The sequence below is a fragment of the Rhinopithecus roxellana genome, chromosome 15, assembly GCF_007565055.1.
Source record: "Rhinopithecus roxellana isolate Shanxi Qingling chromosome 15, ASM756505v1, whole genome shotgun sequence".
NCBI lineage: Eukaryota > Metazoa > Chordata > Mammalia > Primates > Cercopithecidae > Rhinopithecus > Rhinopithecus roxellana.
The window spans coordinates 24,327,347-25,466,688 of record NC_044563.1 but is presented as its reverse complement, the minus strand read 5'-3'; the positions used below and the strand labels follow the sequence as shown (position 1 = coordinate 25,466,688).

At 35.3% G+C, this 1,139,342-nt stretch overlaps 1 protein-coding gene and 1 pseudogene across 2 annotated transcripts; one reads left to right on the top strand and one right to left on the bottom strand.

The window, feature by feature from the left end:
* The first annotated feature begins 104,588 nt into the window (after positions 1 to 104,588).
* Positions 104,589 to 105,273, top strand: LOC104672181 (annotated as a pseudogene).
* Positions 105,274 to 164,532: 59,259 nt separating this feature from the next.
* On the bottom strand, positions 164,533 to 753,967 carry LUZP2 (leucine zipper protein 2). Of its 2 annotated transcripts, none has more exons than XM_030918939.1 (12): positions 753,594 to 753,967; positions 503,115 to 503,232; positions 493,628 to 493,698; positions 487,525 to 487,606; positions 461,457 to 461,519; positions 316,207 to 316,269; positions 305,961 to 306,023; positions 255,843 to 255,917; positions 250,191 to 250,358; positions 195,499 to 195,591; positions 169,443 to 169,520; positions 164,533 to 168,631 (listed from the first exon to the last, which is right to left on the bottom strand). In XM_030918939.1, exons 1-12 carry the CDS (start codon positions 753,653 to 753,655, stop codon positions 168,527 to 168,529), a joined length of 1,041 nt encoding a protein of 346 aa, XP_030774799.1. In that variant the 5' UTR covers positions 753,656 to 753,967; the 3' UTR covers positions 164,533 to 168,526. The 2 variants fall into 2 exon arrangements, with proteins under 2 accessions (XP_030774799.1, XP_030774800.1); XM_030918940.1 differs by having other exon boundaries at positions 164,538 to 168,631; positions 503,115 to 503,228.
* Between the last annotated feature and the right edge of the window lie 385,375 nt (positions 753,968 to 1,139,342).

Below are 1,139,342 nucleotides of genomic sequence, written 5' to 3'. Positions count from 1 at the left end.
CCCCTTGAACCCTGACCTTGAATAGGGACTTTGGTATTGCTTGGGGACAAAGGAACACTGGTCTAGTCTTATTAATGTTTTTAGTCTTATTAATTTTTAAGAGCTGAAAGGTCTGGGCAAAAGTCGACAGAGTTCTCTGATTCATCTCAAAACTCATTTGGAGTGGTGTAGGGAATAGCACTGAGACAGCCATAGAGCCATCATCCCGAGGACTCTAGAGTGACTTCTGTTGGGATATATGTTAGAAGTGTGTGTGTGTGTGTGTGTGTATGTGTGTGTGTGTAAAGGGCATGATGGGGAACAGGGAGCAAATGAAGGCAGGTGTGGAAATCACAAGAAAAGGATTCCAAGAAGCCTGTGGTAGCATGAATAAAGATTGACTTTTTTACGTAGATGTGAGTATGCACAAAAAAATAGGCTCAGTATGTATAGCAAAGATATTTTTTCTTTGGACAGAAGCTACCCTAAGGACATTGTTAAGCTATGATGCCAACATTACTGTTGTGAGCTTTACATACTAATACTTTTAAAGTTTAATAAACCTTTGATATGTGAAAACAGGCATAAAATAAATGAAAATGGGCTCTGAACTTTGGGATATATCACAGAATTAGTCAGAAGCTTTTGAATACTATGCAGAGACAAGCAGAAGTATCTAAAAGCCTTCTTCCCTGCTTCTGATGAAACTGTCTCTGTTTTTTCACAATTTGCAAATTTATCATAGTCTTTTGAAACATATTGAAACATTTACAAATTAGTCTTCATTATAGAGCTGGACACTTTTATCAATCAAAATCTGTATCCTTTTCTGGAGCCATCCTCTGAGACTTTCTTGACACAAATAATATAGCCACAGTTAAAGTGAGAACTCTACCACTCTCCTCTAGTGATTTATCTTTCAAAATCTTCTCTGAAGACTTAATTTTTTCTAGCTCCATGTCCATGGGAGCTTAGTCAACTTTGCTGTGATATTTGCTATTTCAATAATGATGACTCAGTGAATGCACAAATGAATGGGATTTACATTTTATATGGCTATAAAACATTTCATTTTTATTACTGCCTATATAAGATGTAATTAATCCTTTGTCAAACCATCCATTTGAATTTGAGGTCACTACATTTAAGGTTAATTTTTCCAGTACACCTCAGCATCAAAGGGTAGTTAACTTATTAACAATTTTGCCCGCTTTATTTAGCTTTTTGAAGACAACACATGCTCTAATCTGTTCATGTTTTTGTTGCCCAAACTGGTTTGCATGTCCAGCTATGAAGGATGATAACCCAGTGATATATGATATTGCAGATATGAGATACACTTAATGCTATTAAAAATTGAGTTATAAATGCTTTTACTCTACCAGGATATTAAGATTGCCACAAAGGTTTCACTTATTTTGTTACTTTTGATAAATGAAGTCCAAGAAAATGTTTTGGAACCATAAACAATCTATATTGACAAGCTGAGTCAAGGATGGTGGCAAATTTCATTATTTGCAAGCATTCATTTTGACCATTAATCATTTATTTTCTTTTGCAGTTACCTAAAATATTCAGCATTTACCCCAAATGTTGGCAAGATTCTAAACTCTGAGCACAGGGGCAAATGTTTAAAAAGAACATGAAAATAAAACAACAATATGGATGATAATACTGTCCTGAACATTCCTTTATGATCTCGGGAAGACAGTAGTTCTCAATAAATGTTTAAAATATTGGAGTTGGAAGCCAGAGAAAATGTCTCATTATTTTGTTTAAATTTTGGAGATGAGGTCTCTCTATGTTGCTCGGACTAGCCTCAAACTCCTGAGCTCAAGGGATTCACCTTCCTGAGCCTTCCATATAGTTGGGATTGCAAGTGCACACTGCCATATCCAGATGGACATCTTAAATATTTGAAGACAGTATTTCCCAAAATCTAGAGATGGAAAAAAATCTAAAACACAATTTCCTAGAATGTAGTTTTATGAGCCCCACTTGAGCACCTATAAACTAGATATTCTTGGGAATTGTAGTTAGGGAAGGCTACACTTTTTATTGAGGTCATCTGGAAAGTTTCTGTAACCTCCAAATTGAGGAAGAGTGTCCACATTAACTTATACTGGGAGAGTCACTCAAGTCAGATACCTTGAGAGGAAAGTTAATAGCTATGGATCTCCTCTGATTGAGGGCAAGTTTGGAAGTCAGAGTGTGACCTACTCAGCCACCTCCTCAGTTCATGGTTCCCTCACCTAGCCCTTAAGGATCCTTAGGGCACACTTGATAAAGCACTACTCATCTCCCTCAATTATTCTATATTTTGGTACAATTACCGTAAGTTATAGATATATATAAAACTAGTGTGTCAGATGGTGACTCGTGTTAGGGCTAAAAACAAATCAGGAAGAAAAATTGGGAATTTTGCAATTGGAAGAGTGCACTGCAAATAGATTAGACTTTGTAGAGTTTACCTTCAAAATGCTTTGATTCTCTCAAGTAGTTTTAGAGAAAGGTCATCAGCTGAGAATGATGGAGGGCGGTTGTTGCTGGAAGTTTGGGGAAAGAGGAGAAATCAGAAACAGTCATCTAGGAGAATAGGAGAGAAAGCAGAAACGGCACTTACTGCATGGTCACTGGGCAGCATAACAGCACATTTGAGGTTAGTGATCATAGATTTAAAGTGCAGCTCTTCGGTATTGTTTTCCAGACGCGTTCAGCTGCAGTTTTGCGATCTCCAAATATAGAAAGAATTTGATTTTATGAGTATTGTCATTTTGTCAGGGGATTGAAAAAAAATAATAATTTAGGATGAAATGTAAATGTTTGTTGGGGTTTTAGCTGGAGATAGTGTATAGCAGGGATATACACTGCACAACTAAGTACAGGCTTCTCGTTTATCTGAAGTTTGTAAGCACAGATGTTCTTGAAATACATCTTTTACTCATTTTTGTAGGAGAAAAGTAACCGTTTTGTTTCTTTAAAATGTAGGATGCCATATTTGCTTTGTTCCCCCATAATAGTCTGCATACATCTCCATCAATGCAATCACAGCATCATTTTAGTTAATTATCCCGGTGCCTGTCTCCCCAACCCCAATAACCTGCCGAGAAATAAAAGGCAAGGCAATTGTCTTCTTCCTCAGGCACAGAGCCTAGTACATAATAAGGACTCAATCATAAAATATTTTGATTTTACTTGCTTTGAACAATGTCACCATCTTGTAAACCTTAAAATATTGCCATTGTATGTTTTGTAATTGCACATTATGCTTAATAATGTGATTACTTGCTGACCTTTATCTATGAACTGGTTAAAATTAATAGATTAAAAACAGGAACTTACCTGGAAATGTTAATTTTGCATATCTCTTCTTTAATATCTGTCCACATAAGTGATATTTTGGTTATCTTTTCAGGTTGCTTTTTCAAAATGTTGGTGTCAAGGAAAATAAATATTGAAATTTTCATAAATTAAGAAGAGAATATTTACTATAGGCAATGATTATATATCATAAAAATTAAGGAACACAATATAAAATATAGTTAACTTTTTGTTTTTCCAATTGAAAAGCCATCAGAATCCAAGCTAGTTTCTTAACCTTATATGAACAGGGAGTTCTTTTCTTTCTACTGCTCACTGCTATTATTTTTCACAGTACTTTCTCAGCATATTAAGTGTTTTGGGTTTTGCTTTTACATATTTTTACTGTCTCTTTTCTCAAATGGGTTGTCATCTTTAGTTTTGGCTTCATTGTTCTAAATAACCCAACTCCATCATCCAGATTCCTTTTTATCAACAGGCTCTATGTTTTGATTGACTCTTCATTTGGTGAGTTTTCCACACCTAAATGAATGAGCTGGGAAGTGAGTCAAGATCTGTGGGTCGATGTTATCAAAAGAAATTATGGCTTCTTTTAAGAAATGATTATTCAGATATTTTGCCTATTGTTTGATCTAGGGGCTGGAAGGAGGTGAGGATGGTTAATGGGTACAAAAAATAGAAAAACAAAATGAATAAGACCTACTATTTGATAGTGCAATAGGGTAACAATAGTCAATAATAACTTCGTTGTGTGTTTTAAAATAAAGAGTGTAATGGGACTGTTTGTAACTCGAAGGAGAAATGTGAAAACACCTTATGTACTTCATAAATATATGCACCTGCCATGTACCCACAACAATTAAAAATAATAAAAAAAAGAAATTATGATTAAGAGAGTCATTAAGTGACATCTGTTAATCATGCTTTCAAATGATAATGTATCATTGACTGACAAATATCATTCCACAGCTACCTCTGAATTTATTTGTTGTACCTCTGAATTATTGCAGCAAATAAAATGCAAGATGTTTCTATAAAAAGTTCTGGAAACTTATAATTAAACTTGGAGCATCACAAAGTATTCATCATAAATGCACTATTTCATTTACTAAATCTACTATATATCAGACCCTCTGCTAGGTACCTTTCACAAATTTCATGTTTATTTACAGTAGGATTTGTTCTAGTCAAGTCTTTGTTTACAATATTTAATGGGCTTAGGTGGGGCTAAGAACAGTGGGCATGACATAAATAATGGATACAATAGCTGGCCTCAATAGATGTAATTTTGATAATTCAATCGAGTGTTATAATATTGATTCCTGAAAAAATAAGATGATAGAGCAATAGAAGACAAACACTAAATTCAGTTATACACCCTTTTATTGACTATAATTAATATAAGTCTCCACCAAAGGAGTTCCTAATCATGTTATACTTGTGCTGAAGAGGTGAAAGATGTGAGAAGGATGTTGTAGATGGAGCAATTGAGCAGAGACAAAAGCATGGAGGTGGGGATGAATGTTATACAGCAGAATAACATGATGATGAAGACATCATTGTGATCAAACTATTTTCATGTTATCTACTCAATTCTTGGTAGAAAGTTTCAGATGGAAGTTACAATAGCAAAAGTGCAAATAAACAAGGGAGAATATGACAGCAATCTGTTTCACCATCTGCATTTCTTTTGTAATTAAATTCGAATACCTTGTAAAACAATTGCTTTTGTAAATCTCAAACCTGAAAAAATACCATGTAAATGAGTATCTGTATAATGTGGACACTGATGATGAAGGGTAAAACATGGATGGATTTAATTTATTAATTTCTGTGATTAAATTATCAACAGGAACATTGCATTGAATTTACAATTGGTGTTTTATTTCAAATAGTGTAATACTGAATAATGAGTTTAATCTCACATTTCTTCCAATATGGGTGCAAATGTGATCAACTTAATGGCAAAATTCAAATAATCATTGAATTTGTAAAAAATATCAATATACTAATTGCTCCAATTTTGACATTCATTAGGCACATCAATTTTTGGAATAATAGTCTTCATAATCTTGCATAATGATTCTATTTGTCAGAAATAAATACACTGCTGGAAAATTATGCATCCTTTGCTTCTATTTTAGTCTTTTATCTAAAACCTTTTTTATAGACCCAAGAGAAGCATACTTTATTTGTAATTTTAAATATATGTTGCTTCTGATGGGTCTGAGATCATCTATAGATAGATCATTTGACTGCCAGAAATAAATACTAGAAAAACACATGCTAGGATTTTGCTTTAGTCTTTCATGAGTAACCTTTCTCCTAAACTGAAGAGAAGCATGTTTTCTTTATAATTTTAAATATGTATTGCAGAGGATGAATCTGAGATCATTTATACATACTTTTTGTTTGTGTTCTGAAGCATAGAAGAGATAGCTGTTCTTTGAAACCTGAGAATTATTACTGGAAAAAAAAATCTGAATACTAACCAGAATTTCTTATTCCTAACTCCATCTTCATGAGAAATTAAGGTGAAAAGAAATATGAGTAAGAGATGGCATTGGAAAGAAGAGTATAACAACAGGTGTTTATGTGCAAATTTGCCTACTTTTTCAAAAACGGAAATGTAAGAGATAGAAGAAAAATAATTATTAAAATGTATTTCCACTTATAAAGTTGTTTTGTATTGGAAAACAGAGTCTGGAAGTCCCATCCTACTTAGTAAAATAATCTTCAATAAGCATCTTCAGAATTGATTGAACTAATAATTGAGTATTTCTATATTGAAAACATGGCCAATAAACATCATTTTAAATATGACCACTACTGCTGTCTCTGTGGTTAGAAAAAAATAATATTTTAAACCATATATATCACAATAAGAAACACACTTTGAGAAAATGGTCTCTGTTTCAGATACTACAGTATTTTACTAAAAATGTGTTTGTATGTTAAGGTGTTTTTCTGTTGTTGTTTTGTTTTGTTATGCCAAAGCACTACTTATGCCTAGGTCATGGCCCTAGGGTAAAGATTTTGTAGAAAGCCTGTCCATCATTTTCAGTTTGAATTATCTAAATATAAAAATGAAGTATTAACTGTTTTAGAAGCTAGTACTAAAATATCTAGTCCTGAGTGTAAACTGAGAGAAAAGGGCTCACTGGCGAATGATGCACCTCATTGTGTAAGAGGTAATCTGGGCATTTGTAACCAGTCTATGGCTCTGTAATGCCAGTGAATTACAATCAGTGTATTGACTTTCACTGGAACTAGTCAAGTAATTATTAAAAAATTTGAAATATTTATGGAATTATGAGGCTCAAAAGAGTTAAAAAATCTCTTTGATCTGTTTTTATAACATACTGTATTCTCCATGAGCATATGATATAAATAAAGCCTGTCAAAATATGGTACTAAAAAAGAATTTATTTTGTTAAAATAGATGACGCTAGTATCAAACTATGCACTTTCTTAACTTGCAGTATTTACAGAAAGTCACGTAAAAAGCAAAGAACAATAAAATCCCCGCCAAGGTATTGCTTGCATAATTGTGCCCCCAACCCCCACCCCCCACAACACATACACTCAGGAAGATGCCTTTATGTTTGAGATGCCACAGTTTTTTATTAAGACCATAGTGACATACTGACTTAGGGTGTTGAAGAAACATTTTCAGAATTAGCAGTAAGCCATTGACAGGCCTTGGGTTTTTTCAGTTTGCAGAGTGTGAGAGAATCTCAAATCCCAATATTTCTGACCACACTCAGCTTCCCGATAAGTACCCTACTTTCTCTACTGCCGGCCATGAGTAAGCAGTACAGGACACCACAGCGAGCACTCCCTATACACTGACAACTCCAGATATGTCAAGAAAACAACACTCCAATATTGAAAAGACATCTGCATTCACATGCATATCGCATTACTATTCACAACAGCGGAAACGTGGAATAAAAGTAAATGCCCATTAAGAGATGAATGAATAAAGAAAATGTGGTATATATGCACAAAGGAATATTATTAAGCCATAAAAAAGAATGAAATTTCGTCATTTGGAGCAACACGGATGAAAATGGAAGTAATTATCAGATCTTACATTTATACCAATCTGATTAACATCTATTGAGCACTTGCTCTGAATCAAGAGAGACAAACATCTCTCTATCTCTCTCAATTGTATATATAGTACTGAGAATGGTATCTATAGATATCATTGAGATATATCAAGAAAGGATAATATAGGGAGTAGCACAGTAGTGTCTCGAAGAAGACAAACCAGTGAATTCTGTTTGGGTTTAAAGAAATAAACCTGTAATGGGTTGTATCAATCACAGTCATGGCAGAAAACAAATTACACACTCAAATTAGGCAATTCACAGAGAGTTGGTATCTATCTATCTATCTATATATATATATATATATATATATATATATATATATTTTTTTTTTTTTTTCCCAAAGGTGTATGAAGGAGAAAGGAAAACCACAAGGGCTATTCACTACATCAGGGCTAATATCAACACGAGGTAGATACCATTACAGCTCCTATGGGTAAAGGAGGAAGCAGTTATCTGCATGGACATTTAGATCTGTGAGTAGAAGGACTGTAGTCTTTGAGCACAGAAATACAGCTTCCTGAGGAGATCCAACAGGGGAGAAAGCTGTGGGAATAAATAAACTGGCCTTGTTATTTTCACTTAGTTCTAGCTATTGTTATTTCTCTCCATGGTCAAAGCAAATAGAACCAGAAGCCTCCGAGTGATTAGTGTCATCCACACCAGGCACCAAGCAGAGCAGAAAAGGGTAGAAGGTTTATCTGAAAAGATAATAGAAGATATCCAGTCCAGGGCTCAACTTCTGCCTTTAGGATTTATTGCATACATTGAAGTTGAAAATTGCCCAATCATCTACTTTTTTTCTAGAAATATATTAACAATAAATTCATAAAATACTAGAGGTAGTACATGCATATATTTTCATATGCCATAAAAATATCAGAAGACATGTACATTTGTTTATTCATTTATCACAGAAGCAAAACAAACTAATTGAAACTCTCCCAGGATTTCATGGACCCAACTTTGGAATCAACTCATTCTGTTCTTTTTTTTTTTTTTTTTTTTTTTTTTTTTTTTTTGAGACGGAGTCTTGCTCTGTCGCCCAGGCTGGAGTGCAGTGGCCGGATCTCAGCTCACTGCAAACTCCACCTCCCGGGTTTACACCATTCTCCTGCCTCAGCCTCCCGAGTAGCTGGGACTACAGGCGCCCACCACCTCGCCCAGCTAGTTTGTTGTATTTTTTAGTAGAGACGGAGTTTCACCGTATTAGCCAGGATGGTCTCTATCTCCTGACCTCGTGATCCGCCCGTCTCGGCCTCCCAAAGTGCTGGGATTACAGGCTTGAGCCACCGCGCCCGGCCTCATTCTGTTCTTATCACTCAGTTATTAGGCCCCTTTCAAATTGCAAGGTACCAAATTTTCTATAAACAGACCACTTCCTATTGCTTACATAAACAGTAATCATTACTGGCATAATTCTAAGTTTTACAGGAATATGAAACATAAAATGTCAAGAAAATAATGTGAAATTTCTTTAGTCATAATCTCATCTAAATCATGAATATTACATTTTATATGCTATAGACACAGCAGTATCAAAAACCGTAAGAAATTTGTGTTCAAATGTTATCAGTTACTTAGTGCCATAAGTACCTCAGTGACTTATGATAGGAGAAAGCAAAGCAATCATTTATCAGAAGTTGTATGACCTAGAAAGACTTTGCTATGAAAATGCAATTTCACAAGGTGTCTATGGCCACATATGTTAGGAACCTCTTTTGTCAACATGAGTTTTGATAGAAAGAATTCATCCAAGAAAATAATTTGGTCATTTTCTTGAATCTGTGTTATGATAATTGTCATGGATTATTCTGGGTTATATACTAGAGTTGATTTGAACAAAAGCTCCAGACACAAGGAAATATATGGGGCCCATAGTGTAAGCAATTTTTAAGGAGTTCATTTTTCTTTGTATTATTGCTAAAATAATAATCATTATTAATAATAATAAAGGAAATATATTCAAATAATATATTTATTTTTAATATTTAAATAGGCTGTTTTTAAGTTTTTAAGTATATAGGTATTGAACCAGAGGCCATGCTGCAGAGAGAATTTAGGAGAGAGAAGCTCAGGTTTCTAGATGTATAAAGGCCAAATTGTTTAGAATTATCATAGAATCATTAAATTCCAAACGTTTTCTGGTTCTCTAGTAATATGATATGTATAAAATGTTTTGAATTACTAGATTTTTTATCGTAGACAAACTCAGTAATAATTATAATTCTAGAACTAAGAAGAAACAGTATGGTGTAATGAGGCATGTATTGACCTGAGAGTCAGGGAGATATAATCTAATTTCTGTCAACATCAGGTGGTTGAACTTCAAAGTGTCTCAAAACCTTATGGAAACAACAACCCAAGCATCAATCAGTGGATAAGTGGATTAAAATTATACAGAATATATACATAGTTGAATACTATTAATATTCAGCCTTAAATGCTGTCATTTGCAACAACATAGATATACCTAGAGGACATTATATTAAGTGAAATAAGCTAGGCACAAAGATACAAATACCATCTGATTCTATATGTGGAATATAAAACTATCAAACTCACAGAAGTAGAGAGTAGAATGGTGGTTAATATAGGATGGGAGTTGGGGTAGATAGGGAAAGAGGGGATCTTGGTCAACAAGTATAAAGTTACATTGAGGAGGAATAAGTTATGGTATTTATTTTATTTTTTTTATTTTTTTTGAGACGGAGTCTCGCCCTGTCTCCCAGGCTGGAGTGCAGTGGTGTGATCTCGGCTCACTGCAAGCTCCGCCTCCCGGGTTCACGCCGTTCTCCTGCCTCAGCCTCCCGAGTAGCTGGGACTACAGGCGCCCACCACCACACCCGGCTATTTTTTTTTTTTTTTTTTTTTTTTTGGATTTTTAGTAGAGGCGGGGTTTCACCATGTTAGCCAGGATGGTCTCGATTTCCTGACCTCATGACCTGCCCGCCTCCGCCACCCAAAGTGCTGGGATTACAGCCGTGAGCCACCGCGCCCGGCCGAGCTACTTAAATTATGAATCAAAGTTGTGTCAATCGTACATGCAAAACCCATCCATATTTTTCCATCTCATTCAAAATAAAAATCAAAGTCTTGAGAGTCCACAAAATCTGGCTCCAATTAACCTCAGAGCCCTGCTATTATTCTTCCCCACATTTGTTCAACTTGAGTGGCACAGGATTTGTTGCTGTCCCTCAAACACAGCAGACAGGTCTCAATTAAGCACTTTACAATTTTCTCCACTGGAGTTCTCTTCTCCAAAGTATTGATTTGCATTGCCCCAAACTCTCACTTCAGATTTTACACAAATGTCACGATATGATTGAAGCCAACCTTGAGTTACTCTGTTTAAAACTTCATCATCTCTATTCGAAACCCATCATCATAATTTCCTGATTGATTGTTCTCCAAATACATATCTCTATTGTATAACTATAGTTTATATATAATTCGTTTATGTGTATTTGTTGTCTTGTTTCTCTAGAATTTTACATTGTTAACTTCTGACATCCAGTAAGAAAATCAGAATCACAAAACCACCCATATCTATAGAATCAATATCTTCATTTTAACAAGATCCCTAGTTTATTAATGTGCACAGTAAAGTTTGAAAAGTATTGTTCAAGAAACATCATGAGAATTCACATATTTATCTGTTTCTTCGAAGGCCTGGCATAAAGAAAGTTCTCAATAAGTATTCATTAAATAAATGAACAAATGAATTTTACCCTTGATAAAGTCTTTTACACTTTCCTTTAACTGGTTAAGACTGTTTGGACTACCTCAGAATAGTATAAGTCAAAAGTGTATTCTGCACTGCATTTTTTTTGTAATTTGAAGAAATTTCTTAACAGGAAGGATAGACTATGAGGATAATAAATTACGACAGGAAGTGAGATAAGTGTATCAAAAAATGGATTGATCTTGAGTACTGTTGACTTTGATATGGGACATGTTCTCAGATGGCAAAATGAGAGCAAAATTCTAAAGTACAGCATTTCAAATCAACCTCATATCCTTTCACAGTCATTCCCATATTATTCCTTTGTAAAAAGTTTAAATTTGCAAAACTTATAAGCACTTGAACTGAGAAAGTTACAAAAATATATGTTAAAAAAATAAATTCATGTTGAAAACTCTAAGCTCAAAAGCAGCTAACCAGCAGAAGCAAATTTTGATCTGTGCTTCAGTAGGCATTTATTGTTTTACATGTTCAAAGCTGAACCTAATTATCTTATAAATAACCATGCAAGCAATGGTCAACTTAGGCCAACATTAGAGGGTTGGAAACTCATCAAACTGAAATGAAGAAAAAATACCCATAGGCTTATTTTGCAAAGGTGAAAACTTTCCATTTTTATTTCAATTAGTGAGTTTTCAATGTTTGTAAAATTTGTTACATCTATCAGTGCTGTTAATTTCAGCATGTTGATAATTTGCACTTAATTTTTATGAAGACTTTGCAAGTTGTGATGTGGATCAGACTAGGTGTTATATTCTTATTGCTGCCTCTTAGTATTATGAATAAATTGTCTTGTCTCACAGGTAGGGTCGTCTCCATTTGGGCTAGAAAATAGTCCTACTTGACACTAACACACTGTTGCACTAGAGCTTTTAAAAATATTTTACTACAACTAATAAGAAGTGCTATCCTTCACAATTATTGACATATTTATAAAAATTTATGTAGTATTGGGGAAAAATAGATGAAGAGTGAATTACTAATGCCAAAAGTTTCCAGGATGTTATTTGAAACATTTATAATTACGTTTTGCTTGGTGTTCCTATCATCTAGAACAACAAAATTACTTTGAAAAGGAATAAAACAGAATAAAGAAAACAAAAATATCTGTAGGTTTGCACAAAACAGTAAAGAAAATAAAAGATAAAAGTAGGACTGACAAAGAAAGGCAAATTTTTTTTTCTAAGTAATAGATCAAAGAGAATCATTGAGAGATAATTCAATTTTTTGAAAACTTAACAGAAATGGCAACCTGCCTGTACTAGGTCAGGATGTTATACATTGAAAGTGTAGTCTCACTACATCTTTTATAGTTTGGAGAGATTCGTTACACAACTAGGTCTTCAGCTTCCTCCTATGTAAGATGAAAAATAAAATCTGTGCCATGAAACTCTGATTTATTTTATCCTATAAGAGTGAAAAGATGAAACATGTAAAATCAGTATATACAATTTCAATAAAGTTTTACCCTGTAAATTTCAACAATAGAGCTGTGGGAATATATGACAAAATAATCTTATGGATCACTTGATTTGTACTCAGCTTCCTTCAAATTGCTCATGATCTTATTTTGATAACGTTGAAAAGCATAGCTTAAGAGGGGAAATTGTAATTATCATTTATTCCATCTCTGTTGTTACACAACATAGAAAATTATGCTCAAATGTATGCAATGGTTGCCCACAGTTGCACAACTAATTGGTATGAAAACTTGAATGGTTAATTTTATGTGTCAATTTGACTATGTCCTGGGCAGCACTGATATTTGGTTAAATATTATTCTGGGTGTTTCTGTGAGGGGGTTCTTGTATAAGGTTAACATTTAAGCTGGTAGACTGGGTAAAGCAGATGGCCCTCCCTAAAATAGGTGAGCCTTATGCAAGTAGTCAAAGGCCTAGAATAAAAGAAAAGGAAGTAAGAGGAATTTCTTCTTACTCATGGCCTGCAAACCAGGACATATGTTTTTTTCTGCCTTTGGAGTCACACAGAAATATTGGTTCTTCTGGAGTTTCCAGCCTTCAAATTGGAACTATATCACTGGCTCTCCTTATTATCTCACCTTGCAGATTTTGGGACTTATTAGTTTCCTTAACTGCATATATCATATTTTATAATAAATCTTTTTCTTCTCTCTCTCTCTCTACACACACACACACACACATGCACACATATACACACACACATATATATGCAAACATACATATATGTATACATATAGTGAAGCTGTAAAGGTAAACTTACACACACTGCAAAAAGCTTCCCTCCTTTACTCCATGCTCTGAGACGTCTCTATGTGTCTTAGCTTAATAAACATTAAAGGCTCTGAGAAATCTGTAAGAATTAAGTCTTTTTGGTGAACTTTAAACAAAAATTTTACAAATCGACTTAACAATTGAATCACTTATTTCTAGATTATCACAGTGTAGTCATGCATAAATTAATGTTTTCCTTAACAATAGGAACATGCTCTGAGAAATGTGTCCTTAGGCAATTTCATCATTGTGTAAACATCCTACAGTGTACTTACACAAACCTAGATGATATAGCCTACTGTATACCTAGGCTCTATTGTATAGGCTACTGCTCCTAGGTTATAAACTTATACAAAATGTTATTGTACTAAATACTGTAGGCAGTTGCAATACACATTGGTAAGTATTTCTGAGTCTAAACACAGAAATAGTAGAGTCAAATACAGTATAAAAATATGAAATAGTGTATCTGTATAAGGCAGCTCCATTACAATCCTATGGGATCACCATTGTAGATGTGGCCCTTAATTTAACAAAATGTCACTATGCTGTGCATGACTGTACTATAAAAGCATACTACTCAATGTGTGTTTTGAGAGACTGCAGCAAACCCATCACCTGGAATCTAGTTAGAAATGTATGTCTTAGGTTCCATTGCAGGTCTACTCTATCAGAATCTTCATTTTATTTTATTTTATTTTTTATTTTATTTTACTTTTTTTGAGGCAGAGTCTTGTTCTTTTGCCCAGGTTGGAGTGCAGTGGCTCTGTCTCAGCTCACTGCAAGCTCCGCCTCCCAGGTTCATGCCATTCTCCTGCCTCAGCCTCCCGAGTAGCTGGTACTACAGGCACCTGCCACCTCACCCGGCTAATTTTTTGTATTTTTAGTAGAGATGGTGTTTCACTGTGTTAGCCAGGATGGTCTCGATCTCCTGACCTCGTGATCCGCCCGCCTTGGCCTTCCAAAGCGCTGGGATTACAGCTGCTAGGGGCAGCTATTTAATGAGTATAGAGCTTCCATCATGAAATATGCTACACAATACTTTATTATACACTTAAAAATTTGTTAAAGGGTAGATCTTATGCATTCTATAATTCAAAATTATAATAAATAATATTTTGAGAATAACATTAAATTTTCCTTCAAAAAATTCCTACAAGGTTATCAAGATCTACAACAAATAAAAAATGTGTCTGACAAGGTGTCTTAGTCCCCACATTTTTCCCAATTTTTCCCCATCATAATGCCTTTATATCCCCTGATAGCAAAGTAAAAAGTTGGCATCATAAGAGACTGAGAGAAATAGCTTTCTCTCTGATGGTATATTTCCAATTTGCTGCCTGGGAAGTAGTTAATACAGCCATGGCATTCAGTGAGTTAATGTAATTTTAGTGCCCAAGTGGCACTATTTGCTTTTCAAGAGATAGAACAAAATAATTTCCCATTTAAATGAGTCTACAGCTTGCTTATCACCTAGCAAAGCTGTTCGTACAGAGTGCATGTGAAACTTTAGATCAGCAGAGCAGTATCCATGTTGAAATAACTCATCTTTAAGTTTTAGAGTTTGAGAACAAATAGGCTTAGTAGGTTTGGGTCTATATATCTGAAACTTCAGAACAGAAATCCATAGGATGCCACATTCTTGTCAGTATTGCCAGGTGGACAATTGTATGTGCAGGAAGGAAAGATGACTATGCTGAATGTAGGCTGTACGATTTTTTGAATCATTGTCTTTTTTTTCAACTTTTATTTTAGTTTCATAGTGAACGTGTGTGGGTTTCCTGCATGAGAAAATTGCATGTCTTTGCGGTTTGGGGTGCAAATACTTTTCTCCCACAGGTAGTGCACGCAGTACCCAGGAGATAGTTTTTTGACTCTCACTCTTCTCTCACCTTCCCCACTCAAGTAGGCCTTGTTGTCCATGTGTCCTCAGTGTTTAGCCCCACTTACTAGTAAGAAGAAGCTTGGTATTTGGTTTTCTGTTCCCATGTTAATTTGGTTAGGTTAATGGCCTCCAGCTGCATCCACGATGCCACAAAAGACATTATTTCAGTTTTTTATGGCTTCATACACTCCAGGGTGTACATGTACCATATTTTCTTTATTGGGTCCAACATTGATGGGTATCTAGTTTGATGCCATGTCTTTGCTATTGTAAATAGTGCTGCGATGAACTTAAAGTGCACATGGGTTGTTTGTTCGTTTGTTTGTTTTTAGTGGAATGTCTTCTATTCTTTCAACTATATACCTAGTAATGAGATTGCTGGGTTGAACGGCAGTTCTGTTTTTAGCTCTTTCAGAAATCTCCTAACTTCTTTTCCCATAGTAGCTTCACGAATCTGAATCCCCACCAGCAGTGTATAAGTATTCCTTTTTTCCCACAAACTGACCAACATCTTTTTTCTGACTTTTTAATAATAGCCATTCTGACTGATGTGAAATGGTATCTCATGGTGGTTTTGATGTGTATTTCTCTTATGATTACTGACGTTGAGCATTTTTTCATATTCTTGTTTGGCCACTTGGATATATCCTTTTGAGAAGTATCTGTTTATGTCCTTTGACTATTTTTAAATAGGGTTGTTTGTTTTTTTCTTGTTGATTTGTCTATGTTCCTTATATATTCCGAATATTAAATCTTTGTCAGAGGCATAGTTTGCAAACATTTTATCCCATTCTGCAAGTTGTCTGTTTACTCTGTTGACAGTTTCTTTTTCAGTGCAGAATCTTTTTAGTTTAATTAGATCACACTTGTCCATTTTTGGTTTTGTTGTAATTGCTTTTGGAAGTTTTGCCGTGAAATCTTTGCCAAGGCCTATGTCCGGAATGGTATTTCTAGGTTTTCTTCTGGATTTTTATAGTTTTATGTATTATATTTCAGCCTTTAATCCATCTTGAGTTGATTTTTGTGTATGGTAAAATGAAGGTGTCCAGTTGCAACCTTCTGCATATGGCTAGCCAGTTATCCCAGCACCATATATTGAATAGAGAACGCTTTTCCCATTGCATTTTATTAATGACTTTTTTGAAGATTAGATAATTGCAGGCATGTGGAATTATTTCCGAGCTCTCTGTTTTGTATCATTGGTCTATGTGTCTGCTTTTTTAGCAGCACGATGTTGTTTTGGTTACTGAAGCCTTATAGTTAGAAGTCATGTAGTGTGATGCCTCTGGCATTTTTTTTTTTTTTCATAGGATTTGCTTTAGCTACTTAAGCTCCTTTTTGGTTCTATGTACATTTTAGAATAGCTTTTTCTAATTTTGTGAAAAATTCCATTGGTTATTTGATAGGATAACAGGGAATCTGTAAATTGTTTTGAGCAGTATGGCCATTTTAACATTGATTCTTCATATGCATGAACACGACATGTTTTTGCATTTGTTCTTGTTGTCTTTGATTTTTTTCAAGAGTGCTTTCTAACTTTTATTGTAGAGCTTTTTCTCTTCCTTGTTAGCTGTATTCTTAAGTACTTTATTTCTTTTTGTGGCTATTACAAATGGAATCACATTCTTAATTTGGCTCTCAGCTTGGATGTTATTGGCGCTACTGGCTTTTGTACATTGAATTTGTATCCTGAAACTTTACTGAAGTTTTAAAAAATCAATTCCAGGAGACATTGAGGAGAGACTATGGGATTTTCTAGGTATAGAATCATATTGCATGCCATGAGAGATAGTTTGACTTCCTCTCTTCCTGTTAGCTTGTCTTTTATTTATCTTTCCTGATTGCTCTGGTTAAGACTTCCAGTACTATGTTGAATACGACTGGTAAGAGTGAGCATCCTTGTCTTCTTTCTGTTCTTAAGGGTAATTCTTTCTGCTTTATCCTGTTTGGTATCATACTTGGCTGTGGGTTTGTCATTGATGTTTCTTATTATTTGGAGATATGTTCCTTCAATACCTAGTTTGTTGAGGGTTTTCAACATAAAATGATGTTGAATTTTACCGAAAGTCTTTTCTGCATCTATTCAGACAATCATATGGTCTTTGTTTGTACTTCTGCATATATGATAAATTACATTTATTGATTTGTGTATATTAAGCCCAATCTTGCATCATAGGTATAAAGCCTACTTGATCATGGTGGATTAGCTTTTATATGTGCTGTTGGATTCAGTTTGGGAGTGTTTTGTTGAGGAAGTTTTGGATTGTTTTCTCCACTATTCTCTATCTTCTTCCACCCCAGGAGTATAATTTTTTGACACATGTTATATGGGATTCATTGCACTCTGTCTTTTGTTTAGGCTTTATCCAATGGGAGGCCATAGAAGAATGTTGGAACATGGGAAAGAAGAGATGGAGGTATTTATGTCCCTGTTTCTGTCCATTCTGGGAAGTGGGTTGGCAGGGGATGAATTTCTTTACTGATGGGCAAAGCTGCTACCTGCTGGTCCTTGTCTTTAGCTAGAGCTTCCACAATAGGTTCTGCTAATAGTTCTCAACAATTCATGCTTTTTTGTTTTTTTTTTCTTTCCCTTCAGACCTTGTGAAGGTAGCTGCTTCCCATTCCTGTTGGCTTCAGTGATTTAACATGTCTTTTAGATTTTGTAGCCCTATTTGTCACTTTATAAAGTCTCCTGATTAAGTTCTCTTTTATCATTTTCTTGCATGTACAATTTTTTTTTTTTTTTTTTTTTTGATGGAAGGATCCTAATTCACATGGTAATTGGCTCTGGGAGGTAATCTAAAGAATAAATTTTAAAAATAGAAACCTGTGATTGGGTTGATCATACTATTGATGAGTTCATGTGTATCTTTCCTACTAGATGAACTGAGTCCCTGATAAACCAGAGTTTGTGGTGGAACTATGATTACACACATTTTTCTTCGGCATGGATAAAAAGTGGTGTGAGTAGAGGTCAAGAATCTTGGAAATGAGGAAATTGATATTAAAGAGAAAAGTAGCATTGGGTGTGGCTTCTATTTAAAAAATAGAAAACACACACAACACAGAAGATAAATAAAATATTTACTATCCAACTCAAGACACAAGAGGAAAATTAAAAAGTCTGTATAACAGGTTTTTAAAAGTCTTCTATTTTCTTCAGGTACAGAGAAGATATATCTTGGTAGTCCAAAGGCCTGAATATAAAGGTATGAGGATTGCAGAACCAATTAAGTGCTCACAATTTATAGTTATCTTACTAAAATACAGCAAAGGTGAGGAAAGAGTTGGCTACTGAGAAATAAAATGGGGCTTTGAGAAATACATGGCTGAAAATATTGCTTCCAAAACCCACATATTTTATTAACAGAGATGTATTTCTCTTCATCTCTCATTATCACCAAATCCTTAAGGAGGGCTATATCTTGCATGGCTCAGACCAGAAATGGAAGGAATTGTCTAAGAAGACCAAACTATTCAATATAATAGGGCATATGACTTAAATATGCAGACAATATATGGCATAGTCTCTCCTGTGGCTACTAATACATATGCACAAGTCAAGACGTGGATGTGGGAGTAGTCATTGCCACTATTCATTTAAGAAATGTTGCTACTTGTTCTTATAAGATGAGCTATTTGAGTTTAGAAGACACACTGTTCTAGAGCTAAATCCTTCCACTACAAAAGATAGTCGTGGTCATGTGATATTTCTCATACATTCTGCTAACCCAAGTTACAGAAGAGGCAGTCATTCTACTTACCTGAGTGATTGGTATTGACTGCAAAATAGAAAATAAAATCCTGTCAGACTAAAAAGACTATCTAGAAACCAGAAGATCTAGTGAGTGTTTTTTTTTTTTTTTTTTTTTTTTTCTGAATGTGTGTTACTGCCGTGTATCTATGGCTTCCTACCATCTAAAATGCCAGTGAAAGTAATATTTCTTATATTCCTAAACAAGTTTAAACAGATATTTTAAATTTATGTACACAAATTCATTACAATTGATTAAACATGCATGTATAAAATTACTTAAAACCTACGAAGTATGTAAAATAAAATTTTAAAAATAAAACCAGTTAGCTCAACCAAAGAAAAACAAAAAAAGTAAAAATTGTGTTTTTTTCCCCTATTCTAAGTGTGAATCTATTCTTCAGACTATATTAACAGCAATGCTTTAACAACTGAAATCATATTATGTCATACTTCAGCTCACTCTGTCTGAAATTCCGCCAAGACCAGGTATAATCAGATGACAGCCTCTTTCTCCGACTTCGTATCCTGTCTCTCTTTGTCTTGCACATTCTGGTCCAGCCACACTTTTCTTCTTGCAATTTCTTGAGTATCTCCAGCTCATTTCCAATACAAGAGCTTAGTCTAAATGACCTTTCCCAGTCCTTTGCATGACATGTTCTTTAACCTAATTTAGTTAATGTTTAAATGTTACTTGTGAAACATACGACTTAACTACTTAAATTACAAGCACTATCCTCATCATACTCTCTCCTATATTGCTGATTTATTTACTTTATAGTATCTACCAGTCTGAAGTATGACAGTTATGTATGTCTTCTCTTTTTTATTTCTTACCTTTCTCATCAAAATCTAAGCTCTGTGAAATAAAGAAATGTTTCATGTTCACTTCTGTATCTCCGACAGCTAAACCTGGCAATTAGTGTTATTGTTTTTTTTTTCTTTTCTTGATGGGCATTTGAACACTTGAAGACTTTTCTCAGTTACACATTTCTTTGGTCAAAGCATTAAATCTCTGAACCTAGATTATTCTCTATGGAATTAAGAAAAATTATCTTCTTTTGATATCTATATTGATACATTGACAGGAATGAATAACAAACGTTTCACTTTATGCTTCTCAGTTATCTCAATGTCACTCATAAATACACTGCCTTTTAGTTAAGCCATAACATTCAATGATGTAGACTATTTATCCAATATACTTCTCTTAGTTAGCAGGATGATTTTCACCATGGGTACCCAGGTATTAGGTGCTGGTGCTCCTTAGGGTAAGTGCTATTGTTATAAAGTTTTTAATCACTGTTAAAATTGAGAGTGAACATTGTTGAAAATAGAGTTATTCTGTTCTCCCCAGTCCATCTCAAATCTGTAAATTTGTAAATGTCTAATCTGAATTAAATAAATTTGTTAGGAAACAAGATTTTATGATTCACAGAGAATAGTTAATATTCTATTGTTTTGGTATTTGTTGATTTAAAAAATTAGCGATGAGAATGAAGGCTAAAACAACTGTATACTTAATCACCTGCTGAGACAAATTATAACCTTCTCTTAGGTAACAATGATAATGATTGCATTAATATAGCCAAGTAGAAAGAATTGATTAGAACATGCTGTAAAGTCAATCTTATTTTGTAATATATGCAATTTGTAATCACTGAAAACTGAAATGATATTTGATTACAGTTAAGAAAGGGTTTAGGTATTTTGATAAGGGCAAAAAATACTTTTACTTTTATAAATTAGAGTTTGAATCTTGGTAGCCTTATTTTCTAACCATGATAATGGTTAGGAGGGACACTGAAGGTTATCTGAGATAATATTGCAAGAGAGTTGAGCATACAGTTTGACACAATAAATTGTAAAGTATAATGCCTTTTAAAAAGGGAAATGCTATTTTTAGATGATTTGATATTTGTGATGATTAATCCTCCCAGAATCTGCATGTAAAATATTGTTTAAAATAATGGCAGTAGAAACTTTTCCCTTTCTAGTTTTCTTACTAGAAATGTTTTATGATAACCTTATTATCAGGAAAAGATAAACATGGAAAAAAAGACAAAGACAAAGATAGCCTTTTGTGTATGTCATAAATGCCTAGCTTCAGAGTAATTGCTTTAAGATAGTCTCATTGTTCCTGTGAGTAAAAACCTAAGATATTACACATGGTCCTAAGGAAAATCATTATATTTGCTATGATGGTTAATTATGTGTGTCAAGTTGACTGGGTCACACTGTACCCAGATAACTGGTGAAACATTACTCTAGGTGTTTTCATTAGAGTGTTTTGGATGAGATTAATATTGAAATCTGTGGAGTGAGCAAAGCAGATTGACCTCTGTGTTAGGTTGTTTTTGCATTGCTATGAAGACATATCTAAGATTAGGTGATTTGTAATTTGTAAAGAAAAGAGATTTAATTGGCACATGGTTCTGCAGGCTGTACAGGAAGCATGGCATTGTCATCTGCTTGGCTTCTGCTGAGGGCCTAAGGAGGCTTACAATCACAGCAAAATATTACGGGCACACAGCCATCTCACATGGCAAGAGCAGGAGCAAGAGAAAGAGGAGGTACCACGTTTTACAATAACCTGATCTTATGAGAACTCACTAACTATCATTAGGACAGCACCAATCCATGAGGAATCCATCCTCATGACCCAAATATCTCCCACCTCCAACATTGGGGAGTGCATTTTAACATGAGATTTGGGCAAGGACACATATCCAAACTACATAACCCTCTCTAATGCGGATGGGCCTCATCTGATCAGTTGAAGGTCTGAATAGAACATAAGGTTGACTCTACCCTGAACAAGAAAATTATCCTGCCTGATGGTGTTTGGCTGGGACATGGGCATTTTCCTACCATCAAACGCTGAAACAATGACTCTTCCTGGGTCTTGTGCCTCCAAGATCTTTCAACTGAAACAGCACCAACAGCTCTCCTAATTCTCAAGTCTTTGGATGCAAACTGGAGCTAAACTACCAGCTCTGCTTGGTCTCCAGCTAGCTAACACTGCAAAGTTTGGGACTTGCCAACCTCCACAATCATGTGAACCAATTCCTTATAATCAATCATTTTTTATATATCTATATATACGGTAAATACATTTGCCTACTTAGAAAATGAAATAATTGACATTTTGACTTTCTAAGACTTGAGATCATCCTCATTGTTATGCAATTAATAATAGCTGTAATAAGTTTACTGAAGCTGTCTATTATGTATGTTTGATGTGCAACTTGACATACCTGGTTTCCTTCAATTTCCATGATAATTGTATTAGGAGGTTGCAACTACCTGCATGATAAAAATTAGGGTGCTGTTCAACAACCAGTGTTAGGGTATTCTGTCAGTAAGAAGGTGGATCCATATTTAGGCTGTCTTATTTGAGGAAAAAAAAAAAAACAGTTTTTAGTATGCTATGCTTTTCTTCATGGCCTCTTGATTCTTAATAGTAATTTAGAGGCAATCACAACTAATTAATCCATTTGTCTTTGGAATGAGCCCTTGTCAATTCTCTTTGCATGCTCCTGTGCACTTCTAGGAACACAGGTATTCCTCTCTAATACATAGATCCAAGCAAGGAATTAACCATTCATCACCTTCAGAAATACAAATATAATTGATTTGTCCTGTACTATCACTTTTTTCTTTTTTTTTTTTTTTTTTTCTTTTTTGAGATGTAATCTCGCTCTGTTGCCTAGGCTGGAATGCAGTGGTGCAATTTCGGCTCACTGGAACCTCCGCAGCCTCCCAAGTTCAAGCGATTCTCCTGCCTCAGTTTCCCGAATAGCTAGGATTATAGGCACGCGCTACCGCACCAAGCTAATTTTTTGTATTTTTAGTAGAGACGGGGTTTCATTGTGTTAGCCAGGATGGTCTCCATCTCCTGACTTCGTGATCTGCCTGCCTCTGCCTCCCAAAGTGCTGGGTTTACAGGCCTGAGCCACCGCGTCCGGCCCACTCTTTATTTTTTAATCAGACACTTATCCCATGTATGACATAATATTCTTTGCCATAAAAATGTATTCATTTGAGACCTATTTCCTGTATTTTTAGTATTATGTCATGTGTTCTTATACTGAGTGCCATTCATAACAATTTTGATTTTAATACCATCAAAGAGAGTTAAGTCATGATTCTTTAAGATTTCTTCAATTATTCCTTGTCAAGTGAAGATAAGTCACTGTCAATGCTTTCAATTGTAAAAATCAAGAGTATTATACTTTAGTGCAAGCAAAACTCAATTTTTTTCTGCCCTTTGTTTCATGAACGCCATTTTCAATTTTAAAAATATCCTGCAGTAAACATAAATCAGTGTCTGCCTTTTTGAATATTTTTTCCATTTTTCGTTTTTATTTCACCATTTTATTTATATTGAAAACCTAACCCTCTGTGAGATGCTATTTTGCCATAGAATACACTTATCAAGAAATTAAATAATAATCTATGTTTACAGTTTTAAAAGTAGTTTCACAAAATTTTCACTTATAATTCTTTAATATTTATACATTCAGTAAACATTTACTGGGAATATAAGAAGTCTTCCCTTAAGTATCTCAAGCTAGTAGGAAAGACAAAGAGGTGAAAAGGGTAATTAAAAATCTACTGTGATGAGTGCTATTAACGCTGAGTTCTGCAGTGGCACATATGTGTGGTTTCTTACCCAGTTAAGAGTGGGAAAAATGTAAGAAAATTCGTGGGAGATATTACATCTGAATTGAAACTTGAAATGTGTCTATGCAGTACCTAGAGACAGATTCAGGGATAAATCCATTGGTAAAAGTATGGCAATGAGAAGATATTCAGACTAGAAGGGTAGTTAAAAATACAGCTCCTAGAGCCGGAAAGCACAGGTACATAAGCATTCAGTGGCTTCTTGGCAGTTGTACAACCTTGCCCCAGTTATTCACCTCTCTATAATGCAGTCCTCTCATCTTCAAAATGGAGACAATAATAGTATGCACTCCCTAGGATTTCTATAAGTATTTAACGTATCAGTATATGAAAAATAGAAATGACCTGGCACACAGTAAGTGCTCAGTAATGGTCATTATTATGTCTGGAGTAAAGGGAGGTATACAGTAGTTGAAAACATAAGGCTCCAAACAGGACAGATTTTGTCCCCTTTTTACACATAAAGTTGAGACTTAAAAAGTGATTTCTAATATTAGACAATCTTTTCATTTTCAAATTATGTATTATTTAATTTATTTCAGTTAAATTTTGGATTTCCATTTTGTTCAAATGTATGATGTTTGTTATTATTTCGTGTCATGATTTGTTCAAAATAAACTTATTTTGAAACATAATTTTCTAATAGATAGCCAGCCAAGTAGCACTATCATTGCAAAGAGTCACTTATAAATTCAATGCATGTCACCTTTCTGCAACTGTTTGGCAATGAAATACAGAGCTGTTCAGCTTTGGCTCAGCTAACTCACTCTAGCAGTTATAGGCTCCTTTACACAGTTTTGAGCATTATTAAAAATGTTATGCTAGCTGAACACTCCAGAAATCCTACCACTTACATATGAGAATTTCCAAGTAAAAGTCTTCATAAACAGGACTCACCTTCATAATAAACACAGTTCCATTTAAAAATGAATGTTTCCCTCCAAGTGGGATTCCAATACAATCTAGAAATGCTCCCTTTTGTTTTAGTTTTGTCACTAGTAGAAGACCACTTTTAAATTAGAATAGTTATCATTTTATGCTTTACAAATTTATCTAATCTTGCTGTTTCTCATACATAATATAATTTAATTTGGTGATAAATTTTTGACTCTTAGAATAATTGAAATCAAATTGAATACATTTAAATATTGGAGCATCAGTTTATTAAATCAATATAAATCTGTGGGAAAAGATTTTAATGCTAGGTTTTAAAGAAAGTCACAAAATTACCAGACTGGTACTAGCCCTAATGAAGACTATGAATTAAAAATACAATTAGTTATTAATCTTCAGTATAATGTAGAGGGTTTTCAATCTTCTTCTTTTGTGGTAGCTCTAAAATTTTTCACTCTGTAGTTCGGAAAGAAATGAATGAATTCAGTTCAGAAAGAAATGAATAAATGTGAATATTCAGTGTTGAAATGCCTAACTAATCTATCAGCAAAATTGCACCAGAGGGAAATCACATGTGAGCATAAGGTAGCTATCCCAATTAGTCTCTACAACATGGACTGTTATACCAGCCCCATCAAAGATAACTCTATCTCAGAGTGCATCAGCACATGCTGGAAATGCTTGGGACTGAATCACTCAGTTATAATTGCATTTATATTACTATTTGTTTAATTATTTATGTGATGCCCATATATTTTAACTAGTCTAAACTCCATGAGGTTAGGGATTATAGCACTCAGATTTATCTACTCATCTTTAGTGTTTAATAGGTGCCTGACTCATAATAGAATTATAATAAGCATTTCTGGGAGGACAAATAGATGAATGGATGAATGACCCCACTCAGTCTCTCTTCAACAGTTCTCAATCTCCTCTTCTTCAGGGTACAAGAACATATTCATCGTCTGAGTTTGTTTTGCTCAGCTTCCCTTATTTCTTTCAAATTACCTGGCAAAAGCAATGATCTACAAATTCTACCATTTGTTTCCATTTACCTCAGCTTTTCTCTTTGTTCTCTGTGCATCTCTTCTTATTATTCTTGCTAAAGATCCCTAAATTATATGAGAGAAAGGTAAAATAACTGGAACATAATGTATTCTAGAATGTATTATAAAGATAAATATTTCAGAAGGGTTTTCTGTTTTTTCACAAGATAAGTATGCTATGGTTTGGAAAATTTCCTGACAGCTGTACATGAGGGCTGCAGCCCAATAGATGGGCTTTGGATCATAATAATCCTTATCTACCACTGAAAATTCATTCGTTAGGTTGGATCCTCTAATACTGTTGTCAGTAAAAAGTGTATATATCACCTCGTCTTTGAAAGGCAAACCAAATGAATTGTTAGGCATTGTGGTGAACCCAGATGAATTCTTCACTGTTCATTGAAAACAAAGGGCATAGATGTTTTAAGTGCACACACAGAATGGGATTTTAGACCATAAAAATGAAAGAGACAGAGTCATTATTCAAAGACACGATTGTCCCAGGTAATATCAAAGTTAAAGAGTGCCTCTGAAAAACACAATTAGTGGGCTGGGGTAGGTAACGGTCACTGTTTCTCTCCCAGGTTTTTTCTTTTATGCTAGAAGCTGAAACATCTAACCCTGTCAAAGAGATGTCATCAATGCTTCTATGAATAAATTCATATTCTTTAGAGGGAGCAGAATACAATTCATATTATATATATATATATATATATATATATATATATATATATATATTTAAAATAGACAATTTCTGTGCTTGAAAATGAGAAAAAAAAATGCCAAAACTTACAAGACATAAAGTTGCCTTTTGTTCTCACTCTACGTTAAAATCAGGCTTAGTCTTAGGATTTATGCTAGCTACTCATGTCAGAAGACAGATTATTATTTTTCTTTGAATGATTTCATGCAAGTTTTGCTATAGTCTTATATTTTCTTTTTCAACACAAGTCTTCTGTGGCTAATGCTAGACAACCAGCCTGATATTTTTTCTTCTTTTCCTGAACTAGATAGGTGTGATCCATCCTCAATGAAGGAGCATACTTGGGTTGGAAGTTAATGGGTTTTGGTTACTCTTCTGAGATATTTACCTGAGCAACTGCTTTCATTTTATTATTAGTGTAAATAAATTGTATGGCATGTTTGTTATTACCTCCACATGTTCAGAAGCTTTTTCTTAGTTCATTTCTTGGTATTAATTACATTACTATTTACAGACAAACCACTGCATCATTTGTTAAGCAGACATATTTTTCTAAATTTCTCTAGCAAAATTTCTATCATTTTTGGGTATGGTTTTACCCTCAGTATGGAAATGCAACTGGCCTGAGAGAATGACAAATATTTTGGGCCATAACACACAGCCTAATGTAAACGGCCTAATATGTTTCATTTTTTACTTTCATACAATGCGACACAGAGAAAGAAAAGGAAAGAAAAAAAGGGAAGAGAAAGAAAGGGGAGGGGAGCAGAGGGGAGGGGAAGGCAGGGAAGGGGAGGGGAGGGGAGGGGAGGGGAAGGGAAGGCAGGGGAGGGGAGGGGAAGGGAAGGCAGGGGAGGGGAGGGGAGGGGAAGAGAAGGCAGGGGAGGGGAGGGGAAGGGAAGGGAAGGCAGGAGAGGGGAGGGGAGGGGATGGGAAGGCAGGGGAGGGGATGGGAAGACAGGGGAGGGAGGGGAGGGGAAGGGAAGGTAGGGGAGGGGAGGGGAGTGAAACGAAGGGAAGAGAAGGGAAGGGAAGGGAAGTGAAGGGAAGGGAAGGGAAGGGAAATTTTTCTTTAGATCCTTTAAATTCTCCTGAGGCTTTTTTTTGATAATATGAATAGCATTAGCTTGAGGGTCCACTATTGTTTAAAATGTATTCTGTCCTAATTCCATTCATTATGACTAACAACAATAAATACTGAATTAGAGATATTTAGAATCAAACCTTCAAACTAGTTCCTTGGCTAATTTCTGAATGTAACGGCCAAGTAAAATTCATGAAGTAAAAGTCTTGAGTGAGATGAGGGAGTCTGCTGTATGAATATTCAAGAGCAGGCTTTACAGGCAGAGTAAAACACCTGGAAGGAGGCTGCTCATGTTTCATATGTTTAAAGAAAATCAAAGAATATTATACCACTGGAGGACAATAAAACAAGAGAAAAATTTTGGAGTGATCAGCAACATAAAATCTTATTGACCATTGAAATAGCTTTGACAACGCATCTATTCCATTCTCTGAGCATTTAAAGTCTTTGTTGACCACATCTCTTAATTTAAGTGGTAGGCCTAATGATTTTCCTCCACCCATCCTACCTCAAAGGTGAGAGGAAGGACACACAGGTGACTCAATATTGATACAGGTTTTAGGTGGTAAAAGTTATCTCCTACTTGTGGTTCATCCACTTGTCTCTCCTGTGGCTAATACACTGGGGTTATGTGGCTGAATTAGTCTATTCTCACACTGCTGAGAAGAAATACCTAAGACTGGGTAACCTGTGAAGAAAAGAGGTTATTTGACTCATAGTTCCACATGGCTGGGGAGGCCTCAGGAAACTTACAATCATGGCAGAAGACACTTCTTCATGGGGCGGCAGGAGAGAGAATGAGTGTCAGCAGGGAAAATGCGAGATGCTTATAAAACTACACAATTTCATGAGAACTCACTGTCAGGAGAACAGCGTGGGGGCAACCACCCCCATGATTCAATTACCTCCACCTTGTCCCACCCTTGACACATGGGGATTATTGCAATTCAAAGTGATATATGGGTAAGGACACAGAGCCAAACCATTAGCAGTGGCTATACTTAAAAAGAATACTTTTTCAATAGTAATTACATGTATTTTCATGATCAAAAAGAAACAATTATTAGATTATCTTGTGACATATCTTAGATTATCTTTGCTCAGATGAAAGGAACTGATAAATAAATAGAATTGAAAATAATGAGACAAAGGAAACTTAGAGTACACCTTCAATTAGAGTGTGTTTTTCTTCATTTCAAGAACAGTGATCTTCCAGTACATTAAGCTTCTGCCTTCCTAATTTTGACCTTGATGTCCTGGTTCTCAATTCAGTGGTCTTTCAGTGGTTTATCACATACTGATTTTTTAAAATCAGTATGTGTTGGATGCTATCTTAGGCACTGGCACTATAAAAATGAATCAGACATAATCTCAAAAAAAAAAAAAAACCCTCACATTTACTCACATGTAAGTGCACATTGTAGCAACAGTGGGACAAGGTCATTTTAGATCTTTTTCTTTAGCTGCGTCATTCTATTTTCTGAATTTGATAAAGAAAAAAACATATTGTTATTGTTTTGTTCCAAGATGGCAGATAAGAGACTTTTAGTATGCCTCAGCCACTTGGAAATAGGAAGATGGTGCATAAAGATCAACTCTGTGGGCTTTAATTCAGAAGGAAAACAGTAATCCACCAAAATTTTGAAGGATATTTCAGATTCCAGGGAGAAAAGCATGAACAAACAGTCCTTGTGACAGTATCTGGTTGATAAAAGTGAGTGAAGCCCTATGACATAAGAACACAAGAATTCTGCTCATAAAAATTTGAATGTAGTGGCACCACAAAAGGATTACACTAGCTCTCCAGCAATGGTCTCTAACAAAAATGGAAACTCAGAAACGACAGATAAAGTATTCAAAGCACGGATTGTAAGGAAGCTCCACAGGATTCAATTCAACGTTGAAAATCAACACAAACTTCCAAAGCAATCCAGAAAATGAAGACATGATAAACATCTTTTATTTTTCTCTGACTTCTTCTCTTTTTTCATTTCAATAGATTTTGGGGTACAAGTGATTTTTGGTTACATGGATATGTTCTTTAGTAGTGATTTCTGAGATTTTGGTGTACCGATAACTAAACATATTCTTGGACCATAATGGAATAAATAGGAATTAATACCAATAATATATTCCATAATTACACAAATACATGAAGATTAAACAACTTGATCTGAATGACTGGGGTAGACAACAAAATGAAGGTAGAAATAAAAAAATCTTTGACCTAAAAGAAAACAGAAACATAGCATACCAAAATCTAAAAGAGGCAGCAAAAGCAGTCTTATGAGAAAAGTTTACAGCACTAAATGCCTATCTCAAAAATTTAGAATGATCGCAAATTAATGGGGAATTAAATTAACTAGGAGAATTAAAAAAACAAGAACAAACCCCAAAGCTAGCAGAAGAAAAAAAAAAAATAACAAAAATCACAGCAGAACTGAATTTTGAATAAAATTTCTATGGAGGTGATAGTAAGGGAAAATGGCAAATAGGAGGTAAGACAAACTGTGCTTCCCACTTGGACTAACAGAACTGTGTTTGGAGACCCACACTGTGAACTTTTGCTCCAAAAAATTCTGCAGGGACATACCAGGAAAGCTGAGAAAATCCACAGACCCTTTGAAGTAGGTGTATTGCCACAGCCTTTGTGGGACAGCCAAGGAACTGTGAGTCAGCTTGCTTTCTTGGCTCAGAAGTTTGTAGCCTGGGGCACATTCTCAGCCCTGCTCAACTGCTGCCTGAAAATAAACTTGGTGATATTGTGGGGGCATGGTGGAAGGGAGACCAGCCTTTCAGGCTGTGAACTGCTTGAGAACTGGGTGAGACCTGTGACTGCTGGCTTTCCACCACTTCCCTGGTGACCTGTGTGATACAGAAGTGGCAGCCATAATCTCCCTGGAAACATAATTCCGTTGGCCTGGGAACAAAACCTCATACCACGCAGCAGCTCCAGCAAGCCCCACTCAAGGTGAGCCTGAGCTCAGACACATCTAACCCTGCCCCCAACTGGTGGTCTTTACCCTGGTAGCTGAAGAAAAAGAACATAATTTCAGGAGGTCTATAGCCCCACCTACCGTCTGATCCTCCCTGTACTACCACAGCTTATGTACTCTTGAAAATGCCACCGCCTGGCTGGAGGCCAACCAACACAAAACAAGCACACTTAACAAAAATACAACAAAGGACCCTCATAGAGTTCACTTCACTTCCCTGCTACCTCTCCCAGAGCTGGTGCTGGTATCCATGGCCGAGAGGACTGAAGACAGGTCACATCACAGGACTCTTTCCAGACACTCCCCAGTGCCAGCCTGGAGTCTAGTAGCTCCACTGGGTGACTAGATCCAGAAAAGAAATAACAATCACTGCAATTTGGCTCTCAGGAAGCCACATCCCTAGGGGAAAGGGGAAAGCACCACATCAAGGGAGCTCCCCATGGGACAAAAGAACCTGAACAACAGTCCTTGGGTCTCAGATTTTCCGTGAGACATAGTCTACCCTAATGAGACAAAACCAGAAAAACAATTCTGGTATATGACATAAGAAAGCTTCTTAACACCCCCAAAAGCTCACAGTAGCTCACTAGCAATGGATCCAAACTAAGCCAGTATCTGAATCACAGAAAAAGAATTCAGAAGGCTGACTATTAAGCCAATCAAGGAGGCACAGAAAAAAAAGTTCAACTTAAAAAAATAAAATAAATGACACAGGATACGAATGGAAAAATATCTAGTGAAATAGATAGCATAAATAAAAATCAATCACAACTTCTGGAAATGAAGGATACACTTAGAGAATTTCAAAATACACTACAAATTCTCACCAACAGATTCGAACAAGCAGAAGAAACAATTTAGAGCTTAAAGACAGGTTTTCAAATTAACCTAATCTGACAAAGACAAGGAAAAAGACTTAGAACAAAGCCTCCAAGAAGTTTGAGATTATGTTAAACGACCAAACCTAAGAATCATTGGTGTTCTCAAGGAAGAAGAAAAATCTAAAAGTTGAGAAAGCACATTTGGGAGAATAATTGAGGAAAACTGTACCGGCCTCACTAGAGATCTAGACATCCAAATACAAGAAGCTCAAAGAACACCTTACAAAAAGATCATCAACCTAGGCACATAGTCACCAGGTTACCTAAAGGCAAAATGAAGGAAAGAATCTTAAGAGCTGTGATGAAAAAGCATCTGGTAACTTATAAAGGAAAACCTATCAGATTAACAGCAGATTTCTTACCAAATACCAACAAGCTAGAAGAGCCTGTGATGCGATGTTTAGCATCCTTAGACACAATAATTACCAGCCAATATTTTTTCCAGCAAAATTAAGCTTCATAAATGAAGGAAAAATACTCTTTTTCAGACAAGCAAATGCTCAGAGATTTCACCACTACCAAGCCAGCACTATAAGAAATGCTAAAAGGAGCTCTGAATCTTGAAACACATCCTCAAAATACACCAAAATAGAACTTCCTGAAATCATAAATCTCACAGGACATATAAAACAAAAACACAATAAAAAATACCAAAATATTCAGGCAACAAATAGAATGATATATAGAATAGCACCTCAAATCTCAATACTAATATTGAATATAAATGGCCTAACGGCTCTACTTAAAAGATACAGAATGGCAGAATGGATAGTAATGCACCAACCAAGTATCTGTTGTCTTCAAGAGACTCATCTGATACATATGGACTCACATAAACTTAAGGTAAAGAGGTTGAAAAAAGATATTCCAAGCAAATGGACACCAAAAGCGCACAGGAGTAGGTCTTCTTATATCAAACAAAACAAACTTCAAAGCAACAGCAATTTAAAAAGACAAAGAGAGACATGACATAATGATAAAAGGACTAGTTCAATAGGAAAATATTGTAATACCAAATATATATGTAGTATACATATACATATCATATATATGATATATATGGTACATATATGATATAAATATATATATATGATCCTAACACTGGAGCTTCCAAATTTATAAAAAAAAAATACTACTAGACATAAAAAATGAGACAGACAGCAACACAATAATCGTGGAAGATTTCAGTACTCCACTGATAGGACTAGACAGGTCATCAAGACAGAAAGTCAACAAAGAAACAATGGACTTAAACTATACCCTAGAACAAATAGACTTAGTAGATATTCTACAGAATGGACTTAACAGAACATTCTACCTAACAACTACAGATTATACAATGTATTCTTCAGCACGTGGAACATTATCCAACATAGACCATATGATAGGGCACAAAACAAATGTCAACAAATTTAAGAAAATTGAAATTCTAGCAAGTACTCTCTCAGACCACAGTGGAATAAAATTGGAAATCAATTCCAAAAGAAACCCTCAAAAGCATGCAAATACTTAGAAATTAAATAATCTGATCATGAATAATCATTGGGTCAACAATGAAATCAAGATGAAAATTTAAAAATTCTTTGAACTGAATAATAGAGACACAAGCTATCAAAACCTCTGAGATAAAGCAAAACCAGTGAGAAGAGGAAAGTTCATAGCATTAAATGCCTACATTAAAAAGTAAAAGGGGAGAAATAGACAATCTAAGGTCACATTCCAAGGAACTAGAGAAACAAACAAACAAAAAACCTCAAACCCATCAGCAGAAACAACAACAACAACAAGAAAAAAACAAGATCGGAACAAAACAAGAAAAAGAAATAAAGGTCATCCAAATCAGTAAAGAAGAATTAGAACTGTCACTATTTCCTTACAAAATCATCATATAACAAGAAAATCCTAAAGACTCATCCATCAGCTCCTAGAACTGGTTAATTAATTCAGCAAAGTTCTAGAACACAAATTAGTAGTCCTGACCAAGATGAGAATCAAAACAAGAACTCAGCTCCTTTTATAATAATATAATAAGGTAAATTCTAATAACTTTTGACACTTAAATGACTTTCATCCCTCTTTCTGCAATAAAATAAAATAAAATAAAATAAAATACTTAGAAATATACTTAACCAAAAAGGTAAAAGAACTCTAGAAAGAAAACTACAAAACACTGCTGAAAGAAATCATAAATGTCACAAACAATTGGAAACACATCCCATGCTCATGGATGGGTAAAATCAATATTGTGAAAATGACCATACTGCAGAAAGCAATCTACAAATTCAATGTAATTCCCATCAAAATTCCACCATCATTCTTTGCAGATCTAGAAAAAAAAAATCCCAAAATTCATATACAAGAAGAAAAAAAAAAGCCTCCAGAGCCAAACCAAGACTCAGCAAAAAGAACAAATCTGGAGGCATTACATTACCTGGTTCAAACTCTATTATAGGGCTATAGTCACCAAAACAGAATGACACTGGTATGAAAACAGGCAATGGAACAGAATAAAGGACCAGAAATAAAGACAAATACTTATAATCAACTGATTATTGACAAAGCAAACAAAAACATAAAGTGGAGAAAGGACACCCTATTCAACAAATGGTGCTGGGATAATTGGCAAGTCACATGTAGAAGAGTGAAACTAGATCTTCATCTCTCAGTTTATTAAAAAATCAACTCAAGATAGATCAAAGACTTAAGTCTAAGACTTAAGAAGTAGAATAGGATATTCAAGATCCAAATTATTCACTTTATAACTCTGCAAGCCTTTAGCTGCCTAGGTATTAACTGGAAAAGCTAGAAAAATTAGGCCTTCATATTGAACAGCAAATCAAATTGGGCTTTTTTAGTTTATCTAACTTTTTTCCTGGGGATTTTATAATCCCTAGTCAAACAGAAGTTATCAAACTCTTTGGGCAAAAATTGACCACATAACATCATAGGAAGATATTCAGGTAATACATTTGTTTACAGTCATATACTTCCCAGCTCTCCCCTGTTCTGACACTTCCAAATAGAATCATCTTCTATGTTTGATATCAAATCAGAAATTCATCAAGAGACTTTATAGACTAGCAATTTCTAGTACCAGAGATTCTGAAACATAGGGATGATTGCCAAATGTATCATTTGGCGTATTCATATCTGATGAATATGAATATCAATTAATATCTGATGAAAGTGCCTTCACCCGGGAGGACACATTTCAGACTCCGAATGCTCCCAGTGACAGACAGCACTTATGTGTAGAAAATAAGGTAAATTCTAATAACTTTTGACACTTAAATGACTTTCATCCCTCTTTCTGGTGCCTTCATCAAATTATATCCTATTGAAAAGGAAAAAAAAAAAAGCCGTCATTCTACATAGCAGTACCTGCTGTTTTGCAGGAGATAACCAATATCCATGTTAAATATATTTATTTATAACTAATTGAAAATACTATCTCTTTCCAGGTGTCTTTATTTGGCTCTCACCATTTATACATTTAATTATATAATTAAGTGTCAGATACTATTTCATAGTGAAGAAAACAGTATATATATGCAGACATATTTTTATAAATTTGTATATACACAAAGGTTATACATAATTTTATGTATGTGTGTGTGTGTGTGTAGATAATTGAGTATTAAAGATGAGAAGTTCAAGCTGTTGTAAGAGCCCAAAATAAAGACTAATTTTACTTGGAGTATAAACAGGTAGAAGTAATCAGTAAATTAATATTAATCAAATATCTGAGGAGGGCTAAACTTGGCCTAATGAAAAAACACAGGATGTCATAGGCAAAGGCCACTGTGGCTTCCACACATAGGAGAACCTGCACCAAAATAGATTTAACTAGTACATGGGGAACAAGTGGGAAATAGTCCAATGAAGGCAAATTAGACCACTTTTGAATCTCTCTAACTCCCCATCTTTCAAGCTTTATTATGATGAGAGTAACGATCTGGAAAAGTAGATTTAATCATTATAATCCTGTACCCATACAGTGTTCCACATCTTCAGATTGTCTGTGAGATCAAACCTAAATTCCTTAGAATGGAAGCCAGGGCCCTTAGTAACAGCTCCATGCAGCCTGTCTCTTACATTGTGATTTAAGTTAGTATAAATTCCATAAATATACTATCATCAATTTGTTTCAAATAGCATTGACTGACTACCTATGATATGCCCCTGTGTTTAATTATAGAAAGACAAAGATAAATAAGCTAATACCCCTGCTTTCAATGAACTGCAACCTACTGGAAATTGAGTTGTTTGGGAGTAGTCAAGGTGGTGGTAGAAACATAAGCACATAGTATCAAAGCATCACATGTGGAGAGCCTGGATAAATATTTGTATATCTTACCAGCTCAAACTAGACAAATGGTTTTATTCCTACCTAGAGCCATAGAAAAGGCATGGTTTAGTTGGCAACACCTGGTCTGAATCTTTGAAAGTTATTAGACTAAGTATATGATATGAATGAAGGCATGGAAGTATGGGACTTTTCCATATTTGTTAATATTTCAGTGTTTTTGAAAGAATTGCTTCAATTTTCTGGGGTGTCTCTGAAAAATCTACTTATATTTCCAAATGCAGGTCAAATGTTCCTCCTTCTGTGACATCAGAACTAAAAATAAATAAATAATAGAACATTAACCAAATAGAATGCCTTACTTTGAGTTTTATTGCTTATTAGAATAAGAAATCTAGAAAATATAAAAGTCAGGCCAATATAACTATTAAAATTTTATGTATTCATTTGGCAAAAAATAAATATAGTAAATAGATAAATAATAAGCCTGGAAAACTTTGTATTCTTGTTGATAGAAAAAGGTGTATTTGCAATGATACAGAGAGAACACCAATGTTAAGAAGAGAAAACAGATGGCTCAATTGAAAAATGGGAAAAGAATATAGGAAGATTATTCAAAGAAAAGTCCAACATCCGAAAGCCACATTAAAAGTAGATGGGAATATGTCAATTAAAATGACAACAAGGTAAAATATTTTATTAATTCTGGCAAAATCAAAAGAACCTTAAATCCTGATTAATGTTAGAGATGGAGATAAAACAATACCCTCATATATTAGTTACAGAAATATTTGAAAATATAATAGCTAATAATAATCTAAAACAGAAAATAAGCCAAAATAGAATAATTTTAGTTTAGGTCAGAGGCTGTTAAAATTTGATTAGTTGAAAAGAGAAGTAATTCAAATTGTATTTTTAAATATACAATTTGGTGTATATCTCATGTATCTCGTCCCTTTAAATTTTAAATATAAATGTGATGGAAAATTTAATTCTGGCTATTATGAAATATGTAGATATGAAATAATGTGATATATAGATCAACTAGTGAAGAACATTCTGAAATATAAAAAATAACAAGATAATGACACTATCATCAGAATTTCAAAGAATGCATATGCTGGGTTTTCTTCCCTATTGTGGACATCAAATAGACATATATTTAAAGAAATACTCATTCACATATGCAAATATACACACACACACAAACACATATACACACACTCTTTAACTACAAAAATGCAAGCTGCATCAAATTAAAAATATATGAAATACACTCAGATAAATTTTAATTACATGACTGCCATAATTCTGAAAAAAAAAAAAAATGGAGAAATAGCAGAACTAACAATTGATGTCCTATGATTGTGACCATGTGTATTTTCAGAAGGAAGCAATTTTTCTGGGGAATACTATTTTAAAAAATGAGTAGATATAATACTTTTTAATGGTAATTTGTGTTTTTTCTCAATTATCTTTACACTTCTGGTCATAATCTAGACTACAAACAGATACTCTTAATAAACATGTGATCATAATCAGATTGGTGACTTTTCAAGCAAATGCTTGAGAAGTCACATAAGCATAAAAATAATTATAAATAGCTCTTAGTTCTGAAAAATATAATGTGGATGTGGATACACCAGAAAGGACCACTGTATAAAATGCATAATACTGGAAAATCTTCGGTGAGGAACTGGACTTTTACTCAAGCTGCAACCCAGATATCACAACAATTTTTTTTAGCTTTGGATATAAGGAAGCTAGCTTATGCTACTCTTCTGTTTGATTTCATTGTGTACAATATTTCTTCAAATATTTTTCAGCATTGTGCTTTCGATGAACCACTAGTTTAATACTGGCTTTGTGAAAACAAGGAATAATTGTACATCACATAAATTTATTGATTAGATGCTATCTGGACTTTCAAAAATTATAATGTAAGAACATGTATTTATTTAATACAATAATTCCCCTTTGAGCAAGTTAAGCATAGCAACCATAAGGGAAATTCAGTTATGAACATAGGAAAACTAAACCTCATTTCCTGTAATTGCCTTATCTAGATGGTTCTGAGATGCATATATGTAAGTTCGGCTCTGCATGTCCTGCTGTAATAACTATTTGAGTAGATGACGTTGCTCCATACATTTATTATTACCTTTAAATTGTTCTTTTTATGAGTAATTACGGTGTACCAGATGTGTTGTTCTAGGTGTGGTGATGCAGTAATGGACAAAACTGATAAACATACTCTGATGAAGCTTTGATTCTAATAGTGAGAAACATAATAAACATGTAGACTAACTTTCAATGGTAATAAGTGCCATGAAGCAAATATAACTGTGAATTAACGGAGGGTTTCTGAAAGGAGATAGAGAAAATGTAGGCTCTATCAGATGAGCAGAGCTCTAGGAAGACTTCTACATGCCCAAATATAGTCTTGAGCTAAGATAAAGAACACAGAGAAGTCATCCATGTGAAAACCTAGAAGAAGAATATCAGTACTGATAAGCGCAAATAGGGAAAAATTCACTGAGATGAGAGAGTGTTGGGTATATTTGAATAAAAAGATGGAAAATCAGTCTGACTTGGCTCTAGGGACAGGATGATATAATTTTTCACTGTATAAAATGTATAAAATATTTTTTAAAGAACAAATTTTTATACAATCAAGAGATAATCATTGGTAGCATTTTGACATGTTAAATTTCAGCTTCTGTCTTGTTATCTTATTTGTTGGTTAGAGATTTAGGGGGCCCAAATGTCATTTTTTATGTGGACATATTACATAGTGCTAAAGACTGGGTGTTCAGTATAGCCAACATCCGAATAGTGCACAGTGTAGCCATTAAGTAATTCCTCATTCCTCACCATTCTCCCTTCTCTTGTTTCCACTCTTCTGAGTCTCCACTGTCTATTATTACATTCTGTATGACCATGTGTACATGTTTTTTGTTTCCACTTATAAAATTAAACATGTAGTATTTTACTTTTTGTTTTTGAGTTTTTACACTTAAGATAATGGCCTCCAGTATTATCCACGTTGCTACAAAATACAGATTTTTAATGGCTGAATAGTGTTCTACTGTATATATCTACCACATTTTTAATCCAATTATCTTTTAATGGACACAGATTCCATATCTTTGCTATTGTGTTTAGTGCTACTAGTGGGATTTCTGGATTGAATAGTAGTTCTACTTTAGTTATTTGAGAAATCTCTATACTGTTTTCCATAGAGGTTGCAATAATGCATATTCTCACCAATAGTGTGTGTTTTCTTTTCTCTGCATTCTCGCCCACATCTGTTATTTTTTGAATTTTTTATAATAGCCATTCTGAATGATGTAAGATGGTATCTCATTATCTAACTGTGGTTTTAATGTGCATTTCTCTGATGATTAATGATGTTGAGAATTTTTTCATGTTTAATGGCCATTTAATTGTCTTTTTTTGTAAAATGTCTGTCCATGTCCTTTGCCCACTTTTTAATAGGGTTATTTATGTTTTGGTGTTGAGTTGTTTGAAATCTTTGTAGTTCTTGGTGTTATTCCTTTGTTGGATGCAGTTTGCAAATATTTTCTCCTATTCTACATATTATGTGTTCATTCTGTTGTTTATTTTATTTTATTTATTTTTTTGGCTATGAAGAAGAATTTTAGTTTAAGTCCCATTTGTCTATTTTTATTTTTGTTTCATTTGTTTTTGAGATCTTAGTAATAAATTCTTTGCTTAGGGTGTTCAGAATCATTTGTTTCTAGGTTTTCTTCTAGTATTTTTGTAGTTTCAGGTCCTATTATTTAAGTCTTTAATCAATCTTGAGTTCATTTTTGTGTGTGGTAAGAGAGGAGTCTAGTTTTACTCTGCATACGGCTATCCAATATTTCAGCAGCATTTACTGAATAAGGTGTCTTTCCTCAGTGTATGTTTTTGTTGATTTTGTCAAAGATCAGTTGGCTGTAGATATATGGTTTTATCTTTGTGTTCTCTATTGTGTTCCCTTGTAAAACTGAATGCCTTTAATAGCACCCAAGTCACATCTTGAATGCTTTGCTGCTTAGGAATTTCTTCCACCAGATACCCTAAATCAACTCTCTAAAGTTCAAAGTTTCACAAATCTCTACAGCGGGGACAAAGTGCCACCAGTCTCTTTGCTAAAACATAACAAGAGTTATTTTTGCTCCAGTTCCCAACAAATTCCTCATCTCCATCTGAGACCACCTCAGTGTGGACCTTATTGTTCATATCACTATCAGCATTTTCGTCAAAGCCATACAACAAAGTACCTAGAAAGTTCCAAACTTTCCCACATTCTTTTCTGTCTTCTTATGAGCCTCCAAACTGTTCCAGTCTCTGCCTGTTAGCCAGTTCCAAAGTCGCTTCCACATTTTCTGGTATCTTTTCAGCAACACCCCACTCCTGGTACCAATGTACTGTATTAGTCCAGTTTAACTCTGCTGATAAAGACATGTTCAAGACTGAACAATTTATAAAGGAAACAGGTTTAGTGGACTTACAGTTCTACATGGCTGAGAGGCCTCATAATCATGGTGGAAGGCAAGGAAGAGCAAGGCATGTATTATAGGCACGAGGCAAAGAAAGAGCTTTGCAGGGAAACTACCATTTTTAAAACCATCAGATCTCATGAGATTCATTTACTATTACAAGAACAGTGCAGTAAAGACCCATTCCTGGCCGGGCGCAGTGGCTCAAGCCTGTAATCCCAGCACTTTGGGAGGCCAAGGCAGGCGGATCAGGAGGTCAGGAGATGGAGACCATCCTGGCTAACACGGTGACACCCCGTCTCTACTAAAAATACAAAAACTAGCCGGGCAAGGTGGCGGGCGCCTGTAGTCCCAGCTACTCGGGAGGCTGAGGCAGGAGAATGGCGTGAACCCGGGAGGCGGAGCTTGCAGTGAGCTGAGATCCGGCCACTGCACTCCAGTCCGGTCGACAGAGCGAGACTCCGCCTCAAAAAAAAAAAAAAAAAAAAAAAAAAACCCACTCCTATAATTCAATCACCTCCTATTGGGTTCCTCCCATGACACATGGGAATTGTGGGAGTTACAATTCAAATGAGATTTGGGTGGGGACACAGGCAAACTGTATCATATAGTCTGTAATATAATCACATGGATATATAGTAAGGATGAATAGCAAGTGTGTAGCTCTATAAGTGAGCATGTGGCCATGCCAGAGAAAGTTGAAGTTTTGTTAATAACATTCTAATTATCAATATATCTTTTATATATAAACACATATATCTGTATAAATGTATGACTATCTGTGCATATCTATGTATCTACATTTTTCTATCCATCTATTCATCTACTTATGCCTATCTGTATATTCTTTCATTCCAAGGAGAGTGTATATACTATGTTATATATATTTATACTAAATATATAAAACATAGTACTTAAATAAGTATTTTTATGAGTTTTATATTAGTGCTTTGACAAAGTAGCACAAATGTAATGGCTTAAAATAGCATAAGTTTATTATAATAAATTTCTTGAAATCAGAAATCTAAAATAAGTCTTACAGAATTCAAATTAAGGTGTCAGCAGGACTGCATTGCTTCTGGAGACTTCTGAGGAAAATCTATTTTCTTGCCATTTCTAGGTTTAGAGGGCAACTGCATTACTCTGCTTATAGCCCCATCTTACATTTTCAAAACTAGCAATATACCATTGTCAACTCTCTCTCTCTCTCTATCTCTCTCTCTCTGACCTCTGCTTCTGTAATCATATTTCATGACTCTGACCCTTCTGCCTCGGTCTTTTATGAACCCTTGTGATTATATTGAATTTATCCAGATAACTCAGGTAATACATGTCTGCATTATGTTTAGAATTGTGCATTTTATTCTGATAGTAATAGAACTCCATTATAGTATTTAAGCTAGTTACTTTCAAAATATTATTTACTTTTTACTAATATATCTCTGTGTGCTGCATTTAAATGTAGTTTACCATTTTGATAATGTGTCTATTATGATATCTTAACAAAGTTCTATACATAGATAGGATAATTCTCCTATACATTTATCCTAAAAAGGCAACACATATGCAATTTTTAAAAATATTGTTGAAATTTATATGAAGCCATCTTCCTTCAGATGTTAATTTTAATCATGAAATTTAGGAGAAATAAAAATGTATGACAACAACAAATTCTTAATATGATACATTAAAATGCTTATTTCTACAACCATTACAGATATTTTTCAAGAATAGTTGAAGAATCTGGGGTTGATAGGTGCAGCAAACCACCATGATAACATGTTTACCTAAGTAACAAACCTGCATGTCCTGCACATGTATCCTGGAACTTAAAATAAAATAATTTAAAAAAAACTAAATAAATAGAAATCTGGAAATTTTCATGAATCAGAATTGCAAAAGAAAATCAGATGGCAATACTAAACATGTTTGTATGTGAATTCATATTCTGAGTTCATTTATGTTGGGGCATATACATATAAACTTATATATGCCTTTCTCTCTCAAAAAAATGTATATATAGGAGATATGTATATATCTCTCATTCTCTCCTTGCATTATGTTTAGCGATGTTTGACCTCCAGTAGACTAGCCTATTGTTAAGATTGTTTCTAGAATTTGTTGGTATCATTAACTAACCTTCCAAATGTAGGTATAATCACATAGTCAAAGTAAATTGAACATTAAGGCAATCATCCAGAAAACACAGACAAATTATAAGAGCAGATGAAATATTTTGGACACTAAATGTTGATTACCTGAAGTACCCCATTCTGTAACTAGCAATGGTAGAATTGAATGACAAGAAGGAATTTTGAGAGTACACATGTATCCTTGGAAAATCAGAATAACTGAGTTTGGACCTCACTTAATTGTTATCTACGGAAAATCTTTTCTGTCCCTGGTCTTCCATCTCTTTATCTATATAGTAAGAGGTTGCATCTGCTGCTTTTCATGCTTTTCTAAAACACTATGAGCCTCACAGTAAGGAAAGAACTATTTGATACTACAGTACATATACACGGAGAGCAACTGTCCTCAGAATATACACCACCTCCACCACTACCACCATTTAAAGCATTTAAATTCAAGGAAACAAAACACTACATTATAGGAACTACTTTTCTCCCAGGAATCAAGCTTTATTCCCAAAAATATTTCTAACAGAGAAATCATTTTTATCCTCCTATTGATGGCACACAATATTTTATGCAAGTTTTATATATGGGGAAAAAGAGACCCAGAAATATTAAGCCACTTGTAAGAATACACACCAACTGGGAGATGGGGAAGTTGAGATTTGAAGTTGGTCCTTCATGATTACAATAGGCTGAAAGTTTAGATCATCTAGAAGGATAACTGAGTTCTCATAACATCAGTCTCCACTCAGCCTTGAAAATCATCACAAGCAAAAGGTGTCAGGACACACACTTACTAATATTTAGAATTGTTTTTTTCCAGCTATACAAAAATGTATTAAAAGTGATTTGCCAGGCCAGGTGACAAAAGAAATACCTTCATCCATATTAGCTAGAAGACAAAAATTTTCTGCACAGGTGGAGATAGTTCCAAAGTATTAAGTACCATGAGTTGGCCTCAGTGCAGGACTTTACAAGGGGTGCTGAATCAACCCAACTAGGAAACATAACCGGGGGGACATAACTGGCCCACTCCTTCAGAATATTTCTTCTGCATTTGCCTTCTATTATATTGCCTTCTACTTAATTGAAGACAAAGAGGGCATTTAATTTTGGCCAAATAAAAATTATACTGCACACCAGTCAATTCTTAGGCATTCCTAATCCAGATATGTTATTTGTTAATTTCCACATAAGTATTAGTCACTTTTGCTCTCACGATCTAGAAAAACAAGGAGAATTTATAAATGGATGGGAATATTCCTAACAGCTCAATGTCTCTCTTTATCATTCTTCTACCACAATTCTGTAATTCTGCTCCTTTTTTATGTCTCATCCTTATTTTCTTCTCTCTTAATTCATGTTTTCCTGTAAACAGTGCAATCAGTTACACTCTAAAGCCAAATTCTATATTACTTATATTATGACGTTCAGGAGAATTATACTCTGTCTATTTAAAAGCAATGTTTCAAGGAAATCATTGCATGTTTATATCCTTGACTTTGCCTTTTAAATGCTCATTTATCATACCTTTTCTCTTTAATTTTATTTTGCCTGTTAGTCATTTCAAATTTAGTCAATAAGACAGCTTTAGAAAATGAGCATCTGGCATCATTGAAGCTGTAAACACAATTTAAATAGTTTTGTTCTCCAACTGTCCCCATCATTTATCAAATATCACTCACTGTGACATGATGTGCCATTTATCCCAATGACTGTAACAGTGTGACAAGTAGAAATGCCAAACATTTTTTTCTCTTTTAGACTTGCATTAAATGAATAACTATCAAAAAAAAAAAAAAAAATACAATGCCTGAATGTAACCTTTCACATTTGGTATGGCAATTTTAAAACTTAAATAAATGCAAAGAAACAGTTACAAAAAACCTAAATGTAGATACACATTAAGAACTGTTCACTCTTGGGAGTGATCAAAGAAATGTTTATTAAAATAAACTTGAGGTTCTATTTTTTCACTAGGAACATTTTTAGTAAAAATATCAAAGTATGCATTACTAACAAAGTTTCAGTAAAATTGAATTACAAATTCAGTTGAATCATAAGTTAGCATTTGAAACTGGTATAAACTTTTGAAAGCAGCAAAGTAAAAAGTCACTGTAATGTAGACATAAAGACATACATGTGTAAATACATTGTGATCTAAACCCAGAAATTTATTATGGATTATAACTGAACAGACACAACATCCTAAGTTGTAAGAAGATATTTATTACTGAATCATCTATTATTAAAAATAAAAAACACATAAGACTGGATATAACTGAAAGGAAAAATTATGTTGAAGAGTTATATTAATTTCATTGACATTTACATAGCTATTAAATGTATATTTACTATTAAAATGAAGTATGGATAAGGGAAGATTTTATAATGTTACATAAAATAACAAAATATAATTATATTTCTATAATTATTATATGTTCATACATACAGGTTTTCTCAAAGCAAATACCTAGTGGGAACCTAAAACAGTGTAAGGAGTTATTGATAAACAAGTTTTTGTTCAGGTTGGACGTGTTGGCTCACTCTTGTAATCCTAGCACTTTGGGAGGCCAAGGCTGGCAGATCACCTGAGGTCAGTAGTTTGAGACCAGCCTGACCATCATGGTGAAACCCTGTCTCTACTAAAAATACTAAAATAATAATAATAATAATAATAATAATAATAAGCTGGGTGTGGTGGCACATGCCTGTAGTCCCAGCTACTTGGGAGGCTGAGGCAGGATAATCGCTTGAACCCAGGAGGTAGAGGTTGCAGTGAACCATGATCAAGCCACTGCACTCCAGTCTGTGTGACAGAAAATTTGGTAAGGTAGTTGGGGAGGGACCGTGTTCTTCATCTTTATTTTAACTCCTAAATATGAGTGATGGCCTTAATTTCTAAAACTCTTGAGCCTAACTCAAAACTATTTAAGACTTCAGCAGGGGCTTAAATGAAACTATTGTATATTTTAGTTTTTCTCCATCTCTGCCTGTTAGGGCAACCAGTAATCTCAATTGGCCTGGAAATTTTCTCCTTAAGTACTGAAAATCCCAAATATCAGAAATATCCCATCCCAGATAAACTAGGATAAATAGGCAAGTCTATTTTTCTTTTTTAAAAAAATCTTGTTGGAGTTCCACCTCATCCTTTGCATTGCAAGATTCCCAAACCCTTCCTGAATGGTAATCAATCTCCATCTGCAAATACCTTTGTCTCCATCTTTTCCCATATATTACTATTAAAGCAGAGGTAGGGTTTCTCTCATGCTGTATTTGTGGACCCCTGGGGTGGGAGTAGAGTGCTAGTGGAGCTGGTAGAGTTTGGATAATAAGAGTCACATTTTGGGGAAAAAAATTATACAGGACCCTTCACTTTGGCCGTATCTGTTTTGTTCCATTGATTGCCTAAAACAAAATTCCACTTATATCCCAAGGATTTATTATTTCCTAAAATGTTTTCTGATCACCCACAAGTATATAGGAGAAAATAAGATTTTCTTATTCAAAATTTTTTATTCTAATTTTGCTAAATTCATGTATTGATCTTCTAAGAAAGCACCCTAGCCCTGTCTCTGCTGATTGTTCCACAAACCTTTCATTCACTTGCAAATAGAGATCAGCCAAACTTGATATTCTAAGGCCAAGGCTAACTGAATGATTCTTTTAAAACCTCAAATCATGCAACTGCATCACTTCACCTTTGTAGACAATCTTAACTACTTGAATTAGGTGAATATCTTAGGATAAATAAATATGTTTCAAACATCACCAGTATGAATTCCATACTATTAGGTATACAGCGTCCTTAAACTAATTTCAAGACTAAATATTTTCTCTCTCTTCCTCCTCCCTTCCTTCTTTCCTTCCTTCCTTACTGCCTTCCTGCATTTTCTTTACTTTTTCGCTTCCTTCCTTTTCCTTTCTTCCCTCTCTCCCTCCTTCCCTTCCTCCCTCCCTCTCTCTTCCTTCCTTCCCTTTCCTTTCTTTGCTTTCTCTCCTTTCTCTTTCCTTTCCTTTCTCTTTCATTTTGTTTCTCTTTCATTTCCTTCCTTCTCCTTTCCTTTCCTTTCCTTCTTGGCTGCCTGCCTTCCTTCTTTCCTCCCTCCCTCTCTTCCTCTCTTCCTCCATTTCTTCCTCCCTCCCTTCCCCTTCCTTTCCTTTCCTTTCCTTTCCTTTCCCTTTTCCTTCTTTCTCTCCTTCCTTCCTTCCTTCCTTCCTTCCTTCCTTCCTTCCTTCCTTCCTTCCTTGTCGCGTCTAAAACTTCACCTGACACTTCATGGTATATATGAATCAGAGTAGGGGTTAAGATATATAGGAAAGAGTGATTTATGCTATTAATGAAGTCACATAAACATAATAAATTACCTCTCCTTCTAAAAGCCAACCTTTCAAATATCAGAAATTCACCATGCTTTCCTGAACCACTCAGATTACATTTCATTAATAAACTATATTTCATGTGGTTCAGGAAAACAGGAATTCTCCACTTTAAGAGAACATAGACTTACAAATCTCAGCCCTATATATCAATTCTATTATGATACACTATGATGTTATTTATCTATATGAAATACCATGAAACAATGTACAAATAAGAAAAAGTAAACTGAATCCCTTCTAGAAAACAGAATCATTTTTCCTCTTCCTCTTTGAAATAGAAGTTTTCTGCCCCAGTCATTAATTTCTCATTGGTTTTCTTAAAATGTTCACCATCATTAAAAAGAAATAATTTAAAAGTACAAATATAGGTTCTTGGCCGGGCGCGGTGGCTCAAGCCTGTAATCCCAGCACTTTGGGAGGCCGAGACGGGTGGATCACGAGGTCAGGAGATCGAGACCATCCTGGTCTACACGGTGAAACCCCGTCTCTACTAAAAAAAATACAAAAAACTAGCCGGGCGAGATGGCGGGCGCCTGTAGTCCCAGCTACTCGGGAGGCTGAGGCAGGAGAATGGCGTAAACCCGGGAGGCGGAGCTTGCAGTGAGCCGAGATCGCGCCACTGCACTCCAGCCCGGGCGACAGAGCTAGACTCCGTCTCAAAAAAAAAAAAAAAAAAAAAAAAAGTACAAATATAGGTTCTTATTAATAAGATGTGAATCATTCCTGGTAAATTCATCTATTTGATGAATGGCTCACCTTGCAGGAAATTTATACCTACAAATTATGTTTATTTTTCTCTTTTCTCTCTCTTGTAGCCAATTCAATACCTAAATGAAATATTCATGTTGGTTCATATTTTGGAGAAATAAAGAACTCCTCCTCAAAATATCCTTTATTTGTTTATTTATTTATTTTTAAAGAGACTATCACTCTGTCACCCAGCCTGGAGTGCAGTGGTGCCATCATAGTTCACTGTAGTCTCAAACTTTAGGGATTAAGGAATCCTCCTTCTCACCAGCCTTCTGAGTAGGTGGCCAGCTACTTTTTTTTTTTTTTTTTTTTTTTTTTTTTTTTTTTTTTTTTTTGTAGAGACAGGGTCTCACTGTGTTGCTCAGGCTGGTTTCAAACTACTGAACTTAAGTGATCCTCCTGCCTTAGCATCCCACAGTGCTAGGATTACAGGCATGAGCTACCACATTCAGCTCAAATATCCTTTTTATATTACATATATATATGGTGGAGGTGGGAGGAGAGCTAGGATCCATGGAAAATAACTGAGATTATAACCGTTTCTGATTGTGATCAGCTTCCAATAGCAATGACTGGTGTTTTTCTTGGGTTTTTCTAATCTAGTCCTGGTTCTTCTTTTTCCCACTTCTAATCTGCAAATATACAGGAAAAGTGGTCCTAGAAAATATAGTTTTAGCATATGAAGATACATAACACCACTGAGACAGTTGTTTATTAGAAATTTATGATGGATAAAATCAACACTATCAATAAAGTCAGAAAAAAATCAGTCAGTTGTGGTGAATCATTTCTGGCCTATGTTGTGGACTAACTCAGGAAATGCTTTTCACGCAAGCAATTTCTTTATTCATAAATAGTGGAGGAAACTGGAAAGGGATCTCATTATTTATTGAACATCAGAGTATATCAGTAACTATGTTAGAAGATTTACATGTATTTTCTTCTGTAAACATTCCAAAACACATGAAATTAGTTATTATTATTACAGTTTTAAATATGTGGACACTGAGGTTTACAGTAATCTATGCATTTTGTTTCACTTTCATGTACCTAAAATTGGTGTTATATGTATAATTGCAATGTTAGTAAACACAAGACTTAAACATTTGAAATTTATACCACTAGTTGTCGAAAATCATCTTGCCCAAAATACAATAATAGCAATAAAATTGTTGTAACCATAGCCAATTATGTAATTCAATGACCTTTTATAGTGTTACCATATCATTAAGCCCTAGAGGCTGCTGGCTCTTATCTTCTGACAAAATTATACTCAAATTATGGAGTTAGACACATCTAAATTTGTGGCCTATTTGTGGCATACACAACTGTAGGATTTTGGGCAATCTTCTGCAACCTCTTGAAAGCTCTATTTGTTTTACTATAAAACAGAGAATATAAGAATACCTAACATACAAGTTTGTTCTGAGAATTCAGTGAGAACATAATGACTTGACTATGCTTAGTAAATATTAAAATATTAAACAACAAATAAATCACAACTTTTATAACTATAAAGAGAAAAATTAGTATGTGTACAAAAATATGTGCATGTATAAAATGAAATATAAATATATCATATGATGTGGTGTTATATACACAAATTTTATATATATTTTATTTAACCTTGACTTGAAAATAGATCAGGAATAAAATCAATGCTGTTTCTAGTCACCACATGGGTCTAGTTTTTGGAGATAACAACTCTCTTATCCTCTGTACACTGAATTTTGTTTCTAGTTTATCCATCTTACTGAGTATGTCCTTTTATAAATTTCCTCAAACTCTTTATTGGGAAGATTCAGTTTAAATTTTCAGTAAAAATACATTTCATATGATATTATTTCTTAGATCATTCGTAACTTCCAATAAGTTTGAAATATCAGTCTGAAATCAAAATACTAGCTGCCTCTATATCTCTCTAAACCACATATATTCTAATGAATTATTTTGCATAGAGCCAAGACCAATTTACTGAATAGTACTTAGCTGTTTTTAATCATACTTCACCTTGCTTTCTAAATATGATCTTTGCAGCTTAAGCATATCAAAATTTATGCAATACTGTCAAGAGCTTCTCTTTGAGCAAGCTCAACTAAACCCATAAGAGATCCTGGATGATCTACTAGTGGTGATGAGAATTGCTTTTCATTAAAGTTAATGTTAGACAATATCTACAAGATTTGCAAGACTGACTTCATTCTCTATCATAAAAGTACATTTTTGCCTAATGTTTTCTAGTAAGTTGTGTAAAGTGGCTCTTTGTCTTTTAATGATGCAGCATGATGGAAAACCTAGAAATCAAATTTTATGACTGAGCTCCACAAAATCATTATACCTAATAAAGTACTGATTGAAGCAAGTAGAAATATGGAGAAACAGTTAGGAATATTCCCAGGATACCTGAAAAGTTAAGTAGCATTATATTTAAATTTCGGCAAAACACACAGGCAATTCTCTTAAGAGTTGCTGTCACTTCATTTCAAGTTGTTCCTAGCCAAGGAAATAAAAATGCTGCCAAATGACTTGTAATAAGGAGCTCTTGGGAAAAGAAGTCAAAAGAGCACCAAATGACTCTTTAGACGATACTAGTCATTCATTTTTGTCTTCTTTTGTTTGGTTTTGTTTGTTTTCATTGCAATTTGTGAATAAAATTTTGAAGTTTATGCTTATGCTTCTGTTTCTTATGCTATATACACTAAACAGCTAGTCTACCTGACCACAAGGTTTCATAGAACTATTTTGTTATCTGTACAGTTAACACAAATCAGAAATATTATATTAAAGATCAATTGAGCATAAATGTATTATGTAACAGTACTTAGCAGATTCCCAGTAAGTGATCACAATTGTTAAAATTAATTTTTCACTATTTTAGCATCTAACTATGAAGTTATTGTTTTCTACTACTGACTTCATATATACTTAGACCAGACCTGGAAATAAATTTATAAATTACTGAAAAAATAGAGATCATAATAATTTATCTTTCTGTGCTTTCCTATTCCATAGTTAGTAACTATTTTCTAGTGTTTATATGCATAACATTTTAGAGTATGGTGGAAAACTGAACATACTACATTTATAGATATGAAACTAAATCGTTTTTCTAATCATGTAGTAAACTGATATTAGGAAAAGAAATAGAACCTCCATCTTCTGGTTCCTACATATTATATTATGGAATTTTATATATAGCTCATCAGAGTTTGTGCAAAGTGTTTTCATACAGATATTTATCTTATCTTTAAAATTGTTATCTTTGTGTCTCTACTTTTCATGCCCTCAAGTTTTCTTGTCTTTGGGAATTACTATTCCCTTTACTGTATAACTCTTGAAGACTGCTTCCACATTTTATGAGAAGTTCAGACTTCAAAAAAATAGTCAAATCTATGTTCAATTTTGTTACTTTCACATTTTGGAAATTATTCTATCTTGATACCTTTGTATTTACTGTTGTCTCTGACTGATATCAACCAGAATGTATATTTTCCTATAATAACCACAAATGCCATCACATCAAAGAAAGTGTGTTTTTTGTATTTTATTGAGGAATTTAGATACTACTATTATAGGTATAATTTTGTAATTAGTAAGTCATATGTAGCATTACAGATACAAATAATATAAAATCAACATTTTATATCCTGCTATTCTTTCAGACATTCTTACTCCTAACAATTTTTTTATTATTATTTTTCCTTTTCTATTTCTCAGATATTTTTCTAGCTATGTTTGTGAGTCTTAACTGTTATTGATTGATTTATATAGTCATCTGATCAACAATGTGTTTTCTTCTTACCTTGCCTTTGATAATGCATGCTTACATTGATGTATTAATGTTAATTTTACTATGAATAAATAACTTGACACCGTCTCATAAAAAAGACTGCAAACATTTAAAGGTGGATAAAAATGTTATCTAGTACCTAAAAAGATAAAAATCATAAGACTTGACATATAATCAAAAATTATAAGACATAGAATCAGAAAATTGTGAGGCATAATGAGAAAAAAAAAGTCAGCAAAACCAAGGACATAATAAATGATAGATTTAATAGAAAATAGTACTAGAACAGCTGATATAATTATAATCAACATATTCAAGAAGGTAGAAAAAAAGCATAAGTGTGACAAAGAGAAATATAGAATTTGCTATATTTCTGAATACTATACTCTGAATGTTTGTTTCCCCAAAATTCGTAAGTTGAAGCCTTAATGCCAAATGTGACTAAATTAGGAAGTGGGAGCTTTCAGATGTGATTCGGTCATGGAGGCAGAACCCTCATGAATGGAATTAAAAGAGGTCCAAGCACCTCTCTTCTACAATGGGAGAGCACAGTTAGAAAGAGCCAACTATAAGTAAGAAAATAAATCTCCACCAGACACTACATCTGTCAGCATCTTAACCTTAGAATTCCCAACTTCTAGAACTATGAGAAATAAATTTTTGTTGTTTATAAACCACTCAGTTTGTGGTATTTTGTTATAGAAGCCCAAATGAACTAAGATAGAAAGTGAAAAAACAAAACAAAAAACTCCAATTGAAGTATTATACAAAAAAAATAGAATGCATGCCTTAAACAAATGTGTGGAATACTAAAAATTACAACAGATTAGATATTGCAGAATAAAATATCTTTAATTAACTTGATGAAACAGCAACAGGCAATATAAAGAGCCATAAGATTAATAAAACTAACAAACAAACAATATTGTCTTAAGTTGTAGGATAATTTTAAGCAACCTAATAAGCATGAAATTGGAATCTTCAAAATAGGAAAGAGAGAAAGGAGATAGAAAAAAAAATTTAAAAAAATAATGGTTGGACATTTGTCAAACTTGATAAAACTATAAATTCACAGATTGTATAAGCTAAATAACCCACCAATTTCATAAAAATGATACAAACTATGTCTCAGAACATCTTAGTCAAATGAATTGAAACCAGTGATGCTTTAAAATTATCTTTAAAACAGCTACAATGAATGATTTATTATGTGCAGAGAAACAAAGATAATAATGACAGATTTATTGAATAAAATAATACATGCCAAAAAGGAATACATTAATATCATTAAATTGCTGAAAGAGTCAACTAAGACTTTCATACCAAAGGAAATTTTATTTTAAACCCAACGATTCAATTAATGGGTTTTTCAGATGTGCAAAAGATAAACGAAATCATCACCAGAACTAGATTTAAAAAATAATATAGTCTTTTAGGCAGAAGGGAATTTATACAAGACAGAAACTTGGATCTATGTAAATAAATGAAGAGTACTGGAAATTGTTATTGCAGTAAATCTAATTGTTGTACTATTTAAGTCTCTTTAACAGATAATTATTAAAGGCAAAAATAGTAACAATGTAGTGTGAGGTTTATTAAGACATACAGAATTAGAATATAAAATAATGATAATAAAAACTAGGAGAAGAAAATGACTATTCTGGCCGGGCACGGTGGCTCAAGCCTGTAATCCCAGCACTTTGGGAGGCTGAGACGGGCGGATCACAAGGTCAGGAGATCGAGACCATCCTGGCTAACACGGTGAAACCCCGTCTCTACTAAAAAAAAAAAAAAAAAAAAAAAAAAAACTAGCCGGGTGAGGTGGCGGGCGCCTGTAGTCCCAGCTACTCGGGAGGCTGAGGCAGGAGAATGGCGTGAACCCGGGAGGCGGAGCTTGCAGTGAGCTGAGATCCGGCCACTGCACTCCAGCCTGGGCGGCAGAGCGAGACTCCGTCTCAAAAAAAAAAAAAAAAAAAAAAAAAAAAAGAAAATGACTATTCTTGTACTCTATGTGAAATGGCTTAATATTATAGAATAAAAACTAAGATAAAGATTTTCATTAGAAATGCTAAGGAACACTAGCAAAACAAAGGAATATAACTAGTAGGCTAATAAAGAATATACAATATAAGAATACTTAAATAATCAAAATAAAGCAAAAAAAAAAAAAGGAAAGAAAATTTAACAAAGCAGAAATGGGACAAATAGAAAACAAGAAAATACATTTATACCTAATCGAATTAAATGTAACTGTTCTATATCCCCACTTAAAAATCATAAATTGAGAGCTTAGTTAAAAAACAAAATCTAACTATATGTTGCTGATAAGAAACCTGATTAAAAGAGAAAGTAAAGGATTTAAAAATAAAATGATGGGAAATAGTATACCATGCTAACACTAAGCAAAAAAGTTGGAGTAATTATATCAATATCAGAAGTAGATGACAGAGAAAGGAATTATACCAAGGTCAAAGAGAGTTGTTACACATTACTAAAGACTTTGATAGTTCGAGGACACAGCACTTCCACATAACAGAGCTTTACAGAACATGAATAAAAAACTTACAGAAGTGAAAAACTTATGGAACTAAATCAAATAATAGACAATTATAAGACTAGACAATAGAATTTTCTATCTTTAATACTTTTAAGAGAAGTACTGAACTTAAAACATTTAAGTAAAAAACTGACAGAACTGAAAAACCTGCAGAATGAAAAACAAATAGATAATTTTAAGAATAGACAATAGAATATTTGCAAGTATTCTTTTAATAATTTCGAGAGATTTCAGTGCTTCTACAAATTGGTAAAAAGGTAGACAGCAAATCAAAAAGGATATAAAATATTGAAAAATCTGTCAACAATGTGATATAATTGACATTTATAGAACACCACCCTCAAAATGGCAGAATACCCATTTTTATCAAGTTAACATAAAACTTTTAATAAGATAGGCAATATTCTGGACCACAAAATAAGTAAAACAAATTTAAACTGATTTGACTAACACAAAGTGTATTTTATGACCATGCTAAAATTAAATAAAAAAAACAGTAATAGAAAAGTAGTTGGAAAATACCAACACATTGTAACTAAGCTACACACTTCTAATAAACCATGGGTTAATAGAAAGGGAATATTTGGAATTATTTTATGATCAACAGAAAATTTTAAAAATACATATAAAATTTGATTCAGCAAAATAATGAAAATGGAAAAATGTATGGCATTCAATAACTATTACCTGTATTATAAAAGAAGAAATTTATCAACTTAATAAACTAAGCTTCTTTATTAAGAAACCAGAAGAACAGCAGTTGAAATCCAAAGCTAGTAGAATAAAATAATTGATAAAGATGAGGTAACAAAGCAATAAAATAAGAGGCAATAATAGAAGACACTTTATGATAGCAAAAGCATTTTATTTGAAACATTAATAAAATTTATTATTCTCTAGCCACCAGACTCATCAGGGACAAAAAAGTTAGAAAAGAAAAATTTCCAATATCAAGATGGAGAGAGAGGACTAGAAGCATCTACAATGAGTCCTCTCCCTCCATCTTGTGAGATGTATATATACTAGTAAATTACTAACGTATACTCATTTATTCAATTGTTGGATACAATTTATCTAATTCCAACAATTAGAGAAATTCTTTAGCATACATATATAATGACCAAATTAGGTCTATCCCTGGATGGAAAGATTGTTTTAACATAAAAATATAACCAAAATAATTTATATCATTAACTAACAAAAAATTTTTTAAAACCTGCCTGATTGCCTCAGTATATACAGAAAAGGAATTTGACAAATTTAACATCTGTTGTTCATAAAAATTATCAGAAAATTACGAAGAGTTGAGAATATCATGAGGCTTGCACAGGGAATGCAGTTAAAAACTCTACAACTTACCTCAAACTAAATAGTGAAAAATTAAATGCTTTTTCCCTTAAGATTAGAAGGGAAAAACGTCTGCCCTAACCTTGCAACTTCTTTTCACATTGTAATGCATTTTCTAGTTTTTATTATAAAGTAAATACAAGAAATGAAAGTTCTACAAATTGGAAATAAAGAGGTAACATACTTTATTCTTGAGGTTTTGGTCATCTTTGTAAAAAATGTGATAAATTCTACAAAACTACCCAAATTATCATGAGTTAACCAAGTTTGACTTACACAAGGCAGATATATAAATGTTAATTGCAAGTATATAACAATTAAACAAATATATAACATAATATTCAAAATAACAGAACTACAAGTTTTAAACAGGAGACTAAAAATTACTATGCATAGTATGAGAATTTTCTTGGAAAAGCACATTTAGATCTTATATGTAGAGAATGTTATACATCACAATGACTTCTGAGTGAGAATAGTTATTAGCACTTTAAAAAGTATTTTATGCTTTATGGTTTTACATCAAGAAATGTATTTTTTTAGTAACAAAAATATTTTAATTTAAAATTTCATTGCAATTTTATAACACTAATGAAACATCCAGAAATCTTAATTTTAATAACTTCTAAGTATAGTTCTTCCAAATGTGAAACACTTCAAAATATATGTGACAATAAGTATATGTTTTCTGTACACAGTAATCTATAGAACATTAGCAGAAGACATTTTTTAAAACTAAATAATGTGTTCTTATATCAGGTGACTAAATGTTGTTAATATGTAAATTTTCTCAAACTTATTCATAGTTCAAGTCAATATCAATTAATTACCTGCAGATTATGTTTTAGTAATTTCTCAGCCAATTATAAAATTTATGCTGAAATGCTAAAGACCTAAAATAAAACACTTTAGAAAAGAAGACATTGTAGGGTTTACATTCCTTGTTTTCAAAATTTTTGATAAAGCAAATAGCGATAGCATTTCTGATATAAGAATTTTAAGAATCTTTGCACAGGTGGTATAGAGACTGAATTTTGAGCAACCAAAAAGAACGTCAGCATTATGTGAAAGAGGAATCCAGGTCAGACAAAACCAGAATCTTTTTCTTGATAACACTGTAAAATGGAGATTTAGAGACTTACTGAATAGATTTTACACACACACACACACACACACATACACACATTGATGTATAGAATACATATCAGCTACCCATAACTTTTAATCCACTTGAATACTTCCCAAGAGATCACACATGACCTAAATTATGGTTAAATTGAAATAAACTTCTAATTTTAAGTGGAAAATTAACTGTGATATGGTCAGTTTCCTAGCACCGGTTGAATCTAAGAATGAACTGTCTGTTGGAAACTGGACTGCTCATGTATGTTTTGGAAGAAAGTAGGCTGGGCTACATTCTATAGTACAAATGCCTGGTACATAGTAGGCATTCAATAAATACTATCTATGAAAACCACATTTATAGCTCAATGTTAAGAACTTTTTGTAAACATGTGGCTTGCACATTTGCAGTTTATTCTCTACAACCCATCTATAACTCTCTAGGCTCCTAATTTTCTACTTTACATTTGTATTTGGCTTTTTTACTGAATATATTTCTTTTAAATAGTCTCAGGCTGGGCGTGGTGGCTCATGCCTGTAATCCCAGCACTTTGGCAGACCTAGGCGGGTGGATCACCTGAGGTCAGGAGTTCAAGACCAGCCTGACCAACACAGAGAAGTTCCTTCTCTACTAAAAATACAAAATTAGCCAGGCGTGGTGGCTCATGCCTGTAATCTGAGCTACTCGGGAGGCTGAGGCAGGAGAATTCTTTGAGCCAGGGAAGCAGGGGTAATGGTGAGATGAGATTGTACCATTGTACTCCAGCCTGAGCAACAAGAGCAAAACTCCATCTAAAAATAAATAAATAAATAAATAAAGTAAATAAATAAAATAGTTTCAAATTCTTTAGGATATGAAATAACAGTATATGAAATACACATATATACACTAAAAATATAGTTAGTCAAAAGCCTGAGTTTACATTTTTTGATTGTTTTTACATTCTAAAAATCTTAAAGACTACCATGTAGAAACCCAGAAATAAATGGAAACAAATGAAAAAAAGGGTCTTAATGGAAGGTGAAAAGAGTATTATCCCCAAACTCCTGACACATTAACTCCAACAAAATGAGGTTTCCATTTAAACTAAACGAAAAAGTAGATCTAAACAAAATTAAGACGGGAACAACCTTGGAGGCTAAATTATTATAGCCTCCACTTAAGGTCATAGTGAACAATATAACATCAAAAGTGAAACAAATTATTGTTTGTCAGAAATATATTTAGCTACAAGTAACAAAATATCTAACAGCTGCTTAAACAAATGTAGATGCATTTTTCTCATTATGAATATTTGCCATTGTTTATTCAAATGCCATATGGTGCCAGAAGAAATATAGCCTGTATCTTTATTTTTTCCCCACCATCCTTAGTGAACTGGCATTTGTCTTCCCTTTGTCCTTTAAGAGTCACAAGATGGCTGCCGATTTTCACGTGAGGGTTACAGGTACTAGCGATGGCTCTGCCCTTTTATCAGGAAAACAAAACTTTTCAAGACTCGAACCCACTCTTACTAACCGATTTCCAGTTAGATATCATTGTTGAGAACGTAGTCACATGGCCAATATTGAATCAAGAAACATAGTTGTTGAGATTGGATTTAACAATCCTTTTCCATTACGCAGGGAGGCCACACGAAAGGGAAATGCATTTTGTGCAGGATCCCCATAGTATAGACCATAATGATACTTGTTCTACAGAGTAATTGTGACAATTACATGAGAATGTGTGTCATTATCGGTCACAACCTCAGTGTTATTTGATTATTAGTACCATGATATCAGTTATGGCTGCTTATCAATCTAATCTATTATATTACATTTGAAGGTAGGAGCTATATTTAATTCATATATTATATCAGATACCTCTCACTATTTTGGACAATAAAAATGTAACCAATATTTTGGCAATTGTAGCTTTTTCACAAAAGCCATTTCTGTTTTCTTTCTCCTTTTCTTTTTTTTTTTTTTTCAGTCTTCTAACTTGTATGACCATAACTATATACCAATCATTAACATTCATTGTAAACTTCATAATTAGACTGTAAGTTTTCTAAGCTTTAGCACTGTGGTTATTATGGCTTCAATTAACTCTTCAAATTACTAGTATTCTGGCTATCTCTTAACAAATAAACAAACATAAATTTAATAAGCCAAAAGAGTTGGTCAAGCACGTCAAAAAATCTGGCAACATTTATCCTTGACATCTTTAAGGAAATGATCAATTTGCTGAACTAGATTCCCAGCTTTACATCTGCTTTATATTTTTCTTTTTTATCTAAACAAAGCCTTTAGCTTCCTTATGGCCTAATAAAGAGCCCACCTGACTTCTTAACCTTTTTTTTTTTAATGTGTTATTTCTATGCACTTTCTCTGATCATTTGAAAAAAAAAAAAAAAAAAAAAAAACAACTTTCTTTTGTATGTGCCACAGAGGGTAAGTAATTAATTACAAGGAACTTGACATCTTTTTGGATATCAGCAGGTAACTAAGAGCTACAACCTGTTTAGTATTTCTGACAAAGAATAAATCAAGGTAAATGATATTATCAAAGTTACTACCTTGCTGCAATCAAATGCAGAAAATAAAAGGGCTTTGTGAAGAGAAAGAACTGGAAAAACAGGTCAAGCTATAACATAACCATACCTAATAGAGCCCTTTCAAGAATTCTGAAAGCCTTATCCATTGCATCAATGCCTACAGAGACCTTTATTTCTCATCAGAAAATTAGTAAAAGTGGTGAAAAAAGGCCCTTTCATTTTTGATCTGTAAAATCTATTAATATGTTAACAATAAGAAAATAGATACTTCTTCATTTGTTGTCTGGCAGAGAGTAGGCCTTCAGTAAAAATTATTAAATGTATTAATAAATTTTAAATGTGAAAATACCTAACTAAAATCTGAAAAACAAAGCCCCACTACTGGAGGATTAAGTCACTATTTTTCTATGCTTTGAATTATGAACACCCAGACAAGATTTCAAAGGCTTCAATACTTTCACATTTAAACTTTTCAATTTCTGGGAATTCTGCCAAACATATTTGGTGATACTACTTTATTTATATCCAGAGAACACACCCTCTTTATTTGTTCTACTCTAAGCTTAGATAATCACCAACAAACATTATAAACCTAGAAAAGACTCTGGTACAAACAAAAGACAATTAATAAATGCTAACTAGTTAACTGATTGCAAATATAAAGGCAGAAACGGAATCCAAAGAGGCTCAAAATCTTGTCTTACCAAGGTGATCTTCGGGTCTACAAATTCAGAATAAGTATTTAGGAAAGCACGTGGGATTTTAGATAATTACTGGATTAGAACTTATCACTGTAGAGATTGAACCTCAAACTCCAGCTTCTTCATGAAATTCTTCGAAAGCATTTCCCATCCCATTTGATCTTGCTAGAATTTTTTTCTCATCAGATAATTAAAGAGTTTAATCAACCTGTTTTTAACATCACTTACTTCCATGATATTTGATCTATCAAAAATAAAGAAAACCAAAAGTTAAAAACTAAGAAGTAAACTTCTCGGAGGCTGTTAATTTTATTGATCCTCAAAGAGGTCCACATTTTTAGCAACCCTTTTTTTTTTTTTTTTTTTTTTTTTTTATATACTTTAAGTTCTAGGGTACATGTGCATAACGTGCAGGTTTGTTACATATGTATACTTGTGCCATGTTGGTGTGCTGCACCCATCAACTCGTCAGCACCCATCAATTCATCATTTATATCATGTATAATTCCCAATGCAATCCCTCCCCCCTCCCCCCTCCCCATGATAGGCCCCAGTGTGTGATGTTCCCCTTCCCGAGTCCAAGTGATCTCATTGTTCAGTTCCCACCTATGAGTGAGAACATGCGGTGTTTGGTTGTCTCTTCTTGTGATAGTTTGCTAAGAATGATGGTTTCCAGCTGCATCCATGTCCCTACAAAGGACGCAAACTCATCCTTTTTTATTGCTGCATAGTATTCCATGGTGTATATGTGCCACATTTTCTTAATCCAGTCTGTCACAGATGGACATTTGGGTTGATTCCAAGTCTTTGCTATTGTGAATAGTGCCGCAATAAACATACATGTGCATGTGTCTTTGTAGTAGAATAATTTATAATCCTTTGGGTATATACCCGGTAGTGGGATGGCTGGATCATATGATACATCTAGTTCTAGATCCTTGAGGAATTGCCATACTGTTTTCCATAATGGTTGAACTAGTTTACAATCCCACCAGCAGTGTAAAAGTGTTCCTATTTCTCCACATCCTCTCCAACACCTGTTGTTTCCTGATTTTTAATGATTGCCATTCTAACTGGTGTGAGATGGTATCTCATTGTGGTTTTGATTTGCATTTCTCTGATGGCGAGTGATGATGAGCATTTTTTCATGTGTCTGTTGGCTGTATGAATGTCTTCTTTTGAGAAATGTCTGTTCATATCCTTTCCCCACTTTTTGATGGGGTTGTTTGTTTTTTTCTTGTATATTTGTTTAAGTTCTTTGTAGATTCTGGATATTAGCCCTTTGTCAGATGAGTAGGTTGCAAAAATTTTGTCCCATTCTGTAGGTTGCCTGTTCACTCTGATGGTAGTTTCTTTTGCTGTGCAAAAGCTCTTTAGTTTAATTAGATCCCATTTGTCAATTTTGGCTTTTGCTGCCGTTGCTTTTGGTGTTTTAGACATGAAGTCCTTGCCCATGCCTATGTCCTGAATGGTACTACCTAGATTTTCTTCTAGGGTTTTGATGGTATTAGGTCTAACATTTAAGTCTCTAATCCATCTTGAATTAATCTTCGTATAAGGGGTAAGGAAAGGATCCAGTTTCAGCTTTCTACTTATGGCTAGCCAATTTTCCCAGCACCATTTATTAAATAGGGAATCCTTTCCCCATTTCTTGTTTCTCTCAGGTTTGTCAAAGATCAGATGGCTGTAGATGTGTGGTATTATTTCTGAGGACTCTGTTCTGTTCCATTGGTCTATATCTCTGTTTTGGTACCAGTACCATGCTGTTTTGGTTACTGTAGCCTTGTAGTATAGTTTGAAGTCAGGTAGCGTGACACCTCCAGCTTTGTCCTTTTGACTTAGGATTGTCTTGGCAATGCGGGCTCTTTTTTGGTTCCATATGGACTTTAAAGCAGTTTTTTCCAATTCTGTGAAGAAACTCATTGGTAGCTTGATGGGGATGGCATTGAATCTATAAATAACCTTGGGCAGTATGGCCATTTTCACGATATTGATTCTTCCTATCCATGAGCATGGTATGTTCTTCCACTTGTTTGTGTCCTCTTTGATTTCACTGAGCAGTGGTTTGTAGTTCTCCTTGAAGAGGTCCTTTACATCCCTTGTAAGTTGGATTCCTAGGTATTTTATTCTCTTTGAAGCAATTGTGAATGGAAGTTCATTCCTGATTTGGCTCTCTGTTTGTCTGTTGCTAGTGTATAAGAATGCTTGTGATTTTTGCACATTCATTTTGTATCCTGAGACTTTGCTGAAGTTGCTTATCAGCTTCAGGAGATTTTGGGCTGAGACAATGGGGTTTTCTAAATATACAATCATGTCATCTGCAAACAGGGACAATTTGACTTCTTCTTTTCCTAACTGAATACCCTTGATTTCTTTCTCTTGCCTGATTGCCCTAGCCAGAACTTCCCACACTATGTTGAACAGGAGTGGTGAGAGAGGGCATCCCTGTCTTGTGCCAGTTTTCAAAGGGAATTTTTCCAGTTTTTGCCCATTCAGTATGATATTAGCTGTGGGTTTGTCATAAATAGCTCTTATTATTTTGAGGTACGTTCCATCAATACCGAATTTATTGAGCGTTTTTAGCATGAAGGGCTGTTGAATTTTGTCAAAAGCCTTTTCTGCATCTATTGAGATAATCATGTGGCTCTTGTCTTTGGTTCTGTTTATATGCTGGATTACGTTTATTGATTTGCGAATGTTGAACCAGCCTTGCATCCCAGGGATGAAGCCCACTTGATCATGGTGGATAAGCTTTTTGATGTGCTGCTGAATCCGGTTTGCCAGTATTTCATTGATAATTTTTGCATCGATGTTCATCAGGGATATTGGTCTAAAATTCTCTTTTTTTGTTGTGTCTCTGCCAGGCTTTGGTATCAGGATGATGTTGGCCTCATAAAATGAGTTAGGGAGGATTCCCTCTTTTTCTATTGATTGGAATAGTTTCAGAAGGAATGGTACCAGCTCCTCCTTGTACCTCTGGTAGAATTCAGCTGTGAATCCATCTGGTCCTGGACTTTTTTTGGTGGGTAGGCTATTAATTGTTGCCTCAATTTCAGAGCCTGCTATTGATCTATTCAGGGATTCAACTTCTTCCTGGTTTAGTCTTGGGAAAGTGTAAGTGTCCGGGAAATTATCCATTTCTTCTAGATTTTCTAGTTTATTTGCGTAGAGGTGTTTATAGTCAAAGCTGATTAATTATTAAGTCCACGAAGCTACAGAGTATGAAAGTAACTGCCAAACCCTCAGAAATCTTGAAATATCTTCAATTACACAATGAATATCATTTACATTCTGTAGCTTGTTAATAAAATTACCAAGAAATTATCCTCTGGTATTCTCAAATATATGAAGCAAATTCAATTTTGGCATTATAAGCCAGAAAATGCTTCCAAAATGCTTCCTGGCTACATCAAAAAGCACATCTTTCTCTTAATTTGTCAAAAAAATGTGTATCCCCACAGATAAAATAATATAAATAAAACCATATGGTAAACATCTCTACTGGAAGCTTATGAGAGAGCTTTATTCATCTTCTTTTCTTACACTTCCCCCAGCCCATGAACATGTTATCCTCAATTCTATACCTGCACATAGTGTTAATAAACATGTTATTAATTTATTGGAACATATATAGAACAAATGTTCAACTGTTTAAATTATTATCTGTCAACTCTGAAGCAGTTAGATACCTAAGATCATGAAAAAATATACTTTCTGCATATATGGCAGTAAATCAAACTTCTTTTAATCACACACAGTTTGGCAATTGAGTAAAAATTATGTATTCCTTCTTGTAGATATATGTGCTCTCTATTCTTGGAAAAAATTAACATGCAATAAACACAGGTAAATCACCACCACATAAATCTATACACCACTTACCTGAAATAGGTTAGAATTCCATGGCCTTCTAAGATCCAACCACGATCTCAAATTTAATAACCTCTTATGTAAAGAGACATCTTTTTGTTTCTTTTAGCAGAAGCCTAGTCATCCAATTTATCCAAAAGAAGTAGCATACTATTGCAAGTTGTTTTTTCCAGAATCTAACCATGAGATGGAGATGGGCTATAGGATGCTATTAGACACTGAATCCATAAATGGTGTGAAAACAGGATCAAACAAGAAGAAGTTGAGTTTTGAAATAGACTAAACCAAGCCTTCAAAAACCACGAAGGGATTTCTAGAGTGAATATTGCCTGTTAGAGTTGTCCTGAGACAGGCTGAATGGCAGGGCTTTATACCTCTGCCTCTGTAAATCACTGTCTACAAGCTCCCCTGAGAAGTACATGACATTGAGGGAAGTAATTATCTCCTGAATAGAATGACCCTGGGGAGCACACACCTGTGTACTGTCTGCTTACTTCTCTCCCCACTCTTGGACAGCAGCTACTTTCTTGAAGATGGGTATGGTCAGCGTAAGAAAGTCTACTCAAATCCACTTTTCTCTATATATTTGAATATCTGACCCTATAGGGTTTTTGGTCCTCTTCCTGAGAGAAAAAATGAAAAAGAAAGGTTATAAAAAAGTGACTAGAATTTTTCTCAGTGCTTCAGTTGACACACGGATTTCTCTCTTATATTCTCCATTTTAAATCCCCCTTAGTTGGCAAACACCTTTTGAAGTTCGTTATCCTCAAGGTATTTAAAGCCCTGTCTACCACACACTTCTCAAGCAGGCATGATTGTACCTGTTCATTTACAGTCATGAATGAATACAAAGCTATAAAGAGACAGCAATGGGTGAGTCTCACACATGTATTCCTCCTTGCCCCTACTATGAAATTGCAGCCTTGCTTCCTTCTGATTATTAAAATTTATTTCCTTTACTAAGCAGTAGTTTCTTGTCTTGTTGGCTAATCCATTGATGCAAAATGTCCAAGCAGGAGCCATAGATTATAATCCAGGTTAACACATAGCCTCTAGCAAAATTCTTCTTTCATTAGGGAATGACATTTATAGTGTTACACAACCAGAATTGCAGGGATGGGAGTACAATGATCCCAAATAGTTCACAGGAAATTATGGAGTGTGGGGCATTACTACAAACACCTGGTGGTTCCAGAATCCATATGTTTTCTGCACTGAGGAAACAGCACCCTATATCTTTCCTTTAATGTGTATACACATGCTATGTAGTGTCAATCCATCCTTAAAAAGTACTGCTTCTGATATTGTGGTTGAGTTTTGACTTTAGCAGGTTGTTACAATGTTTTATCAGGTCATCTGGTTTTGGTTGACATGGGACATGACCAACAGATCCCATGATCATGGACTCTCTCACAGATCCCCTTTGCTGTAAAATGCCTCCTTGGTCTGGAGCAATATTATATCAGATCTCATGCTAGTGGATCAAAGACTAAATAAATCTTCAGATAGTGGTGCTACCTAGAAGCCTATGAGAAAGAAAGTTATAATCATATATGGAATACAAGTCTATTCCTGAGGAAAAAGAAAATTTATCAGAACTATTAAGAGACCCATATAATCAACTTGAGACCAAGTGGCTGATGAGTCATACCAAAGAGAAGTTCTATATCAGAAGTTCAGCATTGGCGTCTATAGCCAGTAGTTTAGACATGTGGAAGCAGCAGTAATTAAATTAGCCTTGATAATAGGAATTCATGCTTTTAGGCTCACATATCTCTTCAATCTCCACCATTTTGGTCAGTTGGTTCAGTTTTCTATTATGCTATTACTGGAATGGTCATGGGCACTGTGGCTGATACCACCAAGTACAGATCATTCTATCTACTTGGGTATTTAGTGCCTCTTTCACAGGAGATGCTCTACTATGGGCATTCATATAGGATACAAAGATTTTTATACTTTGTGCTCAAGCCCATATATCTATCCGTATACCAATTTCCTGCACCTACTTGTTTATAATCTTCAAATATTTTTGTTTAGCCCCCTGACTAGCCAAGCAAGTTATTTTCCATGCATATGAGTGAGCATATATTCTAAATTTGGGTAACTTTCTCTTTTCACACAATGCTGAAAGACAAATGCAATATTTGAACTTCTGCCCATTGGGAAGAATTTTCCTTTTCACAGTCTTTCAAGACCTCCTTGAGTGTGATATGTGTTTTTCAGTTTGTACTCATGTATGGAATTGACTTATCTATAAAATTAGTTCAGGATTATTTCCACCAGGGGGATATTTGAGATTACCTATAAATTATAAGTATAGATTGAGGAATGAACATTGGTAAGAGTGGTAAGTCCCATGGGGCTCTGGGTTAGCTGCTCATATAGTTTGCTGAAACCTTCTGGTCATATGTGTGCACTATCTCAGGGATAATGTCTCCTTCTTACAATAGTTAGTGGCTCAGTCACAAAAGTTTATGAGTGGTTACAGCCACAAAGTCATTTGGTGTTTCAGGAGTTAAGTCTCTGTCAGTACTTTATAGCATAACAGGAATTGTTCTGCCAAAAAGAAAAAAAGTATTATTATTCACTCCAGATGGCGTGGCTTTGTCTAGAACCCCATGGGTCAGCATTATAATTTTCTCATGGGCACTTACCACAAACTACACATGGAATATATTGAATTATATGTTATCTGCCAGACTGTATGGACTACATTTAGGACTACTTGCATCACAGTCTGGAGCTTCTGAATATGATTTTATTTTTCCAGGCCACACCCAAAGTTGGAAGTCTTTTATTTCACCCAGTATGTGGGCCACAGTAAGATCCAAATATGTGGAATATATTTTCCACAAAATCTAAAAAAACTCTAACAAGCATTGTGCTTTCTTCTTTGTAGTAGAAGGTGTAAAATACTAAAATACAAATAACACACACATGTCTGTCATTTGTATGGGATGTTCTGACATGCCTCTGAACTTTTGGGCTCCTAAATGTATCAGTATAGTTTCTCTCCTACACACTTGAGTATTTGAGTCATAACAAGACTTTCAGCTTGTTAGCCATATCTTGCTCATCAGGCCAGATGAACATAATATTATCAATGCAATAAGCATACGTGTTATTTTTCAGAATAGCCACACTGTTCAGACTTTGTCAGAGTATAATGCAAAGGAGGGTAGGGGAGTTATCATGGCCAAGAGAAAAAATATTGTTGTCTTTTTTATGAAAGGGCATACTCATTCTGTTCCTCATTATTGATTAGGGTACAAAATGATGAGTTTGCCATATTAATGGTCATATGATATATACTTGAAGTCATAGTAACCTGTTCTGGCCATGTTATTATAAGGCTACTGCAATTTAAGCTACTCTTTGGGTGAACTTGAAGTAATCTGCATTCATCTTTTAGTAGTACTCTGGTTTCTATAGAATCCAACTCAGGAATTAAGTAGGTACCACCATAGTTATATCTTTAAGAGTAATGCCAACTCTGTCATGCTCTGAGAGATAAAATATTGCATTTGAAATGCTATCTTGGTTAGAGGAAGTAGTTTCAGAGCCTTTTATTTGCCCTTCCCTGCTATGATAGATCTTTTCCAAAAGAAAAAGAGAGCAATGTTTGGGTTGCACCACCTACCAAATATGTCAAAACCAATTGTACATTTATGGATGAGGAAAATGGCCAATAGGTGGGTTTACAAACCCAGTAAACCCTTTACAAAGCATACCTTGTCTAGGATTCCATTTATTACCTGAATCTCACATGACTCTACTTTCAGAGAGATACCATGTTGACACTCTGAGTTTCTGAGTTTCGAATTCAACTCTGTCCTCACATCCAACATTACTTACAATGTCTAAATATTCCCACTTCCCCTTTGTGCAATTAGCTGATAAATGATCCTAAATTCCTTGGAGAAATAACTGAGAAATTCATTATAATGTATACTTAGTCTAACAAATTTCTATCTCCTGGGGACATAGACATATTTCCATCATTGATCTTGGGTCCAATACTTATTCAGGATTGAGCTGTTTCTTTAGACCCTAGATCCAATGACTATATTAAGATCATTCTAATTGAGTTAACTATTATCAAGCTGTTGGTTATTAATACTTGATTTTGTTTTACTGGCACAATAAGAGTAATACACTTAATGCTACCAATTTATTTTCCCCTCAGGAGGCTGTGTCCATTATATTTCTCTGTAATTCTCTGTGGTCCACGACCTCTTGACTGTCACTCTCACCTTCCTGGAAATTGTAATAATTGTATTCACCTGAAGTATGTGATTAAGTGATGCCTCCTGCCCTCTATTGAGAGGGAGCTTGATTCTGTTACCTCCATTGCTCTCAGTAAGCCGACTTATCTAATAGCTCCTAAACCCATTAGTCCTGACCTACAGAAGAGAAACATCACTGAATTCCTACTGATACTTGTGCCTTCTCACAAACATATTAAATGGTTTTGGTAAATAATGTATAACCTAGGACTAGTTATGGAATACAACATCTATTAGTTCTTCCAGAACATGCATAGTACATTTATTCCAATATAAGTACCTCCATTAGCTTTCTGCTCCACTAATGGATATTCTAAACTTTCATCTCTTCTCAGTATAAGTCACTTGTTCCATTCTAGAAATGATCCTAATAATAGATTCACACCATTTTCTAGGTTTCTTGCCAGAGTCTAGGGAATCTTGGGACAGTGTAACCAAAACAATAATCTTCTCATCTAATGTTATGTTCCAACTCCCTTGATCAAGCATTTTGAGAATATATTATCATGTGTATTGCATTGGCTTTTCTGAGGTACAGTTTTTTTTAACTTTACTATCAGAACCAGTCCACTCCATGCCAGGGTCCAATGCTTCATAACATTATTTATTGACCTGACTTGTGACCAGGAATGGAGGGGGTATGGGTTCAGTTATTTCTTTGTGAAAGAAAAGTGTCTGTATTGTTAACTAACTAGGAAAACGTGCTGGCTTTCACTAGAGAAGAATGAAGACTTTTGTAGGTTAAAATTTTAAGGAGTTAAAAATTTAAGAAGTCAAAATTTTCAGGGCTATTATCTATATCTCCGTGTCATATTCAATAGCCTAGCATTTCCCCCAAGAGGGTCACGAGCTTGGAATATTAAAGCTGACTTTGTTAGGCATTTCATTTTATTTCATGTTCATTTTTTCAGAATGCAAATTCCTGTATTTGACTTTTGGCCTTCTCTACTTTTTCTCTGCAGGAGATTAAGTTTCTTCATAGGCAACTAAATGATGCTTTTTTTCTACGCCTGGCTTTCAATTGTCTGTTTCTTGCCCTCATATGTTTCATATCTTCTGTAAAGCATCATTGATGCTTGGCAGTAGTCACTTAATCAGTTAATTTATTGCTATTTTTTTGTTTATATAACTCTTCAGTGCCTGAAGTATTACATTTACTTATGCATTTTCTCCTACTGGGATAATTTCAATTCATCACCACATTATTTTAACAATTTGACTTCAACTTGGAACTACCTACCACCAGTGATATGTTCCTTAATGCCATGCTAGAGGTGAATGATTCTACTCTGAAATTTCATCTTGAACTACTTCCTATACCAACTCTTTTAGGTTTAGAAAGGAGAAGTAGTGTAAGTTATCTATTAGGGACCAATACTTGAGAATGAAATGAAGAGAAAATCAAAAAATGGCCAGGCATCTTTAACATCACACCTTGATTACCAAATGTGGGTTGTCTTGAGAAGAGCATTGCCTTGGCTAAAGTGGCCCTCTACAAATGAGGACAGTTTTCAAAATACTGATAACTAATCTTCCCTGAAGGCAGATATGAACAGGAAATTTCTGTATCTTCCCAGCTCATAGAAATTTGTTTAAGTGGAAGCATTTTAAAAATAAAATATATATATATTTACTTTTACTAAAATAAAAATTTGGAGATATGTCTAGTTTAATATCTTATTTAAATAGTGCTAACATGTTAAAAATAAAATAACTTGGTCAAACATTGAGCAGAATGTGTTGCAGATGTAATCAAAGAAAACAACTGTCTTTCTTGCCAAGACCTTTGAGTTCTGGTATTGATGGGAGGAAATATGTACTAAAAAGGAAATCAAATATATGAACAGTTAAAATACATTTTGATAATTATAAATGCTGTATATAAACTAGAGGAATTTGAAATGTCTTTGAAAGGGTTTAGTAGATCAAATGGTCAAGAAATGTATTATTTTAGATGAGAAAGTGTTAGCCATGCAAAATTAGAGCAGAAGCTATTCCAGAAGGAAAACAAACAAACAAACAAACAAACAAACAAAAAACACAGGAACAGAGGAACTGAGGTGGGATAAGTCTGGAGGCATTTTAGTACCAGAAAGTGAGGCAATGTGATAGAATACAGTGAGCCTGGGAGTACATAGCTCAAAATGAGGCTATAGATGGAGGGAGCTACCAGATCATAGACAGTGTCACATAACATAAATGTTTACTGTCTTAAAAATCTGAACTAGGTAACTCAAAAATATGATCCTTTAGCAGTGGGAGTAGTAAAAAATGAAGCTAAGAGACTATAAAAAAAAGGTGTGTATATATAGAGAGCTGGTAACCATAGGAAGGCGAATGTGTAAACATCATTGAGAATAAAACATACAAGGAAAGAGAAGGCATGCAATATAAGGGGGTGATGGCTTCAGCAGTGAGTCCTTAAATCTACTCTGTGTCCTGAAATAACAGTGGTTCCAATACTGGTTATATGCGTTTTTATCAGGATAAATACTGGCTTTCCTGATATAACGCAAATGAATATGTAGACACGTACAGGTCTAGTCCAGGTGGAAAAACTTCAACATTTAGAGGGCTAGTGCAGTAGGGGTCAGGAAAGCAAAAAATAAAACCTGATAATAGAGATAGAAATAAAACTGGGAGAATGTATTATCATGAGAGCAAAGAAGGAAACAGTCACTTTAAATTTTAAAGTAAAAGTAAAATTATAAATATTTAAAGCATACCAACAAGATGTGGAAAAAAGACTAAAATCACCCAGGGATGGCTTCTGTAGAAGAAGAGATAAAAAAATGATGAAAAATAGTAAAGGAGGTGATTTATAACATAACCAGAAAGCTAAACAGCTTTGGATTTTAATTAGCAAGAAGGGATCACAGATTATTAAAATTCAGTGACCAGAATTTTAAAATATGCATTCTAAAATTAATCTGTTGTCTAGTATATCATCCAAGTCAGTGGAAGAGAGAGTTTTAAGTATTTAATGGTCATGAACTCTGTGCTAGGCAATTTGTATAGCATAGGGGTTAAGAGCACAGAATATAAAACCAATGTCCCATCTTTAAAGCCTAAGTTTCTGAATTAGCTACTGTGTGATCCTGGGCATTTTAAATATTCTCTCAATTTCCTTACTATAAACTGGAGATAAGAGTAATGCTTACCCAAAGTGAGCGACTTCCCACCATGGAATCATGCAATATTGGATGCAGGAAAACTGCCTGACTCTCCCAACCTCTGAAACTAAAATAGAAAGCTGCCAGATGGTGGGACAGAACTTCCCCAGGGAGGGAGCTTGTAACGGGCCCTACAGCCATTCTGAGACAAGGCCAAAGCAGGTAAAGCAAAACATCATTTTCAAACCTAGCCATTGGCAAACTACATGCTGTACTGGGATCCAGTGTCACTGGGATAGGGGCAATATGAAAAGTTGTGCTGTCAATTGTTGAGACAGAAGAACAAGCTTGGAATGAGCTAGGAGCATTCTGCAGCCAGGGCTAAGAAGCAAGAGAGACATGGGCAACACTGGCCAGTGACAGGAAGCAAGTGCTATTGGGATTTGAGATGAGGATGTGAGTTACTACTGGGACTTGGTTATGAGCTGGGCAGAGGTTCCTGCAGCCTGATTGTGTGTAAAAGTTAGGTGCAGGCTACCATCGCCAGACTGAGAGGCTGAAATATAAAGGGAAAATGTTTTCCCCACCCATATCTCAGGCTGTGGCAAAGGTGGATGGTCCCACCTTCTCCAGTAACAGGGCTTCTTCATGGCGGCTACTACCCTTCACCTGGGCCCTCTGCTGGGGCCTGAGAATCACCTATCTCCTGTCCACCTGGACTGGAACCTGCTCTTATCATTAGGGTGCCTGAGGTGTAGTCCACCCAGCCTGGCTTTGCCCTTCCCTCCAAAACAGAGCACATAACCTGGGGTCCTGGGAATTGCCCTACCAAATCCATAATCATAGGCACATAAGCACTCCTCTGAGGGGCCTGAGGTTAAGCCTAAGCACCTAGCTGCTATACCTCAGCTGGCAATTACTTATAAGTAGCAACTGCAGGCCTAAACACATGCCCACCCAGCTCACAGCAGTCATTGCAAATATCAATAAACAAGATTTGAAACCTATAGAATCATCCCACCCCTGCTACTGCCATCACCCATGCTACACTGGGTGCACAAGCGCATGAGAACCCACTGACCCACTAGATCTACCACTTTCACTACAAGCATCCAAGAAAGTCACCAGGAGCCCCAAGAATCAGCCCACTACTAACAGCCAATACCAGTGCCAGTGTATATTGTCCTGTGGTACAAAGATAGACATACACAGCCCACCTCTGCCACAACTGAGGCCTGCAAACTGGCCTACCTGACATCCCAGTCCCCAGCACAACTTTAAAACAGCCTCCATTATTAACCAGACCCTTGCACACTGAGAAAATCACAGAGACTACTAATGCTATTTTTAGCCAACAAAATGATACAGAGATTACTCTATGGCACACACACAGAATCAAAGTCAAGTACCCCGCCTAACCATCAGCACAGACAAATCTTCAAAGAAAAGTCTTCTTTTGAGAAATATCTGATCACATTCTTTGCCCACTTTTTGATGAGGTTGTTTCTGTTTTTTTCTTATAAATTTGTTTAAGTTTCTTGCAAATTCTGGATATTAGACCAAACACCACGTGTTCTCATAAGTCGGAGCTGAACAATGAGAACACATAGACATAGGGAGGGGAACAACACACACCAGGGCCCATCAGGGGGCAAGGGGAGGGAGAGCATCAGGAAAAATAGCTAATGCATGTGGGGCTTAATACCGCAGTGACCAGTTGATAGGTGAAGCAAACCACCAAGGCACATCATGTTTACGTATCTAACAAAACTGCACATTCTGCACATGTGTCCTGGAACTTAAAGTAAAATAAATAAATAAATAAGAATAAAAAGAAAAAGTCTTTCTCTATGAGGGGAAATTCAAAAACAGAAAGAAATGACTATTACATCAGATGTGAAGATACCAATGTTAAGAAATAGAAAACGTTAAGAAGCAGAAAATTATGACACTTTCAAAGAAATAAAATAATTATCCAGCAATATATCTAAAAAAAAAAAAAAAAAAAAAAAAAAAAAACTTTCAAAATCCAGGATAAAGAATTCAAAATATTTATTTTTTAAAACTCAGTGAGATATAAGATAATTATGAGGAAAAATACAGAAAAATAGAAAACTAATTTAGGATATGACTGAGAAATCTAATAAAAAGAAAGGTAGTTTAAAAAACAACCAGAGGACAGGGTGTGGTGGCTCACACCTGTAATCCCAGCACTTTGGGAGATGAAGGCAGGCAGATCACTTGAGTTCATGAGTTCGAGACCAGCCTGGTCTACATGGTGAAAACCCTCTCTACTAAAAATATAAAAAGTAGCTGGGTGTGGTGGTGCACACCTGTAAACCCAGCTAATCAGGAGATTGAGACATGAGAATCGCTTGAACCTGTGAGGTAGAGGTTGTAGTGAGCTGAGATGGTACCACTGCACTACAGCCTGGGTAACAGACAAGACTCTGTCAAAAGAACCAAAAAAAAAAAAAAAAAAAAAAAAAAAGAGAGAGAGAGAGATTCTGATGAAATAACTCCGAGAACAGTTTTTGTATTTTACTTTGGCATTGAAAATCAGTTGGATTTGCTTCAGCCTCAAAGAGTATGTTTATGTAAAATTTAATGAGTACTGGCAGTGAATTGTACCTTTTTTTTTCTAAATGAGAAAAGGCTTAAAAGCTTCAACAATAGACTGGATTAGATGGAAAAACAAATCTCAGAACTTGAAGACAGGTTCTGACTGAAATAATTCAGTCAGATAAAAATAAAGAGGCCTGGCACAATGGCTCATGTCTGTAATCCCAGCACTTTGGGAGGCCGAGGGGGGCAGATCACCTGAGCTAAGGAGTTCGAGACCAGCCTGGCCAATGTGGTGAAATCCCGTCTCTACTGAAAATACAAAAATTAGCCAGTTATGGTGGCATGTGCCTGTACTCCCAGCTACTCAAGAAGCTGAGGCAGGAAATCTGGGAGGCGGAGGTTTCAGTGAGACAAGATTTCACCATTGCACTCCAGCCTGGGCAAGAAGAGTGAAACTCCATAAATAGAAAAGAAAAGCAAAGAAAAGAAAGGAAAAGGAGAGAAAAGAAAGAGCAAAATCTTTTTGACATTTGAGATAACATAAAGTGACCAAATTTATCAATTATTGGTGTCCTCAAGGAAGTGGAAACAAAGAAGTGATTAGAAAACCTAATCAGTGAAATAATAGATGAGAACTTCCCAAGTCTATCAAGAGATGAGATTTAGACATTCACATACAGAAGGCTCAATGACCCCCAGGTAGATACAATGCAAAAATGTCTTCTGCAGAGCACATTATAATAAGACTGTGTAAAGTCAAAGATAAAGAGCGCATCCTAAAATCAAGAAAAGAAAGGTGCCTAATTACCTATAAAAGAAATCTTATCAGTCTAACAGCAAATTTCTCAGCAGAAACCTCACAGTCCATAAGAGAATGGAATAATATATTCAAAGTCCTAAAATAAAAGAACTATCCCCAATGTATACTACATCCAACAAAATTTGTCTTCATAAATGAAGGAAAAATAAAATGATTCCCAGATGATGAAATGTTGAGGGAATTCATTACCACTAGACTGGCCCTAAAAGAAATGTTCAAAAGAGTCCTAAACCTAGCAGCAAAAAGATGATATTTATCCTCATGAAAGCAAGCGTAGAAACGACACTACGAAAGCAATCACACAAATGAGGAATAGAAGGTACTCAAGTGATACCACTACAGGAATACAACAAACCACAATCATGAAACATTAGCAAAAATGACAGGAATAAAGAATATACAAAACAAATAAGATAATTAATAACATAACAGAAACAAAGTCTTACATATCAATAATAATTTTGAATGTAAACAAGTTAAATTATGTACTTAAAAGATATGGAATGGTGAAATGGATTTTAAAAAACCCTACAACTATATGCTCCTTACAAAAAACAAAGTCACTTTACCAGTGAAAATACATATAGAGTGAAAGAAAGGGATGGAAGAAGATATTGCATGAAAATGGAAACGAAAAATGAGCAGGAATAGCTATCCTTGCATTGGATATATAGATTTTAACCTAAGAATAGCAAAAAAATAGTCATTATGTAATGATACTGAAATCAACTAGTGAGGGATTTCACCATCCCATTTTCAGCCTTAGACAAATCATATAGTCAGTAAATTAATTTAAAAAAATGGATATAAACTGACTTTAGATCAAATGGATCTAAGAAACGTTATGAAACATTCTATCTAAAAACTGCATGCATTCATACATATGCTAATCCATATTATAGCCGATATACCTAATATATGGGATATCCTGGAGAATGTTTCATGTTCATATACATTCATTAAATCAGAACATGATACATTCTCCAGGATAGCGCATATGTTTGGTCACCAAACAACTCTAAGAGGATTTTTAAAAATTAAAACTGAATCAACTATCATCTCAACCTATAATAAAACAAAACTAAAAATTAATACTGGTAAAAACTTTGGAAAATATATATATGGTTTTATATATGTGGCTATATATTATATATTAAATATATATGGTTTTATATATGGTTATATATTATATGTGGCTATATATTTATATATGTTTATATATAAATATATATGTTTATATATAACCATATGTATTTATATATGGTTATAAATATATTTATATATGGTTATATATAAACATACATGTTTATATATAAACATATATATATATATATATATAAACAACATGTTCCTGAATGACCATTGTGACAATGAACAAACTGAGATGAAAATAAAAAAATTCTTTGAAACAAATGACAATGAAAACACAACATACCAAAACATGTAGGATAAAGCAAAAACAGTGCTAAGAGGGACATTTACAGCAATAAATGCTCAAATAAAAAGGGGAAGTTTACAAATTAACAATCTAACAAAATGTCCCAAGAGACTAGAAAAGCAAGAGCAAACATCACAAAATTAACAAAAGAAAATAATAATAATCTGAGCATAACTATATAAAATATAAAGTAAATTCAAGACAAAAGATCAATAAAATAAAAAGCTGATTTTCCAAAAACATTAAACGAATTGCTAAAGCACTCACCAGACTTAGCAAGAAAAGAAGATCCAAATAAAATCCTAAATGAAAAAGGAGACATTACAACCAATACCTCAGAAATGCAAAAGATTATGGGAAACTATTATTAACAATTATACAACTGGAAAATCTAGAAGAAATGGATCCATTCCTGGAACCATATAACTTACCAAGATTAGATGAAGAATAAATAGAAAACATGAAAAAAATCAGTAATGACTAGTGAGTTGAAACAGCAATAAAAAGTCTCACAACAAAGAAAAACCCAAGAACAGATGAATTCACAAATTATATAAAAAGTACAACTAAGAATTAATAACAAGCCTCCTGAAACTATTTTCAAAAATAGAAGAGGAGGGAATTCTCCCTAACTTATTTAACAAAGCCAGCATTATCTTAGATACCAAACCTGGATGAGGACACAACAAAAAAGTAAACTACAGGCCCATATCCCTGATCAACAGAAACACAAAAATCCTAAACAAACGACGAGCAAACCAAATCAAACGGCACATCAGAGGATAATACACCATGATCAGGTAGGATTTGTATCATGGACTCAAGGAGAGTTCAACAGACACAATCAATAATATGATACATCACGTAAACAGAATAAAGAAAAAAATATGATTATCTCAATAGTAGCAGAAAAATCATTTGATAAAATTCAGCTCCCAGAATAGAAAAATTGACACAATAAAAAGGACAGTGTTGTTCAAAACAATCTAAGGATTCAATTTAATATTTATCAAAATACCAATGCAGTTTTTCACAGAATTAGATAAACTTATTCTAAAATTCATAGGGAAGGAAAAAAGAACTTCAATAGCCAAATAAATCCTGAGCAAAAGAAGAAAGCTGCTTAGTCGTTTGAGAGTTTTTAACATTAACAGACGTTGAAATGTATCAAAAGCCTTTTCTGCATCTATCAAGATAGGTATGTGTTGTTTTTAATTCTGTTTATATAATTAATCACAATTATTGATTTGTGTAAGTGGAAACAACCTTGCATTCCAGGGATAAAGCCAACTTGATTATGGTAGATGAGATTTTTTCTGGCGTTGAAGGAACATACTTCAAAATAATTAGAGACATCTATGAAAAACTCACAGCCAACATCATACAGAATGAGCAAAAGCTGGAAGCATTCCTTTTGAAAAGTGGAACAAGACGAGGATGCCTTCTCTCACCCCTCCTATTCAACACAGTACTGGAAGTCCTGGCCAGAGCAATCAGACAAGAGAGAGAAATAAAAGGCATCCAAATTGGAAGAGAGAAACTCAAACGATCCTTGTTTGCATATGACATGATCCTATATTTAGAACACTCATAGTCTGCCTAAAATCTCCTTGATCTGAAAAACAGCTAGAGAAAAGTTGCATTAAACAAAATAAAAGTATAAAAATCAGCAGCATTCCTATATACCAACAATGTCTAAGCTCAAAGCCAAATCAGGAGCACAATCCCATTCACGATTGCCACAAAAAGTAAAAAAGTATCTAGGAATATAGCTAACCAATGAGGTAAAATACCTCTACAAGGAGAATTAAAAACACTACTCAAAGAAATCAGAGATGACAAAAATAAATGGAAAGGTATTCCACACTCATGGATAGGAAGAATTAACATTGTTAAAATAAAGCTGGAGGCATCACATTACCTGACTTCAAACTGTATTACAAGGATACAGTAACCAAAACCGCATGTTAATGGTATACAAACAGACACATAGACCTATGGAACAGAATAGAGAGCCCAGAAATAATCATACCTACAACCATTTAATCTCCAACAAAGCTGACAAAAACAAGCAATTGGGAAGGGAGTCCCTATTCCACAAATGGTGATGGGATAACTGGCCGGCTATATGCAGAAGATTGAAGCTGGACTCCTTCCTTATACCACAAAAATCAAGATGTTTTAATGACTTAAATGTAAGTCATAAAACTATAAAAATATGCTGTAAGAAAACCTAGGAAATACCATTCTGGACATAGGACTCTGTAAATGTTTTATGACAAAGATTCCAAAAGTAATTGCAACCAAAATAAAAATTGAGAAGTAAAATCTGTTTAAACCAAAGAGCTTCTGCACCGGAAAAAAAAAAAAAAAAAAAAAAAAAAAAACTATCAACAGAGGAATCATACATCCTGCAGAATAGAAGAAAATGTTTGCAAACTATGCATCTGACAAAGATCTAATATCCAGAATCTACAAGGCACTTAAGCAAATTTACAAGCAAAAAACAAGCAATCTCATTAAAAAATGGGCAAAAATCATGAACAGACACTTCAAAAAAGACATATATGTGGCCAAGAAGTATATGAAAAATGTTTTACATCACTAATTGTTAGAGAAATGGAAATCAAAACCACAATTAGATACAATTTCACACTGATCAGAATGTCTATTATTATTAAAAAGTCAAAAATAACAGATACTGGTGAGGTTACACAGAAAAGGGAATGCTTACACACTGTTGGTCTGAGTGTAAATTAATTCAACCATTATGGAAAACAGCATGACAATTCCTCAAATAGCTATAAGCATTACAACTCAGCAATCCCACTATTGGCTATATACCCAGAATAATACAAATTATTCTACCATAAAGACACATGCACAAGAATATTCATTGTAGCACTATTCACAATAACAAGACATGAAATCATCCTAAACGCCCATCAATGACAGACTGGATTTTTAAAAATGGTACCTCTACGCCATGGAGTACTACACAGCCATAAAATAGAGCTAGATCATGTACTTTGCAGCAACATGAATGGAACTGGAGGCCATTATCCTAAGCAAACACAAGAACAGAAAGCCAAATGCTACATGTTCTCACTTATGAATGGTAGCTAAACAATGAGAACATATGCACACAAAGAGGAGAACAAGAGACATCAGGGCATACTTTAGGGTGGAGGGTGGGAGGAGCGGAGATTTTTTTTAAAAAATACCTATTAGGTACTGTGCTTATTACCTGAGCGACAAAATAATCTATCTGTACACCAAATCTACATGACATGCACTTTACCTATATAACAACCCTGCACATGTACCCCTGAACTTAAAATAAAAATTACAATAAAAATAGAAGAAAATAAAAATAAACTACACACACACATAAAAAGAACAAAGCTGGGGGCATCACATTATCTGACTTCAAAATATAATACAAGGCTATCGTTACCACCACAGAATGGCATTGGAGCAAAAATAGACACATAGACCGATAGAACAGAATACAGAACCAAGAAATAAACCCACAGCCAACTGATCTTCTACAAAGCTGACAAGAACTTACTTTAGAAAAAGAACTGTTTCTTTAATAAATGGTGCCAGGAAAATTGGACAGCCATATGCGGAAGAATGAAACTGAAGCCCTGTCGCTCACCATATATAACAATCCACCCAAAATGGATTAAATACTTAAATGTAGGACCTAAAATTTAAAATACTAGAAAAAAACCTAGGGAAAATTCTCATGGATATTGATATGGGCAATTAACTTATGACTAAAACCTCAAAAGACAGGTAACAAAAACAAAACAGACAAATGGGACTGAAACTGAAAAGTACTGTGGACCAAAGAAATAGTCAACAGTAAACAGAAAACCTGTTGAATGGGAGAACATAGTTGTAAACGATATATGCAACAGGGGACTAATATCCAGAATATATAAGGAGCTCAAACAACTCAAAAGGAAAAATAAAATAAAATAAAGATCCCATTAAAACGTGGCCAAGGGACATGAACAGACATTTCTCAAAAGATGACATAAAACAGCCATCAGGTATATAAAAAAATGCTCAACATCAGCAATAATAAGAGATATGCAAATCAAAACCAGAGATATCATTTTCCTCCATCAGAATCACTTTAGTTAAAGAGACTAAAAGTAACAGATGTTGACCATAATGCAGAGAAGGGGAATTTTTATACACTGTTGTTGGGAATGTCAGGTATTACAGCCACTATGGAAACAGTATGGAGATTTCTCAAAAAACTAAGCACAGAAGTACTAATAGATCCAGGAGCCCAACACTAGGTATCTTCCCCAAGGAAAAGAAATCAATATATCACAGGGATACTTGCACTTGCATGTTTATTGCAGCACTATTCAAAAGAGCAAAGATAAGAAATCAGCCTAAGTGTTCATCAATGAACAAATAGATTAAAAATGCAGTATATATACCCGGTGGAATACTAGTCTGCCATAAAATAGAATAATTTTATTTTAAAATTAATAATTTAAAATAATTTAAAATAAAATTAATTAAAATGGAATAATTTTGCTTGCAGCAACATGGATGAAACCGAAGTCCATTATCTTAAGTGAAATAATTCAGGCATAAAAAGACGGATACTGAATGTGCTCACTTGTATGTGGGAGCCAAATGTTTTGAACATGTGGAGGTAGAGAGGGAAACAGATAACAGAGACTTGGAAGGATGAGTCTTGGGGAGAGGGCAGGATAAAGATAAGTGAGTTAAAGGGCACAAATACACAGAAAGATAGAAAAAATGAGTTTGATAGCTGTGATGGTTGATACTGAGTATCAACTTGATTGGATTGAAGGATTCAAAATATCGATCCTGGGTGTGTCTGTGAGGGTGTTGCCAAAGGAGATTAACATTTGGGTCAGTGGACTAGAAAAGCAGACCCACCCTTAATCTGGGCAGGAACAATCTAATCAGCTGCCAGTGCAGCCAGAATAAAAAGCAGGCAGAAGAATGTGAAAAGATTAGACTGGCTTAGCCTCCCAGCCTACATCTTTCTCCTGTGCTAGGTGCTTCCTGCGCTCAAACATTTGACTCCATGTTCTTCAGCTTTGACACTTGGACTGGCTTCCTTGCTCCTTAGCTTGCAGACAGCCTCCTGTGGGACCTTGTGATCATGTGAGTTAATACTTCTTAATAAACTTAACATAGATATACTATTATTTCTGTCCCTCTGGAGAACCCTGACTAACACAATAGCAGTGTAGGATGGCTATACTTAAAAAAATATATTGTACCTCGTGATGGACATCCTAAATCTCCTTACTTACTATGTGCTATATACATGTTACAAAATTTTTCTTGTACTCCATAAATTTGTACAAATAAAAAGCATGTAATACTCATCCCATAGAGGTATTGTGAGATTTACATGTGTTTCATAAACACTTCATAGTTGATATAATGACAAATTATTTAATCTTCACAGTAACTATATGAAATGAGGAGTATAATATTGTTGGCATTATACTGATGAACAAAAAAAGGCTCAGGAAAGTGACTTTTGAAAGGTGTGCTACTGGCTTATCATAGAGCAAATATTTAAATCTAAGTCTTATAAAACTTAAGTCTCTCCAGTCTGTCTTGTAGTCAGAATATCATTGATATTCATACATTAACATATTTTTCATCTAAGGAAAGCTACTAAGAAATACTTAAAAAAGCAGTTCCAAAGATAGCCAAATCAAAATTTCCAAGCAATTGCTATGTGCACAGCTGTATTAGAGTCTGCATGAAGATAATGCGAGCCAATAACTACAATGTGGTTCACACTGATTCAAAGTCAAAGCAAAACTTGGACGGAGAGGAAAATTGTTCTAACAACATTGCTGTGATTTTACTGCAATCCATAGTCTGAACCACAGTCCTTCAAATTTAGAAATAAAACTTTTGTATCACATTAAGAGTATTCTGGTCCAGGTAGAGTTGCTCATGCCTATAATCCCAGATCTTTGAGGTGCTGAGATGGGAGGGTCACTTGAGGCCAGGAGTTTAAGATCAGCCTGGGCAACATAGCAAAACCCTGTCTCTACAAAAAGTTAAAACAAGTAAAATTAGCCACGGGTGGCAATGTATCTGTAACCCCAGCTACTCAAGAGGCTGAGGTGGGAGAATCATTTGAGCCCGTTTGACACTGCAATGAGCTATAATCATGCCATTGCACTCCAGCCTGGCGACAGAGTGACAGCCTGTCTTTGAATGAATGAATGAATGGGATTGATTCTGGCTTTCAGAGTCAACTGCAGTTGACCAAGACCTGGAAACACATGTAGAGTATCTTAATTCTCAAGGAATATTTCTCTAAGACAGTAAGTACATTTTAGTACACAAAACTATTGCTTAGGAGTTAAACAAAAATACGGGAGAGAAAATGCTAGTGTGATTTTATATTATCTTCCAGCAATTCCCATTTTGTAAGAAAAAGAAATTACTGTCAAGCTTTACTGAAAATTTGCATAACTAGCTAGAACGCTTACATTTTTGTTTTTGTTTATATTTTATGCACCAAAGAGTTTTCAGAAAACCTCTCTTATTATGAGAGTTGCTGAGACAAAAAATAAAGAATTCCTTGCTTTATTTGGGTTTCAATCTCAGACAATAAAGAACTTGTAGGAAACTCTGTGTTGACTCTGGGTCTCAGTGCCCTCATTTCCAAGCAAGAGGGACTGTGCATACAGACTGCCTCTCTGAAAGGACAGCTTGAAGACCACTTAAGAATCATTTCCTTTATTAATTCAACAAGATATAAAACCTAAATTATCATTAAGAAATAGCAGAGGAGATGTCACTTTAGTAAAAAGGGAAGTCAAAGCAAAAACAAAAAAGCTTACTGTAGTAATTTTTCTTTCACAAAAGGTTAATGTTTTTGCTAAATGTAAAAACCACTTAAATAATTCTAATATGATTTAAAAATCAAGAGCCTGGCATTCCAATGTTTCTTCTTCTTTTTTTTTTTTTTTTTGTGATGGAGTCTTGCTCTGTCGCCCAGGCTGGAGTGCAGTGGTATGATCTCGGCTCACTGCAAGCTCTGCCTCCCAGGTTCACAACATTCTCCTACCTCAGCCTCCCGAATAACTGGGACTACAGGCGGTCGCCACCATGCCTGGCTAATTTTTTGTATTTTTAGTAGAGATGGGGTTTCACCATGTAAGCCAGGATGGTCTTGATCTCCTGACCTCGTGATCCACCGGCCTCAGCCTCCCAAAGTGTTGGAATTACAGGTGTGAACCACAGCGCCCAGCCTCAAATCTTTCTAAGAGACTGGCTGTTACCGGCCGGGCAACAAAAAAAAGTGGCAGACATTGACATACATTTATGTTTCATCAATGAATATTAAAATCAAGCCCAAACACATACATCATTGTTTTATCACGGCTACAGAAATTAAAGAGTTATTCAAGCCTAAACATTTGAATGTTAAGTGCATTGTGTATGAAGAGAAATACTTATAAGGGATTGAAATCTACCAAATACTAGGCAAAATTTGGGGTACTTAAAATCTTTCACTTAATTTTTCATATATAGAAATACAATAAGGTCTGTGGAGAGACACTCAAAATCAGACTCTTTGCTTTAGCACTACATTATTTGAATTTCTGGTGGATATAAATCATAATTTAACAAACCACATTGGAAAAAGTATATTTTAATCTGAAATGTCTGTCAACTATTTTTAGATCTTAACTAAATAATAATTTCCTAGAGGGACCACATTTCCAACAATTGACAGAAAAAAAATCGTTAGGTATATAAATATCAAAATGTTTGAAGGTTTTAGATTGCATATAAATAATTATTCTTAGTATTTTCTTTAAACAGGTTTCATAATATGAACATTTTTTCAAACTATTTTCCTATTTTATTAGTTCTCTTACTTGAAAAACATTTTTAAAAGACAAATGACATGTTGTTTAAATCCTTATTTAAATAACTGCTTGGCCAGGCGCACTGGCTCACACCTGTAATCCCAGCACTTTGGGAGGCTGAAGCAGGCAGATCACAAGGTCAGGAGATCGATATCATCCAGACTAACATGGTGAAACCCCATCTCTCTAAAAATACAAAAAATTAGCCGGGGGTGGTGGCACATGCCTGTAGTTCCAGCTACTCAGGAGGCTGAGGCAGGAGAATCACTTGAACCTGGGAGGCAGAGGTTGCAGTGAGCCGAGATCGTGCCACTGCACTCCAGCCTGGGCGATAGAGCGAGATGCTGTCTCAAAAAATAAAACAAAACTGCTTATAGAGGTGGAGCAAGATGGAAAAAATAGAAGCCCTCACTGATCGTCCCTTCACCACCCATAAACACCCACAAATTTAACAACAATCTACAAAGAAGAAACACCTCCATGAGAAACAAAAATCAGGTGAACTCTCATAGTATCTGATTTTAACAAAGTGTCACTGAAAGAGGAAATGAAAAGATTAAAAAACACTAGTCTTTAATTGGCTACTCAGCCCATGGAGTACCCATTCTTTTATTCCTTTACTTTCTTAATAAACTTGCTTTCACTTAAATAAAACAGTGTTTAATTGCCATTGCCATCCCCCAGTCATCCCCATCATGGTGGGAAGAGCATCTCTGTTTGCTGGGGGAAGGAGAACATAGCAATTATGAGACATTGAACTCAGTGCTGTCCTGTCAGCAGGAAAAAAACAAACAAACAAACAAACCAAACAAACAGAACAAACTCACCTGAGGCTTACTCAAAGAGGGAACATTTAAACCAGCTACAGCCAAAGGTGAATTGCTGAAACCAGAAGTATGAACTTGAGTTCCTGCAAACCTCCCCACCAAAGGCCAATCTGCTCTGGATCTGGGTCTCTAAGTAAACTTGAAAGGCAATCTAGGCTATAAGGACTGAAAATCTTAGTGGAGTCCACGGTTGAACGGGGCCAAGAAAAAATATACTGGAAAGGGGTGGGGAGTGGGGTGCATGTGACCCACTGAGACATCAGCTGGGGAAGTTAAGAAAGTGCTGGTATCACCCCTCTCCTAACTCCAGGTGGCACAGATTGTGGCTCCAAAAGAGACACCTTCTTTCTACTTGAGGAGAGGAAAGGGATGAGTAGGGAGGACTTTGTATTGCATCTTGGATATGAGCTCAGCCAAAGAGGATAGGGTACTGGTCAGAGTTGTGAGGCCTTATTCCAGATCATAGTTCCAAGACAACATTCCTAGACATACCCTGGGCCAATGCCTTCAAAGAAAAGTCCCACTCTCCTGACAGCTTTCATGACCTGCTATCTGAAGAACCCCCGAGCCCTGAATAACCAACAATGATACCTAAGTACTATGTTGAGGGCCTTGTGTAAGCCTATGTAACCTGTTGGCTTCAGGTGTGACTCAGGACATAATCAGTGTGGTGGCTATGGGGTAAAATTCCTTCTGCTTGAGAAAAGCAGAGGGAAAAGTAAAGGGGACATTGTCTTGTCTTCACTTTAGGTACTTTAAGATGTCCACAGGGTGGGGTATAGCACCAAGCAGGCCTTTGGAGTCACTGGTTTCGGGACTTCACTCTTGAGTAGCAACTCTAGACCTGCCTACTACATTGAAGGGTGAGATTTAGACTGGCCAGCATTCATCACAAGCTGACATAACAGACCTTGGGCCATGAGAGAACATCAGTGGTAGTCTGTCAGACTGTGGAGATGGTGGTTATGGAGTGCGGCTTCTCTGACTTTGGAAAAGGGAGGAAAGAGTGAGAAGGACTCCATCTTGTAATTTAAGTGCCAATTCAGCTGCAGTACAACAAAATATCAGGGGCAATTTTAAGGATTTTGACTCTAGTCCCTAGTTCCTGGATAGCATTTCAGGACCCGTGCAAGAGTGAGGGATCTCATCACCCTGAAGTGAAGGAAACAGCCTGACTAGATTTGCCAGCTGCTGATTCTAGAGCCCAGGGGACTTGAGTGAAGACAGGCAGTAGCCAGGAAGTGGTTACAGCAGACCTTGGGCAAGACCCAGGACTGTGCTGGCTTCAGGGCTGACCCAGTGCTTTGATAGTGGTGGTGGTCACAGGAGTGCTTGTGTCATTCCACTCCCAGATTTAGGTGACTCAGAACAGAGAGAGAGACTGTTTTGAGGGGATAAGGTAAGAGAACAGAGTAAGAATCTCCACTCAGTAATCCAGAGAATTCAGCTGGATTTTGTCTAAGACCATCAAGAAGGTACCTCTAAGAGTCTGCAAGAACTGCAGCATTACTAAGCTTCCTAAAGCAGATATAGCTTAGATAACAACCCCCAGATCCTTTCAAATATCTGGAAAGCATTCCCAAGAAGAACAGGTACAAACAAGCTCAGAAAATAAAGACTACAATAAATAGCAAAATATGCAATGCCCAGACACCAAAGAACATCAAGTAGCATCAGCACCATCCAGGAAAACATGACCTCATCAAATGAACTAAATAAGAAATAAGGACAAATCCTGCAGAAACAGTTATGTATCCTTCCAGACAGAGAACTCAAAATAGCTGTGTTGAGGAAAAACACACAGAAAATTAAGATAACACAAAGAAGAAATTCACAATTATATGAGATAAATTTGATAAAGAGATTGAAATAAAAAGAATTAAACAGGCATACTGGAGCTGAAAAATGCAACTGGCAATTTGAAGAATGCATCAGGGTCCTTTAATAGAATTAATAAAGCAGAAGAAAGATTTACTGGGCTTGAACACAGGCTACTAGAACATATACAGCTAGAGGAGACAAAACATAAAAGAAAAGAAAACAATGATGCACATCTGTAGGACCTAGAAAACAGCCTCCAAAAGACAAATCTGAGTTGTTGGCCTTAAAGAGGAGGTACAGAAAAAGATGCAGTAGAAATGTTATTCAGAAAGATAATAATGGATAACTTTCTAAACTTAGTGAAAGCTATCAATAACCAAGTACAAGAAGGTTACAGAACACCAAGCAGAGTTACCCCAAAGAAGACTACCTCAAGGCATTTAATAATAAAACTCTCAAAGGTCAAAAATAAAGATCCTAAAAGCAGAAAGAGAAAAGAAACAAATAACATACAATGGAGCTCCAATACATCTCACAGCAGTCTTTTCAGTGGAAACCTTACAGGCCAGGAGACAATGGCATGACATATTTAAGATGCTGAAGGAAACAACTTTTACCCTAGGATAGTATATCTGGAAAATATCCTTCAAACATGGAGAAAAAAAAGACCTTACTAGACAAACAAAAGCTGAGGGATTTTATCAACACCAGACCTGTCCTACAAGATACGCTAAAAAAGAGTACTTCAGAGAGAAAGAAAAAAATTTAATGAGCAATAAATAATCACGTCAAAGGTACAAAACTCAGAAAAACACAGAATATGACAACACTACAACTGTGGTGTGTAAACTACTCTTATCCTAAGTAAAAAGAGTAATCAATGGACCAATCAAAAATAGTAACTACAACAACTTTTCAAGATATACACAATACAATAACATAAATAGAAACAACAAAAAATAAAAAAGTGAGAGGATGAAGTTAAGGTATACAATTTTCTTAGTTTTCTTTTTGTTTATTTGTTTATTCAAAAAATGTTAGGTTTTAATTGGGTGAAAATAATGGGTTATTTTGCAAATAATAGTATTTGTAAGCCTCACGGTAACTTCAAACCAAAAAACATACACTAGATAAACAAAAATTTAAAAAGCTGGTAACTAAACTATATCACAGGGTAAAATTACCTACACTATGGGAAGATAGGAAAAAAAATTAAGAAGAGAACACCACCAAACAACAAGAAAACAAATAACAAAATGTCAGGAGTAAGTCCTTACTTGTTAATAACAACATTGAATGTAAGTGGAGTAAACTCTCCAATCAAAAGACAGAGTGGCTAAATGAATAAACAAAAGAAAACCCATTGATCTGTCACCTACAAGAAACATCCTTCACTTCTAAAACACACAGACTAAAAATGAAGGGATGGAAAAAGATACCTCATGCCACTGGAAACAAACAAACAAACAATAAAGGCGAGAGTCACTATACTTAGACAAAAGACAAAGACTCTAAGAAGAGACAAAAAAGGTCACTGTATAAAGATAAAAGGATCAATTTAGCAAGAAAATATAACAATTTTAAGTAAAACATGTTAAAAATCAGGAAAAATTAAGATAATTCCATTTACAATAGCCACACAGAAAATTAAATAACTAGGAATTAACCAAAGAAGTGAAAGATCTCTATAATGAAATTATAAAACATTGATGAAAAAATGGAATAGGACACCAAACAGTGTAAAAATACTCTATGTGCATGGATAGGAAGAATCAATGTTGTTAAAATGTCCACATTACCCAAAGCAATCTGCAGATACAATTTAATCCCTAAAAAATTCCAATGACATTCTTTAAAAAATTCCAATGACATTCTTTACAAAAACAGAAAATAAAATCCTAAAATTTATATGGAACCACAAAAGACACAGAATAGCCAAAGATATCATAAGCAAGAAGAACAGAACTAGAAGAATCACATTATCTGACTTCAAATTATACTTCAGAGCTACAGTAACCAAGACAGTATGGTACTAGCATAAAAACAGACACATAAATCAGTGCAACAGAATAGAGAACCCAGAAACAAATCTACATGCCTATACTAAACTCATTTTCAACAAAGGTTCCAGAAACATATGCTGGGAAAATAAGAGTCTCTTCAATAAATGGTGCTGGGAAACCTGGATATTCATATGCAGAAGAATGATGAAACTAGACCCCTATCTCTCACCATCTACAAAAATCAAATCAAAATTTATTACAGTCTTTAAGACCTCAGACTGTGAAACTACTACAAGAAAACATTGGGAAAAATCTCCAGGATATTGGTCTGGGCAAAAGTTTCTTGAGCAATACTCTTCAAGCACAGGCAACCAAGAAAAAAATGGGCATATGGTATTATATCAAGTTAAAAAGCTTCTGCACAGCAAAGGAAAACAATTAGTAAAGTGAAGAGCCAACCCACAGGATAGGAGGAAATATGTGCAAGCTAAACATGTGACAAAGGATTAATAATCAGAATATATAAGGACCTCAAACCACTCTATAAGAAAAAAATTAATAATCCGATTAAAAAATGGGCAAAACATTTGAATAGACATTTCTCAAAAGAAGACATACAAATGGCAAAAAGGCATATCAAAAGGTTCCCAACATCGCTGATCATCAGATAAATTAGGCAAATCAAAACTATAATGAGATAACATTTCATCCCAGTTAAAATGGCTTATATCCAAAAGACAAGTAGTAACAAAAGCTGGTAAGTATGTGGAGAAAAATAGAACCCTCATGCCCTGTTTGGGGAAAGGTTAATTAGTACAAACACTATGGAGAGCAGTTTGGTAGTCCCTCTAAAAACGAAAAATATAGCTACCATATGATCCAGCAATTCTACACCTGGGTATACACCCAAAAGAAAGAAAATCAGTATAGTGAAAAAAGTCCATACTGTCCTATTTTTTTTTTTTTTTTTTGCAGCACTGTTTACAATAGCTGAGATTTGGAAGTAATATAAGTGTCCATAAACAGGTAAGTGAATAAAGAAAATGTGGTACATATACACAAGGGAATACTATTCAGATTGGAAAAAAAAAAAAGAAAGAGATGCTTTTATTTGTAATAACATACATGGAACTGGAGATCATTATGTTAAGTGAAATAAGTCAGGCACAGAAAGACAAACATCACATGCTCTTACTTATTTGTGGGATCTAAATATTAAAATAATTGAACTCATGGGAATAGAGAGCAGAAGAATGGTTATCAGAGGCTGGGAAGAGTAGTAGGGGAATTAGGGATAGGTGAGAATGGTTAATGGGTACAAAAAATATAATGACTAAGACATACTACTTGGTTGCACAACAGTGACTGCAGTCAATAATAGCTTAATCGTACACTTTAAAATAACTAAAATTGTGCTGTATGATGTCATTTAGGACATAGGCACCGGCAAAGATTTTATGATGAACTCACCGAAAGCAATTGCAACAAAAGCAAAAATTGACAAATGGGATCCAATTAAACTAAAGAGCAATCAGAGCTAATAGACAACCTACAATGGGAGAAAATTTTTGCAATCTATCCATCTGACAAAGGTCTAATATTTAGAGTGTACAAGGAACTTAAACAAATTTACAAGAAAAAGCAACCCCATTAAAAAGTGGGCTAAAAAAATGAACAGATACTTCTCAAAAGAAGACACTCATGAAGCCAACAATATATAAAAAAAATCAACAGCACTGATCATTACAGAAATGCAAATAAAAACCACAGTGAGATATCATATCATGCCAGTCAGAATGGCAATTATTAAGAAGTCAAGAAACAACTGATGCTGGGGAGGTTGTGAAGAAAAAGTAACATTTTTACACTTTTGATGGGAATGTAAATCAGTTCAACCATTGTGGAAGATAGTGTGGCAATTCTTCAAATATCTAGAAGCAGAAATACCATTTGGCCCAGCAAACTCACTAGTTGGTATATAACCAAAAGATTATAAATCATTCTTTTATAAAAATACGGGGGGCGGAGCAAGATGGCCGAATAGGAACAACTCCAGTCTCCAACTCCCAGCGCGAGCGACACAGAAGACCGGTGATTTCTGCATTTTCAACTGAGGTACTGGGGTCATCTCACTAGGGAGTGCCGGACAATCGGTGCTGGTCAGCTGCTGCAGCCTGACCAGCGAGAGCTGAAGCAGGGCGAGGCATCGCCTCACCTGGAAGCGCAAGGGGGAAGGGGATCCGTTTTCCTAGCCAGGGGAACTGAGACACACAACACCTGGAAAATCGGGTAACTCCCACCCCAATACTGCGCTGTAAGCATACAGGCATTCCAGGAGAATATATCCCACACCTGGCCGGGAGGGTCCCACGCCCACGAAGCCTCCCTCACTGCTAACACAGCAGTCTGCCGCAATCTATCCGCAAGGCAGCAGCGAGGCTGGGGGAGGGGCGCCCGCCATTGCTGAGGCTTAAGTAGGTAAACAAAGCCGCTGGGAAGCTCGAACTGGGTGGAGCTCACAGCAGCTCAAGGAAGCCTGCCTGTCTCTGTAGTCTCCACCTCTGGGGACAGCGCACAGCTGAAGACCAACAGGGGAAGTAGCGGGAGCCGGTGCAGACGCGAACGACTCTGTCTGACAGCTTTGGGGAGAGCCGCGGATCTCCCAACGCGGAGGTTGAGATCTGAGAACGGACAGACTGCCTGCTCAGGTGTGTCCCTGACCCCTGAGTAGCCTAGCTGGGAGAAATCCCCCACTAGGGGCAGTCTGACACCCCACACCTCACAGGGTGGAGTACACCCCTGAGAGGACACTTCCAAAGGAAGAATCAGACAGGTACACTCGCTGTTCAGCAATATTCTATCTTCGGCAACCTCTGCTGCTGATACCCAGGCAAACAGGGTCTGGAGTGGACCTTAAGCAATCTCCAACAGACCAACAGAGAGTCCTTCTGACTGTCAGAAGGAAAACTATCAAACAGGAAGGACACCTATACCAAAACCCCATCAGTTCGTCACCACCATCAAAGACCAGAGACAGATAAAACCACAAAGATGGGGAAGAAGCAGGGCAGAAAAGCTGGAAATTCAAAAAATAAGAGCGCATCTCCCCCTGCAAAGGAGCGCAGCCCATCACCAGCAACGGATCAAAGCTGGTCAGAGAATGACTTGGACGAGAGGAGAGAAGAAGGCTTCAGTCCATCAAACTTATCAGAGCTAAAGGAGGAATTACGTACCCAGCGCAAAGAAACTAAAAATCTTGAAAAAAGAGTGGAAGAATTGACAGCTAGACTCATTAATGCAGAGAAGATCATAAACGAAATGACAGAGATGAAAACCATGACACGAGAAATACGTGACAAATGCACAAGCTTCAGTAACCGACTCGATCAACTGGAAGAAAGAGTATCAGCGATTGAAGATCAAATGAATGAAATGAAGCGAGAAGAGAAACCAAAAGAAAAAAGAAGAAAAAGAAATGAGCAAAGCCTGCAAGAAGTATGGGATTACGTAAAAAGACCAAATCTACGTCTGATTGGGGTGCCTGAAAGTGAGGGGGAAAATGGAACCAAGTTGGAAAACACTCTTCAGGATATCATCCAGGAGAACTTCCCCAACCTAGTAGGGCAGGCCAACATTCAAATTCAGGAAATACAGAGAACGCCACAAAGATACTCCTCCAGAAGAGCAACTCCAAGACACATAATTGCCAGATTCACCAAAGTTGAAATGAAGGAAAAAATCTTAAGGGCAGCCAGAGAGAAAGGTCGGATCACCCACAAAGGGAAGCCCATCAGACTAACAGCAGATCTCTCGGCAGAAACTCTACAAGCCAGAAGAGAGTGGGGGCCAATATTCAACGTTCTTAAAGAAAAGAATTTTAAACCCAGAATTTCATATCCAGCCAAACTAAGTTTCATAAGTGAAGGAGAAATAAAATCCTTTACAGATAAGCAAATGCTTAGAGATTTTGTCACCACCAGGCCTGCCTTACAAGAGACCCTGAAGGAAGCCCTAAACATGGAAAGGAACAACCGGTACCAGCCATCGCAAAAACTTGGCAAAATGTAAAGACCATCGAGGCTAGGAAGAAACTGCATCAACTAACGAGCAAAATAACCAGTTAATATCATAATGGCAGGATCAAGTTCACACATAACAATATTAACCTTAAATGTTAATGGACTAAATGCTCCAATTAAAAGACACAGACTGGCAAACTGGATAAAGAGTCAAGACCCATCAGTCTGCTGTATTCAGGAGACCCATCTCACATGCAGAGACATACATAGGCTCAAAATAAAGGGATGGAGGAAGATCTACCAAGCAAATGGAGAACAAAAAAAAGCAGGGGTTGCAATCCTAGTCTCTGATAAAACAGACTTTAAACCATCAAAGATCAAAAGAGACAAAGAAGGCCATTACATAATGGTAAAGGGATCAATTCAACAGGAAGAGCTAACTCTCCTAAATATATAGGCACCCAATACAAGAGCACCCAGATTCATAAAGCAAGTCCTTAGAGACTTACAAAGAGACTTAGACTCCCATACAATAATAATGGGAGACTTCAACACTCCGCTGTCAACATTAGACAGATCAACGAGACAGAAAGTTAACAAGGATATCCAGGAATTGAACTCATCTCTGCACCAAGCGGACCTAATAGACATCTATAGAACTCTCCACCCCAAATCAACAGAATATACATTCTTCTCAGCACCACATCGCACTTATTCCAAAATTGACCACATAATTGGAAGTAAAGTACTCCTCAGCAAATGTAAAAGAACAGAAATTATAACAAACTGTCTCTCAGACCACAGTGCAATCAAACTAGAACTCAGGACTAAGAAACTCAATCAAAACCGCTCAACTACATGGAAACTGAACAACCTGCTCCTGAATGACTACTGGGTACATAACGAAATGAAAGCGGAAATAAAGATGTTCTTTGAAACCAATGAGAACAAAGATACAACATACCAGAATCTCTGGGACACATTTAAAGCAGTGTGTAGAGGGAAATTTATAGCACTAAATGCCCACAAGAGAAAGCAGGAAAGATCTAAAATTGACACTCTAACATCACAATTAAAAGAACTAGAGAGGCAAGAGCAATCACATTCAAAAGCTAGCAGAAGGCAAGAAATAACTAAGATCAGAGCAGAACTGAAGGAGATAGAGACACAAAAAACCCTCCAAAAAATCAATGAATCCAGGAGTTGCTTTTTTGAAAAGATCAACAAAATTGACAGACCGCTAGCAAGGCTAATAAAGAAAAAAAGAGAGAGGAATCAAATAGATGCAATAAAAAATGATAAAGGGGATATCACCACTGACCCCACAGAAATACAAACTACCATCAGAGAATACTATAAACGCCTCTACGCAAATCAACTAGAAAATCTAGAAGAAATGGATAATTTCCTGGACACTTACACTCTCCCAAGGCTAAACCAGGAAGAAGTTGAATCCCTGAATAGACCAATAGCAGGCTCTGAAATTGAGGCAACAATTAATAGCCTACCCACCAAAAAAAGTCCAGGACCAGATGGATTCACAGCTGAATTCTACCAGAGGTACAAGGAGGAGCTGGTACCATTCCTTCTGAAACTATTCCAATCAATAGAAAAAGAGGGAATCCTCCCTAACTCATTTTATGAGGCCAACATCATCCTGATACCAAAGCCTGGCAGAGACACAACAAAAAAAGAGAATTTTAGACCAATATCCCTGATGAACATTGATGCAAAAATCCTCAATAAAATACTGGCAAACCGGATTCAGCAGCACATCAAAAAGCTTATCCACCATGATCAAGTGGGCTTCATCCCTGGGATGCAAGGCTGGTTCAACATTCGCAAATCAATAAACGTAATCCAGCATATAAACAGAACCAAAGACAAGAACCACATGATTGTCTCAATAGATGCAGAAAAGGCTTTTGACAAAATTCAACAGCCCTTCATGCTAAAAACGCTCAATAAATTCGGTATTGATGGAACGTACCTCAAAATAATAAGAGCTATTTATGACAAACCCACAGCTAATATCATACTGAATGGGCAAAAACTGGAAAAATTCCCTTTGAAAACTGGCACAAGACAGGGATGCCCTCTCTCACCACTCCTATTCAACATAGTGTTGGAAGTTCTGGCTAGGGCAATCAGGCAAGAGAAAGAAATCAAGGGTATCCAGTTAGGAAAAGAAGAAGTCAAATTGTCCCTGTTTGCAGATGACATGATTGTATATTTAGAAAACCCCATCGTCTCAGCCCAAAATCTCCTTAAGCTGATAAGCAACTTCAGCAAAGTCTCAGGATACAAAATTAATGTGCAAAAATCACAAGCATTCTTATACACCAGCAACAGACAAGCAGAGAGCCAAATCAGGAATGAACTTCCATTCACAATTGCCTCAAAGAGAATAAAATACCTAGGAATCCAGCTTACAACTGATGTAAAGGACCTCTTCAAGGAGAACTACAAACCACTGCTCAGTGAAATCAAAGAGGACACAAACAAATGGAAGAACATACCATGCTCATGGATAGGAAGAATCAATATCGTGAAAATGGCCATACTCCCCAAGGTTATTTATAGATTCAATGCCATCCCCATCAAGCTACCAATGACTTTCTTCACAGAATTGGAAAAAACTGCTTTAAAGTTCATATGGAACCAAAAAAGAGCCCGCATTGCCAAGACAATCCTAAGTCAAAAGGACAAAGCTGGAGGCGTCACGCTACCTGACTTCAAACTATGCTACAAGGCTACAGTAACCAAAACAGCATGGTACTGGTACCAAAACAGAGATATAGACCAATGGAACAGAACAGAGTCCTCAGAAATAATACCACACATCTACAGCCATCTGATCTTTGACAAACCTGAGAGAAACAAGAAATGGGGAAAGGATTCCCTATTTAATAAATGGTGCTGGGAAAATTGGCTAGCCATAAGTAGAAAGCTGAAACTGGATCCTTTCCTTACCCCTTATACGAAGATTAATTCAAGATGGATTAGAGACTTAAATGTTAGACCTAATACCATCAAAACCCTAGAAGAAAATCTAGGTAGTACCATTCAGGACATAGGCATGGGCAAGGACTTCATGTCTAAAACACCAAAAGCAACGGCAGCAAAAGCCAAAATTGACAAATGGGATCTAATTAAACTAAAGAGCTTTTGCACAGCAAAAGAAACTACCATCAGAGTGAACAGGCAACCTACAGAATGGGAGAAAATTTTTGCAACCTACTCATCTGACAAAGGGCTAATATCCAGAATCTACAAAGAACTCAAACAAATATACGAGAAAAAAACAAACAACCCCATCAAAAAGTGGGGAAAGGATATGAACAGACATTTCTCAAAAGAAGATATTCATACAGCCAACAGACACATGAAAAAATGCTCATCATCACTGGCCATCAGAGAAATGCAAATCAAAACCACAATGAGATACCATCTCACACCAGTTAGAATGGCAATCATTAAGAAGTCAGGAAACAACAGGTGTTGGAGAGGATGTGGAGAAATAGGAACACTTTTACACTGTTGGTGGGATTGTAAACTAGTTCAACCATTATGGAAAACAGTATGGCAATTCCTCAAGGATCTAGAACTAGATGTACCATATGACCCAGCCATCCCACTACTGGGTATATACCCAAAGGATTATAAATTAGTCTACTACAAAGACACATGCACACGTATGTTTATTGCGGCACTATTCACAATAGCAAAGACTTGGAATCAACCCAAATGTCCATCTGTGACAGACTGGATTAAGAAAATGTGGCACATATACACCATGGAATACTATGCAGCCATAAAAAAGGATGAGTTTGCGTCCTTTGTAGGGACATGGATGCAGCTGGAAACCATCATTCTTAGCAAACTATCACAAGAAGAGAAAACCAAACACCGCATGTTCTCACTCATAGGTGGGAACTGAACAATGAGATCACTTGGACTCGGGAAGGGGAACATCACACACTGGGGTCTATCATGGGGAGGGGGGAGGAGGGAGGGATTGCATTGGGGAGTTATACATGATATAAATGATGAATTGATGGGTGCTGACGAGTTGATGGGTGCAGCACACCAACATGGCATAAGTATACATATGTAACAAACCTGCACGTTATGCACATGTACCCTAGAACTTAAAGTATAATAAAAAAAAAAAAAAAAAAAAAAAAAAAAAAAAAACAGCAACAAAAAAAAAAAAAAAAATACATGCACACATATGCTCATTGTAGCAGGATTCACAAAAGTAAAGACGTGGAATCAATCCAAATGCTCATCAATGATAGCATGTCCATCAATGATAAAGAAAACGTGACACATATATGCCATGAAATACTATGCAGTCATGAAAAGGAACAAGATCATGTTTCTTTGCAGTGATGTGAATGGAGCTGGACGCCAATATCCTCAGCAAACTAATGCAGGAGTAGAACACCAAACAACACATTCTCTCACATGTAATTGCAAGCTGAGCAGTGAGAAGATATGGACACAGCTGCAGGGAACAACACACAGTGGGTCCTGTTGGGGTAGAGAGAGCATCAGGCACAATAGCTGATGCACGCTGGGCTTCATACTGAGGTGATGCGTTGATCTGTGTGGCAAACCACCATAGCACACGTTTACCTATGTAACAAACCTGCACATCCTGCACATGTACCCTGGAACTTAAAATAAAAGTTGGAGAATAAACAATAATAGCTAAAAGAGTTTAATTGGATTGTTTGTAACAGAAATAATAAATACTTGAAGGAATGGATACCCAGTTCTTCATGATGTGACGATTTGACATTTCATGCTTATTTCAAAATATCTCATGTATCCCACAAATCTATACACCTACTATGAACCCACAAAAATTTAAAATTTAAAAAATAAGAAAAAAAGAACTGCTTATATATCATTTTTCTGTTCTGAACAAATTAATTGCTATCTTTATTTCTTGAATAGACATTGCCTCTTGGTATCTACAGTGAATCATTCATAAAAACATTTTGCAGACCCAGACATCCTCTAAAAATTGCGAAACATTCTACTAAAGTTGACTGTCAGCCAAATTGATATCACTCTGGATATAACATTTTAAATTTTACTAACATTACATGTGGCTATATATACCAATTTATCTAAGTTATGTAACTTCCTTAAAAATGAGTTACTGTTATCTAAATTAAGTGATGTCTATTTTTTTGTCCCCTGATTTTGTTGTAAAATGAATGACAGTGAGTTACATTTGTTTGGTTTCACGATTAACACTTAGTGGTTTAAAGATGCCCCTCATTTAATATACTACAGAGGATTTTATTAAATGTCACCAGGACAAGTAGTAAGGCAGTTAAGAGGAAAAGTCATTTATCATAGAGAATCATTTCAAAACATAAACAGACACATTTATCTGTTTTATATATAGATACATAGGGATATATCTTATCTATCTATAGAAGACATATGTATCTATAGATACATAACATTTTATTTTAATTTTTAATATACAGAAGCATATTTATTTTACACTTATTTGGTTTGATTTAGACAAAAGATTTTTCAAGTAAGTGTACTAATTGAGATTTTCTATCACAATAAATATACCTTTGAGTTCTTAATGAATAATTTAAACATATTAAGAAGAAATCTGCATGTGCAACAAAAAAGCACAACAATACTAATCATCAGGGACATGCAACTCAAAACTACAATGAGATATCTCTTATCCCAGTTAGAATGGCTGTTATCACAAAGACAAACAATAATAAATATTGGTAAAGATGTGACAAAAACTAAACTCTTATACACCATTGATGAGAATATAAATTAGTACAGCCATTATGAAAAATAATATGAAGGTTTCTCAGAGAACTAAAAATAGAACTACTATATGATCCAGCAGTCCTTCTACTAGGCATTTATCTAAAGGAGAGAAAATCAGTTTATCAGAGAGATATCTACACCCCCATCTTTATTATAGCACCAGTCTCAATAGCCAAGATATGGAATCAACCTAAATGTTCATCAATGAATATACATGTTTTTTAAAGCTGTGGTCTATATACACAATAAAATAATATTCAGACAAAAATAATATAATTCTATCATTTGTAGGAACATGAATGAAACTGGAAGTCATTATGGTAAGGGAAATAAGCCAGGCACAGAAAGACAAATGTTGCATGTTCTCACTTATATGTGGCAGGCAAAAATGCTGACATCATGGGGGTAGAAAGCAGAATGGTGGTCGTTTGAAGTGTTAAAGGATTTGGGATGGGATAGGCATGGAGAGAGGCTGGTTAATGGGTACAAACATACAATTGGAAGAAGTAAGTTCTAGTATTTAATAATTGATTGTGGTGAATATAGTTTACAATAATTTATATTTCAAAATAGCTAGAAGAGAAGATTTAAAATGATCCAAACACAAATAAACTGTAAATATTTAAGATGATGAATATCATAAATACTCTGATTTGGTCATTACACAGTGTATAATTTTATCAGAATATTACATGTATGCTATAAATGTGTACATATTATGGATTTGTACAAAAATCCAGACAGAATCTATACAAAATAAAATAAAATAATAAAATAAGTCAAATCATAAAACAAAATAGTCATATTTCTACAGAAAAAAATATATACTTTCATAATTTTAAAATTATAAAATTGCATTTTCTACAACTGAACAAAATTATTTTAGCATCTTTTTTTGTATTATAGAACTTTCTTTTCACAATAAAATTTTCACAAAAATATTATATTTAAATTAATTATATAATTACAGCAAAAAGCATAAATAGCATATACATTTTTGAAAACAAACAACCTAGTCCATTGGTGCAAAAGTGCAGGGATAGAGTGGCCCTGCTAGCATTAGTGGCTGAGTGACCATAACCACTGGGTAACTAACTTTATGTATATAAAGAACTAATTAACTAAAATAATTAACACTTTAAGGAATACTAATGTGGAGTGAAGGTGAATGAGTGTTTCTATTACAAAAATCACAGCAGTAAGAAGACAGAACAAGATGCCTGAAACCCTCCACTCCCCATAGAGACCCAAACTCAACATTAATACAAGGACCAATTTTATCTATACAAAATCCTGAAACCAGTTAAGAAGCTTATGTACCTCAGGTGAACATAAAATCACAACATCAGGCTGGGCATGGTGGCTCATGCCTGTAAGTCTAGCACTTTAGGAGCCCAAGGCAGGCAGATGGCTTGAGCCCAGGAGTTCAAGAGCAGCCTGGGCAACATTGCAAAACCCCATCTTAAAAAAAAAAAAAAAAAAAAAAAAAGCTGAGCGAGGATGGTGGTGTGTGCCTGTAGTCCCAGTCCCAGCTACTTGGGAGGCTGAGGTGGGAGGATCAACTGAGCTTGGGAATGTCCAGGCTACAGGCAGCTAAGATCACACCACTGCCTTCCAGACTGAGTGACAAGGTAAGACCTTGTCTCAAAAAACATACAAACAAAAAATTAGCAACATCAAAGCCTGTAAAAAAATTATGGCAATCACTTATCATAGTTCCTCCCTCCAACTAAGTCTATTGCAATTAGAGGAAAATTCTTAGCCCATCTCTTTTTCCCAGGAAGGAAAAGAGGAGACTAAAATATGTTTCCAATATTAAGACTTTTTGAAGCATTTCCCAATAAAATGATTTTTGTCTTGCCTGAATCTAAGCATTAACAGGAAGTGTACCAGGTTGATGGCCACTGAGAACAAAGGTCATAGCATAGAGAACTCACTTTCATAGTCCTTCTCCCCGGCTCAGCATGAAACAAGTAGGAGATAACCTCCTACTCCTAACTTCTTCCTGGGAAAGGAAAGGGTTGATCAAATAATATTCAACATGGGAGCCAAGACTACATCATTGTGAATATAGAGTTTATTTTACAAATAATGTTGGGAAAACCAGATATTCACATGCAAAGGAATATAATTAAACCTGTATCTTATGCCATGTACAAAAATAAACCCAAAATGAATTCAAGACTTTAATGAAAGACCTGCCTGATTTAAAACAAATGGGTAAGGAACTTGAAGAAATATTTCTCTAAAATAAGACATACAAATTGCCAGCATGTATATAAAATATTCTTGAAACACTAATCATGAGCAAAATGCAAATCAAAACTGCAATGAGATATCACCTCATATCTGTTAAGATGAACATTTTTAAAAAATATTTCTCCATTGCAAGCAGGCCCAGGCACTATGACTCAACAGCATCTCACCAATAGAGATGGTGCCAGAAGAGTCCCTCAAAAACAGTAAGTGCCCACCAGAGTTTACCTCCAGATCTGTTGTACCAGTCGGGGGCTGAGAAACTGTGGGTTGGCACCTGAAAGGGCAAATCCAAGATGAGCCCTCAAATTTGTAATTATACAATAGGTTCTTCTTGCCCATTGCACAGACAAAGCCAATTCACTGAGACCATGGTATTGCAGTAAGGAAAGAATTTAATTGTTGCAAGGCCATTCCACGTGGGAGATTGAGTTTTCCCACAAATCAGTCTCCTCCCAACTTTCTAAACATTAAAAATTTAGTGACATATTATAAAATAAAAAGGTTATATTAATAGAAGATACACATGGTAGAAATACAATGCTTAATCCTGATTTTATAACACATACTAGAGTTTTGCCTCTCATAATACCCATAGAAATAATCAAACATACATTCATTTAGGGTACATATCCTTTCATTTTTTTCCTGGGAGGTTTTGTCCTCCTCCTCAATCTCCCTCTTCAAATGGAGTAGCCTAGCTTTTATTATATTATGTGATAGAATTTCAAGTAAGGTTCATGTAAGATTACCTTTAAAGAAGAAAAAAATACTTATTTTTTATATTTTTTAATGATGGAAACTTACTGTTTTCTGGTCTTTTTTTAAACCAGATGAGTGATATAAAGTCCAGAGAGGCTTAGAACTTACTCAAAGTCCCTTAGTTGGTGAATTGAGGTTGAACCTCAACTCAGAATCTTCAACTATTCAATTGTTTTCTACATATATGTGTGATTTCACTTTTTCTACTGAAACAAAGTTGAACAAAACATTTGGAAAAGCATTTATTGTGACTCTCATATGTAATAGGGGTTATGATGGGTAGCCAGAATGATAAGTGAGACCTGTATCCAGTTGTCAAAAAGTTCTTACTAACATAGTCTAATGGAGTTTTCTTAGTGTTTCCAAAAAGATGTGATATGAAAAATTACTTACAACACAATATGAAACATTTATCCATATAGTTTCTGAAATATATATATAAAGGAATCTGGGAATAAATAATCATTTATGCCACAAAAGAAATATTCAGGGAATTCTTTGAAAAATAAAAGATGACATTTGAGTAGTACATAGATATTTAACAGGAAGATTAGGGAAGAAGACCATTCTGTGCAAAAGAAACGTAAACAAATATATGAAGGTGAAGAAAGCACATAACACAGTGGTGAGAATACACACAGTTTACAAGAAGTGGCTGAAGATGAGGTTAGTTAGGTAAGATGGGAACAGACTGTGATAGGAGGACCATGCCACTGTGAAGATGTTGAACATTCTTCTGTAAGGTAAGAGCGTTGTTTGCTTGTGTTTTGCTCTGATCAGGAACAACTTATGGAAATAAAGATGCAGGACTTTAGGGAAGCTCCAGTGCAAATAGCTGCTATAACTAAAGATTAATCTTGAGCAACTCCAGCTTAGTTTTCAGACTATAGACTTTAGAGTAATGTAGAAGTGATGCAGATTGCTGGGCACTAGACCAAGTTTAATACATTCAATGGTTTAGGATTTATGCCCACAACTGTGGATTTCTTCTTAGAACCTCAGCTGTTTTTCACGGATGTTGAAGTCTGAGATTCTCTGTTTAGAGGAGTGGTTTTCAAATATTATTATGCCTAAGGATTGTCTGGAAGATATTGGATAACCTCATTCACAAAGAGTGTGATTCTGTACATCTGAAGGGATGCTGGTAACTTGACTTTCTATCATGTTTCCTGATGCTGACGCTGCTTGTCCCTGAGTTATTCACTCCCTATCAATACACATCAGATTGGTGCCAGGTTTAAATTTCGTATATACATCACAATGATAAAAAATAGACCTCCCTAAAAGAAATATAGGACAGAAACAAAATGACCAGGTCTATCAATTTTGTTTTACTATACCATCTATCAAAGAAGAATCTGCAAATAAACTGTCCATTTGTTTAAAAATGAAAAAAGAAAATAGAAACAAAAACAACAGAACTTTTGTCAAGAAAAGACAGAAAGCTTTTTTTCAATAAGGATGAAAATGCAATAATTGGCAGGAATATTTGCTCAAGTAAAACTAGTACCTGAAAATGACCTTTAAATTTACAAGTTTTCATTACCTTTTGAGTTACCTCCTTTCGATCTTCTCTCCCACTACCACACTCATCCTCATTAACCATGATACTAATAATATTTTTTTCTTCTTTTGATAATTCAGTGGTGGGAAATATAAATATTCTGATTATCTGGCATAGATGAGAAAATACGAAAATCTCTAACACAGTACAAAAATGTACCACAAGATCAGAAACAAAGAAAACAAAGTGTTATTAACAATTTTGGCTTACTATGTAAAGAGAAGTTTGACACTGCAGTGGTTAACTCTTCTTTCTAGTGCTTGGAAGCCCCCAAATACACAAAAAAACTTTTAAAAATATAAATACATTCACACAAATGAATATTCAGACATCCCCGCTGCAAGTAACGAATACAATGATAATATGTTTTGCTTTAACAGTCTCCTCCCTCCATCCTTTCCCTTCTCGTCATGCCCTTCCCTCCTTCCCCTCTCTGCCTCCCTCCTTCCCTCCTTCCTTCTTTTCCTGCTTTCCTTTTTCCCTCCTTTCTTCCTTCCTTCCCTCCCTCCTTCCTTCCCTTCCAACTACTTCTTCCCTCCCTCCCTTTTTTCCTTCCTTCCTTCCTTCCTTCCTTCCTTCCTTCCTTCCTTCCTTCCTTTCCTTCCTTCCTGTTAATAACAGATTTATAAATGGGCATAGATATACCTATTTATAAACCTGTTATTAACATCTATCTCCTTTTTGGATGGATTATTGTGCCAAACTTTTTTCTTACACATGCTCACTTTTTACTAAATTTTCTAAGATAACATTGGTGTCTTGGAGATGAACATTGGCAGTATTACTAAAATAATAAGTATTAAACATTCTAGATGGGTATAACCTCTAACTATTTCTAAGGGAGGAGTTCACTTTAATTGGCTGTCATTTTAGTCTGAAGTTAGTAGAGAAAAAAAATGCACAGAGCCATCGATTTTGCATGATACACTAGAGATTGTTTAAAAGCAAGACACCCAATAAAAGTTTTTTTTTTTTTCCTTCTTTCTAATGTAGCTTCTAGATCTACATTCACATATAAATTAACTCCCCTCCCCACTTTTTTCTTCTTTTGGTTTGCTTTAGTACATGACAGGCAATCTTTTCAGGTAAACATCATTGACTACATAGGGAAAGCTAGTGAGCAGAAGTCCTATCAAAAGCTGTTACATTTGTGTCTGCAGATTTTTCCAAGGCTCATTACTCCTCCAGGTAAGAGCTAGCACTATTTCTCATCACCTTCTAGTCATTAACATATGAGCCAAAAACAATCAATTCAAGTATGACTTCTAGTAAACAGAGAAAAAACACAAAATCTAACAAATTATTTATGTAAGTTAGAAAAATTCTAATAATTGTTATAACTATTGGCAATGGTACTATTAAAAAGAAATAAGAAAAAAGAGATTATGAGCTTTGTTTAATAATCTTCAAAAATTTGTTCTATTGGGAATTGTGGACTGAAGAAAAATGTGTTCTAAATCATATAAGCAGCTATAGTTAGGGTTTACCTGGGAATATAGTTAGGGATTACCAAGTTCCCTGGATTGGGAACTTCACATATACCAACATCCTATAAAGTAAATGCTGTTTTTCTCAGTCCATAAATGAGCAAACTGAAAAACAGTAAGTGCTGTTTTTCTCAATCTATAAACAAGCAACCTGAAAACAGTAAGTGCTGTTTTTCTCAGTCTATAAATGCGCTCAGATAGGTTTACAGTGAAAACAGGTTACACATTCATTCAGCTGGCAAACATTTTTGACTACCTGCAGAGTGCCATGCAGCAGTCTAAATTATGGGAATAATATGTGGAAAAAACACACAAGCATGCATTTGACGGTATGGGGGTGGTGGTGGGGTCATGCAATAAATGAAGAAAGCAAGTAAAGTTTAGTAACTAGAGGAAGTTAAGAGATTTGAATAAATAAATAATAAGAAAATCGAGTTGGTAAGCATCTGGGTGGTCAGGGCAGCCATTATTTATAAGACAGCTTTTGAGTAAAGAGGATATGAGGGAAATTTAGAAAAATAGAAGATAAAAGGTAATGAGGTCAGTTCATGTAGTGTTTTAGGCCTTTATAATGGTTTATATCTCAATTAAATAAGGTAGGTGATTGGAATGCAAAGTTTGTTTGTTTGTTTTAAGTAAATTCAGGGGTCACCAGTCCGGCGCATGTGGTGTTAAGGGGCTGAGCCGCGTGCAGGCCGTTTACTCTGACCTGGACAACATGCCCATCGACACCACCTGGGCGAGCCAAAGAGGCGTGCTGAAGATGATAAAGCTTCTACAATGAAAATACCATAAAAAGGAAGAGGCTAACATCATCTATGATAAAGTTCAAGTTAAATTCAGCAAGGAATTGTTCATCCTTACAATACATGTATTACTGATCTAAGGACTTCACATTGGGAAGAAGCAATCCAGGAAACAAAAGGTGATGCAGCCAGTAGAACATCGGCTGAAGAATGCTACTTCCTTTGGAAATCTAAACGGTGACAGCATATGACACTAGCAGAAGATGTCAAAGCCATGTTCACTGAACTTCAAAAGGAGGTCCGCCTACTTCTATTAACAAATGGGGATAGACGGACTCAGAGGGAGAAGACCGAGGCTTGTGGCTGTGAGTCCTGTTTCGACACTGTTGTAGGTGGAGAACAGAAGGAGGAGAGCCAGCACCATCCATGTTTTATTACTGCTGCAATCCTCTCAGAGTACAACCTGGGGATTGAAAGCAGGATTGAAAGCAACATTCTGGATCAATAAAAATGGAATAGTGCCAAAGTCACCCGGTTATTGTTCTTCTGTGCTAGAAGCCCTTATTCTATCTCTGATCAATAAAAATGGATTATGAGTGCCACTAAGAATTCCTCCCAGTTCCATTTAAGTTATTTAATTACATGTTTCCCAACCTGGTCTGTTGTCAACTATGAAAATTCAGATTACATTAATACAAGTCAGTAGTACATTCCAGAACATTTGAGGAAATATATTATTTGTTAGTCTGTGAATGGAGTTTTACAAATTATTTTATTAATCTTTTAGTATCTTGGCTCCATGATACAAAGCAGGATTGCTTACACATGGATGCACTCTAATATGATAAGTTTATAGGAAAATTGCTTCAGATATGAAAAAAATGTGTGTAGCAATGCATGTTCAACTTTTTAGAGTTATGTTTTGGGCATCAAATAATTGATTTGACATACACATATTGAATAAAAAAAAGAAAAAATAGAGACATGGCCTCGGAAAATTAAAGACTCAGTATGATTCCCCCACTTCATGTTATGTCCCCACTCTCTCAAGTATGGTAAATGCAATCTTTAGGCAGAATAGAGAAAATATGTGCAGAATGTGAGAGACAATGATGCCACTCAATTCTGCTTTCATTACTGGAATACCACATTTCAAATTGAGAAATTACATTTGATTCCCAATCATCAGAATGGGATTTAGATAGAACATCCAACATAGAAGATTAATTCCTTTATAAATTGAGGACTGACTAAAGGAATTGGAGGAAGAGAAGAGTAAGAATGTAGAACAAGTTTTGAAGTATGTAGTAGACTATTCTGAAAAAGGAATAAAACTCACTTTGGCCCTAGGACAAGAATTTGATCTAATTGGATGCAAGAAGCAGATTTTTCCCTTCTTACGAGGAAGATCACAAACATTGAAGTTATCCACTATAAGGTAGCTTACGCTTATTAATTACCCAGTAACTGAAGATGTTGGACCTGGATTAGCATTTAGGGGAGATGTTGTCAGGACAGAATTTTCAGACTCCAATGTGTGCATGCATCAACTGAAGATCTTGTTTAAATGAAGATTCTGAAAACTTATGTGAGAGTAGGTTGTATAATTTTATTTTATTATTATTATTATTATTATTATTATTATTATTATTATTTGAGGTGGAGGCTCACTCTGTCATGCAGGCTGGAGTGCAGTGGCATGATCTCGGCTCACTGCAACCTCTGCCTGCCACGTTCAAGCGATTCTCCTGCCTCAGCCTCCTGAGCAGCTGGGATTACAGGTGCATGCCACCAAGTCCGGTTAATTTTTTTTTTTTTTTTTTTTTTTGTATTTTTAGTAGGGATGGGGTTTCATCATGTTAGCCAGGCTGGTTTTGAACTCCTGACCTCAAGTGATTTACCCATCTCGGCCTCCCAAAGTACTAGGATTACAGGCATGAGCCACCATGCCCGGCCAATTTTACACTTTTTACAAGCCCCTAGGTGATGTCCATGTTGCTGGTCAATTGCCAAAGTTAGAATAGCAAGTTTGTAGAGCTATTCAATATACTTATTTGTATCTTGAATCAAGAAATATAAATTTTCTTTCAGCCCTGATACTGTATTGTCTAATGTATGTCTAATATTGTCTAATAGTATCTGAGCATACTATAAACAAAGCTCCTACATGACTAATGGTTATCTCACTTCCTTCTCATCCTGGTTTTAAAATAAAAATAGAAAAAGAGTAGCTTTAAGGAGTCAGCCAGTGAAAATGATTGCCTTGTTTAAAGAGGGGGAAATCTCCAGCTCATTATATGTTAACACACATCCTACATAATCTCTGTCTTTTATATTGAGGTTTATGACTCCCAAAAAAAGGTTAATATAAGCCTGTTCCTAGTCATGTAGCAGTATTCTTTTATTTTCCATTAGTCCTCTATTAAATTCTTTAATATTGTTGGAAATGAAACCATTTACCAACATATTTCCATTAGAGACATGCTGAATTTTCATATGGATTACAGAAAATTGCATGTGACAGCTGAAAGGCTCAAATATTTTTAACACCCAAAGTCTTTCACTGAGATTTTTATTTTTTACTTTTATGATCCAAATATAATAAGGACCAATTAAAACTTCAAATGCTTGGCTATAGATGGCAGCTGACTTGTATAAATCTTCAGGATAAAAATGAGCACAATATCTTCCTTTAAACATGGAAAATTTTAAACATTACTTAGTTTGGTCATAATTACATATTTGAGTTCCCTCAAGAAAATTAATGGTTGTTCTTTCCTCTACATGATTGATTTTAGTTGTTTATTTTACCTTTATAGAAGGAACATCAAGGAATAAAAAATAAACACTTAAAATAGTTTTCTCAACCTGACAGAGAATATATATAACAACCAATTATTTTTCCTTTCTCAGTACTAAGACTTCAAATAATACTTGATGGAAGTTTATATTTCTATAGTGTAGTTTTTAACTGTTGGTGCTAGTATACAAGTTGACAATTCCAGGTAACTTCAAAGAAAAAATCTCTACCATTATTTCCAGAAAGTTAAAAGGAGAAAAATAATCTAAGAAAGATTTTAATTCTGACAGAAGTTTTCAGCATGTCTACTAATTAATAAGAGCAAAAAGAGAAAGTACATTAATTGGCTGCCTTTCAACTACATACAAATCATGATAAATTGAAGCAAGGAATTAAGCTTCAGGCTCCCTGCTCTGATTAATGAAAATCATTTTCCTACTTTTGATATGATAAAAAGGATATTTGACTTGGGGGAATGTCGGTGACAGACTTAACTCACCGTGTTGGGAGAAAATAAAACCATATTTCCTATAGGTTCAGCTGTCAATCAGTGGAAATGGAATCTTAGTAGATAAATAATATTGCATAATCTCATCTATTTATTTGCATGCTTTAGAAGGATACTGCCACAAAACCATTTTAGATGAACAATCAGAGAGCAGGCCTGTGAATCAGAAGCACACAACAGTCTCTCAAAAACAGATTTTGTAGCAGAAGAGGTTTAAGCCTTATTACAAAGCTTGGGAAATAATTTTCAAAGAAACAAGTGAAAAAAACATAGATATTCTGAAAAATGAATAAGACTGTATTTCCATATATACATGTGGTCATGTGCCACATAATGACATTTTGGCCAACAATGGACCACATATTCAACAATGGCCCCATTGTATTATAGTATCCTACTTTTACTATATCTTTTGCTATGATAAATCTGTTTAGATACAAAAATACTTACCCTTGTGTTACAGTTGCTTATGGTAGTCAGTACAGTAACATGCTACTCAAGGATAGCCTAGATGTGTAGTAGGCTATATAATCAAGGGTTGTGTAGGTACATTCTATAATGTTCATAAAATGGCAAAAATATCTCACAATACATTTCTTACCATACATCCCCTTCATTAAGTGATGCATGACTGTGTATGTGTGTATATATATATATTTATATATAAACATAAACACAGACACATACATTCATCCATATATACATGTATACCTATATGTATACACACACACACACACACACCTGAATTTAAAACATTTGTTTTAAATGTTTGCAATGCATAACACCCATTGCACAGCTTGCCTGGTGCCTGCTTTTATTGCTTAAGATGAACTAAAAGGTAGGGACTGCTGTTAAACACACACACACACACATACATGTACACAAATGTGTTTGTAAATAGATAGTAGGAATTATTAACTTGATTTTTAATTAAAAAATTTAAAAAGCAGAATATAGAGATTGGCTAAGTGTTGGTACTCAATGCCAGTCAAAATATTAAATTATTCAGGGGTAACACAACTTACATTTTTGTTCAAAATCCTGTGTTACTTGTGTTTGGATCAAATACAATAATGACACACTTAAACATCAGTTTATTGTTATGTCTCCACTTTATATTTTAAAAGTCTGTTATCTCAAAAATGTTTTAAATTCAGCATTAGCCTGTAATTAATTCATTTTACTCAACCTAACATCCATTGCACAGCACGCCTGATCTCTACTTTTACTGCTTAGGACTAACTAAAAAGGTAGAGACTGCTGTTAAAAAGGTGACACTCAGAATCCTTCTGAACAATGAGATCACTTGGACTCGGGAAGGGGAACATCACACACTGGGGCCTATGATGGGGATGGGGGAGGGGGGAGGAGGGAGGGGTTGCATTGGGGAGTTATACATGATATAAATGATGAATTGATGGGTGCTGATGAGTTGATGGGTGCAGCACACCAACATGGCATAAGTATACATATGTAACAAACCTGCACGTTATGCACATGTACCCTAGAACTTAAAGTATAATAAAAAAAAAAAAAGAAAAAAGGTGACACTCAGAAGGCAGAATGGCTTACTTAGAACTATACCTAATGCTCAATGCAAATAGCAAAGCCTCCTCAGACCTGGCCCTGGGGAACAACTATATAGGTTGCTATATAACTGGTACCAAATACAAGTTGAATATCTATATTCAATAGCCTGAGAAATATGGAGTTTGTAATTTTACACAGGATAAAATGTAGGATGATATAAATTTTTGGCAATTTTTTTTGCTAGTTATTTACTCTTAAAAATTATAGAACTGAGTTATTATTTTCAATTCCTCATGGGAACAGCTTGAATTTTGCCTCTTCATCCTTATAAAAAGGAAAAAGATGAACAAAGTAAAGAAATCAATAGGTTTTATAAAAATCCACAAGAGAAGTGATGTCACAGGGCAAATCGGAAGCACAAAAATTCGAGATGCTCACCAGGTAGATAAAAGAGAATTATCACACACCAGAGTAGACACCTCCAGAAGAATCAGTACCAGGGTAGAAAAGTTTTAAATGTAATTGTCAAATTACTGGAGGAAAGGTTGGACAAGTCTGAGAGTTAAAAACTGTAGGAGGACAGAGTCATAGTCAAGAGCTTGACCAAGTTCTCACAGTAAATATGGGAGAAAAATTCCCATCTCCTTCTAACAAATGGTAGGAGGAAGGAATCATTTTGACACATGCCAGAATTCCAGTTCCCAACAAGCTTCTCATATCCATCTGAGACCACCTCAGTCTGTACTTCACTGTTCATATCACTGTCAGCATTTTTGTCAAAGCCATTCAACAAGTCTCTAGGAAGTTCCAAACTTTCCCCTATTTTTCTTTCTTCTTCAGATCCCTCCAAACTGTTCCAACCTCTCCTTGTTACCTAGTTCCAAAGTCACTTCCACATTTTCAGGTATATGTACAGCAGCATCCCACTCCAAGTACCAGTTTACTGTATTAGTTCATTCTCATGCTGCTATAAGAACATAAATGAGACTGTGTAATTTATAAAGAAAAAGAGATTTAATGGACTCACAGATTCATATGGCTAGGGAGGCCTCACAATCATGATGGAAGGCAAAGGAGGAGAAAAGGCACGTCTTACATCGTGGCAGGCAAGAGAACATGTACAGGGGAAATGCTCTTTATAAAATCATCAGATCTCATGAGAACTCACTCACTATCATGAGAACAACATGGAGGTAACTGCCCCCATTATTCAATTACCTACCACCAGGTCCTTCCCCAACACGTGGGGGTTGTGGGATCTACAATTCAAGATAAGATTTCGGTGGGGACACAGCCAAACCCTATAAGCCAAGGATATTGGAAATATCTGACAAATGATAGAAAACAGTATGATTAATATACTAAGGTCCCTAATGAATAAACAGTATGAAGAAATAGATGTGCAATGTAAGAAGAGAGGTGGAAATACTAAGAATGCAATAAGAAGAAATGCTAGAAATAAAAAACAAAACAAAAACAAAACCAAAAACTACTGTAACAGAAACAATAACAAAAAATTTGATGAGCTTATTAGTAACTGAACAGAGGTACATAAGAGCACTATATCCCAAATAACACTATACTTACTATTTTCAAGTGTACATGGAACATTTTCCAGGAGGGACCATATGTCAGGCTACAAATTAAGACTCAGTAAATGTAAGAAGATAGGTATTAGGAAAAGTATCTTGTTCAACCCCAATAAATAAGGTCAGAAAACAACAACAGAAGCAAAACCACAAAAATCAATGATTTGTGAAAATTAAGCCATACACTCTTAACCAGTCAATGAATTAAAATAGAAATCAAATAAAAATTTAAAAATACTTAAAGATGACTGAAAACAAAAACACAACGTGGAAGTTATGAGATGTAGCAAATCAGTACTTAGCAGAAATTTATAACCATAAACACCTTAGAAAACAAGAAAGATCCCAAATTAACAATTTAAATTTACAACTTAAAGAATTAGAAAGAGAATAGCAAACTACACACAAGGCTAGAAGAAAGAAGAAATTAACAAAAACCAGAGCAGAGCAGAGACTAATGAATATTAATGGAAATAAAAGTTGGTTATTTAAAAATATAAACAAAATTGGCACATTTTTAGCTAGATGATCAAACAAAAAAAGAGAAGACTCAACTTCCTGAAATCAGAAATGGAAGTGGTGACTAATCCCAATTCTATAGGAATAAAAAGGAATATACTAAAGTATTATAGAAAATCGTTTGCCAAAAACCTGGTTAACCTACATAAACAGACACATTTCCAGACGCGAGAAACCTACTTAGACACGGTGACTCACACCTGTAATTCCAGTACTTTGGGAGGCCAAAGTAAAGAGGATATCACCTCAGGGCAGGAGTTGGAGACCAGCCTGGCCAACATGGTGAAACCTTGTCTCTACTAAAAATACAAAAATTTGCTGAGCATGGTGGGGTATGCCTGTAATCACAGCTACTTGGGAGGCTGAGGCAGGAGAGTCACTTAAACCTGAGAAGCGGAGGTTGCAGTGAGCCGAGATCGTGCCATTGCACTCCAGGCTGAGTGACAGGAGATTCTGTCTCAAAGAAAAAAAAATATATATATATAAAAGAAACCTACTTACATAAGTATAAACCTGTAACTGGAAGGAGACTGATTCAAAAACCAAAAATCTCACAATAAAGAAAAGCCCTCAATCTGATTACTTTGCTGTTGAATTTTCCCAAACATTTAAAAAATACACATCAATCTTTCTCAAAGCCTTCCAAACAATGGAAGAAAAGATAATGTTTTCAAATGTATTTATAAGGTTAGCATTGTCCTGATACCAAAGCCAAATAAAAGCACTACAAGAAAATAAAAATACAGTCCAATGCCCTTGGTTAATATAAATCCAAAATTATCCATAAAACTAGCACCCTGTGCTTTCTACAATGTATGTATAGATGAAAGCATCACATTATACCCCATAAACATACACAATAATTATTTGCCAATTAAAATAAATAAATAAAATGAAATACAAATTCAAAATACTAGCAAACCAAATTCAACACCATATTAACAGGAATATACACCATGACAGTGTGAAATTTATTCTTAGGATGCAAGAATGTTTCAAGTTATAAAAATAAATTAATGTAATACACAATATTAACAAGATTGTAAGAAGCTTATCTTAATTAATGCAGAAAAGGTACTTGGAAAAAGTTGACATTCTTCGTAATAAAAACTCTCATCAAATTAGGAATAGAAGGAAACTACCTGAACAAAATAAAAATAGTATATAAAAATCACATAGTGAACATCATACATAGTGGTGAATGAATCAGTTTTTTCCCTAAGATCAGAGATAAGGCAATATTGCTTATTTTGCTACTTCTATTTAACATAGTATTGGAAGTATTAGCTGAGCAGTTTGGCAAGAAAAAGAAATAAAAGGCAACCAAACTGGAAAGAATGGAATAAAATTATTTCTGATCTTGTATGTAAAAACTATTGAGTATACATACACATATGCAAAAAATATTATAAGTGTATTCAGCAAAGTAGCAGGATTCAGTTGCATTTTATACAGTAACAACCAATAATGTTGAAATGGAATTTATAACAATTCCATCTACAATGGCATCCAAAAAATAAAATATTTGTAAATTATCTTAACCAGTGAACTGAAGACTTGCACAATAAAAACTATAAAACATTGCTGAAAGAAATTAATGAAGGCATAAATAATTGGAAAAATACCCCATGTTCATGGATTGAGTGACAATAATAAGATGGCAATACTAATCAAAGAGATATACAGTTTCAATGAAATATTTATAAAATTCCCAAACACATATTCTGCAGAAATGGAAAAGGTATTTCTAAAATTTATGTGGAATCTCAAAGGGCCAATACTATCTTGAGAAAACGTAAAGCTGAAAGACTAACACTTCCTGAATTCAAAACTTACTGAAAGCTAGAGTAATAAAAAAATGTAGTAATTGCATAAATACAGACATATAGATCAATGAAATAGAATAGAAATCTCAAAAGTAAAACCTTACATATATGGTCAAATGATTTTGACAAGACTGAAAATAGCACTCAATGGAGAAGAAAAAGAATAACCTTTTCAACAAATGGTATTGGGAAAACAGCATATCCATATGTAAAAGAACAACACTGGATCCTGCCCTAACATCATATATAAAAATTAAAGTGGATCAAAAACCAAAATATAAGATATAAAACTATAAATCTCTTGGAAGACAATATATGGTAAAAGCTACAGGACTTTGGATTTGGCAGTGATTTCTTAGATATGACACCACAGGTACAAGCAATGAAAGAAAGAACAGACAGATTGGACTTCTTGAACATTTTTATAAAATTTGCATCTAAAGATATCAACAAAGTAAAAAGGGAATACAAAGAATGGGTGAAATGTTTGCAAATCATGTATCTAGTAAAGGATTGATATCCAGAATATATGGAGAATTGAAACTCAACAACAATAAAACAAACCACCTTATTAAACATTGGATAAAAGACTTGAATAGACATTTCTTCAAAGAATATACACAAAAGACCAATAAACATGTGAAAAGATGCTCAATATTACCAATCAACAGAGAAATGTAAATCAAAATTACAATGATCTATAACCTCTCACTCACTAGGATTGCTAATATAAGAACAATCAAAAAATAAGAATTTTTAAGGATGTAGAGAAATTGGAACTTATGCATTGTTGGTGAAAATGTAAAATAGTATAACTTCCAGAAAAAAAAAACATGAAAATGTTCCTTAAAATATTATAAATAGATTTCTATATGATGCAGCAACTCCAGTTCTAAATGTATACCCCTATGAATTGAAAATTGGGTCCTGAAGAGATTTCCATTCATCCATGTTTATAGCTGCATTATTCACAATAGCAAAAACGTGGAAGGAACTCAAGTGTCCATCAACAGATAAATGGATAAGCGAATTTCAATGTGCATGTACAATTAAATATTATTCATCCTTGAAAATGAAAAAAAAAATTGACATATGCTACAAAATGAATGAATCTTGAGGACGTTACATTGAGTGAAATAAGCTAGTCAAAAAGGACAATTAATGTATGATTGCACTTTTATGAGGTGATTAGAGTTTTCAAAATCACGGAGACAAAAAGTCATATGGTAGTTGCCAGGGACTGGGTGAGAGACAAATGGTGATCTTACTCTGTGCCATAATATACACCTTAACACATTTTAAACAATAGAAATCATATGATGTGTGCCCTCAGATCTCAATGGAATTAAACCAGGTAACAGTAACAAAAAGGTAATTGAAAAATCCAATGGAAGGCATTATCCTCAGCAAACTAACACCTTCAGGATAAATAGCTAATGCATTCGGAGCTTAATACCTAGGTGATGGGTTGATAGGTTCAGCAAATCACCAGGGCACACTTTTACCTATGTAACAAACCTGCACATCCTGCACATGTATCCCAGAACTTAAAATTAAATTAAAAATAAAATAAAATAAAATTGCAAGTATTTCTATGCACTAAAAATAAAAAAGTCCAAAAGATGTGGAGAGTAAACAATATATTTCTAAACAACATATGGAGATCAAATAAGAAATATGAAGACAAATGTAAAATATGTTTTAAACAAAATGAAAATGAAAACATGATTAAAATTTGTCAATGCAGTGAAAGCAATATTTACAACAAATTTATAGCATCAAATGCATATATTAAAAATAAATATCTGTAATCTGTAAACTAAGCTTTCACATTGGGAAATGACAAAAAAATAAAGCAAATTAAATCCAAAGTAAGTAGAAGAGTACAAATTAAAGCAGAAATCAATAAAATTGAAAACAGGAAATTAATAAAGAAAATCAATAGAACCAAAAGCTGGTTCTTCAAGAAGATACATAAATTGATAAAACTCTAGGCATGCTAACTAAGAAAAAACAGTGCAGACACAATTATTAATATTAGAAATAAAAGAGGGAGCATCACTACAGATACTATGGATATTAAAATGACAATAAAAGAACACTCTAAACAGTGCTATGCCTACAAATGTGTTACCTAGATAAAATTGACTAATTCCTTCAAAGACATGATCTGCCAAAATTAACATAAGAAGAAATAGACAATCTGAATAGACCTATGTCTATTAAAATGATTAACCTTTCCAAATGGAAAGTAACAGCCCTAGTTGGGTACACTTGTGAATTCTACCAAGTAGTTGTAAGAAAGTAATTATACAAATTTTTTACAAACTTTTTCAGAAGATAGAATCTGAGACAATACTTTCAGACTCATTCTGTGAGTCCGGCATTGCCTTTATATAAAAATCAGACAAAGACAGTATGTCTAAAGAAAACTACAGATCAATATCACTCATGAACATAGATGCAAAACTTCTCAACAAAATATTAGCAAATTAAATCTTACAATGTATAAAAAGAATTATATGCCATGACACAGTGAAATGCACAACAAAATATTAGTGCAGGTATTGGGAATTGAATATATAGATAGGAAATATACCCAGAATAGACAACACATGATTAGAAAGGAAGAACAAAGTTGGAGTACTGATATTACTCAACTTTAAGAACGTCTATAAAACAACAGTAGTTGCTGGGTGCGGTGGCTCACGCCTGTAATCCAGCACTTTGGGAGGCCGAGGCGGGTGGGTCACGAGGTCAAGAGATAGAGATCATCCTAGCTAACAGGGTGAAAACCCGTCTCTACTAAAAATACAAAAAATTAACCGGGCCTGGTGGTAGGTGCCTGTAGTCGCAGCTACTCCGGTGGCTGAGGCAGGAGAATGGCGTGAACCCGGGAGGCGGAGCTTGCAGTGACCCCAGATCGCACCACTGCATTCCAGCCTGTGCAATGGAGCGAGACTCCGTCTCAGAAAAAACAGTAAGTCAAGATTGTGATATTGGTGAAAATGTGGACAAATTGATGAATAGAAAAGAATAAAGGGTCCCTAAATAAACAAACATAAATATCGCCAAATGATCTTTGACAAAAAAAGCAAAGGCAACAAAATAGAGAAAAGATAGTCTTTTCAAAAATGGCACTGAAACTACTAGATATTAACATGAAAAAAAAGTCTAAACACGGACTTTATATACTTACACACACACACACGCAAGGGAAGGCAGACCTAAATTTAAAATGTAAACCTATAAAATTCCTAGAAAATAACATAAAAGAAAATCTAGATAACCTTGGGTTTGATGATGACTTTCTGCATATGACACCAAAGACAGGATTCATGGAAGAAATATTTGTAAGCTGGATTTCATTCAAATCAAAATGTTCTTCTCTTCCAAAGACAATGTCCAATGAATCAAAGAAAAGTCACAAACTAGGAGAAAATATTTACAAAAGATATATATAGTAAATAACTGTTATCCAAAATATGAAAAAAACTCTCCTAAAATTAAACAAGATCACAATCTGATTAAAAAATGGGTTGCAGTCCTTAAAACACTTCACCAGAGAAGATATACAGATGGCAAATAAGCATATGAAAAGATGTTCCATGACATATGTTATCAGAGAAATGAAGATTAGAACAGTGAGATACCACTATGCACCATTTAGAAAGGCCAAAATTCAGACCAATGACAATGCCAAATGCTGTTAAGGATGTGGAGTAGCAGGAATTCTCATTTATTACTGGTCAGAATGCAAAGTAGTCCGGCCACATTGGTAGTTAACTTGATCCCTTACAAAAGTAAACATACTTTTACATATAACCCAACAGTTATGCTCCTTGGTATTTAACCAAAAGAGTTGAAAATGTATGTCCACACAAAAATTACCACATGGATGCTTATAGAAGCTTTATTCATAATTGCCATCACTTGGAATCAACCGACATGTTCTTCAGTAGATGACTGGATAAATAAATGATAGTGTATAAATGTAATCATATTATTCAGTGCTAAAAGGAAATGGGATATTAAGACATAAAAAGCACTTTCGGAGGCCGAGACGGGCGGATCACGAGGTCAGGAGATCAAGACCATCCTGGCTAACACGGTGAAACCCTGTCTCTACTAAAAATACAAAAAACTAGCCGGGCAAGGTGGCGGACGCCTGTAGTCCCAGCTACTCAGGAGGCTGAGGCAGGAGAATGGTGTAAACCCGGAAGGCGGAGCTTGCAGTGAGCTGAGATCCGGCCACTGCACTCCAGCCTGGGAGACAGAGCCAGAGTCCGTCTCAAAAAAAAAAAAAAAAAAAGACATGGAGACAACTTAAATACATATTATTTAGTTAAAGAAGACAATTTGAAATAGCTACATACTATATTATTGAACTATTGACACTCAGGAAAAGGTACAACTATGGAGACAGTAAAAAGCTCAGTGGTGCCAGAGATTAGGGGGTAGTGACGGATGAACAGGCAGAGTACAGTAGACTTTAGGGCAATGAAAATACTGTGTGTGATACTATAACTGTGGACACATAAGAAGCATTTGTCCAAATGCATAGAATACATGATACCAAGACTGAATACTAATATAATCACAGATTTCAAGTGATATAAAATAGTAAAAAAAAAAAAAAAAAAAAATTAAAATGTTGAAAAATATCAAAAATTATAAAATTGTAAAGAAGAATAAAATAAAACTTGACCTCTGGAAAAAACAAACTATAGATTTGTCAGAGAAAATTTTAATGAGGTCAGAGTACATGATTTGTTCACTTTATAAACCCTTCTATTTTTACACTGTAAATCCACTTATTTTTATTTTTTAAGTTTTATATCTCTTAGAAATAATCTCTCTGACTCAACACTACACATTTAATTATATTTATAATTTTCAAAATATTTTAACTGATATATTTGATTAAGGTATTTTATTTTGCATGTTTTGATTTAAATAAGTAACAATTATAAATTCATGTAATCTAATTTTTATTTTCTTGCATCTAGTTCCCATTCATTAGTTTCAGATCAAAGTTTAAATTCCTTTTCTCATCAGCTTCATTTTTCATTGTTTTAAATTATACTTTAAGTTCTGGGATACACGTGCAGAACGTATAGGTTTGTTACATAAGCATACATGTGTCATGGTGGTTTGTTGCACCCATTAACCCATCATCTACATTAGGTATTTCTCCTAATGCTATCCCTCCCCTATTCCCCAAACCTCTGACAGGCCCCCAGTGTGCGATGTTCCCCTCCCTGTGTCCATGTTCTCATTGTTCAACTTGCACTTATGAGTGAGAACATGCAGTTTTTGGTTTTTCATTCCTGTGTTAGTTTGCGGAAAATGATGGTTTCCAGCTTCATTCATGTCCCTGCAAAGGACAGGAACTCATTTTTTATGGCTGCATAGTATTCCATGGTGTATATGTGCCATGTTTCATTCTTAGAGTCATTTACATTTTGATTTAGTATTTTGTTATCTCATATTTATAGAGATATACACTTTGAAATCTCTAGATTTGGGTGGTGATTTTTGTAAGTTTGTATTTGTTCCTATCCAGCATCCATTGCCTCTATCCCAGGCCCCAGGTGACAGAATAATTAGTATAGTGATTTTGCATTAATAATCCTTGTTTTCTTATATAACCTATTATTGCATTCATTTGTGTTGCTTCTCTCAATGTCTCCAGCCATCCCTTCACTTAGACATAGATTCTGTCTGTCATGTTCTATATCATCAGAATTTTTAACCTAGAAATTTAAATGTTGAATACATTGAAAACCGTGGGTCAGATCAATCCAACTTGTGGCACACTGAACTAATGAGAACATGTATGATTGAGATTTTTGTTCATACTTTAATAACTGTTTACTCTTTCTTTGAAATAGAAATCTGTATAGTAAGTCATATGAATACATGTGTATAGTCATATGACTAAATTCTAATCAATAGAATGTAAGTTTCACTGCTATGTGCAACAATGAAGGAATTTCCTTAAAGGGAAGATCATATCAGATTGTGTTCTTCAAAATGTATACATTGAAATTCTAACCCCTAGTACCTCAGAATGTAACCATATTTGAACATAGATTTTTACAAGGTAAAGTTTAAATGGAGTTGCTAAAGTGGGTCCTAAGATAGCTATTGTCCTTATAAGAAAAAGAGATTAGAACAGAGATAAATATGGAGGAAAGAGCATATGGAGCATCTGATGAAAATAAAATAAAAAAAAAAGATGGTCATCTATAAACCAAGGAGAGAGGTCTCTGATTGATATAAACATTGTTAACAGCTTGATCCTGAACTTGTAGCATTCAGCATTAAGCAGCCATGAGTTCATCAATTTAAATGAAAACTTAGTAGCAGCATAGCATCAATGAATATTTTTTCTTTATTTTATCCTTCTAAATATACCACCACAAGTGAACAAATTTGGTTACTTATTGAGAAGGCAATAAAATGAATAACAATGACATAGGGCACAGAATGGGAACTAGAAGCCTGGGGTTAGTCTCAGCTTTCTGATTTGTGTTAAATCAGGTCCAAACTCCAGCCTCAGGTTTTAATCCAAATGTAATCTCTAAAGCTCCTTCTACTTCTGGAAATCGATTCTAGGACCCATATGGGAAAAGAGCCTTGCAAAAGGTGTATTGTGGAGACGAAAAGTACATCATTGCTTTTAGAGATTCTAGAAAACTATTGAAATATACAATTCTGAGCTAATCTGTTCTTTCCTTTCGTAAGGTCTCTCAGACTTGATCATTTCTAGAGAGAAGAGGGCTAAGTACTTCAATGGAGTTATTGATAAAGCCATACTAAAAATATAGGATTTGCAGAAGCACATGGAAATGTAGAACTACAACAAACAACAAAAGCCTTTTGTTGAGTAAGTCCATCTATATTATAAGTATTTACAGACATATGGCATACCTACAATACTAGCTTATGGGAAAACTGAGTTACGGAAAAATGATTGTGTATCATTGAATTTAGAAGCATCACTGGTTTTTAAACTAGAGAGAATTAAAAACAAACTGTCAAATCACTTGAGATATAGGACAGATATTATTTTGCAAGCAATGCAAATATCTAACTATATTGTCTTGAGTATTTCATTGCTTCTGTTTACTCTGCATACATGTGACTTATATGTAACTACCCAAAGATTATAGTCTGATTCAACATCATTCTCCTTTGACATCTACTATGTCACATCTTTGAAATAAACTGCTCTCTCTCTCTATTTCGTCCTTTTTAGGGTTAGCTGCTAACCTTTCTGTATTTCCATCTGCTACAATTTACTTGATAATATCAAAGGTTTCAAGTATTATATCAATATAATATCGATAACAAAGGAACATTGTTGGTTCAGTAAACAAACTGGAAAATGATTGTTAATATTCTTCCATCTTCAAATACCTTTGTGTCAGCATCAATGGGACTCATGATCCAGGAGGGGATTTATGATTGTATCTTTTCTGGAAAATTATTGGCAACCAGCACAAGAAATGTTAAAAAGTAGCTTTTGTCCATCTGGAGAAATGCCATCATCTCGCGCAAAATACTGAGCCTGAAGCCCCATGCATATACAGTTTTCTAATAATGGTACTATATCAAAATTAGTAAATTTATTCCACCAAATATGAAAAACACTCTCATATTGAGGGTACAGGTTTCTATAATTGATAGGAATTATACTATTTAACATATATTAAATGTTGAAGTATATATTTTATGTTACATATATTAACTCAAGCAATTGAAGCAACCACCCTATCATATTAGTGCTATTATCATTCTCATTTTACATATAAGAGAAATAAGAACCAAAGATTAGTTATCTAAGGTTTCATATATCATAAGGAGGAATTAGGATGTGGACAAAACCCATCTGTCTCTAAAATGGGCTGTTTCATCCACTACATTACTTTGACTCACTGACATGGAATATTTTAATCCTGCTCTTTTTGGTATTTAACATTTATCACCCATCTTCATGAAGCCATAATACACACGCAGTCCTGGGAAAGAGGTATTGTCCTACCTACTAGAAAAGAAATAAGTTGATGAATTACTTCCTGGTTACTTCCTAGGTTGTATTGCTATCTGAAGCAATTCAAATATGGGTCTAATATTATTCAGGACAATTTTAATATAAATAAATTCAAGCTAGCTTAAGCATATCAGGGAAGTTCTTTGAAAAATAAAAACAAAAAACAACAAAAAAGGAGTTTTGCATGAAGTCAGAGCAGAAATAAACCTCAAAAAAAATGATGTTAGAGAATAAGTGATGAAAAATATTTCTTTTTCTCTAGACATCGCATCTCACGGCAAATCAGTTTTAGACCTATTTTTCTCATACTCAGGCTGGATTGATTTACTTTGCTATTGTGGTCCACAGGACAAATCATGATGTCTAACAGCTCTTGAGTTTTCAATTCACAGGGAGAATGAAGCATCCTCTCTTGGTCCTAATTGCAATCACCCAGAAGACAGACTGCCACTGGCCTAACTTGACTTAGGGTATCTACCCAATCCAATAAGCTATAATAAGAGAGTTTATTGAGTAAAAATATGGCTACAGGAGGTGATTTCTATGATCATGAGTTTGTAAAATATTTTCAGAGTAGTGCTATTATTGTATTAGCAGGCGCCATTAGTGTGGCATAATTCTTCAACACAGAGACTGTATATTGTCTCCCTCATCATAGCAGGGAGCAGAGATCTGTGCCATATCAATGTTCTTAAAGAAAAACCTGATCTGGTGTTTTTATCACTGCATTCTCATGATCCTTCCTCAAATTCTGTCACTACCATCAATTACTCATCCAAACTCTGGGACAGATATTGTTTCTGATACATCGTTGCTAATCTGAGAAGTATGTAATCAAATTGAGAAGTGGGCTGTATTTTACCAATGTCAGCTTGGTCAAGCTTGGAATTGTATGTTCCAGAGTAACTTCCTTGTATGTTCTCATTTTGTAGTTAGCCAAAATAGAAGCTATCATAAGATGTGGAAGATACAAATAAAGCAGTGGTCAATAATCTCAGGTTTTCACCACCAGATGTCATGACAGGCAGATGCAAAGGATCCTAGCCTATCCTTTCTCTTCTGTGCTGATGTACAGCTCATCTACCCATTTGTTGACCTTATTGATGAACAATGGCCCCAATTCCACAACCAGACATTTGCATGCAGATCCACAGAGGTGGAATTAGCCAAAGTCAACATCTTCTCACACGCCTTTCCAAAGTCTACCCATCCAGTCCCATTTCATTAGCTGAATTAGCTTAGCTGATTAGATTTCCTGGGAAGTTCTGTCAATCCAAGCCTGTGCTTAAGGAAGTCAGGTTACTTACTCTTTTTCTGAATCTCCAACTTCTCCTTCCAGAGCTCTTTAAACAATTTTGTAAAAACTAATTTGTATAAGTAAATGTGTCATTACATAACACTCACAGTGACCCTGTGATCCTGGCTCCCTGACTGGAGTTTGACTAAAACAGTTATTATTGGTGAAACCCCATCTCTACTAAAAATACAAAAAATTAGCCAGGTGAGGTGGTGGGTGCCTGTAGTCCCAGCTACTTGGGAGGTTGAGGCAGGAGAATGGCATGAACCTGGGAGGCGGAGCTTGCAGTGAGCCGAGATGGCACCACACTCCAGCCTGGGCGACAGTTCGAGACTCCATCTTAAAAAAAAAAAAAAAAAAAAGAAAAGAAAAAAAAAGTTATTATAACTGCAGAAGTGCTCCCCAGAAAATAGAACTTCAGTTACTGGAATCTGGAATTGGCTTCTTGATTTAAGCAGATTCAAAGAGATAATAGATTCTAAGAGTGCTGGATCAGTAGTAATATAATCTTAGATCAAACTAATGTTGTTGATATAATTGCACTAATCAGTGTCTGATTTCCATGTGTTTGCTAAAGTAGCTGCGTGACCTATAGCAGTTTGCTTGGTTGGCTGCCTAAAACACATAAAAAATATAATTGATGCCAAATGAAGTTGTGATGCCAGAATTATCTTACTAACCTATATATCTGTGCTTTGCAAAGTGATGGTATTGGATATATGTGGTTATTTGAATTAATTAGAGTTAAATTAAGTTAAATTCATTTGTTTAGTGTACTAGCCATATTATAAGGACTTACAAGTCTTTTCTAACCAGTGGTCACCACAGTAACATAGATATAAAATAACTCCATCATTGCAAGAAGTTCTTTTGGACAGTCCTATTTTAGAGGAAAGGATCCACAGGCATATTGAGATCGAGATCCTGAGATGGATTGATAGGCTTTGGCCTTGTGTCCCCAACCAAATCTCACCTTGAATTGTAATACCCCTAACCCCACATGTCAAAGGAGGGACAAGGTGGAGGTAATTGAATCATGGGGTGGTTTACCCCCATGCTGTTCTTGTGATAATGAGTGAGTATCAGGAGATCTAATGGCTTTATAAGTGTCTGGTATTTCCCCTGCTTGCACTCTCTATTTTGCTGCCTTGCTTCTCCTTTGCCTTCCACCATGATTGCAAGTTTCCTGAAGCCTCCTCAGCAATGCAGAACCCTGAGTCAATTAAATCTCTTTCTTTTATAATTACCCAGGCTTGGGTATTCTTTTATAGCAGCATGAGAATGGATTAATACATTAATATATTAGGAAACATCTGCTTACTCAACCCCTAACTTTGTCTCTTGGAGGAGGACAATCTTTTCACTGAAGCTTTAAAGCATACAGTGATAAGTGGATCACTAGCATTCTTAAAGAACTCTGCAATGGTTGTTCTTTACAGGCCAGGAGTGACAGTAGAAATGGTTGTCATCAAATGAATTCCTGGAGTTGAAGGAGAAAGGTAGCTTGCATTTAACTGCCAAATACAAATTTTGTAACGGTTACTGTAACTGGCAGCATAGAACTACAGAGATTTTTGATTCTGGCTAATTTATTATGGTGTCCTTGGGACTGAAATCAGTGGTCAGTCTATTATTTTTTTTTAACTTGGAAATGCATGGTCTAATGAACACAAGTCTTATTTTAAGGGCCAGGGTAGAGACTTCTGGACCGTTGATTATTTTCCAGGCTTGAATCATTTTTCATAGTCATAACCCTTACTAAAAAAGGGAGGATGAGTCCCTTTGGATAAAAGTGTGGGGAAATCCTGTCAAAAATATATTTTATAAATCTTCCTTCTAGTTTTTCCCCCAGTAAATCTTCATTATATAGTAGAGTTATTTTGAATTGGTAAAGGGCACATAACCAGAGCTTCAGAGATTATTTTACATATTGACCTGAACTAACACTAATTCCTGAAAATAAAATTGCCACTGTGGTCCAGCCTCAGTGCAGGGTGTAATGAGAGTCATGTAATTAATGGAATTGCCTCAGGTCCATCTCACAGTGGGAATAGTGAAACTCCAAACCCTTGGTATAATTATTTTCTCAATTCTTACATGCATAGTTAAAAGAGACAAACCCAACAACTGGCAGATACCCCACACTGGCTATCTGACAGCGAAATAAAAAAACTGTATGTCAAAAAAGGACATGTTGCTTTCTTAGGAAGACTAGGAGATTAGTTCCACAATCACAAACTTGAATTATGCAGGGTTAGTGATTTCAATCACACTCCAATTCCTCTTGCTTATTTTCTTGTGCCAAAGATAAATGGATCTTAAAGAAAGTGGGTTATTGTAAACTTAATCCTGTGGTAACTTCAATTTCAACTGCTGCTCCAGATGTAATTTCTTTGATGGAACAAATGAGCACATACTCTGGCACCTGATATTCAGGTATTTATCTGGCAATGTGTTCTTTTTTATTTTCTGCATTTTAGTAAGGACACCAGAAACAGTTTGCATGTTTCTGGCAGATCCAGTAATACAGTTTCATTTTCTTACTAAAGAGCTGTATCAGCTAACTACGTCCTAATCTGTCCCACAGGGAAATTGATCCCTTTTCCATTCCTCATATTATATGTACTCATTAGATTGATTATTTCATATATATAGGAGCTGATAAACAGAAGTAATAACCAGTCTAGATATATTGATGAGACATGTGTGTACTGAAGGGTGGAAAATAAATAGAGAAAATTAATGATTTTTCCACATTGATAAAATTTCTTTAAAAACATATGTCTGTATATATATAACATATATAAACATTATACATGTATTTTATAGATATATCATCTAAGGTGAAAAACAGCACCATGCTTAGTGAACCTTTTTGAATTTGAAGAACTGTATACCCTGTTTGAGCATGCTATTCAAGCCCATTTGCCAAGAAACCCAAAAGACTGTCACATATAAGCAGGGCTCAAAGCAAGAAAATTCTTAGTAATAGGTCCTGGCTTCTGGGTAAGCTATTCCAGTACATGAACCATATTGACCCAGGAGGCAATAATGGCTTTTGAAGGGTCTATGATTAATAGGGGTGTTATGTGGAACTTTTCCCAGGACTGTATCAAGTAATAACAGCACAGGATTTTGGAGAAATTCTATGTCATTCTTTACAGATATCTCTTCTATGGAGCAGCAGTTTCTGGCTTATCTGGACTTAGGCAAAGATGGAAAGCTTTCCATGGTCCATTAAGTTATCATGTGGCTTGAGATGTCTAAGCAGGTGACATCTGATCTATGAAGATGTTACGTTGCACAGTGCCCAGCAATATTTTATCTAATGAAAGTGGTGTAAATGAGATCATGCTTGAGCAGGCCCCACATACATTAGCCACTGGCTGCATTTTTATGGTTGCTATTCCTGCTGTATCATGTACCCTCTTTGCACTTGATGCCTATGACACCTATGTCTCTAACCTGTCTTCAACTGTAGCTACTGCTGGTCTAATCTAGGTTGTCAATCACATCTAAATGATAACTGTGAAGAGAACTTATAGAAAGCTTGTGAGAGCACTACAGACGAAGCACAAGGTACACACCCTGTTTATTCAACAGACCTAAGTATAAATTAAGCATATGAAGAATATACAGAGTAACTCATATTCCTTTATACTGAATGAGTGTTTCACAATAGTCAACATACATCTTTGTTGTTCCACTTGTGGCCAAATGCTCACAGAAAGACAGTAGTCTTTTTTTCTTATAGTATATATGTCACTCATCCTCTCCTCCAGTTTTGCAAGTCTATATTTTCTTTGTAATATGGGTTAGATGCTTATACTGTAGAACTGAATACACACACACATGCACATGACACTAAATGTTCAAAACATAATCAAGTTTGAAACACAAAATATGACAGATTACAACACATGACATTAAATAAGTCACTTAACAAAGCTATTATTATATTCATTCAGTGAAAATATAACATCTAATATTTTTCTTCTAGATGGCAAACTGACAAAGATAAGCACTGTGAACCATCTTGTGGATGAAATTCCCGTTAACTCAGCAGATTATACTTTCATTCCCAACATTTTGAACAATGGTTCAGATTATTGCCTGAGAAGTAACCTTTGTCCTGGATGTTACTTCCAATCTCTCTCATCCAACTGTAAACACACAGGCCCAGTTTTCTAGAGTTCTGTGCAGTTATATATGGAATCAATATGATAAAACTAAATGGTATAAAGGAAATGGCTCAAGCATTTCTTTCATGGCAATCATGGCTAGGTCAGTAAGATACTGGATGTAGTCCAGACATTAAGAACTCCAAACTCATGCTATAAAGTGAATCAATGCAGGTATAGGTCTGATTATAATTTGGGACTAGAGATTTTGAGATCAGGGTTTAAAGTACGGCTATGATATCAGAGAAAGTCAAAGTCAGTAAACTAAAAGAAGGGGAAGAATTTAGAAATCATATGAATCATCAAATGTATAAATTGTTATTAAGATAAATATGGAAAGTTCAAATTAGGTGAAAGATTTTAAAGACTTATGCTTCCAGTGATATAAGAATGCCTGAGATTTTTACCTAGCTGTTTGTATCTAATGCTTTCCCATGAAAAGTTAACTGATTTCACCAAATCATCAAAACATGAAGTCTGATGCTATTCTTATTATCAACACTGTACAAGCAAGGTAATTAAGGCATAGAGAGTTCACCTAACTTGTAAAGGCCACAAACCTATATAAGCCTTGGAACCTAGATTCAAATGCAAAAATACCAGCTTCATTGCACTTAACCACTCTGAAATTCCATGTTTCACTACATTTTAGTGATTACTAGGTATGTCAAGTAGTTCTTTTTTGTTTCTACTAGGCATTATATGGCTGACACAAGGTCCCCAGAAGATAAAAAAAGTAATACATGATATAAAGTAGAAAACTCAGTTAGAATGGCAATCATTAAGAAGTCAGGAAACAACAGGTGTTGGAGAGGATGTGGAGAAATAGGAACACTTTTACACTGTTGGTGGGATTGTAAACTAGTTCAACCATTATGGAAAACAGTATGGCAATTCCTCAAGGATCTAGAACTAGATGTACCATATGACCCAGCCATCCCACTACTGGGTATATACCCAAAGGATTATAAATTAGTCTACTACAAAGACACATGTACACGTATGTTTATTGCGGCACTATTCACAATAGCAAAGACTTGGAATCAACCCAAATGTCCATCTGTGACAGACTGGATTAAGAAAATGTGGCACATATACACCATGGAATACTATGCAGCCATAAAAAAGGATGAGTTTGCATCCTTTGTAGGGACATGGATGCAGCTGGAAACCATCATTCTTAGCAAACTATCACAAGAAGAGAAAACCAAACACCGCATGTTCTCACTCATAGGTGGGAACTGAACAATGAGATCACTTGGACTCGGGAAGGGGAACATCACACACTGAAGTCTTATGTATATCTTCCATTACTTTGATATTGGTGAAAACTAACAATTTTTTCATTCTAGTAAAATAAATACAACCTAACAACTCTTGAAAATTATTTTCTTTCATTTTCAAGATGAGAATAAAACCACCTATCTTGCTTAATTACAATATATATAAAATGTTTCATAAATTTAATTATTTGAAATAATGATAATTCATTTTCTATTTTGCAAGAATGCTTTCATTGAAACAATTACATAAACAAAGCTAATAAGAGTCTGCATATGAGCTCATATTTTTGTTAACATTCAAAAAAGATGCTGATACAGACATCAAAGGGGAAATACAAAAAGCTGTTACAGGCCTCTCTAAGTTCTACTGTTGGAAAGTAAATGGGCTAGTGGATGAAGAACTTTATTCTTGAGCATCAGTTTCAACTGCAGTGAAACAGAGGTAATAATCACTTTGGCTCTGGCAGTCCTGGGAAGATTGTTGACTCAAACCTTCTATTCACACAGATGAGAACATTGAATCCCAGCAAGTTTGAAAGAATTGACCAGTGTCTCACAGCTAGTCAGTGACAGAGGCAGGATTTGAACAGCAATTCCAGAATGTATGTGATATGATTTTCCCCCTAAATACTCAGAGCATATAAAGATGAAATAAAAGCTATAATTTAAAAAGTGGAGAACTAACAAAAAATACACTAAATACATAAAACAGGAACAAAACAGAAACCAAGTTTCTTCATAACAGAGGAGTATTTCAAGTGTGGAATTACCTACATAATCCCTGCAGGGATTCATTTCTTCCATGGTGCCACAGCTTAATTAAGGTAATTTTTATCTTTAAATATCTTTCTTATGTGACACTCTATCCTGATTAACAGCAACAACAATGATAATAATGGAGTTATCCTTAGAAAATAAGCCAAATCCTCAGAAAATATTTGGGGGATGAAATAATGAAATAGAACCATTTTTACTTTGAAACTTAAATAGTTTGAATGCTTCAGATTTTAAATATATTTTTATTCACTTGATTGTTTTTGTAGCATTCAGTTATCTTAGATGAACGTGATATCACCTGATTAAAATATTTCATAGATGTGAACTCTTTCGGTAGCATAGACCATTTGTGACTGCCATGACATTTGCCATTAGCACTTACAAGTAGAGTTGACCATATTGTTTCTTACTTTAGAATCCTCCAATAAATAAAGCAGAAATTCCAGGCCTGCTCATTCATCTTTACCTACCATGCTTAAAAATCTTAGAATGTATCTATGTTACAGCCTTCCTAAAGATTGCATACACTGAAAAACAATAAAGTCCTTTTACCACTTTCTGACAGCATTAAAAAGTTTTCTAATATGTTTTCAGGTGCACTGTCATTGCTTGCCACAATAACCTTGTGCAATAGTGAGTATTGCCATTTTAAAAAAGGAGAATCTGTCACCCAAAGAATTTAAATAAGTAACTTATCCAAAGGCAGTAAATGGTAGAGATGATTTGTAAATCAACTCTGACTCCAAATTCAGTATTCTCTTCTCTATATGATACTGCCTCTATATTGGTTTGCAAACTGTAAATTTAAACGCTATCTAAAAAATGTAAATGTTATTATATTTCTTTCATGATTGAGTCAGAAAATTGAAACAAAAGATACTAAATGCCTAGTTTTATTTTATTTCAATTGCCATTTTAATGTTCAAGGACCTACCATTTATTTGGGCAAAGAAGGGCTTACTCAAAATTATTTTCAACTTGATGAAAGCAATAATAAATTTAGAACACATTAGATGAACTATTGAAAAATATGAAGAGATACAAAAACGGTATCTGGTGTATTAAGGACTACATTACAATGTGTTTTGCTAATTGTGCAATTGCAAATTCACTTACAAAATATACACTTTCCATATATTAACTGAAGTGCCTCTTAACACATTTTTAAAGAATAAATAATCTCTATGTGCCATTCAGTAAAATCAAAATCCACAGAATTTCATTTTTATTCAGTTATTAATATTTTTCTCTAAGCAAGTTCTTTAAACCAGTACAATCAGCAATTTTATGGGAAGAAAAATAAATTGTGGAGCAACCAGCAAATTCTCTGAAGGGTTTTTTGTTATTTCAATTTGTGACAAGAGTCTGGAGGGTCCCAAAGATGCTTGAACAAACCATCTCAAGGCCTTCTGGGAACAATTTAAGATGTCGTTCAGCCCCATTTTTCTTAGTCAAGGTAGCGCCCACAGGTTTTGACAAAAGAGAGACTCTTAAGGAGAGAGCCCCTTCTTTACAGATAAAAGGGAAGACCTCCTTTTACCAAATACATGCCCGCATATTATCTTCCTTTACACCCTCCCAAGAAAACTCACATTCACAACTCTCTCTGTCTCTCTCTCTCACACACACAGACACACACACACATACACACACACAGCTTCCTTTCCAGTAGAGAGCTTTTAAGAAGAGTGTTGACTCATATATATCACTATACTATACAAAGATCTATCTGCAGGGTTACTAAAGAACACACTTTGTTTTGAGGTCCTTGGACTATACTCAGTTTATGCAGTAGTTGGACATTTCCATTGGCTTTCTCCTTGCACCTCAAAATTCTGGCATGGAAAATATGAATACATTAACATTTTTTCCAGTTAATTATATTTTTACTTCTCCAAAGCATAACTAAGATAGCAAACTAAAATGGCCATAGCTAGTACCAGTAATTACTCTGTTTAAGTAAGAAATTAGAAAGGCAAGGAAAGAAAAACAAGCACAGGTGATTCAAACACCACTCTATCCAGAAACTGTCAATGATGGTTGGTTGTAAGGAATCTGTCTTATTCCCTGCTGAGAGGCATTCCCTACATAGGCATTCCCAACATAAGAACACGGTGTTTCATAAAATAATATTACTGGCCGTCACTCATTTTAAAGTTTGCTGCCACTCCTATGTGACTCAGAATTTATAAAAAATATTTTGCATAATTTACTCTGAATCCTTGAATTCTAAACCTTTTCTTCAATCTTACTTCTTAAAATTGGAACCAACATGCCTGCCTGTCAATGAGAAGAGAGCCAGAATTTAGCACAAAAGATGAAGCAATTAAAGGAGATCTGGACTCAACACGTGATAGTTTACAACAAAGTTGTGATCGTGAATTTAACTCAGGGATAGAGTTGGTAGAGGAATAGGCACAAAGGAATACGAAAGCCACACATCATTACTTTTATGTTAAAAACTTAGTAAAAAGTAGAAATTTACTTGATCACAATTTTTTTAACAAGAGGAATTCAAGTTTATTAATATGTTTGTTTATTTTAATTACTTGTTAGTTACTATCTAAAAGTTGATTATTTTTTCTTCCCACCCTTAAGTAGAATTATAATTCAATTTTTCTCAAGCATTTCAACCTATTATTATAGATGCCTCAAATAATGTTTAGTCTCACATGTCTCATAAGTAAATAAATACCATAATTTAAAACATCGTTTGCTAAAAAGACAGGACTTATGACAAGGAAAAGCATCAGGGAGTTAACTTCTACTCTTCTAATTATCTAGGTCTGAGGGTAGCAGAATAGCATCATAGGTAACAGGAAGATCACTTGAAAAATTGATATTAAGGTGATGGTAATAAGTATGGAGGAAGTGTGGACAAATATGACATCTATTTTGTAGGTAGATTTGTTTTTTCTATTTTGAAGGTGTTCCACTGGCTTTTCCCAGTTACAAACTGGCAATGTTCTTTCAATGTTCATAGTATTTCTACTTTAGAAATGTCTATAAGAGAAAGAAGCTGAAATGATTTGTAACTCCTCAAATAAAACAATGTCTGTGACTTTAATGTCGCTGTCACACTTCTACCTGTATTATGAGGAGATCCTGTCTCTACAGGGCATATAATTTATTGAACTGCAAAAAGATTCACAAAGTCTATACTGATCGTTTGTCTGTTTCTGAAACTCACAAAGTTTATCTCCACCTCATATTTTCCCCTTGCCTGGAACATTGTCTTCTCTTTTCACACATTAACTATTTATCTTACAGGTTTCAGCTTAAATTTTTTTTTTTTTTTTTTTTACAAGATAAGCTTTCTTTCATCATGCAGAAAAGTATTTGGGCTATAAATTCTAACGTATAAGAAAAAAACTATACAAATATTGTACTCTACTTGGAAATTTGTTTATCACAGAAATATTGATCTTCAGTTCTAAAACTAATATATGTTTATTCTAGGACTGAGCAAATTAAATATTGTCAATAATGAAAGTCATATTTCTCACTATTGGAGAAGAGTTGCACATAGGAAAAGCAGGTTAGTAAACTGTATAGTGTTGAATTTAAATTGGAAGTATCCGTATGAAAACATGGTTTAAAATACACATACACATGCTGATATAGAAGCATATATATATTTGTGTCTGTCTATTCACACATACGTTCTCTCCTACTCTCTTCTGAGAGAGATTCAAAGTAAAGACAGACACCAATATCAATGAGCAAGCACAGTTAGTACATAGACACTGTTTTCTAAATATCAGTCATTTAAAAAAAGTACTTTTTAAACAGATGGATTTCCTTAAAGGAATTGTTGACTGCAAGACCTGAGAAGGAAAATGAAAAGATTATCCTAGAAGCTCTCCTAGAGCTAGAAATGTAGAAACATGCTTAAAAAAAAAAAAAAAAAAAAAAAAAAAAAAGGTGTCAAAGGAGCATGTTAACCAATTGGGAAGAGATCCAAATGCCTATCTAGAATAAACAGAGAAATAAAATTAACGTTAACTATAATAACAAATTAAGAAACATAAACAAATAAATATCTAGTACAGAATGATATAAACAAATACATGAATAATAAATAAATGGGGGAGAAAAGATGGTTTTTCATAAAATTCTAACTAATAAAATTAGGTGAAATTATCAATATAGAAATTCGCAGTTTAAAAAACACCTCTTTGAAAGATAGAAAAAAATTACCTTAATATACAGGATAACCACTTATTCTTCAAGTATATTCTCATAAAATACTTTTTCACCATAAATAGAAAATTTTTAAGTTTACAATTCAAAATCCTAGAAGCCATCAACTCAACCAAGTAATTGAAGGTGGTTTCCTCTGTAATGAGATATATCAGCACTGTGTACCTCCAGATAAGATGCACTAAGGCCTCACAATATATTTTGTGACATTTTTTGCCAAATACATGTTTCAACATGAATAACTACCATGAAAACTCAAACTGAGAGGCATTCTAAGACATGTTAGACCAGCATTTTACAAAAGTTTCAAGGTAAAGATAGATTAAAAAAGTATCAACTTTTCTACATAGGAGGAAGCTAAAGACACAAACAACTATACTTAAGGCGTGGGAGGGACCCTGAATAAAATCCTGGACCAGAAAAATGACATGAGCCGGACAATCAGTAAAATTTGAATGAGGCCTGTGGATGTGTTAATGGTATTGTGTCAGCATTAGTTATCTCCTTTTGATAATTATTCTACGCTTATGTAAGATGTAATATTTAAGCTATTTTTTGTACCTTTTTTGTAAGTTTGAATTATTTTAAAGTAAAAAAAATTGTCATTTTGTGGTCTTTGTAGTTTTTAGATGCAAACAATAGTTAATCTAATAGAAACAGTCATAATACACAGTATTAAATTATAAATGAAAATGTTAATTTGATTAGATATATGCATGTGAGTTTTTTTTTTTTTTTTTTTTTGAAGTGGAGTCTCACTCTGTCTCAGGGGCTGGAGTGCAGTGGCCGGATCTCAGCTCACTGCAAGCTCCGCCTCCCAGATTTACGCCATTCTCCTGCCTCAGCCTCCCGAGTAGCTGGGACTACAGGAGCCGGCCACCTCGCCCGGCTAGTCTTTGTATTTTTAGTAGAGACAAGGTTTCACCGAGTTAGCCAGGATGGTCTCGATCTCCTGACCTCGTGATCCGCCCGTCTTGGCCTCCCAAAGTGCTGGGATAAAGGCAAAGTAGTACTGGTGCACAATGTTTAGATACAATAAAAAAAGTATATTTTCAGAAAAGGTTTGAATTTATAATGTATTTTGTATATTAAATTATTATTTGCCTCTGTCTAAAGAAACATTAGCATATATATCACAGTAGTGCAAATTTTTGTTATTATCTCTATCTCCTTTTAGCTAAGATCACCTCAAAATGTAACCTTAAAAGTAGTTATATAGATTTACATCAGATTATTTTTTTCCTATTTAAGGGAGTTTTCAGAGATAATGTCATTTTTTACATTCATTACAAAGTTAGAATAAAATATACTAAGGACCAAGAAACTCAAATAAACTGGAAATATGTTGCTTACTTCAAGAATTCTACCACTAATATATTTATCAGACATATATTAATTTAGATAACATGAGTCATTTTCTCAAACTTTTAATTAGAAAAAAATGCTATTTTGCAAGCAATCAAAATCTTTGCTCAATTTTAGATTTGCAAAATACAAATATTCTGCTAGTGATATAATTTTTAATGGTGTGTGATATTTGAGAACTATAAAAGCACTGGGAAAAGAGATTTTTCTTGATAAGATTTTGATATTCTTCTAGAACAATTGATGTGTTGTAAATTTTATTTAGGATGAATTACTTGGCACCTACAATGGTTTCCTAAGGAATAATAAAATTAATTTTAAAATACTAGTATACCCAACATACCCTCATGACAAAAACTCTCAACAGACTGTCCATCAAAGGAACATACCTCAAAATAAATAAGAGCCATATATGAAAAACTCAAAACCAATATTATATTGAATGGGCAAAAGCTCAAACCATCCTCCTTGAGATCTAGAACAATACAAGGATGTCCATTCTCACCACTCCTATTCAACATAGTACCGGAATTCATAGCTAGAGCAATCAGGGAAGAGAAAAAGATAAAATGTCTCCAAATAGGAAAAAAAGAAAAAAAAAAAAAAGTCAAACTATCTTTGCTGACGATATGATTCTTTACCTAGAACATCCTGGGGACTCTGCCAAAAGGCTCCTAGAATTGAAAAACAACTTTAGTAAAGTTTCAGGATACACAATCAATGTACAAAAAATAGAACTTCTATATACCAACAATGTCCAGGCAGAGAGTAATCAAGAACATAATCGCACTTACAATAGCCCCAAAGAAAAATGAAGTACCTAGGAATACAGCTAACCAAGCGGGAGAAAGACTTGTACAACAAAAAACACAAAACACTTCTGATAGAAATCAGATATGACACAAAAAAATTGAAAAACATTCAATGTTCATGTATCAAAAGAATCAGTATTATAAAAACGGCCATATTGCCCAAGCAATTTATAGATTCAATATTATTTTTATGAAACTAATAGCATTTATCATAGAATTAGAAAAAAAAAAGGTTATAAAATTCATATGGAACCAAAAAAGAGCCAAAACAATCCTAAACAAAAAGAGCAAAGCTGGAGGCAGCACATTACCTGACCTCAAACTGTACTATAAAGCCACAGCAATCAATACAGCTTGGTACTGGTATAAAAGTAGACAAATAGACTAATGGAACAGAATAGAAAATTTGGAAATAAAGTCACACCTACAAACCTCTGATCTTTGACAAGGTCAACTCAAAGAAGCAATGGGGAAGGGACTCCCAATTCAATAAATTATGCTGGGATTACTGACTAGCCATATTCATAAGATTGAAGCTGGACCACTATTTTTCACCATATACCAAAATAAACTCAAAATGGATTAGAGATTTAAATGTAAGACATCGAACTTCAAAAGACCTGGAAGACAACCTAGGAAATACTCTTCTTGACATCAGTCTTGGAAAAGAATGTTTGGCTAAGTCTCCAAAAGCAACACAAAATAGATAAGTGGGACCTATTTAAACTAAAAAACTTCTTCACAACCAACGAAACTATCAACTGAGTAAAAAGTATTTTCTTCTTTAATGTTTATACTGGTATTTGGGAGAAATATAAAATGGGAGGAGATATCCTAACTATGCATCTGACAAAGGCCTAATTTCCAGAATCTGTAGACAGGTTAAACACATCGAAATGTGAAAAACAGATAATCCCATTAAAAAAACGGGAAAAGGACATGAACAGACACTTTTCAAGAGAAGATATACAAGTGTTCAGCAAACATGAAAAAATATTCAGTGTTACTCATCATAGAGAAATGCAAATCAAAACTGCAATGAGATATCATCTCACACCTCTCAGAACGATGATTACTAAAATATCAAAAAACAGCAGATGCTGGTGAGGCTGTGGAGAAAAGGGAATGCTTACGCACTGTTGGTAGAAATGTAAATTAGTCCAGCCACTATATAAAGCAGTCTGGAGATTCTGCAAAGGACTTAAAAACAGAGCTACCATTTGATACAACCATCCCATTACTGAATATATACCCCAAAGGAAAAAAATCCTTCTACCAAAAAGACACACATGCTTGCACGTTCATCACAGCATGATTCACAATAGCAAAGACATGGAATCAACCCCAGGTGTCCATGAGTGGTAGATTGGATAAAGAAAATGTAGCACATATACACCGTGAAATATTATACAGGCATAAAAATAATGAAATCATGTTCTGTGGGAACAGTAGACACTGTGGACTATTAGAGGGTGAAGGGAGATGAAGGTGGGCTAAAAATCTATCTATTGGGTAATATGCTTACTAAATTAATGATGGGATCTATATTCCAAACCTTAGTATCACGCAATATTCCTATGTAACAAATCTGCACGTTACTTCCTGTATCTAAAATAAAAGTTTAAATTTAAAAAATATAGTATAAACATTGAATTAGAAAATAATTTCTACTCTAAAGGGAGGCTGAATATGATCTTTATAAGAAAGCATGCTTAGGCCAAGTGCAAAAAGTCTAACCTCAAGATATGTTCTAATAAGAATGAATTATTTAGCCAAAGGGTTAGCTATGTGTTACTAGTAATAAATTAAACTGTCTTAATAGTCACAGCATTTTAGAGGTGAAAGGAACCTTGTATGTCATCTCAACCACTTTGAATTTACAGAAAAGAAACACACTCAGAAAAGGTTTACTAATGTACCTAGATGGACATTAGAAATGTTGGCCTGTCATATCACGCAAAATAATATTTCTATTATAATAATGCTTTCCAAAGATTTTCATCATGTCCTTTCCTTGCCCAAATTTTGTAAGTCAGTAGATATTCTATCTGTCCAGTTTGGTTTAGGACTTATTTTACATTTTCTGAATAACGGATATAAAAGTTGAGATTTTATTTTAGAAATAGTAAGTATTAAATATGCTGGTTTTGATTTATGCAAATTAGAAAGGGTCTAAGGCTGAGAAAGATAAATTCCTTTTGTTCATAAAGGAGAACAGTGAGGTTAACTGTCAGCACTGACTTCTTTTTCAATAATCTAATATTTAAAGCATTCTGTGCTCTTATGGGAGATACAATTGTAAAATTCTGGTTGCTACTCTTTGCCTAAACTGACAAAAATATTTTAATTTCTCAATATTAAAACACATGTATCTAAGGATTTATTTTTGTGCCAATAAATGTGCTAATTGGTAGAGGTGTAATAGAGGCAATTTAAACAGAATATCTGCCCGCTTAGAGTGTAAAGTCTAGTAGGGATCATATACTAACACAATAATTGGTTACAATGTAATATAATTTATACTCCGGTACACAAAATATATTGTATTGTGATAGTACATAGGATGGGAACTGAAATTAGTTCACTCTTGCTAAAATAATACTGAATAACAAACCACGACAAAACCCTGTGCCTTAATTTTTATTTCTGTCTATGATGGAACTGTTCATATTAGACTTTTAAAAATTGTATTTTAGTATTATTTTCACTTTTCATAGATACAGGGTCTCACCATGTTGCCTAGGATGGTCTTGAACTCCTGGGTTTAAGAGATTCTCCTGCCTTGGCTTCCCAAAATGCTAGGATTACAGATATGAGTTACTGTGCTCAGCCTGCAACCGTTGGTACTGAAGTAGCCCTCCCATTATAAGTGCCCACAAAATTGTATAAAAAATGAGAAATGAGACAAAGATTTTAATAAATTGGACAATAGTACCAAACTGTTAAAAGGTCCAAGGAGAACTAGAATTTGCATGTTGAATCTTCCCAAGATAGAGGGCCTTGGATAACAATCTAGGTTTCTAGAAATGTATCGTAACAAAACTGAAAACCAAGTATACACAATCTCAAGGTGACCAGCCAGTAAAAGAACTGCATATCATCACAAAACCAACCATCTTCAGAAGAAACAAACAAAATCTAGAGTTACTCCAATATAAACAAACAAGGTCCTGTGCACAATTTCAAAACATCAGTTATGAAGAAATATCAAATGTAGGACATATACACCCATCTTAAACAATTGAAATAAACAGGCAAAATATAGAAAATGTTCATTGTTTAGGCATTAGACAAGAGAAAGTATTGAGTGAAGTTAAATTATCTGATGTTTATTATCACTGTTTTTCTGAATGTAGGCATTTTGTTATTCAACGGGAGGTACATTAGTTTGGCAGTCTTGCTGAAGTAAGGTGACAAACATTAACATACAAGGGCACTAGAATTTACGAAGTGGAGTAAATACTAAGTGGAGGAAGCTTCAGGGAGAAATAACTCCAAATATTTTCATGATATCTCTTGAGTTTTAGCTGAATTATACATTGCACACTTACAGATTAAGATTACACAAGGCCAATCAAATACCAACTACTGGATTCCTCTAAAATGACCAATTCTTAGAATATACAAGGCTAGAAGATGTTCACATCTCATGTAGGTGAAGTGGTGGTCCGAACCCCAGAATGGTCACATCTTGATTATAGGGCTCAACTAGTTCACATCTTTTAAAACAAATACCATAAATATGCTCAAGAATGCAAATAAATAGACGAAGATACAAAGAAGAGAAATGTAATATCCAGAAAGGGAACAAATACTAAAATAAATTCCTTTAAAAATGCATATTTTTATTCACTGGATGTTCTTACCAATGAATAGAAACCTACAGAACGAAAGATTAGTGAATTCAAAGATTAAAAAATAAATAAGGAATTGTCAGGTAATATTAAGCCATATAAAACATATGTAACTGGAGTCACAGAAGGATATGACAGAATAAGAATAACAAAAAAATGAAAAAATAACATTCATTTACTTTTTTTTCACATTTGATAAAAACTATAAAATCGCAAATCTAAAAATATTCAACAAATTGAAGCAGGGTGATATGGTTTGACTCCGTGTCCCCGTCCAAATTGCATTATTACATTATAAACCCCATTGCTGGAGGAGGGGTCTGGTGGGAGGTGATTGCATCAGAGCAGTGGACCTCCCCCTTGCTGGTCTCGTGATACTGAGTGAGTTATCATGAGATCTGTTTTTTTTTTTTTTTTTTTAAAGTGTGTAGCACTTTCCCCTTAACCTTCTCTTACCTGTTCCACCACGTGAAGATGTGCCAGTTTCCCCTTCACCTTCCACTATGATTTTAAGTTTCCTGATGCTTTACCAGACATGATTCCTGTACAGCCTGCATAACTATGAGTCAATTAAACTGTTTTTTCTTCATAAATTACCCAGTCTCAGGTAGTTATTTATAGTAATGTGAGAATGAGCTAACACAGAAAATGGTACCGGGAGAGGAGTATTGGTATAAAGATACCTAAAAATATGGAAGCACCTTTGGAACTGGGTAATGGGCAGAGGTAGGAACAGTTTGGAGGGTTCAGAAGAAGACAGCAAGATGAAGGAAAGTTTGAAACTTCCTAGAGAGTTGTTAAATTGTTGTAATCAAAATGTTGATAGTGATAAGGACAATGAAGCCCAGGCTAAGGTGGTCTCAGATGGAGAAGAGGAGCTTATTGGGAAGTGGAGTAAAGGTCACTCTTGCTATGCTTTAGCAAAGAGACTGGTGGCATGGTGCTCCTTCTGTAGGATCTGTGGAACTTTGAACTTGAGAGTGATAATTTAGATTATCTGATGGAAGAAATTTCTATGCCGCAAAGCATTCAAGAAGTTACTTGGATGCTTCTAACAGCATGTGGTCATATGCACGAGCAAAGATATGCTCTGAAACTGGAACTTAAATTAAAAGAGAAGCAGGGCATAAAAGGGTGGAAAATTTGCAGACTGCTCATGGAAGAAAAGAAAAACTCATTTTCAGAGGAGTAATTCAAGCCAGCTGTAAAAATGTGTAAAAGTACAGAGAAGCCAATTATTAATACCCAAGACAGTAGGGAAAATGCCTCAAAGCCATTTCTGAGACCTTCAAGGCAGCCCCGCTCATCACAGGCCCAAAGATCTAGGTGGGGAAAAAAAAAATGTTTTCTTTTCTTTTTTTTTTTTTTGGCCAGACTCAGGGCCCTGCTGTCCTGTGAAGCCTTAGGACACAGCTCCCTGTGTTCCTGCTGTTCCAGCTCCAGCCATGGCTAAAAGGTCCCTAAATTCATATCAGACTGCTGTCTCAGAAGGTGCAAGCCAGAAGTCTTGGCAGGTTTCATGTGGTGGTAAGCCTGTGGGTGTGTCAGCAGTCTGTCTCCTGCTGTGCTAAAGATGTGTCTGCTTCCCCTTTGCCTTCTACCATGATTATAAGTTTCCTGAGACTTCCCCAGTCATGATTCCTATGCAACCTGTGGAACTGTGAGTCAATTATACCAGGGCAAGAATTGAGACTTGGAAGACTCCTTCTAGATTTCAGAGGATGTATGGAAATGCCTAGATGTCCAGGCAGCAGTGTTCTGCAAGGATGGAGACCTCATGGAAAATTTCTGCTAGTGCAGTGTGGACAGAAAATGTGGGGTTGGAGCCTCCACACAGAGTTCCCACTGAGGCACTTCTTAGTGGAGCTTTGAGAAGAGTGCCACCATTCTCCAGACCCCAGAATCATATCCATCAACGGTTTGCACTATGCACCTGAAAAAGCCATAAGCACTTAATGCCAGTCTGTGTAAGCAGTCAAGGGAGCTATACCCTATAGAGCCATGGGGGCAGAGGTACTCAAGGCCTTGAGGGCCCACTCTTTTCATCAGTGTGACCTGAATGTGAAACATGGAGTCAAAGGAGATTATTTCAGAGCTTTAAGATTTAATGACTGCCCTACTGGGTTTTAGAGTTGTGTGGTGCCTGTAGTCCTTCTGTTTTTGCTGATTTTTCTCTTGTAAAATGGATGTATTTAGCCAATTCCTGTACCCCCATGGTATCAGTGGAAGTAACTAAGTTGTTTTTGACTTTATAGGCTCACAGGTAGAAGGAACTTACCTTGTCTCAGATAAGACTGATCTTTGCACTTTTGAGTTAATGCTGGAATTAGTTAAGATGTTGGGGGACTGTTGGGAAGGCATAATTGTGTTTCAAAATGTGAAAAGGACATGAGATTTGGGAGGGTCCAGGGATGGAATAACATGGTTTGTCTCTGTGTCCTCCCACAAATTACATGTCAAATTGTAATCTCAAATGTTGGAGAAGGGACCTGCTGGGAGGTGATTGGATCATGGGAGGAACCTTCTCCCTTGCTGTTATCATGATACTGAGTGAGTGGGTTCTCACAATATCTGGTTGTTTAAAAGTGTGTAGCACTTCCCCCTTCACAGTCTGTCTCCTGCTATGCCAGGTAAAGATGTTCCTGCTTCCCCTTTGCCTTCTACCATGATTTTAAGTTCCCTGAGTCTTCCCCAGCCATGATTCCTATGCAGCCTGTGGAACTGTGAGTCAATTAAACCATTTTTCTTTATAAATTACTCACTCTTAGGTAGTTCTTTACAGCAATGCAAGAACAGACTAATACACAAGCAAAAAGTATTACTTTTAGTAAGCACAAAGAACCATACGAAGGCAGTCTGTATGCAGATTGTTAGAATCCAATCATAAAAAGAATACCATAAGATAAAAAAAAAATATGTTCAAGGGGACAAATGTAAGAATTATTGCTCACATATATAAAGCAATGCAAGGGGAAATGAAACAAAATTTCTTTAACTTGCTGAAAGAAAAAAAAATGTCAGTGTGGAATTTTTTTCCGATTAAAAATAGCATTCACAAATAAAGTTGAAAAAATACTAATTTAAACACTGCTGAGGGAATATGTTACTATAAGATTTGCACATTCATACATTTTAAAGAAAGAATCTCAGACTGAAAAATATAAATCAGTTGGAACCATTAATGTATGTAAAGGAATTAAGAAATTTAACACTGGAAGTAGAAAAACATATAACAATTTAAATATATATATATTTTTATTTCATTAAATGTATTCAAAATATAATGCAACCATTTCAAATTAATATAAATATTTTTGAGAATTTATGTCATATGGAATTTAGAAGTTTGATAAATCTTACTCAAAGGATGAAAAGATAAAATAAATTAACTATATTATTAGGTTCTTACATCATACATTAAATGGTGTAATGTAGTTTAAAAGTAGACTGTGGTAAGATAAAGGTAGATGTTTTATTTAAATCCTAGAGAAAGAGCTGGACAATAGCATAAAATGTATAGCTAATAAACTAATAGAGAGGGTAGAAGAAAGATAAAAATTATTGATTGATGCAATTAATTCAAAATTAGAAGAATGGGGAAAAAAGAACAAATGAGATGAATTTCAAAAACAAATAACGGGACTAAGATTTAAACGAAATCAATATTTATAGTAATTACTAAATTGTCTAAACACAACATATGTTTCTGTGCTGCTATAACAGAATACCTATGACTGGGAAATTTAAAAAGGACAGAAATGTATTTCTCCCAGTTCTGACGCCTGCGAAGTGTAAGGTCAGGGTGCCAGCAGATCCAGTTGTGTAGTGAGGGCAGCGATCTGCTTCCTAGATGGTACCTTGATGCTGCATCCTCTGAGAGGAGGAGCCCTATTTCCTCACATGGAAGAAGGTGGTAGAGCAAAATAGATTATCTTCTTCAATTAGGTTCTTTTCAAAGCGTACCTAATCCCATTTACAACCGAGGAGTCCTTATGGCTTAATCACTTCTTAAAGACCTCACTTCTTAACACTACCATATTGGCAATACCTGAATTTTAGAAAGGATGCATTAGCAACCTGTAACAACAAACTGAATAAAAATGTAACACAACTATATGTTGTCTAAGAGAGAGGCACTTGAATATAAATTCGAGGGTAAGTTAAGAATAAGAAGAAAAAATGTATGTATTATTATATGTATTATACAAATAATTCTCATGAGAAAACTTTAGTGTCTATATAAATATCAAAATTAAAATTAAAATTTATGCTCAGAGGCAATATCAAGAAAATGAAAAGATAACCTACAGAATGGGTGAAAATACTATAAAATGTATGATAGAGGACTTTTGTTCAGAATATATAAAGAATACTTAAAACTGAATGCTAAAAAGACAACCCAATTTTTAAACAATGGACCAAGAATCTAAACACGCATTTCTCAAAGAAGATATGAAATGAAAAACAGCAACAACACTCAGACACACATGAGAAAAGGAACTTAACATCATTAATATGGATGGAAATACAACTCACACCTCAATGAGATACCACTTCACACTCACTAAAATGAGTGATAGTAAAACAAAACTAAACAGATTGATAATGATATGGGGACATTAGAGCCCTTGATCACTGCTGATGGGAATTCAAAATGCTAGACAGTTTGGAGAAGAGTCTCTGAGGTACTCAAATATGATAGAGCTATTATATGACCCAGCAATTCTACTCATATATACATACCCAAGGGAAAAGAAAACATTCTTGTACTATCACGTGTATATAAATGTTAAAGCTGCATGATACATAAGAGCCAAAGATAGAAATAAATGACATGTTCATCAGCTGATTAATGGATAAATATAATGTAGTATAAACATAAAATAGAATATTATTTGGCCATGAAAAGGAAATGAAGTATGGATACATTCTACAACATGGACGATCCTTGAAAACATGGTTAAGTCAAAGAAAACCAATCACAAAAGACTACATACTGCATGATTACCTTTATACAAAATATCCTCTATAGGAAAATCTAAGGAGACAGGTGTTTGCCTGAAGCTGAAGTACAAGATGGGGGCGAAGGGAAAATTATAATAGTTAAAGGAAATAAAGTTATTTGTTTTTTAAGGTGATTAAGTGTTCTAGAATTGATGATGTTACCGCTACATTTATCTGTGAATATACCAAAAATCATTGAATTACACAGTTTAAATGAGTGAATTGTATGGTAGATGAATTATATCTCAGTTAAATCTATTAAAAACACAAAATTTGACATTAGAAATTACTTCAGAAATGCAAACACACATAACTGAACAATAAGAAACACAATAATACTTTTCCTATTAAATTGTGAGAGTAAAATGACTTATAGTTCAACCATAAATATTATCTGCTATCTATTAATAGCAGATTATTAATTTTTATAGATATTTGATATCAATGTTATATGAATTATAATATTGAAAGTAAGGTATCATTTATACATTTAATAATATATGATAGATTATAACTTCTAAAACAAAATGTTAACTAGAAAAGAGAGTAAGCACATTAAAAGTCTATCTAGTAAAGAAAGTACCAACAAAGAAAAATAACAGAAAAATGACTTTTATAGCAACCCTTCTCACCAGTTTCTAAAGATTTTAAATAATGTGACAAAAAATAAAATAAAATAAATTATGTAACATTGGAAATAAGATAATGAGTTATAGAATGTATGCTTGCCCTAACTAGTCACGAAAGACAATTGCAAAACTATGAAGTCATTAATGCAGAGTAAGTATCTCAAATAAGTATTTCCAAAACATAAAAGGAGAATGCCTGAATTCAAAAGAAAATTATAAAACATCTATGAATAGAGTTGATAAAATTTGAAAGATCTATATAGAAATATGTCAGTTATATCCGTATTACAGAATGAGAATAGCTTACATTTTACTATTTATTTTATTTCATTTATTTTTTGAGATGGAGTTTTGCCATGTTGCCAAGACTAGTCTGGAACTCCAGGACTCAAGAGATCGTCCTGCCTTGATCTCCAAAAGTTCTGGTATTACAGGTGTGAGCCACTGTGCCTGGTCTGTTTCATTTTTATTTTTAAATTAATTTATTATTTTAGAGATAGGTTCTCATTCTGTTGCTTAGGCTGGAGTACATAGCTCACTGTAGCACCTGGGTTCAAGTGATCCTTCTGCTTCAGCTTCCCCAGTAGCTAGGACTACAGGCAAGCTCCACTATGCGTGACAACTTTTTATTTTTTTTTTTCAGAGATGATGTCTCACCATGTTGCCCAGACTGGTCTAGAACTCCTGGCCTTAAGCAATCCTCCTTCTTGAGCCTCCCAAAGAGCTGAGATTACAGACATGAGTCACCACACCCCACCTATGTTTTACATATATCAGAACATTCCAATTTAAACTATATGTGAAGTGTAGTTGAGTATACTAATTCTTATGATTAGTTTTCTTAAGTTTTATTATTACTTTACATAAGTTGTTTCTACACTTTACATGGATGAGCATGTTTAAAGATTACAAGAATCAAACTAAATGGCAAATTATATGCTCAATGTTCACCAAGAAAGTCTTTAAATCAAAGAAGGAATACATTTTCAAACTCTTCATGGCAAAAAATGAAAAAAATAACTAAATTATATTATTCATGTAAGAGGAAGTATACAAGCAAGAAGTCCAATAAAATTATAAAAAAATTAACTATCATGAATAATTTATATATATAAATTCAAACAATCTAATATTTTCCATGAAATTATCAGTAGTTTTACTGATTCACATTATTTTGGGATAACAGGACAGAAAATACATAAAAATATATTGGAAATATAAATTAGTGCAAACATATTAGTAGATAATTCAGTAAAATCTTTCAAAATTTTGAAAATGTGTATGCTATGATTTGAAATCTCATTTCTAGAAATCTGTACAAAACAAATGAGTAGGCAAGACATGTGTATCATAAAGTGTATTAGCATTTCAATTTTAGAAAAAGAAAAAGGAAATTAGAAGCAATCTAAAGCAGGAGTGTTCAATCTCTTGTCTTCCCTGTGAGACACTGAAGAATTGTCTTTGGCCACACATAAAATACACTAACACTAAAGATAGCTGATGAGCTAAAAAGAAAAAAAAAATCTCAAAAATCTCATAACGTTTTAAGAAAATTTACAAATTTATGTTGGACTGCATTCAAAGCAGTCCTGGGCCATGTGTTGGACAAGCTTGATATAAAGTTCATAACAGGTAAACTTGTCAATGGCATATTCATCAATCACTAAAGAAAAATAAGTACTAACCTGGAAAATTTCAAATATTTTTAAAACAAGAACTAAAGCACAAATACATTTTTAAAATATACCTCTGTATGAAGGTATAAAATTTATCACACAATCATCGGGTTTCAAACTATATACATACAAATACACACGCACACAGGCTTACTCTTGCTGACATACACAAACACTATGTTGTTGAAACAGTTTATTTAGAGATTGCAGATTAGAAAGAATGCATGATTGACTAAATTCTACCTGGCAAATCTAATAAACATATTTTATTTATTTTTTCTCACAATTTTTTTTTTTTTTTTTTTTTTTTTTTTTTGAGACGGAGTCTCGCTCTGCCACCCAGGCTGGAGTGCAGTGGCCGGATCTCAGCTCACTGCAAGCTCCGCCTCCTGGGTTTACGCCATTCTCCTGCCTCAGCCTCCCGAGTAGCTGGGACTACAGGAGCCTGCCTCGTCGCCCAGCTAGTTTTTTTTGTATTTTTAAGTAGAGACAGGGTTTCACCGTATTAGCCAGGATGGTCTCGATCTCCTGACCTCGTGATCCGCCCGTCTCGGCCTCCCAAAGTGCTGGGATTACAGGCTTCAGCCACCGTGCCCGGCCCTCTCACAATATTTTGTAAAAATATATATAATATTTAACATAGTTTTTATTGAGTGCTCATTTGTTAACAAAAGTTTCTCTTAACCACTAACTTTTACTCCTTAGAGTGCATAATATTCCATTACCTGAAGTACTCACTATTTCCTGTTGAATTTAACCCTCACAAATTTACACATGTATTCTATCACTTTAGCAGCTGAAGTCATGTGAGTTTTTGAAACCTGTAAAGCTTTGGAGTATTACAATAATTACATTATTTTTTCCACATGTCACAGGCCGCAGCAAAGCACGACCTCAGGAGGCTTTTACTTTTCCATCTCCATCAGGTTTCTTGACAGTTTATCCTAATTAAAACTATGACTTAATCAAATGTAGTAACTTTATTCTGTAAAAGATAGACAAAATAATTATCCTAAATAGATCCGTGTCCCTGAGAACATCCCTGCTATAGAGACATTATGGATCTCACAGTGATTCAAGTACTTCATAATAAAAATGTTTTTAATGGACATTATAAAACCTAACCACACCTTGCATTATACAGATTTTGGTTGCATCCAGCTTTTGTATAAGAATAATTAATGTTACTTTCCTATCACAATTACGGTTTTGTTGGCATATGTTTAAACATTCTTAGTATTTTATCACTCACTGTCAAAGCAAAGAAAGCATAAAGCTACACAAAGAGTAGAATTGTTTTGTTTCTGATATATATTATGTATCTCTGAAAGCTTTAATTTATCACTCAGATTGTACTTTAATTAATATTGGCAGAGATATTACAAATTGAATTCCCTAACTCGTCCATTTAATTATAACAAGTTCATACTATGAAAAACAGTAGGAAAAAGTGTTTTCTTATTCACATAAAAATGGATAGTGCCAAGAAAAACTGTAACAAGTTCTAAGTGTCTACTCTGAGAGCCAGGATTAAATGTATGTGCTCATATTTGTTCTCTACTAACATACTTCAAAGGGAAAATAAACAAACATATCACACACATGCACACAAACTAATTTTAGTTCTTTAAAGAAAGATCCCACCAAAATTACTCTGCTCCCTTCTTTTGAACGTCTTGTGGAGGTGACATTTTTAAAATGCACTAGAGTAGTGGAACAGAATTAGAGTGGATGTGTACAAAAGGTAAGGAAAGTAGGATGTGTTTTCAATAGTATTGCTGAGAAATATGCCTCTGCATTCATTTAAATCTATTAACAAAACAAATTGGTTGGTAAATGTTTTTGGTTGTATTTGTTGTGATAGGAAGCGTATGTTGTCCTCTGCTCTTTTCAAATGTTTCCACTTTCTAGTACAGAATATATATTTGTATGTGTATCATAAAGAAATAAGTATTATACATTTGCTATGTGTTATATTACACACACACACACACACACACACACACACACACACATATTTTCTATATAAAGACAGGGAGATAAACTGCCTTTCAAAGGCCCTACCTCTTAACACAATGAAGTTGGGGATTAGATTTCAACATATGAATTTTGGAGAGACATAAACATTCAGTTCATAGCCATAACTTTCTATGCACTTTCATTGCAAAGTACATTATTGTGATCAGAGTTAATTTTAAGATCAACAACTATGATTATAAAGATGTATTTCATATTTTAAGCAAATGTAGCAAAATTCTACTCACAAATCTATTTTTTCAATCTTTTAAAATTATTTTGCAAATTGGTGTCTAAGCGATATGGGCACTGGCCAGGCATGGTGGCTCATACTTGTAATCTCAGTACTTTGGGAGACTGAGGAAGGAGGATCTCTTGAGGCCAGGAGTTCAAGACCAGAGTGATAAACACAGGGAAACCCCATCTCAGCAACAAATATAACATATTAGAATATTAGCTAAGCATGGTGGCATACACCTGTAGTTCTAGCTACTTTGGAGGCTGAGGTAGGAGGAGCTCTGGAATTTGAGGTTATAGTGAGCTATGATCACACTATTGCACTCCAGCATGGATGACAAGAGTGAGACCCTGTTTCCAAAAAAAGAAAAAAATATATATATGTGTGTGTGTGTATACATATGTATGTATATGGGCACTGTATTCATTAAGTCATAGTAATTCATATTTCCCTCTTTTATATTTTATTCAGCTTGATCACATATCTTAATATAGTTAGATATATCTGGATGACTTCTATTGTTTAAAAATATTCAACATGAAAGAATACACTTCTCAAAAAGTTTTATTATTGATTTTATATAAAGAAGTTAATATGTTTATACATTCATAACATATATCTATTTACTATATATATATATATACACACACACACACATTTTTAAAATAAAGAATGAATGGTGTTGACAGTTTTTACTACTGCCTGGATTAAGTTTCACTATAGTCTACCACTTAGATTATTACAATAGCCTTCTCAAAAAACCAAATAGACAAGTAGGACCAGATCCAACTTTAAAACTTCTGCACAGTAAAGAAAATAACAGAATGAGAAGACAATCAAAGTAATGCTTTTAAACGTAGTTATATCATGCAACCCTTTGCTCAAAAACATCTACAGTTTTCTATTTCACCCGGAATAAAAGACCAAAGTCATAATAAATAGCCTATGTGGCCATGCATTATTGCACTCATCATAGTCTTGGACTCTCATCTTTATGGCTCTCCAACTCACTCATTCTACTGTATCAAATTCCACCCCCATACTTCCTAGCTGCATTTCCAACTTCAGTTTCCGCATATTGCTTACCACTCTTTGAGCTATTTTTAACTTACGTACTTGCTGTGTGTTCTTCCCTATTTCTTAACATTCATCAAAGATTGTAAACTCCATGAAACCATTGACATCAAAAGATTATGATTATTATTTCCATTAGTGTATACCTAGTTAGAAGTGTCTTGCATGACTTACATTTATCAAGTGTTAGGTAGATGTTGAATGAACCAATGGAAGGTATGTGAATAAATTAATTAACATTTTTAAGTATTTCTGTTATGCTTCAGTATGCTGAATAATAAGCTCATTTTGGCTATATTACATACTGCTATTTGAAATAAGTTAATGGAAGAAAATGAATTAGGTTAACCTGGAATTTAAAAATTTTAAATAAATAATTTATAAGGGCAAGTAATAATAAGAACCTATCATTTTGTAATATTATAACCACTTTATACCTCTGATACATATGCATCTTTATGAGATAGGAATCAGCTGCCTGTTTAATTTAAAAATGGTCTTGCACCAGTGATCCTTGGTGAAGCCTACATTTAACATTAGAAAAAATATTTTTTAATAGAACTAATAATTAGTATCTTAAATTTATATCATGGTATTAAAATATAGTAAGAATGTGCTGGTATTCTGTGTTGTGTAATAATACACTTTTTAAAGACATTGCCATTAAAATTGTGATTTCTTCTACATATTCCTGGTGTTTTATAATTAAGGTACTCACCTGATTCAGTAGCTTGATTTCTACGGGTCCTAAGAAATAAGATGTTGCCTTAAGATTTCATTACGTGCCAAAACTACTACTTATAAGATGTTCTAAGTTCTGGTTCTGTACCAGTTAAAGAGAAATCTTTATGAAAAGTGTCTGCTCTCTTAAAGAGACTAAATTGTAATTTTTGATATTTCTTTTACCTAGTTCACAATAATTAAAGTGTAAATCACACAGAGCATGGTTCTATCCCTCCTCCATGACATGCAGGGTGTAGTCTATCCTAGGTCACAAGCCAAGATGAACTTCTTATTTTACACTGAATTATTAATGCAGAATAAAACAGATACCATTATTTGTATTGCTAAGCACAACATATAAGTTTACTCAAGCCAGTTGGCCAGTTGGCCAAACTTAAAGACTGTAATTATTCTTAAACCACATCCTATAAGTAATAATGATAGATTTTGATGAACAATTGAACCACTAATAAAAATCCTTCACACCACTCAAATCTGCCGTTTCTGTGACAACTAACCAAGCATTCAAAATCTGAAGATTAAGAAGTTTTGTTCTTTTTCATGCATAAGTTAGATTTGAAGTTAATAGCCTCTGTTTTTAGAGAAATGAACCAATCTACAGATGGGATAAGGCTTGGGAACCTCCTCAAACATATTTCAGAAAAAAATTCTGCAGTTATTGGAAATGAGAAATACTTTTCCACAAGTACAGAACTTCTTTGAACCCAGTGTATTATTCTGTTTTCATGCTGCTATGAAGAAATGCCTGAAACTGGGTAATTTATAAAGGAAAGAGGATTAAATGACTCACAGTTTTGCAGGGCTAGGGAAGCATCAGGAAACTTGCAATCCTGGTGGAAAAGGAAGCAAACACATCCACCTTCACAAGGTGGCAGAAGAGAGAAGAATGAGAGCTGATTGAAGCAGAAATCCCTTATAAAACCATCAGATCTCATGAGAACTCACTCGCCATCAGCAGAAAACCATTAGGGTAATCTCCCTGCTGGTTCAATTATCTCCCACCAGTTCCCTCCCACAACACCTGGGGATTATGGGCACTACAAGATTGAGATTTTGGTGGGGACGCAGCCAAACCAGAATCACCCAGTTTCTGTGACTTTAGAATGAATAACTTAAGGCTTAAATGAGATAAACTACGGAACTGCGGGTAGAATTATAATCATATCAAAGTGAAAAAATAACATTAGATATGTGATATGATTTGGATTTGTGTCCCTGCCCAAGTATCATGTTGAGTTGGAGGAGGGACCTGGTGGGAGGTAATTGGATCGTGAGCGTGGGATACCCCCTTGCTGTTCTCATGATAGTGAGTTCTCAGGACATCTGATGGTTTAAAAGTGTATGGCATGTCCCTGTTCACTCACTCTCTCTCCTCTTGACTATAAAGAAGTTTCCTGCTTCCCCTTCACATTCCATCATGATTGTAAGTCTCCTGTAGGCCTTCCAGTCATGATTTCTGTTAAGTCAGTTGAACTGTGAGTCAATTAAACCTCTTATTTTTATAAATTACCCAGTGTCAGGTAGTTCTTTATAGCAACGTGAGAACAGATTAATATAGCATGTCAAAGACAAAAACAAACAAAAAACCTAAGAGAATTGACTTTATTATGGCTATTGCAATAGGGTGAGGATCCAATGTCCAAAACAGAGTGTTTCTGGGGGTAGTTTTGCCTTATGCTTTTATAGAAATGAGTGTACAAGTTAAAGGAAGAGTGATGTGCAGGAGAAATTTCAGTCAGTCACTAAAGAGAAAACATTTATTGCTGTGTTCAGCTGATTCAGCTGGCTGTATTTGTCAGATCAGGCAAAATGGGAAAAGTCTGTTCTGCCTTGTCACAGGTAAACAGTGGAGTCATTTGTGAATCTTATGAGAGTCATGAGAAAGTGTGTCCACCTGTTGTATAAATCATCTGGAGAGCTATTTCCTGAAACACACAATGGTGGGGGATTTCATAACTATCATTTTTCAGAAGAATAGGGATCAGGTAGTGTTCAATATTGTCAGGTACACCATGCCCTTATTTCTATTATACATAAAATTTGGAAAACAATGCACCCCTGTCATGGAGATGTTATGATTGCACTGTGCCAAGGACATAGATAGCATTTTATATTATTTATTCATTATTATCATTGGGGCTATTTTTGTATGATTACTTTAGGAAATTAGCTGCTGAGTTAGCACCTCTTTTTCCTTCTGTTTGCTGATAGGGCAAGAAATAAACTCGCTTATTTTTCTTGTGTGGGCAGAGTAGTGTCTTTCTGATAGATTCACTCACAGAGCTTCTATGACATGCAGTTGCCTGGTTGATGCTGACCTACCAAATATGGGGTACTAGACAGTTGCCAAAAATCTTTAGTTCTCTGAGCACCCAAAGCTACTGAGTATAAGGCAGTATCTCCCCAGAACTTCATTTTATTGATCTGTGGTCTAGTAATTTACCCACATTTATTTCCCTAGGTGATCTGGTCTGTGAATTTGAAGTATGTATGTTACGAGAAATCCTGACTAGGTAGAGTCAAGGAAATACATTAATAAGTAAATGAAACTCACTTTATAAATATAAATCATTATGATTCTGTTTGCCTGCACCCTATTTGCCTTTAGGTTGTCCAATCCAGAAGTAACATTTGCTTTTTAAACGCCTATGAAATTCAGGCTGTAATTACTCTGAAGAACAATTTTCTTTTAATGACTTTCTTCCCAAATAATATTCATCTTTAAAACTTCAATTTAAAAATGAATAATGTAACGTCACACATATGCCATTTTCTCCGCTGCAATTTTCAAAAGAATGAGTTTCTTAAAAATAATTCTCAGAAAAAGTGACTATAATTTGCAACAAATTAGCTTAAGCATAATTTTAAAAATACAGAGTTTAATCATTACCTGCCTTTTTATTGGTTCACCTGTGAAATGACATTTATAGTATCTCCCACTTATTAGACCTTCAGTTTCAGGAAATTCAGGCTCCTCTTTGGGGAATTATCATGATTCAAGACCCTCATTCTAACATAACCCTTAATCACAACATAGTAATGTGTATCAGCCCCACGATTACATACTAAATCATCACATCACTTTCCAAGTAGAATTTAAGTATTTAAAGTTTTTCTTAAGATACAAAATTTTATTATACACATGAATTGGAAGAACAGCAGTCAATAATACATGTTAACTGCGAGTTGCATTAAAATTAAACTGAAAATTGGAACAAGATGTTCTGCATTCAAGTTACTGTCCTGTCATTTACAGGTATTGTGACTTGGACATATTTTTAAGGATATTAATGTTGAAATATAATATGTACAAATATAAATAATAAAACATAATTATAATGTGAATAGTATCAATGATGCTTGACCCATAAGAGTTGCTGCATAATAAATTTACCTTTCCATGGTGTCAGTAGTCACAAAATATATATTAATTCACTCTTTCATCCAACATATGGTTAATGAATATTACATGCCAAACAGTGCCCTTGTCTTCACTGGGTGAATTTATATAAATATACTTAAAAAAGAATTATTTTGATAAGCAGCTAATGTCACATCTTCTGACATACTCTTAAAATTCTTAAGCTACTCTTGGGAATAAATACAAGAAGGGAATTGTGTATTATAAAGACAGTATGGAAGATAGGACACATATATTGGATATGTGCAGAGCTGAAAGGAAGTTGAAACAAAAACATTTTGGAATTCAAAGGAAGTTTGAGTTGACTATCAGAATATAAGAGGGTATAATAAATCTACATTTGACTAAGAGAAGGCTAATTTTATCAGGTTATAGCATTTTTGTAAGCACTAGTGAACTCTGGCATGACATTGCCATGCATTCAGGTTAGGTTTGTATCCCTCTGTGTTTTGAAAGGAAATGGGATTTCTAGCTGCTGCTTTTGAACAGGGAAAGAAGCTACTTCACTTGGTCATGGATACTGTGGTAGCCACAACTATGGATCTATAAATGAATTTGGAGAAAATTGATATTTTTATTATGTTGAGATTTGCAATTGAACAGAGTATGTTTCTCTGTGTACTTCAATGCTACTTAATTTCTTTCATTAACATTACATTTTTCAGCATAGAAATCCTGTACATACTTAGATTTTTGCCCAATTTATTTTGGTTTCATTGGAAATGTTGTTTTAAACATTCTATTTCCATTTATATATACAAAAATAGAATTAACTTTTCTGTGTTGACATTGTTTTCTGTAATTTTCACTTATTACTAGGAGATTTTTTGTTGTTCCATCATTTGGTTTGAATTGCCTACACAGACACTCATAATATCTGTATATAGAGTTACTATCATTTCTTTCTTTCTAATCTGCTTAACTTTGTTGTTGTTTTGTTTTGTTTGACTCGTGAAGATTTCCAGTATAATGTTAGAGTGGTAAATGTGGACATTCTTCTCTTGCTCCCAAATTTAGAATAAACAATTCACTTCTTAATTATTAAGTGTGATGTTAGTTGTAGCATTTTGTAGATGACATTTATCTATAAAATAATTGTTTCCTTTTCTTCCCAGTTGCTGAGAGTTTTATCATAAATATTGTATTTTGTGAAATGTCTTTTATGTATCAATTGATATAATCTTTTTTTCTTTTTAGACTTTAGTATACAATATTAAATTGGCTGCTTTTCTTATATTCAATTGTCACTGTATATCTGAGGTAAACTCCATTTGAACATGGTATATTCTTGTCTGTGTATATTGTTACATTTTATTTGTTTCCATATTTTAGGGGTTTTTGGTTATAATAATTTGGGACATTTGTTTGTAGTTGTCTTTTTTGTATTGTTTTCATCTTGTTTTTGAATTAGTGTTGTAATGGCCTCATAAAATGACTTGGCAGATGGTTCTGCCCCTTTTCTGAAATTGTGCAGAATTGATGTTATTTTACTTGTAAATCTTTGTACCTGATATGCAGGTGTTGAGCCAGAATCCAGATCATGTATGGCATTGAGAACCTTTGTGAGAAATTTAGAACTAGGTAATGGAAAAGTTGAGAACAAAGAGTGAAATATTCTGATTTGCATTTCATTCCCTTAGTTCCCATCTCCTTGTTAAAAATTTAAGTTATTATCTTGACTTAGAGACTACTCAGAAAAAATAAATAAAAGTAAATGCTTGAATTCTTGCTGCTTGTTGAGGGATGCAAAATAGCAGCTTCCCTGAATCAGGCCAACTTTACTCTGTGATCTTTGAAAGCATGTAAGGGCCTGAGGCTAACACTATAATATATTCGAGATATGGGTAAGTTCAGGTTCCTTAGTGACCTACCCAGGAGCAGACTTGTTGAAATTTATTACTTTATAACCTCTTTTAAAATCATTGATGATAACCAACTTTTTACTTCACATCATTTATCGGATGATGGTGGAGGCAAAGTTCTAGCTCCAATAGTTTCTAGCTCCTTTATCCCTCTTTTCCTGACTATAGCCATAGATTTGTTTCTCTACTAAAAGATCTATGAAGGTTCCAGTCACATCGAAAATCTATCACCAAACTCGAAAGCACCTTATACTGATAGGCAGGGAGATAAACTTACAGTTCAAAAGAAATGGAACAATGGCATAAAAATAATGAAACCAATAGCTTCCAAAAGGGGCTATTAGGTTTGGTACAAAAGTAATTGTGTTTTTTGACATTACTTTTAAAAGAAATTAAAATTATAGAGTTCCTATTACCATCAGTCTGCATGACAGTCAATTACATAATGCTTGTTAGAATAATTATTAGTACTATTAGCCACCAATTACCATGTTCATTATATTAATACATCCAGTGGAGAGGGAAAACAAAGCCATTACCTTGCCAATTTAGTGAGAGATTCTGGTCTGACATGCTGATTGCTATATAAGAAATAGTCAGAAATGGGGAAAAAAGCAGCTTTGCTTCACTATAGGCTGAAAAGCTGCAGTATTTGGGAGGTGGTAGAAAAATCTGTCATAATATCTGTGTACTACAATGAAGAACATTGGAACAGGGAAAATTTGCCTCATGAGGTAGATTTTATATAAGAGAAGAATTGGACAGCTATAGATGTTAATAGTAGTTATATAAGCAGTAAGTCAGGCATTCTTCAGTGCTTTTAAACCTAAGTTTGTGTAGGTTCATCTTAATTCTTATAAAAAGTAGACTCCTTTGATCCAATATGAGAAAATCTGTTTTAGTGATTCTAGGGCATGGTACAGGAACTCTATTTTTGTTATCCTAACCCTGCTAAGATAAGGTTCAGGGTATACATTTAAACACTAGATGAGTAAGGCTGCACTGTCTTCCAAATTTGTATCGTAGTTCTGGTATCATGTACTTTGGATAAGTCACCTAAAGTATTGGGGTGATTGCATTCTTAATCTGGCAAACCAATCTACTGTAAAAATGAATTTATTTTGCTAAAAGTTACCATGTCATTATATATGACATAATGCCACAAAGTAATTTTAAACAAAGTAAGGGCAGAGTGATGAGGATAATGGTACCATTTTAAATAGAGTAATCAAGAATAATCCTTCTTATGCAGTGACATTTCAGTAGAGAACAGAGAAGGGTAAGCTGCATAAATATTTAAAGAAACAGCATCCCAGTCAGTGTGCAAGTACTAAGACCCTGAAATAAGAGCTTTTCAGCAAATGTAAGGTACAGCAAGGAGGCCAGTGTACTTAAAGGAAAATAAACCATTGGGAGAGTGGTGGAAAATGAGGCCGAGAGAGAGGCCAAGCACAGTAGGGCCATGATGAGGTTTTCATTTTTTTAAGCATAGTTCTCATGAGATTAGAAACCATTTGATAATTTTAAACAGTGGATTGTCATGATGTAACTTTTTTTTTTTTGAATCAGTATGGACACCATGTGGTGAATAGACTGCGGGGGCAAAGGTGTCACAGAATGACAATTGAGCAGAATATTAGGCTACTTCAAAACTGTAAAAACTTTGTATTTAAAAAGTATATTGGATATATAAATCTCAAACTTTCTGAGGGCTTTCAGTTCCACAAAGACCTCATCTCATTTACTCTCAAAAAGAATTTCCGGGCATATCTGGAAGAAGTCTTTTCACACATTTTTCTTTAATAAAGAAAAAATAGGAAAGAGGGAAGGCATAAAGAAGTCCATGAGGCTTTGAAGTAGGGATGAAGAAAGATTGAAAAGGAAAATTGATACTTCTATTTCCCTGTTGAGAATCAAAATCTCATTTCAAAAAGTAATGAATGTGTGTAAAATTATTTCCACCATAAAATCTGAAATGAGGCTTGGTTTTGATTAATGTTTTATTAGTGTTTTAAAGGTCCCTGTAGAACTAGTACTAGACCAATGCATTTTTAAAACTTGGAAAGCAAAAAAAAATTTGGAATTTTCTATTCAATAAAAATATCATTAAATCTTATAACTTTTTTATTTCTATATCTACTCAATTTCTAGAACGAACTATTGCAAATCACTTTATAGCCTATACTACATCTTACTAAAATTATATCATTGCAAATAAGGATAAATCAATTTGTCATTTTTCCACAGATGTTATTTATTATCACTTAAGATTAGATAAGAAAACAAAATTTAGAAAATAATTTATGCCAGAACGTAAAGGAAATGAAACATTCTTATAAAATCTTGGGAAAGAATTAAACAGAATTCTATTCTCCTAATTAGTATTTGTAACTCACAACAGGAGACAAAATTAGATGTTTTTAGAAGGAAAAAAAAGTGTGACAATATTGAGTACATAAGATGGAGAGTCACTTCATGCTACTACTCAAAGAAGATGATCATCATATCTTAGCTCTTTAATCTTAAGAAATATGAGTTCAACATAAGGATAACTAGATAATATCCAGTCATTTACTTTAGATAGTAAACATTAATATAGTTTATTTAGAAATAAGACACATCATATCTCCTGCTCACTACATATAGACACCCTCCAACACACACACACACACACACACACAAACACAGACAGACTGAACACATATCCAATTCCAAATGCATGATAATTTTCTTATTAGGCATTTGCAAATGCATTTCTATCTGTGTAAATACCCTTAAAACATAAATAATTATCATTTATTAAATGTTTACTGTGTGTCTTCTTCATATAATCTCATTTAATATTTAAATGAAATAGTTATTATCTTGAGGTATGCTATCTTATTATTCCCAATCTACTGATGGAAGCACTGAAACACACAGAGATTAGCTAATTGAGAACACAAACATAAAAAGATGATTTAAAAATGTAATACTAACAGTCTACCTCCAAAGCATTTGCTTATAAACATATTTTACCACTTCTATGGATAGTTGTGTGTACACTCCTCAAGGCTGAGACATATGTATGCAGCAAAGTAACCTATTTCAAGACACAGAATTGAGAGCCAAGTTCAGGAAGTCTTCTGCGTATTTCATTTAAAAGTCTACCACCGGCCGGGCGCGGTGGCTCAAGCCTGTAATCCCAGCACTTTGGGAGGCCGAGACGGGTGGATCACGAGGTCAGGAGATCGAGACCATCCTGGCTAACACGGTGAAACCCCGTCTCTACTAAAAATACAAAAAAAAACTAGCCGGGCGAAGTGGCGGGCGCCTGTAGTCCCAGCTACTCGGGAGGCTGAGGCAGGAGAATGGCGTAAACCCGGGAGGCGGAGCTTGCAGTGAGCTGAGATCCGGCCACTGCACTCCAGCCCCGGCGACAGAGTGAGACTCTGCCTCAAAAAAAAAAAAAAAAAGTCTACCACCACAATGTCCACTCTAGCCTTTGGCATAAGTTCATGCATCAACCTTTAGAAAAAATAATTTGTGAGTTTGCATTGTTTATTCACATTTCATGGACTAGTAGGAGATGTTAAATCCTATGATGTGTTGGAAAAAAATAATTATGTACCAGGTCACCTGGTAAAGTTGAAGTGGATAGAAACCAGATAATTTGAATCAAACAGACACATCTATCTTCTGTTTATCTGTGAAAATAAAATTATATAAAGCACATCACATCTTAAGTAAAAGCCCATTAACCTTAGCAATTCCACCATGGATTAATTAGTGTTTTATTCTGTACATTATAAACATGGATTTTATTGTAATTAACCCAAATTTCAAATAAAACACAGAAAGCAAAGTAACATAATTTTATTTTTTATAAAGACAGTAAGACAAAACCTTGGCAATGTATTTCCTCATAAACAGACATTGACTTTCAAAAGTGTATTGATTTCAGGGTAAGCTATGCCTAGAAACTTCTGCAGCAAATACCTGTCATTAGAACATTCTCTTATCAGTTAAGATAAATACCTCTCTTTCCTGGACCTTATGATTACATTCTTTTTTCTCTATCAGAATACCTTTGTTCCAGTACAGTCACAGTGGATATTATCTAGTGTAAATACTTTGCAAAATTTTCCTCAAATAAAAAATGTTTTGGTAACAATGAAGATAATCTACAAAATCCATTTGAGATTACATGCGTGCAGAACCATGCCAAAAGGAATCCCCTGCTTTAGTGCATCCAGCAAATAGTTCCAAATATAACTCTCTGGTCTAGGTCTAAGTGTAGATGAATGAGAAAACATAAAGAGGTATATGAACGAAGCCTTTGTACTTGAGAACTGAGGATGGCTACCCTATCAAATAACTGAAGTGGTATGCTAATTTAGTGTGTTCACTTGTACAGCATGAATTAGCACAGTGTGCTCACTGCAACAGCATTGGACTCTCACTTAACTATAAATACACAGTTATCTACTATGCTCTTAGAATTCCTATGTTCAAATACTATGAAACATGTAAATGGAATCAGAGTATAAAAAGGTACTCAACTGATATATATATATATATGAAATATATGCAACACATATATCATAAATACACATATAGCGTATGTCTATTTTGATGAATTAATATTGATGAACATCATGAAGGCATGTACATCCATGTGGAGAGATGTGAACATATGAAGTTATTCATATGCTAAATTTACCATCCACAAATTAGAATGTGCACAAATGCCAGAGAGCACAAATGTGTTTAGAATCCCTATAATAATGCCTACAACAGGCATATGCAAACAAGACTATGCACAAGCACAAACAATGCACATATTTGTCCATAGGAACATACATGAAAAATTATTAGGTTTCAGTTAATAGATGCCATGTCAATGGGTAAAACAAAGGCATCATAGGAATATCTAAAACTTATTTGGAGACTCAAATACCAAAAAGCCTTTAGGTGCAAACTTCCTAAATGAAGTGATAATGAAAGAGGAAATGACAGAGTGTTTTTTAATGTTGTAGAGAAAGATCTGCCCTAATTCCTCATTCAAAAACCAGTCTATGTATTCATTGTGGAAAAAGTGAGGGTATCTCAGTGTTTATACTGCCCCAAACCTCAACCACCTTCTTATTCCTTTACTCATATTAAGTCGAATACTTACAAACAGGCTGTTTTTCCTTCAAAGAGAATAAAACGTGAGAAGGCGTATTCTCTTTCAAGGGTATTAGAATTAATTATGTCAACTTAATAATCTAATTTACTTTTTGGACACACCTAGCTGATCTCAAGTTCTGATGATTTGAAGAACATTTATCATCTATCTCATACTTTTTCAAACTTGTAGTTATTAATTCAGCTAATATTCACTAAAGTACCTCCATGGTCAGTGAGTAATGACTGGAAACACATCTAGTAAATAATTCATTTTTATTTATGACCCATCTACTTCAGCAAGATCTATCAAAATCACCCAGACTGGTCATTCTTAGTGGCTCTTATGTGCAGAGTGTCAGCATCACATTTTACTAATGACCTACTACAGGGTGTCTTCTCTTGTTCTCATCCTTGATAGAGATGTGGCCCAGGAAGGCACGCTCATTCCGCAGTTAACCAGGGATAGAGGTCAACCGCTTCTTCCAGGAGCTTCATTCAAATCATCCTGGATTTTCTGTGAACAAGTATATTCTATGTTTTTCCCAAGATGCTACTGTGTCTACAAGCCAAGAAAGGAAATGGTGTTCTCAAAACAATTAAGGAATTTACGAGTGGGAGAGTGCTAAGAAAGGGAGAAAAGGGAAATGCATTCACACCACACTGATTTATGATGCAAATGCTATAACCACTCCACAGACAACTTCAATCAATAATTTTAATATTAAACTCAGGGTTTTTCAAAGAGAGGGAGAGAGAGAGAGAATACTACAAGTTTAAGCCCTAGAAATTAAGGTTTATGGAAGAATCCTACATTTCAGGATCATTTATACCTAATAGAGCTAGATATTATAGCTTGCAGGAAATAGGAAGCAATGATTCTACCATATGATGCTTTCATGTTTTTGCACAGCACTAATTAGCAAATACCTAATTATGCGAATTCAAGTTTGCACTTTCAAATATTGTTAGCTAGTATCTAATACCAGAAAATTTCCTTTTTGAAGGTTTGAACATCCATACAAATATCATATTTTTATTAATATTAGCTTAATATCATTTTCTCCATCAAGCCTGTGCACAGCTAAGACATTCAGATATTCCTGATTCTATGCTATGGTAGCCTATAAAGAGAACTCACATTTGTATTTGTTGCAGTAATGCATTTATCTGTACGCTTCCTTCATTATTCATTGTCTCTCTTTTTTTAAACTTAAAGTTCCATCAAGGCAGGGCCCCAGTCTTTGCAGGACAGCCTGCATGTTGAAGTTGTTAAATGCATGGATTCCAGTAACTCATTTCCAGGTCCATATCTCCCCTCTTCCTCTTACTAGCTGTGTGATTTGGGGTAATTTAATTGCTACTTCTCTATCTCAATTTCCTCAACTGTGAAATAATGATAACGTTAATGTCTATTTCAAAGAATCCTGAGAATATTTAATACATTTTTTTAAATCACCTAAAAGAATGAATGGTGTAACTGAAACATACTGGTATTCATAACTATTACTTTTGCTTACATTTGGATCCTCAGTAACAAGTAGAATGCCAGGCACATATCAGAATCTCAAAGAATATTTATTGAATGATTGAATGGAAGACTGAATTAACAAATAGGAAGGAGGGATCATACAGATCCTCTTGATCTGTGACTTTCAAATTACTTTAGATTTGGACACCCTTTCTCCAATAAAAGTATATGCACATTATATAAGCCCAACAAATAAATTATGTAAAATAATATTTTAGCTGAAGATGAAGGGATTATAGAATCCAGAGTCCTGGGCTGGGCGCAGTGGCTCACGCCTGTAATCCTAGCACTTCGAAAGGCCGAGATGGGCAGATCACCAGATCAGGAGATCGAGACCATCCTGGCTAACAAGGTGAAACCCCGTCTCTACTAAAAATACAAAAAATGGGCATGGTGGCGGGCGCCTATAGTCCCAGCTACTAGGGAGGCTGAGGCAGGAGAATGGAGTGAACCCGGGAGGCGGAGCTTGTGGTGAGCCGAGATCGCGCCACTGCACTCCAGCCTGGGCGACAGAGCGAGACTCCGTCTCAAAAAAAAAAAAAAAAAAAAAAAAAAATCCAGAGTCCTATCCTCTTGATATTCATTTACCTCTCGGCAGCCCTAGAGTTATTTCTACTAAAGAGCTAGGGCTAGGTCTCTTCAGAAAGTAGAAGAAAATCTCTGTTTTAAGCCAACTGCTTAAGACCCAATAGGTTAGGAAACGAATGCTAAAATAAGTAACCTGTGCATTTCCAAGTGTGTGTCAGAAGTGGGTGTCAATTAAAGACTCATAAAGTCCACGTGAGCCGGGCACGGTGGCTCAAGCCTGTAATCCCAGGACTTTGGGAGGCCGAGACGGGCGGATCACAAGGTCAGGAGATCGAGACCATCCTGGCGAACACAGTGAAACCCCCGTCTCTACTAAAAATACAAAAAACTAGCCGGGTGACGAGGCGGGCGCCTGTAGTCCCAGCTACTTGGGAGGCTGAGGCAGGAGAATGGCGGGAACCCGGGAGGCGGAGCTTGCAGTGAGCTGAGATCCGGCCACTGCACTCCAGCCTGGGCGACAAAGCAAGACTCCGCCTCAAAAAAAAAAAAAAAAAAAAAAGTCCACGTGAAATATTTCTATTGCATTGACCTACATTTCAAAATTTACCTAGGAGTGACTTATCTACTCTGCTTAGAAAGTCCCAGCCACAGGCCTATTGCTAAATCTTTCAGGGGGGAAAAAAAAAAAAAAAAGTTAAAAAAAAGATAGTCTAAGAACAAAACAATACAACAAACAAAACAAAATGCTTATTTTTGGTTCTTATGGTTCTCTGTTCTCATGCCAATACCTGCTCCCTTGCTGCTCCCCTGCTTGTTCCCTTGCTGTTTCAGCATCTAAATTAATTTATTCAACAAATGTTTGAGCATCTTCTATGAGGCAGCTAGCTCTAAGCACTTGAGATTAATTTGTGAGGTGATGGATATGTTAATTAACTTGATATAATCATTCCACTACTTGTGTGTTCATAGATAGAGATACATCACATTGTACCTATTACATATCACAATAATAATTCATAAATTAAAAATAAAAATTTAAATTAAAAAAAGACAAAATCTCTGTCACCACGGAACTCTATATTTTTTATAGAAAGCACATGCAAAATAAAAGATTTGGGGGGCATTGGCAAAGAAAGATTAAAGAAAATTTCAAGATGCTATTTAAGAAAAGTTCTTAGATCCTGATACACAGAAGCAAGTACCATTTTTAATGTTCATATCTGCTTTTTCAATTAGTTTATGTAAGATAATATACATTGTATTCTTGTAACAATCTTTATTGAACAAAAATAGGCCATCTTTCAGCATCTTTTATTCTTCATCATTCAACTGTTAATATTATATAACACAATCCAAATGAACACATAGTTTGGGGAAATTTAGGACTATACACATGACTAAGAAAATGTCTCCTAAGTAAACAGTATGTGTTTTCTTCACTCTCTAGGTCTGGCCAGTTCAACCTACTCTATGGTATGCTATGGTGTCAATAATTATTTCAGCCTCTGCTGCAATTAGTGCTAATTACAATACCTGAGCTATAAAAATAAAAGATTTCATTATAGCAAAGTTCACAAATATTGTTTTAGTTCAGTTATCCACATTGCTCATCTAAAATAGTACATTTTCTTTACATATAACTGTCTTAGACTTGTAATTGAGGATATTTTATGAAACAGATCTGTGTCTGAAACAGCACTACGATGCTAAACATCTGCATAAGGAATGAAAAAAGTTAGCAACCTAGTTTTTTCAATATTCAGATACTTGAGATTACACAGAAAACCACATCCAGATGAATGACTATATTATTCACTTTTCTTCTGAGAATTTTGGCATTGGATAGACACAGCACTCATTTAAGTTTAATGCATTTTAGGAACAGGTTCAGTTTACATATTTAATGCACATGAAAGAAAACACAAAGCCAAAAGAAATTTCTAATTTGGAAACAAATACATCAAATACATAACATTGATTACTATTTTAAAATAACTATAGAGAAATACTATTGTTGGTTCTGATTGTATCTCTATTAAAACAAGTTATTCCATTGGAAAATATCTTTTTTCTTAATAAGAACCAATTCCATATTTTTCAAAATGTAAGTAATCTTTCACTGCTTATCATTACAGGTACATAATAGAATTACACTCTCTATAATCAACATTTAGGTTGATATTTTATTCCATATGAGGATGGTTGGGATTTAAGTGTTAATTCCTTTAAAACAACATCTGTTTATTTAGTTGTTAATTAAAAGATGTAAGAAATGGCCCCTTTCTCATACACAAATTCACAAATGTAAGAGAAACATTTTTAACTTATCTGATTATATTTTAAAGCAATTAGAAACTGAGATAAATAAAATGTATTCATTAAGGTACAGTCATAGAATATACTAAAAAAGAATCTCAAACTTAGCTATTAAAAGGAACTCCTAAAAATATTTTTAAAGGTCTCCTGCTACAAGTTTCTTTCTGATTTTTTAAAAGAAATGATGCAATTAATATAACATAGTAAACTTTGCTGGATGTATAATGCTATATATATTTAAAGGGAAAAAATACATTGGCCGGGTGCGGTGGCTCACACCTATAATCCCAGCACTTTGGGAGGAGGTTGAGGCAGGTTGATCTCCTGAGGTCAGGAGTTCAAGACCAGCCTGGCGAACATGGTGAAACCTGATCTCTACTAAAAACATAAGAATTAGCCGGGCATGGTGGCAGGTACCTGTAATCCTAGTTACTCAGGAAGCTGAGGCAGGAGAATCACTTGAACCCGGGAGGCAGAGGTTGCAGTGAGCCGAGATCACACCACTGCAGTCCAGCCTGGGTAACAAGAGTGAGACTTCATTTCAAAAAAAAAAAAAAAAATCATATGGATCCAAAGCCCACTTGATCAAGCCAGGAATAAAAGAAATTTAGAACATAGAGAAAATAAACAACTTTAAAATGAAGATTGATAAAAACGTGATTAATATCAACCTGAGTTCTTACCATTCAACATGTTATCTCTCATAACAATTTCAGAAAATAACAGCCTGATTCTCCTTTTTTTCATTCCAAAGATGCTTCAAAACATGCTGTGCTAGATGACATGGTGAATAACTTTCCATAGGACCCACAGGGCCTACAAGGGAAGGTGGGCCCCAGGGTGGAGGTGGGAGACTGAACATAAATTAAAAATAAATGATCTGCTTCCCTGTCATGAAACTATGGAGATGGTTAGGGCCACTGAGCACAGTGGGAAAATTACAAGGAACAGGACTTGGGAGACTAGCAGTATTCTAGTTTCTATAATTAAATTATTTTTAGAAATATGAAGGAGTCAGCAGAAACTTCAGACCTTGATCTTTTATTTTATCCTGGTCAATTCATCTGAAAGCTCTATAGATCATCCATAAAGCTAATTATCTTTTTTTCTTGGGTAGCTGGTTTTATGAAAAATGTAAATGTCCCTTGATTTACAATAGGGTTACATACAGATAAACAAATCCCAAGTTGAAAACATTGTAAGTCTAAAATGCATTTAAGATACCTAACCTATGGGAAATCATAGCCCACTCTAACTTAAACCTGCTTAAATGTGCTCAGAACATATACTTCATCCTACAGTTGGGCAAATTGTCTAACACAAACCTTATTTTATAATAAAATGTTGAATATCTCGTGGACCATGTATCACTAGCCCTCCAAAAAAAAAAAAACAAAATTCAAAATTCAAAATATGTAGACATCATGAAGTTTTCATGGAATCATCAAAAAATCATTAAGTTGAACCATTGTGGTTGGCATCTCTCTGCGCTAATAAATGAAACTGAACTATTCTGAAAATAGAATTGCTACATAAATATATTATAATATTACTTTTACAGCTAATGATATTTTCCAGTTCTCCAAATCTTTAAATGTATTTAAATATGCCATTTTGATCAGAGGTATGCCATTAAATCTCAGAATCTGAGTTCATCTATTGATTACACATTTACTTTAATATATTTTATTAATTATCTTCTAGGATACACTGATCCAAATGTATATATTGTAGTTTGACAGATCCATCCTGTAAAACCAATGGTTTAATATGCTTTCTACAGTTGCAAAAAGGTTCTAAATAAAAGAAATGACTTTTCAGTTCAGACAACTTAAACTGTAGTTATTAACTGAGTCTGCAACTTTGAATGTCCTATGAAATCTATTAACTAGATAATTATTCAAGGGTCAATTCCACTTGCTTGTGAGCTATGTTCCAATTATTCATGAGTGCATTTATTTGATTAGTGATATTCCTATAGAAAATCAGAACTCTTAAGGATTAACACTGCCATTGATTTATTTCAATAACACATTTGTTTTCAAAAAATATGCATCTGGGTTTATTGAATCAACATGGCTATTGTACTTTCATCAAACCCCTGCTTTGTAATAGATATTACCTGCTTTCATATTTGTATTTTAAAACTCACTCTTCATTCCCTATTCCACTACTCAACTTCATACCAAAAATCCTGCCAAGTATTTCAGACAACTTGGTTATTAACTTGGAGTAATTGCAGTAGACATACATAAGAGATTTGTCTATAGAATGCCAGAATATTTAATCGTGTCAGAAATTTAGTCATTCATCCAAATATTTTGTCTATATGATGCCAAACATACTTAATGAATTATGTTAGCTGACAAAATTCTTGACAGAATTGTCTTAGCATTGTTTAGACAAAATGATTGTTAGTAGTTCAAAATAATACTAATAGCAATAAACACCATCAAAGAAACAACCTATTTAGGTAGGCACAAATTCCAACCTTGAGGAAAGTGACTTCAGTTGGTTCATGTGGACTAAACCCTTACAGATATGATTGTAATTTGGATTCGAAGAATGCTGAGAACCCACAATATTTTATTATCCTCCACTTGATTTTGACAACTACATCATAGAAGTACTAGATATCCAAATGAAACAGGAGAATTACATGTTAGATAGCATTTGAGTTAAACCAGACCAATTTATATGGGGCAATTTACTGATGACAACATTTTTATGACTGTGGATATTCATTTCAATTAGGTTATTGCTTAAGGATCATAATTTGTCTGGAATCTTTGAAAATTTGTAGACTACTTTATAAAGTTACATAAAATTGTGAAAAAGTTGCATGCTTTAGAAACTTAGTATTTCCATCAAGCTTGTGTTCTAAAAAGAGTATGAAGACAATAGCAAATGGACGTTTTTAACACAGTTTCTTAGTATTTACAGTATTTTTTCTTCTCTAGCTGCCATCCCTTCAAAGCTGGTCAATGGTTTTTCTGGGGCTTTTTTCACCTCACATTCAGAACAAGGAGGCATTTGCAATTTCTGTTAAACAATACAGAAAAGACAATTAAAAGAATCAAAATAAATACATGTTAAGGTAAAAATTGAAAAGTGTAAGAGAATAAGAATGAAAATTCATAGATCTCAACAAATATCTTAGAGAAAATGAACACTGGACAGAAATGAAACAAATGTAAAGATGTTAATTATATTTCATAAAACTACAAAACAATATTTTGTCTAAAAAGAACAAAATGTTTCAAAAACTATTTTGAGAAAACTTTGCCCAAACCATTCAATGCTGTTTTAATCTAATTCAAGGTTTGAGAATAAGTTAAATCTAACTCAACGTTTTAGTATTAAGTTAAATAAATATTAAGAATGTCAATGATACAATATTTTTGGTTAAGTATAATAAATTACAAATAAAAATTCAGAATTAAACTCTTGACTTGTGTTTATTTTGTTTGCTTTTGTAAGCAATATGTACTTCTTTTCACCTCATCTGCTTCCTCAAATCCTCTTTAATCTACTTTGTCCAAAAAGAAATATATGCCTGTTCGATCATCCCTGTTTATTTTTGTTTTATTTCCTGGCCTGTGAGAGGGAGGGTGCAAATGAGGGAGAACTCCCTTCTCCCTTGACCTTCTGAGGGCCTCAAATAGTCAAGCCAAAAGCTTAGAAGAAAGCAGAGCAGCCTTGGAAAAGCCCAGGGGCACCAGGCGAAGACACTATATAGTATATAGTATTAGCTATATAGTATTAGCTATAGCAAGAGCAAGAGAGAAGACTGTTAAATACAATGGATTCAAGAAGTGCTTTTTGACATAATCAAAATAAAACAAACATATACCTGTGGGATAGGCTTAGTTTCTGCAGTGGCATTACTTGGAGGACTTTCTTTGTGCGTCGTTGAACAGGTTCTGCCTTCCTACAAAAACAGCAATTGAAAATACATCAGTGAAGTTAAATAAAGAAACGGCGGGGGGGTGGTAAAAACACTCTCTTGAATTCTTCCTATTGAGAAGATTCTATCACTTTGATCCATACTGAAAAGGCAAAAGCTACGGACAAAAATCATCACCACAGCAGTGGGATTTCAAGGAGAGATCAAACATTCCTGGCTGGTGTGGGGATCACAGTGGTGCTTATGGCAGTCAGCTACTACAAAGAAGTACAATTCCAATGCAAAATTATTTCCCTGGAAAACATTTAAAAAGAAGTAAAAGATTATAAAACTACTATATCTGCAATGCATCCAGACTCTGTGATTCATACATGTCAATTATTTGAGTGCCTGCAGGAACATCAATATTGCAAGCTAGGAAGCAATGTAACTAATATGACCACCAATCTATCTTGCATAAAATCCTCATCATCTTTCTTGAAAGATAGTATTTCTGGAACTAAGATCCCAGGAATTTTACTGGCCAGAATATCTGATCTTACTTACTAGCTTCGCCAGTTTAAAGGAAGATGAAGTGTTAGCAATGAAAAAAAAAAAAAAAAAAAAAAAGATCCACTTGAGCTTCACTTCCATTTTAACCAGGGTTAAAATATTCAGTCCTCCCTCCCTCCCTCCCTCCCTCCCTCCCTCCTCTCTTCCTTCCTCCCTTTCTTTTTTTTTTTTTTAACTTACTAATTTTCCTCCTTCCTCTCTTCCTGTCTTTCTTCTTCTTTATTATATACATACTTTTAAATTAACAGCAACATACGTAGTGTAAGAATCTGCATATGTGTGTGTGTGTGTTAGATTTCTCATAATCTTTTCCATGTGCAAGACAGAGCCTAACAGTTTAATAATTTGTGAACACTAGGCCAGGTGAAATGGCTCACACTTATAATCACAGCACTTTGCAAGGCAGGGGTGGGTGGATTGCTTAAGCCCAGGAGTTTGAGACCAGCCTGGGCAACATGGTGAAACATCTTCTTTCCAAAAACAAAAACAAAAGCAGCTGGGTGTGGTGGCACATGCCTGTGGTCCCAGCTACCTGGGAGGCTGAAGGGGTAAGATCACCTGTGCCTGGGAGGTTGGGGCTGCAATGAGCTGTGATCATGCCACTGCACTCCAACCTGGGCTACAGAGTGAGATCCTGTATCAAAAAAGTGTGTATATATATATATATATATATATAAAATTATATATAAAATTCAAGACCACTGGCCCACTGATATCAAAAAAATAAGTTTCTTTCCAAGCAATGAACCAGGGGATAGAGAGCTAAATTGACTTTAAACTCTAAAAATTCTGAGTAGAAGATAAAAAGGCCTACAGGAGATTAAACCTACTCTAATTCAGATTTTAAAGGTTATTTTACATGCTCCCTCTCTTCTCATATTATATTGCTGTTAACTGAATACAAACCATGTATCTGTACATTTCTCTGCCCATGTGTGTGCTACCCCACTTCCTTCACTGCAGGCCCCTGAAAACCAACTACTCATTTCTGCTATATTTCATCTTTTCTACCACTAGACAGACTCAGTCACCCTTCTGGGCTCTAAAGGTAATGCTTGTAACAACTTTAGCACTTACCGTTGTTTTTATATATGTAATCATGCCTGCCTTCCCAAAATATTGTGAATAGCTTTAAGACAGAGACAACATTTATCTCCACTAGATCACAGCTAGATGCCTACCAAAAAGTGGTCGATATGTAAAGTCTAAATAAATAATAAATAATTTTAAAATATTGGCCATGAAATAGTTCAATACTTTAGAATTTTCTTTTTTTTATTATACTTTATGTTCTAGGGTACATGTGCACAATATGCAGGTTTGTTACATATGTATACATGTGCCATGTTGGTGTGCTGCAGCTATTTTCATAAATGCCTGCTTTCTTTGGCCACATTTAGGCACATTTTATATACAATTGGTTCTTCTTTTTTTTTGTTTTTTTTTTTTTGTTTGTTTTGTTTTTTGTTTTTGTTTTCGTTTGTTTTGAGACGGAGTCTCGCCGGGCGCGGTGGCTCAAGCCTGTAATCCCAGCACTTTGGGAGGCCGAGGCGGGTGGATCACGAGATCAGGAGATCGAGACCCTCCTGGCTAACACGGTGAAACCCCGTCTCTACAATTGGTTCTTCTAAATAAGCCTACGGTATACAGAAAAAGTGAGATTGTGACTATAAGACTAAGAATAGCTGAATTCTTAACTAGCTTATTCTAAATACTTTTTAACTACCTAATTCTAAATACTTTTTAAGTATTCTAAATACTATGTATTCCTTTATATACATAGAGGAGTCTTCTACACCGCCTAAGGAAAAATATTTTTATTTTTTCTTGTGGTATGGTATAATTTATAATTGGAACCTCACATTTCTCTGGGAATATTATAATTACTCTGTTTTGCTGTAATAAACTAAGTGGCTGTTGTTTTTATTATTATTGCATCTACCCTTTGAAAAATTAACTAATTGTAAAAAATCAAGCTCAAAAAATGTGGTTCCTAGAGAAAGTCATTTGAATAGTGTAGGATTTCCCAAAATGCACTTGGTAAGAGTGGAGTTCATGTCATTTAAGTTTAGGGAAAATTGATTTCAACATTAAACCGTTGTATTTATTGTAGTTCTTCTCAGAAACCTCAACATACAATATCTTAAAGTTTTGATCTTGAATGATCTGATCACATAATCACAGGAGGCGACTGCTAAAAAACCACTTCCAGGGTGATAATTCTGTCCTACAAATATGGGGTTTGCATTTTTAATCGGCATGCTAGCAATTCAAATGTACCTATGAAATTGGATATTCACTTCATAATGCACAATATGTTATAAATCTCTAAGAAGGAGATATAATGTACATATTTCTTAAATATCTTTGACCTAAAACTCTTTATGTGTAAAGCTTCACTTGATGTCATTGTCATGAGGAAGACACTATAGGATTTGCTATGGAATATATTTCATTAATGTTAGCACAACCAACTATTTGAGATAAGCCTTTGATCATCTGAACAATGAAAACTTACTACATTTCAACATTAAAGAAAATATTTTGTGGCTAGAAGATAGCTGTAGCTTTTTCTGATACTTTCATCCTATACTGAATAGTATCTTTAAATTTACTCTTTCTGTGCTTCACAGGCATTGTGGAAATTTCATAAGATGGTTCATAAAATTGTTAGTGAGTCTCAGAGAGACACCAGAGATAAGGCCACATTACCATACTGCATGGGTTTTGTGCTTTAATAAAGCCTTTTACTAGATTTAAAGCCCTTGCTGAAATAGAGCTCAATTTGGTGAGACACAAAGGGTGGGTTTCTCATAGAGTTCCCTCACTCTGTTGAAAACAGGACCTGGAATATCAAAAATTCCAGAGAACTGTTGTGAAGGAAGGCAGGACAAATTTGGCCCATTACCAACACTGTAGTATAAAAATAGTTTTGACTATTGGTTAAAAGTGCTTTAGAGTGAAATAGACTTTGGTTTATGTTTTAGCTCTGATACTTATCCATTGATGACCAAGTTATTTTTCTCTGGGCTTCAGGTTCTTTGGCTGTAAAATGGATCTGTTCCTTTATGGAGTTGATTTAAGTGTAAAATTAGAAAACATAAACAAGTATTCAGCATAGATTAACATATAGTAATCACTCCTTTTTTTCTCCTCATTTGATTATTGTTATCACTATCATTAATGATTACAAGACAATATTTAAGATCAGTTGACACTGACATTATTTTATATCACAGAATCAACAGTGATGCAATTACCAAACATAGAAAAATAAGAGGAAGGGTAGAGAGAAGAGAAGGAAAGAAAATGAAGAAAGTGCTGAGTAGAAGTACTGCAAAACATTTCTTACTAATGCTTCTCTTTAACAATAAAGGTAAAATATAACAAAACAATTAGGCGGGAAATTAAAGAAAGAAAAAAAAAACAATATTAAGAAGAGAAATAAGCTTTCCTGTATTAGGCTAATTTGTTTGAGACACAGCAATGGGCATAGTCTAGACCCGGGGAACATCTTGATAATACTATCTAAGAAGCCAGGACACAAAGGAATGTGCTCTGGAGACTCTCCCAGCACTCTCTCAACATAGCGAGAAGAAAAACACATTTTCCTTTGTTTTATAATATGAGTTTATAGATTCTTGTTCTCTGTAACTAGTAACTTCAAGTATTTTGTTTTATGTAAAAAGTACAGAGAATGTCACAAGAAGCCTGAGCAGGCCTGAAATACAGCTGTCTAAGCACCATGTGAAGGTTATAAGATAAACCAGTGTAAGGCTTTTTAAAGCAAAACCTAGGTAACAGACATCTGGTTTGCTTGGCAATGGTCATGTGTAATCCTAAGTTATGAACTTGTCACAATTGAATTAATTGTTCTGCATCTGTATCCTTGTTTTTGCTCAACTGTAACTGTAAGCTTGCTTCAAATTAGCCCATCCCCTTTTTAAAGTGTGTATAAAAGTCAAGTGCTGTCTTTGTTCTGGGCCTAGTGTTTGTATGTTAAATCTGCTGGGTCTGAGTGCACTCAATCAAGATCCTGCCGTATCCCAAGGTCTCTCTGATCCTCCTGATTCTGCAACAAATTCTCGATACTGTTTTGCTTTGGAAAGAAAAAATGTTTGAGAAAATACAGGTTTCAAGATGACACCAAATTGTGTTTATATATTGAACGATTTATCCAATAAAACATGAGTTTGGAGTTATAATGGGAATCACTGAATATAGAATTAAATCAATGGACTTACTTCTAGGGAAGCTCCCTTGGAAACAACAGAATTTAATTCTTAAAAGAAAACCTCTTCATTTAAAAAATCTACACTACATTACATGGTAAGAGGTGGGGTCACTGAGAGAAAACAGGCATTTACTGCAACTACAGCTAAGATCTAAAGAGAGTAGCCAATGTTATCTAAAGAGTAAATATAATTTTATAGACAACAATTGCAATAACTTTTGCTTCTGCAAATGTAATTTTGTTTTTCCCTTTATGGCCACACAAATGAAACCTAGACAATCTAATAAATTACCTTTGTTATCCTTAAATTGCCTCAACACTGACAGTCAAATTGAGCTTCAAAAATGGTTCTGTACTTTAATCATTCATTCCACAAACATTTACTGAGTTTCTATTATGAGCCAGGCACTGACAGAAAATAGAACAATAAAAAGAGTCAAGGACTTTGATGTCAGTGGAGGTTATAGTCTAGTGGAGAAAGCATAAATACATACATAAACAAGAACATATAAAAGAGAGTATCAGAGAGATTTAAGTATAATGTTGGAAGGTGCCTGCAGGTCACGTCCAGTGGCAACCTCTGTAAGAGGAGAGCACAGGCTTTGAGGTCGGGCATATCTATATTCAAGCCCCAGTTCTTTCACCTACTAATTATCTATCAGGGGAAGTTCTGCAACCTCCTTGGACTTTAATTTCATCAGCTGAAAATAGGGATATTAATATTCATCACAGACAATTTCTATACATTTTAAACATAAATTCGATATGTAAGTGTATTTGCGTGACATATTTTAGATGCATAAGAATCATTTGTTTAATTATTTCAGGTGCCTAAAACCAGTTACATTTTTTTCTTTCCATTGCTTTTAACTTTATATGCTTTTCCATCATGTGTGATTTAACATGTAAAATAGACATATAAGTATATATGAAATAAATTAAGGATGATAATTCTGTTTCAACTTAATTGCTGTTTACATATTTACTATAGATTATACCTGTGTTAAGTGATATCACACTTAAGGATATAACTGTGTTAAGGATACAAAAGAGGTATGTTTCATAAAACACAGTTGATCATACCTCAGTAGGTTCATAACTTATAAAATTGCATGACATGGCCATTGTTAGTTGTGCTGAAAGTGTAAGATATACACGTCTGCTTTACCTGAATGGTTTGGTGTCAGTTTACATGAATAGGGCTCTGTTTTTCATCAGTGGAATTTTTGGACCCTGCCACAAGAAAAAACTTCAAAGTCACAGCTAAAGGTGATTCAAAAGAAGGGAAACTTTCCATGATGTGAACTGAAGGGCAATAGGAAAGTTTGAAGGGAAATAGAAAAGTTTGAAGGGCAGTAGGGAAGTTTATTCTTTTTTATTTTGCCAGGCAATTTATAACTTTAGTCTTCAGTAACACACACACACACACATATATATACACAAACACCATTCATAGTCACTCACAATGCCATTATTATCAAACTTATACATGAACTTACGTATCTGAAACATATGATCTTTAAATTATTTAATCTATGGAAAAACAATTATTTTACAACACATATTCTAAAAATTTCAAATGTTAGTGATGGACTTAACTGGGATATTTTGACAGGCAGGATTCTAAGATAGTCCCCATGTTTCTCATCCACTGGTGTGCAAACCTTATACAACACCCTCCTCTTCAAAGGTTCTCACAGGCAGATCCTATGAATATGACGGTATATAACTTCTATGATCAGGTAGTTGGTTGGCATTTTAATAGAAATGGAGATTATCTAGATGGACTTGGTTTGTCAGTTGAACCTAGAAAGATAATAAGTATCTTATTTTTGCTTTGCCTTTGCTTTGATTATTAAACTGTAGTCTATTTACTGGCTCCACATTTTTTGAAGGTGGACACTGGATAATTTATAAACAAATACACTTCTGTGGGATGGGTAATATTTAAATAATTTTGTGAACATAACATATAGATAAATTTAGGTGAAAGGATAAGTTAATCTTTTCCTCATTTGTCTTTCTCCTTAACTTATTTTTGCTACATATACTGCTGGCTTTTCATTTCTTAAAATTCTGTGTTTCTTAATGCTCTTCCCTTAATGTTTTATTATCTAATCACTTTAGTCCTCATTCAACTCAATCCCTAAATGAGTAGATTCACATTTGGATGTTTGCATAGGTATGCAATTTTAGATTTTAGATATTAGATATTATTTGATTTTAGAGATTGACATATAGACATGTATACCCTGTCACTTTTTATTTTCCTTTGTTAATTTTTTTCAGAATATTTATTTTCTTCTATTTTATGTATATATTAGTTTATACACCCACACATACTGTCAGGCAATTTATAATTTATAATTGCCTGACATACTGTGTGTGTGGGTGTATAAACTAATATATACATAAAATACATATATTGTGTATTACCCACTGGGATAACATGCTCAAGTGATCAAAGTTATTATTTCCAGGTATTGCATGTGTAGCTGGAGTATGAAAATTGAAAATAAATAAATGTTAATTTATGAATTAGTACACTATAACTTATCAGGTATCTGTTATGTATCAGATGCTGTAATTGATTTGATATATATTTCATGAGATTTAATCCTCATAACAATACTCAGATATTTTTGTCTTTTTTACATATGAGGACAACAAGATCAACAGAGCTACATAACATCCTCAAAGTCATAAAGTTATTGCTGTTACAATTGAGGCAAAGTCTCCCTTGCTGCAAATTTGGGATCTTGCAAAGATTCATATTTTCTTTCTCCCATTTTATTATTTAACTATATAATATTTTAGATTTTGACAGCACCTCACAGGTTGCAGTCTCAGGTAACAAGACAGTTTGTGACAAAACCAAAAAATGTTTCTCATAATATACTTTTGCAATATTCTACCAAGATCCCTAAGTAAATGGTTGGTACACATTTGGGCCTGATGAATCAGTGAGATGTATTATCCAGGAAAGAAGACGATATCACTCATGACTAATTAGGGCAATCATCGATTTCTTCATGAAAGAGGAACTCAGGCTTGAGTGATGAATAAAGTTTTTTGAGGTAAAGTCCTGAGGACAAAAAAGCAGAAGTAAACATTCTGTAAGTGAGGGGGGATGCATCAAAGGTAGCAGTTTTGAGGTAAGGTGAAATGGGAAATACTGAGATGATTAGAGTAGGTACAGTTCAGGAACTCTGAGGTAGCTCAAGCAGCAATGTTTATACTGAATATGGCAGACATTAAGTGACAATTACATTGTAAATATCCTGCAGTAATATGCCTATGTTTCTAAGAAGTCAATGCTTCCTCTATGTTGGAATCTAAAGAGATTTATGAACAGCACTCTACAGTGATCATTACATACAATACTTGTCCAAACATGTCATCAGTACGACTCTCTTCCTCCAGTGAAAGATTTGTAATCTATATGATTTTTATAAGTATCCCTCTCTGACTTCCAGATCTTGTCAAGGCGGCAGTAATTTTTCTTCTCCCACATCGCTGACAAGAAGTTGAAACTTGCCTACTTTTGTTAGAAGTTTTAATACTCAAATATTTGGAGTTAGAGTTCCAAAGATTATTTCATGACTCTATTACTAAATTAAATTATAAAACTGAAAGAAAAATGCATAAAACTTCCTTTTTTTATTTTATTTTTTATCATACTGTAACTTCTGGGATACATGTACAGACTGCCCAGGTTTGTTAGATAGGTATACACATGCCACAGTGGTTTGCTGCACCCATAAATTCGTCATCTACATTAGGTATTTATCTTAATGCTATCCCTCCCATAGATGCCACCCCACAACAGGTCCCAGTGTGTGATGTTCCCCTCCCTGTGTCCATGTGTTCTCATTGTTCAACTTCCGCTTATGAGTGAGAACACGTGGTTTTTGATTTTCTGTTCTTGTGATAATTTTCTGAGAATGATAGTTTCCAGCTTCATCCATGTTCCTGCAAAGGACATGAACTCATCCTTTTTGTGGTTGCATAGTATTCCATGGTGTATATGTGTCACATTTTCTTTATCCAGTCTATCATTGATGGGCACTCAGGTTGGTTCCAAGACTTTGCTATTGTGAACAGTGCTGAAATAAACATACTTGTGCATGTATCTTTACAGTAGAATGATCTATAATCCTTTGGGGATATACCCAGTAATGAGATTGCTTGGTCAAATTTTATTTCTGGTTCTAGATCCTTAAGGAATCTCTACACTGTCTTTCACAATAGTTGAACTAATTTACACTCCCACCAACAGTGTAAAATTGTTCCTATTTCTCCACATCCTCTGCAGCATTTGTTGTTTCCTGACTTTCTCATGATCACCGTTCTAACTGGTGTGAGAGGGTATCTCGTTGTGGTTTTCATTTGCATTTCTCTAATGACCAATGATGATGAGCTTTTTTTCATATGTTTGTTGGCCACATAAATGTCTTATTGGATTAAAAACTTAAACATAAGACCTAAAACCATAAAAACCCTAGAAGAAAACCAAGGCCATACCATTAAGGACTTAGGCATGGCCAAAGACTTTATGACTAAAACACCAAAAACAATGACAACAAAAGCCAAAGTTGACAAATGGGACCAATTAAACTAAAAAGCTTCTGCACAGCAAAATAAACTACCATCAGAATGAACAGGTAACCCACAGAATGGGAAAAAGTTTTGCAATCTATTCATCTGACAAAGGGCTAATATCCAGAATCTAAAAAGAACTTAACAAATTTACAAGAAAAAAACAACCTCATCAAAAAGTGGGCAAAGGATATGAACAGACATTTCTCTCAAGTTCCTTTTTAAAATGACTCAGTCTCTCTGTACCTAAAACTACATGTAATCAGAATATAATTAACTTCCCATACCAAAAATATAATTTTATTAGTTAATGATAATGAATCTCAACCCAAAGGATAATAGACCTTCAGAGTTTTCCCTTTACATGTACTCACCAGAAACAACAAGAAGGACAATACCTTTTGTACTTTTAATTGCCATATGTAGTTTCAATATCTCAACTCAGAGGATTTTGAGGATTATGGTATCTCAGCTTTGAAAATGAAACTTGCAGATGATAAAAACAGACAACCTTTTTTGGGTAAGCTGTAAACAATTTTTCATGAAAACAATTCAGCACGTTATAGTCTCCCTTTCTCTTTCAAAGATAATGGCAGTTACCCCTTTATTTCATTGCTGGATTTTTGAATTAGACTTTAAACTCTCTCTAACCTCACCTTTTTCCAACCCAAACAGATCAGCCTCCAGAAATGTCTTCGTAAAATGGATTTTATCATGTTAACTCACTGCATAAAAATCAATTAAAACAAACAAGAAAAAATGTCTCCCCCACACTAATATGTGATTTCCCATTGCCTATAGAATAAAGCATGAATTTAGTTAAATAGTACTCAAGATCATTCATAATATGGCTACACTTAGAGCCCCTTAGCAAATGTCATTGTCACAGGTTTTTACTTATTCTTCAAACTTGATGAGCAAGTGGATAACTTTAAATCTTTGCTCAGGCTTCTTTTTGCCCCCAAATGACCATAAAACATTATTTTCTAAACTCCCAAGTATCATTTAATAAGCAGTTCAAGTTATAAATATCCAAAGATGATAAATCTTGTGTTGAAAAGCTCTATGCAATCACTTTATACTCCCAACTCTCATGCCTCCCCTTTCCACTGAGAACATCACTGGACAATGCCAGAGTGAATGAAAATTTGACTCATCTTCAAATAGCCTTTTGGTTATGCATAAGTAATAGGAAGAGCTGGGAGATTTTCCAGTCACAAAAAAGAAATAAAATCCCCCAAGAAGACAAAATGTTGTATAACATTCTGAACTAGCTTCCCTAGAAATCCTCCTTCCCACAAATGCTCATTTGGAAATCTGGAAGGTTTTTATGGTGAATATAAAAAAGCAGAGTCTGCCAAATTTTCATTGTTGTTCCTCTTACTATTTGTGTGCTAAGCATGACAAATGAAGAGGCAGACAGAGAAGATGGATGAAATTAGAAGGCTGGAGACTATTTTCTTAAACAAATAAGATGTGTCGTAGAAAGTGGTCAACAGATTAACTTTGATGAATCACAGTGAAGGTGTATGAGTGAGCATGAAAATAATGAGTCTTTGCTTGTCACCTTCTCTGACTCATAGATAATCTTCTGACTATGGCTGTCAAATACATACACAAACACAAAAAGTTTTGTCACATTGATATATTCTTTGCCTCATTCCTCTACCTGGATTAATTATCGAAATTTCATTCTTTTAATTCTTCCTGGCAAAACCTGAAACGGAATTGTGACTCTTGGAAAGAGACAAATAGTGCTGTTTCACATAAGAGATTTCATGACAAGGAAGAATAAGGTTAAAACCCAAGGGTGAAGGAATCTATGTTTAGTCAATATTGAAATTCTTAAATCTACTAGCTTTGTGGCCTTGGATTACTCAATTTTCCTCAATCTCAATTTTCATATTTTTAAAACGAGGAACAAGTTTGCTCATCAATATTTGTAAGGAATAAATGAGGAAACATATTTAAAGCACCTATCTCAGTGCCACTCAACTCACTTTGATCTGTATTAGATATTGTAGCAGCAATAATAATGATGAACATAAGGATCAATATATAGGCAATTATGACAGCAGCAGGTAATGTTAATAAGGTTCATTCACTTTGCCCTTAATAAAGATGTACCAGGTGATGACTGTGTGCCAGGTGCTTTGTGGGACCCAGAACACCTGGCACACAGTGGTGTGTTCTCCACATGGTAGAGAACAACCCAGAGACAACGCATGACCAAAATCATCACTGACTACAACAACATTTGGCTCTTTCAAGCAGCTTTCCCGTAGTTTAAGATGCATAATTTGATCTCAAATATTTAAGAAAAAAATCACTAAGTGAACTATGTTTTGTAGGAAGTCAGAACATGTTTCCTTTTTTTTTTACTATGCCTGTCAATGTTATCTCCAAACAAAGCACTGATTTAGAGATTGGTCTGAGTAGTTGGTTATGATTACGGTTTTAAATGCTAACATATTAAGTCTCAATATCTAGAGATTTTGAGATTTTTATCTTTCAGATGAACATTAGAAATTTGTGAGGTCATAAATGTCAACAAATGGAGAATTAAGATGTACTATCAAATGTTTCAAGGGCTATCATGCAGGGAGAAGGGCTAGGCATATTCTGTTCCTTGAACAATGTGCCTAGGATAAGAGAGAGGTCAGACTGGGACAATGGAAAGAACAACATGTCTTAAATTGAAAGACAGTCCAAAATAAAATGAACTGGAAATGTTGATATGAAACCAAAACAGCCACAATCTTAGGCTATTTTCATGAAATGGATGTGTTCAGTCACCTCTGAGACCTACACCAAATTTGAAATTCCATGAGATTTTATGAAATACAGTAGGTATGTCAATTTAGTTTTCAAGTTTCACAAGTTAAGTATATTTTCTAATGCTTGACAATAATGCTTTATTTTTTTAAGTCTACATGAGAAGTTACTGAAAATTTGAATAAAGAAGTTTACATGCTACTACATGTTTTTTAAGAGTCATCATTAACACAGAAAGAGATAATAAAATTAATCACACAGGAAATTTGTATTTAACAAGTAATTATAAAGCAGTAGATACATAATTTAACATACACTATCTATTTAAATGTCAACACAGTTCTGTAGGGTGCATAATATTAATGGTGTTTTAAATATGAATGCCAATATAGATATTATCAGGAAAAAATAATTGTATAATATGTTTCTTTTTCATCAAGGAAATCAATACAGGAGGAATGATAAGAAACAATAAAATAAACTATATGGTATATGAATTGAACATGTATAACCTAGTGGAAAGAATATGTGCTTTGTATACAGGGAGACATGGGAGTATATTCAGGCTACATTTCCTTCATGTTTAAAATATATAAAGTTGAAGTAATAATGTTTATCTTACAAGATATTTGAAGATAAATTGAGTCCCTAGGCAGTGAGAGGTACAGGATCTGCATTCAGAAAGTTTAGTATTGAGTCTGATTTCTTCACCTGTTCTTTGTCTGACTGTCCTGTTCTTCATGTTTACCACTTATTTAATAGGGAAAGGGAATTGTATTCATGGAATTTTTGTGAGGGTTAAATAAAGACAAAGAACCTGGAATAAAGCTCCTGATACATATTACCTGTTCAATAAATCATATGTATTTTTATTATCATGGAACACTCTCTGAAATTATATATTTAACAAGTGGTGATTGTTCATATAACGATTAATGTGGCCCATTCAGTTTTGGAAGAAATGCTGTTCTACATTAACTTACTCAGATGCATTTGCATTAATGCAATGCCATCCACATGACACTGAATAAAATGGTATGATTAAATTATACAAAAACATAAATAATAATTAAAATAATAAACTATTTTTCTTATAAAACATATAAATAAACAAAAACTATACATTACTGTTGGCTATAATATGCTGAAGTAGACTCCTCTCTCTTCTCTTTCCCTTTCTCTCTTTTACTATGCTGGTGTGCAAATATATTCACATAGATATCTTGGAAAATACTGATAAATGGCTTTAAATATTTTCACAATTCAGTGTACAGTCATCCCTCAATATAGCTGGGGATTTCTTCCATCATCCCAGACAGATACCAACATCCATAGATGCTCAAGTCCCTTAAATAAAATGATATTATATTTATATATAATCTACACATGCCCTCCCATATACCTTAAATCATCTCTAGATTAATTATAACATCTAATATAATAGGAATGTGATGTAAATAGTTGTTATACTATATTTTATTTATTTTCTGTTGCAAGTTTTTCCAAATTTTTTGATCCATGGTTGGTTAAATCCACAGATGTAAAACCCAGGCAAACAGAAGGCCAATTTTATTTTAATTTGGGGTATTTTCTCTCTGAAAAAAAATTACAAAATTTAAAACAAAACTAAATGAACAAACAAAAAAAGAAAATAAACTGAGCACTAAGAAGTATTCATTATGGGGATTTGTAAAACAGAAATAAAACAAGATATGGTCAAATAAAGGTGATTAAATAATGATAAAATAATATATTTTGTGGTCATGAAGACAATGTTTTTAGAATGTTTATTAATATAAAAATGCTTAATCTGGTATCATCTAATATGAAATTATATAGAAAATATTACACTAATACAAAGCAAGAAATGTATATAAGACTGACAAAAATAAAGTACATTAAACTCGGTATTGTCAAATTTCATAGCACAATGATAAAGTTGGAGAGAGAAAGGCACACAATTTTATTGGTGTGCTTTGACTTTTTTTTGGTTTTCTTTCTCTTTCTTTCTTTTCTTTTCTTTTCTTTTTTTTTTTTTTTTTTTTCAAGGTCTTGCTCTGTCACACAGGCTGGAGTGCACTGGTGTGATGATAGCTCACTGTAACCTCAACCTCCCTGGCTGCAGTGATCCTCCCACCTCAGCCCTTCAAGTATCTGGGAGTACTGGCAAATGCCACCACATGCAGATTTTTTTTTTTTTTTTTTTTTTTTTTTTTGTATTATAGAGGCAATGTTTCAACATGTTTCCCAGGCTGGTCTCAAACTCCTGTACTCAAGTGATCTGCCTACCTAGGCCTCCCAGAGTGCTGGGATTACAGTTATGAGCCACCGTGCTTGGCCCTGGAGGTTGGTTTCAAAATAACACATAAAGCCTACCTATCTGTTTGGCCATTCTTGTAACTATCTATGTCTGTCTTTATCATTTCTATATCCACTATTTCTACCTCTCCCTCTCTCCCTTCCTCCTCCTCTCCCTTCTTCCCCCTCCCTTTTTCCCTTCCTTTCTCCTGTCCCCCTCCTTTTTCTTCTCCCATCCCTCTGTTTTTCTTTTTTTTGTTTGTTTTTCCTTTCTTCTTTTTCCCTTTTCTTGAGGGGTATAACTGATATGTCACTTTCCAATGATATATTACCATCTATAATAATAACTGCTTATCTGTGTACAGCTGGCATATGGGGCAATATACAGGTTCATAAAAATATAACATTTAAATTTGAAAAGTGCCTAAAAACTTAAGGTCTTCATTCCATATCCATTTCAAACTCAAATTGCTTTTCTTGAACTAGAGCAAAAGTTCAGATATCATTTCTCTTTATGCATGTACAATTAAAGAATACAATTTTACTTGGGAAAGAATGGACAGACATGTAGTAAGTTGTAGTGAATGATGGATTAATTATTCAAAATAATCATTTTCTGTCTAAAAAAAGAAAAAAATATCAAATATTAGTCTGGAGAATTATTTAAAACAATACAAAGAGTAGTACAAGTCTTCAACATACCTTCATCATCGCAATTAAGTAAAATTCAACCTAATTAGTAAAGTACCCAAGATCTGGAAATTCAAGTGATAAAATATGAAAATTATTCAGGAAAGAACACATAAATTCAACTGCTTCAATATGCAGTTCACCCATTCAATTATACAGGAGACCTAGGGAGAAACACATCTGGGTCTGTAAATTATAAAGTGGGATAAGCCACAAATACATCTATTACAATGATTAAACACTGCCTCTCAGATACACATCTTCACCAACACCTCTAGAATAACCTGTTTGTTTCTGTGATTTCTGGCAATAAACTGCCAACTGACACAATATTATCATATGACCACAAAAGCAATCATTGTAACAACAAAAGTATGTAGTTGAGACAAACCTTGCTAATTACATAATCTTTGTGTGTGAAAATGAACACACAATCACAATGTAGTGCAGGAGACTCTAATCCTATGATGTCTCTAGTTACAGTAAGGCAGGAAGAATAAGCTTTGGAGTCATGCACAAATGAACTTGAGTCCAAACTCTATTTCCTACTATTTGTGATAATGTGGGTAAGTTCATGATCATTGGTATCTTATTGGAAAATAAAATTAGACACCAATAACAATGAAATAGAAAAAGTCAAATTTTGACATTACAGAAAATGAACCAACAAAAATAGATTACTATATTTCAGGAATATTTCAGATAAAAAGTTTAATTTGAAAAATAGACAAAGGATCCAATGACAAAATAAATTATCCTGACACAGAGAGAGAGAGAAATAGAAAAAAGAAGAGGAAGAAACAGGAAGAGGAATGGGAAAAAGAGGAGGATGAGGATAAGACAGAAGATAAAAGATTAATGGTAAATCCACTAATATGTTAGTTATTTAGCTTTTTATTCTATATCACTTTTCTTTTTATTTATACTGTTGAAAACTTCATCACAGAACAGCATCTGCCTATGGCAAAATGGGAAATACCAATTTAATCTCATTTTATCTCATCTGTTAGATGATGATAATGATAGTTACCTTCAAAATGTTTATATCACAGTGAAATGAGATAATAAAGGTAATCACAGCAATGTGAATAAAGAGATAGTCCATATTAGGTTAAAATTTGCTACTATCTGAATATTTATGTACCCCCAAAATTTATATGTTGAGATCCTAACTCACAAGGTGATGGTATAAGGCACTGGAGCCCTGGGGAGGTGATTAGGTCATGAGGGTAGAGCCTCATGAATGGTACTAGCGCCCTTACAAAAGAGGCTTCAGAGACATCATCTTACCTCTTCTGCCATGTGAAATTACAGTGAGAAGATGGCTTTCCCTAAGCAGGTGGGCCTTACCGAACACCAAATCTGTCAGTGCCTTCAATGAGAATTCCCTAGCCTTTAGAGCTGTGAGAAACACATTTTCTATTGTTTATAAACCACCCAGTCTATGGTATTTTGTTATAGCAACTCTAATGAATGAAGACAAATTCTTTTTACCTTCATTCGTTGTATGAACTTGGGAAAGTTACTTCAACTTACTGAGGCTCTGATTCTTTATCTGTAAACTAGACAAAATAATACCTACCTCAATCAGATGCTAGAAGAGTTGATTACATTTTTAAAAATCATGCAAAGGTTCCTAATGGAATATCTTGCATATATTAGGTGCTCAATTTAGGTTCTATCTTTCATCTCCCTTTTTCAGTTTTCCCTTCCTTCAATCAAAATTTCTCTATATTGGCAATAAGTTTGATTCCTATCATAATAGAAGTTCTGATATTCACTTAAGTTTACACTTCTGTGGTCAACATATTAATTCTGATCATTACAAAATCTTGACATTGCCAAAGAATTTATTGCTGGAGTTTTTCCCCCCAGTTCTCTGTTTCTCTTCCTCTCCTCCATTTGTGTTTATGATTTAACAGAGTAAGAAAATTGTGTCAGTAACCAAGCATTCAACCCGCCTTGAGTAACTTTTACCTTGAAGGATGACTTTTATTCTTTTTTTCCCCACTCAAAGCAGAAACATCAGCTCAGTCAGCCCATCTAATTTAACTAAGGCATTCAAATGCTTCAGAAGGTTTTCATTATGATACATGTATGTGTTTGCCTTCAGTGCAGATATCCCATTTGGGAATTATTTATGGAAATAAAGTAGTATATTTAGAATGACTTTCAAAAGGTCATGATGACTGAATTTATAATCACTGAAATGATTACAAAAAGATAATGTTCTCTTTTGCTTTATTTTATTTTTTATTTTTATTTTTAATTATACTCTATTCCTGTGCTCAGAAATAAAGAATAAAACTTTAAGAATTAAAGCAGATGGAATACGTTTTCAGAAATTCATTGTCAAATTTTCATTTACTTTGTATCACTGATCTTGCCAATTGCTATGACTTTGTTATTGTTATTAAACACTTCTTTTTACTTTGCTAAAGAGATTAGTCATATCTCTTATGCTCTTACTCTAAAAGATTAAAATAACTCAGAATAATTAATGCAAATATACAACTGGTAAACTTGAAATTATACCAACAAAAACTATTTTTGACAAATACAAAAATCCAGTTCATTCTCCATATTTAAATAAGAGATGGGACAAGCTATAGGCTAAAAGCAAGCAAAATTTTTATAATATTACAAAAGAGAAAAAAAAGTAAAATTGAGTACCATGCTACTTAGAGACACCAATACGTTTTGGCTGACTTTTTCTGTGACACCAATTTATGTAGCAAATTGATTCTTTACATTTATTACAGAAAAATGTTTTAGTGCTGGTTTAATAGTTACAAGTTAGTATTAAATGGAAAAGCAAGAAGTCAAAAGATTGAGAATGTAACATTAAATCAAGACAATGACTCCAAATTCAGTTGATGGAGCCAATGGTAGGAGTGGTCGACCGGAAGCGAGGCAAGTTCTGACATCAATGTCCCCCAAGCAGGTGCCTCTGGGCAAGTCACATTCCCTCTCTGAACCTTAATTTACAATACAAATATTATTATAGCCTTTGCCCTCAAATTACTTATTATCTAATTCAAAATGAGAACCTTATACAAATAATCAAAATACAAGGTGTACTGTGATAATGGACAAAATACATTCATCCAGCAAGGATGATGGAAACCCAGAGAAGGAAGTCCTTATGTGTCTCATAGGTAAATGGGAGGGGTAAAATAATTATTTATCAGATTATGCTTTGTGTTTTCACATTACTTTGGCCAGTGATTTTTATAATAAATATCAACATGGTTACTGGGTTACTTTCTTTTACCATATTAATAGGTTAACCATTTTTCTTAAGCTTTCCATACTATTTATGGAAATATACCAAATTAGGTTAACATGTTTAGATGCTTAAATTAAGGTGTTAGACAAAAGTAAACATGGAGATTTATATGAATAAAATATAACATTTTTCCAAAGACTATTGGAAGCTATCTATCATTCCTATACTATTTGGAGGGATTCCTGCTTCTTCTTGAAAAAAAAAAAAAAATAGCACAGTAGGACAATAAAAAATGCTTTTAAAGAAGCCAACCTCTTCAGATGGTCTGATGGAATGTAGCCCAGAATGACAATGGTGTGTGGTTTCTAAGTCCAATTACGGCAGGGCATAACTTGCCTAGAAAATTATGTTAACCAAGCATTGGATCCACCATCAAATGGATCCAAACCATCAAATCCAAACCATCAAATGCTGCAAAATGCATGTTGGATATAATAGCAAACTAGATTTCTTATATCTCAGCCAAAATTGTTTTAACACGAAAAAGCTGGCATAATTTTCTACTTGCAGCTCTAGAATTTATTTTCTGCACATTTTCTCCTCTCATTTCCCTGGGCAATATTTTTCTGTTGAATAGACTCCCTTTGGTAAGGGACTTGCAAGCAGATGTAACGGCAGGAAATTGAGCTAGTGCTCCCAGTGCTAAACATAAGCCATCCTTCTTTTTCATTTCCTCAGCACAGTAAGAAAAATTAAATGTTTGCTACTTATAGGAGTCAGAAATATTACAAAACACATTTACATTGAGCATTAACTCTTAATTCCTAAATGAAAATTAAAATACAATGTTCAATGTCTTTAATTCTTGATATGCTATTAAACAATATGAGGCACATTTGCAAGCTGCAGGAAAATGGGATGGAGTAGATACATCCTTTGCTTTCTCAATGTGACTCTAATATTATAATTTAAACAAAGCAGCTTTTAGAGTAACTTGTACATACCTCAAAGTGATAGTCAAATATGCTGCTAAGAATTTAGCGATCCATTTCAAGTTTCTTAAGTCTTCTTTAAAAAGGAACAAAGAATCTGAGGGCCATTTCCTAAGTGACCTTGCCTGGTTTACATAGGGCATAGGCAGGAAGTGGAACAAAGCAACAAAGATATCTAAAAATAAGCATGTTTTATAATTTCAAGTTTGATTCTTTGGCCACAGAATATTTTGAGACTTTGAGTATTAAAACTTCAGAGCTGCTTCTTAAAAGGAACTAATAAGGATATCTATGATGTGGTTGAACATGACATATTTAATATCTATATATTTATATAATAATCATAATAAACCTGCAATAAATGAATAACAAAATTTCTCAAATTACAGTATCACAATCTCAGCTGACTGCAACCTCTGCTTCCCAGGTTCAAGCGATTGCCCTGCCTCAGCCTCCCGAGTAGCTGGGATTACAGGCGCCTGCCACCACAGCCAGCTAATTTTTTGTATTTTTACAAAAATACAAAAAGAGACGGGGTTTCACCATATTAGAGCCAAGATGGTCTCTATCTCCTGACCTCGTGATCCGCTCGCCTTGGCCTCCCAAAGCACCGGGATTACAGGCGTGAGCCACAGCACCTGGCAATTTCTCAAAGTGTTTAACATTAAAAAATATTGACAGAAGAAAATCTACGTGAGAATATTACAATAATACACATTCCTGGGCTCTTTCCCTGACCAATGGATTAATAATACATGGGAATGGATCTTGAACATAAGCAGTTTTACTGGTTGATTTGGTGATTCTTAGTATGATAAAATGTGAAAAATCTTCATCTACCTTATATTGATAAAGGGATCTGAATACAAAGTCCCTTCCCAGAGCAACAATGTTAGGAAACAGCAAAGTCAGTATCCACATCTAGGTTTTATGTAGTTCCCATGCCTTATCTTCTATGTTATTCAGTCTCAGGTATGACCAACAGGAATCAAAATGCATAATCTTTCTTATGTATTTACTGAGAGACTGCATGGGGTCCTATCAGCTGTCAGGGAGGTGAGGTTGCTGATAATTATAGAATCCTGGGCCGGGCGTGGTGGCTCAAGCCTGTAATCCCAGCACTTTGGGAGGCCGAGACGGGCGGATCACGAGGTCAGGAGATCGAGACCATCCTGGCTAACACGGTGAAACCCCGTCTCTACTAAAAAATACAAAAAACTAGCCGGGCGAGGTGGCGGGCGCCTGTAGTCCCAGCTACTCGGGAGGCTGAGGCAGGAGAATGGCGTAAACCCGGGAGGCGGAGCTTGCAGTGAGCTGAGATCTGGCCACTGCACTCCAGCCTGGGCGGCAGAGCGAGACTCCGTCTCAAAAAAAAAAAAAAAAAAAAAAAAAAAAAGAATCCTGAAATTGAAAGAGATGCTAACATGATCAGTCTATTCTTCCACACTAATGCCTCAATTCCTGACTGTATTCCAGAATGGCTGTTTTTCATTATTCTATCACGTATTATAGTACTTCTGCCAACTGCTAATTCTAGTTTCAGATACTTTTCATAAAGAGTTCATTTTTATATTTGACTAAAATATTATTCTTCCTATAGCTGTTTCTACTAACTGCCTCTGGTTCTGCTGTGTAAAGTGGCACTGAATAAGGCTACTCATTACAAATACATTGCAAATACAATTACAGTATTTAAGCTTGCTTTGGTCATATTTTAAGGTTTTTCATTTGATAAATTAATTAAAATACATAATTCAAAATATTGAGGTTTTGTGTGAGATGTATAGCTTTGCATAAAGGAATGGAAAGTAGTAATTATTGAGAGCTTGCTATGCTAGTCATATGCCAATTGTTAAGCTGTGCTATCTCACTGGATCCTTTGGGTGAGCTATATTAAGCAACGGATATTCATCTCTCTTTTTCAGAGGAGAAAAAGCAGTCTTAAAAGGGTTAAATATTCTTGATCACACTGCTGGAAACTGGTTGAAACATAAATTAACACAAACCTTCAATTCTAATTTTTTTTTCAGCCTTCTACCTCAAGCGTTAGAAAACACTTTTCATTCGTCATTGTTGAACCTCAAAGTGTTACTTCTAAAATGAGATAGGATTTATCAGCGTAGACTGATAAGCAAAATTTGATATGAGATTTGTCTCCTTTATTCTGGATGTAGCATCATAATTGCTTAAAATCAACATTGCAACTACCTATAGGTGATGTGCAAATCTCATCACAGTTTTACTCAGAGCTCACAGTCACTTAAAACTCCTCATTCTGATGGATCAACATACAAAAATTACTTGCATTTATATATACTAGCAGTTAACAATCTGGAAATGCAATTAAAATACTACATTTGCAGTAGTATGAAAAAGAGAAAAGTACTTCAGAGAAATAAAGACAAAAGAAATGCAAGATTTGCACCCTCAAAAACTATCAAACATTGCTGAAAGAAATTTTAAAAGATTAAAGTAGGCCAGGCGCAGTGGCTTATGCCTGTAATTCCAGCACTTTGGGAGGCCAAGGCGGGTGGATCACGAGGTCAAGAGATGGAGACCATCCTGGCCAACATGGTGAAATGTTGTGGTCAGTTATTTTTTGTTAAACATGCTAAAGAAATTCAATTAAAAAAAAAGGTATTCCTTAAAAACGTGTTATAAAGACGGGGACAACTGAATAACAACATGCAAATAATAAGTGCAAAACCTTACCTAACACCATACACACACACGCACAAAAAAAAATTGAAGTAGAATATTTATCTAAATGTAAGAAATAAAAGCAAACATATTATATAAGAAACCATGAGAAAACAAACAAATAAAAAAAAAAACTGTGTGCTTAAACAGGTAAATAATTCTTTAGATATATAAAAAGCATGAAGACTAAAATGACGAATTGATCTTTATTGAAATTAAAAGCTTCGATGTTTCAGAAGACACGAATTAGGACTTCAGGTACTGCTCTGACACATAAAGGTCTTGGAAGTCTCCACTTGCACCTTCACAACAAGCAAAAGGCTGAACAGTCTGATAATTAATAACTTTTCTTAGATGTATCAAAGAGTTAATGTTGCAGAAAAACTACCACCCCAAAAACTGGGGACACAGTGAATACAGAGAACATAGACAAGCTACCTGAGTGAAAGCTGCTGGAGCCAGTAGTTGATGGGAACATTGTTGTAATACCTTTAATAAATTTCTGGAGGACAAGTATGGACTACTATGAAATATAAAAACTGCTACATGCTTAGTTTAAGGTAGGGTGAGCACTCACTACTGAGAATTTTACCTTTCGGAGAACCATGAGGTTTTAATGGTGAAGATGGGAGAATAGAGAAGCAACCACTTGTGTTTGTTCAAAGGGGGAAAGATTGTACCAATTTTTCAGTATAAGCATAAACTTATAATCAAATCCAGCAATTCTACATCTAGGTGTCTACTCAACAGAGATTAAAACATATACAAAGTGGTTTATGCAAATGTTCACAGCATCATTTTTTCATAATAGCTGCAAATTTAAAATAAGCCAAAATACATCAACTGGTGAATGGATAAAGAACTGCGGTACACTATACAATAAAATGTTTTCCAGCAATAAAAAAGTACAAACAAATACAAAAAGAACCTGTGTTTGTGGTTGCCTGAGGCTTAGTGGGGACAGGGACTCATTGTAAAAAAAAAAAAAAAAAAAAAAAAGGCATGTGGGATGATATTAGGGAGATGAACATGTTTTGAAACTGGATTATAGTCCTAGGCTCAGCAAATATGATGAATAATTGAAATATACACTTATACGGGTGAATTTTTATGGTATGTAAGTTGTGTCTCAATAAATCTATTTTTAAAATTATATTTTTCAAAAACAATTAGCTTCACTGTGCCTTTTACTCATTCTAATTATTAACAGAGTACCCATCTCTTCTGTTCAGAAGTAAATAGAAAAATTGTTAACCAAAAATATCACCTACTCTAGTTTTCTTTCTTGATAATGATGATGCAATTATTTCAGTCAGTAAAACATATATTTGGGGCTCATGTTACTTACATCTTCATTTGATCACAGAATCCTGTGGCTCTCTTTTTGCAATAGACTTTTCATTGCTTGTTCCCAGTTGTTCCCGTGATTGTCTAAATTCAGGTTCCTATTTAATCTCACTTTAATTATTTTTAAAATTTGCTAATTCAGTGGTTTTTGGATTTCTGAATTCATTACAACTGAAAATCAAATTAAAACAAGAAATAGGAATAAAGCTACTATCAATTTTATTAAGTAAGGACATTAAAAACAAAGTGAAACTACATTATATCCTACTTTTTGTCTTTGTATAAAACTAAATAGCATTCATTCAATATCTGATTAAAGGAAAGTCATATAAAGGCATAGGCTAAGATTCTAAAACACACCTCAAAATAAAATATAAAGGTAGAAATGTGATAAATAATTTTATTTTGTGATTTTGAAAAATGAAATTAAGTTCTGCTTTCTTATTCAGTTTGGACATTCAATAAAGCAACCCAAATTGGAGCTTAAGTATCTAGGTTGGTAGAGTCAGTATTTTTATATTGCTACATTAAATGGAAGCAATACATTTCACGATATTTAATGCAAATCAGAATATTATGGCTAAATTTAGACAAGGCAAAAAATAAAGTCTCTCTAGTTTTATTTATTAAAAATGTCCAGATTAATTGCTCAGAATCTGACTTTCTAAAAACTCCCCAGATGGTTCTTACGAATGGTGAAATCTATTATTAGTGAAAAATGACCTACATATTTGAATCATCTGGAGGAAAGACACAACTAATGTCTAGACCTTACCCACTGAGGTGCTGAGGTAGTTTTTCTGCAATGGGTCGTGGGCATTAGTATTTTGTAAGTACTCTTCGGTTGGTACTATTCTGGAGACAGAGCTAAGAAGTACTGGTCTAGAACTTGAAAACTGATGCTCATGCATGTCCCACTAATTCCTATTACTCACACCTGGTTTATGTCACTCATTATATTACTTCCTTTGTTATTATCTATAATTGAATCTGCAGGCTCTGAATACTGAGCACTCTATGTACTAAAAGGTATAGCTTCTTAGGAGTAGAGACTCCAGTAATACAAGTCTAGAGGACAGAAGTCAGGTTAGTGAAAGAACATTTATGTTTGTGTTGGTGGAGGCAGGTTTTCGAAGAGCCCCCGATCCAGACTGAGACCAGAACAAGATAGTATCTGCTTCTGGAACTTACTGAGGACAGAAGAATTATCACTGACAAAGGAGAACAACAAAAGTAGAAGAGAGAAACAAATAATGTATGAATAAAACCATTTATGATTTGAAGCAGGCTTCAATAAGAAAAGTAGACCAGAATGTTGCTTTGGGGAATCCTAGCAAACCACACATAAATTTTCCATTTTGCCTCCAGTGAGAACATGTTTTTATGGAGTTTCAAAAATATATATCAAGAAGTAAAAATACCATCCTTAAAATTAACATCATGGTCTTATCACTCGATTGAATACAAGCATTTGAAAACCTGAACTAGCTCCCTAGTCCAAATCAAACTCAGCTTGGGAATCCAAGGCCCCTCACTCTCTAGTCTTCAGTGATTGTTGTAGGCACATATCGCACCATTTTGGGTACTATGATTTTTTAGCCACACTGCTGTGATATTTTCCTACCTCTGCAAATTTGCTCACTGTCAAAGACCTATCCATGCTTCAAACTACAGTAAAAATCTTCCTTCCTGCCCAAAGCCTTTTTGACTCTCTCCTCCTTTGGAAGTAAAATTCAAGTATTTTGTTTATACTTCTTATTAGCTTTATTTTCTAAATTGTACAGTTTGGATACATGTTTAAATAAACAAAGAGTTGAAGGCAAAACTGTTGAGTAATTCATTTTTCTTAATCCACTTTGGCAGCCAGAAGAGAAAAAAGAGATCACGTGTTTAGCTTACTTTTCTGTTCCTCCTTATCATTATTATATATTTTTAGCTGCAGCCTGATTTCTTTCAAGCATAAATAGTTTCATCAGACACTTTTCAAGTTGGATTGAAGCCTAATTTTGAATCTGTTCAACACAATTGCTGTCATTTGCTAGTTCTCAAATCTAAATGTAATAGATCCATTAGCTTAATTTTGCCAAAGTTCAAAACAAGTAAAATTCCATTGCACTTTTAATGAGTGAAAAGACTAATTGAACAAATTCCATATTTCCTATCATTTGAAGGAAATGAATCTCCCTTCCTCTACCATGATGTCTCTGTATGCTGAGTGTATTTGCTTTACATGGAGAAATACAACCTATAAGTTTTTTTTGTTGGTTTTTGTTTTTTACATATTAACAGCTTTCTATCATGTAACTGTGGGAATGACCACCTTGCTTAGCCTGTAGTCATCCTCTTACCTCTCTAACAACTCATATTCATAGTTGTCCTAAGAATCTGGTTGCAGTGCTTACTGGAACACCTATCTCATTCAGCCCAAAAGAACATTTACTTTCTTATATTTAAAAGTACAATCCTTAGATAGTAGATATTACATATAAGTAGTAAGTTTCATGGTGGCATAGATTAGAATTGTTAAAATGCTTATGCTTTGTTCTCATGTCTAATACTGTAAAAACCATCTTAAATTTTTCTTACATCTTGAGAGTCACAGGCAGTGGTACTCGGATTTCCTTCCTTTGTTGACGCAACTTGAGAGCTCTCATTGTTTCCAGAAGCACTTTGTTGAGGCTTAGAAGAGACGAAAAGAGATAGAAAGAAAGAGATCATTAAATACAAGAGAAATAGTTTGAACAAATAGATCCAAATCATTATTGTAACACATGATATAATATTGTAGTAACATTGCAACCAAAATAAAACAATAAAATGGAAATTTGTATATATCAGAGACCATAAAATATACTTTGAAAAATTCTCAACTTTGAAATTAAATAAATTATATTTAATTTTGCATTAGTGATGTCCATTGGGATTATTTTCTTACTGAAAATATTTATTTCTTCCATGGTAAGATTTTATTTTAAGGATTCTAGTCCCTCACAAAGTATATATCCTATCCTTTTCTTTTTATTTTAACCCCCAGGATATGTAGAAATAATACATGACAAAGAAAATAACCTGATTTTCTCGATAGGAAGAAAATGACTCGTAACACTTCATAATTTACATAGTGGATTATATTAACTCAAATTCTTTACTAACTAATCAAACTCTGCTTTATATTTCTGGAAACTCTAAATATTATTGTGGAATTCATCTCTCTAGAAACATAATTGAAAAGAAAAGAAAATTAAAGAAAAGAAAAAGCTGTTTCCTACTTCTGGTCAGAGAAGGGTATACCCTAATTGCTGTATATAAGTACCACTATAGATAGGTTTAAGATTATCCATTCAAATGTGTATGTGTTTCTTGGGAAGAGCTGATTTGAATATTAGCGTTACACTCAGCTCCTCAGTCCACGAGGGTACTGTTTTAGGGCACAAAAAATAAACTAGTAAATGCTAATTTGCCTGAGTCTGAGACTTTGATCACAACACATCACAGGAGAGGAAGAAATTGGGTTTCTAACCATTAGGAGTGAAGGAAAACTAAGACACAGTCTGGAGAGAATACTCAAATTTCACCCAGGTTTTTTTTTACCTATACTACTTTCTACACAGCACTCTCCTGGTTTTTCACAGGCAAGTACATTCTTTAGCAGGAGAACATTTTTACAAAAACAATATCTTTATAAAACTAAAATCCAATAATAGTTAATAAAGCTGATAGAATATTAAATGTAAAAAAGAACATGAATAAAGCAAACAGAATATTAGAAAAACAGTAGAAAATAAAGTAACTAAGTTCACTAAAATTGATCCTATATAAAGTCACCCAAATGCTAAGCTCTGGGTATAACAATAAATAAATAAATGAATAAATAAAAAGTAAATACATTCTTCTTTATTTATACCTAAAGAAGTTTAACTTCATTAGGTGAAAGCCAGAAGGCATTTAGTGTTTTCCACCTCCCATACTCCCTTTTTCTTTCCTGTCTTTCCTTTGTTTAGGAATCCTACGTCTGACCTCCCGTCTAACTTCTCTAGGATTAAAAAGAAATAATAAACAGGAAAACAAAACTTCTTCTTTCTAATCCTATTAAATTTATTCAATAAGCTTTGGAGTTGCCCTTTAAATCAAGCCAATGAACAAGCCAGTGTTCTGTGTCAGATGCCTTTAGTAAATACAAAGAGGACAAAGGTAGCATTTGGGTCTTCATAGAATTCACCTAATCTGATTGTTAGTCACATAAGTAACTCTAATATAAAACTTATTAAATACAGGGAGGCAGAACAGACTTGTATATATTTTAAAAAGAATGATGGTCAATTCCATTTGGGGTAATAAGAAAAGTTCTAGTGAAGAGGGTTATTTTTGAAGTGGGTTGCTGAATAACTACAGCAAGAATGAGGGAGGATATCCAGGTGAAGGAAAACATTTAAGCAAACAAACAGAATGAGACTCAGTTGTTGACTTGTTGTTCTATAGGACAGAAGGAGCAATAAGCATGATTAAAAATCCTAAAAAGTAGAGAGGCGATCCCAAAATTGAGCTACAAAATTTATACTTAATTTAGTAGCCAAAGGGGAGCTGGGTGCAGTGCCTCAGGCCTGTATTTCCAGCATATTGGGAGACAGAGGCAGGAGGATCTCTTGAGGTCAAGAGTGCAAGACCAACCTGGAGAACACCATGAGTCTCCTGTCTCTACAATTTTTTTTAATGTGGTAGTTTATACCTATAATCCTAGCTAATGAAGAGGCTGAGGCTGGAAGATGGCTTGAGTCCGGAAATTCTAGGGTACAGTGAGCTGTGATTGTGTCACTGCACTCTTGCCTGACATAGACACCAACTTAAAAAAAAGAAAAAAAATACCCAAAGTTGGGGGTCCCTTGGATATTTCAAATCAGAGGTATGATGTGGCTACAGCCCCTGTCAGAATGATATGGCAACAGTACACAGGCAAAAATGAAACAGAAGAACATGAGCGTGGGGAAACTAATACAGAAGCAATTAAAATGACCAGGTATATGACAGCAACAGCTGAACTGAGATGTCAATCCTGGTGATAGAAGAGATTGAATAGTAATCGTATGTTCTGAACAAGGGTTAGAATATATGCCATTTGAAGAATTCTACGTAATAAAGAATTCTGAAATATAGAAACTGAAGAAAATGTATGTCTTTAGCAAGAAGGGTGATTTTATATTCCTAATCAAGAGTTTAAAGCACTTGCAACTCCTAAATAGGTAAGTATTATTGGATATCAGTGTTAAAAACAATACCATTCTTTTTTTTTTTTTTTTTTTTTTTTTTGAGACAGAGTCTCGCTCTGTCGCCCAGGCTGGAGTGCAGTGGCCGGATCTCAGCTCACTGCAAGCTCCGCCTCCCAGGTTCCCGCCATTCTCCTGCCTCAGCCTCCTGAGTAGCTGGGACTACAGGCGCCCGCCACCGCGCCCGGCTAGTTTTTTGTATTTTTTTAGTAGAGACGGGGTTTCACCGTATTAGCCAGGATGGTCTCGATCTCCTGACCTCGTGATCCGCCCGTCTCGGCCTCCCAAAGTGCTGGGATTACAGGCTTGAGCCACTGCGCCCGGCCAACAATACCATTCTTAACAAGAGTCAAAACAGATATTTATTCTAGCTAAGATATACTGAACATCCACCACCTGTCTTCCCATAACCACCAACTTGCAGATGCTTTGAGGAAACAGGTTAAAAAGAACAAGAGTAATAAATAAACAATAATACTGGAAGTCTCCCCTGGCAGTCACAGCCAGAACCACAGCTGCAAAATCAAGAAGAATGGATTGAATCACACTAACAGGCAGGGGACATTTTCAATGTATTTTGTTTCTAAACAATCAGATGACAGAAGAAATAGTCCCATAATTTCCTTGTAAATTTCTTTTCACATATAGTGGCATTAAAGGAAATTAAAAAAAATAAAACACATCCATTATTCTAGCAAATCTACTTTTATTCCTGTTACCCTCCCAGAGTTGTTAATATCCACATGCATGAATATCTTACACAATCACAATTGGGCCCATGCCATTTTTATTCTCCTTTTACATATAACATGAAATGATGTTATATATGGTTTGTATCTATACCTTACAGGTCTAAAAAATTATAAGGATTTTTTTTTAAATGTGTATTATAGTTGATGATTTTTGAAATTTTCTGTTTGGAGTTTTATAGATCATATTTTGGTGAACATTAACCTTCTTGATACCAGCCTGCATAACTTCTATCATTCTAATCACTGATCCAAACATCAGGCTATCATAGGCTTCGGGCTCCTTAAAGGAAGATATCATGTGTTATTCATTGTTTCATCTTGGGAGCTAGTACATACTTTTTATTCATAATTTTTTGTTTCCTTCTTTTTCCTTTTCACCATTTATTTATGATTTCTTTAGGATTAAGAGAAGGTAAAAATTAGGGTCAGTACTGAAGCAAGGGTAGTGGGCATGTTTATTGTTAGAGAAATCTTTCTAAAATGTAGCAATTTAAATTGTGTTTCCCAACATGAATAAACAAACATTTATTATGCATCCGCTGTACAACAGTATTATGTTTAGAACGGAATGAAATATTTGAAACAGCTCTGTATCTCAAAGAGTTCCCATTTGCTCCTCAGTAGCTGCTCATCTTTCCTTTTACTTTCCTAATAATACTTGACTCATTTTTTTTTTTTTTTTTTTTTGGAGGATTACTTTTCTCTCATGGTATGGTACATCCCAAGCATTGTTTTGTGCATCTAATTTCCTGACCAATTCAAGATATGGGCACATACATAATCCAAGTTAGGTCATTAGAAGCCTTGAAACTTAGCTGACCAGATTCAAGACAGGCTACCAATGGTTAGATATGTTAATTTCAGCAGGGTGTCTTCTACACGTTGTTTCTACAATAAAACCATTTTTGTGATTCATGTGTACCAATCTAATGAAGCAAAGTTTATTTCTGCCTGTGCCCAGGCTTGTTTCTCCCATCTTCTTGCTAATACTATGAGTTATGATGGTCAACCAAGAAATCCCCTTTACTAAAATTGGTAAAGATCAGTATCTTTTGTATATAACCACAGAGGCCTGGATGATACAGGGAATCAAATCACTAAAGTAAAACTGACAACACAAGTTCTGAGATAGTGTTTCACCATAAAGACTACCAGAAGGAAAACCTAAACCAGTTAGGAAAGCTCAAAAGAGTAATAACAGGCTCAATAATGATGGAAATTTTATTTTAGCATAGGTATTCAATAAATCCTTAAAAATAAAACTATGTAGCAGATGGATTCTTTTCATGCTCATTTAATTATGTTTTCTCATGCAAATATCGTGCATTTATTAAAATGTGCCCAGATTTTGAAGGTAAGACTGAGGCAAATAATATATTGAAAATAAATTATCATCTATCTATAATTTATTCTTGTGGGTCTTTGATATTTTAGATGGAAGATAAAAGGGGCTTCATTCACTATTAAGTTCATAAAGAGCAAAGAGAAAATAATGACAATGTAACTTTCCTATTCCATAAATTAATGAAAGGCTGCCCTTGTGCTCAGCTATCAGAAAACTGGATTGTCTGATTTACTACCTTTTTTTATCAATATTAATGCTATCTCATTTAATTTTGCTTTAAATCATGTACGTACATTAATTACTTTTTACAATAGGAAGAAAATATACATTTCTTCACCAGTGTGAGCACCAAAGCATAAAAGTTATTTTTTTCATTCAAAAACCTAATATTAAATTAATGAACTGCTTGTTTTCAAAAATGATAAATATCATCCTTCATACATGCCTTTGCCATCAGTGAGATGGCTCCTTGTGGAAAGAAGCTTTATTGAAACTGATTAATGAACACCAGAATGAGAACTGAATTTAGGGAAAGATAATGTATTTTGGAGTCAAAGGAATGTGGATTTCAATTCTGGATCAGTATTTAAATAAAATATGTCTCAGACTATCTATATCTATATCTATCATCTCTCTATATAGATAGACATATAGATATCTATCTACAGAGAGACTATATATAGTACATTAACGGCCTTAGACTATATATATAGTGTTTATATGTATAGTCGCTATATATCTGATATATAGATTGTTAATCTATATATCTATATATAAATTAACAGATTATACATTAACAGTCTATATGTATAGACTGTTATGTATATATATCTATATGTAGACTATATGTATAGTCTATATATCTGATCTATAGATCGTTAATCTATATATCATATAGATTATAGATTGTTAATCTATATATCATATATAGACTATGCATATATACATATAGACTGTTAATATATAATCTGTAAATTTCAGCAGGGTGTCTTCTACACGTTGTTACTACAATAAAACCATTTTTGTGATTCATGTGTACCAATCTAATGAAGCAAAGTTTATTTCTGCCTGTGCCCAGGCTTGTTTCTCCCATCTTCTTGCTAATACTATGAGTTATGATGGTCAACCAAGAAATCCTCTTTACTAAAATTGGTAAAGATCAGGATTTTTTGTACATAATCACAGAGGCCTGGATGATACAGGGAATCAAATCACTAAAGTGAAACTAACAACACAAGTTCCGAGATAGTGTTTCACCATAAAAACTTCCAGAAGGAAAACCTAAACCAGTTAGGAAAGCTCAAAAGAGTAATAACAGGCTCAACAATATACATATTGATACATATATATCCTGGACCCACAGGGGTCTTCAAAGTGATAATAAATTGTGTGTGTGTGTGTAAAACAATACATATTAAATATATAAGATATATATCACTTTATATACATATATAATCAATTTGTATATTTCAGCTGATTGGTAAGCACTTTTAATGCAACATTTTATGTAATTGTCTTAAAACAGAATGAGATGGATTTTATTTCTGACCATATATTTAATCTATATATCTGATACATAGACTATACATATATACATACTCTGAGACCCATTTTACAAAAACAAACAATCAAATAACAACAACAACAAAAGCAAAAAGCACACTGCAATTTATGTACTTTTTACATCATGCAAAAAATACATATATACATGAGAAATATTATATACAGTCATATATATTTATATATGTATACATTGTCTGAGATATATATATATATATATATATATATATATATATATATATACTTGCAGAACCTCTGTTTTCTGCATTTCTGTCACATGATGTAAAAAGTAGCTAAATTGCAGACTGCTTTTTGCTTTTCTTGTTGTTGTCATTTGTTTAATTGTTTGTTTTTAGGAAGGGAGAAATTGAATATGAAGTAGTGTCTGGCGTCTGTTACACAGCTTTCACTTGAAGATGTATCATTTACTTGACTCTACTCTAGGGAGGTGTGGATAAAAAGAGATTGACCACTGTAGTGGGCTAAATGGTAGAATGTGGAGGCCCCCAAAAGATATGTCAATGTTCTACTTTATATGGCAAAGGATAGATGACATTAAGGCTATTAAGATGAATAGAATACCCTTTGTATTAGTCAGCTTGGTCTACCACAGAAAAATCAGACGGGGTGACTTAAAACAACAGAAATCTATTTTCTCCCAGTTCTGAAAGCTAGAAACCCCGAATCGAAGTCCAGCAGGATCAGTTTCCTAAGAAGACTCTCCTCCGAGCTTGCAGATGACCATCTTAGAACTATCCCCACAGCACAGAGAAAATATGTTCTCTGGTTTAGTTTCTCACAAGAACACTAATTCTACCAGATCATGCTCCCACCATTATGACTTCATTTAACATTAATTACTTTCACAAAGGCCCTATACCATGTTGGTTATAGCTTCACCATATTAATTTTGGCAGAACAGATTTCACTCCATAGGATCCTGGATTATTACATTGGCCCTAAATGCTATCACAAGTGTCCTTATAAGATAGAAAAAGAGGGAGATTTCACACAGAAACATGGAATAGAAGGCAAGGTGGTAATGGGGCAGATATAAACAGCCACAAGCCCAGGTATCCCCAGACAACCACCAGAAGCTGTGAGAGGCATAGAAGGGATTATCCCCTAGAACCTCTAGAGGAAGTATAGTCCTGCCAGATTGCACATTTCTAGCCTTTAGATATGTGAGAGAAAATATTTATGTTGTTTTAAGTCAGCAAGTTTGTGGTATTTGTTACAATAGCAATACAAAACTAAAACAACTACTTATTCCAGTAATTTCTAATGTACTAGAGACTCATTTTCCTAGCTCTTGATTATATTTCATAATCCTATGCAAGGCAAAATACTTTAATAGTCCCTCATTAAAATATCCAAACTTTCTCTTACCTTTTCTGATAAAAAGTTTGAAGCCTACATCTTTTAAATGGTACTCAGAATTCACGTTAAACATTATGAAAACTTCAATTAAATTAACTGTTCCGTAAATGGATGAAATAAAACTCCCTAAGAGGATAATTGTAAAATACAGAATTACAGAATAAATGAAATATATTAGTCTCTTTCTTGTGCCATTAAAAAATAGCATGCACATTACAATAGTGTCTTTTTTTTTTTCTAAATTAACTTGATTTTTTCTATAGTCTGTGCATATTTTTAATATATAACATGGGGAAATTTTTAAAAACAGATATATGAAGTTTTTTTCCTTAGTGGTGCAAATATACTCAAGTGGTGGTCCCCAACCATTTGGCACCAGGGACTGGTTTTGTGGAAGACGATTTTTCCATGAATGGGGAGAAGATGATTTTGGGATGAAACTGCTCCACTTCACATCATTAGGAATTAGATTTTCATAAAAAGCACATAACCCAGACCCCTCGCATGTACAGTTCACAATAGGGGTTCCGCTCCTGTGAGAATCTAATGCTGCCGCTGATCTGACAGGAGGCAGAGCTCAGGTGGTAATGCTTGCTCACCTGCTGCTCACCTCTTGCTGTGCAGCCAGCTTCCTAACAGGCCGCGAAACAGTACCGGTCCATGGCTGGGAACCCCTGTGCTGAAGAATACTCAAGGAGAGTAAAAGTGGCTAACATAGAAACATTTTTTGATCCTGGACCCACAGGGGTCTTCAAAGTGATAATAAATTGTGTGTGTGTGTATAAAACAATACATATTACATATATATGATATATATCACTTTATATACATATATAATCAATTTGTATATTTCAGCTGATTGGTAAGCACTTTAAATGCAACATTTCATTTAATTGTCTTAAAACAGAAATAGATGGATTTTATTTCTGACCAAGATGAAGTTACAATAATCACATTTACAGTAATACCCCTTATATGTGGTTTCACTTTTTGTGATTTCATTTACCTGAGGTCAACCAAGTTTTGAAAATATTAAGATATTTTGAGAGAGAGAGAGAAAGAAAGAGAAAGACCACATTCACTTAACTTTTATTATAGTATATTAATTGTTCTATTTTATTATTAATTATTGTTGTTAATATCTTACTGTGCCTAATTTATAAATTAAACTTTATCATAAGTATGTACAGAAAAAATACAATGTCTAGAGGATCCCGTACTATCTAGTTTCAGGCATCCAGTTGAGATCTTGGAAAATATCCCCTGCAGACAAGGAGAGACTACTGTTCTGTGTCACCTGAAACCATGAAAAAAATGAACAAAATATAAACAATGGTATTAAGAAAACTGACAACAGGTAAGGAGGAACAGTGGTTCCAGAGAGAAAGGACACAAATGAAGGGCACACAGCCAGTAGCAACTAGATTCCAGAACGAGGGCAGCCAAGAGCTAAAACAGTGAGAAATGATGGGTACCAAAGGCCAACTTTGGTAGCAATACAATTCTTCCAAAGTCCACACATGCAGTGGACTCTCCAGGAGTCAAACCATGGGCTATAGTAAGGATCATGCAGATGAATGAAATGATTGGAATAGTCATTTTGTTTAACGGACTTCATTTAATTTCCTGGAGTCCTGACAGAAATGAGATCATGAACTTTTTTAAAGGTAAAGATAATGCCCCTTACATCTCTACAACTCATCACATTGAGCATTAAGGCTGACAAAAACAAGATGCTTAAAACATCACAGAACTCTTGGGATATTGCAACGGAACTCTATGAGACAGATATTATTAGCTCCATATTCAGGGTGTAAAAACAGACTGAGAGGTCTACTGAGTTAGGAAAATCAAATAGCATTTGGATTACACAGCTAATTATTTAACCCATGCTGTCAGATTCCAATCAATTTGTTCTTTGACTTGCACCTTACTAGGTACTGTGATTTTCTACTTGTCTGAAAGTGGTTGACAGAATTTGTTACTGTTCACCCTAAGTTCCCTCTTGAAATCAGATTTATGTAATGACTTCCCCGGGGTATTCTGTGCTATTGGCAGAAAAAAAAAAAAAAAATAGAAAAGAAATAAAAGTGGCTCTCTACAGAGAACTATGCATATAGAGTATAGTTTGCTAACATATACTTTAATTTTATTAAAGCTTGCTTTATGGCCAAATAAGTAATTGCTTTGAGAAAATAAAACACACATTTAATGGGCATGAAAATCAAGTCCTGTGTGGAGAATGCAAATGCTCATATGCATTTATCGAATTAAGTTTGCCAAATATATTATTTGATTCTCCTATAGATTTACTAATTTTGGTGTTCTAGAAATTTCTGTTAGTTTTATATATTTATAGGTTGTTACTAGATAAAATAAAGTCATATAGAGGGGTTATGAGTGTGGTCCACCCCTGATCCTCCCAAAAGCATCCCTTCTTCGACTTTAATTCATGCACATAAAATGAGAAAAAGTGTGATCAGAGAAAGTGTCTGTAGTGATACCTAAAAATATATTTTTGAAAAAGATGACCTACAGAGTTTGAAAAAAAAAAAATGGAAAGGACAATACTCGTCCTTGCTCTACCTGCCTCTCTGTTCTCAGGGAATAGAGATTTGCTACAACAAAAATTTTTAAAAATTACAAAATAAAAAAAAAAAAAAACAACAGCAAACTGTTCCAACTCTGAATGGTGCCTGGGGGAAGATATGAGTGAAGCAACTGGGGGACTACTCACCTCACTGTGGATCTCTAGGATCTTAGTTGCAGGAGTCTCTATACCCCCATGGACATGTGAGCTGGCAGGGGGATCTCCCCAGAGATGAGACAGAGATGGAGCTGCAGCACACATGGATTTGGGGACCTTGCAGTATGGGTCAGCACTGGCAGAGCTGGGCCATAAGTGCCCTCCCTCCAGAGCTCCTATCTCCCTCTGAAAGGCTTTAGCCCCAGCTAACTGCCAGGGGTAAAACAGGGCCTGATTCCCTGCAGGACTGGGGCCCATCAGTCCTATAGGCCTACCTGCCTACCAGGACCACCTAGGGCCTCTGCTTGGCTACCCCACAGGTGCATGTACACAGTGTAGCCTCAACTGCACACCCTGGGTCCTTTGCTCCACCTGACTGCATTTTGGCAACGTGAAAGCCCTTTGGATCCCCCAGTGCACCCAAAATCCAACCTCAAGTATCCAGAGAAGGGAGCTGCAAACAGATCCTAGAACCCCAGGGCTGTGGCCACCAGCTCAGGTCCAATCCCCAAGGGAGCCCCATGGTCTGAAAAACCTAACAACAACAATAACAAAAATTGCAAGCACATTTCCAGTGACCAGAGGTGTCTTTCTCAAACCCCAAGACCAAGGAGCGGACCTGGTGAGAGGGTCACCTCTCTTCTATTTACACCACAGAACACAGCTGCAAATGCAAGGATATGCAAAGACGCTGTGCCGCTAAGAGCGTATCAACCACCCATTGCTCTCAAGTATCATCTATTTGATTACAATCCAAATATAACACCAAAAAACACTTTACTAATTCTACTCCCTGCAAAACCAAGGGCAAGAATTCAGCAACAAAGACTCTGTACAGAGCTTTAGCCTTATGAAAGCTTCTAGAAATAAAGCCAACTGACTATATTCAATTTACACCACAGTTAAAGAAATGCCAGTCCTTCCAGAAGAGAAATAGTCAAAGCAAGAACTCTGGAAATTCAAAAAGCCAGTGTCCCCTTACCTCCTAATGAGCTCACTAATAGAGTTATTTCTAAATTAGAGACAACAAATAATTCCCTAAAAGTTGAATAGCTGTCTTGGTTCTTAACAAAATCTTGGATTTTTCTCAATTTTTTTCTTTGGTCTAACTTCAGGATAAATAGTGGAATATAGTAAGGTAAGTACCATCATCAAAAATGAATGTATTGCATAAGGCCCTCTTGCAACTAACTATGGAAATGTATTATTTCCTGAATAAACCCTACACCATCCTTTCTGTGCTTTTATTCAATTTGATATTTCTCTTCCAATTTGCTTTCTTTCCTGACTATAATCATGAATTTTATCAATGCTATTTGCCCAGAGCAATCACCACCTTTATCTCTTATGTAATTAAGAACATGCAACTTAAGACCCAGTGAGCTACTATGTTATAGCAGATCAAAATTAAGCAAAATTTAAGGTTTAAAATAACAAGTATTGTTGAGTATGTGGAATGGAATAAGAGTGATCACCCACAATATTTATATAAATAAATTTTAAATAACTATTTTTGGAAAAAAAATGACAGTTTTCTTTAACATTGATAGACGCATGGTCTTTGATCTTACAACTCATTTCTAGTTATATATTCTAGGCTATCTCTGTAGAGATATGAAATATAATGTTTTTAGCTCCTTTGTTAATAAGAGCAAAAGCTGAATTATCCTTTCTATTAATAGGAGTATAGAGAGAAATAAATTATAGTATTATCTCATACTTGAATTTGTTAATGAGAATTAATTGAACTACAAGTAACAAAGATATCATTGAAATAAATATTCAGTGAAAAATGTGAGTTCCAAAAATTAAAGAACATTACTGATTCTATAAAATTCAGGATAATCAATACTAGATATATTTCTTAAAGACAAATGTACATGGGAGAAAATGCACACAAATACACAAACACACAAGGGTTGGAAACGATAAACACAAAATTTAGGACAAGCATTTTGCATGAATTCCCAACTAATGTCGGTAATCTTGGTAATGCCCCAACGGGGTTGTATTGGTTGGTAAATCTATGTGTGCTTGTTTTATTATTATATTATGTACACATCTTACATAAAAACAAAAAAAAAATTAAATACTTGGTAGTTACAAAATATATCTATTGCCATGGCAATTATTTATACTTCTATAAAATAAAATGTATCACAAAACAACATACACAATAGTATCCTGTAAAAATGTGTATATGTAAAGCAAATTTTATGAGAGAAAAAATAAAATGTAAGATACTCTTTCCCTTCTTGAAATAATTATACGTGCATATATATATATATATATATATATATATATATATATATATATATATTTCTTTTTTAAGACAGAGTCTCTCTCTGTCATCTAGGTTGGAAGGCAGTGGCTAAATCTTGGCTCACTGCAACCTCCACCTCCCGGGTTCAAATGATTCTCCTGCCTCAGCCTCCCAAGTAGCTGGGATTACAGGTACTGGCCACCATGCAAAGCTAATTTTTGTAATTTTAGTAGAGATGGGGTTTCACCATATTGGCCAGGCTGGTCTTGAACTACTGATCTCAAGTGATCTGCCTGCCTCTCCTCCCAAAGTGCTGGGATTACATGTATGAGCCACTGCACCCAGCCGATTATACATTCTTTATTTCTTTTTATTTTAAGTGTTCATATTTGAAGTTTTTTTTTTTATTTCTTCTTAATTTATTTTTTTAAATTGTGTGGGTACATAGTAGGTGTACATATTTATGAGGTACATGAGATGTTTTGATTCAGTTATGCAATGCATACTAAGCACATCATGACAAATGCGGTTTCCATCTCCTCAAGCATTTATCCTTTGAGTAACAAAGAATTCCCTTACACTCTTTAAGTTATTTAAAGATGTACAATTAAGTTATGATTGAGTATTGTCACTGTCTTGTGCTATCAAATAGGAGGTCTTATCTATTCTTTCTACTTTCTTTTTGTAGCCATTACCCGTCTCCACCTACTCCCTAGGTCCCCATTACCTTTCCCAGCCTCTGGTAACCATTTTTCTACTCTCTATGTCCATTAGTTCAATTGTTTCATTTTTAGATCCCACAAACATGTGAGAACATGTGATGTTTGTCTTTCCTTCCCTGGCTTATTTCACTTAATGATATTTTAAGTTCTTTGTTGCCTTTTGCTTAGTTTTTGCCTGATATAGTATAGTTTGTTTCCAAATAAGAAAAATGATTTAAAAAATATAAAATACTGTGTGTAAGAACAAGACTAATTCTAGTCAAGAAAAATTTTAGGAATATGACAGAGGAATTGAGGCTAGAAACTAGAGCCTAGGACTATCTTATGGATGAATTGGATTTTCAAATGAGACAGATGTAACTTAATATAAAATGGAGAGAAAATTAAAAAGAAAAATCATGCAAATTAAAAATGGTACAAAATTCTACTCTACTGAAATTTAAAAAAAGGTACATGATTCTACTTTTTAATTAAAAATAGTACGTAGAGTTCAATTATTTTAATTTTTAGCTCCAAGAAATAAATGAGAACATGCAAAGTTTGTCTTTCTATGCCCAGCTTATTTCACTTAATATAATATTCTTCAGTTCTATGTTGTTATAGATGAAAAAATCTCATTCTTTTTTTCTTTTTAATGAATGAATTAATTAATTTATTTATTTATTATACTTTAAGTTCTAGGGTACATGTGCATAACGTGCAGGTTTGTTACATATGTATACTTGTGCCATGTTGGTGTGGTGCACCCATCAACCCGTCAGCACCCATCAACTCGTCATTTACATCAGGTATAACTCCCAATGCAATCCCTCCCCCCTCCCCACTCCCCGTGATAGGCCCTGGTGTGTGATGTTCCCCTTTCCGAGTCCAAGTGATTTCATTGTTCAGTTCCCACCTATGAGTGAGAACATGTGGTGTTTGGTTTTCTATTCTTGCCATAGTTTGCTGAGAATGATGGTTTCCAGCTGCATCCATGTCCCTACAAAGGACACAAACTCATCCTTTTTTATGGCTGTATAGTATTCCATGGTGTATATGTGCCACATTTTCTTAATCCAGTCTGTCACAGATGGACATTTGGGTTGATTCCAAGTCTTTGCTATTGTGAATAGTGCCGCAATAAACATACATGTGCATGTATCTTTATAGCAGCATGATTTATAATCCTTTGGGTATATACTCAGTAATGGGATTGCTGGGTCATATGGTATTTCTAGTTCTAGATCCTTGAGGAATCGCCATACTGTTTTCCATAATGGTTGAACTAGTTTACAATCCCACCAACAGTGTAAAAGTGTTCCTATTTCTCCACATCCTCTCCAGCACCTGTTGTTTCCTGACTTTTTAATGATTCCCATTCTAACTGGTGTGAGATGGTATCTCATTGTGGTTTTGATTTGCATTTCTCTGATGGCCAGTGATGATGAGCATTTTTTCATGTGTCTGTTGGCTGTATGAATGTCTTCTTTTGAGAAATGTCTGTTCATATCCTTTGCCCACTTTTTGATGGGGTTGTTTTTTTCTTGTAAATTTGTTTGAGTTCTTTGTAGGTTCTGGATATTAGCCCTTTGTCAGATGAGTAGATTGCAAAAATTTTCTCCCATTCTGTAGGTTGCCTCTTCACTCTGATGGTAGTTTGTTTTGCTGTGCAGAAGCTCTTTAGTTTGATTAGATCCTATTTGTCAATTTTGGCTTTTGTTGCCGTTGCTTTTGGTGTTTTAGACATGAAGTCCTTGCCCATGCCTATGTCCTGAATGGTATTCCCTAGGTTTTCTTCTAGGGTTTTTATAGTTTAAGGTCTAACATTTAAGTCTCAATCCATCTTGAATTAATTTTCATATAAGGAGTAAGGAAAGGATCCAGTTTCAGCTTTCTACTTATGGCTAGCCAACTTTCCCAGCACCATTTATTAAATAGGGAATCCTTTCCCCATTTCTTGCTTTTCTCAGGTTTATCAAAGATCAGATGGCTGTAGATGTGTGGCATTATTTCTGAGGACTCTGTTCTGTTCCATTGGTCTATAGCTCTGTTTTGGTAACAGTACCATGCTGTTTTGGTTACTGTAGCCTTGTAGTATAGTTTGAAGTCAGGTAGCGTGATGCCTCCAGCTTTGTTCTTTTGACTTAGGATTATCTTGGAATGCGGGCTCTTTTTTGGTTCCATATGAACTTTAATGTAATTTTTTCCAAATATGTGAAGAAACTCATTGAGAGCTTGATGGTGATGGCATTGAATCTATAAATTACCTTGGGCAGTATGGCCATTTTCACGATATTGATTCTTCCTATCCATGGGCATGGTATGTTCTTCCATTTGTTTGTGTCCTCTTTTATTTCGCTGAGCAGTGGTTTGTAGTTCTCCTTGAAGAGGTCCTTTACATCCCTTGTAAGTTGGATTCCTAGGTATTTTATTCTCATTGAAGCAATTGTGAATGGAAGTTCATTCATGATTTGGCTCTCTGTTTCTCTGTTACTGGTGTATAAGAATGCTTGTGATTTTTGCACATTAATCTTGTATCCTGAGACTTTGCTGAAGTTGCTTACCAGCTTAAGGAGATTTTGGGCTGAGACAACGGGGTTTTCTAAATATCCAGTCATGTCATCAGCAAACAGGAACAATTTGACTTCTTCTTTTCCTAACTGAATACCCTTGATTTCTTTCTCTTGCCTGATTGCCCTAGCCAGAACTTCCAACACTATGTTGAATAGGAGTGGTGAGAGAGGGCATCCCTGTCTTGTGCCAGTTTTCAAAGGGAATTTTTCCAGTTTTTGCCCATTCAGTATATTGGCTTTGAGTTTGTCATAAATAGCTCTTATTATTTTGAGATACGTTCCATCAATACCGAATTTATTGAGCGTTTTTAGCATGAAGGGATGTTGAATTTTGTCAAAGGCCTTTTCTGCATCTATTGAGATAATCATGGGGTTTTTGTCTTTGGTTCTGTTTATATGCTGGATTACGTTTATTGATTTGCATATGTTGAACCAGGCTTGCATCCCAGGGATGAAGCCCACTTGATCATGGTGGATAAGCTATTTGATGTGCTGCTGGATCCAGTTTGCCAGTATTTTATTGAGGATTTTTGCACTGATGTTCATCAGGGATATTGGTCTAAAATTGTCTCTTTTTTTTGTTGTGTCTCTGCCAGGCTTTAGTATCAGGATGATGTTGGCCTCATAAAATGAGGTAGGGAGGATTCCCTCTTTTTCAATTGATTGGAATAGTTTCAGAAGGAATGGTACCAGCTCCTCCTTGTACCTCTGGTAGAATTCAGCTGTGAATCCATCTGGTCCTGGAGTTTTTTTGGTGGGTAGGCTATTAATTATTGCCTCAATTTCAGAGCCTGCTATTGGTCTATTCAGGGATTCAGCTTCTTCCTGGTTTAGTCCTGGGAAAGTGTAAGAGTCCAGGAAATTATCCATTTCTTCTAGATTTTCTAATTGATTTGCGTAGAGGTGTTTATAGTCTTCTCTGATGGTAGTTTGTGTTTCTGTGGAGTCTGTGGTGATATCCCCTTTATCATTTTTTATTGCGTCTATTTGATTCTTCTCTCTTTTCTTCTTTATTAGTCTTGCTAGCAGTCTATCAATTTTGTTGATCTTTTCAAAAACCAACTCCTGGATTCATTGATTTTTTGGAGGGCTTTTGTGTCTCTATCTCCTTCAGTTCTGCTCTGATCTTAGTTATTTCTTGCCTTCTGCTAGCTTTTCAATGTGTTCGCTCTTGCTTCTCTAGTTCTTTTAATTGTGATGTTAGAGTGTCAATTTTAGATCTTTCCAGCTTTCTCTTGTGGGCATTTAGTGCTATAAATTTCCCTCTACACACTGCTTTAAATGTGTCCCAGAGATTCTGGTATGTTGTATCTTTGTTCTCATTGGTTTCAAAGAACATCTTTATTTCTGCCTTCATTTCGTTATGTACGCAGTAGTCATTCAGGAGCAGGTTATTCAGTTTCCATGTAGTTGAGCGGTTTTGATTGGGTTTCTTAGTCCTGAGTTCTAGTTTGATTGCACTGTGGTCTGAGAGACAGTTTGTTATAATTTCTGTTCTTGTACATTTGCTGAGGAGTGCTTTACTTCCAATTATGTGGTCAATTTCGGAATAAGTGTGATGTGGTGCTGAGAAGAATGTATATTCTATTGATTTGGGGTGGAGAGTTCTATAGATGTCTATTAGGTCTGCTTGCTGCAGAGATGAGTTCGATTCCTGGATATCTTTGTTAACTTTCTGTCTGGTTGATATGTCTAATGTTGACAGTGGGGTGTTGAAGTCTCCCATTATTATTGTATGGGAGTCTAAGTCTCTTTGTAAGTCTCTAAGGACTTGCTTTATGAATCTGGGTGCTCCTGTATTGGGTGCATATGTATTCAGGATAGTTAGGTCTTCCTGTTGAATTGATCCCTTTACTATTATGTAATGTCCTTCTTTGTCTCTTTTGATCTTTGATGGTTTAAAGTCTGTTTTATCAGAGACTAGGATTGCAACCCCTGCTTTTTTTTGTTCTCCATTTGCTTGGGAGATCTTCCTCCATCCCTTTATTTTGAGCCTATGTATGTCTCTGCATATGAGATCGGTTTCCTGAATACAGCAGACTGATGGGTCTTGATTCTTTATCCAGTTTGACAGTCTGTGTCTTTTAATTGGAGCATTTAGTCCATTTACATTTAAGGTTAATATTGTTATGTGTGAACTTGATCCTGCCATTATGATATTTACTGGTTATTTTGCTCGTTAGTTGATGCAGTTTCTTCCTAACCTCGATGGTCTTTACATTTTGGCATGTTTTTGCAATGACTGGTACCGGCTGTTCCTTTCCATGTTTAGTGCTTCCTTCAGGGTCTCTTGTAAGGCAGGCCTGGTGGTGACAAAATCTCTAAGCATTTGCTTATCTGTAAAGGATTTTATTTCTCCTTCACTTATGAAACTTACTTTGGCTGGATATGAAATTCTGGGTTGAAAATTCTTTTCTTTAACAATGTTGAATATTGGCCCCCACTGTCTTCTAGCTTGTAGAGTTTCTGCCGAGAGATCTGCTGTTAGTCTGATGGGCTTCCCTTTGTGGGTAACCCGACCTTTCTCTCTGGCTGCTCTTAAGATATTTTCCTTCATTTCAACTTTGGTGAATCTGGCAATTATGTGTCTTGGAGTTGCTCTTCTCGAGGAGTATCTTTGTGGCGTTCTCTGTATTTCCTGCATTTGAATGTTGGCCTGCCCTACTAGTTTGGGGAAGTTCTCCTGGATGACATCCTGAAGAGTGTTTTCCAACTTGGTTCCATTTCTCCCTCACTTTCAGGCACCACAATCAGACGCAGATTTGGTCTTTTTACATAATCCCATACTTCTTGCAGACTTTGTTCATTTCTTTTTCTTCTTTTTTCTTTAGACTTCTCTTCTCACTTCATTTCATTCATTTGATCCTCAATCTCTGATACTCTTTCTTCCAGTTGATCGAGTCAGTTACTGAAGCTTGTGCATTTGTCACGCATTTCTCGTGTCATGGTTTTCATCTCTGTCAGTTCGTTTATGGCCTTCTGTGCATTAATTATTCTGGTTATCAATTTTTCCACTCTTTTTTCAAGATTTTTAGTTTCTTTGCACTGGGTAATTCCTCCTTTAGCTCTGAGAATTTTGATGGTCTGAAGCCTTCTTCTCTCATCTCGTCAAAGTCATTCTCCGTCCAGCTTTGATCCGTTGCTGGCGATGAGCTGCGTTCTTTTGGCGGGGAGATGCGCTCTTATTTTTTGAATTTCCAGCTTTTCTGCCCTGCTTTTTCCCCATCTTTGTGGTTTTATCTGCCTCTGGTTGTTGATGATGGTGACGTACTGATAGGGTTTTGGTGTGGGTGTCCTTCTTGTTTGTTAATTTTCCTTCTAACAGTCAGGACCCTCAGCTATAGGTCTGTTGGAGATTGCTTGAGGTCCACTCCAGACCCTGTTTGCCTGGCTGTCAGCAGCAGAGGCTGCAGAATATAGAATACTGCTGAACAGCGAGTGTACCTGTCTGATTCCTGCTTTGGAAGCTTCCTCTCAGGGATGTACTCAGCTGTGTGAGGTGTGGGGTATCGGTCTGCCCCTAGTGGAGGATGTCTCCCAGTTAGGCTACTCAGGGGTCAGGGAACTCACTTGAGCAGGCAGTCTGTCTGTTCTCAGATCTCAACCTCCATGTTGGGAGATCCACTGCTCTCTTCAAAGCTGTCAGACAGAGTCGTTTGCATCTGCAGAGGTTTCTGATGCTTTTATTTTGTTGTTGTTGTTGTTGTTGTTGTTTAGCTGTGCCCTGTCCCCACAGGTGGAGTCTACAGAGACTGGCAGGCCTCTTTGAGCTGCTGTGAGCTCCACCCAGTTCAATCTTCCCAGGGCTTTATTTACCTACTTAAGCCTCAGCAATGGCGGGTGCCCTTCCCCCAGCCTCGTTGTTGCCTTGCAGTTAGATAGCAGACTGCTGTGCTAGCAATGAGGAAGGCTCCGTGGGCGTAGGACCCTCCCAGCCAGGTGTGGGATATAATCTCCTGGTGTGCCCATTTGCTTAAAGCACGGTATCGGGGTGGGAGTTACCCGATTTTCCAGGTGTTGTGTGTCTCAGTTCCCCTTTTCTAGGAAAAGGGATTCCCTTCCCCCTTGTGCTTCCCAGGTGAGGCGATGCCTCGCCCTGCTTCAGCTCTCGCTGGTGGGGCTGCAACAGCTGACCAGCACCAATTGTCCAGCACTCCCTAGTGAGATAGACCCAGTACCTCAGTTGAAAATGCAGAAATCACCTGTCTTCTGTGTCGCTGACGCTGGGAGCTGGAGACTGGAGCTGTTTCTATTTGGCCATCTTGCTCCGCCCCCATGGCTGAATGATCCTTCATTATTATATATACCACATTGTCTTTATCCATTTGTCTGTTGATGGACGCTCGGAATGATGGTTACCATAAGGTGGGAAGGGTAATGGACAGATGGAGTGGGGATGAGTAATGGGTATAACAATCTAGTCAGATACAATGAATAAGAGCTAGTATTTGACAGCACAACAGGGTGATTATGGTCAACAATAATTTATTGGACATTTAAAAATAAATGAAAGAGCATAACTTGAATGTTAATAACACTAAGAAATGATAAATGCTTGAAATGATGAATACTCCATTTACCCTGATGTGATTATTAAGCATTGTATGCTTGTATCAAAATGTCTCATATAACCTATAAGTATACACACCTACTAGAACCCAAAAATTAAAAAAAATAATTAAAAATAAGTTTAAAATTAAAACAAGGATATGAATATTCTCCAAGTAGCAAGTTCCAATAGAAGGAAAGTATATTATATCAAACACTAGTTGATAGATTTGACCTCCAAACTGAGGTTATTAAAATATATATATATATATATTTACATTTTAAAATATAAACATATATATTCTCTCTCTAGAAGAGAGAACTTGAAACATTCCTAACAGATATAAATAATAAATATACAAGGTGAAAAATGCCTGAATATCCTGACTTGATCATTACACAATCTATGTTTGCAACAAAATATCACATGTGCCTCAGAAATATGTAAAATATTATGCATCAATAAAAAATAAATTGAAACAAAATTGAAAACTGTTTGGTGTGTCCTAAATTACTTAAATATAGTAATTGTATCATCTTCCGTAAAAAGGCACTCATAGAATTTCATGAATTTGATATCTTGTTTTAATATAAAAATTAGAATATTTTACATACCCTATAGAAAACTAAATGGCCTGAAACTTATGTTCGCTTTTCTATTCACTGTAGTCTAGTCTTAGAGGGGATAACTTACAAGAGTAGGAGGATGGATTAAAGCAAAGCTGTCCCTATTATGGGCACTGAAATTCATAGCATATACATGACTAGTGATGAACTATGGGAAGAGCATAAAAATGTTCTTGTGTCTAATGCAAAAGTTCAAAGCCATACTGTCACTATAATGAATATATTTACTCAACATGATAGAACAAGTTTATGGATATAAAGAGAGATACAGATGCTCATGTACACATTATAATTTGTCTACTGTGAAGCCATTCCTTTTCTCAGATCATTCATTCATTAACTTAGTAATTTGTTCGTTCATTGAGCATTAACTGATAGTCACAATGTATTGTGTTAAAAATTAAGGAAACCAAAATAAAAAATATATGCCCTATAACCTTGAGGTTTGCTGTTCAGGATTAACCCATTAACTATGAAGTGCCTGTTTGATGACATCAATATTGGATTCCCAGAAACATCAGTGACTCTAATTTTGGCCTCTAATGGAAAGACAGGCTCAATTGATATTCACTTATCTATCTACGTATAAGAAGCTCCTATTGAGTACTTGTGACTTTGCTGAACGTGTATTATTTCATTCAATCCTTCCTACCGCTTTGCAATGTTGTTGTTGTTGTTATTATTTGGATGGAATCTCACTCTGTCACCCAGGCTGGAGTGCAATGGTGCGGTATCGGTTCACTGTAACCTCCTCGTCCCAAGTTCAAGGATTGCTCCCACGTCAGCCACCCGAGTGACTGGGACTACAGGTGTGCCCCCTCATGCCTGGCTAATTTTTGTATTTTTAGTAGAGACGGGGTTTCACCATGTTGGCCAGGCTGGTCTTGAATTACTGGGCCTCAAGCGATCCACCTCCCTCAGCCTCCCAAAGTGCTGTGATTACAAGTGTGAGCCACAACTCCTGGCCTTATTGTTATTACTATTACTGAGACGAACTCTTGCTCTGTCACCCAGGTTGGAGCACATTGGTGTGATCTTGGCTCATTGTAACCTCTGCCCCCCTGGTTCAAGTGACTCTCCTGCCTCAGCTTCCTGAGTAGCTGGGATGACAGGTGAATCCCCTTGGCCAATTTTGTAGTTTTTAGTAGAGACAGAGTTTCACCATATTGGCCAGGCTGGTCTCAAACTCCTGACCTTGAGGGATCCGCCTGCCTCAGCCTCCCAAAGTGCTGGGATTACAGTCATGAGCCCTTGCACCTGGCCTGCAATGTTATTAATACACCTATTTTGGAGAGCAGAGATTCTTAAAGATGTTAAAATACTTACCAATGATTGTATCACTAGGAAATAGCAGATGCTTGAATTTAGTGTTACCTGAATAAAATTATTGGTCTTAACTATGCTAGTCTGTCAGACAGTTTTAAAAAACAGTGTAAGCTAGGAAATCTGGAATGGCACCACATGGGGATTGCCAAAGAGGAATGTTAACAAACTAATGTACTTTAAAAATCACACTTTACTGTATTTTCAATATTGTTCCAATAATATTTGAGGAAGAAATTTTTTAAAAAAATTTTAAGCCAAGGTAGACTAAAATATCCTTGATTGGCTCTAAGTGAAAGAAAAGATGAAGGGGAAGGGAAAGATCATATGTGAGGATAAAGAAAACAAGGAGTAGTACTAACTACTAAGTTAATCGACCAATTTATCAGAGACAGAGACACTAACATCATGTTATTTTTATTGTATGAAGATAAAACATTCATTTTATTTTTATCAAATCTCAAATACTTGACTCTTAAATGCAGAGCATGTGTTAAAATCATAATGCCTTTGATGAGTCATAGACATTTCAGATAATCTCAAAATGAGGTAAAAGGAAAAATAGAAAGTTTTTTAAAAATTATTTGAATGTCTCTAATCTCTAGTGAGTTATAATGACATGGTGATCCCTTCCTATACATATTTAAAAGAAAATAAAACTCTATAAAATTGGTACTCCTATGTTTTCCTCAGTTACTGGATAAAAGTTACTATGAAATTATGAAGTACTAACACTAATATTCCAATAAATACATATTTTAATTTATTACACATTGATTAGATATTTGAGAGCATATTACCACAATATATATGCAATGCAAATAGTGATTCATGGACAAAACTCATAGTCAAGGGTCATAGAAACTATCATTTAATTTTAGAGAATTTCAAAAATGACAACATTTTTGTTGAAGTTAAAGAAAAGGGGCCAGGCGCAGTGGCTCAAGCCTGTAATCCCAGCACTTTGGGAGGCTAAGACGGGCGGATCACGAGGTCAGAAGATGGAGACCATCCTGGCTAACATGGTGAAACCCCGTCTCTACTAAAAAATACAAAAACAAAAACTAGCCAGGCAAGGTGGCGGGGGCCTGTATTCCCAGCTACTCGGGAGGCTGAGGCAGGAGAATGGCGTAAACACGGGAGGCGGAGCTTGCAGTGAGCTGAGATCAGGCCACTGCACTCCAGCCTGGGAGACAGAGCCAGACTTCGTCTCAAAAACAATAAATAAATAAAAATAAAGAAGTTAAAGAAAAGGTCATTTAAAGCATATATCTTACTTTCTTTCTGGTTTGTATGTAATCACAAACAAATGAATTATGATGAGCTATATGGACACTTTAACATAACAATGTCCTCTGTTACTCCCTCCTCAAAATTGTTGGAATGTACACAGTCTTAAAATGGTATTTGGACAAATTATTCTGGACTTTCTCATTAAGGCAAAGACTGAAAAACTTTTACTATTTTGTATATTAGTGTTTATGATAGTGTCAAGAGGCAGATAAATTCCTAAGCAGACAAGGGGGTGGTCCCCAGTGAAATCCCACTTTCAGGCCAAAAACAATTTAAAGCCTGAAAACTTGAGCAGTCAATTCCAGTAGACCCTACTACCAGAATGAGAACTTCCTTGATGCCTTTTAGTCAAATGAATGGTGTTTTTCCCAAGCTCGCCCATGGACCAGTCAGCACACAGTCCCCCATTCTGAGCCCATAAATACCCTGGACTCAGTCACACGGTGGGCTTCCTGATTCTGGGCCCCCTCTCTAACAAGAGGGTTTCCCAAAGAGAGCTTCCCCTCTCATGGTGGGGAGCTTTTCTCTGACTCAATAAACTTCTTCATTGCCTTACTTTCTCTCATGTCCACATAACCTTTCTTCTTTGTCCCCAGGAACCTGGAACCTGACAAATGGCAGCTGCAAAAAGATCTGTAACACTGTAACCCTCCCTCCCACTTGCTGAGCAACAGGGAATAAACAGCTGCTGGGGAGCCACATGCCCCAGTTCACCAAGCTATGAATGGAGGAACCAAATGAGCTGTGACATGCCATCATTCACTGCACTGCAGGTGGGGGGAACAAACAAACTCTAACACAAACAAGCTGCAACACACGCCCCCTCTCCCCCACATTCCAGTTGCCACACTGTGGGTGGTTGGAAGGAAAGAGAGATGTTATTTCTTGGGGGCTCAGGCCTCGGGACTGCCCAAGCAAAAGCAGTAACACACCTTGGGGCTCTCTGAGTTTTGGGGTGCCACCACTTTCCCCTTGTCTACCCACTGGTAAACAACAGGAAAACCACCTGCAGCACACCTAGCTCAGCCTCAGGCTGGACACAGAGTCCCTGTGCACATGCAGAATCCAGACCACTAGCATGAGCTGAGTGCAGCCCAACAGGCCGAGTGGGCAGAGCAAGCCCAGTAGTGAACCCAGAACTGAGAAAAGCCCAGGTAAGGGCACTACTGGTCACAGAGATTTCCAGTTTGCAAAGCAGCACCAAAAGGATCCTGTGTCATTTCTATTTAAATGAACATTTATTAAATTATTATAGCTGTGAAGACCTGTATTAATTATACGGCATCATTGGATATTCCAAAGAAACTGTTTCTGTTCACAAGTTATTATTAGGGTAAATTAGTTATAACATAAATTATAGTAATTTCTGACCAAATTTAGTTGTACCAACTTATAGTACTTTTTAAATATTTCATATCAAAATTTTAATCATAATGTTTTATATATTCATGATTAAGTCCATAGCTTGCAGTAAATATATATGTGTATAATAGTAAACATTGCCCTTCCTCCTAATTAAACAATGTAGGTATGTTTGAGGATTAGTTTATGATAACAGCAAACACTAACTCTGAAACCAGATTACAAATTCAAACCCTGGATTCACCATTTAATTGTTTTGTTTTGTTTTCTTGAGATAGAGTCTTGCTTTGTTAGCCAGGATGGAGTACAGTGATGTGAGCTTGGCCCACTGCAAGCTTCGCCTCCCGGGTTCAAGTGATTCTCCTACCTCAGCCTCCTGAGTAGCTGGGATTACAGGCAAATGCCACCATGACCAGCTTATTTTTGTATTTTTAGTAGAGATGGGGTTTCACCATGTTAGCCAGGCTGGTCTTGAACTCCTGACCTCAAGTGATTTGCCCAGTCTCCCAAAGTGCTGGGATTACAGGTGTGAGCCACCAAATCTGGCACATTTAATAGTTGTACAACTTGTATAGGATTTCAGTTTCTTTGTTGTTTTGGTTGTTTCTATAATTTGTAAAATAACAATAATAGGACTTAATTAACAAGGTTGTAAGTTTAAAACAATTTATTTGTGAGCAGTGCTTAGAAATACATATAACATTGCATGTGTCACTTAAAATGTAGCCACTATTTCAGGCACAGTGGCTCATGCCTGTAATCCCAGCACTTTGGGAGGCTGAGGTGGGTGGATCATGAAGTCAAGGGATTCAGACCATCCTGGTCAACATGGTAAAACTCTACTAGAAAGAGTGTTACTCTTCCTTATCTTCTCTTCCTCTTCCTCTTCTTCTTCTTCTCCCTTCTTCTTCTCTCCTATTCTTCTTCCTCCTCTTCCTCTTCTTGTTCTTCTTCATCACCTCCTCCTCCTCCTCCTTCTTTGTCCTTCTTCCTCCTTGTGCTCCTCCTTCCTCCTCTTCCTCCTCCTTCTTCTTTTTCCTCTTCTTCCCCTTCTTCTTCCCTTCACTCATTGCAATATGTATATCTGCCCATGGTTTACTATAAATCTGGATATTAACATTACTCCTGGTTTTTAGAATTATAATTGAAGGTCTATAAAGAACTAAATGTAAATATTCAGCAGTAGAGTTGGAGGCTATATAAAGTAAAAATTCTTAGGTGTGAGACATTCAAATTTTGAATATCATTAAATGAAATGTAACACTCAAATTTTGAACATCACTAAATGAAATGTCATAAGGGCTCAATGGCCATGTGTTGCATTAAATTATTATATATGATGAGGCAGTTAAGAGATTGAAGTCCTTTGTCGAGCCAGTAATAACCTGAAGGAAAATGGTGGTGATGACTTCTAACAGAAAGTAAATTTAACACAACAAAATAGTTTAAAAAATCACACAAAATTTATGAAGTAACCGTTTTTAGATATCGACTACAGGCATGATAGTATTGTGATCCCTGAGATAAGGAAAAAAAAAAAAAAAAAAAAAAAAAAACCTGAAAGGTGAGTCTTATTATCATCAAGATTTTATGCCTGGAAGCAGTTCTTTGGCTGAAAGTCCAGGTTTGAATAACTGAAAGAGAGCGTAGAAATCCTATTAAGTTGGCTATAGGTAGATAAGATTTCAAAAAAGTTGAACCACTGACTCTTGTGGAATATTTCTGAAAAGTAGAGGATTAAGCAGAAAGATTTCCAAAGTCTGATTTTTATTTCACTAAGTTTTTGCTGAATATCATGTTGTATAGAAATACATGGAACTCCACAAAACTAGAAAAACAATATCTGAATAACTGTAAGGTGTGAATTTTTAGAAGTTGCACAGGTGGGAAGACAATTACAATAGAAAATCCTTAATTCTAATCTGTGGAATTTTGTGGAAACCCCAGAAGGTTCATAATTTAATAGAATGTAAGAATTTCTCATGAAGTGAAGGCCACATTAGATCTATTCTAGAAAATTTAAAAATATGCCTTGACAGCTGAATCTGTTTTGCAAGTAGTTAATTAGAGAGAAAGATAGTGGAAACATGAATAGGGAGAGAGAGAAACGTATTATTTATTTAATGGAAAACAATGAAATACAGGTTTAAATAAAATAATGACCAGAAAAAAAATATGAGACATGTCAAGAAGAAGAAAATTATGATTGATAACCAGGAAAAAAGTCACTCCATAAAACGTGACCTGAAAAAAACTCAGATATAAAATTTGTAGTTAAATATATTGCAACAGATAATATTTTTATAGTCAACATTCAGAGGAAACCAAGAACAAATTAAAAAGAAAAATAAAATATATAAAAAAATAATAAAATAGAACCAATAGATAGAAGAATGTAATATTAAAACTCAATTATACAAAAATTTTTACTGGATTAGAAAAAATATTAGTCATGTAGCACTAATACTGAATTTAGAATGATTTTTTTTCTCCCTTATCAGAGTTGGAATTGACTTTCTAGAAAATTCTGGAAACAACTAAAAAGCAAGTGAAAACCAAACCATTGAGCTTTCAATTATGAGCTGAATTTAGAGCACACTGATAACCATGAAGAAAAGAAAACAAAATTTAAAGCATTCAGAGAAAAAATACACATTAAATATAAGGTAAAAAGGAAAAGATAATCATATAATTTATTGTCAGAGCTATGCCAGCTACAAGACAATGGGGTGACATTTTTAATGTGCTAAGTTTAAAAATCTGTCAACCTATCTTACTAAATTCAGAAAAAAACCTTTAAAAAGCAAAATTAAATATTTTCAATTATAAAACATAAGGCAATATGGAAAGTTAAATTCATACTGATGAAAGATGAGTCCAGAAATGATAAATATGAGTCCCTTTAAAAGAGTATTTTGTTTCAATTTCATATACATAAATATATTATTAGCTTTTTATTTTTACTTTTTGGGGACAAGGTCTTGCTCTGTCACCCAGGCTGGAGTGCAGCGGTGCAATCTCTGCTCACTGCAATCTCTGCCCCTCTTGCTGAAGCCATCCTTCTAACTCAGCCTCCTGAGTAGCTGGGACTATAGGCATGCACCACCACGCCCAGCTAATTTCTGTATTTTGTGTAGACATGGGATTGAGCCATGTTGCCCAGGCTGGTCTCAAACTCTTGAGCTCAAGGGTGAGGCTCACCTACCTCAGCCTTCCAAAGTGCTGAGATTACAGATGTGAGCCACCACATCCAACTTGTAATTCGTTTTTAAAAGCAAAACCTGTATCAGCGTCTTTTGTGGTTATAACAGTTATACAATTGAAATGTATGACAATGAAAAATGAAAATAAAATGTATTATGGTACTCTCATTTGTGTAATGTATAACACTATAATTTCAAAGTAGATTGTGTTAAGCCAAAGGTGTTTATTGGGAAATCCTAGAACGACACCTAGAAAATAGAATATTACATACAGGAATGACAATGACAGTGTAGATGAAATGAAAAGCAAATATATTCAATTTATTAAAAATGTGGTAAGAATTGTATTTGTATACACTAGCAATGATATTTGAAAGATTAAATTACCATGAAAATAATAGAATATTCAAAGATTTAATACTGTTAAGATGATAACAGTCCCTAAGTTATCTAAAGATTCAATGTCATTCCTTTAAAATCTCAGCCTTATTTGTTTTTCTAGAAATTGAGAAGGTAATTCTAAAATTTATTTGAAAAATGCAATGACCAAGAATAGCCAAAGCAAACTTTAAATAAAAAGAACAAAGCTGGAGGAATTCACTTCCTTATTTTAAAATACACTACAAATCTACCATTGTCGCTGCAAACACCATCAGATAGATAGGCATATAGATTCATGGAACTGAATTGAGAGTCCAGTCCCTTGCATCATGGTCAACTGTATTTAGACAGGGCATCATGCCAATTCAGTGAAATAAAACAAGTCTTTTCAACAAACGGTGTTTAAACGACAAGATGCCACATGCAGACAAATGAAATTTGATCACTGCCAAATACCACATATAGAAGTGAACTCAAATTAAATAATATGCCTAAATGCAAGAGTTAAGATTAAGTCTCTGAATAGAAAACATAGGAGATAATCTTTATGACCTCACACTAGGCAAAGCCTTATTAAACATAGCAATATCACAAGTGCCAAAAAAAGGGAAAAAATGGGCTGGGCACAGTGGCTCAAGCCTGTAATCCCAGCATTTTGGGAGGCCAAGGCAGGCAGATCACGAGGTCAGGAGTTCGAGACCAGACTGACCAACATGGTGAAACCCCGTCTTAACTAAAAATACAAAAATTAGCTGGGAGTGGTGGCATTTGCCTGTAATCCCAGCTACTCAGGAGGCTGAGGCAGGAGAATCACTTGAACCCGGGAGGCGGAGATTGCAGTGAGCAGAGATGGTAACACTGCGCTCCAGCCTGAGATGGAGACACCGCACTCCAGCCTGGGCAACAGAGCAAGACTCTATCCCACTCCCTCCCAAAAAACAGAAGTGGAAAATATATTGGACCTTATCAAATTTAAAAACTTTTGTCTTCTGTGCTGCAAATGAAATCTTCAATACAGTAAAAATACAACCCACAGAATGGAAGAAAATATTTGCACAAAGACATAGTTTAAAAATAAAATATAATAATTTGAAAAGGATGTAGTATTATTGATGTAAAAACTGGTGTGGCTATTGTAAAATCAGGCAAAATAGATATCAGGACAAGAAACATTAAAAGCCACAAAAAGGGCATCACATAATGGTAAAGGGTGAATTCATTAAGAATACATAATATTTCTAACTGTGTATGTGACTAATCATACAGTTTTATCTACCTAACAAGTGGGAGATACAAAAGCAAATGAGAGTATGTTTTACTAAAAGACAAAACAAGACTGGCAATAGCTATGATTTCCCTAATAGATTAAACTACTTCTTCCCAAGAGGAAGAATACCCAGAGGAAAGATGCAAATAACCCAAATGATGACATTGATAGGGTTTTGGTATTGACTGCTTACATTATGACATTTTAACCTTCTCATTTTTATGTAATAGTTGCTAATTTCCTTATAAATGAAAACAAAGTAAAACAGATTTACTGGGATTGATTTTCTCCCATTATATATCACCTAAGTTTTCAGGCCAGATAAGTCAATGTAGTGGGGCATAGAGACAAGAACTGTAGATTTCCAGACAGATAATGCTAATATCAAATTCTAACTTTACAATTTATCATGTTTCTAATTTTTAGCAAGAGTCTAATTTCCCTGAAAATTCAGATAATTTATCCATCAATAGAATATTGGGTTCAATTGGTTGTAAATATAAATAAAATATTGTTCTGAAGCAGAGAATTTTCCTTGAAACTTAAAAGGTAATTATATATTTTGAATCTTTTCACTTGAGGTAATTTTCAAATTCAAATAGTGAAAAGATTTCTGGATAAAGGAAAAAGAAGCTCTAGAACTGTGAACTGGCATTATGAATACTTAAATTAAACATGCTTAAATTTGTGCTTTACTTCACAAAAAATGTAATAACACAGATATGCAAGAAATTCAATAGGGAAGTCATCAAATAGATAGTACAATTTGTATGTCACAATGTCTTGGAAGCAATATTATACATCAAAATAAATTATAAATGCAGATGACAGGGAAAATAAAGAAATATTTGTATTTCAGTTGGAAAATGTTTAGGTATTGTGAGCAATGACACCTGGAAGTAACTCTGACATGCCCTTTTAAATAATTCATTTATTCATTCAACAAATATTAATTGAACAGTTTCTGTATATCACATAGTTTTGAAAGTTTGGTATATATTAATGAGAAAAAGAAACTTAGTTGCCTATTTTCATGGAGCTTATGCTTCAGGTAATTCAATTAATCTAATTCCATTAAAACAGCCAGCAATCAATACCACCTTATTGTATTTTATCATATTTACAATCCTAAGAAAATCATGGTAAAATGGTTCACCCATCCCCCATCACACATAAACACACACACACAATTATCTTTTCCAAAATAGAGGACAATAAATGTTTGCCTACCGTTTACTGGACTAGTTCACCAATTCTAGTAGTTCAATTCAAGTTACAAATCACTAAGTGTGATTTTCTTAGAGCCTGTTTTTGGAGTATTGGTGATGCAATGGAAACTTGCCAGTGTATGTATTTATGAGGAGCTCACAAGCTAGCCAGGGAATTTAGGGCAGAGTCTCAAGGTTAAGTTTTTCACAAATGCCATATAAATACAATAAAAATGCTTAAACACAATAGATAAGAGCTTTTGCATCACGAAAGGAACAGTCAGCAGAGTAAACAGACAACTCACAAAGTGGGAGCTAATCTTCACAATCTATCAATCTGACAAAGGACTAATATCCATAATTGACAATGAACTCAAATTAGCAAGAAAAAAAATAAACCATCCCATCAAAAAGTGGGTTAAGAACATAAATAGACAATTCTCAAAAGAAGATATACAAATGGCCAACAAACATGAAAAAATGCTCCACATCACTAATGATCAGGGAAGTGCGAATCAAAACTGCAATGCAATACCAACTTACTTCTGCAAGAATGGCCATCATCAAAAAATCAAAAAATAATAGATGTTGGCATGGTTGCGGTGAACAGGGTACACTTCTACACTGCTGGAGGGATGTAAACTACTACAACCACTATGGAAACAGTGTGGAGATGCCTTAAAGAAATAAAAGTAGAACTATAATTCGATCCAGCAATTCCATTACTGGCTACCCACACAGAGGGAAAAAGTCACTAAACAAAACATACTTATACACGCATGTTTATAGAAGAACAATTTGCAGTTGAAAGCTGTGGAACTAACCCAAGTTCCCCTCAATCAACAAGTGGATAAAGAAACTGTGATATATATATATTCAATCATATATATATATATATATATATATATATATATATATATATGATGGAATATGACTTAGCCATAAAAAGGAATAAATTAATGGCATTTGCAGCAACCTGACTGAGAATGGAGACTGTCATTCTAAGTGAAGTAACTCAGGAATGGAAAACCAAACACTGTATGTTCTCACTCATAAGTGGGAGTTAAACTATGAGGATGCAAAGGCATATGAATGACACAAAGGACTTTGGGGACTCAGGTGGAAAGGGTAGGAAGCTGGTAAAGGATAAAATATTACAAAGAGCATGCAGTGTATACTGCTTGGTTGATAGGTGCACCAAAATCTCACAAATCACTAAAGAACTTACTCATGTAACCAAACACCACCTGTTCCCCAATAACCTATGGAAATAAAAAATTATAAAAGGAAAAATAAATAAAATAAATGCTTATACACAACAGAAACTCAAGAAAGTAGTCAAAAAACGTTGACATTTGAGATGAACCCATGAAAGGGGTGTAGAAGTTCACCAGTATTATGGGTGACACTTGGGTGGGGGTAAAAAAGACACATAGAATAAAAAGGTTAGAATTATGCAAGGATTTGAAAAATATACATTCTTCACTTTTATTTAGATTCTTTATATTTCCAACTAGAATGAGTCTTTTAAAATCTTGAACTCTCAGGTTGTGTAATAAGATCACCAAATATGTGCCAACTCTATTTACTGTCTTTCAGCTTTTATGTTCTCACCAATTGCTGTTTTAATGGAAGTTTTGTAATCTTTCCATGGGATTAATCAAGGAATCCCATATAAATGGTTTTGCAGTCTTCATCGTTGCATTTACCTTTTTTTTTTTTTTTTTTTGAGATGGAGTCTCGCTCTGTCGCCTAGACTGGAGTGCAGTGGCGAGATCTCGGCTCACTGCAAGCTCTGCCTCACAGGTTCATGCCATTCTCCTGCCTCAGCCTCCCGAGTAGCTGGGACTACAGGTGCCCGCCACCATACCAGGCTAATTTTTTGTATTTTAAGTAGAGACGGGATTTCACCTTGTTGGCCAGGATGGTCTGGATCTCCTGACCTTGTAATCTGCCGGCCTTGACCTCCCAGAGTGCTGGGATTACAGGCATGAGCCACTGCGCCCGGCCTTACCTTTCAATTCATCATTTTGCACTATATACAAATAGTAAATATTTGAACCATATACTACCAATGTTTAGTCATATATTTTCCCTATCAGTAAGAAAAGATTATGTTCAAAATCTAGAGATTTGTTCTTGACTCAAATTAACCTTTGCTGAAAAACAAAATGGAGTAAGTTTAAATTTTACATATAAAATTTATAAAACATATACAAAAATTATAAAGATATATGTATATTTAAGTTGTAGAACATATATTTGTATGTGTATGTGTGTGCATGTTTAAACAGTTGGAAAACTTCAGGATAATCTATTCAATAGTTTTCTGAGTCATGCTAGACATAAGCAACCTGAACCACCTCAAAAGAGGGAGCAAAATTTGAGTGCATTCATTTAGGTTTATGGGAGATGAACAATCTGTAATTTTGCTAGCATTGTCAGATAATTATATACTGGTTGTTATCATGTTGTAAAGGTCAAAATATCTGATGAATTGAAGCTAACATATAGTGATTTCTACTGATAATATTCTGAATTATATTTCTGCCAAAGGAGATATAAACTTGGAGGAATGTAGCCATAGTAGTTTTATAAATATACAAACTAAATTGATTCATTATTTCTCTATCAGTTTCTAATCACTGGGCACCTAAATTGCAATTGTCATCTGTCTCCATTTAATCCTACTTTTAGGTGAGATCATTTAAAATATTGCCACATATTCTCTGATATTCGTCTATCAATATATGGGGTCTATGTCCCCTTTCTTTCAATCTGGGCAAGTTTGTGGTAATTTTGACCATTAGAAATAATAAAAGGGACACTACCTGACTTTTAAGAAAAAGTAGTAAAAGTACACACCATGCCATTGATGCCTATTTTCTGAAATATCCCTTTTGGAACCATGAGTTTGTCATAAAAGTAGTCTGACTAACCTGAGGATGTTATTATGTGACTAAGTCCAGGTTGCATAGAGGGTATCTGTGAAAGTGTCCTAGTCAATAGCCCCAGAAAGTCTAGTCTTTGGGTCATCTCAGCCCAGTCACCACACATGTAATGAAGAAACCTCCAGATAGTTCCAGCTTCCATTCAGTCATTCAAGTCTTCCTAACCAGGGCCCTAGTCACTGTGGATTAAAGACAAGCCAGGTTCAAATTCCTAACCTTCAGAATCCTTCAGTATATTAATTTGTTTTACACATGTAAATATGGGGTTGTTTGTGACACAACACAGAAAACCAGAACTGATGTCTAAGTACATTTGAGCTGATATAAATATAACACGGACTGGGTAATGTATAAATAATAAAAAATTATTTCGCTGAGTTCTGGAGGTTGAGAATTCTAAGATCAAGGCACCAGCTGGAGAAGACCTGGGCTCTCTGCTTCCAAGATGGTGCCTTGTCGCTTCATCCTCTGAAATGGAGGAATGCTGTATTTTCACACGACAAAAGGGATGGAAAGCGAAAAACTCACTTTGTTAAGCCCTTTTCAGAGGACACTTAATCCTATCCATGAGATGGTAGCTGTCATGACTAGATTACCTCCAAAATACCACATCTCTTAATACTGTTGCAGAAGGAATACAGTTTTAACATGGTTGTTGGAGGGGAAAAAATCAACAACATCCAAGGTATAGTGTCTGGGTAATTAGAAGATCCTGGCTTTACCAATAACCAACCCTGTAACCCAGAGAAGTTTATGTAAAGAAATAAGCCTGAGATTTTCTGCTGTAAAATGAGGTTAATCGGTAGTCCCTAAAAAAAAGATATTGGATAAATAAATGGGATACATCCATGTTTAACATTTAGCACTTTCCCTTCAAGTGGTAAAATATTCATAAGGATGAAAAAGTTAATGCATTCTACTAGTAATTGGATCCAACATTGGTTTTGTTTGACTTCTCCAATGTATTCTAGTGGACCTGACTTTGAAGCTCAACAATTAGAAGAGATATGTGACAGTGATTCAATTACCTTGGGTTCCCTAGAGAGCTTGAAACATTTCCTTTCACATAGTAGGAGTCATTGATTTCTTGCTTAATAAATATAAAAACAGCAATATAACTTATCATCTTCTTTATACAGACAATAGCAAAATTTGAAATAAGGTGATTATGGACATTTAGAGACACAAACCATTTTTGTTCACATTATTTTGTGAAAATATTTTGTGTTCTGAGTTACTTGTGACTATCCTTAATTTCCAGTTGCACATCACAGAATATCTACAAAAATAATATTTATCAGGAAATTAATGGAAATCTTTACTGAATTCATTTCTTATGACCAGAGCTTTGTATTTTCAAAAACATAAATTCACTAATTCAAAAATAATAGTTTCAAGAAGTAACAACATAATAATAAAAAAGAGAAACATGATTTTGAATTCCAATGTACATGAATTAGAGTTCATTTTAATCTGATAAAAAAAACTTGTGTTTTTTGGGGGGAAAACTGGTAATAATTACCAAACTTTGATGTAACAATGTCAATTTTAAATCAATGAATAATATTATAAAATATTTTCTACTATATAATAAAACAACATAATTTTCATTAATACATGAGAATAATTTAAAAATGAGCTTTTGGCAGTATTATAGACATGCTGAGAATGTCATCATATCTACATCCCGTTTAGTAGGGAATCTATGTTCTTCTATATAGTTAATTTTTTAGCATATCTTCATGCCCTTAGAAATCTTTTTAAAGCCTTTTAAAAAATATCTCCTGGAGTTCCACTGTGCAAATATACCTTTTTAATTAGACAAATGCTTGATTATTAGCTATGTGTTATAATTTTCTAATGAATATACTTGCATACAAATATATGTTAATATGCTTTTTTATAATAGATTAACCCTCATTAGAGTCAAAAACCTCATGAAGTACATTATGGAAACATGGTTTGGTTGTGTCCTCCCTCAAATTTCATCTTGAATTGTGACTCCCATAATTCCCATGTTGTGGGAGGGATTTGGTGGGAGGTAATTGAATCATGGTGGCGGGTCTTTCCCATGCTGTTTTTGTGATAATGAACCAGTCTCAAAACATGTGATGATTTTATAAGGGGAGTTCCCCTGCACATGCTCTCTTTGTCTGCCACCATTTAAAATGTGACTTTGATTCTCTTTCACCTTCGACCCATGATTGTAAGACTTTCCCAGCCATGTGGAACTGAATCAATTAAACCTCTTTCTTTTACAAATTATCCAGTCTGAAGTATGTCTTTAATAACAGTGTGAAAATCGACTAATACAATAAATCAATACCAAGTAGTGAGGCACTACTCTAAAGATACTCAAAAATGTGGAAGTGACTTTAGAACTGGCAGAAGTTGGAACAGTTTGGAGGGCTCAGAGGTCAGGAAGATGTGGGAAAGTTTGGAACTTCCTAGACACTTGTTGAGTGGCTTTGACCAAAATGCTGATAGTGATATGGACAATAAAATCCAGGCTGAGGTAGTCTCAGTGGAGATGAGAAGCTTGTTGTGAAGTGGAGTAAAGGTCACTCTGGCTACGCAAAGAGACTTGTGGCATTTTGCCCCTGCCCTTGACAGATGTGGAACTTTGAACTTGACAGAGATGATTTGGGGTATCTGGTGGAAAAAATTCTAAGCAGCAAAGTATTCAAGAGATGACAGAGCATAAAATTTTGAAAAAATTACAGCCTGACAATGCAATAGCAAAGAAAATCCCATTTTCTGAGGAGAAATCCAAGCCAGCTGTAGAAATTTGCATAAATAATGAAGGATCAAATGTTAATCACCAAGACAATGAGGAAAATGTCTACAGGGCATGTCAGACACCTTCCGGCAGCCCCTCCCATCACAGGCCTAGAGGCCTAGGAGGGAAAAATGGTTTCACAGGCCGGCCCCAGGGTCCCCTGCTCTTTGCAGCCTCTGAACATGGTGCCCTGCCTCCCAGTTGTTTCAGCTCCAGCTATGGCTAAAAGGCGCCAACATATAGCTCAGGTCATTGCCTCAGATGGTGAAGCCCCAAACCTTGGTGGCTTCCATGTGGTGTTAGGCCTGTGGGTACACAGAAGTCAACAAATGAATTTTGGGAACCTCCACCTATATTTCAGAGGGTATTTGGAAATGCTTCAATGTCCAGGCAGAAGTTTGTTGCAGGGGTAGGGCCCTCATGGAGAACCTATGCCAGTGCAGTGTGGAAGAAAAATGTGGTTTGGAGCCCCCACACAGAGTCCCCACTGGGGTACTGCCTAGAAGAGCTGTGAGAAGAGAGCCACCATCTTCCAGCCCCCAGAATGGTAGATCCATCAGCAGCTTGCACTGTGCACATGGAAAAGTTACAGACACTCAATGCCAGCCTGTTAAAGCAGCCAGGAGGGTGGCTATGCTCTGCAAATTCACCAGGGTAGAGCTGCCGAAGCCATGGCAGTCCACCTCTTGCATCAGTGTGACCTGAACATGAGACATGGATTCAAAGGAGATCATTTTGGAGCTTTAAGATTTGACTGCCCTGCTGAATTCTGGACTTGCATGGGGCCTGTATCCGATTCATTTTGCCAATTTGTCCCATTTGGAGTGGGTATATTTACCAAATATCTGTACTCCTTTTGTATCTAGAAAGTATCTAACATGCTTTCGATTTTACAGGCTTATAGGGGGAAGGGACTTGCTTTGTCTCAGATGAGACTTTGGACCATGGACCTTTGAGCTAATGCTGAAATGAGTTAAGACTTTGGGGGACTGTTTGGAAGGCATGTTTGGTTTTGAAATGTGAGGACATGAGATTTGGGAGGAGCCAGGGGTGGGATGATATGATTTGGTTGTGTCCCATATCTCATCTTGAATTGTAGCTCCCTTAATTCCCACATGTCATGAGAAGGAACTGGTGGGAAGTAATTGAATCATGGGGACAGGTCTTTCCTATGCTGTTCTCATTACAGTGAGTAAGTCTCAGGAGATCTAATGGTTTCATAAAAAGGAGCTCCCCTGCACACACTCTCTTGCCTGCCACTATATAAGACATCCCTTTGTTCTTCCTTCATCTTCTGCCATGAATGTGAGGCCTCCTCAGCCACGTGAAACTGTGAGTCTATTAAACCTCTTTTCTTTATAAATTACCAAGTCTCAGGTATGTCTTTATTAGCAGCATGAGAACAGACTAATACACAGAGACTGATACCATATATTTCTAAGCAATTTTAATTAAGGCTGTCACACTTTCTCTCTATCTGCCTCATTATCTACTATAATTTTTTACTGATATAAAGATGTCAAAGTAAATGCACCCCAGGGCAAAAGATAGTTATGTGAGATAAAAACTGCAGGAAGAGAAGTCTATGTTCACATAAAAATATGAATATTCAGCAGAATTCTTTGCAGTCATTCAAATGTCTCACATTTGAAAAAATACATTAAATTAAATGTATTTTTACTAAAATAGAAAATATTTCATCATTTTATTAAAATATAAATATATATTTTGTTTCATATATGTACATAGATAAAATTATTGAAAGGATTATATATATAGCTAGATATGTATTTTGATGGATTACATATGATTTGTAACATTTTCTTCCTTTTTTTTTCCATGTGTCTTACACATGGTGACACCTGATAAATATTGAAAAAGGTGAAGAAAAGTGAAACTGAGGGAGGAATGGAGAAAAGAAGAACACAATTCTAAAGCCTAACAATTATTCTTCCTTTAATAAAGAACTGAAAGCCTGCATTTTCTAGAGGACCAAACTCTTTACATTTTGAAGACGTCAGAGTAACTAGGTTGAGTATCACCAGACATAGTTGTGTATATATCACATATGATTAGCAATACTAGTATAGACAAAAAAAAAAACAAAAAACAAAAACAAAAACAAAACAAGCAAAAAAAAAAAAAAAAAAAAAAAACCTGATTTTAGAACTACCAGACCTTAGTTTAAAACTTGTTTTCTATCAGTTGGATGACATAAGTCAAATATCTTAACCTTACATTGTTTAGCTTAGTGACTTGAACAAAGGGGCCAGCATATCTCTTTGAACATAACCTAAATGCCAGACATCTAGAAATTTCAGAAGCTCAGTTTCACCGTATCCCAGTTGTTCATATAATTCATTTTGCTTTGTTCCTGACTGAAAGATATAGGAAAAAAGTGTCAGCATCAGGATGGCTTTCACAGAGTCCATATTTGTCTGTTCTATCTCCACACAGGAAGCAAGCTATACTGTCTGCAGTTAATGCTACACCTTTGGATTGATATCATGAGTGTCAGAGTTTTGCTATTCTGTTAGTCTCCCATAACATTAGCTTCTTCAGCTATTAAACAAAATAAATAATGAAGATATCCTAAATTTGAAAGACATTATATTTCCTTGAGATGTAGAAGCCATAGTTGAGCAAGAAACTGACAGTCTTTAGGAATGTGAGATTTGTTCCAGCATAATGAGCAAAACACGGTCCACCAACATGGAACCTCTCAGATTTCCCACTGTGGGGAGCATAATTGACTAAAAGCCTCATTTGCTAAGCTGTGACTTCCCCAGCATATGATGCAACAGGGCTAGTAAGGTAGCCCATTCTCATAAAATATGGGGACTCTCCTGTTGGGTGGCTTTTATTCAATGACTTCTCATTGACATTTGCCATAGTTTACTTTTTCTTTTTTTTTTTTTTTTTTTTTTTTTTTTTGTTAACTGCACAGGAATCTAAGCCTTTTTATATCCAGACCTTCTTTCTTCCATCACTGCTCCAGAGTGATCAGATCTGCACTGGGGCCTGATGGCTCTTCCAGCCTCCTATGTTTGCCTCCCTATTTTCTCTCACAGGCATTTTCCCAAATAAACCTCTTACAAATCTAATTCTATTTTGTGTCTTCTTGGAGGACACAACACAATACAAAAAGCCTAGAAGATAACTTCTAAAACTCTGCTATCCAGCTTCTTGAATGTAAAAAAGATATTATCCTTACAGGTAGTTACAATAACTAAAAGAAATATAGCACACAAATCCCTAAGCAATGCTTTGTATACTCAAATTGCTTAATATATAGTGACTAAATGTATGATTCAGGAAAAACATATTCAAGTTTAAGGCCATACTGATGCTTATCAGGGTTGTTAAGATAATCTTATGATAATAAAATGCATAATCATGTCCTTTTTAACACTATTTCATAAAGGACCACATTACATAGTCATATTTTATATAGTTAATTAAATTACTCTTTGCATATAGTCATGGGGATTTTACATCCATGGATTCTTCTATCATTCGTAACATGTCGTATAATAAAGTAACAAGAACATTGGCCGTGAGGCCTTTAGAAAGTTGTGAGAAAACATGATTTTATCTCTGAACTACAACTTCCTTTGCAGAAACCTAAGAAATAGAGTTTGGTTAGGGATATCTAGACATAGACTCTCTTGTTTCCCATTGAATAAAAATGTTACCTTCTAATGTTATTCATGTTCTTTCTACCAGAATGGTGTTATAAACTTTGCATATTAAAAGGAGGTTGAAAAAGAAATATTGACTTTAACACACACTTTGAGATCTTATCTCCCTCATGCATCCTTTCACACGGAGGATATTTCAGGGGATGTTAAAAAATGAAGCAGATTTGTATAATTAACTTTGACCCTTGAACCTGTGAAGAATTTGTAGATGTACTCTGTTCTCTTGGTTAGTACTTTCTTGGAGTTAAAATAAATGTTACCTTATAAAATTGTGATTACTTATTTTTGGAGGCAATTTTAACAGAATGAATACTAAAGGAAAATGTTCTAATGTGTTTTACATGTCTTTCCAAGCACAAGTGAGTTGATGTAGGAACCACATCAGAAGACATGAAGTGATGATTAGATGCTCAGATACCAAAGCCAGATATATCTGACTCCAAGAGCTAAGTTGCCATTGATCTTGTTTTGAGAGCTAGTATGGATTCTAGCTTCTGTAAGCCTTGGTTTTCTCGCTTATACTGTCAGAGTACTATCAATGCTATCTCACAATGTTCTTGATTTTAACTGAGAAAACTTGTGCAAAGCCATTAGAAGTGAGCAAGGCATAAAATAAGTGCTCCATAAATTTTAACAGCATTATGAGTGTAAGAAATACTGCATATTTGTGTTCACTCCATTTGATTAGGAAATTTTTGAGAGTCTAACTAATGTTCATTTTGAGAGTGATTTGTTGTACCTGACCTGGAATAAGAAACCTGGGCTCGGCTGTGTGTGGTGGCTCACGTCAGTAATCCCAGCACTTTGGGAGGCTGAGGCAGGCAGATCACAAGGTCAGGAGACTGAGACCATCCTGGCTACCATGGTGAAACCCTGTCTCTACTAAAAATACAAAAAAATTAGCCAGTTGTGGTGGCACACCTGTTATCTCAGCTACTTGGGAGGCTGAGGCAGGAGAGATTCCATCTCGAAAAAAAAAAAAAAAAAAAAAAAGGAAAGAAACTTGCACTCAGTTCTAGTTTCTTATTTAATTAAAATCATTAGAGTAAGACCTGCTGGGTATACTGTGATGATACGAAACATCACACAGCAATTTTCACAAAAAACTATGTAAATGAAATATATTATTATTGTTATTGAGCAACTGGGAGGAGATAAACTATAAAATACAAAGTGTATGTAAGAATATATGGTATTAACATTCTAAAAATATTACTTGCACTTAAAAAAAAAAGATAATCCAAGAACCTATTTGAAATCTAGTTAATTAGGCTCTTCAAATTCTCCAAGATAACTTTTTTATCCTGAAATCAATCTTACTTATGAGATGAGATGCATAGTCTTAAGTCATGACTAACTGGTTTTTTGAACAAGCTTATAGTTGAATTTCTTTGCATTTGTCTTTCCCTTGGCATATGTCTGGAATAGTCCTCTCACATACTTACTATGTGTTTCAGGCATTCTGCTCAATATTTGGCATATTGAGTTGAATAGTCAGTTTTTTAAAAGTTCAGGTTGTTCAGTCTTTATAACCAATCTGATAAGCTATATGCTAGAGTTACACAAAAAACAAATAAATCACCAATTACTTCCCTGAGATAATGGAAAGAGAATCCTCCTAAATTTGTATCAGAGCGATTGTAAATAGATTATAATTGACTATTATATGAGTGACTATATGCTGACAACCTGTTATGAATGTTACATTGTCTTCCTATTTATCTATATATAAATCATCTATCTATCCTCTCTTATCGTACTACAATAAAAAACAGTGACAAACTTAAAATTGTAAGCCTACATCTTAGTTCTTAAAAAAAAAAACTGAACAATATCCTGAAAAAGAGAAAAGTTTGCTTTTAGAGTATAATAGATGTGGATAACTTCTTAGGTTAGGTAGCTACAAAAACTCAGAATATTCTTGTTTTTATAAAGTGGAGATCAAAGAGAACCACATACGTCATAGGAAAGCCTAATAACAGTACTGTAGAAGACTCACACACACTGTTGTGATTTCACAAATTACTAAATATCAGTATGTTCCATATGGTGATGAAAGCAAGGCTACTACTTCCAATTTTCTCTGAAACATTTAAATCCAACTCATAGTACACTGAGAGTGGATCAATATAACAAATAATTATCTGGTCTTTCATCAGTTGTAGTATAAATATTATTCCTTTTTAGAAACTATAAAGATCTTATGTTTCCACATGTTTCCAATTGTTTTTGGAAGTTCTTTTATGAAAATTCTTTTGTTTTGTTTTTTTTGTTTTGTTTTGTTTTGTTTTTTTTAAGAAATAGAGTTTTGCTCCTGCTACCCAGGCTGGAGTACAATGGTGCGATCTCGGCTCACTGAAACCTCTCCACCTCCTGGGTTCAAGCGATTCTCCTGCCTCAGCCTTGCGAGTTGCTGGGATTACAGGCAGGCACCACCATGCCCAGCTAATTTTGCATTTTTAAAAGACAAGGTTTCACCATGTTGGTCAGGCTGGTCTCGAACTCCTGACCTCAGGTGATCCACCTGTCTCAGGCTCCCAAAGTGCTGAGATTACAGGCATGAGCCTCTGCGCCTGGCTATGAAAATTCTTTGGGTGAATGTTGAAATTATTTTCTTATTGTCAAACTTTATTTAGATCTTTTTGATGACACTTCCCTAGAGATGATCACACAACCATATAATATTAAACCAAATAAGTCCAAAATAATAATATTCAGTTCATCCTCATAAGAGCACTTTGAGAAAAATGGTATTATCCCCACATTACTGGTGAGGAACTGGTTCAAAAAGTTTTCCCTTTTACATAGCTGATGAGTGGCAGAGTACAGGTTCAAACTCAGGCAGTTTGCCCTTAGAGTCTATGCTCTTAAATGCTGGACATACTACATATCTACAATCATATCACAAATTTAGCACATATTCATTCTGGTTTCTTAGGCTTACTGTTTTGTATTGCTTGCTCTGTTCCACAAATGAATAATCAAAATTTCTAGTACAATTGTTCAAGGCATCATATGTGTATTGAATAATTCGCAGAAATCAGGATTTGCAACTGGTCTGCTGAAATCCAAATTAGTGCTCTTACAAATAATTCTTGGCACTGGGTATCAGGTATTTTGCAACAGATGTTAACACAGGCCTCCAAGACAGTGGTATTAAAGAGGGAACCCAACATACTCAGGATGCCCACCTAATGGCACTTGCTAATAGCTCACAAGGACTATTGGAAATCAGCATAAGCCAGTACCATATCTCTGTTTTGGTAGATGTGTAGTATTATTTCTGAGGCCTCTGTTCTGTTCCATTAGTCTATATCTCTGTTTTCTTATCTGACAAAGGGCTAATATCCACAACCTACAAAGAACTCAAACAAATGTACAAGAAAAAAACAAACAACCCCATCAAAAAGTAGGCAAAGGATATGAACAGACACTTCTCAAAAGAAGACATTTATGCAGCCAACAGACACATAATAAAATGCTCATCATCACTGGCCATCAGAGAAATGCAAATCAAAACCACAATGAGATACCATCTCACACCAGTCAGAATGGTGATCATTAAAAAGTCAAGAAACAGCAGGTGCTGGAGAGGATGTGGAGAAATAGGAACACTTTTACACTGTTGGTGGGACTGTAAACTACTTCAACCATTGTGGAAGACAGTGTGGTGATTCCTCAAGGATCTGAAACTAGAAATATCATTTGACCCATTACTGGGTATATACCCAAAGGATTATAAACCATGCTGCTATAAAGACACATGTACATGTGTGTTTATTGCAGCACTATTCACAATAGCAAAGACTTGGAATCAACCCAAATGTCCATCATTGACAGACTGGATTAAGAAATGTGGCACATATACACCATGGAATACCACATAGCCATAAAAAAGAATGAGTTCATGTCCTTTGTAGGGACATGGATGCAGCTGGAAACCATCAGTCTCAGCAAACTATCGCAAGAACAGAAAACCAAACACCACATGTTCTCACTCATAGGTCGGAACTGAACAATGAGATCACTTGGACACAGGAAGGGCAACATCACACACCAGGGCCTGTTGTGGGGTCGGGGGAGAGGGAGGGATAGCATTAGGAGATACACCTAATGTAAATAACAAATTAATGGGTGCAGCACACCAACATGGCACATGTATAGATATGTAACAAACCTGCACGTTGTGCACATGTACCCTAGAACATAAAGTATCATAAAAAATAAAAATTAAAAAATTAAAAAGTAATATATACTAACAGAAAAAAAAAAAAGGAAATCAGCATAAGCCAATAACTGAAAGAAGTATTTTCAGCTTCTCTCTACATCTGCTACAATGCTATAAGGCAGAAAAGATCAGAGCCTACCCCTGTCTTTACGACGATAGTTTTGGAATATGAGGCACTACTGAACTATATGTGAGTTCAATCTCATAGTTAATTTTGTTTACAAATTTAAATTTCCTTAAACATACATGAATGTATTAACTGTGTTTTGAAATTATTTTTAAGTTTTAATCCATATCTTTTATATATTTTTTTGCTTTTCTTTTGGTAAATTTTGTTTGAAGCAACCCTTCATTTGATTGGATCTCATGTCTCCTAAGCCCATCTCTTGAAGCAGCTGAAGAAGTGTATGTTCTTATATTCCCACCCCCTCCTCCTTGGATTGCAGAACAAAGCAGGACGCTCATAGGCACGCTATAGAGGGGATTTAGAAATTGGATTAGGGTGAATGTGACAGAGAGAAATCCAGGTTTGCAAAGACATTTGTGGAGCACGTCAGGCTTCTTCTCCAGAGTCAGGAAAGCCCGAATTTTGACCGATAAACTAAAGGTCATGTGGTATCATTTAGACCTTTCCTCCATCTGCATCTAAATCTATTCATATCTTCATTCATCTTTACCAACTTGTCTTCATCTCAAAATTTGGCATGTCCCTACTCTTTTTCATGTCCAACTCCTCACCTTGTACTCTTTTATTTTCTTTTTTAGACAGAGTCTCGCTCTGTCGCCCAGGCTGGAGTGTAGTGGTGCGATCACAGCTCACTGCAACCTCCGCTTCCCAGATTCAAGACATTCTCCTGCCTCAGCCTCCTGAGTAGCTGGGACTACAGGCATGCACCACCACGCCCAGCGAATTTTTGTATTTTTAGTAGAGACGGGGTTGGTCAGGCTGGTCTCGAATTCCTGACCTCAGCTGATTCACACACCTCGGCCTCCCAAAGTGCTGGGATTATAGGTGTGAGCCTCCGCACCCAGCCATCATCTTATACTCTTCATATTTCTTGCTGTTGCTTTTGAAAATTTGCATCCTTATCATATATCTCTGTTTTATGCCTTCAATATGGTCAATATATTTTTTTATTCATCCCCTTTCTTATTTCTAAAATTATACTCAAATCTCTTTCCATTCCACAAAGAACCTCCCCTATTGCATTTTCCCACTCTTCTCTTCATAGCCAATTTCCTTAAAAGCAATTATGCAGTTTTCTGGCTGGGTGCCGTGCCTCACGGCTGTAATCCCAGCACTTTGGGAGGCAGAGGTGGGTGGATCACAGGATCAGGAGTTCGAGACCAGCCTGGCCAATATGGTGAAACCCCATCTCTACTAAAAAATAAAAAAATAATAATAATAATAATAATAATAATAATAATAAAATAAAACAAAATAAAATAAAATAAAATAGCTGGGCATGGTGGCACCTAGTCCCAGGTACCCGGGAGGCTGAGGCAGGAGTATCTCTTGAATCCGGGAGACAGAGGTTGCATTGAGCCAAGATGGCTCCACTGCACTCCAGCCTGGGTGACAGCAAGACTCCATCTCAAAAGAAAAAAAAAAAAATGCAGTTTTCTTATCTCCACTTCCTCACAAATATCTCCAAATTTCATGTCGTTTGCATTTCTCTCTCCTTCCCCACTGCCACTCACTGTCTCTCACCAAGAATATACTATTTTCTCCCAAATTGTGTTTGTTTATAGATGTGTTCACCTAGCCCTTTTCTCTATACTACTGCTGGATTTATCTTCTTAAAACTTTAGTCTTGTCAGCTTTTCATTGTTTAAAAAATTTTAGTAGATTCTTAGTAGCTTCAATATATGAAAATTTAAAAAGTAGGTATCTGGAGAGAAAATAAATACTGAAAATTTACAATGACAATATTAAGTTTATTAAATTCCTTATAGACTTTTTTGCAAGTATAAAAGGAAATATATCTGCTATAGATGGAGTTTTTCAGGTTCAGCTGTAGATGGAGTTTTTTAGGTTCAGAACATTTACATTTGAAGAGACAAAAGAAGAGTTGAGTAAGAATTTCTAATGTCAAAACCAAAATATTGCTTTTACTGATAATTAATGGAAGGGATGTTGGGCTTCTTACCTATGAATAGGAGTAGAAAATAAAATATATTTTAAAAAACTTAATATTTGTTACAATGGAGGTACCATAAAAGTAATTGCTACTTGATGAGCATCCAGGAAATTCTAACAAAAATATGGGAAATAAAAATAGAACCCGGTGAATATGCTTTTGTGACATAGAAGATATCAAATAATGACATTTTCTCTGAATTATAAATATGACTTCCTAGACTTACATAAAATAACATTCCCACCAAGAATGTTTTGTTTAAATTTATTTTAATTTTAGAAGGATTAAATAAATTGTATCCTCAGGTCTCTAACAAATGTCTTTGGAAGATATACATAGATATATGCAAGTAATCAAGGTCCATGACTAGTTTTTTTTTTTTTTTAAATTAAATATGTATCAGGAATGATGAGTAAATGAAAACTTAGAAGGTTATTTCAGACCATTCCTAGATACAAACCTGTCTGCCATTACTAAAAATAAAACAATAGAGTCCTCATGGGCTCCATTTTTGTATTTACCAGTTTAAATACATTTTTATAATTCATAAGAATACAAATACTTATGTGCACATATAATATACATTTTTATATAGCAACATGTAAAATATTACACATTTCTACTTAAAATATTAATTGCCATGGAAATGCCACATATATTCGGGAGTAATTCAACCAGGCATTCAAACTTCCAAGGCCCCAAAGAAAATACAAACACAATTTCTCAAATGTAATGTTATTTTGCAAAAATGTTTTAGACTGACACCTTTACTTTTATCTCCACAATAATCCTGATCATTGAAGATATAAAATATACATTTGTAGCACTGAAAGAATGTCAATAGGTGGTAAATATTGGAGATAACTAAATGGTTAGCTATTGACGGACAGCAGGTGGAAAAACAGAACTGTTTAAAATTGATCACCTCTGTATTACCTGAGAAATCTCGTCTAGAAGCAGAGAAGTAGAGAGATAGGGCAAACTTACTTCTTAGAGTCCTCCCTCATTTCGAAAATAAAGATCTTACTCATGGTCAACCTTGGCTGTAAATTAGAATCATCTGAGGTCTTTAAAAAGTCTCCAAAACTAGCCTAAATGGCTGCTACATTGTATCAGAATTGGGAGTATTGACACCCAGGTGTAAGCATTTTTGAAGCCCATAATCATTTGAAGATGCAGCCTAGGCTCAGAACCTTGGCTTATGATGATTCCAGGTGCACTGTTTTGAGGTTTCTTAAAAACTACTTTGTAACAGACTTTTGGCAGAAAAGAGGAAAAGAAAAATGTACCTTGACCTATCTAAACTTCCAGACACTAAGAAAAATTCAGCTTTCACTTGCATGTCTTTAAGCTCCTAAAGAGAGCCACATCCTACTGCCCTGGAATGACTTTGGCATTTCCAACAAATTTAAACAAAAATTAACACATCATCCTTTTCCAATTAAGTAGACACCACAGTTGTGACCTTCAACAATATAAACTGAAACTAAGGCAGTGAGTTGAAAAGAAAAAGAAAATAAATGGTAATAGCCTGGGATGGGGTGATATATGGGTTTTCATAGCACAGTTTGATTGCTGTTTGTCTGCATTGCTTATCTGAATCACTTTCCATTTCTGGTGTCTTTATCTTTACACATTCTCCTTTCTTTATGACATGTACTATTATGATCCCTGACACTAAATGGATTGTAAGGATTCTGCTATACTTTTTTTTTTTTTTTTTTTTTTTTGAGAAGGAGTCTCACTCTGTCACCCAGGCTGGAGTGCAGTGGCCAGATCTCAGCTCACTGCAAACTCTGCCATTCTCCTGCCTCAGCCTCCCGAGTAGCTGGGACTACAGGCGCCTGCCACCTCGCCCGGCTAGTTTTTTGTATTTTTTTAGTAGAGACGGGGTTTCACCGTGTTAGCCAGGATGGTCTCGATCTCCTGACCTCGTGATCCGCCCGTCTCGGCCTCCCAAAGTGCTGGGATTACAGGCTTGAGCCACCGTGCCTGGCCGGATTCTGCTATACTTTCATGCTAAAAATTGAAGTTACACTTATTTGAATTAATGTATTCTAACACTTGAAAAATAATACAATGTAAACAGTGTAACTTTATTTAAAGTTAAAGTAACATCCTACTTAAAATTTTCTTCAAGTGTTTTCATGTTATCTTGGCTTTAAGAGATCCTAATACTTGTTTCACGTATTTATTGACTGCTTTATATGTGTCAGGCACCACAGCATATGCTAATGTTTTATGTGAATTTTCCTATTTGATCTCCTCAACAACTTTCTCAGGTTGGTGTTGTAATTATCTCCCTTTAATAGACATGAAAGATGAGTCTCAGAAAAGTTAAGTAATCTGATCAAGGCATTAAAATTAAAAAGTAGCAGAAAAGAGATTTTTACTTAGTCTGACTAATGAATCCTACCTCCTAAACATTCCATTATGCAAATATAAACACCAAACATATTACCGTGTATTAATTCATATTTTTTAAACTGAAAGTGGTAAGATTCTTGGTGATATGCTTTCTGTTCTTCCTCCTATATTTATTTTTCCAAATTCTATAAAGTATATATTTTATAAAAAATGAATATAATTAAGTATTGCAATAGTTATACAAAATGAGTTTTTTCAGAATGCCATTAATTACACAAGTTTTTTTGTTTATTAATTTGCCTTTTCTGAGCACTGCTATGCATCTAGCTCTACCACACAGCAGTAGAAAAAATGTTAGTCACTTTTTTGTATATTATTTATAATGCCAATTAATCCTGTCTTAAAAGTTACACACAGACACACACAGACACAGACACACACACACACACACACACACACAGGCATGCTATTCACTAGCTCTGTGGGTTAGGAGGATCCTAATTTATAGTGTTTGCCAATTTCTACAGTATAAGTATTATGAATTTGAATCTACTAACATGATGTCATTGAACACAAATTGCAAAGAGTTATGCAGTAATATACTATTATATAGTATTTCCACTATACAGATCCAAAATATACAATATCCTTAACAGCATAGATTATAGCACTACGTAGTAGCTTTGGTATTTACCACACTGCCATTGGTAGACTTTATTTAATTGTAAGTATATATAACATTTATATACCATATTAAACAGTTGAATAGTAAATTCTGTAAATTTGACAGTCAACATTTGCAAGCATGTATGAGCCAACTCCAACAGACCACTGGAGTATTTCTCATTCTAAATATACACGAAGAAATGCACACTCTATTTTTTGCACTAGCAAAATAGGCATAGAAAAATCATGACTCTCAGCTTAAATACACATTAGAGAGTATCTCAGCAAAACAATGGGAATAAATGCACTTTTGTCATAAACATTCCATCAGTTAGCTTACACATAAATCCATACTCATGTTACTTCTTATGCGGAGTGTCTTTGCAGCCCTCACCTCTTTTCACTCCATACCGTCTCTTCAGGTAATTTTATTTATTTCCAACATTTAACCCTATTCATTGTGATGATATCTAATCTTATATCCTTATTCAGATGTCTTACCTCACTTCCAGATTTAAATACATAATCATCTACTGGATATTGGCACTTGGTATTATGACAGAAACCCAAAACACAGCAGGTTAAAAACAGATCAGTTTGGCTTCCCTTTTAAAACCTCCTCTTGCCTTTTACATCACAGTGAATGAAAGCAAGGACTGTTACTCTTGATTTCCTCCCTTCAGGCTTTCCATTTAGTCACGAGGTCATGACAATTTTATGACTCAATAACATTTTGAATCCTATTTCCAGTGTCGGCGACATATAGTAGGTCACCATCCTCTCCTATATTGGTTACAAGATTGTCACGTGGTTTGTTTGTTTCTACTTTAGTTGGGGTTGTTTCATGCAAAATGCAGATTGGATCCCCTGGTTTCTACCTTGGCATTTTATATATTTGAAAGAATATTATTTTCTACATAACAAACATATATCATAACAAAGACACAAAAGATACATCATCTCCTGTGTATTTGTATCCAGGTATCTAGAAAACAAAAAAGGAAATGAACAAAAAATAACCTGATCTACTACTAAGAACAAATCCTGCAGTTTTCTTGTTGTCTCTTACAGAAAATTAGGCTTCAATCTCCAAAAGTTGAGGGCTGTGTCTCTTCAAATTTGCTGTCTTAGTTACCAGTAGAGTACTGGTACATAGAAGAAAAACAATGTAGTTTAATACAAAGCACTAAACAAACAATAATATATAATTTTCTAAATTCCAAATAAGTAAAATTTCTAAGAAGAATTTATAAGAAAATTTATAAGAAGAAGGGCATATAACAAGTGTCATTTGAAATTTATAAGACAATTTATAAGAAGAAGAAGGGCATACCACAAGTATTTCAAATGAATTTTCTAGAAACATCATTCTGGACACTAAATAATGTTAAACAGATCAATGAGCTCAGCACAGTCATCTCTCTGAAGAAGGAAGACATATGCAGACATAACATTCAAGGGACGACCAAGGGCCAAGAATATTAAACACTCACCTGTCAAAGTAAGCACTTAGGAAAGAAAAAATAATTCTAACTGGGAGGGTAAGAAATAATTCACTTCAACTAGAGAGAAACCGGCACCTCGATTTTACAAAGGGCAACGATGAAAGGGTATCTGATAGGCTTGGTTGAAGATTCTCAGCAGAAACTTAAGCTGTAGTTCTAACAGTGAATGTAACAGATATGCACCATAATAAAAACAATAAATTTAAATGGTGGGGGTACTAATGTATTAATTATTTTTAACCTTTTTCTAATAAACCCTTGCAATTTTGTACTCCTCCCTTCGTGAACCTGTGACTTTCAAAATCACAATTGTATATATTTACATTATATAATTTTACATATAATCAAATATATATTTATATGTATTATATTTACAATACATAATATAGTATGTATATAATATATACTGTAAATATATAATATTTGATATATAACACACATCACATATACATTATATAAAATTAGATAGTATATGTAATATATTATATAAAACATTTTATATAATATATATTATATATAATATATAATTATAATATATTATATATAAATATATAATTATATATTACTTAAATATAATATATTATATACATTATATATCATATAATATAAAAATTATATCATGTATATCAATATATAATATATATCATAATATATCATATAAAATTATATATAGAATATTTGCATATATATGTACATATATAAATATATAGACACAAACACACACATATAAATATTGACACATTCATGCTCAGGAATAAAAAATTTGGCTGCATTACCCAATCTCCTAGAAGAAAAAACGAATAACATATTTTGGTAACTATGTTGTCTTTTTCTATACATGAGCTGAAAATTGCTTAAAATTGCATACTGGGAAATGTAAGGATTTATATCAGGAAAAAATAAGACCTCTCTAAATAAGGACTGATAATTATAAGAAACAAATGAAATTAGATGAAGATGGCCAGATATCGTGCAAAATTAGAAGAATTATGATTTTGAGTACTCACATCACAATAACACTGGGTTTGGCACTAAGGAAACTGAGGCACCAAGAGGTCCTGTGATAGGATTGTCTCACAACTCTCACCAAGCACTGCATATCACTGTGGCTATTTTTACCCAATTCTGAAGAACTTGAAACCAGTCAAATATCCTCATTTACAAGTTGTCTTTTTGGATATACAGAATAATTATTCCATGACTGAAATGTTTATTATATACACCCATATCACATTATATTATTCAAGATCTTTAAAATATTATTTGTGAGGGTACTGCTTAGGGATTAAGTCCCAAACATACAAAAAATACAATTTTACCACTATTAAAAAGATAAATAATATGAGCAAAACTTAAACAGCATCCAAACTTTTAATGGACATCTTTGTAAAACAGAACATTCTATAGTACAATTAAATTAGACTTACTAAATTCTATCTTAAACAATTGACTTTCTTGTTATTTTTTTTTTTAATAGGCAATCACCAAACTATGGTCTTCTAAATGATTTTCTATCTTTTTTTCTGTGATAAGCCAAGATAAATAATAAATATTTATTATTTATTTCAAAGACAAGGCATACATTTATTCATAGAAAACCAGTTACAGCAACAACTAGGAATTTCCTCCACATATTGAGGGTCAAAAACAGTCTAGTTTTAATAATGACTTTAAACAGATATATTTTGAGTTGGAAACAAATATAATGTGCCCATAGAATGACAAAGCTGTTTTGTCCAAAGTCATGAGTCTTAATGAGACTGAACCTTTCCTCATCCTTTGGAGGCTTAACACTAAGTGGACTACGGGTGTGGTTTCCTGACAGATGGGTAAGGCTGTCTGCAGCTGTGCATTTCACCAATGACCAGTTTCAAAGAACTTACCCAGAATGTTTCATGATGAACATTAAAAAACTACGTTATCATGTACTTATTTTGCCTGAGTTTTGTTAGGTAAACAAACACTTTGAATCTCTACTTTTCAGTGAAGAGGCAGAACAAAACTAATGAGAAAAATATTGGCTTTGAAATTCTTAGAGGTCCTTCAGTACATATAAAAACACAGACAATAATATAATAAAGTTAAATTATGTTGTTTTGAATAATTTTAAAAGAGAAACATTAATATTACATAAGGATCTCACACAGACTAAATCTTCTACCCACTTTAATTCAAAAATAGGAAATCTCAGAAATAAGCAGTAAGAAAGTCAGATGTAACACATCATTAGGTATTTGAATTAGTGGTTCTTAAGATTTTCTGCGCTCAACCCTTGAGATTTGCATTTAGAAGTCAGGCTGGTATCCATAGCACTCATTTGAATAACAAGTGATGCTCAGACAAGTGATCAGAGAACTAGATCTTTCCAACATAGTGCCCAAAACAAAACTCCTTTCTCCAAAGATGATTTCTGGCTGTCAGGATTTATTTCAATGTAGGACCTACAAATTTAAGTTTTTGAAGATTGAAACAAAAGCACCATTAAATATTCTTTGTTTTGTCTAAACTAGGTTGGTGGAGGGAATTTGGAGGAAGATTTGCTCAAATGAGTTGTCGTTAAATGCACCTTAAAGTCCCCTGGGACTCTGAAAAATTACTGATAACTGGAGTCTAACGCCCCCCTCCCCTAAAATCTAATTTAATAGGTCTGGGGAAAAAATTCCCAGGAGTCAGGCTTTTTTAATGTAAATACACCTAAGCACACTTTAAAAAATATTTACACTAAGATTCTAATGTGCAGCCAGTTTTGAGAGTTCTGAACTTAAGAAAAAAATAAATACTTTTCTGAAGATACTTATACCCCAGAAAATATTCTCCATATCAAACCTGTGATGTTTATTGCAATGTAATACAAGATATTTTATTTTGACTTATTCCAATATCATTAGTTTTTGTTTTGTGTTAAACAGTTAGATGATTCTGCCTAAGAAACAGCTAGGTTCTCTATGAAAGAAAAGCTGCCTTCCAACATTCTTCTAGTGACTATGGACATTTTACAAGCTGGTATTACTACCTTCCATTTTCCTCCTAATCTTTCAATGGATTTGTTATCATACTTGAACCCACTCTGGTGATTATATACACTGGGCTTTAAAGACAACACATTACTTGCTGTTACTTTACAAAGCACAAATAAAAGGTAGGTACCTTGCTTTTGGCCCCTGCATCTGGAAGCTTAGAGGCAATATTCCTGGGTGGGAGTAACATCTGAGTGGGATTCAACGTGATTAAACTTAAAGGGGGAGGAGGCTGATCACGGAAAACGGATGTCAAGCAGAGCTGCACAGTCTCTTTCATTGCTTTCATCTGTGACTCCTACAAAAAGAGGTATTAACATATTTACATTTAGCTATGCTCATCAATTATCTGCTTGCATTCTTCCTTTCCTCTTAGCCTAGACTCCCCACAAAAATACATATCCGTTTTCAAATGTAATTGCCTAATATATAAATTTCATCATGACATACTTTTTTATCCACACTCAGTCTGTTTCTAGGAGCTAATGCATTTCATGATATATTTTGAACACCAAAACACAAAGATAAATCTTACTACTTTCTCTTGAATTAACATGATTTCCGTCACAATAGTTTGCAGGAAAGGAAATTCTAGAGTATTCTAGGTTACTCTGATGTAGAGAATACCATTTTTTGAAAGTTACCATCTTTATTTAACTTTTATTTTAGGTTTGGGGGCACATATGAAGGTTTGTTAAATAGGTAAATGTGTGTCATGAGGGTTTGTTATACAGATTATTTCATCTCCCAGGTCTTCAGTCCAGTACCCAGCAGTTACCCTTTCTACTCCTCTCTACTCTTCTCCCTTCTGCCTTCCTCCATCCTCAAGTAGACCCCAGTATCTGTTGTTTCCTTCTTTGTGTTCCTAAGTTTTCATCATTTAGCTCCCTTGTGGGAGTGGTGGGTATTTGGTTTCCTGTACCTGCATTAGCTTTCTAAGGATAATAGCCTCTAGCTCCATCCATGTTCCTGCAAAAGACATGATCTCATTTTTTTTTTTAATGGCTGGATATTATTCCATGGTGTATGTGTATCACATATTATTTATCCAATCTGTCATTGAAGGGCATTTAGGTTGATTCTATACCTTTGTTATTGTGAATAGTCCTGCAATGAACACTCACATGCATATGTCTTTATGGAAGAAAAATGTGTATTACTCTTGGTGTATACCCAGTAATGGGATGGTTGGGTCAAATGATTGTTCTGCTTTTAGCTCTTTGAGGAATTGCTATACTGCTTTCCATGATGGTTGAACTAATTTACACTCCCACTAACTATATAAGTCTTCCCTTTTCTCTGCAACCTCACAACCATCTGTTATTTTTTAACTTTTTAATTACAGTCATTCTGACTGGTGTGAGATGGTATCTCATTGTGATTTTGATTTGCATTTCTCTAATAATTAGTGATATTGAGCTTTTTGCATATGCTTGTTGGCCAGATGTATGTCTTCTTTTGAAAAGTGTCTATTCATGTCCCTTGCCTACTTTTTAATGAGGTTGTTTGTTTTTCTCTTATAAATTTAAGTTCCTTATATATGCTAGATATTAGACCTTTGTCAGGTGCATAATTTGCAAATATTTCAACCTATTCTATAAGTTGTCTGTTTACTCTGTTGATGAAACTTGCCATCTTTCTTTCTGCATCTACTTTCTGTATTTAGAATCATTGCCATAGCAATGTAGATTCTCATGTTTCTCAGATTAGCCTATACCTCTACTTGATTTCCCCACATAATGGAGAAAACAAATTTGTCTCTGATAAAACTCTCATTTCCTTTGGGCCTTGTTAGATAATAGTGTCAAGGGTGTTTGAACAAGAGCAATTCCATCTTGAATAGGGGCTGGGCTTAGACCTACTGGGCTGCATTCCCAGATTAGGCATTAAAAGTCACAGGGTGAGATAGGAGGTCAGCACAAGATATAGGTCATAAAGACCTTGCTGATAAAAGAGATTACAGTCAAGAATCCAGCCAAAACCCCCAAAACCAAGAAGGCAACGAGGGTGACCGCTGGTCATCCTCACTGCTCATTATATACTAATTATAACACATTAGCATGCTAAAAGACACCCCCACCAGCACCATGACATTTTACAAATGCCATGACAAGGTCACAAAGTTACCCTATATGGCCTAAAAATGGGAGAAACCCTCAGGTCCGAATTGCCCACCACTTACCTAATGCCTATTAAGTTCCTCTAACTTAACAGAGTCTATTACTCATACTCAGGTTTGGCTTGACTCAGTTCCACGAGCAAAACCCAGAGGATGATTTTACACCACGATGGCATTACATTTTTATTTATACTGTTAGGTGTTATTTGTTTTAAACTGCAGGCTACTGTCTACTTTGAAGTTTGCTAAAACAAGCTGTCACCTAATGAAATACGATGTAAACCGTGTACAGCCAGTCCTGTTTTTGCTCTGTCTTTCCGCTCCCTGCGGCACATGACTTTTCCCACTTGTTTCAAAATGTGATAGTAAAATGAAAGTTCCTTAACTAAAATGCCCTGTTTATCACAATATCATTTGTATATAGACCTTCAAGCATCCCAAACTCATTTCCATATTACAACCTTTACAAATGCTGTTTCCTCTGCTTGCAGAACCCTTCTTCCAAATACCCATATAGAAACTACCACTTAAAATATATGTATCAGCTCACACACTATTTTCATGGAAACAGCCCCTATCACCCTTTCCAGGAATGCGTCTTTCTTACAATTGTTAATATATTTTCTAATTTTATATCTTATTAGTCCTTACCATCATTTCAAATTATCTATATGTTTAATGTTCACTTTTAACAAACTTTTTTGAAGGCTGGTATCCTTTCTGTGGTATCACCAGTTTCTAACACAACTCACGCTTGTTATATAAAAAATTAAACAAATCCTCCAGAGAATATAAGTTAGTGCTCTGTTACAAGAGAAAATAATGAAATATTTCTCATTTTATCTTGTATATTAGAAAAGAAACTTATTTCATATATTAAAAAATACTACCACTTACACTGTATAATATGAAAAGTTTATAAGAAATTATTTCTCATATGTGATCCTAAGATGGTGGAAGATTTAAGAGATAGGTTTTGTGTGTGTGTGTGTGTGTGTGTGTGTGTGTGTGTGTGTGTGTGTGTTAATACTTTTCTCAGAAGAAAATGCATTTTGTCTGGGGACAACAAGATATACATTGCAAAGACGACTGTGCCCCTAATATCTAATCTCTACACAAATGAAACTTTTTCATTTTTTCATGTTACCTTAATTCTTTTGTATACAGACACCAAGTCCTCAACTGCAGGCTTTGGAAATACGATGAGAGGCTGTGAGGCCAAACGCTTTCTCCCTAACTTTATTTCTGCCATGAAATCAGCTCAGAGAGCCCGGGAAAGTCATTTAATATTTTGGGACCTCTGCTCCAGTGATATTCAGGTCCCGTGTATGTAGGATGACTAGAATGCTTATTCATTTAAGTCAGGTCTTTATTTTTAATTAAGAAGTGTTTGTTATATTCCTGCTATGTGCCAGACACTGTGTAGTGGCAAAAAGATTTCTCATTCTGTTATTACTCAGTCGTTGGAGTCTATGCAGGTCACCTATTTTACCTATGTCATCTGTAATATGGATGTAATAATGTATGCTTTCCCAGGTGAAATTTTGTGAGGGACAGAAACTATACAAATACTTTTAATGTAAAAGTTTGAGAGATTTTTCTTAGCATAAGGCTTCTCTTATATTCGAGTAGCTGAAGCCAACCATATATGATTCATAAGATATTGCCAAATAAATAATTGATTGGAAACTCAAGGTTGATTCTTAGCTCTTGATAATATTATTGTTTATACTGAGACACTAAACTGAGACTTCTTTCATTAAATATGTCATACGAATCAAGTTGAAGTGTTAAGAGTTTTTCATAATATGTATGAAGTACTTAAGATTATTTGAATTCCAGATATTATATTCTTGGGAACTAGATACTCTAAGAGTATTTTAAAAACCTCATATAAAGATGATGGAGAGAGGTGAAAATCCATTTCATTAAGCTGTAGTTTTTATCCCTTTTGAAGTCAGCTAGCATTTCTATCTGACTTTATGGCTACAGTTTATGAGCCTCATATGTATCTTACACGTGATTTGTTAAAATCAGCCTCCAGTAATATAAAAGGCATTTACAGTTACCAAAAGGCGTGACAAGATCTCAAGGTTAAAGAGGGAATTGTTATCACAGAGAAGCAGTCTGTGATCTCATTCAGTAACAATAATAACTTCTAAGCTTACTTACTGAATGTTTTCCAGGCATTGTACCTAGTACTGTAATTTTTGGCTGTGTGTAATTTTCTCATCACCATTATAAATAAAGTTTATTGTTATTCTCAATGAGACATAAAGATTTTGAGGAATTTGAACATGATCATTCAGTTGAAGAGCCATGATTTGAACACAAGTAAACTATCTCTGGAGACCGTTATTTAACCACTGCCACATCAGGCTCTCATCCTGAAATTTAGAGACATAATGACAGGGGTTAGGAGGTGGAATTGGAAGGAGAAGAGCATCGAATGGGTAAGAATATGTACAACTAAAGATGGAGGAACAACTCTACAATAACCCTGAGCTCTGTGACTCAGGCCAAATTCCAATTGCAAAATAAAGTGTTTTGTGACTATACCGTGCCCTATGACCCACGGGTACTTACAAAATACATATGTATTCTCTGTGCTTCTGTTGCCTCATGTCTCAGCATACAATTATTTCCTAATTTTTAGTGCTAAACAAAATTGTGAGAGATATGAGACCCAAGACCTTGTCTCATATATTTTCTATTTTCCATTGTACCTAGCATAGGATGGCCACAACAAAAAAAGGCACTTCAAAACTATTTAGTCGGCTGAGGCAGGAGAATGGCGTAAACCTGGGAGACGGAGCTTGTAATGAGCTGAGATCCGGCCACTGCACTCCAGCCTGGGCCACAGAGCGAGACTCCGTCTCAAAAAAAAAAAAAAACAAAACAAAACTATTTAGTCATTGATTGACTAAAAGGATTATGTGAGGTCAAATGGGAAAACATTTAATATCATGAAGAATATTCCAAGAGTCAGAGAGGGTAACAACTCAGAGAAGACCAGCCTGCTTCAGAATCATGGGAATCTAATGATCTTCTAGGATTTAAACCATATTGCAGCAATTGTGGATCCATTTATGTGTATTTGTTAATATTATGTTTCAATTACTATTTCCAAATTTGAGTATAGAAAATATATAAAAATAGGTGCATTGATTATCTTACAGTAAACAGTTAAATTACTTCCAATTATTAATATAAACATTGCTATACTCAGTGTTATTGTGCATGTTTCCAAGAAAATATAGATAAATATAAATAAGATATACACATTCAAAAACTAGTTATAACAATTTGATGCCAATAATTAGTTCCTTTTGCTTCATAACTCAGTCACCCAGAGTTAATATATAGTGCCTTAGTTGATGTTTTAAAGCACGTTTATTCACAGTATTATGGAATAAATATACCAGTGAGGTGAAAACTGGAGCCATGAACTCACAAAGACTGAACCTTCAGTCAATTTACTGTAGCAGCAAAACAAAGAAATAATTGGATTCCAAAGAAGATACCAAACCTTCCTGAATTCTGTAACTATCTTATATACACAGCATCTGGAAACACATTAATAAATCAAGAAAAGCAATTAACATACTTTAACTTTTCTTTTGCTAAAACTAAAGTTGTAATGGTTCATGAATGTAGACTTACCCTGTCAAGAGCTGCTTTCTCCAGTTCATTTTTGGCTACAGCTAATTTTTGTTCCAGATCAGTAAGCTGCTGCGCCTGTAAAATAAGAGATAAATCTTCTAGATAAACTTTGTAATTTCCCTATATATTTTAAGCATCTGTAATATATTGCCAAAAATTGTAAAAAGAGAGAATAGAAACAAACAAACAAAAAAAAAAAAAAAAAAAAAAAAAAAAAAAAAACAGTGTCCTGTAAGATTCATTTAGAATTCAGGTTAAAAATACTATATATAATGATAATTTGATGTGAAGAATATTTAATATGCAGAAAATGGTAGTTCTGGGTGAATATGCACTAAATGCTTCACTAGACCAAAACGTCTAGTTTTAAGGACCCAATTCAAGTCTCTAGGAATACTTGTGATTTAAATCCATCACTTATGTTTCTAGTTGGTATAGACTGAATTTTATCCCCCCAAAATGTATATGTTGAAGCCTCAACCCTTATTCTCACTGTATTTGGAGACAGAGCACTCTGGGGGTAATTTAAATTAAATGAAGTCACAAGAGTGAGGCCTTAATTCCATAGGACACATGTTAATGTAAAGAGAGGGAAAAAACAACGAGATACTTCTTTGCGCTCACAGGTATGGACCAAGTGAAGACACACAGAGAAGGCACAGTCTACAAGCCAGGAAGAGCCTTCACCAGAAACTAAACATATGGACACCTCACTCTGGGACTTCTAGCATGCAGAACTGTGAGATGATAGATTTTTATTGTTTAATAAAATCAATGGTATTAGTCAATGGTATTTTGTTATGGCAGCCCAAGTAGACAAATGTACTAGTATGTACTCTAGTTTTATTATTGTTTTTTTGTTTTTTAATCCCATACACTTCTCTATCCTACCATATCTCTATACCATTACAAGTGTCATTATTGTGCTATTAGAAGAGAAAAGCAGTACCCTCAGATTTGGAAGTTATATATTCAAATCTTGCCTCCACAATTTTCCAGGTATATGATCTTGGGCAAAGCCCTTGACTTTTCTAAACTGGAAATGACAATACTTATTCTACACCATACTAGCCAGGCTCAAATTAGGAATATGAAGAATTGGAAGTTCCATTATCTGCATACATATAGCATTTGCACCGCCTTGCTTTATTTCATTATTGTTCCATTTACCCATTCATCCTTTGATTAATCTCTGTGTTCTCCACTATTTCAGGCATGGTCCTGGGCCATGAGAATTGCTGAGATTAGTTAAAACAACAACCACAACCACAACCACAACCACAACAACAGCCATAACAAATATTTTCTCTAAATAACCTACAAAATTATATTTTTAAATTGTTTACATCTTACAGTTGATTGTGGTATCTGTTGAGAGGAAGACAAATAAAATGCATTTAATTTTCTATATGAAAGTTGCCATTTTATTAGGTATCAAAATTCATTCAATAATTTTACAATTCAGCAAATATTACATATGTTTTAATATAAATCAAAAACCATTCTCTGAACTAATTATAGAACAATGAAGAAAAAGAAACCCTCGTCTTTAAAAAGAGACAGACTATATATATATAAAATCAGATAGTGGCAGTTGCTATAAAGAAAATGAAGCTAGAAAGGAATAGAGTGTGTGAGAGGTTACATTAATCAACATATTAATATTGTAAATATTTACAATAAACCCAGCTTACAGTCAAAATGTTGGTGGATCCCTAGAGTAATACTTCAACCCAGCCAAGATCACTGACCCCGGGCAACTCCCATATGAACATTTTCCCTACTTATTCGTTGATTTAAAAATAATATATTTTACCATAACAATGTGCTACATTATTTTCTCCTTCTCAATCTTTCTTGATATACTGACCTTATTTTACCTCAAAAGTGCTAAGTTTATCTATATTGCAAGGTCTTTAAAATTCCCAGCATGATTTTCTTCTTCTCATCATTTAGATATCTGCTAAAATTTATTTAATCATAACAGTATTCCTGATAACTCATATCTATACGGGTTAATTAGCTTCTATTGTGAAACAGAAACCCAAACTCAGAGGCTCAAAGAAATAAGAATTTATAAATTTTATATTTAAATCACATGTATTTCATTTTATCGGTAGAAACATTACCTGTCATAAATACATAGAACTACTTATGTAAAATTCCCTTTTATAATGTGTGTAAGAAAATGCTAGTTCCAGCATCATGACAGAATAAAATTCACATATAACAATATTAATCTTAAAGGTAAATGGAATAAATGCCCCAATTAAAAGAAACAGAATGCCAAGGTTGATAGAATCAAGACCCATCTGTATGCTGTCTTCAAGAGATCCATCTCATGTGCAAAGACACACATAGATTCAAAATAAAGGGATGGAGGAAAATTTACCAAGCAAATACAAAACACAAAAAAGCAGAGGTCACAATCCTAGTTTCTGACAAAACAGACATTAAATCAACAAAGATCAAAAAAGATAAAAAAGGGCATTACATAATGGTAAAGGGTTCAATTCAACAAGAAGAGCTAACTATTCTAAATATATATGCACCCAATACAGGAGGACCCATTGTAATGTAAGTAAGAATGTACTTACTTACATTCTTTTTTTTTTTTTTTTTTTTTTTTTTTTTTTTTTTTTTTTTTTATTATACTTTAAGTTCTAGGGTACATGTGCATAACGTGCAGGTTTGTTACATATGTATACTTATGCCATGTTGGTGTGCTGCACCCATCAACTCGTCAGCACCCATCAATTCATCATTTATATCATGTATAACTCCCCAATGCAATCCCTCCCTCCTCCCCCCTCCCCCCTCCCCATGATAGACCCCAGTGTGTGATGTTCCCCTTCCCGAGTCCAAGTGATCTCATTGTTCAGTTCCCACCTATGAGTGAGAACATGCGGTGTTTGGTTTTCTCTTCTTGTGATAGTTTGCTAAGAATGATGGTTTCCAGCTGCATCCATGTCCCTACAAAGGACGCAAACTCATCCTTTTTTATGGCTGCATAGTATTCCATGGTGTATATGTGCCACATTTTCTTAATCCAGTCTGTCACAGATGGACATTTGGGTTGATTCCAAGTCTTTGCTATTGTGAATAGTGCCGCAATAAACATACGTGTACATGTGTCTTTGTAGTAGACTAATTTATAATCCTTTGGGTATATACCCAGTAGTGGGATGGCTGGGTCATATGGTACATCTAGTTCTAGATCCTTGAGGAATTGCCATACTCTTTTCCATAATGGTTGAACTAGTTTACAATCCCACCAACAGTGTAAAAGTGTTCCTATTTCTCCACATCCTCTCCAGCACCTGTTGTTTCCTGACTTCTTAATGATTGCCATTCTAACTGGTGTGAGATGGTATCTCATTGTGGTTTTGATTTGCATTTCTCTGATGGCCAGTGATGATGAGCATTTTTTCATGTGTCTGTTGGCTGTATGAATATCTTCTTTTGAGAAATGTCTGTTCATATCCTTTCCCCACTTTTTGATGGGGTTGTTTGTTTTTTTCTCGTATATTTGTTTGAGTTCTTTGTAGACTCTGGATATTAGCCCTTTGTCAGATGAGTAGGTTGCAAAAATTTTCTCCCATTCTGTAGGTTGCCTGTTCACTCTGATGGTAGTTTCTTTTGCTGTGCAAAAGCTCTTTAGTTTAATTAGATCCCATTTGTCAATTATGGCTTTTGCTGCCGTTGCTTTTGGTGTTTTAGACATGAAGTCCTTGCCCATGCCTATGTCCTGAATGGTACTACCTAGATTTTCTTCTAGGGTTTTGATGGTATTAGGTCTAACATTTAAGTCTCTAATCCATCTTGAATTAATCTTCGTATAAGGGGTAAGGAAAGGATCCAGTTTCAGCTTTCTACTTATGGCTAGCCAATTTTCCCAGCACCATTTATTAAATAGGGAATCCTTTCCCCATTTCTTGTTTCTCTCAGGTTTGTCAAAGATCAGATGGCTGTAGATGTGCGGTATTATTTCTGAGGACTCTGTTCTGTTCCATTGGTCTATATCTCTGTTTTGGTACCAGTACCATGCTGTTTTGGTTACTGTAGCCTTGTAGTATAGTTTGAAGTCAGGTAGCGTGACGCCTCCAGCTTTGTCCTTTTGACTTAGGATTGTCTTGGCAATGCGGGCTCTTTTTTGGTTCCATATGAACTTTAAAGCAGTTTTTTCCAATTCTGTGAAGAAACTCATTGGTAGCTTGATGGGGATGGCATTGAATATATAAATAACCTTGGGGAGTATGGCCATTTTCACGATATTGATTCTTCCTATCCATGAGCATGGTATGTTCTTCCATTTGTTTGTGTCCTCTTTTATTTCACTGAGCAGTGGTTTGTAGTTCTCCTTGAAGAGGTCCTTTACATCCCTTGTAAGCTGGATTCCTAGGTATTTTATTCTCTTTGAAGCAATTGTGAATGGAAGTTCATTCCTGATTTGGCTCTCTGCTTGTCTGTTGCTGGTGTATAAGAATGCTTGTGATTTTTGCACATTAATTTTGTATCCTGAGACTTTGCTGAAGTTGCTTATCAGCTTAAGGAGATTTTGGGCTGAGACGATGGGGTTTTCTAAATATACAATCATGTCATCTGCAAACAGGGACAATTTGACTTCTTCTTTTCCTAACTGGATACCCTTGATTTCTTTCTCTTGCCTGATTGCCCTAGCCAGAACTTCCAACACTATGTTGAATAGGAGTGGTGAGAGAGGGCATCCCTGTCTTGTGCCAGTTTTCAAAGGGAATGTTTCCAGTTTTTGCCCATTCAGTATGATATTAGCTGTGGGTTTGTCATAAATAGCTCTTATTATTTTGAGGTACGTTCCATCAATACCGAATTTATTGAGCGTTTTTAGCATGAAGGGCTGTTGAATTTTGTCAAAAGCCTTTTCTGCATCTATTGAGACAATCATGTGGTTCTTGTCTTTGGTTCTGTTTATATGCTGGATTACGTTTATTGATTTGCGAATGTTGAACCAGCCTTGCATCCCAGGGATGAAGCCCACTTGATCATGGTGGATAAGCTTTTTGATGTGCTGCTGAATCCGGTTTGCCAGTATTTTATTGAGGATTTTTGCATCAATGTTCATCAGGGATATTGGTCTAAAATTCTCTTTTTTTGTTGTGTCTCTGCCAGGCTTTGGTATCAGGATGATGTTGGCCTCATAAAATGAGTTAGGGAGGATTCCCTCTTTTTCTATTGATTGGAATAGTTTCAGAAGGAATGGTACCAGCTCCTCCTTGTACCTCTGGTAGAATTCAGCTGTGAATCCATCTGGTCCTGGACTTTTTTTGGTGGGTAGGCTATTAATTGTTGCCTCAATTTCAGAGCCTGCTATTGGTCTATTCAGGGATTCAACTTCTTCCTGGTTTAGCCTTGGGAGAGTGTAAGTGTCCAGGAAATTATCCATTTCTTCTAGATTTTCTAGTTGATTTGCGTAGAGGCGTTTATAGTATTCTCTGATGGTAGTTTGTATTTCTGTGGGGTCAGTGGTGATATCCCCTTTATCATTTTTTATTGCATCTATTTGATTCCTCTCTCTTTTTTTCTTTATTAGCCTTGCTAGCGGTCTGTCAATTTTGTTGATCTTTTCAAAAAACCAACTCCTGGATTCATTGATTTTTTGGAGGGTTTTTTGTGTCTCTATCTCCTTCAGTTCTGCTCTGATCTTAGTTATTTCTTGCCTTCTGCTAGCTTTTGAATGTGATTGCTCTTGCCTCTCTAGTTCTTTTAATTGTGATGTTAGAGTGTCAATTTTAGATCTTTCCTGCTTTCTCTTGTGGGCATTTAGTGCTATAAATTTCCCTCTACACACTGCTTTAAATGTGTCCCAGAGATTCTGGTATGTTGTATCTTTGTTCTCATTGGTTTCAAAGAACATCTTTATTTCCGCTTTCATTTCGTTATGTACCCAGTAGTCATTCAGGAGCAGGTTGTTCAGTTTCCATGTAGTTGAGCGGTTTTGATTGAGTTTCTTAGTCCTGAGTTCTAGTTTGATTGCACTGTGGTCTGAGAGACAGTTTGTTATAATTTCTGTTCTTTTACATTTGCTGAGGAGTACTTTACTTCCAATTATGTGGTCAATTTTGGAATAAGTGCGATGTGGTGCTGAGAAGAATGTATATTCTGTTGATTTGGGGTGGAGAGTTCTATAGATGTCTATTAGGTCCGCTTGGTGCAGAGATGAGTTCAATTCCTGGATATCCTTGTTAACTTTCTGTCTCGTTGATCTGTCTAATGTTGACAGCGGAGTGTTGAAGTCTCCCATTATTATTGTATGGGAGTCTAAGTCTCTTTGTAAGTCTCTAAGGACTTGCTTTATGAATCTGGGTGCTCCTGTATTGGGTGCATATATATTTAGGAGAGTTAGCTCTTCCTGTTGAATTGATCCCTTTACCATTATGTAATGGCCTTCTTTGTCTCTTTTGATCTTTGATGGTTTAAAGTCTGTTTTATCAGAGACTAGGATTGCAACCCCTGCTTTTTTTTGTTCTCCATTTGCTTGGTAGATCTTCCTCCATCCCTTTATTTTGAGCCTATGTATGTCTCTGCATGTGAGATGGGTCTCCTGAATACAGCAGACTGATGGGTCTTGACTCTTTATCCAGTTTGCCAGTCTGTGTCTTTTAATTGGAGCATTTAGTCCATTAACATTTAAGGTTAATATTGTTATGTGTGAACTTGATCCTGCCATTATGATATTAACTGGTTATTTTGCTCGTTAGTTGATGCAGTTTCTTCCTAGCCTCGATGGTCTTTACATTTTGCCAAGTTTTTGCGATGGCTGGTACCGGTTGTTCCTTTCCATGTTTAGGGCTTCCTTCAGGGTCTCTTGTAAGGCAGGCCTGGTGGTGACAAAATCTCTAAGCATTTGCTTATCTGTAAAGGATTTTATTTCTCCTTCACTTATGAAACTTAGTTTGGCTGGATATGAAATTCTGGGTTTAAAATTCTTTTCTTTAAGAACGTTGAATATTGGCCCCCACTCTCTTCTGGCTTGTAGAGTTTCTGCCGAGAGATCTGCTGTTAGTCTGATGGGCTTCCCTTTGTGGGTGACCTGACCTTTCTCTCTGGCTGCCCTTAAGATTTTTTCCTTCATTTCAACTTTGGTGAATCTGGCAATTATGTGTCTTGGAGTTGCTCTTCTGGAGGAGTATCTTTGTGGCGTTCTCTGTATTTCCTGAATTTGAATGTTGGCCTGCCCTACTAGGTTGGGGAAGTTCTCCTGGATGATATCCTGAGGAGTGTTTTCCAACTTGGTTCCATTTTCCCCCTCACTTTCAGGCACCCCAATCAGACGTAGATTTGGTCTTTTTACGTAATCCCATACTTCTTGCAGGCTTTGCTCATTTCTTTTTCTTCTTTTTTCTTTTGGTTTCTCTTCTCGCTTCATTTCATTCATTTGATCTTCAATCGCTGATACTCTTTCTTCCAGTTGATCGAGTCGGTTACTGAAGCTTGTGCATTTGTCACGTATTTCTCGTGTCATGGTTTTCATCTCTGTCATTTCGTTTATGATCTTCTCTGCATTAATGAGTCTAGCTGTCAATTCTTCCAGTCTTTTTCAAGATTTTTAGTTTCTTTGCGCTGGGTACGTAATTCCTCCTTTAGCTCTGATAAGTTTGATGGACTGAAGCCTTCTTCTCTCCTCTCGTCCAAGTCATTCTCTGACCAGCTTTGATCCGTTGCTGGTGATGGGCTGCGCTCCTTTGCAGGGGGAGATGCGCTCTTATTTTTTGAATTTCCAGCTTTTCTGCCCTGCTTCTTCCCCATCTTTGTGGTTTTATCTGTCTCTGGTCTTTGATGGTGGTGACGAACTGATGGGGTTTTGGTATAGGTGTCCTTCCTGTTTGATAGTTTTCCTTCTGACAGTCAGAAGGACTCTCTGTTGGTCTGTTGGAGATTGCTTAAGGTCCACTCCAGACCCTGTTTGCCTGGGTATCAGCAGCAGAGGTTGCCGAAGATAGAATATTGCTGAACAGCGAGTGTACCTGTCTGATTCTTCCTTTGGAAGTGTCCTCTCAGGGGTGTACTCCACCCTGTGAGGTGTGGGGTGTCAGACTGCCCCTAGTGGGGGATTTCTCCCAGCTAGGCTACTCAGGGGTCAGGGACACACCTGAGCAGGCAGTCTGTCCGTTCTCAGATCTCAACCTCCGCGTTGGGAGATCCGCGGCTCTCCCCAAAGCTGTCAGACAGAGTCGTTCGCGCCTGCACCGGCTCCCGCTACTTCCCCTGTTGGTCTTCAGCTGTGCGCTGTCCCCAGAGGTGGAGACTACAGAGACAGGCAGGCTTCCTTGAGCTGCTGTGAGCTCCACCCAGTTCGAGCTTCCCAGCGGCTTTGTTTACCTACTTAAGCCTCAGCAATGGCGGGCGCCCCTCCCCCAGCCTCGCTGCTGCCTTGCGGATAGATCGCGGCAGACTGCTGTGTTAGCAGTGAGGGAGGCTTCGTGGGCGTGGGACCCTCCCGGCCAGGTGTGGGATATATTCTCCTGGAATGCCTGTATGCTTACAGCGCAGTATTGGGGTGGGAGTTACCCGATTTTCCAGGTGTTGTGTGTCTCAGTTCCCCTGGCTAGGAAAACGGATCCCCTTCCCCCTTGCGCTTCCAGGTGAGGCGATGCCTCGCCCTGCTTCAGCTCTCGCTGGTCAGGCTGCAGCAGCTGACCAGCACCGATTGTCCGGCACTCCCTAGTGAGATGACCCCAGTACCTCAGTTGAAAATGCAGAAATCACCGGTCTTCTGTGTCGCTCGCGCTGGGAGTTGGAGACTGGAGTTGTTCCTATTCGGCCATCTTGCTCCGCCCCCTACTTACATTCTTAAAGTAAATCCTTAGAGACCTACAAAGAGACTTATATTTCCACACGATGATAGTGGGAGATGTTAAGACCCCATGGACAATATTAAACAAACAAAGATAATTAGGAACTTAACTCAGCTCTGGATCAAGCAGACCTGATAGATATCTATAGAACTCTCCATCAAAAAATAACATAAGATACATTCTTCTCATTGCTGCATGTCTCTCACTCTAAAATTGATCACATAATTGGAAGTAAAACACTCCTCAGTAAATGCAAAGGAACTGAAATCATAACAAACAGTCTCCCAGATTGAAGACTAAGAAATTAATTCAAAACCACAAAAGTACATGGAAATTGAACAACCTGCTGCTGAATGACTTCTGGCTAAATAATACAATTAAGACAAAAATGAATAAGTTATTTAAAACTAATGAGAACAAAGAGACAACATACCAAAATCTCTGGGATGCAGCTAAAACAATGTTAAGAAGGAAATTTATAGCACCAAAAACCCACATCCAAAAACTAGAAGAATCTCTAATTAACAACCTAACAACACAACTTAAAGAACTAGAGAATCAAGAGCAAACCCCAAATCTAGCAAAAGGCAAGAAATAACCATATCAGAGCTGAACTGAAGGAGCTAGAGACACAAAATAACCTACAAAAAAATCAATGAACACAGGAACTGTTTTTTTGAAAAAACCAATATATAGAATGCTAGCTAGACTAATAAAGAAAAGAGAGAAGACACAAATAGACACAATTATAAATGATCATGGAGATATCGCCATTGACCACCACAGGAATAAAAAAAAAAAAAAAATATCAGAGAATACTATAAACACTTCTATGCACATAAACTAGAAAAATCTAGAAGAAATGAGTAAGTTCTTGGAAACAAACAGCCTCCCAAGACTGAACTAGGAAGAAACTGAATCCATAAACAGTCCAATAATGCGTTTTAAAATTGAAGCAGTAATAAATAGCCTACCAACCAAAAAACCCCAGGATCAGACGAACTTACAGCTGAAATATACCAGAGGTACAAAGAAGAGCTGGGAACATTTCTACTAAAACTATTACAAACAGTTGTAAAGTAAGGACTCCTCCCCAATGCATTTTATGAAGTCAGCCTCATTCTGACACCAAAACCTGGCAGACATACAACAACAACAAAAAGAAAACTTCAGGCAAATATCCTTGATGAACATCAATGCAAAAACCCTCAATAAAATGCTGGCAAACCAAATCCAGAAGGACATCAAAAAGTTTATCCACCACAATCAAGTTGGATTTACACTCAGAATGCAAGTCTGGTTCAACATACGCAAATCGATAAATGTTATTCATCACATAAACAGAGCTAAAGAAAAAAATCCACATGATTATCTCAATAGGCACAGAAAAGGCCTTTGATACAATTCAGCATCCCTTCATGCTCAACACTCTCATTAAACTAGGTATTGAAGGAACATACTTAAAAATAATAAGGACAATACTGTTGTCTTTTGCTTTAGAGAGACAGCAGAACAAAGATGGTAGGAGATGAACTTTGGAGCTCACATTGAAATTAGAGTACTAGTTTTTACCCCTTACTAATTTTCAATACTTAAATATTTAATATTCCCATGCTTCAGTTTCCTCTTCTTTAAAGATGAATAATAGTACTTAACATATAGGCTTATTGGGAGAATTGAATTAGTCAATATCTTTAAAATACTTATAGTAGTACCAGCTCAATAGTAATACATGACTATATGATAAGTAATATAGTCTATATTACCTGCCATAAATTCATCATAAAGGTACTAAATATAACAATTCAGGAAGCTTGTATCAGGGCAAGAAGAATAAATTTCAGCAAAAATAGCAAATTTGCATTTGAAAGTTTTATTGCCATTCATGCCCAGGTTTTCTTTCATTTTTTTTTTTTTTTTTTTAAGGAGTCTCGCTTTGCTGTCACCCAGGCTGGAGTGCAGTGGCATGATCTTGGCTCACTGCAACCTCTGCCACCTGGGTTCAAGAGATTCTCGTGCCTCAGTCTCCCGAGTAGTTGAGATTACAGGTGCATGCCACCACACCCAGCTAATTTTTGTATTGTTTTCTTAAAAATAGAGTCTTGCCATTGTGGTCAGGCTAGTCTCGATCTTGTGACCTCAGATGATCTGCCTGCCTCAGCCTCCCAAAGTGCTGGGATTACAAGCATGAGTCACCACACGTGTCCATGCCCAGGGTTTTAATAATTTACCTTTTCTAGGAAGTCACTCAACCTGGTAAAAATCCAGCCAAGAGATGTTGGGAAACAAGAGTTGAAAAAAAGAGTAAGAAAAAGTAATAAAAGGACTTGCAGATATCATCCCATATTGTAATACTTTGATCCTAGTTTGGAAAGGATACTGGATTAAATCATACAGAGTAGTTATAATTTTTTTCATAATTTTTAAAAAATATTTCAACTCTTATTTTAGATACAGAGAGTACATGTGAAGATTTGTTATATGGGGATATTGCATGATGCTGAGGTTTGCAATATAGATACCATCATGCCAATAGTGACTACAGTACACAGTATGTAGTTTTTCAACCCAACACCCTCCTTCCACCCTCTAGTACGGTGGTCCCCAGCCCCTATGCCACAGACTGGTACTGCTCTGTGGTTTGTTAGGAACTGGGCAGCACAGCAGGAGGTAAGCAGCTGGCAAGTGGGCAAAGCGGAACTCTACCTCCTGTCAGGTCAGCAGCAGCATTAGATTTTCATAGGGGCATGAACCCTATTGTGAACTGAGCATACAAGGGATCTAGGCTGTGTGCTCTTTATGAGAATCTAGTGACAAATGTAATGCACTTGAATAATCATGAAACCACTCTCTGGCCCCATCTCAGGTACGTGGAAAAATGGTCTTCTATGATACTGGTCACTGGTACCACAAAGGTTGAGGATAATTGCTCTAGTAGACGACAGTGTCCACTGTTCCCATATTTACGTCTATGTGCATTCCATGCTTATCTCTTTCTTATAAGTGAGAACATGTAGCATTTAGTTTTATGTTCCTGTATTAATGTGCTTAGGATTATGGCCCCCATTTTCATCCATGTTGCTGCAAAGGACATAATTTCATTCTTTTTATGGCTGCCTATTATTCCGTGGTGTGTATGTACCACATTCTTAATGTAAATTCTTAATATACTTTATTAACAACTATGAAAATGTAGAACCTCACATTTTTAGAGACCATAAAAAGCTGGAGCTTAGTTTTGTTTCTGGCTCAGTTACTCTTTAAGTGTAGTGCTCCAAGGGGGTATTACTTGTTATTTTTTCTCTGAATGAACCTTAAGTAGAGCTAGATTCTAAAGGATAGCACCAGTAATGTGTTAGGTGCATAAACTCTGTTTTCTTCTAGGAAACATTAAGGTATAACTGTGTTGGATGAAGCAGAAAAGAAAAAGGATTTGAGGCTAGATGATTACATTTTATCTGAAATTTCATTGAATCATTTTATAAAATTTTGGCAACTAGCTAAATTTGCAAAGTTCTAACTCATCAGTCATACATAAGATTTGTAATTCAAAGATTCTGAAGTAACTTAATGATAAAATTTTTAAAAATTATTCCTTCACCCCTTTCCCTGCAGGTAAAATTATCCAGTTGTCTTTATTTTTTCTGATAAATTTCACTGAGGTTTATAAAATATAAAACTATACCTTACTTTCCTCGAAAAAGGATGTGAGACAATTTCACATTAAAAGTAATAAAATCTTAAAGATAAGTAAATCATATCAGGTTTATGGAAAAAATATATGATAATATGCTGCATGAATGTGATATAAAGGTAGGGTAGGGGATGCAACAGCAGAAAAAAGCACTGATAGTGGAGTCATAAAACTTCTGTCTTGGCTGAGCTTTGGCTGAGCTGAAAATTTTGTTCCAAGACTTCTGGTAGCCACTTGTAAAATGTAATGCTCTTGGCTCCAAAATTCTCATTATCAAAGACAGTAAACCTACCAGAGACACAGAAGATTCAGAAGTTTTCCAAGTAGTAGTTTCTAAAATAAACTTCTAACAGATTTTATAATGCAACTCAGCACACCATTTTTAAGGTGCTAAGAACATAAAGTACAAATGCATGGTTCATCTTAATTCCTAAGATCATTCCTAGAATTTCTCAAGAAAGAGAAAGTGAAAGTGTGTGTGTGTGTGTTCCCACAAAAACACAGAAAACCAGATGAACAAGTCATAAGATGAACTTGCCTCCTAAGACGTGAGTAATAACTCCACTCTTTCTCATCCATTCTGCCTCACATTCTTTTGCAGCCATACACGCTAGGTGAGATCTCAGCGCTCACTTGCAAAGATGGAGATGTAATTTCTTAAAGCAATCACTCTATCTCAACTCTTAACTTTCCAGTTAAATAAATGAAATTATATTTAGGCACTTAAATTACTTTATACAGAAACTAGAATATATTTACTGATGTTTTCTGGAATAACAACTGTCTCTTCTTCATCTAAGGGAAGATACAGTATATTATTTCTCTTTGCAGAGTAATATGAAGATGTTTAGGCCTAAACTCAAATATACATTATTGCTAGAATAAAAGAGAACATCAGGAGGCTATACTGTCCTATAGAATAAAATAAAACAAAAAAATAAGAAATAAATATAGAGCAGGCTTTGGTGACATGAAAAACCCATTCAAACTGTGCCTGAAATCAATGAACCCTACATTTTCAGTTAATGTAAAGAAATTCTTTTTACTTAAATTCTAGTTAGATATTTATATTTCCTGATATTTAAAGAAAGATTAGGCTATTATCCTTAGCATACTAAAACAAGAACAGAAAACCAAATACTGGATATTCTCACTTATAAGAGGGAGCTAGATGATAAGAACTTAGGAACACAAAGAAGGAAACAACAGACACTAGAGTCTACTTGAGTGGGGAGGAGGAGTAGAAAGGAGGGAAAGGAGCAGAAAAGATAACTATTGCATACTGGAATTAATACCTGGGCGAGAAAATAATATGTGCAACAAACCCCCAGGACAAGGGTTTACCCATGCAACATACATTCACATGTATTCTCAAACCTAAAATATAACTTAAAAAAAAGGATTCAAATTATCTGCCTCTAGACATGACAGAGATGACAGGGTAATCAATATCAGACTATCCCTCCTCCTATAAACAATTATGAACAATTGTGCCAGGCTATAAACTTTGAAATATAGGAAACTGACTAAGTAAGACCCATGACTGCACCAGTTTTCTGTCTGATGACAATTTCTTAACCAAGGTGCAAAGAGCAATGGCCCAAGAAGATCACTGTAGTTGTACTGAGCTATCGAGGTGGAAAGCAGAGTTTAGAACAGATCAAATGGCTACAATATGTGGTACAGAGCATCAGAGAAGTATGAAGTGAGCAGGGGTGGGGCTCCCAAAAATCAGCTTGGGTAACAGGAGGAGTGTTCCTGTACATCCTTGGCTGAGAGTTGGTCTACACATACCAGGGTAATAAATTATACAAGGGCAATAATAGAACAAATTCTACATGGCTGAGAGGAGAGGGGAAAAACTCAAGGTTAAGCACTGTAGAAGGATAAGAGCTCCAAAGACACCCATAAACTCTTAACACCACAGGCAATCAAAACAGCAGTCTTTAGATTAATAGCTAAGCACTAAAGAGTTGTTGGCAAACTACAGCCCACAGTCAAAATCTTGCTTACTGACTGATTTTGTATATAAATTTTATTAATACACAACCACCTTTATTTGTTTAACTATTGTCTAGTTGCTTTTGTGCTACAACGGTGGAATTCAGTAGTTAACCATATGGCCTGTTCAGACTAAAATATTTACTGTGTGTTCACCTACAGCAAATGTTTTTTGATCTCTGCCCTAGAATAAGCCCTATTTTGAACATACCTTTAAAAAAAAAAAATCTAAATCAAACCTGGACAGGATTTTGGAGGGGTGGGGACACATCTTTGGAGGTTTAGCTCAATTAAATGAGAGGAGCTTGGGTACTACCTTGAACTTTTTAAGTATTGGCACTACGCAAAGTGTAAAACAAATCCTACATGAATCAAGTTGATTACCAGTACTTTAACAGCATTCTAGAAAAAAAAAAATTGAAAATATTCACAAGATAAAATCTGGAGTCTCCATAATATATCAACCAAAATCTCCATCGCAACATAAAATCTCATTAGTTATTAATATAATATATATGTATATATGATCCAAAGTCACACACAAGAGTAAAGAATTATAACCAATATCTAGATAGTCTATATGTTGAATATAGCAGAAAAACACTTCAAGGCAGCTATTAAAAATAGGATTAAGAACTTAGAGGTAATGTGTTCTTGATAAAAGAGGAAATCTTAACATAAAAGTTGCACACCATTATTTTAAAAAGCAAATGAAAACTCTAAAAAGAAAAATGAATCGGATGCACATTAAAAAATGAAGATGACAGAAAAAGAGTCAGTAAATATGACATGATATTAATAGAAATGATTCATTCTGAAGAGAAAAAAAGCTTGAAAAAAGATGAACAGGGTCTCAAAAATGCTCAGAATAATATTAAACACTTTAACATATGTACATTGGAATACTAGAAAGAAAACAGTGTGAAAAAAGAGAAAAAATGAATTTCGAATTGTTAGGAAAAAATTTAATGAAGAATGTGAAAAACATTTGTGTTGAAAATTACAAAATATTACTAAGACTAATAACAAAAATTTTAAATAATCAGAAAGATGTCCAATGACTATGAATTAAAATATTATTTGCAATTGAATGAGATATTTACTATTCTTATGATATCTGGTCTCCCAAAATTAATGTACAGATAAAATACAAACAGACTGTAATTCCCACAGGATAATTTTTGGTAAATTTGTCAAGCTATTTCTGAAATGTGTATCCAAAATCTTTAGAAAAGCACTAGCTGTAGGACTAACACTATTTGATTTTAAGACTAACTCTAAAGCTACATTAATGGCAGTGTGTCGTTGGCATAAACATAGACATATATGACAACGGATCAGGACAGAATCTGGAAACTGACCCAAATATATGGTCAGTTGAAAACATACATAGTTATTTGATTGTTGAGAAAGACAAAGTGTAATTCAATGCATAAAAATACTAAATTTAATGAATAGTTAGAAAGCAATTGAAGATTTTATCATATATTATATATGAATCTATATGTTATACATACTTTATACATGTATGCACATTATATATGTATACATCCATTATATCCATTATATAATATAAATACATATTTTTATATTATATAATAGATATATCCAATCAATATAATGAATATATTATGTCCACTATATATATATATATACAACATATAGTATAAAATATATATTTTGCACATGCACACACATTGTATATGTATATATGTATATAAAATGTATATATTATAGTGTATAAAATATACATTATATATCTTATATATAATATATAATCAATTATATATTAACATAATGTGTGTGTGCATGTGTAAAATCAACCCTGATCTTTTCCTCACACTATTCACAAACAAAAATGAGATATGAATTATAGACCTAAGTGTAAAAGCTCAAAAATAAATCCTCTAGAAGAAAAATCACTGTGACTTGGAGGTAGACAAATATTTCTTAACCAGACAAAAAAGCCCAAACATTAGAAAAATATAAATATAATTTATTATATACAAAATGTTGTTCTTCAATAGACACTGCAGAGAGAATGAAAAGCCAAGTCATAAACAAGAGAAAACATGTATCAGTGAAAGGACTAGAATCCAAAATATACAAATGAAACTTACAGTTCAACAGTAAGAAGACGACCATTAAAAAAGTTACATAGACTTAGGTAGTAAATAAATTAAAAATACAAACAACCACATTTTTAAAAAATTGACCAAATAATTGAATAAATGAAAAGTGGTTTATTCATACATAAAATGGCTATATTCAAAATATAAAAATGCTCATGAAAATATGTTCAACGTAATTATTTATCAGATAAAGCAAGTAAAACTATAATAAAACACCACTTCTACTAGAAGACCTAAATGTACTATCTTGATTTATCTTTAAGAATATCTAAAAATTACTCCAGGAGAGATTAATGATCCATGAGTCACAGTTAATGCACGATCTTTGCGACTTACTGTTTGATCTCAAATTTCCTGTGTGCAAAGTAAGAATTTTTGAGTAGATGATTTTTAAATGCTCTATCTAAAGGAATTAATAACTCCTCAGATGTTTTCTATAGTAATAGACACATCCAGTTAATGTACCAGAGTAGACACAATAACATGTGATTTTATTTCCTAATATTTATTTTTTAAATGAGCCATTTAATATTCTACATGCATTTCATATTGTTCCTTCTTTAAACTCTCTTGTTAAGCTTCTCTTCAAAACAGTAAGTATTAATTTAAAAAATTATACATAAAATTATCATACTAGTTTGTTAATCATTTTAATGACTAGACAGATACTTTTTAAATTTTATTAACCTATAACTTTTCTTCAAAATTGCTTTCAAAGTTTATAATCTCATGTTTTATATTTCACCCAGAGAATGTTTTAAAAACAAAGACTTTATTCAGCCTTTTTGTGAGTTATTGAAGCACAAACATATTGATTTCAACGACTACCAAATTTGTTGATATCCTTTCTTTGTAGACAGAGATATTCCAGAGATGCTTTGAATATGAATCAAGAGATTCATTGGCAGAGAGAGTTTTCTGTGGAGAAAACTGAAGAAATGGAGTTTTCAGCAGAAAACTATCTCTTTAAAATTTACTTTTAGGCCAGGTGAATTTCACCAAACATTTAGTATGCAATTCATAAACTTGAATTACATGTCTAGAATTCATAACAAAGAAAAATGGTGAAAATTATGCCAACAGAAAGGAAGAATGACAGTTTTCACATGTCCACTCTTTATGATTAGAAATTGGATGGATGATTGTTCTTTGAGAATTATTTTGTGTAGACGTCTTCCTATATAGACTTTTGTTCCTTATATTAGTCTTGGGAATCTTAATGGTACTTCTCAGCTACTTTACTGATACTCTACATGGCTTTTAAATCTTAATAAATAGGTTCCAGACTCTGAACTACACATCTAGAAATTGTACTTTCTGAAAATGTCTGAAACTTTTACTTACTCTATAATTAAAAATAAAATATGTTTGTCTTCATGAAAATGGGTAGCAGGCATTTCCTTTTATACTGTGCATTGATAACAAGAAATTTCTGTAATATATTTGAACCTGGATTGACTATCTAGGTAAAGAAATATAGTGGGGAAAAAAAAGATGCTTTGAGATATCATCTAGAAGCATCTAATATTTCTTTACTATAGAATTTATTGACTTCATGAGGACAAAATTCTATCGAAAGTTACCATTAATCCATTTTGCCTTTGTCTACTTCAAGTGTTCTAGGAGATAGTAATTGCTTGGAGGAATAGCCTCATAGTATAATATACCCTGTAGTTATTAATTTGAAAGATATTTGAAAGAAATGAAGATTATCTGATTGTTCCTTACTTAGGCAGATATTATCAGCTCAATATATATATGCATCTTTTAAAATCCTGGATGAGATGTGGTCCTATAAACTACATAGGTAGTGTGCTGATCAATTATGAAAATTAATACTACCTTAACTAATGTTGGGCTGGGTATAAATAAAGTGAAAATTTTGCTGTTTCTACATTACTATATCTATGGTTTTCCCACATACATTTTGTTATCTAATAATGCTTTTAACTTGACTTTTATTCTCATTTTCTCTGCCTCTTTTGCTGAGATTATATAAAATAATCACCACCATTCTGTAATTACCAGCATGTAGCAGGTAAATGTGCCAGTAATCATGAATTAACATCTAAATATTCTCATTAATCCTAAGAGATAAGTAATTATCCTCATTTGACAGATAACAAACATTGGCAGGAATGTGGTGAAAAGGGAATCCTGGCACACCGTTGGTGGTAGAGTAAATTAGTACAGCCACTGAAGAAAAACATGGAGGTTTCTCAAAACACTGAAAATAGAATTCCTGTGTGATCCAGCAATCCTGCTTCTGGGCATTTATCTAAGAGATTTGAAATCAGTATGCCCAACCGATATCTACATTCCCATGTTTATTGAAGCACTATTTACAGTAGTCAAGTTAAGAAATCAACCTGTGTTCACCATCAAATAAAGAAAATGTGTTATATGTAAACAATGAAATATTATTCAGCCTTTAAAAAGAAATAAATGTTGTCATTTGTAACAACATGGATGGAATTGGAGAGCATTATGCTAAGTGAAATAAGCTGGGTAAGAAAGTCAAATACCACATGTTCTCACTTATATGTAGTCTCTGAAACAAAGCAGAGAGCTGGAGGGCAGTAAACAGGAGGGAGGGAAGCATAGAGGGGATGGAGAGATGAAATCAAAGGGTGCAAAGCCTCAATTAGAAGGAATATGATTTTGTTTTTCTTGGAGGTCTGTTGCACAGTATGATGAATGTAGTAAATATTATGATACACATCAAATTTGCTAAGAGTAATTTCAAATGTTCTTACTATAAAAAATGATAAATATTTAGAGAAACTGACAAGTCAACTAACCTGATTTAATTATTCTACATTGCATTCATAAATACTAACGTGACTTTGTATCTCATACATATATGCAACTATAATTTGCCAATTTGCAATTTAAAAAAGAATTAGTATCAAAGAGAATAGGCAAAAGATAACAGCTAGGTTTTGGTACCACATTTATCTGAATCCAAACTTACTATACTAGGCTACTTTCACTGCAATGGTTTAAAAGCCAAGTTGAACAAGACAACAAGATGGACCTTTAGTATACCTACAAATTAAACAACTTCAGTCCATGGCACACTTTTAACATCTTTACATTGTCTCCCATTGTAATACTACCTTACCCCAAGGAAGAATTATTTTTCTGACTTCTGTGGAATATTACTTTAGCAAAAATGTTGGTGTTTGTATTCTATCCTTTTTTTTTTTTTTAATTCCATGAATTGGAAATCACTTTAAACTAGAACTTCTTCAAGTATGGAAAAACCACAGGCCTCACCACCCTGGAAATTTGTGTAGCATGTGAAATAGCTGATCATCTATTCTTCTGGTAATTTTTTCATTAAGATTTCTCAACCATATCCCACCTTCTTTCATTTTTCATCTCTGTCCATCTTTTTCTCACTACTTTCCAGCCTTCTCTTATTCTTCTTTCTTGTTTTCTACCCAAACGTAAAAAAATCACCAAAATCTTTATTTCCTGTTACACCTATGACTTATTTATCAGTGTTATCTGCATGTTTTCCATGAACAGAACTCCATTGTGTTATTTTTTGAAAAATATTTTCACTCATCACATGTTTCTGATTCCTCCAAGGCAGCATGTATAAAATTGAAGTCAGGACTTCTCTCTCACTTTTCATGTTACGGTCAATAGTAGATTACATTAGTTTCCTATGGCTGCTGTAACAAATCGTCAAGCTTACTGGCTTAAAACATTGAAAATGTGTTGCGTTAAAATTCTAGAAGTCAGAAATACAAAATATATCTTACTGGGCTAAAGTCAAGGTATTGGCAATCCTGGTTCCTTCTGGAAGTTCCAGGGAAAAATCTATTCCTTGCTTTTCCCAACTTATAGTGGCTGCCTGCATTCCTTGCTTCTTCTTTGCTGTTTTTAAGACTAACAAAGTTAGGTCTCTGTTTCCACCCTTGACTAGATTGCTGCAACTATCTCACAGAGTTTTGTGCAGTTTCTCTCTTTCTGTCTCTCCTTTCCCCTTCACAAAGTCATTCTGCATGTTCCAACATATTTGTTTTTCATGAAACTTTAACACATTTCCTCTTGACAAAACAATTTTAGTGATTTCTTACTGTCTTTACAATACAACGCAAACTCCCTTACCTTCAGTTTGAGATTTTAAATAGTTTGTCACAATATTATCTTCAGAGGTCATTATGTTTGTCTGTCTACACAATCCACACCGCCCAAGCTACGCCAATAGTAATGTTGCCTTATATTCCTGGTCATGAAATTAGTGTAGAATGCACCCACATTCTTTGTTCAAATTCCCCTGAGCAAGCCAACGAGAGATGAATTATTCCAGGAGGATTGTGTCAAGTCACATCACAAGTGTATGTTGGTACTCTGGAATTTATATATTATCAGAGTTAATTACTTAAGTCTATAAATTATTTTTATTTATTTATTATATTTTTCATTACATGACATGTTTATTATGTCTTTCTCCTCTCTCATTTGATCTTTTGAAAGGCATTTACTGCAGGCCTAATAAATCCCAGCCATTTTATCAATTTTATACTCCTCTAAAATAAAAGACCTCCTTCTCTCTTTTTCCTTTCCTCCCTCTTTGAGTTACTTGTTTCCTTCTTTCCTTCTCTCATATCTTCATTTACCAGATGTTTTTAACCTTCAGTATAAAGTCAGTTACAAATACAACTCAACATAAAGCAACATCCCTATCTTTATGAAACGTATAGACAAAATGGTCTTCAAATATTTTTTGTATTCCTCACTAAAACTATCAATATATCTCTTAAATAATGAGACAACAAAATTATATGGGCATTCTATTTAGGAAGCCTCAAAACTCTGTCTTTATGGGTGTAAGTACTGGTGTTTTTGCTAGGCTGTCAGGGAGATATTTTGATCCACATGTGCAGTATAATTTCTTTTTGACTTTCTTTATAGTTCACTGAATGAGACATATTCTTACATTCTTCACCATCTTCACATGTACCTGATCCTTCTTCCTAGAGTTGTAGAAAATTATTTGCTATCCTATTCTTTCTGGTCCATTCCTACTCCTTCCTCAGATCCTAGTTGAAATGCTAATTCCCACAGAAATTCATTTTTCACTACAAATATAATTTCAGCATCTATGTTATATTATCTTGAGGAATATCATATTTTTCTTCCTAGTACTTGCACACATTGTGATATTCGAAATATAAAATGATTGGTATGGTGTGGATGTACACCAATAGAATCCTACTCTTCCCTGAATGCTGGAGCAGGGTCCTGTTAGATTCCTGCTTTGGCAGGTTTCAAGCAGTTAAGCAGTCCCCAAGCAGCAGCATGGTGGAAGCTCCTAAGCTGACTTGACACAGTCTCATAGATTCAGCCAGAAAGGAGGCAATGAGTCCAAATATATTTGGACAGTTTATTACTCACAATGACTACATAAGGAAGATCAGCATGGTGTTGGCAATCCACACTCCCAGTCTCTGGATGACATCAGACCAGGGGTGCCAGATGACAGACAACACAAGTGGTAGGTCTCTCTGGCATTCTGGATCAAACTCTAAATTAAACCAAACAATTTCAGTCTATAGCTGTACCCAAGAAGAGGTGCACTGTGGAAAGTCTCATGCTTCACTGGCACAGGAGACAGATAAAATATTGCTTCATGGCAACCTCCTGTGAGATAGGGAGGTAGAAGAAAAACAGTCTTGTAACATCTCATAACAAAATACCTGTCCTCCTTTTTTTTTTTCCTGGAGGATCACAGAATACTGTACAAAGACTTGTGTTAAAGTAGAAGTTATCCTTGCTATTGACCTATGTGGAGTCCTGCAAGGTTATCAGAGGGTTATGGCAAAGCCATTGCGCTGTAACAGCTGTTTGCCATGTATTACTGAGTGGCAGGGAAAAGTGAAAGGTTCCAAGAGATGGACCAGGAAGACAAAAAAGATGGTTATTTGCCAGTTGGTACAGTAGTGCTTTAACAGTTCAACCATTTATTCTTACGGTTATATTAATAAATATTGCTTAACTTCCCTTCCTACTTATCATAGTTGTCATTTATCCATTTATTTGTCTGTTTAATATCTCATTCCATCACTAGACAATAGAGATTTACATCTGTTTTGCTAATCATTGAATAAATAATTACCAGAATAGTGTTAGGTATACAGTGGATTCTAAATCAACATTGGATGAACAAATTAGCAAGTGAATGAGTTTGATGTAGGTTCCACATACTGTACAAAGAAAACGGGATTCTTACATTCTTCCAAAGCACTTTTAAGCTTTTGTTCCTGGATTTGTACTGAAAAGTCTCTGTATTTACAAGTACTCTATATCTACGTAAATGTTTTGAGGTTTCAAGTCCTCTCTTTTAAAGTCCAAGAAGTATTCCTTTAGGAGTCTTTTCAGTCCATCCTCTAAATCTCTTTTTTCTGACAGTTAATTGACATGACAGACAATGGCTGCATTTCCTTCCAACAGGCACAGGAATTGGTGGTTTATTAATTTTGATGACAAGTGTGCTGAGAAGACAGTGGATACAATCCAGCATAAAATTTTGTAGATGTCAAGATTAAGTCAGTGGAAATATTTTCCACAGGTATTTATTTTTCCTGTGTGAATCTGCTTGAATATCATGGTCCCCTAGGGCTATTTGTGCCAATCTTTCTGCCATTTGAAGGCTGGATTAAACCAAGTGTTTAATTTTGTTACTGCCAAAGTACAGCAGCTGCACTAGATGCTTATTCCAAAAATCCTTTCAAAAATTGTTTTCTACTAAGTGAACTTTGTTGAAAGCAGCAGATAGTGAAACATCTACATATCAGCTTGTTAACTCCCTACTACTCTAAATGTGTATTTTTTTCTTAAATTTATTTTAATGCATTTTAGTAGAAATTTTTAATGCATTTCCGTAGTCTATTTCTCAATAGACTTTTTTGTTATTTTCATTTGAATGCATAAGTGGAGCCAAATGGCACAGAATCTGGTAAAGTTGCTTCCAGGAGAAAGCAAAACTCTGAGATATATTGAAGCCCTAGAAATGTGAGGCCCACAAAGATGGGCCAAAGAGCTCTTCAACCCATGTCAATATATTTCTTAGCACATTCTATTTTTAACAGGCATTAAATAACAATTAGTGTTACACAGCAAGTTCTGATCAATTTATAAAAGTCAAACAGTAGGACAAAAAGTATTATTTTCCTTACTTTTTTTTTTTTTTTTTTTTTTTTTTTGAGGCAGAGTCTCGCTCTGTCGCCCAAGCTGAAGGGCAGTGACGCAATCGCGGCTCACTGTAAGCTCTGTTTCCCGGGTTCACGCCATTCTCCTGCCTCAGCATCACGAGTAGCTGGGACTACAGGCGCCCGCCACCGTGCCCGGCTAATTTTTTGTATTTTTAGTAGAGACGGGGTTTCACCGTGGTCTCGATCTCCTGACCTTGTGATCCGCCCGCCTCGGCTTCCCAAAGTGCTGGGATTACAGGCGTGAGCCACTGCACCCGGCCTATTTTCCTTACTTATTAGGTGTGCAAACAAAAGTCTATCAAGTCAAAGAAACATATATGCAGGTAACTAAAGGAAATAAAAGTAAAACTCAGGTACTGATGATTTCAAGATCATGTTTTGGAATCTCTCACTTCTCAAACTCCTCACCTCTTTCAATTCTTGGGTCCTGTTGCTCATTTAAAGAAGTCCATTCTAGACTCTTAGCATTGTAAACTGCCTCATTTCCCACCTGGAAATCCCAATTCCCCAGTCCTTTCTACCTTTTCTTTTTCCTATAACATTTAACTTTCTAATACACTACATATATTCTTTTTCTATTTATTGAATATTGCTTATCCCATTCACTTCAATATAAATTCTACCAAAGTAGGGAACTTTTGTTTACTGATAAATCATATAGGTGCCTGCAAAAACATGTGTCAACATTATATTCTCTAAAAAATGTTGGTTGAATGTATCATTTTTATATTATAATATGATTTAGAAACACTTTTAAATGTGATCAAGATACATAGATGGTGGAAAGATAATGATGGCAATAACAACAAAAATTTATATTACAATTAAAGAAAGATGTTCTTTTTTTTAATATAATAAGGCTGCTTCCACATTATTTAATATTTGTTCATCTTATTATCAGATTTATGATTCTCCCCAACCTCAGTTGCCAGTAAATACATCTGCTGAATTGTTAGCAAAATAATGACTCGCATTCAAATCAATTCATGTTGATTCCAAAAATATGTATCAATTATCTACCATGTGCCAGTCAATATGCAAATTGTGATAGTGATAAAGATACAAAAGAGATCTCATCCTCCAAGAATGTATGCTGCATTGGATAATATAATGAATTGATCATTATTTCCCATTGTAAATAGAACATGTGCTATGATCAAGGATGGTGTAAAGCTTTTGCAAGAGTTTTCAACTTTGACATACTTTTATTACATTTAGAGTGGCAAGAAGGATGTAGATTTTCTTTCTCTTCAACAAAAAACTGCCTCCCAAATTGTACAACTGGGAGGGAAAGGTTAATTGAAAACCTACTGATTTCTAGTAGCATAAATTTTTTTTATATATATTTAAATATATTTTACTTTAGCTAATTAGGATAATGATTAAAGCCACAAGTGAGGATAAAATATAATTGGCTCCTAAGCACAAACATAGAACAACCACATAAACTTTGTTAACTCATGTATACAATCTTAAATGCTTATAATTAATTAACTTCTTATAATTAGGGGTATTAGAAAAAGAACCCTAAAATATCACTAAAAAGCATTGTTCTTTTTCTATTTATTAGCTTTAAGCCAATGGACAAGGCCCTTATTTTCTCAAATCTTCAGTTTTTCAACTGCAACAAAATAAGAATAATAGTATCATTGTAAGTTTATGAAATATTTATCATATGCCAAGAATTGTGCTGACATTTGAGTGTATTATCTGCAGTAATAATTAATACTGTTATAATCATTTAACAAGGAACACAAGAGAAACTTGAAAAGGCTAAAGAGTCTGTGTGGCCCAACGTTGCTTTAATAGTATTTGGCAGTTGGTGCCCATACACCTGATACCCAGCTTTCACTAATCAAGTCTACTCCTGCAAATCTACATACGATAATGCACATTTTATTCCCAGTTATTATGCTGCCCAGGGCTTCATTGCCTCCCAAATGAGAATAAACTGAAATGAGACATGAAACTTGTATCTTCCCTCTCTTATTGAAGGAAGACAAAAATGAACAAAAAATGTTGAAAGACAAATTGAGGATTTCAGCTGAGATATTTTAAGAAGCTACCACATACAACACAAAGAGAAACTAAAAAATGTTCTTATCAGTGTCTTGATTAATGGATTTTTCATGTGACAGATGTGTCATCCTCTTAGAAACCTTAGAAAGATAATTAACCTAATTCCTCACTGAGATTTCCTTCTAAAAGAAAGTACTAAAATATTTCACTATGGCAAAGGATTGTTCTCAAGCTTAAATGAGTCAATAAATGCAAAAGAATAAAAACAAAAGCAAAAAAAGAACTGATGCATTTTTTTTTTATTTGGGGTAATTATCAGGAAGTTTGAGCTATAACTTTTGTTTCAGCAAAAAAAAAAAAAAAAAAAAAAAAAAAAATGTCTTTATAATGCAATTCATTAGCTGTATTGCTTCCCTAAAGACAAAAAGAACTGCTAAATTTCTGTTGGTCTATCTCATATGTCACTAGCTTATCCTTACGGTTAGAGAGGTTGCATGCTTTATAATTGTATCTGTAAAAATAGAGGTCAAATATTTATTTCACCTGGCTTGGAGCTGTCATTTTGCTTCTTCAAACTAGTCCCCACAGGCCTTAGTGTACATTTGTATGATCTAATTATAAAGAATTCACAACTGGATAATTAAGAAATTAAATCTCTTCTAAACTACACATTTTTTTTTACTGAACATAGGAAATCATTTTTGGCATTAATATGGTAGATTAAACATTGCAAGAAGGTGTTAACATTTAGTTTCCCTCTTTTTTATACGTCTTTTATTCCTTCATCCATCCATTCATTTATTTACCTCACCATTCATCAGTCTAGCTCCTAGTCAACCCATCCATTCATCATTGATCTGTCTACTCACTACCCTACATTCTATTATCCATGCATTCCTCCACTTACTTACTCATACATCTACCTACTTATCTACCTTTCCATCCATTCATCTCTCCCTCCATCTACCCATCCATCATAGGTATCCACCCATTACTGCCCCTCCTAGTAATCTGGCCAAATAGCTTAAAGGCTCCACCTCAAAAAAAAAAAAAAAAAAAAAAAAAAAAAAAGTGTACATTTGAGTTACAAAGAAGAGTTGCATTAAGCTTACCTCAGGCAAGAAAGAAAAAAAGCTTGATTTCTTCTTTGTCAGAGAATTCAAAAAAGTTTGCAAACTAATGCCAAAGAGTTCTGATCATTTTTCACCTGTGTGTTTCTACACATTTAAATCATTAATCTTCATATCATTGTCACTGTGTGTGAAAATATCCACTCTCCAAGTCGAACCTTCTGAGACAGAATCTCAAGTGACTTAGCCTGGCTTCAGTGTTTTGAAATATCTATACATAAAATTTCATGCAAATCCAGTATTATGAACCGCTGCCTCTGAGGAAGCACACAGTATAGTTTGTATTGAAGATAATGTTTACTCTGACATGACTCAATAGAACACACACATGTTCATTTATGCATAGCAAATAGTACACACTCCATATATTCTAAGAACAAAAGAAAAGTCAACATAAGTATACTCAAAATGGTTTATAAATTTTCTTGCTTAAATTACTTGTTAAATTAAACTAATGCAACCAATGGTGTTAGTGAAGAGAATAAAAATACAGTTTGAAATAATGTTTGTCATAGAAATCATTTAAGTTTAAATCATTTAGACCATAGATAGATAGATAGATAGATAGATAGATAGATAGATAGATAGGTAACTAATAGATAAGAAGAAATAGAGGATGCAGGTAGACATCATCCAATCCATTAAGACCTAAACAAAACAAAGAGGGGAAAAGAGGAATTTGCCCTTTTTCCATCTTGCCAGGCTTCTGAGCTAAAATCTATGTCTTTTCCTGCCATTTCACTGGGATTTATACTACTGGCTCTCCTGGTTTTCAGATGTTTAGATTCACACTGGAAATACACCACTGAGTTTTCTTCAATTTTTTTTTTTTTTTTTTTTAGTTTTAATTATTTTAATTTTTGTGGGTACATAGTAAGTGTATATATTTATGGGGAGGAATTACACCACTGGCTTTTATGTAAACATATATTTTCTATTGGCTCTGTTTCTGCTGATCTATCTAAATATATCTAGATGGATGGATGGATGGATGGAAAGATAGATAGATAGATAGATAGATAGATAGATAGATAGATAGATAGATAGAGTTTCAAGAGGAAGTTGCTACTTCATTCTCCAAGAGTCAACAATGTGGAAGAAATACTTCTGGATCTCCTCGCCCCTGTTTTTCATTCAGAGAAGAGGAAATTTTACAAGCGGTGGATTCACAAGGTTCTAAAATCCCATGAGTTATATTGTCTATATTCAGCAGGATTAAGAAGTGCTTCTTGTTGTCATATCATATATTTTAAAATAACAACAACGATAACTTTAGCCTGTGAATAGCATGCTTTAGGGAAATTAGGGTCCAGGGCCTGCCTTTAAGAAACAATTCTGGTGCTAACCCTGCCCTGCTTTTCAGACTCTATACATGTTTAAGATATACATGACATTGTAGCAGGGCATATAAATTACCTTTGAGAAAGCCCCGTGGTGGATATTGAAAATAAAGAATTTAAAAGAGTTATTATAAATATGTTCAAAGTACTAAAGAAAATAATGTTTAAGTAATTAAATGAAGGTATGATGACAATGTCTTAGCAAATAGAGAACAGCAATAAAGAAGTTGTCAATACTGAAAAGGACACTATGAAAATTTTGGAGTTAAAAGTATAATAACCAAATGAAAAAAAAATTACTAATGATGCTCAACACTATATTTGACCTGGAGGAAAAAAAAATAAGGAAAATTCATAATAAATGAATAGAGATAATGCAATTCAGGAAACAGAGAAAAAAGAATTAAGAAAAATGAGCAATGCCTCAAAAAAATTTGGGACACCGTTAAGCACACTAACTTAAGAATTATGGAATATCGAAAGAAAGGAACAGAAAATATTTTAAGAAATAACAGCTGAAAAATTCACACATATCCAACAAGATCAACAATCTTCACATAAGAGAAATGCAAAGAATTGATGCTCAGACATATCACAGTCTAAGTGTTGAAAGACAATCATTAAAAGAACATTTAGAAAGCAGCAAGAGGAAAACAACTCAGCATGGACAAGAGACCACACCAAGAGTAACAACAGCTGCCTTCTCATGATAAACAATGGAGAGCAGAAGGTAGTGTGTTAAGATATTCCATCTTAACACACTACCTTCTGCTCTCCATTGTTTATCATGAGAAGGCAGCTGTTCTAAATGTAAATGTGGTCTCCAAGATGAGAGAGAAGAGAGGACAGGAACAAAGTTTGAAGAAATACGGCCGAAATTTTTCTAGATTTGTTGAAGAATATAAACATATAGATCTTAGAAACTCAATAAACTTTATTTATTTAAAAAAAAAAGTATTGAAGGATAAAACAGATGTCACTCAACGATTTTATATCCAGCAAATTTTTCAAAAATCAAGGCCAAAGAAAAGATATTCCCAGATGAACAAACACTGAGAATTTGTTGTAAGCAGGTCTGCCTCACAAGAAACATTAAAATAATTTATTTAACTAAACAAAGTAATGAAAGACAATAATTCAAATACACTTGGGGAAAAAAACAGCACCAGCAAAAGTAATAAAATAAGTAATATATAAAAGATTTTACAGTTAACACTTGAACAACATTGGTTTGAACTTCACAGGTTCACTTCTATGTGGATATTTTTCTAACATAAGCTAATCAGTGTGTCTGCCTCTACTGCCTCCCCTTCTACCTTTTCCTCCTCTTCCATCTCTGCCTCTAGGAGATAGGAAGACCAACCCCTCCTCATCCTCCACCTACTCATCCTATTCAATGTGAAGAGGAGGAGAAGACCTTTGTGATGATCCACTTCCACTTAATGAATAAGGGTAACTATATTTTATCTTCTGTGACTTTCTTAATAATATGCTCATTTTTCCAAATTACTTTATTAGAAAAATAGTCTTTAATAAATGTAATATACAAAATATATGTTAATTGACTGTTTATATTATTGGTAAGGCTTTCAGTCAATAGTAGGTTATTACTAGTAACTACTTGGGGAGTCAAAAGTTATATGCGGATTTTTGACCATCCAGGGGATTGGGGCCCCTAACTTCCACATTGTTCAAGGGTTAACTGTAATTGTATATCTCTCCTGCTGTCTGCTTTAAAAATAACTGCATCAAATTATACATGCATAAGTATGCATATATGAATATATAGATATATATGTAACTGATATATAGAAATCCAATATATTTGACAATAGCACACAGAAGACAGAAAAATAGCTAAATTGGAGTAACAAAATGACAATAATTTGTCATTTGAATTCACAGGAATAGGAGAAGCAGAAATTGTAAATGAGGTTAATAGAGCACATTCTAAAATTATGTACTTACTCTATATTCTCTCAGCTTCATTAGAAGACAAAAGATAACATACGTGGTCATGATACGTATAAAATATTAGAAAAAAAAAGAAGGGTTGGGGCAAAGGAGCTATATAGGTATAAAATTTCTGTTCTTCACTAGAAATAAATTAGTACAAATCTGAAGTAGAATCTAATAATTTAAGAAGTATATTATAAGCCTTAGAGGAAGCATTAAGAACACAGCTCAAAACATATAATTAAAAAGAATTAAGGCCGGGCGTGGGGGGTCACATCTGTAATCCCAGCGCTTTGGGAGGCCGAAGTGGGTGGATCACGAGGTCAGGAGATCGAGACCATCCTGGCTAACACGGTGAAACCCCCTCTCTACTTAAAAAAAAAGAAAAAAAGGAAAAAAAGAAAAAATAGCCGGGTGAGGTGGCGGGCGCCTGTAGTCCCAGCTGCTAGGAGGCTGAGGCAGGCGAATGGCGTGAACCCGGGAGGCGGAGCTTGCAGTGAGCAGAGATCACTCCACTGCACTCCAGCCTGGGCGATAGAGCGAGACTCTGTCTCAAAAAAAAAAAAAAAAAAAAAATTAAAAATGTTAGAAAGCATCACATTATACAAAAAAGACAGTAAAATAGCATCAGGGGAACAAAACAGTCATGAGATATATCCAAAAGAAAAATGACATACAAATCTAATTATATCAATAATTGCATCAAATGTGAATGGGCTAAACAATCAGGAAGCAGCAATTATCAGACTGAATACAACAAAACTCAATGATATTTGTCTTGGCACTATTTATATCTAAAAAGTAGAGGCAACCTAATGTTCATATTCTAACAAACGGATAAACAAGATGTGTACATCCACCCAATTGAATATTATATGACATTTAAACAAACTGACATATTAATATATAACATGAATGAACTTTGCAAATATTACCCTAAGTGAAAGAAGCTAGTCACAAAATGCCAATATTGTATGTTTCTACTTATATATGAAAAGTCCAAAATATGAAAGTCATCAGGGACAAAAATTAGAATATCTTTTCCCTGGTTCTAGGGAAAAACAGGGACAGGCAGTGACTGCTAATGAATATGAACATCTTTTTGTGATGAAGACAATTTTCTAAAATTGAATTCTAGTGACGGTTGTGCAAGCCTGTGAATATAATTAAAACATAGAATTGTACATTTTAAATGAATTGATTTTATGTTATGTAACATATATCTCAATAAAACTTGTTTAAAACAGTAAGAACTAGCAATGTGAAGAACACTTATAAAGACGTAGGAGAAAAAATAAAACACAAATATTAGGAAACAATAGAGATGAGAAATGGAAAACTATGAGAAATGTAAGACCTCTATTATCCAGTGTTCAATGTTGATAAGACTGAAGATATAGATAGAGGTTGTTCATAGAGAGCCTAGTAAGCTATACTAAGGAAACTGAAACTATTTCTATAAATACTGGAAGATGATAAAGATAAAGGTAGGAGTGGAAAAAAAAAAAAAAAAAAACAGGCAAATTTGAAATTTAAATAGGCAATGCTTCTTTTGATAGTGTGGAAGACAGCTTGGAGGAGAAGACCGAATTCAGGGAGCCCTGTGTGTGATTCGGAAGAGGTGAAGAGCCTGAGTTAACACAATGAATGTAAGAATGTAGAAAATATTTAGAAGAAAAATGTCACAATCACTTTTCTGTGTGGTTATAAATAAATGTGCATTACTGTTGGAAACATCTCTCTGTATCTTATTGTGGGCTTCTCAGTTCCAGAATAAGTAAGATCACCTACTTTATTTTTTTCAGGTTTTGCCATTATGAAAACAGCAGGGAGGAGCAGAGAAAGATGCAGAAAGGATGCATTTCAACATCCAATTATAATGCTAATCTCTGGAACTGGCAAATAGGAGTCTATTCAGGGAAATGCGCTTCTTGCCAATAGCATCTGGCAATTAATGATGAAATGTGGTTTCCAGCTTGCAAAGAACTTAAAATTTTGCTGCACAGATTTAAAGAGAATTGGCACTCACTACTCTACTTCAAAGTATTCAAACTCAAAACTATGCATAAATGTATGTATGAGCATATAATGTGCATTGAAGATAAATCTATTCATAATAATCTTTAATTAAATTCACCACAGCTTTTAAAAAATAGCACAGTTTAAAGCCTTTATCCTGTAACAGAAGGCATTCTAATACTTGACTTAGACATATCTTTCAGCTCTGACTCCAGGTCTCAGCTATTGCCAGGTCACCACTAGTTCCTTCCACTATTTGTCAAACTGAAACTCCCCATGCTCTCTCATGTCTTGAGTTGTTTGACCATGCTACTCCATCTGCTCCCAAAGAACCTTCCCCAATCCTTGCTACTGCACTGATACTTCTCTTTCCAAACTGAATTCAAATTCAACTTGTCTCCAAAATATTTCTTAAGTAACCCAACAATAACACCATGTCCCCAAATACCTCCAAAAGTGATAGAGGTTTTCCATTTTTTCTGCTCTCAATTGGGTATCAATTCTCACACATATTTCCTGTCTCTCTTTTTCTCTGCATATTTTATGAATATGTTTTATGTGTAAATATATATTTGTGCATACAAAAATTATATGCGTATGTTTAGAATTTTTATTTAATTGAAAGTTTTATAATGTATTGTTTGGGAGCATGGGATCCTAGAGTCAGAGTGCCTTAACCTCTCAGAGCCATGGTTACCTCATGGGAATACTGGGGTTGGTTATATTACAACTGACCTTAGAGTGGTGGTTCCCAAAACTGTTGCACATTAAGTTAACTGAGGAGCTTGAAAAAATGTTTATGCCTTTGACCCCTTCTCAGACATTTTTATCTAATTGATCTGGGGTATTGCCTGGGCTTCAAAACTTTTTAAAGATCTTCTGATGATTCTAAAATGCAGACAAATGCAGATACCATTGCCTTAAACAGTTATTGTAAGTATTAAAGGTGATCGTGTGTGTGTGAGTTAGCAGCACATTGCCTGACTATGTACATTTAAAATAATACTTGACATTATTATTTGTGGACTTCTTGAAACCAGAAACCATACCATACCTTACTTATATTTTGTCCACAGTGCACAAGTAAGATACTTAATAGACTGTGGAACTTAATGAATTTTTTTTTTTTTTTTTTTTTTTGAGATGGAGTCTCGCTCTATCACCCAGGCTGGAAAATCTCGGCTCACTACAACATCTGCCTCCTGGGTTCAAGCGATTCTCATGCCTCAGCCTCCCAAGTAGCTGGGATTACAGGCATGCACCATGACACCCAGCTAATTTTTGTATTTTTAGTAGAGACAAGGTTTCACCATGTTGGCCAGGCTGGTCTCGAACACCTGACCTCAAGTGATCTGCCCGCCTAGGCCTCCCAAAGTGCTAGGATTATGGGCATGAACCACCATGCCCAGCCATGAATATTTTACAAATAAAATAAGTTAGAATAAATTATTATTAGATGGACTTCCCCCATAATAGCAGCTTATAGTCCTATAGGAAAAGGAGACTGACATTCAGATAACCACAGTAGATCCCAGTATGGGACACTAGGCTCAGAGCACTATGGCAGTACAGAGAAGAATTAATTGAGCAAATACAGTTTTTTCCTAATAGAACCAAAGAGCTAATGAAGAAAATGAAAGGGAGAGAGAGAGAGAGGGAAAAAAAAAAAAAAAAAAAAAAAAAACAAGGGCTTACATTTATAAAGCATTTGCTTCTCTGCTAGGTTTGCACAAAACTAGGAATTACCACAATCTAACACATGAAGAAGCTGAAACCCTGAATTTGAAAAATTTGCTCAAAAATTACTCTATTCAGTGGCAAACCCAGAATTAATTTCTAATTGTTTACATGTCAAATTCAGAGCACTTAAATATTGTCCTGAATTGCAAGAACAAGAATCACCACACACTTCCAATCAAAGGAACTTTATATGGACTTCTCATGCAGAAATCCATGAAATAAATAGCATAAGAAGTTGTACACAGTTCAGGATATTTTACTATACCATCATTTGGTCGTTTCAGCTCAATTATTACTATGTTAAAAATAAATTATGATGTAACTGACTTCATTAAATATTAATATAAAAAAATGTGAAACCATCAACTCACATTTTATATAAAACATAAATTCAGGTAAATCATAGATGTAAACACAATAACCAACACATAAAACATCCAAAAGAAAACACAAGGACAAACTTTATGACCTTGTGTTAGAAGATCTTTAAATAGACACAGAAAGTTCTAACATCAAAGACACAGTTATCATTTTGACTTTATCAAAAGTTTTTTTTTTTCCTTTGAAAGCTACATTTAAGAAAATGAAAAGCCAAGCCACACATTGGCAAAAAATATTTGTGAAATATATATCTGATAAAGAACTAGTATTTAGAATACATGAAGGATGATTATAACTTAGTTATTAGAAAATAAAAAATCCAATATAAAAATAAAACACATATTCTCATTAAGAAGCAAAACATGTGAACAGTCACTTCAACAAAGAGGACACTCAAATGAAAACCAGGCACATGAAAAGTATTCAACAACATTATTCTTAGGGAAATATAGGATATAACCATACGCTCGTCACGACTCATGCACTGGAAAGACTGAAACTCAGGACTGACCAAACCAAGTATTGCCAGGAAAGCAGAATATGTGAATTTTTCATACACTGCTGGTGGGAATGCAATGGTGCATTCAATTAGAAGATAATCGGCAATTTTTTATAAAATTTAAAAAAATTACATATGCCCTAACTATTCTACTCTCAGTTTTTCCCCAGAACAAAATAAAAATTTGTGTTTATACAAAGATCTCTATGTGAGCACTCATAGCAGCATTATTTATAACAGTCCCAAACCTAAAGGAAGAAAATGCCAATCAGCTAGCTAGTAGGGAAACAAACTGTGGTGTATCTCTCTATGAAATGAAATTAGCATTAAAAAGGGAAAAATGACACATCAAACAATATATAGGAACTCAAGCATATTATGCTAAGTGTTTTTATTCCGTGATGTTCTAGAAGAGGCAAAACAACAGTAAAAGAAAGCAGGGCATGGAGAGGGAATTGACTGCAAAGTGCTCCATGGTCAATTTTTTTAAATGATGGCATAGTTATATATCTTGATTGTGGTGACAGCAACACACTATATATATTAATCAAAACTCAATAAATTGTCCAACTAAAATGATGAATTTTATTGAACATAAATTATACTTAAATATAGCTGACAATAAAAACATTACATTTTTAAATACATTAAATTTAAATACATTAATTTTTTTCTTCCTGATGAGGATTCAGATCATGTGAGATGTTAGACTATGAAAACATAGAGTGCCAATGATGGTGCTTTGGAGAGTGGGACACCACCCAAACTACTCAGTTTCTACCTATCTACATTAGACTATAAACGCCCTGTAGAAAGTGTTGTTATATTTGAATTGCTTCCTGATATATGAACTGCATCGAACACAGTGTCCGACACACTGAAGCTGCGTCATCTCTTGAATTCATCTGTTGAATGAATTGATTTCTGTTTGACCCAGCTGATAAACTCTAACTTGCAGACTAATTTTGCTTTTTTATATTTGTGTATTTAAAGTTTGTGATTTATATATTTTTCTCTAAATGGACACATTAAAGAGGTGAAACATAAATAAACAATGATGACATGGTATATTTTATAAAACTTTCAACAAAAATCTACTAATGTTTTGGAAAAATATACTTAGTATTAAAAAGAAGTGAAACCCAACTGTGAAATGAGTTAATGTGTGTTAGAGTTACTAAGTATGACGCATTGATAGCCAAAACCTTTAGATGCCACAGCACCTTCATGTTTGCGTGCTGAAAAGAAATTGACTTTCCACACTTTCCAGATAATGAGGGGACTCATGATGACTATGCCCAGTGGATTACCCCGAGAATTCTATTCACGCCACTTCTATCTAAATGCAACAGTAAATCTCAATCCTATTTCCAGCTTGCCTAAGAGCAAAATGAAAAAGAGGGAAAAATAATTTATTTTCCTATTTCTGTCTGCATATACTAAATATGCAAAACAAAACAAAACAAAAGTGAAAAAGAAGTTGAAGGCAACTACATTGGATGAGGGCCCTTTAGGTTGTAGATTCACATACCTTATCTCTACACACACCACTTCTATAGAGTAGTGATTATTTCTATTTTGCAATTGGGAAAATAGCTCAGAGGTTATGCAGCTCACTCAAGAATAGGAAAAGTTTAGATTGAGTTCAAGATTCTATCAGAACCCAGAAGAATTGGTTAGCAATATTAAAATCAAAAGAAAGTAAAACTGTCTCTTTTGTTTGAACAATAATAGCTAATATTATTGTGCACTTAATATGTGCCAGAAGCTATTATAAGTTGATAATTTATTTGTATTAACTCATTAAATTTGCAAAATGACTATATAACATAGACGCTATCATTAATTTCATCTCACAAATGAGAAAAAAAGAGAAACATAAGGTTTACTTACCTTGCTCAAATTAATATTGTAATTGACAAAGTATTAAACACAGCAGGCTTGGATCCAGAATCTCTACTTTTAAATGCTACACCTTCCTGCCTTTTATATGGGTTGAAGATAAAGCGAATGAGCCCAGTTGTGAATAAAACGCAGGCTTAATGAGTGTCTAAAATATGGAAGAACCATCAAAGTGCTCCCATTTTTTTCCTTACTACCCAGAATATGTGAGTCTACTTTGCCCTTCAGAGCCAATTAGATAACTTTAAATTAGAAAAGTTTTTTACTCCATTAAGTAGCAATATAGTTTCAATTCTCATTAAATTGCTTATTAAAGAAAAATATGAAAGTAGTAGATTTCAATGTGTGTTTTTTGGGGGGACTCTGTTTTCCGGATAAAATACTATCTGTATCATTAGCCTCCCATTCTTTCTCCTTTTTTTTTTTTTTTTTTTTTTTATATTCACCTTAAAGTCAAAAGACATTTAAGGTGGTAACTAGTAAAAGAAAAAAAAAAAAAAAAAAGAATAGAACCCAGAACCAATAGACCTGCTGATCAGTCAGAAGCACCTCCACGATACTAAGTTGTCACTGGCCAGTCCTCATTGGCTGAAAGGGTAAATCATGCCCAGGAAGCACAGGAGGAGAAGGGCAAATCTGAAAAGAAAGCTGATATCCATATTTACAAGCTAACAGGAGCTTGAACATTTTTTCTGACCAACAAAAAGAAGCACTATATATAAAATTACTGGCACTTTTTTCCAAACCTTGTTAATATCACCATCATTGACTCTCATGATTTGACAACAGCCTAATCTCCCCAGTCTCTTCTCTTGCCTCTCTCCATAGGTACCACATATTTCAGCAAGTTCCTATGACAATTTATTGAATAGTGATTCATGTCCAAATGCCAGTCCATTTGGTTAGACTATTTTATTAATAAATACTGGCCGGGCGCGGTGGCTCAACCCTGTAATCCCAGCACTTTGGGAGGCCGAGACGGGCGGATCACGAGGTCAGGAGATCGAGACCATCCTGACTAACACGGTGAAACCCCCTCTCTACTAAAAAATACAAAAAACTAGCCGGGCGAGTTGGCGGGCACCTGTAGTCCTAGCTACTCGGGAGGCTGAGGCAGGAGAATGGCATAAACCCGGGAGGCGGAGCTTGCAGTGAGCTGAGATCCGGCCACTGCACTCCAGCCTGGGCAACAGAGCCAGACTCCGTCTCAAAAAAAAATAATAATAATAAAAAAATAAAATAAATACTGCATTCATCACTTAATCTCTGGATTTTTTCTTCCTTCTTTCCTACGAATATTTAGTAAATACCTACCAAACACTGGTGCAATGCCTTCAAGGTCTAATCCAACTCAGTCTTCCATAAATCTAGCAGGAAGATACTAATAGGTTTACTGAACTTTGATCCTCCCCTCAATGATCCCTTCCCCCAAGAGTGGTAGATAAATACTTGTAAAACACTTACCATGTTGTATTAAAATTGATCGCAAACTAGTCCCTCTCCCTTACTAGACTGAGAATCTGAAAATTTGTCATTCAACTTTGTTTTTCCTACGCCTACCAGAAAATGTCAACTGTGTGTGTTGAGTGAACAAAAAAAGTTAAACAAGTACGAGTGCCCTTTTTTAGAAGTCCATATACTTCTATATTTCTATTGGAAATACTAGGAAGCTAGTGAAATGACTAAAAGAGAACTGAGATAATTTGATTTCCAAATGCTGGTTCTTCCTACCACACCAATGTCTACAGAATTTTAAATTAAAAAAAAAAAAAAAAGAGAGATCGAGACCATCCTGGCTAACATGGTGAAACTCCGTGTCTACTAAAACTACAAAACATTAGCCAGGCGTGGTGGCAGGTGCCTGTCGGGCACCTGTAGTCACAGCTACTTGGGAGGAGGCTGAGGCAGGAGAATGGCATGAACCCTGGAGGCAGAGTTTGCAGTGAGTCAAGATCGTGCCACTGCTCTCCAGCCTGGGCAACAGAGTGAGACTCTGTCTCAAAAAGAAAACCAAAAAAAAAAAAAAAAAAAAAAAAAAAAACAGAGAGAGAAAAGAAAAAAATCCTTTCACATCTGATTAATCAGATTGCTACGCCTTCCAATTTAAAGTGTGGCTAGACCATTAGACTTAGCACCTTGGTGGGGCTTGTTTGAAATGTAGAATCTCAAGCCCTCTCCCAGACCTACTAAATCAGCATTTCCTTTCAACAAGATATACAGGTGCTTCCTACACATATTAAAATTGTCAAACACCCACAAAGCATCTTCATTCCAAGTAGCTAAAGCTAAGTATTGTTATTAAAACAGTCAGAATTGAAAAAAAAAAAAAGTCAGAATTGAACAGGCAACTCATAAGACTATGTTAGATTGCTACTATACTCTTGCAGACTAACATTAAAATCCAAGCCACAAGCAAATAAAAGGGTTAAAACAAGTGAAAATATTAATATGGTCTCATCATTTTCCTCAATCCATCTAAATTAAAAACAAATTTAACACATGAAGAAGGAGGAAGTAGTGTAATATTAAGTTAACACAGTTTCTGCTCAATTAGAAAAAAAATCCACAGAGCTATTTTCAATATTATTTTAGTAGACTTTACATATTTTAATGAATAAATTATCAGTATATCAGCATATCAAATTTGCCCAAGATAGAACAAAGTATAAAACCAAATTATTATAGCAAAGGTGTCTGATGCATCTAAGATTAAAGAGAATTTCTGACTATTATTCCCACAAATAATATATGTTAAAGGCAGTTGAGAAGGACAATGTACTCTTTCAGATCTCTGTTTACAGACAAATGGTCAACTGCAATTGTGCCAAGAAATTATATTTAGTTATTGGCATCTGCATTTAAATATTTTCTTTAATTAAAAAATCTATTAAAAAACTTTATTAGAAAAAATATATATCCCAATCAATAATTCATTTCTAAAAATGATATTATGCCTTTAGTACTTGATTCCCACAAAAATACTAAAAATTAGAATCTGTGTTTTCTCAAGAATGTTCTTGAGATTTTTTATTCTCATTAATCAATAAATTAAACAAATATATTTGCCTAAAATGAAAAAGATAAACTGATTTTCCCCTGGCTTCCAAGGTGGCTACATACCTTGAAGAAGAAGAAAAGGTGTGCAATGTAGTTTTACGTGTATCAGACGACGGAAACTATGAGGGCCTGAGTTAAGAACATATGATGTATTTCTTAAATGAGACTAAGACCAATAATTGTTTAGACTCTAAAAAAATAAGCTGGTAATTCCTTGTGAAATAAATTTCCCTGAGGAAAAAATAAAACAATTCATTGATAATTCAGTGTGTCTAAAATACTTTGTACAATCTATTTGCATATGCCATCTCCTTTGATTCTGCTACGTAACTTGAAAGTGTGTGTTTTTTTCATCTCATTCATATTTTACTGACGGGAGTTGATATCCAACAAATAAAGTGACTTTACTCGAACTTAGTTTCCAGGTAAGTGAAAGACTTACTAAATAAATTAGATTCCCTCTTTTCAACCACATTTTATTTTTACCACATCAAGCTACATCTACTAAGCAAGAAAGAATGAACAAAATATTCAGTAGACAATGCTTCTGTTTAATATAAATAATAACTTTTATATGTCAATTAATCAAAGTTGTAAAATAGTTTGTCTTAGAATTGCTTTTCTTTGTCCCTTGAAGCATGTAAAACAGTCCTAGACCCCATGGTAAGTGCTTCTTATTTGTACTCGTGTGTGTGTGTGTGTGTGTGTGTGTGTGTGTGTGTGTGTGTGTGTCTCATTGCAGGAGACACTGATGGAACAAAAGGATTTACCAAAAATATGAAAGCAGTTTTCGTACATGACATAATATATATATATATATACCATATAGGTATTTGCAACCTTAATGAAGTTTTATACTTCTATTTGTGGAGGAGGAGTAGCAATGATTAAAGCAGGGTTGGAAGATATGCTAGTTGTGGGCTTGACAAGAGTCGAGATTATGAAATTGGAATGAAAAATTAAAACTCTATGTTGGTGATTGTAAATTTTGGCCTCTGACTAAATTGCACGAGTTCAGAGTACTGAAATGATTTCATTGCCCACTCAAATCCTGCACCACACAGATAGAAACAAAGACTACAGAAAAAACGAATACAAGAGGACCGTGGGGGGAAAGCACACATTACTTTATAGACTGAGGGCTGGCATCTCTGTGGGAAGCAGGTAGTATATAAAACAGCTATAATCAGGAGTGAGTGGGGGGATTCTCCAACAGTCATTATTGTATAAGGAAAAAAAAATTGCCTTCGTCTTTTGTGAATGTTAAACACTGAATATTTATAATCAGAGGCAATGTTGTTGAGGAGATAAGCCTCTATTGAGTAAGAGACTGAAATTGCAGCTATTTGCCAGCTTTCCAATGTGAAGGTTCTAAGTCCTTGAAACTTTATATAATAAATTAATCTGACTTGTTTCTCAAATGGGATTTATTATGTCCAAATGACAATGGTAGGGGCTAAGATACCATAAATTTTTTATTTAAAATATATGTACAAGTAGTGTTGTCACTGGTAAAAAAAACTCCACAAGTTTATACCATTTAGGAGATCAGCCCTTGATTCCATGATCTCTACATTTCTTTTCATAAACTATAAAATTTGTTACGTTTTTAAAAAGTTGTTCTGAACTGTATCTATTGTAGCAACTTTCTATTCAATATCATAAAAGTTAAATGTCTTCTTCCCTTTGATTAGGTTAACCAAAACCCTTGTAACTCAGTAACAGTAATGAAATAAAGTGAAACAAATCAAATAAATTCACAAATATGTTTTGGAAATGTCTCCCTTCATGACAAAAAGAGAACATCTAAACATGTGGCCCAAAGAAGAAGTATTCAAAAGAGAATAATAATTTGCTCTTCTCTTCTAAAATTATATTGGCATCACCATTAGGATAAAAGATATAAAAAGGTACTTTTAAAAATTATAACATTTTAAAACTTGGTAACCATTTTACCATTTTTTCCAAATTTTATCATTAACTCATGATTTAAAAAAAAAGTTATGATACGTTACATAAAACATTTAATATTATCTACATCAGGACTTGTAAATACATTAGTGAATTACTTTTTTTTCACTAATCTTTCTTTTTTATCTTACTTTCATAATGAATTTTTTTTAGAAGAACAATACTACTGTAACTGTTTTATATTTTAATAGAGATGAGAGCTACTTGAAGACGCACTAAATCCCTGAGAAGTAATTCCAGGGCACTCAAATACAATTTTACCAAAATCCATAATTTTTAATCCATAATTTTAGAACCTAAAATGTCATCTGATCAGAAACATGTTTTATACTTTCTTTGTGCTCAGAAGAAACAAACATCTCAACACTGAAAAAGTATTTTTTAAAAAGGTACTCAGTAACAAACTACTTAGTATTTAAACAAACCAGTTCACTGAGATATCAGTAGCCCAGGCAATTTCACAAAGGGAATGATTTTCCCCAAAGGACTCATGATTGCATCACTGTTCTATATTTACTTTAAGCAAGGAAATATGCAAATCAGCTCTTCCTAGAATAAGGTTAAGGGCCCCTCTCACTGTGAGTACAGCTGGCTAAGCCAAGACATACATGCACAACCTGTACGACATGATGCACAAGAAAAGAATATGTCAAGAAGGTCAGCAATCCAATGCTCAACACACCCTCTCAGAAACAAGGAGAAATGTTCTAGAATTATTCTTTGTTTTGATTTTCTACACAAGCATCCTGACTTATGCCTTATTCTGGTACATTATTTAGCTTACATATACTGCTCTATAAAGTTTTTTTTCAAAAATAACAAATAGCATTCACTGCCATAGTAAGACAATAGTGAACAAATTCTGGTGGAGTAGCTTTCTGGAGGTCGAAGAGTGGCCACAGGCTAAATATTTTAAAACTCATTCAGAAGGCCAATAGGTTGTATCTTGATTACCAATGCTGAGAGACTTTTAGGAACTCCTTCAAATATGAGAATGAGAAAGAGTTTGAGGCTAGATCGAAACAAAGCAGTAGAGCATCATATAACCTATTAGCAAGGACTGAAATAGGCACAGGGTGTCAGATTGGGAACACACAAATATATTCATAATTTTAAATGTATTTACAAGTCCTGACATGTAACATTTTAAATGTTTTGTTTTCTTATGTAATATGTCACAACATGTTTTTCAAATCCTGATTTAATGATAAAATTTGATGAGAATGGAAAAACTTAAAATAAGAAACATAATATTTAAATATGTTATTAAAGTTATAAAAATATTTTCTTAAAATTATTCCTAAACCTAAACCACAAGCCTGGCAGTTATAGAACACATTCAGTTTTCAAATAAATGAACAGAGTAAGAAAGGTAGCCCAAGCTATGCCATCATAACCCTTGTGACTTGCATGTATACATCCAGATGGCCTGAAGCAACTGAATATCCACAAAAGAAGTGAAAATAGCTAGTTCCTGCCTTAACTGATGACATTCCACCATTGTGATTTGTTCCTGCCCCACCCAAACTGATCACGCCTGTAATCCCAGCACTCTGGGAGGCGGAGGTGGGTGGATCACCTGAGGTCAGGAGATCCAGACCATCTCTGCCAAAATGGTGAAACCCCATCTCTACTAAAAATACAAAAATTCGATGGGCATGGTGGCGCCTGCCTGTAGTCCCAGCTACTTGGGAGACTGACGCAGGAGAATCACTTGAACCCGGGAGGCGGAGGTTGCAGTGAGCCGAGATCGCACCACTGCACTCCAGCCTGGTGACAAAAAAAAAAAAAAAAAAAAGCCGGGGGTGTGGGGTGGGGTGGGGGCAAGCAGTTGCATTGTTTTGAGGCTTTGATCAGCCCTCACTGAATCCGTATTTTACACGAAGACAGAGAGGGTAGAATAATAGTCAATGAGGTATTCACTTCCTTAGTGAACCTGCATTTTCATTTAAGATAAAGTAAACACAGAGTAGAGGAAGCAGCAAAATATGAATTCATCTCAAGTGAGCTGAGAGATGATTCTCAGTTTTATTTTTGTCCCTTACCTGTGAAGATAAGCTATTTATTTACATTGTCAGAGTGAATTTCAACCATTTTAAGATAAAGACCTTGGGGCCCACAAGGAATTATCTTGTGAGCACATTGTGAGGGAATCCCCTGGGGAAGTTTGCAGCTTTTTTTTTCTTTTGAGACGGAATCTCTATCTGTGCCAGGCTGGAGTGCAGTGGCGCGAAGTTGGCTCACTGCAACCTCCACCTCCTGGATTCAAGTGATTCTCCTACCTCAGCCTCCCAAGTAGTTGGGACTACAGGCATGCGCCACCATGTCCAGCTAATTTTTGTATTTTTAATAGAGATGAGGTTTCACCATGTTGACCAGGATGGTCTCAATCTCCTGACCTCAGGTGATCCCCCCACCTACACCTCCCAAAGTGCCAAGATTACAGGCTGAGCCACTGAGCCACCGCACCCAGCTGTCTCCTGTCTTTGTAGCTATCGCTTCAAGACAAAATGGGAGGCAGTTTGGAGCGACTCAGTTTTCAAGTTTGACTTTCTCCTTTGGCAAATTGAGTTTGGGGACCAAAGATTTTGATTTTTCTTTTACAGATGTTTGAGTACATTAGAAGAAATGACTTCTAAAAGATATAATCTGTAAATCACCTCAAAATACAAAGTAGAAATACAGCTGGGAAAAATGTGATATCGTGGAATTAAAATACTTCTATTAAGATATAACTATGCCACTTACTAGTCCCATATTTTCAGAAAACTCTTATAACTTCTCTGGGTCTTGGTTTTCTAATTCATAAGAGAACAATATTATCTTCCCTGTCTGACTCATATAATTATTTTGAGGCACAAATGAATGTGATTTGACAAGCTTACAGCTTCTGGAATCATGCAAGAAAATAATATTTTTAACCCCTCACACCTCTTTTGTAAGATGCCTACATTTTGGCACCAAATACAAGTAAATGGAACTGAAAAGCATTTTGCTCATTAAAAATTAGTTTAACATGTGGATGACATAATTTTAAATTAATGAGACAGATGAACAAAAAATAACTTAAATTACTTAAGAGTTTAAAAATTAAGGAGAAACGAATTTACAAAATTCCCTTATAGATATCTGAAATCATCAGGAAATAATCTGACACTCTGTTATACATACATGGAAATTCAGGTTGCAATGCCCCTCTCTTCAAGAGCAGATGACAATAGAGGTACCAAGTTAAAAACATCTAGATTTAGAGAAAATAATAATGATAACACAAGACACTGTGGTGTCCGAATTTCAGCAGGAATGAGTGCATCAAGTCTATCACCACACATTCCAGAACAATTAAGTCAGCATTTTGATCCAATGACATAAACATATGCTATAGGGATAGTTATCAAAGGAAAAACTATAAAACCCTGCAAATGTACTTAATTCATCATGCCCCAACAGGTCAGCTCTACTTAAAAAAAAATGTAATTAATATCCATGGCGATAGCTTCACTCTGCTAGTAAATATGCTTTACAGGTAAACATTTTGGTGGCCACAAATATCAAATTTCTTTAGCTTTCAATTCTTTCATTGTGAAAGACATCACATGAATTTTTCTGTCTCATAGGGGTTGTGGTGAGGGTCAAATGAAGTGACACATTATAGACCTGAATAAAGTAAAAACACTAAATATATACAGTACTCCTTTGGTTCCACAGGGAATTAATTCCAGGAACTCCATGGACACCAGAATCTGTAGATGTTCAAATCTCATATTTAAAATGACGTATTATATGCATTTAATATATGCACATCTTCCTGTATATGTTTTAATGTCTAGATTGAATATACTACTAATGTAGGAGTTATTAAGGAATAAGTTTTAGGGAGAAAGTAAGGGTAAAGGTTCTCAGTGGAAATTTTCCTGTAATAAGAAGCAACCCCCAAACCATTTCTTTTCTAACAAAAAAGCAGCTTTAAAAGCAAGGCTGGCAAGCTTTAACAGGCAAATGCTGGCGATTAGAAACTAGGTCCACTCAACATGGTCAACATGGCAATTCCCGCCATCTCCTGGTTGCCACCTGTGCCAAGTGTAATGGCTACCGCCAGATAACACCAGGTGTTCAGAACATCATAGCGACCCTCATTTGCATATTAAAGGACTAAAGTGGGAGGGTCAGGTTTCTGAAAGCTACATAAATGACACACCTGGTCAAACCAATCCCCTGGGACCTGTGCAACCCAAACACCGCCTCATCCAGCATCCCAATATAAGCAACCACTTTTCTGCCGCACATGCACATGGGGTTCCTCTTTGTTCTGAGCCCCCCTCCCTCTGTCTCTGTATGGGGGAGCTGTTTTCTTCTTTTTTCTTTCTTGCCTATTAAACTTTTCATTCCTAAAACCACTCCACCTGTGTCCATGTCGTTAATCCTATCAGTGTGAGACCAAGAACCCTGGTGTTCCTCCAGTCATCAAAACCATATCAATACCTAATACAGTGTAAGTGCTATGTAACTATTGTGTTTTTACTGTATTACTTTCAATGGATATATCATTTTTATGCGTTTTTAAAACTACTTTCTTTTTTTATTTGTATACATTTAAGGGGTACAAGTGCAATTTTGTTACATGAATATATTGCATTGTGGTGATGTCTGGGCTTTCAGTGTATCCATCAGTCAAATAATGTTCATGATGCACATTAAATAATTTCTAATCTTCCAGTCCCTTCCTTCCCCACAACCCTTCTGAGTATTCATTATCTATCATTCCATACTCTATGGAATAGATAATGATTCATTATCTATCATTCCATACTCTATGTCCATGTGTACACATTATTTAACTTCCATTTTTAAGTGAGAACATGCAGGTTTTTTTGTTTTGTTTTGTTTTGTTTTTGTTTGTTTGTTTGTTTTTTTCTGTATCTGGGTTGTTTTACTTAATTAAGATAATGGCCTCCAGTTCCACCCATATTGCTGCAGAAGACATGATTTTATTTTTATAGTTGAATAGCATTCCATATGTGTGCATATGCCACATTTTCTTTATCTTATTATCTGTTGATGAATATTACAATTGATTCTGTGTATTTTGTACTGTGAATAGTACTGTGAAACCTATAAGTGCAGATAATTTTTGATTTAATTATTTCTTTTTTGGGGAGTAGAGACACAATAGTGAGATTGCTGAATAAAATTTTCTTCAAATATTTTTGATTCACAGTTGTATGGATACAGAAACTACCAATACACAGGGCCAAATGTATCACTATAGTATATTTTTAATAACTGGACTACCAACTCCCTAAAGCAGTAATTTAACTAAGTCACCATTTTATTTGAAACACTGAATGACACGTGGTATTTTAAAATTGCTTTTATTCAATAAACAACGAAAACAATCACAAAACTATCAAAATGTCTGCCATTATCTATCTCAATAGAGAAATTGATAGATTGAATTTTTAGTGATTTGGGAGTACTTTAAGCATTGTTTTTAATTTACCCCCACCTCCCTATAAAAGTAAGCAAATAAAATTAAATGACTTAAATCTTTAAACCATCTAATAATAAAATTTATAATCAAAATAATCATTTTACTTTATAATCTCTTAAAGCAACAAAATTTGTCACTGTTGTGTAGCCATTATGCATTCACATAATTTCTTAGCTAACCAACTTATTTATTTTTGTTTGTTTAATAAATCATCCAGTGCAAAATAATTCTTAAATTCAACGTTTTTCTTGTTATTATTGTACTGATGGGAGAGTAAACTGTTATATTTCTTTCGAAAATCATCTGTACTAGGTAGCAATAATTAATATTTTAAAACAATTGTCATGAACTACTTGATACGTTTCAAAAAAACCGTAACTCAAGTTAAAAGTAAGAAAGTATTTTTCATCATAATGTAAATTTAAATCATTATATATATGTATGTATATACATACCTGCACATAAGTGAAAGGTTAAGTAACCTTTGGCATATCTATATAATAGATTATTCATTTAAATTTAGATAAAACAATAAAGATTAAAAGCTATCTTTTTGTTTTTAAATTACAAATTATGAATATATATAAAGGGTATATATATATATAGAGAGAGATGTATTGCAACTGAGATATATGTGCATATATATCATTCACCACACAGATATAATTCATACAAAGGGAACTAGACAGAAATATGAAATATGTCAAAATATTGTTTGCATTTGTTCTGAGTGATGGGATTTTAAGTTTTCCTTTGACTTTATATTTTTTGACACTGTTTTGAAATTTTTCTTCAATGAATAAGTTATACTTAAGATTTTTTTTTTTAAAGAAGTACGTTTGTCAAATATAAAAAGAGCACTAAAATGGAGATTAGGTGTTCTACAGAATATATCAGCTCCAAGTGGAATTAAGGAGGATATAAAGTAACTCAAATCTCTGGGCAACTAACAGGCAGTTAGGCCTCACTTCTATCTTTAGTGGAGGATTTCTACTTCAGCTAGCAGCCTCCCCCAAGTTAAAAGCAGCTCTCAAGCATTAATAAGGGCACCAAATTCATCACTATGCTTTGCAATTGCCAGCATGTGTCATTATTTTTAGGATGAAATGTAAATGCTTTGACAGCAAGCATTACTTCTTCAAAGTCTACATTTACTTAAAAATAAAAAAAAAATCAAATCTCTTCAAAATTGAACATTTCCTAAGAGGAAAGTACCTGAAATAGAATCTACAACTCATCTCAGGGCTCACCAGTTCGTAGAGTCATTTTCAAAGGTGCATGGGTGAATGTCTGTGGTAACAAGTACTTCAGTGCTATCAGGTTGGTGCAAGAGTAATTGTGTTTTTTGCCATTTTTTTTTTAATGGCAAGAACCTCAGTTACTCTTGCACCAACCTAAGAGTTGAGTTTCTACTGTCTACTTCCTTGACACAACTATATCTATCTATCTATCTATCTATCTATCTATCTATCTATCTATCTATCTATCTATCTATCTATCTGTCTATCTATCTATCCATCTATCTATCATCAACATACGTTTATTCAAGAATTAAACTGTGCACTGCTGATATATTAGTAGGTAAATCAGATAAATGTGCTGCCATCAGGATGAGTGCATGAATACATTACAGCAGAAACCATCGGCTGCCTCCCACAGCAACTCCCTTTCTATTACTTATCTGCAAAAAAAACAGTCTTTCACAATAGAATCTAAAAAATGCTAAGGTTTTACCTTTGCATGCATGCATAACCTAGTTTGGAGAAGTTTCTCAAAAAAACTCTGCTCCTTCGCAAAAAATAATGACTTTGGAGGACAAAGGACTCCTTTTTCTGCTTTGACTGTGTACATAGTTGGATGAAGACACAATATGTATATCTTTAGTGACCATCATGATTCTGTGAGGAACCAAGACTTAGAATAAGTCTTTAAGTTGAGGGTTGTTACATGGAGAGATGTGGAGGACAATGCAAAACAAACCTGAGTCTTGTTGACATTGTTGAGCTATGAAATAAACTATAACATTGTCATGCTTCTGGGCCTTTTGTTATTTGAGTTAATAAAAGTCCAATGATGGAACAGTTTTGGGAGGTATTGTATATACTAAAGGAATTCTAATTCATGCAACTTCATAGTCTCTTTGTATCCAGGTCTCCTGATTTCATAAAATGTAAAATGACATGAAATAGCAAGGTTTACATATAATATATCTCACACTTTAAGTCATACAAATTTTCAACAAGTCCTGAGCTTGGTCATATCTGAAAGTTGATGCTTTACTAATCTATATTCAACTGGTATATTACATAGAAGTAAAACACTGAATATTGCTGAACTGTCTAATTTTCTTCCACTAACATTTCCTTCTAAAACTCTGATTTGAAAAATAAATTTAAAAGATTCAAAAGTCCTTGTATGATCTACTTCCCATAAATCTCTCAGCTTAATATCTGCAACTCGTGAACTCTGGGGAAGCAGGATTAGTTTTATACACTCCTAACCTGCTGGAATGAGGTATGCTTTTCATTAAGAATGAATGTAGGAAATAATATTTCCACTTATCTCTAATTAAGTAGGCAAGAAAATAAAAGTATTTCTAAAGCAGTCAAATGCAACTCAAATTCATGAGAAATTCCAGAAATTAAATTTAAGCTAAATAATGTGCTTGATATTTTTGGTATTGGGCTAGCAAGTTTCAGGGAAAAGAGAGAAAAGATTCTCACCTTAAATAATAAATCCTTCTTCCCATAACGAAGCTCCTTCAGCTGGGCTTGGATTTTTTTGGACTGTAAGACAAAAACATGGATAAGTTGTGTAACTCATTTATATTTTCAAACTTGAAGATTAAAATACTTTCAGACTTCACAGGAATACATTTTGCAGCCAAGCAAAAGCACAGTCCAACTAGTTTAGAAGTAAAACAGAAAACCTTAACTCTGAGAGTTAAATTCTACTCAAATACATTTTTAAAAATTTTTTTATTATACTTTAAGTTCTAGGGTACATGTGCACATTGTGCAGGATTGTTACATATGTATACCTGTGCCATGTTGGTGTGCTGCATTCATTGACTCGTCATTTACATTAGGTATATCTCCTAATGCTATCCCTTCCCCCTCCCCCGACCCCACGACAGGCCCATGTGTGATGTTCCCCTTCCTGTGTCCAAGTGTTCTCATTGTTCAGTTCCCACCTATGAGTGAGAACATGCGGTGTTTGGTTTTCTGTTCTTGTGATAGTTTGCTGAGAATGATGGTTTCCGGCTGCATCCATATCCCTACAAAGGACATGAAGTCATGCTTTTTTATGGTCGCATAGTATTCTATGGTGTATATGTGACACATTTTCTTAATCCAGTCTATCATTGATGGACATTTGGGTTGGTTCCAAGTCTTTGCTATTGTGAATAGTGCCTCAATAAACATACGTGTGCATGTGTCTTTATAGCAGCGTAATTTACAGTCCTTTGGGTATATACCCAGTAATGGGATGGCTGGGTCATATGGTACTTCTAGTTCTAGATCCTTGAGGAATTGCCACACTGTCTTCCACAATGGTTGAACTAGTTCACAGTCCCACCAACAGCGTAAAAGTGTTCCTATTTCTCCACATCCTCTCCAGCACCTGTTGTTTCCTGACTTTTTAATGATTGCCATTCTAACTGGTGTGAGATGGTATCTCATTGTGGTTTTGATTTGCATTTCTCTGACGGCCAGTGATGATGAGCATTTTTTCATGTGTCTGTTGGCTGCATAAATGTCTTCTTTTGAGAAGTGTCTGTCCACATCCTTCACCCACTTTTTGGTGGGGTTGTTTGTTTTTTCTTGTAAATTTATTTGAGTTATTTGTAGGCTCTGGATATTAGCCCTTTGTCAGATGAGTAGATTGCAAAAATTTTCTCCCATTCTGTAGGTTGCCTGTTCACTCTGATGGTAGTTTCCTCTGCTGTGCAGAAGCTCTTTAGTTTAATTAAATCCCATTTGTCAATTTTGGCTTTTGTTGCTTTTGGTATTTTGGACATGAAGTCCTTGCCCATGCCTATGTCCTGAATGGTATTACCTAGGTTTTCTTCCAGAGTTTTTATGGTTTTAGGTCTAACATGTAAGTCTCTAACTCATCTTGAATTAATTTTTGTATAAGGGGTAAGGAAGAGATCCCATTTCAGCTTTCTACATGTGGCTAGCCAGTTTTCCTAGCACCATTTATTAAATAGGGAATCCTTTCCCCATTTCTTGTTTTTGTCAGGTCTGTCAAAGATCAGATGGTTGTAGATGTGTGATATTATTTCTTAGGGCTCTGTTCTCTTCAAATACATTTTAATTATCAATTTTTCCTTCAGGTGATCATGTAAATTTATTTATTTGTGTGTGTGTGTATGTGTGTGTGTGTGTGTGTGTGTGTGTGTGTGTGTGTGTGTTATTGGTCATTGGTGAGTTAAACCTTAACTCTGAGAGTCAGACCTCCAAACATCCTAGGCAGAAAGAGAAAAACCAAAGCTTGTTTAAAATATGTTATTTAAAGAAAGTTGAGTATTGTTCTTCCCCCAATCCACAACTAAACACAAAGAATTTCTGTCACCCAGGCATGACCAACAATCTAATTGTAGATGCTAATTACATCTGTGCATATGTATGCCTCATTTTTTACTACTTATTTTCAATTACTTTTTTTAAATTAAATGGGAGTAAATTTGAATTTGACATATGTCCAAAGTAGAAGCAAATGTGACTGGAAGCAAGAAAAGTTGCTACAATACTAATGCTGAGCTGAATGTTATTTGCAATTTAGAGTAATACACTTTTTAAGAGGGCCATCGCAAATAGGAAAATACTTAAAAAGAAAATCTTTCTCAGTAGTATGCTTTGACTACCACATTTAATTATGGTCCCTTAAGTCACTGAATGATGATCATGTATTTTGAATTTTTCAGGACAGTCCCAATTACTAAAATTATGATATAAGGACTTCAGATTATTGTATGTCTATACCTAAAATTATAGGTTCTGATTCTTTACTTAGGAAAAAATTAACAAACAAAAAAAGAAAACCACCACCACCAATAACCAATAACAATACACACACACACACACACACATACACACACAAATAAATAAATTAGCATGATCACAAGAAGGAAAAATTAATAATTAAAATGTATTTGAGTGGAATTATAAATTAGTATCATCACTTGGGTAAACTGGCATTTTCTGATAAAATTAAACATATGTACACTGCATTACACTGCAGTATGTCCTAGGTAATTACTCAAGAGGAACCATAACGTATACAAAAATATTTAAGGCATCTTTATTCATAATAGCCAAAAGCTAGAAATAGTACATATGTTTAATAAGCAATGAAGAGATAAATTGTAGGATATCCATGACATGGAGCACTAGAATACTGTTGAGCAACTGAAAAGGAATGAAGTACTGAATCATGGAACAACACAGACAAATTTCAAAAGCATTATACAATATGAAAGAATCCAGTAACTAGAAGCTATATTTTGTATAATTCAATTTGGATAACATTCCAGAACGCAAACAAACAGGGACAGAAATCAGTTTAGTAGTTGACATGGACTAAGGGTTGGGGTAAAGATTCAGTGTAATATAGCAAGAAGACATTTTGGAGGGTAATGAAAAAATTGTATGTTTTGAATCTATACATTGGTCAAATCCATCAAACTGTACACTTAAACTAGATAAATTATATTGTACTGTAAATTATATCTCAATAAAATTAAATTTTTAAAGAAGCTGGCTACAGTAGGTAATGAACACATGATCCTTATGTCACTATTACAGCCTACTAAACTGTGTTGATATAAAAGTCCTCTTTAATAAAGAACATCTGCCTATATTGTAGAAATATAATTTTCCAAGCTTACAACGGAATATGAGTTGTCCACTGAACCAACTGCAAGTTTATTATGATTTGGTTTTCTAAAATATTAAGAATTTTTTTTTTTTTTTTTGAGATGGAGTCTTGCTCTGTTGCCTAGGCTGGGGTGCAGTGGGACATTCTCAACTCACTGCAAACTCCGCCTCCTGGGTTCTATCAATTCTCCTGCCTCAGCCTCCTGAGTAGCTGGGACTACAGGCGCACACCACCATGCCAGGCTAATTTTTTGTATTTTAGTAGGACGGGGTTTTACTGTGTTGTCCAGGCTTGTCTCAAACTCCTGAGCTCAGGTAATCTGTCCACCTTAGCATCCCAAAGTGCTTGGATTACAGAGGTGAGCCACCACACCCAGGCCCAGAATATTTCTAATTATGCAATGTACTCGATTTGTGAAGTGGTAGCTGTGTTATAATGACACAATAATTTTTCAATTGTTGTTCAATGCTATAAGTATGACTGATTTAAGTGGAAACTTGAATGTGTTGTCAATGATACACTACTACAAGGTTCTAATATTAGAAACAGTTTTTCACAGATATTTCTATTATAAGTCACCTGCATTTCATGATCTATTGAATCAGGAAGTTAATAAAAAAGAACAAAAAGAAAACAAAATGAAATAAAATTTAAAAAAAGAAAAGGAGACAGGAAGAGAAGGAGAGGGAAAGGGGGAAGTAAAGAGGAAGTAGAAGAGAGGAAAAGAAGGAAAGAGGAGGAAAGAGAGGAAGGAAGAGAGAAAAGGGAAGGGAAGGGCAGGGAAGGAAAGAAAGGAGGGAGGGAGGGTAAGTTAAGAGTGAGAGTGAGATATGTTAATAATTCTGTATCACTTAACTCTGTACAAAGCAGCAGCAAGAATTTATGGTTTCTCACAGGGTAGTTGATTTTTTTTCATTTCCGTAGAAAGTCACCTTTCTTTTGATATGGATAGTGAAGGTGAAATGCATGATGCATAAGAAGAATAAAAAGACATGATTTAGTATACCTACGTGTAAATGGCTTTTATGAATACAAACTCACATTGAGTCCTCAGTACCTTGACTTTATTCTTCTACTTCAGAATCACACTTATTACATCATTGTCTGTCCTCACACAGCTTCCCATGTGACTCAAAATAATATTTCTTTTTTTTTTTTTTTTTTTTGAGACGGAGTCTCGCTCTGTCGCCAGGGCTGGAGTGCAGTGGCCCGATCTCAGCTCACTGCAAGCTCCGCCTCCCGAGTTTAGGCCATTCTCCTGCCTCAGCCTCCCGAGTAGCTGGGACTACAGGCGCCCGCCACCTCACCCGGCTAGATTTTTGTATTTTTAGTAGAGATGGGGTTTCACTGTGTTCGCCAGGATGGTCTCGATCATCCGTGATCCGCCCGTCTCGGCCTCCCAAAGTGCTGGGATTACAGGCTTGAGCCACCGCACCCGGCCCAAAATAATATTTCAAGTACAGCATCTATGTCTTATTATGTTAATTTACTCTCTGTATTAGTCTGTTCTCACACTGCTATAAAGAAATAGCTGAGACTGTGTAATTTACAAAGGAAAGAAGCTTAATTGACTCAGAGTTACTCAGAGTTCTGCATGGCTGGGGAGGCCTCAGGACACTTACAATCATGGTGGAAGGCACCTCTTCACAGGGCAGCAGAAGAGAAAGTGAGTGCCAGCAGGGGAAATGCCAGATGCTTATAAAACCATTGGATCTCCTGAGAACGCACTATAAAGAGAACAGCATAGGAGAAACTGCCTCCATAATTCAATTACCTCCCACCAGGTCCCTCCTATGAAATGTGCAGATTATGGTATTACAATTCAAGGTGAGATTTGGCTAGGAACAAAAAGTCAAACCATATCATTCTGCCCCAGTCCCTCCCAAATCTCATGTCCTCACATTTCAAAACAACCATGCCCTTCCAACAGACCCCAAAGTCTTAACTCATTCCAGCATTAACCCAAAAGTCCAAGTCCAACATCTCATCTGAGACAACACAATTTCCTTCTGCCTATGAGCCTGTAAAATCAAAAGTAAGTTAGTTACTTCCTAGATACAATGGGGGTACAGGCATTTGGTAAATATACCCATTACAAATGGAAGAAATTGGCCAAAACAAAGGGGTCACAGACTCCATGCAATTCTGAAAGTCAATAGGGCAGTCATTAAACCTTAAAGTTACAAAATGATCTTCTTTGACTCCATGTCTCACATCCAGGTCATGCTGATGATACGAATGGTGGACTCGCATAGCCTTGCACAGCGCCACCCTGTGGATTTGCAAGGTACAGCCCCCCTCCTGGCTGCTTTCATGGGCTAGGATTGAGTGCCTATGCCTTTTCCAGGTGCACAGTGCAAGCTGTCGGTGGATCTACCATTCTGGGATCTGGGGGATGGTGACTCTCTTCTCACAGCTCCACTAGGCAGTGATGCAGTGGTGACTCTGTGTGGAGCTCCAAACCCACATTTCCCTTCTGCTCTTCCCTAGAAGAGATTATCCATGTAGCTTCTTCCTCTGCAGGCAATTTCTGCCTGGACATCCAGGCATTTCCATATATCCTCTGAAACATAGGCGGAGGTTCCCAAACCTCAATTCTTGACTTCTGTGCACCCACAGGCTCAAAACCACATGGAAGCCACCAAGGCTTGGAGCTTGCACCCTCTGAAGTAATGGTCTGAGCTGTACCTTGGCCCCTTTTAGCCTCAGCTGGAGCTGAAGCAGCTGGAATTCAGAGCACCATGTCCAGAGGCTACACAGATGTGGTAGGCCCTGGACCCAGACCCTGACTACGTTTTTCCCTCCTAGGCCTCTGGGCATATGATGGGAGTGGCTGCCATGAAAGTCTCCACATCCCTTGGAGACATTTTCCCTATTGTCTTGGTGATTAAGGTTGGGCTCTTCATTACTTATGCAAATTTCTGCCTTTGGCTTGAATTTCTCTTCAGACATTTTTTTTTTTTTTAATTGCATTGTCAGTCTGCAAATTTTCCAAACTTTCATGCTCCACTTCCTCTTGAACACTACTGCTTAGGAATTTCTTCCACCAGATACCCTAAATTATCTCTCTCAAGTTCAAAGTTCCTCAGAATTCTAGGGCAGGGGCAAAATGCTGACAATCTCTTTTCTACAACATAGCAAGAGTCACCTTTGCTCTAGTTCCCAACAAGTTCCTCATCTCCATCTGAGACCACCTCAGCCTGGACTTCATTGTCCATATCATTATCAGCATTTTGATCAAAACCATTTGATAAGTCTCTAGGAAGTTCCAAACCACCCCACAACTTCCTGTTTTTTTCTGAGCTCTCCAAAGTGTTCCAACCTCTGCCTGTTACCCAGTTCCAAAGTCGCTTCCACATTTTCAGGTATCTTTACAGCAGCACCCCATTCCCTGTGGTGCCAATTTACTGTATTAGTCTGATCTCACACTGCTATAAAGAAATACCTGAGACTGCGCAATTTACAAAGGTAAGAGCTATATTGACTCACAATTCCACATGGCTGGGGAGGCCCTCTAAGATAATTCTGCTTTACATGGTCATCATTATTTCGTGCTGCTGATTTGAGTAAAGGATAATTTATGATATCTCTCACAATTTCAAATGCACAGTTGATTGGCATTTTCTGCCTGCTGTTCCAATCTGCTGTCCAGGACTCATTTACAATCAGGTTTCTCAGGAAAATAGACTTTCTTCTTTTTTTTTCCTCTCTCATACTAAAGTTGGTGAATATCAATGGAGAGTGGGAGATTACTACCACACACGGTGCACATGATTTGGCAAACTGCATGTCAGTTCTTCCACATAATTGATGCTCTGTCTTTCAAGTGTCAGAATGGTTGCCTTTCAGCTATTTGAGGTGTTCATTTTTAAAACATAATTAAAGTGTATATTCTGAATGTACAGAATATCATTTAAAATTTTCCATATAACTTGGAATTATTATCAAAACATCAATTATTCAATGATTCATTCAGGAACTGCAATAAAACCTTCTGCATTGGATGGCCTTGAATCACTACATTTTTTGAGCTTTGCTATCATTATATATATTAAAAAAAAGTTTTAGGAGTTTTCCTCACAGTTACTCATCTCTTTGTTTCCAGCACTCTGGTAATTTTCAATTAAAAAGCAAAATCCTGACTGGATGTGGTGGCTCATGCCTATAATCCCAGCACTTTGGGAGGCCAAGGCGGGCATCTCACAAGGTCAGGAGATTGAGACCATCCTGGCTAACAAGGTGAAACCCCATCTCTACTAAAAATACAAAATTTAGCCGGGTGTGGTGGTGGGTGCCTGTAGTCCCAGCTACTCAGCAGGCTGAGGCAAGAGAATGGGGTGAACCCAGGAGGTGGAGCTTGTGGTGAGCCTAGATGGCGCCACTGCACTCCAGCCTGGGAGACAGAGCAAGACTCCATCTCAAAAAAAACAAAAAAAACAAAAAAAAAAAAAAGCAACTTCCTGTCTGAGGATTTCAGGCAAGATTATGCAAAGAATAAATGCATTCTGAGTGGGTACATCTCTTTTTTATAATGTATATTAATTCAAAACCCAGGTAACACTTAGACTTTTATTTACTTTGCTAGCAACATTTTGAAAAGTTAAAATTATCAAAAGGAGAATCTTCAAACAATTAGTGATTTTAAATACAGTTCCAGATGTTGGTGCCTGTGAGTCATAAAGTTTTCATAAGATTTCACAGCAAAATTAAAGTTGCTAATAATGATAATGTTGTCTGTAATAAAATGACAAGGAAGATGAAAACGTAGGCAGCCATGATAGGATATTTTATCTCAGCTTTTTTATCCCATTTAGGAGATTATCTTTCAGACTGAGATTTTTGCTTCCTATAATTTCATGTTCAAACAGCATTTCTTCGATGAAATAAGAGTGATGATTTTGGTAGATGGTGTTTATAGTAGCTTCTCTTGTTAATGTTATCCTCTGGCAAATGAAAACAATGGCAATCTTCTGGTTGTCAATGGGATTTAGATATTTTATTCTTCTATGAATACTGACAGTTGAGGGTCACTGATCTAACAGGCAATCTCCATGTTAGCTCCTAACCAAGACAATATATTAGCATTTTGTTTTTGGTAGTGATGGTGAATCAAATAATTAAATTTGCCACCATATTGTTTTGAAGTTGTATTATGACAGACAAAAACACACGCCTGTCCCATTACCAAGAATGTTAAGCTCTAAATTTATCCTATAAATACATAACGACATATACCAAATAAATTGCAATGAACCTATTACAATACATTTCAATATTCGGCAACACTAATACGTGAAGTATCTAACAATTCAGGGATAATATATTCTCCAAGGCATTGAGATGAAGAAAAAATATGAATTATTCTTGAATTGACAGACTAAACAATAAAGGTAAGCCCATTTTTACTTCCATGCACCACAGATATTTCTCATAGGAGCTTCCTCTCTTTCATATACATGAGTGTCATGTGAAACCTGAACACATATAAATTATCTCAGAATATAACTTCAATCTAGATCTTTCTTTTTCAAAACATCATTCCACCTGGTTACCCTCTTGTAATACAACCTGCACAAACCACATTTATATTATTTCTAAAACCTAAGAAATATAAACAATGTACAAGTCTATTTGTGTTCAAATAGAAAAATACAAAGAAATGAAACATTACACTAGATTAGATCTACAAACCATTTAGGCTAATTTTTCATCTTCTGTAACACCATCTTTCAGTTTTTTCTGTATTGAACAGTTCTAATAATGCCATATATAATATTATAGGAAAGATATTATAAAATTGATCGTTATATTGCATGTTAGACTTGAATGTTTGTATTTATGTTAATGATTTTTTCTTGTTTTTCAAGGAGAGTTTTCACTTTCTTTAACAAATCTCAGTTTGGGCTAGACACAGGACCACTGACCTAGGGACATTTTCCAGACTCTCTTCAACTTAGCTCAGCATGTGACCTAGTTTTAGCAAATAGGGTACAATGAGATAGAAGAGACTATTTCCTGGGTGGACTCCTGAAAAGCAATGCTCGTGCTTCACCAGGTTATCTTCCCTTTCCCTCTTGCTGGGAGAGGATGGTGGCAGAAAAAGATATTTTTGAACCAAGGGTCATTCCATAATTTAAAGACAATAGAGCTGTTTTAGAAGCTCTTCGCCTTACTTCTAGACAACTCTGAGACAAAGGGTAAACTTGTTTTAACTTGTGTAAGCAACTTTTCTCAATGCATCTAAAACTTCTTTCCTTCCCTCTGCTTCATAGATATAAGACATTCATCATGATATGAAGCCACTCATGACTGTCCCTTATCATTCATAGGCTATTTCTTGAATAGATTTCTTACACATTTAATATATCTTTGTGTGTGCTTCTTGGAGGATGCAACTAAAACAGTGAATCTTGTCTCCTCTCCTTGAGGCATCAACAATTATTTAGCATGACAGTATCATTACTATTTCATTGCTATTACTAAGGCTTATATGAGCTACATTTTCACATTACAGAGATATAAGAATAGATTTGGAGATGAGAAATATAGAAAACTGATTATTTTAGTTAAATCTATATTAAGCAGAATGGCATATGTCCCCCTGAGAAATATATGAGATGATTTTACTACACAGCCTACGCAGCAAATAGAACCAATGAATGTATTTATTTCGTATGGTTTATGGTCAACCCCAGAATCTTCACTCTGACAGTCAATTGCCACTGCCAAACTTTATAGACATCACATAGAAGGTACAAGAGAGGAAAAAAAAAGGAAAATTTTATGGACTTCCAGTAATTTGCTATTAAGGAAATTCTGATAGTCCAGATAAGGAAGAAATCCAGGAAAAAAAAAATCTACAAAAGTGACCATTACCTGCCTTTGCTAATTTTTTCCCCCTTTTGGTTATTGCAATGTTGAAACACAAAGATACCCTAAGGTTTAAAATATATTTTATTTTTCTATTTAAAAATTTGTATTTGTATTAGGAGGAACAAGAGTTACCAGATGTCTGAGTTGAACAAAAATCTGGCAATAATACTGTTTTTATCTGGTTAAAGTTAGAAGAAGCAAAAATTTACTCACCTCTTCTGCGTGAATGCCACAGAGCTTGTTTCCTGACAAGAGTTTGTTTTTCAAGCTTTTATTCTGAGGAAGAAAACATAGTTTTATTGCAAAGAAGAGACAAAATATTAAGAATTTCTTCAATTATGTGAGCATTACTGCTTTATGTTCTGTCCAAAAATTAGACCTTCATAATGTAAAATGTAATGGATTGGTGTAAAACTGAATCAAATCTGTAATTTAAAAGATTGTTTTTTATTCAGTTAAAATTTGGCATATTAGCATTAACACATTCATTTAAAAAGGTAATTTCCAGTTTTATTCTATTGTGGGCAGAAAAGAGAATCGATGTAATTTTATTTTTTAAAAATGTTATTTGTTTATATTTATATATTTATTTATATATATATATATATGTGTGTATGTGTGTGTGTGTGTGTGTGTGTGTGTGTGACCTAAAATACAGTCTATCCTGGAGAACATTCCATGTGTATGCTATAACTGTTGGGCAAAATGTTCTGTCAATTTCCATGAAGTCTGTTTTGTCTAGAGTACAGTTTAACTCTGATATTTCTTTTTTTAATTTTTTTTTTTTGAGATGGAGTCTCACTCCATTGTCCAGGCTGGAGTGCAATGGTACGATCTCAGATCCCTGCAACCTCTGCCTCCCAGGGTTGAAGCTATTCTCCTGCCTCAGCCTCTCAGGTAGCTGGGATTACAGATGTGCACCACCATGCCTCGCACCATGCCTGTTAAAATACAAATTTTTTTGTATTTTAAGTAGAGACAAGGTTTCACTATGTTGACCAGGCTGGTCTTGAACTCTGACCTCAGGTGATCTGCCTGCCTCGGCCTCCCGAAATGCTGGGATTACAGGTATCAGCCACTGCACCTGGCCTTACTCTGATGTTTCTTTGTTGATTTTTTGTTCGGATAATATGTCTAGGTATGAAAGTGGGGTATTAAAGTACCTTACTATTCTTATATCACAATAAATATCTCCATTTAGATCTGTTATTATATATACATATAAAGATGCTCCAGTGTAGGATGCATATGTAATTGCAATTGTTATATCCTCCTACTGTGATGACTCTGTTATCATTATATAATGACCTTATTCGTCATTTTTTAAATCATTTTTTACTGAAAGTCTATTTTATCTGATGTAAGTATAACTACTTCTAATCTGCTTTGGTTTCCATTTGCATGGAATATCTTTTTCCATCCATTCACTTTCAGTCAATGCATGTCTTTACAGGTGAAAGAAGTTTCTTATAAGCAGCATATATTTGAGGCTTTTTTTAGTCCATTTAACCACTTTATATACTTTAATTAGATTATTTAGTTTATTTATAGTCAAAGTTACTATTGATAGGTAAGGATTTACTACTTCTGCACAGCAGAAGAAAACAATACAGTGAAGAGACAACCTGAAGGATGGGAGAAAGTATTTGCAAACTAGTCAGCTGACAAAGGGTTACTATCTATAACAAACCAAGAACACAAAAGCAAAAATCCAATAATGTGATTTATCAAAAATTGGCAAAATAGGCCAGACACGGTGGCTCATGCTTGTAATTCCAGCACTTTGGGAGGCTGAGGTGGGTATCTCACAAGGTCAGGAGATCAAATCCATCCTGGCTAACAGTGAAACCCCATCTCTACTAAAAACACAAAAAAATTAGCCAGGCCTGGTGGCGGGTGTCTATAGTCCCAGCTACTTGGGAGGATGAGGCAGGAGAATGGTGTGAACCCAGGAGACGGAGTTTGCAGTGAGCCGAGATGGCACCACTGCACTCCAGCCTGGTTGGCAGAGCAAGACTCCATCTCAAAAAAAAAAAAAAAAAAAAAAAAAGTTAGCAATATATCTGAATAAACATTTCTCAAAGGAAGACAAATGTCAATAGATATACTAAAAATGTTAAACATTACTAATCATCAGGAAAGTGCAATGAAGCAATGAAATACTACTGCACTCAGGTTAGGATGCTTATTATCAAAAAGACAACAAATAACAAGTACTAATGAGGATGTGGAGAAAGGGGAACTCTTATGTACAGGTGCTAGGAATGTAAATTGGTACAGCCATTATGGAAAACAGTATGGAAGTGTATCAAAAAAAATAAAAATTGATTACTATGTAATCCAGCAATCCCATTACTGGTTATATAAAAACAAATAAATGAAATCAGTATGTTGAACTCCTTGATTCTCAGAAGCCATTTCTTCTTACAGGCCCGAGAGGTATACTCTTTCTGTGGTGTGTGAATGAGTACACACAGATCTGTTACCCTTTAAATATCTCATAATTGACATAGTTCAAAGACAAATGCTTGTTCCTCTGACACTTCTTAACCATCTGAGTCTAACCCCTCATGGCTATTTAATTGTATCTGGTTTATTGCACTCAGGCTTTTCTGTCTTTTACCCCAATAACTGAAGAACATGGACTGTCTTTAGATGGGCAGGCTAAAGGAGAGCAGATAACTGTAAAACCCACAGGATTCAGACATCATATTGACTCTCTAGGAGTAGATAATGTCTTGATACAAATACATATTATACATGATGACTCTAAGGAGGGCCAACTGGATAAGCACCAGGAGCAAAATGAGCATTTAATGCAGAGTGCATGAACAAATACATTAAGTTTAAGAGTTCCCCACTTAGAATTCCAAGCTAATTTTGAACAGGGTTTTTTATTTTGTTTTCCTATCATGGAGCGAGGGGGTACAGTTGTTCCAGTTTGAAAGAATACTTGGTGCTTTCCTCTTTAGCTAAAATTTGGAAATCTAAAAAGCTCAGTTAGAATTTCAGTACCATGAAATGTTTTACACAAATGGGAGGAAGTTATTCTGATTTATTCGAGTAATGTCTTTTTCCAAATATTTGCACTGATCATACAAGGTACAATATTAGGGTCCTTTTTGTAAAGCTAATCTGATATATATTAATTTCATATTTGAAGAGATGTGTATCCCTAATAAAGGGATATATACTGATATGTTCTGGCTCTGCAGTGTTGCTCAGATTGTAGCAAAATAAAACTCTTTAAAATTGAGACAAAATAGGGGATGTACATCGGATAGGAGTATTTATGTCCTACCAAAAACCACTCACAACTGAGAAACATTATTAGAATTAAGAAATAACTATAAATTAATAAATAGCATATTTAAAAGTTGGTGTCTGTAGCATATACTATATAAAATTTGCGTCTCCACTTAAAGCTATTTTTTCTTTCTTCTGTTCATTTATGTACCTATGTTTGTATTCATTTATTTTTATTATTATTTCTTCATTTATTAATGCTGCTAACTCTCAGGGGAAATTTTGAATGTTGATCTGAATGATATATATTATAACAAATACTAACTTTTATCCTTCAAAAATTGTATTATTTTATATTTTTTTTCTGAGGAGGAAACATACCTGTTAACTAATATATATAACACAGGACTAATTTTTAGCATACTATTTATTTCACTGACCTGTTATCTCTGCTTATTACACTGATTTCTCAGAATAGATTATTCCTTAATTACTTGGAGTAGGCTTTTCAATGATCAGGATGTGCCTGTCAAGTTTATAGAATAGCAAGCAGTGTTAAACATTCCACACCATTAGTGAAGCTAGAGTTTTGATAAAGACGTTCCACAGAACCATTTAACTTTCTTCAATAATATTTACTCTCCACTCCCCCCAAAAAGATTAATGCTATGATAATATGAGTTGACCAATGTTAAAAAGATTTATTTTCTCCGGACCTCTCAGAGTCTTTTATTAGAATACTGAGCATCATGGACACAAAGAGGGGAACAAGAGACACTGGGATCTACCTGAGGGTTGAGGGTAGGAGGAGGAAGAGGATTAAAAAAAAATAATAATAACTATTGGGTACAAGTGTTAGTACCTGGGTGCCAAAATAATCTGTACAACAAACCTCTATGACATGAGTTTACCACTTTACTTTTATAAAAAAAACCTGCACATGTATCCCTGAACATGTACTCCTGAACTTAATTACTATTATTAGATGTTTTAATAATAAAATTGTGTTTAATATAAATGGTTTTCCTAAATTTGATTGACAATAAAACACTTTGGACTAAATAACTCATCTCATTATTAGAATTTGAGAAATAAAGCTGCAAGTATTAACCTATGTTTGATTTTATTAAGGGAGACCAAAATATTACACTACTATATTCTACTGAAGTTCTATTTTTCATGTTTACTAGTAACATGATAAGAAAGGTTTGATTCAGGACTTTTGAAAAAATGTCAAGGCTATTGAAATAAGGGAGAGAGATGGGACTCAACTCTAAAAATAGCAAAAATATAGCAAAGACAGCTTGGGGTTTCTAGCCGATGAGCAGAATTATGGAGGTCAATGGATAGACAATTACTAATAGGAGCGATCATGGGTAGAGGGATTCTTGCTAAAACTGCCTAATAGAATCCTTGCTGAAAGCCATTTGATCAGATTTAGATATCAAGGGTGTGGGGAGTCTCAGGATCCCAGCTACAATTGGACTAGAAGAGTCTAAGACAAGACAAGACAAGTCTAAGACAAGGCTCATTTGATAAGTGAACTCAGAGGAGTCTGTCTAAAGTTTGGTCAAGAAGTCTTTGGGAATAGTGCTTTCTGTGCCCTAAGAAATGTTTGTTTACTTCAAAGTCATGAAGAATTTTTTCTCAAATAGTTTTCTTAAAGTTTTATAGTTTTGGGGTGTACTCTTTTGTGTAATCCTCTTCAAGTTACCTTTTTTTTTTTTTTTAATGAAGTGAGGTAAGGGTCAAGGTTCACTTTTAGTTTTATTGCAAACATCCAGTTGCTTGTGCACCAATTGTTGAAGAAGTGCTCCTTTGTACATTGAAATATCTAGAGCCTTTGTCAAAAATCAGTTGAGAAAATAACTCTTTTAGCCAATATGAAGCATCTGGCCTCAGACAAGCCCTCTTGCCATAATGAACTAGATAACTAGACAGAATATAATAAAACAAACGTTTAAGACAGCAGACAACCACTACTGCCAGACTACCGTACTAAAGAGGAGAAGTAGGCAAGAAATCCCTGCAGTTGCTCTTTTTTGTTTGTTTGGGTTTTGTTTGTTTGTTTGTTTTTCTCTGGAGGCAATTTATGAAGTACCATACAAAAGAAAAACCCAAGCAAAATGCAGAAGTTTTGGTTAGTTGAGAAGAGTTTAAGATTAGGGGAAGGTGATCAGGTAGAATTTATGTTACAAAACAGCAGAGGCTTTGAAGCTGTTAAAAGGAAAACCGTAGACAAATTAAATTTAACAGTTTGAGCAAAGAATGATTTGCAAATCAGCAACCCCTTAACCAGAATAAGTTCAGAGACACTCCAATGCAGCTATGTGATCAAAGATTTATGCACAGAAAAAGCAAAATGATATACAGAAAATGAAAGTGAGATACAAAAACAGCCATGCATTGGTTACAGCTTGGTGTTTGCTGTGTTTGTACATGGTTTTAACAGTCGGCTTCTCTTGATTGGCAAAAACTCAGTGGCTGGCACAAGTGTAGGTTACATTCTGCTTAACATACGAGTTAGGTTATACTTCACTATGTTATAGAGAAACCTTTAGGCCAAACTTAAAATGTATAAGAAGGCAACTTTGGTCTAAACTTAATTTAAGAATGCAATGTAGAAAAAGAGTACAGCGGATTTTCAGGGGTCTTCCCTTATGTCTTCAGATGAATGGAAATCTGCATATGCATAAGCAAACATGCTGCAAGACCAGAAAAGATTTAATTGAGCTTTCTCTCAATTAAAGTATTTACATGAAACCACCAGAAAAGAACTGCAAGGTAAAAAATTAGTAGAGCTCACCTAGACATTCAATTTCCAACAAGTCAGAATGGAAAGACTTAACCACTAAGATATTTAGTAAAAACCTTAGAAAGATCTGTCTTACAAGCAGGGTCAGAACAGTCCTGTAAAGGCTCATTTAGACCAAACTTATAAAGCTTAAAAACAAAACCCAAAATAATCAACCTAAACAATTACTATCTACTAGAATAAACTGTAATACTCTTAGAAGATAACAAAATCCAGGTGCCCAATCATGTAATATTTATAATTCAGCATTCATTCAAAATCATTAAACACAAGAATCAGGAAAATGAGAGCCTTAAGACAGAGGAGGAGGAAATCAGTCAATAGAAATAGCTATCATTGGCAAAGATGGTGAAGTTCATTTAAAAATAACATTAAGTACATATAACAAAAGAGACTTTCATTTTCAGCACTGACATATAAAGAACTTGAAAGTCATTAGATTTCCAATTTCTACATCTTCACGGAATTTTCTCTTTGTTCTATCTATTAGCTTGAAAGGAATATTAAAATATCCAAAAGTCATTGTGGATTTGTCTATTCCTTTGTTTAAGTCTGTCAATTATTGCTTCATGAAATTTGAAGCTTTTTTAGGTGCTTACAAATTTAAGAATTGTTACGTCTTTTAGAATAAAGGATTGCCCCTTTTATCATTATAATATGCCTCTCTTTTTCTCTGGTAATTTATTTTGTCATGGCTAATTTATCCGATATTAGACTTGCTAAAGTCTTTTCTCTTGGAGTTTGCATAGCATATATTTTCATATTTTACTTTCATCTTTCTTGTGTCTTTGTATTTAAAGTGCATTTTAATAATTGTCAAGTATAATTTGATTGTATAGTTTTATACAGTCTGGCAATAGCTTTCTCTCAATTAAAGTATTTACATGAAATTTAATATAATCAATATATATAGCCAGATTTTGTTTACAATCTCACAATTTGTCTTTCTTTCACCTTCTTGTTTTTCTAGAGTCTATTTAGTATATTTAGAAGTCTATTTAGAATTGATATTGTACCACTTCAAATGTAGGAAGTGGTATAATATCACTTCAAATAGCCTACATTTGAAACAAAAGATCACACTCTACCACACATAATTACTAAATCACACGCTATAAGATACATAATATATCTGAAGATGAGTGAACAATTATAAAATTATAAAGGATAATAATTTGGAGTAAATGAATCAAAAAAGGTATCCCTGATGAGGTCATTACACATGATCAATAAATGTAAGTGAATAAGTTTAGACATTTCTAAACTTTTCAGTCTTTCAAAGTATGAAAATTTGATAGTTTCTTTTTACATCACTGTATCTACTTTAGAGAAAGTGAAAGAAAATTGCCAATATGTGTATGTTATTTTCAGAGAAAAATAAGTTAGTAAAACTACCAATCTCTTAAACAGGTAGAAAAGACAATCTTTGGTTTGTTTGTTTTTATTCTGTCTCAGGAAATGATGTGATAAATGTCTCTTGACTCAGAGTTTAACGTTAGTCCCATCTAATAGAAAACTGTACTATTTTGCCTTCATTTTCCACCTACTCTTTCCAGAATTCCAGTCCATTTCCAAGTACCTCACACAGGTTTTTGGGTTTCACCCCAAAAACACTGGCAATAAAAATTTGTAGTTTTCATATGAGACTGGAAATGTATTTTAAAAAGCTTACATTTATACAAGAAATTGGCACGTTTTATAGGTATATGTGCATCCCCCTGAACCATCCTGGTTTTCAACTCTTTTTCTTTCTTCCTTTTTTTTTTTTTTTTTTTTTTGAGACGGAGTCTAGCTCTGTCACCCAGGGGCTGGAGTGCAGTGGCAGGATCTTGGTTCACTGCAGGCTCCGCCTCCCGGGTTCACACCATTCTCCTGCCCGAGTAGCTGGGACTACAGGCTCCCGCCACCATGCCTGGCTAATTTTTTGTATTTTTAGTAGAGATGGGGTTTCACCGTGTTAGTCAGGATGGTCTTGATCTCCTGACCTCGAGATCCGCCCGCCTCGGCCTCCCAAAGTGCTGGAATTGTAGGCATGAGACACCGCACCCGGCCTTAAATTCAGTTTTTAAAGATGATGTTACTGCTATTTGGCCAGAGTACCTGAAAGCAGATACAAGGATCTGACATACTTACCTGAATTTTTTTTATAATTGTCACTCGTAAGTAAACTGGATGTCTTAGATATGCTTTACTCTTCCAATTTATGTAAGCTCTTACATTTCTCTTCATGGATATTTTCTCACAGATATCCATGTCAATGGATATTGTGATATTTATGCACAAATATCTGTGATATTTATACACAAATATCACAGATATTTGTGTCAAGTATAAAATAGTATGAATAGGAGTTGTACAATTTTGAAAATACATTCCAGTTTTTTTTTTTCCCTCAATAGCAGAATCTCCTAGATCCATTCAACTATATGTTAATAGGCATCTGTTAAAACTGAACATATTTATATATAAATGCATATCATAGAGTGTTATACAAATTTCAATTGCCAATGTATTTTTCTTTTTTTGAACTGCAAATTTCACTATGTCACTCTCTTTCATAAAAGGGGAGGAATCCATGTTAAAGGCAAGGCAAAAGGAAGGGGACAAAGATGTAAAATCTGTTTGAGAATCTATAAGAAAAACAATTAAACAAGAAAAAAAAAATAACCCCCTTAAAAAATGGACAAAAACATAAGCAAATAATTTTCTAAAGAAGTCATACAAGCAACCAACAATCATATGGAGAAAATGTTCAACATCACTAATCTTCAGAGAAATACAAATCAAAATCACAATGAGATATCATTTCACACCAGTCAGAGTGGCTATAGTTAAACAGTCAAAAAACAACAGATGCTGATGAGGGTGTGGAGCAAAAGGAATACTTATACAATATTGGTGGGAATGTAAATTGTGAAGCCACTATGGAAAGCAGTTTGAATATTTCTCAAAGAACTTAAAAGAGAACTACTATTTGACTCAGCAATCCCATTACTGGCCAAAGATCCAAAAGAAAACAAATCTTTCTACCAAAAGACACATGCACTCACATGTTCATTGCAGCACATTAGCAAAGACATGGCATCATCTTAGGTGCCCAACAACGGTGGATTGAATAAAGAAAAAATGTGGTACATATATACCATGGAATACTATGCAGCCATAAAAAGGAGGAAATCTAGTCCTTTGCAGCAACATAGATGCAACTGGAGATTTTTATCCTAAATAAATTAACACAGGAACAGAAAATCGAATACCACATGTTCTCACTTATAAATGGGAGCCAAATATTGGGTACTCATGGATAGAAGATGGCAACAATGGAAAATGAGGACTACAAGAGTGAGGAGTGAGGGAGGCAGGCAAGGGTTTAAAAACTCTTAGGTACTATGCTCAGTACCTGGGTGATAGGATTATTCATGCTCCAAACCTCAGAATCATGTAGTATATACAGGAAACAAACCTACACCTGCACCCCCGATTCTAAAATAAAAGTTAAAAAAAGGATAAATTTTTAAAAAATAAAATGTTTGTTTTTCTTGCAGTTTTTTTTTTTTTTTTAATATATATAATCATTCCTAAAGTTTTTATCCTCTTGTTCTTCCTCTAGCTTGACTCCCACTTGCTGGGTTCTTCAAAGAGCTAATTTTCTAGCCTACTCTAAGGTTCACTGTAACTCAACCTACTTAACACATTTATTTCAGGGTAAACTTCCTAAACTTCCTAAAATATGGTGAGAATCTTACACCACCCCACTGAAAATCTCTCATGGAGTTTTATACATTACAAACAGACTGAATTTCAACGGATTAAAAATTTGAGAATCTCTCACCAGTCTTCCGTCTTACCTACATAAACGCTTTGCTGTAACCAAGATAGATTCGTTATTTTTTCCTAAGTCCCAAGAACTTGACTTCACCCAGCCATTATCCTGGTTTGTGTTTTCTCCTCCTCATTTTCTATGTGTCTAATAACTATTTTGATTGTAGTGACTATTTGCTTCTGAAAGTTTTTTGTAATCTTCCTATTTACTCTAATAGACATCCCATTCTCACTTGCCCCCAGTTAACCTCTATCGTATGTAAAGTCTAGAGAGTATAATTTTTTTTAATGAAAAGATTCATTCTTCAGAAAGCTCCAAACTGCTTTCCACAGTGGCTAAATGGAATAGGAAACCAAATGTCACATGTTCTCATGTATAAGGGGGAGTTAAACATTGAATACACATAGACATAAAGATAAGGACAATAGATACAAGGGACTATAAGATAGGGTAGGCAGGGAGTGAGGCATGGGCTGAAAAAAAAAATACTGGGTACTATGCTGACCTTCAGCGTCACACAATATACCCATATAACAAACCTGCACATGTACCCTTTAATCTATAATAAAAGTTGAAATTACTTGGCTGGGCATAAGTGGCTCATGCCTGTAATTCCAGCACTTTGGGAGGCCGAGGTGGGTGAATCACCTGAGGTCAGGAATTCCATACAAGGCTGACTACCATGGTGAAACCCCATCTCTACTAAAAATACAAAAATTAGCTGGGCATGATGGCAGGCACCTGTAATTCCAGCTACTCGGGAGGCTGAGGCAGGAGAATTGCTTGAACCTGAGAGGCAGAGGTTGTAGTGAGTCAATACCATGACATTGCACTCCAGCCTGGGCACAAGAATGAAATTTTGTCACACATACACACACACAAAAAGGAATTATTTTAAAAAGATTCATTAAAAAGGTTCATTTATTCATGCATATTCTGTTTACTCATATTCATTGACTTCTCTGTGCTAGACTCAGCATTAAATCTTGAGAATACAAATATAAAACGAGTTACCTGCTTCTGAAGAGCTCACCTTCTGAGTTAGAGTGGGCTACAGATATGAAAATAAACAATCGAAACACAGAATGTACAATGAAAATTATATAGCTATCAAAAATCTCTACTAATTGTAAAGCAGATTTATAATTAGTCTCCTGGATGGATGTGCATATTAAATTGTTCCTAGAGGAAAACAATTTGCAGGGAAATGTCTAAAACTATGGCCAAAATTTTAAAAAGTAATAATCCGTGTGTGTGCGTGTGTGTGTGTGTGTATTTGTTCATGTGTTTGTATGTCAGCATGAAATCGGATGGCAGTGAAAAAAATACATGCCAGGGCTTTAAAGAAGTATTGTAATATTGACTGAAAATGTGGAAAATAAAATGTTATCCATATTGTGAGTCTAAATGTGTAAAGCTTAAATGTGTATATTTAAAACTAGGAGACAAGATAAGCAGATAAAAACCTTCACGCTATTAGGTGATGTATTATGTGCAATCTTCTCCAAGGATCTCCGTTGTTGTTTTAATAAAATGTAATATTCCTAGAGAGTTTTCCATGCAAAATAGCATAAAAAAAGTGGTATTATAGGGTGTGAATGTGTGTATGTGTGCATGTGTATATAAATACTCTGCAGAATTTCTGAGTACTGAGTTATGCTACTTTTGTTTTTTTCTATGTGTTTTGATTTTTTTTTTTTTTTTGCTATTTATATTCTGTTCCTTCTTCTTCATCTAAGCAAAAAAATGAATCTGACTTTTCTGTGTGTCCAGTGCTGAAAACATCATTCAACTTGTAGTTATTATTTAATGAATGTGAAGGAATAACATTCATGAACGAATAAATGAATAATGCCTGATAATGAGTATTATGTTATTGCTGAGGATTAAGCTGGAAATTCATTGTCTCTGTGACATTATTGTGACCTATTGCTTCATCTGACAAAAGCTGAACATCTTAAACATGTATCTTTAAAAATATTTTTTCTAGGCCGGGCGCGGTGGCTCAAGCCTGTAATCCCAGCACTTTGGGAGGCCGAGACGGGCGGATCACGAGGTCAGGAGATCGAGACCATCCTGGCTAACACGGTGAAACCCTGTCTCTACTAAAAATACAAAAAAAACTAGCCGGGCGAGGTGGCGGGCGCCTGTAGTACCAGCTACTCGGGAGGCTGAGGCAGGAGAATGGCGTAAACCCGGGAGGCGGAGCTTGCAGTGAGCTGAGATCTGGCCACTGCACTCCAGTCCGGGCGACAGAGGGAGACTCCGCCTCAAAAAAAAAAAAAAAAAAAAAAAAAAAAAAAAAAAAAAATCTACCTCTTAGTCTACATTGTGCTTCTTGGAAACAAAAAGGAAAAACAATTATTCATATGTGACAAAATTAGGTGATGTACATTTTCCTATAGTCTTGGGACTCCTGAAAACCAGTAGAAAGTTTACAAACATCATTCTGTTCAGTATTTGCAAAACATCATTTAGTGTCAAGGAATTCTGTGATATTTCATATTTCTCCTTTACTCATTAACTTGTCATCTCTTTCAAGTTTAAAAACTATTATTCTTATGTTGTTATACACTCAGAAATGTCCTCAATTAACAACATGAGGTAGATGTTCAAAAGAGTTAGTTAAAATAATGAATTTAATAACCCTTGAAAAGATTGTGACCTCAGTCTGTAGCTCTTACTTATAAAATAAATGAAATATACACATTACTTGTTTCTCAGGATACATCCAGCAGTTGTCTACCTAATTCAGCTTCATTCAAAAGATTAGCACTTGACTAGAAATAGCAGAGGGCTTATCTATAAACAGAATGTTTTAGAGAATAGAAATATTAGCAAATAGAGTTTTATATATATGCTCTATTAAAGAGAAATAGGCTATTCTTAATATATTTTAACTTTTTTTGGATGGTATAAACATTCTATTATAAATTTTATAATAGGTACTAATCGAGACATCATTGGGTATAACTGAGAGTTGTAAGAACTTTCACTACTCTTGTAAATGTCCCCAAAATGCTTTATATTTTTCTATATGTGATTTTAGAAATTTCTGTTAGCATATTCATATAAATATGTACATATATTTTCTTATTTGCACAATTTTTCTTTATGTATTATTAAATATGTGAATCTTACCATCTATGAAATAATGTATTTCAGGATAAAGATGAATAAATCCAGATTATGTGACTATCTCAAACAACCAATTCATTTTACGATGCCAGTAGGTAGAGTTCCTAATACATTAGGAATTCATGTATAAGAACTTTGGATGATCCTCTCTAATGCTTCCCCACATCCTTAACTTCAGCTTTCACAGCCGCAAAATTCTTATTCATAAATCAAGCCTACGAGATTGATTAGAGTGAATGACTGCTAGTCAGTTACCCCAAGCAAATAACTAGTTTTAAACGGTGATACCACTTGTTTAAGAAATTGTATCTGCAGAGCTGAATACTGCCAGAATATCTGAAAACATCTATATTCTAGATTTTTTACAGGTTCTGCTAGAATTTGCATTAATCATGTCATTATTGTCATGTGCTTCTTCTTTTTGTCTTGTAATTAAGTTTGATGAACAGTAGAATAATTATTTTGATGACTACATATAATTAGTTCGTTATCACCTCTGTATTAACAGAATTTGAGACTCCGTATCTTTTCTCCCTGAGTATATGCTTGGTTACAATTTTTATAATATATTTGCTCATGTATTAATTCACAATTGTATGTTACAGATTATACACTTCTTAGGGGGAAATTTGTATATCATGTAATCTAATCTCTATCTGAATATATTGATTTCCATGGGGCTGGGGGAGAACAACTATTTCTTCATTATAGCAAAGAAAATTTCACTTGAATTTCCTTTTGTTTATTCTGTCCAGTGTTAAGGTGTTAAAGCAGAGAAATGAACATCATTTTAATTAAAACATTTATGATATACTTCTACAATGCACCTGGATGAGCATAGGAAAGGCTGTCACTCCACAACATAGATATCTTTGTGGCCATCCATAAATGGGCAGTGATTATAATGTGTGTCCATAATTTATTCTGGCAGTTGGTAATTCTGGGCAACAGTGTAAAGAAATGTTTCCATAAAGCTAAATGTCATTGCCAGAGTTTAAAAATTAGAACATTTCAGTATTTTGAAATGTGTCCAGAATCTGGGGATAATTAATTACAAGTGGCCTCAGCTGAGCCAACTGTGGGGCACAGGGGAGACTCTCCTCAGAGATCATACTGAGATTGTTCTCAGATGACATGTTCTTCAAAAACATGATGGCACAGGACACTGAAAAGGGAGTTCTGATCCTCAGACAATTTACCAATTTAACCTTTTCACTTACAATGTGATCATTCTTATTTCTGAAACAATTATCATTTGACATTACTTAGGCATTGAAACAGATCACATAGTTTATCTGAGAATATATTTTACTTAGAAAAAGAAGACCTGAATATGGAGAGAAAAATTTGGAACCTGGTAATGATGTGTTTGCCTCACCTCCTCACCTTGATAAAGCCTTGTCTTAGTGCTAGTATAGCCTAGTTTTTTAGTTATATGCCTCCAGTACGTGAATGATATCATGCTTAAATATTTTTGCCCCCCACCCACATGTTATACATAATCACATAGTTTTGTCACTTTCTTATGGTTAAGAACAGCAAAGAAGAACATTCAGGTAACTAAACTTGTATTTTAGGCTAAAGCCATATTTTACCAGGGTGTGAGAGAGAAAATATCCATCCCCTTTCAGCTTCTGTAAGTGGAAGGTAGATCCTGCATACCACCTATTTAGGGAATACCTCTCAAATGGATGGTGTATTAGTCTGTTTTCATGATGCTATAAAGAACTGTCTGAGACTGGGTAATTTTTAAAGGAAAGAGTTTTAACTGACTTACAGTTCAGCACGCCTTGGGAGGCCTCAGGAAACTTACAATCATGGCTGAAGATGAAGGGGAAGCAAGGCACCTTCTTAACAAGGCTCCAGGAAGGAGTAGTGCCGAGTGAAGTGGGAAGAGCCCCTTAAAAACCATCAGGTCTCGTGAGAGCTTACCATCATGAGAACAACATGGGGGAAACCATCCCCCAAGATTCAATTACCTCCACCTGGTCTCTCCCTTGACACATGGGGATTATGGAGATTACAATTCAAGAGGAGCTTTGTGGGGGCGGGCACAAAGCCTAACAATGTCAGATGGTGTTCAGGTGTTGGGTAGTTTAAAAACAAATATTCCTACAACTTCTAGGGAACTCAGCATGCGGATGTGTCAGATCTGCCTAAAAATGTCGTGTAATATTTCTCACTGCATGTGCAATAAAACCCACATTTAAGTCAGAGAATGACAAAATATTTAATATAATTATATCCTCTTAATCTCATTTTGATTTTTGACTGGAAACTTAAAATATCATACTTGCAGCATAGCTTACACATTAACTCAAATCCAAAACAACAAAATTTTTAGCTGTAAAACCTAAAAGATCATAAATCCAGCATACTTTCATAATCTTATTCTATATTAATTGGAATATAATCATACCCAATAATGACAAAATCATGCATAAATAAATTTATTGGAAGGACTTTGTACAGAATAAAGAAAAAGCGTATGAATAAGGCTCAGAAAATAGGCAAGAACCAAGTAGGGAGAGGCATCTGCAGTTGTAAGACAGGAATACAGTTCTTATGACAACTGAATGAAGGCTGTAAATCATTGTGCTTAATTATAAAGTGGAATGATAAGGCCTCAATGATTTTTCAAGGTGAAAGTAATGATCTGGGACCATTTAAAATTGCCAAATACAATAAATTATGTAAATGTGCTTAATTACATTTTGTAGACTTAAATAAAATATACCATTCTGGCCAGGCAGCTGAAAACATGCATTAATTTGTCCAAAGTGCAATTAAATTTAAACCAAGAGAAAAAACACCTGCAGCAGTACCCAAAATAAAACCAGAGATTTCTGTGTCTCACTGTGGAAAGCATCTACTATTTTAGAACTTCCTAAAACTGACTGTGCACCACTTTATATGACTGCCTGAGGTCCACATTTGTTTCCATTTAAATGTGTTTTCTAAATGACTAGAAAATGAATTTGCCCTTTTAAATATGTCATTTTATAATGGGAAATCTTATATCCTATGCTAAAGAGAGCAATAGGATTTAGAAGGTAGTGTATTCTTATAATTTTATGTTGCCTCTGCATCCATTTTGAATACAAGTTTAACTTTCTCATATCAGAACTAGGGCTCCATTACCTCTGGCACAATTTCCAGTTCTATACGTCACCCAAATGGTTCAAGTCAACGGCCAGAGATAACAACTTATAGGCACCATTTTGCCTAGCAGACTGGGCTGCCTGCTTTTCTACTACTTCCTTTAAAGAGGTCATTCATTGCCAACAAACTTAAAATGACCCACACCTTATTCCCTTACATATACATTAGTACCTGTTGCCACGTGCTTGTATATGCATTAGTGCCAGTTGCCATGTGCTGGCTCTCTGTCTGACCTTTCATTCCTGTCTTAACCTAGAAACAGAAGATTGTCCTCTAGACTCATTGCACATCCCTGTCAAGGATATGTAAATAGAAAATCTTTTGAATTGTTTATGCTTTGTTGGTGTATTATATTTGTGCCTTCCTTCTGAAAAAATAAGAAAAATAAAATAAAATAAACTAGGGGCTTCCCAGGCTGGGTTTTCCCCAGGACGCCAGGAAAACACACGGTCCACAGGGTTCACAGCAGCACAGTGAAGGAGGTCAGGAAGGCATAAACAGGTCAGAGAGGAGCCAACAGGGCACCTGCTAGTATAACCAGCTCCCATGGGAGGAAACCCCTGGTCACAGGTAAGGGAAATACACATTAGGACATCCACCAGGTAAAATAAGTTTTCTGTTAAAGAGACACTAAACACCCACATTCAGCACCCCTTCATTTTCCATTAGTGACCTAATCACCTCTCAAAGTTCCCTGCCTCCTAATACCCTCAACACTGGTGGTTAGGTTTCTACATGTGAATTTTAAGAGAACACAAACTTTCAGGTTATAGCATCCCTTACTAAAGAAATCTTAGGAAAATGGATGGCATTCTGGACTAAATCTAAACCATGTGTGTTTATTTCAACAATTCTTAGATGCACAATTTTTTACTTTTTAATGTTTCAGGAATCAGTATGTGTTCTCCAGACTTACGTATATTTCTTTTAGTATTTACGGTTTCTTCCCCTTAAGAAATTTAATAAATCAGACTAATGCATTTTAAAATTGATATATCCTTACAATTTAAAGAATATTCTCACAAAATAAAAGGCAAAAAGGTAAAACAATGGAAATATTTTTTTTTCTCCCAGCTAGAAAGGATTGGCAGTAGACAAACTAGGAGAAAAATGAGAAACACATACATGTCATTTCTGTATTTTCTTAGCTATATCAAAATAAAAAGTAGACTTCCAATATGAAAGGAGCTTAAATTATCTATAGAATTGTTTCGAGTTAATAATAGAGAAAAAGACCAAGCTGAATCAGCCATCTAGAATACGTTCAGAGCTTTTGACAACTGAAATACCTTTGGTCAAAGACTAAAATATATTATCTTTAAAATTATAGAAAAACATAATATGCAAGTCATGAGAAAGATAATTAGTTGAAACCAAATATTTTTACTAAAAATTATTTTTCAAATCATTCCTTTGTTTTAAAAAAATGTTTTTAATATACATACAGATTATTTTCTACTTTAATAGTCATATTTTTACAAAAAGATATAGAATTGAGCACACATGAATAATAATTTAATTCTATAAATATTAACTAAAGCCACCACCAGACAGCCATTGCATTATCCTACTGGTGGCAGATGTCCCAGTTGAGTGTAGACCTTGCCAACTTAAATTTTAAATTGGTTGCAGATGTAACAAAAGTTTTACAGCTGCTCAAATATTTGTTTAATGAAGTTATCTCAGGGAATAGAATATGAACTTGGTTCTGCTTTATAGGAAATTTTAAGCATGCTTTATGAGGTTTCTATTTTCACTTAGAATCAAACCAGCTCAAATATCTAGTATTAGTTCCTTATCTCCCATAGACACTCAGCATCCACGTGTGTGAAAAAATTGAACATGTTTAGAAAATCTCTTAGACTACTTGCAGCTTCATGACTATTGTACCACCATTTAGGGGCATGAGAAACATGAGATCATGACTTTTCCTGATGTCAGGTAAAATAAAATTGCAACACATTTCAATACACTGAGTAAACTGATTAGATATTCTGTGTGTGTTAATTAGTCTCATCTCACCCATACAATATCACTTTCCACATAGTAGGCATATAATACAGCACAGTGACTGGCTTCTTGGATCAGGACAACTAGACTTGGGTATGATTTCCTATAATCTCTATGACTTTCAACACATTTTTTAACATCCTGAGCCCCGTTTTCTCTTTCATAAAATGAGGAAAATATGACCAACTTCAAGGGGTGGTTGTATTAAATAAGTAAAACATGTATATCAGAAGCTGGCACAGTGTAAGCTCTCAATAAATTTTAGCTCTTATTATTACAATAAAATTCACTTCATTTTGTAAAAATAAAGAAGAGTCATCTTTTTTGATGATTAGGACAACTTCCCAAGAAGGTTGAGGTCTTTGACATCACAATTTATAAGGCATTAATATTTTAGTAGACTGTAGGCAAGTTTCTAGTTGATGAGTCCTCTAATTTCTCTTATAAAGAAGAGTTTATCATAAACATCATTTCACATGATGATACTTCTCTCTGTCTGATTTGTTCTTCCTCTAAAACAGGCACTTCTCTTTGAAACAGAATCTGCTTCTTCTGTTATTAATAATTCCCCCTCCTCCTTTATCAGAGAGCTCTAATTCTGATAGGTTAAAAATGTGGCTAAAGATATGGAATAATAATCACCCTAAAATAAATTTTGTGAGAAAAATACTCATATTCCTGTCAACATTTATAAACATCTTCTATGTTCTGGGAATGGGGCAAAAACAACCCATTTCTTCAAGGAGTTCACAATCTATGAAGGAGCCTGACGGTAACACTACACGTCTCTGGAGAGGCACCTATTCAGGAAGTGACACTGAGCTGTCTTTAGATGTGTAAAGGAGCTGGGCAAATCATAGGAAATTGCAAGAGAGGGAAAAGCTTGTACTAGTTCTAGTAGTTCTAGTACTTGTAGTTCTACAAGATACTCAGTGAAATCATGCATAAGGGACTGATGAAAGATGAGAGATTAAACTCAAAAGGCGCATTGAGACTAGTCATATAGGATCATACGATGTGTTATGTAATTCACATGAATTATGAAAAGTTCACTCCAATATAGGGTAAGTGAGTTTAGTTTTAGGCAGTATTTTATAGGGAGAAAAAATGACCAGGTGTCAAATGCATGTCTGTTTCAACTAGCATTTACGGAGTGTTTACCTTGTGTCAGATATTCTACAATATGCTTTATATAAATGAATTCATTAAATCCTCAATGCGGTACCATAAGGCAAATTTCTTAATCAGTTCCATTTTAGAAATGACAGACTTGTAGTTTCCTTTATTTAATCTGTTTATGGTCAAAATGTGCATATACATAAAATTTGGCTTTGCGTTTCTAATCCCAGATACATATAAATTTCAACAGCCAGTCCAATACCACCACGCAAGAAAATAATTTATGGTTTATAAAATAGCTTTTCCCTTAGAGTTCCAACTGCACAAAATAAATTTGCTATAAAATCATTAGGAAAGATCAGTTAATTCACCTGTAATTACTCCTAAGGATATTCTCACCCTGATCTACCCAGCTAAGGCTTGAACACCTGCCACTCTCTTTTTGCAATTCTACTGGGAATTGCCAGCATCAATAAAGCCACTTGATTCTAGAAACACAGTTGAGGGACTACAGTAATTAAGAGCAGATCTCCCACTTTTTTCCACTTCGTGACAGAACCAAATTCTACTTATGGAGTTTCACCAAAGTGTGTGTTAACATTCTTTAGGCACAGGATATAAAAGAGTTCTACATATTTCCAAATTCAACTATAAGTTCTACAGGTACATAAGACATAGCAGAGCTGTCATTTAAGACAAACGCTATTAACTTTAAAAATTGTTTCATTCAATGTTTGCTAGTCAGTAAATAAAACATACATAATGACTGAAGGACATAAATGCTTTCTTATAAGAATAAATTTAGAACTAACTTCTTGTTTATGAATTAATTGAAGCTTGTCAAATATTGACTGCAGTGAGAAATTTCTTCTTAAATTATTGCTAATGAAAATTTCATATTGCAGTTCAAGCCAAACAATAAAGTTTAGCTGCTATAAATTTCAAAGAAAGATTATTTCTTTAATACTTGAGTTTTGTTGTTGTTGTTGTTGTTGTTTTATCCCAGGATCATTAGAAAATTCCCATGGAGTGGCAGAAAGAAGAATATGCTCATCATTTGCTTTTTTGTTCCAAACGCAGGTAAGTGATCCCTGCTGATAGTCATTTTGAGTTGACTGGGACATTGATAGAATAAACATTTTGTTTTACTGTTATCATAAATCTGACTCCACTAATAAGGGGCATGTCTTGTCACAGTGAAAAAAGAGACAAAATTTGTTTCATACGTTCTTAGCCTACATTTAGTATGAGATTCTGCGTGTGTATGTATCTGTAAAAAACAAAATGTACTTTTAAAAAAATGTTTGCTAACTTTGAATAATGACCTCATTGTTAAATCCACGGGAAATCCTTGGTTCTTGTGTTTCTTGTCTTACCATCAGCATTTGACACAGTTGATCATCCTTGAGATATTTTCTCACTTGTCTTAGAAGACATATTTTCTCTTTCTTCCCTTTCTTTCTCCCTTCCTTCCTTCCTTCCTTCCTTCCTTCCTTCCTTCCTTCCTTCCTTCCTTCCTTCCTTCCTCTCTTTCTTTCCTTCCCTCTTTCCTTCTTTCTTTCTTTCTTTCCTTTTTCTTTCTTTCTTTTTTCTTTCTTCCTTTTCTCTTTGTTTCTCTCTCTCTCTCCCTTCTCATTCCCTCCCTCCCTCCCTTTCTTCCTTTCTTCCTTTCTTCCTTCCTCCCATTGCACTAAAAAGCAGAGTTACCTAGTCATGAGAAGACATGGATGGATTATAAATGAATATTACTAAGTGAAAGAAGCCAATCTGAAAGGGTACATGCTTATAATAATCTAACTATACAACATTTTGAAAACAGCAAAACTTACCAAAGATTAAGAGGGAGAAGGAATAGATATAGCAAGGAATTTTTATGTTAGTGAAACTACTATACATACTACTACAATGATGGATACATGTCGTTATACATTAATCCAAACACACAGGATGTACAGAATGTAGAACACCAAGAGCATATCCTAATGTAAACTATGGTTTTGGGGTGATAATGACATTTCAATGTTGATTTATTGATTGTAACACATGTACCACTCTGGTGTGGGATGTTGAGTGAAGAAGATGTGAGTGTGTGAGAAAAAGGAGCATATAAGAACTCCGTAATCGATTTTTCTGTGAACCTAAAACTGCTCCAAAAATGTTTTTAAAAGATTGTGAACTTTAAAAAATTCTCATCTCAAAATCTACAGAACAATAGACAACATATTCACTATTTAAAGTATGTTGGACCTCTCATGTAAAATATGTATTCATTGAGAAGTGATATCACTATGGCTGAATATAGAGGTGGATATTAATAAAAATATTTTTTAAAAATTATAATAAAACTACCTTTAATTACATGAAGTGACCTCATACCAATGAGAACTATCTGAAAGCTCCTAAAAGGGCAGATTCATGGTTAAGAATTTAAGATCTAATTAAATAATGAATCGAGTAACAGATCACAAATAAAACTATGGATATTCATTTTGTTGTTTGCTATAATAAAACAAATACACACATTAAATAAATAGGTTATTAGAAATGATATTTTATATGTACATATTTTTACAAGTATACATATTTTTAAAAAGTAAAATTTATATGATTGTATTTTTCTTTTTTGGTCTTTAGAAAATTTTTATAAAATCTATTCACAGCAATTTTAATATTATGCTTGCAAAAATATTTTGTTTTATTGAAAATATCATGATTATTAACAAACACTATTCCATTTGAATTTGTATTTCTGTTGAAATTTTTGATGATTATTTGCATTATATGATCCAACATTTGGACTTCTACTACTAACATTGTGTTCCCAGCCAGAAGTGGTGAGTAAATGTTACTTTTCTCTGAATATTTGAATAATCAGAATACTTTCAACTTCCTCTGATTATTCAAGTGACTATTCATCATTCACGTCTCAGGTAGACAAAGTCATGAGCCTTAACTTTGAGCCTAAAGATCTCATGAAAAGGCATACATCTATTGTCCCCCTTTGGACATGATTCATCCATCCTTGCAGATGCAGAGAAATACTCAGACCTAACTTTCTCTCTATTTCATTATCAAACTTCTCTTGCTAAGATGAATGTTCTGACTCCATTTTCTTTTGGCAATTACTCAGTCTCTCCTTTTTATTAAAATATTTATCAAGCATGACTCTACTTTCCTTCAACTAAACCAAAGGTCTCTCAGTTGAGTGAAAAATAATACAATTTCACTTTAAATGCACTGGCTTGTTAAAATTTGAAATAACCTAATACTTCAAATAATTAAACTCATAAAACATAGAAAGATTAAGTGAATCTCTTAAGCTTACATGGCAGCCAAAAAACAAAGCCAAATTTCAAACCCTGTTCTCGACCCACATCAGATCTCTGTCTCCAAGGCCCAGGTTCATACAAATTGAATTCTTGTCTTCTACCCAAAATTGCATCTGTGCAGCAATTATTGTCATGCTATGAGTCTGCAAAGTGCTTTCCATAGTACAGATACATTTGAAAGGACATATTACTGCCTGCAATAGTTCCAGAGGGAAGAAGAAGAAAATAAAATAAATAAATAAGTAAATTTGAAGCAGCTAATAGGTATCCAGCATTGGGTAAAACATCTGAGTTCCAAAACACAAACACACACATACACACACACATACACACACACACACACACTCTTCACCATCTAGGAATTTATAATCTAACACATGTGAAGAGAATTGGAGACAGCCTATAGCCTTAAAGATACCTTAACCCACAGCAAGTTTGCTTATCTAATAAATTCTACAGAGAGTTTTTTCCTGTAAGCCAGTGGATCTCAAAATTTGTTCTCTGGGCCAATAGCATAAGTATCACCTCAGTACTCAGAAATGCAAGTTCTAGAAAAGGGACAGAGCAAGATAGCCAAACAGGATGCTCCACCAACTGCCCCCCTAACAAAGACACCAGTTTAGCAACTCTCTACACAGAAATTCACTTTCTTACCAAAAATCAGGTGAGCATTCACAGAACCTAGTTTTAACTTCATATCACTGGAAGCGGCACTGAAGAAGTAGGAAAAACAGTGTTGAATTACCATTACCACCGCTCTCCCATGCCCTGGCAGCAGTCTCATGGCGTGGAGACATTCTGTAAACTTGGGAGAGGGACAGTGCAGCAATTGTAAGGCAATGCACTGAACTCAGTGCTGCCCTGTTACAGCAGAAAGCAATACTAGGCTTAACTCAGCAGATGTTCACCCATGGGGGAAATATTAAACCACTCCTAGCCAGAGGGGAATCGCCTATGCCAGCAGTCTAACCTTGAGTTTTGTCAGGCATCACCACCATGGGCTAATGCACTTTGGGGCTCTAAATAAATTGGAAAGGAAGTCTGGGGCACAAGGACTACAACTCCTAGGTGAGCCCTATTGCTGAGCTGGGCTCAGAGACAGTGGACATGGGGAGGAACATGTGACATACTGAGACACCTGCTGGGGTAGCTGAGAAAGTGCTTGTGCCATTCCTCTCTCAACCACAGGCTGCACAGTTCAGGAGTTGAAAAGAGACCCTTCCTTCTGTATGAGGAGAAGAGAGGGTAGATTAAATAGGACTTTGTCTTGCAACTTGGATACAAGCTCAGAAGAGGGCACCAGTAAAAATTGTGAGGCTCCCTTTCCAGTCCTATCAAAAAGTGGGCAAAGGATGTGAACAAACACTTCTCAAAAGAAGACATATTCATGGGGAACAAACATATGAAAAAAAGCGCTCAACATCACTAATCATTAGAGAAATGCAAATCAAAACCAGAATAAGATACTGTCTCACGCCAGTCAGAATGGCAATTATTAAAAAGTCAGGAAACAATAGATGCTGGTGAGGCTGTGGAGAAATAGGAATGCTTTTACATTGTTGGTGGGAATGCATATTAGTTCAACTATTGTGGAATACAGTGTGGCGATTCCTCAAGGATCCAGAACCAGAAATACCATTTGGTACAGCAATCCCATTATTGAGTATATAGCGAAATGAATATAAATCATTCTACTATAAAGACATATGTACATGCATATTTATTGCACCACTGTTTACAATAACAAAGTCATGGAATCAACTAAAATGCCAATCAATGATAGAATGGGTAAAGAAGACATGGTACATATACACCATGGAATACTACACAGCCATAAAAATAAATGAGATCAGCCAGGCACAGTGTCTGACACCTGTAATTCCAGTACTTTTGGAGGTCGAGGCGGTTGACGAGGTCAGGAGATCAAGACCATCCTGGCTAACATGGCAAAACCCCATCTCTACTAAAAATACAAAAAATCAGCCGGGCATGGTGGTGGGCACCTGTAGTCCCAGCTACTTGGGAGGCTGAGGCAGGAGAATGGCGTGAACCCAGGAGGAGGAGCTTGCAATGAGCCGAGACTGTGCCACTGCATTCCAGCCTGGGTGACAGAGCAAAACTCTGTCTCAAAAATAAATAAATAAATAAATAAATAAATAAATAAATAAAAATATAAATAAATAAATAAGATCACGTCCTTTGCAGGGACATGGATGAAGCTGCAAGCTATCATCCTCAGCAAACTAACACAGGAACAGAAAACCAAACACGACACGTTCTCACTCAAAATTGGTAGTTGAACAACGAGAACATATGGACAGAGGGAGGGGAACAACACAGACCAGAGCCTGTTAGGGTGTGGGGGGTAAAAGGAGGAAACTTAGAGGATGGGTCAATAGGTGCAGCAAAACCCCATGGCACAGATATACCTATGTAACAAACCTGTACTTTCTGCACATGTGTCCCGGAACTGAAACTAAAATAAAAATTAAAAATAAAATAAAATAAAAATAAAAGGGATAATAACCGAGAACTGCTTAAACTTAGGGAAAGATATCAATAGCTAAGTACAAGAAGCTTATAGGACACCAAGTAAAGTAAACTCGAAGAAGACTATCACAATGTATTTAATAATCAAACTCCCAAAGGTCAAGGAAAATAAAAAGGATCCTAAAAGCAGCAAGAGAAAAGAAGTAAATAACATACAAAGGAGCTCCAATAAATCTGGTGGCAGATTTTTCAGGGTAAACCTTACAGGATAGGAGAGAGTGGTATGACATACTTAAAGAGCTGAGAGAACACAACTTTTTACCCCAGAAAATAGACCCAGTGAAAAATATCTTTCAAATAGGAAGGGGAAATAAAGACTTTCCCAGACAAATAAAAGCTGAGGGATTTCATCAACACCAGACCTGTCCTACAAGAAATGCTAAAGAGAGTTATTCAATCTGAAAGAAAAGGGCATTAATGTACAATAATTACTTGAAGGTACAAAATTGACTGGTAATTCTAAGTTCACCAAAAAAAAAAAAAAAAAAAAAAAAAACCCAAAACACAGAATATTATAACACTGTAACTATCATGTCTAAGTTCCTCTTATCAAGTAGAAAGACTAAAAGATGAATTACAACTGAAGTGTCCATCAACAGATGAAGAGATAATGAAAATGTGGTAGGTATACACAATAGAGTACTGTTTAGCCACAAAAAGTATGAGATCCTGTTATTTGCAGCAACATGGATGGTACTGGAAGTCACTATATTAAGTAAAATAAGCCGGGCACTGAAAGACAAATATCACATGTTCTCATTTATTTGTGAGAACTAAAAATCAAAACAATTGAACTCATGGAGATTGACAGTAAAAGGATGCTTACCACAGCCTGAGAAGAGTAGTTAGGGATGGGGGAGTGATGTGAGAGGGAGGCGGGATGGTTAATAAGTATAAAAATATAGTTAGAAAAATTGAATAAGACTTAATATTTGACAGCACAATGGGGTGACTATGATCAATAATAAATTAATTGTATATTTTCAAATAACTAAGAGTAGAATTGGTTTGTTTGTAACACAAAGGACAAATGCTTGAGGAGGTGGAGATTCCATTCTCTATGATGTGATTAATTTACGTTGCATGACTCTATTAAAACATCTCATGCACCCTATAAACGTATATAGTTACTATGTACGCATAAAAATTTAAAACATAAAATTAAAAAGTACATGTTTTTAAGAGTCTCACTTAAAGCTTAGAGTTGGAGGTTGACTTTTTTCTTACACAACTTCTACATACCTTAGGATATAGAAAGATCTTTATCAGAGAGTTAATGACTACTCTCGTGAATAATGATTTATAAAATGCTCACTAGTAATATAAATAAACACAAGACTGTTTACTTGAAAAGTTGCAGGAATTTTTATCAGACAATTTTCATGCATATTTATCCCTTGTACTTCTTCTAAATATCTTATGAAAGAGATAGTACAATGATCATTTTGCAAGTATGATAGCTAGGGCTCTGCACTTCACATTATAGTATTCCATATATCTAATCCTGGATGTTTATTTGATGCTTTTATTAGTTAGAATGAAATGGATTTAGTTATATGTGATAGAAACTCCAAACTCCAAACAGCAGAGTGTTAGAGTAAATAGGAATTTTTTTCTTTCTCTGAATTTCTGACATAAAAGCCAGGCGTTGTGACTCTGTTACTTGAAGATGTTAAGAACCCCTTCTCAACTGATGCATTGCTACCTCTGTGATGCTGTCCTTTCCTGTTGGGTCCATGATACCCTCATCTCTATGTCCATGCTCTACTACCAGGGAAGGAGAAAAGAAAAAGAGGAGTGTAAATGCTTTTTCTTTATGGATACAAACTAAAAGGGGCTAGAGTCTCCTCTGTTTATACACCAGTAGCCAGAACTTAGGAACATGACACCAGCAAGCTTCAAAGGAAGCTGGGAAATATTTATCATGGTTGATAATTTGCTCAGAAAAAAGTAAAATATCTTTTTAGAATAGAGAGAAGAGCTATTTTGGGAAAACCTATCAATCTTTGCCACAGTTCATCTCTTTTTTCTCATCCCAATTCAGGACCTGGATCTTAACTCTTAAAATAGAAAATGAAAAGGGGTAAATAACAAATTTTCAGTAACAACGTTAATTAGCAGAATGCATGAGAAGCATCTTTTTCAGCAGCTAACATTAGTTCAACAAGTGCCCCACACTCCACGAGCCTGCAAGGAATCAGTTAAGAACTCTTGTGTTGTTTCCAAGGCACTTATCCAGGTGATAAGAAAGTACTTGTATCACAGATGAAGGACTTAGTCAATATTTCTTATTCTGGTTCTGTTAGGGAAATGGCTGTGCTGCAGTCAAGTGTAGGCTGAGGTGCGGCATGGCACAGCAGGATTGGGGTGCAGGCACACAGTCCCGTGCATTATATAGTCAGTTATGTAACCATGTTATGGGTGGGCTCATCACCTGACTCTGAGCCACTATTGCCTGTGAGGTCCATAAATGTATCATCGATACTGTGAGAGGTAGCATATAATAAAGCCATGTCTCACCTGCGTACAACCCCCTGAGTGTTCTTTCAACTACCCACCACCCATCTACCAACTCCCTTTGGACCCCAGTTCAGACTGGAAACTAAGAGGGGCCCTCAAATCACCTTCCCAGGAAGTAACTAGGGTACTTGTTAATAAATCAGAATCTTGGTCCCAGGTCAGATTGGGCAAATGAGAATCTCTAGCCATGTAGTCCCAAAACCTTCATTTTAGCATTGTTCCCAGATGAGCCTTATGCACACACAAGCTTTAAACCCACTGTAAAGCTGGAAGAATAAATGGAGAAAAATTAATTATCTCAGAGTCCATCTTACTATAGCTCTTCCCATTAATAGTTATTCTGCAGTATGTGCAGGTTGGTTGATCTTGTTTTTTTCTGTGGTTGCTGATCCCTGTCAGGTGTTAGAGCTCACGAGGAAGAGCTACAGAATCATTAAAACCAGTTAAGCTTTCACAGTTACTATCTTATACAATCTTCTTAACAGCCCTGCAAAAAAGCTAGCAAGATGTAGTTTTTCTATTTAACAAACAAGTTAACTAAACTGACACTCAGAGAAGTCAAGGGAGTTGTTCAATGTCACACAGCTTTTCAAAGGCAGAGATAAAATGCAGATCATTATCTAAACCAAGGACCTGGGCTCTTTCTCATCTTCTTGCAATTGTCTCCCAAATAATAAGGAGTGTGAGAGCATGGCCTCTAGCATTCAGTTTCAGCGGGCCACCTCTGACCCATGAGGATGTTTATTTTGATACATTTCTCCTCAGTGCCTGCAATTTATCAGAGAAGGTCCACTAAGCTATTTTTAATGAATCAAATAATATCTGAAGTCAAAGGGTTATCTGAAGGAAAAAGAGAGGAAAGGCATACTTAGCAAATGGCTGCTCCAAACACTGAGCAAGGCTTTTCGTATAATGCCAATGCAACAATTCACAGAGACTCCAAAGAGCAACATTTTTGTCACCCTACAATTCTGACTTATTCTGGGCTTATTGTGTATAAATGATCTGTGATCCTGAATGAATTTTCTTCTAATTATTTCAAAAATTCAAAAAATATTTACTACACAAGGAATTCATGATAGATATAGGATTTTGAAATGACTAACTACCATTTCACTTTCAAAATTCTGCAAGACTTACAACTTGCTCAATTCTTGTGACCACATTTGATTCTTCTTGTGTATGCCTGCTGTGATCTGTGCTTTTAGACTAGCCCTGGGGTTTGAAAGCATTAGAGTCTGTGAATGTGTTGTTATCACATCTGTCTTAATTGCATTTCCATCTGCTCCTGTGGTGTGCACCTGTACATTGCTGATTAGACAAGAGCAAGAGAAATATTTTTTCCTAATAGTGTTTCTCCTTACAGTCAAAATCAAGGCATTTTCAATTTTTGTTTGATACAGTGTTATAGAGGGGAAAATGTAAAATAGAATTCACAAGATGTATGTTCTAGTCTAAAGTCTCCCATTTACAAGCTGTCACCATGGGCATATCTGTACCATGACATTTCCAAGCCTTGGTTTCTCCATCTGCAATGTATGCTTCTTGACTATGTTGCTGTGGGAATAAGAGGAAACAAAGAATGTGCAAATGCTTTGTAAATAAAACAAAAAGCAAAATTTTGCATATGCCATATAGTCATATGTCACTGATATTGGAATTTAAACTAAAACCCACAGGGTGTAGGATTTTCCTAAAAATATTAGGTTGGTCACTTGATTTAAAAAAAACTCCATATGTGCTTCTACTCCTTCCATATGCCTCAATTGCTCTCCATTTTGTTGAGTTTAAAATGGTGGATGAAAACACACAGGAAGAGAGGACTATTGAAGAATTGATAGGTAATTAACATTTTAAATATGCTCTTTAATCTTCCAAAATGTTTTAATCCCCTTGAATGGTTTAATAGTTGTGCTACTGAGCTGCTATAACCAGGGCAGGGAACAAAGCTTTTAGATTAGGGAATACAGCTGAGATTGCAGCAAATAGAGCAAGCAAATACAGCGTGAAATCATTCCAGATGGATATAAGTACCCATAATTAGTAGCAAACACTGCACAGAGCATATTAGAGGAACAAATCTCCTTCAGCACACTACTGAATTAGACTAGCACTGGTATATAAGGTGAGTTTGCAGTAATTATAAGTAAACACTGAGAAAAGTTCAAAAATAAGAATAACTAATATAAGAAATGGATAGCCCAATGTAGAGAGATACTGAGAAGGATAGTGTCTGACACATACAAGGAAATCAGAACAACATAGACAATATACTTAACATGTAGGGAGAAGTCAGAGGATGGGGATAACAGGTGATGTGGGGATGAAAATAGAGGGGAATGAGAGACACGTAAAAGAAGATAACCATATATGACCAGAGTCAAATGGAACTAATATTTTACATTAGTTCCTTAGCAAGATTAGATTACCATTGGAAAGATAATCTTATGCAGACATCACTGTATACTATTATAGTTTGGGGAAATTATTTCCTAAGGTAACTGCATGGCATGTTGTACATATAGCTCATTCCAAATGTGGGTCATTCTTAGAGAAATGTTTTTACATTGACTTTATCAAATTTGGTATTAAAGATTTTTCTCCACATGCTGGTAAATATTTTTTTTTTTTTTTTTTTTTTTTTTTTTTTTTTTACTGTACATTACAGAGAATACTGGCTCTATGAAAGATTCATAGAAATAACATCACAAACAATTCTGTGATTAAATACATTTGGAGAGTCTTGTTCTTTGCTGAAGGATATCTCAGAAGTTGACTTAAAGACAGCCTGATGAGTCTTCAGAGGCAGACCAGAAGTTGCATAACTTATAATAGAACTCAGAGTCCCCGGAAAAGCCTTTCTCAATTAAATCAAGACTGAAGTGGCCAGGGGGGAAGAATTCAGGTTTACAGCAAAATGTACAGAAGAGGAATTTCTGGAATCATGTAAACGTGATAACTGGCTGATGGTAGCAAGTTGGTAGGAGAGATTACAGAATTGGAAAAACTAGGATGGGAAAACCAGATGAAGGAAAACTATCTTAGTGATTTAAGATCATTAATTAACCATTTCCATAGAGGAAATTGTGATGGTTGACAACTTCATTAGTGATAAAAGGAATTCAAATTCAAAGAGATATAAATTTATACCAAATTCATTTTTTAAAAATTAAGTAAATATACAGGAAAAGTGATGGGATATTGAAAGGAATTTTTTAAACACCACTAAAAAATTATAAATCTGTATAAACCTTTTGGAAAATAATTTTAAAACATATTTAAATATTTTGAATTGCACTCAGATAGCTCAGAGTTACCACTTCTTAAGAATGGACCTTAATATAATGTAGAAAGCAAGAATTCCAGAAAAATGTTATGAAGTATTTTATACTACTACAAAATATGGAAGCAAAAAAAGGTTCTACCAAAAAAGTGGTTAATTGAATATATAAACATTCACCCAATGGACATTTTATATCCCCATTGTTCTCCTTACATTTAGCTTATGATCTGGGACATCAGTAGAGAACAACAGCTACTGGATTTCTTACAATAAAATGATTAGAATGAAGATCATAGTAGAATGAATCTTGTGTTTTCAGTAAAATATTTAGCCAGGAGAAACCCCCTTAAGGCTTTTGTATAAGTAATAGTCTGTGGCAGAAAGAAAAATAGACTAAATTTCTTGAGTAATTTTCAAGCTAGCAGCATCAAAAGCCCAGAGACTTTAGGATACTTTTGCAGGATTTATTGCAAGTTTCTTTACTCAAGTCCTTACTCTAAAACCTGGGAATTACACATTTAAGAGACAGATTTCTTTGTCACAAGTAATAGAAATAATGCTATCTGTCTCACAAGAAAGTGTGTGTGTGTGTGTGTGTGTGTGTGTGTGAACTGGTGTGCTCATAGATTTCAATATGTACAGAATGACTGGAGAACCAGGATTGGAAAACAGGAAGGACTCATGGAAACTCAGGAGGCTGGGCAGAGAAACAATACTTAGGATTACACTGAAGCTGCTATTAATGGGTCCTCCAAAACATTTCTTAAGCATTCAGAATTCTGGCAAAAAATGTATGATTGGGAGGATTAGGCAATGTGGTTGTGCAAGAGGAAAAAGGACAGAAATTTTGGAACTCTCTCAGCTTTCCTTAACTTCATGAACTCACCTCTGATAGCTCAAACTTTTCCTTTACAGTTTCATTCTCTTTCTTAGTCTTTACAGAATTGAAGAGAGTTAGGGCCTTAATTTAGAGTAGGCTTTGGCTTAAGGGAATGTTTTGGTGGGTTAGATCTTCTATACAGACCACTGAAAATTTCTCCACATCAGCAATAAGGCTGTATCACTTTCTTATCATTCATGCTGTAGTAGCACTTTTAATTTTCTTTAAGAGCTTTTCCTTTACACTCACAACTTGGCTACGTATTTAATGCAAGAAGTCTAGCTTTTAGCGTATCTCAGCTTTTGTCTTCATTTTCCCACTAAGCTTAATCATTCCTAGATTTTGATTTAAAGTAAGAAACTTGCAACTCTTTCTTTCATCATAGGGTATTACTATAATTGGCTTAATTTCAATATTGTTTTGTCTCTGGTAATAGGGGCCCCTGATGAGAGGGAGACAGATGGGGCAATGGCCATCACGGACAACGTTATTTATTGTTTGCCATCTTCTCTGTATACAATTCATGGCTTCCCAAAACAGTTACAATAATATCATCAAAGTTCACTAATCACAGATCAGTATAACAGATATAACAATAATGGAGCCTGTAATCCCAGCTACTTGGGAGGCTAAGGCAGGAGAATCACTTGAATCCAGGAGGCAGAGGTTACAGTGAGCCGAATTCACACCACTGCACTCCAGTCTGGGTGACAGAGCGAGACTCCATCTAAATAATAATAATAATAATAATAATGGAAAAGTTTGAAATAATGTGAGGATTCCCAAAATGTGACACAGGGATATAAAGTGAGCACATGCTGTTGAAAAAGTGGTGCTGGCCAGGCGCGGTGGCTCAAGCCTGTAATCCCAGCACTTTGGGAGGCCGAGGTAGGTGGATCACAAGGTCAGGAGATCGAGACCATCCTGGTTAACATGGTGAAACCCTGTCTCTACTAAAAATATAAAAAATTAGCCGGGCGTGGTGGCGGGCACCTGTAGTCCCAGCTACTCAGGAGGCTGAGGCAGGAGAATGGCGTGAACCCCGGAGGTGGAGTTTGCAGTGAGCTGAGATTGCGCCACTGCACTCCAGCCTGGGCGACAGAGCGAGACTCAAAAAAAAAAAAAAAAAAAAAGGAAAAAAGAAAAAGTGGTGCTAAAATACTTATCAGACACAAGGTTTCCACAAACCTTCAATTTCTTAAACGTGCAGTATCTGTGAAGGTCAATGAAGCTAAGTGCAATAAAACGAGGCTATGTCTGTACTCTTCTGCTTCAAACACACTGTCTAATTATTTGTTCCTGTTCAGCATCAATATTGTTTCTCTTTCTGTGATCTAAAATGTCCTTGTTTGGATGAACGGAGGCAAGATGGCGCAGTTCCGGGTTCTTCACTGTCAACTTTCCCGGGCCGGGAAAGACACAGGTCCACTGCCCAGGCGCTACCCGACCTCCCACGGAGAAAAACCGGAACCCGCCTAGCCAGGCCTACCACCGGCCGGGCCCGCCTATGTCCCGCCCACTGCCCTCCCACTCCCAGGCCCAGGACATAAAAGCTGCTCCCGGTGGGCGTGTCACGTGAACTTCCTCAGACCCCACTCCTGTTGGGACTGCATTAGGAACCTCGCCCCAGAGCTCCACCAGGCGACTCCCTTGGCCTCCCTTGCCAGAGACCTAGGGACCTCACCCCTCCTCCACAAAGCTGGCTGACCAAAAAATAAATTCACAGTTTTGCTCCTAGCCTTGCCTACTCGCTGGTCCTTTAATACTCACCCTGGTGAGCCTAGAAAGCAAATCAGTTTCCTAGAAAGCAAATCAGTCCTCTCATTTGCTTTGCTGGTATATATCAAGCAGAGTGTTTTTAATTGTATATCTGCTCAAGTCATCCCACTGACTCTCAAAACTCCTGAAGGAAGACTCTGTCACAGAATGCAAAATCTCTCCCTTCTTTGAGGCTGGTAAGGTCCAAAAATGCCTGACAAAGATCCAAAAGATACATAGCCAAAATATAATAATTACAGTGAGAATAGTCTTGGAAGTCTGCTTGTTCTCTCTCTACAATTCTATTTTGTTGCTCTTCCATACTGTTGGTTACATATAGGAAGAATCTTTGATTAGGAAGTCATGATTTTTAATACCTGATTGTCTTTGATATGGATTATGTAAATATGCTTGGGATGAGTCCTCATATAGCAAGAGTTGGAAGCAGAGAGGTTTAAATGTGGCTTGTAACTCCCTGTCACACGTAATACTAAAGCATAAAATCCTTTTGGGGGAGATTTTTAATTTATGTTAAAATTGCTACATGTGGCCTAAAGCAGGTACTCATGATGCCACAATATCTTTAGTATTTCACTATAGATTATTTTGTTTTGTTAAATTATGAGGATGGTGTCAGGGAGGAAATACGATTTCTTCTTAGCCCTCGTAAGTTTGTAGTTTGGATAGACTCCTGCAACAAAAGACAGACTAACAAGAGAAAAGCATGCAAGTTTATTAACACATGCAGTGCACATCACACAGGAAAAACATTAATGATGGATGACTCAAAAGCAGCGACTTATAACTCGGGCTTATATAGCATCTTTGACAAAGAACAATATATTTTAGAGAGGTGACAAGAATAAGGAATGCAGTCTTATGCTTCCAAAGTCAGAAAATTGTAGGAAGGTAAATACACGGGAATGAACTAATGAGGTGAGGTTTGTTTCTTTTGTGCCATATCACAGCTAAGAGTTGTCTCCAGTAAGGAAGAATTTATATCTCTGTCTTTACACAGGAAAGGAAGGCGAGGATAGAAACAGCCCTTCCTCTACTGCTTCTTAATTGTTTCCACCTTAGCAATATTTATGTCAACAAGCCATATTTTGAGGTGTAAAATGCTGGTTTTCTTCAATGGTCTGAGAGGTGTAGTAGGAGTACAGTAAGAAATGTTGTGTTCAAGAGATGGTTGAACAAGGTCTAATGAGAACTGTGAAGATGCTGGCCACAGATCAGAATAAGAAAACTTACATTCTATATATGTATTTCTCAAAATACATCATCTTTAAAAAATCATCCAAGGTTTTTGTTTACACTGATATTCAACTAAATTTTTACATCAGTACTCACAATTTGTAATATTAGGAAATATTGGACAAAATTTATGTCTTAAAAAGAACTCTTAAGTAGATTCATTTGCACCATAGTTTGACAACTACTGATACAGGTAAGTAGAGAAACAAATGATGCCTTTCCTCCCTCTAAGTGTAAGTGTGAAAACAACTTCTGAGTACAAAAACATCAAATTTCTGGGAACTTTCCACTGTGAATTTGTCCCAGGTTTCTTGACAAGCAAATATAAGGAGAATCAGGAGCAGTGAGACCCTGTTTCATAGGACATCTGAAAATAACAAAAGCATTTGTAAGTCTCCATGAGAGTTAAACAGTCCAGCCAAAGGAACTCCAAGGAGCTTGTAGCCTGAAGCCACACCTAAAATAAACTTAAACATCAATGGCAAGGGTAGGTCAACTGCAGCAGTTTCTGAACAAGAGAACCAGAGGCAGAGTGTGATCAATAGCAAAATGACTGGGAGAAAGAGAAGGGAGAGAAAGACAGCCAGAGAAGCAACTTCAGAGGCATGATACACACTAAACTTAATGCCTTTTTGAAATGTTGCCAAAGGAACAATATGGCAAAGTTTAAGCACAACTATTAACCCAGACCACCATGCAAGTTAAAATTATGTCTTGTATATCCCTGGAGGGCTCCAAACGTAAAATCCTACTCTGGAGTCTTGTCTTACCATGAGATGAGAATGCAAGGAGTTACTGTGGGATCATAAAAGGAATCCTTCCTCCTTGCTCTGGTGGGAGTGCACCCTTTTATTAATTTATCTCTTGAAGAAAAAGAAGAAAGACTCTGGTCCATAATTTATACTCTATCACTTAATTGGGTTGCCTGCTAATGCTTCAAAGGGCCTTTTGAAGTCAAGTTGAATTACTCAGCTTTTATCAATGTCCTGCTTTCCTGGGAAAAAGCTTTTAAGACTGGAATGGATGCCTTTAGCAGTCCTTGCTTACCTCTGTATGGCCTCAGTCTATCTCCAGACTAATTTCCCACTGAACTCCTGTTATGGTGACTATCTCATTTTCTGATTAATCTGAATATTTCTCAAGCCTGGTGATTACATTTTTGCCATTTCCTCCCATTCTACACTTCAGCACTAATTAAAATCCTACCAAGTCTGCAAAGTCTAGCACAAATGTCACCATTTTTATGAAGTCTTTCTGTATTTTCAAACTTCCAAACAACTTTCTTAAATTTATCATGCTGCGTACTATGTTGGCAGACCAATCTGCTATATATGTTAAAGAGAGGTAGTAGTTTTTTTTGTTGTTGTTCTGTTCCTCTCTGCATGTAGCACAGTGCTTTGCACATTATAGTATTTGATCACCTTTTTCTACCACATTTCCTTTTTCAAATAGGATTGCTATTTTACAAAAAACGTTTTATATATGCTACTAAATGTGTCAGTAAATTTGCAGATGTCATTTTGTTTCTGAAAGAAACTTGAGCAATTTCCCCTTAGAAAATCTTATTGTAGGCTGGTTGCCATGGTCAATAGAATATTGAGATAGTCACTGTGGATTTCAACAAGAAATATGTTCAGTTTTCCTCCCTGATGGGGTAGTTATACAGAAAATTATGCCCATGAGATTATTCAGTCTTTTTCTGTCAGCCATACTCATAGATAGTATGTTGAGCCCTTTAGTTATAATTTTATAAAGATATCAGTAGAGATAAGTGGACTAAGGAATGTTCATGACAATTTGTAAAGAAGAATATTAGGGACAATTAAAAAGAAATGAAATATATACATGTGTGTATCATTATATATATACACACACACATACATATACATATATATGAGATGCAGACCATTTCATATATGGCCTGCAGTGGCTCACACCTGTAATCCCAGCACTTTGGGAGGCTGAGGCGGACGGATCACTTGAGGTCAAGAGTTCAAGACCAACCTGGCCAACATGGTGAAACCCCGTCTCTACTAAAAATACAAAAATTAGCTGGGCATGGTGGTGCACATCTTTAGTCCTAGCTACTCCAGAGGCTGCGGCAGGAGAATTGCTTGAACCCAGGAGGCAGAGGTTGCAGTGAGCCAAGATTGCACCACTGCACTCCAGCCTGGGCAACAGAGTGAGACTCCATCTCAAAAATAAATAAATAAATAAATCATACACACACACACACACACACACACACACACACACATAAATATATATATGTATACACACACATATATACATACAAACATAACATATACACAACACACACACACACACACATATGTATTTGGTGAAGACATTTAAGGGGAATGCTGTCAAATAACCATCTGAGGGAAAAACGAGAGAGGGAGTGAGACAGACACTAGCAGCAGGAGATGACTATGGTAATCCCATAATGTTAACCCATGCCACTCCTGCTATGTTCACATAGCCTGTGCTGGATAGGCAAGACAGGGATTTTTAAAAGGACTGAAAAGAAGCAACACAAAACTTGGCCTCTTTAAGTTTCAATCTTAAGAAATCATTTACTAAATCTTTGCCATAAGCAAATTAACCAGGACAAGGATTTAACTGTACAAGACTACTTGAACTTCTCAACAAATATTTAGATAGATTCAATTATCCCACTTGTAACATGAGAAAACTGAGGCAATAGTATTAACAAAAACAAAAATAGTGGTTAACATTTACTAAGCACTTTCCAAATTCTATGAATTATGCTAAGCATGAAACATCAGTTTTCAGCTGACATTACCTGAGAGGGGATAAGTCACATTTTTGAAGCCACAAAAGTAGTACATGGCACAGCTGTTTTTCAAACTCAACTTGTTCTGACTCTGAAAATTGACTTTTTAATCTCATGCTATACACTAACCTTAGTGTGACGTTTGCCTCAGCACTCATCGTGACCATATCTACCAGCATCAATACTTCACAGTAATAAATGTAGAATATGAGGAAGTAGACAAGACAGGGGTGCAAAGTGCTGTATTCAAGTTCTTGTTCTACCAATATGCAACTGTGGGATGCTGAATAAATCTACAATTCCGAGAACATCAACTCCTTAAATAAAGGAGAGTCAACATTTGTTGTTTATGGATCCCATATTCAACTCCCTTTCTTGTGGAAGCAGCTCCAATTTCAGATTGTGGCATCACATCTTCATGACTCTTAGTTATCCCTATCTTGAGGAGTGGGACTTATGAATCAGCACAAACTAATTCACATACCACATTGCCATGGATAGAATCATAGATTTATGAGCAAACTTATCATTAGTGTGAATCTCCAGACTTTATAGATGATGGCCTTTGTTCTTTTTCACTAACATGGAATGTAAAATAATCACCTAATGTATCTGATCAAACAACGTGCAACCATGCGGACACAGCCTGTTGGAGAATGGAGTCACCACACAGAAAGCCAAGCCCAGCAATGAAAGAGAGAAACCAGTTCAAATGTGATCATTGAGCTATATGCCTAGATTAACTTAAAAACTAATCTATTGCCTGAAGTTGATTATCACAGTCTTTATTTATTTATTTCTGAGTCTGTTAGAATGTTTTGCCACAATTATAAACACTGTAAATACTATAATTATATAGGCACAAAAAATTCCTGATTTCTCTTTGAGCTCAACATTCTATAATGTCTTTGTCATCGATTATTAATTTGGCTTTTCACTAAATATTGTTCCATGTCAATAATCCTCCTTCCTGATGAAGATATTATAGAGTCTACTTCATAGGTACTTCAAACATGTGTGTATCAGGCTTAGTGTAATAACCAACACATAAGTACACAATAATTACACTTATTATTAGTAGCACTATTATCATTATTGGGGAACAAACATTTAAAAATTATTAATTTTCTTAATTACAGTATAGAGAAATTAAAGTGAAATCATTATTTTGTGATACGCCATTATTTCTTACTTTGGCACCCTCTAAGTTACCCATTGTACACTAATTTTGATTATTTTTTCCACTAAAATATACTTTAAAAATTCAGAAAATAATCCTGTTATAATTACAATTTGTTTGATTGTCTTAAAAGAATATTCAACAATTCAGATGTGAGGTATCATTATGAATCTCAATTATGACAGATAAATAATCTTCAAGGCACTCAGTCTTTTATGTGCAAAAATGATTAGCAATATCAGGCTGCTGAGGTTGAGTGAAGAATGAACATGAATGTTTTTCTCCAATTTTTCTTGGGACATGTATTTATAACAGCTTTATTTAGATGTAATTTATATAACATGAAGTTTAATCATTTAAAGAGTACAATTCAGCAGGTTTTATTATATTTGCAATTAAACAATTTTCATCATTATCTACTTTTAGAATTGTTTTATCACTGCCTCGCCCACCAAAAAAATCTCAGTATTCATCAGCAGTCATTTCCTATTCTCCCTTTACCCCCAGTATTTGGAAACTTCAAATATACTTGTTGTTTGTATGCACTTGACTACTCTGGAGATTTCATATGAATGGAGTAATAAAAAATATGGTCTCATATGAATGGATTCTTTCACTTGGATCATCTTTTCAAGGTTCATCCGTATTGTAGCATGTCTAGTTTTTTTTTTTTTCTTTTTTATTGTTGAATACTATTTCATTTTATGGACAAATAACATTTTGCTTGCCTATTTATCAGTTGTTAGACATTTTGTTTGCTTCCACTTTTAGGCTATTTTGAAAAATGCCACCATGAATAATTCATGTACAAGTTTTGATATGAAAATGGATTTTGATTTCTTTTGCATATATATTTAGGAATAGAGTTGTTGGGCCTTATGGTCATTCTAAATTTAACATTTTGAGGAACTGATAAACTATTCTCCAAATCAGCTGAACCAGTTTAAATTTCCATCAGCAATAAATGAATGTTCCTACTTCCTCACATCCTTACCTACAGCTAGTATTGTTTGTCTTTCTAATCTCAGCTCTCCCTGTGAGTGTAAAGTGGTTTCTCAATGTGGTTTCAATCTGCATTTCTCTATTGAAAATTACATTAGCACTTTTTCTTGTGTTTATTAATTGTTTTCTTAAAAAAGCTTATTCGAAGAAAGCCTTATTTATTGCCCATTGCTGTTTTGGTTATTTGTATTTTTGGATTGGAAGATTTCTGTATATATTCTGAATTCAAGTTCTTTATTGGATATAATTTGAAATAGTTTATTCCATTTGGCAGACTCTTCCTACTCTATGTTTTCTTTAAAGATAAAATTTAATTCTGATGAAATCCAGTTTATTTTTCTATTTCTTAAATTTTCCTCCATCCCATAATTCTGAGCCTATGTGTGTCTTTGCATTGAAGATGGGTCTCCTGAATACAGCACACCAATGGATCTTGACTCTATCCAATTTGTCAGTCTGTGTCTTTCAGTTGAGACATTTAGCCCATTTATATTTAAGTCTAGTATTGTTATGTGTGAATTTGATCCTTTCATCATGATGCTATGTGGTTATTTTGCACTCTAGTTGATGCACTTCCTTCATAATGTCATTGATGTTTATATTTTGATGTGTTTTTGCAGTGGCTGATACCAGTTTTTTCTTTCATATTTAGTGCTTCCTTCAGGAGCTCTTGCAGGGCATGCCTGGTAGTAATGAAATACCTCAGCATTTGCTTGTCTGGATAGGATTTTATTTCTTTGCTTATGAAACTTATTTTGGCTGGATATAAAATTCTGGGTTGAAAATTCTTTTCTTTAAGAATGTTGAATTTTGGCCCCCAATCTCTTCTGGCTTGTAGAGTTTCTGCTGAGAGGTCTGCTGTTAGTCTGATGGGCTTCCCTTTGTAGGTGATGTGGCCTTTGTCTCTGACTGAACTTAACAGCTTTTCCTTCATTTTGACCTTGGAGAATCTGATGATTATGTGTAGGAGATTGGTCAGAGTGATGGGAGAAACTATAGGGAAAAGAGCAGGCCTTCTGAAAGGTCAGAAGCTGCTGAATAGCTTCGGGGGAGAATAAGCTGAAGGCAGCTGTTCTCTGACCCTGAGGCAGAGGGCAAGGAGTAGGTACAAGGAAGTCTAGGGGAATTTATCATAAACAGGCTTGCTTACTTATGTTGACCAGAAGCTGACCTTTGATCATGGGTCCTGTTCCCTGTGGCACCAAACTATGTGAGAACCTCCAACAGGCTTGTCAGAAACCCTATACAGGAGCAATCCTATTGTGACTGCTCTCTGAAAGGGAAACAATAATGTTAATTACCCACAGACTGTGTTTGCTCCAGACTTGCAGCATTATGTCTGTACTGAATAAAAGCAAGCAGCTCCAGCTGTTTAGGACTGCTCATTCTTCGGCCACTAGTGGCGGGCAGTCCCCTAGCTGCTCTTACACTGCATACCTATGTCTGAGTACTCCTTTCATCCGTTGCTTAGCCAGGGTCTGTGAGACGACCCAGCAATTATGTGTCTTGGAGTTGATCACCTTGTAGAGTAGCTTAATGGTGTTCTCTGTATTTTCCAAATAGGCATGTTGGCCTGTCTTGCTAGGTTGGGGAAGGTTCCCTGAATAATATCCTGAAGTGTGTTGCCTAGCTTGTTTACATTCTTACATTTCCTTACATTCTTACATCCTTACATTTCCTAGCTTGTTTACATTCTCCCCATCTCCTTCTAGTACTCTGATCAATTGTAGGTTTGGTCCTTTCATGAAGTCCCATATTTCTTGAAGACTTTGTTCATTCCTTTTCATTCTTTTTTCCCTATTCTTGTCTGCATATCTTACTTCAGCAAGGTGGTCTTCAAACTCTGATATCCTTTCTTCTGTCTGGTTGATTTGACTGTTGATACTTGTATATGCTTCATGAAGTTCTCGTGCTGTGTTTTTCAGATCCATCAGGTCATTTATGTTCCTCTCTAAACTAGTTATTCTAGTTAGCAATTCCTCTAACCTTTTATTGATGTTCTTAGCCTCTTTGCATTGGGTTAGAACACGCTCCTTTAGCTCAGCATAGCTTTTTGTTACCCATCTTCTGAAGCCTACTTCTGTTAATTCATCCATCTGATCCTCTGTCCAGTTCTGCACCCTTGCTGGTGAAACGTTGTGATCATTTGGAGGAGAAAACTCACTCTGGCCTTTTGGGTTTCCAGCATTTTAAAAATTGATTATTTCTTATCTTTGTGAGTTTGTCTAGCTTCAGTCTTTGAGGCTGCTGACCCTTGGATGGGGTTTTTGCAGGGGACTTTTGTTGTCATTGTTGATGCTGTTGTTGTTGTTTTTTTTTCTGCCTGTTTGTCTTTCTTTCAATAGTCAGGTCCTTCTTTTGTATGGCTGCTGCAATTTCCTGCGGGTTCACTTCAGGCCCTATTCATCTGATTCACTTGCACACCTAGAGAGTTTACTAAAAGAGGCTGGAGAGTAGCAAAGATGGGTACCTCCTCCTTCCTTTGAGACCTCTGATCTTGAAGGGCACCATCCTGTTGCCAGTAGGATCATTCCTGTATAAGGTGTCTGACAACCGCTGTTGGAGGTTCTCACATAGTTTGGTGCCACAGGGAACAGGACCTATTTAATGAAGCACTTTGTCCTTCAGTAATGGGGTCTGCTTCACTGGGGGGAAAATCCACTCATCTGGGCTGCCCAGATTCCTCAGAACTACCAGTAGAAGAGGCTAAGTCTGCTGGTCTGCAGAGGCTGTAGCCACCCCTCTCACTAGGGGCTCAGACCCAGGGAGATCAGATTCTGTCCCTGAACTTCTGTCTGGAGTTACTGGAGTTCCTGCAGGGAAGCCCCACCCAGTGAGGAAAGATGGGACAGGGTCTGTCCTGATGAGGCACTCTGGTAGCAGACGAAGACAGCCAGTTTGTTGGACTGTGAGGACAAGTCTTGGGACTAAGCCTTTCTGCCTTCCTGGCTCCAGCAGGGGAAAAGCGCAGCCTGGAGTTACAGAGTTGGGTGCTGCCCTTCCCCTGCACAGGGATTTAGGCAGTTGTGAGTCCCAGTGCTGGTTGCTACCCCTCCCCTAGGAGCTTAAATGACTTGGACAGTAGACAGCCACAGCTATTTCTTGTTGCCCCTCGCTCTGGGAGGTGAGTAGGCTAAATCAGTTTCCAGCTGAGAGGCTTAAGATTGCATGTTCTGGGGTTGGGACACGGGGCCCCAGTGGCTTGGGTTTACGAGTGGGATCTTCCGATCCACGGGTTGCACAGTTCAGTGGAAAAAGCACAGTTTCCCGGCTGGGTAGTGTGCTCACTCATCGCTTCCCTTGGCTGGGGGGAGGGGGTTCCCCTGTCCCTTATGACTCGCAGGTGGGCTGCCGCACCACACTGCTCTTCCTTCTCTCCTTGGGTCATAGTAGCCTTCTTAGCTCATTTTGATAAGAGAATCTGGATACCTTGATTGCCGGTGAAGGATTTCCACACTTGTTATGGTTTTTCCAATGGAAGCCTCCGAGCACCATGCTTCTAGTTGCCATTTTGGCCCCACACCTCCAATTTGTCTATTTTTCTTTTATCAATTGTGCTTTTAGTGATGTAACTAAGAAACTGTTGACTCAACAAAATTCACAAATATTTACTCCATTTTTAAAATTATATAGTTTTAGGTCTTACATTTACATCTGTGATTCATTGTGACTCAATATTTGTATATGGTATAACTGGATGAAATGCGGTGGCTCTTTTCAGTGTAGGATGAATGACAAATTTGGGCTTCATAAATAATGATGAGCTACTACAATAAGTCAAGACAAGCTCAATTTCTTACTCTTTCAGTATTATTTTATGCTTAATGAACTTATTAAAATTTGAATAATTTGAATTAATAAAATAAGATGACAATATAAGTTATATGTGATAATATAACTATTGTTATACTATATTATTCTTATATTGTTATATAACTTACATTAAGTCATCTTCTTCTATTAATTTCTCTTTTGTTTTGGGTGCCTCAGCCACTAACTTAATAATGGGTGAGTAAACAAATCTTTCCTGCCCTATACTGGCTAATTTGTGGACTTGGAGCAGAGGAAGTAGATACAATATATCAGTAAATGATAACAAACTGTGGAAATGTGATTGAGTTCAGCTGTTGTGATTGATTAAATGTGTTATATCTCTGAAGAACACTGGATTTCAAAGTGGAGGTGGGACTAAAGAATAATCCCCAAATATAAATATGCAAATTTTGGCAGAGCCTATCTTGCAAGGTTTTGTTTATTTCTTGTATTTGTGGCTGTTGCTGCTGGTTATTTGCACCCTTTCTTCAAATAGTGCCAGTTCAGCACCACTGAAACTACACCTTGTCCTGCTTTGCATATAAACGTTCTTCTGTACTAAAGAACTATCATTGTTCATAGACTTATCATTCAGAAGGCAATGGTATAGTAATATTTTCTAACTCTTTATGGATCATTAGGTTTCTTTGGCAATAGTTCTTTTATTGCCCCAAATGCTCCTGCTGAAAGACTCAACACTGGTAGAAATGCAGAGAAATGTAACATTATTTTACATTCCATTTTCTCTAGGTATCATGTTAGCAACTGCTTAGAAACTTTCTCCCCCAGTGAGAAAGAAGAACAACTGTGTTCAAGTAAGTTACTTGGGTTGCCTTGGAAACCACTGTGTTGTTGGAATAGAATAGTTTTATCTTTAAAGAGAAATAGCATCTCTCAATATAGTGGCTACAATTTATCAGGAAAAAAGAAGAAAAACAGAAAAATAATTATGTTTTCCATTCTGTGATGAGAACAAGGCTTAGATCACAAAATTCAGTTTCAGGAAGTCAAGAAAAAGATGCTTTATTAAGGAAAGGCTCTTACAAGTATGCTCAACAATTATTCCTGAAGAATGAGTCCTCAGAGGATTTGCTGAAGCTACTTTAGACACAGCGTATGTGAAAGTTTGTGCTTTATTTTGAGGGGGCGGACAATTCTAGTCATTGGATGCCAAAGACACCCTAGTAAGTGTGACGATAGCTATCAGAGTCCTCATCCCAGATTTAAAAAAATTAAAATAAAGAAAGAAACTGCACAAAAATATGCATATAATTATAGAGGCTGAAGAAATCACTTGAATTCCATGTGTGAATTCTGGATTCAAAATATATGAACTGGGTGCACCCCAGTGAAGATAATTGTAATATTACTGCATCTAAGCAAGGTTACATGAAAATCAGTTAAGTGTATTGAAAACCTTAGCTTAAAAAATGTCAGACTTATAGTGAAGGGGTAGGAATCAGGGGTGGAGGTGGCTGGGAGCATGCTAAAATAGATTTAAAAGTTGGGAGGCCGAGACGGGCGTATCACGAGGTCAGGAGATCGAGACCATCCTGGCTAACACGGTGAAACCCCGTCTCTACTAAAAAATACAAAAAACTAGCCGGGTGAGGTGGCGGGCGCCTGTAGTCCCAGCTACTCGGGAGGCTGAGGCAGGAGAATGGCGTAAACCCAGGAGGTGGAGCTTGCAGTGAGCTGAGATCCGGCCACTGCACTCCAGCCTGGGTGACAGAGCGAGACTCCGTCTCAAAAAAAAAAAAAAAAAAGATAAAAACCTGCTAAATGGAATTAAAGTAAGTTCACCCTCTGACTGCAGATCAAGATGGTAAACAACCATGGCTCACTTTTTCAAGTGTTCACACTGTACCAGGTACTACTCTAAGTGTTTTACATATATTAGCACTGATTTAACATTCACAGAAATTCTAAAAATAATAATTAAAAAAAAGACTTATTTTGGATATGCACCTGAAAAAGGGCTTTGCTAGGATTCCGAGCAAAAGAATTTGGGTTAAAGAGACTAAAATATTGTGGCACTGTGAATCTATGTATAATTAAATTAAATAACAAATGAATGTTACTTGCTTATATAAAAATGTTTATTACATGTCTGTAATGTATCCTCCACTACACTCAGTACCTGACATAATTTTGCGAAAAACATATATATATATATATATATATGTTTGTGTATGTATGTTTGTATATATATGTGTGTGTGTGTGTGTGTGTATGTATATAACCCTGTGAACCTTATATTCTTCTGGGTAGGAGAGTGGGGATATGTGGACCATAAACAAGTAAAGAATATGAAAAATAATGAACAACCTTGTTACCTCCAATGAAGAAAACAAACAAATTGCAGTGGTAACTAATTATGGTTTCAATATGAGAATCTGCTTAGAATGGATGGTCCTTTTAATTATTTGTATAAACGTAAGTGGTACAAGGACAGTTTGTTATGTGGATATATTGCATAGTGGTGAGGTCTAGCTTTTGTGTAACCATCACCTGAATAATGAATGTTGTAACCACTAAGTAATTTATCATTCCTCAACCCCCTCTCACCCTCCTACTCTTCTGAGTCTCTACTATTGTTCCACACTCTGTGTCCATGTGTATACATTGTTTAGCTCCCACTTATAAGTGAAAACACGCAGTATATAACTTTCTGTTTCTGACTTATTTCAGGTAACATACTGGCCTCTAGTTCCATTAATGTTGCTGCAAAAGACATACTTTCATTATATTTGTAGTTTAAGATAAGACATTAAGTTATGTATTCCATGGTGTGTACATAACACATTTTCTTTATACAATTATCCATTGATGGACACTTCTATTGATCCATATCTTTACTATTGTGAATAATACTGTTATAAACACATGAGTACAAGTATCTTTTTGATATAATGATTTATTCCTTTTGGGTAGATATCCAAGTGTAGCTGGATCGAATGACAGTTCTATTTTCAATTCTTTGCAAAATATTTTAAGTTTTCTATAGAGGGTATACTAATTTACATTCCCAATAAAAGCATATAAGCATTACCTTTTCTCTACATCCCTGCCAATAACTTTTATTGACTTTTTAATAATAGCCATTCTGACTGGCGTGAGATCGTATCTCATTTTGGTTTAAATTCACATTTCTTGATGTTTAGTAATGTTGAACATTTTTTCATATGCTTTTTGTACATTTGTATGTCTTCTTTGAAAAACGTCTATTCATATCATTTGCTCCCTTTTAAATGGAGTTGTTTCTTGTTGTTGTTAAGTTCCTTGTAAATTCTAGATATTAGTCCCTGTTAGATGCATAGTTTGCAAATATTTTATTTCATTCTGCAGGTGTCTGTCACTGCTTAGTTTTTCTTTTTCTTTTTCTTTTTCTTTTTTTTTTTTTTTTTTTTTTTGCTGTGCAGAAGCTTTTAGTTAAATTAAGTTCCATTTGTCAATTTTTGTTTTTCTTACTTGTGCTTTTGAGTCTTAGTCATGAATTATTTGCCTATGCCAATATCCAAAAGAGTTTTCCTAGATTTCTTTCCTAGGATTTTATTTTATTTTATTTTATTTTATTTTATTTTATTTTATTTTATTTTATTTTATTTTATTGAGATGGAGTCTCACTCTGTCACCCAGGCTGGAGTGCAGTGGCGCAACCTCAGCTCACTGCAACCTCCGCCTCCCAGGTTCACGCCATTCTCCTGCCTCAGCCTCCCGAGTAGCTGGGACTACAGGTGCCTGCCACCACATCCGGCTAATTTTTTTGTATTTTTAGTAGAGACAGGGTTTCATTGTGTTAGCCAGGATGGTCTTGATCTCCTGACCTCGTGATCCACCTGCCTCAGCCTCCCAAAGTGCTGGGATTACAGGGGTGAGCCACCACACCCAGCTTCCTAGGATTTTAATAGTTACAGGTTTTATATGTAAGTCTTTAGTCTATTTTGAGTCAATTTTTGTATATGATAAGATACATAGTTTCATTTTCCTGCATATGACAATCCAATTTTCCCAGCACCATTTATTGAAAAGGTTGTCCTTTCTCCTGTGTAGGCTCTAAATTACTTTGTCAAAGATTAGTTTGCTGTAGATATGTGGCTTTCTGAGTTTTCTCTTCTCCATTGATCTATGTGTCTATTTTTACACCAGTACCATGCTGTTTAAATTACTATAGCCTTGTATTATAATTTGAGATGAGGTAATGTGATGTCTTCCACTTTGTTCTTCCTGTTTAGGATTGCTTTAGTTGTTCCAACTCTTCCTTTAGGTTCCCTATAAATGCTAAAATAGTATTTTCTAATTCTGTGAAGAATAATCTTGGTAGTTTGATAAAAATAGTATTGAATCTGTAAATTGCTTTGGACACTACTGCTATTTTAACAATTTGATTCTTCCTGTCCATGAGCTTGAAATACTTTTCCATTTGTTTGCATAATCTACAATTTCTTTCATTAGTTTTGTAGTTTCCTTACAGAGATGTCTCACTTCCTGGGTTAAATATATTCTTAGATATTTTTTGTAGGTATTATAAATGGAATCGCTTTCTTGAGTTGTTTCTCAGCTTGTTTGTTATTGCTGTATAGAAATGCCACTGATTTTTGCAGGTTTATTTCGTATCCTGAAATTTTACTGAATTCATTGTTCACATCTAGGAGTCTTTTAGAAGAGTCTCTAGACTAGTTTCCTAGATTTAATTTCACAGAAAACAGAGAGAATTTGACTTCCTCTTTTCTAATTTAGATCCCTTTTATTTCTTTCTCTTGTCTGATTGCTCTGGCTAGGACTTTCAGTAGTATATTGAATAAGAGTGGTAAGAATGGAAGATGGCCAAATAGGAACATCTCTGGTCTGTAGCTCCAAGCAAAATCAATACAGGAGGCGGGTGATTTCTCCATTTCCAACTGAGGTACCCAGCTCATCTCACTGGGACTGGTTAGACAGTGGGTGTGGCTCACAGAGGGTGAGCCAAAGCAAGATGGAGTGTTATCTCACCTGGGAAGTGAAAGGGGTCAAGAAACTCCCACCCCTAACCAAGGAAGCTGTGAGGGACTGTGCCACGAGGAACAGTGCATTCCAGCCTGGATATTATGTTTTTCCCATGGGCTTTGCAACCTGCAGACCCAGAGATTCCCTCGGGTGCCTATACCACCAGGGCACTGGGTTTCAAACACAAAACTGGGTGGCCATTTGGGCAGATGCCAAGCTAGCTGCAGGAGTTTGTTTGTTTGTTTGTTTGTTTGATTGTTTTTCATACCCCAAGGATGGCTGGAATGCCAGCAAGACAGAATCATTCACTGCCCTGGAAAGGGGACTGAAGCCAGGGAGCCAAATGGCCTAGCTCACTGGATCCCACCCCTATGGAGCCCAGCAAGCTAAGATCCACTGGCTTGAAATTCTCGCTGCTAGCACAGCAGTCTGAAGACAACCTGGTATGCTCGAGCTTGATGGAAGGGGCGTCCACCATTACTGAGGCTTGAGTAGGTGGTTTTCCCCTCACAGTGTGAATAAAGCTGCTGGGAAGTTTGAACTGGGTGGAGTCCACCACAGCTCAGCACAGCTGAGTGCCTCTCTAGATTCCTCCTCTCTGGGCAGGGCATCGGATCTCAGCACAGTGCTCGAGCTCTACCAAGGGACAGACTGCCTCCTCAAATGGGTGCCTGATACCCATGACTCCTGACTGGGAGAGATCTTCCAGCAGGGGTAAACAGACATCTCATAAAGGAGAGCTCTGGCTGGCATCTGGCAGGTACCCTCTGAGACAAAGCTTCCAGAGGGAGGAACAGGCAGCAATCTTTGCTGTTCTGCAGCCTCTGCTGGTGATATCCAGGCAAAAAGACTCTGGAGTGCACGTCCAGCAAACTCCAACAGACCTGTAGCTGAGGGGCCTGACAGAAGGAAAACTAACAAACAGAAAGGAATAGCATCAACATCAACAAAAAGGACATCTACACCAAAACCCCATCCGAAGGTCACCGATATCAAAGACCAAAGGTACATAAATCCATGAAGATGAGGAAAAAATAGAGTAAAAAGGTTAAAAATTCCAAAAACTAGAAAGCCTTTTCTCCTCCAAAGGATCACAACACCTTACCAGCAAGGAGAACAAAACTGAACACAGAATGAGTTTGACAAGTTGAAAGAAGTAGGCTTCAGAAGGTGGGTAATGACAAACTCCTCAAAGCTAAAGGAGCATGTTTTAACCCAATGCAAGGAAGCTAAGCACCTTGAAAAAAGGTTAGAGGAATTGTTAACTAAAGTAACCAATTTATAGAAGAACATAAATAACCTGATGGAGCTGAAAAATACAGCACAAGAACTTTGGAAAGCATACATAACTATCAATAGCTGAACTGATCAAGCAGAAGAAAGGATATCAGCAACTGAAGATCAACTTAAGGAAATAAAGCATGAGGACAAGATTAGAGGACAAAGAATGGATAGGAAATATGGGACTAAGGGGGCGGAGCAAGATGGCCGAATAGGAACAGCTCCAGTCTCCAACTCCCAGCGCGAGTGACACAGAAGACGGGTGATTTCTGCATTTTCAACTGAGGTACTGGGGTCATCTCACTGGGGAGTGCCGGAAAATTGGTGCTGGTCAGCTGCTGCAGCCCGACCAGCGAGAGCTGAAGCAGGGCGAGGCATCGCCTCACCTGGGAAGCGCAAGGGGGAAGGGAATCCCTTTTCCTAGCCAGGGGAACTGAGACACACAACACCTGGAAAATCGGGTAATTCCCACCCCAATACTGCACTTTAAGCAAACGGGCACAACAGGAGATTATACCCACACCTGGCCGGGAGGGTCCCACGGCCACAGAGCCTCCCTCATTGCTAGCACAGCAGTCTGCGATCTAACCGCAAGGCAGCAGCAAGGCTGGGGGAGGGGCGCCCGCCATTGCTGAGGCTTAAGGAGGTAAACAAAGCCTCTGGGAAGCTCGAATTGGGTGGAGCTCACAGCAGCTCAAGGAAACCTGCCTGTCTCTGTAGACTTCACCTCTGGGGACAGGGCACAGCTAAACAACAAAAGGGGAAGCAGTGGAGGCCTGTGCAGATGCGAACGACTCTGTCTGACAGCTTTGAAGAGAGCAGTGGATGTCCCAACACGGAGGTTGAGATCTGAGAACAGACAGACTGCCTGCTCAAGTGGGTCTCTGACCCCTGAGTAGCCTAACTGGGAGACATCCCCCACTAGGGGCAGTCTGACACCCCACACGTCACAGGGTGGAGTACACCCCTGAGAGGAAGCTTCCAAAGTAAGAATCAGACAGGTACACTCGCTGTTCAGCAATATTCTATCTTCTGCAGCCTCTGCTGCTGATACCCAGGCAAACAGGGTCTGGAGTGGACCTCAAGCAATCTCCAACAGACCTACAGCTGAGGGTCCTGACTATCAGAAGGAAAACTATCAAACAGGAAGAACACATATACCAAAACCCCATCAGTTCATCACCATCATCAAAGACCAGAGGCAGATAAAACCATGAAGATGGGGAAGAAGCAGGGCAGAAAAGCTGGAAATTCAAGAAATAAGAGTGCATCTCCCGCTGCAAAGGAGCGCAGCTCATCACCAGCAACGGATCAAAGCTGGTCAGAGAATGACTTTGACGAAATGAGAGAAGAAGGCTTCAGTCCATCAAACTTCTCAGAGCTAAAGGAGGAATTACGTACCCAGCGCAAAGAAACTAAAAATCTTGAAAAAAGAGTGGAAGAATTGATAGCTAGAATAATTAATGCAGAAAAGGTCATAAATGAAATGACAGAGATGAAAACCATGACACGAGAAATACGTGACAAATCCACAAGCTTCAGTAACCGACTCGATCAACTGGAAGAAAGAGTATCAGCGATTGAGGATCAAATGAATGAAATGAAGCAAGAAGAGAAACCAAAAGAAAAAAGAAGAAAAAGAAATGAACAAAGCCTGCAAGAAGTATGGGATTATGTAAAAAGACCACATCTACGTCTGAATGGAGTGCCTGAAAGTGAGGGGGAAAATGGAACCAAGTTGGAAAACACTCTTCAGGATATCATCCAGGAGAACTTCCCCAACCTAGTAGGGCAGGCCAACATTCAAATTCAGGAAATACAGAGAACGCCACAAAGATACTCCTCGAGAAGAGCAAATCCAAGAAACATAATTGCCAGATTCATCAAAGTTGAAATGAAGGAAAAAATGTTAAGGGCAGCCAGAGAGAAAGGTCGGGTTACCCACAAAGGGAAGCCCATCAAACTAACAGCAGACCTCTCGGCAGAAACTCTACAAGCCAGAAGAGAGTGGGGGCCAATATTCAACGTTCTTACAGAAAAGAATTTTAAACCCAGAATTTCATATCCAGTCAAACTAAGTTTCATAAGTGAAGGAGAAATAAAATCCTTTACAGATAAGCAAATGCTTAGAGATTTTGTCACCACCAGGCCTGCCTTACAAGAGACCCTGAAGGAAGCTCTAAACATGGAAAGGAACAACCGGTACCAGCCATTGCAAAAACATGCCAAAATGTAAAGACCATCGAGGCTAAGAAGAAACTGCATCAACTAACGAGCAAAATAACCAGTTAATATCATAATGGCAGGATCAAGTTCACACATAACAATCTTAACCTTAAATGTTAATGGACTAAATGCTCCAATTAAAAGACACAGACTGGCAAACTGGATTAAGAGTCAAGACCCATCAGTCTGCTGTATTCAGGAGACCCATCACACATGCAGAGACATACATAGGCTCAAAATAAAGGGATGGAGGAAGATCTACCAAGCAAATGGAGAACAAAAAAAAGCAGAGGTTGCAATCCTAGTCTCTGATTAAACAGACTTTAAACCATCAAAGATCAAAAGAGACAAAGAAGGCCATTACATAATGGTAAAGGGATCAATTCAACAGGAAGAGCTAACTATCCTAAATATATATGCACCTAATACAGGAGCACTAAAATTCATAAAGCAAGTCCTTAGAGACTTACAAAGAGACTTAGACTCCCACACAATAATAATGGGAGACTTCAACACTCCACTGTCAACATTAGACAGATCAATGAGACAGAAAGTTAACAAGGATATCCAGGAATTGAACTCCTCTCTGCACCAAGCAGACCTAATAGACATCTATAGAACTCTCCACCCCAAATCAACAGAATATACATTCTTCTCAGCACCACAGCGCACTTATTCCAAAATTGACCACACAATTGGAAGTAAAGCACTCCTTAGCAATTGTAAAAGAACAGAAATTATAACAAACTGTCTCTCAGACCACAGTGCAATCAAACTAGAACTCAGGACTAAGAAACTCAATCAAAACTGCTCAACTACATGGAAACTGAACAACCTGCTCCTGAATGTCTACTGGGTACATAAGGAAATGAAGGCAGAAATAAAGATGTTCTTTGAAACCAATGAGAGCAAAGATACAACATACCAGAATCTCTGGGACACATTTAAAGCAGTGTGTAGAGGGAAATTTATAGCACTAAATGCCCACAAGAGAAAGCGGGAAAGATCTAAAATTGACACTCTAACATCACAATTAAAAGAACTGGAGAAGCAAGAGCAAACACATTCAAAAGCTAGCAGAAGGCAAGAAATAACTAAGATCAGAGCAGAACTGAAGGAGATAGAGACACAAAAAACCCTCCAAAAAATCAATGAATCCAGGAGTTGGTTTTTTGAAAAAATCAACAAAATTGACAGACTGCTAGCAAGACTAATAATGAAGAAAAGAGAGAAGAATCAAACAGATGTAATAAAAAATGATAAAGGGGATATCACCACAGACCCCAGAGAAACACAAACTACCATCAGAGAATACTATAAACACCTCTATGCAAATCAACTAGAAAATCTAGAAGAAATGGATAATTTCCTGGACACTTACACTCTTTCAAGACTAAACCAGGAAGAAGTTGAATCCCTGAATAGACCAATAGCAGGCTCTGAAATTGAGGCAATAATTAATAGTCTACCAACCAAAAAAAGTCCAGGACCAGATGGATTCACAACTGAATTCTAACAGAAGTACAAGGAGGAGCTGGTACCATTCCTTCTGAAACTATTCCAATCAATTGAAAAAGAGGGAATCCTCCTTAACTCATTTTATGAGGCCAATATCATCCTGATACCAAAGCCTGGCAGAGACACAACAAAAAAAGAGAATTTTAGACCAATATCCCTGATGAACATCGATGCAAAAATCCTCAATAAAATACTGGCAAACCGGATTCAGCAGCACATCAAAAAGCTTATCCACCATGATCAGGTGGGCTTCATCCCTGGGATGCAAGGCTGGTTCAACATTTGCAAATCAATAAACTTAATCCAGCATATAAACAGAACCAAAGACAAGAACCACATGATTATCTCAATAGATGCAGAAAAGGCTTTTGACAAAATTCAACAGCCCTTCATGCTAAAAACGCTCAATAAATTCGGTATTGATGGAACGTACCTCAAAATAATAAGAGCTATTTATGACAAACCCACAGCCAATATCATACTGAATGGGCAAAAACTGGAAAAATTCCCTTTGAAAACTGGTACAAGACAGGGATGCCCTCTCTCACCACTCCTATTCAACATAGTGTTGGAAGTTCTGCCTCGGGCAATCAGGCAAGAGAAAGAAATCGAGGGTATCCAGTTAGGAAAAGAAGAAGTCAAATTGTCCCTGTTTGCAGATGACATGATTGTATATTTAGAAAACCCCATCGTCTCAGCCCAAAATCTCCTTAAGCTGATAAGCAACTTCAGCAAAGTCTCAGGATACAAAATTAATGTGCAAAAATCACAAGCATTCTTATACACCAGTAACAGACAAACAGAGAGCCAAATCATAAATGAAATTCCATTCACAATTGCTTCAAAGAGAATAAAATACCTAGGAATCCAACTTACAAGGGATGTAAAGGACCTCTTCAAGGAGAACTACAAACCACTGCTCAGTGAAATAAAAGAGGACACTAACAAATGGAAGAACATACCATGCTCATGGATAGGAAGAATCAATATCGTGAAAATGGCCATACTCCCCAAGGTTATTTATAGATTCAATGCCATCCCCATCAAGCTACCAATGAGTTTCTTCAAAGAATTGGAAAAAAACGGCTTTAAAGTTCATATGGAACCAAAAAAGAGCCTGCATTGCCAAGACAACCCTAAGTCATAAGAACAAAGCTGGAGGCATCACGCTACCTGTCTTCAAACTATACTACAAGGCTACAGTAATCAAAACAGCATGGTACTGGTACCAAAACAGAGCTATAGACCAATGGAACAGAACAGAGTCCTCAGAAATAATACCACACATCTACAGCCATCTGATCTTTGACAAACCTGAGAGAAACAAGAAATGGGGAAAGGATTCCCTATTTAATAAATGGTGCTGGGAAAATTGGCTAGCCATAAGTAGAAAGCTGAAACTGGATCCTTTCCTTACCCCTTATACGAAGATTAATTCAAGATGGATTAGAGACTTAAATGTTAGACCTAATACCATAAAAACCCTAGAAGAAAACCTAGGTAGTACCATTCAGGGCATAGGCATGGGCAAGGACTTCATGTCTAAAACACCAAAAGCAACGGCAGCAAAAGCCAAAATTGACAAATGGGATCTAATTAAACTAAAGAGCTTTTGCACAGCAAAAGAAACTACCATCAGAGTGAACAGGCAACCTACAGAATGGGAGAAAATTTTTGCAATCTACTCATCTGACAAAGGGCTAATATCCAGAATCTATAAAGAACTCAATCAAATTTACAAGAAAAAAACAAACAACCCCGTCAAAAAGTGGGCAAAGTATATGAACAGACATTTCTCAAAAGAAGACATTCATACAGCCAACAGACACATGAAAAAATGCTCATCATCACTGGCCATCAGAGAGATGCAAATCAAAACCACAATGAGATACCATCTCACACCAGTTAGAATGGCAATCATTAAAAAGTCAGGAAACAGGTGTTGGAGAGGATGTGGAGAAATAGGAACACTTTTACACTGTTGGTGGGATTGTAAACTAGTTCAACCATTATGGAAAACAGTATGGCAATTCCTCAAGGATCTAGAACTAGATGTACCATATGACCCAGCCATCCCCCTACTGGGTATATACCCAAAGGATTATAAATCATGATGCTATAAAGACACATGCACACGTATGTTCATTGCAGCACTATTCGCAATAGCAAAGACTTGGAATCAACCCAAATGTCCATCTGTGACAGACTGGATTAAGAAAATGTGGCACATATACACCATGGAATATTATGCAGCCATAAAAAAGGATGAGTTTGCATCCTTTGTAGGGACATGGATGCAGCTGGAAACCATCATTCTTAGCAAACTATCACAAGAACAGAAAACCAAACACCGCATGTTCTCACTCATAGGTGGGAACTGAACAATGAGATCACGTGGACTTGGGAAGGGGAACATCACACATTGGGGCCTATCATGGGGAGGGGGGAGGGGGGAGGGATTGCATGGGAGTTATCCCTGATATAAATGATGAATTGATGGGTGCTGACGAGTTGATGGGTGCAGCACACCAACGTGGCACAAGTATACATATGTAATAAACCTGCACGTTATGCACGTGTACCCTAGAACTTAAAGTATAATAAAAAAAAAAAAAATTTAAGATGAAAAGTAGATTCTTAAAAAAAAAAAAAAAGAAATATGGGACTAAATGAAGAGACCAATCTTGATTGGTGTACCTGAAAGTGACGGGGAGAATGGAACCAAGTAGGAAAATACTCTTCAGGATATCATCAAGGAGAACTTCCTCAACCTAGCAAGACAGGCCAACATTCAAATTTAGGAAACACAGAGAATACCACAAAGATACTCCTTGACAGAGTAACCCCAAGACACATAATCGTCAGATTCACCAAGATTGAAATGAAGGAAAAAATGTTAAGGGCAGCCAGAGAGAAAGGTTGCATTACCCACAAAGGAAAGCTGATAAGACTAACAATGGATCTCTGCAGAAAACCTACAAGCCAGAAGAGACTGGGGGCCAATATTTAACATTCTAAAAAAAAAGAATTTTCAATCCAGAATTTTATATCCAGCCAAACTAAGCTTCATATGTAAAGGAAAAACTAAATCCTTTACAGAAAAGCAAATGCTGAGAGATTTTGTCACCACCAGGCCTGTGTTACAAGAGCTCCTGAAGGAAGCACTAAATATGGAAAGGAGAAACCGGTACCAGCCACTGTAGAAACACACCAAATTATAAAGACCATCAACATCATGAAGAAACTCCATCAACTAACGGGTTAAATAACCAGCTAGCATCATAATGACAGGATCAAATTCACACATAACAATATTAACCTTAAATGTAAATGGGATAAATGCCCCAATTAAAAGACAGACTGCCAAATTGGATAGTCAAGACCCATCGGTGTGCTATATTCAGGAGACCCATCTCACATGCAAAGACACACATAGGTTCAAAATAAAGGGATAGAGGAATATTTACCAAGCAAATGGAAAGAAAAAAAAAAAAAAAAGTAGGGGTTTGCAATCCTAGTTTCTGATAAAAGATTTTAAACCAATAAAGACCAAAAAGCAAAGAAGGGCATTACATAATGGTAAAGGGATCAAAGCAACAAAAAGAGCTAATTATCCTAAATATATTTGCACCCAACACAGGAGCACCCAAATGCATAAAGCAAGTTCTTAGAGACCTACAAAAAGACTTAGACTCCCAAACAATAATAGACAGAAAAACAAAACAGAAAATTAACAAAGATATTCAGGACTTGAACTCAGCTCTGGACCAAGTAGACCTAATAGATATCTATAGAACTCTCCACCCCAAATCAACAGAATATACATTCTTCTCAGCACCACATTGCACTTATTCTTTTTTTTTTTTTAATTGACCACATAATTGGAAGTAAAACACTCCTCAGCAAATGCAAAAAACGGAAATCACAACAAACCATCTCTCAGACCACAGTGCAATAAAATTAGAACTCAGGATTAAGAAATTCACTCAAAACTGCACAAATACGTGGAAACTGAACAACCTGCTCCTGAATGACTACTGGGTAAATAACGAAATAAAGGCAGAAATAAATAAGTTATTTGAAACCAATGAGAACAAAGACACAACATACCGGAATCTCTGGGACACAGCTAAGGCAGTGTTTAGAGGGAAATTTACATCACTAAATGCCCACAGGAGAAAGTAGGAAAGAGCTAAAATTGACACCCTAACATCACAATTAAAAGAACTAGAGAAGCAAGGGCAAACAAACTCAAAAGCTAGCAGAAGGCAAGAAATAACTAAGAAATAACTAAGAGCAGAACTGAAGGAGATAGCGACATGAAAAATCTTTAAAAAAATCAGTGAATCCAGAAGCTAGTTTTGAAAAGATTAACAAAATAGACATACTGCTAGCCAGACTAATAAAGAAGAAAAGAGAGAAGAATCAAATAGAAACAATAAAAAATGATAAAGGAGATATCACCACTGATCCCACAGAAATATAAACTACCATCAGAGAATACTATAAACACCTCTATGCAAATAAACTAGAAAATCTAAAAGAAATGGATAAATTCCTGGACACTTACACCCTCCCAAGACTACACGAGGAAGAAGTTGAATCCCTGAAGAGACCAATAAGAAGTTCTGAAATTGAGGCAGTAATTAATACCCTACCAATCAAAAAAAGCCCAGGACAAGATGGATTCACAGCCAAATTCTATCAGAGGTACAAAGAGGAGCTGGTACCATTTTTTTCTGAAACAATTCCACACAATAGAAAAAGAGGGACTCCTCCCTAACTCATTTTATGAGGCCAGTATCGTACTGACAACAAAACCTGTCAAAGACACAACAACAACAAAAAGAGAAAATTTCAGGCCAATATCCTTGATGAACATTAATGCGAAAATCCTCAATAAAATATTGGCAAACTGAATCCAGCAGCACATCAAAAAGCTTATCCACCATGATCAAGTTGGCTTTATCCCGGGGATGCAAGGCTGCTTTAACATATGCAAGTCAATAAATGTAATCCATCACATAAAAGAACCAATGACAGAAACCATATGATTATCTCAATAGATGCACAAAAGTCCTTCAATTAAAACTCAATGATAATAACTCTCAATAAACTAGGTATTGATGGAACATATATCAAAATAATAAGAGGTATTTATGACAAACCCACAGCCAATACCATATTGAATGGGCAGAAGCTGGAAGCATTCCCTTTGAAAACTGGCACAAGACAAGGAGGCCATCTCTCACCACTTCTATTCAACACAATATTGGAAGTTCTGGCCAGGACAATTAGGCAAGAGAGAGAAATAAAGGGTATTCAAATAGGAGGAGAGGAAGTCAAATTGTCTCTGCAGATGACGTGATTGTATATTTAGAAAACCCCGTTGTCTCAGTCCAAAATGTCCTTAAGCTGATAAGCAGCTTCAGCAAAGTCTAAGGATAAAAAAAATCAATGTGCAAAAATCACAAGTGTTTCTATACACCATTAATAGACAGAGAGCCAAATCATGAGTGAACTCCCATTCACATTTGCTACAAAAAGATTAAAATACCTAGGAGTACAACTTACAAGGTATGTGAAGAACCTCTTCCAGGAGAACTACAAAACACTGCTCAAGGAAATAAGAGAGGACACAAACAAATGGAAGAATATTCCACGCTCATAGATAGGAAGAATCAATATTGTGACAATGGACATATGGCCCAAAATAATTTATAGATTCAAGGCTATCTCCATCAAGCTACCATTGACTTTCTTCACAGAATTAGAAAAAACTACTTTAATTTTCATATGGAATGAAAAAAGAGCCCATATCGCCAAGACAATCCTAAGAAAAAAGCACAAAGCTGGAAGCATCATGTTACCTGACTTCTAACTATACTACAAGGCTACAATAACCAACACAGCATGGTACAGTAACCAAAACAGATATATAGACCAATGGAACAGAACAGGGGCCTCAGAAATAACACCACAAATTTACAATCATCTGATCTTTGACAAATCTGACAAACACAAGCAATGGGGAATGGATTCTCTATTTAATGAATGGTGCTGGGAAAACTGCCTAGCCATATGCAGAAAACTGAAACTGGACCCCTTCCTTACACCTTATACAAAAATTAAGTAGAAATGGAATAAACACTTAAATGTAAGACCTAAAAGCATAAAACTCCTCCTAGAAAACCTAGGCAATATCATTCAGGACATAGGCATGGGCAATGATTTCATGAATTAAACACTAAAAGCAATGGCAGCAAAAGCCAACATTGACAAATGGGATCTAATTAAACTAAAGAGCTTCTGCACAGCAAAAGACTCTATCATCGAAGTGTACAGGCAACTTACAGAATGGGAGGAAAATTTTGCAATCTATCTATCTAACAAAGTGCTAATATCCAGAATCTACGAAGAACTTAAACACATTTACAATAAAAAAACAAACAACCCCATCAAAAAGTGGGCAAAGGATATAAACAGACACTTTTCAAAAGAAGACACTAATGCAGTCAATAAACATATGAAAAAAGCACAGCATCACTGGTCATTAGAGAAATGCAAATGAAAACCGCAACGAGATACCATCTTATGTCATCAGTTAAAATGATGATCATTAAAAAGTCAGGAAACGACAGATGCTGGAGAGGATGAGGAGAAATAGGATCACTTTTACACTGTTGGTGGGAGTGTAAATTACATCAAACATTGTGGAAGACAGTGTGGTAATTCCTCAAGGATCTAGAACAAGAAATACTATTTTACCCAGCAATCCCATTACTGGGTGTATACCCAAAGGATTATAAATCATTCTACTATAAAGACACATGCACACATATGTTTATTGCAGCACTGCTCACAATAACAAAGACTTGGAACCAACCCAAATGCCCATGAATGATAGACTATATAAAGAAAATGTGGCATATATACACCATGGAATACTATAAATACATAAATACTATAAATACACAAATACATAAAAGGACAAGTTTATGTCCTTTGCAGGGACAAGGATGAAGCTGGAAACCATTATTCTCAGCAAACTAACATGGGAACAGAAAACCAAACATCACATGTTTTCACTCATAAGTGAGAGTTGAACAATGAGAACAACACATGGACACAGGGAGGGGAACATCACACACCAGGGCCTATTGAGAGCTGGAGGGCTAGGGGAGGGATAGCATTAGGAGAAATACCTAATGTATTTGACAGGTTGATGGGCGCAGCAAACCACAATGGCAGGTGTACACATATGTAACAAAGCTGCACGTCTGCACATATATACCAGAACTTAAAGTATAATAATAAAATAGATACATCAAATGAGTATCCTATCACAGAAACTAATTTTTAATAATATTTTTAAATGAAAAACAAAAGCTAAGTAGCAAAAAAAAAAAAAAAAAAAAAAAAAACAGTGTAGTGAGAATTGGCATCATTTTCTTGTTCAGGTTTGTAGAGAGACGGCTTTACACCTTCCTCATTTAGGTTGTGGGTTTTGCTGTAGGTTTGTCATAGTAAGTTTTGGTAAAACATGCTTCTAAAATCAAATGGCCCTGTTTTGTTTTGCTTTTTTATCTTTGGGAGCATTATAACTAATAACTCTGTTTCTTTAATGGCTCAGTTAAATAACTGTGTTATTTAGTCAGTTTTGGTAATTATATGAATGTATATATTTGTATAAATTGTAAGATATATTATCATACAGTTTTTTCACCGTATTCTCTTGTTTTATATTTTAAATATATTTTGACATTTGTACTTACATCTTCTTTTTCATTTATAATATTACTTATTTTAGTCATTTTTCTTTTGTTCAATAGATTCAGAATATATTTTATTAGGCTTTTAAATTTATTGATGCTTATTTTCCTTGTTTTCTGTTTCAACAATTTATTTTTTTCTCTATTACTTCTTTCCTTGGGTTTAATTTGCTTTTCTTTCCTAAATTTTGAATTCAGATCCTTGGATCATTAATAATTTAGCTATTCTTTTTAATATAAGAATGTAAAGTCACTTTCCCACTGAATTGCCATTTTAACTTCATTATCTATAATAAGATTACATATAATCTTAAAGCAGCATTTTCATTACAGTTCAGTTTAGGTAATTAAAATTTTTATTATTATTTCTTCCCTGACCAAAGAGTAATTTAAACCACAAGAAAAAGAAATATTATTGATTTCTAATCCTTGCAGACGTTTTATAATCTGAACAAAGAGATTATCTGATGTCAAAGAACTATCTGGAACCTGTCAAATGTTTCCTTTATAAGGAAGGCTATGCCTTTTTCTAGTGTATTTCTGTTGCAGAACCTGCTGACATTAGTCTTAAACTAGGATAAATGTTACTATATTTTAAGCCTAAGAGTGGGTGGTGTAGACATAAGAAGAAAGGGTTGAGGAGAATAAGAAAGAAAGGTATTAATTGAGTTTAAAATAATCAGTAAGCACACAGTCTACAGCCCCTGAGCTCTTAGCACTTGATGCTTAAAAATAAGATTGCCATTTAGATACAGAGAATTTGTCCCCACAAAATGTGCTCTTAAATAAAATTTAAAAATTTTTGTATTCTTTACCAATTAATTGGTATTATTAAAGGGGAGCAGCAAACCACTTTTCCTCTTCATGGGAAAATATGACCAGGGCTGGATGCCATGATATGTGAGCCAATAATCAATACAGAAATGTTAGAGTATTACTTATGTGCAGGAATATTCTAATTGCATTACCAGACTGTATATCAATATCAAGAGTGAGAGTTAAGCCTTATTTCCACTTATATTCTAACTCACTATCATTTTGATTATTTCCTCTGAAAGACCAGATAAGAATAAACTGAGACAGCTATAACTTAACTTTGACAAATGCACCCCAAGAGTGTTCTGTATCTTAACTATTTTGCTATTTTCATGGTTATCTATATTCTTCGAAAAGGAAATGTGTTTTAACGGTAAGATGCCCATGAGCAGATAAGTCATCAGGCTTTCTTCAGGAACATTTGCAATGATCATTTAGCAGTGACAAAGGATTACATAAAAACAAAAGGCCAGGGATTTTTCTCCTCATCAATATTGAATTGTATTAAAGTACTAAATTCAGTAGCACATGCAATTTTGGATGTTAATATGTGATAAATTGACTTGATTATATTTAGCACTATTTTTATGCTATCTCAGTCACTACAATCTAGAAGTTTTCAATTCTATACAAAATAGATTGTTTTCTAACAAAAATGATTTAAAAAAATAGAACAAAGAGATTTAACCATTGACATGGATCTAGTTCTAAAACTAGCACACTATCAGTGAAATCAGATTAATGATTGAAAACCAGACTTGCAATAAAAGAGAGTTTTCCACAGGTAAGAAATACGCATATGGGGTTCCTAGAGTATCATTTCTAGACTAATTGAGGTCAACTTTTTAAAAAATTATATGAAAGAATATACACAAAACATGAAAAACTATTACAGGGAGAACGCAGATATTGTAATTTTGGGAAACATGCTCATGAGTATACAACCTACAACTTTATTTCCTCATACATAAATTTGAATTTATAATTATAACCATCTCATATGGCTGTTATTAGAATAAAATACCAAGTATAAAGTTCCTGGAACATAAATGCTAACAGTTAGTGGCAGCGATGGTGATAAGGTTGTGAAAGGAAAGTGGTTCTTAACTTGGGAATGAAACGTGAGCTTCATGGAGCATTCAAAATGCATGAATTAAGACTTCAAAATGCCTGAGTATGTATAAAAACCATTTTTTTACATACATAGTTTTTTTCAAGGAGAGAGTCCAAATCTTTCATCATGCTCAAAGTGCCAGTGGTCCCAAAATATTAAAAATTCCTTGATATGCTACCTCATGATACTATATGAATGCAGTTGAAAATAGAAGATAAATATATACTTAAACTGTTTAATATCATAACCTGGGGAAAATCTTTTTTAAAAACATCTGAAGGCCAAATAAAACTTAAAATTATTAGACCCAGAAATGAACTGAAATTCTCTTAGATTGTTCCCTAAGGACAATGGTCAAATGCTATGTTATTACTCCCACAGCGTACAATATGTGAGGTTTTAGCAAGAAAAACATTGATAATCAATATATGCAGAGAGAAAAGTGCAATGTAAAGAACGCTAAGTTTAGAGTCAGACAAACTTTTCTGTTTCCCAGCTAATTTATAATCATCGACAAGTGACTTATTTGAATTTAAATGTATCTTTAGAAAACAAAGTTAAGATAAACTGAGACACATCTCCTTCACAAGGTTGTTAAGTATACAAAAAGAGAACATATATGAATATTTTATTAAAAGACTAGATGCAGTAAAATAGGAATTATTGCTATGACTATTAATGGCAAAATATACCCATTTATTTACAGTAAAGCCAGTAGTGTGTAATATTTCCTTGATTTGTGGGTATCAGATAAATGCAATTTTATCTTGACTGTACTACATATCAGCAATGTGATCTTGGGAAAATTACTTAAACTTTCTTCTAGGCCTTAGTTGGACCACATATTAAATGAGAAAAATAGTAACATATAACAAATTAGAGTCGTAGAATACGAAGGGCTAACAACGATGTCAGATATATATACACATGTTTAATACATATTAACAGTTATTAGATTCTCCTAATACAGAACCATCATGCAACCATATGTGAAATATAATTTGTTTATCTGGGAGAAGTCAGGTTTCTACTCACAAGAGTATTGTGAAGATCCAACTCAGTCACAGTGATAACTAGAAAGTACAATACTAAGATGGGGAATAGTAAAGGGAATTATAGTATATCAAGCATGTAGAACTACAAATTCCAAAATGTTTCCACACGCTTTTAGCCTTAAATCAACCCCAAATATATATATATATATATCCATTTTACAGAGAAGGACATCATAATGATGACAACTGAAACAACTTTATAAATCTAAATCTTCATAAGTCTGTCTTTCTGTCCTCAAAGCCAATTCTATCCAATGTGAAAGAAACCACTGCATGTTTTCCATGTCGATTGTTTTTCCTGAATTAGATATTCCTTTTCCACAAGTCATTTTAAAAATGCAGAGCAGTTGTCATTCTGATACATTTTATCTATAGCCATAATCACTATCTCATAAAATTGTAGTGTTTTCTGGATTCTGAATCCCTTTAGTTAAAGATCGCACCATTCAGAAGCTTCTTCAGGGCTCAATCAGTGAAAAAAAAAAAAAAAAAAATGAAGGTTCATGTTGGGTTCTATCTGTTCAGAGGCTTTAGACAACACCCTATTCATCTAACTACTGCCTCTTGTCCAAGTAAACCTTCAAATCTGTTTTGTGTTCTTAGACATCAATCTCTTATTTAACATAGTTTAACAAGTCAATGAATTGGAGTTCTATATGTTTATTCCTGCAAAAGGAAAGTACAAAAAATATTGAATAGGACACATAAGTACCACATATCTTCTAATATACGTCAGAAATGACAGGGAAAAGGGTAAAAGGGTAGGACACAGAGGAAATTACATGGGATGAACATTGAAGGACATAAATTCTACTGACCATTCTTGAACAGTTCCAAGGTTGTCAATAGCTCGTGTTTTTGTTGTTTTTGTTATTACTGACTGAGACTTTAAAGGGTGAGGAAAATTAACAAGTAGAATTAAAAGAAATTTTTATTTTTCTTGAGCCACTTGAGATTTGTTAACATGCTAATGAGGATCTCCTCAACTTTAATACTTTGATTTTATTGAAAGCATCAAAATCAAGAAATCAACACTGATACAGTGCTACCAGCTAAACTTGGACTCTATTCAACTTTTCATGTGTCTCAATAATGTTTATTATTGTTAAATGTTCCAGACTAGAGCTATATTTTGCTTTTGGTTGTCAAAATTCTTTAGTCTCCCTCAGTCATTCTAAGCCTTTGTGTGTGTGTGGTTTCATAACCTTGATATTTTTGAAGATTACAAATCAGTTCATTTGTATAGTATCTCTTATCTTTGGCTGTTGTGATGTATCTTCCTGATAAGGTTCAAGTTATGCAACTTTGAGATAAATACCAGAGAGATCATTCTGTGTTTTTCTCACTGTATGCTATCAAATGGCACATGATTTTTATCTATCCCCTTATTGGTTGTTATAAACTAAATGTGTCTCCTCCAATATTCATATGCTGAATTGGTATAACCAGCTTCAACCTCCTTTATTTCTACCAAGTGTGATATATTTCAATTTCTCTAGTTGGAAAATCAGGGGTTTTTTAAATAACTACATTTTCAATGTGTTTAATATTCCTTTAAATCCCATTTGGGATAAGCAAATTTTAAAGACTTGATAATTATTGATAAAAACAGTGATGACTTAATGAGTACTTGCTCTATTCTTGAAAAAGAGCTAGACTCTTGCTATGAATTTTTTATCTATGAATTTTTCTCACTTGCTCAAATCAGATATTATTGCTGTTATTGCTATCACTATCATTACTGTGCATGTGCTAATGAGAAAATTCAGGTCAAGAGTTTTATGCATGATCATTATAGCCCAAACTTTGAAAGTGAAACAGTCAGAATTTCTTCTCACTTTGACTCCATAGTCTATGCTATTAACCACTGAAATACTGGGTACCATATGGCATCTGCATTCCCATCAGGAAATCAGTACGACTTGATTAAATTTGTTTATCTTCCTTCAGAATTTTGCAGCAAAATTTTTTTACGAGTAGTTTCTTGATAACTCATGAAAATGCTTGACAAACACAAAATGGTAAGATTTATGATAGCTTAAAAGAAATAAGCATCAACAAATTAAACATTACTTTGTCAGTTCAATATGTAGAAATATTGTAAGAATATGCATTCTATATTGAGGAATTAAGGAGACTGAGATTGCTAATACCAAATTTTTTAATAATTACAACATTTCTCAGCCCCTTCTGTGCCAAGAATACAATATGAAATGAAATAGGCATCAGGAAACTTGAAATTTCATCTAGCTCTGTCTATTTTTTTCTCTTACATTAAACAAACCATTTTTTCCTCTAATCATTGATTCTTTTATCTGTAATATGAAATAGTTGAATTAGATTATGAGAGTGTACTGTAGCTTTAAAAATCCAACTTTTCTGTAGGTTGCCTGCTAATTCTGATGGTAGTTTCTTTTGCTGTGCAGAAGCTCTTTAGTTTAATTAGATCCCATTTGTCAATTTTGGCTTTTGTTACAATTTCTTTTGGTGTTTTAGTCATGAATTATTTGCTCATGCCTATGTCCTGAATGGTATTGCCAAGGTTTTCATCTAGGGTTTTTATGGTTTGGGGCTTTACTTTAAGTCTTTAATCTATCTTGAATTAGTTTTTGTATAAGGTATAAGGAAAGGGTCCAGTTTCTGTATTCTGCATATGGCTGGCTAGTTTTCTCAGTACCATTTATTAAACAAGGAATTCTTTACCCATTCCTTGTTTTTGTCAGGTTTGTGGAATATCAGATGGTTATAAATGTGTGGTGTTATTTCTGAGGTCTCTGTTCTCTGTTCTATTCCATTAGTCTATATATCTGTTTTGGAACCAGTATCATGCTGTTTTAGTTACTGTAGCCCTGTAGTATAGAGTGAACAAGCAACCTACAGAATGGGAGAAAATTTTTGCAATCTGACCATCTGACAGGGGTCTAATATCCAGAATCTACAAGGAACTTAAACAAATTTGTGAGAAAAAAACAAACAACCCCGTCAAAAACTGGGCAAAGGATCTGAACAGACACTTCTCAAAAGAAGACATTTGTGTGGCCAACAAACATATGACAAAAAGTTCATCATCACTGGTCATTAGAGAAATACAAATCATAACCACAATGACATACCATCTCACTCCAGTCAGAATGGCAATTATGAAGGTCAGGAAACAGTAGATGCTGGCAAGGCTGTAGAGAAATAGGAATGTTTTTGCACTGTTGGTGGGAGTACAAATTAGTTCAACCATTGTGGGAGACAGTGTAGCAATTTCTCAAGGATCTAGAACCAGAAATATCATTTGACCCAGCAATCCCATTGCTGGGTATATACCTAAAGGATTATAAATCATTCTACTATAAAGACACATGCACATGTATGCTTATTGTAGCACTATTTACAATAGCGAAGACTTCAAACCAACCCAAATGCATATCAGTGATAGACTGGATAAAGAAAATGTGGCACATATACACCATGGAATACTATGCAGCCATAAGAAAGAATGAGATCATGTCCTTTGCAGGGACATGGATTGAGCTGGAAGCCATCATTCTCAGCAAACACAGGAACAGAAAACCAAGCATTTCATATTCTCACTTATAAGGGGGAATTGAACGATGAGAACACACCTACACAGGGAAGGCAACAACACACCCCTGGGCCTGTTGGGGGGTGAGGGGCAAGGGGAGGGAGAGCATTAGGATAAATACCTAATGCATGCGGTGCTTTGAACCTTGATGACAGGTTGATAGGTGCAGCAAACCACATGGCACATGTATACCTATGTAACAAACCTGCATATTCTGCACATGTGTACCGGAACTTAAAGAAAAAAAAATACCACATAGAAAAATACAAAAAAAAAAAAAAAAATCCAACTTTCAATAAAATGTAACAGTTTAGTAATTATAAAAGAGATGGCTCTCTTAAGAATTATAAATGTGCATTATTAATGCAAATAATGAGCTTTCCTTCTTTATTGGATAATAAGCCAGACATTGTCCTATGTTTCTCACCACAAGGAAATGCTAAGGTAGAACACAATAGCTGTCTCCACCTTCCTGGGTTTGGGGAAGGAAGTGAGATAGGTCAATTTATACCTAAATTTAACCTTTTCCTCTGAATACATTAAATGCTTACATGAGGAGGAGACAATAAGCTTGCAGGGTTTTCTCTTTGTCTGGACAATGGAATCAAGTGTGTGTGTGTGTGTGTGTGTGTGTGGTGGCGGGGGTGGGGGACATGATGTGTGTAAAAGCTATGGGTGTCTGAGCTCCACTACACTGAAATTCTGATTCAATTAATCTGAGTGGAGCTCAAGAATGAGCATTTTTTAATAAAATTTGACCTGATAATTCTGATTGACAGCCAAGGTTGAGAACCTCTGGGTTACAGCTAAAGATCTCTCCTTGGGTATGTCTAACTTGTAATCCTGACTAAGAGTCTCAGCCTGAGGGGAATTCTTACAATGTTGCAAAGCCCCAAGAGAGAAAATGCACAAATATTTTTCTCAACAAACAATAACACTTACGAGAAACCAATTTATTTCTCAGCAAAATTAATAGTGGTGATGTTCTGATTTTAACAATCCCAATGGTTTTTGGGAATACTATCTTTCAGAGTTCTACCATTACTGAGTGTTTCCCAGTTCTCCAATTTGAAAAATTGTTACAGAGATAGATATCAGTTTACAGCAGAGTTCAGTTATTACCCTTCTAGACAGTATGTCTTTTATTGCTTTTCTATTTTAAGTAACTATAATTTGTTTCAGAGTATTCTATGCCATTGCATGCATTCATCTGTTGCTGACTATGGTTGTAAATACAAAATCAAAGTAGATTTTTACAGAATGTCATTCAGGAAACCCCTTCATCAACTGCTTAATTTTACTTCATTTTAAAGTCAGGGAAGCCCAAAGAGGTTGGGTGATTAGTCCAAAAGTACCCACAAAGTTTGTCAGACTAAACATGGAATTGAAATCCAGACCTCTGTGCAGGGGCCATTGAAAATAATATGCTGAGAATGGATAAGCCTCAAGGACAGTATCTCTAGCTAGTTGCACTTTCCATGAACTTCAGTAGTCAAGGATACTATCTCTAGTTGAACTTTTAATGAACTCTAGTAGGCGCCAAAAAGGCAGACAAAATAAGAAAGAACTTAGAAACAAAGAACTAAGCAGTAGGTTATATTTGGGTGCAGAAAGTTTGTTTTGTATTATGTCATTTTTGCTGACGTGGGATTTGTGGGGTATAAATAAAGTGAGGCGGAGGCCCTAGGGGCGGCCGCCATGTTCTCTGTTTGTCTTTGTCTTTCGTGTCTGTGTCTGTTCATTCTCCACTACCCCCGGCACGGGCCCCAAGACCTCTGGCCTCCAAGTTACATAATAAATCATGCTCATTATACAGGGGACTAAAGTAGAAAGTATCCATTTTATCTATGCATCCATTTATTTTTTATTTATAATAAAAATATGAAGTAAAACATATATTCCATTAAATATTGTCTTCCTTCAGCTCTGACATTAATGCTATTGTGAATATTTAAAAACTTCTCTTTTAGAACTTACAGTAAGGCATTTTCAAAGACACAAAGGTATTCTAATTTTTTTTATTTCTGACTACATTTATATATATATACATAATTTTGTTAAAGTATGTCTCAAACTTTAATTACTAAGGATACTAGGGATTTTTGCATGATTTGTAATTTTTGTGTATTTTCTAAGTTATATTTCATAGTTTCAGAATGACAAAAGAATGGATCATTAACAGTATATTATAGAAAAGTACATTCTGGTATCTAATAATATATTTTATATTTATAAAGCAACTTTTTTGAAATAAAATATACCCACTTGGAAAAATAAAACCTGTTATATTTATAATAATATCTATTTTATTACCTTAAAACCATATCAGTCCCCTGTAAACAGGCAAGACTATTATTTTATTTTATTTCTTTCTTGCTCGATGATCAGGGCTGTTACAGAAGATAATGTAATCATTTAATAAATATAGGCCAAGTCAAGTGATAACATTAAAATTTTCCAGTATGAAATCTCTTCTCATATTTTGTTCTATTCATTTTTCAAGGTCCATTTTCTCAATAATGGATTTCATTATTTTACAGATAGAATTGATTTCTCTTTTCTTCCATTATAGCAAGTACCCTGTCTTATTATACACAATTCTATAGAAGTAAAAGTTTGGGGGATACTTTCATATTTTACTGTTGAATTCATTTATTAATTCTACACATATTTATTTTGTATCTAATATAAATCTGCCACTATTCTAAATACTAGAGATATATCAATAACTATATTGACATGGTCCTCACGGAGACTATCTTCCACTGGAGATCTCTTGGTCTCTTCCTTGAATCCTACAGATGAGCATCGCAACACACACACACATTTGTATGAGAGATTTATTTATTAAAAATAGTCCTTTAGCAGACAGGAAAAAAAAGAAAACAGAAACTGTCTCTTTTACTTTAGCCTTTCCAACATTTTAAAAGATTTTCTCTTCTCACTACTGCTGGTGTGCTTTGCTTTCTTTGTTTAAAAGATAATATTTTAAGTCTACATAAATTAAACTTTCTGATATTCATTAAATGGCATGCTACAACGTTCATAGCAATCAAGTTTGTGTTTGCCTCCTATTCTTAAGCTCTTCATTATACGTAATTTTAAGAGACAGTTAGTAACTTTGTAAGTTTCTAGAATAGTGAAGATCATTCATAATATATTTCATACGTTTTCTTTTCTTTTCTTTCTTTTCTAAAGATTATTTGTACTATACTGCCTGTGTCTTCTTTCAAAGCTCCTTTAAAAGCATCTCATTCTGATTTTCTAAAGAGAGCTTCTGCTTCCAAAATGTTAATGTAAGACCCTAATCTTTTTCAAGAAGAAGGCCTACAGCAGTGACTACATACTGATTACATGAGTTGCCTGTGTCTCTCTGTAAAACTTCCCTGGACAAAGTGTACAGCTGACTATCTCTACTCTTTGACGTAAAGAGCTCAAATCATGAGCTACACATTGTGCTCCAATGGAACAAGAGATATAAGCAAGACATTGTTTTTGAAAAGTTTCTACTGCTAGAGATGATACATAAACAAGGTCAATGTAATACGATAACTGCTAGATAGTCAGCTGTTTGTGTTTCTCATTTGAGAGATGGTACAACTTAATCGTTAGGAACACTCATCTGGAAGCAGAACTCTTGAGTCTGACTCTTAGTCTTGCTTCTTACAAACAGCAAGATTCTAAAAGATCACTAAATTCTACTTTTTCATCTCTAAAATTGGGGTAATAATACTACCTATTTTATAGATTTATTGTATTAAGTAATTTAATATATCTAAATATCTCATATTAATATCTGACATTTAATAGGCTTTCTATCCATATTAGCTATTGACATTCATTAAGTATTTTTTGTGTGTCTTTTGTGTGTCACTCATGGTGCCACGTTTTGGGGACAGACCAGTGAGGTCTAGTTGGCTTCTGCCCTTCAGGCAAGTTGGCATTATAAGCAAATAAACAGCCGCTTACAACCTGATAGGGCATATTGTATATTAGGAGAATTATATAGATAATAAAGATATAAAAGAAGGAAACTTAGCTGAAAAATGGGGAGGTAAGTTGGCTACCAGAAAATTTTTGAGAAAGAAGTGACAACTGATATGTGACCTGAAGGATGAACCAAAGTGCTTTAAATGTGAAATATAACTTGAAAGTTTATGTGATGGTAGTTTCGATACAGATACTAGTTCTGATAGTAGTAATTTAGAAACTAAAGTGATTATGAAGGTTTTAAGTGTTTTTTTTTTTTCTCTGACAAAATTTGTATTTCAATTATTTAAGTAGTGTCAATAATCCTTGACAAACAAGATTTTCTTCCCTTGTGTTTAGGTTTATAACTATTTCACTAAGTCTTTAAATCTACTTTGCATTAAACATCACTTTTACCCTATCACTCATGGATGGACCAACACAGATAGCGGGGAATACTGTAAGTAAAAATACTTAAAAGTAGATACAAGTTTCTTTTATCCACAATCATGTTTTGCAAGAAGGCATTGTCAGCTGTTAAACCTGGACTTATCAAATCACAGTCACTTAGAAATCAGGAAAAAATCTTTTCAAAGTCAACTTCCCAGTCAAGTAACATACATACTTTCTAGAACCTCACAACATACTCAAGTTTCTCTCTGGAAAATTTAAAAAAGACATCAATTTAACATTTTCCTTCCATTTTATTTGTGCAATTTATCAACAATTTACCTTGATAGATACGCATTTATTCCAGTACCCTTATTACAGCAATGCAGCAATGGCTATAGCCAATTAATGCTAAGATGTATACATGGGTATATACATATATAATCATACATATTTCTCCCACAATCTTTGAGCACTTGTTACATATCACTACAAGATGAGCAATTTCAAAATACTAGCTTTTGAAAGTAAAGTTCTATGTGTGTTTGCAGAAAGCTGTGCTTCATCTTCTGTGTGTGTGTGTGTGTGTGTGTGTTTGTGTGTGCATGCACATTTTCCTACTCTGGAGTTTTTCATTTACTTCTCTTCTGACTTCATTTTGTAATGATCCCTGCCCACACCCAAAACTCTTTATTTTTGGCTAAGGTCTTGCTAAGCATTCTCTCTTCCCTTCATCTGTCTTACTTCAGTACCTTCTCTCCTTTGTCATTCCTTCATTTCTTTTTTGTTTGTTCTCCGAAGCAGGTTATTCAGGCATATCTGCCTCCTCCTGTTTATCTTTTCAGAGGGAATAAAATAGTTGGCAGCAGAAGTGTTCTTCCCTCAGCAGTTGGCTAGTTTTTCCTGAAGGAAACTAACAGGATTTCATCATGCCAATGCCTCCACTTGAAAAAGGCACAGGAGGACATGTCAACGTCCTTGTCTTCCCTCTGTGATTTAAAGCTGGAACCCAGGGTCACTCCCTGGTCTCTCTCCTACCTGCAGAGATCTCAGAGTTCCATTTCTCTCCTGCTTGTGGCTCTTTAGAAATCCTAAGTTAAAACTGCACACAGCCAACTAAGAAGAAACTAAAAGCAAATTGACTTTTCTTTGTGGCCCTCTTGACTTTGATGCCTGTCCACATTTTTTCCAGCCCAGCTTGAAGGTCTCTGAGAAGCTGCCACTCCTCCACCTCCAGCTTACAGAATATAAGACTAGGCCAGCACTGAGACATCACAGTTTTGAAATTTTGCCTTGTCATTCACCCAGGTTATGACATATCATTCAGAAGTTGATCAAAAAAAGAATCCACTGAGCAATACGGGTAATATTAGTAGACATGTTTTGTTTGTTTGTTTGTTTGTTTTTTTCTGCCACAGGGATGGTAGCTGTGCAATGAATCTGTAGTGCAGGAGATCAATAACTGGGATATCTGTGATTTTTTTCAATCACTAACTCAGAATTTTATTATGCTTTTTAAATTCTAAATATTTTTGCATAGGAATTTTTGCATGTTCAATGGGTAGTAAATATAGTGAATTTTTACAAATGCAATTTAAAATAGGTTTAAACTATCTAAAGTAGGCTCTAAGTTGCTTGTCTTTGAACATTAATGAAATCAGTCATTTCATCAATATTTATGTGTTAAGACGCAAATACCCCATCACTGTGAGAGATTAAAAGGAAATGTGACCTCATAGAAAAGCCAAAGTGAAAAAGTCACTATTAAATTCTGGCCTTTCGGTAAGTTTTATCCTTCGACGTCTTCAAAATAAGTCACCAGAATATCGCTCACTTACCCATCTTTCATTGTTTTTTTCTATATTTTCCTTCTTTAATTCTTTTTCCTTCGTGTGTGTGTGTGTGTGTGTGTGTCTCCTAAAGTTTGTGGAGCTGGGATAAAACCTGTAAGTTGCAGATCTACAGCCAACTCGAAATACCATTCAGCTTGGTCTAGTCTAATGCATGTATCTCTGTGGAAATTATCTGTTGTCTAGAGTGACATTCATTTCCATCCCTCTCTGGTTGTGCCTTATGATCATGGGTTATCCACAATGAATCCTGTGCTTCTAAAGACAGTCACTAAGAGTTGTTCATAGGCCAGTACTCTCGAACATTAATATGGTTGAGAACCACTGGAATGTTTTCATAAATGCAGAGCCCCAGGTCTCATCCTCAGAGATTACTGATTCAAAGACAGAGTTGACAATATGACCTCAAGCCCTTGCCTGGTCTACTTTCCATTTACCTCTTCGGCCTCAACTTCCATCACACCCCCACTTCCCTTCTATTTTAGTCATATTGTCCTGCTATAATTCTTTTCACTTAAAATGTTCCCTCAAGTTTCAAGACCTTTGAATGTGCTGTTCCTTAAGAATAGCATGGTATGCTATTATTTAGTTAACATCCGATTTCACTGCAAGATTGCAGTGACCTTTCAGGTAGAAATTTTGCCCTCCTCATTGTGTCATCAGTGTTCAATAAATGTTGGTAATAAATTAATAATAAAAAAGAATATTGCTTAAGATTCCTTAATAATCTTTTTGTAGTTTATCTACAAATAAAACTTTGAAAAGATATTATAAGTTATCTTGTGCCTGAAGAAAGAAGAAATATGCCTTGTTCCTAGGGATAACCCCTGAATTCTGACCCACTCTGGTTTGACAAGTAACTGTAACTCCTAGCAAAGTTACACTCATTGGTAATTAAATGCTACAAATCCAAGGTCCCTCAACTGAATATGCCATACTGCATAGATTTAAAATTGGCCATTCAATCTTATACATAATTGGTTTTAGAAAGTAACAAAACCCATACTATGTATTTCTTTTGCATAGCTGTATCCTTATTGGAGATTTTTATCTTATTTTTTTAATTGAAAACCCAATGCCATTAAAATTTTAATGTGAAGGATTCTATGAGATGTTAATAGTTTTGTTTTTTGTTTTTTGTTTTTTTTTAATGTCTGGATGTTTTTAATCATTCTGCGTTGCATATTATGAACTCCTCATTTAAACACCAGCATGAGAAATCTTGGTGGCCTAGGACTGAGAATACTGCAGCTTTCTGTAGTTCTACTTTAAATCATGTGTAATATGTTGCCTTTAATTTTAAAATAAACAAGGTAAACTTCTCAGAAAAGATTTTTCATTTACCGCCTTAGAATACTTTTTACTGTTCAATTATTTAAGAGTTGGGTCTATTCACTCTAGTATATCTTCAGTGAAACTCTAGACCTTTCCATTTGTGGGCAGGGAAGTGTTCAGAGTGAATTCCAAACCGTGAATATTGCAGTGGCAAATTGGCTTGTCTTGCTTTATTATTTAAGTTGCTGCTGATATACCAGTCATCTTGTGAGGATGCTGTTAACACTGTTTTGGAAGGTCAGTGAAATTAAGAGAAAAAAAAGAAGTTTAACACTCTCTAAGAAGAAGAGCTTTCTAGTGTTCTGTGAATTTACAACTCTGAGGAAGGTTTGACATAGTGTGTGTCTTCTGTATGACATTTGATAGAATAGAAGTAGGGTAATCTCCCAATTCACTGACAGTCAATTTGGTTTCATTTTCTTTTAAGCCATCCCTGAGTCTCAGAGGCACAACTACCATACCACAGTCAAGATCTATAAGACAATAATTACAGAGCGTCAGTTTAGTAACACAAGCAAGATATAATGAAAGATCCAAAAGTCCTATACTGTTCCCTAAAATTAACTTCTTTATAATTTTTAAAAATTCACTTTACTAATAGTGGAGTTGCAAACTTGCAAACTATTTTTCTAATCAATAAGGAAAGTGGAATCTATTCAAAAATATGTGGCAGTCTTCCAAAATATTGAACCCATTCAAGAGGGAGAAAAATCAGGGAATGAGGGAATCTTGCGGGATTTCTGTGAAATAAGTAAATAAAAAACTATCATATTTTAAAATTCATGAGCATGGAAAAAGTCAAAAAGTCCTCACCCAAGACAAATTTATAGTTTTTCTTAAATATTCTGCTTATTTTTTGAACTAGATAAAAGTCTACTTTCTTTCACCTTGAGACCCTACTTACTTTATCCGAAATAGTTTTGACTAATGTTATTTCAAGACCAAGAACATTGTCAAGTCTAGCGTGTTTATAAAAAGATCATTGTGTACAAAGACACTGAAGACCAAAGTAAATGCAGTTTTCTGAGGGAACAAGTGGGGAAAGCAGGAGGAGAGAGGATCAGAAGAGGGGAAAATGGGAAAGAGAGGAAAATGGATTAGAAAGTGATTGGGCTTTCAGTTTGGGAGAGTTGATATTGATATTGGGATAATCTTGGGAAAGCTATATTGTAACAACACAAGTTTTCTTACTAAATTGTTACCTTTAATGGAGTAAGAATATACACTTTCTCACACCCTTTTTAACAGATAGTTCATGGAAACATAATTTTTTAAAAAACTGAGTATAGGCCGGGCACGGTGGCTCAAGCCTGTAATCCCAGCACTTTGGGAGGCCGAGACGGGCGGATCACAAGGTCAGGAGATCGAGACCATCTTGGCGAACACGGTGAAACCCCGTCTCTACTAAAAAAATACAAAAAACTAGCCGGGCGAGGTGGCGGGCGCCTGTAATCCCAGGTACTCGGGAGGCTGAGGCAGGAGAATGGCGTAAACCCGGGAGGCGGAGCTTGCAGTGAGCTGAGATCCGGCCACTGCACTCCAGCCCTGGGCGACAGAGCGAGACTCCGTCTCAAACAAAAACAAAAACAAAAACAAAAACAAAAACAAAACAAAACAAAAAACTGATTATATACATTAGAATTTAATACATTGAAACACTAGATGTCACCTTAGACTAAATATCTTGGATAAAATTAATAAACAAAAACATTCTGTCTTGAAGTGGGTGTGTGTACACACATGTGTATACACATTTGTATACACATATGTAGATTTGCATATATATTTGTGTTTATATTTTCCAAGCATCAGATCTAACATTGTTTCAATAGATAAAACTCATGTGAAATATAGAGCCTATAGTTTCATTAACAAATGTTTAATATATAGTAAGCAAAAATTTTATTTGGCATAAAAATGTAAAACAGATTGTAATTTATTTTGTCAAAATTTTAGTTAATAATTGATAGTGATGTATTGTTCAATAATACGCTACCATGCATGAACACAAAATGAGATTTTTGAAAGCACACAACTCATGCATTAAAATATCAGAAAAAGCATATTTTTAATTTCTAAGAAATGGATGATTATATAAAATAAATATTTGTAGGACTTTATTAGAGGAATTTGTAATTTATTCAATTTTTTAATATTATAAGACTTTAGATTTGGAAGCAAATTCTACAACCATGTAAACAAGTTCACATAATGAAACTAAGGTCAGTATACTTTTGTGACTTACTTCTTAGCTCAGTGTTTATTAAGACAGAACAAGAACCATAACTAATATCTTCCTAGTTGTCTTGATGGTTCTTTCTCAAATATTACATATTTTCCCTAAGAAAAGTACCTCCAAGTTCTTCCTATCACAGTAAATGGTACCACTCTTTTTTTTTTTTTTTTTTTTTTTTTTTTTTTTTTTTTTTGAGACAGAGTTTCGCTCTTATTGCCGAGGCTGCCGTGCAATGGCATGATCTGGGCTCACCGCAACCTCCATCTCCCGGGTTCAAGAAGTTCTCCTGCCTCAGCTTCCCTAGTAGCTGGGATTACAGGCATGTGCCACCATGCCCAGCTAATTTTTTTTTTTTTTTTTTTTTTTTTTTTTTTTTTTTTTTTTTGTATTTTTAGTAGAGATGGCGTGTCTACATGTTGGTCAGGCTGGTCTTGAACTCCTGACCTCAGGTGATCCACCCACCTTGGCCTCCCAAAGTGCTGGGATTACAGGCATGATCCACTGCACCCGGCCAAGGTACCATTCATTTTCTAAGCCTACAAACTTAGTGAAAATCATTAATTTATTTTATATATCCCTTCAATATCTGCATTATAACTATGGATTCGATCTCAATAATATTGCCAGTTTTCTTCATCTTCACTATGGCTGACCTAGCCTAAGGCACAGTCTTTCTCACCTGGAATATTGCTGAAGTCACCAACTTGGACCTATTGCTTCCCCTACTGCCCCTCCATAATCCATTCTTCACAAATGAAGTGAATCATTTTGTTAATGTAAATTTGATTACAATACAGGCCTGCTTACAATTCTTGAATACTTTATATTACACTCAATATAAGGCAAAATTTATTTCTATGACCTTCAAGATCTTCTATGGCCCAAATCTGTCTTTTTTTTTTTTCTGAATTAATTTATTTCCTATTCCCTTTTTGTCCACTACTCTCCAATCACAAAGACATTCCTAAAACACACCAAGACTTGAAACCTCAGTGCCTTTGGACTTGCTTTTAATTCTTCCTGAAACTCTCATGCCACAAATTTCAATATGTTTACCTACTTTTCATTATTTGGGATTCAGCTAAAGCATTGCTGCATTTTAGAGAAACCTGCTACAACCACTGGTCCCACTGACTATTGTGTATCACATAACCTTACTGTATTAACCTCATTGCATTTATCGACACCTGAAATTCTTGTTATAATATAAGCCCCATGAGAACAGAGACATTGTCTGGCTAGTTCTTCATTGTCTTTCCAGCTCCATAATAGTGCCTGATACATATTGGAAATACATACAAATATTTGCTGAATATGTGAATGATTATTACTACATTTGTGCAACAAATGAGTAATGTTTAATTTCAAGTTTTCTTCACTTATAGAAAAAATGAAGAAAATGAATCTTGTGGTGTAAATTTTAAAGCTTGCGTATAGGCAAACAATAATTACGAATGTCATATTAACCACCATTAGTGCCACTGAAAACATCATTCACCTAAATATAGGAATTTATTTTTTAAAACATGTTACAGAATTATATCTCAAAATGAATGAAAAACAGTATTGAGAAATACTACCCTAGATGGAAATCCAAACACTAGGTAAACAAGTCAGGGAGGCAGAAATGCTGAGACCCTGGACAAAAAAGGTCATCCACGAATAAACGTCATTAAGGAAGAGAAGGCAGCACTGGGTTCCTGCAATTTAAGACCCTAAAAGAACAATAGCCATCACAAAGAATGGGGAAATGTGTAAATGACATTCTTACAAAGCAAAGTAAAAGCTAACACTCTTAAGTAAAATGAATGTCATTTAAAGAAGGTCTTTCACTTAATGTTCACACACAAGGAACACACATCCACACCCACACACCAGTGATGAGAATACGTCTCAAAAGGATATATGCAAAATAAGCAAAGAGGGAAATCTAAGAGAGTGGTTCACCTACTTATGGGATGTCTGGTGCTCAGAAGGCTAAAAGTAGCAACAAAAGGATCCATTCAGCTCAGGATGGAAGAGAAAATGAGAGTCAGTGATAAATATTAGCAGATCATAGAAATGAAAAATAGAATAAAAAAGACCATCATTTGACTTTAGACTTCTATAGTAGAGGAAATGATCTTTCAGTAGAGAAATATTATCCACTGAAGATTCACTCTATGCTACACTGCACAAGGCATCTGTACAATGCTTTTCCATTTAATTCTCATTTCAGTTTCACAAAGAACATATCCTAACCCAATTATTCAAAGGCCAAAAGAAAACCTTGCATAATATTAAGTAAACTGTCAAGAGTAACACAACAAAATCACCATTATACCAGGTTATGAACAGAAGTTAGTTTTACTACAGAATTTATATTCTATTTTTCTATTATTAATATATCAGAAGCTTTTCAATATATATATATATATTAAGATTTCTGGCATATAATGTCATCATTTTTAATATGTGTCATCTGGTGAAAAAGGTTTGGAAGGACTGCAGTTTACTATACCTTTTTATACCTCATCTACAGTTCCCATCATTTATTTTTTTTAACTGTTTTTCATTTATACATTCAAAGTATCTGAAAATATGTTCTTTTTTTTAAAACTCTCATCATGCTTTTTAAAATGTGCAAGAAGAAAGTCTGCATTGAAAGTAATTTTACCCCCAAGGAGGCCAGTAACTGACAGAAGACAGAAATCAGCTAGTTCCACATAAAAACTACTCAAAGTTATGTTTACTAACATGAATCTTACTTAACAGCATGAGGCAAGATCCAGGGTCAAGATGGGTTAGAGAATAATGTGATAAGAAGGTAATATACAAGCTCACTATCAGCTGAAGCTATAATGAAGTGGGTAAAATAGTTAATAGATATATATCTTAAATTAATAAGGTGTTAATGTTTAGAACTCAAAATGCTGTTGACTAACTGATTTTGAAGATAGCATCTGGAGAACTGAATGTACTTACTCCTTTATATATGCATCCATTCATTCTACAAGTAGTAATTGAATATGCACTGTGTTCCAGGTACTAGTCTAACGTTGAGCAATATGTATATTTGTGGGTACCACATATCACGAAAATGCTAATTAACAGGACAATTAAACTAGCTAAATATTTGGTATACAGCCCCTTACCCCACAAGAAGACAGTTACATAAAGCAAACTATATGCTATCTGAGTTATATTTGCATTTTAAATTTTACTAATTTTTAAGACTGCATATTCTTAAAATATGAGACAGTGATTTTGATAAATCATTTTTCCAAATTACACTCTTGAAAAAGACATTCCAAAATATTCTGTATTCCAATTTGTTGTTTTTCAGATCCATTGATTATCTGCAATGTGAAACATGATTCTGACTCTTCACATATGTTACCCAGGCTCAAATCATCCACTGATGTCACCACTAATTGTTGAACCTCAAAAAAGTCTCTCTATCATGGAATAGACTACAGCATGTGAAGAGGAGACCTGTCTAAGTGACTTCCAAGTCTTCTTCTTATACTATGCCTTCCACATCATCAGGCAGGCTCATCTTAATATACTTCCTATGGTCTTGGATTGTGACATAACACCATACCACCCAAATCCAAAGATTTGAGCAATCTCTGAATCATTTTTGCCCCCATTTTCCACATTTCCTTTTCCAGTGAGTCATTAAAGTAGTCTTGGACATGACTTTCAAGTCCTTATATTTTTCACTAATCCTACTGTCAGTTATCTACATTTATCATTTTTCAGGTCTCACCAGTAGTTTCTTTTCCCTTTAATCCATCTCCACATGAGTATGAAATTACCCTTTCTAAAATAAATCTAAACAAGGGCATCCTTTATGCTGAAATGTCTGGTGGATTTACATAAACTCTGGCTCAAAATTAACTCTGTGTTCTCATTTCTTATTTCTTTCCTGAGACTCCTTGAACCGGTGTCTTTCCCCACCATACACATCCACACAAATACATCCTCAAAGCTTCCTTAAAAGTGACATGGATTTTCACTTGCCCATAGTGTCAAACATGCTCTTCTCTGTTGTTTCCTTTCAGGCTCTGAATAATGAGATCCTGTGAGTGCCTATGACATGGCACCAGTGCCACCTCCCTGAGGAAATGTTATCTAAAGTCCACAGACTAAGTGCTCTTTTGTCACTGTATGCATTCATCTATTATAACAATTTCCACACGTTATTTCAAATATTTTTTCTCTTTGTCTCACTAGGCTAAAAATTCCTTGAGAGTACATACAGACTGTTACTTTTCTTGTGTATATCAAACACTCAGTAAATGTCAAAGAGTGAATTAGATTCACTCTCACTCTCAACTGTCATGACTCCTTCATATAGCTTTCCTCTCCAATGAATAAAATGCATGAATAATTGAAATTTAATGCCTATAGCATAAAGTAAGGAATTGTCACTTTCATTTTCTGTGCCTAGTATCTTTTCTCAAGCCTCATTGTGAGAAAAATTATTACTATAGAAACATTTAAATGTACACAACTGTGAAACTTAACTCTCCAATGTATACTATTGCTTCCTAAAAAATAACTAGCCTATTATAAGTTATTGTGAGAGAAAAAAATTCTTTGATGAATGTGTGAACGGAAAACCCAGCCTTCAGGCAGGTGATACAAATTTGATTAACAGATGGAATCACACTGTATACCATGAATGTTTTATGGTTTGTAAAATGTAAAATGTGAAAACTAATTCAGAATGGTGAATTGATAAAGCAGTAAAAAAATACATTTCAAAAAACAGAAAAGTTTTAAACTTCAGGCATAATTATAAATGTATATTCCTATACAGATTTCTGGGCATATATGTCAACAGAAATGTCTAAACCACTAAGTCATCCCTAAGTCATCCAAATATCTCAGGCATAAAATGTGGATATTTGAGGCTACAAGTAGCTGTTCACTCAAAGGTCTACTACTAGTGTTTTTCCTCACATGGAAAATAAATTGTATCATTCTCTTGCTTCCAATTCCTCAATATCTTCCCATCAACAAAACACAAATGAAAATTCCTTAGGTATGATGGAGGGCTTTTCAAAAGCTGGTTCCTAACACTGTCTAAAATCATTTCCTGGCAAGCTATACCTCACTCTGTGATAGCTTGCAATTTCCAAACATGCTGTGCTAGGCGACTTTCTTTCACTTCCCATTATATTTTTGCCTCTCTTCCCTTTTCTTCTCAGTAACAAACAAATGCTTTCTCAGAGTCACCAACCCCATGAAGTCTTGATATTCCCAGGCACCCAGATTGTGTCTTCCCTGTATATCTATTATACTTTTAAACAAAATATCATTAACCACAAGATTAATAATATTTCAAGTTTTTAAAACATTATTTTCATGGATGCCTGTTTAATGTATTCAAAAAATATTGAGCTCCTTCTACGAACATTGTAGTTAAAGAAATTAGCAGAATAGATATGCCTTTTGCTCTCTGCAAACTTACAGATAATTGGATAAGATGGATATTATGTAAGTAACAACAATACGATGTATGATTAAGAGTTAAAAATATATAAAAATATATTGCACGGGATCAAGACAAGTAAGGGGTCATGAAGGCTTCTCTGTGAAAGTGATGTTTAAGTTGAACCTGTATAGATGGGCAGAAGAAATGTCCTTTGCATAACACAGAACACTATATATAATAATCTCACAGTAAATATTTGTTGAACAAACAAATGACAAAGTAAAACTTCCCATAATTTTTCATATAATTTCTGCAAACTTCTGATATTTTTTAAAGAAATTTAAAGTTTAAAGCCTCCTATTTTTGCTCATAAAGATTAATACACATGCTTTCCACATAGATAATTTATTGGAATTGCAGCCCTGCCGTGCTTCACATTCCACCTCTAGGACACTGCTTATTAACGTCAGAAGAAAAGGTGACATGTCAAGTTTCCAGGACCACACCAATGTCTAAAAACCAATTTCTGAGCTACGGTACAGAAACAAAATGTGCCCAGCAGTTTTCAACTGGGCTAATAATTAGACATTCTCATAAAAGCAAAGAAAATTTTCCTATTTAAACCTTCTTACAGAGGAAATCATTTTTGTTGTCTTCCTTCTTGATGCAAGAAACCTAAACATTATCTACCTTGTGATCCATCTGCAAAGATATTTTTTGAAAACATTTCCACTGACAGCTTACTTTACTTTGCCAATCTATTTAAAGATACAGAACCAAAGTTGTTTTAAAAAAAAATCAAGTTGCTGCAACTCAAAGAGCTTGAAGAATTTTCTAGCCTAGTATCTAAATATTTTATTTGATTATAAGATGACCCATGCCTGCTATATTTCTAAAGAACTAATTCATAAGCACATGTAATCTGCCAGTGGCAACAAAAAAACTTAATAAATTTTGTTATCTACGTATTTGCAAAAATGAGCCGGAAGATATATTCATAATACATGAAAATATTACAGTGTATGACAGGCTACCTCTGGGAAAGAGAAGAGTGACTAGTACAAGAAATTGTGATACACTTGGTAATTCCATTTCCCGAACAATTATTTTTACTGCATTTCACTGTGCAATTGGACATGACTGTCATGTCTTGTCTTGGCTGAGGACAGATCTGCATCTTGAACCATAGATTAGAAAAAAATACCAATCCCTCTTTTCATTCATCTACTTTGAGGAAAGTAAATTCTCACTATCAGAGAATTTGGAAAATTAATTCTGTTTTTCAAAAACTTGTATTCCTCATTCTTGTAGATTATTTGGAAAATACGTAGGCATTGAAGTCCAACAGATCTGTTGAAATTCAGATTTCAGATTCCAACTCACTCATCAATTGTATAATTTTCATTGGTCTCTTGTATCTCTCTGAGACTGCTCCTCATTTGTAAATTAGGGATGTTATATACCTTCAACATCAACTAATTCATGAGCCAACTAGGAATACTATATACTTTTTATATAAGTTTCAAGAGTATTATACAAATTCGAGTTTTTGCATAAATCTTTCTAACACCTGGTCTGAAATATCTTAGTTATTATTACACTTTGATGCATCTCTAGATACATGTTTGTTGTTACTAATGACAGCATTCATTTATTGCTCATAATAAAGCAGGTGCAATTGATATATTATTATTATTTCCATTTTACAGATGATGAAAATGATCCTCAGAGGAACATTGTTAATAATCAAATGACCAAAGAATGATGCCTACTCTGAATCCAGATGTCTGACCCCACAGGACAAAACCACTGAATTTACTGTTCTCAAATTATTCATTTTAAGAATTTACCCTTCTAAATTTAATCCCTGAGTGTCATGGGTTATGTCTTAAAATATGAAGTGGAACATTAAAAAATGAATTCTTTCTTACTTAGTTTTGGCCAAAACGTAAATAAACTGAATATCAAATACTAAAACAAGTCTCAAATATACTGCCCAGAAAAAGAATGTGAATATCACTCCAAAATCTGAGTTACCTATATGTCTTGCATGTCACTTGCTATCTGCAAAATGAAAACAATAATAGTACCTACATCAGTAGCTGTCATGAGAATTAAGTGAAATAACTAATGTTTCTAAATCACTTAACATGGTGCTTACCAGATTACTGAATGACAAAGAAAATACTGAATCCAGATATCTGAACTTATAGCATCAATTAAAATAAATATTTGGCTGGGGCGAGATTATATATTAATATATTAGTATATATAATTAGTATTATTAAATGATATCAAAATATTTTTCCAACATTTCAATTCTGTAAGTGCCACTAAATTTCACTTGAGCTCTTATCCTGGATAAGCATGACTATACTTTTTCACATCCTAATTGTTCTTTAAGGAGCTTAAAAACAGTTTTTATCACCTAATTTATCATGCATTACTATAATCTAAACGTTTACTGTTGAGATGACACTATCAGAGAGATACAGAATATTAAAGCTGAAAAAAAAGAGGTTTTAGAGATAAGATGGTCTAGTCATCATATTACAGAGGAAGAAAAGTCTCATTGAGAAAAATGACTTGTTCAGATCATTCTAACTACCATGTGGGATGTGCTTACTGCAGGCCAGGCATGGGACAAGGAGATTCACAAAATTATTTTTATCATTATAAAAGCTAAATATAATGTCCTTCTTCTATAAAGAAAACTAAGGCTTATAAAGTTTACTTGAGTTACCAACCATGCAAAAATGGCAGGGTCATAAAAGTCATTATTTGTTTTTTCAAAAAAAGAAGATAAGAGATTAAAGAGATGCACTAAGACAAACCAAACCCACTCCTGAATCAAGACGTCAGCATTCCCACCTGGCACTTGTTCCATTGCACTTCATTCGGTGATGAAACAGTTTAAGTACATCTGAACTTCATCCTATGGCTCTGATTGTTGCTCATTCTGGGATGGAGACTGAGATCACTACTCTCTTTTGTAAGGAACATTTTGACAAGCTACTTTAATGACACTCAGAGCATTTTACTCTTGAAAACCCATGATGAAGAGATATGTCAGCTTTCCGAGGAAGCTGATTCCCTGAGCAAAGTGGAGCCTGAGAGGTCTGGAGGCTGAAAACAAACCCAACCCATCTGTTCTTACTTCAGGAGAGATACTACTGCTTTAAGCTGCTAAAGGCTGGTCAGGAAAAAGCAAGTATCTTCTAGAATCAGTCTACTTTCTACTTTCTTATTTATATGTCCCCAGTGTCCTGGAGACTTATTAAGGTAGATGGTTTTTATTGGTAATGTCTTAAAATTCCTCACTAAAGACCAGTATTAGGTATGAAAACAACCAATGCCATAGCCACTCTTCAAAATGCCTAAAGCTAAACTCCTTATCTAAACTTTTGATTATCATCTGAGATTTAATTTGTAAATTTCTTTCAGTATGCATCATAGTCGATATAAAAACATAAAAATATTTTAGAAAGAGTAAGATCAATATTGCATATAAGAATTAAAATAGATTCATTCACAGTACTATTATTTAAATTTGTAATAAATTTGCATTTTGCAATTACAAAAATAAAGATACAGATTCATTTATAGGAAAATTTCTGTATGGGGGTTTAATTATGAAGAATTGAACACCCTACTTTAAATTAAAACCAACATTTTAACAACACAGATTCAGTTTCCCATTCTCAACCTAGCAAATCAATATAGTATAGGACATTCTACTTAATAATAATACAATAATAATCAATTTTACTTTCATACTGATTCTTTAATAACACTGAGAAACTCCTAACACACTAGGATTTAAATCTCTTCTTGTGAGCATACTAAGCTGTAACTACCATAAGCCATCTGGGACTTTAGCTCCGTGGGTCAATAAAGAAACCATTTGCAAGAGGGGGAGGACTTTCTCTAGAAGTAAAACTTAAAGAAAAAGAGCTGTTCTCCATAGAAAATTCATTTCACAGCACAAGGAAAGAAAGCATTTACATATATCAGACTGGAAGACTCTTTCATAAAGCCCTCAAGGACCACATACGTACTCTCTAGGAATAAAGATGAAGACTTCTCTTTGATCTTTCTTTTTTTTAATGGTAGAAACCACTTGATCTCACTTGCCATTCATCCCTTCAATACATATTCATGAAGTATCTCTTATGTTCTAGGATCTACACAGGAAAAACAAGGATGAAGAAATAATTTTTCACAGTCCAGTGAACAAGGCAGATACATAAACAAATAATTCTATTATGTGTCAGAATTATTTTCTACAATGGAAAAGATAGGGCAAAAGAGGAAGTTATTACTTCTCCTGAAGATAAGAAGAGAAAGATGTTGGGAAAGTTTCTACAGAAAATAAATAAGCAAGTTTTAACTTACACAAGGTATAAATTGGAATTGGGCAAATATAATAATGATCGCTAACACTACCAGTCGCTCACTGTGTACAAGGCACTGTGTTAAGTGCTTTACAAACATAATAATCTCACTTAATTCTCATGACAGCCACTGAAGAAGGGTGTTGTTATTATTTCCAGTTTGCACATGACAAAATGAGGCACAGGGAAGTCCTGAACTTTGCTCGTCATCATGTACCAGACGGTTAGGATTTGAACATAAGCTTGTGTGATCATTGATCACTATTCTATCCTGCCCCCCAGGTAGAGAAGGGAGGGGCATCTCAGACAACAAACATTCAAAAGGTAGAGGTGCATCACCACATTGAGTAATTTAGCATGTCCGGAACAAAGGCTCTGATATAGTTTGGATATTTGTCCTCACCCAAATCTCCTGTTGAAATGTAATCTCCAATCTTGGGACCTGGTGGGAGGTGTTTGGATCATGGGGGGTGGATCCCTCATGAATGGCTTGGGCCATCCCCTTGTTGATAAGTGAGCTCTTGCTCTGAGTTCACAAAAGATCTCGTTGTTTCAAAGTGTGTGGCACAACCCCCGACTCTCTTTTTCTCTCTATCTGTCTCTCTCTCTCTCTTGCTCCATTCTTGCCATGTGATGTGCCTGCTCCCCTTTTGCCTTCTGCCATGACTGGAAGCTTCCTGAGGCCTCCCCAGAAGCAGATGCCACTATGCTTTCTGTACAGGCTGCAGAACCATGAGCCAATTAAACCTCTTTTCTTTATAAATTACCTCGTCTCAGGTAGTTCTTTACAGCAACGCAACAACAGCCTAATACAGGCTCTATTTAGGAAGTGGCAGGAATATAATTGAAGAGAAGAGAGAAGTACCAGACAAGAAGGAATTTGTATTCTGTGCATACTGAGGAAAGAATAGGGAATTATAAGACTCTTGTTCAGGAGATCAGATGAGAGATGATCACCTAATTTAACATGAGAGAATGATGTCAGTCTGAAATAAAACAGTATCAATGTGGACAAAAGTAATTACCAAGATTCTTAAGAGGAAGAGTGGATAAATTTTAGAGAAAGACTGAATGTGGTGAGTAAAGAGGGAAAAGACTAGAGTGACCCCCATGCATACGGCATGAGTGGCATGGTATTAAGTGTGCCACAAACCAGGGCAAAAATGAAAGTTGTTTTCCAGGGAGCCAGATCCTCAGGTTTTCTGTACTTAAGAATTCCATGTGCATCTTTAAGATGTGAATATGCCTAGTGAGCCTGTATGAAAGCATCATCTATTTACTGGAGATTTCTGTGACAGTGGCTGCCACTTTCCTTAATTCCTTGGTTAGGCAACAATATATCATTTGGTTCTCTTTTGCAGTCCAAGAAATAAAACAAACAAACAAAAAACACAAAGCAAAACACACATAATATCTCCCTTCATACCTAATCCTTGCAAACTCACAGGAAGAATCTATTTTCACCTTTTTCTAAGACATTTAAATAGCTTTATTTATATTATCTTACCAATATTTACATTATGGCATGTGATAAGGAATAATTTAGCTCTGTTTTTAAAGGGCAAAGAGAGGTTAAGTGGCTCTTCTGGGGAATCTAGAAAGAAAAGCTCAGTCTAAAATCAGTTCTTTATGTGTAGAGCAACTGGCAAATTGTTATTGATGTTTCAGGAGACTTGAGTTGTTAGAATATATATTTACTAGTAAGCAGTGAGCTGAGAAGCAGAAGGGGAATTGAAGAAGTTTTGTGTTTTGTTTTTACAAGACAGGCCCATGTGTTTCTTAATTCACTGTTAGCTTTTCGACTGACCTGTGTTTTCAATAAATAAGGATCTCAAGATGATATTGAACATCATTGGGGTATTCATAGAAATATGGATGAAAATGTTTGTTGTGTAAAATTTTATGTTTACATCAAATATTATTCTGCAATGCATCCTCATAACATAAAAAAATATACATTTTATACATTTCTACCATCAAATACCATAGGGAAAGGGTCTAATATACATTGATTTTTATACCCAGGTGAGAAATTCTGATGAAACGCAACAGCCCATATTGTTGATGAAATAATTTTTCAATCATAGGGTGAGATGGCAAATGATCAGTTTCTCTTCCTTCAACCACCTTTTTTGTTTGTTAGTTTTACATAGTTTCTCAGGTTCCCAAACTCACTTGAATTTCTTCCCACCCTCTGGCTATTCCTTCTCAGTTTCCTTGGCTCCATTGGCTGACCTTTGAAAACTAGGGTAGCCCTTGGATTTCTTCTCTGTTTTATCTATACTTACTTCCTACAGATAATCTTATCTAATCTAATCTAGGAAGGACATAATATCTAATCCAGGCAGGACAAGATAGTTTGGGCTAGAGTGAAATGCCTTGGAATGCTGCATACTGAATATATTTTAAAGGTAGAGAAGCAGAATTTCCAGAAATATAGAATATGGGATGTGCCTCAGATAACCATCAAGATTGAAAAAACTACCTATCAGATACTATGTTTATTACCTCAGCAACAAAATAATCTATACATCAAACCTCTGCAACACATAATTTATCTATGTAACAAACCTGCACATGTACTCCTGAAACTAAATATAAAAGTAAAAAAAAAAAATAAAAAAATAAAAAAATAAAAAGGTAGAAAGGATTACTCCATGATTTTTGGCTGAAAAAGCAGGAGGATAAAGTTGACATTAACTATGTCAGATAAGACTGCGATTAGCAAATCTGTGCGAGAAGCGATATCAGAAACTCAGTTTGGATATATTACATTTCAGAAGCTATTAAGGGTGAGGATTAGTGTATTCATATCGAATTTAAAAAGCAAAACCAGTACAAGTGACATGGAATATGGAATGAATTGTGTGGATTAAGCCTTTCAGGATTCTGAGGGCTAGTGGAGACATCTATGGAAGTCTATCACTTCTAAATTTGGTGGCTAACCTTCAAATCACAGTAGGGCAGAAGGGCTGGCAGTCAGTAAGAAAAACTGGAAGCAAAACGAAGTGAAGCAAGGATAAGATAGAATCTTCAATAACAACCTGAAATCTATGAAAACAAACTAGAAGACACGGGGACAAACTGAGGCCCAAGTTTATTTCTTATTTTCCGTAACCTCAACAGTTCGTCATCAACTCTCAGTTGAGGACTCAGAGAAGTTAAAGAGAAGACCTAATGGGAGCTGTAGGAGCTACAACCTTGTTACTGACGTATCTGCAAAGGCTGAGGGCAAATCAGTGACACTGAGCATACACTGTAACAGCAACATTTGGTACCTCTTCAGAGCATAATGGTGGCTGTTTTTCTACAGACGGTATCACGGCTTACCTTTCACTTCCTTTATGACCTTATTTATTCTTCTGAGGAATTCCCAGATTATCTTTTAAAATTGTAACTCTGTTCTTGACAGTAAATCATTTTTCCCTGCTTTATTTTTGTCCATACCACCTTTTATCTTACAATACACTATATTCCTATCTTACTTGTGTATCTGAACTTCTATCTCACCCACAAGGAAGTAAGCTTTATGAGAGCAGGTACATTAGCTGTGCTGTTAAATATTGTTTCACATGATAGACAATAATATTTGCCGGACTGAATGGACAAATTCCAGTTTTGCAATTAAATAAAACGGCCTAATATTTTAAATTATTTTAACCAGGTTATGTGGAATACCCTCCAGAAAGAGTGGCTATTATCTTTATACAGATCCTTGACAATAGATGTGTTTATTTCTTCAATTAGGTTGAGCCATATGTAATTGTTAATCTTTTATTCTTTCTAACCTACAAAAATGACAATATTCTATGGCTCAACTTATATGCTAAATATGACAAGAAAAATGCACAGCAATCTGGGTAAATATGTGTATAAAATTTACCTGTGTGTGTGTATGTATGTATATGTGTATCTGGGTATACTGATTTCATTTCTTCTTTGACTTCCTCAGGTTTACAACTATAGTTCCAAATTCTGAAATCTACAAACTAAATGGATACCAGTTACTTCAGTAAAACAAACAAAAAGAAGGCTGTTAACTACCTGGACCACAACTACTCATAAACCTAACTGTTCCTCTGCAGCTACATGGAGGTTGAATGCTGTTACTCACTCCTTTAGTGGGGAAAATACACCTCTGGACTTCACTACGCTTTTGTAGCATTATGAGAAGATAATTATTTAGTAGCTATATTTACCTATTATAAAACTATATAAAAAAATTCTAGATAATGTCCCAAGTATTTTTCAGTAGTGAGTAAAGTTTTTCATTTATACATTTGTATCATCGTAATTCATTTATATAGTGGTCTCCTAAGCAAATCCAACCACTTCATAATGGAACACACACACACATGTGTGCACACACACACACACACAAATGCATAAGGAAAAAAAAATGTATCCCTTCGTATAGGTGAAAATAGAGAAAAAATGTTATTTAAAAACATTGTTTAGGCCGGGCGCTGTGGCTCAAGCCTGTAATCTCAGCACTTTGGGAGGCCGAGATGGGCGGATCACTAGGTCAGGAGATCGAGACCATCCTGGCTAACACGGTGAAACCCCATTTCTACTAAAAAATACAAAAAACTATCCAGGCGAGGTGGCGGGCGCCTGTAGTCCCAGCTACTCGGAAGGCTGAGGCAGGAGAATGGCGTAAACCCGGGAGGTGGAGCTTGCAGTGAGCTGAGATCTGGCCACTGCACTCCAGCCCGGGTGACAGAGCGAGACTCTGTCTCAAAAAAAAAAAAAAAAAAAAAAAAAAAAAAAAAAAAGAAATGTTTAAATTAGGGTTTAAAAACTCCCTCATTTTCAGAAAGTTCATTCTCACACACTTCTCTTCCATTATTCACTCCTTCCCTATATACATTAAGACTTGGCTATGCCATTCTTACAAAGTCTATTTCTCCACAAACTTAAAGAATGTTCACACTAAGGCAAAGTGAAACTTGCACTTATAGGAGGTATGATGAAGGAGGAAACATGTCCTTGGAATCTGAGGTGACAGATTTAGGTGAGATGCTGAAATGGGAATAGAATAGGATGCTGAAAGAGCATGCAGTAAAAAGGAAACTAACTCAATGATCATCTGTGACACTTCAACAAGTTTGTTTCTGCAGGAATTCTGCAAGATAAGGTTATCCCTTCTCACTCCACATGTGAATAACTTGAGATTAATAAAATTACCCAAGCTAATATACATTGTATTTATTATTTATTCATTTGTTAACTTATACTATTTGTTTATATTATTTGTTTTGGCAAAGTGATATGAAACAGTTTTAGAATCATACATTTAATCAATTATAGAGCTTACATTGGAATACAGATCTCTTTTGTTATATATTATACATTTCCATATTGCCAGGTGAGCCATGTCATATGTTCTTAATATGAAAATACGACAGTGAACACATATTAATAGCATATTAACAATTCTTGTTTTCCAAATGAACTGACTTCACCTATCTTCCAAAAGAAAATTAAATAACTATAAGTTATTTAAATGTTTAATTTAAGCCACAGTAATTCTAAATTGATATAAACTATTGGTTTTTATATTTTAATAGTATTTGATGAATTGGTTACATTATAGCTATTGTCATTTTATTTAATGAGTTACCTAGTATTGAAACACACACATAGAATTTAAGCTAAAAATATTTTTCCTAATTTTAGAGTTGATAGCTGGGATTTGTTACTCTAGTACACTAGGGGTTAAGGACTATAGATATTTAACTACATGTTGCGTAGTGCAAAAGGTGGAGACCAACTTGTACAGTAAACACAATTAAATTTTACTAATAAGCCCATGGGCCAGATAGATTTATTTCTGCAATGTGCATTATAAAATAATTCTATATAGGAACTATAAATAAATCAAAGTATAAAAATTTTAACTTAGAATCTTATAGTTTATCTATACTGGAGAATATAACATTGGGCTTTGGAATATGAAGTTGGATTCAAAAACTTGTTTCTTCAGTTCTACAGATTGGCAGAGAAAAGATTAAATTTTCTCAGCCCCATTTTATCAGATAACATCTACAGGAAAGGTTGTGTAAGTATTGGAATTTGCCAACCTTCAGAATCGAGTTCATTGCAAATCCAGTCAGAAGCTTAAACAAATAAAAGAAAACATGTTAGTGACCTTCACAGAAACATGAGCTAAACTTTATTAGAATTTACACTGTCTAAAACCCAAAATATTATTTGAAGTTGTTGAGCTTAAGGACATGATGCTAGCACCCTATATTGTTATGATCTGCTTAAATTAATTGTTTAAATGAACAACTAACTCATCAATTTAAAATTGGAAGTAATCTTATAAGTGAAAGTGTTGTATAAACTCTAAAATATACATTATTGTTTTTATTTCTATTACTATTATTTACATTTTATTTCCATTGTGATCAATGTTTCACAATTCCTAACAATGTGACAATGCAGAATGTAAGTCTCCAACAGAATCACACCCCAAAATAATTAAGAAATGACTTGGATTCTATTTGATAGTGATGCTTTTATTTCTTTTCTGATCTCAGTTCTATCACAGCACAGAGTACAATACCCCCAAAATATGTTACTATGGCAACTAAGAAAGCCAAAGAGCAAGATGATCTCCCTGACCTTCCTCCACTTTTTTATGGGAAGCATGGCCATAAAAAAATTCTCTGACCTAGCTTGCCTGAAAGTAGGTCATAAGACCCTCATTCTAGAGGAGTTCTTTCCCTTACTTGGAAAGACTTAATGCTACACAGAGAGGCCAATATGCATCTGAATGAACAGGACTTGCTGAATCTCTCCACACACCCACAATTCATTATCGTAAGCCACCCTTTCTTTTTTGTCCAATCACATTTCTACGCAAGTATCCATTCTTTGTCAAACCCAAGCACAAAAACAGCTTTCCCTGGGTCTTTATTTCTGTAGCCTCCTGTGCTATGTAAAACTTTGTGAAATAATTTGTTTAACCTGCCTTTTCTTTTTTTTGACATGGAGTCTAGCTCTGTCACCCAGGACTGGACTGCAATGGTGCGGTCTCAGCTCACAGCAACCTCTGCCTCCCGGGTTCAAGTGATTCTCCAGCCTCAGCTCCCCAAGTAGCTGGGATTACAGGTGCCTGCCACTACGCCTGGCTAATTTGTATTTTTAGTAGAGATGGTATTTCACCATGTTAGTCAGGCTGGTCTCAAACTCCTCACTTCAGGTGATACGCCTGCCTTGGCCTCCCAAAGTGTTGGGATTACAGGTGTGAACTAGTGCAACCGGCCTTAACCGGTGTTTTAAAAATCAGCCATGATCCTTACAATGGGTGAGGAAAAGATATTACTTTTCCTCACCCATTGTAACGACCTATAGCTAGAGGGTGCCATGGTCTGAAGTATCTAGACCATATTGCTCCTTTTTTATTTTTTATTTTTTTTGTGGATGTTCTTTGAGGTATAGTAAATAAATCGGTTTGCCCTCTGATGTGATTGATAAAACTGTTAATAAACTAACCCTTTCTACTTCATTTTCTGATTTTTTGATGTTGTTTTTGTTGGCAACCCTTCTCCTCCAACCAACTTATATATGATTCCATAGAAGTCAGTAAAAGGAGATTATTTTATCAGAGTTATCCCTCTGAGGAGAGAACTAAGGCTTTTAATAGTTAAAGACTGTCTGAGGTACACTCTTCTGTATTCAAAAGTCTTGTTTCAGGAAGCAAAAAGAATAAAAACTGTTGGAATAATTGATAGAAATAACAGGAGAACTTTATCAACAGGATTGTAAATAACTGGGAACTAACTATTTGAGTCCACATTGACTTACCTCTTTTCACATACAAATTCCAAGTTTACCTTCCCAATCTCCTTTTTCTTTACAGTGAGAATTTTATTTTTATAAATTTACTACCAACATGAACTGAATGTACCTCACTTGTAAAAATAAGCAATTGGGTTTTATTGGTGAATCCCACATAGAACACTGATCCTATAAAATGCTTCAGTAATTTAAGGGTTGATGGTGAGTACAGTTTACAAAAGTGGTGAGTACAGTTTATAAAAATGTGCACAATGTTGATAATGAACTAATAAATAAACTGGCAATAGTGGAGGCTGATTAGTAACATACATCAAATTCGTGATATAAATACTACTATAATGCCGAATTTCAAGCTACCATCAACTTAACAACTGATTCACAAAATTCCCGAATTTTTAACAATTAACATTTACCAAGTGGTAAAAGCCAACCTCAGCACATCACTGTATGTTCCTACCCTGAAGCTACACATTTACCAGTGATAAAATAAGAAAAGTCCTAGAATGTAACCTGACTTTTTATCCCCAAGATTTTTGACCATTAAATACTTTTTATAGACTAATATCAATACAATATACTTTTACAAGTAATATTCCTGGTCTCTTCATGTCTTCCAACCCTAGTATTTCAAAGCAAGCCAGGCCAACATCTAGCTCCTGCATTTCTTTGCAACAGGCTTTCTGCCAAGACACACTTTTCTTGCTTATGTTGCAGGACAGAAATGTGGAATCAAAACTCCTGCAATAAGCCTTCAGCCAATATTTAAGAGGAGTCTTACAATGTCATCCAAAAATTTCTGTAGGATGATTAACCTCCATCATCCTTAACTGGCTGCCTTCCCTTTCTTGTTTTACTTCTCCATTACTCCGCTGCGTGAATTCCTTTTCCCAAACTACTTAGTTTGAATTTTTTGTCTCAGGGGAAATCCAACCTAAAACAAACAGTTGAGAAAACGATGGGCTAGAAAATCTCAATGACCACGCAAGGCTCTAATTTTCAAAGATTAAGATACTTCCAGTGATATTTCTGACATTTTCAGGCTGAAAACCTCCAGTACCATTTATGATGCTTAGCTTATATAAATCAACAAACAGATTTCTGCTGAACAAATTTTTAGGGCAAATCCAAGAGAATGATGGCAAAGGAAAGAGTGTGAAGTAAAGAAGGTGCTTCTGGCCAGGCACAATGGCTTACGCCTGTAATCCCAGCACTTTGGGAGGCAGAGGCAGGCAGATCACTTGAGGTTAAGACTTTGAGACCAGCGTGGCCAACACAGTAAAACCCTGTGATATGGTTTGGCTGTTTCCCCACCCAAATCTCATATTGAATTGTAACTCCCACAGTTCCCACGTGTTGTGGGAGGAACCCGGTGGGAAGTAATTGAATCATGGGGGTGGGTCTTTCCCGTGCTGTTCTCGTGATAATCAGTAAGTCTCACCAGATCTTACTGGCTTTAAAAATCAGAGTTCGCCTGCACAATCTCTCTTTCTTTGCCTGCCACCATCCATGTAAGATGTGACTTGCTCCTCCTTGCCTTCTGCCATGAGTGTGAGGCCTCTCCAGCCATGTGGAACTGTAAGTCGATTAAACTCTTTTTCTTCCCAATATTGGATGTGTCTTTACCAGCGGCATGAAAACAGACTAATATACCCTGTCTCTACTTAAAAAAAAAAAAAAATAGTTGGGTGTGGTGGCACATACCTGTAATCCCCACTACTCAGCAGCCTGAAGCAGGACAACTGATTGAACCCAGGAGGCAGAGGTTACAGTGAGCCAAGATTGCACCATTGCACTCCAGCCTGGGCAACAAAGTGAGACTTCATCTCAAAAATAAGTAAATAAATAAGGAAGGTTCTTCTCAGAAGATTCAGGACATGCTACCCCAAAATATATCGCCATGGCATCTGAAGAGACCGCAGAAGCAAGAAGGTCCCTCTGATCTTCACCATCCCTTCTCCCCTGAAGCAGGCTATAAAATAATTTTCTGACCTTTCTCTAAAACAGGTCATGAGACTCATTTCAGAAGTAGCCCTCCTATATCTGGAGGAAATGAACATCTTTATTCTCTAAGATACAGAGATGCTAAGGTGAATCTGAACAAACAGGCCTAAGTTTACTCCAATTTGCTACCATTAGATCTATATTTGTCTTCCAATCATACTTCTGCAGGGCTGTCTATACAAGTAAACAAACCTCTCTTTTTCTTTGGTTCTTTGTTTATGAAGGTTCCTGTGTCAGTAAAACTTATTAAATAAATTGGTGTGTTTTTCTCTTGTTAATATGTCTTTTATTATAGGAGTACCTTCCATGAACTTCAGGATGGGTTAGGAAAAGATACGTTTTCTCCCCTAAAATTTATATAACATTCCTACCTTTGGTGGAGTAACTAGAAACGTAGGCTTTATCGGAATTTCCTAGATGGCTACTGCCTCCTCAATTTGTGAATACTTAGCCTGTTTTTTTGTCTTAGTGAATTTGTGATATAATAAGAAAAATGTATTTGGTCTTTGTGCCTGATTCCTGGCACAGAGCATCTAAGAGATAAATTAGTGTGAAAATTGAAATAAATTGTAGACACTTAGTGTCCGCAGAAAATTAGAAAATTGCTAGTGGAAAACCCATATATTTGGTTTCGCAAGTGTTAGGAGTAAAGAAGCAGTTATTCCTAGTTTTGTTTTGTTTTGTTTTTTTTCCTTTCTGGCACTTGCTTGTTTGTACTTCAAAGCCTCACTGCCTTATTCTAATCTCTTGATGTTTCCGGTTTGATCAATATCTAAGAAAAACTCACCATAAGTTCTTCCAATTCACCTTCAATATAAGAAATAAATACTTTTATATAAATCCAGTTATTGTACCAATTACTGACAAGTTACCATAGAGTGTGCCAGTCTTCCATATATTAATTTAGTGCATATAAAGAGTTTGGGATCATACTGGGTTTGTCTTTTCATAACTGGCTTATTTAACTTAGCGTAATGTTCTCTAAGTTCATCATGCTGCAGCATATGTTAGAATTTCTTTTCTTCTTAAGGCTGGATAATATTCCACTGTATGATATACCACATTTTGTTTATCCATTCATCTGTCAGTGGACACTTGGGTTGTTTTCACATGTAGCTGCTGCGAATAATGTGCTATAAATGTTGGTGTATGAATATCTTTTTGAGACTCTGCTGGTAGAAAATTTGGATCATTTGGAAATTCTATTTTTAGAATATTTTCCACAGCAGCTGTACCACTTTAGAGTGCGCAAGGACTCCAATTTCTCCACATCTTGGCTAACACTTGTTATTTTATGTGTTTTCTGTTGTTCTTTTTTGTTTTTGGTAGTAGCCATCCTAAGGGATGGCTAATGGGTGTGAAGTAGTATCTCATTTTGATTTGTATTCTCATAATGATAAGCATCTTCTCACCAGCTAGCTACTTAGCCATTATATATCTTATTTGGGGAAATATCAATTCTTTTGCCTATTTTTAAATCAGATTTTTGTTGTTTGAGTTTTAGAGAGTTCTTTATATTCTAGATATTAATCCCTTGTCAAACATATAATTTGCAAATATTTTCTCCCATTCTGTGGGTTACTTTTTTACTCTGATGATATTGTCTTATATGTGGTATGTCTTAATCTGTTTTTGATGCTATAACAAATACCACAGACTGGGTAATTTATAAATAATAGAAAGTTATTCCTCAGAGTTCTAAAAGCTGGGAAGTCTAAGGTAAAGGATCTAGGAGATTCAGTGTCTGGTAGAAGAAGGAAAAAGGATGAGGATGATCCCACTAATGAAGGAGGAGTACTCATGATTTAATCACTGTCCAAAAAGCCCCAACTCTTAAAACTGTCATACTGGGTATTAATTTTCAACATGTGAATTTTACAAACTCACACATTCAAACCGTAGCAAGGTACATACAATAGTCAAAATCATAGAGACAAATAGAAGAGTGGTGGTTGCCAGGGACCTGGGGGAGACGGGGAATGGGGACTTACTGTTTAATAGGCACAGAGTTTCGGTTTTGCAAGATGTAAGAAATGATGAAAATGAATGGTTGTGATGGGTTCACAACATTATGAGTATATTTAATATTTATGAACTGTGCAATTAAAAATGATATACATGGTAAATTTTATCTTATGTGTATTTTAGCAAATTTTTTAAATTAAAAAAAAAAAGTGGCAGTGATATCTGTTAAGACAGACAATAGAAATCCAACATAAATGTGTCTATACAGTCAGCAAAACTCATGTAGTAGAATGTTCTTCATGGCAGTATCTTTCATAGTCCCAAACTGGAAGCTACCCAAATACCTATCAATAGAGGAATGGATAAATATGGTATACACACAGGATAAAATGCTATGCAGCAGTGAGAACAAGCAAACTATATCATAGCTAACCATATGGCTGGATCACACAAATATAAATGCTGAGTGAAAAGAGCCAGATATAAAGTACTGCATATTGTATGAGTCTAATTAAATAAAATTTGAAATAGGCAAAATTAACCTATACTGTTAGAAGTAAAGATAGTGGTTATTTCTGGTGGGTAATGACTGAAGGGAGGATTAGCGAGATGTCTTATTTTGGTAATGTAGTAATGTTTGGAATATATGCACATTACATGAATGTCCTCAGTTTCAGAAAATCATTAAACATATGTACATATGCGTACTCTTCATACGTACATATTTTATTCAAAAATTCAGTTTAAAAATTTTGAGATAGATGTTATTAAACCCATTTTCAAATGAGAGAACAAGCTCATAACTGTTTAGTAATTTTTCAAAACTGGGACAGCTACTAAGTGGTAGAGCCAGATATGTCCCTAAAATCTAGTATGCTGTCATTAGATTACACTCTTCCTTATATTAAAAAAATAAATAAATAAAGTTAGGAAAGTTTTGCCTACATCCCATACTAGACTATTATTGTCTAAATGATAATACTATTAGACTATTATTGTCTAAATCCTTATAATTTCTTTTAACAAACATTCAAGGTAGCATTTTCCTAATCTCCTTAGTGAAGCAATTTGGAGTCATGATAAGAATTTTCCTAGATCTCTTTTTCATTAACTTTGTTTCTTTGGATCAGTACTAAGCCTCATTTATAAAATAATAATCACAATAAGTTAGTAGTAATGTCATGTATTTCATAATATTATAGCATTCACATAAATAAATATCTTTAAAATGGTTAACACTATTTCATTCGAACACAATACATCACCAAAACCTGGAAATTACTATTATTAGTGAACATCTGACCACTGGAAAACCTGAATAAAATGTGTCTTTAATGAAGCATTCAGAAAGCTTTGAGAATGAATTGAGTGTTGGGGTTGCAGAGTCAGGCAGCTTGATTCCCAGAAAAAGGAGATGATATTCCCTCACCGACAATGATTTTTAAATTTACCCCTGCAGAGAATATTTGTAGAAATTCTTTTATTGGCACCTCTTTAAAGTGATGGGCTATACGTTGATTCAGCAGGATACGCATTCCCCCGTGCTACTTGAACCCTGAGGGAAAATTTTTTTCAAAATTAAGGTCATCTTAGCAAATTTCCACTTTTGAGCCAGGCACAAGTAAGACTGAAACAAAAACAGACTTCATGATGTAACATGAAATGGAAGAAGTTTAGTGAGGTTAATCTACTCTGCACTTTCGCTACAAATTAAAAATAGTTTGTTCTGGTGGAAAATGCAAATGGAATTCATAATAACTTTTGGACATACATTTGCCACAAAAGTGTACAAATAAAATAGGTTCCAATGAAACAAACAAACAAAAAATGCCATTTGCAGGGGTTTAGAAAAAATTCTAGGAGAAAGCAAATGCGAAGGAGAAATTTGTTTATCTTTCTTCTGCTTTCTTAACTTTCAACCTGACCTTATAGTAAAATGTACATGATTATCCTAGTGTGTTTTCAATAAAGTTCCAGACAAAAAAATCTTGCCCAGCGCTGCTCAGTCTCCCATTAGACACAAAAAATTAGAGATGCATGAGGAAGATGAGTGAGGATATGATCTGGAAAGCAAATGCACTTTCGCCCTCCCTGAGTTTTACTGTTTTTTTTTTGTTTTTGTTTTTTTGACTTAAATGATACCCATGTGAATGTAATACGGGAGGTTGACCTGACATTCATCAGAGATATATAAGCATGTATCTCTGAACATGCTTATATAGGGAACTCAGTAAACTCTGCTCAAACTGTTGTCCTGCATCTAATCTGTTTTGCGATTCTCAATAGTGACAATGTCATATACCCAGGTGGTTTTGTTGACTCTATCAAGTTTCAAGTTGTGCTAAGCTATATCACAGACACCACAGTCCTACACAATGTGACACACAGTCTAGCATGGCAAGGCAGGAGGAGAGGGCCACAGAGTCTTTCACGAGACTCTCCCAACTAAGTCTCGCCAAGAATTCTGCAAGAGAAAAAGCTTGTCCGTTATCACCTTCAGATATTCACTTGTGTGTATAGAGAGTGTATAGGAGAAGGAAAATGAAATATTCTCTCTTCCCAGCATCCAACCCTAGAAAGACAAGGGTGGGGGTGGGTGGATAGCAAATTATGGGGAGGAAGACAAAGGACTGAGAGAGCTGCTGAAATGCTCTAAAATGTAATTAAAGAGATCAAATCTACACTTTGCCTTGCTTTACTTCCAATGATGTTTAGGATTGTTTTGTCCTTTAGCTAAAAGAATTAAGCACTTTTATTAAAATTATCATTTATTGCAGCAATCAATCAGCAAGATATTCTCAATGCCTAAACTTAAGGGAACATTAATTGTGATTAATTTTTTTTCTGATAGAAAAAATACCACTACTATTGAAGTATTACTTTTCTATTCTAGTAGTAATTTCCACTGCCAGGAACTAAAATCATTCCCCCATAGTTGATTTAATATCTACAACATTACTAGCAGATAGCTATTATTATTTATCACCTTTTTCGGATGAGGAAACTGAAGCTCAAGATGCTAGGTGAGTTTACGCTAGTTATGAAGTTGGTGTTTAGCAGACCTAACACATGAACTCACTTTTGCCAGACCTAGAACAAAGAGCTAGAACCTCTCCAGGGAAAAAATGTGAAGTCAGATGTCCTGGTTTGCTTTTTTTTTTTTTTTTTTTTTTTTTGAGACGGAGTCTCGCCCTGTCACCCAGGCTGGACTGCAGTGGTGCAGTCTCGGCTCACTAAAACCTCCGCCTCCCAAGTTCAAGCAATTCTCCTGCCTCAGCCTCCAAGTAGCTGGGATTACAGGTGCCTGCCACCACGCCTGGCTAATTTTTATTTTTATTTTTATTTTTAGTAGGGACTGGGGTTTCACCATGTTGGCCAGGCTGGTCTCAAACTCCTGACCTCGTGATCCCCCTGCCTCGGACTCCCAAAGTGCTGGGATTACAGGCATAAGCCACCACGCCCGGCCCGTTTGAATTTAATAGCTGTAGAAGTTGTACTGGTTTCTTCCTCCTATGTGTTACTCAGTTTTCTCTACATATTAAGGTAGTACTTTCTTACCCATGGGAATCCTTTGATAACTGAATGAGCACATGTCTATTCATCAGCACATAATGAATAATGTGCTAGAACATCAAAAGGTTTTCTTGTTTGTTTGTTTGTTTGTTTTTTGAGGCGGAGTCTCACTCTGTCCCCCAGGCTGGAGTGAAGTGGCGGGATCTCGGCTCACTGCAAGCTCCGCCTCCCGGGTTCATGCCATTCTCTTGCCTCAACCTACCGAGCATCTGGGACAACAGTCGCCCGCCACCTCGCCGGGCTAATTTTTTTCTGTTTTTAGTAAAGATGGGGTTTCACCTTGTTAGCCGGGATGGTCTCGATCTCCTGACCTCATGATCCACCCGCCTCGTCCTCCCAAAGTGCGGGGATTACAGGCGTGAGTCACCGCGCCTGGCGTAGAACATCAAAATTTTTATTTAGCGTCACGTATGTTCAGATGATGACAATGATCATGGAGGAGCAGAAAGAGAAAATGACAGTGAGACACAGTGCTTCTAGTATAAAACAGCTTTCTCTACAGTGAGTGAAGCTTCCACTACCGTAATAAAACTGAGCTTGTAAATTTTGTGTGCCTCAAAAACTCCTTTTCTCTTGGTACCAATGTTGAACACACAGTAAGGAAGCTCACCCAGCCAAAATAAATGCAACTATTCTGTGAATTCTTTGCACTGGTGGCACTGCTTTGGCCACCACTGCCCAATGCACACAGCATTGTTTCTACAGGAAATACATCTTGAGTTCACTCCAAAAGCCAGCCTTGCAGCTGCTCCTTTCCCTTATGTCAAATCTCCCACTGGCTCTAGGGAATCCCTTCTCTCTCAGTGGCAAGCAAGGGGAAGCAGGAAGTTGACCATGCAAGATAGACAGTCCTAGTCTCCTACAGCCTATACACCTATTTTGCAAAGATAATTCTGCGCTTTCCATCTGATGTCTCTAGACTAAATGTCCCTTGTGCACTCTGATTTGGTATTGCACACAAGGCAGATGGGAACTTAGTGGGCTCCTCCCCCTTGTGGCAAAAATATATTGCTAGTTTTTCAAATTAAACTAATATAAAAGGATTGTAGTGACTCACACCTGTAATCCCAAAGACTTGGGAGGCTGAGGTAGGAAGATGGCCTGAGGCCAGGAATTAGAGACCATGCTGAGCAACAATAGTGTGTCTCTATCTCTAAAAGCAATAAAAACATTAGCTTGGCATGGTGGTGTGTGCTTGCAGTCCCAACTACTTCGGAATGAGGTGGAAGAATCAAGACTGCAGTGAGCTATGATCTTACCACTGAACTCCAACTTGGGCAAAAGAGTGAGACCCCACCTTCCAATAGATAAATACATTAAAAAATAATAATAATAATAAATATATATAAGATGTCCCTAGCTTGAAAGAAAGAAGCTAATTACATTTCAAATTTAAAATAAATACATAAGAAACCAAGGAAGCAAAACATAGTATTGTGCATTTTACAGAGCATAAGAGCCAAAAAAGGACTTCCTTTTAAAAACACAAAATAAAAGAAAATTAAAACCAAACTTGATCATTATATATTTGGAAAATTTTTCCTTTTCTTGAAAACTTTTTTCAAGAAAAATTTTTCCTTGTATTTTTCTTAGTATCATGTCAGACACAGACTCTAATTATTTTCTCTCACAAATAGTGAAGATTTTTTAATTTCTTGAAAACAGTAAATGAGGAGAAATTGCAGTAAAGTGTACTCAACTTCTGTCCATAACCCACATTAGCATCTTGCCAGCAGATTTATAAAAGAACTTTGTCAATAAATAGAACTCTCAAACTATGTCAGCTGTTTCATAGATTTTTCTGGCGTGAATCCTAAAAGTTGTTGTTATGTTAGCAATAGGAAATTGAGGTGCTAGTGACAAAGTGCTTTTCCCTAAGCTATCCTGTATGAATAGATGGGGAGCATCTTTATTGTAGACTGGCAGGTTTATCACCAGGAGGCAGGTTTTCTGTGGTCTGAATCTGACTTAGATACTCATTTGCTCTGTGACCGTGTACATCATTCTTAAAGTTCTTGAGTTACAGTTTCTTCACATGTGAAATGGGAGGGATAATTATCTCCCTTGCAAAATTGTTTCTAGGATAAAATGAGATTATTGACATAAAAGCAAATTCATAGTGTTTGCCAAACATTAGTTATTCCAGAAAAGGTTATTGTCATCATCATCTTCCTGACATCACATCAATTGTGGTTTTCAGAATTTCTACCACCCTTGGATAATCAAACCTAATTATAAATCCTGAGTCAAATCACTCTTATTGCAGGATATCATGTGTTTGACTATTCAGAATGCTTCTTTATTACATATCATAATGTGATAGTGATAAGGGCTAACAGTTATTCAGTTCTTACTATCTTATGTGTTTGATACATATTAACTCATTTAATTCTGACCACAACCCTACAGATTTAGTACTCTTACTCTCTCCCTGTTATTCATGCAGGATTGAGGCTGGCAGCATTTGAATTACTTGCACAAGGTCACACAGCTAGGGAATGATGAGCCAAAATTTGAACACAGATGTTCTGACTGGAAAGCCTGAACCTCTGTCCACCATGCTTTGTTGTCTCCAAACTTAGCCCTCCTTCCTTAATATAGGGATTATTCACTGAACAAAATAAAACATGAATATGCAGAGAGTTTCCACTGTTAATAAGGGGGATTTATTTTATCTGTGTATCCATATAATACATTAAGCTAAACTTTGCTAGATTTGTACTTCAAAACCAACAAAAACTTGTGTACTATCTGAAACACATCAAGTGTGAAGCAATACTTCACTTAAAAACTTATTATATGATCTGCATTTTTAATTTTTAAAGGCGTTCAGTCCAATTAGACCACAAGAACATTGAATCTGACCAGAGTTCACCGGTAGTCTTATCACAAGCCAGCCCTGGTATAAACCTTCTGAACCTCTTCTCTCACTTTATTATTGTTTTCTCTTTGACTTTTTCCTCTATCCCTTGCTCTGGCACACATACACATGCACACACACACACACACACAATTATTACAACACAAAATTACAATTGTAGTTTATATGACTTTTTTACGAGCAACCTATATAAATTGAAAAAGGCAATTACAAGTTGTTTGTGGTTAATAATAACGTTACGCCTCTTGCCGACAAAACCAAGAACACACTATAATTGGAAGAGTGGCAGAGAATAGAGGAAAGTAGAACATGCTAAACATAGAAAACTCTAATCAAGTTATTCAATAGGACTAACCCATTTGATTTCAGAAGAACAGAACTTGCTCTGCATATGCCATTTGCTTAAGGTCTTGAAAGCCCCAGAGCAATTTTACCCCTAAAACGTATACCCTTGCTTGTTCAGCATGTTATTCACCAAATTGTGCTTCAGATAAATTCCGGCTGGGTCCAAAATTCAAATTTGCACTCAAAAAACAAAGTTGTTTGTTCATTTATTTATTATTAGTTTATGCTACATTTGAGAACACTCAAAATAAGTTTATACAGTATCTAAAGATAAAACTGTCATCTGTGGAAGGAAACGGATCACCTGAGAAGTTCTTGGATAGTAGAGTAGGGAGTTTGGTTCATAACCACTTACAGTCACGGAAATAAGATCACAGTTACTGCACACCAGTGCTCTCTATTGATAGCTAGGATTAGCAGGCAAGTGCACATCTCAGTGAGGTGCATAACAGTGAAGTACTTGGAAACAAGAGATTGATAGCAAGTCATATCATCTTACTATAAACTACGGTTCTGTGTTTTCCTTTATCTCCCTAATCTCAAGACTAAACCCAAATTACATAAGAACTCTCTAAAAACAGAAGAGAGGAACTGTGGGATACTGACATGCTAACAAAGCAACAGAGGAGAATCTTGTAAAAGGCTCACGTTTAGGAGTTGCATCTGGTTTAGTTGTGAGATTTGTACTAATTTCCATAAATTCTCAGGGCCTTTGTTTCTTAATCAGTGAAATGAGCCCAGTACCCTAATTTTTGCATGGATATTAGGAGAATCATATGTAATAAAACTCATTAAAATACTCTAAAATGCATTCCCTTCACAGTTGTTCATTATTATTGCTATTTTCCTTTTCTTTTATTTCTCATACTGTTTTAATGCTGTAGGAATCAGATATAGTCAGTGAATAATTAGTGAACTTTCCAAACATAAAGATAAATATTGCAATGTTGACAACTTGCCAGTTTTTCTCTAGGTGGAGTAAAAAGTAAACAGAAAGGAAAAAAGTGTTTCTGAAGATCTAAAATCATTGATACATAATAAGAATAATGACAAATTATATAAAATGAAAAAGGTCATTAATAATGCTTGAATCAATACATGTTTATTGTCCATATGATTACTATGTTAGTGGTTATGAAACAAACATAAATAATTATGAGCCGTCTTATCAGTAAAGTAGAATATTTTGGAAAGTGAAATGGGTTAAGAAGTTAAGGAACTATGTTTGAATTCTACTTTGCAAGTGAGTTTTAACAGTACTTAACTTTCATCTGCCCTCTATCTTCAACACAAATAAATACCAAATTAAGATGTTATTCATGGTCAAATGATCTCAAATTCACTTAAACATGAAAGCTTATAATTCTTAAAATTAACTACCTTGTTAACAAGGTTATTTTGAATGTCATATTTATTCTTCTATTTGATTGATCATATGGTATCTTATATCTTTTATTTGCAAGTACATTTTTAATACCACACTTCATTTCAGTCTTGAAAGAAACTTATGAGAAAATAAATTAGAAAATATTATTTGTATTATATGTAAAAGAAAGGCAAACTTGACACAATCTGCAAAAGGAAACCTTTCATTTGTCCAACTGTAGCACACAAAATCATTTTAATCCATAACCAATTTATATAGCCACAGCTTCTGTCTCATTCTGAAGTGTCAGATATCAAAATATATACAAATACTTAGCTTATGTGTTTTAATAAGCTAAATATTTTCAATGGCTTAGGAGTCCGAGGTTGGGGTTTTAATTTTCTTTTTGTTTGCTATATCTCTTGATTCCACATCAAGGAATGGCAATCACAGCCATTCTGAAATGCACACTATTGGACACCACCGGGATTAGGAGTAAAGATGAGCAGAGACTGCACACACTCATTCTCCACTATTGGAATACAAACTTTAAAAAGTAAGAAACTCATCTCTGCACATAAAGAGTAGTATGCCATGTGCGAAGTACGTGGCGTATGTAGAATATCACAGTAGAAAATGTGGAGTATTACATTGTGCAATGAACCCCTGGATTTTTGTTATCTGCTTGGTCAAGGTTTAATGGCACTTCCTTCTAAAATCTGTATAAGTTAGACAAGCAGATCTGACAAAGCTACCAAGGCCAGGTTCTTTAGTTAGATTCTTAATGTTCTATTTAGGATCAGTTGGAGATTTTTACATTTTAAAGGCATTATATTTATCTACCTGTTACTTGAAATGAGAAACACAAGGTCAGGCTAGGGAACATATATCCTAGTATCTTCTCAGACTCCATATTAGAAAGATTACTTTTCTGACTTTCTGTTAATAATTGGTTAGTCAGAATACAAAAGATAAAGAAAAATGGGGGGGGCGGAGCAAGATGGCCGAATAGGAACAACTCCAGTCTCCAACTCCCAGCGCGAGCGACACAGAAGACCGGTGATTTCTGCATTTTCAACTGAGGTACTGGGGTCATCTCACTAGGGAGTGCCGGACAATCGGTGCTGGTCAGCTGCTGCAGCCTGACCAGCGAGAGCTGAAGCAGGGCGAGGCATCGCCTCACCTGGAAGCGCAAGGGGGAAGGGGATCCGTTTTCCTAGCCAGGGGAACTGAGACACACAACACCTGGAAAATCGGGTAACTCCCACCCCAATACTGCGCTGTAAGCGTACAGGCATTCCAGGAGAATATATCCCACACCTGGCCGGGAGGGTCCCACGCCCACGAAGCCTCCCTCACTGCTAACACAGCAGTCTGCCGCGATCTATCCGCAAGGCAGCAGCGAGGCTGGGGGAGGGGCGCCCGCCATTGCTGAGGCTTAAGTAGGTAAACAAAGCCCCTGGGAAGCTCGAACTGGGTGGAGCTCACAGCAGCTCAAGGAAGCCTGCCTGTCTCTGTAGTCTCCACCTCTGGGGACAGCGCACAGCTGAAGACCAACAGGGGAAGTAGCCGGAGCCGGTGCAGACGCGAACGACTCTGTCTGACAGCTTTGGGGAGAGCCGCGGATCTCCCAACGCGGAGGTTGAGATCTGAGAACGGACAGACTGCCTGCTCAGGTGTGTCCCTGACCCTGAGTAGCCTAGCTGGGAGAAATCCCCCACTAGGGGCAGTCTGACACCCCACACCTCACAGGGTGGAGTACACCCCTGAGAGGACACTTCCAAAGGAAGAATCAGACAGGTACACTCGCTGTTCAGCAATATTCTATCTTCGGCAACCTCTGCTGCTGATACCCAGGCAAACAGGGTCTGGAGTGGACCTCAAGCAATCTCCAACAGACCAACAGAGAGTCCTTCTGACTGTCAGAAGGAAAACTATCAAACAGGAAGGACACCTATACCAAAACCCCATCAGTTCATCACCACCATCAAAGACCAGAGACAGATAAAACCACAAAGATGGGGAAGAAGCAGGGCAGAAAAGCTGGAAATTCAAAAAATAAGAGCGCATCTCCCCCTGCAAAGGAGCGCAGCCCATCACCAGCAACGGATCAAAGCTGGTCAGAGAATGACTTGGACGAGAGGAGAGAAGAAGGCTTCAGTCCATCAAACTTATCAGAGCTAAAGGAGGAATTACGTACCCAGCGCAAAGAAACTAAAAATCTTGAAAAAAGAGTGGAAGAATTGACAGCTAGACTCATTAATGCAGAGAAGATCATAAACGAAATGACAGAGATGAAAACCATGACACGAGAAATACGTGACAAATGCACAAGCTTCAGTAACCGACTCGATCAACTGGAAGAAAGAGTATCAGCGATTGAAGATCAAATGAATGAAATGAAGCGAGAAGAGAAACCAAAAGAAAAAAGAAGAAAAAGAAATGAGCAAAGCCTGCAAGAAGTATGGGATTACGTAAAAAGACCAAATCTACGTCTGATTGGGGTGCCTGAAAGTGAGGGGGAAAATGGAACCAAGTTGGAAAACACTCTTCAGGATATCATCCAGGAGAACTTCCCCAACCTAGTAGGGCAGGCCAACATTCAAATTCAGGAAATACAGAGAACGCCACAAAGATACTCCTCCAGAAGAGCAACTCCAAGACACATCATTGCCAGATTCACCAAAGTTGAAATGAAGGAAAAAATCTTAAGGGCAGCCAGAGAGAAAGGTCGGGTCACCCACAAAGGGAAGCCCATCAGACTAACAGCAGATCTCTCGGCAGAAACTCTACAAGCCAGAAGAGAGTGGGGGCCAATATTCAACGTTCTTAAAGAAAAGAATTTTCAACCCAGAATTTCATATCCAGCCAAACTAAGTTTCATAAGTGAAGGAGAAATAAAATCCTTTACAGATAAGCAAATGCTTAGAGATTTTGTCACCACCAGGCCTGCCTTACAAGAGACCCTGAAGGAAGCCCTAAACATGGAAAGGAACAACCGGTACCAGCCATCGCAAAAACTTGGCAAAATGTAAAGACCATCGAGGCTAGGAAGAAACTGCATCAACTAACGAGCAAAATAACCAGATAATATCATAATGGCAGGATCAAGTTCACACATAACAATATTAACCTTAAATGTTAATGGACTAAATGCGCCAATTAAAAGACACAGACTGGCAAACTGGATAAAGAGTCAAGACCCATCAGTCTGCTGTATTCAGGAGACCCATCTCACATGCAGAGACATACATAGGCTCAAAATAAAGGGATGGAGGAAGATCTACCAAGCAAATGGAGAACAAAAAAAAGCAGGGGTTGCAATCCTAGTCTCTGATAAAACAGACTTTAAACCATCAAAGATCAAAAGAGACAAAGAAGGCCATTACATAATGGTAAAGGGATCAATTCAACAGGAAGAGCTAACTCTCCTAAATATATATGCACCCAATACAGGAGCACCCAGATTCATAAAGCAAGTCCTTAGAGACTTACAAAGAGACTTAGACTCCCATACAATAATAATGGGGGACTTCAACACTCCGCTGTCAACATTAGACAGATCAACGAGACAGAAAGTTAACAAGGATATCCAGGAATTGAACTCATCTCTGCACCAAGCGGACCTAATAGACATCTATAGAACTCTCCACCCCAAATCAACAGAATATACATTCTTCTCAGCACCACATCGCACTTATTCCAAAATTGACCACATAATTGGAAGTAAAGCACTCCTCAGCAAATGTAAAAGAACAGAAATTATAACAAACTGTCTCTCAGACCACAGTGCAATCAAACTAGAACTCAGGACTAAGAAACTCAATCAAAACCGCTCAACTACATGGAAACTGAACAACCTGCTCCTGAATGACTACTGGGTACATAACGAAATGAAAGCGGAAATAAAGATGTTCTTTGAAACCAATGAGAACAAAGATACAACATACCAGAATCTCTGGGACACATTTAAAGCAGTGTGTAGAGGGAAATTTATAGCACTAAATGCCCACAAGAGAAAGCAGGAAAGATCTAAAATTGACACTCTAACATCACAATTAAAAGAACTAGAGAGGCAAGAGCAATCACATTCAAAAGCTAGCAGAAGGCAAGAAATAACTAAGATCAGAGCAGAACTGAAGGAGATAGAGACACAAAAAACCCTCCAAAAAATCAATGAATCCAGGAGTTGGTTTTTTGAAAAGATCAACAAAATTGACAGACCGCTAGCAAGGCTAATAAAGAAAAAAAGAGAGAGGAATCAAATAGATGCAATAAAAAATGATAAAGGGGATATCACCACTGACCCCACAGAAATACAAACTACCATCAGAGAATACTATAAATGCCTCTACGCAAATCAACTAGAAAATCTAGAAGAAATGGATAATTTCCTGGACACTTACACTCTCCCAAGGCTAAACCAGGAAGAAGTTGAATCCCTGAATAGACCAATAGCAGGCTCTGAAATTGAGGCAACAATTAATAGCCTACCCACCAAAAAAAGTCCAGGACCAGATGGATTCACAGCTGAATTCTACCAGAGGTACAAGGAGGAGCTGGTACCATTCCTTCTGAAACTATTCCAATCAATAGAAAAAGAGGGAATCCTCCCTAACTCATTTTATGAGGCCAACATCATCCTGATACCAAAGCCTGGCAGAGACACAACAAAAAAAGAGAATTTTAGACCAATATCCCTGATGAACATTGATGCAAAAATCCTCAATAAAATACTGGCAAACCGGATTCAGCAGCACATCAAAAAGCTTATCCACCATGATCAAGTGGGCTTCATCCCTGGGATGCAAGGCTGGTTCAACATTCGCAAATCAATAAACGTAATCCAGCATATAAACAGAACCAAAGACAAGAACCACATGATTGTCTCAATAGATGCAGAAAAGGCTTTTGACAAAATTCAACAGCCCTTCATGCTAAAAACGCTCAATAAATTCGGTATTGATGGAACGTACCTCAAAATAATAAGAGCTATTTATGACAAACCCACAGCTAATATCATACTGAATGGGCAAAAACTGGAAAAATTCCCTTTGAAAACTGGCACAAGACAGGGATGCCCTCTCTCACCACTCCTATTCAACATAGTGTTGGAAGTTCTGGCTAGGGCAATCAGGCAAGAGAAAGAAATCAAGGGTATCCAGTTAGGAAAAGAAGAAGTCAAATTGTCCCTGTTTGCAGATGACATGATTGTATATTTAGAAAACCCCATCGTCTCAGCCCAAAATCTCCTTAAGCTGATAAGCAACTTCAGCAAAGTCTCAGGATACAAAATTAATGTGCAAAAATCACAAGCATTCTTATACACCAGCAACAGACAAGCAGAGAGCCAAATCAGGAATGAACTTCCATTCACAATTGCTTCAAAGAGAATAAAATACCTAGGAATCCAGCTTACAAGGGATGTAAAGGACCTCTTCAAGGAGAACTACAAACCACTGCTCAGTGAAATCAAAGAGGACACAAACAAATGGAAGAACATACCATGCTCATGGATAGGAAGAATCAATATCGTGAAAATGGCCATACTCCCCAAGGTTATTTATAGATTCAATGCCATCCCCATCAAGCTACCAATGACTTTCTTCACAGAATTGGAAAAAACTGCTTTAAAGTTCATATGGAACCAAAAAAGAGCCCGCATTGCCAAGACAATCCTAAGTCAAAAGGACAAAGCTGGAGGCGTCACGCTACCTGACTTCAAACTATACTACAAGGCTACAGTAACCAAAACAGCATGGTACTGGTACCAAAACAGAGATATAGACCAATGGAACAGAACAGAGTCCTCAGAAATAATACCGCACATCTACAGCCATCTGATCTTTGACAAACCTGAGAGAAACAAGAAATGGGGAAAGGATTCCCTATTTAATAAATGGTGCTGGGAAAATTGGCTAGCCATAAGTAGAAAGCTGAAACTGGATCCTTTCCTTACCCCTTATACGAAGATTAATTCAAGATGGATTAGAGACTTAAATGTTAGACCTAATACCATAAAAACCCTAGAAGAAAATCTAGGTAGTACCATTCAGGACATAGGCATTGGCAAGGACTTCATGTCTAAAACACCAAAAGCAACGGCAGCAAAAGCCATAATTGACAAATGGGATCTAATTAAACTAAAGAGCTTTGCACAGCAAAAGAAACTACCATCAGAGTGAACAGGCAACCTACAGAATGGGAGAAAATTTTTGCAACCTACTCATCTGACAAAGGGCTAATATCCAGAATATACAAAGAACTCAAACAAATATACGAGAAAAAAACAAACAACCCCATCAAAAAGTGGGGAAAGGATATGAACAGACATTTCTCAAAAGAAGATATTCATACAGCCAACAGACACATGAAAAAATGCTCATCATCACTGGCCATCAGAGAAATGCAAATCAAAACCACAATGAGATACCATCTCACACCAGTTAGAATGGCAATCATTAAGAAGTCAGGAAACAACAGGTGTTGGAGAGGATGTGGAGAAATAGGAACACTTTTACACTGTTGGTGGGATTGTAAACTAGTTCAACCATTATGGAAAAGAGTATGGCAATTCCTCAAGGATCTAGAACTAGATGTACCATATGACCCAGCCATCCCACTACTGGGTATATACCCAAAGGATTATAAATTAGTCTACTACAAAGACACATGTACACGTATGTTTATTGCGGCACTATTCACAATAGCAAAGACTTGGAATCAACCCAAATGTCCATCTGTGACAGACTGGATTAAGAAAATGTGGCACATATACACCATGGAATACTATGCAGCCATCAAAAAGGATGAGTTTGCGTCCTTTGTAGGGACATGGATGCAGCTGGAAACCATCATTCTTAGCAAACTATCACAAGAAGAGAAAACCAAACACCGCATGTTCTCACTCATAGGTGGGAACTGAACAATGAGATCACTTGGACTCGGGAAGGGGAACATCACACACTGGGGTCTATCATGGGGAGGGGGGAGGGGGGAGGAGGGAGGGATTGCATTGGGGAGTTATACATGATATAAATGATGAATTGATGGGTGCTGACGAGTTGATGGGTGCAGCACACCAACATGGCATAAGTATACATATGTAACAAACCTGCACGTTATGCACATGTACCCTAGAACTTAAAGTATAATAAAAAAAAAATAAAATAAAATAAAATAAAATAAAAAAAAAAAAAAAAAAAAAAAAAAAAAAAAAGAAAAATGTATGTAAATATAACTCTTTTGTGAGTAGGTTTGAAAAAGATAAAATCTCTCATGACAGCTAACAGAAGCATGTTAAAGCAGTTGCTGTTTCCTAAGAGCTGCTTAACAGGTGAGACTAAGGGAATGATACAGAAAAAGACTTATGAGTAATTGCTAGTCTCTTACAGACAAAGACATTGACCAAGACTGCTTTAATATTTCCCTCATGACGACCACGCCGCCTATCTTTTGTTTCAGCAGAGTTGAGATCAACTTTGTTCTGTCCTCTCCCTTATCGTGGTAGCCTCAGATAAAGAGCAGTATAATTTTGTCTGGTGCAATTTTTCTTTGGCAAGATTTAGTCAGACTTTTCTTTTTTCCTTTACAGCTGAGCATCAAGAGAATCCATAAAAGTCTTCTCACTGCAAACCCATCTGAGAGCAGAGTACATCCACAGATGTTTGCAGGTGGTGACATTCACGGAGTGTGTTTATTTGTGAAGGAAAGATCCATAGAGTGCAGACTCAGGCCCATGGGATTACCCAGAATTATTTAGAAATAAATCACAACAAAAAATTCTGCATCAAAGAAACATATCATTGATGATGCATCTACAAAGCTGAATAGTGCCATATTTTAACGCTGAACTTTGACACAAGGAAAGGTTGAAATAACAAGAATAACCAAAAAAGGTAACCTGACCTGTTCCAGCATGGAAATTAGATGAATATGGGACACTGTACTAAACATTTAAGTAAAGTGTATGAAGAAACAAATCCATAGTTAATAATTTGCTCAGTTAAAATTAAAATGCAGATCTAACAGAAATTCACCTGTTATAGCAAAGAGAGACAATGAATCCAGAAAATAAATCAGGTTTCCAGGAAGCTAGAAGACCTTTTGGTGAGAAAATGGGGGAAAAGGAATAAAAAGTACAAGTCATAAAAACTGCCTAAAGGGAAGCTTTCCATTCCAGTTCGTGTACATCTTTGGCTGAATCAGGAACAAATCCCAATCCTGACACCAAGTTCATACAGGGAGAACCAGGGTGTGGACTGAGTAAGAACAACAACAGTAGAGCTTTTGTTGTGAATGGGAGGGAGGAAATTCAGGGCATAAGAAAAATTCACAAAAGACAATTTTTGCTTAGTGGTATATCTGGATTTTAAATCCCAATGAACCTTACCTCAAATGCAGTCTCTCCTTTTTACTACTTGGATAAAATTAGGCATATGAACTTCAATGAACTTCATTACATTTTCCTGTAGGTCAGATATTATAACATTGTTGTACTAAGTTCCTATAAAGAGATGTGACAATATATGCAAAAAAAAACAAAAAAAAAAAAAAAAAAAAAAAAAAAAAAAACTAACATAGCATTCCACAGAGTATGTGTCCAATAAATGGTACAAAACAGTTTCATCGTATTACATAAAGTTGTATTTCTTTTTTTTTTTTTTTTTTTTTTTTTTTTTGGTTTTTTGAGACGGAGTCTCACTCTGTTGCCAGGCTGGAGTGCTGGAATGCAGTGCTGTGATCTTGGCTCATTGCAATCTCCGCCTCACGGGCTCAAGAGATTCCCCTGCCTCAGCCTCCCAAGTAGCTGGGACTACAGGTGTGTGCCACCATGTCCAGCTAATTTTTTGTATTTTAGTGGAGACAGGGTTTCACTATGTTGGCAGGATGGTCTCAATTTCCTGACCTCGTGACCCGCCCGCCTCCACCTCCCAAAGTGCTGGGATTATAGACGTGAGCCACCGCGCCTGACCATAAAGTTGTATTTCTTTGAAAATAGAAATGCAAGATAGGTAGGTCACAAGAGCTAAATGCATTTTTCTATACATGGAAGAAATGATTGGATAATTTTTAAATGAAGAATTCCATTTCAAAGCTCTCAAAGTTTAAAAAGAAAAGGAAAAAAGAGACGGCTGTTTGGATTGAACGGAAAAAAAAAAAAAAAAAAAAAAAAAAAAAAAAAAAAAGACTCTCACTAAGAAAGGGGCCTGAGCAACTGGAGAAAACTCTTGACATTTACAATGTCAGAGTCTGCTCACTTTGTTTACTACTTTCACTGTTTGAAATTCGTACCACAGAAAGAAAGTTCAAAGTTTCTGTTCAAATGTTTCTGATAATTGCAAAACTCTGTAAATAACAGGTCTACAATTTGGAAAGATCAAAATGTTGATTCTTAAATTATTTCCTTCTGTTCTATAAAAGAAAATAACTGGTAAGTTATTTATTCAAAATAATCAAAGAACTAATTTAACACTTTTTCATAGCTAATAAAAATTTAGTTTATAATTATATTAATTATACAACATGTTGAAGAGATGAAAATAAAATATACAAGACACTTTACATGCAAGTAGTGATATTCAGAAAAAGAATAAAAGCTTTTAAATTCTCATACACTTTAAATAGAAGTCGTACAGATTGAAACAAACAAAACATTTAATATTGTTAACATATATATATATATATCAGCGACTCCTACAAATTATCATATATAAGTACTAAAGCTACTCCACTCCATCAGAGCTCCACTCAGAATGTTCTCCTATTCCATAAAAGGTATAACTTTAAAGCTAAATTTATAATGGGAAAAATTGTTGAAAATATGATATTCAAATGCATAGGTCAGATTTATCTGACTTTGAATAAAATTTGCTTATTCAGCTAACCTTAACAATAATGAAAATGGTAGATAGCAGAAAAAGTCATCAAAATAGTTGCATCTGTAATATTTTATTATTTCTTTTGTAACATTAAGAATTTCAAATGTGGGGTATGAGAGAAAGAAAGGTGTCAACGATGGTTACAAAGTGTTTTGTCTCAATAACTTCCATATATGGGAGAATCAGAAACACTGATGTTGGATGTCATTAGTTTGAGATACCATTTAAACATACAGGTATGTTGAGCAAGCACTTCCACATAAGTATCTGGAGTGGTCTGAGCAGAATACACACATATGAGACGTATACATTGATCAATGACACAAACTTAAGACAAAAAGGATCACTTTTACAGTATGCATAAATAGAAAAGTGAAAGGTTTGACGACTGAGGTCTGGAACACTTGAACAATAAAGAGCTACAAATTTAAGAAATATCTAACAAAGACAATGAATAAAAGGATCGGCTGGGTGTGGTGGCTCACGTCTGTAATCCCAGCATTTTGGAAGGCCAAGGCAGATGGATCACCTGAGGTCAGGAGTATGAGACTAACCTAGCCAACATGGTGAAACCCTGATTCTACTAAAAATACAAAAATTATCTGGGCATGGTGGTACATGCTTGTAATCCCAGTTCAGGAGGCTGAGGCAGGAGAATCGCTTGAACCCCAGAGGCAGAGGTTGCAGTAAGTGAGATCGTGCCACTGCACTCCAGCCTGGATGACAGAGCAAGACTCTGTCTCAGAAGAAAAAAGAAAAGAATAAAAGAAGAATGAGCAGTGAGATAGATAGGAAAAGACCCTAGAAATATGGAGTTATGAAAGACAAGTAAAGCAAGTGTTTAAAAAATGTGAACATAATCAACTTTCCAATACTGCTAATAATTTAACATGAAAACTGGGAACTATCATTTTGACTTGGCAGTAGGGAGTTACTGATCTTAAACAGAAAAAAAGTCTTCTTTTTTAAATTCACATTCAATGCAAATATGAATTTGGAGAATAAAACTGTATATAAGAATACATACTGTATTTCAAAGCATTTTACTATAAAAAAAAGGACACAGAAAAAGGTAGTAGCTGTGTGCAATGTCGGCTTGAGTACTGATATTTCAAATATGAGTGATACAACAGTATATATTTATGAAAGAGAGTGAAATTTATGATACACGAGAGAAGGAATGGTTATTAGATATTCTTGCATATGAGTGGAGTATAAATTCAAAGCACAAGTGGAGGGACTGACTTCAGATAAGAACATGAATAACTCATCCAGTATAAGGTGAGGAAGCAGAGTAAATGGGTAGTGCTATGGTTGAAATGTTTATATCCCCTCGAAATTTATATGTTGAAATTCTAACCCCACAATGTCATGGCATTAGAAGGTGTAGCCTTTGAAAGATGATTAGGTCCTGAGGATAGAGCCCTCATGAATGGGAATAGTGCCCTTATAAAAGAAGCCCAAGGAGGTTCATTTGCTCCTTCCACCATGTGGGGACACAGCAAGAGGTGCCATCTTTGAGCCAGAAAGTGACTCCTCATTAGACCTCACTGCTGGTATCTTGATCGTGGAATTCCCAGCTTCCAGAACTGTGAGAAATAAATTTCTGTTGTTTATAAGCCACCCAGTTTATAACATTTTGTTATGGCAGCCTGAATAGACTAAGACGGGTAGCAATGCTGATAGATTGGGAGATGTGGCTAGAAGCATGTGAAAAATTACTTCATATGATTTAATCAGCACTCCATCAGGAAACAGATGAAGCAATCAAAATAAGACCAAATTGAGCAAATTTTATTGAAAAACTATTTGCTAACATGCAGGGAGTAAAGAGAAACTACAAGAAGTAATCCAGTAGCTTGGATTACTTAAGTAATGAAGGGAATAGACATGAATTCAAGAGAAGAAAGTTATACAAAGAGACACAGCTTGAGAGAAGCTATGCACTTTGGCTGAAAATCCTAGCATCCCTAGTTGACCATATACAGAAGATAAATGTACACTGACCTCACTTACTAGCCCTCTTCCATCTGTTGCCAAAGATTAGTATTGAGGAAACTCAAATGAAAGCCAAATGACGAAAGAATAAATTGATGTTGTCCACAGAACGTACTAATTCCTGGGCACACAGCAGAGTAATAATGGGTGAAATGCACACCACAAAGGGTCCATGAACACTATGCAGCATGGAAGCCTTCTATTTTCTTGATGAAATAAAAAGCAGGGTGTAATGGATAGGTTTATGCATCAATTTGGCTGGCCACAGTGCCCAGATGTTTGATCAAACATTATTCTAGATGTTCTCATGAGGGCGTTTTTTGAAGAGATTTGCATTTGAATTGGTGGCTTATAAGTAAAGAGATTGCCCTTCATAATGTGGGTGGGCCTTGTCCAAGCACTCAAAGGGCTGAATAGAATAAAAGACAGACCTTGCTGGAGCAAGAGCAAGAGGGAGTTCAGCAGCAGATGGACTTCAGAGCTGAACTGAGTATTAGCTTTTCTCTGGGTCTTCAGCTTGCCTGCCTGCCATATAGATTATGGAATTGTCCGCCTCCAAAATCAAAGAAGCAATTATTGAAAATAAATAGTATATATATATATATATATATATATATATATATGTCATGAACATTATAATATATTTATATGAATATATATTTCCAGTTGGTTCGGCTTCTGTGGATAATTCTGATTAATACACAGGAATATCAACTGATAGTGTAACTTTAGAAGGCAAGGCAGAGTTTTCAGTTTGAGGACAAAGAAGAAGATATGAAATAGGCATCTGGGCTGGGTGCAGTGGCTCACGCCTGTAATCCCAGCACTTTGGGAGGCCAAGGCGGGTGGATCACGAGGTCAGGAGTTCAAGACCAGCCAGGCCAATATGGTGAAACCCCATCTCTACTAAAAATACAAAAATTAGCTGGGTGTGGTGGTGTGCATCTATAGTCCCAGCTACTCAGGAGGCTGAGGCAGGAGACTGACTTGAACCTGGGAGGCAGAGTTGTAGTGAGCCGAGATTGCGCCACTGCACTCCAGCCTGAGTGACAGAGTGAGACTCAGTCTCAAAAAAAAAAAAAAAAAAAAAAAAGAGAAAGAGAGAAAAATAAGAAAGAAATAGGCATCTGTAACAGTGAGAGAATATTAAGGTGCTGTTAAAGGTACAAAATTTCAGGATTGCTTAGAAGTAGTAAGGGCCCAATTCAGATTATTGATTATGAATTTTTGTTTTGTTTTGTTTTGTTTTGGTTTGTTTTGTTTTTTTGAGACAGAGTCTTGCTCTGTCGCCCAGGCTGGAGTGCAGTGGCGCCATCTCAGCTCATTGCAAGCTCCATCTCCCAGGTTCAGGCCATTCTTCTGCCTCAGCCTCCCAAGTAGCTGGGACTACAGGCACCCGCCACCACACCTGGCTAATTTTTTGTATTTTTAGTAGACGACAGGGTTTCACCATGTTAGCCAGGATGGTCTTGATCTCCTGACCTCGTGATCCACCTGCCTCAGCCTCCCAAAGTGCTGGGATTACAGGCTTGAGCCACCGCGCCCGGCCGATCATGAATTTAAATAGAGATGGATTAGCATGTTTGTCTGAGTTTCACAAGGCAATGATGTTTTACAAAAGAGTTTATGGGGACAATGCCCCAAAGAAATGAGCAGTTTTCAAATAGAAAACTTGCTTTAAGAAAGGATAAGACAGCCAGGCTTAGTGGCACACACCTGTATTTCCAGTGACTCAAGATGCTGAGGCAGGATTCCTTGAACCCAGAAATTCAAGACTAGCATAGGTCAACATTGTGTAACTTCTTTCAAAAAAGAAATAATAATCGTGTATATTGCATTGAGGACCTAGTTTTGTGAATTATAAGAATGACTATTAAATATGAACCTGATTCTTCTGTTGGTTTTTAACACACCATAAAGAAAATTAATGTGGGAGAATAAAAAATCTTGCATAGAAAATAAATGGAGGTGAGTGCTGGAGGTAGAATCATGAAAACTGTGACTAAGTGAAAACAAATATAGCAGAAATACAAATTGAGTTTAATTCTACAGTCCTTCACTGCCTCTGCCAATTGCTTTACTAGGTGTAAATGAAAAACAATCACTTGACAACAGGAAACAATTTTATCCAGTTTACTATTAATTACCAATGATAATAATAATTCTGGTCATTGCAACGAACATTAATGAGATTCTAACACTGTGCTAGTGACTATTCTGACCTCTTAGTTTTCACAATAAATCCATGTAGTAGATTTTATGATTATGTGTTTGTTATAACTGCAGGAAATAAGAATATGCTGCCCCAAATTTTTGAACTTATAAAATCAGTTGACATTCAGCTCTATCCTTTTTTAACATCATTAGCTTGAGTCATGGCACAATACAACTGATACTTCAGTGTTCAGTTTCAGGCTCGTGATGATTTGAAACATTTAAATAAGCTTATTTTAATTTAAAGAAATTAATTGTCTAGTGTTTCAGAAGGGTACCCAAATGTAGCTGTTGAGATAATAAGGTCTTTTTAAATCATTTTAGGAGATCAAGGAGCAGGGAACAGAGATTTTGTCACTTGACTAAACAGAAAGATTCAATTAACTCAAACACTCATTCCTCAATTAAATTGACAACTGGGCCTGGATTGGGCAAGAAAAGTTGTCAATCCTGCTGTTTTAGTGGTAGTTATTATTTTTCAAGTGTACAATACCTACTAAAGAATTCACAGATAGCATCATTCTATTTACTGATATAGGACTTTCTATTGAAAATTTGGCTTTGTATAAAAATACCTGAAAGAAAACATAGGCAACTATTTAATTCATTCCTGGATAAAGATAGTCTTTCTAATCATTAAAGCAAAGGTGGGAAAATAAAACAACACAAAACAATGGCATATATATGTATATAAATACATAATATATATATTTATCTATTATATATCTATATGGCATATAATATAGAAATGCATTTATTATGATTTATTAATATTATATAATATAATGCAAATATGTATTTTATATATTATATAATTATACATGCATGTTTATATATTATATATTTGCATATATACAAATATAGACATATTTTATTATTCACATTAGGGGTAGGTGTTACAAATAGGCAGCTGTTAATATGATATTTACTCAGAATGTTTGGTACCATGAAAACTTGTATCTCTATAGTAAATGGAAAGAAAAACATCCCATATTATTTACATAGAAGGGTCAGGACTATATTTATTAGATATGCCCATAAATTCTGACTACATTTTTCCCATGGTAAAATAATAAAACATACTATTTTCTCTGCTCCTGTATTTTATAATTTTTATATCAAACATGCATGCATGCAATTACAAAAGGGAAATTAAATTAACCTAAAAATATAAAATTATAATATATAATATGCTTCTTGGTTTTAGGCTTCCCTGAGACATATATTTTACAATGCTTTCATAACTTTGAGGGATTTGTGACAACCTAAATTAAAAATGCAGTCATACACCAGGTGCCAGCCGATGACAAATGTACCCACCAGCAAAGATGAGTTTATACATTGATGTACTCCGTGCCCCAACTCTGGGTACCACTTGAAGGGTCAAATGTAAAGCTTGTAAGTACAAACTCAAATAATTACATTTGGTGACTGCTTGTAGGAATTCAGATCTATAGTTCCTGCTAGTTATAACTGGTGCCAATTTGGAACAAAGTATTTTTAGGGAGAAACAGAGCAATTTCCCAGAGTCAGCATAGCCTCTTGAAGCCTGAAACTTTTCATCTGTGAGAGGAGAAGTGCAGGTTAAATGCTGTCTGAAATCTCTTCTGTCTCTAACAGTTTATATAATAGCACATATGTAGCATCCTAGCCATAATTGTATTGTTTGATATAATGATTTATCTTAACTGGGTTCTTTATTCTCCTTCATTTTAATCATATTATGATAACATATTATTATTGGAATTGACTACCAGAGTCATCTTGTCAAGCTCATTAAACTTCCTAATGAAATGTCAGACTCTTCTATAAATATGCCATTAATACTCTCAAGTAAATAACAATGTCTTTACAGGTCACAGGCTATCTAAATGACTCAGTTAAACATTTCCAAGCAAGGTCCATAGTTTATTTACTAATTCACATTTTGACACTTGCAATAGAAGATGACATACCTTTTTAACACACCATTAATCAAAAATCCACCTGTTATTTTGTATTTAAGCCTTACATTGTTAGTTTATTCTTTCCTCCTCTCCTTTTTCCTCTGAAGAACTTAGAGTATAGTAATTCCTCTGAAGAACTTAGAGTGTAGTAGATAAGACAGCCTCATTAGTAGAAACCAGCCAGCAATCTGGCAAAAGCCACAATATAGATATGTGTACTAAATACGATGGGAGCAGATGATAAAGTCAATCAGCTTATGCAAGAGAGGTCAGAAAAGGCATCACAGAAGAGATGTCTTTCAAAGAGGAATTCGCATAAATGGTGTAACTGCAGGGAAGAAGCTATGTGTGAGGTATGGATCCACAGAAATGTGGATGGGGCTTTACACTTCCACAAGACTGTGGCATTAATATTGGGATCAAGTTTAATTGGTTTCCCAAAAGGCTAATCCCAAGTGAATTCTAATATCTGGATACTTACATATGCGAATGCATATATTTACATGTACAGCATGTGTTTAGGCATAGAACATGTGCATAAATGTATATCATATACATTATATGTCTAATCATAAACAATATATGTTCCCATCAATAATAACACATTAGAAAATAGGAGTAACACAAAATTAAACTTTTGTGCAGATTCTACCTTGCTATAGTTAGCAGCATGTAGAGCAAGAAGCAAGCCTTTCATATTGTCACCCATTCACTATTGCCTTGTTTTACTGGAGGCCTCACTCTTTGAGTGAACATGAATGGGACTCCACAGCATTTGGGCCTCACTCTTTGAGTGAACATGAATGGGACTCCACAGCATTTGGGCCTCACTCTTTGAGTGAACATGAATGGGACTCCACAGCACTTGGGAAACATACTTCCCTTGCAAAACAAACAAAAATGAAAACAAAGACAGATTGGAAATTCGAGTAATTATTGGTAGACAATGAATATATGTTTTTGAAAAGAAATAGGTAAGTGATTTACCTTTTCGTGACAGAATCAATAAGCAACTTCCAAAGGATGGAAGAAAAGAGTATTTACAAAAATCTTCTAATAGAACTAACACCATTAAATAAACACACTGATGACAATGTACCCTTATAATTTACTGGGTATCATCACCAATTTTTTTTTAATTTTTAATGATTCTTAATTGTACAGTAAGTGTTGGTGTTATTTTTCAACATTAATGGTAATAAAAAATAAGATCTAAGGTTATTAGCTATATAAGAAGAAAACAAAATAGAATAAAAACATGATAAATTTCATTTTCATTTAAGGGATTTAACTCTTAAAATGTTTGCCTCTGACATTACTGAAAAAAGGAAGTTCTGTATCTGTTTACATAATAGTTATGCTATATTCTATTAATTCATAAGATATTGAACATGAAGTGATGCATCAATAGTCCAAACTCAGTGTCTAGGGGTATAGTTAATGAAGTCACACAAAAAGGCCTAGGAGTTGCACAAATGACACTAGGTTCAATTGAAATTCTTAGTAATTCAGGAAGTCTCCTTTCTACCCAAATAGGTTTCATCATTCATTTCCCAACAACAACAACAACAACAACAACAACAACAACAACAACAATAAAGGTAGAGCCTTGAGAACTCAGATTAGGTATTCGTTGGGTTACTCAGTAAGAACTTACTATGTATCATGCACTACTGTTTAAAACTTGGAATAAACAGAGAACAAATAAGTACTCCTTCCCCTCGTCAACAGAGAAATGCATTGCAGTGTGATAACTTTTGAGTTATAAGAAGGGAAGCGCACTGCTGGAGCAAACAGAAGAGGTCAGTTCTCTAGCTCTGACAAGGAGTTTTCAGTTGCTACAAGAAAAGATCAGAGTCCTCCAAAAAAGTTGAAAGTTGAAAAGTTGAAAAGATCAGAGTCCTCCAAAAAAGTGGAGATGCATATATGAAGGCAATATTTTGCCTTATTTAAGCAAAAGCATAAGAAACAATAAAGATAATAAAACCTCTTAAGGCATGGGACAAATCTTAAAAGAAAAATTTTGGATATAAAGATTTTCCACAGTAAAAAATATATATATATATATATATACATGTAGTCATAGCGAATAAATGTTAACTAACAGCAGTTACCTGTTATATAGTTCATCAGTTCATTAGTTATCAGTTACCAGTTAATTCATAACTTAGTGGAAAATAATTAAATATATGTAGTACCTAAAATTTTGCTGATTTGTACAGACACTTACTCAGAGTTTTGCCCATACTTATTGGCAAGAATATAGTCATGTAGCCCTGACCAATTGCAAAATATACTAGGAGGCTAGTAAATATAGTCTCTAGCTAGGTAGATATAAATTTCAAGCCAAAACTCATGTTATATTACCAAAGGGAAGACTGGGAGATGAACAGTAGTCAACATATGGCTGTTTCTATCAAGCTAACATATTTTAAACTCAACTGGAGACCAGGGAAGGCAGTGAGTGGCAGATAATATGTAAATGGCATACATACATTAAAAGTACAATACGTAATATTTATGACCTTAAACCTCAAAGATGTATGAAATATATGAGTCTCTGAGATTATCTAGAAGCATTAGTTTGAGACACACAGTTTATGAAATCAAATTTGTTCTAAACAAGTTATCTTTCAGTAGCCAAGTACCCAATTATTAGTGGTAAAAGAATTTAAAATGCATACCAGAGTAATCATTTTGATTTAAATTCTTGTTCCTCTAATTTGGAAAATTTTAGAACCTTACTTGGAAGAAACAAATTGATAACTGAGGTTAAGAAAAACTTTTTATCTCTTAAAATAAAAATAGGTTTAATTTTTAAATTATAATTAGCAAATACATTTACCAGGTAAGTTTGAGTTGTGAGCAAATTTATAAAATTGTGTTGTCTTGGTTAGAGAAAAAAAAAAGAGTAATTATATTGAAAGCCCCTAATTGCAGTTTTCTACTCTGTCAGCAAAGGCATAATCGTATCTAGAAAAGAAGAAATGCATGGAAATATGAGAGCTGTAACATCCAACTTCACAAAATGCTTTACAAAGAATACAAAGAGAAGTTTATTTTCTTGCAGCTCTGACAAGAATAGTGAACTTAGACAATGGATGTGCTTGTGATAGTTACAAAGATTAAAAGAGAGTTATTTATGTGGTTAATGTCACCTTTACTTCAAAGTCTATAGTCATGAGGGTTGGGGAACAGTAGGTATAATAAAAAGCACCTGAAAAGCAGAGGAAAATCTGAGTGCCTCATTCATTCTCTAGTCTCATCTGCCTCTTTCCAAGTAAGCAACTTGGAGAGCCGCTAAGATTTTGTTTTTTTATCTCTTCCTTCCATTTCATTTCAGAATGTGTTCTGACTGATTTACTGAATTGTGCAAAGATAACTGAAATTATATATATAAAAGGCTCGTCATTAAGAAGTGAAATTACACAGGTAACATTTTAGGACAAGAATGGCAGAGGCAGAGCTTTTATTCCCTTTTTGATGAGTTATTTTTATTGTAAAAATATATCAAGCTAGCAATTAGTCAACAAGTACTTGCTGAGTACCTACTATTTGGTAGGCACTGTGTTCCTCAATGATAGTGACAGTGGTGACAGAAAAGGAAAAATAGGGAAAGGAGGAGGAAGAGGAAGAGGTGAAAGTGAGAAAATATTAAAGCAAGACAGTTGTATAGTAAGGGGCCAGGAGCTTATGTGTTTCAGAGCAGCGCTTACCGAATCTGATTTTTTTTTTTTTTTTCAGATGCTCTATTTTCTGTGGTTATAAAATTAAATCTCTGTTCTAGTACACCAGGACCATTGGTTGCTTTGCAAACCATCATTGAGTCCTGGCAGCACCCCCAAATTTAGTATTTGGGAAATTATCTCTTGCTCATAGTACAGAGTTTGAGCACACCATTTAATCAGTGGTCCTGCTCTTCCTTGTCTAATAAATGTGCATGAGGCCCAATATAGACTGTGCTATATCTTCACAGCTGCCCTCTGACCATACTTCTAATGCTACAAAAGTTACTCTTGAAAACTTCCTTCACCAGCACTTTAAAGTTACTCAGTCAACAGATTGCCAGACTCTTCTGTTAACTCTTCAGTTGTACAATCAAATCTCTTTTACCTAAATTTAAGGAATGCAGATTGCCAACCTCAAGTCACACCTGATACTGAATCTCTAAACAGCTATTAGAAATCTATGTATTAAAGAAGCTCTCTGAATGATTGTTAGTAGCCAGTCGGCACCTGTCCATTCAGCAGCGTTTGACAAGCACTTACTTAGAGTCTTGTTATCCAAACTGTGGCATATGCATTGGTTTTGTTGGCATCACTTGGGAACTTGTCAGACTCTCAGGCCCCATTCTTAATTAGAATATTCATTTTTTGTAAGAACTCCAGGTGCTTCTCATACATATTAAAGTTTCAAAATCATGGGGGCAGACATCTATTTTTTTTTAATATATTGGGTAAGGAAGATATTATAAATCAATGTGAAATGCTAAATTTAAATCATGTAGTTTCTAGAGGCAGAAGGGTTCTTAATGTATATTAATAAAACCTCCTTTCTATAAAATTACAGCTCATTTGCAATTTCTTAATATCAGTTTTAGATTTCTAATATCACCATGATGTGTTATGAGGTCTTTTTTTTTTAAAGAAAATGGAAAGTGGTAATGGAAATGAAAGTTTCTCTTACCCGTGTCTATAAAACATCATGAAACACAGGTCTTCATAACTGATGGAGAAAATTACTCCATCTAGTGTTGCCTTCTGCAGCTTTCAGACATCAGGTAGGAAAGGACCTAATATTGTTTTGAGGGGCCAATTAGTGCAGAGTCAACATATTTGAATAATGGTAAATAGTGCAGTAAGAAATATCTCTGAGGTTAAACCAAACCTACGATTATATTATCATATATCATATTGTCAATCTATTTTAATGATATCAACATGAATAGATTATTTATAGGAGAGAGGGGGAAGAAAAAGGGAACAAAAGGTGAAATGTCTCAGTTGATGGTTGAAATTACATTTGAAAGAGGTAGAAAGTAAACCACCATGGCACATGTACACCTATGTAACAAACCTGCACTTTCTGCACATGTACCCTAGAAGTTAAAGTATAATAAAATTTTAAAAAAGAGGTAGAAAGTTTAAATCTTCAATTAGGCTTAATGCAAAGTGATAAAGATTGAACATGGTAACTTGAATCCACTTTACAAGATTTGGTTAAAAGGAGAGAATATTAGCTCTTGTGTTAGACAGTCTGGCATCACACTCCAACTGTATGATTGACTATATGACTTTTATTTCTCTTTCCATCTACTTCTTCACATAAAAACTGTGAATGAGGATGCTGAAAAGGGATTTTTGGCAAGGTCTAACTAGCTCACATTTAAGTTGCTGCCTTTACTAGTGTTCTTAAAAATAACTTTTTAAAAGATTAAAGACTGTGCAAAACCAATATTATATGATGAAGATGTGATATAAACCAGAGAACCACAGATAATGACTGATTAAATTCTGTGCACCTTCCATTAAAAATGAACAGATAAACAAAACAGTTGTTCAAATTGAGTGACATAATGCATGTAAAACTCTTGGTAATATGGAGCCTGGCCCTGTCTAGTATCACAGAGTAAATACTGGTAAAGTGTTAGCTGTTGTTATTACCATCATCATCATCATCAACCATCATTATCACCTTCATCATGATTGGTATGTTATTGTTAATATATCCCAGTGCTAGCAAATTTCCTGTTCAGTAGTTTTTGTGTGAAGTAAATGAATATGATGCTTGGCTCCTTGTATACATTGTACAACTATCATATGTTTATTACATGTTTAAGAGGTCTTTTCCACACAAAGCAAAGGTTGAAAACAAGGCATGGAAGATCTTATTGATCTTATTTCCTCCCTGCGTAACATGGTGCTCAGGACTCAGAAGTAGTGTGATAAGTAACAGTTGAAGATAAAACACTTGGGTGCTTTACAGTCATCTATAAATTCTATCCAATGGTCAAAAGGGAATGCTTGCCAGAGTTTCAGTTCAGTTTCAGAATTAATGCCTGGAAATGGAATCCACCATCATAAAACACACTTAAGTAATTAATGCTAATGATAACCTGAATACCTGCCCTATTTCTTCCCCATCTGTGTTAGTTTCCTAATTAAATTACTACAAATTGAGTGTTGCAGAACAACAGAAATGTATTATTTAACAATTTTGAAAGCCAAACATCAGAAGTAACCAGCCCAGAATCAGGAGCAAGCAGTGTCAAGCTCCCTCCAGATGTCCTAGGGGAGCATATATCCCTTGCCTCTTCCATTTTCTCATGGCTGGTGTAATTCCTTGGATTTACACCCACATCCACATCCCTCCCATTATCAAAGTCAGCATCTTCAAATTTCTCTCGCCCTGTCTTCGTATCAATTCCTCCCCTATGTGTGTGTCAAATCTCTCTCTGCCTTTCTCTTATAAAGACACTTGTGATTACATTTAGGGTCTACAGAAATTACCCAGGATAATCTCATCACCTCAAGATCCTTAACTGTATCACATATACAAATACATTTTTGCCTTATAAGGTTGCATGGTCGTTTCAGGAATAAGGACATGATTTCTCTGGGCTACTTTTCAGCCTATTACATGTATTTTCCATGGAAGAGCTGAATAAAGAATATGCCATGAGCAATGTTCAGCCTTGACGAGCCATTAATTAACACTTTACATTTATTATGAAAGAACAAGGAGGGGCACAATGATAGTTATTCTTGTAATTATTATCTCTTTTTACCCTCACAACTGTGCTGGTCAGTATTGATGTTTCTATTTCAATGATAGCTTTTAAGTATCTCAAATGTTAAGTGCGACCCATGTGATGAAAAGCTGGTACAGATACACAGATTTTTTGCAAACTATGTCAACTTTCTTACTACCCATGACATTTACTTTTTGTCTCCTAAGCACTGGCATTTTCTTATGTCTGAGGGAGAAAATAGTTGATAACTGCTTAAGTGATTGTTTCAAGAATACTTCCAACACTTTGTTAATGTGCACACTTGCTAGAAATAACCCAGAAAATAATGTTTTATTTTTAAAAAAATCAACTTCTTTTAAAGTTAACATTTTACCATCATAAATATAAGTGCAATGATGAAAATTTCTTAAAATAATCTTGGTTAACTCTTCGTGGTGTATTTTTCTATGGCATGTACTAGAGAATAGCATACTTTGACATTTAAAAATACACACACACACACACACACACACACACACATTTCTGAAATGCACAGAAAATCTCTGGGCAAATCCAAACACATTTGAGAGTTACTTGTTTGAAATACTAATGACCATTCAGTTGGAATTTACATTGAGTTTGGTACTCAGGTATTACTGATGGTATCAGTTGATGTGCTATTTATACTTTTTGAATTGTGAAGGTGAAATTTTAAAAATCATGGGGATCATTTTATACAAACCCTTTATTTTACCAGTGATATTCACCAAAGTTGTGACTTTTCCCTGATGACACAGTAAATAAGTCTTAAATGCTAGAAAGAAATCTTCTCTTCATTCTCAAAAGCCAAGTTTCTTTTCTCGTCTTTCCTTCCTTTCTTTCTTTTTATGTTCTTTCATTTACTTTCTTTCTTCTTTTATCTTTTGTTTCTTACATACTTGTATCCTTTCTTTCAGTGTAGCATGTCACAGTAACCAGGAGTAAAATATCTTGCCTTTCAGCCTCTTCTGTAAAAATCTAAGAATTCAAGTTTTAGCTGGTTCTAATCAATATGAGATTTTCTAATTTCTATATTTTTAAGGTTATTATGCGTTTTATTTATTTGTTTATTTATTTATTTATTTTTGAGACAGGATCTTGCTCTGTTGCCCAGGCTGGAATGCAGTGGTGTGACCACAACTCACTGTGGCCTCATTCTTTTAGGCTCAAGAGACCCCTTCACTTCAGCCTCTAAATAGCTGGGACTACATGCATGTATCACGATGCTCAGCTGATTTTTTTTATTTTTTATGTTTTTTATTTTTTGCAGAGACAAAGTCTCACCGTGTTGCCCAGGCTAGTCTCAAATTCTTGGACCCAAGCATTCCTGTCACCTCAGCCTCCAAAAGTGCTGGGATTCCAGGCATGAGACACTGTGCCCAGCTTATTATACATTTGATTTAAGAAAAACATCTCACCATTTTGAGAACTCTCATTTCTATGAGTTATGGATAGTGGTCCATTATATGATACTTATAGAAATATAACATATTCAATGAATATTTATCATTCACTCAACAAATGTTTATCAAGTGTCTACTATATTACAGAAAATGTGGAGAAGATATAATATTAAAAAAAAGATAAAGCCTTTGTTCTTGTAACTTTAAGAAAATAATGCTTGTATAGTGTATTATGTACTTTAAATATATTAATGGGAGAGAGTTCATGTTATATGCTCATTACCATACACAAAATAATTAAAAACCAAACAGAAGAGAAGAATGAAAATGAACAAGTATATCAATTAATTATGTACTATAATATCAAGGACTAGTAACTGCTGTAAAGAAAATAAAGTAAAATGAAGTGTCCAATTTTTCTATTACACATGGCTTTTATAATAAGAGTATAAGTTGTACAAAAATTGTATAAATTTTATATAGAAGTTAAACAAAAGTAAAACTTGTATACTTAGGATTAGTATAAATATGTTTACTATTTTGTCATTGAAACAGTTACCAATTTTGATACATTAGATTTTCATTAGGAATCCACTAGGATAATATATGTGTATTTTATTTTTATAGTTTTTATAGTAAGTCTTAAGTATATTATTTGAATTTGTTTCTTCTCTGACTGTCATGAAAGCAGCATTCTTTCTATTTTTCCAACTTGTTTAAATGGAGCCCCCCAAGAATTTACTTTTTTCACACCTCTAACAAGTTGTAAGCTCCTTACACTTCCCAAACCCAATCCCTATGCTTAAGTAAAGACTACTTACAGTGTCACCAAGGGGATGGAACCCATGTCCTGTTGGGAATGAAGGCTGTATAGGCATAGAAGTTCCAGTCATAATGCTGGATACAAGAAGCACAAAGGGGGGTGTCAAGTACATGCAATGAAATGATGAATCTCTGAGGACTGAAAAGAAAGCAGTTCTTCCATTTCCTTCCAGGTACAGAAATGGAGATGATCATTTACCTATCAACATATGACTAGAGCTTCTTTTTTTTTTTTTTTTTTTTTTTTTGAGACAGAGTCTTGCTCTGTCGCCCAGGCTGGAGTGCAGTGGCCAGATCTCAGCTCACTGCAAGCTCTGCCTCCTGGGTTCACGCCATTCTCCTGCCTCAGCCTCCTGAGTAGCTGGGACTACAGGCGCCTGCCTCGTCGCCCGGCTAGTTTTTTGTATTTTTTAGTAGAGACGGGGTTTCACCGTGTTAGCCAGGATGGTCTCGATCTCCTGACCTCGTGATCCGCCCGTCTCGGCCTCCCAAAGTGCTGGGATTACAGGCTTGAGCCACCGCGCCCAGCTGACTAGAGCTTCTTTAGTGCCATTTTATGGAGTATCTGAATGTAGTAAGTAAATATAGAAGATGAAGAATGAAGATCCTCAATATGTTTAGAACAATGGTAGAATTATAGCCAAGGGTACATTACTAACAAATATATGGCAATGTGAATACATCACAAATGACTTGGGACCAGAAACAATTACATTATACTACATTCTATGATCTTAAGGATATTAAGAAAAGGATTGAGAATGTCAGGGAGTAGTAAAAGTATTTGATAGTTTTCTGGATATATTTAGTTATCAGTCCAGGTACTCTTCTATAATGAACTCTTCTTTCCTGTGGGAAATCTGTGTTTTGAGTAGGGTAAGTTTCATCCAATGTAAGAGCAGAAATGTGACTCAGGCTTAGCAATTAAACTGCCCATTTCCCTGACCATGGTGGCTGACTCAGGAATGTGATCAATTCAGTATCTTCTCTGGGATTTTTCTGCTAGTCCAATTTGAAAAGGCTTTCTCCATAGGCTATTGTTTCTAAGTAAAATATGAATTGCACAGTTGTTAGTCTTCTTGTCTGACATGTGGAAAGAAATACTTTGAGAGATGAAATAAGACTGTCTAAAAGTGAGAAATAGAGTCCTGTCTTGGTATTTTTCTTAATAAGTTTAACTTATAGTTCTAAGTTATAAAGTTGTTGATTGGCTGATTTTTAGAACTTAAGAAGCTTTTGACTGGTTGTTTGATTTTTAGAACCACTGCTAAGCAAACATTTATCTGTACATAACACTGCTTATTGATGAACTAATTTTACCTCAGAACTCAATAATAATAATGGAGGATGATGATAGTTTCCATTTGTTGACAGCTTAATATGTACTACATGTCTAACATGCATAGTTTTCTCATGTACTAAATCAACCACATTTTGAGGTACATAAAATAATGTTTACAAAAGACATAAGAGTAAAGAGCTAAACTTTCCCCTTTACTTGAAGCCTGTTCAGGGAACACTAGCTATCTCTCCATCAGAAAGCAGAAAAAGCGACCCAGATGCAACCAGGGGTAAAAGGAGCATGGTTTCAACCGAGTCACGTCTAAGATTGCATGCAATGTAGTCATCCTAGCTAACATTCTGCTGCAGGAAATTACTGAGTGAAATTAATTGATAAAAGCAGTAAATAAAATGAAATTTAAAGTAGGCTGCAAACTTCCATAAGACAGCCATCCTGCCTTACCGCTGTAATACTAAGTAAAAAATCTACAACACCCTTGAGAAGTAGAAAGTTGGCTGACGTATCAGCTAAGAGAACTTTTCAGATTTATGTTTCTTTATATTATGCTTTGGCTGTAACAACTGGATTGGCTGTCCCAATGTCTTTTTACAACAGATACTTACAGCATTGATTTGGGAACTGCAAATACTTTCTTTGCAAGTAAGCTGACCTGAAGTTGGATTCCACTACAATGCACTATCAAAATGAACTACTTTATGCACATTAATAAACAACTAACAATTTCTTCACCTACAAGGGGACTTGTGAGGTATCAACATTTTCATGTTTACTTTCTTTGTAGTGAGCAAATAGTCATAAATTCAAATTATTTTATACTTTTCAAAAGCTATCCCCTTAGACGAAGCCTTCAGTAGACATTACACCTTTCTGGGTTATTGTCATCATCTTCCCCCTTTCCACATTATATTGTAAAACGCTCATTTCCATGATTTTTATTGTAGTTGTTTTGTGCAATTTTAGTAATTAGTATTGTATTTTATATTATATGGCAAATATCTCACTTGTTATGTAATATTGCTAGAGTAGGTAGATAGCCAGAAGTGAGCAGGCAAGGGATCCCCCTGGGAAAAGATCCCCCTGTGCACTCCTCCAAAACTCACCGGAGAGTAGCCTTTTGCTGATCATAATAGTAAAGAACATACTTCTGGCCGGGCGCGGTGGCTCAAGCCTGTAATCCCAGCACTTTGGGAGGCCGAGACGGGCGGATCACGAGGTCAGGAGATCGAGACCATCCTGGCTAACACGGTGAAACCCCGTCTCTACTAAAAGATACAAAAAACTAGCCAGGCGACGTGGCGGGCTCCTGTAGTCCCAGCTACTCGGGAGGCTGAGGCAGGAGAATGGCGTGAACCCGGGAGGCGGAGCTTGCAGTGAGCTGAGATCCGGCCACAGTACTCCAGCCCGGGCGACAGAGCGAGACTCCGCCTCAAGAAAAAAAAAAAAAAAAGAACATACTTCTAGGTGGAGATTTTAAATGCTACTGAGACACGAGACATGTGTACTAGCACGTACAACCACAGAATATGTGCACCCTAAGGGACCTCCAAAACCATGAATAATTCACACTCCTTCATGAATAATTATATAATATTCCCATAGTAAAGTAAGTCTCCCAACCCCATGAATAATTATATAATATTCCCATAGTAAAGTAAGTCTCCCAACCCTGGCTGCTGATGGCTTATTCTTTTGAGCAGCCCACACTGTCTCGTCCTTCACAGTGTACTACCTGTAAGTAAACACTATTATGACTATTTTTCCAACTAGACCAGCCTGGAGCTATTTTCTACACCTCTCTAGGAGTGTACTTTATTTTCCTCCAATAAACTCTGCTACTTAAAGTTTGCTATTCATCTCTTGGCTGAATTCTTTCTTCCAAGTTAGACAAGAACCAAGGATTTCTGTACTTCTCAGTAACAATATTAAATGAATTACATTAAATCTTTACATTTCTCATGGTTAGAGATTGTTTTACTTAATTTGATTTTAATAATACTTTTATGCCTCTAGAATCTAGCACAATGTTGGGACAATATTGGGAATTAAGTAATATATTCCAGAAATAAATATACAGATAAATCTTACAATATACATTTAAATAAGCAGTTTTAGGATACTTCCATAGATAGATTTATACCTAATAAAATGCTTTCTGCTTGACTTTCAAAAAAAAACAAAAAACAAAAAAGTACGCTGTTTATGAGGAATATACAAAATGCCACAGATGGTGAAGTGGTTTAATAGTATCACCCCAAAATTCATGTCTACCTAGAACTTCAGAATATGAACTTATTTGGAAATCAAGTCTTTGCACATGAAATTATGTTAAAACAAGGTCATACTGGATTAGAGTGGGTTCAAAATCTAATAACTGATGTCGTTATAAGAAGAGGAGAAGACACGCAAAGACACAGAGGCACATGAATAAGAAGATCATATGAATACTGAAGCAGAGATTGGAATGATACCACTACAAGCCAAAGGGCGTCATGGATTGCCAGGAGATGCTAGAAGCCAAGAAGAGGCACTGTTGACACTGTAGATTGAGACTTGTAGCCTCCAGAATTGAGAGACAGGAAATTCCTGTTGTTTTAAGATACATACTTTTTTATAGTTTTTAACAGTAGCCTTAGAACCTTATATGGACAGTTTATAGGAAGCTTCACATACTGGATACAAAATTAATCAGAACAATCAGTTGACCAACATTTCACAGAAATCATTACTTAAGAGGCAAATCACCAGGAATAAAGTGAAAAAAAAAAGTTATAATTAAATGAATTAAAAACCTCTTGGGTACATACTGTACTCAGTAAATATTTGACTCAAACTCTTACACCTATTCATCCGTTGGCAGGCATAAGAATTCATTTTCAGAATGGTGACCCTGAACCACTCTATCATGTTATGAAATAGCCCATCATCTTCACTTCAGTGTGTTTACTGAGGCAAGAAGGTAGAATAATTTATTTAAGAAAGATTTACAACCACAAGAGTTGAACCAAAGTGAGTTTTCTTCTTAAAATTTAGAGTTTCCTTTGGATCATTGGTTATTAACCTTTATTGTTTTTTTGATTTAGTCAAGGACTCCTTCTGAGAATCTAGACCCTCTTCCTTGAAAAATACCACACATATACCATTTTTCTGTATCATTTCAGGATGGCCAGTGATTCTCAGATATCAATCTTTATATATTGTGGGGTCTTTAAGCATCCCTATGAGGGAAAATTGCTAATTAGGAATTGTATTCTCCTCTTCTCGTGCTGCTAATAAAGACATAACTGAGACTGGGTAATTTATAAAGGAAAGAGGTTTACTTGACTCACAGTTCCACATGGCTGGGAAGTTCTGACAATCATGACGGAAGGTGAATGAGGAGCACAGTCATGTCTTACATGGTGTGAGGTCAGGCAAGAAGAGCTTGTACAGGGGAACTCTCATTTATGAAACCATCAAATCTCATGAGACTTATTCACTACCAGGAGAACAAAGTGGGGAAAACTGCCCTCACGATTCAATCATCTCCACCTGTTCCCCACCCTTGACACATGGAGATTATTACAATTTAAGGTGAGATTTGGGTAGGGATGCAGCCACATCTTATCAGTATTTGAGCTTTTATCTTCTATTTTGGAGGTAGTGTCTTTTTTTTTTTTTTTTTTTTTTTTAATTCATGTAATTCATTAGTACTAGCAAGAACAGTCTTGAATGTGGTCTTAATGCATTCCCAATGCATGCAAAGTCTTGGCCCTGTGTTGTTTTTTGTGAAAAATGTGAATTATGATGTTGTATAGATAGTAGGTTTCTAACTTCAAGGAATTTGAATCATGTTAAGAAAATAATTCTGACAAACGCAAAGTTAAAAATCACAAGAATAGATAAGATGTCATGTATATACGTAAGATACTATAACACACATTCACACAGTATTGAGTACTCCATCATTGGTACTCAGAACTTGTTTCTCACTGATTCAACAGCCTTAGTGATGACCTACTATATACTAAAGCTGGTTATCATGGACTATAACTCTTTATTAAGAAAATTTATCTTTAATACACAGGTTACTAATTTATGAGGCCTTCTTTCTACAATGTGAAAGCTTTCTATAGTATCAAATCTATATTTCCTGTGAAAAATTAAAGCAGACAAATAAAAATAAACCAAATCCGAAAATTCATTGCGGCTCTAGGGTAGATATGACTCAGGCTTCACTATTCAGACATGATCCCTGCAATACGTGGATAGAGAAATTTGTTACTTGAGAAAATAGACTAAATGTTATCCATCCCGTGTTGCAGAAGGTCCAGGGTGGTGTGGTGCTGGAGCCTGCAGTGGCAGGGCAGCAGTCAGGCTGGCAGCTTCCTGATTCAGGCAGAGGTAGCACTTTTTCAAGACAGCCAAATCAGTGGTGTGTTTGTTGAGTTGTTTCTAAGGTACAACCTAGAAGCTGTATTTTTAGCTCTTCCAACAATTTCGTAAGGTATCTATAGGAATTAATAAATTCCTTTCTCTAAAGAATAAATTTTGTTATAACCAATAATAGTAACTGCTTCACTGCCCCTAAAAACAATGTTTTATTAATCATATTCCTGGATATGTGTCAATGGCTATTTGGAACTATTTGAGAATCCAGAAATTGGCCAGTGACTTGAGTTACGCAAGATTTTTCTCCCAGGTGCTTATAACAATGGCATTAACACAAAATATAAAACGACATTAAAACAGTTGATAACAGGAGCTGAAGAAGACGTATTAATGAGCCAGAATTTTGGTAAACTATATGGTCCATATAACAAACAGATGAGCAAGATAACTGAGAGACTGAAAGAGTGGAAAATAGAGACATGAAACAATAAAAGGAAAAGGATGCCACCAAGATAGAGTAGCTGGATTAATTTCTGATTTCCACCACTGAGCAGAATCAAACCCACTTTTATGATTACTGATCCAATTTAAACTAAAGATATTTGTCCCAGTGCCTGATTTGTCTAATAATTCCTAGACTTATATTATCCTACTCATTCCCGAGCCTCTTTTATATCTCAGACTATTACAGACAAACTGATTTTATGCTAGAAGTAAAATAATTACAATTCAAGAACATTGCAAATGATAGTACAGAAAGTGTATTTTGGAAGTGAAAGAATAAATTCTGAGCTTTGAGAATTTAGTGTCCAGGTGCAGTGGCTCACACCTGGAATCCCAGCACTTTGGGAGCCTGAGGCAGGCAGATCACTTGAGGTCAGGAGTTCGAGAACAGCCGGGCCAATATGGCAAAACCCCATCTCCACTGAAAATACAAAAAAAGTAGCTGGGTGTGGTGGTGCACGTCTATAGTCCCAGAAATTCAGGAGGCTAAGACAGGAGAATCACCTGAACTTGGGAGGCAGAGATTGCAGTGAGCCAAGATCATGCCACTGCACTCCAGCCTGGGTGAAACAGCAAGACTCTGTCTCAACAAAAAAATAAAAAGAGAGAGAGAGATAATTTAGTGTGATTTCCTATTTCATCCTTACCTTGATCTATCAAATGAGTCTCAGGAAACCAATTATAATCCAAAAAAAAAGAGAAAAAACCACAGACCACCATAGAAGAAAGTAAGGAAAATACATCTGCCCCATCTTTTCTATCTTTCCCTTCTCTTCCATGTCTATCTACTCACTAAACCAAGACAGAATGTGTTTTTCATTATTTTATCAAAAACAAGTTCAATTTTTTAAGTTTTTTGTTTTATTAGGTTTTTAATTGACATACAATTGTAAATATTTATCAGGTGCAATATGATGTTCAATACATGCATAGATTGTGTAATTATCAAGTCAGGGTAATTAACATATCTATCACCTCAAACAGTTGTTATTTCCCCGTGGTGAGAACATTCAAAATCCTCTTTTCTAACTATTTTGAAATACATAATACACTGTTGGTGACTACAGTGATTCTACTGTGCAATAAGACACAGAACTTGTACCTGTTGACCAATATTTTTGCATCTCCTTCTACTCCCTACTTTCTCCAGCTTCTGATAACCACTATTCTCTCTAGTTCTTTGAGATCAACTTTTGTAGATTCCTCATATGAGTGACATCATGCAATATTTGTCCTTCTGTGCATGGCTAATTTCACCTAACATAATGTCCTCTAGGTTCATCCATGTTTGCACAAATGACAGGATTTCACTGTTTTAAATAGCTGAATAGTATTTCATTGTTTATATATGCCACATTTTTATCCATTCATCTATAAACACATTGATTCCATGTCTGAGCCATTGTGATGGTGCTGCAATAAACATGAGTATGCAGATGTATCTTCAACATATTGATTTTGTTTCCTTTGGATATATACCAAGTAGTTATATTATTGGATCATATGGTAGTTCTATTTTTAATTTTGTGAGAAATTTTCATATTGTTATTCATAATGGCTGTACTAACTGAAGTCCCATCACTAGTGTCTAACAGTTCTTTCTCCACATCCTTGCCAGCATTTCTTACTTCTTTTTTTGATATTAGCCATTTTAAGTGAGGTAAGTTGGTATTTTGTCACAGCTTCAACTGGCATTTTCCTGATGATTAGTGATGTTGAGGGTATTTTCTTATTTACCTGTTGGGCATTTGTAAATCTTCTTCTGATAAATGTCTATGCAGATATTTTGCCCATTTTATCAGATTATGTATTTGCTATTTAATTGCTTGAGTTTCTTATATATTTTAAATATTAACCCCTTGAACATAGACTGTTTAAATACTAGCATCCATCAAGTATTTCCAGCTATGTGATTCTTTAAAAAGTCCTGAATATTATCCAACTAACACCTTTATTTAAAAATTTTGGCAGGGCGCGGTGGCTCATGCCTGTAATCCCAGCACTTTGGGAGGCCAAAGCGGGTGGATCACCTGAGGTCAGGAATTAAGACCAGCCTGGCTAACATGACAAAACCCCATCTCCACTAAAAATATAATGCCTGTAGTCCCAGCTACTTGGGAGGCTGAGTCAGGAGAATCGTTTGAACCCAGGAGGCAGAGGTTGCAGTGAGCTGAGATGGCACCACTGCACTCCAGCCTGTGTGACAGAGTGAGACCCCGTCTCAAAAAAAGAAAAAAGAAAAAAAAAAATCAACAATTAAAGATGCTTGTATCAAGGCCTGATTTGCCTAATATTTCCTAGACTTACATATTATCCTACTCATTCTTGAGCCTGTCTTATATCTCAGACCATTACAGATAAATTGATTTTATCTTAGGGGTAAAATAAATAAAATTCAAAAAAATTGAAATGATAATGTAGAAAGGCTGTTTTGAAAGTGAAAGTCAGAATAAATTTTGAACTTTGAAGCATGTGAGACTGACTACATGATGAGGCAGTTGCCATATGTATGGAAGTTAGAGAAGGGAGGTTGAATTTTTCATTTGTTTCCTTGTTGTGATTTATTTTATGGTGCAAAATTGTATATTTTTTTGCAACCAAACAGTATTCAAACACAAAATGCAAAATAAACATTGAAAGCACAAACATGTGTTAAAGTAAATTAAAATGGAGATGAGCCCTGAAAAATCCTTGAGCAGACAAAGCCAGTTGGGCTTTGTAAGTGACCTAAGGTTGCTTGATTTGCAAACGTGTGAAAAACTTAATGTGGACCACTGTAAATAAATGCCTGTATTAAAGAAAAACAGACCTTGCGCTTAACCACACAGAAGAAACAAATTTGTAATTTTATAACTAGAGATTTTCCAACGAGATAGACCAAATACAGCAACTGTCTAACTGTAACTAAACAAATATTTTCTTTGCTTCACTTTGATTTTAGTCACATAAAAACTTTCCACTATATTTCCTTAGTGAAGCTCCTGAGCCACTTCTAGTTCAGAATAGCCCAATTTATGCACTGTTGTTTGCTCAAATAAACTCTTCGAAAATAGTACTATATCTCAGTTAACCTTTTAAACAGAAAGATTACACAAGAGAGATTAGAACTAGAGACTTAGATCAGAAAGTTACTGAAAAACTGGTGATATATCAATTATAAGTCCAATTTTGCATATAGGAAATCTTATATTCTACAAAATACACAATAAAAATATAAATTTTGGAGGGAAAATGGGATTGGGGAAGACCAGTTACTTGTAACATTGTTACCAGAGCAAAAAAACCAACAAGCTGGGTATAGTGATTCACACCTGTAATTCCAGCACTTTGGGAGGCTGATGTGGGTGGATCACAGCTGAGGTCAGGAGTTAGAGACCAGCCTGGCCAACACAGTGATACCCCATCTCTACTAAAAATAAAAAAAATTAGCTGGGTTTGGTGGCACATGCCTGTAGTCCCAGCTACTCAGTAGGCTGAGCCGGGGGTATAACTTGAACCCGCGAGGTGGAGGTTGCAGTGACCTGAGATCACGCCACTGCACTCTAGCTTGGGTGACAGAGCGAGACTAAGAAAAACAATAACGAACTAATAAAAGTGTAAATACAATTTTTTTAGCATTTATCTCAAACATCAGTCATTTGATTCTTTGCAGCTTTATATTCAGGATTTAGTGTTCTTCTTTTGGGATGCAGATCCTGAGGGAATTGACTTCTAATAAAGCACACTATAATCAAAATTAATATTTGATGCAGACTTTTCATAAATCTCTTGTTTCAATGCAGAGGAAAAGTCTTCACAGAAACTTCTGTATTCATATCTTACCTAGCAAAAAGCATAAGAGCTTTAACACAATAACTATCACTACAACCACTAAAAGGAAGCCCTTTCGTAAGTTTTCAATCTTTTTCTTATGTCCTTGTATTGATAACAATTTCTTTAAAATTTGAAAAGTCCTTTGCCTGACTGCTTCAAAACTCTACATATTGGAAAGAAAAGCAAAATGATTTTTAAAGCTTTGCTAACATTATTTTACCCCTTGTTAATTGTTAATATGATCATTTGGAAATACACACTGTTGCAGAATAGATTTGACTTGAACTTGAACGTTTCAAAAAAAAAGAATATAAAGAGAAAACCAGAGGGCTAAAAACTGAAACTTAGAGACCACATCAATCACAATAGAGCTTTTGTAAGTCACAACAGCACAATTCAGAGGTTAAAAGTGGCGCCCATGAGAAGATATAGGTAGCTGGAGATAGATGAAATAAAAGTGCTTGAAATACTCTGATTGGCAGGGCATGGTGATTTACACCTGTAATCCCAACATTTTAGGAGGCTGAAGTGAGTGGATCTCTTGAACCCAAGAATGCAAGACCCACCTGGGCAACATAGAGAAATCCCTTCTCTACAAAAAATGCAAAAATTATTGCATTGCTGTCTATCCTATTTCTTAATATATGTGGTCAATAAATGTGGCAGATCACATAAGCAGAATTAAAAACCAGACCCATATGGTTATCTCAATAGATGCAGAAAAAGCATTTGATAAAATCCAGCATCCCTTTATGATAAAAACCTTCAACAAAATAGACATAGGAGGGACTTAGCCATCATCTTTTGGTACTTCCCTAATTTCCTCACTCAAAAGTTACCGCTTACAGGATTTCAAACTTCTTCAAGAAATTTATTTTTATCTGTTTTATCTCCTTCACCACTGTATTTTGTTTAATCAATTTACCTGTTTATTCTTTATGCCTGAATTAAAAATATTCCAAATAGTGCCCATATAACTTCACTGTACAGTGTATATGCCAGTTATTTCATTAAATAAATCTGCCTTAATCTCTACGTACATACTGCTCTACATACATACTGATTATTTGTTAAAAATTAAATAAATTAACATAAAGGAGTAAAATTGAAAACATTGAATTGCTAATATATGTTCACCATTAGGTTTTGTAAAAAGACAAAAGCTTTTTTGGTTATCAACTTTCATTTCGTAAGTTCTCAATCGTATCAAAATGAATAGTAGCAAATTTAATTTTAAAATTTATATTTAGCAGATCTTACTTCTGTAGGGTTGTATTTCTTTCTGAATTGTTCCAGTCTGTGTAGTTACCAAAGTACAATTTCACTATGAAAATAACCTCCAAAGACAAAGTATTTTGTTACTTGTTATAAATAATTCATAGTTTTGCATTTATTTCTTTATTTGGTAGAGATGGAATCTCACTATGTTGCTTAGGCTGACTTGGAACTCTTGGCCTCCCAAAGTACTGGGATTACAGGCATGAACAAGCTTAGTAGGTTTTTGCTGTTGTTTTAATTTTTATTTTTTTAAATTTATTTTTAATAGAGACAGGGTATTGCTCTGTTACCCACGCTGAAATGCAGTGACATGATCTCTGCTCACTGGAACCTTGACCTCTCAGGCTCAAGCAATCCTCTTGCCTTAGCCTTGTTAAAAGCTGAGACTACAGTTGGGCCACCACTCCCAGTTAATTTTTTTTTTTTTTTTTTTTTTTTAAGAGATGAGATCTTCCCATGTTGTCCAGACGGGTCTCGAACTCCTGGGCCCAAGCGATCCTCCCACCTCAGCCTCCCTAAGTGCTAGGATTATAGTTATGAGCCACTGTGCCCAGCTTAGTGGTTTTTTGAAATGACTTTCTCCTTAGCTGAATTCTAGATTTTAAGAAGTTATCTAATACTAAAAGTGAACTGATGATACTTATACAAAGATAAAAATAAAGTTGAAAGTCTCTTATAATCATACAACTGGGTTCATATTGCCGATTGTGTGTGTGTGTGCGTGGTGTGTGTGTGCATATATAAATGTACTCCCTATCCTATTTTAAAACTGACTTTAATCTTGTTCAAAATGTTTTATTTGTTTTACATGGTAGGTGAACATTTTTTGATTTGAGCAATCTGGCTTTCTCACTGAGCCCTAAATGACCCCAACGAACAAATATTATCCATTACACCCAGTAGTCTGATAACTCTGGTCTGTTGATATTTTACATCATAATCAGGATTCAAAATAAACCATAATTAGTGAGATTGATCAAGGAAGACTTATCATGAATTAGTCATGTCTCAATGGTCTTAATTGCATTTAATAAAAAAGAAATGAAAAGGTGGAAATAGGTAATGGAGAAATTTTAAAAAATTAAAGTAGCTGTATAACAAGATAAAGAATCAAACAAGAAAAATGTATGCAGTATTTAATAGGATTCTTACATTTTAAAGGCTATCATGAAAATGATTACAACTTGTTTATGTTTAAATTTGCATTACTTTGAGATTATCCTTAAACACATTTTTCATTCTAGATTGGCCCTTTCTAACATGCAGCCAATTTCTAGCTAGCTTTCTTCTTTAGTTCCTGTAATGTCATTTATTAAACAAGTAAACTTATTCAATGAAAATTGATTTTTAATATCCTAAGCAAAATATAATTAGAAAGAAAAATGAACTAGAGAAGTTTGGACTAATGAAATTATTGAATATATACAAATGTAAGGATTATCTACTTTTTGGAATTCTTAACCTTACAATTTCTCTACATCAGTTTATAACTGAAAATTATACGTGCATGTGTTTAACACTCCTAACTAGTGGCAAATTTATATGTGCATTTATGTATATTATTTGATTTATATAAAATGTATCTAAGATGTAATAAATCTTACCTCATTCTGGAGGTCTCGGATCATTTTGCTCTTTCTTTCAACTTCAGTCTTTAAAAAATTAATCTGAAAATGAATAGACTATTATGTAGAAACATTCCAAACTCATTACCATGGCTTTCATTATTTTGAGAAATAATACATTATTTATTAACAAATATTGAAAAAGAACAAAGAATTACACTGTTCCTTCCTCAAAACCTTCATTACTAAATTTATACATATATTCAGCGATTATATTAAAATATCTTTTTTTCATTTAACAAACTATTTAATTGAGAAACCCTACCCTTTATGACTGTGATTCTCTTACCTGGATAAACTTCATTTCCTTTCAAAAATGTGGTTCTTTAAAAAAAGAAAAAAACAGATTCTAGAGTTGAACCTAGGAATCTCTATTTCTAAAACACTCCAGGTAATTATGACCTGTGGCCAAGTTTGAGAGCAATGGCATAATAACATCCCTTACCTCAAAATGATGGGACATTAAAAATAGTTTACCGAAGACGCCATGATGTTTCCTTCTAAACAAGATATTGTCAGGATCTGTCACCTTATGCCACTTATTCCAACTGTATTTCCTAAAAATAGCATTACCTGTCCCAAGTACTTTGTAAAAAAAGGTAGTATAGTAAGTGGTAAAGACTTTCATAGAATTTATAGTCTTTATAATCCCTGAGAGTATATTAGTCACTGAGACTTTATAGTCACTGAGGGTGCCCCATAATAAGAAAATAACTGTGATAGTAGATGAAACATTTAATTTATCACATTTTCAATTTTCTTTTAGTCAAGTTTTTAAAAAAAGTAATGATACAAGGTAAATTTAATTTTTCTAATACTCTTAATTCAATATATTGAAAATATTATTTGGACATGGATTATTCATGATATAATTTACATTCTTTTTGTGTTATATGCATTTAGATTTCAATGTGTGTTTTTTTACACTTACAGAACATCTCAGTTTGGATTAGTCGTATTTCTAATCTCAATAGCTTCATACATTGAATAATATATTCTTAGAGGTTTCTTGAAATGACAAAAGAGACTCATGATCCAGGTTGCCTCTAAAGATAGACTGAGTCATTGGGTTGGAAATCAAATTTAGGAGGAAGGTTAATTTTTACCACATACACAACTTTAAAAAATATTTAGTTCTGAAACATTTCAAACATGAAGAAAAGAACAAGAAATAATACCTAAAATGCCTATGGGCTAACCCTAAACATTAACCAGATATGAATGTTTTGTCCAATTTTCTTCAGACCCTTTTATAAATAATATATTTTTATTTATCATTATTTATTAGTAAAGCTTCAGCTGACTTCTAGTCCCTTCTTACCCCCCACCCCCCAGGTAATCATTATACTGAACTTACATATTTGTCTTATGCATATTTTGATACATTTTATTTATTGTGTAGGCTCTCATGAAAAATAAATACTATCACTTTATGTTAAAGTTTGCCTAAATTATGAGAAAATCAACTTTATGAGATTTATTCATCTTTATTTTATGTAATACCAGTTAATTTATTGTAGTTAGTAACCACAGTTGAAGCTAAACAATTACTAAATTAATCAAAGTGAAGAATAAGAAATTATAACTGACATATCCCTAAATACAGTGGTTTAAATGAGATAGATTTTTCTCTCATAGAGCTGTATATAGGTGTCTGCAGCCTAGAGCCCACGGGTGAGTGGCCCACAGCCTGCATACAGCTTTGGCATTAGCAATCATCCTTTGAATGATTCTTCCCATTATCAAAATGTTCCAGTTACTGGATGATATGTCTTGGGTCTGTGTTCCCACCCTAATCTCATGCTGAAATGTAATCCTTAATGCTGGAGGTAGGGCCTTGGGCAGGTGATTGGATCATGGGGCTGCTTTCTAATGGTTTAGTGTCATCTTAGTGCTGTTTTTGTAATAGAATTATTGTGAGATATGATTGTTTAAAATTATGTAGCATCTCTCTCCCTTCTCTCTCTTCCTCCTGTTCTGACCACGTGAAGATGCCTACTCCAGCTTTGCCTTCCGCCAAGAGTAAAAGCTCCCCGAGGCGTCCCCAGCCAAGCTTCCTGTACAGCCTGTGGAACCGTGAGCCAATTAAACCCTTTTTCCCTACAAATTACCCAGTCTCAGGTATTTCTTTATAACAACGCAAGAACAGATTAATACACAGGATATGGAAAGTTCAGGGTAAAGAATAAGTATAACTAAATAATTCTGACTCTAAAATAAAATCTGGGCTGTTGGATCTTCCTTGGGAGGTTTGAACTGGGAAACTCCAGAGAAAACTGGCTAGTTCTCAGATGAGATAGATTAAGGATGTCATAAGGTACTATTAAGGCTGTGTTAAGTGTTGCATAAATAATATGCAGAGGAAGTCAGTTGTTACAGAAATAAAAACAGTCAATAGGAAGCTAGCTGAGTCATTTACCTAGAGGACTACAGAACGAAAATCCATGGATTCCTCTTTTTGACGTCTTCAAGAGCTGCAATAGTTCCAGTACCACCTAACCGCCTCATCACATTTGACTCCTGGGCTTGACTTTCCATAAAGTCCATCAGAAGTTTTACAACACCTGTTAACACTTTTTTCTTTCAGGCCTGTGAAAGTTTCCAGGCACTACCATTTCCTCAGTTGTTACTGAAACCCCAAACCAAACAATTTTTATGGCAAAAGAACACATAATACAGAAAGAGAAACTTGAGAATTAACATGTCTAGTGTTTTAGCCATATTAACTTTCAAAGTAAGCTTGAATTTTGAAACTACTGACAGTAACCCCAAAACACTAGTCCTCATTGTCCATTAGGTAGATAGTTGAAGTTGATAGAAAAACCAAGCTATCACCACTGGAACCCAAAAGTAAAATTCTAAGTCCTCCTAATCAATTGAATGGACTCCTCCACTCAGCCAACAACATTCCAAAGTTAACCTGAAACACAAATTCAGGCCATTATGGGAATTTAACATTAAAACAGAGACTTAATCTATTTGCTCTGAAACCTGCTGCCTGGAGGCTTTATATACATAATAAAAACCTTGGTCTCCATAACACAACCACTTATCTTAACCCAGACACTCCCTACTATTGATTCTAAATCTTAGATAACCAATTGCCAATCAGAAAATCTTTGCCATTTGCCAATCAGAAAATCTTTGAAATCAACTATGACCTGGAAGCTGGACATCCCACCACCCTACTGGCTCCCCACCACTTCAAGTTGTCCTACCTTTCTGGACCAAGCCAATGTACATCTTACATGTATTCACTGATGTCTTATGTCTCCCTAAAACATAAAAAAAATGCTGTACCCCGACCACCATGGGCACATGTTCTCCGGCCCTCCTGAGGCTGTGTCACGGGCGTGTCTTTAACCTTGGTGAAATAAGCTTTGAAATTGATTGAGATCTGTCTCAGATACTTCTTGATTTACACCAAGTAGAACTTAACCCCATTCAAAATTAAACACCTATGCAGAGTAACAGTGTATCCCCCACAAAACAGCTTTTACATTCTTTTCTATACAAGCATTTTATTAGCCCCAGAAAATGTTGCTTTGTACACATTTGTCTTTAGTTATGTCACGAACTACTTAAAACCGTATTACTTACATTACTAACCTGTTCTTTCACTGATACTATTATTTCCCCCAAATCCCCATATATGGGTGCTGCACATGTTGTTCATACTTAACAATTAACTTTAATTAAAGTATAATGAAAATACATTACCATGTCAAGACTACAATTATTAAATGTTAAACAAGGACAGAAAAACTTGAGAATGCAATACTTAAATATTCAAGACATAAAATATATTCTGAACATTTAAAATGTATTAGCATTTTAGGTCCTGGGTTTAGAATTCCAACAGGTTTTTCATACCCCTGAAACAATAAGCATTCTTACTGATAGTTATGAAATAATTCTCAGAAACAGAAAATACATTCTATTTACTGTGAATACGATTGAAAGAACATAGCAACTCTTTATATTTAATGAGATTCAAAGCTTGAAGCTAAAATTCTTGCATTAGACTAACGATGTCTCAGGACAAGTTAAGCCATAAAAATTAACAAGTGTAGGGAAATGCATTCAATAATCATTAAAATCTTTAATTAGCCTGGTCACCCCTGAGAGCTCATTCTTCATTGCTGCCTGTTAGGGTTTTCCATTAGAGTCACAGGTTTGAAATATTTGCCATTTCATTATTTGCTTAGGTATAAACATAAATGTTTGTATTTCCATAAAGAGTATTTTTAAACAGAATTAGATCAAGAAAGATATACTGTTTTTTAATTTAATTTTTCAGATATATATCTTTTTTCATATTTTTTAAAATTCAGTGAGAAAGATCATCTTTTTGGAATCAATGAAAAAATGATAAATAAATCAATGTTTCATAGCATTTTACTATAGACTTACCAAATGTTGTGGGTATTTGCAACATATGTGCATAAATAAACAATCTCTTATTTTGATGGAAAAAAGCCTTATAATTTGATGTTTAATCAAGGACAATACATAAGATTATCTGCTTTTAAATCTAAAATAGCACAACAATATTTCTCTAATCAAATCCAAAATTTGCCCCAATTTGAGATCTTAATCTTCCTTATTTATCCAAACTTCAGTTACAACTGTAGTCTTCCTTTCAGTGAAAATCATTAGTGGATGATTTATACAATAAAAAAGCTATACATATGTGTTAATTTAATCCTTATTTAACCTATAATCTTCAAATAGGGAGAAAAATTACAGAGGATTTTATTTGAATGTTTACCAAAATTTGTAAGTGTTGACTCTAGTGATATTAATCTTTCCCTACATTCCAACATCAACCAGATGCACATTATAAAATAAAATATTCATGATATACACACAAACACATGTACACACATATGCATATACACACACACATACACATCATTCCCACATTAGTTAAAGATTCTGTCATCTCTTTATAGTTTCTGAGTTAGAACGTATCACTCTTTCAATTCAAAACATAGAACACATTTTCCTGAAGAGATAAGACATGTTTGCATTCATTGATCATGCCACATATTTTGTTAATATACTCTTAGATTTGTTTATTCAGAATTTTTACATTTACATTCATTAATGAAATATGCCTATAAGTTTATTTAGTCATATTGTTATGAATTGATTTTCAATAATAAATGCATATGCTCACATAATGAGAGTTATTTATTTTCCAGAAAATACTTGCATTTATTAGGAATTAATTGGTCATTGAAAATTAGGTAAAAGTCATCATTAAAATCCTTCTTTGGAATTTGGGGAAATAGATGCCTTTTAGTACAATAAAATTCCAAATGCATTGGTCTGTTCAAGTATTGTATTTCTTACTGCAGAAATTTTGGAATTTCGTATTAATGAAACTTAGGACTTTTGTTAAGAATTTAAAATTAATTAGTGGATAGTTGCTGATAATACTTTAAATTGTGAATATAACCTTTTTCTCTTTTTTATTTTACACTTTAACACTTGAGTCTTCTAAGTGCCAAGTATGACAATGTGCTTGATCATTTCTCATTAATCCAATGGTTATTAGAACATATTTTTAAACAATAAATTATTTGACTGCTTATAAAAATTATTTTTACTTTTATTAAAATAGAGTTTAATAACATGCTATTAATATTTTTGAATTTATAGAACTTAATTTATGTTTCAATACATATTTTATTTGTATATCATTTCTGTAAATCTTCTGGGTGTAGTAAAAAAATGTAGGCAGTTTGTTGGAGATTTCTCACTATATACTAATAGTTTAAAACTGTCAATTGTAGAGCTTCATGATATACACACAAACACTTGTTCTCAGGCCCTCCCGAGATGAGCATGCAGATGTTCCTGGAGGGTATCATACCCAGGGATGGCATGGAAGCCCCATGCCCCTTCTCCTACACCTTGCCTCACCCATCTCTTTGTATACTTTTTAATTGCTTTTATAATAAACTAGTAAATGTAGATGTTTCCTCAAGTTCTGTAAACCACTCCAGAAAACTAATCAAAATCAAAGAGGTGGTTATGGGAACCTCAACTTGAAGCCGGTGGGTCAGAAGCTCTATAGGCCCCGACTTGAGACTGGTGTCTCAGCAGCAGAGGCAATCCTAGTGACTGAGCCTTCAACCTGTGGGATCTGACACTATCTCCATCTAGGTAGTGTCAGAATTAAATTGAAAGACACTCAGCTGGTCTCTGCTATGTCTTAGTGGAACAAATCCCCACACATTTGGTCTGTGTTAATTGTTGTGGTATGGGAGCAGAAGAAAAACATAGTTTGACAATTTTTCCCAAAACAACTGGTGTCAGGGGAATGAGATCTGCTAGCACTGCTTAGGCTCAGGGAAACATACAGTTTGGGAAGAGAAAGAATAAAAGAGCAGGGGATGAAGAACCTTTGATTCCTGGGTGGCCACGTGGTCCCCCACGGTATATAATTGCAGTTATGCTTCATTTGGTTACTCAAGGTAAAAGCTACCAGTGGAATTTAGATATGGATGCATAGGGAAATGCAAACTGTTGACGACAAAAGCCAAAGTTCGTAAAATATTTGAAAAGATTTATTTGGAGACAATTGTGAGGACAATGGTTCTTGACACAGTCTCAGGAGATCCTGAGAGCATGTGCCTGAGGTGGTTGGGTTACAGCTTGCTTTTACACATTTTAGGAAGACATACGGAATCAATCAATACATGTGAGATACACATTGGTTCGGTCTGAAAATGTAAGATATCTCAAAGGTGGGAGAAGATGTGGCTTTCTGGTCACAGGTGAATTTAAAATTTTGCTGATTGGTAATTGGTAAAACAATTAAAAATTGCTAATTGGTAAAACAGTTAAGCTTTGTCTACAATTGAAGCCAGCAGAAAGAAATGCTTGGCGTTAAAATAAAGGGGGTGGTGAAAGCCAAGGTTCTTACTATATAGATAAAGCCTCCACAGAAGCTGACTCTACAGAGAATAGAGGGCAAACGTCTCTTATCAGGTCTTAAAATGTGCCAGGGTCACAGTCAATCTCCTCAGGATTGGAGGGCTTGGAAGGGGAAAGATTGAGTTATATCAATAAAGACTCTTTACAGATTAAAAAGAGCCATTTCGAAGTATGGTAAGAAAACAAATTTTGATGTGAAATAATTTGATTTCCTTCTTTACATGCCATGCGATGTTACGCCAAAGTCAGGCTCGAATTTTGTTTCTTAATTGCCACAAAGAATCTGTTTTGTCAGTCTTAAGATCTCAGTTTTAATGTTAATGTTAGTCAGTTGTGATTAAAATCCAAAAGAAAGAGAGTATAATGAGGCATGTGTGTCACCCTCTTCCTGAACTAGTTTTTCAGGTTTCTTTGGAATCCTGTTGGCTGAGAGGGGAGTCCATTCAATCCACTGGGGGGCTTAGAATTTCATTTTTGGTTTATGAAACTAATAAGAGAAAAGCACTATGTTCAAACCCTTGGTTATTGTTATCTATAATAGCTAAAATAAAATTTAAAAAGAGTGCTGAGGCCTTTAGGCTAAACCAAGCTCAGATATGAGTCTGTCTGAGCTCAGATCACTAGCCTCAAAGCTACCCACAAAGGGGAATATTATGTCAGGAAAACAGAAAGCACTTCTGAGACCTTTGGTCACCAAGAAGGTGGTCAACGTGGGAGAAGGGCAAAAACAAGTAACTATTGAAACTTAGTATAATGTGAAGGAATGGTTCACTTTGTACATTGGTATCATCAGCTCTCTGAGGAACCTTTACTAAAATGGATAGTGAAAGCAACTAATTTGAGAGTAGTGTCTTTGTTTTTTCTTTTTCTGTTTGTTTGTTGCTTTGTTTTCCTTTGAGACAGAGTTTTGCTCTTGTCACCCATGCTGGAGTGCAGTGGCATGATCTTGGCTCACTGCAACCTCTGCCTCCCAGCTTCAAGTGATTCCTCTGCCTCAGCCTCCCTAGTAGCTGGGATTACAGGCTCCCACCACCATGCTCAGCTAAATTTTGTATTTTTAGTAGAGACAGGGTTTCACCATGTTGGTCAGGCTGGTCTTGAACTCCTGACCACAGGCGATCCACCCACCTCACCCCCTCAAAGTGCTGGGATTACAGGTGTGAGCCATCGTGCCCAGCCAGTGTCTTTCGTTTTAAATGATGCAGAGTAGAAGAACATGTTTGCATTGATGCAGGACCTACAGGTCACTATTGAATATTGCAGATGTGTGTATATCATCTAGATACACAGGAATTTATTCCTGAAGAAATGGCCAGTCTAGTGGGGTGGATAAAAGCCACTGTAAAATTCTGAAGGGGACTCTCTGACTCCACCTATAAGTGTCAAGTGGAGCACCCCACATGAAGCAGTTGATATGCTTCATATGCAAGCCATATAGGATTGCTCTTATGATGACAGGGATAGTCACTGGCTATATATGCCTGTTACTCAGGTCACGGTAAGTGCTGTGGTTAAGGGAGCACCATTTTCATGAATCATATAATGCTGTTGATACAAAACAGAGACAGTCAGAGAAGCCTTATCAAATTTGTTGTCTCAACTTCTCCTCATAGGTCACTACAGATGCTAATAAAACATCAGGTAAATTAACCAGAGAACAGTGAAGGGTAGTGGGGAGAGTGAAATAACTCATCCCATAAAGCTGAAAATTTTTAAATAATTAACAAATAAGATGAACAAAGGAAACATCGGCAGAGCATGATGGCTCACACCTATAATCCTAGTACTTTGGCTGGCCAAGATAGAAGGGTTGCTTGAGGCCGAATTTCAAGACCAGTCTGAGTAACATAGTGAGACCTACAAAAAATTTAAAACAAACAAACAAGTAAACAAACAAAAAAACACTGATGAGGTGAAACTACAAAGAAAAAGAAGAGATAGTCATGGGATTCATCTCAGTAAGGTGGAAATCTTTAGATGATTATTAAAATACTAAATGAATAAAATGGAAATTAATGGGGTTAAAACAAAAATCTAAATACAGCATGATAAAAGGCTGAGTAGACCAAAGGGAGACTCGGCTGGTCCACCAACATTAGAGGGTCCCAAACCAGTTTGCTCTCTTTCCCCCAGTCTGAATAAATTTAAAAAGTCAGAATATTTTAAAAGATTACAATGAGAAACCCATCCCTGGCATTATCTGGGGTAATGGCTATGCTCATTAGTGAAGATAAAGATTGACAGCAGGGCCAGGTTCCCTTTGCTTAATCCCTGGCTGAGGGCCCAAAGTCTTTTGCACAAGAGATGGTAAAATGGTCTGCAGGAGAAGAGAAGTTTCTGGGATGAGAACTTAAAAATGTAAAAATGGATAGGATTATAAAAGTTGATACATTGGAATGTTGTGCCCAGACCGTTTATTCCCGGAAGAAGACCACCAGAGTCCAGAGTCAAAGCCAAGCGGCAAGGATCTTTACTGCAAGTTCGAACTTGGTCCCTCCATTCCACAGCGTACAAGAGGGCCCCGAACGATGCGTGTGCTCGCTTTTTATAGCCCGATGTAAACAGGATATGCTAAGTTACAGAGGAACAAGGGAATTCTTTTGGTTACAGCATTACAATTGGTATACATTTAGTAGTTTTCTATTGGTTCCCGTGCTTTCAGTAAAACCACAAATGGTTGTGACCTTATCGGGGGACTCTCCAGGTGGTGTTTTTCCAAAGTTGAGATATATGGAGGAATGTGTTTGTGCTGGGCCCAGGGCTGAGGAATGTGTGAATGTGTTTGTGTTGGGCTCAGGAAGTTGAGATATATGGAGGAATGTGCTTGTGCTCTTTCAGGAACACACTTCATGTGAAGCAGTTTGATCACTTTTATCCAATTATATTATGGGAATGAGCATTGTATCTGACTGGGAAATTCATCGACCTAGTACTGTAAAACAGAAGGCGTGTACATCTGCCCCTCAAGCAATTTTAATAACTTGTACTAAATGGGACTCTAATCTTTCCCTGTCTTGCTGTTTGTGGGCCATAAAACTCTCATTCTAAAGAGAATCTTGCCCTATACCCTGGGGGGCATAATGCTGAAGTCATGAAGCTTCCATAAAAACCTAGGACTGGGTTCCTACATGCATAAACACTGAAGATTCCTGGAGGGTGGCATGTCTGGGGAGTGCATGAAAGCTTCTTGCCCCTTCCACCATTCGTAGCCTTAGTCATCTCTTCCTCGGTATCCTTCATTAACTCGTTTATAACAAACTGGTAGATGTAACAGAAAATAAAATTATCAATTGCATTTTTAAGATATTCTGTTTATCTGCTTATGTTAATGTTCTATTGCTTATTGATTGATGAATACTGAAGCTACACTGTTAGGTATATACTTATTTATGATGCTTTTACTTTATTTTATTTTGTATATAATGTCTTCCCTTACTATATCTGTTTCGTAAATTCTATGTGGCAGACATTAATGTGGTTGACAATTCTTTCTTTCTTATTCTTTCACATATATTTTCCTATCTTGCTTATGTAACATAGGCAATATTTTTAATTTTTAAACTTAGAACATTTGAATATATTCCTATTCTTTTAATTTTAGATATTGTCTCATTTAAAAAATTAAATTACTAAATTTAACCCATTTTAATTTTTTTGTGATTTCTAATACATTGGAACTTTAGCTGTCTTGACTTTTTTGGCTTTTTTTCTTTCTATTATATACATTAATTTAATGTTTTCATCTTAATTTTTTAATTGAGTAAATCAAGTTTTTCTGCATGTGAGTTTCAATATTATACACTCTAATTTTGTTCTCACCATAATTGTTTCTAAGTTAAAATATAGAAAATGTATAATAGCCTTGCTTCTTTACTATATGTCCGCTTGTTGCACTGCCTCACCCCAATCGTATTTCCCCCCCCTTTGGCTCTGTTTCCTAAAGGAAAAACTAAATTTGCCAAGGTATTTGTTCACTATCAATCCCCACATCATGAGCAGTCTGCTGTTTATTCTGCTTTTTGGGTACGGTATTTCCTCCAAAAGGATTTTCAAAATGGAGCTTTCTCTGACAACACTTCCAATACCTTATATGCTTTAACGTTTGAATGCCAGTATGTATGTACAGAACAATTTAGAAGCAGTGTATTAAAACATTGCTTTATTGTCTTCTTAAACTCATTAACACTCTTAAGAAGTCTGATACCTATCTGATTATTGCCTTTTTGTGGCTGATCTATTTTTTCCTTTGGCAAATTTTGTAATTGTATCTTTTATTTTGATATTTTAAAATTTCACAATGGCACGGTAAAATTCCTATGTATTTATATGTGTGCTTTTATTTTGTGACTCACATACTTGGCAATGTTACTCTAATTCTCCATAGCTTTTAATGCATATTTTATATTTTCTGTCTCATTTTTTTGTTGTTCCCTGATACTTTCTATAAATTTGTCATTATTACTATTTTCTTTCCTATACTTACACCATTTAGTATATTCTTTATTTTACCTATCAGGTACTAGGTATTGTCTACAGTTAATATTTTCAAGTAGCTCTTTTATATGATTTTTTGTTTTGTTTTTCTACATGTTATTAATGTATATGTTAACTGCAAATTGGTAGTGTATCTACTCCGGTAATTCTGCTTCAGAATGTGTGTGTAGTCCAACGTGTAGTCTTTCTTTTTAGTAGCTCTATACATCAAATATCTTGTTATTTTGGCCCTTATCTCATTTTTTTCTTTGAATTTTTAATTACTCTTTATGGTAATGGCTGCAGGAAAAGGGTCAGTGATGGCTGCTGTCTGGGGAGAAAAAGAAAAAACCCAGGACAGAGAACCTTGAAAGCACAGAATGCTCTTAGGGGATCTGAGGGAGATTGGGTGGGGAGTATGACTCCTCCCTTCCTCACTCCCATTACTTCTAATTCTAGCAGGGCTTTTGCACTGTGCTGATGTTGCCATGATAACAATAGAGGCCTGAGCTGTTGCTATTGATTTCTAAGGGGAAGAGACAGATGGTTATACTCTCAAGGAAGAGTGCAGAAAAGGAGAGCAGAATCTATAGATGACCTTCAGCCTAGTCTTGCAAGCCTTGTGCTGCAGCCACCTGACTAAGCTAATAACAACGACCTCTTCCCAAGGTATATATATATTCATTTGTGAGTCATCTTTCTTCCCAGGAATCACTCATTATTTTATTTGTTGGGTTTTTCACACGCTTCCTTTTTAATACTTTAGTTCATAACTTCCTTTAACTGCTATCATTTTTTGGAGTTGATTTTGGAGGATGAGTATTAGCAATGGCATCAGTTTGTCATCTTCATAGTAATTCTACAAATATGCATTTAATAAATGATTCTGATGATGATGAGTCAAAAAAGAAAATGGTTTATTCCAGAATTTCTAGTTCTTAGTGAGGGTAAATAAGTATTCATGGAATGAATGATAAGCTGTAAGTTTCTGTAGAATCATAGCATCAAACATGGTCACTTTCCATATATTTTGATCATAAAAGTGTAGGAAGTTAAGAATATCATTTAAAAATAGATTAGAGTAGAAATTATGAATGCATATCATGCACAAGAATACTATGTCACCCTTTTCTCAGTTGATAGTGTATAGAAACATTAATATACTTATATAAGTATGTGTATATTGTACTGGATGTGATTAAAATACATTTCTACAATACATGGTTCTAGTAGGTATGCAAGACTTAAGTAGAGAGAAGAGAAAGTTGAGGGATATTTTTAACTTCTACTCATAATAAAATATTGTCAAACAACTGAAAAATACATTTTATTTAAATAGTCTTTCCTTTTTTTTTTTTTTTTTTTTTTTGAGACGGAGTCTCGCTCTGTCACCCAGGCTGGAGTGCTGTGGCCAGATCTCAGCTCACTGCAAGCTCCATCTCCCGGGTTCACACCATTCTCCTGCCTCAGCCTCCCGGGTAGCTGGGACTACAGGCGCCGCCACCTCGCCCGGCTAGTTTTTTGTAGTATTTAGTAGAGATGGGGCTTCACCGTGTTAGCCAGGATGGTCTTGATCTCCTGACCTCGTGATCCACCCGTCTCGGCCTCCCAAAGTGCTGGGATTACAGGCTTGAGCATCGCGCCCAGCCTTAAATAGCCTTTTCGAGGAATGACTCCAAAGTGAGCCTATTTGATATTTTGTCTTCAAATTGGTTTGTGAATATGTTATTATAAGTTGTCAACTGGCAGAATATTTGAGTAATTATAATGATAATTATATTTTTTAAAAAATTCATTTAATATCAGCTGTGTTTTATAATATGAAGATACACTATGGTCAAAAGATTTTGCTTCTACAACAGATTTGAAAAATTTAGTTCATTCTTCTCTCTTTACCCTACTGGAAGATATAAAGAGGCAATTATAATGCAAATGATGCAGTATTCATGGGGATGCCTGTGTTACATACACAAATATTCCCTTATGTGTGTGTATGTGTGTATATTTATAGATACCTACATATATAAATATATACTGATAAGTGATTTTTAAATTATTTTTAGAAGTTGGCTGGGTGCGGTGGCACATGCCTATAATCCCAGCACTTTGGGAGGCCAAGGGGGCGGATCACAAGGTCAAGTGATCATGACAATCTTGGCCACCATACACAAAGGTCCTCCTAGGAAGATACTAAGTCTCTGGAAGTCAAGAAGGAGACTCAAGAGATCTCTGTGAAGTCTTTAAGAAAAGTCTCATTAAATGGCCCAGTATTAAGTAAAAGAGTGGGCATTCGTCTGGGTAAGAAAGGGATAATCTATTTTCTAGTTCTGATGTTCACTTCCCCAGGTTCAGAGTATTCTGACAAGTCAGATAAAGTTTTTACAGTCTCTGGGTCTAGAAGATTCCAAGTAGATAATTAGTTTAAGGGGCTGTATTAGGGTTCTCCAGAGGGACAGAACAGGATACATGTGCATACGAAAGGGAGTTTACTAGGGAGAATTGGCTTACAGGATCACAAGGTGAATTCCCATAATAGGCCGTCTGCAAGCTGGGGAAGACAGAAGCACTAGCAGCTCAGTCAGAGTCCAAAAGCCTCAAAAGCTGGGAAGCTGATAGTGCAGCCTTCAATCTGTGGCTGATGGCCTGAGAGCCCCTGGCAAACCACTGGTATAAGTCCAAGAGTTCAAAGGCCAAAGAACCTGGAGTCTGATGTCCAAGGGCAAGAGAAATGGGAGGAAGAATCCAGCCTAGGAGGAGATGAAAGCTAGAAGGCTCGAGTCTGTCTATTCCTGTTAACTTCTAAAAATAATTTTGAAATCACTTATCAGTCCATATTTATATATGTAGGTATCTGTAAGCCAGCTTATCCTACCTTCCTCTGCCTGCTTTGGTCCAGCTATGCTGACAGCTCATTGGATGGTGCTGCCTACACTGAGGGTAGGTCTTTCTCCCGCAGTCCACTGACTAAAATGGCAGTCTCCTCTGGCAACACCCTCACACACACCCAGAAACAATACTTAAACCAGCTATCTACGTATCCTTCAATCCAATCAAGTTGACACCTAATATTAGCCATCACAGGGGCCTATAACCACATAACAAGAAGAGACTCCTAGTGGAAAAACAAGGCTTTTTTTGACTTTAAAGCTGTTTAAATGTGCTCACTTCTACTCTTCCTTCTCCATTCTCTCATCTCCTTTTTTATCTTCTTACGACAAAGACCAAAGACTACCAAAGTGGTCTCTTCGGATTTGCACCTTGTGCCAGCCCAGGTCCAATTCCCTTTGAAGTTGGTCACTTGAAAGTTTTGGACTCTACTGTAAGCTGTTTCTATAGTAATACATACATTTTCTAACTACATCATCCAAAGGGGGTATGGCTATGTACATTTGTTAACTTCAGGAAAGGAGTGAGATGTGCCCTCTGGTATTACTTTATATCAACTATTTATATCAAGATTTCCATTTCTAATTGAAGGGTTACAAATTATATGTAATTTTTAAAATGTTTTGATTTTCTAAAAAGTATAATGGAAAAAGAAGACTCCTGATATATTATTATTATTTTCCTCTCTCATTTTCCTTACATAAAAACATACACAAATATTCCTTTATGTGTGTGTATGCGTGTATAGCTATAGATATCTACATATATAAATATATATTGACAGGCGATTTTTAAATTATTTTTAGAAGCTGGCCGGGTGCCGTGGCTCATACTTATAATCCCAGCACTTTGGGAGGCGAAGGGGTGCAGATCACAAGGTCAAGAGATCACGACCATCCTAGCCAACATGGTGAAACCCCGTCTCTTCTAAAAATACAAAATTAGCTGGGCATGGTGGTGCACACCAGTAGTCCCAGGTTGCTAGGGAGGCTGAGGAAGGAGAATTGCTTGAATCTGGGAGGTGGAGGTTGCAGGGAGCTGAGATGGTGCCACTGTACTCCAGCCTGGCAACAGAGCAAGACTCTGTCTCAGAAAAAAAAAAAAAAAAAAAAAAAAGAAAGTTAACAAGAATAGACACACCCTCTGAAGGAAGCAAAGTGCTCCTGCAGAACTTGGGAGACACCCCAAATACTTTGAGTACCTAAACTGCTGAAGTGGGAAAGGGAGACCCTCAGCTACTGAACACACACCCTGACTGGGGAAACTGAAGGAGCAGTTTTCAGGAAAGGTTTCCAACCTTGCCTGGAGCTGAGTCAATTTAGATTGCTGAGTAAAATACAGGGATAGAGGAAGCAGTGTGAAAGGCCCTGAGAGCTCACTTGGTTCCCAAGCAGGTCATTCCTGCCTGGCATCACAGGGAACCTTCAGGAGGGGTGTCAGGGGAAAACACCACAGGAATTAGGAAGTCTCCCGTTGAACTCTGTAATAATTAGAATCGGGTGAGAAGCCTCCTGGCCAGAACACAGGGAAAGGTGCAAATCCAGCTTGCAGACTTCACAGGCAGGGGAAGAACCAAGCCTTTTTTTTTTTTTTTTTTTTTTTTGAAGCTGGAAGGTGGGTAGCCTGGGGTAATTTCTCAAACTCTGCTTGCCTACCACCTGGAAATAGACTTAGGGCTATTAGAGGGGACATGGTGGGAGTGAAACCAGCCCTACAGATTGAGTGGAAGCTGGGCAAGGCCTGTGACTACCAGCTTTTTCCCACTTCCCCGACAACTTGCATGACTCAGCAGAGGCAGCCATATTCCTCCTAGGTACACAACTCCAGGGACCTGGGAACCACATCCCCATATCCAACAGCAGCCACAACAAGACCCACCCAAGGAGAATCTGAGCTTAGACAAGCCTAGCCCTGAAGCAACCTGAGGGTCCTTCCCTATCCACCCTGGTAGCCTGGTAGCAGAAGACAAAGGGCATATACTCTTGGGAGTTTTAGGGCCCTGCTCACTGCTGGTTCCTCTCCGCACTACCACAGCTGATGCTGTCTGGAAAGCGCCAAGTCCTGGCAGAAGGCTAACCAGTACAAAAATGGAACATGAAACCACCAGAGCTAAGAACCCTCACAGAGTGCGTTTCACCCCCAACTGCCCCTTCCACCAGAACAGGTGCTGGTATCCACAGTTGGGAGACCCATAGATGGCTTACATCACAGGACTCTGTGCAGTCAACCTCCAGTAGCGGATCGGAGCTGGGTAGACTTGCTGGGTGGCTAGACCCAGAAGAGAGATAACCGTAACTGCAGCTAGGCTCATAGGAAGCTACATCCACAGGAAAACAAGAAGAGTACCACATCAAGGGAACACCCCATGGAACAAAAGAATCTGAACAATAACTTTCAACCCTAGACCTTCCCTCTGACAGAGTCTACCAAATGAGAAGGAATCAGAAAACCAACACTAGTAATATGACAAAGCAAAGATCTTTAACACCCCCAAAAAATCACACTAGCTCACCAGGATCCAAGAAGACATCCCTGATTTACCTGAAAAAGAATTCAGGCGGTTAGTTATTAAGCTAAGCAGGAAGGCACCAGAGAAAGGCAAAGCCCAATGCTAGGAAATTCAAAAAGCGAGACATGAAGTGAAGGGAGAAATATTGAAGGAAATAGATAGCATAAAGAAAAAACAATCAAAACTTCAGGAAACATTGGACACACATATAGAAATGCAAATGTTCTGGAAAGTCTTACAATAGAATAGAACACGTAGAGGAAAGAAATCCAGAGTTCAAAGAAAAGGTCTTCCAATTAACTCAATCCAACAAAGTCAAAGAAAAAAAAAGAATAAGAAAATATGAACTAAGCCTCCAAGAAGTCAGGGATTATGTTAACAACCAAACCTAAGAATAATCAGTGTTTCTGTGAAAGAAGATAAATCTAAAAGTTTGGAAAATATATTTGGGGGAATAAATTGAAGAAAACTTCCCCAGCCTTGCTACAAAAAGATCATCGACTACACACATTGTAATCAGGTTATCTAAAGTTAAGATGAAGCAAAGAATCTTAACTTTGCTTTTGTGAGACAAAAGCACCAGGAATCCTATAAAGGAAAACCTATTATTTTAATAGCAGGTTTCTCAGCAGAAACCTACAAGCTAGAAGGATTGGGGCCCTATCTTCAGCCTCCTCAAACACAACAATTATCAGCTAAGAATTTCGTATCCAGTAAAACTATGCATCATGTACGAAGGAAAGATACAGTCTTTTTTGGACAAACAAATGCTGAGTGAATTCGCCACTACCAAGCCACCACTACAAGAACTATTAAAAGGAATGTTAAATCTTGAAACAAATCCTGAAAATGATCAAAACAGAATCTTGTTAAAGCATAAATCACAGAGGACCTATAAAACAAAAATACAAGTTAAAAAGCAAAAGCATAAAACAAAAAACACCAAGTACATAATATCACAATGAATGAAATGGTACCTCACATCTCAGTATGAACATTGATTGTAAATGGCCTAAATGCTCCACTTAAAAGATACAGAACTGCAAAATGGGTAAGAACTGGCCAGGCGCAGTGGCTCATGCCTGTAATACCAGCAGTTTGGGAGGTCAAGGCTGGCGGATCACCTGAGGGCAGGAGTTCAAGACCATCCTGGCCAACATGGTGAAACCCCGTCTCTATTAAAAATACAAAAATTAGCCGGGTGTGGTGACATGTGCCTGTAATCCCAGCTACTCAGGAGGCCAAGATAGGAAAATCGCTTGAACCCAGGAGGTGGAGGTTGCAGTGAGTCAAGACTGTGTCATTGCACTCCAGCCTGAGTGACCGAGCAAGACTCCATCTCAAAACAAAACAAAACAAAACAAACAACAAGAACAAAAAACTTGTCAACCAACTATCTGCTGCTTTCAGGAGACTCATCTAACACATAAGAACTCACATAAACTTAAAGTGGTAGAAAGAGTTATTTCATGCAAATGGACACCAAAAGCAAACAGGGGTAGCTATTCTTATATCAGACAAAACAAACTTTAAAGCAACAGTGGTTAATAGAGACAAAGTGGGACATTATATAAAGGTAAAAGGCCTTGTCCAACAAGAAAATATCACAATCCTAAACGTATATACACCTAACACTGGAGTTCTCAAATTTTTAAAATAGTTACTGATAGACCTAACAAATGAGATAGACAACAACATAATAATAGTGGGGGACTTCAGTACTCCACTGACAGTACTAGAAAGGTCAAGACAGAATGTCAACAAAGAAACAATGAATTTAAACTATATGTTGGAACAAATGGACTTAACAGATATATACAGAACGTTTCATCCAACAACCACAGAATATACATTCTATTCAACAGCACATGTAACTTTCTCCAAGATAGACCATATGATAGGCCATAAAACGAGTCTCAATAAGTTTAAACAAATTGAAATTATATCAAACACTCTCTCAGTACCACAATGGGAAAAAAAAAAAAAAAAACTGGAAATCAACTCCATAAGAAACCTTCAAAACCATGCAAATACATGGAAATTAAATAACCTGCTTCCGAAGGAGCATTAGGTCAAAAATGAAATCAAGATGGAAATTTAAAAAATCTTCAGACTGAATGACAATAATGACACAACCTATCAAAACCTCTGGGATATGGCAAAGGTGGTGCTATGAGGAAAGTTCATAGCCCTAAATACCTACATCAGAAAGGCTGAAAGAGCACAAACTGACGCTCTAAGGTCACACCTCAAGGAACTAGAGAAACAAAAACAAACCAAACCCAAACCCAGAAGAAGAAAGGAATAACGAAGATCAGAGCAGGACTAAGTGAAATGGAAACAAAAAACAACCAATACAAAAGTTAAATGAAACAAAAAGCTGGTTCTTCGAAAATATAAATAAAATTGATAGAATATTAGCAAGATTAACCAGAAAAGAGAGAAAATCCAAACAACCTCACCAAGAAATGAACAGGAGATATTACAACTGACACCACTGAAATACAAAAGATCACTCAAGTCTACTATGAACATCTTTATGCACAAAAACTAGAAAATCTAGAAGATATGGATAAATTCCTGGAAAAATACAACCCTCCTAAATGAAATCATGAAGAACTAGAAACCCCAAACAGACCAATAACAAGCAGCGAGATTGAAATGGTAATTAAAAAATTACTAACAAAAAAAGTCTAGGACCAGATAGATTCACAGCAGAATTCCATCAGACATTCAAAGAAGAATTGGTAACAATTCCTTTGGCACTATTCCACAAGATAGAAAAAGATGGAACCCTCCCTAATTTATTCTATGAATTCAGTATCACCCTAATACCAAAACCAGGTAAGAACATAACCAAAAAGAAAACTGCAGACCAATATCCTTCATGAACATAGACACTAACCTCCTTAACAAAATATGAAATAACCGAATCCAACATATCAAAAAGATAATCTACCATGATCAAGTGGGTTTTATATCAGGGATGCAAGGATGTTTTAACATACACAAATCAATAAATGGGATACACCACATAAACAGAATAAAAAACAAAAATCACATGATCATCTCAACAGATGCAGAACAAGCATTCGCCAAAACCCAGCATCCCTTTATGATTAAAGCTCTCAGCAAAATTGGCATACAAGGGACATACCTCAATGTAATAAAAACTATCTATGACAAACCCACAGCTAACATAATACTAAATGGGGAAAAGTTGAAAGCATTCCCTATGAGAACTGGAACAAGAAAAGGATGCCCACTTTCACCACTCCTCTTCAACATAGTGTTGGAAGTCCTAGCTAGAGCAATCAGACAAGAGAAAGAAATAAATGGCATCCAAATTGGTAAAGAGGAAGTCAAACTGTCATTGTTTGCTGATGATATTATCATTTACCTCGAAAACCCTGAAGACTCCTCTGAAAAGCTCCTAGAACTGATAAAATAATTCAGTAAAGTTTCCAGATAGAAGATTACTGTACACAAATTAGTAGCTCTTCTATACACCAACAGCGACCAAGTGAAGAATCAAATCAAGGATTCAACCCCTTCTACAATAGCTGCGAAAAGTAACATACTTAGGAATACACCTAACCAAGGAGGCAAAAGACTCCTACAAGAAAAACTACAAAACACAGTTGCAAGAAATCACAGATGACACAAACAAACAGAAACACATCTCATGTTCATGGATGGGTAGAAGCAATATTGTGAAAATGACCATGCTGCCAAAAGCAATCTACAAATTCAACATAATCCCCATCAAAATATCACCATCATTCTTCACAGAACTAGAAAAAAACAATTCTCAAATTTAGATTGAAACAAAAAAGAGTCTACAGAGCCAAAGCAAGACTGAGCAAAGAGAATAAATCTGGAGGTATCACAGTATCTGATTGCAAACCATAAGGCTACAGTCACCAAAACAGCATAGCACTGGTGTAAAAATAGGCATATAGACCAATGGAACATAATAGTGAACCCAGAAATAGACCCAAATACTTACAGGCAACTGATCTTTTTGACAAAGCAAACAAAAATATAAAGTGGGGAAAGGACACACTTTTCAACAAATGGTGCTGGAATAATTGGCTAGCCACATGTAGGATAATGAAACCATCTTCATCTCTCATCTTATACAAAAATCTACTCAAGATAGATTAGGACTTAAATCTAAGACCTGAAACTATAAAAATTCTAGTGGATAACACTGGAAAAACCCTTCTTGACATTGGCTTAGGCAAGGCTCTCATGACAAAGAACCCAAAAGCAAATGCAATAAAAACAAAGATAAATAGTTAGGACTTAATTAGACCAAAGAGCTTTTGCACAGCAAAACAAACAGTCGGCAGAGTAAACAGACAACTCACAGATTGGCAGAAAATCTTCATAATCTATACATCTGACAAAGGACTAATATCCAGAATGTACAACAAACTCAAACAAATCAGTTAAAAAAAAAAACCATCAAAAAGTGGGCTAAGAACATGAATAGACAATTCTCAAAAGAAGATATACAAATTGCAAACAAACATATGAAAAAACACTCAATAGCATTAATAGTCAGGGAAATGCAAATCAAAATCAAAATGTGATACCACCTTACTCCTGCAAGAATAGCCATAATAATTAAAAAAATCAATAAACAGTAGATGTTGGCATAAACGCAGTGATCAGGGAACACTTCTACACTGTTGGTGGGAATGTAAGCTAGTACAGCCACTGTAGAAAAGAATGTGGTGAGTCCTTAAATAAGTAAAAGTAGAACTATCATTTGATCCATCAATCCCACTACTGGGTATGTACCCGGAGGAAAATAAGTCATTATATGAAAAAGATACTCGTACACTCATGTTTATAGTGCACAATTCACAATTGCAAAATTGTAGAACCAACCCAAATGCCCATCAATCAACAAGTGGAAAAAAATGGTGATATATATATATATATATATATATAGTTAATTTATATATATATGAATATATATATATGAATATATATATATTTAAAAAATGGAATACTATTCATCCATAAAAAGGAATGAATTAACAGCATTTGCGTCAACCTGGATGAGATTGGACACTATTATTTTAAGTGAAGTAACTCAGGAATGGAAAACCAAACATTGTATGTTCTCACTGATATGTGGGAGCTAAGCTATGAGGACGCAAAGGCATAAGAATGATACAATGGACTTTGGGGACTTGGGGGAAAGGGTGAGTCAGGGGCAAGCGATAAAAGACTACAAATAGGGTGCAGTGTATACTTCTCGGGTGATGGGTGCACCAAAATCTCACAAATCACCACTAAAGAATTTGCTCATATAACCAAATACCATGTGTACCTTAATGACCTATGGGAAAAAAAGTAATTAACAAGAACAGTGAATAAAAAAGAAACAGTCTGCAATTAAGAAAATGCAAGCCATTGGTGAAAAACCTCACCATCTAGTAGTTTTTAATAATAGAAAAATATCACTGTGTTGCCCCTGATCACTGATACACAGGTAATATGCCTGATTCCCATAAAGACATCATTTGTAAGTCTCCGGGAACCTGAGGTCACTCTCAAACATTTCAATGCCAGCTTTTAAGAATAGCCATTGAAAATCCATGTGGCAGTATTCAGAAATTGCAAAACAAAACTATTTTGAATAGTAATGTAAATAGAGTTGAGGAAATAGAACATCTTATATTATGAACAATGGAATAGATTTATTTAATATTCCTTTTACTAGGTATGCATTCTTAGGTAATCTCTGATAATTCTTACCATGATATTATCATATAACAAAGGTTTTAAATGGTTAGAAAGAAAAAATACTAATAATGATGATGATGATATCATACAATTTAGAGGTTGCTCACAATTGATTATGTCTTCTGCTCAATAGTGTATGCATCATCTCATATAATCACCAAATAACCTGTCATATAAGTACCACTGGCATACTTTTTAAAATGAAAAAGCCTCGGAGAAATCAAATGACTTGCTTATATTCACTCAGCTAAGCGATTAAGATGAAATTAAAATGGGAAGCACAGAAGGAAAGGGGAATGACTTTAGTTTAATGTCTACTATCTACTACATGCCAGATATAATTTTAGAGAGATTACGTACATTAATTTAATGTGAATAAACACAGTGATCAGGGAACACTTCTACACTGTTGGTGGGAATGTAAGCTAGTACATTCATGTTTATAGTGCACAATTCACAATTGCAAAATTGTAGAACCAACCCAAATGCCCATCAATCAACAAGTGGAAAAAAATGGTGAGATATATATATCTATATATATATATATATCTATATATATATATATATATATATATATAACTATATATATATAGTTAATTTATATATATATGAATATATATATGAATATATATATATATTTAAAAAATGGAATACTATTCATCCATAAAAAGGAATGAATTAACAGCATTTGCATCAACCTGGATGAGATTGGACACTATTATTTTAAGTGAAGTAACTCAGGAATGGAAAACCAAACATTGTATGTTCTCACATAATGTGATGTGAGAACACATTAAATGTGATAATGAGGAAACTTGCAGAAGTTCAAAAGCTTGATCAAGTCTGATAATGAGCTGGTAAATTTACAGAACTAGTAAATGGCCTACTGGAAATGTAAACCCCAAACACTCCTACTCTGAAGCACATACTAAGTTATGAGTTTCTTTAGGAAGTTTCTGGTTTAGTGAAGACTTTTGGGGGAAAACAGAAACAAACCTTCCCTCAAGATTCAATGTTCAGCCATAAGGAACACACTGCCAGTGTGCTGAGATGAAGGCAAAGGTGACTCAGTCTACATTCTTTGCCCATGACATTTTTCATACTTGGATATTCTAACTTTGGTTTGTGCCCTTTCAAAAGTTATAACTCTCTTCTTTTTGGATCTCAGATAGTTTGCATAATCTACTGAAATAATTGTGAGTTCATGCCTTAGATCCTCTTCCTTATAGCTGTGCAAATGCAAGCTAGAAACACCTTATTTGAGCTACTATTTTTCAGTGAAGAAAAAAACAATGTAGTTTTATTATAAGAACCAGAGAAAATAGTCTGTGTGAGCACCTCTATTCTTCTCTACCATTGTTTGTCATTAGGCTATTAAGAAACCCAGATTAAATATGATTAGTCACGGCAGATATGTGATTGCAATTAGGACCATTCAGTAAGCTAGGTCAGGTGTTGGGAGGAGGGATCAACAAGCTGATGATAAAAATATGTCTATTCTTTTATGTAACATTTGGTATCCAGTGAGCCAGACTTTAGGCCACATTTCAGGTGAGCAGTGAGAGTTGCCATGGCATAACAATGAACCAACATGCCCGTCCTAACAGGTGAACAGAACAGATAACAGTGAATCCTTAACATGAAACAGTTCTGTACTTTGAAAAGTCAGCAATCATTATTAGAAAGGCTGTTCCTGAAATCAGGTGTTGCAGATGACAGACTGGCCTGAGTTTCAGAAGCAAAACTTCACATTTCAATCAAGGTTGTTAAAGGAACTTTTGTAAAAGAAAGGCAGGCTGACTGTGTTTAGAGAGCCTAGGATTCCAGGTAATTGACCTAAATGGAGATTCAGGCTTCACCATGGTTTTAGCATCTATAAACTTGATGCTTTAACATTTGTTCTTCCTGGATGTGCTGGATCAGCCTTGTTCAGAACAATTCAATCATATGCTTGAGCCACCCTGCCTTAGCTCTGGGAGTCTCTCATTGCTGCTCCACCGTCTCAGAGAGGAGAAGTCCTCCTGCCAGAGACACACTTTTCAAATACAACAACCAATCAAAAAACAACACTGGCAACTGCCCCTCTTTTATTATCCCAAGCCACTGTGGATTTGCCCTAATCACCTTAGGGATAGTTTATAAGTCAGGACAGCTGCTATGCCCCAGAGTCAGCCAAAAATCACTCAAACTGGCCAATCCCAAGCCCACTTATCCATCCCAACCCCACTTATCCTGCCTCACTTGTTCATTGCCCCAGAAACCACAATAAACCTTTTACCCACAGTTTCCTCCTCTCCCTCTGCCTTGTGAACAGCCTGGGTACCTCCTCGTGTGGCCCCTTTATGGTTTGCCGCTAGAACTGTGAGAAATAAGCTATGTTTTCAGTGGTGGTCTTTTCCTGATCTGTTGACTTGACCATACCTCATACGTTCAATTAACACACTATATTTTAAAACAGACTCAGATCCTGAAAACAAGATATAAGGTCCAATCCCTATACATGATGCATAAGGTGGCTTTGGGAAATACAGTAGGAACCTAGTTTTCTTTTTTTTTTTTTTTTTTTTTGAGACGGAGTCTCGCTCTGTCGCCCAGGCTGGAGTGCAGTGGCCGGATCTCAGCTCACTGCAAGCTCCGCCTCCCGGGTTTACGCCATTCTCCTGCCTCAGCCTCCCGAGTAGCTGGGACTACAAGCGCCCGCCACCTCGCCCGGCTAGTTTTTTATATTTTTTAGTAGAGACGGGGTTTCACCGGGTTAGCCAGGATGGTCTCGATCTCCTGAACTTGTGATCCGCCCGTCTCGGCCTCCCAAAGTGCTGGGATTACAGGCTTGAGCCACCGCGCCCGGCCGGAACCTAGTTTTCAACACGGCTCTCAGGAACACCATCCCTCCTGCCTATAGTAAATATTCATAGTAAGAGCTGAAACGGTGGGGTCAAGGGAACGTCATTTCAGGTGAGAAAATTTGTTTCAGTTTATTTCTCACGGTTCTTGCTGTCATGAGAGGAGTTTGATTCATCAATTTTGGGGTGCATTAGAATAACCCATGGGATGGATTAAATAGGCAGATGCCTTGGCCCTGCTCCTGAGAGATCCTTATTCAGTGGATGTGGGGGTGCGACTTAACCATCACATAGCTTAATTTACTTCACAGTCAGTGACAACCCACGATCTGAGAGCCACTGATGAGGCCCTGACACCAGAACCCTTGCCCCATTCTGTCCTTCAGTTTCTCATTCTTAAAAGTAGGCTGGGAATTAGATGACCCCCTAATAATGAAATAAAACATTAACCTTTTCCAGAAATGAATGCTGACCAAGTACTATTCTGATGACATTGACTGATGCTTCTTTTATTGTCTTTTCACTTTTATTTTTATAGGCGTGTTTGTTCCATAGTGATTTTGGAAAAAGAAAGTAACAATGTCCCAGCCCTAAAGCAAAGGGCACAAAGTAAAAACACACTTACAGTAGCCTGATGTTTTTCTGCTTTCTCCGATGTCTCTTTAAGTTGATTTTGCAGGGCCTCCTGAAGAGATTTCATTTCTTCTCTAGTTTAGTAGAAAACAGAGCATAAGAGAGAAAATAATACAGTTCCATTATTTTCTGTGTACACTATAAAAGGAGGCTTTGCTGTATACATTTAGGACACAGACAACTAGAATTCCATAAAGTCACAGTTAAGCATACAGGATGTGTCTAAAGATTCTGGTAATAAAAGTCTTTTTCTTCCATGCAAATACTAAAAGCAAGTGGAATTTTTTAAAATTACCTTACTATTATGCTTTATAAAAATCCCACTGTTCGAATCATCTGTGAACTACATGATGTGTTAAAGCAAAGCGATATATAATTCAAGTTGAAAAGATAATTTCACTAACAGCATACTGGGATATGAACATGCTGGTTAGAAAAAGTCACCATAGACTTGCTGATACGATAAAATTACTGTTCCCTTCTGATGCTATTAATTAATTAATTCTAAAGTATTGGGCTTTATACATCCTTTGTAAGGCCTGAGACCTTTTGTAAAAACAGGGAAAAGAAACTTTTTCTAACTTAAGGCCTCTCTCATTTAATGAAGATAATTAAAAATTGCATGCGTATGCATATATACTCATTGTGTCTCAAGCTCAATAGTACATAAGGATCCTGTATCCCTTTTTTAAAAGGAGTGATATTTCCCTAAATTTGCATTTCTCTTAAAGATTTAGGATTTATTGATTTATAACACATCATATTATTTATATTTATTTATTTATAACACATCATATTATCTTTCTGTGCCTTGATTTTTTTTTTTTTTTTTTTTACTCAAGCTATCACCTCAAACAGATCAGATATTATAGAAACCTGTTTGAGTCTTACCAGTACCTAAACTAATTTAAAACTTCCAATCTAGTGCCAAAAGACTAGCTCTGGATATTTGGGCAAGTGACACACCATCTCATACTCAATTTCTTCATCCAAAAAAAGGGCGCAATGCTAGAACTAACTAATAGGTTTGTGCTCATATTAAGATGACATAATGTAAACAAAGTGCTTAACACAATGCCTGTAAAATAATTACTTAACAAATGTTAGGTCATGGCAATAACCACTGACACCACTCCACACTCCTATGTTCATTCTCTGACCACAAAATTCTGTACAATCACAAGCTGCTCTTTCACCCAGCAGGACTTAATGGGGCAGCCAGAATAGTCTTGAGACTGATGTACCAGTCCCAATTTCAAGAATTAGAAAGAAAGTCTGTCCGTTTTTTGGAATCATTTTGGACTTTGGTTGACAAATCAAAATATAGTGAGAACAAGTTATAGAATAATTACAGTCACTTTGGTTTTTTAATGATTTATGCTTCTTGGGTGATGCTTTTAATGTGCTTGAAGTGGATTCTAAGTGACAGCTTCCATCACTGTCTCAAACTGGTTTCATTTATCAGACTTGTTTCATATATGGACATATAAAATCTGGGCTTCCATTATTATTTCTGATATTTTCTACAGTGTTTGTAATATAATATAATATAATATAAACCTACATATATTGTAGGCTTACAATGTGCAAGATACTTTTATAAACCCCACACCAAACTATGACATCATATTATGATAGATAACTAATGTATAGAGGGGTAGTGAAATTGTGTTTTAGTGTCTATATGTTCAAACTATAAAGAGTTACTATACTATCTCTACTAAGAAGGAAGGAAGGAAGGAAGGAAGGAAGGAAGGAAGGAAGGAAGGAAGGAAGGAAGGAAGGAAGGAAGGAAGGAAGGAAGGAAGGACCTACATGCTATCCCAAACACTCAAATTCTCAACAAGCACTGAGTGAAGCACAATAAAATTATATTTCCTACTGAAAATAGTTGTAATTAAAATGACAAAATAATAATTTTTAATATATTTTAATTTAAAATTCCTATTTTTATTTTTAAAAGATGGTTGTAAAACACTTAACAAAAATTAAATAATAAAGTATGTTTTATTAAAATAACAATGAGTATATATATATAGATAGATAGATAGAGAGATAGATAGATAGATGATGTATGTGTGGGAGTAGGTATCTATCCATATGTTTCTTCCAAAAAAAAAATTCCCCCATTCTGACATCTAGAGGCAATCTAGGGAACAGGACAGAAAACAAATTGTAAAATATGGAAAATGTAGAGAATTCTGAATATTTTCCTGCCAAAGAACACTATCAGGCAGAAAGGTAAAGTAGACTTTTTGTCTTCTATATCTCATTTCTTCTGCCTTCCTTCTAGGCTTGTCTTCACATGCTCACTGCTGTAGTGCTTTAGCTAGCTATAGATTTCTGCTTCACAGACTTACTAAGTTATCCTCCTAGGGAGGTGATTCCAGACTTGCCTCTGCACCAACTGAGATTTGCTCAATCTATATCTGGTACTTTAGGGCTCTATTTGGTACTAAACTGAAACTTTAATTCTAAAAAATTTCTAAAAAATTCATGGCTTAAGTGACACCTGTAATAGATAGCTCAAATACTGAAATATTTTAGCATAACATTTTGTGTTACAAGGAATTTCAAAGGGCCATCATTTCACACCTCTTTCATCCCAAAGTATAGCTATAAAAACACCCTCAACTTAATCACTCTACAGAAAGGTATTTCTTTCTAGTGACTACCAGCTTATATTAGAGATGGAGAACTTGCCACAATTCTAGCACCTTTTTTTTTTTTTTTTTTTTTAGTTTTCAGAGAACATGATTGTAAAGTACTTGAGTACACTGAGTCCAAAACTGCCTTCTGGGAATCTCTACCAACCAACCACCTTAAAGAATAAAAGGTTTTATTCTCTTTTGCTCAAGGACATTTTCAAATTTTCAGACATTTCAGGGTCCTGTCCTATTCCCTATTATCCTTGTTGTGGTTATATATTCTCAGTCCTGACATGGTATGGTTTAAAATCTCTCCATCCACCTGGGGACTCTCCTGTGAATACTATCTAAGCTGTGTAAATATTCCTGAAACGTGATACTCAAGCCAACACAAATCTCATTTTCTCACTCCTTCTCTCACATAAATGCCCGCACACAAACACACACACCTTTCTCTGCCTGTCTTGTTCCAAAGACACTCTGCTGCCTCTCCACACAGTTGTATGTGGCCACAGCATATACCCTGAATTTACTTACAGCCTAGTTCCAGCTACACAGAAAGACTTACTATTTGCCTCTATATTACAGTTCCAGAGGGAGAAACTAGTTGATTCGTTTTGTTTGGGTGGCCACCTCTGAATCATTAGCTATGACTAGTGGTTTCAGAGTCACATAAAAGAAGCATGGCTTCCAGGGATCACTAGTCCAGATGAAGCCAGATGACAAAGATCTGAGGACAAAGGATCCAGAAAATAAGGTAATAATTGAGAGATGGATATGTGACCAAATGGCACCTGTAAGCACACTGCACTCTTTCAAACTCAGAGAAGATGTTTAAATTTGCAATAAATTAGTATTTTTGATAACCAAAGGTGATACTTTTTCTCTTTTAATGTTTACTAATAAGTCAGATTTTTAAATGAGATACACAGTCTCTTTTACCATAATATACACAAAATGTTGATATTTCTCTTTTTAAGTAAACAGCAAAAATCAAATGCAATACATCTTATATCCTTTTGAGACGTTACCTTTTATTATAATTTATTGAGTCTTCCATTCTAACTTTGATTGTATATATAATACAAGTTATGCATTTTAAACAAGTTTTTAATTTTAGATAAAACTATGATTTAGTAAGACCAAAATATTCTCCATTTTATCCTCTCTTTGAAAGGCTTGTTCTACCATCTGGTAGTTTATATACTTTACCACATGTATACCTGATGATTAAAATTCTTAAACACCTATTGACATTTTTTTCCTGATTTTTGCGGTGTTTTTGGTATCATTTGAATCAGCCATAGATATTTTAAGAAAATATCAGCAAACTAAGGGAATAGGTTTTCATTCACATCATGCACAAGCCTGTCTCCTCATCTGTGTCCCTCCAGTGGTAAAGAAAGGCTGACTTTATTTTCTTTTACTCCATGGTCCTCACTCTTGAGATCTCCCTGTCCTTGTCTCTAAGTAGTGTTTTCTCGCCCTGGTCTACATTTTTCTTTCTACTCTGAATGGTTTTGACAGAATAATTTCTCTAAAAGCCAGGAAATAACACAGTATTTCCCCTAAAAGATTTCTTTAATTATATTATTTCCTATAGAGCTACCAAAAAGAGGTTCCCTATTTATTATCACTGAAACCCAGTATGTGCCACCATTTAGCCATTTTTATTTTTGTCTTTACATACAGATTTATTTTCTAATCTTCTCAAACTCACTATATCATCTTCAGTCTCTTACTGGGTGCTGCACATATATTGTGTAGAAATCAATTTTTGTTTTTCTACTTTTGTTCATTCTCCATTCCTAACCTGAAATACTCTATAAAAATAAAGTAATCATTTTCAGCATCTCTTGGTCTCTTTTGATGGGTTATTTTTTAATTTTATTTTTTAAAGGATATAGTATATTATTAACTATAGTAATCATGTATTCACTTCATCTAACTTATTTCTCTTCTCCAACTGAAATTTAGTGTACTTTAGCCAATATTTCACCACCAACACTCTCTCCAGCTACCTCTGACCCTGGTAACGACCACTCTAATCTCCACTTCTTTTTACATCAACATTTTTAGATTCCAAATAAGAATGAGATCAGGTGGCATTTGTTTTTCTGTGTCTGGTTTAGTTTCCTTAATATAATGTCCTCCAGGTTCATCCATGTTGTCACAAATGACAAGATTTTCTATTTTCTGACTCAATAATGATCTACTATTTCTATTCCAAATGTTGCTTATGTCCTCTATCACTACTTCACAGAGACACAAATACTTCTGTAATACTGAGCATGATTTATTTCAAACCAATGCAATCATTAAAATAATATGGTTTTGGAAACATCTTTGGTTTGCTTTTTTCAAGTTTTTCTTAATATTAGACTTTGAAGAGAATTTCACATTCAAGAAATAATAAACACATCACTATAAATAATAAGAGTCAATGTAAAACAATTGATTTTATATTTTTAATAGATATTATCAACTCAATCCAAAGGCATGTCAATAATAGAGTTTTGAATTAAGAACCAAGGTCAGTGGAGGACATATAGGCTGATGAGAAGGGACTTAGAATCTACTCCACATGCTATCTTGTGTGTAAACTTTTAAACAGTTTTTTGCATTGCGATCAGTGAGCCAAACTGGAAAGGTGGGGCTACGGGGTAAGATGGAGCAGATTTTAAATCTAAATTTCAATTAACATGATTCTCGGCAACTCCACTAAGCACTCTGAGCAACAATTTGCCATCTACAAAATGGGAATAATAGCCACTTCACAAGGTAATTGTGAAGATGAAACAAGAAAATATATACAAATCTACTAGAAGAGCTGCTAGTAAGTGTGTGGCAGATGTAAGGTTGTTTCTCTATTAAAATACTTGTTTTTTTCTTTTTTTGACTTGGAAAAGCAATTTAAAAATCACATGGCTTTTTATAATGTATACAAGTATATTTCATAAAATACTTCCCTCAAAAACAAGCAAACCAATACTAATAATATTGTACTGATTCTACTTGTATTGTTAATACGATTATTCCATCCCTTACCACCACATCATCATTACCATAATCAAGTTTTGATTTTATTAAATATGGTCCACTTAAGTCAATATTATCAAATATGTCTATTGATGGGCAGACTTACTAGGGTCCATCTTACTAACTGAGGAAAGTATTATAGCTCCCTAACATTCAAATTGTGATTTGCAGACAAAAAGTAAAAGCATCACCATCACCAAAGAGCTTGTTAGAAATGCAGAATCTCAAGCCCACCCCAGTTGTGTAAGAATCTGCATTTGAACAAGATTCTCAAGTGAATCACATGCACATTTAAGTATAAGTGAAAAGATAAATAGGTTCATGTATTTAGAATCAATAAATTTTGTGAAGTTTCTGAATGTTGCTTGACACTATGAAAGAAGTAACTAAATAAAAAAGAAGTCTTACCTTTGTTGCTGTCCTAATTCCAGAAGTTTCTTAACATCAGTTTTGGCAGATTGCTCATCGTTTTTTAAAGACTGATAAGAAAGTGGAAAAAGGAAGTTTTATTCAGATGATAAATTGAGGCTCACTTTAACTTTGGTTTTAGAGTACTAGATAGGACTGCACACATGCCCTGGAACAAGAATTAAAAATAAGTTCATGATGGTCCTCACCGCTCTAAGGATGTAAATAGAAATTTATGACAACAACTACACAATGGGTGAAAGGAATTGAGCAGTCTTGGCTTTTAGAGGTTTGATGGGGGAGAAACTACTCTCCAAATATCAAAATATAAAGAAATAAAGGTTTATTTATAAGTGAATATAAAACATATCTTCTATTCATTCTTTGAAGTTTTACTGTGTTGTCTGCAGGCATGTTAAACTAGGTCTGGTACAGCTTCTACAAATACTAGGGAACATAGCAAACCTCCCTGCACACGCCAGGAAATAACACAATTCAAGATTAAGACAGTCAAAGGGCATGCACCTGTTAGGTTTTGTTGATTTCTTATTTATGAGTAATGCATTAAGACATACAAAAAAACAGGGCCATGTGAAATTGTAACTGGTCTCTACAGACAGAATATTAACAATAAGTTATGTTTACTACTTCAGTCCTTAGTGTTTATATGCCTCTAAGAAGGTGCAGGTTTCTTGATATTCTTCCCAGTCTATTCACTTGGTGAATTTTCACTTAACCACAGGTCAGGCATTGGTTTCACCAGAAATCAATCTGCACTTCTTTTCATCCTTGTGAATGTTTCCCTGATGCTCTGTGCATGCTTCCATAATAACACTATGATTCCTGCATTGTTATCATCCTGCTACCATCTCTGTGTCCTGCTGGGTTGCCTGTTTTTTTTTTGTTTGTTTGTTTGTTTTTGCTCTTGTTTCCATCTTCTCCACATGTAACACATCTTCTGGAAGAAAAGCTTAGATGTTGACTTTAAATACTAGCTCTGTCCCTTGACTATCTGCATGCTCTTAGTTTCTTAACCTTTCTCTAACTCTGTTTTCTCAACTATGAAATGTGACAAATAGTCTTCATGTGAAAATTAAATACAAATTGGAGAAAGAGTATCTAGCACTGGAACTTGACCATGTTCAGTAAGCCTCAGTGTTTACTAATACCACCACCACCACCACCATCATCATCTTCATTATCATTATTATCATCTTAATGGGATTAGGAACCTAAGGAGAAGGGTGTAGACAGAAGCAACTCCACGTGGTTTAAAAACATGATTCAAAGGGGCCTATCATGGGGAGGGGGGTGGAGGGAGGGATTGCATTGGGGAGTTACACATGATATAAATGATGAATTGATGGGTGCTAATGAGTTGATGGGTGCAGCACACCAACATGGCATAAGTATACATATGTAACAAACCTGCACGTTATGCACATGTACCCTAGAACTTAAAGTATAATAAAAATAAAAAAATAATAAAATAATAAAAAAAATTAGCCAGGCATGGTGGTGCGTGCCTGTAGTCCCAGCGACTTGGGAGGCTGAGGCAGGAGAATTGCTTGAACCTGGGAGGCAGAGGTTGCAGTAAGCCGAGATGGCACCACTGCACTCCGGCCTGGGCAACAGAGCGAGACTCCATCTCAAAAAAAAAAAGAAAAACAGTATAACTATAACCTATCAGCATGGCTAAGGAGTGCAGTGAACATGGCACCACCCTTAGTATCTGAAGTCCAGGATTCAAGTTCTTCCTCTGCCCCTTGCTAGCTTTGTGACACAGGTCACTTACATATTCTAGCCTTCGATTTGTTCATCCATAAAGTAAGAATAATTATATCTACCTTGCAGATAATGTGTTTTTTAAAACAAATGTAAGGCATCATCATGCTAGGCAGAACATGAAGATCTGATGTTAAACTAAGACCCATGAGAGACAATATATAAGACTTCTGGGTTCCTTGATAAGATGCTATAAGTGACACTCTTCCACCTTCCTGTTCTTCCCTTCACCTACAGTCACAAAGAACTTTCATCACAGGGGTACAACAAAGCCAGCTGCGTCTGAATACCTGGTGCTAGCTTTGAATTAACGACCACTGAGACCATGGAACAACTTTGAAAAGCAAACTTTTAAATTGACTTTTCTTTGCTTTGATCTATCTCCTTTTAAATTACAGCAAAGAGAGAAAGAGGAAGAAAAAGATAATTTTAAGGCAAAACACTCAATTAACTCTGAAAATCAAATATAATAAACTGAATATAGATCTGTCTGGCTACTAAAAAAAAAAATAAAATAAAAAATAAAAACATGATTCAGTTCAGTAACTAATAGTCTCTGGAGCCAGACCGTCTACATGTAAACTCTGGCTTCTTTTGTAACATTCAAAAATAACATATCTTTCTTAAACATTATCTCTCATGTGTAACAAAGAATGTCACAATAGGATCTACCTCATAGATATGTTACAAGAATTAAACCATATGGGCGGAGCAAGATGGCCGAATAGGAACAACTCCAGTCTCCAACTCCCAGCGCGAGCGACACAGAAGACCGGTGATTTCTGCATTTTCAACTGAGGTACTGGGGTCATCTCACTAGGGAGTGCCGGACAATCGGTGCTGGTCAGCTGCTGCAGCCTAACCAGCGAGAGCTGAAGCAGGGCGAGGCATCGCCTCACCTGGAAGCGCAAGGGGGAAGGGGATCCGTTTTCCTAGCCAGGGGAACTGAGACACACAACACCTGGAAAATCGGGTAACTCCCACCCCAATACTGCGCTGTAAGCATACAGGCATTCCAGGAGAATATATCCCACACCTGGCCGGGAGGGTCCCACGCCCACGAAGCCTCCCTCACTGCTAACACAGCAGTCTGCCGCGATCTATCCGCAAGGCAGCAGCGAGGCTGGGGGAGGGGCGCCCGCCATTGCTGAGGCTTAAGTAGGTAAACAAAGCCGCTGGGAAGCTCGAACTGGGTGGAGCTCACAGCAGCTCAAGGAAGCCTGCCTGTCTCTGTAGTCTCCACCTCTGGGGACAGCGCACAGCTGAAGACCAACAGGGGAAGTAGCGGGAGCCGGTGCAGACGCGAACGACTCTGTCTGACAGCTTTGGGGAGAGCCGCGGATCTCCCAACGCGGAGGTTGAGATCTGAGAACGGACAGACTGCCTGCTCAGGTGTGTCCCTGACCCCTGAGTAGCCTAGCTGGGAGAAATCCCCCACTAGGGGCAGTCTGACACCCCACACCTCACAGGGTGGAGTACACCCCTGAGAGGACACTTCCAAAGGAAGAATCAGACAGGTACACTCGCTGTTCAGCAATATTCTATCTTCGGCAACCTCTGCTGCTGATACCCAGGCAAACAGGGTCTGGAGTGGACCTCAAGCAATCTCCAACAGACCAACAGAGAGTCCCTCTGACTGTCAGAAGGAAAACTATCAAACAGGAAGGACACCTATACCAAAACCCCATCAGTTCGTCACCACCATCAAAGACCAGAGACAGATAAAACCACAAAGATGGGGAAGAAGCAGGGCAGAAAAGCTGGAAATTCAAAAAATAAGAGCGCATCTCCCCCTGCAAAGGAGCGTAGCCCATCACCAGCAACGGATCAAAGCTGGTCAGAGAATGACTTGGACGAGAGGAGAGAAGAAGGCTTCAGTCCATCAAACTTATCAGAGCTAAAGGAGGAATTACGTACCCAGCGCAAAGAAACTAAAAATCTTGAAAAAAGAGTGGAAGAATTGACAGCTAGACTAATTAATGCAGAGAAGATCATAAACGAAATGACAGAGATGAAAACCATGACACGAGAAATACGTGACAAATGCACAAGCTTCAGTAACCGACTCGATCAACTGGAAGAAAGAGTATCAGCGATTGAAGATCAAATGAATGAAATGAAGCGAGAAGAGAAACCAAAAGAAAAAAGAAGAAAAAGAAATGAGCAAAGCCTGCAAGAAGTATGGGATTACGTAAAAAGACCAAATCTACGTCTGATTGGGGTGCCTGAAAGTGAGGGGGAAAATGGAACCAAGTTGGAAAACACTCTTCAGGATATCATCCAGGAGAACTTCCCCAACCTAGTAGGGCAGGCCAACATTCAAATTCAGGAAATACAGAGAACGCCACAAAGATACTCCTCCAGAAGAGCAACTCCAAGACACATCATTGCCAGATTCACCAAAGTTGAAATGAAGGAAAAAATCTTAAGGGCAGCCAGAGAGAAAGGTCGGGTCACCCACAAAGGGAAGCCCATCAGACTAACAGCAGATCTCTCGGCAGAAACTCTACAAGCCAGAAGAGAGTGGGGGCCAATATTCAACGTTCTTAAAGAAAAGAATTTTAAACCCAGAATTTCATATCCAGCCAAACTAAGTTTCATAAGTGAAGGAGAAATAAAATCCTTTACAGATAAGCAAATGCTTAGAGATTTTGTCACCACCAGGCCTGCCTTACAAGAGACCCTGAAGGAAGCCCTAAACATGGAAAGGAACAACCGGTACCAGCCATCGCAAAAACTTGGCAAAATGTAAAGACCATCGAGGCTAGGAAGAAACTGCATCAACTAACGAGCAAAATAACCAGTTAATATCATAATGGCAGGATCAAGTTCACACATAACAATATTAACCTTAAATGTTAATGGACTAAATGCTCCAATTAAAAGACACAGACTGGCAAACTGGATAAAGAGTCAAGACCCATCAGTCTGCTGTATTCAGGAGACCCATCTCACATGCAGAGACATACATAGGCTCAAAATAAAGGGATGGAGGAAGATCTACCAAGCAAATGGAGAACAAAAAAAAGCAGGGGTTGCAATCCTAGTCTCTGATAAAACAGACTTTAAACCATCAAAGATCAAAAGAGACAAAGAAGGCCATTACATAATGGTAAAGGGATCAATTCAACAGGAAGAGCTAACTCTCCTAAATATATATGCACCCAATACAGGAGCACCCAGATTCATAAAGCAAGTCCTTAGAGACTTACAAAGAGACTTAGACTCCCATACAATAATAATGGGGGACTTCAACACTCCGCTGTCAACATTAGACAGATCAACGAGACAGAAAGTTAACAAGGATATCCAGGAATTGAACTCATCTCTGCACCAAGCGGACCTAATAGACATCTATAGAACTCTCCACCCCAAATCAACAGAATATACATTCTTCTCAGCACCACATCGCACTTATTCCAAAATTGACCACATAATTGGAAGTAAAGTACTCCTCAGCAAATGTAAAAGAACAGAAATTATAACAAACTGTCTCTCAGACCACAGTGCAATCAAACTAGAACTCAGGACTAAGAAACTCAATCAAAACCGCTCAACTACATGGAAACTGAACAACCTGCTCCTGAATGACTACTGGGTACATAACGAAATGAAAGCGGAAATAAAGATGTTCTTTGAAACCAATGAGAACAAAGATACAACATACCAGAATCTCTGGGACACATTTAAAGCAGTGTGTAGAGGGAAATTTATAGCACTAAATGCCCACAAGAGAAAGCAGGAAAGATCTAAAATTGACACTCTAACATCACAATTAAAAGAACTAGAGAGGCAAGAGCAATCACATTCAAAAGCTAGCAGAAGGCAAGAAATAACTAAGATCAGAGCAGAACTGAAGGAGATAGAGACACAAAAAACCCTCCAAAAAATCAATGAATCCAGGAGTTGGTTTTTTGAAAAGATCAACAAAATTGACAGACCGCTAGCAAGGCTAATAAAGAAAAAAAGAGAGAGGAATCAAATAGATGCAATAAAAAATGATAAAGGGGATATCACCACTGACCCCACAGAAATACAAACTACCATCAGAGAATACTATAAACGCCTCTACGCAAATCAACTAGAAAATCTAGAAGAAATGGATAATTTCCTGGACACTTACACTCTCCCAAGGCTAAACCAGGAAGAAGTTGAATCCCTGAATAGACCAATAGCAGGCTCTGAAATTGAGGCAACAATTAATAGCCTACCCACCAAAAAAAGTCCAGGACCAGATGGATTCACAGCTGAATTCTACCAGAGGTACAAGGAGGAGCTGGTACCATTCCTTCTGAAACTATTCCAATCAATAGAAAAAGAGGGAATCCTCCCTAACTCATTTTATGAGGCCAACATCATCCTGATACCAAAGCCTGGCAGAGACACAACAAAAAAAGAGAATTTTAGACCAATATCCCTGATGAACATTGATGCAAAAATCCTCAATAAAATACTGGCAAACCGGATTCAGCAGCACATCAAAAAGCTTATCCACCATGATCAAGTGGGCTTCATCCCTGGGATGCAAGGCTGGTTCAACATTCGCAAATCAATAAACGTAATCCAGCATATAAACAGAACCAAAGACAAGAACCACATGATTATCTCAATAGATGCAGAAAAGGCTTTTGACAAAATTCAACAGCCCTTCATGCTAAAAACGCTCAATAAATTCGGTATTGATGGAACGTACCTCAAAATAATAAGAGCTATTTATGACAAACCCACAGCTAATATCATACTGAATGGGCAAAAACTGGAAAAATTCCCTTTGAAAACTGGCACAAGACAGGGATGCCCTCTCTCACCACTCCTATTCAACATAGTGTTGGAAGTTCTGGCTAGGGCAATCAGGCAAGAGAAAGAAATCAAGGGTATCCAGTTAGGAAAAGAAGAAGTCAAATTGTCCCTGTTTGCAGATGACATGATTGTATATTTAGAAAACCCCATCGTCTCAGCCCAAAATCTCCTTAAGCTGATAAGCAACTTCAGCAAAGTCTCAGGATACAAAATTAATGTGCAAAAATCACAAGCATTCTTATACACCAGCAACAGACAAGCAGAGAGCCAAATCAGGAATGAACTTCCATTCACAATTGCTTCAAAGAGAATAAAATACCTAGGAATCCAGCTTACAAGGGATGTAAAGGACCTCTTCAAGGAGAACTACAAACCACTGCTCAGTGAAATCAAAGAGGACACAAACAAATGGAAGAACATACCATGCTCATGGATAGGAAGAATCAATATCGTGAAAATGGCCATACTCCCCAAGGTTATTTATAGATTCAATGCCATCCCCATCAAGCTACCAATGACTTTCTTCACAGAATTGGAAAAAACTGCTTTAAAGTTCATATGGAACCAAAAAAGAGCCCGCATTGCCAAGACAATCCTAAGTCAAAAGGACAAAGCTGGAGGCGTCACGCTACCTGACTTCAAACTATACTACAAGGCTACAGTCACCAAAACAGCATGGTACTGGTACCAAAACAGAGCTATAGACCAATGGAACAGAACAGAGTCCTCAGAAATAATACCGCACATCTACAGCCATCTGATCTTTGACAAACCTGAGAGAAACAAGAAATGGGGAAAGGATTCCCTATTTAATAAATGGTGCTGGGAAAATTGGCTAGCCATAAGTAGAAAGCTGAAACTGGATCCTTTCCTTACCCCTTATACGAAGATTAATTCAAGATGGATTAGAGACTTAAATGTTAGACCTAATACCATAAAAACCCTAGAAGAAAATCTAGGTAGTACCATTCAGGACATAGGCATGGGCAAGGACTTCATGTCTAAAACACCAAAAGCAACGGCAGCAAAAGCCATAATTGACAAATGGGATCTAATTAAACTAAAGAGCTTTTGCACAGCAAAAGAAACTACCATCAGAGTGAACAGGCAACCTACAGAATGGGAGAAAATTTTTGCAACCTACTCATCTGACAAAGGGCTAATATCCAGAATCTACAAAGAACTCAAACAAATATACGAGAAAAAAACAAACAACCCCATCAAAAAGTGGGGAAAGGATATGAACAGACATTTCTCAAAAGAAGATATTCATACAGCCAACAGACACATGAAAAAATGCTCATCATCACTGGCCATCAGAGAAATGCAAATCAAAACCACAATGAGATACCATCTCACACCAGTTAGAATGGCAATCATTAAGAAGTCAGGAAACAACAGGTGTTGGAGAGGATGTGGAGAAATAGGAACACTTTTACACTGTTGGTGGGATTGTAAACTAGTTCAACCATTATGGAAAAGAGTATGGCAATTCCTCAAGGATCTAGAACTAGATGTACCATATGACCCAGCCATCCCACTACTGGGTATATACCCAAAGGATTATAAATTAGTCTACTACAAAGACACATGTACACGTATGTTTATTGCGGCACTATTCACAATAGCAAAGACTTGGAATCAACCCAAATGTCCATCTGTGACAGACTGGATTAAGAAAATGTGGCACATATACACCATGGAATACTATGCAGCCATAAAAAAGGATGAGTTTGCGTCCTTTGTAGGGACATGGATGCAGCTGGAAACCATCATTCTTAGCAAACTATCACAAGAAGAGAAAACCAAACACCGCATGTTCTCACTCATAGGTGGGAACTGAACAATGAGATCACTTGGACTCGGGAAGGGGAACATCACACACTGGGGTCTATCATGGGGAGGGGGGAGGGGGGAGGAGGAGGGATTGCATTGGGGAGTTATACATGATATAAATGATGAATTGATGGGTGCTGACGAGTTGATGGGTGCAGCACACCAACATGGCATAAGTATACATATGTAACAAAACCTGCCACGTTATGCACATGTACCCTAGAACTTAAAGTATAATAAAAAAAAAAAAAAAAAAAAAAAAAAAAATGTCAGATCAAAAAAAAAAAAATAAAAAAAAAAAAAAAAAAAAAAAAAAAAATATGATGACATGACAAGATTGTAGGTCAGCACACAACATGGCATAGTATAATATGTACAACCTGCACTATGCACGTACCCTAGAATGTACTAATAAAATAAAAAATAATCAATAATAAAAAAATTAGCCACTAGGTGTGGTGCCTGTAAATTGGAGGCTGAGGCAGGAAATGCTATGGGAGGCAAGTTTAAGCCCACACTGCCTCCGCCTGGCACGAGAGAATCACTCAAAAAAAAAAAAAACAGTATACATATATCGCTGCTACAGAGTGCTGTGAACGGACTTTTCTTTTAAACTATTATGCCTTCTTTTAAAGTAGTATATTGCCCTATGTGTTTTGTATGTCAGTTTCATTAAAGAAGATCTTTTAGAATTAGCCCCCGTGGGGAAGTTAAACATCTCTCTGTGTTGGGTGTCATACCTAATATTCAGCTTAACTCTGAGCATAATTACTTGTTTCCTCTTTATTAATATAATACCTGAAAAATACAGGGGTCAAACTGATCTTAGAAGCTTGAGGAACTGATGACTCTGCCAAGCACACAATTTTCTCATTTCTGTATTTATTAAACACAGAATCCTAGAAAATATTTCAAATTACATTTCTGTTTAAAGTGCATATAATAGTAAGTAATAACTACCATGGTCCAGCCCAGAAACACATTAAAAACTGTTTAAAAATGCATGTTAATCCACTCAGAAAATCAGATCATCTTTTACTGCTCGGAAAATGAGTTTTTATCTCACCTGAAGATTGACTTTAATTCCATCAAGTTCTCTTGATGTCTTTGTTAGCTGACGAAGAATGGTGCTCCGCTCCTTAAAGACTTCTTTCAGCTGCTTTTCTAGCTCTTCATAGTCCTGTCTAACACAGAAAGAACAGGCATGAGAGCCCCCTAAATGCTCCCACTTGGCATCAGTCATAATCAGTAACACTCACAGTTTTAGTAAAATCTAGGGAAATTAAAACCTCAATTACTAAGATGCTTTTGTTGTCATGATTTCATATAAAAGGGGAAAATTGAAAACCCCATTTTATACACAAGTTTTGTTTCCCAATGAGGACTATCTAGGCTCATTGGAGATACCATAGATCTCCAGGCCAGAGAGAGGTTCCAGGACAATATTGTACCTCTTTTGTATGTATAATATAGTTTATCAGGTACATATTTGAAAATAGGTATGTTTATTGACACCACACTTTTCCCCTCAGGTCTTTACAATTTTACAGCAAGAGATATATTTTGGAAAAATACATCTAAGAAACATAGACAGGTTCTGATATTGGGAGAACAAACTTTGAGGTAGAGCCAGAACATAAAGTCGGAGGCTTGCTTCTTCTCTTGTTTATAGAGAAGGCAGCCCATCGAAAATGCAACACCTTCCAAACTTAGCTAAGAATCCCTATCCCTATTGCTATTAAAGAGGTATTGGGAGAAGCAAAATCTCTATGACAATCAGTGAAAAAAATACAGTAATTTCAGTGAATTTTGAACAAACTAGTTAATAAGCACCATGAAAGAAAGACTTCTTTATCTGTGTCACGCATGTACACATCCTTTTTTTTTTTTTTCCTATTTTTTTTCATATCATCTTTCCAGGAAGTTGAGAAAGATATTGCAATTTGTGTTGTGCAAATGTAAAAAAAAAAAAATCTAGGAGATTAAGTTACTGCCCTAAAGTTCTTCTTATTAAAATAAACAATTAGCAAGTAGTGAGTGTGTGCACCTTTGTGTATATGTGTGTTTGGCCAGTGGGAGGTAGGTGGTTTGGTGGCAGGATGAGGAAATTGACAATTTCCAGCGCAGCCTAACAAACTGATGGAGAAGCGTTAATTAAAATGATGAATTGGACACATAGGAGAGCTGCTAATCCAGGAAAGACTTCTAGGAAAATAAATATAAAATGTATAAGAGGTGCTTTGAAAGAGAAATAGAAATTAGTCACATGAAAAGAGAAAACACGTGTAGATACTGATATGGTCTGGCTGTGTCTCACCCTAATCTCATCTTGAATTGTAGTTCCCATTATTCCCACGTGTTGTGGGTGCGTCCCCGTGGGAGATAATTGAATCCTGGGGGTGGTTTCCCCCATACTGTTCTTGTGGTAGTGAATAAGTCTAATGAGATCTGGTGATTTTATAAGGGGTTTTCCGTTTGGCTGGGCTCTCCTTTTCTCTTCCTTGCTGCAAGCAAGACATGCCTTTCATCTCCTTCCATGATTGGGAGGCCTCCCCAGCCACGTGAAACTGTGAATCCATTAAACCTCTTTTTCTTTGTAAATTACCCAGTCTCAGGTATGTCTTTATCAGCAGCATGAAACGGACTCATACAGATACTAATGAAAATAAATGTTGAATTTTTCAAAAAGTGAATAAATGTCAGAAGGTTTGGGGTTCTAATTGGGGAGTAGGAGCTTTGTTACTGAAATGTGAAATGACTACTTATTTCACAAGACCGTTAAGTGATGATTAGGAATCTGGGCATTATTTTGAGGACAAATGAAAGTAAATGAGAGGTTTTAGGCAGTAAATGACAAGATCAGATTTATGTTTTGGAAAAAATTTTCCTGGTTGAAAACTCAGGAGTGAATTGGACAAGGGAAAAAAACAGGAAAACAGGTGCCTGTTAAGAAAGTTACCATTGCAATAGTCCAGACAAAAGATTATGCTGGCCTATCTAGAGCAGAAGCAGGGGAGGTAGGGAAACTTGGACTGATTTCAGCAAAACATACAAAATGGAATTAATAGTATACTGTGTCTGTATCTGTATCTATGTGTGTGTGTGTGTGTGGGGGGGTGTTTACATTTAATTATTTTGCCTGCATGCTGTGGAATGAGGGTGGGAGGGAGCTATTTAGTAATGATGCTATGTTGCTGGCTTAGGCAATTTTTGGACATAGCCCTTCACTGAGAGGGAAGTCAGGAAGAACAGTGTTTTTATTAAAAGATGGGTCGACAAGTTCAATTGTAAAATTGTAGGAAAATGGCTCAAATGCTCTCAGCTTTGGTTGAAAATCTATAAAATTTTACATTGAACTTACCCACATTTTCATGTGTTAAATAGAGTAATTTACGTAAAGCATTGAACCCATGACAGGTAATTAATTCAAAATATATACATATATAATTCTATAACTAAGAAATATCATGAATTTATAGTCATTCTGCAGAAATATAAAGGAACTAAGTCTCCTAATGGCCTTAGTGATGATTAATAAGTGCATCTCATCTAGAATAGACTTCTATTACATTTTTTTTTCTTTTTCTCATTTGCTAAATGTAGGTCTCTAGCACTCTTCATATTCTTCTCATTAAAAGGAAATTGGAACGGCCCATTGCTAAGAACTACAATATTTCTTGCTGGCCTTTTGCATTTCACTGATGAACAGTAATCAGCCAGTAATCAGACAATTATTAATGCTCCAAATTTCCATTCAGTCTCACTGGCAAAGTTAAATACTAAACAGAAAGCCAAATTTTTATTTTCTTCCAATGTTATAACATCACTTTATGCCTCAGTTTGTTTCTCCTGAACAATAAACATATCTCCCAAATCATCTTGTGACCAGAATAAATCATAATAGTAGATCATATGTATTGATAGCATATTATACACAAGATGGTGTTATGCACGTCATTTCATTTACTCCGCAGAAGAATTCATAAGAAAAGCATTATTATTAACCCTATTTTATAGGTATGGAAATTGAGTCACAAGAGTGGTAAATAACTTCTAAGGACATGCTATAAAGAAAAGTGGTGTATCAGTCAGTCTCCAAAGCCTAATATCTTAACCACAATTTTGAAAGAACATACTGATTTGGCTATTTATCAGATAAATATTCACTGCGTCCTTCAAGAACTTATTATATATTACTTCTTTCTTCTCTATTACACAAATAAGTTTTAAATGTTGATTTTATTTACTATATTTATTTTTAATTAAATTAAATATAAATAACATTTCATTTTTTATAATATATAACATCATTTAATTTCATCTTCATATCTGATTTCCAAATAATGTTATGAGGAAAACAGAACCAATTTAAATCTCTCTATTTTCTGGTAAATACATTAGGAACCATGAAGAGGACACAAATTATCAGAAAAATATTGGCAGAATTGTTAATTAATGGCACTAGTTTAGACTGAAACATTTAAGGTCCTTATATAAGAGGAAATCAAATTACACTGCAGAAGCAACCATAATGAAAGTATTGACTAACATTTTATTGGATTTTCTTCCATTTTCAAATGAGTGCATGCTCATCTTCTAATAATGTTCTCTTGCATACATGAAAAGTAAATATGACCCTCCTACACTCATGTTCTGTAACTGGCTTCATATGTCTTAGAGCACTTTCCATGTCTATATATGTTACTATCCATTTTGGTTGTACTTGAGTATATTTTTACCACTGAGACCTTATGGTGTTTCCAATTTTTTCTTTCTCTCTTAAAAAGTAATAAAGTGTATATTTGTGGGCACAAAAGAATTCCCTGAGTACTTCTGTGATACAAGTTTCTAAAAGTGTAAATATTTCACTAAAAGTCAACATGTTAATTTTTTTTGGGGGGGGGAGGTCTGGCTTTAGTGCCCATATCTTTATTTATTTTAATTTTTAATTTTTGTGGGTATTTAGTAGGTACATATATTTATGGGGTACATGAGATACTTTGTGTTAGTTTCGATATGTGCTGGTAAATTGCCTATCGGCTATTCTAGCCTATAATTTTCTTAGTACATTCTTATGTTCTTCACACCTTCACCTAAACCAGACATTATCTTCTCTCCCTTTTTCTTAAAAGAAAATTTGCTAATGGCATGAGTGAAAAATGGTACTCTCTTTCTGATGTAATTTGTATTTGCTTTATTAGAGATTGATTATATTTTCATAATATTACCACTTGTATTTCTTTCTCTATAAATTATCTGTTTATGTCTTTTGCCCATTTAAATTTTGAGTTAGTTACTTATTAGTTTTCTAGGGCTTCCATAACAAATTAACTAAGACTGGGTAGCTTAAACAATAGATATTTTGTCTCACAATTGTGGAGGCTAGAAATCCAAAATCAAGTTGTTTGTAGGGCGGTTTCCTGTCAGGGCTGTGAGAAGGATCTGGCTCAGGCCCCTCTCATTAGCTTGCAGATGGCTGTCATCTCCTTATGTCTCTACACAGCATCTTCCTTCCAGGTGTATCTCTGTGTCTAAATCCCCCCTTACATAAGAACACTAGCCATATTGGTTTAAAGTCTGTCCTAATGACCTTATTTTAACTTTATTACCACTGAAAAAACCATCTCCAAATGAAGTTACATCTAATGTACTAGAGATTAGGACTTCAACACACAAATTTGGGGGCATATATTCCAACCCATCACATTTACCTAATTGATTTGGAAGACTCTTGTACACTATGGGTTTTAGTTCATTGTCATTACATGGATTTTTTTTTTTTCCTACTTCTTATTGGTATTTACATTTATCCCTCTCCAATTTCTTTTAAACAGTTTATGTAGATAAATCATTTTCTCTTTATGGCATCTGGACTATTCTTAAACAGTTTTCTCCAACCCATGCTATTTAAAAGTTTACGCACATTTATAAAAATGTATCAGTTTTTAATTTTTAATAAACTATCCAATTGATTTTTGTATCTACATATATACAAATATACAAATACATATGTATTATAAGAAGGGGGACTATAACTTAAATATGGATAGTCAGTTGTCCTAACACGATTGGATACAATACATCCCCTGCTTTTAATATGGCACTTTTTGATGTAACACCTTATTTTTACTAAATGTTTTGAAATTCTGTATTTGGATTCATTTGCTGTCTTCATGACATATCGTGATTTAAGTATTAAAACTGTGTACAACATTTTGATACTTCTTAGATTCATCCCCCCTATTGTTTTTGTTCGTAGTTTCATTGGCAAATGTTCTCTTTTGTTTCTTCTGAATGAATTTTAGAATGAGCATGTCAATTTTCTGAAAATTCCTGCAGGGAACTTAACTGAAATTGCATTTGCATTATAATTATATTTAGGGAAATAGATAACAATCACATATTTTTCCATCCAGAAACATAGTCTCATTTATTATGCCAGTATGTTTTTATAATTCAGAAATTCTTTACATTTACTCATTTTTTGTTAGACTTATTGATATTGTATCTGGAATTGGTTCCTCCAGGTGGGTTCTTGGTCTCACTGACTTCAAGAAGGAAGCCACAGACCCTCGCGGTGAGTTTTACAGTTCTTAAAGATGGTGTATCTGGAGTTTGTTCCTTCAGATGTTCAGATGTGTCCAGAGTTTCTTTCTTCTAGTGGGTCCGTGATCACGCTGACTTCAGGAGTGAAGCGCAGACCTTCGCAGTGAGTGTTACATCTCTTAAAGGTGCTGTGTCCGGAGTTGTTCATTCCTCCCCCTGGGTTTGTGGTCTCACTGACTTCAGGAATGAAGCCACAGACCCTCACAGTGAGTGTTAGGGCTCATAAAGGTAGTGTGGACCCAAAGAGCGGGAACAGCAAGATTTATTGCGAAGAGTGAAAGAACAATGCTTCCACATTGTGGAAGTGGACCCAAGTGGGTTGCTGTGACTTGCTTGGGTGGCCAGCTTTTATTCCCTTATTTGTCCCTGCCCACCTCCTGCTGATTAGTCCATTTTACAGAGTGCTGATTGGTCCATTTTACAGAGTGCTGATTGGTCCATTTTACAGAGTGCTGATTGGTGCATTTTACAGGGCGCTGATTGGTGTGTTTTTACTGAGTGCTGATTGGTGTGTTTACAAACCTTTAGCTAGACACAGAGTGCTGATTGGTGCATTTACAAACTTTTAGCCAGACACAGAGTGCTGAATGGAGCATTTATAATCCTTTAGCTAGACAGGAAAATTCTCCAAGTCCCTACCCCGCCAGCCGGTTTCTCCTATCACTATTATTGTGGATGGGTTTCTCCATTTAATTGTCTAAATAGATATTGCTAGTCATGTTTAAAGTTACTGTCTGTAAGTTGATTTTTATTCCAGATACCTCATTGAACATTATTATTAGTTGTCATAGTTATTCAGTTTATTCTGTTAGCTTTTTAAAGTGGTAGCAATAACTTATTTGAATTGACCAATCATCTCTTTTTCTAAGAGCTATAATTTTATTTCTTTTTTGTTTTTTTTTTTGTTTTTTTTTTTTTTTTTTGAGGCGGAGTCTCGCTCTGTCGCCCGGACTGGAGTGCAGTGGCCAGATCTCAGCTCACTGCAAGCTCCGCCTCCCGGGTTTACGCCATTCTCCTGCCTCAGCCTCCCGAGTAGCTGGGACTACAGGCGCCCGCCACCTCGCCCGGCTAGTTTTTGTATTTTTAGTAGAGACGGGGTTTCACCGTGTTAGCCAGGATGGTCTCGATCTCCTGACCTCGTGATCCGCCCGTCTCGGCCTCCCAAAGTGCTGGGATTACAGGCTTGAGCCACCGCGCCCGGCCTCTTTTTTGTTTTTAACTAATCATGTTACCTAAGGTATTCAAAACAATGTCGAATAGAGGAGGTGATAGAATACCTTTTATCTTGTCCTAGACTTAATTAATTGATTGATTTTTTGAGAGAGGGTCTGGCTTTGCTACCCAGGCTAGAATACAGTGGTGTGATCTCGGCTCACTGCCACCTCTGCTTCTTGGCTCAAACCATCCTCCCACCTCAGCCTCCCAGGTAGCTGGAACTACAGACACACGCCACTACCCCCAGCTAAATATTTTCTATTCTTGGTAGAGATGGGGTTTCTCCATGTTACCCAGGCTGATCTCGAACTCCTGAGCTCAATCAATCTGCCTTCCTCAGCCTCCCAAAATGCTGGGATTACAGGTGTGAGCCACCAGGCCTGGCTTGTCCTTGACTTTAAAATAAAAAGTTATGCTTCTTCACCGAGTACAACATTTGTAATTTTCAAGCAATGCTATCTTTCTTAGTCCATTATTTTAAATATACATTGTATTAAGATACAGCATTCATGCGGAAAAACAAAAATCCCAAGGACACACTTGAAGTATTGCAAACTAAACACATCAGACATTTAAGAGAGAGAAAACTAACCTTAGAAGGTTTTCTTTGACTGCACCCATTCATTACCTTTACCCTCCTCCCAAAATATAATCAATATTCAGACTTCTGTGACTTAAAATTGTTTATGTGTGAAATGTATACACATATAAATCATACATCAAATGCTTTTGTTTGCTTCTTTTAATATATCAAGTTTGTAAAAATGTTTCATATTTTATGCAAAGTTTAATTTTTATTAATTTTTATTTTTTTATTTTTCATAGATAGGGTCTTGCTTTCTCACACAGACCGGAGGGCAATGGTGTAATCAGCTCACTGCAACCTCAAACTCCTGAGCTCAAGCCATCTTCCAACTTCAATCTCCCGAGTAGCTGGAACTATAGGCACACATCACCACACTCAGGGCTAAGTTTTTACAATTTTTTTTGTAGAGATGGGGGTCTCATGATGTTTCCCAGCAGGGTCTTGAACTCTGGACTTCATATAATTCTCATGCCTCAGTCTCCCAAAGTGCTGGGATTATAGGCATGTGCCGCCATGTCCAGCCAGTTTATTAATTTTTAACACTGCATAGTGTAGTGGTGAATAACTGTACAGAATTTTTTTCTAGTGTTGATAGACACTTGTGTCTTTTTCCAGTTTTTGACTATTATGAGTAATGCTGCAATGAATATTTCATATGCTTTGTGGTTAACATATAAACACATTTATGCTGGGTATATATCTAAGAATGGAATTGCTGCATTATAAAGCACGCATATGTTCTACTTTAGCAAATAACAGACAAAAATTTTTTCAAATTAGTTGCAGAGTAGGGGAGGTAGAGAATTCCAGTTGCTTCATATTCTTATCCACACTGGTGTTATTAGTATTTGTTTTTAATTCCGTAACTCTGGTAGTGGTGTAATAGTGTCTCATTTTAGTTATAATATGAATTTTCCTGGTTGGTGACTCATAAAGGGAGGATGTTACTAAAGGTGATTTTTATATATCCTTTATAAAATGACTGCTCATGACTTTTGCCCTTTTTCCATTAGTTTGTCCGCTGCTTGTTACTGATTTGTGGGAGGTACTTATACATTCCACACATGAGCCCTTTTATGATAAAATGGATTAAAATATAATTTCCTATTCTGCTGCTTGAATTTTCAATCTCTCTCTCTCTCTTTTTATTGTTTATTTATTTTTATTTTTATTTACTTTGTTTTTTTGATATGAGGTCTAACTCTGTCGCCCAGCTTGGATGCAGTGGCATAATATGGGCTCACTGCAACATCCGTATCCTGGGTTCATGCAATTCTCTTGCCTCAGCCTCCCAAGTAGCTAGGATTACAGGCATGAAGCCCCACGCCCAGCTAATTTTTGTATTTGTAGTAGAGATGGGGTTTCACCTTGTTGGCCAGGCTGATTTTGAATTTCTGACCTCAAATTATTCGCCCACCTTGGTCTCCCAAAGTGCTGGGATTACAAGCATGAACCACTGTGCCTGGCCCTGAATTTTCAGTCTCTTAATGGTATCTTTTAATGAAGAGTTGTTGATAATAAAAATATTGATATGGTTTGGCTGTGTCCCCTCCCAAATCTCATCTTGATTTGTAACTCCCATGATTCCCACATGTCGTGGGAGGAACCTGGTGGGATGTAGTTGAATTATGGGGGCAGGTCTTTTCCATGCTGTTTTTGTGATAGTGAATGAGTCTCATGAGATCTAACGGATCTCTTTCTTTGCCTGCGGCCATTCATGTAAGACGTGACTTGCTCCTCGCCTTCCACAATGATTGTGAGGCCTCCCCAGCCCGTGGAACTGTAAGTCCAATAAACCCCTTTTCCTGTATAAATTACCCAGTCTCAGGTATGTCTTTATCAGCAGCATGAAAACAGACTAATACGAATATAGACCAAATTAATATTTATATCAAGATTTGTCCTTTTTAAACCTAGTTTAAGAAATGTAAGCTGGCTTACTGTATTGTCTAGGAGGCTATGTATTAAGTAGTTAGTTAATTCACTTATTTCACTGTTCACATTTTAGATATGCAAACAACCTGGAATTATTTTATTCTGTATTACATGGGAACATATAATTAAATCCCAATATTTTGCAGTGCCATTTTTATAAAGTTTCTCAATAAAAAGTATCTGTTTTTATATTATTTAATCCATCAAATTGAAATATTTGTTTAACATTTTGTTAGAGTCACTGTTTCTTATTTATTACAGCTTTATAAATATATATATATACATCCAACAGTCTAAAAATTTAAATTTTGTTATTTTCTTCAAGATTGTTTTGCTTCTTCATGGTTGAGTGCATTTCCATATACATTTTAGAATTGGTTTGTCAATTGCAACAAGAATAAAACCTTGTTAGGGTTTTGGGTGACTATATTGACATTTTAAAAATGTTGAGTTTTCCGCTTCATAAATATTTCATATACTACAATTTATTTAGAGATTGTAACATTTTATCTTAATAATATTGTATAGTTTTTAGTGCACAATCCCTTTGTGCATCACTTACATTTAGAATCTTTTGAATTTACTATATACATAATAATACTTTCTGCAAGAATGATAGTTTTTCTTTTACATCCTAATTTATTATCAAGAATTAAAAACCTATTCTACAGTGCTCAACAGAATTGATAATATAAACATCTTTGTCTTATTCCAGGTTCTAGGAGAAAAGCTTTCAATATTTCACCCCAAATATGGTATTTCCTATTGGATTTTTGTAGTAAATATTATTATTCTTTTTCTTTTACATGATCAGATGCAAAATGTTCCCTTTCTAGTTTCTTAATCATTTAATCATGAATAAAATTTAAATGCTGCAAATATAAGCAGAATAGAAATCCCTATGTCATTCATTTGATCATGTGATGCTCCAAAGGCACGCTAGGGGACATGACTTATCAGAGACTTTAAACGTTGTTTACGTTATTTTTCTTAGCTTTTTGTTCTCCTGCTATGGGCCATGTGAAAAAATAACCATAGGTAACTGCTTCAACTTAGGCTTCTTCAGTAAGAAAATAAAGAGAACAGGTCTGAATTTGATCCGTACTCTGAAGCAGCAACATTTGCAGTAAGCTCCCAACATGAGCTTGAAAAATAAGTGCTTGTTTTTGTAAGTCATCAGGCTTTTGGAGTAATTTGTGATGTACTATCAGTATAGCAAAATTTTGTCTAATAAATGCATTAGTTCAAGTGATCACATATATTTTTCTTTTATACTATTAACGTACTTCATTGCATTGATCCATCTTACACGTATGATCAATGATTACATTATATTAATCTCATACTATCAAATATTTCATGTATAGTTCTGCTAGATTCAGTTTGCTAATATTTTGTTTATCATTTTTATATTTATTTTTATAGAAAAAATCTTTTGTAAATGTCTCATATCCTTGTAAAGCTTGATATCTAAGTTATGCTTAACTCATTAAAAAAATTGGGCTGGGCGCGGTGGCTCAAGCCTGTAATCCCAGCACTTTGGGAGGCCGAGACGGGTGGATCACGAGGTCAGGAGATCGAGACCATCCTGGCTAACACGGTGAAACCCCGTCTCTACTAAAAAATACAAAAAACTAGCCAGGCGAGGTGGCGGGCGCCTGTAGTCCCAGCTACTCGGGAGGCTGAGGCAGGAGAATGGTGTGAACCTGGGAGGCGGAGCTTGCAGTGAGCTGAGATCCGGCCACTGCACTCCAGCCTGGGCGACAGAGCGAGACTCCGTCTCAAAAACAAAACAACAACAACAAAGAAAAATGGGTAGTATTTTTTTTTTCTATTATCTGAAAGAATTTGTGTAAGACTGATAACCTTTATTCCTTGAATGAGGAGAATTCAGAACTAAAATAATATGGCCTGCAAATATTTTGTGGGAAATCGTTTAGTCAGTGCTTTAATAGATATGTAAATATTCAAATATTCCAATTGTTCCCATTTCAATGCCAATAAATTATGTAATTTTTAAGAATATGTCTATTTTATTATCATTTATTTACTTCATGATTCTGTGTGTTAGTCTGAGCTACATGGGCCACTCACTTGGTTGGGCTTATTGTTGTATTTGCGATCTTTTGTTGATCAGCCAATGACTCCACTTCTATGGTTGACTTGCTGTCAGTTTAGCAGTGAAAGCAGCTGGGTCTCGCTTTATCAGCAAGCTAGCCTAGAGCGGATCATCTACTAGTTGGTCAGGGATCTAAGAGAATTAGCAGAGGTCAGGGAGTATTTTTCAGGTTTAGAGTGAGATTTAGAATAACATCCTGTCAACCATATAGTATCAGTTACAAAGCAAGTCACAAGTTCAGGTCAGATTGAAGAGTCAGATAAATATACTTTATGTCTTGATGGGAAAACTTCAAAGTCATACAGTAATTGTACATGGATATAAGGAGAATAGTTATGGGCATATTTGCAAACAATGTACTACATAGTGCCAAATGCTGTGTTGATTTCTCTATATTTTATTTCTCAGAGATTGGCCATTTGAGTACTTGTTACCTTGTGCATTGATAGTTCTCCAATGCCTTAAAAGGAATTATTATTTTGAATTTTATCAAATTTTTCTGTTGCTTTCAGTAGGAAGATTGGTCAGCAGTAAGACTGACAAGTTTGTTCAATTTCACTACAGATGGACATTTTGGGGCCATGATTTAACTAATTATTTTCTTTAGCTCTCAAAGATAGACCTTCGCTCAATCAAATCCCATCTCTTCTCCAATTCTAAATATTTGAACATTTTTATTTGACTCTACCCAATCTTACTGTCCTAGTTCAGGTTCTCACTATTTGAATGTTTATATAATAGCATTATATGAATTGATTTTCTTTTTTGTTTGTTTTTTGCTTTTCTAATCCATTTAATTCAAATTATACTTTTTAACTTAAAATTCTAACTGGATCAACTTACAGTTCAAAACATCAGTGGCCCCTTCAGCCATGTCAAGGTCAAGGCCATCTGCCCTGGGGCTTGAATCTGTCTTTATTCTCCTTCAGTTTCCTTTGTTCAGCTTTCGTCTATTTCCTCTTATATACCCTGTACTCAGTTAACTAATTATCAAAGAGAATTTCTTGAAGATATTTAAATGTGTTTTGACTATTTTAATTCCTGTGGATAAACTAGATCTAAGATTAAAATGAATTCCCTAAGGAATCATTTGTTTAAATTCTTCCTAGTATTTAAGAACTTCCCACACACCATTGTACTCTGTAGGGCCTTAACACTTGATTTCACAGCACAAAATCTCCAAATACGTCATCAGTCTCTTCAATCCTTAGTCTTCTGTCAAAGTTTTCTGTATTCTCCATCTCTCTTCAAAGCTTTCTAGTATTATAATATTATATTATGTGTATGTGCCTCACCACAAAATTGAATGCTTTGACTGCAGAAATGTTGTTTGACACTAGCACAGTGTTTTGTACTCATAATGTTGAACTGTATCTCTGAGCACTGTGCTTCCAGAAATCACCAATGGTTAAGAAATTCCCCAAACCTTTTATGTCTCCAAAAATGCGATACTGCAAAATACTGTCCTTGCCATATGAGTTAGATAAGATTCATGGATGACATTCTTATTTACCTGTTATGTTGTCACTCAGACACTCCAACTTCCCACTCTTTCTCTCATAATGATTAGCTAAACTTTGCTTCACTGATTAATCTGCACAAAAGGACTGCTAGCTTCATTTGACCAGAGTGGTCAAGCTTTTTGGTCTAGCTTCTCACCTCTCACACCTGTGAACGCTGTCTCACCTTGGGTTTCAACAAGCATTATGAACTTAAGGAAGTATTGGAACATGGAACACCACCTTAACAACCACTCTGAGATTAGCTTTTACACCATTAATTAATTGGCTTATGGTTTAAAAATATGTCCTGTTCAATTGTTTGGTCATACAACCTGCTCACTCTTTTCCCCACAGCCAGGTCTTGATAGTCCTGTTTCCTTTCTCTCTATAAAAGAAAGCCTTTACTCTATGACACTTAAAGATTGTGTGGTTGACATTTTCTTTCTACTGTAACAGCTTTTTGAATAAATTATTTTCTTACTTAAGACTACATTATGACAGATTGGATAACAAAAATGTGGTATATAAACACCATAGAATACTATGAGGTCATAAAAAAGAATAAGATCATATCTTTTATGGGAACTTGGATGGAGCTGGAAGCTCTTATCCTTAGCAAACTAACACAGGAACAGAAAACCAAATACCACATGCTCTCGTTTATAAGTGGGAGGTAAATGATGAGAACTCATGAACACAAAGAAGGGAAAATGGACACTTGGGTCTGCTGGACAGTGGAGGGAGGGAGGAGGGAGAGGAATAGAAAAGATAACTATTGCGTTCTAATACCTGGGTAATGAAATAATCTGTACAACAAACCCCCATTGCATGAGTTCATCGATGTAACAAACCTCCACATGTACTGCTGAACCTAAAAGAAAAGTTTTTTAAAATTAGAAAAAAAAATTAAGACTACATTGTTTGTATTCGATAGCACATTGTGAGATGCTTAATAAATGTAGGTTAGCAGAATAAATTTTCACTACTAACCTTTGCTTGGTTACATCATCCTAGAATTCCTTTACCTACTCTCCTTACCAGTCTAGTTAGAGAAAGTACTTCATTTCACCTCTTCCATGAAATCTCCTCCTAGAACTATAAAGTTCATGCCTCTTCTTAATAAGGGTGTCATATATTCACTCTACTTCTTTATTTTGTAATTAATCATTAGTTTTACTTTTTAAAAAATGATTGCACAACAGCCTTTATAGAAAATGAGTTTTTAAAAGCATGTACTTCTTCATTTTTTCTAGTAATAAATGTTATTTTATATTAAAATTATTTATTTATTTATTTATTTATTTATTTATTTATTTATTTTATTTATTTTTTTGAGACGGAGTCTCGCTCTGTCGCCCAGGCTAGAGTGCGGTGGCGCCATCTCGGCTCACTGCAAGCTCTGCCTCCCGGGTTCCCGCCATTCTCCTGCCTCAGCCTCCCGAGTAGCTGGGACTACAGGCACCCACCACCACGCCCGGCTAAAAATTTTTTTAGATGTAGTCTCACTCTGTCACCCAGACTGGAGTACAGTGGCGCAATGTCAGCTCACTGCAACCTCCGCCTCCTGGGTTCAAGAGATTCTCCTGCCTCAGTCTCCCAAGCAGCTGGGATTACAGGTGCCCACCCTCACACCCAGAACATTTTTGTATTTTTAGTACAGATAGGGTTTCGCCATGTTGGCCAGTTGTTCTCGAACTCCTGACCTCAGGTGATCCGTTCACCTTGGCCTCCTAAAGTGCTGGGATTACAGGCGTGAACCACTGCCCCCAGCTTCTAGTAGTTACTATTTAATTTCATGTTTACATTGTCCTTGTTTGGACTAGCAGAAGCACTGAAAAACAGGCTCCTGTATCCTGTGACTTGTCCTTCCCATTCTTGGAACCCTACTGACTCTTTTCACTCCTTTGATGTCTGTCCTGCCATAACTGATATTTCTAACTGTTTATTTTAAATGCAGATACAATAGACTTGCTTATCATGGAATAGTGTTTCAATGTTTCAATTGTATTTGAATTTTTTTTTATTTTTATATTTTTATGAAAAGATCCTCCAGAAGTATGTTGTATGCCTTCTTTGAATAGAAATTTCATAAAATTCAAAGCTCTGGAGTAGTGCCGTGACATCTCAAGATTTAGTTTTCCCAAAGAAATAGAATATCAACAACAATAATTGTAGAAACACAAACTTCCATTCAGCCTGTCTTCAACATTTCTGCCTACTTTTAAATTATTACTTATTATAGCAAGAATAACTACAGCTTCATTTTTTTTTATTTTTAAACAATATCTAATATATCTAGTATATATCAGAGAGGTGGTAGACATTTCACAATATCATTTAATTCTCACAATCATTCAGAAATATAAGTGTAGTGGGCATTCTACAAGCAAGAAAGTAGATTCATAATTTAAGTAATTTTTCCAAAGACAGAGATAGTAAATGATGAAAATAGTCTTCAACCCTAGATATCATTGATGAAAAAATACTAGATTATGCAGTCCGTCTATAAATAATGAAGTGGTATATATTTTATTGGATCCTCCTACATGGAGGGTTCTTTGAAAATATATATATAAACATTAGGGAATGAATTGTCCCTAATCAAGTGGCTCAAAATTTTATTTCTGTAATATAGAACAAAGATTGAAATGAGGATAATATATGACAAAATGTGATAAGAGTAAGACGTTAGAAGAAATCACCATCAAGTTAAACAGTCACAGAAAATTTCATGGAAGAAAATGTCTTTGTGTTGGGCCTTGAATGATGCATAGGATGATTAAATATTGTAAAGGCGAAGTAAGTCTAAGCACAGATGACAATATATAAGTAATGACAATGTAAATGTGAAAGTGCTGTGTTCATGCAAATTATAAATCAGCAAGCAATATAGTTTAAGTTGCATATAGAATACTCCCTGAGCTCTACTAAGTAAGGTAAAATCTAGAGAAGTTGGTGAGGTTCAAATTATCAAAACTCTTGAAGGACATAGTCAGAAATTTGAACTACTTTCTACAGAATTTGGGTTTCTCTATGAATTGCTCTTCATCAACCAAGATATATTTAGAAATACACACACACACACACACACACACACACACACACACACACACACACACACACAGTTGTTCCTTGGATTGGATACCATAATCTGCAGATGCTCAAGTGCTTTATATAAAAATGACTAGTATTTGCATGTAATTTATGCATTTTCTTCAAGCACTTACTTTTATTGGTTACACATCATTTTTCATTGTTCACCCTGTCCACGTACGCACAGATATACTAGCACTGTCAGTAGAGGTTAAGCAAATGTAAGTTACCTAAGCAACTCCTCAGGTCCTGCTTGTGTCTCTCAGATGTTTAGAAGATAGAAGATATTCTATTTCTCAAAAGGCTGATAGGCTGAGAGGCTTTAGTTAAAGTGTGCAGAGGGGCCTGTAGACTCTTTAGGCTCTTCTGACAGTTAATGTAAACTGTTGATCTTATGGCAAGGGCACAGCTTTCTGCATCAGTCTCTCTGGTGGAGATCTAAAACTTCATCAAGGCTGTGCAGAGAAGGTGATGCCTCCAAGGGCACTCCATCTCTACTAGTCAGCCTATCAAGTTTCTCAGGCTGCCCTTTAGGCTGCGTGATTGTCTCTTAATGTTTGAATAATTGAATCATTTTGGCAGAAAATTGGAGGATTCATGAGCATGTCAAAATCCGGCTACAAATATTTTAGATAAACTCCATGCCCATACTTCTGCTGTTGTAGATGAATGTATGGGTTGTGGTTGGGGGGTGCATGCAAACCATGCTGATGAAGGTTTTTACTATCATTTATCTGAAAGAGTTTCAGAAAACAAAGGTTTCCATTTCTAATTATGGATAGAATAAGCAGTTTAATATTACTCAGTACCAAATCTTTGTTCTTGGCATACACTTTCCCACCATCCCCAAGCAGATCAATTGATTCGGATGTCTGGAGGTGTATTTTGTCATGTGGCTGTGAGAAGGCAATGCAACTCAAAAATCATGTATTTCTTCAAATATAAAGAAAAGCATATTTTCTTTTTTTTTTCCTTTTTTTTATTTTACTTTATTTAAGTTCTGGGATACAGAACATGCAGGTTTGTTACATCAGTATACATGTGTCATGGTGGTTTGCTGCACCTATCAACCCGTCATTGAGTTTTAACTCTGTATGCATTAGGTATTTGTCCTAATGCTCTCCCTCCTCTTGCCCCCGTCCCCTGACATATGTCTTATATACTTTAAATCATCATTATAATATACAATACAATGTGTAAATGCTATGTAAGTAGTTTTTATACTGTATTGACTTTTGTATTATTTTTATGGTTGTAATTTTTTCTTCTTTTTTTAAAAAGACAGATTTGGCCAGGTGTGGTGGCTCATGCCTGTAATCCCAGCACTTTGGGAGGCAGAGGAAGGCAGATCACCTGAGGTAAGGAGTTAAAGACCAGCCTAGCCCACATGGTGAAACCCTGTCTCTACTAAAAAAAAAAAAAAAAAAAAAAAAAAAAAAAAATTAGCCGGGTGAGGTGGCGGACGCCTGTAGTCCCAGCTACTCGGGAGGCTGAGGCAGGAGAATGGCATAAACCTGGGAGGCGGAGCTTGCAGTGAGCTGAGATGTGGCCACTGCACTCCAGCCCGGTCGACAGAGCGAGACTCTGTCTCAAAAAAAAAAAAAAAATAGCCAGGCGTGGTGCTGCACACCTGTAATCCCAGCTACCCAGGAGGCTGAGGAAGAAGAATCGCTTGAACCCAAGAGATGGAGGTTGCAGTGAGTGGAGATCACGCTATTGTACTCCAACCTGGGTGGTAGAGCAAGACTCTATCTCAAATAATAATAATAATAATAATAATAATAATAATAAATATATAAAAGACAGGTTCTCACTCTGTCATCCAGGATAAAGTGTAGTGGTGTATAGTAGTTCACTGTAGCTCGAAATCCTGCCCTCAGGTGGTCTTTCCAACTTGGGCTCCCAAAGTGCTGGGATTACAGAGTGAGCCACAGCATCTGCCCTGTATTAATTTTTATTTTCTATTTTTTACCATATTTCTGATCTTTGGATGGTTGAACCCATAGATATGAAGGACTCACTATATAAGCACATTTTCAATCTGAATACACATCAAAAAGAAAGATTTGAATTGTTCTCCCCACAATTGACAAAGGTATTCCAAGGTGTAGAATCCTATTAATTCAGAATCAAGGAGATTGAATAAGAGTGACTTTAATTTAGTTTCGCTAGGATATTAAAATGATGACACAGGTAGTTGTTTCCTGGGAAATATTTGCAATACCTGCCCACAAGAAAATCATAAAACTATAAAATTTCTGTGACTTGGAACAAAGCCGTAAGAGTGCTATCTGAAGTCACTCTTTTTTAGATACATTTCTGATACATTTCTTTGTTTCAGAGCCAACACTCAATGTGACCACCCGGATATTTCTATATTTTTCTTTCAAGGTCTGTTAATGCAAACAAAGAGAATTTCCCAGAGACATTGTAGATGTGTGGCAGAATTAGTTGCGTCCCTAGGTAAAGATATCTAGAAAAGTCTCTACCGGGGAAGTCAGGTCTCTCACATACGTACAGTCAAAGATTGTGGCTTTAGAGGTCTTTTGACAAGATGGTTTCAAATTAAAAAATATATATATATAACTCTTCCCCTACCAATCCCATACCTAGGAATCTATCTGTAGAAGTTCTAGTCCTTAATACAAAAGTTTAAAGCAGCATTAATCATAGATAAAAATGTTTGGAAAGAAAATAAGAGGCTTGAATAAATTATGCTGAATACATTGACAAAGACTTTCTTCTTGGCCAAATTTTAGTCAGGCTCCTCTAAGTCCCCTTCTCAGTTACGCCCCAAATATGGTAATCCATCCGTCCATGGCCTGCATTGCCTAGTCGTAAAAAAAAATCTTGCTAAGTCATTAACCAGAACCGCCACCCTCAATATTTGATCACCCTCCATATCTGATCAAATTTCTTATTCCCCACATCACCCAGGGCATATCTAAGTGCCCTGGTAGGTTAGCCAGAATCTCTTTTAATCCCGATGCTTTCTCCTTACAATTTTGTATCACAGATCCTCATCCTGTTCCTTAGCTACAAATCCTCACTTGATGATGATGTGTTGAAAATTAATCTCAATACCTTTTTTTTTTTGGGGGGGTGGGGGCGGACAGGATGTTGCTCTGTCACTCAGGCTGAAGTACAGTGGAGTTATATAGCCTCGATTTTCTGGGCTCAAGCTGTCCTCATGCCTTCACCTCCTGAGTAACTGAGACCACAGTGCATGCCACCATGCCTGACTAACTTTGCAGTGATGGGGTCTCACCATGTTGCCCAAGCTGGTCTTGAATTCCTGAGCTCAAGCAATCCACCTGCCTCAGCCTCCCAAAATGCTTGGATTATAGGTGTAAGCCACTGAGTCCAGCCAAATTAAGCACAGTTCATAACAAGGTCTCTTTTCTCCTATTTCAATAGTTCCTGAATATCATTTGTTTTTACCTCTTTAACTGCTATTCTGCTCTGATTTTCTTTGACAACATGGCATGGTATACTAAGGTTAAATAATACATCAGTCAGAGTACACCATATGACTTGGAGGAATTTCTATGTGGCACTTTTGAGAGAGAAGAAAAAGAATCAAAAGTGTGATGCATTTTTAAAAACTTGTCATAATGAATAAGGTTCTATGAGTATATGCATTTGTGTTTGTGTATGTTTATGCCTATATAGAATTATGTTAGTAAGGAGAGAAATTTGAAAGAGAATGATTTAACGGGGGCAGAGAAGGGCTGTAAATAGAGGGAATTTATCAGAGGGAAAGGCAAACAAATAAGGGAAAAAGCTATGCTGCCTTCATAAAAAGTTACATGTTGTATGTGTGATGGTGTGTGTATAAAGAAATCAAATTACAAACTTTAAATAATAACTAAAAAGGGAATTTCTCGAGTTTTAAACGTAAACATGCTCAAGAAGAGATATGTTGAGAGGGACAACTCCATCTGCATAATCATCTTTCACAGCCAGGCAGCCACTACATGATCCCCCTGATGTCTATACCTAAAAAAGAAAATCCTTATTAAAGCAATGCTTTCTGTATTAAACAAGTGGGAAAGGTGTTTTTATTGTTGTTATTTTTTTTCAAAAAAATAGACTGTGCTGGTGCATGTTTTAGCATATTAATTAAATAGGATATTTAAAAACCAAAATTTGAGTTCCAGATTTTGCCACTAAACTGCTAGTCAGATATCAGGAAAGTCATTGTAGCTTTCTAGGCCTCAGTTCTACAATCTATGAACTAATAGATTAAATTTAATTTTACAAATTGATAAAATTTATGAAAGTAGATTTTTTTTAGTGTAAAGTCAAATAGAAGTTAAAAGTAAGAGGCGTCATTTTTCCTGCTGAATATAGGGAAGAGACCTTCTTTCCTCTTTCTTAAAGTACTTACTTTAGAAAATTTTAAGTTCTTTCTCTGTATTTTACAAATATACATAATCTAAGTAAGTCTCTTGCCAACTTTAACACCCAAGAATTTCTTTCTCAGTGACCTCTGATCCATTTTTTGAAAACATAATCATGCTGGAGGATAGCACTCCTATCTCCCTATTTCTGAGGGACAGTAAAAGCCTAACTTCAAGGGCACTTCATTTAATATAACAAAACTGTCTCTTGTCATAAAGACAGGAGAAGTTTATTTTTCCTTTGGATAAAGCCAGAGCCAAATAATAAACATAGATAGTCACCCAAAATACCAAATAAATTTATAATAAACTATGGTGTGTAACAAATGGTGCCCTCAAGTCCTCTTACTTGAGGACTACTTATTGTTTACATTGAGGACATGCTGTGATAGGGGTTGCTTGGCTATATATATATTTGTGTAAAGTTTCTTTCTGTCTTTTCAAACTCATGCTGGATTGCCTGTGATGCATGTCACATTTTGGCTCAATATCCATTTAGTAATGAAATTATCTTCTTACTCTTTTATCTTTGTATAGATATTTTCTGGGTTGAGAGAATATTTCATTTATAATTATATTTCCCCAATAATAGTCACATAACTTTATTTATTTATTCATTCATTCGTTCATTCATTCATTCATTCATTCATTCTTTGAGATGGAGTCTTGCTGTGTTGCCCAGGTTACAGTGCAGTGGTGCAATCCTGGCTTACTACAACCTCTGCCTCCCAGGTTCAAGTGATTCTCTTGCCTCAGCCTCCTGAGTAGCTGGGATTACAGGTGCATGCCATCAAGTCCGGCTAATTTTTGTATTTTTTTAGTAGAGGTGGGGTTTCATTATGTTGGCCAGGATGGCCTTGAACTGCTGACCTCATAATCTGCCTGCTTTGGTCTCCCAAAGTGCTGGGATTACAGGTATGAGCCACTGCACCTGGCCATAACTTTTTTAAAATAGGAAAAAGACAGCGTGAGAAAGAATATAATAGTGCTAGTAATTATTCCTGCCATTTATTAAGAGTATGCCTTGGCGGAAGTGTGAAATGGGAAGCTTTATGACTCTTACAATGTAAACATTATGTCATGCTGTGTGTGCCTTTTAAAATAAAAACAACCTCCCCCCATCCAATGGTAAGAGTTCTAAACACAAGACATCAAATTAATTTGTTAATCCATCAAATAAATGGTTATCTTTTGAAACCAAAACTGAGAATAAAGAAAAAAACGCTATCTCTATTAGACTAATTAAAAGAGGCATTCTATTTGTATGAAAGTTTCAGGGAAATTCAAGGGAATAAAATGCCTACATTTTGCCTTACGTCCTGACTTTAGAGTTTGAATGCTTCTCTTCACTACGGTAGTTCACAAGTAGCAGTTGTTCAGCATTTAGGGGTTAACAGCCACTGTGATATTCTTATGAAATTATAAACTCTACCCAGAAAAATGTCCACATACTTATATACTTAAAATATTTTATATAAAATTTCACAAGGCACAAGAACCCACTGCCGGAAATAGACCTCTTGAAGACAATATGGACACTTACTAACAAGCTATAGTCTCCTTGTAAAGAACCTCTGCTCTAAAAGGAGAGAGTCATTTAGAATTTTTAGCTGCTCTTTCTTTTCCAAATCATCTTTAGATATAAAATGATTCTTGGAGTCAGTGATGATTTACCATAGAGGTAAAAAAATTGCTTACACTTATTTTTTCCACGGTAGGTTAAGAAACACAGCGGCAGAGTGTCTAAAAGTCTGTGACATGCAGGTACAGTGTATCCGAGGAGAAGAGAGAATGGTCTCGTTTTGATCTAGATTGTTTAAATGCTCACAGAGTAGAAAGGTTTCCCTTGCTGATTTCACTGCAATGTAATGAATGCTACTTAATGACCAAAGTAGAAGAAGTTAACAACTATCTAACTCTTTAGGAAGAAAATAAAATACCACCAGTTATTTAAGTATAATTGGAATTCCGGCTTGCCCTTAAAGGATATGTAGCTATTTTATTGCCGGTTCCCCCTTTAAATCCACCGTTTCTCCCTCCCCTCCCGCCTTCCCTCCTCTCCTCTCCCCTCCCCTCCCCTCCCTCACTCCGTTCCTTCCTTCCTTCCTTCCTTCCTTCCTTCCTTCCTTCCTTCCTTCCTTCCTTCCTTCCTTCCTTCCTTCCTTCCTCCCTCCCTCCCTTCCTTCTGTTCTTCCGTCCTTCCTTTCTCTTTCTCTCTTATTTCTTTTTGCCAGCTTTTGAGCTATGCTTGAATATCAGAAATGACTAAAACATTGTTCCTGACTTCATAGAGGTTTTTGTTTAAAGTATGATAGAAACAAATACATAATTGCAATAAAATGTGATACATTTACACTGAAGACATGTATTAAGTTCACTGGTTACAGGATGGGGGGTTGTGATATATAATACTCTTAATGGATAATTGAAGTCGTAGAAATTGGTTGTGATTAAAGAAATTCATGCCAGAGAAATTGCGTCTAGGCTACTTTCAGAAAGTAGTGGGAAATTTCAGAAGAGCTTGCTATTGTATTGGCACAGAATGTGAGACCATTAATCACAGAGAAAAATAGCCCTGTCAATATACCATCAATGTGTTAGGTTTCTAATTAACTTCATGTATCTGTACAGAAACCCATTTCACTAGGGGTACAAGAATCCATGGCTTTGCATTCTGTTTGATGTGTGAAATGAATCTTGTGCTTGGTGACTGATAGGAGTTATATTGATTTTGCAAGTCTTTTATGCTGAGTGGTTTCAGATTCTGCCATTCTGCAAACTATATCTACTCAGAGAAAAACTCTAAAACAAGGGGAAAAAGCTCTAAGACCCACATAACATCTCTGATTCTACAGAGGGCAACTCCAGAGGCATCTTTAGAATAATAAAATCACCACCTCTCATTCATGTTAATTTTTTTTCCTTTGAGGATGTCACCGTGGTTCAGAAATTCCACCCCACTGATTTTCACTTTCACTACTGAAGACACTGACAAGGGCTTATTAAAATGTTAAGTGGGTCTGGTTCTAGCAAATGATAATGATAGTTAAGTTGAGGGCAAATAAAAAGGATCTCATCAGAGGAGCACATTTCTATTACTTTCCAAAGTAGGAGCATATAACAGGAAGATTGAATCCTGGTTCATATTTATTTAAATTTCTCATGTTCTAAGGATCTGATAAACAGCTGAGAAAGGCAGATACCAAAGTAAGTTTTTCATCGATGAGCTCCTGTCTACAAACTCCCTGCTGGTGAACAGAAAGAACCGCCTGATTATGTTATCCCTGCAATTCCTGGTTTATCTTTTTTGATTGCTTTTGAGGCCCCAAATATGAAAACGATGACACTTGCACAAAGAATAAAGGTGTAATGAAAGGCTGTATGCATATCTTTTTATCAGTAGAATTATGCGCTATATCAAATAATTATTATTTATTGAGATTCCATTTGCAAATAAAGTTTATATCCAAAAAGAGTTCTAATTATTCTTGGAAATTTTGAAATGGAATTCCTCAATCATAGCCTTAAATAATAATTTTAGCTGGGCCTGGTAGCTCACGCCTGTAATCTCAGCACTTTGGGAGGCCGAGGCGGACGTACCACGAGATCAAGAGATCAAGACCATCCTGGCTAACACGGTGAAACCCCATCTCTAGTAAAAAATGCAAAAAAATAGCCGGGTGTGGTGGCGGGTTCCTGTGGTCCCAGCTACTCGGGAGGCTGAGGCAGGAGAATGGTGTGAACCCAGAAGACGGAGGTTTCAGTGAGCAGAGATGGCGCCACTGCACTCCAGCCTGGGCGACAGAGGGAGACTCCGTCTCAAAAAAAAAAAAAAAAAAAAAAAAAAAAAATCTTTTATTCCATTTTCTGAATACTCTATATTCTTTTATAACCCCATGTCTTTGTATACACACTCCTTGAGAATGATGTTTAGGCCCAATTTAAACAAACATATTCTCTTTTTATTTTTCTATAATATTCTGAGTATGGTTGGTAACCTAATCATTAGCCTTACTCTTCTCCCTTACTGGTAGAAACTGTACACATTACTATTTGCAAATGCCACATATATAATTCTCATCTTCCATTGCAGCAAGAGACAGTCATGTCATGTGATAAATCCAGACCATAAAAGATAGGAAGAAGTCTCCCATGTGTTCAGGAATGTTTTATTCTCTATCACAAATAGAGATAAAGAAGGAAATATTTTTGCCGACTTGAAAATCCTCTTCTTTGCTTAACTCTTTCTACTTCTAGATATGACAATCATTTTAGAAACATGACACACCAATCCCTAAGATAGGTGATAGCTTGATGGAGCTGGGTAATTTAAAGTATGAAAACAGCTTTGGTAATTAATGATAGAGCTGGGCTGTGGACCAGCTCTAAAAGCTCCAACATGCAGACTTTTTGTTATGTGATCTTATACAGGGTTGTTAATTTTAATTCTGTCAGGCTTTCAAGTAATTACATCTGAACTCATCCTAATTATTGCAAAGAACATCCTCTAGAGCACTGTCATTCATCATGCATTCTGAGTTCCAGCAGTATCATCCTTGTCTGAGAACTTGGCAGAAATACACTCTTGAATCATACTTAGGGCTTCTGAATAAGGATCTCTTGTGGTGATGAAGAACCAAGAAATCCAGGTTTTCATAAGCATTTCAGGTGTTTCTTAAAGGCCTACAAGAAGTGGGTCTGTGAGAGTGTGTTTTACCTTTGCACTGTACTCTCTGTGCCTAGTATAACCCTGCCACAACCATGTGAGACAATTCTCATCATATCTAAGAGTTCTAGTGTCTCTAGAGTACCTTAATACCCCCTATTTTTTTTTTTTTTTTTAGTTGTCCGTCTAACAGCATTTGATAACTGTTAAGCTTTTCTGTGTTTTTCACCTGATATCTTTGAGACTGGTAGTCTTCATGATGCATTTGGTCTAAAATATTATAAAGACACACACACACGCACACACACACACACACAGAATGAGAGAGAGAGAGTGAACTCTGGCTTTACAAAATAGATTTGAATATAAGCTTTGGAACTTACTAGCTCTGTGACTTAGGCTGCATAATTAATATCTTAGAGGCTCATTTTTATATTTGAAATATAGAGATATTTCTAAATTTCAAATATAAAAATCAAAGGACTGTTGTAAATACTTTAGTAAAATGGGACAAAGAAGAAGAATGAGTAAGTAGTTATATATATATATATGTTTTCTTCTCTCTTTTCTTCAGCTCTCTTTTTTCTTTTTTTGCAAATGCTTTAAGTATTTGGATGTGTAAAGATGAACCCCAGTTCACAGTGCTAAATAAACAAATGGTGCTTTACTCCATTTACTTATTTCCAGAAATCAAGAAGGAGAAGACAGAGGTTCCCTGAAGGAGTTATTATGGTGGGGATGAGAGAAAAGGGAATAAAAAATAAAAAGCTGAGGAGGGAAATATATTACTCAGCAAATGGCAAAAACCAGGTATTAATGAAAAGAAGCTTGGGACATGGGAAATATCTACCAGTAGATTAAGATAGAAACGTTCAAAAATAAGGCTGGCTCCTAAAGTATTACATTTTAAAGGGGATCTCAAGTTGCACCTTCGCGTCCCACTCTCATCATTATCCATCAATTCCTACAGCCATTTTGTGGTGGTTTTAGGCTGCACTTTAATCTGGGCTCTCTACACAGGAGACAGTAGACAACTGAGAGAAGGCCACACAGGGAGAGAATGGAAACAAGGGCAGAATGCAGCATTTGGTTGAAAAAAGGAATTTTAACAAACATTCTTAGCCAAGATGGAAGACCTTAAGGAATGCAGGTGCTACTAAAAGGAAATAGACACTGCATTTGCTTCTTCCCAGAGGGTGAGATAGAGACTAAAAAAGTTTTAAAAAACACATGTGAAAGACAAGATGAGAGGTCTTGTCATGTCCCACATAGCTGGCATTTTTGTTATAACAACGTAAGTAACAAGTTCCTGGCATTCAATAAATGTTACACAGTTTCATCATTTTTATCCACCCCCACACCTAGCCAAAATATGAGAAAAGATTGTAATTATCATCTTCATTATTATCTTCTTAAAAGCACATTATAAAACGGAGGCATCAGCTTCAAGGTAATTTTATGCACCTTAAAATATGACTATTCTTTCCTTGATCTGGGAAAGAAGTGTCAAGTACAAGTCACTGCACACTTCACAGTGAAAATTTTTTCATTGCCCTCATAGGTAGTCTCACTCTCGGCATTAGAAACCCTAGTTTAAGCTGTCACTCAGTGCTTTCTAAATAGGCAGGGAGAAGCTTCAGACACATCTTTTTTTTTTTTTTCTTTTTTTCTTTTTTTTGCGCTATGAGCACATATTTTCCATTGCTGGAAGTTTGAGTAGTCGTTTGGTCATATTTTCAATTTGCATGTCATTTTTATTTGAAATATGGGAATGTCTATCACAGATTATGAATTATGTTTACACAGATTAAATTAATAGCCAATCTTGAAAATGTAAAATGTCACTTTTTAGCAGTTCAGGCACTGTAGGAAATGTTTATTCATCAAGGTGAGTTGTAGTGGCTGTGGGCAGCATTCCAACTAACAGAGGTCATTTGCAATATGGTAATTGCAGTTGTTCAGCTTCTGTCCCCAACTTCCTGTTCTGAAGCCTGGGAAATACACATGTCATCTTGTGTCACCAAATTGCTACTTCAAATTGGTTTTCAACAGGCACAGCTGCTTTCTTTATTATCAATGTACATCAGTAAATGTACAGAGGAAAGTCTAATTTCAATAGCATTGAAATCAAATCCCCCATCCTCACATCTTCTTAGAACACTATACACTGTTCTGGAATTTCACAAATCTTATTACTTGACTGTTAATCTTAAAATCTGGATTGATTTTGTTTTCTACCAAATAATAATCAAGGTTAGGGAAAAAATTAAAGGAAAATAAAAGGTGATTTTGAAATGTTTCCCTACACATCCTCTTTCTTTCTCCTTCTATTTTTCTCTTTTCACTTCTCTTTCATGATTGTTTTTAAAGAAGCAAGAACCTTTTAGAAATAAAAAATATGAAAAGAACAAATGTAGTTGTAGGAAGGTAGGTTTTAAAAAACTTTACTCTCTTTGGTAATGGAACTCAAGTGAAGATTTTCTTACTAAATCAACTTTTTTCAAGAAGAAAAGGAATGAAAACAAAAACAAAAACAAAAGTGTCTTGGATGTACACTGAGAGCTTTTACTTTCAAGATTTATTATTTAAGTAAATGTGTGTGTGTGTGTGTGTGTGTGTTCATATTTGTAGACAGACATGGCTGCTCATTCTAAAGATGTATGAGCCCAAGGCATATGTGGTAATCAAACAATGTAAGCAGTAAATGTGCCTGAAGGTTTTATTTCGAGTTTAATATATTTGTAGAGATCCTGGGACTACAGATAAGTCACATCTGTACTATGAGTGCTACTTTAGAGTCAGCTTTAACTTTTCGTTTTCAGAAAGTTTACAGAATTAGATGACTCTTATGTCTCTCTATTCAACATAAAATTTGATAGACTGCAATTTTGCAAATATCGCTTTTTGAAATGTTAGTATATGTATGAATTTGAACTTACAGTTATGTAACAATAGTTATAATATCATGGAGCACTTATTTAAGTTCTCTCAAATATATATTTTTGCATATATATGTATATACATGAGAGAATTTAAATTCCACTCACTGACATATTCCTGACTCTAATTAAGGTAGTATAAGTGCAAACTAATTAATGCCATGACACATATACACACAAAAATATGTTGAAGCAAGTTACTCCTCCATAACCTGTTTTTTTCTTTTTTTCTTATTTAGGGTGTTTAGGAACTTTGTCCAGATACACATGGAAATTATAATTTGGATAATGCTTTAACACATAAGAGAAAAAGTAGCTAAGGAAAGAAATATTTTTAATTTGTAGAAAAGAGAAAATCATTCAATATTGCATTGATTATTACCCTATTTTTAGCAAAATATAGTTAAATATAAGTTTAACTCTGTGCTTGTTCAAAAATGACCATATCATGTTGGCTTCATATGTTGTCCCTTTCCCCTCCAAAGATGCTAAAGCAGAGAAATATCCCTGATGATCTAGTGTTCTTGTGTTAACATATGAGAGAGAGAGAGAGAGAATGAATGTGTATATGTGTTTTGTTGGTGGATTAGACAAACACTTATCTAGATTAAGACTTTTTTATTTTATTAAGTTTTATATTAGTTCTAAAATGTCAGTTGGTTTAGAAAATTAAATCATTCCTTTTTCTATAATTCAAATTATGTAAGCATAATAACTTACATCTATGTGGCTCTTCCCAAGGGATTTAGCTTTATAGTTATAGATAGACACATTAAAATATTTTGTGAATCATTCTTTTTTTTTTTTTTTTGAGATGGAGTCTCACTCTGTTGCCCAGGCTGGAGTGCAGAGGCATGAACTCGGCTCACTGCAACCTCCACCTTCCAGAGTCAAGTGATTCTCCTGTCTTAGCCTCCCAAGTAGGTGGAATTACAGGCACACACCACAACACTCAACTAGTTCTTTTTGTATTTTTAGAAGAGACAGAGTTTCGCCATGTTGACCAGGCTGGTCTCGAACTCCTGACCTCAGGTGATCCACCCGCCTTGGCCTCCCAAAGTGCTGGGATTGCAGGCATGAGCCATTGTGCTTGGCCATGTGAATTATTCTTTACTCAAGCATAATGAAGCCTGAAAACTCCCTGACAGTGTCTATTTTACATCAGGGGAACACACCCCCAGCATTTCAATGTAGGTTCTTTCTATTTTCCATAAGTGTCAGCCTGCTCAGAAATAAAGAGAAAGAGTCCAAAGAGAGGAATTTCACAGCTGGGCCTCCAGGGTTGACATCACATATCGTTAGGACTGTAATGCCCACCTGAGCTGCAAAACTAGCAAGTTTTATTAAGAATTTCAAAAGGGGAGGGGGTGCAAGAACAGGGAGTAGGTCACAAGATCACATGCTTCAAAGGGCACAAAGGAGAACAGAGATCACATGCTTCTGAGGAAACAGGACAAGGGCAAAATTAGAAACTCCTAATAAGGGTCCAACAAAGATCACAAGGCAAAGGGCAAAAGCAAAGATCACAAGGCAAGGACAAAAGCAGAATTACTGATAAGGGTCTATGTTCAGTGGTGCACGTATTGTCTTGATAAACATCTTAAACAACAGAAAACAGGGTTTGAGAGCAGAGAACTGGTCTGACCTCAAATTTACCAGGGCAGGGTTTTTCTCCACCCTAGTAAGCCTAAGGGTACTGCAGGAGACCAGGGTGTACTTCAGTCCTATCTCAACCACATAAGACAGACACTCCCAGAGCGGCCGTTTATAGACCTCCCTCCAGGAATGCATTCCTTCCCCAGGGTATTAATTATTAATATTCCTTGCTAGGAAAAGAATTTAGTGATAGCTTCCCTACTTGCATGTCCATTTATAGGCTTTCTGCAGAAGAAAAATATGGCTCTATTTTGCCTGACCCTGCAGGCAGTAAGACCTTGTGGTTGTCTTCCCTTGTTCCTGAAAATCGCTCTTATTCTGTTCTTTTTCAAGGTACACTGATTTCATATTGTTCAAACACACATGTTTTACAATCAATTTGTACAGTTAACACAATTATCACAGTGGCCCTGAGGTGACATACATCCTCAGCTTACAAAGATAAGAGGATTAAGAGATTAAAGTAAGACAGGTGTAAGAAATCATGAAAGTATTATTTGTGAACTGGTAAATGTCCATGAAATCTTCACAATTTATATTCCTCTGCCACGGCTCCAGCTGTTCCCTCCATTTGGGATCCCTGACTTCCTGCAACAATTTTGGTAGTATTTTTCATCATTGTTCTGAATGAAATCTAAAATCAGGCTTTTCAGACTTGATGTTTCCCTTCCAAACTCCACATCACTTTTTCTCTGATTCTATATTAAACTGCTATGTCTCTGAGAATAACCTTCAGAAGTAAGAGTCTACCCAGACCATGCATAATATATGCACAGACTTTTAAGATGTACTTTGCAACCACTGGTTGTTTTGCCTGGCTACTCCCAGGTTAATTGGATACACTGCAAGCTTATGAACTGATACAGAGGCCAATAGGAGGAATCTTCTTAGGAATGTGATAAAAAGAGATGATGAACAGTAAGATAATGGCTAAGGATTGAGCACATGAAAATAATGTATTTTGTCTTTTCACTGCCACAATTCTTTGACTTTATAGCAAGGTATTGTTCTTGACACTCATAACTTTTTCAGTCTTTCAGTCTCCTCTGTCTTAACTTGACTCCTTGACCAACACAGATTCCATGTTTTTGTTTTATCATTATAATTACTTGTGAAGAAAAGATATATATGTAAATACTTTTAACATCCCTCAAGTTTTCCCCATTTAACTAGCAAAATCCATCTAGTTGAATAGGCATTACCTTCTCTTTGATTGCACTCAAGCAACATAGCAAAATTGGTGATACTGACATAAACAGATTGACTCTTCACATTTTAAATTTGAAATGACAATACTCACATAGAAAATCCACACTGCTTGGCCACTTATATGATTTGAATGCTTGTCCCTTCCAAATCTAATGTTAAAATGTAATACCCATGTTGGAGGTGGGGCATGATGGGAGGTATTAGTTTGTAGGACCACCATCCCCTTGGTGATAAGTGAGGCCTCACTCATTTAGTTCCTTCAAAATTTGGTTGTTTAAAAGAGTATGGGGGCTCCCCCTTTTGTCTCTGGTTCCCACTCTCACCACATGACAGTGTCTGCTCCTGCCTTGCCTTCTGCCTCAGTAAGCTCACTGAGACCTCACCAGAAGATGAGCAGATGCCAGTGCCATGTTTCCTCTGCAGCCTGAAGAACCATGAGCTAATTAAACCTCTTTCCTTTCCTTTCTCTTACTTTCCTTTCCTTTTCCTTTTCCTTTCCTTTCCTTTGTATTTCTTCTTTCATAATTGAGATTTTATTGGTTATGTTGAGGATCAGTCCACAGACATTTCAATTTGTACACAATTCTTTTTTTTTTTTTTTTTTTTTTTTTTTGAGATGGAGTCTTGCTCTGTCGCCCAGGCTGGAGTGCAGTCGCCAGATCTCAGCTCACTGCAAGCTCTGCCTCCCGGGTTTATGCCATTCTCCTGCCTCAGCCTCCCGTGCAGCTGGGACTACAGGCGCCCGCCACCGCGCCCGGCTAATTTTTGTATTTTTTAGTAGAGACGGGGTTTCACAGTGTTCGCCAGGATGGTCTCAATCTCCTGACCTCGTGATCCGCCCATCTCGGCCTCCCAAAGTGCTGAGATTACAGGCTTGAGCCACCACGCCCGGCCTGTACACAATTCTTAACACATATAGCAAAAGTCTAAAAAGCCATGTATTGTAATTATTTTTTAAAGTTATTCCTGTGATTTTCCAGGTTAAAATTTGGAGTCAAACTTTACTGTCAAGTTCCAACATCTTCGCATGTTGATAAGCTGTTACATAACCACCAACAATTCACAACTGGATAGTATATACACTACACACTCAGATTTTCAAGATTTCACAGCACGTTAACAATATTATTAGGAAAACACGACTACCAAAACCAAAGATGTTACAGAGGGTGCACGATACTGACAGGGAGAGCTAAGGTTAAGGAGTGGTTTTCTTTAGGAAACAATTCAACTGAAAAACATAATGGGTATAGAAGTAATTTAAAATGTTCAAGACAATTAAATGCAGAACTGTGACTCCATGTTACCATTTAGTATGCTTTGTATTAGGTTATAAAAACTAATCCCTTCTATGGAATGTTAAGATGACACCTAAGACGGTCAAAGCCTCCCATAATTCAATATTCCACAGTATTTTCTGGTTGTACCAAAAAGTAAACAATTGATAAATAATTTCACCTCTTAAAAAAATCACTTAAAGAATGGAATGAGGCAGGATTCCCTCCTTCCTAAAAATGAGAGCTACTAACAAACTTGCATTTACAAACTAGTTGATAAAAATATTCTTCCGGTTTGTACAAGAAGGAATACAGGAAACACTGTTGAGACACTATGTATAATATTAATCAGACTTGATTTCTTTGTCTCAGGTTGCATCAGATGCTGGGTTCTCCATGGTTTTACTCTCTTCGTTTTCTGCTGGTAAATCTTTTTTAGTTTCTTAGCCACTTTTGCCTATTTTCCCTTTGCTCCTCCCCTTTTCTCCTTTACACTCTTTTGTCGAAGATTTATCCTTTCCTGCTGCCTTTTTTGGCTTCATTTCCACTTTTGCAGGAGCAGATTAAGCTGACAACCATGAAGATCTCCTCTTGAGTTATTTCTTTACTGCCTTTTCAGCTGAACTGACCTTCCTCTGGGGCATATGGGCAGCAGGGATAGTGATTGGCAGATGCCTGCCTGTCACAGCACACCAAGAGCCTTTGCAAAGCTGGACTGCCTGGTCTCTGCTGTTCCTTCTGCCAAATAAGCTCCTGAGATCCAGGGAGGGGCGATAACCAGGTGGAACAGGATTTAATCTCTGTGCCTTATAAATTACCCAGCCTTTGGTATTTCTTTATAGCAACATGAAAACAAACTAATACAGTCATAACCACATTTTGCTTTTATTCATTGTATTATTCAAGTATTATTCATTGGATTGACTGGTAAATCGGATTTTTTTCTTCTTTTTCCCCACAAACCTAACTCTTGCTTTACTCACACAAAGTTGAAAGCCTCATTGAGGAAATTAAAGATATGAAGAAAATTCCTCATCTTCCTCAAGTCAAATCTACAACCCTTACACTCTCTCTCTCTCTCTCTCTCTCTATATATATATATATATCTTCTAATTTTTATTATAAAGATATTGTATTACTCCTGTCAAAGTTAGTGCCTCCACTGATTGTAATGGCAGAATTAACCCCAACCAAATGCACAGTCATTTCCCCAGCTCCCATTCTTTCATAAAACCATTTTAATCTTGTATCAATGTCCAATAGTCCAATAAAATTGCTCTATTCAGCTTCACAAAAAACAAAATTACTGTACATTATCAGTATATTTAGCATTGATTTTAAGTTTGGAGGATATAGTAATTTAAAAAAAAAAAAACCACAATTTCTTCTTTCCTTGGTCATATATTCTTATGGCAGCAGAACATTTTATAAATAACTCAGTAAAATACATATGTTAGATTTTGCTAAGTGCTAGAAAGAGAAAGGCACAGGAAGTGTCAGTATTGGGTGTGGTTGATTTGAAATTAAGTTGTCTAGGAAAGTATCCCTAAGATGCTAATGCTTGAACTATGACTTAAAAAGTTCAGGAAAATAAGCTGGGCATGGTGGCTCATGCCTGTAATCCCAGCACTTTGGGAGGCAGAGGCAGGTACATCACCTGAGATCAGGTGTTTGAGACCAGACTGGCCAACATGGTGAAACCCTGTCTCTACTGAAAATACAAAATAATTTGCCGGGAATGGTAGAGTGTGCCTGTAATCACAGCTACTGGGGAGGCTGAGGCAAGATACTTGCTTGAACCTGGGAGGCAGAGGTTTCAGTGAGTGGAGATTGCACCACTAAACTGTAGGCTAGGCTATAGAGCGGGAGTCTATCTCAAAATAAAAAAAAAAAAAAAAAAAAAAAAAGTTGAGGGAAATAGGCATAAAGTAATCTGAAAAAGAGTTTTCTTCGGAGAGGGAGTGACAAGTACAAATTTGAAAAGTAAAATTGTTCCTGGCTCTATCCTCCCTCCATGACAGGTCCTACCCTCTTCTGTTGTTGTTGGCTCTTACTCCAAACAGACTCTGTATATTATAATTCCTCTGTGTTCAAAACTCTTCACTTCACCTTTGCTTTCTCCCTTGGTGGCATCATACATTCCTATGAAATATCATCTCTACTCTATTAACTCCCAAATTATATATTTATATATGATATACATATATAAATTATATGTATAAATATATATAGCACCTAAATATATTATATGATATATATGTGTGTGTGTATGTATGGGGGTGTGTGTGTAGATACATATGTGTGTGTGTATATATATATGTAGCAAAGGCTATTCTTTTCAGTTCCATATATATACATCCATCTACCTTCACATTTTTATCTATATCTTAGACTTACCATACCCCCCAAAAAAACTTCTGCGTGCTTTCCTTATCTCATCAGTAAAACAACCTTTCTACTTCTCAAACAAGATACTTATATCTGATATATTCATTTTTCTATCTTTATTATTCAGTGCATCAGTAATTTCTGTCAATTTTAATTCCAAAATTTATTTCAAATATGAAGGAACTTCAAAAAGTTCATGAAAATATGAATTATGAAAACAACTATGCAGGGAATTCAAAAGTTTTGCACCAACAATATGTTGACCTCAGTTTGAAAAGGTCCCCTATCAAAGCAATATGAATTCTAGTAAAATTGAAGCAAGAACACACATAAAATTTATGGTGAAGCTTGGGTGGAAGAATGGTTAAATCATTGATGCTTTATAGAAAGCTTATGGGGACAATGCTTCAAAGAAATCAGCAATTTGCAAATGAATAGTTATTGTTCGTTTGTTTGTGTATGTGTGTGTGTGTGTGTGTGTGGTTTGTTTTCATTTATTTATTTTCAGATACTGTCTTTCTCTGCCGCCCAGGATAGAGTGCAATGGGGCAATCACTGCTCATTGCAGCCTGATCTCCCAGACTCAATCAATCCTCTCATCTCAGTTTCTAAAATAACTGGGACTACTGGTGTGCACCACCACATTCACCTAATTTTTGTATTTTTTTGTAGAGACTGGGTCTCCCCATGTTTCCCAGGCTGATCTCAAAGTCCTGAGCTCAAGTAATTCACCTGTCTCAGCCTTCCAAAGTGAAAAGATTACAGGTGTGAGCCACCACACCTGGCCTGGATAACTAGTTTTAAGAAGGGATGAGATGATGTTGAGGATGAAGCTGGCAGCGGCAGACCACTGCATCAAGTTGCTAGAAGAAAAAAATTCTCTATTTGTGTCCTAATTGAAGAGAACCAACAATTATACAGCAGAAACACTAGCCAACACCAGCTTACACAATTCTGACTAAAAATTGAAAGTTGAGCAAATTTTTATGCAATAGATGTCAAAACCATTGCAGACAAGAGCCAAGCTTTCAATGAATATTTTAAACAAAAGAGATTAAAATCTTGAAGCACTTTTTTGAAGAACTGTAAAAGGAAGATAAAACATGGCTTTGCCAGTGTGATGCTGAAGACAAAGCACAATAACAGCAATGGTAACCAAAAGGTTGAAGTGTTCAAGTCAAAGAAAAAGTGCATCAGTTAGGAACAAAGGTCCTGGCAACAGTTTTCTGGGATGCTCAAAGTACTTCATTTAATTAATAATGTAAAAATACGGCATTAATATGGATAAAATTTCAGCACCCTCATTTTTGGAGGGTCTGCTAAATTTCTGGTTTTATCACTTACAAAAGTGTTTTTACAGCCCCCTGGTTCTTCTTGCCTACTGCACAGTTAAGCCAATACACTGAGACAGCAGTGTTGCACCAAAGAAAGAGTTTAATTATCCCAAGACTGCCAAATGGAAAGACAAGAGATATTTCTCAAATTCACCTTCATCCGTAGCCTTGGAGGCTAGGATTTTTTAAGGACAATTTGGGAGGAAGAGGTCTAGGGAATGAGTGTTCCTGATTGGTTGGGGATGAAATCATAGGAGCATCAGAACTGTCTTTGTGCACTGAGTCAGCTTCTGGGTGGGGGTCACAGGACCAGTTGAGTCAGTTCCTTAGTATGAGTCATGGATCCAAGTGGATCCGTGACACCAAGTGGTGTCATTCAGTTTACCAGAATGCAAAAGTCTGAGAAATATCTCAAGACCAATCTTAGTCTTTATAATAGTGATGTTATCTATAGGAACAACCAGGAAAGTTACAAATCTTATGACTTCCAGCCACATGACTCTAGAGCAGTAAGCAAACTAAGAAACAATGGCTGGTTATTCCTGAACTGCATTAGCAGAATTCAGACCCCTCTCAGAATTCTAATCTTGTCATCTTTTATTAGTTTTACCAAGACAGTTTTGGTTCCCAAATGAAGAGGGAGGTAGTTTTGAAAAGGAGCTATTATCACCCTTGCTTTAAGATTAAACTACAAACTAAATTTCTTCCATGGTTAGCTTGGCCTAGGCCTAAAAGTGGGCTAAGTTAGTTAGCTTTTGAGGTTAGAGGCAAGACAGAGTCCACTGTGTCAGATTTTTTACACTGTAATAATTTTTGCAAAGGAAGTTTCAGTGTCTTGAACTTCGTGGAGCATATGTTAAAAAATGAAGTTATACTTATTTTTAATCTTGTCATTCCATTTGTCTACAAACTTTTTAAAGCTCCCTTATATACATAGATCTCTTAACTTGGCCTATTGACACTCTAATTCACCTTCGATAAAGCCATAACTTCCTAACTGGCTTTTCTGCTTATGATAATGACACCCCCTTCAATCAATTTTTCACAAGTAGCCTGGTTAATTTCTCTCAGAAATGTTAATGTTAATTTGTTTCCTTTTGTCAGTTTGTTAATAGTATATGATGGTAACACAATCTGTGGAAAACAAAATCTAAAGTCTTTTCCTTGACTTTAACAGAGCTTAATCATTTAGACCTTGCTTGATTTCATATTTAATCCATATATTTATCCTAGTTTATGTAACTCGAGCCATACTAATATTTACCAAGCCCAAGGTAACAGGTTTTTCTTTTACTCAAATTCTTTACTGCTGTTTATATATCTGGAAATGATTTTCTTCATCCATGCATAGCTAGTTCTCTCATATATTTTAGATAATAGTTTGGGAATTATCTCATCAAAGAGATCTTCTACAACTTACCCAATCTCATGTGTTTTTTTTCTCAAGATTCTGTTAATGTTGTTTATAAAAATTTTTATAATCTAAACTTTCTTTTTTAGCTTTCTGCATTCAGATTGTTCAAAACACATATCAAACCTGATTTGTTTTTTCATTGTCACATTTTGTATCTTCCCAACTGAATTCCAAATTTATACATTTTTTTAAATTTTTGTCATTTCATTCCAATCCCCTTCCAGAGTCAAGAATTCATAGCAGGTGCACAGAAATTTTTGTTAAATATATAAACAAAAAAATGGATGAGTATGTTATTATGAAGTAATGAGAAATAACATTATATATGAGAGGGATGAAAGATACAATTTTTGAAAGCATTGGAGTTTGATTACATATAGGTAATTGTGGTGACTCCCAACATTATGCTTGTTCACATTCTATTGTGAAGATAATTGAATTAACATTGTATGATAAGCTATAAAGGAGAAAAATAACAAATGAGCAGAAATCTTTGTTTAATGAGTTTAAAGAAACCCTTTCTGTCTGGTGACTCAATAACTTCAGAGACACATCATTGCCAGAGGATTTTTTTTGACAAATTCTAACCACATCTGGTTGAAATAGGGAAAATGATTCAGCCTTGTCCTTCCCCAAATGGTCAATCCGATTTTCCTTAAACACCATATTTGGCAAGACACTGGCCTGTTTAAATACCAAGACCACTTTCCCCATGGCTTTCCTTTAACACAAACTGAAGTATCAAACCCTAAGCCTTGTGTGCAAGGTCTATTACTGTCCTTCCCAGATATAACCTCTCCACAGTCCTAAAAAAAGTTTCTGTTCCCTGTTGAACCCACACATATACAGATCCCCAAGTAATCTCTACTTCTGAACATATATTGCAATGTATCCCTTCTATCTTAAATGCCCTATTTTCCCATTCTTTCCCTAGCACAAAAACTTTTTTTTTTTTTTTAGAAAAGTGCATGGATATTTTAAATTTTCACTCAAATGCTATCTCACCCCAAAGAAATTTGGCTTTCCTCTGAACCTGTCAAAATCACTCATTTATTATTTATTTTAGCATTTAAAAATCATACATCATCGTATTCTTATTGAAAATAAGTCATACAATGTATGCATTCTCCTTCACATTTGCTTTCTCTCATTTCCCAAAAGGTAATGACTCATTAATTTGGACCACATTTTTAGAAAGCATAAAGTTGAAAGGAAGATACTCCCATCTCTTCATACAAATTAAGAAAATGGATAAAAAATTACAGTTAGATAGATGGATAAGTTCTGGTTTTCAGTAAGGTGACTATAGTCAACAGTATTATAGTACATATTTCAAAGCAATTAGAAGAGAGAATTCTAAATGTTCTCACCACAAAGAAATAATCAATCTTTGAGGTAAATGATATGCTAAATACCATAATTTTATCATTACATAATGTATACATATATCAAAACATCACACTGTATCTCATATATATGTATAATTATTATGTGTCAAGAACAAAATTTAAAGATCACATTTTACTTCTTCTAAAATTTGCTTTAGTCACTTACCTACATGTCTTTGGTATTATTTCATGTGAGAATGTATAAATGTTCTACATTTATTTAAATCTTGCATAATATTTCCTAGAATTGATATAACAATGGCTTGTACCGATAGACATTTAGAATGTATCCACATTTTTTTATTGCTCAGCAATGTTGAAATAGAGAAAACTTTTTGGACATAGTACTTCTTCTTTTTTTTTTTTTTTTAATTTTGGGATATATGTACTGAACACACAAGTTTGTTATATAGGTATACATGTGCCATGGTGGTTTGCTGCACTTATCAACCTGTCATCTATATTTTAAGCCCCACATGCATTAGGTATTTGTCCTAATGCTCTCCCTCCCCTTGCCTCCTACACCCCACCCCGATAGGCCCCAGTATGTGATGTTCCCCTCCCTGTCTCCATGTGATCTCACTGGTCAACTCCCACTGATAAGTGAGAACATGCAGTGTTTGGTTTTCTGTTCCTGTGGTAGTTTACTGAAGATAAAGGTTTCCAGCTTCATGCTTCATCCATGCCCCTGAAAAGGACATGAAGTCTTTCTTTGTTATGGCTGCATAGTATTTCACGGTATATATATGCCACATTTTCTTTATTTAGTGTATCATTGAAGGGCATTTGGGTTTGTTTTAAGTCTTTGCTATTGTAAATAGTGCTGAAATAAGCATATGTGTGCATTATAGCAGAATGATTTATAATCGTTTGGGTATATACCCAGTAAAGGGGTTGCTGGGTCAAATGATATTTCCACTTCTAGATCCTTGAGAAATCATCACACTGTCTTCCAAGTACGTCTATTAATTTGATAAATATTTGCTAAAGTGAGTTCTAGACACCTGAGATAAATCATTGAAAACAACAAACACAAAAGACTGACATTACTGTGTTGAGTAAGGTAGTCAAGGTAAGTCTCTTTGAGACAATAAGATTTAAGCAAAGGCCAAAGGAGGTGAAGAAGTTAGCTGAACAGATAGATATATGGGGAAAGAACATTCTAAACTGAGAAAACAAAATAAATCCTTAAACTGGAACTACACACAATGTATTGGAAGAATATCAAAGAGATCTACGTGGGCCAAGCAGTGAGCAATGGACAAGTAGGAGAAAATGTCAGAAGGTTCAAGAAGCTTAGAGCTTTTAGAATATTTAAAAACTGGTGCCTTTTACTTAGAGTGAAATCTGAATTCGCTGCAAAGTTTTGAAAAGAAACAAAAATAATTGAAATTTCCTTATGGACACTTTATGTTTTTCCAAATTGCTCTCTGAATTTTACATCATTTTACATGTCCACCAATGATATATATGAAAGCATCTCATTTTCCTCATCCTAAATGGATTTGGGTTATTATTGATCATTTATTATTTTTTCTTTTTTTTTTTCTTCAAATCTGATAGCTCTGCATTGCCTTCTTCCGATAATTGGAGAGAATAGGCATGATTTTGTATAATTATTAGTCATTGTTATATCTTCTCCATCTGAACACCTCTTTCATATTTTTACTATTCAGCTTTTAAATGTATTCATACATCAACTCTGAAACATTGATAGGTATAAAGTACAGTGATTGTGTCTTTTGTCCCTGCTTTTCTTTGATAAGTTCTACACTCCACTAAAGTCTAAGCTGCTTATATGCAGTACAGAAAAAATAAGTCTTTGTTCAAAGGATTAATAAATGAAGTACATAGTTTCTTTTTATGAAAAACAAAGACCTCTAGCTTTCACTATTTTATTGTTTTGTTTTAAACTTTCTTGTGTGAAAATAAAACTTCCTGTGTGTGTCTTTTTAATAAACATATGTTTTATTTCCTTTTATTTATAGCAATAATCGTTTATTTTAATTAAGATAAAATACATGGAAAACAGTAACTCAATTCCTTAAACCATATATTGGTCCTTCTTAAGTAATCATCTTTAAAACACTCTATCCTATCATTTATGCAAGTTTATTCCTTCGATAGTCCTGTGAAAAAGATCAGCTGCCTCTATGATCTATTATGTTAAAACTCACAGAAAATATTGCCATTCTAGTGGCAAAGTAGTGCAATAAATCACCCAATGCTGTATAAAAACCACACTTAAAAACAACAACAACAACAACAAAATGATATTATTGAACAAGAATAAAGAATGCAGGAATACAGAAGAATGAAGAAAACTGGAAGAAAAATCAAACTGTAAAAATTAAACAATACACTAAATAAGAGAGAGCCAAGACTGTGAATTCTTAATCCGTTATTTCAATGGTATCTTTTACGGTAGCAAAAATACAATTTTGCTCACTTTTAGTGAAGAACATATAATCTAGGCTCATTTTGTAAAATCCAGGGAGAAACATTAAAAAAAATAAAAATAAAAAATAAACCTGTCAATCAAAAGTGAGCTAATGTCAAAGAAAAAAATGAAATAGCAGCTGCGAAAATCAAATAGACTCCCATATGCAGTTATCTGAAGGGAAAATGCCATATGTTTTTTTCCTTAAATGTATTTTCCTTGTTTGTGATTTTTAAGGTAATAATTTAATGTTCTCCTAAATTAGGAATTAAAAGTAACAGTTTAATTTGGGTCAACTTTTACTTAATTATGTATGGTACAAGAAAAAAATCACGTATTTTTTTTCTCAATGTGTAGCCAAATGGCACAATATGTGCCTGAAAAAACTTGTTGGCTTTTTAGCTATGTACTTTTATGATGAAGAAAGTGGGCTGAATGTAAAATAATGCCACTAAATATGTTGCAGAGACATCACATTTATTTCAATTTTTTGGTTCTACACTTAATGTTACAGTGTAACAAAAAAGTGTTTGCTCTTTTGTTTTTTACAGTGAACTGAAAACTCATATTTTGGTTACTTTTCTTACTTTGAAAACTAGGGTTTGAAAAGCTTAATTTCATGCTGAAAAGACCGTACATTCTTGGGATGGCCTTTACTACTTTCCTTGTTTTTACTTGTATCACCTGCTTGTGATTTGTCTATTTTGCCAGCGCTTATTACCAAGTTGCAGGAAGGTAGAACCTGATAGGGCCATTTTTCAGCACTCTGTGGTTCTGCATAGGATGAATTGGGACCATTTGGGTAACCTGTAAAGCTCTGTAACAACAATTATTTACTCACAACAAAACTCTTTCGATCTCAGTAAAATATTAGATTGCTTTGGAATTCCACCATCCCTGAAGAAGCTAATGCACAAGTGGGTGATACCAAATATCAATAAATAAGAATAGAAAAAAAACATAAAATGCCATGTAAGCATGCATATAACCTACTTAGAAATAATCTATAGGTGATCATTTTATCTGTAAAGTTTAGAAAATATAAAATATTTTAGTTACTTTTCCTATATAAAAATAATTTTACAATTAATGTAGTAAGAATATTCCTATTTTATCATGAATCTACTAAATGAATCTTTGGACTCTTTATTCTTGTGAATGCTGGCCTTGTGAATCATGACCCCAAGTCACAAAAAATACATGAGTAAAAGAGTTCCATTTGGTTGCTCACAGGTTGCTACCCATAGAGTTAACATCAAAGAATGTTCCAGGCCAGACATCATACATACAAATATTTTTCCAGGATGGCCGAATAGGAACAGCTTCAGTCTGCAGCTCCCAGTGTGAATGATACAGAAGACGAGTGATTGCTGCATTTCTATCTGAGGTGCCGGGTTCATCTCACAGGGGCTTGTCAGACTGTGGGTGCAGCCCAGGGAGTGTGAGCCAAAGCAGAGAAGGGCATCACCTCACCTGGAAATGCAAGGGGTGGGGAATTCCCTTTCCTTGCAAAGGGTAGCCGCAACAGAGGGTACCTGGAAAATTGGGAGACTCCCACTCTAATACTGTGCTTTTTCAACGGCCTTAGCAAATGGCACACCAGGAGATTATATCCTGCGCCTGGCTTGGAGGGTCCCACGCCCATGGAGCCTCACTCATTGCTAGCACAGCAGTCTGAGATCAAACTGCAAGGCACCAGTGAGGCTGGGAGAGGGGGGCCTGCCATTGTTGAGGCTTGAGTAGCTAAACAGAGCTACTGGGAAGCTTGAACTGGGTGGAGTCCACCACCGCTCAAGGAGGCCTGCCTGCCTCTGTAGACTCCACCTCTGGGGGCAGGGCATAGTTGAATGAAAGGCAGCAGAAACTTTTGCAGAAGTAAAGGACTCTGCCTGACAGCTTTGAAGAGAGTAGGGGTTCTCCCAGCACAGAGTTTGAGATCTCAGAACGTTCAGACTGCCCCCTCAAGTGGGTCCCTGACCCCCAAGTAGCCTAACTGGGAGGCACCTCCCAGTAGGGGGCGACTGACACCTCATATGGCTGGGTGCCCCCCTGAGATGAAGCTTCCAGAGGAAGGATCAGGCAGCAACATCTGCCGTTCTCAGCCTCTGCTGGTGATACCCAGGCAAACAGGGTCTGGAGTGGACCCCCAGCAAACTCCAACAGACCTGCAGCTGAAGGTCCTGACTGTTAGAATGAACACTAAAAAACAGAAAGGACATCCATACCAAAACCCCATCGGTATGTCACCATCATCAAAGACCAAAGGTAGATAAAACCACAAAGATGGGGAGAAAACAAAGCAGAAAAACTGAAAATTCTAAAATCAGAGCATCTCTTCTCCTCTAAAGGAACACAGCTCCTCACCAGCAACGGAACAGAGCTGGAGAGAGAATGACTTTGATGAGTTGAGAGAAGAAGGCTTCAGAAGATTGGTAATAACAAACTTCTCCGAGCTAAAGGAAGATGCTTGAACCCATTTCAAAGAAGCTATAAACCTTGAAAAAAGATTAGATGAATGGCTAACTAGAATAAACAGTGTAGACAAGTCCTTAAATGACCTGATGGAGCTGAAAACCATGGCACGAGAACTAAGTGACACATGCAAAGCTTCAGTAGCCTATTTGATCAAGTGGAAGAAAAGGTATCAGTGATTGAAGATCAAATGAATGAAATTAAGCAAGAAGAGAAGCTTAGAGAAAAAAGAGTAAAAAGAAACAAACAAAGCTTCCAAGAAATAGGAGACTATGGGAAAAGACCAAATCTATGTTGGATTGGTGTACCTGAAAGTGATGGGGAGAATGGAACCAAGCTGGAAAATACTCTTCAAGATACTGTCCAGGAGAACTTCCAAACCTAGCGAGGCAGGCCAACATTCAAATTCAGGAAATACAGAGAATGTGACAAGGATACTCCTCAAGAAGAACAACTCCAAGACACATAATTGTCAGATTCACCAAAGTTGAAATGAAGGAAAAAATGTTAAGGGCAGCCAGAGAGAAAGGTAGGGTTAGCCACAAAGGGAAGCCCATCAGACTAACAGCGGATCTCTCAGCAGAAACTCTACAAGCCAGCAGAGAGTGGAGGTCAATATTCAACATTCTTAAAGAAAAGAATTTTCAACCCAGAATTTCATATCCAGCTAAACTAAGGTCAAAAGTGAAGGAGAAATAAAATCCTTTACAGACAAACAAATGCTGAGAGATTTTGTTACCACCAGGCCTGCCTTACAAGAGCTCCTGAAGGAAGCAGTAAACATGGAAAGGAACAACCGGTAGCAACCACTGCAAAAACATCCCAAAATGTAAAGACCATCGATGCTAGGAAGAAACTGCATCAACTAACAAGCAAAATAACCAGCTAACATCATAATGACAGGATCAAATTCACACATAATCATGTTAACCTTAAATGTAAATGGGCTAAATGCTCCAACTAAAAGACACAGACAGGCCAATTGGAGAAAGAGTCAAGACCCATCAGTCTTCTGTATTCAGGAGACCCATCTCACATGCAGAGACACACATAGGCTCAAAAAAAGGGATGGAGGAAGATCTACCAAGCAAATGGAAAACAAAAAAAAAAGCAGGTGTTGCAATCCTAGTCTCTGATAAAACAGACTTTAAACCAACAAAGATCAGAAGAGACAAAGAAGGCCATTACATAATGGTAAAGGGATCAATTCAACAAGGAGAGCTAATTATACTAAATATATATGCACCCAATACAGGAGCACCCAGATTCATAAAGCAAGTCCTCAGAGACCTACAAAGAGACTTAGACTCCCACACAATAATAATGGGAGACTTTAACACCCCACTGTCAACATTAGACAGATAAACGAGACAGAAAGTTAACAAGGATATCCAGAAATTGAACTCAGCTCTGCACCAACCAGACCTAATAGACACCTACAGAACTGTCCACCCCAAATCAACAGAATATACATTCTTCTCAGCACATCGCACTTTTTCCAAAATTGACCACATAATTGGAAGTAAAGCACTCCTCAGAAAATGTAAAAGATCAGAAATTATAACAAACTGTCTCTCAGACCACAGTGCAATCAAACTAGAACTCAGGATTAAGAAACTCACTCAAAACTGCTCAACTACATAGAAACTAGACAACCTGCTCCTAAATGACTACTGTATACATAACGAAATGAAGGCAGAAATAAAGAAGTTCTTTGAAACCAATTAGAACAAAGACACAACATACCACAATCTCTGGGACACCTTTAAAGCAGTGTGTAGAGGGAAATTTATAGCACTAAATTCCCATAAGAGACAGCAGGAAAGATCTAAAATTGACACACTAACAACACAATTAAAAGAATTAGAGAAACAAGAGCAAACACATTCAAAACTAGTAGAAGGCAAGAAATAACTGAAGAGCAGAACTGAAGGAGATAGAGACACAAAAGAACCCTTCAAAAAAAATCAATGAATCCAGAAGCTGCTTTTTGAAAAGATCAACAAAATTGATAGACTGCTAGCAAGACTAATGAAGAAGAAAATAGAGAAGAATCAAATAGACACAATAAAAAAGGATAAAGGGAATATCACCACCAATCCCACAGAAATACAAACTACCATCAGACAACACTAAAAACACTTCTATGCAAATAAACTAGAAAATCTAGAACACATGGATAAATTCCTGGACACATACACTCTCCCAAGACTAAACCAGGAAGAAGTTGAATCCCTGAATAGACCAATAACAGGTTATGAAATTGAGACAATAATTTATAGCCTACCAACCAAAAAAACTCCAGGACCAGACGGATTGAGAGCCGAATTCTACCAGAGGTACAAAGAGGAGCTGGTACTATTCCTTCTGAAACTATTCCAATCAATAGAAAAAGACGGAATCCTCCCTAATTCATTTTATGAAGCCAACATCATCCTGATACCAAAGGCTGGCAGAGACACAACAACAAAAAAAGAGAATTTTAGACCAATATCCCTGATGAACACCGTTGTAAAAATTCTCAATAAAATGCTGGCAAACCGAATCCAGCAGCCCATCAAAAAGCTTATCCACCATGATCAAGTTGGCTTCAACCCTGGGATGCAAGACTGGTTCAACACATGCAAATCAATAAATGTAATCCATCATATAAACAGAATCAAAGACAAAAACCACACGATTATCTTGATAGATGCAGAAAAGGCCTCTGACAAAATTCAACAGCCCTTCACGCTAAAAACTCTCAATAAACTAAGTATTGATGGGAGGTATCTCAAAATAATAACTATTTATGACAAACTCACAGCTAATATCATACCGAATGGGCAAAAATTGGAAGGATTCCCTTTGAAAACTGGCACAAGACAGGGATGCACTCTCTCACCACTCCTATTCAACATAGTGTTGGAAGTTCTGGCCAGGGCAATCAGGCAGGAGAAAGAATAAAGGGTATTCAACTAGGAAATGAGGAAATCAAATTGTCCCTCTTTGCAGATGACATGATTGTATATTTAGAAAACCCCATCATCTCAGCCCAAAATCTCTTTAAATTGATAAGCAACTTCAGCAAAGTCTCAGGATACAAAATCAATGTGCAAAAATCACAAGCATTCTTATATATCAATAACAGACAGAGCGCCAAATCATGAGTGAACTCCCATTCACAATTGCTACAAAGAGAATAAAATACCTAGGAATCCAACTTACAAGGGATGTGAAGGAGCTCTTCAAAGAGAACTACAAACCACTTCTCAATAAAATACAAGAGGATACAAACAAATGAAGAACATTCCATGCTCATGGATAGGAAGAATCAATATTGTGAAAATGGCCATACTGCCCAGGGTAACTTATAGATTCAGTGCCATCCCCATCAAGCTACCAATGACTTTCTTCACAGAATTGGAAAAAAACTACTTTACAGTTCATATGGAACCAAAAAAGAGCCTGCATTGCCAAGGACAATACTAAGCCAAAACAACCAAGCTGCAGGCATGACGCTACCTAACTTCAAACTATACTACAAGGCTACAGTAACAGAAACAGCATGGTACTGGTACCAAAATAGAGATATAGGACAATGGAACGGAATAGAGCCCTCAGAAATAATACCACATATCTACAACCATCTGATCTTTGATAAACCTGACAAAAACATGAAATAGGGAAAGGATTCCGTATGTAATAAATGGTGCTGGGAAAACTGGCTAGCCATATGTAGAAAGCTGAAACTGGATCCCTTCCTTACACCTTATACAAAGATTAATTCAAGATGGATTAGAGATTTAAATGTTAGACCTAAAACAATAAAAACTCTAGAAGAAAACCTAGGCAATACCATTCAGGTCATAGGCATGGGCAAGGACTTCGTGACTAAAACACCAAAAGCAATGGCAACAAAAGCCAAAATTGACAAATGGGATCTAATTAAACTAAAGAGCTTCTGCACAGCAAAAGAAACTACCATCAGATAGAATAGGCAATCTACAGAATTGGAGAAAATTTTTACAATATATCTATCTGACAAAAGGCTAATATCCAGAATATACAAAGAATTTTAAAAATTTACAAGAAAAAAATCAAACAACCCCATCAAAAAGTGGGCAAAGGATATGAACAGGCACTTCTCAAAAGAAGACATTGATGCAGCCAGCAGACACATGAAAAAACGCTCATCATCACTGGCCATCAGAGAAATGCAAATCAAAACCACAATGAGATACCATCTCACACCAGTTAGAATGGCAATCATTAAGAAGTCAGGAAACAATAGGTGTTGGAGAGGATTTGGAGAAATGGGAATGCTTTTACACTGTTGGTGGGACTGTAAACTAGTTCAACCATTGTGAAAGACAGTGTGGCTATTCCTCAAGGATCTAGAAGTAGAAATACCATTTGACACAGCCATCCCATTACTGGGGATATACCTGAAGGACTATAAATCATGCTTCCATAAAGACACATGCACACGTATGTTTATTGCGGCACTATTCACAATAGCAAAGACTTGCAACCAACCCAAATGTCCATCAATGATAGACTGGATTAAGAAAATGTGGCACATATACACCACGGAATACTATGCAGCCATAAAAAAGGATGAGTTCAAGTCGTTTGTCGGGACATAGATGAAGCTGGAAACCATCATTCTGAGCAAACTCTTGCAAGGACAGAAAACCAAACACCCCATGTACTCACTCATAGGTGGGAATTGAACAGCGAGAACACTTGGACACAGGGTGGGGAACATCACACACTAGGGCCTGCCAGGGTGTGTGCGGAGGGGGGATGGATAGCATTAAGAGATATACCTAATATAAATGACGAGTTACAGGTGCAGGACACCAACATGACAGATGTATACATATGTAACATACCTGCATGTTGTACACATGTACCATAGAACTTAAAGTATAATAATAAAAAATATATATTTTTTTTTCCCAAAGGTATACAACTTCCCAAATAACAACTTAAGCCTCCTTCCACCAGTCCATGTTTCTAATACAATGGTACTCTTTGCTCTTTTTTCTTATTTGTTCATAATATTGCTCTCATAAAAAAATCTTATTCCATAAAATCCTGAAATATTCCAAATTCTAGGCTTTATATACCTGAAGGAGACAATTTGCCTTCCTATCTGTATATTTTAGGAGCAAGTTCAGATTTGGTGGGTATTGAAATACAGGGGTTACATTAAAAAAAAAAAAGAATATGAGGGAAAAATGGGTTTTCATTTGAAAGAGAAAAACAATCATTTACCAGTTTTACAAAGATAATAAAACCACAAGCATTTTCAAATTTATGAAAGTAGATAATATTTTATTAATAAATTACCTAATATATCACTATTTTTGCTATTAATATTAGCTTAGATATGAATATGTAAATTTTTTTAAGGGAACACTACTTTTGTGAGGTAATTTCTTTGCATTGTAGGTAACTTCTCTACAGTTTTGACTGAGATTTCCAGATATCTTCATGATAAAATGTATCAGGTACTGAAAAAATGATCTGAAACAATGGACTGCTTAGAACATGTGGCAATACACACGTTGTTTGTTGTATTGTTACAGATTTTTTGCTGTAAAATACATAGAAATTCTGATAAATTCTATTTCCTGACATTCTCATTTTAAAAATTTAAGAAAATCTATGATATGTTTATAATCATGAAAACTGCATTATTTTTAAATAGAAAACAACATCTATGTTGCCTAGGCATTGAGAAAAACTGAATTATCATCTTAAAATTTTTGCTCTTAAATGAAATAATTTACAAAGGCCATTTTTTGGTGCTGTATCTTTCAAAAATTATTTCTCTCCCATTATGATAAATTTTAACTGCTGAGCATCTAGAACATGTTCAGTTACTGGTTAGTCTACTAGCCTTGTACCTTTCAATCATAACCCCAGAAGCTGGTACAGTTGGTGATAGTAGTATACCATTCTCACTACAGTTGGTGGAGAGTAACATAATTGACTGTGAGCTATATACACATATCCCATTATATAGCCTCAACTCAACTTCTTTTAGATGGATCACCAAAATTCTATTACAAAAATAGTATTAGACACAAAAGGAAACAACTTTGAAGGATATCAAAGTGGAAATAAATTGTAATCATAACCAAATGAAGTTTAAATATTTTACTTTTGTGAATATTACAAAAATCCAAGAACATATGAACACATTGATAGGATACTTCTCAGGATTGTAAAATAAGTTAGTGCAACAGGAGGATCCAGAGTTTAAATATCGTTAATTTCGCTGGACATCACCTTCTATGAGCTTTTGTAAAAGTGGAATTTAAACAAAATCTAGAAACAAAACTGCTTTCAACAAACAAATAAATCCTGGTATGCAGAGTCTATTCATTAAAAGCCTTCATACCTTGAAGACTTGTAGCAAGTTCTTGGAGAAGAGACTTTTTTTTCTCAAAAGTTTGAGGTAGCTGATATTTTACTTAAAAATAATAATGTGGTTATTAATTTAATGTAATATGATGATGCACTACAAAATTAAAATCTTATAAAAATTAAACATAGTTATTATAGTGAGGGGAATCCCACATCACAGAGATATGATAATTGATTTCTCATCCAATCTATTTCTCCCATTAGGCCAGTGTCTTAGCATCCTTGCTAAAAATAGAGAAACACATGTGTAAGAAAATAGTTAAATATCTTTTCCAGACATTCTTAGATATTCTTTAAGAATACTCACTACCCTTATTTTTACAGTTTATAAAATTCTGGAAAGAAAATTAGTAAAGGGGTTTAGAAGTAAGAATGGTCTACGTAGGATACAGAGAGAAATATTTAAAAAATCAGGTAGCAATGGAAAGCACTATGAAAAAGAAGTAAATGCTTAAGAAAGAGCAATTTTGGGTCAGGAACACAACTCAGTTCTAAACTGTTAAAGATAAAATAATTATATCTATAAGTATATAACATGGGGGAAACTAAAAATAAAGTTAGATAAAGGTCTGTTTGTTAAAGTTGGTAGCAATTCAGACATGAGCAAGACAAGAGAGGCCTCCCCCACCCCACCCAGTCTCATGAATGTCAGGCAACCATCAAGTGATGGTCAAGCAGTTGTTAAACTAACTCTCTAAAATAGAAATTGGTCACAGCTGGTGCCAGGAGAAAACAGTTTCCTAATAGATAGAAAGCTGCTGGAGTTGGCTATCAGCACCTTCCCGATAAGCACTCAGGAGCTGGGTGAGCGGGCTCAGGCATACACTCTAAAAGACAAAATAACAGCATCTAATGGGTATAGATTCCTCAGTGCTCAAGTGGTAAGAGAAAAGTGCTTCAAGTAAGGATGCACACAACGTGAGTAAATACACTGTGCATGCAGTTCCTTCCAAATGCTTGCAGGCCACTGTACATGTGGACAGCCTGCTCCAAGGGAAGAATTAGGGGGAAAAAATGCAAACCTTGGAACCATGCCATTGTATAAAACATCCCCAAGTCAAGGGCTGGACAGGACTTGGATCTCTCAAGTCACACATTTGGCTCTCTTCCAAGTGTACTTTACTTCCTTTCATTTCTACTCTAAAATGTTTTAATAAACGTTCACTCCTGCCCTAAAACTTGCATCAGTCTCTCCCTCTGCCTTATGCCCCTTGGCTGAATTCCTCCTTCCAAGGAGACAAGAACTGAGTTGCTACAGACTCGTACAGATTCACCACTGGTAGTATGTTGACTACAGTGAGACAATACAGGGAGGCAAGGGCTGAGATCTCTGACTAAATCTTCTAGCTGGGAGAAGGGTTAGATCTCAGAATGGGATAGCAGAGCCTACCTCAGGTTGTATAAATGGCTACAAAGTGTGGTACCCAAGAGGTATGATGACACGTGAGACATGAACTCCCAGTAATATAAATGATATTAGGGCTCTCTTATCTGTGGCTACAGATTTCTCAATAAATAAGCAAAGCAGGAAACCAGGTACTAATTATATGCAGTGATTTACCAGACCATTGGGTCAATAGTGGTAAAAGTGTCAGCAAGTGGTAAGTGCCAGTTTCTGAGCCTGAAATAAGATTTTAAGAGATCCATCAAAAAGTGAATGCAAAGGTCATAACCTGGGAGTTGGATAGTAGCCTGCTTATCACGATATTTATGACAGAGGTCCACTTGTCAAAATCAATTATAATGCAAAGACAACAATCTCAAATGTCTACTTGAACTCCAATTATCAAACTTTCAGGAGAGGCACAGAATATATAACAGAATGCTATTCTTGACCTTCTCACAGTAGTTGCTCAGTGCTTCCAAAACAGTCTTCCTGAGGGTAAATCCTGATCATACAATTCTCTAGCTACATAGCATTGGTCCAGTGCTTAATTTCTCTGTATTTGTTTCTCTTATTAGTAAAATGACGATCACAATGGTAACTAGGTTCTTGTGAAGACCAAATGAGATTATGTACACAAAGCATTAAGACAGTGTAAGACAGCATGTGACACTTTGTAAACATCATTGCACTGAATGCTTTGTATTGTTTATCTTTCAGAATGTTTCTCTTGTTATTATCATTATAAACTTAATTTCCTTAAAAAGAGAAGATACCTGACCTTGACCAGTGAATAGCCCAAGGGGAGAATGACATTGTTTGGCAGAGACAGAGAGAGAGAGAGAGAGAGAGAGAGAGAGAGAGAGAGAGAGAGAGAGAGACAGAGAGAGAGAGAAAGAGAGACTTAGTGAAACCAGGCTCCAAGCAGAAACTTGTCTCCAGGCAGAAAACTAAGTGGGTGCTGTGCCCAGGAAGAGAGCTTACAGAAGTGAGGCTTGAATAAGCTCTTCTTTTGAAAAAATATGTTAATGCCTACCAGGTTTTTAGTGATTTATTATCTCAAGCACTAATCTAATTGATTCAAATATATTTAAACCTTCAGACCAGCTCGGGGAAAAGGCATTCAGATGTTACTGAGTCTTAGTTATGCCTGAACATGAGTGGAGAAAGTCAATGATGCCAGGAAATAGGATGGGGTAAATCAAGACTAAACTGGCACAATTACTCCAAGTAGGGGTGCCACGTTTGCAAATAAGTTCTGCCTTTTGTAACATTTTGACTTAACAATGATATCATGATCACAGTTAAATCCTACCAGTTCAAACTCTGTCTCTGCTTCTTAGCAGCTCTGTGACCTAGGACAAGTGACACCACCTCTCTAAACCTTAGTGTGTAAAATGGACCTGATAAAGTTACCATTCTCACAGGTTTATTGCAAGGAATAAATTCATTTAATCCTCATATTTAAAACAGGATCCAGCACATAATAAATTCTATGTAATTCTAACTCATACATTGTTTCTCAAGAATGATTTTTGCCTATGACAATGATTTTCCTACTTTTGAAATTCAAAGACTGATAAAATTCCCTAAAAGTATATTTAGTAATCAGTGTAAGTTTCATAATTTTTTATTTTGTCACACAACAGCATTTAAAAATCAATGATCACTTTATACATATGTCATTTTATAGACATATGTCCCATATGTCTATAAAAAGGACATTTTAAATCAAAACATTAGGAACCTAAAACTATAGTAAGAACAGGTATCTCTATATAAAGATTTTTTTTAAACAGACCAAATTTAGCTGCATGGACAACTCTACAGTGTAATGTTTTTCTTTTCTTTCCTAATAATATCTCAGACACTTAAAATATTAATCATAATTCATTTTATGTGGCACAAAACTGCTGATCACCTTGGGGCACCCGTGACCAAGTGGTCTTTGGGTGACCAGTGGTCAAATGATTGCTAAAAGTAGCTGGGAAGTTTCAAACATAAATTTTCATGTTAAGTTAACAAGCAACTCTGGGGGAAGCAGCATGAGCAAGGTCAAACCTTTAACATAAAATGTTGAAGGGCAGTCATGAGGTGAGAAACTTAAAACATAGGTAAGTTAATAAGAATTATATAGTATTCACCTAAAAGTGGCTGAATTTTGAAAGTTGCTGTTCTTATTAGCACTGGACAATTTCTACTGCCAACAGAAATAGACACAAGCATGAGAGAAAACAAACTCCTAAGAATTAGTAGGTATTCCCTTTATAAATAATAGATGTGAAACTATTTAGGTGGGCTGCATAGAAGAGATTGAATGGTTTGGCAAATGTAGATGAATCTTGAACAGATATACATTTAGAATAAAAACACAGTAAGAGAGTGATCTTAAAAGATGCATTTGCTGGGATGTTTAAGTGTACCAATGGGGGACAGGGTCTTCTGAGGACATATTTAAGGTGGTCTTTTCATTGTATTCTATTACCAGCATGGAAGTATCCCAAAGATAGCTATGAATTGCTTATATCATGGCACTGCCTTATGAGCAACATGCTCCAAGGACTAGTTGTCATTACAGTGACATGGAGAATATGACCTAGAGGAGAGAATGTTAGAAACTGTCACAATACACTACAAATGATAAAGTAAGCAACTTAGCCAAAATTTTTTTTTTTTTTGCATAGTTCACTTTTTCCTTCAAATTCTATCAAAAACATGACTATAAATGCCTTATAAGATATCCATTCACAGTATTTTACTGAATACTGAAAATATAGCTTAAGATAGATTTTCCAGTCTCAGTAATTGCCAGCATGTTTGACTGACTTAGTCCTTCGAGAAAGAAGAGTGAAATGACTTCTTAAATTTGGGAGGAGTGATTATAACACTATATAAGAGTGTCAATCAAGCATGATACTCTTCATTTCTAGTTCAACTAAATATAGGATGATCAAATATTGTCTTGATGCTTCTTCAAAAATATCTGGGAGTAGGAAAAGAAGGACATTAGGTGGCCAAGACTCATAGTTAAATTTCTTAGGAAACAATGTATTTATTCATTCGAGAAGCATGTATTATTCTCTACCATAAATAACATAAACAATTGTTGTTGCACTAATGACACATTAGTGAACACATCATACTCTCTGTCCTGAAATATTTCTTAGTTTATGATATTTCATAGGAAAACCATGACAAGAAGTCATTTATCATGATCAATGCAATGATTGAGACATAACCCAGATACTGCAGGAGTGGAATGAGTAGATTCCCAAATAGGCTTTTTTGGGTGGGCGGTTACAGGGATTTCTAGGAGGAGAATGTTTGATATTAGTAACAGTGTGAGAGAGGAGTAAATGTTCACCTTGTCATAGCCAGAAGACATAGCACATGCAGAGGAACAGCAGGAAGAACACGTGGTATCTGCAGGTTTGCAGGGTCATGCTAATGTTTCAGTGTGCTGTGAGAGGAGGGTGTATGTGGGGTAGAGGTAAGAGATGAGAAGGGATAATTAGGTGCAAGATCATGAAGATCTAAGGGCCTTAACTATCTGGGGAACCAGCCCCCAATATTTCAACGAGGGTTCTTTTCTATTTTTCCTAAGTGTCAGCTGGTCTGAGAAATAAAGAGAAAGAGTACAAAGACAGAAATTTTACAGCTGGGCCTCCGGGGGTGACATCACATGTCAGCAGGTTCCATGATGCCCCCTGAGCTGCAAAACCAGCAAGTTTTCATTAGGGATTTATTAGAGATTATGAACGGGGAGTAAGTCACAAAGATCACAAGCTTGAAAGGGCAATAAAAGATCACAAGGCCAGGGCGAAATTAGAATTACTGATGAGGTTTCATGTCCCACTGGGCACGCATTGTCTTGATAAACATCTTGACAGGAAACAGGGTTCGAGAGCAGACAACTAGAATTTGCCAGGCTAGAATGTCCTAATCCTAGCAAGCCTGAGGGCACTGCAGGAGACCAGGGCGTATTTCATCCCTTGTCTTCAACCACATAAGACAGACACTCCCAGAGTGGCCATTTTCGAGACCTCCCCCTGGGAATGCATTCCTTTCCCAGGGTTATTCCTTGCTGGGAAAAGAATTCAGTGATATTTCTCTGATTTCCTTTCTTCAAGAAGAGAAATAGGACTCTGTTTTGCCCGGCCCTGCAGGCAGTCAGAACTTATGGTTATCTCCCTTGTTCCCTGAAAATCACTGTTATCCTCTTCTTTTTTAGGATGCCCAGATTTCATATTGTTCAAACACACATGTTTTACAAACAATTTGTGCAGTTAATGCAATCATCACAGGGTCCTGAGGTGACATGCATCCTCAGTTTACGAAGATGACAGGATTAAGAGATTAAAGACAGGCATAGGAAATTATAAGAGTATTGATTGGGGAAGTGATAAATGTCCATGAAATCTTCACAATTTATGTTCAAAGACTGTAGTAAAGACAGGCATATGAAATTATGAAAGTATTAATTTTGGGAACTAATAAATGTCCATGAAATCTTCACAATTTAAGTTCTTCTGTTGTGGCTTCAGCAGGTCCCTCTGTTCAGTGTCCCTGACTTCCCTCAACATTTAACATTTGTTTTTTGTGGCAGGTAGTCACTTGCCATGCCCCAAGAATTCATCCTCAGCATCAATCTGTAATGTGTAAAGTGCTTTTCAAAACAAAATCAGATAAATTTGGCTTTCTCAATGGCAGCTTTGGTAAGAAAGTTGGCTTTGGAAGATAGGTAAGCCTAAGTTAAGAATGGGTCCTAGAAACTGTGACAAGAGGCCAGGACCCTAGGAGAAAAGGCAGCCAATTAGTGACCCAACAATTAGACAACTCTCTCCCATAGAGAAAACTTGGATATATAGGGAAAACACACACACACACACACACAGCAAAAAGTACAGTAAGTGGTGACACTTTAAGAGAAGCACATAAGCATCCCTTTTAAGAGAAGCACATAAACATCCAAAATGGGGGAAAACACTCCCAGCTACCGAAATCCAGGAAGGCTGCATGGAGGTGACTTTTAAGAATAACTATTGCTTTATGTTAGCCCTGATACAGGATCTGATATGAATCATTTATTTGAGTGGTGATCCCATAAATTCCCAGTTGGGGAGCTGGGAAGTGAGACAGGAAGAAAAGGAAATCGATTAAGTTGACTTAAGGAGAAGATTGACATTGTGAGCAACTGGAGAGCAAGACAGCTGGAGACCTCAATTTGATGGCAAAACAGGCACTTCAGAGTTGTCCTCCCTTAAGGACAAGAAAACCAGGATACTTTTCCCTCCAATTTCTATCTGTTATTGGTTGAGCACTGTTCCTATGGCCTCAACTCCCTGAAGCTTACAGCACACCATCAGTGTGCAGTACGTGAATAATGAGTGTTCAGGGCGCAGAAGAAACATTATCTTCTACAGCCACAAAATTTGGACTAGGCCTAAGGAAACCAGAGGGAGAACTCTATAGGACAGAAGGAACATTAGAAGCAAATGCACATCCATGAAAGAGCTTGGGAGAAACCAGGGACAATATGCAAATTAGTTGTTATGAAGGCTAAAGGAAGTAAAGGAAAGTTCAGGTGAAACAGGATTGAAAAATGATCATCTAGAGGTCTAGGTTAAAAAGTTTGTTTTTTTTCCTATGGGCAATTAGGATCAAAAGATAGTTTTGAGGAGTAAAGTGATGCAAACAAATTAAATATTCATAAAGCTCAGATTGGTGATTAGGTGATGAATTAAATAGAAGGAAAAGGGATCCGATTAGGAGGCTTATTAGAAGGCTGTTGAAAACATTGTAAAGAGAACTTTTGAAGATCGGACTTGAGATTGAAGCAGTAGAAATTGAGGGGAGGATAATAAAGAAGACGTAATATACAGGTATATTTCACAAGGTTTGACTAATATTTTGACATAGAACATAAGGCAAAAGAAATGATTACTATGTAAGCCTGTCCCCTGAGATCAAGAGCTCAGTATGGAATCTAACATACTTATTGGAGGTAACAGTAAAGGGATGGTGGGTTATGTTTTGGTTTTCTGTGTTTGCAATGTCAGTTGAACCTTCAGACAAACAGCATGAACTGAGATTTATCCTAATAGACCTATTAAAGGAAGTGAGCTGAGTCAGTTTAGGGGCAGTGGTAAGTACAAGAGGTACTCCTGGTGAGTAGGTGATGTGGAGGTGCCACTGAGGAGAAATATAAATTATGTCCATGAGAAGAGATAAACCAAATCTCCCTAGTTAAAGGCAAATGTCTCTAATGAATGAATTGATGGAATAATGAGTATCATGATTACATACGCTATGTAAAGAATGATCTGGAAGTTATCTAATTTTGAAGACTGGTGTAAAAAGAGCAGAAAAACAAATTATGCAAATTAAGAATCTTATAATTCTTATATTTATATAAGAATTTATATAAGATTATATTCTTAATCTTATAATTAATTATATTATTAATGATATCTTAAAATTATTACCACTAAAAGTGAGTAGAAATGAATGTTGAAATACAAAGTGAAATTAGATTAACATGTTTCCAGTAAATTGTCAGATTATCAAAGGACTTTTAGGAAATCAACATTCCTAAATAAACAAGTCACCTAAATCAGTCAAGCTGACCTTCTCTACTACCTACTGATGTGTGACGAGAATCATGTCATCAATTTAACTCCAAAATAATCCTTTAAGTACTCACAGTCTTTAATTTAGTCTTTGCTCAAGAAGCTTAGAAATGACTAAAATATGTAGTGAAATGAAGCAGCATAAGGTTCAACACTTCTCTTTGTTTAGCCTGCTGGCCTGTCTTCTAATAATTGAAGACAATTCTGTAAATATCGGTTACAAAACCAAATTACGAAAACAGAAAAGCTTAGAAAAATCTTTAAGTCTGCTATCTCTGGAGTAGTTAAGAGCTGGTATGATGTGAAATGAGAGCACATACTTGGCTTTCCCACAATCACTAACATTCTTTTCTTTTTCTTTCTTTGAGACAGTCTCACTCTGTCGCCCAAGCTGATCTCGGCTCACTGCAACCTGTGCCTCCTGAGTTCAAGTGATTCTCCTGCCTCAGCCTCCCAAGTAGTGGGGACAAGAGGCGCATGCCATCATGCCCAGCTAATTTTTTATTTTTAGTAGAGACGGGGTTTCATCATGTTGGCCAGGATGATCTCGATCTCTTGACCTCATGATCCACCCACCTCGGCCTCCCAACATGCTGGGATTACAGGCATGAGCAACCGCACCCAGCCAGTAACATTCTTATTCTTAGTTCTTAGTCATCATACACCTTCCTTAATATGGATTACACACACACACACACACACACACACACACACATATATACTGAACCCTACTGAATTTGCATTTTTGCTCTATTTGTTTTTTTACGAGGTGGAGTCTTACTCTGTAGCCCAGGCTGGAGTGCAGCGGCACAATCTCAGCTCACTGCAACCTTTGCTCCCAGGTCCAAGCCATTCTCCTGCCTCAGCCTCCTCAGTAGCTAGGATTACAGGCACCTGCCACCATACCCGGCTAATTTTTGCATTTTTACTAGAGACACTGTTTCAGCATGTTGATCAGGCTGATCTCACACTCCTGACCTCAAGTGATCTGCCCACCTATGTCTCCCAAAGTGTTGGGATTACAGGTGTCAACCATGGCGCCCGGCCTCACTCTACTCTTTTAACATATAATGTATTAGTTGCACAGTCATTACCACATTTACAGTAAAAGTTGTTGAAGGTGGAATATCTTAGAACTATATTCAATCGTCATTAACTCAAGACTGTTTTTCAGATATGCTGAGACAGACACCTTTGCTTATTATGAGATAAACTTCTTAAAAGGTTATGTAGATAAGGAAAATCCATGGAAATAATTTGTAATAGTACAATAACTCTTCTGTCTGGCTAAAGAAAACCTACAAATGTTTCTGCATGCATGTAGATGTTTTGCATTTTAACCAAAGTACCTGTTAGCTTGGGGTGATATTTTTTTTATTTCAGAAATGCAATTTATTCCTGGAAAAATGCCATAAAATCTAATTAAATTAGATTTGTGATACTTGCTGAACTAATGTAAATAGTGTATAGTACAAAATAAACTGAATTTTGAAGAGAGAAAAATGAAGTTTATAACATTTCATATTAATGTAAGCATTGCAAATATCCAGTCTGTTAATTCAAGGTGTGTTAAAAATGAAGTTAATTATCCTTGTTGTAAACTAGATAGCTCATTTCTTTATAATGAAGGAAAGACATCGACGAATCCAAAATACATTTAAGACTACAATTAGAAAAGATATGTTAGATAATTTACTGATATGTTATACTGAAAATCTAATATCTATTTTGTTCCTACCACTATCTCTTATGCATGAGGAAAGAAAGGTAAGGACATTATAAATATGGCTCCTATGGGAGCCATAAGAGTGAGAATTTCTAAGATTTGAAAAGCTCAAAAGAAATATTTCCTCTTACACTTTTAACTTGTGTAATTATTAACCCCCTAAGTCTTTCTTAGAATGTCTCTATGAATGAATGTCTGAGAAGGCTCCCAAGATCACAGAACATTAGAAACATGATCTTAGAGAAATAAGGAAATTAAAGACTCATAAAGAGTGTCCAATTTCAGCTCCTTTATTTTTCATGACAGCTGTTATAATAGTCCAAAGTTTGAGACGCATCTTTACAAATGGAAAACATATGGATTTTGAAGTCAGGTAGATTTTCCATTGACCTTGAGCAAGTCAATTGCCTTTAGATTCTGAGCCTTGATTCCCATATGTATAAAATGAAGATAATAATATATTTCATAAGGAATTTGTTAGTAATATTTAGGATCAGGTGTATGAATTTTCTGGCCAGTCGTTATAATTGTACTGAATATAAAGGACTGTTATTACTGGCCCCACAACAAAATTTTTCCAGCTAATGATCTCTAATCACAATGAAGAGATCTAACTCATCAGTTCTGCAGACAGAAAATAGAGGAACTGAAGATGTTTCTGTCATTCCCTGGATGACATTGAGACATCTACCTTCAGTCCATTGATCATTTATTTCCTCTTGTAGGAAATGAAGTGGTTAAAGGGACACTGGGACACTGAGAAGTCTGTGTTGGATTAGACAAAGCCTTCCCACTGAGGAAGCACATTCAGGGTATTGTTAATCGTGCTTTGTGGAGAGCACCTTGGGCAATCTTTTTTAAAAAATATAAAAACCTTCTGACATGTTTGCCATCTAAGCAAGTCTAGTGCTGCTACAGAAACAGCACAGGGAAGCTAGGAGCAACTTTAGAAAGTGTGAAACTAATAAGCTTTGCTCCTTTTCTGCCAGAAGGACATTAGCAACTCTGTGCCTTTCTTTTTGCATGGCTCAAGGGGAGAATTTACACTGGCCACTTTTATTTTTTTATTTATTCTCCTTTTATTTTCTTTTATATAATGTTTTATTTTTTTTCTCTCCCTTACCTTTTATCCTTTTCTCCTTGCTCCTCCACTACCAGTCAAGAGGTATGAATTGATCACCTACTGTTTGTAAATGCCAATGTCTACAAAGAATGGGGCTGTTAATTTCCCTTTTCTCCTGTCAGCATCTTCTAGTAGAAGGTAGGGTATCCAAGGAATAGCACTTCATCGCTCAGCACAGTGAACAGCAATCCATTCATTCGACAGTTATCCAGTGAGTGTGTATTATGAGTATGTAACAGCAAATAAGGCAGACACAATTCCTAGTAGCTAGCAGTTTATATTCTAGTGGCAGATACAACTGAACTAAGGATTGAAGTCTTAGTAGGTAAGGATTATGGTGAGTAATTACAGGTCCCAACAGGAACACATTGGAGAGAAACCTATATTCCACACTTTTCCTACATGTTCCATGATTTTCTTAAAGGTAGGAGATAAATTTTAACTATTGTATCACTTGAAAAAGAGTGAGAATGATAATATTGGAAAAGTTAAATATTAATCTTACCACATCTTTTAAAAATAAAGGATTTTTAATAGTTAATTTGAAAAATATTAAAGTGGAGGCAATAGAAAGTAAACTCCAAAAAGGAAAACAATACTGTGGTTTTATTGAACAATTTATACCTAGCTTAGTGTCTGTCATACAGTAAGGTCTAGTTAATATTTTTTAAGTACACAATAAATAAAATAAAAAATAATTAAGAAAAAATACTGAAATTTTTACATTTTCATATCTGAGTTCTGTGGTGTTTTGTGAAATGTAACTTCTCTACATTATTATTGTTTTTGTTACTTGAAGTAACCATGTGTTGAATACCTAACATGTAATGACAAATTTTAACACACTATGAGAAAGGTATGCCCTTATGTATGAGTAAACAAAGCAATAAAGGTCAGAGCTGAGATACGAACTCTTATCTATTTGACATTGATGAGGCTCACCGTATTCCTATGACATAAAGTTTCTTTAAGGAACTAACTGAATTATTTCTACACATATTTTACTTTCTGACCCAGTGAACATAAACCTGCTTAGCAGTGGCTGTCTCCATATAAGCTTACTGACAATGTTATTATAAGCAGAAGTTAGAAATGAAAAATACCTCTCACAACTCATTTCCTAGCTAGAGGACATAACACTTAGTCTAAGTGCCAAGGATTGTTCTCTTGCGGTGCAGGCTTGGATGCCTGGACGCAGCACTATATCTTATTTTGCAGAAAATAACCTTTCAAGAAAGAATAAATGCTTCTCAATGATGATATGAACTCTCTTACAAACAAATTCACCCCTCATTTGTCAAGCTTAAATTAACATTGGGCGACGTGCTGTGCTTTCCAGAGGGACTGAAAGTCATACCTTTGAGACAACCTTGTTCTCTTCTGATATATTCCAAAGTTAATAGGCATGTATTAAAGTGAGAATCTACCTAAGGACCTGCTTTTATGTCAGATACCTGGGATATTTTTCTTAAAAGTAAATTATGTCTAAAATCGAAGGCTGCTATTGAGTATCTTAGAAGTAGTTGGGAACATAAAACGCAAGACACAATCTCAGGGTTTTTTTTGTTGTTGTTTTCAACCTTTTTTCCTTGTTTTCACAGGTGTTTAATTCAGAGTGTCTAATTAAATATTTGATGTAGGACACATAGTAAGCACACTGGAAACACAGCAAAAGCGAGAGACTAAGGAAAGGCTATACAAGGATATGGAAATTCTGCTGGGGTTTGTGGCCCATCCTTGCATAGCAGAAAGGTTTGGATTGGAATTCTCAAGGGTTGGTTTATCATTACCTAATGGTGTAAATTAAATATGCATTATTTTATTCATTCCTTCCATTCATTCATCCACAGATAATACAAAAATGTATTGAATGATTTCTATGAGCCATTGATTGTCCTGGACACTGGATACATTTTAGTGATTAAAATATCCAGTATGGTCCTTGCCTTTATGGAGTTAGCAATGGTCAAATAAAAAAAGTCAAAAACAACAAAAAATAATATACGTAGCTACGTAGTAATCCACCCCCTGCCCTTTCTCCTTCCCTCCCTTTTCTTTCTCTCCCTCTCTCTCTCTCTCTCTCTCTCTCCCTCTCTCTCTCTCTCTCTCTCTCTCTCCCCCCAACCTCGTCTCTCTCTCTTTTTTTTTTTTTTTTTTTTGACAGAGTTTTGCTCTCTCACCCAGGCTGGAGTGCAGTGGCACGACCTCCACTCACTGCAAGCTCCACCTCCCGGGTTCACGCCATTCTCTTACCTTAGCCTCCAGAGTAGCTGGGACTACAGGCGCCCGCCACCACGCCCGGCTAGTTTTTTGTATTTTTAGTAGAGACAGGGTTTCACCGTGTTAGTCAGGATGGTCTCCATCTCCTGACCTTGTGATCCACCCGCCTCGACCTCCCAAAGTCCTGGGATTACAGGCGTGAGCCACCACATCCAGCCCTCTCTCTGTCTTTCTTTCTCTATTTCTCTTTTTAGATAGAGACAAAGATATACACACATATATATGAATGTGTAACATGTAGATGTTTCTATGTATTTATAAATTGTGATAAATAATCTAAAGAAAATGAATAAAGAACAATGAGAAAAAGATATAGACAGACATACCTAGAATAGTCAGGGAAGACGTTGCATAAAAGCGACAGAAGGAATCGTAAAGAACATGAAAATGCCTAATTTGCAAAGAGCAGGAGCTTTGGAATTCCTGACAGAGGGACAAGAATATGTGAAAAGCTCTGAAATCAGAACAATCTTGGGTGTTCATGGACATTAAAAGATCTACCATACCTACAGAAAGAGAGAAGTAGTACAAGATAAATTGGAAGATCAGACAAGAACAGGGTCATGCAGGGCTTTATAAGAACAGGAAAATTATTTGTATTTATTATCGTTTCATAATTATTCTGTTATTATAAGTGCAAAAATGTTAACGTAGAGAGAAATTTATTATTTCAAAGATTTTGATGGATTACAAGTGAAGAATGGTTCAGAGGAAATAGAGTGGAAGCACGAGGGAGACTGTTATAGTAGCACCAGGCAGCTACAGATGGAGGTTTTCATAACAATTGTCAAAGTGGGAATAGACAAAAACTGATATATATATATATTTGATATATACATTAGGAGGCAGAAAAGGTAAAACTACATATTTTATTAGTCCATTGCTTATATTCATCATGAAATTTTTAAATTTTATTTAGAATTTTTTGTGGAGTTATAAGTTCTGTAAAAGCTATGAGAGGCTTGACTGGGCATGGCGGCTCAGGCCTGTAATCCCAGAACTTTGGGAAGCTGAGGCGGGCTGGTCACCTGAGTTCAGGAGTTCGAGACCAGCCTAGGCAACATGGAGATGCCCTGTCTCTACTATAAATATAAAAACATTAGCCAGACATGACGGTGAGTGCCAAGTAGTCTCAGCTACTTGGGAGGTTGAAGCAGGAGAACCACTTGAACCTGGGAGGCTGAGGTTGCGGTGAGCCGAGATCACACCACTGCGCTCCAGCCTGCATGACAGAGCAAGACTCTGTCTCAAAAACAAACAAACAAACAAAAATAAACTATGAGAGGCTTAATCAAGGATATTAGAATATTACATACCACTAAGAAAAGTTTAGTACCATTTCTGCATTAAATAAAAATTGTCTGATCCTATTGATAACAGCCAGGTTTATTCACATTTTTCTCACTTTTCTCATTTTAATTTATGTTACAATCTCTGGATTGCTGCACTTTAATGATAGTGTTAAACAACTTTTATTGGAAACATTTGGATTATATTCTAACTAATGCTTCGAGATGTGGAGAAGAAATTTGTAAATATACCTGCTGTAGGAGGGTATCTTTAATTAACCACGTATACATTATTTATCTGATTTTTCAGAAGCTACATCAATGGAGTCATCTGGGCTTTATAGAAAAAATTTCAGCCTATAAACATTACCTCTCTTTCAAAACTCTTTCATGATCTAATATTATTTTGTGGATTTCTTTTTATTTTATTTTATTTTATTTTATTTTATTTTATTTATTTATTTATTTATTTTTTGAGACGGAGTCTTGCTCTGTCACCCAGGCTGGAGTGCAGTGGCCAGATCTCAGCTCACTGCAAGCTCCGCCTCCCGGGTTCACGCCATTCTCCTACCTCAGCCTCCCGAGTAGCTGGGACTACAGGCGTCGCCACCTTGCCCGGCTAGTTTTTTGTATTTTTAGTAGAGACGGGGTTTCACCGTGTTAGCCAGGATGGTCTCGATCTCCTGACCTCGTGATCCGCCCATCTCGGCCTCCCAAAGTGCTGGGATTACAGGCTTGAGCCACCGCGCCCGGCCTATTTTGTGGATTTCTAATCTTTTCTTTCAATTTTGCCACATAAGATAAGGAAGAGTAAAATCTGCCATTAGCATTGTGTTGATTTTTCTATGCTTTAAGAAATATGAGGTTGGGCATGGTGACTCACGCCTGTAATCCCAGCACTTTGGGAGGCTGAGGTGGGCAGATCACTTGAGGTTAGGAGTTTGAGGCTAGCTTGACCAACATGGTGAAACTCCATTTCTTCTAAAAATACAAAAATTTGCCAGGTGTTGTGGCACACACTTGTAGTCCCAGCTGCTCAGGAAGCTGGGGCATGAGAATCACTCCAATCCAGGAGGGGGAGGTTGCAGTGAGCTGAGATCGCACCACTGCACTCCAGCCTGGGCAACAGAGCAAGACCCTGTCTCAAAAAAAAAAAAAAAAAAAAAAAAAAGAAATATGAAAAATAATTAGGAGATTTGTAGGGCAGAAATATTAATAGTAATAATAAGGACCAATCAGGTTTTTCTTGAATGTATCATTCAAATAGTGAAATTGTTTTTTTCTTATTGTTAGTGCTGATGTTCACTAGAGAGCATTAATAGAACAATTTTTATTCAAATGTAGGGCTTACTTTATTCAAATGCACAGCAAATCTTATTCAAATATAGAGGTTGAGTAAGGAAATAATATTCCATTTTTACCCATGATGGTTCTATTTTGAAAGTACTCTCTGACAAGCTAATTTTCTGTTGAGCAATTCTGCACTTACACTGTGCATAATGTGAAAGCTCTAAAATTTAACAAATAAGCAAAAATTTGACCATCTAATTCATACCAAAAACCCAACATCATCTATAGTCTCTAAAATTGCCATAAAAATTCTCAGAAAAATTGAGATTTTTCTGTTCCTTTAATAGCAAAGAGATTTTTAAAGCATCCTACTACAAAGTTGAGAAATACCCAATGTGTTTCATTCTGTAGGTCTGTTAGAGAGAAAATGGGGTATAATTTTCACCTAGATGTTTGTCCCCCGTTTAAAATTAGTGTTCAAAGAACCCAATTCCACTTCAAGGGGTTCATTGATTTATCTCATACCCGAACCACAGTCTGATTTGAACCACAGTCTACTTTTCTAAACTTCAACGTCACATCTACTGTAAAAATGGGACTGAATCACAATTTCTAACCAGGTTTCAAAACATTGGCTAACTTCCTAGAAACTAGTTTAAAAGTACAGTCAGGCCATGATATATGTGCTACACAAACAACATTTCCAGGTAAAAACTGAGTTTAGATTTTCAAGTTGAAATTGCAACATTATAGTTCCCTTGCACATTGGCAAAATGGGAAGATATCTAAAATTTCTGAAATTCCTCTTACCCAACTCCATCTGTGGGGAAATGGCATAAGAGGAAATGCCATTGCATATTACATATGGAAGTGTTAAGTGGGCAGGGAGGAGGCAGGAGAGGAAGAAAAGGGGAAGAAGGAGGAACAAAGATGTAGACAGGAAACCTCACAGACTTTCTTTTTTTCTCTGTGTCCATGGGCAGTAGCATTTTGTTGCTTAGGAATATGGGGGAATAAAGTTTGGGACAAAGGTTGCATATAAACATGTGACCTTCTTTATGCACTAAATAAGACAATAGAGGGGAAGAAATGTCACTGTGAATATCTTAAATTAGTGAGAAAACAAAGATCATGGCAATTGCCATGACTTCCTATTTACTTTATAGTTTTTTCCTTTGCCATATTTTTGTGTTGTTGGTGGTTGTTATTCTCCTGGTGATGCCCAGTAAAGTGACAAAATGAAAAGGTGGGACACTTGTCTGGGAGAGCTTCATGGAAGGAGCAAATGAAGTTACTGTATTTCATCCTGCAACCAGAGCATAAAAGTATCCAAAGGATGAAAGAGACGTTGGGGCTAGCAGAAGGTCACAGACTGTCTCCTGAAAGTGGCAAAGGGAAATAAAAGGGGAATCACAGAGCCTGGACCCATGACAAGCATTTGAACTGAGAAAAGGTCGAGTAGATTTCAAGAGGCCCATGGTAAAATGAGTCTAATAATTCCCACTCCACAGTTATTAAAAAGCTTAAAAATATGTAGAAAACAATGTCCAGGACAGTAACCAATACATAGTAAGTTAATGATAAATGGCAGTTCTCATTCCTAAATTATCTTATAAGCTGTGGCTGTATATAAAATACTTTCATTAATTGGAAGATGATTAGCAATGTTAAATACTTCAGAATTCAAAAGACAGAGGCATTCAAGGGATTTATCAATTTGAAGTTAAATGGCAATGTTAATGAGAAATGTCAGTACTAACATAGTCATAGAAACCAAATTTAGATGGTTTAGGAAGTGAATGTGTGTTAAGAAAATGAGAACAGTAAAATAATCCTAGATTTCAAGAACCTTTGCTTTAAAAAGAAAGAGCTAATGCCTTGCCCTCAACTGTGGGCAATTTTGCCCTACAGGGGACATTTGGTAATGTCTAAATCATTTTTGATACAGCTGACATGTGTACATGTCACATCTGTTAAACATCCAGCAACGCACTGGACAGGCTTCCCCAACAAATAATTATCTGTCAATGTTGCTGAGTTTGGAAACCCTGAGCTAAAACATTCAAGACAGTTTGTCAATTTTAGGAAGCAAAGAAAATGAAGGTGTCTTCTAAATTACAAATACAGGAGAGAGAAAGTTTAGCTAAAGAAATAAATCAAAGTATAAATCTCCTAACACCAGCAACCACCCCTGCACCCTGCAGGGACCGTCGAGGGCTCTTCTAGTATCAGATGTAAGGACTAAAGCTGGTGTAGAGAAGGGTTATGGACTGGTTTCTGAAGCCACATTGGACTTCACAAAGTCAAAAATAGGATATATAGTCATGTACCACATGACATTTTGGTCAACAGACCAGATATAACCAGATATCTGACAGTGATTCCATCATATTATAATACTGTATTTCTACTCTGCCTTTTCTATGCTTATATTCACAAATATTTATCATCATGTTATAATTGCCTAAAGCAGTGGTCCCCAACCTTTTTGGCACCAGGGATTGGTCTCATGGAAGACAGTTTTTCCACAGATGGAGCAGTCGTGGGGTGGTGTTGGAAGGATGGTTTTGGTATTAAATTGTATCACCTTAGATCAGCAGGTGTTAGATTCTTATAAAGAGCATCCCTTGCATCCCTTACATGTGCCGTTCACAATAAGGTTCACGCTCTTATGAGAATCTAATGCCACGGCTAATCTGACAGGAGACAGAGCTCAGGCAGTAATTTTCACTCACCCACTGCTCACCTCCTGCCATGAAGCCTGGTTCCTAACAGGCCATGGATTGGTACCTGGTCTGCGGTCCAGGAATTGGGGACCCGAGGCCTAAAGTATTCAATAAAGCAACATGCTGTACAGGTTTGTAGCCTAGGAGCCATAAGATACACCATATAGCTTAGATGTGTAGTTGACTATACCTTCTATGTTTGTGTAAGTACAGTCTACAAGTTTTGCGCAAGGATGAAGTCCCATGAAAATGCATTTCTCAGAACATATCCTCATAGTTAAGGATGTATGACCATATTTCATTGAACAGAGAAAGTGAAGACAATAGATTTTTTTTTTTTTTTTTTTAATGGTACCTAGTGGGGTTTTCAATGGAATCTTGGATTACGCTTTTCATTCTTAAGGAGCCCTTATCTCAAAAATGTTTTCTGAGCTGTTGAATTTATACAATACAATGAATTAAATATAATAGCATATGCTAATGGATACAGTAGTTTTGTAATAAATATAAATTCACTTGTCCAAAGATTAAAATTAATTTACTGTGACTTTCCCAAAATAATAGCAAATAAACTAAATACATAAAAATTACAATTTTAAGTATCTTTTGATGTTTAGTGCTATATTGTACTCAGGGAGTCTAAATTTACAATACTGGTCAATTTGTAACTACTTCCAAAGGAACTAAATGTTTCAGTAGAAAATTTACTTCAGTAAGCAAGCAAAAGTTGAGATTATAGCACAATTCAGAATACACAATAATATAATTTTTTTTTCCTAGCAGTGTGGAAGTGGGTTCAATACTTATATAGAACTAAGTTGTGCAGCATTTAATAAATCATACATTATGAGAGACATCTCTCAGTTACTAATGCAGCTGTGCTGGAGCCCATTCCCTCACTACATTTATTGTCAGTCTATTAATAAGCTCTATGCGTGGCAAATTGAGTGTTTTCTTTCCTACTGAGAGCAAGCAAAAAGAAAAATAAAAGGAAATAAACGTCCCTGAATATTACTTTGAAAACTAAATTAAAATATGTGTCCCGTACTCATTTAGCCTATTGATTACGTGGGCTACCTTTATGTTTTACAACCATTGGTAAGGCCATACTGTTTTGGAAGATTTAGTACACGTTTCAACTAGGTTGGTGTAATGTTCAAGGAATGGGACTCTTCGTAGATTCTCTTGCATAAAAATGCCATCTCTCTAGTGTGTCTGTTAAAGTTATCCCATTTTGAATAAGACATTCATGGGGGAACATCAGAGTCTACTTGTAAGCAGTATCCAATATCTGAAATATTTGTGGAAGTGTGTGTATCTGAAATATTTGTGGAAGTGTGTGTATGTGAGAAAAATATTTAGATGAAAGATTATTTGGCCAAGAAAGAGAGAGAAATCCTTCAGATTTTAATACCCAGCATTTTGTTATAGCTGTTTGAATAACAACTATTTTAAAATCAAGTTTAAATGGGCAAATATGTTCACGGCAGTGTTATTTACAAGAACAGAATTTAGAAGTTAATATATGAATAAAATGGCAGCTATGGGAATTCAAAAGTTGTGGGAAGGGAATATTTTCAGTTCAAGGAGAAAACCTTTAGATAAAATTTAATTGCTAAAACTGCTATAAATAAGTAAAACAATAATAAGATCTATAGGAAGAAAAAATCTACACAGATATAGAAGAGTTCTTAATGCATGCAAATACAAATTTCTTTCTTGAATGAGACTCACAAATATGTCATTTATATCAAACCTAAATTAATAATATAAATTGAATTGATACTAATTACCATTTGATAATTCAAAAATTACCAAAATTTTTGAAAATAACTCAGAAAATTATTCTAACACTCATTAGGATAAAAATATACACAATGCCCAGGACATCTTTGAGAAAGAATAAGAATAAAAGAGAATTAGCTTTAAAAGAAAATAAAAGTGCATTATGAAACTACACTCATTCACATCATTATCAGATTAATTACAGATAGATAGCTACATAGAAACTAACTTATTAAAAATCAGTAGGAGAAATCTGGATTATTTTGTCAGGAATTCTAGAAAAGGTTTCCCTTTTTGAGAAAAATATAAATCTAAATACCAACTTTACATAAACTAAAATGAACACTTAATTGGGTTTTCTGATGAAATAAAAGGAAATCCAAAATTTGGGGAATTAAAAAATAACATATAAGTTAATAGAATTTCTTGTAAATTAATTAAAAACTCCAGAAGTCGAAACCGGTTAGAAATTTATCAATATAGATACCAATATAGATATCAATATAGAAAGAACTCCAAGGCAGCAATTTGGTAGGTGATGTAAATGCAACTAAAAGAATTGCCATTTGGTGTGATAAATAGGACAGGTTCAAAACTCACATCCTGAGGTAAACCGGGCCTAAGTTTATATACTTATATAACTAATCTTTAATATTTAACTATCTGAAGCTTTATTTCATCCATAAAATGGATGAATGACAACATTATAGGATTAACTTGTAGTGGCTGTGACTGTGATTATGACCATAATAATCCTTACACAAGAAAAAATAAAATAATTGCCATTTAAAAAAATACTCAGTGCTAACTAGAGTGAAGTGACTTATCCATGGTCACAGAGCTGTCAATACCAGAGCTGTAACTTGAGTCTTGGTCTCACTCCAAGCTCAGGTGTTGCTTCTATGAACACTATATTTTTAACTAGAAAATAAGACTACATTAAGCAGCTTATCTAAGGAGCATTAACTAGACTACGTTATACTCCTTCAATGTAAATTTATTACATTGTTTTTACCTGAAGTTATTCATTGAAAATATATCACCATAGTGAAATATGTTTTAGTGTTTTTTTAAAAAATTCAGAATGTAGCCAAATACACAATTTATTGTCATCCCTAGATGCGTAGAGTCCTACCATTAGCTATTTGAAGTGAAATGTTCATAGCCAAAGATAGTTAAAGGAAATTTGATCATAAGGTAATAAATAGAAATTCTATTTCTCCTCTCTTTGCGTCAGGACAAGATTTTTCAAGATTCATGACCGAAGCCAAAAGAATGCACCTTTAAAAAACCTAGAAAGAGACCAGGTGCCTATTTTGCATCACAGTACCAAATCACAGTTCCTCAAATACTGCACGTGAACATCCTGTCAAGAAAACCAATGAGGTGTAGCTACTGGAAGTTTCTACAAATTGTACCTGCTTAAAATAATCCAAATAATGTGCTATCTTCTCCTCCACAAATCTAAATATGTTTAAATATCTGAGAGTGACCATTTTCACAGCCCAGAACACAGAGAAGAAAAAAAAAAATAGAAAAGATTCATTGGCAGTTTCCTCTAATGGTTTAAAACAATTGTAGCATTAATTGTAATCCCCAAAGCTTTGTTCTATAAAAATGCACAGCTCATTTAAAAGCAAAACATTAATACCAATTAAGAAAGCATTCAGCAGGTCCAGACAGAATTTATTTTTTACTCCAGGAATAAGATCGAAAAGTACTGGGTGATAAAGTATGCTTGAGTAACACTGAATACAACTAGGCACAAGAATAATAAATAATTAATTTGGAAGACAAAAAATAATTCATTTGTAAGAAGGAACAAACTGCTCATTTCACTTCTGGATAAAACTGGGAGCACACACATTCCTTTTGCTAATTTTCTCATTTTACTGATGAGAAAGCTAAAGTAAAAAGAACATTTTTCCAATGTCACAAGGTAGTTACTGTCAGACCTGGATCTTTAACTTGGTCCTTTTGATTTCCCTTTTTGGTGTTGCACCCTGCTGCCTGTCTAGTAGCAGGTTAGTAAGATTTTATTTTACTAGGTGCTTAAACCCAGACTTTCTGGTTGAAGGAAAAAGCAGTTTAACGAAAAATATAGAAATTCTAGTGCAAGTTTGACATTTTCTGCAACATTTTCAAACCTATGTTTGGAAAATGGTATATAATAAACTTTTAAATGGCCAGGAAAATCTAGTACTTACTCAGATTCTACTTGGGTAAAGCCACACTTTGATCCTTGCCTCCATTTTCTTCTAATCTACTTTTTATATATTTCATTTCTTATGAGAGAAGTTGAGTTTCAGAATTAAATTCTTTATAAATAATAGAAAGCGAGAGATGTGCAGTGTAATAGACATTTGTTTTATCTATTCCCCTTCTAGGAAACAAAGACACATTTCTTTATTTAGGGAAGTCACTCTTGTATGACTCTTTGCCATGTGGAAAGTTGATCATTTGGAGGATTTCATACTTTTGGCCACAGTAATTCATTCAGTGATGGATACATGGTCCCAATTTGCTCAGAGTGTCCCAAAGTTTTTCAAGCAATAGTGAAGTAAAATGGTATTCTCTTTACATGGGTTGCTAGTTTCTGAATATATGTTTCTAGACCTTTGAGCATGTCATTTGTCTCCACATAGAGAAAATGACACAGAGAATAAAACTATATGGGGAACAATCATACATAAAGAAACATGTATCAAATTCCAAGGACATTATTTGACATCCTGCATCTAGCCATGCCTGAAACCCAGACATTTACCCTGGAATCTTCAGTGAAACTCGTAAATTCCCTTTATGCTTCAGTGTTGGAGATTAGTTTGTTTTACTTGCAAACAAAGATTCTAGGTAAGTACCGGCATGTGAAACCAGATTAAAGAAGTAAGAAAAACACACGTTTTCTGTAATAATTCAATCAAATTTTCACTATGCACTATGCAATCACTTTCACTTTGCACTATGCAATAATGCAATCAAATTTGCACTGTCAACTTTTGAGGTCAAGATTTTCTTTCAAGTCTGCTATAGTCCTTATTACAGCACTTGCCATCCTGTCGATGGTATCAGTTATTGCCAGTTTTACTGCTTTATAGTTCTCATTTCTATAAAAGTGAATTAATAAACTCCAAGAGAAAAAGATGTCACATGAATAACCCTCATTCTTTTAGCTTTTGCATTAGATAATTTATGTCTCTGAAAGGAGTCAGAAGACTTAAGTTTTGGCAGACTTGCGCTGCTGAGGGTTCAATTCTGCAAAGGCAATGCAAATAGAGGCATTCTCCACGTCGTTGCTGAATTCCAAGAGTCCATAAAATTCTGTTTACCCAGATGGTATATTTTATATTTTTGACTAAGCGTATTTATCACTTGCTATATTTGCTCATGTCCTTGGGTTTTGGGGAGTTGAATGTTCTTAGAAATCTGAATTGCAAGTCAGAAATCTCAGGAATAAACATCAGCTCTTTCAATGTACAAACTCTGCTTTCTCCCCACTCAGCTCCCTTTTACACAGAGTGCATAGTTTAATCCCTTTAACATATTTGCATTCAAATTGCATGTTTAAATCTACACATTTAAGAACATGTGGCCGGGCGCAATGGCTCACGCCTGTAATCTCAGCAGTTTGGGAGGCTAAGGACGGTGGATCATGAGGTCAGGAGTTCGAGACCAGCCTGACCAACATGGTGAAACCCCATTTCTACTACAAATACAACAGAAATTAGCCTAGCGTGGTGGCATGTGTCTGTAGTCCCAGCTACTCGAGAGACTGAGACAGGAGAATTGCTTCAATCCGGGAGGTGGACGTTGCAATGATCTGAGATCACGCCACTGCACTCCAGCCTGGGTGACATAGTGAAACTCCATCTCAAAAAAAAAAAAGAAAGAAATTGTATATTTGGGCTGTTGGAGGACTGTGTATTTTGAGCATAAAATAAAAAGTCAGGAGGTTTCATGGGCATTATTAGCAATGTTTAACATGTATATAGTACTGTACTGTTATTAAGGAATGATTCTCTAAATTACTATATTCCCACAAACTATTTCACATGAAAACTGATGATGGGGTGAGTGGGTTAAGTGACATATACAATGCAAAAGAATAAGCGAATAATGGAGGGAGACTAGAAAAATAAAAACAGAATTATAAGTCAGTTGATATATTCTGTCCACCATGCTTTGCTTCTTTTCCAGATTTTTCAGCAAGATCCTGGTTTTTCTTTAGTTTGAGGTTTTGGGCTAAAACAATTCTTCATCACCTATTTAGTAACAACACTAAAAATCATCTTAACTTCCAAACTTTGAAGATAAAAACTTCTTTTAGTAATGAACTCTGTTTCTGTGTGTACTGCCCACCTATGATTAAAATCTTGAATCTATCTCTGGAGGAACCTCTCTTCCAGGTGAGAAAAAAAGATTCAATTATATAACTTTCTCTTAATTTCACAGCTTTTACAGATAATGCTGGAAAATGAAATCATCTCAGAATAGTGCATGCATTCATTCTGATTTCATGCTTGAATCTCAGGAGCTAGTTTCAATGGAGGTCTTACCTATTTGTTTCTTTCCATCTTTTCAAATGATTAAATGTTTCTTTAGAAACTTTCACTTCTCTAATATAAAGGATATAGTATAATTTTCTCCTCAATGGTTCACGTTTTCTCCTTATAAAATCAATGACTAAAAGCTGATGAGAAAGGAGTTAACTACAGGCACCCATATATTTCTTCTGTACTCTGCCACTGGTTAAGAGGATTTTCATTCCCTGTAGTTCCCCATCTCTATCTGTAGTTCTCAGCCTTTGATATTTCCCATTGATCAATTTTCCTTATTAATAATATATTGCCCCAGCTCCTGAGTTCAGCTTCCACCTCATTTTATAAACAGACATCCCCCATTTCTAGCTCCTCCTGTTTGTGAAGTATGAATACTTCATACTTGCTCTGAATGTAAGTCAGTAAAATTCTTCTGGAAAATAATTTTTTGAGTTTCAAATGTTTGATAAATGATCACACAACCTGCATCAGTAAAATTACACACAGAAATCTATCTAAAAATGACTTGAAAAATTATGTATAATGCTGATAATTACGTACATGTAGTAGTAAAAAAATGGAAGCAAAGGAACTAACAAATGATAAGACTATAATGAATTACTACTGTAATTAGTTCACTTTCACACTGCTATAAAGAAATACCAGAGACTAGGTAATTTATAAAGGAAAGAGGTTTAATTGACTCATAGTTCCATGTGGTGTCATGGCAGGGGTACTCAATAAATTTATAATCATGGCAGAAGGCAAAGCAATCATGTCCTTCTACACAAGGTGGCAGGAGAGGGAAGAATGAGAGCAAAGCGAAGAGGTAAGCTGCTTGTGAAACCATCAGAGCTCATGAGAAAATTTTCACTATCATGATAATGGCATGAGGGGAAATGTCCCCATGATTCAATTACCAGGTCCCTCCCGTGACATTTAGGGATTATGAGAGTTACAATTCAAGATGAGATTTGTGGGGGAGGGGCATAGCCAAAGTATATTATTCTGCCCCTGACCACTCCCAAATCTCATGTCCTCACATTTCAAAACACAATCCTGTCCTTTCAACAGTCTTCCAAAGTGTTAACTTATTCCAGCATTAACTCAAAAGTCCAAGTCCAAAGTTTCATCTGAGACAAGACAATCCTTTCCACCTATGAGCCTGTAAAATCAAAAGCAAGTTAGTTACTTTCTAGGTATGATGGAGTACAGGCAATGGGTAAATACACCCATTCCAAATGGGAGAAATTGGCCAAAACAAAGGGGCTACAGGCCCCATGCAAGTCCAAAATCCAATAAGGCAGTTATTAAAACTTAAAGTTCCAAAATGATCTCCTTTGACTCCATGTCTCACATCCAGATCGTACTGATGCAAGAAGTAGGCTCTCATTGCCTTTAGAAGCTCTGCCTCTGTGGCTTTTCAGGGTACAGCCATGCTCCTGACTACTTCCTCAGGTTGACGTTGAGTGTCTTTGGCTTTTACAGGTATACCGTGCAAGGTATCAGTGGTTGTACCATTCTGGTGTCTGGAGGATGGTAGGCCTCTTCTTATAGCTCCACCAGGCAGTGCTACCATGGGGACTCTGTGTGAAGTTCCAACCCCATACTTCCCTTCTGCACTGCCTGAGTAGAGGTTCTCCTTGAAGGCTGTGCCCCTGCAGCAAACTCCTGCCTGAACATCCAGGCATTTCTATACATCCTCTGAAATCTAGGTGGAGGCTCCCAAAGCACAATTTTGTACTTCTGTGCACCCACAGGCCCAACACCACATATAAGTGCCAATGCTTAGGGCTTTTATCATCTGAGGCAATGATGTAAGCTATATATTGACCCCTTTTTGCCATGGCTGGAACTGAAGCAGCTGGGATTCAGGGCACCATGTCCAGAGGCTGCACAGAGTAGGTGGGCCCTGGGAGTAGCCCAGAAAACCATTTTGCCCCTCCTAGGCCTTAGATCTGTGATGGAGGGGGTGCTGCCATGAAGGATTCTGGCAGGTCCTGGAGACATTTTCCCCCTTGTCATGGTGATTAACATTTGGCTCCTCGAATTTCTCCAGCTGACTTGAATTTCTCCCCAGAAAATGGGTTTTTGTCCTTTATCTCATTGTCAGGCTGCAAACTTTCCAAACTTTTATGCTCTGTTTCCTCTTGAATGCTTTGCTGCTTAGAAATTTCTTACACGAGATACCCTAAATCATCTCTTTCAAATTCAAAGTTCTACAGATCTCTAGGGCAGGGGCAAAGTGCTGCCAGTCTCTTTGCTAAAGCCATTCAACAAGTGTCTGGAAAGTTTCAAACTTTCCCACATCTTCCTGTCTTCTGAGTCCTCCAAGTCTCTAGGAAGTTCCAAACTTTCCCACATTTTCCTGTGTTCTTGTGAGTTCTCCAAGCTGTTCCAATCTCTGCCTGTTACCACTTCACTTCCTGTTCCTGTTCCTGTTCCAAAATCACTTCCACATTTTTTTAGTATCCTTATAGCAACACCGTGCTACCTGGTACCAATTTACTGTATTACTTCATTTTTATGTTGCAATGAAGACATACCTAAGACTGGGTAATTTATAAAGAAAAGAGGTTTAATATCCTCACAGTTCCACATGGCTGGGGAAGCTTTCAGGAACTTACAATTATGATGGAAAGAAAAACAAACATGTCCTTCTTCACACGGCATCAGGAAAGAAAAGAATGAGAGCCGAGTGAAGGGGAAACCTCATGTAAAACCATCAGATCTCCAAGAACTTACTATCCTGAGAATAGCATAGGGAAAACTGCCCTTAAGATTCAATTACCTCCCACTGGGTCCCTCCCAGGACACATGGGGATCATGGGAACTACAATTTAAGATGAGATTTGGGTGGGGACACATCCAAATCTTATCAACTACATAGCTACTCAGAGAAATGAGAATTAAATGTTACAAAGATTTGAAAGAGAAAAGATTTTTAAAAATTGTAAAATGCATTTACTATGGGAAAAAATACAATCTTGAGAAGAAAGTCATACTACACAGTCATTGTATTAGTCATTCTCACACTGCTATAAATAACTACCTTGGACTGGGTAATTTATGAAGAAAAAAAGTTTGACTCACAGTTCCACAGGCTATATAGGAAGCATGGGTAGGATGCCTCAGGAAACTTGCAGTCATGATGGAAGGCAAAGGGGAACCAAACATGTCTTACAACCATGGAGCAGGAGAAGAGAGAAAAAAGGGGGAAGTGCCACAAACTTTTAAACCATCAGATCTCATGAGCACTTAATCACTCACTACCACGAGAACATCAAGGGGAAAATTTGCCCCCATAATCTAATCCCCTCCCACCAGCACTCCTCTAATTTAACATGAGATTTTTGCAAGGACACAAATCCAAACCATATCCATTACCTATAAAATATAATTACTAATATCATAAATATATGCATAGGTAGATGGCTAGATAAAATACATCAAAATGTTAAAAGTGATTACCTTTGGAATGCAAAACTAAAGTTTTGTTATTTATATTATTATTATTTATTTAGTTTAGATGATTTTTTTCCTTTCCTATTTTTCTAAGCAACTTAATCATTTTAATGAATTTTTTTGTATTTATTTAAAGGATTAACTGTCTCACACTTGTATCTTGATGTGGATTTAGAATTTTAGGTAAAAATAATTTTTGTTTGCCACTGAATATACTTCAGCATTATCTTTTGCCAAAGATTACCATTTCGACAAATAATTTTAATTAAATAATTTTTCCTGAAGCCACTTTGTTTTTATTTTCCCAGAAATGTTTAAGATCTTGTATAATTTTATTTTTTAGAAATGTTTCCTGTTATCTACAAATGAGTCATAATCATCATCTTGCTTAGCTGCGTATGAATTCTTAATTTATGAAGATTAGGGATTTTCATCATTATTGGAAATTTTAAAAACATTATTTGTGGACTATTTTACATCCTCATTATCTTTTTTTCTCTGGAAAACTTTATAGACTTATGTTTTGATTTCAATATCCATCACTTATCTCAAACATTTTTCATTTTTGTTAACTAATGGGAGAGATATTAGTCTGGACATTATTTTATAAATTATATTATATTTTAATTCCTTTAGCTATTTAGAAATTTTTATACGATATCTATTTATTTTGAAATCTATGTAATTAAATGTAGGCCTTTTAATATTTCTTTACATATTTTTCAAATAATTATTTAAGAAATTTTCGTGGTCTACAATTGTTGATTTTTTTCACAGAAAACTTGTTTTATGGATGTGATGTTTTATCATGCCTCTGAAGCTAAGAATAGTGCTTGTTTTGAAGTCTCTTATTTGCTTACTAACTCTTTGTTTAAGTATTTATATTTTGGCTTATCATGTTGATGCTTCTCATATATTGTTCTAATGTTTATTTTCAGTTCCCAGAAATTTTTGGTGATGGTTGGTTTTCTGCTTGCTTTTGCATTTGAAATTCTCTGTTTGCCTATCAGTGGCATTGTCTCACTTGATTATCAAATGCATCTGGTGATTGTGGAAAATGTGCATAAATTACTGTGGAGAATTAAAAAGCAGGTATTCCATAAATTAAGGTTTTCTCTTAGAAATAGGCTTGCCTTCTCTCTCCTTTGTGGTTTATGTCTACTTCAGGCATTACTCTTTCTCTCAAGAGCATTAATATTATTTTTAATTTATTAACCAACTGCAAATAAAAGTTAACAGAATAGTGTAATGAATCTGCAAATGCCCTCTACCTAATTTAACAAATGGTTACTATTTCACCATATTTATAAAAGCTTTATTTCAGAACAGTATAATGAATCTGCAAATGCCCTCTACCTAGGTTCATGAATGGTTACTATTTCACCATATTTATAAAAGCTTGATTTAAAAATGTTATGGCTAAATCCCAAATCATAGGGAAATCTGAACCTATATTTCATCAATCAAGAAATAGAATATCTAGAATAAGATGGATTTCAATACAAAGAAAAACTGAGCTCAGTGCTCCTAGAAACACTCATATTCAATGTACTGAAAATTATTGCTGTGCTGACAAGTAGAGAAGAATGGAGCAGAAAGGTTCATGCTGACTCTGCAGCCCCAGCTGTGCAAGGGCGACATCTGATCCAAGCATCTGTCTGCAGCCCATTGAACAGATCCCACAGAATCTAACAAAGATGATAATTGTTTTAAAAAGGCAGCAGGTGCTGAGTGTGTTTCTAAGTTGGCACAATCCTCACCAAGTTTTGTTCTGCTTTGTATGCCAACATTGGATTTTTTTTTTCCAATTAGCAATCACATAGCAATGAGGCAGAATAGCTCAAGTTGCATTTCTCCTGGGATTTAACATTTTATTATCGAATGTATTAACAGATAGAAAACATTTCTGAACAAATAAGGTAAAAATACATATTGTATTTTTAGAGTATTAGAGTATAAAATTTCAAAGAAATGTAAAAAGAACAATGTCAAATATTTCTGGTTTAAAACCCACCTACATATATGAATTGGTAGCTACAGTCAATGTTAGAGATAACATGCTTCTTTCAAAATGATATGCCTTCAATGCTTTTGAGAGAGTAAAATTACTGAGCAATGTATGGCTGTCATCCATGCAGAAAATACATTTCTTCAAGATACAAGAATGTAACTTTTAAGTGTCTAGATTTCTGATAAATCTGCTGACCCACATCTCCCAAACATATGAATCTGCAATTCAAGTCGTTACATAAGTAGCATTATTTCATATCTTTTATCATAAGAAGCCCAGTGTTTTATGAAAGTGGTCTAAGGAAAAAACAATAATGTTTGGAAAAATCACCTAATTGTTTCACTTTTTGCATCCAACAGGTTAAAAAAAAAAAAAACATCCTAACTAAAAGTAACTCTGCCTAATTGAATGTTTTGGGGTAACTGAGGATCATGGTGAATGCATTTTCTGATAGTTTATAAAAAGTCTTTCTAAAAATGTTTCATGCACATCTTTCTTTACTCAGGAAGAACATTTATGATCAGGGGTTCTTAACTTTAATCCAGACCCTCTCCTCAGGCAATCTATGTGTAGAATTTAAGATATCAGTGAATTCAGTTGGAGAAAACTTATATCATTATTTTTATTAATCCATAACTAAAGTTGGTATTTTTATCCATCAAAAATGCCAGAAATAAGTCATGATAAAAGTTCTTGTGACTTCATTACAAATAGAAAACAAAAATATTTTTACATCACATTATAGTTTTAGCAGATAATCTAGAAATGTAGCTTATGCTCCTCAGCACCTTAAAATCATGAAAGTTGCCAGCCCCATTATTTGATTTCTTTTGCTACATAACACATTTACTACAAACTAATTGGTTTACAACTCCACGGCTCAGATGTCCTGGCACACTTTTACTGGGTCCTATGCTCACAAGGTTGTCATCAAACCAGGTTCCTCTGGATCCTTTTCCAAGTTTGCAGGGTGTTGGCAAAAGTCACCTTTTTGCAGTTGTAGAATGCGTGGTCGCTTCCTTCTTCAAGGCTGGCAAGAGAGTGTCTCTGCTGCTTCCGGTCTCTGACCTTTAGATCCTCTTTCAAAGGGTTTGTTTGATTAGACCAGGTCAACCTAGGATCTTTTTGATTACTCAAAGTGAACTGATTATGGACCTAATCACAACTGCAAAACTCCCTCTCACATTTGCCATCTAATCTAATCTAATCACAGGAATGACATTCATCATATTTCATAGACTTTGCTCATATTCAAGGAAAACAAGTTTATATCTGGGGCAGGAATCTTGGGACATGTTAAAATCCTTCCTACCATATTATATGCAATGCACTAATAAAGAAGCATATACATTACAACATCACAATTTTAAAAATATTTCAATAGTTTTATTTTAATAAGTCAATTTTTTTAATCTTATGCATATTTTATGTATTTAAAAATATATTGTGAAAGGAGTTCCATAGGCTTGAATGGGCTGCCAAAATGATGTTTAGAATATAAGAAGATTTAAATCCTACATTCTAAAAGTATACCATTTACTCAATTTCTCAGTCCAAATTTAGAACTCATTTGGCCTCTACTTTTTCTAATAATCCACATTTAATATATCAATGTGTCCTGTCAGCTCTCCCTTCAAAATATGTCTTAAATTCAAGCCCTGCTATAACTTCTAACATCTATTCCAAATTATTCCCCCATTATCTCTCTACATGACTATTACAATAGCCTTCTAAGTAGTTTTCTTGCTTTTATTCTTGTTTTTTCTCCACATATGATTATCTTTCTAAATAATGTAAATCAATTCAGGTCCCAGGATATCAAATCTGAGGAGCAAAGACTTTTATTATCAGAACATTACCTCCATCCTGCCCCCCAGTTCTTAGTTTCCATGCCTTAATCCTCGTTACATGGCAAAAGGGACTTTATAAATGCAATAAAGCTACAGACATTAAGTTAAAGAGATTAGCCTGAATTATCCGGATGAGCTCAATCTAATCATGAGCATTTACTGGCAGAAAACTTCCTCTGGCTGAGGAGAGATGAGGCAGACACCAGCCACACGAGGAGATCAGAAGGGCTCAGAGTGCAGGGAGGACTTGCCTTGCTGTTGCTGGGTTTAAAGATGGAGAAAAGGAGCCTTAAACCGAGGAATACAAGTGCCCTTTAAAATGGCACTCAGCCAACTTCCATCAAGGAAACAAGGACCGCAGTTCTACAATAGCATAAAACTTAAATATACCTAAACCCTGAAGGAGCTTGGAAGAAGATTCTTTCCCAGAGCCTCCTGGAAGGAATGAGTCCCTGCCGATACCTTGATTTTAGCTCACTGTGACATATGTGCCAGACTTCTCACCTACACAACTGTGAGAAAACAAATTGGTATTAACTTCAAGACACTAAGTTTGTGGTAATTTGTCAGAGAAGCAATAGAAAACTGATACAATAATCCATATGGACTTCGGTAACCAAGCCTCTATCTGCCTGTGGCTTAGGTAACAAAGCCTCTATCTACCAACCTAAACTGATTACCAACTCATTTATTCCTCACTTACTCTACTGAGCCACATGGGTCTTTTTTCCTCTTAAGCCTATAAATAAGGGTTAATGTATTGCATAGCAATAGAAAATTGATACAATGGAGATATTTGTTTTGACGTTATCTAGTAGTCAATAAATACTTAACAATGTATTTGTCCTAGACAATTAAGACACTCCTAAGCAGTGCTGAGAATCTGATACTAATAGATTTAACTTCATTTTGAGTTACCTATTTCTCTTTGAGGAATGACAGAAACTTTTAAATCAATATGTTAAGTTCTTAGATATTTGCCTTCATCCCTTAGATAAATGAATAAAGACTTTGAAGTCCAACAGAACTTTGCTCAAATCGAAACTTTGTAACAGTAGGCAAACCCTTTAAAATTCCAGTGTCACTAACTTCATTTGTAAAACAAGGATAATCTTTAATGAGGGAAGTAGTTAGGGAAAAACAGAGCTATCATACTCATATCTCACTTACCACAATGCCCAACATCTAGGAAGCACTCACAGAGTGCTAGTTTTTCTATCCTTATCCCACAGATTGGTAAGAAACGTAGTAAAGGGTTGTAAAAAGTCATAGGATGAAAATATCACTTAGATACAGCAGACTCCAGTGAACAAACAGGCTGGTCACTAAATTTCAAACACTGACAATTCCCTCCAGCTTTTCATAACACACATTTGTTTTCTTTTGAGATGTCCTATGTAATATATAAACTCAACAAGGTATTAATCCACTCTGCATGCATTTCTTTATGATCTGAAATGTACAACATTTTACCTACTATTTTACCAATTTTCATGTTATTACCATTTATAATACCCTCTTAAGTACCTACAATCTAAAGAGATTATGATCTCTAGCCTCTGAATGTTCAAAATCACCATGCAATCCATCCCTCAGTTGCAGTTTATTTCCCAAATGATCCAAAATATTCCCTGCACTTCTAGTTATTAAAAAAACTGTATGTTTAAAAAGCTTAACTCTTGATATCACTACATCAGGATATAAATAGACAGCTGTTTCTAAACCTTCTGGTTTTTAAGGTGCTTGAAGTAATAAAACCATGTATAATTCTAATTCTAATCATTTTCATACCTTTAACAAATGACCAATTTTTGTCTTAACTTGTAACAAAAGTCCCCGTTGGCACAAATAAGCCTAAAGTCTTAATTACAGAGTGTAAAATAGAAATAAAGATGTTTCAATGAAAGCATCTTTTCTTTTGCATGGTTAATTGCCACTTCACAATAAAACAACTGATATCCAAATGAATCATAAACCTTATTTTTTCTGCAGCACACTATGCTTTCAATGCAATAAGATTATATAGGGCCTAGATTTTTAATGTTTAGTTTTTGGCCCATTTTATGTTTATTATAGGAACTTAGTCTAAGAATCCAAACAAAATAAGAAGAAAAAAAAAAAATAGGGTCAATGCCAAGGAATATCTTTATTTTTCTGGAAAAAAATCTTTCCATGAAATTCTCCACTCATATAACATTCAAAAAGTTATGAAAAAAAGTAGGTCGGGCGCGGTGGCTCATGCCTGTAATCCCAGCACACTTTGGGACGGCCGAGGCGGGTGGATCACCTAAGGCCAGGAGCTCAAGACCAGCCTGGCCTCTTGAAACCCCGCCTCTACTAAAAATACAAAAATTAGCCAGGCCTGGTGGTGCACGCCTGTAACCCCAGCTACGCAGGGGTGGGGGAGGTGGAGGTCGGGGTCTGAGGCGGAAGAATCCCTTGAATTCAGGAGGTGGAGGTTGCAGTGAGCCGAGATCACGCCACTGTGCTCCAGCCTGGGAAACAGAGGCTGAGGCAGGAGAAACACTTGAGCCCAGGGTTGAAGGTTGCAGTGAGCAGAGAGCGTGCCACTGCACTCGAGTTTGGGCAGAGAGTGAGACCCTGTCTGAAAAACAAAATGAACAAACAAGCAAAACAAAACAAAACAAAACAAAAAGAAAAGAAAATGCGTTTGTTTAATAAGTTAAACCATCACTTCTAGGAAATTACTAAGGGTGAGAACAAAGTTTCAGCTAACAGAATATTTAACAGAACGTTTTATAATAGGGCAAAATATGAAATTATTTATGTAAATAAAATATTGGGGATATTTTATTGAATATTAAGCAGACACTGAAATTCAGGGAATTCTCATAAGTTCTTACCAGTTGGCTTCTATATCTTTATATTGTCATCCTTCCAGTTACCATGTGTGAACTTTCTGGCTTTCTATCTTGGTGCTGAGCTCTTTGTATGTATATCTTTCTACATTTTGTTCAATGACACATAATTACTAAGTAATAGAGATAAGATTATATCCAGAAATTACTATAATTGCTTTAAAATCTTTATTCAAACTCCAATTAACATAGTTACATTTCAAAATGAAGTAGGTAAATGCCTTAGTATCTGATATTCTGTTCTCTTTTTGTGGAGTTTAATTATCCAATTTCTTCCATGTCATAATTTTTCTGGATACACAAGCTTACCATAAAATGTTTGTCATTAAAAACTCTCTTGGACTCACATAATCATGTGGCTATTGTCTAATATCTCTGGTTCCTATTTCAACAGTATTTCTTCAAAGAGTTATCTATACTCCAATAACTTTTATCCTACTCTCTTTTATACTTACATAGTTTGCACTTTTATCTACACTGCTCTTTTGAAATAAATTTTGTTACAGTTACTAGTGAACTCTTGACTACTCAAACCAGTGGTCAGTTTTCAGTTATATCTTAACACATGGGCAGTATCCTACACATTTGTAGACTTTCTTCTTGAAATTCTTCACTTGCCTTCTGGGAACTGACCACTTTTGTGCCTCTTTCTGTCTCAGTGTGCTTTACTTTTGAACCTCTATTGTATTTTCTTCTCACATACTCAACCCCAGTGGCAGGTGCAGTAGGAATGCCCCAGGTATCAGCTAGAGGAATTCATCTCTATTCTGTTCACTCTTATTCTCTCGACTATCTCAGCTAATCTCATGGGCTATAAATGCCATAGCTAAGCTAAAGACACCCAAATTAGTATAAATACGATTCTCTTCACTGAATTCAGACTTAGATAGGGAAGTGCCTACTTAACACTGGGATATGCTATAGACATACAAAACATTACATATCCAAGATCAAATCCCTGAATGTTCTGCCTTCCCCAAACCTGCCTGCTTTTCCCTCGACAGTCCTTTTTTGGGTAAAATGAAAATTTCTTTTTTAACTATCCAGACCCAAAAAGAAATTTTATGGTTTCCTATGACTTATCTCTCCCACTCCCAACATTCAATTAGGCAAAAAATAGTATTAAAGCCACTTAAAAAATACATCCAGAACATGATGACAAATATTGCCTGCTACCACCATGGACCAAGCCAGCGTCACTGATTCTTGCCTGCCATGTTGCTCTAGCCTCCTAACTGGCCTCTGTGCTCCTTCACTTGTCCCACTGCGAGTCTATTCTCAGATAAGTGCTTACCATCTTAGAGTAAAAACTAACACCTTATTTGTCACTAAGGCCCCACATACTTTGTTCCCCACCACCACTACGACCATTCTGACTCAGCACCTTAATTCCAACCTTTGACACAATTCAAAAATTTCCACATTAAACATGTATTTCCATTGTAGCAAAAATAATCCAACAAAAGTTACTTAAATTTTTGATATTTTTGCTCTTTTCCCACCAACTGGCTTGAACCCTATTACTTATTGAAGTTTCTGATACTAGATTATGTGCTACCTATCAAATAATGTGGCAGGCATAAAAACTGTCAAAATGCTTACAGCATCATTCAAAACATAAATATTTACTACTATTTATTATATAGGAATAAATGTGAAGGTATTGTTGACATCTGAATTATTTTTCATGAAAAATCCATCACTTCAACTGTTTCTTATGAGATTATTTTGAATCTCTTAGTTTAGGTATCAATTGTCCTTCATCTAGAATACTGAATATTATTCTAGCATTATTTCCTACTAAAGTAAATGTTTTTTCATGTGTCTTTCACTTTGCATGAGGACATATACATAGTTTCTTAAATGTTATCTATAGATTTTCACATTTAATCTTTTCTCACTGTTTCCTACAAATCAAATATTATTTCTCTCTACATATATGTGAACCTAAACATTCTTCATAGTCCATCTAAGATTGTAGCGTCTCTACTGAATTCTCCAATTTTGAATAACCTTTCTTCTTATGACCCCTTTGTTAAAATTGATAAGTATTTAACATGTATCTTCTTAAATTATAGCTATGTATATTCATAGCTCCCAGAAAATAATGGGATGTTTTAAAGGAATCTCTATGACAGAAGGTGTAATGCAAAGAGCTTGAACTTTGGTTTCAAAAAACACTTCGGTTCAAATCTCTTCTTTGCATGTAACATACCCTAGTAGTCAGCATTCTCCAGAAGAATAGAATCAACAGGAAATATACATACACACACACACAAACACATAAACACACATATGCAATATGTACACACACATATATCTATATATACACTCATACACACACATATACGCAAACACACGAAGAGAGAGAGAAGAGAAAAATATTAAAGAACTGGTCGAGGGAATTGCAAAGGCCTGACACATCCAAAATTTACAAGATAGACTGTAGGCTGAAGACGTAGGGAAGAGTCTCATTCAAGTCCAAAGACAGTCTGCTAGTAGAATTTCCTCTTTCTCAGGAGACCTCAGTCTTTTTCTATTAAAGCCTTCAACTGATTGGATGAGGCCTACCCACATTATGGAGAATAATCTGCTTTATTCAAAGTCTACTGATTTAAATGTTCATCTCAACTAAAAATATCTTTATGGAAACATAGAAAAATGTTTGAGTAAATATCTGGCCTAGTCAAGTTGATATTTAAAATTAATCATCACAAATACTATATGACTTTGGTTACCAGCTAATTAAAAGTTTTGGTTTTCTGCTTCTTCAAAACTTATTTTCCCTTGTTACTGGGAATATTTGAATTTGTAGCATATGCAAATTATCTGGCTCGGTAATAGAACAGGCACTCAACAAAAATCACCTGCCCCTTCTCCCTTTAGGCAACAAGTATTGCTTGGTGTCTGTGTGTGTATATCTCTGTGTGTATTTGTGTTCATATGTGTTTAAGCTCTTTGCTAACTGTTCATCTCAGTGCTGGGCACTTGGCAGAAGATAAAATTCTTACTGTCAATTAACTAATGAGTTCTCAAGGAATGAACTAATATGCTGCATATAAAAAACAATCTATAAAAAGATGCCAGGTTGAACATGATTGCCTATTATTCAAGGATATAGTTTATGGGCCAGTTGGTTAGTATCAGCGGAGTAATGTTATTAAAGTACAGTTTACAAAATAAATAAAGCAAAACCTGCCTGGGCTTATACATTTGGAATTGTTGGAAAGCAGAATGGGAAAAGAAAGTATTAATACAAAGGAAAAAAGCTGAGGACAAAGCCTGAAGGTGAAATGGCTTTGGTGTGTGACAACAAGAAGTAGGGGAAGGCACTAACAGTTATTAAGTACCTGTAGAAACTGTGCTGGGTACTTCACAAGTTATTTTTATTTTTGTAAGATATGAAGAAATTGAGACTTACAAAAGTTCAGAAATTTGCCTAAGGTAATACATTTAAAAAGTCCATGAACAACTTATGATGCATATTAATGCAAAAGTTTCCAGGACTCCAACTTACAAAGAAACAAGCTCTCATTTTATCAGCTTCCTCAAAAACAGAAATATGAGTCAAAAATATCAGGTTACTTTACTTCAACAGTTAAACACAAATTTTGTTAGCTCTAAATCTCATGGGGTTATGGAGGAATTCCAACCCTTTACAAAGAAATTTTGAGTATTTATTAAACCACTAAGAGATAATTGGTGAGTGTTCATTAATCATGGTGGGATGCATTGCTTCTGGCCTCATGAATCTGGATTCTGCCACAGCTGGCTTCTGCCATTTCAATTTTGTACCACAGAAGATCTCCCTCCAGTTGCTGTTATGATGGCTCTTTGGAATCTTTTAAAATGTAAATGAAATAGTCGTCCACTTTACTTTGATCAGTTGTCTATTATTAGTATGCATGTGTGTCTGTGTGTGTGCACACATATGTTGGTATAGTGCTAAAACACCGTAGTTTGATGCCTTAGAAAATCATTATAATTTTGCTAGTTTTTGATGGGATATGATCCTACAGGAGGATTTTAGGTAATTTAAATAAAATAATATGGATATTTTTAGATCACCAGATATTTTAGACTCACATTTCTGTTCATGAGGAAGCTCTCTGGGATGACTAAAAATCTGCGTACAGCATTTATCTGTATATGGAAACATTACCACATCTACACTACCACAATTTGGGGAACAGCAAGGGATTTTGAATGGATGAAATTTTGCATTGTTTCAAGAAGGCCTTAGTAGCTTGGAACAGATATAGGATGATCAGCAGATGTAAGAAAACATCAAATTTTTTTTTTCTCTCTCTCTCTCTCTCTCTCTGTGTGTGTGTGTGTGTGTATGTGTGTGTGTGTGTAAAGCTTAGAGGTGATTTTTGTAATTCTTTAACGCTACAAATTTCTTTCTTTTTTAAAAATTTTATTTTATTATTATTATACTTTAAGTTCTAGGGTACATGTGCATAACGTGCAGGTTTGTTACATATGTATACTAGTGCCATGTTGGTGTGCTGCACGCATCAACTCGTCAGCACCCATCAACTCGTCATTTGCATCTGGTAAAACTCCCAATGCAATCCCTCCCAACGCTACAAATTTCTAAACATAAATGAACTTAATTCTGAAGAAGGACAGACAGTGGCCCAAGATTTCAGCAAGCCAGAAATTAATAATAATCCTATTTTCCCATCTTGAAAATATCATTAGCAACTTGAGATGATATGTGAGGATGTCCTTTTGCCTATGATAGAAATGGTCTCTTATTGGAGCTGTAGTTCCACTACCTGGCCCCCAGAAATTAAACTCCTGACTGAGGTTATAACATCTATGACTATTATTACTGAAGGTACTGTACAAAGGGTATTGATGGAAATTACCTAAAGCCAAAATTTATTAGTGACTTTTTGAACACCAGAAAAGATCAGACTTCAATGTCATTAATGCTCCTAAATAGTGCTTCAGTGACAACTTTGTTAGAAAGAGAAAATGACTTAAAATTCACACTGGGGGGGGGGGGGGGGGTCCTACACATCTGACCAATTTCAATTACAAATTTAAAACTCACATGGACTTCATTGACTAAAAGCCTCCCTTACTCCCTAACCATTCAGGAGGTTTGTATAGACTGAAAATATGTTCCAAGTTTGAATGAGCAGCACTAATAAAAATTACCCTCTTCAAGGGAAATAGTTTAACAAAGAAGGTGAAAGAGCCAAGATTCAGATTGTTCCTACTTACTTCTTTGGGATCCCTGGAAAACCATTACCCACTTAGTTGGGATCTTCAACATTTATGGGACATATTCTACTGAGGAGCCTCCCTCCGGCCACTCACCAAGACCACGATTTCCAATAAAGAGGGTAAGGCCCTCCATTTGCTTTGCTTTTTTAAAAAGGCAAAGCATTAAATTGTGCATGTTTTCTCCATATTTTGTCTTTCCCTAATTTAAGCAGAAGTTTAGGCTTTGTGTTTGCTTTTAGTAGGGAAGAATAGTTACAGGATGAGAAGCACATGCACTAGAATACCCTTATTGGAAAAAGAAAATCCCAACAGTAACTGAAAATTAATTCCTTACTGACTTGATAGAAAATATTTAGAGGGGTCCACTAAAGAAAATATTAGATTAGTGTAAAAGTAGTTGCAGGTTTTGCCGTTACTTTTAAAGCAAACTGCAATTACTTTTGCACCAATCTAATAAACAAATTGTGGAATATTTCCTGCTCATCTGAGTTTGTAGAGTAGAATAATTTAGTAACATAGTCATTTAAATGTATGCATATAGCCCTTATAGTTTCCTTTCTAGTATTCACACAGTTCTCAGGATCATTACTCCATTCTGATTCACAGCCTCCACTGTGGACTCCTACTCTTGAATCTGACTCCTTTGCCATGGTTCATTGATGTGCAGTGGCTTACAGTTCCACTTGTACTTTAGCTTCTGGAAGAAATCCTCCGTCCCTAGGTTAAACATGTAAGTCAGAATTTATGTGTTAAATAGTTCATGTATCAGTTTCACAAGATGTTAAATATGTTTACACAAAGTATTTGATGCATAGTAGGAAAAGAGGCCATTGGCTAGACAAACCCGAGCAGGTGAATTTTACAATGAATTCCCTAAATATGCAGTATATATTAGAGAGGGTAGACAGGGGTAAGAGAGAGGTTAGGGAAAGAGAAATTAAGAGTTATAATGTCTGAGAAACTAGAAACAATTTGCAGTCAAGATAGACAGAAGAGATGAGATACTTATAATTACTAGGTTGTATGCTTAAATACCCACATGAATAGATGTGCTGATAATAGAAATTTAAGAGCCAGGGAGGTATCTAATTTATAAAGATAAGGCAAGGCAAACTTTAGGAATGTTGAACTAAAGATGGAGATGTATTTAAACAGCATTTTTTTTTTTTTTTTTTTTTTTTTGCATCAGTGGTGAACATGAATCTAACACTCAGAAAGAGATCAAAATTTTACAGAATTAAAGTCAGGCTAGAGGAAAACAGGGACTAGCACAGCAGGTGAAGAAAGAAAGTTCAAAGGGAAGACTCCAGTGAGTAATGATGGAAAAGAGTACAAATGGCTTGGTAAGATCATTAGTTTCACCCAGGCACCTTATTTCATTAAAATAATTGGTGGTAGGGATGGGAGGTACTATATAGCTCTTGAATACCACGATATTCAAAAAGAGAGAGAGTGATATTAAAATGGATATGGTTATTTGATAATATGCTATAATAAAAACATAAGAACAAAATAATTGAAGCAGGCAAAAATTACAAAAACAAAAATCAAGTATTTCAGAAATGAAAGATAATCTTGACGAAGGCTATCAACTTTGAGATAAATTAAACAAAAAAAGAAGTGGATCAATCATTCTATTTGAGAAAGTTAGCTTATAGTATAAAGCCATATACCCAAAGTGGTGTTGATTTTTGTTTCTCTATGTGTGAGTGATTTCCAATTAGTAAAATGTTTAGCATATGATTACATTTCACTTTATTTCATCAAGTTGAGCAGACTACTTTCTCATGAAAGGAAATAATTTCCAGAAATTATTTGAGATTGTAATGTATTGTCTAGGTAAACACTTTTTGAAAAAGCAGTGCTATTCATTTTTGTCGTTTGTATTCAGTAGGAAGTTTCTTTTTCTTTTCCTTTCTTTTTTTTCTTAAGATAGGAAAATCTGAGTCTTTGACAATGTCACTGAGCAACTAAACCAATGTCAATAATAGTATTTCTCCTGACTTCTTGTTTATGTAGGTGAACTAAACCACATGTGTTAAACTTTGTTGTTTGGAATTTTTTTGATGTTAAATTTAAAACTCTCTTATATTTTGAACAATAACAACTGTTATAAGCATCTGTAGAAAATGAAGAACTTGATTTTTTGAAAATCAAATATCTAATATCAGTTTTACTTTCTCATTTTTACATGCACACTGTACTTTTGCTCAGTGTACATAAACACAGAAAGCAACATTCATTGAGTTCTTATGAGTAGTCAGGCTAAGACCTTAAAGATGGTCAAATAATCACCTTAACAACTCTTTGAAGCTGGTATTATCAACATTCAAATTTTATAAAGAATCTGAAATTCAGGACTGTAACCAACCTAAGACCACACAACTCATGAGAGGTAGAGTGAGGTTTGAACAGAGGTTTGCCAGCTTCCAGGCCCCTATTTCTATCATTGTTCAGAAGACTTTGATTCCTAAAATGAATGACCTATTTGATTACACAAGGATTGATGAAACAAGCTAATGAGATTTTATGTACATTTTAAGGATACACACACACACACACCCACATACATTCTTAATATATATGTCCAAGTTAAGTATTTTAGTTTACGTTTTGTAGCTGTCTACATAATAATTACTCACTTAGGATATAACTACAACACTGTAACAACATGCCAAATATTACTGCAGTTGAAACTGAAAATGGCCAAGTAAGATACATGTTTAATTTTTTGTGAAAGCTATTTTAAGATAAAAATTACTGGCAGATTGTTAACAGCAAACTAGCAGGTACTCTGCTAATTAGATAAATTGGACACAGCATGCTTCTGTTTGTTTTGGAACCAACGTTTGTAGAAACATTTGAACATGAGGATGACAGCTGTCAAGTGCTCCTCTTGAGTTAGCGGTTAATCCATTGCTATGGCATAATTCTAGCGTCTTTTATACTCAAGAAACTAATGACAATCTATATTTAAAAGGAACATGAGTGGTTATAGGACTGCATGTTCAATACCATATAATTCAATACCATATAATTATGCAAAGCACTAATTTGATAGAAAAGGGCCTTTAAACAAATGAGTTAGTTGGACTACAATATATTAAAAATAAAACTATCTGTCTCTCCCTCTTTCTCTTTTTCTTCAATGGAAAGGGAGATGGGGATTGTTAAAGACCTGATTGTATTGTCTCTGGTCTCTGTTTTTATAAACATATTTCCTTTCTTTCTCAAATTTGCAATAGGCAAAATAGTCTGATAGCAAACTGATAATTCAAGTCATTATTAGACACAATGCCAGAAGGTTGCACAATAACTATTTTACATGAACAGGATTGGAATGTAAAATAAACATTTAAATTGAGTTAGACAAAAAGACACAAAGAAAAATAACAAAAAGGGCATTAGAATCAGGGTCTATAAAGTGATTTACATTAGTCACTGCTGAAACTTCAGTCTCATAAATATAAATATGTGCTGTATTTTTTCCCCACTTGCTTTTATTATTTGAAATGCTTTGCCAACAATTATGATCTTCACTTTTGTGGTTCTCTTTATACTTAGTTGTAGCAAAATTCCATTCAAATAACAAGCAAATAAAATTAAGAACCCAAAGCAAACTAATTTTAAAAATAAAGAAATGTATATGCTAACATAGTTAAGAAGTCCATTGTCTTCATTTCTGATTGAGTTTCCTGTGATCTGCTGACTTGTTGGCTTAGCTGCCTCCAACACTGGCATCAGTGTTGATGTTGCATACCCGCCCCTGCTTGAGTCCTCTATTTGATTGCTCTTTCATTTGCTTTGTGATCTACATGGAGGGTAAACATGTGCATAAAACAAATGATCCACAGCAAATAAGCTTGTTATCATTTTAGACATTTATTCTAGCTATAGTTGGGGAGTTGTGAAAAAAAAGAGATGTTGGAAAGGAGGAGAGTGTGTGTATCATTCTACTTGATGCAGCATGGACAGGAGGAAAGCAGATGAGGATGTACTCTTGGTTGCACAGTTGTAAACAGCATCAGAGTGGGCTGTACTGATTTGTAGGGAAAGCAGACTTTGAAGGACTCCCCCTCACGCTGTTCTTGTAGGCCATAACCGAAAGCTCCAACACAGCGGTGTGCATGCAGATCCAGCTGGCAGCAATTGACATTATAGAAACATAAGAAAGAGTCAAGCAGCCTTTCCATTCAAACAGGATAATGAGAGTGCTGGCTAAAGAGTGTGACTTTCTAGAAGTATGGTAGACTAACTGTAGCACTTTCAATGGAAAACAACAGAGAGAAAAATTAGTTACCTGAATATTCGGTCCTAGGATGGGGATTATTCAACCTACAGAAGCAATTAACAGTCATGGAAGATATATGTGAAAACTTCCTGTATATTTGGAAGTGGTGTCATATGAAAGAGAGAATATAACTTGTTCTGTGTGGATCTCAAGTTTAGGCTGACCTGGCATTAATTGTATCAACATCATTACATTATGAATAAAGGAAGAATACTCTATTAATTAGAATTATCCCAGGATGAAATGCATAGTTATGTAGTCAAGGAAAACAGAGAATTTCCCAATACTGGAAGTCTTTATGAAGAAACTCATATAAAGATAGTGTACAAACTATTTCATTTTTGGTGTATCTTTCTTTTTCAATAGGTAGTGACTAATTTGTGCACTAAATATTAATTAAAGATGATGCCACTAACCCACTTTCTCCTACTTGACTTACAAAGCAAGTGCTTGGGGTAGTTCAGGATAATTTAACACAACTTATTATTGATTAATCACTGTAATTCAAATTCAATTAAGTGATGTGTAGGTCTTACATAGTCGGCATGAAGCAGGAAGAAGTTTTAAAGGGGAAACAAAATTTGTATTGCACATTGGCAAGGAAATTAACATTTCCCTAACAGTAGTTACATGGGATAAGTAGCCATATTTTGTGATCTTCTGGAAAGAACTGATCCCTAGTTCTTGTTCTACAAATAATTCTTATACTTATTTTGCTTTCTCCAGTCTTAATCAGCCATGAAATCATCCTGGTATAACTTTTGAAGTATTTCTTAAGTCTTCCACTCCTTTATCTCTTCTCTACCCCCCCAAACCCCCAGACAGATATGCCACCATGCCTAGCTAATTTTTTGTTTTTTTGTACTTTTAGTACAGATGGGGTTTTACCATGTTGGCCCAGGCTGTTCTTGAACACCTGACCTCAAGTGATCTGCCTCCCTTGGCCTCCCAAAGTGCTGGGATTGCAGGTATGAGCCACTGCACCCAGCCTTAATCTCTTCTTAATCTCTATTTTCAACTCTGATAATTGAGGCTCTCATCACATTTTGTCTAGAGTTTAGCCTTCACAATTTTTTCTACCTCTTGAAAGAGACTCTCCTCTTCACTATACTTTAGTCAGGCTCCTCTACATCCTTTCTCAGCTAGGCTCTCTCCTTAGGTCTTATCTTCCAGGACAACAATCCTGCTAATTCACTTTAGCAAGAATCTCCCACTCAGATCATCCTGACTGGCCTCCAGCAATAATCTTGTCGAGTTGATTTATCCAGAATCCTCCCTTACCCCTGATATTTCCTCTTAGTAATTTTCCATTCAATAACTTCTACCCTGTGACTTGACCAAAAAATCCCACTTCCTCTTATATGGAGAGTTGAGCCCAGTCTGTCTCCCCTACTGCAAAATTTCATTGCAATAGTCCCTTTAATAAAGTCCTCCTTACACTCTCTTTAATAAATGACAGAATAATTTTTCTTTGACACTCCTCACTGTGTAAACCAAATGAAATATTTAAACTCAAATCTGTGCATATAATGCTTTCACATAAAATTATGTAAGTTTCCCCACTTTCCAAGATGGATTCTAAACCTTTCTAGATGTAAAATAAGTTATGCAAGTAAAAAAGGATTGGGAAGTTTAGTGGGTTGGGGGAGGACTGAACATGTAGGACAAAGTATAATTTTGGGGGATATATAAGTATGATACTATAATGGTATACATATGATACAGTGAATTTGCCAAAACTCATAGAGTTTTATAGTGTAAAGAGTTAACCTTAATATACACAGCTTTTGAAAAAAAAAATCAAGAGATCCCAGGACAAAATTCAGAATGTGACAAAACAGTCTAATTGTAGTGTTAACTCTGCTAAAGATGAACATTTATCAGCTAAAAATCATATATCTTGAAATATTAAATTCTGGCCAGGCGAGGTGGCTCACGCCTGTAATCCCAGCACTTTTGGAGGCTAAGGCTGGCGGATCACGAGGTCAAGAGATTGGGACCATCCTGGCCAACATGGTGAAACCCTGTCTCTACTAAAAATACAAAAATTAGCTGGGTGTGATGGTGCACACCTGTAGTCCCAGCTACTCGGGAGGCTGAGGCAGGAGAATCACTTGGGGGAGGCAGAGGTTGTAGTGAGCCAAGATCGTGCCACTGGACTCCATCCTGGTGACAGAGTGAGACTCTGTCTCAAAAAAAAATAAAAAATAAAAAAAAAAATAGCTTCTATTTGATTATAAAACTACTGAATAATTCATTTGAAAACTATTTGATTTTGACATTTTGAAATGTGTTATCCCAGATAACAATTGCAATTGCAATTTTATGCCAATTTATTTATTCAATGCAATTTGTATGTATCTTCAAGAAAACCCAGATTTTCAAAGATAAATCACTGTGAATGATAATACTTATGGCATTTGTAAGCTAGAAGTAGCAAGATGGCCTTTAATTAGACTAATCTGGAAGTTTACAAAATATGTCTTTTAATATGTCAATGTTGCCTTACTAGTTTTCTCTAATTAGTAAATATTCAATTTGAAGGGAGTTGAAGAATGAATGCTTCAACGAATTTAGATGAGGTACCTTCCTAAATGCATCTTACCACCTTTTGATGTCCAACAGTAATATTTTTAAAAATCTCAGATACTACATTTTTTGTCTTTTTCATAAATTAATACACAGTTTTAAAAGTCAAATTGTTCATTGAGACTACACATTCTTTTAATGCCCTTAAGGGATTGTGTACCCCTATGCAAAGATGGTAACGTTGCAGTAAGAATCATTAAATTAAGATCATTCAGATTGTTAAAAATATCAACTGCAAGTTGTTGATATCGTATTATATTTTAGAATTGTTTAAGCAGTGATTTTTTTAATAAGAAAAAATATGGTGACATTAGAAAAAAAACCTAATTAGAGAACATTGGCAGGGTGAGGTGGCTCATGTCTGTAATTTTAGCACTGCGGGAGGCTGAGGTGGGAGGATCTCTTGAAGCCAGAAGTTTGAGACTAACCTGGGCCAAAGAATAAGATGCTCACCTTCACAAAAAATTAAAAAAAAAATTGGCTGGGCATGGTGGCACATACCTGTACTGCTAGCTACTTGCGAGGCTGAGGCAAGTCGAAAAAATATATGTATATATATATATATAAAAACTTTTAAGCACCAGCTTTCCTTAGGACAAACAGTATACTTTAATAGAAAAAAAGAAATTCTGTAAACTATGTTTCATTTTGCTAGAAATAAATTTAGGAATGTCAGCAATTTAAAAAAAGTAAAATTCACAATGTGCTATTATTTAATAGTTTATTACTGTCATCGTCATAACTCCTAATGCTTATCAGCACAACATCCCATGAATCCTCAAGCAAATTTCAGTAAGGATTTTAATATGACCCAGCAATCCTAAGATTTTCTAACATGCTTTTTACACCATTGATACAAATAACACAATATTTTTCACAATTTAGTTTATGTGCCAAATATTTATCTAAATAAATACAAGTATTTTATCTTTTGTACACATGACATGTTTTTATAGATGAAAAAAGTCATGTAAATCCTGATTTAACCAGATAAATCTCACAAAAATCTAAGTGCTCAAACCAAACCATCAGATATGTTAGATGCACAACCGAATCTATTTCATGTTTGTTCATTGTCTTTCTCTTGGGACAGAGGTCCCTTATATAAATTCACAGCTTCCCCCAACTAGTCATCTGGTTGGTACCAGTCATCTGTCTTACTGTATAATATTGCACATTTATTTGTTTACATTGTTAGTAATGACCAAGATACCCTTAACCTCGCCCCCCCAACCCCCCCAGCTTGACTAAACATATACAGGAGTCTTTTTGACTTCTTTTAGAAAATGTAATTTCGAAAAGGACCAGTTGTAAATTCTTTCTTTAGCTCTTTGAGATTTATACTTATAACCTGGAGGTGACTTTCTTAAGGACTTGGGAATCATCCCTTTGAAATATAGATGTCAAAAAGATAACTTCCTTATGCCCCTTCTCTATGGGAGGGTAGGAGCCTGTCTTCAATAAGCAACATTAGCAAAAACAATGGATAACTTTTTAATAAGATATTTAACATAGTATCAGAACAAAAAGCAAACCTATTCCTTTAAAGAAAGTCTTCACAGAGCTGGAACTGAACTCTTCCATTCCCTGATTGCATTGAGGTGCAAAAGAAAGGACACATAGGGTAATGAGTAGAGGAAGGTAGAGAGGGTTCAAGAAAGTGCAAATGCAGTGAGAGAGAATGTACACATATTACAGGAGAGGAAAGAGATGGTTCTTGCAGAACTGCTCATATAAAACAAAACATAAGGCCGGGCGCAATGGCTCACGCCTGTAATCCCAGCACTTTGGGAGGCTGAGGCAGGCGGATCACCTGAGGTTGTGAGTTGGAGACCAGCCTGACCAACATGGCGAAAACCCATCTCTACTAAAAACACAAAATTAGCGGGGCATGGTGGCGGGTGCCTGTAACTCCTTCTACTCAGGAGGCTGAGGCAGGAGAATTGCTTGAACCCAGGAGGCGGAGGTTGCCATGAGCTGAGATCTCACCACTGCACTCCAGCCTTGGAAACAAGAGCAAAACTCCATCTCAAAACAAACACAACAAAATGTAAAACAGACAAGTAAAGGGTAAATAAAATATAAGAGAAAACATAAAATAGAGAGAACTACATATCTATGAGCTGAAAAAATTTGAAGCTGGAAAATATACAACACAATAGAAAAATATAATGTATTACAAAATGTTGCTATAAAAATGTAATGAGAAAATCACTATGACCCATCACAGAAATGCAAAGGTAAAAACAGGAAGAAATATGAAAATGTAGAATGCTAAATTAAATTAAGAAAACAAATAGAGAAAATGATTCTACTTTAGTGAAAATATATAAATTAAAATAAGCAACTAGTGACATGATTGAAAATTAATTTATTGCTATGAGAAAAAGTTTCATATTTCAATAAATGAAGAAATGTCCAAAAAGACTGACAATTTGTAGACAAGAGTCTTGAGCTTTTAGTATAGCAGGTCTTTGACAAGTTTTTGAAAATTTTATCTTTTTCCTTGTGGCATTTGGTGTATTTAGATTTTTACAATTTTTATGTTAATTATTAAAAATATTTTTTTCTGGGAAAATTGTTTTTCATAAATTTATTATAATTAATTTTCTTTTGTTAATATTCATTTTATTTGGTATCTGTGATTGATTTCCCATTCTCATCCCTAATATTATACTGATATTTGTTTTATTGATTAGGCTAGTTAATGTATCTATTAATTTTATTTTTTTAACAATCAGCTCCTATTTTTAAATTATTTTAATTATTTCTACTTTATATCTCATTAATTTCCACTTTTATTATCAGAAATTATTTCTTTTCACTATATGCCCTAATTTCTTTTCTTTTTTTTTTTTTTTTTTGAGACGGAGTCTCGCTGTGTTGCCTGGGCTGGAGTGCAGTGGCCAGATCTCAGCTCACTGCAAGCTCCGCCTCTCGGGTTTACGCCATTCTCCTGCCTCAGCCTCCCAAGTAGCTGGGACTACAGGCGCCTGCCACCTCGCCCGGCTAGGTTTTTGTATTTTTTAGTAGAGACAGGGTTTCACCATGTTAGCCAGGATGGTCTCTATCTCCTGACCTCGTGATCCGCCTGTCTCGGCCTCCCAAAGTGCTGGGATTACAGACTTGAGCCACCGCGCCCGGCCTATGCCCTAATTTCTTAACAAAATGCATGATTTTTTAAATTTCCAAGTTAATCTTCTTTAAAGGCTATAAATTATAATAGAGTTTATAAGTATTTTATTGACAATTTTAAAGAAAGTCTATATTTGATTGTAGGTTTCGGAAGTTAATACATTACATATTAGAGATGTATCTTTTAAAATGTTACTTTCATATAGTTTTGTTTTGTCATGAGCTAAGTTAAATAGCAAGATTTTCTTTTTTTTCTTTTTTTTTTTTTTTTTTTGAGACGGAGTCTTGCTCTGCCGCCCAGGCTGGAGTGCAGTGGCCGGATCTCAGCTCACTGCAAGCTCCGCCTCCCGGGTTCACGCCATTCTCCTGTCTCAGACTCCCGAGTAGATGGGACTACAGGTGCCCGCCTCGTCGCCCGGCTAGTTTTTTGTACTTTTTAGTAGAGACGGGGTTTCACCATATTAGCCAGGATGGTCTCGATCTCCTGACCTCGTGATCCTCCCGTCTCAGCCTCCCAAAGTGCTGGGATTACAGGCTTGAGCCACCGCGCTTGGCTTAAGATTTTCTTAATACTTTTATATTTTTAACACTCTGCTCATCCTCTACAATTTTTGTTTTATAGATTTTTAAGATTTTGCATTTTATACCAAATGATTATATGTTAATATAATATAAAGATTTCCCCTTTTTAAACTATTAGTCAATATTTTTAGCTTTCTATTTTATCACCTTAACACTTTAATAGTTTTTAATGTGTATTCTGTAATTTTTAGATTTAAAAATTCAATTGAAGCATCTTTTTTATAAGCAAAAATTGGCTTATATCATTTTATTTGTTGAAATTTCATGTATGTTTGCCCTCTGTTCTTTCATGTTACCTCATGTAAACAACTTTATTTTTAATCTTGCTTTATTTTCTGTATTTTCTTATGTCTCTGGTTATGTGTGTGTAAGCTGAGCTCTGATGAATTATTTGAAGGGTGATAGGCAAGAAGTGTAGAGACCATTTTAATAGTTTTTAAAGTATGTCAGGCAAGTGAAGATTGTGGGCTGGATTAATGTTAGTTGTGGACAATATTAGTTGTGCCAATGGAGAAAATATGATATGTATTTTTGTGTGTAAATCAACTAAGAATGAATAACACCCTGTGGTGGTCATTGTTTGAAATACTTAACATATATTATCACATTTTATACTCCCACAATGATATGAGCTAATTTTTGCCCCCATTTTATCAAAGGGAAAAACTGACATGCAGAGAAATCACTCACTTTATAACAGACCTGCTCTGAATTTCAGCCCCAGCAGTCAAGGTTCAGAATCTACCTTCTTAACCCCTGTATTATAAATAAGCTGTGCCATCTATGCCTTAGCTCCAGGTTGATTCTATTCAATTACTTATGCTTTTGAATAGGGAGTGTTTTTACCAGTCTAGGTATTTGTTGAAAAGTAGTACTGATAGAGAACTGAGAAATATGCTGTGGCTGAACCTGTCTCCAATTTGGGATGATGATGTGACTCAGAATGTCATCATGCCATAAATGAGGCAGGTAATGACCAGTGTACTCTTACAGTGTTGTAGTCCCATTAGACAAACAAAAAAGTCTTCCTGGTTCCCAGACAGACCCCACTTTTCAGGTTATTTATTTTTTACAGGTGATTGAGTCAATTTATTTTTTCTCAACTGACAGTAATTAGAAGTTCCAGAGTAGACTGCCACTCAGTGTGATTTCTTCAAGCCACCACACTGACAACATGTAAAGATGGCATGTGTCTGCAGTATTTTTCCCCAGTTCCACTTTTCCTATATTCCACAGAGTCACCTTGTACTTAGATTGGCTTGCAAAGCCTACCTGCACCGCAGGCCTTGTATTTGGAGTCAAGTATTGCTGTGGAGCCTCTTAAGGCATTGAGATCCACTTTTAGTCAGCGCTGCCTGTGGGCCTCAAATGTTCTACCTGGCACTCTGCGTTGATTTCTTCCAAGTTTCACAGTGTCTGACAGCTTCTCTTCTCTCCAAATTTCATTAAAGATGAGTTTTTAAAATATATAACTTTGTTTTCAATTGTTTTATAGAAGACAGTGAGATAGAAATGCCTGTATTCTGACATCTTTATCCAAGTTATTTTTAGTTTAATTTAATTTGATTACTTAAGGAGAAACAGCATGCTTTGCATGGAAATGTACTGTAAATGACATTTGACTGTATCTAGTTTGATGACAAAATATATGTTAATGTAGATTGAAATGTGTTTATTTCTTATGGCTTGTGAATACACACACCCACACTCTTTTCTAATTTGATGTTTAAAATGTTACATATTGCTTATAACATACTATTCAAAAATCAATTTTTAATGCCAATTATTTTTATTATTTTAATGTGAAGATGAGATCAAGTGTTTGCATTTTTTTGGTAATGCTCCTACACAAATTATAAATAGTGTCATATTTCTTTTTATTTACAAAAATAAAAAGTAAAATTGGTAGAATTATTTCATTATCTTTTAGAATTATTTTTTATTTGTATAAATTTAAGGGGTACAAGTGCAGTTTTGTTACATGAATAAGTTGACCAGTGGTGAAATCTAGACTTTTAGTGTAACCATCTCGTTAATATTGTATAATGTACCCATTAAGTAATTTCTCATCCCTCACCCCCATCCCACGCTTCCTGGTAAAAGGTAACAAGGATATCTTCAGGTTATGTTTAACGTTGTTATCATTACTAACAGAGATCAAATGAGAGACTGATCTATTTTGAGCTGAGTAAAAAGTGTGTTCATCTATTCTCCAGTACAGGTCATCCATGCTTACTAGATTCATACTGAGAAGTTTGTATCTGTTCCAAGTCAAAGAAAAAAAAAAAAAAAAAGCAATTATTCTATTCGATGTGTTTTTAAAAAATGATAACAAAATCCAGTACCGCCTTTAATTTTGTGAACTCAAACCCTTTCAGCTTGCACTTGCAAACTCAAATGCCTTGCCAGGCTCGTAATGCAAACTAGTAAACAGAATCAGCTGCAAAACAAACAGCTCTATCATCAGTTTATGGCTCATTTACTAGTTTTTTGAAGTTATAAATCCAGAAAAAAAAAAAAAACTTCAAAAAAGCAATAATGCAAAACACTAGGAAAACTTGAAGATGATACTTAGTTACAGTATGAGGGAAATAATAGGGAATGAGATCTTGAAAAATCAGAAAGCAAATGCTTGATCTTTCTGTATTATTGATAGCCGGCATATCTTGGTTTATCTTCCGATATGTCATTTTTAGCCACTACATCAATTAAAATAAACTATGTGGACCAACTCTGTGATAGCCAAACAAAGCATATCTAGATGGGAGCTACCAGCTTACCTCCACTATAATGTTTGCATCTGATTATTGTGTATATTACCACCCTTGTAATATGGCATAGCACTTCCAGGGTATCTGTGTCACATTTTGAAAATTACGCTGTTTTTATTGCCATGTTTCATCAATATTTTGTCTTTAAGTTCTTAGATTTTTTTTTCTAAGTCATACATGAACTCATATAATTCTCACAAAAACTCATTTATGTCAGGTCTCTGAGTCCAAGCTAAGCCATCATATCCCCTGTGACCTGCACGTATACATCCAGATGGGCTGAAGTAACTGAAGAATCACAAAAGAAGGGAAAATGGCCTGTTCCTGCCTTAACTGATGACATAACCTTGTGAAATTCCTTGTCCTGGCTTATCCTGGCTCAAAAGCTCCCCAACTGAGCACATTGTGACCCCCACCCCTGCCCTTCAGAAAACAATTCCCTTTGACTGTAGTTTTCCACTACCTACCCAAATCCTATAAAACGGCCCCACCCCTAGCTCCCTTCACTGACCCTCTTTTCGGACTCAGCCTACCTGCACCCAGGTGAAATAAACAGCCTTGTTGCTCACACAAGGCCTGTTTGGTGGTCTCTTCACACGGACGCACATGACATTTGGTGCTGTGACTCGGATCAGGGGACCTCCCTTGGGAGATCAATCCCCTGTCCTCCTGCTCTTTCCTCAGTGAGAAAGATCCACCTGCGCTCTGGTCCTCAGACCAACCAGCCCAAGGAACATCTCACCAATTTTAAATCCGGTAAGCGGCCTCTTTTTACTCTCTTTTCCAACCTCTGTCACTATCCCTCAACATCTTTCTCCTTTCAATCTTGGCACCACACTTCAATCTTTCCCTTCTCTTAATTTCAGTTCCTTTCCTTTTCTGGTAGACACAAAGGAGATGTGTTTTATCTGTGAACCCAAAACTCCAGCACCTGTCACGGACTCGGGAAGACAGTCTTCCCTTGGTGTTTAATCACGCGGGGACGCCTGCCTGATTATTCAATCACGTGTCATTGGTGTCTGATCACTGCAGGGACACCTGCCTTGGTCATTCACTCACATTCCCTTGGTGGCAAGTCAATTGCAGGGACGCCTGCTTTGGCTGGTCACCCACATTGCAGCCCAGGGCTGCTCACCCAACCCCTTCTCTCCAGTGTCTCTACCCTCTCTTCTGTCCACTTCCCTGGGGGGCAAGCACCTCTCACCCTTTCTCCACTTTCCTGGGGGGCAAGCACCCCCCACCCCTTCTCTCCGTGTCCCCACCCCTTCTCCAATTTCCTGGGGGGCAAGCACCTCCTACCCCTTCTCTCTGTGTCTCTACCCTCTCTTTTCTCTGGACTTGTCTCCTTCACTCTAGGCAACCTTCCACCCTCCACTCCTCCTTCTTCTCCCTTAGCCTGTGTTCTCAAGAACTTAAAACCTCTTCAGCTCACACCTGACTTAAAACCTAAATGCCTAATATTCTTCTGCAATTCTGCTTAACCCTAATACACACTCAACAACGGTTCCAAATAGCCAGAAAACAGCACTTTCGATTTTTCCCTCCTACAAGATCTAGGTAATTATTGTCGTAAAATGGGAAAATGGCCTGAGGTACCTGATATCCAGGCATTTTTTTTTTTTTTTTTTTTTTTTTGAGGGAGTCTTGTTGTCACCCAGGCTGGAGTTCAGTGGCACAATCTCAGCTCACTGCAAGCTCCACCTCCTGGGTTCAGGCCATTCTCCTGCCTCAGCCTCCAGAGTAGCTGGGACCACAGGCGCCCGCCGCCACGCCTGGCAAATGTTTTGTATTTTTCGTAGAGATGGGGTTTCACCATGTTAGCCAGGATGGTCTCGATCTCCTGACCTTGTGATCCGCCTGCCTCGGCCTCCCAAAGTGCTGGGATTACAGGCGTGAGCCACCGTGCCCAGCCAAAACCTAATCACCATTACACCGCTCAACACCAATATCCAATCTCGTAGCATGCTTTGAAAGGATTAAAGCCTGTTATCACCGCCTGCTACAGCATGGACTTCTAAAACCTATAAACTCTCCTTACAATTCCCCCATCTTACCTGTCCAAAAACTGGACAAGTCTTACAGGTTAGTTCAGGATCTGTGCCTTATCAACCAAATTGTTTTGCTTATCCACACTGTAGTGCCCAACCCGTACATTCTTTGTCCTCAATACCTTCCTCCACAACTCACTATTCCATTCTTGATCTTAAAGATGCATTTTTCACTATTCCCCTGCCTCCCTCATCCCAGCCTCTCTTTGCTTCTACCTGGACTGACCCTTACACCCATCAGTCCCAGCAGCTTACCTGGGCTGTGCTGCCACAAGGCTTCAGGGACAGCCCTCATTACTTCAGCCAAGCTCTTTCTCATGATTTACTTTCTTTCCACCCCTCTGTTTCTCACCTTCTTCAATATATTGGTGACCTTCCACTTTGTAACCCCTCCTTTGAATTTTCTCAACAAGACACCCTCCTGCTCCTTCAATATTTATTCTCCAAAGGATATCAGGTATCCCACTTCAAAGCTCAAATTTCTTTGAGCTTCCTACCTCGGCATAATTCTTCACAAAAACACATGTGGTCTCCCTGCAGATCGTGTCTGACTGATCTCTCAAACCCCAACACCTTCTGCAAAACAACAACTCCTTTCCTTCCTAACAAAACCGTTATATAAACTCACAAAAGGAAACTTAGCTGACTCCATAGACCGTAAATTCTTTCCCCACTCCTCTTTCCGTTCCTTGAAGATAGCTTTAGAGACTGCTCCCACACTAGTTCTCCCTGACTCATCCCACCCCTTTTCATTACACACAGCCAAAGTACAGGGCTGTGTGGTTGAAATTCTTACACAAGGAATGGCACTGTGCCCTGTGGCCTTTTTATCCAAACAACTTGATCTTACTGTTTTAGCCTAGCCCTCATGTCTGCGTGTGGCGACTGCCGCTGCCTTAATACTTTTAGAGGCTGTAAAAATCACAAACTATGCTCAACTAACTCTCTAAAGCTCTCATAACTTCCAAAATCTATTTTCTTCCTCTCACCTGATACATACTTTCTGCCCCCCCCCCGCCCCCACTACCTCTCAGCAAGCCAAATTCATTGCCTTAACTCAAGTCCTCACTCTTGCAAAAGGACTACGTGTCAATATTTATACTGACTCTAAATATGCCTTCCATATCCTGCACCACCATGCTGTTACATGGGCAAACAGAGGTTTCCTCACTAAGCCAGGGTCCTTCATCATTAATGTCTCTTTAATAAAATCTCTTCTCAAGGCCACTTTACTTCCAAAGGAAGCTGGAGTCATTCACTGCAAAGGCCATCAAAAGGCATCAGATCCCATCACTCAGGACTACACTTATGCTGATAAGGTAGCTAAAAAAGCAGCCATCAAAAGGCATCAGATCCCATCACTCAGGACAACGCTTATGCTGATAAGGTAGCTAAAAAAGCAGCCATCAAAAGGCATCAGATCCCATCACTCAGGACAATGCTTATGCTGATAAGGTAGCTAAAAAAGCAGCTAGCTTCCAACTTCTATCCCTCATGGCAGTTTTTCTTTTTCTCATCTGGCCACTCCCACCTACTCCCCCACTGAAACTTCCACCTATCAGTCTCTTCCCATACAAAGCAAATGGTTATTAGACCAAGGAAAATATCTCCTTCCAGCCTTACAGGCCCATTCTATTCTGTCATCATTTCATAACCACTTCCATGCAGATTACGAGCTGCTAGTCTGCCTCTTAGAACTTCTCATTTTCTTTCCATCATGGAAATCTATCCTCAAAAAATCACTTCTCAGTGTTCCATCTGCTATTCTACTCCTCAGGGGTTGTTCAGGCCCCCTCCCCTCCCTACACATCAAGCTCGGGGATTTGCCCCCACCCAGGACTGGCAAATTGACTTTACTCACATGCCTCGAGTCAGGAAACCAAAATACCTCTTGGTCTGTGTAGACAGTTTTACTGGATGGGTAGAGGCCTTTCCCATAGGGTATGAGAAGGCCACCACAGTCATTTCTTCCCTTTCGTCAGACATAATTCCTTGGCTTGCCCTTCCCACGTGTATACAGTCTGATAATGGACCAGCCTTTACTAGTCAAATCACCCAAGCAGTTTCTCAGGCTCTTGGTATTCAGTGGAACCTTCATATCCCTTACCATCCTCAATCTTCAGGAAAGGTAGAACGGATGAATGGTCTTTTAAAAACACACCTCCCCAAGCTCAGTCTCCAACTTAAAAAGGACTAGATAATACTTTTACCACTTGCCCTTCTCAGAATTTGGTCCTGTCCTCGGAATGCTACAGGGTACAGCCCATTTGAGCTCCTGTATGGGCATTCCTTTTATTAGGCCCCAGACCAACTTGGACTGCACCCCAAAAAACTTGTCATCCCTACTATCTTCTGTCTAGTAATACTCCTATTCACCGTTCTCAACTACTCATAAATGCCCTGCTCTTGTTTACACTGCCGGCTTACACTGTTTCTCCAAGTCATCACAGCTGATATCTCCTGGTGCTATCCCCAAACCGCCACTCTTAACTCTTAAAGTAAATAAATAATCTTTGCTGGCAGGATCATGCTGAATCTCCTTGGGCACTCTCTAATTGGATGTCCTGGGTCCTCCCAATTCTTAGTCCTTTAATACTTGTTTTTCTCCTTCTCTTATTCGGACCTTGTGTCCTCCATTTAGACTCTCAATTCATACAAAACCGCATCCAGGCCATCACCAATCATTCTATATGACAAATGCTCCTTTTAACAACCCCACAATATCATCCCTTACCACAAAATCTTCCTTCAGCTTAATCTCTCCCACTCTAGGTTCCCACGTCATCCCTAATCTCGCTCGAAGCAGCCCTGAGAAACATCACCCATTATCTCTCCATAACACCCCCAAAATTTTCGCTGCCCCAACACTTTACCACTATTTTGTTTTATCTTTCTTATAAATATAAGAAGACAGGAATGTCAGGCCTCTGAGCCCAAGCTAAGCCATCATATCCCCTGTGACCCGCACGTATACATCCAGTGGCCTGAAGTAACTGAAGAATCACAAAAGAAGGGAAAATGGCCTGTTCCTGCCTTAACTGATGACATTACCTTGTGAAATTCCTTCTCCTGGCTCATCCTGGCTCAAAAGCTTCCCAACTGAGCACCTTGTGACCCCCACCCCTGCCTGCCAGAAAACAACCCCCTTTGACTGTAATTTTCCACTACTCACCCAAATCTTATAAAACGACCCCACCTCTATCTCCCTTCACTGACTCTCTTTTTGGACTCAGTCCCCCTGCACACGGGTGAAATAAACAGCCCTGTTACTCACACAATGCCTGTTTGGTGGTCCCTTCACATGGATTGGAGTGAAAATTTACATATAAGATGACTGAAGTAGAGGGTTAAGTAATTTGCCCAAGATCATGCTTCCAGGAACTTTGATTGCTATAGAAAACCCAGTAATTCTGACTCCACAGTCTGAGTTCTTCACTTATTTGCTCTAATAGTTACACAGGTTTGGACTTTATTGTCCTTTAATAGACCATATATATATAGAGAGAGAGAATATATACACACACACACACGTGTGCTAGACTAAAATAAAAAATAAATTTTACTTTTTTTTTTTCAAATTTGAAGGATGTCAGAACTGATGATTCCAAAGCATAGGATTGTAATTAATGTATATCTTTTATATAAAGTTAATGGTTCATTTTATGAGCAGACAATAAATTCATGTAGTTGCTATATAATTGTATAAATATAAGCAACCACCTCTTGAGATATTAGTTCATTCATTTTGAGATAGAAAACATCATACTCAAATATATAAAATAGGTCAAAATTAACAATTTATATTTTTCTCTATAAAACTTTTTATAAAAGTAAATTGTTATTATTTTAAATATATTTTATTCTGAATTGTATTACTTGTCTAAAATTTTGAGCTTATACCATCAAGAATTTCTTTGCCATGATAAAATATACTAAAATACAACTGAGAAAAACACATCATTTTTTCCACTGCTTTTTCTTCTCAATTATTGTAAACTTTTAAAGATTCTTATTGATTTTCATGGAGTGGCTAAGTAACTCACATGTGAACTTGACCTTTTAGAAAATTATTTAAAAATGTTTGGCCTAATCTGTATATCCTTCGCTAAGAGCAAAGTGGCAGCCAAAGTCAACCTTTGTATATCTGGATTTGGTTCAAAATAACCTACATATCCTCATCTTATTTTTAAATACTTGAAAGCATTGTGGCAGATCTGTTTCACTGTTTCATTGTTTTCGGATGGAATGTTTTTTCATGTCCTCTACTCCCAAATGCCTTTGAATGTGAGTGCAAAATAAGTGTAAATAAATGTGCAAAAATGCCACATACCTATGAAGGTAATTTTACACATGGTCATCATTAAGGGAATAAGAAAATCCCCCAGACTAGAAAAGGCAATTCATGTCAAAACAAGATAATCTATAACTCCTTTTGTTCAGATTTCCTTTCTATATCCTATCATTCTTCAAGGTCTCATCTTTCCTTAACAAACAGGAGCTCAGCATGTTTTACTCCTTTGATATCCATTGGTTGCAGTACATATCATTTCTTAAAACATTACTTGGTTAAAGGAGTTTGAAATGGTGTTCTCTCAAACAAGATTGGGTGAGTACTAATATCCCCATAATGCCTGCAAAATACAGTATATCTGAAAACTTCAGGCTATCTCATCAGCTTCGTTTATATTCTGCGTGGCATTTTGCATTTCCTTATATGTTGGAACAATCCAGTCTCCTTTTGAGGTTAAGTTCAGTCCACTGTGATTGTTTATGTTTTTCACATATGCGAGGGAGGACTTGAGATTTTAGAGCACATTTATTTTAAATGTTTGTTGGGGATGCTGTTAGGATTGCCCTGATGAGCCAACAGTAATTTTCACATGCCAATTAATGGACATTTACATACGAAAAACTCTGTGATTGCTACGTGAGATTCCTAAAGCCATACATTAAAAAGCATACTCGTAATACCTGTGCTGATAATAGAACTCACTTCTTACAGTGCACCAATTGTAATATGGGGGAAGCTAGTTAAAAATTAAAAACCTTTTCATCTATATGCAAACTTTATTAGACTTCTGTTCAATTTTCTAGGTGACATTAGCTCCAGATTATTTCAAATTATTTTTGTAAAAAATATATATTGGATCAGAAAACAGCAAGGTCTTTCATAATGCTATCAGATGCCTAGGTTTTATGTCCCTGAATATACCCAAATATATGAATAAATATTCTATTTTGAGTTTACACAATGGCATCCTGATACCCACACAAGTTCCTCTAGTTTTGTGTTCAATAGTAACATACCTATCTTTTAGTTGTTTAGTGAGTTGGTAAGTATTAACATATTCTCAAATGTGAAATGACTTTATACCGTTATTCTGAAAATTAATATAGAATCCTAAATACCTGTAAATGTCCCACTTCCATAGTAAAAAGCAAAAGCCTATCCACATTACACTTTTATTATGGGTCACTTCCAATGCCAGAAATAGGCAGCAGGAGCAGGCAGTTTGATCAGGTTTGGTAATTGGTACATTATATTCATATGTCCTCTTTCCTGTATTAATTTGCATTCTCCAAAACCTGAACAGACCACTAATGACTAGAGGGATTGAATCAGTAATAAAATATTTCTCAAAAAAGAAAAGCCAGGACTAGATAGATTCACAGCTGCATTCTACAAAACACATAAAGAGGAACTAATACCAAGCATCCTAAAGCTCCCAAAAATCAAGAAAGAGAAAATTATCTCTAGTTTATTCCATGAGGCTAGTATCACCCAGAGATCCAACCAGACAAGCACACACACACACAATTACAGACCAATATCCGTGATGAACATACATGTGAAAATCCTCAATAAAATACCAGCAAACTGAACTAATAGCACATCAAAAAGGTAACACACTAAAATGAAGGGATGCAAGGATATTTCAACATATGGAAATGAATAAATGTTATACATCACATAAATAAGATTAAGGATAAAAACTATCTCATCTTTCTATAGACACAGAAAAAGCAGTTTATAAAATTCAGTACCATCTCATGATAAGAAAAGAAAAAACAAAAACAAAAACAAAAAAAATAAATAAAACAAAAAAACACCTGAACCTACTAGGCATTTAAGGAAAGTACCTCAAAATGATAATGGCCATATACAACAAACCTACAGCCAACATCACAGTAAATGGATAAAAGCTGAAAACACTTTTTCTAAGATCTAGAACAAGACAAGAATGCCCACTTTCACCATTCATTTTCAACATAGTAATGGAAATCCCAGCCACAACAATCAGGAAAGAGAAACAAAGAAAAGCTTCCAAATCAGAAGAGAAAGTCAGATTATCGATGTTCCCTGATAATGTGACCTCATATTTAGAAAATCTTAAAGACGGCACCGGAAAACTTTTTAGATTTAATGAACAAATTTGATAAAATTGCAGGATACAAAATCAATGTACAAAAGTAGTAGTACTTCTATACACCAGTAATGATCTAGCTGAGAATGAAATCAAGAAGGCAATTCCACTTACAATAGCTACAAAAAGATACCTAGACATATATTTAACCAAGTAGAGGAAATATCTCTGCAAACAGAAACTTATAAAGCACTAATGAAAAAAATTGCAGGTGACAGCAACAAATGAAAAACACCTCATGATTGTGGATCAGAAGAAATAATCTCATTAAAATAACCACAGTATTCAAAGCAACCTACAGATTCAGTGCAAACTCTATCAAAATAACAACATCATTTTCATGGAATTTTAAAATATCTCAAAGTTAGTATGGAACAAAAAAAATAGTCTGAATAGCCAATGCCATTATAAGGAAAACGAACAAAGCTAGAGGCATCATATTACCTAACTTCAAATTATGTTACAAGCCTATAGTAACCTAAACAGTATGGTACTGGAATTAACACAGACACGTAGATTAATAAAACAGAATATAGCACCCAGAAATAAAGCAACATATTTAAAGCTAACTAATCTTTGACAAGGTCCACAAGAACATATATTGCAGAAAAGATACCCTTTATAATAAATGGTGCTAGGAAATTTGGGATGCTTTATGCAGAAGAATAAAACTGGACCCTTATTTCTCACCATAAACAAAAATCAATTTGAAATGAATTAAAGACAAATGGAAGTCCTGAAACTATAAAAGTCCAAGAAGAAAACACAGGAACAACTTTTCTGGACTTTGGCCGAGACAAAGAATTAATGACTAAGACCTGAAAAGCACAGACAACAAAGACAAAAATAGATAAGTGGGACTTAATTCAACTAAAAAGCTTCTGTACTGGAAATAAATAATTAACAGAGTAAACAGACAACTTACAGGATGCAAGAAAATATTTACAATCTATACCCACCAAGGGGCTAATATATGGAATATATAAGAAACTTCAACATCTCAGGAAAAACAACAAAAAGTAATCCCATTAAATAGTGAGCAAAAAAAATAGACATTTTTCAAAATAATACATACAAATGGCCAACAGGTATATGAAAACATGCTTAACATCACTACTCATCAGAGAAACGCATATTAAAACCACAATGGTACATCATCTTACCCAAATCAGAAAGGTTATTATTAAAGACAAAAGATAACAGATGTCAGTGAGGATGTGGAGAAAAGGGAACACTTATACCCTATTTTGGGGAATATAAATTAATACAACCTCTGTGGCAAACAGTATGAAATTGCTCAAGGAACTAAAAATAGAACTACCATTCAACCCAGCAGTCCCACTACTGGGTATCTATCCAAAGGAAAAGAAATCATTTTATCAAAAAGATACTTGCACTTTTATGTTTATTGTAGCACTCTTGACAATAGCAAAGATATAGAATCGACCTAAGTGTTCATCAATGGATGATTAAAGAAAATATGGTATATATATATATATATATATATATATATATATGCAATGGAATACTGTTTAGCCATAAAAAAGAATAAATAAATTTTGCAGCAATATAAATGGTGCTGAATGCCATCATTTTAAGTGAAACAATTCAGACATGGAAAGACAAATATGGCATGTTCTCATTCACAATTTGGAGCTAAATAATGTGTACATATGAACATAGAGTATGTAATAATAATAGAGACTCAGAAGTGTCACAGAGTGGTGCAGTGAGTGATGACAAATATTTAATGGGTACAATGTATGTCATTTGGATGATAGATACCCTTAAAGCTCTGACTTGACCACAACAAATCTAAGTATGTAACAAAATTGCACTTGTATCCCACAAATTTATACAAATAAAAAGATCTAATTTCTATTATCAGCTGATAAGATATATTTATCATAGAAAGCTTTGCATTAACTACCTTGTTTATTACATTGCTTTTTAATATATAATATACCATATATTATGTACATTATATATGTAATCTTTTACATTAATTCTGCTACATGCATATCTATATGTGTATATGTACGTATTCACACACACAGATTCTCTTATCTTTATTCACCTATATAAAGGACCAAGCAGGCCAGGCACGAGGCCTCATGCCTGTAATCCCAGCACTTTGGGAGGGCGAAGTGAATGGATCACTTGAGGTCAGGAGTTCCAGAACAGCCTGGCCACATGGTGAAACCCTAACTCTACTAAAAATAAAAAAAATAGCCGGGCATGGTGGCATGCTGCTTTAATCCCAGCTACTTGGGAGGCTGAGGCACAAGAATCGCTTAAACCAGGAAGGTGGAGATTTCAGTGAGCCAAGATGGCACCACTGCACTCCAGTCTGGGAGACAGAGTGGGACTCTATCTCAAAAAAATAATAAATAAATAAAATAAAGGACCAAACAGTATGAGGTAATTACTTAGAAAATGCTTTTGAAACTAATAAATCAGGACTCAATTGCACCTAACTTGGGAAAAGAAAAAAAGCACCTTAAGGATTAAAGCTGTGATCTCATTTGAAGTCTTAGATCTGTGAGTGGGCCTCTATAAATAACAGAGAAGGAACCAATTCTCATTTCCATGGCAATCCATAGGACATTGTTACATTTTTGCAATGTTTTGAACAAAGCAAAACAGCATAAATGATCAAAGATCAGCATGTTTTTTAATGATAAACATAAGCTACAGGCATAGATAGACATGTTTCCCAGGTGTGTGTGGTGTGTGTGTGTGTGTGTGTGTGTGTGTGTGCGCATGCAAGTGAGTCATCATTTTACAAGAATTATCTGTGTTCCAAAATTTAAAAGCATGCAAGTTAAAAGAGTGTTCCATGCAACCCTGCTCCTTCCAGAGAATAATTTACTTTATAACTGCTTCATCATGGATGAATTGTCACCTGCTCAACATGGTGCCAAAGACTGAAAATGTCCCAGACAGTAAATATTTCAGGGTCTAATTTGTTTGGCTAGCTCTGATTATGATTAACCTATTTAAAATATGTGATAATAATTAGTAAATGTCAGTTAAATATATGCACACATTGAAGGGAGGGGTGTCATTGTCTGTATTACATTTGGAGAAGAGTAAGCTGGAGATGCTCTGAATAGTGACAAGAAACACTTCCTGTCATCCAATGGGTGTCATATGTGGCATTACCTTGTAAGGCTACCTTATTCTAAAGCCTGTCTCTCAGGCCTGCAGCTTCAAACACTGGAATTGTCATTACTTCAGAGAGGTTCCATTTTGCAGGGAAAATTCAAGTTGAGAATCCTCTCAGAGGTGGGTTTTGCAAACAGAACACAAGTTATTCACATACTGCAAGCGAATATCTGGATTTCGTGTTCTGCCTCTACATGGTAAAGCAAATTGCTATCCGAATGTTCTTGGCCTTCCTAGGATCACAGAAAGAAAGTCAGTTATAATAGTTAAATATCTGATTTCTAAAAACATGAATTTGGATCTCCATTTTTGGTATGTCAATAGACTTGCCACTCTGGAGAGACAAGCTAGTACTAAAGAAAAAGATTCGTCCCCCACAACAGTGCCTGAATGAGCACTGACATTTCTGGCCATCAATAAGCTTTCTTTTCATAGCTGAAAAACCTTCTCCTTTTTCTGAGTACATTTTGCCAATATTCAATTATCTGATTATGGTCAAATCTTGTTGACTTAGGATATATTTAACAAATCTTTGCCTATGTCTGCTTTGAGGTATTAAATATTAATTCCAAAGTGTGTTTCTCATAAAGAAACATCTTACATACTTTTGTACTAAAGGAGCATCTCCCTGTATTATCTGTGTACTCACATCTTGTGTCAGAAGAGTTTTAAACAGGCTGATTTATTATTGTCTTTCTACTCAATCAAAAGTGTTTATTAACATTTTCTCCTTGTTTTAGTTTAATAGCATAAAGACCAAAGGCATTCCAAAGCATACAGACTTGCCCTGTAGATTGGAGTTGGCAGATCCCTAATATAATGAAAACTGGAACATGTCATTTCAAATGTCACATGGAGTAGCATCGTACGTTTTGTAGTATTTTGATGACATACCATCTTGGACTATGAAGCAAGACCTGATTTTTGTTTTAGCCATTATAAAGTGAAGCGGATTCTCAATTTTATAATATCTATTATTTGGTTTAATGTTGATCAGGTTCAGAAAAATAATACTATCTTCTCAGTGTTGATTTTAAGTCATTCTGACATTGATTAGCCTTCATTGTTATGTTAGCCCACAGAGTTGATTCGCAATAGTATTTTCCTGACAAATAATTGGCTGAAGTTCAGTAACAGTTAGATGGAGATTATCAAATTGGCTATGTCGTTTACAAAGTCTGTGTGTTTCATTGATTGCTGGTCTCCCATCTCATCTTTACAACTGGCTGAAAGGTTACCTTGTCATTGATGAAAGTCAACCAGCAGACAAGGCAATAGGAACTACTGATGGACTATCTAAAGGAGGAAAATGTAATTGTGATTCATTGTGAAATTACACTTAGGAACGTATTTTAAGACGTCACAGTTGAACAGTAGATTAATTTATTTTCTCCTGATTTTAAGCAGGTGTTTTGAAGCCTGCTGCTTGCTAAGGATGCTGCAATGATAGTTTTTGCATTTTTGTTTTTCAGGTAATAGGATGGCACAATTGAGACAACATAGGCTCTTCCCTGATACTCCTTGCCTTAGTGAAACCTGATTCTCCCTCAGGACCATTTTCAGTCCCAGCTTTTCTCACTGGAAGAAGATAGTTGAGCTGGCTACCACTTGTTATGAATCACCAGTATTCACTTCTCTGTTTGGCAATTCATGGAAATTGACTCATTTATCAGGACAATAACCCTCTGAGGTTGACACTTTATATTAGAAGACACAGAAACTCAGAAAACCTTAATTAAATTATTTAAGGTTAAAGAGTTAGTAAGTGGCAGCCCTTATATTACAAATCTCTAGTTCATAATTATTTATGTTCCTACTCCCTGTACACTTTAAGACCAATGGATTAGAAATATTGATTTTTTTCCCAGATGTTTTCTGGAAACATGCTGGACTCCTGTTGGTCACCACATTTCCACCGTCCTGTACAAATATATTCTTTGAATATCATGCCATTCAGCTAATCTATTCTATTTATTTATCAATGTCTTTTGTGGATCTAGTTATTCCCTTACTCCAATTGAAGGCTCTGATTCTTGTTTCTGGAGTAGGAAAACTGATTTTTTTTTTTTTTTTTTTTTTTTTTTTTTTAGATAAGACAGTCATTTTTCAAACTAATATTTCTTAAACTTTTCCTCAAGGACTTTTTTCTTCACCTCAACAAACAGAGAATGCATTTGAACTTGGTAATTTCCTGCAAATACTCCACTTATTAAATATGTTCTAAATTTATTTTTCAGTTTTATTGAAGGTATAACTGAAAATAAATAGAATTATATTTAAGGTGTACAAATTGATTTTTATATGTATACATAGTAATAAATTACCACAATGAAGCTAATTAACATATTTTCACCTTACATAGTTAGCATTTTCTTTCTCCCTCTCCTTTTTCTTTTCCTTCCTTCCTTTCCTCTTTTTGAAACGAGAACACATAAAATCTCTCCTCTTATCGAATTTCAAGTATACAATACAGTATTGAAACTATAGTAACCATTCTGTACACTAGCTCTTCAGAATGTATTCATTTTGCATATGTGACATTTTGTGCCCTTTACCAACATAATCTCATTTCCCCTTCCCCAACCCACCCCTGGAAATCGCTATTCTACTCTATTTTCACAAGTTTAATTATTTTAATTTTCACGTATAAGTGAGGTTATGCAGTATTTGTCTTTCTGTGTGTGGCTTATTTCACTTAGCATTATGTCATCCAGTTTCATCCGTGTCAGTGTCATTTGGGAATGACAGGATTTCCTTCTGTGCTCAGCATGTGCACTAATTGCTCCCTCTCTCTCACTCCTTCTTCATATTTATTCTTTTTCTCCTATCCTCCTATCCTTGATCTCTTCATTTTACTATGGTCTGTCATCTTCTTTATCAAATTTACTTCTCAAATACAGCCTAATAATAACAATAATAAAAATAAGCACAATTATAATAATACTATCATTTTTGAAAAGCTAGGTATGAGCTACTTCACAAAGCACTTTACATTATCACATTTGGAGCTCAGAGAGGAGAAGTTAGCCATCCATACACTACACAGCCAATAACATAATAGGATAAAAGTGCAGGTATGCCTTTCCTATTCCAAAAGTCCAAACACCTTTCTTTAGCTATACATTTACACCTCCATAACTTAGAACCATTCAATCCACACCTGTAATAAACTCTCACCATTACCAAGAGCTTTCTTATCTCCCTATCCTTCCTCATCCTTACAGTGATTTCAGGGAAATAATTATGGAAAGCTCAGTTCTTACATATAAGTATGACTTTATATATATTTTATATTTTGACTTGCAGTTTAATATGCTCTTGAAATAATAGACATATACAAATGTTTAACCAGTTATTTTTGACCAAGAGTTTTATTTCATTTCATTTCATTGTAATAATTGGCTTATTTTTCTGTCACTGCCTCTAAAATATGAGTTCTGAGGACAAAAAAAAAAATCATTATTATTTTTATTGCCAGAACCAAGTACACACAGGATACTCATGACCATTATTTACTATTAGTTATGAATAGACACATATCACATATTAATGAACGTTTACTGATCAGGTTATTAAGTATGAAATTCTGGCATTGTGATTAGTATTATTCTTATAAGAGCTGAGAGAACCTGGAAAATTCATCTTATTTATCTGATTCTCAGTTTTCCTCTCTGTAAATTAAAAATAATATCACCCTATTGTTATTCTTAAGATTAATGATATTTGAAAGATACTTATAAGATGAAATCAAGTCGTGATTATGAGCATACTATATGAACGATAAATATTTCTAAGATGATCAGCAGCTTGTATTAGATAAATTTGTCTCTATCATCATATAGAGGCAAAAGCAAATGGATGAATGTAAGACAGCAAATGTTTAACTAGTAGTTATTGAACATTAAATAGTTTTTCAAAATTTTCTTTAATTTTTGAGATGGAGTCTCACTCTGTCGCCCAGACTGGAGTACAGAGGTGCGATCTTGGCTCACTGCAACCTCCGCCTCCTGGATTCAAGTGATTTTCCTGTCTCAGCCTCCCAAGTAGCTGGGTCTACAGGCAGGTGCCACCACTCATGGCTAACTTTTTGTATTTTTAGTAGACAGGGAGTTTCACCATGTTGGCCAGGGTGGTCTCCAACTCCTGACCTTAGGTAATCTGCCTGCCTCGGCCTCCCAAAATGCTGGGATTATAGACGTGAGCCACTGTGCCTGATGTGTTTGGCAATTTTCTAAGTGATGGGGACATAGCTGTGATAAAACATTTCCAGCTCACAGGGAGTGGACCATCTACACAAAGTAGATCCTTGTGTTCTTGTCACTAAAGCCTGCAAAATTCCATTCAACTTCTATATGAATCTGTGTCATGTCAAAAAAATGACAAAAAGAAAACTTAAAAAAAATACTTTTACTATGAGTAGTTAAGCATACTGACATTCTTCCTCAAGTAATCCTGATTTTGTTATTTTAAGCCACCATTGGCTTAGAGTTTTGCAATCCTCTGTAAATCTTGTAAACTTTTTTTTTTCCTTTTCCTATGAGTTTTTATGAGTACAGCCTATACTGAGAATGTGGTGGGACTTTTCATTAATAAAAGGAATAGATTTTACATTGTTTTGGGGGGAGTTCTCTCTCTCTCTCAATCTGTGTGTGTGTGTGTGTGTGCGTGTTTCTCTCTCTCTTTAAAGCACATTTACAGTATGAAGCCTGAACATTTTTCCTCCATACCATTGGAGTGGAATGGAAATTGATGAAATGTAATATTTGCATCACCAAAACTTTGCAAAACAGTTTTGCTTCTACTTTCTTATAAAGTGCAATGCTGATTTTAAAACAGTTCCACATATATTTAGAAAGTGAAAAAGACAGTTTGCCTAAAAATTATTTGAGGATAGAGATGGGTAGTTTTGTAAAGTGAAAGGTGTGTGCGGAAAGGATAACTATTTTCTCAAAAACTTGATCAAGTAAATTACACATATTTCCAAACTCTGTCTTCAAAACAATCCTAGGAAGTGGGTTGTATTCTTCTTCTTAGTTTTTATTACCAGATGAGTAAACGGAGGCTCAGTTGGATAAAATTAATTGTCCAAGGTTAAACTGCAAATAAGCACTGTAGTCAGATTTTAAACTGAGAATTCTGTTAGTTTTTAACTTAGAGACTAGATCCTGAGATTATCATTGTGATAAGACCCTGTTGTTTCCCAACCTAAAAAATCTAGCTGACTAAAGTTTTTGAGGGAGTCTGGTGTGGTGTCTCAGGCCTGTAAATCCCGCACTTTAGGAGGCTACGGCCGAGACAGGCAGACTGCTTGAGCTCTGAAATTCGAGATCAGCCTTGGAAACATGGTGAAACCACATCTCTAAAAAAAATACAAAAATTATCTGGGCCTGGTGGCACTTGCCTGCAGTCCCAGCTGCTTGGGACACGGAGGTGGAAGGATAGCTTGAGCCCAGAAAGCAGAGGTTGCAGTGAGCTGAGACCGTGCCTCTGTACTCCAGCCTCAGTGATAGAGTGAGACCGTGTTTTTTTTTGTTTTGTTTTGTTTTGTTTTTTAAGATGTGCGTGGAAAAGAGTTTTTGTAGTGTTGACAAGAACCTGTATGTAAAGAGAAAAAGAAGAGAAATTTTAAAAAATAGAAAAGGAGACTACAAGATATACCAGAATGAATTAACATGCATTTTTCTTTTTGCAAACTTAAGCAAGATTGAGGCAGTTAAGAACAAGAGTTTTGAAGACAATGTTCTATTAAGAGGAAGAGAAAGCAGATACCAAATCACTGTATTTGTAATTCTTCTATGAGAATAATGGGAATCATAAAATGCTTGAAACAGCAAAACTTTAAGGAAAAATATAACATAGATACAGAAAATAGCTAGTTAAAGTGAAGACAGAATCATAAAGCTTTCACAAGTAAGAATCTCAGGCTTTTCAACTAATGACAGAGAGAATTTAGGAATTCAGCGACATTTGAATTTGATTGCTAGGTCCACAAGAGAATATTTGTTGCTAGTGTTCTCATGAGATGAGCTCCTCAATTGAAAGAACCAAATCAGAGATTAGTAGGACCTGCTCAGTGAGTCATTAGTACTCACTGACTTAATGGAAAGAATAGATTTACCTGTCTCTACAAATGCAATGTGATATTGCTGCAAGCATAGGACTTCAAAGTCAAACAGACTCCAGTTCAACTACAGCCAGTATTGGTATGTGACCTTGGCAGGTTAGTGTCTTTTTCTGACTCTCAAACCTTTGTCTTCTAAAAACAAGGAATTAACCAAGATAAAATGTTAAGAGTCAAACAGAGAAATTGTTATAAATTAAACTTCAATGTACTAATTTTGCTTATGTATTCATTTGTGACACTGTGTAATAAACTCAAGGGACAGTTCATACTCTAAGGATGATAAAATTTAGAGAGAGTGCAAAGCACCAGTATCAGATTAGTATCCATGAGCCTCTTGCTCCCATGCTCATGGAAACTTCTCATGACACATGTGTTAACCCTTGGGAGTTTTAAGGGGAAGAACTCCAGGGAAGGGGTAAAGATGCCCAGGGAGGATCAACATGTGGAAGGCTATTTTCGACTGGTAAAGACATTTTTTAACATTTCGGAGCATAAATGTTAAAAATGTAAAAAATTTAACATTTTTAACATTTCGGAGAACATTTTTAACATTTCGGAGAATGATAATCTTTTTTTTTTTTTTTTTTTTTTTTTTTTGAGACGGAGTCTCACTCTGTCGCCCAGGCTGGAGTGCGGTGGCCGGATCTCGGCTCACTACAAGCTCTGCCTCCCGGGTTTACGCCATTCTCCTGCCTCAGCCTCCCAAGTAGCTGGGACTACAGGCGCCTGCCACCTCTCCCGGCTAGTTTTTTTTTTTTTTTTTTTTTTTTTGTATTTTTTAGTGGAGACGGGGTTTCACCGTGTTAACCAGGATGGTCTAAATCTCCTGACCTCGTGATCCGCCCGCCTCGGCCTCCCAAAGTGCTGGGATTACAGGCTTGAGCCACCGCGCCCGGCCAAGAATGATAATCTTGTATGTTCTCACTGGACATTAAATCTGGATTTATGTGAATTGACTGGTAAATCAAGTCATGACTTAATTGCTTTACTTACATTGTAGCAATTCAATATCCGCACTCCCACCGTGAGTGTATGTGTGTGAGTGTGTGCATATGTGCATATCTGAGCATGTACTTATGGGCGTTTCTAACAGGACTTACTTTGCAGCCACGCACAAATAGGTCAAATGTTCAAACAGTGTATGCTACGTAATGAAATGAAATGTATAAGAATTTAGTGATTCTGGCACCACATTCTGGTACCAGGTCTGGCAACATGACATTTTAAAAAGGAACCGCCCTTCAACAACATGCTTTAGAATTTTGACATGTTCAAAGTACTTTTGCAGTATTTGATCTACAGAACAACATAAAAGAGTAAGCAGTGTAGGAAGCTGGTAACTTACTAATTATTTTCAGGTGATTTTCCTCAGTTGCAAATATTACCACTGATAAAAAAGGAGCAGGTATGAGAATTACCTCCTCCTTAAATATTAGAAAATTTAGAATTAGAAAGATATAATACCTTGACAAAACTTAAAATGAGGCTCAATACTCAGTACTGAAAAAAAAAAGTTTACTTGAACATAACATTTTAAAATAAAAGATGTCATTTGTTGAGTTAAAAATTCTTATTGCAATTTTTATAGCAAAAATCTGTAAAATATTATTCCCTAACAGTGGGAAAGTACACAAATAATGGAATGAAATTCTCATCCTAAAAAATTTACTTCAGTTGACTGTTTTCTATGGAACTACAGATAATTAGATTTTGGCTTTAGAGTCACTGACTAAAATGTATATATTTAATTAAGCTTGAATCCACAAAGTACCTCTGGCATTAGAGAAAACAATGGCAAGCCTTCCAAATGAGACAGAGAAGAATAGAAATAGAAATAATGCTTATGTTAGCATGTACAGCTCCAAAATGCTTAAACAATTTATAAGAATTTCTACCTATTTTGAATACACAGTTGGCCTTCGTTATCTGCAGGTTCTATATCCATGGATTCAACTAGAAGAGGATTTTAAAAAATTTAAAAAATTGCATCTGTACTGAACACGTATAGACTTTTTTTCTTATCATTATTCCCTAAGCAATGCAGTATAACAAATATTTACATTGTATTAGGTATTATGTAATCTAGGGATGATTTAAAGTATAAACTATAATATACATAGATATATGCAAATACTACATGATTTTATATCAGGGACTTGAGCATCCTTTGATATTGGTTTCTGTGGAAGGTACTGGAACCAAGACACGTAAATACCGAGAGACAACTGTACTAACTAAAATTTTTATACTACTACTTTTTCGTATGATGTGGTCTAAAAAGCGCTAGCATTCTTTTCATGAGATTAAATATCAGGAAGCCCAAATAACTTATTTATTCAAAAAAATGTGCCAGTGTCTTTCAAGTATAAGGCACTGGGATAGATATTTTAAGAATAAGCAAATTCTGGTCTCCTTTCTTAAAGAGCTGGGAGTCCAGTACAGCAGATGCTACAAATGTATGTAAAATAAATCTCACTTAAAATGCTAAATTGGCCTCCGGCAGGGTGACATACACCCACAGTCCCAGTATTTTGGGAGGCTGAGGCAGGAGGATTGCATGAAGCTGGGAGTTTGAGACCAGCTTGGGCAACATAGCAAGATACTGTCTCTACAAGAAATAAAAAAAAATAATTAGCCAGGAAGGGGTGGTGCATGTCTGTAGTCTCAGCTACTCAGGAAGCTGAGGCAGGGGGATAGCCTGAGCCCAGGAGTTTGAGGTTACAGTGAGCTATGATCAGGCCATTGCACTCTAACTTGGGTAAAAAAGCAAGACCTATCTCAATAATAAATAAATAAATATATAATAAATAAATAAATAAATTAATTAATTAATGCTAAGTGGTTAGAATTACAAAAATAAATAAGAATTTTTCAATAATATAATGAAAACTTCTAGCTAAGCATGATGGCAAGTTTCATGGAGAAAGTTTCATTTTATGAAATGAAAAATTGCATAAATAACCCAAGGATGCTCAATCATCAGTGGTATAAAATTAGGTATATTCCGTTTCCAAAATATTGGAATAGATGTCCTTGTCCCTGTTTCTCCCAATAAATACAACTAAAAGCCCTGGACGTTATATATAACACAAACACAAAACTCTGAAAGGTGAAGGGAGGAAAGCAGACTGACTGATGAATCTAGAACTCAAAGAAGTAAATGCTTCGTAGTTGTTTAAGCTTTCTTTTTGTCTCATGTATCTCAGACTTGCAACTGGAGAAGATACAACTTAGAAACTTGTAATATACAGACAAATAGAAGCTCCAACAGAAGCATGGTGTCTCCTATCAAAGGATTAGAAACAAGGGGAAAGTCTAGAAATGCCAAAAACATAGGCAACCACCTCTCTACTCTAGTCAAGCATAGCAAATAAAAAATGGTGGCTCCACTCCAACTCATGCCAACAAAGGCCCAATGGGCAGTCTGACCTCTACTCTCATGAGGCACCCTAGATATCAGAGAAGGCTAAGTAGGGAGTTGGGACTTTTACCCCTATAGGCACTGATAACCTCTCCTCAAGGTGTTAGTGAGGACTTTCTGGAGAGCCTGGACTTACATCCTATCCAGCAGTAACAAAACACTTCTATTCTTGGCTGTGTTGCTTCCACATGTGGCCTAGTGGAGATTCGGGACTTTCACCACTGCCCACAGGTTAAAAGGTTACATTCCCCCATCCCCTGAGTGTTATCAGTGTAGGCCACATTGATAGTGAAAACCCTCACACATGTCCAGCAATAATGAGGAGTTCCCCTCTTCCCTAGGATGTCGATGGAATTCTGCTAGCAAACTGGTACCTCTTCCACTATCTGGCAGTAGGAATAAGGCATTTTCTCTTACCCTGCCAGAGTAGTATCAGAGGAAGGCAGTTAAAACAGATGGTTTAAATAAAACTAGAGTTTCATAACGTAATACCCCAAATATAAATATCCAGGTGTTTTTTGTTTTGTTTTGTTTTGTTTGTTTTTGTTTTTGTTTTATTTTATTTTATTTTATTTTATTTTATTTTATTTTATTTATTTATTTATTTTATTTTTTTGAAGGCAGAGTCTCACTCTGTCACCCAGGCTGGAGTGCAGTGGCACAATCTCTGCTCACTGCACTGCAACCTCCACTTCCCAGGTTCAAGCGATTACCCTGCCTTAGTCTCCTGAGTAGCTGGAACTACAAGTGAGAGTCACTATGCCCAGCGAATTTTTGTATTTTAATAGAGATGAGGTTTCACTGTGTTGCCCAGGCTGGTGTCAAACTCCTGAGCTCAGACAATCCGCCCGCCTCGGCCTCCCAAAGTGCTAGGATTACAGGCATGAGCCATGGCCCCCAGCCCAACTATCCAAGTTTTAATACCAAATCCCTATTGTACTAAGAAGCACTGAAATCTCAACTGAATCAGAGAAAGAATTAATGCCAACATCAACATAACAGACGTTAGAAATATCTCACAAAGATTTTAAAGAAGTCATCACGAAAATGCTTCAATGAATAGTGATGAACACACTCTAAACAAATGAAAGGAGAGGAGGTAACCACAAATTTGGTGAAAAATACGGAAAAATTGGATTTTTATAACCAAATATAGAAAAAACAAACTTAAAAACTCAACAAATAGGCTCATGCAGAATAGAAAGTACAGATGGAAAAAAAATCAGTGAACATGAAGATTGATAGAAATTATCCAATTTAAACAACACAAAAACAGAATGAAAAAATAGCATAGCCTCACCATGAACATCAGGAACACCTCAGCATATGATAAAACATCTACTACCTCTGTTTAACAATTCATAGAATTAGTACACAGAAAATTTACAAGAATATAACATAGTTCAATGTATTAACCAACCAACAGGAACTAATCAATATTTATACGACACTTTACCTAACAAAAGCAGAATACATTATATTCAAGTGCCCATGGAATATATACCAAGATTTACCATGCAGTGTGCCATAAAACAAACCTCAACCAAAGATTGCAGTTCTCTCCAAATTAATATACCAATTTAACAAAATCCCTATCAAAATCTGAGGAACAATTTTATAGATGTAGACATGCATATGGAAAGGCAAGAGATGTAAACTAGAACAAATGATACTGAAAATAAGAATAAGAATAAGGTCAGAGGTATCAGTCTACCAGATTTCCAGACTTAATATACAGCTATGTAATACATAATGTGTGGTATTAGTAGAAGTACAGACACATAGATCTGTGTAACAGCATAGACAACTCAGAAATAGACGCAAACAAATATGTCCAACTGCATTTTGACAAAGGCGGAAATGAATTTCTATGGTGGAAAGATAGTCTTTTCAAGAAATGGTGTTGAGGGAATTTAATATCCATGGTCAAAACATTAACACACATAAACACACACACACACACACACACACACACACAATACCACCAAATAGCAACAAAAAACGTTAAAAACTGCCAACTTAAAGCCCATACTTTACTCAAAAATTAACTCACAATGGGTCACAGACTAAGTGCAATATGTAAAACAATACAGCTTGTGGGATAAACAAACAAAAACATAGGGAAAAAGTAGGGGGAAATCTTCTGGATCTATGGCTAGGCAAAGAATTGGCACCAAAACTATTATTCATAAAAGAAAAAAATGGTAAATTCTCTTTAACAAATATTGAAAATTTTACCTCAGTGAAAGACCTTGTTAAAGGGATGAAGAGGGGTGAAAACTACATACTGGTATATAGGGGTGAAATTATACAGGTATAAAATATTTGCTAACCACATATGTCACAAAGGACTTGTACCAAGAGTATATAGAGCTCTCAAAACACTACAATAAAAGAAAAAAAAAAAAAAAAAAAGGGCAACCAAACTAGGAAATGAACAGAAGAAAGACCCAAAAAGACACTTCCCTAGTGGAGATATACAGATGGCAGTTAAGCACATGACAAAATGTTCATCATTATCCATCAGGGAAATGCAAATTCGAAGCATAATGAGGTATCACTATATGTCAGAATGGTTGAAATATTATATATATAATATACATATTATATAAATTCAAAATGGCAAGGATGTGCAGAAGCTGGATCACAAATACATTGTTGATGGAAAGGTAAAATATTACAACTGCTCTGGAAAATGTTTGACAATTCTGCTGAAACTAAACATGCTACTACTGTACAACCAACAATTACATACTCCTGGGCATCTATCCCAAATAAGTGAAAACTTATGATCACATAGAAACTTGTTCAGAAATGTTCATAGCATTTGTATTGGTAATAACTCCAAAACTGGATTAAAAAACACATATCTTTCAACAGATGAATTGTTAAACAAACTGGTGCATCCAAATTCTCAGCAATAAAAAGAATAAACTATGATTCAAGCAACAATTTGGATGAGTCTCCAGAGAATTACACTGGATAAAATAAAATGTCAAATTCAAAAGCTTACATACTCTGTTATTGTATTTATAAAGCATCCTTTAAATGACCAAAATGTAGGCATTGAGAAGAGATTAGAGGTTACTAGGGATCAAGAAGTGGGTAAGGTAAGTGGGTATGGCTATAAAAAAGCAACAAAGGATCATTGTGATGATGAAACTGTTCTGTATCTTGATGGTCTCAGTGTTAATATCCTTGTGATGCCATAGTTTTGTGAGATGTCATTATTAGAGAAACTGGGTGAAGGTACATGGAATTCCTCTGTATTACTTCTGCATATATGTATATTTACAATTACCTCAAAATTAAAAATAAGATTTAATTAAATAACTAAATCCATAAAATATGTTTTAAAATCAATAACAAAATTACCTGTGATTTCAATATTGAAATTTTAACCTTTTTTCTTAATGACAGGCTGTAAACTTTAATTCTTGAATCTGGAAGAGGTTTAACATATAAATCTCTAGTAAGATTATATTTCATTAGTACTGTTCTAGATGCTTATGGAGAATCTTCTTTACGATGGGTCAAGTAATGACTTTCTGAAAATACAGAAGACTGGGCTATGTGTCCTTCTTGTGGAAGAGTTTTCCCAAGAGAGGGAAAATGCAGTACAAAGTTCTAAATCAGGAATAATTTTTATGCATTTGAGACATAGAAAGGTCACTGTGGGTATAATAGAGAGAACACAGAAGAAATGGGTAAAAGGCAACATCTGAGAGATAAGCCATACTGAATACACAGAGCCCTATTTTCCAGACTTAGAAATTTAAATTTGTCTATTAGTGATAATGAAAGGCTTTTCAAATAACTTTTAGGGGGTTAAATGAAATGATATAAATTGAATATTCCAAAATGTATGAAGATTATAGGTGACTCAAGAGTGAAAGTGGAAGCATCAGTTAAAGTAATACAGAAGTTCAGAAAAAGATGGTTATAGTTTGAATCATAATAGGAGAAAGAGCAGAGGAGGAAAGAAGTTGATTAACAATATGTTTTCTAGAATAGAGAAGACTTACCAAAAATGGAATGGACTGGATGATAGGAAGAAGGAGGATTCAAAGATAATTCCTTCATTTTTGTTTTTAGACAGCTGTGTAATAATTATTTTAAAAGAAAGATGTTTTAAAGGTAGAACTCATTCAAAAATCTATTCACCAAGCATCTATTATGAGTTATTAAGTCAATCATATGACAAGTGCTCTGGTACTGGACAATGAATGAGTTTAGAGTAGCAAGAGATGCAAGCTCATAAACACAGCTGATGGAAATTTACCACAAATGTAAATAGAACACACATCAAAGAGTTGGCAGTTAACTGTGCCTAGGAGATTAGGATCAGTTCTAAATTCACTGATAAAATGTTTTCATTGGCTATTTAAGATGCACAGCTGTTTTGCATATGCAGAGAGGGCATTTTTGAAAGATATAATATATAGCTAGTTATTCTGGCAGAATAAGAAATATTTTCTGAATGATAGTCCAGTGAGTGAGCATTATCCTCTTTGAATGTCTCTTTCATTCCTTCCTTTTTTTAAAATAATAAGATCATGTTATCTTTCAAAATTTTAAGTCATTAATACTTATTGTTCATCATCACGTTTTCTATATTTGGATTTTTTTTTTTTTTAAGAAATGGAGATTCAGCTAATTCTAGGCTTTTGTTGCTTCCTCCCTCGTACATTTCCAATTCAACATGCCCGGGTCTTCTTTCTTCCAGAAGAATGTGAACTGGGACTTATTAATTACAAAATGTTCCCACATTCCAACCTGAAATAATAATAATAATAAAAGTTAAATGTAGTGACTTTTAAAATTTAACTACATATACTCATTATTTTATTTTACCCTATGTAATTTCTTATTGTATGGTTTTAAAATTACCTATGATAGTTTTAAATAGATTAGGAAAAGAAAGAGAGAAAGAAGTGTGTCTGTTTATAAATTACCTTGGGCAGTATGGCCATTTTCACGATGTTGATTCTTCCTATCCATGAGCATGGTATGTTCTTCCATTTGTTTGTGTCCTTTTATTTCACTGAGCAGTGGTTTGTAGTTCTCCTTGAAGAGGTCCTTTACATCCCTTGTAAGTTGGATTCCTAGGTATTTTACTCTCTTTGAAGCAATTGTGAATAGAAGTTCATTCATGATTTGGCTCTCTGTTTGTCTGTTACTGGTGTATAAGAATGCTTGTGATTTTTGCACATTAATTTTGTATCCTGAGACTTTGCTGAAGTTGCTTATCAGCTTAAGGAGATTTGGGGCTAAGACAATGGGGTTTTCTAAATATACAATCATGTCATCTGCAAACAGGGACAATTTGACTTCTTCTTTTCCTAACTGCCATCATCCGCATCAAGCTACCAATGAGTTTCTTCAAAGAATTGGAAAAAACTGCTTTAAGTTCATATGGAACCAAAAAAGAGCCCGCATTGCCAAGACAATCCTAAGTCAAAAGAACAAAGCTGGAGGCATCACACTACCTGACTTCAAACTATACTACAAGGCTACAGTAACCAAAACAGCATGGTACTGGTACCAAAACAGAGATATAGACCAATGGAACAGAACAGAGTCCTCAGAAATAATACCACACATCTACAGCCATCTGATCTTTGACAAACCTGAGAAAAACAAGAATGGGGAAAGGATTCCCTATTTAATAAGTGATGCTGGGAAAATTGGCTAGCCATAAGTAGAAAGCTGAACTGGATCCTTTCCTTACTCCTTATACGAAAATTAATTCAAGATGGATTAGAGACTTAAATGTTAGACCTAATACCATAAAAACCCTAGAAGAAAACCTAGGTAATACTATTCAGGGCATAGGTATGGGCAAGGATTTCATGCCTAAAACACCAAAAGCAACGGCAACAAAAGCCAAAATTGACAAATGGGATCTCATTAAACTAAAGAGCTTCTGCACAGCAAAAGAAACTACCATCAGAGTGAACAGGCAACCTACAGAATGGGAGAAAATTTTTGCAATCTACTCATCTGACAAAGGGCTAATATCCAGAACCTACAAAGAACTCAAACAAATTTACAATAAAAAAACAAACAACCCCATCAAAAAGTGGGCAAAGGATATGAACAGACATTTCTCAAAAGAAGACATTCATACAGCCAACAGACACATGAAAAAATGCTCGTCATCCCTGGCCATCAGAGAAATGCAAATCAAAACCACAATGAGATACCATCTCACACCAGTTAGAATGGCAATCATTAAAAAGTCAGGAAACAACAGGTGCTGGAGAGGATGTGGAGAAATAGGAACACTTGTACACTATTGGTGGGATTGTAAACTAGTTCAACCATTATGGAAAACAGTATGGCGATTCCTCAAGGATCTAGAACTAGAAGTACTGTATCACCCAGCCATCCCATTACTGGGTATATACCCAAAGGATTATAAATCATGCTGCTATAAACACACATGCACACGTATGTTTATTGCAGCACTATTCACAATAGCAAAGACTTGGAATCAACCCAAATGTCCATCAGTGACAGACTGGATTAAGAAAATGTGGCACATATACACCATGGAATACTATGCAGCCACAAAAAAGGATGAGTTTGTGTCCTTTGTAGGGACATGGATGCAGCTGGCAACCATCATTCTCAGCAAACTATCGCAAGAACAGAAAACCAAACACCACATATTCTCACTCATAGGTGGGAACTGAGCAATGAGATCACCTGGACTCGGGAAGGGGAACATCACACACCGAGGCCTATCATGGGGAGGGGGTAGGGGAGAGGGATTGCATAGGGAGTTATACCTGATGTAAATGACGAGTTGATGGGTGCTGACGAGTTGATGGGTGGAGCACACCAACATGGCACAAGTATACATATGTAACAAACCTGCACATTATGCACATGTACCCTAGAACTTAAAGTGTGATAACAACAACAAAAAAAAGAAGTGTGTTCGTGAGAGAGTGTGTGTGCACCCATGCACATTCACACACACCTGCATTCACAAGTACAATCTGTGTATGTTTTAACATCCTTTCCTGGTCAAATATAAAAGCATCACCTCCATGTTAGATAGAATTCACCCCTTTATCAAGTATCTGAAATTTCATTTATTCTTTAGAATCTGTAGGACAGGAAAACACTGTCCAACAATGCAAGTAGATTCACTATCCAGTAGCTGTTTTGGCGCTGAGATACAGGAAAGCGTTTCTAGGTAACTAAAAAGGAAGTTCGAGAGGAAGAAATAGCTACTGAAGAAGATCTTCTCTCTAAATGTTTATTGTGAAGTTCTGCATAAGAATTGGCATGGGCATTTGTTTCCTGTGGATTCTTCACAAAGATGCTGTAACTGCTTGTTTGCTAAACATTTGTTAGTACCACTAGGGTTCCCTAAGAGCAGGAAGCAAAGATCAAGTGAAAGAACTTCAAAAGTGGTTAAATGTCTACTAGAGAAAGGAAAAGAGGCACCTCCCTGAAGAAAATTAAAGAAATGTGTCCAATGGACACTTATCTATCTTTACAATAATATGACTTAAAGTGTCTCTTATAATCTGTCTGCACAGGGGAAATTAAACACAACTAATCATGTAAAGAAAATGGATTAGATTATGAACAATGTTATTATCCATTTTATACCCAGTAGAAAACATATGAATTAAATATTCATCTATTTATATTCTGCTAATCATCAATTATCTTTAAAAGTAGGGTGAGGCTAGCCCTATTCACAAAATTGTAAGAGTGTGTGAGCTAAGTTGAGATCTAAGTCCAAACCATACTTCAAAAAGCAAAAACTGGTACCAGCTTTTTCTATTAGAATTATAAACATAATTCTAATAGAAATTAAAGTAAATCACATATAATGGGAGCATATCATGGCAAAATGATTCTTCATTCCAAAGAGTAAGATTTTATAAAGTCATGATTTGGTCTAATTTTTCAAATAAAGAAATCTTTAGTCAACTCTAGAATTTTGTTTTATTCCTATATCACAAATATTTAGAATGCAACATTTTCAAAACTAAAATTAACTTCCATCAAACCTGTTCCTCCACTGCATTTTCTATCTCTGATAACTACCCCATCACTAATTTGTCCAAGTGTAAAACTATATAATCCACATTAATTTCTCTCTTTCTTTCCCTTTAACCCAGTGCCATCCAAATGATCATTATATCTGTCAATTCTCTGCTAAATTTAATTGGGTTTGAATTTATTTCTTTCTAGCTTCATCGCTACTCACTATTTCAACTCCCTTCCTTCCTTAGAATTTCGTAATTTTCTCCTAATTGGTCTCTCTTGCTCACATTATTTTAGTACATGATCTTTTGAAAACATAAATCCTAAAATGCTTCTTCCTGAAATCATCAATGACATGTTTTTCAAAGTTTAAACTTCTTGGCATAACATACATTGTCTGACTCAAGACTACATTTATATTATCTCCTGTGATTATTTTAATATTCCAACCACTTCCTACATATGCCATGCTCCTGTGAGAGTCAGTTTACATAAATTACAGTTATGTCTCTTTGTATCCCCTTTCTTATTTGTATAATGGTGATAAATGTGGTAGCTATAGCTTGGCTTGGTGTGAGGAGTGAAAGCGTTAATATCTGGCACTTAATACTATACAGGACATGTGTTGAAGATGGGCTCAATAAATGATGACGATGATGAATGATTATGATGAGGAAAAACATCTCTATAGTCTCATAAATTCCATTTTTACTTTCCAGGAACTGCTTCCCTTTCCACCATAGTTCCATAATTGTCAAACTCTGACTCAATGTATCTTTCACCCAATCTAACGAGTCCTGTCTGAAATCACCTACATCTATTAGAGTGTATATCACATTGCAACATGAATATTTATGCTTTTATTAGTGTACAAAATATTTATATCTTATATCTCTGTATGTATGTATATATAATGGGGTAAATGGTATTTATCTCAGTGAATTTTATGAAGATCAAGTGAATTAGATATATACATTCCTTTGAATAGTGGACTGTAGAAGGATTTTTGTTATTATTTTGCTCCCTTAAGCTTTGAGTTGCTTGAGGGTGAATATAGGCATCATTACAGTCTTAGCAGCTAGCACAACCTGGGCACACAGTAAAAGTTGAATATTTTTGAATGAATAATATAAACATTTTAACTTCAAAAGATTTAGACATGTAATATAAATAAAAGTCACTGATATATTACTTCAGATAGCCCCCCCCCCCCAAAAAAAAAGCTATGTTAAGTAAGGGACATTATAATAATTTGAGACCTAAAACATATCATGTAGGTGTAATCCTGGTTTAATCATATTAAAAAGGAGTCTTAAATCCCCAAAATATCATTAGAAGTTATTCTTCCTGGCCCAAGCTGGAGTGCAATGGTGCAACCTCAACTCACTGCAACCACTTCACCTCCTGGGTTCAAATGATTCTCTTGCCTCAGTCTCTTGAGTAGCTGGGACTAGAGGTGCTTGCCCCCAAGTCCAGCTCATTTCGTATTTTCAGTAAAGACAGGGTTTCACCATGTTGGCCAGGCTGATCTGGAACTCCTGGCCTCAAGTGTACCACCTGCCTCACCCTCCCAAAGTGCTGGGATTATAGACGTGAGCCACCGCGGCATGCCCGCAAATTCTTGAAAACTAAAAATACAGAAAAGTTTACTCTTTAAGTGGAACCACTCATAGAGCATACTTAGAATCACTGGATTCTGTGGGGTGTTATTTTCTTGAATATTCTCTTTGAGCCACCATAAACAAGGATCTTGTAGGGCCAAAATGCATGGCTGGATGGCTTCATTCACTTACTCATTCAATCATTCATCATATGCTTACTTATTCAGCAATGTTTTCTAATCACAGTTCCTTAATGGAAAATGTCTGTTATATCTGACATCTGGGCCTCTCAAAAGGCAGTTTCTGCTGCCTACAGTTTTTTTCTGTGTAAGTTACCTTTTTCTGTTTCTTTGCATGTGTCATAATGTTTTGTTCAGTCCTAGATGTTTAAAATAATTTATTGTAGCAACTTTGGATACTGATTTTCCCCCACAACCTCCAGCACTGATTAATGTCATTATTTGTGTCTCTATTCGTTTAGCACCTTTGCTGGACTATTCTAGCAAAGTCTGTTTTTCGCCATCACATTCCTATTCTAACACCGTTCTTCAGTCAGTGCAGACTTGGGTATTTACACAGTTATGCTGGAATGACAAGTGAGTTTATTTGGGTGATTGTTTCTTTGACTATCTCTTTCTTGATCTTTCTGTTAAGTTGTTAGCCTCAGTTGTTGTTACTCCCAGGTGTTAGCCTTAGCTAATTGCCAGCTGATTGCATTGCATAGTTTTAGTTCCCTGGGGCATAAATTGCTCTACAGTCTGATCCAATGAAATCTGGGCCCCTTTAAAGAGATAATCTTTAATGCCAGTCTTTTTGGTTTGCTGTGACCTCCAGTGGGCTCTTTGCCATGCATTTTCCTTAGTTCTCTGATGAATTTCTAGCTGGTTTACAATTTAGCTTGCTGCTCAAACGATCCTTCCCTCCTTCCTTCCTTCCTTCCTACCTTCCTTCCTTCCTTCCTTCCTTCCTTCCTTCCTCCCTCCCTCCCTCCCTTCCTTCCTTCCTTCCTTCCTTCCTCTTGCTCTGTCATCCAGGCCTGAGTGCAGTGGCGTGATCTCAGCTCATTGTGATCTCAGCTCATTTTAACTTCCGCTCCCTGGGTTAAAGCAATTTTTGTGCCTCAGCCTTCCAAGTAACTGGGATTACAGACACGTGCCATCATGTCCCACTAATTTTTTTGTATTTTTAGTAGAGACAGGGGTTTTCTCACTATGTTGGCCAGGCTGGTCTTGAACTCCTAACCTCAGGTGATCCACCTGCCTCAGCCTCCCAAAGTGCTGGGATTATAGAAGTGAGCCACTGCCCCAGTTTTTTATTAATTGCTACAATTTATGTTTCCTAGAGCACTCAGTTGTAGCTTTCCTCCCACACTATTCCAAATAAAAGCAGCTGCTGCTTCTCCAATTGTGGACAGTTTCAGAGTTCTTTGTTTTCACAGTCTGTCAACTTGGCAAACACACTACACCACTGCTACAGAGCTAGGATTGGGGTTCATCTCTCAGAATTACTCCTTCTTTACAAGTAGGCACCAGACTGGTAAGGTAGCCTTTTTTTTAAAAAAAAAAAAAAAAAAAAAAAAAAAAAAAAAAAAAAAGCTTGCTTGTATCATACAAATTCTGCCTTACTCATTAAGTGAGGCTATGGTGGTCAGTGCCTCGGTCGTCTACTAAGCCTATCACAAATGGCATAGTTTCCAACCTACCAGTCGAGGCTGGGTAGGATGGTAGGGAACCCTCCTAGATGATGTTATCTGGATGTTACGTTACCATTTCAGAAGTCATCTCCACTCTGAATTTTTAATAATCTCCTCTCTCATCTATGAAAGGCTTCCATCTATGGCAGCAAATACCACTAGATATCTAAACACAAAGTATTTGGTTGGAGAACTCCTGTACATATATATTTGAAAAATGAAAATCTGAAAGAAGTTTGACCACTTTCCCTCCTCAACATTTTTGCTATTCTATAATCTAATTACTTGGAAGATAATTGTATCATACTGAAATACTTTTAAAAAAAATTTAAGTCTATAGTTTGTATTAGTTTTATTATAATGTTTGTTGATCAAGGTTCACAAAAGTATACAAAAAATCCGATTTGTGTGTGTGTGTGCATATGTGTAAATTGAACATCCTCACTTCAGGTTATTTCCCCTTGAGTAAATGTACAATTCCAACTCTTCCTTGGAGAAGCAAGCAGTTCATGCTCCAACTCAAAAAATCTTAACTTTTTCTTCTTACTTCTCTTATGTCTTTCAAAATGTATTCACAAGATTGTCTACGTTTAAAGAGAGTTTGTTATTGTTTTAGTTCCTGTCATTGATCTTTACCAGGAGAAATAAAAGTCTACCCAAAATAATTTGCTAAACTATTACAATTCACGGTTCATTAAATTATTATTTTAAACATCACAGAAATCAAAAGTTTTATTAAAACCACTATTTCTATGCCATATAATTGTATAGTGTCTGATGACCTTCTGTGTCTGCCTTGTTGAATTATACTCACTTTGTGTTAAATTGGTAGTCAGTGCTATGAATTCTGTAAGTGGGTGTTGCGGTTGGGTTGGGAGGTGAATACAGGACACAGATTATTAAATTTTGTATTTGCTGGCTGTACCTTAATACCTCTACTAAATAAAATAGAGATAGATGTACCAACAGATGTACCACAATGAATTAAGTAGATATATTTTAATTAAAAGATAAATTTGTAAAAACAGAATCAATGCTATGAAAAAGTCCATACTACCCAAACCAATCTACAGATCCAATGCGATCCTTATCATGCTCCAATGGCATTTTTCACACACGCACAAAAATCCTAAACTTTGTATGGAATCACAACATACCTGAGCCCTTAAAGCAATTTTTAACAAGAATAACAAAGGTCAAGGCACCGTACTTTCTGATTTCAAGTTATATTTAAATGTGATAGAAATCAAAACAGTATCACACTGGCATAAAAGCAGACACATAGATCAATGGAATAAAAAAAAAAGTCCAGAGTAAAGCCATGCATGTATGTTTAACTAATTTTTGATAAAGGTGCCAGGACTGCATAATGGATAAAAGATAGTCTCTTCAATAAATGGTGCTGGAAAAACTATATCCACATGCAAAGAAAAAAAAAAAAAAAAAAGAAAAAATATTCCCATTTTACACCACACACAAAATCATCTGAAAATGGATTAAAGGTTCAAACATAAGACATGGAGCTATAAAATAATTGGAAGAAAACATAGGAGAAAAACTACTTAACATTGTTTTTGGCAATGATTTTTTTTTGATCTGACATCAAAAGTCTAGGTAAGAAAATCAATTTAAAAAAAGGAGATTGGAAGTATATTAAACTAAAATGTTTCTGTACAGTAAGGGAAACATTCAGCAAAGTAAAGTGTAAGCCTATAGAGTACAAAAAAAATATTTTAATTGATAAGGGATTCACATCCAAAATATATAAGGAAATCATACAATTCAGGAGCAAAACAACAACTACAAAACCTAATAAAGAATGATTAAAGGACCTGAACTCACATTTTTTGTAGGAAAACATACAAATGGCCAATAGATATATAAATATCTACTCAATATCAGTCATCACTAGGGAAAAGCCAGCCAAAACATCAATGAGATATTACCTCACATCCCTTAGGTTATTAATAAAAAGTCAAAAGATAATGTATGTGGAGAAAAAAATAAGTTTTACATTGTTTATGGAAGTGTAAACTGGTACAATCAATATGAAAAACAGTATGAAGTTTCCTCAAAAATTTGAAATACAACTATTATATGATCTAGCATCTCAACTTCTGGGCATATATACAAAGGAAATAAATTCACTATCCCAGAGAAATATCAGAGATATCATCACCCCCATGTTCACTGCAGCACTATTCATAATAGCCGAGATGTGAAAACACCTAAGTGTCTTTGGAAAGATAAATGAATAAAGAAATGTCACTCATATGATAGTGAGTATCTGTGTGTATATATACACACACACCTATAGGTTCCTCAACTTACAATGGGGATACACCCATCCTAAGCTGAAAATAATCCAAGACAAAAATGCATTTTTACAAAACTTCATAGCTTAGCATAGCCTACTTTAAATGTGCTCAGAACACTTACATTATCCTACAGCTGGGCAAGATCATTTAACCCAAAGCCTATTTTATAGTAATATATAATAATACTATATTGAAGTATAGTTTCTACTGAATGGGCATTGCTTTTGCAGTATCATAAAGTCCAAAAATTGTAAGCTAAACCACTATAAGTCAGGGATCATCTTTATGTGTGTGTGTATGTATGTGTATCCACATACACACACACATAAATATGTGGTGCGTATATATATATATATATATATATACACATATGCATATATATGTATAAATATACACACATATATGTACACATTATAGTATTCAGCTATAAAAATATGAATTCTGTCATTTGTGACAATATAAATTCAACTGGAAGACATTATGCTAAGTACAATAAGACAGACGTAGAGAAATACAGCATGACTTCACTTAATATGTAATCTAAAATACTTGAATTAACAGAAAAAGAAAGTAGAAATTTGGATCAGGGGTCAAGGGTGAAAAAAATGGGAAGATGCTGGTCAAAGGGTACACAATTGCAGTTATAAAACGAATAAGTTCTGGAGACCTAACATACTGCATGATAATAAAAATGTAATGTATACTTGAAATTTCCTAAGAGAGAATATCTTTATGCAAATGTTTTAATTATCTTGATTGTGGAACTCATTTTACAATGAATTCAAAATTCAAAACTTCACTTTAAATTCCTTGAATATATACAACTGTATTTTGTCAATTTTATTTCAATAAAGTTGAAAAATACTGTAAGAAAACTGTCAATGTCCATTCAATAAAATAACCATTTTTATTTTATGCCATAATTCTTAAGAGAAATAAAAAAACACAAGAAAAAACATTGAGATATCTTCATTGTTTTATATAACTTTATTGTCACATTTTTAAAAAAGGAAACAAATTTGGGGGGTTTTGTTTTCTTTATAAAGAGCTCAGATTCAAGGCATTGTAATACCCCAAATAATATATCCTCAAAAGTTTTATGTAACAAAGTTAATATTTTCAGAATGTTTATCATTCTTTTATTTGTATTTAATTTCTTGAGTTTAATTAGAGAACATGTTTACTTTTAAAAAGGAGCTCTTTCTGTAAAACAGCTCAGATTAATATCTACATCAGAAATCTCTAAAACTCAGCATGGTCCTAAAACACTGATGTCACCCTCTGTGAAATATAATTTCAAAGTCACCATGAATAATCAGAACTCATTAGGAAACTTTTACAATGAAGAGGCCTAATTTCTTCTTTGCACCAATGACAAATTTATAGGCTGGTTTGGGGGATGATTAATAACAATAATTATTATTACATATATGATGTTCAGTATATCCAGCTGTGTTTGGAAGATCTTGATCTTTCCCGCTTGCTCATGATGGAATTTCTATAAAGAAACCACTCCCCATGAAAGAGGTAACTATGAATTTTTTAAAATCTCATAAAATAGTTCTTTTGCATATTAGACATAGCACACCAACTGGGTGCTGCTTCCACCAAATCACAGCGGGTATTTAGAGAAGATCTCTCTGAATATTAGTGCATGGAATTCTTGAAGAAAAAAGTCAAACAAGTGAACATTCTCATGAATGATGATCTGAGAAATATGTTAAGTTACTCCTTGTTTGTATTCATTTCATTACTTTGAGAAAACTAAAAGACTGTAAAGTTAAATACACCAGACAAAGTCAAACAAATGGTAAATGACAGAGCTAAAACTGAAATCCAGGCAGTCAGTGTCAGAGGTCATACTGTTGTCCCTTATGCTTTCACTCTAGGCCACCGTTTATGTTTTGTTTTGTTTTGTTTTGTTTTCTAGTGTCTTTACTTTCTCAATAGCATAACATGTACTTTATATTTTATATTTTCCATAGAAGAAAAAATTGCATACTATGAGAGAAAGCTAAAAGACGTTTTAATATTATTATTAATTTATGTTTGTTTCTTTATATCTTTAAGCTCTCAACTCAGGAGTAGAAAGAATGACTTCTGTATTGCTTAACCTTGTATTATTAGCACATATCACAAATTGGATCATATTATATCTTCAAGAAATATCTGTTGAATGAAAAAATTTATCCATCACATAGTAATAGCACATAGTAATGTGCTTGCAGGATAATATGCAGTGGGCGATGAAGGATAAAAATATGAATCAAATAATTTATGCTTTCTACACACATTTTAGTAAAAAAGCAGACTACGCTGTTAAGATATGGTAGAAAATGCAAAATAACACAGAATATAGTATGCTGGGGGTAGTCAGAGCGATAGTTCTAATTTTATTTGATCCTAAACTGGAGGGAAAGCTAAACTAACATTCAATTATTGCATTGTAATTTACACAGAATTTTGCAAATACAGATCTAATTTATGCCCACAATTGAATGTGCTGTAGATAATATCTTTTGAATCTTACTCTAAAATTTTTAAAACTCAGGCCTGAAGAGGTTATACAATATAGTAATGTGGATAATATCACAATAATAAAAATAAATGACAATAACAGGATATGAGTTTTACGTGATTATGAACCCTGTATTCCTGTATTTTTTTTTTTCTTTTACTGCCTCACAAGGAGGTTTTGTACAAAACATGTAAGATGGACAAGAACATAAATTCTTTACTTAGGCAACACTTATCCACATGTTCTGTTAATAAAGTGTTTTGTAAATTAGATCACACCTTTATTTCATTAGGCTAAGAACAACAATGCATATATACATACAGGATTGTATACTTATATGTATCTAGATATTTGAAGTTTTCCCTTCTATATCTCTACATTTTACAAAATATTTATTTGGAAAACTATGGTTATGAGAAAAATGGTGTTCTATATTTTCAGAAACATAAAATTTCTCCTGAATTTACTGTTGTCATTTCTGTGTCAAATTTCTGGTTCTCACTTGGATGATATTCAAATATTTCAAAAAAGCATTAACATCTGGAAGGCTTAGATAAAGATTTCTTTGACATGGAAGTTAATGAATTAAACCTTCTCCTAGAAAATTGTCTTCTCTTCAAAAAATGAGTCAAGCTGAGTCTTTTTGGGTCATTCAGAAATAAGTTTTGAAACAATACATTGTGGAGTCAGATGCAATGGCAGGATGGAAACTCTTACCTCATGAAAACTTGATAGCCTCTCCGCTTGATCCTCATCTTGTGATTAATTCTCAGGACCTTGTTTTTTCCTAAAAGAAGCTACCTCTCATATCATTTGAAACCAAATATACTGCTTTTCATAGACTGTTGGGACCTGAATGTGCCATAGCCATATAGAACCTATACAAAAATAGATAATAACTACATTTCACTTTAAAAATTTGGAAATCACAGTAACATGTGTACATTATGAAACTTAGATATTCTGCCAATGTTAAAGATTTTAATATAAATACATTTATATTGTTTCACCCTAGATAGTTATTCTGCCATACAATAGTAATTTTCATTCTTTGTGAAATAACAGGAATAGACTTCCACCTTCCCTTAATCTCACTTTACTTCTTCCCTCCAGGAATAAAGAAAAAAGTGATCAAAGGGGAAGCCATATCGGTGAGCAAGCGTGACAACAGAGGAATGAAAAAGAACCTGACTGTACCCATACATCCAAGGTGCTTTACAGTTTGGCATTTTCAATAATAATATAATAATAATAGAAATAAGTTGATATTTGCATTTTCTGCTTATATTTTTTACTTGATTCTAGGTTAGGGGAATGAAATTGTCACTCTCAAAATTCAACACATGATATCTGAAATAAAGCATTTGTGAGACAAAAATCCCCTTTCAAAATTCTGAGTCTAAATCTTCTAATAGGAAAATGCTCATTTAGCATTTTAATTTATTCAGATTAGGTCCAATTTTAACTGTATTACAAATCACATGTGCCCATAGTGCATTTATTTCTTTTCCCCATATTTGTAGAGATGTGTGTGTGTGTGTATATGTGTGTGTGTATATACATATGTATACACACACACATATACACACATATATACATATATACATATATACACACATATGTATACAGCGTGTGTATATATATACACCTGTTTATTTGTGAGAAACTATACTAAACAGTCTTGTATTGCTGTCATGGTCGAGAATTAATATACTTGGCTAATTCAGAGAAATTCTAAGAGATTCTGAGGTGTTGCATCTTGGTTACTGATAAATGTTAGCAGTAAATGGAATTTATTTAATTTTTGCTTATATTATGCACTGAAACAATTTAAAATTTTAAATAGTGTTTCCATAAAATATATTGGGCAGATAAAATTCAAATTAATTTGGATAGGCTACCTGATAAAATAATATATGAATTTTCATATTCAAATTCATTAGAAATATATTTGTTTAAATCAACTCAAAGTGTGGATTTAATCTATTAAGAAAGTTGGTAAAGTAAAAAGATACAGAGAATCAGAACTATCATCTTTATTCTATCTTTACATAGTTATATGCATTAGTTTTCTACTTCTGCCTAAAAAAAAATTAACTCCACCAATTTAGTGGCTTAAAATAACATACATTTGTTATCTACAATTCTATAGATCGGAAATTGAGTACCACACAGCTGACATTTCTGCATGGGATCTCAAAATATGAACAATAAGAAATGAATAAGAGTAGTTTGAGAAGGACATATTTCCAAATTCATTCCATTTGTGGGTAGAATTTGGTGTCTCAAGGTTGTAGGACAGAGGTCTCCATGTCTTTGATATTTGTACCTCTCCATTTTCAAGTCAGCAATGACAAATTCACTTTTTCTCATACTTTAAGTCTTTCTGACTTCCCTTTATGTCTTCACCTGAGGAAAAGCTCTGCTTTTCATCTAAGAAAAAGGTTTATTTGGTTAGATTGCGTTCAATCAGGTCATCTAAATAAACTCTTTCTTTTAAAGTGAACTGATTAGTACTCTTAATTACATTTGTGAAGTCTGTTTTGCCATTTCAGGTAACATATTCATATGAGTAACAACAAGGTGAAAATCCTTCCAGTGACATTGTATAACCACAGTAATTTCACTTTTTGGATTTTTTTTTCACTGAGTCTAGAGTGTCTACCTTATTTTTAAACAGGTACAATAGGTAATGCAAATGTATACCATGAGCACATCCTTCTCTTTGCTCCTGTGCTTACATTTATACTACCTTTCCTTAGGCCTAGCTAAAGCACTAGGCCTTGAAGACACATAATCTTACTTAATACTAAAAATGCTAGGAAGCAACCATGATCTTTATGAACAGAAGCGAGTTAATTTTTAGTTAGAGTTTGATAATTTGCTGAAAAGTACAAATCTTCCAAGTGAAATTACTAGAATTTGAACTAGGGTGTCTCTGAGTCCCAAGCTTTCCTCTCTATGGAAAAATAACCAGAAATGGCAGCAAAACTCTTTTAACCTGTAAATTTCCTTGCCCCCTCTGTTAGTTTCCTGTTGCTCTATAATAAAGTACTACAAACTAGGTGACTTAAAGCAACAGAAATTTATTCTCTCAAAGTTCTGGAGGCTAGAAATGTGAAATCAAGCTCTCTCCTAACTTGTGGTGGTGGCCAGCAATCCTTGGTGTTTCTCTTCTCGCAGCTGCATAATCCTGATCTCTGCCTAGGCTGAATAGGGCTTTCTTCCTTGTCTGTGTCTGTGACTTCACATGATGTTACCCCATTGTGTGTGTGGTGTGTGTGATCTAATCTGCATTATATATCCTCTCATTTAATAAAGACACCAGTCATTGGATTAAGAGCCCACTTTACTTCAGTAGGACCCATCTTAATTTACATGAAGACACTATTATCAAGTAAAGTCACATTCACAGGTACCAGGTGTTAGGAATTCAACATATCTTTACAGGGTACATTTTATAGCTGCTGTTTTTAATAATATGAGTTTACCTGAAAGCAAAGAAGAGCACTGAAATGTGTTCCCCACCAACAAAATGTAACCCATGCTTATTTGTGAAAATGAGATGCAAAGAACTTTGAGTCGTGAAAAATTCAGTGTTACACAAGCCGTATGAATGAAGAAAATCTTGTTTTTTAATGTACTTTTCAAATTTAGTAGTTTCACCAAGATAGTAAGAATATTATTGACAAATATCTCAGTATGTCTCAGCTATTCGATGAGACTCTCAGATGTTTCTGTATTTTAAAGGCAACACAGAAAAAAACTGTGAAATATGGGAACTGAGGAGAAAGAAAAGACAATAAACAAAATGACAACAAAAATACTACAGACGTGAATAAGGTCAATTGATCATTAGTTGCTTAGTCGGACAGGTGTGATTGATTATCTATGATTGCTAGACTTGAGGAAGATAATGTGTCAGAACAATGACTAGGAAATAGGTGGGGATGCAGAGGATACATACAAGGGTTGTCAATTGCAAATAAAGTAAGAATTTTCTGACAATTGAATTGGCCCAAATATGAAGGAATTCTACTTGAGCATGAGTGGAGAATAAACTCTCAAGAATGATGGTCAGATGATCTCGGGGCAGTGATGGTATGGTGGGAATTCACTTACAAACTGAGTCAGAACTGGGATGATGATACATTTCACACTTGAGAATCTATAACATCTATAACAAATCATCTTCCTGGTTTGACTCTAGAAAAGTAGTTTCTGTTTAGAATCTCTTTGTTAATATCTTTTCTTAAACCCAAGTGCCTCAAGACCTAAAGCATGACTATTTTCATGTCTTCATCGCTTTGTTGATGAAGAAAATATTTTCTAGCTCCAAGGGAGGTTCAGCATTTAACAGTTAAGCATACAGTACATAATCCAATGAGTACAACACTAAGGAAATTTTGCCCTCTGTTATCTACCTAGATTACTGACTTAGAAAAAGGTTCCCACATGTACTGAATGGCTTAGAGAATGAGAACAACAACAAAAACAACATTTGGCCATTTGAACAGACCTAGAGATTTCACCATAATTACTACACCAACCTCTCATTTGTCCCTGACTTTCTGGTGTCAGCAGGCTTGTAGTGTTGGCAACAAGCCTATCTTTGGAATTGTTTTTCTGGAAGCAAAGACATCCCATTGTGCTGTCAACAGCTGCAGCCTTTTCATCTGCCATAAAGATTTGCTTTAGATAGACACTAAACTAAACTGATTCCTGACTATTGCGAGCCTCTATTTTTGAAGATGGCATAATAATATGCCTTGGAGTCTTTATTAATAATATCTCTTTTCTCCGGATATGATTAGCTTATTTTCAGGGACCATATGAAAGCATCATTTTTGTTTTTTTCTGAACACAGTGAGATACAGATATCTGCACATAGTCCCTCCTCATCTTCACTTGCACCTAACCTGCTGATGTACTTACATTTTTTATCCATCTAATTTTGCTTAAAAATCTAATTCATGCAGCAGCTTCTATAGAAGCCATCTATTACATCTTCTGCCTTTTCTTCTCCTACTTTTAGGAAACTCTCCTACATTTAGGGAGTTTCAACAGATAAAGTTTTCTGACAAAATAAGGCTCTTATTTTTCTTTATATTGTACAGAAGCTTTTCTTTTACTGTACAGAAGCTTGTATAAAAAACATTTCAATTGCTTATATTTTACTAATGAGTCTTATTTATGTAATTGTCTCTCACTTCTTAGGGGAAGTAACTCTCATTTTCCTTTTCTCGTTCTCAAGGATGGTCCAACAATTCTGTCATCTACAGGGCACAATCCAACAATTTTGTTATCTACAGGGCACAAAGCAGGTGCTTGATAAGTATCTCTCTCTCTCTTTTTTTTTTTTTTTTTTTTTTTTTTTTTTTTTTTTTGAGGTGGACTCTCACTCTGTTACCCAGGCTGGAGTGCAATGGCGAAATTTCTGCTCACTGCAACCTCTGCCTCCTGGGTTCAAGTGATTCTCCTGCAGGCGCCTGCCACCACACCTGACTAATTTTTGTATTTTTAGTAGAGACTGGTTTTCACCATGTTGGCAAGGCTGGTCTTGAACTCCTGACTTCAAGTGTTTCACCCGCCTTGGCCTCCAAAAATGCTAGGATTACAGGAGTGAGCCATGGTGGCTGGTGATAAGTATCTCTTATGTGACTAAAGAATAAGTGAGTATAACTCCTTACACTGTAAACTGATTTCTAATGTGGTACCATATAAGGCCAATGGGAGACAGATGCAGGAGTTTAACACTTAAGTAACACTGCAAGAAAAATGCACTTTTATTGCTTTATTTATCATAGGATATAACCATGAACTACAAGGGCAATCCTATCATTTATCTAGAATCTGATGTTTAGCTAATTTTTTTAACAAAAGGTAATTATTCTGGCCGGGCGCGGTGGCTCAAGCCTGTAATCCCAGCACTTTGGGAGGCCGAGACGGGCGGATCACAAGGTCAGGAGATCGAGACCATCCTGGTTAACACAGTGAAACCCCGTCTCTACTAAAAATACAAAAACTAGCCGGGCGAGGTGGCGGGCTCCTGTAGTCCCAGCTACTCGGGAGGCTGAGGCAGGAGAATGGCGTAAACCCGAGAGGCGGAGCTAGCAGTGAGCTGAGATCCGGCCACAGCACTCCAGTCCGGGCGACAGAGCGAGACTCTGCCTCAAAAAAACAAACAAACAAACAAAAAAAAAAAAACAAAAAAAAACAAAAGGTAATTATTCTCTTTTGGAAGCATATCATGTCTTATTCTTTTCAAAAATCTAATTACATTTGCATGCACAACTTATCTGCACTCAACAATCTTTAAAACCACAGCACCCAACATACTTTGGGCAACACTGAACCTTTGAATATATAGGCTGTATGCTGACTGCGAGTTTGGATTAGAGAAAATTAAGGTGTGTTTTATCCCATATGGAACTACTTTGAGGGAAGACTTACTGTATAGCAATAGAGTGTATCACTGTGCAGGAGATTCCTGTATGCATTGAATCATAAAGTCAAATGCACATATGAACAGTTTACTGTATAAACTGTTAAGACAAATGCTAATAACTAAAATTTTAAAAAGATAGACATGCATATATCTATACACATGCTTATACATATAGTCTACCTATTTAATATTTTTACACTTCACTTTATGTCTGCCCTTAATAACTCTTTGGTAACGCACAAGTGTTGTTTTTGACACTAACCATTTTATCTTTCTAATAGCACTCATAATAATGACACTCTTTTATTGAAATTACCACTTCATCCCTGAAACAAGCTATAAACCATGGTCTCATTTCTCCTTAATCACAGCATAGCATGATCACATAGACCAACTGGACATAACCTCTTCATATTTTGACATTTTAGCTGAAAAACAGATTAAAAAATTGCTGGAGTTCCACTTAGTCAGAAAAGGTATACTTTAATTTTTTGCAGCATATTGTAGCAATCAATAGCAAACCATTCCTGTAACTGTATATAGTTTTGGTTTCTACATTCTACTCCTTGGAGCTCACCTAGTTCTTGATGATTCCTGAGCCAAGAACTGTGGTTTTGTTAGACTCTCTGAGGCACTAAATCCTACCAAAAAATTCTGCTTTTGATTAACACAGAATTAGAACCTATTGCTTACAGCCACTGTCTTTATGGATTCCTGACTAAATGTCTAGATGTCATTTTAGGCACTCTGTTATAAGGCACCAGTTTACTTTAACCAAACTCCATTAACTTGCTAATAAACCACTCGATCTCAGTAATAAACAGTATATTTGCCTATATATTCACTATATTCTATTATCGTTGATTACAGCGCTGCTGTTCCCTAAACTGGAAATACTCTCCTTAGATCTTATGATTGCATAAAAGTCCTACAAATCTCTCATTAGGTTTAGTTCAAAGGAAACACTCTGTATGAATTTTACCTATTCTTCAGCAGCGTTAATCTTTTCTTAATTTACCCACAAAACTTGAACGCTGATTTTACAGCTTATTCTTTCTTTATTTGTAGAAACCTAGGAAATAGTTTTAAAAGTACTATATTGTTTGACACAGAGAGGAAAAGTAACGTACAAGACAGGTGGGAGGTTACTGAATTGACACTTTGAGAAATATAAAATTTGTGCCTTGAGATTGTATTCCTGGCTGTTGTAACATTTGAAGCCGCAATGGATAAAAGGGAGATATTTCCCAGTATTCCATAAGGTTCTACTACTGTAGCCTAAAACTTCTCCACGAAATGGATACAGCTGAGTCACTTTGGCATGTAGAGGAGGAGGTATGAGTAACACTTCCATATGCACATGGAGCTTGCTATCTTAGATAAACTGAGATAAATACGTTACTAAATATTTCTCAACATTCTTAACAATCAAACTTATCAAATTGACTTCATGTCTCCGTCTGGAGCCAGGGTGCCCCAGGAGCAGAGCCTTGTCCTATGTTGACTGTAAGCTTCTTGAAAGCAAAAGCAATAAATATTGACTGGCTTAAATTTCAGTGTCAGTCTCACTTGCCATCTCTTCGTTGAATAGGCAAAGCGATAATCTGTTTTACAGTCCTGCATCATCTCTACAGAGGTCTCTGGAATGTTCTGATCCTAGCTTCATTTGTTTATAAATAGCCATGATCTTGCTTTTGTAACTGGCTATTGTGAGGCATAAACTCATTTCCTAAAATCCGGTATTTGAACATTGAAGTTAAATATCTCAATGATGTATAACCTCTAAGGTAAAAAAGTTGACAGTTGTACTTTGGTTTTGATGTGCACATACAATCCAGCAGAACCTGGACTGCATCCAGTCCTGATTTCTCATAAAGCACTTCACCCCTGAAGAGAATGAATTTGAGTTACTACTGACCTGAGACTAATGTAAACCGCTAACCTAGAAAAGCTTCATGTCCCAATACCAATTAGTTCCCCAGTGCCTGCGCTCCTTTGCTCCTGCTTGGAACACCTGACATTTTAAAGCAATTAGAGGGCATCCGGATCTGTAAAATATACGTTATGTCGACATTCAACAGAGCTGAACTTCTGTGCTTTGGCCCATGTAATAAAAACCATCAGAGCTGCTTGCAAACTGTGACCTCCACTTCTTTTTTTTTCAGAATCAAATAGAGTTGGACTTATATATTGACAAAGATTAAAATTGCCTCTATGTAAAAATTTGAGAAGCACAGCAATTCCCAGGCCTGAAAAATATCTTCTAAGGATCTGTAAGAGTGGCCAATGGGCATGGTGGCTCATGCCTGTAATCCCAGCACTTTGGGAAGCCGAGGTGGGCGGATCACAAGGTCAGAAGTTCAAGACCAACCTGACCAATATGGTGAACTCTCGTCTCTACTAAAAATACAAAAACATTAGCTGGGCATGGTGGTGCATGCCTGTAATCCCAGCTACTCAGGAGGCTGAGGCAGGCAAACTGCTTGAACCAGGGAGGCGGAGGTTGCAGTGAGCTGAGATCACACCACTGCACTCCAGCCTAGGCGACAGAGCAAGAAACTGCTATATTGAATGCCAATTTTCTGTGTTAAAAAAATATCAAGGTCAACGTTTCAGTATGAATATTTACTTAGGAGACATAAACACATGATATAATTGTGAATCATTGACAACTAAGTAATATTTTATTTATAGAATTTGGCTTTGGATTTATTTCAGTTCATTTGGAAAAATAACATCCAATATATGTTGAGTAAGGCAGAGAAAAGCCGTTTTTATCTACAGGAATGACATGTCTTACTGGGTCATCAAAGTATGGATCCCTGAATAACTTGAGAGTATGCTTTTTCACAGGGCATCAAAAGAGTGAAACAAAATTCTAAAACAAAAATGGTGGCTCCCTGTTAGTCTAATTTTTATTGATTCCTATAGCTGTAGATGCACAGATAGTTTACTGCCTGAGTTTCTTAAGAGCACTATTAGTTACTGCCCTTCCAAACACTACCTATTATTCTATCAAAACACTGACCAAGATCTGAAGTCATTAACAGATTCCTGAATGCTCAGCATGGATCTTGGAATAACAAATATGGATTTTCTCTGGGATATTTTCCCTTTGACCTTCTTTCTGTCTTGATCCAAATTTTTCACTTTCAACCATGTAAATTGGCAGTAATCCTTCACAAATCAAGTAAAATGTTTTTTTTTTTAATCCAAGTAAGAAATGACAGTGCATTTAGGGTAAATATATTTTTGTTGTCTTTATTTTTCAGCACTTATCCAGTGTTTACTAAGTGCAAGGTACTCTGGCAGGTATATACAACAGCAACGCAATGTTAATTAAATCCTGCCCTCTGGAAGATTATGTAATACATGGTTTGGCAGGATGTGTCTTCCAAAGGTGGCCGCAACAATATTTCTCATTCCAATTACTCTCCTGAAATGTGACCTTGCCACTCCCTCTAGGTGGACTGTAGTTCTCCTCTTGAGTTGAAGCTGGCCTTAGGAATTTGTTTGCCTAATAACACGCAGCAGAAGAGATGTCATGTCATGTCTACATTTAGGTAATAAAAAGCCCTGGAGCTTCTGTAAGAGCCTCTTGGAACATCCTCACTGTGGGTACTGTTCTAAGGAACTTAAACTCTAAGCTGTGGGAAGCTTTAAGCTGCACTGGGTGACTAACCGGCAAATTGTGTCCCAAACTATGAGGGTTGCCAGGACACGTGATTTTGAGTGCTAAATTTGAGATGTCCTGGGCAAGCCAAGACAAATCGGTCACCCTAAAGGAAAAGCCAATTGTAATACTCTGGACACGAGGCTAAGCTGAGTTCTCAGCCAATTGACAGCTATGTGAATGAGCTCCGGCTCTCTTGAACAGCCTTCAGTGGACATCTGATAGAAATCTTGTGAGAGGCCTTAGGGAAGTACTATGCAGCTTAATCATCAAGAGTAATATTAATAATAAATTATTGTTGGGGAAGTTTGTCACTCAGCTAAAGACAATGGGAATAATGACACACAATGACAAAAATTAATGATGGAATTTTACATTTATAATGTAAGACATTTACAATATAAGATAGAGAGTAATGAAATTCTGTATTAAAGACAGAAATACAGTGTTAGAGAGTTTGGAACAGAGGAAAAGTTGATTTTTACTTATGGGCCAAAAATGGACTGTCTAAGCTTTTGGGAGGAGAAGTCGTACTCTCCTAAATGCTTAATGTGTGGAAATTGAGAACAGACAAAGAATGTAAAGTATTGCAGGTATAGTGCATGGGGAAAGAAAGAATTGAGGTGTCAAATAAACAAGAACATGGTAGGAATAAAGGAGCTGCAAAATAAGTCTGTAAATTAATTTGAGAATCATACAATGAAAGACCTTGAATGCCCTTATTTAGAAAGCAATTGGGAGGCAGGCAAGTTTTAGAAAGGTTACTCTAACAGCAGTGTATAGTGTGGATGGGAACCAAGAGAGAAGCAGAAAGTCTTACTGGCAGAGCATCGCCACCAACTCTCCCTGACACTTGCTGAGTGTGAGCTGTCCTTTAGAACTTTGCACAGGCCTGCCGTCCCAAAGAGAATTCCATATCTATTCTATCTTTTCCATTACATTTTGAAACTAAGAAAACTAGCCTATTAAAGCAGTTGCATATTCAACATTGTTTAAGTCTTACAGGATAAAAGTGGAAGTTTATTTGAGGAATAAACTAAACCATTTTGTATCCCTCCAGGGGGACATTAAGGAATGGTTATTATTTGACTTATGTGTATCACCAATAGATGTCTGTAATGGATTCTGTTCTTACAGTTACAGAGCATTCTACTTAAAGACTGGCCTTTTTTCTTTGTAATTTTAGTTTTTATTGCCTATCCCTGTAATTATATGGCTCTGATTTTTAAATAAAATATTTTACTATCTCTCCTGACATTAGGTAATACCTTCACTGCCAATAAATTTATGTCATTTCAGTTGTGTTCTATTTCAATCAAGAGAGTGATACCCAGACATTCAGACAAGTTTTTTTTTTTTTTTTTTTCCTTTTCTTCAACACACACCCATGACATCAGTAGGATCACACAGGCTGTGTTGCATAATGGATCTCATGTTAGGGTTCAGCATTCAGAAGACTATTCAGGGAAAATCAATAAGGCTGGGGAAAGTCTTCTAGTTATATATTAGGTCATTCATAATGTAAACAACCATATTGAGACAATGAGAACTAAGGAAAATGTAACTAGAAAAATATCATGTAACAGGCAACTTCCATTAATCAGTATGCCACATGCTGATTTTGCTCATATCATTTTTAAATAAAAAATTGCATAAACAATCTGTCTTTTAAATAAACAATCCGTCTTTTCAATAAACAATTGCATAAAGTATTAAAAACACTTTAATTCTGACAGTACTCCTGCTACCAGACTGCTGAAAAAATCAAAATTTCAAATCAAATGTAAAATGTTCCTCAAATTCTAATTACCAAGATTCATGAAAGGAGTAGATCTAATTGAATGAAACACGAAGACAATTATAGCATGGCATATTAGGAATGCCAGTTGTCAGGCAGAGAAATCTAAAGATCCTGGAACAGTATTCCAATTAAGGTAGCTAGTATTTGCTTAGAGGAAAACCAGTACAACTCACAGTGAAAAGTGTTGTCATCTGAAAGGACACCCACACACAGAATGTGCCCTGGTGGGTTTTTCCATTTCCTGCCAACACCCTCACTGTACAGTTCATTTTCCCCAATGGCTCTTTGTTAATCTGCACAAAATATAATAGATCTATTATAGGAAAGTCATCCTTGGCTGAGATGGACTGTAATAAAACCTGGCAGACGTTTGCTTTTAATTAAAGGACAATATACCTTGGACAATAATTGCTCCAAATATTTTTAGTGAATATCTTGGAAATGCCTATTTTAAGAAGTTATTATTACTCTTCATTTTATTGAATGCCATAACTCTCTCTCCCAGAGCACAGCCTGCCTTACGGAGGTGACTGCATTCAACTTCACAGAATGGTGTTCAGATGTTATCTATTATTATCACAATTTTTCAGATGGCAAAACAGTAATTCTGCTAGGTTACATGACTTGCTCAAGGTCGTAAAATTGATCTGAAACTGTGGCCAGGCTCTAGCTTTTAAAAGATTTCACATTTATTCTGCTTCAAGAAGTAAATTAACAGACAAAGTCAGACTTTGAGCAAAGTTGACTCTGAAGGCCATTCTCACTGCAGCTTTCTGCTACCATAAGATATTTGTATTTGTCTGCCCAAAGGAATGCAGAGAAAAAGCAATTATAACTATGATATAATAACTTCAGAAGTTAGAGAAGTAGAAGATAATTGAATCCACTGTTATCCAAAACTATCAATACATAATCCTTGACTTCCGAAAGGCATCAGTGGTGGGATATGAGAAGAGCTTGGCCTTTGGTGTTGGGTGGACTAGTGTCTCATTGTAACCTCAACCTCCTGGGCTCAAGTGATCTCCCACCCAAGGGCATGGCTCTGCCCTTCGACTGGTGTGTGATCTTCCTAATGAACTTGCTTTTTACCCACTTGGATGTTTCCACATGAAAATATTGCAACACTGACAATTATGAAGAACAAAGGATATTGTTTTCGTGTTTTAAAAACATCTTATTCTCACTATTTTTTAAGGGATTGGGGCTTGCGCTGTCACCCACACTGTAGTGCAGTGGCACAATTATAGCTCACTGTAACCTCAACCTCCTGGGGTCAAGTGATCTCCCATCTCAGCCTCCAAAGCACTGAGAGTACAGGTGTGAGCCACCTTGCTAGGCCAGGATTTTGTAAATCTATTTGCTAGCGCAAATAGTATCAGTGTTCAGAAAACAGTTACGTTTAAATATTTCTTACATGTCAGATCTGTACATAAATCAAAGGAGGGTTGTTACTACAAAACTCTACATGTGCAATCCATGATGAAAATAAGGGAAGGTAGTGACAAGATACTCATGGGGGAAAAAAACACGTATTTCCTGAGATTGATTTTAGAAGGCGTGGAAATGATTAATGTACTTCCTATTCTGGATTTGCTATCTTTTTGAAGTGCTACCTTAATGATACCTACATTTAGTATTAAGGCAACACACTTAATTTTTTAACACCATGGATATCTTTTAAGCAGCATTTTATAAAGCGAAAGAGGACAAATCTTTACAGATTAGTAAAAAATTATTAGTCATCATACTTTGTCTGTATCTCTAAAAGTGATAATAGTGTCATTATTATAAAATTCAATTAAAACCATTAATAAAAATGAGCAATCCCATTTCTAATTGAGGGATTGCTCAATGCAACAAAATTGCTAGCAGAGAGGCTTTTGAATGTTCTCTCCACAGAGAAATGATAAATGCATCAGGTAATAGATAAACTAAATACCCTGATTAATTATACAACACAGATATGTACAAAGACATCAAACTGTACTCCATAAATATGTACAACTGCAATGTATACATTTAAAAAGTAAATAATTTCAAAACACTATAGTTGGTGGAGAAATGCAAATGTTTGTATAAGCATAATATATATTTTCTTATTAAGAATGACAAGTCACAATTAGAAACTGTGACAGTTATGCACCTTTAAGTATTGATTCAAAGGTGTGAGGAGATGATTCTACTGTAATAATATTATATAAAACATTGACGTGTCTTGAAGAGGATTGAATACCAAGTACACATACCAGAAGTGTTAAGTTTTTATACTTGTGAATCAAAAGAGAAAATAGAATAATTTTAAATACACATACCTTACACAAAATATAGTCCATATATTGAAACCATAACTGTAATATTAAACTTTAGGATAAAGCATTCAACTTTTTTTTTCAAACCCCAATTACTTCAGTTGTGAAAATAGTTGCTGTCACTTCATGCCTAAGATTCAGTGTGTTAGAATTGAAAATGTTCCGTTTGGGATCAGATGAGCTGAAAAGGTCTTTGTTCAACATCCAATTATAAGCCAAACTGAAGAAAAAGAAATGAGGCAACAGGTCAAGGTTAGAATGAGAAGAGAGAATTTCTCTGTTATATATAATTTCAAGCAGTGGCCTGACTTCTTTAATGCTAACCTATAATTATGTATCCTACCGCACATGGTTTGAAGAAAATTAAAAGAATTCCTTAAAAAATTGTAACCTAAGCACCAGTTTGAGAGTAAGTTAGAGTCTTTAGAATTCCCTTGAGTGTATTCTGTGCTCCCTTCAGTTTATACAATACCTGCTAGAATCTGCCTTAGCAATAATCTAAGATATTAGAAGTCTGATATCAGAAATACTTTGTACTTAAATTGCAAGTTAATAAATCACAGATAATGAAGTCATGGAGCCACAGGAACCTTAAAGAATATCTGGTTCAAACCTCTTTCACTGAGGGGGAAATTAAGGGTGTTAAATTTCTAAAGCACTTTTGTACACATCATCTCACTTATTCTCACAGCCACTTTGTGAGGTAGGAACAAGGTAACTAGGGAAACCACACAGAGGAGGTATTTAGTGATAAGTCAGTGGAGGAAGCAGAAGACGTGGGGCGACTGAGATCTCAAAGACAGGAACAGAAAAAGCAGGTGTCTTTGGTGATGAATTAGAGATCTAGGGATAACTAGAAAGCTAGAGAACACTCCCAGAAAGCAGTCAGAGGAGTTGTCCAATAGCTATGACATTGTGAGCTCTGAAATTGCTGGGGGTATAAATTCGTTCACACCAAGTGGGAGAGCAGAATGAGATGGATAAATTGCCAAACTGATAATTGACATCCTAGTTAGCCTGGAAATAACGCCCCACCAGCAAGAAGAGAAGCAGAGTTGTTTTCTACTCGAACCTTAGCTGAGACCCGAGGCGGCTATGAAACAGTCATTACATGCATTTCGAAGCAAGAATAACATGGAATATGAAGTGAGGATCTTCATTTTTTTAAAAGATTGAGACTTTAGGAAAGTTATTTAATCTCTCTAGGCCTCAGTTTTTCATCTGTAAGAGTAGCCCCCTCACAGAATGGTAAGACTTCAATAAGAAAAGTAAAATTGTTATTAAGGAGGGCCTAGATTCCCATAAATGCTCAACACGAAGAAGCTATTATTCATATTAGCATTACTATTATTATTTTAAAATATAATCTCTTTTTGAAAAATAATTATTTCTTTCTTTCTTTGATTCTAAATGAGCCTAAGCTTGGAATTTAGAGATGGGTAATAGGCTGAGATATTTCCCTGATGGTTTAAATGTTTTATCCAAGGTCATTAGAGACAGACTAGGAAGTAAGGTTCTTTCTTCCAAACCTATACTTTTGCCCTTATCCACATTTCTTTGCAATCATTTAAAAAAAAAAAAAAAAAAAAAAATCCATTGCTCTTGACACTTTCAAAGGACTAGTTAAATGAAGACACAAGTGACCACTCAGCCCGTGCATTATGGTCAATCTCAGTTTCAGAGAAACTGCCATTGCCCATGGCAAGATTTATAATTCACCGACAAGCAGGAGGCTCTCATTTACTTCTATAATGCCTGACTTTCTCTTCTGTGTAAACTGCATTATCTATGAGTCAAGGATGACTCAGAAAACTAAGGGATAAATGTTGAGTCATCTAATAAGGTAATTTTTCTTCCTTCAAGGTAAAGTAAGTGACTAGAATAAAAATACAATTAAAGACAAGAAAAAACAAAGATGTAAATAGATTTATTTAAAAATACCAAAATAATAAATTGGCTAAAAATTAAATAAAAATATATCCTCTATCTTACCATACTAAAGTTTTCTATGTTTCTGTACATATCAGACCTTGAACTAATAGGGGTTGTCAAGGGTGATCATCTCTACTGGATGATCTCTTTCCATTTTCTAAAAGGAAAAAAAAATGAATCTATAATGTCCAGCATCCATGGAAAATTTTGAAACCCGCCCCCTCTGACACATCTGTACAATATGCCTTGTTTTTTTCCCTCTCTCCCCATAGCTGTTTGTCTTAAACACATATATTTCATTTACTTAAAAAAAAAAAAAAAACTGTCTAGACTGAAAAACTCGTAAAGGCAGAGATTGTGCCATAGTTGTTTCTATATCTCAAATGTTAATCCCAGTGCTAGGCAATGACTAGGCACTCAAAAAATAGTTATTGATTATGTAGTCATCACAAGATGTCTTGAGTTTTCAAAACGATTCTAAAAAATTTCCAGTAACCTTCATATTGTTGTATCTCACAGCTGGCTTTGTGAAACTGAAGGAGACTATCACCACCAGTGATAGGACTTATAGGTGGAAAAGCCCATGGCATAGGCTGATCACAAACTTTCTCTAAGAATCAGAAGCCTAAGAAGAAAATTTTCCATCCAGACATTGTGCTCATGCTCTCTTGGGCTCCTTGATCCCTCCCCATCTCTCACCTTGGAAGAGTGGTTGTTCCTAGCAAAAATAATAAAAATAATTCCAGATAGGGAATTCTGCATTGAGATATTTGTGTGAAATCATCACTGGATTCTCCTTTGTACAATCCCAAATTAATACTTCCCACTGAATCTCTCTCCAAGGCTGTCTGAGTCCTTTCACTAGGAAAATATTTTGTATATACTGTCTATGACAGGGCCATGAGAAAATACATCTGAGCCTGAGTAGAGATCCTACATATGTCTATGTTTATGTTAATTGGATTACAAGGTAGAAATTAAAGAATCAGACTGTATATGTGTTGCCTATTTAGCCAATTTTCTGCAAGGAAAGTAGTCATAACAACAATTGTTTGCCTTACAACAGAGGAAAATCTCCCTAGTAATTTTTTAAAAAATTATTTGGGACAGTTAATAAAACTATGTTCTTATTTCTATTTCAGCTACCTACCTAAGAGTAGAAACTTTTGATAGTACAAACCTAACACATAATTTGCCTTTAAATTAATATAATGAGTTTTGTTATATAATGAAGAATCTGTTCTGGCATTAATAATATTCTAGAAAAGAAATATAAAAATCATAGGCCCCAAAAACACTTTTGTAATTCAGTCTCTCTATGTAGATAATACAGAATTGGGTTTATTATTGTCTGTAAATTTCATGCATTTGAATTTTAACACTAAAGGCATCATGCTTGTCCCATTTGCAGTTTTCCATCTAATTCAAAATGGAGTACTTAAACTTAATACTCCAAAATAAGGTCACTTGTATTTTATTAAGCATGAGAAAATCAAGATATATTTTATTAAAATGCATGACTTTTTAATGGTCATGACTTTTTGAAATTTAGGTAACAAAAACTAAGATAATAAGTTGATTGGGAGGTGATCTGAATGCATCTGAAAAAGAGTCTTGTTATTTCTGAGAAAAAGATATATTTTCCTTAGAATTTATTTAGAAAATTAAACTTTTCAGGTGTCTTAGTAGAAAGCAAACATGTGAATTTTCTAAAAATAAAAACTACAACTCTAAAAAACACAACAAAATGAAAAACTAAAACAGAAGCATAATGGCCTCAAGAGCAGATAGCAAAGGTGAGAGAGATGGGGTAATGTGATATGTAATTTTGTGTTTGAAATTGAATAGGAAAAATTTAGATTCTTTGCTTCTACAGACTAGGATTGAACATATAAGCTTCTGTTGACTTGCTATTCCATTTAAAGTACAGAGAACTGCTTTAAAACTTTGCCTCCTTCTCACGTTAATTCTCTGTGGTTTGGCCTCTCTTTAAAATGGTAATCAAGAAAGAAAAGTGATTGGAGCCAATATTGTTAGATTGGGGGACATATTTAAAAAAAAAGAAAGGAAAATTTAATATACATGGTAAAATATAGGTCAATACAAAAAATGCATTTATAAATTCTCTGTGGTTCATTTCTCTGCCCCTGAACAAGACTAATTATAATTTGGCTAATTTTTGTCTTCATTAACTATCTAATATTCAGCGTTAGAATCATCATTCTGAAATGATATTACATTGGTTTAATTTCTTGTAAGAGTAAGACAAAAACTTTGAATAAAATAGGGATAGATTTGTCTGAGAGTGGCCCATTGAGAGTTTTGTTCTCCCCTTAGCTGTATGTCACTGCTATGTTCATCAGTCCGTCTCTTAAGAAATGTTTTTTCTTCAGCAGACCCAGGGAACACAAAAGAACAGAAATGGCTGTTGTTCTTGTTGTGGGTTGGTTTGTTTTTTAACATTTTAAATTTTAAAGTAGAAAAATATGTATCATTGATTTAAAACAGAGTGTGATAAGTTAAACAACATATGAAGTGCAAACATGAGAGCAGACAAAAAAAAAGCTAAGCTGGAAAAATATTTTGTGTTGGTTTAAGCAATGCACTGAAACATAAAGTGATGATTCACAAAACTAAAAGATATAAAATTCACTTCGGACTTGACACCGGCTATTGATTTACAAGCAAGTCTCAGTTCTGAATTCTGGCTGATGGCAGCTGGACCAGTCCAGCCAAGTGGATGTATGCTTGAGAACTTTTTCATTAAAAACAATAGTGAGGACCTCTTACTATGTTTAAAAGCATGTAAGTCAGTTAAATAAACACTGAATAGAAGACAAGGCAGGGAAAGAGTCACATATTTTCTCCATTTTTCATTAAATCTACCTATGTTTATACTATCGTTGTAATTTTTTGGCACTGAGGATACCCAGAGAGAACATCTAAGTGTTCCATGTAGGTGCTGAACACAGAAAGCAGGAGTCATCAACCTCCACACCCAGGCCCTACCACTTTCTGGGCATGACTGTGAGAAAATAATTCCTTATTGATAAAAGGGAATAATGGTATCTACTTCAAAGAACTTTCAGAAGAATGAAGTTAGGTTATGTAGGTGGAAGGCACCCAAGTGCTTAGCTCATTTTAGTTTTCTGTTAGTGGTCGCTATTTTTCTATCTGGAACTCTAAATGTGGTTGTGAAGTTACTGGCCAGTTAGGATCAAGTATTTATGTACTTTCTTGGTCTTCTCAATCATAGTTTTGAATTCTCTAAGTTTTCCTTAAAAGTTGTACTTGTTTTAAAGCCATTTTCACCTTTCTGTAATTGCAGGTTGGAGGGTAGGTGCCATGGATACTAATGTCACCACCAACCTTGCCATCAAGGAGCTCACATTCACACACACTCCAGAGCACAATAAATTACCAATATAAAGATAATTTCATTTAGTAACTTATCCTAAGAGAACTAAACAACTGGGAAAACCCCACTACTGCAACAAAACTTTACTGAGGGCTCTCTGAACGTGAGGAATGAAGTCATTTATCTATATTTAACTACTTTGGGAAGCAACAGATCAGATATATAATTACAGAATGGAAAGTATCCAACTGTTTATTTCTTTGGTGAACAGAAATAAATAGTTGACAATTTCAGCACAAGAACTGGTAATTAAATAAAAAGAACAACTCTCAAACATCTCCAATACTGGAGGATAATTAGAAGTTATGCCAGAATTTAGACTACTAAGTGATTGAGGTGGAGTGGAGGTGGGATTGAAGAGAAGACCACAGAGGATGTGAGGTTTATGCGTGGGGGTAGAACAAATACAAAGAAGCTGGCAGGCTTCATTTGGTCTGTCCATACAAGTGCAGAGGTTGGTATCTCGATAAGGCCACTCCAACAATGGCAGGACTTTTGTTTTTTCACTAACTCATCTTTAATCGTTAGTATCTAGAATATGATAGGCACTCTATATATATATGCATTTGAATTAATGAAAGAATAAAATAACAAAATTTAAAACAATTTAAAAACAAGATACACCTTGACCTCCCCTGGTTACTTCACTTAAAATTACAATCTGCTTTATTTTTCTTCTAAACAAGACTAAATATGAGAAAGATGAAAAGTGTCTACTTTCTCTTATGAGGGAAACAAAATTTAGAATTAGGGTTTGGGTGTGTTGGGCATGGGGTGCCAAATAGTCTGGTTATTTGGAATATTAAAAGTTATGTTATGACAACAAGTGATAGCATTTACTTACTGATAGGTTCCTCACACAACCCAGCCACCTCTCAATGTCCCTGCTCTTAACCAATAAGCTACACTGTCTCTTAAAGTTGACCTTCTTTTCAGAATCCACATCCCTGTGTAAAAAGAACAGAACCCACTGGACTAGAAGAGAATAAAGGGACAGAGTGTAAGTCGGTTCCTGGCAACTGGCTAAGCAATCATATTGTTTGATGGCTTGTTTGAATGCTAAAATAAGTTAAAATAGACATAATATAAATATATATAATATGAATATACATATTCATATAACATTGATATTGCATATGATATGTGATATTATGCATATGTATATATATGTATATGTTAGAATGATTATATGTAAATCATTACAAAAACTACACATAATTCATTACGAAAACTCTATGAAAGACCAAGAAAAGGGCTGAATGTTAATGAAGAGTTTACTACAGAACAATCCATGAAAGCACCTTGTTAATATCTAGGCTAAGAAATGGCTGCATATAGTTTGCTGTATATAATTTGTCCTATTCTCTCTTCTAGACCCTTGTCCCAAATGTAAATCCACTTGCAGTATCTACCCTAGTTGTGTATATTCCTTTTTATTCTCTCATTTAAAAAGACATAATTAGCCTGATTTTCATACTTATAACTCTTTATACAAGATGAGACACACGTTCAAAAAATTTTTAAATTACCAATTACCACTGTAGCCAAAAAAAAAAAAACTACTGGAACCAGGCACACATTTCTTCTAGATCCTATATGATGAGTGATAGTTGCACATTTCGTAGAAAAAAAACATAATTGAACTGTATACACTGCTGCTGGGTACCATTTATAAGATTTTAAATGAGAGCAGGAGGAAATAATATTTATTGAGCTCCTATTATATGAAAAAACTTGAGATATACTCTTAAGATTTATTTTGTTTTTACTTTACATAAAACATAAAGTTGAGAAAGTAGAAGATATTTTGATTAGTCTAATTCATTTTTGAAAATCTTAAGTTTACATTTTATAGTAAAATGTGCGACATACATCCTCCTATGTGCTGTGGCTTTAATAGGTTTGCATTTCTATTCAGCTCTCAAATGTCTCCCTCAGCTAAAAAAAAACAGCTAGGGATTACAGAAAGCCACACTCCTGGTTTTAAAAAATATGAGGTCTGTCTCAGACACATCTGGAAAAGACTTTTGCAAAAAGAATATTTTTATTACATACAAATAAACTATAACCAGATTATGTTAGATAAACACATAATTCTCACATAATTGTAGTTAGAAGAAATCAGAACTTGCTTATTCTTTATGAACCATTTCACTAACATTAGGTGGTAGAAGAGCACAAATTTTGTATCGCCCAAAATGAAATTATTCAAAATAGTATCATGGCTGCAGTGCAGAAGGAAGCATGTCCAGCATGGTTTAGAGAGAGCAGCAGTGCTTAGGAGGACCAACGTGGGCTTTGGAGTCAAACTGAACAAAGCTCAAATATTTGCTCCATCAATGAGTTGATGACCATCAGGGAACGTGAATCGACTCTCTGAGCCTCTGCTTCCTCTTAATGAGATGATACGATAGCACATAACTTCTAACTTTGTTGTGAGAGTTAAATAAGGAATGTGCATTAAGCGTATAAATAAAATCAAGTAGAAAATAAATCCTCAGTGAAGGTCAGCACATTTATATTTATACTTATATTTATATTTTAGAGTCTCAGTCACCCAGGCTGGAGTGCAGTGGCATGTCCACGGCTCACTGATGCCTCCACCTCCCAGGTTCAAGTGATCCTCCCACCTCAGCCTCCTGAGTATCTGGGATTATAGGAGAGCACCACCACACCAGGCTAATTTTTGTATTTTTAGTCGAGATGGTGTTTCACCATGTTGGACAGCCTGATCTCAAACTCCTGACCTCAAGTGATCCTCTGGCCTTGGCCTCCCAAAGTGCTGGGATTACAGGTGTGAGCCACCGCACCAGGTCAGCAAATATTTGCCCATATTCCCTTTGTCATTAGATTAGTGTACCTGTTGCCATTTAAATGAAAAGTAGAGTTTTGGAAATGCATAAACTAGGATCATTGTTTTTGTTTTGTTGTTGTTTGTTCCTTTTATGACAGAATTTTATTCAATAATAAGTGGTGAGAACTTTCTTTGGTTGGTTTTTTTCTCGTTTGGCCAGTGAAAGAGTATACATCCAAGGATTGAGAAATTCTTTCTTTCTTTTGAAGAAATATTATGGTGCTAGGCTTTGTAAACATAGGGATCTAACTTGCTAGAACTTTAGATTATGCTGTACAAGATTGAGGTGGACCAAAACTGCCTCAGGGCTTTGAGAAAGAAATATGTATAACTGGATTCTATGAGATTGTTCAACAAATGCAATCTAGGAAAAAATCTCAAATCATTATAGCAAAATAATTACCTTTTTTCTTATATTTGGTTCATAATACATATGGCAGTAAAATCAATAATAGAGATAAAACTCTTTTTATAGTGGAAGAAATTGTTTATAATGCTAGAACAAAATTTCCTGATAAATTAAAAAAGAGCTTTCCTTATTAATGACATATAGTATATTGACGAATGCCTTTTGCTAATGAACACTTTTCAATTCATAAACATGGAATAAAATTTATTATGCGGTATGGAAGTCAAATTAGAGAGGCTCATTAAGTCTGCAGAACTAATATTAAGTATTGAATAATTCATCAGCTATTTAACACATTTGCAAAAAAATGCAAATTTCTTTTATTACTGAGCTCATTTTAATTTTTTTATTGTTTTGTGAAAGGATTATACTTTTTTCAATGTGAGACTCCAAAAGTTTAATTGTAAAGTGATTAACATGGAGCTTTTGCTAATTAAATCAGCAGAAGATTTAGGTTGACACTATGCTAAGTGCTCAAATTAAAGGACTGTCCCATTGTATTAAATAGAGTGCGTTTATCCCAGGTAAACTCTCGGCCTATTTCATATGACAGCAACAGAGAAGGAAAAGGAACGTTTTCAGTATTGTAGGCAACTGATACACAGCTGTTTTACTTCTAATTGCCTGATCTACAACTTTTGAAACAATTAGAAAGGATTTAAACATGGTTGTCCTTAAACACCACCAGAATGTAATAAAATCTAAAGTTCCTTTTCAGTAAGTTAACTGGTCTCCCAGGACTGAATTTAAAAAAGACTTGCAGATGTGTGCATAAACATCTGTGGATTACATTGTAACATCTTTAAACATCAGGGAACTAGGGATATCTTAATCCTATTAAACAGAAAATAACAACAAGGCTACCCTGTACTTTTAAGAATCATAAAAAACCTGGATATTTAAATAGTCTTTAATCAATTCATTTTACTAAATTTGTTAACTAATTCATTCACACTTATTTTATCCCTGTTTCACACTGACCACTAAGGTAAATTCCATGAACATAGTACAATTACCATAGTTCTTGCTTAGATATACTTTGCAGCAAATATTTTCAGCAGTTTCTGGGAATAGGACAAGTCTTTATCAAGTTAAAAGACTACTGCCTAGTATAAAATATGTAGTCAGTTAGTATTGGACATGAATAGATAATATATGATTCGATAATTTTTTAAGGTTTTTAATGTATATATCTTTGTATTCTGTGTAAATTACCAACTCATTTCTAGATGACTCTTAACTCTTAACTACTGCTCAGTATACCTCATCAGTGTATTATCTGAGCCACTTGATTTTCAGACATGGATTAAGAACTACAATTCATATGATCATGATCACAGAATTATTTTATTTTTACCATAAATCAGTAGTCAAGTAAATTGGTTTATAGAACAGGTATTTGTAGAGCAAAGAATCAAATGTTGAAACTATAAGCAATTTGAGTAGTAACAACAATTTTGTCCTTTGCAATTGTGCAGAGGTGGGCTTCTATGCTCTATAAAAATAGAAGAATGAAAATCGTCAGAAATAAAAATTGCTGTAGTAGTATTTAACATTATTCAAAACCTGAAGTCAACTGTCTCATACCAATAGTGTATATATCTCATATTCTTGAGGTTTCAAAATAGGTTCTATTTATAATAAATTACAATTCACTCAAGAACATTTAATATCTTTTTTAAACTAATTGTTTAAATTAATTGTAGATATTTTGTGGGCACTGTACTGTATTAATTATATTTAAGGTTTTAAATGGCACTATATACCAAGGAAATGAAAAAAATTTCTATAAAATAGAGATTAAGATTTCTGGATTAGAAATCAGACAAATCGAATTTCTTTCTTTTTTAAATATTATCAACTTTTGTTTTAGATTCAGGGGTATATGTGCAGGTTTGTTAACTGGGTATATTGCATGATGCTAAGGTTTGAGGTGTGATTGAGCCCATCAAGAAACTACTGAGCATAGTACCCAATAGTTAGTTTTTAAAACCTTGTCCTCCTCCCTCCTTCAGCCTTCTAGTAGTTCCTAGTTTCTATTGTTGTCGTCTCTATGTCAGTAAGTACCCATTATTTAGCTGCCACTTATAAATGAGAACATACTGTATTTGGTTTTCTGTTTCTGCATTAATTTGTTTAGTATAAGGCCTCCAGCTGCATCCATGTTGCTGCAAATTTCATGGCTGTGTAGGATTTCTTTTTTTTTTTTTTTAATCCAGCCCACCATCAGTGGGCATCTGGGGTGATTCCACATCTTTGCTATTGTGGATGGTGCTGCAATAAACATATGCATGCATCTGGAATTAGACAAACCAAGTTTCAAATCCAACCTTTGCTTCTTAATAACTATGGATAAGAATTCTGGTTACCTGAATAATATACATTCACATTTTTCTTTATCATAAAGTATTATGATATTGTTGCTAATAGCAAATTATGAAAACAAATAGTGTATTATGAACCATATGAAATATTTCTGAACAATAAGATGTAAAAGGAAGATATTGCTTAGGATTTCTGAGAAAGCTTCTTAAAAGTAAGAAGAAGCTCTTTAATTTTAAGAAGATTTTTACTCCTGAAGAAGTAATTTTAAAAAGCTTCTTAAAATTAAAAAGTAAGCTGAGAAATCTTTTTAAAATCAAGGAGTAAAATAACAGCATTTATGTTTTCAGTTTTTCCATTTTCTTTCTTCTGGTCTAGAAGGAAAACACTGTATGAAAGATTTTATTCTGAGGATAAAAGCACACGCTGGGATGGCTGAACTCTTAGAAAGAAAGAAGTCCAGAACGCTGGTGGCATCATGAAGCCATTGTCCTGGGCCTGAAATGACCTTCTCCAGACTTATCATCATCTGAGCAAATAAAACTCCTTTTATTAAAGCCATCATTTCTTAAATTTCTTACTTGCAACTGAATGCAATTTCTGATACACTAACTATATCATCACAGCATGACCATGAATTAAAATACCTCTGAATTTCAGTTCCATTATCTATAAAGTAGGTATAACAGCAATAATTAGTTCATAAATCTGGGGGGGGGGTGGTAAATTAGAATAAACATATATATACATATAAGTAAATTACTTATTATAATGCCTGTCACAGAATTTAAATTTATTTCTTCTTAGGTGTTACTTAAAAGTGAGGGTCTTTTTTTTTTTTTTCCTCTTTTTATTTTATATCTGACAGAACAAAGTAAACATTCAGATACTTGATAATTTAATTCAAATATAGCATTAATCCTGTATTGTTGCATTTTTATCCTATTTTTAACTCTAGTAATACATCTAATCATGAAATACAGAATTTACAAGGCATGTTATGCCTCTAGTATATGGGGAGGAACACAGAATGCATTTGCTTGAAAGGGTTGTTTCTTCTAGAAATTGCTCTGATTCTACAACCTTGAAAAACCACAAATTAACATCTCTGTTCATTTTTAAATATATAAAATAATGTTTGCATTTAAATAAGGCACACTACAGTTTTCATGAAATCATAATTTTAAAAAAATATAAGAGAAATATAAGAATTCGTACTTATAAATGAATAACACTTTGATTTATGTAAGACTCTGAGAAAGGACAGAAGTGTTATCATTTTAGGCAGCAGCTGATTTTTGTCAGATAAACAGTTAATTATAATATTCACCATAGTAAAATTGTTAATGATTTCAAGATGCAAATTTAAGTAAAAACGACTTAAGCAAGTAAATAGCAAAAGCATGGACACTTAAATGTTCTGTGAAAAGATAAAGCATCTATTCATTGCTTACAGGATGTTTTTCTTTAAACAGGCCCATCAATTTCTTCTAATTGAACATATAATTCTTTTAAAAAACTATATTTATTTCAATTATATTTATAAGTAGCCATGGAAGTTAAAAGTAAGTTTATTGTAATACTTATATCTAATATGTCAAACAATTTCTCATATATAACAAGTAACTTGGTGGTTATGTGCATTTACCACATTTTCCTTTAATTTCAACTGTTCTATCAATTCCTCTATTTTTGCACATACTCTCTAAAAATTAATTATCTGCAATTCATTATAAAAGAAAATTATTATCCTTGGTCTATTTGGACACCTAGTTTCCAATGCAATTTAAGTACTTTTAAATTTTCACTTTGTCAATTACCTCCAAAAACAGAATGTTTGGCATTGGCAATTAGGCACTGCCTATACACATGTGTGTTTTCTTTAACAAATCTTTATGAAAACCTCAAATTTGTTGATTACTCATTCCCTACCTGTCTTAACTATGTAAGTTAACTTTTGTAATATCAGGTAAATATTTTAGATTATAGAAAAAAATTGACCTGTGTCAAATCTGGCTTGAGAAGTTAGACAGTATTTTTTCCTTTTTTTTTTTTTTTTTTTTTTTTTTTTGAGACGGAGTCTAGGCGTGTCCCCCAGGCTGGAGTGCAATGGCGTGATCTCGGTTCACTGCAACCTCTGCCTCCTGGGTACAAGCGATTCTCCTGCCTCAGCCTCCTGAGTAGCTGTGATTACAGGCACGTGCCATCACGTCCAGCTAATTTTTTTGTATCTTTAGTAAAGATGGGGTTTCACCATGTTGGCCAGGTTGCTCTTGAACTCCTGACCTTTTGATCCGCCCACCTCTGCCTCCCACCGGGCCAGGTCTCCATTTTTTAAATTAGAAAAATGTAATAAAGTAATTAAACTCCTTTTAGGTTAAGTAGAGTTTCATTTACTTTATTCATTGATTCAATTTGTTGCATACATATGTAACAAATTACATATATGATATTGTGCTAAAATAAAGATGAAGATTTTCAATTATTTGAATGCAGGCTATCTGTCCAAATGAACTTTAAATCTCCAACTTCTGGAATATTACGGGGAAAGAAGAAAAGGTTACAGAGAAAAGAATGGGGGAAAATAGAAGGAAATAAAGTGGGAGGCAGCACTTCAGAGAAGAGAGAAAGGCAAAAAACGGGGGAAGCAAAGATGTGGTTGTTGTATGGTGATTAGAAGCATGGTATGTCGTTGAAAAGAAGCCTGATCTGGAATGCAGCCTCTCATATTAAGAAACTGTGTGATCTTTACATCTCAGTGTCTCATTTTCTCATGCGTATGACTAATAACAGAATGTGCTTCATTGAAGACTTCAGGGATTAAATAGATTGTCAAGCTAAAGTGCTTAATATAGTGTTTGAAAAAGAAAAAACACATAGCAATTGCTAACATTTGGCAGAATATATCATAGGAATCATGAATCTTGATGCACATTCCATTCTAAATCTATGCTGATAGCATGAAGAAATAAATCAAGACCAAGCCAGTGAGATATGGCAATGATGTCACATCAAGTGAGCTTATTGTTATAAATGCCACATAATTTCACCTAAAATATGTAGACCAAATAATGATTTCTAACATAGGAAGCGACCAAGCAAATATAGGAAAAGAAACAACTGACCAAAGATATCTAGAAGGTAACACATAGAGTCTTCATGGGCAATAAGAAAAACAGAATTAGAAAGGACTAAGAAAATGCCCTGAAAATTTACTCTTCCTTCTTTTCTTCTGTCATTTTTCTTTCTTTCTTTTTAAGTATAGTCATGCTTCAATAAAATTCGGTTTTCTATTTGGTCAACTGAATTTTAAAATGAAGTGAAATTTGAAACGGTCAAAGCTTAAAAAGGTAAGAGAATAATGGAAAGAAGTTTATGAGAAAATGACAGAAATATTTCAAATTGTTTTACTTTGCAAAGAGTAATCTATAAAGTAGTGACCAAGACAACCTCAACTCTCCTCTCAAATTGACTAAACATTACATCAGTTTCTTTCTCACTATATTCTCTTGATCGCCCCTTTTTAAGAGGATTACTTTACCAACTTGCAATTTAAAATTATTTCTCTACCCTTTTAAAATATAAATTTTCTATCAGCATCTAGTCACTGTTGCAATTCAGCAAAGTCTTTACCAAAGAATTGGAAGCTGTCGTTTCGAAATGCAATCATCAAGAAAGACAAAATCCCCAACTCCCAGTCTGTGAGAGGATAGGATAACTTTAATAAACACATATTGTTTAATTACACTGACCAATCTCCCTGCTAACATTCTCCAGTACTTTTTCACTTACTCACCCCAGTGCTTAAGAAATGCCTGGCTTTGACTGGATTAAGAAAATGTGGCACATATACACCATGGAATACTATGCAGACATAAAAAAGGTTGAGTTCATGTCCTTTGTAGGGACATGGATGAAGCTGGAAACCATCATTCTCAGCAAACTATCACAAGAACAGAAAACCAAACATCACATGTTCTCACTCATAGGTGGGAACTGAACAATGAGAACATTTGGACACAGGAAGGGGAATATCACACACCGGGGCCTGTTGTGTGGTGGGAGGAGGGGGAAGGGATAGCATTAGGAGATATACCTAATGTAAATGACGACTTAATGGGTGCAGCACACCAACATGGCACACATATACATATGTAACAAACCTGCACGTTGTGTACATGTACCCTACAACTTAAAGTAAAATAAATAAATAAACAAATAAATAAATAAATAGAAATGCCTGTCTTTTGTTTTAGAGGGAGTTCTGTTCAATCTCTCCTCTATTGCAATAGTTTCAAATAAAGTCTCCCTTGCCTGTTTAACTTGTATAGTGCAATTTTTCTTTGCATTATTCTTAGTATTATTGATTTTCCTAGATAGCAAAGTGTTTGCTTAGTTTCTAAGTCACACACATACTCACACAAATATATTAACAAACACACAAATACATACACACCAGAGAGAGAGAGATGAAAGAAAGAAAAAGAGGAAGGAAGGAAGGAAGGAGAGGAAGGAAGGAAGGAAGGAAGGAAGGAAGTAAGGAAGGAAGGAAGGACAGGAACCGAGGAGGGAGGGAGGGAGGGAGGAAGGAAGGAAGAAGAAGGAAGGAATTCTGATTGCATCTGAAGGGAATTAAGAATCTCTTTCGACCTGTCTTGTAGTGTGATTTACCTCCCCTAGAAAGAAAAGGTAGAAGGAAGAACGAAGACTAAGAAAGAAAGAAAAATCAAAAAAGAGAAAGAAAGAAAGAAGCAAAGAAAGAAGAAAGAAAGAAAGAACAGAAAGAAATACCGAAAGGAAAACGAACATACAGCAAGACAAAAAGAAAAAAGAAGAAAGAGAGAAAGGAAAGGGAAGGAGCTGAGGAGGAAGGAAGAACTCCCCTAAGGAAGAAGGCATCGTAGGGATTCCAAAGGACCCGAGGACGCTCTGCAGATAAGCAAAGGAGAGAAGGAAAGATAAAGAAAAGAGCTCAAGCACAAATTAAAACAATAATTCAATTAGAGTTTTTAAAAAGATTCTCTTGTGTAATAAAATATTAGAATAGGTAATCTGTGTGCTTTTTAAAGTGTCTAGGCATGGTGAATATGTATCTTTTGGAATATTCATAAGGAAGCAAAAATTATTTTGTCTTAGATGGCTTATACCATGTGTCTTTTATTTTATGCTAAATTATTTAATGAAAATTCTCAATACTTCCTAATCCTAACAGCACACACTAATCGGGCACTGAGTATGTAAAGTACCAGGATTTAACTACTCTAAATATGGAGTAAACCTAGTATTTCTATTAGTATAATAACATGCAACTGCCAGATAATAATAATAATAATATCTGCTGAGGACCATTTGCAGTATTCTTTCCATAGTAAGTACTTTAAATGCATTTTTAAAAGGTATTCCTCATGAAAACTTTGGGAAGCCCTGACTATCATTGACATTTTAAAACTTTAAATAGAAGTTTAGAAATGGGCAAAGAGCTAGTAATTTGCAAAGCTGGAATTAAAATCCAGGTGATAGTGATGTACAAGCTCTGAGTTAATATACTGGCTTTGCAATCCTTGTAAGAACCATGAAGAAGCATATTTGAGACTCTTAGGTATTGGAGAACTGTGAAAGAATGAGCATTTGCAAAATATGAGGTGTTGATTGGGCTGCTTTTTTATTCCTACATACCAATGTTTATTACTTTGGCATCTTCCTGCTTTAAATGCTATACTTAAAAAAAAATCATTTCTTTTTAATTTACAATAATGTCCTTCATTTATCTGTTTATTTTTTACCCACCTATCACGGTCTCATGCTGTTTTCTGGTTACATATCAGCTGGAAGTCAAATAAAGAATATTACAGTCTTTCATTTGGAATTAACTACTTATGAGAATTGTACGTGATATCTAAACTTGAATTCCTCAAGTTCAGTTGCATCTCTGGGACTGAATCACTCAGAATCCAGAATGAAAAAAACAGATTTTTCTTCTTTACTCAGAAAAAAATAAAATAAAATTTTCTGCACATTAGCAAGTTTCTGAAAAACAGAATATTTTGTCTTTAGATAATATAAAATTATTGTGCAGATGAGCAATTAGACCTTTTTAAGAACTACCCAGTCTAAATTATGAATGATTAGGCACTGAAGATATTTGAATCCAAAATCCCTGATGCAGAGAGACATCAAGCTGTCTCACAGTTTCCAGGCTTCACCCCTCAGTTTTGTTTCCAGCTTTTGTATGCCACTATCCTTGCACACAGAATAGGTTTACATATGTGGAGATAAACTGTGAAAAGAAAATTGGCTGTCCATGGTTTGTGCATTGTCACATTAGAAATAGAATTCTCCCTTTCCATTCTACATTGAGTAGTACTATATTTACACGAAGAATAATGAACTCCATATTTAGATATGGCAAAGCCAAACTCTAACGAGTCTTTAGAGTAAAATGTCTTCTGTGACCAAAAAAATATATAAACTGAATTGCTTGTGACCTGTATTCCTATCACGGTTTATACAATAGGATTGAAACAGCAAGAAGGTTGGTAAAGTCTAAACTAACAAACGAAATCTGTAGATTATATCTTAAATAAATTAATAAGAATAAAAATAAATTTTTACAATGTTCTAAACATGGAAATGATGCAGTTTATTGAAGCTAGTTGGAATTTGACAATAAATCTTACTACATGCTTATTCTAAGCAGAGTAAGCATGATGGCCTGACATCATCACTTTACTATTTATTGGGTTTCCATCCCATATATCTGCTCTTGATTATGGTTTTTTATTTCATCCAATGATTATTTTATGCTCCACATACACATAAATCTCGAGAATCCAGAGTGAAAATGTACATCATTTTTTCCAGCTTATTAACATAAAAGTATAAGACAATCTTGCACAATTTCACAGAGAAATATGGAAAGAGTAACACAAATAGAGGATGTAGAAGTACATCATCTTACTAGGAAAGTTTGGGGTTATATAATATCATAGTAATCACAAGCTTTAATTTCCCTATATGAATAAATAGGTGGAGAAAGCCTAAACCTGGTAAAAATCAGAAGATACAAATAGACGTAGTAGTCATCCCTTCTCAAGAAATTAAAAAGAGAATTTTAAAGTTCAAAAATCACAGAGTTAAAACAAATACATTTCTAAGGCCATTTTAGATATTCTTAAGCGATTAAGTCATTTGACCATGTTGCTTTTACCACACACCAAATTACCTATTAATTTCTTTATTGATTTACATCAGTGATACTTAATAACTGGATTAAGGAATTTTACTCTTCTTTTTGAACTCAAAAAGAGAGTAAACAATGAGAATTATTAATAATACAACTCTCAAGGCATCCACTAACTCTAATTTGGAGCTGGCATTTGAGTTAAATGTAGTTGCTATGAGAAACACAAGATTTAGGCAGGGAAAATATAAAGATACTAATATTTATGATACATACATCCTTTTCCTAGGACATTGTGGGAGGGTAAAATGTATTCACCGGAAGAAAACCTGAAAGAGCTGTCTGGACAAGGAGCACAAGGACACATTCTAATTTGCTTTTAGCAACATCTTCCACAGCCAGGAAAGCAAAAACTAAAAAAAAAAAAAAAAAAAAATCACTTTCTTATACCTAATAAATTACAACCTCTTAGAGCGGGACTGTTCTTAAGAGACACTCCATTTTTCCTTTGATCAAGTGCTTTCATCTCCTCTGTATCACCAGCAACACTGCCTTTCTGGATTCTTTCTCAACATCCCTATAGCTGGAGAAATCGCTGCTTCCTGTGGCAACCCATCTGATCTTCAGGCAGCTTAAGTTGCAAGGTTATTTTTATGGAATAGCAGTCTATTTTTCTATAACATTCATCCTGCATCCACACAGCATTGTTGTCTTAGGATATTTCATTGAACAACTTCTAATACTTTCATGTTAACTTTTTCAAAATTTTAAGATAGGTTATTTGCTTTCCATATTACCCTTCATTTCTCTGCTAGCTGTATGATTTCAGATAAATCATTTCTTCTCTGGCCTTAAGTTTTCTAATTTATGAAAAGAAAAGTTCAACAGCATTTATTCATAGAATGTCTTATATAAGAAAAGTAGGTAGAAAATTTAGAAATCCACCTCTTGGCTTCCCCATTAGCTGTCTTAGACACATAACATCTATGGAAGTTAAAGCTCCATAGAAAAAGAGACTGCAAATCATAAGAATATGTGGATGCTGCATATTCTTCCACCTGTACATTTCTGTACTGTTTCTTAAAGTGGAATACCTGTTTATTAAAGCTGTTGCTGAAGATGACTGTAATTCTGCTCCCTCTCTTCTGGACATGCCCCAGTGTGTTGAAATGGAGGCTTAGTCTTCAATAAATTTCCCAATTTAAAAAATCAGTCAACTTCAAAATTGGAATCAAGATGTACAAGCTATTTTACCATGAAGGCTATTTTGCTACTTTTTTTTTTTTTTCTTTTGAGACGGAGTCTTGCTCTGTCGCCCAGGCTGGAGTGCAGTGGCCGGATCTCAGCTCACTGCAAGCTCCGCCTCCCGGGTTCACGCCATTCTCCTGCCTCAGCCTCCCGAGTAGCTGGGACCACAGGCGCCCGCCACCTCGCCCGGGTAGTTTTTTTTGTATTTTTAGTAGAGACGGGGTTTCACCGTGTTAGCCAGGATGGTCTCGATCTCCTGACCTCGTGATCCGCCCGCCTCGGCCTCCCAAAGTGCTGGGATTACAGGCTTGAGCCACCGTGCCCGGCGTATTTTGCTACTTTTGTTACAGGAAATAAATAAATAAATCTATGATACATGGTTAATGCCTTAATAATACAGTAAACGCTACATGTTCAATTACCTGAGCCATGACTGATGCAAATATCAGACTCATCAAAACATTTATTTTTGCATATAAAAAATAAATTTGAAGACAAGCCCTTTCCTCCTCAAATCTCAGAAAATTCTATGAAATAGCAACACATCTCTTTATAGATCCTTCAGTGTCATTGAATGAACCATGTACCATAACCATCTTCTCATCTATGATTCAATAAGAACAGTATATACATGGAATTTTGCCCTAGTTTGTTTTTCCTTATCTGATATGTTTCAAAATATCTGAATAAAGAGTAATTTGAATACAACAAAAGTTATGTTCTTCTTATTGTGAAGAAGTGTAGTAGTCTCCAGATAGAGTTGTATCAGGGTGGTAATTTTAGTTATGCTTTAGTAATTTGTCAGGATGTAAATGATTTGAGAAAATTTTGAAACACTGAGTGAAATTTTGTGTAAAATATCTTATTTGTGGATACAGTAAAACATTTATTTTGATGTCTTCCCAAACCATGAAATAATGACTTGTAAATATTTTTAAGTTTTTTAAAAAGTCATTATTTACACTGACTCCCCATACTATTCCATTTTTCTTTTTCCAAGTGAAGTAGTTATGTCAGCAGTTTAGGTGCTCATTCAACATCTATTATTTGTTTATAAGCTACATTCTAATATTTTTTCAGCATGTGTATGCAATTAATAGTCTGGATATAGAATGTGAAATTAGAAAAAGAAAATAAGTAAACATGTCTATGATCAGCATTACAAACAACTATTTTCTTCTGCTACATTTTAAATAATATGCTATTTTGCCTATTTTCCTGTTTTCATTGGCATATAGAGAAGTGAGTTATCTGATGAAAAATAATTGTTTATAAGTTTGCTATTCAACATGTGGTGTCAGAGTAGCAGCATCAACATTACCTAGAGACTCCCTGAACACACAGGATCTCAGGCTCCTTCCTAGACTTACTGAATAGAAGTCTACATTTTAAAAGGTATCTGTGTGATTTACATCAACAATAACGTTTCAGAAATAACCAATAGATTATTTGTCGATATAAATAGGATTTAATATATCATTTTTATTTTGAGTTCCTGCTTGAAATACTATGTGCTGAATTAGTTTTTGCTTTTGTGTTTTGTTTTGTATAACAAGGTATTTATATAGATAGATTAAATGTAGATATAGATATGAAAACAGATTTCCTTTTTGCATTTAACCATAATCATGCTTCTTTAACAGGCTCCCTTAAAGAAAGATAATTTAATCCAAAGGTGCTTTAATATGACATTTAACTATTTTACTTTTATTGTAATAGTTAATGCTTTTCTGTCATTTTGTTTATTGATTTTAGAAATTTTAACTTCTGTTTTCTTTTGTCTTTTTAAAACCTCCACTGCTATGCATGTTATATTTATTTTATTTATTTTTCCCTTAAGGTTTACACATTGCTTTTAATTCTAATTATGGTTGTCATTAAATTTAAAAGAAAACATACGTATTACTATTTCTCTTAGGTTAAAATTTCAAAGAAGCAAAGGCTATTTACCATCTCCATCAAATAAAGAAAATTAACAACTTTAAAGTCATCCTACCCTTCCAGCTGAATTTGCATAGGTTTAAATTTTGGACACAGAAAATATTACAGATCTTTTTTAATAATTTAAGAAACATTTGCATAATAACTTAGAATAAAACCTATTTGTAAATGCTTGAGTAATACTTTTCATCCTGGTAAAATAATTATATTATAATAATTTTCCTATTCTTATTTTATGCTTATTTTATTTTGCCCATTATAGCATATTTCTAAACTGTAAAGTTCTCCCTTCAATTCTGTTCATTTTTACCTCATAAATTTTAGGGCTCTGTTTTTAGGTGTATACATATTTTTCATTGTTATATCTGCCTAACAGATTAATTTTTTATCGTTATTAAATATTCTTCATCTCATGTTACAGTGATTATCTTAAAAAGTCTATTTTGTCTCATGTTAATATAATAATCTAGTCCTTTTTTTTTTTTTTTTTGTGAGACAGAGTCTCACTCTGTCAGCCTAGTGCAGTGGCACAATCTTGACTCACTGAAACCTTCGCCTCCTGGTTTCCAACACTTGTCATGTCTCAGTCTCCCTAGTAGCTGGCATTATAGGCATGCACTGTCACACCCAGCTAATTCTTGTATTTTCAGTAGAGACGGGGATTCACCACCTTGGCCAGGATGGTCTCGAAATCCTAGTGCTTTTTGCAATTGCAATTTGCAATTTGCAACATATTCTATCTTTTTAATTCCAAACTATTTACATTTTGGAATCCAAAATGTCTACTGTAGACAGCATATAGTTGAATTTTTCAAAATCCAGTCTGACAATCTGTGCCTTTTGATTCGATTGTTTATATGTTTTATTTTATGCAATTTTATTAAGTTGGTGAGAAGAAAGAAAAAAATACGTCTCTTACCAGTGTTGTTTTGTGTTTGTGTGGATTATAATTCCTGTATTGTATTACTTCCTTTCATGCTGAGGAACTTTCTTTAGGATCTCTTTTCAGGCAGATCTACTAGCAACATATTTTCTCAGTTTTGGTTTATATAAAGTATCATGTATTTTATCTTCAATTTGGAAATGAAGCTTTGTTGAATATAAGATTCTTATTTGAGAGTAGTATTTTTTTTTTTTTCATTCAACAGTTTGAAAGTCTTTTCATACTGCTTGCTGGCCACCATTGCTTCTGAAAAGAAGTCTTCTTCTGTTAATCTTATTGGGGTTACCTTATATATGAGGAGTCATTTTTCTGTCTCTGTTTTCAGCAATTTCTCTTTAACTTTGGCTTTCAGTATTTTGACTTTGCCGTATCTGGGTTTGGATGTATTTGAGTTTATCCTACCTGAAATTCATTGAGCTTAGTGAATGTATATACTAATAGTTACATCAAATTTGAGAGGTTTCTGTTAATTATTTAAAAAATCTGTTCATTTATTCTACTTTTTGGTAGTTTCATCATGTGCATGTTGGTGTACTTACTGATGCTCCAAATTTCATTAAGCCTCTGTTTATTTTTCTCTATGCTTTTCTCTTCTCTGTTATTAAGATTGTATTATCTCTGTTTATATTTAACTTTGCTGCTTTTCTTCCAAATCTATTCTTTAGCCTTTCTAATTAATTTTATTTCATTTAGGTCATTGTACCTTTCAACTCCAAAATTGCCATTTGTCTTAAAAAATACTTTTTTGGCTGGACATGGTGGCTCACACTTGTAATCCCAGCACTTTGGGAGGCCGAGGCAGGCAAATCATGAGATCAAGAGATTAAGACCATCCTGGCCAACATGTTGAAACCCTGTCTCTACTAAAAATATACATATATATATACACACACACACACACACACACACACATATATATATATATAGGTGTATATACATACACACAAATTAGCTGGGCATGGTGGCACGTGACTGTAGTCCCAGCTACTCGGGGGGCTGAGGAAGGAAAGTCACTTGAACCCGGGAGGTGGAGGTTGAGGTAAGCTGGATCACGCCACTACACACCAGCCTGGAGACAGAGTGAGACTCCATCTCAAAACAAAATAATATAAAATAAATAAATAAATAATGTTTTAATCTTTATCACTAGTCATTAGTTAATGAATTATGGTCATCATACTATTCTTTACTTTTTTAATACAGTTACTTTTGTTTATTTTAACATATTTCTAATAGGTTTTCATGAAGTCTTTGTCTTCTATGCACAATATTTAGGCCTCTGGAAAAACAGTTTCTGTTGCCTGCTTTATTTTCCTGTGCATAGGTTGCATTTTTTCTATATGTACATGCCTTGTAATTTTTTTATTATTGTTGTTAAAAAGTGGATATTTTCTATCATTTATATTACAATTATTGTGTATTATATTTCTGGATACTGATAGCTGAATTGTACTATTAATATAATTTTTAAAATGTTATTGAACAATTTCACTAGCTATAGAATTATTGTTTTAAAAACTCTTCACCTTAAAAACCATAATTTACAAACATTCTGTGTTTTAATGGTATAAAGAAACCACCTAATATTAGATTGTTGCTTCTTCACTTATAAGAAGATAAGATGTTTACTTTTTTGTTTACTTTTGTTTTGTGATAAAGTCCTTTTTAGTATCATCTTGCTGTTGGCATTTTCTTTTCTATGTATTTGTAATCTTGTGTATTCTTGATATTAAAACTTCTTCCAGCTATATTATCAGTTTGATCATTTAAAAATATTTATGTGGCAACCGGTGAAACCTTTGGAATCACAGCTTTAACTCAGTAATGTTAGATTTTATTACACATGTGATAATGCTTTCTATTTCCTTTGTTTTAGAGCCCTTTTCAAGAATAAATGGTCATAACGGATGCTTTTTTGGTACTGAACACAAGTGTTCCTTCTAGCACATCATAAATTTTCTCAGATTAGACTTCATTTTGTCCCCGCCAGGCAAATATTTACCTTCACATCCCTTATATGCTCATAGGACATTGAGTAGAATTTTCTCATTTGCACTCACTGTCTGCAAGGTGTGTTTTGGTTCTCTTTTGGGTACTACTAAATATAAAGGACAATTCAAAAATAGTTCCTGTCTTGAGGCCATTTCTTCTACTTAATGTATCTGCTTTTCTGGGGGCCAGTATATACACCAAGCCTTCCTTACAGTCAGTCCTACACACAAAGTCCTGAGGGTGACTACATCCAGCCTTCCTCATGTTCATCTGCCTGGTACATCAGTGACAATCCCAATTTTTTGGTAGGAGTGGAATTCCTTGTCATTTAAATAATTGATCTTACTAATGCACTAAGGATATCCCCATTAATTACTCCATGTCTGTGTCTATCCCCAGATCTGGGATCACTAAAGTAGATGGTTTTAGTACAGTTTTTCCGGGGTTCTTTAAGGGATCCATCCCTTTTTGGATTACTAGACCTAATTTATCTCAAATATATACTTTTTCAAACTCGTAAGAATCAACTAACAAGGTTATCTGTGGTAACAAAAATTTTAAAATGACTCATGATTACTCAGACTCAGAAGATGTTATTAGCTGACTAGATCAAACGTTATTTTTTTAAAAAACTGTGAGAGACTTTCTGCTGATTACAAATATAATTGTTGATCTGCTTGTTACCTAAAGGCAAAGCTCTTGCTCCCCTCAAACACTTTATCAACAGTAGCTTCTAGAAATGTAAGACTGACCAGCTATGGAAAATTGTCCCAGTTTCACTTGGGCTTCTGGCTTGGGGCATGCAAATGTGCTGTTCTTTTTGATGGCTTACATAAAACTACAGTGAAAAATTCCATATCAAAATGTGCCTGAAAATATCACCTTGAAAAATGAATAATTTGTATGCTCCATTAAGATTATTTTTGCATTATCTTAATAGTTCAAGAGGAATAATGTTATTTTTGTGATAGTAATTTGTCTTATTTCTATAAGCCTAAATTATAATTTTAGTTATATTAAAAACAAATTTAACTGTATTAGTGATATATTTTGAGTTAACATCCTAAAACCAGATCACCAGAGGTCATACAATATCGGTTTTACTCTTTAAAAGAGATAGAAAAAAAACTTTCAGAACCGGGATATTTGTGTTTTAAAGTCTTCAGAGTGCATGGCAAGGAGTTCACAGTTAGAATACAAAGCTTGGTTTTTATTTGAATACATGTGTTTGAGAAGGAAGATTATATAGTCAAACAACATCAAGCCCACACACTTTAATCACATGCAGTAAAATCACACGAGTGTCAAGCAGGTAATGGGGCAGTTCAGTGAACTAAGAGACAAGTTAACTGAAATATTCTTGGCTTTAACTGTAACTCTGACCTTAGGCAGCTAACTTACTTTTCCTAGGTTTTAATTTTAACTTCTGAGAAAAAAGTAGAGTTGATTTGAGACTAAGATATATTTCATTTAATTATTACTCTGCTTCGAAAATCCCTCTAATTACAGTGTAGTTACAAAACACATAATAAAGTGATAAAAATAAAATAAAATGAAGAAATAAAATGAAAAGCAAAATTATATAAAGCAGGAATGATTTGCCTTAATTACTATGCTAGTTTTTTTTTTAACGTTTGTATGTTCACATACTATTTCTTTTTCCTCATCTTCTCCCACTTTCCTATTCTAAGAAAGATGAATCAGTTTCTCTAAAATTGAGGTTGAGATCAACTAACTACCAGGAATCCATGTTAACATTTGACTGTGTCGACAATCAAAAGGATAGAAGGGACTGCAAAATAAAGAAAGCATGATGTAACTAAACTATATAAAATCTGACAGAATCCTACCTAATATATCCAATAACATAGTAATTTTATTCTTAATTAACAATAGAAGAAATGAAAACATACTAACATGCAAGATCTATGAAAGCAGAGTCTCTTAAGTTTGCTTTTGTATTAAATTTTGAATTTAAAAACCCTTGCAAATAGTAATAATCAATTAATATATATTTAATAAATTGATTTTACACAAAAATTCTCAATGTCATAAAACATAAGCCAACATTTTGTCCTCTTTCATGGAACGAAACTGCTTGGTTCTTAATATGAAGCATGTTTTATAAATTGTGTTTTGGTGGTCCCTATACATTCTTCACTTGCTATTCTGACTTCTCAATGATTCCCAGTTTCAAATAGAAAGAGGAAATTGTTAGACCCATTCTTGTTCGTACCTTCCAAATGCCTTGTCCTCTGCATGGGTGAAGCTAGTTCATTTGCATATGTAGTTTCATCACATTTCACTTTTCCAAACACAAATGTTTTATTCAAAGCTGATTCATCAGCTACAGCCAATATGTCCGCCGTCTATTCAAGTCTTTTTTGCAAGTAATTTGCAGGAATTCAAGAAGCCTAGTTGCTTACCTACTTCCTAGGCCCTACAATCTTACCCTTTCATCATTCCTTATCTCATGACCCAGTTATCAATTATAAACTTTCTCTTTTTTTTTTTTTTTTTTTTTTTTTGAGATGGAGTCTTGGTCTGTTACCCAGGCTGGAGTACAGTGGCAGGATCTCGACTCACTGCAAGCTCTGCCTCCCGGGTTCACGCCATTCTACTGCCTCTGCCTCCCGAGTAGCTGTGACTACAGGCACCCGCCACCACGCCTGGCTGAATTTTGTTTGTTTGTTTGTTTTCTTTTGTTTTGTAGAGACGGGGTTTCACCGTGTTAACCAGGATGGTCTCGATCTGCCGACCTCGTGATCTGCTCGCCTCGGCCTCCCAAAGTGCTGGGATTACAGACATGAGCCACCGCGCCCGGCCTATAAACTTTCTTTATTGCCCCTATTTAATGGGTCCTTGCCCTGATACACTTACATCTGTCTCAAAATTCTCTTATACCTGGGTTTCTTTTCTTTCTTTCTTTTCTCCTAGGACTCATTTTTGGGAACAGAATCTACTATTGAAATAAAAATTAAAGTGAACTATATTCCTTGGGGTGCCTTTCTTATCAAACAAGTAATACTTTCATTCAGAAATTATCATTAAGTTACAGTCTAGAATCTTGACCCATAAGACAAGATGCTATAGTTTCAATTTTCTGTTCTTTACCATAATTTACATTGTGGTATAAGGGAAGCCCTTCCAACGTACATATATAAGGGTAATGTCTCTTAGTGTTTCAAAAGGCTTACAAGAAAATATTTATTGTCCATATTTTTAATTTTTTCTGGTACCACTCTGTTAATCTTTGCATTTTTAAACCTTTTTCCATTAATCATTATCAAAAACTAACGTAGATACCTCACATAAAGTTGTCATCGCCTAACATTCCCTCACATCTCCACTTATCATTTTTGAGCATTGTCCCACTTACATTGCTTTCCAGCCACACATAGTTCAAAGTATTTGATATAAAAACATCTACTTTCTTTCATCTTCTAGGTTACCTTTCCTATCTGTCTTCATTTGGCAAATTTTATGCATCTTCCAAAACAAAATTAAGATTTCTTTTTTTTAAGTGCTTGTATCTACATCTAGTGCTTTCCTTAGCATAATTCTTTATTATTATTATTATTATTATTGTTGTTGTTGTTGTTATATTTTAAGTTCTGGGGTGCATGTGCAGAACGTGCAGGTTTGTTACATATGTATACAAGTGCCATGGTGGTTTGCTGCACCCATCAACCTGTCATCTACATTAGGTATTTCTCCTAATGCTATCCCTCCCCTATCCCACCACCCCTTGACAGGCCCCAGTGTGTGATGTTCCTCTCCCCGTGTACATGTGTTCTCATTGTTCAACTCCCACTTATAAGTGAGAACATGAGAACATGCAGTATTTGGTTTTCTGTTCAGTATTAGTTTGCTGAGAATGATGGTTACCAGCTTTATCCATGTCCCTGCAAAGGACATGAACTTGTAATTCTTAAGAACAGCGAAAAGGAGCAGAGTTCGAATTCTGTTATTGTACTGAGATGCTGGGCTTCAGTTTCCTTATATGTGAAATGAGATTCTAATACCAATTTCATAAAAATTGTATACAATAATTAATAAAATATTTCTCATAAGTTATTAGAACACTGTGGACAAAAAAGGAAACTTGTCAACTTGTGGCTCTAATGCAGTTTTTAAAATATCTTTGATATGATACCTGCAATTATTATTGTCAATTAACATGACATATTAAAATGACCTAATTTAATGTCTGCTTTCCTAATAATGTTATAAGCTTTTCAAGACAGGGAATGTGTGCTATCCATCTGAATATCTCCAGAATCTAGCACAGTACCTGAAATACATAATAGGCTTTCAACAAAAGGTTTCAGAATTTTTCAACATTGTTTGTCACTTTTGAAGTGAGTGTATTTCCTTTAGAGCGGTGCAGTTTATTTTTTCCTTTGGAAAAATGTCTCTACTCCAGATAGTTGTAATAAGCTCATAGCCCAACTCTACACTCTTCCATTTTTTTTGTGATTCAGGGAATACTTTTACCAGTTATAGATGTGCCCAAGCTAGCATCCTAGACTCCATTCCTATGCTGTCCTCAATAACCAATTAAGCTGCTAACTATGTCTTAACTGGTCTTGATATCTCCAGCTTAACTACAGTTATCTTAGTTCAGGACATCGTCAGTTTTTCAACAAGACTGTTGTAATACTCCCTTAAATTAGTATTTTTCAGCTGTGGCTATGCTTGAGAAGCATATGGGAGAGCTTTTAATTATACCTATTCCAGAATCCTACACCAAACTGTTTAAAAGAGAACCCTATACCAAACGATTTAAAAGCAAGTCTCCGGGGATGGGGCGAAGAACTCTATTTTTCAAACTACCTATGTGTTCTTTAGTGCACCTAGAGTTGAATCTGACCTGTCGTGCTGCCTGTTTTTCTTGTCTCTCATGCTTTCTTTACACAACCATAGTGAGTTTTCTATAATATAAAGCTCACCTTGTCTCCTTCTATATTCTTTTAATGGGGTTCTTTGCTCTCAGAATAAATCATGATATGTCACATATTTAATTGTTTGGCCCCAGCTTAACCCTTCACATCAAGCGTCATTTGTATTCGCTTTATACAATATGTTTTAAAAGTAGAATCATAATCAGAAATTTTGCTTACTTTATTGGATCACTTCTCTGGACCTCCATACAACCTTTTCATCCATTGTAACTCAACACAGAAACTATTTCTTGACTAACTGCTGTACCATCCTTCACTATGGCCCATCCTTCTATACCAGGTTAAGAGCTTCTTTTATGTAGTCTGGCAGGACTGTCTGCATAGAGTTAATCATAGCACTCATCGCACTGGGGTGCATGTGCAGAACGGGAAGGTTTATTACATAGGTATACACGTGCCATGGTTGTTTGCTGTATCCATCAACCCATGATCTATATTAGCTATTTCTCCTAATGCTATCCGTACCCTATCCCGCCACCCCCACAGGCCCCAGTATGTGATGTATCTACCTCCCTAAAGAGTCAGTCTAAGTGGTCTACCTCTCTGAAATAAACACTGGTCTTGGAAACAACTACTGTGTCTCATTCTTCACTGTTTCCCGAGCATTTTGTAGTGACTTACACAGTAAAATCCAAACGTTTATCCCTTCCCATAAGTTTAGAGACACAACATTGCTCACACTAAATTCAACTATCATCTAACACTGTAACTCTGATTTTTTATTTATTCTGCTCTAAGGAGAAAATTTTGACTTTCCATATTCATTTTTCAGAAAAGTCACAAGATAATTGCATAGCTTTTCTCACGTATTTAAACCTATTTTATGTACTTTAGGTTATCACAGCAATTTATCATAAAAAAATCACTTGTAGGTAACTTAGCCAGTAGCATGGCTCAGCTCAAGTTCAAAGGCCTCAGAACCAAGCAAGTTGACAATGTTAGGCTCAGTCTAAAGCTGAAATCCCTAGAATCCTAGGAGCCGCTGGTGTGAGCCCCAGAGTCTAACAGGTGGCGAACCTGGAGTTTTGACATCCAAGAGCAGGAGAAGAAGGATACCCTTGTTCCAGAAGAGAGAACAAGAATTCACCCTTCCTCTGCTTTTTTGTTGTCTTGACTTCCAGCTGTTTGAATGTTTCCTGTGCATATTGAGGGAAGATTTTCCCCCACTAAGTTTACCAACTCACACACCAATCTCCTCTGCAAACACCATCACAAACACACATGGGGCAGCTTAATTATTTGAATGAAATGCCAAACGCCTTGGGTTTTCCTTTCAGTAGAAGAGAAACGGGCTCAGAACATACTGAAGAATCAAGAATATAGTGTTTTATTAGCTATCTGAATATCCCTAATCCCATAAGGTTGACATTAAGATTCACCCCTTGCACTATCTAAATATGCAGTACAAACTACCATGAAAAATGCAACAGATTTATTTGAAAATTTACTTATAAATATCAGATGTAACTTAAACATAGACATTATAATTTGATACCCTAATGGAATAAAATAAAGTGACAGCCTTGTTTTCTCCTCAGGTTTTGATTATGACTTTTTCTGATCAAGATTTGGAATTTTATTATGTCTTTTTTAGTACTTAATACAAAATAACTCTTTCCCTTCCATCTGCATTACTTACTTATTGTTTGTCCACTTATTTTTGCCTTCTATTTGCTTCTATTTGACTGAAATTCATAAGAGATGTCTATTCAGTCAATCTAAGCATAATCAAAACCGAGCAACTGCTTTACATATGGCAATAATGTTATTCAAAACCATAATTATCCTGCTCCTATGCCACTGGTCTTGAATAGGATATATTTACTTTCTATTAATTCATATTTTGGCAAGATGCTGACATCTCTATTACATATTAACTCTTCTATTCATTGATTCAATAATGTATATTATTATTTGTTTTTTAGCAACCATAATGCTGGATTCTGGAGGCAAGAGAGATAGGACTCAGGTTATCACAGCACCTGCAGTATGAAGGGAAATAAAGACAAGTCATCAACTGTAGCACAATGGAGTCAATGTGCTATCGTGGAAATTCAGGATAGTATGGAAATACCTGAAGATTCATTAGGTAGGACATGAGAGAAGGCTTTTTGAGAGAAGTGGTAGCTAGAATAATACATGGAAATAGAGGAAATTAATTAATAAATGTTAGAGTACATGGCCTGGATGAAATACTGAACATTTCAGGGTAACAGATTAACCAATCAAAAAGCCCAGAGGCCAAAATGATCTTGGAAGATTTAGGGAAGTGAAATTAGTACCATATGGCCAAAGAGCCTATGTGTGTGTCATGTATGCTTGAATGTTTCTGGGTATGTTAGTGTTGAGGCTGCAAGAAAAAAAGAGGTAAAAAATAGGTTTGGAGAAAAACCCTTCTGGGCTTTGGAAAATATGTATAGGACAGAGATGATCATGACCTAAATATTATTGAAGAAATCTGATAATTGCCACTATGCTATTCGTTTTCCAGGCAAATAAATGACCTGTAGTCTACTCAAGGAAGAACATTTGGTGGGAATGCTATATACTCTTCTGCCTTTCTGGAATGACCTCTCATGCTCTGCCTTACTCCACACCTTCCTTGATGTCTTTTCTTCACATATACCACATCCTTCATGAAGTCTTTTTTTTTTTTCATCACTAAGTAAATACAGTTTCTCCTTTTTCTAAATCTCTATAATGTTATTTTCCTCTAACATAATATGTCAGAATCTTCTTTGACATACAGATATTTGTAAACCTAGCTTCTCTCACTGGACCAGATCTTTGAGGGAAAGTAATTAGATAATAATTTTAGCATCCTTTATGACACAGTTTCATTAAGTTGTTAAATATAAGAATATTATATGCCACAATGGAAAATTAAGAAAGTGAATGGCATGGTTCTTCACAAAACTTTCAACATAATAAAAACATATACACAATGAAGTATTATTTCACCAATTTTCAATCCTGTGTGAGATGGCAGGGTGGAAGTATATCCACAAAATTTTTAGTATTTAGCTGACGCCACTGAAACTACAATTCAGGTGTTTTTCAGTTGAAACAGCATCATCAGTCACTCATGTAGAAACTACAAAAACATTATACTAACTGGTAGGTGAATCAACCATAAAAACAGGATCAGAACGGGGTAGTGGAAGCTAAATTCAGATAGCTTTTTTCTTTCTTTCTTTTTTTTTTTTTTTTGAGACAGGATCTTGCTCTGTTGCCCACATTGGAGTGCAGTGGCACAATCATGGCTCACTAAAGGCTTGACCTCCTGTGCTCAAGCAGTCCTCCCACTTAGCCTCCTGAGTAGCTGGGACTACAGGCATACACCATTATGCCCAGCTAATTTTTTTTTTTTTTATTCTTTATTTGTAGAGACAGGGTCTCACTACGTTGCCCAAGCTGGTCTTGAACTCCCGTACTCAAGCGATCCTCCCACCTGGCCTCCCAACATGCTGGGATTACAGGCATAAGCCACCATGACCACCCTTGGATAGCATTTACTTCTTAGAACAATGATTGAAGCCAGTTATTTGAATGAATATCTTTGGACGGAGTGCATTGATTTCATGCAATGTCTGAGTTTGGTCCTTCTGTGTAATTACGTGGTAAGAACTAAACTAGTCCATGACAGTTAGCAGAGGTACCAGAGAGAGGTTGAGTTCAGTTCTCTAAAACTTCTGCTTATTACTTCATCTGCAATGTGAACACAGCATATTTGTATAATAAAGATGGCTGATAGGTGTTGCAGAAATTTGCTAGAGATTTTTCCTTCATGAAATTGTAAGTTTGTTATAAAAGCACAGAAACAATAAGCGTATTTATTGAGGATTTACTCCATGATAACCCTTTAAGTGTTTTATGTCATTATTCTTTCATACAAAAGCCCTGAGTCATGTATCTTTACTATTCCACTTCTGCAGATAAGAAAAATCTACTTCTGCATACTATCTTCTAATACTTGCGGCTTTCTTCCTTATCACTTCTAAATCTTCCATATTCTAGGCTAAACATGCTCAGCTTTTTCATCAAATATTTCTCAAAATAAGCTGTTTAAAATTGCCTGGTGGTCTTCACTGGGCTCGATTTTGGGTTATCAGCCTTACAAACAAGCAATCAGATCTACACAGTGCATCAGTGATAGTTTGGCCAGGCAAGTAGGGGTTTTATTTCCCTTGACATGAATGCAGTACTTCATGCCTTCATACCTCATGACACCATAGTAGCTTTTTGGGAAACCAAATTGTATTGATATCTTACTACATTTATGACTAAGATCATAAGGATGGTTCCCCTCACCTTCCACTTGCAAAGTTGCATCTTCCCAGTTTTCTAATTGAGCTACTGTTTACACCACCATTACAGGACTTGAATGAAATAAACTTTAAGGATAACTTTACAATTGATCCATTTTCAATATAGACTGTTGTACACTTTCTAGGTTTTAATCTGGTAGTCCTTACCAAACAAAACAAAACAAAGCTTAAATAACCAAGGATAAGTCTACCGCCTTCTACCACACAACCACATATGTCTTAGTGGGGTTTCATATAATTAATCAATAATGATCATTCACTCATGAAATACATTTTAACAAAAATGTTGAGAATTTTATCAGATAGAAAGAACATCTAGAGATTACATATCATTTGCAAAGAATTTTACAACAAGCTGCATTGAAAGTGGGGAAAAAATAATTTTCTTATGTTATAAAATCGAAATTGAAGTTTTAAAATTATAGGTACAACTCATAGTATATTTCAGAAAGTCATGTTAAATATTAGCATGTATAAATATGAAAACTAACATTTTATTACTTTCATGCTAAAGACACTTAATAAAATTACATATTTTATTCTGAACACATAAGACAATATTCTCTTCAGTTCCGCAATGTACCCTACAGTTTTAAAATCATATCATACATATATTCTCAGAACAACCAGGTAAGAAAGCAGCTCCTTAGAAAATCAGAATGTGTCTATCTAGGAGATTTCAGTTTTCTGAAGTTGCAATTTTCAAATTATGCTTTTCACATCTTCTCTCTTAGCACCATAGATGGGATATGGAAGCTAAAACTCAGCCATCAGCTTTTCAGCCTCACATTTACAAAGAAAAGCAAACATCAAACTCCCAGTCTTCTGTGCAGCAGAGAGCAAATGCGCCAGGAGGAAAATCCGTTTCCCGGCCCTCACGTAGGCTGCACAAAGGCATTCTTTCTCGGAACTCTAGAGATAAATACTTTCAAAGTCTTTTTAGCTCCAAGAGAGCTTGAGGACATTCATGAAAATGGCTGTTTTAGTCGTCTTTTCTCACAAATAGGGAAGTTGCCTCTAAAAAGATTGTCCTGCCCATGTAAAGCATGTATGAAAATAAAATTTTAATTACAAAAATATAAGGGAGAAACGCATGCCAAAGATGATGTGGGCACAGATACGTACCATAGCTTGGCTCAAGAGTGAGCTTTTTCTCCTGCGTCTCTGGTCTATAACAAAACTCACTCCAAGGGAAAAATTGAACCCTCAAGAAGGAAGAGAGAAGGGTCCTATTTTAAACATCAGCTTATCATTTGAGAAGTGGCTTTATATGGATTCTTCCTCATAGGTCCTGTGGCTATGATTTATCTAATTTGCCAATGTATATTCAATATGTATTCTTCTATTCTAGATATACATTTCTAATTGATTTTAAACATTCAAAATACCTTTTTCCATTCTATCAGCTGTCAACTACTCACAATTGGTTTAGCCTTTTTTCAGCTTTTCTTAAAGAAATATTTTATGCTCTTACATTACAAAATACTCCTCTACATTTACTTTTTACCCATTAGTTTTTAATCCACGTAGGTTCTGAATTATTATGCTGTGTTAGAAAGGAATTCAGTGTTATTTATCTTCATGGAAGCTACTTTTTCTAACAAACTTATAAAGAATGTCACTTTCATATTGTTTTTGGCCCCTTCTTTCTTGTCTAAATTCTCTCTTATTTCCCATTGACTCAATTGTCTTTGCGAAAATAACACAACAGTTACTATTGTGACTTCAAGGTCTACAGTATGTGTATGTCTTAACATCTGGTAAGGCACGTTTCTTTAATGTAGCTAGATATTTTAACTAAGTATTTTTCTTTTATATATAATTTAAAACCTTTTTCTTCATTTTCATATTTATTTATAATTTAAAATAAAGTATTAATTTTCAAAATACAATGAAATATGTATTAGTATTTCATATAATTTATAGATTATTAGTATAAAAGGCTTTTTTATCTATCATATTATCTGACAGCATACAGATCATTTATGGTCTTTGTCAGGGATTTAAATGTTTACCCAGAAGGCTTTGTTTTCTTGTTTGTTTTGATTGTTTATTTCCTAGACATTATAATTTATGTTGCCATTGAGAGCGGTTTATTATTTCTATTGCATTTTATGTTTGCTGTTATAGAGAATTGCTCTTATATCCAGCTGATGTTGTATATGTGAACTTTGCTGAATGCATTTAGTAGTTCTTATAGTTCATTGCTTTAGAATTTGTAGGTAGATGATCTTTTCAGCTGCAAATAATGACAGCTTTGCTTCTTCTCTTAAAGTACTGAAAGTCTAGATAATATTATTTATTTATAGCTTTGACTGTATCTTCTAAAGCTATATAAAACAGTAGCCATGATGGTGGGCTTATATATTTGCTTATTTAATGCTTATTAGAATGTTTTGACAAAGTTTTATCAAGTTAAGGAAGTGTTCCTCTCTTCTTAATTTTGTGAGAATTTTTATCGTTAAAACGTTTTTGAGATGTATCAAATTATGTTTCTGCACATGAGATATACTTACATGACAAAACAGTTTCACATATCTAGGTTAAACACTAATTTGATTGTGATACTTTCTTATTTTTTATAAGTTTAGCTGATGTATTATTCAAGATACTGCATCTACATTTGGAAGAAAATAGGCCACAGGTTTTCTTTCTTCATGTCTCTATATCATGTTCTGTTCACCATATCACACTAGCCTCAAAACTTAAACTGATTAGTTTTTGTATTTTTTTCCATTCTCTGGAGGGGCTTATATAAGAATTACTTTTGTACAGTATTATGCAATTTATGTGTAGGGCCAGTTGGGCCTGTTGCCTGAGTTTTGTTTATGTTGTAGTTGTTCTGTTTGTGTGTCTGTATGTGTGTGTGTTTAATGGGTATGGGGAGGTGACACATGTGATTCCTATTTTAAAAATTACAAATGTATTTATTCAAGATTTTTATTTCTCCTTGAGCTAATTCTAGTATTGCATGTTTTTGTAGGAATTTAGCAATTTAAAAAAAATAACTTATTTTGTTGTTGCTATTACCTATTTTTTTTCTTCCATACCTTTATTACATTTTAGGTTTGTTTCTTTGATTTTCCTATATATTTCCAATGATGTGTTACTATGACTGTGTCAAATTTTGATATATATTTTGCTTTTGTTGTCCTTGTCATTTGGGTTTTTAAAAAGATTTTTGAAATACATTTCACACACCATTGTATTCACTCATTTAAAGTATAATGGTATTATTTAGCATAATCAGAGTTGCACAATCATTACCATAATCTAATGATACAATATTTTCAACACCACTAAAAGATACCCTGTACTCTTAAATAGTTATTCCCCATTCTCCTTCCCCCACTCAAGCCACTGCTGCCAAACAAATCATCTTTTTATATTTTTATGGACTTGGCTATTGTAGATATTTTCAAAAATGAATAATACAATATATTGTCTTCTATTACTGGCTTCTTTCACTTAGCATAATGTGTTCAGGTTCATCTGTGTTGTAACATATGTCAGTATTTTATTTTCTAAATTAACAAATCATATTTTGTAGTATGTATATATTACATTTCGTCATTTAGTTTTAAAATTTCAAATTTTTACGACTTTTATTTAATCTAAAAGTTATTTAACATATGTTATAGTTTCCAAACATAGGCTTAAAACACTGTTTTCTTAGGAATAAATATATACTCACATGTAATATTTGAGTGTACATGAAGATATTTTTCCTCTCTTCTAAATGTATAAATTTTATTGACCTCCAAATTTACATACAAGCATATCTGTTATTCTGTAATTAAAGTAAATAAAAAACATACATTTTGTGTGTGTGTGTGTGTGTGTGTGTGTGTGTGTTTGTCTGTTTTTGAGACAGGATCTTGCTGTCTTGCTCAGAATGGAGTGCAGTGGTCCCATCTATCATAACTCACTGCAGCCTTGAACTCCTGGGCTCAAGTGATTCTCCCACCTCGGCCTCCCAAACTGTTGGGATTATAGGAATAAACCACTGTTCCTGGATAAGTACTATGCATTTTTGGCAGAGAGTTAAATCATTTGGAAGGTCAATATTCCTTTCAATTGCAAACATTTAGACAACGACGAAAAAAGAATGTTACATTGAGAGTAAGGTACATCCATTCCTGTTCCAAAAGACAAAAATAGATCCATTAAGGAAGAACATCTACAGTGGTGACCTGTTTTAACCCATTAGAAAGATTCAAGTTGCTAATATCTGGAAGTTTTCAATAATAGAATATATTTCCTGCCTCTATAAGTGATTGGGTTGCCTGGCCATCTGGTATACATTAAAATACTTCAAAAAACAGGTGGCAATTTGAACTCTAAGGTATTTAATTACTTTTTCCATTGTAGAATGTAATATTTTGTTAAGCAGTTCTAACAACCAATCCAGTTAATAGATTGAGTCTCTCTTTTATAATTGTATTAGTCAAACTTGAAATAGTTTCAAGTTCAAAATGAAACTTCAAAATTATTCTTTAAATTATGCCTTAGTTTTATGTTTTTAATACATAAATGTGGCAGCTTCTATTTTAAAATATTTCTAACACACTGTCATTTATAGCAATTAGTATCAGAAGAGCTAGCACATTTAGTCATTATAGTGAGATTGACATGTTACTCTATACAACAGTAAAACAGATTCATAAATGTTCTCAAATCTCAAGCCATGTAAAGATTTCACATAATTGTAGGAATATTTCTAAGAATAGTCACTCAGGACATATTTTTGGAATCCGATTTCAGAAGAGGGTGGTGGGTTTTTTCCTGTTTATATGTACTAAAAAGGTTTTTCTAGCCTAGGACATGATGGCCGCCTCTTATTCCTCCATTCTAAAGAGCAGTGGTTTTGTTTCTTTACATTTTACTGAATTTTCCAATTCATGTCCAGAAAGGACCATAGAAAGCAACATGAACATTTTGGTGGCTTTAGTTAAAGTTGGGGATATTTAAATTTATACAATTTGTCCCATTCAAAATTATCTATAGTCATTCACAACAAAATGACATTTTAACCAATAACAGATGGAATGTATGATGGTAGTCTCATAAGATTACAATGGAGCTGAATAATTCCTATTGTCTAGAGAAAATGTAGCCTTTGTAACTTCATGGTGTAACACATTACTTACATGTTTGTGGTGAGGCTGGTATAAACACACCTGCTTGCTTCCACTTGTATAAAAGTATTGCACGTACAGTTATGTATAATACATAATACTTGATAATAAATGACTATGCTGCTAGTTTATGTATTTGCTATATTGTACTTGTTAGTGTTATTTTATATTGTGCTCCGTAGACTTACTTTTAAAAAAATAGTTAAAAGTAAAATGACCTCAGGCAGGCCCTTCAGTAGGTATTCCATAAGAAGGCATTGTTATCATAGGAGCTCCGTGTGTGCTGATGCCCATGGAGACCTTCCAGTAGGACAAGACATAAAGATGCAAGACAGTGATATTGATAATCCTCACCCAGTGAGGGCCTAGGCCAATGTTGTGTTAGTGACTTTGTTTTTAATTTAAAATTTTAAAATGTAAATAATACATAATAAATTTTAAAATAGAAAAAGGTTATAAAATAAGGGATATAAAAAATTTCTGTACAGCTGTACAATATACTTGCATTTTAAGCTGAATTTTATAACAAAAGAATCAAAAAATTAAAATTAAAAGTGTATACAGTAAAAAAAGTCACAGTAAGTCAGGTTAATTTCTTATCAAAGAACAAATTTTGTAATAAATTTAATGTAGGCTAAGTACAGTATTTGTAAAGTCTATAGCAGTATACATTAATGTTTTAGGCCTTTAAAATTGAGAAGAAAAATATTTACCATGAAATATATACAACAAATTAACCAATTAGCAAAAATCTAGTTCTAGAATATGAAATACCTCTCATATCATTTGATATTTAATTTTGGGCATTTTCCATGTTTTTATATTTTACAAAATTTTAATAGACATTTTAGTATATTTTAAAGACTTCTCCTTTCATGTTGTTTTCTTATTTTTATTTTTTTTAAATTTATTTATTTCTACTTTTATTTTTGGCTGAGGGGATAACTGATCAAGTTTGTTACATGAATAAATTGTGTGTCCTGTGAGTTTGGCACTAGGATAATTTTGTCACCCAGATAATAAGCATAGTACCTGACAGGTAGTTTTTCAATTCTCACTGTCCTCGCACCTCCCACCCTCAAGTAGTCACCTGTGTCTATTGTTCCCTTCTTTGTGTTCCTGTGTACTCAATGTTTAGCTCCCACTTATAAGTGAGAACATGTGTTACTTTGTTTTCGCTTCCTGCATTAATTCTCTTCATCCATTAATTCCAGTGCCATCCACATTGCTTCAAAGGACATGATCTCAGTTTTTTGTTGGCTGCATAGTATTCCATGGTATGTATGTATCACATTTTCTTTATCCAGCCCACCATTGATAGGCACTTAGGTGGATTCTATGTATTTGTTATTATGAACAGTGCTGCAATGAACATATGCATGTGTGTGTCTTTATGGTAGAATGATTTATAATCCTCTAGGGATATACTCGGTAATGAAATTGCTGGGTCAAATGGTAGTTCTATTTTAAGTTCCTTGTGAAACCTCCAGGCTGCTTTTCACAGTGGCTGAGTTAATTTACATTTCCACCAGCAGTGAATATGCATTCCCCTTTGTCTGCAACCTTGCCAGCATGTATTATTTTTTGATCTTTTAATAATTGCCCTTTCGACTAGTGTGAGATGATATCTCATTGTGGTATTAATTTGCACTTCTCCAATGATTAGTGATGTTGAGAATCTTTAAATATGCTTATTGGCCACACAGATGTCTTCTATTAAGAAGTGTCTGTCCATTTTTTAATGAGGTAGCTTGTCCTTTTGCTTGCTGATTTAAGTTACTTTAGATTCTGAATATTAGACCTTTATCAAATGCATAGTTTGCAAATATTTACTCCCGCTTTGTAGGTTGTCAGTTTACTCTGTTGATAGTTTATTTTGCTGTGCAGTGGTCTTTAGTTTAATTAGGCCTCTCTTGTAAATGTTTGCTTTTGTTGCAATTGCTTTTGAAATTATCATGAAGGCTTTACCAGGGTCTATGTCCAGAATGATATTTCCTTTGTTTTCTTCTAGGGTTTTTAATAGTTTTAGGCTTTACATTTAAGTCTTTAATCCACCTTGAGTAGATTTCTGTATTATATATAGTAAAAGGAAGGGGTCCCATTTCAATCTTTTACATATGACTAACTAGTTATCTCATCATCATTTATTAAATAAATAGTCCTTTACCCATTGCTTGTTATTGTTGGATTTGTCAAAGATCAGCCGGTTGTAGGTGTAAAGCTTTATTTCTGGGTTCTCTAACCTGTTCAATTGGTCTATGTGTCTGTTTTTGCACCAGTACCTTGTTGTTTTAGTTACTGCTGCCTTGTAGTACAGTCAGGTAGTGTAATGCCTCCAGCTTTGTTCTTTTTGTTTAGGATTGCTTTGACATTTTGGACTTTGGCAATTTGGACTCTTTTTTAGTTCCAAGTGAATTTTAGGGTAGTTTTCTTTTTTTTTTTTTTTTTCTTTCTAATTCTGTAAAGAATGTTTTTGAACAGATATATAAATAACCAGAGAATCTTATGAACACCTTTAAGAACACACAGTAGGAAATCTATAAGAAACTGATAAATTCCTGGGCACATACACCCTCTGAAGACTGAACAAGAAAGAAAGAAACTGAAGAATCCCCGAACAGACCAATTATGAGTTCTGGAATTGAATCAGCAATAAGTAGCCTACCAACCAAAAACAACAACAAAAACACTAACAAACAGGACCAGATTCACAGCTGAATTGTATATTAGATGTACAAAGAAGAGCAGATATCATTCCTACTGAAACTATTTTAAAAAATTGAGGAGGAAAGACTCCTCCCTAACTCGTTCTATGAGGCCAGCATCATTCTGATACAAAAACCTGGCAAAGACACAACAATAAAAGAAAACTTCTGGCCAATATCTTTGATGAACATTGACGTAAAAATCCTCAACAAAATACTGGCAAACTGAATCCAGCAACATATCAAAAGCTTATTCACCACAGTAAAGTAGGCTTTATCCCTGGGATGCAAAGTTGGTTCAACATAAGCAAATCAATGAATGTGATTCACACCACATAAACAGAGCTAAAAACAAAACCCACAAGATCATGTTAATAGATGCAAAAAAAAAAAAAAAGTTTTTGATAAAATTCAATTTTTTAATGTTAAAAACCCTCAAGAAACTAGTCATCAAAGGAACACATTTCAAAATAATAGGAGTCATTTATGGCAAACCCACAGTCATCCTCATAGTAAACTAAAGGGAAGAACTGGAAGCATTTCCCTTGAAAACTGGCACCAGACAAGGATTCCTTCTCTCACCATTCTTATTCAACATTGTGTTGGTAAGTTTTGGCCAGAGCAATCAGGCAGGATAAAGAAATAAAGGGCATCCAAGTAGGAAGAGAAGAAGTTGAACTATCTTTATTTGCAGACAATATAATCCTACAGCTAAGAAACCCCGTAATCTTGGACCAAAAGCTCCTTAAGCTGATAAACAACTTCAGAAAAGTCTAAAGATACAAAATGAATGTACAAAAATGGTAACATTCCTACACACCAACAACAGTCAAGCCAAGAGCCAAATCATGAATGCAGTACCATTTCACAATTGCCCAAAAAGCATAAAATACCTAGATATACAGCTAACCAGGGACGTGAAAAATCTCTACAAGGAGAACTTCAAAACACTGCTCAAAGAAATCAGAAGTAACACAAACAAATGAAACATCTACGCTCATGGATAGGAAGAATCAATATCGTTAATATGACCATACTGTCTAAAGCAATTTATAAATTAACTATTACTATCAAACTATCAATGACATTCTTCATAGAATTAGAAATAACTATTTTAAAATTCATAAGAAACCAAACAAGAGCCCTAATAACAAAAGCAATCCTAAGCAATAACAACAAAGTAGAGGCATCACACTACCCAACTTCAAACTGTACTATGGTGCTACAGAAACCGAAACAGCATGGTACTGATACAAAAACAGACAGGTAGACAATGGAACAGAATAGAGAACCCAGAAATAAGACTGCACACCTATCTGATCTTTTACAAAGCTGTCAAAAAAACAAAAAAAAAAAAAACAAACAAAAAAACAAGCAACAAGGAAAGGACTCCCCATTCAGTAAATAATGCTGGGATTGCTGGCTAGCCATATGCAGAAGATTGAAACTGGACCCCTCTCTCACACCACATATTAAACAAGAATCAACTCAATATAGATTAAATATTTAAATGTAAAACCAAAAACCAAAGAAACCCTGGAAGACAACCTACGCAATACCATTCCAGAAATAAAAATGAGCAAATAATTCACAACAAAGGCTTCAAAAGCAATTATAACAAAAGCAAAAATTGACAAATGATATCTAATTAAAGAGCTTCTGCACAGCAAAAGAAACTATCAAGAGAGTAAACAGACAACCTACAAAATGTGAGAAAAAATTTGCAAAGTATGCATGTGGCAAAGACCTAATCTAGTATCCAACTTGTACTAGGAACTTAAATCAGCAAGAAGAAAAAAAAATGAAAGATTAAAGAGTGGGCAAAGGACATGAAGAGACATTTTTCAAAAGAAGACATACATGTGTCCAAAAGTCATAAAAAAAGTTCAGCATCACTGATCGTTAGAGAAATGCAAATCAAAACCACCATGAGATATCATCTCATACCAGTCAGAATGACTACTTTCAAAAAGTCAAAAAATTACAGGTGCCGTTGGGTTTGCAGAGAAAAAAAGGATGCTTATACACTGTTAGTGGCAGTATAAATTAGTTCAGCCATTGAGGAAAACAGTGCAGTGATTCCTTAAAGACCTAAAAACCAGAACTACCATTTGACCTAGCAATCCCATTACTGGGTATATATCCAAAGGAATATAAATTGTTCTACCATAAAGACACATGCAGGCAAATAGTTCTTATTGCAGCACTATTCACAATAGCAAAGACATGGAATGAAACTTAATGCTTATCAGAGGTAGACTAGATAAAGGAAATATGGTATGTATATACCATCGAATACTACACAGCCATAAAAAATGAGATCATGTCCTTTGCAGGGACATGGATGGAACTGGAGGCCATTTTCCTTAGCAAATTAACATAAGAACAGAAAACCAAATTCCACATATTCTTACTTATACTAGGGAGCTAAATGATGAGAACTCATGGACACATAGCAGGGTACAACAGATGCTGGGACCTACTGGAAGGTGGAGTGTGGGAGAAGAGAGTGGATCAGGAAAAATAACTAATGGGCACTAGGCTTAATTATATCTGAGTGATGAAATAATCTATACAACATACCCCCATGACACAAGTTTACCCATGTAACAAACCTGCACATGTACCTCTGAACTTAGCATAAAGGTTTATTTTTATTTAGAATGTTAGCCCACCACTATCAGGCTGAAATCAGGATGATGCAAACTGGACCTCCGGACAAGCAATTACTGAAGATGGTCATCGGAACAAGACACACAGACCTGTACACTCCTGCATCACCTCAAGTTGTTTCTCACACCAAGTTTTCCTTCTTAGATACCTTCCCTCAGCACCAAAAGTTGGAATGATCTTTTAAAGGCATGAGCCCGGCCATATCTCAACTGCTACCAGTTGGCTAAGGTTGCATTTTTTCCATCACACCTCACATCTTGGGTTTTCAGTCTGAGTGGCAAGCAGTCAGACTTGAGGCAGTTATACAATGACCAAACTACTTAATGATGCACTTCTCACGATGTACCTTCATCTTTATGTGAAACACTTTAACAATACCTAAATATAGCTACCCAGAAATACTGCAGTCCCTTGATCCTTTTTTTTTTTTTTTTTTTTTTTTTTTGAGATAGACTCTCACTCTGTCACCTAGGCTGGAGTGCAATGGTGCTATCTCGGCTCACTGCAAACCTCCACTTTCTTAGTTCAAGAGATTCTCCTGCCTCAGCCTACTGAGTAGCTGGGATTACAGTCACACACCACCATGCCTGGCTATTTTTTGTATTTTTAGTAGAGATGGAATTTCACTATGTTGACCAGGCGGGCCTTGAACTCCTGACCTCAGGTGATCTGCCCGCCTCAGCCTCCCAAAGTGCAGGGCATTGATTCCATTTGTCTCTATGTGCTCGCTCATAGCAATACAAACTATCTGTATGGCTCATGGTCATATTTCAAATGGAACGTTGAGAAGCCCTGCATCTTTTGGGAAGCCACCATAAAGTTTTGGGATAATGCACATAGTCTGAGACAGCTTTTTTCAGAGAGTTGGTCACATAGACACAATCATACCAATTTGAGAATAAAATAAAATTGCATTCATTTTTAAAAATAGCACAGTATTCTTTCAAGGAACCTATGTTCTATAGTTGTTCTCCCATAGAAATATGACAGGGTTGCTAAGTTATCTGGAGTGAGTCAAAGTATACCTTTCACAGATGCATTATTTACATTTTACATACACCAACACATTTTCTGGTTCTTAAAGTATCCATTTTCTTATATGCAAATCGAAACCACCTACTATAATTATCTATCCTGTAATTAAACATATGCACATCTGAAAATAAATAAACCAAATCTCCCCCAATATTTAATGTAATATTTTCCCCAAAGTGTTATGAACACACTGGTAATAGAAATTCCTTCTTTTATTTATTTTAATTTATTTGTAGTAAACGTTAGTGCTTCAAATGTCCTCATTTCACCTTCAATTCCATTCTAAATTTTTCTAGTTTTTTTTTTTTTTCCTCTGTGTGTGTGTGTGTGTGTGTGTATGTGTGCTGTTATTTTATTCATTATTTCAAAGAAAAGAAACCCTATAATACTTTGGAAACCATAGCTACAGATTTACTTTCTGAAGTGTCATTGATAAATAAATGTAGTCTTTTGCATTGATTGTCACCAAAAAGTGACACAGTCATTCATAAGCATAAAAGAACATCTATTTTTCTGAATAAAAGTGATTATCATTTATTGTTAAACTAGCAAACTAGCATACTGCCAAATTCATCTATGTAATTATGGCTAGCACTCAAATAAAGACTTTTCCCCAGTTTTCACCCATATTATTTTGTTTCATTGATTATGACAATTGAAGGTCTACTCTATTGTCTCTGCCCCAATACACTCCTCATAATGGGAAGAAGTATTTTTCTTTTCACACACTGGAAAATGCCCCAAATTCATTTAACATTCAGTAATAACTAAGTTGGGTATATGTTATACAAAAAAATTAATTCCTGAAGACATTCTTTGCCTTTTTCTTGTGTCTTAAGGGCTGATCTTGTCTAAAGCATCAGGTGTGGGCATCACCTCATGACTTCTGAAATCCAGCAGTGACTGTCATACATGTTCTATTCTCTGATGTGTGCTGGGCTCCTCCATGATTCTGAAATGTAACTCAGAACCTTTCTCTTCTACCAAAGAGAATATGCAGTGTGTGTATGGGGGGTGGGGATGGTAATACTGTAGTTCCTTTGCTGTATCTCATCTTTAATTTTCTCTGTCCTCACTCTTTCCTTTATTAATTTTAATTTATGTTCAGGTTATCTCTAGTTTCCTAGCAGACTCTCTTTCCAATATACATCACTGTTAGGAACACATTTTTTTGGCATGGACATCTGACATGTTTATGACACTAAGCTCAATAGAAATTCATCTTTTTGGTACACTATTAATTCCATAAAACATAAATCCATTCTGTCTCAGAAATGTGATTATAAATAACAGAAATTCTTATTATGGCACCAAACTAACAGGTGTTTGTTTTCTTATATAAATAGAAGTAAAAAGTTATGCCAAGGGTGGTTATGTTGTTTAATTTTAGAATTTTTGGAATTTGAGGCTGTACTTATCTTCATGCTTTGTCTTCCTGAAAGCATACTTCTTATCCTTATTCTTGTCACTGTAGTATCAGTAATCACTTGACGTTTGAGATTATGTGGCATAAGGAAGCATTTGAATAATAAATGTTTTGCTTTTAGTCTTAATGGTCTCCCCCGAACCTGCATCCAAAGCATAGTTTCCATGTCTTCAGTAATCAACATAATCAATTGTTTGTGAACAAATATATAGGGATGTGGAAACCTCAAGCTGAGAATTAAACAAAACACCCATACACATTAAACATAAAGGTTAGACTGAAAATAAAGATGGTAAAAGATGAGAAAGTGACTACTTCTTTTTCTCAGCGCCAAGGATGTTCTCGCAGTGGATCTAAATTAAGTTTATAAATAGAATATAGGATGCCAACCGTCACCAGGTTAACTGTCAGGGACACAGTGCCAAATTATGATTAAGATGTACTTACTTAATATTTCTCCTTCAAGCAGCCAGCAATGATGTGATATCTAATCCTTTGGGCTGAAGAAGCTGTAGGCGGATGCCATCACCTCACTTTTTTTTTTTTTTTTTTTTTCCTTTTTTTGAGACAAAGTCTCTCTCTTGTCCCCCAGGCTGGAGTGCAATGGCGTGATCTCAGCTCACTGCAACCTCGGCCTCCTGGGTTCAAGCAATTCTCCTGCCTCAGCCTCACGAGTAGCTGGGATTACAGCGCCTGCCACCACGCCCGGCTAATTTTTGTATTTTTAGTAGAGACGGGATTTCACCATGTTGGCCAGGTTGGTCTCAAACTCCTGACCTCAGGTGATCCACCCGCTTCAACCTCCCAAAGTTCTGGGATTACAGAGGTGAGCCACCGCGCTCAGCCGGCCATCACCTCACCTCTTAAAGTGTCATGTTTACATCTTTGGAATAGCTAAGCAATTATTTAAATTATGTGTCGTCTATTTTGTTTCAATTTTTTGTTTTGTTTTGTGCTATTTAGGGATATGATTATATTAAAAGTCTGTCATAATTGCATCCATTATCAATAACCATTATTCCATAAATATCAGCATATAAAAAATACCACTGGTGGCTGAATAATTTTAATCTGCAAGCATATCCTCCCCCATTTTCCATCTTTCCTGAGTTAAATTAGTACCAAGGTAAAAATTATTTTAGGGTTCTTCTAAAGGACAGTTGGCATGCTATATTAGTCTGCTCAAGCTACCACAATAAAATACCACACACTGAGTTGTTCAAACAACAGAAATTTATTTTCTCACAATTCTGGATGCTGGGAGGTCCAGGATCAAGCTGCAGGCTGATTTGGTTCCAGGCGAGAGCGCACTTCCTGGTTTGTTGGCGTCTTAGTCTTGGTTCTTGCTGCATCTGCACATGGCAGACAGAGAGAGAGCAAGCGATCTCTCCAAAGTCTATTCTTATTAGGGTATTAATCCTATCATGAGGGATTCCCCTCTAATGACCTTATCTAACCCTAATTGCCTCCCAAAAGTCCCATCTCCGAATACCATCATATCAAAGGGATAGAGTTTCAGTAAGTAAATTTGAGAGGGACATAACAAACATTCAATCCATAACATTTCACCCCACTACTTGTGGGCTTCTAACGTTATCTCAAGAGTCATAATTGTAAGGAGAGACATGGTTTAACTAGTTTTATGCTGTGATATGCATTTATGTTTCCTTTAAAAATATGAAAATCCAAAATGGTATATTTTTCCTCACAATGCAAGTTTCATATGGTAATGTTAATAAAAGTTTCAGACTTATGGTAGGTTTCTATTAAATTTTTCTAAATAATTATTTTAAACCATACACATCACCCTAACTTGGGAAATGCTAAAGAATTCATGTAATGATAATATATATATGTTGTCTATGTACACATGTTTATATACATGTCATACTAATGGTGATGAAGATGAAGATGAGACAATGAAAGAAAGCGACAGCAGAAGCTAGTATTTATTGATTCATTTAATATGTGTCAGACTACAGCTCTTAACATATTTATATGAATGAATCTGAATTGAGCAATTTTCAGAAAGTAGTTTCTAAATGTTTAGGCATTTAGCTGGTGATCAAGGTAATACTTTATCCCCCAAAATGGTGGTTTAAGTAACAGCAAAAGGCATTGTAGGCTAATAAATATATTGACTTGCTTCCTATATATATATACTTTTGTCACTATTGATTACTTGTTTTTCCCCTTAAGTTCATAGATAGTTTAAATAATATTCAATGAGTTTTTGAGAGTGATGCTGGAATATTTACTTCCTGGCCAATATTTTCCTCAAAATTGGTAAGGGGAGGAGGAGAGTATTTACAAAAGCAAAGTGTACACTTGATTTGATACTGCTTAAACTATCTGATCCTCCTGCCTTACACATCTGCACTTAGAGAAGATCAGATAGGATGTGGATTTTAGTTATTATAATTAGCATTACTATATAATTTATTATCAAAACTAAAATAATTTTGAGGGTGAAATGGAGAGTTATTCATAATTATAGCAGATAGCATATATAAATTCAAATTATCTGTGGCAATGAGGACTTATTAACACTGTTAAAGCTCTATTCTATTATCACAAATAATTGGAATAAAAGACTTACAGGTAGAAATGAATAATCAATTCTAGAACAACAAAGACTTGTGTTCTAACAAGAAAAGAACATTTTTTGTTCCAGATCCAATGTTTTAAAATTATACAAAAGCAGATATGTGCACATTTAAAAAATAAATGTATAAAACATATGATATTAAAAGTAAAATATTTTCTCCTCATAAAACTAATATTATACTGAGATAAATGCCATTAACAGACTATGGCATATACTTCTGGATATTATGGGTAACTGTGTGTCTATATGTCTACTGTATACATTTATTTTTAATGAAAAATTATATATAATCTTCAAATTATTTTATTTCCCTAATATGTATCATGAACACCATCTAGGTGAGAACCTTTAGAGTTACTGATTTTATGAAATTGTTATGTCCTTTGAATGTGAACAACACCATGTATTTAATCAATTTCCACTGATGAATATTTAATCAATTTCTTTTTGTTTGCTAAAAGTGCTGTGAAATCTTTTACTTGTGTGATTTTGCTTTCTCACAATTAATTTTGCAAAATAAATTATCAGAAGTGGACTTATTTTTTCAAAGTTTTATGTGTGTGTGTATATATATATATATATATATACACACACACATACACATATATATATAAAACACAAAGTATATATATATATGAGACATATATATATATACACTCACACATAAAACATAAAGATACGTTATCAATCAACAAACTGCCCTCTCCATGTCATACTTATTTCTGGTCCCTCAAAATTCTGTAGAATAGTTCATTTTAGCTTACCAAAAAACTTTATTAAAGTAAAATATACATACCAAAAGGTAATATTTTTAAAGTATACAATTTAGTATATTAATATTTAGAAAACTTTTACCACCCAGGAAGAAAGTATGTTCCCAGTAGCAGTCACTCTCACTTATGCTTTTTATGTCCTAAGAAACCAGTATTTAACCCAAGGTCATGAAGATTTATTTCCATGTTTTCTTCTTATAATTTTATAGTTTTATCACTTATTTTTATGCTTATTAACATTTGGAGCTAATTTTTAATATAGTGTTATATAGGCCAAATCCACTATTTTATAGGTGTATATCTAGTAGTCCATTATTACTATTTTAATTTTCTCATCTTAATAGTTGAAAATTATGACCTTACTCCTTTCATTTGGGCAATATAGATTGAATAAGTTTATGTATATATTTATAAGTTTAATTTCAGCTTTAATATCTTCGTCTATGAATTGCCTATTCACGTCTTGTGGTGTGTGCATGTGTATTTGTGTAAAGTTTGAGCTCATGGAGGAAATGTACTAGTTCCTTCTCTTCAAAGAAGTGGCCGTATAAAAACCTCATTGATTATAAGTAATTAGTCTTAAGAAAAACAAGCTACACAAATAGCTCAATACTGTGTCTGCCAGCTAAGAGAGCTTGGCCTATTTACTTTTTTTATGAAAGCAAGATGGTAAAATATAGCATATGTACATAAAGAGGTAAAACATTTATTTAAATATAAAGCTCTTTTTTGGTAGTTTTTGTCGTAGCAAATATCCAGATTCTTGCATTAAAATGTCATGATAATTAATATATGCAAAAAGTGTCTGTAAAAATTTGTAAAAGCCTTTTAATTTTAGTTTCACAGACTAGACTGAAACTAACTTCTAAAATTACTTTTACAAAATTTAACACACTTTTTGCTTCAGAAGTGGTAAAAAACTATAAAAAAGGGGCCTCTATTAGTCGTCCCTAGTCTATAGTTCTAAAAAATAAAAGAACCTTTGATTTGAATAGATACGTGTTTTATTTAAATGTAGCACATACATTTTAGTATAGAAATCTTGAATTCAGTTCATTATATAGTTTCAAGATTGTTTGTTTAGAAAACACTACAAGAATTTCTAGACATTCTTATGTGATTCAAGTGTTTTATTGTATTTAGATTAGTAGGCTTGTATATGTCAATATATTAACTTGTTTGAAGAAGCTTTGTACAAAGATACCAGTTTTATTCTCAAATACAGGCATACCTCATTTTATTTCATTTTGCTTTATTGCCCTTCACAAGTGTTGCATTTTTTAAAAAATTGAAAGTTTATAGCAACTATGCATCAAGCAAGCCTATCAGTGCCATTTTACCAAGAGTATATGCTCACTTCTGTTTGTGTCACACTTTGGTTAATTCTCACAATATTTCAAATTTATTCATGATTATTATATCCATTGTAGTGATCTGTAGTCAGTGATCTTTGATGTTACTATTGTAATTATTTTGGGTTGCTGCAAACCACACCATAGAAAACTGAATGCGAAATTAACTAACAAATGTGGGTTTCTGACTGCTTGACCAACTAGCTGTTCCCTTGTCTTTCTCCCCCTCCTTGAGCCTTCCTATTCCCTCAGAAGCAATAATATTGAAATTAGACCAATTAGTAATCCAACAAAGGCATCTAAATGTTCAAATGAAAGGAAGTGTCCCATGTATCTCACTTTAAATTGAAACCTAAACATGAGCAACCTTAGTGAGGAAGGCATGTCAAAAGCCTAGTTAGACTGAAAGGCTACTTGTGTCAATGAAATAGCAAAGTTGTGAATGCAAAAGAAATGTTCTTGAAGGAAATTAAAAGTGCTACTCCAGTGAATATACTAATGATAAGAAAGTGAAACAACCTTATTGCTGATATGGAGAAAGTTTTAATGATCTGGAGAGAAGATCAAACCATTCACAATGTTCTATTAAATCTAAATCTAATCCATAGCAATGCCCTCACTCTCTTCAATTCTATGAAAGCTAAGAGAGGTGCTGACGCTTCAGAGGAAAGCCAGCAGAGGTTGGTTCATAAGGTTTAAGGAAAGAAGCCATCTCCATATCACAAAAGTGCAAGGTGAAGCAGCAAGTGCTGTTTGAGAAGGTGCAGGAAGTTATCCAGAAGATCTAAGTAAGACCATTGATGAATGTGGCTACACTAAATAACAGATTTGGTGACTTTAAGTTGAAGCCAGTGTTCACTGACCTTTTTAAACATTGTATGGCCCTTAAGAGGTATGCTAAGTCTACTCTGCCTGCATGCTAAAATACAACAATAAAGCCCAAATGACAGCACATCTGTTTATAGAATGATTTCCTGAATATGTTAAGACTTGTGTTGTGAACTACTGTTCAGAACAAAAGGTTTCTAGCAAAATATTACTGCCTGCTCACCCAAGAACTCTGATGGAGATGTACAAGGAGATTAACATAGCTTTTATGTCTGCTAACACAACGTTCATTCTGTAACCCATGGATCAAGGGGTAATTTTGACTTTTGAGTCTTATTATTTAATAAATACATTTTATAAGACTATAATTGCTATAGACAGTGACTCCTCTGATAGATATGAGAAAAGAAAATTTTAAATCTTGAAAGGATTCACTATTCTGGATGCCTTTAAGAATATTTGTAGTTTACAGTGGAGAGGTCAAATTATCAGGAATTCTGTAAAATACAAAATATACCGGAGTTTGGGAGAAGTTTATTCCAACCCTCATGGATGTCTTTGAGGAATTCAAGACTTTAAAGGAGGAAGGTGTGTCAGATGCGGTGGAAATTGCAATAAAACTAAAATTAGAAGTGGAGCCTAAAGATGCAACTGAATTTGAATCTTTATGATAAAATTTGAATGAATGAAGAGTTGCTTCTAATACATGAGCAAAGCAAGTAATTTCTTGAGGTAGAATCTACTCCTGTTAAAGATATTATTAATATTTTGAGATGATGGTAAAGGATTTAGAATATTACGTAAACTTAGTTGATAAAGAAGAGGCAGGGTTTGAGAGTTAACTCCAATTTTGAAAGAGTCTTTACTATGGGTAAAATGTTATAAAATAGCACTTCATGTTAAAGAGAAATCTTTTGTTACATCAATGGTAAACTGACAAAACAAACTTTATTGTTGTTTTATTTTAAGAAATTGCCACAGCTACCCCAACCTTTAGCAACCACCACCCTGATGAGTCAATGGCCTTCAACATTGAGGCAAAACTTTCCACTAGCAAAACAGGATTTAGGAATTGCTGAAGTCTAGGTGATCACTACCTTTATTTTGTTAAGCAATGAAATATTTTCTAATTAAGCCTACATATTTTAGACATAATAATATTGCACACTTAATAGACTATAGTAGAGCATTAATATAAGTTCTATATGTACTGGGAAAGTAAAATGTTCATGTGATTTACTTTATGTCAATATTCATTTTATTGAAGGGGTCTGGAACCCAACCCACAATATCTCCAAGACAGGCCTTTAAGTTTATGGTGGAAGATCTCTAAATGGGCTCTTGGAAATTCAAGTTTTAAAAGTTTCAACAAAGGACCTGCATTGCCAAGGATCATAAAATAGTCACATTATCATTGTAAATATTTTTTTAAGGACATTGTGCGTGGCATCATTCAAAACAACTGAAGAAGGTCTTATATGACAATTGCTTTTCTAACTAAAGGCTGTAGAAAATTCTCTTCCTCTTCAGAGAATGATGTGTCCCTCCTTCTGGTAATTCTGCTAAGGAATTTAGGTGGAATCTCTATTTTTCCTACATACAAGAAACTTTAGAAACATATTCAATATTAAATTATCTTCTTATTGGAGACTATTTACTTTATACTTTTGAAAGTCTTTACACTCTCTCTATATATATGCTTTCTATATATTTACATACATCTCTCTATAGATATGCTTTCTATATGTATATGCATTCTATATATGTACATACCTGCATAATATCTTATGCTCCATCTTTCTAGATAGAGAAATGTATATGTAATCTTTCTATATGTAGAAATCTTTCTATATGTAGAGAAATGTATATGTAATCTTTCTATATGTAGAAATCTTTCTATATGTAGATAAATGTATATGTAATATTTCCATATGTAAATATATAGAAAGAGCTTGTTGCTCTTTCTATATATGGAAATATACATGTATTTATGTGCCCTCTATGTATGCATATTTATGCATATATATCTCTTTATATGCATGTATATGTATACATAGTTTGATTTGTTTTTCGTCTCAGAAGTGTTCAAGAAAGTGGTGGAAAAAGAGGAACATATCTATTCTAAACATCAACTTGATGAAACATCTTAAAACTCCAACACTCACCTGGCATTAAGACACTGAAAAGATTTGGAGATCTGGATTCAACAAATTGTAAATACAAAGGGAAACAATTTATGTATCATTTCTACAGAGCTTATTTATTTAGACCTAGAGAAGGTTTATTGCTGTATTTTATCTGAATAAGTGTCTATTTTTAAAGGAGCCTAAGGAGTGATTATGGTCCTTGTGGCTTTCACAACACAGTGCAGCAGAAAGACACAGGGTTCATGCCAGGGAGATAGAGAAGAGGGGCACAGATATGTTAAATGACTGGGTTATCCATCTTTTATTTAATATATCCTAATATTCAGCAGGGAAGATATTATGCTGGATTTTTTATATGTGCACACGGGGAATGAGACAAATAATTTAAAATAAATTGTCCCAAATATCTGGCAAGTGGCAGCACAAGAACTCATACAAAAGAAAATTATTACTGTTTTACAAAGTATTAAAAGAGACTCTTGCAAGGGGCCCTAAGAGAATAAAGGAGGGAACAGATAAATAGGATATGTAACAGAAGTAGCAAGGGCAAGTTTTATTTTCACATGCTTTGTATCAGGAGAAGAAAATATTTTCAATTCCAAGCATATTCTTTTGAAAGTACATCAGAAAACAATATAAGAAAGCAGTTTGAGAGGCAAAGAAAATGATTTAGGACTTTGGAGGTTTCATGTTTAAGTGAAATCAAGAATAAGACAACCATGCAAGTACTATTTTGGTAAATAAATAAATGAATATGAAAATATCAATTTTACAGCAACGTAAAGGGAGTTGAATTGGTAAGATATACCTCTTTAGTACAAAATTATAAAAGATTCAATACTTTTAGAGTGGCTAATCAATGCCTGAGAAGACAAAAGAAAAATATGAGAAACACTCCACATGCAGAATTGAATCAAGCTTCTTAAAAGACAATTAACAACCTGGCAAGGCCATAGGGAAAAATCTTGCTTTTGGTGTGTGTGAGGGAGGGGGTATCCAATGGAAATTCACAGACAGGAGAAAATCATTGAGTATACATATTCTATACATACAGGTAATATGAACTCTAGAATTTAAACTGGAAAGTTCTGATTATATAACACTGTCTTTTCTGTCTGGTGATGTTAATATTTTTCAAGTCAGATATACAGAACAAATTGACTAGAAAACGTAGCCCTCAGGAAATCTATTTTTATTAAGAAAGTAAAATGTCAGCATAATTAAGACTGTATTAAGATATACATTTATCAAAACTTGTCTGATGTTATTTCTTGACAAAAGATTTTATCATATAATTTATTTGATAATATAATTATAGTTAAAAATTCAAAGGCATGATTTAATAATCTGAAGTATTTATATAATTAGGAAACCTTACTATTTTAACTTCTAGAACAGAGTCATGTCTCCTATTACTCAACTTGAAACTATAGGAGATCAGTTATTACATTTTAACTGCCTGTCATGCAAGTACCACCCCACCTTAATTGCCTTCTAAGCAATTTATACTATATTATAGAAAATTACTATATAAGCAAAGAAGTTATAATAAAATATAAATACAGCAATAGAATTATATACTAGCTGTAGTGACTTTTTGGGTTTTGATGAAGGATGGACGTGAGGGAAAAAGGGTTCATGGTGCATATAATTGAGATGGTTCTTAGGATCTTAGCATCTCACTGGCAGTTATTTCTTCAATAGCTTATCTTTATGAAAACCCAAGAGCTGTGGTGGAACTCTTACAGTTTAAAGAATATGTGACAAATGTCAGCTAATTTTAATGTTTAGATTTTGATTTAAATAAATCATTAGTGATATTTCTCAATCAAGGAACTTAAACACAGATCATATATTAAATGATATAAATGAAATATTAATATTTTTAAAATTAGTAATTGCATTATGTTGTGTTGAAGTTCTGAAGTGTTAATGGTTAGAATCATAGTATGTCTAGTAATTAGTATAAAATATTCCAGTGGGGAAGAAGGGGTGGTACACAGGAAATTGTGGAAAAATTTAAAAAATGCTAAATATTAATAATGATTAAAGAGAATGGTGGCTATAATGAAGTTAATCATATTATTTTCTCACCAGATCTGATTGTTTGATAGTGTTCATAATCAATATTAAAAACAGAATTCTTCAGTTAAGAAAACTGCAGTGACTTGGATTAGGGTGGTAGCAGTTGGAATTAAGAGAACTATATGTATTGGAGTGATTTTGGGGAGTTAGGTTAAAGAGATTTATTTATGGATTAAATATAAAGGTGAGAAGGAGGCAAAGAAAGTTACCAAGGATGACTTCCAAGTTTTTGCAATTTACTGAAAGAATGATTTACACATCATTGATTGATGATTTACACATCATTGCAATTTACTGAAAGAACCACTATTTTGGCCATGGTAATTTTGAAATTTCTTGTGGGCATCCAAGTTGAGATGTTAAGAAGTTGTAGTATGTTAAATGAAATAAGCCAGCATAGAAAGATAAATACTGCATGTTCTCACTCATGTGTGAGAGCTGAAAAGTTCTACTCACAGAGGTAAAGAGTGGGATGGTGGTTACCAGAAGTTGGAAAGGGAAGAGGGAAGGGAGGTTAGACAGAGGTGGGCTAATAGAGACACAAGTACAGCTGAACAGGAGAAATGCATTCTCGTTCTCTATAGCACTCTAGGGTGACTACGATAAACAACAATTTATTATATATCTTCAAAACTAGGAGAATGAATTTTGGATGTTGTCAACACAAATAAACGATAAGTGCTTGAGATGATATATTTGCTAATTATCTTGATTTGATATTTACACATTATATACATATATTGAAATATCACACTGTACTCAGATATGTAGAATTTTTATGTGTGAATTAAAATAATTATGATAAAACATCTTAAAATTAACATAAAAGTGACATACTTTAGACCAACTATAGAATTAGACTTTAATTACCAGAATGTACATTGTTTAGGCTTCATTACCAGGTTCTCATATTTTAAAATTGTGAATACTGCCCTTCATCTTATGGAGAGAGAAACAAGGATAATGTGAAACATACTGCATTATGAAGTTGCTCTTTTATGGTAATATTAAAGTTAATTCCACTGGCAAAATAATAATAATAATAATAATAATAATAATAATAATAATAAAGGCTAAAGTAATAAGCCATCTGTGGCTAAGGGAAAGTTTCAGGTAAAATTAAATTTGGAAATAATTAGAACACAGATGTTATAGAGGGACATGTAATTGGATTCATTGGATTAATTCAATTAAGAAAAATGCTGAGACATTGAAAGACGAAATAGAAAAGGAGGAACCAGCAGTGAAATGAGAGAAGCCAGACATTTAGGGGCAAAACCAGGAGAGTGTGGAGTCATGAAAGTCAACCCCAAACCCCACCAAAAAAAAAAAAAAAAAAAAAAAAAAAAATGTAAAAAGAAGGAATCAGTCAAATAGGTTAACAGCTGCTGAGATACATGTCAATATGAAGATCAAAAAATGAAAATAAAAAGGCAAAATGTAAACAACTGACGAACTTGAAAACAGAAAATTGTATATAATGAAAGTGAGACAAGCCGTATTGGAGTTGGTAGAAAAGAAAGGAGAGATACAGTTTATAAGATCAAATACAGATTCTCATTTTTAACAATAATTTTTAGTGTTGTAAAATGGTGACAATAGCTACACAGATTGTTGAGATCAAAGCAGGGTGTTTATGTTTACTGCAGATAATAAAATATTTAGATTTCATATATGTATATGTAGATGTGTATATAAGTGTGTGTGGGTATATGTATATATGATGATCAGTCTGCAGCTTAGCATATTTCTGATAATTTAATCAAAAACAAATTGTGGACTTAACAACTATTACAGATGTCAAGCAGAAAAATTGTCAGGTTAAATATGCTAATATTGAAGTTATGCATTTAACTTTCCCTGAATCCCCAAAGAAATGAGAATAATGTAAATCTCCTCAGTGAATTCATAATCATGTACATTGCATTTAAAATTTTTGGATATTTTAATGTTAAGAACAGAGTGCTTTTCATTGAATTAAATAAAGGCATTGGTATGAAAATTTGCAACCAGAACATGGAAACGAAAAACACAAAAAATAAAGAATGTTAATACCCAAGTTTGACAGGACATTTCCACCAAAGCTTCCACAATAACTAAAGTCTAACCTAAAAATGAAGTGTTTATTTTCTTTTCAGGGCAAACTTTAAAACCTCAAATGTGGCTTCTCTGTCCTGAGTACTTCGGGGATTGCTAATTATAACATAAAATAGAGATATCTATTAACAACCTATATTACCTATTAGATATATGCAAACAAATATCATTAATTACTAAAAAGAAGATAAAATTTCCAAAATGTAAAAATGTTTGATAGATTTTATTTATATAGTTTTTGACGGGATATCTATATTTAATGATTGACATCTAATTTTGTATTATAGGCTAACTTAATAAAACAATCATATTCTTTTGCTCTATTAAATGGGGGGAAACTTCACTACTTGTGGAAAAATGCTAGAGTGTCACCAGTGATCTTAAACAAAATATTTTTATTTGCTTACAATCTAATATGAGGTATTTAAATATCTTATTCTTATTGATTCCTAACCTTGATTATGTACATATTAGCATTTCTATGAAGAAAGCAATTTATTGTCAGAAATAACATATCTTCCTAATGATGAATGCTAAATATTTGTCTTTATACTCTAACGTGATCCCTTCTCAGAAATCCCTACTTACAGATTTTTTTCTCTATAGCATACACTTTCAGGAGGACCATGATTAGTACTCATGATTAGTACTTATGTTTTCCCCTTGGAAAGCTAATACATCATGGTTTGTTGCTACATGGTTGATCTCATGAATTAAATACCCAGATTAAGACAATATATATATGGATACATTTATTTATTCATTAATTTTCATGATTTGATAGCTACAATGCACCTGTTACTGTGCCAGGTTTTTTTTTTGTATAAGGATATAATGATCAAAACAGACATAGACCCTGTCTTATGCAACTTACTGTCCAATAGAGGGTGACGGGAAGCACATCAATAAACAAATACACACTTAGAGACTGGAATAAGTTCTATGATGTGGAGGATGACTATGCTATGATTAAAGAAAAGAGAGCAAATGCCTGATTTGCATTGCAAGTTTGGAAGGGGTGAGACAGAGAATAGGTTTTGTGCTAAATCTAAGAAGATTGGTTAGGATGTTTTGAAGCTTAATTTAGATTTAACCCAGCATTCTACCAACTGATTTTATATATATATATATATATATATATATATATATATATATACACACACACATATATATAACACTAAACTTAATAAAGAGAATATTAGTAATATGAGATAACACTTCTATCTTTCAGGATTTTATACTGACAGCAATTATGAATTATTTAATGATTTTAAGCAGCTAGAGAAGCACAACCAGAAAAGCCTTGTAAGATAATTTGTCAACATTTAGGGGTTTGAATAAGTGGGTGATGTCCTCAACACATTTTAGTTTGTCTCTGTAGAAAAGAAGAATCTCCAAGTTGCTTTGTTATGGCCACTCCATAGAAAATGATCAAATGAACTGGAATATTTTGATGAGGATTAATGAAGAGTGAGCATGTCCTCAGACAAGTCACTACCTATGTCCGGAAAAGAGATGCTTCTCCTGGTGAGAATCACCATTTTAAAAAGTATCTGTGCCATCAGCATTTACAACAGCACTTTCTAAAATATAATCCAAATAATCCTATTCCCCTGAGATGTTCTTTGGTGACAAATTTGGTAATTTTTGTAAATTTATCTACTCTTTAGAGGTTCTTGTACCTGAGTATATCCAAGATTATAGAAATTCCTGTAGTAAGGAAACTTGTTTAACTTTTTTTAAAGCCAGTGCTTCTCCCAAGAGGATCATTTTGTTTGTTGATTGCCTATTAATGTCTACTGAACCTAGTATCCCTTGAAACATGATGGGAAATCTGCTTTTGATTATAAATAATTATTTACTTCCTTTTGTATTTTCAATTATCCATGAAATTTTATCAAAGGGAACTTTTATACTTCATCAAAAAAATGCCTACATCTACTATGAATAGAGGATTGAGCCATATTCTCAAAAATAGTCACTTGGAAAGACCTCTGCAAAGACATCTAACCAGGAACGGATGTCCAGCCCTGTGAATTTGCAGTTTCCTCCTTGTTAGGATGCTGATGTCTATGGTCACAAAACCAAATCCTTTAGCACTACCAATTATAAATCGCACTCTATTCAGCTCCATTTGTATCCTGAGCTTTGGGTTTGAAAGATTTTTAGGACACTTCTCTGGGAAATTTTTAAGCTTTAAAGGAGAGTAAAGCATTTGCAAAGAAAATGAGGCGATGGCCCAGAAGCTGACTGTTGAGTGACCCAATTTATAAGAAAGAACATGCTCCATGTAAAGTCTGATTTTCTCAAGGCTGGATTAAGTAGAGCTTGTGTGTGGGAAGCAGGGGTGGAACTAAAGAATAAAGAAACTGAAAGAACACAAAGAAATTTCTAGAAGATGCCAAAAAATAAACTGTGTGTGTGTGTATGCATGTGTGTGTGTGTGTGTGTGTGAGAGAGAGAGAGAGAGAGAGAGAGAAAGAGAGAGAGAGAGAGATTCTTATTTAACAATACTAAAAGGAGATTCTCACACTTTAGTTAGCATTAACCTACTATGGCCTGAAATATTTAAAAACATATCCAGATGTACAACTACTTGTCAGACAGAAAGTGATTGTAAGTCTTTACTCTTGACTCTTAGAACTGGAATATTTTAATAAATAAAATTACTTTTGAACTATTTATAACAAACAAAATCAGTGCCATTTTGACTTCCCTTATAGAAATTCATTATAATCTATACATTTATGGAGACAATCAGAAAAGTTCCCACTATTGTCTCTTCTTTTTCATCAACGTATGTGCCTCTTTTAAGAAGATAAACCATATTGAGAAAGGAACAAAAAAGAATTATCTTCAAAATATATTGCTAAAAGCCTATCTGAATGGCAATTATGCTAGTTCTTCCCAGTGTCAAAGAAAAGAAACTTGGCTAAGAGAATCCCAAATGTGATGAGTTATAATGGAGGGTCACCACTGACTCATTGTTTGGATTGGAATAAAGATAATAAAAAGCATCAAAATTGGATTCCTCACAGAGTTTAACTATGGGCAAAAATCTCTGGGATTACCTCCCTCAAGCTAGGATAGTTTATGTTTAAGACCTATTAGTGCACCACCTTCAAACAGAGAGTATGAACTCTGCATTTTCTGAATATTTCTGTTTTATGATGAGAACAATGGGACAGAGTAAACTCTAGACTGGTCCAATTTCCTTGTGGAAAGAAACTTCTGCATTAATAGGACCCAAAAAAAGACCAAAGAAATGTCTAGCACAGAAAAAATGAAAAGTGTACTTAGTTTTGACAGGTTCTTAAATAGAAACAAAACTCAGGTTAAAAATGAGCATTTAATATATTATAGTAACTGTCAAGCACTAGCACATATTACAATAATCTGGCTGAATGCTCTTAAAGCATCAGATGTTTTAACAACGTCCCATGGAACATAGTTAAATGAAAAGAAACATAATTTTGTGATCATAGATCCAGACTAAATAAACATTGATAATTATAATTGATATCTCAGTTGCCTTTCCACATTATACTGCATTAGATATATAAAAAAAAAGAGTAGGGAGTAGGATTAAAATTGCATCCCAAATCCAAAGTTTGATCCTGTACTTTAATCATTAACTGTGCCAGAATCATAACATTTGGTCAATGAATCACAACTGAATAAAATTTGAATGAATTAGGTTTTAGTTAGAAATGCTTTGTCAGCAGAAGTAATATGCACTCTCGAGCTTTTTTTTTTTGTTTTTTTGCCCCCTAGTGTCGTGAGTTATATAAATGATTAATTGGTGCTAATTGATTTATTAACTTTGGAGCCCTGCAGATAGTGGAGTACTTCATAGCAGAATGATTGCTTTAGCAAACAGAAAGAGAAACAGATAATAACAGGCAGACATTTATCTTAAAATGTCATTCATACTCTGCAGAAAGAGTGAATGAACAAAGAAAGCAAATTTTAAGTAGAAAGTATTGAAATGACCTCAGTATTTGGTAATGTATGATATTTTGGTCAGGTGTCTTCACTAAAATCATGGATTATAAGAAGAATATTCTATAGATCTATCTATCTATCTATCTATCTATCTATCTATCTATCTATCTATCTATCTAGAACATTTCCTTTATCCATTCTATCAATGATGGGCATTTAGGTTGATTCCATGTCTTTACTATTATAAATAGTGCTGTGATGAACATTTCTTTTGATTTTTATTGTCTGTATTAGGACATCATAACAGGGCCCTCCTAATACCATTAACAATGCATCATGCCCCCCAGTAATGGTTTTGTAGCTGAAGTCTAAATAGTTTAAGCGCCCTATCTTATTCATTTGTACATATTCAATATCTATAATAACTACTATTTTCTGGACACTAAGAGAATTGTTGAAAATACAGTGATAAACTTCAATGACCCTATGTATACTGATTTGTACACTGTCTTATCTCCTGTTTCAGTTACCCTGTTTAAACCTTGTGGCTATATGACACTAATCAAAGTAACCAAATTTGTAATAAATAGCATCACAAAAAAAAAGAAGAATATTCTATAGATGTATCACAAAAGCAAAATTAAAGAGTAAGTAAGACTGGCTTTCACAGTTTCAAAGCACCTCCCTTACATGCTTGTATTCCAACCACTTCCTTTTTAAATCCAAGTTTTTACTTTATACATGTTCAACTAATGTATGTCACAAAAAAAGATAACATAAATAGGATTTTCTAAAGGCCTTTCTCAAATACATATCTTATGCTTAGGAGGACTGTGTGTGCATGTATCTGTGTATATATATAGAACATATTAGAGAATTTGCAGAAGAAAATCTTATTCTAATTGTGTGAAAATCATAAAAAAGCAGTATATTAAAATCTATTGTTATTATCTGTCCCTGGTTTCACTAATACCAACCTAAATTCCAGTTTCTCTGCATCACATTGAAGGACCTCTAATCTGATCCTACCCCTATGACAACTTACATTTTCTTTATGCTACAGCAATTTGAACTCAATTTTGCTTCCAGACATTAAAGCCAATGTTGTCACACACTGATCTCTCTCCCTGGAAGTTAGCTCAGAGTTAAAGTCAGGTCTGCAAAAAGACATTATAACAAAACTATTATGAAATTAGATTTTTCAAGTAAGCCTACTACATACCTTCTAGGATTATGTGAAGTAGGCAATTTCTCTACCTTTGTAAACAAAATGTGGCATCATTTTCATACGTGCCTAACGCTTTTCTCCATGAAGCATTTAACCCGTTAGCAGTATTTTAAAAAATAAATATAGGGAAAAATATGTATATGGAAAATGAGTATTTCAGACAGAGCAGGACATAATGAGAAATGATAAATAAAGCAAAATGCTCAATAATGGTGAAGAAAAATATTCAACAAGCAGAGCCAGTGCTGAGACAAGACAATATCTGAAAAATTGGAGAATCATAGTCCTGAACATTGATGAAAGAGAAATCCATTAGTGGCAAATATGTTTGTTCACTTTCTTTAATGTTTCTCTAATTCTTTTCCCAGTTCCCTCCTTGCATTTTCTACTCACAGTCTGTCTTAGGCAGTGATTGTGAGAGAGAGGGTGACCAAGTCCCACTGTTCTATCATTTCTTCTGTAGTACATTCCCCTTAAGCCTCATTCATAACTTAGAGAGAGGAAGTGGAAATAGTAGTGACTGGAATTTTGATCCTATAAGTTGATTTGGAATGAATTTAAATGAGATGACGTTCAAGGACAGAACATTCATATATGCCTCAGTGTCCTAGCACACTATTCTCATTTTAAAAAATTGCTATTCAATATCTCATAATTAAGTGAATCATTTCACCTCATTAGAACTGTACTATTGGTTGCTTCTGCCACAGACACTGTGTCAAGGGATCTAAAAGAGTTAATGGACTAAATTATAAACAATGATGCTCTTGCTCAGTAAAAATTTCTATGGTTTTCAAAAGACTTCAGGGAAAGGTTTGTCTTTACCTAAACTTCCTCTAAGAAATGTGAGCTCTGAACTAGAAGAAAAATAACTTTTTCAACTACATGCCTCAGAGTCAATATAACGGAATATTTGTAAAGAAAAACACTTATTTATAAAGGAAAGCTCTTGCAGTCAGCATGTTTTACCAAAACTTACATTCTCATGAGGATATGTCATTCCTATAATTAGACCATTCATTTTTACCTTAGTCACATTTTACCACCTTTAGATAACCAGTGCAAGAGGCTAGCAGCTGATTATGACTTGAATTACAATGTGTAGGCAATAAAAACTGTTTTATTAAAAAATATTTTAATACATTATTTTCTGTAGTGAAATACAACATTTAACTTCTTTATCATCTATCAGAAAATGATAAAACTGGCCAGCTCAATTTCTGAAACACTTCCAGTATCCACAAAAATTAGTTTGAGGACTAGACTCTTATTCTATATCAAGCATCCATTCAACATCTTAGTTTAAGGTAAATTAAACTCAGACTCATTCAGGAGATAAATGAATGGGAAGATCAATTCAACCTTTCACTGCCCTTAGGCCTCACCTGACCTCAAGTTTTTCAAAGAGGCTGGACACAGAAAGAATATAATAAGATAGCCTTATTTTCTCTTTATTTAAATATAAAAATAACATTTTCACTTTTATCTAATGCTTCATGCCCCAATGCCTCTAAGGCCTAAGATTAAAGATATTTTGTTGGGATCAAAATTAATATATTACAATATAATGATGTGGGCTTATAATAAGAGCCAAGATCATTGAATCCTTACCTATCCAGAGAGATTAGGTAGGACCTCAATTAAAATAAGATTGTTATCTCCTATGGCTCATTTACCTTTGATTACTGTCATCAGGCTCTTGATTTAGAGCTAAATAGCCAATCTAAATGTGCTACCTGACAAAATGAGAACCACTACCAATGTATATATTTATCTAATATATATATAATAGATTCTTATTTGTGAATTAAGAAAATCAACTAAGTATTCTTTTTTGTAAAAAAAAAAAAAAAAGCTTGATATTTTAAGTGAATTAGCATGGATTAGTTTATTCACTAAACACAATTAAAACTTACTATACAGGATCTCTGACACATAAAGGATTATAAATCATGCTGCTATAAAGACACATGCACACATACGTTTATTGTGGCACTATTCACAATAGTAAAGACTTGGAATCAACCCAAATGTCCATCAATGATAGACTGGATTAAGAAAATGTGGCACATATACACCATGGAACACTATGCAGCCATAAAAAAGGATGAGTTCATGTCCTTTACAGGGACATGGATGAAGCTGGAAACTATCATTCTCCGCAAACTAAAACTATCCCAAGGACAAAAAAAAAACAAACACCGCATGTTCTCACTCATAGATGGGAACTGAACAATGACAACACTTGGAAACAGGAAGGGGAACATCACACATGGGGCCTGTTGTGGGATGGGGGGAGGGGGGAGGGATAGCATTAGGAGATATAACTAATGTAAACGATGAGTTAATGGGTGCAGCAAAACAACATGGCACATGTATACATATGTAACAAACCTGCATGTTGTGCACATGTACCCTAGAACTTAAAGTATAATAATTAAAAAAAAAGAATTTACCAAAAATGTTAAAGGTATAATTGAGTAGAGGATTTTTCTTTGCATTTTTTTTTAACATTTTCCACATTGTCTATAAATATTTTTCTTTTTACATTAAACTTAACATAAAAATAAGCTACTTCTTTGAGCCCCAAATTTGAGCAGACTGGGTAAAATTAAGCATCGCATATAAAGACAAAGAATGTGAAGAACATTTAGATTTCTTATACTGAAAAGCAATTAAATGGTAGGATATAATAAAAGCACATTCCAGAAGAATTCTCACTGTAGAACCAGATGCTGACAGAAAGCAAGTCAGGGAAGGTTTATCTAGGAATAACTTGTCAAGGATTATTTTTTTGAGACCATGAGATAAAATAATTGTTGAAACAACAAATGTGAATTCATAGAGAGAAATTTAAGGAAAGATTTTCACATTAATATTACCATATGGGTAAGTGAACAAGGTAAGGTACAAAAGTTTGGGGTAGTTCATGTTAGAACGGTATTTTTTTTTTTGAAGGTAGATATTGGAAGTAGAAAGATTAAACGTTTTAAAGGGTCTTTACTGACTACTTCAAATCATCAATATAGAATATCTTTACTATGTAAATCTTTTTTATTCATAGTCCTTCTGAGTAACATCAATACCCCAAATCTGATGTAAAATACCAAGTTTCTTATTGTCAAAAAGATGATTGTATATTTAATTTCACACTCTTTCTGAGTGGATTATGTAAAAGCCAATATAGAGTGCTTTAGGATTGGCAATAAGATTTTAAGGTCACCTCAAATGCAGAAAACCTGACAATTTATCAAACTACATACTGATTCAGCACATGGCCTGAGCTTTTGACAATGAGTTATGCGGGATACTAAGAAGCCTGAGACTCACATCCTGTCCTCAAAGGACTTTCAGACTAACTGAGAAGCCTCTGTTTGTTCACACATGCAAGACTTGCTTACAGATGCACTTAGATTCCAAAGTTATATTCATATCTTTGCATTGCATAATTCGATGAATGAAACAGATTTTGCTTCTTTCAGGAAAATATGCCCAAAAAAGCAAGAAAACAAAAAGAAAAGAAAAAAAAAAAAAAAAAAAAAAAAAAAAAAAAAAAAAAAAAAAACACAGCAATCTAAGACAGAAACTTAAAAAAAGAGGTGGTTTTTAGAATTAGTTTCAGAAATTATGTGACTATTTATGCCAAATGCCTGTCTTCTGCCACAAGGTGCTAAATATTATTATGAATTTAAAGAAAAAGACACAAAGAAGGTAAATCCTACTGTGAAAGCATCAGGGACACCAAGTTGGTTCTATAGCTTTCTACCATAGTACTTTATTTAAGTTTTTCTCCATATGTTCTCAATATATCCTCCTATGAAAGGCAGCCATTTTTATTTGTTTGAGAATCTCCTGGTCAGTTATTGCCAAATGTTAAGCTATTCAAAACAGGTTTCCTTATAGTTTCTAATTCTTTCCACTGATTCAAAAAAAACATATATATATATATTTCCAGGATTTCACTTGGTGATGGTTACAAATCAGTGGTCAAAGAAAAAAATGCATGTTTGCTATCAAACATTTCTAACATCATTCCTCCATAAACATGTTTTATGACATAGAAGTCTTAACATCATAGCATTGCTGGTATTCAATGGATATGCCTTTTTTCAAAACAGGAAATCTAAATGGAGAAAGAAAGGCACCATCTGTTTTGAATTGCAAAGGAGCTGCCCCTTCACTGTGATCTGCTTCACTGTATCTAGTTATTAAACTTCTAATACCAAATATATTTCCTTTTTTTTTTTTTTTTTTTTTGAGATGGAGTCTCACTCTGTCACCAAGGCTGAAGTGCAATGGCGTGATCTCGGCTCACTGCAATCTCCACCTCCCAGGTTCAAGCAATTCTCCTGCCTCAGTCTCCCTAGCAGCTGGGATTACAGGCATGTGCCACCATGACCGACTAATTTTTGCATTTCTAGTAGAGACGGGGTTTTACCATGTTGGCAAGGCTGGTCGCGAACTTCTGACCTCAGGTGATCCGCCCGCCTCAGCCTCCCAAAGTGTTGGGATTACAGGCATCAGCCACCATGCCCAGCCACACAATTTGTTTTCCTAAAAAATTACACCAAATGGCAACACCCATTCACAGAAATATTTAAGTATAGAAACACATATCTAGGGAACTAAAAACAAGCATTGTCCTATTTCCCTCTGGAGCTAATGATGGTGCAGACTGAGGCATCATATCCACTCTCTTGACTTGACTGTAACCCTGGAAAACCCTTGGTTGAGTTTTTGATGGTTGGCCTAAGGATGATCCTTGCTATTCCCCACGCAATGGGAGTCCTCTCTTGGGACGGGTAATCAGTAAACCTGCTTTGCACTGATAAAAAATAAGTTTCTACTGTTTCACTGCTATGGCAATTGTCTATGTAAATGTACCATTAAGGTTTCCTAAGCCTAGTCTGGCTCGGGTATTGATTCCTGTGTAAATAGCAATTATGCTGACCTATGCATCATTGTACTTCTCCTGCCCCCAAAAAGGATAATTAACATACTAACACAAACATGGAAATGAAAGACAAGACCACATTTTACAATTTCCTTTCCCTTGCTAAAGTTTAATTCAGCAACTTATTGAAATTTAAATTTACATGAGAAGATTCTTCTGTACAAATGCAATAATTATATAACCTTTTTATTATATGTGTGCTTTCTCCAGAAAGAAAAACAGAAATCACATCTGGTTTCTATGGAAGGGGTTCCTTCAAAATGATGTCCAAATGCAATTATAGATATAAGTATTTATTCCAGTCATTTTTTAAATCCTTCCCTGCTTTTTGTGTTGATAACAGTTCAATTTCCAAATATTGCTTTTTGGTCATCAACTATTGAGTTTTAGAGTAGATATTAACTTTTATTTTAAAATATGCTTTATTCAATTCTGTTGGTAATAATTCCATTGCATCTTGACAGCTGTCTTTCTACCTGATTTCCCCTTTTAAGAGTACACAGGTCAATCTTCAAAATCCTCGCATTCAAAATTCTCCAAAATTAAAGATCTTAGGGATTTTATGCTTTATTATACCATTTTAAAATCACAAAACTATGTACCTTCTGAAATCAAATAAAAACCCAAGGAAACTAATGAAATAAAAGAAATCAGATAATGAAAATAAATAATTTATAATAGTAACTCATACCAATATTTGCTGATGCTGTTATATTGAGTTACCAGAGAGAAACGAAGGTACTGTGCTGTCAACAAGTATCTTCACATCTAAAGATTGTCTGAACTAAAATTATGAAAATTATGTGCAATCACAAATTAATCATGAACCAAAATTATTTTGAAAAAAGCCTTTTTTAAAAAAATGCATATTATCATTAGAATGCAACTATGTTGAAATGGCAATAATTTACTAAAATCTGTAGTGCAATTGTTCACATCAAAATAGTAAACAAAATGAAATCCAAGTTAACCAAGACATGAGAAGACAGCAAATTCCAGTACATGTGTAGAACTGCCTCACTGAAGCTGTATCCTGGATGACTGGCAAAACTCTTTCCCAGGCACTTTTCACTAAGATAGTTTTGGAGAAAGATATAGTAGATCTGCTCTTCTAATGTGTTCACAATACAATTTCATTTCTCAAGATCTTATACTTCTTTTCTTCAATTGTTTAATTAAGCACAAAATATTATAAATATAACTAAACAATAAAATCTCAAAGAATGAATCTTACGTTCAAAACTTTGTCCTTTTCCCTAAAACTACATTCAATTTCCCAGATAGTTCCAGATGGCCTGCTTTATTCTCCATTCAAGTACAGGAGTCTCCAAAGCTCAAGACTCATTCTAGATAAAGTTAGGTTGAGGGGTACTGTTAACAGTCCTTACATACAATCCTAATAGTCTGAAGTCAAAGTAGAAAATAAGGTTTGTAGTCAAAATACAAGGAGGATGGTATGACTGTGAGAGCAAACTGGTTAATGAAACTGTAAACCTGAAAGAGTCAGTCCCTCAACATGAATCCTGAGTGGATTACAGTGTCTAACTTTAAAATAGAGCCCAAAGGCCATTTGCTACCTAGAGCTCACACATGTACTCAGTTCCAGAAAACCCACGTCTACTTAACTTGGGACTTTCATAGCTGACTGTCCTTGTTCAGTATCACCTGAACCACTGAATAGACTGTTACCTGCATCAAAATAATCGGAACTCAGCTATGTCAGTCAATCAACACTAAGCAAGTTTGAATCCTTCATTTGCATAAATAGACTTGATTGGGAACTTGAATAGAAACTTTATCTATAAGAACCAAACCCTCTTTGTTCTCTGGAATGCCCCTTTGCTTTATGCAGTCTTCCAGTTTGCAAACTGTTGACTGGAATAAAGTCTCTTTCCTCCAAATTCTTTTTCAGAGAACTTTTGATCACAAAGCCGTGTTCTGCTTATTGACTAACTTTTAATTAGGCACAAACAGTGAAAAAAAAAAAAAAAAAAAAAAGAAGAAGAAAACAACTCTAATAAATGTGCATAAAAACCCACTATCACCTGCTGATATTTCAGTCATCATCTTAACATTCTAAAAGCTATTTATATATTAAGGACACTCAGTAACTATACTCCTTAATAACTTGTAACAGTTTCTCTTCCATTTGTTTTAAGAAGGAGGAAGAGATTTCTCATTTAACATTTATAGAAAGAATAATACACCCTCAGATAGCTAGTTATCTTGTTAGTCCAGACTGTAAATATACAATGCTACAAGGGGAAAATAGGCATATCAGATTTAAAAAAAAAAAAAGAAATCAAAGATTAACAAACATGGCTAACGTTATAAGAACCTAGATGTTAGTTTCATGCAGCTCTGAGCTTAAATTCTGATTTCACCATTGGCTCATGGATTAGATGAAGCAAGTCTCTTAGCTAAGCTTTAAATAAGTTAAATTATCTCATTTATATAAATTATCTAACTTAACTGAGGTCATACCTAACACATAAGAACTAATTTTTTTTATTTGTATGAATTCAACATTATTTTATTCATTAGTAACAGCTGATGAATTATAGGCCTTTTAGCCTCTCCCTCTCAAAAAATAATTTCTCCTACATTTCCATTTCATTTTCCACATGAATAGAAACTTAATGGATAGTGTTAGATAAGCATCCAATATTTCAAAAATAATCCCTGGAATATGTCATTTTAAAAATCAAATAATGAAAAAATTTATTATTTTATGGGAGGAAAATTGTTTTCTCAGTGATTAAAAGAAAGGAATTTTCTATAATTAAAAAGAGCCTGTTATATACCATAAACATTAGAAACAAAAGTATTTTTCTTTCTTCAGACACAATATAAAAATTACCATGGGTAGCAAAACGATGTCATTTCTCAGTAAGTCAAGATTATACTCTCATTTAACACTTCAGACTATGTGATAAATTCAACCTTCTAAAATGGATTTTTAAGAAAGCAAATTATGGATATGGGCTCCACAATTTACCATAATCAGTGATGTGACTGATGCCCTCACTGAAGTGATTAACGTTTTTGGAGTCATTATTTAGATATATGAAAAAATAGAACTTTTTTTTTTTTTTTTTTGAGACGGAGTCTCGCTCTGTCGCCCAGGCTGGAGTGCAGTGGCCGGATCTCAGCTCACTGCAAGCTCCGTCTCCCGGGTTTACGCCATTCTCCTGCCTCAGCCTCCCGAGTAGCTGGGCTACAGGCGCCCGCCACCTCGCCCGGATAGTTTTTGTATTTTTTAGTAGAGATGGGGTTTCACCATGTTAGCCAGGATGGTCTCAATCTCTTGACCTCGTGATCCGCCCGTCTCGGCCTCCCAAAGTGCTGGGATTACAGGCTTGAGCCACCGCGCCCGGCCACATTTTTTAAATATAAAAAAATTACATAAAATTTAATATGTATCTACAATATTCTTAACCTTTAGTAATAATTTCTTGGACAGGTGATATAAGATTATCTTATTCATATTTCAATTAAGAGCTCAAATAAGATTTCATGCATATGTTTCAATTTAGAACACAAAAAATATGATAAAAATCTTCACATTTTGTATTAGAAAAGGTTAAAAGAGAAAAATAACAGATGGTTATTATCAAACCTGGAAATAAAGCCACACACAGAGCTTGGCACATAGATTGCATCACAGAGTTTATTCTTTGGGTATGTAAAAATAAGTAATTCACAATCTAAGCTGTTAAAACTAAATGTTATAGCCTTAAGAGAATGTGATTATGGGACATAAGTCACATAAACAGGCAGCTGTTACCTAGGCAGCTGTAACCTAGGAAGCTGTAATTTTTGTTTCTCTGATTATAGATTTGCCTTCTTCCTTACCTACATTGTTTTGTAAAATATTGCAAATGACTAAACAGCACCAGGAAAGACCTCTTCTCCCTTCACCGTTGATCTACATTTTAGATTAACTTCCCTCTTACCTTTTCACACAAAAATTTCACGCTGTCATATTGTCTTAAGATGGAATGTTAAATTTCCACTTTTAAATTGTAAAGAGAACAAGTCACACAAAAAAGAAAACAAACTTTAACCAACTAAATTGTTGTTACTCGTAAATCAGCCTTGTGTCAAAAATGCTGTAATCCTGCTTTACGTCTTTGTTTTCTTCCTATGTAAGCACAACTTCAACTTTTAGCTTTGGAGCACTTATCCCATTTCTCTGGAGTCCCTGTAACCTGGGTGGCTATTCCCAGACTTTTACTTGAATGAACTAATTAAAACTGGATTCTGATTATTTCAATTATTTCAGACTGACAAGTGGTCATAGAATTTCATATTCATGCAAGACCTACCCAAAACCCACACAAATAATTTTAGGTTTTACATTCATTTCCATAAATTAACAGTAAAGAAAAGTAGCATATATTAATCAAGTATAAGTGTCAGGTCTTTAAAGTCTGTTACCTGTTAATCTTCAAAACAGGACTTCAAGATTGATTATTTTCCCAATTAAACTGAAAAAAGCTATCTACTATAAGAAATTTTCAACAGCCCATCCAAGATCACATAGTCATGTGGAAGACTAGGATTCAAATCCAGGTGGATCAGCCTCTGTCTCAGGTCAGTTCACAGAAGCAGAGCATAATCAGGGCCTCCTTTGGAAAGTTGATTTATCAGGGATAAATGAGAACTTCCATAAGAAAGGAAAAAAACATGATAGGACCAAAAAGTTCAGCAAGGAAGTGGTCCCAGCAGAAGATTAGCTTTACCCTGTCCCTAGGGGAGTTCTGGAACACAGGTTGTACCCCAGAAGTAAACCCACTCTGAGGCACAGAGCCTGCTGTTTTTACATACATATTAGCCAGTACTTGTTCACTACTGGGGAGCCTATGATTAGTTCTGTCATTATTATTTTATTTTAGCACCTTTCACATTGCTATTCTCTTCCTGGAATTTGTTTTCCCAAGCAAAAATTTTTGGCTAAAAAGTTCCCTCTATGTTTTGAAACCCATAGGAAAGTCATTACCTCTGTGACACCTTACACAGCTACTCCCAGAGCTGGGAAACTTTACTCTTTGCATCTTCTGTCTACCTCTCCTTCTATGAAGGATATATTTTATTAATGCATCTGGGCTACCAAGCACTTAACATTATTTCCTGGCATATTCCCTGATAGTTATCAAGTTTTTAGTGAATATTAATTGAATTAATTTATATGTCCTTAATTGCTATAAACCAACCAACCAATTGCCAAATTATCTCTCTTGCTGGTTGTAAAAAATGTCATTTGCACTTTTCTTTCAGCTCAGGATGGGATCTTTCAGCTCAGGAGACTAAACTTCTGTAGGAAGGGAGTAAGTTACAGAGGATGTGTAGTCTCCCTAGAATACCACTTCCCTCCTCTTACTTACCTCACACATGCTAGGCACAGTATATATAGGCACAGTTTTATAATCTGCTTCAGGAAAAAATAAAAATAACATTCTAGATGAATGTGTAACTCCTACAACAGAGGACTTGGTTAATTTCCAAGAAGTTATTATGAACTTTCTGGTTCTAATCTCTGCCCTGAAATTGGGGAAATGGTAAATAATAGACCTTCTAGCGTCCTTCACTTGCAAATACTAAGAACTCAAATCAGCAGAGGTTTTTGTTTGGATGAATGGAGGTAGGATGGCGCACTTCTGGGTTCTTCATCACCAACTTTTCCCGCATGCATGAAAATACAGCCGGCGCCCGGGAAGGTGCAGACCAACCGGGCATGCGCGAGGTGACGTCAATCCGAAGAGACCAAGATTTACCTGGTCGTACCTGCGGAATGCCCCCGACGTGCCCGTGTCCCGCCTATTGCCCTCCCACTCCTAGAAAAGCTGCTCCCGGCCAGCGCGCCACCCGGACTTCCCAGCCCCCACTCCTGTCAGGATGTCGGGACTGCATCAGGAACCCCGCCCGAGAGCTCTACGGGGCAACTCTGTCAGCCTCCTTTGCCGGAGGCCGACAGACCTCTCCCCCCACACCTTAGTTAACCAAAAAATAAATTTGCAGTTTTGCTCCTACCCTTGCCTACTTGCTGGTTCTTTTGTGCCCGCTCTGGTGGTCTTAGAAAAACAAATCAGTTGGTGCCAAAACCTGGGAGGAGACCCCTCCTCAGGCCTCTAAGGGTTGAGGAACCACCTCCTGCTCCCACGCCACAGATGGACCAGGACCTGAGACCCGCTTCCCTTACTCTCACGGCCTCTCTGGGGTAAGTGCCCTTGTCTCCTCTTTACCTCCCTCGGCCAAAAATCCTGCGCAGGTCTGAGGCCCACTTTTGAGCCACCAAGTGGCTCGGGAGACCCATTCAGGACGGAGACGTCCGCCTGAAGGTAATCTCCACCTTGGCTCCAAGAGCCTCCAGTCTGTCTCTGGTGGTTCCAAAGAACACTTTGAAGCCAGGCAGAGATCCACTTCCATTTCCATTGTGTCCATTGTGTAAGTAAAGAGGAAACAAATGGGAAACCCCCAGTCCAAATTTCCAAAGAGCACCCCCTTAGGGTGCCTCCTAGCCAATTTAAAAACCTTACAGCTTGAACAAGACCTTAGGAGGAAGCGGTTAATTTTCCCTTCCACTGTGGCGTGATCGACCTCAGCAATTTCTGCTAGCGGCTAGGCAAGTGGTCCGAAATTAATTACATACAAGGCTTTTGGGCCTTACGCTCTCGTCCCTATACTCCTCCTTCTCTCCCTGCTCTCTCCACCCCCTCCCTTCCTGCTCAGACTCCTCCTCCTCCCCCCATCCAGACTCCTCCTCCCTCCTCCTTATCTACTAGTAATCCACTCGGTCCCGTGCCTCCTTCAGGGCCCCCAACTGGCTGTCTTGAGTCCCCTATCTCTGCCCACACCCTCCTACAGTGTTAGCACCTTTGTGAGAGGTGGCTGGGGCGGAGGGGGTAGTCAGGGTACATGTCCCTTTTTCATTGGCCGATCTTTCCAAAATTGAGAAGCGTTTAGGGGATTTCTCAGCTAATCCTACCAAATACATAAAGGAATTTAGATACCTTTGTCAGGCCTATGACTTAACTTGGCATGACCTCCAGGTTATCCTAACCTCTACCCTAAACTGACTGAGGTTCTAACCCAGTATACCCGGCTAGATCCAGCCTCCCCCACAGGGGCCACCATTTTGGCGTCTTATTTCATTTCTCAATCAGCTCCTGACATTCGTAAAAAACTTCAAAAGGTAGAGGATGGTTCTCAGACACCAATACAAGACCTAGTTAAATTAGCCTTTAAGGATCTATAACTCCAGAGAGGAGACGGCAGGTTCGCCTCAAACAGAAGTTACAGCTCCTAGCAGCGGCTTTACAGCCCAGTCGTAACCCCAGGCCAGAGAGCACACACCCCGCAGACTCCAAGGCTACAAAAGGAGCCTGCTATAAGTGCAGCAAGGCAGGACACTATGCCAACAGGTGTCCGCAAGGTCCCCGAGCCCCAACGCAGCCTTGCTATAAGTGCAAGGCATCAGGACATTGGGCCAGTGAATGTCCTAACCCTCGTCCACCAGCAACCCCCTGCCCTGCTTGCCAACAGGGAGGACACTGGAAGTCTGATTGCCCCACCCTGAGAACAGGTGCCGCGTCTCCACATGACCCCCTTTCCCAGGATCCTGGGAGCTCCTTCCAGCTCCTACATCTGGACGACGACAACTGAAGGTGCCGAGACTCGGGGACCCCCATCACCCTTGCCGAGCCGCGGGTAATTCTCCTGGTAGTGGGTAAGACAATTAATTTTTTAATCAACAGCAAGGCTACCTATTCTGTTTTGCCGTCCTTCTCTGGACCTAGCCTTCCACCCAATATCTCTGTAGTAGGAGTAAGCGGAAAGCCACCCACTCCACAAAAAACTCCACTCCTTAATTGCTGCCTGGCCAACAACTACTTTGCACACTCGTTCCTCATTATACCCTCATGCCCTACCCCCTTACTAGGCTGAGAAATCAGTTCAACTTTCCTCCACTCGCCTCAAACTTACTAAATTTTCTTAACTATCTCATACTCCCCAACTTTGCCAGGACCATCCTTCTGGGTTTTGCCCCTATTCCAACAAATGCTTCCATTCCTCATTCCTATACTAATACTGTGCCTTATTCTATTCTTCATCCGTACGTCCAAATACCAACCATAGGCCCCGACCTTAACGACGCCCCTTAATAGCAGGAAGTAGCCAGACAGACCACGACGCCCCTTATCACTATTATCAGTAAAAGATTGGACTGTTTGGATGAACAGAGGCAGGATGGTGCACTTCCGGGTTCTTCATCACCAACTTTTCCCACGCGCGTGAAAATGCAGCCGGCGCCCGGGAAGGTGCAGACCAACCGGGCATGCGCCAGGTGACGTCAATCGGAAGAGACCAAGATTTACCTGGTCGCACCTGTGGAATGCCCCCCGACACGCTCGTGCCCCGCCTATTGCCCTCCCACTCCTAGAAAAGCCGCTCCCGGCCAGGGCGCGGCGCGGACTTCCCAGCCCCCACTCCTGTCCGAATGTCAGGACTGCATCAGGAACCCCGCCTGAGAGCTCTATGGGGCGACTACTGTCAGCCTCCTTTGCCGGAAGCCGACAGACCTCTCCCCCCACACCTTAGGTGACCAAAAAATAAATTTGCAGTTTTGCTCCTACCCTTGCCTACTCGCTGGTTCGTTCGTGCCCGCTCTGGTGGTCTTAGAAAAACAAATCAGTTTTAATGTCAATGATTGTTCACCACAACCTTTGGTCTTACTCATAATAATTCATTTACTCTGCTCTTTAGGACCGCTGACCTAAAGTCATGTAAAAGGTCACCTACCCTAAAGAGCTTGATTCTGTACCAACCAGCAGTTTTGCGAATTTAGCTTTCCTTGAACTAGGCCACTTTTACAGAACAGCCCTCACCTCAAGGACTAATTCTTACTGTATTTCTTTCTTCAACACCAATGGGGAGAATTCTTTTAACAATTGCCCTGATAAATAGATTCATGTAATATTATTGCTGTGTTGTCATAACCTTCTTTTGTCATACTTGGAAATATCAAAAAGAAAAAAAACTAATAAATTAAGAAAATTATGTTAATAAAGTTTATTTACATAAACAAAGAACATACATTCAGTTGGTTGTATATGAAGATGGTACCCTGCAATTCCCCATAAAGTGAAATTTATAATCATTCCATTGACAAGTAGGCTTGACAGAAGGAGAGGCACGATCTTACTATGTGTTTTCCCTTAGTACTACAATATACCTTCCTTATTCCTTGCTGTAATCCCTCAGAATTACTCTCCTTCTCAGCTGCTCTGAGATGTGGATACAGTTTATTTGCTCAGGGTCACTGAGTTGTAAAACAAATTACTTATTCTGAAACCATTCTTATGCTAGAATGCTCTCAGTTTCACCATGGATGAGGAACCAAAGACTGATCACCATCTATTTCTCTTTCTCTCTCTCTTTTTCTCTGTGCCACTTTGTCTTGAAATTTGTTATTGCGAGAAAAGAAAAACATACAAACACACACACACACACACACACACACAAAACCAACTAGTTACTCTCCGCATTCAGTGGAGGATGTCTCTCCCATCAATTAAGACTCCTCTTCCACAGCCCCTTGCTGAATGCCAGGCATATGCCACATGCGTCTATTTATGGGCACTGTTTAGGGGGCGCTACTCATCTTTAAAACATTTTATTTTCCAAAGGTCTGCTTGTGTCCCTAGCCAGATCAGCTTCTTATTATAGAACATAGCCAGGGAATCCTAACTATGCTTGCAGAATGTACTACACTTGGACACTTCAAAACATTAAATCAGTTCCATGCTTATGTGGTCCTCCACTTAGCATTCTGTTTGGCAACTCCTATTTTCCCAGCCTATCACCTTTCATCACTTCTTTGAGATAAATGCTGTCTACATTCAGCCTCTGAAAGGTCACAGGGAGACAAAAGGTGGTGATCTCCTAAAAGAGTAATTTATTCATTTCTACCAGCATTTAGTGATTGCTTCCTGTTAATGGAATGAATTGACTGATCTTCCATGGTACACCCCAGCCTTTAGAATCAGAGTATAGTACCCAAAGCATGGCCCTGCAACTTTTTATAGCTATACGTAATGACAGTCAGAAAGTAGACACAGGAAAAATCATATGACTCATGTATTATATAGATCCTAAGAATATTCAAAAAGAATAATATCTACCCTCCTAATTATTTAAAGAGACAGTCAAAATAGCAACACAATTTTAAAGTGGCTATTGATATTTTAATATTTTTATAATATCTGAAAATAGTTTAAAACATAGTCATTTTCCCATGACAAATTCATCTATATCATTCTCTTGCTTCACTGATTATAAAAATGAAATAAATCCTTACCAATGATTGCTAAAGGATGAAGGCTAACAATCATATGACTCTGTAGCTTTTCTTTCAAATATAGATGTTTTTAGCGGAGATATGATCGAGTCTTTTGTGAATCCAAAAACAGGCAAGGGGGACTTAATTTTTAGCTATTTTGCATGTTAGCAAATATAATTTTAATTATTTTATTTTTAGGAGCAATTTGTGATATTAGCTTGTTTCCATGATTTGAAAGAAACATAATTTGAAAACATCAACACCATTTATTTTCTTAAAATAATAGTAATTAAAAAATAGAGACTGAAAGTAAAACTATGTTTTTACTTTCATATAGAAAAAAATAATTTGCCAGGTGCGGTGGCTCATGCCTGTAATCCCAGCATTTTGGGAGGCCTATTCAGGTGGATCACCTGAGGTCAGGAGTTCGAGACCAGTCTAGCCAAAGTGGTGAAAGTTGGTCTCTACAAAAAATACAACAACAACAACAAAATTAGCTGGGCATGGCGGCATGCGCCTGTAGTCCCAGCTACTAGGGAGGCTGATTTTTCAGATATTATGAAAACATTAAAATATCAAGGAGAATTGCTTGAACCCAGGAGGAGAAGGTTGCAGTGAGCTGAGATGGTGCCACTGCATTCCAGCCTGGGCGACACAGCGAGACTCCGCCTCCAAGAAATGAAGAAAGAAAGAAAAAAAAAACATTAAATTCAGGGATTAAAAGACCTATTCTAACAAGCCAAACTACATTTGGTATACAAAAAGTAATGTTGAACTTTGTATTAAGTGTTAGGGATTGAATAACAATGTAAAATCATGGCTGCAGCACACCAACATGGCATATGTATACATGTGTAACAAACCTGCATGTTGTGCACATGTACCCTAGAACATAAAGTATAATTAAAAAAATTAAAAAATAAAGAAGAGGAATTAGGTTCAGAAATAAAAAAAAAAAAAACACTTCTTTAACATTTAAATTTACATTAAGAATGATTTAGATACTTGAAATGAAAACCATCATAATTTTTCATTTGTAATTTTTCCAAAAAGCTTTACATAGTTAGGTAACCTCATGATTATGAAGAAGTTCTCTCAATTTCTTTGAAAGACTGATGCTGATTCAGCAATAAAATATGTAATGTATTATTATATTTGCTTTCTATCCCTTGTCTTGGTTGTCCTATTAAATACTTGTATCACTTTGATGAGTTATTTGACATCTATGAACCTCAATTTATAAAAAAAAAAAAAAAAGAAGAAGGTTTGGAGTAGATATTAAAGACTTATTGAGATCTGAAATGTTAGAATTCTAAGATTGTTCTTAAGGTTTACTACCAATATTCTACCACCACCGCTATTTGTTTTTGTTTTTTTCAGCCTGTGACCACCACCACATTCTTCAGCCCCTTCACTTCTTCCTTTGCCTCCAGCACCACCTCGGTTTCACTTCTTCCCCTGGTCATCTGTTAATCACTCTGTTATCATAATCATGGCATCCCTCTCCCAGTTGGACAAAAGTATACAGAGAAATTCCTTCAACTTTCTTTATTCATTATCCCCCTGACAGATGTTTCCTGCCAAGGAAGAGTATTTTGGAAAATGCTAGTCTCTGATAATATAAGATCCAAACCTAAATATATGTGGATGCTAGTGAATATTATCACAGTGCGATTCTGAAGTTAGCCTAAATAACAGACACACTTCGCTAAGACTTTGCATAATTCGCTTAAATTCTTAAAAATCATCTATATCGTATTATTTAAGTATTTTCTTTTCACTCATCAGAACAATTTCAAGAAAGAACAAAAAAGCAAAATGTTGTGTGATTTAATCATTTGGTAAATATTTAAGCACATAGTTAAATACTTCATATGTCTAAACCACAATATAAATCATAAAATACATATGAACTTTACCTTTAGTCACCTCCAGAAAGCATGCCCTAAGTTCAACATTCAACCATTTACTGATACTATTTTATCATTGGTAAATATCTAGTCACATAAAGATTATTACTTATAAATACTCCTTTTAAGTGCTATTCCCTAGCTCTGTCCCTATCTGTCCCTATCTCCCAGCAAATATCCAACTGATATAAACTTCTACCATCCTTGTAAGCTAAAATAATGATTCTAATCCAAAAAACTTGCCATCGTATTGTTTTCTGTTTATTTTTTAATTATTTAAAAAAATTCTAGTGACAGGCACCAGCTTTCACATCACTGTACAGTAAGTTGTCATGTAGAACAAAATGATATTTTTTCTCACCAACATCAGAAAGGACTTTGGAGGAAACTTGCTACACATCATTTCACATAAGTTATAGTTTCCAAAAATCTATGAAGGACATTAAATAAGGACTTACTATACACAAAAAAGACAACTTCTTTTGGAGCAATTGAATCGATTTACATAGCAGAGAATTACATAAACAATCAGAAGGGAAGGCACGGACAGTATGACAGAGCGTCCAATATATTCTTAAGTGAATATACGGCAGAGGTAAGAAGGCTACAAGTACCAGACTCCCTTTTATATGGGAATAGCTACTCTACTAAGACTGGCAAACGGGGAGTGTTCATAAAAGGAAAGCAGTGTGTCCTTCCTCCATGCTGCTATTTAGAAGGATGATTTGAGATCTTGTGGCCATCTTGGATCATGAGGGCAAAGACCTCAACAGAGCAACAAGCTGGAAGGAGCTGGGGTCCTTGCTGACATGGCTAATTTATCCACTTGGCACAGCAGCACAGAGTCAATGGCCAATGGTCCACAATACATTTTCTGGCCCACAAAGATATATGTATCTCTTTAATTAGAACTAAAAAATGAATTTTTAGCTTGAAGTAGATATGTAATATTGACATTTTAATCTTTATATCAACACAGTCACAAAACAATATGTTATATAATATAGACTGTGGTATATGTATATATATTTAACAGAGTAAGGGTTGATGAAGTTTAAAGTACCTGAAGCCCATAAAGTTAGAATGCAGCTCTCTTTGCTCACTTGCTGACCATGGAGAACCAGCCAGTCCTGGATTTCCTGCCTGTTATATACCTCGTGTGTGAGAGAAATAAATTTATATCTTCTTTAAGGCATTGTAATTTGGGATTTTCTCATGCATACCAAAAAACCTGAATCTCAACTGATTAAGGTGGCAAGGGTTACAGGTAGGTTCTTACAGGAACTTATGAAATGCACCCAAGCCAATATAGAACCAAAGCCAATATGGCAAAACATGCCAAACATTGCATAGGCACTATCTTCTTTAGTCCTGTCAGGCTGGTAACTGTGGCTTCATCTTCCAAATATATAAATGGGCAGCATCACAATTTAAATCCTCAGTACACTCTGCTCTTTCCTTTTACTTCTTTAAGGCATAAGAGTTAGCCATCCGGTAACTCTGCCTCCTTTGCACCCCAACTTTTAAGGTTCCAAAGCAACTTTGGTCTTGTGGATGTGGAATTCAGAGCCCTGGGATTAAGCTACCTGGGTGCCATTACTAAAATTCTCTTCATCCATAAAATGAGGTTATTACAAATTGCTACATAAGATGTTGTGAGGAGTTATGAGCATGTATAACAATTAAAATTAAAATATTATAAAACTGCCAGATATTATGTCTCCCTCACACATTGCCCACTACCTGTCAAGGCCGTCTTTGAGAATTAACTTAATGTTATGTCACTTGAGTAAAATAATATATAGGGGAAATGTATACATTATTAAACTTGCAAGTCTATGCTCCTTCGAGAAAAAGGTAGACATAGAAGAAACACTGTAGTGATTACTGGAATAAGCCAATGATAGTGTGTTATCAAATAAGCCTACTTTCAAGGATAAGTATTCAGAAAAATGCAAAATATCTATGAGCAATGTGTTTAAAATATTTATTAAAATATGCATACAATATATACTACAGAATATATGTACATATTATGTATATATAACATATAAAATATGTTATATGTAACCCTATTTTTAAGGATAAGTATTCAGAAAAAGGTAAGATGTCTGTGAGTAATAAATGTATTTATTAAAATATGCATATAATATATGCTACATAATACATATATACTATATATTATATATACTATATACACTACATAATATATACTATACCACATACACAATATATACCATATATTATATATACTGTATATATCATGTAGTACATATTATATACTCTTTTTAGATACAAATTTCAAGGTGAATGTATCAGTCTATGAATAAGTTAATTCTAGAACAGTTATGACTGTACTATACTTCACAGTGCCATCTTCTGATTACCAGTGGAAGAACAGTTCCAGCCAAACAACTTCCTAAGAAAAATCTGGGTGTTATTATTATATGGTAAGGCTCTCAGGACAGACCAAATGTGAATGCTGAGTTTGTTGCTTTTCACATCTCTAAAACCAAAGGTGATACTGTTTCCTATATGGAATGTCTTGAGAGTCAGCATGCAAACAGGGGGCAAGAACCTACCGTGCACTGTACCCTGAACTCATCACACACATCACGTGTGTATGACACAAGTTTTTTGTCCCATCAGTCTACATGTAGTCCCAATAGCTCCTTAGTTTCTGAGTTACTTCCCAAATGTCTGGCCATCAAAAATTTTATTGCCAACATTTATTGTCTCAGGATTCTGACGTGGAATTTAAATTTAAAATAAATTTAAAGTAAATTTAGACAAATTTGTAGTACAATTCTTACACATGGAAAACAAGCAGTAACTTTTAGCTACTGTTATAAATTATTTTTAAAAATTAAATTATGAGTCTGAGGAATTGAGACAGCTACCTGGAATGACATACGTAGAAGATACCAAGCTATAATTAGACCACAGGTCAGCCTGATTCCACATACTTGTTCCTAAGCCCCACAATAACACTTGGAAGACATCTGGAGCCAGGCAGTAGAAAACTGTAGTTCACTGGTATTTTTTTAGAAAACAACCTCCACACATAAAGATATTAACATGCTAATATATGATTATTTTTCTTTTACAACAAAAACAAAATAAACATTTTAGTTAGAACTTGAAAGAAAGGATCTTCTGTCACCTTTAGTTGTGAGCTTACCTGAGAAAAAGTAACATTTTGCCTTCCTTCTTTAACTGTATATAAAATGCTGGCTACTTCTTTATTTGTGGAAGGGCATGCAACTAGAACCCATAAATGAAGCCAACACCAAAATTTAAGGCCATTCCAGAACTTCACTTTACATCCTAGGAGGCACTGTAGTACAGTGATTAAGAATGAATGTTCTAGGGCCATTAGACTTCACTGCTTACCATTTATAATGTTGGCCAACTAATCTAATCTCATACGCCTTAGTTTCTACAGCTATAAAATTAGGGCAACATCAATCATCACCTCAAGGTTTATTGTAAAGATTAACCTGGTTGATGGTATTATATAATTGCTAAGCATTATTCATTTATATTATTATAAATATTATATTATTATTTATATTACCTTTTGAGCCTTTTTTCACTCTAGGAGAATTAACTAATGATACAGAGGTTAGGCACTAGGGAAATATGACTGGCATAGCTGCATATTCTATTTAATGCACACATTTCTCTGAAAAAAATTATTTAACATCATGCAAAACCAGCCACCATTTATGGGGAGTAGAGAGAAGATGATCAAAACATTAATTTTTACCAGGTAAATATTACTTCTCCTCATTTTGAAAGTTCAGATTTCCTTTCCTAAGTAGACTAGAACAAGCATTTTTTTTTTTTTTTTTTTTTTGAGATGGAGTCTTGCTCATCACCCAGGCTGGAGTGCAGTGGCGCGATCTCGGCTCACTGCAAGCTCCGCCTCCCGGGTTCACGCCATTCTCCTGTCTCAGCCTCCCGAGTAGCGGGGACTACAGGCGCCTGCCAACGCGCCCGGCTAATTTTTTTGTATTTTTAGCAGAGACGGGGTTTCACCGTCTTAGCCAGGATGGTCTCGATCTCCTGACCTTGTAATCCGCCCGCCTCGGCCTCCCAAAGTGCTGGGATTACAGGCGTGAGCCACCGCGCCCGGCCCTAGAACAAGCATTTTTATGGCTTCACGTGTAGGTCTTGTTTTTTCGCCTCTTTATTACACAACTTGCAGTGATGAAAGCTAGGGAGGGAGATAAAGTTTGAATTATTTGTAGTTTATCTCAGACATTTCACCTTTTGTTACATATTTTCTAAATACAGTATGCACCCTGATAAATCCATGTAAATATTTTACACAATTTATTTGAGCATTTTCTCAGCCCTTTAAAGAAAGGTATGTGAGGCAGATAATTATTTTCGTTTAAATTGACTGATAAAAGCAGCCTGGTGCACAATGACATCCTCATTTACTAAATGTAGTTATACACACGGGTAAAAGTGTGACTTTTGCCAAAACATCAGCATCTTCCCATTCTCCTGACTTCAGCTACAGTTTGCATGTTGAGTAAATGGCAAAGAGATGAAAGTATACTAGACTTTATAGTTCTGAAATACTAGAACTGTGGTTTCTAAGCTCTCGTATATATAGGAAGCGCCCCAAGTTCCATATTAAAGTGAAAATTCAATGTCTAGGGTAGGAACTGAAACCTGTCTTTTTAAGGATCCTCACAGGTAATTCTCATTCAATTAGAATGAGGCGCATACTTGGAGAAACTCTAAATTGAGAACATGTATCACCTGGCAAACTTTTGTATTTATAATAAAGGCTTTACTTGGCTGGTCTTCAAACTAATGAATATTTTAGTTGATTTATTTTAAGAAAATGTTTCATGTACTCTGTCTCACCTACTGAAAACATGCAGCCATTTGCCAGTATGGTTTAGCTTCTGCTTTCTTATTTGTAGTACTGATTATTACTTTTCTTCACTGTACCTTTATACAGAGATTAGATTCTATATAGGCAGTCCTATAGTTTTATTCATAAAGCCATTCTCAGAATAATAACCTAGCATCTGACCAATTTCTAGCTGGGGGAATATGGGAGTCATTTAATTAGTGCAAAACTTAGATGTCCCTAGTGATGAATATGAATATAATTATGTGAATATAATATTTTGTCATAGGTAAGGATTAAGTGACAAAGAGTAAGCAGCTAGCACTTCTAGAGACATGATTAGTCCTCAGAAATCTTGGTCTAACCTGTAGGTTATAATTGTATAAAATGGCCAACTGAAATAAAGATATATAGAGAACACAAAAAAGGGATTTGATATATTTCAATATCTTTCTAAACTGTCATGTCAGAAAAAGAAAACAAATCCCCTCACTTTTTATGTGAACTTACATGCAGAAAGAGCTCACATTTTTCTCCGTGGCATCTGAAGGCAAAAGCTACAACAATATAAAGTTGCAGCCCATATCTGTGTCTTCCTAAGATGTTACTCCAATTTTTCACACATTTTCTTGTTTCTTTTATAATTCAGAGACTTTCCCACCTTTTCCTGCCCAATGCTTAGTTTACTGCAAAGGCCAGGAATAAATGACTGCAAGTGTTAAAAAAAGAGAAAATTATATATAAAGTACAAGCGGGAAGGCTAGTGAGTGGGGCTTTTCCTTCCACTCGTATAGTCTCTTTCCAAGCACACTACATTCCAGTAGCTCAATTGTGCTAAGTTTCTCCTTCCTTTCTGCAATCCTAGTCCCTCTTCTGGAGCATTCTCTGCAGGTCATGACCAAACTTACCCCATTGTAGGATTACTTAATTTTAGAAGTCCAGGAGCTTCAACTTGTCAATTGTCTTGTTAATGTTATGCTGCCCTTGTTTTATGATTTACACATTTAGTCCTGCCACCTGTAGGTAAACTTGAACAATGAACCCTCTTTAAAATAATGAATATGGAAATATAATTGTAATAATTATTTTATACCTATATTTAATATTTAACCATATTAGCAACATAATTTGGAGCTTCAGGCACCAGATAGAAACCAGGTCAGGTACTACTGACTTTCCTTATTTTTTTTCTCTTAGAAGTGTTATAGGTGTTTAAATTAGTGTTCCCAACTGAAATTGGTTAAGATAATAGAGAACTGGCCTCCACATTAGCCCCAAATTAGCTGCATGTTCTTGAAGGAAAAACACCATTGTATTTGGTTTTTCAGTTTGTCATAAAGGAGGTTAGGTGTGAGCTCCACAATCTCTTCATCAACAATTCTAACTTGCCTATGCCACATGAGGTTTTCTCAATGATCTCTTTTGCTGACATTCATGTACAATCTGGTAGGGTAAAACTTTAATTAGATAATGTAAGACTGTCAACATAGTGAGCTGTATTTCTCTGTGCTGGATGCTACTCTTTATACATTAGTTTATTCAATCCTCTTGACGTTTCTATAAGAGAGGCACTGTTAAATATGGCTAAGAGATATTCATTGACATTTCTAAATGCATATAACAAGTAAGTCTGATTCAGAGTCTCCATTTAAGCTCACAGTCTTTTGGATTTAACCTCATGCAACATGACAAACACCTCTTGTCATCTCCATTCCTCCCCTACACTCCCTGACTCCATTTATCAGCACTCACTGAGTAAGTGATTCTAGATGGTAGCAGTATGTTATGAATCAGAATCTGGTGGCCAGAAACCATCATAACTCTCTGCAGGACAGGCAGGAGGAAGTCAGAAGAAGTCACATCCTCCACAGGGGATATGAGATGAAAGTCCTAGGACCTGATTCAGCCCTTACCGATACCTTAACTCGTTTCTGAGAACTGGTTTGGAAAACAGTGAGTCACTGCACACTTTTAGTCTCATTTATTTTCTAAACAAGAAAGGAAAAAATGAAAAGAGGAAACTGAAGATGAGATGCCAAATGCTTATGACCTTCACTTATTTAATTATCAGCAAGGATTAGAAATTAGAGTAAAGCATTTTCTCTTTAGGTACTCTCTAAAGTGCATTCTGTCACAGAAATGGGTAATGTTTCACATCTTCATGAAAGTCATTCATTGGGTTAGTTCCCTACTTGCCCTGGCCCCAGGAGAATCTTATTAGAAAAAAATTATAATTTTATAATTTTGGCTATATTAGTATAGAACTATGAAATTAAAGGACTTCATTTATTTTGAATTTTAATAAAATTATTAACTTACATGTTGCTTGCTTGAGGTGTTCTATATAAAATAAACATATTAAATTATCATATCTATGTATAATAATAACAAACATGTCTTAGAATTTTCTGAGGGACTACAAGGCACAGTTACGTGCCCTGAGACACAATTTGAATACATTTGATTTAATCTTAATGGCCCTAAATGTTAGATGTTATTATTTTACTTTTTATAGAGGAGACAATTAAGTTTCAGAATGGTTAAAGAACATATGAAAGGTGAAGAGCTTATAACATATGCAGGTAGAATAATCTACAACCATCTGAAACTAAAAATATTATATAGCTATAACTATATCATCCTCACATAAGCTATGATGAAAGTGTAGAGAAATGTAAACCAAAGAAAATGTAATGTCATCTTATATTAAAGCCGGGTATGAACACATTAAGGAACACATCTTTCCAAGATAGTTAGCACGCTGCCCATTGAGAAATAGCACAGTTTCAGCATAGATTTAACAAGTGAGATTTATATGAGCAAATGTCTAAGAACTATAGTTATAGGAAATACTTTCAATGGAAAGATCTCAAAGGCACCAAAAATATCACCTTACAATACAACTGAAAGGTCAGCAGGAACCATGATAGATATATCTTTTGGGAGGTAAATTATGTGCAATGATGAGAACTCATTAATGACTCTGCTTTGAGTTTTGAAAATGACCTAGAATCTTATTTATTCTAGCTTATTCTTCAAAAATCTACTGAATACAGGATATTCAACTTCTTATTACTGTAATTCCCTTTGTCTTATGGCCTGTTGTTTTATGATGATTACATGTGGTGGGGTAATTTATTTTTAAGTTACTTTATACTCCATAATAACTAGAATAGTTCTGGATGCTTTGTAGGTACCAACTAGACACATGTTGCTTAATTACAGAAGAGCTATATCATAGAGAACATTCACATAACAGAACAGAATGAATATAGTGGAAAGTTCTGGGTTCTAGTTTGTTTCCCTTTATGACCTTGGGCAAGTCTCAGTCACCCTGGGTTTCAGTTTTCTCACCTCTAAATTGTAAGGCTTTGGATTGAACACAATCTTGTGTTCACAGTATGTTTCCCAATAGTAGGCTTTTTAAAAATACACTTAAAGAGATTAAAACACTAGAAAGCAACACCAAACAATTCAGACATAATTGCAATGCAATCACTACCTATGGCATAATTATGTCTCCTAGGGTATGAAAGAATCCTCAGAGCACGCTGTTTACTTGGGTGACCTTCACCTTGTGTCTTCATACTCATGAAGCAAAGTTCTTAGAAGTCTTAGTAAATATTTGCACTTTCTCTGATGCAAGCTTGACATGATCTGTACCTTTCATCTACTCTTAGAGGTAAAGTACACCCTTTTCTATGATCCACTCAGTTGACAGATGTCATTGTCAACACATTCACATTCACACAGTAATCTATAGCAAAACAAAGAGAAATATACTGTTCATGTAATCGTCAGAATTTTATTACATAACTGTGAAAAGTTTATGATAATGTATGTACAAACTAGTTGAAGCTCAACAACCACTAAAGCTATTTAAAAACTGACAATATAAGGTCCCTTTTATATAGTCGTTTTTAAAACTATAATAGTTGGGCTTCCTCTATATCAGTGGTTCTTAATTTGTTCTCCATAGTAGAAAAAAATGTCAATACTATCTTTTATTTCTTTATTTTTTCTAAACATTTGTACCTTTTAAATGTTGCTGGTAAATGATGAAATCAATGAAGAAGTAGAAAATAAAGTCATAAAAACTTTCAAATCTACCCTACCTACATAGTTTGAAAACTTTCACTTTTATTCATTGACACTTGTACTCATAGCTTGGATTTCATATCAAAATTTATAGCAATTACATTTTAATTAGGTATACAAATGGACAAATATTCACTTTTATGCTAAATCTTATTCTAAGTCATTAAGTTAAATATTCCAGATCTTCATGGTGTTCACCAAAGTGCACAGCACCATCAAAAACACTTTGGAGGGGCCAAGCACGGTGGCTTATGCCTGTAATCCCAGCACTTTGGGAGGCCAAGGCGGGTGGATCATGGGTTCAAGACCAGTCTGGCCAAGACAGTGAAACCCCATCTTTACTGAAAATACAAAAAAAATCAGTCGGGCATGGTGGCAGGTGCCTGTAATCCCAGCTACTCAGGAAGCTGCGGCAGAGAACTACTTGAACCCAGGAGGCGGAGATTGCAGTGAGCCGAGATCACACCACTGCACTCCAGCCTGGCGACAGAGCAAGACTCCATCTCAAAAACAAACAAACAAATAAAGAAACAGTACACTGTAGAGAAGAACTAGCCTAATAATCAAATAACCCCCGTTACATCTCTGACTTCCTCTCTTCTCTACCAATCATTCTTTTTTTTTTTTTTTTGATGATGACTATGCTTCTTGTTAATTTCATGTCACCTAATTGATTTGTATCTATATAATTTTTTCTTTTTTCTGCTATGGCCAAATCAATCACAAAGATTTCATGAAAATAACATTAATAGTACCATAATAACTGTACAGGCTAACCTCTGTTGGGTACTTACTGTGTTCCAGGGAATATGCTAAACTCTTTTCATGGATAAACTCATTTAGTCCTTACAATTGAAGACTGTTACCTTCTCAAGTAGGTGTTACGAGAAGGTCTGTGTTCTACATCAGAAAACTGGATAGAGAGGATAAGAAGCTTACCTAATAACATATAGTAAGTGTGGCAGGATATTGAGGTTGATTACAAAATATTTTTCTTCTCAATATCTTTGGAAAGTAGAAGTTGCCCCAGACACCCCTTAATTGGCATTAATTACTCTTTCCTTCATTCACACTTAGAAATTTGTGTAAAATTTTGTTATTTACCCAATTTTGTTTTACATACAATGATTTGTGTATATGACTAGATTATGGATATATACAACTACTCTATTGTTGTGTTGCCCTGATGATTCATGCAATAACTGACTGCTGGCAGGCACATTCTTAATGTATGATAATGAAACATCAAAGACATGTCTACAGGGATGAAGACAAGTTCAGAGAGTCTTTTTGGATTTCTCAGAAAAGGAATCATAATTTTAAACAGTACCTGTTTAATCAGGTTACTTAAATGATTTAGCACCATTTGTAAAAGGGATTTTAGCAAATCTTCTAGAAGTCACTGAGAAACAGCTGCACACATAGTTTCTTATAACACACATGAGAAAACATTTTTTTCATTAGAATCATGCATTCCTCAGTGGTTTCAGTTATCTTTGCTTCCTGGTTAGAAGGTCAAGTTCTTCCTTTCAATTACATGGAGTTTGGTGAAGTACAACTGTACAGACAAATCAAATATTTGAGGTGTCCCTATCATTAGTCATGGAGAAAATTCAATCCACAAAGATAATAACCAGATAAGTCATTTTTTAAAACTGCTATTGGAAATAGGCAACTAAGGTCCAAAACTGCAATTTGAGAAGTCAGAATATTTGTGTGTTAATGTCTTCTTAAGAACGCCATTCCTCTATCTCATTTACATGGAAGGTGCAATTTTTATCACAAATAAAGGAATGTAGGTAGCATCCTATAAAATGTCATGTGTGGCAGACACTGTGCACAGGACTTAGGAAAGAAACTCATATTGTCTCAAACTATTTCAGGAGGGTTAAGGTAAGACTGCTTCTTGCATCAAATTTATTTGGGTGGAAATATTTGTTGTGTGTTCTCATTGTGTTTATTGTGATTCTTGTCCTTTATTCTACAAATGAAGTAGATCTTGAGGTTAGTTTAATTCATGGAACAAATAGTCTGGGGCATCTTCAATATATAGTATCATCTAAAAAGATTCCAAAATAAACATGTAGTGTGACTGCTGATCAGAGGGCCCAGGAGAGACCTCTAAGGTGACTCCTATTGGGAGGACTATAACCGATCATGTCCTCAAAGTTCTTGCTTCATGGAAAACCACCAGAAGTCAGTAGACCTTCACTCCTCCCCTGCCATGTCTCTCTCCCTATTAAGTCATTTAAAAGTTAACAATCCAAAGGCATCGAGAGCATAACCACAGCATAAAGGAACAGAGGTTCAGCAGAATAAAGCACAAGCCTTCTCCAGCACTCCATGGGTTCCTTTTCACCAAGAACTTCTAAAGAATTTTTCACCCTACCATTACTTTCAATACCTATACTACTTCTTTCTGAAGTCAATTACTGGCTATCTTGGAATAGCAATTTAATACTATACAACAGGGCTATCTTAAAAGTACAGTCATTCTTCTCCAAAGCTATTAAACCAACATGCTTGCTTTCTTTGACCACATTTATTTGTGTACAGTTTAAATGAGTTTCTGTATTAGTTACATTATTCATATCATTAACTTGATTTTTTTGTAATTTATATGCACTTTCTAAACACGAGAGACCATATGCCAGGAAATTAAACAGCTCTTTTTCTTTTTTTAAAACTCTATGGGGTTTACCAGTAAAACAGAGAAAAATACTTGGCTTTTGTGTAAAGTGAACATTTCGTTTTCTTTCAGGACAAATACATTAAGTCTGATTGGGGGCCATTGATGTTCGCTGTGATTAAATGATGGGATTTTGTGCTTCAGCATCTAAAGTTGCTTCAGAAAAGGTGAGGAGGAGGAACAAACAAGAAGAGAAAGCTATTCAAAAATGTCTATTTAAAAGGTAGCATTATTTTCTATTCAAAAATGTCTATTTAAAAGACAGTTGCTGTGGGCTAGATACCATTAGACCTGTTCACAACACAGTCAAAAGACTGCCTTTTCACCTGCAGCGTTTGTCTCAGTGAACAAGTTACTTTAAAATACAACTGAACTTCAGACCTATTGGAAATAAGATAGCAAACTATTAAGGCAATGCACTCAGAGAAAGATAGAATGAAACAAATCTCTTTTTTTCATTAAGAGTCTCTGCTCTGTATTACCTACACTTGGGCAAGAGTTTGACAATAAAAGACAGGTGAGATTACTCAAAGGCTATAGGAAAAACTAGCAATTGCCACCCACTGCTAATGCCTCCAGCATGATCTAAACCTGTGAAATACCATTTGCTTCACATACGCGACTACTGACTAAGAAACGAAGTTAACAGAAGTCTTTGGCGAGAAAACCCACTGTCACAGGTGGCCATGGCTGAACCACTCAGCTTTTCCCAGCAGGACAATAAGCTCATCCCTACTAACACAACTGTCTTGCAAAGCTGCTCAGTTTAGGTTCTAATCTACACTTTAAGCATGTGCCTATAAGAACTGATAAATTACACAGAGAATGACCTTCTGTTAGAGATCTTTAAAACATAGTCTCTTCTTTGCAAAATGATACTGATAGCATCGTATTCCTTTTCAGATTTGTTCAATATCACAGGGTATTCTGGGTATCCAGTAAAATGAATTGCTACAGAGTAATCACACTAATAAGATATGCTACTTATTATGAACATTTCCTTTTTTTTCAAACCCAGCATTCTCTTCTGGTAAAATTTAATCACCAGTCATAGTTTTCACATATTGCAAGCATTGCAGAAGTTTCAAAACTAAAGTGAACTAGATGATTATTCCAGGTTTTGTTGTAATAAGTGTTAACTATTTTTAAAGAAATTTATCCCTATCAAAATCAACACTTTCATGCAAGGAAAAGATAATGGCTTTTTGACCCTGCATTAGATAATGAACATGAAAACTTTGGAAGCTAGAGACTATATAGCTTTTTCATAATTATAGTATCCTTAAAAAGCAAATGTACTTTTGGAACTCTAGTGATGTTCACAGTCTAAAACCACTGTGGGCTGGATTTTTATTGTTTAAATATTTACTATTTTATGCGTATATTGACTGGCATTGACTTAAGTGTCTAAAGTTAGAAAATTTCCTTTCTCTAGAAGACTAAATCACAACATTAGAGTGAATGGCAAGAATTTAAAGAATAACTGTGATGCATAATTTGTATTGAACTGTTGAGAGCTAACCACAAATATTAAAATGGGCTCTGTATTTAGAGCAACTAATCATAATACTGGGAAACAAACTAGCGTTCTTTAAAACCATCTGCACTTCATGACTTGAAATGACAAGCAAACCTTAGAGAAAATGAAGAATGAAACTCACATTTCATTTTAATCTGGAAAAGTCACCTGGGCTTTGTTTGCAAGGAAAGACTAAATTTATCAATTATTGAGAGTAAATAACATAGTCTCTACACTAAAAGGAAAGTTTGGTTACACAGGCCTGAAAGAAGGTGTGTAGATTAGGAACGGAATCAAGAATTTTACAGACTTGGTTTGTAAGAGAAAGTTTTTTTCACCTTTTTCCATTTCAGAATTAGAAACAACCCTATATCCCCACGTTATTTGCCATCAGATGCACAATCAAATAATGTTTCTATTCATGTAGATTTGAAAGGATCTTCATCCTGTGTGGGTTATTTTATTTTACAGTGGCCAAGGGAAAGAGGTTGCTGCCAATATGATGCTAAGGGCATGCAGAATAAAGACTCACTCCTGGGCAACTAAACAGTCCACCGTTGTGCTGCGCTTGTGGAAGAAAAAAGCAAACCCATCACAACTTTGGGACTTGATCAACAGTGGGGAGTCACAAAACTCTTCTCAATCTCTGCATTTTAAATCTCCACTAAAAATAGTTCCTCTGTAATGGGGCTTAAAGTCCCATCCATGCCCAGTGATGGAGTACAGTACTTAATTGTTTCTGACTAGGGTCTCTGCATCAGCACTCTGAGAGTGTGTCTTTTAACTTTTAATCGCCTTCTGTGCTCTTTAATTAGACCTGTTCACAAGACAGTAAAAAGAAAACGCCTATCACTAGGCTTATCCAAGACGTTGAAACAGGCCATTTTAGGAGTCCAGGAACTTTTGTACAAGTCTTAGCATCTTCCAGGATTAATCTGTTTTCTCTGGTTTCCACTTCCTTAAATCAGGCACACTTGGGGGAAGGGAGAAGCTCTATGGCTATTAAGACAACTTCAATGTAAAGACACTGCCTGGTGGTAATTCCCTCGTCTATTTCCGTTCTTTATTTTGTTCTTTTACCGCGTGTTATCTGTTGGCTACTAATAGGACCGGAGGGTAAAATGTCTTTTCTCTCCTTCTGAAGAGAAAGCTTTTGATCCCTCACTGAGAGCAATCCTAAGACTTTCTCCAGGGGCTGGGATAACTAGAAAAGGGCTCTGCTCTCTCAGAAGGATGTCAGAGCCCAAACCATACAGCGTCCCTCTTGCTTAGGCGGGAGATGCAAACAGCTGAAGTGCCTTAGCTCCCACTGGTGACCCACAGTAGGACCAACCTCGCCCCGGCAGCGCCCCGGGCTCAGTTCACTCACGCTCCTGGACTCACCTGGTGCTGAGGACCAGCGCGGGCAGGAGAGGCAGCAGGTAGTGCGCTGGGCTGAATTTCATGCTGCTGCCTGCCGGGGTCCTCCTTCCCTCGCTGCCTTCGCTCTCTCTCCTCCTCGGGATCCTGTCGCTCCTCGGTGCCCGGCTCTGTCCCCAGCCAGTGATGAGCGCTCTTCGGCAGCGAAAAGGCGGAGATGGACACACGGACGACGCCTGGGCAAGGCAGGCGCTGGGAGCGAGGAGTATCTTCAGGAGTGATGTCACCGGCGAGGCGAGCCCTGCCCGGGATTGTTCGGCGTCGCCGCTCCGGAGCCCGGAGGGCGCGCTGTCACTCGCGCTGGAGGCGGCGCGGGGAGAGGGAGGGGGCGCCTCGCGATCGCCCCGCGCGCTTCGGTCACCGCGCTGCGCTCTGGCCAGTCGGGTGAGCACCGGCCAGGGGCGGATCATTTATTCCCGCTGCTCCCCAGGATGGCGCGGGGCGGGGCGCGGAGAGTAGAAACCGAATCTGCCAATAATTGAACTTGCGTACTCGGCAGGAGATGAGACCCAATTCACTGGGAGAGACTTCCTGACGCTTAGGGTCCTAGGCAGGTGTCTCTCGCCTGCTTAAACCGTGTTTGGAAGAATGTCGCTCTGGAGAGAGTGTTTAGATTGTTCTAATTAGAACTGCATAATGATTTGCCTGAAACAGATGGAAGGAAGCGGGAGTAAGCAGCGTCCAGAAATGCACCCTCAGACCGTCATGGCATTGCAAGCTTCTTAACCCGTGAATGTTGACTGCAAAGAACCTAAGAACGTTTCGGGACCGTTAAGACATCTGCTGCTCTGGGTTTTGAAGATTTCTGATCTCTCTGATTTCAGTCGTCTGTACCAGCAACTGCCAATGGGGTTGGACCTAGTGGCTCAAGTTCACACACCTGAAGGAGTCCTTTTCCTCAGGTGAAACTCATCAAGGAGACCTAGCGGACAAAAATCATTAAGATGTTAACAATAATCAACTCGGAATGATGGTACTGGAAGGTAGAGGTTTTGTAGGTCATTTTGTTTTCTATATTTTTTAATGTTCTAACATAAATATCCAATATTTAATAGGCTCTATTTAGAAAATTTAATTAGAAAAATTAAATAGCACAATTCTAATCCAAAACACCATTTTGCAAAAGCAATTCTGAGAAATAGAACTACTATCTCTGCTACTGAGATATTCAATTCTAGGATCTTTATAACATGATATTGCGTGTGTGTGTGTGTGTGTGTGTGTGTGTGTGTGTGTGAGAGAGAGAGAGAGAGAGAGAGAGAGAGAGAATGAGAATTCCATCGGGATATTATCCTGGTTATATAACTGTGTATAAAGCAATCTTCGTACATTATTTAATTTAATCTTCACAAGAGCCATCCTAGTGAAATAGATGTTATTATCACTATTATAGATATAAGCAGACCGAATATCATCAAAATCTGACTATATATATATATATAAACAAAAACAAAGAATTGGTTCTACTAAGTCCGAAGAAAAAATGCCTCAAACATCACACCTAGCACTCCTAGCCCAGTGTTTGACACAAAGTTGTGTTCAGTAAAGGGTGAGGTGCACCAAAGTCCCAAAAGATAATGGACAGCTGTATCCAGGAATTCCTATCCAAAGGGTTCAGGTTATGTTCCAATTATTTCAGGATCAAGTTCTTTATAGAGAAATTTAGATGATACATGCTCTTCAATCTCATTTTCGAAGACATTTGTAGGAAAAATGCATTTGCTGTAAAGCTTGATTTTAAAGAGGATGCAAGTCTAAAAGGTTAACCATCTAATTTACTTTTTTTTTTTTATGGGATTGAAGGTTAACACATGCATATAATACAGATTTGCTTCAAAATCTTGAGCTGCTAAACTAGATGAGTAATAAGTTTTGAAAAGTGAATATTAGCCCCTTGGGCAATATTAATAAGATCCACAACATTATGGATCTTGTATATGCCTAATAAGTAGGCATATACAAATAAACTAACATGTGAATTGCATATCATTTACAAAGAAAAAAAATGACACCACACTTTTCTAAAACAGAACTATGATTCCAAGTAAAATATAAACTCTAGTTTGCTCCTGCCAGGGTTTTCTAACAATAGATTCCCCGCTCACTTTGAAGGAGATTACTTGAGTTGTATACTCAACAAAGACATAAGGCTACTTGGTACTTTTATTTAACTGTGTACAACAGGAAACAACACTCATATTTGTAGAACACATTTTTATATAACAACTTTGCACCATTATCTTATGTCCTAATCATAGAAACCAAATGTGGTAGTTATTTCTATTATTTTTATCTTTTCCAGTTAAGGTGACAGGTTCAGAGTAGTTAAGTAACTTGCTCAAGGTCACTCAGAGACTTATATAGTGGTGATGGCATTCAAATTCAGTCTACAATACTTCAAAATGTATTCTTGAGAAAAAAAAAATACACATGTAAGAAAAAACTTTCCCCAACCTAAGTTTTATTACTTTCAACTAGACATATAGCATAAAACAATCAAATTACCTAATGTCAATGAATAAAAAAAAAATCAGAATGAACTTTCTTTACACTGTATCTATATTGTATATCTATAAAGAACCACAAAGTTTGTTGACCTTTGTGCATTTACTGCAAGTTACAAAGGAAAATAAATTTCCCCCAAAGACATCTAACTTGGAAGAGCATGAGAGTAACATAGTAGGGAAGTACACCTTAAACAGTGAGCATAAGTGAGACTCTGGAAACTCCCACAGATTTAGAGAATTGAAGTATTATTTTGAATTCAAGTACAGATGTGTCTCTCAGCAGAAGTCTTTTCTTCTAGGAAAATTACAAAACTAGGAATCTCCATCACCGATGACATTCTGTCCACATTGTCACATAAAAGCTTTAATTCAGAATAAATTTTGTGGCTTTGGAGAATTGGTAAATGAATTTTAAAGATATAGCAGTACAGATAGCAATTCTCTTATCTTAAACTACTTATCCTATGCTGAGCCCTAACACTGGAGTCAGCAAGCATTGTTTGTAGTAACTGTACCCAAGTCTGATAAAGAATATCAAGAAAAGCCAAGCAGTTGTGCTGAGTCTCTAGAAAGTGCTAGGATTAGGAGATATAGAAGTTATTTTAAAAACAGCTTTATTGATATTTAATTCAGGTACTAAAAACTTCACCATTTTAAAGTGTGTAATTTAGTGTTTTTATACACATCCACAGATTATGAAATCATCATCATTGTATAATTCCAGGACATTTTCATCATCCCCAGAAGAAATCCTGTACCTGCGAGTAATCACTCACTCGTCCCCACTTTATCCCTTCTCCTGACCCTCCGTAGACACCAATCTAATTTCTCTCTTTATGGATGGACCCAAATCTTGACATTTCATATAAATTAAATCATACTATATCTGGTTTCATATGACTACTCTCTTTCACATTCATGTTTTGAAATTCATCTGTATTATAGCATATATCATTACTTCATTTCTTTTTATTGCTGAATAATATTCCATTGTATGGATATTCCACATTTTGTTTATCCATCCATCAGTTAACGTTTATTATAGTTGTTTTCATACTTTTGCTATTATGAAAAACTCTGCTATGATCATTCAAATAAAAGTTTCTGTGCGAACATCTGTTTTCAGTTCTCTTAGATATATACCTAGAAGTGGAATTCCTGGATCATACAGTAACTCTATGTTTAACATTTTGAGAAACTGCCAAACTCTTCTTCAAGATAGTTGCACCATTCTACATTTTCATTAGTAATATATGAAGATATCTATTGCTTTACAACCTTAAGCTTGTTAGTTGCAATTATTTATCTATCATTATAGCCATCTTAGCTGATATGAAGTCTTATTGTTTTTATTTGCATCTGATAATCATGATCAACATATTTTCATATGTGTACCAGCTATTCAAATATGTTTTTGAAGATACATTTATTAAATTGTTTTTTTCAATTAATTTTTGAGTTTTATTTTTGTATAGTAAGAGTTCTGTCCATATAATGGGTATAAATCCCGCTTAGATATGTGATTTGCAAATGTTTCCTAATCCATGGATTGTCTTTTTACTTTCCTGTTGGTGTCATTTGCAGCAGAAATATTTTTAATTTTGATAAAGGTCAATTCACCTACTTTTAATTTTAGGATTATGCTCCTGAGGTTGTATCTAAGACAGCTTTGCCTCACACTAGGTTATGATTATGTATGCCTTTGTTTTCCTCTAAGATTTTCACTGTTTTAGATCTTCAAGATAGGTCTCTGATCCAACTTTTGCGTATTTGTGAAGGAGGGGCTCATCTCCATTGTTTGCATGTGGGTATCAAGTTCTCCTAGCAATATTTGTTAGAAAGGTTATGTTTCCATAATTTAATGGCCCTCCTATTTCATTCCTCACACAGTAATACATTTTTTCTTATTTCTGTTTCTTTTCTGCTCTCATATTCTAAACTCTCATGTCCCCTAGAGTTTCATCCTTGATCCTCCACTTTGAAAATTCTATATTTTCTTCCCAAGCTGAACTTATTATTTTTATGGCTTTTACAATCTTCAATATGGTATGAATCTTAAAATTTACGCCAGCCTAGACTTCCTCACTGAGACTTTACCTGAGTTCTATATGAATACCTCAAAGTCAAATTCAATCACACTGAACACTTCTTCATTCTTCCTCTGTCTGACCATCCTTCGGTGTATCTCCTTACACTTCCATCAGCTCAGTCACACAAGTTTAAACCTGCCAGTTGTCTATTACTTTCACCTCCAGCTTCTCCCACATATAGTCAACCACCATGTCCTAGAGATTTTACTTACTATTTATTTATAACAATTGTCCCACCTCTATATGACACCTGTCACCTGGGCTTTAATTACAGGTAACCATCTCTTGATTCCAAGTGTACTTTTTACTTTAAGATGAATTTTCCTAAAAAAATCCCCCTTGTATAATCTATCTAATATCTTTATAACCTTAAATCTCCTAGAAAATTACTCTCAAATAAGAAAACAAATACATGCCTCATTTTTTCTCTGTTTAACCTTCATGTTGCACTGTAAACACATTAATGGAAGTTTGCCTTGGTGTGTCTTTATAATTTTTCATGTTATTCCTTCTTTATGAAGTGTTGTCTTACTCAATGTAGTCAGATATTTACTTTAATCATTTAAGACTCATCAAGGACATCACTTCTTTCTAGAATGCTTTCTTGAGTCCATCTGCCACCACAAACTTGGTGAGATCTTTCTTTTCTGAATTTCATGCCCTGTGGTAGATTGCCTTGAGTTGCACTGATAATATTATATTGCAAGTAAATTTTTATGTTTTCCACCACACTATAAATATTTTTTACTTTTCTTTGTGCTAAAGATAGTAAGGGTATTATATAAAATTATACTCTTATTTATATATTTCCTAGGATAATTATTAATTTTATTCAGATACCTGTAGATCTAGGCATTAAAGAATAAGAACAGAAAAAGATAATTTATGTGATTTATTAAAAATTTGTTTCATTTTTTCATACTCACTGTTTGCTCATTGCCAGTTAAAACTACTTACAAGGTAGTTTCTTCTAGTAAGGCCAATTATTCATTATTTAAAAGACAGCTGCCTCCTAAAAGAAAAAAGAGAAATATAGACTAATACTAGTAACTGTGCTTCATACAAAAGTAAAAAATAAATGTTAAACAAAATACCTTCCAGGTTTTTTAATTTTTAATTTTTATTAATATATAATAGCTGTACATATTTATGGGATAAATGTAATATTTTGATATAAGCATGTAATGTGTAATGACCAAATCAGGATGATTGGGATGTCCATCACCTCAAACATTTATCATTTCTTCGTGTTGGGAAGATTCCAGATCTTCTCTTCTGGCTATTTTGAAACATGAAATAAATTATTGTTAAGTATAATTTCTCCTCTATACGGTTGAATACTTTAACTTATCCCTTCCATTTAACTGTATTTTTGTATACATTAATCAAACCCTTTTCCATTCATATTTTCTCAATGAAGAGATGTCTGCAACTCCATTTTACTGCAGCACTATTCAGAATAGCCAAGATATGGAATCAAACTGAAGTTCAATCAAAAGATGAATGCATAAAATAAATGTGATACACACACATTCAGCAATAAAAATGAATAAAATCCTGTCATTTTCTGTAACATAGGTGAAACTGGAGGACACTATGTTAAGTAAAATAAGCCAGGGACAGAAGGACAAATATAATGTGTTCTTACTCATATATGAAATATAAAAATATGATCTCATGAACATGGTACTCACTAATTATTTTGAGCTGAGATCTCTCCATTGAATGAATTTGACCCATTAAATTCCCTACTACCTTCTTTGTAAGTCATGTTACTGGTTTACATGATGGTTAGAAGTTTATGCAAGATCTCTGGAACAGGAATTTTTTGGAAGAAATATAGGCCAAAGGATCTCGCTCTTTTTTTTTTTTTTTTTTTTAATACGTATTACTAGGGAAAGAGTTCCACATTATTTCTTTGTTAACATCACCATGTGTCAGGTATCCTGGGACTGGGTCTATTCTCTTGGAAAAAGAAATAGACAAACATAGTAATATCTGTATGGATTTGCCTTATTCTTGACATTTCATATAAATTGTTCTCCTTCTTTTTATCCAGAGGCAGGAGATACATTGTAAATATGCTTTCAGAGAACATTTATACTGGGAATCCACCAGGGTATTGAAATTTCAGTGAATCATTTTATACCTGTGTTTTCAAGTCTTTCTTTTTCCATTTTTAGTATTTTCATATTTTTCAGTATATTTACAAAGGAATCTGGTCTGTCCAACTGATTCATTCACTGGATCAGTTAAATTCCACCTAACTTCTAAACTTAATGACATCTCTTTTTTTTCCTGGGATTTAGTGTAGGCTTCCCTTTGCCACATATGTTTGTATCTCAGTGAATCTATTGGTACAAAAATTTAAGAACCAATTTAGTCCCTCTTCTATAATTATTTATCATTATAGAACTACAACTAAACCAAAGTTTTTAGGGCATAGCTTCTTCTTGCTCACTATACCTGACATTAGACATATGATTTTCGAAGACCACTTCTTATCCACTATTATATTCAGCTCCAAATATAATTAGTAATAAAATTTCTGTTTCTGAGCATGAATAAAAACAATTAGTGCCAGATTTGCCCTCTTTCTATAAACAAAAATTTTGAAAAAAATAATGGTGACTGTTTTCAAAAATTGGGGAATAGAAATAACAGGATTATGGGGGAAAAAAAGAAAAAAGCTCATGCTTTTTTTTGTATACATTATACATTATACCAACTTTCTAAAGAGGACCATTATTGACTACCATGGTACTAGACGGTAAAGTCCAAAGCAAACCATAGTCTTCCTGAGCTGAGGAGGCAGAAGTCTGAAGTTTGAACTGCTAGAGTGCCCAGGATTTGTGGGAAAAGGTAACAGAGAAGAAGAAACTTTCCCACAAACACATGCATGGGAGTTCACTATGAGTCCCTGGCCAAAGACTGCACTATATAGACAGGAAGACTCTGAAAGGCTTAGTTTGGTCAACCTGTGGTTGCAATGAGGCTGAGAGTAGAGTAGCGGTACCAGAGTTCTTCCACTACTATGAAATACTGTAATTCTCATTTAGCCAGAGTAGAATAGCCACAAGAACACTTTGCAAACACCTCAAGCATTTGGCTGAGACTAAAAAGAAATAACTCAGGCTTGTATCTTAGGACTAAGCTTACAAATGATATAGACTTATCATAAAAACATTTATTTTTAAAGTCTGACAACATCAAAAAAATTTCAGTATTTTAACTGCCTACAGAAGAGAATTCAACATTCATTAAAAGACAGCGGTGTATTCAAATATCTGCAGTGTAGCCAGCACAATGTCAAACATGCAATCAAAGTATGAGACACATGAAGAATGGATTATACTCATAATCAATTAAAAAAACAGTTAATGACAATAGAACCCAAAGTAACACAGAGTTTTAAATTAGCAGACAAAGACCACTGAGAAATTGAAACTAGAAAAATATAAATAAATGAAAATTCTAGAACTGGAGAGTACAATATATGAAATTAAAAATGCACAGCTTGAATATTGAAGAATGAATACTGAAGAACGAAGTTAAAGACACACAAATATAAATAATCCTATCTTAAGGAAAAAGAAAATAATTGAGGAAATATATAGATAGGGATTTAATCAACTATGATATCATATCAATTTGTCTAATAAGCACATGTCTGAATTTCCAGAGGGATAAGAGGAAAATATGAGGACTTACAAATTATACAAAGAAACATTGAGAAAAACACCAAATATGCTTAAAACACAAAAAATTTTCATTTTCAAGAAGGCCCACCAAACTTAAGCAGGAATGAGCACAACAGTTTCAAAGTTAAACATATCATAATCGAACTGCTGAAAATAAAAGATAAAGTGAAAATCTTAAATAAGGATATTATATACAAGGGACTTTCAATCTTCATGACAACTAGATTCTCAACAGAAACAAGGAAGTACAAAAGACAATAAAATAGAATATTTAAAGTAATGTGAAACTGTTAATCCGGAAGTTTATATTGATCAAATATATTCTCCAAAAACAAGGACAAAATAAAGATATTTCCAATAAATAAAATCTGAAAGAATTTATTAACAGCAAATTTGCCCTGGCACAGATGATAGCTAATGTTCAGGTTGAAGACGAGTGATACATACATGACAATGCAAATTTCTAGAATAAAATAAGGAGTTCAAAAAGTAGTACATATTGGCTATCTTTTCTCCTTTTCCTTTTTTTAAAGACAAAAATAAAAAAAGAAACTTTATATTATTGGTATTAAATATGTAGAATTAATATAGGATAGCAGTAGCACAAAGGATAGGAATGAATTGAATTATGCTTGAAATAATCTTTGCTTTGTTACAGTTGTAAAGCATGAACCTTAGGCAGAATATGAAAAATGTGAATGTATAATATATTCACTAGAGTAAACACTAAAACAAATTGCAAAAATCCTACAGCAAATATTCCAAAGTGGAGGGGGAAAAAAAGAATAAAAAAAAAAAAAACACATTGATCCAAACTGAGAAAAGAGGAACAGCAGAACAACAGAATAAAGAAAATAGAAAGTGAATGGTAAAATAGTAGATATAAATGAACCATATCAATAATTGAATTAAATGAACCCAAAGAATGTCAATTATAAATGAGAGACTGTCAGATTAGATAAATATGCAACTAAAGTCTACCTACATGAGATATATTTTACATATGAAAACAAGCAAGGCAGCTTTCCATAAGAAAGATTGAATGGATAAATTATAAGTGGAAAAAAGATTTCATGACACAATGTTACTTGTGATAAAAAGAGACATTTTATAATGACAAAAATGTTAAATTATCAGAAAGCCATACAATCTTAACTGTCTATATACTTAAAAACAAAATTTTAAAAGAAAATCCTTAGAGAATTCAATGAAAAGGAAACCAGTATATTGAAGAGATGTCTGCACTCCTATGTTTGTTTCAGCACTGTTTACAAAAGCTAAGTTTTGGAAGCCAACTAAGTGTCCATCAACAGACGATTGGATAAAGAAAATGTGGTGGATATACATAATAGAGCTACACTCAGCCATACAAAAGAATATCTAGTCATTTGCAACAGCATGTATGGAACTGGAGATCATTGTGTTAAGTGAAATAAACCAGCCAGAAACACAAACACTACACGTTCTCACTTATTTATTGGATCTAAAAATCAAAACAATTAAACTCATGGAAATAGAGAGTAGAAGGATGGTTATCAGAGACTGGGTAGGGTAGTGGGAAGGTTGGTGGGGAAAGGTGAGAATGGTTAATGGGTGAAGAAAGAAAAGGCAGAAAGAATGAATAAGACCTACTGTCTGACAGAACAACAAGGTGACTACAGTCAATGATAATTGTACATTTTTAAATAAAGAGAGTAATTAGATTGTTCGTAACTCAAACGACAAATGCTTGAGGGGATGGATACCTCATTCTCCATGATGTGCTTATTTCACATTGCATGCCTATATCAAGACATCTCATGTACCCCATAAATATATACACCTACTATATGCCCACAAAAATTCAAAATACATAATAAATAAACTATTTGGGACCATTAAAAATAATAAAAACAAATGCAATTATAGATGAATATTTCAAATTGTTATTTTCATAATTAATATATAATTATACAAAATAGTTAGAATATAAAATATTTGAAAAATACTATTAACTAATCTGATATAATTAACATTTATAAACTAACTCACCCAAAATTCAGTAAACACATTTTTCTAGATGTAAGTGGAACATTAACTACAACAGATAAAATGTTTATAATATAACTCTCAATGCATTTAAAAAAATTGCAACTTCCAAAATATTTACTCTGTCCCAAGCAGAATTATATTAAAAATTTTATGTCTAAATTTCCTGATATTTTAAATAACCAATGAATCAAAGAAGAAATCATAATGAAATTGGAAAAGATTTCTAATTGGATGATAATAGCAATATAATAGGTACATGACTATGATACAATTAGAGTGATGATTAAAAGATAAATGCTTATATTAGAAAGAATAGATATTTAAAAAGATTTATCTAATATTTATCATAAGAAGCTGGAAAACAAGGCAAAATGGACTGAAAGTAATTGCAGGGAAGGAAATAATAAGAGAAAGAGAAAAACCAATAACATAGAAAATAGAAACAAAAAAAGAAAATAAACACAGCCAAAAATGACTCTTTGGAAAATTTAATAATATTGATAAATCCGTAGCAAGTTTAAGGATACAAAATAGAAAATATGTAATACCAATATCATGAATAATAGACAGTAATATAGATCTCACAGATATGAAATACATGGTAGGGGTATATTACACTAATATATTTGACAACTTGGATTAAATGGAATAATTCATGAAAAAGTAAAAATATAGCTTACCAAAAATAACCCAAGAGGAACTAGAAAATGCATATAGTCCTACCAAAATAACTTAAATAATAGTTCAGAAAATTTCATTGGTTTTCTTTCTTCTGAGACACAAGGTCTTGTTCTGTCTTCCATTAATCACTGATGATAAGAGGATTCTTGTGAAGCTGAAATTGATGTAAACAGGAAATCACAAAATAATTGTATATTTACTATGAAAGGGTAAGTGAAAGATACTATCCACTTTTGGATTTAAGGAACCTTCTTGGCGAAAGTAACACATGTATATATCAAATAACACAAGAGGGCATTTACTAGGCTAAATAGACTGTCAGCATTGATTCATGGACAAAATAGAGCTCTGGTTCTAGAAACAAACTGCTTCTATTTGAATAGCACATTTCCTGTCATTAGTTCTAAGACTTTGGGAAGTAACCCGATTTTCTGGAAAATAATAGTACTTACACTATTTAATAACTAGGAGGATTAAATATTGTTTTGGTGGTCCATTCTATGACTATTTTCAAGTTCACTGATTTGCCAGGACTCACAGACCTCCACAGTAGATTATATATTCGTGGCTAAGATTTATTACAGCAAAGAACAAAACGTAATAGCAACAGGAAAAACATATTTATTGATGAAAGTTAAAATGGGTAAGGTGAAGGCTTTCAATTCCTTCCCTCTCCAGAGTCCCATAGGACCCACTTTCTCTCTAGTAGAGAACTACAACACACAAGTGAGAAATCTTTGCCTATTGAAGTGCACTTTGTCTCAAGGGTTAAGGCTTTTATGGTAGACTGGTCATACAGGCACTTTTTCATTATGCAGTTAGCCATGATTACTGAAACTCAGGACCTTAGCATAGATGCCAGATGTACATCGTAAGTCTTGCTAAGCACTCCTGACAAGCAGGTACATTGGGTACCATTGTTACCCAGGAATAGAATATAATATCATCAATCACCAACATAAAGAAAATTTGAGGACCGCATTCACAGGCATCAGCCAAGTGTAAATCATGATTCTAGTTTGCCCTCGAAGCAGGCAAGGATTGAGTAACCATAACTGCTGTTTATTCTTTTCCATCTTAAGCCCTTAAACACTAACAGGATTCTCTAAAAAATGGTAGTACCTGTATCACAGAATTACCATGAGGATTAAATTTCTTCACACAAAAGGACATAAGAAGTGCTCAATAAATATTAGATGTGATAATAATGGAATGATTTTGTCTTTATTATACTATTTTAATTAAGAAACAATGAATACTTTATGTTCTAAAGTGAAGAATACTGCAGTAGTGGTTAGAAGAACATGTTTAAGTGGGTGATAGGATGTGAGATATAAGACTGGAAAGGTAGGAAGAATCAGTATCATAAAAGCTTTGATTATCATAAATTAATTTAAACTTGTCTAAATTAAAATGTTTGCAGTGAAAAACATTCACAGAGCATTTTCCCCATTCTGTCTGTTATCAATTTTATTAAAACTGACTATTTTGGAGGATTTGGGGGAAAAATATAGTAGTGAAAAACCCAAAGTATTGAAATTTCATGCTATTTTATCTTCCTATTGCTAGGAAGTTCCCAATTTCCTATTTCCTACTTGTCTCAGTCTTTCTTGTTTATTTTCCATAAGACCCTTTTAGTCGTGCACTTTACCGTTGTTTATGGCATTTTTTTCCCAAAAAGCTAGACCAAGAAATTTATCAGTTCTCAGTCATATTGGCTAAATATGACATCTCATCAATCAGATAGACAATAGGCCTCATTACATACTACTGAAATCAAATATGAATTTCATATTAAAACCTCACTGGTAGGGTTCAGTGGCATGTGTCCCAGCTACTCTGGAGGTAAAAATGGGGAGGATTGCTTGAGGCAAGGAGTTTGAGGCTGCAGTGAGCTATGATCACTATTTTGACTAGCCACTGCACTCCAGCCTGGACAACACAGTGACACTTCATCTCAAAACAAAAATTAAAAACAAAAATTCTGAACTGAACGTGATTTTGAGTAGAGTTAATGACCATCAAATATTGTTGCTTCAATACTTTTTCAGAATAGGAAATAAGTGACTGTAGGTATTACATTCATTAAATAAAGTATGCAACATATAAGAGTGTACAATACATATATGTTTATATGTAAATTCATATGTAAAGACAAACATAAATCCATATGTGAAGATACATACATGTGTATATATATGTGTCTCTATATATGTTTATATTTTTTATATATGTTTATATTATATACTTATATTCAAATCTTGGAATCATTCTCATACTTAGTGGACATTTGCTGTTTTGTCTGCCTGCTCTGCCTCCATTTTCCTACTGCTGTAAATACACATTGATTTTCCTTTGGAGAAACACCTCTGTCTTTTCTCAGTTTTGGTATAAATTGGGCTGGTACTACGTCCTCGTTTGAGAAGTGAGTGCACACCTCAAGGCTGCTAACTAGCATATTCTTTACTCTGGTCACAACATTGACTTGAGGATGGGCTATAATGAGTACAAAGACACCATGTATATAAATTTTTAACAGACCAGCCTATTTCAAACATCAGTTTTTTAGTCTTTCCAGACTACATTTTAACATTTATTTTACTTTATTTTTCTGCCTTCTGTGACATTCAAAAGTAATGGTTATTGCCAATTTCCTTGTGGTTCCCCTCCGCTATTAGCAAATCGTTTGACACATCTTTTGTGGAAGATCTTGTTTACATTCACTTTCAACAGCTCTTAAAATTTATTTCCCATACTGGCTCCCTAAACTTTCACTTATGTTTTCTTGCTTTTTGTTTTAAGGTTAGAAAAATTGAGATTTCTATACTATGCATTGCCTCATTGGAATTATCTGAGGCACATTTTCCTTCCCTGTGTTTTAGCACATCAGCTTCTGAATGTTAAGGTAACTTGTAAAATCCACGTAACATTTAAGTCTGCATTTGGTTCAGGTCTCTCTTTTTCATTTAATAATTTATCTTAAGCTCACATTCACTGTACTTCATTCTCCTGTTGTCTATGGAAATCAGGCTGCCCAATAAACAGCTACATGGATTTATGCTGAGATCTCAGCCATTCACTGCAAAATCAATCAGATTCAAATGGAGAATGTACCTTTTTGAAAGAAACTGATTGCATAAGTTTTTGGTTACAATTGCATAAAAATGTAATTGGATAATAAAACTTGGTCGTTGCGGTGCTCTGAAACTCTCAAAGCATGGAGGAAATAAAAACAAGTAGTACTATTATAGTGAATAAAGAAATGAAGCATAGGGAGGTAAGTGACATCCAAGGTCACCCTGGATGCTAATAAACTATCTGGAATTTTTGATACAAGACATAAAATACCAGTTTATTATCCTAATTATTATTGTCATCCCCCAGTTATTTGTAATTGAGAACTAGCTCTGCTAGGCATTTTGTTGGGTATGGTGAAGAATCCAAGGATTGATAAGACGTAGCATCTCACATGCTAGATGGAGCCTAGAATCTCTTGCTAGTTTTCTTCCTTTGCTAATTTTAATGTGTATTGAGTACCATTTAAAAAAAAAACTGAAAAATAAAGTTGCCTACTTTATTGAAAGGTCTCTCATCCTCTATTTCAATTTAAGAAAGAGCACATTATTTTAAGCAATGGATTTCAGAATCTTCAGATAATAACAGAAAAAAATCCTTTTCTCAAAGTGACATTGAAAGTTCTTAATGTAGGATAAGGGGTGCTAAAGAATTTGAGTTTAGGTTATTTGCTCATACAGGATGAGATAATTTCAGTTTTATACAGGATAGAAAGGGTAGGAAAGGAGAAATGGCTATTTACTATTCATAAGCCCTCTTCCAGAATTATATCTCAGGCATGAAAGGTGATCTGGTAGTTTTAGACAACATGAAGTATACTCAAAGTCACTGATTTAATAGAGTATCACTTTTTTTTTGTTTTAAATTGATTGGAGATCTTCATTTTACATTTTTTAGAAAGAAAATACTATGTTTTAAGGAGACACAACTAGAACTAATCTCTTTGAGTTAGATAGGTATAAAAATAAACTGTATTCAATGCATCAGGCAGTATATAAAATTCTCCATATTTAATGTTGCAGTTAGTTTTCTGTATTCTGTCCAACAGCCAATTTGAAGATGAGGATACATCTGTAAAGTTTCAGAGAAATTAAGGTACTTGTCCAGCCTTACTCATCTTGGGAATAGGAAGTTGAGTGTAGAGAGGCAATATAGAATGGCGATTGAATGCAAGTGACACTTGTGCAGTCATGGGCAAATATTCTCAAATTAATCAATTACAAAATGAGGACAATATTAATATTCACCTCTTAAAGTTTCAATGGCTGAATGGGAGGATACACGTAAAGTTCCAAGTGTAGTTCCTGATACAGGGTACACGCCTAATGAATGTTATTGATGGTATTGGATGCTAGTGTGCTTTGTTGAGAACCCTTCATCAAGGCCCACGTATTCACCATCTCTGCTGGAAATGTCAGTTGCCATTGTCTGATGATGATTTCTTTCAGGGGGAACTCCCCTCTACTATAGAGAACTGCCTTGTGCAAAGTTATTTCCCATTCTAGGGATTGTCTTTTTCTTAATGAGAGGCTCATGTGTAGATACAAAGGCTCAACCTTCTTACTTAATTGGAAAACCCTGAAGGTCCATCTCTTAACAACAAAGCCCAGCAATATGGCCTGCTGAGGCTTCAGCTGCAGCTGCATCGCAGATCACCTTCTCTTCCTGCCCAGTCTGTCTTCCTCAATTCTTTCAGGTATATCTTCTGAGAGCTCTTTCCAATAAACCTACATGCTACTCTTTGTCTCGGGTCTGTTTTCAAGAATTCTAAGACACTGATAATGATGATAATAGTGTTGTGTGATGTAATGTGATGAAACTTACTCTAAAGTTACCTCCACTAATTCCTATCAAGGATCCCAGGTCACACAGCATGAGAATTAAACGCATAGTATTGGAAAACACAGGCTGCCTGTAATTGCAGCAAACTACTTGAGTCATAGTTTCCTGATCTGTAGAATGGGGATACTATTAGTTCCTAATACCTGAAGGTTTTTTACTTAATTTTTAGAAATAAAGAGATACAAATTTTAAAAATTCCTGTATTAAATACTATATTCAGCTATTAATCATTATTCTAAGTCTCAGTACATTTACTTGAAAAATGAGAATAATTATACTACCTTCTAGACTTCTGGGAGATCAAATGATGCAATATAAGTGACCACATTTTTACTAACTACAGCATAATTATAAAGCATTTTTCTGGTCACTACTGTATCACACAGAAAGGTGCCAAACTGGACCTAACTTTTTGTCTTAGGACTTGTTTAAATGAGAGTACAATCCTGGTTCAAGGACAGTAATTGAGAAGGGATCTTGTCTCATATAAAATCATATGACAAGAAAACTGAAAATAAATTAACTCAAATCTGTGTGTGTGTGTGTGTGTGTGTGAGAGAGAGAGAGAGAGAGAGAGAGAGAGAGAGAGAGAGATCGATCTATGGTGGGCTGAATCTGCGACCTTGCATAAGTCACCTAACACTGCTGAGCTTCAATTATTTGCTATCTACTGAAGTCCCAGATTGTATAATAAAGAGGTACTGAGATAGTTAATGGTATAACATTTGTGGAGGTCTTTCAGAGTCTTTGATAAAGGATGTCACATAAAAAAAGGCATGATGTCACTGTTATTTAGCAAAAAATAGTATAAGGTGGCTGCTCAGTCAGAATACCTAAGTGTAGAAAATAAAATCAAGGTATTATATGAATTTTCTCGACTTTTTCTGTATAGTCAAGTAACACAATCTCTGGCCCTTTCTAAAAACTCGTAGAGCAGTTTTGACTAAGCACCCATGTAAGCTGTAAGTCCATAAAGAGAAACTGCACTGATCATAAAGACTTTGTATTTATAGCTTATTTTATAGTTTCAACATAAACATAGAATGATAGCTAAAAGCTCACAATCTGGTGCCAACTGCTATCAAACTCTGGCTCTAAAATATATTAGCCATGTAACCTTGAGTAAATAACTCACCCCTTTCTCTTTGCTTTTGTTTCTTTATTGGTAAAATAGAAACAATAATATCATAAACTTTATAAAGAGGTGGGGGTTAAATAAAATAATTAAAACTCTTGCACATATAAAAATTACTTACTGTAGGTTAGTGATTCTTATTACATGTAGCCTCATGGGGTCTGAAAGTTGACAAAGGTCAAACAGCCTTGGACAAATAGTGTAATATTTTCAAGACAGAAGAGGGTTGCACAATACTGCAACAGAGTCAAGATTCAGTATTATGAAAGGGAATATCAGTTTCTCTCATGAAGAGCCTCCCCAAATGATGTCTAGAAGTCATAGTCAAAGCAGGCACCCATGATTTAAATACAACTAATGCAATCAGATAACTAGCGCAGGGTCATGGCTTAGATCTAGCGGGCCTTGTCTGTCATCTGAAGCAGTATTTAATGTACCTCATATATTTATGTAAACTTCTGCCAAAAGTTGACTTAAAGATACCACTTAGTTTCTCACAAAACTAGACATTTTCAAGACAAGAACCATATTCTTTCTGATCTGTAATAGCTATCTCTTTCAAAGGAAATAAATAAATTCCACACAGAAAATTGTACTAGAAAACTATGGTGATGCCAGAAGCAAATGAGAATTACTGCCTAAATTCTTCAGCAAATTAAGATCTGTTTCTAGGGAAAGTAATCCTAGGGAGCAATTATCCTAAACCTTAGCATTAATCTAATTTATCTATATAAATTTTATATATATACATATATATATATATATATATATATGTATATATATGTGCCCAGTCTGTCTTCCTCAATTCTTTCAGAAATTTTTTCAATTCTTTTCAACTTTAGCATTAATCTAATTTATCTTAAATCATATATATATATATATATATATATATATAAAACACTGAAATACACTAAAAAAGCAAAAAATGCTTGAGTCTATTTATACAGCATTTTCTCTAATAGCTAATATAATGGTACTGCTAGTTCAGTTCTCCCTAGTACATAGGTGAGAACACCATACTATACTACATAGGAATTCATCAGATGCCTTTAGTGATTGAAAAATCTAAGAGAACCAACATGTCCTTACCCAGTAGGGTGTTAGACACAGATGCCATTCTAGATCCTTAATGGCAGTTTTTCAATAAACTCCTTACTTCTGGCTTTACTTCGGAATCGCTTGACTAATTCTTTATTTTTCTTTAGGGCTTAAGCTTCCTAAACTCAAAGTTTGGATTTACGTGAGGTACATGCTAAGTTACTGTAGCAAAATGACCACCAAATACAAATGTTGAGATGGAAGTTAGGGTGCAAGAGATTGATTAAAAAGTATGTTCAGAATTAAAATTATGAAAGGAAAGGGAGACAGCATGGTTCAGCAGGGGGAGAAGTAGAGCCATAATGCAGTTTAATGGAACCCTGTGGGGAGTTTTGAAGATACTGATGTGGTTTGGATATTTTGTCTCCTCCAAATCTCATGTTGAAATGAGACCTCTGGTGCTGGAAGTGGGCCTACTGGGAAGTGTTTGGGTCATGGGGGTGGATCCCTCATGAATGACTTGGTACTGTCCTCATGGTAGTGAGTAAATTCTCACTCTGTGAGTTTACACTAGATCTGTTTGTTTGTTTGTTTTTTTCTGTTTTGTTTGTTTGTTTGCTTGTTTGTTTTGAGACAGAGTTTCCCTCTGGATTGCAGTGGTGTGATCCCGGCTCACCACAGCCTCTGCCTCCTGGGTTCAGGCAATTCTCCTGCCTCAGCCCCTCAAGTAGCTGGGATTACAGGCACGTACCACCACGCCAAACTAATTTTTGTATTTTTCATAGAGAGGGGTTTTCACCGTGTTGGCTAGATTGGTCTCAAAACTCCTGACCTCAGGTGATCTGTCTGCTTTGGCCTCCTAAAATGCTAGGATTACAGGCATGAGTCACCCGCCTGGCCTAGATCTGGTTGTTTAAAAGAGCCTGGCACCTCCTCCCCTGCTCTCTTACTCCCTCTCACAATGTGACATACCAGCTTCCCTTCACCTTCTGGCATGACTGTAAGCTTCCTGAGGCCCTCACCAGAAACAGATGCTGGCAGTATGTTTCATGTACAACCTGCATAACCATGAGCCAAATAAACCCCCTTTTTTAATTTTTAACAAATTACCCACCCTCAGGTACCTCTTTATAACAACACAAACTAACATAGAAAATTGGTACTAAGGGGTGAAGTGTTACTATAAAGAGACTTGAAAATATGGGAGCAGCTTTGGAACTAGGTAACAGTCAGAGGTTGAAAGAACTTGGGGGTCTCAGGAGATGACATTGGAAGATAAGATAAAGTTTGGAACTTCTTAGAGACTTGTAAAGTGGTTGTGACTATAATGATGATTGAAATATGAATAGTGAAGGCCGGCTGATGAAATATTAGAAGGAAATGATGAATTTATTCAGAACTGGAGTAAATGTCATCTCTATTATGCCCTAGGAAAGAGTTTGGCTACATTGTGTCCATATCCCAGCACTTTGTGGAAGAATGAACTGAAGCATTATTACTTACAGTATATGTCAGAGGAAATTTCTAAGCAGCAAACCATTCAAGATATGGCATGGCTGCTTCTAACAACAGCTTATGATCAAATGTTGACAAAAAGAAATGACTTTGAAGTTGGAACTTATATAAACAAGAAAAGCAGAGTGTAAATATCTGAAAAATTTGCAGTATGGACATATGGTAGAGAAAGAAAACATATTTTCAAGAGAGAAATTCAAGAGAGCTGTGGAGTAATCACTTGCTAGAGAGATTGTGTGACTAAAAGGAGCCAAGTGCTAATATCCAAGACAATGGGAATAGTGCTTTGAAATAATGTCAGAAGTCTTTAGAACAGCACTTCTCATCACATGCCCAGAGGCCTAGGAGGAAGAAATGGTTCGAGGAACAGGCCTTGGGCCTCACTGCACTCCACAGCATCAAGACACTGCTCCCTGCATCCCCACCACTTCAACTCTAACCATGGCTCAAAGGGCCATCAGTACAGCCTGCACCACTGTTCTTGAGGGTACAAGCTATAAGCTTTGGTGATTTCCATGTGCTGTTAAGTCTGTAGGTGTGCAGAATGCAAGATTAAAGGAAGTTCTTGGCAGCTTCCACCGAGATTTAAGTGGATGTATCAGAAAGCCTGGACACCCAGGGAGAAGCCTGCTACAAGGGTGCCTCCCTTGTGGTGAGACTCTCCTAAAACAGTACCAAGCGGAAATGTATAATTGGAGCCTCCATACAGAGTCCCCATAGGGCACTGTCTAGTGGAGTTGTGGGAATGGGGCCATTGACTTCCAGATTTCAGAATAGGAAACAGCTTGTACTCTGTACCTGGAAAAGTTACAGGCACTCAGCTTCAACCTATGAGAGTAGCTATGGTGGCTGTACCCTATAAGGCCACAGTGCAGAGCTGCCCAATGCCTTGGAAGCTCACCCCTTGCCCCAGTGTGCCCTGGATAGGGGACATGGAGTCAAACAAGATTACTGTGGAGATTTAAAATTTAATGACTTCCCTCTTGGGTTTTGGAGTTGCCTGAGGTCTGTTGTCTCTTTCTTTTGACTCATTTCTCTATTTGGAAAGGGAATATATACCCAGTGCTTCTACCACCACTATATCTTGGCAGTAAATAGCTTGCTTTGATTTCACAGGCTCATGGGTGGAAGAAAATTGCCTTGAATGTCAGATAAGACTTTGGACTTTAGACTTTTGAGTAACGCTGGAATGAGTTAAGACTTTTGGGAAATATTAGGAAGGGATAATTATATCCTACAATGTGAGAAAAGTATGAGATTTGTGCAGGGGGCAGGGATGAAGTAATATAGTTTGGATGTTTTCTCTCCTGCAAATCCCATGTTGAAATTTGACTTCAGTGTTGGAGGTGGACCTAGTAGGAGGTGTTTTTGTCATAAGGACTAATTCCTTTTGAATGGCTTTGTGCTATCCTGTGATAATAAGTCAGTTCTTGCTCTATGCAGTCACATGAGATCTAGGTGTTTAAAGGGCCTGTCACCTCCCCGCTTGCTGTCTTACTCCCTATCTCACCATGTGACACACTGGCTCCCCTTCAGCTTCTACCATGATTGTAAGCTTCCTAGGACCCTCACTAGAAGCAGATGCTGTCACTATGCTTTGTGTACAGTTTGCAGAACAACGAGCCAAATAATGCTTTTTTCTTCACAAATTACCTGAGCCTCAGGTACTTCTTTATACCAATACAAACAGACAAACACAGATAGTATGATCCTTCAAAATTTTTCAGGGCTTTTTTCAATATTGAGTGAGGAGAGTCTTTTATACACTACCTATCAATCAGTCTTTGCATGCAGGACACATAGGATAGGGAACCTGATCTTAGCCAAGGCAGTGGCTTACTTCAGAACTAGAAGCAATCCCTAAGGGGTTGACAACTGAGAGCTGTCAGCCAGCAGCGCTCCAAATAGCTGTCATGACCCATCTTCATTCTGGAAGGTGGATCTTGGCAACATATTATATCATTTACCATGTTTATATTGTACTTCCAAGATGGAGTTTTTGAAATGTTTATGTTCAATTCTAAATGTTCTTTCATCTGTTGTTTTAGTTTTTGAATTATCTACTCGTTATGTCAAAATCTAGCCCAGTAACAACTTGTCTTTCCCTTCTTCATTCTATCCCCTGTATTGTTTTATCATATTATTACCTACATGTCCTTAGCCTGAAATATAAACCTGGAGTTCAGTCTGGCACCTTGTATGCTTTAAACTGTTAATCTTGTCCTCCTTTGTAGCTTCATGACCTGTCCTCTCAGGATGAAATATCTCTCAGGTCTACAGAACTACTTGTGGATCATGAAACACAACATGTGTACTCTAACTTTTCTGTCTTCACATATTCAGGTTTCTCTGACTGACTACTTCTCTTTTTTTGCAGCCTAATCAAATCTTACATATATGTTAAGTTTAAGCTCATGTATTACATCATCCATTATGCCTTTGCTGATAAACGCATCCTTTATTCCTGCCTCTTTATTATTTTGTATGTATCTTTTAATAGTTTATATTAAACTGTATAATAATTGCTAGTTCACTTATTTGGAACTTCCTCCAGACTGGGAACTCTTTCTCTATGTTTCAAACATGTATCAAGATATCTGGCCCCAAAGAGACTTTTAACCACACAATGAACACATGTTAAATGAATGTTTAAATATGTCTGTCATAATACTGCAAACTGAAAGAGGACAAAGAGGAGACAGTCCTTCTATGACAAGCTTCGTTTAACTAGATGTAAGTGCTCAATCAAGAAATGAATCTTCAGCAGTATTGATAAAAATTGTAATGGCTTGAAGATTTCCTGGTTCCTACCAGTTATGAAATGCAACAGTTCATTAATTTTACATATCAATACAGTTAGAGAGGAAAACCAGTGGAAAACTGGAAAAGAGCCTTGTTCCTCTATATTTCTATTTTTAATTTTAGTTTGATTTTTCTCTGCATTGGAACTCTAAAACTGGCCTATAATTTAAAACACCAGTGAGTATGGGATGCTTGTGGTTCAAGAACTAGCAGTGCCTTTTTCTGATCCTCATTATTTTTATGTGTTTGCTTTATGTATGTAGGTCAGCATAAACTCTAACATCTAGATATTTTCTGTAATAGTCTTGATAAACTATAACTGCAATACAAATATAGATCATGCTTTCCCTTAAAACATGTACATCTAGATCATAGTTTGCTCTATTCACTGTCCTCAATGGTAGAATGTTGTCAATGAACAAGACATATCTATGTTCCTGGAAACTCAATGAAAGAATCCAACAAATGAAAGTAAACAAATATATATGTCATATATATTTACCTCATGTATAAAATAATTGATAGTGAAAGTAAAATATGACAAGGGGCATGAGACTGAAGGAACTAATGTACAACTTCATATTTATTGATCACATACATAATATACCAAGTAATCTAGGTAATAACTATTTTATCAAACTTTAGAAAAACATAGTAAATGTTTAAAATATTTTTCTTACATGATCTTTGAAATTCAGAAATGCTGTGAAACTGTCTAATCACACAGGAAGTGACTGGTGGATATTGCAGTAAATACTAGATATTCCTAGGTCCAAAACCCAAGACCATTGCAGAAAAAAAAAAAAAAAAAAAAAAAAAAAAACTTTCAATTCTGCAATTTTGTTTCCCCATGAATTTTTAGTCCATTTTACTATTCCCTATAAGTACAACTTAAGGGCTCCAATATCACTAATGACTGTAACCAAGAGTGCAGATGGAAAGGAAGAGAGATAGAAAACTTTTCAAGAGCAGCGATGAAGTCAGTGTCTAGATGGTAGGAAGGCTTCTGCCACAAAGTAAAAGGCAAGTCTTATGTTTCCTCAGGACTTTAGTAGTAGGGTAGCAGGAAATCAAAGAGAAAAATGAAAAGAAATAAGTTTAAAAGAAGAACGACACATATCATCAGCTTTTTATTTACATTTTAAAAGTGAATTTTTAAATTCACTTATTTCCAGGAAAAGTGAACAAATGTTTCAGACCTGTTCTAGGAAACACATGCTCATAAACCAAGTTCTTTAAAAAAATAATATATATGCATAGGGCAAAAAAATAACACTCAAATGTTGTAGTGCTTTCATGAAAGCTAACAGCAAAGCACTAAACATTGTCTAAACTTGCCTGTAACTGCTTTGCATTTATATAACACTCAATATATTTGAAAAACATATTTTTACCATCACTGAAGTATGCCACCCTTGCAAACCTTCTCATTTTACAAATGAATAATATCACACAAAGAAACTTACTGAATTTTAGATGAAGAAGAGACTTAAAGCTTTTATTCAACTCAATGTTCCTATTTTATGGATAAGACAAGTGGGTTTCTGAATAAACAGCTGATTTGCTCAAGGTCACAGAACTATTCATTGGCAGAAATTCACCTAATAGCAGTGCCTTTTGATCACTAGTCCAGTACATTTGTGGCTGCCACTACCATTACACAAATGCAACACAAACATTAAACATCTATTGGATTCCAGACTCACAAAAGCCTGACAAATAAGATGACCTCTAAACAAAATGTTTCATGAATCAGTTTTGATCTTTCTTTCTCATCTCCATGTCTCCTTCTTAGTTCCCTCTATGGCTTCAGAAGGGGACGGCTTATATATTGGAATACTTGGATCTGCACCCTTAAATCCTCTTCCTCATTGTTAACTGCAATGGGGTGGACCCCAACCAAATATATTATTCATATTGGTTATTCTAAATTTTAACACAGAGAGATAATATTTTATGTTAGACATGGCTGAATGAGAATGATTGATCAGGATGGGCCACTTACATTTGGTGCCTGGCAAATAGAGAAATAGATAAAACTATGGGGGGGGGGGAGGGTGGTTAAAATTAAGCAGAAGCCATAATCTCGGCATGTTGGGAGGCTGAAGCAGGAGGCAGGAGGACTGACTGAGGACAGGGGTTTGGGACCAGCCTGTCAACAGAGCAAGAATCTGTCTCAAAAAACAAAAACAAAAAACTAAGCAGAGACATTGAAGTATATTCACAAGTGAATAGTTATCCAGACAGAAAATAAAAATGAAAACAGCAGACTTGTAGAATGCCACAGACCAAATGTACCTAACAGATGTACAGAAAATTTATTTCAACAGCAGCAGACTCACATTTTTCTCAAGTGCACACAGAACACTCTTCAGAATAAATCACGTTGGGCCACAAAACAAGTATTAACAAATTTAAGAAGATAGACATCATCTCAATATCTTTTCTGACCATAATGGTATAAAACTAGAAATCAATAACAAGAGGAATACTGGGAAATTTCCAATTGTGTGGAAATTAAACAGCACACTCCTGAAAAACCTGTTGTTAAAAGTTTAAAGAGAAAATGAAAAATGTATTTTGAGGCAAACACACACAACATGCCAAAATTTATGAAATGTAGCAAAGGCTGTTCTAGGAGGAAAGTTTATAGCAATGAATGCTACATTAAAATAAAAAGAAGAAAAAACCACAAATCTGAAATAAACAACCTAAAATCACACCTCAAGCAACAAGGAAAAGAGAAACAAATTAACTCCAAAGTCAGTAGACTAAAGAAAGTAATGAAGATCAGAAATAAATGAACTAGAAATTAGAAAGATAATGGAAAATATAAAAACAACTCAAAGCTGTTTTTATAAAAATATAACCAAAATGGACAGATAGACCTTTACCTAGACTAATCATGAATAAAAGAGAGAGAATTCAAATAAATAAAATGGGAAAAGAGACATTTCAACTAATCCTACAGAAATACAAAGCATCATTCAAGAATACTATAAAAATTGTATGCCAACAAATATTATAAAAGAAATGTATAGAGTCCTAGAAACATACTACTTGAAAGACTGCATTATGAATAAATAGAAAATCTATACAGACGAACAATGCATAAGAAGATTGAATCAGTAATTAAAATCCTCCAAACAAGGAAAGCTGGAGACGAGATGGCTTTTCTGATAAATTTTACCAAGCATTTAAACAATAATTTACACCAATCTTTTTCAAACTATTCAAAAAATTAAAGAGAAAGAAAAAAATTAAACTCATTTTATGCGACCAGAATTATTCTAAAACCAAAGTTAGATAAGAACACTGTAAGCAAAGGAAATTACAGGGTACTATCTCTGATGAACATCAATGCAAAAATTCTCAACAAAATACTAGCAAACCAAATTCAACAGCACATGAAACAATCATTTACCATGATCAAGTAGGATTTATCCTTGGGATGCAAGAATGTTTCAAAACATGCAAATCAATAAATAAGATACACAACACTACATTAACAGAATGAAAGATTTAAATAATATGATCATTTCAATGGATCCAGAAAAGCATTTAAAAAATTCAAATTTTTTCCTGATAAAAATTCTTAACAAACTACATACAGCATGACTGTATTTCAATATAATAAAAATTATATTTGAAAAGTCCACAGCTGATATCACACTCAACAGTGCAAAGCTACAACCTTTTTCTCAAAGTTTAAGAACAAAACCAGAGTGCCCACTCTCATCATTTCTACTCCTCTATATAGGATTGGAAGTCCTAGTCTGAGTAATTAGACAAGGAAAGAACAAGAAAAGGCATCCAAATTGGAAAGGAAGAATTTAAAGTGGCTCTGTTTGCAGATAGCATAATCTTATCCATGGAAAACCCTAAAGACTACACCAAAAAACTGTTAGAATGAAAAAAAAAAAGATTCAGTAAGCTTGCAGGATACAAAATCAGTATACAGAACTCAGTTTTGTTTCTATTTACTGACAACGAACTTTCCAAAAAATGAATTAAGAAAGCAATCTAATTTACAATAAAAAAAAAATAAAAAATTGGGAATACAGATAGCCAATAAAGTGAAAGATCTGTACACTGAAAGCTGTCAAACATTGATGAAAAAAGATGGAGAAGAGACATAAATGGAAATATATCCTATGTTCATAGATTGGAAAATTAATATTGTTAAAATGTCCATATACCACGGAGCAATTCATAGAATCAATGCAATCCCTATTAAAATTCCAATAACAGTTTCTACAGAAATAATTTTAAAAATAATAAAAGTTGAATGAAACACAATATCGAAAGTAATCTTAAGAAAAACAAAGCTAGAGATATTACCCTTTCTAGTTTCAAAGTATGTTACAAAGTAATCAAAACTGTATTGTATTTGCACAAAAATGATGCACATTCAATGGAACTGAGTAGAGAGCTAAGAAATATATACACACATATATGGTCAGCTAATCTTTCACAAGGGCACAAAGAGTATACACAAGAAAAGGATAATCTTCTCAATAAATTGTGCTGGGGAAACTGAATATCCACATGCACAAGAATAAAACTGAATCCTTGTCTAATATTATATACAACAATTAACTTCAATTACTTAAATATAAGGTTTGAAAACATAAAACTCCTAACAGAAAACAGAGAAAAACACCTTGATATTGGTCTTGGCAATATTTTATTGGCTATAACAACAAAAGTACAGCCAACAAAAGCAAAAATATACAAGTGATACTGCATCAAACTAAAAAAAACAAAAAACAAACAAAAAAAAATCTGCACAGCAAATAAACAAAATGAACATTAAACCAAATAGCTCAATTAAAAAGTGCTCCAAAGGCCTGAAAAGATATTTTCAGAAGAAAATATAAAAATGGCCAACAGGTACATGAAAAGGGCTTAACATCACAAATCATCAGGGAAATGCAAATTAAAATCACAAGGAGATATCACCTCACACTAGTTACAATAGCTATTATCCAAAAGAAAATGGATTGTACATTATACATTAAACATGATATATAAACCTTTATACATTGATGTATGAACCTTTGTACATTGAAAAGGTGTTAGTAAAGGTGTGGAGAAATGGAACCTTTTCACAATGGAAACTTTACCAACACTATTTGGTGTTAGTAAAAGTATGGATAAATGGAACCTTTGTACAATGTTAGTAGAAATGTAAATGGATACAGGCATGATGGAAAATAGTATGGAGGTTCCTCAAAAATTAAAAATAGAACAACCATGCAACCCAGCAATCTCATATCCAGGTATACATTCAAAGAAATTGAAGTAAGTATCTTGAAGACATATCTGTACTCTCATGTTTGTTGCAGCATTATTCACAATAGCTAATATATAGAAACACCTAGCTGTTCAATTGTTAAAGAAAATATGGTGTAGTGGTATATTTGTGTGTGTGTGTGTGCACAAAAGAATATGATTCCACGATTAAAAAAGGAAAACTTGCCCTTTGTGACAATGTAAATGAAAGTGGAGGACATTACGCTAAGAGAAATAAGCCAAACACAGAAAGGCAAATACTCTGTATGAAACAGAGATACTACTTAATTAGGAGAATCTGGTTGTGATGCACAGATCATTGTCTGCCAGCTCATTACCTTAAATCCAACTTCCATGACACAACACTAAGAATTCAAACTTATCTGTAGATGGAATATTAAAAAGTCAAACTCATACAAGCAGAGAGTAGAATGGTGGTTACCAGAGGCTGGGGTAATGGAAATGAGGGGATGTAGGTTAAAAGGTCAAGCATTAGTTACAAGACATGTTCTAGAGATCTAATGTACAGCATGGTGACTATAGTTAACAGTACTGTATTGCTTGCTTGACATTTGATAAGTGAGATTTTAAGTGTCTTCACCACACACAGACTCATACACAAACATATATGCACAATCAAATAGCAACTGTGAATGGTCATGCTGTGTTAATTGACTTGATTATGGTAATCATTATACAATGTATATGTATAATCACATCATCACATTGTGCACTTTGAATACATACAATTTTTATTTGTCAATTGTACCTCAATACCTGAGAGGACTAATGAAACAGAGATACTATTTAATTAGGAGAATCTAGTTGTGATGCACAGAACATTGTCTGCTAGCTCATTACCTTAAATCCAACTTCTCTGACACAAGACTAAGAATCCAGTAAATCACTGGGAAGATGGAGAATGGTTGAGTCTTATTAATGGCAATCAAAAGACAGTCAAGCACCCAAAAACACAGTAAATAATTATACTGTAAGAATTGGTATGTTGACATAGTTTTAGGTAAAATATATGCATTCGTCTGCCTGACCCAGCAGTGTCTAGTCACAAAATATTATGTGGAAACAATTTAAATTGTACCATGTTTGGGTAAAATCAAAGTTGTTTACTTTGTACACATACACAAAGCTACAAAGATGATGAAATAACATTTTTGGATACTTTATTGTGTAAATAATTAATTAGTAAGGGTGTAATTATACTCAGCCTTTGTTTTTTCCTAAAATGTTTTCTATGCAATGACTATTTTTAAGTGTAGTCTGAATGCATGATAATTTTTAGTTCTAACAAGTTTAAAAAACAGATAAAGATAATTGTTCATAAAAAAATGCCCATTCCATAGATTACCCCTCAATTCTGCTTCTACTACCAATGACACATTCTCCTCTTCCTTCTTGAGCAATAAGATATTTCTACCCCATTATACTGCATCTTCTTTACAACTGTCCATATTGATAAAGTAATATTATTTCCCATATAAACTGGTTTTTATTGTGTGCTTGTTACATTATTATATTTACAAAAGAAGTGTTTGAATTTCTTAGGCTGAGATGTAATGCATCATATTTCTTGTCAAAATTACTGAAAATAATTTTTCCATTCATATTAAGAATAATTTGTACTAGACAATATTCCCAGTGTACGGAAGTGCCTGCTCTAGATTAAGAAAAATGTAAATCATACAAAGTTTATAATAAGAGGGATAAGAATACCAAGAAGAAATTAACATACCAACAAGTCAAATTCAGCAAAGTAAAGAAGTAGAGCTTTGAAAACAAGAGGTTGGGTAGATTTTGGATTAACTGACAATTAAGATGAGGAATTCCCATGCTGAGTTATTCATTTGATAGATGTAAACCTAAACATAAGCACAAAGGAGTTGCCATTTATGGTAATCACTGGACACTCTTACTGCAGTGAATAGTTTGTGTTCAGAATGAATAGAAGTTTGGAAGTTTGGAAGGCACAATGAATATGTACATTGTGTGTGTGTGTGTGTGTGTGTGTGTAACATAAAAAGTGTAACATTTATAGTAAAAAGATAAAATTCCAAACAAAAATCCTCAAGTGTAAATCTGCCAGGATATTCTGAAATTCCTTCCAAGTGCTCCTATGTCTTTCTGGGTATAGCCTAATGCACTCAGCCAACTCATTTGTTGGACATGATGTTTCTAAATTTTGACATATTCCAAGAGAATCTTATGGGAGAAGATGGTACCTCCCCACTCTAGGAGGCCTTGATTATTAGCCTCTCTGACAGAAGCTCCTAGATAGGAAATGAACACATGGCTTCTGAATTCTTCTCTAGGAAACTCATTTTCCTTGTTAGCTCATTTGAAGACACAGATGAGCTATGGTCTTGACCCCTATCACATTGTTTGTGAAGTGGAAATATGCATTGGAAAGCAAAAAGGCTAAAACCCTCTGACTGAATACCATTTGCCATTTTTAAGTAAATGTGGGATTCTTGTTAAAGATGATTTTGGGGTGAAAGTGCAGGAAAGGCCTATGGCTAGAATAAAAGTGCGAATAATTCTGTGCCTACACATATCATAGTAGGCCATCTGTCCCCTTTGGGAAATAGACTGATTGCAAAATCTTCAAGTTTCTATTATAATATTTATTACAGTCTAGTTTGCAGTAATTTTATCTGGCCTGCAGAAACCGTATTATGGGCAGTTGTGCCTCACCATCAGTAAAATCTTAATGAGGACAAAATTGATCTAATCAATTTACCATCACTACTCAGCTCACTATATCCAAAAGCTGCTCTTTAAAAACTTTCTGTCCTGGGAGGACCAATCACGATGCCTGTTTTGCTTGCAGATTTTGTCAGAAGAAAACTTCCAGGCCATATCCCTAGGTGAGGGAATAGCACAAACACATCTTTTGCTGACTTACCTCTTAACAACAAATACAACAGCTCGGACCAGTGGAGGACATTTAACACAATGATGACCAAGCTATTATAAAATTTAGCCAGCATGTACTATTTGCCTCCCAATATCTGTTATGCTTCTTCCTTTATATATTAAAAAAAAAAAAAAGAAAAAAAAAAAGAAAATAAAAACCTCAATTTTTAACTAGGAACCTTGTTACCCTACTAAATGATTACATTTCTTTTGCAGTTTAGCATCACTACTAAGTTACTAAGTACTGGCTAACAAAAAGAAGAAAAAAAATTCATAACACTTCTAAACGTTGCTTTTTTTATTTCTTCCCTCTGACACCTGGAATTTAAACACAATAGCTGAAGTATTATAACCATGATGTGACCCTGGGAAAAGAAGCCACACTGAGAGAAGTACCGCTTCCTTAGAACATTTTCTAGACTGTTTTACCCCCAATGTCTTTAACAGGAAATAAATAAATTTCTACCTCAGGTCATCATTTTTTGAGACTCTACTATTCTCAGTCTAAAATTAATCTAACAAGTATTATTGGCTAGTTGCCTGGGAGGCAGAAGTGACAGTAAAGATGGTGAAGTACAAAATGATTCCCTCATTTTCTGTTGTAATTTTGGGCGGAGGATCATTAGCTTGTAGTAGCAACTGTAATAAAAGCTGCACCAAGACATGCAGTAACATAACATCTGTGTCATGTTAAATCAGAGTCCTAAAATGAGTATCAACAACTTCCTGATGCATCAGGTCCAATGCTGATGTACAGCATTGGATCGTGAATATTCCAGTTTTGATAAAACCTGAAAGTATGAAAATCCCTGGAGTCTTGTTAGATGTTAGTTCCTGGGCGAGACAAGGTAGCATACATCTGTAGTCCTGGCATGCTAGAGGCTGAGGAGGGAGGATCACGTGAGGTCAAGAGTTTAAGGGTAGCCTGGGCAACATAGGAAGACTCTGTCTCTAAAAAAAATAAAAATAGAAATAAAAAATAAGTTAGTTGGGCAGTAGAATCACTTTGAGTTTCTTGTGAGCTGTGATAGCACCACTGCACTCCAGCCTGATCAAAAAAGATTTGTTAGATTGCAAACTTTCTTACCGTCCTATATATTATTATGATAAACCTTCAATTGCAGGAGAAAATCTAAGAACAACAGGTTCTTCATACATACTGCTTTCTTTTCATGGCTTTTTTAGAGTGCTGATGGATGCACCTAGTTATTCTGTCTTCTCCATATAATTGTTTGTCGAGACTGAAGACTCTAACGTCATAGTATTTGAAGAACATATCCCTTTTTTCCACTTCTGTTGAGATAAACTCTAATCAGATACTGTCTACTGCCTAAACATTTGACATTGAGTCTTCCTAACATCTTACCCCTCCACATCAATGTCAAGGTCATGCTGATACAGGACATGGAAATAAATTATTTAGGCAGATAATGAGGGCAAAAGAGTCCTTGGCAGAACTTCCCTTCTGACAAGAAGCAGCCCAAGAAAACATCTCTTTTCTAACAAAGAGCAGCCTGAAAGATTGAACAGCAAACATAGATAAGGAAGTTGGAAGCTTGCACGGGGCGACCCTGGCAGCTGCGCCAATAGAAAAGGGCTACCTGGGTGCCAGGCATGTCCACCATGGGGGATTCTCATTCTTCTCATTCTTTTTTTTTTTTTTTTTGTTAGCATGCATACAGTAAGAAAGAAATAATCAACATGGTGTAGCTACCTGCCTGCATAATAAAAGATTGGGGGGGGCGGGAACTGGCAGAGATTTGTGCCCTGTGCAGATGGCACTTCTGGTCCTATCCAGTTTTTTGCACCCTATGTAGATCAGACATTTCCTCCCCACTAGCTCATCGGTAAAAACCCCTGCATTTCACCTCAGATTGGCAATCCATTTTTCTGGGACTTCTCTCTGTAGTAGAGAGCTATTCTCTTTCTTTCACCAATTAATTCTCTGCTCTTAACTGCACCCTTTGTGTGTCTACATACTTGATCTCCGTGGCCGTGAGACAAAGAACCTTGTGTGTCACCCCAGACACCATATCTTCTTTGATGTTTTATGGGCCTAGAAAATGTTGCATTATTCCCACTTGGTTTAGTGTTGTTTATTCTATAGAAATGACTCTGTACTTTTTTAATGTTGAGCTGCTCCATCTCCAAGCTAACAAAAAGCCAAAGACATTCCTCAACACTTTCTGAAAAATTATACCCAAAAACTTCAGTTTCACATTCATCATAGCCTTACTTTACACTAGTCATCGTGTTCATCTGCTCTAGACCTATAGTCAACAGTGCCTCATTTTGGAGCCTCTTCTGTATCTCTGTCTTTGCTTGTGTTTATCCAACTGCCAAGAATGTCTTCTATTATCCCATGAACCCTTGTACTTTTGCTAAAACCACAACCATTGTTTTGAACTGAATATTTGTATCACCCCCAAATTCACAGGCCAAAGCCCTTACACACAATGTGATGGTATTTGGAAGTTCATCTTTTGAGAGGAAACTAGATTTAGATTAGATCATGAAGACAAGACACTCAAAATGGGTGTGATGCCCCTATTAGAGGAGGAAGAGCGATCTCTTTCTTTCTGTCTCTCCATGCACACACACAGAGGAAAGGCCATGTGAGGATACAATGAGAAATTGGCACTCTACAACTCTAAAAAAAAGTCCTTACCCGAACCCAACCATACTGGCATCCTAATCTTGGACTTCCAGCCTCCAGAATTGTGAGAAAATAAATGTCTGTTGTTTAAACCACCCAGTATATAGTATCTTGCTACGACAGCTCAAACAGACCAAAACAGTCATTTTTCAAGTCTCACATCAGATTATCTCCTAAATGGAGCGTTCTTGCTTCCTCCTCAATCTTCCCACCAGATATGAGCTTACTCAGCTATGAAATCTGGTAATTTCTTATTTGTAACACTTGGTATAATAGCATGTAATCCCAATTTACTATATGAAATTTTTCTTGTGGAAGACAAGGCCTGGGTGATATGGTTTGGATCTGTGTCACCATCAGATCTCATGTCAAATTGTAATATCTATTGTTGGAGGTGGGACCTGGTGGGAGGTTACTGGATTATGGGGGTGGAGTTCTCATGAATGGTTTAGCACCATCCCCCTTTGTTACTATATAGTAAGCGGGTTCTCATGAGATCTGGTTGTTTAAAAAGAGTAGTACCTCCCTGCTCTCTGTCTTCCTCCTGTTCTGGCCATGTAAGATGTGCCTGCGTCCCCTTCACTTTCCACCATGACTGTAAGTTTCCTGAGGCTTCCACAGAAGCAGAGGCAGCTATGCTTTCTGTACAGCCTGCAGAACTGTGAGTCAATTAAATCTCTTTTCTTTATAAATTACTCAGTCTTAGGTATTTCTTTATAGCAGTGTGAGAACAGACTAATACACTGGGTCTTTTTCTTCTTTAAGTTACACAAATATTATTTGCAAATTTAATATGTGTTCAATTGAATTGAGTGTGTTTCTATTGACTTTGTTAAAATTATTTCCCTGGAACAAGGTGGCAAAATCATACTGTTTAGTTTCCAATCAGCTGGACTAACTTCATTACCGTATCTTACATAGCCAGGCAAAATACAAGGTTTGTAAAGAATGCATCTTTTGAAGTTCAACATTTATAATTAAAAATTACAGTTTGGGTGAAGAAGGAATATATAGATTGAGTTATTTAAATTGTATGGTGGCTTAAACGTAATGGATAAATTCAGCTCCTTATTCTTGATCAATACTTAAGATCAACTAGACTCATTTCCTATCCTTTGTTGATTCTTCAATTTTTTTTTTTCCCTAAAAGACAATTAGGGAATTTCAGAACACTGGAATTAAAGAGAAACAAAAGAACAAGTGACTCACCTATTAACTCCTAAAACCCTCTTTGTTGAGAATGAAAATTAAGAATGGGGGGAAGCGGGGAGATACAATGTAATATTTTGATTAATAAAACAGATTTCACTGTTGGATCTGAGTTCAGACCTTGACTGTGCTGCTTGCTGAATATAGAACTGGACAAGTCACCAAATCTCTTTCAAACCCCTAGATACCCCATAAATGAACTGTCTAGCACTTTCTACTGGTGTCTGTGGGATTAGGGGAGACAATGAATATGGAGAACTCGTTTTCCATTATAGTCACATAGTTGCTATTCTATAAATTATTGTTTTTCGATTAATTATATCTGTGTATCCTTTGTCTTGTGAACTTATTTAAAACAAACGAGATCTATGACATGTATTGTCATTAGGATTACAATTTTAAGTGCCCCTCAATTTTATTTCTAGATAAAGGCATTTTTTCTAATCCTTTTTCAAATATTCTGCCAATCCTACTATATTTCATAAGGAAATCAAATCACAGTAACCAAAGTATAGAGAGCCAATGAAGTTATGTTCCATAATGTTTGCCCTATGTTTTGTTTTATTCTTTTTACCTCTCAGCTTTAATTTTCTGAACGTTTTCAGGGCAGTAATACTATCACTCTTGCTTTTAGTAAGTTAGTCATGTAGCTGGAAGTGTTAAGGGGGTGTTGAAAATGGAGAAAAACAATAAAAAGAAGCAGGGATAATTTTCTAAACAGGCTTTAAAAGCACCTCTGGTCAATTAACTTTCTTATTTTAAGAAAAAACTGAAGTTCACATTAACTAAGAATCTTATTTTACCTACAACTTCCAGGATCTTGGTATCTATATTCTTCCCAAATCTTTTGTCAGAAGAGCAATTTCTCATCTTACAGAGCCATCACACTTGCAGGAATAAGCACCCTTTCTTGCAACTTTCAAAAGGCACCTTTAACCTCTCTTCTCTGAATGAAGTAAATAATGATAAAAATCTAAATGTCAAAGTTCCTTCAAAACATATCTGGTGCAGCTATTTAAAATTATGAGTTAGAAACTTTTCTGTGTAAATATTTTATAGCTATAAAGGATCTACAGTATTATTGCACTCTTAAGTGAATGACAAATACTACTGTCAGACTGAATGAACAGCAATCTTCTTCGACTGCTTTTAAGTAATGGATACCTTTTAATGTACTGTTTTCTGTTAGCCATTCCCAGAGGTGGTCCAGGTTTACAAGCGTATTCTCAGTCTAGAGAGTCAAAGTTGTGGGAAAAATATACTAAAATATTCTCCTTCTAGCACTCCACCCATAACTCTGCTACTCTTCTGTTGTCAGTACAAAGTAGCAGACAAGAGAAAAGCAGAAGAAAGATAAATGTCCAGTCTCTTCAGCCTACATGGAAGAATATAGCTACACTCAGTTCTAAAGAGTTCTTATTATGCGAGGAGATCATAACAATCTTTTTACATGTTTAAATCCCTGTCTGTAAATCTTTGCCCTCATCCCCTTTACATACCCCTGTCTTTTATTTAAATCTCTCAGAGACTGGACTTCAAATGAATCAGCTTGAGTAAGGTGTCTACTCATCATTAGACAAACAGTATCTGGCAGTAATGGTGTGACTTTAGAGGGACACCTTTGTCAACAGTCCTCAAGGGGCAAGGCAAAACTGTCAAAACCAATAAGATCTCCACAACAATGAACTCAGGGGCTGTGGTGTAACTATCAGTTTCCAAAAACTGATACATATACATATACATATACATAATTTGAAGTACCATTCACTTATCCTGAAAAAAATTGGTAAAATATACTTTTTTACTATTGCTCTAAGTATAACTAAAAAATTTAGACATTAGATATAAAACAAATATAAGAAGGATCTGAAAAGTGGAGAGAAGAAGGCAAACTAACTAGAGACCTGGGAACCCAAGGAACAATTGGCTGGAGAGTGCAGTGGGTTTTCTTTTTGTCCAATTTATTCTACACTTGGAACAGGAGAAGTTGGTAACCCACAAATGCCAATAACCATAGGGGGAAAAGGCCTAACAAGACTAGAAAGGGGCAGCCTCATAAGAGAAAAAAAAAATTAGACATTGCTAATGTTAAGATGAATAGAGTCAGGAAGAAAACTGATCCTTAGAGGAGTAACACTAAGGACTATCTCTCCATACATATATAATTTTCTTAAACATTTTCTGTATACACATTTTGAAACATGAACAGTGATATAATCTTGCTTCAACTGTCAAATATAAATTAGAAAACACAAGAGGAGAAAGAAGGAGTCTATTTTTTAATTCACATTATTGTTTAACATGTTTTGTTTTTTTCTAAGGTTTCAAGACCTATTCTTTATTGTTTCCCTTATATTTAAAGAGCTTCTTTTAGTCATTGCACCAGCAAAGGAAATTTTCATTTTTCTTCATTTTAGAATGTCCTTATTTCCTCTTTGATTCTTAAGGGTATTTTCTTTAGATATAAGTTTCTGGATTCACATTGATATTATTTCAGCCCTTGAAAAATATTGTTCTACTTCTTTCAGGTCGCTATAACTTCTCATGAGAAATTCACTTTCATTTAAATAGTTTTTCCCTTTTTAGTAAAGTGTTTCTCTTTTGTGGGTTTCTGGATTTTTTTTTCTTTGTTTTCCTATGTTTTAAATTACATATATGTATAGGTACTTGAGAACTGATGGTTGCACCACAGCACCCAAGTTCAGATCTCAACTATAAAACTTAAACCTACAAAACAGAAATGAAACAGATCAAAGAAGATACAAGTAAATAGAAAGATATATTGTGTTCAGGAACTAGAAGACACAATCTAGTGAAGATGTAAATAATTTCCAAACTAATATTCAAGTTTAACACAATGACTATTAGAATCTAAGCAAGCTTTCTATAGATATAGACAAAATTATTTAAAAAATTTAATTTAAAAAGCAAATAAAGTAGAAGAACTAAAAGGTTTTTGAAAGACAACAACAAAGGGTAGACTGCATCTACCTGTTGTTAAAATTCATTATACAGCAATAGTAATAAAGACTGTGTGGTGTTGGTGAAGAGTTAGATGTATAACACGAAAAAGCAGAATGGATTTACCAGACATAGATACACACAAATATGTCCAACTTATTTTTGACAAAATTAAATAATTATTGAAAAGATACCCTTTTCAGCAAATGATGCCGGTATAATTAGGCATCTATTGACACAAAGTAAACCTTGTCAAAGTCTCAAAACTCACACAAAAATTAACTAAAAATGGATGATGGACTTCAATAAAAAACAATCTATGGAACTTTTTGAAAAAAATAGGAAATCTTTAGGATTTAAGATTTAGTCAAGAGCTCTTAGACTTGAAATCAATAACATGATATATACAATGAAAAATTGGCTAATTTGACTTTGTAAAATTTTTGTTTCAAGTTTTGCTTTATGAAATTTTTGTTAAGAAGATGAAAAGACAAGATACAGACTGCAAGAAAATATTTGCAGACCAAGTACCACAACAAACTAGTATCTAGTATATTTAAAGGACTCTCAAAACTCAACAATAAAAAAAAAAATCAATTAGAAAATTGACCAGAGACAGGAAAATATCTTTTGTCCACTAGAATATATGGATAGCAAATAAGCACATAAAAAATGCTCAACCTTATTGGCTATTATAGAAATGCAAATGAAAACATAATGAAATATTACTACATATGTATCACAATTGTTGAAATATTTTTAAGTACAAAAATCTAACCCTAGCAGGATATATTTACTTGTATTTCTAATTTTACTTTAAGGCTAGTCAGATGAAGCAGTGGGAGTGGAGAAAGACAAATAAATCTGTAACTGGTTGTGATCAGTTAGTTGTAAACTCCTCTGCACTCAAACCATCCCTTAGCAGGATCTAAAGAACATGAATCACTCATGAACTGCTGGCTGGTGAGAATGTGAAATGGTATAGCGAGTCTAGAAAACAGTTGGCAGGTTGTTAAAAAATTCAATGTTCAACTACTGTATGACCCAGAAGTTGCATTTATTCTAGACATTTATTCCAGATAAATGAAGACTTATGTTCACATAAAAACTTGGGCACACGTGTTTAAGAAAGGGTTTTCTTCTTAATAGACTTAACTGGCAACAAACTAGATATTTTTCAAGAGATAAATGTTTAAACTGTGGAAGATCTACACCATGGAATACTACTCAGTATAAAAAAAAAAAAACTATTCATATACAGAATATCTTGGATAAACCTGCAAAAAAGTGCAAAGTGAAAAGAGCAAATTTCAAAAGGTTGTATGATTCCATTTACATAACATTACTGAAATGACAAGATTATCAAAATGGAGAACAGATTTATGGTTGCCAAGGGCTTTCCAGGGTCGCAGGTGGGAGGAAAGTGAGTGTGGCCATCAAAGAGCAACACGAGGGAATTTTCTGGTGATGGAAATGTTCTGAATCTTTGCTGTATTAAAACCAATATTTTAGTCTTTATATTGTACTTTTTCATGTTGTAGTTTTTCAAGAAGTTGCCTTTGGAAGAAACTAGGATAATGGTACACACAATTTATAGTAATCTCAAAAAAAAATTTAATTAAAACAAATACCATGCAAAAGTACTACAAAACAACGTAAATAAGAAAGTTATCTAATAAATGAAATCGAAATGCAAAGAATGAATTTATTAACAATTTTGGACAGACCTTCTGTCCTTTAGTGATCCACAGAAAGGGGAAATAAAATCTTGAAGAGTAAGTCACTTTAAAACAAAAAGCAGGGATGAAATGTATCCCAGGTAGAGGGACATAACTGGCTAACACACAGAAACAGTGATGTGCTTGGCATGTGGGGTGACGTATTGGGTCATTGCATAGCAATAACTGGCTGGATGAATACATCATAAAATCAAATCATCCAACCTAAAGCATGCACCTTATTTTTCTGCCACGGTTTACCAAATTAGGGTATAAAATTTTGTGTGAAGTATCAGTTGCTTCCCAAAGGCTCATCATTCATCCAATAAGAACTTCAGCATCTCATTCACCTTCCAGAATATTCTCAAAATCCCGAATCTCTAACAGTCTCCATTCAGTAACACTTCGTCATGACATGCGATTTTTTTTTTTTTTTTTTTTTTTTTTTTTTTTTTTTGAGATGGCGTCTCGCTCTGTCGCCCAGGCTGGAGTGCAGTGGCCGGATCTCAGCTCACTGCAAGCTCCGCCTCCCGGGTTCACGCCATTCTCCTGCCTCAGCCTCCCAAGTAGCTGGGACTACAGACGCCCTCCACCTCGCCCGGCTAGTTTTTTGTATTTTTTTTATTTTTTTAGTAGAGACGGGGTTTCACGGTGTTAGCCAGGATGGTCTCGATCTCCTGACCTCGTGATCCACCCGTCTCGACCTCCCAAAGTGCTGGGATTACAGGCTTGAGCCACCGCGCCCGGCCCAACATGTGATCTTAAATGTTTTACCTTAAGAATCTCATTAACTAGGTAGGATGCGGTGGCTCACACCTGTAATCCCAGCTCTCTGGGAGGCTGAGGCAGACAGATCACCTGAGGTCAGGAGTTCAAGAACAGTCTGGTCAATATGGTAAAATCTTATCTCTAGGAAAAACATAAAAATTAGCCGGACATGGTGGCATGCGCCTGTAATCTCAGCTACTGGGGAGGCTGAGGCAGGAGAATTGTTTGAACCCGGGAGGTGGACATCACTGCACTCTAGCCTGGGTGACAAGAGCAAGACTCTATCTCAAAAATAAAATAAAATAAAATAAAATAAAATAAAATAAAATAAAATAAAATAAAATAAAAAAAGGAATGCCATAGACTAGAAGTAATAGTTCCTGAAAGTTTTAGTGAGTGTAATTGAATCTTCTTTCTGACAAAAAGTGTTAAATTCTCCCATCCCACCTCACCCCAAGTACTGTTCAATTAATCTGTCTCTAGACCTCCCCTTATTGTGACAGCTGGGATATTCTTTGTTTTTGAAAAGGGGGCTCTTTTTTTCTTTTAGCCTAAGGAAAGAATAATTCTTCAAAGTTGCATGCATACACATATAAAAAGAAACATATTAAGAATCTACCACGTGAATAGAAACATTGAGGGGGATGAAGGACTTGATTGTACTCAAAAACCTACTGACACATCTCACTTTGAGGAGACAAATTTTCCTGAGTCCAGCAAAAGTAGCAACAGTTGACTTTCTTTAAGATATACTTACTTCTAGTTACTTTTATTCTTACCAAGTGGCTATCACCATGATAACCATTGGCTTATGCAACATAAGTAATTTATATAATAACATTAAACTTTGTTATCAATTTCAAATAGAGTCAGATAATACTTAGTTATATGACATTAGGATACTTTTCTTTTTTTTTACTTTGTTTTTCCCAGGCAATAGGTGAGTTATCGTTAACTTTTAAAATGTTGCAATTTTTTTCAAATTTAGCCTAATAATCCCCTACGTCTAAATATTAAATATAACTTCTCAGAGTTTTATCATTTATAGTGTTTTATTTCTCCTCCAAAAAAAAAAAAAAAAAAAAAAAGTTTTACCAGAAAGGAATTAGTCATCACATTTGATAGGTGATGAATGGGGAACTTAGCTAGAGAGAGGATTCCTTAATCTCTAAGGTCTAACAGCTGATGCCAAAATTTGGCAAAAAACTATAGTCTTATGTAGAAGACAGGGGAGGAAACAGGTATTTATTGACTATCTACCATAAGTCAGCCACTGTGGTAAATACTAGAACCAAATTTTATCTCATTTTACCAAAACAAAAGCCCAGGGTCTAGTGTTGTCCATACTTAGCTCATGCATAAAGAATTTGTGACTCAGAGAGACAAATCAGCTTACCAGAGGACGTTTTTCTACCATGAGAGCTGGAATTTAAATTTACACTTTCTGACTACCAGTTCCAAAAACCTGTATTGTTCCCACTGCTAACTGGAAACAATGGCAATATAATCTAATATATATTAAATATTTGATATATGTCAAGCATTGCTTTAAAGTGCTCTTTTTTTTTTTTTGGCTAATGTTTTACTTTTTGTTTTTTGTAGAAAAATCTTTGCTCTCCTTAAGTTAATAAAAAATGTATGCTTTCATTCCAATCAAAATACTTCCCCAGCATTTTTTAAATTTTTGTTTTATATTGGAGCTGACAGAAAAAAACCTTTTCCCTCTCTGATCATGCAGCTATCTATGTCTGGGATTAGGCAGCCAGCTCTCTTACATAATGGAGAATTTTGTCTGATAGAACTAAGAAAACATTCAGAGAAAACAGATTTAGAAGAGGCATTTTTTTATTTAAAATTCCTGTTTCAAAGACTCCTACAATCCCACATCCAGATTTACTGCTGCTGTTCAAACTGTGGTTTTTACATATTCACTAATTATAAGGCTTCTTATTTGTGTTCTGTTTTTGCAGTTGCTTTGTTATTTTACTTAAATATACCTTTACTGCATGAAGACAACTTTATAAACATTGTTTCATTCAATCCTAGAATCAACCATGTTAGATCATTCATTCATCCATTCAATATTATTGGTCTTATACACCATATACTGCCCTAGTTGTTGAAGCTACAACAGTGAACAAATCAAACCAAGTGTCCTGCCCTCATCCGTATTATAAGGTGAAGCAATTGAAGCACAAATAATTTAAATGTCTTACATAAGATTTCAGCATTAGTAAATGGCAAAGGAAAAAACTGAAACAAAGTTTATGTGAAGTTCATATCTCAAATTCTCATTATTTGAGACTCATGTTAATGAGAGCCTCTTTCTCCCTTTCATTTGCTCTCTTGGGAGATCCAAAAAAATTGAATATAAGTATTAAGTTTTATTTATGATTGCTTAAGAGATGAATACTACATGGCTTGGGGGAATGTCTGGAGTCAGGAAATTATTTCTTATCAATTGAATGTTTCTTTTGCTTAGTCAACGTAGACTTTGCTAAGTTTACTAAGATGGATAGAGTTAAGAGAAAAATTGATCCTCAGAGGAGTCACACTAAGGACACTTTCCATATAAAAACAAACATCTTGTTATAGGAATTCTTACTCACAGAGTGATATATGTCTAAGAAATCCTATTTCAGAAACTTTCTTTTCCTAGAATTTAGAACTCATGAATCTAGTGAAATGGTTAAAAGCCTTGCTGAGAAATCCAACAGTTTTGCAGTCAAACTTCTGGATCTTTCATGAATTTATTTAATACAAAATAATTTATGCAATAACTATTTTGAGTATTTTGCATCCCTGCCGTTTTAAAATAAAAGCCAGCTTAAAATCGCAAACTAGTCTGCCATTCTACCACTTTGCGCCCTACATGCCAACCATCTGAATCTCAGCTGTTGTCTGAATGTTTCTTGTGCTCATGTGTCTCCACATCCTTGCTCATATTTCTCTGCCTAGAGACTTTCCCTTTCTGTCTATATTTTCCTTTGCTTCATTTCACACATCCCTCTTGCCACTACCAGCTCACATTTTCAACTGAAGAGCTTCTTTTCATTATTCAAGGCCTAGCTCAAAGTTTGTCTCTACTAAGCATTCTCTCTTAATTATCCTCTCCCTTTTCAATTTACATAAAACCTTCCCTCCTCTCGTTATTGTTCCATTCACATGTTTATTCTAGTGTGTCGTGCCCCCAGTAGTCTTTTTCTATTATGTTTTTGTTTCTAATTTGAGCTCTGTGAAAAACAGAGCTGGATTCTTTTCTATATTTATTCTTCCAGTGCCTAATTTAATGCTTAGTTAATATTAAAAATCAGATAATTATTAATGAGTTCAAGTTGTTTTGCTGAATAGTAACAGAAACAATGTTTTATTATCAGAAAGATAATAACTAAAAAGATGGATTGATAGATACCTGAAATTCATGGATTTATATAAGTGGAAATATTATATTAACAGCTTTCACCAGAATTTCTCTTTGGGAATGAGGAAAGTTTGTTTAAGAAGACAACTTGAAGTGTTTTGTGGGTACAAGGTAGAATAAGAAAGCTTGAGTCAGCCAGCATCAGAAAGCATGAAGCCAGTGAAAGAACAAGGTGCATCACCAAAGGTAACATAATTAACAAAAGAGAGATCAGGAGAAAGGGATTCTTGAAAAGAATCAATGGATAGAATTGGTTGTGAGAATCACTACCAGAGGGATGGGTGAAAGCTTATTGTACGTTGGTAGTACCTAGCAATCCAGTTGAAACGTAGTGCACATCTGCACTGTAAATCTCTTTTCAGAGACTTCCATTTCTGGAAGTAAATGATTGCTCTCCACTATCTTTTAAAACAAAATTCTAAAAATTCTGTTTAATGTAAAGTAAGCAGATCTCTAAGTTTATACTTTTGTTTTCAAAAAAGTAAGGAAAATTCCCAGGGGATGAAATGTAAAAAATAGGCTAAAACTTAGAGCAAAAATGCGCTGGGTGGACTAAATCCATGTGGCAGTCTTAGTGATCAAACGGCTTCAGTTTTACTGGATAAGCCATGTGGATAGAATAAATCATAGCTTTGTAGTTACATAAAGGAGATTTGGAACTGACATTTCCTCATATAGCCTCCTCCTTGAAGGTCTCAATGAAAAGGGTGAAGTAATAAAATACTCGCACCTCTATAGAGGGAGAAAAGATAGATTGTCTGTACCCTGAGACTGAGTAGGAAAAAAAAGTTTCCCCTAAGAAATATTTTTAAATATCTCCCCTAATTAGTCATCAAAGTTTAATTTATATACTGTGTAAAATCTGTAAAAATTGCTGGGGTGGATTTAAAATAGACTCTCTAATATTGGATATTGCTTCTTTTTAGAAGCTGCAGTTAATTCTCTTCATTTGCCTGTGGGCTAGGCTTAGTGACTCATTCATAATGAATAGGATATATCAGAAGTGCAAAGTGTGGCTTTTGAGGCTAGGTCACAAAATTCATTTCAGCTTCCTTCTAGTTCTCTCTCTTCTTAGTCATTCATCATGGGGGAATCTCCTGCTATGTTGTGAGGACACATCAAACAGTCCTATGGAAAGGTCCATGTGAAGACAAACTGAAGCATCCTGCCAACAGCTGGCAAGGATTCAAGGTCTTCTCCTTACAGCCATTTGAGGGAAGCAGATCATCCTGCCCCACCAAGGCCTTTGGAAGACTACATCTTTGACCAATGGCTTATCTATAACCTCATGAGAGATCCTGAGCCAGAACCACCTAGCTAAGGGCTCCTAAATTTATGACACACAACAAAGAAACAAATCTCAACATTTACAAATGTTATAATAAATTATAATAAATAGTTTTTGCTTAGAATTGCTGATTGATGGTAATTTGCTACAGAGCAAAATATAAACAATGCAGTCTTATACAAATAATTTAGTTGGAAATCTAAGACCAGATTGACAGTAACACTTTGAATTCTGAAAGAAGCCAGTCCACACCCTGTGTGAAAAGACAAACCCTCAGATAAGACCTTATATTTACAAAATTCTCACAGTGAAAGCACAGATGAACACTATATTTGTCCATTTTCATACTTCTATAAAAAAACTGCCTGAGATTGGGTAATTTATAAAGAAAAGGGGTTTAATAGATTCACAGCTCCACACAGCTGGAGAGGCCTCAGAAATCTTACAGTCATGGAAGAAGGCAAAGGGGATGCAAGGCATGTCTTACCTGGCAGCAGGAGACAGAGAGAGTGAGGTGGGAAGTGCCACACTTTAAAACCATCCGATCTCATGAGAACTTACTCACTATTACAAGAACAGCAAGGGGGAAATCTGCTCCCATGATCCAATCGCCTCCCATCAGTTCCCTCCTAAGACACATGGGGATTGTAATTTAAAATGGGATTTGAGTGGGCACACAGTGCCAAATCATATCATCCTCCCCCTTGCCCCTCTCAAATCTCATGTCATTTGCACATTTCAAAATTAATCATGCCTTCCCAACAGTCTCCCAAAATATTAACTCATTCTAGCATTAATATTCCCATCAGATTGACTCAACTTTAAACATCATTCTTTCTGACTACAGGCTCCAGAGCTTTAGCTTTTTAGAGAATTGAATTTTGTTGTTGATGTTGTTGTTTGAGACAGAGTCTCACTCTGTCACCCAGGCTGGATTACATATTAAATACAATATAGACTACCAAAGTTAAGTAAAATAATGTTCAGCTCTCGAAAAAACTTGTGGCATAATGAAGGTAGGAAAAAAAAGGGTTAAGGCAAGCACATATATAACAATAAGAAAAGCAAATCTATTTTAGATCCTGAAGGTTCGATAACAATGGGTTATTGGAATATGGAGCAAGGAAAGATTATATCCTTTTGTTATTAGAGGTCGGAAAAATTTCCTTTAAAAGGATGTTTGAAAGCAATGGTGCAAGGGACATGGTGAGCTCTAGGTGTACGGAACTGCATGGCACAGTTACAGATGGAATTCAAAGGCCTGCACTGCAGCATCAGAAAACAGGATGCAGCAAAACTTGAGATTTGTAGAGTCTCAGTTGTTTGACAACGGGCAAGTGCTTTTCTATCTCTAAGCCTCATTTTCTATTTCTCTAAAGCAAAGGGTTTGGATTCAGTGATTATAAAGATATATTTCTGTTCAATAGAAATTACATAAATTTATGCTATATTCATAGCTTATTTAAGAAACTCTGAGCCAGTATTAATACTTGCTTTTACTTAAGTAAACAATTATTTACAAACATATATTAATCAAATCTTTTAAAAGAAGGACAAATTTGAAAGTTTTTTTTTTTTCCTTGTAATCTAATAGCAAAATGGCACCACATTTGGTTTCATGGTTCAGTGGATCTGAATACACTGACATTTTCATTCATTCTGGTCTAGCCAATTCTGTGTTAAAAGCCACTGAAGTGTTCTCCCATGGTACTGAAATTGGAGCCAAATGGCTCCTTTTACTTGTGACACTAAAAAAAAAAATCTTTGTGCTAATGGAAATGAAGAAAAAGAAAAGATTATGCTAATTCCCACTTATCCCACTTATTAAAATAAAAGTAATGTCATTTTCAGTGTAGGAGGTCCTAAGGATAAATTTATGAGGACTCAGTTTCAGTGGTGCTTTCTTGTTTAGGTATGCTACTATAATTTCATTGACTGAGTAATAATGGGTGCAATTAACCAGACTGGGTATTAAGTACTTGACCCCTAAATTGAGCCTGCAAACAGTCCTTGAAATTTGGCATCTGAAAACAATTGCAAACAGAAAAATGTTCTCATAAAGACAACATTTGGTGGCCAAACTGTTTTGCAGCTTAGCTTTTGAAATCAAACCAAGTAAATCTGACTGGCACTACTATAGCACTTTTCTTTTTAAAAAATTCCCACACTAGCAATGCATTCATTAATGATCTCTGGAATTGTTACATAATTAATTCGCTGTTTAACCACACATTAAGTCCATTTAAATTCCAAAAGAAGGCCAATGCTTGCTTTTCATATCTTACTAAATTCACACTGTCTAGGGAAAATAATTTCAGGATCAAAGAATAAATAAACTATGACATGTCACATTAAATATAAATTTGTATCTATTAACTTTCCACAAATATAGTGTCATGCTCTGGAATGAGTCTTGAGAAAAAGGTATTCAAATATGAAGCTTAATCATATCTGATGTATTCTCGCTATACTTTTGACTGGTCTTGGTTTGCATAGGTAATATTCATGACAGAACTGTCAGAAAAGAGAACATTTTTTTTTTTTTTTTTTTTTATTATACTTTAAGTTCTAGGGTACATGTGCATAACGTGCAGGTTTGTTACATATGTATACTTATGCCATGTTGGTGTGCTGCACCCATCAACTCGTCAGCACCCATCAATTCATCATTTATATCATGTATAACTCCCCAATGCAATCCCTCCCTCCTCCCCCCTCCCCCCTCCCCATGATAGGCCCCAGTGCGTGATGTTCCCCTTCCCGAGTCCAAGTGATCTCATTGTTCAGTTCCCACCTATGAGTGAGAACATGCGGTGTTTGGTTTTCTGTTCTTGTGATAGTTTGCTAAGAATGATGGTTTCCAGCTGATGTTTGATTATGAATGCAGCTAAGCACCCTGTTTTCTTACACGTGGGAAAAAGCTCAATAAAGCCAACGCAACTGTGGTATACTCAGAAGAATATCTGCTATGGTGGTCAAAAAGTGCACAGTCTTTAAATGGTATCATTGTAAACCCTTTGGAGTCTCATTATTATCTGAAGAAAGTTAAATAAAAATTAAAAGAACAAATAATTTATAACATTCTGGTAATCACACTATAATAGATATCAATAGTGCAAGTACAGGCATTTTAAAATTATTATGTAAGAGTTGTTTTGTTGCAATTCCTGAAACTTTCTTCTTTTGGTCTAGTGTAAAATATTTTGAAAGCTCTGTGGCAACTTTATTGGGTTAAAGCTATTGCTATGTGAATGCACCTGTATCAAAGAGAAGGCTAACTTAAGACAGGGAACAAAGTGTTACATGAAGGGTCACATCCATCATTCCTGCTGTCAGTCATCTGCAGAAAGGGTTCCCCCCCCCGCCCATTTATTAACAAAATTTAGGACTCACGTTTAAAAACAAAACAGAACGGAGGTAAAGAATACACTCCATGAGGATGCTTGTTGCTCCTCTTGAGCCCTGGTGAAATGGAAAAAGGTCAGAACCAAAGCAAGCTAGGGAGGGATTATAAAGTTATTTTTCTATATTAAGAGGAGTATGCCTTCCCTGCACTTTGGGAGGCCAAGACGGGCAGATCACCTGAGGTCAGGAATTAGAGACCAGCCTGGGCAACACGGCAAAACCCCATCTCTACTAAAAATACAAAAATCAGCTGGGCTTGGTGGTGGGTGTCTACAGTCCCAGCTACTCAGGAGGCTGAGGCAGGAGAACTGCTTGAACCCGGCAGGCGGAGTTTGAAGTGAGCCCAGATCTCACCACTGCACTCCAGCCTGGGCGACAGAGCAAGAGTCCGTCTCAAAAGGGTAACAATCAACAACAAGAAAAAAAAAAGTAAAAAAAGAGAATATGCTTACTTGTAATGTTGTATTCTTTGATATCTTGTAGATATTTCTAACAGGCTGAGGCTATACCCTAGTTGTGTCATCCATCTCTCAAAGACCAATAACTTAATGGAAAAAAATTGAAAGAATATACCAAGGAAAATACGCATAGGAGGTCGAATTAATGCCATAAGTATATTTGCAATGCCAAAATCTTCTTTATTTTTTGTGTAAAATCCTAAGAGATTGCAGGTTTGTTTTTAAAGCAATTACACTCTATTTCTAATTGGGAACTCATTCCTCTAATTTAAACACCGTTTTTAAAAATCACGAATACAATGAATTGGCTGCTTAGATAATTCTAAACTTTCAACATCATTACAACTTTTGTGAAGTCACACTACAAGCAGAATTGTATAGATAAAAATTAGAGGTGAGATCTACGAATCCTAACTTGTACATTTAAGAAAAAAGCCACAAAAACGCTTAAGTCAAATTCTACAACATATTCAAGAAACAAATAAGTCATATTATATATTCCAAAAAATATAAAAGAGAGATTTCCAAAACTATTTTAGGAAATGATTAGAATATTGATATCAAAATCATAAAAGGAGACTATGATGAAGAGACATTATAGAAAATATTTTGATAATAATTACAAAAATTCTAAATAAAATACCCAAGAAATAACTATCATGAAATTAATATATGTATATGTGTTCTGTATCTATGAATACATACACACACAAAAAGAACTTGATAAATACTTTTTAGGGACCCCGATAGTAAGAGAAACTGCCATTCTCAAACATCCTAGGAGTATAAATTGGAGCAATCTTTATGGAGGACAGTTTGTCAGTAAATATCATTATTCCAAATGCATCACCCCTTCAATAAGCATTTTTATCTCTTTTCCAATAAAGACTTATACATGTGTTAATTACATGAAATAAACAAAAAATAAATAAACAAGATTATTTATGATAAAATATTTAAATAAGCTCTATGTTCTTCAGCAAAAATCAAGGTCAAGTAAATTGTAATACAGCAATCTAATGGAATTCTGAAGAACTAGTAAAATGAATAAATTAACTTAGATTTACCAATATTTAAAAAATCTCACTATATATTGTTTACTAAAAGGCAAAATGCATTATTATGTACAGTATGCAACTGTTTGTGCAAATGCATGTACAGTTACATATACTTAAAAATGTATAGATTATTTCTGAAAATAAAATTATTAATTTTTCACCTCTTGAGAAGAGAAATGTGTGGTTACAGAAGGGAGATAGAATATTAATTGTGCGTTTATATTTTCTGTATTTCTAATGCTTTGTCATGTAGGGTTTTGCAGACTCTGGAAAAACAGCCCCTCCCAAGGCTAGCTAATTCCTAGAGCCAGTAAATGACTTGCCTGTGAGCCCACCTTTCATATGCAAACCAACCAATCCAGAGCCTATGTCCCAACTACCTACTTTATCTTGGGGGCTTTTATACTCTTGGCCACTATTCCCTTACCCTAAGTAGTCCAAGGTTAAGTACAAGACAATCAGGGCAATTTTTATTCACAAAAGTCCCCCGAAATTATTCAAACTAGCCCATCCTAAACCTGCTTACCCCACCACCTTCCCATGGAAATCACAATAAAGGTTCTTGCCTATGCATTACTCCTGTTACCTCTGCCTCTTGACCTACCCTGGTGTTTCCCTATGTGACTCTCTCTGGTGTGATGTGCCCTCTCCTCTTGAGAACTGTGAGAAACCAACTAGCCTTTTAATATCAATCATCTCCTGTTCTGTAGACTCACCATAACTGAATAATAACAAAACCAACCTTGTAAAACAGAATCAGAGGAAAACTTATTTTCTATGGCTTGCCTTTTATCAGTTTTATGGCTATTTTGCTCTTTGTAAATATTATCTATTTAAAATAAATACATTATAAAAGAAGCTAAATGCCATGATATAATCTCAGCAATTTCTGACATATACTAATAGAAGCCAAAATCTCAAAATAAATACGGTTACTGAAAAGTGAAGAGCATAATACGTTCTGGAAAAATCCAGAATAAATTGTTGAACTATATGTTATTACATATTCAAGATGCAAATACATCACTGTCAATAGCAATACAAGAGAATTTTGTGGCAGAAAAGTACAAAATATGAGTAGAGAAAATAAAATATCTGAACAAATGGGAAGATATACAATGTTCATATGTATGATAAATTAATGTGGCAAAGAAACTGATTTTCCCCAAATTCATCAATAATTCAATGCAATTCTAAGTAAAAATTTTACCTAGTTGCTTCTAGAATTCATAGAAATGTTTAAAAGACCAAAAAGCCACACCAATTTTAATGAAGATGAAAAAAAAAGACCCAGTACTTAGCATTAAGAATAATTATAAAACTAGAAGAGTTAAAAGGGTATGAGGGTAGGCACAAAGACAGAGTAATTTAATGATGAAACTGAAGAGGGAGCCTAGAAAAATCCTAGTATATAAGGAATCTTGTATAGGAAAGTGGTAGCCTTACAAATCAGCAGAAGAGAATGCACTTTAATAAACAGTGCTAGTAAAATTATTTGTCAATAGAAAACATGATGGAAAATTACATCTCTATCACACAGCGTTCATAAATAAATCCCAGAACTTATATAAGCTAAATATGATGAACAAAACTTCTCAACTTTTACAAGAAAATGTTTTTGAAAATTTCGATCATATTGAGGTGGCACAAAAAAAGTAAAGAAAAATAATAATAAAATTCTGAATTGATAGGCTCCATTTTCACTCATCTCCTTGGAAAACTTTCTTCAGGACTTTGGGACTCAAAAGAGGACAATCTTTGCAGTAGACAACTTTGATTTAATGCAAAAATCTCTTCTGATTTTTATAAAACTTCCACAAGGGAGGAAGACAGAACAAAATTTTCCTCATTTTATAAGTGAATCACTGAGACATAGAAAGAAGACTGGTATTTTTCCAAGGCCATACATGGCTGAAAATGAACAACTTGAATAATTCAATGATTGTAATTCTTATAAAGGAAACTCGTATTGAAATATATAAAACATGTCAATCTCTATACATTCTGGTATTGTAAAGTACTAAAATTATTACCTAATCTTCCAAGATTTGTTTGCTGTCATTTTAAAGCGTGTACTTATTTCAAAAATCATAATATTTTGCTTCAGAAATCAGTATCACGTAGATTTGGAATAAAATGTGAGTGTTGCAACTTCTCTAAACATCAAATAGCATTTTCAAATTTGTGTTAGCACCAGCAGACCATGCGTCGTACCAACATTGGTAAGAGCTACATCTCCACATGGGATATCTTCAAAGCATAATTAGATCAAATGTTTTAAATAATATGAATGAGACTAAGGTTCTGCCTGGACTTACTGGAGTTATAAACTGTCTTCCATGTTCCTAAACTTTTCCCCTGTTGAATAGAAAATGCAGTCAAAGCTACCACAAATATTTCTTATTAAAGAATATGATGACTGAAGCTTTGATAATGGTTTAAAAGAACAGACTTGCCTTCTTATATTGATTTTTCTTGTAAATAAAGCACAGTGCTCAGTACAGGAGTGGTTCAATCACAAATACCCTTCAACCAGCTGGTTAAGTGCTTTGAAAAGCATTTGTATACCAAATTTTCCAATCAGAATTAATTTTTCCATACCAAATAATTTAATTATTGTGAATTAGAATATTGATATTAAACAAATCTAGTTTATAGATTACACTGAGTGCTGTGAGGGAGGAGGTTTTTCGCTACTACTTTTCAAATTGCCCATTGCTGTCTATAGCCTTGATGCACAACAGAAGTTCAAAAAGCATGAAATTTTTATGTACTAAGGAACCGTACCTTGCGGTATAGATATTGCAAGATCGTTTTTTCTTTTGGCCCTTTTCCTAAAGATTTTCTGAATTTTTAGCAAAAAGATACTTTGCTATTTGTGCTTATTAATGTAACATTAAAATTGTAACAACTACTTGTTTAAGCACCCAGCATATTTCAGGGCCTGAGTTACAAAATTATTTATAGATGTTATATAATTTTCCTATGATGCAGATATGATTTTTTTTTTAATTTTTACGTGAGAAAACAGAAATGCAGGTAGGTTAAGTAGTACATTTCCCTAGTTCACATAGCTAGTAAGAGTTAGTGTTGAGATGTAAACCTTTTCTTTATTAATTTGACAATCATCATGCTAAATAGAGGAGTTCTCAGTTATACAGTTGTTTGCTGATATTTTAAACACTTTTATTTTTTTAAAAAGCAAAAGTATTGGATTTTCAAGTTATGAGCTACTATATACTTGCTATCTTAAGTTTCATACATCATTTTTTCTTGTATTCTTTTTTTTTTTTTTTTAATAGAGTCTCTCTCTGTCGCTCAGGATGGAGTGCAATGGTGGCATCTCTGCTCATTGCAACCTCCGCCTCCTGGGCTCAAGCAGTTCTCCTGCCTCAGCTGATGCCTCAGGCACCCAAGTAGCTGGGATTATTGGCACCTGCCACCACGACCAGTTAATTTTTATATTTTTAATAGAGACAGGGCTTCATCATGTTGGCCAGGCTGGTTTCAAACTCCTGACCTCAAATGATCCACCAACCTCGGCCTCCAAGAGTATTTTTTTCTTGGACTCTCAGCATGTTTTTCTTTTTTTCTATCCAGTGGTTCAAGTATCTCAGACATCATCACAGGAAAAAAAAAAAAAAAAAAACAAACAAAAAAAACTTTCATATTTGTTAATTAATCAGGCTTCCGCCGTTCTCATCAAGTTTATTCTCAAAGCCATTTGTAATCAGTGCTGTTGCGAAATTAAACTTAGAATTCTAATTATGAGAAATGAACATCAGCATGCTTTTAATTATTGTATATTCAGTGCACTCTTATTTGTTTGGTTGGTTGGTTGAAGGAAAACCTATCTGGATAAGCAAACTAATAAATTGCCTATTCATTCTGAAATATCATGATTTATATGCACTGCAACGTTTTTCTTTGAAATTGGTTTTGTAGCAGAAGAAAAATCTTTTTTTCAATCCTTATATGTTCTAAGTTGTAACAGACCCCTGAAACAAAAGACAGATAAACAAGAGAAAAACAAATAGAAGTTTATTAAGAGGTTTGTTTCATACATAAAAGGGAAACAGGAAATGAGTAGTTCTCAAAAAGGTGGCTTTGAATTCCAATTTATATAGTAACAAAGAAAGGTACAGTTTTAGAAAAGTGACAAGACAAAGGAAATGGACTTTAAATCTCTAGGGGCAGCAAGTTGTGGGAAGGTAAATAAATGGCAGAGAAATGGGAGTTGGTAAAGATTGTTAATGCAGATTGCTCTGGTACAATTCCCCAGGCCAATAAGGGCCTAACGGTTGTCTTCAGTGTTTAACCTTTGTTCTCCCTGGTAGAGAGTGAAGGCAGAGTACCTTTTGTCCTTGTAAAACTATGTACAAAAGGCAAAGAGCTTTTCTGCATCTGCTGCTTCTTCTAAATTGCTTTTAGCTCAACTTCATATTGTGAGGTGGTACATTGTACTCTCTCACGATTCTAAAAGAGCAGATGAATTAAGCTGTATACTTTTTAAAAGATGAGATGAAAGAAATACTAGCTAAAGATTGTTTAAATCTCTATATATGTATATGGATACACACAAATACAAAACTAAAACGTCATATATAACAAATCAATATAACATGTATTTATAACTGAAATATATACAACTCATTTGTATTTATGTGTATTAACTCATAATTTATATATGTTAACTCATATATATGTGTGTGTGTGTATATATATGTACACACATACACACACACAGAGTATATGTGAAAGTAAATCTTACCTCATCTATTTTGAGTGGTACAGTTGTCAAAGATTATTTAAACTGGTAAAAAATATAAATGACCATTACAATAATGGTTTGCCTATGATCTGAGATAACCATTTTTTTCTAGGATTTTCTTTTTGCAAGTTGCAACTTTTAGTTAAGATCTAGAATTTAGAAATTAAAGAAAAGTTAGCTAGAAAAACAAAGAAAGAGTCAATAAAATACTTAATAAGTGGGCTCATTTTATACAAGTTTCAATATTTTTTTAAAAAAACAACTATCTATTTGTTCTTGATGTGTTTCTCCAGAATTATTTATCTCTAACAAAAAAAAATATACAGAGCTTGTCATAACTTTCTTGAATTTTTGGTGCACCAGGTACTTGAGGAGTAAATCTCTAAAAATTAATTTGATATTTTGTTCTATTTTATAGCATTTGGCTTTCAAGTACTGAGATAAAAGTTTTGTCATTAAAAAGTAAAATCCGTTGAATGAAAATACTTCAATTTTAACAAAATTTGAAGCTGCAGTTATATTACAAATTATCTTTTTAAATGGTATCTTGATACTTAAAACATTTGATACTTAGAAAAATACTTTCAAAATTTGTATGGCGTGTGCCCGTAATTTCTGTAATTCATGAATTATAGGAGCTAATTCTTGAGCTGAGACAAGAGTATGACTTGAGCCCAAGAGTTTGAGGCCAGAACCTAGGCATCATAGCAAGCCCTATCCCTAAAAATAAAAAATAAATTAAAAATAAATTAATTAATTAAAAAGTACTTTTTATTTGGCTAAGGACTTGCATGTATTAACTCTTCCAATTCTCATAACAACTCTATATGGAAGTTAATATGTTTGCATTATAGATTAGGAAATAGAAGTTGAGTAGTGAGTTTTGCCCATAAGGTTACCCACTGGCAAGCCTAGAATTGCCTTTAATTTATAATCAATAATTCATTTATCTAACAAAAAAATTGCCTAACACCTACTATGTGCACTTCGGATGTGGTAAGCAATTAATTGTCAATTCATCTACCCACCTTTTTTTTGTAGCAAACATAAGTGGTGGCACTGAACCTACGCCTAGCTCCAGTAATTGCACTGATTGGCCTTTCCAATCAGCAAAATCCTTTCTCCCTTTTGATTGCTCGTGCTTCACGGAAGGGCTTCTAACTCTGGCTCCAGTCAATCAATTGCTACAGTGACTGGCTTAAGAGTAGTCACCTATGTTGTTCAGTGAAGGTTGGAGTCAGGACTCTTCATTTAATGTTCAAGAAAGAGATTCTTTCAATTTCTCAGAATATGAACAGAGAACAATGTCCTGTCCCAGCTGATGTGAGCTGTCAATGGAAGTAAAAGGGAGCAAGCTGACAATGAAGAAAGCAGAGCTGCAGAAAGAATGAAACTGGGTTCTTAGATGTCACCAGTTCTGGATCATACTGATGCTGACAGTAATCATATTTCTAAATATGCAAGTCACACGGACTAGTTTTCTCTATTGTTTAAGCCTCTTTCTGTTGTATTTACTTTTATTTAGAACTTAAAGAACAGTTAAATTCTAATATTATGTTATCTTCTCTGCTTAAAAAATCTGCTTTCTCTTGTGTACAAGAAAAACATTGTCTAATTTATAGTCAGAAGGTATTTAATTTATAAAAATGGAGTGTTCTCTGTTGTTTTATTGACTTTATTTAACCATGTACCTTGTTACTGATTTTTTTCTTCAGACTCTTTGCATTACAAGACATGATAAACAGACTCCTTTCTCAAGTAAGATTGTTGTAGATGGTGATAACATTCCCAAGTGCACCTTGTGCTGTGATTAAGGAACAGAGATATGCAAGACTTCAGTTCCTGCCAATCACTCTCACAGATCACAGCTGAAAATACCTTTGTCCCAAGGCAGTTGTCAGCCTGAAAATTACCACCCAAAACAGAAGACAGTAGTTTGGATTAATGACAAAATGATTGATTGTAGCTAGTGAAATGCATACTTGGCCATGTTTAAAAGAAAATACACAAATAAGCTTTACTGGGCTGGACAAAATGAGTAAGTGAGGCAGGCAGCTGAGGACATAACCCTTCACAAACAGGTTAAAGGTAAATAAAAGCAGAAGTGACTTGTGTTTCAAATGGCACTCTTGGACCTATCAACATAAACTTGGGACCGGAAAATTTCAGAATGTCGGATTACAGGAGAGAAATTTGGATCTTTAAAATTGAAATGTAATAAGCTTTTAATAATCAAGTAAACAGATGTCAAATCTAAGCAGTGATGCACATATAAGTCAGAATGCAATCTGCATATAGGAGAATCATAACAACTTGAAAAGGCAAGGTTTGAGAAACTTTGGAAGATATATATGTAAGCCCTAGATAACGCTGTCATTTAAAAAAGACTTGAATCTCATCCTTCCCAGTTTGTTTCTTATGGCCAATTCTAATCTATGGAACCATATTTTCAGTATCTGATACCCAGTACTATTCATTCTCCTCCTTTGTCATTCTTTACTTAGAGTAGGCATTCCCGCTTCACCCCTTAAGTTTTAGGCTGTGATTGCAATGATCAGGTAAGGATAGAAGTGATTGAGTGAATGTGGGTTCCAGTATCATGGTATTATCTCCAAAGGTACCTACATAGTATTTTTTCCAGTTAAAAAAAATTGCATGCAGTATAATTTACTCTTTTTATTGTATAGGTTTTTCTTTATCTAGGAAAAAAACACCTACTGGTATCCAAAAACAACCAAAAAGATATTTCATCACCTTCCAATAATAGTCTCTAATGCTACCCCTTTTTAAGCAACTACTCCCCTCCCCATCTAACCAAGCAGCCACTGATTATTTTCTGTTTTTTGATTCTGCCTCTTCACAATTTCATCATTTTTTCCCCAAAATTTCATATAAATGAAAGCATATAGCATGCAGCCCACTGAATTTGGCTTATTTTATTTAGCAAAATATGATTGAGATCCACCTATGCCATTGCACACATCAATGGTTTATTCTTTTTGATTGCTGTGTAATAGATCAAACAGTTCAAATGTCTTTTATTTTATTACTATACCTTATTTTGTTTGTCTGTTCCCTAGTGAGTGACATTTGGCTTGTTTCCAGTTGGGGGTAATTTTGAATATAGTATCTATACACATATAAACTTTCATGTCCATGTTTTTGGGTGAACATACATTTTCAATTCTATTAAGTAAATACCTCTAAATAGAATTACTTGGAAATGTGGTAAGTATATGTTTAATGGTATAAGAAACTACCAAACTGTTTTTCAGGATACCTGTATGATTTTTTTTTATTCCCCGCATCAACATACATATCCTTGTCAACACTTGTTTATCCAGTTTTTTTCTTTTGTTTTGTTTTATTAACTACTCTATTAGGTATGTAGTGATACATATTCATATGCTTATTTGCTATCTGTATGGTCATATAGTCAAATATTTTGCAAATTTTTACTAGATTGTTTGTTTTTTTGTTGAGCTTTGTGGGTTCCTTATACATTTTGGATACAAATATTTGTTGAGATTTTTTGCTTGCCAATATTTCCCTAAGTCTGTTACACGTCTTTTACTTTTCTTAACAGTGTCTCTTAAAAATTAGAAGCTTTTGATTTTGATAAAGTTCAATTTATCAGTTTTTTTTTTAATTTAGTGGATTTAGATGTTTTATCTAAGAACTTTTTGCCTGAGTCAAGGTCACAAAGATTTTTTCTGTGTATTCTCCCAGGTGTTTTTCAGTTGTTCATTGTTCACTTATGTCTATGATCTATTTTGAGTTAATATTTCAATATAAGGTATAATATTTAGGTTGGGGTTTGTTGCTTTTTGAATAAACATATTCAAATGTTTCAACATCATTTCATTGTTGAAAAAATTGTCCTTTATCCATTGAACTGCCTTTGCATCTGTGTCAAAAATTAATTGAATCTATTGTGTTCTTCTATTTGTAGATTCTATAGTGTGTTCCATTTATCTTCCAAATTAGTTTTTTTTTTCTTTTCGAAGTTGTCTAGTGTTACTTTATGGCTCTTCCACAGGCAATTTTGAATTAGGTCGTTAATGTCTACTTAACATATATCCATATAACATAATTTACATATAATTTTCTTATGGGAATTTGGTTGGATACTGTGAATTTTGCTATTTCTTCATCCAAGTCTATCAATTTTTTTCATCTATTTTGAATTACTGTTGTTAGATGCATTCATATTTAAGATCATAATGTCCTCTGTGAATTATCTGTTTCATCATCATATTATGGCCTTCTTTATTCCTTGTAATATTTCTTCTTTTGAAGCTTATTTTGTCTGATATTAATATAGACACTCCAGCTTTCCTCTGGTTAGTAATCACATGGTACATCATTTTCCTATTCTCTTGCTTTTGATTCATTCATCACTTTTTATTCCTCATAATAACCACAAAGCAAACAATCTATAAGAGATAAACAAATGTTAAAGAGAAGGACACCAAAGCAGCAGTACAGAAAATAACCAAATCACAAAGATGAAAAAGAGAAACAAAGGAATGAAGGATACAGACAAAAAACAGAAATAATTAACAGAATGTCATTAGTCAATCCTTATACATCAACAGTTACTTTGAATGTAAATTAATTACATTATCCAATCAAAAAAACAGGGTGACTGAATGAAATAAGAAAATACAAAATCCAATTCCATGCTGCCTATAAGACCTTCTGATATTATTTTCCTTTGCTTGAATAAGTACCTTTAGTATTTCTTTTACAATAGGACTGGCGATGAAGAATTACTTTATTTTCCATTCATCAAAAAAATTTATTCAGCTTAATTTCTGAAGTATATTTTTCTTACATATAGAGTTCTGAATTAAAAGTTATATTTTTTTAAGTACTTTAAAGATGACATAGCACTGTCTTCTGCATCCAACCATCTCTGGTGAGAAATTGACAGTCATTTCAATCATTGTTTTCCTACATGTAATATGTTATTTTCCATAAATACTTGTATGATTTGTTTTATTTTCCATTCTTTTTTGTTTTCAGTAGTTTATTACGATGTATCTAGGATTTTTTGTGTGTTCATTTATCCTATTTGAGACTCCCTGAGCTTCTGGAATTCCTAAGTTTATAGGACTTTACAGATTTGGGGAAATTTTTGTTTCTACTTCAAATGTTTTTTCTGCACCAATCTCTTTATTCTTTCCATCTGGGATAGCCATACCATAAATACCAGACCTGTTGATAATGTCTCACTTATCCCCGAGGCTGTCGGTGCACATTCTTTTCAATCTTTGTTGTTTTCTCATTATAAGATTGAATAATTTTTATTTATCTACATTTTATTTCATTTTTACTTTTTGATCTTTATTCTGCTATGAGTACATGCAGTGATTTTTTCCCCAGATATTGTAATTTTATTATTCCTACAGTTACATTTGGTTTGTTCTTATATTTCACTTTTTAACACTTCTATATTTTCACTCATTTAAAGTGTGTTTACTATCTTCTATATTTAATAATAATAAATGATTGAATTAAAATAACAATAAATACTTATTTTTAAGTTATCTTATTATTTTTACATCATAATAGCAATTTTAAAATTTTGCCTAAAAATCTTATCATAGATCATCCAAGGATAATGATATGTTTGTTTCCTATTCCTTAGAGAATTGGTCACTTTTTTAAATGTCTATTAATTTTTAATTTGGTCTTAGATGCTTTATTTTGTCATGAGATACTGAGTGTTTATAGTATGCTAATACTTTTGGAATATGCTGTGTTTCCTTTTTTGTTTTGCTTGTTCAGCAGGTAACAAACCAGCACATACGTGACTCAGGATTTCCTCTGACTCATGGGAAATGTTTTGCATTGACAAGGCCTGGATTATTTGCTATGCTGCTCAGGGTCTCTCTGTCCCCTACCCACGACATAACTAAGGGTAAGCCAAGCTTTTGTGCTGGTTGACACTCAGAACTGGGGGTTTCTTTATTCAGTCTTTTTTTCTACTAGAATTTCTCCCACAACCTCCAGCTTTACAGAACTTATTCTCCTGTCTACTGCTGAGAAAAGGAAGGTTTGTCTTGAAGATTTCACTGCGCTCACAACTGTGCGACTATGAAATTTGGGCCTGCCTTCAGAAAAAGACAGTAAGAAAAGAGAAAGAAAAAAATAACCACTGTATTCACTCATGCCTGAGTTCTTTTTTTAAAGTCTTAATCCCTTTAAGATGATTTAAGAGCACTGGATCTTGACTGGGGTTCTGCTCACACCCAAAATTTCCCGATCTCTACCTCTTACATTCTAACACATCACTGGGCTGGTGCTTGCTTGTCTGACTAAAATCCACAGAGGACATCTTTTGATTCATCTTAAAACACAAATACATCTAAGAAATGTCAATTTGAGCTCTTGGATTTATTCACATTTTAGGGTGCAGGGGACTCTGAAGAAAATTGATGGAGAATGGCAGAAGGGTAGTGCAGATTAAAAAACTGCCTACATTATCATTTTGCCTTAATTGAAACATGTATTCAATCTGCATAGACGTAGAGTACTCAGATACCCAGGAATTTCAAGTAGAGTACAGACAAGTTCATAGACAATGATCTAGAATGAACTATATTAATAATTCGATGAAGATCTTTCTCGGGACAGACAGTGCAGTAACTCCCTTGTTATCAGTGGTTTTGTTTTCTGTAGTTTCAGTTACCTAAAGTCAACTATGATCTAAAAATATTAAATGGAAAATTTCAGATCTAGACAATTCATAAGTTGTAATTTGCATGCTACTCTGAGTAACATGATGAAATCTCACACTGTCCAATCTCTTCTGCTGGCAATGTAGTCACCCCTTGGTTCAGCCTATCCACACTGTAGGTGCTACCTGCCTGTTAGTCATTTAGGAGACCTCTTGGTTATCAGATTGACAAATAACAAGAAGAAGAAAGGTGAGTAAACACGAATAACATATTTTGAAAGAAAGAGAGAGATAACACAATCATATAACTTTTTGAGAGAGAGAGGGGATCCATGTTCACATAATTTTGTTACAGCATATTGTCACAATCGTTCTGTTTTATTATTAATTTGTATTAACTTCTTACTGTGTCTAATTTATAAATTAAACTTTATCATAGCTATGTATGCATTGGAGAAGAAATAGTAAATATAAAGTTTGTTATCAACTGGAGATCTTAGAATTTCTTTGAAAACATTTTAATACAAATACCTGAAGATCAAATAAAAGCCACATTTGCTTCCTATAAGGTGAGTTAATAAAAGAAGGAAATATCACATTCTGATTTCTGCCAAAACTTTATTTTAGCAACAGACAAGCTGGTAATAAAATTAAAAATGAAAATGTGTAGAATTGTGACTGCCTATACATGTTTGAATATTTGTTGACTTATGAAAGAAATGTCACTAAAAGGAGTTTATTCGTGAGAATTTTACTAAGCAATTAAAACATAAAATTTCGGCCGGGCGCGGTGGCTCAAGCCTGTAATCCCAGCACTTTGGGAGGCCGAGACGGGCGGATCACAAGGTCAGGAGATCGAGACCATCCTGGCTAATACGGTGAAACCCCGTCTCTACTAAAGAATACAAAAAACTAGCCGGGCGACGAGGCGGGCGCCTGTAGTCCCAGCTATTTGGGAGGCGGAGGCAGGAGAATGGCGTGAACCTGGGAGGTGGAGCTTGCAGTGAGCTGAGAGCCGGCCACTGCACTCCAGCCTGGGCGACAGAGCCAGACTCCGTCTCACAAAAAAAAAAAAAAAAAAAAAAAAAAAAAAAAAAAAAAAAAAAAAAAAAAAAAAAAACATAAAATTTCAATAGAATCAAAATTTTGAATAATCAAAAATAGACCCAAATGTCTTCTATAACATTGACTTATGTTCGAACATTTTTCATATTTTGGTTAAAATAATAAACGAGTTAATTTTATTTAGTATTTTGAGTGTTTTGATACTGATTTGATAAAGTATCCCAAAGTCGAGATATTTTATGTGTGCTATCCTTTCCCTTCAGGCTTTAGTTGTAAATGCTTCTCAACAATAAAAAATTAGAAGTTTGTATATAAAAATATTTAAGAGTAAATAAAACATAATCTTTATTTTCTACTTTTAATATCAGTGTTTCATATGCTAAAACAATTTTTATCTGATTGCTTTAATGACTTGTTTTGGGCAAAACAATATGCTAGACTGTATAATTAACCTCCCCACCCCAACGGAATGTCCATGTTTTGACCCCAAATCCTTTCACTGTACTAACTTATATGGCAAATTGGATTTTGTAGATCTGATTAGGTTGAAGACCCTGGCATGGGGGATTCTACTGAGGGAACTAATGTAATCACAAGAGTCTTTTAAAGGGCAAACAGGAGGATCAAATTCAAAACAGGACAGGAGATGAGAGAAGCAGGGGTCATAGTCAGAGAGAGAGTCAAAGAGAGAATGGAAGTTGCTACATTTCTGCCTTGTAGTAGGCAGGGAATATAGGCAACCTCTAGGAGCTGCAAAGTTATGGAGGCAGATTCTTTCTCAAATTCATTAAAAAGGAATGTGGCTCTCCTGATATCTGAATTTTAGCTCAGTGAGATTGATTTTGACTTCTGGCCTTCAGAGCTCTGAAATATGAAACTTGCATTGTTTTCAGCAATAAGAAACTAATAGAGTCATCCTGATATAAATTTGCCAAATTATTATTACAAAATGTATTGTTATTTTGTTGAATACAATAGCAGGCTTTATTTTTCTTCCTATATTCAACCAATGGTCCCAAATAGATATTAATTTTAAGACACTCTAAGAATAGGAAGTATTAAGATTTATATAATATTTAAAAACTAATTCAGTGGATAATCATGATAAATTTAGTGAGTAAATGAATGAGTCGTGTGGTAGCATTACACTATGGCCCCCAAATTCTTTGAAATTGCTCTTATTGTGAGATGGGTCTATATCTTCTCCCCTAGTACTTTGGCTATATGATTACTTGATCAATAGAATATGATAAAACTGATTCTAGGGCAGTTTCTTGGCCAAGGTCTTATGGAACTGGTAGTTTCTTTTTCCTGTATTTTGGGACAATCTCTCTTGGGACCTGTCTACAATACTATGAGAAATCCAATCTAGGGAGATACTTAGATGGAAAGAAATCAACACCCAGCACTGATTTACCAGTCATGTGAGTGAGTGATCTCAGAACGAGATCTTCTAGGCTAGTTGGGCCACCCCAAATGATACAGCATAGAGCACTGATAAACTATGTCCATTGAATCCAGCTCAAAACTAAGACTCATAAGCGAAACACCAATGATGGTTTATGAAGCCACTACATTTGAGGTAGGTTTTGAATGCTCAATTGTTAACTAAAATAATCCCTACTCAGATCTGATCTCTATGTTAAAAACATTTGGGGTCTTCGAAGAGTTTCTATTTTCAACAAAATATGCTTAAATGACTAGATTGGAATCATTACAAAAACATATCTTGGAAAAATACCATTACTTCTTTTAATAACTTAAACACAAAAGTATTTCATGATTTTTGGAAGTAATGAGAAGCCAGTATTTAGAAAATGGTGTCACAGCTTGTGTTAGTTACTTTAGGGAAAGGAAAAGTGCAGTCTGGGAACAAAAATGCATATCCCATCTGCCATATAGCTCAATAAATACCAAACCAAATATGTCACTCTCTATTATCATAATAAAATATATTCTGATAATATTTCCAGGGTAATATGTAAATAATCAATTCTGTACATTTGTAGTGTTCTCTACTACCAGTCACAGTCATTGATGTCTCTCAGTTTTCTCCAAAGAATAAGCCCTTCAGACCTATTATATGATAGCGTATAAAAGCCATGAACTTGGGATTCTTTTCTCTTTGTTCTGTTAATGAATGCCCACTGTTTTCACATTGTACACAAGGGAGTCCAAGTTCCTCTGCCCACTCCACACCGTGTCCAAACCTTATACCTTTAGTCACTGGAGAGGTAACTGTCACAAGACAAATACCACTGTGAAGTGGTATTTAAATAATGTTTTGTATTATCTGAGAAATACACTTCCCATATGTATTTCAAGACATTAAAAGTAGTTACAATTTTTTGTTTAAAATATTATGAAATAAATATAAAATCATAATGATTATGGGATTTTGATACCTCACAACAACACTCTTTCTAAGCGTACTACCATCATATATCTTTAATTCTGTGGTAAATCTCCTGTCTTAAATAGCTGTCCTATTTCTCCATGAATCCTGAAAGTGTCCTAGAAATTCTGTAAGTTTGAAACTTCAAAAATATATGTCTTACACTTTTTATTTTACTCAGAATCAGAATAAAATAAAAATAATCTGATATCACATTATCACCACTTATTTTGACATAAGAGATAAATTATTTCTGAAATCAGTAGCTTCAGGCCATTTGCCTATGAATAGGGTCTACAGAAGGCCTTTCTTTCAGTGAAAATTGTCTGAATTTAAAATAAAGAATTAAAAAGTAATCCAACATTTAGCACTCAATTGGCAACTTATATAAAGTTTAAATCATACTCAGATCGATGATATTTTGGTGACCATCATGACACTTATGTTACTAATAATTATATCAACTCTTACCTCATGTAGGAACATATAATTCTAGAAATATACAAATTTAAGTTTAATTTTTTCTATAACATTGCACCTATAATAGGCATAAAATCAAGAGAATACAGAACTTTACTATGCTGTTGTATAAAATCTATTTGTATAAAAAATATTATCAAATCTCAGGTTTCTTAATAAAAGGCAGATGTCTCAGGACTAACATAAGTTGAAAGACTCTAATTATGTGTGTCCTTAGAATTCCCTTGGTCCTTGGCTATAAAACTGTCAATGTTTCAAGACAATCATCTTCTCTATATGTGGACAGTAAGCTGTTACCCTTGCTCATCTCTTTTCCTTCAAATACCAGGTTCTTGATAGTAACTCTATCCTACTATGTTTTTGCCACTTTGAGTCATGTTGATACATTCAATGCCTAATGACAGCACTTTCTACTCTACTGATGTTGATAGGCTGGTGTAGATTCCTGCATATGGTACAGTCCTGCCCACATTTAGCTTCAAAATCACTCTTGATGAGCCATTCTCATCTAATGTTCCTGAAGCAGAACAATCTTGCCAAGAAAACTATGTCTGTAGTGACACAGTCTTGAAATAGATTCTTCCAGCATCAAGATCAGTCCTTATGATAGCCACCAAGATGGCCATAAATAATCTTTATCTCCTAGTGGGTTAGTCAATTCTCACACTGCTTGAGACTGGGTAATTTATAAAGAAAAGAGATTTAATTGACTCACACTTCCACATAGCTGAGGAGGCCTCAGGAAACTTACAATCATGGCAGAAAGCAAAGAGGAAGCAAGGACCTCTTCACATGGCAGCAGGAGAGAGAAGTTCAAGCAGGAGAAATACTAGATGTTCATAAAACCATCAGTTCTGGTGAGAACTCATTCAGTATCATGAGAATAGCATGGGGGAAACCACTCCCATGATCCAATCACTTCCTTCCTTCTACACATGGAAATAACAGGTCCCTCACTTGACACATAGAGATTACAATTTGAGATGCGATTTGGGTGAGGACACAGAGCTAAACCATATCACCTAGTACTCACATTCTCCAACATTAAATCAGAAGCAGCATGTGTTACCATTATAATACAGCAAAAATGATGCTGTGTGACTTCAGAGGCCATAAAAGCAATAGCACTTTCTGTCTTTGACTTTTGGACAGCTTGTTTTTGGAAAATCTGGCTACCCTTCCATGAGGACACTTAGCAGCCCTTAAAAGATGATCAAATGGAGAGGAACTGAGAGTCAAGAAGTCTCAAGGCAAAGATTAAATTAAGGGTGTAACCATTCAACAGATGTCAGACAGTCTTAAGGCATCTCTCTAATAAATAAGAGAAGGGGAGAGAATTACAAGGTAAAAAGGCAAGAAAAAAAGTAAAAACAAACAAACAAACAAAACCCACTTAGTTTTATGTTAAAAAAAAAAAAATCATGAGTCCATAATAAAAACTCTGGGAACTCACTTAGACAAAACAAACTCTTCAGTCCCAAATTTTCTTTAAGCAGAAAGACAAGCTGAGAAGACTGCACTGCTTCTCAGAGAGAGTTTTGTTTTTTAATGTCTACTTTATAGGTGGGCAAGGTAGAGAAAGGTGATAGGAAAAAATTCTCACAAATAGTAGTAAAAAGTCAGTAAAAAGACAGTAAAAAGTCATGGAGGGAAATGAGATTGGAGAAAGCGAAATCAGAGGCCACTCATGAATTTTACTCACCACAAGAGTAGAAAAGTCTGGCAAACATCTTTTGAATAACCTGATTTTCCATTTTTGCTACAGTTCATGTATCAAGTCAATCACTGATAATTATGGGACTTGGCTTTAAGTTGTGAGATATTTTATGTGAAACATAAGTATTCCTGCTCAAAGAAATTATTTACTGCAGCCTCAAATTGTCTTAAGAATGATTGCATTTAAGAATATTGGTATTTCAATTAATGTAATCACTGATTGCTTTGAAATTCCGGCAGACTGGCAAAATACATTTTTAAACAATCAATCTATTTAAAAATTGAAAATGTATTTAGTGTGTTTAAAGTAATAGCAAATCAGGATATAGTTTCTCTCATGGTTATGGCAAATCTTGAATAATTAGTCTAGAATAATTCAGTCAGGAGAAAGCCAGTTTAGCAGATCTACCTTAATTCAAGCAACATTTTTAATTTGAGGATCATTGGGGGTAGGAATAAAAAGGTTGAAAAATAATAATTTCACAGTTTACATTTTTTTATCATTGCCTTTTTAAATGTATCAAAAGTGCAATCCTTTAGTTTCACTTTTCATTCAAAAATTAAAAGCAGAGGTCATGTTTCCCCAAAGCTGTTTTCTCTTTATCTGTAATTTAAAAGTTGATTTTTAAGGGTATCTTTAAAGTCCTTTACCCTCAACATTCACAAGTGATCAATTAGACTTTCCTTTGGAATCTGGAATTGAGTAAGTGTATCATACAGATGAGTTATAAAAATGGTTATCTTAATGTGTCCATTCACACACAATTCCTCTCATTTGATTCGAAGACTTTTTCACAGAGAGCTTGCCTCATGTTAGCAGATGATCTCATTTTCTGACCATGGTTTGTAATAAAAAGATAAGGGATTTAATATTTTGTAAAATCAACAAATGTCATGATTTTAAATATTTTATACCATATAAAACTTTCTCTGTAATTCAAGAGATCTTAGGTATTATGATTCCCATTTATAGAGGTAGCAACTAAGGCCCAAACAAATTAAGTGAGTTGCCCAAGGTTAAATAACAATTACATTCCCACTGCTTAAACTTAAAACCTTTGCTCTGTTGCCTATTTCATGCTGCTCCTCTCAATATAAACTTTGATACACGGAAAGATAAATCTGTGAAAGCTATGCGGCAATGGCTTCTGATAAGAGAAAAGACTAAGTTCAGAGCACACCATTGGAGTGCCCTGATGCCTTGTCATGAAACACCGGCATTTGTCCATGTACAGGTCTACAGACTGTAGGGTAGACAGGAGAGTCTTTCTTAGATATTGCAGTGCACTCTTGATGTGGGAAACAATAAAATATAATTAAATGTTTATTGTCATCCATTTGACTGTGTATTATTATATCTTTGGATATGATACCCAGAACTTTGTACTACCAGAACAGATTACCTTCTGGAAATTGTTCCCGAAATAGACTGAGGATAGTGTCCATGCTCCTAGTCTACAATGCATTATATTGGCATACAATTGGTGTATCCACTGAAGGGATTGTTACTCCTAAAGTCTGCAGATATTTGCAATAGCAACTTCTTTCTGGATCTTTTTGCAACACCTTTCTAGTCTCTTATCTAAAGGGACTTGGACACAGTGCTTTGATCTTCATAGTGATGATTTTCACTAAAGTTTCCTGCAAGGGTTGAGACACTTCACAAGCAAAGTTTAAGTTAAAGTCAAGTTTGTTCTTTTTTATCTTATTACTTTTTTTTTTTTTTTAGAGAAAATATGTTATGTAAGAAAAATTGGGATTATAAATAACAGTTAAAGTAGAGTGGCTAATTTGAGAAACTGAAAAGCTGAACTATTTTAATTTTTCTGGACTTTTTAATCTGAGATTGATAAAATGTGGCTTGCCATGAAGTGAAGGATTGTAACTTTGTTTGAGTTTGCTGCAGATAAAACAGGTATACGCCATTACTAACAAAAAAAAAAAAAAAAAAAGTCATTGGTAGTATAAAGCATGCTTTATTCCTGTGATTTAGGGATACAGAGTACAATGAAGTAAAGGCTATTGCTATGCAAAGAAAATTAACAAATATATAACAATTACTTTAGTGGTTGTTTATCCAGTTCCAGAGAGTTGCTTGATACACTTTGTAAAAATTTTCGTGGATAGTGGATACATCTTCCAGCTCATTTTTTCAAATGTGTGGATAATTCAATTTATCATTGTATTTTTGGTCCCCAATTACAAATTATAAACTCTCACTGAGTTAGTGCTTTAGTGAATGACAGACATGGGACACACTGCGATCATACTAAAATATTTGATTCAAAAGCTCTCCAATGTTTAAAACTTAACTGTCTAAACTGATGCTGGCTCTGTTTTCTACCACATAGATTAACAAAATAGAGTCATCTGTCACAAAAAACGTTAAAAAAAAAATTCTGCCAAGCTGAGGACTAAAAGGATGATCATGATCTGTCTTTCAAATGGGTGCTATTCAGTGTCTTGACATTTATAAGGCAGATGCCACAAGTGACTGCTTTTTCTATAGGCCAAATGGAAGTTTCTTTTCTCACATTATTACCTAAGTGGAAAAGAATCACTTAGAAGTGTCTGCTTTAGTAATGAGCACAAACCTGTTCATAAACCCGACTAGAGGGACATTACCTGATACAGCACATGTTCATCTGGAATTACTAATGAACGTCTTAAAATCAAAGGCCATAAATGAATATGTTTTATTCATCACTGTTTCCCTTGTTTCTAGTGTCATGGCTAGCACGTAGAAGGTTTTCATTTTTAAAAAGTAAAATGTGGAAACTAATGAAAAATAATGATTATTATTTTAGTGAAACTTTAAAATAAATTTAATAGAAAAGTCTTCATGTGGAATAGAAGACCAATATGAGATTTGATTTGCTGGAAGACAAGCAATGCCTAGTAGGTGTAAGAGCATGTACCAAGGAATGAAGGTCTGAAATAACAGTGAGTTGTGACACTACATGCAGTGGAACATGGCTGACACATAACATGTGAGTCGTAGATGGCTAGGACATGACTTTAGACAGGTGATAGGAATTCTTTTTTTGAAAGGTTTCCTATATCACATTAAGGAGTTTTCATTTATGTCTGTATGCTGATGAGGAGGCACTGAGCAACTATAATCAGGAGAGTGACAGGATCAAATATTGTGTGAAGAAAAGCATATTTATAGTGAATTTAAGGGTGGGCAAGAGTAGCTACTGCCTCTAGCCTCAAATGCCAAACACCATTTACTTGAAGTATGTGGACAGCATAATCAAACCAATTTTATCTCTCTGGTGAAATATATGGATAGAAATGGAGTTATATAAATTTATAATTTGCCTGGAGTTCCAAATTGTTCCCAAAAGTTCTTTGGAACTTTATCTAGAGTGTTTTCTCAGTTCACAATTTTATACTACTTTTAACAGTTTAATTGTAAATTTAAGCCTATAAAATTCTAGGGCATATAGTATGTTTCTGTTCATTGATTTGATTAATTTAATCTTCATGGAGATAGATTTTTCTTCATATATTTATCACAAAGATTTTGAAAACAAATCTTGTTTTGGATATAAGCATACAGTAAGCACTTACTTTTTATTAACCAACAAGATACATATGAAAGTAAAGTTTTATTGGTAAACATAGATATTTCTGTGGTGAAAACATTTCCCAAAATAAAATATCTGTTCTGGCTGCCAATATAAAACAAGACAAAGATGGTATATTAAGAAAATTAAATCATTTACTCTTTGATATTTGTGATAGCTGTTAAGTTAAAATTCATTTCACATTGAATTCCTTGAAAGTGATGTGTAGTTGAAAGAACTATGGCATCATTGTGTTAAAATCTAATTCACTTGTGTGACATTTCTTGTCTGATATACACAAGTCTATCTTCCAATTATTATAGAGTTAGAATGAGAAAAAGAAACACATTGTATCACAAAAAAGACAAGGGAAAAATAAAATACAATTATAATAAACATGATAACTTTTGTAATAGATAAGTAGACAGATTGCCACAAGAATACTTAGTTTAGAAAAAATCCCTTCACTGAGGAAACATCTGTGCCAAGCTTGATGCATGAATAGGAGATCATTAGACAGGCCTAAGCAAGCAAAATGGCAATGAAGTTAAGGAGAGATAAAAATGAATGACACGTTAAGGGTAGCACAAACTGTGTGTTTGTGTATGTGTGCCTGTGCACATGTGTGCTTCAAAGCATCAAAAGAAGGAACTGGTGCTTTCTTTTGAAAACATCAAAAGAACTGAAAAGTTACGTTGGAGCCAGGTTGTGAAGAGTCTTGGGTGCCTTGCTTCAGGTCAATTCTAGAAATACTAATTTAATACTCATAAGAGAAATAAAGGACAGGATTTGAGCTGATTTTGATAATGGACATTTTTTATATGTGGGGATAATGGGAGGGAATAGAAGTAAAGATAGTGTCGAGGTCAAGCCCAAATTGTTGGTGACATTGTAATTCAGGACCTCAGGGATTATATTTACAGAGCAGATGAGATAGGTTAATAAAAAAGACCTTAGAAATAAGTGAGGCCAGACTAGCTTTCTCCAGATTCCTTAGTCCATTCTACTGGAAAATTGTTATTGAAGTTGAACAAGTAGATTTAAATGGAAAACTCCAAGCCTAGAAAACAGATATGGGCAGTTAGACTTAAGTTACACTCTGTAACTAAATGAAAAATATGCAAACCAGTAAACCAGAGTGGAAGAAATAGTGGTCAGTCTTTCAAATAGTGGCATGGATAAACGATCGCATAAAATTAGACACAAGGGATACCATATAAAGAGTTACTAAAATGCACAATGCAAGTACTTTGTTAATATGGACTGTTTGGTGATTCTTATAGTTCTACGTGGGACAGAAAATTAAAACAAATTTTTCATATGTATTAATTAACATTTCTTCTGATATGTGGTCCTTGTAACTGTACATAGTTCAGAGTGATATAAAATACATAGTATTTGCTCAATAAATATTTGAGAAATCAAAGAACACATGACTGAATGAGTCTGGTGGCCCAGATGTTTTCTGCAAACTGTAGAAAGTTGTCAACATTCTGAAGTGTACAGTTTTTTTAAATGCAACTGACAATTATGTTAGTCACTTTAACAACTACATTATCCTTTCAATTATATTAAGCTTATAATCAATTAGAGCACAACATTAATGACTTTAATATTTCTCTTTAAGGTGATACTTGCCAATCACTGATCAGCTCCAATACTAAGTGTTCAAGACTTATTGCATTGCAAGTGTCAATGGGGAAACTGGTGGCTTTGCTGTGTTTCCAGCACTGTCTAATCTGAGCTACAAACTCATAGATTTCAAAGAGGTCATAAGTTCCCTGCTTGCCAAGAATAAAACTCACCTAAATGATGTGACTGTACCTGCAACATAAAAGCCAGAAGCTAGTAGCAATTCTCTCACAGCTGGAGGCCTGGGTTTGTTACAATCAGACAAGACTTTGCAATAATTGGGGAATTCGATGCCATGGTGTGTACAACCTGATGACTTTGCTATAAGAGGTTATGAAATGTAGTAGAAATAACATGTAAGTGTGAGCTACTGAAAACCTGGGTTTGCTTATATCCTGGTTCTGCCACTTACCAGATTATCATTAGATAATCACTTGTTCATTCATTCACCAAATATTTCCTGAAGGCCAACTAAGTGCCAAGTGCCAATGCCACTCTATTTTCTAGACATGCAGCAACAAATAAAACTGACATACTCTCTGCCTTCAAGGAGCTTGCATTCTGGTGTAAAAATAATAGATAATGAGCAGTTTAAAAATAATTTCAGAAAATAATAATTTTGAATACAAATGATAATGTGATAGACATTGATGCGTGTGGTAGAAGGAAGCAATATATAGAAAATTGGGCAGGCAGCATATGAGGCAATATGATAGAACTGCACATAAAATGTGTGTCATTGAGTAGAGGCAGATTTCTTTTGAGATAATATCTGAATGATGTGAAGTCAGCTCTATGAACTGAACAAAATGATAGTGTTTCTTTCCCTATAAATTTGGAATAATAATACCTACTTTGTGAACGAGTTCTATGGGTTAGAAAAAATAGCATGTGGGAGGTGAGGATTGTAGACTGGCACATATTAGGACCTTAAAGAATGCAGGTGGTAAGGTATTGTTTGTAATAGTGGTTGATAATAGCAGTAATATTAATCATATTTTTAAACGTTAGCTCTTAAAATGGTATTTGTTACTTGGGGAAGTAACTCAGGGAGAAGTTTATTTGGAATAGTTTCCTATAATTGCTATCCTCTTTTTTAGAGGTTATCTGCATTTTTGGAACCTCATAAACACTTTCTGCTCTCAGATGACACCTGTTTGTTTTATTATGTTTTCACACCCTGTGCTAACCTGATGAGCTACAGATGTGATGACTTTGTTCTGCCACACTCTGTATTAGCCTGGCTCTGAAGAGAATTTATGTTACAGAACCGCTCGTATTATTGAAGCCTAGATTATTAGTCTCTCGAACCACTTACTGGTCTCTTAATAGCAAGCTTTAAATACAGACTATCTCCATTTTTATCTGTAGTTCATTCTGTTTGTTGTCTGTTCCACACTTTTTAGGCTCAAAGGGCAGTCTAGGGCAATAGAGATGGCCCATCCTTGCTATTACATGAATTGAATGCCCAATAAAAAAGAAAAATAAAGGAACATTATAGACACTCCAAGTGGAAACTGCCTGGTAAAGTACAGTGCAAAAATCCAAATAAATGTTTGCCTTGCACAGTGCACTTAATAATATTAGGTTCGTTCAAATGTAACTATGGCTCCAGGTTATGAATTTTAAATCATTATAAATAGGTTCAAATATTTAGTAATGAAAATAAAAATACTACAATCATTGAATTTTTGCCACCACGAAATGTTTGTTTATTCCTGTAGTATAAAAATCCTTGCTTCAGGACTCGACAAACTCTTGGAAAGCATTGTCTGCATCCACTAGTTGTGGAAGCGTTTTCCCTGCAAAAAAAGTTGCAGAGATACTTGAAGAAGTAGTAGTAGGTTGGTGAGAGGTCAGGTGAATATGGCAATGAGGAAAACTTCATAGCCCAATTTGTTCAAGTTTTGAAACACTGGTTGTGCAATGTGCAGTCGGGCATTGTGGAGGAGAATTGGGCCCTTTCTGTTGACCAATGCCAGCTGCAGGCGTTGCAGATTTCAGGGCATCTCATGGGTGTGCTGAGCATACTTCTCAGATGTAATGGTTTTGCTGGAATTCAGAAAACTGTAGTGGATGAGACCAGCAGCTGACCACCAAAAAGTGATCACATTTTTTGGTGTAATTTTGGCTTTGGGAAGTGCTTTGGAGCTTTCTGTCGGTCCAACCACTGTGCTGGCTGTCGCTGGTTATTGTATAGAATCCACTTTAAGTCACACAACACAATCTGATTGAGAAATGTTTCGTTGTTGTTGCACAGAATAAGAGAAGTTGACACTTCAAAAGGACAATGTTTTGGATTTTCTCTCAGCTTATGAGGCATCCACTTATTAAGCATTTTCACCTTACCAATTTGCTTCAAATGCTGAATGACCATAGAATGGTCGACGTTGAGTTCTTCGCAACTTCTCCTGTAGTTGTAAGAGGATCAGCTTCCATAATTGCTCTCCACTGTGAAACAGGAAAAGTTCCCTTATCTCCCTCACAGCTCATGCAGTGGGGGTGTGGCTAGCTTCTTAGGTGCCCTGCTGCTAAAACCTCTGGTGGGAGCATGCAGACGGGCAGGTTGTGGTTGTGGGCTCCAACCCCAGGACAGTGTCTAGGGGTGAATATTTAGAGCCCCAGAGGGCGTTTGTTAGTGTGCTCTTTTACTTTTGCTGTCTGTAGGCAGTTTGAATTCATCAGTTTAATTAGACCCTCTCCTTTATAGCAAGGACAAAGGGTTTTCTGTATCCCTGGTTCTTCCCCTAGTGTACTGGAAAGCCTGGATCACACGTGGGCTTGGAGAATGAGTGTGAGATTTTATTGCATGGTGGAAGGAGCTCTCAGTAGATGGATGAAGAGCCAGAGGGGGATTAAGGAGGAAGTTGGTTTTTCCCTGGAGTTGGGACACTCAGTTGCCAGGATCTTTTCTGATTGCCCTGGCCAGTTCCTCTAGGCATCCACATCGTCCCACTAGTAGATGGCCTGCTAGTGTCTGCTGGGGCCTGTCAGTGTGCCCTTCTGCTCCTCCATTCCTCTCGATGCCAGTTGCCTGTGTGCTCTTCTGCCGGTGTGTTCCTCTCGACATCCAGCCACCTGTGTATGTGCCCTCTAGGGTCTTGGGGTTTTTATAGGCACAGGATGGAGTCATGCCGGACCAAGATGGTCTTGAAAAATGCAACACTTGGGCACGATAACAAGTCGGGAACCCCCCCTTTTTCTACCCAGCACTTCCCTGTCCCCCTCCCATATCAATTGGTCCTTGTCAACTTCCAATTGCCGGCCGCTATCCTACTCATCTTCAAGGCTCTCATCTCCTTTGCAAAACTTCTTGAATCACCACTGTACTGTATGTTCATTATCGGTTCCTGAGTCAAATGTGTTGTTGATGTCGCGAGTTGACTCCGGTGCTTTACGACCCATTTTGAACTTGAATAAGAAAATCACTTCAATTTGCTTTTTGTCTAACATCATTTCCATTGTCTAAGATGAACATAAAATAAACAGCAAGTAAAATGTAATTCCCAGAAACGTAAAGCTAGAAATGCCCATTAAAATGAATAACATAACCACATTTATTTAAGAATGTATTCCAATATCAAATGGCAAATTTCAACAATGCAAAAACCACAGTTAGTTTGAACCAACCTCATACAGTGATAATTAAACAATATGTATAAAGAGGTTTAACATTATTAAGAAAAACAAAAGAGGGCCAGCCTGGTTAATTGTAACTTTTTGAAAAAAAATAATAAGTTCTTGGCCTTCAATTTTGGAGTATGAGGTGAATTACTCAGGACAAGAGAAGAGTAGCTTAAGTTCTGCCTGCAACGGGCTTGCACTGGAGCATATGCCCTCTACCATCCCGACATAGTGTGCCGTTTGCTTAAAAATCATATACACCTTTTCAAAAGTATAATTTTAAGGAAGACCAAAAGGACTAGTGGCTTGCCCATTAGGCTTATATTTCAAGCTTAAAAATCTAACTATAGATTATCCTTTATTAATGTTTAGGTAAACTGAGGATAAAACTTTCTAGTTCCAGTGAAACCCAGGTAAGCCAGTATCTCCTTGATTTGGGGCAATGGCAATGGATGATTCTGCCTTCTTCATTATTGCTTATTCCTTACTCCAATAATGGTGCCTGACCCCGAAAAGGCAATCAGAATATAGGGTGTGTTATCGTGAAGTAGTTAGAGCAAAAGTGAGAATGAAATTTAGTTAGTGTAGCATCACAATAATAAAGAGTGAAGTTTGTAAGTGACTATTCATGCATTACAATCTTTGAAATGTCTAATTGTTTTCAGGAAAAAACTTTTTTGGATCAATCATTTGGAAATTGCTTCAATTATTTTCTTCACTTTCTATGCGTGCACAGTATGTATGTGATAAAATAAAATTATTCTAAAGTTTAGAATAAATATAATTTTTGACCCAAATCACATGAAACTAAAGAGAACATTTCCAAATTTGGAAAACATTTAAAAAATCTTCTCCCTGGATCTTAGCCCTGCTTGCTGCCAGCAGATATTCATACTTTTGTGTTTCAATTTCAGATTCTTTGGTATCATTCATCTTTTTTGTTTTGTTGCTGTTATTGTTATCGTTTTCTGCTTACTTATTTTTCAGCTTTATTGAGGCATAACTGACAAATATTGTATATATCAAAGGTATACAATATGATAGTTTGATACATGTGTACATTGTGAAATGATTACCAAAATCAAGTTAATCAACAAACCCACCACTTCACATCGTGTGTGTGTGTGTGTGTGTGTGTGTGTGTGTGTGGTGAGAACACTTACGAGCTACTCTCTTAGCAAACTTCAAGTATGCAATATAGTATCATTTGTTATAATCACCATGCTTCAAGTTAAATACCCAGAACTTATTCCTCTTACAACTGAATGTCTGTACTCTTTGTTCAACATTACCCCATTTCCTCCAGCTCCAGTTCCTGGAAATCATCGTTCTACTCTCTGCTTCTTTGAGTTGAATTTTTTAAGATTCCTTATATCAGTCAGAGTATATAATATTTGTCTTTCTGTGTTTGTTTTGTTTCATTTAATATAACATGTTATGTCCTCCAGGCTCATTCATTTTGCCACAAGTGACAGAATTCCCTTTACTTTTTAAGACAAAATACTATTTCTTTGTGTAAGAATAACCATTCCTTTACTAATTTGTCTGTCAACAGATGCTTAACTTTGTTTTTATATCGTGGGTATTGTAAATAATGCCAGATTGAACACGGGAGTTCAGATATATCTTGAGATAATGATTTCTTTCTTTGTCTATATGACAAGTAATGGATTCCTGGATGACACAATAGTTCTATTTTTAGCTTTTTAAAGAAATCTGCCGACTATTTTCCATAAAGGTTTTAACAATTTACATTCCCACCAAAAGTGTACAAGGGATCTCTTTTCTCCATACCCTCACCAATATTTGTTATCTTTTATCTCTTTGATAACAGCCATAATAACAAGTGTGAGTGATATGTATGCATGTTGTAGTTTTGATTTTTATTTTCCCGTTGATTAGTGATGTTGAGTACCTTTTAATATATCTATTAACCATTTTAAAATCTTCCTTGGAAAAATGTCTATTGAGATCCTTTGCTCGTTTTTTATTCTGGTTATTGGCTTTGTTTGCTGTTAAGTTTTATGAATTCCCTACATATTTGGGATTTTACCCCTTAACAGATATATAATATATGCTTTGCAAATAGCTTCTCTCATTTCATAGGTAGCCTTTTCATCTTGTTTACTCTTTCCTTTGTGGTATGAAAGTTAAATTTGATGTAGCCTCACTTGTTTCTGGTTTTGCTTTTAATTTTATTGTTGTTGTTTTTACTTTTCCTGCCCACACATTCGGTGTCATAATAAAAATAATTATGCCTCTGTCAAAGGAATAATATACCAAATCTACAAAGAACTAAAACAACGCAACAAGGAAAAAATCCCATTAAAAACTGGACAAATGACATAAACAGATATTTCTCAAAAGAAGAAATACAAGTGGCTAAGAAGCACATGAAAAATGCTCAATATCACTAATCATCAGAGAAATGCATATCAAAGCCACAATGAGATATTGTCTTGCTCCAGTCAGAATGGCTACTACTAAAGAGTCATAAAACAACAGATACTGGTATGGATATGGAGAAAAGGAAATACTTATACATTGTTGATTGGAATGTAAACTAGTTCAACCCCTATGGAAAAGAGTATGGAGATTTCTCAAAGAACTAAAAATATAACAACCATTTAACTCAGTAACCTTCTTACTAAGTATCTACCCAAAGAAAAAGAAATCATTATATTAAAAAGACACCTGCAAGAAAGAAAGAAAGAAAGAAAGAAAGAAAGAAAGAAAGAAAGAAAGAAAGAAAGAAAGAAAGAAAGAAAGAAAGAAAGGAAGGAAGGAAAGAAAGAAAGAAAGAAAGAAAGAAAGAAAGAAAGAAAGAAAGGAAGAAAGAAAGAAAGAAAGAAAGAAAGAAAGAAAGAAAGAAAGAAAGAAAGAAAGAAAGAAAGAAAGAAAGAAAGAAAGAAAAGAAAGACACCTGCAATTGTGCATTCATTGCAGCACTACTCACAATAGCAAAGTCATGGAATCAAGCGAAGTATTTGTGAATGTTTGACTGGAAAAAAAAATGTGGTATATATACACCATGAAATACTGCACAGCCATAAAAGAAAATGAAATCATGTATTTTGCAGCAGCATAAATGGAGCTGGAGGCAATCATCCTGAGTGAACTAACTCAGAAACAGAAAACCAAATACCACATATACTTACTTATAAGTGGGAGCTAAACAATGAGTAAACATGGACACGAAGATGGAAATAGTAGACACTGGAGACTTTTATTTAGCTTTCATAGAGAAAATATTACTCATAAAATATTTTTCTTCTGGCTGGCAAATATACCAATGAGTGCTGCTGTTATCAAGTTACATTTTAGTATCATGTAACATATCCCTGCAGAGGAATTTTAAAAACATACTGCTGGGTAATGTTGAGTAAAAATGTCAAGGCGCAACTACTCATATATACAATATAGAACCATTTATGTACAGACTTAAAAATAAGAAAAAAAGATTTTTAGTTTTCATGGACATATATGTATAGTAACTCTGTTTTAAATAGAAAAAAGATTGATTAAAAAAGTGAAAAGCAAATTCAGGATAATGACTACTTTCTGAATGAAGAAGTCAATAGGACAAGGTGGAATCAGGGTGCTTATTGGAATATTCTTTCTTAAATTAGGTAGTGGCTCACAAATACCTTTTTAATTATAACATGTGTCAATTATGTATAGCTATGCATATATATATATATATATATATATATGTAAGTGGCACCGATGCAATTTGTTTTCTTAGTAAATGTATTATTTTGATAACAGTATTTTATAATTAAAGGTAACAAATTATATACATAAAATTAAAACATGATCAAAAATTATCTGTGCATCAATACACACTATAATAATGAAAAGATACTTTAATGATATATACATTTGCTCAGGAAATTTCTAATCTGGAGACTCAAAAAGTACATCTAAATTAACCTTTTATATATCAATATTACTTGTGTTTCAGTGTCATAAAATTAAAGAGAAGCTTAATTTCTACATATTGGAGATTTTTGTCCATGTAACAACAAAAAAAGTAAGAAATCACAAAAATGTACTGTACATATGAAAAAACATGCTTCCTTTTTACATGCTTCAGTTTTTACTTTCAAAACTATTTATCTTTATATTTCTTCTAAAAGCAAAGCTGTAATTTCATTATTAATAGTTAATAAAATGGACAGCAGATGTAAAGACACAGAATTAAGCTTTCAGCTCTGAAAACAGTTTGATTTCAGAAATAACTCAAGTTCTCTGACTTTCAATTATTATATTTTTAAAAAGAGAAATTTGGGTAATAGAGTTCGTTCATTTCTAAAGTTTTATGTTGTACGCTGGAAAAGTTCCCAATTTGATATCTGGTCTTTCACTCTCTCTACATATTGATGCAGTGTTTTACGGAAATATTTATCAATGTTTAAGCCCTGCTTTCCAGAATAAACCAAATACCATCATTGCATAGCTCCAGGTGACATAATGTTCTCCAATCACATCTCGTACTGATGTAAATGTCTTCTTTAGTTCATTAGCTGGAGAAACTGAATAACCAGAGAGTGACTAGAGCAAAGGTCAGACTCACAATTCATGTCTATGTTTTTTCTCTTCATCTTCTTAGTCTCGTATTTTCAATAGCATCATATACCTATATATATATATGGCCTACTAGTTATTCCTGTACAAGGCACTGTATTTCAATCATACTTTGCCTTTTGCATAACGTGAGACAACTTTCAGTTAGAGTAAGACATCATTGTAGGCATCACTAACCATGATCATGTCTTTCTTTCTTTTTTTTTTTTTTTTTTCCTTTTTCTTTTTTGAGACACAGTCTTGCTCTGTCCACCAGGCTGGAGTTCAGTGACATGATCTCGGCTCACTACAACCTCTGCCTCCCGGGTTCAAGTGATTCTCATGACTCAGCTTCCCAAGTAGCTGGGATTACAGACATGCGCCACAACGCCCAGCTAATTTTTTGTATTATTAGTAGAGAGGGGGTTTCACAATGTTGGCAAGGCTAGTCTCAAACTCCTGACCTCAAGTGATCCACCCACCTTAGCCTCCCGAAGTGCTAGGTTACAGGCATGAGTCACCATGTCCGGCCAATAATTTCATAATGTAGGATTGCATGTCATATTTTACTGGGAGGGATATATGTGGGTGTGTATACATATGCATGTGCCCGTATCTCTGTATGCCAGCAGCAATTATGCAGATGGAGAACAAAACAGTATTATTTGATGAGACATTAGAAATGTATGTACCAAATAATTGATATGAATGATGCAAAATACAACAGATAGTCTCATAAAATCATAAGATGATGAGCTATTCTCTCATGTTCTCATAAGTTTTGAACCTAATACAAATAAGGAAATAGTCCTTAAAGAGAGTCTGCTACTCTCTTTATAAATCTAAAAACCAATTAATATTATTACCAAGAAAAACAATGTAAGGCTCTGCAGTGTAAGTACCTTTCCTGAGGTCACAATTGGTAGTGACAACAGTTTCTTGAACTCAGGTCTGAATCAAAAGTATCTGCTTTCCCACTGAACATGGAAGCAGCCCACCAACTTTAATTCACTACACAGGGCCCTGTTCACATTACTTTTAGTAGTACCTAAGTGAAATTTTAATATTAAAAAGTTCAATATAAATAATTAGTATAATAACTTCCATTGAAACTATTTCTTAAATCAATGCATTATATATTTCCTTTATACCTAATGAGTACACACTGCAATTCCAACAAGTTGTCATTTTTGATCTGAAAACTTGGATAATATTCCTATTTGTGCTAGAAAATTATCTGTGACCAGAAGACATATTCTTGGAAGTGTAATGTTTACCTTTATCAACATATCAGACAAGATTGACTTTCCCAGCTCTAAGAAATATTGTGATAGCACTGATATTGACAATTGAGCTAGTAGTACAACAAAAATCTAATTGTTTTGATACAAGCACTCTGTTTCCCTATACCCCTCATCAAATTGTAAGCCCCTCAAGGACAGAGACTATGTTTCTTTTCTCTTTTTGGCCTATGTGCTTGAACATTGCATGGAATATGTTAGATGTCTAATAGATACATGATGACTAAAAAGATATTTTTTATCTTTTATATTTTTATATTTATATTTATATTTTTATCTTTATATTTTATATTTATATTTATATTTTTAATGTGTGAGATAGTTTCACACATTAACTTGATTGAGGGAACATTATATTACTCTATGTAATGATAAGGATTAGTATTGTGAAATTAGCCAATATTAAGACTTAGTAGCAAAATAAAATATTAGGTGATAATTTAATTTTATTTGGTTTATAGTTTCCCATTGTTCTGTGCAACATTTTTCAGTTGCCACTTCCCTGCTGTGATGGTTAATTTTATGCATCAGTTTGTCTAGGTTATGGTACTCATGGTACCCAATTTTTGGACAAACACATCTAGATGTTACCGTGAAGGTATTTTTAAAAATATGATAAACATTTAAATCTTGGACTTTGAGCAAAGTACATTTCCTTCTATAATGTATGTAGGCCTCAACCAATCAATTGAAGGCCTTCAGTGAAAAAGACTGAGGTCCCTGAGAAAGAAAAACGTCTGCCTCTAGACTACCTTCAGACTAGAACTGCAGCATCAACTCTTCATGGGTCTCCAGTCTATCCACCTGACTTGTAGAGTTTGGATTTGCCAGCCTCCACATCACAGGAGCCAATTCCTTAAAATCTATCTCTTTCTGTCTATGTAGGTAGATACATAGATCCCAGTGATTCTGTTTTTCTCTGGAGAACTCTGAGAAATACACTTGCTGTGGAGGAAATATTTTATTAACCTTAAGCCATGTTCTTTCTTTGCCCTTCATTTGGGACAGGGGTAGTAACTCTATCATTATACCTGTTTCTTTCCTCCTTAGTATGCCTGTAATCCTGAAAAAAAATCTATCTTTTATTTTCCCATAGTGTAATAGGTATGAAAGGATTGTATTCTCTAAAGTACTCTATTATAAATAAAACAGATCAGAATTTGAAGACCAGCTCTCTCACTCACTAGTAGCATAGCCCTGAATAAAATAAGCCTCTGTTGGGTTATTTATGAAATTAAAGGTAATGCATGGGAGATAAAGTCCTTAGCACAAGGTTAAAAAATGATCAATATTATTATTAGCCATTTCACCCAGTCAAGAAAATAAAATGTCAATGAAATATTTTCTTGTGTTTTATTAATACTGCTACAGATATACTTGCTAAAAATCGATTGCTACTAACATTGCTGATTCATTTTACATTGACTTTTTTCAAATGTATTTATTAAAGATAAAATAAGATTGGTAACTCAAGTTTAAGATTATTTCTTGCAGCAGATAATATGCCAGAAGAGTAAAATATCACAAAGAAGTTTCTACAGAGTAGGAATTACTTCTGTCCAACCAATCCCATTTGCCAGGTAATGAATTACAAACTATGTTATGGGCATTGGTATTGACTGAGGACTTCCTGCACTGTGGTAAATTCCATTTTAGATGTTATCCTGAAGCCATCTATTTTAGCAGATATCCCAGCAAGTCGGCAGCACTTTCCATGTTTCAGTCAGAATAGTTTTCAGCTGAATCCCTCTTTCTTCTTCTTTAACATGTATTACTGTGGGCCACATCTCCACAGGCTTATCAGTGCAGAGTGGCCCAGACAAAGCAACGTTTATATTTGCCTTTGGCTCATTCGTCTCCACATGTGTGCCCACCCCTTCACCCGCCATGATCCAAGAGCTTGCAGAAAAATACACTGGTATGATTCATCTCCTTCATGTGGATGTCTCAGCTCTGCTGCTGCTGTGATAACCCCTGCCTCATATTATGGACTGAATATGATGAAAAGAAGCAGGAACAAAGACATTTGTCTCAGATATTAAAGAGCTTTACCTTCAAGATTGAATCATTACAATTTATGTCATTAGTCACAATAAATATAACCTATTTTCTGAAATTTGAATTATGTTCCTAAACTTTTATCACTATTTCTGGCACTGTTTTGGAAAGAATTTGCTTCTCTCAACCTTAAGGAAGTCATGCTATCTATCCAAAAGATAATAAGCACTGTCTTTCTTCTTCTTCTTCTTTCTCTTTTCTTTTTTTTAAATCAGCACTGTCTTTCTTGCTAAATGAATACAGATCTCATTTGGGTCCTAAGAGGTCAGTCCCATGGCATTTACTAGTGATTTTTCTAGAGGGGTTGGGACACAAAGTGAGATGAAGGAACATCTTCTTAAGAGATCTAAGAAAGATTTCCTTTCCTGTTTCCAGTGGAGAGTCATACAAAGAGAAGTCCATTTAATTCCTGTTCTTTTATTTCCTATTTGATATTCTGTCCTTGTGAGGCTACAATGCCTGGAGATAGGACTGAAATATTGGAATTATGAGAAGAGATATTGCCAACCTTCTTTCCACACTGTGGATAGATATGATGTGTCTAGTTTATTCCTGATACTGTTAGTTGACTGCACAAAATCTGAAACATTCTTCATACAGATTTCATATTTAATAATATAACATCTATTTTTCAGGCTATTTTAGTTGGAGATTGTATTCCTTGCAGCTGAATGCACTACATACAGATTTCATATTCAATAATGTAGTATCTATTTTTCAGAACTATTTTAGTTGGAGATTGTATTCCTTGCAGCTGAATGGTATTTGCTGGTAAGTATGGGATCTGGTTCCCTCCCTCCTTGTACTTTGCAAAGAAAAGGGGAATTGGCTGTGAATTGATACGTAGCTTAGTCAGAAAGTGCTGAGTGAGGAATAAGTGAAAATCTAAAGTGCAAAAGTCAGAAAAAAGTTATTGGAAAGTAAGTGTCATCTTAAATCATAGAAATTTCAAAATTGTAAGTGAAGGGAAAACTATGTCTTACTTAAAGTCCAAAGGGTACATTTGAGTCTATGTATAAGAGGCAAACCAAAGAATCTCAGAGAACCTCCCAAAAGACTCCCAGAACAAGGGTCAAGAAAGAAGGTTAAACAAATGCCATGAAGTGGTTAGGGTGCTCATAGCTAGTGTTTTTAGAACCAATCTGCCTTAAAAGCCCGGATTAAGAGCTATGGGTGGGCTCATTTTTAAAATCCCACCATCATTTCTATGCCTTTTTGCCCAAGTTCCATGCTACACACATCATCTTGTGTTAGAGAGGGACTTATAAGCACTGATAGCTCCAAATATGTCATTTTCTGATTTATTTTCTAAGACAATCAGCCAAATCAGCCTTCTTGTTTTGCAAAATATGATACCAAGAATATGCCAATGATATTTTCACATACTCTGTGGTATAATCTGAATTACTATGTTCCCTCCACAACTGATGTTGAAACTTCATCCCAGTTGTGGTACAATTAAGAGCTTTAGGAGGTAATTAAGTCATGAGGGTGAATTGGGTCATGAATGAGATTGGTGCTCTTATAAATGAGGCTTCAGGAAGCATTTTTGCCTCTGCCACAGAAGGTGGCACCCATGAGGAATGGACTCTCGTCAGACACCCACTATGCTGGGGACTTCGTTTTAGACTTCCCATCCTTCAGAATTATGAGCAATAAATCCCTGCTTTTATACATTAGCGAGACTAAAATATTTTATTATAGCAGCCCAAGCCAACTAATATTCTGAGACCAAAAAATCTCAGGAAACATCCTGAAAGAAGAGGAGATGCCAGAGCAGGATGCACGAAAGAAAGTTACATGAATTCCACGAAATGGCTAGGATGCTCAAGCCTGGTATCATTAAAATAAATCTGCTTTAGATGCACAGATTAAGAGATATGGTGAATTCATATTCTAAAATCCCACCATCTTTTTAATTCCTCTTGGCTTTAGAGAGTTGAGTTAAAAAAAAAAATCTTTCCCGAGAGTCTTCTATGAGCTCAGTCCTAGATTTGTTACCATCTTTAAGGAATAAAAATGTCATAGTTTATGTTTATTTTTATATAATCCATACAGATGTGAAGTAAAGGACACTCTTTCCCTTAGGCTCCTTATCCCTTTAAAGATGACTTTGTACATTCAGATTCAGTAGTTGTATCTTTTACTTGATATGAAATAAACTACTATCTTTTTTTTTTTTTTTTCAGAGTGTAGTCATTATTAAAGTTTGGTTGGCCTTTCCAAAGTAAAGCATTAAAGTCTTCTCTCAGAAATATATTAATAATCATCTCTACATTTTTTTCAAGACCCCCTGGAATAGCTTAACATATACATTAACTGCTGCATCAGCCAGGGTTATTCGTTTAAGCAACAGGAAACAACTCTAGCTAACATAAATAGAACATTTATTCAAAGGGTATCAGGCAGCTCTCAGAATCTCTGTGAAGGACATAGAACCAAGGTAGGAACAAATGCAGCAGAGGAACGAAGCTCCAAATTATGGTTCAGTGTGGCCCCATTGTAGATACCACTATTGTTGCCACTGGGCATGCGCACTGGCACTTTACCGATGTAGACCAGGATGCCACCTTTGGAATGGTCACAACTTTTGCTTCTGGAACCCAATAAAGCTAGGGCTGCTGATGCCAGGCTCAGCAGAAAAGATTCTGGATAGTTCTTAATTATTTGCATCAATAGCATATTATTCAAATTTTGAGGTGGAGACATGTGATTGGGGGACCCTGGGTTATGTTAATTGGCCTTATTCCCAGGGATACTAGGAGGGTGAATATCTGATGTTTTATATTTTAATAGAGGGTTTGTGTTAGACAATTTCCTATACGTCACAAAGAAATCCAATTCTGGATTGAAACTCAGATTGGATGGCCAAAAGAATGGCAAATATCCATATAGCAGTTGATTATCTTTTTCTACTTCCTTTTATTGTCATTGTTCCATCACTGTTGATCATTTGTTTCAATTCAAATTTTCTGTCTTTTTTAAAGAAAAATAGCATGAATATATAAATTTGATATGATCAACTGAGTATTAATAAGGAAACATATTCAGAGGGTGGTTAATTTATCCAATAAGCAGTAGAACCTTGATTCCAATTGATGGAAGACCTCAAAACTTATGTTATTTCCACACTGCCTTTTATGACATTTGAGATTTAAGGAACACATTTAAGATTACTGATTATGATTATGAATAAGGCCTAGATATAATATACAACAAATGGGCAATGAACCTATGTCCTAAGTTTGTTAACCTCACACTGATAACAGGATGAGTTAAGTGGATGGATACTAAATCTAGATTCCTTTCCTCCAGCTAATTTCTCAGCCATCTTCCAGGAGAACCCCAGCCAGAGATTCACATGCAGCTGATAGTAATGGGTTGAGTAGAAGGAATAGCTTATCATTGTAGGGTGGGCTGTGTTTCTCCAGACCAGGGACTGAAGCAGCAGTGACAATCAGAATGGGATACCACTGAAATAAGATATGGAAATCCATTAGGTCAATCAATGTCAGTGAGAGGTAGAAGAGGTTATGAGATAGTCCGGAAGACTGCATTTGAGAATCCATATGTAAGAGTAGCCACGGACTTTCTAAACCAGGGTGTAATAAGAAAGCCTTTCTCACAGTGTTTTTGGTTATGGCATAGTACTCCTTTTCTCTCTTTGCTGTTGTAAGTAAAATGCCCCCTCTCTTCTCTCTCCTTTACATCTTACATTAATTCTGTACAGGGTTGGCTACATAACTTGTTGGAGACAGTGCAAAATGAAAATGCAGGACTCTGAGTTCACAAAGCAAGGAAAATGTGTGGCTAATGATACTAAAATATGGAATGTTTTTCTTTCTGTATCGTCTCTCTTTCCCTTCACTTTTACATTTCTACTTAGTTGTATTCTAATTAAAGAAAAACTAAATTTTTAAATTATAGTACTGAAATTTACCATTAACTCTTATATTGTACAATGTCAGTTTTAAGTGCCTTACATTTAATTTTAGATTTTTTAATGTTAAAAATTCAAATACTAGTTTTAAATAAGAACAATTACCTTATATGCAGAATCAGTGAAATTACATAACTGATATTTCATAGCTCCTGCATGAATATGTATTTTTTTCTTACCAGAACAGCAGAAATGCACAAATTTAACTAGGCTGTTTTAATTTTAATTCTCAATAAAGGCACATTTGCCAATACTGTCTACCTTCAGCTTACTAATGAATAAAGAAGTACTGAAAAGAAAATAGACTACATTTTGCCCAATCTTTCTCTTTTCTTTCTCTGTCATCATTTCTCCACCACTAATTGTCTAATGCAGGAGAAGAAGATAAGTAGGAATAGCTATGACAGGGTTATTGCGTCATTCTTATTTCTTTGAATGACATTGCTTTCTTCCTGGGTTTGAAGCAAGTTTCCCCACTCCTTACATAAGTATGACATAACACATTTACTTTGAACTGGCTTCGGGTATCGCCCAAAAACTTGTGGGTCTTGTATAATTCTGGGCTTATGAGCATCATGAATTACATAGGCAAAGGAAAGCAACAAGAAAGTAGGGCAGGGGGTCACACATATCGTGCCTATCTCCTCTGCCCACGTTCATGTCCTGTTGCTTCTTCTGACATCAGGGAAAAAAAAATACAAATTCAAAGAAAGTTGTATTAAAAGTTTCAAGATGGCAACGACAGAGCAATAAATCAAGTTGCAGGTCCTTCTGAGTGTGGAACGTGTGCTTTTCCACACAAAGCTGGCTGTGACACCTCTGTAGGAGATTCCTAAGGCAGGAGGTTTTGTGTTCATGTTATTGTACTGACATATTAGTAATGTATTTAATGCTCCCTCTCCCTGTGCCTCTCTTCCTCATATAGATCACACTGACATAAGTTCCTGGATGGGGAAAATAGTGGGGAGGTAAATCAAGAAGAACTAGAAAATAGTGAAAACAACAGATTCTCTTGAGTCCGCAAAAATCATGCTCTTCTCTCACATCAACTCCAGTTTTGGCCAAAGCTTATATGACATATAAGATTAAAAGCATATTTTTAAACTCTCAGTATCTCCTTGGTATCTCTTACTAAGAAACCCTCAGAAGACTCAGCCAGCCAGAATTCTATAAATTCCCTGATATGCTGCAAATCTGTGGAAAACAGGGAGCTCTCTTCACTCTGGTTCTCTTGTCTCCCTCCCTCGTCAGGCCCACAGTCACAGTCAAGATTGCATATGTGTACTATATATATATTACATATATTTCCTTGTAAAATGATAAGGATCATTTTCTAATACACTCTCCTTGGGCATTTGCAATTTAAATTTATAGAGATTTTTATGTACATAATTTTTAAAATAAGCAAAACATAATTTATACTATGCGTATCTTTTACTATACTTTTCATATTTATAATATAGTACACATATATGTATACTATATATATGTACACACACAGAAACACACACACAGACACACACATATATAAAATGACAAATATACATGTGTGCATACATATATAAATGACATATATTTGTGTGTGTGTATATATGTCGTTTACATGGCTACTTGTTCACCTAGATTTCACTTATCTCATAGACATTTTCTGTACAATTTTTATTACATAAAATAACCAATTTTTCTAAAACACAGAAATTTTTAGACTAGAAGATAACTTTTAATTTATGGGTCTAGAGCACATAATAATTTTGGCATCTTGAAGAGACACATATGATGTGTGCTCTGGCAAAGTTCCACACGAAGCAAAATTTTACAAATTTGGTTTGAAGTGAATTCAAGAAATGTGTTCACGCCTGCAATCCCAGCACTTTGAGAGGCCGAGACGGGTGGATCATGAGGTCAGGAGTTCAAGATCAACCTGGCCAACATGGTGAAATGCCATCTCTACTAAAAATACAAAAATTAGCTGGGTGTGTTGGCGGGCGCCTGTAATCCCAGCTACTCAGGAGGCTGAGGCAGGAGAATTGCTTGAATCCAGAAGGCAGATGTTGCAGTGAGCCGGGATCACACCACTGCACTCCAACCTGGGTGATACAGCAAGACTTTGTCTCAAAAAAAAAAAAAAATTCTTTAGTGCATTTCTTTGTAAAGTGATAAGGATCATTTTCTAATACACTCTCTTTGGGCATTTGCAATTTAAATTTATAGAGATTTTTATGTACATAATTTTTAAAATAAGCAAAACATAATTTATACTATGTCTATCTTTTACTATACTTTTCATATTTATAATAAAGGCTTGTAGTTGCAAGTTGTTGAGTTTTAACGGGTGCCATACACAACATATTGCATAGATTATTAATTATACACTTTCAGTATCTGATGAGGTAGATACAACCTCCAGTTTCGAGATGAAAAACCAAGGCTTACATGGTTTAAGTGAGTTCGCAAAGTCACACAAATAAGTGATAGTCCTCCTACTCAGCTCTCTTACTGCCACACCCAAAGTCTCAGGCTGTACTAGATTTATTTGTTGTTGTATTTCTGTAAACAGGTCTAATGCATTTTGCATCTTACCTACACTGAATGAGTTATTCTGATAGAAAACTGAGCATCATTCACAAGCATTTTTAATATCACAAATGTGATTGTGATAGAAATAATAGATACATTGTAAAGGAAAATGCTTCTACTGACAAAGTTTTATTTTTTTTCTGATAGATGTAACAGATTTGAAAATGTATGGATAAATTTAGGGCATCTATTTCAGAGAATCATTGCAAATTTCTAAAACTATGCACGCATTTGAAAATGGATATTTGAAACCACAACAGAAGCCTACGGTTTGCATGGTTCAGAGCTGCCTGATTGAAAGCAAGTCCAGATGCCAGCCTTTGTACACAAATGACAGTGTTTCTCAGACAGTATCATTCATTTTTTGTTATCATTTTTTAGGCAAATGTAGGCTTATTTGTAAAGCTTTGCTTTTTTTTTTTTCCAGTTGGTTTTTCTCGCCTTCTCAGTCTAACCAAATATATACTTTTTTTTTTTTTCAATTTCAGTCCTGCAATTAAAATTTCAAAATTTCAGTTTTGAAACTTCACATGTTAGTGATGTTTATTTATTTGTATCAAGAAACAGAATATTGAAAAGTACAGAGTCAAGTTTTATATTTTCTTAACATGCTTAATGTTGCATTTTAGAATTTATGAGCATTTTGCTGAGATTTATTGTCATATTCTTGTTTCAAAATACTTAAAAGATTATTCTGTGTTTATTAACAATACTTTTGAAAGAGATTGGTTCTTAGAGATGAAAAATAGACACCATCCACATCAAAACACTTTAAGACCCATAGTTTTGAATGTTAACAGTGCTGGTGGTGGTGTCAATGTTGGTGGTATTGGGTATGCTTGAAAACATGCATGTTTGTATGTGTGTGTGTTTGAACAGAGGTATTTTACATTTTTAATTCCCAAGGTTTATATTTTTCAAAATTATCTTCCATTAGATACATAACCTAAAAATATCCAACCAGACCTTTACATAAGCCCTCATATTGCATGAGAAATTTTGTCTTTGTTTTGATTCCAATATGCCACAAGTTGTAAAAACAGCACTGATTTATTCACAGGTTTTACTTTCAGAGAAAATAAACATTACTACACTGAAAATCTCATTTAGATTTTAGAAATATTCAAATGTGGAAAAGAATGACTACTCTTAAATTCAAAACATTTAATATGTATTTATCTCCTCAGTGAGCACCTTGAGGCAAAAAAATGACTATTTCAATTTCCTTTCATTATTTTAAGACAGTGAGAAAGTGGATAAATCATTACTAATGAAAGCTATATGCGCTGATTTTTTAAAAAGTGATTTTATCTTGGTTTGGTTTCTGGTGGCTTTTAGTTTTGGATTTTACTGAATGGCTGTTTTTGGTTCATTATCCGTGAATCTGAAATGTATTGGCTGAATGCATCTAAAGAATTGCTTGCTATGGACACAGGCCTATCTTGCTGATATATAGCTGTGGCTGAACACAGCACTGAGAGGAAAGTGGTTTTAATCTCAAATCTCAATGACCCTTACAGCCTGGAACAGGCACAGGCATTTATGAAAGTGGCAGATCCCAAGGCACAGGACTTAGTTCTAACTACATACTTCAGACATTTCTGCAGCAGTAGAATAAAATCCCTTGGAATATCATGGTGGCAGCTGTTTCATGCAACCTTTGCCTCTGTCACTAGTCAGGGTCTATGTAGCATAGTGGCTTTTTCCGGAAAAAAAAAAAAAAAACCAAAACAAATTCAGGTGGCAGGAGAAGTTTTAGAAACCTGCATAGTAAAGGGACATATTTGAGTTCTGAGTCAATACTGGTTCTTTTTCATGAATAAGCACTTATCTTTGGATAATCTAGGGAAAGATGCATTAGGTGAAAGGGCTAACAATGTGGGTGTGAGTTTGAGTGGTTTCAAGTGCTGCACTTCAGAATGTTAAACAGAAGACTGCTATTCACATCCTAAATTATAAGTCAGATGTTTCAGTCTTCATGTATAATGTACTTAATTTTCACTAAAATTTTATGTGATGCATAAAGTACTATTATTATATTGCTTTACAGATGATGAAGCTTTAAATTAGAGAAGTTCAGTAACAGGCTCAACATTATACGCAAAAGTGGTAGCTTTGAACCCAGGTTCATCTGTCCTTAAGTTCTGACCTTTTAACCACCATGTTTTACCGCTACCCAACCATCATTGTTCTTTGTCCTAAGGGACATGGAGGGAATGTCTCAAATTTGAGTGTTGTATCTACTGCCTTTGTCTCTCAGTGGTATTTTGGGAGCATTGTCTTCCTAACTTTTACCTTAGATTTCCACCAGGGGGCATCCTTAGAACTCTAAGGAAGGATCTAATAAAATTAACTCTTAGTGAGAGGAAATCCAAGCTTTTCCCTTTAGACCGGTGGTTCTCAAAGGGTATCCCCAGAACAAGCAGCATTGGCACTACCCGAAAACTTGTTTAAAGTAAAAATTATTGAGTTGCTCAGAAGATATACTGAATCAAACCTCTGGCGGTAGAATCCAGTAATCTGGGTTTTAAGTCTTTCAGATTATTCTGATGCATAACAAAGTTTTAGAACCATTGAATTCTTGGTTTTCTTACAGTAAATATTTTTGTTGTTGTTGTTCAGGAATATTAGATTATTAATTAAAATTCCCACACTGTGAGAGCCACAACCCTAGAATAGATCATTGTCTCAAATTGAGAGCCAGGACTTATTCGTGAATCACAAAATCAATTCGATGGACCCATAGAAAGAACACAGATGAGAATGCCAGAACACATTACTTTTAGTAAGAGAGAAAGTTTCTTTGCGAAAGTTTGTTTTAAATGGGTCATGAGGTACAATGTATATCATACTGTGGGCCATGGTCAAAAAGCCATTGTATGGTTTGAAAGCTAGTGAGATATACTCTCAACAACATACAATATTCCCTCAGCATTGCTTCAGCTGAGTAGGGTGAGGGGAACATAGAGGGAGTGGTCATCTTAGGACAGTAGTGTAGAAAGAATAAACTTTGTCATAGAATCCAGTATTCTAGTAAGGAGAATATCATGTTTGGAAAAAACAAAACAAAGAAGCAAAACTAATAAATATACAAACAAACAAATAACCCTCAGCATTCTGTAGGCTCGCAAGGAATTCTGTGCCAGTCGACTAGAAGATCACTGATTCTCTGAGACCTTAGGAGAAATATTATTCCCAAACTATTATAACTTGGGGTTACTGAATACATGTCCATGTCTGATAGAAAATTTGCCCACTTAAGTATCTCCCTGATGAAAAGGTATGGCCTGCATCAGGGCCTCAGATTTTATGATTATTACGAAGGAATGATTCCCATTACAGTTAGCAAAAAGTGGAATCCTGGCTTATTTGTTTCTCTGATGAGTTTACTTTGAGGAATTCTACTACTAGAAGATAATGTATTGCATGTGGAGAATAAGAACATCATAGTTTCTGAGCAGGAGAAGCTCATTCAGGTTGTAATTCCCATTAATCAGCTGAGATGCTACACTTAGGACTTTTTTTTCTCTCTCTTCCTCAACCCTGGTCACTGACTGTTACTCTGTAAGATCCCCAAACAAAACATTACAAGACAGGGTACATGATACAAGTTTAGACATGCTTTTCAGAAAGAGGCTAAAAGGATCAGGATAAAGGTGGTTTCATACAGATATAAATATATATGTATACATTTCAATAAAAATCACAAGAGCACAAGTTAGAGCCATAGAAAAATCATGAAAATCAACTTACAGCTGTCTAATGTTTAGCAGTCCCCTGCCAGCATGGAATGAAATCACCTGATGCTATCAGATCAACATGCATGATGATGTCATCTAACAACAAACGAAGACACAGAAGCATGCTTTTCTTCTTACATGTGAAATCTGTGACATTAAGATACCATATAACTGAATACTGACTCCAATATTGGGTGAATGCAGGATTTAAAAGAAAAAAAAAATCACTTCACCTTTTAATTCTCAACTTTAGTTTCTACAAAATGCAGATTGGGATCATTTGGGAATAACAATTTATGAATGCAAAGAATTCATGTAGAGGTTAAGTGAGATCCATGTAAAGACCTAGGACCATGCTTGAAATATAGTAAGTCCTCAATAGAAGATTTCTACCTTTAATGTTTCATTCTATAGTAATTACAATGAGAACATAATCACAGCTGTAAACCCCAGTGCTCCGGAACTTTTTAATTCATTTTTTATTTGCTTATTTATTTTTGTATATCTACTGCATGCCAACTCTAGGTATTGGGGTGAAAGTATGAATCAAACAACCTTCCTATCTTTCAGGAGCTCACTTTCTACCAAAGGAGAAAGACATGCAAATGAATAGCTGTGATCAGTGTGACAGAAACTCCCATATGCCATGTAAAATACTGTGTGAACACAGATGGAAATCTTAAAGCTCCAGAGAGCAGCAACGTCTTGGCTCCACTTCCACATGCACAAATGGAATTGAAGACATACAATGAAAACCCTGAGCAAACAAGGTGGAAGACCAGATCATAAGGTTTATGGTTCTACTTTCATTTTCCTCAACTAGTAACTTCTTATGTTTTGTTAGAAACCATCCATGATTTTGGAGACAGGAGGAAGCAGCTTGAAGAATCAAATATCTATTCAGCTTTTAGAGCAGGGTTTTAAAAAATTGGTTAATAGACCCCTGAGAATCTTGTAAGGGGGCCTTTAAGTTAAAACAATTTTTCTTGGTAATATTAAGATGTTATTTACCTTTTTCTCCATGCTTATATTTCCACTGATGATATAAAAATAATAATGGGGAAACTGTTGGTGCTTCAGCTTTAATCAAGATAATGGCACCAGATTATACTAACAGTCATGGTATACTTCACTTATGCTTTGCTTAAGAAGCAGTAAAAATATTAATCTTATTAATTCTTGACTCTTTTATATATACTTGTGTATTAAAATTGAAAGTATGCAAAAAATACTTCTATTACAAATCAGGCTATGATGAAAACATATCCAGTTGGACTAGCCACATTTTCTTGCTAAAAATTCACAACATTTTTACTTGAAAAAACCATTAACAGATAACTATGGTTATTAAAAATTGAATGTGGCTGGGCGCGATGGCTCACATCTACAACCCCAGCACTTTGGGAGGCTGAGGTGGGTGGATCACGAGGTCAGCAGATCGAGACCAGCCTGGCTAACACAGGGAAATGCTGTCTCTACTAAAAATACAAAAACTTAGCAGGGCATGATGACACATGCCTGTAGTCTTAGCTACTCGGGAGGCTGAGCCAGGAGAATTGCTTGAACCTGGGAGGCAGAGGTTGCAGTGAACTGAGATCACACCACTGCACTTCAGCCTGGACAACAGAGTGAGACTCCCTCTCAACAACAACAAAAAAAGAATTGAATGTTCAGTGGACCTGACTCAAGGTATTATAAACTGAGTGTGTCATGTTTAATGTGGGTAGAGTATATTCCTAAAGATACATGTATGTGTCAGACAAAGAAAGGAAAGGAAGTTTGAGGTCAGATTACACAAAACCTTGCTGATCAGATTGAGGAGATTACAGTACTCAGTAGGAAAACGTGAAAAAAAATATTTTTATCAGGGCAGATATATAATCCACTAGATGCTTTAAAATAGCAACTTACTGCTGAATATGACAGTATGGAAATGTTGAGGATTGGGTCATGAATTAGAAGGCTACTGCTATTCCAGATGCAGAGTGCGAAAGGACTGCAGGAGACATATGCCAAGTATATGATAGGACAAAAGGGCAATATGATATAGCAGCGCTGAATTTTACCACAAGGGGATATCCATAGTTTGTGTTTAATTTTAGTTTTCTAACTTGAAAAAATATTGCAAATGCTTACATGTTAACACAACAAGGATAATTGAGAGTTGCATTACAAGAGTTATACAACTGATTGCATGCACTGTTATCTTTCTTGCTGTATTGTGTTTGAACTGTTGTTTGTATTTTTATTTCTTTTTTTCTCTTTGGGACTACTTCTTGTGGTGATGTTAGAACATTTAGATGGGCATAATATATAGGAAAAGCTATGCACTATATACACAAAGACACACAGATACTCAGAATCTGAATTCCTCTGACCTCTATCAGGAAGAGATGAGACACTCAAAGTAATGTAACTCAAGAAGGTTTACTTTACATAGAAGGAGTTGGAGAAGAAATGCATTAACCTTACTCCTCTTTCTCCTTACAGACTTCATTTTTGGATCCCACTGGTGAAATTCCAAGAAAATCTGAAAGCAATTGATGCAAGTCAGCACACCAGGGCAGAGAGGGAGGCAACAAAGTGTTGAGGCAGATCCAAATCGGCAAGCAGAAGATACTGGCATACACGCACACACATACACCAGAAACATGTTCAAAGCCCACCCAGGCCGAGTTGCGATTCCTTGAATGCAACAAGTAAATTTTCTGTCAACAACAAAAAGCTGAATTAGGCAAAGCAATGGTTTATTTGCATTTTAGTTCCATAACGATGACTTCAGTTGAGAGCCAATGAGATATAAAACAAGACAAAATGAAAATCAAAAATAGAAAACTAAGCTAATTTATTTCTGTAATGTTTGACTTTGAAAAAGACAGTATCAGAAGAGATGTTAGAACAAAAGCCTTAACAAAGTCACTTTCTGTAAAAGTCTGCTTAGAGCCAGCAGTCGCAGGGGCGAAGATGCTGAATTGAATGACCAAAACCAAAATATCCTTCTAGAGCAGTTTCTTAACTTCCACACTGTTGACATTTTGGGTAGATTAGTTCTTGGTTATTGAAACTTTCCTACACATTGTACAATGGGAGCAGAAGCCCTGGCCTCTACCTTTTGGATGTCAGTGGTGCCTCACACCTGCTCAGTTGTGATGACCAGTATGTCTCCAGAGATTCTCAATGTCCCCTAGTTGGTGGAGGGCTTCATTGTGCCTTATGGAAAACTACAGAACTAAACCTTCAGTCTAGGCTTCCAGAGATGCCTGGTTTGTTTTGTTTTGTTTTGTTTTGTTTTCTAAACATAGATAGGGTATATTCCTTTCAACACATTTACATGAGTATATGTATTAGTCCGTTTTCACACAGCTATAAAGATACTACCGGGAACTGAATAATTTGTAAAGGAAAGAAGTTTAATTGAGTCACAGTTCTGCATGGCTGGGGAGGCCTCAAGAAATTCACAATCGTGGCAGAAGGTAAAGAAGAAGTAAGCACTTTCTTCGCGAGGCAGCAGAAGAGAGACAGAGAGCAGGGGAAACTGCCGCTTTTAAAATCATCAGACTGCATGATAACTCCCTCACTATCATAAGAATAGCACGGGAACAACCATCTTCATGATCTAATCACATCCCACTGGGTACCTCACTTGACACGTGGGGATTACAATTCGAGATGAGATCTGAGTGGGGACACAGAGCCAAACAGTATCAGTATACTAAAATGAGTTTATTTGTATAACAATTGTGTTGAATGTTGTACAAAACAATTAGCCTGGTTAATTTCAATATGCTTCCAAGTATGTTCAACTACATAATCCCTACGTCTAAAACAATAATGACATTAATTTTATTCTGGATATCACATAAAGGTGTGTGCATGTGTGTGTACATATATGTCTGTGTTTTGTATGCATGAATATTCATATTTATGTATATATATGTATGTTCATTTGTTTTGGAGTTGAAAACATAAGGTTTTAGTCAAGAGAGCCATCATTTCAGAAGTCATCATTAAAAACAAATTCTGGGCCAGATACAGTGGCTCACGCCTATAATCCCAGCACTTTGGGAGGCTGAGGCAGCAGATCACTTGAGGCCAGGAGTTCGAGACCAGCATGGCAAACATGGTGAAACCCTATCTTTACTAAAAATACAAAAATTAGCTGGGTGTGGTTGTGCTTGCCTATCGTCCCAGCCACGTGGGAGGCTGAGGTATGAGAATTGCTTGAACCCAGGAGGTAGAGGCTGCTGTGAGCTGGGATTCTGCCACTGAACTCTAGCCTGGTTGACAGAGTAAGTCTCTGTCTCAAAAATAAAATAAAATAAAATAAATTTTATTTCACTGTCATTGAAGTTTTTGACATTATCAAGTGGATTATTAGAAAAGTCTAATATCCAGCATTGCACTGTATTTGAAGATGTCAGGAACAACATGGTAGTTTGAAGTGGCTGTGGCATGTAGGGTATTGATGTTCCTGAAACCAAGCCCCGGGATACTTTTGAAGGGAGAAATAACTTTCAGTTCTGCCTCCCAGACCAAAGTCCAAGCTCCCAGGTTGTATGGACATCTCTCCTGATTCTGGTCCGAAGAGAACATGACCCTGCTTTTTAAACCAATAGCACGATACCTAGTCAGAGAAAAGAAAGAAATCCTTTGACCACAGATGGACTGATCTTTCAAAAAAATGCAAAAAGAAGGAAGCACGGGATATTGGGGGAGGGCAGAGGGGACCGTACTTAAGCTTTACCCTGGAACCCATGAACATTTATGTGGCTTATATCTTCTTTGCTGAATTCTCAGGTCACTTTCTTCAATTCCCCATTTCTTCCATATTCTTATGTGAACCCTTTTGTGGATCTGCAAGACCTGGTCTTTCCTACTTGGTAATGGCCAGGGTGCCTGTGAGGTTGCACCCTTGTGACTCCAGGGAGATCTAGAATGTCCTAATGTTCCTCAGATTTAGCCATTCTCATGTTAACTTTATAGTTTAAACTTTATAAAATACCACCCAAACTATTATTTACTAACTAGTCTTTAAAATGAATGGTTTTATATAGCTTAGACTTAGGCAGTCATATCCATAACATAATTATTTGATATGTCAGCTATGATCCTCAACTAAAAGGCACAGAGTAGCAAGTTGGATAAAAAAAGCAAAACCATCCTTTTTTTTTTTTTTTTTAATGCCCAGTTGTACATCCAGCACACCTTAGTAAACATTGGTCCAATCTGCAGCATCATGCATTATATGCATGCACTGGTAATAGCTTTAAGAAAAATTGTTATTAAAGGAAAAGAAAAAAAATCTACTTACAAGAATGTTCTTTTAGGGAGGGGTTTTCTTAAAAGATGCAAAATTAAAACTAGATTGGAGGCGTAAGTTCTGGTGTTCTATACCACTGCAGGATGACTACAGTTAGCAGTAATAATACTATGTATTTCAGAGGAGTATACTGAATGTTCTCAACACAAAGAAATGATAAAAATTTGAGATGATGGATATGCTAATTATCCTGATCTAATTGCTTTATATTATATATATCAAAATATTACTATGTACCCATAAATATGTATGTACAATTATTATATGTCAAATAAAAATAAAAAGAAACAGTAAAAAACATACTAAATTCAGCTGACAGGCTCTTTTTCCCTTTTTTCCTCTGCTTTCTCCTGTCTGTGTAATATCTGGCTCTGGAGGCACAGCAGTCATTTTGTGATTATGAGGTAAAAATCTTGAAAACGAAAACCTGCATGATAAGGTTAAAGTCTAGTGTGCTTTTGTTTGGTTCCCTATGTCATAGTGTCATTACTTCACTTCTTTCCTGGGCTCGAATCCTTATCCTTGACTTTCTCACAGAGAGAGTTAAACTTTTTTTTTTTTTTTTTATGTTAAGACATTATTTGTTGGATTTTAAGGTATTTGCAGCAGCTGAGCACATCCATAGCTGATACAGAGAATGACTATCCATAGGATGAATTGGTCAAGAGACACCTAAATATTCAGACCAGTGGTAACTGGTGAACTCATGGAAATTTATAGAAATTCCTCAGTGGTCACTGGACTTTCCAAAACCAAGCAATGGAAGATAAGTTGAGTATGTTGAGGTCTTAAAGTGTAGAGTAAATATACCTCTTATCTGGGTTATACATATTTGCAGTTTATTCCATATTCATTTTATGAAATATACATAATAAAAAAGATATTTACTTCACTGGAATATAGTAGGAGGACAGAAAGGAAAGGAAAATAGCTAGCATGTTTTTAGCACTATGTGCCAGAAGTTTTAAGACATACTTTATAAGCACTACATCATTTAATCTTCACAGAAATTGTTTTAACATATGAATAATTATCTCATATTATGGAGGAGGAAGCTGACATTTATAGAGGTTAAAAAATGTGTCCATGGGTTTAAAATTAGCAAAGAGCTGCTCACACCCACTCTCATCAGATTTTTTTTTCTTTAACATTTCACGGGAATTAACGTTGCCAAGGTCCATTGACCTACACATTGCTAAAACCAATATTTAATTCTCAGTCCCCACATTGACTTCTCATGAACATTCCGTGCACTTGTTCACTTTTGCTGCCTGAGATCCTTCATCAGGCTTGTCATCACAGTCACCTGTTTCATTAATCTTACCTCCTGTGTTGCTGCTTCTTAGTTTACTTCACCAGTTCATTGCTACTTTTACAATATCCAAAAGTTGTAATGACCCAGAGCTCAGGTTTTGGATCTCATTTCTATCTTCACTCACTCCATGTGATGGTTTTCTTCACTGTCCCAGCCTTAAATGCTATTTAAAATGGTTACCAATTTATCTGTCGAGCCCAGATTCAAGAAGGAATAACATATGAAAGTATTTATTCTCACTACTCATGGTCCAAAAGCAGTATCAGTAGAAGCTGAGGATACAGATTATGTTCTGCTACTAAAGAGTGTTTTCTGCTCTGCTTTCTTAGAGTGAAATCACAGATTTGAATGGTTATTTGACATACTCACTTGGATGTCTAATAGGCATGTCCTCTACCTGCTTCTTGCACATTTTCTCCATTTCAATAATTGGCAACAACTTCTTTCCAGTATCTTACTCAGTGTCATCACTGACCTTCATCTTTCTCTCTTACAACTAACGTGCAATTCATTTGTAAATCGTTTTGATCCTTCATTCAAATTACCAAAGAGTATTTACAATTCAATAATGTTCTATCAATTGTTTATTATCATGTTAAGTCAATCCTTTATTATTTTTTGAAGTAATACAATAACCTCCAAATTTATCTTCCATGTTAATGTCTTTACTTCCTGCACCAGCTTCCTGTGGCTGCTGTAGCAAACTGTCACATACTTCATGGTTTACACAAACACAAATTTTTAATCTTACATTTCTGAAGGCCAGAAGTCAAAATAGGTCTAAGTGGGTTAAAATCATGGCATCGGCAGGGCTCACGGTCTCCCCTGGTGCTCTACGGAAGAATCTTTTCCTTGCCTTTTTAAACTTCTAAATGTCACCTGCATTTTTTGTCTGTGGCTCCCTCCTCTATTCTCAAAGCCAACAGCATAGCATCGTCAGATCTCTCTTTGATTCCTACCCTCCTGCCTCCATCATTCACTTATAAGTACCCTTATGATTACATTGGACACACCTGGGTAATCCAGGCTACTCTCCACATCTGAAGATCTTTAACTTAATTGCATCTTTAAATTTTTTTTTTTTCCATTTAAGGTGACACGTGGGGGGGCATTATTCTGCTTACATAGTCCCTACAAGTTATTCTTCACACAGCAGTCTGAGGTTCCTTTGTATCCTCAGTGCTTCTTTACCATTTTATTTCTTGAATATGCCAAACTCCATATTGGCTGTTTTCTCACCTGGGATCTTACTTGTCCCAGGTATTTCTATGATGTTTGTTTCTCTTACCTTCTTCAGGTCTTTGCCAGAATGAGAATTTATTGAGATCTCCCTCCCCAGCCTCATCCCCAGCAGTTCCTTTTACATTTCTTTGATTACTTCTACTCCAGAGCACTCATCTGACATTCTATATATTTTACTTGTTTTTAATCTATTTATACCAATTCACATGTAAGTGACATGAGAGTAGAGATTTTTTTGTTTGGATTTGTTCACTGCTCAACACTTACAAGAGTGGCTGAAACATAATGTTTAAGTATTCAATAGGCTCAAATTATTGTTTTACTTAACGAGTAAACTATTAAATCTAAATCTTTTGGACTTGAAAACCTATGTTCTTTCTATTCTGTGTGTAGTCTTCAAATGGTAGTTTATGATCCAGCTGCATTAAGATCACCAGGGTGTGCTTAAAATGCCAATATTTGTGACCCACGTAATATATAACACATTTGAAATTTCTTGGGATATAATTTAGAAATCCACATTTTAATAAAACTTCCAGGTGATTCCTTTGCATTCAGAAGTGTGACAAACAATGAACTATATAGAAATTACGGGTAACACGTTTTTTGTAACATTTTATTGAGCATTTGTGGCCATAATAGATTCAAGAAGGAATAACATATAAAAGTATTTATTCTCACTACTCATGGTCCAAAAGCAATGTCAGTAGAAGCTGAGGATACGGGTTATGTTCTGCTACTAAAGAGTGTTTTCTGCTCTGCTTTCTTACAGTGAAAGAAATTTTGGTGAAAGAAATTTTTACAGAGACCTGAATCATACCTGAATTACAGAACCAGCCTCAAAACATGTTCTCTCTGAAGGCCAGATAGTAAATACTTTAGGCTTTGAAAGCCATATACAGTCCTGTCCCAGACAGTGTATTGAGTTTCTTCTTTCACGACCTTTTGAAATGTAAAAAAATCATTCTTATCTCATGTGCTGTCAAAAGAAAAAAAAAGCAAAAACAAACCAGGTCATGAGCTGAACTTAACCTATGGTTGTAATTTGCTGACTCCTATAGTAGAGCATTAAACTTTTTGGTGACTATGGGCATCTAGTCTATGTGGATAATTCTATCTCACCTTTCATTTTACTTTCAGTGATTAACTCACCACTGTTATGTTTTGAAATATCCGTTTTATGTGAGAATGCCTCATAGATGTACTGGGAATTTAGGTATGTGGATTTCCTCAAATTTTTATTTGTTGGAGATCTGGCATAGAACTCTCAGAAAGAGTTAATAAAGTTTAAGATGGTCTATTAAATTGTCTGATCCAGTCCTCTTGACAGTCAATCACTGTAAGGGCAGGATAAGGTCAAATTTGTACTTCCTTCAAACCTTATCCTTATGTCTTTCTCTGTACCACTTTTAGAACTTGTCTCCTAGACACTTCAAAATTTAATACCACTAAGTTGGTATCTCAGTGAGTTCTTGTCATTTTATTTATATTTTATTTATCACTGCCTAAAGAATAGCTGGCTCTTATTCAAAACAAGAAGCAAGACTGTGGGTGTATGTGTGAACAGTTTTCATAAAAGGGTAAGGTAGAGATAAATAGATAGATAGAGAGGAAGAGAGAGAGAGAGAGAGAGAGAGAGAGAGAGACAAAGAGAGACATACTGCCCATGTATACTGCCCATGTATATCCTGTGCTAAAACTATCCCCTTCCTGGCTGGCATGCCCATTCCCCAGTTGCTGTCAGCTTCTGATGGCTCACAGTGTCCTTCCTTCTCTAGACAATGGCCCTTTACTGACTAGAGCTTTTTCTTTATTATTATTATTATTATTATTATTATTATTATTATTCTTTATGTTCTAGGGTACATGTGCACAAATGTGCAGGTTTGTTACATATGTATACATGTGCCACATTGGTGTGCTGTACCCATTAACTCATCATTTACATTAGGTTTATCTCCTAAAGGTATCCCTCTCCCCTACCCCTACCCCATGACAGGCCCTGGTGTGTGATGTTCCCCTTCCTGTGCCGAAGTGTTCCCATTGTTCAGTTCCCACCCATGAGTGAGAACATGCAGTGTTTGGTTTTTTGTCCTTGCAATAGGTTGCTGAGAATGATGGTTTCCAGCTTTAGCCATGTCCCTACAAAGGACATTAACTCATCTTTTTCATGGCTGCATAGTATTCCATGGTGTATATGTGCCACATTTTCTTAATCCAGTCTATCATTGATGGACATTTGGGTTGATTTCAAGTCTTTGCTATTGTGATTAGTGCCGCAATAAACATATATGTGCATGTGTCTTTATAGCAGCATGATTTATAATCCTTTGGGTGTGTACCCAGTAAGGGGATGGCTGGGTCAAATGGTATTTCTAGTTCCAGATTCTGGAGGAATCGCCACACTGTCTTCCACAATGGTTGAACTAGTTTACAATCCCACCAACAGTGTAAAAGTGTTCCTATTTCTCCACATCCTTTCCAGCATCTGTTGTTTCCTGACTTTTTAATGACCGCTATTCTAACTGGTGAGATGGTATCTCACTGTGGTTTTGATTTGCATTTCTCTGACGGCCAGTGATGATGAGCATTTTATCATGTGTCTGTTGGCTGCATAAATGTCTTCTTTTAAGAAGTGTCTGTTCATATCCTTTGTTCACTTTTTGATGGGGTTGTTTGTTTTTTTCTTGTAAATTTGTTTGAGTTCTTTGTGGGTTCTGGATATTAGCCCTTTGTCAGACGAGTAGATTGTAAAAATTTTCTCCCATTTTGTAGGTTGCCTGTTCACTCTGATGGTAGTTTCTTTTGCTGTGCAGAAGCTCTTTAGTTTAATGAGATCCCATTTGTCAATTTTGGCTTTTGTTGCCATTGCTTTTGGTGTTTTATACATGAAGTCCTTGCCCATGCCTATGTCCTGAATGGTATTGCCTAGATTTTCTTCTAGGGTTTGTATGGTTTTAGGTCTAACATTTAAGTCTTTACTCCATCATGAATTAATTTTTGTATAAGGTGTAAGGAAGGGATCCAGTTTCAGCTTTCTACATATGGCTAGCCAATTTTCCCAGCATCATTTATTAAATAGGAAATCCTTTCCCCATTTCTTGTTTTTGTCAAGTTTGTCAAAGATCAGATGGTTGTAGATGTGTGGTATTATTTCTGAGGGCTCTGTTCTGTTCCATTGGTCTATATCTCTGTTTTGGTACCAGTACCATGCTGTTTTGGTTACTGTAGCCTTGTAGTATAGTTTGAAGTCAGGTAGCATGACGCCTCCAGCTTTGTTCTTTTGCCTTAGGATTGATTTGGCAATGAAGGCTCTTTTTTGGTTCCATATGAACTGTAAAGTAGTTTTTTTTCCAATTCTGTGAAGAAAGTCATTGGTAGCTTGATGGGGAAGGCATTGAATCTATAAATTACCTTGGGCAGTATGGCCATTTTCACGATATTGATTCTTCCTATCCATGAGCATGGAATGTTCTTCCATTTGTTTGTGTCCTCTTTTATTTTGTTGAGCAGTGGTTTGCAATTCTCCTTGAAGAGGTCCTTCACATCTCTTGTAAGCTGGATTCCTAGGTATTTTATTCTCTTTGAAGCTATTGTGAATGGGAGTTCACACATGATTTGGCTCTCTGTCTGTTATTGGTGTATAAGAATGCTTGTGATTTTTGCATATTGATTTTGTATCCTGAGACTTTGCTGAAGTTGCTTATCAGCTTAAGGAGATTTTGGGCTGAGACAATGGGGTTTTCTAAATATTACAATCATGTCATCTGCAAACAGGAACAATTTGAATTCCTCTTTTTCTAATTGAATACCCTTTATTTCTTTTTCTTGCCTGATTGCCCTGGCCAGAACTTCCAACACTATGTTGAATAGGAGTGGTGAGAGAGGGCATCCCTGTCTTGTGCCAGTTTTCAAAGGGAATGCTTCCTGTTTTTGCCCATTCAGTATGATATTGACTGTGGGCCTGTCATAAATAGCTCTTATTATTTTGAGATACATCCTGTCAGTACCTAATTTATTGAGAGTTTTTAGCGTGAAGGACTGTGGAATTTTGTAAAAGGCCTTTTCTACATCTATTGAGATAATCATGTGGTTTTTGTCTTTGGTTCTATTTATATGTTGGATTATGTTTATTGATTTGTGTGTATTGAACCAGCCTTGCATCCCAGGGATGAAACCCTCTTGATCATGGTGGATAAGTTTTTGATGTGCTGCTGGTTTCGGTTTGCCAGTATTTTATTGAGGATTTTTACATTGATGTTCATCAGGCATATTGGTCTAAAATTCTCTTTTTTTGTTGTGTCTCTGCCAGGCTTTGGTATCAGGATGATGCTGGCCTCATAAAATGAGTTAGGGAGGGTTTCATCTTTTTTTTGTTGATTAGAATAGTTTCAGAAGGAATGGTACCAGCTCCTCTTTGTACCTCTGGTAGAATTCAGCTGTGCATACGTCTGGTCCTCTACTTTTTTTGGTTGGTAGGCTATTAACTATTGCATCAATTTCAGAGCCTGCTATTGGTCTATTCAGGGATTCAACTTCTTCCTGGTTTAGTCTTGGGAGGGTGTAGGTGTCCAGGAATTTACCCATTTCTCCTAGATGTTCTAGTTTATTTGCATAGAGGTGTTTATAGTATTCTCTGATGGTAGTTTATATTTCCATAGGATCGGTGGTGATATCCCCTTTATCACTTTTTTTATTGTGTGTATTTGATTCTTCTCTCTTTTCTTCTTTACTGGTCTTGCTAACAGTCTATCAATTTTGTTGTTCTTTTCAAAAAGCAGCTCCTGGATTCATTGATTTTTTGAAGGATTTTTTGTGTCTCTATCTCCTTCAGTTCTGTTCTGATCTTAGTTATTTCTTGCCTTCTGCTAGCTTTTGATTGTGTTTGCTCTTGCTTCTAACCCTGGAAGTTACAATGTCCTCCTTTCTTTGAATGACCCATAGCCAGTGATTGATTGCTACAGGTACATAAAGGGGACTTCCATGCCTTCAAAGAGAACAATACTGGTGGTTAATTTATTTACAGATGTCTCTCCCTGTGAATTAAGACAAAAGTAAGCATTTCTTGATATTGTATTGTTTCCCAGCATTTTTTCTTTGTTGTTGTTGTTTGTTTTACTTTCTTGTTTTGTTTTGCTCTCTAACTTAAGGTTTTGTTTTTCAGTCCTCCCACCCCCCAGATACCTCTATTTATAAAGAACTTTTTAAAAAATCTGATCTTTACCTCTGTCTCTAGGAACTTTATTATAAAAGAGTTGATGCCACTTGTGGCCCCATGGAACAGACTCAAAGGATAAGATCAAATAAGTAAATCATTCAACAAACAGTGTTAATGAGGGTATCATTATTGGCAGTAAATGGAGTTTTGTAAGTCCCTGGAAAGCTATAGCAATGTATTTGCCAAGACGTTTACCTGTAGTGAGCTTAGATCATATAAAGAGTAAAGGGAATGCCTGGTTAGCTATTGTCCCTGGAAACTGAGAAGCATGGGAGAATTCGTAACTATGGTGTAGTCTGGGATTTAGTGATTCTTAATAAGTGCAATTAATTCACTGAAGAGAAAATGAGAGTCTCAGCCCTGCTGATTCACAATTTAAAGCAAAGTGTGAGAATTGGAGAGCCTCATCTGTAACATTTAAAGGCACACTCATCTTCTTCAGCTTCAGATAAGATAGATCTAAAAACCCAGAAACACAACCTAATGGAAGATTGTCAAGGTATCAAAGATGGATTCTTAGTTGGGGCATATACAAGATGGCAAAATCAGAAAAGTAGTAGGGAAATAGTGGGACCTTGAAACTTCAGATGGTGGAGAATGCGTACAGAGAAACTTGAGAATATTCAACTCTTAGGTAGTTTTATATCCTGTAAACTACTGCATTATATGGGGTACAATTTATGCAATATTCAGCAAGATCAGAATGGCAGCCACCTCAGCCACAGGGTTTTTTTTGGAGATTGTTAATAAAATATGGAGAAAATAATGGATCTAGGAAAAATATAGGTAGAAAAAAAGGATTGCTGCTCTTGTATGAGACAGTACTTTGATAGAGATGGAGTGCCTGCCCTAACATCTCAAATGACTATGTAGTCTGAGTAGGCCATTATGAGCTGGGTTTTGTTACCACCAACTCATAAGGTCTAAACAGCCCTACTGCAACAAATTGTAAAATAAAAGTGGTACATACGAAATTGAGCTTGAACGGATCTGCAAGTCATAAGGAAGTTCCATGAACAAGTTGCTCAGTTCCCTATGTCACCTATAACCCCAGGGTCAACGTCTCTTCCTCAGTTCTTACCTATTTTATAATAAGATGTTTCTTACAATTCTCTTTCAGAAGTAAATCCCAAAGTTGGTTCAGACATGAATTATCTACCACATGAAAGTACAAGCCCCAAAATGAGCTGCTGTATCACTAAATTCTTACTGTGGATGATACTAAAGAAGATAGTAAGGAAAAAGTCTTCCTATAGACATACTTGTTTATTGTAATTGATTGTACACCTCATGTAGAAAAAAAGGAGCTAAAGTTCATAATAAAATATTAATTCATGAATGGGAAAAAATGATTTTGTTGATTGTTCTAGAGCCAAAGAGAAGGAAAGTTAGATTAGGGACAAAAAAGTTGGTGAAAGAGGTGTATGAATGGATCTATGAGAGTTGGCCAAAAGGATGTGCATCTTTGGATCATAACTCTTCCTAGTAGAGAACATTCATTGTGGCAAAGTTACCACATAATTAAGTGGAAAAGATTACTCCTCCAGTTGACATCAGCCAATTTAGTAAGGGAGATTCTGTAATTGTACAATGGGATAATGAATGAGGCAGTCCTGGTGGCAAATACAGAGGTGATGCATTATCTCAACTGCATGGAACCCTTCTCATCCAAACTGATCTATCTATTGTCACTGCTGAACACTCAACTTGTCAGCATCAGCTGTTAATTTTGCCTTTCCTAACTGTATTCTCATTCCACAATGAAGCTTTGGTCCACAGTTTAAAACAAAACAAAACAAAACAAAACAAAAATCAAACAAAATCCAAGCAGGACTGTGTGCCCCTTCAGTGATTGCTGTTTCCCTCTGTTGTGGGGGGATATGTGCTTAGGATTCTTGCCACTCGTTTTTCTGTGAGCACATTTTGGGGAAGAAATACATATTTTTTTAATAAAATGCATAAATCTCTCCTATATCTTCGGCCCAAGAACTCTGCATTAACCAGCTCACATCTTGTCTTACAGTAATTAACTATGCTAGTTGACTTATTCTCTTTGGTGTCTGGCCACATGTGCTCAGGTAAACAATTACTTCTCAGCTCTCCCTGAAGTAATCTCTCTCTCCCTCATTTACAAATGGCTTCAGACTAGATAATTTAAATGGATTTGTTGTTAGGATGTCTCACACCAAAACATAATTAACTAGGAGATGGTGGTTTACTTTTATCTGTGGACTATATTATTTAAGTTCTAGAAATTGTGGTTTGTGTGGCTAGTACAACCTCTGAGGATACAAATTTCTAAAATATGATAAATACATCCATAGCAATAAACCTTTTTTAGCAACTGCAGAAATAATACAGGAAGAAACCTTGAGTACGACTAGACATCCAGATACGATTTTGAGTTTCACTGAGACTTTAGGGTTTTACTTTATGAGTTTCCAAATGCATTATTATATTTCATTGATTTCCTTGTTTCTTTTTTTTTTTTTCCCACAAATGTTAGATAATCTCTGAGCTTAATTTTGCGCTTCTGCATACGTAAGTGTTGCTTCACAAAGTTTTGTGACAGGATTATAGTTAATCTCTCAGAATTTATAGAATGTTAGAGTTGAGATGAAAGTAGTTAAACAGTACCTTGCTCTATATTTCTTTGCCTGGATAAGATTTCATTCACTATGTTGTTTGGCTATAAAATACACTCTTGACCAGATAATGTTATAGGGCTTTAAAAGATATTATAATTCTGGTTAATGAGAAAGACTCTATTAATGTTTCTGCTTTTGAAGAGAGAAGAAGAGACAATGAACCAAGGAATGTCGGTGACTTCTGGAGATTGAAAACCATCTCCAGAAAACAGCATGCAAGGAAATGAGGACCTTAGTCCTAGAACCATGTGGAACTGTTTTCAGCCAACAATTTGAATGAGCTTAAATGCTAATGCTCTCTAGAGATGTCAGTAAGGAAAACAGTCCTGTAGTTTCATGCTTTTAAACCAATAAGACTGGTGTAGAAATTCTGATGTTCAGAACTGGGAAGTAATAAATTTATATTGTTTTAGATGACTTATATTGTGGTAATGTTTTACAATAGCAATAGAAAACAGACAAACACATGCATATGCATATGCTATGTACATATTTGTAGCCACCTTGTATATTTCTGTTTTATAAAATGAATAAGACTTTTCTCTGTGTCTGTGAAACTGTAATTTTTAGTGTTGTATTTTTCTTTATTGATATTCCATAATTCACTATGCCATTCTCTTATTTATTTATGTTGTTTCCTAGTTAATATGTATATCTGTTTATCATTGTTTTGTATTGAAAAATAAGCTTATAATAAACTTGCAGCACATTTCATACTCATACACAAAAATACAAAATACAGAACCAATAATAGTATGTGTCCATATGGCTTGGCTGAGTATTTTCTCATTTTTTTCTGAAGAGATTACATTAATTTAAATAGTGTCTTTAAAAACTTATATAATGCTGGAAATATCAAGAGCATATAAAAATCATTTTGTTCACATATATAATCTGAGACTCTGGCTCACTGTTAGCATATTAGAAAGCTACAGAAGTGTTTGTTAAAATTTTGCTCTTATATCATTTATCTTTTTAGAATCATATTTACAAATCCCAATCTTTGAACATGGGTTCAAAGCTTTTAGTTTTCCACTTTTTAAATTATATGTAAAACATATATTACAAAAGAACTACTGAAGGGATTGAATTTAATTTCAAACCCTCAGATATGTTAGAATATGTTAGATTCTAACATATGTTAGAACGGTGTTCTGGCCACCATTTTGCATTTTTTATGAATATAAAAGTGAAAGTAAAACAATGAATCTCTGTTTGATATATTCATAAAGAGAATGAAGGGGTATCTGTTTTGTACCACTTGAATCCTTTGATCGACTTCTACAATATTAATGGATTAAGACAGAAGACAAGGATAGTAGTGAGAGATTTATTTAGAAAGCTGCTTTTGTGCTGTAAGTCTCTAAAGAGAAAGAGTCATAAAGGAGCTGGCCCCAAGTTTAGTGACAAGGCTTAAAGGAGTAAGGAGTTCAGATATGTAAAATGTGTTTCCTACAGTGAGACTCACAAGAACTGATGACTGACACACATCTGAAAAAAAATTAAAACAGGAACTTGATTTACCTTCAGCCCTGATAAATCAAGAAGGCAAACATTTTGGTAATAGTTCCTAGAAAGTAAGGCTGTGTTAGGATTACCTGCATTGCCTGAATTAGAGAAGGCAAGGTTTGTCTGCCTCCAGATTTAACACTCTAGATGCTATGCTACTTTGCCTATTTGAAGTGTTGGGTGTGAAACAATGTTAAGATCATGGACAGATTAAACTACACAAACAAATTATGTAAATTTATAATCAAAACAATATGTTCTGTCTGTTAAACTGCAGGAGCATATTTGTAACAATTTTAGTAGTAAGAGACATTTGGGGGAATTGACATACATGTACACAGAGCTAGATTAAGCTACAAAATTAACAGTTTAGAGAACAATCAACATGGGAATTTTGCAAGACCTTTTTGATAGAGACATTTCACAGTGTTTCCAGGTTTCTTTAGGATCTAATTCCCTCTTTCTCCCCTCAAAAATTAAATATTATATACTTACACATAAGTTTAATTATATCTTTTTTAAAAAAATAAGCAGACACAATTTTTATCAGGTCATGAGATTTGCTGTGAATTAAACAGGAAATAAAACCTTTCGAATTTGTTTGCTGGTCATTTACCTAGGCTGTCTCATTGTTTAAAGATCCACTCCCTCTACCATCTTTAGAGCATATGATTAAAATGCCTAACTCACCAAAAATTCAAATTATGGTTGGCCTTGGCCAAGATGGCTGATTAAAAACAGCTATGCTCAGAGGCACTGAGAAGAACAAAAACAGTGAGAGAATCCTGCACTGGCAACTGAGTATCCAGGTTCTCTCACTGGGACTGACTGGGTGGTTGGCGCAACCCCCAGAGAGAGAGGAAAAGTAAGGTGGCACAAGAGACCACCCAGGAGCTGTATGGGGCAAGAGGAGTTCCCACCCCTAACCAAGGCAGGCAGAGAGTGATTGTGCTACCCTGCTTGGGAAGCCATGCTTTTTCCTTGGATCTGTGCAACCCACAGATCAGGAGATCCCCTCGTGAGCCCATGCCACAAAGGCCGTGGGTCCTAAATACAATGCTGTGCATATTCTCAGTGGATGCTGTGCTGGAGACAGCTTAAGACTACTGACTTCCCAGGGGGAGGGATGGCTGCCATCACTGCAGCTGCCTGCTGGGTAAGATGACTGAGCTCCGTAGAGAATGGGTGGCAGCCATTACGGTGGCTGCCTGATGCCTAAGATGACTTAGCTCCTGGGGAGAGTACTGGCTGCCATTACCGCAGCTTCAGTCTGCCATTTTCCCCTGCTGGTGTCAGGGAGACTGAGAAGTTTGGACCTAGGAGGAATTCCCCACAGCACAGCACAGCACAGCAGCTGTGGCAGATCTTGCCAGATTGCCTCTTTAGGCCAGATGCGGAGCCATTTCTACTCACTGCGTGGGATCTCCCTACAGGAATTTCAGCAACTCCCTAGAGCTAGGGGTTTATGGACAGAACTCCGATTTCCCAGGGACAGAGCCCCTGCGGGGAGGAGCAGTCATGGTCTCTGCAGATCAGCAGACTTAGTCTTTCCCCCTGCTGGCTCTGAGGAGTCTGTACAGTCCAGACCAGTGGCATTCCCCTCCAGCACAGCACACCCCCTCTGCCAAGAAGCAGCCAGAGTGCTTCATTAAGTGGGTCCCTGATCCAGTGCCTCCTGACTGGGTAAGACCCCCAACAGGGCTCTCCAGACACTTTATACAGGAGCACTCCCGCTGGCATCAGGTCGGTGCCCTTTGGGGATAGAGCTCCCAGAGGAAGGGGCAGGCAGCCACATTTACTATTCTGCAGCCTCCACTGGTGACAACTGCAGGTGTGGAAAGGACCAAGGTGAGTAGGGTCTTGAGCGGACCCCCAGCAAACTGCAACAGCTCTACAGAAGAGGGGGTGACTGTTAAAAGAGAAACAAACAGAAAGCAACAACAGCATCAACAAAAATGTCCCCATAAAAACCTCATTCAAATTCAACATCTTCAAAGATTAAAGCTAGATAAACTCACAAAAATCAGAAAAAAGTCAATGAAAAAATGCTGAAAACTCAAAAAGCCAGAGTGCCTCTTCTCCTCCAAATGATTGCAACACCTCTCCAGCAAGGGCACAGAACTGGGCTGAGGCTGAGATGGATGCACTGATAGAAATAGATTTCAAAGTTGGGTAATAATGAACTTAACTGAGCTAAAGGAGCATCTTTCTAGCCAAATGTAAAGAAACTAAGAATTAAGATAACACATTACTGGAATTGTTAACTGGAAAATCCAGTTTAGGAACATAAATGAGACAATGGAGATGTAAAACACAACATGAGAACTTTACAATGCAACCACAAGTATCAATAGCTGAACAGACAAAATAGAGAACAGAATTGAAAACTTGAAGACTATCTTGCTGAAATTAGACAGGCCGAGAAGATTAGAGGAAAACAAATGCAAAGGAACAAACAAAACCTCTGAGAACTTGGGATTATGTAAAAAGACTGAACCTATGACTGATTGGGGTAACTGAAAGAGATGGATAGAAAGGAATCAAGTGGGAAAACTTACTTCAGGATATCATCCAGAACTTACCCAACCTAGCAAGACAGGCCAACATTCAAATTCAGAAAATCCAGAGAATGCCAGTAAGATATTCCACAGGAAGATCAACCCCAAGACACATAATCATCAGATTCCCCAAGGTTGAAACGAAGGAAAAAATGTTAAATGCAGCCAAAAAGAAAGGCAGGGTCCTACAAAGTGAAGCCCATTAGGCTAAGAGTGGACCACTCAGCATAAAATCTACAAGCCAGAAAAGACTGAGGCCAATATTCAATATTCGTGAAGAAAATAATTTTCAACCCAGAATTTCATATTCAGCCAAACTAAGATTCATGAGTGAGGGAGAAATAAAATCCTTTTCAGATAAACAAATGCTAAGGGGAATTTATCACCACCAGGTCTTCCTTGAAAGAGCTCCTGAAGGAAGCACTAAATATTAGGAAAAACCATTACCAGCCACCACAGAAGCACAGTGAAGTACAGAGACCAATGCTAATAGAAAGGAACTACATCATCAAGTCTGTGAAATAGCCAGCTAGCATCATGATGACAGGATTAAATTCACACATAACAATATAACCTTAAATGTAAATGGGTTAAATGCCTCAATTAAAATACACAGACATGCAAATTGAATAAAGAGTCAAGATCCACCCATGTGCTGTATTCAGGAGACCCATTTATAAAGACCCACATGTAAAAACACACATAGGCTCAAAATAAAGGAATGGAGGAATATTTACCAAGCAAATGAAAAGCAGAAAAAAGCAGGGGGTGCAATCTTAGTTTCTGACAAAACAGATTTTAAAACAACAGAGATTAAAAAAAGACAAAGGAGGGCATTACCTAATGGGAAAGGGTTCAATTCAACAAGAATAGCTAACTATCCTAAATATATATGCCTCCAATACAGGAAATCACAGATTCATAAAACAAGTTCTTAGAGATCTGCAAAGAGACTTAGACTCTCACAGTATAATAGTGGGAGATTTTAATACCTTACATTAAATATTAGATCATCAAGACAGAAAATTAACAAAGATATATAGGACTTGAACTCAGCTCTGGATCAAGTGGACCTGATTAATATCTACAGAACTCTTCAGTGCCACATGGCACTTATTCCACAATTGATCACATAATTGGAAGTATAACACTCCTCAGCATTGCAAAGCAACTGAAATTATAACAGTCTCTCAGACCACAGCAGAATCAAATTAGAACTCAAAATTAAGAAAATCACTCATAACAACACAACTATATGAAAATTGAACAACTTGCTCCTGAGTGACTCCTGGGTAAATAATGAAATTAAGGCAGAAATCAATAAGTTTTTTGAAACCAATGAGAACAAAGAGACAATGTACCAGAATCTCTAGGATCTAGCTAAAGCAGTGTTAAGAGGGAAATTTGTAGCACTGAAAGCTCACACTAAAAAGCCAGAGAGATCTGAAATTGAACTAGAAAACCAAGAGCAAGCAAACCCCAAAGCTAGCAGAAGACAAGAAACAACTCAGAGCAGAAGTGAAGGAGATAGAGATATAAAAAAAAAAATTAATAAATCAATAAATCCATAAGCTGTTTTTCTAATTAATAAAATAGATAGACTGCAAGCTAGACTAATGAAGAAAAGAGAGAAGAATCAAATGGATACACAAAAGTGATAAAGGGTATATCACCACTGACTCCAGATAAATAAAAACAACCATCAAAGAATACTATTAACACCTTTATGCAAATAAACTAGAAAATCTAAAAGAAACGGATAAATTCCTGGACACTACACCCTTCCTTGACTGAACCAGGAAGAAGTTGAATCCCTGAAAAAACGAATAACAAGTTCTGAAATTGAGGCAGTAGTAAATAGCCTACCAGCTAAAGAAAGCCCAGAACCAGACAAATTTACAGTTGAATTCTACCAGAGTTTCAAAAAACAACTGGTACCATTTCTTCTGAAACTCTTTCAAATGATTGAAAACTCTGTAACTCATTTTATGAAGCCAGCATTATCCTGATACCAAAAATTGGCAGAGATACAACAACAACAACAACAACAAACTTTGGGCCAATATCTCTGATGAATATCGATGCAAAATCCTCAATGAAATACTGGCAAACTGAATCCAGCAACACGTCAAAAAGCTTATCTGCCACAATCAAGTTGGCTTATCCCTGGAATGCAAGGCTGGTTCAACATACCCAAATCAATAAATGTAATTAATTGCATAAACAGAACTAAACACAAAAACCACATGATTATCTCAGTAAAGGCAGTAAAGGCCTTCAATAAAATTTAACATCCCTTCATATTAAAAATTCTCAATAAATGAGGTCTTGATGGAATATACTTCAAAATAATAAGAGCCATTTATGACAAACCCATAGCCAATATCATACTGAATGAGCAAAAGCTGGAAGTGTTCCCCTTAAAGAACAACACAAGACAAAGATGCCCTCTCTCACCACTCCTATTCAATATAATATTGGAAGTTCTGGCAGAACAATTAAGCAAGAGAAAGAAATCAGGGGAATATAAATAGAAGGAGACAAAGCCAAACTATCTCTGCAGATGACATAATTCTATATCTAGAAAACCCCATCATCTTAGCCCAAAAGCTTCTTAAGCTGATAAGCAACTTCATCAAGGTCTCAGGATACAAAATCAATATGCAAGAATCGCAAGCATTTCTATACACCAACAATAGACAAGCAGAGAGCCAAATCATAAATAAACTCCCATGCACAATTGCTACCAGGAAAATAAAATAAGAATACAGCTAAAGGGGGAAGTAAAGGACATTTTCAAGGAGAACTACAAACCACTGCTCACAGAAATCAGAGCAGAAACAAACAATTGGAAAAACATTCCATGCTCATGGATAGGAAGAATTAATATCGTGGAAATGTCCATACTGCCCAAGTAATTTAAATATCCAATGCTCTTCCCATTAAACTACTATTGACATTCTTCACTGAATTAGAATAAGACTAAGTTTCCAGCCTGGCCAACATGGTGAAACCTCATCTCTACTAAAATGCGAAAATTAGTTGCTACTAAAATACAAAAATTAGCTGGGCATGGTGGCACACATCTGTAATTCCTGCTACTCAGGAGCCTGAGGTGGGAGGATCACTTGAGCCTGGAGGGTGGAGGTTGCAGTGTGCTGAGAACACACCATTGCACTATAGCCTGGGCAACAAGAGTGACGCCTTGTCTCAAAAACAAACACTAACAACAACAACAACAACAACAAAAGAAAACTACTTTAAAATCTATGTGAAACTAAAAGTCTGTATAGCCAAGACAATCCTAAGCAAAAAGAACAAAGCTGTAGGCATCATGTTTCCTGACTTCAAACTATGCTTCAAGTCTACAGTGAAAAACAGCTTAGTACTGGTACAAAAAAGACACAGATTAATGGAACAGAATAGAGAACTCAGAAATAAGACGGCCCATCTACAACCATCTAATCTTTAAGAAACCTGACAAAAACAAGCAATGGGGAAAGGATTCCTTATTTAATAAATGGTGCTGGGAAAACTGACTAGCCATATGCAGAAAATTGAAACTGTACCCCTTCTTTACACCTTATACAAAAATTAACTCAAGATGGATTAAAGACTTAAATGTAAAACCCGAAACTATGAAATTTCTAGAAGAAAATGTAGGCAATACCATTCAGGACATAGACACAGGCTAATACTTCATGATGAAAACATCAAAAGCAATCCCAGCAAAAGTAAAATTAACAAATGGGTTCTAATTAATCTAAAGAGCTTCTTCACAGCAAAAGGAACTATCATCCAAGTGAACAGACAACCTACAGAATGGGAGAAAATTTTGGCAATCTATCCAACTGACAAAAGTCTGATATCCAGAATCTATAAGGAATTTAAGCAAATTTACAAGAATAAAACAATCCCATCAAAAAGTGCACAAAGGACAAAAACAGACACTTCTTAAAAGAAGACATTCATGCGCCAACAAATGTGAGAAAAAGCTCATCACTGATTATTAGAGAAATGCAAATCGAAACCACAATGAGGTAACATCTCACACCACTCAGAATGGTGATTATTAAAAAGTCAAGAATCAACAGATGCTGGCGAGGCTGTGGAGAAATGGGAATGCTTTTACTGTTGGTAAGAATATAAATTAGTTCAACCATTGTGGAAGACAGTGTGGCAATTCCTCAAAGACCTAGAATCAGAAATACCATTTGACCTAGCAATCCCATTACTGGGTATATCCCAAAGGAATATAAGTTATTCTGTTATAAAGATCATGCACACATATGTTCACTGCAGCACTATTCACAATAGCAAAGACATGCAATCAACCCAAATGCCCAACAATGATAGACTGAATAAAGAAAATATGGTATATACACCCCATGGAATAATATGCAGCTATAAAAAGGAATGAAATTATGACCTTTGCAGGCACATGGATGGATCTGGAAGCTGTTATCCTCAGCAAACTAACACAGGAACAGAAAACCAAATACTGCATATTCTCACTTGTAAGTGGGAGCTGAATAATTAGAATGCATGGACACAGGGAGGGGAGCAACACACACTGAAGTCTGTGGATGAGGGCAGAGGGAGGGAGGGCATCAGGATAAACAGCTAATGCAGGCTGGGCTTAATACCTATGTGATGGGTTGATAGGTACTGTAAAGCATCATGGCACACATTTACTTATGTAACAAATCTGCACATCCTGCACATATGTTCTAGAAATCAAAATAAAATGAAATAAAAAATTCAAATGGCTACAGGCAAAGACTGCTTGCAAATAATCAAATTATGTTCGTAGAAAGTATTCCTTTTGCCTGGAATGACTTTTGCTCCCCAAATAAACCCTTTTCAACACAGCTACTACTTCGTTGAGGAGATATGTATAAATCCTATTTTAAATATAAAGATTTAATTATGAGAAATTGGCTCACACAATTAAAAAGGACAAAAAGTCCCACAGTCTGCAATCTGCTAGCTGGAGAGGTAGGAAAGCCTGTGTTGTGATTCAATCTGATTCTGAAGGCCTGAGAACCAGGTGAGTGAACAGTGTAAATTACAGTCCAAGGGCAGAAGACTGATGTCTCAGCTCAAGCAGGCAGTCAGAAAGAAGAGTTAAATTCCTGCTTTCTTGGCCTTTCAGTTCTATTCCTGGCCTCCACAGATTGGATGATGTTTACTCACATTGGAGAAGGCAATCTACTGAGTCCACTGATTCAAATGCTGATCTAATTTAGAAACACTCTCACAGACACATGCAGAAATAATACTTAAACTGAGAATCTCATGACGAAATGAAGTTGACACAATCAACCACCAGAGGTTCATACACTAGATAGTGTTTCAAGACCATCACAGTCATCTTAGATGGCCCCTTTTGGTGACCTGAGGTACTCTCTACATACACTTATTAGAACTAACTATAATGTAGCTGTTGGTTACTTTCACTGCTACATTACTGGACTATAAGCTCTGTGAAAAGAGAGAATGGTTTATTGGGGGTTGTGCCCTCTTGTCCATTTTAATGCCTAGAACATAATGGATACTAAACATTTGTAGATAAGGAAATGATATAATCAACTAACTAAGTGGAGATTTATTAATCCAATAATAAAGACCTCACCTGTAAATCGGTACATAATTATACTGCCTGCCTCATATAATATAAAATCTTACAAGGATTTAATAAGTTAACATGTGACAAATTTTGAGAGCAGTATGTTATACAGTATAAACCGTGTATAAATGCTATTTTTCAAAATGAGTATTAAAATTAAGAATATGGAACATTAATAATTATTACTGCAGAATATACATTTAGATTTAGAAATTCTGGACTCGAGGTGAAGATACCAGATGATGTTAACTAATGAATTAGAAACATACAGATATGAACAAAATATGCTGTCCACTTCTGTAATTGATATTAACATCAAATTAACTCAAAACAACTGTTGATCTTCTTAGTTGGCACACTTATAGGGGAAACCATGATAAAATTGTTAACTTTGCTGAGTGTGATTATGTAAAATCACCGAAATCCATGGGCCTGGTCCAGAGATGACTCTCTAACCCATAATCTGAATATTTCCTACACAACAGAGTCCGTATCATTTGATGGTGATATCCTGTGCCCCCATACTTGTTTCTCTATCAAAACAGCAGCATTATAAAGATAAAATTGTTAATTTCTGGAAAGAAATACGTTATGCTCTACTTATTGTTTTATCTCAGTATCCAGCACCATCAATTCTCATATCTATTTGCATTCACATAGAAAGTATACCCTGATATCATTTGTCGAATGGTGTAGACATAAATAAGACATTAATATTCATAAATATGCTATCTAGCAAGAATTGGCCAAAAGGCTAAATAGCCCAGAAAAAAAAAAAAGAATGTACAGATTCTTGAAATGTGTTGCTTTGTACATTTATTTCTAATTTTTTCCTATTTTTTCCTTGATAAATTGCTCTTTGAAGCTTGTCTAAATTTCACTCTTTTTGCATTTTCTCTTAAGAGTCAGATTTAGCAAATTCCAATATGGGATCAAAGTTTTATTTGAAGCTAAAAAAAAAAAAAACAAAACAACAACAAAACAACAACAACAACAAACTTTAAATGAATTTTTGACAAAATTATAGAAACAAATTCGATACTGTTAACTATTCTTTTCTCTCCAAGCATATAAATAGACCTTCTAAATGTTGCCATCAAATTGTGTTCATGCTACTACGAAGTGTAATATCTCACAGTGGAAGAAAAATCTATTTTGACCACTGAAAACAAACATTTCAAAAATGGTCTTTTGATTAGCATTTAGCCACATCAGTTTTGAGGTTGCTGTGATGAAACTAGTAAGTTTCCAAATTTATTCATTTGGTGGGTAATGGTGGTGGTGAAACACTAGTCACACCGTTATATCCAACAAATCAAATATTTGTTGAAATTTTTTACTTTGTAATTGTTTCTGGCATTAATCACAACTTACACAATAAAACAATATAAATAAGAAGAATTTCAGAAATTGATGCTAAAATTCTACAACTCTCTGTTTTCCTAAATGTTTCTTTGAATAACCGAATATGGCCCACATACATTGTTCTCTTTTGTCTTTTACTTGGCATAAAAGTGAAACATGCAGATCATCTTCTGTTTATCTAAACATCCTCATTCTAGGGACTGTATACACATGCCATGAAGTGATAGACTGTGTTTCCCCTTTCCCCTACAGAAGTTTATTTTTATTTAGTCACTGTTGTTGATTTTCTACTTCCTTTTTTGTTTGCAGTGCCAAATGGCAATAAATATTCATTGCCTGTTATTGATAAAAAACAGAGAGTTTTTTGAGGACATATATCATAAACTAAATATCTTCTGACCTACTAGAAAGGATGAGTTGCAAAGATCGAGATTTAGGAAGACAGGTGTCCTTGCATGTCAGTGCAGTGGTCTCTAACTAGACTGCTGAGCTGAATCTAGTAATAGCCATTTGCTGAAAAGTGCACTTAAAAGGCACAAAAAGTTGAATTCTGATTAAGCATTCCAGTTTGGCTTCTCCCTATATGATTGGGATGTTTTTAAGAGACTTAGCTAGCTATGACAAGTGCTTCAATTTCACTGTTATAAAATAATGATTTTCAAATAAAAGAGCTATCAGAAATTATCACATAGCAAAGTTTTTAATGGAATATAAAAGGCTGCTAATTTTTTTCTGTATTAGCTTTTCCTCTTCCCAAGGCATACAGCATTCATCTTCTGGTTGGATCTGTAAAGTAGTACCACTGTTCACATTCATGCATGACTAGGATTTTCAAAACTCAGTTTTTAAAATGGAAGTATTTTAACTTTTAATTAAAAAATAATTATTTTTGTATTGGAAGTTCTACTTTTGGTAAGAAATTATGATTTTTACGATTGCATTTTCCTTCTTATTTTTTCAGGTTAGTCTTAGTATAATATATTTGTTTCCTAGTCTTCACATCTGCCTGCTAACATAAAAACTAATATAACATTGATTTGTTAACAGTTAATGCCTATTTTGAAGTTGGAAGCATTTTTGGCCCAATAATTATATTGTTTCTTCACTGTGAGACACAGTTTAAGAGAAATTTCTAACTTGGTGGCATCACTAGAAAAACTTTTGCTTCCTTTTATAAAAATATAATGAAACCAAAAAATATATGGAGGGTATTTCAGAAGGAAAAGTTTCAAAATCAATAATTAAAAACTTCCAAAGAAACTTGTATCGATGTGTTTCCTTACATTTAACAAAAGGTTTGAGACAATGGTAGTAGGTGGAGAAAGGCTGAGAAAACAGCTAGGTCTACTGATTTTAGATGCACTAAAAGTTAAATGACACAAGAGTTACCTCATTATTCTTTGATCATGAGCTTGCATCTCCATTCTCAACTTTGAGACTCTCCTGCGTGATGTTAACTCATAAAATACCTGTACAATAAAATATAGTTGAGGGGATAAGGTAAAGTATTTATTTCCTCAGCTATATTAATGCTAAAATTGTGTGTTCTGTTATTTTCATCCATATACTTTATACTGTATTTATAGAAATAGTATATCATAAAGGATAGGAATGTGTTTGTCAAAAATGATGAACCCCCAATATTTCCAAGTACAGAGCAAGAAAAGACAATAAATAAAATGTTGTCTTTCCTTCTACCATGACTAATGTCTTCATAATGACCTGGGTTTTAATTATCAGTTCCTGGAAACCATAGTGTTCTTCCCAGGGACATGGTAAAAAACAGAAAAATTGATTGCAGGCCTCTAAGCCATGGCCCATCCATTTCTTCCTAGTTGTCTATTCCATACTGACCAGGAATGGCCTCAAGAGGACATTTGTAAGTCTTTCAGCTTGCATATTCAAGCTCAACTTGCATACCCTCAAAAGCCAGCTTTGGTAATTCATTGGGCCTAAAGTTTTGCACACCATAGGTATGATCAACTTTTGGGAACTGGGGAATAGGCTTGAGCAGGCTATATAAGCAGGCATGAACCTTGTGTGCAGAACCTTGTAAGTCTGAGTACCAGTGTGGGGGATCCACGAGGTTTGGGAATGGCTCCTAAGTGAAATGTGCCCTTTAATCTATGGATTTATTTCTCCATGGAGAAGAATACAACGGAAGCAGGGTCATAAGAGAACCTTGTGAAATTTGGAAGTCAGGACAGGGGACTTTCTTGACTGAGTCTGAGGGCAATATTACAAATAGACCTCATATTAGTATTCATTTATTTTAAATTATTAACTGCTTGTCCTTGGTTAATGTCTTAACCATTCTGATACCTACTTTAAAGCCAGGATGATTGCATTTGAATTCTTACTCTACCACTTAACATGGTGAAAGTTTGAGCAAAATTTTTTAACCTTAGCTTCAGATTCTATCTACAAGAAGTGGTTGACAATCACGTTTACACAGAAGGTTGCAATAAGATTAAAATCATATTTATGAAGTGCACAGTGACTTGTACATGATAGCATTATAAGTATTTGTTTTAAAAAAAAAGTTTTATACCTGATCATAATCTTATATTCCTTTTGAGATAGTTGCAAAGATTAAAAGTAAATAAAACACTGTACCTAAAATATGCGTTATAAGAATAAAAATCACAGGTGTTTTATTTTTTACATTTTTACTGTTGTGTAGCTTAATTGTATATTGATTTATTACTTTAATAGTCAATGATACTGCATTTTACCTTGGGCTTGCTGGTAAGTTACAAGATGTGATACTTTCCTTATACTTAATTTACATTGTTTTTCTTGAACATTAATCTGAGTGAATGGGAAGCCCTTATTAATCTTTTCACTGGAATCCAATCCACTTATTCAGTGTGAACATTTAGCATATATTCAAATTAGGGCAAAGGTATGATGAAGTTTAGAATAGCACAAGTTAAATATATGAGTCAGATTTTTTAATTGATTTTAATTTTTATTAATGCAAACATAATAATTGTACATATCTATGAGGTATGGTGTGATATATATCAATAAACAGATATGTATTAATAGATAAATAGTTCTTAGAAACAAGGTCTCATGCTATTTCCCAGGCTGGACTGATGTGATCATAGTTCATTGCAGCCTCAAACTCCTGGTTCAAGCAATTCTCTTACCTCAGCCTCCCAAGTAGCTGGTACTACAAGCCGATGCCATAGTTCCCAGCTATTTTTATTTTTAATTTTTTTTTTATAAATGGGGTTTCTTTATGTTGAACAGTCTGGTCTTGAACTCCTGGGCTCAAGTGATCCTTCTGCCTCAGTCTCCCAATGTGCTGGGATTAAAGGCATGAATCCACATGTGGGCTTTCATCAAAATGGTATTTTGATTCATGTGCACAACATGTAATAAAATAAACGTAATTAGCAAATTCATCACCTCAAACATTTATCATTTCTTTGTATTAGGGACATTCAAGATACTCACTTCTAGCTATTTGAAAATATACTATAAATTGTTAACCATAGTCACCCTACAGTGCTTTGGAACACTAGAAATTATTCCTCCTGTCTAGCTGTAATTTTGTTTCCATGAACCAACCTCTTTCTATCTTCTTCCCCATATTTTTCCCAGCCTTTAGTAAGCACTATTCTACTCTCTACTCCTATAAGATCATCTGTTTTAGCTTCCACATACATATGAGTAAGAACATGTGCTGTTTATATTTCTCTGCCTGAATTATTTCACTTAACTTCCTTCAGAATCATTCATGTTTCCATGAATGTCAGGATTTCATTATTTCCTTGGCTAATAGTGTGGCATTATGTATATATGTCACATTTTCTTTACCCTTCATCTATTGATGAACATTTAGGCTGATTCCGTATCTTGGGTATTGTGAATAGTGCTACAATGAACATGGCAGTGCAAATATCTCTTCAATACACTGATTTCCTTTGGATATGTACTCGTTAGTGGGATTTCTGAATCATATGACAGTTCTATCTTTAGTTTTGTGAGGAACCTCCATACCATCATGACTGTACTGATTTACAATTCCACTAATGGTGTTTAAGAGTTCTCCTTTCTCCACATTCTAACCTGCATTTGTAACTTTCTTTTTGATAATTGCCATTCTAACTGGGTTAAGATGATATCTCATTGTTACTTTGATTTGCATTTCTCTGATGATTAGTGATGCTGAGGATTTTTTCATGTAACTGCTGGCCATGTCTTCTTTTGAGAGTTGTCTATTCAGAACATATGTCCATTTTCAATTAGGTTATTTGATTTTTTGCTGTTGAGCTGTTTGAGTTTCTTGTCTATTCAGATGAATGGTTTGGAAATGTTTTCTCCCAGGTTTTTTTTTTTTTTTTTTTTTTTTTTTTTTTTTTTCAGCCTGTTACCTTTGCTATGAAAAATTGTTTTGCCTATTCACAGCTTTTTGTAGTTTCAAACACATTTTAGATTCTTTTTGTCTCTTCTTGTGATAAATATCATTGTTACTTTGACAGAGACTGCATTGAATCCATAGATCACTTAGGGTAGCATGGTCATTTTAACAATATTAATTCACCCAATTTATGAGCAAGAGATGTCTTTCCATTTTTCTTGTCTGTTTCAATTTATTTTAACAGTGTTTTATAGTTTTCATGGTAGAAATATTTTATCTTGTTTGTTAAATTTATTCTTAGATTTTTTTGTAGTCAGTGGAGATAGAATTGCTTTTCTGATTTCTTTTTCAGTTAGCTCATTATTATTATGACTGATTTTTGAATGTTGATTTTGTATTTTGTAACTTTAGTAAATGTTCATTTCTATGAGTATTTTTTGGGGAGTCTAGGTTTTTTTAAATATAAAAATCATGTCATCTGCAAACAGAAAATTTGACTTTCTCCTTTTCTCTTGAAGCCATTTATTTCTTTTTCTTGCCTAATTGCTCTGGCTACAACATCTGGTATCATGTTGCATAAGAGTCATGAGATTAGGCATACTTGTATTGTTCTAGTTTTTAGTAAAAACTTTTAGCTTTTCCCTATCCAGTATGATGTCAGCTGTGGGTTTGTCATCTATGGTTTTTATTGTGTTGAGGTATGTTTCTTTTATATATACTTAACTGAAAATGTTATTTATAAAAGGATGTTGAATTATGTCAAATGTTTTTTCTGCATCTATTGAAATGATCATATGTTTATCCTTCATTCTATTGATGTGACACATCATGTTTATTGCTCTGCATATGTTAAACCATCCTTGTATCTCTGGGATAAATCCCACTTGATTATGGTTTATAATATTTTTATGTGCTGTTGGAAGTGGTTTGCTAGTATTTTGTTAATTTTTTCACCTATGTTCATCAGCATATTGGCTGTATTTTGTTGTTGTTATTACATCAATACTTTTGATGTGCTTTTGGAAGTGGTTTGCTAGTATTTTGTTAATTTTTCACCTATGTTCATTAGCATATTGGCTGTATTTTGTTGTTGTTATTACATCCTTATCTGGTGTGGGTATTAGGGCAATGCTGGCCTCATAGAATGAACTTGGAATAATCTCTTCACTTTCAATTTTGTGGTAAGGTTTGAGAAGAACTGGTGCTAGTGCTTCTTTGAAAGCTTAGTAGAATTTAGCAATGAATTCATCCTGTCTTGTGGATCCAGTGGGTCCATCCTGGACTTCTTGTGGGGGTTGGGGAGAGACTTTTATTACTGATTCAATTCATTACTAACTATATATCTGTTCAGGTTTTCTATGTCTTTTTGGTTCAATTTTGGTAGATTATATATTTCCATAATTTATTCACTTACTTTAGATTTTCCGTTTTTTGCATAAAGTTGTTCATTAAGCCTTGTATTTTTGTCTGAAGCAATATTCTAGCCAGAGTGACAAATATGTAATTAATTAATGTTATCTTCATAAAACAAGTGTAAGTCATATTAAAGTAATATATTAAAGTACATGTCTACTGTATTTTCCTGAAAGTTACTTTAGATTAGAACTTGCAAATGAATAAGTTTCTTGTATTTTGTATTTATTTATTGTATTAAAACTGAAGAGAAATTATCCCAGATTTAAAGTTAGATTGGTGTATTAGTCTGTTTTCATGCTGCTGATAAAGGCATACATGAGACTGGGCAATTTACAAAGAAAGAAGTTTGAGGTTTATTGGACTTACAGTTCCATATGACTGGAGAGCCCTCACAATCATGAAAGAAGGCAAGGAGGAGCAAGTCACATCTTACATGAATGGCAGCAGGCAAAGAGAGAGCTTGTGCAGGAAAACTCCCATTTTTAAAACCATTATACCTTGAGATACTCATTCACCCTAAGAAGAATAGTGCATGAAAGACGTGCCCCCATAATTCAATCACCCCCACTGTGTTCTTCCCATGGCAAGTGGGAATTGTAGGAGTTACAATTCAAGATGAGATTTGGGTGAGGACACAGCCAAACCATATCAGTTGCTGCAAACGTAATGCAATTGTGGTTTTCACCTTTAAAAGTAATGACAAAAACCAAAATTATTTTTGCACCAATCTAATACAACAGAAGATGGCAATCAGTCACCTGAAAATTTTCAACGTTTTCTGTTTATTTTAAAACGAATATTCATAATATAATTTGTAAAGATACATGTGATTTTGGAAATATACTCACATTATTGAAAATCTTAATATTAAATTATAATACATAATTTATTTGACAGAGATAGAGGTATTATATTCCCACTTAAAAGCTATTTTTTAAACAAAGCATAACCATAAAAATGAATTATGCATATGTCCAATGGTTGCTGATGTGTTTAAATGATTCAGCTCTGTAAATTATTAGTAAGCTTATTTAATTTATTCATTGGGGATCTATATAGATATGACTATGCTTTTACACTTAAAGTATTTTCTAACTATTCACAATATAGTAGTCTTGATGCCAAATGCTTCCTTAAGACCCTTATAACCTTGTCCCTGATATGAAACCTGTACATAGAGCAAACTCCAACTTCCTTCGAATGTCATTCATCAATAAGCACATGAGCAACAGTTGAAATATAAAGATCTCTAAAGCGGCAAAAATAAATTTGAGATGAAAGCTCTGTGTTTGACAAATAAGGATTTGTTTGGATCTCAATATAGTACTTTATAAAAAGTTAATCTTCAAGAGTTTCAGGAAAATATTTAAACAATCTTTTAAACTTTCAGTTACTTTGAGACTTAAATAGTTCTCTAATATCTGATTGTATAGTATTTCTAAATATAATTTTATCAATAAAATGTGGTATCACACAGGTAAGAAAAAATGTTGTGTCGCATTTCTCATTGGCAAAATAGGATTGCAATATTTCTACAATATATTTTATACCAATTAAATATAAAAGTTTAAAACACCCCTACCTAATACATGCCTAAATAAAATGCTAATTCCCTCTATTCCTTCTAATCTGTCCACTTTCTAGTAGAACCACCTTTTCTCAATGTTTAAGTACTCATATGCTTGTGCTTTCTCTCTTTCTCTTTCTTAATGAAAAAAAAATAATTGTATATAGATACATATACATATAAGATCTAGTAAAATATATACAAAATATATAGATACCCACATATCACACATATAAAAGATGCAGAATATATTACTATATTATATGTTATATTCTTCATTATATATTACATATATATTACATATTCTATTATTATTATAATATATTATAATATATTACATATATTCTATTTATAATATATATTATAAATATTCAGAATACATAATTTATATATGCACACAAACATATGAAACAGAAATAGTCTCCCAATTAAATCTTGATTCGTATAAAACTTAGACACTATCATTGTTTAGAAACAGGAAGGGGAACATCACACACCAGGGCCTGTTATGGGGTAGGGGAAAGGGGAAGGGATAGCATTGGGAGATATACCTAATGTAAATGACGAGTTAATGGGTGCAGCACACCAACATGGCACCTGTGTACCTATGTAACAAACCTGCACGTTGTGCACATGTACCCTAGAACTTAAAGTATAATAATAATAATAATAAAGAAAATGTCTGCTCATTTTCAAAGAAAGATGCCTGCTTTATTTTATTTTCTTTTCTTTTCTTTTTTTTTTTTTTTTTGAGACGGAGTCTCGCTCTGTCGCCCAGGCTGGAGTGCAGTGGCCGCCTCCCGGGTTCACGCCATTCTCCTGCCTCAGCCTCCCGAGCAGCTGGGACTACAGGGGCCCACCACCACGCCCGGCTAGTTTTTTGTATTTTTTAGTAGAGACGGGGTTTCACCGTGTTAGCCAGGATGGTCTCTATCTCCTGACCTCGTAATCCACCCGTCTCGGCCTTCCAAAGTGCTGGGATTACAGGCTTGAGCCACCGCGCCCGGCCGCCTGCTTTATTTTCTAATGTAAAATAATAGTTGCCTATTAAGATAATGCCAGTATCTGTAAAAACAATCCCCAGACATATAATAGCTCAAATGTAATGAATGTGTATTTTTTACTCACAGAAAAGAGAAATGATTCTTCAGCTGGCAATTCTCCAATTTGTCATGTCACTGTCTTTAAGTGGCTTGTACTTTTAAAGTATAAGTTTGTATTAAATTCATGATTGGGAATAATATCACAATTTTGGAAGTTTTCACCAGCCAGGGCTGTAAGTGGCTCAATCAATTTTCTCATAATCCACTGTTTAGAATTCAATCAAATTGCCATACCCAACTGCAGAAGAGGATACGTAATGGAATTTAGCTGTGTGTCCATCCAGGAAGAAGAAGAAAGGAGTTGAGTTTCATTGGCATTGAAAAAAAAAAAAAAAAAAAAAACTCTCAGGATATTTTATTTTATTTTTCTATTTTTTGAGATGGAGTTTTGCTCTGTCGCCCAAGCAGGAGTGCAATGGCACAATCTCTGCTCACTACAACCTCCACCTCCTGGGCTCAAGCGATTCTTCTGCCTCAGCCTCCCAAGTAGCTGGGATTATAGGTATGCACCACCACACCTGGCTAATTTTTGTTTTTTTAGTAGAGATGACGTTTCACCATGTTGGTCAGGATGGTTTTGAACTCGACCTCAAATGATCTGCCGACCTTGGCTTCCTAACATGATATTTTAAGGTAAAAACCTACTGTTAAATGAAAATGATTGTTAGTGAGTTACATAAATATGGTCTAATAGTTTTCCTGAGCACAGGTCAATACCTGTGAAAATAAAAATAAAGAGTGATAACAAAATTTTTATCTATGATTTAGGGGTAGTGATTTGAAAAGTAATGATATTTTTATAAACAGATAAAAGAATATGCTAGAAAGATTATCACTAGTGATTGGGAAAGACTATAAGATAATACTATAAGGGATAATAATTGCTCTGGGGAAGATTCTAGCTTTTACTAGACATGCAATAGAAATGCAAGTAAGTAATTGAGCTGATCACACTAAACTTAAAAAAAAAGAAAGCTAAGAAAGAAAAACCTTTACACATAGTGTGGTTAAAACAAAGGTCAGAATTTTTTTTTGTTTGGTTGGTTGGTTGTTTTTTTCCAAGATAGTGGATTGGAGACATTGTGAGTATGCCTTTCCCAGTTAGATGAGCAAAATAGTGTGTAGAGATTCATGCTGTGAACATTTTTCTAAGAAGTGACATAGAAAATTAACAGAGAAACTGAATGGAAACCATAGACTTTTTGAAAGAAGTGATAGACTGAAGCCTATGCTGTGAACCAGGCAGAAAACTGTAAGACTCCAGAATGTGAGAAGGGAATAAACTGCCTCCAGGGTATACACTGCCACTGGGAAACCTGGCAATCTAGGCCTTAACCCTACCTAGTGCTGGAGTTGATTGAGTTAGCAGTAGGAAGTATATGAGAAGGAGTGTCACTGGGGCATGCTTTGTATGCAAACCCAGTTTCCAGCAGGTGTAGAAGGAAGTCATTCCCGATCTTACCTCACAGGGGGATCACAGAAGTCTGCCAACTACCTCAGGCAGCTGTCAAAGGATTGAACAAATCTTCCAACTAACATTTGAAATAGAATTTTGAGTAGGGACAAACCCCCTTGGCCAGAACACAAGGGCAAGTAAGAAGTGTGCTGTAGTCAAGGGCACAGGAGCTGGGTGCCCCTGCTTCACTGGTAGACTGGGAGGGGCATGGCCTGAAAGCCATGGTTTCTGTCTCTGCAAGAAAATCTATGGTCTGTGGCAGTTTTGAGTTCTGACTACAGAATGCCCGGAACTTAGCTAGGTGCTGCTAGTGAAACACAGTGAATGTCACACCTGCCTTGCCAAGTGTGTGGAAGCTGAGTGAGGCTAACTGCCTCCTGCAATTCCCTACTACCCATGCAGACTCTTCTGTTTCAGCGGAGGCAGAACTGCTCCTCTCTGAAACATTACCTCAGTGGGCAGAGAACTGCCCACCAATCCCCACTGGAGCCACTGCTTGTGCCACACATGAAGAGCCAGAGAAAAGTCTTGCCTGGCTCAGGCCCCACCTACTTTTGCCCCTCTACTCACCCTGGTAGCTAAACACAAAGGACAGAAGTTTTTGGGAGCTCTATGGCCCCACTCATTGGCTGAGACGCCAGAGCACCTTCCTTGGGTAATATAAAGCAAGCGGAAATCCCATTACTACTGCCACAGCTGGTGCTTTATTGCAAGCATCACCTCCTAGATGGAGTCCAACTGATGAGGTCTATTACAACAGAGATCCCCAACCCCCAGGACATAGACTGGTACAGGTCCCTGGCCTGTTAGGAACCAGACTTCACAGAAGTAGGTGAGCAAGTATTATTGCCTGAGCTCCAGCTCCTATCAGATAAGTGGTGGCATTAGATTCTCACAGGAGCATGAACACCACAGTGAGCTGTGCATGTGAGGGATCTCAGTTGCATGCTCTTATGAGAAGCTAATGCCTCATGATCAGAGGTAGAATAGTTTCATCCTGAAACCATTCATGTCCCTGGTCTGTGGAAAACCTGTTTCCATAAAACAGGTCCCTGGTGCCAAAAAGGTTGGGACCACTGCATTACAACATCTGCAGGCAGAATAACACAGTGCTCAGGAAGGAGAAAACTTTTTCATGATCTCAGCTATCACCATTGCTTGCATCGCCCTGCCTAACCAGGAGGTCCTGAGTCTGTCCGCATGAATAGTTTATTATTACTATAACTGGCATTTAAGAAAGCCCACACACTAAGGCTATTTATGCCAAGGAAACACAGAGTCTATTTTACTCCTCTGCTACCCCCATCATAGCTGGTGCTCGTATTCACTGCTGGGAGTCTTGATGACAGGTCACATAACTGGACTCCTTAGAGACATTCCTCAGCAGCAGCCTGGAGTGTGGCAGTTCCAGTGGCTGGCTAAACCTAGAGAAGCAGCAGGATTCACAGTACTCGGGCCCTCAGGTACTCCTACTCCTAAGGGAAGATGGAACGTACCACATCAAAGAATCCAGGTGTGTGGTCTTGAGTCTCAAAACTTTCTGCTTGTGGGAGGTTTCTTTCAGCAGTGGCATAGTGCAGTGCCAGGCTCAGCAGGGAAAGTCTACTGCTCTACCCCAACAGTCAAGCAGCCCTAGTGCTTGTAAAGGGTCTTGGAGAAGGGGATTTCTTCTTCCCCTCACCCACCAGTACAGACAGAGCTGGGACTTCTCACACAGGAACTTGGCACGGGTGCACCTGTAGACAGCCTTACTGGAACACTTCAGTGTGACTGAATCCCCACAGGAGGAGGGCCCTCCTGATTCAGGCTTGTACAAGAGGTAGAGTTTCAGCGCTACATCAAGCATTAGCATTCCTGCGGAGGAAAAGAGGTGCCTGTCTAATCTGAATGGCTGGAACACTGAGTCAAGACTGTGACTGGAAGGTGGATCACTTTCCTGCTGGCCTGGCAGGTCAGCTGTGGTAGTTGCCTCCCTTCTCCCTGAAAAGACTTCAGTGTATTTCACTGAGAGCTTCCAAGCCACATCTGTCAGGGATGAGACACCTGCCCACCAGTGAGCATTGCATTTACCTACTTCTTTTTTTTTTTTTTTTTTTTTAAGACGGAGTCTCGCCCTGTCGCCCAGGTTGAAGTGCAGTGCCACAATCTCGGCTCACTGCAACCTCCACCTCCTGGATTCAGGCAATTCTCCTGCCTCAGCCTCCCGAGTAGCTGGGATTATAGGCACCCACCACCATGCCCAGCTAATTTTTGTATTTTTAGTAGTGATGGGGTTTCACCATGTTAGCCAGGCTGGTCTCGAACTCCTGACCTCAGGTGATCTGCCTGCCTTGGCCTCCCAAAGTGCTGGGATTACAACCATGAGCCACTGCACTCAGCCACCTACCTGCTTTAGCCACAGCTGGCATTTACCTATAGACACTTTCCTTACTGGCCTAAATCCTGAACTGTTCAACCTAGTAAATTAAATACTGTAGGAAAAATTAGTAAATAAAAATGTGCATAGCACTGAGGAATGAGATAAGCTTCAGGACACTTCTGCCATTCAAACTGCACAGAAGACAGTGAACCTGTTCACACACTGAGTACATTGCTGCTACAATTATCATCTGAGAAAGCCATCATACAAAGGGACTCTCTATAACCAAGGAACTCATACAGAATCTTCACCCATGAAAGTATCCAGAGCCAAATCAGGGTACAATAAACAGTAAACATTAAAGTCATATCCTCAAGGGAAAAAAAAAAAACAGAAATAAAGAAATACAGTTGAATCACAAATAAATTAAAATAGCCTATCCAAATGAGAATAAACCAGAAAATTAATTTGAAAAATATGTTAAAACAAGGTTTTCTAACACCCCCCAAAAATCTCACCAGATCGCCAGCAATGGATCCAAATCAAAATGGAGTCTTTGTAATACCACATAAAGAATTCAGAAGGTTGATTATTAAGTTATTCAAAGAGATACAAGAGAAGTATGAAAACCAACATTAAAAAAATTAAAAATAATTTAGGATATGAATAAAAAATTTTCTAAAGAGATAAATATTTTAAAGGAAAACTAATCACAACTCTTCACAGTGGAAGGCACATTTAGAAAGTTACAAAATGCAGTGTAAAGTTTGAACAACACACTAGACAAAGTAGAAGAAAGAATATCGGAGCTTAAAGACAAGGCTTTTGAATTAACCTACTTAGATAAAAATGAAAAAAGAATAAATTAAACGAACAAAGCCTCCAAAAAACATGGGATTATGTTACATGGCCAAACGAAAGAACCATTGCTGTTCCTAAGAGAAAAAAAGTTTGGAAAACTTATTTGAGATAATAATGGAGGAAAACTTCCTTGGTCTTGCAAGATTTAGACATCCAAATACAACAAACTCAAAGAAGTCCTGGGAAATTCATTGCAAAAAGACATCTCCAAGAACATCACAATATAGTATACTGAGCTATCTAAAGTCAACCTGAAGAAAAGAATTCTAAGAGCAGTGAGACAAAAACATCTGGTAACATATAAAGGAAAACCTATCAGATGAACAGAAGATTTCTCAGCAGAAACCTTACAAACTTTACAACCTCAGAAGAGGACTGGGGTTCTATCTTTGGCCTTCTTAAGCAGAATAACTGTCAACCAAAAATTTTGTATCCAGCAATACTAAGTTTCATAAATGAAGAAAAAATATTTTTCAGAAAAACAAATGCTGAAGGTTATTGTGACTACCAGACCAGCATTATAAGAAATGGTTTTAAAAGTTCTAAATCTTAAAATAAAAGGTTGATATGCACCAGAATAGAACATCTTGAAATAATAAAACTCACAGGAATGACAAAACTATAACACAATGAAGAAAATAAAGTTTTTAGGTAGCAATCATCATAATGGCTAGAACAGTACTTCACATCTCAATACGAATGTTGAATATAAATGATCTAAATGCTTCAATTAAAAGATACAGAATTACAGAAATGATTAAAACAATCACAAAACAAAATCTGCTGTCTTCAACATACTTACCTAACATGTAGGGATTCGTACAGACTCAAGGTACAGAAGTAGAAAATGATGTACCATGCAAATGGATACCAAAAGCAAGCAGTAGTAACTATTCTTATATCAGATAAACCAGACTTTAAAGCAAAAACATTATAAAGTAAAAGGACATAGAAGGTCATTACATAATAAAAAGATCAATCCAACAAGAATATATTACAATCCTAAATAATATATGTGCACCTAACTCTGGAGCTTCCAGATTCAATAAACAATAACTACTAGTCCTAAGAAAGGTATAGGCCGCAACAAAATAGTAGTGAGAGACTTCAACACTTCACTGATAGCACTAGACAGATCATCGAGGCAGAAAGTCAACAAAAAAACAATCGATGTAAACTCTATTCTAGAACAATTTGAACTTAACAGATATTTACAAAATACTCTATCCAAGAATATACTCTACTGTAGAATATACATTCTCAGATCAGCACATGGAATGTGGTTTAAGATAAGCCATATTGTAGACCACAAAACAAGTCTCAATACATTTTTAAAAAATCAAAATCATATCACATATCTTCTCAGATCATAGTGAAATACAACTAGAAATCAATTGCAAAAAGGAATCATCAAAACTATAGAAATACATGCAAATTAAACAACTTGTTTCTGAAATATTTCTGAGTTAACGATAGAATCAATAAATGGTGCTGGGAAAACTGGATAGCCACATGTAGAAAATGAACCCGGATCCCTACGTTTCACCTTGCAAAAATCATCTCAATAAATGAAAGACTTAAATCTATGACCTGAAACCATATACATTCTAGAAGAAAACGTAGGAAAAGCTCTATGGATAATGGTCTAGGCAAACAATTTATGACTAAGACCCCAAAAGCAAGTGCAACAGAAACAAAAAATCAATGGGACCTAATTAAACTAAAAAAACGCCTGCATAGCAAAAGAAATAATCATCAGAATAAACAGACAACTCAAAGAATAGGAGAAAATATTTGCAAGCTATAAATCTGACACAGAACTAATATCCGGAATCTATAAAAAAACGCAAGTCAGCAGGAAAAAAAAATCCCATTGAAAAGTGGGCAAATGACATGAATAGACATTTACCAAAGAAGATATACAAATGGCCAATAAACATACAAAAAAATACTCCACAGCACTCATCATCAGGGAAATGCAAATTAAAGCCACAATGAGATACCACTTTACTCCTGCCAGAATCATAATTATTAAATAGTCAAAATATGATAGATGTTGGTGTGTATGCGGTGAAAAGGGAATGCTTATACGCTGCTGGTGGGAATGTTAATTGGTATAACCTCTATGTTATGATAGGAAGGAGGACCATTAATTTCAGCCCACCAAATTGCCACTTTATTATATATGTATGTATATTAACTCCCACTTATTTAATATGAGATTCTATATTGAAAACTTTATATCTTCAAAAATTTTAATAACCTTTGCCAATATTCTTTCTCAAACTTAACTATTATTTTTCCTATTTTTTTAAATTAAGTTTTTGTAGTAAAAGGTATCTTGTAGCATGATATTAGAGAAAAATATGGGTTTTAGAGTTAGACCAATACGAGCTTCAATCCTGCCACTCCAAACGTATTTCTTATTAAAAAATGGTCCAATTATCCAAACCCTGAAAGCCTGTTTCTTTATTTGTGACAGGGAAATTGTGTGCCTCAAAGAGCTACTGTAGGTATTAAGTAAAACAATGAATCAATGAATGCAAAATGTTTTCTTTAATGCCATGTAGATGATAGATGTGTAACAGATGTCAGTTCTCTCAATTCTGAATTTCTTTAGTGGAAATGTACCCTCTTTTTATTCAGAACCAAAATAATGGAGTTATTTTCATACTTTTTTTTCTTTCATATTTAGTCCAATAATGAAACCAGTGGTATTTTCTTAAACCTATCTATTTTCATAATATCCTATTTTTTCCTTTTTTTATTGCTCCCAGCTTGATTAAATTCTTCAGACCTGGAATATCTAGCCTTCCTATCTTTATGCCTTATTTCTCTAAATCCCCATTTTCTTCAACTTATTGTGTTTCTGCTGGGTATTGCCATCAATTAAACTTCATCAAACATTGCTTTTATAATTTTACTTCCCTGATCAATGACCCTCAGTAGCACTGTGGTTCCTAATGGCTCAATGTCTAGTTATATTTTCTGTTAATAATTATGGATTTGTGGACCTGGATAAAGATATTTTAGTTAATTCACACGTATCCACTTCCCTTGTGGAAGGCAATCCTTTTGTGGAATAATTTTTCCAACACTAATTCCGTTCCCAAATCGTTTTCTGAATTTGGTCCAGAACACCTTTGTAGACTTTCCTGCAGCACACAAGTAACAGAGTAAAGGAGAGAAGCTATGAGACAGCCTTCTTTTGCTCTCCTTACAGTTTCTTACAAATTATCAAGCTTATCCTGGCTTTTGTCTTCAGTCAGGCTTGTTAGTTATACAATGATCAGAACCTTTTTTTCTTCACTTCTATCCATCCAAACTCTAACCAAAATCTTAGGCCTTTTCTGGATTCTGATAAAGTTTGAGATTTGTACTATTCGAATTAACATATAACAATGACAAATAATTTCAGTTTAACCACTTTGAACCCTATGTGACTTCTACTTTATCCAACAGTAACCTATTTTGGATGAACAGTCAGTGCTCTTGTTATGTATTTCCTAAGTTCTACTCTGGGGATCCAACATTCTTACTCATTCCCATAAGGCTTATATCTCTAGCAGTAGCTCTGTTCCTTTCATTTTGGGGATCCCTGAATAGTCCTATTGGACCTGGTTTTATAAGTTGCATACCCAAACTGCAAACATATTATAGTTTCAAACAATATTCTATGGTATGGTCTTTACTTCTGAAATCTGCCCAAGATGATAAACAGGGTTTCTATTTAACATCAGCTAACACTTTTATCCATTCCTTTAAGAAATAATAACACCATGTGTCAAGTTCTTGGTTCTTTTCAGTGAACAAAATAGACAAAGATTCCTGACCTCTTGTAACTTACACAATAGCTGGGAAGCTGGGGAAGGCAAGGAAGCCAAACCATAACGTAGTTGAGCTTGCTTCTCATATTGATATAGGTTTGAGTTTTCATCCCTACAACAGTTATACTTCCTAAACAGAGGACATGGTAGAAGTTCATACTGCCATAAATGGAGTGTTTGTGTCTCTCTGAGCCCTGGAGATCTTCACTCATGTACTTCCCTCAACAGGGATGCTTGATAGACATTTGTGGACATGGTAGTATTATCTGCTTAACATACAGGTGAGGAAACTGATCATGAGAAAGTCTATAGAACGTGTCTGAATTTACCCTGTTACTGCTAATAATATGAGGTTCAAACCTAGATTGTCTAACTCTAAGTCATCTCATTAGAGCCCTTTGCCCTAAAACACACTTCATTATCTGTTTATTATTGTTATAAATATACATTTCTCTTTCTAATGTTACTTTCTTAGGGTGGGCAATACATATAAATATATATACTGTCTTCAGGTACATTCCTGTGAAATAAGACTATAGTAGATGCTCAAAAATACCTGTCCTTGGCTATTCTCACTTAGATTTTAATGTAGGGGACATTTTTGGGACATAGAAAATATGCTTAGGTTGCAGTGGAAAGTTTTAAAAGGCTTATTCTATATTAATTCTGGGAGCTAAATCTTCATTGACAGATGTTGCCATTTCTCTGCAATTTTATTTTCCATTAACTAGAACATTTTCTTCTGCAAGCATATGCTCATTGGTACAGAATAGCTACTTGTGTGTGCAATTACCAATTCTGAATGCACCAATGGATGCACTGACCTCAACTTATATGAGTTTTAAAATTTGTTTGGCTTTACGCAACTGTATTTTCTTTAAGTCTTCATTTTAATGCTGTGAACCGAGTAGACAGAATTGCTTTGAATATCCTCCTAATTGGCCTGCACTATGAACTATTTGATTAAATGGTAGCTGAATCTCTTGTGCACACTCTGTCTCATAGATAGCATTTTACTCCATATGTTGCAACAGAAAAAAAATTCACAGCCAGAATAATTTTTATCTGCCTATCCGACCTACTGTGGTACTTTACTCAGGGAACAGAAAGTTATTGTAGAGGAAGAGATGGAGAAATTGAAAAACATTTCTCCAAGTTTTCAAGGTCTCCAACCCTACCCAAAGAGTCTATAGAAACAAACTGGTGTTTTACACATTCATGGTTAAAACCTGAAGCTTTAATACTAAAACTCATCTTATTTTCAAATTTTTCACTTTAATAATTACAGTAAATATGATAATACAATAAAAAACAGAAGGGTGCTCTGGGGAAGAATTAAGACTAAACGTTTTGGCTTTAGAAAATATTTGCAGTCCATGTCTTGAATTGACATGTAATTATCAATCTTATGAAATACTTCATATAAAAGTTCATTTCTGAAAAGAAAATCATTACAGGCAGTTGTCAGAAAATTATCAAGTACAATGAAAATTATGAATTTCTATATAATAGAACTCAGATAATTTTTCGAGTAAGTTTTAATATTGACTTGATGTTTTTGACCTACTTTGCTCATAAGGGTGGATTTGTTAAAAATATGCTTTTGGGCCGGGCGCAGTGGCTCACGCCTGTAATCCCAGCACATTGGGAGGCCAAGGCGGGCTGATCACGAGGTCAGGAGATCAGGATCATCCTGGCTAACACGGTGAAACCCCGTCTCTACTGAAAATATAAAAAATTAGCCGGGCGTGGTGGCAGTTGCCTGTAGCTCCAGCTACTCGGGAGGTTGAGGCAGGAGAATGGCGTGAACCCGGGAGGCGGAGCTTGCAGTGAGCCAAGATCGCGCCACTGCGCTCCAGCCTGGGCAACAGAGTGAGACTCCATCTCAAAAAAAAAAAAAAAAAAAAGAAGAAAGAAAAAAGAAAATGTGACTTAAATCTAGTACTATTTTTAATCACGACTCTTACTAATATGTGAAAGAAGACATGGACAATATGTTCACTACACAACAGTTTATAATTTAAAAAACTGAAAACTTTCTAATTCTCCCTATATAGGAGAATGAATTAATAAACTGGTTTATTTATGCAACAAAATGTGTACATTAAAATGCAGAAATTGCATCAATATACATACATTTGTCTATATCTCAAAAGCATACAGTTAAGGAAAACATATGCAATTGAGAAAAAGCAAAGATATCATAATATTATTCATAAAACATTATAAAACTCACAAAAAATGTATAGAATATTCTGTATTTCACCAATATTAAGATATATATTTTATATGAATATCTGGGTAAATTTTATAATCAATAACATGTCAAATTAATTTAGCATAGTTTCTTCCTCATAGATACTTAACTAGAGCTAAGTTTAATTCTAAATGAAAATGTCTTAGAATTGATGATGCCTTGGTAAATAGGACCTTGAAACCTGCAGAACTCAGAGTTGCAGAAACAGAAAGCACAAATTCCCTGAGTCACTATGATTAAGGTAAGTGGAGCCACGCCTGCTTCCATTTTTGTTCCTGTACATAGCACTACATAAAAATTATTGATTTCTATAATCCCAGCACTTTGGGAGACCGAGACGGGCGGATCACGAGGTCGGGAGATCGAGACCATCCTGGCTAACACGGTGAAACCCCGTCTCTACTAAAAATACAAAAAATTAGCCAGGTGTGGTGGCGGGCACCTATAGTCCCAGCTACTCGGGAGGCTGAGGCTGGAGAATGGCCTGAACTCGGGAGGCGGATCTTGCAGTGAGCCGAGATTGCGCCACTGCACTCCAGCCTGGGCGACAGAGCGAGATACCATCTCAAAAAATATATATATATATATATACACATATACACACACACACACATATATATATTTTTTTTTTCTTGATTTAACATTTTTTTCTAAGTTCTTGAGTAGAGCAAAGTATTCTAGCCAACTATTAATCCAAACAAGTGCTTTATCTTTACCTTCAAAAGGCAGTTCCATTGATTTATGAAGTTGGCTGGCTCTAGGTTGTGGGATTTGTGATATGACCAGTAGTTCCCTAATCATATGCCCACTCCTGTATATTGTTTGCTATGAAATGTAGCTCTTGGTTTTATACGGTGCTTTATGGGCTGTCATGCCAATAGAACAAATATTCTCTAATCCCTCAACTAGTGGTCCTGATTGATACCAAATGGGCAACAAGATTGTGCATCTATTTCTTAGGAATAAATTGTTGCCTCTTCTTGGGTGCAAGGGAGGTCAATTTTCCACTAAGTCACCAGTTGATTTTCTTGAGGGATGACACCATTTGAGGAACTCAGACTCGATACTGTTGATGACAGTAAGTCAGCATCTGGTAGCTAGATCCACCTTCCTATGTAGAATTCCATGCAATTTGGCCTACGACGATCCCCCACACTTGACACCAGAGCCACTTCATTAATGTGCCAATTGTACCAACCCTGAGTGGTCGACAAGAGAAGGTGATTGACTGCAACTGACTAAGTCATATAATCTATTTGGTTTTTGTGTGCCCCTTCTATAGTGGTTGCTTCCAATTAGACATTACTATATGATATAAAGATCTAAACAATTAATATGAGCATTTATAGAGAGGTTACCAGAAATGTATAAAAACAACATACTTACACAAAACTACACAATACAATTTTTTCCTGCATAATGCCATTATTCAAAATAATAGACAACTGTAGGAAGAATGAGACTATCTTCCATGAGATTATATGCTATAGTTTTCTGTTTGTTAATTTTTTTCATGAATAGATTTATCCATTTATATTTTCATGTATGTACAAGTCAAAACTTAGCAATGAGCATTAATTTTTTATTGATTTGGTATTTACCAGGTAGAGTTTGAGTTTTTTCTAACAGTCTTAAATTAATGAGGTTTTATACCTTTGAACAGGATCTGAGGATGTCTGTAGGCTGATAATTAAAGCTAATAGGATTGAACTTCATCCATTTTTAAAAAGGTGAAAGTTAGAAAGGTAAATAATAATTGTTGCTATAGTATGAAGAAAAAATATGTTATGAAGGTTAAATGCTAAACAATCTACAAATATTTTGAACTATGTCATTTTCACTTGTAAAAATTAATTGAAAATATATAAGTGTGATAAACTTTTCTTTAAGTATTGCTAATATAAGCTGTCATTTTTCGATAGATGTGTTTTGGCAGTCAAATCTTATTTTTCTTTATACCATTCAAGGAAAATCTGAATAGCCACTTACTATTTTAAAAATTCTGTCAATTAAATTATGGAGACAACCAGGTGGGAGGTGGTCCCTGGAGCAACCTGCACACCAGGTTGGAGCCACAGAAATACATGCCCTTTTGCAGTGGGCAGGAGCAGGGCTTCTCCTCCTCCTAGGTGGAACCTGGAATTCGAGCTGCAGGAGGGAAGCACTCTAGCAGGGGACCCTGGCCTAGCGAGAGTCCCTGTTTCCTCCTTTTCTTCCTTTTCATCTGATAAAACCCTATGTTAACATTCGAATTGTCTGCGAGCCTGAATTTTCATGGCCGTGGGAAAAATAACCCTGTCTTTAGCTGAACTAAGGAAAAGTCCTGCAACATTATGTTAGAGGCTGTTTACTATATATATATTTTTTAAAGTTCTAAGGTACATGTGCAAAACATGCAAGTTTGTTACATATGTATACATGTGCCATGTTGGTGTGCTGCACCCATTAACTCTCCATTTACATTAGGTATATCTCCTAATGCTATCCCTCCCCCTCCCCCCTCCCCACAATAGGCCCCGATGTGTGATGTTCCCTTTCCTGTGTCCAAGTGATCTCATTGTTCAGCTCCCACCTATGAGTGAGAACATGCAGTGTTTGGTTTTCTGTTCTTGTGATAGTTTGCTGAGAATGATGGTTTCCAGCTGCATCCATGTCCCTACAAAGGACACGAACTCATCCTTTTTTATGGCTGCATAGTATTCCACGGTGTATATGTGCCACATTTTCTTAATCCAGTCTGTCACTGATGGACATTTGGGTTGATTCCAAGTCTTTGCTATTGTGAATAGTGCCGCAATAAACATATGTGTGCATGTGTCTTTATAGCAGTGTGATTTATAATGCTTTGGGTATATCCCCAGTAATGGGATGGCTGGGTCAAATGTTATTTCTAGTTCTAGATCTAGTGGAGGAATCACCACACTGTTTTCCACAATGGCTGAACTACTTTACAGTCCCACCAACAGTGTAAAAGTGTTCCTATTTCTCCAAATCCTCTCCAGCACCTGTTGTTTCCTGACTTTTGAATGATTGCCATTCTAACTGGTGTGAGATGGTATCTCACTGTGGTTCTGATTTGCATTTCTCTGATGGCGAGTGATGATGAGCATTTTTTCATGTGTCTGTTGGCTGTATGAATGTATTCTTTTGAGAAATGTCTGTTCATATCCTTTGCCCACTTTTTGATGGGGTTGTTTGTTTTCTTCTTGTAAATCTGTTTGAGTTCCTTGTAGGTTCTGGATATTAGCCCTTTGTCAGATGAGTAGATTGCAAAAATTTTCTCCCATTCTGTAGGTTGCCTGTTCACTCTGTGGTAGTTTCTTTTGCTGTGCAGAAGCTCTGTAGTTTAATTAGATCCCATTTGCCAATTTGGCTTTTGTTGCCATTGCTTTTGGTGTTTTAGACATGAAGTCCCTGCCCATGCCTATGTCCTGAATGGTATTACCTAGGTTTTCTTCTAGGGTTTTTATGGTATTAGGTCTAACATTTAAGTCTCTAATCCATCTTGAATTAATTTTCATATAAGGAGTAAGGAAAGGATCCAGTTTCATCATTCTCTACATGTTTTTATATGGTCTCAAAATTGTAACCGTTGCTATAACTTACATTAAATTGTTACATGATTTGAAGCTATGATTGTAGCACTTTAAAAATATGAATATTAAATATACTGAAAACCTGGCAAATGACAAATAAAGGGTACAAATAAAAGTAATACTAGTGATTTCACTTCAGATTGTACTTAATAACTCTGGAGTGTTTATAGTGGGTGTGTGTGTGTGTGTAATTGTATTTGACACAGAATAGTAAAACACACAAACTCTATTCTCTAAAAGATTATAGTGAAGTGGCAGAGAAAATACATTTTCTTTCTTGATTTCTTTCCTTTCTTCCTTTCCTGTTTCCATTTCTTCTTCTTCCTAATATTTAATGGTTACTGGAGGGTTAACAAAAATTTTTATATTAAGAAATTACTTTGGATTTGGACAGAGGCACCCATTTGCCTGGTCAGTGGATCAATCAGGCCTTTAGCCTGAGGTCTGAGCTCTTTTGTCCTGGCAACAGAAGCCTGGTATTCATACAGTTCTTGAGCACTCATGGTGTCTTCTTCATTAAAAAGAGAAAGACATGTATTTAGAAAGAGTCTGGAGTGAGAATATAGTGGTGAGAAAAAGTGAAAAAGACCTAGATAAATAGAAGGATACCCATGTTCATGAATAAGAAATTTCAGTATTTTTAAGATATCAATTTTCTTCAAATTGGTTTTAGGTTTAACATAATCCCATTCAATATATCAGCAGGATTTTTTTACTAGATAATGATATGTATGGAAATGCAAAATAGCTTGACTACCTAAGAGTATTTTATAAGGCAAACATGTAGGGCTTATAATTACTGGTATAAAAGTAGATTATCCTATAATAATTAAGACAGTATGAGCTGAAGACAGAAAAAAATATATCAATAAAAATAAAGAAGCCAATTGACAGCATTTATGGTCAATTAATTTTCAAATTTGTAGTAAGTGCCTTACAGTTTGGGTGGATCCCAAGTCTGCCTTCAGATTTAATAATTTGCTACATGGACCCATAGAACCCAGCAAAACTGTTATACACTGGAATATGGTTTATGACAATGAAAGGACAGAGATTTAAATCAACAATGGGAAAAGGTACATAGGACAGGGTCCAAGAGAGTTCCAAGTGCAAGCTTTCCATGGTCTTCTTCCAATGGAGACACAGAGACTGTGCTTACTTCTATCAGGATGAAGTTTCATCACATAGAAAAGCTCAGCCAACCCTTCATGTCCACAAATTTTATTTTATTAGAGGTTATTTTATGCATACATGACTGACTACCAGCAGAACTGATTTTAGTCTTTAATTAGTTTAAAGGTCTACATTATACCACGTGTCCCAAGATTTCCACCATAAATCACATTGTATGGACTATCTGGTGTGATCTAAGTTCTGCAGGTAAACAAAGGTAGTATCCCTAGGTAAACAAAGATATTGGTAGTATATACCAAGGGCTTAGTGCTTAGCCTTGAGTCTTTGGGCAAGAACAAACTTTTTCTCTGTTATACTTAATTCTCTACTGTACAATGCCAAAATAATTAAGTGGAAAAAGAAAAGTCTGTTTAACAAATAGTACTAGGATAATTAAATATCCATGTGAATGGAATAAATCCTGACTCATACCATAAAAAAATTCTAAATCTACTGTAAATACAATATAAAGGTAACATTTTACAATTTCTAGGAAAAAAAGAAAAAAATCGTGATTTTGGGGAAAGCAAACAAAATCAATAAGCATATAATTAAAATGATTGAGAACTTTATTTATTTATTTATTTTGAGAAGGAGTCTCACTCTGTTTCCCAGGCTGGAGCGCAGTGGCGCAGTCTCGGCTCACTGCCACCTCTGCCTCCCAGATGCAAATGATTCTTCTGCATCAGCCTCTCGAGTAGCTGGGATTACAGGCACACACCACCACACCTGGATATTTTTTGCATTTTTAGTAGAGATGGGATTTCACCATATTGGCCAGGCTGGTTTCGACCCCTGACCTCGTGATCAGCCTGCCTTGGCCTCACAAAGTGCTGGGATTACAGGTGTGAGCCACTGTGCCTGGCTGAGAACTTTATTTTTAAAAACTTCATCTTCAAAGTAATTGCAAATAAAATGAAAATCACAAAATCATAAAAATACTTGCTGTATATATATTTTAAAAGCTATTTGTATCCAGAATACATTTAAAAATTACAACTTGAGGGGGGCGGAGCAAGATGGCCGAATAGGAACAACTCCAGTCTCCAACTCCCAGCGCGAGCGACACAGAAGACCGGTGATTTCTGCATTTTCAACTGAGGTACTGGGGTCATCTCACTAGGGAGTGCCGGACAATCGGTGCTGGTCAGCTGCTGCAGCCTAACCAGCGAGAGCTGAAGCAGGGCGAGGCATCGCCTCACCTGGAAGCGCAAGGGGGAAGGGGATCCGTTTTCCTAGCCAGGGGAACTGAGATACACAACACCTGGAAAATCGGGTAACTCCCACCCCAATACTGCGCTGTAAGCATACAGGCATTCCAGGAGAATATATCCCACACCTGGCCGGGAGGGTCCCACGCCCACGAAGCCTCCCTCACTGCTAACACAGCAGTCTGCCGCGATCTATCCGCAAGGCAGCAGCGAGGCTGGGGGAGGGGCGCCCGCCATTGCTGAGGCTTAAGTAGGTAAACAAAGCCGCTGGGAAGCTCGAACTGGGTGGAGCTCACAGCAGCTCAAGGAAGCCTGCCTGTCTCTGTAGTCTCCACCTCTGGGGACAGCGCACAGCTGAAGACCAACAGGGGAAGTAGCGGGAGCCGGTGCAGACGCGAACGACTCTGTCTGACAGCTTTGGGGAGAGCCGCGGATCTCCCAACGCGGAGGTTGAGATCTGAGAACGGACAGACTGCCTGCTCAGGTGTGTCCCTGACCCCTGAGTAGCCTAGCTGGGAGAAATCCCCCACTAGGGGCAGTCTGACACCCCACACCTCACAGGGTGGAGTACACCCCTGAGAGGACACTTCCAAAGGAAGAATCAGACAGGTACACTCGCTGTTCAGCAATATTCTATCTTCGGCAACCTCTGCTGCTGATACCCAGGCAAACAGGGTCTGGAGTGGACCTCAAGCAATCTCCAACAGACCAACAGAGAGTCCTTCTGACTGTCAGAAGGAAAACTATCAAACAGGAAGGACACCTATACCAAAACCCCATCAGTTCGTCACCACCATCAAAGACCAGAGACAGATAAAACCACAAAGATGGGGAAGAAGCAGGGCAGAAAAGCTGGAAATTCAAAAAATAAGAGCGCATCTCCCCCTGCAAAGGAGCGTAGCCCATCACCAGCAACGGATCAAAGCTGGTCAGAGAATGACTTGGACGAGAGGAGAGAAGAAGGCTTCAGTCCATCAAACTTATCAGAGCTAAAGGAGGAATTACGTACCCAGCGCAAAGAAACTAAAAATCTTGAAAAAAGAGTGGAAGAATTGACAGCTAGACTAATTAATGCAGAGAAGATCATAAACGAAATGACAGAGATGAAAACCATGACACGAGAAATACGTGACAAATGCACAAGCTTCAGTAACCGACTCGATCAACTGGAAGAAAGAGTATCAGCGATTGAAGATCAAATGAATGAAATGAAGCGAGAAGAGAAACCAAAAGAAAAAAGAAGAAAAAGAAATGAGCAAAGCCTGCAAGAAGTATGGGATTACGTAAAAAGACCAAATCTACGTCTGATTGGGGTGCCTGAAAGTGAGGGGGAAAATGGAACCAAGTTGGAAAACAATCTTCAGGATATCATCCAGGAGAACTTCCCCAACCTAGTAGGGCAGGCCAACATTCAAATTCAGGAAATACAGAGAACGCCACAAAGATACTCCTCCAGAAGAGCAACTCCAAGACACATCATTGCCAGATTCACCAAAGTTGAAATGAAGGAAAAAATCTTAAGGGCAGCCAGAGAGAAAGGTCGGGTCACCCACAAAGGGAAGCCCATCAGACTAACAGCAGATCTCTCGGCAGAAACTCTACAAGCCAGAAGAGAGTGGGGGCCAATATTCAACGTTCTTAAAGAAAAGAATTTTAAACCCAGAATTTCATATCCAGCCAAACTAAGTTTCATAAGTGAAGGAGAAATAAAATCCTTTACAGATAAGCAAATGCTTAGAGATTTTGTCACCACCAGGCCTGCCTTACAAGAGACCCTGAAGGAAGCCCTAAACATGGAAAGGAACAACCGGTACCAGCCATCGCAAAAACTTGGCAAAATGTAAAGACCATCGAGGCTAGGAAGAAACTGCATCAACTAACGAGCAAAATAACCAGTTAATATCATAATGGCAGGATCAAGTTCACACATAACAATATTAACCTTAAATGTTAATGGACTAAATGCTCCAATTAAAAGACACAGACTGGCAAACTGGATAAAGAGTCAAGACCCATCAGTCTGCTGTATTCAGGAGACCCATCTCACATGCAGAGACATACATAGGCTCAAAATAAAGGGATGGAGGAAGATCTACCAAGCAAATGGAGAACAAAAAAAAGCAGGGGTTGCAATCCTAGTCTCTGATAAAACAGACTTTAAACCATCAAAGATCAAAAGAGACAAAGAAGGCCATTACATAATGGTAAAGGGATCAATTCAACAGGAAGAGCTAACTCTCCTAAATATATATGCACCCAATACAGGAGCACCCAGATTCATAAAGCAAGTCCTTAGAGACTTACAAAGAGACTTAGACTCCCATACAATAATAATGGGGGACTTCAACACTCCGCTGTCAACATTAGACAGATCAACGAGACAGAAAGTTAACAAGGATATCCAGGAATTGAACTCATCTCTGCACCAAGCGGACCTAATAGACATCTATAGAACTCTCCACCCCAAATCAACAGAATATACATTCTTCTCAGCACCACATCGCACTTATTCCAAAATTGACCACATAATTGGAAGTAAAGTACTCCTCAGCAAATGTAAAAGAACAGAAATTATAACAAACTGTCTCTCAGACCACAGTGCAATCAAACTAGAACTCAGGACTAAGAAACTCAATCAAAACCGCTCAACTACATGGAAACTGAACAACCTGCTCCTGAATGACTACTGGGTACATAACGAAATGAAAGCGGAAATAAAGATGTTCTTTGAAACCAATGAGAACAAAGATACAACATACCAGAATCTCTGGGACACATTTAAAGCAGTGTGTAGAGGGAAATTTATAGCACTAAATGCCCACAAGAGAAAGCAGGAAAGATCTAAAATTGACACTCTAACATCACAATTAAAAGAACTAGAGAGGCAAGAGCAATCACATTCAAAAGCTAGCAGAAGGCAAGAAATAACTAAGATCAGAGCAGAACTGAAGGAGATAGAGACACAAAAAACCCTCCAAAAAATCAATGAATCCAGGAGTTGGTTTTTTGAAAAGATCAACAAAATTGACAGACCGCTAGCAAGGCTAATAAAGAAAAAAAGAGAGAGGAATCAAATAGATGCAATAAAAAATGATAAAGGGGATATCACCACTGACCCCACAGAAATACAAACTACCATCAGAGAATACTATAAACGCCTCTACGCAAATCAACTAGAAAATCTAGAAGAAATGGATAATTTCCTGGACACTTACACTCTCCCAAGGCTAAACCAGGAAGAAGTTGAATCCCTGAATAGACCAATAGCAGGCTCTGAAATTGAGGCAACAATTAATAGCCTACCCACCAAAAAAAGTCCAGGACCAGATGGATTCACAGCTGAATTCTACCAGAGGTACAAGGAGGAGCTGGTACCATTCCTTCTGAAACTATTCCAATCAATAGAAAAAGAGGGAATCCTCCCTAACTCATTTTATGAGGCCAACATCATCCTGATACCAAAGCCTGGCAGAGACACAACAAAAAAAGAGAATTTTAGACCAATATCCCTGATGAACATTGATGCAAAAATCCTCAATAAAATACTGGCAAACCGGATTCAGCAGCACATCAAAAAGCTTATCCACCATGATCAAGTGGGCTTCATCCCTGGGATGCAAGGCTGGTTCAACATTCGCAAATCAATAAACGTAATCCAGCATATAAACAGAACCAAAGACAAGAACCACATGATTGTCTCAATAGATGCAGAAAAGGCTTTTGACAAAATTCAACAGCCCTTCATGCTAAAAACGCTCAATAAATTCGGTATTGATGGAACGTACCTCAAAATAATAAGAGCTATTTATGACAAACCCACAGCTAATATCATACTGAATGGGCAAAAACTGGAAAAATTCCCTTTGAAAACTGGCACAAGACAGGGATGCCCTCTCTCACCACTCCTATTCAACATAGTGTTGGAAGTTCTGGCTAGGGCAATCAGGCAAGAGAAAGAAATCAAGGGTATCCAGTTAGGAAAAGAAGAAGTCAAATTGTCCCTGTTTGCAGATGACATGATTGTATATTTAGAAAACCCCATCGTCTCAGCCCAAAATCTCCTTAAGCTGATAAGCAACTTCAGCAAAGTCTCAGGATACAAAATTAATGTGCAAAAATCACAAGCATTCTTATACACCAGCAACAGACAAGCAGAGAGCCAAATCAGGAATGAACTTCCATTCACAATTGCTTCAAAGAGAATAAAATACCTAGGAATCCAGCTTACAAGGGATGTAAAGGACCTCTTCAAGGAGAACTACAAACCACTGCTCAGTGAAATAAAAGAGGACACAAACAAATGGAAGAACATACCATGCTCATGGATAGGAAGAATCAATATCGTGAAAATGGCCATACTCCCCAAGGTTATTTATAGATTCAATGCCATCCCCATCAAGCTACCAATGACTTTCTTCACAGAATTGGAAAAAACTGCTTTAAAGTTCATATGGAACCAAAAAAGAGCCCGCATTGCCAAGACAATCCTAAGTCAAAAGGACAAAGCTGGAGGCGTCACGCTACCTGACTTCAAACTATACTACAAGGCTACAGTAACCAAAACAGCATGGTACTGGTACCAAAACAGAGATATAGACCAATGGAACAGAACAGAGTCCTCAGAAATAATACCGCACATCTACAGCCATCTGATCTTTGACAAACCTGAGAGAAACAAGAAATGGGGAAAGGATTCCCTATTTAATAAATGGTGCTGGGAAAATTGGCTAGCCATAAGTAGAAAGCTGAAACTGGATCCTTTCCTTACCCCTTATACGAAGATTAATTCAAGATGGATTAGAGACTTAAATGTTAGACCTAATACCATAAAAACCCTAGAAGAAAATCTAGGTAGTACCATTCAGGACATAGGCATGGGCAAGGACTTCATGTCTAAAACACCAAAAGCAACGGCAGCAAAAGCCATAATTGACAAATGGGATCTAATTAAACTAAAGAGCTTTTGCACAGCAAAAGAAACTACCATCAGAGTGAACAGGCAACCTACAGAATGGGAGAAAATTTTTGCAACCTACTCATCTGACAAAGGGCTAATATCCAGAATCTACAAAGAACTCAAACAAATATACGAGAAAAAAACAAACAACCCCATCAAAAAGTGGGGAAAGGATATGAACAGACATTTCTCAAAAGAAGATATTCATACAGCCAACAGACACATGAAAAAATGCTCATCATCACTGGCCATCAGAGAAATGCAAATCAAAACCACAATGAGATACCATCTCACACCAGTTAGAATGGCAATCATTAAGAAGTCAGGAAACAACAGGTGTTGGAGAGGATGTGGAGAAATAGGAACACTTTTACACTGTTGGTGGGATTGTAAACTAGTTCAACCATTATGGAAAAGAGTATGGCAATTCCTCAAGGATCTAGAACTAGATGTACCATATGACCCAGCCATCCCACTACTGGGTATATACCCAAAGGATTATAAATTAGTCTACTACAAAGACACATGTACACGTATGTTTATTGCGGCACTATTCACAATAGCAAAGACTTGGAATCAACCCAAATGTCCATCTGTGACAGACTGGATTAAGAAAATGTGGCACATATACACCATGGAATACTATGCAGCCATAAAAAAGGATGAGTTTGCGTCCTTTGTAGGGACATGGATGCAGCTGGAAACCATCATTCTTAGCAAACTATCACAAGAAGAGAAAACCAAACACCGCATGTTCTCACTCATAGGTGGGAACTGAACAATGAGATCACTTGGACTCGGGAAGGGGAACATCACACACTGGGGTCTATCATGGGGAGGGGGGAGGGGGGAGGAGGGAGGGATTGCATTGGGGAGTTATACATGATATAAATGATGAATTGATGGGTGCTGACGAGTTGATGGGTGCAGCACACCAACATGGCATAAGTATACATATGTAACAAACCTGCACGTTATGCACATGTACCCTAGAACTTAAAGTATAATAAAAAAAAAAAAAAAAAAAAAAAAACAGAACAAAAAGAAAAAACTATATATATATACACACAAATATAGGGGAAAAACATTACAACGACACTTTCAATTCAAACTTAAAACAACGGGGCCACTATTTGTTTGTTTCTTTTTTAAAAAAAAAAAAAAAAGCTTGACTTCTTATATATAATATCTGCATCATCCTTTTTTTGCAAAGAAAGAATCTTGGTTCTTGAGGATATACGGGATAATATAATTAAAATAGTTCATATGCTTTCAAAAAAAAAAAAAAAAAAAAAAAAAATAAAAAATAAAAATTACAACTCGAATAATCTAAGAAGATAAACATACCAATCAAAAACTAAAAATAATTTTAAAAAGTTGAACAGGTCTTTTTTAAAAGAATACATAAAAATGGATAATAAGACAATTAGTTATTAAGGAAATACAGAATAAAACCACAATTAAGAAGCAACAGGAATGTCTAATACATTGCTTATCAGAGTTAAAATTGTACGAATACTGTGGATAAAATTTGTTTCTTTTGGAGTTAAACATACACTGACTACATGACTTAGTAAGTCTTATTCATCTACAAAAATATATTTGCATCAAATTGCTTTTGCAAAAATATTTATAGCACTTTAATTTGTAAAAATCTAATATTAGAAACAAACTACATTATCACCATCAAATGAATAAATATGCAAGTTTAGGTACCGTGATGATTAATATTGAGTGTCAACTTGATTGGATAGAAGGATGAAAAGTTTTGTTCCTAGGTGTGTCTATGAGGGTGTTACCAAAGGAGATTAACATTTGAGTCGGTGGACTGGGAGAGGCAGACCCACCCTCAATCTCGGTGGACACCATCTAATCAGCTGCCAGCACGGCCAGAATATAAGCAGGCAGAAGAACGTGGAAGGATTCGACTTGCTGAATCTTCCAGCCTTCACCTTTCTCCCATGCTGGACGCTTTCTGCCATTGAACATCAGACTCCAAGTGCTTCAGCTTTTGGACTCTTGGACCTACAACAGTGGTTTTCCAGGGATGCTTGAGTATTTGGCCACAGACTGAAGGGAGCACTGTGGGGATCCCTACTTTTGAGGTTTTGGAACTCGGGCTGGCTTCCCTGATCCTCAGCTTGCAGATGGCCCATTGTGGAACTTCACCTTGTGATCATGTGAGTCAATACTCATTAATAAACTCCCCTTCATATATACATCTACTCTATTAGTTCTGTCCCTTTAGAGAACCCTGACTAATATGGGCACTTTCAAACAATGGAATATGGCATGGCAAATAAAAGAATAAGATATTTTAATGCAACAAAATGTTTGCATCTCAAAATATTTTGTTTAATAAAAACAATGTTCTGCGCCAAGGAAGGTGAACTCAAAAAGTATACATTGTATGGTATTTTCACATGATATTCTACAACAGGAGATATTAATAACAGAAATAAGAGCAATAATTTGTTTATTTAGTGGGTGAGGAAAAGCAGCAAAGGGCTATGACAGAACATTTTAGAGTGATGAAAATGTGTTGTATCTTGATTAGGATGATGATTGAGTGTATTCACCTTTCAAAACTTGGTGAATTGTATACTTTAAATGTGTACATTTTATTGAGTCCAATTTTTACTCAAATACATTTTAAAAATAAAGAATGAACAAATGAACAGGTGATGATAAATATGAGATACATACAAATGAATTTAATAGTTCTATTCTCTTAAGAATTTGTTAAATTCTTCCTCCTTGATATCTGAATCTCTCACCATAGTCTCTACTTTTACTGGAGGGTGCTGGTCCCAAAATGTGCAGAGTCAAGAATCAGAATAGGAAAATTTCCACAAAAACTATTATTAAAAAAACTTCCAAATCCAATTTAATACATAGCAATGCTACTTCCCCTTTCTAAGTGTAGGGGGAAAAAATGAACTTCATAAGGGGATTTTGAGGGCAAATAATTTGATGGATGCCTGAAGAACAAAAGAATTTGAGTATCTGCAGTAAGGAATCTGCCTTTGAGAAGGTTGAGTTCCATGGTGATGGTCAGGCATGAACTAGAAAGATGATTTACAAATTTCCAGGAATCAATAATGGCTGTTTTATGAAGTGGTGGGGAAGCTATCCAAGCTTAATGATCTGAGAACAGAAACGATGCTTTATAAATGTTTATAACTTTTTTAAGGTTCCTAACTGATACACGGTGTTTTCAGATGCAGCAATCATTTGAAGTAAGTAGAACAAATATTTCACAATTACTATTCATAATACATAAAAAAGATATAGAACCAAAATGAAACAAATTGTTTTCAGGATTTAAGTAAAATATAGGCAGACGAAAACTGATTAGAGAAACAGATATGCTAACTAATGTATCCTACCCTCTCTGCTACCCCTTCCCAGTCTCTAATACCCACAGTTCTGCTCTCTACTTTCATGAACGCCAAACTGTTTTTGAGTTCCCACATATGAGTGACATCTTAGAGCTCCCAAGATGGGGGGAGCCTCTCACAAGATGGCGGCAAGCCCTTTGTTCTCTGACCTGGGTTCTTGGCCTCAGGGAGTCCAAGGAATGGAACCTTGGGTCATGTGGTGAGTGTTACAGCTCTATTAGAAACAGTGAGTCACAGAAGAGAACCATGGAACCCAGCGACTAGTGTTCAGCTCCATTAGGAATGAACCCAGGCACTTAGCCACTCAGGAACAATGGCAAGCCTCTAGCCCAATCAGGAGCGCAATGGGCACCTCCCTGGATCAGGAGCTCAGCAGACACCCCGCCGAGTTCAAAAGGGTGGAAGTCAGCGGCAGGTGTGCGATGGCAGCAATCAGCAGTGGTGGACTGCGAGGAATAGCTCAGCTCCAGCCAGAACAAACATGGACCAGAAGAGTGTGCAGTTGCAAGATTTAATAGAATGAAAACAGAGCTCCCATACAATGGTAGGGGACTCAAAGGGGGTTGCTACTGCCTGCTTACATTCCTGGGTTTATATCCCAATCACAGTCCCTCCCCCATGTTCTCAGGTGATAGATGATTTGACTATTTCTTTACCTCCTGTCTTTAGCCTAACTGGTATTTTAATATGCTCTCTTTACTACCTGATTGGTCAGATGTGAGCTGAGTTACAAGCCCCGTGTTTAAAGGTGGGTGCAGTTACCTTCCCCAGTTAGGCTTACGAATTCTTAGTTGGCCTAGGCAAACCAGCTAGTCCTATCTCACTAGGATTAGGCACTGTGGCTCATGCCTGTAATCCTAGTACTTTGGGAGGCCGAGGCAGGTAGATCACTTCAGGTCTGGAGTTTGAGACCAGCCTTGCCAATAGGATAAAACCTCATCTCTCCTCCCGAAAAATGCAAAAATTATCTGGGTATGTTGGTGCATGCCTGTGGTCCCAGATAGTTGGGAGACTGAAGCACGTGAATTGCTTGGACCCAGGAGGAGGAGGTTGCAGTGAGCTGAGTTTGCGCTACTGCACTCCAGCCTGGGTGACAGCTAGACTCTGTCAAAAAAAAAAAAAAAAAAAAAAAAAATTGCACCAGATAGGATGAATGACATCTGGTGTTTTGCAGAACTGTAGGATGAATATGGTTAACTATAATTTGTTGTATACTTTCAAAGAGGTAGAAGACAGAATTTTGAGTGTTCACAACACAAAGAAATGATAAATGTTTCAGGTGATGGTTATACCAATTATGCTAATTTTATCATTATACATTATATACAAATACTGAAATACCACTCTCTAGCCCATAAATACGTACAATTACTACTGTCAACTAACAATAAAAGGTCAAGGGAAGTGAGGAAGAAAGCGTGAATCCTCCTAGACACAGATTATCTTTTTATGATGTATGAGTGAGCACCACAGGCACGTTCCTAATTATGGTGAGAAAATATTTCAATAGTAACTATTTCTAGATGAAAATCATCTTTAGCAAATATCTTTCATTTTGGTTATTGGTTCTATCCAGTGTCAACCATTATTATGTCTATCATCCACTAATTCATGCAGAAGCTAATTTGGTTAGTGCTGTGACTGGCTCTGAGGTGAGGGACTCCACAGAGGTGGCTTCACTTTGCAAGTAAAATCTAGAAGGAAAATGCCTTTGCCTTGGCACTATTAACCTTGTACTTAACCACTAACCCCATATTACAAACAAAATTCCTGTATTCATACTAGTTCATTGTTATCCGTTTTCCACTTTACTAAATTTTAGAGTAGGTATTTTGCACATAATACAAACTTTTACAAAGCACTACCATTTTATGTTATCTTATTTCAATTTTCTTGAAAACAAATCATTCTGTGATGACTTCAGTGTTTTGTTTCCTAAGAAATAATGTGAAAAATGGAAAAAAAGGAAAAACAGATAGCAATTTGGAGATATCTGTGTGTTATTAAGTTTATATTGCCATACTATCTTTTAAACATTCTGTAACTTCTACTGTCATCTGAAGAAGAGAATATACAGACCTACATTATTGACACCAGAAACATTGCTTTCTAAAAATCAGAATTTTTTTTTATATCATGGTGGTATTTGTGTTGGAGATTCCAACTTTATTATAGAGGCTTGTTTTTATTTTTATCTCTGACCACGTATACCCTTTAAAACTGTTTAAGAAGTGCATACTTAGTTGCATGACTTTAGGAAAACCAATGTGTGTAATTCTGCCTCAATTAAAAAATAATTTGAAATAATTTGTTTGTATCTAATACAACAGTATTAAAAGTTAAATTCTAAAAAAAGTATAAAAGGATGAACTCATAAAATATATACGTGAGATACATGCTATTGTGTAATTCTTGTGTAAGAGCTTGTATAAGTCTTGAAGAAGGCAAGACATGCAGGTGTTTTTTCTTTTTGTTTTTTTCTAAAGCAAAAGAAATGCAGCGTTGTTGCTTTGTTTTGTTATTGCTTTTTCTTTTGTATTTTTTTCTTGCCAGAGCAAAAGGGAATTGTTATCAATAATTTCAGTGTTAGATAAAGAGGATGACAAACATTCTTGATATTGAAACCTGAGGAATCTTAATTGTTATTAAAATACAAGTGGACATAATGAATTGTTTTGGAATCTATCCTTAATAAATACAGTAAAGACATTAGTAAATTTCCTAGTTGTTTCTTAAGAGAAGACAATTCAGGGGGTCCAGCTAAGCCAATTCTATTATATAAAAGAGCAAAATAATGTATGTTTTAATATATAATTCTCAGATGGTTTGATTATTTCATTGATAAACTTTAGACCATTGAAAAGTGTGCTTCTCAATATTGGTTAAAAAAGACACTCAAGAAAATGGCATGCAAATTTGAAATATTGTCTTTTAAAAAAGCAATTCCTCATTAAAATAAACATCAACATTGATATTATGGAATGAGTATGTAAAATTATAAGAGTGTTAGAGAGAGAAAGAAAGGAGGGAGACAGCGAGAATGACAGTAGAGAGGAAGACAGGGAGGGAGAATGAAAATCAAAATAAATTAAGATACTGGCCAGGTACAGGGGCTCATCCCTGTAATTCTCAGCAATTTGCGAGGCTGAGGTGGGCAGACCACTTGAGATCAGAAGTTCGAGACCAGCCTGGTCAATATGGTGAATCCCTGTCTCTACTAAAAGTACAAAAATTAGCTGAGGGTGGTGGCATACTCCTGTTATGCCAACTGCTCGAGAAGCTGAGGCAGGAGAAAGGCAAGGCAAGGCAAGGTAAGCAAGGCAAGGCAAGGGGGAGAGAGGGAAGGAGGGAGGGAGGGAAGGAAGTAAGGGAGGAAGAAGGGAAGGAGGGAAAGAGAAAGAAAGAATGAGAAGGAGAAGAAGGAGAAGGAGAAGAAACAAGAAGAAAAGAAGAAGAGGAAGAAGACGAAGAAGAAGAAGAAGAAGAATAAAAGAAGAAGAAGAAGGAGAAGGAGAAGAGAAGGAGAAGGAGAAGGAGAAGGAGAGAGGAGAAGGAGATAGGGAGGTTTAGGAGTAGGACGGAGTATGAGGGGGAGGTTGCTTATTCTTCTCTTTTCTTCTTCTTATTCTTCCTCCTTACCCCAGAAGGAAAGATCCTCTAATAAGATCTACCCAGCATCCCATCCTAGCCTCCCCTAAGTACACTCAATCACGGACGAATAGCCGAAGAAGAATCAGAATACTCTCACGCATCCTACTCCTCTCTCCGCCCATACAGAAGAGGAGGAGGAGGAGAGGTGGCAGGGGTGGCAAGGAAGAAAGACGGAAGGAAGGAAGGGAGAAGAGGAAGAGAGAAAGAAAGAGAAAAGAAAGAAAGAAGAAAGAGAGAAAGAGAGAAAGAGCGAGAAAGAAAGAAAAGAAAGAAAGAAAGAAAAGAAAGAAAGAAAGAAAGAAAGAAGAAAGAAAAGAAAGAAAGAAAAGAAAGAAGAAAGAAAGAAAGAAAGAAGAAAGAAAGAAAGAAGAAAACGGAGGGAGGGAGGAGGGGGGAGGGAGGGGGAGGGGGGAAGGGAAGGAAGGGAAGGAAGGAAGGGAAGGACGGAAGGAAGGAAGGAAGGAAGGAAGGAAGGAAGGAAGGAAGGAAGGAAGGAAGAGAAAAAGAGGAGGGAGGGAGTGAGGAAGAAGAAAGAAAGAAAAGGAAGGAAGGAAGGAAGGAAAGGAGGAGAGGGGAGGGGGAAGGGGAAGGAGGGGGAAGGGGAGGGGAGGGGAGGACAGGGACCCCTACCCCATGCTCCTCATTGCAGCATACCTCTTTGGGCTTTATTATAGACCCACTGAGTACTAATTTACTCTCCTCTTACTCCTTTAGTGTTACTTTAGTGAAATGCTTGGAAATTACAACTCTGTAGAAATGAAATGAGATTCTACAATGGTGCATGGTAGAACTGGCTCATACTGGTCTACAGGAGGAAATTGTTCAATTTTTAGGAATTTTGTGAGACAATTATAAAAAAAAAGCTGTTACTATTATTTTACAAAAACCTACAATAAAATATAATAAAAGCAAAGATAACTACTTGAGATATCCCTTTCTAATTATTTTAGTCTATGATTCCATCATGTATGCTCTTGAGATTGTTTATGTCTTTTGTATCTGTATCTGTATATAAGCACAGCTTAAAATGATGTGCTACTGCATGTTTCTTCCCAAACCCACATGTGCTGATGTCACATTGGTAGCTGAAATTAGTCCTGGTTGCTGTATTTACACTACAGGCATTTGTGAGTAATACAAACCAGAATTTGGTGGTGGTGGTTGCTTCAGAGATGAGTTTTTAATCTCTTTAGAACACATTCTATGTGGCTCCAAAAATTAGGCTCCATGACAACCTACATATCGCTCCTAAAGCCACTACTGACTCTAACCTCTGTTCCAATATCAGCAGAGTTCCCATAAACATGATGATAATGAGGCTAGAGATAGGTAAAATAAGTATAAAATAAAATAAAATAAAATTCCCTAAACAATTATTTGCAGTGATGAGAAACGTGGCCTCAGATTCTGGAGAAAACAGCATAAACTCCCAAGTTTTCCCCAGTACAGTCATTTGGAAAAACTTACTTCTTCCAGCAACAAATCATGACAACAGCCGATAAGTGTTTTCTACTAGGAAATTTCATGGTAGTTGTTTTTAGGCTTGTAGGTACATAGCACTAAAACAGTTACTCAAGCTCCAGACTCTAATAAGGAAAGAAGGTTTTCACCATAAATTGCAGCATATGAACTATTCAGACAAGATTGGTTGGATTCAGTGTGATATGGCTGTAGAACATATGAACTATTCAGACAAACTAGTACAGAGTGTTCAAGACCCTCAGTATGCAAACCACTATTATTACAATATTTCAAGAGTTTAGTTCCAAGTGCCAGCCAAAGGCCAGTCATGAAAACAAGCCCTTCTTGAAAATTGAACAACACAGTCCTACCAACTGTTTCCGACATCTACTATCATGTTCAGAAAACATACTCTGTATGATTTTTATTCTTTTCAGTTTATTAAGGTTTTCTGCTCTATTTTGGTGAACGTTCTGTGAGTGTTTCAAATGCACATGTATTCCATTTTTGTTAGTTGGAGTGTTCCATAAGTGACAGTTGGCACCTGTTTGTTATTTAATTTTTTTATAACATTGTGGCATTTCTGTCTAGTAGTTCTGTCAGTTGCTAAAAGTAGTTTTGAAGTAGCCAAAAATAAATGTGGATCTATTTCTCCTTTGATTTCTATACATTTTTGCTTTATTTTGAAGCTGTTGTTTGCTGCATAGACATTTAAAACTAATGAGATTTTTGGTGTATTGATTCTTTTATCATTATGTAATGTAACTTTTCATCTCTTGAAATTTTCTTTGCCTGCAGCCCACAATATGTAACATAAATACAGATTCTCATGATTGTTTTGATAATGTTTGTCATTTTTCTATTCTCTTTTCCTTTCAACCCACCTATATTTTTATGTTTGAATTTAATATACATGATAGAATTGGGTTCTGTTTTTATCCACTCTATGAAATCTCTACCTTGCAAATGGTGTTTTTAAACTAATGTAATTATACATAATATATATAATTACCATTTAATGTAATCATAAGTTACAGATTAAAACTGGCATTTTATTATCTATTTTATCTTTCATCTTCTATTGCTTATTGCACTGTTTATTTTTCTTTGGCTTCTTGCGGATTACTTGAACATTTTTTAGAGTACCATCTTAATTTATGAATACATTGTTTCTATGGATTTCTTAGTGATTACTCTCCGTGTGTGTGTGCATCATAAAATATACAGATGTCATACCCTACAGGTGTTACCATTTTACTACTTAAAAGTAGTAAAATTACTTACTTAAAAGTAATAAACTATATCCAGCGTTATCTTCCTTTTGAATCTCTTCACTTTCCCATCTACCTTTTAGAGTATATTTGTATAACATATAATTGTCTATTTCCTCACTCTTGCTGCAGTAAAATGAAAAAAATATATAGGTAACGCAATATATTTAGTGAGTTCCTGGACTGAAACTGCATTCCTTTCTTTCTGTAAACTTTATAATAAATTTATACAATATACCATTTAGAGAGGATTAAATTTTATATGCATTGTTCTATCAATTAAAATTAGGTATTAGATGCTTATATCTTTGACTATATAAGGGATAAACTGATACTTGTGTTAAGGTAATTTTTAGAGCAGTTTTGTTTCACACCAAAATTTAGAGGAAGGTACAGAGATTTTCCATATACTCCCCAATTTCACAAATCCGTAGCCTTCCCTATTATCAACACGTACCCAACAGAGTGGCACATTTGTTATAATACATATGATGAACTTACATTGACACACCATAATCACTCAAAGTCTATAGTTTAATATTTGAGTTCACCATTGGTGTCGTAGATTCTATTGCCTTGGATAAGTGTATAACGATATGAACCCATTATTATAGTATCACACAGTGTATTTTCACTACACTAAAAATCCTCTGGTTCTGCCTATATATCCCTCCTTTTCTCTCTCATCCACTGGCAATCACTAATTTTTTTTCATTGTCTCCATGGTTTTGCCTTCTCCAGAGTGTCATATAGTTGGAATCATACAGTATGCCAGCTTTTCAGATTTTTTTTTTTTTTTCATTTAGTAGTATCTATTTAAGGTCTCTTTATGTCTTTTCATGACATGGTAGGTAGCTCATTTCTTTCTAGCACTGACTAATATTCCATTATCTGGATGTAACACTGTTTACTTATCCATTCACCTACAATAATATGTTTTTTATTTGCAGCATTATTTATTTCAGTAATATCATATCTAGTTAAATGTGTAGTTTATCTATATTGATCTGTCTCAGCCTGCTTATGCTGTAATAGCTGAGTATGAAGGAATAAGCTTGTAGGTTTTCTAAAGAGAACATACAACGTTCTAGAATGAATATAGACAACACTTTCTACATTAATGTATTTTTAAACATTACCTCTTTGGTAGCCACAAAATAAATATTACTTTGTTTAATTTAGATCATATATTCCTATGTCAACCCCCATGTATTGGTTTCCTTTTGTGATTTATCCTTTGCACTATGATAAAGAATATAAAATATGTTTTTTAAATGTATCAACATAAGACTCAAATAAATATAACAAGAACTTATTTGGCACTGGACTTGGTTCACAGGCTTTAACAGTAAACCTTTCCTTGATTCACTGCTATCCTTTCCCCCTCAATGGGTGTTGTTATTTTAATTCTCTGTGTCCTAACAGTTACTAATGCATATGTGTTGTGTTTAGTACATAAAGCTGAAACACTTATCAACCTAGAAATGCCGAGCAAGAGTGAGATTGAAATGTTATAAACAATATCTCAGAAAAAAGAAAAGGTAGCTATCTTTATCAACTAGCAACAGGAATAGAGTCTCATACGTGAAGATACAGTGCAAGTGGAGTCACAAAGGAAGGATCACCTGGGAGAGTGAGAGTGGGAGGACAGGGACATTATAGCAAAGAACTCACCAAAGACATAATGTCTGAGCTGTATCTTGAAAGAGGATTTGCTTTTTAGACAAGGCCGAGTAAAGTGCAGGGTCATAGGGTAAATGGAGAAAACCATGTACAAAAGGAAATGCCTAAGTAGAAAGACAGATGAAAGATGAAAAGTTGAAACACAAAGCTATGTGTAGTAATTTATGTTTTCAATTACCATCACAATGGAAGCAAATGAAGCTACATAAAGTCAAATGTTAGATCAGGAAATGGGCCTATCCTTAAATGTTACCCATGCACAGGACACAAGAATGCCTATATGCTTTACCTCTAAAGTTTTAGAAGTTATAAATTAAATTGTTAATGACATGACATATACCTTTATAATTGTCTGGCAGGATAGACTCAAATTTAGAAAACTTCTTAAACTTCTTTACCAGAATGTCAGCAAGAAGACAGCTGGCCCCTTGGTCTGCCTCTCCTCTTTTGCCATACCTAGCTTAGCCTTGCACAATACAAAACCTGTCACTGATGCCTGCGGCCACCCTGGCCCACAAGCCAAACCATACCTCCCTAAAACAGGTGCCGCATACATATTCCGAAACTATAGCTCCTTTGCCACACAGATTTCTCATCACTTGGGTGAGGATGTAACCAGAAGGGAGCTGGAATGATGCCCTCCAAAGCAATGGACCCATGGCCTTATAATTATAATAATTTGAACATTATCTTGCAAACTAAAGTGAGTTATTGAAGAAGTGAATATTATATATGCATTTTTACTTTTAACATAGCTATAAATTAGGGCAAAACATGAATAGGGATACTTTTTCTTACAAGGAAAAGCAACATAATACTTACATTATCAATCTTCTTCAAAAGACTTCATTTATTAAAGTACTGTATAAGAGAATTGTCAAGCAACTAAATAAAGTGTACACAACCATTTGCCATGTGTAATACTCCATGTACTTCAAATACCTGAAATAATTCTGCTAAACTGTGAATTTAATGCTGCTAATGAGACATTTCAAACAATAGGAGTAATAGACTTCCTTTAAATAAGACTTGCATATCTTTAAGCTAAAGCTTACACCACCACTGCTCTGGAAATCCTTTGATCACCATGTCATAAAAAGAGCAGGAGGAAGGAAATGGGAAGAGCATTCGAATGTGGACCTGGAAGTGGAATGTGGGAAGCCTGGTTTTCAAATGGCGTTATCCTTTTGTTTTTCATCTACCCATGAAGATTGCAGGCTGAAACTCCAGAATTTTTTTTTTTTTTTTTTTTTTTTTCTGAACACTTGTTCATCCACACTGTGAATCACAGACTAAATAAACATGAGAATGATGACAAATGAAGGAATATCTTAAAGAGAATGCCAAACACATTCACATTGATTTGTCTTAAAACTGCTGTACCTAAGGTTGTGAGGGGGAGGGAAAAGAAACTCATTTAATTGAGAGGCCAAAAACTCCAATTTTTCATTAACTTTTCATCCAATAGGTATTGTTTTGACCTTTTGACCACAAGAATACACACACACACACACACACACACTCACACACATATTTTTTTGAGATGGCATCTCACTCTGTCTCCAGGCTGGAGTGCAGTGGCATGATCTTGGCTCACTGCAACCTCTGCCTCCTAGGTTCAAGCAATTCTCCTGCCTCAGCCTCACAAGTAGCTGGGACTACAGATTCATGCCACCATGCCCAGTTAATTTTTTTAATTATTATTTTTAGGAGAGAAGGAAGAATCTTTATCACAAGGTTCGGGGAGGATAGTTACCATCAGTGCTAATTGTGTTGATGGCAGTGGTTTTCCTGTCATTCCGTGATTCCTGGTCAAGTAGTTGTTGGGTTAGTGGAGCCTTTAAGGTGGAAAGAGTTAAAGAGGTGGTTGTACCCGGGTTCTAGAATACTCATTTATATTACAGAGACTATGGGAAAACTTGTTATTTGCAGCACAATAGAATTTGAAAGTTCCATTCTTGTGTGAACCATAGGTTTTAGTGAGTTCTTCGGGTATGTGTGAAGGATTTCTCTTGATTATGTTGGGCATCTTAAGTGCCTAGTTCAAAAGTGGACCCCCTTAGTCCATTTCCTTCAGAACAGTGGTGATTAATTTTGGTTGTCAATGTCTCTTTGAAAATGTGATAAAACCCTGAATTCCCAACTTAGAAAAGCACACGTAGCCACTCAAAACTTTCCATGCAATTTCAGGCAGTTCCTGACCCACTTTGAGCCAACACACGGAGCCTCTTAAGTGTTCTGGGTCTATTTCCTCCAGAAATCATGGGATCCAAGGTTTCCTAACATAAAATTACCTGCATTTAGTTGGCATTTAGTAAGTATTGCTTGATTAAATACTAGTGTTTTTGCTTTTTTGGAGATGAAAATGGAATCAATGGTTAAATATTTCCTAAAAACTTGAAAAATTACTTTTCTACAAGGAACTGATTTTCCAGTACAAATGTTCAATTTACTTAAATAATTCAATTTAATGAACATATGCTGTGCAACAAATATCTTCATATATACATGATGTCAACAAACATATTTGTGTACATAAAAGTATACAAAAATAATAATGTTTAAGAGCATAAGCTCTGATGTCAGATGGATTGGTTTTGAATTGTTAAGACTCCTTGTACGTAAGTTTAGTAAAACATAGAGCAAATTAACATGTGGTATATACGGTTGTTATTTCAATTAGACAAATTAAAGCATATAGAACATAGCAAAATATCTGACATAACAAGTGCAACTAGTACTTAGTTGTAATTACTATAAGAAGAAAGTTTATTATGCAAGAAAAGCTCTGCCCAGATATACACTTCATAAAAAGCAACTGTTAAGAAAGTTTATGTCATATAAGGGGCTAAAATTTACTGTTGTAACTGAAGTAAACACTTTAAATAGGTTATTTGACAGAAATGTATTGCTTTATGGTTTATCCTTTGAATTATTGTAAAGAACACAGAAGAATTTTTTTAACACATCAAGATAAAATTGTAGTGCAGCCATATCAGCCCTCTTGATCAGTTCTTCTTTCTCTAGACAATGCAGTCAGAGTAAGAAGAGTATAGGAGAGAGAAACTGTAAGTTGACAGACTTAGATTAATTTGGGTTGAGTAGCAATTCCATATTTAAATTTTTGGTCCTTAGGGAGAAGATGTTAGACTATTAAAAGAACCTGCACAGATTCTTTCCCTTTGAGATAGATTACATTTCTCACTTAAACATACACTTAAAATGAATGGTGAAGGAACATAAAACTTTCCAGTAAATTTGTGGATGATGTGATAGAGTTACAGTGTTTATAGAATAAATCTCATGCTGGAACTTATTCTGCTATTTATTTTCCAAAAAAAGTCATTAATTTTATTTTGTTTTGCTTACTACTAGAGAATTATGTTTTGAGAGAACATAGTCACTATATATTTGAATAGCTAACTATTATTCCTGTTTCAATACAATTGCACTGAATGTGCAAACCTACCATAATTCAGCCTACCATTTGTGAACAGCTTGAAAATACAGATAAGGGAGTGAATGCAGCTCTGGGTTTTATTTTATAATCTAGCTAGGCATGCAGGAGGCAAAACATTACTTTTTTTCTACTTCATTATCATTGCAAAGTACCACAAGGGATGTGCAGAATTGTCTCTATTTTACAGAATGTCTTAGGGGATGGAGGTTACAAATCCTGTCCGTTACAAAACAGTGCTAACTTTCACTGCCAACATAGTCCAAGCAGATTTATTAGAGGGAAGCTTGACTCTGTACTTATTTCTTCTGATTCTGTAAATTATAGTGTCTGCCGAATAGATCACCAGGGAAAAGGAATCCTTCTCTTCATTTCTACTTGTCCTAGAGATAAAAGTTTAACAGTTTCTATTTCCTGTACAACTGTAGTCTAGAAGACAATTTCCTCATAAACATTGACTACATCCAATAGCCAATTTTTTATTAGTCCCTTGGAATAACGGTACTAGATTCAAAATTTCACATCTTTGCTCACATTTTTTCACACTTGAAGTGATTTTTCACTCCCTACATTTACAAAAATTCTATTTGTGATTTAAGATGTTGACTGGACTCTACATTTGAACTTACAGAAAAGGCTTATGTTAGACACTGCTCTACTCCCTGTTTGAAAGCCACTAAACGCAGGCATCATGACCTGCTTTTCTATCCTCCCCATGCTCTAGGAGCTCAGGAAATAGAAGAAAAGCCGGGGAGTTCTGGTTTAGCCAAATGAGAATCATTCCAAGTGCATTTAAAAGGCTAGAATTGGCTGGATGTCGTGGCTCACACCTGTAATCCCAGCACTTTGGGAGGCTGAGATAGGTGGATCATGAGGTCAGGACATCTAGACCATCCTGGCCAACATGGTGAAACCACATCTCCACTAAAAATAAAAATTGGCCAGGCATGGTGGTGGGCACCTGTAGTCCCAGCTACTCAGGAGGCTGAGGCAAGAGAATCGCTTAAACCCATGAGGCAGAGGTTGCAGTGAGCTGAGATCACACCACTGCACTCCACCCTGGGCCACAGAGCGAGATTCCTTCTCAAAAAAAAAAAGAAAAAAAGAAAAGAAAAAAGAAAAGAAAAGAAAAGGCTAGTGCTCCATAAGACTTTTCCCTGGGCAAGAAGCACAACCTGCATTAGAAACTACAAAGAGAACTATGGACAGGTTTTCAATAAAAGGTTGTGAACTTGGAAAACAATTTTTCTAAACTATAATGATAAAAACTAAATTTCAATCAACTACTTAGAGGAAAGACTGGATCATCTTTCTTTTCTCTCCATAGAGAATCTTATTATAGAATTGTTGTGAGTGAGGTGGCCTAACAGTATACCACTGAAAATGTAAGCCAAACAGTGTTACAGAGGTAAGTCATTCCTCTAATTAAATGCTTCAATTAAGTTACTTTGGGGGAGGAAGGTGCCCAAGATGGTCGAGTAGGAACACCTCCGGCCTCCAGCCCCCACTGTGAGCGACACAGAAGACAAGTGATTTCTGCATTTTCTTTTTTTTTTTTTTTTTATTATTATACTTTAAGTTCTAGGGTACATGTGCATAACGTGCAGGTTTGTTACATATGCATACTTGTGCCCTGTTGGTGTGCTGCACCCATCAACTCGTCAGCACCCATCAATTCGTCATTTATATCAGGTAAAACTCCCAATGCAATCCCTCCCCCCTCCCCCCTCCCCATGATAGGCCCCAGTGTGTGATGTTCCCCTTCCCGAGTACAAGTGATCTCATTGTTCAATTCCCACCTATGAGTGAGAACATGCGGTGTTTGGTTTTCTGTTCTTGTGATAGTTTGCTAACAATGATGGTTTCCAGCTGCATCCATGTGCCTACAAAGGATGCAAACTCATCCTTTTTTTATGGCTGCATAGTATTCCATGGTGTATATGTGCCACATTTTCTTAATCCACTCTGTCACTGATGGACATTTGGGTTGATTCCAAGTCTTTGCTATTGTGAATACTGCTGCAATAAACATATGTGTGCATGTGTCTTTATAGCAGCATGATTTATAATCCTTTGGGTATATACCCAGTAGTGGGATGGCTGGGTCATATGGTACTTCTAGTTCTAGATCCTTGAGGAATTGCCATACTCTTTTCCATAATACTTGAACTAGTTTACAATCCCACCAACAGTGTAAAAGTGGTTCCTATTTCTCCACATCCTCTCCAGCACCTGTTGTTTCCTGACTTTTTAATGATTGCCATTCTAATTGGTGTGAGATGGTATCTCATTGTGGTTTTGATTTGCATTTCTCTGATGGTGAGTGATAATGAGCATTTTTTCATGTGTCTGTTGGCTGTATGAATATCTTCTTTTGAGAAATGTCTGTTCATATACTTTGCCCACTTTTTGATGGGGTTGTTTGTTTTTTTCTTGTAAATTTGTTTGAGTTCGTTGTAGGTTCTGGATATCAGCCCTTTGTCAGATGGGTAGATTGCAAAAGTGTTCTCCCATTCTGAAGGTTGCCTGTTCACTCTGATGGTAGTTTCTTTTGCTGTGCAGAAGCTCTTTAGTTTAATGAGATCCCATTTGTCAATTTTGGCTTTTGTTGCCATTGCTTTTGGTGTTTTAGACATGAAGTCCTTGCCCATGCCTATGTCCTGAGTGGTACTACCTAGATTTTCTTCTAGGGTTTTTATGGTATTAGGTCTAACATGTAAGTCTCTAATCCATCTTGAATTAATTTTCGTATAAGGAGTAAGGAAAGGATCCAGTTTCAGCTTTCTGCTTATGGCTAGTCAATTTTCGCAGCACCGTTTATTAAATAGGGAATCCTTTCCCCATTTCTTGTTTCTCTCAGGTTTGTCAAAGATAAGATGGCTATAGTTGTGTGGTATTATTTCTGAGGACTCTGTTCTGTGCCATTGGTCTACATCTCTGTTTTGGTACCAGTACCATGCTGTTTTGGTTACTGTAGCCTTGTAGTATAGTTTGAAGTCAGGTAGCGTGATGCCTCCAGCTTTGTTCTTTTGACTTAGGATTGTCTTCGCAAAGTGGGCTCTTTTATGGTTCCATATGAACTTTAAAGCAGTTTTTTTCCAATTCTGTGAAGAAACTCATTGGTAGCTTGATGGGGATGGCATTGAATCTATAAATAACCTTGGGCAGTATGGCCATTTTCACGATATTGATTCTTCCTATCCATGAGCATGGTATGTTCTTCCATTTGTTTGTGTCCTCTTTTATTTCACTGAGCAGTGGTTTGTAGTTCTCCTTGAAGAGGTCCTTTACATCCCTTGTAAGCTGGATTCCTAGGTATTTTATTCTCTTTGAAGCAATTGTGAATGGAAGTTCATTCATGATTTGGCTCTCTGTTTGTCTGTTGCTGGTGTATAAGAATGCTTGTGATTTTTGCACATTAATTCTGTATCCTGAGACTTTGCTGAAGTTGCTTATCAGCTTAAGGAGATTTTGGGCTGAGACGATGGGGTTTTCTAAATATACAATCATGTCATCTGCAAACAGGGACAATTTGACTTCTTCTTTTCCTAACTGAATACCCTTGATTTCTTTCTCTTGCCTGATTGCCCTAGCCAGAACTTCCAACACTATGTTGAATAGGAGTGGTGAGAGAGGGCATCCCTGTCTTGTGTCAGTTTTCAAAGGGAATTTTTCCAGTTTTTGCCCATTCAGTATGATATTGGCTGTGGGTTTGTCATAAATAGCTCTTATTATTTTGAGGTACGTTCCATCAATACCGAATTTATTGAGCGTTTTTAGCATGAAGGGCTGTTGAATTTTGTCAAAAGCCTTTTCTGCATCTATTGAGATAATCATGTGGTTCTTGTCTTTGGTTCTCTTTATATGCTGGATTACGTTTATTGATTTGCAAATGTTGAACCAGCCTTGCATCCTAAGGATGAAGCCCACCTGATCATGGTGGATAAGCTTTGTGATGTGCTGCTGAATCCGGTTTGCCACTATTTTATTGAGAATTTTTGCATCGATGTTCATCAGGGATATTGGTCTAAAATTCTCTTTTTTTGTTGTGTCTCTGCCAGGCTTTGGTATCAGGATGATGTTGGCCTCATAAAATGAGTTAGGGAGGATTCCCTCTTTTTCTATTGATTGGAATAGTTGGAGAAGGAATGGTACCAGCTCTTCCTTGTACCTCTGGTAGAATTCAGCTGTGAATCCATCTGGTCCTGGACTTTTTTTGGTTGGTAGGCTATTAATTATTGCCTCAATTTCAGAGCCTGCTATTGGTCTATTTAGGGATTCAACTTCTTCCTGGTTTAGTCTTGGAAGAGTGTAAGTGTCCAGGAAATTATCCATTTCTTCTAGATTTTCTAGTTTATTTGCGTAGAGGTGTTTATAGTATTCTCTGATGGTAGTTTGTATTTCTGTGGGGTCGGTAGTGATATCCCCTTTAACATTTTTTATTGTGTCTATTTGATTCCTCTCTCTTTTCTTCTTTATTAGTCTTGCTAGCGGTCTGTCAATTTTGTTGATCTTTTCAAAAAACTAACTCCTGGATTCATTGATTTTTTGGAGGGCTTTTTGTGTCTCTATCTCCTTCAGTTCTGCTCTGATCTTAGTTATTTCTTGCCTTCTGCTAGCTTTTGAATGTGTTTGCTCTTGCCTCTCTAGTTCTTTTAATTGTGATGTTAGAGTGTCAATTTTAGATCTTTCCAGCTTTCTCTTGTGAGCATTTAGTGCTATAAATTTCCCTCTACACACTGCTTTAAATGTGTCCCAGAGATTCTGGTATGTTGTATCTTTGTTCTCATTGGTTTCAAAGAACATCTTTATTTCTGCCTTCATTTCGTTATGTACCCAGTAGTCATTCAGGAGCAGGTTGTTCAGTTTCCATGTAGTTCAGTGGTTTTGATTGAGTTTCTTAGTCCTGAGTTCTAGTTTGATTGCACTGTGGTCTGAGAGACAGTTTGTTATAATTTCTGTTCTTTTACATTTGCTGAGGAGGGCTTTACCTCCAACTATGTGGTCAATTTTGGAATAAGTGTGATGTGGTGCTGAGAAGAATGTATATTCTGTTGATTTGGGGTGGAGAGTTCTGTAGATGTCTATTAGGTCCGCTTGGTGCAGAGATGAGTTCAATTCCTGGATATCCTTGTTAACTTTCTGTCTCGTTGATCTGTCTAATGTTGATAGTGGGGAGTTAAAGTCTCCCATTATTATTGTATGGGAGTCTAAGTCTCTTTGTAAGTCTCTAAGGACTTGCTTTATGAATCTGGGTGCTCCTGTATTGGGTGCATATATATTTAGGATAGTTAGCTCTTTCTGATGAATTGATCCCTTTACCATTATGTAATGGCCTTCTTTGTCTCTTTTGATCTTTGATGGTTTAAAGTCTGTTTTATCAGAGGCTAGGATTGCAACCCCTGCTTTTTTTGTTCTCCATTTGCTTGGTAGATCTTACTCCATCCCTTTATTTTGAGCCTACGTGTGTCTCTGCATGTGAGATGGGTCTCCTAAATACAGTAAACTAATGGGTCTTGACTCTTTATCCAATTTGCCAGTCTGTGTCTTTTAATCGGACCACTTAGTCCATTTACATTTAAGGTTAATATTGTTATGTGTGAACTTGATCCTGGCATTATGATATTAGCTGGTTATTTTACTCATTAGTTGATGCAGTTTCTTCCTAGCATTGATGGACTTTACATTTTGCCATATTTTTGCAATGGCTGGTACCAGTTGTTCCTTTCCATGTTTAGTGCTTCCTTCAGGATCTCTTATAGGGCAGGCCTGGTGGTGACAAAATCTCTAAGCATTTGCTTGTCTGTGAAGGATTTTATTTCTCCTTCACTTATGAAACTTAGTTTGGCTGGATATTAAATTCTGAGTTGAAAATTATTTTCTTTAAGAACGTTGAATATTGGCCCCCAATCTCTTCTGGTTTGTAGAATTTCTGCCGAGAGATTTGCTGTTAGTCTGATGGGCTTCCCTTTGTGGGTAACCCGACCTTTCTCTCTGAGTGCCCTTAACTGTGTCCTTCATTTCAACTTTGGTGAATCTGGCAATTATGTGTCTTGGAGTTGCCCTTCTCGAGGAGTATCTTTGTGGCATTCTCTGTGTTTCTTGAATTTGAATGTTGGCCTGCCTTACTAGGTTGGGGAAGTTCTCCTGGATGATATCTTGCGGAGTGTTTTCCAACTTGGTTCCATTCTCCCCATCACTTTCAGGCACACCAATCAGATGTAGTTTTGGTGTTTTCACATAATCCCATATTCATTGGAGGCTTTGTTCATTTCTTTTTACTCTTTTTTCTCTACACTTCTCTTCTCACTTCATTTCATTCATTTGATCTTCAATCACTGATACTCTTTCTTCCAGCTGATTGAGTCGGTTAGTGAAGATGTGCATTTGTCACATAGTTCTCGTGTCATGGTTTTCATCTTTATCAATTCTTTCATTGTCTTCTCTGCATTGATTATTCTGGTTATCCATTCATCCATTCTTTTTTCAAGATTTTTTATTTTTTTGTGTGCCGGGTACATAATTCCTCCTTTAGCTCTGAGAAGTTTGATCGACCGAAGCCTTCTTCTCCATCCAACTTTGTTCCATTGCTGACAATGAGCTGCATTCCTTTGGAGGGGAAGATGTGCTCTGATTTTTTGGATTTCCAGCTTTTCTTCACTGCTTTTCCCCCATCTTTGTGGTTTTACTTGCCTTTGGTCTTTGATGGTGGTGACGTCCTGATGGGGTTTTGGTGTGGGTGTCCTTTGGGTTTGTTAGTTTTCCTTCTAACAGTCAGGACCCTCAGCTGCAGGTCTGTTGGAGATTGCTTGAGGTCCACTCCAGACTCTATTTGCCTGAGTATAAGCAGCAGAGGCTGCAGAAGATAGAATGTTGCTGAACAACAAGTGTTGCTCTCTAATTCTTGCTCTGGAAGCTTCGTCTCAGAGGTGTACCCAGCCATGTAAGGTGTGATGTGTCGGTCTGCATCTAGTGGGGGATGTCTCCCAGTTATGCTACTGAGGGGTCAGGAACCCACTTGAGCAGGCAGTCTGTCCATTCTCAGATCTCAGCCTCCGTGCTGGGAGAACCACTGCTCTCTTCAAAGCTGTCAGACAGGGATATTTACATCTGCAGAGGTTTCTGCTCCTTTTTGTTTAGCTATACCCCGTCCCCAGAGGTGGAGTCTACAGAGACAGGCAGGCCTCCTTGAGCTGTGGTGGGCTCCACCCAATTTGAGCTTCCCAGCAGCTTGGTTACCTACTTAAGCCTCAACAATGCAAGCACCCCTCCCCCAGCCTTGCTGCCACCTTGCAGTTAGATCTCAGACTGCTGTGCTAGCAATGAGGGAGGCTCTGTGGGCATGTGACCCTCCAGGCCAGGTGTGGGATATAATCTCCTCGTGTGCCATTTGCTAAGACTCTTGGTAAAGTGTAGTATTAGGGTAGGAGTTACCCAATTTTCCAGGTGTTGTGTGTCTCAGTTTCCTTTGGCTAGGAAAAGGAATTCCCTTCCCCCCTTGCACTTCACAGATGAGGCGATGCCTCACCCTGCTTCAGCTCTCACTGGTCGGACTGCATCAGCTGACCACTCCGACTGTCCTACACTGCCGCAGTGAGATGAACCCAGTACCTCAGTTGAAAATGCAGAAAACAGGGGGGGTAGAGCAAGATGGCCGAATAGGAACAGCTCCAGTCTCCAACTCCCAGTGCGAGCGACACAGAAGACCGGTGATTTCTGCATTTTCAACTGAGGTACTGGAGTCATCTCACTAGGGAATGCCGGACAATCGGTGCTGGTCAGCTGCTGCAGCCCAACCAGCAAGAGCTGAAGCAGGGCGAGGCATCGCCTCAGCTGGGAAGCACAAGGGGGAAGGGGGTCCCTTTTCCTAGCCAGGGGAACTGAGACACACAACACCTGGAAAATTGGGTGACTCCCACCCCAAAACTGCACTTTGAGCAAACGGGCACACCAGGAGATTGTATCCCACACCTGGCCGGGAGGGTCCCATGGCCATGGAGCCTCTCTCATTGCTAGCACAGCAATCTGTGATCTAACTGCAAGGCAGCAGCGAGGCTGGGGGAGGGGCGCTCGCCATTGCTGAGGCTTAAGTAGGTAAACAAAGCCTCTGGGAAGCTCGAACTGGGTGGAGCTCACAGCAGCTCAAGGAAACCTGCCTGTCTCTGTAGACTCCACCTCTGGGGACGGGGCACAGCTAAACTACAACAACAAAAAAAGCAGCAGGAACCTCTGCAGACACAAACGACTCTGTCTGACAGCTTTGAAGAGAGCAGTGGATCTCCCCACATGGAGGTTGAGATCTGAGAAGGGACAGACTGCCTGCTCAAGTGGGTCCCTGACTCCTGAGTAGCCTAACTGGGAGACACCCCCCACTAGGGGCAGTCTGACACCCCACACCTCACAGGGTGGAGTACACCACCAAGAGGAAGCTTCCAAAGTAAGAATCAGACAGGTACACTCGCTGTTCAGCAATATTCTATCTTCTGCAACCTCTGCTGCTGATACCCAGGCAAATAGGGTCTGGAGTGGACCTCAAACAATCTCCAACAGACCTGCAGCTGAGGGTCCTGACTGCTAGAAGGAAAACTATCAAACAGGAAGGACACCTATACCAAAACCCCATCCAGTACATCACCATCATCAAAGACCAGAGGCAGATAAAACAACAAAGATGGGGAAAAAGCAGGGCAGAAAAGCTGGAAATTCAAAAAATAAGAGCACATTTCCCCTGCAAAGGAGCGCAGCTCATCGCCAGCAACGGATCGAAGCTGGTCAGAGAATGACTTTGACAAGATGAGAGAAGAAGGCTTCAGTCCATCAAACTTCTCAGAGCTAAAAGAGGAATTATGCACCCAGCACAAAGAAACTAAAAATCTTGAAAAAAGAGTGGAAGAATTGACAGCTAGAATAATTAATGCAGAGAAGGTCATAAATGAAATGACAGAGATAAAAACCATGACACGAGAAATACGTGACAAATGCACAAGGTTCAGTAACCGACTCAATCAACTGGAAGAAAGAGTATCAGCGATTGAGGATCAAATGAATGAAACAAAGTGAAAAGAGAAACCAAAAGAAAAAAGAAGAAAAACAAATGAACAAAGCCTGCAAGAAGTATGGGATTATGTAAAAAGACCAAATCTACATCTGATTGGGGTGCCTGAAAGTGAGGGGGAAAATGGAACCAAGTTGGAAAACACTCTTCAGGATATCATCCAGGAGAACTTCCCCAACCTAGTAGGGCAGGCCAACACTCAAATTCAGGAAATACAGAGAACGCCAAAAAGATACTCCTCGAGAAGAGCAACTCCAAGACACATAATTGCCAAATTCACCAAAGTTGAAATGAAGGAAAAAATCTTAAGGGCAGCCAGAGAGAAAGGTCAGGTTACCCACAAAGGGAAGCCCATCAGACTAACAGCAGATCTCTTGGCAGAAACTCTACAAGCCAGAAGAGAGTGGGGGCCAATATTCAACGTTCTTAAAGAAAAGAATTTTCAACTCAGAATTTCATATCCAGCCAAACTAAGTTTCATAAGTGAAGGAGAAATAAAATCCTTTACAGATAAGCAAATGCTTAGAGATTTTGTCACCACCAGGCCTGCCTTATAAGAGACCCTGAAGGAAGCCCTAAACATGGAAAGGAACAATCGGTACCAGCCATTGCAAAAACATGCCAAAATGTAAACACCATCGAGGCTAGGAAGAAACTGCATCAAATAACGAGCAAAATAACCAGTTAATATCATAATGGCAAGATCAAGTTCACACATAACAATATTAACCTTAAATGTGAATGGACTAAATGCTCCAATTAAAAGACACAGACTGGCAAACTGGATAAAGAGGCAAGACCCAGCAGTCTGCTGTATTTAGGAGACCCATCTCACATGCAGAGACATACATAGGCTCAAAATAAAGGGATGGAGGAAGATCTACCAAGCAAATGGAAAACAAAAAAAAGCAGGGATTGCAATCCTAGTCTCTGATAAAACAGATTTTAAACCATCAAATATCAAAAGAGACAAAGAAGGTCATTACATAATGGTAAAGGGATCAATTCAACAGGAAGAGCTAACTATCCTAAATATATATGCACCCAATACAGGAGCACCCAGATTCATAAAGCAAGTCCTTAGAGACTTACAAAGAGACTTAGACTCCCATACAATAATAATGGGAGACTTCAACACTCCAGTGTCAACATTAGACAGATCAACGAGACAGAAAGTTAACAAGGATACCCAGGATTTGAACTCATCTCTGCACCAAGCAGACCTAATAGACATCTACATGTACATTCTTCTCAGAACCACATCACACTTATTCCAAAATTGACCACATAATTGGAAGTAAAGCACTCCTCAGCAAATGTAAAAGAACAGAAATTATAACAAACTGTCTCTCAGACCACAGTGCAATCAAACTAGAACTCAGGACTAAGAAACTCAATCAAAACCACTGAACTACATGGAAACTGAACAACCTGCTCCTGAATGACTACTGGGTACATAACGAAATGAAGGCAGAAATAAAGATGTTCTTTGAAACCAATGAGAACAAAGATACAACATACCAGAATCTCTGGGACACATTTAAAGCAGTGTGTAGAGGGAAATTTATAGCACTAAATGCTCACAAGAGAAAGCAGGAAAGATCTAAAATTGACACTCTAACATCACAATTAAAAGAACTAGAGAGGCAAGAGCAAACACATTCAAAAGCTAGCAGAAGGCAAGAAATAACTAAGATCAGAGCAGAACTGAAGGAGATAGAGACACAAAAAACCCTCCAAAAAATCAATGAATCCAGGAGTTGGTTTTTTGAAAAGATCAACAAAATTGACAGACCGCTAGCAAGACTAATAAAGAAAAAAAGAGAGAAGAACCAAATAAATGCAATAAAAAAATTATAAAGGGGATATTGCCACTGACCCCACTGGAATACAAACTACCATCAGAGAATACTATAAACAACTCTACGCAAATAAACTAGAAAACCTAGAAGAAATGGATAATTTCCTGGACACGTACACTCTCCCAAGACTAAACCAGGAAGAAGTTGAATCCCTGAATAGACCAATAGCAGGCTCTGAAATTGAGGCAATAGTTAATAGCCAACCAACCAAAAAAATTCCAGGACCAGACATATTCACAGCTGAATTCTACCAGAGGTACGAGGAGGAGCTGATACCATTCCTTCTGAAACTATTCCAATCAATAGAAAAAGAGGGAATCCTCCCTAACTCATTTTATGAGGCCAACATCATCCTGATACCAAAGCCTGCCTGAGACACAACAAAAGAAGCGAATTTTAGACCAATATCCCTGATGAACATCGATGTAAAAATCCTCAATAAAATACTGGCAAACCGAATCCAGGAGCACATCAAAAAGCTTATCCACTATGATCAAGTGGGCTTCATCGCTGAGATGCAAAGCTGGTTCAACATATGTAAATCAATAAATGTAATCCAGCATATAAAGAGAACCAAAGACAAGAGCCACATGATTATCTCAATAGATGCAGAAAAGGCTTTTGACAAAATTCAACAGCCCTTCACGCTAAAAACTCTCAATAAATTTGGTATTGATGGAATGTATCTCAAAATAATAAGAGCTATTTATGACAAACCCACAATGAATATCATACTGAATAGACAAAAACTAGAAGCACTCCCTTTGAAAACTGGCACAAGACAGGGATGCCCTCTCTCACCGCTCCTATTCAACATAGTGTTGGAAGTTCTGGCTAGGGCACTCAGGCAAGAGAAAGAAATCAAGGGTATTCAGTTAGGAAAAGAAGAAGTCAAATTGTCTCTGTTTGCAGATGACATGCTTGTAATATTTAGAAAACCCCATCGTCTCAGCCCAAAATCTCCTTAAGCTGATAAGCAACTTCAGCAAAGTCTCAGGATACAAAATCAATGTGCAAAAGTCACAAGCATTCTTACACACCAGTAACAGACAAACAGAGAGCCAAATCATGAATGAGCTCCCATTCACAATAGCTTCAAAGAGAATAAAATACCTAGGAATCCAACTTACAAGGGAGGTAAAGGACATCTTCAAGGAGAACTACAAACCACTGCTCAGTGAAATAAAAGAAGACACAAACAAATGGAAGAACATACAATGCTCATGGATAGGAAGAATCAATATCGTGAAAATGGCCATATTGCCCAAGGTTATTTATAGATTCAATGCCATCCCCATTAAGCGACCAATGACTTTCTTCACAGAATTAGAAAAAATTGCTTTAAAGTTCATATGAAACTAAAAGAGACCCCGCATTGCCAAGACATCCCTAAGCCAAAAGAACAAAGCTGGAGGCAGCACGTTACCTGACTTCAAACTATACTACAAGGCTACAGTAACCAAAACATCATGGTACTGGTACCAAAACAGAGATATAGACCAATGGAACAGAACAGAGTCCTCAGAACTAATACCACACATCTACAGCCATCTGATCTTTGACAAATCTGACAAAAAAAAAAAAAAGAAATGGGGAAAGGATTACCTATTTAATAAATGGTGCTGGGAAAGTTGGCTAGCCATAAGTAGAAAGCTGAAACTGGATCCTTTCCTTACTCCTTATATGAAAATTAATTCAAGATGGATTGAGACTTAAATGTTAGACCTTAAACTATAAAAACCCTAGAAGAAAACCTAGGGAATGCCATTCAGGACATAGGCATGGGCAAGGATTTCATGTCTAAAACGCCAAAAGCAATGGCAACAAAAGTCAAAATTGACAAATGGGATCTAATTAAACTAAAGAGCTTCTGCACAGCAAAAGAAACTACCATCAGAGTGAACAGGCAACCTACAGAATGGGAGAACATTTTTGCAATCTATTCATCTGACAAAGGGCTAATATCCAGAACCTACAAAGAACTCAAACAAATTTACAAGAAAAAGACAAACAACCCCATCAAAAAGTGGGCAAAGGATATGAACAGACACTTCTCTAAAGAAGATATTCATACAGCTAACAGACACATGAAAAAATGCTCTTCATCACTCACCATCAGAGAAGTGCAAATCAAAACCACAATGAGATACCGTCTCACACCAGTTAGAATGGCAATCATTAAAAAAACAGGAAACAACAGGTGCTAGAGAGGATGTGGAGAAATAGGAACACTATTACACCGTTGGTGGGACAGTAAAGTAGTTCAGCCGTTGTGGAAAACAGTGTCACGATTCCTCAAGGATCTACAACTAGAAATACCATTTGACCCAGCCATTCCATTACTGGGGATACACCCATAGGATTATAAATCATGCTGCTCTAAAGCACATGCACACATTTGTTCATTGCAGCACTATTCACAATAGCAAAGACTTGGAATCAACCCAAATGTCCATCTATGACAGACTAGATTAAGAAACTGTGGCACATATACACAATGGAATACTATGCAGCCATAAAAATGGATGAGTTTGTGTCCTTTGTAGGGACATGGATGCAGCTCGAAACCATCATTCTCAGCAAACTATCACAAGAACAGAAAACCAAACACCGCATGTTCTCACTCATAGGTGGGAATTGAACAATGAGATCACTTGGACACAGGTAAGGGAACATCACACACCGGGGCCTATTGTGGGGAGTGGGGCGGGGAAAGGATAGCATTAGGAGATATACCTAATGTAAAAGACGAGTTAATGGGTGCAGCACACCAATATGGCACATGTATACATATGTAACAAACCTGCATGTTGTTAACATGTACCCTAGAACTTCAAGTATAATAATAATAATAATAAATAAATAAATAAATAAATAAATAAATAAATAAATAAAAGTTACTTTGGGGGATTTTAAAATAATTTGACACTTGCCAGATCTTTAAATTTGATAATGTATTATTCCTTTTTTACAGTTCTGTATAAGTATTCCGTGTGTATCTAATTTTGTAATCAGAGTTATATATTTTTCCCTTTAAGTGGGCTCTCAAAATGTAGATCTACCCTGTCAGAAAATGATTAATTGCCATATACATCTGGATGTTCCAAAGGCACCACATATTAAATATGAACATAGCAGCTTCCACAGACTCTAAACACTAAGGCCAGTGCTCCTCCACGAATATTTCCCTAACCTTCCTTTTCCCAGGTTGAGTTAGTTATGAGAACTCTTTTTCGTTATCGTAAACTCAAGTCTTAGTAAATCGAGCAAATCCTGTTTAAAATGCAGGTTTTATAATAAACATGTTGGGGCAAAGATGATTAAATGAAAAGTGGTTTACCATATTTATACAAAGGAATCATTCAATTAATTTTGCATATCCTCAGTTTTTTTTTTTTTTTTTTTTCTCTCAGAAGCTGAACTAAACCATTGCGAATGCTCTCTAGTTGATTTAGCATCTCTGTAGTTTGGCATGCTTCTGAATTTTCTTTTTTCTCATAAATATTCCTAACTGTAAAGAACCTGGAAATGGTTTTCACAGATTCATTAAAGTCCGGTAAATGCAGTATTGAATTGAGACTGAGAACAGAAGGAAATGGAGCAAGATGGCCAAATAGAAGCCTTCACTGATTGTCCTCCCCACAGGAATGCCAAATTGAACAACTATTCACACACACACACACACTCACACACACACACACTTTCATAAGACCAAAAATTAGAATAGTAATTATAGTACCTAGTTTTAATTTTATGTTACTGAAAGAGTCAACTGAGAATTGAACTGCTGACATTAACCTCCTTCATCCCCCAGGAGGGGCTGCATGGCACAGAGAGACAATCTGTGCACTTGAGGAAGGGAGAGTGCAAGGATTGTGGGATTTTGCATTGGAACTTAGTGCTACTCTGTCACAGTGGAAGGTAATACTGGGCAGAATTCAGCCAGTGCCCACAGAGGCAGCATTTAGACAAGCCCTAGCTAGAGGGGAATTGCCCATGTCAGCAGTTGGAAACTGAGTTCTGGAAAGCCTTACTACTGTGCTATAAAGTGCACTGGGGTCCTAAATTATCCCAAAAGCCAGTCTAAGTTACAAGGACTTCAATTCCTGGGAAAGTCATGGTGCTATGCTGGGCTTGAAGCCAGGGGACTTGGGGTGCATATAACCCAGTTAGACACCAACCAGGGCAGCCAAGGAAATGTTTTTTTCAGCCCTCCCCCAGCTACAGGCATCTTAACAAAAAGAGAAAGAGGTATCCATTTGTTTGGGAGAAAATAAGGGAAGAAAACAAGAGTCTCTGCCTGATAGTCCAGAGAATTCTGCTGAATTTTATCCAAGACCACCAGGATATCTATAACAGTCTGTAAGAACCACATTATTACTGGGCCTGGGGGACTTCTTAGGAAGATATAGCTGCAGTGACCAAAATCTTAGATCACAACCCCTAAGTCCTTTCAAATACCTAGAAAGCCATCCCAAGAAGGATAGGTACAAATAAGACTAGACTGTGAAGACTATGGTGACTGCCTAACTCTTCAATGCCTAGATACTGACAAACATCCACAAGCATCAAGACCATCCAGGAAAACATGATCTCACCAGATGAACTAAATAAGCCACCAGGGACTAATCATAGGGAAACAGAGATATGCGACCTTTCAGAAAGATAATTTAAAATAGCTGTTTTGAGGAAACAAAATAAAATTTAAGATAACACAGAGAAGGAACTCAGAATTCTATCAGATAAATTTACCAAAGAGAGTAAAATAATTAGAATCAAACCAAAATTCTGGAGCTGAAAAATGCAATTGACATACTAAAGAATGCATTAGAGTCTCTTAGTAGCAGAACTGATCAAATAGATGAAAGAATTATTAAGCTTGAAGACAGGTTGTTTGAAAATAAACAGTAAGAGGAGACAAAAGAAAAAAGAATAAAAGATAAAAAATAAAAGATAAAAAAAGCCTATAAAAATCTAGAAATAGCATCACAAGGGCAAATCTAAGCATTGTTGGCCTAAAAGAGGATGTAGAGAAAGACAGGGACTTATTCAAAGGGATAGTAACAGAGAGCTTTCTAAACCTAGAGAAATACGTCAGTATTCAATTATAAGAATGCAATAGAACACCAAGCAGATTTCACCCAAAGAAGACTACCTCAAAACCTTGACAGACACTCAAAGGTCAAGGAAGCAGAAAGGATCCTAAAAGCAGCAATAGAAAAAATTAAATAAATAACATACAGTGGAAGTCTAACATGTTTGGCAGCAGAAATATCCGTGACACCTTACAGGCCAGAAGAGAGTGGCAAGACATATTTAAAGGACCAGAGAGAGAGAGAGAACAAAAACAAAAACAAAATCAAGAAACTTTAATCCTAGAGTAGCATACTCAGCCAAAATATCCTTCAAACACAAAAGAGAAGTAAAAACTTTACCGGACAAAAAAAAAGGTGAAGGATTTCATCAACTCCAGACCTGTCTCACAATAAATACTAAGAGGAGATCTTCAATCTGAAAGAAATGTGTGTTAATGAGCAATAAAAATAACGTGAAGGTACAAATCTCACTGCTAATAGTAAATTCATGGAAAAGCACAGAATATTACAGCACTATAATAGCAGTATATAAACTATTCATATATTGGGTGGAAAGGCTAAAAGATAAACTCATCAAAAATAACTACAAGTTTTCAAGACATAGTATAATAAGATATAAGTAGAAACAACAAAAAGGGAAAAAGCAGGGGTTTGGATGGAATTAAAGTGTAGAGTTTTTGTTAGTTTTAGTTTTGCTTGTTTGTTACTTTATTTCTTGGTTTATGCAATCAATGTTACATTACCATCAGTTTAAAATAATAGTTTATAATATATTTGTAAGCTTTATGGTAACATCAAATCGAAAAATACAAATTAGTACAACCATTATGGAGAGCAATTTGCAGGTTCACCAGAAAGCTAAAAATAGAGTTTCCATATGATCCAGAAATTCCACTGTTATTTATATACCCAAAAGAAAGTACATCAGTATCCTGAAGAGATTGCTGTACTTCTGTGCTTATTGCAGCACTATTCATATTAGCAAGAATTCATTATAAGATTTGGAAGCAACCTAAGTGTCCATAAACAGATGAATGGATAAAGAAAATGTGGTACACATACACAATGGATTACTATTCAGCCATAAAAAAGAATGCAATTCTGTCAATTGCAACAACATGGATGTAACTGGAGTCCATTATGTTAAGTGAAATAAGCCAGGTACTGAAACACAAATTTCACATTTTCTCACTTATTTGTGGGAGCTAAAAATTAAAACAATTGAACTCATGGAGTTAGAGAGTAGAGTGATGGCTGCCAGAGGCTGTGAAGAGTACTGGGGGTGAGGGTAGGTATAAGTGGGGGATGGTTAATGAAAATATCATTAGATATAATAAATAAAATCTAGTATTTGATAGCAAAGTAAGGGGACTACAGTAGGCAATACTTTAATTGTGAATTGAAAAATAACTAAAAGAACATAATTGAATTTTTTATAACACAAAGAAAGGGTAAATGCTTGAGGTGTTGGATACCCCATTTCCTTTTATGTGATTATTATGGATTTATGCTTGTATGAAAATGTCTCATAAATATACATACCAACTATGTTCAATAAAAATTAAATATTATTATTTTTTTTAAAAGCCTGAGAATAGCTATTGTCTTTTGTTGCATTCTGTTGTGCAGTGATTGGACAAGTCCCAGGTCACAGATCATGCTAAAAGATGTCTCAGAGAGTCAGAGCTGCTACCTGTGTGTATTTGTCCTGCTCTGCAACTCATATCATTGAACATGGAATTTTGAGATTAGATGGGTACCTTGAGGTAATCAGTTCTTTGAAAGGCTTAGTGCCAAGAAGACAGATGAGTAGAGGGGATTCTAGGAGTAGTGGACAGAATTTTAAGAGCAACAACTCTAAGTTATCAAGGAGTTCAAGAGACTATTGCCTTGCCCCCAGAAGGTGTTCAGTAAACTTTTAATGAATGTAGATATGAAAATTGGATTGTGAGAATGAAACTATAGAGCTCATTTTTTTGTGAAGGGCTAGAATTCAAATCACTTCATCAGCTTTTAGGGAACTAGGCTGAAATGGAAAGAGTATATTTCCTATTAATCTTAACAATTCAGGATTCTACAACTCAGTGATGCATCTGAAACTTGACTTATTCGATGTAGATTGTTTACCTGAGTAAAAGCTATTTGATGCATATGTGTCTTTTAAAAAATTGAATCCTGTGATACTTAAGTATTGTTTTTAAACCAGGTAGATCAGATCGCTAAAAAGTTTATTACCAATACATATGCGTGGAACCTGCACCCTACATATTTGTATTCATCAGATCTGAGTTGAAAGATATATTTATTTGTTAGATGCTTACCAGATAACTCTAATGTATTTTCAGCATAGGATACCATTTCAGGAACTCAATCTGCCAACCCAATCATCATTACAATGCTTCAGAGAAGTCATTTGCTACCATGTTTTTGAATTCTTATGATAAGAGCTCACTATTTTTTCAACAGATATTTTTACAAAATACTTTACTAGTTCTAGAAAACCGTTTTCAATATAAAGTTACAGAGAATAAGAATATCTGTGTGTTAAGCAGTGTCATAAGTACTATTAAACATAAAACGCATTGAAACAAAGTGTTTTGGGAGGGTGTTAAATATAAATTTGCATAATTTAGAAAATAGCCACAGATTGGTCAACTAATCTATACTTACTTAGATACAATAATAACAATAATGAATACTTTAAAATGTGTTTAAAATTAAAAATATTTCATTTTTCAAAAACATTAATGTTTTTGAAAATTCAAGTTTATGCTCTTTATTCTCTTTATATATACTATCATTTTGGGAGGATCAGATCAAATTAATTTCAGATAAGTATGTCCAATTGTGGATAGACAGTTTCCTTTCGAAATTTTTTGGGTACACTGGATAAAAGTATCCTATTAACAAATATTTGGCTAAGTGCTGTGGCTCATGCCTATAATCCCAGCACACTGGGAGGCTGAAGGGGGTGGATCACATGAGGTCAGCACTTCGAGACCAAAATGGCCAACATGGCCCAATCCCATCTCTATTAAAATTACAAAAATTATCCGGGCATGGTTGTGGGTGCCTGTAGTCCCAGCTACTCGGTAGGCGACCCCTAACTACTCAAGTAGTCCCAGCTACTCCATTAGGTAGCTACTCAGTAGGTTAGGATAATAGCTTTGAACCTGGGAGGTGGAGACTGCAGTGAGCCAAAATTGCGCCACTGCACTCTAGCCTAAGCAACAGAGCAAGACTTTGTCTTAAAAGAAAAAAAAAAAAAAACACTAAGGAATCTAATAAGTAAATTACCTTTCAAAATTACTACATAGTCTTCTTAGTCCATTTTTAGGAGTCCTTTAATATTGTGTTATCCTGCGAATAGAACATGGGACTTCTTTGTATTTCTTAAATGAGATTTTATTTCCCAAAAGTAACTTAATTGTTTTCAAAAATAATTTCACAGTGCATTTCTTAGAATCATCAACATCCCTGTTCTAATCATTGGAAATCTCAATCTTAATGGATATAGAGAAATAGAAGGAAACAAAATATATTTTGGTTCACTTTATAATTTCTAGATAGGTTGACATCTCGAAATGTGGCTCTTGCCTTAATATACATTTTTGGTTATTTAATACTGCTTATCATTTTCATAACCCCATAACCCTATTAACAAAGGTATTTCAAGAAGATAATAGATATGATCAACGAATAAATTCCCAAGTCAGACATATTCGCTTATTTCCTTATGTCTAGGATGGCATTTATATTTTGTGCTTATATGATTAAATGAATTCTAGTTGTCTAGGTACTTGGATATATAAAGGAGAGTCTAGTAGATTATTTTCTTTCCCCATCTCCATCAGTCGTATGCGACGAATAGAACATGTTTTTCTTAAGCTTTAAAGAAATGATATTTTCTGAATTGCTATTTTCTAATATGAAGACAGAGTAATTTTAGATGTTCACCTCCATGACTATTTTAAAGTTCCTATACCTATGGAACAATTTATTTCTCACATCTCTTTCCTTGTAAATTAGTTCCATTAACTGTCAGAGCTTATTTGCCAGAACAACCTTCATCAGCTCCTTTAGAAGTAAACCTACTTGGCCGGGCGCGGTGGCTCAAGCCTGTAATCCCAGCACTTTGGGAGGCCGAGATGGGCGGATCACGAGGTCAGGAGATCAAGACCATCCTGGCTAACAAGGTGCAACCTCGTCTCCACTAAAAAATACAAAAAACTAGCCGGGCAAGGTGGCAGACACCTGTAGTCCCAGTTACTCGGGAAGCTGAGGCAGGAGAATGGCCTAAACCCGGAAGGCAGAGCTTGCAATGAGCTGAGATCCGGCCACTGCACTCCAGCCTGGGTGACAGAGTGAAACTCCGTCTCAAAAAAAAAAAAAAAAAAAAAAAAAAAAAAAAAAAGAAGAAAAGAAATAACTAGAAGAAAAACATTTACTTCAATAAAATTAATATATCATGGTCTATTATTTGAAAATGACTTTTTGAAGATTTGGGGGGAAATGTGACAGTTCTTCACTTTATCCTGATACGAATGTCTTTTATTGAGACTTTATATAAATAATTTGATAAGCCCTTAGATAATTGTATCCTACTCCTTGAATGTATATTTTATCATATGAGCTGGGCAATTGTTGGTAAATAATTGAAAATAAGGAAGTAAGTATGAGAAGGAAAATGGCAGGAAATAGTGATGCTAAAACATGATTTTTTTCTTCTTTTTTTCAATGTAGCATTTATAGAGGTGACAAAAATTCAAAGAAAAGTACAATTGCCACCTCTTAGAGGACAGAACTGTTGAGGAATTGATGGAGAGTCTAGAAAGTAGTTAGATTTTGTGGTCCTGGTATGAAGTCATGGTGGGTGGTGTTACATTTATATAATTTTGTCTAGTGTGGAGAGAGGTTGAGTCCCACCTCAGAATGCATGAGGGAAGCATTTCTCAGTTGATAATGCCCACTGAATAAATAAAAATATTGTTAAACGTTTCTTTCTCTAGAATTGAAACTTCTTCTTATGAGTGGAAACTAACATTATATTTTGCCATTTTTGTTGTCTTCCTATATCAGTCAGAGTACACTGAGGAAAACAAAAGCCTCTCTGGAATGTTTAAACTGTGAGAGATTTCACACAGGAAATGAGCTATTTGCAAAACAACTGAAAATGCTGGAGGAGTGGTCAAGGTATCTCACCACTAGCTCAGACTTGGTAACAGAATCAGGAAGTTGCTTCTGTTATAGGTGGAGAAGCTGTCCACAATGTTCACAGTGATCTGCAACACTGCAGAAAGTGAAATTCACACAGAAGGCCCAGAAGCTGGTCCACAATCACATGCCTGATAGAGCCCATGGCTGCCTGCTATTGCTAAAGGAAATACTTCTGCTTCCCACGTTTCCTTGTGAAATTGCCTATCATTGGTGCACTCTAATTTGAAACTCTCTGCAGAGAGATTTTGAAAAATATAGTTCTTAGACCCTGTGATAGAATGGAGAAAACTAAAGAGGATGGAATTGACTCTGAGTACGGATAATCTGACAGAGTTTATTTTCCTTAGTTGACATTAAGGACATGAATTCTTATGAACCTTTGTGACAATTATCTCTTCTCTAGAATTTATTTAAAAAGAGCATTTGTTCTGGCGTTAGCACATATAACATACTGTGCAATACATGGCAGAATAACATATGATTAATAGCCACTGTTCTCTGCTGAATATGCAAACTATTGGCTGTAATATGAATAAGATTTTAGTAGGGCAGAATTTGAAGAGTAAATGGTTATTAATAACATGATTATTTTCAACTGTGGCACAGTCCCGTGGGGGAATCCAGGACCTTTAGAAATACAAATTTGAATTATAGATCCATTATTTATTAATTTGCATAAAGTACACTTAGCATTTTCTGAACTTCAGTTTTTTCCAACATCTAAAAATGGGGATTTATAATGCACTTTCAAAATTGCATGAACACTAAATAAAAATATAAATAAGAACATATCGGCCGGGCGCGGTGGCTCAAGCCTGTAATCCCAGCACTTTGGGAGGCCGAGACCGGCGGATCACGAGGTCAGGAGATCGAGACCATCCTGGCTAACACGGTGAAACCCCGTTTTTACTAAAAAATACAAAAAACTAGCCGGGCGACGTGGCGGGTGCCTGTAGTCCCTGCTACTCTGGAGGCTGAGGCAGGAGAATGGCATAAACCTGGGAGGCGGAGCTTGCAGTGAGCTGAGATCCGGCCACTGCACTCCAGCCCGGGTGACAGAGCAAGACTCCGTCTCAAAAAAAAAAAAAAAAGAACGTATCTTTACAATACTTGTCACATAGTATGTGCCAACTAATTAAAGGAAAGTGGCAACAGAGCTAGGACAAAGCTTAAATATTAATCAATTGATGAAGAAAATGGGAGAGGAAGAAAGACTCCAAGCCACTTTAGTTTAAAATTTGAGTTAAAAGATAGATTAGTGTCTACTCTCTTAACGAAGGTATAGAGACTTAAGAAGCATCTTGCTATATGAAAAATTGATTGCATTAATTTATTTTATAAATTTAGTGCTATTTTTCTTTAGGCAAGAATATCAGTTGTGAAATAATGCAAGTTTTTAACAGTAAATTAAGAACACAATATCATAATTTATGTTCCTGATTTATGATTAAATACAGCTGATTAAATCAAGGTTTCTTTCCTTAATAACAGTCTGACTGTGGAGAAATTTGCACATGCTAGGAAGTAATAATAGAACTCAGTTTCTAGAACTCTCATAAGGATTAAATAAGAATATATATATATATATATATATATATATATATATATATATATAGTGCTTGTCATGGAGGCTGATACATATCAAGAGCTCAATAAATATTTAAGAAATCAGTGAATAAGTATATTAGTCCATTTTCACACTGCTATAAAGATACTATCTGAGACTAGATAATTTATAAACCAAGGAGCTTTAACTGAATCACAGTTCCACATGGCTGCAGAGGCCTCAGGAAACTTACAATCATGGCAGAAGATGAAGGGGAGGCAAACAACTTCTTAACAAGGGGCCAGAAGAGACAGAAAGTGCAGGGGAAACTGCCACTTTTAAAACCATCAAGTCTCCTGAGCTTTCCCTCACTATCACCAGAACAGCATGGCAGGAAATTGCTCCCATGATCCAATCACTACCCTCCTGGTCCTTATCTTGACACATGGTGATTAAAATTTGAGATTAAATTTTGGTGGGAACACAGACAAAACCATATCATTCTATCCCTTGCCCAAAATCTCATGTCGTTTTTCTATTTCAAAACCAATCATGCCTTCGCAACAGTCCCCCAGTGTCTTTACTCATTCCAGTATTAACCCAAAAGTCCAAATCCCAAGCATCATCTGAGACAAGGCAAGTTTCTTCTGCCTATGAGTCTGAAGAATCAAAAACAAACGAGTTACTTCCAATATACTGAGAGGTGAAACTGGTTGGGCTTCTGGGTCAAGTGGGGACTTGGAGAACTTTTCTGTCTAGGTAAAGGATTGTAAACACAACAATCAGCACTCTGTGTCTAGCTAAAGGTTTGTAAATGCAGCAATCAGGACTCTGTAAAAACGCGCCAATCAGCACTCTGTGTCTAGCTAAAGGTTTGTAAATGTACCATCAGCACTCTGTAAAAACGGACAAATCAGCACTCTGTAAAATGGACCAATCAGCAGGATGTGGGGGGGGGGAGCAAATAAGGGAATAAAGCTGGCCACCTGAGCCAGCAGCGGCAACCTGCTGGGGTCCCCTTCTATGTTGTGGAAGCTTTGTTCTTTTACTCTTCACAATAAATCTTGCTGCTGCTCACTCTTTGGGTCCGCTACTACTTTTAAGAGCTCTAACACTCACTGGGAAGGTCTGCACCCTCACTCCTGAGGTCAGTGAGACTACGAACCCATCTGGAGGAACAAACAGCTCCAGACACGCCACATGTAAGAGCTGTAACACTCACTGTGAAGGTCTGCAGCTTCACTCCTGAAGTCAAGCAAGACCACGAACCCACTAGAAGGAAGAAACTCCAGACACATCTGAACATCTGAAGGAACAAACTCTGGACACACCATCTTTAAGAACTGTAACGCTCACCGTGAGGGTCAGTGGCTTAATTCGTGACGTCAGCAAGACCAAGAACCCACTGAAGGAACCAATTCCAGACACAATAAATTTGGGGTATAAGTATTAGGTAAATGTTCCCATTCAAAATGGGAAAAATTGGCCAAAATTACAGGCCCCATGCAAGTCTGAAATCTGCTGGGCAGTCATTAAAATTTCAAACTCCCAAATTTATTTGACTCCCTGTTTTACAGGTCACACTGTTGCAAGTGGTTGGCTCCCATGGCCTTGGGCAGCTTTGTTTCTGTGGCTCTGCAGGGCACAGTCCCCGAGACTGCTTTCAAGGGCTGGTATTGAGTGCCTGTGACTTTTCCAGGTATATGTTGCAAGCTGTCAGTGGGTCTACCTTTCTGGAGGATGGTGGCCCTCTTCTCACAGCTCCACCAGGCAGTGCCCCAGTGGGGACTCTGTGTGTGGGTTCCAACCCCACATTTCCTCTTTGCACTGTCCTGGCAGAGGTTGTCCATGAGGGCTCCACCCCTGCAACTGACTTCTGCCTGGACATCCAGGTGTTTCCATACATCCTCTGAAATCTAGGTGGAGGTTCCAAAAGCTCAATTCTCATCTTCTGCGCACCCACAGACCCAATACCACACAGAAACCACCAAGGTTTTGCGCTTGCACCCTCTAAAGCAATGGCCCAAGCTGTACCTTGACCTCTTTTAGCTGCAGCTGGTGCAGCTAGGATGCAGGGCACCACGTCCTAGGGGTGCACAGAGCAGTGAGGCCCTGGGCCCTCCTCACGAAACCATTTTTCTCTTAGACCTCTGGGCCTGTGATGGGAGGAGCTGCTGCAAATATCTCTGGTATTTGCAAATATCACAAATTTCCCCAGTCGTGGCTATTAACATTCAGCTCCTCATTACTTATGCAAATTTCTGCAGCCTGCTTGAATTCCTCACCAGAAAATATGGTTTTCTTTTCTACTACCTGACCAGGCTGTAAATTTTCCAAACTTCCATTCTCTGCTTCCCTTTTAAACTTAAGTTCTGATTTTAAACCACCTATTTGTGCATACATATAACTGAAAGCCTTCAGAATAAGTCAGGTTACCTCTTGAATGCTTTGCTGCTTAGAAATTTTTTTCTTCCAGATATCCTAAATCATCTCTCTCAAGTTCAAAGTTCCACAGATCTCTAGGGCACGATCAGTCTCTTTGCATAGCAAGAGTGACATTTGCTCCAGTTCACAATAAGTTCCCTCATCTCCATCTGAGACCACCTCAGCCTGGACTTCACTGTCCATATCACCATCAGCATTTTGTTCAAAACCATTTAACAAAACTCTAGGAAGTTCCAAACTTTCCCACATCTTTCTATGCTCTTATAAGCCCTCCAAACTCTGCCTGTTACCCAGTTCCAAAATTGATTCCATATTTTTGGTTTGTCTTCATAGCAGTATCTTACTCCAGGTACCAATTCTCTGTATTAATTAATTTTCACACTGATATAAAGATACTACCTGGGACTAGATAATTTATAACAAAGGAGGTTTAATTGACTCACAGATCCACATGGCTGGAGAGACCTTAAGAAATTTACAATCATTGCAAAAGATGAAGGGGAAGCAAACACCTTCTTCACAAGGAGCCAGGAGGAAGAGAACACAGGGTAAACTGCCACTTTTAAAACCATCAGATCTCATGAGAATTCGTTCACTATCACAAGAACAGCATGGGGGAAACCACTCCCATGATGCAGTCACCTGCCTCCAGGTCCCTCCCTTGACATGTGGGGATTAGAATTAAAGAGTGGAGTGCAGTGGCATGATAATAGCTCACTGCAGCTTCAACTTTCTGAGCTCATGTGATCCTCCACATCAGCCTTCCAAGAAGCTGGGGCTACAGGTGTACACCACTATGCCTGGTTAATATTTTAATTATTATTATTTTTTTTGTAAAGTCAAGGTCTTACTATGTTGCCCAAGCTAGTCCAGATGGAACTCATAGTCTCAATGTGATCCTCCTGCCTCAGCCTTCCAAAGTGCTGGGATTATAGATGTGAGCCACTGCACTTGACAATTATCATCTTTTTGGATGATTAAACAATAGCATGGATTTTAACAAGTTTATAGAATAATAACATAGATGAGAGTATAGAGTGTTTTGGTGACTATATGTGGATTCTGGCTAGAATAAGTTGGCGATAGAATAGAAAGAGATTTCAAATGATTATTGAAGAAGATATTCTAGGAATCACAGGAAACTAGAGTACTGTGTCTATATGTCTTGATTCAATGGTTCTTGACTAATTAAAATGGAGCAGGAAAAGTAAAAAAAAAAAAATCAAATTTATATCCTTGAATGTTTTTGACAATTATATACTATTTAGCTTATCAGTATTATGAACACTCAGAAGATTAAAAATGTATTTCACAGTATATTTTTATATCTTGTAAAATGTATTTTACAATACATTTAAAGGGACTTTCTAAGAATATTGACAACTGGTTGGGAAATCATTTGATTTTCATTTCTATCAGTTGGTAAATATTAGATATAAGAAACTATGTTATTTTTCCAAATATATTCACCCCAAAAACAAAATGAAAGGAGCACAAATCCTGTCTCTGAAAACATTATTTAGAAAATACAATAAATATTGACCCTACAAATTTTCATTTTGAATATAGTACTATGAATAATATTTTAAACGATCATCCAGTGCTTTGGTTTTATGGACTTATTTAATGTGAACATTATTTCTTGAAGTTTAATTAGAAATGTAATCAGTTCTGATGTGCCTGAGCTAAAAATTAAAAGTGGGTATATGGATTTTTTTCCCATAATAGCTGTTGCATTTCTTACTTTACCTGAAAAATCCCTAATTCTACACCTTTATATGAGGTACTTTGAAAAAAATGATGAAAAAAGCACTTGTGATACATGAAAAAATAACAACAACAACAACAAAAAACAATAAACACTCTTCTTGGTATCACTAAGGTACTGTAGCACTGTCAGTCATTCCACTCAGAAATTCACAGACGCACACATTTTATGTAATTGTCACATAAACCCCAAGAGGTAGATCTTATTTTTACTTTTTAGGTAAGAAAACCATGGCTCAGAATGGTGAAGGGACTCATTTAATGTCACACAACCAATAAATTACAGAACTGTGATTTGTTCTTCCTGATACCATCTCCTATCTTTTTTTATACACAGATTTGGCCCAGAATATACATGATGAATTGGAGTCACTTCAGAAGGTAACAAAAGAGTGAACATGCTGCTTAGAGAGGCTCAAAGCTTCTTTCTGTGTACTAGCAATACAAGAACGGATATCTGAGAACTAAAAAGAACAAAAAAATACAGTAAGATAAAATAAACATAGTCCTCAACTTTCTTATTGACAGATTTGTTTTCTGTGTTATTAGGGACTAAAGAATAAATAGGTATATTCACAATAGCTAAATAAAACTAGTAAGTACTAAGTCAATTGTATATTCCAGAGGAATAGAACATAGAACCTCTGGTTGCAGTCTGTAAAATACTTGGGGTATTTATAACAAAAATGGCCTATTGCAAGAAGAATAAAACAAAAGTGGAAAGATTCTCCTCATCATCAAATTTTTAAGCCTGTGAAAGATGACTATTTGGCCATAAACTGAAGTAGTTTGCCAGCTTAATCTACTAGTCACTAAATTAATATAATGAAATATGATTTGATACCAAGTGAAACATTTGACTCTGTGCAAAGAGTACTCTCAAATATTCTAAATGGATGACTATTACATGTTACATATATTTCTGAGTGGAGTGGTACATTTAAATTATCCAAGAATAGTCCCCTAAAGATTGGCTTCCCAGAAAACAAAAATTTGGCTTATTAAAAAGGTTAATTAAAACAGGCTCCATGCCCAAGGCAATCAATTTTGGTCAAACACAAGGCTTGGTTTTCTGTCTCTTCATTATTCCAGAGAGAATCTGTTTTCAATTGTAAATGCTGAGGTTAACAGCTGAGGCAGTAGCCAGTGTTCTGTCATGTCACATTGCTGCCTTATCATGGCTATTACCACATCATGGCATATGCTGGTGCTTCCCCAGTTACGTTCTACAAATAAAGAATGAGGGACCCTCTCTGGATTCTGTCTCTACCAATCACTATACACTGCTCCCAAATGATGGGTCAATGGGGAAAAGACATGAATTTTCTCCAACAAAAGGGGCTCCAATGGGACCAATATACATGCTTTCTGGTATGTATATTGTTCTACACAACACAGACAATTCATCTCTCACAGAAAAATAGTCATACAACTTAATGTCAACACTCAATATCAGGCATTAGTCAAAATTATGGTAATATTTGTGTTACTAAATAATGAAGAAAATCAGAATTACGAGCTTCAGATAGTACATCAAGGTTCTAGAAGAAGAAAAGTCTTTCCTAATTTTTTCCTGAAGTTTTCAATTAGGAATGTTCTTTTAATAACTCAAGTTTATTTATCATAATTTTGACTTGGAAACACGAAATGAAACAGTTATTTACTAAATATAATTTATATCCTCAAATAATTATATGTTTAGTTTTAGATAATGAATCAATAATTATAAAATACTTGGATTGTAGATTGAGAGATATTTATTGATAATTTATATCTTGGATGGATTTAGTATATGGTATACATACTTGCATAACAAGATGAGCTATCTGCATAACTGTAGAACCTGAGAAATATATGAAGAATACAAAACAACTAATGCAGAAAAATAAGACATTCATGAGTTTCTTGATGGGATTTTTAATTAATTAAGAAGTTTGATAGATATATAATGAAAACACTTTATTATAAATATTTTTGGTAATGCTGCAGCAATTCATTCAGATATACTACTAAATGTAATATTTATTATATATAATAAGGCAATATAGAAAACATTTGTAGGTCCTAGATGTTTCCATTTTTAGCCTAATTAATGAATCTTGACAAATTAACTTCTTAGAGTTTTATGCAGAAACCGAGAATTACAAGTTAATTATATCTACTAATATCTAATTTTACATATATAAGCGTATATAATACATATAAGCATGTTATATGTTTATATAACATATAAATTATGTTATACATATGCTTATATATTTATACATGCTATATATAAATTTATATTTGATATAAAATTTATACATTAGATATAATTGGATAAATATATGATATGGTGATATCTAATTATATAAAAATTATATGTAATATTAGATACTCAAATATATAGATATTTAATATCCATATAAATATTAGATATATAGATACATTATAATTTATATTATATTTGTGCATAAATATTTATCCTTACATTTTAAATTTATTTTAATATTAAAATGAATTTGCAAATAGGCATATAACTGGCTTTTTCTTGGGTTGAGGTATCAGCTAAATTTCTAATGGGCAGAATTTAAATATCTATATATAGAATTTGTTTGCTTTACTTTCAGTTTTATTCAGTTATAATTTCTAGAGCATTGTAAAATAACCTAAGACCACAATACACATGTGTTTCATATTATTTGTTAATTTTGAAGGTTATATGTTCAATCTCTAAACCTCACCCTAGTATTCCAGTGTAAAGATATTCAAAATATCCTTTACAGTCTTCAAAAAGAATAAAGGCACCCAGGAAAAATATATATAAATATAAAATGCCAATAATTAGACAGTAGGTACCTATTTCTATGTAATACACAAATATGTTTAATTTTTAACATTGATAAAGTAATCATGACGGAGTTGGCAAGAGTTCACAAGAAAAGAAAAAAGGCATTTTGGGGAGAAACACTGGACTTAGAAATGTAGTAGAAGAAAATAAAAGTTAGATTGTGTTAACACAATTTGATGTATATTTTTTGACATTGCACACCTCTTAATGGAGACAAGGACATTAATAAACCACTTGCTAATGGTCAAAATTAAACAGATAAAATCACGAAAGGAACATAATAATAGGTAACACTAATAAAACATTTACATGTTATATAAGGAACTGTTCTAAATCATTCACATATTTTTATTCATGTAAGCCTCTTAATAGTACTGTAAAATTCCCCCATTATACAGATTAGAAAATGTATGAAGTAAAATTGATAAAATCTATATTACAAAAGTAACTTGTTTTTGAATCAAACCTGCCCCTCAGGTCAGAGTCAGATCTGCCCCTCCTCCTTTACATTGGAAAAATATTTATAATTCATGTAAATATGAGTGAAAGGAATACTGTTTTGAGTTTAGTACTCACATTGCTCTTCCCTGAAGAAACTCTTCACTTTTCTATGATAGTGAAGTTTACTATGCTACTATAAAACTACAAAAAGTCTTTCCTTTTGTGGTTTTCTCAGCTGTCCCATGATACTTAACAGAAAGATCTCAGAATAGTTATAATTATCATCATTGTACATTTATGAAGCATAAAATTGTTTAATGCACATTTTTGATAACGTGATATGCTAGTCATTCAGATAGATATTTTAACAGATGGAAAGGAATATAATATCTAAATATAGATACAGATCTACAGATTGAGAACAGTATCTCACAAAGCTTTGACAATACGTCTCATGGGGAGAGAAAAGAAAACTATAAGGTCAAAAGTTAGCTGCAAATCGGAGGTAAAAAAGTGGCATTCAATGTGGATCTTTCAAAGGAAAGGCTTGATTGGGATTGATTCAGAATTATGATACAACAGTCCAGGATTAATGGAAACCGTAAAGTAAGGATCTTGAAGCAATTCAAAGAATTGTGGAAAACAAACTGTCTATTAATGTTTTCCATTGAAGAGATGGCGGCCCTTTCATGAAGTTCCCGTAATAAACAACCAAACTACTTGCTTTACCAGGACAGTCCGGAAAGAGCAAAGACATGTCAATGGAGACGGTGGAATAGCAAAGTCATGTTAATGTACAGTATGGCGTGGTTTTGGTTCTCAGTATCCAGAGGGTAGAGGTAGACCGATTTTGGCTTTCACTACTTTAGAATCATGTAGAAGAGACAGTTACAGGAATAAATAATTCCAATAAATAATTGTGGACAGTGCTACATAGTTCAGGAGAAAATTTCCTAGAAGGTAGATTATGGAAGGTAAGAATGTAGATTATAGATCATCTAGGTAAAATGCCTTTAAGAATGTATGTTCTTAATATGTTGAATCTCCATCTGAAGTTTCGACTGATTGTATAGTCTTCTTACTGACTTATTTTATAATGTATTCATACATTATATAAATACATTATATATTGTATAATATATACAATATTATATTGCAGGTCCTACCAATATATCTATCAGAAGTGTTTGTTTCTTAAGAATTTCTGAGGACTTGCTGTACTACCCCAACTTTAATTTCAACTTTTTTTTTTTTTTTTTTTTTTTTTGAGATGGAGTTTTGCTCTTGTTGCCCAGGCTGGAGTGCAATGGTGCCATTTCGACTCACCACAACCTCCGCCTCCTGGGTTCAGGCAATTCTCACGCCTCAGCGTCCCGAGTAGCTGGGATTACAGGCATGTGCTACCACGCCCAGCTACTTTTTTTGGTATTTTTAGTAGAGATGGGGTTTCTCCATGTTGGTCAGGCTGGTCTCGAACTCCCGACCTCAGGTGATCAGCCCCCTTCGCCTCCCAAAGTGCTGGGATTACAGGTGTGAGCCACCATGCCTGGCCAAGTTCAACTTTTAAAATTAACTGATGTGGAATTCTGTGAGTCATGTCATCTTTGGCTATACAGAGGAAATGAAACAGCCTTGTCAACAGACACACACACCCACACACAAACCTCTCTGTACCAATATGGAAGAGAGAAAGAACAAAAATTATTATAAAATAAGCATTAACAGATTTATGTGCATGTAAGTTAGCATGAGAAACTGATTATGAAATTCAGCCAAAACCGAATATATTTTATAAAGCAAAGCACAACTTTTCTTATCTTCTTGAGACAGAGAACTGCACCTTGTTGACAGTCACCTGTATATCTCATGAGTTAATTCCAGAGGTTCATTTTTACATTTTTAGAAGTCATCTGACCTGGACCTTGGTGATATCTATACATTGTAAAAACTGATGATGGGCCCCATCCCTAGAGAGGTGCATCTCGATTCCAAATGTTAAAATATGGACTCGGATTCATTATGCCTCTAAGGAAACCCTTGTGAGAGGAGAGAAGAGAAAATGGTCTCCTTGCCTTCTACAACCAGAGAATGCCATTTTAATTTTAACTTTTTACATATGATTCATTTATAAGTAACTCTCAGATATCAACACAAGCTTTTAAAAGCTTTTAAATATAGTTATGAAAATGTGACTAGATACATGGGCTTTGTAAGCAGAAGAGCAATCAGAATAAATTTAACTTGCTTTGTGTTTTTGCCCTGTGTCTTGCTTGCTTTGTTATGGATTTCCATATATGTGCTCTAGGTAGAAAGTATTTTTGATAGGGGAGTAGGATAAAGAGGAAATGATAGAATTACGAATAGGAAGAATGAATAGCAAGCATGGGGTTATTCAGAGCAAATCCCTGCTGGGAAGAGATTTGATGATTTGATGACAACAATTTTGAGCAATTCTTTGCCAGACTAATTTAATTTTCAGTTTGTCACCAATGTGTGGCTGTACCGTGATTTGCTTATGTTGTGCTCCTTTAAATCCTAGCTGAAATTTCTCAACAGTTGACAAATAATTTGAGCTGTTTAAAAATGCTTATGTCACTTTTATGCGTATATAAAAGCATGCATCATTGAAATGATCAATTTATGTTATTGTGCTAGCCAACGACCAGTAGGATTTATTTATCTTTTGTTTAATTTTAGCTCAGCACAGTGGGTGGCAATTGCTAGGCTTTTCATAATCACACCTATTTATCAGTATCTGCATTCCACCCCTCTGAAATCTAAAGATACTCTTTGTCAGGTATATGATTTCTGAACCCCAAAATAATAACAAAACTTTAGTATAGTGCCTTTAGAGATATTTAAAATTCAAGGCCTGTTTTCCATTGATGGTAATGCTTAAATTGCCTGGCTACACATACATTTTAAGAAATTATGATAAGTAGAAATTCAAGTTATATATTTCAAATAACTCAAGTAAACTTTAATACATTTCCCCTTTGCTTTATTAAAGCAAAAGCAAATAGGCCACAGGTAGAATATAATTTCTTCAAAATCAAATAGGCCACATATCATCAATTATTCAACTTGGGGATCCAGAGCATGATGGATACCAGCTGTGGGCTGTGGAGATCCAGGAAACTATATGCTGCCTTTTCAATTTTCTATTACATAAAACAATATAAGCAAGAAAATAATCATTTGAGAGTAAAAAGAAGGTTGATATATGTCACAAAAATAATTTGTGCCAAATATGTAGGACTGAAAGAATGAGAACATCTTAAGCAAATGTTTATAAAAGAAGAGAATTATTCTAGTTCTGATAAAATATTATGAATTTTAAAATATTAAGATGTGTCTAGAATTTTACAGAGGGGAGTAAAATATTTTGTTATATTTCTTAATTTTATAAATTGAATAATAGAAGTTTGTGTATTACACATAACATCTTTCTTTTCCATTTTCCCTGTTTATCTCCTTCTTTATCTACCTGCCTTTCTCCATTTTATTATTTCTCTATTTTTTCTTCTTTCTTTCAAGTAAAAGTAAGCATTGGTTGAATGAAAAAGACCAATGTACTACTCTCCAAAATAATTGGGGAGGATGGAATAAAAAAAAAAAATTATCATAAAATAAAGCATACAGACACCATATTACAAATATAGAAAACATAAAATATGTGTGCTATAGTATATGTATATAAATATGGAAACTAATATATTTTTAAAATGTCACATCACACATTAAACAGTTAATATCAATACATACATTACAGTTTACAATATATTAATAAATTTAAATAAACAAGACCTCATTAAAAGGGAATAATAAAAACCACACATTCATACCAAAAGACTTTAAGCAACCAAAAGAGTAATAAAGTTTAAAAGAGTAAAAATGAAAATTAAAAAATAAGAATTTTAATTAACGACTTTCCCTCATTCCAAAACCTAATCCAGAGTAAGGCTCTAACTTTCTTCAATTCTAGGAAAACCGAAAGAGGTAAAGAAGATGCAGATGTTTGAAGGTGGCAATGAAAAACAAGTTTAAAATTGGGTCGAGGCCAGGCGCGGTGGCTCAAGCCTGTAATCCCAGCACTTTGGGAGGCCGAGATGGGCGGATCACAAGGTCAGGAGATCGAGACCATCCTGGCTAACCCGGTGAAACCCCGTCTCTACTAAAAAATAACAAAAAAACTAGCCGGGCAAGGTGGCGGGCGCCTGTAGTTCTAGCTACTCGGGAGGCTGAGGCAGGAGAATGGCGTAAACCCGGGAGGCGGAGCTTGCAGTGAGCTGAGATCCGGCCACTGCACTCCAGCTTGGGCGACAGAGCGAGACTCCGTCTCAAAAGAAAAAAAAAAATTGGGTCAAATAAGTTAGTCAATTCCTCACCTTTCAAATTATCTGGTTTTAGTGATGTATGTACTGCTGCTATTATTCAGGATTAGGTTGACTGAGTGTATTTACAGGGGATGGGACAATATTGTTTCATCCTGATTTCATGTAAGAGATATTAGGCTCTAAATTAGTTTTATTAGTTAATGATACTAATAACATTTATTCTGCAGAGCTTTATACATATATTATTTTAATTGAATGATACATATTTTTAGAAGTCTTAGAAAAATCATTTAATCCCTTTTGCTGAGCATGACACTTTTCTAAACGTTTAAATTAAGGTATTTTGTTTGGCACTATCAATAACATCCTTGTCTAAAACATTTGTTATAATATTTCAAGGCTAGGAAAATATGTGTTTAAAAAAAAAACATTTGACAAAATTTGGGCATCCCTGAGTGAGTCGAAGTAACCTCTGGATGATTCTCCCTTAGTTATATTGTCTCTACTGAGTTTAATATAATAAGCCCAGTGCTTGCTCTGGGCAAAAATGTCTAGTTTAGGTCCTCAGCCTGTCATTCAAAGTCCTTTACATTTTGTCCCTCCATTCTTGTCCTGCATATATTCATCAAGCACCTTGGATTTTGTTTTGTTTTGATTTGTTTTATTTTTAGCTTTATTGACTTACAAGCAGTACTCGAAAATCACAGATGCCTCTTTCGTGCCCCTAGTCCATGGCATAAGTTGCTCAATCTTCCTTGCCCTTGTATAAACCTAAAGAAAAATAAGGATTTTCAGGGTCATTTCAAATTCTGCATTAAAATACTAATGTTTGGGTACATAGCCTCCCGTGTACTTCTGTTCTTTCATAATATTTTCTTTTTCACATTCTACTATTTCCAGTACTACCACAAAAGAGTAGGAAAACAAATATGTGAAAAATAATTACAAAGTATAGGTGTGTAACTGAGCTATAGTCCCCGAAGACAGCCATACACAGTTATCTTCCTCTCCCTTTCATCGAGTGGAAAATGTTCATTTTTCCTTCCCTGGGATCTGGACTGGCTTCGCCTGCAGTCCAGATTGACCTTGTGATGCGGTTCAGCCAATAGAAACTTCAGGTCCATGCTCAGCTCTTACAAGGACTGGCAGCTTTCACTTTCGGTCTTTTTTTGAAACCAGCTGCCACATAAGAACTTCAACTTTCCTGAGACCAACAAGCTGTAAAGAAGCAAAGCGCCCATGTAGAAAGGCCTGGTGGAATAGCTCTGTAAGTGAAGCCTTCTTGAACCTTTCAGTCTGGTCTAGCTATCACCTTAATGCAGCTGAATTAATAACCCCATCTGATGAAGCAAGGAACTGAGAACCACTCAGCTATCCATAGTCATTGCACAAAATCATGAGAAATAGTTTTGTTTTATGCCATTAAGTTTTGGAAGATCTATGATTCAGCAGTAGATACTGAAACAGTGTCTTAAACTGCTTAGCAGAAAAATAAATATGCAGTGAGGAGATTTGAAATAGAGCATAAACCATTTGAGAATCATCTTTAGATTTTTCTAAGCTGTTTATTATTAATTTTTTTAAAAGTTTATTAAATGGAAGATTAAACATTCTGCCTTCTCTAGTTGTTAGCTCTAGGAAGTTGGCCACATTAATTTCTATGTACCATCATATCACTATCATTAAAATGAAAATAATAGACTTGTCCCTTGAGGTATGTAAAGAGTTTATAATATAATGTATGTGAAATGCATAAAACAATATCAGCCATCAAGTAGGAATTCGTTAGTGTTGTAATTATGATTATTGCCATAATTTCTAACGGATATTAATTTCAAAAGAGTGTTAAAAAATGTCAAGAAAATTGTAACTTATTAAGTACCAAATAGAAACATTTATTTTACATCTAAGTACTATAATATAAAGCTCACTTTGGTTAGTCTAAAGAACTAACTTTTTTTTTCAAGCTGCTTCTTTTTTATTAAGAAACTTCAAAATCCAATTTATGTTTAGTAATTGCAAATGTTTATAATATTCAATATAATATTGAAACTAATCTACTTCTAACTTTTCTTCAAATATTAATTTATATTTTCAGTAATCATAATATTTTAATTCTTATTTTGTGCTTATTTTATGTATTTATTATAATTTATTCATCAAATATACTGACAGCTAGTAATTCAGTGTTTTGTACTAAGTACTAGAGATGTAAAGAAATTAAAATGGCCCCAGCGCAGCAACTCATGCCTGTAATCCCAGGACTTTGGGAGGCTGAGTTGGGCAAAACACCTGAGGTCAGGAGTTTGGAACCAGCCTGGCCAACATGGTGAAAACCCGTCTGTACCAAAAATACAAAAATTAGCCGGGTGTGGTGGCACGCACCTGTAGTCCCAGCTACTCAGGAGACTGTAGCACGAGAATTGCTTGAATTCAAGAAGGGGAGATTGCAGTGAGCTGAGATCACACCACTGCACTCCAGGCTGGATGACAGAGTGAGACTTTGTCTCAAAAAAAAAAAAAAAAAAAAAAAAGCAAACAAAGAAATTGAAATAAATATAAAACTAAAAGGCAGAAAAAAATTCCTGGACTTGTGAAACTTACAGTTTTATCAAGGAGACAGACAATGACAAAAACCACAAGTTAATGTAATATTACATTAATAATAAGTAATAATAATTGCAATACTCTGATGTTTGGTGCTCTGGGGGACATTTAACTAGATAATATGTTATGTAGAAAAATGAAACAAAAGATCCCTTAATATGTAACAAAAAGCTCAATTCTTTAGGAAGAGAAGATACCAAATGAATTGTGTAGGCACGTGTGTGTCTGTGTGTGTGTGTAACTCAAAGTGTACAAAGGTGTATAGGAGTCAATGAGGCTTCAGAGGTAGGTAGAAGTAAAATACACAGGCCTTGTGTTTTGTGGGTCAGAGGTTGAGTTCAGGCAGATATAATTGGGTTCAAGTTTGAAAAAAATCACAATGTAGATAATAAGTAGAAAAACATGGAGATGTGTCCATTAAAAAGCCTGAATAAATTTCTGCTCACTTAACCCAGGAAATGTTTTGTAGTCATTGAGAATAATGAATTAGAAATGTATAAATTAATTTGTAGCAATACCTACATATTATTTAGGAAAATGCAAAAATGTAATATATAATTTTATATGGTAAATTTTAAAAGAACACTAAAATTAAATATAAATACTTCTAAAGTATGCATGAATGTTTGTGTGTATAGAAATTTAATTTTGCATGGAAAATGACATGGAAGGGTGCAATATGTACTAGTTTTTTAACATATGCTACATGAGTAGAGTGGAATGATGTGGATTTAGATGTAATAAGAGAGGGAGTATGGAGAAAAGCAAAGAAGAAAGAAAAATAGACTGTCAAATCATATGGTGTGATTACACATTAAAAAAATTACATATATGTTTACACATTTTTAAAAAACAGCAATTATTAAGTGAAAAGAAAAAATTGCTGGCAACACTGTGGAAATTGTGCTGATTAGGCTGTAGAGTAAAAGAGTGAGACTATTTAATATGATAGTACCATGATCCAGGTGAGAGGTGACAAGTTCTTGTATTAAAGTAGTGGAGTATTCTATAAATCTTGTAAAACTGATGAAAAAATGAAAAAAATAATGAGGTAATGGAGTAAAAAATCAGATAGATGTTTAATAATTAAAGTATCTGATATTTTATGGTGTGTTAGATATGGAGATTTCAAAGTCGACTCCTGGCTTTTTAATCTGTACAGTGGCATTGAGTGATACATAAAACAGTGAAAGAGAACCAGGTTTTCAGGGAGGGGGTTTAGTTAAACAACACTAGATTTACATGCCTTTGAAGTGGAAATATTTGATGCTGGAGTGGAAATATTAATTGAATGTTTGGATGGCTGGTTTTGGAACTCAGAGGTAAATTCTGGAAATCAAATTTATGAGTAATCAGTATATAAGATGACAATCAACGCCATGAAAAAGGTTGAGATTACCACCGAGTTAGGAAATAAAATGAACACCCTTTCTACCTGTTGAAAGGAGAGAGATCGAGCAGAAACCACATTCAAGAGAAAGATCTGTATGCCTGCATTTGCATCTATATAGGGTATGTTTAATTTAGTAGAGATTTGAATATATGTAAATGTTTATTGGATGAAATTTTGGGTTAAAAAATGAATCTCAATATTGTGCCAGAAGAGACAAAAGCGAATGAAATTCTAAATTCTCAAATCATTTTGACTCACAACGCAGACTAGAAATTCATTCATAGATTACCTAGCTCTACCTAAACTTTCAATGATAATGTGTTTCTATTCCAGAAATGATTCCAATTTATATAATTCAACTGTTGTTTATTTTTCTTCATTGAATGAGACATTTACAATGCTATTGTAAATTTTAATTTTTCATGCATGGGCTAGTCAAAGGAAGTAGTGTGCATCACATAATTAAAGACTATTTTTAATTTGATTCATTAGGAATTTGTTCAATTTATGTCTTTCGCATACCATATGCAAATATGAAGTAAAATTTCAGTTTGTTTACATACCACATGCGAATAAAGGTTGTTAGTTTTCTTGATCACATAAATTGGCGTAGAGAAATATTCTACAAGATTTTCTTATTAAAATACTGTTGACAATTATGTATCTAAAAGTTTCTATAAATATGTTTTTGCTATGTTAAATATAGTTCTTTGAATACATGTGAGGCATCTTTGAAATAAAGTTGTATATAGAGGCAGTAGTGCTATTATTAGTCAAATATTATTAATTTCTTAAACAGTCATATTCAACTCCAAAATTATACTCATTTTATTTTATGAATATTAGATGGCTATTCCCATGATAGCAACTTTCTCCAAAGCTTTTGTTCTTCCAAATGTAGTATATTATTCAAAAGGAAAGGCCTCACTTGAAGTCATGGATTTCAGTTTCTTTTTTGCCATACCCCTAATTCACTGTTGCATCTTGGATATGTCACTTACTGTTTCTGAACTTCTGTTTTTTCATATACAATATAAGAGGAGAAATGGTTGTGTACTAAATGCTTTCTAAACTATCTTCAGTCCTATTAATCAATGCATAATTTTTTCTAAGGCCATAGTCCTCATTGTTAGCATCTTGGCAACGATAAAGGAAATAATCTCCAGAGTTAATGCTGACCATTAGTAAGAATATTAGTGCCATTTGTTTTCAAGAGTAAAAGTTTGTGTATGCTCCTTTAGTTAATTCTTGTTTTCTGGAGATTGCTTAACGTTTTCTACAGTGAAAATTTTGTTGCATAATTTGTTCTACTTTCTGGCATTAATGTGCAAAAATCTGAAGCATTCTTATACACCAATAACAGACAAACAGAGAGCCAAATAATGAGTGAACTCCTATTTACAATTACTTCAAAGAGAATAAAATACCTAGGAATCCAACTTACAAGTGACATGAAGGACCTCTTCAAGGAGAACTACAAACCACTGCTCAAAGAAATAAAAGAGGACGAAAACAAATGGAAGAACAGTCCATGCTCATGGAAAGGAAGAATCAGTATCCTGAAAATGGCCATAGTGCCCAAGGTAATTTATAGATTCAATGCTATCCCCATTAAGCTAACAACGACTTTCTTCACAGAATTGGAAAAAGCTACTTCAAAGTTCATATGGAACCAAAAAAAGGGCCTGCATTGCCAAGACAATCCTAAACCAAAAGATCAAAGCTGGAGGCATCACACTACCTGACTTCAAACTATATTACAAGGCTACAGTAACCAAAACAGCATGGTACTGGTACCAATACAGACCAATGGAACAGAACAGAACCCTCAGAAATAATACCACACATCTACAACCATCTGATCTTTGACAAACCTGACAAAAACAAGAAATGGGGAAAGGAGTCCCTATTTAATAAATGGTGTTGGGAAAATTGGCTAGCCATATGTAGAAAGCTGAAACTGGATCCCTTCCTTACACCTTATACAAAAATTAATTCAAGATGGATTAAAGACTTAAATGTTAGGGACTAAGTCTGAAAGAAAGTTGTAACAGCATTATGCTCTCTCTGAAGGTTCTAGGCATTCTCTGTAGAGTATGCTTTAACATCTTTTATAATATGGATAGGCTGGAGATTTTTCAAATCATCAAATTTTTGTTTCTTTTTATTTAATGGTGTGTTCCTCAATTTGACTTTTTCTGCTCACATTTTACTAACAGCAGCAAAGAGAAAACAGAACATATTTTTTCACAGATTGCTTGGAAATCTTGTCAACTAAATATTCAAATTTTAATTTTTACCCAACGCTGTCTATTAATTCTGCCAAATTTTCTGAAAGTTTTTAACAAGGATTGCCTCTTCTCCAATGTCCAATAACATGCTACTCATTTCTTTCTGAGAACTCACCAGAAGCACCCTTAATGTTTGTATTTCTACAGACATACTGTTCTTGATGATGTATGTAGTCCCTAAGAAAATTGGAGATTTCCTTACTATCTTCACTTTCAACTGAGGCCTCATCAAAATTGCTGGTTATATTATTCATATAAATTATATTATTCATATATATATTGTTCATATAAATCAATGGTTATATTTCTGACAATAATTTCTTCAAGGCAATATATACTTTTTCCAGCATGCATCTCAAAATTCTTTCAGTCTTTGCCATTACAAAATGCCAGAACCAATTAACCATGTTTAGGTATTTGTTACAACAGTACCCATGACTGGTACCAAAATCTGTATTTGTTGCTTGGGGTTTCCATAACAAAGTACCACAAAGTAAATTGTTTAAGACAATAAAAGTGCATTCTGTCACATTAGGGTAGACTAGAAGTCTTAAGTAAAGGTGTCAGCATGGCCAAGCTCCTTCTGTAAGTCCTATGGAAGAATCTTCTGTTTCCTCTTCAGCTACTCATGGCTCTTAGCAGTCTTTGACTTTTCATATTTTCAATATTTAAAAAACTTTATGGTGAGAGTTCAGTTGAATTTACTTTGTTTATATTTCTGTATTAAAATATCATCTTATTTACATCAATGAACTTGGATATAAACTTACAAACATAAAGCCATAATGCAGAATTTTCTTCACTTAGACTTTCTGAAATAAATCAAAACTAACAATAGCGTTCCTACATTCCATAGTGAAAACTTTACCATTTACTACCCATATTTTTGTGTTATGGGTCACAGGAAATATGCAATTTGTTTTGAAGATAGTTTTGAAACTCATTCACTAAAAACAAATCAATGAACAAACTAATAAGCCTTAAACTGTGTGATTATAGAATAATACCTGGCTGATGCTTCATCTCTTCCTTGAATGAAATTTGTACTTTTTTGGTTACATTTTTGTTATTATATTTTCTGCTAGTCTTAGGAACCTTCTTCTTAATTGTAGGATAGTCTCAGTTATTGCTTATGTATTTGCTTCTAGTGAAAGCTTTTAAGAGCCCACTTTCTTTCTACAGGTGATTTTTCTCCTCTGCTCATTGTTTACTGTCTGATTTGCTTGTTAATAGGGTTGATTTAATGTTACTAGCACATTTCCTTCCCTCTTTCCTTCAATTCTAGTTCTGAGATAGTACTCATAGCATAAGTCCTTCTACTGGACCTAGCATCTGGGTGCCCCACTGATTCTGGGGATGGACTGCACACTTGCTTTAATATTCCATTTGTTTAAGCAGTAAGAAGAGACTTGAGTACCTGTGTTTAAGCAGTAAGAAGAGCATTGAGTACCTGTGTTGCCTAATAGGTGGTAAGTTTCATTGTTTTTCAATCTGTTTGTTCTCATTCTTGTCTCAGATGCTAGGTCTTTATTTTTCCTACCCCAATATTGCTGAGTAAAATTACATTGCCTATTGACAAAGTCCTAAATATTATAGTTGATTATCTGAATTATTCCCTATAATGCTTTGTTATGCAAGAGAATCCTTGTGACAGTTTTATTTTTCTTTTATTTATTTATTTTACCAACTGTGAACACAACACATTGGAATTTTGGTCTGCATGATTAGCAGATTTTATTAATTAAATAATTTTTTCCCCAAGCATAATCTCACTCCAACCCATGGTTCCTGTATGCATTTTGAATTTTCAATGTATTGTTTCAATATACAGGATGTTTACTATTAAAATATAACAAAGAAAACTTGGGTTTTCTCTTCTGAGAAGTAAGTCAAAGCAAGAAAAGAGTCCCAGGTTTTTTCTTTTGCACCAGACAAATGCTGTTAAAGCAGTTTCATCTCAGCAGAACTTATGCATTTTTCTAAATTAACATTCACACTCATTGAACTATTCAATATTTTACTGAGGTCAAGCTCCAGAGAAACTTTATATACAAAAAAAGGCTTTATTTTAGCATATATATTTAAGTTTCAACCCCAAGATATCCTAAGAAGTAAGTTTAGCAAATGAATTTTTTTTATAATCATTGAACATAATATGGTCTCTGGATCTGCAGTACATGCAATTTGTTAAAAATGCAAATCCCAAGGCCCACCTCCAGACTTACTAAATCAGGAACTCTTCAGAGTGGAGCCCAGAAATGTGTGTTTTGACAAGCTGTGTTGGCCAAGGAAATGTTCCACTCGGATCTCCTGTTGTGGGAGCAAGGTTAACTGATGGCCTCAACTGTTCTGCTTTTGCATCCGGACTCACTTTTGCATAAAGACTACTCCTACCCAATGACTGAGTAGAGCAGGTGTACTAAAGGAGGCAGATTTCTGCAAGATGCAAGACCTTTAACAGGCAATTTTGGCCCACTGTAATACTTTGGCCAAAGCATTTTAGAACTCTGCTGCAGTCTGAGACTCTTCATATCAAATACTTCCTCACCTCTACCCGTCACTGGGGTCACTCTTACATCTTAGTCTGAATGCTTCCTGCCCCTCTTTGACTCTCTGTTCTTCATCTGTACAGCCCTTTCCTTCAATGTCTATTTTGTACCTATAATTTCATTTTAACATCAGTTCACTAGAAGACCCTAATTAACCCACGTAATGCAAGGAATGGTGCAAGAAAACAGGAGGTATGGATGGATATTTTGGAGAACTAAAACTAACATTCAGTCTTCTCAAGCATTCTGATGCACATCAAAGTCTGAAAACCAGTCCTACAGGTCTTTACCATTTTCACTATAGCTATCAGTATTTAGCAGATCACAGTTCTTATATTGAGGAAATTATCAAGTGCTTTATCCTTCTGTGTATCGCTTCTTAGAGGCTAGCTGAATTCAGGGGAAAATTGGCAAAAAACGACATTTAACTATCTCAATGAAATTTCTAATTAAACTTAACAAAGAAAATTGAAACTATTATCTAGCAAAAAGACACATACTGCTGCAGAAACTTATAGGTGGCAAAGAGAATAAACGAAGATAGAAAATAGCTTAATGAGAATAAATGAATTCTGTGGAATGATGAAAACAAGTGTATTCTTGTATATTTTATATGATCCTCCAAAATTTGATTATTCTGGATCTTTATTTAGTATATTACTCCACAATTGCAAGTTGTGGTTATTGCATCCACAATAAGGTAACTGCCAGAATTATACAACATTCTAAGCATGAACACATTCTGTTGACAAGCCCCGGAATGATTGATCATTGACTAAAAGTGAACACTTGAAATGGGTACATTGTGTGATGCTGAGGAGTGGGCACAGTACCAGATAGGAAGTTTTTAAGCCCTTGTCCTTTCCTTCTCTCCCTACGCTAGTGCTCCCTCGTGGCTATCGTTAACACCTTTATGTCCACGAGAACCCAATGTTCAGCTCCCACTTATAAGTGAGCATATGTGTTATATGGTTTTCTGTTCCTGTGTTAATACACTTAGGATAATGGCCTCCAGCTGCATCCATGTTGCTGCAAAGAACATAATTTCATTCTCTTTATGGCTGCATGGTGTTCCATGGTGTTATGAAACACATTTTCTTCATCGAGTCCACCTTTGATGGATACCAAAGTTGTTTACATGTCTTTGCTCTTGTGAGCAGTGCCGTTAGAAACATATGGGTGCAGGTGTCCTTTTGGTAGAATAATTTATTTTCTTGTATATATATATACATACTCAATAATGGGATTGCTGGGTTCAGTGGTAGTTCTATTTTAAGTTCTTTTAGAAATCTCCAAATTGCTTTCTACAGAGGCTAATTTACATTCCCACCAGAAGTTTATAAGCATTTCATTTCTTTTGTAGCCTTGCCAGCATCTGGTGTTTTTTGATGTTTTAGACATTCTGATGGGTAGGAGGTGCTATCTCATTGTGGTTTTGATTTGCATTTCTCTAATGATTACTGATGTGAAGAATTTCTTCATATGTTTGTCAGTTACTTGCATGTCTTCTTTTGAAAAGTGTCTGCTTATGTCTTTTGCCCACAAATTAATGGGGTTGATTTTTTTCTTGTTTAATTGTTTAAGTTCTTTATAAATAAATTCTGGATATTAGATGCTTGTCATATGCATAATTTGTGAATATTTTCTCCCATTCTGTAAATTGTCTATTTGCTCTGTTTCTTCTGATGTGCAGAAGCTCTTTAGTTTAACTTGGTTTCTCTGGTCAATTCTTGTTTTATAGCAGTTGCTTTTGAAGACTTAGCCATATTTCCCAAGGCCAATACCCAGAATGGTGTTTCCTAGGTTTTCTTCTAGGATTCTTACAGTTTAAGGTCTTACATTTAAATCTTTACTCCATCTTGAGTTAATTTTTGTATATGGTAAAATGTAAGGATCCAGCTTCATTTTTCTGTATACAGCTGGGCCAGCTCTCCCAGTATCATTTATTCAATAGAAAACTCTTTTCACATAGCTTATTTTTGTTGACTTTCTGGAAGATCAGATGGCTGTAGGTGTGCAACTTTATTTGTAGATTCTCTCTTTTGTTTCATTGGTTGATGTGTTTTTAGACCAGTGCCATGCTGTTTTGGATATTATAGCCATATAGTAGCCTCCAATTTTGTTCGCTTTCCTTAGGCTTTGGTTATTCGAGCTCTTTTTGATTACACATGAAGTTTAGAATAGTTTTTACCTAATTGTATAAAAATGACATCGGTAATTTGATATGAATAGAATTTAATCTGTAGATTGCTTTGGAAAGTGTGACCATTTTAATGATATTGATTCTCCCAATCCACGAACATGAAATATTTTTCCATTTATTTGTGTAATCTATTATCTCTTTCAGCAGTGTTTTGTAGCTCTTCTTGTAGATCCTTGGTTAGATACATTTCCAGGTTGTGTGAGTGTGTGTGTCTTTATTTGGTTCCTAGCTTGAAAGTTATTCCTGTACAGAACTGATGTTTTACATTGATTTTTTTTTATCCAGAAACATTACTGAAGTCTTTTATCAGTTCCAGGAGCCTTTGGTGAAGGTTGTAGGATTTTCTATGTATAAAATCATATCATCAGTGAAGAACATAGTTTGAATTCTTTTCCTATTTGGTTGCCTTTTATTTATTTCTCTTGACCGACTGCTGTGGCAAGGAATTCTAGTAGTATGTTGAATAGAAGTGGTGAAATTAAGCATACTTGTCTTGTTCCAGTGAATGAGGGGAATGCTTCCAGCTTTTGCCCATTCAATATGATATTGGCTACAGGTTTGTCATAAATGGCTTTTATTATTTTGGTGTATGTTCCTTCAACGTCTAGTTTGTTGAGGGTTTTTAACATGAAGAAATGTTGGATTCAATCAAAAGCTTTTTCCACATCTATTGAGATGATAATATGGTTTGCGTTAATTCTGTTTATGTGGTGAATCATATTTATTGATTTGTATATGTTAAACTAAACTTACACCCCAGGAATAAAGTCTATTTGTTATGAAATAATTTTTGATGTGCTACTGGATTTGATTTGCTAGTATTTTGTTGAGGATTTTTGTGTCCATGTTCATTGGAGATATTGACCTCTAGTTTTTTTTTTCTTTTTTTGTCATTTCTCTTCCAGATTTTCATATCAGAGTGATGCTGGCTTCATAGAATGAGTTTGGGAGGAATCCTTCCCCCTTAATTTTTTGAAATAGTTTCACTAGAATTGGTACCAGCTCTTTTTTGTGTGTGTATCTTGTAAAATTTGGATCTGAATCCATCTTAGAAATTTATTTACTTTTCTCCAGATTTTCTAGTTTGTGTGAATAGAGGTGTTGTTAATTGTATCTGAAGTTCTTTTATATTTCTGTGGGCTTGGTTGTAATGTCACCTTTGTTGTTTCTGATTGTGCTTATCTGGCTCTTCTTTATTTGTTAATGTGTCTAATGATCTGTCAATTTATCCTTTTTAAAAAAGAAATTTTGATTTCATTGGCTCTTTGTATGGATTTTTGTTCTCAATTACATTATCTTATTCTCTAATTTTAGTTTTTTAATTTCCTTCTGCTAACATTGGAGTTGATTTATTTTTCATTTTTAGTTTCTCTACATAACAATCTTAGATCATTAATTTGAGATCTTTCTAATTTTTTGCAACAGGTGTTTACTACTATAAACTTTCTTCTTAACACTGCCATGACTACAACCCAGAGATTTTGGTATGTTGTTTCTCTATTTTCGTTTATTTCAAGATCTTTTTGTATTTCTTCCTTAAATGTGTTGTTTACCCAAAAGTCACTCTGGAGCAAGTTGTTTAATTTCCATGTAATTGTGTGATTTTGAGAGATCTTCTTGGCATTGATTACTATTTAAATTCCATTATGGTCTGAGCATATAATGGTATAATTTCAATTTTTTTGAATTTATTGAGACTTATTTTATGGTCCATGTGGTCGACCTTGGAGTGTGTTCCATGTGCAGATGCGAAGATATATATTCTGCAGTTGACGGGTTAAGTATTCTGTAGATGTTTATTATGTGCAATTGGCCATGTGTTGAGTTTAAGTCTAGAGTTTTGTCATTAGTTTTCTTCCTCAGTAATATGCTTAACACTATCAGTGTGTTGAGATCCCTCACTATTATTGTGTGGCTTTCTAAGTTTTTCTGGGGTCTAGAAGTACTTGTTTTATGAATCTAGGTTCTCCAGTGTTTGGTAAGTATATATTAAGATAGTTAAGTCTTCCTGTTTAATTGAATATTTTATTATTATGTAATACCTTTCTCTGTTCCTTTTTACTATTGTTGGTTTAAAGTTTGCATCATCTGATATATGCCTTTAATTTTTTTTTTTTTTTTTTTTTTTTTTTTTTTTTTTTTAGTGTTGACCTTGGACAGTCTGGTGATCATATTCCTTGGTGATGTTCATCATATATAATATCTCAAAGGTGTTCTCTGGATTTTTTTGTATATGGATGTATACTTATCTAACAAGATTTTTTTTGAATAATTCCCTCAAATATGTTTTCTAATTTTTTTACAATTTCCTCCTTCTGTCAGAAATGCCAGTAATTCATAGATTTGTTCATTTTACATAATCCCATATTTCTCAATGACTTTAATTTTTTAAATGTTGTTTTCTTTATGTTTCCCTAACTAGATTAGTTTGAAAGATTAATCTTCAAGCTCTGCAATTATTTCCTCTGCCTGTCCTAGTCTATTGATAAAGCTTTCATTTGTATTTTGAAATTTCTTAAGTGAGTTTAGAAAACTCTGACTTTTTAATTCCAGAAGCTCATCTTTTCTGTTAAGATGTTTATTTCTTCTGTCATTTCCTGAATTGCTTTAGAAATCTATTTGTGTTGATTTTTAACCTTTTCTTGGATCTCTTTGTGCTTCCCTGCAACAATTCTGGTGGGTTCCCTTTTCCCTTTTCATATCTTTATGCACTATCTTGCTATTTCCAAGTGGCTGATGCATGCTAAAGGCCTCTAATTCATCACCTTGGAATAAAAAAAATCATTTTTTTTCCACATTAGAATGTATTGCATCATCTTAGTTAACCATTACCATTTTTGTCTTGTTTCACAGCTTTATATTTACACTTGTAAAATTTTTAAATTAATTTCTTATCTAAAAGTTTTACTGAATAACTCACTTAACAAGTAATGTTTTTAAATAAAGCCAGGTTTACTTTATTAAACATACTTGAATAAATATTGAATTTTCAAAATATATTTAATAGAATTGGCCAATTGTATCCTATATCTCAATCCTGACCTCCTTAAAGTTATCAGATCAATTTTGAAAAGGAATAAAGCATAGGAACGAAGAGTTTAAGGATCTAACTTTATATTTACATCCTCACTGTCACTTAGCACAAATGCTGTCAGACTTTTTAAGTGAATTTTGCCGATACATATTAATGGAATAATGTTAGTATATATACTGAAAAGGTTCTCATTTTAATACTATCACTGCAGAAAGTTTGTGGGTTAATGAAAAATTATATAAGTGAGAAAATTTTAAAGTGACATACATGTCTGAAATAAAATATATTAAACAGATAAATATGTGTTCCAATATCAGTAAATGGTACTTGAACTGGGTTCTAATAAATGATATTCTGAAGTTATTTCATAAACCATAGACATATTTTCTCTGCTGCAAATAAATGCTCTGTGAAGCAATATGAAGAATAATTTTTCTAGAGTATGACTTTCTACCAGTCATTTACACTTGCTTCTCCTCTGTTTGCTTCACAAATTTTTATGCATCTCTTATTTATTAAGTTTGTTGAATGCACTGAGAAAAGTTTTCATATTGAAAATTTATACTTTTAAAACTTTATGTATTACTTCAACCTTTTTTTCTTTCTTTTTTTTTTTTTTTTTTTTTTTTTGGAGACAGGGTCTGGCTCTGCCACCCAGGATGAAGTTCAGCAGCATAATTTCAGCTCACTGCAAACTCCGCCATCAGGGATAAGTCATCCTCCCCCCTCAGTCTCCTGAGTGTCTAGGACTATAGGCATGTGCCACCATGTCTGGCTAATTTTTCTTTTTTTGGTGGAGACACAGTTTTGCCGTATTGCTCAAACTGGTCTTGAACTCCTGGGCTCAGGCTATCTGACAGTCATGGTCTCCCAAAGTGCTGGGATCGCAGACGTGAACCCCTGTGCCTGTGGCTGACTTATTTTTAAATAATTTCTGAAAATGCACAAAGCTTAATTATGTAGCTTGGCATATTTTCAAAAATGTATACACTTCTGTAACTATTACCCAACTCAAGATTAAAAAAAAAAAAAAATTCTTTCGCTTCTGAAGTCTCCCTTATATTTCTTATATTTCCATTTTATGCCTTTGTCCCAAAGAAGTAATCATTCTTCTATCAGTACAGGTTAGTATTTTTAGCTCTGAACTTTATATAAATGGAATTACACAGCATATACTATTTTGTGTTTAGCGTATTATCCCACCAGACATAAGTCACCAAAAATCTATTTTTGCACTATTTTTATTAATTATTGACAATTTAAGTTATATAGTTATAACAACAATGACCAGTAGCAAAAATAGTTTTATCATTAAGTGCAGATGAAATTTAGCCAGCACCTATGACTTAGGTTTATTTGGATAATGAGATTTGGAACATTTTGAGTTGATGATATTTAGATGAGATTTTGGAATTAGCTAAAACAAAATGAGGTTGTTATGATTAGGAGAATAAATTTGGCACATAAGCAGATATAAATTTTGGGAGAGACATAGGGATGACTACAGTAGGTTGAATAGCACACTCCTCCAAATATTATGTCCACACAGAACCTTAGACTATAATCTTATGTAGAAGTAAGGTTTGTGCAGATGTAATCAAGTTAAGATTGAGTCTTACTGGACTAAATTAGGCCCTACATCCAATATGTCAAGTGTTCTTACAAAAAGAGGAGAAGAGACACAGACATAAACACAGGGGAGAAGGCCATATGCAGATTGACACAGAGATTGGAGTAATGCTAATGATTGCCAGGTATTGCTGTGAACCAGCAGAAGTGAGAAAGAAACAGGGAAGAATTCATCCCTAGAATCTTCATTGGGAGCATGGTCCATGGACACCTTTATGTCAGACAGCTAGCTTCCAACACTGAGAGAATAGACTTCTGTTGTTTTTAGCCACTATTTGTGGCAATTTGCTATGGTAATCCTAATAACTAATACATATGTTTTTAATTCTGTTTTTAATTTCTTTTGCCTTTGCTACTCATGATGCTTTATATCCCAATACAATTTAAACACTGTCAGAAAGGTTAGTGTCTTTCTAAAACATCTGTTTTGAGAATAACTTTATCTAACTTAAAAGCATTTCATTTCTTAAAGCAAAGTTCATTATTTTGGAGCAGTCTTTTAAAATCAGGAATCAATCTACTGTGTTATTCTCATTCCATCATTTACCTACTTCTCACTAAATCTGTGTCTTTCGCTTACCTGCTCTCTCCCTTTCCTCATTGCTACCTGTGCACATGCTGATTATCTGCCCTGCTACCCATCTTACTTTTCTATACCAAGGCCCAACTTCAAAACATCTATACCATGAAAGTTTCTCTATCACTTGCAATTGGTTTTAATCTCTTTGGAATTTCTGTTGTGATTTACACGTTATTTCAGCAGCTGCTATATTGCATTTTAATTTTTTATGTAGCAAAGGAGGTTTCTTTATTCTTTATTTCTGCCAGATCATGGTATCTGCTGAGATTAAAGCAACCTAGTAGGCTTTGTTATTTAACTAAAGACACACTGTCTCTACTTTTTAAAAATCATATGAAGTTTCAATTTACTAGCTATGCTAGTAGGAGCGAAAGTTCTGGGTGAATTTTTATACAGCTTCCCTCAAGCAAGCCCACTGGGGTCACACAACCCTCCTTCAAGCTGTACATCTGAAAGGTTGTCCTGCTTTCCTTTCTCCCCCATCCCTGCCCAAGATCAGAATATGACTATCACCCTCACGTCCCATTCTCCTAGGTTTTTATATGTGCCTCCTCAGACTCTCCCTCGTAACTGTAACATAGAAATATTTTCATAACTATCAGTTATTCTACCAATGACGTTCTCATGAAGACCTCACCCAGGTTTCTGGACTACTCTCACCTGAATGGGTAACTGATAATATCCTCCTCAGAGCTGATGTCCTTGGATTTTCTTTTCTACATCTTCCTAGAATTTATACTTCATGTCTCCCTATCTTGAATTCCCTGTTTCTTGGGCCTCTGCACATTCTAGGAGCTCATTAAGTTCCTGGCCAAAAACTTTTTGTGTCTTTTTCTCATTTAACTCACACAGTGCAATCGTATAGTAAATTGTCCTATTATCACAATTTTACAGATGAAGAAAATAAGGCTTATATAAGAGCCTTAATACTTTGCCCAAAGCCACACAGCCAGTACACTTGGAGTTAAATATAAATCAATTTCACTTCAATGTAATGCTCTTAGTCACTATAATTGTATTAACAACAATAAAAACACTCTCTAAAAAGGTGTTTGTCTAATTTTTAAAATTCATACTGTCATGGCAACTTAGTGAACTATGCCAAAAAATAGTTCAGGTACAAAGAAATCATGACCCAGATTCAAACATACCAATGAATATAACTTCAGCTCTTTTCTAGAAGACCTATTGCAGAATACTTATAAGAATATGAAAAAATGAGAAGTTGCTAATTTTATAGCAGTTTTGGCAGCAAAAAATGCAAGACTACATTTTTTATAATTTGCTAAACATGTTTGAATGTTTATTTTTGTGTTTAAAATATTAATGTCAAAATACCATTTCTAAATCATTAAATTATTTGAAAGCTTGAGTAATAAGTAAAACATATTTAAGACTGAATTTGCTGTTGACATTGTCTAAAAATTTGAAACATTTTGCTTATATGAAACATTATTTTTACTAATACAAAAATCCATTTTTGTTTTAAATTGTAGGACTAAAATTTGTTCAGATTGAGATGTAAAAATAAAAAATAATGCATATGAAATGTATTTTTTTTCTAAACAATGATGGGTCTTGTATAGTAATCCAATAAGTGATACATTAACTGGAAAATGCAGAGAAAACAAAATATTAACCTATACAAAATTACTCCACTCAGTAGAAACATGTGTTTTATTATTTACCTTTCTATTCTTATTTGTGTAGAATGGGAAACCATTAGAAGACTATATGTGCTGTTGTCTCAACATTATAGGCATCTGCATTTCCATCTCAGATGTGTATCTATCAGCTGTGTGATCTTGGTCATTTCAACTCTTTGCATAGGCTTTTTATTTGTCAAATAAATGATAACTACTTTTTTCAGGGATGATAAGTTTAGACTGCAGTAAAATAATAGTGAAATTAACAGAGATCATGCAAGCAGAAATGTATTTTTCTCATTTACAAATTTCTAAAGGTATGTCATCAGACATTATAGCAGCTCTGCTCTATGATTCCTGGTGTGTGACTCCAATTCTCACAGTCCAAAATGGTGTCCTCCACATTATATAATTAATTGTGAAGATTTCATGAGTAATAGCCCATAAAGTATATATTACATTAAATGAGTGTCAATAAATGTTAGATTTTTATATACATATTAAAATTCCAACTTGCAGTAATCTACTTATTAATGTGAGTTGTTAAACACAGTGAAGAATTTTTCTTCTATAAAATAACCAAATGTGTGTAACATTTTAAAAATATTTTGTTTTGCAAAAGGCCGGTGAAAACATCCTTGATCCTCCATTGACCCTTTGGCCTTTGGGAGCCACCAAAATAGACCAATGAACCCCTGATGATATCCACAGATGAATTCTATTTAATTTTTATTCACTATAAAATGTACTGTTAATTCTGTATTTTTATTTGTGTAATAATCTATAGAGAGATTATATGCTAGAATTTTGTAAATATATCTAATAGAGAATGTGGGCATTTTGTTTACATTCATGATTACATTTATATTAAGATATATCATGATTTATGTGATGATTAATTTTAGGTGTCAATGACTCTATTAAGGTACCCCCAAGTAGTTGGCAAAGCATTATATCTGCGTATGTCTGTGAGGGTCTTTCCAAAAGCAATTGTCATTTGAACTAGCAAACTGAGTAGAAGACCCACCTTCGGCCTATGTGGGTGGGTACCATCCAATCAGCTGAGAGCTCTGATAGAACAAAAAGACTGAATAAAACAAAAAAGTCAGTGGAAAGGCTAATTGTCCATCTGTCTCTGGAACTGGGGCTCTTTTCTTCCCTGCCACTGAGAATTAGAACTCCAGGTTCTCTGGCCTTTGGTATCCACAACTTATACCAGTGACGTGCAGAGTTCTCAGGCCTTCAGCCTCAAACTGAAAGTTTGATCATCACCTTCCTTGTTCTGAAACATTCAGATTTAGACTCAGTCACACTACTGGCTTTCCTGATTCTCTGGCTTGCAGACAATGTATCATGGGATTTCTCAGCCTTCATAATTTTGTGAGAGAATTCCCTCAATAAATCCCTTCTTATCTATCAATCAGTCTACCTATCTATCATCTATTGTATATTTCTCTATCTATCCTCTATATATTCTATTGGTTCTGTCTCTTTGGAGATCCTTAACCAATATAATTGGCAATGATTTTACAACAGTTGAGCTAGATATTGCAAAGGTGTATGTATACCCAATTAAACAAAACAAAGACAACTCTCTTGTTCTATAGCACTCAAGCCAAATACAAGCTTTGAGATCTTGTTCAAGTTATATAATTTCTATATGCCTCAGTTTCCTCCAAAATAAGGATAATAATGCCTACCACATGAATTTGTAAAGCAAAGAGAACAAGTTGATATGTTAAATGTATAAAAAGATGCGTTTTTTTTCTTCTTATTTAACAATTTGCTTTACTCCATCAATTGTAGTAATTGTGATAACAACGCAGACATTTATTTTTTATTATTGGTTCTCAATGGACAGTTACATATGTTGTAATGCTAACCTTCTCTCACAGAAAAAAACAGCTTTAGAGTGTTACCAAGACTTGCCTACTTTACACAAGCATTTGCGACTGCTCTCTGGGAGATTTTAAAGTATGAGCTATCACTTCCTAAAACATAATTATTAGAAACCTTATTCTCTGCATCATATTGAAGTCATAATAGAAAAATATGTTTTCTATATAATAGCATCAGAGACTTTGTTTATATATTAAAGCAAAGCAAAATTGTTTATCATATTAAAATATCAGTATGAAGCTTATTCCGTGCTAGTTTTGCTAGTACTTCCCTCTTATACTGAATTTTTAATACAAATTGTATAATAAGTAAAATATTAAGGAAATTATGCTGTAGTAAATTAAATTTTCTACTCCCAGAAACATATTTACAAGCCTTAACTCTCAACACCTGTGAATGTAACCTTATTTTGAAGTAGAGTCATTGCAGATATAATTAAGGAACTTGGTATGTGATTATCTTGGATTTAGGGTGGACTCTAAATCTAAAAAACAGAATCCTAATAAAAGAAAGAATAAAGATATTTGAGACAAATCAGGACACAAATTAGAAAGCTATGTGAAGATGCAGATGAAGATTGGGGTGATGTATCTATGAGCCAAGGACCCAGGAATAGTAAAAGCTATTAGCAATTAGAAAAGTGTAAAACACATTCTCTCTTAAAGACTTTAGAAGAAACTAACAATGTCAATACCTTGATTTTAGACTTCCGACCTCAAAACTGTGAAAAAATAAATACATATTATTTTTAAGTCACCAAGTATATAATAATTTATTATGGAAACTCTAGTGAACTATTACATATATCTAATATATATTAATATTTATTTATTTTGTGGTCATAATTCAAATTAACACTGAACATTGTGATAATTTGTTTTATGATCATTAAATGCAGACCATCTTTTAGTTTGGGAATTACTGGTATGAGTAAAAAAGTACTTCTGGAAAATGTAAAATGAGAAATTATAGTAGGCTGGAAGAGTGGAAAATGGGGCTGGAAGGAACCTGGAGAACATCTCTTCCAAACTTCTTGTTTTATAGATAAAATATGCAATCAGACTTGGGATATGATTGGTTTTTACTTTACTGTCACTTAATTTGCATGGTCCCCTGCTTACTAGCTCCAAAGAGAGGTTAAAAAACTTAAGAAGCAAAGGAATGGAGTGACTGTTTAATCCATAGACTAAATAGTTTCTTCCTCAATACATCAGTTTAAACCATATCTTAATGATCACAGAAATCATTTCTTCAAAGTTTCCATAACATACAAAACCACCTTTTAAAATAAGCAAAACAAAAAACCAAACATCTTCCTTGTCACATCAGAGGTTGCTAGATACAATATAAAAAGATCACTAATTTTTACTTATAGCCCAAAAATGCTTGTGACTTTTGTAATTGGTAAAGTTTTCTTTATTGAGATCTTTGTATACATGTGTTTCTGAAAGAAAAGATATAAGGAGAGGTATTTTACAGTAGTTTTACCCTGTAATACCCAAATACTTTTACTCCATGGGGTACTTCACCAACATTTTCATTTTTTGTCTTCATTTTTTGTCTTTATAATTGATCTCCAGGCTAGTTGATCTTGACACTAATGCACCGTGGAGCACAGGTGGTTGGTTGCTAGGCAACCTCACTTGAAACAGCAACATTGCTGGGCCTCTTACCTATAAGAGTCTTGTTTGGGGAGAATCTAAGGCATTAAACTACTTCTAATGCTTTTCTCCTTAGGTCTCAAAACAAAACAAAACAAACAAACAAAAAACAGATATTTGATGAATATTGAAGGTATTTAAAAAGGATTATCATGATTTTGTTATAACTCAGAATATTAATGTCCTATTCTCAAGCTTTAGGTGAAATCTTTAAAAACTTCCTTTGGCAGTTTTTAAATATCAGATTAATGTTCTATTAAGTTCTCAAAATACAAGCCAAGAGAATTTTTTTCTACCCTATATTCAAAGAGTTCTTTGAAATAATGTATTGAACAAAGCTACTTGCTCATTGTGAATAAAAATAAAATAGTTCTATTGAGATAGAACATGCCCCATAACAGTGTTAGTAAATGATATTAATGTAAAATATAGTATAATTTACTATATTTAAGGAACAACACATTTGATTCTATTTTGGACTTTCATTGACTATTCTAAACCACATCTTCGTAATTGTTTATGTAAGTGTTATACATTCAAAGGCCATTGTGAATATTAAGAAATATTACAGGGCTGTTGTAGCATTTTATGATTCAATTTTATCGCTATTTCTATTAGGTAAATATTGATTATGATGTAGTCATGGGGAGAGAGGAAGGCTAAAAATTTGCCATTAGATTTGGTTCATCGTGAAGGTAGTAAACTTTTATTCTCAATTAGAAGAAATTATCTCATCAAATAGGAGATAATTCCTCTGGGAACACATGGACACGATTTTATTTTCTTTAAAACCATTGTGCATTTCCTCCTCTTCTGGTGTCATCTCAACACGAGAGTGCTGATTTGCTAGGAAATATAAAACAGCTTTTTAAAATGTGGTCTGCACTACTAGAACAATTCCCTTCATTAGTGTGTGTGTGTGTGTGTGTGTGTGTGTGTGTGTGTGTGTGTTTTCTTGGAATCCAAGGAGGTGATGAAGAAACATTCACTTTTTACTAGTAATAGTAAATCATTTACTAGTGATAGTAAAAAGTATTACCATTTATGAGTAGCAGCAAAGGTCAAACAATGGTACATATGTGATTCTCCCAGGGCTTTCTCCAGAAGGATATGTGTAGATAACAGACAAACACAATTTTGTCTATTTATATAGCATGTATTTTTTTTCTTGTGCTCATATGTCTTTTCATACTCTGTTAAACTTTTGCATTTTTGTTATGTACATATTTGAGAGTAGCCTTAAAATCTAGTTTATTAATACTTGTAATGGAAAGGTAATATGGGCCCTTAGTAAGGACATTTGACGTGGGGAAAATACTGAACTAATTATTTAATTAGAAAAAAATTCTTAGTGTTCTTCTTTAAACTTTTTTTTTTTTTTTTTTTTTTTTTGCATTTGGTGGATCAGTTCTATTCACTGAACCTGTTTACATAACTAAGGCAAGTGGAAGGAATATGGAATGGACTACCCTAGCAACCCCAGCCTTCCTTTCTGAATATATCATCCATCACTTTCTTAATTAAACACTCCAAAAAGGGTCCATGATAAATATGGTAATCATGATTTTCTTAAATATAATAAATTATAATATATGTTAAATTAATATCATTTACTAATGCTGTTATGGGGCATATTGTGCCCCCTTAGAACTATTTTATTTTTCTTCACGGTAAGCAGGTAGCTTACTTTGTTCAGTATGTTATTTCAAAGAACTCTTTGAATATAGGGTTGACATGAATTAAAATTAGAAAAGTAAGAATTTTCTTTGAAAACTACTTTGAAACACAACACACAAACATAGTCATATACACACGAATAAATTTATTTTAGTAAGAAAAGTACATAATGTCCCTCTTAATATAAATCTTGAACTTTATACTGTAAAGGAACAAAGCTGGCCTGTATCAAAGTGTTAGTGATGCTCTGAAGCTTAGGACCATTGTTGTTGACAATACATATTATGAGAAAATAAATTATTCTAAGAGCTGGAAATCTTTTTTATTTCCCAACCATTAAGAGAGGTACGGAACATTCAATGGATATAAAGAGCTATAACAAAGCACAGAAGAAATTGTGTTTGAAAACTATCATTTAATAACATTGCATTTACTGTTTAGTTATCTCCTATGCATATTAATTCAAGTCTCTAGAAACAAAAAACTCACCAAATTTGTCTTTGCAACCTGAATGATCCAAATGAATCCCATCCATTAATAGGACTTTACTTGATCACCAGACTGTTACCTAAATTTGTTAAAGTCCCTGGGTTTTAAATTATAAGCAAGATGATGCAACATTTCATGGTTTAACAGTTGAATAGTTCTAACAGATTAAGCACATTATATGATTTTAGTGATATAATGAGGAAAGAATAGAGTCATTTGTGCATCAGAAGCTGAACCCATAAATGCCTGGTCACCTTTAATACAAAACAGCAACTCTATTGCAGCTTTGTGGGGAAAAAAAAAAAAAAAAATCTTGAAATAAAATAGAAGAGGTTGGTGTGGAGAAATGCACATATGTTAAATATTTAAGTGAAGAAAATCTGTAAGGATTAATGATACACTTGATGGAGGATAAGAAAGGAGGGGTTATAAATGATGACTTTTAAGTCTCTGGGTTAAGAATCTTTGACATCTTAAATAAGGAATTTATTACGTACACACACAAATATATTTTACATGAGATCTGTCTTCTTAATTCATGTTTTCTGGTTATTATGCCTGTTTCTGCATTTTCATTTTATTCTCTACCATTTCTGGTTTAATTATGGTTGTTTTTTCAAATTTCTATTTCTATTTGTATTTTCAATTTGTGGATGATCAACTTTATATTTTTAACAAACACTTTTAAATTAGTCTTTGATTACTTCTCTATTTGACAAATTTTACCAACACAGCCTCCCTTGCTGAAATTCCAAATCTGCTGAAATCTAGAGTTTTTATTCCAGATTTGAATTTTATTATTATTATTATACTTTAAGTTATAGGGTACATGTGCATAACGTGCAGGATTCTTACATATGTATGCTTGTGCAATGTTGGTGTGCTGTACCCATCAACTCGTCAGCACCCATCAATTCGTCATTTACATCAGGTATAACTCCCAATGCAATCCCTCCCACCTCCCCCTTCCCCATAATAGGCCCCGGTGTGTGATGTTCCCCTTCCCGAGTCCAAGTGATCTCATTGTTCAGTTCCCACCTATGAGTGAGAACATGCGGTGTTTGGTTTTCTGTTCTGGTGATAGTTTGCTAAGAATGATGGTTTCCAGCTGCATCCATGTCCCTACAAAGGACACAAACTCATCCTTTTTTATGGCTGCATAGTATTCCATGGTGTATATGTGCCACATTTTCTTAATCCACTCTGTCACAGATGGACATTTGGGTTGATTCCAAGTCTTTGCTATTGTGAATAGTGCTGCAATAAACATACATGTGCTTGTGTCTTGATAGCACCATGATTTATAATCCTTTGGGTATATACCCAGTAATGGGATGGCTGGGTCATATGGTACTTCTAGTTCTAGATCCCTGAGGAATCGCCATACTGTTTTCCATAATGATTGAACTAGTTTATAATCCCACCAACAGTGTAAAAGTGTTCCTATTTCTCCACATCCTCTCCAGCACCTGTTGTTTCCTGACATTTTAATGATTGCCATTCCAACTGGTGTGAGATGGTATCTCATTGTGGTTTTGATTTGCATTTCTCTGATGGCCAGTGATGACAAGCATTTTTTCATGTGTCTGTTGGCTGTATGCTTGTCATCTTTTGAGAAACGTCTGTTCATATCCCTTGTCCACTTTTTGATGGATTGTTTTATTCTTATAAATTTGTTTGAGTTCTTTGTAGGTTCTGGATATTAGCCCTTTGTCAGATTAGTAGATTGCAAAAATTTTCTCCCATTCTGTAGGTTGCCTGTTCACTCTGATGGTAGTTTCTTTTGCTGTGCAGAAGCTCTTTAGCATTGCCAAGACAATCCTAAGTCAAAAGAACAAAGCTGGAGGCATCACGCTACCTTACTTCAAACTATGCTACATGGCTACAGTAAGCAAAACAGCATGGTACTGGTATCAAAACAGAGATTTTGACCAATGGAATAGAACAGAGCCCTCAGAAATAATACCACACATCTACAACCATCTGATCTTTGACAAACCTGAGAAAAACAAGAAATGGGGAAAAGATTCCCTATTTAATAAATGGTGCTGGGAAAATTGGCTAGCCCTAAGTAGAAAGCTGAAACTGGATCCTTTCCTTACTCCTTATACGAAAATTAATTCAAGATGGATTAGAGACTTAAATGTTAGACCTAATACCATAAAAACCCTAGAAGAAAACCTAGGTAATACCATTCAGGACATAGGCATGGGCAAGAACTTCATGTCTAAAACACCAAAAGCAATGGCAACAAAAGCCAAAATTGACAAATGGGATCTAATTAAACATTTGAATTTTTAAAAACAGCTTCCTTTTCAAAATCTTTTCTTGAAAATTCAGTGAGTCTTTATGATATAGTAATTGAAAATATTTTACCATAATTTTGTTTTATCTACATTACACAATTCTTTTTTCATATAAAGTTGTACATCTCCTCTCCTTGTTTATTGTTTTTTTTTTTTTTTTTTTTTTTTGACTAGAGTGATTCCTTGAGTAGTTGTGTGTTTTTTTCAACTAGAAATGGCAAGATTCTATAAGACAGAATCTTTGTTGTGATCACAATGGTGATAAATATGACAAGCCAAATAACTGGTACATATTAGACCTGTCAAACTTGCTTAAATAAATTTGTGAAATAAAGTATATTTTTGTGTTACCATTATTGAAATAAATCTGTTGTTCAAAATATTTACCTTTCATATATATCTACATATGGTTTTTATTTATTTTTATAGTCATCTTAGATTAGATATGTAATGGGAGAAAGTTTAATTTACCTTCCGAAATACTTGGTTTTAAAATATAGATGCTTGCCACATTTTCTTTTAATCCTATTTTAATTCTAATTATTTTAATCAGAACACATTCAAATATGCATAAAAGTATTTTTTAAGATGGACTATAACTTGATACGATTTTAAAGCTTATTAGGCTTGTTAAGCTTTTTAAAAACTTAAATCTTCCTTCAGGTAAGGAAATTACCTCCTAATATTTTTCTGAGTACTTGTTTCAAATAGATTCTTGAGCTCTCTCAATAACAATAGAATCAGTAGAATATCTGAGGTGTAGTCAAGGAATCTATCATCTGTCAATCTATCCATCCATCCACACACACATACATAGTAGCTACAAGTTATTCTTCTGTCCCAAAAGGTTTGTGAGTCATAGTTAATATCAAGCTAAATTAGGCATACTTTCTTTACTAAAAAAAAAAAAATTGGGTTTTATAGAATGGTATGAGAATTATGGAAATGTCAATAACTGGTGGTGAACAAATTAGAAGTGAGATGTAAGACATATATAATATCGAGATTCTGCTCAAAGTTGAACTATTTAAACTTATGCTTCCAAATGGGTCCACTGGTGTTATGATACATTTCACTCTGAAATTCTATTCTCAGTAGCATTTCCTTTGAAATCTCAAGAAGCATGCTGGACAGAAGAGCCTCATGTATGTGTATTTATAGACAAATAGAGTTCTACTTGTATTTATAAATACAAATGGTAAAATATATAGGTATGCCTAAACAGAGAAAGACAGTACTTACTATAGACACAAACACACACACAAATATAAATATACATGACTTCCCTGTGGACATAAAATTTGAGCATGCTGTTCAACAAAATTTTACTATTTATATTATGGTCAGTCTACCATCAAAGGTTATTGCATGCCTTATAGTTCCCCTTAAAACAATAAGTAAACAAATTAATGTTAACCTAATTATAAGTAGCCTATATGCTTTTCACACGTTTAACTGTAGAATTCAGAAACACATAGTTTTCTGTGAATTTATGTATCATTTCTTTTAACTCAGAACTATCCAAATGAAATATTTTTTTAAAAACTGAGTCAAAGTGTTTATTTTGAAACTAGAGCTGTTACTTGATTGCATTCCTCTAGAACTAAACTTGAAAATTTATTTTGGCAAAGCAATTCAGATTTCCACAAAGACGTTTACTCAAACCTGATAAAAATTCTTCCAGGGAAGTGAATCAAAAATTATATTATGATGGATTTTCAAAGTGTAACATCTGAAATTATTCTCCTTTAACTCTATGGATTTGTTGATAATATCTTAAGATGAGGTTTTTTTTTTTTTTTAAATAAATTCTCTACTAACTACAAGGCTTTATACAGTTTGGGTTTTCAATACATTTTAATTACGAATGTTTTTAGTGAGCAGATATACATCCCTTGAACTCTCTTATCTTTTAATATGCATCATGTAACTCCCCTAGCATCAGAAAAGCATATTTACTTATAATCTTTGAGTTTGTTTCTACTTATGAAAAGTGGTTTTATAGAACATTTGTGCTGAAAGTGTATTGCTACTGTCTGAATGTTTGTGTTTCTCCAAAATTTATATGTTGAAAACTAATCTCCTAAAGTGTTGGTATTAAGAGGTGGGGTCTTTGGAAGGTGATTAGGTCATAACGGTGGAGCCCTTGTGAATGGTATTGATGCCCTTTTAAAAGAGGACTGGGGGAGTTTGTTGCCACCTTTTGCCATGTGAGAATGCACGTTGAAGGCAGCGTTTTTACAAAATTATCCCTCACTAAACACTGAATCTACTGGAGACTTGATCTGGGGCTTCCCAGATTTGTGAATTTCTGAGCAGTAAATTTCTGTTGTTTATTAATTACTCAGTGTCAAATATTTTGTTAAGGTAGTTTGAATAGACTAAGACAGTGGTTATAATCACACTTTAAGTTCTCCTTTTCATTGTATTATTTTAGTCATTGAAAAAAAATATTTATTCTCAAGATGTCAGGAATTGAAATGCCAAGAATATGTCACTAAAACTATACTGAATTAGTAGAAAAAAAAAACATGAAGGAAATAAGACCAAATGCTGTGAAGTGAATTGCTCATTGCCTTGTGACGCCAGAACAGTGGTATGTTTTATTTAGTACTGTATCTCAGTGTCTAGGGCTGGAGCTTTTGTTGAATAAATGGTAAAATAACTGCAAAGCTAGAGTTAAAACCTAGGCCCAGCCCTAGTCTATTACACTTCCCACTGCCTCATGATTGCCTTGCAGAGTAAAGTATAACTGATATGAATAAAGAATTCAATGACTGTTTAGAAGACAAAACAGAGCTCTCTGAAACCCATGGAAATATCCAGACACTTAGAATTACTAACCTTTTACTACAAACTAAAGATGTTCACTAATACTATCTTGTTGTCAATCTGATTTATACTGCCAGATTGGAATAATATATATATATATATATATATATATATATATATATATATATATAATTATACATATATATTCCATAGCAAGATATACAAATCTGCTAGTGCTTAAAGAATATGTTTCTCTCATGTAATATAGTGGTTTCCAAACTGAGAGTGTACATGATTATCCCTTAAGATGCATGATGAATAGTTTATTTATATTTATTTTTATCTACATTATATAAAATTAAACACATCTAATAATATTTATATAGAGACTGGCACTCTCATACCCGCATGTTTTCTGCAGACAGTTTTATTATTGTCAATTTTGTTCCTCCTATGCAAACTATGCCTACTGTTGCCCCCCTTCCTCTAGGTTATGAAAAAACTTAATAATTCTGCAATGTGAGCCCAGGCTGAACCATAACTCACATATATTGTTGTTACAATGGGCATGCTTATGGTTCTCTTTCATGTCCCTGAAGCAAAACACTGCTGAAAAATGTTTTTTGTCTTTTCTTTCTTCTTTCAAAGACTTTATAGTAGCCTTCAGATGCATTTCTGATTCTCTGTCACAATATAGACTGTGGAGAGTTTGAGTGAAATGATTGATCCTGAAGTAGGACCCCATCGGTTAACTTGTCGTATGTGATATCTATCTTCAGAGCTGAAAATTCACAGGGATGACTATATAACTATTCTGAGATGCAATAGAATATTCAAATATTCAATGAAGTAATTTTCCTAAAAGAAGCACCTGGGAATAGAGGGATATTTACAAAAATTTTGTGTGTTTGTTCAGTAACCATATAAAATTATTCAAAATGTATGTCAAGCTACCAAACTTTGAAATTTTACTTGAGAGACATAGCCCCAAAATTATTCATTCTACACTCTCAAAACATTAGGATTTGATAAAATATAATTTGTATTTATAAAAGTATATTTTTAAAAATAACATTAATATTATTATTCCTTATAAAGCTATAGTTATCTAGAGTGAGATATAAAATCTCACACTTGTGTGCATCCTTGTCCTACTAGGACTGCTAGGATTTTGACTTTTTAAAAAACATTTTCTTTCTATATCAAGTATATTATTAATTTTTTATGATAGTTTTTTCCTTTAATTGTATACCAATGTGCAATAGAGGTTCTCTCAGATTTAAGTATATGGCTAGCTACATTTTAAAAGTATTAAGATTAAATCATGTGGCATATTTAGTACATTTAATAAATATAGAAAAACTTACCTCATTATAACATTTATTACTAGATTTACCTGTTATGGTTACAACTGAAAATTTGTTAAAATCCCACAAAGTATTTGCAAAAAGATAATGATTTAAATAAAATGGATAAAATGTAAATTAGGTCCTATTGCTCTATCTCTCTTGGAGAAAAAGTGCTAATATTGAATTTGTTCTTTATTAGTATAAGGTGCTTTCAGCATTCTTTATTTGTATATTGTGTCTGAATTTTCCACGTTTTAAAAATAGGCATTTCACAACCCAAAAACAGTAATGCCTTTTGAAGAAATGCAACTCCCAGTAACAGCACAGGGTCTGCTAGACTGTACCCACCACCATCAGTGGGGGTAAATGCTTTCTAAAGAATTTCTAGAAGAGGTTGTGTGCTTTTGCTACACAATAAATAGCACTGGTTTCCAATAAAACTTTATGGGCAGGTTGGATGATTCCTGGCCTTTCCTGTGGAGACATTAAGCATCTTTAGGGTAGTCACTTTGGTGCCCACTACACAGAGCTGCTGAATAAGCAGCAACATGACTTCAAAATTGATCCCTGAAAATCCGAAGAATTAATTCCTGCGATAATTATTTGACATTCTTATTTGGAACCACTTTTGTCTTCTTTATTTATGACATATTAATGCTAGGTCAGGTCTCCTGGAGTAAGCAATTTCATGGATCTTTCTTGTTTGACTCTGTCTTTCAAGGTTGCCTAGATTGATGATGGCCTGTTCTTTGACAAACATCCAAGGTCCCTGGATTTCTCCAGGCGCTCATTAGTGTGACTGCTAATCCCTCTCAAGGCCCTGAGGATACTTCTTTAGAGATCCAAAGTGATTATCTGGTATTCCATCTAATCTATATTCTAAGCCAAACCATTCTAAGTACACTCAGAATTTATAAAAATTCATCTTGTCCTTTTTATGTGATGTAATAATGGACAAACAGAAACACTTATTTGTTCATTATCTGATTTGATTTGTATACAAAAAGGATTTATATACAGACAGAAATGATATGCTTTTATTTAGGTTAGGGATCACAGAAGTTTTTCTAAATAATCAAAGTACCTTACTCAAAGGAAGTATGTCTAGTAGATAAAATTATACTTTCTTTATAAGCCTGAAGTCTTAATAATATGACAATGGTTTGGGAATTGAACACCTTTCACAAAAATATCCCAAATTATAAACGTGCTCACTCTTACTTCAGGTATTTGCTATTTTCTGTGTAGGATCATCTTCTCTCACCAGTTATTCTTTCTTTCAATTGTGTATTTACTCTTCCCTTGGGGTGATCTGCATATTTAATCTGTGGCTGAGAACAGTCTGGTAAACAAATTATGGGGAATACGAGTTTTAAACACACAGGCTCAGGAGTAATAAGCAAGTCGGTTTACTTCACATTTGGCCTGAGTTTTAAACTAAGATTGACTTAAAATCTTCCTTCAGGGACTTACTTTATTGGAAGTACATTTAGCGTGTGGAGAGTGCTATTAGTTCAAAAGTATGGTCTGTTCAACTGACCGGAGGAGGGAGGGTATCAATCTTTTATCATGAGTGTTCCTTTCTTCTTCATTGAGAGCAGAAATAGAAAACATGAATAGTAAATAGAAGAGAATAATTCTAAGAAAATATATACCATGTTATTTGTTTATTTCTATTCACCTTTCAAACTAAAATTTTCATAGTTGAAAAATCTGTTGCTTCAAACTAGTCTTTATAAAATGTTCTCAAATCACTTGAGTATATTTTGCATGCATATTTCATAGTAATGCCATGGAAAGTATTTGAAAGGAATAAATTCTAGGGAGACACTGCACAGCACATAGTTTCATTTACTCAGGCCTTTGCTAAAAAATACACTGAAGAAAAATATTAATAGAGAGTCAATATAGCTTATTCATAGAATGTTATATTGCCCGTATTCAAATCACAGCACCACGACTATCTGTGTGTCTCTGGCAGGATATTCAAGCTCCGTTTGTTCCTGCATCTGTAGAATGGGATAAGAATAACACCTACCTTAGGACTGCTTTGAGAATAAAGTATTTAATGTACAGCCCTCAGAAGTGTGTCTGCCTTACAGTAAGAACAGGTCTATCACTTTGCACAATAGGGCACCATTTGGGTTGAATTCTTTGTGATTTGTGCCTGGTGGAACACAGCATATTATGTGACTGTTGTCTTTTAATACTATGCTACAAACAGTCTTGTATAGCATGATGTAAATTAACTGTTATTATTATTTTGGTTTATGCTGGGGTGACCTTATTTCTTGGTTTGGTCATGACAGTCTTGGTTTATTTCTGTCTTCCTGATTAAATTGTTAACAACCTTTTTCATTCTCTGAATCCATTTATTCAAGCCTGTTTGAAATAAATTTGCTAGCTCATTTGTTTAGAACTTTAATATAGAGTATTTTACTTTTATTTAAACCTCAGTATCTTTAGATTCAGACTCCAAGCCTGCATGGCCTATTACACAGCAATTTTCCAAAAAGATATTCACTTGGCTTGGGGCAAGTGAATGTTTGTTTGTTTCCATTGTCACTTTTGGTTTTGCCAAAATATTCATATCTTTATTTTGTAAGGCTCTACAAAAGTATTTTGACATAATTTCTTCATTGCTGATCAATTTAGTATCCCATATATAATTATCATTTCTAGACAATTGAAAAACAGGACACACTGTTTCAGCATTACTCAAAGTTTTCACATCATTAACCCTATGAAAAGTAATATTTGCATAGACGATTTAACTGAAATAAAAGGAATTTGGAGGCATTTATAAGAAAGCCGATATGACCACTTCAAGGAGAACTACAAACCACCACTCAATGAAACAAAAGAGGACACAAACAAATGGAAGAACATTCCATGCTCATGGATAGGAAGAATCAACATCATGAAAATGGCCATACTGCCCAAGGTAATTTATAGATTCAATGCCATCCCCATTAAGCTACCAATGACTTTCTTCACAGAATTGGAAAAAACTGCTTTAAAGTTCATATGGAACCAAAAAAGAGCCTGCATTGCCAAGACAATCCTAAGCCAAAATAACAAAGCTAGAGGCATCATGCTACCTGACTTCAAACTATACTACAAGGCTACAGTAACCAAAACAGCATGGTACTGGTGCTAAAACAGAGATATAAACCAGTGGAATAGAACAGAGCCCTCAGAAATAATACCACACATCTACAACCATCTGATCTTTGACAAACCTGACAAAAACAAGAAATGGGGAAAGGATTCCCTAGGTAATAAATGGTGCTGGGAAAACTGGCTAGCCATAAGTAGAAAGCTGAAACTGGATCCTTTCCTTACACTTTATACAAAAATTAATTCAAGATGGATTAGAGACTTAAATGTTAGACTTAAAACCATAAAAACCCTAGAAGAAAACCTAGGTAATACCATTCAGGACATAGGCATGGGCAAGGACATCATGTCTAAAACACTAAAAGCAATGGCAACAAAAGCCAAAATAGATACATTGGATCTAATTAAACTAAAGAGCTTCTGCACAGCAAAAGAAACTACCATCAGAGTGAGCAGGCAACCTACAGAATGGGAGAACATTTTTGCAATCTACTCATCTGACAAAGGGCTAATATTCAGAACCTACAAAGAACTCAAACAAATTTACAAGAAATAAACAACCCCATCAAAAAGTGGGCAAAGGATATGAACAGACATTTCTCAAAAGAAGACATTTATACAGCCAACAGACACATGAAAAAATATCATCACTAGCCATCAGAGAAATGCAAATCAAAACCACAATGAGATATCATCTCACACCAGTTAGAATGACAATCATTAAAAAGTCAGGAAACAACAGGTGCTGGAGAGGATGTGGAGAAAATAGGAATATTTTTACACTGTTGGTGGGACTGTAAACTAGTTCAACCACTGTGGAAAACAGTGTGGCAATTCCTCAAGGATCTAGAACTAGAAATACCATTTGACCCAGCCATCCCATTACTGGGGATATACCCAAAGGATTATAAATCATGGTGCTATCAAGACACAAGCACACGTATGTTTATTGCAGCACTATTCACAATAGCAAAGACTTGGAATCAACCCAAATGTCCATCAGTGATAGACTAGATTAAGAAAATGTGGCACATATACACCGTGAAATACTATGCAGCCATAAGAAAGAATGAGTTTGTGTCCTTTGTAGGGACATGGATGCAGCTGGAAACCATCATTCTCAGCAAACTATCGCAAGAACAGAAAACCAAACACCGCATGTTCTCACTCACAGGTGGGAACTGAACAATGAGATCACTTGGACACAGGAAGGGGAACGTCACACACTGGGGCCTGTTGTGGTGTGGAGTGAGGGGGAAAGGATAGCATTAGGAGATATATCTAATGTAAATGACGAGTTAATGGGTACAGCACACCAACATGGCACCTGTATGCATATGTAACAAACCTGCACGTTATGCACGTGTACCCTAGAACATAAAGTATAATAAAAAATAAATAAAAAAAGAAAGTTGACAACATAACTTATCATTTTCTTAAAATTTATACCATTATAAGAAAAATAAATATTAAAGACATTAAATATTGAATTACATAAAATTTCCAAATGAGATCTTTTTATTTTTGTAAGGAAAAACTGGGGCTTGTTTATATGAACATAATTTTATACAGATTTTGTTTTTGTAGTTCTGATCAAAGTTGTTTAAATAATCTTTTCACTTTATTTCCAGTTGTCATCAGTGATAAATTTTACACTAGTATGTAGCAAAAATAACAAGAAGAAAAACAAATTATTTACAGTCAGGGATATCTTTCTTGCCATTAATCAAAATATGGTTAAGTTTACTTTTTTAAATTATATGTCAGGGTATAATTTTTCTTTATATGTAATATTTCATTAAAATGTTATGTTGAAGTTTTTTATGAAGATGGATTTCAGAATCAATTGAACTTCTTCACATCAATAATTTGGAAGTAATTATGGTTTTGCTAAAGCATACAGTTGTTCTACTAGTCTCTTTTTTAAAAATTAATTTCAAAGTCCTTTCTTCAAAGTTAGTTTTCCCGCACATCTGAATTCATAAATTTCATTGGCATATGTTAGTCTGTTCTCATGGTCTTGTTCATTTCTGTTAAGTTCATGCATGCATTCAAATATGTCATTTGAGTAAACTATTTTCTTTTCTTTTTTTTTTTTTTTTTTTTTTTTTTTGAGACAGAGTCTCACTCTGTCACCCAGGCTGGAGTGCAATGGAGTGATCTTGGCTCACTGCAAGCTCCACCTACCCGGTTCAAGCGATTCTACTGCCTCAGACTCCTGAGTAGCTGGCATTACAGGCACTCACAAACACTCCTGGCTAATTTTTGTATTTTTAGTAGAGACGGGGTTTCACCATGTTGATCAGGCTGGTCTTGGACTCCTGACCTCAGGTTATTCGCCCGCCTCGGCCTCCCAAAGTGCTGGGATTACAGGTGAAAGCCACTGCACCCAGCTAAAAATAGCTTTATTGATGTGTAGTTAGTATACAATAACTACACATATTTAATGTATATAATTTTATGAGATTGGGCATGTGGATATATTCCTAAAGCTATCACCACAATGAAGTTAATAAACATATTCATCATCTCCAAAAGTTTCTTCATGCCTTTTTGTTTTTGTTTGTCTATGGTAAAAACAATTAACATAAAATCTACCCTTTTAACCAATTCTTAAGTTTGCAATACTTGAAAGTACTGTTACGTATAGGCATTATGTTGTATAGCAGACCTCTAGAATGTATTCACTTTGCATAATAAAACTTTATACCATTGAAAACAACTCATTTTCCCCTTTCTCCAACTTCTCATAACCACTACTCCATCTGACTATTCAGAATCTTAAGGAGATATCTGCACAACACCACGTTTACTGTGACATTATGCAGAATAGTTAAGATTTGAAGTAGCCTAAATATCCATTTATAAATGAATAGATAGAGCATATAACTCTTGAGTATCTTTCTTCTAGAAGCAAGCATTTTGCATGAAGCAGTAGAGTGCTCATTTTGAGCTTATTTTCTGACATCAAAGTTGAAAAGAGGCAAGTCTAGCTCTTTCGGCTTTATACATCAATTTAATATATTTATTAATATCTACAAGGTTATATTTATATATGAGAGCTTCTCTGTGACTAAAAGCATGTTTTATTTGCAACTCCATGTTTTCTGAATAAAACTGTAAAGACATATCTCCCTCCTCTCATTACACCAACACTGTCATTACACACATACATCCAGATTTTCATAATAACTCATTTTTAAAGGATTTATTTACTGCTTAAAAATTTTTGGCATATTTCTATAGAACAAACACATTGATTTCTTTTCTGGGATTCTAGCTAGTAGTATTAACCGTGCTTAGGAACTAAGAGCTGTAGATTCACCAACACGCAATGTAAGCTTTTTACATCTCATGATCATCTGGATTTGTGTTGTCTTTATATAATTTGCCATGTTGGTGCTCCATGTTATAAGAGTTTGTTTCAACAATAAATGTATTTCTTTGCTAAATTTGTCCACAATGGCTCATGCCTCTAATCCCAGCACTTAGGAAGGCCAAGGTGAGCAGATCATGAGGTCAAGGAATCGAGACCATCCTGGCCAACATAGTGAAACCCCGTCTCTGCTAAAAAAAAAATACGAAAAAAAAAAAAAATCAGCTAGGCGTGGTGGCACATGCCTGTAGTCCCATCTACTCAGGAGGCTGAAGCAGGAGAATCAGAGATTGTAGAGATTAGGTTCAACCCAGGAAGTGGAGGTTACAGTGAGCTGAGATTGCGCCACCGCACTCCAGACTGGTGACAGAGCGAGAGACTCCATCTTAAAAAAAAGAATATAGATATAAAATATATATTGTTATTATATATTTCATATATAGTATATATTATATATTTCATATATATGAAATTTTCTTATTTATATTTAAATAAGAAATTTTGCAAACAAAACATTTTTTATCTGTTAACTGTAGTATTTTCTAAACAGTTTCTTGAGTTTGATCTGAAAATGACATAACTGATCTCATAGAATTATAGTGTTTTAAATTTGTGCTTACAAAAAACAACCTGAAATAATCTCAGCCCTAATTTTTTGAGAGGATCAGATGCTGGTGGTCTGGGTGCCACCCTTGTTTTATTTTATAACTTTATCATATAGACAAAGTATTTTGGCTGAGGAAGTAAAACACACTGAGAAATGAGTCCAATTTGAGATGCTCCTCATTTATCAAACCATTATCTTGTTTAGAAGGATAGAAAATATTTTATATTTTTAAAATGTACTTAAAAAACTAAAATTATTTAAAATGATGTATATTTTATGTTCATGTAATGGCTACAATTATTTTAAAAAATAATTTTCTAGAGATGTTAAGGTTCTTTATGTAAATTTTTAAAATTAATCATTTTCACATATTTTTTCAAATAAACATTAAGTCATATTTTGAAAATTCAAATATAATTCATAATTCCATCATAAACAAGAATTTGAGTAATTGTTAATACCAATTAGCAAAATTCAGTCATCCAATATGTTCAACAACATACTCTATACAGAAATATCCAATACTAAACATTACTATTATTAATAAACATATAAATCATGCATTCTTTACAAACATCCTGTGAAAAATTAGAAGGATTTAAATAAAACTAACCAATAGACTTCGTACATACAAGTATAATAAAGAAGTTTGCTAACTGAAGTGCATCTAAAATAATAATCATATCATTTGATTGTTTCAAGGAAAAGGTCAAGTTGAAGTTCTGTGAGACCCTAGAAGAGAGTTTTCTAGATGCTAGTGCTATGACTTAAATTTTTTATGTCCAGATAAAACAAAAATTATTCAATGTAGACATTTTACAAAGGGAAGCACACAATATTGCCCAAATATTATTATAACTGTTACAAAATTTTGGTGGTTCTTAGAATCATTTAAAATATTATATTACTATAAAAGTTTACATTTGTATTTAATTATTTGTGGCTTGCCTGAAAGTCATATCATACCCAGTTTGATAGCTTTATGTTATTTATCATTTTACATAGATAAGAAGTAGCTTAAAAGAGAAAAGTAGTGAACCTTTTACAAGCAGGATATTTTAAATGTTGTATGGAGAATTTGAGTATACACAGACATCCTCAACGAACCACTGTTTCCACTGGAGTTTAAGAAATATTTGCTTTGAGTGGGTGTTTGTCACACTGAAAAGGAAAGTAGCAAAAAAGGTAGAGTAACTTTAAACTCTACTAATTATAACATGACCAATATATGTTCATCCTGCTTTAATGTTACCAAAGTGGTTTTATTGTTATTGTGTTTTTTTGTTTGTTTTTTGAGATGGAGTTTCGCTTTTGGCTCCCAGACTGGAGGCAATGGTGCGATCTCGGCTCACTGTAACCTCCGCCTCCCAGGTTCAAGCAATTCTCCCGCCTCAGCCTCCCGAGTAGCTGGAATTACAGACGCCTGCCACCATGCCCAGCTGCTTTTCTTTTATATTTTTAGTAGAGATGGGGTTTCGCCATGCTGACTGGGCTGGTCTCCAACTCCGACCTCAGGTGATTACACCCGCCTCGGCCTCCCGAGTGCTGGGACTACAGGCATGAGCCACTGCACACGGCCAGTGGTTTGTTTGTTGATTAAATAACATATACGAGCCCTAGAAAATTCTTGTGAGGCAAGTGCTTATTTTATAGAAGAAGAAATAGCCTTAGAGTAATAATTTCACTAAAATTGCGTAACTCTTAAGATTAAAAAATACTCTAAAATCTTAAAGTTGTCTGAATTCCATGTAACTTCAAGTTTGTTAAATACAGTTTGGTGGATTATATAAATTATCAATAAATAAGCAAAAATAGTACCAACTATTAAGTATAGAGTATTCGGAAAAAGACACTTTTTTTTTTTTTTTTTTTTGAGACAGAGTGTTGCTTTGTCGCACAGGCTGGAGTGCAGTGGTGCTATCTCTGCTCACTGCAAGCTCCACCTCCCGGGTTCATGCCATTCTCCTGCCTCAGCCTCCCAAGTACTACAGGCTCCTGCCACCACACCCGGCTAATATTTTGTATTTTTAGTAGAGACGGGGTTTCACCGTGTTAACCAGGATGGTTTCTATCTCCTGACCTCGTGATCTGCCCGCCTCGGCCTCCCGCAGTGCTGGGATTACAGGCGTGAGCCACTGCGCCTGGCCAAAAAATACACTTTTTAATATTCAACTCTTGGTGAAAAGCAGAGTGATTTTGGTTCCAATTAAACAATATATTTTCTAGTAGATAATAATATATAATAAATAACTCTCACCTACATACAATAGGTCCCACAATTTAGGAATATTTCATTATACATTGACTGGTGTATTGCCCTTTCCTGAAATTAGTCTGGATAATACCTAAAATATTTTGTTGATAGGCTGAGTGATAATTCTACAGAAAAGTTAGCATTCTGTATATACGTGTAATATACATGAAATACATATGTATTACACACTTTAAATCTTATAAAATAATGTTAAAATCCAAATACATATTTTGTTCTGATTGGTTTTAGACAAACTACTCAGCATTTTCAACCCTTGTACAGGAAAATAATGGAATCTTAAGAGTTCATCTTGTCAAATTTCCTGTTACAATTCTTTCTGCTTTACCCTTAATTACTTGGATTAAGCATCTTTTAGATTTGTCTTTAAATTAACAGACGTTCTCTTCCTCTCTATATTAATGCATCTAACGACAGGAAATTCATTATATTTCTTTCTGAGTGCTGCCACGTTCTCTGCCCTGACTACGGTTTTCCAATATTTCCTTCTTCACCCAAAAGGGGAAATGCTGCCTCTCTGAGACAAGATGAAAGAATCTTCCCTATCAATTCACAGAATCATAACTTCTGATAACTTCCTAATCATTCTTCATCAGTGAAAAACAGTCACAAAACACACACTGTTTGCTCTTTCATGCCTACTTGTACATGTGTGTCATGGATTTTGAAAGTGTAGCAGTTTAATGGCCGGCAAAATATTCAGGTTCTCAAAAGAAGATAATTAGTACATGAAATTTAAACACAAGAACTCATATAATTTTTATTAAAAGCATATTTCTAATTTTAAAATATTTTATATTACAGTTCTTATTTTCAAAATAATGATTATCACAGTTGCAACCATTATCATTTTTATTCATTTTTAACTTATCAAGTTATATAATAATTTATACCTCCATTTCTTTTTGTGTTGCTTTTTGTTACCCTACTGCTTTCTAACCATAGTTTAAATACAGTCTTCCAGTAGTAAAATAGAAAAATTCAGAAGTTGCAAATTAATAAGTCCCATATTTTAAAAGAAGACTTATATGGATCATAAAACATTTCACAGGTTGTATTGAAATACAATAATATGTTTATGTTTGCTAGTGAAAGAAATTTGAAGGAACACAAAACCAAAATCTAGAAGTAGAAAACAAAATAAAAAAGGAAGATAGGCCGGGCGCGGTGGCTCAAGCCTGTAATCCCAGCACTTTGGGAGGCCGAGACGGGCGGATCACGAGGTCAGGAGATCAAGACCATCCTGGCTAACACGGTGAAACCCCGTCTCTACTAAAAAAATACAAAAATCTAGCCAGGCGAGGTGGCGGGCGCCTGTAGTCCCAGCTACTCCGGAGGCTGAGGCAGGAGAATGGCGGAAACCCAGGAGGCGGAGCTTGCAGTGAGCTGAGATCCGGCCACTGCACTCCAGCCCGGGCGACAGAGCGAGACTCCGTCTCAAAAAAAAAAAAAAAAAAAAAAAAGGAAGATAGTACTTATATGGACGTTGATAACTATTTGTGGTTTTTCTCAAGTTTTGAGCTTTAAATTATCCAGAACAAAGGCTTTTAGTAAAGATTCTAAATGGAAGAGTGTTTCTGAGGAGGCCAATACTTTTTAATTTTTGTTTAAGAGGGGTCATTATGTTATCCTGATATTATTATTCTAGCTGCAGCATTTCAAAAATAAACAAAGAAAGGAAATTTTTTAACAGCTTTCCAGAAAAGGAAGTTTGAAAATCCCAATATAAGGTTGTGTTTTTCAATTGCAATACTTTTTTTTTTTTCAGAAGTATTTTGTCAGTTATCCTGTGCTATACACAAATGGCCAATTATTCAGAGGACTTGATAAAGCAATAGATTATGTAATCTGAAAATAAAGACAAAAAAAGCAAGTGTCTAAATGTCTAAGTTTTTAGGTTTTATTGGCAGATAACAGAAATCAAAAGAAAATTCAAAAAAAAAAATAGTAAGAGAAAGCCTCATTCTGGATACAGGGAGAAGGACATAAAATTCCATGAAAGTGATGACCAATACAGATATCAACATAACGAGGTTGATTACGGTAAAGATTTCTGTCTGATTTCTTCATTGTCATATCCCATGCACTCAGAGCACAGAACATACAATATTTATTGAATGAATAGGTAAAGAAATAGATAATGAATAGCTGCTGAGCCTGCTTGATATAAGCCAGAAGATAAAACTAAAAAGAACGAAGGAAATACAAAAATAGGAGACGAAGGTGAACCGAGGTAACAATGATTCCAAGATACCTAAAGTGAACTGAACAAAACTAGGCCATGAAAGAGGAGAAGCTCTGTGGACTCTGAATATCATCATCAGGTGATTTTTAGTTACGTCATCTCATTAACATTCAAGTTCAGTTGTGCCTAACTCAAGATCAGCTTTAGTTTACTTGCAACTCCTAAAACAGTTTTGTGGGTATAGATCGTATGGAGGGAAGAGTAGACATAGAAAATATTTGCTTTCAAAGACTAAGTATAATGACCCAGATTGACTATTTTCATTTATAGCTCCAGGGAAATCAAAACCATTCACTGTTTTTTTAACCTAATGAAATGTTACATTTGAGGCATCTCACATACACTGGAAAAAGCTCAGGTTTACTTAAGGGCTCACACATCTTCTGTGGCATTTCTGGAGTTGAGTAGGTTAAGCAAATACAGTACTAACTACCTGCCATCTTAACCTTTCTGAGATAAATCCTTTGTTTCCGTTACAGAAAGGTTACAGAAGCCTTTGAGTCATAGTTCTCTTATGGGAGCAAAAAAGCTCCAGGAACACAGAACAGTAGTTACTCTCAGGTCACAAAGAACAGCCCCAAAGGGCAAGCTTGGAAAACACACTCCAGCCACTGTGACATGTGGGGAATGACATTTGAGAGGTTTCCCTAAACAGAATGCAACTCAGTGATTGCTTCTTCCTTCTATTCTGCACTCTGCTTTTCTGCAGATCAGTGTTAAAATGTCTCAGTTTTTGCAGCCATTGAGAAGGAAACAGTATGCCAAGTCATAATACTATGAAATCTTTAGCAATCATTATTTTATTCTTTGGAATTATTTCTTAGTCCTCTGCAGTGGATGCTGGCCGGGTCCAGTATAGGCCCAATGAATAAGAAATAGAATGTGGATTCTTACAATTTTGGCACAGCTAAGGATTTCTTCAACTATAATGCAAATTCCCTATGGGTGAGACTTGTTAATTCACTTGTATAGCCCTTATTTTTAAAACAATGACACATACTATATATCAAGAAGTATCTGTTGAAGAAAGGAAAGTAGGTAGACCCTTGTGTACTCACAGGACCTTAACTCACAATGATAAGACAATGAGATTGTTTTTACTTCATGCTTCATGTCTTACAGCTCCTTACTGTACGTTATTGCCCCTCCCTATCTATTTTGTTGTTAGATAGGCAAACACATTTAAACACATTTGCAATTCCTCTAACTGGTCACTTATAATTGTGATGTTGAACATCTACTTGCTAAGAGAAGAAACTCACTGCCTCCCAAATGCCCCATAGTGCCTAACAGAGATGGTGCTCACTAACATTTGTTGAGAGAATAATCAAATGTGTACTGTATATATCTAAGATGTGTTATTAATGACAATTCACAAATCTGGCCAGTATAGTTGAAAATCCAGTGTTTGCAAAGAATTACATGTGCCATAAGCCAGACAGTAGTACATTAAAATGCAGGAAACTATACTGTCACCAGTCCACTGGTGACAGTATGAGTGGGGAACTAAATGTAGTTAAGACAAACAGGTAAGTAAAAATATGAGGCTTTCTATGCAAACACTTCAGAATGAGAAGAACAGAGAAAAATTGTTAGAAAAATGGACTGATCATTTTGGACTGATCATTTTGGGCCGAAGTAGACAGAGACACCTGATTGAAAGTGAAATAATCTAAACTCAGCTTCAGCAATGGTGTGGATTTGCATGCAGAGGGAGAGGAAGGGAATTGTGTAATAAGAGGATACATTAGTCTCATGCTTTCTCTAGTTCAGCATACCCCAGGAAAACTTTTCTTTTTTCAGATACTCAAATAAACGAAGTTTATTTTAATTTATTTATTTGTTTTAACTTACCTGAGGGCCTTTAGCATGCAATTTTTTTTTTTTTTTTTTTTTGGACCTGGAGTATACATTGCTTCTCTCCCTTCTCTGCAATTCAACTGGTTTACTTTCAGTTCTCGGTTGAAATTTTCTTTATGAAAAACTTCCTCTTTTACCTCTCCCCCTTTACTCCAATCACTGCCATCACACTCATTAGGCCAGGTTCTTTTGCAACACACCTTTGTAGCATTTCATAAATCTTTATGGGACATTTGCCATTACTGTAATTAAATAAATCAATTAATTTTTAATTTGCTGTTTATGGTCTTAATTGTTTTATCACTGGACTGTTAGTTCCACCCTTGAAAAATATTTTATCACTCAAATTGGCAACTAGAATAGAAATACTGACATAGAGGGGACTCATTAAATTCTTATTAAGTTACAAATGAGCGTGAGATTTTCTTAAATGTAAGTCCAAAGATGTCAGCGTCCTAAAAATATTTGACTGATTTGAGTCCCATAACATCTGGTGTAAAATTTGACAGTCCACTATGGAAAGCCCTGATCCTTGTGGCCCCTGTGATGGCCATAACAATGAACACTGAAAATGCAAGAAACTAAATTAACCTATCCGTATCAGTGTCTTTTCTCCTTTGAGAACAGGCCTTTAACTTCTGTCACATATGAACAAATGCTAGTGAAGGCCTGAGGTGTGTTTGAATGAAATCAAGCCAAAGAGTCTCTGAGGAAGAAAAAGTACAGTACAATGGAACAAACAGATTTACTTCACCAGAAATAATTTAACTTTCCTCATTTCCCGTAGAGCAATGCCTGGACACTTATTTGCTTTACATATAAAACACCTCAAGCTTTCATACAAAGCGTTACCTAAATCAAATAAATAAATTTTGATTCCTTCATCAAAGGGAAGTCTCCACCTCTAGTAAAGCAGACTATTACAACTTGAAAAGAACAGCTTACTTGCTTAATTCATAGAAGTTTTTTTTTTTTTTTTTTCAATAGAAAAATAAAGAAAACAGAGAGGAACAGAGAAAGTCAAAGTAAATAAAAAGGAAAAGCATACACTTACATTTGAAAAGCCTCCAGCAACTAACTAGGAAAGTGAAAGGAGGAGACAGGAGCCCGTGTCGGTCCAGCTGTATGTTCTTCAATCCTACTTCCTGCCTTATCCCTGCACCTGCTACACACTAGACCAGATGTAGAATAGACATTTTTGTGTTGATGAAAATCTTCTATAATCTGTACTCTCCAATGTAACAAACCCTAGTCACATGTGTCTAACAGCACTTGAAAGTTGTCTAATATAATGAAACAATTGAATTTTAAATGTTATTTTAGTTTAATTTGAATTCAAATTTATATATCCACCTGTGGTTGGTGGCCACCATATTAAATAGCATAACCAGAAACTTTTTCTTTAGATTTCAGTGCTTTTCCACTCCCACTCTACTGACTATTTACACTAATGAAATTTGAACTTTTCTGTTTTATCACCTCACTCCTGCATCATGAGCTTTATGTCATTTCCTTTTGTATCTCCAATATTTACCATAGAGTATGAAAAATATTAAATGCTGAAAAATATTTATCAGGTAAGTGCTGGAGCAGACAAACTAGAAATTACAACTTCTCCAATTCTTAAATACATTTTACTTTACTCAAAAATGTCATTGAGAAAATCGAATGATCATGTTAAGGCAATAGAAATCGTATTGCCTATTCAAAAACAAAAGATATGATTTTGTTGTATAGCTGCTGCTTTAAGGATTATTCTGAAAATATTAGTAAAATCCCCTTAATGTGATAAAATTAGATATTAAGATAACACATATAATTTTTAGAAAAAAATAATTTTTAAAAGATATCATAGTGCTTACTTATTTAGATTGAGTCTATGTATTTATTCATCTGTCACATAATATTTTATGGATCATGTGTGCACCAAATTGGATAAATTGTAATCCTTCACCCAGTTGAATCCTTCAATCCAGTTGAATTACTGGATAACTGTAATTCCATCTCTAGGAATCTATTCTAAGGAAATCATAAGAAAAAAGACAAAAATCATAGCCTACTTGATACTTATTTTAGTGCTATTTAACTATTAAATTATTATAGGTTGCATTTAGATAATGGTGAAATAAATTATTCTAACACTATGTTGAAAGATAATTCAGTCATTATATTTATAAGCTAAGGTAATAGCAAACCTTATGAATCAACTTGACTGGGCTAAGGGATGTCCAGATAATAATAATAAAACATTTCTGGGAGTGTCTTGTAAGGGTATTTCTGAAAGCCTTTGAAGAACCTCATCATTGCAGGCAGGCACTGCACCATACAATCCATTGAGGGATATTGAATAGAATAAAAAGATGAAGGAAGGGTGAGTTCTCACTCTTCTAAACCTTCAAATATTTGAGCTGTTGGTTCTTGGGCTTTTAGACTTGAGACTCTGGGATTTACCCCAGTTTCCCCTCATCCCACTGTCTTCTTGGGCCTGGGAGTTAGATCATGGGCCCCACTGGCAATCAAGCCTTTGGACTCAGACTGAATTGCATCAATAGCTTACCTGGTTATTCAAATTGCAAAAGGCATATTGTGAGATTTCTTGACCTACTTGCATGACCCAATTCCCATAATAAATCTCCTCTTACATATCTATTGTTTCTGCTTTTCTTTTTTTAAAGAACTCTGACTAATACATATAATGTCAACAAAATATTAAATAACATGCATAAAGAAATTAAACAAATATAAAGTTAAGCCATTGCCAACATTACGTCTTGTAAAAATATGTTTCTCTTTTTTGAAAAAAGCCTGGAAGATAATATGTGTTGTTAGGTTAAGAAACACGTGTTGTTATGTTAAGAGTACAACATTTAGAAGGGGAGTTATTTTTCCTTTTATGTGTTTGATATGTTGGTAAAAATATATATATATTATATATTATAAAATAAGTCAAAGAAAAATAGCATGTTGAAAAATAAAAAGGATAATAAAATCAAATTTGTGTCAAAAATCTTATGTATGACAGATAGTAATAACATGTTTAATATAAAAATTATAAGTATCAGATTTCACTTACTCAGCTGATTTTTTAGTAATGTTTTTCTTTATCATATGTTTTTGCAAAAATCTGAATTATTAGTTTTTGGGTCATTTTTAGAGGTAGTGTTATTTTAAGTGTGTTTATACTAAAAATTGAAATACAACCAATCAACAATTGTACAGTAACTGCTGTCACCTCAAGCTCACTATATAAAAGAAACTGTAACAACACAAAGACAACATGAAATTGACTCTCTAGTGTTTCTTTAACAATATACTAACCATAGTGAATAAACCAAATGTGTGTTCTTTTATCTAAATTGCTAATAGCATTCATGAATCATAATTTAGTTTTGTTTAGTTTTCTAATCTGAAGTTATAATTTGGTATACAAAACAGTTTCATAGCAAGTGAGTTATGTAAAACCAGGAATCAAGCTTTTAAAGACAGACTCCACTAAGAATTATTTAGTATAACAATTTAAGTTCATGGGCAATGCTACTCAGTGATGAGGAAAATTGATAAACAAGCACAGATGAAGTAATAATAAATAGGTTTTTAGTTAGTGTATTAGTTTATCTACTCTCTAGTATGGAAAGAATATGCTCCTTAGATGTCGTTCCATTTGTGGTTAACATTTTTGATTTAATATAATTGATAAAATATCTCAATCATAAAAATCAGAGTTTAATTATAGGTAAGCTTGCATAAAAGGAAGTTCATGTTTAATAGGCAAGAAATTAAACATATCATTGCAGAGATTGGGGCAACAAATTGTACTAAGAGGAAAAAAGGAATTTCAGTTTATAAAGGAAAGAACAAATGCACTTTTGCTTATTGAGTGTAGTTTTGTGTCACAATCTTCTCAATATGTTAGAAAATTCCCAGAGAGACCATTTATGATGGAACAGACTGAGCTTCACTGAGTTATGTAGGAACTCAGAGATTTGAATGCTGGCTTGATACAAAGACGGGTCAGGTAGTGCTCTTCCTGGGTTGCATTGTCAGGGCTGGGACTGAGATCAGCAAGAATAGAGCATTTATTCAATTACAGTTGCAAAGAAGTGGCAGGTTCTGAAAAATGATACTCAAAAATAAAATGACAATCAATGCAATGAGATATAATTTTGCATCTGCCAATTATTCATTTGTTATTGTTTTATATGAACATTATTTATCACCTATTTTACTCTCACCTTCTCTCTGCTCCTCCATCCTTCAAACCCACTCAAAAACATGCACAATAATGTAGGCTTTGTAAGAGCAAAGAAGTCTGCTCTATTTGCTCAGAACCCAAAACTGTGATTAAAATGCATTTAATGTAACATAAATCCCAAACTAGTTAGAACTCTACCAGGAAGCAGGAAGTTCACAGAACTCATCTTTCTCCAGAGGCTCTAGCCTCTTATAATATTGTTGGGAACCTTTTCTGTCTGGCTGAAAACCACTAAATTTTAATATTTCTTATTCAGAAAAGGTTACCATATGTCTGTATTTTCATCTCAGGATTAGGTGCCTTAAAGGCACACTACCTCATCTAAAATGAGCTACACAGATATAAAGTTTTTTTTCTTCTTTTTAAAGAGGAAATTTTATATTTACTGTTAAAAATATATTTGAATTATCATAAAATAGCACTAATAGGCTTTTTTAAATCATGAAAAAATTATCTAGGGCATCTTGATTACATTATCAGGGAGAAAGAGACAAAGAGAGAAAGAGGTAATATAAAAATATATGAGATAGTATCGACATGTAGTAGAAACTTAGTTTTATTTTCCCTATTTAAAATACCATGTTTTTATAACAAATAGATTATTTTTTGTAATCATTTATGAAAACACAGTTATGTTTTTTCAAAGAAATACATTGAGAAGGCAGAGCCCTTCAGAGCTTTCTTTTATTTCCAAGGAGAAATAAAAAATGATACAATGAGATTTAAGTTAAAAGAATATTTAAAGGGTATGGATTATTTGTAACTCTACATATATTTATTATAATGTTCATTCTCTGTGTTTTCCAATAAGCGATAGCAGAATAAAAGGAAAAGGTAAAAATGAAAATGAAACACCTACATATACTCAGGGAGAAAAGTCAGGAAGAGAGTGCTAAATGATACTAAGCCATGCCACAGTAACAAATGGATAATAAAATACAAGCCATTTAAATTCATCATCCAAATTAGTGTAAGAATGTAATTTTCCTGGCTAGCCTATTTGAAGTGATGAGTAAGGGACTCTTGCAAATATTTCTGGGAAATAGAGTAAGTGCAGCACCAAGCACAGCCTTTTATTTGTCTTACTGTCAGAACAGCCAGCCAACAAATGTCTCATCAGAGATGGCTTCTGATTTTCTCTTAAATTCTATGTTTTGTTTTTCACAGGCTCTAAGAAGATATCAACACACATTTACTTAAATAAAATTACACAGAAAAAGAGAATAAGGAAAGAAATCAAAACTCTACAAATTATTACTATATTCTTTTAGTCTTCTGTTAGGTGTTCATTTATTTCTTAATGCTAACTTTTGTTCTGTTTAAATTGTTTATGTTGCCTGTGTGCCCCTTTTATTCTCAAACATTCTGTGGCCAAAATTCAGTCCAAGTGACCACCATGTACAAGGCCCTGTGCTCATTTATTTAGCCTTTCACAACTTTAAAATGTATTTATTTTAAATTTGATTTTGGTTTCTAATTTTAGAACAAAATTTTGTAACCGTCACATAAAACATAGTATTAATTTGCTGTCGTAAGTATAATTTGTTTTTTGTATCTGTGTAAAAGACCTTTTATTATGTTTTTCTCAAAAGAAACACAAGAACATTTTTCAACTTTCTATTGTACCATTTTCCTCCATTCCCACATCATTCTAGCCACAACGGTTTCCTTAATCACACCAGGCACGTTCAACATCAGTGTCTAGCACATGCTATTTCTCTATCTGGAATGCTCTAGCCCCAAATATCCACCTGGCATTTCCCTTAGCAGCTTTAGACTTTACACAAATGAAAACCTCTTAGTGATACCTTCCTGGACCAGTCTCTTTAAAATTGCATCTAGTATCCTTCACATCCTACAAAATATATTCTATTCCTCATTCTGTTTTTGTTTTTTGGGGTTTCATTTTTGCAATTTTCACCATGACTTTTTTTAATGAACTGTGTTCCTTTATTGGAAAATAAGTTTTATAAATGCAAGAATTTCTATTTGATTTATTTCTTCTGTTTAGAAGAATGCCTGAAGGTGCTCAATAAAGCATATTTAAATGAATGAACCAACTTTACTGATAAATATGGCAATGAAAATAGTTGTGATTTAATGTAACAATCACCTGAAATCAGATGAAGAGTCACATCCTTCATATGCCATTGACTGTTTTTAAGACTTCAGGCAATCTATAATTTTCATTTTTTCTGCTATAAAATTCTTAGTTTCCACCCAGAATTGTGGATATAATTTATTTTAGGTTAAAAATACATAGTCCAGGTATTAATTTCTAAATATCATTCTAAAGGGTCATTAATTAGTTCGAAAAAATGATTAATTTCAAGGCTAACACAAGGAAAATACAAGATGAATATCTTGTCAGGTTAGAAATTAAAGGAGTTCTAAAAAGTATTAAAGGAGTACTAAATTTAAAGGAGTACTAAAAAGAAACCAGGCATGGACATGATGACCCAGAATTTTCAATGGCCAAATCTGAGACAATATGGCCTTAAAAATTAATAAACCTACTAACCTGTTGAGTAAAACAAAAGCACACAGGTTTACACTGCAAGGTGGAAGGAAGGAAAGAAGGAAGGAAGGAAGGAAGGAAGGAAGGAAGGAAGGAAGGAAGGAAGGAAGGAAGGAAGGAAGGAAGGAAGGAAGGAAGGAAGGAAGGAGAAAGGAAGAGAGGAAGAGAGAGACAGACAGAAAGAAAGAGAAAGAGAGAAAGAGAAAGAGAAAGAAAGGAAGGAAGGAAGGAAGGAAGGAAGGAAGGAAGGAAGGAAGGAAGGAAGGAAGGAAGGAAGGAAGGAAGGAAGGAGAGAGAGAGAGAAAGATGTAATTTTAAAAATTTGTCTCTCTCTTGTTCAATCACTAGTCACTAACCTTATTATGGGTCATGAACTTTGAAAAAGATGTGACTTCTGTCCTCAAGTAGATCAATGTTGATTTGGACTGAAAATAATTCCCAGATAATGTGTTCATATTATAGAAAATACATATGAACCAAAGAGAGTACATTTGCTGATTCCTCTGAAAAACTGACTTCAAGGTATACCAAAAAACATTGACTTTCCTAACAATATCTCTTCATTTATAAAGAGAACAGAACAATTGAAAAGTACAATAATAGCATTTTAACTTTTCAATCCATTTCAAAATGGTCAGTAATGCAAGCAGTGCTTTGAAATAACAAGGTCAATAAAAATTGATGTGCCAAAATTTTGATGTTAAAGTGAGTCATTATAAACATAGTCGATATGGTTTCACTGTGTCCCCACCCAAATCTCATCTCAAATTGTAGTTCCCATAATCCCCATGTGTCGTGGGAGGGATCTGGTGGGAGCTAATTGAATCATGAGGGAGGGTTTTTCCCATGTTGTTCTCTTGATAGTGAATAAGGCACACAAGATCTGATGGCTTATAAGAGGGCAGTTCCCATGCACACACTCTCTTGTCTGCCACCATATAAGATGTACCTTTGCTCTTCCTTCGCCTTCCACCATGATTGTGAGGCCTCCCTAGTCATGTAAAATTGTGAGTCCATTAAATTTCTTTTTCCTTATAAATACCCAGCCTTGGATATTTTGTCACAGCAATATGAAAATGGGCTAATATAACAGTATAGCAAATGTCTCACTAGCCTCTAAAACATCAATATAGTTAAAATATCTTCATTAGTTTGAAATACATTTTTAAAGCAAAGTTTTATTTAACAACTTACTCATTATTCACTGATATATAGATTTAGTTGGACTCACCAATTAGTCATCAATAATTATAAAATATTTTAAGGTCTTTAAGCAACACATTATTTTAAACTTCCCAGTTTTAATGCTGAAAAATATTAAGTTTAGATAAGTCACCAAAAAATTCAATGCTATAATATTTAATTTAATTATGTCATCACTAATTTATCCAACACTTAAGTTTCATAAGTACATTTATGGAAACCTTAGCTTTGGATTCTTAATCACATAAATTATAGTTAAAACGTCACTTCCCTTACACATTGGTGTTTTAAGCAAGCAGTTTATCAAACTAATTTGACAGAAAGTTATCAGAAGGAAATACAGCAAAGAAAAAAGAGTAAACTGGGAATTGAGAGGTCTAAATTTTATCTTTGGTCCATTTGCATAACATTGGAAAATCAAATTCTCTCTACTTCAGAGTTTAAAGAGAATTTAATTAAAATTGTCAAATACCCAGCAGGTATCTAGGTAGTTCTATTTACTATATATATGGTTTTGCTATACAACTATAATACAGTTTTTCCTCCATTGAAGTATCAGCTTTATAATCATCTTTAACATAAAACTTCACCAGGTCTCTAACAATGAAGTAGATTTGTCACTTGAGATAAAATGTATTTGGCATCAAGTACTGAAATATTTCCAAGATCTTTCTTAATTCTAAAATTTTATGTTTTCTGTTGTTCAGATTGTATAGTTTTGAGAAAACATCTAAAACAATTCTCTTTGCATTCTTTCAACTAAACTTCGAGCTTTCTGATTGATGTGAACAGAACTGACTTTATAAGCTCAAATGCCATGTTCTCTTTTAATGATACTTAGGAAATTGTATTCTACAGTTGTGTTCATTATATTTTCTCTCAATGGGATTAACCACAAGAAGTCAAGAGCATCTTACACGTCCTTGATTTAAATGATGTTGCTTTAATGGTGGATCTGGAGACTCAATAAAAGTTAACAATTTGTTAAAGTCAATACAGAGGCAGAGATAATTCAATACTTTGTATAAAAAGAGTTAAAGAGTTAACTGTAAGAGTTAAAGCTATGTGCTCTTGTGACTAACTCTAACCTGAAAATACTAAAACCAGATGATTTAATAAAATGTATTATGTGTAAAAAGTAAAATAGCTAAATATTTCTTAACACTGTGAACACTTGCTAAGAGTCTCTGTTTTGCTTTTCCATTTGAAATTGTATAGATAGTAGCCAAGAGCTATTCCAGTATGAATCCTGGGCAAATGGAAACTGAGCACATTAAAGATCCTTTATTCTATGTATTTCACCTTCAGAAAGGAAGAGACTTTTATCATAAGGCCAATTAGGTAAAAATTCAAGAATAAGGAACAGAAGATGCTATAATTTGGGCATCATATCTGTTTCTGAGGTTCGTTAAAAGGCAATATGAATAAAGAAAATATTAAAGCTAACATACATCTTTTTATAAAAATGGAGGAACTATACAGGTGACTTAAGGAAATGCAATAATTTACTTTTTATTAATTTTAGAAAAAGTATAAACATTTAATATAGTGTCTTCCTACTTGTACTATATTTTTAATATAATGAAAAATGCATTTGAACTGTCATTAGAGACTAATTTTTTCAATAAAATATTAAAAGAAATTTCATTAAAATATTAAGCTTATTTTTTTTGTAGTGATATTATGGTGATCCCATTTAATTAAGTGTGTTACATTTGTAATCAGTAAAATAATATTACATTTTAAATCAAATATAAACTTAAGAAGTAGCTAAGATTTTAATTTAAGAGACATCAGTACAGTAATGGGAGGAAGGGAATTAAAATTAAAATGAGTCATTACTTTTTGAGTTCACAATTAGGAATATTAATTATGATGAAGATTTACTAGGAATAATTTTATCTAAATAACTTTAATTCAGTATTGAACTGACTCATACAGAGAAAAAAATAAAAATAAATTCTAGCAACAACCAAAAAAGGACAAACTGAGCCTGTCTTCCAACACCATTTATCCTCATTTGTATGTAATCATTTATTCAGTCAGCACATAGTTATTGAATGTTATTTATTGTTAGGTATTGCCTTAGGTGCAAGAGTTTAAATACCTAAATCAGATTTTTTATCTTAAACTGTTGACAGCAGAAGATTGGTTGAAAGAACACTCTCAGAAATTAAAGTGGGCTGGGCGCGGTGACTCAAGCCTGTAATCCCAGCACTTTGGGAGGCCGAGACGGGCGGATCACAAGGTCAGGAGATCGAGACCATCCTGGCTAACACTGTGAAACCCCGTCTCTACTAAAAAATACAAAAAACTAGCCGGGTGAGGTGGCGGGCGCCTGTGGTCCCAGCTACTCGGGAGGCTGAGGCAGGAGAATGGTGTGAACCCAAAAGGCGGAGCTTGCAGTGAGCTGAGATCCGGCCACTACACTCCAGCCTGAGTGACAGAGTGAGACTCCATCTCAAAATAAATAAATAAATAAATAAATGGCCGGGCGCGGTGGCTCAAGCCTGTAATCCCAGCACTTTGGGAGGCCGAGACGGGCGGATCACAAGGTCAGGAGATCGAGACCATCCTGGCTAACAGTGTGAAACCTCGTCTCTACTAAAAAATACAAAAAACTAGCCGGGTGAGGTGGCGGGCGCCTGTAGTCCCAGCTACCCGGGAGGCTGAGGCAGGAGAATGGCGTAAACCCGGGAGGCGGAGCTTTCAGTGAGCTGAGATCCGGCCACTGCACTCCAGCCTGGGTGACAGAGCGAGACTCCGTCTCAAAAAATAAATAAATAAATAAATAATATAATAAATAAATAAATAAATAAATAATTAAAGTGATTGATTGATATAGGAAGTGCTCTCAGAGCCCAGAATGAATAATAGATGAAAAATGTTACTCATGACTTCTCTTTCATGCATATCCTGCGGGATGCCACTTCATACAGTTCAAGCCCTATTTCTGGCCATTTCCCAAAGAAACTAAGGTTTTGCTTTGACTGTTCCCTCCCATTGGAATGCCTGTTCACTCTTTTCTTCCACATTCAATCTCATCCCTCTTTACATTAAGTCCCATTTCCAGTGCTACCTACTTCATGAAATATTCTGTAGACTTCACTTCCTTCCAAACTATTGGTTCCCCATAGATGTATCATCAAATAATTTCTACTCTCTAAACTGGCATTTCATTTCATCTGTACCTCCCTTAGGTTTCTTCACTGTGTAGTTGAAACTTTATTTGCGTAAATTACTTCATCTATGTGACGACCATGAAAATGTGTCAACTCAGATCTACTGCAGGGGGAATATTTGAAGGCTTCACCTGCTGCCCTCCTAGATTTATCAATGTGTCCATGCAATGAATATGCTTCCCACCTTCTGCTCCCAACCATTGACTGGGCAGAGCACTAAGAGAGGTTTGTTCCTGCAAGATGGGCAACTGTTCTGATAGGAAACAAGCTGGAGAACTACATTCTGCCCTCCCTGAAACTTTCTCAGAACCGTGCTGCAGACCAAGATTCTTCCTACACAATCCTCCTTCACCTCACCTTTCCTTCACAGCTATCAGCACTGCGGTATGGTTTAAAGGTTTTCCCCTCCTTCTCATGCTTGCTCCCCTTTATTCCTCATGAGCCTTTTTCTCAATATAGTTCTTGCCTGTATAATTTTATCTTATCATTGGCTTTTCAGAGGACCTGAAGTAAAATGAGTGGAGCCAGGAGTGACACAGGAAGATAGGCAACAAGATGGGATTTGGTGACTTGCTCACATACCAACCCCCATGCAAAGAGGGCAACAACTTGAGTCATATAGCCCCTGAAACAAGGTGACAGAGCAATTACAGTCACTGCTGGGGACATGGAGAAGAATGACATACATTTGATGAATCCTATAGTTAAAATATATGAAGACACCAATACAGACAAAGGCAAAAAAGTTATCTGGTTATTGCTAAATTGTTTTGATAAGAGACTGAGGTATTTAAAAAGAAGTCAAGACCTAAATGCGAGAGCCAGAGGAGCTCTTTGACAGCTTAAAGTAACTCTTTATTTCCTGAAGTAGAAAATCCAGAAAAGGTGAGCAGCAGATCAAGGATCTAATAGAGTCCCAGTGCTCTAGAGATGTATAAATGTTCAGCCAGGATGGATCTTTTATTATAAGTTCAGGACTCTGTTTGAGAGAACCAAGGACCCTGAAACATACAAATATCTGGGTGGAATCCTGATGATGCTAGCTCATCAGATCTCCTTGAAATCTCAGCATGGAGAGGCTGGCAACCCTTCCGTAATAATCACTAGTGCCATTCTCTGTTGAGAGGCCCCTCTGCAGAAATCTCTCCATTGTAACAGATGTCTCCCTCAGAAACTGCCTAGATCTCCCCCACCCCCTGCAACCAGGCTGATCTGGGCAAAGTCCCAGCATAACCTGGCCAGGAGCAGGCTGGCTGTAATTAGAGAATAAATACAATATACAACAAAGGAACTGAAGAAATTAGTTTGTGTGCTTTGGCAGAACCAGGAAAATATCCTAGGTTTAGATTTTCCGAGTGTTTAATTAAGTGGGCCAGCAGTAGCCAGAAGCCACTGACTTTTGTGCATGTCTCAGCATACAGGATTTAAGCATCCTGGCAAAACCTCAAGGAATAGAGAATTATTTTTTCCTTGAGTGAATCTTAAAAGCCTGGAGAACTGACCAACAATGAGTGAAGTAGTGTCTGAATCGTCCTGGCATACTCTAGAAGGAGAAATGAAGAGGCTGAGTGGCCATACTGGAATGAGTACATTATGCAAGAAGAGAAGATGCACCAGAGTCGTATATTCCATTGAAGAGTTCAAAGAACACATGCTTCACTGAAGCCATCAGGAATGCTCTGTTGATAGGAGGATCAGCATCAGACAAAAAAAAAAAAAAGAATGTTTTGTGGTAACTCTCCAGTGCAGACCAGTGTTCACAGCAGGAGAGGTGGCTCAGAGGTGGGCTCATTTATATCCAGTGAAATTGTGGGACCCCATGTAATAGAGGTCACACGGAAGTGCTTAAAGGCCAGAAGCCTGGAGGCCTCAATTATCAGCAATGTTAAGCAGCAGCTCAGGGGCCTTGATCTGCAAGAAATTGTGGAAATGATTAATAGAGCATGTCCTCCCTAGGGGCAAAATAAATGAGCAGCCAGCTAAGATCATACTTAATATCTACAACTAGAAAAAAAGAAGAATGATAAAACAGGAGGCTTTGAGGATAGCTCCGGTAGATAATTACGGACTTTTTCCAAATTTATAGATCTAGAATCCATTCATTGGAGAGAATAAGAATAAATTGTACCTTAACACCAATAGCAGTGATGAAAGCTATTTGCCCCATTACTCTCTCCTCTCCCTTTTCCAAGTTTCCCCTAAGAAAAAGAGGCCAACATAAATCATCTAGGAGCTTTACACTCGAATATACGGAGATAATCTACGTACTTCAAGGGATAAAAGACAGTGGTCATGAAAATACACTCTTTAGATCTACATGAGTAGTTTCATTGACTGAGAGCTCCAAAAGATTCCCATGTAAATTCAGAATGGCATTTGTGCCAGGATCATCCTTCGAGGACTCAGCATGTTAGCGATACTAATTCTGGACATTCCTGCCTATGTAGGGTACTTTTGACATGTAACTCTGACTCAAAAACTATCCATTTGCCTGGTCAAACGTTCTTAGAACTCTGGAGCAGACTGTGATCCTTTCTGTTCAATTTTTCTTCCTTTTCTTTCTTCTTCAAAATTATCAGACATACACAATGGTCTCAAGCCTCCTCTTGAGTTTTTGAGCTTTCTTCCCTTATCTTTGAAAATATTTTCCCCAATATATCTTTGCTTATATCATTTTGTCTTGGTTTCTCCTTATCAGAATACTTTGCAGCATAAATTGTGTCTTAAATCCCTTTACATTGAACTGAATGTCATGTACAAAATTTAATAAATTAACTCAAATAAAAACATGGATATAAAGTTAAAATATGTGTAATTATTGTAACGTGTATAATTAGTTCTATTATCATTACAAATTGTGAAGTGACACAGGAGAACAGTAAACCCAAAAGTTATAAGGTGAATGAATTAAATATTCACAGAGTTCTCGCATTTAAACTATTGGAAGAAGTTAGGAGAAAATTCAGAAATTACTTTAAAAGTGGTAAATAGTTTAGAAGGTAATCAGTGCTACTTAAAAAAAATATAAAAATCAAGAATTGACTTTCTGACACTGAGGAAAATTATGTTAAAATGTAGATCTCCGGCCGGGTGCGGTGGCTCAAGCCTGTAATCCCAGCACTTTGGGAGGCCGAGACGGGCGGATCACGAGGTCAGGAGATAGAGACCATCCTGGCTAATACAGTGAAACCCCGTCTCTGCTAAAAAATACAAAAAAAACTAGCCGGGCGAGGTGGCGGGGGCCTGTAGTCCCAGTTACTCGGGAGGCTGAGGCAGGAGAATGGTGTAAACCTGGGAGGCGGAACTTGCAGTGAGCTGAGATCCGGCCACTGCGCTCCAGCCTGGGCGACAGAGTGAGACTCCGTCTCAAAAAAAAAAAAAAAAAAAAAGTAGATCTCCTAGAGACATAAGACATTATACATGGAGTTATTTAGATAAAGTCTAAAAGGATGTCCGTATGATAACATCCAAAAAGATCTCTACCTATGGTGTCATGAATTTATTAGCAAATGTTTCTTCGACCTCAAAGATTTTGAAAATGGAGGAAAAAAATTATTACTGAAATGACATGCTCAGCAGCTCTTTATAGAAGAGGTTTTAATGTTGCAAAATCTGTACTGCCATAGCTACAGGGTACTGCCAGGCAGAACGTGAAAAATTGCCTTTAGCAATTAACAAGTATTTATTAACTTTAGCAACCCTAGTATGCATAATTATAATTGCATAGATATTGAGTGCAGCAAATTTAATAGTGTTATTTCAGTGTAATACACTGTATATTTATATATTACTATTTTTTATTATTAGACTATTATTTAGTAAGGTGTTTGAGAGATTTTTGTTTTGTGTTTATGTGTGATACAGTAAACCATCTGAGCAGAGTATTACTCTTTCTACTAATAACATGAAGTTTAATTCTAAATAGATCTTGATAATGCCAAATAATGATGTACCTTATAATTTCAAAGTAGATACTTCCAAAAGATATTTGTTATTACAAAAATAATTTAGCTGAATTGAAAATAAAAAATTTATTTGAGAGTTAAACAAGTTTTTAAATATAAATTACATATAAAGAATTACATCCACTTGAGGTACATGACATGATGAATTTTGATATTTGTATATATTCATGAAACCACCACCACAATCAAGATATACTACAATTGCATAATCTACAAAAGGTTCTTCATTCCACTTTGAAATCCAGTTGTTTCCCCATTCCAGCCTCAAGAAACTACTAATCTGCATTTTGTCACCATAGATTATAATATTTTTCATTTTTTAAAATGTATATAAGTGAAAATGTACAGTATATATTCTTTCAGGTGTGCCTTCTTTCATACTGCATCATGATTTTGAGGTTCATCTATGTTACTGTATAAGTGTTGTCTTCCGTTCCAATTGTTGAGTAGCAGATAATTGTATGGACAAATCAAGTTGAATTTATCATTCACCTTTAGATGGACATCTGAGTAATTTCTAGCTTTGGACTATTGTAAATAAAACTGTAAAGAATATTAATACATGTCTCTCTCTATATATATACATACATATAGATAGATGTGTGTATATATATAATTTATCTTGGTAAATAGCTAAGAATAGCTGAAATGCCTAAACTGTGGTGTAAATATATCTGAAAACTTTAAGAAGCTAATGATATTATCTTATATTCTTACCAATGATGTACAATTGCAGTTGCTCCAAGTTTTGATAAACACTGGATATTTTCACTCAAGAGTTTGAATTTGCATTTTTCTGATAACTACTGATTTAGAGTATGTGCTTATATGCTAATTGTTCATTCATATATCCTAATTTGCAGAGTCTGTTCACATACTTTGCACATTTTTAATTGGTTGTTTGTCTATGTTTGGTTGTTTTTCATGTTTAGTATGCCTTACTGAGTGGTAAAACATACATATATATATATATATGTACAGATATTCTGTATAGAAAACCCATGTCAGATATATATTTTGTAAACATTTTTTTCTAAACTGAATTGTCATTTTTGTTTCCTCGCAGTGTTTCTGGAAGACTTTTTTATTTTAATAAGGCAGGATTTATGCATTTTTTGTTTTCAGTTTATGATCTCTGTGTCTGTGGCCCCATCGAAGAATCTTTGCTTTCATCAATGCCATAAAGATTTTCTATTTTTTTCCTCTAGACATTTTGCTGTTTTAATTTTTGCCATTAAGACTATTATTTCAACATAATTTGTGGAAAAGATGTTCTGTTTCCCATTAAGTTACCTAGATACCTTTGTTAGAAATTATTTGACCATGTATATGTGAACCTGGGTTTAGAGTCTATTTTTTTCTCTATAGATTTATAGGTCTATCTTTATACCATTAACAGAGCCTTGATTTTTGTATGTTTTTATTAAATCTTGAAATCAAGTGCAAATTCTTCAATTTTGCTCTCTTTTTCACTGTTTTAGGACTTCTGGAAAATCTGTATGCACATATAAAATTTAGAATCAGTGCCTGAATCCTACAGCTGGTTCTTGGCTCCAGACAGCACTTGGAGAAGGGGTAAGTAAAGGGTTTGAGGGACTGCTCATGCTCACTGCAGGGCCTCTGGGATCCTAGATGCAGGGACCTCATACCCCCATGGATGTATGAGCTGGCAGGGGAAGTTCCCAAGAGATTAGACAGAGGTGGAGCTGCAGCAGGCACAGAGCCAGGGACCTTTGAGTACAGGTCAGCTCTAGTGAAACACAGCCATAAGTGTCCACACCCCAGTACTTCTCCTCTCACTCTGAGAGACTCTGGGTTCAGCTAACCACAGGGAAAAAGCTAGCTTGTTTCCCCATGGGACTGGGGCATCTGTCCTGCAGGCCTGCCTGCCCACCAGCCCCTCTTAGGGATCTTGCCTGGCCTCCCCTTAAGAGTATGTACAAAGTACATCATTGGCTCTCTCATTGCAGCCCCTTTTAGGGATCCTGCCTTAGGAGCATGTACACAGTACATCCACCCCTTAGGAACATTTACACAGTACAGCGCCTGCTGCCCAGCCTGGGTGCTTTGCTACACACCTCAATGCATTTGGATCTCTCACTGCATGGGGAACTCAACCCTGTGCAGCTGAAGGAGGAACTCCAGGGCTGTGGCCTGTGATTCAGAAGTGCTGAGCTGGGATCTGGCTCACCACTGAAATGGATGAGGATCTCACACTCAGAAAACTGAAAAGGTTGAATTGCACAGTTTCACAGGCTGGTGTGGGATCCTGGCATGCCTCCTTTCATAGGGTTAGTCTAGTAAGAGTGTGGCCTATCTCCCTACCAGACCTTTTCCCACAGGACCCAGGGTCCAAAAGACCTAACAACAACAACAAATTGTGGAAACAGTGCCAGTGATCTCAGGTGGCTTCCACAAGGTCCATGAACAAACCTACTTAACAGGTCACCTATCTCCCCTTTGTACCACAGAGAACAGCTGCAAAGGGGAAGATACACAGAACCTCTTAGCTAGCAGTCTAGCTACAACCCATTGCTCTCAAGCTCCTTCCACTGGATCGCAGCCCAAATTACACCAAAAAAATCAGTGCTCATTTGCCCCTCTGAGAAACCAGGAGCAATAATTCAACAACAAAGACCCTGAACAGAGCCTTTGCTCTCTGAAAACTTCCAGAAATGAAGCCAACTGACAATATTCAATTTATACCACAATTAAAGGTATACAAGCCATCCCAGATAAGAAAGAATCAGCACAAAACTCTGACAACTCAAAAAGCCAGAATGTCCCTTTACCTCCAAAGGAGTTCAGTAGCTCCCCAAACAATGCCTTTTTAAGCAGTCTGAACTGTCTGAAATGACAGACGTGGAATTCAGAATCTGGATGGCTAAAAGCTCATTGTGATCAAGGAGAAAGTTAAAACTCAATCTAAGCAATTCTGTACAGTTATTCAAAACTGAAAGACAAAATACTCATTTTAAGAGACTCAAATTGAACTTCTTGAGGTAAAATATTCACTACAAAAATGTCATAGTACAATCAGAAATATTAACAACAGAATAGAACAAGCTAAGAATCTCAGAGCTCAAAGACCAATTTTTCAATGCAACATAGACAAAAATTTTTAAAAAATAAGAAAAATTAGCAAAACCTCCAAGAGATATGGGATCATAAAGAGACGAAATTTATGATTCATCACCATTGCTGAGAGTGATGAAGACAGAATAAGCAACTTGAAAAATATACGTGAGAATATAGTCCATGAAAACTTCCCCAATCTTGCTAGAGAGGTAAATATGCAAATTAAAAAAATACAGAGAATTCCAGCCAAATACTACAAAAAAATGAGCCCAAGGCACATAGTCATCAGATTCTTTTCAATGCAAAAAAAGAATCTTAAAGGCAGCTAGAGAGAAGGGGGCAGGTCACATACAGAGATAACCCCATCAGGCTAGCAGAAGACCTCCCAGCAAGATATCTTACAAGGCAGAAGTGATTGGGGGCCTATTTTAGTGTTCTTAAGAAAGAAATTCCAACCAAAAATTTTATAACCTGCCAAACTAAGTTTCATAAGTGAAGGAGAAATAAAATCCTTCTCAGACAAGGAAATGCTGAGGGAATACATTTCAACTAGACCAGCCTTACATGAGGTCCTTAATGGAGTGCTAAATGTGGATTTGAAAGAATGACACCTGTGACCACAAAGGCACACTTAATCATGTACCCCACAGGCACTATAAAGCGATCACACAAGCATGTCTATGTAACAACCAGCTAACAACATGATGACTGGAATAAAACTGCACCTATCAATAACTTTTAAAACAAATGGGCTAAATTCCCCACTTAAAAGCCATAGAGTGGCAGGCTAGATAAAAAGACATGACCAAACCATTTGTTATCTTCAAGAGACCCATCTCATATGGAATGACATACACAAGCTTCAAGTAAATGGATGGAGTAAAATCTATTATGCAAATGAAAAACAAGAATGTGCAGGGTCAGTATTCTTATATCAGATAAAACAGACTAAAAACTAATGAAAGTTTTAAAAACATAATGAAGATTGTTATATAATGATAAGGGATGTAAGCCCAACAAGAAGCCTTAACTATGCTAAATATATATGCACCCAACATTAGAGCAGCCACACTACTAAAGCAACTTCTTCTTGGCCTACAAAAAGACTCAGACAACTACACAGTAATGGTGAAAGACTTTAACATTCCACTGACAGTGTTAGACACATCATTGAGGTAAAAACTAACAAAGAAATTCTGGACTTAAACTCAACACGTAACAAATTGAACCTAATAATCATCTACATAACATTTCACCAAACACCTATAGTATATACATTCTTCTCATAAGCACATGGAGCATATTCTAAGATTGATCATGTGCTTGGTCATAAAGGAAGACTCAATAAATTCAAAAGAATTAAAATTATACCAAGCCCATGCTTAGACCACAGCATAATAAAAATAGAAATCAATACCAAGAAGTTCTATCAGAACTTGGAAATTATGGAAATAATTCCAAAATATATGGAAATTAAACAAATTACTCCTGAATAATTCCTTGGTGAATATGAAAATAAATGTAGACATAAAAAATTATTTGAAAGTAATGAAAATAGCAACACAGCACATCAAAATATCTGGGATGCAGCCAAAGTAAGTGTGAGGAAGAAAGTTTATGGCCCTAAATGACTTCAATCTTGAAGATAGAAAGATGTTGAATTAACAATATAACTTTGCATCTAAAGAAACTTGGATAAAAGAAAAAACCAATCCCAAAGCAAGTAGAAGAAAAAAAACCCTAGAATTAGATAATAACTTAATGAAATTGAGATACAAAAATCCATTAAATGGACTAATGAAAGCAAGACTTTGTTCTTCAAAAAAATAAATAAGATAGACCCTTAGTGAGATTTAAAAAGAGAAAATTCAAATAAGCAGAAATGACAAAGGTGATATTACAGCTAATTCCACAGAAATATAAAAGATTCTCAGAGACTACCATAAACAACTCTATGCCCCCAAATAAAAAAAAAATTACATTAAATGGAAAAATTCCTGGAAGCACATAATCTCCCAAGTTTGAATTGGGAAGAGATTGAAACATTGAATAGACCAACATCAACTTTCACGATTAAATCAGTAATAAAGAATCAACCAGAAAAAGCTCAGGATAGATAGATTCACAGTCAAATTCTACAAGAACTGATACCCATCTTATTTTATGATTCCAAAAACCTGAGGAGGAGGGGCTCTTCCTTAACTCATTTAATGAAGCCAGCATCAGTGTGATATCAAAATCTAACAGACATAACAAAAAAAAGAAAACTTCAGACCAATATCCCTCCTGAACATAGATGCAAAAATTCTCAACAGAATACTAGCAAATTGAATACAGCAGCGCATTAAACAGTTAATATACGATGATCAAGTGGGCTGTATTCCAGGCATGCAAGTGATATAATTGACTTTTTAATACTGAAAATTCAAACTTGCTAAATTTACTTATTAGTTGTAGCAATTATTTTGAGTTTATATTATAAACAATTATAACATCTTCAAATAAAGCTAGCATTACTTTATTTTTTCTAAACTTTATTTCATATATATATATATATTTACTTTATTCACTGACTAGAACTTCCATTATACGATTAAAGCGGAAGAGATAGTGTGGACATCTTACCTTGTTCCTAATATTAGGAGAAAAGCATCCAACATTTTATCACTGGTTTTGTTATTTGTTGTAGAAAGAAGTGTTTTCCAGGTAAAGTAATTAATATATTCAGAGGTTCAGAGGTAAGAGAAAATACACTATGCTGGTGAATCTTCAAAAGGTTTAATAAAGTCAGAGCAGAGAGTATAAAGCAGGGATTGGAGAGATGTGAGGTCAAACAATATTTCCAGACATCAGGGGACTGCTTCAGCATTTGTTGCCCATACAGTCCCTCTACTCACTTACTTGAATTGTCCCTATTTTTAGTCCCTGCCTTAATTGCTGAACATAACTTGCTTTAATTACTGAACTTACTTCTGGTTCACTAGTTCCTACAAATTCTCCCTTTGTTGATGGACCTTGTCTTCACCTATGATCTTTTTTGTATATCTTAGTCCTACCTTGTAAGTTTAGTTCAACCACACAGCTGTTTTCAACTTCTGATCAGTCTTTTATCTTCCGTTTGTCCCCATGATGCAGATGTAGCCTATGGTGAAATGAAAGAAGTATTAATAAAAAGGAGAAGTAATTTGCTTCAAACATATTCTATGTCCTGTATTTTATGCATTGGCTGGTTTTCTAGGCACACCTTTTTCTGGACTCCCGTTAGACAAAATATTCAAAGGTGGGCCCACATATTTTGCAGTGTGATTCTATAGTGTAGACAGGGTCAGAGTAATTAATTAACTCCAAATAATCTGCAATGAGTCCCAACGCGAAAGTCGTTCTGTCACAACTGGGTAAACTACAGCTGCTGCCGCACTGAATTGAAGAATCCAAATATATTATTTGACAGCTCCCGTAGTGCATTAAATGCATAGACTTTGAAGTGATTCACACCTGAGTCTAATAACGCAACTTTTCCACTCATTAGCTTTGTGACTTTAGAAAATACACCAAGGATTTCTAAATCTGTTTTCTTTATCCTTATAAGATAAGTATAAATAATATAGAATACCTGTAGAGCTGCTGTGAGGACAAATGAGATAGTGCTTATTAAGTCATCATAAACGATTCTGCCAATAATCCATATATCTTTGTGATTGCACACTTTCTGTTAAGGTCACTCAACTTCCACCTGCCAGCGGTTTTGTCTCTTTGCCAGAGGTGTTTATCTTGCCACTAGAGCCTACTTTGTCTATAGATGTGGAAGGTCAAAAGACCTGGAGAATTATTCTTGGGAGTTATTGGGGTGATCAGACCCAACACCAGGTTGTGAGAGTGACGAAGTCTGGTGGAGTCAAAGGATTGAGAAAAAGACAGTTTGAGAAGTAAAGTGGGATGCAGGGAAGCCATCCCTTGTGTATGGAGGCTGCGAAGGCACCAAGCGCTAGGAGGGCATGCTATTTATTGGTAATCCAACAGAAACAGGTGGTGAGAATGTAGAGGTCGAAAGGGCATGTTACATTAAGCACACGATTTACAGCTGTGATAGTTTAACAGTTGCTGTTACTTGAGATTATGGAGAACAGGTTCTTTCAACTCAAGATACAATCGATCCTGGGAGAGCAAGGAGCAGGAGCCAGCAAGTCTAGACCCATTCCAGAGCCACAAGCCCTGGATTCTATCCAAGCCATGAGGGATTTTATGCCCTGGGCTTAGATTATGGTGCGTCAGGGTAGCCTTCCACCCTTTAGCACAGAGCTTGATGTTCCAAAGGCCACAAGAGGTTTTAGACCCTGGACCCCGGACATGTTCCAAGACTCTTTTTACATTATGTCAAACATGCAAGACCTGCCTCAGCTTCTCCCAACACTCAGCTTTCTTCCAACATGCCTCCCGCTTCTCTTTTTTGTAAAAGAGATGGTGTCGTTATTACTAGCTAATATTATTACTAGCATAAAAGGTGGCCTTTTAACTGAGCAAGATGATTGCAGGCTGTGCAGTCCTTAATTGCCGGTTGGTGATCCAGCTTCATTTTTCATAGCCCTTATTCAAACTGGAGTCGCTCTGGTTTGAATGCTTCCAACATATTTCCCCTTTCTCTTTTACAAGAGGACCCTTAATCCTAGGAGTTGCAGAAGGCTGAAGGTCCGTCTTCTGTAACTTCTTCATGCTGATAAAGGCGATGATATTCCTGCCTAACCATTAGGGTCTCCTATTCAGGGTAGAGACGAGCTGAGTCAGAAAGCACTGGTCCTTTAAGCATCGTGACTCTTCGGTCTTCATTCCATCTTCACATTCAGATTCAACTGGCTCATGGCTTTTACTGGGGGAACCAGGTCATAGTTGGGATCCATGGGTCCCTCCAGTCTCCTGTTCCAAGGTTGTACACATCTTGAGGGCATCCACACGGTTCATTTACCTCCTGCAAAAACACAAGCATACCTCCACCCCCATGTTAGTAAGTCTACTGAAACAGAAGCAAAAACGTTTGTGGCTGTAGCCAGGAGGCCACTGATGAAAAACAGGCCCCTTCTAACAAGGCACAGGGAAAGCAAATTGAAAGCCTCGATTTGTGGGTCCACTAGATGCTGTGGCTCATGATAGATCTTCAGATGTTTCATGGGCACCCACATAGGCGCCTGATCATCACCTGGAGAGTCATAAGCAAATCCTCGTCCCTATATAATTATCTTTCCTTTTTCCCAGCTCTCTATATGTGACTATATCTTTTTCTAAGGCCTGTGGCATTACTATGAGTTAAAGAATGGAATGCTTGTGCATCAACAAAAGCTGCAGACACCAGTGCATCCTCCCTTCCATTAAGTTTAAAGGACCAAAAGGTCCTGTTGGAGAGAAAGGAAAGAGCATTTTTATCCTTACCTCTCTCCCCTCTATTCCTTCTATATTTGCCCTTTGAGCCATAGCTGATTTCCATAATTCAGAATGTTCTTGTCCCTGCAAATCTCTTCTAGTCTTTGCTAGTCTCTACTTTTGTAACTCTTTAGGGCACTGCCCTTATATTGCTAGTCTTCGTCTACCCCTATCTGTCCCTGTCTTCTCATATCTATCTGTTTATCTCCAGCTCTACTTACTTAACTCTAGCTCTACTTACTTAGCTCTAGCTCTACTTACTGCCTAATGGAGCTGTGAGAAGAGGGCTACCATCCTCCAGACCCCAGAATGGTAGATCCACTGACAGCTTGCATTGTGCACCTGAAAAAGATTCAGACACTCAATACCAGCCCATGAAAGCAGCTGGGAGGGGAGCTGTACCCTGCAAAACCACAGGGGTGAAGCTGCCCACGGCCATGGGAGCCCACCTCTTGCATCACTGTGACCTAGATGTGAGACATGGAGTCAAAGGAGATCGTTTGGAACTTTAAGGTTTAATGACTGCCCTATTCAGTTTCAGACTTGAAAGAGGTCTGTAGCCATTTGGGCCAATTTATCTCATTTGGAACAGGTGTATGTACCCAATGCCTATACCTCCATTGTATCCAGCTTGCTTTTGATTTTACAGGCTCATAGGGAGAAGGGACTTGCCTTGTCTCAGATGAGACTTTGGAGTTCAATTTTTGGGTTAATACTGGAATGAGTTAAGATTTGGGGGACTGTTGGAAGGGCATGATTGTGGTTTGAAATGTGAGGACATGAGATTTAGGAGGGGCCAGGTGTGGAATGATATTGTTTGGTTCTGTGTCCTCACCTAAATCTCACCTTGAATTGTAATAATCCCCATGTGTCAATGGTGGGACCAGGTGGAGGTAATTGAATCATGGGGGTGGTTGCAATAATCCCCATGTGTCAATGCTAGGACCAGGTGGAGGTAATTGAATCATGGGGGTGGTTGCAATAATCCCCATGTGGCAATGGTGGGACCAGGTGGAGGTAATTGAATCATGGGGGTGGTTGCAATAATCCCCATGTGTCAATGGTAGGACCAGGTAGAGGTAATTGAATCATGGGGGGTGGTTGCAATAATCCCCATGGGTCAATGGTGGGACCAGGTGGAGGTAATTGAATCATAGGGTGGTTGCAATAATCCCCATGTGGCAATGGTGGGACCAGGTGGAGGTAATTGAATCATGGGGGTGGTTGCAATAATCCCCATGTGTCAATGGTAGGACCAGGTGGAGGTAATTGAATCATGGGGGTGGTTGCAATAATCCCCATGGGTCAATGGTGGGAACAGGTGGAGGTAATTGAATCATAGGGTGGTTGCAATAATCCCCATGTGTCAATGGTGGGACCAGGTGGAGGTAATTGAATCATGGGGGTGGTTGTAATAATCCCCATGTGTCAATGGTGGGACCAGGTGGAGGTAATTGAATCATGGTGGTGGTTGCCCCCATCCTCTTCTTGTGAAGTGAGTGAGTTCTCATGAGATCTGATGGTTTTATAAGGGGCTTCTGCCTTCACTGGGCACTAATTTTCTCTCCTGCCATGGTGGAGTGCCTTCCACCACGACTGTGACCTTCTTGAGGCCTCCCAGCCATGCAGAACTGTGAGTCAATTAAACTTTTTTTCTTTATAAATTACGCAGTCTCAAGCATTTCTTCGTAGCAGTGTGAGAATTAACTAATACACTGCCTTTCTTTCCTTCCGTCTCATGAGTTAGGGTGTCATTAAGAAGGTAAGACCACTCTGAGTCTTCTCATATGAAATAAGAGATTTTTTTATTTTAAAACTTACAACCTTGTGAAAACTGGTTGAAAAGTCTATGGAACACTATTGCTTTTGCATTGTGTGATGGGTCTGAAGTTGTCCTAGTTCAGCAGGTCTGGAAGTCAGGAAAAGAAACCTGATAGGATGTGAGAGAAAGAGGCTGATTGGAACCCATGAATATAGACAGAAACCCACATTTGTGTCTCATTGTCTCTGTCCCCAGTGCCACAGATTATCTTTAGAAAGGTTGGAACTATTTGCCACAGAAGTATACATGTGCTCATCCAGGAAAGACCTGGCTGTTTTCACACACTCAGAGTGAGTCAAAAGATCAATGAAATGTGCTTGAGCGATATAAATCTCTGGCATTCTAACCTGACCCCTCAGCATTAAAGCTGCTATTTCACTTCTGCCTTCACCATCTTGTAAATACTTACCTTGTGGCCAACTTTAACCTGGAAACACACAGAAGATAATTATGGGAAGTGTTGTTGACATGGTACAAAATCACCACACTTTGTTTACCCTGGCTAGTATTTCTTTCGCTGTCAAAATAAGTTATTTGTGCTGAAATCTTTGTTTCTGAGTGTAGAACCTGCTTAAATAACAGTACCCAAGGTGTAGTAAAAATGAAAAAAAAAAAAAAAAATACTCATAGAGCAATCTTTCTTGATGATTGTTAAAATAAATATGTGGTCCTTTATCTTCCAAACACTAACCTTTCTGAAACTGCAATGGATGTCGTTTAGGACATATACAAAAATTTTAATGAATGTATTATATATATGTGTGCATGTGTGTGTGTGTATATATGTATGTGTTAGATGTGTATATATACACACATATACACACATTTTGATGTGTATGTATACACACACAAATACATATATATATATACACACACACACACACACACATTTAGGTTTTTAACATCCCTTATATTGAGAATATGATTCAGGAAGAGCTTTGAGGTGTAGAAACATCTGAATGTTAAATAAACTAGATGGTTCTGATGAAGATGCTTTAGGTGCTACATTCTGAGAATATCTGATCTAGTATACACAGCTTATGTTCTCTGTAGGCCTTTTAATTTGTATTATATATAATACAATAAATGCTTGAAGTTTCTGGTCTTGGATGAGATATCATTTTTATTTCAACCTAATTCAAATGATAAGGTAGAAGAAATGAAAATAGGAAAGAAACTTTCATATTTTTCTTGCCAAGAAACACTGGTATGAATTATCTCAATGGACAAACAAATGCACTGTTATCATGTTTAAGCGTTTCACAGTGTTATTTTAAAATATTTACATGCAACAATATTTAAAAGGAAACTTGGGGTCTAACAGTAGAATATTTGAAATTGTTTAGCCAGATATTTCAAAATATGCACACAAACATAAATATAGCAAATGCATTATTACTTTCTTGATTTGAGAAATATTTTAATTGCTTGGCATTGACAATGTTATTGGCAAGTTTAAAGAGAGAACCCACAAAGCTCTGCAAATTTTGGCAGGCTTCCCTCTCCCTCCCCATACTATAAAAATAGCCATTACAATCTGTAGGAGACAAGTTCCTGGAAGGAGGCTATAATTAGAACAGATCATTGCCCCTCTCTAAGAGACTTTAAGGGTGAATTTATTCTGCTTTATATTCATGCTAATCATAGTAGCCACATAAAATTCATTGCTTATAGTTCATGCTTTATTCATCTTTAAAAACTTTTTGTTTTCCTATCCCATCTCCTGATGACCCAGACTTTTCCTATGTGACCCCTGGAACTCACAATAGAGCTTCATCAAAGTTATCTGTATGCTAATGTCTTTTCTGAATCTTTCCTTAACTTTATCTAATAGGAGTCTAGCTGTCCTGTGACAATATTGCATTGTATAATGGTACAACTTGATAATCTTTCACTGCAAGGAATGTGCCATATATTGACCTTAGTTATATTTGCATAGTACCATTATTCTCTCCTCCCTAACATCTTCCTTTCAAGCTCATTCTGTCAGGCAGTATCACCTACTATCCAACCTTGCTGCTGGATAGCGACCACTTTGGCTTCTCTTTAATTTCTGAATATTTATCTCCCTCTCTTTCCAATCCACTGGTCTTTTAGGTCTTCAGGCTTTCCACCTCTTATGCACTTACTTGCCTCTCCTCAAACTACCATGGCTTCATTTTTTATTTCCAATTATTTTATAACTTCCAAAACGTTAAATTATCTGCTTTCCAACAATTGCTTATTTTATTTTACTCACTGCCTTAATTCATTCAGGCTGTTAAACTACCACAGACTGGATGACTTATAAACAACAGAAAATTTTTTCTCATAATTCTGGAAGCCAAGAAATGTAAGAGCAAGATGCCAGCAGACTCAGTGTTGGTGAGGGTCTGTTTTTGTTGTTTGTTTTTTTCCAGTCTATTTTTTATTGTTTTTCATTGTAATTTTTATTTCAAGTTCTGGGATACATGTGCAGGATGTGCAGATTTGCTACATAGGTAAATGTGTGCCATGGTGGTTTGTTGCACCTATCAACCCATCACCTAGGTATTAAGTCCATCATGAATTAGCTATTTTTCTTAATGCTCTCCCTCCCACAACCACACCCCCCAACAGGCCCCAGTGTGTGCTGTTCCCCTCCCTGTGTCCATGTGTTCTCATTGTTCAGCTCCCACTTAGAAAGGAGAATATGCAGTGTTTGTTTTCCTATTCCTGCATTAGATTGCTGAGGTAATGGCTTTCTGCTCCTTCCACGTCCCTGTAAAACACGTGATATTGTTGCTTTTTCTGTCTGCATAGTATTCCATGATGTATATTTACCACATTTTCTTTATCCAGTCTATCATTGATGGGCATTTGGGTTGATTGCATGTTACTATTGTGAATAGTGCATCAATGAGCATACACATGCATGTATCTTTGTAATAGAATGATTTATATTACTTTGGGTATATACCTAGTTATGGGATTTCTGCATCAAATGGGTATTTCTGATTCCAGATCTTTGAGAAATCACCACATCTTCCACAATGGTTGAACTATTTACATTACCACCAACAAGGCAAAAGTGTTCCTATTTTTCTGCAACCTCTCCAGAGTCTGTTTTTTCTTGACTTTTTGGTAATCACCATTAGACTGGCATGAGAGGGTATCTCATTGTGGTTTTGATTTGCATTTCTCTGATCAGCGATGCTGAGCTTCTTTTCAGATATTTGTTGGCTGCAAGAATGTCATCTTTTGAGAAGTGTCTGTTCACATCATTTGCCCACTTTTTAATGGGGTTGTTTTATTACTGTAAATTGGTTTAAGTTCCTTATAGATTCTGGATATTAGGACTTTGTCAATAACTACATTGCAAAAATTTTCTCCCAGTCTGTAGGTTGCCTGTTTGCTCTGATAATAGTTTCTTTTGCTGTGCAGAAGCTCTTTAGTTTAACTGGATCCTATTTGTCAGTTTTTGCTTTTGTTGAAATTTCTTTTGGCAATTTTTTCATGGAATCTTTTCGTGTGCCTATGTCAGGAATGATATTACCTAGATTTTCTTCTAGAGTTTTAAGAGTTTTGAATTTTGCATTTAACTCTTTAATCCATCTTGAGTTAATTTTTATATAAGGTGTAAGGAAGGGGTCCAGTTTCAGTTTTCTGAATATGACTAGCCAGTTCTCCGAGCATCATGTATTAAATACAGAATGCTTTCCCTATTGCTTGTATTTGTCAGGGTTGTCAAAGCTCAGAAGGTTGCAGCTGTGCAGTCTTATTTCTGAGTTCTCTATTCTGTTCCATTGTTCTATGTGTCTATTTTTGTACCAGTACCATGTGGTTTTGGTTATTGCAGTCTTATAGTATAATTGAAGTTCGATAGTGTGATGTCTACAGTTTTGTTTTTGCTTAAAGTTGTCTTGGCTATATAAGCTTTTGTTTGGTTCCATATGAATTTTAAAGTAATTTCTTTTAATTCTGTGAAAAATTTCAACAGTAGTTTAATGGGAATAGTGCTGAATCTATAAATTACTTTGGTCAGTATGGCCATTTTCACAATATTGATTCTTCCTATCCATGAGCATGGAATGTTTTTCCATTTGTTTGTGTCCTCTCTTATTTTCTTGAGCAGTGGTTTGAAATTACTCTTGGAAAGGTCCTTCACTTCCCTTGTTAGCTGAAGTCCTAGGTATTTTATTCCCTTTGTAGCAATTGTAAATGGGAGCTCATTCCTGATTTGGCTATCTGCTTGCCTGTTGTTGATGCATAGGAATGCTTTTGACTTGCAAATTGATTTTTTACCCTCAGACTTTGCTGAAGTTGCTTATCAGCTTAAGATGCTTTTGGGTTGAGACAATGGGGATTTCTAGATATAAGATAATGTCATATGCAAACAGACAATTTGGCTTCTTCTCTTCCTATTTAAATACCCTTTCTTTCTTTCCTTTGCCTGATTGCCCTAGCCAAAACTGCCACTACTATTTTTTTTTCTTTATTATACTTTAAGTTCTAGGGTACATGTGCACAACGTGGAGGTTTGTTACATATGTATACTTGTGCCGTGTTGGTGTGCTGCACCCATCAACTCCTCAGAACCCATCAACTCGTCATTTACATCAGGTATAACTCCCAATGCTATCCCTCCCTCCTCCCCCCTCCCCATAATAGGCCCCTGTGTGTGATGTTCCCCTTCCAGAATCCAAGTGATCTCATTGTTCAATTCCCACCTATGAGTGAGAACATGTGGTGTTTGGTTTTCTGTTCTTGTGATAGTTTGCTGAGAATGATGGTTTCCAGCTGCATCCATGTCCCTACAAAGGACATGAACTCATCCTTTTTTATGGCTGCATAGTATTCCATGGTGTATATGTGCCACATTTTCTTAATCTAGTCTGTCACTGGTGGACATTTGGGTTGATTCCAAGTCTTTGCTATTGTGAATAGTGCCTCAATGAACATACGTGTGCAAGTGTCTTTATAGCAGCATGATTTATAATTCTTTGGGTATATACCCAGTAATGGGATGACTGGGTCATATGGTATTTCTAGTTCTAGATCCTTGAGGAATCACCATACTGTTTTCCACAATGGTTGAACCAGTTTACAATCCCACCAACAGTGTAAAAGTGTTCCTATTTTTCCACATCCTCTCCAGCACCTGTTGTTTCCTGACTTTTTAATGATTGCCAATCTAATTGGTGTGAGATGGTATCTCATTGTGGTTTTGATTTGCATTTCTCTGATGGCCAGATGACGAGCATGTTTTCATGTGCCTGTTGGCTGTATGCATGTCTTATTTTGAGAAATGTCTATTCATATCTGTTGCCCACTTTTTGATGGGGTTGTTTTTTTTCTTTTGTAGGTTCTTTGTAGGTTCTGGATATTAGCCCTTTGTCAGATGAGTAGATTGCAAAAATTTTCTCCCATTCTGTAGGTTGCCTGTTCACTCTGATGGTAGTTTCTTTTGCTGTGCAGAAGCTCTTTAGTTTAATGAGATCCCATTTGTCAATTTTGGCTTTTGTTGCCATTGCTTTTGGTGTTTTAGACATGAAGTCCTTGCCCATGCCTATGTCCTGAATAAAATAAATTTCAAGAAGTAGATGTGGATGTGCATTTTAAAATGTTAAAGATATCATCATTTGTACTCTAAAAAGTTGAAAAATGTCTGATTTTACATGTTTTTCAATTCCTTTATTAGTAGGCAATATCAAGCACTGTGCTTTCTGTCAGTTTGACAGCTGGAAAGATTGGTCTTGAGGTATATTTTATTAAATAGTTGTGAAGTTTGTCTGAAGACTCCAACTAAGAGCCCTGTATTCACATTTACCTTTGGTGCAATTTCTCAAGTTGGCTATTGTTAGCAGAGAATTTGGCAACTTAGTGTGCAATAATATGCTTTTATATTACTATAGGGATCTCAAGAATATCACCCATTGTTCCTTTAATAAAAGTCCTGCAAGAAATCAAACTGTACAGTATTTGTAGCTTCTGTAAAATCCAGCACATTCCAAGGAAAAGTTGTCTTCAGTGCTGACGATAGGTCTGCTGTTGGCTTCTGGGATATAAATTCTAAATGCATAGAACATCCTGGCTGATAAGAAAATCGGCTGTATTTAAAATGAATTTGTGGTTCTATATAATTGAAGCCTTAAGCCATGATGCACCAGTTTGACCAAATAAGTTATCTGAATAGTGACATGTATGGTAAACACCTGCTTTTGCTGGGATGGGAGTGGTTGCAGAGGGAGGCTGGAGTTGGAGTTGCTGAGTCATGCAGCATTGTAAGCCTACATGACAGACCCCCAATAGAAACCAGACATCAAGGCTTAGAAGAACTTTTCTGTTTGGCAACACTATGCATATGTTTTTACACATCATTTTTAGGAGAACGAAGCATGTCCTTTTGTGACTCCACTGTGAGGAGACACCCGGAAGCTTAAGCCTGGTTCCTCCTGGATTTTGCTCTACGTGTCTTTTCACTTTGCTGATTTAATCTGTATTGTTTTGCTGTAAAAAATCATAGCCATAAGTAAAACCACTGCTGAGTCCTATGAGCCTTTCTAAGGAATTGGATTTGGAGGTGACCTTGGGACACTAAGAAAAAGGGTCCAAATGGAAATATTTGGTGGGTACTAACATTGTTTCTTAATCTTCAGGTTAATAACATTATAGACATTCACTTTGTAGAAAAATCATCCTGCAGTACACTTAAGTTTTATATACATTTCTGTGTGAATTATATGCTTTGATAAAAAAAATTTCTCTAAAAAATGTTTTGTTGACTGCATGTCTTTTTTGAGTGTTATTTGTTCATTCACATATACAGCCAACAAACATATGAAAAAAGTTCAACATCACTTATCATTAGAAAAATGCAAATCAAAACCGCAATGAGATACCATCTCATGCAAGTCAGAATGGCGATTATTAAAAAGTCAAGAAACAATAGATGCTAGCGAGATTGCAGAGACATAGGAATGCTTTTACACTGTTGGTGGGAATGTAAACTGCTTCAACCATTATGGAAGACAACATTGCGATTCCTCAAAAATCTAGAGCCAGAAATACCATTTGGCCCAGCAATCCCATTACTGGGTATATACCCAAATGAATATAAATCATTCTATTACAAAGAGTGTGTGTGTGTGTGTGTGTGTGTGTGTGTGTGTGTGTTTATTACAGCACCTTCTATTCACAATAATAAAGACATGGAATCAACCCAGGTGTCCATCAGTGATAGACTGGATAATGAAAATATGTTGCATATATCCCATGGAATACTATGCAGCCACAAAAAAAGCAATGAGATCATGTCCTTTGCAGGAACATGGTTGGAGCTTGGAGCCATTATCCTCAGCAAACTAATGCAGGAACAGAAAACCAAACGCTGCATGTTCTCCCTTATAAGTGGGAACTGAACAATGAAAACATATGGACACAGGGAGGAGAACAGCACACCCTGGGACCTGTCAGGGGGTGGAGTACGGGGAGAAAGAGCATTAGGAATGATAGTTAATGCATGCTGGGCTTAATACCTAGGTGATGAGTTGATAGGTGCAGCAAACCACCATCGCACACATTTACCTATGTAGGAAACCTGCACGTACTGCACATTTATCCCCAACTTGAAATAAAAATAAAACTTAATAAAAATGTTAGAAAAATTGTGTATTTAAAATTATGTATGTATGGAGTATATATTTGTGAAACATACTTGATCTAGAGAAAAATAAGACATAATCTTTTTTTACATTACTCATAGTGTAAGAGTAAAAGGAAATGAGGTGAACAAGAGATAAATTATTTAGCTAAGTTGTAACATTGTAGTCTTTAAGGCTTAAAATATGTGGTGCATCATATGAATACTGTAGCTCAGATATGATGCTGAAGGTCTAAATTTTGACAGTTTGGCAGGTAAAAATCAATAATCTTGATTGATTGATTGATTGCTTGATTGATTGATGGAGAGTAAAGTGTCAACATGTTTATGAAGTTGAAAGCCTGATGAATGGTGGTTATCGTAACAAGAGAATAAACTCAGTTCAAAGAAGAAAATAATTATTTCTATCTTGAACATGTTGAAGACACCTGCCTCTGTGCCATTCAAATGGAAATGTCCAGGGAAAAAATGAATGTATGGCTATGAAGCGTGGAGAAGATGTTGAAACTTGAGATCTCTATTTGGGCCTCATCAATATCCCTATGGTTGCTGTCTAGAGAATGAGGGAGGGCTCCCCACAGAATATGTATGATGAAAAAAGCAGTTAACTGAGTATAGAAGCCAAAGAAATAGAAAAATAAAAAGGAGCTAAAAAATGACACAACAACTGAAGACAAGGTGATCAAGAGTGTTTTAAAGTCAAAGTAAGTGCAGAGTTTCAAGAAGGTCAGGATAGTCAATAGTGCTAAATTCAGTGGAGAGTTGCAAAGAGACAAAGTCTGAGTAGTGTCCATTCAATTTTGTAATTGGAATGTCATTGGTGACATGGAACACTAGAAAAGGAAGCAACATTACTTTGAGTTCATGACTGTGGGAGGGCACACTGTTTTTAAGCAGTATAGATTAGAAGTGGTAAAGAGAGAATGAAAGAGAGCCGGGGGAGTTTGGAAAGCTGGGATAACAGAATGAAGATACAGTATAGGTGTTGAAAACGTTAAATGAAAGTATATAAATTAAATAGAGACAAAGAAACCCCGGGAAAAATATTGGAGAATGTGTAAATACAAAGAGAATTCAAAATTAGAGATGACAACTGAAAAAATAAAGGCAGTAAGATCTGATAATATAAAGGCCTGATGTTACTAGCAATGGAAATAGCATTCATACTCTTTCAGACAATGGATTTCTAGGTGAAAAAAAATATTTGAGCAGTACATTCCTTAAGTTCACCATGGACTTCTTTAGAAAAAGATTCATGAAGAAAGGTGAAGAAAGTGACTCAGTCACAGAGAGCTATCCCATCTAAAATATTATCAACTATTTTGAGAGAATGGTAAAAAAAAAAAATAACCCCTATTTGTTTTTTGAGATAGTGGCGATTATTCACAACTATTTGCCTAGTGTATTTCATAACATAATGATTTTCCTCCTAAATGTATGTGTAGTTTAACTCCAACAATTATAAATTTCATGCCATGCATCTAGGGTCATGTACCATAATGTAGATAATATTCCTTTGTTAGGTGTATAACTACAGTTAGGTCAGACTCTTGTGCCTTAGCTTTCTCATCTATAAACTGGTGAAAATAATACTTTACCTTTCTAACACAGAAGGCTGTTGTGAGAATCAATTGATGTAAAGATATGCAAAAGTATTCTATAAATTGTTTTCAATACTCTTATTAGTTTGATAATAATTATTACAATCTTTATAAATTGGGATATTGGAACAAGAATATCTTTGCCACCTTTCATAACAAAATGGATTGTTAAACTACAACAAAACTATGTATTCTGCAATTCACTTATGTGTTAGGTTTCTCTAGTATTAAGTAGCTGGAAAATAATTACCACACAACAGTGTCAGATCCTGTAGAAGAACCTGCCATTATCATTATCTGAATGATCAAAATTTTCTTTCCTAAATGTGAAACCCTGAATGATAATACAATCATTCAGTCCAGTTCTTTCCTTATAGGTAAAGTGCTACAGTTCCTACATGTACTAAAAAAGGTATTGAATGATTGAAATAAACATACAAGAAAAGCTGTATCATAATTTTTTTTATTTAATTGGAAGTAATAAAATTTGTAGTTGGAAAACTAGAAGACTTTTTTTCTTTTTTTCTTTTTGAGACAAGGTCTCACTCTCTCACCCAGGCTGAAGTCACTGCAGCCTTGACCTCTCGAGCTTAAGTCATCCTCCAGCCTCAGCATCCCAAGTAGCTGGGACTACAGGGATGCACCACCAAGCCCAGCTAATATTTGTTGTTGTTGTTGTTGTTGTTGAGACAGGGTTTCACCATGGTGCACAGGCTGGTCTCAACTCCTGGGCTCAAGTGACCCATCTTCCTTGGCCTTCCAAAGTGCTGGGATTACAGCCATTAGCCACCATGCCCAGTCTCCTTTTTTTAATGAACAGTTTTAAAACAGCATGTATAAAATGTAATTTCATCAAACATCTTGAAATACATTTTAACAGTTAAAGTACATTGCTTTGAGTAATATCTTCTTTATTTATGGTGTTTATTACTCAGGTTATTAAACACACTAATGTGCAAAATAATCTTCATCTCATTACCTTTGTGAGTTTTTAAAATGCTTTTGTCTCCCTATGCTCATCCAATAGAAAATTCCCCACACCAATAAATTCCCAGGAAAAAAAATGTTTAATTATTGCTACGAGGCAACTCTGATTTATTACATAATTACTTAAATGTCCATTGTTCTATCAGAATAATTACACTTCATTGAAACATGTTTGTGTGTGTATACCATTCTGATATTCATATAGACATATTTGGTCCCATATTATTTTCTCATATTTGTATATATTCATATTTTTTATATATTTATCAAAGGTTTAACAAATACTTTTTTGCCTTTGCCTTTATATTTGCCTTTGAGAATTACAATACAATCAGGTGTTGCTGAACAACAAGGATATGTTATGAGAAGTGCATCACTACTAGGCAATTTTGTCATTGTGCGAATATCATAGTGTATACTTACAAAAATGTAGATAGTACAGATTACTACATAACTAGGCTATATGGTGTAACTGATTTCTTCTAGGCTACAAATCTGTGCAGCATGTTGTGCTACTAAAGACAATAGGCAATTGTAACACAATGGTGTGACACAATTTGTGTGTTTAAAATGTCTTAATATAGAAAAGGTTCAGTAAAAATGTAGGAATGTAATCTGTTGGACCACCATTATATAAAACATTGTGTTATGTGGCACAGACTGCATACATTAAATTATTTGGGTTGTAATAACAGGAGATAAGAAAAGAAAAATGTATTTTGCATAAAGAGTGAAATATTTTATTTAAAGGCCAAGAAATTACATAGCCTGGTTCATATTTATATGGTTAAACTAATTTGAACCCAACAATTAAATGTAAAATTTGTACATTTAAATATGTATAAATGAATATGTATACTGCTTATATTGAACAAAATTTGGCTCCTTTATCCCCCCCATGACAAAAGCGTTCTTATGGTCTATTTCTTTCATTGTTTGGGAATGTCTAAATTATCCATTTTTGTTTGGATTGTGGTCTATTGTGTCTGGTCTCTTTTACTTAGCATGTTTTCAAGGTTCATAAAATATTGGTATTCTAGAAAAATGTGAGTTGCATAAAAAAATGAAAAAGTTCAATATCAGTAATCGTCAGAGAAATAAAAATTAGCAATATGAGACACTATCTTACATCAGTCAAAATGGCTATTGCTAAGATGTCAGAAAACATCAGAAATTTGTGAGGATTCAGAGAAAAGAAAACACTTCTACATTGTTGGTAGGCATATAAATTAGTTCAACCTCTCTGAAAAACTGTGACAATTGCTCATAAAACTAAAAATAGAACTACTATTTGACCCAGAAATCCCACTACTGGCTATCTACAAAATAGAAATCATTAGATATTAAAAAGACACCACTACTCATATTTATTGAAACAATAGCTACAGTAGCAGAGTTACAGAATCAACCTAAGTGTCCATCAACAGTTGACTGAATATGCAAAATATGGTATCTATTTTTCTATCTATTTACCTATCTACATATATACATACATACACACACTTTGGAATACTATGCAACCATAGAAAGAATGAAATCGTGTCCTTTGCAGAAACATGGATGGAGCTGGAGGCCATTATTGTAAATAAACTAATGCAGTAAACGATAACAAAAAATACAATTTATAAGTGGAAGCTACACAATGGATATACATGAACATAGAGATTAAAACAATAGACTCTAGGGACTGCAAAAGTGAGTTAGGGTGGGAGGGAAGTGAGAGTGAAAAAGTTACCTACTGAGTATCATATTCACTATTTGGATAATGAGTAAACTAGAAGCCTAATTCCCAACAGTGTGGTACATTCTGATGTAGCAAACAAGCACATGTACCCTCTGAATCTGAATCTAATTTTTTTTTTTAATAGAACTCTATAAAGAAAAATATTGACAGGAACAAAACAAAACAGTATCAGAGTTTATATTAACTAGGTTATTTGGGTATTAGACAATTAGTTTCTGCTTCAGAATTCTGGGCCCCCCCCCAAAAAATAAGTTGAACCACTAAGTAAGCAATAAGAAAGTAAGCTAGTTATCCCCCAATATTTGTAAATAAAAGGCTTTATATTTTATGTATGAACCTTTGAGCTAATGTTACTTTGTAAATGTTAAAGGTTAAAAACAGTCTGTATTGGGAAGCATTCTCTTCCTAGATCTGATTAAGATAAATGAAAAGAAAGTTTTAAAATGTAAATGGGGTAGGCTTAGTGGTGGCTATCACAAAACTCATATTTTCTCTTTAATGAATTATCCTAGGACACTGGGTCATGTTTTAGAAGAGATTCAGTAAGAACATGTGAAAATCGAACATAGCCAATTTCACTATTCCTTAACCCACTTATATATTTTGGCTCAGTGTTCCCATCCAAATCTCACCTTGAACTGTAATAATTGTCATGTGTCATGAGAGGGACTCGGTGGAAGGTAATTTAATAATGAGGGAAGGTTTTCCCATGCTGTTCTCATGATAGTGAATAAGTTTCACAAGATCTGATGGTTTCCTAAAGGGAAGTTACCCTGCACATGCCCTCTTGCCTGCCACCATGAAAGATGTGACTTTGCTCCTCCTTTGCCTTCTGCCATAATTGTGAGGCCTCCCCGCCATGGGGAACTGTAAGCCATTAAACCTCTTTCCTTTTTAAATCACACAGTCCCAGGTATGTCTTTATTAGCAGCATGAGAACAGACTAATACAGTAAATTGGTGCTAAAAGTGGGGTGCTACTCTACAGATACCTGGAAATGTGGGAGTGACTTTGAAACTGGGTAACAGGCAGAGGTCGGAACAGTTTGGAGGGCTCATAAGATAGATGTGGGAAAGTTTGGAACTTCTTAGAGATTGGAGGGCTCGGAAGACAGGAAGATGTGGAAATGTTTGGAACTTCCTAGAGACTTGTGGAATGCCTTTGACCAAAATGATGATAATGATATTGACAATAAAATCCAGGCTGAGGTGGTCTCTCATGGAGATGAGATACTTGAAGGAAACTGGAGCAAAGGTACCTCTTGTTGTACTTTAGCTAAGAGACTGGCAGCATTTTGCCCCTGTCCTAGAGATCGGTGGAATATTCAGCTTAAGAGATGATTTAGGGCATCTGGCAGAAGAAATTTCTAAGCATCAAAAACATTCAAGATGTGACTTGGGTGCTGTTAAAAGCATTCAGTTTTAAGCATTCACAAAGAGATGGTTTGAAATTGAAACTTGTGTTTAAAAGGGAAGCAAAGCCAGCAAGTTTGGAAAATTTGCAATCTGACCATGAGGTTAAAAAGAAAATTCCATTTTCTGGGGAGAAATTTGAGTCAGTTGCATAAGTTTGCATGAGTAACGAGGAGTCAAATGTTAATCTCCAAGATAATGAGGAAAATGTCTCCAGGGCATGTCACAGACCTTCATAACAGACATTCTCATCAAAGGCCTAAATACTTATGAGGGAAAAATGGTTTTGTGGGCTGGGCCAAGGGCCCCCTGCTCTTTGTGCAGCCTCCAGTCATGGTGCCCTGTGTCCTAGCTGCTTCAGCTCTAGCCATGGCTAAAAGTGGCCAACGTAGACTTCCCCAGAGGGTGCAAGCCCCAATTGTTGGCAGCTTACATGTGATGTTGAGCCTGTGGTTGCACAGAAGTAAAAGCTGAGGTTTGGAAACTTCTGCCTAGATTTCAGAGAATATATGAAAACAGATGGATGTCCAGACAGAAGTTTGCTGCACGGGTGGAGACCTCATGGGGAACCTCTGTCTGGGCAGTGCAGAAGGAAATATGGGATCTGAGCCCCCACACACAGTCCCCACTGGGGCACCACCTAGTGGAGCTGTGAGAAGAGGGCCACCATCTTCCAGACCCCACAATGGTAGATCCACCAACAGCTTGCCCTGTGCACCTGGAAAAGCTCCAGACACTCAACATCAGTCCATGAAAGTATCTGGGAGGAGAGATGTACTCTGCAAAATCACAGGGGCGGAGCTGCCCAAATCTGTAGGAGCACACCTCTTGCATCATCACAAACACTGTGTGACACACAAAGGAGATTATTTCAGAGCTCTAAGATTTTTCTGCCCTGTGTATTTTAGACTTGCATGGAGCCTGCAATTCCTTTGATTTGGCCAATTTCTCCCACTTGGAGTAGATGTATTTACACAATATTTGCTTCCCCATTGTATCTAAGAAGTAACTAACTTGCTTTTGATTTTACAGGTTCACAGGCAGAAGGGACTTGCTTTGTCTCAGATGAGACTTTGCACTAAGACTTTTGGATGAATGTGAGAATGAGTTAAGACTTTGGGGACTGTAGGAAGGCATGATTGGTTTTAAAATGTGAGGACGTGAGATTTAGGAGAGGCCAGGGGCAGAATGATATAATTTGGTTCAGTTTCTCAACCCAAATCTCATCTTGAATTGTATTAATACCCACAGATTGTGGGACAGACCTGGTGGGAGATAATTGAATCATGGGGGCAGGTTTTTCCTTTCTGTTCTCTTGATAGTGCTGTTCTCATGATAGTGGGTAAGTCTCATGAGACCTGACGGTTTTATAAAAGGGAGTTCCCCTGCACATGCCTTCTTGCCTCCCACCATATAAGATGTAACTTTGCTCCTCCTTTGCCTTCTGCCATGATTGTGAGGACTTCCCAGTCATGTGGAACTGTGAGTCAACTAACCTCTTTCCTTTATAAATTACTCATTCTCAGATATGTCTTTATTAGCAATGTGAGAACAGACTAATCCACCCACATTATGTTTTGATGGGACACTTTTTGTCAGTCACTTTAAAGAAGGAAAGGGGTCCAATATATTAGGATTTGTGAAAAAAATAAAGTAGAATTGACTCCACCTATCTATTTTCCCACACCTGAGTTTTAGCATAACTTGCAGGGAAGGAATTTGTTCTCTGTCATATTTGCAAGTGAGGATGGATTTGACAGTAGTTTCCTCATGGATAAAGATTGAAAAGCATTAATATCTGCAAAACATCTATTCAGTGGGCAGTCAGAGGTGTAAGCTTCAGTAGTATTTTCATAAATTCCTCTCTCTCCTCTTTCCCCAACTCCTGGCAGCTCTTATTTCTTCTTCCACATTACTCTAACATATGTGTAGTTTTGAGTGGCTGAGGTGAGAAGCAAAGTAATTTCTCATTTTGTCTTTTATTCTATAATGTTATAAAATACAGTTTTAATTACTTTTGATAAACTACTTTGTTTTAGAGAAACAAGTTTAATAATTCAAATCATATTTATAACTTATTAACTAAAAAGCATCTGTATTCATGAAAGATTTTAAGTTGAAATAGTCTCTGAACCCTATCTGTATATGCTAAAAGTCTTACTTTTCAAACTTAAGAAGGAAAAAATTCATAATGATATTCTTGTAATATTTTATTAAGTTTCAGGAGAGATTTTTTGATACTGGAACAAAAATTGTTTTCATTGCAGATTGGACAACTTTAAGTTCTCAATTATGGGCTGAAATGACTGAATAATCTCTGTCCCTACTTAGTGCCTCACTAAATCTATATTTCAATGTCTTTTTTTAGTTGTCAAACTAAACTATGAAGGACTTCTTTTAGAATGTTGTATTTCAGAGCTGGAATGAACTTTACAGATCATGCAGTTCAAATATCTGTTCAGTGTTTGATTTCCCAAAGTGCTTTTTTCTCCAAGTGGCTGTCCAACTTACTAATACCCCAGCAGACTTGAAAATCTCATTCTTACAATGTAATGCATTAGCTTGATGGATAACTGTAATGATTAGAATAGTCCTCTTTACAATTTCCCTGTGTCTCCCATCAAATTGTCTAAGTTATACCCTCTGCACACAAAACAAGGCTCATTTCTCTTTCATAGAGCAAATTCCGCACATTTGAAAATAAACATCATTTCCCCTCTATATATTCTCTGCAGGCTAGGTATTTCCAGTTGCCTCAGAGTCTTTTTTAATGATGTAATTTTGTCAAACTTAACAGTGCTTAAATTCCAATTACTTTTCTTAGAGAAAGGTACTAAAATTAGGCACAAACAAATTCCGTTGAGAGAGTGTAAAAATTCGGATACCAGGGCTCTATCCCTGGTTCTGGCACTATGTCGCTAACTTTCCCATTGCCTAGACAAAGATCAATCAATATCCAAAATTGAAAATTTCTAGTTCTTCATATTAAGATTAACTTTTTAGTTTAAAATGGAGACTAAAATTCTGAGTGGATGATAATATATACTATGTTTTACTAAAATATTTTTTTGTCTTGAAGCTGTAGATATTGTTTCACTTTATTCTACACCGAAGAAACCTGGAACTTTCTGCTGTACAATATCACTTGTCTTTATCATATTCTTTAAATATTTGTCTTTTCAGGATTGGAAATTGTCCCATTGGCACCTGGGATGTGCAGAAAAACAAAAAGCCATGTGAGGGCATAGCAAGAAGAAGACCATCAGCAACACAAGGATAGAGGCCTCTGAAGAACACTGACCTTGAACTTCCAGCCTCCAGAATGGTGAGAAAATAATTTTTTGTTTTGGTTTGAAGGCACCTAGTTTGGGTCATTTTTTAATAGTAGCCCTCGCAGACTAATTTGGCACCTCAGGATCTTCTCTTCAGTTCACAACTATAAGACACCATCCTTGGTAAGTATTCTTCTCCCTATTCACCTACTAACCTATCCCAGTTCTAAACTAATAATATCAAGTAATGCATATTTCTTAAATGAGACAAGGTAAATCTTTTTGATGTTAGAATATGTTCATCTGTTACTTCGTAGAAAAGGGAGTTTGGATCATTATCATTTGAGCAACAAAATTATGTAAAGTGTCTCCAAAGTGTCCAGTGTTGTGTCCAGTTATGTTCTGTTTTTAGGTCTCCAGTTAGGATTGATACAAGCAAATTAAAACAACAGGAGAGAAAATAGAATGGTGTGACAAACATGTCTTAAGACAAAGACTAGAAGGAAGATCGATGGTAATGGGTCAAAAAAAAAAAAAAAAAAAAACTTCCCATATGAAATGCTGCCACTCAGAGGAGATGTTAGTCTTTATGACTCTGGTGCTAAAAGAGTAGATATAGAACACATTGGATAGAAAACATTATGAGAGATATTTATCTCCTGTATCCCACATATATTTCAATCTTACATATCCAAACTGAACTTCAATTTCCTTCTTGATCAATAAAGTAATTTACTAAGAATGTTAACCCTTATCTTTGTAAATGGAATCAACATTCTTTTGCTCAAGTCAAAAACTTAAGAGCAAACTGCTTATGTCTTTCTTTTCCTTCCACATGCAATCTATGAGCAAGCCCTGCGAGCTTTACTTCCAAAGGATGTTTTGTATCGTTGACACATCATCGCCACTGCTGCAAAGTTTGTCTAATAACACTGTCTAACTTCAACAGCCTCCTCACCAGTTTCTCTGTTCTCTTCTGGCCTGATAATGGCTCATCATTCTACATCCAGGGTGGTTTCTTAAAAATAAAAATCTGTTAATCTTACTACCTTGTGTAAAACCATCTACTCTTGGAAAGAAACCCTACCTCTTCATCAAGATGTCAAAAGCCCCATGTGCCTTGGCCCAGCCCTCACCCATCTCATATGGCTCCCTGACAGTCTCCTTTCTTCAGGAACACATATCCGTTTTCCTTTCCTACAATAGCTCATGCTTGTTTCCTGCCTTAGGAAATCTGCATGAATTGCTTTTGGGCTTTTGTTTGTCTGTTTTCCCACTGAATGGAATTTTTTTTATTATCTTCATATACTAAGAATTTCCACATAATTCTGATTTAGCATAAACGTTCTTAGAAAGGCATCTAACCAGCCAATTTAAAATAGTACCACACTCAGTCTTTATTACATTATTTTTTTGGATTTTTCAAAGCCATTAGAAACATTGAGTATGTTGTTTAGTGATATGCTTTTCATTAGTACGAAAGTTCCATAAGAATGGCAACCTGACCTTTCCTGTTTGTCATTGAAACTTCTGGGCTGGAACTTTGTCTGACTCTAATAGTAATGTCCCTCCCATTAGAGTTAAGATGCTCAGAGGTGGAAAGGGCTACAGAAGGACCACCATCTGTCCTTGGAAATATTCATCCATACTTTTAAGGGTATATGTTATTGGGTAAAATTCAAGCATGTATTTTGTAGCATTTCATCAGGTAAACATTAAGTTCACTTTTAAGTATGTGAGTCTATGATTTTATGTATCAACAATAAAGGATATTTTTCATGTAATGCTTTTTGTCAAGTGAATTCATTCTAAGGGTGAATACAGGCTTTGTAGATATACTGACCAGTGTTCTAGCACTCATTAACTGTGTCATCTTGGAATAATTAACTTAATATATCTATATCCAAGAATTTTCATCAATAAAATGTGATAATAATATGTATCTTTTAGAATGTCGGGTACATTGAGTAGGATAATAAATACAATAAAGTAAAATGACTACTACAATATCTGACATGTAGTTAGATCTAAAGAAAAGTATTGATATTCTTACTGAATTGAAAAGCAGGTTTATAAGACCAAAGAAATTCTAAAAAAAAAAAAAAAATCTGTTATCATATGGTTATATGATTCTTGTGATGTTGAATATAACTACTGGTAGCAATATTATTTCAAAGCCATATTCCTATATTTGTCCTCCACATTTTTTTTCTCATTTTATTCAAGTTCTATAGAACATAGAGCTTAAGGTATGTAAGAAAAATTAAAATTTTTACTTTTATAGTAAAAATTTGTTTTCCAACTATTTATAATGTTGAAAATACTGAGATTACTTTTATGTAGTCTGGATATAGTTTAAAATATTTCTAATGAACACTAGCCTATAGGAAGATTAATAATAATTTGCATGTCATTTTTTTAAGAGACATAGTCTCACTTATTTGGCTTAGCTGGAGGGCTGACTTCAGCCTGAAACTCCTGGGCTCAAGCTATCATCCTGCGTCAGTCTCCCAAGTAGCTAGGACTGCAAGTATATGTCACTACACAGACTAGATAACCCTTCCTTCCTTCCTTCCTTTCTTCCTTCCTTCTTTCCTTCCTTCCTTTTCTTTCTCTTCCTTTTTATTTCCCTTTCTTTTTCTTTCTCTTTCTTTTCTTTCCTTCTTTCCTTCACTCCCTTCCTCCCTTCTTTCCTTCCCTCCCTCCTTTCCTCCCTTCCTTCCTTCCCTCCTTCCCTCTCTTCCTCCCTTCCTTCCTTCCATCCTCCCCCCCTTTTTCTTTCTTTCTCTTTCTCTCTTTCTCTTTTTCTTTCTCTCTTTTTCTTTTTCTTTCTTTCTTTCTTTTTCTCTTTCTTTTCTTTTTCTTTCGTCTCTTTCTTTCTCTCACTTTCTCTCTCTTTCTCTCTCTCTCTCTTTTTTCTTTCTTTCTTGCTTTCCTCTCTTTCTTTCAGTAGAGACAAGGTCTAACTATGTTGCCCAGGTTGGTCTCAAACTCCTGGTCTCAGCTAATCTTCCTACTTGAGTCTCCCAAAGTGGTGGGGTTATAGACATGAGTCACCATGCCCAGCCCTAAGTCATTTTTTTTTTTTTAATAATAAGTTGTAGAAACTAATTTACAGATGAAGAAAATTATATTTATAAGCTATACTCAAAGAAACTTTTATTTTTAATGGCTTCATTGTTTTCTTCATGACTTGATGGCTATATTGTGGAGGAAAAGGTTCTAAGCACATTCTCTGAGCACATGCTACTCTCAGTAAATATCTCTATCAGAAGAACTGTTTCAATGAAAAGAAGACATTAAAATTTACTCTGAAATTAATATGCATAATCTCTAGGTGGTTTTTTGCTTAGTCTTCCCAAAATTGATTATTTGGGAAAAGCAAACAATGTACTAAGTTTAGAAAAATTAAGTATGATATCTTTTTAAATTGCTCTTGTTAGTGGGAACTGTGATAAAACATTCAAATAAATTTTAATCAGCCTTAAAGATAGGTGTTTAATGCAGGTAATACACACTAATATAATTTAATATGTTTAAGTCTTTAGCTACCAACATATTCTGGCATGTTTGAGTTCTACAAAGGAAACATAGTTTTGTTAAATGGTGTTGAAAATTAGTTCATTTTAGCGATAATAAAATAGATAGCTTATAAAATTTAAAATACATGAGTAAAAGCAAAAATATTCTTCATGTGCACTCAAATGCCTTGCTTGATTAAATTAAGCAAATAAAAATGAAAATGAAAGGTATTTTAAAATAAAAAATTATGTTACTAACATGAACTTTAAAGACCTAAAATTGCTGCTTCTATTCTTTGGAAATAGTATTGTTTTTTCACTCAACATAATCCTAGGCCCTAAAAGTGTATATATGAATAATAGTTGCTTAGAGTTTGTTGATTTTTACCTCTTCAAAAACTATTAGGTTGGTGCAAAAGTAACTGTGTTTTTTGTCATTACTTTTAAATGGCAAAAATCACAATAACTTTTGTACTAACCACAAAAGGACACCACTAATGAGTTAGTAGTTTAAGTCCAGGTGTAACTGATTCAAGTGCAGCTGCTTATTGCTTGGAAGCCACAACAGAAGAGAGGTGCGGTGAAAGAAAAGCAACTTTATTCAAATGTTAGCAGTTGAGAAATGGCCAGGCTCGTGTCAGTGAGAGACCATTCCAAACATTAGGCTGGGAAGACGGGCTTAAAAAAGGGAACTTGAAATGGGAGGCATGCGGGAGTAGTGCTGGGTACAAGGTCTGTGTCGTCTTCCATTGGTTATTTGGACTCATGGTCCATCCAAAGCATGGACTGGCGTCATCTTTATAATGGCCAGGTTGTAGACGAACTGCTTTGAGGTAATTTCTTGAATTTTGCAGCTGGGTCTCCATGTCTGGTTTGTTTCAAAATTAGCCCCTTGAATTTCTAAAGCAAGTCCATAATTAGATAAGCAGAGTACACAAAAGCGCCTGGTGGGAAAGGAGGGAAACAAAGGGCTTTTAAGAATGTTTCACGGGTAAAAGCAAGAAAGGGAAAAAACTTTCAAAATGAATTTTGAATCTAAGCTACTTTGTTACACAGGGACTACCATACATGTAGCTTCAATATGTAGGGAAACAAAATGACAGAATAATGAGTTATCATGGAGATCCCATGAATCTGAATACTTATAAAAAAATGTAATTGATTTTTAAGAACTAATGCTCTGGTAAGAGTTTGAAGACACTAATAGGAAGTGATTTGAAATGATTTCATTTCTCAATTTCATATATATTTTATAGATTCTCCTAACACTAAAATGCTAGAAAGCTTAAATTATAAAGTGGCATTGTGATCGAACAAAGTCTGACAAAATTACACTGCTGTCTTAACTTTTGAAAAATGTTTTTAGTATATTAATACAGTCATAGATCAGTTAATCACAAGTTTACATTCTGTGAAATGCATTGTTAGGCAATTTCATCATTATGCAAACATCATAGAGTTATTTTTACACAAGCCTCAGCACTAAAGCCTACTACACATCTAGGCTATATGGTACAGCCTATTGCTCCTAGGCTACAAACCTATACAGCATATTACTGTATTGAATACTGTAGGAAATTACAGCAAAATAATATCTGTGTATTTAAACATATCGCATCATAGGAAAGGTACAGTTAAAATATGACATAATAAGACAAAAAAAAAAGAAAAAGGTACACCTGTACAGCTTATCATGAATGGAGTTTCCAAAAGTGAAAGTTACTTTGGGTGAGTCAGTGAGTAACAAGTGAATGTGAAGGCCTAGAGTATTATCGGACAGCAGTAGATTTTATAAACACTGTATACTTAGGCTGCATCACATTTGTTTAACAATTTTTTTTCTTTAACAATACATTAATAGTAGCTTACTGTAACTTTTTTACTTTTTAAACTATTTCACTGGTTTTAACTTTTTGGTTCTTTTATAATAACATTTACCTTAATACACAAATACCTTGTACATCTGCACAAAAATATTTTCTTTCTTTATATTCTTGGCCTATGTATTTTTTTATATTTCTAATTGTTTTCGTGTTAATTTTTTTGTTAAAAACTAAGACAAGGGCTGGGTGCGGTGGCTCACGCCTGTAATTCTAGCAGTTTGGGAGGCCGAGGCAGGTGGATCACAAGGTCAGGAGATCAAGACCATTCTGGCTAACATGGTGAAACCCTGTCACTACTAAAAAACATACAAAAAATTATCTGGGGGTGGTTGTGGGCGCCTGTAGTCCCAGCTACTCGGGAGGCTGAGGCGGGAGAATGGTGTGAACCCGGGAGGTGGAGCTTGCAGTGAGCCGAGATAGCGCCACTGCACTCCAGCCTGGGCGACAGAGCGAAGACTCCATCTCAAAAATAAAAAAAATAAGACACGACACGTACGTAAGCCTAGACCTCCACAGGGTTCTAATAATCAAAATCACTGTCTTCTGCCTCCACATCCTGCTTTACTGGAGGTCTTCAGGTGCGATAACATACATGGAGCTGTCACTGCCTATGATAATAGCAACTTTATCTGTAATGCCTCCTGAAGGACCTGTTACTTCTTTTTTTGTAATAAGTTACTCCTTTTTTTTGTAATAAGTTGAAAAAGTGCACTCTAAAATAACAAAAGGTATACTATAGTAAATACATAAACCAGTGGCATAATCATGTATTACCATTATCAAGTATTATGTACTATATATAATTGTATGTGTTATACTTTTATATAACTGGTTAGGTTTGTTATACCAGTATACCACAAATGCATTAATAATGCCTGGTGTTATGACATTATGATGGCTACAGTGTCACTAGGCAATAGGGGATTTTTAGCTCCATTATAACTTTTTGAGACTATTGTCATATATGCAGTCCATCATTGACAAACGTTCTTATATGAAATGTGACTATATTATGATTTTCAGATAAATCATAGTGAGAGGTGACATCAACAAGATGGCAGTGTAGAAGATCCTCTGCATAACTGCCCCCACCCCCACAAAGATAAAACTAGCAATTATTTAGAGAGAAGAATCCAACCCTGAATCCCTCAGAACTCAGGGGAGAAGCAGAAACTGCCCTGGACTCACAAAAACAAGCCATGACCAATAAGAGAAACTGTCACTTTGGACCATGCTACCCATCTCCTAAGTCAGCACAATGCCACTCACTAAGAATTTCCCTAGACCCATGGTTTCAGAGGTGAGAAGAGGAAATTGTGGATGAACATACAACTATTCCACCAGTATGGAGATCTTTGTAGGAAACATGCTCTAGTCCTATCCCATGGGAAACATTGGAATTGCCAGAAGGGCTGAACCACCTGGGGTGAATTGGAGATAAAGATAGGGGGTGCTGATGGCAGTGATTGTTGAATGGATCTTGGCAGCTCTTCTGGTTCCAAACCATTGAAATGCCACACAGAGGACACTGGCACACACCACAGTGCTGCAGGGGGCACAACCTGTGAGAAGGACCAAATCCCTGGCTTGAGTTTCCACAAAGCCCAGGTGTTTTCATGGAGCCTTCTCCTGACCTGGAAACAATTAAAAAGTTGGTGATTAAGTTCTGATGCCTACTTAGTTTTCTCCGGGCCCTAGAGTGATCTTAAGTCTGTGTTTCATTTCCTGTGCAACACTTAAGTTCCAGTGCTTGCAGTGAGTCTCCTCCAGACTAGGAAACAAGACCAAGGTAGCAAGTTAGTTCCAGTGCAGTGCTTTAGTTCCGGTGCTCACTATAAGTCCTCCTCACAATGGGTAGCAATAGTGGGTCAGAAGTTAAATTTCAATTTTAAGTATTAAATGTCTAATACCACTGAAGAACACCTGCAAAAGCTGAAAATGGTGGCTGTCTTCTCAAATGCACAGGCATCAATATAAAGATACAAGGATTGTGACATGACACCATCACCAAAAAATTTTTAAAAAACAACAACCAATATCCAACAAAAGACCCAGAAGAATTAAGACTTGTGAAATGTCTGAAAAAGAATTTAGAAAAATCATTTTAAAGAATTACAGGTTATCAACACAAAATTCAGAAAAATCAAACAAAATTTGGAAAACAATTTAGGAATGAAATGGGGATTTGACAAATAAATAGAAACAATTTTCAAGGAAAAAATACTGTAGAGAAATCTTATAAAGAATACAATAACTGAACTGAAACATTCATTAGTACACTTCAACAGCTGATTTGAAGAGATGGAGGAAAGAATCAGCAAGCTCCTGAATATGACACATGAAATTATCCTAGCAAAGGAGAAAAAAATGTCTGGAGAAGTCCTACAGGGGTTCAGAGATTATGGAACACCATCAGGCAAGCCAACATCCTCATAATAGAACTGTTCACAGGAGATGAGAGAAAACGGTCTGTAAAGCATATTTGAGGAAACAAAGGCTAAAAATGCCCCAAATCTAGAGAAAGATGACAGCATCCAGGTACCAAAAGATCAATAGGTCACCAATCAAATTCAATCCAAGGAGAAATTCACCAAGGCACGTCGTTATCAAATTATCAGAAGTCAATGATGAAAAAATACTGAAAGCAGCAAGATAAAGGCAACATGTCACATTCATTATAGCTTTAATACATCCATCTTTCAGTGGATTTTCTAGCAGAAATCCTGCAACTAGGAGAGAGTGAAAAAATACATTCAAAGTGCTGAAGGAAAAATTAAAATGCCAGCCAACAATACTGTACCCTGCAAAACTGTCATTCAAACAAAGAGAGATAAAGACTTTCCCACATAAACAAAATCTGAGGAAATTCATAAACACCAGACCTATCTTCTGTGAAATGCTACAAGGAAGTTCTCCAATCTGAAATAAAAGGATTGTATCCTGTAACAAGAAAATATCTGAAGTTGTAAACTCCACTGGTAAATGTAAATATACAAACAATTCAAAATACTCATAATATAGTGGTGTGTGTAGCCACCAATATCTTTAGTATGAAGACTAAAAGACCAAATTACTAAAGAAAGTAAGTACAACAATTGATCAAGAGGCAATATAAATCTACACTGAGACTTCAAAAAGTCAAAATGTGTGGGAAAATGTGTTACAGTGTATTATGATTTTCATTAAAGAGCTGAGCTAGCTTTGTAACTAAAATGAATAAGCCACTTTCTTCAATTTTTGTGAGAAATCAGATGAGATTTCAATAAAGGAAAGTATTATCTTACACAAATAAGTGATTCATCTTATTTACACAATGGTTTACTGGCACTAAAATTAAAGATTTATTTGACTTTTATTGAATTAAATTAATTATACAGTATAAAAAATCTAAATTATTAACTAAATTTTCCCTTAGATTCACTGTATATGTTTAATGCACACAAGAGGAATATCTGAAAACATAAGCATTTACATAGATTCTATTGAAATTTGTGCTGTCTGCTTAACTAAAGAAAAGCTTAACTGTATGAAGGCAAACAAATTAACAGCATATGCCTCAGCTTCTCCTGGGAACACAGAAATAGTTATCTCTGCCACTTTATAAGTGCTTGCTATAATTGAAAGTTTTTTCACTGCACATACATTTATTGGAAAAATACTGACTTTTTAAAGGTTATCTTCAGTAGAATAGAGAAAATCTGACCATAAATACTGCTAAACGTTTCTGATCATAAACCTTGCAAAATAAGGAGAACAGCAAATGGATTGCAACATTGCACTCTTGTAAAGGGTTGTCAAATTTTCATAAATTGTTAATATGGAAAAATCCTAGTGTTCCCATTTTTGTGGATCATGTAAAAATATAGCATGGTGATTATCAATAATAATTTATTGTGTACTTAAAATGTGCTAAGAAAATATATCTTAAGTTTTCAACCAACACAAAATTATAAGTATGTGAGGTGATAGATGTGCAAATTAGCTTGATTTAACCATTTCACAGTGTGTACACATGTCAAAATATCACATAATTTTTATTAACTTTAATATAAAATAATATATAATGTAAAAATATTGGAGATCTGTGACATGATTTCACCTATTTACTTTGTCTAATAAGTGGATTAGCTGAGACTCCTCTCCACAAATGAAACCTGCAAGTTAGAGGAATTATAGCAATAAACCCTGAATTATTTCCCGTTGAACATTCTATTATGCAATGTAGTCTACTTTCTGAAAATGTTTTATTACATTTTAAGGTACATCTAAAATATGTGCTATTCTATTTCAATGAAATGTAATGATATATTGTTTTAGATTATTTGGGTTTGTTCAAATCAGAAATAAATTCAATTAAATATAAATGTAATTCACACAAGAAACAATGCCAAATATTTTTATCATGTCATTCTTTCCTGAAACTATAAAATCTCTTTGAAAAATCATATCAGTAAGATTAACAAAAATAGACATAGAGAGTTTTAAAAGATATGATTGGCCGGGTGCGGTAGCTCACGCCTGTAATCCCAGCACTTTGGGAGGCTGAGGCGGGTGGATCACGAGGTCCAGAGATTGAGACCATCCTGGCTAATGTGGTGAAACCCCATCTCTACTTAAAAAAAAAAAAAAAAAAAAAAAAGTCGCGTGGTGGTGGGCGCCTGTAGTCCCAACTACTCAGGAGGCTGAGGCAGGAGAATGGCATGAACCTGGGAGGTGGAGCTTGCAGTGACCCGAGATAGCACCACTGCACTCCATCCTGGACAACGGAGCAAGAAGACTCCATCTAAAAAAACACACACACACACACACACACACAAACAAAATAAGTGATTAACCTGATTGTAATGAGTTAAAAACATTCAAAGCAGATCAAGCTAACTGGCAGTCTTGTCAACACTTGGGATTGTCGGTCTACTTTTCCCTCATCACTAACATACAAAACGTTTTAAACGTGATTTAGCTTTCTCTTGATTTAATCCATCAATAAAAATAAAAAAACTAACTTTTATCTTAAATGACAAACCTCAAGTAGATACATGTCTGCAGATTTTCTTCTTAGCCAGTATGTCAGATTCTTACAAAAGTGGTGTGGACACATATGTAATCCTTAAATTCTACCATAAAAACAATGTTTATGGCCAAAAACTTTGACACTTTGTAAAATAAAAGTTGGTATTTATGTAGATGTTACCACATAGATAAATCAAGAATAACTTTCGCCTCAAAATCACATATGTTGGATACATTTCACAATGCCAGTTATATACGTTCATTGCTATGTATTTATTGTCTGAAAAAAAATGATTGACTGTCATTGAAAAAAAATTCTGATCCTAAGTAAAAGAACTAGGTAGTTCACTTGATCACAGGTTTATAATAAAATCTATATCAGAAAGATGTTTACTATGTATTTTACAGTGGAAATCCTACATATAGTTTCTTAAGATTATTGATAAAAAGTAACTTTATAGTAATGTAGTATAATAACAATAAAACATTGTGGGTATCTATGTGTATGTATTATATATAATATTTATTATATACAATAACTGGCAATGATAGTTAAATGTTTATTGAGCACTCATAGTGTGTCTTATAGGTTCAGCAATCATGTAATGTTTGCTAGGAAAATAATGTCACATGGTTTGTCATGTATGTTAAAATGTTATAAACAATCTTTTCAAAAATTTGGACAACTTTTATAAAACAAATAAGTTTCTTTAAAAAGTTAATTTACCTAAATTAACATGAATTACTATAAAATATAAATAAAACCATATTATTACATAAATTAAATTCATAATAAAATATCTTTCCATAAATAAAATTCTAGGCCAAAATAAGTGCCTCAGTTAATTCTACCAAATATTTAAATATAAATAATAATCTATCCAAATTATTTCAGAAAATTGACAAACGATAATAACTACCCATTGTATTTATGCAGCTGTATAACCCTGATACTGAAATCTGACATATATCATATTCAAAAAATTAAACCAATCATAAGCATGGATGCAAACTGACTACAACAACTGTAGGATAGACAGAATATCATAACCAAGTTGACTTTTTAAAATCAGGAATGAATGACTTAATTAACATTCAAAAACAATTAATTATAACAAACCTGATATTAATACAAAAAATAGAAATCCAAACCACTTCAATAAGAATTTGACAAAATTTATTACCATTTCATAATTAAATTTATGAACAGAAGAGAATTTCTCCAAACTGATAAAGGACAGCTTGCAAAAAAAAAAAAAAAAAACAACAAAAATACAGAAACTTAACAATTTATATGCAGTATAGATTCACCAGAGTATCGGTATTCCAAGAGGATAATTTGAAGAAATAGAAAATTCCAAAGTTTATTTGAATATGCAAAGGATCTAATATAACCAAAGTAATCCTGCAAGAGAAGTATAAAGTTGGAGAGTTTAAACTACCTGGTATCATGACACACTCTGGTGCTACAGTTACCAGCAAAAAGCTGATACTGGAGTAAAGACGGAAAATATATCAACGATACAGCATACCGAGTCCACAAATAGACTCACGTGCTTCATTTTCAGCAATTTGCCAAGTCACTTTGATGAGACAGGAGACAAGGTTCCCCGGCAAATTCCGGCTTTCAAGCCTGAAAGACCCTGAAGGTTGAAAAACTGAGCTGATGGTCTGGGATGAAACTCACCTTTTCCGGGCTAAATTCTCTCTGAACATTTCCCACCTGTGGACTGGGAGGACGAGGTGAAGCCTTGGGGATTTTGCACCATTTGCAGCAGGGAGGATCCTGGTCTCTTTGGTTCCTGGGTGGTCACTTGGGATTCGATCTTTGAAGTGGGAAACCTGCTAGCAGGATTCTTTCTTGCTTTGTCGAGAGTTATTTTTTCTTTTTCCTTTTTGCCCAGTAAATTCAATTTTCCTCACCCTTCTATGTGTCCATGAGCCTAATCTTTCCTGGTTACGTGACAAGAGCCCAGTTTCCACTGAACTAAGGAGAAAGTTCTACAACAACTTCAAGGGTGATGGGAAAACTTTCAAAACAGATATATGTTGCTAGAATGACTCGAAAACGTTGTAGGAGGAAGGAGTAAACTTATAGTTGTACCTTACAATATACACATAAATACATTAGAGAAGAACAATGGACCTAAACATAAATCAAGTTTCTGGAATATATATGTTTTTTACACATTAGATACACAGGCCTTTTTGTCATACACAAACAGCACAAAACGTAAAAGTAGTGATTAATTGGATTTCTTGAAAATTAGAATTTATGTGTGTAAAAGGCACAATAGATACTGAAAGCAAATATTTGCAGTATTTAAATATGATAACTTGTATGTAGAAAATATAAATAACTCGTATAAAATGAAAGGATAAAAATTTAAAATGGGCAAGGTTTAAATAGATACTTTATAAAAGTAGGCATATATATGACTTATGTGAACTTTAAAGTTGCTTAACCTCATTGGTCACTAGGAAAATGCAAATGAAACCATTAATAAGTCAGTACTTTATAGCTGCTAGAATAGCTAAAATTTTAAAAATTAAAATCTGGTATCATCTATATTGGCAAAGATATCAAAGCAACTAGAACTTTTATCAGTTGTTGGTAGTGTAAAAACTGCTTTGTAGACTGGCAGTTTTTTATAATGTTAAACAGACATTTGATCTTAACGGTAGTTCTACTAGTAGTTTTTAACCCAAGGTTTAAAAGTATAAAACCTCAAAAAAACACATAACAATATTTATAGTAGTCCTATTTATAAAAGCACAAACTTGGAACCAATCTAAATGTCTTTCAAGGGGAAAATGGGTAGAGAAATAGTGGTGTGTGCATTCAATAGCATACTTTTCAGTAATTATTAAAAAAACAAATAATCTCAAAACTGTATATTAAGGAAAAAACATCAAACATAAAATAGTAATACACACAGTACATTTTTATGGCTTCTATCTGCAGCCAAATTAATCTAAAATAAGACAAATCAGGATGGTTGGAAGGGTACCCAACTACGAAGGGATATGTTAAACTCTCCTGATGAGTTGAAAGTCGATTGTATTTTATTATGGGTGACAGCTACAGAAGTGAATGCAGTTATCAAAAGTAAATTAACTGAACATTTAAAAACTATAATTTTGTTAAATATATATTACATATATCTATTTTTAAATAGATAAAAAGCACTCTCTAAACCATTGTATATCTTTTTGAAAGATAACAAAATATATATATTGAAAACAATTTCATAAGGTAAATTTATGTGGACAATTATATGGTTTTTCAGAAGGATAGATGCTATAGATATCAAAATTTAAAAAGGCAAATATGAAAAACATCTCACCTCATTTTTGACACTGGTTTACTATGTACTATTTTTAGCTTACAATTAGACCCAAGTGACTCAGCTAGTGTGAAATAGCTCTTTGGTAATAAGAATTAAGCTGTGTGCTATTTTACTGATATTCAAATTTGAGCCCAACACACCGAGAAGCTTATGTGCAAAAGCCACTAAGTTAGTGGAATGCTTCTTTACTGCAAATATGTCTTCATTTTGTCTTTGACCATTGCACTTCTCTTAACTACTGTGGCATATTGAATATTGTGATCTCTTTTGGCAAATATCTTCAAAAAAGAAGGAAACTTAGAGGCAGAAGTTGAAGAGAGAGAATTTAACAACATAATAGTCAATTTGTCTGGGTGATCTTAATATCTATCAATAGACCAGTTTATCTTTTATATACTGTCGTAGCCTTGTATATATTTTTAAAATTACTTAACAAAATTTTAAATTATAGTTTTTCAGGGTGTGTTTTTGATTAACCATTTTGAAGACATGACTGCCTCTTTTTCCTTCATCATTAGTATCCTAATCACTGAACATAGTATCTAGCACATAATGAGAAAGCAGGAATGTTTTTGAATAATTTTTAATGAATGAAAACTACTGCTGCAAGGAAGCAGCAGGGATGGAAATGTCTCCCCCTCCTCTCAGCTTCATATGTTGAACTCCTAACTTCAATAATACTATATTTCGATTTAGAGCCTTAAAAAATTAATTAAGGTTAAATAAGGTTTTAAGGGTAGGGCCCTAATGCAATAGAATTGGTGTTCTTAAGAGAAAGGTTCAGGGCGTGCACATCCACAGAGGAAAGGCCACGTGAGGACACCATGAGAAGGTGACCATCTGCAAGCTAGAAAGAGACGCCTCACTATGAACTATCTAGCACACCCTTATTTCAGAATTCCAGCCTCCAGGAGTGTGAAAAAAAAATTATTCAGTTTAGGTCACTCAGTCTGTTGTATGCTGTTATGGCAGCTCCAGCCAACTAATATAAGGAGAAAACTATGATAGATTTACAAAATAGATGCTGATTTTATCTCAGAATTTTGAGAGTAGCAAATATGGTATTTATTCCTCAAACATCAAGTATGATTTTGTATTAGGAGCTAACATCACTTTTGTCTAAATGTTTGTTACATGTAGTTCTGGAAACATTTGTTACATGTAGAGTTCAGACAAAATTCTATATGTCCCTTTGTTTTCTTCCTTTATTAGTATCAGATTGAGCTATGTAAAAGGGAGAAAATTGTACTGTTAGCAAGAGTAAAACTACTATTCTCAACATACATGTTTCAGAAGACAAAGGTATAAGACAAATAGCTTGTTACTTCTCATGGAGAAATGCAGAGGTTTATATGTGTGTGAATAAATGAAAGTATTTCAGTAAGCATTTGTTTACCATCTGTCTTTAGACAGTGATTTGTAAACACTGATGGTTCAGTGCAGCAATAAGAGTTTTCCACCACTTTAGAATAATAAATAACAAAAAAATATCTCTACAGTTACTGGTTACTGAAGATACAGAGGAATAAAGGAGATCTTGAATTTATTTTGCATCTGAGAGGACAGAAAGCATCCTAGTGCCTATTCTTTCTTCCTATTTGTATATGGGTATTTTATAAATAAAATATTCTTGTTACCAATATCTATTTATGTGTTTTAGATGAAGATCAAGGTTTTAGACAAAAAACAAATTATTGTTTTTTCTCCAATAATAACTGAAGTTTAAAATCTATGTCTTCTATAAGTGAAAAAGAGAACTGCAGGTAAACACAAAATATTTGTATTCAAATGCTAAAAGTTTATTTCACCTGGTTTGAAAATATTTCTAATACACATGAAAGTTTAATTACTCTCCTAATGCCTTAAAAACAATGATGTTTTCATAAAACAAGGGTCACTTTTAAAATGATTTTTGAGTCACCTTCTCTAATATTTACATCTAAAGAAACACTAAATAATGCAGAATGTGCAATTTAACATGATAGAGTATTTATTTGGAATTATTTATTTCAGGAGATATAAAAGGTTTGTATCTAGATCCATTTTATGCAAAGTTAACATATTCATTTCAATCTTGTGTGCATATTTCTGAGATTATTTTGAAGCTTTCAATTTTCATGCCAACATAAAAATAATTTTTACATTGTGATGAAGATAAATTGTTAGATTACCTTGATGCTCTTTAATTCTATCTAAATGGAATTTACTAATGTATTTTAAATTTGTTTTCAGAAAATAGATATAAGAAGGTAATCTGGGCACTTTGTACTTCTAAGAATTATGAATATTGGTATATTTTATACACACTTTGCTTTGGCAGAATTGAATTGAATGACTTGATATAAATAATTATATATAATGGCCTCTTGAAATGTGTTATCGTCATTTACATAGAGTGTTCATTTTGACAGTGTTCATTTTAGCACATTTTACTATGATATTTACTATGACAGTTTTGTTGTTCATTTTTTCTCTTATATTTTAGAGTAGATATTTTATAAGTATTAAATGTAAATTATTTTGACTTGTATAGTTTTTTACATGCTCTATAGGAACCCAGCCTGTCAAAAAGAGCATTCAGAAAAATATGGAGAAACTATTTTTAATCTATGTGAACTGCTGAGGAAACCAGAAATAGCTGACTAAGAACTGGAAATAGCCTTAACAATTAATCTAACAAAGTATGCATGAACTCTACATTTAAAGTAATAAAAGAAGACCATTTCACTTAATTTTTCCCACAAAAATCCCTGGATATAATACATGAAGACATGATTACATGACTCTGAAAGATGCAGAGAAGAAGGTAGTCTGTCTAGGGACTCTGGGATTTGAGGAATGACCTGGTCAAGTTCTTGTTTGTTGCTTATTTTGTTGTTTGGTTTCTTTTTGGTTTGGGGTATTTTTGCATCTAATATATCCAAGAATAAACTGAGTCAGCAAGTAACATATTAAATCACATAAGTTGCAATATCCCCTATTTATAATTTATCAAAAAAATTATAAAATAATGAAAATTATTACTAGAAAAAACTGATTATATAGACACTTTGTATAATAATCTCTCATATGATATCAATATGGGTAATCATTTGAATATGCTTTAACTCACTAGCTATCAGGAAAATACAAATCAAATCATCGTATGATGCTGCTCTACCATCTACAGAACAAAAGAGGATGCCAAGCATTTTTAAAGATGTGAAGCAATTTGCCCTCTCGTAGATTTCTTGTAGAAGTGGTACAACCTCTACGAGAAAGTATATGACAGTATCTACTAAACCTGAGTGTACACGTAAGGCAGAGCCCTGGAATTCTATATACCTAAAGGGTACATCCCTAACAAAAATGCATATGTATGTTCATCAAAACACATACTTTCGAATAACAGCACTACATGTAATGGCCTCAAACTGGAAATGAAAAGCTCTTCAACAGTTTATGAATAATTACATTGTCATATATAATATAACACTGTACAGCAATGAGAATGAATGAATGAACTACCACTACCTGAAATAACATGAATAGGTATCATGAACATAATGTTGGGTGAAGAAAGCTTCACACAATATCAGCGTTCTATCATTTCAATTAAAGAAATACCAAGAAAAGCTAATAGCATTCTATGATGTTACAATTCAGAAGAGTAGTTAGTAGTTTTTTTGTTGTTGTTTTTTGTTTTGTTTTGTTTTGTGTGAGAGGGAGTCTCTGTCGCCCAGGCTGGAGGGCAGTGGTGCAATCTCGGCTCACTGCAACTCTGCCCCCCAGGTTCAAGCAATTCTCCTGCCTCAGTTTCCTGAGTAGCTGGGATTACAGGCACATGCCACCACACCCAGCTATTTATTTTATCTTATTTTATTTTATTTTTTTATTTTATTTGAGACGGAGTCTCGCTCTGTCCCCCTGGCTGGAGTGCAGTGGCGTGATCTCGGCTCACTGCAAGCTCCGCCTCCCGGGATCACGCCATTCTCCTGCCTCAGCCTCCTGAGTAGCTGGGACTACAGGCGCCCGCCACCGCGCTAGGCTAATTTTTTGTATTTTTAGTAGAGATGAAGTTTCACCGTGGTCTCGATCTCCTGACCTTGTAATCCGCCCGCCTCTGTCTCCCAAAGTGCTGGGATTACAGGCGTGAGCCACCGCGCCCGGCCCATTTTTTGTAATTTTGGTAGAGATGGGGTTTCACCATGTTGGCCAGGCTGGTCTTGACCTCCCCACCTCAGGTGATCCGCCTGCTTCGGCCTCCAAAAGTGCTGGGATTACAGGCGTGAGTTGCTGCATCTGGCCAATATTAATTCTTGAAAGCTTCCAGAATGCTGGTAATATTTATATTCATGATATGCTTACTGGTTACATGAATGTTAATTTGGGGATGTTTATTGAGTTGCATACTTATGATTTGTGCCATGTTTCGTTCATATGTTTTAATTAAGTAAAATCTATATTTTAAAATTTATTTAAGTTTTGAGTCTCCTCAACCAGTATAAAGTGTTGTCATTAGCAGAAATATTGAAATAATAGTAGTTTGAAAATCAGCAAAGTATCTCTCATTCTCAGTGAACAAACTATGGTGGCCATTTTAAAGGTAGCCCACTAGTTATAAGCATTTAATGAGTAGTGCTTATTAATTAGTATGTGTTTCTGAGGATATGAAGAACATTGGTTTATTAGCAAAGTCAGGGATGAGGCATTCTGTTTAATATAGTAATAGTTGTAATAACTCTCATTTTGATTTCCAGTTTGGGTATACTGAATAGACTCGGTTTATGTATTAAGTTTTTCACACAAAATTTAAACTGGGTCAAATCATGTATCTTGATTCTGATTTTGAATGATCAATTGATTTTAAATGTTGGATTTAAGGAGCCAAAATTTTTTGTTGATTTGAATGAAACAACAAACTGGTTCAGCCTCATGATACATTTAGTGAGAACATACTGAGTGTTTACTTTATGCTTAGCAAGAAGAACCCTTCATTCATGAAACAATTTAGAAATAAGTAATGCTATGCTTTTCTCAGGCAAACATTTTAAAATTATAGATAGAGAAGCATGGCTTGGTATGGTAAAAGATAAATGCTTCCTAGTAAAGACAGAAAATGAGGAGATGACCAAAAGATAGTTACAGAGCAAAGTAAACTAGAGGTGAAGAACATTCTTATGTGTTTGTGTGTTCCTTCGTTTATTTTTTAATAATGTGATAAAGGATAGGCAGTATAAATCATCTAGTCTTCACATTCTTTAGTCACAAAATGGGAATAAAACTAGTATCTATTCCATTTTGAACTATGAGAGTTTAATAGGATAAACATATGAAAGGCATTTACATAGGACCTGCAATTAGTAACCCTTAAGGAAGTTAATCTAGTGAAGTCATCTTCTCATTATCTCTAACATAGAGTGTGTGTGTGTGTGTGTGTGTGTGTGTGTGTGTGTGTGTGTGTATCTGAAGAATAGTAGTAAATTTAGTTTGAAGAAGACCTCATAATGGTGAGAAGAGTTATATTATAAAGAGACAGGCTATTCCCCAGGTTTAAGTGAATAAATGTTTGGAAAAGGAGAGGGAAGCATTTAAATAAAAATGTATTAATTCCATTAGATTCTCTGATAACAAAACATTTATGTAGTTAATGTAATTTTTTTTTGTCCAGAGTCTGATCTCCCAATATCATAAGAACTTCTTTTTTTAATAATAAATGATGTCTATGTGAGATGAATAATATTAATCTTTCTAATATTCAAATAAATTGAGAGGAATACAATCACATACAATATTTATAGCACAATAGCTATAAACATGACAGCATACTAAGAATGGTATGCTCTAAACTCTTTGTGTAAACATCTATTTTACTCACATCCACTTATTTAACAGAAAGATTAGAAGCACTTTTAGTAGACCAGGAAATGATGTTTTGGCTAAACTTTTAAGAGAATTTCATGGAAACATTGGACGAATTAATGATGTTTGAAAAAATTTCTGTTCTTTAACTTGTACATTTTTATACAATAAAATATACTGGAGGTTACATTGTTATTAATATTTTTTATTTTGAAAGTAACACACAGCAAGCAAAATACATTAAAATATTCCCACAACCAACAAAATTACTTATAAAATTTTATCTTCTGTTTTCCTATTATCTCATCCTCATAAAAAGTATCAGTTTGTCTACATTTGCTATGATAACACCTTTAAAATGAAGGATCCAACCTTCACTTCCAACAAATTGTCTAACCCTTTATTCCCTGCACTATTACTTGATGGAAGGAAGGAGAGAAAAGAAAGAAATGTGAGGGAAGGAAGGAAAGAAGGAAGGAAGGTAAGAAGGGAGGAAGGGGAAGAAACAAAAGAAAACATGCATCAAAAGCTTTTCTATGAATAACGGCTAAACTCAAAGTCATAGAGCATTAACTTTGATCTTGAATCCATAAAATCTTACCAATTCAACCCCAAGTCCTACATTCTGTCTTAGGTTATAGCAACATGGAATACTCCTATTTCTCCTAACACTACTTTTTCTTTAATTGGTCAGATTTAAAGAATTAAACTTCACACTCGCACACAAACATGCATTCTCAAATTCAGAAATTCCGAAGAGTAGACACAACAAGGCAAAATGAACCAGGAGGCTAATATTCCTTTGGTTGCTGCTTATCACCCTAAAAATAGGAACGGTATAACGTTGCCATTGCAATATTAGAGTTCTGTGTATTTGGTGAGTACTTAGAGTGGGGCCAGAATACAGAGGGCTTTGAATGTCAAGCTAAAGTGTTTATGAAATGTTATGCATTGTTTTTTTGTTGGCAATGGGGAGATTTGAAATATTTTGATGAGGAGAAGGCAGGAAAAAAAATTTACTCTTATAACCAACTGAAGAACTCATTACTAACCAGATCCTGTGCTTGGTTGCAAGGAACAAAAATAAGACTCATTCTCTGTCACTAACACTCATTCTAGCTTGGTACAGAAAGATATGCACTGATAAATTTGGAAATGATATTCTAACTGCTATAAATGTGGATTAACAACTATAACACACTAGATTATTCAATTAATACTAGTGTTCTTTTTTTTTTTTTTTTGGACACGGCGTCTCGCTCTGTCGCCCAGGCTGGAGTGCAGTGGCTGGATCTCAGCTCACTGCAAGCTCCGCCTCCCGGGTTTACGCCATTCTCCTGCCTCAGCCTCCTGAATAGCTGGGACTACAGGCGCCCACCACCTCGCCTGGCTAGTTTGTTGTATTTTTTAGTAGAGACGGGGTTTCACCGTGTTAGCCAGGATAGTCTCGATCTCCTGACCTCGTGATCCACCCGTCTCTGCCTCCCAAAGTGCTGGGATTACAGGCTTGAGCCACCGCGCCCGGCCTAATCCTAGTTTTCAAAAGGTATTCCTTATTTAAGATTAATTTGTATGCAATAGAAAAGATGGATTTAGAGAAAAAAATGAATAGCTAATTGTAGTAACACAAATGTGAATTAGTAGCTGTGTGGATTTGTGATATTCCAATTATAATTTGGCAAAAGATATAAAATATTACTATTACAATCTTATTTGTATTTACAAATTAAATTTACCATTCTTGTTTTTTATTACATAAAGTGCATTTCTATTAAGACATCTTCAGTTTAAGCCTGGTAATTATTTAAAAACCAGGAGTTGTCCATAGAGGATACTATGCTTTGGCTAGGTGAACCACAACATTCTATTTCTTGTGGCTCATTTACTCAAGGGTTAGAATCACAGGTTATTGGGTTAAGACCTAACTCATTATTCAGATTCCATCACTGAAGAGCAATGTCTCAAGACCACACTTACATAGTTTGCCACATCCTTCACATGGATCAGGCAACACTTGTACAACTCATTCTTTATCTGATTTTTTCCCAGAGTCTACTATGTGCCAGATATCTGTTTAAGTTCTAGAGAAGCAAAATATAGTTTTTGTTTTCAATTAATTTTATATTTTATTAGAAAGGAGAAAAATTAAACAAATTAAATCACAGATTCTACTATGAAAGATGCATATAGAAATCTTGGATCATTATTTTGGGTGTGAAATGGTATTAGATGGGATGCTCAGGAAATACAGCCATCAGGATGGGACATGTAAACAATGTGAATAAAAAGAAAACAAGCAACATCAGACAAAAATTTTATCTTTAAACAAAAAGAGACCCCTGTAGCTGAAGAAGGGCAAGAAGATGAGGATGTGGTAGAGGTTTAAATATATAAGCATAGACCAGATCAGGCCAACTCTTACAAGTAGATTGATTATATGATCCATTGTGTCACGAAGACTACAAGGTCATGGCTAGTTTACTGGCATAATTATAAACAGTGCCTCTTTTTAGTCTCACCGGTACCCTAATTTTGATTTAAAAAATATGGTTGCATGTTGTGCACATGTACCCAAGAACTCAAAGTATAATGAAAAGAAAAAAAAATTGTCACTTCACATATAGGACATAATAAGATATTTGAAATGTATTTGACATAGAGCAGGAACCTACTGAAGTTTTCAACATATCTTTTAAGCAGATTGCTCTAGGAATTATGTTTAGATAGTTAAAGGGGGAGGACAATCAAGATGGGAAGACAATTTGGAAAGAGTTTGTTGTCCAGACAAGAGATAATGGTCTGAATCAGGAAAATAGCAGTTAATATAAAAAAGATAACTGGACTTTTTAAAATTTTAATTTTGTTAATTCAATTTTAATTTTAGATACAGAGAATATATGTGCAGATTTGTTACACTGGTATATTGCAGGTGGGTAGTGAGCATTGCACACAAAATGTAGTTTTTCATCTCACACACCTCTTGCTCCCTCCTCCCAAAAGTAGTCCAGAGTGTCTGTTGTTCCCATGTTTACATCCATGTGTGCTCAGTGTTGAACTCCTATTTATAAGCGAGAACATGTGGTATTTAGTTTTCTGTGCCTGTGTTGATTTCCTTAGGATTATGGCCTCCAACCCTATACATATTGTTGCAAAGGACATAATTATATTATTTATTTATTTATTTATTTATTTATTTATTTATTTATTTATTTATGGAGAACAGGGTCTCGCTATACTGCCCAGGCAGATCTTGAACTCCTGGGCTCAAACTATCCTCCAGCTTCTGCTTCCCTGAGAGCTGGGATTACAGCTGTGATTTTTTTATGGCTCTCTAGTATTTGATGGTATATACATATCCCATTTTCTTTATGCAAGCTACCATTGATGGGCTCCTAGGTTGATTTCATGTTTTTACTATTGTAAATAGTGCAGAAATGAATGTATGAGTGCATGTGTCTTTACAATATAAGGATTTATTTTCCTTTAGGTATATACCCAGTTAATGAAATTGCTGTGTTGAATGGTAGTTCTATCTTAAGTTCTTTTAGAAATTTCTATACTGTTGGCCGGGTGCGGTGACTCACACCTGTGATCTCAGCACTTTGGGAGGCCAAGGTGGGTGGATCCTGACGTCAGGAGTTGGAGATCAGCCTGGTCAACGTGGTGAAACCCTGTCTCTACCAAAAATTACAAAAATTAGCTGGGCGTGGTGGCAGGTGTCTGTAATCGCAGCTACTTGGGAAGCTGAGCCAGGTGTATCGCTTGAAACCAGAAGGCAGAGTTTGCAGGGAGTGGAGATCATGCCATTGCACTCCAGCCTGAGCGAAAGAGCCAAACTCTGTCTCAAATTAAATAAATAAATAAATAAAATTAAGAAATTCTACACTGTTTTTCACAATGGTTGAGCTAATTTACATTCCTACCAGCTGTGTATAAGTGTCCGTTTTTCTCTGAATCTTCACAAGTATCTGTTGTTTCTGACTTTTTGATGATAGCCATTTTGACTTGTGTGTGGTATCTCATTGTGGTTTTTACTGGTTTTTCTCAGATGATTAGTAATGTTGAGCAGTTTTCTATATGTTTCTTGGCTGCTCAAATCTCTTCCTTTGAGAAGTGTCTGTTCATGTCATTGGCTCATTTTTAATGAGGTTATTAGCGTTTACGTGTTGACTTGTTTAATTTCATTACAAATTCTGGATGTTAGACCTTTGTGACATTCATTGTTTGCAAATATGTTCTCCCATTCTGGAAGATGCATGTTTACTCTGGTGATAATTTATTCAGCTTTGTAGAAGCTTTTAAGTTTAATTAGATGGTCCCACTTGTCAATTTTGTTTTTTGTTACAATTGCTTTGGAGACTTAGAAGCTTTTAGTTAAGGTGGATGTCAGGAAGGGTAGTTCCTAGGATTTATTCTAGGATTTTTATAGTTTGAGGTCTTACATTTAAATATTTAATCGATCATAAGTTAATCTTTTATATGCTTAAAGTTAAGGGTCCAGTTTCATTCTTTTTTTTTTTTTTTTTTTTTTTTTTCCTTGAGCCGGAGTCTGGCTCTGTCGCCCAGGCTGGGGTGCAGTGGCCGGATCTCAGCTCACTGCAAGCTCCGCCTCCCGGGTTTACGCCAGTCTCCCGCCTCAGCCTCCGTAGTAGCTGGGACTACAGGCGCCCGCCACCTCGCCCGGCTAGGTTTTTGTATTTTTTAGTAGAGACGGGGTTTCACCGTGTTAGCCAGGATAGTCTCGATCTCCTGACCTCGTGATCCACCCGTCTCTGCCTCCCAAAGTGCTGGGATTACAGGCTTGAGCCACTGCGCCCGGCCTCCAGTTTCATTCTATTTTATGTGGCTAACCAGTTATTCCAGCAAAGTTTATTGAATAGGGAGTCCTTTCCCTGTTACTTGTTTTGTCAGTCTTGCTGAAGATCAGATGGTTGTAAGTGTGTGACTTTATTTCTGAGTTTTGTAACCTGTTCCATTGGTCTATGAGTCTGTTTTTGTACCAGTACCATGCTGTTTTGGTTACTATAGCTTTATAGTAGCTTGAAGTTGGATAGTGTGATGCCTCTGGCTTTGTTCTTTTTCTTAGAATTGCTTTGGCTATTCAGGCTCTTTTTTGTGTTCTATATTGTATTAGGGTTATCCAGAGGGACAGAACTAACAGGATATATGTTTATATGAAAGGGAGTTTATTAAGGAGAATTGGCTCGCACAATCATAGGGTGAAGTCCCACAATAGGCTGTCTGCAAGCTGTGGAAGAAAGAAAGTAGTAGTGGCTTGGTCCGAGTCCAAAAGCTTCAAAAGCAGGAAAGTTGACAGTGTAGTCTTCAGTCTGTGGCTGAAGGCCTGGGAGACCCTGGCAAACCACTGGTGGAAGTCCAAGATTCTAAAGGCCAAAAACCCTGGAGTCTGGTGTCCAAGGGTGGCAGGAATGGACTGAAGCATCCAGAAAGGAAGAAAGATGAACCCAGAAGACTCAGCAAGCCAGCTCATCCCACCTTCTTCCACCCGCTTTGTTCTATCCACACTGGCAACCAATTGGATGGTGCCCACCCACAAGGAGGGTAGATCTTCCTCTCTCAATGCACTGACTCAAAATCAGTCTCCTCTGGTAACACCCTCACAGACACACCCAGAAACTATACTTTATCAGCTATCAAGGTATCCTTCAATCTTGTCAAATTGGCACTTAATATTAACCACCACAAACATGAATGTTAGAATAGATAGTTCTAGTTCTGTGAAGAATGACATTGTAGCTTGATATAAATAGTATTGAATCTATAAATTGCTTTGGGCAATATGACCATTTAACCGTATTTATTATTCCAATATACGAGTACAGAATATTTTTTTCCATTTATTTGTATTGTATCTGATTTCTTTTAGCAAAGTTTGTATTTATCTTTGTGGAGATATTTCACCTCTTTGTTTAGCTATGTTCCCAGGTATTTCATATTCTTTGTGGCTATTGTAAATGATTTTGTGTCCCCAATTTGACTCTCAGCTTGGACATTATTAATGTATAGAAATGATATTGATTTTTGTACATTGATTTTGTATCCTGAAACTTTACTAAAACCATTTATCAGTTCTAGTAGCTGTTTGGAATATTTAGGATTTTCTACATATAGAATCATATTGTTAGGGAAGTGAGATATTTGACATATTCTTTTCTTATTTGTATGCCATCTTTTTCTTTCTCTTGCCTGAATTTCCTGGCTAGGACCTTCAGTGCAATGTTAAATAGGAGTAGTGAGAGTGGACATCCTTGTCTTGTACTAGCCCTCAAGCAGAATGATTCCAACTTTTGTCCATTTGTTATAATGTTGGCTGTGGGTTTGTGATAGATGGCTCATTATTTCGAGGTATGTTCCTTCAATGCCTACACTGTTGAGAGTTTTTATTATGAAGGGATGGTGGATTTTATCAAAACTGTTTTCCATATCTATTGAGATGATCATATCGTTTTTGTTTTTTTATTCTGTTTATGTGGTGAATTACATTTATTGATCTGTTAAGTCGGCATATCCTTGCATCCCAGGAATAAAGCTTACTTGATTGTGATGTGTTATGCTTATGATATAAATCTGGATTTCATTAGCTAGTATTCTGTTGAGTATTTTTGCATTTAGGTTAATCAGGGGAATTGACCTGAAGTTCTCCTTTTTTGCTGTGTCTCTACCAGATTTGGGTATTAGATTGATGCTGGCTCCATAGAGTGAGCTAGGGAGGAGTATCTCCTCAATTTTTTAGAATAGTTTCAGTAGGACTTTAGTACAACTTGTAGAATTCAGCTGTGCATCCATCTGGTCCAGAGCTTTTTCTGTATGGTAGGGATATATATATATCCCATATATATATGTATATATGTATGTGTGTATATATAATATATATATATATAATATTATATATATTATACATATATATAACTTATTCAATTTCAGGGCTCAACATTGATCTATTCAGGGTCTCAATCTCCTCTTGATTCAATCTTAGAAGATGTATGTTTCCAGAAATATGTCTATTTCCACTAGATTTTCTAATTTGTGTGCATAGAATTCTTCATAGTTTTTCTAAGAATCTTTGGCCTTTTGGTGGGATTTGTTGTAATGTCATAATTGTCATTTCTGATTTTACTTATTTGGATTGTTTTAATCTAGCTAGCAGTCTATTAACATTGTTTATTTTGAATCAGCTTTTGATTTAATTGATATGTTGTGGAGATTTTTGCATGTAAATTTTGTTTATTACTTCTCTAAATTTAGTCATTTCTTTTCTTCTAGTAGCTATGGGGTTGGTTTTTTTTTTCCCCCTTCTTAGTTCTTTTAGGTCCAAATTGAGTTTGTTAATTGAGATTTTTCTAACTTCTTGATGACAGCATTTGGTAGTATTAACTTTCCCCTTAACACTGGCTTTAGCTGCATCTCAGATATTTTGGTAAGTTGTGTTCTTATTTTCTTTAATTTCAAAGAAATTGTTTTATTTCTATCTTAATTTTTATGTTTACCAGGGAGTCATTCAGGAATAAGCTGTTTGATTTCCATGAATTTGGATAGTTTTGAAAGAAGTTCTTCATACAGATTTCTGATTTTATTTCAGAGTAGTCTGAGAGTGTGCTTGAATGATTTTAATTTTTTAAATTTATTCAGACTTGTTTTATGACCGAGTTATGTGGTTGATTTTAGAATATGTTGTATGTGCAGGTAAGAAGAATATATATTCTGTTTGTTGGGTGGAGCTTTCTGTAGATGTCTATTAAGTCCAATGGGCCAAGTGCCTAGTTTATGTCCACAATTATTTTGTTAGTTTTCGGCCTTGATGATCTGTCTAATGCTGTCAATGAGAAGATGAAGTCTCCCACTGTTATTGTGTGGTTCTCTGTGTCTTTCTGTAGGCCCAGAAGAACTTGTCGTGGGGTGTGTATATATTTAGAATAGTTATGTCTCTTGTTGGGCTATTATTAAGTAATGTCATTCTTTGTCCTTCTTCATATTTATTGGTTTAAAGTGTGTTTTATCTGATATAAGAATAACAACTCCTGCTCTTTGTTGTTTTTTATTTGTGTGGTAGATTTTCCTGTATCCCAGTACTTTGAACTTATCTGTGTCATTCCATGTGAGATTGGTTTTTTTAAGGTAACACATGGTTGAGACTTGTCTTTTTATCCTGCTGACCACTCTAAGCCTTTTAAGTGGGGTGTTTAGTCCATTTACATTCAGGGTTAGAATTGCTATGTGAGATTTTTTTCTTGATATTGTTAGCTGGTTGTTATGTAGAATTGAGTGTATCGTGACTTTATATTTCCTTTGGGAAATGTGCTTAAGTATGCTTTTGTGTTGGCAGTTGGTGGTCTTTCAGTTCCATGTTTAGCACTCCCTTAAGTACCTCTTGTAAGGCTGGTCTAATTGAAATCATGTTCTTCTGCATTTTCTTGTCTGAGAAAGATTTTAATTCTCCTTCATTAATGAAGTTTAGTTTGGCAGGATATGAAATTCTTGGCTAGAATTTTTCTTTAAATATGATGAAAATATACTCCCAATCTCTAATGGTTTATAAAGTTTCTGCTGAGAGGTCTGCTGCTAGCCTGATGGCATTCCCTCTGTACATGACTTGCCCCTTCTCTCTAGCTGCCTTAAATTTTATTCTTTTAAATTTATGTTTTTGCATTGTCCTCGGTGAATGTGATGACTACATGCATTGGAATTATCATCTTGCATAGTATCTAGCCAGGGTTCTGTCTATTGCTTAGGTTTGTATGTCAATCACTGTAGCAAGATTGGAGACATTTTTATGGACTATATTTTCAAACTTAATTTCAATATTGTTTATTCACTCTCCTCAGGAATGCCAATGAGTCCTAGATTTGAACTCTTTACATAGTCTCATATTTCTCAGAGGTTTTGTTCATATTTCTTAATTCTTTATTCTTGATTTTTGTCTGATCGAGGTAATTCAAAGCACTTGTCTTCAAGTTCATAGTTTCTCTCTTTGTTTTGGTATATTCTGCTGTTAGTAGCTCTAATTGTATCATGAAATTATTTTAGTATACTTTTTAACTCTAGAAGATCAGTTCAGCTCTTTTTTAAAGTGGCTGTTTTTTTCTTTCAGCTCTTGGCATTTTACTGGATATCTTGAATTGGGTTTCAACTTTTTCCTGAATCTCAATGAACTTCCTTGCCATCTAGATTCTGAATTTAATGTCTGTCACTTCAGTCACTTCTTCCTGGTTAAGAACCATTGCTAGGGAGCTAGTTAACTCATTTGGAGATAAAAGAACACTGTTTTAATTTCTTTATTTATTTTTATTACCAGAGTTCTTGTGCTGATTCTTCCTCATCTGAGAGAATTGGTGTTTTTTTAACTATGCTGTACCTTGAGTATAGTCACTTGGCTTTGTTTCTGGATTTTTCAGAGAGCCAAGACTTTGTGCAGGGTCTTTATTCGTGTTTGAATCCTTGCCATTGGTTGCACAGGGGAAAATATTAGCAAAGCGACTTTGGGGTTGTAGGTTGGACTTTTATCCATTAAATGACACTTAAGAATAATGGATAGTAGATAGTTTTTAGCCACATAGCTCCTTTGTATTTCTGGTGTTTGTGGGTGTGCTCTGGAGTGCAGCAGAGAGAGTGGTGATGCGCCTCACCGTGTTCACTCTTGGGCCTTAAAGGAGCCCCCTCCAATCACTGGCACTGCACTTCTATGTCCTTTGTTAGGTGTTCCAGGCTATGGAGCTCCCTCGACAAGCCACGGCAGGGAGATAAGCCATACCTTTTCTGGGCCAGTCCTGTGGAGGGAGACAATCCGGGTTCCTGGAGCAGCCTGTGGACCCATGAGCCTCATCCATCTCAGTGCACTGAGAGTGTGGGCTCCTTTCCCATTTGAATGTTTGAGTGCTGGCCACAGATGTCAGCGCTGCAGCCCTGGGACGAGCTCAGACTTTTTGTTCCCCACCACCACAAAGTTTGAGGCAACAGGGCAGTGACCTCAGCAGTTGCAATGGGAGTGGGCCTGTGAGTTTTCTCTGGGAGTTCTGCGCCATAGAAAGAGATTCATGGCTGATCAAAGTTTGATCAGCTGGGATACGAAAATTACGCTGCGGGCCTAAGCCATGGGGCCCTGCCTGGTGAAGAACAGGGGGTCTGGGAGCTCATGGGAAGAGCAGTCTGTCCTCCTCTCCTTAGGACAGTGAAAGCACACTATAGGAGCACAAAAACAATCAGGGTGTTTGTTTCCTCTTTAGCTGGGGGAAGCAACAATGAGTACCACTGTGGCAGCAATGACAGACGATCCTTTAGTTGTCTTTGGGAGCTCCATCCCAGAAAAATGCAGGACTGCTACTGATTTAAGTAATCAAGTGTAGTGGGGCAGTTGTACTGGGGGCCTAGGCGAGGAGACCCTGCCTGGAGAGAGATAGAGGAGGAGCAAACTGTAGTCCATCTGCTTCTCAGCACCATAGATATAGCCCCTATCCAGAGGTGCACAGGAGAGCCTGGGCGCCCTTGTTGGCAGAGGTATTGCTGTTGGCACCAGGATACTTAGATATTCAAAGTCAATGGGGCTCCATGGAGGCTTGAGCGGTGGCTCTGTCCAGACTCCAGGCAGCCTTCCATGTGGTTCTAGAGACCAGAGGGTTCATGAAGGATCTTCTGAGCCAAGGATTACAAAGTTCCTTGGCAGAAGTGTGAGTCCCCAGGGACACTCACTCACTCACCCCTTCCCTAGAGCAGGGAGCTCCCCCAGGCTCTGTGCCAACACTTGTGGGCAGTTCTCCTGCCTTTCTCTTTTCTGCTCTCTGTGAGTCACTATTGCTTCCTTGATGAATTCCCACACAGCCTCCTGGGCGATCCACTTGAAAAATTAGTGCTTATTTGTCATTCTGTCTCTTCTCTATAAGAATGGCATGCACTAGCTGCTTCTAATCAACCACCTTAGCACTTCCCTTCACTGGATATATTTGAAATATTATTTAACATGCAGAATTATAGTCCTTGTTCTTGGATTTAATATGTGGAATAATAAACTCATAAATGTTTAATGTAATTTTCTTCACTCTTATGACTTTCTTTGAAATGCATATTTGATTATCATGTCATGAGAATAAATACCAGAAGAAAAATTTATGGTTTTAAGTGTCATGTCAATGTAAGCAGGATGGGAAAGTACAATCCAGCATCGATTTTCAAAGCTGAATAATAGTCCTTCTTCAAAGGGCATGTTTTGCTTTTTAACATCTAAAGAATGAGCTTGACCTAAATCACCAATGTGGAACTCCAGAGAATAATTTAAATATGAAGAAAATTTGATTAAACAAAAAGATTTTGTGTTTATTTCATAACAGAGATGCAGGGAAACATTTTAATTAAGCTGCTTATTTTCACTTTGTGCCTTCTCTTTCTTCCCTAGTCATCAGATAATTTTACTGATGCTTCATCTGTTCTGTTCATTTGATTTTTCCCCACACATGGTAAAGCAGGTGTTTATGCTTTCTTCGTCCCAATTTTTTTTCAGGTGACTGGATTCACAAGGAGTGCATTTGTTTTTGCTATGCCCAAGGCCCTCTTTTCTTACAAAGAGTTTGATAAATCTTGATTGATGCCTACCAGATGCTTGATTACATAGTATCTTCCTTTTTATATGACTTTCTTATTTGTGAAATGATTGTTATTAAAAATGCATCTGTAAGACAAATAGTTTGTTGTCCTGAATAATATTGAGACCCTGCGTTTCATAAGTCTGAGAAAAGTCGTTTTTAAACAAAGGCAGGTCACAAAATAAGAATTCAGAAGGCACTTTTTGAACCAGTAATACCCATCACTCTGATATTCAAGTTTTGGGGGACTAAATAGAGAAAACAAGAACACTATTCCTTACTTTAAAGACCTGATTGACAATTAAATAATGTGATATGAATAATATGAAAGGGCACCTCAAACTGTATTTTACAGGTGCCTCCAAATATAAACAGTGTCCTTATGCTGTCCTTGGAAGTGTTATAGCACACTAAGATATATGAAGCGACAGTATCACATTTATTGAAGAATCTACATAATATTGAGCAGGATTAAAAGTAAGTTGCTAAACTACATTTTCACAAGAATTGTTTTATTGCACACTGTAGGAAGTATTATGGCATCTAGCTTAACTTCACACTTCTAACAGAATGGGGATTTTAATTCAATTCTATATCCCCTTTTCTTATCAAGTAGAAAAAAGCTGACACTTTGAGTACAAAGCTGCTCAAGCAGTTATCATGCACAGAGTTTTGTGCTTAGAGTAGCACTTTTCAATCAGGAATGAATATCAGAGTTACCTAGTAAGCTTCTCAGGCTGCACGTACCATGGACTCATCCCAAAGACTGTAGTGACAAAGAGGATAGTTTAATTATTAAGAATACGTTTTCTCAAACGAGTTCACCTAGTTTGAATCTTGGCTTTCTCATGATTGACCCACTACTTATACTCATGATATCTTGATTACTTAACGCAAAATGAATATGATCATGGCATCTATAGCACTAGATTGGCTGTTTTATTTCTTTCTAGCTATAAATAAAGGTACATTTCAATTAAACTTGTGTTTAATAAAGTCATTCTGGGGACATTGCTTAGAAGAAAAAATGTATATTGGCTCCTTGTATTAGTATTCGTTTGTTATTGTGACAAATATCACAAAGCTAAGCAACACAAATTGTCTTCGTATGTTGTAGGTCAGAGTATGACAAAGGTCTTAAGGGGCAAATATCAAAGTGTTTTTGGGTCTGTGTTTCTTTCTGGGATCTCTAAACAAATTTTGTTTCCTTGTCTTTTCAAGCTTCTAAAGGTTCAGTTCTTTCATCTCCAAAGCCAGTAATATTGCCTTTCTCTGTCCCTTTTTGTCATACTCCTATGTCTCTCTGATTTTCTTTCACTTTAAGGCACTTTGTACTTTGTGATTGCACTGCGTTCACCTAGATAATCCTGCAACATCCGCCTCCTGGGTCAAGTGATTCTCCTACCTCAGCCTCCTCAGTACTTGGGATTACAGGCACCTGCTACCACACCTGGCTAATTTTTGTCTATTTAGTAAAGAAGGGTCTCACCATGTTGGTCAGGCTGGTCTCAAACGCCTGACCTCAGGTGATCCACCCAGCTTGGCCTCCCAAAGTGCTAGGATCATAGGCGTGAGCCACCATCCCCAGCCAAGATAATACAATTTTAAGGAAAACTTTCATATAGTGTAACCACTGCAGAAGTCTTAGCCATACTCTGAGTGAGGACTGCTTTGTTCACCACAGCTATCCACTCACATTCCTCACAAAATGCCAGTTTTTGCAATAGTGTAATCTGCCAAAGGAATTCACAATGCCCTCTAAATGTTGAGAGTTTGCCTAGGACGCCAAGACCTGCCATTTCTTTTTATTTATTTATTTATTTATTTATTTATTTATTTATTTATTTATTTATTATTATTGTACTTTAAGTTCTAGGGTACATGTGCATAACGTGCAGGTTTGTTACATATGTATACTTGTGCCATGTTGGTGTGCTGCACCCATCAACTCGTCAACACCCTTCAACTCGTCATTTACATCAGGTATAACTCCCAATGCAATCCCTCCCCCCTCCCCATGATAGGCCCCGATGTGTGATGTTCCCCTTCCCGAGTCCAAGTGATCTCATTGTTCAGTTCCCACCTATGAGTGAGAACATGCGGTGTTTGGTTTTCTGTTCTTGTGATAGTTTGCTAAGAATGATGGTTTCCAGCTGCATCCATGTCCCTACAAAGGACACAAACTCATCCTTTTTTATGGCTGCACAGTATTCCATGATGTGTATGTGCCACATTTTCTTAATCCAGTCTGTCACTGATGGACATTTGGGTTGATTCCAAGTCTTTGCTATTGTGAATAGTGCTGCAATAAACACACGTGTGCATGTGTGTTTATAGCAGCATGATTTATAATCCTTTGGGTATATACCCAGTAATGGGATGGCTGGGTCATATGGTACATCTAGTTCTAGATCCTTGAGGAATCACCATACTGTTTTCCATAATGGTTGAACTAGTTTACAATCCCACCAACAGTGTAAAAGTGTTCCTATTTCTCCACATCCTCTCCAGCATCTGTTGTTTCCTGACTTTTTAATGATTGCCATTCTAACTGGTGTGAGATGGTATCTCATTGTGGTTTTGATTTGCATTTCTCTGATGGCCAGTGATGATGAGCATTATTTCATGTGTCTGTTAGCTGTATGAATGTCTTCTTTTGAGAAATGTCCGTTCATATCCTTTGCCCACTTTTTGATGGGGTTGTTTGTTTTTTTCTTGTAAATGTGTTTGAGTTCTTTGCAGGTTCTGGATATTAGTCCTTTGTCAGATGAGTAGATTGCAAAAATTTTCTCCCATTCTGTAGGTTGCCTGTTCACTCTGATGGTAGTTTCTTTTGCTGTGCAGAAGACCTGCCATTTCTTAAAAAATGAAGTAGGTGACCGGGCACAGTGGCTCACACCTATAATCCCTAGCACTTTGGGAGGCTGAGGCCAGTGGATCACGAGGTCAGGAGATCGGGACCATCCTGACTAACACGGTGAAACCCTGTCTCTACTAAAAATACAAACAAATTAGCCAGGCGTGGTGGTGGGCTGCCTGTAGTCCCAGTTACTCAGAAGGCTGAGGCAGGAGAATGGCATGAACCTGGGAGGTGGAGCTTGCAGTGAGCCGAGATTGTGCCACTGCACTCCAGCCTTGGCAACAGAGTGAGACTTCTTCAAAAAAAACAAAAAAACCCCAAAAAAACAAAAAAAGAAAAGAAGGCAAAATAATTGTTCTTCCAAAATGCTCACATGCTGATATTTAGAGTTGATGAATATGATATTTTACATGGCAAAGGGGGATTCTGGTTGCTGTTAGAAAAGTACGTTCCTAATCAGCAGATTTAAAAATATGGAAAAAAGATTATCCGCCAAGATTGTGCCACTGCACTCTAGTCTGAATGACAGAACGAGACTCCAAAAAAAAAAAAAAAGTCTTATGTGCTTCAGAAAGGTTCTTACAATGTGCACACAGTAACTTCAGAATGTATTACTCTTAAGTATGCATAATAAATTGCATGAAATTCTCATCACAGGGTTCTTGTATTTTGTTCTTCTCATATAATTAGAATTTAAATCATGTTTTAGGGTATTGGAAGAAGAATAGATAGATAGATGATAGATAGATAGATAGATAGATAGATAGATAGATAGATAGATAGATAGATAGAATCTGCAGGTATAATACTAATTCCTGATTACAAAACAAATTCCAATATTCAGCTTAGAAAAAAAAACATGTATTCATTAATTTTTGTAGAATTTTAAAGAGACAGTGTGTGATAATTAACCTACACAGTAATCAGAACTGCATGATAAATATGACAACCAGAAGAAAATCATAAAGGAATTGAGATATTGACTTCGTTATTAACTACAATGCAAATGAATTTACTCTTTGCAGAAAATGAGACTGTGAATCCCAGGTAGAGATATTCCTCTCCCTTCTACTCCATACTAATATCTTGGTCAATTTTAACATAATGACTCATTCCATTGTTTAGTTTTACATACGTTTGTTCTCTTCAACTTCAAGGATTTTCACTTTGACCTCACTTCAGGAAATGACTACTATAGCCATACTTAAAATGCATAGCTCACAATATATCAAAAAGTTACCTCAAAATGAATTAAAACGTAAATGTAAGCACTAAAACCATAAGAATCTTAGAAGAAAACAAAAGTGTTTGAACATTCAATATTTCTTTGAACATTCAATATTTTAATTGAACATTTTTGTAATTATAGTAAATAAAAATAGAATAAATGCTTCTGTTTATTGAAAAGGCACTATGGATGGTATCTTGTCTCTACTATGTTGAAACCCTAACCCCCAGTGTGATTATTTGGAGACAGGACTTTTAGCAGTTAATTAAGATTAAATGGATGGAAGGAACCAAGATGGCCAATTTAACACAGCCAGGAAGAGCTTCACCCACTGAGACAACAGATCATTAAGAAGATGGGCACACTCTGAACAGATCTTTGGAAAGAAGACATTGAGAGTGGACAGAAGGAAGACACAGACCCTGGGCTGAAAGAGAAGGAAGCTGGAAACCCCGCACAGGATTGCCAACTAGCAGGAACAGTTGCAGTTGATCAGGCCATGGGCGCCCATCCCCTAAGGCTTACCATACTCCTCTAGAAAACTAGGGTTTGTTGATTGCCAGACCTGGACAGAGTAGGGCTATATAGCCTGTTAGATGGGGCAAGTCTGATCTGAGCAGTCCCTGTCTGCTGGTCTATCTTTGGGTCCCTGCCTGGCCATATTCACTTGCAATGAAATCTCAGATGCCTCAGAGAGGAGCTTGCTGGTAGCCACCCTCAAACCTCTTTTGCCAGCAGACCCTGCTTAACAGTCTAAGAGCTTTTGCAGGCAGGTGTCTGCTAGTGGGCACTTGCCCTCAGCTGGTCCCTGCTGCTTTACTGGTGCACACACACACTAAACCCATTGCTGTCCCACCACTGAAGTGCAAGCACACGTGGGACCCACCATCACCCCACTGGTGATGCACACTTGCAGGGGGACCCATGCCATTCTGCCAGTGCTGCGCTGAGGTGCTTTTGCTAACAGCCTCCCATCCTAGTGTTGTTGTCAGTGCTCTGGGAACACCTTAGCTCCTCCAGAGCAGTACATATTTAACCTTGAGGGGCCAAGGAGAAAAAAAAAAAAAAAAAATACTGCCGGCCTGGTCACAGCCTCTTAGGGATAGATCAGGAAGCCAAGGAATGCTGCGCTGAGCTTTGGTCCCTGAAATCACTCAGAAACAAAGCCAGTTGAAAACCCAACTTTTACCATAGTCAAACTCTCAAGGGCATCAAAGAATATAAAAGTGAAAAGGTCCCTTTATAGGACAGCAACTTCAAACTTTAAAGGAACATCAGCCCACACACATGAGAAAGGATCAGTGCAAGAACTCTGGCAAATCAGAAAAGCCAGAGTGTCTTCTTACCTACAAATGACCATAGTAACTTCTCAGAAATGGTTCTTAACCAAATCAAAATGGTCGAAATAACAGACATAAAATTCAGAATCTGCATGTCCATGAATATCATTAAGATATAGGAGAAAGCTAAAACCCAATCTGAGGAGTATAAGCAATCCAATAAAATTATATAAGAGCAGAAAACTGAAATGGCCATTTTAAGAAAGAACCAAACTCATTTCCTAGAACTGAATAACCCACTACAAAAATTTATTAATGGAATTGTAAATTTTAACAGAAGAATAGACCAAGCAGAAAAAGAGCCTCAAAGCTCAAAGACTGGTTCTTCAAATCAACTTATTCAGAAAAAAAAATTTTAAAAAGCATCTAAAGCATGAACAAAACCTCCATGAAATATCTAACTATGTAAAGAGACCAAACCTACAACTCACTGGCACCCCAGAAAGAGAGAGAAAGAGCAAGTAACTTGGAAAACATATCTGAAAATTTATCCACAAAAATTTCCTCAATCTCACCAGAGAGGTCAACATGCAAATTCAGAAAATTCAGAGAACTCCTGCAAGATACTGTACAAAATGATCATCCCCATGACACACTGTCATCATATTCTCCAAGGTCAACACACAAAAAAAAATATTAATGCCAGCTAGACAGATATGGAAGGTTACTTATAAAAAAAATTAATGGCAGCTAGACAGATATGGAAGGTTGCTTACAAAGGGAACTCCATCAAGCTAATAGCTGGCCTTTCAGAAACAAACCTTATAAGTTAGAAGAGTTTGGGGACCTATACTCACCATTGTTTAAGAAAAGAAATTCCAACCCAGAATTTCATATTCATCCAAACTAGGCTTCATTAGTGAAGGAGAAATACAATCCTTTTCAGAAAAGTAAAAGTTAAGGTAATTTGTTACCACCACACCTGTATGTGGTCATAATAAAAGACCTGCTACCACAAAAACACACTTAAGTACATAGCCCTCTGACATTATAAAGCAAACATACAATCATGCTTACATAACAACCAGCTAACAACATGATGACAGTGTCAAATCATCCCATATCAATATTAACTTTGAATGAACCAGGCTAATTTCCCCACTTAAAAGGCACAGAATGGCAAGTTGAATAAAGCAGCAAGACCCAACTTTATGCTGTCTCCAAACACCCATTTCACGTGCATTGACATACATAGGCTAAAAGTAAATGGATGGAGATATATCAAGCAAATGGAAAATGTAAAAGAGCAGAGATTGCTGTTTTTATTTCAAACAAAAAATCCTGGCTGGGCGCGGTGGCTCAAGCCTGTAATCCCAGCACTCTGGGAGGCCGAGACGGGTGGATCACGAGGTCAGGAGATCGGAGACCATCCTGGTTAACACGGTGAAACCCCGTCTCTACTAAAAAATACAAAAAAAGCTAGCCGGGCGAGGTGGCGGGCGTCTGTAGTCCCAGCTACTCGGGAGGCTGAGGCAGGAGAATGGCGTAAACCCTCCCTCCGGGAGGCGGAGCTTGCAGTGAGCTGAGATCCAGCCACTGCACTCCAGCCCGGGCGACAGAGCGAGACTCTGTCTCAAAAAAAAAAAAAAAAAAAAAAAAAAAATCCTTAACAGCAATTTAAAAAGACAAAGAAGGGTATTACATAATGATAAAGGATTTACTTCAACAAGACTTAACTGTCTTAAGTATATATGCATCCAACATGGGAAAACCCAGATTCATAAAACAAATTCTTAGAAACATAAGGAAAAGACTTATATAATCACACAAGTATAGTGGGAATCTTCAACACCACACCAACAGTATCAGATACGTCATTAAGGCAGAACACTAACAAAGACATTTGGCACCTAAACTTGACACTTTATCAAATGGACCTAACAGACATCTACTAAACAAGCCTCTATTAGTCCATTCTCACAGTCCTATAAATAAATAATCTGAGACAGGGTAATTTGTAAAGAAAAGAGGTTTAGTTGCCTCATAGTTCGGCAGGCTGTACAGGATGCATGGCAGTATCTGCTTCTGGGGAGGCTTCAGGGAGCTTTTACTCATAGTGGAACGCAAAGCAGGAGCAGGTGTCTTACATGACAGGAGCAGGACCAAGAGAGAGAAAGAGGTGCTACACACTTTTAAACAACCAAATATCATAACTCACTATCGTGAGAACAGCACCAAGGGGATGGTGCCAACCCATTAATGAGAAACCACCCCCATAATCCAATCACCACCCACAAGGCCGCACCTCCCAAATTGGGGATTACAATTCAATATGAGACTTAGATGGGGACACAGATTCAAACCATATCAATGCCACACAACAACATTTTTCTCATCTGCACATGGCGTATACCCTAAGATTGACCACACGTGCAGTCATAAAGCAATTTTCAACAAATTCGAACAAACTGCAATCATATCAACCCACAGTCCCAGAACAGAGCACAGTAAAAACAAATCAATACCAAAGATCTCTCAAAAACATACAATTACATGAAAATTAAACAACCTGCTCCTGAATCATTTTTGGACAAAGAATGAAATTGAAGAAGTCAAAAACTATTTTGAAAAAAATGAAAATAAAGATACAGCATACTAGAAACTCTGGGACATGGCTAAAGCAGTGTTAAGAGGAAGTTTATACTGCTAAATGCTTATATCAAGAAATTAGAAATACTGCAAATTAACAAGGGAATATTATACCTAGACAAACTAGAAAAGCAAGAGTAAATCAACCCCAAAACTAATAGAACAAAAGAAGTAACCAAAATCAGAGCTGAACTGAGTGAAACAGAGACAAGAAAATCCATAGAAAAGATCAGTGAAAGTTCATGTTTTGAAATAAGAAATGAGATATATAGACTGCTATTCAGGCTAATAAAGAGAGAAGATTCAAATAAACACATTAAGAAATGACAAAGGTAACATTACCACTGACCTCACAGAAATATAAAACACCCTAAAAGCTATTAAGAAAACCCCTTGGTCTCTTTTCAAAGGCTCCTAGACCTGATAAACGACTTCAATAAAATGTCAGAATGTATCGATGTGCACAAATCAGTAGCATTTCTAAATACCAGTAACATCTGAGCTGAGAGCCAAGTCAAGAACACAATCCCATATGAAATAGCCACAAAAATAAGAAAACACATAGTAATACACCGAACCAAGGATTTGGAAGATCTCTGGAATAAGAATTACAAAACACTGCTGAAAGAAATCAAGATGATACAGCAAGATGAAAAAATATTCCATGCTCATGCTTAGGAATAACTAATATTGTTAAAAAATGGTCACACAGACCAAAGCAATTTACAGATTCAGTATCATTCCTGTCAAATTACCAATGTCATTCTTCAAAGAATTAGAAAATCACATTCTAAAATTCATATGGAACCTGAATTTTAGGGTTCCTCAAAACAGCCTGAATACCCAAAGCAATCCTAAGCAAAGAGAATTAAACTGAAAGCATTGCATTACCCAACTTCAAACTATACTACAAGGCTATAGTCTCCAAAACAGCATGATACTGCTATGTAAACAGACATATAGACAGCTTAGAGAAACTAGAAATAAAGCCACGTGCTTCTAATTATCTGATCATTGATAAAGTTGACAATATCAAGTAATGGAGAAAAGATTTCCTATTCAATAAATGGTGCTGGAATAAATGGCTAGCCATATGCGGAAGACTGAAACTGGATGCCTTCCTTTCACTATATGAAAAAATCAATACATGATGAATTTAAGATTAAATGTAAAATCTAAAACTGTAAAAACCCTAGAAGAAACCATAGGAAATTCCATTCTGGTCATTGACCTTGGCAAAGATTTCATGATGAAGATTTCAAAAGCAATTGCAACAAAAACAAAAATGGACAAATAGTATCTCGGAAAACTACAGAGCTTCTGCACAAAGAAACTATCAACAGAGTAAATAGACAACCTACAGAGAGGAAGAAAATATTTGTAAACTATACATCCAACAGGCTATAATACCTACTATATATAAGGAACTTAAATAACCAAGAGAAAAACCAAAAAAGAGAGAGAGAGAGAAAAAAAAACATTTAAAAATGGGCTTGAACAGACACTTCTTAAAAGAACATACAAGCAGCCAAAAAGCCCATGGGAAAAAAATCACTAATTATTAGAGAAATGTAAATCAAAACTGCAATATGATACCATGTCACACCAGTCAGAATAGCTATTAGTAAAATGTCAAAAAATAGTATACCAGATGCTGGTAAGGATGCAGAGACAAGGGTATGCTTATGAACTACTGTTTGGAATGAAAATTAGTTCAGCCATTGTGAAAAGTATTCTGAAAATTTCTCAACATAAACAGAACTAGGCCGGGCGCGGTGGCTCAAGCCTGTAATCCCAGCACTTTGGGAGGCTGAGGCAGGCGGATCACGAGGTCAGGAGATCGAGACCATCCTGGCTAACACGGTGAAACCCCGTCTCTACTAAAAATACAAAAAATTAGCCGGGCGTGGTGGTGGGCGCCTGTAGTCCCAGCTACTCAGAGGCTGAGGCAGGAGAATGGCATGAAACCGGGAGGTGGAGCTTGCAGTGAGCTGAGATCGCGCCACTGCACTCCAGCCTGGGCGACACAGCCAGACTCTGTCTCAAAAAAAAAAAAAAAAAAGAACGTAAACAGAACTAACAATCTTATTGTAATGACCCAACCATCTCATTACTAGGTATTTACCCAAAGGAACATAAATTGTTCTACCATTTATGTATTATAAAATTTTCTGAATTTGTCTATCATAATAAAACAGAAATCAGAGAATAAGATAAAAATATAGGAAGTATATCTACATGTATAAATATAGAAGCTCTCAAATCATATTTTAAATAAAAAAGATGCATATGAGAATAATTTTCTTCTGTTTAAAATAGGGATGTGCATACATACATATATTTGTATTTATAAGTAATATATTTATTTAAAAAATTCATCTTTCAAAAAGATGAAGGTAAATAAAACCAAAGTAAAGCAACTACACACAGGCAAACTTGTGTTTTCAATTATTTCACTTCTTGTTACGGCTTCTGTGGCTTGATTCTGGTTTCTCATTATCTTCTGCCTGCATTATTATATGCTTCATTGTGTAACATGTTATAACAATATTACTCTAATCATCTCACTAAATCTAACTTTACTCTTCCCTTATTTATGACACTGCTAACACTTTGACATACCAACGAAAACAGTAAGAAGAATGACTCATACTTTTATTAGCTTTTCTATATGACAGACTTTAAGTGATTTTGATATATTAATTCGATTCTCACAACTCAATGATTTGGGCAATATTTTATTCACCATTTATAGATGTTAAAATTGATGCACAAAAAAATTATATAAAGTAAGGTCATAATTTGTTATTGGCAAACGTGGTTTCCAAATCCTGGCAGTGTGGATTCAGAGCCCATACTTTTCACCACTCCATCAAGGGTCATGCCACCGAACTGCTGAAAATCCTGTTATGGTTTCCAATATTACATTCTTAAGCATGAAATACAATATTTTTCACATCATGGCCCATGCCTATCTCCTAGAGCTAATTACCCATCCAAGCAGGAAAACACTTCCCTCACTTCAGTTGTGTTTCAATGATAATACACAGCTTCTTTATCACTCCAGATTCTCTTTTTAACTGTACCTTTACCAACAAGGCACATTCTATAAAGAATATCCAGGCTAAAGTAATCTCCTTAAATAATATTTCCCCTGTGAAATACTGTTAATCAGTCATTTAAAATGCTATTTTGATAATCTTTTACATTAGTATTTCATTATTCTGTCATTAGGTATTATGATTTGTTTGCATAATAATTTCAACTAATAAATTATTTAAAAGGATTATTTCTTTTTGTTTCTGTATCTTGATTATTTAATATGAAGCCATGCATATAGTAGGCATATCATAAATGCTTTATTGTACTACAAATAAGCACACCAGGAATTTTTAGAATTGCTTTATTACCCTCAATATTAAGGTACTGCTTTAATATTTATATCTGATTAAATGTGGACTGCTCTATAGGAAAATAGGTTGATTGCAAGAATAAATTCATTGTATTGATTCCCTTATCTATTCATACTTTTATAATATTTATGAAATATTCAACTTAAAGTGACATAGAATTAAAAAGTTTTAGAATAAATTCAATTAATTATAATATAATAGAAAACAATGTAGGTTCTAAGAAATATCCCGTTTAAATTTTATGAAACTTCAAATAAGAGAGTGTTTTTATTTAGCAAGTAGAAATGAGATAGCTTCTTAAGTATGGTTTATTCTACAAAATGTTCTAAAGGTCCAGTCCAATGCTTAGGGCATAATATGTTCCCAATCATTGTGAGTAAGTTATTTAGAGACGTGGTTATATGGAACAACATTTCATTCAAAGAAAGAAAAGCATTAAAATAAAAACCTTCAGATGCAAAACTATTGCTGTATGAATGGAAAACAAAGTTTTATTTATTGTAAGTGTGCATATGATGGGAGTAGGGTAGGACAGATAACATAATGAGTGACAATAGGCAAAATACAATAGGTAGGAAATATACCTAGAAGAGCTACTGATTTTCTGTTGATGTATCCAAGTGAGAAAATAAAAAATCTAATTTTCAGTCCTTGTTTTGCTTATAATATTTTCCATCATTATTTTCCCATTACACTCTAAAATTTTGAGAATTAATGAGTAATCTTTAAAGGCTTCCCCTATCCCAGTTGTCTAATTTCCATTAAAGATGCTTAATAGTCATAGCAGGGACATGAATAAATACCTTCAGGTTCAAACACACACATGTGCACAACATGTACACACAAACACACCCATATATTGCCGCACTAAAATATCTTATTTCTAAAAAATAAATAGCAAAAGAGACATTAAAATCTTGGCCCCCTTTTACACTCAAATATTACTATTTGTGATCTCTAAATAAGATTTTAAGAAGACTTTTGATCCTCAAGTCACGGCATATACATTGCTGTACTCGTCTCCTCTTATATCTGAAATATGAAGACCACAGAGCTTTGCTAAGGAAGAGCACAGAAAGAGATTGTATTTTTGGCCTATGACATGACAGGACAGCAAGGGCACTTGCGACATCAGGAAGCCATGGGAAATTCTGAGAGCCTGTCTCCTCTGTGACCTCCTGTGAGTTTTGAAAATGCTGGAGCAAAAATTCCTGGCAGTGAGCATTAACCTGGCCCTTTTTCCTTGGGTATGCTGTCAATTCTGCCAGTTCTTTAGGTTTTCTTCCTGACTTCTACAGTCTCACTCTTGAAGGTCTTTTAGACCTTCTTTTAGAACTTGAGCTATTGTCAAGACGTTTTCTGAAATTATTGGTGGCATATGAATAGTACTAAACATAATGACTGTAGCTATTTCAGTTAAAGAACCCCTGCAGGGAAAGTTCACATAAATTCTCTCTTCTAAGCTGCCTTCTATAAATTATTTGAATAACAGTACATGGCTCATATATAGCTATCATGAATTGAACAAGTTTAAAAGGAGCCAGATGCTGTACTGAGTCACTTACTAATCAGGAAATTGCTGAAACATTGCTATTACGGACCCTCTACTAATTGAAGGAAATGAGGCTTAGAAAGGTTAAATAACTTGTTCAAGTTCACTCAGTTAAAATGAAAAAAAAAAAAAAAAAAAACCACTGAGACTATTATGGAAAATTCATTGTATAAGGATAATGTTATCACAATAATACAATTTTTATGATATTTATATAATTATTATTTTCCTCCAACTAAGATTTTATCAGCCTCATGATCATGACTTCAGTAATGAGATTTGGTAGAAAGAAAAAAAAATATAGGAGTCTTGCTGGTTTTGGTTTTGAAGTCCTGAAGCCTTAAGAAACTCTAGGTAGGCCGGGCGTGGTGGCTCAAGCCTGTAATCCCAGCACTTTGGGAGGCCGAGACGGGCGGATCACGAGGTCAGGAGATCGAGACCATCCTGGCTAACACTGTGAAACCCCGTCTCTACTAAAAAATACAAAAAACTAGCCGGGCGAGGTGGCGGACGCCTGTAGCCCCAGTTACTCGGGAGGCTAAGGCAGGAGAATGGCGGGAACCCGGGAGGCGGAGCTTGCAGTGAGCTGAGATCCGGCCACTGCACTCCAGCCTGGGCGACAGAGTGAGACTCCATCTCAAAAAAAAAAAAAAAAAAAAGAAACTCTAGGTAAGAGAGAGATTTGGGAGAAACATAAGAAGTGAAAATAGGACTCCTCCTCCTTCTATATGTGCTGCCGAAGCGAGCTCGGACTCCTCCTTCTAATGCCCCACTTCCTTAAAATAAAAGACTGCACAGAGCTACAGAGAAGGGAAAAGAGATGAAAAGAGACAAATCCTATCTGCTGTTTCCTAAATACGGCCCAAGGAGGCAGCAACACTTTGTGATGGAATGACTGACATGAAAAGTGTGTGGACATAGATAGTTTCGAACAGCCTCACAGATATTACTTATATTTATCATTTGGGATAGCAAATTAGACTTTCAGTAATGATGGTACCAAAATCACTCGTGCCTTGTTGAGGGAGTTCACGTTTGAAACTATGTTTGGATTACATTCCTGCCAGCTGGCTGTTTTGCTCATGAGAAAATTAAGTCCTGCGCTGAGTGGAGAAGAACATTCACAAGTATATGAAAATTGGGTTAGCTTGTCCACTGGGTTAGTAAGAACACTTTTATCATGGAAAATGATCTTGTGTTCATTCAGAAAATGCATTAAAAAAGAAAACCTAACTTAAACAGGTAAAATATTTTAAAATACTCACTGAAAAAGAGGTTTCCAAATTAGTGATAAATATAAGAGTGTTCAATTTCATTAATCACCAGAGCATGCAAATTAAAACCAAACTGCTATACATATACCAATACAATCACACAAAAATGACTAAGTGAAAATTCCTACTATGAACATCAGAGTTGAACAGATGAAATGTTCAGAATTTTCATACATAGTTTGTGGGAATTTAAATTAGTATAACCAATTTATAAAATGGGTTTGTCAAAACTGCTCAAATATTCTCTACCATAGAATGGATCAATGGTATTCTCATACAAGGAAATACTATACTATACTGAGAGAGAATAATTTACAATATATACAACAATCTTGCTAAACTTCACAAACATAATATGTAGTGAAAGGAGACAAACTCAAAATAGTATATATTATATAGTTACATTGGTAAAAAATACAAAATGGGCAAAACGATTATAAATTAGAATAACTAATTATAAGTTATAAGTGAGAAAATCAGTTAAGACAGGGAGGGAGAAGTAATTGAAGGGGAGTATAAAGGGAGATCCTGAGGTTCAGTTAATACAATATTTTTAATAAAATTAAGTTCTGGTCATTAAAATGTATTGATGTATAAACGGTATCATATTTATTTCATGTGTATTATGATTCTCTATAAATTTAAAAACTCAATTCAGAGAGTATTTTTTCAGACAATGATGATATAAATATAAATTTTTTTTAGTTCTAAATGGGACAATGGTAGACTTAGTTGAGAATTTTATCTCTTGTCCTCCTATAATTTCTCTCATGGACCTGTCGGGACAAGTATTCCATGTTCTTTGGACTTAATATGGAACTGGATTAAGTACTCAATAGTTCTACATAGCTATGGGTTTTAATCTTTCTCCAGAAGAGAAATACCCACCTTCACTCAAGTTCTGGGTATTACAGATGATGGTGGTACCAAACCCTCTAGCATAGGGAATGATGTCATAGGTATGTTATGTTAATCATATATTCTTATTAGTTTGCCTATTGACTTTATCATTTGGAATCACTAATTCAACAAGTTAAAACCTGACTCTTCTATGTAATAAAACAATTTTAGATATCTGATTCTTCTGCTAACTATGATAAGTACCGTTACTACTTTCCTTTTGGTGGAAAACTGTAGCCACCTCTGCTTGGCAATCCTTAGTTCCTTCCAGTACAATTGAAAATTGGGAGCCCATGTTTTAATTGAAGATTTCCCCACCAGCATACACGGTATGGTAAAACAGCATAGGACTATTAAGATTCTGACACACAAACAATTCCTCCAAATTAGAATGAAGGACAAGTCTTTCAAATCTCTCTCTCTTTTTTTAAATGAGTCATGTTTAGAGGGAGCATAAGCACATGATGAATCCAAAACATTTCCATCTCCCAAGTTTTTAAAGTAGCTTTTACTATATTATGTAAACGTATTTCTGTCCTGCAATATCTATGTTACAGATTTAGATCTAACCTTGCTTTAGCTAAGCCAGAAAATAAAACTGCAGTTTGTCTACTAGAGCTAGAATGCTGCATACATAACATTGTGTTAGGACATCTGTATCAATATATTCTGACTGAAGCAAAATTAAACTCAGTCTTCCTTGGTCCAGCACATTAGGATACTATTTGCAAGATTGTAGATACTACAGATGGACCAGTGCCTTTGGGGTACAATCTTTCACTTATCTACTGTAATTTTCATTTTAATACCCAGACTATGTTAGGCTCAAAGTCCAGCAATTGTGTGAGCAACAAGAGGTTGTAGAAATTGAAAAAAAAAAAAAAAAGAATATTGAATTTCTTTTCTTCATTCATATGTACTTTTTAATACTATAATTTTATGTATATTCTTTCTGCATGGGTATGATAGGCAAAGGGCTATGATTTTATCCATGGGAAGGTAATCTTCAGTCCCATGGTGACTCCCAGGTGCAAGGTAAGAAGAAAAAATGACTTTATCAAAGGATTTAAAACCATCGTGATCATTTTCTAGGCCTAGAGACACGGCAGTTCTGAGTGAAATTGGGCTTTTCTGCAAAGTGGAAGAAAAAGTGTAGGGTAATATAGGCAAACAATGAACAATGTCTGCAACATCATGGCATTTATATTTATCATGTTCATACAAGGGAGGGAGAAGGCAATATTGAGAAATCTTGTGTAGAATTTATTATTCACTTATGTATTTAATTTCCCATCAATCATAACCTTCATTTCTTCATTTGATATAATGGATTTCAGTGAGTATTATTATTATTATTACTTTTTTTTTTTTTTTGAGTCAGAGTCTCACTCTGTCTACAGGCTGAAATGCAGTGGCACGATCTCAGCTCACTGCAACCTTGGCCTCCCGGGTTCAAGCAATTCTCCTGGCTCAGCCTCCTGGATAGCTGGAACTACAGGAACACATCACCACGCCCAGCTAATTTTTGTATTTTTAGTAGAGACAGGGTTTCACCATGTTGGCCAGGATGGTCTTGAATGCTTGACCCTGTGATCTGCCCACCTCAGCGTCCCAAAGTACTGGGATTACAGGCGTGAGCCACCATGACCAGTTGAGTGAGTATTAAAATATTTTCCATCTTCTTTGAAACTACTACCCATGTACATGTTGCCAAAATTATAATAACAGGATATTATTTTTCTGTCCTTTTTACTGCAAGTTGAGTGTGAAGTTTTAGGATTGCATGATGTGAGTTGACAGAGTCACTGATGGAGAATGCAGTTTGCTGTGGAATCTGGAGTCTGTGATGTCCCTGATTTTTGAAATGCCATGTACTAGGAATAACTTCACAAATCTGATGATGGAGTTTACCGATTCTCCACTTCAGTGCTATTCCCTAAAAGATGGAAAGCTTAGTGGCCATTTTTATCCCTGATGAGGTACAATGTAGGTATGCAGAAGGTTCTCAAAGGTTTGCCCTTGACTTATGTATTAGTTTCTATGTTGATGGGGAAAATGTGATGATTCTGTTGACTTACCTTCTTCCCCATTTTCTGCTTGTTTGAAACCACAGCTTTTCTATATGTTAACCTTATGGTTAACATACACTAGCATTTTTCTGCTTCTTTCCTTGGCAAGAAGTTTAGGCATAGGTTTATAAATACTTGTTAGTTTATAATATTCTTGCTCTTATTATTTCATTATTACTGTTATTATTTTGATTAGTTTTAGTTACTTTTTTATTACATTAAATATTCAGGGAAATAAATGCTGTCAACCTTCTATACAACATCATCTTTGCAAAACTGTCTTCTGATCAAATCATTTTTCTGTGTATTTTAATGAATAATAGATTAAACAAAGTTGCAGATTTGTTGTTAAAATACTTTGAAATTCATCTCCTTGTATTTCTACTGACAACATTCTAAAAGACCCTTTAACTCAAAACAAGATATGTGCAATGACTTTCCGAGAGTGCTGCATGCTTTAATTTTTTTTTCCATTATTCCTCAAGATCTGTAATAATTTTATTGCTCATCAACTTAATTTTTAGCTTGGAATTTATAGACTTCAATAGAACTTCCTTCTCTTGCTTTATCTCCTGTTGTTTTTCCCTCCCAAGGAAGGCAAGAATATAGTAATTTGCATGTGAGTTCACACTTGATAAGGGTACTTTAAGTGCTGTGATAAATCAGAACCTAGGTCATATGAACGAATAGCAATAATGAGCACTGAAATACAGTTATAACACATTCTGCTGAAGCACTAAGGGGATATATGCATACTGCCACACTTTTCACTACTGTTTGTATCTTAACTGTAAACTACCTTTCATCCAAAGGTCTACTTGAGTTGTTTCACTCATGAAACCTATTTGAATTGTTACAAATTCTGAGCCATTTTCTAAACTCCTGTAAACATGTGTCTAAGCCACTTGTTTGATATTTATCACATGTTCTCTTTTATGAATATATATTGTTATAAATATATGTATAAGTATATAAATTTATAAATACATATATATTTGTGAGCTCTTTTTCTTAACATGTGCTTTTTTTTTTTTTAATTGCAATGCTATGTGTCTTATAGCTCTGTGGTATTTTCAGATTCTAACACTAGACATTGTGAAAGAGATCAAATGAAAAAAAACTAAAAGGCAGAAATGAAGTCCACAGGCAAACAGCCTGGGCGGCGCCCTGAGCCTAGTTAAAGATCGACCCCGGACCTAACCGATTAGGTTATCTATAGACTCCAGACATTGTAAGGACAAACGTTGTGAAAGTCTCTGTCCTGCTCTAATTACCGGTGTCTGCCACATATCTTAGTCCTGGGCCCAGTACAAACACAATCCTCTATTTTGTCCCAACTTCCTGAGCCCAACACAAACACATCCCCCCCACCCCACACATCTCAGAAACACCACCTAGAGAGCCCCTGATAAGGTCACAACCGTTTGTAGTTTTACTAAATGCGCGGGAACAAATAGAAAACTGTTAATTGTATTAACCAATTACCAGTTGTAATGCTGCAACCAAAAGAATTCCTTTGTACCTCTGTAACCTTACATATCCTGTATGCATCGGGCTATAAAAAGCGGCCACATGCATCATTCGGGGCCCTCTTGTATGTTGTAGAACGGAGGGACCAAGTTCGAACTTGCACTAAAGATCCTTGCCGCTTGGCTTTGACTCTGGACTCTGGTGGTCTTCTTCGGGGAACAAACGGTCTGGGCATAACAATTGTACACAGTTGGTGCTCAGCCAATATTTACTGATGATGAAGCAAATATATAGTTTTATTTTTCTTCTGAAGAAGAAATGAGTATGTCCATAAATTAAAACAAAATGTCTCTAAAAACATATATAATATTCACATTAATGAAAAGGACTTAAGTGGGAACATTAAACTCTCAAATTCTTATTTTTTATCACTTTAACTTTTGGGACATCCTTATTCCCTAAGGTACTCTAGAGTTAAGGGATAGTGGTTTAGTGGATTAGATGTATAACAAGGGCAGAAATCTTTATGCTTATAATAAGCGGCAAGAAATGTCATTTTTTTCCTATGATGGTAAAATCACAGATCTCATGACATTGCAAACTTAAAAATAGCATAAGAATTTTCTCATGAAACTTTTATGCAGTATTACTTAAATACACTAAAATATGCCTTCAAAGGAGTTGAAGTAGTGATGAGTAAAAAGTCTCCCCCCCCCCACAAAAAAAAAAAAAAAAGAAAGGTGTGAGGTATGTGGATTTAAGGAAGGATTCAGCTATATCACAAACCCAATATGGAGAGAATAATGAGTGACTAAAACCAGAAAATAAATTATTTGGAAATGTGGTTAATCTTTCTATTCGCACAAGCAAAGCTACCAGGCATGGTAGTGCATATCTGTAATCCCAGCTACTTGGAAGGCTAAAGCAGGAGAATCACTTGAACCCAGGAGGAGAAGGTTGCAGTGAATGGAGATCATGCCACTGCTCTCCAGCCTGGGCGACAGAGTGAGATTCCGTCTCACAAAAAAAATAGTGCCGCCTTTTCCTTATCTCTTTCCTTATCTCTTTCTTATTGTCACTCTTATTTTACAACTCTCTCTTTTGTTGTTGTTATTTCTCCTTATCCTCTATTGAAATATTAGAAATATTACCTTTTAATAATTGTTCTATGAAGGGAAAAGAACACAATATGTCTCTTACAAAACAAATTTTCTTTAAAACAATTTTTTCCTTAATATTAAACCCATGCATTTCTGTTAAAGGGAAATAATCCTAAGAAGAGATGCAACTAATGTACTCTTAGGGTTTAGAGAACAAGAGGTGTCATTTGGATGGTGGGGAAAGAAATACGGGGATCAGAAAAATTGTACAAGAGGGCATTATTAGTGGTTTTCCTTGAAGGATAATAAAATTGAAATATGCAGAAATTGATTGCTACATAGAAGAAGGAAGGTCGTTCCAAATAGAGCCATCAGTCTAGAAAAGGCAAAATAAAGAAAAAGTTCATGTCACACACAAGGAAGTATTCCTTTAGGCACTGTTATGGGTTGAATTATGTCTCCCAAACAAGTCTTACACTGAAATCTTAACCACCAATAACTCAGAATGTGACCATGTTTGAAAATAGGGTCTTTACAGTGGTAATTAAGTTAAAACAAGACCATTATTGTGGGACCTAATCCAATATGATTTGTGTCCTTAAGAGGATATTTGGACACACACATGAACAGAAGGAAGAGGAACTTCAGGGAAAAGATGGCCTTTTACAAGCCAAGAGGAAAGGCTGGAAACAAATTCTTTCTTCGCAGCCCTCAGAATAAGATAACTCTAGCAACAATTTGGTCTCAGGATTCTAACCTCCAGAATTGTAAGAAAATAAATTTATGATGATTAAACCACACGATCAATATTATTTTGTTGAGACATCCCTAGCAAATTAATGCAAGCACCTTAGGAGATGATTTTAAGTGGTACATGGCTATCCATTTTTAACTCAAGTTTATCTGTTTATTAAAATGTATACTAAAAATCAGTGAATAATTGTGATTTCAAACCCAATCTAAATTAGAATATTACTAATGCTATTGATTTTAACAAGGCAATGGTAAATAAAAGTAGATGGAGGGATTTATCTAAAATCACTATAAATACAAATATCATATAAGCTATAAGAAATGTTACATAAATAGTAAACAAAGCTCTTGAGGATGGTAATGCTAATAAAATGCTTAAAATTCTGGACACAGTTAAAAATATTAAGGGTAATTCAGTCTATATCCAGCATTCTTAGAATTGATGATTTTAATTTTGTATTTTAAAATAGCACTAAAGGTCTACCAGAGGTAAGGATTTGTAATTTGTTAACATACAAATCTGAATCACATGTACTGTGAAGCCAGTAGGTACAAATAAGATAATAGACTAAAGAAGAAATATAACATGCTCACAGAATTGGCATATAAGGGTTGTTATAAAACTTTTTAAGCCTCTTCAAGACTTACAATGTCATATAAATTTGTATGTAAGCTTTAATTAGATGTCATCAGCATGTTTGTCAATTTAGAAATTTAATGAATCCTTTGTTTTTCCTATATTCCACTGCTTAGCACGATGCATAGCTTGATTCTTTTGTCTTAATTGCATTGAAGAAATATACCTAATTGATAAGAGCATCTACTATTTTGATTTATAGGAATAGAAATTGTTACTGAGAGTAGCTTATAATGATGTCCAAATTATGGACTAGGAAGTTTGGGATTTAATATTTGTTCAATAAAATGGTTGAAGTTTCTTTTCAGTGAAGGAAGCACATATTCGCAGCTAATGCAGAAACTCTGATGCAATATGACCTGTGATGCAATATGTCAAAGATCACAGGGAAGAAGCTAAATCAGATGATAAAAGGGCTGTTGAATAACATAGCCTAGACAAAGAGTTTGAAATCATTATATTCTGATGAAAACATTGGCAAGGAAGTTTGGAAAGTGTCTTGAAATATATCCTGGTACTCTTCTGGGGTGGATGACAACAGAGTATAATAAAAGACCTATAATATCTGTGAGCTGGAAGAAGGAATGGACAAGGAAAGAGGGCTAAGAAAGAGCCAAGGGAGAGTAGAGGTGCAGTGTAGTTCAGCAAAATTTGTCTTTTGTCTGGAGCTGCTTCAAAACCTAACTGTAGACTGATAGGAAAATAAAACATGGTTTATACACTTTAATACAAACTTAAAATACTTTTACTTCTGTGGATTCAATTTTATCAAACTCAACAAGGAAAAAGGAAGCTCCAATAGAAAAATTTACCCTCTTTTTCTTTTCCTTTCTCTCAGATTTTAGCACGTGGTTCAGAGGAAAACCGCTGCAAAAAGTTACTTGACATATTTAATTCCCTCAATCCTTCTATGTGGGTGGTTACTATGACTATCATTATGACATTATCTATTATACCTGTGATTAATGCAATTCATTTGAAATATAACCTAAGCTGTTATTAAGTTCAAAATCTCATTTACAATTAAAGCGGAATATTTAACATTTATTTAATAGGTTACTTACAATCTCTCAAGAATATCATGGAGAAATAAAACGATAACATAGTTATTAGAATTCAAACTTAAAGTTATATCCTTAAATATTACCTGATGATGATAAAAACTAATACTTTAAAGTGCTACACATTTGCATCACATTTATAATACATATTTTCATGTTGAATATCTCAACTACTTCTCTTAGTAAAACACTAATATAGTTCTCACGTCCATTTTATTTGTAAGAAAACAAAAGCTCAGGGAGATGTTGCATGTCCAAGGTAACACACCTGCTAAGTGGCCAACAAGATTGAAATCCCTGCCTTCTTGTTCCATAGAAGCTCCAACATTCTTACAGCAATAATGTAAACACATTATTGCTGCAATAGTTTTAAATTTTAAATTCAAACAAACACACAGGCAAATTTTGAAATATATTGTTTGGCATTATATTATTTCCATTTTGTCTATTTTTTCCAGGATTCATCTTCCTTTAATCTAACAAAGAGGCATGCACTCCTATCCAAAACTTTCTAAAGTAACATAAAAATAATATTGGAACTGATAGCCACCTTTAACTGGCTGCAGAATTGATAGAGTTGAGGAATTGCTGCGACACATTTGTGCTTTCCTTCCTTGCTCACATTGTTTTTTCAATTCCAAACATAAAAGCCTTTGGCCTCTTAATAGTATTATAAAAATATTTTGTTTGAATGCCTTTCCAAGAACTTTCTTGTCTTTATTTCTTCATCTACTATACTACATAAATAGTAACACACTAATTAAAATTGCATTTGCATACTTAGGTCACTAAATCTAACTAACCTTATTTTAGTTAGTTACTAAAAGAGTACAAAACAGAAGCCCAAAATAAGCTAACCAGATACTCAAATACAAACACATATATTTGGAGCTGATTTCTGGGAAAACAAAGTAATTAAATCAGAAACCAAAAAAAAAAAAAAAGTTTGCCCAAATGAAAGTAGAGACACAACCTACTAAAATATTAGGAATTCAGCAAAAGTTGTGCTAAGGGGAAAGATTATACCATAAAATCCTGAATAAAAAAGTTGGAAAGATCTCAAATTAAAAACCCAATGTCATACATGCAGAATCTAGATAAACAAGGACAAACAAAACACAAAGCTAGCAGAAGAAAAGAAACAATGAGGATCAAAGCAGAGCTAAATTAAATTGAGACCAAAAAATGTACAAAGAATCAATGAAATGAAAACTTGACCCTTTGAAAGGCTAAACAAAATTGATAATGCACTAACTAAATTAACTAACAAAAAAGGAGAAAAGATTCAAATAAGCACAATCAGAAATGGTAAAGGAAACATTGCCACTCATACCACAAAATTAAAAAAAAGAAAAAGATTATCAGAGACGTCTATGAACATATCTATGTGCACAAATTAGAAAACATAGAAGAAATGGCTAATCTCCTGGAAACATACAATCCCTGGAGATTGAATCAGGAAGAAATTGAAATCCTGAATAAACCAGTTGTGAGTAATAAAATTTAATCAGTAATTTAAAATATACCAACAAATAAAAGCCAAACACCAGAGAGATTCACAGCCAAATTTTATGAGATACACAGTGAAGAGCCTTTACCAGTCTTACTGAAACTATTCCAAAATGTTGAGCAGCAGAATATCCTCCCTAATTCTTTTTTTTTTTTTTTTTGACTTTTATTTTCAGAAACTACGTCTTGCTTTGTCACCCAATCTGGAGTGCAGTTATGCAATCATAGCTCACTGTAACCTTGAAGTCCTGGCCTCAAGCTATTCTTCCCTCTCAACTCTTGAGTACCTAGGACTACAGGCCTGCACTAGCATGCCTGGCTCCCTCGAGGGTTTTTTGTTTGTTTGTTTGTTTGTTTGATTTCAATAGTCTTTGGGATACAAGCGGTTTAGGTTACATGAATAAGTTCTTTACTGACTCCCTAACTAATTCTTTAAAACTAGTATAATACTGATACCAAAATCTAGTAAGGGCACAACAACAACAACAAAAAAAAAAAAAACAGAAAACTGCAGGCCAATATTTCTGATGAACATAGATACAAAAGTTCTTAAGGAAATACTAGCCAACTAATTTCAATAGCACATCAAAAAGATAATCCATCACAATAAAATGGATTTTATCCACTTGATCCATTATCAAATGGGATGCAAGGATGGTTCAACATATGTAAATCAATAAATGTAATTCACCACACGAAGAGAATTAAAAACACAAACTCAATGATGATCTCTTTAGATACTAAAAAGCATTTGATAAAATCCAACATCCCTTTGTGTCCAGAATTGGTTTCTTCTGGTGGTTTATTGGTCTCACTGACTTCAAGAACGAAGCTGTGGACCCTGGCGATGAGTGTTACAGTTCTTAAAGATGGTGTGTCCAGAGTTTGTTCCTTCAGATGTTCAGATGTGTCCGGAGTTTCTTCCTTCTGGTGGGTTCATGGTCTTGCTGACTTCAAGAATGAAGTCACAGACCTTCACAGTGAGTGTTACAGCTCTTCAAGTTGGCACAAACCCAAAGAGTGAGCAGCAACAAGATTTATTGTGAAGAGCAAAAGAACAAAGCTTCCACAGCATGGAAAGGGACCGAAGTGGGTTGCCGCTGCTGGCGCCAGTGGCCAGCTTTTATTCCCTTATTTGGCCTCACCCACATCCTGCTGATTGGTCCATTTTGTAGAGTGCTGATTGGCCCATTTTTACAGAGCGCTTATTGGTGCATTTACAAACCTTCAGACACAGAGCACTGATTGGTGAGTTTTTACAGAGTGCTGATTGGTGCATTTACAAACCTTTTGCTGGACAAGTTCTCCACATCTCCACTGGACTCAGGAAATCCAGCTGGCTTCACCTCTCACCTTCATAATAAAAACCCTCAAACCCTAGACATAGAGGAACACTTATTAAAACAATAAGAGCTGTCTATGACAAACCCACAAGCAACATTTTATGGAAGGGGAAAAGTTGAAAGCATGTCATTAAGAACTGGAACAAGACAAGAATACCCACTCTCACCACGCCAATTCAACAAAGTACTGGAAGTTCCAGTCAGAACAATCAAGCAAAAGAAGAGAAATAAAAAGCATCCAAATTGGAAAAGAGGATGTTAAGTGATCTTTTGTTTTGCTGATAATATGATATTATGCATAGAAAACACTAAAGATTTCTCCAAAAAAAAAAAAATTGCTAGATTTGATAAACAACTTCAGTAAAGTTTTACAACAGCAAATCAACATGTAGTAATAACTTGCATTTCTAAATGCCAACAGCACTCAAGCTGAGAACCAAATCAACAACTCAATACCATTTGCAAGGGTCAAAAAAAAAAAAAAAAATCTAAGAATACCTTTAACCAAGGCGGTTAAAAAATCTACACGAAGAGAACTACAAACACTGATGAAAGAAATCAGAGATGACAGAAACAGAAGGAAAAAAATTACATTCTCATGAATTAAAGGAATCAATATCATTAAAACAATCATACTGCCAAAGCAACCTACAGATTCAATGCAATTCCTACGAAATTATCAAGATCACTTCTCAAAGAATTAGAAGAAACAATTCTAGAATTTATATGGAACCAAAAAGGAGCCCAAAAAACCAAAGTAATCCTAACAGAAAAGAACAAAGTCAGAGAAATCACATATCCAACTCCCAACTATTCTACAAGGCAATAGTAACAAACTCAGCATGGTACTGGTACAAAAACAGACATACAGATCAATGGAGCAGAATAATGAATTCGTAAATAAAGTCATATAACTGCAATCAACTAATCTTAGACAAAGTGGAGAAGAATAAAGAATGAGCAAAGGACACCCTATTCAAAAACTCGTGCTGGATACATTGACTAGGTATATGCAGAAGAACAAAACTGGCCACTATCTTTACCATACACAAAAATTAACTCTAGATGAATTAATGATTTGAATATAAAGACTGAAACTAAAAATCCTTGAGGAAAACTTAGGAAAATATTTTCTGGATATTGGCAAACGGAAAGAATTTATGATTAAGACCTCAAGAGCAAATTCAACAAAAACAAAAATTGACAAGTGGGACCTAATGAAACGAAAGAGCTTCTGCAGAGTAAAATAAATTATCAAGAGAGTAAACAGACAATTCCTTCAGAATGGAAAAAAATATTCACAAACTATGCATCCAATAAAGGTCTAATATCCAGAATCCATAAGGAAATTAATGCAATAAAATAATGGGTACTAGGCTTAATACCTGGGTGATGAAATAATCTGTAAAACAAACTCCCATGACATAAGTTTACCTATGTAACAAACCTGTACTTGTACCCCTAACTTAAAATACAAGTTTAAAAAAAAACTCAATAAATGACCCCATTAAAACGTGGGCAAAAGACATGAACAGACACTTCTCAAAAGAGGACATTTACATGGCCAATAAACATACGAAAAATTTCTCAACATCACTAATCATTGGAGAAATGAAAACTAAAACCACAATGAGATTTTATCTCATACCAATCAGAATGGCTATTATTATAAAGCCAGAAAACAACAGATGTTAGCGAGGAAGCAGAGAAAAAGAGAAAAATATGACAGATGTTGACAAAGATACATTGTTAGTGGGAATGTAAACTAGTATAACCTCTATGGAAAACAGCGTGGGGATTTCCTAAGGAACTGTAATTAGAATTACAAATCCTTTCTGCAATCCCACTATGGGTATCTGCTGGAAGAAAAACAAAATGGTATTTTAAAAAGACTCCTGTACTTGTGTATTTATCAGAGTCCTATTCACAATAGCAAAGCCATAGGATCAATCTAAGTGTCCATCAGTGGTTGATTGGGCAAAGAAAATGTGTTATATATGCGCCATGGAATACTATCGAGCCATGAAAAAAAGAATGAAATTATGTTATTTGCAGCAACATGGATGGAACTGGAGGCCATTTTCATAGGTAAAATATCTCAAATAGAACATCAAACACTGCATATTCTTACTAAGTGGAAGCTAAATAGTGGGTACACATGGACATAAAGACAAAAATAATTGACTACAAATAGGAGGATACGGAGAGGGCAGTGAGGGCTGAAAAATTATCTGTTGGGTACAATGTTAACTATTTGTGTGATGGGTTCAACAGAAGTCCAAATCTCACCATTATGCAATACATCCATGTAGCAAACCTGCACATGTAACCCCCTAATCTAAAATAATAATAATAATAAAAATAAACTAACTTCCATGCTAAATAATTTATTCTCACAATAATGGCACTAATCAATTCACAAAGGCACATCTGTCATTATCTAAATAGCTCTTAGAGATCCCACATTTCAACGCATTCACTTTGTGGATCATGCTTTGAAAACAGGATCTTTGGAGGACACATTCAAACCATAGCAGGGACCTTGAGAGTGCAAGACGAGACCTGATGGAAGTTAAGTGATTAAATTCTGCTTCTAGGTGTCAGCTTCTTCATACATTTTACAGGAATTGAGAGTATAGTTTGATTGATCTTTCTAAAATGGTAATTAATTTTGCAATTTTCATATCTCTGGGGTAATGTGTAGTTGATTCCACAGAAGCATGGGGAAACTTTATAGAAATAGTTTTGATAAAAAGTATTATCTTTGAATACTTTTATTACACTTACTTTTTGCTTTTAATTAGACTTACAGCTAACAAGATCTGTTTTAGATATGCAACAGGTCACAATCTGAATCTCATTCAGAAAATTTTTTGGCATTTTTCTCATGTAGCTATTAAATGTAACAAAAACTCAGCAGATACATCTTCACCACAAATTAAAGACAAATCAACAGTTATCTGCCTCTAATTAATACACATGTGATCATGCTGATTATGCTAAAGTTTTATTGTTTTAGTCATTTTTTTTACAGGTGGGGTATTATGCATGTGTAAAATTTCTTTTCCTACTTTATTGTCAGATATTCAACCTAAGGAATCTACTAGATAAATTCAGCCTATTTCTAAATTGCTCAATGTGCTACAATGCACCTCCCATTATAAGTCCAAAAGCATTATGTTAAAACATTTATGTTGTGAAATTATTAAAAACACTTGTATATCTTTATTCCACAATTATTTATTGAATGTTTGCAAGTACTACGCTAGATTGTAGAGATATAATGTGGAAAAAATCCAGCCAGAAACAGTTCTTGCCTTCAAAAAATTTGCAGACTAGTGAAGAGTAACACATTAAGTGAATACTTACAAAATAAAGTATAATTAGTGAGAACATGCAGTGTTTGGTTTTCTGTTCTTGTGATAGTTTGCTAAGAATGATGGTTTCCAGCTGCATTCATGTCCCTACAAAGGATGCAAACTCATCCTTTTTTATGGCTGCATAGTATTCCATGGTGTATATGTGCCACATTTTCTTAATCCAGTCTGTCACAGATGGACATTTGGGTTGATTCCAAGTCTTTGCTATTGTGAATAGTGTCGCAATAAACATACGTGTGCATGTGTCTTTATAGCAGCATGATTTATAATCCTTTGGGTATATACCCAGTAATGGGATGGCTGGGTCATATGGTACATCTAGTTCTAGATCCTTGAGGAATTGCCATACTGTTTTCCATAATGGTTGAACTAGTTTACAATCCCACCAACAGTGTAAAAGTGTTTCTATTTCTCCACATCCTCTCCAGCACCTGTTGTTTCCTGACTTTTTAATGATTGCCATTCTAACTGGTGTAAATGGTGTGAGATGGTATCTCATTGTGGTTTTGATTTGCATTTCTCTGATGGCCAGTGATGATGAGCATTTTCTCATGTGTCTGTTGGCTGTATAAATGTCTTCTTTTGAGAAATGTCTGTTCATATCCTTTGCCCACTTTTTGATGGGGTTGTTTTTTTCTTGTAAATTTGTTTGAGTTCTTTGTAGGTTCTGGATATCAGCCCTTTGTCAGATGAGTAGATTGCAAAAATGTTCTCCCATTCTGTAGGTTGCCTGTTCACTCTGATGGTAGTTTCTTTTGCTGTGCAGAAGCTCTTCAGTTTAATTAGATCCCATTTGTCAATTTTGGCTTTTGCTGCCGTTGCTTTTGGTGTTTTAGACATGACGTCCTTGCCCATGCCTATGTCCTGAATGGTACTACCTAGGTTTTCTTCTAGGGTTTTTTAAGATATTAGGTCTAACATTTAAGTCTCTAATCCATCTTGAATTAATTTTCGTATAAGGAGTAAGGAAAGGATCCAGTTTCAGCTTTCTACTTATGGCTAGCCAATTTTCCCAGCACCATTTATTAAATAGGGAATCCTTTCCCCATTTCTTGTTTCTCTCAGGTTTGTCAAAGATCAGATGGCTGTAGATGTGTGGTATCATTTCTGAGGACTCTGTTCTGTTCCATTGGTCTATATCTCTGTTTTGGTACCAGTACCATGCTGTTTTGGTTATTGTAGCCTTGTAGTATAGTTTGAAGTCAGGTAGCGTGATGCCTCCAGCTTTGTTCTTTTGACTTAGGATTGTCTTGGCAATGCGGGCTCTTTTTTGGTTCCATATGAACTTTAAAGCAGTTTTTTCCAATTCTGTGAAGAAACTCATTGGTAGCTTGATGGGGATGGCATTGAATCTATAAATAACTATGTAACAGTAATGATAGAAAGCTTCAAGAATTAAGTTAAATTGGGAAATATTGGGAGACAAAAGACAGGAAGACTTCTTTCCCTAAGTGACAAAGAAACTATATGTGCTTAGTAGAAGAGTGATGGGTAAAATATTTCCGTTAAAGAGACTAGCACATGCAAAGATCTAAAAATTTAAAGTTCTTAACATTTTGGAGAAAATGGAAAAATTTTAGCCTCGGCTGATGTCTACTGAGAGATGTGGAAGGCACTGCAAAATGAGAATGGTGAACAGGCAGGTTATTGTAAAACACATGAAGAAATTTTAATTGTATCTTAAACTAACATTAATGATTTTTAGATAGGAAATGTTTGATCTTATTTCCTGGCTTTGGGCAGAGTGGGAGAAGAGCGATTAATGTCAGTAGGAGATATTCTAGGCAGAAAACAGTAGCTACCTATAATGGAGTAATAATGTGAGAATTATGATATATATGTGGATTTGAGAGGCATTGAGGATGATTCCTGGATTTTATGGTATGAACAGGCAAATCTTGGTGAAATTTATTAAGAAGAAAGACTTTAGCACATCTCTTGTAATCTAACACAGAACAAATACATATCAGATAAAACTCTGAACTTTGATAATAAAAGATATATCTTCCTTTCGAAGTACTTTGGCTATGCATAAAAATGGACTGCACTGTAGGCCACATACTAAACCCCAATGAATTCCCTAGAAGAAAAGTAAAAAAAAAAGTTGTTCTCCACATGTAAAGATACAACCAAAAATAATAATAGAAGTAAAAAGATCTCATGCAGGTTTTCTTAAAAAGGAGATATTAATGAAAATGTACAAAAATTAAATTTCAAAATTTATGTAAAAAGTGATAATGAAAATCAAATATATCAGAATCACGGGGTAAAGCTAAAGAACTCTCAAGGAAAAATATAAAATAATTGGGTTCATAAAATAAAATAAAATGAAGCATTAATAAGTGCTCAATTAACAACTTTCAATTAAAAACAATAAAGTAAACTAAAAAAACACAAAACAAATGCTATAAAAAATTAGAAGCATAACATCAAATAATTGTTAAATGTTAAATATCAACAAAGATAATTCAGGAACAATTGAAAAATTACACATCATGACCAAGTGAAGTTAATTGCAGAATACAAGGGTACTGTGAGGTGAATATATTATAATTAATAAACTTCTTCATTGTAATAGAATAAAAAATAATATGATTATTTATATAACATTACAAAAGATACTTGGCAAAATTCAGCATCCATTCAAGTAAAAGACAGTTAAAATAGAAGCTAATAATTTTTTAGCAAGAAAACTATCTTTTAACACATAATATGCCTCTGCTGAAAACGCAGTATCTTACTTAAAGAAGAAACATTAAATACTCTTTCACCAAATACAGAAAGAAGAAAAGGAAACCCATTATTTCCATGGCCTTTTAATATTGTTTTAGAAGAAAGTGCCTGGCATCTAAAACAAAAAGTAATGTAAAAACCTAGAAGGAAAACAAAAAGTAAAAACTACTTTAGTTACAGATGATACAATCAGATACTTGTATTTTATTTTATTTATTATTATTTATTATTTATTTTATTTATACATTTTATTTTATTTTATTTTGTAGAAACTCCAAAACAATATATAAAAAAAAAGCTAATCCTTTTCACAATAAGAGAATGTAGTAAAGTAGAAGGTAATAAAATTAACATACAATCAATAGTCATTCTATATTCAAATGAAAATCAGGAGATATAATGGAAGAGAAAGTTTCATTTATGATAGAAGGGAAATAAAACGTATGGATAGCAAAACATATATGAGACAAAAATATAAAAGACTCCTGAACTACTCAGAAAAAAGTTTATCAAATGGAAAAATATATAACACTTATGAATAGCGGAAGGAAATGGCATAAAGATGGCATTGTTTTCCAGGTGATATTACAGTTAAATCAATTCTAATAAAACATGAACCTATATTATATGATACGAAGATGAACACCTATGTTATATAGTAGCCTGCAAATTATTTTACTTTTAATGATTAAACTTGAGAGTTCAAAGAAAATCTGTTAGAGATGTGTTACTCCTGGCTCTGCCCAGGGACTTAATAGGAGGGTACAGCTTCACTCATCTCTGCTATTAGCAATACTTCAAGGGGGAATATATGGAAAGCACTGCCTTCAGTACTGATTTTATTTCCTTCATCTTTCTGCTCCCTCATTTCCATTTCAAAGTAGACCCTTTCAGTGTTTCTTTCCCTGAGCTGTGGGAGAAGGGATTTGTTTCTTCAATGGATGAATTGCTGAGAAGCCTGATACTATTAATTGAATGAGTTAAGAGCAGGCATGAGCAGAATGTTGTAACTAATACAGGAAATACTCAGCAAATAATCAGAAAAATGAAGACCCTGAAAGATTAAACCAAGGGAAATTTCTATTTATAGAGGGTTTAATTCTGGGCGGAGAGACAATAATTCCTTATTGACTAATTTAGCCTTACATATCATCTGTGCATGTAAAGCCTACAGTGGCTTTATGTTTTTCCATTGTCCCCTCTAAGTGCATTTTTTCAAGTGTTCTGTGAACCACAAGAGATGGAAAGTGCAGATACCCCTAAGTCACATCAGAGTTTCTGGATGATGAGAATTTCTAGCCACGGGAGTCATACAACAACATGGGTGGTTTGGTTCATGGTGATTTGTTTTAAATATAGCAAAAGAAATATTTTTGTGAAATCAATTGATCAATCAGTAGCTACCAAAATCAAGTGAAATTTTCTGTATATTTAATAAAGTAAAATTCTGGAGTGTACCAGCTGGAGGGAGATTTCCATCTTGGTAGGAGTGGATCCCATCTGATTTCACCACTTCTGTGTATAAAAATTCCTGCCAATTCCTTCTCAATCCAATTTTTCCCTTCCACTGAAAGTAGTTAGGGAACACCGCCTCCCTCCTCCTATTGTTGATTAATGGGAAAGAGATTTAGAGCACTGATGAGCATTGGAGAATGGTCAATGCAGCTGGAACTAGTTAAGTGAAGTGGAAAGTGAAGGAATATATATGGGTTGTGGTTCGATCATGGCTGGAGAGAAGCAGCTGCCCTGGGTAGGTATACAAAAAATGAAATGTGTATTTATGCTTTCATTTGATATATTTGTTTAATGTGGTCCTAAGCATAGATACCTATACCATGGCATTTTAACTGTAAAATATTTATTCAAGAAATGGAAATATAGGTGATTCACAAGAACATGGTCCTATTTAGTATATTTTAAGAATGAGAAAGGAATTCCTTTCTAAAATCCTACACTTCTCTCTTACATGTAGTTCTTAACTTTCTGGGAGATAACGTATACATTTATATAGTATAGAGCTCCAAAGGCTAAATTTTATTTTGACTCTAAATCATTTACTTGGACTTTGCAGTCTTTCATTATCATTGTATTAATTTAAATATTTAAAATGTCATTATTGTTTATAGTTTTCCTTTAAGAGGTCTTATGTTATTGTTATATTAACTGTTTCTAATATCTCCAACTATCATTAAAAGTTGTAGGCTGGACTCGGTGGCTCATGCCTGTAATCCCAGCAATTTGGGAGGCCAAGACGGATGGATCACCTGAGGTCAGGAGTTTGAGACCAGCCTGGCCAACATAGTAAAACTCCCTCTTTACTAAAATTAGCCAGGCGTGGTGGTGGTTGCCTGTAATCCCAGCTAGTCGGGAGGCTGAGGCAGGAGAATCACTTGAACTCGGGATGTGGAGGTTACAGTGAGTCAAGATCACTCCATTGCACTCCAGCCTGGGCGACAGAGTGTGACTCCATCCCCCCGCCCCCCAAATTAAAATAAATAAGTAAATAACATTTAAAAAGTGGCAGAGAAATACCATTTAATAAATGTTGATAAATACATGATTTATGGAAAGATGAGTGATTACATGAAGAACAGACAACAGAATGGAAGTGCAAGTGCTCTGCGATTGCCAGATGTGTTCTGTTTCCTTGGTTCTCATTACATATTTTATCTAAATACTGTTAGTGGGAATTTTGCAATGATTCTGTTCCTTCTATACTGATAATACTTTATTTTAAAGCAAAGACATGGTGCAAAGCTACAGTAATCTTCCAAGTTGGATTCACCATTCAAAACCAGTCGCTATTGAGCTATTATAAATTATAGAAAATAATAGATGCAGTGTAATCCGCTATTATTTTCTTTAAATTCTTCATTCAATGAATGTTTAAGTGCCTGCTGTGTCCCAGGTCCGGTAATGGTTATGCAAAGTGAAAAGACTAACTTACTCTTCTTACTTTATGGAATGGCAAAGAAAACAATGCAAAACAAGCAGCTTCAACATAGCAGAGTTCAGGCGAGAGTGAAGCATAGAATTGGACCCTTTTAAAAGTGGTCAAATGATTTAAAGTCTCAGGTTAAATATTAAAATTAGGGCACACAAATTTTAGGGAATGTATTTCTAAAGATATTTACACTGGAAAAACTATCTCTTCTCTTGTCTCTCTCTCAATTTCTATCTCTTATCTCTATTTCCATCTCTCTTCAAGTGTTTCTTCTCTACCTGAAATTACCATCAGTTCTATTGATACCAACTGAGATGTCATGAACAAAAAGCTACTGATTCACAAAGGCATCGTCTGTGGTGTCAGATAAGTGAATAAGGAACAAGAAGACATTTTTTTCATACAAAACTGAGAACAATGAACCAATGGATGATGAGATAGTGTCGATGAAGTATGTCTGCAGAAAAGCCAGTCCTAGGGGTTCTCCTCCAGGACAACTGTTAGTCTCAGAATAAAGAGGTGGTAGCAGTTCTCTGTCAATAGCGCATGTAGAATATCTTAATATTAAATACACAAAAAATTTGCATTTTCAGCACTTCTTTACCAACATTGATATTTTAAATTAGCTACTCATTAAACTGAATGAAAGTTAACTGATTCTTTAGGTTTGGTTAATTTCATTGTGTATGTTTCTATCCAGTTATCAAGCCAAGTGTAAAAAATTCCTAATTATATTTTAGAACATTCACGAGCTCTATTACTTAATTGTAATAATAAAATAATTTACAAAATTTAAAAAGAAAGAAATGTTTCCTTAACACATTTCATCTATATTAAGGACTAAATCTAACATAACTTTAATTTGTTAATAATTCAATTATCAAAAATATACAATCTGTTTAAAATAAATTGTATATATGTTACAAAAGAAATTTTCCACACCCTCAAGTTCTCTATCTAGATAGATATAGATACAGACACACATCTCTCACCCTCACATACACAAACAGATGTGGAAGAAAGAGTGGACAAGAGAGGCAAGGGGATTCAGAGAGAAAAAGGAGGAGAGAGAAGTAAAGGTAAAAGAAACACAGAGTAGAGAGAATAATAATGCAAAATAGGAGAACTTGGATACTAGAAGGACTTTAGCATATTTTCTCTCATTTTACAAGGAAGGAAAATGAGGCTCTGAAAGACTAAGTGGGTTATCAGAGGACACGCAGTGAAGTACTGGCAGAGACAGAGAACGAAAACTTTCTTATTTTTAGCTGAGTGTCCGGAATTCTTGGAAACCAGGGATGCATTTTTGTTATTCTGGCACACTACTGTGTAATTATTCCCTACTCAATTTGTATTTTTTAATTTTTCATTAGTCATTCAAAGTACTGTGAATTTTGTCATTATTCAACTGAATTTGACAATCCAACAGCTGTAGGAGACAGTCTGATTCAAATTGATAAAAACCTATTACTTCATTTTGCCAACATTTAAGAAGATTTATTTTACTATTTTCACCATATATGAGTGGTAATATTTTTAAATGTACAATAAACAATCAAGTTTGTCCTTTTAAAAATGGTTTCTTATTAAGAATATTCACTAAGTCTTTAAATCTTACTTTTAAAAATTAAAAATTATTCCTCCATATCTCTCTTTATTTACATTTTATTTCAAAGAATGTAATCAGATCTGAAGAATTCTACTGTGACTAATAAACCTCATAACAAAATACTTTCAAGTTTTGTTGTTGTTTTTAACACATATGGTTGGATATGCTTTGCTTATCTTTATGTAACTGTATCTCCCAGGGATGAATATTAAGGAATAGTAAAGTAATGTATTTGGCACCTGGCTACCATAATCTTTCCAATTTAAGGTGACATTTTCTCCTTCAGGTTTGAATTATGAGAGGAGCACAGGGACAGTAAGCCAATAAATGCATTTTTTCTGTTTTTATTGTCCTAAAAATCTCAATGAACTCATAGATATTTTAATCTGAAATTCTTGTAGCAAGATCTGATATTAGAAGTGATCTGTTCAGTTATCCAAAATGTTGCATTAGTATATCCTGTATCAGCAACCATTTAACTCTTTGCTGACAGTTCTACAGCATTTTGAGAGTTTGCTTTAAAAATATATGCCTGGTCAGATGCAGCAGCTCAGACCTGTAATCCCAGCACTTTGGGAGGTAGAGGTAGGCGGATCACCTGAGGTCAGGAGTTCTAGACCAGCCTGGGCAGCATGGTGAAACCCTGTCTCTACTAAAAAAACAAAAATTATCTGAGCGTCCGTAGTGTGAAACTGTAGTTCCAGCTACTCTGGAGGCTGAAACACAAGAATTGCTTGAGCCCAGGAGGTGGAGGGTGCAATGAGTCCAGATCACACCATCGCACTCCAGCCTGGGTGAAAGAGTGAAATGCTCAAAATTAAAAAAAAGTTAAATAATAATAATAATAATAGAGAGAGAGAGAGAAATATGTGCATGCATGCCTACAAATTGGGAGAAATGCCACAGTTGCTATTGTTATTTATGTTGAAATCTCATGTTGTTTTAAGGATAGATTTTATCAACTGGCATATAAAACAGATATGAAAGAATAAATATGCCAGTTCTATCTCACAGTGATTAATAAAATCATGTTTTCTATACGTGAATGGTAAGACACAAAGGAGCTCTGTAGGCAGGCAAGATAAACAACTTGCACAGTCATTAAATCACATTTTATTTACATTTCTATTGATTATCATGATAGTTTTGTAGCTTCTATATAATTATATTCCACACATTTAAAATCCTGTATAAAAAGTCAGATAACTTCTGGAGCAATATTAGGCAGTGTTATATTTTATACTGAAGTATGTGTAATGTCAGAAATACTTAAGTCCTTGAATATGTATTTCATTTCAAATTTTCATTTAGTAGTTTATTCTAAATGTAGCAAAATATGTGATTGCCTGGGACAGCAGAGGTGTGAAAGGCTGCTATCCCAGTACCAAGTATGCCTCTGTGCTCTACAAGAACTGGCTGATATGCTGAAATGGTCAACTTAATAATTACTTGTTTTTGTTCTCTAATATTGTTCATGTCTTGGGCAAAATCATTAAAAAATGGTTATAGTACACATTCAGAAAGAACATTTCAGTATGTGACAGTTTCTTGATGTGTCTTTTCACACTGTTTATAATCTTTATAATGTCCTTTGACTGCAACAGATATTGTTTAAAACTGGGAAAAAATGTTCATATACTGAGGATTATTCTGAGGAGTGTGTTATGTCAGTCTCAATGTAGATTATTTAGCTAGTGGTGAAATTATTTTGTCTTGTTTTCCTCATATATCTCAAATGTCCATGTTCTCTAAATAATGATCAGCGATAAATCAATTTTGTGTGTTTATTTATCTTTAGGGAATAACATTTTCAGAACATATGTCAATTAAACTTTTCTGTGAAAAATAAATGAAAATTTATACTAGCGATTTTCTCTAAACTATTCCCATGACAATAAATTATTATACAATCTTAAAAGCTTGGTCTTACTAGGAATTATATGCACAACAGTAGATGCCAACAGAATAATTTGTGTTTTCTTTGATTCAAAAATTATATATTTTTTACTAAAATAGAAATGTTAGAAAGCTATTATAGAAATCATTAAATTATGAATAGGCAGGATATCAGTTGATGGATTATATAGTCCAAATGAGATATGACATAAGGTATAAAATTCTAAATGCTACCTCAAATTGTTGTATATTTTCTTTCTCAGTATTGACCTTTCCCCAGATAATGCAAAATTATCTCCCCTTTTAAAGCAATTTTTAATTTATAGAAGAGTCTTAGGAGTCAGGTCTTAGGAGTCAGGTATAGGCTTAGGTTCAAATCCCAGATCACTTTCTAATAACTGTGTGATATTTTCAAATGTTTCCATTCTCCCCAGGCCTACATTTCCATATGTGGATAAAATGAACATTTTATTGTTTACTTCAAAGAGATAAGATTTGCAAATTAAATAGAAAGATGTTTGATATATAGTAGATGCTTAATCAGTGTTAGTCCCATTTCCTTTCTAATGTACAATTACAGTTTCACTTGTAAATGTGAATAAGTTCATGATTATTTATTCATCGCTTTGTTGTGTTTTAATAGCTCTTTGATCCTATTACCCATTCTTAACAATGATTGTATATATAAAATCCCAAACCATTTGGTCGTTTCAGATAATTACTCAGATGTCTTTGTTTGCAGTACGCTGATCAACAATTAACTAAATTTGATGGTGTATTTTTGGTACCAAAAGAACCAAAGATTCTAAAACGAGGGCAAAGGTTCACAAATAACATTAAGTTGATCCCTAGACCTGTTGGATATTGAATCACTGATAGACTGACTTACAGGTAAATTTTGCATCCAGTTCTAAAATTGCTGTTCAAATTGTTGCACTAATGGTAATTCCTCACATGTAGTCTGATGGAGATATGGTGAGAAATAAGGCTGAAGTTAATTAGGAGTCAGAACTTGAAGTTTCTTGTAAGTATGTCCTAGTGAAGATTATTAAGTTATGAGTTAAATTAATTCTGCTTTCCTCAGTTGACCTAATTCTCTGAACAATGTTCTAATCCCACTGTATCTTTCTATCATAGAGTAATCTACAAAACCTACTGCCAGGCATGGGAAGCTGGAAGCTGGAAAAGGGAAGCGAGAGTTCATTTTGTATTCTGGATGTAAGTACTATGTCATATATACAATCTGAAATATTTCCTCCCAGTCTGTGGCTTTCCTTTATATTTTCCTTACAGTGATTTTTTAATAGCAGAAATTTTAAGTTTTAATGAGGCCAAGTGTATTATTTTAAAAAACATATTACCTTTTCATGTCCTGTTTAACAATCCTTTCCTGAAGACATTGTACATTTTTTCTATGTTTATTTCTGGATATTTTCTCATTTTAATCTTACATTTAGATCTCATTGATTTTGAGTTAATTTTTGTTTTTGTTGTACTTGTATTTGATCAAAGATCACTTTTTTTTGCATGTTCATGTCCATTTTTTTCATTGAAAATATCTTCCTTTCTTGTCAACCTTGACATCTTTGTTGGAAATCAGTTGACTATATATGTGAGGCTTCATCTTTTAACTCAATTTTGTTCCATTGATCTGTGCCTCCATTTTTTTGCTATAGTTTAATAAAATTTTTGTTTTTAATTATTATGGGTTCATAATAATTAGGCATATATATTTATAGGGTGCATGTCATATTTTGATACAAGCATATAATGTGTCATCAACTGCACTTTTTTGCTATTTTTAATTGAATTTTTTGTTTTTAATTATTATGGGTTCATAATTAGCTATATATATTTATATACATGTGATATTTTTGTACAAGTATATAATGTATCATTATCAAATCCAGGTAATCTGTTACATCTAGATACCATTTCTCATTTTTTTGTGTTAGCAACATTCCAATTCCACTCTTTGAATTATTGTAAAATATACAATAAATTATTATTGGCTATAAGACCTAGTGTTTTATAACATTTTTATAACTATCACACTTGATTATTCTTGAAATAAAATAGTATGCGTTCTCCAACTTTATTCTTTTTGAAAAATTTAGGAAATTTGAATTCCTTCATTTCACATATAATTTATAGAATCAGCTTACTTTTTAACATAAATTTTATTGTGTATATTTGAGGTTTACAACATATTATGAAATACATGTAGATAGAAAAATAGTTACTACAGGTTTAGCATCCGAAGTCTAAAAATCTAAAATCTGCATTGTTCCAAAATTTGAAACTTTTTCCTTTCTCTCTTTTTTTAAAGCCTGTTTTTGCTTTTTTTTTTTTTTTTTTTAACTTTATTTTTGAGGTCTCACTATATTGATCTAGTTGGTCTCAAACTCCTGTTCTCATGTGATTCTCCCATCTCAGCCACCCAAAATACTAGGATTGTAGACATGAGCCACTGAGCCTGGCTTTTTTCTCTCTTTTTAGGGATAGAGTCTTGCTATATTGTCCAGGCTGTAGTGCAGTGGCTACTGACAGGCACAATCAGAGCTCACTACATTCCTGAACTCTTGGGCTCAAGTGATCTTCTTGCTTCAGCTTCCTGAGTGCCTGGGACTACAGGCTCATGCCGCTGAACCTGGTCACATCTGAAACTTGTTCAGTGTTAACATGACATTTAAAGGAAATTCTCATTTGGAGCATTTCCTATTTCAGATTATCAGATACAGGATGCTTAACCAGTATGTGTAATGCAAATATTCCAAAAAGCCCAAAAAATCAAAATCTGAAATATTTCTGGTTGCTAGCATTTTGGGTACTCAACCTGTGTAGTAAAACAGATTAACATGTCTGTCATCTTATAATTTTTTTTTTGACAAGACCAGCTAAAATCTAGTTATTTAACAAAAATCCCTGAAACAACAGTTTTATAAATTTTAGTCCTCATGTTGTACGTTAGATCTCTAAATTGTGCAACTTACATATCTATATTTTTATCCTTTGACCTACGTTTCCAAATTTCCTCCCACTACCCACAGTAACCTCTACACATGGTAACCATTGTTTCTTTCTCCATCTCTGTGTATTTGAGCTCTCTCTCTCTCTCTTTAATTCCACATATAAGTGAAATTGTGCGATAATTTTCTCCTCTTTTTGGCTTATTACATTTAGCACTAAGCTAAACGTCCTTCGGTTTCATTCATCCTGTGTCAAATGGCAAGATCTTCTTTTCTGAGGATAAATAATATTCCACTTTCTATATATACCATGTGTTATTGTCTATTTTTCCATCAATAAGCACTCAGGCTGTTTTCATATCGTGACTATTTTGAAGAATGTTGCAATGAACATGGGAGTCTAGATATATGTATAGGACTGTGATTTCATCTGTTTTGGGATAAACCCAGAAAAGAGATTGATGGGTCATATAGTAATACTAGTTTAAATTTCCTCAGGAACTTCCATACTGTTTTCCATAATGAATGTACTGCCAACAGCGTACTAGAATTTCCTTTTTTCTATGCTTTTGCCAATATTTATATCTTGTCCCTTTGATAATAGCCAACAGGTGTGAAGTGGTATTTTACAATTCTACTGAAATTTCAATTTATATGCGTTATATTTATAGGACAAGTTGGAGGTAATTTGCATATTAGTCATGTGAAATATTTTGATCTACCAACAGAGCGTATCTCTCCACATAAGCTTGATGGAGTCCATAGTATTACTCAGGTTGCTGACTTAGGCATTGTTTTTTTGTTTGTCTGTTTTTTGTTTGTTTGTTTTTTGCCTATTGAGTATCCTTGTATTCCCTTTTTTACTTGTATAACCTAGATTTTGTTTTAGATAGTATTGTGCTCAGCTATAGACTTCATTTCTAAGATACCAATGTAGGTAAGTATAGCCAATTTCCCTAGTTTTACCAAAGATATATATTAGATATTTAGATGTAGTTTCTGGAAAAACTCTGGACTTCCTGATTTTCTTTTTTAATAAAAGTGGTCATCAGGGCTCTATTACTTTGCCTTATATGCCTGCTCCCCTTCTTTGGGTGGGAATAATGAATGCGTGGTAAACACCAATTAGCATGTGACTTTGAAGAATAAGTCAGTTTACTAAAAGTCAAAAGGAGGAAAATAGAGGAATATGGGTTCCTAATAAAATGATTGATTGTCTCAACCTAACTTACGTCTTTCTAATTCTTGTCACACGAAGCCACCTAAACCAATTGTCAAAGCCACTACGGACATATTTTCTGTTGCAAGTAGCTAAAATCACCTTGGATACAATCTAGAGAATCATTGGAATCATTCATTATTATGTGAAAGAAAGAATAAGAAATAAATGTCTAACATCATTCTATTATGCCATACCAAAGTAGGTGTAAATGCCTTATTTATGGAAGTGTAATTTAGAATAAAGGAGTCTATTGCTGCAGGTTTAACATTAGAGACGAAAATTGGAGTTCTGTTATTATACATAAAGCTTCACACATTTTGATTTTTGCTAGATGTATATTTATCAAAGAATAAAATCATTTCAGAAAGCACACATTACATTTTTAATACAAGAAAATGCAACTTAATTTGTTATTTTGGGGTGAATCACTTTCATGTATAGGTCTTATCTTCCTTGGAAAAGGAAATTATACACCTACCATGTATTTGTTTTCTGCATATCATTGAGTTTTCTGAATTATAGAGCTCATTGTGAATCATTAATGTCTGTGCCTTAAGAATCAATCATTTGCATTATTTTTCATCACATTTCAATTTCACCATCGCAATTTTGGAATGTATCATTTCAAAAGGATGTATTTGTGCATTTTCCTGTCTATAACTTCATACTTTCAAAGTATCACCTAACTTCTTATAAAATATGCATTCTAAATATACCTTTACTTTTCAATCTTGAATGTAATAATATTTTTGATAGAGAAAGGTAAGGAGTGACAATTATAGAACTATTAATAGAATGACATAAATAGAAAATCACATTAAGCAATATCCAATAATTTCCATGGATTCTATGTGGAAAATATGGGAATTAAATACAACCACCATCTAAATCTCCAATTAAGTAGAAGTAAGGCTACCATAATATAATTCATGCTTAATATCAGGATAAAAATAAGATATAGTCCCATTGCATTTACTTTCTAAATTATGTAGTTTGATTTTGATTATAAACTTAATCCTTTCAGTATAGAATGATGTCTCAGTTCTTCTTAGTCTTAGAAGTGCTTTTCATTATTTAATGCTAAGCCACAATGATGTAAAAATATCCCGACTCCAAGTCAAAACGACTTGCTTTTTCTCCTGTAGTATTTTGGCTATATTTTATTACCATCTTCTTATTGCATTTTTCCTTGTGCAATACTTAGTTTAGTGTAAGTTTTTCTTATTCTGAAGTGTGTTACTTCAAGGTAAGACCATGACCTCCTTCTCTTTCTCCCTTTTGTTTATATTTTCTTTTTTCCTTATTATATACTTTTACTGAGAGTATTTGGCAGATTTTATTTTCTACAAATCTACCATTATGCAATATGCAAATAATAATAATATGTATATAACTACGTGAGCTGCTTAATACCATCATAAGCATCATTATTTTGAAATTGTTTTCTTCATAGAGTAGAATAAAGCAAGTATGAAATTATGTTAATGGTTTTTAGAATCAATAACTTCCATTGCTAGGGAGGACATAATTACTATTAAAGAAATTGAGGTAAAAACTATAGTATTCAAATTGGATTACAAATCTCACTTTGGACTCCACAGTTTAAAACATATATTTCTTCTACTTTTTTCCTCTGAGATGTCTTGGAAGCAATGTCATTTCAGCAGTAGTGAGCACCCCTAACCTAACCTAACCATTTTCTTTGCTAATTCCTTCCACTAAAAGAAACCAGAATTGCCTAAGAGAAATGTCTAATTCTAGATGTGACTCTTCTGTCAGTGCTATTTCAAAGGGTATGCCCTGGTTTAATTGTTCATCTTGGTCTTTTATTCTCAGGCTCCAAGTCTAAGTGGATTCTTTTGTTGTTAATGTTTTGTTTTGTTTTGTTTTGCCTGCCTCTGTGGTGGTGTTTCCTCAACTCTAGAACTAAAGCCGGTATTGAAGTACCTAAATAAGCAGATCATTTATTGTCCACTTAGGCACAGAGACAGAGAGAGCCTCTCTGATCTCAGATTTTTGGATAAAAGCACCTGTCTCTTTCCCAACATTCATGTTTAAAAACACTTTATTGCACAAATCCCATACCACCTTCACATGAGGGAGGTATGAGGAAGAGAAAATAGAAAATTCTTCGCTAGACTATACTCTGGTCACAGGCACACACAGAATTTTTCAGAAGGAACTCACAGGCTTCTATAAAACAAGCCATCATCATAAAAACATGAAAGGGGAATCTTCATCTGAGATCTGAGGTAAAGCAAAGTCCTCTTTCTACTACTGTTCTATGGCTTTCTGTAAATCTGAAGAAAAATACAATTTCATTTTTGCTCTCACTTTGGCAACCTGATCACCCAAAAATAATTGTAAACTCCTGATGGACTCATTTAGGTCATCTTATCAATGTGCCAATCCCTATGTTTAATACCTCCCCTCTGTGGTATTATTACACACATTGGTTGGGAGACAGAAACATAAATTCAATCCAAGATTTTTCAAGAGTTCTTTAGATACTTGTTCAAAATGTTTGGCTTTTATTCGTCACATTAAATATGTCATATATATATATATATCTGACTACATTTCATAAATGTTCACTTTTTATATCATTGATCATTTTCCTATAGATTAATGGTAAAAGCACATGTGTATGTATCCTCCCTTGAGTGTCAGCCACAAGTAATCCCAAAGGAAAAAAGAAACTTGCTGTCCAGTTTTTCAAATTAACTCTCTTTACCTGCCTTCAATGTCTAGCAGAAAATATCCTGAAGCATTAGAGAAGTGAAACGGAGATAAATCAGTCATGGCTAAAGAAGTAATGTTAGTTAAAACTAATGAGAAAGCTAATTGCAGTCATTTATCTTCATGTCAGGTGCATTAATATACTATGGCTCGTCTTTGTGTTAAAGTGGTCAAAGTGTCTATGTGAATAAACAATTCATCAGGTTCTTGTATTGTTGAAATAAGGATGTTAAAACAGAACTTGCACATTGTTAAGAAGATCCTCAACTCCATATAAAATTAAATGCATAACTCCTCTTGATTTTTCATGTTTTAAGGTAAACTTCATGTTTCTAAATACTCTCCATTAGATATGTAATTGAACTACTTGGGTTATGTGACTTTGTGAAGCAAATTATGTTTCAGGCTGTTGAAGTCATTTTACTCAGACACATTTCTCTCCTGTTGAAGTGTTTCATTTAGCATTTGAATGGGCATTGTGAGATAAAATTTAAACTTTTAGTATACTATATATTTTGTTTCATGCCTTTATGATATAGCAAAATCACATACTTTAAAACATTTAATTAAAAAAAAACTCTTTTATTTGAATATTGAATCATAATTCCTTTACAAATAAAATATTCCCCATTAGTATTTGCCTCAGCTGATTGAAAAATAAATTGAGCTTCATTACAGGTCATGTAACACAATGGTTCTCAATCTTAGCTGTGCTTTCAAATAAGTTAACCAGAAACATTTTTATTTTTAATTGGAAAACAGGTGCACAGAATGGATTAGTGATAATCACTGGTACTAGATAGAGTCATGTTTGGCCTACATTTATTTGTTCACTTCGTTAATATAATGAACATTTGTGAGCTCCTTCATTACCCCTATATTATATATATGTATATACATATACCTTTGTTATAGTAATTCTGTTTCCTCCCCACAAAACCTCCCCTCTGGATTGTATATATTTTTCACACATGTGTACATTGATATGCCTAAAAATGCATGTTTTTGTTTTACTTGCTTTTGAACTTCATAAAATGATAGTTATACCCATATCCTTACTCCTTATTAGATTATTAAATGGCATTAATGTTATTCAGGTACTGTAACACATTTATTGTTACTAACAAAAACTATTCTATTGCATAAATATAGTGACGTATGGACATTTTCAAGATCTTTTTGTTATTACTTTTTCCTTTTTCTTTTCTCTTACTTTTTCACCTTACTTTTTTTTCTTCCTTTTATTTGTTATTGAGTAATGCCACTACCCATTTTTCAATATATCTTTTTTTACAACTTTCAATTGGGAGCATGCTTAGAAATTGAAATGCTTCTCATCAGAGAAACTCCTTTTATCATAGAAGAACTAGTGTAGGGTGAGTTGAATCAATGATGGTTGACCGAAGAGAAACCTAACCAATATCAGTTATCATGTCAGGATAAACTACAGCAGCTAGATATAGCTGATCATTCCAAACATTTTATTGAAAATTATTCTGTAAAAATTGTGAGTAATCATCACTTCGAGAAAACTCTAACAGGACACAGTGAACTTAATATAACAGGGAAATGGAACACAGAAGTGCAGAGTTAACTATAGGAAGGCCTGCTTTTCACCTATTCTAGTCACATTTATTATACATGCAGAGATGCAGAAGTGTCTGAGTTTGTACTAATCTAGAGAAGTCCTTAGCCAAGAGTGTCTTGGATTTGGGACTAAACCTAAGACAAAATGTACACCCAGAAGTCCCCAGCATGATGAAGCTGAGGGTAAGATTTTGCTTGAAATAGCAACTGTGTTTAGATTTCTCTTCTCTCCTGCTTTCTTCACTCCTCTAAGAGTTTCTTATGAGAGCACTTCCTTCATGAATTACTTGATTCAAGTCCTCATTCTATTTTCAGCTTTTGAGAAACTCGACTTGAAGAAGCATCCTAAAAAAAGGATCCTAAAATGCCAGAACCTACATTTTTCTCAAGTTTAGAATATATTGGTAAAATATTCTGCTTCTTTATTCAATGCCCGTAAATGTAGAGTAACCCTCACCAAAATTCATGAACAAGGACTGAGAGTGGGTAGAAAAATGCATTGATAATGAAAGCTGTAGGGAACAGAGGTGAAAAGTCAACATTTCTCTTTAAAAGTTAAATTTGGCATATTCAAAATCAAAAGTTAGCTTTGTTTACAAATATGCTTATGCTCCGTGATAGTTTTGTTAGTGGCCCTTTCCCAAACATTTTCTAAACCTGTAAAATATTTTTGTTAAATGGCTCACATTTAACCTCCTTCTAGTACAAATATTATTAGTTTCCCATGTTTAAATTGTTTTCATTATTGTACTTGAATTCTTATTTGTTTTCTATCTCCAGGCTTTTCTCTCCCATAATTCAATCTTTATCCAGATCTCATCTCTTTATGTACCTTATAAAATTTAACATTTAAACCAGAAATACTTAGATGTAGTAAACTGTTGTACCATAGTGGCTTGAATGGTGCCTCCTACCTCCACTCCAAGCAGATAAGTCCACCAAGAACCTGGAAATACAAGTTTATTTGGAAAAGGTGTTTTTAGAGATATAACTAAGTTAAGGATGTGACCATCTTGAGTTAGAGTGGGCCGTAAATGTAGTGGCAAGTGTCCTTGTAAGAGAAGAACAGCAGAGAAACCTGGAGAAGAAAACCATGTGAAAATCTGTGTGAAGGTGAAGGAAGAAATAGGAACCATGCTTCTACAAGTCAAGGAATGCCTGGAACTACCAGAATCGAAAAAAGGCAAGAAAGGATATTTTCTCAGAGATTTCAGAGGAAATGTACCACTCTCAGCACCTTGATTTCAGACTTCTGACCTCCTTAACTGCAAGAATGAATTTCTGTTGTTTTAAGCCATGAAGTTCACGGTAATTTGCTATGGCTGCCCCAAGAAACTAATTTGAGTAACTTAACATAAGGAAATACAATATAATTCTTAAAGAAACTATTTTAAAGAACATAAAAATATTAGGGAATAATATTAAAGAATACTAAAGGTATACAAATTGATTTACCATGTAACTATGATCATGCATGTGGAGCATAAAAAAACCCATTTATGTTACTATTTGTATTTGCTATGTAGTTAGTTATAATGCAACACAATCTAGCCTATCCTAATTAAGACAACCTCCGATAACACAGAACAATAAAAAAATTATAATTAAAAAAGATATTTTATATGATTAAGTAGAATAAATGGAAACTATGACTTCTGAGATTTCAAATATATATACAATGTATGCAGATTAATTTTCTGGTATATTACATTAAAAGTCAACTTATTTTTCTTATGCTTTCTGTGAATCCACGTTGACTATCTCCAAGGACATTTATTTGCCTGTCTGCTTTTCCTTCTATGATATTTACCAGAATCACTCTATTCTGTAAACACAATTTATTATAATGCTATTTCTATAATTTATTTATGTATGTATTCATTATTTCATTAAGTTGTTCATCGAACAATGAATTATTGCAGTTCTTCCACATGTCAGGCTCTGCTCTGGGCACTCAGGAAACAATAATAGCAAAGCTAATGATAACACTAATTATTAGTTGCTGAGGGCCTTCATTGTGTCAAGAATAATCAAAGTACTTTACATGATTTAATAGTCATAAGAAATGAGATAAGTCTGATTATTTTCATATGAGAAAACTGAGACTCTGAGAGGTGGTAAGTATATTGAATGAGATCACTTATAAGAGGGAGTATAAGAATTCAAACTGGGATAAATCCAAAGTACACTCTGATTTTGATATTTTTGTGTTTTTTATCATTTCAAATTTTATTTTAAATTCAGGGGCCACATCTGCCAGTTTGTTACATGTGTATGTTGTGTAATGCTGAGGTTTGGGATATTAATGATCCTGCCACCCAGATAGTGAACATTGTATTCAATAGTTAGGTTTTCCACATTCAGCCCACTACATCCCAGCCGGCACCCCTCTAGTAGTTCCCGGTGTCTATTGTTGCCATCTTTACATCCATGAGTACCCAATGTTTAGCTCCCACTTATAAGTGATAACATGCAGTATTTGACTGTCAGTTCCAGCATTAATTCACTTAGGATAATGGCTTCCAGTTCTTTGTACAGTCTACTGATAATCGGCACCTGGGTTGATTCCACGACTTCGTTATTGTGAATAGTGCCACGATGAACACATAACCTAGTGCCACGAGTGCACGTGTCTTTTCGCTAGACGATCATTTCCTTTTGGATATTTACCCAGTAGTTCTGTTTCAACGTCTTGGATAAATCTCTAAACTGATTTCCACAGTGGCTGAACTAATTTATCTTCTCCTTAATAGTGTATTAGCCTTCTCTTTTCTCCATAGCGTTGGCAACATCTGTTGTTTTCTGACTTTTTAATAATAGCCATTCTGACTGGTGTGAGATGTTATCTCGTTGAGGTTTTGATTTCCATTTTTCTAATGATTAATGATCTTGAACTCTTTTTTTATGTGTATTGGCTGCATAAATGTCTTCTTTTGAGAGATTCTGTTCACATCTTTTGCCCACTTTTAAATAGGCTATTTGCTTTTTGCTTGTTGACTTAAGTTCATTATGGGCTTTAGATATTTGACCTTTGTTGGATGCAGAGTTTATGAATATTTTCTCCCATTCTGTAAGTTGTCTGTTTTCTCTGTTGATGGTTTCTTTTGCTGTGCAGAAACTCTTCAGTTTCATTAGGTCCCACTCATCAATTTTGGTTTGGCTGCAATTGCTTCTGAGGACTTAGGCGTATTTTTTTTTTTTTTCCCCAAGGACAATGTCCAGAAGGGTGTTTCCTAGGTTTCTAGGATTCTTATAATTTGAGGTTTTACATTTAAATCGTTAATCCATCCTGAGCTAATTTTTGTGTGTGACGAAATGTCAGAGCCTAGTTTCCTTTTTCTGCATATGGCTAGCCAGCTATTCTAGCACCAGATATTGTATTGAATAGGGAGTCTTTTCCCCATTGCTGATTTTTGTCAAATTTGTCCATGATCAGATGGCTTTTTGGTGTGTGGCCTTTGTATCTGGATTGTCTATTCTGCTCCATTGATCTATGTGTCATTTTTTGGTACCAGTACCATACTGTTTTGGTTACAGTCACCTATAGTATAATGTAAAGTCAAGTATTGTGATATATATTAGTCTGTTCTCACACTGCTATAAAGAATACTACCTGAGACTGGGTAATTATAAAGGAAAGAGGTTTAATTGACTCACAGTTTTGCAGGCTTAATAGGAAGCACAATTAGGATGCCTTAGGAAACTTACAATCATGATTGAAGGCAAGGGGAAGCAGGCACTTTCTTGACAAGGTGACAGGAGAGAGTATGTGCCAGAACAAGAAAGTGACAACTTTAAAATCATCAACTCTCATTAGAACTCACTCCCTATGAAGAAAACATCATGGGGGCAACCGCCCAGTACAGGATGAGGTGGTCTCAGATAGACATGAGGACTTTCTCAGGAGCTGGAGCAAAGGTCACTCTTACTATGCTTTAGCAAAGTGACTGCAGCATTTTGCCCCTGTCCTAGAGATTTGTAGAACTTCAAACTTGAAAGAGATGATTTGGAATTGGAAATTATGTTTAAAAGGGAACCAGAGCATAAAGGTTTGGAAAATTTGCAGCCTGATGATGTGATAGAAAAGAAAAATTTATTTTCTGAGGAGAAATTCAAGCTAGCTGCAAAACACTTTATGTAACTAGGAGCCAAACATTAATAACTAAGACAATGAGGAAACTATCCACATCGTTATGTATATTTTGGTCAAAACCATTCAATAAGTCTCTAGGAAGTTCCAAACTTTCCCACATCTTTCTGTCTTCTTCTGAGCCCTCCAGACTGTTCCAACTTCTACCGATTACAAAGTTCCAAAGTTTCTTCCACATTTACAAGTATCTTTATATCAGTATCCCACTCCTGCTACCAATGTACTGTATTAGTCCATTCTCACACGTTGATAAAGAATACTACCTGAGACTGGGTAATTATAAAAGAAAAAGGACTAATTGACTCACTGTTCCACAAGCTTAACAGGAATCTTGGCTAGGAAGCCTCATGAAACTTACAATCATGACAGAAGGCAAAGGGGCAGCAGGTCCCTTCTTCACAAGGGAGCAGGAGAGAGTTTGCACGAGCATGAGGAAATGCCATAATTTAAAACCATCAGTTCTTGTGAGCACTCACTATCACAAGAATAGCATGGGGGAACCACCCCCATGATCCAATTACCTCCCACCTGGTCCCTCCCCTAACTCATGGGGATTACAATTTGAGATGAGATTTGAATGGGGACACAGAGTCAAACCATGTCATGATGTCTAACATTTTTCTTTTTGCTTAGGATTGCTTTAGCTATTGAGGCTCTTTTTGGTTCCATATGAAATTTGTAATTAGAATTATATTGTTGGTTTAAAAGGAACAATGTTGAATATTGACTCTTTCAGTTCATGAGATTAGAGTGTTTTTCCATTTGTTACTGTCATCTATGATTTTTTTTCAGCCATGTTTTATAGTTCACCTTGTAGAAATATTTCACATCCTGGCTTAGATATATTACTCAATAATTTAGTTTTTGTTTGTGGCTATTGTAAATGGGATTGAATTCTTGATTTGGCTCTCAGCTTGAATGGTATTTGTGCATGGAAATGGTACTAATTTTTGTATACCAATTTTGTGTCCTGAAACTTTACCAAAATCCTTTATCATTTCCAGGAGCTTTTTGTTAGATTCTGTTGGGAATTTCAGGAAATGATATGAAATTTAGGAAATTTAATATCATTCATATTGAGAGATAGTTTGACTTATTTTCCTGTTTGGATGTCTTTTATTTCTTTCTCTTGCCTGAATGTTCTGGCCATCCCTTCTAGTACTATGTTGAAAATGAGTGAGGAGAGTGGGCATCCTTGTCTTGTTTCAGTTCTCAGTGGGAATGCTTCCAGCTTTTGCCATTCAATATAATGTTGGCTGTGGGTTTGTCACAGATGAGTCTTATTATTTTAGGTATGTTCCTTCTATGCATAATTTGTTGAAGTTTTTATATCATAAAACACTTTGGGATATTATCAAAAGCTTTTATCACATCTGTTGAGATGATCATATTGTTTTTGTTTTTAGCTCTGAATCGCATTTATTAATTTGTGTATGTTAAACAAACCTTGCAGGAATAAAGTCTACTTGATTGTGGTGAATTAACTTTCTGATGTGGTGCTGAATTTGGTTTGCTAATATTTTCTTAAACATTTTTGTGTCTATGTTCATTAGAGATATTGGCCTGTAGTTCCTTTTTGGTTGTGTTTCTACCTGGTTGTGGCATCAGGGTAATTTTACTTCAGAGAATAAATGAGGAAGTGAGTCCATCCTCCTTGAATTTTTGGAATAACTTCTGTAGAGTTGGTACTAGCACTTGTTTGTATGTCTGTGAATTCAGGTGTGAATACATTTGGGCTTGAGCTTTTTATGTTTGGCAGGTGTTTTCTTATTGATTCAATTTCTCCCCTCAATATTAGTATGTTCAGGGTTTTAATTTCAAGAGGATGTATCTTTTCAGAAATGTATCAATTGTCTGTAGATTTCTGGTTTGTGTTCTTAGAAGTGTTTATAATAGTATCTGAATTTTTTGTTTTTCTGTGGGATTGGTTGTAATGTCACTTTGTCATTTCTGTTTGTGCTTATTTGGATGTTCTCTCTTTTTTTCTTTCTAAATCTGGCTCTCACTCTATCAAACTTGTTCACATTTTCAAATAATAAACTTTTGTTTTCACTGACTCTTTATATGAATTTCTGTATCTCAATTTCATTAGGTTCTGCTTTGATTTTAGTTATTTCTTTTTTTCTAGGTTTGAGGTTAGTTTGCTCCTTTTTCCTAGTTCCTCTAGATATAATGTTAGATCATTAATTTGAGGTATTGATTTCTATTTTTTTCCACTGTAGTCTGAGAATGTTTGTTACAATTTTAATATTTTTAAACATTCTGAGACTCACTTTATGGCTGAGCGTATGGTTGGTCCTAGAGTATATTCTTTGTGCAGATGAGAAAAATGTATATTCTGGGATTGATGGACAGAGTATTTTGTAGATGTCTATTAGGTACATTTGTTCAAACATCAAACATAAGTCCATATTTTCTTTGTTAGTTTTCTGCCTCAATGATCTGTCTAATGCTGACAACAGGTTGTTGAAATCCCCCACTATTACAGTGTGGATGTCTAAGATTGTTTCTTTCAGGTTTGTAAGTAGTTGTTTTATGAATCTGAGTACTCCAACATTGTGTGTGTATGGTGTTAGGATAATTAAGTAATATTTTTGGATAGAATATTTTATCATTATGTAATGTTTTTCTTCATCCTCTTTTAATGTTGTTAATGTTTGATGTGATGTCTGTTTTATCTCATATAAAAAGAGTGATTTCCACTGTTTTTTGATTTTCATTTGTGTGATAGATCTTTCTTCTACCCTTTGAACCTGTGGATATTATGGTGTGTGATATGGGTCTCTTGTAGACAGCAGATGTATGTGTTTTTTTTTTTTTTTTTTTTTTTTAATCCAACTTGCAGCTCTGTGCCTTTTCAGTGGAGTGTTTAGATCATTTATATTCATAGTTAATACTGATATGTGATGCTTTGATCCCATCATAATGTTTTTAGATGGCAATTTTGTAGTTTCTATTGTATTGTTTCTTACAGGGTCAGTAGGCTATGTACCTAAGTATGTTTTTGTGGTAGCAGATATCATTCTTTTTGTTACCATGTTTAGCACTCCCTTAAGGATCTCTTGAAAAAGCTGGTCTAGTCATTAAAAATATTACATTAACACTTACTTGCTGAAAAGATTTTATGTCTCCTTCGCTTACAGAGTTTAGTAAGATAAGAAATTCTTAATTCCAATTTCTTGTCTTCAACAATGTTGAAATTAGGTTTTCAATCTCTCCTGCCTTGCCAGCTTTGCTGAGAAGTCTGCTGTTAGCCAGAAGAAATTCCCTTTGTCCATGATCTGAGCTTTTTTGCTAGCTGTCTTTGATTTTTTTCTTTAATGTTGACTTTGGACACTCTGGTGACTATATGCCTTAATGAGGTTCATTTTGTATACTACATCACAAGTGTTCTCTGGATTTCTTATCTCTGAATGTTTACCTCTCTAGCAAGATTAGAGAAATATTATTGAATTATTTCTTCAAATATATTTTCCAAGTTATTTACTTTCCTCCTTATCTCTTAAAAATGTCAATAATTTATAGGTTTGGGTCACTTTATATAATCCCATATTTCTTTAGTACTTTGTTCATGTCTTAAATTTATTTTTATAATATTTCATCTGACCAAGTTCAGAAGATCAGTCTTCAAGCTCTTAAATTATTTTTTCTGCTTGTTCTTATCTATTGATAAAGCTCTCAATTGTAGTTTGTAACTCCCTAAGAACGTTTTTCAATTCCTCAATCTCTGATTGACTTATTTTTAATATGTGTATATCTTCATTTCCTGGGTTGCCTTAGATGTGGGTTGCCTTAGATGTTTCTTTGTATTGATTTTCAATATTTTCTTGAATCTTATTGAGCTTCCTTACAGTCCTTTCTTGGAATGCTTTATCTGTCATTTCTGAGTTTCCATTTTGGTTAAAGACCATTGTTGGATAGTTGGTGTGATCTTTTGGAGGTTTCATTATATTCAGATTTTTCATGGTACCAGAATTCTTGCAATGGTTTCCTCACATCCAGAGATGCTGACACTTCTAAGTTGGAAAACTATTTTCATGTGGATGATATCTTTTCTTTATTTTTCTTTTTCTATTATATTATTGGTTTGATGTTTCTTTAATTTTCCCTTTCCCTTCCTCCCTAGGAGAGTGCGACTGTAGATAATGTTAGGTAGGGTCTTTTGGCTTTGCTTCTATAGACTCATGAATATCTATTGTTAGGTTTTATATTGGGCTGTGCAGTTTGATCTAAAAGCCAGTATGTGCCACTTATGGGTAAGAGCTAGCCAATGTGGTTGGGTATATACTTGATCCTTATTTGCTGGGAGAAGCTCTCTGTTGTCTCAGGCAATGGCCTGATATGTAGAGTGCACAGAGATCTGAACTTCCTACTCATCCCAGGGGATATAGGCTGCAAGATGGGCAGGACCAGATCTGGCAGGCCAACCTACAGATTATCCAAAGGCAGACAGAAGCACCAGAACTGAGGGAGAATCCAATGGTCAGTCACTAAGCACCCAAAAGTGTGCTGAGGCATAGAGCTGGGAAACCTCCTTGGAGCCATGTTCTGTACATAGCTGGGAAGCCTAAACTCCTAATCCCAGAGAGTAGGTGCTCCACATGCTTAGAGATCTTCCTGTGCTTGGAGCTGAGAAGGTCTGCTTGCACCACAATCTCTGCATAGGAAGAATGGGTGACTTAGGTCTGCTGATCTGGGTAAGCAGATGTCTGAATGCCTGGAAATCTGGTTGGGCGTGGAGCAGAGAGAGTCCCACTGCACCTGGATTTCTGCACAGGGAGGGTGTGACAGCTCAGGCTGCCAATCTGGGCAAGTGAGTACTCCAAATGCCTGGAGATATGCCTAAGCATAGGGCAGAGAGAGAACTTCTGAACCAGGATCTTTGCCCAAGAAGTGTAGATTGGCTCAGGCTGGCAATCTGGGTGAGCATGTGTTTTGAATGCCTATAGATCTTCCTGGGGATGAAGTATGGGGGATCCCACTATACCAAACTCTCTGCACAAGAAAAGTAGGGCTCTTCAAGCCTCTGGTCCAGACACATATGTGCTCTGAATGCCTTGGGTTCTGCCTGAGGGTGGAGTGGAGAGGTCTCTGTTGCACTATGACCTCAGGGGTGCAGGCTGGAGCCTATAGCAATGACACACGCAGACCTATTCCTGGACACCAAATTGTCTCTGGCTGCAAATTTCATCACCTAGGAGAAACTGCAGCTTTAATAGCTTTCCTCTCACCCAAGTCCTGTGACAAGGGAGAGAATAATTCCAGTGTCTACTGTTGAAGTACTTTCTACAATTCTGGCTGTGGAGGCTCCAGCCCTGATATAAATCAAGTGCCCCAATCTTTGCCCCAAGACAGAAATGTATGACCACATTGTCAGGTCGCCACACTAAGAATGACTTATTTTGTGTACAATTGAATTAAAAATGGCATCCTGGCCTCGGTTCTGGGTCTGAGAAAATGCCTGCAGGGTTTCCTGTTATCTTTCCATCTCAGTCCCTTCAATCCTCTGCCAGAGTTAGCTCCAGGGCTTGGGAGAGACAAAGTGCTCTTCCTTGGCCTAGGTTGCTGGGATCCCCAGTGGAAAGGTGAGTCACAGGAGGGGCTCTCTGCCTCTCTCATGTACTGGCTCTTCACTCACTTTTATCAGCCAGATGCCATCATAGGGGCAATTTTTCCATTTTCTCATTTCTGGAGTCTGGGGTGTCCTTCATGATTCCAGTGGATTCACATTTTCTTTCTTGAATTAAATCTCACAGAGTTTATATTTTTGTTCCCGTCTTGCTATTTCCAATGACTGAGGCATGCAAAAACCTCTAATCTGCTGTCTTGGAAAAAATATGTCCTCTGCCCAGAATTATTTTGATGTATACCCTTTGTCATATTTTGACTACCACTAGTACCTCATTCCTTTCAAATGTGCTCTAATTTCTGAAGATATTTTAAGCTGTCACCCTAATATTGCTACATTGCAACTCATGGTCTTTGCTCAGAATGTAAAAAGGAACAGTACCAATATGTGCAAAGATACCTTTAGGTAATCAATGCGAAAATGCAATTGTATGTCCAATAGAGTTTCCTTTTTTTAGTCTTTATGGGAGACCAAATTTTAAAGTAAAAAAGAGCTTTAGAAAATTATACTGTAGTTAGTAAGAAAAAAAATTACCTGTATGAATGTTATGGGACAATAAATATCTGAAAGGCAAAAATCAGTATTGTTTAGAATGCACACTATTATATTTCACACTGTTAATCATTTAAATCTTGGTTTTCCTTTCCATTAATATATTATGTAACAGTTCCCACATAGATGAGATCAGCTGGTAATAGGAAATACAGATATTGACTGCAGAGGACTATCCTCTGTAAATAAGGCTAATCAGTCTCTTTAAAACACTAGGTGGTTCTGTGTAAATATATTTTGTGGCTACAGATACTAGAGTGTTTATTTCCTTCAGAATATAAGTCAATACTGTAGTAATGCCCTAAAATGAATAGGTGTTTCAGAAAATATTATGAGATTTACATGAATGTGACATTTGGTATTGGAATCTATTTTAAAGTAAATTTAACAGCTACTATATGCTCTTTAAAGATCAAGATGAAAGTCCAACTCTAAGAAAGAAAATTGAACTTGGAGAGCTGTAATGAAGGAATCAGACCTAAAGAGACTAAACTATTCTTGAGCCTAATTTTGATGGTAAGTTCCTAGGCCTCTAGCCTGGGCCTGGTGCTACAATACATGATAATTTGACAGGTTTCCTGGGGAGAAAGTCTGAATGCATTTTGCGCGATCAAAGAAAATAAACTGTTTTGATTAGAGGGCAATCTAGCTAATTGTATTTCCCTGTGATGGTCTCAACCATTTATTTTATCTTCCATACACTTCTTAAAATGTAATATTGATACTTTTTTACTAATATATGAGGTATCTCTTCTTTACATCTAAATAAGGGTAGGCCTATGACTGCAATGAATTGAACACTATGTAACTGTTGAGGTTAAGTTTTAAAAAAGTGGCAAAATTTACTCCTAGTCCTCCTGAGATGTTTCATGAGGAACCCAGCCACCATGCTGTTAGGAAGCCAGGTAGGCACATCACAAAACCACTTTTAAGTGTTTCTTTTATAGTCCCAGCTAAAGTCCCAGGTCACAGCCAGTGTGAGTGGCCAGATATGTGAGTGACCAAGCCTTCAGGTTGAACTGTCTCTATTGAGACTTGGCCAGATCGCAGATCTATGAGCAAAATACATATTGTTATTGTTTTAAGCCACTAGATTTCAGATTGGTATTTTATGCAGCAATATATAATTGAAAAAGATCATATAACCAAAACCATCTGGGCAATAAAGTAAATGATATGCCAGGAATTAAAAAAAGACATTGATGTGATCAGTTTATCTATACAAAAATGTCTTTGAGGAATAGTAAATTTGTAATCTTTGCTTTAAATATTAAATAAGTTTCTAAAATATTTTAATAATAAAAAATCCCTTTCCTACAAGAAAACTACAATCACTAATATAAACTATTGATCATTAACTGTTTATTAGTAATAATCATGACCCATGTTTTAAACATATTTGCTAAATGTTATAATTAACATATTACACAAATGAGTAGACATTTGAAAGTACATGGTAACTTCCAAATCCAATCATTTGATCACTATGTATGATAGAAAGACAATACAGCTTACTGTTTGACAAAATAGTGGAGAATATATTGGAGGACCCCATGGAAAAGACTGATTAAAGAAAAGAAAACTAATAAAGAAGCTATTTTTGAATACTGAAGGATGTAAATAATAAAGAAGCAATAGATGTATTTCCAAGGGCAAACTATGATAGTTTTTCAAGAGCATAGAACGTGAATACACAATGATATCATCACATAATAGAGTTCCTGAGTCAAAATGTAACTTACTTAACCTTTTCTAATGTATATGCTTCCCAGAAAGCGATATCTAATTACCAAGCCAGATTGAATGATCCTAGCCAATGGTCTATAATAACCTTGATTTTAGCTTGAGGATATTTACCAATATATCTCTCTTCAGTGTGCATTCCTCTATAAACCAGAAGGCTCTTCTTCATCAACAGTGAAAAATAGTCTCATTATTAAGAGGTCCTTTGGGCTTCAGGTTGAGTACCCCATCTGCAAGTTGTAATCTCAGAGTCACAATTTGAATAGTATCCCTGAATTGAATTTGTGTTTTACCTGTCCAAGGACTAAAATGCTCAGCTAGGGATATGTGCGGTGAACTGTATGAGATATGTCTCTCTACACTAATGAAAGTTTAATAAAATCATTTTTCACATGTCACTAATAAAACAGGTCTTGTTACTTACAGCAAACCTGTATATATATATATATATATATATATACACACACACACACATATATATATCATCTTATAAAGTTGATTAATTGGAATTATCAGAATTCTAGGATAAAAAACTAACACAAAATAATATTAAAGAGACATTTAAGCAGATTTTTTGTTTGATAAATACAAAACAACAACTACGAAAGAAAAGAAGGAAAAAGAAGAGGAGGCAGGTAAGGAGGGAGGAAGGGTGGAAGTAAGTCAAGAAAACTATAGCTTAATTATCTGTATTTTGGTAGAAGAAAGATTAACAATGACCTGGGAGTTATAAGGCTGAGTTTCCGTGCCAGTTAAATTTTTATACTAAGCTGTGTCATCTTTGTAAAGCTTTTATCCTCTTTGCAATTCTATTTTTTTCTTTGAGAAAATTATCTATCATGAGTACTTTATTTGTATGACTGTAGGAGAAGAAAAATAAATGTCAGCAGGCTTTGAAATGCTAACACTAACATGTAAAATGGTAATAGCTAAGTTATTTTGCCTTACTGTTTGAACTAAAATAAAAAACATTAACAAACTGGGAATAGGGTTTCATTCACTTGTGTCATTATTATAAATATTGGCAAAATTATCTCAGTGGTAATTATTTTAAATTATGTTTCTTTCAGTAAGTATTTTATTATTTTCATCTTTTTATCTGCTTTGTTTCTTCATCTCTCCCTCTCCTCTGCCTCTATATAAAGATTAATGATGAGAGAAAAGTTATTTAAAGAACCCACAAAATTGTGTAACTGCTTTTAACATCTAAAAGCAAATCATTATACAAATCTAGTAAATATGGTGAATAATAAATCTAGGAAATGTGATTTTAGATAAAAATCAAAGTAACATCAGGAAATAATTAGACTGATTTCACATTTGTTTGGATCACAATCTAGACCTGCATATCACAAAATAAGGTTGCAACATGGTCTTAATAAAGTTATTCAAAAGGTTGCTATTATTATAAGTCAATGACTCTGTCAAAGGGAATAGTTATTTACAGGGATACCTTTCTCACTGATTTACTTAAGTAAAACATTACTGAATAATTATATCTTTATTATTTTTTAAATATATACCACTCTCTTCCTCATCCTTTTTAACTCTGTCTCAAATGCAGTTCCTCCAAACCTTTCAGGAAAGCACATTTCCCGGTAGACATTCTTTTTGCAGCCTCCTTCCCCTCAATGAATGCCCTTACTCCAAGCCTCATCTTTGCCAAGCACTGGTTCTTTCTGAGGGACATAAAATTTGCTATAAGACTCTCCACAGAGAGTGGGGTATGAATGGGTGGAGGGCGGCGGGGGGGGGGGGGGGTCTTAATTGCCAGTCTCTAGATAGCACTTCTGTGATTTTTAATTTAAAATATAAAAAGCAGAGCTAGAGAAAGACCTGTTCAAGTGCTTTGCCTATTTTTAAATAGGATTACTTTGTTTTTTGCTATTGAGTTGTATGAGTTCCTTATACGTTGCGAATATTAAATTCTAATCTGATATATGGTTTGAAAAGATTTTCTACCATTTCATAGGTTGCTTTTTCATTTTAACTTTTCCTTTCCTGCGCAGAAACCTTTTGGTTTTATGCAGTCCCACTTATCCTTTTTAGCTTTTGTTGCTGGTTAAGACAGACAAATGATCAACAGGTGCTCAATATTGCCATTATCAGGACAATACAAATGAAAACCACAGTGAGATATCCTGCCATACTTGTTAGAGTGGCTACTTTAAAAAAATCAAAAGATAACAAGTGCTGGTGAGGATGTGGAGAAATTGGGACTTTTGTAAATTGTTGTTGGGAATATAAAATGATGCAGCCATTATGAAAAAATGGTAGAGAAGTTCCTCAAACATTTTAAAAATGGAAATACCATGGGATCTAGCAACCCCACTTCTGGACATGTAATCAAAGCAAACAAAATCAGCATCTGGAAGAGATACCCCATTCCCATGCCGTTACAGCATTATCCACAATAGCAAAGGTGTGGAAGCAACTCAATTGTCCACAGATAGATAAATGGATAAAGAAAATGTTGCACATATAGACACACATGTATATAGACATACACATGCAAACATACACTATATGGGATATTATTCGGCCTTATTAAGAATAGAATCTCTGTCATATGGTACAACATATAAAATCCTGGAGGTTACTATGCTAGATGAAATCAGAAAGTCACAGAAAGGCAAATACTACATGATCTAACTTACATGAGGTATCTAAAATTGTCAACATTATAGACTCAGACAGTAGAATTGTGGTTGTCAGGAGTTGAGGAAAGGAGAAAATGGAGAGTTGTAATTCAAAGTGTATAAAGTTTCATTTTTGCCAGTTGAGTAAGTTCTAGAGATCTGCCATACATAGTGCTTATAGTATTGTACAATATGTATTATGAACTTCAAAATTTGTTAAGAAGATATATCTGATGTTCTCACCACAGTTTAAATAAAAGAATAATGATAAAAAAAATGCACACCAATATATACTATCTGAAGTTCCTTGAATTATTGAAGAAAATAATGTCAAATTCAATTTATGTTTTTTAAAAAGCAGAACTGAGCTGTGAATTCAGAGCTATCTCATTCTTCAGTCCACTTTCTTAATTAATGGGAGGCTCTTCCCTTTAGATGATACAGTAAAATAGTAAACTGGTGGTGATAACACACAACACACTAATTCCCACTTCAGTGCATTTTTTCCATGCTCTTCTCAGGCTGGAATGCCTTTGCAAATCCATTGTAACCCAATAGTTCTCAGGCATATTCTGAAATTTAGTATATAAACCATTCCCTCCAGGAAATGTTTCCTGCCCCTCAATCTAATTGGAGGAAGTTTTCAACATTGTGTTTTCAAGGCTCCTTATGCATGCCCAAATCACTGTTCACCGTAGGCTATGGTGTACTACAAAAAGTGTACCTTTGTGTTTTTGTTACCTATAAGTGCACTGTATTACAAGTTAGAAACTATAGCTTGTTTTTCTTTGTTTCTACAATAAGCAATGCATGTTACTAAACTGGTATAAACTATTTTCCCTCCTGTAAGCCAGAGTCTTGTTTCTTTCTAAGGTCTAGATGATGTCTTGTCTTACAGAGTTTAAAGTTCCATAAGATAATGAAAATAAGATTACAAAACAGCTTTTCCATATGACTAAAACTTTTAATGGAATGCTTGTACACATGTCTGTCTTGTTATTACTCTTCTGCGTCATGTCAACTTGTTTCTTAGAGACTTTATTGTTGTTTGCAAGTTTTTCCCAACTTTTTAAACAAATCATTGTGACTTTCTTTATATGTAAGTGTGCTTTTTACAAATCTGAATTATCATTATTTTTTGTACGTGTACAACGGTTGCATTTCATCAGCCATTTTAGATATTTTTTTTTCCAAAATGTAACAACACAGTTCAATTGCATATAAATTATAAGCATAGAATATTTATTTCTTTTTTTCTTTTTCTTTTTTTTTTTTTTTTTTTTGAGATGGAGTCTCATTCTATCTCCCAGGCTAGAGTGCAATGGCGTGATCTTGGCTCACTGCAACCTCCGCCTCCCAGATTCAAGCGATTCTCCTGCCTCAGCCTCCCTAGTAGCTGGGACTATAGGCACATGCCGCCACACCCAGTTAATTTTTTGTATTTTTAGTAGAGACAGGGTTTCATTGGGTTAGCCAGGATGATCTCGATCTCCTGACCTTGTGATCCACCCTCCTCGGTCTCCCAAAATGCTGGGATTACAGGCGAGAGCCACTGCGCCCAGCCTAGAATATTTATTTTCATCATTTCTTGCATTATTAAAATACATTTTGCAGGTAAAATATGCAACTTATTTTTCAAGCTTTTAAGGTAGGCACAGGATCAGACAAATTTCTTCAAATCTTTAGTGGTCTTAAAACATTCGATAAATTAAATTCATGGTTAATATTCAATTATCTTTCATTTCTTGACTTAATCTTCTTGTTTAGAAGAAACTTATTTCACTTATTCTACATAAGAATCAAAATGGTTCGGTTGCTAATCCCTCAAATCCAGTATAACTTTCTTTATTCCTGCCTTTCTTGCTGGGTCCACTTCTGTCCAGAACATCCAGTTGCATTTTTGCCTATTAAAATCATTTTCTTTCTTCAAGGCTCAAATTTTCTTCATGTACATTATTTTCCTCATCCAAACCTGATATGAACTGCTCCTCTCCCAAACTGCTGTAGTTTCTGTTTTATTTGCTCGTTATATTCTGCCCTGTAATTTCTACAGATGCCTTGCCCTTACATGAAATAAAATACGTGTTTCCCCTAAACCACTTAATTTTCTAGGAAATTTTGTTTTGTTAGAAATGCTTTTTTTTTTTTAAAGGAGGGAGGTGCTATTTTAATTTATATAAAGTTAGAGTTATAGATAATCTTTCATAAAAAGCAATAAGGATTTTAGAAATAGTATCATTTAAATATAAAAATACAGAATCTCATAAGCAGTAAACAAAAATATTACAGGTAGAGGGAATGGGACACAGATAAAGTTGTGGTGCTTGTTTAAGGAATATTGAGTGCTGTGATTTTTCTAGGGAGAGTCTGTGTTTGTGAGTCTACTTCAGTGTTCTGATTACTTGGCAACGTTTAAACTTAATCATTATTCCCTCAGAATTGCCTGAGGATCTCCCTGCCATGTGCTTACAGTGTCCAGAGCACTCGTAATTGCCAAAAGGACAAACGCATGATTGCCTCGCCTGCGGAGCCAAGTTGCTTTGTCAGAGATTCCCTTGGAACCTTTGGCTTTGCCTAAGTGTTATTCCTGTAGTGTCTGCATCTGCCTCTGATCCTATTTTGTTTGAGATTATTTAATTGTTCCACATGCTGGAAGTGTTTATCTGTTCACCCACCAGACACCTGCACTTCTTTGATGTTGTCTTTTTGATTCTTTTATAAACAGGGAAAAGAAAATCACATTGTGGGTGAAACACATTTGATGTCCAGTGAAAATATTTAACAATCACAGTAGATAACACATTGTTTTAATTTCACAGTCCATTGGAAACATTAGATCATTAACAAACTAATTACGGAAGAGAAAAAAACGGTGATTTAGGATAGAGGATATTGTTAACTTTAGTAAGCATGCAGTTACAGAACCCGAAGATCTTTTAACTGTTAAGCACAAGGCAGATCTCTGCCTCACCGCCCTCAATGACTGACCCTCTTAGATTAGTATTTCGCTCTTTCACTTTTGTGTCACAGGAAATAAAATAGTTTCCCTGATTAAAGGTGACAGGATCAGTTTTATATTTCAGGTTAGTTTTGTGTCTTGAAAATTGAGGGGAATGATGCAGACAAAATAAATTCACTTTTTTTTTTCCCTCTTGCCCTCCTTCCTTAAATATTTCCTAAGTGTTTACAAGGTGTGAAGCTTGACGGAGAGTAGCCTCTGACTCTCATTTTGCTCTAGAAAGCAGATTTCTAAAGAAATGATTTACAGTGAAGTGTGATCATTGTAATGACAGTTCTGGACAATACAAAGAAGTGGGAAGATGAGAAGACAGTGAGGAAAGGCTTCCTGCAAAAGATGATTATTTAAGTTACCCTCTTCATTTTGCTTTTTATATACAAGATAAAATTATGAAAGAAATTGTATGTTTTTTTTGTGACTGTAACCCTATGAAAAGGAGTTTAAAAATAATATTAATAATAACACAGGTAGCTAATATTAATTGAATTTTTCTTATGTGCCTGGCACCGTTCTATGGGTCTTGTGTGAATTAATTTACTTAATCCTCACAATAGTGCTATGCAGCAAGTACTACTTTTATCATTTTTATTTTGCAATTGAAGAATTAGAAGCCCAGAGAGATTATTTTCTCAAAATTAAGTAGCAGCATCAAAATTCAAACTCAGGCAAACTAATTCCCATGCCTTTGTTTTTTATTTGTGTGAAATGGAAAGGAGATCTCTTTAAAAAAGGATATAGACTTTTGCAATGGAATATGTTCATTCAGGGTCCAATTAGGAGACAGATAACAGCATTTTGAATAGGGAAATTTTAACATAAATAATTATCTATACAGAGGGGTTAACTTAGTAAGAGGAGTAAGGAAAACTCTAAAAAGTATAGGAATGAATGACAGATGCAGGGAGCAGTGAATTCTAAATGTAGAATTTAGAATCTACATTTCCTTATATCATCAATGAGAGAATCTAAGGTAAAACAAAGAGAGCCTCTGCTCACACCAAGCCTAATAGATTTACCTTATTGGAGACATTGTGTCTGAAGTCCACTATATAGTAGAGAATTTCTCTGAGATGCCATAAATGAGCTGGCAAAGAAACTACCTTCCAGGATGAAGGCAAAACTCACAGAGAAGGCACCTGTTTTGTGCTGCAGGTAAAACCTACTGAGGTTATGGACTATGGATTTTCCCATGCACCGCTAGCCAGGAAACTGTAAGAAAGGATCTGGATCAGTTAGAAAAATCCATTCTACTTTCAGTGGTCCTTTAAGAGCTTAACTCTATCTCAGTTAGCAAAACTGAAATGTTTACAGTATCTAGCTACAGTCCCATAAAAGCAGAGCAAAAATGAGTGGGTTTGTAGCCAAGTGGCAATAAGCTGATAACTGATATATAGCAACTGAAGATTTTATAAGCCCTAATCATATAATAATATAATGCCCAACCATATGCTATTCAACTTAGCATACTTTATATAATACTTTATATAAAGCATGATACTTTATAGGGAAGCAAGACAATGATATTTTATATAAAAACTTAATGACAAATAACAATGTTTTGGTTTTCCCCTAGTGTCTAGATTGATATGTTTACAAGTACACATCTATGAGCGCGCACGTGCACACACACACACACAAGTATCAAATTATTTCAGACAAATGTTTTGTGCTCCTATTTACGTGACTTAAGCATGTACTTTGTTTTTCTGTTGGGGAATCTAGCAATGAAGGCATCTCTTCTCCAGTTTCAAGATTTAGAATATAGGTAAGCAATGCAATTCCTATAAAACATCTTTCCATTTACCTTTTCTTTCTTTCTTGTTTCTTTTTTCTGTTTTCATATCTAGGGGTGATTTATCAATCTTTTTTTTTTTTTTGAGACGGGGCTGGAGTGCAGTGGCCAGATCTCAGCTCACTGCAAGCTCCGCCTCAGCCTCCGGAGCAGCTGGGACTACAGGCGCCCGCCATCTCGCCCGGCTAGTTTTTTGTATTTTTAGTAGAGACGGGGTTTCACCATGTTAGCCAGGATGGTCTCGATCTCCTGACCTCGTGATCCGCCCATCTCGGCCTCCCAAAGTGCTGGGATTACAGGCTTGAGCCACCGCGCCCGGCCGATTTATCAATCTTAATGCTTGAACTCAATTTAAATTGTTGCTTCCCCTATATCATAATCCAGGTGTTTTAAAACAAAATTCTAAAACTGAAGCATTATGTTATATTTATGTACATGTTGTCTTCTTTCACTCTTTTAAGAGTAAGGATCATGGGTTGTTTGTCTTTTTTTTTCCCCCAAAGCAAATTCAGAAAGGCTATAAAAAAAAGTTTACTTTTAAAAGTATATGGTTGACTTGTTCTTATCTACTCCATAGAACATCAATATCTCCCAACACTAAATCCCCAGACTCTAAAAGAACAAATTAAATCACAAAAGGATAAAAACACAAAAATACAGCAACCCAGTTTTTTTCTGTCTTGTAGTTGATAACTTAGTCTTTAATTAGGATGTTTGGTCTTTCAAATTAGAAAAGTCTTCAGGTTTCTTTGTCATTCTGAAGGATATCATTACTTTTTTATCTTCAATTTATGGAACTGAACTATACCAGAAAAGAGAACTATACCAGCAAGTCTGAGGATGAGAGAGAAAACATAATTACAATTATCATGATCTGTATTTGTTACAGGAAGACTAGAATAAGTAAGAATTTGTTCAAAGAATACACATTAATATGTTTTAATTTTTCTGGAGAGGTTTTAACATTTTAAAAGAAGGAATAATTTGAATTAATCACTGCTAAGTTTCTTCTAGCTCAATTTCTATGCTTCTGTTACTGAACAATGGGATAACTCATTTTTTAATGAGCTAATAACACAAACTAGATATTGATGCTTCAGTTACTCAGTAACATATAAAAAACCTTAGGACACTGAAAAAGCATATCCATGAGGCTGAGTTTAATATACTTCTGATTGTACACAGAGATATTTAAAAAATAGTGTAAAATGGTTTGTTTTGGAAATTGAAGAGTATAGCTTTTATTTCCAAATAGCAAAATTCCACATTCTACAGGACCAAAATTATACTATAATGTGCAACAACCTTCCTCATGTTTTACAAATTTAGTCTACTAAGTAGATTATAGAGTTCTCAAAATTTTTTTACCAATACATAATCCCATGATTATTACAAAGAACATACATTATATTTTACAAAAGAAGGAATTGAAGTTTGGAGAGATTAAATGATTTGCCTAACTTTATTTAGAAGGTAGTAAATGGTAGTTAATAATCAAACCTAGAATGAGTGATTCCATATTTTATAGTTTTCCCATCACATCAAACTGTCTCTCATTGCTTGCTTTTTTTAATTCTTTTTTTTTAATTTTTTTTATTATTATAAAATAATATAATAAACAAGCATAAAGATTAAGACACTTAATCTTTACTCCTTGTTATTTCTTGAGTATTTCTAGGCTGAAAGTTTACTTTACAGTAAGAGTGAGAATTCTTAATGCTTAGTAATCTGTAAACAATCAGTTTGTTTAATTTAATTAATTCTTGAGCTGCCTCAAAAATATTTTTGTATTGTCACAGGATATTTTATAAAAATCAAATCAGACATTGGATTCTAGAATAAAAAAGAACTATTTATTTGAGGACGATTGTATTCCCTGTATTACAGCTGAAAAAGATTTATCATTAAATTCATCCAGCGTTATGATGGGCATAACTTCTGGCTTTGGAGGTCTTAGTTTGATAGAAAGTCATAAAATTTCAGTTTAATGTACCGTAATTCCATTACTTATTTATTTAGGGCATGCCATGACCCTCACCTAGTAAGGTCTTATGTCAAATTCACACTAAGCAGATATCATGTAAATGCAACTGTGTAATTAAAATTGGGAGATATCCCTGTAAAGGAATAGAACTCAAAGACTATGTGAAGGAGCTGCTTAATTCAAAGAATGTCATGAATATTGGTCTGAGGCTGTTCTTGAAAAGTAAAAATAAATGCATACTCTTAGAGATAATTTTCTCTAGGACATAAAAGACCTTATGGGATTATTTTTTCCTAGCAAGAGTTCTCATCCCATTCAACATAAAGCTTTTCTAGGATTTATAAGACATCATTCTTACAGATATATTTTTCTTTGGTTTGAACTTGATGTACATTATAAAGTTATGTATTTAGTAAATACATTACCTAAAAATAATTAACAATAGTTCATTCAGAACTTAGAAGAAGCACAATAAATAGTATATTGGTTGTAAATAGTAATAAAATTTTAGACAGCTGTTATAGAATTCTACATCTAGAGTGCAGAAATATTTCAAAAGAAAAATCATCACGTTATAAATATGAAAGACATTAGTGTTAACAAATAATTTCCTATCACTTCAAAATTATTAAAGAAATGTGTGATTTATAACCAGATGAAAGTACACTAATCTGCTATTGAAATTTTGAGAAAAACACATGAGAAACTCAAAATACCTAAACAAACGATATATGTAAAACTGAATAATAAAATATCAGAGAATTTATCTAAAATATGACAAAATTACAGTGTGATTCTTTACATTTATTGAGATAAATTTCATTTTAGTCTGCATGACTCATACCTATTTTTTGTTACTCTTCAATATGCAGCTTGATGAATTGTCACAAAGTAGAACCCATCTGCTCAAGTCAGAAATAACTCAAATAACTACCCTCCTTCATCTCCCACAAGGTAACTACTATTCTGCTTTCTAATAGGGTAGTTTTGTCTTTTCTTACAGTTTGTATAA

Excerpts from the sequence above, each read along its gene's own strand:
- LUZP2 (XM_030918939.1), bottom strand. The coding sequence starts at position 753,655 with ATGAAATTCAGCCCAGCGCACTACCTGCTGCCTCTCCTGCCCGCGCTG. Across the intron at positions 461,520-487,524 it reads CAGAAAAACATCAGGCTACT|ATTAATTTTTTAAAGACTGA; the intron begins GTAAGTGTGTTT and ends ATTCATTTTCAG. Across the intron at positions 195,592-250,190 it reads ATGCAGGGGCCAAAAGCAAG|CCTCAACAAAGTGCTTCTGG; the intron begins GTACCTACCTTT and ends GTCTCTTCTAAG.